The sequence below is a fragment of the Podospora pseudocomata genome, assembly GCF_035222375.1.
Source record: "Podospora pseudocomata strain CBS 415.72m chromosome 1 map unlocalized CBS415.72m_1, whole genome shotgun sequence".
Taxonomy (NCBI): Eukaryota; Fungi; Ascomycota; class Sordariomycetes; order Sordariales; family Podosporaceae; genus Podospora; species Podospora pseudocomata.
The window spans coordinates 4,702,902-5,753,345 of NW_026946363.1; the positions used below are offsets into that span (position 1 = coordinate 4,702,902).

At 52.6% G+C, this 1,050,444-nt stretch overlaps 327 protein-coding genes and 13 non-coding genes across 340 annotated transcripts in view; 185 read left to right on the forward strand and 155 right to left on the reverse strand.

Annotated features, from left to right (window-relative positions):
- The first annotated feature begins 2,962 nt into the window (after positions 1-2,962).
- On the forward strand, positions 2,963-7,143 carry QC762_116500 (uncharacterized protein). The gene is made up of 2 exons (XM_062886066.1): positions 2,963-4,906; positions 4,980-7,143. The coding sequence occupies exons 1-2, from the start codon at positions 4,755-4,757 to the stop codon at positions 6,679-6,681; spliced, it is 1,854 nt and encodes a 617-aa protein (XP_062749104.1). The 5' UTR covers positions 2,963-4,754; the 3' UTR covers positions 6,682-7,143.
- Positions 7,144-8,023: 880 nt separating this feature from the next.
- QC762_116505 (uncharacterized protein) lies at positions 8,024-9,118 on the reverse strand (the record flags this gene model as incomplete). The annotated part of the gene is made up of 3 exons (XM_062886067.1): positions 8,024-8,064; positions 8,178-8,360; positions 8,539-9,118. The coding sequence occupies 3 exons, from the start codon at positions 9,116-9,118 to the stop codon at positions 8,024-8,026; spliced, it is 804 nt and encodes a 267-aa protein (XP_062749105.1).
- Positions 9,119-18,632: 9,514 nt separating this feature from the next.
- Positions 18,633-19,479, forward strand: QC762_0015880 (uncharacterized protein; the record flags this gene model as incomplete). The annotated part of the gene is given in 6 exon segments (XM_062883018.1): positions 18,633-18,788; positions 18,832-18,900; positions 18,921-19,007; positions 19,071-19,181; positions 19,251-19,449; positions 19,469-19,479. 6 exon segments carry the CDS (start codon positions 18,633-18,635, stop codon positions 19,477-19,479), a joined length of 633 nt encoding a protein of 210 aa, XP_062749106.1.
- A 12,700-nt stretch (positions 19,480-32,179) lies between these two features.
- QC762_116510 (uncharacterized protein) lies at positions 32,180-34,827 on the forward strand. Its single transcript, XM_062886068.1, has 2 exons — positions 32,180-33,501; positions 33,562-34,827. Exons 1-2 carry the CDS (start codon positions 32,947-32,949, stop codon positions 34,570-34,572), a joined length of 1,566 nt encoding a protein of 521 aa, XP_062749107.1. The 5' UTR covers positions 32,180-32,946; the 3' UTR covers positions 34,573-34,827.
- A 982-nt stretch (positions 34,828-35,809) lies between these two features.
- Positions 35,810-37,174, forward strand: QC762_116520 (uncharacterized protein; the record flags this gene model as incomplete). Its single annotated transcript, XM_062886069.1, has 1 exon — positions 35,810-37,174. The coding sequence occupies one exon, from the start codon at positions 35,810-35,812 to the stop codon at positions 37,172-37,174; it is 1,365 nt and encodes a 454-aa protein (XP_062749108.1).
- A 280-nt stretch (positions 37,175-37,454) lies between these two features.
- Positions 37,455-38,152, forward strand: QC762_0015910 (uncharacterized protein; the record flags this gene model as incomplete). Its single annotated transcript, XM_062883019.1, has 4 exons — positions 37,455-37,532; positions 37,573-37,620; positions 37,678-37,974; positions 38,147-38,152. 4 exons carry the CDS (start codon positions 37,455-37,457, stop codon positions 38,150-38,152), a joined length of 429 nt encoding a protein of 142 aa, XP_062749109.1.
- Positions 37,654-38,261, reverse strand: QC762_0015920 (uncharacterized protein; the record flags this gene model as incomplete). Its single annotated transcript, XM_062883020.1, has 2 exons — positions 37,654-37,982; positions 38,051-38,261. The coding sequence occupies 2 exons, from the start codon at positions 38,259-38,261 to the stop codon at positions 37,654-37,656; spliced, it is 540 nt and encodes a 179-aa protein (XP_062749110.1).
- Positions 38,262-39,877: 1,616 nt separating this feature from the next.
- Positions 39,878-40,728, reverse strand: QC762_0015930 (uncharacterized protein; the record flags this gene model as incomplete). The annotated part of the gene is made up of 2 exons (XM_062883021.1): positions 39,878-40,536; positions 40,590-40,728. 2 exons carry the CDS (start codon positions 40,726-40,728, stop codon positions 39,896-39,898), a joined length of 780 nt encoding a protein of 259 aa, XP_062749111.1. The 3' UTR covers positions 39,878-39,895.
- A 117-nt stretch (positions 40,729-40,845) lies between these two features.
- QC762_116530 (uncharacterized protein) lies at positions 40,846-42,290 on the reverse strand (the record flags this gene model as incomplete). Its single annotated transcript, XM_062886070.1, has 4 exons — positions 40,846-40,983; positions 41,043-41,441; positions 41,508-42,149; positions 42,207-42,290. The coding sequence occupies 4 exons, from the start codon at positions 42,288-42,290 to the stop codon at positions 40,846-40,848; spliced, it is 1,263 nt and encodes a 420-aa protein (XP_062749112.1).
- Positions 42,291-42,499: 209 nt separating this feature from the next.
- Positions 42,500-43,186, reverse strand: QC762_116532 (uncharacterized protein; the record flags this gene model as incomplete). The annotated part of the gene is made up of 2 exons (XM_062886071.1): positions 42,500-42,604; positions 42,659-43,186. 2 exons carry the CDS (start codon positions 43,184-43,186, stop codon positions 42,500-42,502), a joined length of 633 nt encoding a protein of 210 aa, XP_062749113.1.
- Positions 43,187-43,613: 427 nt separating this feature from the next.
- Positions 43,614-44,648, reverse strand: QC762_116535 (uncharacterized protein; the record flags this gene model as incomplete). The annotated part of the gene is made up of 1 exon (XM_062886072.1): positions 43,614-44,648. The coding sequence occupies one exon, from the start codon at positions 44,646-44,648 to the stop codon at positions 43,614-43,616; it is 1,035 nt and encodes a 344-aa protein (XP_062749114.1).
- A 518-nt stretch (positions 44,649-45,166) lies between these two features.
- QC762_116540 (uncharacterized protein) lies at positions 45,167-47,049 on the reverse strand. Its single transcript, XM_062886073.1, has 2 exons — positions 46,527-47,049; positions 45,167-46,464 (listed from the first exon to the last, which is right to left on the reverse strand). Exons 1-2 carry the CDS (start codon positions 46,820-46,822, stop codon positions 45,441-45,443), a joined length of 1,320 nt encoding a protein of 439 aa, XP_062749115.1. The 5' UTR covers positions 46,823-47,049; the 3' UTR covers positions 45,167-45,440.
- Positions 47,050-48,275: 1,226 nt separating this feature from the next.
- Positions 48,276-50,698, reverse strand: QC762_0015980 (uncharacterized protein). Its single transcript, XM_062883022.1, is given in 6 exon segments — positions 48,276-48,367; positions 48,378-48,645; positions 48,714-48,933; positions 48,968-49,178; positions 49,415-50,297; positions 50,453-50,698. 6 exon segments carry the CDS (start codon positions 50,514-50,516, stop codon positions 48,352-48,354), a joined length of 1,662 nt encoding a protein of 553 aa, XP_062749116.1. The 5' UTR covers positions 50,517-50,698; the 3' UTR covers positions 48,276-48,351.
- A 72-nt stretch (positions 50,699-50,770) lies between these two features.
- QC762_0015990 (uncharacterized protein) lies at positions 50,771-52,294 on the forward strand. The gene is made up of 2 exons (XM_062883023.1): positions 50,771-51,824; positions 51,877-52,294. Exons 1-2 carry the CDS (start codon positions 51,011-51,013, stop codon positions 52,275-52,277), a joined length of 1,215 nt encoding a protein of 404 aa, XP_062749117.1. The 5' UTR covers positions 50,771-51,010; the 3' UTR covers positions 52,278-52,294.
- Positions 52,295-53,801: 1,507 nt separating this feature from the next.
- QC762_116550 (uncharacterized protein) lies at positions 53,802-55,205 on the reverse strand (the record flags this gene model as incomplete). The annotated part of the gene is made up of 3 exons (XM_062886074.1): positions 53,802-53,825; positions 53,863-54,712; positions 54,775-55,205. 3 exons carry the CDS (start codon positions 55,203-55,205, stop codon positions 53,802-53,804), a joined length of 1,305 nt encoding a protein of 434 aa, XP_062749118.1.
- Positions 55,206-56,745: 1,540 nt separating this feature from the next.
- QC762_0016010 (uncharacterized protein) lies at positions 56,746-57,873 on the forward strand (the record flags this gene model as incomplete). The annotated part of the gene is made up of 1 exon (XM_062883025.1): positions 56,746-57,873. One exon carries the CDS (start codon positions 56,746-56,748, stop codon positions 57,871-57,873), a length of 1,128 nt encoding a protein of 375 aa, XP_062749119.1.
- Positions 57,255-58,449, reverse strand: QC762_0016020 (uncharacterized protein; the record flags this gene model as incomplete). Its single annotated transcript, XM_062883026.1, has 3 exons — positions 58,375-58,449; positions 57,642-57,714; positions 57,255-57,605 (listed from the first exon to the last, which is right to left on the reverse strand). The coding sequence occupies exons 1-3, from the start codon at positions 58,392-58,394 to the stop codon at positions 57,255-57,257; spliced, it is 444 nt and encodes a 147-aa protein (XP_062749120.1). The 5' UTR covers positions 58,395-58,449.
- A 212-nt stretch (positions 58,450-58,661) lies between these two features.
- QC762_116560 (uncharacterized protein) lies at positions 58,662-60,074 on the forward strand. The gene is made up of 5 exons (XM_062886075.1): positions 58,662-58,918; positions 58,977-59,092; positions 59,154-59,180; positions 59,253-59,383; positions 59,439-60,074. Exons 1-5 carry the CDS (start codon positions 58,889-58,891, stop codon positions 59,810-59,812), a joined length of 678 nt encoding a protein of 225 aa, XP_062749121.1. The 5' UTR covers positions 58,662-58,888; the 3' UTR covers positions 59,813-60,074.
- A 336-nt stretch (positions 60,075-60,410) lies between these two features.
- QC762_116570 (uncharacterized protein) lies at positions 60,411-60,914 on the forward strand (the record flags this gene model as incomplete). Its single annotated transcript, XM_062886076.1, has 1 exon — positions 60,411-60,914. The coding sequence occupies one exon, from the start codon at positions 60,411-60,413 to the stop codon at positions 60,912-60,914; it is 504 nt and encodes a 167-aa protein (XP_062749122.1).
- A 1,760-nt stretch (positions 60,915-62,674) lies between these two features.
- QC762_116575 (uncharacterized protein) lies at positions 62,675-63,598 on the forward strand (the record flags this gene model as incomplete). Its single annotated transcript, XM_062886077.1, is given in 2 exon segments — positions 62,675-63,328; positions 63,347-63,598. 2 exon segments carry the CDS (start codon positions 62,675-62,677, stop codon positions 63,596-63,598), a joined length of 906 nt encoding a protein of 301 aa, XP_062749123.1.
- Positions 63,599-64,150: 552 nt separating this feature from the next.
- Positions 64,151-65,639, reverse strand: NSA2 (Ribosome biogenesis protein). The gene is made up of 4 exons (XM_062886078.1): positions 65,453-65,639; positions 65,369-65,387; positions 64,802-65,287; positions 64,151-64,746 (listed from the first exon to the last, which is right to left on the reverse strand). Exons 1-4 carry the CDS (start codon positions 65,453-65,455, stop codon positions 64,469-64,471), a joined length of 786 nt encoding a protein of 261 aa, XP_062749124.1. The 5' UTR covers positions 65,456-65,639; the 3' UTR covers positions 64,151-64,468.
- A 307-nt stretch (positions 65,640-65,946) lies between these two features.
- On the reverse strand, positions 65,947-67,747 carry QC762_116590 (uncharacterized protein). The gene is made up of 2 exons (XM_062886079.1): positions 67,351-67,747; positions 65,947-67,287 (listed from the first exon to the last, which is right to left on the reverse strand). Exons 1-2 carry the CDS (start codon positions 67,354-67,356, stop codon positions 66,157-66,159), a joined length of 1,137 nt encoding a protein of 378 aa, XP_062749125.1. The 5' UTR covers positions 67,357-67,747; the 3' UTR covers positions 65,947-66,156.
- Positions 67,575-68,828, forward strand: RPP2B (60S acidic ribosomal protein P2). Its single transcript, XM_062886080.1, has 4 exons — positions 67,575-68,093; positions 68,160-68,328; positions 68,390-68,519; positions 68,576-68,828. Exons 2-4 carry the CDS (start codon positions 68,170-68,172, stop codon positions 68,620-68,622), a joined length of 336 nt encoding a protein of 111 aa, XP_062749126.1. The 5' UTR covers positions 67,575-68,093; positions 68,160-68,169; the 3' UTR covers positions 68,623-68,828.
- A 771-nt stretch (positions 68,829-69,599) lies between these two features.
- Positions 69,600-72,425, forward strand: QC762_116610 (uncharacterized protein; the record flags this gene model as incomplete). The annotated part of the gene is made up of 1 exon (XM_062886081.1): positions 69,600-72,425. The coding sequence occupies one exon, from the start codon at positions 69,600-69,602 to the stop codon at positions 72,423-72,425; it is 2,826 nt and encodes a 941-aa protein (XP_062749127.1).
- Positions 72,426-73,347: 922 nt separating this feature from the next.
- Positions 73,348-74,881, reverse strand: QC762_116620 (uncharacterized protein; the record flags this gene model as incomplete). Its single annotated transcript, XM_062886082.1, has 1 exon — positions 73,348-74,881. Exon 1 carries the CDS (start codon positions 74,629-74,631, stop codon positions 73,348-73,350), a length of 1,284 nt encoding a protein of 427 aa, XP_062749128.1. The 5' UTR covers positions 74,632-74,881.
- A 221-nt stretch (positions 74,882-75,102) lies between these two features.
- On the forward strand, positions 75,103-76,425 carry QC762_116630 (uncharacterized protein). The gene is made up of 3 exons (XM_062886083.1): positions 75,103-75,490; positions 75,588-75,829; positions 76,179-76,425. Exons 1-3 carry the CDS (start codon positions 75,356-75,358, stop codon positions 76,318-76,320), a joined length of 519 nt encoding a protein of 172 aa, XP_062749129.1. The 5' UTR covers positions 75,103-75,355; the 3' UTR covers positions 76,321-76,425.
- Positions 76,426-76,730: 305 nt separating this feature from the next.
- QC762_116640 (uncharacterized protein) lies at positions 76,731-78,126 on the forward strand (the record flags this gene model as incomplete). Its single annotated transcript, XM_062886084.1, has 2 exons — positions 76,731-76,787; positions 76,942-78,126. 2 exons carry the CDS (start codon positions 76,731-76,733, stop codon positions 78,124-78,126), a joined length of 1,242 nt encoding a protein of 413 aa, XP_062749130.1.
- A 1,104-nt stretch (positions 78,127-79,230) lies between these two features.
- Positions 79,231-80,124, reverse strand: RPS15 (ribosomal protein S15; the record flags this gene model as incomplete). Its single annotated transcript, XM_062886085.1, has 4 exons — positions 79,231-79,359; positions 79,420-79,716; positions 79,904-79,980; positions 80,110-80,124. 4 exons carry the CDS (start codon positions 80,122-80,124, stop codon positions 79,290-79,292), a joined length of 459 nt encoding a protein of 152 aa, XP_062749131.1. The 3' UTR covers positions 79,231-79,289.
- A 555-nt stretch (positions 80,125-80,679) lies between these two features.
- On the reverse strand, positions 80,680-82,111 carry QC762_116660 (uncharacterized protein; the record flags this gene model as incomplete). Its single annotated transcript, XM_062886086.1, has 3 exons — positions 80,680-81,130; positions 81,206-81,854; positions 81,919-82,111. 3 exons carry the CDS (start codon positions 82,109-82,111, stop codon positions 80,680-80,682), a joined length of 1,293 nt encoding a protein of 430 aa, XP_062749132.1.
- Positions 82,112-82,477: 366 nt separating this feature from the next.
- On the reverse strand, positions 82,478-84,660 carry QC762_116670 (uncharacterized protein; the record flags this gene model as incomplete). Its single annotated transcript, XM_062886087.1, has 2 exons — positions 82,736-84,660; positions 82,478-82,675 (listed from the first exon to the last, which is right to left on the reverse strand). Exons 1-2 carry the CDS (start codon positions 83,717-83,719, stop codon positions 82,478-82,480), a joined length of 1,182 nt encoding a protein of 393 aa, XP_062749133.1. The 5' UTR covers positions 83,720-84,660.
- A 245-nt stretch (positions 84,661-84,905) lies between these two features.
- Positions 84,906-85,306, forward strand: QC762_0016160 (uncharacterized protein; the record flags this gene model as incomplete). The annotated part of the gene is given in 2 exon segments (XM_062883028.1): positions 84,906-85,063; positions 85,072-85,306. Coding segments are annotated over 2 exon segments (393 nt in total).
- Positions 85,307-86,406: 1,100 nt separating this feature from the next.
- QC762_116690 (uncharacterized protein) lies at positions 86,407-87,227 on the forward strand (the record flags this gene model as incomplete). The annotated part of the gene is made up of 2 exons (XM_062886088.1): positions 86,407-86,860; positions 86,914-87,227. 2 exons carry the CDS (start codon positions 86,407-86,409, stop codon positions 87,225-87,227), a joined length of 768 nt encoding a protein of 255 aa, XP_062749135.1.
- Positions 87,228-88,356: 1,129 nt separating this feature from the next.
- On the forward strand, positions 88,357-90,011 carry QC762_116700 (uncharacterized protein; the record flags this gene model as incomplete). The annotated part of the gene is given in 2 exon segments (XM_062886089.1): positions 88,357-89,544; positions 89,557-90,011. 2 exon segments carry the CDS (start codon positions 88,357-88,359, stop codon positions 89,629-89,631), a joined length of 1,263 nt encoding a protein of 420 aa, XP_062749136.1. The 3' UTR covers positions 89,632-90,011.
- A 425-nt stretch (positions 90,012-90,436) lies between these two features.
- QC762_116705 (uncharacterized protein) lies at positions 90,437-91,684 on the forward strand (the record flags this gene model as incomplete). Its single annotated transcript, XM_062886090.1, has 1 exon — positions 90,437-91,684. The coding sequence occupies one exon, from the start codon at positions 90,437-90,439 to the stop codon at positions 91,682-91,684; it is 1,248 nt and encodes a 415-aa protein (XP_062749137.1).
- A 1,306-nt stretch (positions 91,685-92,990) lies between these two features.
- On the forward strand, positions 92,991-93,632 carry QC762_116710 (uncharacterized protein; the record flags this gene model as incomplete). The annotated part of the gene is made up of 1 exon (XM_062886091.1): positions 92,991-93,632. One exon carries the CDS (start codon positions 92,991-92,993, stop codon positions 93,630-93,632), a length of 642 nt encoding a protein of 213 aa, XP_062749138.1.
- A 172-nt stretch (positions 93,633-93,804) lies between these two features.
- On the reverse strand, positions 93,805-95,650 carry RPB7 (DNA-directed RNA polymerase II subunit). Its single transcript, XM_062886092.1, has 4 exons — positions 95,563-95,650; positions 94,622-95,503; positions 94,382-94,551; positions 93,805-94,297 (listed from the first exon to the last, which is right to left on the reverse strand). Exons 2-4 carry the CDS (start codon positions 94,949-94,951, stop codon positions 94,048-94,050), a joined length of 750 nt encoding a protein of 249 aa, XP_062749139.1. The 5' UTR covers positions 94,952-95,503; positions 95,563-95,650; the 3' UTR covers positions 93,805-94,047.
- A 43-nt stretch (positions 95,651-95,693) lies between these two features.
- QC762_116730 (uncharacterized protein) lies at positions 95,694-96,990 on the forward strand (the record flags this gene model as incomplete). The annotated part of the gene is made up of 3 exons (XM_062886093.1): positions 95,694-96,295; positions 96,383-96,466; positions 96,520-96,990. The coding sequence occupies exons 1-3, from the start codon at positions 96,263-96,265 to the stop codon at positions 96,988-96,990; spliced, it is 588 nt and encodes a 195-aa protein (XP_062749140.1). The 5' UTR covers positions 95,694-96,262.
- Positions 96,991-98,156: 1,166 nt separating this feature from the next.
- Positions 98,157-99,065, forward strand: QC762_116740 (uncharacterized protein; the record flags this gene model as incomplete). Its single annotated transcript, XM_062886094.1, has 1 exon — positions 98,157-99,065. One exon carries the CDS (start codon positions 98,157-98,159, stop codon positions 98,748-98,750), a length of 594 nt encoding a protein of 197 aa, XP_062749141.1. The 3' UTR covers positions 98,751-99,065.
- Positions 99,066-99,103: 38 nt separating this feature from the next.
- On the reverse strand, positions 99,104-101,034 carry QC762_116750 (uncharacterized protein). Its single transcript, XM_062886095.1, has 2 exons — positions 100,223-101,034; positions 99,104-100,137 (listed from the first exon to the last, which is right to left on the reverse strand). The coding sequence occupies exons 1-2, from the start codon at positions 100,268-100,270 to the stop codon at positions 99,298-99,300; spliced, it is 888 nt and encodes a 295-aa protein (XP_062749142.1). The 5' UTR covers positions 100,271-101,034; the 3' UTR covers positions 99,104-99,297.
- A 215-nt stretch (positions 101,035-101,249) lies between these two features.
- On the forward strand, positions 101,250-102,098 carry QC762_0016250 (uncharacterized protein; the record flags this gene model as incomplete). Its single annotated transcript, XM_062883029.1, has 2 exons — positions 101,250-101,694; positions 102,075-102,098. Exons 1-2 carry the CDS (start codon positions 101,500-101,502, stop codon positions 102,096-102,098), a joined length of 219 nt encoding a protein of 72 aa, XP_062749143.1. The 5' UTR covers positions 101,250-101,499.
- A 9-nt stretch (positions 102,099-102,107) lies between these two features.
- On the forward strand, positions 102,108-104,210 carry SAM2 (methionine adenosyltransferase sam2; the record flags this gene model as incomplete). Its single annotated transcript, XM_062886096.1, has 3 exons — positions 102,108-102,206; positions 102,268-102,933; positions 102,989-104,210. 3 exons carry the CDS (start codon positions 102,108-102,110, stop codon positions 103,448-103,450), a joined length of 1,227 nt encoding a protein of 408 aa, XP_062749144.1. The 3' UTR covers positions 103,451-104,210.
- Positions 104,211-104,761: 551 nt separating this feature from the next.
- On the forward strand, positions 104,762-109,749 carry QC762_116770 (uncharacterized protein). The gene is given in 3 exon segments (XM_062886097.1): positions 104,762-107,021; positions 107,075-109,526; positions 109,535-109,749. Coding segments are annotated over 2 exon segments (2,943 nt in total). The 5' UTR covers positions 104,762-106,214; the 3' UTR covers positions 109,211-109,526; positions 109,535-109,749.
- A 457-nt stretch (positions 109,750-110,206) lies between these two features.
- mtd1 (Methylenetetrahydrofolate dehydrogenase [NAD(+)]) lies at positions 110,207-113,534 on the reverse strand. Its single transcript, XM_062886098.1, has 4 exons — positions 111,988-113,534; positions 111,801-111,928; positions 110,588-111,572; positions 110,207-110,521 (listed from the first exon to the last, which is right to left on the reverse strand). Exons 3-4 carry the CDS (start codon positions 111,548-111,550, stop codon positions 110,438-110,440), a joined length of 1,047 nt encoding a protein of 348 aa, XP_062749146.1. The 5' UTR covers positions 111,551-111,572; positions 111,801-111,928; positions 111,988-113,534; the 3' UTR covers positions 110,207-110,437.
- Positions 112,980-113,447, forward strand: QC762_116790 (uncharacterized protein; the record flags this gene model as incomplete). Its single annotated transcript, XM_062886099.1, has 1 exon — positions 112,980-113,447. One exon carries the CDS (start codon positions 112,980-112,982, stop codon positions 113,445-113,447), a length of 468 nt encoding a protein of 155 aa, XP_062749147.1.
- A 201-nt stretch (positions 113,535-113,735) lies between the features above and the next one.
- QC762_116800 (uncharacterized protein) lies at positions 113,736-117,943 on the forward strand. The gene is made up of 6 exons (XM_062886100.1): positions 113,736-114,114; positions 114,171-114,320; positions 114,376-114,438; positions 114,492-115,081; positions 115,135-116,727; positions 116,785-117,943. The coding sequence occupies exons 1-6, from the start codon at positions 114,027-114,029 to the stop codon at positions 117,781-117,783; spliced, it is 3,483 nt and encodes a 1,160-aa protein (XP_062749148.1). The 5' UTR covers positions 113,736-114,026; the 3' UTR covers positions 117,784-117,943.
- On the reverse strand, positions 117,806-118,956 carry SPC2 (signal peptidase complex subunit spc2). Its single transcript, XM_062886101.1, has 2 exons — positions 118,759-118,956; positions 117,806-118,696 (listed from the first exon to the last, which is right to left on the reverse strand). Exons 1-2 carry the CDS (start codon positions 118,796-118,798, stop codon positions 118,029-118,031), a joined length of 708 nt encoding a protein of 235 aa, XP_062749149.1. The 5' UTR covers positions 118,799-118,956; the 3' UTR covers positions 117,806-118,028.
- A 100-nt stretch (positions 118,957-119,056) lies between these two features.
- Positions 119,057-120,884, forward strand: QC762_116820 (uncharacterized protein). The gene is made up of 4 exons (XM_062886102.1): positions 119,057-119,224; positions 119,296-119,690; positions 119,749-119,910; positions 120,005-120,884. The coding sequence occupies exons 1-4, from the start codon at positions 119,178-119,180 to the stop codon at positions 120,181-120,183; spliced, it is 783 nt and encodes a 260-aa protein (XP_062749150.1). The 5' UTR covers positions 119,057-119,177; the 3' UTR covers positions 120,184-120,884.
- Positions 120,285-121,160, reverse strand: rpc25 (DNA-directed RNA polymerase III complex subunit Rpc25; the record flags this gene model as incomplete). Its single annotated transcript, XM_062886103.1, has 4 exons — positions 120,285-120,562; positions 120,714-120,800; positions 120,868-121,063; positions 121,149-121,160. 4 exons carry the CDS (start codon positions 121,158-121,160, stop codon positions 120,285-120,287), a joined length of 573 nt encoding a protein of 190 aa, XP_062749151.1.
- A 281-nt stretch (positions 121,161-121,441) lies between these two features.
- Positions 121,442-124,803, forward strand: QC762_116830 (uncharacterized protein). Its single transcript, XM_062886104.1, has 3 exons — positions 121,442-123,057; positions 123,107-124,436; positions 124,529-124,803. Exons 1-2 carry the CDS (start codon positions 121,985-121,987, stop codon positions 123,873-123,875), a joined length of 1,842 nt encoding a protein of 613 aa, XP_062749152.1. The 5' UTR covers positions 121,442-121,984; the 3' UTR covers positions 123,876-124,436; positions 124,529-124,803.
- A 125-nt stretch (positions 124,804-124,928) lies between these two features.
- VPS10 (vacuolar protein sorting/targeting protein PEP1) lies at positions 124,929-129,987 on the reverse strand (the record flags this gene model as incomplete). Its single annotated transcript, XM_062886105.1, is given in 3 exon segments — positions 124,929-125,071; positions 125,084-125,634; positions 125,699-129,987. The coding sequence occupies 3 exon segments, from the start codon at positions 129,610-129,612 to the stop codon at positions 124,929-124,931; spliced, it is 4,608 nt and encodes a 1,535-aa protein (XP_062749153.1). The 5' UTR covers positions 129,613-129,987.
- Positions 129,988-130,318: 331 nt separating this feature from the next.
- Positions 130,319-133,868, reverse strand: SUN4 (Sperm-associated antigen 4 protein). Its single transcript, XM_062886106.1, has 3 exons — positions 132,339-133,868; positions 130,758-132,095; positions 130,319-130,700 (listed from the first exon to the last, which is right to left on the reverse strand). Exons 2-3 carry the CDS (start codon positions 132,021-132,023, stop codon positions 130,635-130,637), a joined length of 1,332 nt encoding a protein of 443 aa, XP_062749154.1. The 5' UTR covers positions 132,024-132,095; positions 132,339-133,868; the 3' UTR covers positions 130,319-130,634.
- Positions 133,869-136,519: 2,651 nt separating this feature from the next.
- Positions 136,520-139,006, forward strand: QC762_116860 (uncharacterized protein; the record flags this gene model as incomplete). Its single annotated transcript, XM_062886107.1, is given in 2 exon segments — positions 136,520-138,509; positions 138,525-139,006. The coding sequence occupies 2 exon segments, from the start codon at positions 137,003-137,005 to the stop codon at positions 139,004-139,006; spliced, it is 1,989 nt and encodes a 662-aa protein (XP_062749155.1). The 5' UTR covers positions 136,520-137,002.
- Positions 139,007-140,250: 1,244 nt separating this feature from the next.
- On the forward strand, positions 140,251-142,052 carry DGA1 (diacylglycerol O-acyltransferase 1; the record flags this gene model as incomplete). Its single annotated transcript, XM_062886108.1, has 2 exons — positions 140,251-140,559; positions 140,616-142,052. The coding sequence occupies exons 1-2, from the start codon at positions 140,326-140,328 to the stop codon at positions 142,050-142,052; spliced, it is 1,671 nt and encodes a 556-aa protein (XP_062749156.1). The 5' UTR covers positions 140,251-140,325.
- Positions 142,053-142,563: 511 nt separating this feature from the next.
- QC762_116880 (uncharacterized protein) lies at positions 142,564-145,134 on the forward strand (the record flags this gene model as incomplete). The annotated part of the gene is made up of 4 exons (XM_062886109.1): positions 142,564-142,977; positions 143,391-143,933; positions 143,986-144,421; positions 144,488-145,134. 4 exons carry the CDS (start codon positions 142,564-142,566, stop codon positions 145,132-145,134), a joined length of 2,040 nt encoding a protein of 679 aa, XP_062749157.1.
- An 87-nt stretch (positions 145,135-145,221) lies between these two features.
- Positions 145,222-147,465, reverse strand: QC762_116900 (uncharacterized protein). Its single transcript, XM_062886110.1, has 2 exons — positions 146,004-147,465; positions 145,222-145,939 (listed from the first exon to the last, which is right to left on the reverse strand). Exons 1-2 carry the CDS (start codon positions 146,786-146,788, stop codon positions 145,663-145,665), a joined length of 1,062 nt encoding a protein of 353 aa, XP_062749158.1. The 5' UTR covers positions 146,789-147,465; the 3' UTR covers positions 145,222-145,662.
- A 156-nt stretch (positions 147,466-147,621) lies between these two features.
- On the forward strand, positions 147,622-149,506 carry QC762_116910 (uncharacterized protein). Its single transcript, XM_062886111.1, has 3 exons — positions 147,622-147,987; positions 148,085-148,750; positions 148,807-149,506. The coding sequence occupies exons 1-3, from the start codon at positions 147,927-147,929 to the stop codon at positions 149,019-149,021; spliced, it is 942 nt and encodes a 313-aa protein (XP_062749159.1). The 5' UTR covers positions 147,622-147,926; the 3' UTR covers positions 149,022-149,506.
- Positions 149,507-150,110: 604 nt separating this feature from the next.
- On the reverse strand, positions 150,111-151,373 carry QC762_116915 (uncharacterized protein; the record flags this gene model as incomplete). Its single annotated transcript, XM_062886112.1, has 2 exons — positions 150,111-150,738; positions 150,798-151,373. 2 exons carry the CDS (start codon positions 151,371-151,373, stop codon positions 150,703-150,705), a joined length of 612 nt encoding a protein of 203 aa, XP_062749160.1. The 3' UTR covers positions 150,111-150,702.
- QC762_116920 (uncharacterized protein) lies at positions 151,180-154,641 on the forward strand. Its single transcript, XM_062886113.1, has 4 exons — positions 151,180-151,473; positions 151,535-152,624; positions 152,702-152,787; positions 152,845-154,641. Exons 2-4 carry the CDS (start codon positions 152,227-152,229, stop codon positions 153,879-153,881), a joined length of 1,521 nt encoding a protein of 506 aa, XP_062749161.1. The 5' UTR covers positions 151,180-151,473; positions 151,535-152,226; the 3' UTR covers positions 153,882-154,641.
- Positions 154,642-156,360: 1,719 nt separating this feature from the next.
- On the forward strand, positions 156,361-157,190 carry QC762_116925 (uncharacterized protein; the record flags this gene model as incomplete). Its single annotated transcript, XM_062886114.1, has 2 exons — positions 156,361-156,388; positions 156,490-157,190. 2 exons carry the CDS (start codon positions 156,361-156,363, stop codon positions 157,188-157,190), a joined length of 729 nt encoding a protein of 242 aa, XP_062749162.1.
- Positions 157,191-157,836: 646 nt separating this feature from the next.
- On the forward strand, positions 157,837-157,927 carry QC762_0016450. Its single transcript has one exon. It is a non-coding gene; the product is annotated as a tRNA-Pro (tRNA).
- Positions 157,928-158,299: 372 nt separating this feature from the next.
- On the forward strand, positions 158,300-159,469 carry MC69 (Secreted virulence factor mc69). Its single transcript, XM_062886115.1, has 2 exons — positions 158,300-158,990; positions 159,064-159,469. The coding sequence occupies exons 1-2, from the start codon at positions 158,847-158,849 to the stop codon at positions 159,130-159,132; spliced, it is 213 nt and encodes a 70-aa protein (XP_062749163.1). The 5' UTR covers positions 158,300-158,846; the 3' UTR covers positions 159,133-159,469.
- Positions 159,470-159,660: 191 nt separating this feature from the next.
- Positions 159,661-160,799, reverse strand: QC762_116940 (uncharacterized protein). Its single transcript, XM_062886116.1, has 4 exons — positions 160,425-160,799; positions 160,225-160,336; positions 160,037-160,134; positions 159,661-159,972 (listed from the first exon to the last, which is right to left on the reverse strand). The coding sequence occupies exons 1-4, from the start codon at positions 160,459-160,461 to the stop codon at positions 159,869-159,871; spliced, it is 351 nt and encodes a 116-aa protein (XP_062749164.1). The 5' UTR covers positions 160,462-160,799; the 3' UTR covers positions 159,661-159,868.
- Positions 160,800-161,378: 579 nt separating this feature from the next.
- On the forward strand, positions 161,379-166,908 carry SRB8 (RNA polymerase II mediator complex subunit; the record flags this gene model as incomplete). Its single annotated transcript, XM_062886117.1, has 2 exons — positions 161,379-163,481; positions 163,537-166,908. The coding sequence occupies exons 1-2, from the start codon at positions 162,036-162,038 to the stop codon at positions 166,906-166,908; spliced, it is 4,818 nt and encodes a 1,605-aa protein (XP_062749165.1). The 5' UTR covers positions 161,379-162,035.
- A 1,133-nt stretch (positions 166,909-168,041) lies between these two features.
- QC762_116960 (uncharacterized protein) lies at positions 168,042-169,112 on the forward strand. Its single transcript, XM_062886118.1, has 2 exons — positions 168,042-168,522; positions 168,633-169,112. The coding sequence occupies exons 1-2, from the start codon at positions 168,357-168,359 to the stop codon at positions 168,794-168,796; spliced, it is 330 nt and encodes a 109-aa protein (XP_062749166.1). The 5' UTR covers positions 168,042-168,356; the 3' UTR covers positions 168,797-169,112.
- An 8,379-nt stretch (positions 169,113-177,491) lies between these two features.
- QC762_0016500 (uncharacterized protein) lies at positions 177,492-178,139 on the forward strand. Its single transcript, XM_062883032.1, has 2 exons — positions 177,492-177,815; positions 178,107-178,139. The coding sequence occupies exons 1-2, from the start codon at positions 177,506-177,508 to the stop codon at positions 178,112-178,114; spliced, it is 318 nt and encodes a 105-aa protein (XP_062749167.1). The 5' UTR covers positions 177,492-177,505; the 3' UTR covers positions 178,115-178,139.
- A 1,889-nt stretch (positions 178,140-180,028) lies between these two features.
- Positions 180,029-182,345, forward strand: QC762_0016510 (uncharacterized protein; the record flags this gene model as incomplete). The annotated part of the gene is made up of 3 exons (XM_062883033.1): positions 180,029-180,052; positions 180,859-181,123; positions 181,210-182,345. The coding sequence occupies 3 exons, from the start codon at positions 180,029-180,031 to the stop codon at positions 182,343-182,345; spliced, it is 1,425 nt and encodes a 474-aa protein (XP_062749168.1).
- Positions 182,346-183,145: 800 nt separating this feature from the next.
- QC762_0016520 (uncharacterized protein) lies at positions 183,146-184,297 on the forward strand (the record flags this gene model as incomplete). The annotated part of the gene is made up of 2 exons (XM_062883034.1): positions 183,146-183,884; positions 183,961-184,297. The coding sequence occupies 2 exons, from the start codon at positions 183,146-183,148 to the stop codon at positions 184,104-184,106; spliced, it is 885 nt and encodes a 294-aa protein (XP_062749169.1). The 3' UTR covers positions 184,107-184,297.
- A 645-nt stretch (positions 184,298-184,942) lies between these two features.
- On the forward strand, positions 184,943-186,305 carry QC762_116985 (uncharacterized protein; the record flags this gene model as incomplete). The annotated part of the gene is made up of 2 exons (XM_062886119.1): positions 184,943-185,463; positions 185,882-186,305. The coding sequence occupies 2 exons, from the start codon at positions 184,943-184,945 to the stop codon at positions 186,303-186,305; spliced, it is 945 nt and encodes a 314-aa protein (XP_062749170.1).
- A 1,731-nt stretch (positions 186,306-188,036) lies between these two features.
- On the reverse strand, positions 188,037-190,856 carry QC762_116990 (uncharacterized protein; the record flags this gene model as incomplete). Its single annotated transcript, XM_062886120.1, has 2 exons — positions 188,037-188,106; positions 188,242-190,856. The coding sequence occupies 2 exons, from the start codon at positions 190,854-190,856 to the stop codon at positions 188,037-188,039; spliced, it is 2,685 nt and encodes an 894-aa protein (XP_062749171.1).
- Positions 190,857-197,557: 6,701 nt separating this feature from the next.
- QC762_117000 (uncharacterized protein) lies at positions 197,558-199,973 on the reverse strand (the record flags this gene model as incomplete). The annotated part of the gene is made up of 4 exons (XM_062886121.1): positions 197,558-198,166; positions 198,302-198,732; positions 199,110-199,407; positions 199,706-199,973. The coding sequence occupies 4 exons, from the start codon at positions 199,971-199,973 to the stop codon at positions 197,565-197,567; spliced, it is 1,599 nt and encodes a 532-aa protein (XP_062749172.1). The 3' UTR covers positions 197,558-197,564.
- A 1,985-nt stretch (positions 199,974-201,958) lies between these two features.
- On the forward strand, positions 201,959-205,424 carry QC762_117010 (uncharacterized protein; the record flags this gene model as incomplete). Its single annotated transcript, XM_062886122.1, has 2 exons — positions 201,959-202,195; positions 202,251-205,424. The coding sequence occupies exons 1-2, from the start codon at positions 202,163-202,165 to the stop codon at positions 205,422-205,424; spliced, it is 3,207 nt and encodes a 1,068-aa protein (XP_062749173.1). The 5' UTR covers positions 201,959-202,162.
- Positions 205,425-205,444: 20 nt separating this feature from the next.
- Positions 205,445-207,006, reverse strand: QC762_117020 (uncharacterized protein; the record flags this gene model as incomplete). Its single annotated transcript, XM_062886123.1, has 3 exons — positions 205,445-205,929; positions 206,019-206,644; positions 206,716-207,006. The coding sequence occupies 3 exons, from the start codon at positions 207,004-207,006 to the stop codon at positions 205,572-205,574; spliced, it is 1,275 nt and encodes a 424-aa protein (XP_062749174.1). The 3' UTR covers positions 205,445-205,571.
- A 758-nt stretch (positions 207,007-207,764) lies between these two features.
- On the reverse strand, positions 207,765-209,861 carry RPN5 (proteasome regulatory particle subunit; the record flags this gene model as incomplete). The annotated part of the gene is made up of 3 exons (XM_062886124.1): positions 209,273-209,861; positions 208,431-209,207; positions 207,765-208,376 (listed from the first exon to the last, which is right to left on the reverse strand). Exons 1-3 carry the CDS (start codon positions 209,354-209,356, stop codon positions 207,765-207,767), a joined length of 1,473 nt encoding a protein of 490 aa, XP_062749175.1. The 5' UTR covers positions 209,357-209,861.
- Positions 209,776-211,965, forward strand: QC762_117040 (uncharacterized protein; the record flags this gene model as incomplete). The annotated part of the gene is made up of 2 exons (XM_062886125.1): positions 209,776-211,456; positions 211,509-211,965. Exons 1-2 carry the CDS (start codon positions 210,507-210,509, stop codon positions 211,963-211,965), a joined length of 1,407 nt encoding a protein of 468 aa, XP_062749176.1. The 5' UTR covers positions 209,776-210,506.
- A 2,384-nt stretch (positions 211,966-214,349) lies between these two features.
- On the forward strand, positions 214,350-216,270 carry QC762_117050 (uncharacterized protein; the record flags this gene model as incomplete). Its single annotated transcript, XM_062886126.1, has 3 exons — positions 214,350-214,814; positions 214,874-215,887; positions 215,988-216,270. The coding sequence occupies 3 exons, from the start codon at positions 214,350-214,352 to the stop codon at positions 216,144-216,146; spliced, it is 1,638 nt and encodes a 545-aa protein (XP_062749177.1). The 3' UTR covers positions 216,147-216,270.
- QC762_117060 (uncharacterized protein) lies at positions 216,266-218,342 on the reverse strand. Its single transcript, XM_062886127.1, has 2 exons — positions 217,271-218,342; positions 216,266-217,217 (listed from the first exon to the last, which is right to left on the reverse strand). The coding sequence occupies exons 1-2, from the start codon at positions 217,581-217,583 to the stop codon at positions 216,736-216,738; spliced, it is 795 nt and encodes a 264-aa protein (XP_062749178.1). The 5' UTR covers positions 217,584-218,342; the 3' UTR covers positions 216,266-216,735.
- A 578-nt stretch (positions 218,343-218,920) lies between these two features.
- On the forward strand, positions 218,921-220,529 carry QC762_0016620 (uncharacterized protein; the record flags this gene model as incomplete). The annotated part of the gene is made up of 2 exons (XM_062883035.1): positions 218,921-219,829; positions 220,186-220,529. The coding sequence occupies exons 1-2, from the start codon at positions 219,775-219,777 to the stop codon at positions 220,527-220,529; spliced, it is 399 nt and encodes a 132-aa protein (XP_062749179.1). The 5' UTR covers positions 218,921-219,774.
- Positions 218,963-220,664, reverse strand: QC762_117065 (uncharacterized protein). Its single transcript, XM_062886128.1, has 2 exons — positions 219,405-220,664; positions 218,963-219,339 (listed from the first exon to the last, which is right to left on the reverse strand). Exons 1-2 carry the CDS (start codon positions 219,566-219,568, stop codon positions 219,108-219,110), a joined length of 396 nt encoding a protein of 131 aa, XP_062749180.1. The 5' UTR covers positions 219,569-220,664; the 3' UTR covers positions 218,963-219,107.
- A 1,355-nt stretch (positions 220,665-222,019) lies between these two features.
- On the forward strand, positions 222,020-224,334 carry QC762_117070 (uncharacterized protein; the record flags this gene model as incomplete). Its single annotated transcript, XM_062886129.1, has 3 exons — positions 222,020-222,240; positions 222,298-223,152; positions 223,202-224,334. 3 exons carry the CDS (start codon positions 222,020-222,022, stop codon positions 223,986-223,988), a joined length of 1,863 nt encoding a protein of 620 aa, XP_062749181.1. The 3' UTR covers positions 223,989-224,334.
- A 795-nt stretch (positions 224,335-225,129) lies between these two features.
- Positions 225,130-226,673, reverse strand: QC762_117075 (uncharacterized protein). Its single transcript, XM_062886130.1, has 3 exons — positions 226,180-226,673; positions 225,592-226,114; positions 225,130-225,524 (listed from the first exon to the last, which is right to left on the reverse strand). The coding sequence occupies exons 1-3, from the start codon at positions 226,240-226,242 to the stop codon at positions 225,406-225,408; spliced, it is 705 nt and encodes a 234-aa protein (XP_062749182.1). The 5' UTR covers positions 226,243-226,673; the 3' UTR covers positions 225,130-225,405.
- A 670-nt stretch (positions 226,674-227,343) lies between these two features.
- Positions 227,344-228,491, forward strand: QC762_117080 (uncharacterized protein; the record flags this gene model as incomplete). The annotated part of the gene is made up of 2 exons (XM_062886131.1): positions 227,344-227,892; positions 228,040-228,491. The coding sequence occupies exons 1-2, from the start codon at positions 227,715-227,717 to the stop codon at positions 228,489-228,491; spliced, it is 630 nt and encodes a 209-aa protein (XP_062749183.1). The 5' UTR covers positions 227,344-227,714.
- Positions 228,492-228,601: 110 nt separating this feature from the next.
- QC762_117085 (uncharacterized protein) lies at positions 228,602-229,029 on the reverse strand (the record flags this gene model as incomplete). The annotated part of the gene is made up of 2 exons (XM_062886132.1): positions 228,602-228,835; positions 228,916-229,029. The coding sequence occupies 2 exons, from the start codon at positions 229,027-229,029 to the stop codon at positions 228,602-228,604; spliced, it is 348 nt and encodes a 115-aa protein (XP_062749184.1).
- A 564-nt stretch (positions 229,030-229,593) lies between these two features.
- Positions 229,594-234,622, reverse strand: QC762_117090 (uncharacterized protein; the record flags this gene model as incomplete). Its single annotated transcript, XM_062886133.1, has 2 exons — positions 229,594-233,899; positions 233,971-234,622. 2 exons carry the CDS (start codon positions 234,620-234,622, stop codon positions 230,136-230,138), a joined length of 4,416 nt encoding a protein of 1,471 aa, XP_062749185.1. The 3' UTR covers positions 229,594-230,135.
- A 1,403-nt stretch (positions 234,623-236,025) lies between these two features.
- Positions 236,026-236,946, reverse strand: ADE1 (Bifunctional purine biosynthetic protein ade1; the record flags this gene model as incomplete). Its single annotated transcript, XM_062886134.1, has 1 exon — positions 236,026-236,946. The coding sequence occupies one exon, from the start codon at positions 236,944-236,946 to the stop codon at positions 236,026-236,028; it is 921 nt and encodes a 306-aa protein (XP_062749186.1).
- Positions 236,947-238,865: 1,919 nt separating this feature from the next.
- QC762_117110 (uncharacterized protein) lies at positions 238,866-240,389 on the forward strand (the record flags this gene model as incomplete). Its single annotated transcript, XM_062886135.1, has 1 exon — positions 238,866-240,389. One exon carries the CDS (start codon positions 238,866-238,868, stop codon positions 240,387-240,389), a length of 1,524 nt encoding a protein of 507 aa, XP_062749187.1.
- Positions 240,390-240,741: 352 nt separating this feature from the next.
- QC762_117120 (uncharacterized protein) lies at positions 240,742-244,113 on the reverse strand. Its single transcript, XM_062886136.1, has 3 exons — positions 243,755-244,113; positions 243,448-243,677; positions 240,742-243,380 (listed from the first exon to the last, which is right to left on the reverse strand). The coding sequence occupies exons 2-3, from the start codon at positions 243,670-243,672 to the stop codon at positions 241,425-241,427; spliced, it is 2,181 nt and encodes a 726-aa protein (XP_062749188.1). The 5' UTR covers positions 243,673-243,677; positions 243,755-244,113; the 3' UTR covers positions 240,742-241,424.
- Positions 244,114-244,920: 807 nt separating this feature from the next.
- Positions 244,921-246,953, forward strand: ALO1 (D-arabinono-1,4-lactone oxidase; the record flags this gene model as incomplete). The annotated part of the gene is made up of 2 exons (XM_062886137.1): positions 244,921-245,019; positions 245,241-246,953. 2 exons carry the CDS (start codon positions 244,921-244,923, stop codon positions 246,951-246,953), a joined length of 1,812 nt encoding a protein of 603 aa, XP_062749189.1.
- A 735-nt stretch (positions 246,954-247,688) lies between these two features.
- QC762_117140 (uncharacterized protein) lies at positions 247,689-250,477 on the forward strand (the record flags this gene model as incomplete). The annotated part of the gene is made up of 2 exons (XM_062886138.1): positions 247,689-247,722; positions 247,785-250,477. The coding sequence occupies 2 exons, from the start codon at positions 247,689-247,691 to the stop codon at positions 250,475-250,477; spliced, it is 2,727 nt and encodes a 908-aa protein (XP_062749190.1).
- A 1,159-nt stretch (positions 250,478-251,636) lies between these two features.
- QC762_117150 (uncharacterized protein) lies at positions 251,637-252,155 on the reverse strand (the record flags this gene model as incomplete). The annotated part of the gene is made up of 1 exon (XM_062886139.1): positions 251,637-252,155. The coding sequence occupies one exon, from the start codon at positions 252,153-252,155 to the stop codon at positions 251,637-251,639; it is 519 nt and encodes a 172-aa protein (XP_062749191.1).
- Positions 252,156-253,267: 1,112 nt separating this feature from the next.
- Positions 253,268-256,521, forward strand: QC762_117160 (uncharacterized protein). Its single transcript, XM_062886140.1, has 2 exons — positions 253,268-255,036; positions 255,093-256,521. Exons 1-2 carry the CDS (start codon positions 254,825-254,827, stop codon positions 256,189-256,191), a joined length of 1,311 nt encoding a protein of 436 aa, XP_062749192.1. The 5' UTR covers positions 253,268-254,824; the 3' UTR covers positions 256,192-256,521.
- A 12-nt stretch (positions 256,522-256,533) lies between these two features.
- On the reverse strand, positions 256,534-260,487 carry QC762_0016760 (uncharacterized protein). The gene is made up of 3 exons (XM_062883036.1): positions 260,436-260,487; positions 260,200-260,356; positions 256,534-260,132 (listed from the first exon to the last, which is right to left on the reverse strand). Exons 2-3 carry the CDS (start codon positions 260,295-260,297, stop codon positions 259,784-259,786), a joined length of 447 nt encoding a protein of 148 aa, XP_062749193.1. The 5' UTR covers positions 260,298-260,356; positions 260,436-260,487; the 3' UTR covers positions 256,534-259,783.
- Positions 260,488-262,475: 1,988 nt separating this feature from the next.
- QC762_117165 (uncharacterized protein) lies at positions 262,476-267,496 on the reverse strand. The gene is made up of 2 exons (XM_062886141.1): positions 263,698-267,496; positions 262,476-263,645 (listed from the first exon to the last, which is right to left on the reverse strand). The coding sequence occupies exons 1-2, from the start codon at positions 264,352-264,354 to the stop codon at positions 263,313-263,315; spliced, it is 990 nt and encodes a 329-aa protein (XP_062749194.1). The 5' UTR covers positions 264,355-267,496; the 3' UTR covers positions 262,476-263,312.
- Positions 267,497-274,628: 7,132 nt separating this feature from the next.
- Positions 274,629-275,039, reverse strand: QC762_117168 (uncharacterized protein; the record flags this gene model as incomplete). Its single annotated transcript, XM_062886142.1, has 1 exon — positions 274,629-275,039. The coding sequence occupies one exon, from the start codon at positions 275,037-275,039 to the stop codon at positions 274,629-274,631; it is 411 nt and encodes a 136-aa protein (XP_062749195.1).
- A 71-nt stretch (positions 275,040-275,110) lies between these two features.
- KIN3 (G2-specific serine/threonine protein kinase) lies at positions 275,111-278,753 on the reverse strand. Its single transcript, XM_062886143.1, has 4 exons — positions 278,442-278,753; positions 277,940-278,398; positions 275,238-277,884; positions 275,111-275,153 (listed from the first exon to the last, which is right to left on the reverse strand). Exons 1-3 carry the CDS (start codon positions 278,488-278,490, stop codon positions 276,122-276,124), a joined length of 2,271 nt encoding a protein of 756 aa, XP_062749196.1. The 5' UTR covers positions 278,491-278,753; the 3' UTR covers positions 275,111-275,153; positions 275,238-276,121.
- A 319-nt stretch (positions 278,754-279,072) lies between these two features.
- On the forward strand, positions 279,073-281,407 carry QC762_117180 (uncharacterized protein; the record flags this gene model as incomplete). Its single annotated transcript, XM_062886144.1, has 3 exons — positions 279,073-279,501; positions 279,589-279,637; positions 279,693-281,407. Exons 1-3 carry the CDS (start codon positions 279,280-279,282, stop codon positions 281,405-281,407), a joined length of 1,986 nt encoding a protein of 661 aa, XP_062749197.1. The 5' UTR covers positions 279,073-279,279.
- Positions 281,408-282,234: 827 nt separating this feature from the next.
- On the forward strand, positions 282,235-284,258 carry QC762_117185 (uncharacterized protein). Its single transcript, XM_062886145.1, has 2 exons — positions 282,235-283,113; positions 283,176-284,258. Exons 1-2 carry the CDS (start codon positions 282,999-283,001, stop codon positions 283,823-283,825), a joined length of 765 nt encoding a protein of 254 aa, XP_062749198.1. The 5' UTR covers positions 282,235-282,998; the 3' UTR covers positions 283,826-284,258.
- A 20-nt stretch (positions 284,259-284,278) lies between these two features.
- VMA11 (v-type proton ATPase 16 kDa proteolipid subunit 2) lies at positions 284,279-285,327 on the reverse strand (the record flags this gene model as incomplete). Its single annotated transcript, XM_062886146.1, has 5 exons — positions 284,279-284,357; positions 284,408-284,672; positions 284,726-285,098; positions 285,183-285,213; positions 285,280-285,327. The coding sequence occupies 4 exons, from the start codon at positions 285,325-285,327 to the stop codon at positions 284,630-284,632; spliced, it is 495 nt and encodes a 164-aa protein (XP_062749199.1). The 3' UTR covers positions 284,279-284,357; positions 284,408-284,629.
- A 223-nt stretch (positions 285,328-285,550) lies between these two features.
- QC762_0016830 (uncharacterized protein) lies at positions 285,551-286,031 on the reverse strand (the record flags this gene model as incomplete). Its single annotated transcript, XM_062883037.1, has 2 exons — positions 285,888-286,031; positions 285,551-285,555 (listed from the first exon to the last, which is right to left on the reverse strand). The coding sequence occupies exons 1-2, from the start codon at positions 285,970-285,972 to the stop codon at positions 285,551-285,553; spliced, it is 90 nt and encodes a 29-aa protein (XP_062749200.1). The 5' UTR covers positions 285,973-286,031.
- Positions 285,966-291,244, forward strand: ROM2 (RHO1 GDP-GTP exchange protein 2). The gene is made up of 3 exons (XM_062886147.1): positions 285,966-289,158; positions 289,210-290,394; positions 290,481-291,244. Exons 1-3 carry the CDS (start codon positions 286,606-286,608, stop codon positions 290,682-290,684), a joined length of 3,942 nt encoding a protein of 1,313 aa, XP_062749201.1. The 5' UTR covers positions 285,966-286,605; the 3' UTR covers positions 290,685-291,244.
- A 2,580-nt stretch (positions 291,245-293,824) lies between these two features.
- Positions 293,825-295,030, forward strand: QC762_117210 (uncharacterized protein). Its single transcript, XM_062886148.1, has 3 exons — positions 293,825-294,359; positions 294,423-294,488; positions 294,561-295,030. The coding sequence occupies exons 1-3, from the start codon at positions 294,327-294,329 to the stop codon at positions 294,738-294,740; spliced, it is 279 nt and encodes a 92-aa protein (XP_062749202.1). The 5' UTR covers positions 293,825-294,326; the 3' UTR covers positions 294,741-295,030.
- QC762_117220 (uncharacterized protein) lies at positions 294,989-296,189 on the reverse strand. The gene is made up of 2 exons (XM_062886149.1): positions 295,846-296,189; positions 294,989-295,769 (listed from the first exon to the last, which is right to left on the reverse strand). The coding sequence occupies exons 1-2, from the start codon at positions 295,892-295,894 to the stop codon at positions 295,219-295,221; spliced, it is 600 nt and encodes a 199-aa protein (XP_062749203.1). The 5' UTR covers positions 295,895-296,189; the 3' UTR covers positions 294,989-295,218.
- A 293-nt stretch (positions 296,190-296,482) lies between these two features.
- QC762_117230 (uncharacterized protein) lies at positions 296,483-297,511 on the forward strand (the record flags this gene model as incomplete). The annotated part of the gene is made up of 1 exon (XM_062886150.1): positions 296,483-297,511. One exon carries the CDS (start codon positions 296,483-296,485, stop codon positions 297,509-297,511), a length of 1,029 nt encoding a protein of 342 aa, XP_062749204.1.
- Positions 297,512-297,649: 138 nt separating this feature from the next.
- On the reverse strand, positions 297,650-299,173 carry HER2 (Trimeric GatFAB AmidoTransferase(AdT) complex subunit; the record flags this gene model as incomplete). The annotated part of the gene is made up of 1 exon (XM_062886151.1): positions 297,650-299,173. One exon carries the CDS (start codon positions 299,171-299,173, stop codon positions 297,650-297,652), a length of 1,524 nt encoding a protein of 507 aa, XP_062749205.1.
- A 260-nt stretch (positions 299,174-299,433) lies between these two features.
- QC762_117250 (uncharacterized protein) lies at positions 299,434-301,818 on the forward strand. The gene is made up of 2 exons (XM_062886152.1): positions 299,434-299,858; positions 299,943-301,818. Exons 1-2 carry the CDS (start codon positions 299,811-299,813, stop codon positions 301,026-301,028), a joined length of 1,134 nt encoding a protein of 377 aa, XP_062749206.1. The 5' UTR covers positions 299,434-299,810; the 3' UTR covers positions 301,029-301,818.
- A 2,323-nt stretch (positions 301,819-304,141) lies between these two features.
- On the reverse strand, positions 304,142-308,707 carry QC762_117260 (uncharacterized protein). Its single transcript, XM_062886153.1, has 11 exons — positions 308,488-308,707; positions 308,282-308,316; positions 307,961-308,045; positions 306,604-307,819; positions 306,365-306,576; positions 306,159-306,283; positions 305,209-306,105; positions 305,109-305,149; positions 304,813-305,052; positions 304,572-304,757; positions 304,142-304,475 (listed from the first exon to the last, which is right to left on the reverse strand). Exons 4-11 carry the CDS (start codon positions 307,762-307,764, stop codon positions 304,323-304,325), a joined length of 3,015 nt encoding a protein of 1,004 aa, XP_062749207.1. The 5' UTR covers positions 307,765-307,819; positions 307,961-308,045; positions 308,282-308,316; positions 308,488-308,707; the 3' UTR covers positions 304,142-304,322.
- Positions 308,708-309,910: 1,203 nt separating this feature from the next.
- Positions 309,911-312,869, forward strand: QC762_117270 (uncharacterized protein). Its single transcript, XM_062886154.1, has 6 exons — positions 309,911-310,677; positions 310,741-310,976; positions 311,065-311,430; positions 311,487-311,744; positions 311,792-312,289; positions 312,352-312,869. Exons 1-6 carry the CDS (start codon positions 310,635-310,637, stop codon positions 312,682-312,684), a joined length of 1,734 nt encoding a protein of 577 aa, XP_062749208.1. The 5' UTR covers positions 309,911-310,634; the 3' UTR covers positions 312,685-312,869.
- Positions 312,870-314,809: 1,940 nt separating this feature from the next.
- On the forward strand, positions 314,810-315,298 carry QC762_117275 (uncharacterized protein; the record flags this gene model as incomplete). The annotated part of the gene is made up of 2 exons (XM_062886155.1): positions 314,810-314,939; positions 315,069-315,298. 2 exons carry the CDS (start codon positions 314,810-314,812, stop codon positions 315,296-315,298), a joined length of 360 nt encoding a protein of 119 aa, XP_062749209.1.
- A 781-nt stretch (positions 315,299-316,079) lies between these two features.
- PDH1 (ATP-binding cassette transporter CGR1) lies at positions 316,080-318,363 on the forward strand. The gene is made up of 2 exons (XM_062886156.1): positions 316,080-316,815; positions 316,891-318,363. The coding sequence occupies exons 1-2, from the start codon at positions 316,525-316,527 to the stop codon at positions 318,283-318,285; spliced, it is 1,686 nt and encodes a 561-aa protein (XP_062749210.1). The 5' UTR covers positions 316,080-316,524; the 3' UTR covers positions 318,286-318,363.
- Positions 318,364-318,538: 175 nt separating this feature from the next.
- PIN3 (protein that induces appearance of [PIN+] prion when overproduced) lies at positions 318,539-319,982 on the forward strand. The gene is made up of 2 exons (XM_062886157.1): positions 318,539-318,750; positions 318,814-319,982. Exons 1-2 carry the CDS (start codon positions 318,688-318,690, stop codon positions 319,561-319,563), a joined length of 813 nt encoding a protein of 270 aa, XP_062749211.1. The 5' UTR covers positions 318,539-318,687; the 3' UTR covers positions 319,564-319,982.
- Positions 319,983-320,053: 71 nt separating this feature from the next.
- QC762_0016950 lies at positions 320,054-320,124 on the forward strand. The gene has a single exon. It is a non-coding gene; the product is annotated as a tRNA-Gly (tRNA).
- A 779-nt stretch (positions 320,125-320,903) lies between these two features.
- On the forward strand, positions 320,904-322,424 carry QC762_117300 (uncharacterized protein; the record flags this gene model as incomplete). The annotated part of the gene is made up of 1 exon (XM_062886158.1): positions 320,904-322,424. The coding sequence occupies one exon, from the start codon at positions 320,904-320,906 to the stop codon at positions 322,422-322,424; it is 1,521 nt and encodes a 506-aa protein (XP_062749212.1).
- A 358-nt stretch (positions 322,425-322,782) lies between these two features.
- SOG2_1 (RAM signaling network component) lies at positions 322,783-325,783 on the reverse strand (the record flags this gene model as incomplete). Its single annotated transcript, XM_062886159.1, has 2 exons — positions 322,783-325,236; positions 325,289-325,783. The coding sequence occupies 2 exons, from the start codon at positions 325,781-325,783 to the stop codon at positions 322,783-322,785; spliced, it is 2,949 nt and encodes a 982-aa protein (XP_062749213.1).
- Positions 325,784-326,882: 1,099 nt separating this feature from the next.
- On the reverse strand, positions 326,883-332,718 carry PCL5 (PHO85 cyclin-5). Its single transcript, XM_062886160.1, has 3 exons — positions 330,601-332,718; positions 328,645-330,545; positions 326,883-328,456 (listed from the first exon to the last, which is right to left on the reverse strand). Exons 1-2 carry the CDS (start codon positions 331,040-331,042, stop codon positions 328,966-328,968), a joined length of 2,022 nt encoding a protein of 673 aa, XP_062749214.1. The 5' UTR covers positions 331,043-332,718; the 3' UTR covers positions 326,883-328,456; positions 328,645-328,965.
- A 1,960-nt stretch (positions 332,719-334,678) lies between these two features.
- Positions 334,679-335,221, reverse strand: QC762_117323 (uncharacterized protein; the record flags this gene model as incomplete). The annotated part of the gene is made up of 1 exon (XM_062886161.1): positions 334,679-335,221. One exon carries the CDS (start codon positions 335,219-335,221, stop codon positions 334,679-334,681), a length of 543 nt encoding a protein of 180 aa, XP_062749215.1.
- A 4,720-nt stretch (positions 335,222-339,941) lies between these two features.
- On the reverse strand, positions 339,942-341,558 carry SUB2_1 (Suppressor of the cold-sensitive snRNP biogenesis mutant brr1-1; the record flags this gene model as incomplete). Its single annotated transcript, XM_062883038.1, has 3 exons — positions 339,942-340,444; positions 340,499-341,117; positions 341,174-341,558. The coding sequence occupies 3 exons, from the start codon at positions 341,556-341,558 to the stop codon at positions 340,396-340,398; spliced, it is 1,053 nt and encodes a 350-aa protein (XP_062749216.1). The 3' UTR covers positions 339,942-340,395.
- Positions 341,559-342,241: 683 nt separating this feature from the next.
- Positions 342,242-342,469, reverse strand: SUB2_2 (Suppressor of the cold-sensitive snRNP biogenesis mutant brr1-1; the record flags this gene model as incomplete). The annotated part of the gene is made up of 1 exon (XM_062883039.1): positions 342,242-342,469. One exon carries the CDS (start codon positions 342,467-342,469, stop codon positions 342,242-342,244), a length of 228 nt encoding a protein of 75 aa, XP_062749217.1.
- Positions 342,470-343,010: 541 nt separating this feature from the next.
- On the forward strand, positions 343,011-343,484 carry QC762_117340 (uncharacterized protein; the record flags this gene model as incomplete). Its single annotated transcript, XM_062886162.1, has 1 exon — positions 343,011-343,484. The coding sequence occupies one exon, from the start codon at positions 343,011-343,013 to the stop codon at positions 343,482-343,484; it is 474 nt and encodes a 157-aa protein (XP_062749218.1).
- Positions 343,485-343,929: 445 nt separating this feature from the next.
- On the reverse strand, positions 343,930-344,545 carry QC762_117343 (uncharacterized protein; the record flags this gene model as incomplete). The annotated part of the gene is made up of 3 exons (XM_062886163.1): positions 344,274-344,545; positions 344,090-344,211; positions 343,930-344,008 (listed from the first exon to the last, which is right to left on the reverse strand). Exons 1-3 carry the CDS (start codon positions 344,358-344,360, stop codon positions 343,930-343,932), a joined length of 288 nt encoding a protein of 95 aa, XP_062749219.1. The 5' UTR covers positions 344,361-344,545.
- A 686-nt stretch (positions 344,546-345,231) lies between these two features.
- QC762_117350 (uncharacterized protein) lies at positions 345,232-349,506 on the reverse strand. The gene is made up of 5 exons (XM_062886164.1): positions 349,231-349,506; positions 348,741-348,861; positions 348,605-348,645; positions 348,068-348,500; positions 345,232-348,006 (listed from the first exon to the last, which is right to left on the reverse strand). The coding sequence occupies exons 1-5, from the start codon at positions 349,265-349,267 to the stop codon at positions 346,284-346,286; spliced, it is 2,355 nt and encodes a 784-aa protein (XP_062749220.1). The 5' UTR covers positions 349,268-349,506; the 3' UTR covers positions 345,232-346,283.
- A 6,536-nt stretch (positions 349,507-356,042) lies between these two features.
- QC762_0017050 lies at positions 356,043-356,155 on the forward strand. The gene has a single exon. It is a non-coding gene; the product is annotated as a tRNA-Ala (tRNA).
- Positions 356,156-356,456: 301 nt separating this feature from the next.
- Positions 356,457-358,023, reverse strand: CAB2 (Phosphopantothenate--cysteine ligase cab2; the record flags this gene model as incomplete). The annotated part of the gene is made up of 5 exons (XM_062886165.1): positions 356,457-357,082; positions 357,132-357,435; positions 357,495-357,541; positions 357,708-357,760; positions 357,828-358,023. 5 exons carry the CDS (start codon positions 358,021-358,023, stop codon positions 356,525-356,527), a joined length of 1,158 nt encoding a protein of 385 aa, XP_062749221.1. The 3' UTR covers positions 356,457-356,524.
- A 943-nt stretch (positions 358,024-358,966) lies between these two features.
- Positions 358,967-360,910, reverse strand: MRS2 (magnesium ion transporter; the record flags this gene model as incomplete). Its single annotated transcript, XM_062886166.1, has 3 exons — positions 360,120-360,910; positions 359,424-360,052; positions 358,967-359,366 (listed from the first exon to the last, which is right to left on the reverse strand). The coding sequence occupies exons 1-3, from the start codon at positions 360,852-360,854 to the stop codon at positions 358,967-358,969; spliced, it is 1,764 nt and encodes a 587-aa protein (XP_062749222.1). The 5' UTR covers positions 360,855-360,910.
- Positions 360,911-360,991: 81 nt separating this feature from the next.
- On the forward strand, positions 360,992-361,062 carry QC762_0017080. The gene has a single exon. It is a non-coding gene; the product is annotated as a tRNA-Gly (tRNA).
- A 162-nt stretch (positions 361,063-361,224) lies between these two features.
- Positions 361,225-368,191, reverse strand: TUS1 (Rho guanine nucleotide exchange factor). Its single transcript, XM_062886167.1, has 2 exons — positions 363,241-368,191; positions 361,225-363,182 (listed from the first exon to the last, which is right to left on the reverse strand). The coding sequence occupies exons 1-2, from the start codon at positions 366,946-366,948 to the stop codon at positions 361,524-361,526; spliced, it is 5,367 nt and encodes a 1,788-aa protein (XP_062749223.1). The 5' UTR covers positions 366,949-368,191; the 3' UTR covers positions 361,225-361,523.
- Positions 367,888-370,100, forward strand: QC762_117400 (uncharacterized protein). The gene is made up of 4 exons (XM_062886168.1): positions 367,888-369,115; positions 369,350-369,529; positions 369,604-369,852; positions 369,916-370,100. The coding sequence occupies exons 1-3, from the start codon at positions 368,846-368,848 to the stop codon at positions 369,709-369,711; spliced, it is 558 nt and encodes a 185-aa protein (XP_062749224.1). The 5' UTR covers positions 367,888-368,845; the 3' UTR covers positions 369,712-369,852; positions 369,916-370,100.
- Positions 370,101-370,733: 633 nt separating this feature from the next.
- Positions 370,734-374,202, forward strand: QC762_117410 (uncharacterized protein). The gene is made up of 2 exons (XM_062886169.1): positions 370,734-371,459; positions 371,527-374,202. The coding sequence occupies exons 1-2, from the start codon at positions 371,246-371,248 to the stop codon at positions 373,962-373,964; spliced, it is 2,652 nt and encodes an 883-aa protein (XP_062749225.1). The 5' UTR covers positions 370,734-371,245; the 3' UTR covers positions 373,965-374,202.
- Positions 374,203-374,522: 320 nt separating this feature from the next.
- On the forward strand, positions 374,523-376,705 carry TAL1 (Transaldolase). Its single transcript, XM_062886170.1, has 5 exons — positions 374,523-374,968; positions 375,147-375,165; positions 375,253-375,620; positions 375,674-376,057; positions 376,119-376,705. The coding sequence occupies exons 1-5, from the start codon at positions 374,930-374,932 to the stop codon at positions 376,353-376,355; spliced, it is 1,047 nt and encodes a 348-aa protein (XP_062749226.1). The 5' UTR covers positions 374,523-374,929; the 3' UTR covers positions 376,356-376,705.
- A 69-nt stretch (positions 376,706-376,774) lies between these two features.
- QC762_117430 (uncharacterized protein) lies at positions 376,775-378,681 on the reverse strand (the record flags this gene model as incomplete). Its single annotated transcript, XM_062886171.1, has 2 exons — positions 376,775-377,337; positions 377,399-378,681. The coding sequence occupies 2 exons, from the start codon at positions 378,679-378,681 to the stop codon at positions 376,983-376,985; spliced, it is 1,638 nt and encodes a 545-aa protein (XP_062749227.1). The 3' UTR covers positions 376,775-376,982.
- Positions 378,682-379,353: 672 nt separating this feature from the next.
- Positions 379,354-379,812, reverse strand: QC762_117440 (uncharacterized protein; the record flags this gene model as incomplete). Its single annotated transcript, XM_062886172.1, has 2 exons — positions 379,354-379,727; positions 379,785-379,812. 2 exons carry the CDS (start codon positions 379,810-379,812, stop codon positions 379,354-379,356), a joined length of 402 nt encoding a protein of 133 aa, XP_062749228.1.
- A 380-nt stretch (positions 379,813-380,192) lies between these two features.
- Positions 380,193-381,016, reverse strand: QC762_117450 (uncharacterized protein; the record flags this gene model as incomplete). The annotated part of the gene is made up of 3 exons (XM_062886173.1): positions 380,727-381,016; positions 380,360-380,675; positions 380,193-380,306 (listed from the first exon to the last, which is right to left on the reverse strand). Exons 1-3 carry the CDS (start codon positions 380,786-380,788, stop codon positions 380,193-380,195), a joined length of 492 nt encoding a protein of 163 aa, XP_062749229.1. The 5' UTR covers positions 380,789-381,016.
- A 528-nt stretch (positions 381,017-381,544) lies between these two features.
- On the reverse strand, positions 381,545-382,612 carry QC762_117460 (uncharacterized protein; the record flags this gene model as incomplete). Its single annotated transcript, XM_062886174.1, has 1 exon — positions 381,545-382,612. The coding sequence occupies one exon, from the start codon at positions 382,610-382,612 to the stop codon at positions 381,545-381,547; it is 1,068 nt and encodes a 355-aa protein (XP_062749230.1).
- Positions 382,613-383,635: 1,023 nt separating this feature from the next.
- On the forward strand, positions 383,636-384,433 carry QC762_117465 (uncharacterized protein; the record flags this gene model as incomplete). The annotated part of the gene is made up of 1 exon (XM_062886175.1): positions 383,636-384,433. One exon carries the CDS (start codon positions 383,636-383,638, stop codon positions 384,431-384,433), a length of 798 nt encoding a protein of 265 aa, XP_062749231.1.
- Positions 384,434-385,122: 689 nt separating this feature from the next.
- On the forward strand, positions 385,123-387,045 carry QC762_117470 (uncharacterized protein; the record flags this gene model as incomplete). The annotated part of the gene is made up of 1 exon (XM_062886176.1): positions 385,123-387,045. One exon carries the CDS (start codon positions 385,123-385,125, stop codon positions 387,043-387,045), a length of 1,923 nt encoding a protein of 640 aa, XP_062749232.1.
- Positions 387,046-387,695: 650 nt separating this feature from the next.
- Positions 387,696-387,804, forward strand: QC762_0017190. Its single transcript has one exon. It is a non-coding gene; the product is annotated as a tRNA-Glu (tRNA).
- Positions 387,805-388,707: 903 nt separating this feature from the next.
- On the reverse strand, positions 388,708-389,559 carry QC762_117475 (uncharacterized protein; the record flags this gene model as incomplete). Its single annotated transcript, XM_062886177.1, is given in 3 exon segments — positions 388,708-389,105; positions 389,125-389,247; positions 389,265-389,559. The coding sequence occupies 3 exon segments, from the start codon at positions 389,557-389,559 to the stop codon at positions 388,708-388,710; spliced, it is 816 nt and encodes a 271-aa protein (XP_062749233.1).
- A 1,895-nt stretch (positions 389,560-391,454) lies between these two features.
- Positions 391,455-392,940, forward strand: QC762_117480 (uncharacterized protein; the record flags this gene model as incomplete). Its single annotated transcript, XM_062886178.1, has 4 exons — positions 391,455-391,560; positions 391,686-392,570; positions 392,630-392,834; positions 392,924-392,940. The coding sequence occupies exons 2-4, from the start codon at positions 392,520-392,522 to the stop codon at positions 392,938-392,940; spliced, it is 273 nt and encodes a 90-aa protein (XP_062749234.1). The 5' UTR covers positions 391,455-391,560; positions 391,686-392,519.
- Positions 392,941-396,250: 3,310 nt separating this feature from the next.
- Positions 396,251-399,790, reverse strand: QC762_117490 (uncharacterized protein; the record flags this gene model as incomplete). The annotated part of the gene is made up of 4 exons (XM_062886179.1): positions 396,251-396,888; positions 396,947-397,166; positions 397,203-399,582; positions 399,642-399,790. 4 exons carry the CDS (start codon positions 399,788-399,790, stop codon positions 396,251-396,253), a joined length of 3,387 nt encoding a protein of 1,128 aa, XP_062749235.1.
- A 1,015-nt stretch (positions 399,791-400,805) lies between these two features.
- QC762_117500 (uncharacterized protein) lies at positions 400,806-402,987 on the reverse strand (the record flags this gene model as incomplete). The annotated part of the gene is made up of 3 exons (XM_062886180.1): positions 400,806-401,577; positions 401,641-402,499; positions 402,549-402,987. The coding sequence occupies 3 exons, from the start codon at positions 402,985-402,987 to the stop codon at positions 400,806-400,808; spliced, it is 2,070 nt and encodes a 689-aa protein (XP_062749236.1).
- Positions 402,988-403,798: 811 nt separating this feature from the next.
- Positions 403,799-403,890, forward strand: QC762_0017240. The gene has a single exon. It is a non-coding gene; the product is annotated as a tRNA-Pro (tRNA).
- A 129-nt stretch (positions 403,891-404,019) lies between these two features.
- Positions 404,020-405,996, reverse strand: GPI2 (glycosylphosphatidylinositol anchor biosynthesis). Its single transcript, XM_062886181.1, has 2 exons — positions 405,463-405,996; positions 404,020-405,401 (listed from the first exon to the last, which is right to left on the reverse strand). Exons 1-2 carry the CDS (start codon positions 405,752-405,754, stop codon positions 404,095-404,097), a joined length of 1,599 nt encoding a protein of 532 aa, XP_062749237.1. The 5' UTR covers positions 405,755-405,996; the 3' UTR covers positions 404,020-404,094.
- Positions 405,997-406,017: 21 nt separating this feature from the next.
- QC762_117520 (uncharacterized protein) lies at positions 406,018-408,515 on the forward strand (the record flags this gene model as incomplete). The annotated part of the gene is made up of 2 exons (XM_062886182.1): positions 406,018-408,338; positions 408,395-408,515. The coding sequence occupies exons 1-2, from the start codon at positions 407,860-407,862 to the stop codon at positions 408,513-408,515; spliced, it is 600 nt and encodes a 199-aa protein (XP_062749238.1). The 5' UTR covers positions 406,018-407,859.
- A 1,264-nt stretch (positions 408,516-409,779) lies between these two features.
- Positions 409,780-412,163, forward strand: QC762_117530 (uncharacterized protein; the record flags this gene model as incomplete). The annotated part of the gene is made up of 2 exons (XM_062886183.1): positions 409,780-411,444; positions 411,503-412,163. The coding sequence occupies 2 exons, from the start codon at positions 409,780-409,782 to the stop codon at positions 411,824-411,826; spliced, it is 1,989 nt and encodes a 662-aa protein (XP_062749239.1). The 3' UTR covers positions 411,827-412,163.
- Positions 412,164-412,186: 23 nt separating this feature from the next.
- Positions 412,187-412,320, forward strand: QC762_0017280. The gene has a single exon. It is a non-coding gene; the product is annotated as a tRNA-Leu (tRNA).
- A 2,794-nt stretch (positions 412,321-415,114) lies between these two features.
- Positions 415,115-418,155, forward strand: FCR1 (Fluconazole resistance protein 1; the record flags this gene model as incomplete). The annotated part of the gene is made up of 4 exons (XM_062886184.1): positions 415,115-415,543; positions 415,593-416,930; positions 416,992-417,868; positions 418,043-418,155. Exons 2-4 carry the CDS (start codon positions 416,709-416,711, stop codon positions 418,153-418,155), a joined length of 1,212 nt encoding a protein of 403 aa, XP_062749240.1. The 5' UTR covers positions 415,115-415,543; positions 415,593-416,708.
- Positions 418,156-428,549: 10,394 nt separating this feature from the next.
- On the reverse strand, positions 428,550-428,947 carry QC762_117553 (uncharacterized protein; the record flags this gene model as incomplete). The annotated part of the gene is made up of 2 exons (XM_062886185.1): positions 428,550-428,810; positions 428,882-428,947. The coding sequence occupies 2 exons, from the start codon at positions 428,945-428,947 to the stop codon at positions 428,550-428,552; spliced, it is 327 nt and encodes a 108-aa protein (XP_062749241.1).
- A 2,030-nt stretch (positions 428,948-430,977) lies between these two features.
- QC762_117555 (uncharacterized protein) lies at positions 430,978-431,250 on the forward strand (the record flags this gene model as incomplete). Its single annotated transcript, XM_062886186.1, has 2 exons — positions 430,978-431,052; positions 431,185-431,250. The coding sequence occupies 2 exons, from the start codon at positions 430,978-430,980 to the stop codon at positions 431,248-431,250; spliced, it is 141 nt and encodes a 46-aa protein (XP_062749242.1).
- Positions 431,251-435,962: 4,712 nt separating this feature from the next.
- Positions 435,963-440,409, forward strand: QC762_117560 (uncharacterized protein; the record flags this gene model as incomplete). Its single annotated transcript, XM_062886187.1, has 5 exons — positions 435,963-435,968; positions 437,306-437,341; positions 437,845-438,059; positions 438,138-438,790; positions 438,893-440,409. 5 exons carry the CDS (start codon positions 435,963-435,965, stop codon positions 439,027-439,029), a joined length of 1,047 nt encoding a protein of 348 aa, XP_062749243.1. The 3' UTR covers positions 439,030-440,409.
- A 410-nt stretch (positions 440,410-440,819) lies between these two features.
- Positions 440,820-441,182, reverse strand: QC762_0017330 (uncharacterized protein; the record flags this gene model as incomplete). Its single annotated transcript, XM_062883040.1, has 2 exons — positions 440,820-441,093; positions 441,167-441,182. 2 exons carry the CDS (start codon positions 441,180-441,182, stop codon positions 440,918-440,920), a joined length of 192 nt encoding a protein of 63 aa, XP_062749244.1. The 3' UTR covers positions 440,820-440,917.
- A 2,712-nt stretch (positions 441,183-443,894) lies between these two features.
- Positions 443,895-446,414, reverse strand: QC762_117570 (uncharacterized protein; the record flags this gene model as incomplete). The annotated part of the gene is made up of 5 exons (XM_062886188.1): positions 444,986-446,414; positions 444,659-444,872; positions 444,445-444,478; positions 444,313-444,371; positions 443,895-443,963 (listed from the first exon to the last, which is right to left on the reverse strand). Exons 1-5 carry the CDS (start codon positions 445,669-445,671, stop codon positions 443,895-443,897), a joined length of 1,062 nt encoding a protein of 353 aa, XP_062749245.1. The 5' UTR covers positions 445,672-446,414.
- A 141-nt stretch (positions 446,415-446,555) lies between these two features.
- On the forward strand, positions 446,556-446,651 carry QC762_0017350. Its single transcript has one exon. It is a non-coding gene; the product is annotated as a tRNA-Ile (tRNA).
- A 349-nt stretch (positions 446,652-447,000) lies between these two features.
- QC762_117580 (uncharacterized protein) lies at positions 447,001-449,316 on the forward strand (the record flags this gene model as incomplete). The annotated part of the gene is given in 2 exon segments (XM_062886189.1): positions 447,001-449,194; positions 449,213-449,316. 2 exon segments carry the CDS (start codon positions 447,001-447,003, stop codon positions 449,314-449,316), a joined length of 2,298 nt encoding a protein of 765 aa, XP_062749246.1.
- Positions 449,317-449,520: 204 nt separating this feature from the next.
- DIP2 (beta transducin) lies at positions 449,521-452,704 on the reverse strand. Its single transcript, XM_062886190.1, has 2 exons — positions 452,587-452,704; positions 449,521-452,531 (listed from the first exon to the last, which is right to left on the reverse strand). Exons 1-2 carry the CDS (start codon positions 452,601-452,603, stop codon positions 449,663-449,665), a joined length of 2,886 nt encoding a protein of 961 aa, XP_062749247.1. The 5' UTR covers positions 452,604-452,704; the 3' UTR covers positions 449,521-449,662.
- Positions 452,705-452,709: 5 nt separating this feature from the next.
- ARC35 (Arp complex subunit) lies at positions 452,710-454,351 on the forward strand. Its single transcript, XM_062886191.1, has 4 exons — positions 452,710-453,015; positions 453,104-453,768; positions 453,821-453,970; positions 454,027-454,351. Exons 1-4 carry the CDS (start codon positions 452,954-452,956, stop codon positions 454,104-454,106), a joined length of 957 nt encoding a protein of 318 aa, XP_062749248.1. The 5' UTR covers positions 452,710-452,953; the 3' UTR covers positions 454,107-454,351.
- A 2,494-nt stretch (positions 454,352-456,845) lies between these two features.
- On the reverse strand, positions 456,846-461,717 carry QC762_117610 (uncharacterized protein). Its single transcript, XM_062886192.1, has 3 exons — positions 460,639-461,717; positions 459,306-460,162; positions 456,846-459,254 (listed from the first exon to the last, which is right to left on the reverse strand). Exons 2-3 carry the CDS (start codon positions 460,091-460,093, stop codon positions 458,189-458,191), a joined length of 1,854 nt encoding a protein of 617 aa, XP_062749249.1. The 5' UTR covers positions 460,094-460,162; positions 460,639-461,717; the 3' UTR covers positions 456,846-458,188.
- Positions 461,718-466,508: 4,791 nt separating this feature from the next.
- Positions 466,509-467,080, forward strand: QC762_117618 (uncharacterized protein; the record flags this gene model as incomplete). Its single annotated transcript, XM_062886193.1, has 3 exons — positions 466,509-466,583; positions 466,789-466,928; positions 467,071-467,080. 3 exons carry the CDS (start codon positions 466,509-466,511, stop codon positions 467,078-467,080), a joined length of 225 nt encoding a protein of 74 aa, XP_062749250.1.
- A 1,813-nt stretch (positions 467,081-468,893) lies between these two features.
- Positions 468,894-470,835, reverse strand: NOC4 (Maturation and nuclear export of 40S ribosomal subunits interacting protein). The gene is made up of 2 exons (XM_062886194.1): positions 469,216-470,835; positions 468,894-469,142 (listed from the first exon to the last, which is right to left on the reverse strand). Exons 1-2 carry the CDS (start codon positions 470,713-470,715, stop codon positions 468,987-468,989), a joined length of 1,656 nt encoding a protein of 551 aa, XP_062749251.1. The 5' UTR covers positions 470,716-470,835; the 3' UTR covers positions 468,894-468,986.
- Positions 470,836-470,965: 130 nt separating this feature from the next.
- Positions 470,966-472,293, forward strand: ATP4 (atp4 subunit B of the stator stalk of mitochondrial F1F0 ATP synthase). The gene is made up of 4 exons (XM_062886195.1): positions 470,966-471,091; positions 471,176-471,627; positions 471,689-471,911; positions 471,969-472,293. Exons 1-4 carry the CDS (start codon positions 471,061-471,063, stop codon positions 471,989-471,991), a joined length of 729 nt encoding a protein of 242 aa, XP_062749252.1. The 5' UTR covers positions 470,966-471,060; the 3' UTR covers positions 471,992-472,293.
- An 886-nt stretch (positions 472,294-473,179) lies between these two features.
- Positions 473,180-474,610, forward strand: QC762_117640 (uncharacterized protein; the record flags this gene model as incomplete). Its single annotated transcript, XM_062886196.1, has 1 exon — positions 473,180-474,610. The coding sequence occupies one exon, from the start codon at positions 473,180-473,182 to the stop codon at positions 474,608-474,610; it is 1,431 nt and encodes a 476-aa protein (XP_062749253.1).
- Positions 474,611-475,078: 468 nt separating this feature from the next.
- QC762_117650 (uncharacterized protein) lies at positions 475,079-475,545 on the forward strand (the record flags this gene model as incomplete). Its single annotated transcript, XM_062886197.1, has 2 exons — positions 475,079-475,102; positions 475,168-475,545. The coding sequence occupies 2 exons, from the start codon at positions 475,079-475,081 to the stop codon at positions 475,543-475,545; spliced, it is 402 nt and encodes a 133-aa protein (XP_062749254.1).
- Positions 475,546-475,715: 170 nt separating this feature from the next.
- Positions 475,716-476,615, reverse strand: COQ4 (Ubiquinone biosynthesis protein; the record flags this gene model as incomplete). Its single annotated transcript, XM_062886198.1, has 1 exon — positions 475,716-476,615. The coding sequence occupies one exon, from the start codon at positions 476,613-476,615 to the stop codon at positions 475,716-475,718; it is 900 nt and encodes a 299-aa protein (XP_062749255.1).
- A 458-nt stretch (positions 476,616-477,073) lies between these two features.
- Positions 477,074-478,587, forward strand: QC762_117670 (uncharacterized protein; the record flags this gene model as incomplete). The annotated part of the gene is made up of 2 exons (XM_062886199.1): positions 477,074-477,193; positions 477,420-478,587. The coding sequence occupies 2 exons, from the start codon at positions 477,074-477,076 to the stop codon at positions 478,488-478,490; spliced, it is 1,191 nt and encodes a 396-aa protein (XP_062749256.1). The 3' UTR covers positions 478,491-478,587.
- A 1,497-nt stretch (positions 478,588-480,084) lies between these two features.
- On the forward strand, positions 480,085-480,495 carry QC762_117675 (uncharacterized protein; the record flags this gene model as incomplete). The annotated part of the gene is made up of 1 exon (XM_062886200.1): positions 480,085-480,495. The coding sequence occupies one exon, from the start codon at positions 480,085-480,087 to the stop codon at positions 480,493-480,495; it is 411 nt and encodes a 136-aa protein (XP_062749257.1).
- A 122-nt stretch (positions 480,496-480,617) lies between these two features.
- On the reverse strand, positions 480,618-482,726 carry QC762_117680 (uncharacterized protein; the record flags this gene model as incomplete). Its single annotated transcript, XM_062886201.1, has 1 exon — positions 480,618-482,726. One exon carries the CDS (start codon positions 482,724-482,726, stop codon positions 480,618-480,620), a length of 2,109 nt encoding a protein of 702 aa, XP_062749258.1.
- Positions 482,727-483,036: 310 nt separating this feature from the next.
- On the reverse strand, positions 483,037-483,609 carry QC762_117685 (uncharacterized protein; the record flags this gene model as incomplete). Its single annotated transcript, XM_062886202.1, has 1 exon — positions 483,037-483,609. One exon carries the CDS (start codon positions 483,607-483,609, stop codon positions 483,037-483,039), a length of 573 nt encoding a protein of 190 aa, XP_062749259.1.
- A 1,212-nt stretch (positions 483,610-484,821) lies between these two features.
- Positions 484,822-491,809, forward strand: QC762_117690 (uncharacterized protein; the record flags this gene model as incomplete). The annotated part of the gene is made up of 9 exons (XM_062886203.1): positions 484,822-485,316; positions 485,373-485,518; positions 485,574-485,832; positions 485,887-486,012; positions 486,077-486,848; positions 486,912-487,086; positions 487,139-487,632; positions 487,697-488,861; positions 488,923-491,809. The coding sequence occupies 9 exons, from the start codon at positions 484,822-484,824 to the stop codon at positions 491,807-491,809; spliced, it is 6,519 nt and encodes a 2,172-aa protein (XP_062749260.1).
- Positions 491,810-491,982: 173 nt separating this feature from the next.
- On the reverse strand, positions 491,983-494,507 carry QC762_117700 (uncharacterized protein). The gene is made up of 5 exons (XM_062886204.1): positions 493,886-494,507; positions 493,795-493,835; positions 493,570-493,744; positions 493,110-493,449; positions 491,983-493,036 (listed from the first exon to the last, which is right to left on the reverse strand). The coding sequence occupies exons 1-5, from the start codon at positions 494,125-494,127 to the stop codon at positions 492,050-492,052; spliced, it is 1,785 nt and encodes a 594-aa protein (XP_062749261.1). The 5' UTR covers positions 494,128-494,507; the 3' UTR covers positions 491,983-492,049.
- Positions 494,508-494,642: 135 nt separating this feature from the next.
- Positions 494,643-496,809, reverse strand: QC762_117710 (uncharacterized protein). Its single transcript, XM_062886205.1, has 3 exons — positions 495,614-496,809; positions 495,507-495,562; positions 494,643-495,416 (listed from the first exon to the last, which is right to left on the reverse strand). Exons 1-3 carry the CDS (start codon positions 496,402-496,404, stop codon positions 494,869-494,871), a joined length of 1,395 nt encoding a protein of 464 aa, XP_062749262.1. The 5' UTR covers positions 496,405-496,809; the 3' UTR covers positions 494,643-494,868.
- Positions 496,312-498,294, forward strand: QC762_117720 (uncharacterized protein; the record flags this gene model as incomplete). Its single annotated transcript, XM_062886206.1, has 4 exons — positions 496,312-497,316; positions 497,375-497,645; positions 497,701-497,888; positions 497,944-498,294. Exons 1-4 carry the CDS (start codon positions 497,050-497,052, stop codon positions 498,292-498,294), a joined length of 1,077 nt encoding a protein of 358 aa, XP_062749263.1. The 5' UTR covers positions 496,312-497,049.
- A 624-nt stretch (positions 498,295-498,918) lies between these two features.
- On the forward strand, positions 498,919-499,818 carry QC762_117730 (uncharacterized protein; the record flags this gene model as incomplete). Its single annotated transcript, XM_062886207.1, has 1 exon — positions 498,919-499,818. The coding sequence occupies one exon, from the start codon at positions 498,919-498,921 to the stop codon at positions 499,816-499,818; it is 900 nt and encodes a 299-aa protein (XP_062749264.1).
- A 626-nt stretch (positions 499,819-500,444) lies between these two features.
- LCL3_1 (putative endonuclease lcl3) lies at positions 500,445-501,170 on the forward strand (the record flags this gene model as incomplete). Its single annotated transcript, XM_062886208.1, has 2 exons — positions 500,445-501,098; positions 501,123-501,170. 2 exons carry the CDS (start codon positions 500,445-500,447, stop codon positions 501,168-501,170), a joined length of 702 nt encoding a protein of 233 aa, XP_062749265.1.
- Positions 501,171-501,812: 642 nt separating this feature from the next.
- LCL3_2 (putative endonuclease lcl3) lies at positions 501,813-502,897 on the forward strand. Its single transcript, XM_062886209.1, has 2 exons — positions 501,813-502,288; positions 502,346-502,897. The coding sequence occupies exons 1-2, from the start codon at positions 501,923-501,925 to the stop codon at positions 502,811-502,813; spliced, it is 834 nt and encodes a 277-aa protein (XP_062749266.1). The 5' UTR covers positions 501,813-501,922; the 3' UTR covers positions 502,814-502,897.
- Positions 502,898-504,395: 1,498 nt separating this feature from the next.
- On the forward strand, positions 504,396-505,286 carry QC762_0017570 (uncharacterized protein; the record flags this gene model as incomplete). Its single annotated transcript, XM_062883041.1, has 3 exons — positions 504,396-504,425; positions 504,484-504,591; positions 505,245-505,286. 3 exons carry the CDS (start codon positions 504,396-504,398, stop codon positions 505,284-505,286), a joined length of 180 nt encoding a protein of 59 aa, XP_062749267.1.
- A 288-nt stretch (positions 505,287-505,574) lies between these two features.
- Positions 505,575-509,291, forward strand: QC762_117750 (uncharacterized protein; the record flags this gene model as incomplete). The annotated part of the gene is made up of 1 exon (XM_062886210.1): positions 505,575-509,291. One exon carries the CDS (start codon positions 505,575-505,577, stop codon positions 509,289-509,291), a length of 3,717 nt encoding a protein of 1,238 aa, XP_062749268.1.
- Positions 509,292-510,327: 1,036 nt separating this feature from the next.
- QC762_0017590 lies at positions 510,328-510,429 on the forward strand. Its single transcript has one exon. It is a non-coding gene; the product is annotated as a tRNA-Ile (tRNA).
- A 772-nt stretch (positions 510,430-511,201) lies between these two features.
- On the reverse strand, positions 511,202-511,442 carry QC762_117752 (uncharacterized protein; the record flags this gene model as incomplete). The annotated part of the gene is made up of 2 exons (XM_062886211.1): positions 511,202-511,275; positions 511,334-511,442. 2 exons carry the CDS (start codon positions 511,440-511,442, stop codon positions 511,202-511,204), a joined length of 183 nt encoding a protein of 60 aa, XP_062749269.1.
- A 1,833-nt stretch (positions 511,443-513,275) lies between these two features.
- Positions 513,276-514,220, forward strand: QC762_117755 (uncharacterized protein). The gene is made up of 2 exons (XM_062886212.1): positions 513,276-513,394; positions 513,451-514,220. The coding sequence occupies exons 1-2, from the start codon at positions 513,302-513,304 to the stop codon at positions 513,799-513,801; spliced, it is 444 nt and encodes a 147-aa protein (XP_062749270.1). The 5' UTR covers positions 513,276-513,301; the 3' UTR covers positions 513,802-514,220.
- Positions 514,221-519,526: 5,306 nt separating this feature from the next.
- Positions 519,527-526,242, forward strand: QC762_117760 (uncharacterized protein). Its single transcript, XM_062886213.1, has 4 exons — positions 519,527-519,845; positions 519,906-522,671; positions 522,731-525,590; positions 526,016-526,242. Exons 2-3 carry the CDS (start codon positions 521,579-521,581, stop codon positions 522,871-522,873), a joined length of 1,236 nt encoding a protein of 411 aa, XP_062749271.1. The 5' UTR covers positions 519,527-519,845; positions 519,906-521,578; the 3' UTR covers positions 522,874-525,590; positions 526,016-526,242.
- Positions 526,243-532,246: 6,004 nt separating this feature from the next.
- prp10 (U2 snRNP component prp10) lies at positions 532,247-536,226 on the reverse strand (the record flags this gene model as incomplete). The annotated part of the gene is made up of 2 exons (XM_062886214.1): positions 532,247-535,798; positions 535,849-536,226. Coding segments are annotated over 2 exons (3,930 nt in total), but the record flags the coding sequence as incomplete, so codon positions are not given.
- On the forward strand, positions 536,154-538,043 carry QC762_117780 (uncharacterized protein). Its single transcript, XM_062886215.1, has 2 exons — positions 536,154-537,069; positions 537,397-538,043. Exons 1-2 carry the CDS (start codon positions 536,428-536,430, stop codon positions 537,961-537,963), a joined length of 1,209 nt encoding a protein of 402 aa, XP_062749273.1. The 5' UTR covers positions 536,154-536,427; the 3' UTR covers positions 537,964-538,043.
- A 110-nt stretch (positions 538,044-538,153) lies between these two features.
- Positions 538,154-539,697, reverse strand: OGG1 (8-oxoguanine glycosylase ogg1). Its single transcript, XM_062886216.1, has 2 exons — positions 539,468-539,697; positions 538,154-539,408 (listed from the first exon to the last, which is right to left on the reverse strand). Exons 1-2 carry the CDS (start codon positions 539,538-539,540, stop codon positions 538,207-538,209), a joined length of 1,275 nt encoding a protein of 424 aa, XP_062749274.1. The 5' UTR covers positions 539,541-539,697; the 3' UTR covers positions 538,154-538,206.
- Positions 539,698-539,799: 102 nt separating this feature from the next.
- On the forward strand, positions 539,800-542,196 carry QC762_117810 (uncharacterized protein). Its single transcript, XM_062886217.1, has 6 exons — positions 539,800-539,961; positions 540,021-540,055; positions 540,112-541,290; positions 541,341-541,599; positions 541,659-541,870; positions 541,927-542,196. The coding sequence occupies exons 1-6, from the start codon at positions 539,934-539,936 to the stop codon at positions 541,951-541,953; spliced, it is 1,740 nt and encodes a 579-aa protein (XP_062749275.1). The 5' UTR covers positions 539,800-539,933; the 3' UTR covers positions 541,954-542,196.
- A 702-nt stretch (positions 542,197-542,898) lies between these two features.
- Positions 542,899-544,147, forward strand: RPS13 (ribosomal 40S subunit protein S13). The gene is made up of 4 exons (XM_062886218.1): positions 542,899-543,319; positions 543,390-543,422; positions 543,639-543,670; positions 543,726-544,147. Exons 1-4 carry the CDS (start codon positions 543,118-543,120, stop codon positions 543,912-543,914), a joined length of 456 nt encoding a protein of 151 aa, XP_062749276.1. The 5' UTR covers positions 542,899-543,117; the 3' UTR covers positions 543,915-544,147.
- On the reverse strand, positions 543,929-545,218 carry SDC1 (COMPASS (complex proteins associated with Set1p) component). The gene is made up of 3 exons (XM_062886219.1): positions 544,974-545,218; positions 544,589-544,923; positions 543,929-544,519 (listed from the first exon to the last, which is right to left on the reverse strand). Exons 1-3 carry the CDS (start codon positions 545,067-545,069, stop codon positions 544,432-544,434), a joined length of 519 nt encoding a protein of 172 aa, XP_062749277.1. The 5' UTR covers positions 545,070-545,218; the 3' UTR covers positions 543,929-544,431.
- QC762_117830 (uncharacterized protein) lies at positions 544,989-548,581 on the forward strand. The gene is made up of 2 exons (XM_062886220.1): positions 544,989-545,980; positions 546,031-548,581. The coding sequence occupies exons 1-2, from the start codon at positions 545,469-545,471 to the stop codon at positions 548,108-548,110; spliced, it is 2,592 nt and encodes an 863-aa protein (XP_062749278.1). The 5' UTR covers positions 544,989-545,468; the 3' UTR covers positions 548,111-548,581.
- A 2,260-nt stretch (positions 548,582-550,841) lies between these two features.
- On the reverse strand, positions 550,842-551,915 carry QC762_117840 (uncharacterized protein; the record flags this gene model as incomplete). Its single annotated transcript, XM_062886221.1, has 1 exon — positions 550,842-551,915. One exon carries the CDS (start codon positions 551,913-551,915, stop codon positions 550,842-550,844), a length of 1,074 nt encoding a protein of 357 aa, XP_062749279.1.
- Positions 551,916-560,695: 8,780 nt separating this feature from the next.
- HAP2 (Transcriptional activator) lies at positions 560,696-564,640 on the forward strand (the record flags this gene model as incomplete). Its single annotated transcript, XM_062886222.1, has 4 exons — positions 560,696-560,804; positions 561,113-561,377; positions 562,434-562,495; positions 563,784-564,640. The coding sequence occupies 4 exons, from the start codon at positions 560,696-560,698 to the stop codon at positions 564,638-564,640; spliced, it is 1,293 nt and encodes a 430-aa protein (XP_062749280.1).
- A 1,664-nt stretch (positions 564,641-566,304) lies between these two features.
- LSM2 (U6 snRNA-associated Sm-like protein LSm2) lies at positions 566,305-567,340 on the forward strand (the record flags this gene model as incomplete). Its single annotated transcript, XM_062886223.1, has 4 exons — positions 566,305-566,318; positions 566,592-566,739; positions 566,803-566,905; positions 566,972-567,340. The coding sequence occupies 4 exons, from the start codon at positions 566,305-566,307 to the stop codon at positions 567,001-567,003; spliced, it is 297 nt and encodes a 98-aa protein (XP_062749281.1). The 3' UTR covers positions 567,004-567,340.
- A 249-nt stretch (positions 567,341-567,589) lies between these two features.
- On the forward strand, positions 567,590-567,701 carry QC762_0017730. The gene has a single exon. It is a non-coding gene; the product is annotated as a tRNA-Met (tRNA).
- Positions 567,702-567,883: 182 nt separating this feature from the next.
- Positions 567,884-570,613, reverse strand: pso2 (DNA cross-link repair protein PSO2/SNM1; the record flags this gene model as incomplete). Its single annotated transcript, XM_062886224.1, has 1 exon — positions 567,884-570,613. One exon carries the CDS (start codon positions 570,611-570,613, stop codon positions 567,884-567,886), a length of 2,730 nt encoding a protein of 909 aa, XP_062749282.1.
- Positions 570,614-571,106: 493 nt separating this feature from the next.
- QC762_117890 (uncharacterized protein) lies at positions 571,107-573,546 on the reverse strand (the record flags this gene model as incomplete). The annotated part of the gene is made up of 3 exons (XM_062886225.1): positions 571,107-571,626; positions 571,691-572,927; positions 573,018-573,546. The coding sequence occupies 3 exons, from the start codon at positions 573,544-573,546 to the stop codon at positions 571,344-571,346; spliced, it is 2,049 nt and encodes a 682-aa protein (XP_062749283.1). The 3' UTR covers positions 571,107-571,343.
- A 332-nt stretch (positions 573,547-573,878) lies between these two features.
- On the reverse strand, positions 573,879-580,504 carry QC762_117900 (uncharacterized protein; the record flags this gene model as incomplete). The annotated part of the gene is made up of 4 exons (XM_062886226.1): positions 575,143-580,504; positions 574,666-575,082; positions 574,052-574,459; positions 573,879-573,966 (listed from the first exon to the last, which is right to left on the reverse strand). The coding sequence occupies exons 1-4, from the start codon at positions 575,358-575,360 to the stop codon at positions 573,879-573,881; spliced, it is 1,131 nt and encodes a 376-aa protein (XP_062749284.1). The 5' UTR covers positions 575,361-580,504.
- QC762_117905 (uncharacterized protein) lies at positions 577,056-578,576 on the forward strand (the record flags this gene model as incomplete). The annotated part of the gene is given in 3 exon segments (XM_062886227.1): positions 577,056-577,433; positions 577,452-577,557; positions 577,616-578,576. The coding sequence occupies 3 exon segments, from the start codon at positions 577,056-577,058 to the stop codon at positions 578,113-578,115; spliced, it is 984 nt and encodes a 327-aa protein (XP_062749285.1). The 3' UTR covers positions 578,116-578,576.
- RIM15 (rim15, signal transduction response regulator) lies at positions 579,674-588,679 on the forward strand. Its single transcript, XM_062886228.1, has 2 exons — positions 579,674-582,569; positions 582,628-588,679. Exons 1-2 carry the CDS (start codon positions 582,090-582,092, stop codon positions 587,980-587,982), a joined length of 5,835 nt encoding a protein of 1,944 aa, XP_062749286.1. The 5' UTR covers positions 579,674-582,089; the 3' UTR covers positions 587,983-588,679.
- Positions 588,680-588,866: 187 nt separating this feature from the next.
- QC762_117920 (uncharacterized protein) lies at positions 588,867-592,999 on the forward strand. The gene is made up of 2 exons (XM_062886229.1): positions 588,867-591,094; positions 591,152-592,999. Exons 1-2 carry the CDS (start codon positions 590,434-590,436, stop codon positions 592,579-592,581), a joined length of 2,091 nt encoding a protein of 696 aa, XP_062749287.1. The 5' UTR covers positions 588,867-590,433; the 3' UTR covers positions 592,582-592,999.
- Positions 593,000-593,221: 222 nt separating this feature from the next.
- On the forward strand, positions 593,222-593,293 carry QC762_0017800. The gene has a single exon. It is a non-coding gene; the product is annotated as a tRNA-Trp (tRNA).
- Positions 593,294-593,824: 531 nt separating this feature from the next.
- QC762_117930 (uncharacterized protein) lies at positions 593,825-597,721 on the reverse strand. The gene is made up of 7 exons (XM_062886230.1): positions 596,193-597,721; positions 595,286-596,105; positions 595,194-595,224; positions 595,082-595,137; positions 594,953-595,027; positions 594,700-594,896; positions 593,825-594,645 (listed from the first exon to the last, which is right to left on the reverse strand). Exons 1-7 carry the CDS (start codon positions 596,473-596,475, stop codon positions 593,864-593,866), a joined length of 2,244 nt encoding a protein of 747 aa, XP_062749288.1. The 5' UTR covers positions 596,476-597,721; the 3' UTR covers positions 593,825-593,863.
- A 905-nt stretch (positions 597,722-598,626) lies between these two features.
- Positions 598,627-599,421, forward strand: QC762_117940 (uncharacterized protein; the record flags this gene model as incomplete). Its single annotated transcript, XM_062886231.1, has 1 exon — positions 598,627-599,421. One exon carries the CDS (start codon positions 598,627-598,629, stop codon positions 599,419-599,421), a length of 795 nt encoding a protein of 264 aa, XP_062749289.1.
- A 4,313-nt stretch (positions 599,422-603,734) lies between these two features.
- QC762_0017830 (uncharacterized protein) lies at positions 603,735-605,168 on the reverse strand (the record flags this gene model as incomplete). The annotated part of the gene is made up of 1 exon (XM_062883042.1): positions 603,735-605,168. One exon carries the CDS (start codon positions 605,166-605,168, stop codon positions 603,735-603,737), a length of 1,434 nt encoding a protein of 477 aa, XP_062749290.1.
- A 1,609-nt stretch (positions 605,169-606,777) lies between these two features.
- On the reverse strand, positions 606,778-607,741 carry QC762_117970 (uncharacterized protein; the record flags this gene model as incomplete). Its single annotated transcript, XM_062886232.1, has 2 exons — positions 607,617-607,741; positions 606,778-607,562 (listed from the first exon to the last, which is right to left on the reverse strand). Exons 1-2 carry the CDS (start codon positions 607,654-607,656, stop codon positions 606,778-606,780), a joined length of 825 nt encoding a protein of 274 aa, XP_062749291.1. The 5' UTR covers positions 607,657-607,741.
- Positions 607,742-608,283: 542 nt separating this feature from the next.
- QC762_117980 (uncharacterized protein) lies at positions 608,284-609,979 on the reverse strand. The gene is made up of 3 exons (XM_062886233.1): positions 609,366-609,979; positions 608,675-609,301; positions 608,284-608,613 (listed from the first exon to the last, which is right to left on the reverse strand). The coding sequence occupies exons 1-3, from the start codon at positions 609,451-609,453 to the stop codon at positions 608,396-608,398; spliced, it is 933 nt and encodes a 310-aa protein (XP_062749292.1). The 5' UTR covers positions 609,454-609,979; the 3' UTR covers positions 608,284-608,395.
- Positions 609,980-610,175: 196 nt separating this feature from the next.
- On the reverse strand, positions 610,176-610,885 carry QC762_117990 (uncharacterized protein; the record flags this gene model as incomplete). The annotated part of the gene is made up of 2 exons (XM_062886234.1): positions 610,176-610,344; positions 610,407-610,885. 2 exons carry the CDS (start codon positions 610,883-610,885, stop codon positions 610,176-610,178), a joined length of 648 nt encoding a protein of 215 aa, XP_062749293.1.
- Positions 610,886-614,661: 3,776 nt separating this feature from the next.
- Positions 614,662-615,951, reverse strand: QC762_0017870 (uncharacterized protein). Its single transcript, XM_062883043.1, has 2 exons — positions 615,200-615,951; positions 614,662-615,152 (listed from the first exon to the last, which is right to left on the reverse strand). The coding sequence occupies exons 1-2, from the start codon at positions 615,625-615,627 to the stop codon at positions 614,765-614,767; spliced, it is 816 nt and encodes a 271-aa protein (XP_062749294.1). The 5' UTR covers positions 615,628-615,951; the 3' UTR covers positions 614,662-614,764.
- Positions 615,952-616,100: 149 nt separating this feature from the next.
- QC762_0017880 (uncharacterized protein) lies at positions 616,101-618,454 on the forward strand (the record flags this gene model as incomplete). Its single annotated transcript, XM_062883044.1, is given in 3 exon segments — positions 616,101-616,335; positions 616,390-617,151; positions 617,166-618,454. The coding sequence occupies 3 exon segments, from the start codon at positions 616,101-616,103 to the stop codon at positions 618,452-618,454; spliced, it is 2,286 nt and encodes a 761-aa protein (XP_062749295.1).
- Positions 618,455-622,244: 3,790 nt separating this feature from the next.
- Positions 622,245-623,453, forward strand: PTR2_1 (peptide transporter ptr2; the record flags this gene model as incomplete). Its single annotated transcript, XM_062883045.1, has 2 exons — positions 622,245-622,797; positions 622,852-623,453. 2 exons carry the CDS (start codon positions 622,245-622,247, stop codon positions 623,451-623,453), a joined length of 1,155 nt encoding a protein of 384 aa, XP_062749296.1.
- A 226-nt stretch (positions 623,454-623,679) lies between these two features.
- QC762_0017900 (uncharacterized protein) lies at positions 623,680-628,071 on the reverse strand. Its single transcript, XM_062883046.1, has 9 exons — positions 627,414-628,071; positions 627,250-627,337; positions 625,935-627,193; positions 625,706-625,857; positions 625,519-625,641; positions 625,371-625,450; positions 625,105-625,266; positions 624,615-625,012; positions 623,680-624,539 (listed from the first exon to the last, which is right to left on the reverse strand). The coding sequence occupies exons 1-9, from the start codon at positions 627,864-627,866 to the stop codon at positions 623,778-623,780; spliced, it is 3,477 nt and encodes a 1,158-aa protein (XP_062749297.1). The 5' UTR covers positions 627,867-628,071; the 3' UTR covers positions 623,680-623,777.
- An 836-nt stretch (positions 628,072-628,907) lies between these two features.
- QC762_0017910 (uncharacterized protein) lies at positions 628,908-631,827 on the forward strand (the record flags this gene model as incomplete). Its single annotated transcript, XM_062883047.1, has 7 exons — positions 628,908-629,256; positions 629,324-629,381; positions 629,448-629,903; positions 630,095-630,710; positions 630,833-630,953; positions 631,051-631,437; positions 631,520-631,827. The coding sequence occupies 7 exons, from the start codon at positions 628,908-628,910 to the stop codon at positions 631,825-631,827; spliced, it is 2,295 nt and encodes a 764-aa protein (XP_062749298.1).
- Positions 631,828-632,034: 207 nt separating this feature from the next.
- QC762_117995 (uncharacterized protein) lies at positions 632,035-632,721 on the reverse strand (the record flags this gene model as incomplete). Its single annotated transcript, XM_062886235.1, has 1 exon — positions 632,035-632,721. One exon carries the CDS (start codon positions 632,719-632,721, stop codon positions 632,035-632,037), a length of 687 nt encoding a protein of 228 aa, XP_062749299.1.
- A 1,689-nt stretch (positions 632,722-634,410) lies between these two features.
- On the forward strand, positions 634,411-635,148 carry QC762_118000 (uncharacterized protein; the record flags this gene model as incomplete). The annotated part of the gene is made up of 1 exon (XM_062886236.1): positions 634,411-635,148. One exon carries the CDS (start codon positions 634,411-634,413, stop codon positions 635,146-635,148), a length of 738 nt encoding a protein of 245 aa, XP_062749300.1.
- Positions 635,149-637,621: 2,473 nt separating this feature from the next.
- QC762_118020 (uncharacterized protein) lies at positions 637,622-639,743 on the reverse strand. The gene is made up of 2 exons (XM_062886237.1): positions 638,444-639,743; positions 637,622-638,369 (listed from the first exon to the last, which is right to left on the reverse strand). The coding sequence occupies exons 1-2, from the start codon at positions 639,111-639,113 to the stop codon at positions 637,978-637,980; spliced, it is 1,062 nt and encodes a 353-aa protein (XP_062749301.1). The 5' UTR covers positions 639,114-639,743; the 3' UTR covers positions 637,622-637,977.
- A 576-nt stretch (positions 639,744-640,319) lies between these two features.
- QC762_118030 (uncharacterized protein) lies at positions 640,320-642,562 on the forward strand (the record flags this gene model as incomplete). The annotated part of the gene is made up of 3 exons (XM_062886238.1): positions 640,320-640,979; positions 641,038-642,222; positions 642,398-642,562. The coding sequence occupies 3 exons, from the start codon at positions 640,320-640,322 to the stop codon at positions 642,560-642,562; spliced, it is 2,010 nt and encodes a 669-aa protein (XP_062749302.1).
- Positions 642,563-643,445: 883 nt separating this feature from the next.
- On the forward strand, positions 643,446-645,404 carry QC762_118040 (uncharacterized protein; the record flags this gene model as incomplete). The annotated part of the gene is made up of 4 exons (XM_062886239.1): positions 643,446-643,704; positions 643,773-644,086; positions 644,136-644,299; positions 644,355-645,404. 4 exons carry the CDS (start codon positions 643,446-643,448, stop codon positions 644,854-644,856), a joined length of 1,239 nt encoding a protein of 412 aa, XP_062749303.1. The 3' UTR covers positions 644,857-645,404.
- On the reverse strand, positions 644,881-647,205 carry QC762_118045 (uncharacterized protein; the record flags this gene model as incomplete). The annotated part of the gene is made up of 11 exons (XM_062886240.1): positions 644,881-644,996; positions 645,085-645,333; positions 645,391-645,498; positions 645,551-645,767; positions 645,824-646,223; positions 646,283-646,403; positions 646,452-646,549; positions 646,609-646,691; positions 646,750-646,829; positions 646,891-646,946; positions 647,006-647,205. The coding sequence occupies 11 exons, from the start codon at positions 647,203-647,205 to the stop codon at positions 644,881-644,883; spliced, it is 1,728 nt and encodes a 575-aa protein (XP_062749304.1).
- A 247-nt stretch (positions 647,206-647,452) lies between these two features.
- QC762_118047 (uncharacterized protein) lies at positions 647,453-648,460 on the forward strand. Its single transcript, XM_062886241.1, has 2 exons — positions 647,453-648,004; positions 648,062-648,460. The coding sequence occupies exons 1-2, from the start codon at positions 647,916-647,918 to the stop codon at positions 648,423-648,425; spliced, it is 453 nt and encodes a 150-aa protein (XP_062749305.1). The 5' UTR covers positions 647,453-647,915; the 3' UTR covers positions 648,426-648,460.
- A 97-nt stretch (positions 648,461-648,557) lies between these two features.
- QC762_118050 (uncharacterized protein) lies at positions 648,558-649,761 on the reverse strand. Its single transcript, XM_062886242.1, has 2 exons — positions 649,012-649,761; positions 648,558-648,953 (listed from the first exon to the last, which is right to left on the reverse strand). The coding sequence occupies exons 1-2, from the start codon at positions 649,346-649,348 to the stop codon at positions 648,586-648,588; spliced, it is 705 nt and encodes a 234-aa protein (XP_062749306.1). The 5' UTR covers positions 649,349-649,761; the 3' UTR covers positions 648,558-648,585.
- Positions 649,762-650,233: 472 nt separating this feature from the next.
- QC762_0018000 (uncharacterized protein) lies at positions 650,234-650,869 on the forward strand (the record flags this gene model as incomplete). The annotated part of the gene is made up of 2 exons (XM_062883048.1): positions 650,234-650,254; positions 650,300-650,869. The coding sequence occupies 2 exons, from the start codon at positions 650,234-650,236 to the stop codon at positions 650,867-650,869; spliced, it is 591 nt and encodes a 196-aa protein (XP_062749307.1).
- Positions 650,870-651,139: 270 nt separating this feature from the next.
- On the forward strand, positions 651,140-652,559 carry QC762_118060 (uncharacterized protein; the record flags this gene model as incomplete). The annotated part of the gene is made up of 2 exons (XM_062886243.1): positions 651,140-651,667; positions 651,718-652,559. The coding sequence occupies 2 exons, from the start codon at positions 651,140-651,142 to the stop codon at positions 652,429-652,431; spliced, it is 1,242 nt and encodes a 413-aa protein (XP_062749308.1). The 3' UTR covers positions 652,432-652,559.
- QC762_118070 (uncharacterized protein) lies at positions 652,553-653,657 on the reverse strand (the record flags this gene model as incomplete). Its single annotated transcript, XM_062886244.1, has 2 exons — positions 652,553-653,490; positions 653,555-653,657. 2 exons carry the CDS (start codon positions 653,655-653,657, stop codon positions 652,553-652,555), a joined length of 1,041 nt encoding a protein of 346 aa, XP_062749309.1.
- Positions 653,658-653,877: 220 nt separating this feature from the next.
- On the reverse strand, positions 653,878-657,030 carry GLN1_2 (glutamate--ammonia ligase). The gene is made up of 9 exons (XM_062886245.1): positions 655,817-657,030; positions 655,609-655,644; positions 655,472-655,527; positions 655,327-655,363; positions 654,945-655,261; positions 654,734-654,882; positions 654,478-654,674; positions 654,144-654,412; positions 653,878-654,090 (listed from the first exon to the last, which is right to left on the reverse strand). Exons 1-9 carry the CDS (start codon positions 655,817-655,819, stop codon positions 654,072-654,074), a joined length of 1,083 nt encoding a protein of 360 aa, XP_062749310.1. The 5' UTR covers positions 655,820-657,030; the 3' UTR covers positions 653,878-654,071.
- Positions 657,031-658,796: 1,766 nt separating this feature from the next.
- On the forward strand, positions 658,797-660,187 carry QC762_118090 (uncharacterized protein). Its single transcript, XM_062886246.1, has 2 exons — positions 658,797-659,181; positions 659,241-660,187. The coding sequence occupies exons 1-2, from the start codon at positions 659,073-659,075 to the stop codon at positions 659,984-659,986; spliced, it is 855 nt and encodes a 284-aa protein (XP_062749311.1). The 5' UTR covers positions 658,797-659,072; the 3' UTR covers positions 659,987-660,187.
- Positions 660,188-670,374: 10,187 nt separating this feature from the next.
- On the forward strand, positions 670,375-670,539 carry QC762_118110 (uncharacterized protein; the record flags this gene model as incomplete). Its single annotated transcript, XM_062886247.1, has 1 exon — positions 670,375-670,539. The coding sequence occupies one exon, from the start codon at positions 670,375-670,377 to the stop codon at positions 670,537-670,539; it is 165 nt and encodes a 54-aa protein (XP_062749312.1).
- A 5,231-nt stretch (positions 670,540-675,770) lies between these two features.
- On the forward strand, positions 675,771-679,673 carry QC762_118120 (uncharacterized protein). The gene is made up of 2 exons (XM_062886248.1): positions 675,771-678,566; positions 678,628-679,673. The coding sequence occupies exons 1-2, from the start codon at positions 675,849-675,851 to the stop codon at positions 679,327-679,329; spliced, it is 3,420 nt and encodes a 1,139-aa protein (XP_062749313.1). The 5' UTR covers positions 675,771-675,848; the 3' UTR covers positions 679,330-679,673.
- A 4,112-nt stretch (positions 679,674-683,785) lies between these two features.
- Positions 683,786-686,317, forward strand: QC762_118130 (uncharacterized protein; the record flags this gene model as incomplete). The annotated part of the gene is made up of 1 exon (XM_062886249.1): positions 683,786-686,317. The coding sequence occupies one exon, from the start codon at positions 683,786-683,788 to the stop codon at positions 686,315-686,317; it is 2,532 nt and encodes an 843-aa protein (XP_062749314.1).
- Positions 686,318-686,848: 531 nt separating this feature from the next.
- Positions 686,849-687,700, forward strand: QC762_118140 (uncharacterized protein; the record flags this gene model as incomplete). The annotated part of the gene is made up of 1 exon (XM_062886250.1): positions 686,849-687,700. One exon carries the CDS (start codon positions 686,849-686,851, stop codon positions 687,698-687,700), a length of 852 nt encoding a protein of 283 aa, XP_062749315.1.
- Positions 687,701-688,541: 841 nt separating this feature from the next.
- QC762_118150 (uncharacterized protein) lies at positions 688,542-690,227 on the reverse strand (the record flags this gene model as incomplete). Its single annotated transcript, XM_062886251.1, has 1 exon — positions 688,542-690,227. The coding sequence occupies one exon, from the start codon at positions 690,225-690,227 to the stop codon at positions 688,542-688,544; it is 1,686 nt and encodes a 561-aa protein (XP_062749316.1).
- A 512-nt stretch (positions 690,228-690,739) lies between these two features.
- Positions 690,740-692,509, reverse strand: QC762_0018100 (uncharacterized protein; the record flags this gene model as incomplete). The annotated part of the gene is made up of 3 exons (XM_062883049.1): positions 690,740-690,763; positions 691,229-691,690; positions 692,180-692,509. The coding sequence occupies 3 exons, from the start codon at positions 692,507-692,509 to the stop codon at positions 690,740-690,742; spliced, it is 816 nt and encodes a 271-aa protein (XP_062749317.1).
- QC762_0018110 (uncharacterized protein) lies at positions 691,235-692,857 on the forward strand (the record flags this gene model as incomplete). Its single annotated transcript, XM_062883050.1, has 1 exon — positions 691,235-692,857. The coding sequence occupies one exon, from the start codon at positions 691,235-691,237 to the stop codon at positions 692,855-692,857; it is 1,623 nt and encodes a 540-aa protein (XP_062749318.1).
- QC762_0018120 (uncharacterized protein) lies at positions 692,772-693,134 on the reverse strand (the record flags this gene model as incomplete). Its single annotated transcript, XM_062883051.1, has 2 exons — positions 692,772-692,918; positions 693,042-693,134. The coding sequence occupies 2 exons, from the start codon at positions 693,132-693,134 to the stop codon at positions 692,772-692,774; spliced, it is 240 nt and encodes a 79-aa protein (XP_062749319.1).
- Positions 693,135-693,451: 317 nt separating this feature from the next.
- On the forward strand, positions 693,452-694,714 carry CSN4 (COP9/signalosome complex subunit Csn4; the record flags this gene model as incomplete). The annotated part of the gene is made up of 1 exon (XM_062886252.1): positions 693,452-694,714. The coding sequence occupies one exon, from the start codon at positions 693,452-693,454 to the stop codon at positions 694,712-694,714; it is 1,263 nt and encodes a 420-aa protein (XP_062749320.1).
- A 15-nt stretch (positions 694,715-694,729) lies between these two features.
- On the reverse strand, positions 694,730-696,345 carry QC762_118180 (uncharacterized protein). The gene is made up of 4 exons (XM_062886253.1): positions 696,171-696,345; positions 695,803-696,142; positions 695,400-695,718; positions 694,730-695,345 (listed from the first exon to the last, which is right to left on the reverse strand). Exons 2-4 carry the CDS (start codon positions 696,011-696,013, stop codon positions 695,054-695,056), a joined length of 822 nt encoding a protein of 273 aa, XP_062749321.1. The 5' UTR covers positions 696,014-696,142; positions 696,171-696,345; the 3' UTR covers positions 694,730-695,053.
- A 968-nt stretch (positions 696,346-697,313) lies between these two features.
- Positions 697,314-699,008, forward strand: QC762_118190 (uncharacterized protein; the record flags this gene model as incomplete). The annotated part of the gene is made up of 4 exons (XM_062886254.1): positions 697,314-697,341; positions 697,399-698,721; positions 698,782-698,855; positions 698,916-699,008. The coding sequence occupies 4 exons, from the start codon at positions 697,314-697,316 to the stop codon at positions 699,006-699,008; spliced, it is 1,518 nt and encodes a 505-aa protein (XP_062749322.1).
- A 1,379-nt stretch (positions 699,009-700,387) lies between these two features.
- Positions 700,388-703,188, forward strand: QC762_118200 (uncharacterized protein). The gene is made up of 3 exons (XM_062886255.1): positions 700,388-701,753; positions 701,818-702,361; positions 702,420-703,188. The coding sequence occupies exons 1-3, from the start codon at positions 701,605-701,607 to the stop codon at positions 702,774-702,776; spliced, it is 1,050 nt and encodes a 349-aa protein (XP_062749323.1). The 5' UTR covers positions 700,388-701,604; the 3' UTR covers positions 702,777-703,188.
- A 355-nt stretch (positions 703,189-703,543) lies between these two features.
- On the reverse strand, positions 703,544-705,179 carry QC762_118210 (uncharacterized protein). Its single transcript, XM_062886256.1, has 2 exons — positions 704,605-705,179; positions 703,544-704,548 (listed from the first exon to the last, which is right to left on the reverse strand). Exons 1-2 carry the CDS (start codon positions 704,668-704,670, stop codon positions 703,757-703,759), a joined length of 858 nt encoding a protein of 285 aa, XP_062749324.1. The 5' UTR covers positions 704,671-705,179; the 3' UTR covers positions 703,544-703,756.
- PRE4 (Proteasome subunit beta type-7) lies at positions 704,886-706,230 on the forward strand. The gene is made up of 3 exons (XM_062886257.1): positions 704,886-705,133; positions 705,196-705,343; positions 705,407-706,230. Exons 1-3 carry the CDS (start codon positions 705,104-705,106, stop codon positions 706,054-706,056), a joined length of 828 nt encoding a protein of 275 aa, XP_062749325.1. The 5' UTR covers positions 704,886-705,103; the 3' UTR covers positions 706,057-706,230.
- GFA1 (glutamine--fructose-6-phosphate transaminase (isomerizing)) lies at positions 706,186-710,366 on the reverse strand. The gene is given in 6 exon segments (XM_062886258.1): positions 706,186-706,782; positions 706,842-708,424; positions 708,488-708,719; positions 708,882-708,952; positions 709,020-709,675; positions 709,694-710,366. 5 exon segments carry the CDS (start codon positions 709,022-709,024, stop codon positions 706,562-706,564), a joined length of 2,112 nt encoding a protein of 703 aa, XP_062749326.1. The 5' UTR covers positions 709,025-709,675; positions 709,694-710,366; the 3' UTR covers positions 706,186-706,561.
- Positions 710,367-711,837: 1,471 nt separating this feature from the next.
- On the reverse strand, positions 711,838-713,429 carry RPT4 (26S proteasome subunit rpt4; the record flags this gene model as incomplete). Its single annotated transcript, XM_062886259.1, has 4 exons — positions 711,838-712,167; positions 712,227-712,683; positions 712,746-713,132; positions 713,222-713,429. The coding sequence occupies 4 exons, from the start codon at positions 713,427-713,429 to the stop codon at positions 712,047-712,049; spliced, it is 1,173 nt and encodes a 390-aa protein (XP_062749327.1). The 3' UTR covers positions 711,838-712,046.
- Positions 713,430-713,854: 425 nt separating this feature from the next.
- Positions 713,855-717,207, forward strand: QC762_0018210 (uncharacterized protein). The gene is made up of 3 exons (XM_062883052.1): positions 713,855-716,405; positions 716,462-716,661; positions 716,773-717,207. The coding sequence occupies exons 1-3, from the start codon at positions 716,050-716,052 to the stop codon at positions 717,027-717,029; spliced, it is 813 nt and encodes a 270-aa protein (XP_062749328.1). The 5' UTR covers positions 713,855-716,049; the 3' UTR covers positions 717,030-717,207.
- On the reverse strand, positions 713,861-715,736 carry QC762_118250 (uncharacterized protein; the record flags this gene model as incomplete). Its single annotated transcript, XM_062886260.1, has 4 exons — positions 715,482-715,736; positions 715,077-715,428; positions 714,596-714,972; positions 713,861-714,517 (listed from the first exon to the last, which is right to left on the reverse strand). Exons 1-4 carry the CDS (start codon positions 715,533-715,535, stop codon positions 713,861-713,863), a joined length of 1,440 nt encoding a protein of 479 aa, XP_062749329.1. The 5' UTR covers positions 715,536-715,736.
- On the reverse strand, positions 717,156-717,359 carry QC762_0018230 (uncharacterized protein; the record flags this gene model as incomplete). Its single annotated transcript, XM_062883053.1, has 1 exon — positions 717,156-717,359. The coding sequence occupies one exon, from the start codon at positions 717,357-717,359 to the stop codon at positions 717,156-717,158; it is 204 nt and encodes a 67-aa protein (XP_062749330.1).
- A 3,235-nt stretch (positions 717,360-720,594) lies between these two features.
- On the forward strand, positions 720,595-724,692 carry QC762_118270 (uncharacterized protein; the record flags this gene model as incomplete). Its single annotated transcript, XM_062886261.1, has 4 exons — positions 720,595-720,658; positions 720,714-722,093; positions 722,178-723,950; positions 724,067-724,692. 4 exons carry the CDS (start codon positions 720,595-720,597, stop codon positions 724,690-724,692), a joined length of 3,843 nt encoding a protein of 1,280 aa, XP_062749331.1.
- Positions 724,693-725,960: 1,268 nt separating this feature from the next.
- Positions 725,961-726,306, forward strand: QC762_118280 (uncharacterized protein; the record flags this gene model as incomplete). Its single annotated transcript, XM_062886262.1, has 2 exons — positions 725,961-726,140; positions 726,202-726,306. 2 exons carry the CDS (start codon positions 725,961-725,963, stop codon positions 726,304-726,306), a joined length of 285 nt encoding a protein of 94 aa, XP_062749332.1.
- A 647-nt stretch (positions 726,307-726,953) lies between these two features.
- Positions 726,954-730,023, forward strand: QC762_118290 (uncharacterized protein). Its single transcript, XM_062886263.1, has 4 exons — positions 726,954-727,197; positions 727,249-728,312; positions 728,483-729,710; positions 729,897-730,023. Exons 1-2 carry the CDS (start codon positions 727,008-727,010, stop codon positions 727,524-727,526), a joined length of 468 nt encoding a protein of 155 aa, XP_062749333.1. The 5' UTR covers positions 726,954-727,007; the 3' UTR covers positions 727,527-728,312; positions 728,483-729,710; positions 729,897-730,023.
- QC762_118300 (uncharacterized protein) lies at positions 727,941-729,865 on the reverse strand (the record flags this gene model as incomplete). The annotated part of the gene is made up of 6 exons (XM_062886264.1): positions 727,941-728,029; positions 728,073-728,108; positions 728,156-728,495; positions 728,549-728,750; positions 728,799-729,375; positions 729,439-729,865. 6 exons carry the CDS (start codon positions 729,863-729,865, stop codon positions 727,941-727,943), a joined length of 1,671 nt encoding a protein of 556 aa, XP_062749334.1.
- A 1,237-nt stretch (positions 730,024-731,260) lies between the features above and the next one.
- On the forward strand, positions 731,261-732,862 carry QC762_118310 (uncharacterized protein; the record flags this gene model as incomplete). Its single annotated transcript, XM_062886265.1, has 1 exon — positions 731,261-732,862. One exon carries the CDS (start codon positions 731,261-731,263, stop codon positions 732,860-732,862), a length of 1,602 nt encoding a protein of 533 aa, XP_062749335.1.
- QC762_118320 (uncharacterized protein) lies at positions 731,269-735,727 on the reverse strand. Its single transcript, XM_062886266.1, has 3 exons — positions 733,711-735,727; positions 733,211-733,660; positions 731,269-733,147 (listed from the first exon to the last, which is right to left on the reverse strand). Exons 1-3 carry the CDS (start codon positions 735,044-735,046, stop codon positions 732,879-732,881), a joined length of 2,055 nt encoding a protein of 684 aa, XP_062749336.1. The 5' UTR covers positions 735,047-735,727; the 3' UTR covers positions 731,269-732,878.
- Positions 735,728-735,730: 3 nt separating this feature from the next.
- On the forward strand, positions 735,731-735,804 carry QC762_0018300. The gene has a single exon. It is a non-coding gene; the product is annotated as a tRNA-Asn (tRNA).
- A 606-nt stretch (positions 735,805-736,410) lies between these two features.
- QC762_0018310 (uncharacterized protein) lies at positions 736,411-737,666 on the reverse strand (the record flags this gene model as incomplete). The annotated part of the gene is made up of 4 exons (XM_062883054.1): positions 736,411-736,824; positions 736,873-737,003; positions 737,053-737,379; positions 737,442-737,666. The coding sequence occupies 4 exons, from the start codon at positions 737,664-737,666 to the stop codon at positions 736,545-736,547; spliced, it is 963 nt and encodes a 320-aa protein (XP_062749337.1). The 3' UTR covers positions 736,411-736,544.
- A 223-nt stretch (positions 737,667-737,889) lies between these two features.
- On the reverse strand, positions 737,890-738,754 carry QC762_0018320 (uncharacterized protein; the record flags this gene model as incomplete). The annotated part of the gene is made up of 2 exons (XM_062883055.1): positions 737,890-738,085; positions 738,123-738,754. The coding sequence occupies 2 exons, from the start codon at positions 738,752-738,754 to the stop codon at positions 737,890-737,892; spliced, it is 828 nt and encodes a 275-aa protein (XP_062749338.1).
- A 1,134-nt stretch (positions 738,755-739,888) lies between these two features.
- QC762_118340 (uncharacterized protein) lies at positions 739,889-742,975 on the reverse strand (the record flags this gene model as incomplete). The annotated part of the gene is made up of 1 exon (XM_062886267.1): positions 739,889-742,975. The coding sequence occupies one exon, from the start codon at positions 742,973-742,975 to the stop codon at positions 739,889-739,891; it is 3,087 nt and encodes a 1,028-aa protein (XP_062749339.1).
- A 287-nt stretch (positions 742,976-743,262) lies between these two features.
- On the reverse strand, positions 743,263-744,234 carry QC762_118350 (uncharacterized protein; the record flags this gene model as incomplete). The annotated part of the gene is made up of 1 exon (XM_062886268.1): positions 743,263-744,234. The coding sequence occupies one exon, from the start codon at positions 744,232-744,234 to the stop codon at positions 743,263-743,265; it is 972 nt and encodes a 323-aa protein (XP_062749340.1).
- Positions 744,235-744,400: 166 nt separating this feature from the next.
- Positions 744,401-746,107, reverse strand: QC762_118360 (uncharacterized protein; the record flags this gene model as incomplete). The annotated part of the gene is made up of 3 exons (XM_062886269.1): positions 744,401-744,784; positions 744,837-745,958; positions 746,018-746,107. 3 exons carry the CDS (start codon positions 746,105-746,107, stop codon positions 744,401-744,403), a joined length of 1,596 nt encoding a protein of 531 aa, XP_062749341.1.
- A 255-nt stretch (positions 746,108-746,362) lies between these two features.
- Positions 746,363-747,886, reverse strand: QC762_118370 (uncharacterized protein; the record flags this gene model as incomplete). The annotated part of the gene is made up of 2 exons (XM_062886270.1): positions 747,312-747,886; positions 746,363-747,254 (listed from the first exon to the last, which is right to left on the reverse strand). The coding sequence occupies exons 1-2, from the start codon at positions 747,521-747,523 to the stop codon at positions 746,363-746,365; spliced, it is 1,104 nt and encodes a 367-aa protein (XP_062749342.1). The 5' UTR covers positions 747,524-747,886.
- Positions 747,887-755,509: 7,623 nt separating this feature from the next.
- On the reverse strand, positions 755,510-758,488 carry QC762_118380 (uncharacterized protein; the record flags this gene model as incomplete). Its single annotated transcript, XM_062886271.1, has 1 exon — positions 755,510-758,488. The coding sequence occupies one exon, from the start codon at positions 758,486-758,488 to the stop codon at positions 755,510-755,512; it is 2,979 nt and encodes a 992-aa protein (XP_062749343.1).
- A 1,512-nt stretch (positions 758,489-760,000) lies between these two features.
- QC762_118390 (uncharacterized protein) lies at positions 760,001-762,134 on the reverse strand. Its single transcript, XM_062886272.1, has 2 exons — positions 760,548-762,134; positions 760,001-760,490 (listed from the first exon to the last, which is right to left on the reverse strand). Exons 1-2 carry the CDS (start codon positions 761,521-761,523, stop codon positions 760,195-760,197), a joined length of 1,272 nt encoding a protein of 423 aa, XP_062749344.1. The 5' UTR covers positions 761,524-762,134; the 3' UTR covers positions 760,001-760,194.
- Positions 762,135-762,699: 565 nt separating this feature from the next.
- On the reverse strand, positions 762,700-764,366 carry QC762_118400 (uncharacterized protein). Its single transcript, XM_062886273.1, has 3 exons — positions 763,688-764,366; positions 763,361-763,633; positions 762,700-763,294 (listed from the first exon to the last, which is right to left on the reverse strand). Exons 1-3 carry the CDS (start codon positions 764,171-764,173, stop codon positions 763,127-763,129), a joined length of 927 nt encoding a protein of 308 aa, XP_062749345.1. The 5' UTR covers positions 764,174-764,366; the 3' UTR covers positions 762,700-763,126.
- A 4,069-nt stretch (positions 764,367-768,435) lies between these two features.
- On the forward strand, positions 768,436-769,590 carry QC762_118418 (uncharacterized protein; the record flags this gene model as incomplete). Its single annotated transcript, XM_062886275.1, has 4 exons — positions 768,436-768,829; positions 768,885-768,927; positions 768,977-769,155; positions 769,220-769,590. The coding sequence occupies 4 exons, from the start codon at positions 768,436-768,438 to the stop codon at positions 769,588-769,590; spliced, it is 987 nt and encodes a 328-aa protein (XP_062749346.1).
- An 891-nt stretch (positions 769,591-770,481) lies between these two features.
- On the forward strand, positions 770,482-772,335 carry QC762_118410 (uncharacterized protein; the record flags this gene model as incomplete). The annotated part of the gene is made up of 1 exon (XM_062886274.1): positions 770,482-772,335. The coding sequence occupies one exon, from the start codon at positions 770,482-770,484 to the stop codon at positions 772,333-772,335; it is 1,854 nt and encodes a 617-aa protein (XP_062749347.1).
- A 2,183-nt stretch (positions 772,336-774,518) lies between these two features.
- On the reverse strand, positions 774,519-777,799 carry QC762_118420 (uncharacterized protein). The gene is made up of 3 exons (XM_062886276.1): positions 777,052-777,799; positions 775,964-776,977; positions 774,519-775,905 (listed from the first exon to the last, which is right to left on the reverse strand). The coding sequence occupies exons 1-3, from the start codon at positions 777,170-777,172 to the stop codon at positions 775,544-775,546; spliced, it is 1,497 nt and encodes a 498-aa protein (XP_062749348.1). The 5' UTR covers positions 777,173-777,799; the 3' UTR covers positions 774,519-775,543.
- Positions 777,800-780,601: 2,802 nt separating this feature from the next.
- On the forward strand, positions 780,602-781,134 carry QC762_118424 (uncharacterized protein; the record flags this gene model as incomplete). Its single annotated transcript, XM_062886277.1, has 2 exons — positions 780,602-780,869; positions 780,921-781,134. Exons 1-2 carry the CDS (start codon positions 780,793-780,795, stop codon positions 781,132-781,134), a joined length of 291 nt encoding a protein of 96 aa, XP_062749349.1. The 5' UTR covers positions 780,602-780,792.
- An 854-nt stretch (positions 781,135-781,988) lies between these two features.
- Positions 781,989-782,207, forward strand: QC762_118425 (uncharacterized protein; the record flags this gene model as incomplete). The annotated part of the gene is made up of 1 exon (XM_062886278.1): positions 781,989-782,207. The coding sequence occupies one exon, from the start codon at positions 781,989-781,991 to the stop codon at positions 782,205-782,207; it is 219 nt and encodes a 72-aa protein (XP_062749350.1).
- Positions 782,208-784,392: 2,185 nt separating this feature from the next.
- On the forward strand, positions 784,393-784,498 carry QC762_0018450. Its single transcript has one exon. It is a non-coding gene; the product is annotated as a tRNA-Ala (tRNA).
- A 465-nt stretch (positions 784,499-784,963) lies between these two features.
- On the forward strand, positions 784,964-786,399 carry QC762_118430 (uncharacterized protein). The gene is made up of 3 exons (XM_062886279.1): positions 784,964-785,102; positions 785,171-785,439; positions 785,500-786,399. Coding segments are annotated over exons 1-3 (930 nt in total). The 5' UTR covers positions 784,964-785,100; the 3' UTR covers positions 786,159-786,399.
- A 92-nt stretch (positions 786,400-786,491) lies between these two features.
- Positions 786,492-789,070, forward strand: PEX5 (Peroxisomal membrane signal receptor PTS1). Its single transcript, XM_062886280.1, has 2 exons — positions 786,492-787,050; positions 787,111-789,070. The coding sequence occupies exons 1-2, from the start codon at positions 786,880-786,882 to the stop codon at positions 788,884-788,886; spliced, it is 1,947 nt and encodes a 648-aa protein (XP_062749352.1). The 5' UTR covers positions 786,492-786,879; the 3' UTR covers positions 788,887-789,070.
- Positions 789,071-789,421: 351 nt separating this feature from the next.
- Positions 789,422-791,575, reverse strand: QC762_118450 (uncharacterized protein; the record flags this gene model as incomplete). The annotated part of the gene is made up of 1 exon (XM_062886281.1): positions 789,422-791,575. One exon carries the CDS (start codon positions 791,573-791,575, stop codon positions 789,422-789,424), a length of 2,154 nt encoding a protein of 717 aa, XP_062749353.1.
- A 492-nt stretch (positions 791,576-792,067) lies between these two features.
- On the forward strand, positions 792,068-793,542 carry QC762_118460 (uncharacterized protein; the record flags this gene model as incomplete). Its single annotated transcript, XM_062886282.1, has 3 exons — positions 792,068-792,246; positions 792,306-792,392; positions 792,447-793,542. The coding sequence occupies 3 exons, from the start codon at positions 792,068-792,070 to the stop codon at positions 793,540-793,542; spliced, it is 1,362 nt and encodes a 453-aa protein (XP_062749354.1).
- On the reverse strand, positions 792,401-795,309 carry QC762_118470 (uncharacterized protein; the record flags this gene model as incomplete). The annotated part of the gene is made up of 3 exons (XM_062886283.1): positions 792,401-794,450; positions 794,504-794,919; positions 794,957-795,309. The coding sequence occupies 3 exons, from the start codon at positions 795,307-795,309 to the stop codon at positions 793,558-793,560; spliced, it is 1,662 nt and encodes a 553-aa protein (XP_062749355.1). The 3' UTR covers positions 792,401-793,557.
- A 113-nt stretch (positions 795,310-795,422) lies between these two features.
- Positions 795,423-796,783, forward strand: GIM5 (subunit of tubulin prefoldin). Its single transcript, XM_062886284.1, has 4 exons — positions 795,423-795,758; positions 795,940-796,211; positions 796,281-796,398; positions 796,470-796,783. Exons 1-4 carry the CDS (start codon positions 795,509-795,511, stop codon positions 796,529-796,531), a joined length of 702 nt encoding a protein of 233 aa, XP_062749356.1. The 5' UTR covers positions 795,423-795,508; the 3' UTR covers positions 796,532-796,783.
- On the reverse strand, positions 796,620-798,751 carry QC762_118485 (uncharacterized protein). Its single transcript, XM_062886285.1, has 4 exons — positions 798,651-798,751; positions 797,984-798,555; positions 797,667-797,930; positions 796,620-797,604 (listed from the first exon to the last, which is right to left on the reverse strand). The coding sequence occupies exons 1-4, from the start codon at positions 798,684-798,686 to the stop codon at positions 797,058-797,060; spliced, it is 1,419 nt and encodes a 472-aa protein (XP_062749357.1). The 5' UTR covers positions 798,687-798,751; the 3' UTR covers positions 796,620-797,057.
- A 1,765-nt stretch (positions 798,752-800,516) lies between these two features.
- ORC1 (Origin recognition complex, subunit 1) lies at positions 800,517-803,132 on the forward strand (the record flags this gene model as incomplete). The annotated part of the gene is made up of 2 exons (XM_062886286.1): positions 800,517-801,169; positions 801,234-803,132. The coding sequence occupies exons 1-2, from the start codon at positions 800,789-800,791 to the stop codon at positions 803,130-803,132; spliced, it is 2,280 nt and encodes a 759-aa protein (XP_062749358.1). The 5' UTR covers positions 800,517-800,788.
- A 19-nt stretch (positions 803,133-803,151) lies between these two features.
- Positions 803,152-804,512, reverse strand: NAS6 (putative ankyrin-repeat protein; the record flags this gene model as incomplete). Its single annotated transcript, XM_062886287.1, has 8 exons — positions 803,152-803,301; positions 803,363-803,457; positions 803,528-803,768; positions 803,824-803,837; positions 804,025-804,127; positions 804,188-804,316; positions 804,372-804,397; positions 804,473-804,512. The coding sequence occupies 8 exons, from the start codon at positions 804,510-804,512 to the stop codon at positions 803,248-803,250; spliced, it is 702 nt and encodes a 233-aa protein (XP_062749359.1). The 3' UTR covers positions 803,152-803,247.
- Positions 804,513-804,766: 254 nt separating this feature from the next.
- On the forward strand, positions 804,767-806,616 carry PRP46 (pre-mRNA-splicing factor prp46). The gene is made up of 2 exons (XM_062886288.1): positions 804,767-806,326; positions 806,389-806,616. Exons 1-2 carry the CDS (start codon positions 804,922-804,924, stop codon positions 806,475-806,477), a joined length of 1,494 nt encoding a protein of 497 aa, XP_062749360.1. The 5' UTR covers positions 804,767-804,921; the 3' UTR covers positions 806,478-806,616.
- Positions 806,617-806,732: 116 nt separating this feature from the next.
- On the reverse strand, positions 806,733-809,504 carry QC762_118520 (uncharacterized protein; the record flags this gene model as incomplete). Its single annotated transcript, XM_062886289.1, has 3 exons — positions 806,733-807,773; positions 807,828-809,287; positions 809,354-809,504. The coding sequence occupies 3 exons, from the start codon at positions 809,502-809,504 to the stop codon at positions 806,733-806,735; spliced, it is 2,652 nt and encodes an 883-aa protein (XP_062749361.1).
- Positions 809,505-810,330: 826 nt separating this feature from the next.
- YDC1 (alkaline ceramidase ydc1) lies at positions 810,331-812,594 on the forward strand. The gene is given in 7 exon segments (XM_062886290.1): positions 810,331-810,484; positions 810,504-810,917; positions 810,980-811,166; positions 811,224-811,461; positions 811,526-811,608; positions 811,670-811,816; positions 811,967-812,594. The coding sequence occupies 6 exon segments, from the start codon at positions 810,825-810,827 to the stop codon at positions 812,110-812,112; spliced, it is 894 nt and encodes a 297-aa protein (XP_062749362.1). The 5' UTR covers positions 810,331-810,484; positions 810,504-810,824; the 3' UTR covers positions 812,113-812,594.
- Positions 812,595-812,762: 168 nt separating this feature from the next.
- Positions 812,763-813,510, forward strand: QC762_118540 (uncharacterized protein; the record flags this gene model as incomplete). The annotated part of the gene is made up of 3 exons (XM_062886291.1): positions 812,763-812,987; positions 813,110-813,276; positions 813,348-813,510. The coding sequence occupies exons 1-3, from the start codon at positions 812,958-812,960 to the stop codon at positions 813,508-813,510; spliced, it is 360 nt and encodes a 119-aa protein (XP_062749363.1). The 5' UTR covers positions 812,763-812,957.
- A 2,116-nt stretch (positions 813,511-815,626) lies between these two features.
- Positions 815,627-817,760, forward strand: QC762_118550 (uncharacterized protein; the record flags this gene model as incomplete). The annotated part of the gene is made up of 2 exons (XM_062886292.1): positions 815,627-817,459; positions 817,533-817,760. The coding sequence occupies 2 exons, from the start codon at positions 815,627-815,629 to the stop codon at positions 817,758-817,760; spliced, it is 2,061 nt and encodes a 686-aa protein (XP_062749364.1).
- Positions 817,761-818,069: 309 nt separating this feature from the next.
- MIC13 (MICOS complex subunit mic13) lies at positions 818,070-819,543 on the reverse strand. The gene is made up of 2 exons (XM_062886293.1): positions 819,220-819,543; positions 818,070-819,161 (listed from the first exon to the last, which is right to left on the reverse strand). The coding sequence occupies exons 1-2, from the start codon at positions 819,254-819,256 to the stop codon at positions 818,224-818,226; spliced, it is 975 nt and encodes a 324-aa protein (XP_062749365.1). The 5' UTR covers positions 819,257-819,543; the 3' UTR covers positions 818,070-818,223.
- A 337-nt stretch (positions 819,544-819,880) lies between these two features.
- Positions 819,881-821,209, reverse strand: QC762_118570 (uncharacterized protein; the record flags this gene model as incomplete). The annotated part of the gene is made up of 1 exon (XM_062886294.1): positions 819,881-821,209. The coding sequence occupies one exon, from the start codon at positions 821,207-821,209 to the stop codon at positions 819,881-819,883; it is 1,329 nt and encodes a 442-aa protein (XP_062749366.1).
- Positions 821,210-821,594: 385 nt separating this feature from the next.
- QC762_118590 (uncharacterized protein) lies at positions 821,595-828,902 on the forward strand. The gene is made up of 5 exons (XM_062886296.1): positions 821,595-822,584; positions 822,681-823,020; positions 823,083-825,088; positions 825,150-828,843; positions 828,886-828,902. The coding sequence occupies exons 3-4, from the start codon at positions 823,820-823,822 to the stop codon at positions 828,837-828,839; spliced, it is 4,959 nt and encodes a 1,652-aa protein (XP_062749367.1). The 5' UTR covers positions 821,595-822,584; positions 822,681-823,020; positions 823,083-823,819; the 3' UTR covers positions 828,840-828,843; positions 828,886-828,902.
- Positions 821,840-823,333, reverse strand: QC762_118580 (uncharacterized protein; the record flags this gene model as incomplete). The annotated part of the gene is made up of 1 exon (XM_062886295.1): positions 821,840-823,333. One exon carries the CDS (start codon positions 823,331-823,333, stop codon positions 821,840-821,842), a length of 1,494 nt encoding a protein of 497 aa, XP_062749368.1.
- A 3,835-nt stretch (positions 828,903-832,737) lies between the features above and the next one.
- Positions 832,738-838,711, forward strand: QC762_118600 (uncharacterized protein). Its single transcript, XM_062886297.1, has 5 exons — positions 832,738-832,988; positions 833,017-836,176; positions 836,239-836,443; positions 836,509-836,831; positions 836,930-838,711. Exons 2-5 carry the CDS (start codon positions 834,643-834,645, stop codon positions 836,998-837,000), a joined length of 2,133 nt encoding a protein of 710 aa, XP_062749369.1. The 5' UTR covers positions 832,738-832,988; positions 833,017-834,642; the 3' UTR covers positions 837,001-838,711.
- A 744-nt stretch (positions 838,712-839,455) lies between these two features.
- Positions 839,456-841,912, reverse strand: QC762_118610 (uncharacterized protein). The gene is made up of 3 exons (XM_062886298.1): positions 840,707-841,912; positions 840,032-840,648; positions 839,456-839,962 (listed from the first exon to the last, which is right to left on the reverse strand). Exons 1-3 carry the CDS (start codon positions 840,803-840,805, stop codon positions 839,536-839,538), a joined length of 1,143 nt encoding a protein of 380 aa, XP_062749370.1. The 5' UTR covers positions 840,806-841,912; the 3' UTR covers positions 839,456-839,535.
- An 836-nt stretch (positions 841,913-842,748) lies between these two features.
- rad17 (RFC checkpoint protein Rad17) lies at positions 842,749-845,655 on the reverse strand (the record flags this gene model as incomplete). The annotated part of the gene is made up of 1 exon (XM_062886299.1): positions 842,749-845,655. The coding sequence occupies one exon, from the start codon at positions 845,653-845,655 to the stop codon at positions 842,749-842,751; it is 2,907 nt and encodes a 968-aa protein (XP_062749371.1).
- Positions 845,656-845,945: 290 nt separating this feature from the next.
- Positions 845,946-847,683, reverse strand: QC762_118630 (uncharacterized protein). Its single transcript, XM_062886300.1, has 3 exons — positions 847,036-847,683; positions 846,331-846,984; positions 845,946-846,269 (listed from the first exon to the last, which is right to left on the reverse strand). Exons 1-3 carry the CDS (start codon positions 847,517-847,519, stop codon positions 846,166-846,168), a joined length of 1,242 nt encoding a protein of 413 aa, XP_062749372.1. The 5' UTR covers positions 847,520-847,683; the 3' UTR covers positions 845,946-846,165.
- Positions 847,684-847,735: 52 nt separating this feature from the next.
- Positions 847,736-848,991, forward strand: RPE1 (RIBULOSE-phosphate 3-epimerase). The gene is made up of 3 exons (XM_062886301.1): positions 847,736-848,083; positions 848,144-848,519; positions 848,573-848,991. The coding sequence occupies exons 1-3, from the start codon at positions 847,968-847,970 to the stop codon at positions 848,837-848,839; spliced, it is 759 nt and encodes a 252-aa protein (XP_062749373.1). The 5' UTR covers positions 847,736-847,967; the 3' UTR covers positions 848,840-848,991.
- QC762_118650 (uncharacterized protein) lies at positions 848,953-850,902 on the reverse strand. Its single transcript, XM_062886302.1, has 5 exons — positions 850,838-850,902; positions 850,420-850,657; positions 850,272-850,360; positions 849,283-850,197; positions 848,953-849,230 (listed from the first exon to the last, which is right to left on the reverse strand). Exons 2-5 carry the CDS (start codon positions 850,539-850,541, stop codon positions 849,136-849,138), a joined length of 1,221 nt encoding a protein of 406 aa, XP_062749374.1. The 5' UTR covers positions 850,542-850,657; positions 850,838-850,902; the 3' UTR covers positions 848,953-849,135.
- A 572-nt stretch (positions 850,903-851,474) lies between these two features.
- Positions 851,475-853,598, forward strand: NUA3 (putative component of NuA3 histone acetyltransferase complex; the record flags this gene model as incomplete). The annotated part of the gene is made up of 2 exons (XM_062886303.1): positions 851,475-851,544; positions 851,629-853,598. The coding sequence occupies 2 exons, from the start codon at positions 851,475-851,477 to the stop codon at positions 853,596-853,598; spliced, it is 2,040 nt and encodes a 679-aa protein (XP_062749375.1).
- Positions 853,599-854,771: 1,173 nt separating this feature from the next.
- QC762_118670 (uncharacterized protein) lies at positions 854,772-856,466 on the forward strand. The gene is made up of 4 exons (XM_062886304.1): positions 854,772-855,327; positions 855,460-855,488; positions 855,547-855,690; positions 855,750-856,466. Exons 1-4 carry the CDS (start codon positions 855,114-855,116, stop codon positions 856,191-856,193), a joined length of 831 nt encoding a protein of 276 aa, XP_062749376.1. The 5' UTR covers positions 854,772-855,113; the 3' UTR covers positions 856,194-856,466.
- A 466-nt stretch (positions 856,467-856,932) lies between these two features.
- On the reverse strand, positions 856,933-859,207 carry QC762_118680 (uncharacterized protein). Its single transcript, XM_062886305.1, has 2 exons — positions 858,403-859,207; positions 856,933-858,345 (listed from the first exon to the last, which is right to left on the reverse strand). Exons 1-2 carry the CDS (start codon positions 858,634-858,636, stop codon positions 857,296-857,298), a joined length of 1,284 nt encoding a protein of 427 aa, XP_062749377.1. The 5' UTR covers positions 858,637-859,207; the 3' UTR covers positions 856,933-857,295.
- A 28-nt stretch (positions 859,208-859,235) lies between these two features.
- QC762_118690 (uncharacterized protein) lies at positions 859,236-860,045 on the reverse strand (the record flags this gene model as incomplete). Its single annotated transcript, XM_062886306.1, has 1 exon — positions 859,236-860,045. The coding sequence occupies one exon, from the start codon at positions 860,043-860,045 to the stop codon at positions 859,236-859,238; it is 810 nt and encodes a 269-aa protein (XP_062749378.1).
- A 375-nt stretch (positions 860,046-860,420) lies between these two features.
- Positions 860,421-863,067, reverse strand: PPN1 (Endopolyphosphatase; the record flags this gene model as incomplete). Its single annotated transcript, XM_062886307.1, has 2 exons — positions 860,421-862,810; positions 862,908-863,067. The coding sequence occupies 2 exons, from the start codon at positions 863,065-863,067 to the stop codon at positions 860,796-860,798; spliced, it is 2,175 nt and encodes a 724-aa protein (XP_062749379.1). The 3' UTR covers positions 860,421-860,795.
- Positions 863,068-865,894: 2,827 nt separating this feature from the next.
- On the reverse strand, positions 865,895-871,710 carry QC762_118710 (uncharacterized protein; the record flags this gene model as incomplete). Its single annotated transcript, XM_062886308.1, has 5 exons — positions 870,003-871,710; positions 869,810-869,905; positions 869,092-869,741; positions 868,914-869,037; positions 865,895-868,848 (listed from the first exon to the last, which is right to left on the reverse strand). The coding sequence occupies exons 1-5, from the start codon at positions 870,325-870,327 to the stop codon at positions 865,895-865,897; spliced, it is 4,149 nt and encodes a 1,382-aa protein (XP_062749380.1). The 5' UTR covers positions 870,328-871,710.
- Positions 871,711-873,700: 1,990 nt separating this feature from the next.
- Positions 873,701-874,384, forward strand: QC762_118720 (uncharacterized protein; the record flags this gene model as incomplete). The annotated part of the gene is made up of 1 exon (XM_062886309.1): positions 873,701-874,384. The coding sequence occupies one exon, from the start codon at positions 873,701-873,703 to the stop codon at positions 874,382-874,384; it is 684 nt and encodes a 227-aa protein (XP_062749381.1).
- Positions 874,385-875,459: 1,075 nt separating this feature from the next.
- On the reverse strand, positions 875,460-878,537 carry QC762_118730 (uncharacterized protein; the record flags this gene model as incomplete). Its single annotated transcript, XM_062886310.1, has 1 exon — positions 875,460-878,537. One exon carries the CDS (start codon positions 878,535-878,537, stop codon positions 875,460-875,462), a length of 3,078 nt encoding a protein of 1,025 aa, XP_062749382.1.
- A 1,489-nt stretch (positions 878,538-880,026) lies between these two features.
- Positions 880,027-882,420, forward strand: TMA22 (Translation machinery-associated protein 22). The gene is made up of 5 exons (XM_062886311.1): positions 880,027-880,724; positions 880,898-880,917; positions 881,029-881,334; positions 881,405-881,727; positions 881,864-882,420. The coding sequence occupies exons 1-4, from the start codon at positions 880,679-880,681 to the stop codon at positions 881,600-881,602; spliced, it is 570 nt and encodes a 189-aa protein (XP_062749383.1). The 5' UTR covers positions 880,027-880,678; the 3' UTR covers positions 881,603-881,727; positions 881,864-882,420.
- On the reverse strand, positions 881,986-884,569 carry QC762_118750 (uncharacterized protein; the record flags this gene model as incomplete). Its single annotated transcript, XM_062886312.1, has 2 exons — positions 883,112-884,569; positions 881,986-883,058 (listed from the first exon to the last, which is right to left on the reverse strand). The coding sequence occupies exons 1-2, from the start codon at positions 883,245-883,247 to the stop codon at positions 881,986-881,988; spliced, it is 1,209 nt and encodes a 402-aa protein (XP_062749384.1). The 5' UTR covers positions 883,248-884,569.
- Positions 883,521-884,873, forward strand: RPN10 (proteasome regulatory particle base subunit rpn10). The gene is made up of 2 exons (XM_062886313.1): positions 883,521-884,145; positions 884,207-884,873. Exons 1-2 carry the CDS (start codon positions 883,855-883,857, stop codon positions 884,780-884,782), a joined length of 867 nt encoding a protein of 288 aa, XP_062749385.1. The 5' UTR covers positions 883,521-883,854; the 3' UTR covers positions 884,783-884,873.
- Positions 884,833-886,227, reverse strand: QC762_118770 (uncharacterized protein). The gene is made up of 4 exons (XM_062886314.1): positions 885,936-886,227; positions 885,629-885,859; positions 885,439-885,564; positions 884,833-885,386 (listed from the first exon to the last, which is right to left on the reverse strand). Coding segments are annotated over exons 2-4 (474 nt in total). The 5' UTR covers positions 885,631-885,859; positions 885,936-886,227; the 3' UTR covers positions 884,833-885,040.
- Positions 886,228-886,311: 84 nt separating this feature from the next.
- On the forward strand, positions 886,312-888,844 carry YEA4 (golgi uridine diphosphate-N-acetylglucosamine transporter). The gene is made up of 3 exons (XM_062886315.1): positions 886,312-887,663; positions 887,726-888,069; positions 888,132-888,844. Exons 1-3 carry the CDS (start codon positions 887,342-887,344, stop codon positions 888,729-888,731), a joined length of 1,266 nt encoding a protein of 421 aa, XP_062749387.1. The 5' UTR covers positions 886,312-887,341; the 3' UTR covers positions 888,732-888,844.
- Positions 888,845-888,963: 119 nt separating this feature from the next.
- AMD1 (AMP deaminase) lies at positions 888,964-892,843 on the forward strand. Its single transcript, XM_062886316.1, has 2 exons — positions 888,964-892,242; positions 892,305-892,843. The coding sequence occupies exons 1-2, from the start codon at positions 889,586-889,588 to the stop codon at positions 892,732-892,734; spliced, it is 3,087 nt and encodes a 1,028-aa protein (XP_062749388.1). The 5' UTR covers positions 888,964-889,585; the 3' UTR covers positions 892,735-892,843.
- Positions 892,844-893,001: 158 nt separating this feature from the next.
- On the forward strand, positions 893,002-898,211 carry SLA1 (cytoskeletal protein binding protein). Its single transcript, XM_062886317.1, is given in 5 exon segments — positions 893,002-894,056; positions 894,133-895,591; positions 895,654-897,516; positions 897,596-897,681; positions 897,691-898,211. Coding segments are annotated over 4 exon segments (3,546 nt in total). The 5' UTR covers positions 893,002-893,858; the 3' UTR covers positions 897,622-897,681; positions 897,691-898,211.
- Positions 898,212-899,156: 945 nt separating this feature from the next.
- On the forward strand, positions 899,157-900,293 carry QC762_118810 (uncharacterized protein; the record flags this gene model as incomplete). Its single annotated transcript, XM_062886318.1, has 2 exons — positions 899,157-899,639; positions 899,709-900,293. The coding sequence occupies 2 exons, from the start codon at positions 899,157-899,159 to the stop codon at positions 900,291-900,293; spliced, it is 1,068 nt and encodes a 355-aa protein (XP_062749390.1).
- Positions 900,294-911,472: 11,179 nt separating this feature from the next.
- QC762_118820 (uncharacterized protein) lies at positions 911,473-913,664 on the forward strand. Its single transcript, XM_062886319.1, has 4 exons — positions 911,473-912,168; positions 912,227-912,291; positions 912,349-912,820; positions 912,872-913,664. The coding sequence occupies exons 1-4, from the start codon at positions 911,753-911,755 to the stop codon at positions 913,176-913,178; spliced, it is 1,260 nt and encodes a 419-aa protein (XP_062749391.1). The 5' UTR covers positions 911,473-911,752; the 3' UTR covers positions 913,179-913,664.
- Positions 913,665-919,619: 5,955 nt separating this feature from the next.
- On the forward strand, positions 919,620-923,021 carry QC762_118830 (uncharacterized protein; the record flags this gene model as incomplete). Its single annotated transcript, XM_062886320.1, has 1 exon — positions 919,620-923,021. One exon carries the CDS (start codon positions 919,620-919,622, stop codon positions 923,019-923,021), a length of 3,402 nt encoding a protein of 1,133 aa, XP_062749392.1.
- A 21-nt stretch (positions 923,022-923,042) lies between these two features.
- On the reverse strand, positions 923,043-925,068 carry QC762_118840 (uncharacterized protein; the record flags this gene model as incomplete). Its single annotated transcript, XM_062886321.1, has 2 exons — positions 923,043-924,706; positions 924,830-925,068. 2 exons carry the CDS (start codon positions 925,066-925,068, stop codon positions 923,431-923,433), a joined length of 1,515 nt encoding a protein of 504 aa, XP_062749393.1. The 3' UTR covers positions 923,043-923,430.
- A 1,861-nt stretch (positions 925,069-926,929) lies between these two features.
- Positions 926,930-928,350, reverse strand: HRR25 (serine/threonine protein kinase; the record flags this gene model as incomplete). The annotated part of the gene is made up of 3 exons (XM_062886322.1): positions 926,930-927,002; positions 927,129-928,186; positions 928,321-928,350. The coding sequence occupies 3 exons, from the start codon at positions 928,348-928,350 to the stop codon at positions 926,930-926,932; spliced, it is 1,161 nt and encodes a 386-aa protein (XP_062749394.1).
- A 25-nt stretch (positions 928,351-928,375) lies between these two features.
- Positions 928,376-929,266, reverse strand: QC762_0018900 (uncharacterized protein; the record flags this gene model as incomplete). The annotated part of the gene is made up of 3 exons (XM_062883056.1): positions 928,376-928,422; positions 928,811-928,984; positions 929,254-929,266. The coding sequence occupies 3 exons, from the start codon at positions 929,264-929,266 to the stop codon at positions 928,376-928,378; spliced, it is 234 nt and encodes a 77-aa protein (XP_062749395.1).
- A 3,534-nt stretch (positions 929,267-932,800) lies between these two features.
- Positions 932,801-934,613, forward strand: QC762_0018910 (uncharacterized protein; the record flags this gene model as incomplete). Its single annotated transcript, XM_062883057.1, has 5 exons — positions 932,801-932,821; positions 933,001-933,103; positions 933,416-933,571; positions 933,986-934,233; positions 934,563-934,613. The coding sequence occupies 5 exons, from the start codon at positions 932,801-932,803 to the stop codon at positions 934,611-934,613; spliced, it is 579 nt and encodes a 192-aa protein (XP_062749396.1).
- Positions 934,614-934,703: 90 nt separating this feature from the next.
- On the forward strand, positions 934,704-936,761 carry QC762_118860 (uncharacterized protein; the record flags this gene model as incomplete). The annotated part of the gene is made up of 4 exons (XM_062886323.1): positions 934,704-934,728; positions 935,076-935,320; positions 935,407-935,863; positions 935,920-936,761. 4 exons carry the CDS (start codon positions 934,704-934,706, stop codon positions 936,759-936,761), a joined length of 1,569 nt encoding a protein of 522 aa, XP_062749397.1.
- A 1,292-nt stretch (positions 936,762-938,053) lies between these two features.
- Positions 938,054-941,193, forward strand: QC762_118865 (uncharacterized protein; the record flags this gene model as incomplete). The annotated part of the gene is made up of 2 exons (XM_062886324.1): positions 938,054-938,347; positions 938,454-941,193. 2 exons carry the CDS (start codon positions 938,054-938,056, stop codon positions 939,252-939,254), a joined length of 1,095 nt encoding a protein of 364 aa, XP_062749398.1. The 3' UTR covers positions 939,255-941,193.
- On the reverse strand, positions 939,466-940,782 carry QC762_118870 (uncharacterized protein; the record flags this gene model as incomplete). The annotated part of the gene is made up of 1 exon (XM_062886325.1): positions 939,466-940,782. The coding sequence occupies one exon, from the start codon at positions 940,780-940,782 to the stop codon at positions 939,466-939,468; it is 1,317 nt and encodes a 438-aa protein (XP_062749399.1).
- Positions 941,194-942,743: 1,550 nt separating the features above from the next.
- Positions 942,744-945,128, forward strand: QC762_118880 (uncharacterized protein; the record flags this gene model as incomplete). The annotated part of the gene is made up of 3 exons (XM_062886326.1): positions 942,744-943,671; positions 943,741-944,794; positions 944,849-945,128. The coding sequence occupies 3 exons, from the start codon at positions 942,744-942,746 to the stop codon at positions 945,126-945,128; spliced, it is 2,262 nt and encodes a 753-aa protein (XP_062749400.1).
- Positions 945,129-945,257: 129 nt separating this feature from the next.
- RRP40 (exosome non-catalytic core subunit rrp40) lies at positions 945,258-947,076 on the reverse strand. Its single transcript, XM_062886327.1, has 2 exons — positions 946,375-947,076; positions 945,258-946,306 (listed from the first exon to the last, which is right to left on the reverse strand). Exons 1-2 carry the CDS (start codon positions 946,573-946,575, stop codon positions 945,767-945,769), a joined length of 741 nt encoding a protein of 246 aa, XP_062749401.1. The 5' UTR covers positions 946,576-947,076; the 3' UTR covers positions 945,258-945,766.
- Positions 947,077-947,253: 177 nt separating this feature from the next.
- Positions 947,254-949,717, forward strand: SSZ1 (Hsp70 protein that interacts with Zuo1p). Its single transcript, XM_062886328.1, has 3 exons — positions 947,254-947,570; positions 947,627-947,753; positions 947,802-949,717. Exons 1-3 carry the CDS (start codon positions 947,444-947,446, stop codon positions 949,264-949,266), a joined length of 1,719 nt encoding a protein of 572 aa, XP_062749402.1. The 5' UTR covers positions 947,254-947,443; the 3' UTR covers positions 949,267-949,717.
- Positions 949,718-949,768: 51 nt separating this feature from the next.
- On the reverse strand, positions 949,769-951,784 carry QC762_118910 (uncharacterized protein; the record flags this gene model as incomplete). The annotated part of the gene is made up of 3 exons (XM_062886329.1): positions 949,769-951,570; positions 951,629-951,652; positions 951,749-951,784. 3 exons carry the CDS (start codon positions 951,782-951,784, stop codon positions 950,062-950,064), a joined length of 1,569 nt encoding a protein of 522 aa, XP_062749403.1. The 3' UTR covers positions 949,769-950,061.
- A 1,121-nt stretch (positions 951,785-952,905) lies between these two features.
- POP1 (Ribonucleases P/MRP protein subunit pop1) lies at positions 952,906-955,620 on the forward strand (the record flags this gene model as incomplete). Its single annotated transcript, XM_062886330.1, has 1 exon — positions 952,906-955,620. The coding sequence occupies one exon, from the start codon at positions 952,906-952,908 to the stop codon at positions 955,618-955,620; it is 2,715 nt and encodes a 904-aa protein (XP_062749404.1).
- Positions 955,621-956,111: 491 nt separating this feature from the next.
- On the reverse strand, positions 956,112-956,706 carry QC762_0019000 (uncharacterized protein; the record flags this gene model as incomplete). Its single annotated transcript, XM_062883058.1, has 2 exons — positions 956,112-956,174; positions 956,527-956,706. Coding segments are annotated over 2 exons (243 nt in total), but the record flags the coding sequence as incomplete, so codon positions are not given.
- QC762_118930 (uncharacterized protein) lies at positions 956,658-960,122 on the forward strand. Its single transcript, XM_062886331.1, has 2 exons — positions 956,658-958,085; positions 958,144-960,122. Exons 1-2 carry the CDS (start codon positions 957,454-957,456, stop codon positions 959,735-959,737), a joined length of 2,226 nt encoding a protein of 741 aa, XP_062749406.1. The 5' UTR covers positions 956,658-957,453; the 3' UTR covers positions 959,738-960,122.
- Positions 960,123-960,398: 276 nt separating this feature from the next.
- PKA4 (cytochrome c oxidase subunit 1) lies at positions 960,399-963,134 on the reverse strand. Its single transcript, XM_062886332.1, is given in 6 exon segments — positions 960,399-960,925; positions 960,935-961,290; positions 961,359-961,899; positions 961,961-962,056; positions 962,119-962,518; positions 962,636-963,134. Coding segments are annotated over 4 exon segments (1,230 nt in total). The 5' UTR covers positions 962,384-962,518; positions 962,636-963,134; the 3' UTR covers positions 960,399-960,925; positions 960,935-960,962.
- Positions 963,135-964,018: 884 nt separating this feature from the next.
- GYP2 (GTPase activating protein (GAP)) lies at positions 964,019-967,531 on the forward strand (the record flags this gene model as incomplete). Its single annotated transcript, XM_062886333.1, has 2 exons — positions 964,019-964,441; positions 964,502-967,531. 2 exons carry the CDS (start codon positions 964,019-964,021, stop codon positions 967,529-967,531), a joined length of 3,453 nt encoding a protein of 1,150 aa, XP_062749408.1.
- A 16,968-nt stretch (positions 967,532-984,499) lies between these two features.
- QC762_118980 (uncharacterized protein) lies at positions 984,500-990,031 on the forward strand. The gene is made up of 2 exons (XM_062886334.1): positions 984,500-985,435; positions 985,499-990,031. Exons 1-2 carry the CDS (start codon positions 984,993-984,995, stop codon positions 988,479-988,481), a joined length of 3,426 nt encoding a protein of 1,141 aa, XP_062749409.1. The 5' UTR covers positions 984,500-984,992; the 3' UTR covers positions 988,482-990,031.
- A 1,356-nt stretch (positions 990,032-991,387) lies between these two features.
- Positions 991,388-994,872, forward strand: QC762_118990 (uncharacterized protein). The gene is made up of 2 exons (XM_062886335.1): positions 991,388-993,792; positions 994,159-994,872. Exons 1-2 carry the CDS (start codon positions 991,892-991,894, stop codon positions 994,340-994,342), a joined length of 2,085 nt encoding a protein of 694 aa, XP_062749410.1. The 5' UTR covers positions 991,388-991,891; the 3' UTR covers positions 994,343-994,872.
- Positions 994,873-1,001,372: 6,500 nt separating this feature from the next.
- QC762_119010 (uncharacterized protein) lies at positions 1,001,373-1,002,797 on the reverse strand (the record flags this gene model as incomplete). Its single annotated transcript, XM_062886336.1, has 1 exon — positions 1,001,373-1,002,797. The coding sequence occupies one exon, from the start codon at positions 1,002,795-1,002,797 to the stop codon at positions 1,001,373-1,001,375; it is 1,425 nt and encodes a 474-aa protein (XP_062749411.1).
- A 790-nt stretch (positions 1,002,798-1,003,587) lies between these two features.
- Positions 1,003,588-1,004,977, reverse strand: cms1. Its single transcript, XM_062886337.1, has 5 exons — positions 1,004,448-1,004,977; positions 1,004,214-1,004,391; positions 1,004,112-1,004,157; positions 1,003,951-1,004,056; positions 1,003,588-1,003,900 (listed from the first exon to the last, which is right to left on the reverse strand). The coding sequence occupies exons 1-5, from the start codon at positions 1,004,686-1,004,688 to the stop codon at positions 1,003,719-1,003,721; spliced, it is 753 nt and encodes a 250-aa protein (XP_062749412.1). The 5' UTR covers positions 1,004,689-1,004,977; the 3' UTR covers positions 1,003,588-1,003,718.
- A 2,395-nt stretch (positions 1,004,978-1,007,372) lies between these two features.
- Positions 1,007,373-1,010,491, forward strand: RSR1 (Ras-related protein rsr1). Its single transcript, XM_062886338.1, has 7 exons — positions 1,007,373-1,008,087; positions 1,008,120-1,008,760; positions 1,009,184-1,009,257; positions 1,009,448-1,009,527; positions 1,009,582-1,009,604; positions 1,009,695-1,009,981; positions 1,010,042-1,010,491. The coding sequence occupies exons 2-7, from the start codon at positions 1,008,732-1,008,734 to the stop codon at positions 1,010,203-1,010,205; spliced, it is 657 nt and encodes a 218-aa protein (XP_062749413.1). The 5' UTR covers positions 1,007,373-1,008,087; positions 1,008,120-1,008,731; the 3' UTR covers positions 1,010,206-1,010,491.
- A 3,586-nt stretch (positions 1,010,492-1,014,077) lies between these two features.
- On the forward strand, positions 1,014,078-1,017,661 carry QC762_119040 (uncharacterized protein). The gene is made up of 2 exons (XM_062886339.1): positions 1,014,078-1,015,923; positions 1,015,979-1,017,661. Exons 1-2 carry the CDS (start codon positions 1,014,579-1,014,581, stop codon positions 1,017,226-1,017,228), a joined length of 2,595 nt encoding a protein of 864 aa, XP_062749414.1. The 5' UTR covers positions 1,014,078-1,014,578; the 3' UTR covers positions 1,017,229-1,017,661.
- Positions 1,017,662-1,018,898: 1,237 nt separating this feature from the next.
- On the forward strand, positions 1,018,899-1,020,122 carry QC762_119050 (uncharacterized protein; the record flags this gene model as incomplete). The annotated part of the gene is made up of 1 exon (XM_062886340.1): positions 1,018,899-1,020,122. One exon carries the CDS (start codon positions 1,018,899-1,018,901, stop codon positions 1,020,120-1,020,122), a length of 1,224 nt encoding a protein of 407 aa, XP_062749415.1.
- An 835-nt stretch (positions 1,020,123-1,020,957) lies between these two features.
- QC762_119060 (uncharacterized protein) lies at positions 1,020,958-1,022,721 on the forward strand. Its single transcript, XM_062886341.1, has 2 exons — positions 1,020,958-1,021,974; positions 1,022,044-1,022,721. The coding sequence occupies exons 1-2, from the start codon at positions 1,021,271-1,021,273 to the stop codon at positions 1,022,423-1,022,425; spliced, it is 1,086 nt and encodes a 361-aa protein (XP_062749416.1). The 5' UTR covers positions 1,020,958-1,021,270; the 3' UTR covers positions 1,022,426-1,022,721.
- Positions 1,022,722-1,022,957: 236 nt separating this feature from the next.
- On the reverse strand, positions 1,022,958-1,024,484 carry RAC1 (Rho GTPase protein rac1; the record flags this gene model as incomplete). The annotated part of the gene is made up of 5 exons (XM_062886342.1): positions 1,022,958-1,023,636; positions 1,023,701-1,023,933; positions 1,023,993-1,024,232; positions 1,024,300-1,024,332; positions 1,024,455-1,024,484. The coding sequence occupies 5 exons, from the start codon at positions 1,024,482-1,024,484 to the stop codon at positions 1,023,570-1,023,572; spliced, it is 603 nt and encodes a 200-aa protein (XP_062749417.1). The 3' UTR covers positions 1,022,958-1,023,569.
- A 30-nt stretch (positions 1,024,485-1,024,514) lies between these two features.
- On the reverse strand, positions 1,024,515-1,025,434 carry QC762_0019130 (uncharacterized protein; the record flags this gene model as incomplete). The annotated part of the gene is given in 3 exon segments (XM_062883059.1): positions 1,024,515-1,024,893; positions 1,024,918-1,025,021; positions 1,025,040-1,025,434. 3 exon segments carry the CDS (start codon positions 1,025,241-1,025,243, stop codon positions 1,024,515-1,024,517), a joined length of 687 nt encoding a protein of 228 aa, XP_062749418.1. The 5' UTR covers positions 1,025,244-1,025,434.
- QC762_119080 (uncharacterized protein) lies at positions 1,025,080-1,029,517 on the forward strand. The gene is made up of 3 exons (XM_062886343.1): positions 1,025,080-1,027,989; positions 1,028,047-1,028,670; positions 1,028,815-1,029,517. Exons 1-3 carry the CDS (start codon positions 1,027,232-1,027,234, stop codon positions 1,028,981-1,028,983), a joined length of 1,551 nt encoding a protein of 516 aa, XP_062749419.1. The 5' UTR covers positions 1,025,080-1,027,231; the 3' UTR covers positions 1,028,984-1,029,517.
- On the reverse strand, positions 1,028,983-1,030,308 carry SHY1 (surf-like protein). The gene is made up of 3 exons (XM_062886344.1): positions 1,029,443-1,030,308; positions 1,029,254-1,029,359; positions 1,028,983-1,029,124 (listed from the first exon to the last, which is right to left on the reverse strand). The coding sequence occupies exons 1-3, from the start codon at positions 1,030,221-1,030,223 to the stop codon at positions 1,029,025-1,029,027; spliced, it is 987 nt and encodes a 328-aa protein (XP_062749420.1). The 5' UTR covers positions 1,030,224-1,030,308; the 3' UTR covers positions 1,028,983-1,029,024.
- On the forward strand, positions 1,030,172-1,033,517 carry QC762_119100 (uncharacterized protein). The gene is made up of 5 exons (XM_062886345.1): positions 1,030,172-1,030,827; positions 1,030,882-1,030,934; positions 1,030,992-1,031,110; positions 1,031,163-1,032,357; positions 1,032,418-1,033,517. Exons 1-5 carry the CDS (start codon positions 1,030,746-1,030,748, stop codon positions 1,032,451-1,032,453), a joined length of 1,485 nt encoding a protein of 494 aa, XP_062749421.1. The 5' UTR covers positions 1,030,172-1,030,745; the 3' UTR covers positions 1,032,454-1,033,517.
- Positions 1,030,906-1,033,622, reverse strand: QC762_119110 (uncharacterized protein; the record flags this gene model as incomplete). Its single annotated transcript, XM_062886346.1, has 3 exons — positions 1,030,906-1,032,164; positions 1,032,236-1,033,154; positions 1,033,216-1,033,622. 2 exons carry the CDS (start codon positions 1,033,620-1,033,622, stop codon positions 1,032,887-1,032,889), a joined length of 675 nt encoding a protein of 224 aa, XP_062749422.1. The 3' UTR covers positions 1,030,906-1,032,164; positions 1,032,236-1,032,886.
- A 525-nt stretch (positions 1,033,623-1,034,147) lies between these two features.
- Positions 1,034,148-1,035,002, reverse strand: QC762_119120 (uncharacterized protein; the record flags this gene model as incomplete). The annotated part of the gene is made up of 3 exons (XM_062886347.1): positions 1,034,634-1,035,002; positions 1,034,409-1,034,575; positions 1,034,148-1,034,345 (listed from the first exon to the last, which is right to left on the reverse strand). Exons 1-3 carry the CDS (start codon positions 1,034,809-1,034,811, stop codon positions 1,034,148-1,034,150), a joined length of 543 nt encoding a protein of 180 aa, XP_062749423.1. The 5' UTR covers positions 1,034,812-1,035,002.
- A 158-nt stretch (positions 1,035,003-1,035,160) lies between these two features.
- On the forward strand, positions 1,035,161-1,038,255 carry QC762_119130 (uncharacterized protein). Its single transcript, XM_062886348.1, has 5 exons — positions 1,035,161-1,036,196; positions 1,036,249-1,036,563; positions 1,036,624-1,036,941; positions 1,036,995-1,037,058; positions 1,037,109-1,038,255. Exons 1-5 carry the CDS (start codon positions 1,035,529-1,035,531, stop codon positions 1,038,084-1,038,086), a joined length of 2,343 nt encoding a protein of 780 aa, XP_062749424.1. The 5' UTR covers positions 1,035,161-1,035,528; the 3' UTR covers positions 1,038,087-1,038,255.
- A 1,117-nt stretch (positions 1,038,256-1,039,372) lies between these two features.
- Positions 1,039,373-1,040,131, forward strand: MTQ2 (S-adenosylmethionine-dependent methyltransferase; the record flags this gene model as incomplete). The annotated part of the gene is made up of 1 exon (XM_062886349.1): positions 1,039,373-1,040,131. The coding sequence occupies one exon, from the start codon at positions 1,039,373-1,039,375 to the stop codon at positions 1,040,129-1,040,131; it is 759 nt and encodes a 252-aa protein (XP_062749425.1).
- On the reverse strand, positions 1,039,954-1,041,522 carry smd1 (Sm snRNP core protein Smd1). The gene is made up of 5 exons (XM_062886350.1): positions 1,041,371-1,041,522; positions 1,041,252-1,041,299; positions 1,041,071-1,041,188; positions 1,040,986-1,041,004; positions 1,039,954-1,040,923 (listed from the first exon to the last, which is right to left on the reverse strand). Exons 1-5 carry the CDS (start codon positions 1,041,382-1,041,384, stop codon positions 1,040,745-1,040,747), a joined length of 378 nt encoding a protein of 125 aa, XP_062749426.1. The 5' UTR covers positions 1,041,385-1,041,522; the 3' UTR covers positions 1,039,954-1,040,744.
- Positions 1,041,523-1,041,880: 358 nt separating this feature from the next.
- Positions 1,041,881-1,042,396, reverse strand: PKR1 (SMK killer toxin resistance protein; the record flags this gene model as incomplete). The annotated part of the gene is made up of 1 exon (XM_062886351.1): positions 1,041,881-1,042,396. The coding sequence occupies one exon, from the start codon at positions 1,042,394-1,042,396 to the stop codon at positions 1,041,881-1,041,883; it is 516 nt and encodes a 171-aa protein (XP_062749427.1).
- Positions 1,042,397-1,043,524: 1,128 nt separating this feature from the next.
- On the forward strand, positions 1,043,525-1,047,091 carry QC762_119170 (uncharacterized protein; the record flags this gene model as incomplete). Its single annotated transcript, XM_062886352.1, has 3 exons — positions 1,043,525-1,044,338; positions 1,044,397-1,046,247; positions 1,046,303-1,047,091. Exons 1-3 carry the CDS (start codon positions 1,044,168-1,044,170, stop codon positions 1,047,089-1,047,091), a joined length of 2,811 nt encoding a protein of 936 aa, XP_062749428.1. The 5' UTR covers positions 1,043,525-1,044,167.
- A 119-nt stretch (positions 1,047,092-1,047,210) lies between these two features.
- QC762_119180 (uncharacterized protein) lies at positions 1,047,211-1,049,557 on the reverse strand. Its single transcript, XM_062886353.1, has 2 exons — positions 1,049,346-1,049,557; positions 1,047,211-1,049,283 (listed from the first exon to the last, which is right to left on the reverse strand). Exons 1-2 carry the CDS (start codon positions 1,049,416-1,049,418, stop codon positions 1,048,559-1,048,561), a joined length of 798 nt encoding a protein of 265 aa, XP_062749429.1. The 5' UTR covers positions 1,049,419-1,049,557; the 3' UTR covers positions 1,047,211-1,048,558.
- A 117-nt stretch (positions 1,049,558-1,049,674) lies between these two features.
- Positions 1,049,675-1,050,444, forward strand: part of DBF2 (serine/threonine-protein kinase dbf2) — a 2,708-nt gene continuing 1,938 nt past the window's right edge. Inside the window, exon 1 of the mRNA XM_062886354.1 lies at positions 1,049,675-1,050,444. This exon is cut by the window's right edge and continues 150 nt beyond it. Coding sequence (XP_062749430.1) covers positions 1,050,009-1,050,444 — 436 coding nt within the window. The 5' untranslated portion in view covers positions 1,049,675-1,050,008.

The following is a 1,050,444-nucleotide window of genomic DNA, read 5'->3' on the forward strand; positions in this document are numbered from 1 at the left end:
TGGACACAGAGTCTGAAGATAGCGGCGCTATCACTGAGGGCCCCAATGCCAACAACGGTATGAGAAATGTCCTCAGTGCCCTAGCTATGTTAGTGCAATAGGCTATAGCTACCATGACTCACTTCGAGGTCACAATACTGCGACACGGGTCCCGTACAACGTCGATGTTGCGAGACTCGCGGATGGGCTGGCAGAGCATCTGTCAGCTATCTTGCAACATTTTGCGGACTTCGACGCCACCGGTAATGTCCTCCCAGACATATTCACGAGGCTTCGCGTTGCAGTGCGTGATGATCACGAGTTTCTGCAACGGTATGCCACCGCAGCCCAGACAGAGTTTCGGATTGAGGAGGAAGACTCGGACTCGGATGACAGTCTGTTTGTTACCCAGTGAGACTTTCTCCCGTTTGTTTTCCGGTACACAGTGCTTTCTCTTGTACCAAAAAAGGACAGTCATGCAATAGCGTGACATATTGTGTTGTGTCTCTGCCGCACGTCAACTTCGTTGTTTAAGAGTTTCATGATTGCTAACTTATATGACATAGGCATCAGATTCCGCAGTTCTGGTTCGTGGTTTGTCTTCAACATGGGAAAATTACCGTTTGAGAGAAGTTCGAGTTGGAAAGCATGTCGGCAGTTTGTATCATGAGGAGGATAAGGTACCTAGGTTAGCTTTGATATGCATGTGGGTCTCGTTGTTACTAAGGGAGGTTCCTAATCCAATTAAAAATTACACATTTGGCTGCTGAATCGTCTGATGCCTTGTGAGTGATCGGCGAATGTTGCAAACCTAACCCAGATCAACCCCCAGGAACAGGGCAACGACAAGACTATCATGACGCGTAACCACCATTTCGCCTATCCCCACTGTCGATCCAATAGACTGACCTGGCCGGAATAGATAGATGTAGGACTGCGGCAACCGATCTACGTGAAAAATCCACAAAGTCCTTATCAACAAAGCAGTCCATGAGCTTGGCGTCTCCCGCATGCGCATGCAATTCAACCTCCAGGCATCGAGGGTGGGAAGTCACTTTACAGCTGATAGTACCGAGTCTCGTAGCTGTACCATTCCGTTTCAACACTCCGTTATCGATCACCAATTCTCAAGGGTGGGATAGCTGTCACAGTGTGTGCCTTGGAGCAGTAATATTCGCCTCCTCCAACAACGCAGCTGATAGTGGAAGGACAACATCAAAATACCAACGATATGAAGAGATGTGTGGGTTTCCCGCTCGTCAGCCAGCCCTGCCAAGGAGTAGCATAGGGCGGTGAATCTTCTGGAAAGCCAGGCATCCATCAGCTTTGTAGGACTGTTTAAATTAGCAAGCTGAATACCATCGCTCGGAGCGGTCACGTCCGGTTTAAACCAGGCAGATTCGTGAACCCTCTCGTTCTAAAACTAGAGACCAGTCTACCAAGGCGTCATTATGCGAATCGATATTGACTATCAGAGGAAACCATCACGACGGTGGCTTACTCTTACTAATGATGCCGCGATTCTGGAAGGGCCGCAGACTAGATCAGTAACAAAACCGAGATCGCTTTCTAGCTGCCTGCTTGCCATGTGCTGATTGCTGCAGGGTTGACATGGCGTTTATACAAGCCCCTTCCAAGCCTTCACCATCCGAACCCCATCACGAGACATGATGGGTAATCCTCATACTGTCAACGAGGAGGGACGGAAGAGGAAGCAATGTAATGTTACATGTCTTCCCCAAGTCCGCGTATTCCGCTGAGCCGCTGTCTCTCGCTTCTGCTGCCCATAGATTGCTTAGACGGATAGTGGATGACTGAAAGTTCTGGTGGATGTATGATGGGGTACAGCCGGGTGAAGCTCCCCGGTGGTCGCAGCTGCGTCTGATTGAAGCGCTTGTGACACATGCTTGTCGTCGAGGATGGTGCTGAATGGGGATCACCACCACCTGCTATATCCATTGAAAAAACCAAGCATGTGTACATGCCATCGTTTCGGGCTTGACGCACAGAGACCGAGACATCCTCAAACAGCCCCAATTGGGAAGGGGTTTGTAAGGCTTACCACATACAGGATGCCCAGAAAGTTAAATTGTTGCTGTTGCAATATGTATTGACCGTTGGCGTCATTACACAACGGCCACATGTTGACGTTCCCTTGCCGAATTTTGATCCCTACCTCAAAGAGACAATGGCCCCTTTTACCTTCCTAGAGAGTCAGTTGTTCGTTGACACATTTCTTGGCTTGAGAGATCATGGTGGTCAACCGCTTTGAGTTGCATCAGTAGGTTTCCTGGTAAAGCAGCCGTCTCACCAGTCCATCGGATGGACTCCATCCACCACTAAACAACCATCTCAATAGTGCGAGCCACGCCCGTTGCTAACGGAGAGTATAGACCGCGGAGACAACACCCGAGAGAGAATCCAGAAAATAGATGCAACATGATGCAAGAGAGATATATGGCCCCAAGCGCAGGCCTTGAATGCCGCGTGCTCTCCGCAAAACATGTCGCCGGGCATCTCGGGCACGAACCGCAACGAAACTCAGCCCGGAAAGCGGCACCATCGTCGGCAAATAATGACACGAGTTGGAGTAGGTTACATTAACCTTTTGTCTCTGGGGAAGTGCTTCCTGCCAAGAGACGGTTTGCTTGTTAGCGAGGAGAGAATTCAATTTAGCCTGGGCCGTGTCGCTGTTCACCTTCCCGCCTTTTTAGCCTGTCCACAGCTTCCAATTTTGGCATCGACGCAGTTGCAATTACCTGCTAGGGGTGTGCAGCAGGCGGGCTCTGACCGATAAGACGAACTGACTGGGGCTGCATGGCAGACTGGCATTGCGAACCAAAAGAAAAACAAGTCGGGAAATAGGCCCACGACGACGACGGCTTGGCTCTGTCTTGGCTGCTTTCCATCCCACGCCCGCCATATTCTTTTGACGTTGGAGGGGGAGGTCCTCATCGTGGTCGGTCTCGTCCCAAGGGTTCGGTGCCCGCTCGGGAGGATCTGGTGATCGCAATGGTGGGCGGGCGTCGGCGGGCTGGCTGCTGGCTGCTGGCTGCTGGCTGGACCTGGTGAGCGGGATGTGGGAATAGAAGTTGGCTCCGATAATTTCTCCAGTAGGTACTCCGTACACACCAACATAAAGTTGCTCGTCTCGCTACGCTTAACCACCGAATACCCTTTTCTGCCGAAAGAGCACAACCCGCTCTTTTCTCTGCGCCCCTGCAAGAACCTTGATGGATCATATGGGGATGGCTATGGCGAGGAACTAAGTGAGGAACAACTGGCTGACAGTCAGTTCCTCACAGCTGAGGTCATCCATGTCGCTGTCGGGAAACTCGGGATGTCAGGGAAGGGGAAGTTGTGCATTGGATGGTCCGTGGACCGGACGAGGTGCTATTGCTGCATGTTCTCGAAATTGAAAGTGTGGGAACCGCTTTATTAGAACGTGCTCACCTGGACAGGAAACGGCTGCCTGACATTTTGCTGTTGAGGTTGCGCCCCCATCCAGTATCGGCAGGCACGTCTCCCGGCTATTCTGGCCGAGCACTACCCAGCATTAACTTAGCAAACCCCTCGCATGCTCGCACCATACACGGGCGCGGCAATCAATCTGATCAATCACAGCTCTGCGTTAGCTGCGCAGGTTTCGGTCTCGCAAGAAAAAAGACGGGGGGACAACACGGTCCTTTATTGCAAAGCCGCCCATTCACTCTCTTGTCATCTAAACCTGAAGCAACCAACTTAATATCGCCGTCCAACCGTTTTCGTCTGCCAAACACCTCACCCGAGTCCGATCACAACTTCCTGTGCCCATCGGAGCCAGGTTGCATTTTATTCCACGATACAGAGTCGATGCCAAGTCCACCAACCAGTCGCTAGTAGTAGTCCCCCATCTCCCCGCCGTCATACCTCCTCGCCTGTCCCACCTCACCAACCCACACACATCACAATTTGCCCAGCAACATCCCAGCGAGAGGGGCTCTTTCTATCTGCGACTTCTTTGTCCAGTTTTTCTCTGCTTGGCTATGCTCTTGGGGCTTACTACATACTTACAGATTCCGTTGTCCCCCAACCCCTCAGCCCCCTTTTCTTACTCGCTGCCTCTCTGGCCCCCTTTTCTCCACATTCAATACAGTCTCGATACAGTTTCCACTCTCCTCCATATACACCAGGCCCTTCCCGCGATAGCTACGTACCTCCCGGTCTTCATCTGCCAAATTTGGGTCAAATCCATCGGATTGATTGCATGGCAATCTAGATGAATTGACGTCAATTCCGCTAGTTCACCTCAGCGGCCAGCCCCGACATCCACTGGTCCTCTGTCACTTCTGTGCTGGGACGACTTGAAAGCAGGTGGCAGAGGTGCAGAGTTGCAGAGCACCAGACTTGACACTGGGGCTGCTCCAGTGGTGGTACGCTGCGCACCTGGTTTTGGCCGCCGCTCCTGACGGCGGGTACTACACTGTCAACACAACTGCCGCGCCTGTCTGGGGGGGTGTCTGGTACTGTCTGTTGTGTGCATCCAGAACAGCGGGAGCCGTCCGTGGAGAACGTGGAGAACAAGAAGGCCCTTTCTCCCGTGGCGTTGTACCTTGTGCGACTCTACACTGCCTTTCTCCCCCTCGTCCGTGTTCTCAAGGCGCTCCTGATCCCCTAAAAGGCCGAGACACGACCCTCTACCTTTCCTCTCTGGGATCCCGCTAGTCTGGTCTGGTTCCACGATGCAGTGATGCAGCCTATGCACCCCGCGAGCCAGCCACGTTGCGCCTGCTCCCATGTCGGATTTTCAACATCGAGCAATGCACCATGACGGACTCTACTCGACGGCAGCTATACACGCTGGCCATCACCATCACCAACATCACCATGCCATGCATCCTCCACAAACACAGCCGCCGATGATGGATCACTGCGTGACGACTTGCCCGTAAGTGACCGTCTCCCTTGCTCGCCGTTCGTCCTCGACGCCCTAACAGAACTAACTTGCATCCACCGTCTAGGTATGAGGAAAAGATAATACATAATGGCGCAGTGGCACGTATGGTGCTCATGTTCATTCGGGAACTCGTCGAGCATTCCTCTCATCAACCACGGCAGAGTTATGCATGCCCCATGACGAGGTGCCACAGACCCTTCCCCGGGCCGCTCCAACTCATTCAACACCTCCTATCCTGCTCGGAGGTTTCGACCGGCGAGTTCACCTGCGACAAGTGTAACCATTGGCACACATTTCCCACCAGCGATAAGGAATGGGAACAATGGGCGGCCGTGAAGACACAGCAAGCTTCTGGGAATGAGCAAGGGCAGGTGCGGAGGAAGCGGAGTCTTGGTTCGAAAATCAAGGGTTTTGCTACTCTGACCAAAAGAGATCCGCGCAAACAAAATCCCGCCCCGGATATCCATTTCAAGACCGAGTACTCGATGGACAGTCGGCCGAGTACCGCGGCGTCCTCAACCCCAAGCACCACATTTACAAGCCGATGTTCTGAGCATCATCTGCATTACCAAACCCATGGCCACGGAAATCCCACGGCCTTTTCCACTCACCATAAGCCACCTTTGCTACCTGCGGGTGTACCAGCAATCGATGGCAATGGTTTGTTTTGGCCAGGGTTTAGTGCTGACCAACTTGGGAACATGCCTTCTAGTGTTCCATCTGTCACACCTTCATCTACACTGGACACCGGTTCTTCGAAGGCGATCTCCCAAAACACTTCTCAGACCACGCTGTTTACACCTAGCTTGAACGGATTCTCACCTCCTGTGGCGTCTGTCCAGGTCCCAACAACTATGGAACAGCAACAGCAGTATATGTTTGGCACACACGCATCGTTTAATGGAATACCATCTCCAGTATCCGCCCAGCCACCACCCTCCGCAATGGTGTTGGATGAACCCATAAACATGAACGGGGCAGACCTAACACCAACCGAACTTCGCTCGCCGGTATCAAATGAAAGCCTGAACCACGGCTGGTGGGGAACCAAGCTTGGAATCGAAACAGCCCGAGCAGTGCCTACTACCACAGGATCGGGTACCTGCTTCCAGATGCAGTCTCCGATTGGTGCCATTGATGGGATGATGACTAGAGACGTCACAAGCGGTCTTACAACGCCCACCTCGCCTTGTCGACACGCATCACCGTTCTTCCCGATCCCGCAATCCTCCGCCCATCCGATGTCACGAACTCTCAGCCACGAATCGATGCAAGCAGGCATGACGCCGGTTTACAACTCACCTGGGACAAACGCCAGCCATGTGGATTCCCTGTCACCGCAGGCAGACCACGATCCTCACTCTCTGTCGCTCCGAACACCCTTTGAGCCGGCACCGGAGGATCTAGTCTGTGATGAGTGTCAATGGAAGCCCCGAGGCGTGAGGGAGAATTTGAAGGGGTATTTACGGAAGCATAAAAACACACACAAAGGGTTGAGGTTGTCGTGTGATGTGGTGGGTTGCACGAAGACGTTTAGTCGGTTGGATAATCTCAAGAAACATAAGAAGGATAAGCATGGGATCGAAGACTTGGCTACGGGGGCGACTTGTGCGCAACCACCTCCAAAGCAGGTGGTGGAGGAGTTTCATGGGCAACATCATCATGTGGAGGATGAGGCGGAGCATAAGCGGCCGGGAACGGTGGACTCGGAGGTACGGGATATGTCGGGAGATTATTCGATGCTTTGGCCGGCATTGCACTTTTGAGGGTGTGACAAATGGACGAGAGAGATATTGCACATTCTGAATTGGACACCCGCCATACACGCTCATCAGCGTTTTCTTTTCTTTGAATATGTTTTGTTGAGTTGGGCTGGAAAATAATGGCCTTGCCCTCCGGCGGGGTTTGGCAGGAATGGGAATGGGAACGGACAGCAAAACGCATTTTCTTTTTCACTTTACATACATGTACTCTTGCAGATACCCAACAGTCTTTGATGGATTTGGGGTGAGATCCCGACCGCAAAGTACTACTTACCTTACTGTTCTATTTTCTTTGATCTATGGCGTCAGCCTAGTTGTCATCGTTTGGTGGCGGATTGTCTCATCTCAGCTCTATGTGTTGGTTGTCTGTTTGATACCTACAAGCGGAACAAGTAAGCGGCTTTGGATTTATCAAAATATAATAGGATATATGTTCTCTGAAAGGCATAAATCTCTGCTTGTTCATCCTGATTTAACTTTGATGACGTTTATGATAGGCCACTGGCCCCTAGCATAACCGCCACGCTGAGAACAGATGTCTCTTGATTGAGGCTCAAAAGATTTCACCTCCCAGCACTGCTCCCTTGGGATTGGTGGTTTATGAAGATGTATGCTTGGAGATCGTTCAAGTTTGATCCAGCCAAAGCAAATCGACAATGAAGACCAAGGTGCAGTAGTCCGGTCGGCTACTAGCTCCGGAAGGTATAGGGGTAGCTGGGGAAGCTTTTGATATTATCTACCCTTTTATTCATGTTGCCGTCACACTTGAGGTCACCTTTCTGCATCCGCTTGGGATTGGCTGCAAAGGACTTGAGGCCAAGGTTGTGGCAAGTGCCCTTGGGTATTAGGATTCCGTTATCAAATTAAATGAAAATTAAGTTTTGCTCATGATGGTTCCTAAAGTATAACGGCTTGTTCTAGAGTAATCGTTTGTTTGGATTAACTAAAGAATAATTCAAAATAATTAGCTGTGGCCAACGACTTAAAGGTACGGGGATGGGGGTGACTAATGATATTATTAGTTGTTACGAAATATTGAATGACAAACGAAAAGGCGATATTGAATAGATAATTCGATCTTTGACTGTGACTTGGTGAAATTTCCAGCCATTCTTCTACTACAATTCAAGTTGACTATCTTGACCTTGGCCGAATCAAATTGACAATAATCTTCCAAAGCCCCCAAATCCCCAGGCCCAATCGTCCTCACTACTGGATTGCTTAAATCGTTGGTTGCTACTTATCGAGTCAGCATCTTGCAAACCGGAACCAATACAAAGATACATACAAAAGAAAAGCAAATAGCAAAACAAAGAAAGGCCGGTCTTACGGTGTGACGAAAAGACTATCGTGATCGGAGTCCCCCGCATCTTCTCCACTGCTCATCAAGTTATCCTGGACTTGGCCGGGACCTTCATGGCGGGGCCACTCTTCCAAGACAACACAGCAATCCCGAAAGGTCGCAACCACATCGGTGACCGACCTGAGAAGCTGCTCACCGGCTTCTTCAAACTCCCTCACCAGTCGCAACATCATCGGCAAGTTGACCGCTAACCCGTCGGCGAAGGCAAGGATGCCCGCGCCAGGCACAAGCCGATTACGGGTGGCTTTGGGGGTGGCCGGCTCAACCTCCCAGCCTGGACCGGGGTCGGGACCGGAGGCAGGGTCACCGGGAGAAGAAGCTGCATCCACGTGGCTCAAATCGGCGCCGAGGCCGGGCCGGAAACCAAGGATTCTGAACTGGGAGCTCCGCTAGCCGAGCTGGTCGGATCATCAGCTGAATGGGGAATCTGGTGACAAGTCCAGTCATGTGTTACTTAGCTTCCCCTGAGTGATTGGAAACCTGATGTAAATACATACCTCTACCGAGATCGCTCTCCTCCTCAGACCCAGATGTCCAGTCCGAGTCACTATACCCGACGGTCATATCTCCGGTGGCTTTCAACTCCTTCAAAAAGTCCTGCCATCTCTCTTTGCAGTCCGCAAGACGATAGTTGGCGCCGAGTAATGATCCAACCCTGCCAAACTTGAGGGTGTCGTCAATGATCCTCAACATATACACCTGTGTGGGCTTCGCATTCAGCAGAAACTGGGGGCATTCGTTGCTGGCCAAGTAAAGCTTCCGATTGGTGAGAAATTTATCAAAAATCGAGCTAAACCTGGCGTATAAGCGCGAGTACCCCAACGTTGCTACCACAATCTTGGAATGCCTTCTGCTCCCAAGTAACTCAATGAACCAATGATGTGCTTTGAATAACAGAGTCAGGTTATTCAAAATAAACTCATTGGCCTGGTAAATTTGGGGGAAGAGAGACGGATACTCAAAAAACTGACGAAGGTCATGATCATCTGCTTTCACAAACACTAGACGACCGCGACTGAACCCCGGGCAAACGGAAGAAAGGTCCAGCCAAATTGTGCTTGGATCGGCGAGAGGCATCTTTCGAGTCGGGAAACTGGCGATCGACAGGAAAGGGGAAATACGGGGTCTGGAAAGTACCTAGTCAGCCAAATACCAAAGCAATCAGGCTAGTCGAGGTTAAAACTGTGTATACATCCATATGCACGCTGGCAGGTGCCCAGGTGATCAGGAGAATACACACTGCGAATCGATTTGGTGGCGGGCTTTGGAGTCGTGAAACTGAGAAATAAATAAGAACAGGACAATGCCCTATTCACATACTATCATCAGCTATTATCAATTTCCCACCACTTATTGAATACACTGTTGTGGTCTTTTCCAGCAAACCCCACGGATTGCCGAAATCATTTATAGACTCCCGTCCTAAAGGTGGCATGACACTGTACGACTGGCGTCATGGTACATGTATCTAGGTAGGTAGGTAGTGGGGATTTGGAGCCGGGAGTGTATATGCGGTTGTGGAGAAACATGATACATCACGACGGGCAGGAACGATTAATGCACTAAAGACGCAGAACCGTTCTCATTCGCCTCAAGATTCCGAACCCAACAGAGTCACCATGGCGGTTGAAGTACCGCGTGAGAGTTCAAAACTTCAATCTCTTGCCTGCCCAGATACACATTGCCGCCTCCTTATCAAGACCGCAGGAACAACCTTCTGAACCAACTGGGTTTGGTCTTCCGTTTGGCTGACTCCTGCCACAAAATGATTTCCGGCCTTCTCTCCCAGAGGACAACCAGTTCGGCCGGCCCATCGGAATAGGCCTCCCGCATCTTAAGATATTTTAGGGCGCGCTCCCCCATCTCGAGATGGTCGGCCTGTGGCAAGTTGATAGTTAGACGATAAACACAGGGGTCCATACCTATGGTAAGGTACCTAGGTGAAAGGATACTGGAGGGTGGTTTACCTCAGTGAGTGGTATTTTTGTGTAGATAAGATATTCGTCACGCCCGGCGGCCTAGGTGGAGCAGGACAGTATATGTGTAACCAAAGATGCTCAACCCTGGACGTGTAAAGTGTGTTTACCTCGATTTAGAAAGACTCTTTCCCACAGATATCTTCTAGACGCTCAGCGATCTCTCCCCTTCCAACTTTGTGTATATGTAGACTTCGTGCCATTCCTCTGGAGCTGCCATCTTGCTTAGAGGCAGAAAACGGAACCTGGTAATGTTGGTGGTCAGCAGCAACTTCGGTATCTGGTATGGGTGAAGGTGAGGCAGAGATGCTTGAGGCCAGAATAGCCTCAAATACATGACGGCTTAACCTACCTCCTTCACGTTTGATTGCCCAAACCTGAAACACGCTTTGGAGATATGTGACTGAGCGTTCTGTGATGGTACTAAGACAATCTGGGGGTTGCAATAAGATATTTGTCTCGCAAAGGTAGGTGAAACCTGGAAGGGTAACAGTAATGGGTCATATAGGGGAGAATTCTATTTATTTTAGGATGACGTGAACACCTATGGGAAGCGGTGTGTTGGAACGAAACTTTAAAAATAAACAGGTTGACTCTTCGCAATGTTCTATCTGCGTGAATGCTGGTCTGGGTCACGGGGGCGGGATTGATCGGTTTGCCTCTCGCTCAGACTCGGCCAACAAATGACCTCACGAGTCACGTAGGTACTTTGTCTCTTCCTTGATATCTACCTAGGTACGAATCGATGAAACGAGAATACACGGCTCATGTGTCAGCAGGCTGGCCATCCAAAACAGTACCACTAATAGTATCGGTCATCATCACGAGTGACCTAGAGACATGTCAGGTCTGTGACAAAAGGGACACGCGACGACACTGTTGGTTTGACCGTTTGAGTGGGTGTGAGTTTTGGCGTGTCATTAATTCCCAACACCGGGTAACATTAAGTAAGTAGGCAGTTCGTGAAGCACGCATCCCACTCTAGAATCTGGTCTCCGTTCCGAATTTGAAGTTGGTTTGTTTACTTTTGGTGGAGCCACCCCTAAGCCCCTGAGTCTTAGCTCCCTCTAAGCCAAATGTCTAGCAGTACTATCAAGAATTCTAAACGCTTTGCCCAAGGGCGCTTCAGAGCTTGAATTCCTTGAGGAGTTCAACCTCTGGGCTACACCAGTCCTCATATCTGTCCCAATCACTCAACTAAATCAGAATCGCCCCCAAGTAGGGCACTTGACTTTTCTTCCTTGTCTGTCCCCTCGCCGATTATCTTAGTCGGGGATAAAAGGAGGTTTTGTAAGAATTTGTACACCGCTGCTCTCCAGGCGGTAGGTTTGTTCGTGTCGGCAGCAGGTGGATCCGGTGGCACTATTACAGTTACAGTGCGTCTCCAACCTAGCCTTCTGGATCCGATGAGTGTGTCGTTGAACCCACACTTTTTGCAGACCTGTTCGTAGAGCTGATCGAGTTCGTCCTACCAAGCAGCTTTAGTGATTTTTCAAGAATACAGGTACCACTAGATTGACAAAAAAGGAAAAGGCACGTACTTCGCTTACTTCCCGGTCGGACCAAATAACCCAACGATTGCGACCTTTCATTTAGGGAAACGGGTAGTACTAGCAAGAGCGCAGTGATGAGGTTTGGGAGCTTTGTTAACCGTCAATCTGTATAGATTCTTCCACAGCAAAGTGTAAAGTGCAACTAAAAGTTGGCCAGTGTCTCCACACGGGGTCTGGAGGTAGACTAGGTGGATGGTCTTGTAGACCATGGGCGGTTCCCTCGGTTTCAGGAAAGGGAATAGAGTCTTTGAATGAGAACCACCCATTAGCAGGACAGCCAGGTAGGGTAATCTGGAAAGTGCAAAGATTGCACGCCTTGTCGTTTTGAGGTTCAGGAACGGCCGTAATCAAGTCAGGGAAAGAGTACCTTCACATACAACAAGAATGAAATTTTGTCGAACAAAACAAAATGCTAAAGAATGTCCACGACAAACAGTCCTGGTGGATATCATCATTGGAAGTGGCACGCAGATATACGGTGTGACATCTACGTGTCGAGAAGCCGAAACGAAACATTGTGTTAGCTGCGGGGCTGAAAGGGAGCAGGTGACGCAGGTGGTCCATATGATGGGAATGGATGAAAGAAACTGCGCAGTGTTCAAACTGTTGGTTCCTAAATGAAAGCATAAGTTGCCGCAAATTGGGTGGTATATGGTTCAAGAGGGCACATGACAGCTCAAGCATCATGTGTTCTTGGTGACTAGTTGAAGCCATAGTTTGAAAGGCATGATGTGTGAAGCATGTAGAATGCAGTTTATTGCACCCTAGTTCAGAATTCTCTCATGACATAAGTCCCGCTCAAATAGAGCATTCGCAGGTCCAGGTCGAGAATTATATTAGTAGGTAGGTAGGTAACTTGGAAATAAGACGTAGGTCGAGCCCCCTTTTGTAGGCATATGGCTTGGTCGCCAATGGTCATCGGACTGCTTCTTTATTTGGATGGAAGGCCCAACTGAACAAGAATTCACTTGTTAGTAGCATGGGTCTTTGTTGTGGTCTTTGTTTACTTAGGTGGAGACCCCCTTATATTTGGGTGGAGTCCCCCTGAAACCCTTAAATCCAGTTCTCCCAGTTTGCTACTCGAGGCTCTTGACATGCACCTATCTTTAGCCATCTAATTATTAGGAAATTTCTTGATTCATATGCAATTTTATTGCTGTTACAAGGTATCCCAGTTGTCATGACATTTGTAGAACTGGATTAATATGCTAAGCAGGTGCGTGGAACTGCCCTCAATGGTTGACATGAATGACATCGCTTTGCATTTAAATGAGTTTCAATGAGCCGCGGCGAAGTTTCTGCTTCCCGTCACTGAACTTGCCGCATAAATACCAGTTCCCAATTGAATTTACGACAGCTCTCAGGTTCTGCTTTTCTGAGGATCAACGGCAAACAGATGACACACTTAGTGTCTTGCACTCTGTGTTATCATGCACAATCCCTTTATGCCACCTCCTGCTCTTAAATCACAACACAAGGCCTTAAGTCTAACCATGTTGGCAAGTACGTACATAGAAAGCAGATATTTCTTAAATAAATTCAGTGAAATTGGATACATCCGTCATAACTAACTAATGACGGCCACAAAGCAAAACAGATACACCACCCAAATCTAACGTCAATCAACGCCTAAACGCATTTCGAATATAAAGCCAGGATCCATGCCCCTACACGAATTTCCATGAAAAGTGAATAACAACAACAATACCAAGCGGCATTGGATGACGTCCCCAGAATATCCATGCTCTCCATCATATTTCCCTTGGAGATGCTCAACGTACAATTCAATTCCTTAGCTTACTGGAAACGCGGTTCCTGGCAACGGACTTCCTCCTGAAGTAGGGGATGGCGAAGATTGGCCGTGTGGTCTTGGGGATTCCTTGGGTGAAAGGAGTGACAGAATATGCATAAGCTTGGTCACAGGAGTTTTCCACGTCGGTGACCGCCTTGAACTCATGCTCGAACTGGAGGGAGTGGTGGTACGCCTGAATGTGGGACGTCGTCCAGGATTCGATGATATAGGTTCTTCGTCTCTGCCTCGAATATTGATGCGCTTCACTGATCGTTGTCGGATGTCATCGAGCTCTTCCTGTGATTTGGGTCCTGGTTAGCAGCTGCTATGATTTGAAGAATAGGTAGAACTTACATCCGTCAACTTCCGGTCCGTCACAATGATCCAGCGATTGCTGCCCTTCATCTATTGTCACCGTTAGTGTCGTGTACGAAACTTCCCAGAAGATGGGAAGACACTCACCGTTAGTTTGAAGTTGTTCTTGCCGAACATCTGATCCAGGGCGGAGATCAGTTGACCGGTATCACCATATGGCGTCTGCAGATAGGCATGGTGCGATCGTTTGCGGGCGTCCATTGCACTGGGCGCTGCAGCGCGTTGCGATTTCCAGAATGGCCTGAACGAAACGCCTGTCAATTAGATACACAAGAAGAGTGGGCAATCCAGAGAATCAGCAGCAAGACTGATATTGGGTGGTTGCGCTGAGTGTCATTAATGTTGGGAAAGATGAGCGCACATGGGAATGGAGTCCTCCGAAAATGAAGAAGGAACTCAAAGAGAACAGGATGACAGGGTGGATTCCGTGGGGCGAAGTTCAAAGTCACCACTGAGACACGGCACGTGTGTGGCTTGGAAATGCTGTGTTTTGGTGTGTTACACAGGACTCAATATTCTGAAATCAGACACAGTGCGGTCTGCGAGAAGGGGGGGCAGCCTGTAGTATTTTAAACAAGATGGCAGAACAGGAAGCGGGGTCACTCAAGGTCCCCGGTCCAGTCAGGCCAGGCCATCTGTGGCCAGCCAATGGCGAGACGTATCCTGCATAATGACCTGGTCAACCAGTCAACGTCTTGGAGTTTTGGTGTTCCCACTGATGCTGTCATTTTCTGCCTAACACCGCGATGTGTCACATGATTCTGCACTTAGATGATAATGGCAGCCACAACATTATGCCCATCTACCCTTACTTCGCCCTCTTTCAGCTGTTTCATTCTCGAGGACTCAGTAAAATGCTTCTGTATTTTCTTCGTTGGCGCCAGATATGCTGAAAAGCAAGATCAGTGCTGTCACAATGAAACCCTGGCCGGTGTACTTCCTCAGCTCCTGTGTGCCGGGGGCACTTGGCACACATTGTGGCTTAATGCATCACAAAGCCAGCCTGCAAAGGCTTGGACAATACGAAAAAAGCGTACAAGGCCCACTTTCAGACGGCGGCTAACAGTGTATTCCCTCTCATATGGGAACCAAGACAGACTTTCTGCCATAACCCTAACACCCGCACCTCCTTCTCGGGGGCATGGTACGGGCCGATGCGACCCCATGAGAGCCCGGGCTCTAGTCCCGGGGGGTGGCATAGGTGCTTTCAGCGTCACTACCGGTTCCTAGAATGATCGCCTGCAGATAGTGGAAACACTCCCCAAACCCTGTTCTATGCGCTCTAGCGGCGTAACCCATAGGGGGCTCTTGTCGATACCGCGTGGTGGGAAGACAGTACCGGCCATAAAACCCAGCTGCGATCAATACCGCGAGCCTTGCAGCAGTGGCTGAATTTTGGGGACGGCTCGATGGTCGGCACTGATGGCTGCCGATAAGAAGAGCCGATGAGCCGATTCTCATGCCTTCTCCAATTTCTCCTTTTCAGCAAAGCACCCGTGGAATGATTGCCTGCAGAACCAGCCATGGACTGGCCGAATATCCATGACCCTTATGTCACAACGTATGACTGGAAATATGAACAACCGACATCTGAGACGGATGACCAGAGCTTTGTACTTTACACAAAGTGGTCTGAAAATGCGTACCGGGTTCAACCTCCCCAAATCTTATCAAACATTGCGAAGTGGTCCAATTCCACTGTAACATGGCTACAGGTCAGTGCTTCATCCTAGCCAGCTCTCAAGATCTCCAGTCAGTACAGGCGTCTGCTCACGCTTTGCTTTCAAGAGTCCATTTTTCAGTCAAAACCTTTTGGAAGCGCCTGGTGGTAACCAGCCAGATATCTCGGGGTTTCACATCTTGTAAGTTACATATGTCTAGGTAACTGACGAATCAGGGAAGAAAAATGAGTACTTGTATCTAATTTCCCGTGTCAGGTTTCCAAGCCGTGTCAAACACTTTGATGAGATACAACTTGACGATGAAAAGCTGATCCCAAGAGAGCACTGGTATCTTCCTTTCTCGGACGCCAATTGGGAACGCATCATCAAACATTTCCATCTCAACCGAGTGATCTTGGATGCAATGATGCAAGACAAGTGCTACACAGGTTTTCAGGAGAAAAGGCTTCGTGGTAGACACACTATACAATGGTTCACGGGCGTCACGAGCCAGAAAGCCGACCCACGCAGCGCTTCCATGTCCGCGGTATACTTTCCACAATTCAGGTTATCACTCGGGGTGATTTTCAACTGCGACAAGGGCCAAAAGGACTTGGTCAAAAAACTACTACGACGCTCTCCTGAAGTTAGTTCACACTCCCTGCTCATGGTTGGGGTTTTTGTTGAGATCCAGCGTGATCGTATCGTTGCGCTTATGGACGATGTTACTGAGCAACTGGATACAATCACGACTATGCTTTCTCGCGAATTAGACGACTTCGATTTCGAACAGAATCAACAGCTGACAGTGGCACTGGTTGCGGCGAAAAACTGTGAGGAAGAGACACGGGTCGTGAGAAGTCAACTGGAGAAGATCATCACGCATGCAAAAGAGCATGAGAAAGCCGATCATAAGGGTGCAAGTGTGGAATATATCCATACGACCAGGAGGTTCAACATCAGGCTGAGACAGATTGATGATGAGCTGGAGGGTATTGCCGCTCAGTGTCGTGTCAAGGCGGAAGAGCTGAGAACCACGTCAGACCTGGTGAGTGACTACCTCTCCATCCCAACACACCAGCAGAGTCCTCTGGATCAGCTTCTCTACCCGCTGATTCACGAACTGACCGTCCGCTCAGTATTTGGCACAACTGGCCCGGAATGAGGCTCGTGAAGCAGCTTCTTTAGCACACACCGCAACCAAACAAGCAGAGATCAGCAAGCACATCGCCTTCATTGCGATGGTATATCTCCCGATAACAGCTGTTTCTGTAAGTACCCGTGATACTACCTAGCTACATTGTTGCCGCCATCATGTTATCCTTGAGTCATCGATACTGATCCAAGTACCTCTACTCTCAGACGATATTCGCCACGCCGGTGTTCAAGTTTGAAAACAACTGGGTGGACTGGTCATGGAAATTCAAGGGAGAGACGAAGGAGGATGGCTCTCCCGAACACGACATGCCAGTTTTCTCGGGGTATTTCGTGGTATATTTCATCCTCAGCATCGGTCTCACCTACACAACCTGGTGGTCGTTCAGCCGTAAGGTTAAGGTACTCGACAAATTGGCTACACTCCAGACAGAAAAGTGCAGAAAGCGCTCGGGATTTCTAGGCCTTGGTCGTAAACCCAGTGACACGGCTTCGCGAACAGCTACGCCACTAGACACTACATCAAACCAGGTCACCCCCTCGCTCACAAGTAGAACCCCATGGTATCAACGACTGTTCCTTTGGTCCAAAAGCGATGCCACAACTATCACTGCAACCCCAAGCCCCGAACCACAGGTTGCTTCAACAACCGGGGTGGTGACTGGTGACCGAAATGATGGAGGAATTCAGGGGAATACCGCGTCTGCTGCCCCTCAACCCACTATCTGGTCACGTTTCTTTTCAGTCTTCCCTCGTATCAGACGGCCTACTCGGAGGAGGAATCCAGCCAACGCCATTGAGGGACATCAGTTGAGGCCAATGTCACAGCACTCTAATGTACCTACTTCTAACCAGGCAGGCCGGAACCATATGTCAGGCTCAATGGTTTAAGCTCTTATAGGAGATTTGATTCAAGGTTATAGAACACGCAATGATAAATTAGCAACAGAGTTTGTTTACAGACACTAAGATCCCCCCTACCTGGTACCTAAGCTAGTGTTCGAATTGTGACCTGGTAATTTTGAACTTATGCAATACATGTATAACTCGAAACTAAGGTCGGCGCTTAAGAGTGACGAATCACAGGTGTGCTGATACCCCTGTTTCCCTAATTTGTGAAGAAGTCGTTTCCCGACGCCCAACGCGTCGAAGCACACGGACAAGGTCTCCAAGATTCAGTGCTTTAACTCCATCTTAAGGTTCACAGAAGACCTAAGTCATGGATTGGCCATGTATGGTAAACCCGATACTAGTCATTGAAGAAGACGACTGCCTCTTTGATTATGAATGTCCATCAATGATTGTATCAAAAGTGGTTCGGAACCATGTAAGGAAAGGCACACGTCAAATTTGGAACCGTTAAAGCTAAAAAGAACAGGGCCGAGAGCATGAGAATATCATGTTGAAGAGTGACGCCGACTGGAACCGTTGGTTCGAGGTGTCTTCATTCCAGCCATGACCTTGCAGTTCTCCTTGTAAGGGTACAAGACCAGGGACCTCACCTCATCCATTAAGAGTCAGGTTTTCACCGAAAATCTCTTGGAAAAGCCATCACCAGCCCAAAAACAAGCCGGCTACCACATCCTGTCAGTTCACCACAACTCCAAACCTAGTCTAAGTTACATCACTGATTCAAACGGGCACATCAAGACTCTGCGGCGCCGTCGAGCCAGTCTTCACAGCCCTCGAGACCATCCCCACAGACCTCTACTACCTCCCCTTCTCCCTCCCCCGCTGGCGAACCATCACCCGCGCCTTCCACCTCCACGACGAAATCTCCCGAGCCTTCACCAAAAGCCACCAAGGCGACTGCGCCACCTACCTCGTCCACGGCGGCAACCCCCCCTCCGCATGTACACCGTCGCCATGTCCTGGGACCACCAAAGCTGAACCTCCTCCGCCCACAGCCTCGCCATCTCCTCCACCTACTTCTCATCCTCCAAACTCACCGTCGCAGTCCTATTCGGCTGCTCTGAAGAGAAAATCGCCCGAGTGGAAGACCTTCTAGCTTCCTCCCCCGAAGTCAAGTCCCACCCCCTGCTTACGGTAGGGCTTTTTGCGGAGTTGCACAAGGACAGGATGCAGGAGATTGTTAAGAATGCTGTGTATGAATGCACTGCTGCTATTACGGAGCTAAAGCTGGACCGGGATGCCCCGCCGGTAGTGAAGAGGGATTTTAAGCTGAGTAGGAAGCTGAGGAATTGTCGGCTGAAGACGAAGATGGCGGAGGAGGAGGTGAGGAGTACGAAGGGGGTTGCTGGAGAAGATAATTACGCAGGTGGAGGAGGAGCAGAGGCTGTATCAGTCTTGGGATGATGATGATGGTGATGGGGGGAGTTCGCGACTAGTACGAGGAGGTTTAAGCAGCGGTTTGAGGAGATTGGGATTGAGTTGGATGCGCTGATGGCGAGGTGCAGGATAATGTTTGATGATATGACTTATTCGGAGGAGTTGGTGAGTTGTCTGTGTCGAATAGAGACTCGTAATGTGGCACTGCTAAAGTATGTCTGTTTTTAGTTTATGAACGAGCTCCTCAGTGATGATGCCGAGCGAGCAAGAGACCAGGCAAAAATGAGCACAGTAATAGCATTTGTGGCTATGCTGTATCTCCAGATCACGGCTGTTGCGGTGAGTCGCCATAACTCGCTCGAGATACTTGTATCATAGGCTGAGTTGAGGCTAATCTCTTCGACATAGACCATCTTCGCCATGCCCATCTTCGCCATGCCCATCTTCGAATTCCAAAACGACTGGCGAGACATCTACTTCAAACAGGCTGAGCCAAACGCCAGCAAACAGCCAGTTCTGTCCTCCTATTTCTGGGTGTACCTGATTGTGTCCGTCACTCTCCCCGCATTCACCGTATTTGGTTGGTGGCATTATGCCAGGGGTGCGAGTAAGGTCCACAACCGCAGGATGGAACTGAAACGCAACCGGAAATTGGTAGAAGGCAGAGGTGGGCGACAACGTGTCACAAACGGGTTTTTTCTGGGCATGGGGAAGAGAAGAAGGAATTTGTGTGAGACTGGGGTTGTGGCTTCAAGGACATATTGTCATTTTTGCCGCATTTGAACTGTTTCTAATACTATGATATCCCATTCTTTTTCCGTCTGTTTACACTTCAGTCGCCTGTCCTACTTGGTGACCACTTCACTTTGCTGTCACAACCTCCTTAGGACGCACTTTCTCTTCTTCCTTTGGGCTTTTGGCATCCGGTTGATATTGTCTCTTGACTCCCCCTTCACGTTTTGGAGCTTCTTTCTGCCCTTTCTCAACATAAGTCAGTCCAGAAGGTCTCTCGGTTGGGCTTGTGGGATGGTTTGCTGACAGTGATTGACTCGGGGGAGGTAGCTTGAGATTGGTCGGAAGTTTAGGGTCTCGATCAGCAATCCGCGGAGCGTTCCCTCCGTTGCCTGTCAAGCTGGTTGACATGCTTGGCGGGGCACCGACAGGCCCGGGCTCAGACCTGGCCTCCGGGTTGCGTCTTGATGATTTGCGTCTCTCACGTGGAGAGCCGGACTGTGCTGGCGATAGAGCACGCCTGGCCGGTGGGGCTTTGGATGAGTTACTACGTATACTCTCCTGTTGGCTCTATGTTCAGTGATAGCGGTGGTTAGCTAGAATGTCTATCTTTGAAGCTGCTTGCCAGATGACTTACTGAGCTGAGCGGGGTTTTTGTGTTTATGATCCACTCTCCCGCTTGCCGTACCTGTGGGCGTTGAACTTGGTTAGTTCCTTGTAGGGTCTCTATTGTCACACCGGGATACGACAGCGCAGGAACAATACCTTCACCTTGACCTCGCTGGGATCTAACTTTAGCCCTTCTTGTAGGTACTTCAAGAGGGTGTCGAGGTGTCCATTCGGAGGCGTTGCACAAATTAATATGCTCTAATCTGACGGTACCTCCAATGTTACGTCCATTGTGTAGGTCCAGATAGGTAGGTTGGTAGAAGGTTTGGTGAATGACGGCTCAGCTGTTAATGTCGTGTGCAGCGGAAAAGGCGGCGTATGTCGTTATGACTTTTCTTTTCGAGTTAAGAACACATGCTCGAGGTGGTCCTGTGTCCTTCAGAGATTACAATGATTTTAAGTCGTTGTGGAAGCTTCTGAAAAAACAGGGAATGCGGGAGCACATGGTGTTTGGGCCTCAAAAGAGGGGAACATGGCATCGGTTGGGGATCGACAAATGGCACGTGGGGGCAGTCGTGACGAATCATCCATCACTGGCTATGGACTGACAGAGAGGATGTGTTCCGGCCCAAACATGGGCCGTGCTGCTTTCCAGCTGATCAGGCACACCACAAATGCTCCCACAAGCTCCTGATTCTACAGGTTCCAGATTGCCAAAACTAAAACCCAACAGGCGGGTCCGTTTGTCGGTCATCGACAAGCCAGCACAATAATAGCAACACATAGAGTTATCATGAGATGGCTCGGATGTCTGATGAGGTGGGAAGGGCAAGGTAGGTGATCAATTACCTGAATCTCATGGTAACTACAAGGTACCGTACATTTAGACAACATGTGATAGCCTGCAATTGTGAACTGTGAGTTGGCGCAGGCAGGTAGTCAATACTTGGGCGCCTAATTTGACGTGCCATATCGGGCCATTGTTTTTCCTTGCTGTTAAATCGACGAGGGGAGAAATGTTCCGCTCGATGTCGTAGCTTATCAGTTGAGGCAGTTCCCATTAGACGAAAATCCAATATAGGCACAATCCAAAGCCCTCAACTCAGCTCCTCTGTTCTCGACCTGCTAGATAGGCTGTCGTCGACGCCATTCGTTTCCAAAAACCTTCAAATTCGCGTTTTGGTTGACCCTCTACTACGAGATGGGTATACTCTAACTGAGACACACCGGGCAAATGAGGCACATTTACGTATCTCTCGAATGTGCAGTGAGGTAGGCTGTCTACCAAGAAAGCCGTACAAATGACCATAATGGCTATGTGGAAATCTTAGGCCCAGCTGAAATTCGATCAAGTTTCCCATGTGTCTATGCTGCACATCTTACCACGCCTTGAGTTTACAACAGCATTTTACCACTTGTTTTAGCGGAGACCTACAATGGATTGGCCTTTGGAAGAAACGGAGTCGTATTTGACGACATTCTAAGATGACGCAAGATTGGACTTCTTCGAGTACGGTAACGCAACTTCCAAGCCAGACGATTTCTGCAAGGTACTAGGCATGCATGGGACTGTAAGTTTGACCGTGTACTAGGGAATGATGAATATTAATGTTCCACCACTCTGTCGTGGTGGCAAGCCCCTAGTTGTTTGCGTGTCTATCTGGTATGATGACGCCTGGCTAACACATGCTCAGGCACACGATGTGAGGGAGTATTCCCTAAAGAATCGCGCATGTTGGCAGAAATGGTTCGATGAGGTGACGATTTCCGCAATGATGTAACTCCTGATTGTCGCCAGCTGACAGCTTTTAATTATGCGTACTAGAGCCCTGTCTTTGCACAAAGACTCTAGGCCCGAGAAACCTGCTTCAGGTGATGTTTCGCAGAGGTTTGAACTTTTGTTGGTTACCACTGTGACAGCGGTTTTTCGACTAGTCACTGATGGCAGGATTGAACAGTTTGTCGAGTCCGGTCAAAAAAGGAGGAAGCGCTGGCGTGAGCACAGTCGAGTCGGAACACCACTCATACCTCCCTTTTGAGATAAACGACTGGGTTTCCATCGTTAACGACTTTTACATCCACAACTCGATACAACATGCGATGAATGGCAATAGGGCATGTGCTAGCTTCTTTACGGAGGAATTTGATGGTCAAACTTTGGAGACCTTCACCGCCGTTACGACCTCCAGAGATTGGCCTCGGAATTGCTCCATGACTGCAACATACTTTTCTCAAACTCGACTCACCCTTGGCATTATTTTCAACTGTGATGACAGACAAAAGGCACTCCTTCAGAATTTGCTGAAGGCCTCTCCAGAAGTAAGTAGACACTCCTCCCTCATGCTTGGTCTGTATTGCGAATTGCAGAGAGACCGGTGTGATCATCTGGCCCAGAATGTCTCCACCAGCGCTACAGACGTGTTGCAAAAGATGGAGTACCTTGATGGGGTCGAGAACAAGCAAGAAGGTGGCAATGCGGAGAAAGGAGATACTGGAAAAACACTTGGCTTGGTTATTTCCAAGTGCAAAAGAGTGGAGGCGGAGATAAGGATTACGAAAACGCACATTGGGGATATTATGAAGGAGATGTCGGAAAGAAGCAAAGTGTGTAAGACGGGGAGGAAAGTAGCATTCGACCTGAGGATGCCGATGAGAAGACTATGAGAAAGCAAGAGACGCTGTACAAACGTCGACTTCAGCAAATCCTGGTTGCAATGGATGGTCAAATGGCCCAGTGTCGAACCGCAGCCGAGGAGGTGGAATATGCCCAGACTCGTGTAAGTTGACAGGTCCTACCAACCAGTGAAGATTTAAGCTAACATCTGGCTCCATGATTCACAGTATGAGGTTGAACAATCGCAGGCAAGTATATATCCAGTCACTTACATTACACATGGACGTTAGTTCGTTAACTCTAGATCCTCCAACCCCTCAGATCATGGCCTTACACGCCGAAGCCCAAGAATGAAGCTGCCCGACAAGCAGTCGATGCTGCCCGGCAAGCCAGAACAGGCAAAGTCATTGCCTTTGTCGCAATGCTCAATCTTCCCACGACTTCCGTAGCGGTGAGCATTTCAGCCTTCTGAAACTCTGTCTTGAGCCAAGTGGACTGGCACCAAAGACACCACATTCTGACTTCCTCCTTAAGGCCATAATTACCATGCCTGTCTTTGACTTCAAAAACAACTGGTGGGATGTGGAGTTCCGCTCCCCCAACTCTGGTGATTCAAGCCCCGACCAACAAACAGGTGAAGTTGTCTCAGGATACTTCATCATACACATCGCCGCATCAGTGTTTTTGACCTGGTTGACTCTCTCGTTTTACAACTGTACACTTGGGACGATGCTGAAAGCGAGCGGGAGGAACGGAGGGTGGAGCGAGAATTATCCTCCATTTCGATCATGGGCAACAAAGAAAGTGGTGGCACAGGCAAGGCTACGAATAACACAAGTGAGGAGAGCACAGATGCTGGGCGTTCCCCGTCCAGGGCTCCAATCTCATCCTCGAGTGATGGGACACCGCCTTTGATGCCAGCCGCAGCGGATGGGGAGAACTGATGGCAACAGGTGGAGCGAAGGGCCGGTTTTCTTCACGATTTTTCATCGATTGGATTCTTCGAAGAGTGGTGAGTGGTGGGAAATCAGATCAATCTGGAAGGCCAATGGAAATCAGAACCAGAACTTCTCTTCTGCCTTGTTGAGGGTGAGAACTGGAGGTTCTAGATGGAGAGAACGTCTCAGAGTTCAATAAAAATCTGATACTCTTTGAACCTCTGGTTAGGAGACACGGTCACACTGTCCCATACCAATTCTAACACGTTGAGTCAACCTTGAAGAAATTCTCGACTCATCCCAAGTCAACAAACATGTTCAAAGTCAAAGTTCAATTCCCATCTCTTTGGACCAGGGATTTATCGGACAAATTCTTTCCGGCCTGGCGTCGAGCTTTCACTCCTTCCGATTGGCCCACGTCAAATTCAAGCCCTGAAAAAGCGGAGGACTGGAGCTCGATCACGTCACGCATGATACCAAGCCAACCCAATCAGGGGTGGACTGGGCGGTGAGGGCCGATAAACAACAAGAGAGAACAAACAGCATGACAAACAAAGTCTGAACCACCACATCTTCAATGCTATGGGACAGGTGGTGCAAGCGGTGGTGGTGGGCGAGAATAACAGTGGCGGGGCTTCAGGGGGAGGCAGCTCGACATCGGCACCTGCTACCACCACGGCACCTGCATCTACTACAACTGCTCCAGCAGAAGGGGAGGAATTAATGTGAAACGCTGTTGCAATACAGAGCAAATAAGATTCGTTTCACGATTGTTCATAAGGAGCTTCTTTTCTACGCCTTGTTCTGTGACTTTTGTATTTGGGATTCTCCGAAGATTCAGGGTGGCATGATTTATATCTCAACTTTGCTCAAAGTAGACATCATCACCGATCCCTGTAGGTTGGTATGGAGATACTGCATAGACTTGGTGAAGAGGTTTGATCTTTCTAAGGAAAATGGCTACCTATTACAAGATTAACTTTCCAATTCGATTGTCCCCTCCTTACTGATTCCCCATGAAAAGACTCAAAGCTGATTCTAGCCATATCTTCCTGCCTTTTATTACCAATCGATTCAACAATGCCCCAGTCTCTAGTGTCCCGTGCAAAGAACTCCTTCAGGGCAGCAGCCTTGGGTGCATCGGAGGATGCAACCTTGATCGACGACGGGATTGCCGATGCTGGGCTTGCAACTGGAGTTGCAGGCCAAGTTGCAAGCAGTGTATCTGTCTGGGTCGCAGCAAGCATACGTGCACCGAATGGAGGAGACCTCGTCCTTGTGGCCTGAAGTCCGCACCTCACGATCTTCACGATTCTTGGCCTCCCAGAGTTTCTCGACACACCCACCGTGCTTGAAAAAGTCACAGTATCCGTCTCGCACCTGGTAACTGCTGAGCTGTGAAATTGTCAGTATTCGCGTATGCAGTGGCGCTTCTTGAGAGTCTTACCTTGTCGTTCATGTTGGACGGCACATTGTGGCACTCGCCCACCTTGGGGGTAATGGTGATGCAGGTGCCCCCAAAGTTGGCATGTTCGCAGTACTTGACCCAGATACCGGCAACCGAGGTGGTGAAGACCGAAGCGGCGAGGGCGAGAGAGGAGATGGTGCGTGTAGAGACGAACATGGTTGCGATGGGTTAAGACTTGGGAGTCAAAAGGACAGGCAGCTTGCTGTTACGGGAAGGCGGATGTTGATCGCGGTCGAAAGCTTGATGAAGCTGCTGGTTGATGACTCTGAAGCTGTTGCTTGATTCTTGAGTTTTGAAGAAGTGCTGGGGGCCATGGCTTTATATCCTTCAGGCATACTCGTCTGGGCACGGTTTACTAATAGTGTCGGAATAGACCCTCAGATGCGGGCTCGAAGGTCCTCACCGGAGGAAATACAGCGGGGTGGGAAATTTGCAACCATCTCCATCATGCCTTCTGCACTGCGGTTGTCAGCTTGGCTCTGGGAAATTGTCGTGGACATTGCAGCGTGTTGAATCGGAAGGCGGCCCGACTTAGAAAACCTCCGTCGGAGGTATCCATCACGTCGAAGCATTGTGACTGTAGCCTGTCATCTAAAGTTAAATCGCCTCAGGCAGCAAACAATTTGTTAGGCTTTGCTTGAGATCCTGATGGGAACTTTCATAACAATTCATGAAGTAACAGGGTACGAAATTTAGATGCCTGGTGCGGTGGACAGGGTGTTAGTGTTACATCCCGACCCCCTGCACTTTTGCCTACCGAAACTTGGCCTTAATCCAACACCCAAGAGCTCACTCGCTTAATACTGAGGCAATGATCTTGCAGGAAATCAATCGTGATTATGGGATTGTTCAACACAAGAAATTGTCAGTTACATCTCTACAACGGTTCGTGTTTTGTGAGTGATTAGATGGACAGGTAGTTTAATAACAGCTTATGATATCTAAATATCTTCGTTCCCGTACTTCTCCGTTTAACGACAGGGCAATGTGAGTGGAACATATATTCTTAGCGCTTACTTGTACACCCCTACTAGATCGAGGACGATCGAGCCACTTTTTCGGAATAGACGGGCAACCGGGTATAGGTAAGATATTCTCGGTGAGACTTTCGGATAGGGCTGGGATGTGGAACACCTTTGAATGACGACACCACTGTCTGGGCCCTACCGAAAAGAGACTTTTCCCCTACGGCACGACCATATCCACACGAGAGGTAGAAGGCCCTTATCGAAAAGATTACGTGAAGTGTGTCGTGTTGGGCGGAGTCGGAATTTTGCCAAATGGAAAGACTTGAAGAATCGCAGTCACCGAGGCACTATAAGAAGATAATCCAGCAACAGCTTTAAGATAACTTGTCTGTATAGTTCAATCGCAGAAAACTCCCATAAATCGATATCTAAAGATATGATACAATTTCCCTCTCCATCCCTTCACGCCGGGGCCTCAACAGGAGGAGGAGCATAAGCGGTCACCGGCGCCGGGTCATCCGCGCCCGCCTCAATCATGCCGCCCAGAATCATGGTCTTCGGCGCCTGAGCCTGGTAGAACCAAGGGTCGGTGAAGGCCTTGAACTTCTGGTCATGCCAGTCCTTGGCCGTGACGTAGCAGCCCTCCGAGTCCACAAACATGGTGTCGTCCTTGGAGTGGAGGAAGTAGGCGATTGAGTAGTGGTGTTTGGTGTGGTTGAAGGGGATGATGTGGTGGATGTATGATTGGAATTTTATATTGTTGGTAAAGCGGAGGTAGTGGCCGACGTGGAAAAAGGCGCATTTCTTCTTGCGCTCGACGAAGCCCATCTCGAAGGCGCCGCAATCGCCGGGAGGACGGACCTGGAGGCCCCACTGGTCGCTGAAGAGGAGGGTGAGGGAGCTGATGTCGGTGTGCTTTTGGTGGCCGACCTTGTGCTGCCCGGTGATCTCAGCGGGAAGGTAGTGCATCATGGAGAGGGTGGTGGCCGAGGGGCGGTCGTTGTGGTGGGAGTTCTCGAAGCGGTCCTTGGGAGCGAGACCAAGACCAGTGGAGAGAGCGGCGAGGATGACCTTGGTGATGGTGTTGCACCTGCCGATGACCTGCTACAGCTGGTGGAGATCGCCGCTGTTCTTGATGGGGGATGGGACACGGGGGCTGCCCTGCTGGATCTCGTCTCTCGAGACCTTGAGCGTCTCATAGCCGTTCTTGGATCCGGCACCGAAGGCACCAGTCCGGTTGCCAACGGGCTCGTAGCCGTGATGGAAGTCGATCAAGATGTACTCTTTCTTGGCCTCGAGAGGGGCGTCGAAGAATCGGGTCATGAGCTTGAGGAGGTTCTCACGGTCCTCGAACATGAGCCGGCCATCGATGCTGTCAAGATTGAAGCTGGAAGTAGCTGTCCTCGAGACAGGCCTTGAGCACGTTGTCAATCTCCTCGGGGTCTTGGGACAGAAGCAAATCATAACTGATGGTTCTCACGGGCCATACAGGGACCTGTCTGCCTTGCCACTCAACGATCTTCACGGGTTTGGTTGCGGGGCCCATGGTGAATGTTGAGAATCTAGTTGGCTAGTCCTGTCCTGGAGATTTCTCGACTCCAAAGGGGGGGGTTCCCTGGTCTAGATATACTTGAACCATGGCGTCGACAGCCTAGAATTACACGTGGTAGTCCGGTGGCAGTCCAAAACCATTATCCAGTCAAATGAAGCAAATAACATACATTATAAGCGAGTGAGCCATATTAGCGAGTGAGCCACTTTTTCGACGCGACGCGACCCTCCACCTACAACATACCATTCGACAACAACCAACTATGCCTACCACCTTATACGAAGCTAGGGTAAATTTGGCCCTTGAAGCTCTTCAAAGTAACGAAATCCTAAGTGTACGGGCCGCTGCTAAGATCTACAACATTGATCGTATGGCTCTTTCGCGGCGACGCGCTGGCAAGCCTGCACGACGCGACACCACGCCCAATTCGAAGAAGCTTACTCAATTAGAAGAGGATATCATTTTTCAATACGTTATTGAGCTATTTGCGCGAGATTTTCTACAAAGATTGCGTGGTGTGGAAGATATGGCCAACTAACTGTTACGCGTCCGCGATGCGCCCCCTGTTGGCAGGCTCTGGGCGCTCAACTTTGTCAAACGCCAGCCACAAGCTCTGTACGCATTTTACGCGTAGATACAACTACCAGAGGGCCAATCGCGAGGATCTAAAGGTCATGGCCGAGTAGTTTGCGCTCACACGGAACATTATAGCCAAGTACGATATTGTGGAGGATGATCTACAACTTCGACGAGACTGGGTTTATGATGGGCATTATCTTCGCGGGTATGGTGGTTACGACCTCGGACGGCCTTAGCAAGGCGAAACTCGCCCAGCCTGGTAACCGCGAATGGGCAACGGTAATCCAGGGAGTCAATGCCCTCGGCTGGGCCATCCCTCCCTTCATCATCTTGGCTGCGCAGTACCACCTCGCGAACTGGTACACCGAGTGCAACCTCCCGGCCGACTGGCGCATCGCAACTACCGACAATGGCTGGACTACTAATACGGTAGGCCTAGAATGGATCAAGCGCTTCGACTACCACACTGGCGCCCTGGACAAAGGCAAATACTAATTGTTGATTCTCGACGGCCACGAAAGCCACCACTCAACCGAATTCGAGCGCTACCGCCAGGAGAACAACATCATTACGCCCTGTATGTCTTCGCATTCTTCCCACCACCTCCAGCCACTCAATGTTGGCTGCTTTGGGCCGCTAAAGCAGGCATATGGTCGCCAGATCGAAGACTGGCTCTCCTTCGTGCAGAGAACGCTTCACTTCGCAAGGCTAACGAGGCTTTAAGTAAGCGCCGGAGAGCTAAGAAAACACGTGTGCATCTTGGAGGATTACTTACTGTGCAAGATGCACAAGGTCTATTGGACCAGAAGGCCGTGGGTGGTGAGGGAGTACAAAAGGCCTCTCCTTTGAAAGTGGTTAAAAGAATGGGAAGCAAATAGGAGAGAAGATTTTTCATTAATTCCATTGAAGAAATGTGTGGAAAGGCAGAGATAACCAGTAAGATCAAAGGGAGATAAGCAAAGAGGAAGGAGGAGGGCGACACAAGCTGAACTCTACGGAAAGAACCATGGAGGGCCACATCACCAAGGTCATTGTCGTCAGTTGCTCTTGGTTGCTGTTATGGGGTCCTTGGGGTCGTGCTTCAAGTGTCACTCACATAATACATGCCGGTTTGCTGCCTCTGGTGTCGATTTGTCTGCTTGTAAGCCATCGCAGTACGGGTAGCACCATCTCTGGACCGGCCATGCCACAAAACGGTTGGAGATATTTCCGTGCGAGGAATATCGCTCAATGTTACGCCCCAAGCGTAATACCCCTGTACAGGAACCACTGGGTGGTACCTGTCAGAAAGAAAGGAGTCTTACTAGCAAGGAGTTCATGGTCTGTTAGCGGTGGCCATGGTCTGTTAGCGGTGGCCATGGTCTATTAGCGGTGGCCATGGTCTGTTGGCCGCGACCAAAAGCAAGCAATACAAGCACACTGAGCAAGGTACAAGGATACCTCAGAAACATATGTAGATAGCTTCACATAAATAGGGGGGAGCGCCGGGCGCTCCCCGTGTCGAGGAATCTGATTCCTCATGCAAGCAATTCAAGTTCATTTGTCTACAATCTACTTTCAGTAGCTCTTTGTTAGAACAACCTGTTGTTGACAGTGAACCCATGTCTGAGACGCTTGCCACAACCTTCGATTATCCTGTCATATTCACCTCTGGCGTACTGCCTTGCAGTCTGTATCCATTTCTGGTGCAGGTTGTAACACTCAAACGTAAGTTAGAAGATACATATTGGGTCTGGAAAAATACTTAGGTAGGCTATCACAGGTATTCTGATTACCTATTTATAAATATCAGGCGCTCACTGATAATTAAACACGATGCATGATAGATAAGACCAGAGGTTCGTGGATAACCTTAACAAGCACCCATCTAGCTATCGATTTAAACCCGAATGGATGCACTGATCTTTCTCATTAACTGTGGGAGAGATGGAAGAATAATCAGATAATTCTACTGGAAATGGGCACCGATGGGCTAGTCCTACATAATACCGCCAAAGGGGGCGGTGAGTAAGACACATAATGAAGCGAGCCGAAGGAAGGCAAAGAGCAGAGAAGTACCGGAACAGGCCTGAAAATCAATGCAAAGACTGAAAAGCCAACATCAATAATACTATCAGGATCAGTGATAAATACCTCGATAATGTTGGGTGACTTGTGTCATGTTGTAGATCAGAGTCAGGAGATGTGTATGTCTTGCTTTGCTGTGTGTTTAGAGAGCCGCAATTATATTTTTCGTTGAGAGTATGGGTGGGGAGATTACCCGGTTCTCAACTTTAAAAGATGGTATACATAAGGGACAAAGATCCATAGCTTATCACGGAAGGATAAAAAAAGGGCTACCTACTAAAAAAAATATTTTGTGTTGGGTTGAACCAAGGCAATACCGGCCGATACTGCGGGTTTACTTCTCGCAACCTAGAAACTAGGGATTAATTGCGGAACACTCAAACTACTACACCATCAGGCTAATTTTGTTGAATTACTGCTCCCAAAATCTCATTTTAAGTACTGTACTCTGAGTTTGAGGATGAGCTCCACCCGCAGAGAGTCACTACTGCCTCTACCGAAAGAACAAACCCTCCATGTAGCACCTATCAATTAAGGGATACCACCCCCGACCTAAGCCACTGCACCGGGAGCCCCGTTACAGAAGCACCAAAACAATCACGTCTTTAATCAACCTTGGCACCCCTTGGGTGCGCTATTGTAATTTTTAATTGACTAAATTCAGATGTGCTCGGCTGAAGAATCAAGACATTCCTACCCACTTGCTTTGTTTATTCAGGGTAGCAGTTCCACATTCTCAGGTGCACTTTTTCAAAGTATAAATGAGAGAATGGCCGAGGAATTGATCTGAAAAGATGTTGGATTGAAAGAACCAACATTATTGATTTGTTTCGTGTCCTTCCATCGAAAGTCTTCCCCAACACCCCTTACCCATTCCTGACGCACCTACTGGAGGTGGCATGTGCGTGTCGCGATTTAACCCAGTGCTTGCTTCCCAAAGAGTCAAGCAAGGAACCCCAGTGCCGTGGCTATCGTCGGAGAAACTTGAACTTGAAGCAAGGTTCTAGACTATTACGACTTTCATTCCTGGCAGACCTGGCGGTGAGGAAATCCCAAAAATGTCGGCTCGGGGAGAAAACCAAGTGCACTGCCCTAGAACTTCCTGGTGACCTCAGTCACATTCATGAGACTTCTTCACCTTCCAAATGATCCTACTCGAGTCATAAGTCACTGATAAGGCTCCGAGTTGGCTTTCTTCATGATGTTCTGGTATGAATCCTCAGACTCGGTGAAGGCACCGAGACATTGATTGAGGGCCTGGGCCAACAGAAGGCCGAGAGCATATCCCCGACACGAGGCAAGGGAACATATTTGACTAGTATATACAGATCATTGCTGATTCTGGGCCCATTCTTCGAGGATGGTATTTGAGACATCGAGTCATCTGGATCGTCGACCATGTGCTTGGGCCAGACATGATTGCTGAGGAATGTGATGAACAAGAATAGAACATCCAGAAGACCCAAAGAAGCCACAAAGCCGAGACACTAGCAGAAAGAGTCAGACGAGGCCTCGGCAGGATCTTTCGAGCCGATTTTCCCAAGGCTGGATCATGGTAGCATCGTGTGCATCACAAGATTGGCCCAATTCTCGATGAAGTGGAAAGTGGAGCTGGCTCTCACAAGATGGCGGGTCCCTGCGGTCCAATTAAGGACGACATCGTGTTTGTGGGACCCACTGGGCTAGCGGACTGCAGCCAATTGAAGCTCCCAATTGCTGCTTTTGTGGGGCAGCACCGGTCGCTCGTCCGAGAAAAAAGCTTGTTTCGGTTTCCCACGTTTTTGGGGAGCTTTGACAGTGACAGGTGTCTTGTCAAGGTTTCAGCCTGTGTTTTGTTGGCGATGTTTACTTTCTATCAGTGTTTGTCGCTGTCTTTGGGATGAGTCAAACACCACCGATCAGGTCTATCATCCCTCGAAGATGAGAGTTCCATCTGGCCCCCACCGGCATTCCAGCAAGACACATCACATGAAGAATCCGACTGCCTGGAATTTTCTGTCTTACGATTTCTTCTAGATTCCTAGACCCAACGGTCCGGTCGAGTTCGTCCGCCCGTTCCGAATCCGGCTAGGGCTAGTCTCCAGCACCAGCTGAATCCACAGCTCCGTCTCGTCTATCCCCGTTTGGGACCACGACGTCCGAGCCCAGCCCACAGCAGCTACAGTTTTGCTGCACGACCAGCGCGAATTTATTTTCCCCAATAGTTCTGGCATAAACGCCACCTGTAAGGAAGAGATTATAGAAATCAGATTTATTGACCGGTTTTGTGCTGCATTCCACAGTCATGTGCGGCGCTGGGAGGCGCCGACTCCACAGAATGCAAGGCACGCGAGGTGGCGCGCCCCAGACCCCTGACCTTGAATGATGATGGAGTCGACACTATCGAACTCCAATTTCCCTCCTGCAGCTTCTCGGCCAAGTCCCCCAAGAGCAACAGAGGTTCGATGAGGGTGGAAGATCAACACAGATAAATGGGCAGTGCCCCTTCCCTGCTATCATCAATAATCTCGGACCCTCAGCGCTCTCTTCATCACCGCACCGCATTGCCTCTCGTTAACTGTGCAAGACAATCTAGCAATGGCTTCCACTCGCTCATCTTCTGGCCTGCGGGCTGTGTCTCTCTTTTGCCTTATTGCCGCTTCTCAGGCCGTCCCTCACGGCAATGTCTTCAAACGCCAGGGCACTTCGTCAACCCGCAATGGATGCTTCGTCAGCAACGTCGATGGCCAACGTCTTCTGTCCGCCTCTACCTACGCCAGTGATGCCATGACCGTCGAGAGCTGTGCGTCCTTCTGCTTTAGGCACAAGTACTTTGCTCTCGAATTTGGCCGTGAGTGCTACTGCGGAAACTCCTACACTGCCCAGCCCGTCAGTGATACCCAGTGCTCTATGCAGTGCGCTGGCAACCCAGCACAGAATTGTGGCGCCGGTAACCGTGTCGACCTCTACACCAACGGACTCTACGTTCCCCGAGCCCCCGCCACCCTGAGCACACCATACCTCGGTTGCTTTGTTGACGAGGGACCCCGTGTGCTCCCTAACAACCTCCTGGGCGCCAGTGATATGACAGCTGAGAAGTGTGCTGCCCACTGTTCCAACTATTCTTACTTTGGTCTCGAGTATGGCAGAGAGGTAAGTCTTGTCGTTGCCCTGCATAAATATTAGAGTTAAACACTGACTTCGTCTCTGTAGTGCTGGTGTGGAAACTCCAAGCCAAAGAACCCTGCCCCTGAAACAGATTGCTCATTCCCTTGCTCCGGAGACGACTCTCAGCTCTGCGGTGCCGGCGGCCGGATCAATGTCTGGGGATCCCCTCTTCCTTCCCCTGAGAATGTTGGCGACTTCGAATACACTGGCTGCTTCACCGATGCCGTTGGTCAGCGTTCGCTCAGAGGCAAGACCACCTACGACTCACAGATGACCTTGGAGAAGTGCGCGGCCTCCTGCTCCGGATATGATTACTTTGGCGTCTCATTTGCGGAAGAATGCTACTGCGGTGACACACTGGAGCCAACAGCCGAGGAGGTTCCCCAGGCCGAGTGCGCGATGCGTTGCGCCGGCAACTACAACCAGGTCTGCGGCGACGCCAACAGGTTGAACGTCTACTCCAACGCCCAGTGTCTCACGGATCCGGAAAGCCCGCTCAGCGTCCCCGGCTTCAACTACCAGGCCTGCTGGACCGATCAGGTTGGCGACCGCTCCCTTCGCGATGTCGTGGAGCGTAGCGACAACATGACTGTCGAGACATGCGCCGCCATTTGCGAGGACTTCAACTTCTTTGGTGTCGAGTTCGGCAGGGAATGCTTCTGTGGCAACACCCTCTACGGAGAGGTGGCACCTGCTAGCGATTGCACTTTCCGGTGCGCCGGTGACTCGACACAGCTCTGCGGTGCTGTTGACCGGTTGAACCTGTACTATGCTACTGTTCCCCCAACCACGACATCGGCTGTTGCCACACCTACTCCTACACCTACCCTCCCTGCTGAAGAAGAGGACGATGGGGAGCCCACTGCCACCACTGAGACCCCAACTCCCACTTTCACTCTCCCCGGCGGTGACGAGGAGGATGAGGAGCCCACACCTGTGTCCACTGCCGTGGATGCTGAGCCCACTGACACCGACGTGGAGGATGAGCCTCCCGTTGAGACTGACGTGGAAGATGAAGAGGACGATGAGGCTCTTCCCACTCCTACTCCCAACTAAGCGATATTATAGTGACTCATGAAACAGGTGTGTTTTGCTCGCGTTTTTTTCTTTTTAGTTTGTTTGGGATACCATGCGCAGCAACATTGCTCATCTTATGCCGTAGCCACGATCATTTGGATTTACTTTGTTAGTTGAGCATAGCAATGTCACACAAGCGACTCGTATATGTCACTCATACATTTTTTATCTGTTTGGCTTCCTCGGATACTGCATAACGGTACTTGTCTCGTGTTAATGTGGTGATATTTGTTGCATGACATAAATCGATGCAGTGATGCAGTCCTAGTGAACAGGGAAAAAAGCCCACAGAAGAAAGGAATATGACTCGGCGAGAAAGTACCCAATTACCTATGGAAAAACTTAATATCCGTAACGTTAATCAGTACTACAAATGACTAAGACAGCTCTTACATGACAGACAGATTATCCTCATCTGAGCCCGACCCTCAAAAGTTTTAACATTACCCAATCCTTTTTCATCACCGCCCAAGCTTTCTTTTTTACCATGCAAACTTCATTAGTTATCTAGAGGCTTGAATGATACACTCGGCGCTTGTGATTGTTGAAGTACCGTTTGCAAACGCAGAGCAACTTTATCTTGACTGTTTACACACGCCAGAAAGCCGTTTATTACCAGGAGAGCTGACGATGCCCTTCGTTTGCACGGGGTTACTGCGGTGCGTTTGCTTGTATTCTTCAACGACAACAAAAAAAAAAAATACCAACATCTCAAGGCAACCGATACCGTGTACCTGTCTACTTACATGGTCATAATCAAAAAGAAATGAAAGTGAATCAAATGAAAGTGGTGCTCGGGGGGAACATCGCGCAAGAGGTGACAGACATTGGACTCGAACCATGCAGATATAGAACGCTAAGCACTGCGGGTAATTTTATCAATAGAATGCTATGTGATAAACACTCAAGACCACTGCGCCACGGGGCCCTTTTTGTTGAAATTCAACTGCAAATTTCTTATTGACATACCTAGGCACCTTGCTCCGAGATCAAGGGTTAGGGACCAGATAGTGGACCTGTCCCCGCATGCTGCTGCCTAGTGCTAGCAAAGGCGCGTAACCTCGACAGTGCCAGATCGCAACTTCCTTCGATTGACTGCGTCGCTCAATTAGACCTCGCCGACACTTGCTATATAAAGGCGAGGTTCAGTGCGCTATTTCTCCGTTGTTTCCACCCATACCTACCGTACCTAGTTGGCACATAGACCGTAGACGTCATGCCTGTCACAATCAAGACCGGGAACACATGGCCCGAGGCGTGGGACCGAGAGCTCAAGGTTGATAGTTCCTTTCGACGTGAGAATGAGACAGGGCCCCAGTACGTGAACCCGAAGGCGACTAGTTCGAGTGCCCTCCTCGCTGGAGTGTCGCACGAAGAGCATAGCCAGAGCAAAGGCATTCTCCAGTGCTCCCTCGCCTTCGACGATAAGGACTTGGCCGACAGCTTCGTCTCGCCTTCCAATAACGGCTTCGTCAACACCATGGTTCATGCGTACAGCTATCATCACCATGTTGTCCTCCGTCCCGAGGACATCTGGTTCGCCATTCTCACACAGCTCAGTTTCTACATGAACAAGAACGCCGAAGCTCTACGCTCCCTATTTGTAGCCCACGAAGGCAAGAAGGAACTTTCGATTGAGATGGATGATCAAGGCGGTGGTCTCGAGAACGTTGACTTTGGCATCTTTGCCAAGAAGATGACGCACCTACTCCAGGAGAATGTGCTCGACCCAGACTTTCGTCAGTGGATCATCCCCAACTTCACCACCACTACCGACAACGATCTCGTGGTTGGCAGCATCCTTATGATGGGCGGGCTAAAGGAATACTTCGCTTACACCTGTTACACGTGCTGTGGTATGCCCTCCGTTACCCTTCTGGGTGAGCGCGAGGACTACGAGAAGATTCTCAAACGACTCGATGGTTTGCCCCGTCTCGGCAAGGAGCCCACAACATTTGGCCTGTTGCTTGGCCCCATCATCCGCCGCTTCATCGCCAGCTTCGACAACCCAAGAGACCCGGATGTGCTCAGTTTCTGGGCCCGCTCCGTAGATCGAGAGTCCGATAGCGGGACGGATGACCTCACCGGCTGGATCTCAGCCTTTTGTTTCTGGGATTCGCTGGGCCAGTGCACGTACGATGGCGATAACAACTGGCCCAGCAGAATGACCCTTGACGGAGTCAAATATGGCTATGCTAAGACGGAGGAGATTCCTAACGGCTTCGCTGCAGTTCCGGTTAAGATTGTGTACTTCGGTGATGAGATACACAGCCGGATGGTAGCGGGATCGGTGGGCATTCGAGGGATAACATATAACGAACGATTTGGCGTGGACGACTCTGCACCTGCACCAGCTTCTGGTAGAGTTACACCTCTGCGAGACACGATCCAGCCTGTGGTTGGTTGGTGGATTTACAGGACTGAGAACGACACTAAGGGCGTGAACTTTTCTTTCAAAAATAGGCCCTCTGAACCTCGCTTTCAGAGCCAGGCCAAGCCGAACTCTAAACTGAATTCTAAAAGCCGTGCCAAGCAATTAGTCCGCCAGTTTAGAGGGCTATTCAAGAGCCGTGATATATAACGTGGTAGCTAGGAGGTGGTGGCTGAAGTATAAATAAGGCCTTGAGCCTTTGTCATTGATTACCCCTTTGCTCCATCTCGAGGCCGCGGTCAGTAGTCAACTACCCCCTTGGAATCTGACTTTGTATATACTAACAGTTGATAATGTGACGATTAATCCATTCTTTCCCACGCTATGCTATTCAACAAATCCGAGATCTGTCTTCTCTCCCAAATGACGCTGTTGATACCCAGATGCACTCTACAATATATCCATCTTAGCGAACTCATGTAACAACACCATGGCGTACCCTGGCCATCACTTTGCAAGCTATTTCAGCATTTCCCAAAGGACGCATGCACGCCCAATTCGAGTTTTGGTTTGCAGAAGATCTTCAAAGCCTCGGCCTATCTAGTTAGATTAGAGTCAGTCAACCATTCTCCATCAACCGCCCAGAGTACAAGAAGGTAAGCATACAGGAACAAAAAAATCAGGAAAGCTCAATTTAACTGATCCAAAAACAGACTGTCTGTTTCAGAGACAACAGATGCCGCATCCTCGACATGCTGGTCGACCTTGGTGGTTGCTGCATCGACAGTGGTGCAACTCTCTTGGATGCGTTTGGTGCAACGCTGAATGAAATTGAAGCCCTGGCAGAGCTCCCGAAATGGTGCTGGCAACACGGTACCAGACTCGTCGAAGTCATGAAACGCCTTTTGAATTGCATGAGCGTATCTAGCAAGCTCGTCGGCGAGCTTTGTAACATCAGGGTTATACACTATGGGTTTTCTGTGACGCCTCGGAGACCGGGCATAGCGAAGGTTCGTTTCTGCTCAGAGGTAAAGTGTGTTAGCGATCAGTTCAGGATCAAGATAGCATTAGAGGACAGTTACTTACCCTCATCTGACTGATCAGACTCCGAGTCACTTGCGGTGGGACTGTAGTAGCAGTCCGAGTCACTATCCGAATGACTACCCTCAATGTTCCCATCAGTTTTGAGCGTTTCAAGAAACGCTGCCCAGTCTGTTCGAGTGTCGGCAAGTCTGTCCTGAGCTCCAATGCTCGGCCGAAACTTCTTCACGCCTGCGATGTCGTCAAGCAGCTTCATTATATATTGCTGCCTATCATTGAGATGGTGGGCATTGAAGGGCCTTCATGTGCGGCAAGATACTGAGCACGGTCGCTCAACATATTTTGTTGAATCGCAATGAATCCGCCAGAAAGTGGCGCGTTGCCAAGGGCCCCACCGATTATCTTGTCATACTTGGGATCTCCTCGCATTTCGAGAAAGAAATGGTGGGCACGAAACAGCAACGCGAGGTTATTGAGTACAATGGCGTTACCATCATGGCCCTGGTTGGCCGGGGAAAATCAAGGATTCTCAAAGAACTGCTTAAACTCAGCAGACCTCAGAACGAGGGTTCAATGCCCAAAGGCTGGCACGACAGCTTAGAGATCAAGAAGGCCGGTGGTCGCCATTGAAAACGAAATGTCGGGTGTACGGTGGGGAGTTGGGCGGAGAAAAGGATCATCCCAGGTGTAAAAGGGCTGTTGACATGGGAAGAAAGCTCAGTCGAAAGGTTTGCTGTGGTGCAAAGTCTGGACAGTGATCGAGAATTTTTTTTCAAGCTGTCGGATTTGGCAAGAGAAAATGGAATGTGTGGCCCAAGGCCAAATAAGCAGGCAGGACTTTGGGAAGGTGCGGTTGTAATTGCTCCTTGCAGCCATACTGCAGGTAATTTCATCCTAATGTGGAAACCACGGGTTATCTGGGATGAACGCTCAAGACCACAAAGCCATTGGACAATTTGATGAATATTGAGACGAGATCTGAAAGCTATATGGCGCCTGCTAAGCTCTCAGAGGTTAACCCTAACACACTTTGTCTGCATCCGTCATCAATGTCCTTTGCGCCAGAAATGGTCCTACACTAGGCTGCTTCTCCCCTCGATAAGCAATATCAACAAGTTGATTGGAAAAGCTTTGCCTGGTCGGATTCTAATCGAGGTTCTTTGGGTGCGACCTCCAGTCAATACAGACCGCTCGCCAACACAGGAAGGGAATTCTGCCGTTTCGGTTGCAAACGTGCCTCCCAATTTTCTGAACGTGAATTTGTATTTTCTCTCTTCCCTGAGTGTTTCCTTCAAGAGGCTTGGACTATAGTAGCACCAGTCACGTGCACGTTGTTATGGGATGCCTTTCGGGTTAGAGTTATTTGGCCAGCGATTGACGGAGGAGGCAGGAGGTTGAAGGAGATACGAGTACATACGAGGAGGTTCGGACAATTTTTATGGATATTTCGCACGTTTTGTAGGGGAAGTCCGGAGGCTTTGACAGGTATAACAAGACGTCGTGGGCAGTTTATTTCATCTTCCTTTTCTTTTCTTGATCTGACAATTCAATCTCTTGCCTGTGCCCTACGCCTGTACCCAGCCGTAGGCCCTTAACACACGTCTGACATACTGTCTGGAAGAGAGCTGCGATGGTGGTATGCTGTGGTAAGGAATAGGCAGCTTCAGTCTCACCCACAGGTAGACTGCCCGATCTTGAGCTTACCTACCGCATATAATGACAGAATCTTGATAGACCTCAATAACTAAAATTCCCGGACAAGCCAGCCAGGGCAATAAACATGCCCACATCCACTCTTACTTGAAGAAGTTAAAAACCACCGTGGAATCCTTTCAGGCACTTGCAACTCAACGCATCATATCTTCCTGATCCCCAGTATCCCCAAATTCATCAGTGATCCTGCCGCAAGTCCCCCTTCTCCAAATCCACCCTCGCAACTACCCGCCGTCTCGACACGCTTGCTTTCATCCGCTCCGTCACCCCATCAACAGCACCTCTTAGTTTCCCTTTACTCTCTTCTTGCACCTCATCGTCGCCTCCTCTTACCTCCTTCACCGTTTCCTTCATCGCACCATACGCCATGGTCTGCTTATAGTTCCCCACCTGTCCTAAGTCATCACCATCATACTTCCCACCATGTTCACTCCCCTGCTTACCATTTCCACCATCCAGATCCTCCATCGCCTTCCGTCTGAACACCCTCCTCAGCCCTAAGCCCCACCTATGAAGAGGGTAGTCTGTCTCAACAGCACTACTCCACTTCTCACCCTGGAGGTCACTGGACACCATTCCAGTGTTGGAGGACGAGGTCCCCGATTGTGCAGAGAGATACCTACGCCACTCCCATAAGCGCCGTAGGCCAGGAATATGGGTATGAAAATCTTTCAGTTTAGGGGAAAGTGGGACGTAGGTTGGCTCTTCGTCGGGCTCGCGTGGTTGGGCCCAGATGTAGGTTGAGAAGAACCCTGCTATGGGGTTGACTCTGAAGGCGATGAAAATGAGCGGAAAGATTACAGCAAATGAGATTCCAACTAGAAGAGGGTCAGTCGAATGAGGGATATTACCTGGGGCGACTTAAACTCACTCAGGTATCCAAAGGCTTGACGAGCTGGCCACAGAACTTCTCCTGTTTCGGCAGAGTGGGGATAGATATCAAGCTGGATGGCCAGTACGCTTGCCATGAAAGACAGGGGGAGCTGCGGAATCAGCAAGATGTTGTCCATTGTCAAATAAATTTGTCCAAATGTGCGACGGAAATAAAGACTTTTGACTACTCACGAAAAAAAGGGTGACAAGGGTAAACACCAATGTGATCTAATTCCGCCGAGATCAGTTATCCATCACTGGTAGCACAGCTTGAACTGGATTAAAATATGACATACATTCCCCTGGCGACGAGCCTGTTCAGTGCCAATCCGCGCAAATCTGGCCTCCCAGACGTTGGCAAGCTTCTGCTTGAGATCGAGCAGGTTATTCAGCTAGTTCAGGATTAGTCACGTCCGACAAACATTAATCACGGATGAGATCCTCCCCATACCTCTCTGTGTATGTTCTCGGCATCCCTAGCCAGTTCATCCACCGCCTCAATGTTCGACTTTATCAGCTTAACATTATCCTTGACTTGATTTTCCCCTAAAGGTTTTCTCATAGCCTTCTTCTTCTTTGGCTGGTTTGTCTCAGCTGATGTCGAACAGCTGGAAAACATGGGCGCCAGCTCTCGGAACTGCCTGATGGCTTCTTGTTGGGCGAGAAAAACACTCCTGATTGTCTTGAGTTCATTTTGGATATCCATGATGTTAGACACAAGGGCAGTTTCCTTGGTAAGCTCAAAGAGTTTGTCGGTAAGTTTGAGTTTCTCTCGCTGGGTTATCTTCTTGGCGTCAAGCCTTTTGACCAGCTCCTGGAAGCTTTTGAACTGCTGTGATAGCTCATTGGACTTGTCAAAAAAATACAGTTAGCAGGAATTCCGCACTCTTATGATGATGTTTTGACGAAGACGTACAACCTCGTTTATACTGGTCTCAAATGTTTCCTGAAGTGAGGCATGCAGGGGTCCCTGCCGGCGCAGAAACGTGACGCTGCACTTGATGATCAAATGTGCCAATTCCAGCCCAGATTGAATGAGGGGACGGCTGTTTTTCGACTTGAGCCTCGCTCGCATGTGATACAAAAGGCTATCGTTCGTTGTCGGATGATCGGAGTCGGAATCAAGACAGCATGTGACAACTGTGTTATCTTTGTCGTCCAGAATCCATAGCCAGAGTTGGTCTACCATAAGTAGAGGATATTTGGAGGAGTTTATATCCTGGCGGTGTTTCCTACTCCACTTCAGCATAACCTGATTGTCATCCCTTTCCTGAGTACTCTCGAGGGTACGATAAGTGAACTGATCAAGAGTACGTCGGCAGTGAAGTGAGGTGTCGTTCCTTCTGGGCCTCAAATACCCTCGGAGAAGCAGAGTCATAAGTGATTCTCCCGGTGGCTCAATGAAGGTTTCGGTTGGTTCTTGGCGCATTCTGGTGAATGTCCTAGACTTTTCTCGTCTGAAACGTGTTTCTTGTTGATTCATTGAAGGGTACTCTCCTTTCATTAATGCGGCCAGTTTTTTCTGAGAACTGTGCGTCCCAAAGCCGAGTATCGGAATCTTTGTTACAGTGTTAGAGAATTTGTGTGTTGCATGGTCGGAGATATGTTATCATACGAATAAAGCTATGGCTCGTCTTTCTCTGTGGGGACTGCCTTGGTTTGGGTTCCCTTCAAGCGCCTGTGATCTGACTGTCAGCATATTTTCTTTGCACCTACCACAAGATGTGGATAAAGTGTCAAGTTCATTTGTACCTGAGTATATCCGTGGCTGCCTGACATCATGAATCTGTCATAAATTTGGGCCCCTTTTTCAACAATCGTTAGTCTAGAAGCCAGTGATCATTGGTAGTGTAAAGTCACAAGTGCACGGAAACCATACCCTGATGGTGCCGATCCTGCATAGATCTGTCAATGATTTTCAGGCTCGTGAAAAGATCCTGAACCAATACGGTCAGTCCTAGCCCTCTCAACAAAAAAACAACAAGTGAAGGTATTCACCTGGGCCCATTTCTCCTATTATCGCGGTATCGTTAGCAACGGCTTGCAAACCGAGGCACAAGCACTTACATTCGTTGCCGGTAGATGAATCCACCGGCAAGTCGATGTGAGAGACCGTATTCTGTTCCGATCAAAAATGATGTGGGCTTGGTGCTGTGGGTTGTAGAGGACTTTGTAGACATCCGGATGCTGCATTTCGAACTTTTCGGTTTTGTCGCCAGTGGAATCCTGGATGTAGAATTGAACCAATGTGGCTTCTGCTTTACGGCAAGCTACATATTGGTCTGAGTCTTGCGGAGGAGCGACCAACGCCTCAAGCCTCTCATGTTGTGCTGCCGTTGCTCCGGTTCGTAGGTCATGAATCTTCAGCTTCTTCAGCCACATTCTGTGCTGTCCCATCGCCCTCTCTGCATAGTCCCATGGTGTGAAACCTCGGTGGTCCTTAGGATTTGCGCCAGCTGTTTGCCTGGGTGTCAAAGTACTGACGAGCTTTTGGATAATCGCTTCCCATGTTGACTTTTGCTGGCCAGTACGAGAGGCTTTCATGACTGCAATGTGCAGCGGGATACGGCCATCTTTATCCGCGACGTCGACCATATTTGGGAATGCCGAAACCAGCCGCTGGACGGCTGGCTCATTGCCAGACATGACCGCTCGGTGCAGCGCGGTTAGGCCGAAGGGATCTGTCGCTGATTCGAGCTGGAACCCGCTTTCCGTGCATTCCTCGATCAATTTGGCGAGGAACCCGTCAACAATCGATCTGTCTTTTCTCAGTTGCCTCCTTTTCTTTTTCCTCTTCGATGTTATTTTCTTCCCTGGCCGTTCCGCCTCTGGAGTCACTTCGATTCCAGATATCCAGTCAGAAACACATATAAGAACGAGGCCACAACGTATGCGGTTGACAAGATATTCATAACTTTGATCCATAGGAAATCTTCCATCCGATCTCAAGTCTCGCTTTGGGCGTGAGTGAACGGCGCTGTCGGAGAGGTCAGTGATGAAATCCAACAGATCCTAGCCAAAGTTAGCGCACGAAGGGGTAGGTAGGCTTGGACGAGAAAGTACACACCTCGTCAGGCGACAACTCTTGATAAAGCGAAGCAGTAAACAGCTCTCTTTCCAAGATCGTATGGTAAAAGTCACTAAAAGTTTCAAGCAAATTCGGTGGACCTCGTGGATCTGGGGAATCCACTAGCACGATGCTGGCAATTTCATCCAGCACAGTCTGCTTCAAAGGGCCGACCGAATGAAGGTTAACGATAAGCTTGTGGATAATGCAACACCCAAACCCAGTTCCTATGAGGACGAGGAAATCACTGCTTGCGGATTTGTCTTTGCGAATCTTCCGTAGTTGAGTCAGAAGTCTGTCAGCTGTTTTAGCGAGAAAGTTGTCGACTTCGTCATCGGAGATGTCGGCAAGGAAGTTCCAGGGCCAGTGAAAGTTCATTATCCGGCCCCAGCTACCAATATCACGAGGCAGCATCTTGCTGTTGTCCAAAACTCCCCTCTTTGGCATTTCAGGTGCTTGATGGGTTGGGTGGGGTGTTTTCTCTTGAAAAGTCCACGGAACCTCCCAAGCTTGTCCACTCCCGTTAACAATGACGACGTCTGCCTTGGGAATATTTGGAGGCCTTGGTTCGTGTAAGACCTCGAGTTCGTAGCCCTCAACCAACCCTAGCTCTCTGTTGATTGTCAAAGCCGAACCTTCTCCGATGAGATCTTGGCTGTCACTGGCCCCACGTTGCCCCAACTCGAAATTTTTCTGTTCTTTCTCAATGGGCTCGGACGACCTCTGAGTAATTTCATTCCGACATCTTAAAGCTTCAACGCCCGAGTCCTCCGTTATACGGATGGACTCTGTCATGGCTTGTTGTTCAGCGGATGTGGCCCTGCCGGTGATGGTAGCATCAGAAGTAACAGCAACGGCATCGATGCTTATTCCTGGGTTCTGGCTCCTCTTTGAAAATTCGATGTTGATGGACTTTTCTGGCTCTTCGTTTGGATGGAGCTCTACTACCAGGGAGGAAGCCATCCCATCGTGACTGTCTGAGGATGTCATGTTGCTGACGAAAACTATGCGGCCAACTCAATAGCGGCAAGAATAAAACCTCATCAACCTGAGTTCGTGAGGGAAAATAACTTGATCGAGAAGACCAAAACAGACGAGAAGCATGCAATATAAGAGCAAAGCGTACCTATAACAAACCCATTAGGCGGAGGATTACAGCCCATGGAATGATCGTTCCATCAGATCATTGTAACTCGGGACCGTCCTGGCGGGAGATCCGCCTTTCCCCTGTCAGATTCGGAAGCCCGTACGCAACCTTCTGTTCATCCAGGTTTTGATCTCACCCCAATGGCGGCTTTCAAATGCATAATGCATGCATGCATTGACAGCTAGGTAGTCAGACAATTGGCATTCAAGCTCCATGTTGGAACAGTTTTTGGGTTCTGAAAGCGTGGGGTCCCACTTCATGGAGATGACCCGACAGCTGTCAGTGGCTGACAAGAAAGAAATCCCAACACACCCCTGTTATTATTCTGTCCATAACGCGGGTAGCATTTTTACCCCCACACCCACTAGGCCTCAGTGTTGAGGAATAATAATCTTTAGCCAATAAGAGAAGAACAATCCAATTCATGTTATGCTCCAAGAATTGTGGCTTCGAGACATGACGTTGTGCTACATGACTGGTATGAACTCCTCATTTCCTGGCTGTGCCGTCAATGGCACCAGAGCGAATGCTCATTTTTTTTTTTGCTTCCACGTCACAACACAGTTGCTTCTTCGCGCATTCAAGTTCATCCTGTTCAGATAGTTGGATCACAAACAAGTTATTACCATCGTGCTCTAAGCCCGGCTCCCTTCCACCCACTCCGGCACAACCCTCTTCAAAAACTTCATAAACTTCCACATCCCCACCGCATACTCTCTCTCCCCCTCCGGCGTATCAACCTCCTCCGGGAATGCAATACCCGCTCCAAACAACCCAATCGGCTTCTTTTCCCCATCCTCCGCATAGAAAGCCCCTGTCCTCGCATCCTTCCCCAGCTTCACGACCTCTTTCCCATCCCCTACCCTCACCTCAGGAATGGGAGCTGGGATATACCCTACAGCCTGCACCACCCCTTGGCAATCTTTCAACTCCTTCTCTAGCAATGCCCATTCCTTTTCTTTCCCTTCCGAGCAGTCGATTCGTGTGATGAATTTGCCTGCGTCGCTATTGAGTAACACGTCCCCGTCAAGTTGTGTTCTTCCAAACTCTGCAGCTTTGCCCTTCAAGCCCGTGTTGTCGTATTGGATGTAGCCGTCTTTTTGGACGGCATATCGGAGGGTGGGGTGACGGGTGAACCATTTGATCTTGAGTAATGGGTGGCTTGTGGTTGTGAGTTTGTAGAGGTTCATCAGCACCAGGATGGCAGAGTGGGAGCCGCCTATTACGCCGATGGTGAAAGGTTGGTCGCGGGGGATGGTGGTGGATAGGATGGATGGGGTGAGAGCTGTGTCGAGGGGTATCGTTGGTGGACTGGAGGGTGGGAGGGGAGTGGTGGATGGGAAAGCGCCTGTGCAGTAGACTACCAGTGGGCTTGTGGTTAATGATGATTCGGAGGTCGTGGTGAGAGTCCAGCGTTTGGACTGGGGGTCGAGATGAGCCGAGTTAGCTTTTCCCTCCACGGTATGGATTCGGGGGTGTTGCCTCAACCCGGCAGTGAGTAAGTTGAGCATATCGCCTGCGTAGCTGAGAGAGCAGGTCCCGCTTTGAGGGAGCTTCTCAAGGGCCGTGATGGCATTTGGTTTGTGTGCTGTGTTGAGAATGTGTTGAAATGGCTTCAAAGCTTCGGCATAGTCAACAAAGAGCTTTACCGCAGTGTTACTGACTTTGAGTTAGTTTGATGAGTCAAGCTAGCATTTGATGAGAATAAGAGGTAGACCTACCCGGGCACTTCGCGATAAAATTTATTGATTCTTCCCCCTTGGAACTGCTCATCTACCCACACAATTTTCCCATCGTCTTTGATCTGTTCCAGGAGATTTCCCACAACCGCAATCCCAGCGGGGCCGGCGCCAACCACAACGGCCGCCGCATCTTTTGGTGTTGCATTCTGGCGGAATTGCCGTACCAACTGACCCGCGGGAAAGGAGGATATTGTGCGTTGACGAAATTGCCTAATCAGCACTGAGCGTGCAGTGAAGCTGCCGCTGCAGCCTGGAAATATCCTCACAGCATGCATTTTGATTGTTGGTTGAAAATGACTCGGAAGGTATAAAGCAACACGGTGAGTCGGAAATCGGCAGCGGTCAACAAACAAACCCCCTTTGAGCGTCCCACTTTTATTCGCAAGATTCTCCGATTCAACTCCGAAGTAGGCCCGGGTGACTCAAAAGCTGATGCCCTTTCTTTTTTTCCAAGTCCAAATGCTTTGAATTCTGTCTTTCGAATAGAAAGCTAAAATTGCGCCATTCTCACACGTCAATTACAATCAGATCACCGCGAAGAACAAGTGCCCACTTATATGATGCTTTATTACGACGGCTAAACAGGGTTATTCACGGCTCGGGTGTTACGGAGATCCGCCCCGATCCTGCTCCGTAGGGGTGGGGCCGTGTTTCGGCCCAACCCGCATGAAACAGCAACGTCAGCCGGTAACTGTCGGTCCACTTTGATCGGTTCGGGCCTGCTTCTGTGCTTCAAGATGCCTAGAGTTCGTGGTCAGCTACATTATGGCTTGGCCACACAGTTCAACTATTGTGTACCTTGGTAAGCCAAGAGATAATGATGTGCTGGTTGCGCTGAAAAATACTAACTAATGGCAATCACTATACGGAAAATGGAAATTCCTCAGCTGTTAGGTGTCAGAGCAGTCAAAGATACCTGAAGACATTTGATGGTAACAAAAAAGCTTTAAATTTATATCAATAACCCTCCGACAGACTTAAGGCATATTGTGATAGTCGAGGGACGGTAAAGACAGTTAAAAGGTATGATAATAACCTTGAAGCTAATAATGTGTTGTTGCGGCGGCCTCGACTTTTCTGCTTAGGTACGGCAAGAAATGATAAAAAGTTCAAAGGAGTCATGAAGTCGGAGGAATTTCAATGCTGATCAATTCGAATATCCAAAAACTCATTGACCTTATCTCTCCTATAAAGCCTCCTACTAATAAAAGTCCGTCGCAAGATATTAGAAAAGCTACCGGCCAAAGAAAAGGAAAGGAAATTTATCAGACATCTTGGGTAGGTAGTAGACAAGAGAGAAAAATAAAAAATAGTAACGAAACAACCCTATATGCAAGATGAAGCATGACCTTCCAGGTTATTTGTTGGCATTGATATGGGCCTAGGGCTGGGTACAGGCATAGGAGACAGGTAAAAGATTGAATTGTTTAGATAAAGAAGAGAAGAAAAGAACAGAAAAGAAAAGAAAAGAAAAGAAAAGAAAAGAAAAGAAAAGAAAAGAAAAGAAAAGAAAAGAAAAGAAAAGAAAAGAAAAGAAAAGAAAAGAAAAGAAAAGAAAAGAAAAGAAAAGGAAAAGGAAATACACTGCCCACGACGTCATCTTGTACCCATCAAACCCTCCGGAATTCCCCTACAAAGCGCGTGAATATCCACCAAAATTGCTCGAACTTCCTCGTATCCTATTTAACCTCTCTGCCTCTCATGTCGCCCAGAAAAGAAGCCCCAGCCCGGATATCATCCCATGACAGGCATCATCACACCGAGTCTCGCTGTTAGTGCGTCTTTCATTGGTTTGCTTCTGATTCTACGACCCATTCGGACTGGAAATACATTGTTAGCAGAGCGAGGACAGGGCGGAGAGTATAGCCGTGACAAACCTCTATTTTACTTCGAAGAAGCGTATGATTCCCAGGAATGATATTGCCTTGGTATTCAACTTGAAATTGCATGTTCCCTGAAGGCTCGACTGACAACCGAATCTTGTACTGGCACACGTAGTATTTCGTTATTGGAAGAGGCCAGGACCGCGTTTTCTTGAGGATTGACCCTCGAACTTGGTTCAGGTCAACCTCTATCTCATACAACGCTTCGGCCATCGCTAGCAATTTGTCAACACTGCCATAGCACTCAACAAATAGGTAGCTAGGTAAGGTGCAGAACACTCACAGGTTGGCATGCTCGGGGGCAGCCAGCGAGCTTCAATTCGCGAAACCACGATGATGTCTTTCCACTGGAGAGGGTGATCCAGGTCTTCACGTCGTTCAACTTCAACCTCGAATTGTTTTCCGTGGTCGATGATGGTATCTCTCTTGAGTATCCAACGAATCTGATCAAGAACATAGTCCTTGCGGTCTAACTCATCGGTACGCTTGACCTCACCGAAGTGCTTTTTTTGGAATATGGCAGAGAGGTGACCAGACCATAGCTAGCTCGTGCAATGCGTTTTCGAAGAATTCCTTGTGCTTGCTCAAGCAATAAACCCCGGACAACAACAAGCTGTGGATCGTCAATCCTTGGGAGTTGGGTTTCTCCTTTGCGCAAAGCCCTTGTAGTCGAACGGTCGATGTGCTCTTTGACTTTGTTAAAAACGTAGGTGGAGCTACATTAGCCCCCTGAAAGGATGATGTATTGCTACCAGGCAGGTTTATTAGCAATAGACGTAACACTCGAGTATAAATAGCGTCTCACCACCGTCTCCTGAAACTTGCCCACAACTTCATCTAATGTACGCAGTATTATGGCGACTTGTTCATCGAATAGCCCCTAAAACTCCTCCCTTTACACATCTAGAATCAGCACCAGTGTTTTCCGTGGACCATGTTGACAGATAAAAGAAAGTACCCGAAGGTGTTGCTTAGTTCGTGAACTTCATAGCGCCACCCTCTATGTTTAGACCCTCACGGCGAATGTTTGGGTTTAAGCCGGGAACCTCAATCTTGTAATTTCTGTCATAAACTGGCTCTCCAAACCTGTGCTTCACCGTTCGATATTGGCAACTCTGCGATAGTGACAAAAGCTTGTTGAGCGGAAGCTTCGACTGTTCTTCTGGATGAGCCTTGAGCCGAATATCAATTAACCGCTGAAACTCCAAGTCAATCAACCTGGAGCCGACAACAATTCCTGTCACAGATTGGATCTGTTTCATGACCGGTGGTTTCGTTTTAGTAGCCCTGACAAGCGCAAGGTCAGTGGTGCCGCCCCCAGCGTCAATGGATAGAAGAGTGTCCCCGTTTTTGAAATGCAGCAGCGGCGAACCAGTGTTGCCGAGTGTTGCCACTGCGGCTGCCTCGGCTTCCGTCAAACCCAACATTACCCTATGCCTTTGAGCCGACCCAAACCCAGCATCTTTGACGATCTTTAGAAAGTCATCCAAAATCTCTTGTCCTCCAACCCCTTCCCATATTGTTGGCACGCTGAAGACGAACTCAACTGAGAGATTATCACAGTCCTTTGCATTGTCCAAGCGGAGCGTGTCAGAGATACTTTTCTTCACGTGACAATAAACATGGCTCAAGTAGTCGCAAACGAGGAGGTGAACTTCCTTCATAGTTGCAGGAGCCCATGAGAAATTTTGCCCAATGGTCTCCTTGTGGTAGTCGGAGTCGAGGCAAATTTTGAGGTATCTCCATTTGTCGTTCTCACTCATATCCTCTTCCGCAGTCTCGGCAGAGTCCTCGCATTGGAAACCCCACTTGCGTACGCCCTGACCGTTAGGCTGTTTAAAAAGTTTCTTGGAGAGAACAGATGGAACTTTCCGTTAGCGTCTTTCGCTGTACCCGGGCCAGTCGCTGATGATTTGGTGGGGGGAATTTGGCTCCTTCACCAGCTGCCATCCGACTCCTGTTTAGACGTTAGAGGCCCTCGTTGATTCTGAAAGCAAGGGTTTGCGGGGAACATGAACTAACCAGTGAATGTGGTGCCATAGTCAACTGCAACCGTTATATCAGGCAAGTCTCTGTTTGCTGCCATAGCTACCTGATGAAAGCTGCAAGGACAATGATGCAATGATGCTCTGGGCTTTGACTGTGCGGCGAAAGAATATTACAGCTGGGTAAAAGCAACTGAATGAATTGATGGAGGTTGAGGATAAAAAGGTTTGTTTACAATAAAAGGATAATAAAACACCAACGACAAGTATGACAAAAGATGCACAATCGATTCCTATCCAACGGGTTTCTGTTCTTTTTGACCTCAGTATGTGACTATAGGAACCCGGGCTCCCCATCAACCAGCGGCTCGGTCCAGCCCAATCAGAGGTGCAGATGAAAAAAGAGCATGTCTTTGTAGGCCTGACTGAAGCCATCTTTGATCCCGATTATAGGGAGCTCTACGCAAACTCCATCTTGTCTTAGTGCCATCTTCAATGCCTCTTCCGCTGCAAATGTCACAGCGCATCTTCTAGTTCAAACTCCCATAACTCTATCGCCAACAGCTCAGAACGCAGTTCCGCCTGTGACTGTAACATGCATATACCCAATCGTTTATGGGTCGAACCTTGGAAATACGAACTCAATATCCGACGCGATAACATCAATAGCATCGACGGCGCCTACAACAAACCAATCGACTGCTTCCTTGATTGCTACCAGCACGATATCGACGGATTCCAAAACCGATCCAACATCATCAACGGTCCCCAACAACTCTTTCAACCGCGCAATCGGGCGACCGTCAAGTGCAGAAATCATTGGTATTGCGCTGGGAAGCTTTGGCGCTGGGCTCTCTCTCGCAGGTTTCGTGTGGGGGGTTTTTTTTTTTTTTTGAGACGGAAACAAAGATCGAAGCCTGATAATCATCCAATTCTTCCCGACAAAGCAACCCCCGAGACTCCAGTTTCTTTCCCCAGGCCACTCGAGGGGAAAACCACACATTCTTCGGTTCTTGCCTCAGGCCGCTCGCCTGGTCTCGCACTTCACAGTTACCTGCTGGATGGCCCAGGGGACAGCGAGATTGGCTCCGAGTTCAATGATCTTGGATTTCTGTTGAAGAGCCATGTTGATGATTGCTACCATCGAAAGCCTGTGTCCTATGGCCTTGTTTCTATCAAGCAGTCACTCGAAGGGCTGGGTTTGGACGAGTGGACCCAGGAACAAATCGCCAAATCGGCTTTGGATCCCAGACAGCGCCATGCGGCCATTCGAAGCTTCATGTCACGCGTCATTTTTTCTGCCCTTGATATCCAAAGCATCTCTGGACATTCTTTGCTTCCTCCCGAGGTCGTGGCATTCGTCAAGGCATTGCCTCCTACAGTGAAATCTCAAAGCCTAAGGTCACCAAGTAGGTTCCGAGTCGCCCGCAGATGATTCAGACAGAAGCTAACTGATGCCAGCGACCCAAGTGTTGGACATGTGGCGTCGATGTTCTGCTTTCCTCCTTCATGAGGACAGACAAGAAAGGACACTCTTGCCTCCCCCACAAGGCAGCCAATGGCAAGTGAAGGAACTGCAAAGGGCCCTTGATAAGTTCTTGGTGCATTTCCTTGATGAGCACACCCAGGTTCGACAGAATCAAGGCGAGGATTTGAATGCAGTCATTCAAGAGTTTGTCAAGTTTGGCTACGTGGTCTTTTCCCACTCTTGTAGTTGGCGATATTCATTTGAAGCAGAGCACACGTGCTCGTCAAAAGGAATTGTGATGATGCCTGGACTTGAAAGGTTAACACGTCGGAATGGCGAAGTACTAGAAAAGCCCCTGGTGATGGTTCCACCCCTGTTTGAGAACACTCACTAACTGGCAACTACTTCTTCTTGACCCTGAATATTCCTGTTCATTTCACTCTCAACTTTCAGTTCGATAATTGCTCTTTTGTATATATATATTATTTAATTTGACGTTTTCTTCTACACAAATGAAGCGTCTGCTTGTAATTGAGGCACACACTCCCTCTGATGCAATGAAGACTCATCAAACAGTGCATGTTGTACCTCCACAAAATTGGACGATATCGGAGGGACTTTTGACCATGCTTCAAACTACACATATCCGATCAAATCAACGCTCCAGGTTTGGTGGCCTTAATGGGGCACAAACTTGCCTAGGATAGGGTAGGATGGAAGTTAAGGTACCCCATGTGCCCAGTACTTGTACAAAGGTGGAATCAGGCTCCGCTTACTCGATAGCAAGTGGCACAACACCAGTCCCTTTGAAATCCAACGTTAGCCTAGAAGATGACCATTTTGCTTGGCTATCGGTTCTTTACAAACAAGCCGTCACAATGTCGCAGTTAGCTGGACAGGACTCAAGCTTCAATATTGCTCCTCTTCTGGTCCTTTTAATCAGGAACAGACTCACACCAACCATAAAGTCCTTAACCCAACAAGGTACCAATCGCAGTTGTTGCCAAGAACCTTAAGCTGGTCTCATGTGCAACGAACGATTTGCCTTTATTGGTGTTCGCTGGTTGGATAGGTAGTCTGGGTTCCAAAGACACTCCGGTCAAGCCACGGCGCATATCTTAGGCACCCAGTTCACAGTGCCGCGAAAAGTCCCGCCAAGGGGTGGATGTTTGCCCCACCTAAGACATACTGGCAATGTGCTTGTTCTTCTGCTCAGAGCCTTATCCAAGGTTCGATAGTGCCGTGTCCAACCCGATGGCTTCAACCACTGGAGACTCCCCTTCCGTAAACACGACCCACTCCAAAAACATTAGCTCATGATGACAAGATGAATTCAACGCAGTATTCCTAGAAAATAGGCATTATTTCATCCCCGATGTTCGTTCCCCACGTTTTGTTTGCCCCCTTTTCAAATCTCCACTTACCCCTTTCCAATCTCCACTTTCCCCCTGAACATCCACCATGACAAACACCTCTAACCCTCTCTCTCAGATCCTCTATGTCCCCAGTCCCAAAGAATAGACCCTCGCTTTTCCTGACAAAATCCAGCACTGCAAAGCCTACCAATCTGTCTCCCTACAAAAATACACGCGTTCTAATGATGAGTGACTCCACCTCCGGACACGATCTGTCCATCTCTTTGTTACCCGTGGCGGCATACCCCCTGAACATCTCCCCTCCGACTGGAACGGTACCCTACCACTCGATTACATCGTCTAGAAGCCAACAATCTCCTCTTATCACCCTAATACCAACAAAATCACCTTCTGTGACGACACCCACCTCGACCAATACAACATAGACGTGGTGGGTTACTGCACTGGCTATTAACCTTCCCTTTCCTTCTGACACCACCTGGCTTATGGCCACATAACAAGCGCTCGAACCAAATTAAAAAAGCTTGGTATTGAATTGGGTTCTATCTAACGTCACCGAAGAAACACTGGAGCAAGAAAAGACCTATCCGCAGGCAAACCTACCCCATCCATAGCCCCATGAACATAAGCATCCCCTATCAGATTATACAGTCCCCGATGCAACTCGTTGCAGACGCTATCTCCTTGTTTCATCATCTGTTTGGCTTCTTCACCAGCCTGGTAGAACACTCGGTCTTCGGGCCGCTTGATCAACGCCTCAACCACTCTATGGTTGCACCCTACCTCTTGTGTTGAAGGTCGCAATATCAGCGGTACCCGGCTCCCCGACACAACAGAAACCCTATCACCACTGCTTACGCCGCGAGGGCCAGTCCCGATGTAGCCCTTATCCGTGATAAAGAACTTCCTATCACTACACGCAAACCTGACGGCGTAGTGGAACGCGTTCCTCTTTTCAGACTCCAACTCCTTCTCAGTCATCCCATGCTTGGCATTGAAGACCGGCTCCTGCAGGTGATCACCAACGATTGATGTCGTTCTTCTATGGTGAAAGTCGACGCTTCGCCATTTGGCGTATGCGGACGACACATCGTCCCCAGCGAGGGATATTCCAGCGTGGGTGTATTCAATGTTTCCGCAGATAGTGCGCCAAAAGGCATTGCCAACGGTTCCTCCACCGGCATATGGTCGATTGTCGTCTCCTAGGACCTCGACGACTAGCTCTTCCCAACTCTTCACGACCTCTCGCCATCGTCTGGCGCCACCGTCTCTGCCGTGATGGGAGTTGACTACTTCGTCGCAGACCCAATGGATCCGATCGAGCTCAACTCCTTCTACCTCTAATAGGAGCCGGCCGTGAAGACGAACTTGGCCGGGGGGCAGGTGGCTTGAGGCATCATAGAATCCTTGTGTTTCAAGGCGGATGTTTTCGGTGGCACTTGGTCTGTAACTCCTAAGAGGGTTATTAGTACAAATTTTCACAGCAATACCATTATAGATCGAAGGGCTTCCTACCAGTCTATCACCCAGGAGGGATGCCCTGGATGGGTGAGCCGTGGGTCGCCGTCACTTGTGGCGTTTGGTGTGCCACACAGAACCTCAAGCGACTGCATGTTTTTGATGACTGTGATAGACACCTGCCAGTAAACATTTGTCACGTCGAGGTTGTAGTCGGGAGCAATCTTGTGTTGGCCACCCCAATACTGGACCATGCCGATGAGTGCATACACCTTATCTCTGGGGTCTGTTGCATTCCGTATCCTGAACTGTCGGAGCAGAGGAAGCAGTGAAACGAGCTTTGATGGGTTTCGCCAGTCCTGTCGGATGATCTCGATATCTCTTACTTGCCGTGCAAATTGTGCCAAGAATGATACGTATCCGTAGGCCGAGTCGATGTTTGTAGAAAGCTGGCCGTTCATATATGACGCCGCTGCTTTCGTGATCATGTTCCATGGACATGATAGAGTGGCATAGTAGCAGGTAGCCTTGGCTGCCACTACTGTCTCCTGAAGAACCCATGATCTTTGCCACTGCCAGCACAGAGTTAGCTCAAATAATCGTTCTCGTGACTGAACAGTGGAGTTGTACCCATGCTTGATCCATTATCGCCTGGATACCATTCAAAATGCAGGAAGACTGCCCAAAAGGGGAGCTGATATGCGGAGTAACTGAAGCCGGTATTCCAAGCGATAGTAGCCATAAAACACAAAAGCCACCGAATATGTATTGTCGTTTGCAATCAGATCGGCGGAGAAATTCTAACCAGAAGAATCGATTGGTCTCTTCGTTATCCGTCCAGTCAAGCGATGTCAGGCCTAAGGAAAGCATGAAGTCCTCTGCCAAATCGTCATCGTCCCGTTTGCTCCCAAGCCAGATCGCCACTTCTTCAGCCTGTTGGTATATTCGCCGCATTATGCCCACTTGGTGGCCTCTTTCGTCGGGATCATGTTGATTTATACAGACAGCATCCACCCAGAGATTTACAACCCTGTCTTTACTTCGCAATCTCTGGAGGGCAGCGTATAGGTTAGGACTGATGGGTATGGGCACATTGTTGCATCTTATCCACATTGTTGATGGCGATGATCCCGAATTTGAACTGCCAAGAGTATTGTCCCAGGCATATGAAAGTGCTTTGTATGGCGGTGCGTTGTTAAGAGGAAGTTCTTCCAGGCTACAGGTGATTGCTTGATCCAGAATCCCGGGGTGTAATCGCATGAGCCGGAAGTTGGTGCTTCCCTGCCCCGCAAGAGACCCGTAGAGCGGTGCGTGTCCTAAACCGGGTTTGCGATGGAGTGTACTTGGAACTCGTATTGACCTTCTCTTAGTAGCCGACATCTTGAAAAGAATGAGCGGGTAGTTGTGGTTGTAAATGTCGGAGGTGCGAGAGCATCAGAAGGTGAGAGTTGTCAAAGGTCTATCTATGCCCGGCCGGGATGGATGTGCTCCGCCCCGATCCCACATGCAGGCTCAGAGGCTGAGCACACAAAGCTGTCCCTCTTTGATAGGGAAGTAGCTGAGCGCACATTGTCCAGAAACAATGTAATGTTCCAGAAACAAGACTTTGACAAGTCCCCTTTTCTTGCAGAAAGATAGCCAGCATTCCGCATAGCCCGAGATGTTGAAGCTCTCAAGTCCTCGCCGTGTAAGGTGAGCGTTCGGTGTGCAGCCAATCGTACCCCTGACAATCAACCACCACTCATACGCTGCCACCTTTTAGGGCTGACCCACCATCTTGGGCGTCAACGACAACGTGGAAAATGGAGCCAAAGCAGGTCGCCTTGGAAGAGGACCGTGATTGTCCAATGAGGATAATACATATGTGATGGGAGAAATGCTCAAGTAGGCGCGTGAAGAGTCACCTGGAGCACGCCAGATTAGCAGTCCCTTGTAGCGTTGTCCTTCATAAAAAGAGATCTCCTCTTTCTCGATATTTCATTCTCTCTGCCATCCACTTATCAAGTGTTAGCTTCATGTTGTATCAAGATGTTTTGGCATAAGTCATCGCCAGCTCTCAAGATGGGAATCCTCGGGCCCGGGACCGGCACTGCGAAAAAGCTTCCCTCGAACAACTTACTGGGCACGCCTCCTGATACCCCTGAGTCGAGTCCTGCCCCAGATTTGCAGCCTATGGCCACCCCCAAACTGCGGGGGGCTCTCCTCCAGCAACCACTACCCACGCCCCCAGACACTGGGCTTGCGCTCAATGTCCCGAAAGCTCATGATTTTGGATCCTTCATGGATATCACAACACCTCCAGAAGTTGAAGAAACGCCTGCGACCCCGACAACAGAAGACTGGCCAGAAAGTCCCACCTCCCAGCTTACCCAAGAAGCCTTGAGGTTTTGGGGAGAAGACTTCTCAGACACAGCCTCAACAGTACTCACAACACCATCCAAAGCTCCCTTCACCCCCTCAAAATCAGGATACCGCTATCCACACCACGTCGACGACCTAATCTTCGACTGCGAAGACTCTCCCGAGACCCCAGACACTCAGCTAACCCAAGAAGCCTCCCGCTTCTGGGACGACACCCCCGACACCCCCTTCACAGCCCCCTCCTCAGCACCATCCCTAGCAGGAACCCCATCAAAACCTCTCCCAGGAAAAACCCGCCACTTGCTGCCCAGAGAACCCGGCCTCAAAACCCCCCTCCCATGCAACAACTGCGGCTCTCTAATCTCACCCAACCACCAACACCCCCTCCAATGCACCCATCTCCTCTGTTCCACCTGCACGAGGCAAACCCTCATCACCTCCCTCATCTCCAAACCCTTCGTCCCAGCAGCCTGTCCTTGCTCTGCCTCGACCCCGATCCCGAAATCCACCCTCCGACAATCAGTGACCTACCTCCAATTCATGGCCTACGCCGACAAACTCACCGAAAACTCCATTCCTGCCGACCAGAGGTTGTACTGCCACAACCCCCAATGCAAAAGATTCATCAACCCGAAGCTGGACGTGAAAAAGGGAGGGAAAGTAGGGACGTGTGGGCATTGTGGGGGAAATACGTGCAAGAGGTGTGGGCAGAAGGGGCATATGTTTGGGGTTAGTCAGCAGACTTGTAAGTTATCTACCTCAACGAGGAGAAAGAAGGAGAGGATGAGAGGCTGACGTGTTTTGAGGTGAAGTGATGGAGGGGAAGAGGGTTGCTAAGAGGGGAGGTGGGAGTAGGAGGGAGAGGAAGAGGAAGGTTAGAAGTGAGGGGAAGGGTGGGATGTGTCCGGGGGTTAAAGGGGTTGGTGAGGTTTGGGTGTGAAGAGGTGGATATGGGTTGGATAGCTAGATATGGGTTGGATAAACATGACGTTGGAAATTGCATTATGGCGTTTCGGTTGAGATGATGGGCTTTGTTTGGTCTGTGGGAGAGATAGACATGGCGACATCGCGGCGTTGTGATATTCTGGTAAGAATATTTGGGTAGATATTTGATGAATTATCAGACATAATAGAATAGACATGTGAAATATGCTTCCTAGTCCTGTCATCAGCAACGTCTGGAATATGCTGTTGTGAATGTGCGACATACTCGTTATGAGAGCTCGTTTTCGAATCAACAAGTTGATTGAGGGATCGATAAGAAAGAGGCTCAGGGACCAGGACAGGGCTACCTACCATATTTCCCCGTGAACCATCACGCCGGCGACGGGTATGCAATCGCGAAACAAATGGCGTTGTGGACGGCTCAACTTTCACATGCTAAAGGAAAACGGTTCCCCCACGATTGTGGGTCCCGGGATCTGGTTTCCAGGCCCCTGCGTCATTTTTGCGGGGAACCCTGCCCAACACAGCGCGCCCTGGAATGCTGGAAGGCCGCACCACAGCGCTGCAGCGGTGCCGCCATGGGCACCCCCTGTCGCCAGCCGGTCGCACATGCTCGGCTATGAAGTGCTATCAAGAGCCGCTGATCCTCTTTGTTGATGACACCAAAACATTTTGCGACTCTCCCATCCTTTTCCTCCGGACCTATAGAAGCCTTTATGACGACATTCCCATGAGGTAGACCACGAATTCTTCTCCTCCAGCGCTGCACGCACTCATATATCCCGCCCATACCGTCCTTGCGCTCCTCCGTCGCCCGCTGAGAAAAACGTTTCGTCATCCGGCTAGCTGCCATAACCGAGGCACCATGTCAGCCACCACCATCCAGAGCCTCAAGGTGTGACGAAACCACCACTTCGACTGTCTAGAGAATCCAGGGTTGACATGACGGATAGGTTCTTGTAGAGAGCATCATTCTCGACCCAAAATACCATGACATCCTCACAGTTGTCAAGGGCGCACGCAATGGCGCTGTCTACGGCGCAAAAGTCCGCTTTCCACATGCCTTGGTGTAGGTTTTCAGATCACAGCCCGTACATCTCGCCGCAGTCTGCTGACCATGATGTGTACAGGATGATAATGCTCTTTCGCTCCGGAACGTATGTATTCCCAGCTATCCTGCGCCGGCCCGTCTCCCCAAGATTAACGCTGTATTCGTCCCCCTGATACAGATTCCGTGAGAAAGTACGACTCATTTTCAATGCTACAAAAACACACGCCCTGAATTTGGCAAAGTTTGCGACGATATACAAGTCAACATGCTTGCTTCTGAAGCTGTACGGGGCTACGCCGGGCAAAGAAGGTAAGACACGAGGAGCCTCGGTTCGGCAACACGAGAGGACGCTAACATACCGAAGGCCCTTATGACAGCTTTATTGCCGGTCTTTTAGGCGGCTACGTTGTGTTTGGCCAGCGATCCAAGCGCGGCAAGATCTCGAGCGTCAGCCAGCAAATCGTCATCTACATCTTTGCGCGCGTCGCGCTGGCGCTGGCGCGTCTGGCAGTCAAGCCCGGGTATGGTCTTCCAGGGGTGTCAGAACCGAAGCAGAGTGCGGCGATCAGTCACTATGCCTGGCCAGTCTTTGCCAGCATGTCATGGGCAGCCGTGATGCATCTCTTCAGATGGCATGCCGCCGAACTGCAGCCTAGCTTGCGCAGCAGCATGGTTTACATCTACCAGAATTCTGACGACTGGGACGGGCTACGGAACTTTATATGGCACAACAAATGAGGGATCAGTGTACGATGGAGACATGATAAGGATATTTCAAGGGCGTTCATACGGTTGTATAATCACGGTGGCTTCTAGATCTGCTCGCAGCTCCTAGCATCAGCATTGGCTTCTCGCATTCTTGGTTACAGTCCGGGTATGGGAACCCAAGGTTTTGTTTTAGAGGAGGTCTATGCTGTGGTGGATCGGTAATGTAGTATTACAGTACCTATCTTGAGTGTGAATTTCAGACACAGACTTGTGAATCTCGGCAGTTTGGACACGTTACCGGGCCTCTTGCTTTTCTGCCTAGGTCCTTCCTGAACCGGGTCTGCTCGTTGGTGCTTGAGAGAGACTGTCCGGGCAGGCAGGTCCTCAAAGGGGGCTTCTTACCACCTAACAGGCAGGGCAGGAGGAAATCTGACCAGCTCAGTCCCGTGTGCCCGTCGTCAGGAACGAACACTGGAGGGTGTTCAAGTACCTCAACTTTGCAGCAGCAAGCCTAGGCATCTTTTCTCCCCTTTCTTCCTCAATCATCCGCTGCCGTGCATTCACTTTCGTTTTTGGGCAAACCAACCAACATCAATCCCATCGGTACTTGACGACAGTCTTATCCAACATGGATTCTCAATCTCGCAACACGACTACGCGTCCGCCGCAAGACACAACTACACCTCCGCAACACACGGCTGCAATTCCGCAAATCATAATTTCTCCTCCGCGAGACACGACTCCGCCTCCACTATTCCCAACTACGCCTCCGCAAGACACTACAGCCTCCCCAAGCAACGATGATGCTCCTCTCAAACCCATCGTCGTCGCTCTTCGACGGTTGCCTAGGACTGGGTACTATGAGCCTGTCATGTGGTATCCATGCCCCGATTACCATTGGAGTATCACAACTGCGGAGCAACATGCCTTGCTCCTTTCTCCACAAATGGCCAAACCAGACCCCCCCTCGCACGTTGAAGAAATTATCACACCATTCTTTTCACTTGACCTTCCTCGCTTTTCCCGGTTATCGCCAGGTTCCTACCGACCCGAGGGGCCCATCGTATTGCGGGGGTACGAAAAACAGTATCCCATTGAAATTGGCCTTGTTGAGACGGATGAGGCGACTTAGGCTCTCGCCCGTGATGAACCTCTTACGATGATGACCCTTTTGATCTCAGCTTGTCATGACGAATTGGCTCAGAAACTCACCGACACTTTAGGCACCTAGTTTCAACCTTTTTCAATCTTCTTTGAGTCGCTCGCCACCGGTACAATATGTTGTTCAAGAACAGCCCTGAGGAATGTGGGCCAACATCGATTCTGGAAGAGGAAGAGGAGGAAGGTAGCTGCTTTGGATGGATTCTGGACTATTGGGTTCGTGTAGACACAAAATAGGGAGTGGCTTTGCACTTGATACCCAGCGATGCTTGATATGGAATCTGGAGGTTGGGAGGGACAAATCAGGAGCGTCGAATCAGCATGGCATATTTTTTGTACTGGAAGGTTCTTTGTTCTAGGTTGATAAGACAGGAATAATGGCATCTTGTCTCTTCTGAATTTTTACCTTGTGGACAAGAAAACACAGCATATAATATGAAATCAAGGCCTCAAAGGATAGTGTAAAGACCTTGAAAGGTGTTTAAAAATGGTATAGTGGCCTTTAACATGGTAGGGAGGGCTTGAAAGATAGCCATAGGGCGTTAAGAGATAGTCGAGGGCAATTCGATCATCTTTCAAGGTGTTTTGTTGAGTTTTAAAGGCTCGGAAAGTTTCGATAGATATTTGATGTCTATTTACTATCTTTGAAGGCATATAAACTCTTTGTAAAGACATATTATCTATCCTTTAAGGGGGTTTGAGCATCTCTTTTTGACGTAGTTCAGGATACTCCCTGCGTTAAATTGCCTACTTTGCAGTACCAGTTGCCTATTCGTCCACAGCTTAACAAGTTGGGAAGGCATTGGGCATAGATATAACCCCCACATACCCACCCCAACCCCATCTTCCCCTTCTTCTTCAAGAAGCACCGAAAGACATGACCAGCCGGTAGAGCACATCATCCCCTCTAGCATCCTTCCAAAGTAACCAGATTTTGTTTCACCATCATGGGAATTTTCGATGTTGAGAAATACGACTGCAATGGAAACCAACACTCGAAAAGCCGCGTGCTGTTGCGCTTGCTGCCGCGTTTGCTGCCGCGCTTGCTGCCTAAAACCTGCCTTACGACAGTGTCAGTCACGTCAACAATATTTATGTCGGTCATCCGCAAGTGTGGCAGCTATTTGGAGATTTTATGCACACATTAGCAGTTTACAAGTGTTTCTTGCTGTGTGTGTGTTGTCGTGTTATTGGGGGGGATTGGTTGGTTGAGGGATAACATGCTACTACTGCCTGTCATGCCTGGTACTCGACTCGACCAAAGCAAGCGAGTGCTTTTTTTTTCGAGGGGAGTCGGGGCATTCCACTGTTGATTCACCATGTGGCTTTCACATGATGGCTTTCTAAGGTATTGTGGATTTGGTGGCCCAGCCTATTGTGGGATTGATGGCGTTGGAGGTTAACCTTGAGACTGCACCGCCAGTCAGCACAGCAAAAGCATCTTCACCCATCGAGAGTTTAGATGAGACATAAATAGGCTCGAAAGAAAAATTTTCGCAGGGCTTCTCTTTTTCACGTCTGTGGCATTGGATGTTGGGCTTGACCTCGACCAACTGTCATCAATTTAGACTCGGCCTCACACACGTTGAAACTTACGGTTCACTATCGAATCGACTTCATATCGACTATCACACACAATGATGGGCGAGGCCTGACACTCGAGCGAAAATCTCGCCTTTGATCCCACGCTACCACCTTATCCAAGAGAAGAACTACAACCCGACTCGAACAATGGCACCCCAAACCTACGACTGTCAAATCTGCCTCAGCCCATTCACCTCCCCCCTCTCCCCCCTTCCTCCCTTTGCCCTCCCGGGATGTAACCACTTCCACTGCCCCCGCTGCCTCTCGGAAAACCTAGCCCAATCCCTCAAATCCCTCCCCTTCAAACCAGCCACCTGCTGCACCCAGGCAACCTTCATCCCTCCCTCTGTCTTCCGCCGCCGGGAGTTTGGTATACCACGAGACAGCGTGCGCCTCTATCGACAGAAAATAACAGAGTACCAAGCCTCCTATCCCACGTCACCTGCGTCAAGACGAAGGAGGCAGCAGACACCACCGGAAATGGTACAGGGTTTGTCAAGGGTGAGGATTGTGCTTTATGGAGCGCCGATGCCGCTGAAGGTCAATTTGCCAACTTACTGCCATGATGCGAAATGCGGGGCGTTTATACCGGAGGTTTTGGGGGGAAGGTGTAGGAGGTGCAAGAAGAGGACGTGTGAGATTTGTAAGATGGGGATGCACCTCGGGCAGGGCGGCTGTAGGAAGGAGGATTTGTTTAGGATTGAGGAGAGGACCGAGGTGAGGAGGTTGGCTGCTATGAAGCTTGTTACCTTGGATGTGAAAAACGTTAAGGCGGCAAGCAGGAGTGAGAGAGAGAAAATGGAGAGGGAGAAGAGAGAGAAGAGGGAGAAGAGAGAGAAGAGGGAGAGGGAGAAGGAGTTGTGGGCGCTGACGAGGGCGTTGATGAGGGAAAAGGAGTGGGAGAGGTGTCCGCGGTGTAAGAATGGGGTTGAGAAGACGGAGGGGTGTAATCATATGATTTGCGTTTGTGGGATCGATTGGTGCTATCGTTGCGAGAGGATTTGGGGGGCTAGTCATATCATTGGGGTGGGGGCTTGTGCTGGGGAGTTTAGAGGCAGGACTTCCCTTTGAGGATGCGGGTAAGGGCAGAGGCAAGAAAAGGGGGTGGGCTGGACAAGGACACCTGGGGAGAGAGAGTTGGCGGATCTGCTTCTTTTGTTTTGGGATGATATTTCCTTTTTTTTAAAAAAAATTCTGGTGGAAAACGTGTTTGGTGTTTTACACGAGCAATGAGGATGATATCAACGACGACAGGCCTCGACGGCATAGATTACGTTTATTTCCTTTGTCAGGAACACAGTACAGACAAAAGTCCTGGTACTATACAGCTACACAATAATACAGAGGCACTAGAAGAGGATATTGCCGGCTGCACATGCAAATACAACATAGATTTGCACCGCTTAAATCATGTCTAAATATATAGCCTCATGGCTGGTCAGCAATATCCGGCTTACGTTGACAAAATAACTCAAGAACCTTGATCAAATATCTCCTGGGGATTTTGAGTTGTCATGTTGCCATTCGACTTGCTCGCCGCCTGAAATTGGCGGAGAGTTAAGTTCTGAATAGCAAGCCCATCACAAACCTTCTCACAATGTGGCGTCATGACGACTTCCATCTCCAATCACCACGCCACCAGCCGAGGCATGTGAATGCAACCCCCAAAGTCAACAGCTGTCACCAGACACAGACCAAGATAAATTAAAACCCATGAATTGCGCACATCTTGGTATATACTTCTAGCCGGCTACAATGACTCTCAGCCAAATCGATAAAAATCAACACAGCAACTAACACACTGGGCAACGGCGTGTTTTCCAGGGATATTTTGACATTAACCATCCAACACCGGACGCCTTGACCATGCAAATCTTTTGCAAAACCCATTTTCCCCAGAGACTCTGATGACCGCCTTCCAAAATACCCACCGCCACCAACTTAGACAAGCAAAACAGCGTTCAGGCAGCCGTCGTTCTCGGGGTTGTTGGTAATCTGGGCGTAACGACCCCAGGCAATCTTTCCGGAAGCTGTGACCATACCAAGATCGGAGACGTTGACCTCGATAATGGTACCCTTGGACAGAACACCGAGCTGGGTGTACAGGGGGTTGCTGGGGTTCTTCTTGACGCCCAAGATCGGGAGCTGTACCGTGACATTGAGAGTTGGGTGTGTGACATTGGCCTTCTTGTACCGGAGACCCATGGGGCGAATGAAACCTATTCCCAACATTAGTTCCCCTTTCCAAGCTCCTGAACAAGCCGAACAACTCACGTTCGTATTTGACCGGCCGTCTGGTGAAATCAGGCCCAACAAAAGTAGGCTTCGTAACCACACGCTTCCATCCCTTCTTGTGCACCTTCTTGCCCGTCTTGACAACCTTGAATAACTCCTCCTCACTGATACCCTTGACCTTGGGAATCGGCACCGAAAACCTCGCCGCCTTTTCGGCACGTTTGCTCTTGATCTGACTGGAGAGGGCCTTGGCGGATGTGGGGTTGGCGCGGTCGAGAAGGTACGAGGGAATAGGGTTGGAGGGCTCGTTCTCGGCGGGGGCGCCCTTGACGTTGCGCTCTTCGTGCTGCTTGATCGTCTTGCGCATCTGGATCTTTTGCGAGTGACGCTGCTTAGCGTACAGCTTGGCCCTCAGGCCGCGGAGGTTCTGCGCATTCTCGCTCTGCTTATGGCCCTCACGAGCGGCCTTCTTGCGCGTGCGCTCCTCATGATCGAGACGCTTGCCGTGAAGCTTGCGGTGTCTTTCTGTTCGGGGATTCTAGTTAATATCTGCGCCAAATTTCGATGGTTTAAAGACGGGCGAGCAGGGAAAGGGCAGAGGCATACCGATATACTCGTTCTGGGGCTGCAGTTGTCGAAGGATGTGGTCAGCGTTTGTCAATCGACCTCTTCCTGTTCAACAGAACTTACCATGATGAATTCTGTCGCCCTGGCAAGGGTCTTGAGTTCTCAGTTGATGATGGTTTGAAGGAGAGCTCAAGATTCGGATTCGCAAGCTTGCTAGGGCGTAATGGCGATGCGATTGAATCCAGGCGTTGGCACTGGAGGTCGTCCTCTGATAAAAAAATCGAGAGCTTATCGCAGGCTTGGTGGCGGGTTGCAAGTGGGGCAGAGACTCTAGACCCTGATTGGCCAGCCTCGCACATTCGCTTGTCCTCCAACACAAATAACAGCCGGATTTCAACTCAAGAAACATTAGCCGAATGCAAGTCTACAATTGATATGTGATATTAATCAGCATGGTATTTACAAAGTCTATGTATGTACGTGAGGCTGAAGATACTAGGTGGGGTGGAGCACCAACATTCCACGACGACACAGCAAGCAGAGAACAATGAAGATACAGAAATAAAACATGATTTGTAATAACAACGCTCACATCGACTCTATTACGAGTTCAAGCTTGCTACGATGCAAGTATGTTTGAGCAATACCTAGGACACAAAAACCCAACTCCAATGCTGATGCGGTATCTCAGTTGCTGCAACCACTGCGCCATGCTGAAACATCCCAGAAATCCAGTCTTCCGTTGTTCCCTTATGCACCGGCCTGCCCCTGAAGCCTCTATCCTGGGTCCCAAGACCGTAACTCCAAACATGAAAACAAAAGTATCATCAACGCCGGCTGGCTCTCATGGCCTCTAGAGCCTTGCGTTTTCGCTCTTCCTTCTCGCGCTTCAGCCGCTTCTCGCGTTCCTCTTCCTGCTTGTCCTCTAGGCGAGCACGACGTTCAGCCGCCGTCTCTTCGACTTCAATGTCGGAAAGACCAGCCTCCATGTCAGACTCATCCGACATGTCGTCATATCCACCGCGACGGCCATAGGCATACGGGTCGTCTTCATCTTCATCATACTCAACAAAGTCGTCCAGGTCGTCGTCCTCTTCCTCGTATCTTGAGCGAGAGCCGCCATATCGGGGACGTTCGCGTACCTTGTCTCGCGGGTCACGATCAGGGCCGCTGCTGCTAGCCTTTGGTTTGGTGGTAGCACCTGGCCGGGGTCGTGCTGTGCCGGTATAACCAGTTGTCGCCAAGGCAGCCTTCTTGATCTTCTTGTTCTCCTCCTCGGCCGCTGCTTTCGCTTTGGCACTCGAGGCTCCAGGAGACACACGATTCCGCTCGACTCCATTTTTTGGAGCTGTTCGAGATGATGCAGGGGGGGCTGCAGAGCCTTTCCTGCCGGCGACCTTGGCCTGCTTTGCCTGGTCCGCCTTCAGCTCTTTGCGCTCCTTCATGGTCAGGTTCCTCTCCACTGGCTTGTGACTGATCTTGCCAAGCGATTCCCGTGCCTCCTGGTTCTCACGTGCCCTCGCCATAATCTCTGCAAATGACCGCTTCTTTGGGGGACCCGAGTCCGATGGTGATGGTCGGTTAGCAACAGGCCGCGATGGCAGAGGCTTGCTGCCATTGGAGGAGACACCTGGACGGGTGCCATTGGTCACAACTGTGCTTGGTCTGGTTGCTGACGCAGTCGTCGATTTGACTGGTGGTCGTGATGACCCAGAGTATGTGCTTCCGGAAGCGGTTGTGGGCTTATCTATCGGCCGGGAAGCTGGTTTTGGGGAGCTGATGTTGGGCCGCGATAACCCATCTGCAGTGGTCTCAGTGCGCGGTGCCTTTGGGAGTGTGTTACGCAAATCATCCTCGGCCTTTCGTTTGGGTGCCGTCGTGCTATGTCGCGATGTGGGGTTTGAGGTCGGTGATGGGCTGGGTTTCTCGCCAGTGATGGCCCCAAGAAGGTCCGCAATCTAACCACAATCGATATCAGTATCAGGGGTGCGGAGACCGAAGAATCAGCACAAAATACGTACCCCCATCGTCGCGCGAGTACAGCAGTATGGGCGGGATGCCGAACCCTAAATCTCGCAGTTGTCGTGATCCCTCCCCAACCTCATACGATTTGTTGGCGCGAAGTCATCGAGTGAAAACGCCAAAACGGGCCTTGCCACTGAGCGTTTGCTGTGTCGCTGTGCCAAGCGCTCAGCTATGCGGGGAACGCCAGTGCTAGAGTGCTGTAAATCAGGTGAAAGCGGCTGAAATTGCGATTTTTAGGCTCCGCGATTGGGAGCGGAAACAGAAGCGGTGTGAGTCGTGGGAAAGAGAAAGGGAAGAAGTCTGCGCGGTCGACGGGGACTTCAATGCTGGGAGCGCAGGCTGCTTTTAACTTGCGGGCAAACAGCCTGGCCTGGCTCGTCCTGGTACAGTTCCAAGCCAAGAATGACCAAGAGACCCACTGCAAAGTCGTAACACGAACCTGGGAGAAGCTCGGAGTCAGGTGTCACCGGTTCCGGAGGTCCTGCCAAGCCGTGCCCGACTCAATTCATTACGTAAGCAGGAGCACGCACCTCCATGCCCTAGAGCATCAAGCAGTCAGGTGATTAGTGGGGTGGGAATTTGCGGGCACAGGAACCAAAATTGTAAAATATTCCACCTTGGCTCGGGAGCTTTTATCACCGAACACAGCAACACCGCCCAGAACTAAGAAGAGTCTTTCTCCGCACAAGCCAGCGGTTAAAATTGATTGACATCTCTTGTTCTTTACTTCTCCTAAAGAGTGAGTTTCTCTTTCAGACCCGACGCAGTTTCGAGACTCCGAGGACTAATCACCAAGTCGCTACAGAACAGCCAAAATGAAGCACCTCGCCGCTTACCTCCTCCTCACCCTCGGTGGCAAGGCCACCCCCTCCGCTGCCGACGTCAAGGCCGTTCTCGAGTCTGTCGGTATCGAGGCTGACTCCGACCGCCTCGACAAGCTCATCTCTGAGCTCGAGGGCAAGGACATCAACGAGGTACGACCGATCGCACAAAGTCGCAAGTGGCGGAAACAATTTTGCTAACATTGCTCAACAGCTCATCGCTGAGGGTTCTTCCAAGCTCGCTTCCGTCCCATCTGGCGGTGCTGGTGGCGCTGCCGCCGCTGGTGGTGCCGCCGCTGCCGGTGGTGCCGCTGAGGCTGCCCCTGAGGAGGCCAAGGAGGAGGGTATGTACCGCGACAATATCTGCTGCGGGAAGGACAGTTCGCTAACAATCTCGCAGAGAAGGAGGAGTCCGATGACGACATGGGCTTCGGTCTCTTCGACTAAGCGCGCCATATCGTCTTCGTTTCCGAACAAGAGCTGGGCAAATCCGAAGAACCTTAACGACTTATGCGGATGTTTACGGCGTTATCTACAGGCCATCGGCCTCGGCTGCGGACCAGGAGTTTTGGGATTTGCGCGGGCAGGTTTCTGACATCGTACAACGGCATATAGGCGGGGCAATAAAAAGCACCAAGGCTCTCTTCGGACAATGATGTTCTTTGCATTTTTGATTTGTGACATTTGTTCTTTTACTCCGATTGACATGACTCTTCTGGTTGCGACTTTGAAGCGCTGTGATGTTGATCGAAACACAATTGGGACTGTGGCATGCGCATGGTTGCAAGCTCACAGCTCAACAGCAGCTCTCCCTGTTATCGATTAATCGCTTATCAGAAGCCATGGTGGGATGTGCAAGTGGGCCTGGGACGTTGAAATGAGTGGACAATTCTTGCCTGAGGCACCGGAGCAGGCGGATGATGAAGTGGCTGGGTAAATTGCCTGCATATGGAAAGCGGAGGGGAACACGCTGAAAACGCCCTTGGCAATGCCCGGAACACGCTAGCCTGCCCAGTTTTTTACGGTTGCTGGGTAACGGGCCCAGGAGATGGTGTGCTGTCATTGGCTGCTCCACTAGAGGCCAAAATATTCCCTCGAATTGGCAAAAGCCCAGCGTCACCCCATCTTTCCCTTGTCCACCTGCCAACTCTTGTCGCAAGTCCCATTCTCGGTAAAGATGCCATCGCGACAACGGTAGGCCTAATCGACACGATCACCAACACTTCCAGCTTATCGCCAGTTGTGCCAATTGTGGTTTACTCAAATCAACAGTGGTGGAAAGTATCGGATAGCACACGCGGTGTGAAGCGACGACAGACAGAAGCCGACGAAAACCAGCCACCAAAATTATAAACAACGTTTCAACAACAGCTGCCCCATAGAAAGGGGGGCCGCCCAAAAAAGTAAACAATTGTCGCCCATTCATGAACGACATGGCCACCGCCGCATCACCAACGCCAGTTGGCGGAGGGAGTCACCTCAACGCTCTGGGACGTAGAACATCCGCCAGACAAGCGCTCCGCCGCCCGACTTCGACATCGCTATCTTCGAGGCCGCAGCTCGGCCGTAGCGAGTCTAACCCTGCTGTCAGCGCATCTTTTTCTGGCACAACTTCGCGAGAGACGAGGGCGCATTCTCAACCTCAGTCAAACCAGCAACCAATTACTGCTGCGCTGCATGACAGCTCCGACGATGAGGAGCCGGTGGTACCTATGAAGCTTAGCGCTTTGACAAAGGCATTGCTTAATGATGGTGCGTCCGAGGGAGTGTCCAGGGGGGGTGCGCAGTCTGTTGTCTCTGGCCGTGCTGCTTCACCGCCACAACGTCCTGCTTCGAGGGTGACGAGGAGGTCGACTGCTAGTGTTTCTGCTTCTGCCGTTGTGGAGGATAGCGAGGCTGCTGTGGGGGAGGTGAGGCAGACGAGACGGACGGCGAGGACGAGTAGTGTCCAGCGTGGGGTTACGGGGAGATCTTCACCCCCAAGGGAGACGAGCCCTGCGCCTCAGCCACGGAAGCGCGTTGTGCGATTGAGCAATACTAGTGCTGGGAACAATGCTTTCAACTCAAGCTTTAATGGTAGCTTTGAGTCGAGTGTGAGGAGGTCATTGTCTGGTACTACTGGCCGGAGCAAGAGACAGGAGAGTGCCGAGGTGGTTGAGAAGAAGTCAGTTCAGGCTCCGGTGCCCGTTGAGCCTGAGCAGCAGGAGGTTGAACAGCAGCTTGTTGATATCAACACCCCAGTTGTGCCTGTGAGGACGGTACGCATTGCCGTCGGGTCATCTGGCAGCAAGGGGAGGTCGGATAGTTCTTCCGGTCACTCCAAGAGCTCCCGGGGATATAGCGATCATGATCAGGAGTTGGGTGAGGAACCCGCGACTGTTGGACGGTCTGTTGCTGTTGCTCCTCAAAGTTCTATGCGGATTGGGAGAATAGGGAAGATGGGCGGGAGCTTTCTCAGTGGCCCGGCTCGTCGTGGAAGGAGGAGACAGAGTGAGGAGGATGGACAAGATCATGGAGAGGGTGATGCTTTTGGCAGTGGTCAGGAGCCTGAAAGCCAACAGCCTCAGTATATGGGCCTCGGTATGGAGCAGCCACAATCATCATTCTTGGCTTCCAACTATCGCGAGTTTGCTGCTGCTTCTGGTAGCCCTGTTAGCTCCAGGGATCCCTCAAGAGCTGCGGTCCGCAGAGGGACCTCGGCTAGCGTTTCTCCGCCAGAGGTCAGGGAGCTTGAAAGAAGCCACCTCGAGTTGGACTTCAAGATTCCTACACCCCCGCCACGTGTTCCTTCCAGTCTTGGGAAGGAGAACCAAGCCCCAGCGGCGCAAAAGCCAAACCCAGTGGTGATCTCCCTTTTGGATGACACCAAAGAGTCGGCGAAGCCCATCCAACCACTTGTAAGCGACATCAGAGCCAACGCACCACCATCCCAACGAGCAGCATCCCCTGACCGCAAGGCTCTGGCACAGAAAAGCGAAAACACCCCCCGCCGCGCCGCACCACCACCGCCTCCGAAAATGTCAGTGCTTGATGCTGCCACAGCCAACGCCGGTGCTTCTACTACTACACAGGCTAGCAAGAAGAGGCAGGTCATGCTCCGAGTCAACGGCAGGACGTACACCAGAATCGACTGTATAGGCCGTGGCGGTTCGGGTAAGGTGTACCGGGTCTCTGCGGAGAACGGTAAGATGTTTGCCCTCAAGCGTGTCTCTCTTGAAAGTGCCGATGAGAACACGGTGAGAGGATTCAAGGGGGAGATTGACCTGCTCAAAAGGCTGCACGGCGTTGACAGGGTGATTCAACTGATTGATCACGAGTTGAACCTGGAGAAGCAGCTTTTGAGTGTGCTCATGGAGGTGGGCGAGCTCGATTTCAATACTCTGCTGAAATCCCGACAGAGCGCCACGGAGGGGGCGAGGTTGGATCCGGTTTTCATCAGGTACTACTGGAAGGAGATGCTCGAGTGCGTGCAGGCTGTTCATCTCAAGGATGTAGTGCATTCGGATCTCAAACCGGCCAACTTTGTGCTCGTGCAGGGGAGGCTCAAGCTGATTGACTTTGGGATTGCGAACGCGATCCAGACGGAGATGACGGTCAACGTGCACAGGGAGACGCAGATTGGGACACCGAACTACATGTCACCCGAGTCGCTGATGGACTCGAACCAGTATGCTTTTACGTCGGCGCACAATGGCAAGTTTTCGATCCCGCCGCCTCTGCAGCATCACCAAAAGGGGGCTCCGAGGATTATGAAGCTCGGGAAGCCGTCGGATGTTTGGTCACTGGGGTGTATCTTGTATCAGATGGTTTATGGTCTGCCGCCATTTGGCAAGATTGCGAACCAGATGTCGAGGTGTCAGGCGATTATCAATTGGGCGTATCAGGTTGAGTTTCCCGAGGTCACGGAGGATGGGAGCCGGGTGCCGCCTTCGCTGATTAGGACGATGAGGAGGTGCTTGAACCGGGAGCAGAAGGAGAGGCCTACTTGTGAGGAGCTGTTGGCGGATACGGACCCGTTTTTGTATCCCCAGGAGTTTGACCCTGGTGTTTATGCCATGGCTGAGCAGGGCAAGGTGCTGCCTATTACGGAGGAGTTATTGGGGAGGATTATTCAGAGTGTGGTGCAAAGGTGTGGGGAAAGAATGCCGACGCCGGAGGAGATCAAGAGTGGGATGCTCACGCAGGGGTATTGGGCTGGGGTGAAAAGGGTGGTTACCGGTGCTAATAGCAGTGGTAATTCCTCGAGGTAACCCCGGGGGAGGGTTTTTGAAAACAAAAGACAGGTTGGAAGGCATGGGAGTGTATTGTTGGATTTTTATGTGTGTTTGGATAAGGTGTACATATACGCACATGCGCACGAGCGCGCAGGAAACTTGGATGGAGGGTGTCTTTGGACATCAAATCAGGGCAAGAAGAGGAGGATTATTGTTCAAGGAGTTGCAAGGGTTGGGTGATGGGAGTTGGGGTTTTCTTTCTGTTGACGAATGTTATGACGACCAAAAAGGATACTTTGATACCTGCTGGGAGGAAAGGAAGTTTGGGCGTTTAGCTTTTTCTTTGCAGTCTGTCGTTTCTGGAAGGGAGACTTGTTTTTTGGGGGTGTGATACCCCTTGCTTCTGGAAGAGTAGTGTATTGTTTCAGCTCTTTGCTACCTCTTTTCTTACTTTTTACTATACCACACTCGACACACGCAAGGATACAGCGCTAGGATATTTTTTGCGGGGGGACGATTGTTGTTTGAGTATTGGGTCGACGGGTCTGTTTGGCTCTGGATAAAAGAGCACATAATACCACTTGAGCAGTATTTCTTTGCTATCAATAACTACTTTAACTCTATTACTCTTAACTTTTGGGGCTGGGTGGGCTGTAGAGACTTGAAGATGCTGTGAGTTCGAACTTGCTTCTAAGATGACTGCCTACAGTCGTGATGCACTTACTGCCAAAGGAGGTTGATTGATCCTTGCTTCATATACATATATTCATACACAGTAACTCTTTTGCTGCTCAAATGGCGTACATGTACCATGTGTAGCCAAACACATACTTTTAATCGTCCTCCTGATCCACACATATCATACATAATGAAGCATAAGTTTACATATCCTGCTCTATCAGCATTTCTTAACCAATTACGCCACCTGGGTATCTGATTTCCTCCTCTATCACAATATCTACAGCTCCTCCTTCCCGCCTTGAGCGGCATTCTTCTTCTTGCCCCCCTTATTATTCACCCTCCTCTGCTCGGTCACCTTCTTAAGCAGCTCATGACTCCAATGCTCTTTGTTCTTCTTGTTTCCCTTGACCCACAACCTCGCATGCCAATCCCAGCACCTCTCCACAGGCTCTTTGCCTTCTTTATGTCTCCCGTCACAGACAACATCTGTTTGCTGTGTTCCAATGGGCCACTCACCGAGCGAGGCGCCCATGTCGCCATCAAGGAAGTTATCCAGAACCAAGATGGCTGCTTTCCTGGCCGCTGGCTCAAAGTCCCCATTGTTTTGGTCCTGGAGGTTCATAATTTGAAGGATCTGCTCCATGCCGTTGTTGGAGAGGAAATGAGACCGGATTTTGGATGATTTCAACAGGCCAGAAATGGAGGAAATGCGAGCTTTGGATACCGCTGGGTCGGGTTGCCCAGAGGAGGGAATGAGCCGCCAGATCAGGGTGGAAAGCGGCTCGTCTGAGCAAGAAGAGGCAAGGAGTTTTGGCCAGTGAGTTTCGATTTCGGAGAGGGCTTTGGGGTTGTTTTGCGTGACTGATGACAAGGTAAGTGCCGCCACTCTGGCGCGAGAGAGAGTCTCGGGTGATGGAGAAGTGGTAAACAAGGCGGGGTTGTTGGCTAGGCAGAAGAGGTTGGCGATGGTGTCGTAGTCTTCTGCTATTTTGAGGCCGTAGTAGATGTCATGGGAGACGTCAGAGAGGCTTTCCAGAGCTGAGTCGATGTCCAGGCCCTTCTTAAGATAGGTCAGAGACTCGAAAAAGGCGGCCGCGTCGTTTCCAGCGTGAGGATTGCTTTTGGGTGGTTCCTTGATCTTGCCGTCTGGATCGTATTTCGGGGCGTTTTTGGGAAGTTTTCTGGGCCTTTGTGCTGGTTCTGGTTCTGAATCAGGGGTGTCGACGGTAACTATGGAGGAGTCTACTGGAAGGCCGACTAGTGATGGGTCAACCTCCTCATCTGGGATGTTGATTTTGGCTTCCTTTTGGCCGGTGTTGATGTCGAGCCTGACGTGAAGACCTAAAGGAAGATCCTGATCGGGGTGAACGATCTGGAACTCGTGGGTTGGTTGGAATATTTTGGGATAGCATTCAGCTGGATCAGTTGTGTGGCATATGAGTTCCACCTCCGCAGTTGGCGACGTTGATGGCGGTTCCTCTGATGCTGTTGTGCCTAAAACCATGAGGCCTAGGAGGCTAAGAAGGCTGATGGGAAGCATCTTTAACCGGGTTTGAGCCATCTTGTTGAGTGTGACGCCCAGGCTGAGGGAAGGGCGCTTTAGTCAGCGGAGCTGGCTGAAGTGATGTAGATGGTGGTGAGTTGAAGCCGTCAACTGATGAGATGAATCTAAATACTTGAACAGACGCGAACTTGTCCTCTTATTGCAGGTCTCACACCTGCTCAAAGCCAAATGACTCAATTAGAAGGTAAAAGAAAGGACAGATTGGCTATTGTCTTCAACTTTGCCTCCTTGAAATACCTCCCCAAAAGGGGCAAAGCGAACACATTGTAATCGAGGGCTGGGTGTATACTTTACGGGGCAAATGCTGATTGGGTAGGCGCTTGCTGACACACCCCACCGTTGGCCACAGCCTTCAGCCTTGCGGGAAGACCAACGCCACAAAAGAGAGCTCTGACATCAAAGTCACGTGCAGCTCTCGCAACCTTGGATGCCAAGAGCGGGATGCATGCTTGGTGAACGCAAGGTCATTGGCAAATTGTCACTCACCAACATCTTTCCAAGCGACTCGATTGTTTGGAAACCCTATAGCTTCGATATTTGAGTTTCCGGGCTCGTCCAACTCCCGATTGCGGTTTTGACTCCTTTCCCCGGGAGCAAAGCAAACAAGAGCGGGGCTGCGGAGGACCAAGGTGGGTCTCCTGAGCTCTACGGATCAAGAACCCAGCTCCACGCGCAAACCGACCGCCCGATCCCACAAGTGACGACGACGACAACCACCACCATGTCGGCTATCAGACAGAGAGCGGCCCTGCTCGCCCGGCAAGCCCGGCCGCAGGCTGTTCGCAACACCAGACGCTATGGCTCGAGCCACGGTCACGACCACCACCACGAGCACACGGTCGAGGAGAAGCTTGGAGTACGTTTACCCATGGCCAGTTCGGTCATGATGTCGCTTGGGACCATCAGAAAGTGGAGGACATGTGTTACGAGCCGGCGCTGACTTGCTGGAATAGACTGGCTTCTATCTCTCGGCCGCTACCCTCGCTGGTACCTGGGTTGTTTACAAGGCCTCTCGCCCCGGCACAGACGGCGAGCTGTCGACATTCAGCAGGTGGTTGAAGGAATGGGCGGACCTCCACCAGACTTGGGAGACACGAAACGATCTGCTCGCTGCTGCTGTCGAGCAAGCCGCCGCAGACAGACATCTCCTTCTCAACGCCCCGCGCAACAGAACCCACGATTTGAGATTTCCCGAGTACGTTTTGGACTTTCCTATCCCTACAGTATGAAGAGGTCTTGAGAGCAGCGTTCTGCTTTGCTGGAGCACCGTTGCATATTTCGAGGACAGTTACTCGCGCAATTGGCGTCTGAACTGGATATTGCAAGGAGACCCTCTTGGGCAGCTCCTGTCTTGGCAAGGAGGCCTCAACTGGGTCTAATTGCTGGTTGTCCAAACCCTCAACTGAGGCTTCTCGTGGCTCAACCAGGCCGAGATAGCCGGGCGGGCAGTCCTTCTCCCAATGCCTGAGCTCATGAGACAGGCGCTATGCTCTCAAGCCCTTAGACTGCTATTGGTGCACTGCATGCATACTGACACGTGACAGGGTCTTCAACACCGGTTCCCCCTTTAACGTTCCGGCTGGACACTACGTGAACATTGACAAGGTGGTTGCCCATTACCAGCAGCAGCATCTCAAGGAGGAGGAGCGCAAGGCCAAGAAGCTTGCGGCGGCCGCCCAGCAGTAGCTACTTCGTTTGAAGAAGGTCCTACATCGTTATTTCCTCGCGCGTCCATCATACCAAGATACATTACCCACTTTGGGATGTTGTGGCACATGTACATAGGTAGAATCCGAGCGGCATTGGTCAACCACAACACAACGTCGCTTCCTTAACCTTTTCTCGATACACCACCGTGTTCCTTCTTCCTTCTGCCACTCCGTTGCTTCTTCACTTGCACAAGCGCTCCTTCTTTTGACAGAGTCGTGTACCATCATCTCTCTCACGGGCCGTTGGGGTTTTCTGTTTCGCTGCCTACGCGCGAAGCTCAAGCACATGCACACATTACCGATAACATTTTCCACTCAGCCATTGGAACTGGCACCCTTTTTGGACGACAACTTTCTTAGCTGACATTACTTTTGTACCCTATCACCATGGGGTCGGTTGCCACCAACGCAAGGGGCTCAATTGATGCCCGCAAATCAGCCAAAGCACGTCGTTTGTTCTTTCCCTCGCTCTATCTGCCCGCCCCCCCCCCCCTCCCCCCCTTGAAACACCCCAGTTCACAAGACAACCGCCAATGCCAAGAACACAGTAGTGAATCCATTTTTTGGCCTTGCTAACACGCTTGCTATGGCTCCATAGATCACAAAAGCTCAAGAGTCTCGTCCACCCAGTGACGCACCCGCAATTTACGTCGACTTGATTGACCCGGACATTGGCTATGGCGTCTTCGCTGCCCGTGACTTCAGCAAGGGGGATTTCATCTTCCACGAGGCCCCTTTGATTGACCCAACAGACTTCTGCGAGCTACGTGAGTTCAACGATGAGCACCATGGACCAGGGCAGATGCTAGATCTTGTCACTGCGTTGTCGTTGGCTGACGCCTCCCAAATGCGGTTTGCCTTCCCTAAGCTGGCCGCGGAGCTTGGCAAGACATTGCCTACCTCCCAGGAACTCACAGGTGCCGATTTGAATCCACTTTTGGGGACAAGACTTGTACATGGGCAACTGGCTTGGCCTCCAAATGAGTTGTGGGAGAAGTATGACAAGTATATCAAGCGCATCAGGGAGGGAGTTGTGGCTCGAGGCGGTGGCTCCAAGGCATCTGTCGAGGACAGAGTGAAGATCGCAGCCGACTTTTTCAGGAGTCATGCCTTCCAGGCCGAGATAGAGGGAAACCAGAACCCACATCCCGCGACGACGCGGCCTGCCACTATATACCTCCTGGCAAGTTTGGTCAACCATTGCTGTCAACCCCCCGGGGCCAGACGGGTACTCAAGAGGAGGACAGCAGCTGAGGATTCGCCCGTTGTTGCCCGAGAAACCCCAGAGCTCCGCCTCGCAAACTTCCTCGCAATTTTGAAGAAGGAGAGTGAAAATGCAGACAACACGGCCAGCAGCAGCAAAAGTCCCAGCACCGGTGGCAAGGCGGGTACCAGTGACAACAATACTGCCATCGGCAGCGGTAGCAAAAACAATGCCGACGATCCAGACGCCATTACCCCAGCCCCCAAGACGGCACAAGAGTCCACTGGCACCAAGGACTTCAGCGAACACTCTGACCCTGACGACGGCGAGGAAGAAGAAGACAATGCGTCGGGTTCGAATTCCCTCAACCAACGGCAGCGAGGACCCAACTGCGAGTGGCGCATTGGCCCAGGGCAGCTCGCAAAGTTTGTACTACCGCATCACATTGCTGTGAAGGCTACGAGGGATATCAAGGCTGGGGAGGAGCTCACGTGGGACTATGGAAAGAAGAAGCAAGGGTTTTCTTGTCGTTGTGCGACGTGCCGTGCCGGGACGGGCAGGTCTTGCTGTTATTTGTGAATAGCAAATGGCAAAAAATTTGGTCGTTGGGTCAGAGGGGTGTGCTTTTGGTGGAAGATGAGGAATGCGGATCAGACGCATTTCAACCTGTGAGGTAGTCTACGGCGTGAAGAAGACTGGAATCAGGGTTAATCTGGTATTGTTCAAAATAGCGGATTTGTTGAGGTTGTGGTTCAGAGTTCCATGGCGGGGTTAGATAGAGGCACCAGGTTCTGGAGAGGATAATGCAAAGCGTTTGATATTGGTTGTTGGCTCTGGAAGAGTTGGAAGGGATATAATATGTTGACAGCACTGAATATCAGCGATTTCACACTCGTGAATTGTTCTGGACGGGTCGTGGCCAGTTTCAGGGGCGATGGCTGTTTCTGATTGCGGGGGAGCTATCTACCATGTTGTGGACGACAACTATTTGCTGGTATTAACCTTGAAGAAGACAAGATCCACGGGAAGTGGATGTGGTTAGACTAGATCTTTTGGAAGAGAGTTGATCATTGATGCTTTGATATGATTGAAAGCTTGCTATCAAATTCCATCATTCCAAAGGGAGGGGAATTCACCGTCTCTCCTGAAGGTCAATCTTGGATAATGATTCGGCGTGTTTGTACACAGGGCACAAGTCATGTACCTCGAGAGATAGCCAAGAGGGCAGTCAAAATGGTGTAAATCAGAGGAGCTAGCAGAACCATCCCCTATCTTCTGGGCCCTTTGACAACAAGAATAGCAGTCTAGATGACTTAAGACGACGGGGAAGACGTTCGTTGCGCTCGTGTTAGCACAACGCATCAAGAAGGCAAACAGAGCCGGGATACAATACACACAAATGCTGGCATCAAGAATTGCTCGAATCAGGAATGTGTTATTGGTCTAATGTCAGACTGATAACTACGGCCTAGACGTCTGTCCCTTTTTTGTTGGCATGAATCATCATGAAGAGGTCCCTCCAGGAGCTCTCTGTTCATCACTTCAGAGTGCACCATCAAGCGTTGTGCGTTTGTTGTTGTCGGAACCAGCACTCGAATTGCTCTTTTGTGTACTATCTTTTCCCTAAAACCAAGATAGCCCAGGCACCGCACGCATAGCGCATCATGCCCGTGAGCAGACCGTTGTCCCGTTTCGCCGAACCCATGAGAGACTGAATGCAAGAACCACCAATATCCCAGCCCTTACTTGAGGGGAATGAAACGAGAAGAGTGGGTAGCACCGATACCTGGTCTACCGTGCTTGACGGGCTTGCTAGGGGGGGGGTCAGCCATTTGACTCTTGCAGATACCAAGTCAGAGGGGCGAGCCTTACTATGAGATAGAGAACTCGCCAAGGTAGTGGCCAACCATCTCAGGCTTGATCTCCACCTGGTTGAACTCCTTGCCGGAGTAGATACCGACGACGCTGCCGATCATCTCGGGAACGACAATCATGTCACGGAGGTGAGTCTTGACGAGATCGGGCTTCTCGTTGGGCTTAGCCTCCTGCTTGGCCTTGCGGAGCTTCTTGATGAGGCCCATGGGGCGGCGCTTAAGACCACGGTTGATCTTTCTGCGGGCACGAGCGTGGACGACATCGCGGAGCTCGTCGGAGGTCAGGTCAAGGAGACTGTTGCAGATAGCAGGTCAGCGCTTTGTTCTGGCCCATCAAATATAACCATCCCTCAATTTCCCAAGCATTCGCCATCATATGCTCATTTCCCCATTCCCAAAACATCGTCCTTCTCATTTGAGCATTGTGGGATTTTGTCGTGGGGTAGTGTGGGCGAAAAAGTAATCGGATCAAGGGCACCTACGCATCGAGATCGACACCGCGGTAAGAGAACTTGCGGAAGGTTCTCTTCTTCTTGAGCTCAGCGGCCTCCTCGGCGTTCTGTTGCATGTCATGTCAGCCATCGTTCCCTCCCACATGAAGCAGTCGCCATCGTCGTTTTTTTGAAGAGCCCGTCAAGGATATGGCGTCGTCCATCAATCAACAGCGACAGAGAGAGGTTGGACATACGTATTCGTCAGCCATGTTGTCGGTTGTCGAGTGATCACGATCTCGCTCGGTTCGATAGTGCTGGTATCGAAGAGCGAAATTCAGACAGTCGCGATTCTGGAGGTGGATTTGACTTGGGTGAGCGCAGTAGGCCTTGGTGAGTGGTCAGCGCTGGTTCTTTCGGACCCACTCACAAAATTCGTAGGGCTCAGTGCCCTCACAAGCCCCGCGTTCGGTTGGTCGGTGGCTGCGCTGCTCTTGTGGCTCGTGCTGTGGCTGATGGGGCCTCAATTATTCCCACCCCCACCTGCAGCACTTCCACTCAGTTCACTGCCAAACGCGTTCGTCGCGACTCTCACAGTATCCGTACGTCATATTAGTTTTTGAAATTCCCTTCCAAGTGGTCATGCTTTCGACATTTATTTTCTCCAACTCTCTTTCAAAACCTCACAGCAATTTCACGACCATGAGCTTGCTTCTTTCAAAGACCATGATTTTCTCTCGAATTAGAGCTCTTACACCAAGTTTGAGTTGATAGGATTGTATTTTGCAACTTTCTCACCAACAGCCTAGCTTCGACCAAGCCGCTCTCTAGATGCGCTGGAAAACAGAAATACTAGAGCGCGCCCTTCCACCCCACGCAAACATGGTGTTCTCTGGACAAGACGATCCCAAGGCGGCATTGTTCAACCAAGCTGGCTCCCAGTAGAACAATCCATTACCCCGATTGACGGACCGAACAACGTCTGCCACCTTTGTCACATACTGCACCTGCCCAGCCTCGGAAAACGGAATGCTTCGGACATCGGCCGGGAACTGATATCTTGGATTCGGGCACTGAACAGGCCAGTTGGTCTCGACGACCTGAATCTCCTTGCCCCAAGTGTTGGCCATGTTGGTCAAACTGGTCTTGAGCGCGCTGAGTGAAGCCGCCTCGGAGTAGAATGGGTAAAAAGACACTCCCATGATGTCGTAGTCCGACGCCTCAAAAGTTCCTTGTCTGAGGACGTTTGTGTACCAGTTGTTTTGAGTATTCCAGTTCCTGTGTTAACCTTCATTAGCACATGTTTTCCCGTTCTAAAGCGAACAAAGAAAATCCTGGATCAAGGGTTCTTACCATCCATTGTCGAGATGGATCATGATCTTTGGCTTGGGGCTAAGCCTCGAGTCTTTGATACCCCAGGCGGCGCTACGCAGCAGGCGTGCGATGTTCCCCCAGTTGTTGGTTCTTCCTGTCGGCCACAGCAAGCCAGGTGTGATCTCATTGCCGATGGAGATGATGGTTGGCTGAATGCCGGCATCTTGGAATCTGTTGCAAGATTCCAGGGTGTAGTTGTACAGCTTCCAGGAAAGATTGTCGATGTCGGTCGGCCATCCGGAGGGGATACCCTGCTTGCCCGGGTCGGCCCAAGTGTCGCTGTAATGGAAGTCGATGTACACACCGAGCCCGACAGCTTTCGCCCTTCTCGCAAGCTGGATGTTGTAATCCATGTTGTACTCGCCGTTGCTGGGGTTGACCCAGACACGCTGCCGAACAGTATTCACGCCATTCTCAATCAGGATTCTTTCGAGGGGCTTGGTGTTGCCGTTGACATCCTTGAACGACATGCCGGCCCGCTCCTCAATGAGAAGAGAAGACCAGTCCACACCTTTGTAGGTGATGGCGGCGTTCACAGCTGGAAGCCCAGCCAAAAGCAAAGTTGACAACGATGGGAGAAGCATTGTGGATAACGGTATGCGAGGAGTTGCTGATCCGATCCAGGTACCTGGGCCTGGTTAACGCCATACGGGCATACCATGGTTTTATATGATCGACCAGGACACACCCACCCGGCCTAGGCATCAAAGCGATCTCTCGTGATTGCTGGAAACCAGGTCCACATCCCGGATTTGTTACTCTAGAAGCCGTAAGCCAACGTTTTTGGCGGCATCGGAAGCCTTGGCAGACATGATTTGCAAGCTTACGTCTTTGAAAGTGCGGAGGAGTGTGTGAGTTGCCTTTTCGGTTCAGCCTGGGTATCATGCCTACACAAAAAGGGCCGCCTGTGAAGCGAGTATGACAGACCCCGCCAATCAATCTACATCAGACGGGTACTCCCCCACACTGGCAGTTTTTCTTGGATGGGAAACAAGAGCCGTTTTGGAAACTAACAGTAGCTGGCTTTCCAGCAGTAATTAAGCAAAACTACGGCTGCCCATCAAATGAAAGCCGGAGAATGGCGCGCTTGAATCTGGGGTTGAGTCTTGCCACCAATCATGTCTAGGCTTCGGCTCGTGACGTTCCGGGCGTTACGGTCACATTAAGGATTCAAGGCCTGGTACTTGGCTAGGAAGTGGTTCTTTCTGACGCTATTCCTACACGGAAACTGACAGCACCTATAGCATCATATCATTGCTCGTCCTCTGACACCTTCCATACAAGCCGTTCACCAGACGGGACCTGGTCCCTTAATAGCTGAAGTGCATTCTGTGCCCTCTCCAGCAGTGTAGCACCTTCGACGATCCTGGTCCTGTTCGGTTGGATAGCGCCTTGAGCCAGCAAGGCAGGAATGATCTCGGGCTGGAGTTTGTCTCGATAGAAGCCGTTCTGTTCAAGATATATCAGTCATCATTGTCACACTCTCCTTCCCGGTTCAAGATAACTCACCTCCTCGTAATTCAACGTCCTCACCCCCATGACCTCAACCCCTTCTTGCCACACCACCCCCTCCACATGCTTTTCATCCGCCGCAAACACCGGCCTCCTCCCCTCTGCAGCAGGAACCTCAATCACAGGCAACATAACCGCCACTTTACTCCCTCTCTCTGCGATCTTGCTCAGTGGCTTCAAAGTCCCATCCCTAGACCCAATACAATCAACGAAATACGGGATCCTCGGCCCCGCCCCTTGTCCCCCTTCTCGGTCAAGATACCTCCCAATCTCCCCCACCACCCCAGAATTCCTATAATCAAAACACACCCTCGCCCCTAGCCTCCTCAACTCCCCATGATGCTTCCCGCTCGCAACAGCAATAACATGATCATACCCCCAATACTTGAGCACCTGTATCACATACAACCCAACCGAACTGCCCCCTCCCCACACCAGCACCTTTTTCCCCTCCCCACCTTTAAACCCCCTCGGCTTCGGCCAAGGCAGCCGTATCCCCAAATCAGCACTCAGACAATGAAAAGCCGTAACCAGATTCGCAGGCACCGTAACCGCCTCCCTCAACCCCCAGCCTACTATCCCTTGGGGTAGCTTGGAGATCTTGTGCACCGGGACTGTGACATACGTCTGGAAGCCGGCCTCCCTCGGATTGCCGTCGGAGACGAACCCAAAGACTCTGTCGCCTTCTTTGAGGGTCTCGTGGAGCTCGTGGTTGATGTTTAGACCCGAGGAGGATGAGAGGCTGGGGCTGAGCCAGAGGGTGACGATTGTACCTGCGAAGGCGGTGCCGAGGTGGAAGGGGAAGGAGGGGATGGCGAGGTTGCCTGCGGCGCGGTGAAGGTCGAGTGGGGTGGAGCAGGTCCAGGTTACTTTGATGAGGGCTTCGTTTGGGTTGGGGGCGTGGGTGGGGGTTTGGAGGAGGGTTGGGGGCGCAAAGGGGGAGGGGAGGACGATGGAGGGGTGGGTTTTGGGGGCTGTCATTGTGGTGGTGGCCGGGTGTTGATGGTTGGTGGGTGGTGGAAGTAGGCGGGTGGTGATGGTAGGTGTGTGGTGATAATGGCTGTGGTGGTGATACTTGCGGGATCCGAGCAAGTCGAAACCAAAGCAGATAAACTGTAATGTTCAAAATGTCACAGTCGCAATGCAAAATCCATAACTGCCATTTGTCATGAGGGAAAAAAAAAAAGGTGAGGATAGCGTGTGATAAAAGTAAGGCTACGACAGTGATTAACAAATTCTGGGTCTCGCTTGGTATTTATCTGCTTGGTTGCGTTTCCCTGCTTGACGGGATAAACGTCCGTCCCCCCTTCCGATCTCTCTCGTTATTTGTCGCCTACATATTCGTCCAACACTTTTCCTTGGTAAAAGAAAGGGCTGAGTTGGCGGGTATCACAAAGTTTTGGGCCCGAATCTGATAACCCGATTTCTAAGCCGTATGGTTCTTGTCTCGCTCTCTCGCTTCCCCACCCTGTTCCTGTTTGTTTGTTGGTTGTTAGCATGTTCCGTTTCAAGTTCAGTCTCTCTCTCTCTCTCTCTCTCTCCTTTGATCGTTTCCCAGTTCAGGGCACTGCCGAAATCCGGGCATATCTGCACGTCGTGGTTGGCTGGTTGCTGCCCAGGTTTCATTACGTCGACGGTTCTCTCACACCCACACCACTCTCCCCCCCTGCGAGGGCTATGTGTCGTGATGGCGAATGGGGAGCGCTGGCGAGGGCTGGAATCAAAGAGGGAGATAGGGCAGGGAGGCATCCGAACCGGTGCTGGAGAGATATCGGGTCAGAGGCTTCGTAGAGTTTTCGGCGATGCAGAACATCATCTCTCAGGCGGGAGAGCCGATTGGAACGTGGGGTGCAGAATGGTGTGCAGTTAATCATGACCTGGCCCCAAAAGAGGTCGTGACCGCCTCTATCTCTCGTTGCATCATCCTACGCAGAGACCGGGAGCCGTATCCGGGTTGGATTGCATCTGCATACCCCATGAATCACACTGCAGTCAACGACTAGACTGATACCACGCTATCTTCTTCAATGCCCGTTGCCGCTGAAGAACAAGGGGCGGTAAGACGTGAGTGATACGCTAGAGTTTGAAGCCAAATCATGAAAATTGAAGTTTTGCGAAACGCAGGGGTTGGTGTGACATTTTCTTCCTCACATCCCAAGCAGCAAGTATGCTCAAGATTGCAATGAAAAGAAAGAGGGATAAAAGCCGGTCAGACTTCCATCGATACCCACCCCGCTTGAGCGCCCAAAGGCAAGACCTCAAGAAATCAGGGTACAGATCATCGCCACTCTCTGTACAGTTGCAGCGCAAGGCCACAGCCGCCACCTTTGCAGGCAGATCGAGAGTAAAAGGCTTCTCACTGTTGGGCACCGAGGATATCGTTCATCAACCCGGGTGGGATCTGTGGCTCCTTTAGGGAACACAAAAGAGGACGACTACTATAGAAATGATTCTCTGAAGTATTGTCGACATGAGGAAAAAAAGAAAAAGAAGACTGAAATTTTGGCAGACAGGTCGAGAATATATACTGGTGGTGGGGTGGCCAGTGCACGCCTGCAAATTCTGTGAATTCGCATGTGCTCGCACAGACCACTGAAGGTTTTGCTGCCCCACTCCACGAGAGCATGTTCATGTCAAGCATCCCAAGCAATTCACTCGAAAAGCGTGACAAACAGATTCACTGGCTGGTCGTGGCTGCGGGAGACTTTCCAGTGGCTGTTGTGGTGGCTGGCGATATCTTGAAGAGCCGTTGGCTGTATCAACACTCGAAAATGAGGGGTTGTCACATAGTTCCCCTCGATTCATTGCTGACATCATGATGGGCATGAAAGCAGCAAACAAATACTCGAAAAAGGCTCTACAGTAGTCCAGGAATACCGTTGACGTCTTTGACCTTCCTGTACAACTCTCTTGTACCTTTCAATTTCCTTGCTCTCGCTCATTTCTTCGCATTTGCTTCCCTCAGAGCGTCAGATGTCAGTCTGGACAAGCAAATGCCGAGAGCCCCTCCAAAACCGGTCCCTGCAGGTGCCAGAGTGGAGACCAAGAAGCTGGGCTTCGCACGGTGCTTGTAGGGAACAGCTCTGGAAGATGGACTTAAATAGCATGTTGCTGAAGTTTAATATCGCCAGGGCCAATCTTGAGATCAAGAGTTCGTAAAGACTTGAGGATCTGTCGCACAAAGAATCGGCAAGGGCATTCAAAATGGTGGTTGCCCGAGTCTTTGTAGCACTGTGGATAGAGAATTGGATCTGGTTGTCCAACGGTCGCCTAGCCACTTTGGGATGCAGCTATCCGCGTCTTGTCGCGAAATGGACAGGAGGAGATCCTCCCCGCTTGTCGCCGCATTCGCTGACCATTTAACATGCGGCAGAAGCTCGTAGCAACTTTGCCTCGGATGCTTGCTTCTGTGCCGTCGCCATAGACGTTGAACTCCCTCGCCGATGAATATTCCCCCATGCGATTGGGCTTCCCCTCCCCGCTGCGCCAAATCTTCCGAGCACATGCCGTAATCTTAGCCATTCGATAATTCGATTTTGGCAGATTGGTTACGAGCTGATCGATCTCACGGCAACAACACCCGACCACACTTTAAAGCAAGTCAAGTCGCCAACACCACCACCGACAACGGCTACACTTGGTCCACAAAGAATTGTCGACCACTCATCATGCCATCCCAACGGCGCCTCCGGGCCCTTCTCTACATCGTCCTCGCCGCCGTCGTGGTGCTCCTCTTCTTCACTTCGCAGGCCCGCCATTCACGAGAGACGGGCGCGATCAAGGACTTCTACCACAAGACGATGAATGGGTTGGAGAGGGAACGAGGCGGCTCGCAGCAAGTGATACCAGCGCACGACCACGATGCCGACGGCGACATTGACGAGGATGACGCCATCATGGCCAAGGAGATGGCTGCTCAGTTGAAGCAAGCAGAACAGAAGGCAAAGGAAAATGCCAACGCAAAGGCACCCAACAAGCCCGACGACCCCAAGAAGGTCATTGGTGTTGGAAGTGCGGCAGGTGGTCACAAGGAGGAAGAGGACGGGGATCTGGAAGTGGAAGAGACGCCCGAGGAGCACCAAGTTGAAGTTGAGCTTGACTTGATATTAAGGAAGTCTCCAGGTTGGTTTCTTTTCTCTCTTTGTTGCCACCGTAGTTGCTCATGTGCTTTGTAGTCATCATCTTCTCCAAGTCGTACTGCCCGTACTCTAAGCGCGCCAAGGGCATTCTTCTCGAGAAATATGTCATTGAACCGGCGCCATATGTGGTCGAGCTCGACCTTCATCCTCTGGGCCGCAAAATCCAGGACAGGTTGGCGATCATAACCAAACGAACCACAGTACCAAATATCATGATTTACGGCAAAAGCATCGGTGGCGGCGACGACGTTGCTGCACTCGACAATGATAACAAGTTAGTTGCCAAGATCAAGGAGTTGGGCGGCAAGCGGGTCGAGGTGTCGAAGAGGTTCTCCGAGAAGTCGTCATAAGAGGAGAGGGCAGATTTCACCATGAAGACACACCATACCTTATCATGCAGCCGCTTGAGGCGATAGAGCCACATGCAAACTCAACACCCTTTCCCTCGATATCAACCATGTGTCTTATACCGCCATGGGCGCTTCATTTTCTTGGATTTAAAGCAACAAACATATGGACTTGCATTATTGGCGTTTTGGGGCATATTGACAGCAAAGAAACTTATACCATTTCAGGGGCGGGCTGCTCGGAGCGGCCCTTTGTTTGAACCAAGTCTCTGTATAATAGTTCACTGGAGAACGTTTTAATTCACTGACCGGCACAAGACTCAGATGTTGCTGCAAAGACATCTGACAGAAGCTCCCCGGTGTTATCTCTCAAGGTACACCGCAGCATGTGGGAAGATGTTTTGGCGGGGTTGGACTTGCAGCACTGCCTGAATGATACCTACCTTGAAGTACGGAGTAATGGAGGCATTATTCTTTCAGATACACACCGAGTTTCCGACATTCCTTTGTGATTCCGGATGAACATGCTTTGTCTCTATCTCAACCAGCAATCGGGCACACCACCCCGTCACGTCTTCTCATGATATGCTCACGACATCGTCTCGCAGCCGCTACCAGCCGACAAGCCTACCTAGATTCTCATCTCATCTGGATATAGTAGGCACGTCTTGGGTGAAACTGCGGCAATCGGGGGAACCGTCTGCCAGGCTAGCTTGGGCACCTGGTTCTTGATGCCAAGATCCGCGCACCTTGCTGGCTCCTTCTTCGTCACGGCCATCAAGGTGCATAGATACTGCCGTCGAGGTTCTCTCCCCCACAACCACCCTCTCCTCCCGTCAATTTATCATCATCCATTTATTCCTGCATCTTTTCTCTTCTCCCATTGCCGCTCAACTTCTTCTTGACTCTATCAAACGATCACCAGCTTGGCTTCTCCTTATTAGCAGCTTTTGTTACAGGGTTAATATCTTCTTACCATCGGTCCTGACACTACCGGAATAGCTACACCACACCTATCCAAACTGTCGCTGGCATACACTTGAATAACCACCCAAAATTACATACAACACACACATATACGGTTAAGGCCATATCAGCCGAAGGGATCTCCACCCTCCACCCCGACACCATCATGACCACCAACTCTGCCACAACAACGACAACGTCGCTCATCAACGCCGACATAACCCTCCTCATTGCAGAGCAAACCGACCTCCCAACCTTGCTCGTGCTAGCCAGCACAAACAAGCACCTCAACAGCCTGATCAACACATACGAACACTCGATCATCAAGTCCAAAATCACCACCGCTATCCCAAACCCACTCCTCCAACCTCCCCTCGGGTCAGTCCTATCCTCCCACAGCTCCTCCACCCGCCAAATCCTGCCACCTTGGTCCTTCCAAGTAGCAACCGAACTCGAACGCCGCCACGCCCGCACCGAAGCCATGTTCAACATTTCCACCGTCCCCCCTACCCCCTTGATATCAGCTATGTTCCGCGTCCCTTCTTTTGCGGCGCTGCCACGGCAGCAGTTTACCCAACTGGTCAACCTGTTCAAACGGGCTTGCTGCCTGGCGGATCATATCTGTGATTTGGCGCTGCTGGTCAAGATACCGGCCATGGCGAGGGAGCTGTCGGCTGTGGATCCGTACGTGGTGCAAAAGGCGATCCACCGAACGAGGCAGGGGTTTATTAAAGGGTTGGAACCGTTGGATCTGGCGCTGTTGACGCATTTGGCGGCGTTGGGGGGGATGGCGTATGCGGAGGAGATGGGGGAATTGATGAGTTCTGATCCGGAGGGGTTGGAGAGGATGGTGGCGTTCAAGGAGACTATTTTACGGGAGGGGAGCGCGGCGCTTTGGGGTTTTTTACATCCAAAGGAGGGGGAAGTGATTGAGGGGAATGGACCACCTTCTTTGCCGCCTAGGGCGAGGGGGAGCGGGCTTGGGAGGTATATTGCGGGCAAGGTGGAAGGGGTGTTGAGGGATTTGCATGCTTATGAGATGGGGCTTAAGGAGCGGGATCATGAGGAGGCGGAGGGAGAGGGGGAGGGGGAGTGGGCGGATAAGGAGGGGGTGAGGGAAGGGGGGTGGGATGATGATGATGATGATGATCCGTTTGTTGTTTTGCATGGGCTTCATCAGACTGTCATGGGTGCCTTTCCTAAGCCGGTTGAGGAACCAAAGGACGATGAGGGGGATGCTGTGATAGAAGATGAGAGTGAGCAGTGGGAGGGAGAAGGGGTTGAATATGAGGAGGTGGATATTGAGGGCGAGGATGTGAGTTCTGAAGAGGAGGGAGAAATAGAAGAGGAAGAGGTAGAGGAAGAGGAAGTTTTCCCTGTTGAACCTAGAGAACAGTTGATCCTGGAGGTGGTTAGAAGTGCGGTTCCATGCTCAGTTTAGAGAGGGACAGATGTATATACACAGGCGTTCAGACATTGGCTTAGCGTAGGGGTCCTTTCTTTTCTTGTGTTTGGGTTAAGCATGGAGCTGCAGGCGGGGTGCAATTCGGGGATATACAGGGCAGCGATGGAGGTATGAACGGGCTTTTGAAGTATTGCAGGGTGGGCCCTGTGTGTTTATTCAGGAAGCCTATCTGGTCAGGTATGATGATGCCGCCCACATACAGTTGGGTGGCAAGATGGTCAGGAGGGAACGGGGTCCATGACGGGACGGGCAGTGGATGGGACTCTCAGTACAGCGTTCGTTTAACCTTGAGGTTTTTCTGCTTGGCAGAAAGTTTACGTATACCCTTTTGGTAGGAAATCATTGCTATTCCAGGGTTTCTCATGACCTCATTTCTTGTTCTAGAAATAGACCTGCTGTGTTCCATTTCCTGGAAATCCGCGGAACCGCCCCTGGCCGGTGAACAACAAAGGCGTTTCCTGTCCGCGACAAAGACACTGTTCGCTGGACTCTCCAACAAAGGTATTGTACGAGAGACTAGAAGTTATTTTGGGAACAATCTCATTGAACAAAGGGCTTCTTCAGGTAATATTTAAGGACGGGACACCCCTCTCGTAATTCTTTCTTCTCTTTTCTGCTCTAGACATTGAAAACCAACAGCAAAAACGATCAAAGTTTATTACGACTACTACTACTACTATTTGCAGCTTGTGATCAACACTTCTCGTAACAAACACAACACACATCACTACCCAACAACAACAACAACAACAACAACAACAGCCACACCAGATCACTCAAGATGTGCCACAAAACCACTGTGAGGCTCGGGTGTGGTCACAAGTCGAGTACCCTATCCTCAATCGCCTCCTGCCGCCGCCTCGCCAAGCTTCAGCAAGACGAGGACAAGACCATTCGGTTGTTTTCTCGCTACAAAAAGCTTACCCACTGCGGTAATCTTACCAGGGAGGATTGCTATGACGAGGGCCGGATTTGCGGCTCTTGCTACGAGAAACGGAAGCAGGAGAAGCGCGAACGACGGGAGAGGGAGCAGAGGGAGGAGGTGAGGCGCAATGAGCGGAATGCTAAGATCCTCCGTGACCGGGTTGAACAAGACCGTCGGGAGCGGGAGAGGAGAGAGCAGGAGAAGAAGAATGCTATGGAGAGGGCTGCTCGGAGGCAGAGGGAGGAGATGGAAGAGGAGAGGAGGCGGCAGGAGAGGAGGGCTTATCGGGAGGAGATGGCTAGGAAGAGGGATGAGGAGGAGAGGAAGAGGGAATTTGAGAAGAGGGCGAGGGCTGAGAGGGCTGAGCGGGAGGCTAGTGAGAGGAGGGCGAGGCAGGAGAGGGAGGCGAGGGAGCGGGCTCAAGCTGAGGCCGAGAGGAAGCGGACCGCGGAGCGTAATGCTGCGCGGCAAAGGGAGGAGAGGAGGAGGCGTGAGGAGATGGAAAGAGAGGAGACAGAGGCTAGGGAGAAGAAGAGGAGGGAGAATGCTGAGCGTGCTCGGCGGACTGCTGCTTCTTCTTCTTCCAGACGGCCTGTCCCTCCCCCTGGCCGTCTTTCTGAGCGTCGCTTCTTGAACCTTGACGCTGAAGCTCGGAGGCAGCAGGGGCTCCGCAATACACCTACACCTCCTCCTCGGCCTGTCCAAAGGGGCAGCGCTGCTGTCCCTCCTCTTCGTTTTGCCACTCGTCAGACTCAGATTCCTGTCCAACGCGGTCCTCAAAGACCGGTTCAGGTTGTATCTCCCATCCCCTCTCACTTTGCTCAGGCTGCGTTCATTGATCGCGGCTCCCCGGCCGTGGATAGGTCCCAGCCCTTCTATGGTCCTGGTCGCTCTCGGGCTCTTACTGATCCGCTTGATGATATTGTTAATATGTATCAACAGCGTAGCCCTGTCGTTGACGTCTCGGAGCCTTTTAACCCAGGCTTCAGGCAAGCTGTTAACCCAACTAATCCTAAAACTAATAGAAACCCCGGAAGGCGTATTGGACTGGGCATCTATGTGCCCGGCTCCGAGAACCGTTCTGGTCTTCGTAGGTACTTTTAGTCGTCCCACCCGTCTTTCTCAGCATGTTCTAGACAAAGCCAGAGCTAAAGGTAAAGGCAGAGAGCCCAAAATTCCCTTCCCCCCTGGGCGCAACGTCACTTTTGATGCTACTAACAAGCCAGACCGCAGCAGAATAACCGAGCTAGGGCCGAGCAATTCAGGCTCGCCAAGCTCATCGTCCTCAAGTTCCGGTGAGTCCAAAGCGTCTGGTCTTCCCCCTCCGCCCGAGGGCTGGAGAAGGGATCGTAACTACCCCATCCCAGGAGTCCTGTGCCTCGCCCTATGCCTCAGGGGCGTAACCCTACGGCTGCTCATCATATCAGGCCCAATACTGACAAGCAGCCAAGGCCACCCACTAGCACCCACTCGGCCTCCTTCAAGAGAGTTCTGGCGAAGTGTCCTCCTAAGACCTAAAGCTAGGAGGGGTAAGGTCTCGAGGTCGCTCAATACCCTGCTTGCTGGTCGGAAGACTCCGCCTCCCCTGGCGGGCGCCCTTGATGGAGTCTCTTCTTCGAGAAGGTGAGTGTGTCATCTAACGTCATTCGTTACCTATTATTTCTTTTGTCTTTAGAAGCCTCATTCAAGTGAATGAAGTATATACAGGCATGAATTAACACATACATGTCCCAACTCTTTTGATAACATATTTCTTTTTAACAAAACTTATATTTCCAATATGCAATGTGATTTTGATGTGATACATACTATTATGAGCCTGTGCGCCTGTATGAGTGTGCGTCTGTATAAGCGTGTGTGCGTCTTGCAAGAAGAATGGGTAAGACTGAGTACCTACATACTATAGCCACCGTCAGATAGAAGTGAGATCCCTTGTAAGTATTAGAAGAACAATGCAATTGTTCTTGGAACAAGGGGCTTATATAGGTGCTCTCACAGGACCTTCTCGAGTTGAGGTTAGCGGGTTAGAAAGGGCAACAAGTAGGGAGTAGAAAAGAGAGCCGAAACCCATTCAGACCTGTACAAATTGTCATTGAAAGGTTGAAAAAATGTTTAAGGAGAGATTCCTACCTTTTAGCTCTCATTCGAAACCACTTACACGCAAAAACCAACCCCACATTCGCTCACCGCGGTAAACAACCCCCTACCCACAGCACCCAGCTCGGCCCCACTTTATTTCTGTTCCGACCTCACCTGCTCAATCGCCGAATTTTCCCACCACAGCGACAACAGCTCCCGCGACGCCGCCCCCCAGCGCACCACCGCGGTCACTCGCTCGCCAGTTCCACCACTTCCAATCCCAACACCTCACCTCACAAACTAAAACAAATTCCCCTCCCAACCGCCCACAATGAGCAGAACCCTCCTCCGCTCCCTCCTGGAGCTCCGAGCAACAGCCACCACCACCCGGCCTACCACCTCCCAGCTCCTCCGACCATTCCTCGTCCGGCACCTCCACCAAACCCCCTCCCAAATCGACCCCCTCCCCCAACAAACCCAACCACAACAACCCCCACCATCACCAAACCAACTCCCCGCCGTCTCCCCCATCCCCCGCTGCGGCGGCGCACCAAGAACCACCTCCCCCGCCACCCCAGAAACCCTCTCCCTCCTCCCCCTCCTCGCCCACCAGCCAGGCAAAAAGTACCTCCAGCTCTACATCCAAGGCCAAGCCTACCTTGTCACGCCCGGGGACCAGATCCGCCTCCCCTTCAAGATGCCCGGTGTCGCCCCCGGGGACGTCCTCCGGCTTAACCGAGCCACCGCCATCGGCTCAAGGGATTTTACTCTGAAAGGTCAGCCGTACGTAGACGAGAACCTGTTTGAGTGCCGGGCTGTGGTGGAGGGGACGGAGGCGGAGCCGATGCGCCTCAAGATCAAGAAGAAGCAGAGGTGCAGGAGGACAAAGACTGTGAGGAGCAAGCACAAATATACTGTTCTGAGGGTTAGCGAGGTGAGAATTAAGCTGCCGGGGCAGGAGGAGGAGGTATAGATCTGGTGGATATGAGGAGATGGGAGCTTTCGCACCGAGAAAGGGGAGGTGCACATCGACACTTGGAACATGGACGGAGGGGAGTAGTCAAGAATAAGGGAGGCAAGCGCAAAGGGGCTGCGAATTGTAAGATCAGAAAATGGTTGTCTTATATGTACCATATTTCAAATGACAAATTATTTGTCGAGAAGTGTGAATTATCGAGATTGTGTTCCGTTGTGACCTCAAGCTTTCAGCTGCTAAGCTGGGCCTTGTTGTTGTTATGTTTCCTTCTGCATCGTTCACTTACAACAGATGACACCCTTACATACAATCGTTTGACGGCAAATAACCACCATGTAGCCCCGGTTTCTTTTGAGGTCCCATATCCCTCTACCCAACTACCTCGGCGTTGGTGATTTCGCAGCTTTGGTGTTTACTTGCTCACCACTACTGGAAACCCCAATTCTCGCTGATGCCTCCCAAAGCAACCCTCCGTTGTCGCTAGCTTTGTGATGTTATGTGCTAGTAAGCTCGATACTGGAGCTTGACTGGTCAACCCCATTCGTGTTGCCCATGTGCCGATCGGAGTCATCTTTTTAGTAGCCAACGCTGCCGTGCCTGTCCTCAGACACATCTTGTCCCCGACCGCCTTGGTACACTTCCTACACCAGACCATCTCACGACTATGCTTGCAAGCATCTTCAAGGGAGAAAAATTGGTTAGCCACATCACTTCTCGGTAGTTCATGATAATCCGCCGCAACATACCCGAGATAATCACCGTCAATCTTTCCAATGGCAAACATCTCCCCCACCCCCGTGCGCAAGCCCATGATCTTGATGCGCACGTGCGTCCCAGGCTCGATTACTATATCGGAGTGGTTGGTAAACTGAGGAGGTGTGGCGTTTGCGTCATATTGGATATCAGGCGGTATCGACTATCAAACCAACACTCATGTCAGTAACCCATCAAGGTGACCACAAAGGGGCTACGCGTGTTATGCCTACGTGAGTAGAGACAAAGATGCTCAAAGGGCCGGCGTTGGAGAAGAAACCATGCTGATTAACACTAGTACAGATGGCATCGACAACTTCGCCCTTGAACGGCCTCCACACGACCGCGCGGTAGCCCACTGTGAACTCGGCCATGCCGCTGCCGGGGAGAATGCGCCCCTCGGACAGATCGAAGGTATCCATGATTGCGATGATGTAGTAGTCGCCCGTGCATGTTCCCTCAACATCCTTGACCAGCTTCGTCGTGACCAGCTCGGTCATGTTTTTGCCAAAGTAGGATGGGTGCAGCAGGACACGCCGCTCGAGATTGTGAAGGAAGAACATGTTTTGGCGCGGGTGACGGTTGTCGCGTTAGGGTAGAATCGGTGGAATATAGAAGCTTGAGAAATCTCGAAGGTAGCTATTTGAAGCCAGTCGACTCTTTTCGTGTTGTCTGCAAGTATCAGGTTGGCGCAAATCTTGTTCGCTCGAGGGACTGGTGGGTGTCTGCTGTCCCAAGGACAATGCCCGAAGCGAAGGCTCCACCGCCGCACCTTTGGGCGCCTCTTTGTTGGTAACTTAGCAAAGACAACTCTTCGATCAAGACGAATAAAGAATTAATGATTATGTTGCTGCCGTTTTGATGTGCCGGGTGGCAGATTCAGGTGCTGAGATCGAAAGTCGACGGGGAAGTGAATGCGACTGCGATCGCAACGCAGTTGCAAGGCTGACGTTGTACGCGGTTGGGACAGCACTTATGGGGACGGGAGTACCGCGCTGACGGAAAATTGTTTGGAGGGACTCTTGCGGCTTGAATTAAGCTATTGGTCCGTGCGTCGAAGCTGCAGGAACCGCTTTTTCGCTTCGAGAGCTCCCGTATGTCTTGGCGCACAAGGCCTGACGTTTTGATGAAGATAAGTTCTGTAGTTGGTGCATTTTGGGAATAGGAAACATACGTCTGATTGATAGAATTCAATACATGATAATCTAATATCTCTTGGGTATGTGCATGGCCGGTTGTAGAAGCTGGAGTGAGAGCCGTAGGCAGGCGGGATGTCACATGCCACAGCGACTGTGCTCTAGGCACCTCCAATTCTCCTCCAAGCAGTGGCTTTCGGGTATGTCCCAAACCTCCAACAGATCTCCCAGACGTGCATCTTGACCAAAACATTCGAGTCCGTCTGATGTGGCATTTACCCGCCCAACCCATCTCGCTGTAGCTGCCAGCGTCGCTGCCCCATGAGGAAGCAGCCCTGGCTCGCATTTTAGTGCCCCGCTTGGCGCCGTCCGAGGCACAGGTCAACTGTCAGCTCCATGGAGGTACCCAACAACTTTGAACGCGCTGCGAATTGGCCAACGTCGTCAGATCATCATTGCACAGCTGCCACGCCTCATCGCCGTCTGAAATACTAATCCTCTTCTATGTCCCACGTCCGGACGCCGTGGCCTTCTCTGCCCTGATTTGTCCTGGACCTTGCCGCACCTGATCTTATTCTCTACCAACCATTTTAGTTAACTGGCCCACCGACTGGCCAATTGCGCGACTTTTCCAGTCAGGATTCTTCGGCATCAAATATCATAGCAATTCTCATCAACCCCTTTTCACGTTCAGGCTTCACCACCTAACCAACCTACATCTGACACTTCTAGCCCGCCATGTCTCTTGACCTCGAAAAGCAGCTCACCTTTGTAAGCATATTCCCTTGGCCAGAAAATACCACACAGTTCGTTTCGGTAGCCGCTAGAATGGGAGGCTAATTGTTTTGCCGGCTGTAGTATGGTGCATATCACCATAACCAAGTGAATATTGTCATTCACATGGTATGCGTACCGTTGATCTTATTTTCAGCATTCGCATTGGTAAGCGTAGTTCATCATGATGTCAAGTTATGATTTCTGACATGTTGTCACAGGCATCAAACTATGGCCCTTTTTTCACACTGCCATCATGGCTCTCACTACCCTATCTCACCCCAAACCTGGGCACATTCGCAGCCATGACATGGGGAGCTTTATATCTCCTTCTTGAACCTGTCGCTGGAGGCGCCCTGGCCTTGATCTGCCTCGCCTCCGCGGCAGGCACAAACTACCTCCGCATCCAATACTCGGAGAGTGCCAACCAGACCGCCCTTGCCATCCATATCGTATGCTGGATCGCGCAGTTTGTCGGCCACGGCAAGTTCGAGGGTAGAGCCCCGGCCCTGTTGGACAACCTCTTCCAGGCCATCTTCCTCGCTCCCCTGTTCGTCTGGCTCGAGCTTCTTTTCATGATCGGATACCGCCCCGAGCTCAAGAAGCGTGTCGACAAGGCTGTCGCGGTTGAGATTGCCAAGTTCCGCGCGCGGAAGGCTGAACAGGCCGAGAAGGCAAAGAAGGCTCAATAAACGGCTTGCCGGCTCTCTCGAGCCACGCCGCCAGGCACTTTACAGTGTCTTCGGTTGCGATGGGAGGAGGCAAATCAAATTACATGCGCTGGCCACAACAGCCACGCCCTTACTACCGAAAACAGAGTCGCGGTCTGTGGGGAAGAGGCTGAATCAGGAGCTTGCTAGCCCTACGAGTCGATTGGAAGCCAAAATACAGGAGAGGAGCGATACTAACAAAGGAACTTATAGCATCGCGACAACGGACGAGTTGTTTTTCATTGTTTTTGCGAGATTGGATCGATCATCAACCAAGGCGCCATGGAGTGCAAAGATGGACATGCATTTGGGAATTTGTATATTTTATTGTTTGGGATTTCTTCCTCTCCGGCTGGCTTTCACAGGCCTGGAGGACTGGAAAGAATCCATTGTCTTTTTGAGTACGCATCGGTGGTGTGAAACAAGCACACAAGGAACAACAAGAGCATCGTGGGGGTTAGGGTTAAAATGTGCAATATCAAACATAGCGGGCAAACACCAGGCACAGACTGTCTCTTTCAAGGTTGGGCACAACATTCTCAACTTGCACTTCAGCACCAAATCAGCCACCCAACACACAAGCATCTTGGGCTTACCTCATACCAGCTCGTCGTGCACGACCACTCGTGACTGGTCCCTTAAAAGCAGCAAAAGTGACACATCATCCATATCCCTGCAAGGCTACGCGCCTGCCCCATAATAATTTCTTTATCATTATCAGCAGCCACCAGCAGCTCTTGCCTTGCGACAACACACAACACCTCACACCGCGACAGCGCAATCCCACAAAGACATCAACATATTTATCCTCTCTGTCGCAAACAAAGAACTCAAATCCCCGCAAATTCTAACACGCGGGAAGAATCCGCTCTTCTTTCTCAAGTAACAACAAACCCCAAGATCAAAGCCAAAACGAAAACTACCCCTCCTTGTTCTCCCCGCCAGCCATGGCGTCTGCCGCCTCCTTCTCTATATCCTACCTTGTGAACTACCTAAAGTGTAAGTAGTTCCATTTCTTTTCTTTCCCCCTCCCTCCACCCTCTCAGCCCCAACCAAGATCAGTCGCAAGACACTTCACCCAAAAAACATACTATCCCAAAACACACACCCACACACACAATATATACATTTCCCTCGCGTCACCCACCATGGGACTTTTCCACTGGGATACCGACATCAACTTCACCCCCGGCTCCCACCACTACAAGTGGAACTTTGCCACCGGCCGCTTCGAAAAAGCTACTAACTGGTGGAACCCCTTCGCCTCCTCAGCCTCCTTCCCCGACCCCGTCGTCCAACATGTCCAGGACATCTTCGCGCCCGGCTCTCAGTTCAGAGAAGACCTGAGCTGGTTCGGCGACTGGATCTCCAGCGTGGTGAACAAAAGTCTCTGGCCGACCCTCGAGCCGACGGTGAATAGGTTCGCCGGGTTCCTGCACCACTCCCCCGAGATGGTCTCCGCGATCGTGGTGCTGCTGGTGATTTTTGTCTCGATCCAGATCGTCAGGTTGATGCACAGGGTGGTGAGGTTTTGGACGAGGTTGCTGGTCAGGCTGGCTTTTTGGGGGGTGGTGGGGTTGGTGGTTAGTATGGCGTGGGATAGGGGTTTGGAGCAGAGCATAAGGGACTTGGTCTTGGTGGGCACGGGGTTGTACAGATGGGGAAAGAGGGCGGGGCAGGTCTTTTGGGATGAGTATGAGAAGGCTCAGAGGGAGGTTCAGGATGATTGGAAGGGTTGGTGAGGAGGATGTTTTGTTGGTCGTTGCGAAACGGAGAGAGTGTGTGTGATAAAAGCAGGAGGAAGGAGACATGGTTATGATTGGACTGGGAAAAGGAGTAATAGGGGTTGAAGGGCGGACATTTGGAATGACGATTTGGCTCTCGAGGACTTGGCTAAGGTAGCATGATCAGGAGTTTGGTGGCTGGTTTATTTGGGATTTATTTGGGCGGGGGATTAGAGTGGTGGATTATCTTTCGGGGAACATATCAACCTTACGAACAACATGGCACCACGACAACGAACGACGTACTTTCGCTCTTGATAGCAGCAAGCCAGCGCTGTCATGCCATGTATCACAAGAAACAATGCTAAGCTTTGTACTTATCATGCAAACGTATACTGAACTTGTTTGCCATGACTAGCGTCTTCTTATTTTATAAACCCCAACGCCTTCGCTATGCGTTCCTATCCATGCACCCAAAGTCCCAAATCATCAGAAAGCAAGCCCGAACTCCCAGTATGACCCATACTTCTCGCCATCATGTCCAGATTGACAACTAACCTTCTGCTTACTCCTCATCATCGTACTCCTCATCAGGAATCTCCTTGGGTTCCTGAGCCTCAGCCCACTGAATACACTCATCAATATAGCTGAGAATGCCGCCAACGCTATCCTCATCTGTGCAGTCCAGTTTGTGGTAGTGAACCATGCTAAAGTTCTCGAGCAGCTGCGCAACAGCATTGTTCAATCTCTTGAACCCAGCGCCCGACATCAAAGCATCCGTCTCAGACTCAACAGGAGGTTGATAGTCAACCCCGGCTTTCCTAACCTCAACCTCCTGTGGGTCCTCCTCGATCAACATCGTATCCGGTACGAGAAACTTCTTGAAGTCCTTCTTCCTGATTTGGTCCTTGACAAGGTCCATCTTGCTCAAGATATTCAAGTGAGGCAACCCGAGCATGTACATGGAGCTCAGGGCGCTCAAAGACCCAGCAAAGTACTTGGCGCGGTCGACGACAAAGGTTGACTCGAGGAGGTAAGCGGCGCAGAGCCTGATGTCGAGATTGCCGGGGGAGCGGAGGAAGTTGACCAAGGCGGGGAGGACGGGGTAGTGGGTATAAAGTTCGATTTGGCCGGGCATGTCGAAGATGATGAGGTACTCTTCTGTAACGGAGTTGAGGGACTCTTCGAGGAAGGAGAGGTTCTCCATGAGGAACTCGAAGCAGTAAATCAGGCCGCCGTTGGGCCCGAGCTTGAGCTCGTCCATGACATCTTCGACGGAGATGAGGTCGCGGATGTCGAGGTCTGGGGTGTGCTCGAAGGACTCGGCGGCGGGGTCGAGATTGACGTAGAAGCAAGAGCGGCGGTTTAGTTGGAGATGTGTGATGAGGGAGGCGCAAAAGGTAGACTGGGAAAGGCGTGTTAGAGTGACATTCAGCGAAAGAGGCGCTTGGTGATAGCTTTTGCTGGCGAGGGTATCAAGGAAGCCATACCTTGCCCGCGCCCGCGGGGCCCATCACCATCACTCCGAATTTAGACATTCTTGCGGCGGCTGTAGCTAGTTACAATGATCGCAAGGCTGAATGAGACGGGTGAGAAATTACAGCCGTTGGATTTGGCAGTAACCAATAAGCTTCGTGAATTGAGTTTACTGCGTAGCAGTAGCAGTGAGCAAAGGGGACCGGAATGATGCGCTGACGACACAACCCAGGCAAGACTTGATATCTTTTCTGACCCGCCCGCATCGCGTTGGAAAATATTGCCCCGCAGTGGGGGTTCCTAAACGTTCAGGAACACATTCCAGCCCGTGCTTCCCCACCAAAAACCTTCCATCGAATAATTGCGCAACCAGCACCGTGGAGTCCAGAAAGTCAAGGCTGAAAGGGGTGAATTATCGACTTGAGATTCTCCTGAACTCCTAAGACTAGTCCAGCTAGTTCAACAAACGAGATATGACAGCTGCGAGCATGTGGAGAGAGGCTGGTAAGACCATCGGACTCGGAGTGTTATCGGCGTTACAACTGTGACTCTACAAACACACTTCGGAGGAAAATGGTATCTGGCTTATACTGCTTGCTTGGCACCTTGCTGGATAGCGCGTTTAGAGCAACGTCTGAGGAGTTGCGCAATGCTTGATGTACCTTGAACTCGGGGCCCTTTTCCAAGACAGGCGCGGGACCGCCTGTCAAGTTCCAAGCACTGTCTGGACATCGCAGCTAATGCAGGGCCTGGCACGGGGTGATGCTGGACATTGCATGGCGAAGTAATCTGCCAGGTCAAAATACCCTTAGAGGTTACAGACGAGGGTATGCCGTATTCAAATCTCGTGCGAGACGCGCAAATGGTGAATCTCTGAGACCGGTGCGCCTTGGGGACCTGTGAGGGGCAGCTATGGCGCAATTTGACGAAAAAGACAAGCCCAATGTACACAATACCCGGTCGGCAAGTGATAAGCCTTCCCCATACAGAATAAGAGGGTGGTCACCAAGAAGCAGAGGTAGAGAGGGACACCCCTCAACGATGTGTCATAGTACCGCGGATACTTCGGACTATGGTTCTCGGAGTGCTTGATTGAGGTCATGATCGCCATCTGTAGTCATTTTCCACCTGTTTTTAGGGTCTCTGTGAGTTGCGTGTCCCGGCCGGTGAGACCGGAGTTTTTCAAGAAACCTCGATGACCCGGCCGAGCGAGGGCATTATTTTGTGTGGCGGATGGGGCGCCAGTGCCCCGATACCCCGCCCTTTCCGTGTCCCAACCTTGCGGTGAAAAATGGCCGACGCTTGGCCCTTTCGGCCATTCTTGTTCAGGGACCTCCCCAAAATTCCTCAAATACTCCCGCACCCCCGAAGGAGTCTTCTTTCTCCCACCTTCTTTCAAGCGCTCTCTTCTGTACTCCCGCTCTGGTCTTTCGCCGTACCTGAGTTGTCTTCGTTTGGTCCAGCCCATCTTTTCGTTTCCTCAAAGGTGAGTCTCGATATCACGACCGGCTTTGCGCTTCCCGCCAGGGAAAAGAAAAAAGCCAGATCGTTGCCCCTCGTCTGTTTTCCTATCGCACAACACAAGCACCCTTCTACCTTCACGAGAAACACCGTCACTTCGCAAGGCGACCAGACAATCACTCAGGTGAACTCGCGTTCTTTTTCCACGACAATAAACCGAATCCTGCGAGCACAATCGCTTCTTTGAGCTGTTGAGACTCGTCGACTTTGGACCCCCCAACCCCGCGCCAAATCTCCCTTCTCTCCTACTCCTCCCCCAAACCAATCAATTCCACACACCGGAAACATTTATACCCCACTTGGCCCCCCTCGAAAGCAACGTCAACTAACTCGACCTGTCTCTAGACACTTCCCCTCCTCTCTACATAATACCTCACAATGGCTGCCAACGGTACGAACGGCTCCAACGGCGCCAATGGCGATGCCAGCGGCATCAGCGGGTGGAAGCACTACAACGAGGGTACCTTCCTCTTCACCGTGAGTAGACCCAACAAGGCCACAGCATTCCGAGCCTTCCAATGCTGACCGCCCTTTACAGTCCGAGTCCGTCGGTGAGGGTCACCCCGACAAGATCGCCGATCAGGTTTCGGACTCTATCCTCGATGCCTGCCTGGCCGAGGACCCCCTCTCCAAGGTCGCTTGCGAGACTGCCACCAAGACCGGCATGATCATGGTCTTCGGCGAGATCACCACCAAAGCCAAGCTCGACTACCAGAAGATTGTCCGCAAGACCATCAAGGACATCGGCTACGATGACTCGTCCAAGGGCTTCGACTACAAGACCTTGAACCTCCTCGTCGCCATCGAGGAGCAGTCCCCCGATATCGCTCAGGGTCTTCACTTGGATGACCGCCTCGAGAACCTCGGTGCTGGTGATCAGGGTATCATGTTCGGTTATGCCACCGACGAGACCCCCGAGCTCTTCCCCCTCACTCTCCTCTTCGCCCACCAGCTTAACGCTGCCATGTCTGCCGCCCGCCGCGATGGCTCTCTCCCCTGGCTCCGTCCCGACACCAAGACCCAGGTCACCATTGAGTACAAGCACGACAACGGTGCCGTCGTCCCTCTCCGCGTCGACACTGTCGTCGTCTCTGCTCAGCACAGCGAGGACATCACCACCGAGAAGCTCCGCAAGGAGATCCTCGAGAAGATCATCAAGAAGACCATCCCCGCCAAGTACCTTGATGACAAGACCATCTACCATGTAAGTTTTCTAATTTATGAAAAGCATCTTTTGTGCGAATTCTAACAGATTCTAGATCCAACCCTCTGGTCTCTTCATCATTGGTGGTCCCCAGGGTGATGCCGGTCTCACTGGCCGCAAGATTATCGTCGACACCTATGGTGGCTGGGGTGCCCACGGTGGTGGTGCCTTCTCCGGCAAGGACTTCTCCAAGGTCGACCGCTCCGCCGCCTACGTCGGCCGCTGGATCGCCAAGTCCCTCGTCGCTGCCGGCCTCGCCCGCCGTGCTCTTGTCCAGCTCTCCTACGCCATCGGTGTCGCCGAGCCCCTCTCCATCTATGTCGATACCTACGGTACCTCGGAGAAGAACTCTGATGAGCTCGTCGAGATCATTCGCAACAACTTCGACCTCCGCCCCGGTGTCATTGTCAAGGAGCTCGACCTTGCCAAGCCCATCTACCTCCAGACTGCCAAGAACGGCCACTTCGGCACCAACCAGAGCTTCACCTGGGAACAGCCCAAGGCTCTCAAGTTCTAAGTGGGATATAGTATCGCAGAAGATTCAACTTCTTGCTGCAGATTCAATCTCATATAAGTCTACGGACAATTCCTTTTTCTCCTCTTTCTCTTCCTATTTTTGGCATCTCTATGGATAAAGCATTACTGGCGTACGGTTCTCAACAAACCTGGGTGGGCGGATAGACATATATCCATGTGATTTTCTGCTTGTTTATTTTGGCGGTAACTGTATGGGAACGCTTATAGCGTGGTTTGGGTCATAGTGATGGTCTCGGAGTTTTGACGAACACAAAAAGGGTCGCCGCGGCAAAAGCGGTGTTGGGCGGCGGCGGTACAGGCGTCTTTCAACAAAGACATTTGCATGAGCCAAAAAGGCCAAAAGGTTTATGACATTTGCGATACCCCATGGGGCTAACGGCATTTGAGGAAAGCACATCGGCGTTTGGGGGAAAACAAAAGAACTTCAACATCTTTTCTTTTCCTTTATATTTAGACGCTGAACTGTCTTTTTGGCTTGGGCTGGGAAGTATGGGGACTAAGGCAACACTTAGAGAGATCTCGAGCCCGTGGACTTTCGCAGGACCAGGGCGAGGAAGATGTAGGGTCGCTCTCGGGGGAAACAACGAGCGAGTGAAGGTTGGGGAGGTACGTAATAGATTCAAGGGAGGGGGAGTAGTTAGCATTGTCTTTGACACCCAATGAAGAGCTAGCCTTGATCAATCATGCTGCTACGGCAATGTCCGTGAATGAGAAGTCCCAAGTATTGTGCCTGCTTGTTCCACGTGTCGAGGACAATGACGTTCTCGGGGCAGATTAGATCGAGCCATGCCGACGGGCTCGAGGGACAAAGAAACGTGAGCACAAGCTCTCGCATAGAGCCGAGACATCACTTGGACCCTGTGTTGTTTGACCACCTACCCATGGTGTCTGAGACAGAAAGACGGCCGAGGTTCAACGTCTCTTGATCTCATCATAGCGACGCCGGAGATGTTTGTCAATGCTGTAGGACGGCACAGGCTGTTTGTCACGGCACCATCCATCCATATCTCTGGGAGCCGAGTTGGTTGGAATTTGTTTTAGCCCCAAGTTTGCTACATTGATCTGCGAGATGTGTTTTGGCGTCTGCTTCAGTACTGTTGGACCCAAGATATCGAATCTCATACCACGGGCCCATCAAACAAATAAAATGCGGTTCCTGAGCGGAGTGCCCATGGTAGCATCAGCAATGATTAGTGGTGCACCACACATCCACTGTGATTTGTTGTGCAGCAATCTTCAAGTTGAAATGAGGTGCACCTTTTATTCGGAAAGGATGGGTGCATCATCCACCCAGTCACCCAGTCGTGCCTCAAGCTAACCCTCGAAGCCCCCTTTGCTGTACTCCGAACCTGCATCTAGGATGCAGCTACTATTCCACTGCTTCAAGCTGTGTGTGCTCCATCCCCGAGGTACACTCCGTAGTCTGAATGCATTTCATGTTCAAGGATATATCTCAAACAAGGCTATCTCGGCCCATTCTCTTCATAAATACTCTGCCAAGAGTCGGCCAAACAAAAACGGGCTCGTCCCGAAGTCTCGTTAGACAGCCAGCGGTTCGGAGCAGCACGCGTCCTTCCTCTTCCCTCCATCACGACCAGGGCTCACGGACTCGAGTCCTCCTCGGGCGAGACCAAAGTGGAGGAAGGTGCGAAATAAGCGACGCCATCACCACCTGGAGTAATACTGGAGCCGGACAATTTGATGAGCGGAGCCGAGGTCACGGCTGCGAGTTCCTGTTCCATTTTCTTTTCCAACTTTTTTTTGACACACCCCGATCGATCTGCGAGGAAGGAAATCAGGAACGGGGGAAGGCTGTGGGGCTCATTCAGCAGGTTGCACGCACCCCCACCTCCTGCCATCACCAGCGCTGCGAAGCTCGAAGTTCACCGTTGGACAGCTGGGGTGACGGCAGTGACTGCTTGGCCCCGGTCACTTCCTGTTGCATCCATCTTTTAGTGCCTGCCGGCAATCTCCAATCTCTCTTCTTGATTGCCCTGCACTTTTTTTCTTCTCGTTTTCTTGCTGATGGTAACGCGACTTCTCTCCCATCTCACTCGTTTCGACATCTCTGGCCCAGTCGCCCTCACTGTCGTGTTCGCCGACGCTTCGCCAACTGCGCCCCGGTTCCGCCAAAGCCACCGTTTTTGTCGACATCGCACGATCCGCTCCCACTTACACTCGCTACGCCACTATTTACACACGAGTGGTGATCCGCCGGCTCTCCATGGCCAAACCTTGCCAGACGCCAATGCCGTCAGTCTAATCTGTCAAGTTAGAAGCTACCAGTCTGTGACGAGGGCCCGTCCCGTGCTGTGATTTACCCTTTGGCCATTGCCCACACGTTGCTCCGTCCGACGTGCTCCCGCCACATTGGAAGCTCAAGCCAGCCAGAGTCCTCGGGTATTTGCAGCCCGGAAGCCCACCGTGTCGCATCTCTGCTTCCCCCTTTTCGGACCTTTCTGGTTGCACCACCGACACAGTACTCGCCAAACGGTACACGTAGGGTTACTATTTTGCCAGGGCAAGGCACGTAGCGTGTGCTACTGCTGCCCGGGCGTTGCGGCCAGGAAGTGTCAGTGTTGGGGTCAACAGGCGGTTGGTTGGGTGAGTGAGAGTGAGCGTGGTGTTGGTCGTGGGCGTCACTTCCTCCGCATCCGGTCCCCTCCCGCATAAATACACACCAGCCCCTAGCAACAACCGCCCAAACGACTGCTGAATCTCCGCTCGGGAATCGATTGTCCGCCATGGCTTCCATGGAGGCCGCAAACGCTCGCTATCACAATGGCCATCAACAGCAACAGATCGGCGGTCCGCCCCTGCCCGCTTCGCCTACTCTAACGAACCCTGATATGATACTGCCGGACGAGATTGATCAGAGCTACTCCCCCGAAAAAGATCTTGACGGCCGTGGCCACTTGCCGCTCGGCATGTGGAAGGGCACACACGCAGCTGCGATATCTGCCGACATGCAACACATATTTTCAACAGCTAATTCGGGAGGGAGCACGGGGGGTCTGTCTTACGGCCTTAACGCACCAGCAACGCCGACGACACCTATTATATATGGCAACGGAACCATGCTGTCGGACATTGGGGAGGTTACGGAGGTGGAAAGCACGCCGGGGAAGCCGTCTCCAACGCGAAACAAGGGTCGAAGGGCGACATCGCTCACACGTCGAACCGGACTGGATGCCACGCTGCGATCCTCCCCTACAATAGGAGCAACATCGGCCATGCAAAAGTCAAAGCAGATTGCAGCAGTCACACGTGAGCGCAGAGCCAGCATGGAGAGTACGAGTACGATAACAACGGAGAATCAGGCCGGATTATTCGCCGACTTTGACGATTCCGCTAGCGTGGAGGACAGCGTCTTTCAAGGGGATGATGAGGAAAGCACCGCCTCCTCTTACCACGAGGGAAGGCTGGCTGTTGATCCTGACAGGTTAGGGGTAACCAGGATGACCAGCATGGATCGACTCAGCACTTATTCGACAAGCTCCTTGAGCCGGCGGGCCGAGGAGATTCTGGCAAATGCGAAACAGCGGCTCACGGTATGTTTGGGAGGGAAAAGGTGCTTAGAGATGACCTGCTGACTAGATTCTAGACGATGGAAAGTAACTTGACTCGTGCGCGAAGCTCTTTACACAACAACGCATACGGGTCTGACGGTTCGACGCCGTCACCACCATTTCAAAGAGCCGCAACAGTAGCGCAACCACGAGATGCGGCCACAATCATCGCTTCAGGTGCTGCCGCGATTTCAAACCAGGCTTCTTCCGGACACACGCGAATATCGAGTGACATTGCTATGCGCAACGGGCTGCCATACCGGGTCGCTGTACCGAGGTCACAAAGTGCTATGGGTGTATCAGGCGGATATAGGCAACCTCTGGTCATGTCACGCAGCGCCGATCAAATTCGTGAGGAGATCGATGATGAGCACGGCCGTCCGACATACAATATTCCGCCAGCCAAGAAACCAGGTCCACACGCTCTGACGGAAGATGAGGTTGCCCAACTCGAAGGCCCGGACAATGAAAGTCGAAGCGCCAGGATAGAGGAGTTTCTCAGTCCCACCTCTGGGTCGTTTAGCAGCAACGAAAGCCGAAGGAATTCTCTACTGCGATCCACCTCTTCTGCTCAGATGCGAGATATCAAGGATCAAATGAAGGATCTTAAGGGGAAAATCTCAACATTACGCGAGCAAGCCCGAGCAGACAATCTCAAACGACGGAGCTTGCAGAGCCTCAGAACGCCGAGTCCGTTCACGTATTCGCAAATGGACCAGTGGTACACGGAGCCCCCTTCCAACAGGAACTCGATCGCTCTGACGGGCAGCGTATCGGGGAGGAACCCCTGGAATGGAGAAGAGTCTGATCTTGATGGCGATGTCAAGGACAATGCTCAAGTCAGTCTCAGGGGTAGCCACCTGGATGACGTGACGGGTATTTCTCACGGCGCACAAGCACAAGGCGAACTAGACCTGGACGACTACCCGGCCTTGGAGACGGACGATCCCATGCATACTGCACGCGAGGAAGTGAGTCCCGATGACGACGATGTCTCGGACATGCTCACAGAGAACGGTGACGTGGATGACGAACAACTAGAAGACGAATTCCAGGACGCCGACGAAGATATCAAGAGCGAAAGTGGAGAATCACTGTATCACGATACTGTCCAACACCAGATCTCCCACGAAGATCGCGAGGACGCATTTGATTACGAGCATTTCTTCCTGCATAGCGCTATGGGCACCATGAGCCGCCAAAGGTTGGAGAGACGAGGCAGTGTAGACAGCTACACGTCAGAAGATTCGGTGGAAACCACGAGAGGCCCCACGAGGACGGACGACTACAGCGACAGCCCTAGCAAGTCCCTATCTCCCATGAGCAGGCGGAACAGTAGGGATTCTGTTTCGACAGTAGATACCTTCGCTACTGCCGAAGAGGCTAGGTCACGCAAGTCACCGGTCACACCAGAAATGGGCTATGGCTCGGATGGCACGTTTCCCGGCTTCTCTAGGATATCTATATCCCCAGATCGCAACAGAAGTCGATCTGTCAATTCTGTCAGGACAAAAAAATCATCATTCAGCGCCGGGAGTTCTCACCATGCCTCGGGATCTGGGGCAACCCATCCGCATATGGCTGGGGATAGCGACGCTTCCATTTCATCGATACCAGAGGAGGGTTCGGAGGGAGGCGCACATCAAACTCCACGGCAACCGATTCTCAGGAGGCCCACGTCTGTTTCCGCATTCTCATCTCTCCATCGACCATCCGTAGCATCACTTGACTCTCAAGGGACCAACCGGAGCTTTCCACTAGTTCCCAGCAGCAAAACAAAACGAACCAGCAGCAGTGGCATGCTCACACCCAGTGACTCACCCGATCACGAACTCAAAAGTCTTTCTGAGAGTTTGATGAGCGAGACGGCCAGCGTCTATGAGCAAGCGAAAGCCGGTGGCGAATCCAGCATCGGTCCCAGGGCGAGGGCTGCCAGTGCGGCTAGCACATTCACCGCTGGAGGCCTTGGCCCGCCTAGGGAAAAGGCCAAGCCGCTGCAGGAGCTGCTCAGGGAGGATAAGTTCCTCGTGGAGAGGCTTGTGGCAAACTTGGGCAAGTGTGTGCTGGGTCTGACGGAGAATGGGAGGGCGAGCATGGAGAGCAGGCAATTCAGGCGGAGGATCGAGGCTGCGAACCGGATATTGGAAGGGTTGGGGGAGCCACCCGAGTGAAGAGAATTGTGTCTCATGATGACCACGACATTGCATTCATCATTACTAGACACGCGAGCATCTGGCATATTCTGGAAACGCTGTTTGAATGGGTGGCTCGCTCAGTTCTGTCACCATAGCCCAGCGATGCTGGTCGCTTCGGTGGCACTGTGTTGATGTGTGAGTGTGTAAGGCATGGCATGGCATTGGCATGGCTTTGCGTCGGGACGACGAACGACAAATGAAACATGAACGGACGAAACGGACGTACTTGAAAAGTTCTATATATACAAAAGCGGATGGGTTTTATTGGTGGTGGTGGGATCATTATCTGGGGGTGGGGAGGGGGAGAGGGAAGGTGTGAGGAGAGGTTGTGTTGTTGTGTTGCGATATCACTTTTTAATGCTTAATGGAAAAGCATACAGCGGATTCTTTTTTTTTTCTCTCTTCACTTCGATATAACGATGTGGTGGGTGGTGGGTAATTCTGCCCTCACCCCTGATAGCTTGTGAGACTTGGTGGCTGAAGATAATCATTTCTTTCATTTGTTTGTTGCTGTTGTTTGTGGTGGCAGATATTCTTGTACATGGTATTTTAAGATGTTGGTTTCGATACCCCTTTTTTCTTCTTGTCTTTTTGTGTTGACGTTTAGAAATATGATAGGTTAACGTATAAAGATTACTTTTTGATATGGAGGTATAGTTTCAATAAGAGATAGGATATGGGATTGTGTTGTAACATATGATGTAAAAAAAAAAAATGAAAAATGGAGAAATGGAAGAAAGAATGAAAAAAAAAACCAAAGGCACGCAAGATAAAGCTCGACAGTGGCCCCGCCCAGTTTGAAAAGACCAAAAAGCAAAGATTTAATTGAGTTGTATTCTTCTTATGTACCTAGCTAGGTGGTGATGCCTCATGTCTCACTTGGCTGTGGAGAGAATGGAGGTAATGGGAAAACAGGCGACTTTTTCAGCTGAGCAACTCTTCATTCAAGCCAAAGAGAAACGACATGTTCTGAGAAAGAAGAAACAACACAGTGATTTGATGCGTTTTCCATTTTACTCTATGAATCTTTGACGAACACTGATGATGCGGTCTTCTATAACATCACAGGACTCCCTGTCGTCCCCCTTTTACAAACTTTCCTTACACTCGCAATTTTTCGATACGCATAGTTTCTTGCTCAGGATCAAAACAGAGAAAACACCAAAACAAAAACAAAACAAATCCTCACAGATAGCGGGAAATCTAGTCATCCTTGAAAGCCCCCTCCCTCGCCTTTTGCGCATCATCACTCGTCCCCTCCTGCCGTGGGCTGTTGGCGATAAGCCGCTACACATCACCACCGTCAGTCCATACAAGCTAGCAAAACCAAAGGGCTTAAAGGGGTCTACTTACCACCAAATTCCTCAACAACACCGCAATAGTAACCTTGCCAATGCTCGGCACATAAATACTCGCCTTCTCCTTCACCGCCGGCCCGTCAAAGTTCCTGAAGCTGCTAAAGTTGATGCAGACCACGCCTTCTCTCAGCAACTCGGTCGGCACCTTGAACTTTTCAGTCGGGACGCCTCCAATAACTACATCCGACAGAGGCAAGACGTCGTTGAGCGTGAGGTCGGGCTTGTCGACGACCTGGTGGCGCAGCGCCTTGATGCCGGACCCGCGGGTGAAGAGCTGGACGCCGGTGATGTCGACCGAGTAGACTGTCGCGCCGTCGTTGGCCAGCAGGGCGGCGAGGGGGCGGCCGTTGACTTCGCTGCGGTTGATTACCGTGATTGTCTTTCCGTAGAGGCGGTTTCCATAGGCGAGGATGGGGTTGTAGATTTGGAGGTGTTCCAACGCTTTGACAATCGCCAATGGGGTGCAAGGGAGGATGGACTTTTTGAGATTGGCAGGGGGGTCGAGGAAGCGAACGTTGTGGTACATGTTGAAGAGGTGGGTGTGGCAGAGACCTTCAACATCCTTGGCGAGGGAGACGGTCTCCTGGATGTAGCGGTCCTGATGGCCTTGGTTGGCGGGCCAGATGGGGTAGTAGACGAGGATACCGTCGACTTCGGGGTCGTTGTTGGCGGCGATGATGGCCTCCTCGAGGGACTCCTTGTCTACCTTTACCAGGTTGAACGAGAAGCCTTGTTCTTCGCAGGTCTTTTTGGACCATTCGGCGTACTGGTAGGCGTGGGGGTCGTCATTGGCGAGGAAGGCGGACAGGGTTGGGCGGCGCGGGAGTTGGATGGCCGAGAGGGTGGATTGGACTTCGGCGAGCATCTTTTTGGCGATGGTGTCGGCGAGGATCACTTTGCAGGTTTTGGGGGGTTCGGAGGGGGCCCCCTGGGGGACGGCGGCCTTGGTGGAAGCCATGATCGTGTGAAGGTTCGGTGATCTGGACAGAAGGGTTAGTCGGGGTTGTCACTTTGGTGAGGAATTGGGCCTGTCAAGGGGATGTGAAGCTATTAAGATCCCAATGATATCAGACGAGGGGCAGTGGCCGTAGAGGTGCCAGTTCGCGCATCGTGAATCCGTACCCCGCGATGCCCCACTACGAGGAAGCAATGATTTGCGATTGAGCTTGAAGAAAGCGCAAGGGATTTGTGAAATCGCAAAGACTCACCTTGTTGTGATATGGCCTCGGTATGGGTATGGGAGAGGTTTGATCCCTGACTCACTGAGAGTGGCAGAATAACCGGCGGTTGTCGGAAGCGATCACCATGGATCTGTCTTTTTCCATACCGTTTCACTCTCAACTCAACTTGTCAAAAAATTTCACACTCTTGGATACGCCTAGAGTTTTGGCGTACCGAAAATCGCAGTATGGGCCCCACCGTTTCCTGTAAGGCTAAAAAACCCATGCGCGCCTGTCATAGACGAGGGGTCCCTTGCCGATGTCGAGACGTTGCAGCATTGCGTAAAGTCCTAGTGTAAGAATATCGAGAGTAATTCACGCAATGCCTGTGGGCATTCTGAAGGGAACCGACACTTTCCGAGGCCATCCGGTTCCTACCGGTGATGATCTACTTCCAATAAATGCTTCTCGAGTCCGGATCCCTTCCACTTCCTGAGCAAGGCCCAATGGTGAGCAAGTCTGTGGGAGAAACGTGGTGGATATGTTCTGGACGGCACCGTCGGAGATAAGGTCAGCAACGTACCCTAGGCCAGCGTATCCAGAACCACAGGCATGAGGACCCTTCTGTGGAGAGATTCGCGAGACGGCTATGGTATTGGAGCGAAATGGATGAAGGGAACAAGAAGGGGGAGGTGATGAGACGCTCGAGGTTATAAACAGTCGTGTCTGCCCATCTGCCACTCTCATCTCTGTCTTCACTTCATCAGCCTCTCTCTCCGTCAGCGTTCTTGTCTTACCGGCCTTCTAATAACTAATTACACCACTTTCACAATGGGTTACGACTCCGATTCCGAGAAGCTGGCGCAAATCATTGCCCGGACCCAGATTCAGCCAAGAAAGAAGAATTGGGGCAACCCAGCACCACTGTTCGTGATCCAAGAAAACGGCTTCAAAGATCCCAAAAGACCTAGTCTTGGCTAACTTAACCTTAAATCTCAGTGCCTTGGCAGGGCTAGTCTTAACCTTGACGCCGTTGTCCTGTCAGTTGATGGGATGGAGAGGATCTGATCCCAATGGGTTTGCCAACAACGGCGCCCATTTCTTCTGCGGTGGTCTGCTCTTGTTCCTCGGCGGTCTTCTCGAGTTCTTCCTCGCTCACACCTTCGCCTTCGTCGTGTACTGCGCATATGGTACGTTTTTCGGCAATCCACCACAAAGTGGAATGCAATGTTGGATCTAACGAAAACGCTAGGCGGTTTCTTCTTCGCCCTCGGCGCGACACTCACCCCTGGCTTCGGCGCGGAGACCCCGTATATGAAGTCGGGCGTCCTCGGAGCCGAGTTTTACGCCAGCTTCGGCTTCTTCTACCTCTTCGTCGGTCTCCTGTCGTTCGTATTCCTCATCTGCTCGTTGAGGACGAACCTCTGTCTCGTCATTCTGTTCCTCGCCTATACGGTTGCCTTCCCTCTACTCGCCGCTGCCGAGTGGGCCCATGCCGAGGATCGACTGGCTCTTGCTCACAGACTGACTGTCGGCGGCGGTGCTGCTTGCTTTGTCGTCAGCGCTTGCAGTTGGTGGGCCATGATCGGGGGGTTACTGCAATCGGTGGACTGGCCCTTTGACCTTCCCATGGGAGATTTGAGCCATATCATCCCTGCCGCGAGGAAGGAGGTGGACGTGGAGAGGCTGGAATGAGGTGGATGGAGTTACAAAATGCTTAATTTAATGCCAAGTGCGGAGGGATGGAGTAAAATGTATTGTATTTTAGGAGGAGGTGTATTGTAATACTGTGGAAATAAAGTGATACCCAATCAACCAGAGCCGCCGGAATGCATCGGCTTTTTACTGCCCCTCCTACCCGTTGAGGTTTAGCGAAATTCAACTGCCAAGATAGTGTCATAACTCTCGGTTCACCGCCCGTGCCCGTGGGTTTTACTGCCGCGGGGCAACGTGGGGCAGAGGGCGATAACGGCGTTGCTTGATGGGAGCAGCCAACGTGCTTGGAAATGCGCATTGGTGGGCGAATCATTCGAAGGATATTCATGATATAGGCCATCCCAATTCAATACCAAACCTGAAAGCACTCAGTTCTTATCAACGCTCACGGTCATTCTGTCAAGCTGTGCTTAAACACTCTCGTCAGCCCAAAAAACTTTGTCCAACATCAGCACTCGGAGCTTGGGCCATATCAACATTGAAGGCCGAAGCGGTGATTCCTAGAGAGCTCCCCAGGGCCTGGAGTTACTGTTCTGACCAGAGAATTGCATTTCCAAAATGGCACAATTCAAGCAGTGGGCACTGGAATATGTGCTTGCTGATGATGAGCCTGTGCAGTTACAACTCACCAAGAAAGCCGCCAAGGGTAAGAGGCACAGTACACGAATTCCCTATGTTCATCTTGGCTAATGGTACATTCAGAGATTGAGGATTCCCGAGCAAGCAGCACCGTTGTGGGAAACTGGGCCGCCTCTGTTCACCAATGGATGACCTTGACGCATTCCAACGACGATGGCCAAATGGAAGATGAAGATGAAAGGGCAAATGGTGATATTGTTTCCAGAGCGAAAGGTAACGTTGTATGTCTGATACCGACGTGGACCTTAACTAACATTTTGTTCTATAGCTCTGGGTTTTCTCGCCGGCACCTTGGAGGCGCTCGACAAAACTATTCTTAGACCCGATCAAGGTTTGACTATCTTAGATGACTCAACAGGCACATCCATTAACGATGTTTAATAGTCCAGCGGTTGATCGGCTTCTTCGGTGCCATGTTTTCATACGATCACAAAGCAGGCATTACAGCGTCTGCGAAAGCCCTACGACAGCTGTATTCCATGAAGAACTTCAAGCCAGAGATGGGGATCAAAGTCTTGGAAGATGTCTCCAAGCTGAAGGAAGATTTCCGGCTACAGACTGCCGTTACCAGACTTGAGCTTTACGAGTTGTTCCTCAGCTTGGTGGAAGACCCAGCAGTCAGCAGCGAACTTCAACACAAGTACGGCTCCTCATGCGGCTTTGCCCTTGATCTCCTCCAGCTCTGCTCAAGTGAGCGAGACCCACGAAACCTTATGATCTGGTTCAAAATCATCAGACGACTCCTTACCGAATTCTCACCATCACCCGAGGTCACCGAAGAGATTTTCAAAGCCTTCTCTGCCTACTTCCCCATTTCTTTGCGGAGCTCGGCCACCCCAATAGGAATCACAGCCGAGGACCTCAAGGAGGCGGTGCGGAACTGTTTTTCATCGCATCAACGTGTTGCCCCTTTTGCCTTTCCATTTCTCATGCAGAAGCTTGATCAAGGGGATGCAGTCACGGTGGCTGTCAAGGTATGCTGAAAATGCTCCTGAGTTCCGAAAGTATAGCTTGCTAACTCCGTTAGGTCGACATTCTGAGAACCATCAAGGCGTGTATCGAAGAGTACGAAAACCCGCAGGCTAGCGTTGTCCCATACATCAAAAAGATCTGGGGGTCCCTGAAATACGAAGTACGAAACGGGGAGGTAAAGGAGAGCATCGACGCCACCATCGAAGTGCTCCGTGCTATTGCCAGAAAGCTCGATGGCTCGAAAACTCACAAGCATGAAGTCACCCTGCTGAAGAACTACATCGACCTGGTGTTTGGAGACTGCAAAGACGACCTTTCCAATCCGACCTACACGAAACAAGCGGGTCTTCTGTTATTGACGGTTGTCACCGCAAGCATCAAGGGCTATGTGTTTTACAATGCTAGCTTCATCGATATCATCCGCCAAAATCTTCGACAACCAAAGTCTCCGACTCATACCCGAGACCTTCTGCTACTTGTGAACTCTATTCTCAAGACACGGATAGAGCTCTTCAAGAACCGAAAAGTTGGACATCCTGATGATGAGGAGCAATTACGTTCCGAGCCACGCACCCACCTCGTTAGCCTCTTCCACGATGTCTACCTGCCAATATGGACTGGCAAGGCCAGTGAATCTGATTCCAAAGAGAGCGATGTCCTGAAACAAGTCGCTCTTGGTCTTGGCTTGCTTGTCAGCCAGCAAGCTTTGGATACGAAGGGTGAGGTGTCACTCCTCTGCTCCGGGCCTATCTGTTTTGAGATCTGCAACCTTCTCACTGTCACACTTGTGAAGCCTTTGACCCTGAGTTCCAATGACAATCAGAGCCAGGATGCGACGCTGGAAGATGACGTTGTGCTTGCTCTGCGCACAATCGTCATGAGTTACACAGATGGCTATGGGCATATTCTCAAGACAGCCAGAAAGGAAATCCAGAAGCGCGACTGGACTGGTCCTTCTGAGTATTCGCTGGAGGCTCTGAAGATTCTGCTTTCTCGACTGGCGTTCATCGGGTGCTCAGAGATTCCGACCCAGGTCAAGTCTGACACGGAGCCGGAACACCCATACAGCCCGCTGCGGCACTATGACGCGTGGCTGCGGACGCTAGTATACCTCTTCCCACTGTCGGCTCAGTCCCTTACTGCGAACTCGTACATTTTGTCGTCTCTTCATGCGTCGGTCATATGGTTCCGTGACGCCTGTGAAGCAAGGTACGGGACTGGTGCACTGGCCCAGTATTCAAATAGCGACAAGAACTGGCTTGCGGAATTTGAGCAGCTTCCAGGTACATTCTTCAGTCAGACGGAGGGTCAATCTATACTGCCAGACGAAGTTGCTTCAAGCTTTGGCGAGGATGACCCCGAGACGTATCTCCAGTTCCTGCGACTCAGCTTGTTCATCGTGAGGGGATTTTACAAGGGTGCCAATAGTGAAGCACCATGGTCAGAGCAAGCGCTTGTCCAGCTTGCTCAGACGGCTGCCTTGGTTGTGCGAAGCCTCGATGAAAAGTTGCAGGTGTCTTGTAATCTGGCCCGCGAGGCATTCAGTTTGTTCAAGACCTCCGAGGACAAGCCCTGCGCTAGCCCATTGAGTGGGTTACTCACAGTTGGTATCCTTCAGGGACTTCACCCGGGTGCTATGACTGAGCTGGTGAGTTTCATGCTCTAAATCACCGTTCCCAAACCAAACTGACAACAACATTTGTAGTATCAACCCGGAGGTGTAGCAGAGAAGTTTATCTGCGATACATCCGACCTTGGCTCCTCGCCACGAGCAAGCGATATCAAGGCCGCCGTTGGAGCCATCTATTCCAACAAGTACCCAGCTGGACCTGCTGCATCTGAGGAATACCAGACCTTGAAGCGTGGTTTGCAATTCTGGACGAACTACATCAAGAACGCCGTCAAATCATCAGACATCGACTCTGGCAGCTTCCACTCCTTCACCAACGTTGCTATGCACACCGTTGCCGGGGCCGTGGCCCGTCAAGAGAAATTCGTCCTTGACCTCATCCCTATCCTCCACGAGGCGGCTGCTAGCCCCAGCCCCAACGGGGAAATCGTCGCTCGTTCCATGGGCATCCTAGTCCAACCCAACAGCGAAGTTTTGAACAAGGAGAGCCACGCGAACATCAAGCGGTTCTACAAGCAATGGGCTTACAACTTCCTCGTCCGCCCATTATACGACCTTGCCCGCCCAGGTAGCGACAAAGACCCCAAGGCCACAGCCCGTTACTCCATCATGATTCTCTCAGTGGTCAAGAACTGTCCTTTTACCGTCTACCAGGACGATCTCGAGTCTCTGCTGCGTCTCCTTGTCACCGCACTGAGCAACAAGATGGACGACAGTGTCCTCTCCGAGGAGGCCGCGCAGGCGCAGGTGATTGCCGCTTTGGAAATCCTGGTTGATATCCTGGCCAACGAGCCAAGCGCTCTCAAGGGTTTCTTGAAGGAGATCATCAGTGGGGCGACCAAGGTGTACCAGGAATCAGCCACCTCGAACAAGACGCTCCACAAGACTCTGACGACCTGCCGGAAGTTGTCACTGCAGGTGCTCGGTGCGCTACCAAAGACGTTTGAGGAGCGCTATCTCCTTTGTTTCTCGCGCCCAACACAGCGCATGCTGGCTTCGGCGTGTGGCGACCCTGTGAGAAAGGTGCGTGAGGCTGCGCGGTCAGCCAGGGCTAACTGGGCGAAGGTTGTTTAGGGGTAGGGTATCAGATTTGCAGGTAGATAGAACCCATCTGATCCAATAAGCAGCAAAGCAATTTGAACCATGGGTATCTCTGTTGACTTTTTGCCGTCCACCAAAGGACACCTTCCCCATACATAGATAAACGAATCAATTAGCCAGAAACTCGCTGTAGCCCCCCCTGTAACCGCCAATACCATTTTCTGTACAAATAGTTTTTGCACAACAATCCCGGTTAATCATCCCCGATCCTCGAACGACTAGTTCTTCCTCCTCTTTCCCCCCTTCTTCGCCTCAGCCGCCTCCGTCCCCGTCGCCGTCTCGGCCGCAGACCCAACAACACTAACCCCCTCACCACTCAACATAGCCAACATCTCAGGAGTATATACCGCCGACGGCCCTGCCTCCCCACTCTCAACCTTTGCAGCATTCGCCCTCTTGGTATCAACCCTCCCAATAACATCCACCCCCTGCGCCAACACAGTCTGCAACGGTGCCGCAACAAACCTCCCCGCGGCATCAAACCACTCGGTAAAACTCCTGCTAATCTTCATCGTCTTCCTCTCCCCTGTCTTCCCATCCTTGACCTCAATCGTCATGTGATAGACTGGTACATTCTTTTTTGTCTCGGTCGAAATCCGGATCTTGTCACCTTTTGGGGAGGTGCCCTGGTAGATTGTGCCCTTTTCGACATAGAAGATCCAAAAGGTGAGGAGTCCGTTGAGGATGGTGTAGAGGGCGACGGCGAAGGCGGTGTAAGTTTTTGTGGACTCGAAGCCGAAGTTGTAGTCCCAGGCGAAGCAGGCGGCGGAGAGGGCGAACGCGGAGAAGCCGAGGGCGAGGCGGACGTCGGTGAGGAGGTGGGAGGGGGTGAAGGAGAGGGAGGTGAGGTAGTTGGGGATGGCGTCGTCGGTGGTGTTTTTGAGGTCTGGAATAAGTGGGATTAGAGGCTGGACTTGGAGAGGGGGGTGGTGAAGGAGGGGAGCTTACCTGCTAAGTTGTAGACCGTGATCTTTTCTTGGGTGGCCATGATGGCAAGTTATTTGAGCAAATGAATTGAAACGAAAGACAATCCCAGATACTGTTATATTCAAAGCCAGAACAGAGCTTCCTGCGAAGAATCGGTAGTACACCTCTCGATCGTTGGCTTCAAAGTTCCTAGACAAACACCTGTCGCGAAACGGAAAGGCCACCTCTTTGGACGTCAGAAGTGGCCCGTGCTCCTCTACCCGTCTTTTTGGCAGGGTTCCTGCGCCGCGCGCATGAGCAACCCCTGTAATCTTGGCATTCGATGGGAAGCTCCAGCGCAACGACGACATTGCATTGCTGCTGTCTTGATCCCATCACCAGCCAAACACTTAACCCAATTCCACAACAACACTATCTCGCTCTGTGAAGAGACCACAACCATGGCGCAAGTACCAGTCCAGACGATCCATAGGGATCCCCAGTTATTGTATGCCCCCCCCCTACCACTGTCTTTCACCACCATCAACGATGTCACTAACCACACCACCCTCACCACAGCTACTGGATCCTCTTCCCCATCACCATAGTCATGATCCTCACCGGCATCCTCCGCCACTACGCCACAGTCCTCATGTCCTCCGCCCCCAAACCCCTCGACCTCCGCTCCACCCGCGAGCAGCGTTCCCTCCTCCACGGCATCTCCCTCCGCACCAACTTCCACGTCCTCTCTCCCCGCTCCTTCCACTCCCGCCGCGACGCCGTCATCACCGCCTACGAATCAGGCGCATACCTCAAAGACCCAGAGAGAAAGGGTCAGCCCCCGGCAAACCCAATGACAGACCCGAGCTCGATGGACGGGATGATGGGCATGATGAAGAACCAGATGGCTATGATCATCCCCAACACGCTGATCATGAGCTGGATCAACGCTTTTTTCAGCGGTTATGTTATTAGTGAGTGGCTGACAGCTCCGGGAAGAAGGAAGGCGGCTGGGCTGACATGGCAAAATAGTGAAATTACCCTTCCCCCTGACCATCAAGTTCAAGAGTATGCTTCAGGCTGGTGTGGGAACCAAGGACATGGACCCGAGGTGGATGTCAAGTATCAGTTGGTACTTTTTGTGCATGTTTGGTTTGCAGTCTGTGTTCAACTTTTTGCTTGGCAATGACAATGGTATGTTTTGTTCTGGCAACTATTGACAAGGGTGTATTGGCGATCCTATCCATGCAAGTACAAGCTGTGCTGACAATCTTCCTCCTCCTGATAGCTGCCAGCCAAATGGCTCAGCAGATGGGCCAGATGGGCCCTCAGGCGCCACAAATGTTTGGCCCTGGTGTTGACCCCAATAAGCAGTTCCTGGCCGAGGCGGAGAACCTGGCTGTGATTGAACACCATTCGGTTCTGGACGGTGTCGAACAGCGGCTTCTTAAGGGAATCAGGGTATAAGGGATGCACAAAATGTGACTTTTCGGCCTACGGTGACGACAGCAACATACGATAGCGCCTCTCGATGAACCGGGTTTGGTGACAGCGTCGGCTACTGTCCTTCACTCCCACCACAAGGTGATGCCAAGACCAGGGGCGGCCATTGTCCCAATTATGGAATATGGGGCCTGGTAGGTGGTTTTTGTTGGCACATCGGAATCAGTGGACTCCTTTGGTTTTGTTGGTGGCTGGGTGTACCACCTCTCCTCGAGAACCATGAAGCGCACGATTTCGTGGGTGTCATAGTACAGCTGTGTTTCCTCGTCAGACTTCCAAAGCCAGACCTTTTCGGCCTCGACACTATGGCGGCGGTTAGTGACAAGGGCGACTCGAGCAGGTTCTGGGACTCATGAGCGACCTACAACTCTGTCTCTTCTGGCAGTTCAGTGGAGGGAATCCAAATTTCGTTGAAGAAGGGCGTGCAGACTGGCGTGGATAGTCGGTCAGCTGGGAGGATGCAGCCACAAAGAGGAACAAGAGGTATAACTCACGCCGCATGCCTTGGGAAGTTTGCTCCTTGATACGTGCCTGGATAACTTCGCCCCTGTGTGGCCGGAAGACCACCATGTGGAACTCAACTGTATCGTAGATGTTAGCTCGACGTTATCAAGAGTCATAATGTTGGAAAGAGAAAGAAATCCACACCATTTATGTTGACAAAACCATCGTATTGTCCTATCAGACCTTCTGAGGCATCGGTGATGTCCCATACGCAGACGCAGAGGCCGATGTTTGGAATGACTTTGTTGGCATATTTCTCATTGATCTTGTCCTCGATGGCTTCAAGACTGGTCTTGTAGAAGTCTTGGGGCCTGAGCTGCACCAGATCGGCGATTTTGGTCTTGGGAAGTCGATCAAAGATGTGTTAGTCGCTATCTTCCTCGAAGTCCAAATATGGATAAAACCAGGAAATTGGTGAGACTCACGACAATCCACATCTTGGCGAGATATTGATTCGGTTTATTGATTATGAAAGTATAATCGCGAGTTTTGATGATGTGGGGTGAATAGTGTGGTGAAGTCGAGTTGGCTAAGGTGGGATTAACCTTCCAAAGCAAGTGAGCCAGATGTATAGTTTATTCCTGAAATTGACTGTACGGGTTTCAAGAAGTGGTGGGCGACGACGAATGAAGACAAGATGGTCAATGCAGAAGGTTATGCAAATCAAGCAAGAATTATAGTTGGGTATCACTGTGGTTCGCTTTCTCTACAAATCTACAAAACTTTTGCGATTGTTGATATGGAGTCTAGTCTCTCAAAATTCATCCCACACATCTGACCGTGACTGACTGACCTTGCCTCGGTGAGACGACTCACCTTTCGGGAAGCCCACTTGCAGCTCAATTCTGCCCCAGGAACCCCTGCACAAGTCCCTTGACCGCCTTTGGATCCTGCGCTAGCGCCACCTTTGACGTTTCTTCTTTAGACACCGCTGGTCCACAACTGTTGCGCCTTTCCCTCTTTCCCGACACCTCTCGAGCCAAACCCACAGTGAAACTACCCGTCATCAAAGCCTGTTTTCTCTTTTCTGACTCTGCCTCTGCCTCTTCCCCGTTGGCTTTTCTGTTCTTCCTTGTAGAGACACAGCACTGCACAGAGATACCCTTTTCATCGTTCTCCCGAGCCTGCGTCTTTCCGACTATCGGATTTCAAGTGAAGCCTCAATCCGTCATCAACAGGAGCCTGGAAAGTCGTCCAGCATATCGCGTCTCTCACATCTTATTTTACAGCATCATTCTCGAAAACCACGTCTCGATCGATCATGTCGTATAATTACGGACCCCCACCGCCTCCTCCACAACCAGCACCACCGAGCAGTTCTCCGACTGGTTATAATTCTTATGGCGCGACGCGTGGAGGGCATGGTGGGAGGGGGCGTGGAGGTCACGGAAACGGCGATCGCGGTGGCTTTCACCAACCTGCACCTGCATATGGCTACGGGCAACCCCAATACGGCCCTCAGGCTCCGGGTCCTTACGCGGGACCGCATCCCGCTCAACCAGGCTATCCTCAGCAACCTCAGCAACAGTGGCACCCCGAGCATGGTCAGCAACAGCAGCACGCTCAGCACTCATCTTCTCAACCACCACACGGGTCACTTCCTGCTCAAAACTACCACCCCAACTACGCTCCGCAGATTTATCAACCACAGGCACCCTACGGATCTCAACCACAATACCCTCACGCAGGCCCTCCTCCCTACGGCCCGGGTTATCCAACAGGAGCACCCCATCAAGGTCCTCCAGCTCAACAGTGGGGCAGTCATCCTCAACAAACACCTCCTACATCAGGACCGTATGGTGGAGGTGGGCGAGGTGGTCGCGGCGGTTATAACGACCGCGGTGGACCCAAAGGGCAAATGATGGGACCCCCCATCCGGATAGGATTTGATAACAGCAACTCTCAACCACCTCCCGCTCCAGTGAGCGCACCATACCCACCTCAACCTTACGGTGGACCTCACGGTCCTCCTGCACCGTACGCTGCGCCGTACTCCGCATATCCTCCTCCAGCACCATACATGCCTGGGCCAGCGCCATTTGACGGCCATACTGGTCACAATCCCCGCCATCACAATCGTGGCGGTGGTTTTCATAACAATTCCAAAAACCGTTCCCACTTTGGCGGCGACAAGCATCGCAATCGCAACCAAAACAAGGGACAGGCCTCCCAGACCCCTCCGACCCATCATCAGAAGCCTGATGCTGCGTCGGCGAGCAAAAAGAAGAAGCGCAAGACTAACACACTGGGCCTAACACCTGGAGATGAGTCTGAGGAAGACTTGGAGAATGAAGAAGAACGTCTGACCGAGTTGATCGGCGCCGAGGCCCCAAAGTAAGTCTTGTCCTGTCCATCAGTTGGGCCCCTTGCTAACTTTACACAGTCCCCAAACCTCGGCCGAGCTTGCTGCGTGGATTGCTGAACGCCGCGCCAAGTTTCCTACTAAAGCGAAGATCGAGGCCGCCAAGAAGGCAACGGGCAAGACTCAAAATGGTGACGCCAGCAAGGACTCTGAATCCGACCTCGTCCAGAAGGCTGAGAAACTTAGAAAACAACTGAAAAAGGTCGAATCGAGCATCAAGCGGAAGCGCGAACAGCAGGATGAAGGGGACGAGATGAGGGATCTGCATTTGAGCTCATCTCCCTCGACCGATTCTAAATCGGATGACGAGAAGCCTGAAGTCATGTCAACTCGTCAGGATTCCCACAACCTCCCTCCTCCGCCTAGAAAGGCAGACCCGACCAAACACTGCAAGTATTATTCGACGGGCGGTAACTGTGGAAAGCGGGGCAAGTGCCGCTTTGTTCACGATGCCACGGTCCGTGAGGCTGCTTTGAGAGAGCGTGAGATGAACGGCGGGCGCATGACCTTGCAGCAACGTCTCACGCTGAATGACAAGGAGCAGGAGGACCTTACCATTGTCAAGACGGTTAAATATCTCCAGGACAAGGGCCTTGTTCCTAAACCAGCTCCAGGTTCTGCGGCGGCGGCAGCGCGGCCTGAATCTAGCACAGCCCCCCAGCCCCAACCCCCTACGGTTGCCAAGAAGGAACCAGGCAATGGCCTTCCTCCTATCCCGCCTGTGCCTAAGTATGCTGGCTGGAATATGAACGGGTTCGGCAATACCGGGGGTAGATCGAGTGAGCAGTAGGGTTCGCGCTCTCGTTCAGCCCCAAGAGGATTCCGTTCACAATCAGTGCCTCGCAACCCGAGAATCTCATCGCCAACTGGGCACAACAGCAGCCATGAGGGGTATATACCAAAACTAACACCGCCTGATTACGGACCACGGCCTTCCTCCTGGCAACGTTACTAAACCTACGAAGCACGATAGGAACCCTGCGTTTGCAATCCAGAGTCGGTTACCCACGGCCATGCACACAGTCTCAACCAGGTCATTAGCTGTCTCTTGGGGCTTCTTTCTCTCTCCTCCGATTTTTCTGGGTCGCGACGGGCCTTGACAGTGTCGAGTTCTCGTTTCATATTTTTTTCAAGGGCCTCTCGGGCTTGCGGCACTCATCACACAATGGCAGGCCAGGATCAGCACCACTCACCGTCACCACAAGTAGCGTGGGCTGCTAGAGGCATCTGTCATCTTTCATCTGTACAATATCGCACGGGTTAGGCGTTTAGGGGTTAAGTCCTCTGCTTTCTTCGCGTAGTTTGCGCGGACGGGTGCTGTAGCACTCGAGCATTGACATCTCTTGGAATGGTATGCTTTTCCTGAAGGTAAAATGCAGGTTGGTTTCATGGGTTTTTCTGCGGTAGAAAAGACGCAAGCAAGTGCTGACAGGTACTGCTAAGCTTGGGTTCGGTAGCATGTCATAGAATAAAAGCGTTTTTGAAGGTCATATTTCTTCGCCTCTTGTGTGCGTTGGTTGTGTTGAATGAAAACAGGGTGTTTGCTCTCGTTTGATTTGAAAGGTTTGTCATATCATTTCGTAACATTCCATGGAGCTAAGGACCGAAAGGGGGGGGCAAGGAAACTCTTTTTCTATCCTTTCCATTTTCCTCCCTTCCATGTATCATACAGCACCAGCAAACAGGTCCGTCATCAAAACAAAACCACTATACCACCCTCTTTTAATCAATCCCTGATCAATGTTGCTATATCCTTCCCGTCACCATCCCTCCGTTTACCATACATATCATTCCAGCTGACTTCTTGTCCAAAATCATTGCTTCACACCTTATCACACAACACCTAAACCTGCTCCTCATCACTCTCCTCATCCCCAAGCAACTCCCCCTCATCATCCCCATCCACAATATCATACCCCCCCGCTCCCCTCGCAAAACTATCCCGTGTGGTAAACCTCCTGCTCCCCCAACCACCACCACCACCACCACCACCACCACCAAGTCTGCTCCACCTCCCTCTCGATCCCCCTCCCGCACCACCAAGCAACCCAACCCTCTCCATCCCCCCCTTGACAACCCTCCAAACCGCGCCCGCCACCACCGGAATGGCCACCACAACGGCAACGACCCCGCTAATGGCAATAATCGGGTACTTTACCCACGGCTGTCCCTCATCAAAAACATGGGTGCTCGTCCCGTTCTCCCCCAGCCTAATCTGCCCAAACTTGCCGTTCCAGTTCCTCCAGACATACCACCCCGCCCCGGCAGCAATCACGACAGGAATGACAACCGCAAAGAAGATGCTCCACCCCGAGCGGCGGTGCTTCTTTTCGTACTCCTCCTCCTTTTGAGGGCAAGCCACCGGCTCCGACTGCTCGTCCATCGTCTTGCCGCCCTTGCACGTCGTGAGGGGGATCCGTCTGTACCCCGACGGTGGGAAGAATTCGATCGCGTCGGGGTGTTCAGAGCACCACTGCTCTCTTGTCATGGGAGAGAGCCCGTTGACGAGTGAGCACTGTTCGAAGGGGTCCATTTCAAAGTTGTAATCACTTTTTGACAAAAAAGGTTAGTTTTTTTGGTGTTGAACAGAAACAGAAGGGGAAGGGGACAAACCATTCGAAATCCTCCCTTTGGCATTCGCAATCCTCTTTTCCGTACAAGGGTGACATCTTCATCGTGTTCCAGCATTGCACATCCCCGTCCTTTGCAATCTTCTTCCTTAGATACTTGCTCTTGTGCCCAAACAAGCACTCGCCGTTTTGCGCCGGGTGTTCTGGTGACCAGAGCTCGTAGTCCCCGTTCTCGGGGTGGTCCTTGTCGAATTGGCAGTCCTTGTTGGCGAAACCCTTGAAGTTGAGCTTCATGGTGAAGGCTTTGTCGTCTTCGTCCTTGCCCCAGAGGAGGAAGGAGTGAGAGCCGCCTGAGCGGACGGTGGTGACGTCCCATAGTTCGACCTCCTTTTCGGAGAACTCGTGCTCCTTCCAAGTGTTGCCTCGGTCGAAGGAGTAGAAGAGCTTGTTTGACTGTTTCCTCGAGGCGGAGGCGGTAGTCTGTGCGAGGATGAGAATCCCGCCTTGGTCGCCAATGGCCCACGTCCAGGTGCCCTTCATGACGCGCTTCCAGGTTTTGCCCGCGTCGGTGGTCATGTAGGTGTCTGCTTCTTTGAGGGGGCCGAGGGAGTCGCCCGTGTTACCCCAGCCGAACATGATTCCGACGGCGCCTTGGGAGGAGTGAGTCTTGCCGTGGTCGCGGCGCTCGGTGTACCCGTGGATATGGAGGGCGCAGTCCTTGCTGCCTTGCTCATCGTGGCAGGGGAGCTTGGGCTCCAGGTTGTCTCCCACGGGAGCGCGGAGATATGCCCACTGGGCACCGTCGTTGTGTGTGATTTGTGTTCGGAGCTTCTTGGTCCCCTTCTTGTCGTCTAAATTGGCGACTACGTTGACAACCGCAACGCCTTCCAGACCGAGCATCTTTTCAAAGTCAACGTAGTATGACTCGTCACAGTTGACGTTGCGAACGCTAACCACGTAGGATGTGCCGTTAGAGTTGCTCTTGATGATGGTGCCGTATTGCCGGCCTTCCTCCATGCTGGTGGCAACAAACAGGTTGACGGCATGTGTAGAACTGTCGAGAACGGTATAGGCGTGCTGGTGGGTAACCTTAAAACCATGGGGGAAATGGGCGTTGGCGTAGTTCTTGCCGTCCAGACTGGCGCTGGCTTGCAATGTCTTCTTCTCGGTATCTTCGGCAGCCACGACGATGAACTCGGCCATGGTCGCAAAATCCTTCACGTTTTTGCCGTAGACCTCTTCGTTCTTGAACCAGTCGTTCGATGACGCAAGCACCAAAGGCTTGGCCTTATCTTCCTTTTCATGCTTGAGACAAAGAATCTGGTTCTCCTTGCGGCCCTCGAACTTGTAGGCAGAAGACCCGGTGAACTCACAACGGCGAACCTGTTTTCCAATTGTCCGCCAGTAGTCGAAGGGATCCTCAGTGGCATGTGCAACCCCGTAACACTCGCCATCATCACACTTCTTGCCCATCCAGATCAGCCAGTCTTTGTGATCTGGATGGAAAGCGAGAGGGAACATGTCATTATCTGGCTTAGTAGGGGCATCGAACGCCTGGAACGTCTTGCAGCGATCCATGGTCACGAATACCTTCTTGCCAGAGGTAAGGAAGAAAACGGCATCCTTGAAGTACTGATGGGGAATGATGGCTGTAATCTCCTCATCCTCCAACTTTTCGGGCGTTTTCCAGTCTTTGCCATGGTTGAACGAGACCAGAATCGGGCCAGCCTTGTTAAGGGGGCGCATGATAACCGTCTCGTCCGTCCCAGTGCTAGAATCACCACGCTCAAGATAGTGCTTCTCAAAACCGTCCCACTTCTTTCCTTCCATGACATGTTTTGTCTGTTCGACCTTGCCGGTGAGCTCATGAGTGGGACCACCATTGCCGCCTATGGCGTCCTTACACTTCCACTCCTTATCCTTGTACTTGTCCTTCATCTTGTCGGTATCCTTGCAAGTGTTACCAGGAATCTTGCGGTATCCCGAGGTGCCCTTGAAGGTATCATCTGGCTTCTTGTCCTTGCAGGCTCCTTCAGGTGCAAGTACCTTGCCCTTCTTGACACACTCGCCATCCTCATCCCTCTCGAAGTTGAAGTCACACTCATAGTCTTGCTCCGTGCAGTCACAGTCCTTAGTCTCGGCGACAGCATGCTTGAACTCCTGCTTCAGGAAGCACTTAGCATCCTTCTTGCGGCGATGGAAGCTCTGAGTGTGGCCCATCAGGCAGGTCGGCTTGCCGTCCTTATCGACACGAGCAGACCACACCTCCATGTCATCCTCCTTGCAGGTATCCTCGTGAAGGCCCTCAAAGTCGATAGAAATAACGCGCCATTCCGGAGACTTCTTCGTCTTGCCAATGAGGAGGAATTTCAAGCTGGTTGAATCCTGAGAGGTGGTAAGGATGTACGGTCTGATCTTAAGATCATCCGGGAGAGATTCAGTTTTCCATTTTTGGCCGTGGTCCAAAGAGTAGCTGATCTCAGAGATGTCCTCTTCCTTGGAGTCCTTGACAGCAACCAAGATAGAACCCTGGTCACCAAACTCGTATTTGTGAGGCCCGTCCAAAGCCTTGGTCCATGTTTTGCCGGCGTCGTCCGAGACGTACAGGTTGCCCTTATCCCAGTAGCTCTTCAGCTCGTCGCCAGTGTTGCCAACACCCATGACAATGCCAGGGGCAGCGCTGGAGAAGACGCGGCCGATGTTGCTAAGATCCGTTACAGAGTGGAGATGAATGCGCTTACCATCAGCCGTGATCTTCTCAAATGTGCGCCCATCATCGAAAGTGATTTCCGAGTAGATCTCCTTGTCAGCGCCGGCCTTCTTTTCAACCTCTTCCCAGTTTTTGACCTTGTTGACGAGATAGACGCCCTGAATGCCAGCGATCTTTTCAAAGTCGACATGGCCATGCTTGTTGCGGTTGGTATGCTCGGCGTTTTCAGTGAAGTGGTTACCCTTGGAGTTGCTGCTGTACATAACACCCATCGGATTACCCTGGTTCGATGTCCGTACATCAACCTGAATGCTGTAATTGGTGCTCTCCAACACGGTGTATGCGTTTTGCGCAAGACGGTGGTCGTGGCTGTCGTGGGCCGCGGGGAAGGCAGCACGGCTCCATTTCTTGGTGTCATCAGTGACAAAAAGCGCCATCTCGTCAGTGTTGAGCGAGGTAGTTGCGACCAAGATCCACTTCTTCACGATCGCAATGCTCACAACACCCTGGATAGCCTTGTCAGTATCCAAGTTCGGTTCGAACTCTTGAATATTCTTGGCTTCCTCGGTCCCTTTGAAGAAGTTGTCCGAGATCTTGAGGCGCTGGTCCTGCTTCAAAGGCGAGACTTTGTCCCTGACGATGCAAATAACACGGTCTTTATCGAGGTCATCTTCTCCTGTCGTGAATAGTTCTGAGCCCTTGGCCCACCAGCAGCCATCCGTATCGTCCCGCAAGGCCTTTCCCTTGGTCTTGAATCCATCGGTGGTATAAGTTGTAACCTCCTGGCACTGAAAGCCATGGCATCTCATGCCATTGAAAATTATACGATCAGGGTCGTCGGCGTGGAAAGCCAGCATATCGGGTCGAAAGATGCTCAGGTCGACGCCCGAGTCAAACTTTTCCCAATTCTTGCCGCGATCCGTCGTTCGGTAATGCTTGGAGCCCTCTGTAAGGATATAGGCGCGCTTCGAATCGAACTCGTGCATGGTCAGGAGCACGGCCTTGCCTTCGGGCACAGCGTCCACGCGCTCCCACTTTGCGCCGGCGTCGTTGGAGAGATAGACATTGCCATCATCGATATCCTGGAACAGCACTACATCCGAGTCGGCAAAGTAGTTGATATTCATGGGTATATTTTCGAACTCTTTGGAGTGGAAGGTTGGGTGATCCTTCGCAGCAGCGAGGGGTGTCGCCCATAAAGCTGAGGCCAGCAAGGCCGTGGCCTGCAAAGCTCTCCAAGCCCTCATGGTGCGTCGTTATCGAACCGGTCGTTCATCGACGAGGGAATCGATCGAGAGTGTATCAAAGCTGAAGGCACGGAAGGAGAAGGCTGACTGATGTTGGCTCGCAATGCGCAGACGAACAGGCAGCGTACAAAAGTGCCGAATGCGTGTGCAGTTGCAGCAGCGGGCAGCCAAGCTCGGCTCTTGGGCGTTGGACGACGATAAGATATTGGTAGGTTACGTTAGTGCCAAGCCTCGTCCTCCTCCTCGGTTGCTGCTACTGATGTTATCTTCGTTGCTAGGAGGAAATTGTGGGAAAAGGAGATAATCACGGCAAGGCTGATGAATCTGCTCGTCTATTCTAGGCTCAAGTCCAAGCTGTCTTCTTCTCTGCGTGCAATTGCAGCTGCAGCAAACCGTCCGTCACAAGCTGAGACGAAGGCTCACCAATAGCAGTTCACGCTGCCTGCCTGCGCCACAGTTGGGGTTTCGGGCCGCGCGGTACTTGGAGCTTGCGCCTGTTTGCCACCTAAACGGGCGTACCTTACCCCTTATCTTATCCAGCACCTGAGTGGTTCGGGAGCTCCACGATTATGAACGTGACTTCAGAGTAGACATCGAGATAAAAGAAATAACGATTAGTTACAAACCTAAGGAGATCTATACACAAAGGAAACAACAGTGTCGACAGACAGACAGACAGACAGAATATGTCACCCCCACCCACCTTACCAAAGACCCACAACATCTGACAATCTTCGAGTTCCATATAACGCCGAAAGCGCACGATATAAAAGTCCCTAACAAGTACACGGAAAGTAAGCCATCGACAGAGGCCAACACCTGACCGGGAAGCAAAAATCCACCCTCGAGCTGCTTGCCCCTGTGGCGACAGTGATTTTCCTATACCCGAACCTGTTTCGAGGTAATTGAAGCAACAATAACCCATTCGACCCCATGTGAAATGACAAGTATACACATTTAAACCGTAATATGCGATTCCAAATCCGCCACTTTCGCCTCGTCCCCTACATTTCTAACGTGTATTAGACCTGGAAGCTGCCGGGCTTCTTGAAAACAATGTACGCAGTGCCGCCAGGCTTGAGACCGACCTGTTTCATCACGTTAGCCTTTTTCATTTTTATCAACATTAGCAGAATGATACATACGGTGCAGCCCTTGTCCTGAGAGTAAGTGCCGGCCTTGAGCCAGCAGGTACCAGAGATGTCACCCTCGACCTTGATGTCAAAGTTGAGAATGGCGTGGCTGGTAGGCAGGTTGGGGAAGACGGAAAGGAAGGTCTCGCCCGTCAAGCTCTTGCCGACACCGATGTTGGTGGGGGACCAATTGCCGGCAGAATCGGGGTACTTCTCACTCTTCCACTTGCAGGCCTCCTGAACGGGGACACCGGCGTTGTTGACGTAGTATTGAGCCGTGGTGGGCTTGCCTTGCCACTTGTAGTAGGTCCTGGAGTCGGGGTTGGTCAAAGGATAGGTTCCGCCGGGCTGAGTATCAACGGGGATGATCATGTTCTCGTTGCCAGGATAGTCTGTACGGCAAACAGCAGCGTTGTCATCGAGCTCGTTGCGGACAAAGACACCACCGGCGCCAGCCTCGCAAAGAGTCTTGACGGAGGGGCGGGTGAGCTCCAAGAAACCATCCGCATTGCACCACAGGCCACCGACAGACTGGCCGGTGGCACCCTGCTCCTCGGGCCACTGGGTCTTCTGGTAACCGGGAGGGCAGGCATAAGAGCACATCATCTTGGGCCCGCAGGTGCCATCAACAGGCTGGTCAATGTTGTCAACGGCCTTGCCCTTGACCCAGTCGCCAAAGCTGGCCAAAGTGGTCCAGCCGCGAGTGGTAGACCAGGGAATCTTGACAGCACCATAGTCGGTAGGAACCTCACTGCAACGAATCTTGCCGCTGGGAAATTCGGCGTCCAGACCGGTTCCCTTGGGAACCTCGGGCTCCTCCTCCTCCTCCTCTTCCTCCTCCTTCTCGGGTTCCGGCTCCTCGGTAGCCTTGACCTTGGGAGCTTCCGAAGTTGTGGTGGGTTCAGGCTTGGCGCTGGTGGTCTTCTCGAAGAACTGACCACCATGCTCGGGAAGAACGATCGAGGTGGTGACGGAAGGAGGAGGGGCGCTGAAGGAAGGCTTCGACGACCCAATAACAGCGAACTGGCCGGCGGCGATACCCTCCTGAGCCTTCTCCTCGGGGATGACCTGGCCGTCAAGAACGTACTTGACAACGGTGGGGCCCTCAACAACCTCGGTGATGATGACGGTTTTGTCGGTGCGCTTCTCAAGTTCAACGGGCGACTGGTTGTGCTTGCGGGCATGACGGTGGAGGTGGGCGTGACCGTGGTTATGGGGCTGAGCGACAACGCCGGCAACAACCGCCGCGGCGACGGCAGTTTTGAAAAGTCCCTTCATCTTGATAGTGTGTCTTGAGCGTATAGCTTTGTCGTCGTGACTATTTTTCCGTCGCAAGTGTCTGGAATGTTTCTGTTCAAGATTAACCACTGGCCTGTCCTGGCGCGCCTGGTCAAGAAAGATTGACAGCCTCCGCCTCCGCCTGAGCCTGAGCCTCCGCTCATCGCAAATGATGTCTCCATTATTCTGTTTACAGTACCGGGATCGTGTGGATGGCCAACATCTGGGTTCGGAGATCGGGGCTCGAAACAACGGCCAACGTAGACGAGAGCGGCGGGGCTGGAGATCGGGTCTTCGGGAACGTGGGAAACTAACCTGTTGTTTTGTTTTGATCGGATGCTACAGGTACAGTACAGTACAATCGCAAGGTTCCAAAGGAATGTGGTAGAGAGCCGAAAACTCTCTGTTGGCTGGAAGACTTGTCGCGCAAAGAGAGTGTGCGGTGACAAGAGTGGAAAACGAGTGTGCAACAGTTCAAGGGAGTGGTGAACTGAAGAAGGAGAAATGGGGTCTCGGGCGGTGGAGCGGTCAGGGCGAGCGGCGGATGGCCAGACTGAGTCCAAGGGGGAAAATGAGGAGGAAATGAGCGTCAACCGGGGTGCCTGAGCTTGGATGGCCGCCAAGCACTGGGCGTTGACCTTGACGGTGGGGATCCCCTTCCTTGGCGAGATTGCCCAAATTTGGGAGTGGGCGGCTACTGCAGGTACCATCGTCGCTGTGACGGCAGAGCCAGATGCCCACTGGCACAGGACGTCAGCGCGTCGAGGGAGAACTCTGTCTGAAACAACCCATCCAACCATACCTCACGACAGCTTCAACAACATCGCAACCGTTCAAGCGGTCGTTGACTAATTCGATCGCGGAGAGATTCGACAAGCCTTGCCAACAACAGTGCCGCGAAATCTCACGAGAGCCAAGACTGCCAGATGGAAAGCTGCCAAGCTCGCGACGAATCAAGCTCCTTTCGTGAGGAGTTTCTCCCCGATTTTCCAGGGCCCAGACTGTTGGCCCTCCGGATAGGTTCCGGCATTTAGGTCTTGGGAATGAGCGGTGACGCCTGGGCGTCCTCTTTTGCGCGGGAGTAGAGAGGATTGTCCTCGTTTCGAGTTCCATTCGAATTCCAATTTATTTTTTTGTCAACGCATGGCAAAGGCGTGTTGATGAGATGATATAGTAAATTGCATTGTCGTGTCCTGTCGAGTCGAGTCCATCTGTACAACGTGCCTCGCATCGTTCCATCGGCCGCCGGCATCGATAACTCTCAGATAGTACCTGACTAAACCCGATTAGGAACATCAACAGCCAATCCGCAACCTTTCTGCAAATCTTGGGGGAAAAAAGCAGCCACCCGACTTTATGCCGTGCCGACACTGCTGACTCGACAAAGCACGACAGGAATAGACAAAACGACGAGCTCGTTGGTCGCAACGGTCGAAACGACATGCACCGCAACGGTGGTGTTTACCATCCTCCCGGACTTCATCGTCTCTGGGGTTCTGAGGCGCGGTCGGTCCACGCCGGCAGTTCTTTATTGGCGTCCCCGGAAACTTGACGATCACTCGTGTTGCGAGAGTCCACACCTGGCTAGAACTCGGCCAGGTTGTTGAGATCCGTTGATCCTTTCGCTTCTTGCCGCCTCGATGACCTCCGCTCACGACCCGAAACAACAATATTTTTCCTGAATGGCTGACAAACAAGGCCGGCCAAGTGAAGTGTTTGTTTTCGTAGCCCGCGGGCTATCATCACTCGTCTTTGGTGTTCAGTCGAGCTATGCCAACAAATCGACTTACACGTCAGCCACTGCGTATTGGCTACACTTCGCAATGTCGAAGAAACACAACCTGCCGTCGTGTTATCAGGCATCTGAGCACAGATCCAGATCAGGATATGCTGTGTCTGTTTGAGCAAGACACACACTCACCTATCCCACTCGCACATAGCCGAAAGACGTCAAGTTTCACAGGCACGACATCAACCGCTGACCTGGGAACTGCTGCCACGTTGTCTGCCAAAAAAGGCTTGTTAACGGGGATCCGGCATGGCTTTACTGACGCCGACTTGTGACGGCTCGGTCAAGCGGCGCAGCGGCAGTTCGGTTGTCGATGGTGCACCTTTAGAGGTGGGGGGGTAGTATGCTGTGTATCCTGCCAATGTCTTGATTGCGGCGTTCTGACGAGGCCCTCAAGTAGATGAATGGTCCAGTCTATATTGGCCTTGAGTGGCTCATGCTGTATGTTGCGTGCCTTCAGTTAATATTGCTGTAAACTTCGGCATGGTACCTATCTAGTAGGCCTTTGGGAGCCTATGTCTTAAGAAACCTTTGACGCCAGTCTGGTCTGCCTAGCTTACGTAGTTTATTTTTGTTCGGTTGAGAGAATTACCCTCATTGCCTCTCTAGACTTCTGGCGATGTTGTCTCACACCACACAGTATTAGCGCTCTAAAGCATTGGTCTCTTTCTCGGCTCCCTTGCGGCGGAGTTTACCTTCTCTGTACTGTCATCAGCTTAGGCATAGTCGATTCATGAATTCTGCTTCATCATGTGGCATTCAAGTACACTTCACCATCTCTAAAGGGCTATACTATGCTTCGGTGGATGGCACACTGGAGAGCGTTTTTCCTGTCCAGCATGGTGTTTTCGGTAAAAAGTATGGAACAATCTACATTATTATGGGCTACCGCTTCAGGAGAGCAGAGTGGTATAAGGTGCTTCAGCAGAAGCCCATTTCTTCACATTTTATTCATCGGTAGACACGTGAATTATGGGTGCTTTCAGGTTTGTTGAGTCTTGTTTGCTATCACTACCTGCGACTTGTGGGTCAGCTGGTCGATAGGTGATTCATTACAATCACAAGTCACGGGTATTGATAGCAAACAAGACTCTAAAAACCTGAGATCAGAGTACGAGAGGTTCATCGTAGGTAGAAGGCCTCCAGCAGCGTCCTTCGCATATGACATAACTGCGAATGTTGGTGAGCGGCACCACTATCCCACCAATCGTAAAGAAAGAGCCTCATACGATTTCTTCAGCTTTTGCAAACCATAGACAACTCTTAGTTTTTTAACCAATAACGCTACAAGACTGTGTTGACATGCATGTAAGCAGCTGGAAACCCATAGAAGAGAGGCAACCAGTAATCAGTCGCGAGCTCTTATTCGTCAAACTATGAAATCGACGCATTGTCCCCTCGACGTCACTCCTATGACGATCATTTTACACAAGGGCCTTCCAGCCTCGGGATGGCACGAGACGTTCATGCCCTCGAAACCCGGGTCTGAAGTTCTGTGTCGGAAGAAAGAAAGACTTGGGATGTTATTTCTTCCGAATTAGGAAGACCTTGGATGTGACAACCTGGATACCGCTGGGTGATGATGCTCGGATGGCGAAGATCTTTCATGCAGGGACCATCAACTCCCCGAGTCTCTCCCTTTCTGAGGGTTTCTTGTGAGGTTGATACAGCTGCAATCACGGAGACTTAAGATGATAACAAGAGCCACCTGCTACAGAGGGCCACCTGGGCGATGTACAGTATCATCAAAAGTCGTCATTCGTCATTGAAAAGATTGGTTACGGATGATGTGGCGCTGCTGAGGTCCCTTTACGGCTGAAGAAATGCAGCGGCATCGAGAGGGGTGTGGGCGGTTGCGCCACTTCTGTTAAGGAGTACCTGGTAGTCAGCCTGCTGCTTGCTGACTAGCCAGCTGGCATAAACGCCTTCATCGAGTCCATCATCATCAAGTCAGCACAGCCACCTATCAATCCTTCGTGTTGCGCAGTGATTGTGCTGGTACTTTTCTCTCACGGCAGCCTGCCTCAAAAGCCCCTACACTGAGTCTGATGTATGTCGACAGCGATGGTTTTCTACCCTCATCGTAGGCTGCCGACTCTGCTATTTTGCTGTAGGACAGATTGGGCCGGAGAGGACCTGATCCGTTGTCGTGGCGTGCAGTCGATCTGCCAAGACGCCGAAAGTGTCGATGATTGCGCCTCAACACAGGCATCACAGAAGTGCCAGCCCCGTTGTTGGTGGCCGCCGTCCCATTCAGGTCTCCTCTGCGCCGCAAACTGACATGCAGCCCGTGTCTTCCTTTCCCACGCCGGGCAACACACGCTGCTGGAACTGGACTGTGTGACGCCAGCTTTCTGGGGTTTTCTGCAGACTCGGCCTGCTGGTAACCCTACAGTGCCTACATCACCTCGTCCCATCCAAACATGTCAGGTACGCTGAGAATGAGAAGAACGGGAAGGAGTGAGACAACTCATTCAACGTAAACAAATGATGAGGTTGGTGGCTTGATAGACCCCAAAACGGTTTAAGCGGCCGATCTCCAGCCTCTCAACGACGTGGTTGCCCTCACTCAGAGCTTGGACCCTCTCTTGTACTCCTTAACAGACGTTCGGGCTTTTCCCGAACGTCGCACACGCGCTTCACAGCTGGCAGTGACCCCACAGGTCCGGGGGGCCACAGCGCCCATTTTTCTTCCTCAAGGTCCCCATCGCCTCAGCCTTCTTTCAACACCTTGCTTGGACTTTTGAGGCTCATTCACTTTCCCCAAGTCATCCAAGTCACACCGGATTCCAGAGACACCACCATAGCGTCTGTTCAAAGCAAGAAACGTACGCTCCAAGCCTCAATTGTAGTCAAACCACCGCAGACTTGTAATACCAGTAATTCTCTTCACTCCCCAATAGCAGTATCCAACGAAACCTCTGGCGGCCTTGCATCCCTCGGTCCTCGAACCCCGAAGCTCTCGCCACGATTCCCAGCTTCCCCAGCCACACCTCGACAGCCTCGAGCATTCCCATTATCACCGTCCACAACAACAGCAACCACTTGCCTCGGGCAATGCGTCTCGTCTGCCGGTGACATCCTGATTGCGACGGCATTATACTCGGGAGCCCCCAAAATAAAAATTTGTAACTCTGGGTACCACCTATATCCTCGAATTCCCCAACGGCAAAGCCACATCGCGATCCTTATGGCCTCGAATCGAGGACCCACCGCGACAGAAGCTCAAGCTCCTCGCGCGCCCGCGACGGCGCTCACAGCCCAGAGGTCGCTGAAGCGCACTCGCGAGACTACCCCGACATCGCCAGAGTCTGCCCACTCGGGTGATCTCTCCCCATCCAAAATCGCTCGCCTGATGGGGCTACATACACCCACCCTGACCGGCGCCGCCGCCCTCGAGGAGGAGAGACGACGACGAGAGGAAGAACATCAGCATCAGCAGCTGGCCTCGTTGGAGACGAGTGACAACCCCAACCATAGGGCGATTGAAGAGCTCATGTCGGGCGTAGTGAACGCGTTGAGTCGGTCACACGATGCACCGGCGCCCGCCCCTCCACCGACGGGGGTCTCAGAGATCGAGGCAGCTGCCGCCGCAGCGGCCAGGGCCTTGAGCTCAGCCACTATACCAACGGGGGAGAACCCAATCAGCGAGCTACAAGATGTCAGCCCCCAGAGCGGGACAAGCGGAGCGAGTCTCGAGGATGCTGAAGGACAGGTTGTGCACAGCCCTGCAGCAATGGACATTGACGGGCGTGGTGATCAACGCATGTATGCGCCGCAGCCAGATGCTCAGATGGATGAAAAGACGGCCAATTCTCTTTCATACCCGGGAGTTCTCTCACCACAGGGCAACATGCCGGCGCCTGGTGCTCCCCAAAGGGGGATGAGCATGCCTATGCCACCATCCCAGGGCTCCGACATGGAGCCTCGGTCACCTGGTAACAGCAACAAGAAGCATAAATGCCCGTACTGCCAAACGGAATTTACACGCCATCATAATCTGAAGAGTCATCTTCTCACCCACAGTCAGGAGAAGCCGTTTATCTGCAGCCACTGCCAGCAACGCTTCAGACGTCTCCATGACCTTAAACGGCACGGGAAGCTACATACTGGCGAAAAGCCGCATGTTTGCCCCAAGTGCGACAGGAAATTTGCTAGGGGAGATGCCCTGGCGAGACACAGCAAAGGAGCAGGTGGCTGCGCCGGGCGAAGATCAAGCATGGCCGGCTTTGGCGAGGAAGACTACGAGGCCAGTGGTGCAGATGACTCTGCCATGTCTGGTGTTTTGTACGATGCCAATGCGAGCGGCGATATGGCGGACGATGAGCGGCGACGCTCGTTGCCTAGCATCAAGGCTCAACACGTTCCCGGACAGCCAGGCGTGGACGGCTATGCCACGCATTCCAACACATATCCCCCAGTTGGACAGCGACCAGGTGGCTTGTATCCTCCCAACGTCGACCGTGGTTCTACAAGTTCTAATACTTCACCCACCGTTCCCAACAACCACACCCCTCACACGAGCATCTCTTCGGTGCCTTTAAGCGCTGGAGGTGCTTCTATGTATTCCCAGAGCGGTATGACGGAGAGTCCCAAACCCCTGAGCCCCGGAGCAGCACAGGCCAACCAGGGTCTTCTCCAGCGATCGCCGCACGAGACACATCAGGCAGCTTCGGGGCTGTCTCTTCCAGCGCACGGTATGTCACCAACAGCTAAGCAAGCCTGGCTCTCCCAGTATCCCCCTGCTGACCGAGATGCTATCAAAGGCAACACCGCGCCAACAGCTCAAACCACGGGACGTGGTCGTGGTCGCGCTGCTAGCGGAGCGGCACCGGCAGCTCAAGGGGCACCTCCTGCAGACGGCAACCTATTTGGGGCGGAACAACAACAACCTTACTGGGTGTTGCTCCAACATTTCGACGAGCGTCTGAAACAAATGCAAGACCAAGTGGCCGCTGAGATTTCAAAGGCCAGTGCCCCGCTGTTGGAAAAGATCAATATCCAGGATCAGCACATTGCGGCTCTGTCCGCCGAGGTGGCTTCGTTACGGCAACAGTTGCAAGGGCAACAAGAACCGCCGTTACCACAGGGGCAAGAGCAGCAAGAAGCGGAGCAGCCACAGCATCAGCAATTACAGGAGCAGCAGCCGCAGCAACAGCCTGAGGCGCCAAATGAGGTAGCAGTGCAAGAGTAGGAACGCTTGCAGCTGGCTTATACAGGTTCCGAAGGAAGTGGTGGGGGAGCTCAAGGCTCCTTGCAGCGGATTGGGATCAATATGCGTCACGCACTGGAGGAGAGGGGGTGGACAAATGGTCCCAGCTATTCTGTGCATTTGGGGGGGGTTTGACACCCAGTCTGGTAAGGCCACCGCTACCATGCGATAGTGAAGGATAGATGGAGGGAGGGTATCCAAAGAAACAAACAATAGTGGTGTTTGGCGAGAAGAGAAGGGCGGTAGCGGCCAAACATCCCCAGGAACTGTGGGCCAAGCGCGGGGGGCTGTAACTACTACATTCTGTTTGCATCTTTGTTGCACATATTTGGAAGCTGGTTTCCAGGGCAGAAGTTTTCGGTCATCAGGGCTTGGTAATGGTGAGAACAGTTATGTTCTTTGGTCATGCCCATATAGTGACATTGTATGAGAGGGGGGTTATCCATTGGCGCTATTTAGATCAGTGTGCCTCGAGGCAATAAAAGGTCTATTTTATATGTATTGGGCGGGCGGGCGGCTGAGATTTCTCCTTCCATGATTGTATTATATAGTGATGAGAAAGCAACAGCCTCTGGTTCTTCAATTCCGTCTGTGAATGCCTGCCCAAAAACGTGTTGCATCTTTTGAGCAGGGCCAGGGGGCGGGGCTTTTGGAAAAGTCTTGGCGACAGGTGACAGCCACCGGGGGGGGCGGCCCCACCGGGACGTCATCACCTGGAATGGGTTCGGCTCGGCTCTTAGCGGCACGTAATACGGCGCAAGGCGGAAGGAAGGGCAGTAAGCTCAGGGTTCAAGTCATCTAACCATCTCATGAGGCTGTTCTCACCTTTGCTGCCATTTTCATTGAAACAAAGAAGGAGCACGACGTTTGATAATTCGAAGTTTTTTGCTATTATCAGCTCGGCGAAACTTTGCAAGTTGTGAGAACTTACATCGTAAACACGTCTTGATAAGAAGCCAAATCTCCCGATCCGTCCGCCCTCCCTCCCATCGTGCACGTCCACTATCTACCTTCGACGACGCGGGTTAGAAAGTTAAACTTTGGGACCGACAGATTCCCCCCCCCCCCCCAAATTCCAGTGCACGAATAGGGTTTTTTTATATGGGGATTAGGGATCGCGCGTCCGGAGTCTGTGTTTAGGGGGAAAGTTTGATAGGTACCTACCTCCTAGATTGGGTGTTATCCCCCCCCCCCCTTTCCTTTTCTTTTGTTCTCTCTTGTTAAGGTGAGCAGTGAATTTATTCTCTTTTTGTTTCGTTCATTTTTTGGCTACTGTTGTTGTTGTTGTTGTATAATTCATCATGGACCGCGAGAGCGGTTCTACGGGGACGCCCCCTGTTATCACGAAGAAGAAGGGGAAGAAAACGGCAACGAAGAATAAGGGTGTTGACGCGAATGTAGGGACTTCTAACTTGAAGGGGACGATTACGGCGGACGAGCTTGCTGCTGCGAGTTCGAGTGTTGTGAAGGAGGTGGTGGTGGTGCCGAGCACGCCAAAGAAGAGCAAGGGGTCGAAGGGGAAGAAGGGTAGTGCTGTAAGTTGACTGCTTTGCCATGGGATAGGTTGTTGGGTTGCTGACACTGGAGGTAGAGCTTGGACAGTCACATCGAGTCATCTTCTTCCAAGACACCACAGCAAGAACAACAACCCAAGAAAGCGGCCGTGATAGGCTCGAATATGGCATTGGCCGAGTCGACGGGGGATTTCTTCGAAAAGGCAGCGGATGAGCTTCCTGTCAAGACAATGGCAACGTCAAGTTCCAAGGGTGTGCAAGTCAATGGTGTGAATGGCGTCCGTGGCGGCCTGGATGACGAAAAGGAAAGACCAAGCGAAAAAGAAAATAGGCTTGTCAACGGTGAACGGAGTGGGACAGCTACTCTCACCCAACGGAAGCAGCAGAAGAGTTCCGCTTTCAAAGCCAAAGACAACGACTACCCACCGCTTTACGATGACGACGAACGGGAGGACCGCCGACTGGACCGAATTCAGGCCTATCGAGCTGCCGGGATCCGGTTCGCGCCGTGGAATATTCCTTATCGACGCCGGATGCAGACCGTAGCGGTTATCATCCACTGCCTTAGCATCGCGTCGACGGTGTCGTTTTTCTTTTTCCTGTGCGCCATCCCGATATTTTGGCCGCTGATTATCCCTTACCTGCTGCACATGTCGCTGTCCAAAAACGCCACCGACGGGAGGTTGCGGATGCGTTCTGAGCGCTGGCGAAGGCTGCCGGTTTGGAAGCTGTTTGGGGAATACTTCCCTGCCAAGTTGCACAAGACACACGACTTGCCCCCGACGAGGAAGTACATTTTTGGGTATCACCCCCATGGCATCATCTCCCACGGAGCGTTTGCTGCTTTTGCCACCGAGGCACTGGGGTTTTCGGAGAAGTTTCCGGGCATCACCAATTCACTGTTGACGCTGGATTCCAACTTTAGGATCCCGCTCTACAGGGATTATATCCTCGCTTTTGGGCTCCAGTCTGTCTCCAAAGAGTCGATAACCAACATCCTGACCAAGGGCGGGCCGAACAACGAGGGGATGGGCAGGGCGGTGACGATTGTGGTTGGGGGAGCTAGGGAGTCGCTCGAGGCGCAGCCGGGGGTGATGAATCTGGTGCTGGCGGACAGGAAGGGGTTTGTCAAGATGGCCATTAGGACGGGAGCTGATCTGGTGCCGGTGCTGGCGTTTGGGGAGAATGATTTGTATGATCAGCTTAGTCCGAAGACGCACCCTTGGTTGCACAAAGCCCAGATGTGGGTGCTGAGGACGTTGAAGTTTACGTTGCCGTTTCTGCACGGGAGGGGGATTTTCAACTATGATGTTGGACTGATGCCGTACAGGAGGAGACTGAATATTGTGGTGGGGAGGCCGATCATGGTGGCGCAGAAGAGGGAGGGGGAGATTGAGAATGAGGAGGTGAACAGGCTGCATAGCGAGTATGTGGGGGAATTGGAGAAGATGTGGGAGAGGTATAAGGATGTGTTTGCGGCCGGCAGAAGGGGGGAGATGAATATTTTGAAGTAGTTTTTCCTTTTGAGGATTTTGCGAGGTTTATAGACATTTGTTTTTTTTTTGGTTTGGTGATTGGGGGGTGGGAGCTAGTGTGCGAGGAACGCGTTTCGAGTTGAGCTCACGTGGTTGTGTAACGTGACGAGGATGGCGGAGAGAGGGTGAGGCACGGCAGTTCAGTTTTCTAAAATGTATTAATCCTGATAACAATTCATGTATTTTCTTTGGGCAACTGATGATTTTCATGTTCAACACCGGGTGTTTGCAGCAGCGTGACCACACCGCCTATCACAGCCAGAAGCAATGAAGGCTCCGTGCTCTCCGCTTTCCAACCTGAGAGCAAGGCTCGGGGCAGGTGACCAAACGATGAATTTCACGACTCTGTATCACCCGTCTGAAGAAAGGCAAACGACTTGCTCTCGGGCACGTGAGTATGTTCAACCCTCCCAAACAACAGGAAAATCCCGTAGATAACAAGCCGTGACAGAGTTGCTCCTTCACGGCCACCGAGGATCTGTTGTTCGCGATGGCTCCTTCCCCATCCGTCGAGCCAGCACCCCCACCACCACCATCACCAGGCATAAAGTCTTCCACCGTACCTCCAGAGAAAGAATCGACACCCACAGAAATCACACCTCAACCTATAACCAACCGACCAGAATCACGCACAACGACCACCAACAAAAAACAGGAACCATGTGAACCGCCCTCTAGCTGCTCCTCCTCCCCTCGGCCGTACCACCACCACCCAACACCGCAGCCGAGTTTACTTGTCACCGCGCACAAGACCCACGACTACCGCCACGAGTTGTTGCCGGTCAGAAGAGAATGGTTTATGACCCATCCCACCAAGCTGGCGATCATCACGGCTCTGGTCATTGCCCTGCAAGTGGCAGTATGGGGGTTTCTGTGGGGCGTTTTTGGTGTAGGACCAAGTGAGGTGAGTGGGTTTAATGACGTCTTTTTTACTGCAGTTGAGATGAAACACATGTGGTTTTGTTACTCGCGTTGCCTAGGCAGTGTATGCTGTGCATGTATGTATGTATGTGTGTGCATATGCTCGGGGTAGTCAGCAGGAGTGGTTGGTTGGTGGGTGGGGGTGAGTGTTGACAGAAGAAAAAGAGGGTGGGTGAAAAAAATCGGAGCAGCTTGGTCAGAGAGTTGCTGTTATTTTGACTTATATCCGGATCTGTTGAGGTACATGGTCGTGGTGGTGGTGGTCGTGGTGGTATAAACAACTGTTTTATGCCCATCCCTTGTCATTTTCAACATCTGTGGTTATACCAGTCTGCGGTATACTCAGTCATTATGATTTTCGCGACGTTACTGATAATTTTCTCTTTGTTATCCCAGACCACCTCAGCGTTGTCACCACCCCCCATAGCAAACCTTACCTACGCCGCCTTCTCCGGCCTCACCCTCCCAAACTCCGTCAACCAGTTCCTCGGCCTGCCCTACGCCCAGCCCCCAATTGGACCCTTCCGCTGGCGGTCCCCCTCCCCTCCTCTTCCTTCCTCGTCAGGATCAGGCCCAATACCAGCCACCGAGTTCAAACCCATCTGTCTTGGGGCGGGGGTGGCATACCCGACTCCGGGGCAGTCGGAAGACTGTCTTTATGCCAATATTTGGGCTCCGGCGAATGCAACGAGTGAGAGCAGGTTGCCGGTGTGGGTTTTTGTTCAGGGAGGGGGGTATAATGCTTTGTCGAATTACAACTGGAATGGGAGTGAGGTTGTTGAGAGGAGCGGGTACGGGGTTGTGGTGGTGAATTTTAATTACAGAGTTGGGATCTGGGGTTTTTTGGCTGGGGGGGGAGGGGATGGAGAGATGGAGTTGAATGTTGGGTTGAGGGATCAGAGGGGGTTGTTGGGGTGGGTGCAGAGGGAGATAGTGCAGGTGAGTTTGTGAGATATCACTGAAAAGGGGGGAAGGCTGATGTGAAAGATAGTTTGGAGGTGATCCTGAGCATGTTGTTATGCACGGTGCGTCTGCGGGGGCTGGATCGGTGGCTATGCATCTTATTGCCAATGGGGGAAGAGATGACGGGTTGTTTCACGGGGCGATACTCGAGTCGATATTCTTTCCCGCTCAGCCGTTTGTTGGGGAACTGGGGTGGCAGTTTGAGAGGGTGTTGAATCAGACTGGTTGTAAAGGGGGGAACTCGACGGAGGGGGAGATGGATTGTTTGAGAAACACGGACGTGAAGGTGTTGCAGGAGGTGGCGAATCATGCTCAGCCTTTTCCTGGGAAGGCTGATCCGCCGTTGCCCGTTTTCTACTGGACGCCTTGTGTAGATGGGGAGTTGATTCAGGATTTTCCGTACAAGTTGTTTAAGCAAGGGAAGAATGTGAAGGTGCCGATTATGATGGGGACGGCATCGAATGGTATGTTTTTACCCCCCCTGACTCTCCGGTCTACTATCTACTAACATGTTAATGCCTGTGATGTAGAAGGGACAGTCTTCACCCCCAACATCACCACCCCCCAGCAGTTCACCACCTTCTTCTCCAACAACTACCCTCTCCTCACTGCCACAGATACCACCTCCGTTTTGTCGCGCTACACCCCTCCCAATTTCAACACAACCCCCTATTTCAACCCCCCTAACCGACCACCCTTCTACGGAGTCTTGGCAACCGCCTATGGAGAAAGCACATTCATCTGCCCCCAGACAAACGTCCTGAATTACCTCTCTGTTGACAACACTTCCTCCCTATGGGCATACCGGTACAACGTCCACGACGACGAAAACACCCGCGACGGGCTGGGGGTTCCCCACCTGTGGGATGCGGGGGCGATTTGGGGACCGGGAAGTCTCAATTCTTGGGATCGGACGGGGAGTTACAGGACGTATAACAAGGAACTGATCGAAAGGGTGAGGGGGTATTATTTTGGGTTTGTCAAGTATTTTGATCCGAATAGGGGGAGGTTGGGAACCGAGCCAGAGTGGGAGGGGTGGGTTGGGGGGAATGAGACCACAGGGAGGAGATTGCTGTTTGAGACGGAGGGGACGAGGATGGAGGTTTTAGAACAGGAAGAGAGGGAGAGGTGTGGGTTTTGGTTGGGTTTGGGGGAGGGGAGGATGGAGCAGAGGTGATTTGAGGAAAGCGGTTTGTTTAATAGCAGCATAACGATAGGTTTGTATTGCTACAGAGCAAAGGTTACTGACTTTGAAGTGATGTATGTAGAGTGTTTCTTGAACATGTTGTTCGTCGTTGTTCCTAAATAGGGGGCAGAACTCACGTTGTGTCCCTATAACCGCTCAAAACTATGACCTTAAATATGAGAAATATGCCGTGCAATTGTAAACTTGAGGAGCAACACAAAAATGCCATGATAAATCCCAATCGATATAAACAGTCAAACGCCCGTTGAAACACCATCCCAGCTGCTGGCCATAAAACACCCCGCAGTGTAACCCATGCGACCCAAAAAAAAAACACCAATAAACGCCACAGATGCCTTCCCTCAACCAAGAAACTTTCAAAACCGCAATGCATGCGTGCTCTCAGCCAATCATCACGTCATGTGTGCCATATAGCCATTCTTACAACAAAACCCCAATAAACCCCATAAACTTCCCATATCTTGTTCCATCAATCTTGCAATCATTCCAATTCACTCCTCAAGCCGTGCCCCCAACGCTTTTACTCTGCTGCCCGGCTTGGTTCCCCTTGGAGTATATCCGAAACTGCACAAAAATGACCCCGTCCTCGACGATCGTCCCAAAACTCCCGAGTAGCCACGGCAGGGCCCTGAGGAGGTAGTCCCTGTCTTGGCTGTAACTCATCACGCTGGCTCCATAAGTGAAGTTGCCTGTTAGGGAGAGCAAAAAGAACAGCAGGGCCAAGCCTTCGCACGATTTCTCCTTGTAGTTTTTGATGATTTGGGGGATGCGCGCACTAAAACACGGGTTTTCTTTTGTTAGTGTCTGGATGTTGGGTCAGGAAAAGGAAGGCGACTCACCAGAGATAACAAACAGCCGAGATGTAGCCCAACACCATCCCGATAATCGCCTGTGGTTCAGCAGAGATGGGCTCGGTGTCGACCGGAACGTCTGGGGAGTCCCATGCACCCATCCGGTAGGAGACGAACCACCCTGCTCCGCCTACCACCCACACGGCTAGAAGGGAGAGGGCGTTGTGAAGCCATGGGTTGGAGTCAGGGGTGTCGTCCTCGCCGGTTATGATTCTAGTCAACGGGTCGAGGTTAGACGAGCGGCGGCGGCGGTGGGTGGAGTGGCGTCTGTGGGAGCCGGGCAGGAGGGTCTGGGAGTCGGACCTGGGGCGGCGGTGTTCGGTTACAAGGGGTGTTTCCTCGTTGGCCGGGGTGTCTTCCACTGCGGTGGTGTCAGAGTCGGCAGAGGGGTGGCGGTGGGAGTGCCTGCGGTGACCAGGGTGGTGGTGGTGCTGTTCGCGTGCGCGCCGGCGGGCGTTGATGGTGTTGTAATAGGTGCACTGGGTGATGAGGATCAAGTCGGCGACACAAAAGTACATGCCGAGAGCGATCGAGGAGGGGGCGAGGGAAGTCCAGAGCGCGCCAGAGAGGTTGGCAATGTCACCGAGGAGCCAGATGAGGAGGAATTTCATGGACAGCGCGTCGGCAGATTTGGACTTGTAGTTTGCGATTAATTGCGGGAGGAGGAGGCATATCCAGGCCGTCAGAGAGACGCTGCCAAAGATTCCCGACAGGGCCTCACCGGCGGTGGGCGCCTGGAGTATCGATGGGAGGCTCATGATGAGGCTCGCCATGACGCAGGTTTTGCGATCAAGGGTCAGGTAGGTGTGTTTTCGATTAAGAACGATAAGGATTGAAAGGTAAGGAAATAGTTCAGAAACAGGTCATAAGCGTCGTCGAGGCCGAGATGTTGTCGGCAGCAAAGCTTTTACACCTTGACACAAAGGATCAGGTGAGGAGGTTTGGGGAGCTGTCACGGTCTGTGTAATCTGAGTCAAGTCTCTTAAGACCTTTCTCTGAGCGAGCTTATCGCCATGCCCTGGTCCAGGGAGATCTGCAGAGATAGGAGGGCCCCGACCCCGGAAAGGGTTTAAAGCTCTGCGCCCCCGCCATCCCCCACGTTTGTTCTTGCGCCTCTGGTTGGACCTTTTCGGCCTTGATCTGACTGCACATTTGCATCACACACGTCCAAGTCCCTGCAGGTATCACGCAGCTTGGACGGCGCGGCAGGCATTTTGACTTGAGCTGTGTGTGTTGTATTCCTCTCCAGACACCGCACCAATATTTCCAATGCCATAGTGGTCACCATCAAACGGTCATCGAGGTGCACCGGAGCCCCGCCGTTTCTTGGATGCTTTTGCGGGGGAGTAGCGTGCCAAGGGGTCGATTCTGGTGAATCTGCCCAGTCATCTTCACCTATTACGCATCACTGCCTGCCGGGAGCAGGGATAGCCATCTTGGCAAGCTGCCGGCACTCCGTTCAGCATTCGATGATGTAGAGGATAAGCTTCTCAATCCAATGTTAGTTGATGACAAGTGCCGAAACAAATGCCATTGTAGAGGGAAAAAGACTGGCGACCACTACAATGTCGAAGTTTGAGACTCGTGCTGTTGTGCTCAGCAATGTGGCACACGTGAGAGTTCCTCGACGTTGGACCCCTGTTGGCACCTGTTTGAATTGATTCGCTGGGAGGGTTCCTCTGCCAACATTTGGTGTGGGCGGCTGAGGCGGTCAGCCACCCAGCGGCTGCTCTGATCGGGTGTCGGGCATATCAGATGGACTTGCCACGGTCACTCATCCACCATCATCCAAGACATCTTGTGACAGTATATCATTTTTGCTTTGTGTAGCACGTATTCTGCATTTTTTGTATCACATTGTTTTGCTGGTATTTGCGTTCATTGCGTTGATAGAGAAGCACCGCAGACACGATGAGGCTATCGTCGGTTGCAGTGAGCGCTGCAGCGTTGCGGGGGGCCTTGGCGTGGGGAGGTGAGTTTGTTTACTTTTGATGTCTCCATACCATTTTCATCCATGAGATGAGATGAGATGAGATGAGATGGAAGGATGCTGATCAGATGGACAACAGGCTTCGGTCACATTACCGTCGCCTATATCGCCTCCAACTTCGTCTCTGACTCCACCACCTCCTATCTTCAGACCCTCCTCCGCAATGACACCGGCGACTACCTCGCCGGCGTTGCTACCTGGGCAGATTCTATCCGGTACACCAAATGGGGCCGCTTCACCTCGGGCTTCCACTTCATCGACGCCCATGACAATCCGCCGACCTACTGCGGCGTAGATTACGACCGTGACTGCAAGAAAGAAGCCGGTTGCGTGGTCAGCGCTTTGCAGAACTACACCTCCCAGCTTCTTGACACTGAGCTTCCACTCTGGCGGCGAGCACAGGCAGCAAAGTTTGTGGTTCACTTTGTTGGTGATATTCACCAACCGCTACATACCGAGGATGTGGCGAGGGGAGGCAACGGAATTCATGTTACGTTTGAAGGAAAAGAGCTGAACTTGCACCATGTGTGGGATACGAGCATTGCCGAGAAGTTGGTGGGCGGCATTCGCAGGAAGCCGTATCCGTTTGCGAAGAAATGGGCCGACGAGTTGACGGAGGAGATCAAGAGTGGGAAGTACGCGGCGGAGAGCAAGTCCGGCTGGCTAAGGGGGACGAATATCACGGATCCGATTGCTACGGCTCTAGGGTGGGCGGTTGAGGGCAATGCGTTGGTTTGCACTACCGGTAAGTTTTTGGTAACCTTCGAAGGTCAAAGACAAAAGCTAACATGTCTCGGTTAGTATTGCCAGAAGGCGCGGAAGCCATCGAGGGCCAGGAGCTGGGAACGGACTACTACGAAAAGGCCGCTCCTGTCGTCGAGGAGCAGGTTGCAAAGGCTGGCTTCCGGTTGGCTGCTTGGTTGGACTTGATCATCTCGAGCCTCAAGACTTTTGAGCTGCCAGCCTCGTCGGAGCCAGAGCCAGATCTGGATTCGGATGTGCCAGGAGACCTCTAGAAAAGTGTCTCATAGGTGGTACAACGAAGGATCCAGGATGACGGGTTAGGTGCGGTGATCGTGGCTTCGGTAGTTGAGACGGCATATTTCTCTTATTCATGAAACGATTTGCGTTCTGTCGTCGTCGAGAATAGTTCTGCCGACAGCAGTGATCATCAGTGATATTCATTTTTGCATGATGGAAACCGTGGCCGCTGGCCATCTCCGAGAATAGCCACATGCTGTGGATGTAGGCTGTGTCTGAACGTGCCGGACAACGTCATGACTACACATCAATGGTTTGTCTTTGGCGCCAAGGGGAGGCAGCAGTGGACTGTCGTCGTAGCGTAGCTAGAGCTCCCCGAGGATTCCAGCGATTATCTGTTTCGTTTTGGTGATCTTTCGTCACGGGCCTGCGGCAATTGCGACGGGTAACGTTGAGAAACTGGATGGTGCCCTGTTGCCTCGAGGATGAGAGCTGCCGATTCATCCGCTGTGACCTTCACGGAGCGTGCTGGCCAAGTGTCGGTTGCCATCCTCCAGGTTTCTGTTTGTCAACCTCCTCGCTCCTATGTGTATGTGTCCGAGTGTCCGCTGTAGGACCGAGGCGTTGGCTCGGGGTCAGAGTTGCATCGTTTCATAGTGCACAGGCGGTGATTTCCTCCTAATGTTGCAGGCCCGGGAGATGTGAGGGGTCTTTTGTCTGTCTCATGAGGCTCAGGGGTTTGCTTCAAAAATCTTGGCACAGGGAACCCCTGTCTTTGTACAACCCCAGGTTTGTGGACACCTTTCTTATCTTATCGCGATCTTCCCGACGTCAGTCAGCGGCATCAGATCAAGATGAACGGAAGGATTGCTCTCTCCAACTTTGTACGACTTGATGATGGGAGCCACGACCATTTATGTTCAACTCGGCCGAGTTGAAGAACGCATGGTCTGCTGTGATCCAGCCTAGAGATTTGGGTTGGCTCTGAGCATTTTCGGGTCACCTATCTTCGACGATAGGACCCCATTTGCTTGTCATCCAAAGTTGTTCACATAGGTAGGCAAGAGAGTTGGGATGGAAGTGGGACGAAACAAGTCGTTGGACAGGGCTTGCAAAAATAGGGTTGTTTCGATCGTGTTGCCACGGGATCTTTTTTGTCAAGGTTAGATTACAAATTTGGCCTCCCCCTTTCGCCGTGGGTCTCATTCTACAGTCGCATCAGCATCGATACCCCAGAAACCATGACTGACGAGACAGGCACCAGGAACGACGGGGTCGGGACGGAAACAGCCTCAACGATTCAACTGTATTGAAATATGCAAGCCCACGGCTCGACACGCAGCTTATTTGCTCCAAGCTTCAACTTTGGACGAACTACCAAATGACAAGACCATCGAAAAGGGGGTGGCCTGGAAGCAAAGCTGCGCTCATCTGTCAGGATTGCGACTGTGAGATCCTATCCAGATATTTCGCTGTGGCGCTGTGTGTCATGAAAGGATTTCCAAGCCAAGGTGCTCATTAATTAGCTGCCTTGAACTGCTGGTCTCCGGTCACGGTCTTGGGCCGACGGGGTATTTCTTTTATGTTGAAATCTCCGTTGAATGTGACGTTGTCGATGTAATTCGTATTCTTCGGAACAGCCGTGCTGGATTTTGGTTGACCAAACGAACTGGCTGACTTTTAGCGGTGTAATCAGCTATCTCCTATTCCCGACAGCTACAGTGACGAGATGATGGAGAAGCAAAACAGCTTCTGATACAGATACATATAAGTAGGGGCCCATGCGCAGAGGAAATAGATGAAGATCGCACCCTCAATCTGTACACATTCTCCGAGCGGCTGTCGGTACGCGGCGGCGGCTCCTCCTGTGCCGGCCGGCGGTTGATGGAAGGCATCTCTGTCGGAGTCGGGAGCCCGAGAAGCGCCTTCAAGGAGAAGTGAAGAATAAGTGGGGGATGAACTGACTTACAAGGAGGAGAACTCATGCTCGCTCGCTTGCGCTTCATCCCGAGACACAAGCTGCCCGATCGCCACGAAGCGAGGGCGCTGATTGGCCAGAGGCGCAAATTGACATGGATGCCATTGGCTTTCTGGGACAGAAGCCGCATCAACTTTCTCGCAGCGTTTCCCAACCGCACGCACGGCGCTCCAGAGGTAGATGCAGTTGGCGCCCAGCAATTTGCTCTGCTACACGAAAGAAGAAAGCCAGCGCTTTGTGTCCCCTCCAAGATCCGTACGGCCGCCATTTTCGTGTCCAAGACGGCCGCTGTGGACGGCGAGCAACTGGCCCTCCCGGCACTTGAAAAATCTGGGGAGTCGATGTGCAGGCGCCTCGCTGGCCAATTGTGAAGACCGCCAAATATTCGATGAATACTGGACAATGGCATGGCAGATGAGCCAATGACAGCTGCCTTCTTGCAGTCAAGATCCTCCAAGAAGCCATATCTGCAAGGTACACTTTCCTCTTTTGTTATTGAGGGTGTGTGGGTGTGTCCCCCCCTTCTCCCTACCCCACGTCTGAGAGCCGCAGTTGCTAAGTACTGTTGAGGTTTGACATTTCTCCGCTCTCTTGCAGAGAGCTGTCGGATTCCATCCTTTTGTGCCACCCTCCGTCAGACGGCTCTGACATACCCCCTTGCCATCCCTTTCTCTCTCTCCCTGCGTGGTGTTTTGGAATCGCGGAGCTGCCACCCCAGCATCCCTACCACCAAGCACCTCCTGCTCCGTCCTCCTGCCGCTCAGCTCGCCGTGCCCTCATCCTGGTCTTCCTGGCCCCAGGATGCTTGGCGGCAACGTCCCATGTCTTCTTTTTCTTCGCTGGAGACTCGCCAGGGCTCGAAACTGCTTGGCTTGCTGGGGTGTGAGAAACGTCGGCTTGGCGGTATCGTCGGATCGCCGTCGCAGCATCCACCCTCACCAGCCATTATGCCTCTTATAATGCCCGCCCGCGATTCTTTTACCCCTCTGCTCCCTTCTTCTTAGACCATGTCCCCTTCTTGCGGCCTGTGGTGATTTGTGTGTCGTTTTACTTTCTTTCCTTCATTCGTTCCTTTCTCGCCCCTTGTGGGTTGTACATTCTCCGTCGACACTAGCTGTCGTTTACCATTCCTTAACGACTTTTCAACTTTTCTGACGGTCTGGTACCATCTGCGCTTACGATTTCCTTCCTCCTCTCGACGGTCCGCCGATCTACATATCTCTCTCTCGTTGTTAGAAAGTTCTCGACTCTCAAACGCCATCATGTTGATGAAGAACGCGGTAGCGGCCCTGATGGGTCTGGCCATGGTTGCCGAGGCGGCATCAGTTCACCAGTACGGAACCCCGACAAGGACTGTAGGAAGACGGCAGTTTGGCAAGAAGAACAACTTCGGAAACCGCTTCGGTAATGGTCAGTTTGGTGGTGGCCAGAACGGCCAGAACAACAACAACAACAACAACAACAACAACAACAATGGCCAGAACAACAATGGTCAGAACAACAATGGTCAGAACAACAACAACAATAACAACAACAACAACGGGGGGAACAACAACCAGGCGTCGGAGACTTGTCTGGCTGCGGCTGCTCTCCAGACTGGTTCTCAGTCTACCGGCCAGAACGGTGCCCAGGCTGCAGATGGTCAGGTCAACTCTGCTACGTAAGTTGTCAATGCCGACTTCATAAACTTTGTGACCTGTTGCGAGACCTGGAGGTATATTAACAGTTGATAAATAGTGACAATGCCAACTTCATCAACTTCTGCCAGGGCAAAACACTGACCAACGGTCTGCAAAACCGGGATGGCTCCTGTAACGGTATCCGTAAGTTGCAGTCTTCTCAGCTGTGCTCCAACCTCGATCAGAGCTAACACTACACAGCAATGGGTGAAATCCCCTCCGCCAACCGCATGGTCTCGACTGTCATTCTCAACCCCAAGAACGGCGATGATCTCCAGCCGCTCACGACCTTCCAGATTCAGGTCAATGTCGCCAACATGCAGCTCGGCGCCTTCACCAACGCCACCAGCACCTACTACTCGGCTCCCCAGACCCTCAACGGAGGCGGCCAGATCATTGGTCACACTCACGTCACTGTTCAAGACACTGGCAACACCTTGAACCCCACCCAGCCCCTGGATGCCACTGTCTTTGCCTTCTTCAAGGGTATCAACGATGCTGGTAACGGCAACGGTCAGCTCGCCGCTGAAGTCACTGGTGGTCTCCCTACTGGCTGCTACCGTGTCTGCACCATGTCCAGCGCTTCCAACCATCAGCCCGTTCTGATGCCCGTTGCCCAGCGTGGTTCCCAAGAGGACTGCCGCTACTTCTCTGTTGGTGGTGCTTGCGCCAACAACAACAACAACAACGGCGGTGGCAACAACAACAACAACAACAACAACAACAACAACAACAACAACGGTGGCAATAACAACAACAACAACAATGGCGGCGGCCAGGGCCAGAACAACCAGGGCCAGAACCAGGGCAACCAGGGTCAGGGTAATCAGGGGCAGCAGAACAACCAGGGCAACCAAGGTAATAACCAAGGCCAGAACAACCAGGGAAACCAAAATAATAACCAAGGCAACCAGGGCGCCGGAAATCAGGCGGGCGGAGGTTCGGGGGCCGGAAACAACGGCAACGGCAATAATGGCGGCAACAATAACAACAACGGAGGCGGTAACGCCGGTGCCGCCATTGCCGGCATCCAGCCCCCTCCCGTGACCGACTCTGGCAACGCGGACCGCCCGTTCGCAGTCAACGGTAACACCTTTGTGACCAGGCAGGAGGCTCAGTTCCGCGCCTGCGCCATCCAGAACAACGCCTGCGCCGGCGCCGTCAACTCTGGCCAGGCTCCTGGTCGCACCGTCCCTGACTGCAATGCGCAAGAAGCGGCTTGCCGAGCGGCTGCTTAAGCGTGCTTTGCGCTTGTTTCTCAGCCTGGTGCACACACACGCACACACACACCACCTCCCAACCTCCCCCTCACAGCGGTCCGCTCCTTTGGGACTTGATCTCACGAATTCGGTCCTGAACGACACTTGAGTTTTCGAAGTCTGTTTTTATGGATGATACCCGGTTTTGTCTTGCTAGCGTCTATGCCTGCTTGCACGCCATGGAATGTCGCGGATGGAAACGTTGTGGTGGGGGATCTGGACAAAATTCAAGAGAAGGGAGTGTGTTGTGTTGTGTGTGTGTACCATATTTCTACCTTGCTTTTTTTTTTGTTGGTTATTTTTTCTCCCCTCTTAATTTTTGGCCGTGGCTCTGTTGGTTATTGTTGTTGATGATGATGATTGCAGGCAGGCGGGCGTTGTGTTTTGTTGTTATTGAGATGGTGGATATGGAAGGATGGATGGAGGACAATCAACACCACCCCCTATCGCTTAGAAAAGATCTTTCCCATGTTTGGAGAGTCGTTTTGAAATGTTTTTTTATTTGGATATATTTTATTTCTCTTTTACATTACGGAGAACAGATGACGAAAAATGTAATTGTGATGGTAGTTTAGAGAGGTGGTAGGAGAATGTGAGCAAGCTTGAATTCTGAGGCTACCTAGTCTGTGACTGGGAGTGGAGGATGAAGAGCGAGTGAATGAGCAGGAAAAGGGGGGGATCTAACCGCGCCGCGAATACTCAGGGGTCGGGGGGTCAGGTAGAGAAGCAAAATGAGGCCTTTTTTTTTGGTGGTGTTTTTTTTTTTTTTTGTTGCGCTCTGCAGATTCGAGTTCGGGTGAGATCTTTTCCGTGAAGTGTTCCGTGTTGAAGGGTTTCATGCCTGTGTTTCGAATGGTGAGGGCTTGGGAAGGACGGGGGTGGGGTGGTGAAACGTGGACAGGCGGGTATATAGGGGGTGACTTTGATCAGGTAAGGGGTCAGGGGCACTTGCACACATGTCTAAGCTCGTTTCCTTTTTTGGCTGCTTGGTTGAATGGGCTGCGTGTCTGAGATTCAAAGTAGTAGGTACATTGCAAGTAAGAGATGGGATGAACTGCTATGTGTTTATGGGTATGTATTCCTCCCGAGTCGTCGTTAGTAGCTCTAACCTGGAATGCAAATAACTTCCAAGACGAGTGCTTCTGATGAACATACTTCTTATTTATTTACCATCATTGAATTGCTCGTCACACACGCTCCTTCTATGCACACGCTGCTTCTATGTACGGTGGTATATGGTTTAGCACTCAGCACCAAACCAGTTTGATAAGACACAGGCTTAAGATATTATCAGTAGAAAAATCTGGCAGATCCAAGGAAACCCAATTCTCTCTGACGTGTGGGAATGGTGTGGCTGCCTGGAAAATTGTCCAAAACCTTCCCGTCTTGATACCTACCCAGAATGCTGCAAGTCAGGAAAGGAGCAGGTGTGTCTACCCTGACATCAAATGTCACTGGGTTCCCAACAAACCGGAGGTACTCGGTAGGCAAGAATCAGCCAAAACAAGGAGGTACGCATTGCTTGCTTGCTTCCACCTTTCATCCGCACTATTTAGGTGGGTGGACGTGACTGCCTTCTGATGGACTTGCAGCACACATATTTCCCATCAGCCTTTTGAGTTTCTCTCCCAATCTTCCACCGTCCACTAACATTCTGACCTCAACCAACCGACCAGCGTTTTCAAAGAATACCGCTACCGAACACTCCCATTGTCATGCTGTTCCCTCAGAGTCTGGTTCTGCCGGTCGCCAACGCCAGCAGCATGGCGACAGCAAGGCCCTCTGACATCTTTCCCACCAACCCTCAATCCAGCTATTATGTCACCCTTGACCTGGATACGCCTCCTCAACCAATACGCCTCACGTTAGATACCAGCAGTCCAGGCCTCTAGGTCTGGCCGCCGGCCAATATTGTCGACACCAGCCCCCCAGGTGGCCATGGACAGGAACAGTACCTACCCAATCGATCGGACACGGTGGAACTAGCAGAGTCTGCCATGTTTCCCATTAGTGAAAGCTACAAGCACGTCCCAACGGGCGACCCTTTTGGCCGAGGCGATCTCAAAGTAGATGTGCAAGGCACGATTTGGAAGGACACCCTACGTATCCCCGCCACACATGATGTATCGATTGAGGGCATGTCCATCTCAATTGGGTTGCCCAGTTACAGTACTTCTTGGAATGCAGACGGCACGCCCGCTCCCAACAAAACCGGCTTCGTACCCGGCGTGTGCGGGGATTACGGTGGTGCGGTTGGTTTTGGAAGGGGAAGCACCTTTATGTAGAGGCTGTGTCAACGGAGATATATTCAGTCGAATATGTTGGCCTTTTCTTTGGGGATGGCAACCAAGACCGGGGGGGGGGGGGCAATTTGGTACTGGACGGCGTCGACGTGGGCAAGTTTACAGGGCCGTTGGAGCTGATTCCGACACCTGAGCTGACGGCTGCAAACAGCCCTATGGACGGAGGGTTTGACACGTACAGAGTTTGGCTGGAGTTCATGGAGTTTGACAGTGGGGCATCTTTTGACAATGTCATGTCTGTCCACTACTTAACCGAGCCTACAGCAGACACTCGCCCGCCTTAGACTATCTTTGCAACGTCTTCAAAAATGCCAACAGACCTGCAAAAGATAACCACACGCATGGCACTATCCTTCCAACGCCTTCAACCATCGTCTCAACACATTCAACAGATACCAGTAGGCCTATCAACAACTCACCTCACAGGTACGAGAACTCCCGTATCCCCGTGGGCCTCGAGACCTTCAACGGTTTGACCTACGTTCCCCCGGACGTGGTCAGAGCCATCTCTACTGACCTGACGACACCGTTCTGGGGGCCGGGTTATGATGGTTTGGACAGTCAGCAGCCTGCAAGGATACCATTTTCTTGGTTCCAGAAGGAACACCCGCAAGCCAAGTTTGCCTTTGGGTTCAAGAAGGAGGATGGTAGGAGGGAGGTGGTGAGAATTGAGGTGCCGGTCACGGACTTGACATATGTGGTGTCAGAGACCGGGAAGAGTGAGCTGTGTGCTCTGGGAATTGTTGGCACGGATGAGCGCAATGCGGCGCTGGGGACGGGGGTGATGAAGAATGGGTACTGGGTGTTGGATGCGAGTGAGATGAAGGTGAGGGTTGCGAGGGGGGTGAATTGTGGGAGTGAGATTCTTCAGTGGGAGGAGGGGAAGAGATACGAGGGAAGATGTGGGGAGGGAAGGACGGTGTGCGGAGGGCTTAGGAAGAAGAATGGGGCTAAAGATGGGTATGATGGGGTATATCATGAGTAATTCTGTTTCCTGGGATGTATGGGGACTTTGATGTGTGTGGTGATGCTTTCAGACCTCGTTTTCTTATGAACAGGTCTTGAAAGATAGTCAACAGGCTTTAAATATAGTCAACAGGTGTTGGGCGAAAGTCAAGAGGCCTTAAAACATAACTATTGACGTCAGAGATGGTCCAAAAAGCTTTTGATTCCGTTGTCATGTCTTAAGCAAATCGTAGGTGTGTTCAAATAGATAGGTAGACCGTAAACAGCTAGTTTGTTAGATTGATAGAGGCCTTCTTGAATCGGCATGGGGGATGGGTGGGAGAGGTGTTTGGAGACTGTCATTCTGCACCGGGGATGACGTGAAGGAGTTGGCGAAGTTAGTATGGTTATGTTTCTTTTCACGACGTCTGTTAAGATGTATTTAGGTGTAAAAGTTTGTTATGGTCTGGAGGGATATGCTGTAGTTTGGTGGCTCTTGTAGCAATTGATCTTTGCCTCGTGAAATAACATGATTCTTTTTAGGTGGCGGCGGTTTTGGCTTCTGGTCGTGATGTGACAACAATGAAGAAGAGAATAGGGGCTGATTCGTTCGAGCAAGCAGTATTAATTCTCGCTGATATGGTCAATATCCTGCCACAGAATCAACGATTCATCAATGGATTCAAGGGCCGCTGGTCTAGTGGTATGATTCTCGCTTAGGGTACACCCTACAGCATTGCTTGCGAGAGGTCCCGGGTTCAATCCCCGGGTGGCCCCCATTCTTTTGGCAATTTTCGGTATTATGGTTGGTGGGTGGTGCTGTTTCTATTGTGTTTCTCGGTTGAGATTGTAGAGGTGCCGTCTTTTTTTTGGTTAGCCGACTGTAGCATCTCAGGATGAGTTCAACAATAGGACAATTTCGTGATAGCAGCTTATGTAACCACCACCGTCACCGTTACCGTTACACTCCCCTTGCCGCCCAGGCGACCCCTGACGGTGCAAGGGTCGCTCGGGCCGGCAGGGGTTTGGGCAAGAACATCCGCGTGGGCGGATGGGGCAGGGTTCATCCCTCTCCAATCAATTGTCGCCTGATTGCGACTCGTCTTGATGGATGGAGAGTTGATGTCGAGTCACTGAAGATATTTAGGGGTTTTCGATCATTTGTAAGGTATTTTGGATCATTACTCCGTAGAGCAGGATTGTGACTGGCGAGTTGTAAACGCCTGACATTTCGTCTCATCGTTTCAAGCCTGAAACTGTCACCAGAAGTGGGAGGCCAGAACGGAACGGCCCCGCATTTCCCTTTTTTTCCCAGTGCTGTCGCATCTGAAACTCTTGGTGGCTTTTTCTGGTGGTTGGGTTGCCCTTTGCTGCCGGTGTAACCGTTCGTGTTGCCGTTGTCGCCTGACGCTTCATTCTCTTTTCCTCTCCTTCGCGTTGTCTTGGTGTCTTGGGTTTCGTTCGTGTGCTGTCTTGTCTGGACCGGTCCATTCGCTTCTCTCCCTTCTCCCTTCTTCTCTTCTTTTGACGTTAGGTGATTGATACCCGTCTCTACCTACCGGTATACCGTACACACGTTCTTTTTTTGATACTACAGCCTGGAGCTGCTTTTTTGTTTTGCGAATATCCGCTCATTAATCTACGTTTACCTAATCCGATACATACATACAAATACTTCGACGAAAAAAGAGACAAAATGAAGTTCATCGCTGTTGTCATGTCGCTTTGCGTCTCCCTCGCTAGCGCGGGAGTGGTTATCATCCCCATCAAGCCGGAGCAGGTCGTTCCCAAGGCGTCGGAGGATTGTTACTTTGGGGTTGTAACGCCTATGGGGTGCGGGTATGTTGTTCCCTTTCTTTCTATTATGGGGGTCTTTTTTGGTTCTTTTGCTGACTTTGTTTGTGTTTGTGTAGACCTCTCAGGAACAACTAGATAATATCACCTCTCGGGACAAACATGATGTGATTGGGGACATGCTCTAGCCCGCCCAACGATGGAACCGGACAATCGATGGGAGCAAGCGCCTGCGGTGTGAAAAGAGGAGAGTTTGTCGGACTTGCACGGGATGGCTGGCTTGGGGGCTGCTCAAGTGGATCGCGGAGCAACCTGTTGAACTTCAGATGGAATCGACCTCGGATAGTTTCTCGCCAACCGACAGGACTATGAGTAGGAGCCGGGGAATGCACGAGTTCAATCAGCAAAGAAGGCCGATATGCTTGTAGAGCAGCTGCGTCTGATGTATTCATCCTGCGGTTTACATCGTTGGTCTGCTTGGATATCTGGGCTTTTACTATGTTTGGGGAGGAGGGGGTTTATGTGATGGGATATTCGATTCTTTTGATACCTCTACTTTTGAGATGTATATTATTTCTGGGAGCATGCCCGTACATTCAAGCACCTACCCGTCTACCATCATATACAGTTTATCGTGGTTCGGATAATGACTGCGATAAGCTCGGGCGATTCCTAGCAATTACTTTCACATGAGGATACATGTGTCTGATCCGACTCCGAATAACTCCAAGAACGTTCGAAGCTTTATTCAACATTAAGTATTTCATTGGGTATATTCATACAATATCCACACCGGCAAACGGCCCATTCCGCCTACCCCTATTTTTGCCCAACCAACTCCTATCATCAAATATTGTTCGTCGATTACCGTATGAAGGCTGTGTGTGATATATGTACTTCCATAGCTTTGAGCTCTCCTCAGGTTTAGGCAGGAGGAACCGGGGCAGGAGCCTCGGTCGAGCTCCCCTGTTGAAGACCGGGAGAAGGGGGGAGGAAGAGGGGAAGGTAGGTAACGATTAGGGACATCACTAGTTACAAAAGTTAGCTTCGCTGTGCTGCGTGGGTGGCGGCATTATTGGGGGTTGAACGTACATGACATGCCCACGGCAAAGTATCCGGGGGAAGAGTTGCTCTTCTTGGTCTCTTCAGACTCTCCAAGCCAGGACTGGAGGGAGAAAGCAACAGCGGCCCTAGAGTTGAGGCGTCATGTTAGATCATGCTGAAATGTCGTGTGCGCAAAGAGATGCGACAAAGTGCTGCGGAAAAGGACAGTTGCTCACCATCCAACATAGCGGTTGCGCATGAAGATAGCCGCCATTGGTAGAGTGGAGGAGAGAGTTGAGGCAAGCTCGGGATTGTCCCCCTTGCTGGCGGGTTCTTGAAAGGGGACAACTATTCCATCGCGAAACACATATCAGCATTAGTTTGGTCCTGTTCTTCAACTGCACCAAGTGGTTGGCTCTGATGGGGATATACGTACTCAAGTCCGGTCTGCGGGCATCTTTGGTTGAGGCCATTGTGAATAACTTGTATGGCTGACCTTTGCGCAACTGGGACAGCTAGCTGGTGACGATGTTGATGCGATCAGGTACAGAGAGACGTGTTTGGAGTAGCGTGCGCTGGAGATTGATTACGTGAACCCAGACCCCCAGCCGATCTCTCGCTGGGAGTGGCTCCACAGTTAGAGATCCAGCTGGGGCGGGCTTTGCGCTAAAAGACACCCCCACTATTCACTTGCTCCGTCGTCAACGGATATTGGAGAACTCAAAGTCTTTCGGATGCGAGGGGCAAACAACCACCACCCTCATTCCATTTCCAGGTTCCGTTACGATAATCATGGAAATGGAAATGTGACCTCCCCCAAGTTGACAGATGCTGTCCTCTGGCAGCGCAGCAGCTCAACGAGGAAGGTCAGGCGACACCCGACTGGAACCTGGAATTTGGAAAGACTTCCCGTCAATATCAGACTGGCGGACTTCAACAACGGCGGCCAAATCCTAAACCGGCTGCTCAGTCAAGATCCCTCATATTTGTCCGAGAATTCAGCATCAGCTCCAGGCGAGACCAGGCGAACGTCCTGATTCGGCAGCACACAGGTGCCGTTTCTTATCATGACTAATATAGCAGAACGGGCGGAACGGTATCTCGCCCGCGATCTGTAGCATCGGAGAGTTGATCAGCACTTGCTTGTCTCTCACAGAAGGTTGCACAGAAATCATAAACGTATAGGGTGTACCCCACCATGATGCATACGATATTGTTGGACATCCATGGACTCGCCTTCGCACCTAACGCACGCAAGAGCAAACACGCCGTGGGCGAAATACGAGAGGGGCTTTTTTTTTGTGATAGCAGTAAACACCTCTCTGTTTGACCGATGGGGTAAGCAGCCTCGCAGCTGCATGCTGGCAGCTCCGTCGGGCTCCCCCGTGCAAAGTGATGGGGGTGGTGGTCATCCTCGTGCTGGAGATATGTAATTGGAGCAGCGTAATCGTAACACAGCCGACACTGGACGGTGCCCGTGGAAGGGACCTGTGAGGACACCCTTGCAGAGGCCCCACCAACTGTCCAACTGCCCGTAACCCACAATCCGCAACCCGCAGCAGCGCTTCAGGCCAGTGAGCAGCACAGGCGCACGCCATTGCCCAGCGCTACACTACGTTAGGCCGGTCGTGCTTCCGGGACCCGACCTCCTGTCCCACGACGACGAACATGATTGCCAACCTCAGCTCACATCTTTCCTGTGCTCCTCCAACACCCACCTCTCATCTGTTTCTCATTCTGCACACCTGGACAGACAAACACGAATTTGAACTCCTCCTCCCCCTTTTGACACGCGACCGGCGACAACGTTCCTCGCCTACCCAAGGGAAGTCGGCCACATCCAACCTAGTTCCAGCTTCTCCCGAAGCCGCCCGCTGCCCCATTCGTCCATCAGATCCCGGGCAGGGGCCAGGCTCCGACCGACATCCCAGCCTACCCGTCCGAGATATCTGATCGCCGACCGACGGAGAACGTCCATCTTTGACCTCACCTTCACCCAACACCACCAACATCGAACGGACATGGCGCAAGTGCTGGTCCTCACGAGATGACCTCCCGGCCCCCACTGGGCGTCCAGCAGCGACAGCCCCAGCAGCATTCGCTGGCCGGGCCAGGTTTGTCGCAACGGCCGGCAGCGCATCAGCGCGCCCTCTCACAGCAGCAGCAGTTCCTGCCGCCGTCACCCATACGAAAAGAGACAGGTTCGTTCGAATTCACTCCGCCAGATTATAACGATGGCGCAAACACGAGGTATCCGGGCCAGCGCCGCGGCGGTTCGCGCCTCAAGCTCGAGCTGTCGCACGAGTCCCTCGAGTCCATTACCCATACCGGCATCATCGAGTCGCCCAACGCCATCGACTCCTCGAAACCCTTCACTCCCTCTCGCATGATGCTCCCTACCGACTCCTCCGACCTGGGCGACATGAGCCCACACTTTTCCCATCTCCCGACCGTCGATCTGGACGCCCCTCTGCCCATGCCCCAGCGCCGGTTACGAATCACGCTTCCCCGTCGCGACCCCCCACCGATACCTTCTACCACGACAAGAAAAGACGTGCCGCCGAAGCCATACCAAGTCGAGGTACCATCTGCTGCTCCGCGCTACTATACACATGGTAAAGTCGAAGCCCGGCCACGAAAAGGCGGCACCGCTTCTACAGCGGGACATCTGGCTCCTCCTCCGTCGATTGGCTATGCAGACTTCTATCCCTGGATGGGAAATCATCCAGAGGATCAGTTTTCCGAAAATGTTATTCGACAGGGCCACTTTGACAAGCCAGCGTTCAACCCCGATACGCAGTCGGGCAAGTACGCCATATTCCCGTCGATGAAAGGGGCAAACAGTTCGCTCCATACACTCTCCGCCATATTTACCGCCGCTCTGGGAGCAAGAAGAAACAACGGCCAGATCGCGTCTCATTCGACCTTTAGGTACCCGCCTCGAGTGACGGTTACCGACACAAAGAGGGAATTATGGCTGAAGGATCTTGCCAATCCTGCTTCCTCCCTCCGAAGGCTTGCTCGAACCATCCCCCATGGCCTCCGAAACCAGGCCTTGCTCGAACAGTGCTTGAACAAGAGGATTCCGTTTGAGCGCGCGGTGTGGTTGATACAATGTGTCGGTGCGAACGAGCTACGGACTTGCAAGCGGAAGGGTGTTAGTCTCGCCCAATCTTTCGCTGCTGAAGTCCGTTGGATTAAGGACTGGACGGTCTCCGTGCAGAAGTTCGTTGAAAATGTGCTCTTCTCCTTTGACGACAAGGACTGGAAAGCTAAGGTCCAGTACGTGGTTCTTCTGGCTACACACCTATACGAGCAATATTTGCTTGATCGGGAGACGTACATGGAGTGGCTTGTCTCCAGTTTCGAAAACAGCAATCAGAATCGGCTTCCCATGTGGATGCTCATCACCGAGATATATTGGAAAGATTTACTCAAGCTCAGGAGATATGGACGGAGACTGGTCACCGCTCTTATTAGTCATCATCAGCTGGTGAGTGGCTTTGGCCTGATATATTGCAAGACGCAGCCTCCTAATCGTGATATAGGTCTTCAACCATCCGGACAGAGACATATTACAACCGCTGCTTTCAAAAACAACAACACTGCTCAATACACTGATACTAAGCAGTCCGGAAAACTTCGTATCGCCTTCTGTTTGGTCAAAATATCGAGACACGATCAAAGCATGCTTGCCAGTTGGTGATACAGAACGGCATGACGCCTTCGCAGCTATTGGGTCTCGAAACGAGCAGCTCATGGCATCTGGAAACAGATCACAGCCGGCCGCCCGCCACATATTAGTGCAGTGGTTGGACAGGAACACTCAGGCACCCATGTCGGAAGAAGGGCCTGCGAATTCTTGGAACATTTCCAAGGACAAATCTGCGCTGGCAAGGGCCCTGCTGGAGTGGTGCACTTCGCTTTACCGCCCAGGAAAAACGAAAGTCTACATCGCCGGTCAGCTGTTGCAACACTGGAGCATGCTGGGCTTGGACGTCACCACCGAAATCTTGGATTTTTTAGATGCCGACCCTTGTGCGCAAAAGGAGCGCAAAGACCACCTCTATCATCTTGTCTGCGAGCTTGTTCGCTCCAACGACTTCTCTGTGCCGCGTTACATCCAATGGCTCAGCGCAAGGGGAGGTATAACTAATCCTGAGGATATTCTGCCTGATGGACCGGCATTCACGCGGCTTCTTGCAGAGATTCCTCCTTTCGGCCTATCGAGCGAGCAGAGGAATCTTAGAAGTGGAATGCTTCGACGTGCCTCGTTCAGCGTGGACGATGAAGCACGAGACGCAGAAATGGCTCTAAAGTTAGTGAGGCAGTCCCTAGGCCTCCCCCTGGATCCAGCAGACCCCATCCGGCAGCGAAAACCACGAAGTATCAATAAAATCAGCCAGCAAATACAAACCGCCAGTCGAGCGCTCAAGGCAGAAATCGGTCGCTGGCTCCGGGATAGTGTGGCTTCCACATATGGTGGGAAGGACAAGACAGGGAGCGGTGGCCCTGGAGCATCGCCGACGTTATTTGGCAGCATTCGACAAATCCTCGAAGCTGCTGAGGATTTGTCCATGCTTGCAGACGTTCTGAGATCGCTCATCTCCAACGCTTGCGTAGAGGTACTGGCCGCCATAGCGAACACGGTCAACCGACACTTCTTCATCTTCTCGGCTTTGGGTGTCTCCAAAGGACTTTTCAACGACTTGAGCAAAAAGCTCAGGGCTGTCTATCTGGAGCAGGGACCTGGGGCTCGACCATTGTTGGTCTCACTCGTCTCCCTAGCCCCGAGAATACCTGGGATGGACGAGCTGGCCACACAACTCAGGAAAGATTTGGCACTTAGCAGTCGTCAAAATCCCGTGGACGCCTGTTCGCCTGTTTCGGACAATATGATTGCTCGGCTGCAGGATGATAGCAACGACTTGCACGAGGAGATCGAGAAGCTGCTGGCTGCCGGCACAAGCGTGGACAGGAAAACTATGGAGAACCTGTTCCAGACCATCATCCAGAGGCTACATCAAAGCTGGGGAGAGTCAGCCGACAAGCAACGGGTATGCAGTGTCCTCCTTGCTCGGTTGCGTGTTTTTGACATGCCGCTCTTTGATGCCCTTATGGCAAAGTGGATTGCCTACCTGCGGACTCTGACCAATCGGCCCTCTATCGATCGCATCTTTCCTCTCCTGGTCTCGAACGGATGCCTAACGATGCCGGCGATACTCGCGTCAACATCAGACTCGTCTACACCGACACCAATCACCCGCGTCCCAACAGGCGGAGCCAGCTGGCCCCAGATTGTCCAGATCACCTACCGAACAAGATATATGCAGGAGGCGCTCAAACTGCTGATGAACCCGCTGCGGCCTGATTATGACCTGATCACGCCCGAGGAGATATACCGCTTCACCAACCTTCAAGAGCAGGTTCTGAGGGAGAACCCCAAAGATATGCTTGCTCTCATTGGCTCAGCCATGGCCGAATACTCCTTCGCGCGAGCTCAAAACGATACTCGGGGCCTTCCGCTCGATGACCCCATCATACAGGAACGTCTCTCGACACTGATCAAGCTCTTGGTGTTGAAAGACGCTGCTGGTGTTGGTCGTGCGTTGGCCGCCTGGGCAGCCAGAAGCCCAGATGGTTATGTTGGCAGTTGGATCGACAATATGACGACTAAACTCCTCCTTCCGTCGGCTGATAGACACACCCACATCACCTTTGACCAAATCCTGGAGCTCACCAACGAGTTCACCTGGCCCTTTTGTCACCTCCAGCTCTTCCTCCAAACCTCGACGCCTCCAACTGACCAGAGCAATAACCAACAAGCACCTGCAGCCGATAGGCAGCCGTCTACACTCGACTCCTTGACCAGCGCCATGGACAGGGCAATCGACAAGAAGAATCTGACCTGGGTGGGGATTGTGCTTTCGCTAAACGTGGAAGTGGTCCAGCAGCTCAAGGGCAGAGCCCAAAGCCGCTTCCTCGGGCTGATCCCATCTCCCCGGGAACCCCTTCCGGTCAACACAGCCGGCCCCGAACCGGAACAGTCGCTCCAAATGGCCGAGAACTTGCTATCTGTCATCGAAGCCCTCATGAGGGGCAGCCCACCCGGGGCAAGACAGCCGCAGCTTCCGCCAGAGGTTGTCATCAAGCTGTCTGACCTCTGGGAGCTCGTCGCCAACCCGGAGCTGGACCTCTCGGCCAAACAGCAGATCATCACGCGGTGGCTGCCGCTGCTCCTAAACTTCATCACGCTGCACACCCAGGCCTTTGACGCGAGCAAGGCCTCTAGTGACATTCGCGCGCGACTGCTGGTTGTCTGCGCGGGTCTGATGCAGGAATTGGACGCGCTGCACGGACCGGGTGCTCATACTAGGGGGCTGGCGGCTAGGGTGTTCGACTTGGGGTGTGTGCTGAGTGATAATTTGCCCGAGGAGCAAAGGGGGCAGTGTGTGAGGGCGTTGTTTGGGACGGGGAGTGGCAATGGTGGGGGGGATGGGAGGTTGAGGTATTTGTTGAGCTGGGCGGGGAGTGGGAGCAATGGGTGTGAGGGGATTTGGGTTAGTGTTAGGGAACGGGGGAGGCAGGTGGCGATGGGGGGGCAGCAACAGGGACAGGTGATGAAGGATGGGGTTGGCTTTGCGGTTGAGAAGTTGGCAGTTCCGGGGGGGTTATGGAGTGGGACGACGATGGCGACGCCAGGGGTGGTGGTGGGGGGGAACAATGGAGGACAACAGCAGCAACAACAGCAGCAGACTGTTGCTGGTATTGGGGGAGGGGAGAGGTTGACGCCGTTTGGGATGAGGAAGTGGGATATTGTTCATGTCCCTACTGGGGCAGTGGTGGAGAATGATACGGGGTTGGATTTGTCGCTTTTTGAGGCGAGGGGGCAGAAGGTTTGGCCTGCTAAACAGTTGTAGTGGGGGGTTGAAAGGGAAGGATATACTATACCCAATCGTGTTTTGTTCTTTTGTTTATGTTTGTTTAGGTAGTTGGGGGTGGGGGGGGGGAGGACGGGGAATGTGTTTTTTGCAAGTCCTACTAATCATGGCATGTTCTGCATGGTTGGGCGAGAGAGGATAGAAGATTTTCTGGACGGGATGGATGGTTTTATTCAGGATTGTTTAAGATAGGATGATGAAGAGGGAGAGATAGGATGGAAAGCACGAGATTCTTCAACATAGCGCCGTGTATAGCAGCAAAACAAGAGGCTTGTTTCTAGTGTAGTGGAGTCTTTTGATTTGGCGGTGTTTTTTTCTTGTTCTTTTTTGACATAATATGGGCGGTTTATAGATATTCTTGGGGGAAAGGATTGGTTTGCCATTGCTTGTTTTGTTGTGTAAAGGATTATGGAATGTGTGTATGTAGGTGTGTTGTGTTCAGAGAGGTTATCCGGGTATGGGAAGGGCTGGTTAAGGGCTGGTTATGATAATGAAAGATAGATACCTTGCATAGCGAATGTTATGGACAATGGAAAGTTTGAGTTTTGTCTCGAGTTGTTGGATTGGGGTGGGATAGTGTAGTCTATGTGGTTGTGCGAGTGCCTGGATGACCGAGTCTTCTTGGCTAGACACAATGAAGACTATCTCCGGGGCAGGAAAGTTCATGTCATAGTTGCCAGCTTGATAGGAAGGCAGAAATAACACTATAACCAAGTTATTGGACCTGATTAGGCAGAGAGGTAATTCTGATCATTGGGTTCAATCTGTTGGGCTAGAAGTAAGTAGGCGGTCATGTAGGTATGCCTCAGCGTCACCTTCCTTTGGAGTATAACCTGGCCGTACTTGATCTCACCAAGTTTCTCTGTTGTCCGCGTCTTCGAGCCACATGACGGGGTTTGCGTGTTATCTCCAGAGAGAACATAATGTATAGAGTGCCTTCACCTTAAGCAGCAAACAAGATAACAACAAGAGGCATTCCTCTTTTGAAATACTCTATTCTTATACCATAAGCTTCAAGTTCTTCTACTAGATTTGCATTTGCTCTTTACAATTCCATTTTTCTCCACTCAAAGATGGCAGCTCTATGCATTGAACTCGTATCAATTATTGGAAAGCACCTACCTTCACGCAAAGCTAGTTGCTCTTCCTGGCTTGCACCACTTACAACTACAAAGTCAACATTTTGCTACACATAAGTATCAGTGGAGCAACTCAGAGTTACTTTACCAGAAACGCGATTCAGAGCAAGGCTCAAGGCAAGGGGGGCTCTCGCATCGCCAGCAATAAACTCGAACCCGCCAACAAAACCCGCCCTAACCCGCCCCTTGTCCCGTCCTTCCCGCGCCCCCCTTGTGCTGGTCCTTGTTTTTCTCACATGTTGATGTCAGAACTTGCATTCTTCAACCCTGAAGTAGACAATATTTCCCATGTACCGCATCGCTTCGATTGTCAAGCAAAAACCTTACTGTTTAGGTTACATGTCAACAGAAGAAGATACCTCAGCCAAAGTCTACAGACGTCGATTTTCCCTCCAGGACAGCCTCATTTTCCCCAGTCTACATACCCTACCATTCAGTCTCCATCTCCTGCAAGGTATGTAAGCAAGTAGGTAGCAAACCCGTAGCTACGCCCCCCCCCTACCTCTCTCCTTCCCGCCCCCTGCCCCTGACATATCGCTGACCCGCCTTCTTGCATATCCAAAGCCCACACCGCCGTTACGGCGAAGGATTCTATATGGACAGGGGTAGGTGTGCGGATTAGCATATCAAGAGCAACCACGATGATAAACATCAAGTTTAAAAGGCTGATGAGCTGGTCAGCAGCTCCGTTGTATTCATGCAGGTGGGGAGGGATGTTTGGATGTTGACGTGGTGGACTTTGTGAGGACTCGGGGTTTTGCCTGCTTAAGCTAGGTGAGAACAGCCAGCTGTTGTTGAGGTTGTGTTGTTAACCTACCTTTGTTGTGCTGGTACGGATGTATGAGTTGTTTCCCTGATGCTAGTGTGCTGGCCGGCGCCCAGGCTGATAGTCGAGACTCGATGGGGTATATGGTACACCGTTACAAAGCAAGCCGGGGTTTTTCTCGATCGCAAGAACGTCCAGCAGGTGCATGATGCTGTTTGAAGATTCTTAGAATTCTTAGTAGTCACTCGGTCTCGTTCAGTAATAGATAGGTACCGTCGAGAGAGCAGACAATCTGCTTTGGAACAGTCCCTTCAAATGACATCACAGAAGGGGTCCAGAGTTCATCGTAGAAAAAAAAAAGGAACCCGACCTTGCATATCGATTGTGAAACGACCCTGAATATTCTCCTTCATCGCCCCAGAATTTCCTTCTGACAAACCAGGCGGCATGAGGAACAGGTACCTTTTTGTGCATTCAACGAATTCTGGGCACGTCGAGGATTGTTTGCCTACCTACAGCGATAGGTAAGATGGACTGCACCCTTGAGAGAGGACAGCCACACCTACCTAGGTGGTAGAAAGTCATAATGGCAGCCCGGTATATGGGTCCAACCTCCTCTGGCTGCAAGGACAATAGAGATAAGTCATGTAGGATGGATGGAAAAGGACAAAAAGAAACAGATGAGCCCGATCCCTCTCCGCGCCGCAATTTGCCATTTGATCACATCCTATCACCTTTTGCCTTTCCCAAACCCGCAAACCGATGAGCAAAACCTGATCTGAATATCCAAACCTACAGCCTGAGAGCACTCTGGTCATCCGATCCAGGCTCCGGAAACCTCAACCCATCGATCTCAAGATAAAACCTCCCCCCCAAAGAAATACGAGAGTTTTGTATTTATTTTTTCTTGCGGTGTGTGTTTGTGTGAGATGTAAGATGAAATCTGCAGCATGTATGTATGTCTGGCCATGAGAAAAGGCCGATATAAAAAAGATGCAAACTGACGTTGACAAGAGACAAACACTCACCTTCGAAAATGCCGTGGAATCTTCGGCCCCTGACATATATCATCAAACGCTGAGGCTACAGGTATATGCATTTTAGCCATCGAAACTTTTTATGAGACTCTTTTCCCCCCTGGGATGGATTGATAATCAGTGAGTAAAAGAAAAAAAAATAAAAAGGCGAGAGACATCATCTTCTTCGTCTCAGTAATGTCCAAGACATTTAGAGACAACCACATCCCCGAACCGGCCGATACGGCACCCAGCAAAAAAACAAAACACGTTTTTCTTCCTGACCTTTCGTCCGTGCCAATTCTCTGGGGCTTTCAGTTTTTTTTTTAGTTTTTTTTGCTTTTTCTCAGAGAGAAACAGTGGCGTTTTGTTTCTTGGAAGTGGGAAAAGCAAGTGTTTGGTGATACAAGATGACGATGAAGAGAGCTGTGCTGTAGTAAGCCTTTCAGTTCAAAAGTAAACCAAGACATTACGGTGCTTCCAATGTCTTCAAAGCTGACCTCCCCCACCCCCCAAGAAGCCGAATATGTGTGGCGTTCTGTTCAGGCAGCATGGTCACGGTGAGAGAAAACCTTCACCGCAGCTTTGGGAATTTTTGTCCCCCCTCCCCTCCCCCCCCCCTTCCGTGCGTTTCGTGTGTGGCTTGTCAGAATGATTCAATCAGACAGACCCTGAGTTTTGTCTCCCCCTCATAAACGTGTCACTTGTATCACAGGCCGGTCTTCTTTGTACACAGTACTTGTGTCGAAACAGGTCCGAATTCACGAGAAGGAGAGGCCATGGCAAAAAATACAATCAAAAAAATAAAAAAGAAGGCTGGCTCTACACGCATATTATAGGTAAGTAAGGTATGTATGGCCTCGGATAGCTGCATTCTCCTCCCCTGCCAAACTGGGCCTCATGCTGTTGTTTCTAACCGGTCGGTGAGGCTGCTAGTTCCTCTTTCCTATCTTCATCACGGTGAGCACATCGATTGGCTGACACAAAAGAAAAAGTCGACAGCCCAATTCAAGCCACACAACGGAAGCACGCATTCCCTGCCATCCTGTTGCCGGTTGCTCGACTGGAAATTGTAACGAGGACGTCATGTGCCCCCAGCGGTGGATGACTCTCAAATCTTGAGGGGAGGGGGGGGGGCAATCGCCAAAGGTTCAAAAGTCTACCATGGCTTCCATCTTTTCAAGGTATCATGGAGGTTGATAAAGTATTTCCCCCATTATCAGAATCTTATCAAGCCCACACCGTCCCTGTCACCTACACCCGCTCCCGACCGTGGTATTCTACAGGGGATGCTGCTGCGGGATATGGCAGGGAAAAGCGTGTGGTGTAACCACATCCATATCCTTGACCAAACAACAGCAACGCAAACAAGGCCTGAAAGCTTCCTCAGCCAAGCATGGGTATCATAAGGCTGGAGTGCTCCCACGATAGTCTTTAAAAAAAACATGGTGTACATCGATACTACCTGTACCTACAGTCCCATATCGACCCTCAATAGCTTTGACATCACCATCCCATATGAACTCCAATCTTGGCAAAATCGACCACTCCCTCCTCAGATTACGTAGCATTTTCGGCTCTCCTACCGAAAGGGAAGAATGTGATTTATCCGTAACGACCAAGTTGTTTTCTTTTTCAAGATGAGTTTGGGCCAGAAATAGAAGAGGCTGGCTTTCTCATAAACTCACAAAATAACACCGTATCATCCATCCATCATGTGGTTCCCGCAGATTGATGACCCAGCCCCAAAGTAGCGCACTGACTGTGATGTAGCTCTGAGTTCATGCCTCTGGCTGATTGAAGGAGAGGTTGGCCCACTGCAGTGAAATGAAGTCTTTCTTGGAGTTGCATTTTTTCTTTTTGTCTTTATGACTGATCAAAACTGTGTTGCCTGGAGTAGTTGTCCATCATCTCCAATAAACGAGAGATATCTGCTGGCGGTTGTTGCACTTATGTCGAAGCATAATGTTTCTTGAAAGGGCCAAGCGAATCGCTCTCGGCGAGCTCCCGCTGGACCATGCAGGTTGGCGACAGGGGGCCTGGTATGTGCATGATACCGGGGGTGCCTTGAGAACAACGACATATCTTTTTGAATCTAACCTGAAAATCCGAACGGATATATAAGAACCAACTCGAATCGTGGATAACCTTTACCTCATCATTTGAGACATACTTCGGATAATAATCTTCGTTGGCGTCGAGGACGGGCAAAGCTCTCGTCGTGTACGGATACTGTCTACTGCGCTTTGGGCTTGAAGAAACGGTTTGACCAGGAGTGGAAGAAGTTTCCGGAAAACCAGGTTCGCTCGCTTGCTGGGGGACTGTGCTAGGGTAATGAAAGGGGCATGGGGCGCGTCCCAGCACACATCCTTCGAGATCTCAGCGCGGGTCAGCACTGAACCCGGTGTGTGACGAGGAACATTCAGCACACACAACAGGGCGGCCGCCCACACTTTTCCGTGGTTGAGGTGAGGGGAAGACTCGTCCACACCACCGGGGCGTGCCCCCAGATCTGCGCGCGTGATATTTCAATGCTGTGAGGGAGGAAAGATAGGTGACGAGACGCTTAGCTTCCGATTGATGGACATGATCACTGGGTGGGGCGTGTTTGAGTTCCGGGTATGACCGGTCTCATTGGGCCATATTCTTGTCTTCTGAGGGAGAGGCCATCCTTCGAGAATGTCGACTTGACTTCCCGCTCTGCTTGGCGTCATGGTTTGCCTCTGCTCTGCATTGCTGTCGCTGCCGGTGACAGTGCCAGGATAATTAGTGTCGATAACTTGGGAATTAGCGCCGCTTTTCCAGGGTTTGTGCAACTTGTGAAGAGCACGTCGTCTTTTCAAGATTCTCGGGAGTCGGGAGCGAGTCGGGACGAGGGCCAGGTACCGCTGTCCTTGAAGCTCTTGACAGGATCCTAAGCCAGGGACAAAAAGGGTCCAACAAGGATGGCGGCGGGGAGGAAACATTCTGTTCCTGTAACGTTTTCTTTACTGCCGAGATACTTGGTGATAATCGCTTACAGCATGGTTGCCAGCCGAAAGGTTATTCTTGGGAGCCTCCTGTTTCGTTTCCAGTGACTGTTCAATTAATGCAAGAGAGGGACGAGATGGGTGTGGCTTGATCGGCCCTACTTGCGTAAAGCTCGTGGTGCTGATTGGGCAAAGCAGGCGCACCAGCCACTGGTTCCCTCAACAGGCTCAGTTTCGTCATTTCTTCAGCGTCTCATTTCCCAAGTCCCAAACTGATGGGACCATCACGTTAGACGTAGCAAAACCTAACCGCTTTCTGACTGGTCGGTTGCTGAGTTGGCTCACCGTGAAAAGAGAGGTCCGATAGGTGTTCACCGCTCGAGAAATTGCTTCGCTGTTCATCATCAATGAGGAGCTAGGCCGAGACCAGAAATGCACCGCAACGTATCCGAGAGTCCACTTCGCCGTAAGTGGATTGGTAGGTCGGTAAGGTGGGCGGCGGGTAGCGGTGGGCGGGATATGGACCGCGGAGCTTCCGGAAGCCTGCCGGCTGTCCACCGAGAAAAAAACTGCAACTCACAGCTTCACTTTTTTCCGCGTAATTTCTTCTGAGGCCGCGGCTACGTTTCTACGCCTAGTTTGCACGAAGTGCTCCGTAGCTGTTGAATATCGCTCGTGTTGAGCCATCTCCTGAGCACCCAGTTTTTCTGTCGACGAACGGCACAGCGTTTCCCTCCTCCATTCTCGGCTTCGCTGCAGCGGGAGGCGTGCATTATCATAAGACCCCCCCACCCCCCTCCCCACCATCACTCTCTGTGCGTCCCGCTGCAGCACAACTGAGCCATTTCGAAAGTGCGCCCCAAGCGCCTTGCATCTCTGTAAGAGGGATGTGCATGTCGCAAACCACGTCTCTGGTGATGGACAATGTGTTCGCATGCTTTTCCCTCATCCAGGTATGCCCGTATTGACCCTATCTTTGCGCTATCACCAAGAGCCGCTTGTCATGCGCATTGCTCTGCTGTTTCGATCATGTTTCCAGTGGAAGCCGAGCGTCTGATTGGTTGGGCTGGAGGATCAGATCAGATGGCAGCCAGTTGACCGCTCCCCGACCAGAAATAGGCAGGTTGATGACTTTTCCAGTCCGCGGAGCGAAGCCGGGCAATAGTTCAGTTCCTGGCACGCCAATCCCATCCATCCAGTCACCGTTCCCTCGGCGCGGGAAATAACCTGGGACCTCTCTGGGCTGTCTGTCTTCTCCAGGTCGCTCTGCGTATCATCCAGTCCTGGGTGAATTGCTCTTTATTATCCCACCAACCGTGGTGTGCTGGTTGATGTCGGCCACCGTGGTTGTTTTATATCCAGTCACTTTCATGTACTTTGTCTTGCCCGTCAAGACAAGCTCTTGTTGCCGGACCTCCTCCCTGCCCTCCCTTGCCCACGTCAACCCGTCCAACCCGTCCCCTCGGTTCTGTGCTAAAATCCCACTCGAACCCCCTGCGCAGAAGAAGCCGAAGCAGCCACCAAGCCCCCCCCTCGACACACCCAATTACCACATAATCTTCCCTGCCTCCCCCAATTTTTAACCTTGTGTACCTTTTCCCCCTCCCGCCAGATCCCAGACGGCGACCAGGGCTGTCGTCGAATGCAAGGACCGCGAGACCGGGCTTGCACAAGAGACGTCTCCAAGAACCCGAAGAAGCTCACCCCCCTAGCTTTCTGCCCCTGGTGACCACCCCTCACCACCCCATCATTGCAAGGATTCTCAGGGCACCCACGGCACCCAAGCTTCCCCCCTCGTCCCTCTCCACCCGTCTGGGCAGCCCATCTGCAACCGGCCCAACGGTCGAGAGACAACCTCATCCTTGCCCCTGCAGTCCGTCTGTTATTCACAATTCCCATCTTCAACCTCTCGATCACAGTTCGCAGCCTGTTTGAACGCACTACCTACCTTCGTATATTTTTCTTTGAGGGGTGGTTTTTTGGCTGCTTTTGATCATTATCATCGTTACCATTTTGAGAGTCATAAATCCGCGAGCTAGCTCAGCTCAACCTCAACGTGTCATTCCTAAGCCTTACCTTGACGGCTTTCAAGAACAACACCGCTCAAGTTGCTGGGTTAAAACAGTATCTTTACCTACTAACCGCAACATATATATCATAGATCTTTATCTCTGTTAGTTGTTCAACTGTCTGTTTGTTCTCGTTTGCTCTTGCCTTGTGAGGGCCTCATTCGACATGCTGCCAGTGTGCCGCAAGCCATTGTCAAACGCCGCTTGCTTGGACGGGCGAAGAGCTGATCGGATATAGACTCGGAGCTTTTTTTCTCCCCGATCGCGTCCTCGTGCTCACAGCTTGATTTCTTTTCTCTGGTCAGTCCATCTCTTCCATCCTCTCCTCACCGAGGTGTGTGTCGGTGTAGCATCGCGGCCTCGCTATTCCCCCTGTCAACATCCTCCAATCTTCCCCGAATCCTATCCAAAATTCCCGACCAGGCCGCTTCACGTGTCTGCGTGCAGCAGCGTGTCTTGTCTCCCCCCCACACACTGACCCCTGCATGGGTGATGACCCAAGTACCACGAAAAATAAAAGCAATTCAGCGCCTTGACGGCGGCGCTCGCCCTCTTGTCGAAAAGAACCAAGGCTTGCTTCTTGCAGGTAGCAAACCTGCGCTTACCGCATTTCGCAAAAGCAAACAGTTTTTCTTTCTTTCTTTCTTTCTTTCTTTTTTATTTCACGTTGTCATCACTCTCACCTGCCTACCTTACATGTGGGCGCGACTGGGAATTACCTAACACATTGCCATACTCGACCGTTTTCCCACCGTTGCACCTTTCGCGTCCCACGCCACTGAATCCACAGAGACGGAACACCCAGAAAACGCTTGGTTGACAATACGAAGGGGAGTAGCAAACTACCGGTGTGTACTGCGTGTTTCGTTTCGTTTCTTTTTTACACCTTTGTCATCAGCCATCGCCTTGTGTTCCCCCAAGCCCATATCTGTGCATACCTACAAAAGACGTCGCGTGTTGAATGGCGAGTGACGGCATGTCGATTTCACCCTTTCGGATCTCTTACTGCAGGGTCTTCTTCAATCGCTTCTGTCTCCTCTCCTCGTGGTGTCGAGGTTGGCAGGCGTGGGAAGTGTGGCCGTTAATCTGAGACCTTGCACCTCGCGCTAAGCAGCTTGTGCTGATTTTTGACTGCGGTGTAACCCAGTGGCCGACGCGCATTTCTTCCCACCATCATCCCTGTTCAAATAGCAAGGTCCTGTCCAACAGGCCCCCCTTTCATCCGAACTTTTTCAAAGACGCACACCTTCAAACCATCTCGTTGCGCGCGCGTTCCTAATACCATATCCAAAGGCCTTGTCAACCTTCGAGGTAAACTTGAGATCCGGCCGCGCCACCATCTCGACAGGAGCAACAGTCTCGAATACTCGTCTTGCGTCGCGCGCATCGCACAACACCGCAAGCTGCCGTTTGCATTGCAGAGGTGAGTTCATCGCAATACTCTCGGGTTTCCCCCATCAGCCAGCAAACCTTCCAATGACTAGGACATGCCCTGGACCGACCGAGCTCTGGATCACCACGTCCAGCCTATGTGTGTGTGTGAGAGAGAGAGAGAGAGTGTGTGTGTGTGTGTGCGGTTGTCGACATTCAGGATGACGATGCTGCCGCCCAGGGCATGGGTGCGATTCGACATGGGCTTCAATACAATTGCATGTTGCATATGGCTAACCTCTTTGTTGAAAGGCATCCCGTTTCTCTTTTCCAAGGCAAGTTGATCTTGTGGCCGGTCCCATGTCTTCCATGCGCGCATCGGCTTGATGCTGCATCCTCGATCCCGCCAAGTGGTGTCACAAACATCACCATCGCCGACCATCCATCAACTTTCACCCGAAGGCTCAGAACATTGTCGATGGTTCCTGCCATCCGATTTTGTCGACCTTGCTGTCACTGCACGCGCTGCCGTATTGCATCATAGCATATGCTCCTTGCAGCATGGGCCTGGTCTATCCCTTCCCACAGCTGCAACGCATCGAGTCTCCTTCCATTGGATTATACGTTGACATATTCGCGGACGACGAGGCTAACAAGGCGGCAGGCGTTGCAGATCCATCGGTTCGAAAGGGACGGACGTGAGCAAGCAAGAGCAACCGCGACTTACAAGCAGTTGCAAAGGGTACGTCTTTGTGAGCCGGTGGGTTTTTCTTTTTATAAAGTCAAGCACGTGGTTCAAGCACCTCAACGGTCTGAACCCGAGTGACTGGATTTGGTGGCCCGTTAGACGTCGCTTCCCCCAGCCCTTTTTTTTTCTTCCCACAACGTACACACCGTCCAATCGAAAAAGCTACCAAGCGACTGGACTTCTGGGAAACGAGGTCTAACTTTGCGCTACGCGACGTTCAGAACGCGTTATCAGGGAAATTCTATTTCGGGACATTTTCGAGGTAATAGCCAAGGTACGTGCATATTACTTTTCCCCATCACCTCAGGCAGCACCCGTCGCACTTGTCGGCCATGTTTGTTCATGGCAAATCATATTGGGCGTGCTCTGGTGCACCACCCGTTCGGAAATCGTACCAGGGTCTGGTGTCACACTCAGCGCGATCCTGTTTCAATCTCGGCAATGTTCCACCCTAGTCCCCCTTCTGTCCTTGCATGAAGCGTTGGGAAATTTTGCTACATGCGAGACCCCTTGGCTTTTGCTGCTTTTTATTTCGTCTTATATTGGTATCTTCAGGCCCAAGGGGCGCGGTGCGTTCGGATCGAGACTAACTTGCTGGCCTGTTTTTCCCCATTTCTTCTAGAACGCCGCACTGCCGACCGCTTTTCACAATCTCAAGCCCATCCTTGCCAGCAGCGCGTTTGGCCCGCACCTACTAAAAACCTCGACCTTTTCCCCAGAACATCGTGTGCTTCCCTGGCCGAACAAACAAGACCGCACGCACCGATCCCAAGGCCGCACTATCGTGGTAACGGCGCCGAATTTATCTGTGAGTAGATCTCCATTGCATCCGTCTCCCGAACCTCTATCCGCGCCTTTCTCGTGCCATGGCCAGCCACGGTCGCGTCGTTCACGGCAAGCCAGGCGGGTGCACGGGTCCCTGGCCACACAACCTGGTTTACTTGTCGCCAGTTTGGCAGGCGTTCCTGGCAGACGATCAACCCAGGTCCGCTGTGTGTTCCACAACCAGCGAGGTCATCGCGACACACGCACACACACACAGAGAGAGAGAGCCGACTTGGACTAACATCTCTCCCTCCCCACAGAGAAACCCTTACAGCACTTTGAAGACGAGCATACCCTATGGGACTGATGAAGATGGCTCAGCACCGGCAGGCGCCCAGCCACTTCAAGGAAGAGCCCGGTCATGACTCGGTAAGTGCCACTTTTTTCAATCTCTGTTCGCCAATCCACCCACCACCGAGAGCGCCGCATGCGCGCTTGCCTGCTGTTAGGTAATGTCAAGCGACAGTTGTCCTCAGCGCGGCATTTACTACGTGATCTCCACCGTCGAGCGTTTTCAATAGTCTCCCGATTTTACGTTTCCTTCTCAGTGCGATATCAATATCCAAAAACAAAAAAAAACAAAAAAAAAAAAGGACGCCTTCGTCCGTCGATGTAGGCGCGTCGTTGATTTCCTTGGCCAATCGAGTCGGGGTCGAGTTGTTCCAGAAAACGGCTGTGCCTGTCGCAAGCCTGACTTGGAGAAGATGAGTGGTCAGGGTTGTGTGGGAATTGCAGGGGCCCTCCTGTTTCACCACCAGCCAGGGCGTCGGTAGTATGCAACAGGGGCTTGTGCCGGCGTGCGTAGTGCGCATTTGGCCTGGACGAGATGCGCCATCAGCACCTTTTTGTGCCATACCCTCACAGTACATCAACACCATCCTATTCCTTTTCCACCATCCGGCCTCTCCACATTGGCACAGGTGTGGTTGCTGGCTGTTGGCCTGAGCATGCCGCGCCGGCATTGGGTTCAACGGTGCAACTCAATTCATAGCCTACGACAAGTGACAGCTGTCCATGGAGGCCAGCGTTTGGCTTGCATGATATAGTGTGTCAGCGGTCTGGGTTCCCCAGAGTGGCGGACCGAACAGGTCATGGCCACTGTTTCCCAACGGCGGTGTGGCTGGGATGCTGGCGCCGTACCGATGGCCTTCCCCTGTACCCCAAACCTTACCCGTCCTCCCCCCCCCCAAAATCACCCAAGACGTCGCAAATGCCGTATCAAAAGATCAGGGCAAAAAGAAACGGATCGAGCGATCGCGGCGCTTCACCTGGAAATCTCATGTCGGACCTGGATGGTGGCCCATTCACCGGAGTCAGGTGTGCACGCTGACGACACTCGTGCGACGGTCTCGCCATGTCCATGGTACCTCTGCTGTGTACTCGGTACATGCGCTGGGTGTTCTAGAGTCGTGGTTGGAGTCAGTCGCACCGTTGGCAAGTGGGGTTTTGGAGGCAACTCACCGTGTCCTGTGGGGCTTTCTCTCAAGCGTGTGTGGTGGAGCCACCCGCTGAGTGGTTCCGCGCAGAGTGGGAGGGAGACAGGGACAACACGTTCCGCAGCACCCTCCCCCGGTGTGCCTCCGGCCAGGGTCCACACATGGGCGCAAGTTTTCTCGGAAGCATGACCTCGCTGTCTCGGCTGCAGCAAAGAAAGCTGCTGCAAATGTCATCCCAAATGACGGGACTGCGAGGTATCTCGTACCTCAGTCCGGGCATGCGTTCTGTGTCCTGCGCGGGTGCTGTGTCCCATCAGCGAGTTGCTGTGATGCCCCATGCCCAGCCCCTCCGGTGCTTGCAGGCGAATCCGATGCGCAGCCCTCTGGGCTTCCCAAAGAGCGGTACGTATCGGCGACCTGCTGCGGGACTTCCATGTTCCATTGGAGTACCGTGTTCTCGAGTGGGAGAGAGAGCCGGCCTGCCAGTGCAGGGATTGGCCCAGGAGCCCGCTGGGGACCCGCATGTGCACACCCGCACCTCACCGCCCCTTGTCCTTGCCCCAGATGATGAAAGCGCACACACAGAAGACACGCAGAAAAGACAGAACACACGCAGAGACGGGCCTGCCAGGAAAACCAGAGCAAACCACACACTGAGCTTGCCCTTTCAGTGGCTAGCTCCGGCCTGCCAGTCCCGGTTGGGCAATAGTCATGACCCTCGGCTCTGCAGGCGTTCCGCCATTGGCCATTTCATCTAAAAATGCAGTCGTCCCCCCCTGCCCGCGTTTCTTTCAAGCCCTTGTCCTACCACACAACCAGAGAATTCCTTTCCTTCACTCTTGTCAGGTTCAGGGCTTTGAGGCTTCTCTTCGGTCTTCTCAGCCCCCGGTCTGGTCAGCGAGACAGAGGACGTTGAATCCCAAGCATCATTATCATTCTTGTTGCCCCCTGTTCAATCTCATCATTCTCGACCTTCTCCTGGTCCGGAGCCCCATCTTCCCATTCTCCTCCTGGCCGTCCCCAGTCGGTACATAATACAGCCATCCCCACAAAATAGCGACTCCCTTCTACACCTTTTCTCTAGTCGACCATCTCCTCTGTGGCCACGCCGCAGCACTGCATATCTGGTTAGTAGCCATCACGATCCCCCCCTTTGCTCCCCTCCATGCGGTGTTATCTTGATGGAATGCCACCATGCCATTGAGAGAACACCCAGGTGGCAATCTCGAAACCTCGGGAGGTGATTCCGAGCATTTGCTGCTCCACTAGGTGGGTAGCATTGGCCTCCCTGGCTCCTCACAGTCGGTTTGGATGCCGGATGATGGGAGCCCTGTCGTACTGTACAAATCCCACCCCAAATCCCCGAGGCTAACCCGCCTCGTCCGTGGATCCCTCGTCCTTTTTTTTTCAGGGGACCGACACATCTTCCCGGCTGCCCAGACCTTGCACGCGGTTCAGGTTGAGAAAAAAAGCACAACATTCCCAGACGCGTCTGCGGCGCTCCAGAACACACACACACACACATGGTCTTTTTTTTGTCTAGCAAGCAACCCTGTACCGTGAAGACTAATGGTTGTCTCCTCTATGCAGCATCACACCCACCATCAACAACAACAGGGTCCTGTTCCTCCTCATCTGCAGCATTCTCGCCCCTCTAGCATTGTTCATCAACAGCATCACAGTCAAGCCCCAGCGCAGCAACAGCAATCCCACTCGAACGCGTATTCGTCCGGCCACTCGGTCTATCAACCGCAGTCTCAGGCAAGCAACGCTCAAGAACATTCGCTGTCGTACTACGGACACCAGCCGAGCCCGTACAGCACGCCGGGTGCGACTAGCGGGTACACTTCCGCAGGTGGGTGAAAATTTCTCGTGGGTTTGGAACTTCAACCCCAAACTCAAAACCACACGCTCGACAAACTGGCTAACGTCGACTTGTAGACACCGGAGACATGATGGCTGCAACCATGCCGAGACCACCGTATCCCCCAATGTCATCCTACCACACTCCTCAGTCCAACTCGCCCGCCTCGGTAGCATCGCCATCAGGTCATGATCAGCAGAGAAGCATGTATGGACAGCCTCCTTCGCAATTACACCAGCAGTCAATGTACTATGGCGGGCCTCAGCAACAGTACTCGTCCATGTCGGCGCAGACTGCTTCTTCCCCGTACGCTCAACACCCGCAGCAATCACACCAGTCTATGGCCTCTCAACCGAGCATGATGATGTCTCACACGGCTCCTCAGCACCAGATGAGCCACCACACCTCGCAGCACTCGCAGGCCGGCATGACGGTCAGCCCTCGGCCTGGAAAGATTGAGACTCATGGTCTCACTAACCGGATACCTGGACCCTCTGCTCCCGTCTCCATCGGTAGCGCCTCATCCACTGGTCCTCAGAATGGTGCTCCTCTTACCGCGCCAGCTGGCGGAGCTGCTGGCGTGAATCCCAACGCTGCCCCCGGACCTATCCCCGCCACCACGCCCCTTGTGGTCAGGCAAGATACCAACGGAGTACAGTGGATTGCGTTCGAGTACTCTCGTGACAGAGTCAAGATGGAGTACACGATTCGCTGCGACGTGGAATCGGTGAACCAGGATGAGCTGTCGGCCGAGTTCAAGACGGAGAACTGCGTGTATCCGCGCGCTTGCTGCCCCAAGGACCAGTACCGCGGAAATCGCCTTGTGTACGAGACCGAGTGCAACTCTGTGGGCTGGGCTTTGGCCCAACTCAACCCGCCTCTCCGCGGCAAGAGAGGTCTGATTCAGCGGGCTGTTGACAGCTGGCGCAACAGCAACCAGGACCCGAGACTCAGAAGTCGTCGCGTCCGACGAATGGCCAAGATGAACACGCGCAACAGCAAGGCTGGTTCAACGACACCGCATGCCACCCACATTGGTACCCCAACCGGCCCAGGGATGTCCACCCCAACGGGCATGGGAGCGAGCGGCAACCCGGCGATTGGCAAGCCCGGCATGGGCGGCATGAACTCGTCGATTCACCACCACCACGGCCAGCAGGATGGGAGTGCCCAGGGGGGAGATGAAGTCGGTATGTTTCACCAGATGGCCTGAAGCGCGCGTTTGTTCGTGATTAAGTGTGATACCTCTTCAAACCGCTCTGTCTTGCTCGTGTTTCTTTTTTGTTCTGTCGGTTACTGTTGCGTTATTGGGTTTTTCCATCTTTTTTACAGGGAGTTTCTAGTCGTTTTGTTTTTCCTTTTTTACCTGTTATATACCGGCTCGGCGACATTACAAAATCTCGAGCACACCGCATCTGGGGCAACCACAGGAACCTGGTACAAAAGAAAGATCTGTACATTACACTAGTTGCGCGTTTGCTGTTGCTGTTGTTGTTAGTTTTGTTTTTGCTGGTTTTCGGTCGTCGTCGTTTTTTCGTCGTCTGGCTGCTGGCACTGCACCATCACAGCATTCGCTTTGTTCACACATATCAACCAGCACCTTTTTTCATCACACACACTATACACACACACAACACACACATGTCAATTGCCTCACACTCTGAGCAAAACGGAGTGCCCTATCTGACGGGGCTTTGAAAACCTGTTCTTTACAAGAACGAAAAAGCACCCCCCTTGTTTGTATCCCTGCTTCTCGTTTGGAGGGTTCGCGAGTTCTTGCTGCTGTTTTCGTGGTTTGGGAAGCATCACACTTACCATGATCTGACGCGTGTCGTTTTTGATACGTGGCAGCACGTATTCCCTCCTCCCTCTCTTCTCTCTGCCTTCTCCGTGGTGGGGGGGGAGGAGTTGATTGAGGGGGAGGGGGAGAGCAAGTCATTATGTCATTGGTTGAGAACATGTTTCACTAACGGATTTATTTTCTCATGTCTTATAGGCGACGGAGATTCCTACATGGACGAGCAACAGCATCACCACCACCATCAACCCCCGACCCAGGCTGGATCTGCCTCGGGGTCCGAAGACCGTCCTTCTCAGGTTTTCACCGGCTACGGCTCCTACAACGGCGCGCCCACCCACGCTGGCTCGTCTAATTCGATGTCGATTCACGACCAGCTGAGCGGCTCGCCTCATGCCAGCGGCGGCGGCGGCGCGATTGCGGCTCGCAGGATGAGCGCCGGGCGTGATCCCCGGGATGACGAGCCCGAGGATTTGTTCCCCGATATCCCCGAGGCCAAGAAGCGCAAGTTTATTCTGGTCGAGGACTCCGACAGGCAGAGCCGCCTCCGGGTGCGCGTCACGCTGGACGGCGTGGACACGCGCGAGATTCCCGATAGCTTCCGCAAGAGCAGCAGTGTTTATCCCAGGTCGTACTTCCCCCGGGAGATGCAGAGCCCGCCCCCGAGCGCGACGGGAAGCAAGTTTTTCTTGGACGACGCGAGTGATTATGACGGCAACGAGGACGATGGGACGACCGATACCGAGGGTCGCCGTGCTGGTCGCGGCGCCAGAAGCAGAGGTCGGACCATGGTCAAGGTTCCCATGGGTGAGGGCCAGGAAGGGGAGGTGGCCATTCCGAGGATGAGGAAGGGGTTTAGGGGGAAGGAGGTGAGGCTGAATGATTTGGGGTATCGGATGGCCTGGTTGCAGAGTAGGGTTTTTGCAGGGAGGACGGTGTTTTTGCAGCGAGCTTGTAAGTTTTTTTTCTTTTTCTTCCTTTTTTTTTTTTTTTTTTTGCTGGCGAAGATTATGTACTGACATGTCGGTAGTGGACTGCTACAGAAACAAGACCCGAAGCGCCATGGAGTCGGTCATGCAAGACGTCAAGACAGCGGCGCCGCACTACGAGACGCGAGTCGGCAAGAGAAAGTGGAACGATCGGATGCGCGGAGGGGAGAAGAAGGAGGACGATTAGTTTCTGTCTTCCACCTTGCGCGACGTCTCTTTTTCTTGCGGAGCCACTTTCATGGACAACGACGACGACGTTTATGAGCATGAGCAATGAGCATGTGAGCTGGCCGTCTTTCTCCTGGCAGCACAATCCAAAAGTTCACGACTCTCTTGCAGAAGAGGAAAAAAAAGCATCGGCATCAATCAGCATTCGTCTTGTTGAGCGGGATATTGTCAAAGTTGGTTTCGCTTGGTTTTTTTTTTTTTTCAGTTTCTGAAGTTTCGGCATTGGCATTGGGGGCATTTCATGTGGTGTGGGGGAAGGGGAAGGTGAAGGGGGTGGAAAATGGCGGGATGGTTTGGTGGCATTTGTGTTTTACAAGTTTTTGTCGTTTGGGTGTGTTTTTTGTTTTGGGGGGGAGGATGGAGTTGTTGTCGTTGTTGTTGTTGTTGTTGTTGGTATACGAAGAGACAAAAACATGTCGTATAGTTGTACGTAGATAGATGTATGTAGTGAAAGGGGGGGGGGAAGGGGACGTGGTTGTGTAAGAAAAGTACTTGGGGTGTGTCAGAGTGTTTGTGGGTAGACAAAAAAAAATACATAAAAGTTAAATTGCAGGTCTGTTGGTTGTTGTTATTCTGTGTCGTGTGGTGGTTCGGGATTTGGGTGGTGATGTGAAGAGGGGTGTGAGACAGAGAGAGAGAGAGAGAGATGTCCCCCTTTCTCTGTGGTCGGGGGAACGTGACGGAGGTCCGGAGTGCCCTTGTTGAACCTGACTTTCCTCTGTTATTCTTGCATCCCATCTCCGGTTTTCTATATCTTTCCCAGTCGTTTCTATCCAGAGTAGATATCATCCCAAAATGGCCTCCCAACAACAACCAGCAGCAGCAGCAGCAGCAACAGCAGCAGCAACAGCAGCAGCACAGCAAAGCGAACCCCTCCGCCTCACCCCCCACGACACCTCTCCAGAACAACCCCAACAACAGCAAAACAAACCCCCTTTCTCCTCTGCCAGAGATCTGCTGGAGTACCTCTACGAAGACGTAACCCGCCTCTCCCAGATCGCCACAGAGAACTGCGTCCTCCACCCGGCAGACAACACCCTGCCCCCCTGCCTCGGGGTCGCCGCCTGCCAGGCCCACGAGGAGGAGCTGCTCAAGACAACGAGGGGGACGCTAAAGATGAGGGTGGAGAGCATCACGCTCAGCTCCTCACACGAGTTTGGGTGCGTGATGGGCAAGTTTGAGCTCGGGGGCGGGGAGGTGAGAGAGACGTTTTGTGGGGTTTGGAGGTTTGAGATGGGGACGACGGATGGGGAGGAGGTGAGGGCGGTGGAGCATTGGGAGAATCTGACTCCGGAGGGAAGGAGGAGGGTGGCTGAGTGGGTTGCGGGTGGGTTGAAAAACTGAGGGAGTGGTGAGGAAAATAGCATGTTCCAAGTAAGGTGATATATCAACACAGAGGGCATCATCACACGGGTCAGAAACTCAACTAGCTATTCGTATGCTTATCAAAACAGGAAAAAAGAGAGATGGGAAAATGTACATGTTCAAGCTCATCATGTATGCAAACCCCAAAACCCCCTCCACATCACACACGATCTATATATCCCACCACCCCCCACCTAAACATACTCCTTGCCCTTCCTCTTCCTACTCTTCCCCAAACCACCACTCCATCCCCCTCCATGTCTTCCTCCTCCCACTCTTCAACCTCCCCATCTTCTCCAACCACTCCCTATACCAGCTAAACTCCCCCTGATCCAACCCCCCCTCAATACACACCACCAACCACAGCAGCCTTCGCCCCCAGCTCCCTCCGCAACCCCTCCCACTCCCCCCTCTGCGCCTCGAGCAATCTCTTCCTCTCCCACATCTGCCACTGAAGCATCCCACTCAGCTCAAACTCGACAAACTGGCTAAAATCCGCCAGCTCCCTCATCTGCCACTCCGTTATCTCACCCAGATCCACATGCCTCGGCCTCCCGCTCCTTCCCACCTCCACCGCCGGCACCCCCAAGATATCAGCGATATTCCTCGCATGCCTCTGCTTCACGGCCGCGACCTGGGCGCGGAACCTGCTGTTCAAAGCAGCAAACTGCGCGACGTGCCGCCTGTGGAGCGAGACAAGTGCTCTGGCCTGATAGGCCGTCAAGGTATTTGCAAAAGAAGAAGACGAAAGGGCAGGGTCGAGGACACCGGCGGTGCCACGGGAGTGGGATGATTGCGGTCTGGGAGGGGGGTATTTAGTCTGCTTAGTTGCCGGCGGAGGAGGGGGGATTCCGGTGTGGAAGAGCGAGGCGGTCAAGGGGTACAGCGTCTGAAAGCCGTCCTCGGTCATTCTTTTGGTAAAAAAAAGATGGCGATTGTTGTTGTTGTTGTTGTTGTTATTGTTGTACGTGGTGATAGGATAAGGCACAAAGTCATTATCTTCGTCATCGCCGTAGTAATCATTGTCGTCGTTGTTGTCCTCATAGCCATGAGACTCGCCCCATTGTTCATACCACCTTTCCAGCTCCTCGCCCATCTCCTCGTCCGCAAACTCACCATCCTCCCAGCGCTCCATTTGGTCGGTGCGGAAGCCCGAGCCCGGAGGCGTTGCCAAAGGCGCAGCGGCTGCATCTAGATAACTTATGTCGAACCCAGGCTTACTGCTGCCCACTTGTCCTTGGTGCCGATTGAAAGAAACGGCATCATTGAATGCCCCAGTGGCTTGATGACGACAAGGAGCAGCCTTGGCAACAACAACAACAACAGCAACAACCACCACCAGCCCAGCCACCACTTGAAGCAATCGTACGTGGAGGTTCGGCATATTCCCCTCCAGTAAAGCTACCTATCTCACGCCTCGATATGGCAACCCGACAAGACCATGAGGTTCTGACAGCGACGGTGATAATCCACAAGAGGGCCGTTGGTACAACGAACAACAAATGCGTGTGTTTTCAAGTCAAAGAAATAATGATACAAAAGAAACACAAATACAGAGAAGCGGCTATGCTGGCGAGAAGCAGATAAACAGTACTTGAGAGAAACTTCTCCTTCATATTCCGGCAAAGCGGTGGCCGCGAGTAAGAGACAGGAACCGAGGAACCGAGGAGGTGAAGGGTGTTTGTTGATCGAGTCTGCGGACATCCCCATGGGGATATCAAAAGAAAAGATGTTATCACGGTCCCAAGAACTTGTGAAGTGAGGTACACCAGCCAAAAGATAAAGCAAGGGATAGGGGGCGCTCCGCTTGGAGCTAGGCCATGGTCTGAAGGCTTGCGGGAGCTTCCCCGGATGCCTGAGTCGAAGATCGGTGATGGCGATTCTGGTTGACGCGAATACTGGGGGCGGTGAGATGTGTTATATGCTACAGGAGAAGTAGTGTAATCTAGACGACGGAAGATTCTCAGATTCGAACCTGAACGAGCCGGGGGTGTTGGTGCGCCAGACTAAAGCAGAATGAGTAGGTATCTGCAAAAGACGATGCAGCGAGAGAAAAGCTCAACGGGTCGTGCTTCGGAGACAAGCAAGTGGGTGTGTCGCTCTTGGCCGAATAAGCCAGTGGCCTATCCTCGGAAACCTTGGGAAGGAGGAGTCTTCAACCCAACTCGACACTTACGCTAAAACCAACGTTAAACCGACTGCTCATGCCTGTATTGTTCAATCCAAGATCGAGGATTTATAAGAGATCACAAGACGATGATGCCTGGCTCACAGACAAGACACAAGTTAACAACCAAAACAGATCTTTATGTTAACCTTTCCAAACAGCGCTTTTGCCTCTTACCAATCCGTTCCAATTCAGTCCATCTATATTAGAGCCAAATCCCAAACCCCGCTCAGCCAAACAAACGTATATTCAAACACATGGAAAGAAATTGTCAGAACTTCATGCCATCATCACACTCATCATCATCATCATCATCATCATCATCATCATCATCATCCTTCATCATCATCACCACTCCTAGTCCCTCCTCTCCCGATAAGACCTCCTCGACTTGCCACCATACTCCTCGTCATCATCTGACTCGTACCTGTGGCTACGATGTCTGTCCCCCCTCTCCCGGCGGTCATCGTCATCCCGGTCCCGTCTGCTGTGCTGACGGTGCCTCCTCTTCTTGTCGTCATCCTCCTCCCTGTCATCGTCTTTTCCCTTCTCAGCTTCATACTCTTTCCGACGACGCTCTATGATTTCAAAATCCTCTGTCAGCAAACTACTCTCACTGTAATTATCATTGTCTGAATCACCATCGAAGGGGTAGTAGGTACCTCTCAGAGTAGCCGTGGCGTCGGCGTACGCCTGAATCTCCTCCTTGCTCAGCACCCTCAGCACAATGACGAAGTCGTCTCTAACTTCGAACCGCTCTTTGCCAATGGTGAGAGCCTCGGGATTGACCATCTTCCTGCTGATCTTGGTCCACCTGGCTCCAGGAGGCACGTTGGCCTTGGTCTTGTCATCCTTGTGAGGCGCAACGCCCTCCCGGACCGGGTTGGGTTCTTCCGGGAACTTGGGCTTGGGCTGCTTGAGAATGCCCTTGATGGGCTTCTTCTCTGGCTCCTTCTCCTTGGGAGGGTCGACGACACGGACAGTTCTGTCGGTCGAGGAAGGGGGTGTGATCTCGCCGCTGCTGCTGCGGCTTCCGACTCTGCTGGAATCTTCCTTGACAACCATGGCCGAGTCGTCCTCGCGGTCACGCTTGTCGACAGGGGAAGGTCTGCGCTCGGGAGAGGGCTCCCTCACGGCGGGAATTTCCGGCTTGAACGAGCTGGCCTTGTCCTTTTCTTCAGTCTCGGCCAGCTTGGCCTTGAGTTCAGCCAAACCAGCTGTGTCGTTGGGGTTGAAGGCCGACGAAGCAGCTCTTGGCCGGCGACGAATTGGTCTGCTCTTGCCGTCCTCTTCCCGGTCTGCCGGGACGGGCACGTTATCGGCATTGGCCTTGGAATCATTCTCCGGCCTCTTGCGGTCGGGCTCAATTTGTGCCGGTGGCTCATTGCGAGCAGTCTTTTCGCGTTCCTTTTCACGCTCCCTCTCGCGATCTCTATCACGCTCTCTATCACGCTCTCTATCACGCTCTCTCTCTCGCTCCCTCTCCCTTTCCCGTTCCCTCTCGCGATCTCTCTCTCGCTCCCTTTCTCTGTCCCTCTCACGATCCCGTTCACGATCTCTGTCACGATCACGGTCCGTCGGATGCTCCACAATCTCAAAGTCCTCATCGCCGAGAAGTGGCTCCTTACGAGAAGGCCTAGAGTAAGCAGACTCAGAGTCACCGTATCTCCGGCGGTCGTCCTCTTCATCTCTGTATCTCCTGGATGGCGAATCGTTCTTTTCATCTTTTCTGCCCTGCAAAGCAGCCCCGATGCCGAGGGACGCAGCGGCAATGCCAATGCCAGCAGCGAGTGGGTCAACCTTGGCCTTTCGGCCATCACGATCACGTTCGTCCTCCGAAGGCGGTGACCTGTTGTGCCTCCTTCTGTCTCGGTCGTAGTCGTCATCGATGGCGTACTCGTGGTCACGATCACGACGCTCCCTCCGCTCTCGATCATCGTGATCGCGACGGATGACTTCCAAATCGTCGTCTGATCTCCTCCTCACCTCGCGATCTCCATAGTCCCGGCGTGGTTCCCGGCGTCGGTCGTCATGGTAGATCCGGTCAGGGGGCCGGCGGGGTTCGTCGAGGGCCGATTCCACGCGGAGGCCAAACCCTCGACTGGCGACATCGTCTTGGAAGTATCCCCGATCACGGTCAAAGTCGTCATAGTAGTCATCATAGTGGCCGGCGCGTGGCGGGCCATTTTCGAGGAGATTTAGTGGGCGAGTGCTGGGAATGCCGTGTGGTTCCGACATGGGGCTGCCAGGCGGGCCTTCGATGGCTAGGCCAGATCGCCTGGCGTCCGGTGCACCAGGCATGCGTACACCGGCACCATCGTAGATGCCACCAGCCGCTGGCATTGTCGGAGCTCGGTTGATCTTGTCGAGACCCCAGGTGGTAGGCGGTGGTCCTTGACGAACCCGCCTCCCTTCATTTTGTTCGTATGGGCGGCCCATGGCCAGGTCAGTGCTGACACTGACGGTAGGGCGGTAGTATCGATCCAGACTCTCGCGTCGTCTGCGCGGTCGGTCATGCTCGAGATCGTAGCGAGCAAGCTCACTTGGCTTAGTATACTCGAAGCCATCGTCCTCGTAGTCGACCGTGTTGGAGCGAGGGGGCCCGGTGTAGACGGGGCGAGTTCGGTATGGATCTCCCCCGCCGCGTGGGAGCCTGTCGGTTTCTGTCCTCTCCTTCAGCCGCCGGTACTCGTCGTCATCCATGGCGGCGCTGAAGGGAGCAGGGCCTCCGGGTGTGCGGCCTCGGTTGGCCGAGACGGCGGGCTGGGTGTAATACTGCCCCTCGTCGCTTGATCGGTAGGGGTCACGAGAGTCACGCGAGGGGCTGTTGGACCTGGGAGCGGCGGGTGGGTGCTTGGTGGTAACAATGATCGGCCGCTTGTTTGCAGAGTCGATGATGCGATCACGAGGGCCGTCCTTGACGCTGGTGCTTCTCGCAACGGGCTCTTTTCTCACGGCGTACGAAGTAGCGCTGACAGGAACGGCAGTAGGACGGTAGTCGTCGGATGGTCTCGTCAAACCCTCATGGAGGGATGCTGTCATGCTATGGATATCGCCGCTGTAGAGAGGATAGCCGGGACTGTGTGTCACGGGCAACGAAGCTCGTGCTGGATTGTAGATGGGAGGGGACCGTCTTCCCACGGCCCCCGAGTATCGGTATCTGGCTGGGTCGGCCATTTTATTGTTGCTAGTAGCTAGAATCCCACCAGCAACGGACGAACAAGAGGCGATTGAGTCAACGAGGGATATCTCAACAAGCGGCCAGAAAGAGCTCTAGCAAAAAAGCGGTGGGATAAGTGAGGGGAAGGTTGAGAAGAAACAGGCAAGGTAGGTCAATGGAGGTGCGGTATAAGGTGTGTGTGGCCGTCTCTCTCTCCCCAGGCTGCCCGTCGGGGGCGCAGCGTAAGCTGGTTGGAAGGAGATGGAGACCTCCGTCGGAGGTGTGCGCAGGCGGGGTTATTGCTCAGAAAGTTCGTGTGTGTGTGTGTGAGTGATGGCGGGGCTCTCTCTCGTTGACGATGTAAGCCTGCCTTGCCCCTCCTACTTATTCAGAAACACCCCGGCCCTGGTCGGCAGCACAACGCAGCTTTGCTTCCACAGATGCTGATGGAAGACTCGAGTTCGATCAAAATGCGGATTTCTGCTGATTGGGTCGCAGGGAGGAGACGGTGAGCAAAAGAGGGCGGACGAGTGGTGTTCCGGCGCCGTGGGGTCGCAGTACAGGCCTTTGAGGAAAGCAGTCCGTGGGGTAATTAATTCGATTCGACTGTTTGACGGGACGAGCTGTGAGCGGTCGGTTGGTGTTTGTGTGCGTGCGTGTGTGGTGTCGTGTGGAGGAATTGATCGAATAAAAGACGCTTCCGTTATATGACCCGGGTCATCTGTGTCTTCTTGCTGTGTGCTTCCAGGGAATGCGACCAAGGTGGGGTGCCGTGTCCGCCTGATGCCCAATCCTCCGTCCTCTCCCTTCGCAGGCCGAGTTGCCTCTCTTGGTCACCTTTGTCTTGCCCCACACCTACCACTATGTACTGGACTGTGTGTACCTTTCTCGATCTTCAGTCTCCCGGCAGGAGACGATAGGACAAGGCTGTGACGGATGTGACAGCCTACACAAGCGACGCAGAACGAGCTGAAGCTGGGCTGCAGGTGTTGTGTATAGTGAGACGATAGTCAATATTCGCAATCAGCCGTGGGACGAGGCAATATGGCAACTTGTCAGTAGCCGGGCACGCAGGGAGGAGATGCCGGCTGCCGTGGACGAGGAACTTCCAGCTTGGGAACAGGTCCCGGTTGGCTTGTAGGCTGTCTCACGCATAGCTAGCCTCTGTTGTTGCAGAGTTGCCCGGTTCCCTTTTGTCTTTGGGACTACGAGGTATACTATACCTTCAAATCTCTCTAGGTGCAGTAGATGGCGCATGCTCCCCTTTTGGACACGGCCTGATGTGATTTCGTCGTGGAAATGTCTCGCCGGCAGGGCACCGACGAGGGTTTCGGAGTGGTTTGCCTGCCCTATGTGTGGACCCGGCCGGGGGTCAGCCCACCAGCGCCAATGAGAGTGGAGATCCGGCTTTGCGGGCTGTTATTCTGGACAGTCAGTGATTGGTCAGGCTATCATCAGGTGGTCATAGCTTTTAAGGTGAAGAGATGACGTCCGTCGTCGACAGCAACGTCTCGTGGTCGATGGACCCTAAGATTGATTGTTTCTTTGCATCACGAGCGCTTGTGATTACATGAGAATTATTCTAGGCTGCTTGTTTTTTTTGCCGCATCTATTTGAATATCACCATGACGCACCTAGGGTCCAGCGATCCTCCGATCGTACGGAGTACACGACACACAAATGCTTCTTAGCATCTTCACCATCCACACCGTTGACCTCACCTTGGAGTCCAAAATCTCGCAAATGGGAATTCTAAACACCTCGTGTGGACAGGATGCCATGAATACACACAGCTGGACTTACGGTAACCACCTCCATTGCCCGCCGATGCTATGAATCCCACAGCCAAGCACACCACTTGCGTTGCAAAAGTGCACGAGTGGCAAACTTTTATACAGCCTCTGGTGACGAGTTATGCAGTAGTACCCAGCTCTGTTTCACAGCAGTCCATTAGCACCAGTTGTTTCTGCACAGCACACAACTCAAGATGCAGGAATTCCGGATTTTCTGCTCCTTCTTTTTATTTTTTGCTAACATTATCGAGCAGATCGTGCCGACCCGACAGCCGACAACCGATAATCGTCAGCGATCGATTAGTCAATCGCTGGCCTCTCTCTCACACCCTCTATTCAGGTACCAAGTGTTGGACTTTTGTTCCCGAACGAGACATGGCACGCATGGTCGTCTTCAAGCACCATCAAGCATCAAAGTCAAGGTAACATCTGAAGATGTTGCTCTCCCCCACCAGAACAGCCAGTAATTCCACACCAAAGTTGGCCGGGGGGGCATTGGGCATCTACGACACACGCATGCGGTCCCATTTCCATTTCAACCCAACCCAATTAGTTAATCATGATGAGTCCCGTGATGCTCTCAACTGGCTCCTCCGTTCCATCCCGTCCCGTCCCTCAGGGGCCTCTAACGATGCTCTCAAGCAAGAAAGTATCGCTTGCTCTGGTCCGATTGGCATAATGGTACGCGATTGCAGCGCGGGAGGGAGCGCTCTCTCCACTCACACGTGGAAGGGTGATGGTGCTCTTGACTAATGTCAGTGATTCTCCCAACGTTCCAGCAATTCAGAGCTCTCAGACCGCGGGAAGCGGGGAGATGGGACGACGGGAGTGAGGAGGGGTGGAGGGGGCCCAAGTTGGTGGTGAACGCGAAGGGAGCATTCACTCCCCTTGCCCATACCCCTTTCTTTCCACACACCCGTCCGCTATTGCATACATTGAAGCGCGGTATACCCGCCTGGGCAACGGCATGTCGTTCTTGGCAAGTCGTCTGGCAGTTGAGTGGGGGGGTTGCCCGGCACGGGATGTTTATACCAAGAGTCTCTTGCTGAGTCTGTGTGGGCCTACCTTATGTACAAATCGTACGCAATTCTAGTTCTGGGTGTGGTTACCAGGAAAATGCCAAAGCCTCATCTAGATAAGCTGTTGTCACTGTTTTGGTTTGATGGCTAGTGTCACACACGCAGCTTCGAACAACAAGCACAAACCTGGAACTAGGATTATCATCTGAGAACTATTGTTCGGCCATGCAAGGCAAGACGCAATAGATATCTTGTCATTAATGATACGAACTTGGAAAGGTTTAATAACTCAGATCTGTCAGCCTTGTGGTAGATGGCAATGGAAATATGACAGCCGCACTCTTCACCGTGTTCTCATCTCGTGGTACAGCGTCCCGATCTGATATTCAGGCACCGTTCCCCCTACTCCCTTGCCTCGTCTGCATCATGCCCGAGTGGCGAACTTCAGACTGCCCAAGGTCAAAAAGCAAAAAGTCAACATGCCTAATGCGTGGAAGAGCATATGCAGTCATCTTGTCCCAGCCACAGAGAGATGGAATACAGCATGCAGAGGCAGTGTTTGGCAAAGTTACAGAACCACACAGCATCCGCACACATATTTACAACCAACTGGGCAAGATTCAGGCAAGGGCATACTCACCGCCGGCACATGGAGTTGTAAAAACTCCTCACGACCGGTCAAGCCTGGTGCTTGGCCGAGGTTTCATCTCTTGGATTTTGGCTGTCTGATATTGGACAGACTTCTGGTAACGCATGCCAACGCAACCGCGAGGAGGGGGTAGCCGTCAGTATTCTTGGAAGCCGTTCACCTGGAAGTTGATCAGGAGATGTGCCCAACTGAGGTTATCCTATCCCCTCACTTTCCGAACACGACATCGATCTTGCCGATACGGGGGCTTGCTCTACCCCATGCCTCCCTACTGAGAGTACCAAGACAGGAGCCGATGGCAGATCTCGGTCCGCGGCAAGCGATGACCGAAGAAGGACTGCATACTTGTACCCAAATAGGCCAACAACCGAAGGACGATCTAGTGCCAAGCTCAGGAGGGCAACCCACGGCCAACTTGTCTCTAGAAGGCAGGTAGCCACCGCCATCGCAAAGTCATGCCAGTTTCATCACAGAAAGGGAAAATAGTTACCGTAGGTCGTCGAGTAACTGGTTTCACAACTTAACAGACAGGCATTGTGTCAACTCATGTCCGAGATCAGATCCGATATACCTCGGATGGCCCGTTGAACCATCGGCACTCCATCATAACAACAAACCCTCTTGGAGGACCCCCGCATGAATAGAGGAGGTAGGCTTTGGCAGTGTGGTATCCCACCAGCCCAACAAACACGGCGCGTCATCAAAGAGTGCGTCTGACAACCGAGCATCATCATCATACCAGGACCACCAAACCAACGCGATCGACAACAACAGAGTATTGTACCGATCACTGCCGGAATATAGGTAGTCTACGCACCAAATCGCTGTTACAGGCAAGATACCACACAAGCAAAACTCACCGCCAAAAAAAATTTGACCCCCAACACCCGTCTATCTCCGATCAGACCATGCAGTCAGAGCCCAAACAGCCCAGGCAGCGCCATCTCCCTCCTCGCCTCCATCTTCCAGAATCACACACGGCTGTGTCCGGGTAGTAGATACACAACCTCCCGGATCAAAACGTCCTGATCTCCATCTCAAACCACGGCGTCACACAACCGCGGCGGTATATGCCTCAACCACCTGAGTAAGATAGGTAAGTAGGTATACCTGACCCTGCCTTAAACCTCACCTCACATAAGGTACACACCAAAACATGGCAAACTCGAACAACATCCCCTTTTTCCCCTCCAGAACTTGCCCAATCTAGTGCTGTGTTTGTGCTCCTGTTTAGCACACGCATAGCCCCTCGGACGGTGTGACGAAAACACTGTCACCGAACACCTTTCCTCGGTTAGCTTGGTATACCTGCGCAAGAGTTTGTTTACGTTGCCTTGCCACAACTCAACGGCCGGATGGCCCTCGGCCGAGAGGGTGGGTTGGTGGTGGTTATGTCGGCATGGGTGCTACTTGAGTGGGAGATAAGTCGGTCTATCTTTATTAACGGGATATGTCTGTATTAATTGTTGAGTTGGTTTTGCTGCGGTTCTTCCGGCATAAAGGTGTTTTTTTAAATCGAATGGGGGGCAAGGTCGGATGAATTGAAGATTGGATGACACGAAACGCCAGTTTTGGGTATCTAGCTTGTAGTAAATCACGATCGGATGAAAAGATAGATAGAAAAAGCAGGCAATCTGTTGATTCCCGAAGAAACAGGATCAGTGGGAAGAGGGCAAATTCAAAAAAAAAAAAAAAAAAAAAAATAACAGCCCAGTAAGTTGAAGTTGCTCGATGAGGTTGCTCCCTGTGTACCTCCTACTCTTGAGATTCTGAGATCAGATGGAAGATACCATAGAAGACAGACCTCAGTCGCTCCAGGATTTCAAGTTGTTCACAACACCAACAGCAACTCGGGCAAGAGCACAGAGCAAAATACGTCTGTCTACCAAGAGGCATTTCTGCAACTTTTACTAAAGAGTCCCACCACATTCCAGTCACAACCACCACGAGCCATCCAAGCTCACTAGTCCACTTACAACTGATCAACGCGAGGCAAAACTATTATTCGAAGCCAAACCTCATCAACCGCGATTCAAAGTTTCCTGTGGTCATGAATCGGCTTTGCACAATAAGCATCAGAAACATTCCATCATTCGGCGCATCGCTGGATGAGGACTTTTCTCGCTAGCAAACCAACCTCAGATATACCTCCAGAAAAACACGCCGAAACCAGCCGTATTTACCTGCCCCAAATGAAATGAACATAAAAAGCTTTGCTCGAGTTAGTTTTTGAAAATAAAGAATTTTTTTTTAAAAAAAACCCCCCCAAAAAAAAACCAACTGGTCCGATCCAAAGCAAGCAATGTGTGTGTGGACTTGTCATGTCGCCAAGTCATGTGACATCCAATACGTGGAAAATACTCAGTACATACCACAGCCCGGATTGATGTTTTGACACAACATACCAAAGAGAACAGAAAAGATAAAATGTGAAATTCTTGCAATTTTCAGCAGCATTATCATCAACCCTGCAAGAAATCAAAAAGTTCATGATGGTGATGAACATGAGTGGGTCGAGCGATGAGCTCAAGATCACCGAGTCGGACACTGCCATGCCAGTCAGGTTGAACGCGCAATAATGACTAAAAAAAAGGGGTCAAGGAATGTGTAAATTATTGATTCGAGAATGGACACCGTTATTAAGACCATTGATCCGCGCCCTCGGCGGGCGACATGACTCGTCAAACCTCAACAAATCGAGAGTCGGTCACGATCACAACAAACAACAGCCAACAATCGCAACAAAACACCATGGTTACAGGATCACGACAGCAGAATTGGAGAGGGCAGATCACACCGGGTGATAATGACTTGGTCACGATAATAACGTGACAATGCTGTCATTCTTAGCACGGCTTCACCCCAAGTCAACACATTATCAAAAGCAATAAACACCAAAGCAAGTAAGATCAACCCGTGGCAAGTCAATCCCATTCCCATCACAATCACAAGCAGCATCGGTCAAGAAAAAGAGTCTCTCCATCATCATCATCCATTACAGATTCATATACACGGCTAGTACTAGAAAGAACATTGAGACATGTTTTTTCCCTCCTGAAGCCAGCACTATCATAATAATCCGAATCCCTTTGCCCATCCACATATATCCTAGCAAATATTCCTACCAAAAAATAGATTACCCAATGAAGCCTCTCGGCAAACAAGACATTAACCAAGAAACGACATTAGATAAACCATTTTTTATCGCGACAATCTAAGCCAAAAGTAATTCCAAAACAGGTTTTCAGAGGTGGTGAAACCCCCTTAGAGGCGGGAGCCATGGACGACCTTCATGTCAACAGCCATCTCGCGGCCGTGGTCAGTGACGACGAGGACGCGGACGGAGCCACGGCCAGACTCGAAAGCCTTCTGGAGGCGGTTCCAGAGCGAAGACTGGTCAATGACGGGGAGGTTCTGCTTGACATCACCGGTCTCGGTCATGGCGACGATGGCGCCATCCTGCATGTCAAGGACGCGGTACTGCTTGAAGACGGGGCCGAGCATGGTCTGGACAACGACGCTGGGGGCGGGGTTGGAGACGAAGCTGGACTCCTCATGGAGCTGCTTGGTGAAGAGGTCAACACCGAGGTAGCGGTGCTGGCCGGTGGCAGCAGAGGTGCTGATGCGGATGACCTGGCAGGGGCGGCCCTGGAGGATCAGGATGTCACCGAGGCGGATGTGGTGGCAGGGGATGGTGACGGTGTTGGGAGCCTTCTCAACGGCAGGGGCGGCAGCGGGGCCGCGGCGGACGGAAGAGACCTCAGCCTCGACGTGGCCTTCATGATGGTGGTGGAGCTTGTCAGCCAACTTGTGCAACTTGTTGTGGAGCTTGTTGTGAACCTCCTGGCGGAAGGAGTGGTAGCGGTCTGTGTGTTGGTGGGGCCACAGTGAGTACTCGCTCACATGTCGACACTCTCGTGTGCATGGGGAGAGATGGCATCAAGGGGCACCACCAAGACAAGACGCTAGAACAAGGGCGAAAGGGGCGGGGAGATACTCACTGTCCTCATCGTAGTAACCCATGTTGTTGGTGGTGGTGGTGGAAACGGTGGAAGGCGTGTAGGGCTTGTCGTCCAAGAGCTTTACCTCCTTCTTAGGGGCGGTAATGCGAGGGGGGCGGGGGAAGTCGACGGTGGTGTCGGTGACTTGGAAATGAGATTCCTTCTTGGCGGGACGGGTGATAGCAGCCTCGACAGTGAACTTGTCACCGATGGAAGTGCTGGACTTGAAGACCGGGCGACGGGTGGGAAGGTCGACGGTGGTGTCGTAGCTGGGGGAGGCTACAACGGTGGGTTCCTTGCGGTAGTTGGCTTGGGTGCGGGCGCGGAATTCACTCTCAGCAAGGTCGACGACGGAGCTGTGAGGACGGTGGCGGTGGTCGAGTTCGATGCGAGACTCGAGGTAGTTGGAGGCGGGAGGGGGTGGTTGAGGTCTGAAGAAGGCAAAGGAAAGATGTGGTCAGCAAAAGGAAAGAGCAGAGAATGTGTCTTCCTTGAGCCAGATATTGTTGTGGGAGAAGGCCTCGCGTCGCTTGGTCAACCCCCGACCCCCTGGCCCCGAAGACCTTGGCGGTGCCCTAGGGTCGATAGCTCGGCCAGGGGGGGTGGGCTGAAGAGCGGAGCAAAACAAGACAAACGAGGAAAATGGCTGCTCTGAGGCTCCAGCGGGGAATCCACACCCAAGAGATCCGAGCCGGGACAGGAGGCTGGGGATCAGCCATTGGGGCGGGCCAGGCCAAAGGGGCGGTAAAGAAAAACAAATTGACGGTGACGGTGATGCCGGCGACAGAAAGAGAAGTCAAAAACATACCTGCGGATCTCCTCGTGGAAATGGTACTCTTCCTTCTTGATGACGGGGACGGGGACGGGACGGCGGTGCTCTTCCTCCTTGCGGGTGATGCGGACCTCCTCTTTGAAGCGGTTCTCCTCGACGACCTTGGGGGGCGGGGGGGCAGGGAGAGCGGCTTGGGCGGTGAAAGAAGAGTCTTGACCTATCCGTCCAGCTGGGGGAACTTGGATCTTGATCTCCTCGTGGGTTTTGGTCTGGGTAGCGGTCTCGGACTCCCTGTAGGCAGACGGGAAGACGCTGAAAGGGACCGGGACGCGGGCTTCAAAGTCCAGGTTGCCGGTTTACTGGGCGCAAGAAACAATCTTCTTGACGTACGACAAGAAGATATCTCTTGCTAACTTCCTAGAAAAGAAGTCGAAAGAAAGGAGATGAGAAGGCGGTCTGTGAATCGACCCGTCTTCTGTGCTCTGGTTTCTGTTCGAGTCCTTTGAAAGGGAGGGCGGGGAATGGATGGAGATGGTGGTGATGGCTTGAGCTGACTCTGAGTGGAGGATGAGGAAGGAAAGAAGATCAAGACCAGGAGGGCACAGCTGCTCGAGCGAGCGCGGTTCAAATACGCATGGGGCGGAGCGCTTCCGGGCTCTGAACGTCGACCTTGGCCGGTTGGCAGGGGACCGTCGACGACGAGAAGGATGTGTGACCACAGGGGGTGGTTCCAACCAGCTCTGGAAGCCCTCTGTTTACCTTTTGTGGAGAAGAGGCCTGCGAGTTGTTTATCCTGCACCAATGGGGGATAGCGGACCCTCTTTTCGGAGGAGCCATGGCCCCACGAGCATGTCTCTGATTGCTCGGCCGTGACCGGGAGCTGGGGACGCGTCCAGCCATTTCGAGCTAGGAGCTGTCTCGTTGGGAGCTGAAAGCATAGAGCTCGATCGCGGTTGACCCCTGGAGATGAGACGTCAGAAAGAAAAAAGGCGCGCTTCTCCAGCCTCTCCAAATCCGGGGGTAGCAGAGAGCGCTTGCTGGGTGATGGGCGAGGGTTGCCCGGGCCTCCTGTAGGGCAGAACATGGACCTGGAGCGTCAATGGCTCGAACTGGTCTCTCAATTGATGAGAAGACACAAACAGAAGTCGTATCAAAGCTGTCTCTGATTGAAATTGGTCCACCCCCGTCCTCCTGCAGCTTCGTGCATCTCAGGGCGCCACCGACCACACCCACAGGCTGACGGGAGACGGACTAGCCAGCCAGGACCGGGCGCCCACGCCGTACACACGCTTGTGCCGGCATCGTTGATAGGTGGTTGGGGACGCGGTGGGGGCTCTGGGGCCGTGGTGTGCGCAATTGGGGAGGTCGGGAGCAGCTCCCTTTTACTTTCCTCGGCTGCAAGCCAAGGAGAAGAGCAGATCACCAGCAGCTTCGTCTGACAATTGGCTGTTGCATTTGTCAAGGGGGTGTCCCGTCCCAGCCTCTTTTTCCCGTCTGAGAGCTCGTGGGAGAAGGCCATTGGGTCGATAGGGAAGTTCCAGCCATCCACGACTTAATGCACAATTTTATTCGTCTCGTTTGATGTCTCCCGGTCCTCGTATCGATGTCGCACAGGCCGGCCGGCTATCAGTTGTCAGGCTGTCATCGAAACAGATGGCATCTGCCAGACCGCCGCCGTCCCCGAGGTGTCTCCAGCGCCGTCCCCACAAAGTCGATTGCTTTTGCAGCCGGGAGCTGACACGACACGAGGCCTGAAAGTCAAAAAGCTGGACTTCCTCCCCATGCGCTACCGAGGCCATCTTCAAAATCTCCACTGGGAACAGCACACCATTTCCAGTTGTCCCGGCGACTGACCTCCTTTTGCGTCTTCTGCTCCGCCCCTTTGCGGGATCAGCCGCCGAGCAGTCCGATCCTACCCATTAACTGCCGTCACATGCGCGATGCGAGAAGACGGAGCCGACGCAGGGGAAACAGCCGCCGTCGGGGTTTCAGGGACTTTGGGACCTTGTTTACTTGCGACGTCGTCGACATCGTCGTTTGCTCTACCTATGTTGTTCAGGCATCCGGCCGTCTGTCGACTTGAACCTGTTGAGAGTTGTCTGATCAGTTCAACAACCGGTTAACCCGACCCGAAAACCACCCCGAGCGGGAACCAGGGAATCGCTGTCCTGGGTCCTGTCAATGCGTCCGCCGACCGATGACCCGGATCCGAATTCACAATCAGTCCCCCGGGGCACCTGTGCCGGAAGAGACGAGGAAATAAACTTTGGATCTGGAGTCCAGGCTGACTTCAACCTGCTATGGTAAGTTTGTGATAGGGGCGTTCCGGACCATCGATCGATTTCGATTCAAAATTGGGAAATTGGACAAACTAAGCATATGCAAGATGGCGTTTCTGGCTTGATCATGGCGGATTGGTGGCTCTTGATGCTGCACACCGCAAGCTGGAGATCTCGAGCCCAAAGAGCTGGAGATTCAACTCAACAACCTCATTCCCGTTGAGTGCCAGGATTTAACTTTCGACGGTTGCGCACCCCCGGTTGGTGGCTTAATCATGACCGAGGGGGCTGCCATGGGCCTCAACAGACCGCTGTCCGCAGCATAGCGTAAAGGTACGAATTGTAGCACCATCGTAACAACTTTTCCACTGCTTCAATTGATCAGTTTCCGTCTCGTGTGTTGTCTTGTCTGAATATTCCTGTATACGTTCAGCACCAATGGAGGAGGAACTTCAACCACACTGGCAACAGTCAGGTGCTGCCTTTATCGTCGGAGGGCTGCTTGCTGTCTTCGTGTTTGCCGTCATCTACAAGGTGTGCCTGTGTCAATACTGGTTAGAAAGAAACCTCCATCCTCGTTACCTGCGTTCTCGAAACCAGCAAGGCTGCTGCTGTTGAAAAGAAGAGGATCCGAGAAGAGCTTTGCCGTCGCAGTCATAGGCCGAAGAGACAGAAGCTTGGCAGACGTCGAAGGTGCCAGGGGCACTTTTACCCCCACCTTGATTACCCCTCCACAGCTTGCACCAAACTTCCAACTCGGCCCCGGATATCGCTGTCGCAAGCTGAGAAACCGCAAAGAACACAGTCAAAATGAAGCAGAGATTCTCGTCCTTGGACGTAAAGGTGTGTATAACCCCCCGTATATTCTCTTCACACGCATCCTGACCCCGCTTTCCAGGTGATAGCCCACGAGCTCTCCGAAGCCCTCGTCAGCCTCCGCCTAGCCAACATCTACGACCTCAACTCCAAAATCCTCCTCTTCAAGTTCGCCAAACCCGACAACCGCCAACAGCTCCTCATCGAATCCGGCTTCCGCTGCCACCTCACAGACTTTGCCCGCTCCACCGCCCCGGCCCCTTCAGCCTTCGTCACCCGCCTGCGCAAGTTCCTCAAGACCCGGAGAGTCACCAGCGTCTCCCAGATCGGCACAGACAGAATTATCGAGTTTCGATTCTCCGACGGAGCCTACAGGTTATACCTCGAGTTCTTCGCCAGCGGCAACGTCATCCTCACCGATGCCGACTTGACCATCATCGCCCTGTTGCGGAATGTTCCCGAAGGCGAGGGACAAGAGCCACAGCGGGTTGGGCTGAAGTACACCCTCGAAAACAGACAAAACTTTGGCGGCGTTCCGGAGCTCACAAAAGAGCGTCTGAGAGCTGCGTTGAAGACGGCAGCGGAGCATGCGGTTACGAAAAAGGCAAAGAAGAAGGGGGCGGACGAGCTGAGGAGGGGGTTGGCAACTACCATCACCGAGTTGCCCCCTGTGCTGGTTGATCACGTCTTTCGATTAACCGAGTTCAACTCTGCCGCGAAGCCCCTTGAGATTCTGGAGAGCGAGACTTTGCTGGATTCTCTGTTTCGGACGTTGGAGAAGGCGAGGGCGGTGCTGGACGAGGTGACGAGCTCGCCCAGGGCAACGGGATATATCATTGCCAAGCCTAATCCGCGTGCTGTCGAGCAGCCACCAGCGGAGACTGAAGGGGAGACGCAGAAAGAGAAGCCTAGGGGTCTGCTCTATGAAGATTTCCAGCCTTTCCTTCCAAAACAGTTCGAGGATGATCAGGGGCTGACAACACTTTCCTTTGATGGGTACAACAAGACGGTTGACGAGTTCTTCTCTTCTCTCGAGGGACAGAAGCTTGAGTCCAAGTTGCAGGAGCGGGAAGCTACTGCCAAGAGGAAATTGGATGCTGCCCGTCAGGACCAGGCCAAGAGGATCGAGGGGCTGGTTGGTTTTCAGACGTTGAACTTGCGCAAGGCTGCCGCTATTGAGGCCAATATCGAACGTGTTCAAGAGGCTATGGATGCGGTGAATGGGCTGCTTGAGCAGGGCATGGACTGGGTTAACATCAACAAGCTTGTCGAGCGAGAGCAGGCGCAAGGGAACCCCGTGGCCGAGATCATCAAGCTACCTGTGAATCTCGCTGAGAGCACAATTACCCTGTTGCTTGGCGAGGAAGAGGAGGAAGAGGCAGGTGGAGATGAAGATATGGAATTCAACTACGATACCGACGAAGAGGTCGTTGACGCTGCTCCCGAACCTGAGAAGGCCAAGGGGCCGGATAAGCGATTGGCAATCGACATCAACCTCAAACTCTCCGTCTGGAACAATGCTCGGGAATACTACGAGCAAAAGAGGACCGCTGCTGACAAGGAAAAGAAGACCGTTGCGCAGTCGGTTATTGCGCTCAAGAGTGCCGAGCAAAAGATTACAGAGGACTTGCGGAAGGGGCTTAAGCAGGAGAAGCCTGTGCTGCAGCTGATCAGGAAGCAGATGTGGTTTGAGAAGTTCGTCTGGTTTATCTCCTCAGATGGCTATCTCGTGCTTGGTGGGCGAGATGCGCAGCAGAATGAGATTCTGTACAAGCGGTATTTGAAAAAGGGTGACGTGTATGTTCATGCCGATATGCACGGTGCATCTACCGTCATCATCAAGAACAGCCCCAAGACCCCTGATGCGCCAATTCCGCCTTCAACACTGGCTCAGGCGGGTAGCTTGTCGGTGTGCTGCTCGAGTGCGTGGGACAGCAAGGCGGCGATGGGCGCGTGGTGGGTGAATGCCGATCAAGTGTCCAAGTCTGCTCCGACGGGCGAGTACCTCCCGGCCGGGTCCTTCATGGTCAGGGGGAAGAAAAACCCGCTGCCACCGGCTCTTCTGATGCTCGGGTTCGGGTTGATGTTCAGGATATCAGAGGAAAGCAAGGCAAAGCATGTCAAGCATAGGCTGTACGACGGCGATATCGATCTTGCTCCCCCATCGAAGCCCGAGAAGGAGACCGAAAAAGAAGCCGCCCCAGAGCAAGACAACCACGAAGACTCTGGCACCGACGGAGACGACGACGGCCCCGAAGACGAAAAGAGATCCAACCCTCTTCAGTCCAGCGGTAAACCCCAGTCCGAGGACGAAGATGAAGAAGCCCCTGAGCCCCCATCAGACCAACTCTCCAACCTCGACATCGCCCCCGTGGAAGAACAAAAGCAACAAGCTGAACCCGAACCAACCCCCGTCTCCAATTCCGACTCTGAGTCTGACCACGAAGAGGAAGAAAAGGAAATCGGAACTCCCTCCAGAGCCGGCACCTTCACCCCCTCCCAATCCCAACCCCAACCCAACAAGAGACCCCTTAAACGCGGGCAACGCTCCAAAGCCAAAAAGATTGCCCAAAAATACAAAAACCAAGACGAAGACGACCGCGCCTTGATGGAAGAACTCCTCGGTGTGGCTGCTGCACGCAAAAAGGCCGAAGCCGAAGCAGCGGCAAAGAAGCAAAAAGAACTAGACCACCTCGCCGCGATGGAAAAACGGCGCAAACAACAGGAGAGGCAACAAGCACAAATCGCCAAGCACGAAGAAATCCGCAAGATGATGCTTGAAGAAGGTGTGGATATTCTCGACGAGAACGAAAAGGCCGATGCAGGACCGTTGGACAGTCTTGTCGGGACCCCCATGCCAGGGGATGAGATACTGGAGGTTGTGCCTGTTTGTGGACCTTGGAGTGCGCTGGGGAAGTTGAAGTATAAGGTCAAGTTGCAGCCTGGGCAGGTGAAGAAGGGGAAGGCGGTCAAGGAGATTTTTGAGAGGTGGAAGCTGGCTGCCGGCAAAAAGGGGGTTGTTGACCCCAAGGGGGAGGATGGGGAGAAGATGTGGCCTAGGGAGGTGGAGTTGATTAAGGGGGTCAAGGTGGAGGAGGTGCTTGGGGTGGTGCCGGTTGGGAAGGTGACGCTCATGGCCGGGGGTGGGATGTTGGGGGGAGGGGCGGATAAGAAGGGTGGTGGTGGTGGGGGCCAGAGTAAAGGCGGGAAGGGGAAGGGGGGTGGTGGTGGTGGTGGTGGGAAGAAGGGAAGATAAATAAGGTGATGATGTGAAGTTTGGAAAATGTGTGTAGATATTCAATCAGGTGTATTTGACGCTAGCGTGTAAAAAGCGTTGTTTCCACCTCGTCCCAGCTAACCTCTGCGGATTTCATCCCATCTCCCCACCGTATCAAACTTTATACTACCTCTTCCTAACATAAACAAACAACCCCTCGTCCCTCCCGGCAAAGCTTGGCAGAGGCACTTGAACCACCTTTTCCCACTTTCCCCTCTGGTCTTGCGATTCCAACATGAAACTATCCATCGTCCCCTTCCCTCTGCCGAAGGAAGTATACCCGTTCTTGTTTTGAGTCCCGGCCACAACGACGACATCACCTTGATATTCTTTCATCAGATCCTTGGTAAAAGAACCAGAGCCGTCTGGTCCCGTGATGGGGTAGACAAGGAGGAGGATGTGGGATTTGTGTTGAGAATCAGGAAGGGAGTGGAGGTAGGATGTGCCGGTTGTCAAGTGGGTGTCTTTGAGCCAGGTGACTCTCCTAATCAGGGCAGTCAGTGTGTCGCTTATAAAAGAAGGGAAGGTGTTTTTGGTTGCGGAAGATGGATGGATGGGTAAGGGGCAACATACCATTCACTCTGCATATTGTCCACAGCCACAGTCTCCAGCCCACACTGTCTCAGCATAAAACTCCAATATCCACTCCCACTGCCCACGTCCAAAATCTTGAGCGGTGGTGGCTTTTCTTTTTTGGCCTTCTTTTTGGATTCCTTCTTGCCGTTCGTAGCCCCGTTCCCATTTCCATTTTCGGGCCCAATATTGTCATTTCCGTCAGCTGTGCTATCGCCGTTCTTCTTAACCCCCTCCACGGCTAGGGTTTTGATGATGGAAAGACTCTCATAACTGGGAACCACACAGCAAAAATGGTGCATCACCACCGGCAAAACCCAGTGGCTCTTCAACCCCTGACCTCCCACCGGCCCGCACCACTCGAGGTTTTGACAGGTCCATCTCCAGAAGTCAAGATACGGGTTTAATGGCAGTGATGCAACGTTCTTGACCCTGGGGATTTGGAGGGAGGGCCATGCTGGGTTAATGTAGCGTTTTGAGGATAAGTTCTCCGCTACCAAGGCTCGGATGGAAGATTTCCTCGCGTTGGAAACAAAAGACTTTAGCGCCGAGGATGGAGAGAGGGAGGGAGTGAAGAGATTTGTATAGGCGGCTATATCCGTTGTTGACGGGGGAGGAAGGGGTGTCTGGAGGGGGTGTTAGCTAGTCGTGGAGGAGAAGGGGCTGGAAAAGGGTGGGAGGGGTAAACACAATATACCTCACCGTCCTTCGTCCCCTCGTACCACCCATGCAGCCCCTTCTCTGCCCCCATCTCAACCCCCCTCTGCACCTGCCCCAGCGTCACACTAGCCAAAGCATGATACACATAATCGTCCTTCCCCGCCTCCGGCAGACCAAACCACAACCTCACCGCCCCTTCAAAATCATTCCTCTCCTCCAACAACTTCAAAGCAGCTTGATGCCTGTCGTGATCACCCACTGCCTTCTCCGGCTCAAAGTCGGGATTGCCGACGCAGTGAACAAACGGTTTGGGTGTCTTGGTTGGCATTTTCAGTAGTAGTAGTAGGAAGGTTGTCTATTTACTTTGGGAACATCCACTTCGCGAAAAGAAAATTTCATCTGAAGTTTTTGGAGGTTGCTTTGGTAAAGTCAAAGGGCAACGACCCAAACACATCCAGGCCGGAAGCGATGATGTCATTGCTCTGTTTGTCAACCACCACCAAGCTCATTTTCCATCTCCACTACAACTATCACCTCCACCCATCACACAGGAAATGACATTTTATCACATTCCAAAGAGCATTGAACATACATATACTATGAGGCCAGAGTAATTATAATCTCGCTAAAATTCCCGTTGGGTGCTGCTGCGCTACTCTACAGTAAAACAACACCGAGACCGCCAGTCAGATCCCGTTTACACGCATACGTCTTCAAAACAGCAGCAGTCAGCATGGTGGGTTCGATTCTTCTCCAGTCTCGCTATCATATTCGTTAATTCGGATCAAGACTTGATGCCAACCTCGGTATGCATGTGTACCCGGGACCGCAGGTGTAACCCGGGACCGCAGGTGTGCTCGCAACCGCAGGTGTTTCCAGCATAAAACGCGGGCCTACATGCCATCTGAGGCGCCTCCTCATTCTATACCATGATTGATATGTTAGGAGATGTACTCTCGCTACCATCAACTCCCTGCCTTCTCCAAAGAAGAGTCACCAGCATCCATTCCCCGCCCAAACTGGGAATCCAAGTAGAGAGAAGTTTGGAGATTCGAATTCGCGAGGGGTCAAACGCCTTGTACCCTTCTAACGCCTCGAAGGCTTGCTCTTGGTTTGTTTCACGCCTGGCTGAATTCGAGCCATCATCTCCTCCTTTGTGATCAAGTGATCAACCCGCTCCAGGTGACCCAACAGGCTCTTCATGTTGAAGCTCCACTCGTTCAAGATATCATCAGCATCGCGAGGCTTGGCAAAGTTGACGATGCGGGCAGGCCGGTCAATCTTGGCATACACTGTCTTGGATGTCACCAGCTCGCTGATGTACTTCTCCGTCTCTTCCTCGGTCAGATCCAGGAGTTGTGTCAGACGGCCCATCCGGATGCGGGTGTAGTACTTGGCCACCACGCGCACATTGTGCTCAATCACACGCTTGCGCAAGTCTTGCCATCTGCCAAACGCCTTCTCATCGCCCGATTGTCCCTCGGCTGAATCAAAGATCTCGGTGCTGCACAAATGGGGGCCGAACATCTTGGATACTTGAGGCCACCGCATCAGCTCCTGTACCGTAAAGAGCTCCAAGAGCTCAGCATCCTCCGGAACGGCCGTGTTTCGCGTGTCCTTGTGAATGCGGTGGAGCAAATCGTGTTGCTCGTTGTCGTATGGTGCCAGGATGATGAAGTAGATGATTCTCTGCAGGACCTGATAAAGAGTCAGCTTGTGAAACTACCAACAGTGGGCGAAGAAGAAACATACAGCTCGTAGTTTGATGGGGTCCTCCTCCACCGTCTCCGTGTCAAGCACTTGTCGGTAGTGCTTGCAAACATCCAGGTATTTGGAGTCATGCTTGGCGAGCGTGATCTGTTGCTCGTAGTACCGGAGCTTGAGATCTGTGACATCGTCCTCCTTTACCTCTGGTACCTCTTCGCCGGCCTTCGCCTTCTTCTCACGTTCCTGCTGCTCCTTGTCAAGCTGCTCCTGTGTCTTTTTAGGCTTGCGCGCCAGGTATCTGGTGCTGATTTTACGACTGAGAATACCGGCTTGGGTCCAGTCGCCAATTTCAATGCACAGAGCCACCTGCGCCAGAATAAATTCGGTCTTTTCCCGACGTTCCATAGAACCAAACGTCTCGACCTGGAGCTCGCACAGAATATCCGTCGCCGCCTTTAGATCGCCTTGTTGCTTCTTGATGTCTGACAGAATCTTGGTCACACGCGCCCGCTCGACCTCGACAAAGATCTTGCCCTCGGTAACGGTACGGAGGGTCTCGATGACGGAGAGCTTGATCTCTAGGGTGGGGGTCTGGTCGAGGAAGTCCATGACGGTTTGTACCATCTTGGTGATGGCCTGTTTGAGTTGGCCATGCTTCTTGGAGAGGATAAGGGTCTGTTCGCTGAGGAGGGCCCAGTCACCGGCATTCTTGCAGAGGGTAACGATGGCGATGAGGATTCGGGATGTGGAGGCGAGATCGGATGCCTGACGGGCTTGCTTCTCAAGAATAGACAGCTTTTCGATAGCACCCTGGAGATCCGTCTGTTTTCCCGCGGAACCGTCAGTGAAAATACAATGCAACGATGAACCCACCCAATACACAGTACCTTTGCGAGCTGCTCAGCCTCGGGAAGCTGCTGGTCCACCTCCTTGGAGTAGTCCTTCTCAGGCTTGAACGCAGCGTCCGCCATTGTGAGAAGTGCGATGGATTAGTGTATCTGGTGCGTTCTGTGTTGTCGAATGCTATTTCGGAGCTGTGCGCAGACAGAAAGTTGGTCTCGTGGAAAAGAAAATGGCTGTCTTGAAGTGGCTTGTGGTTGATGTCGAGTGGTGTTGCTGAAGGCAAGCCCCAGTCTCCAGCTCAGCCCACGTCAGTTCGCTCTGCCTACCACGAGGCTGGGCTTGGCAGCTCGTTTGAGGCTGGAGCTAGGACCAGCCCCACCTTTCAGCAGCTTTCTAGCCACAGTGTGTGGCTGATGCTCTATCAGTCATCACCAGGATCACAGAGGTACCTTCCAGGTCCACAGCTGCAAGGCACGGACAGAGACAAAGAACAGTCCGGGTGGGGCCATGCCCTCGTATGGCTTCCAGGCCCCTTCCATTTCTAATCCAACAACTCTCTAATGGAACAAGTCCTTCGTTCGGTGTCCGATGCATGTCCGGTTGACCCAGATCTTGGACGAAAGATAAACCAAAGTATATCGGAGGGTTTTGGTGCTTGTATATGTGTACAGAGTGCCTGTGAGCATGTGTATGATGAACAGATCTTCTTCGCGGGCGGAACGGGTTACCCGTTGCTTTGAAAGCAGCGCACTCCCGTTGCCACCAGCTCATCTATCCATGTGCTGCACCTGACAAGCAGACGGGGTTTTTCCAGTCTTCTCTCCCAATCTGATTGGTATCCCGACAATTCAGTAGGGTTCGAGATCCTGCATCTGCAATCTCTTTTCGCCCTCCCTCCCAGCGGTTGGGATGTCCCTGAACAGAGCCTGTCACTTCGGCTCTTGAACCCAGGCACCACCCCCCACCGCAGCCACGAGCTACCCCAAGCTTGGAGATCACTGGACCCCTGGCGGTCCACTCGCCTGTCTTTCTTTCAATAAGAATCACACGCTCCTCTTTTCGCGATCCCAGATCTCTGTTTCAACCTAACTCAGGTACAAGTGTTCAGTCTCCTGCCGCCGGCTCTGTCTTTGTGAGCAACCACCGGCCAACCCGACAATCGATATTTTATCCCTGGAGTGCTTTTTGCCGTGTCGCACCACCCAAACGACGAGTTGCTCGTCATTGTTGTACGCTCATCATCGCTGTTCATTCAAAAAAAAAAAAAAAGACGGCACGATGGTTCAGTCACAGGGCAAGCCATCCACGCCGATTTTGCCAGGTCCAATGCACGAGGGTATAGCCCAGCCAAAAGATGGGCCATCGGATTCATCCAACGCGGCTTCAAACGCTACCACTCAACTAACCTTGACCGGACCCCAGGACCTTCTCAACAGCACAAAGGGTCATGACCTGCCTGGCCGAGCCTCATTTGACAGTCTTTCGTCTGACCTCGGAAGGCCTTCTCTGTCCACCGAAAGCAACCGCTCGGTATTCTCTCTAGCACAAAATTACCACGTCGGCAACTCTTCAGAATCGCTAGACACTGCCTACTCGGCAGATTTGACCCTACCACCCATCCAGCTTCCTCCCATACAGCACCTGCCCCACCACAACCAGGACAGCGACTCTGACGAGGACACAGATCAAGACCAAACCGCTGCACAGCAGGCAGAAGAAGGCAGTATCATTGTTGATTCCGACGACCTGGGTACTGATGACGGTTACGGCTCTGACACAAACACCACGGCCTCCACGTCACTGGCAGATAGTGTGAGGGAGTTCATCTACGAGAACGGGCGGAGATATCACAAGTTCCGGGAGGGCATGTACAACTTCCCTAACGATGATGTGGAGCAGCAGAGGGAGGATATGAAGCATCAGATGGTCAAGCTGCTTTGTGGGAAGTTGTTCTTTGCGCCACTTGACAGGCCGCAGCAGGTTCTGGATATTGGGACGGGGACGGGGATATGGGCCATTGAGATGGCGGATGAGTTCGTGGGGGCCGAGGTGCTGGGGGTGGATTTGAGTCCGCATCAGCCGGACTGGGTCCCACCCAATGTCAAGTTCATGATTGACGACGTGGAGAGCCCATGGCTGCACCCGAGTAATCATTTTGACTATATCCACTCGAGGCACACGGTTATGGCCATCAAAGACTGGCCGAGGTTGATGAGACGGGCGCAGGAGTAAGTTTCCTACAAGATGTGGAAAAACGAGATTTGGCTGACAAAGGAATAGATGCATGAGGCCCGGGGGTTGGTTTGAAATGCAAGAGGTGTATCATTTTCCAATTTCAGTGAACGACTCGATGCCGCCGAACCATCCTATCGCGCGGTACTGGTCTTTGATCAACGAGGGTTTAGAACGGCTCGGTGTCGACTTCCACGCCGTTGCCGGGGGCAAGCTTGCGAACAAGATGCGTGACGCTGGGTTTGTCAATGTCACGGAGAGGGTGCTGCAGATACCCATTGGGACGTGGCCCAAGAACAGGATCTTGAAAACGGTGGGATTGTATTGGAGGACTATTTTACTTGACGGCATCCAGGCAATTGCTCTTGGTCCCTTGACAAGAGGGCTTGGGTGGTCACAGTCGGACGTGGAGATGCTGCTGATGGAGGTTAGGAGAGCATACAAGGACAACAGCTGCTTGTTGTATATGCCGTTTCACATCATCTACGGACAGAAACCGGCGTGATGGACAGTATTCGGGATTGTTTGGGGGTTATTTGTTTCACGGTCATGCACGATACCAACATTTGTTCTTCTTTTGGATAATGCACGTCATGTCTGAATCCTTCCCGATGTCAAGGAACGCATGGATCTTGTGCTGCCAGTGCCGATGTGGTATCTCTCCTGTCAAAGGGCTTTGAGCTGTCAACACAACATGAAGAGGCCAACCACATGTGTGAGACAAGCACCACGCAGGAGAAGGGCGGCGGAAGCTTGACCCTCTTACCCAAGATGACAGCTTATCACACATGTTTTCTCATGACCAATGTACGCTAATGCGGTGAGCCTATTTTCACCTTGTTCACCACATGTATGTCATACGCCCCCCGCCGTGATTCGACAGGAGTTGTCCTGAGTGGAGAAGTATACCAGACCCGACAGAACGACAGCGAACTGCTGTACGGGTACCATGACCATGATGCGGAGCGGCTAGACTGCTAGAGAAGAACCAGAAACAGAAGCTATGGATACCGGTGGGTTGTGGCCGTTGTCCCCACCCTCCCGCGCTGCCCGCCGAGACCAGCAATTTTACCCGTTTGGCTGGGGGAAATTTCCGAACATCCCGTCAATCACCTCCTCAACACTTCCCCCGGGGCGGGCGCCGGGCAGTTTCCAAGAGACCGGAACCTACCCAAGAGCTGCAAATCGACCAATGAATCACCCACTTCCTTGCTTGTGTTGCTCTCTGATTGGGCATAATTAGGACACCACCATTGCATGTCTGGGCAGAGACACTACTCAGTGGGACATGGGCATCTCTGTTCCCGGCACCCTTCCCCTTGCCTTCGTCTCTCCGAAACAGGACCCATGGGTATTTTGCGCCATCCCCCACCACGGAGGAACCACGCTCGAACCACCACCACCACAACGACCCGACACCTTGGCTGCTTAATCTAGGATAATTTGCCGGATTGGCCTGCATGGCTTGCAGGAAAGAGAAGTTTTGATCTATTGTGATAGGCCGGGAAGTTCCGACTGGGTTTCCAGGGACACGGTTGTCGATTTTGGTGATGATGCTGGAGGCATCTTGACGATGATTTTGGCCGGTAGGTAGACCAGAGTCAAATACCGAAAAGAATCGGTAGGACCAACTTGACGGCATCACGGATCTTACTTGAGAAGAAGACGATAGTTTGCTGCGAATTACCACACTATCCTCCTTCGCGGATGCATTAGCCTGCACAGAAAGGAGCTGTCTCGCTGCACCTGCAGGGGCAGGCACCCACGACATGGTTCCATACTGGGGACGCTCCGGGCAGCGGGGCATGGGCAGGTCGAACGGAGTCCCAACTGGAGTCGCGGCTCACCCCTTTTGGCCCTTTGGAATCATGGGATTATCCCTCCAAAGGGGGCCTGGTGCCTTCACAAACCCCCTCTTGGCCATCCTTGGGGTGGAATGGCCCGTCTGCTGGGTCTTTTGCCAAAAGGCGATAAAGCGTCGGCAACCTGCGTTTCTTGCTTTGACGGTAAGACTTTTTTTCTCCCGGTTATGTGCGTGAAGGACCTCTAGCATCACGGACTGCAATCCTCTCTCATTTTCCCTCCCATCCGACAAAAGAAGCATATCAAAGATACTGATCTTTGTACTTGCAAGGAGACCCCTGTCATCCCTTTTCACACACCACACACATACACACAAACCATCACGAAGCTCAACCGCAGATATATCGACCGATCGACTGCCTTCTGGCCTTCTGCCCTTGTTCTCCAAGCCGGACGTGATCACTTATTAGCATTGCTATTTTTATTCATTTTTTCGCTGACGTTCATAACTGGAGTTTTTGTATCTCGGTGTAACCACATTAATGAGACAATCCCATGCCATTTCTGCATAGTACGTTTACCAGCGAGACGGCCCCGGGTCGCCTTGTCCCACATGGGAACCTTCCTGTCGGATCCTGGCTTATACAGACTTATAGGAACTCTTGACTCCAGGTTTCACCTCGTGGTGGCTCATCGTTGAATTTTGATACTTGCGGGTATGTGACCTTTTCTTTTGTTGCTGGCGCCTGTAGGCCAACATGTATACACGCATACATCTTGGGACGTGATCACTTCCGGCTGCTTATCGTCTGGGGGCCATATGATCGAGATGTGGCTTATAATTGACTGTTTAAGAGCGAGCTACTCATCATCCTTCCGCCATTATCTCCCTTTGGATACTCATCTGATCTCACCCCCGAGCAGAAATCGCACCGGTTGGACTCGGCTGACGGATCCTCCCTAATAGGACGGTTCAACTAGCGGAATTCAGTTCGGTATCCCCGGTTTTTTCGGAGGACATAAGTTGTCATTGTGTAATTCAGTTTTGCCTCTATCGACAAAGAACCACACTTGAAATCGCCCAACATGGCCAAACTCAAGCTCAGTTCCATCTTCAGCACCAGCAGCTCCAACAATGCTGCCTCGACAACAGAGGGAGAGACCAAAGACCTCAAAAAGTCCAACCGCCGCTCCTTCTCGGCCCTCTCTGCTTCCCTCCTCGGTACCAAGGACACGGAGACGAACGGTACTAGCGCTGCTACCTCGTCCAAGTCTGCTACCCCATCCGTGGCCCCGGGTCCGGCGGCGCCGGCCACAACGTCAGAGATGGTCGCCCTGGCCCAAAAGATCACCAGGGAGACGGAGAAGCTCGAGGCCTACATGAAGGAGCATGACCTCCCCATGTCGAGCTTTGACGCCAGTGCCCCGGCAGATTTCCCCAAGCTGCCGGATGAAATTGCCCAGAGCAGGAAGGCGATTATTTCGGCGACGAAGGAGCTGGGGCTGTTGGCTCATGGGCCGAGGGAGAGTGTGAGATGGGGGATTTGGGAGGTGTGTTTTTTTTATTCTTCGCTCCCATCACCACCTCACAATACTGACTTGTGCTCCAGTTCCTTGACACGCTCGCCCTCGCCGCCATCAACCACTATGGCATCGCCAAGCTCGTTCCCCTCGACGCCCCCATCTCCCTCGCCGATCTCCAGGCCAAAACCACGCTCGATCCCACCAACCTCGCCCGTTTGATCCGTCTCGCCATCACCAACAAGATCTTTTACGAGCCCACCCCCGGCTTCATCGCCCACACGGCCGCCTCCAGGGTCCTGGCAGAGGACTCTGACCTCCAGGCCTGGGTCGGCTTCAACGGGGAGGACATCCTCCCCGCCTCCGCCCACGTCCTCCAAGCCCTGCAAACCCACCCCGAGGCCACCTCCCTCACCCGGACCGGGTTCCAGTTTGCCTTCAACACCGTCGACAAAGAACCCATGTTTGTCACCTTTGGCAAGGACCCCGACAGAGCCAAGCGCATGGGGAAAGCGATGGTGTCGCTGACGGGTGGGGAGGGCTACGAGCCGTTTTGGTTCGTCGACGTGGAAAAGGGGGGGTATGACTTCGGTGAGATTGACGCGAGGGGGGGAACGTTGGTCGACGTGGGCGGCAGCCACGGCTTCATGTGCGTCGCCCTGGCGGAGAGGTGGAAGAATATGAAGTTTGTCGTGCAGGACCTGCAGAAGACGGTCGACAGCGCGCCGAAGCCGATCTCGTCCGACGCTCAGGTCGCCGAGCGGATCACGCTGCTGCCTCACGATTTCTTTACCGAGCAGGTGACTAAGGAGGCGGACGTCTACTTCTTCCGCTGGATCCTCCACAATTACTCGACCCCCTACGCGCTCCAGATCCTCCGCAACCTCGTCCCCGCCCTCAAGCCGGGCGCCCGCATCATTATTAATGATCACTGCCTGTTTGAGGGGTCGGGGCAGGAAGACCCCTGGGACGAAAAGGTCATGCGCCGCATGGATGTCGTGATGCTCAGTCTGCTCAACGCGCAGGAGCGTACCGAGTCCGAGTTCAGAGAGTTGTTCGCCAAGGCCGGGGAGGGGAATCAAAAGGGGGAGTTTGTTTTCAAGGTAATATTTTTTTTTTATTTTTTTTTTTTTTACTTTTCTCAACAATACGTCTCTTTTTGCTTATAGTGAATGTTGGCTGACAGAGTTGGGGGGAAAATAGGGCGTCAAAAGACCAGAGGGCTGCAGAATGAGTATCATCGAGGCGGTCTGGCAGCTCAGGGAGGAGGCTCCTACTGTTGCGGCTGTCGAGGAGGTCAAGGAAGGGGAGGAGACCCCTGCTGCTGTTGAAGAGCCCAAGACTGAGGAAAAGGCTGAGTGAAAGGATGCTTTCAAGATTTGCTGAGCACGTTACTGTTTCATAAGGGCCCATTTGTTTAGCGCGCAACAAGCATCATTCATAGTTACATAATTCATAGTTTGAATCATCCAAAAATGTTCTCTCCAGTTTCGTGATTGCTAAAATGAGCGTAGATTTGCCATTGCCACAAGCATGCTCTCATGACCTGTCGTCCACGACGATCGAGACATGCATCCTATACATCGCTTGCTCCATCAACTTTAAGCAACTATCTGTGCCAGAAATAAGAAAAGGACATGACTGAAACGGTATATAGTACAACGATTATCCATGCCTTCCATCGTCCACCCCCCTCAGCCTATCAGTGAACGAGTTTGATGCCCATGCCCCCAACATCAGCACCGATATTCTCCCCCTTACTGCAGCATGGACCCCCAAGACGCTTCTCTCCACGCCCCCGAGCTTGTGGTGTTGTTGTCGGTGTAGCAGCAAAATCCGTTGTCGAGGTTGTTGTGCCATCCACTAGGGGCTCATCCTGGTGTTTTATTGGCGCGGACTGTTCCTCCTCAATCGGTAGTTCCGGACCGTCAGCATGACACCCTTTGTGATTTCAGCACGTCTTTCCCGTCATTGTCTGCGGCTGCTGGCGCAAAGGCTCCGATGAAGGTCTTTTTCTCTGCTCGGAAGATTGCTTCCCCTTCCCAGCACCGACTGGCCGTGGAGGCGGGGGCGTGCTCGTGCCACGAACCGGACGTGGGCTGGCAGGGAGTCCAGGACGTGTAACGATCAACCGAGGCACCGTCAGTCCTGCATTTCCTGGGGGGCTTCCGTTCACTCCATGACCACTGTTTTCTGTGGCCAAGTTGGTTGCTGGAGCCCTCGTGCCGTTGAGAAGCTTGCTGACTGCCCGGTCGAGGATGAGGTGGTGAAGCGCAAAGATGTGAGTCGTGATGGTGTTGTCATTGCGCTCGGCCTGGGCTTTGTGGTGTTCGAATCTGTGTTTGTCTATAAGCTCCCACCTCAGTTTTCTCCACATGCGAGTTTCGCCGTCATCGTCAAGGCCGGCAAGGGAGCATCTTTGAAGGATCTTTTCTGTGTCGAAATCAGTATGCTGTTCATGTTGAGAGACAAACGATTCGTCATACCACAATGCTCAATATCAGCCCCGGCCTTTTGTATGATGAGGTCAATCCGCTGCTTGCTCTCAGGCTGAGACGATAGCAGGTGGTTGTGTTGCTCCCAGAGCCCCCTAAGCTCTCCCAAATGGTTGGAGTAAGAATTCACGGTGGCGATACACCGTTGCAAGTCCGACTGTTCCAGCTCCGCCGAGGTCTCAGACGGAGACAACAGGGACCTACTCTTCGTCTTCACATGGCGATGGACGCTGGACACCAGCCGGCGCAACTTTCCAGTGTTGTGGGCAGGTTGGTTCGCGGACGACGACGGCGGCAGCTCCATTGTCTGACGAGAAATCCAAAAAGGGGATGGTCCCAAATTTTGTGTCGTCCACTGAAGATCTGAAAGTTGGTGTGATCAAGGAGGCATGACGGCAAGAAAAAAAAAGTTCCCACGTGTGTGAGACGGGAGAAGGTAAGGTAAACAGAGACAGGATTGGAAACAACCAAGACACGAGGCCTTAGCCCGTACCGAATAGTGTTTTATGGCGAGATTTTTTTCCCACTCATGACGCACTGGAGATCTGTGGGACGGTCGGGTACGAGTCGGCCGTCGTGAAAAGGGGGGGAATGGTTCGAGTATGCAACTTGTTTTCGTCGGACCGGTTGCCGTAATACCGTCCATATAAAGCTGTCTCTTTTCACTGGACTTGTGCTGGCGCGCGGCATGACCAACAACAAACAAGACCCTCGAGCGAGTTCGGAAAGGGTGGATGGGGGGAGGGAGCGGGCGGTTGACAGCAAGCATCCGAAACAGTGAGGGGAGCATATCATGTCGTGCGACGACATAGATGGATTTGTTGAGTGTTTAATCCTCTTGGTTTCTTAGAGGAAAAAATATGCCTTATTAAAGGAAAAGGGTAACGTCGCAAAACGATCCGCGCAGTTCTGTAGTGGCAAAAATGACATTCGACTGAGCCTCAGGATCTCGGTATGGTCCAAGTTGAAAGCGATGTGTTTTTCCGTGTCCAACGGAAATGAAACCTCAAGGTCCCGTTTTGTGCAAGGTCAAATTGCCAGCAGGAGTTGGCGGCTGTCAAAACTAGGACCTTAGAGCAGATGAAGACGGGAGGCTCGACTGACGTGGCCGTGGGTAATGAGGTCATGCCTTTCAATCAGGTGGGTTGTTTGTGTGCCACGGTTTGTGCTAAATAATGATTCTCATAGCTGTTGACGGGCAACTGTTCGCTCAGTCAAGAAGTTGAGTACGCGTTACTAAGATGCACTTGGGACTCGAGAATAACAGGCTGAATCAAGGGTGTCAAGCCATCAACTTCAAGCAAATTATTTGGACTTCTCGTCAGTTCTGACCAGTATTTGTGACATCAGGGTGTGTGTACCTCAGGGGCAAGTGGGACTTCCCCAATGTAAACAAACAGCCAACATCGAGCTGCTCCCTCCACATTGCTCCTACGGTATATGTACCAGTTCCTCGCACCTTTTCCTCGCACCTTTCATCACCGAACGAGACTCCCAACTCGGCTCTTGCCAAATGACTTAGCAGTATTGGGAGTCGCGGCACGGACTTGGGTAAGGACCAAGGAGGACCAAAGAGGACCAAAGAGTACCAAGGGGCGTCCGTTCGAGTCAAAGTAAAACCTGTGATTTTCGTAGCCGAGTACCTCTCATTAGGGACTGCGTTGCTTGGTGAGCTTTTTGCACTTTCTACTACCTTTGTAGGTACGGTTCCAACTACGGCTTTTCTTCTTCGATTGCCTTCTGCTTCTTTTTCTTTTAATCTTCCTCCTTTACTCGTACCGCCTGCGGACAATGAATTGTCCGACGAGAGTTCGCCGTCTTGCCCAATCTATTGGATAGACCAATTGGCCGACTTGCCGCCACAGGTCACTGTTCCCTGTCCGCCAACACGCAAAACACCGTCGAGAGTCGCCTGATACTTTGAGATCGCCAACTTGACAATCTCAGCCGCATCCTGGTTGCCAAAGGTAATCTCGTTGCCATCGCCATTGACCCGAACTTGGAGGTGGCAGCTAGCAGATGCAGCAAGCTGCACCTGACCGTCAGAGGCCTTGTAAGTACTATTTAGGCGTTAGCTGGACCGTTGTCAAGGTGGTGTCTGGGGGCTGGAAGGACTTGCATGGACCATTCTTGGCTCTCGCCGGTGGCTTGGATGGCGTAGCAGTCCATCTCGGCGGGTGAGTTCCAGAGAGTCTCTCTCACATCGGCTGTGTAGCTCTGGCAGTTCTTGATGGCTTCGGCGACGGTGAAGAGACCGATGAAGGTGATGGCAAAATTGGCGAGCTGCATGGTAGCGGTTGGTGAGAGTTAGAATTCGAGGAACAAGCTGAACTGAGATTGACTGATGGTGAAAGCTGGATACTGACAGCCAGATGTTCAGAACTGCTGGTGAGGGAGGTATAAGTACCACCAGCATCAAAAAGCAAGCGGCATTTCGAACCCACCTTCTCCTCCTGTTGATGGAGTTATGGCCACCGGCGGTTTGATGAGCCGCTATGTATCCATACCGGTCGACAGACAAGGTTATAATTCTTCACCGGTTTGACGGCGGTAAGTAAACATGACGAAATTCCTCGGTCTCTTGATGTTTTCGGCTGACACACAAAGAGGTGTTCTTCTCCACACACCAGCTGATAGTTAAGAACTGGCGGAAACCATGACATCAATGATGCTCGAGGTCTTCTGAAGTCAAGAGGCTTCGGGCCTGAGAGAGAGCGCGTTTTCTCGCGGCTCAAGCTCAAGACGCAGCCAAACAGTTAGCTGGCCGCAGCTGCCATAGAGGAGTGGTCGACAGAGAACCTAGAGGAGCAGGAACGCTTGTCCTGTCGCTCGTTCCTGCTCCAGCGGTTCATTTGTCTTTGACAAGTTAATCTCACGCCGTTAATTGCTTCCAGAAACTTCCTCAGTATCTGTCCAAGAACCACCTGTCGAGTTCCAGATCGAAAGCGCAAAACACGACGACACACCTTCCCCTCTTAAATCAGACATCCGCCTGATCTTCGAGACACCAACTCCTACTTCGATCGTTCTGATGAAGCTGAACTGCCGACGTGCCACCGTGTCCCCAGCCCAGGGCCCCGTTGTCTCTGGTCTTGACACCGATTCCGCCCCCGCACCTCGCTGCGAGCAATCTATTCGTTATCTCCCGGGGATGACAAAGAGTCTTCTGGCGCAATGCAATACGCATGTCTTGGTGCGGGAGGAGGCAAAAGGAAGACCGATGGCCGCCACCGTGGGAGACAACATATAGATATCAGAGACAGCATCACCCTCCTATCACCATCCCAGGCATTGGATCGCGCCGTTTCATAACACAGCATCAGATCCTGCTGCACCCACAGATGCCGCAATCCACCAGTACCTTCCCCCAAGGCCAACCTTCGGCAACGGCACTGCAACGCGCATGGTTCTGTCTGTGTCACCACGCGGGAAGACCGGACGGACGCGGTCCCATATCCAGAATCCTCCCGCAGTTTCCCTAAACCAGAAGGGGACACCTGAGACCAGATCACCTCAGATAGATACGAGTGATCATACTGGTCATACATGACACAAAGTCAGATGAGCATACGGAAGGGAGGCCATCGAGATTTCCCTCGCCCTGTTTCACCTGATTCCACCAGCTCTCGAAGAACAAGAAGAGCAAGGCATAGTCCCCAAGATCTGGTGAATCAGGCCTCTCTGATGGAGTTCAGCCACGCGCCCTGTACCCCGAAACCACCACTTCCCAGTGACTCTCATATGCAGCTGCCCTCTCAGCGTTCTGGTCTGCGTATGGTATCCTGGTCCAGAAAGAGCATCTTGTATGCGCGTGACACTTGGCACAACCAACCCGTCATTGCTCACTGTATCATTGTCACACACTAGAGAAACATGCGGTCTCGGCAGAGTCAGACTCAAATCCGAGGAGTTCACTCCTCAAGGGGAGATTCTAGTCGGTCTTGCCCGGGATGCTGTTGCTCAAGTGGCACCATGTAGGCAGCACAGGGCTTGAAAGCACGTCAAAAAACGGCCTCAAGCCATCCGCAGTTGTTCCCGGCATTGTTGCTGTCGCGGGCGAGAGTGAGAAGCGAGACACTGCAAGTCAAGGCGGATATTCTCGATGTCTCTTGATCGCTGCAACAAGTACAAACCTGTCTCATATCTCCGCTCGCAAAAGCCTGGCCCCGGCGGCCCGGTCTGGTCAAGTGGTCAGACAAGTCATCAGCCAAGTGGTCCAGAGCGCACGTTAAGGATGAGGACGCTCTTAAGGTAACCAGAAGGAGTATCGAGGTATTTGGGAGGCCGATCCTCTCTTTCCCAGGTGGGTTTTCTCTGCAACCAAGCAGTTTTCGTCTTGAGCTGCTGCTTCAGACTCCATCTTGACTGAGAGGGAGGGCAAGTACGACTGCCCCAGTGAACCGAACCAGGAGACCGGGTCCTGTCATCCGTTTGGCTCCATTACATTGAAGCAGACTTGAACTACCAGTCCAACCAACTTTGTACTCCTGGCTTTTCATTTCTGCGTTTGCGCAACGGCCTTACTGTTGCCGAGGTCTTTTGTTTTTTGGGTATCTCGAAGTTTTGGGGAAAAACAAGACATTATACTGGCTCGCCTGGACCGTTTACGGGACGGTGAGGCCACGACGACAACACCAACAACAAACACCAACACCGCATAGGCGGTCTTTTTTGGTCGAGTCATTGTCACCAACACCAGCAAAGTCGCCTTTCCATAGTCCAAGATCACGAAGGACACCAATGACAACAACAACAACACCGCCGCCAGCAATGACACTCTCTTACCCCAACCCATCCCTGTCCTCGATGGATGGCGAGGACAACCCCCGGGCATCACCCGCTTCGATATCCTCCTCGATGACAGTAACCAACACCGCCGAACAACTAGAATTTGAAGAGGAGAAGCTATCAGAGCCACCTTCAAAGAGACCAGTCATGCGTCAGGTCCTCTTAACTCTCGTGTATGTTTCCCCATCTTCAACCCCTTGCCATTTCCACTTCCTCTAAACCCGCCTCAGAATCTGCCTAGGCCTAATGTTCTCCTGCCTCGACACCTCAATCGTCTCAACCTCTCTCTACAGAATAGCAGGCGATTTCCAAAACACGCGAGACATCTCCTGGATCATCCTCTCGTATCTCCTGACGTACATGTCCTTTGCCGTGGGGTTCTCCAAGCTATCCGACATTTACGGCCGCAAAGCAATTATGCTGGCGGCATGGCTGTTGTTTACTCTCGGGTCGATCTGGTGCGGTTGGGCGGGTTCAATGACGCAGTTGATTGCGGGGAGGGCGGTTCAGGGAGTGGGAGGGTCGGGGCTGTACTCGCTGGCGCAGGTTTGTCTTGTTGAGCAAGGACCGGCGAGGCCGGAGGTGGTGGGGGGGTTGGTGGGGATCACGTTGAGCGTGAGTTTTGTGCTTGGGCCGGTGATGGGAGGGGGGATAAGTGATGGGTGGTGGTGGAGGGGGGTTTTTTGGGTCAATATACCGGTTGGGGTCTTGGCCATGGCGGGAATCTTGACTCTGTGGCCGTGGGAGAGGATGGCGTTTGGGAGGAGGGAGGAGGAGTATCAACACCAGGGGGCCAAGATGGGGGGGTTCTGGCACAAAATCGCCAGGGTGGACTTTATTGGGAACACGCTGTTGGCGCTGGCGTCGATATTGCTGGTGTTTGCGCTGCAGGAGGCGGGGAGGTATGTCTGGCGGTGGGATAGCCCGGTCATAATATGGTCGGTGGCTATTTCGGTGGTGAGTTTTGTGTTGTTTGGGGTGTGGGAGTGGTATTTGTATCGAGGGGGAGAAAGCGGGAAGGTGAGGATTGAGGGGATATTTCCGGTTGGGTTGGTCAAGGGGAGGGTTTATGCTTGTGTTTTGGTGTAAGTTTGTCTTTTTCTCCCTGTCTGAACTTGGTACTGATGTGAACAGCAACACGTTACTATCCGGGTTCGTCTACATCGCCCTCGTGATTAACATTCCCGAGAGGCTTCAGGTTGCATATTTTGACTCTCCGCTCTGGGCGGGGGTTCATTTGTTGCCTATGCTTGGATGTTGCGCCTTTGGAAGTTTTCTTGGGGGGTTGGTTTCCAAGAAAAGGGACTTCACCTCTCATACATTAATCATCGGCAGCTTAGTCCAAGTTCTTGGACTGGGACTAACAGTCGGGTTTGACTCCCGCGCTGGAAACAAACTTCCCCTAGGGCAATTATTGGGGTTTACGGCTGTGTATGGACTAGGAGTTGGCCTGTCTTTTGCCAGCGCCACCATCATCGCTGCTGTGGAGGCAAGAAACGAGGATTTGGCTGCTGCGCAGGGGGCCGTGGCGCAGGCGAGGGTGTTTGGAGGCGCGCTGGGGTTGGCGGTAGGAGGGATATTGATGAATCAACGCCTTAAGGGGGAGTTGAGCGGGGTGCTGAAGGGAAAGGGGTTGGAGGAGGTGCATAAGAGTTTGTATGGGATTTTGAGGCTGGGGGTCGATGATAGGAACAGGGTGGTGGAGGTTTATGTGGGCGGTTTTGGGAAGATGATGTGGGTGTTTTTGGGGGTGGCGGTTGTATCAGCTGTTGTTGCTTGTGGGACTTGGAGAGGGAAGGGAGGAGAGAAGACGGTGGTGGAGGTTATGGAAGGGCATCAGGTTGGCAGGGGAGGTGGTGGGAGGAAAGAGAGGGAGATGGAATTGGAGAGTGCGAGCAGTGTCAAAAGTTTGATGGGGTGATTCTGGAGGGGGGGGGGGAGAGGTTTCTTGATGTTGAAGAGTTTTTTTGGGAAATACCCTGTCTTTTGTTTGTTGAGAGGGGTTGACTGGGTGAAGCGAGATGTTTTGTTTACGTTTAACAGGCGTTTTCATTTGGCGGTGTGGGGTTGTTAGTTGGTATAGGTGTTTGAACCTTTTATGTATATCACCACGTTTTTGGAGGGGTTATATCTTTCTTTTTCTGTTGGGGGGTCATCTTTCTATTCTTCTGGGGTAGGTTAACTTTAGGTACGGCTTTTTTGGACGTTTATTCTTCTGACAGAGTTTTGTTGAAGTTGGGGGAGAGAGCTTTTGTTTATTAACGGGTATGTTAGTGGATGTGATATTAAGTTGTGTCATTGTCATGTCAGATTACCTTGCGAGTCAGGGCTCTAAATGCTGCTGCTGTTCTTGTTGTTGTTGTTGCTGTTGCCTAGGGTGATGCCCCTTTTTTGTATTTTCAAGATCTGCGGTTACGTGAGTTTTCTTGACTGTCTTTAGATAGCCGTAGGCGGGGGTACTAGATCAGGGTGACTGAGAGAGCAACAAAATCCAGAGAATGATGAGGGTGAACGGCTGTGGGAAGTTTTGCAACAATGAAAAAGAGGAGGTGTTGAGACATGTGGGAGCATGCTGTGCAACGTTGTCAGCCGGGCACTCTACTCACGTTTCTCCATCAAGTGAGTGTGTGTGTGTGAGAGAGAGAGAGACGCTTGTTGTTTGACCATGACTGGTGGTGTCTCATATCGAGATGAAGTGAAGGTGAATCTGATGGGTGGGATCTGCGTGGTGGAAAGCTGCCTGTGTGTGTGTGTGTGCGTGTGTGTGTGTGTGTGTGTGTGTGTGTGTTGCGTTGTGTGTATTGTGCTGTGCGACGCCGCACCTCTTGGTGTATCTGTTTACCACTTGTTGAGTAGGTAGCTGACTCGTGGACCAGAGAATCAAAAAAGGGGAGGGTGACAGAGAGGTGGGTAGCCCCCCGAAATCACCTTGACTACATTTCCCAATATACCTACAGTTCAAAATCTGGTTGGGTATCCAACAGTGCACCATTTAGCCCCGTGTCATGTGTCAACTACATATGTGATTGACAGTAGCTGTGTTCATATGTTGTACCTGACAGAGTGAGTGAGCGGTGCTCAGTGTATCAGCCGTTACAACCCCTCGGATTTGACAGAGCCATGTAGGTAGTTCTTGTTCTTGCGTTGTTTTTTGGCTATTTACAAACATTTTGTAGGCCCTGCCTCGCTAAGGTATTTTCGCTGTCTTTTTCCTGCTATTAAGTCCCCTAAAAATGCAACGCCAAGGTAGTGATATGTTGTTCAGCACATGATGGGTATTTGTAATGCTAGCCATTGCCTCATGTCTCACCTCGACGTCGATTCCTTTCCTCCAGCTGCTAGGGGGACAGGAGAAAGTTCGGTTCATCACTATAATTAAGGTGATGGCCGTCCTGGATAACTTCCCAGATCACCCTGGTCTCTTCTCCCGCGGATTTATAGACCATTGGGATACACTCTATTGAAAATTGTGATTAGGTGCTGTAAAGTGCGGGAGGTGGACAAGAGAGAGGGGACAGACTGACCAAGTTCGTGAATAATGCCGCGGTGAACATGGCGATAGATCCTGGGCTTCAAACTATGCTGATACCCAGGATCGAAGGAGAGAACAACTGACGGGGAGTATACCAGTGGCGGACGATAGGGTTGCACTGGGGGCGCTTGTCCTGCAGACGCTGCTGGACAATTTGATGGAGGGTGATATTGAGGTACCACTAGAGCTTGTTGGCCCGTAGCTACCGTCGTCTTTACTGTGTATCCTTCTGGGATCGGTTGTCGATTTGTGTGTCCGTATTGCGATACGTGAACAGGCTGCCATGGAGGTGGGGTTTCCCGGGGGGACTGTTGCGGCGGTTTTGGTGCCCGAGGTGCCAAAGGAATGGGTTGCTCCAAGCGTCCCATTGTTGCGGCACTATCTGGGTAATCGTGTCCCTCTGGTGACTTTGGGGGAGTATCTCTCATATCAACATCTTGGCTTTGTGACGTGCGTCCCGTCGCATCAGGCATAGGTTCGTTATACTGCTGTTGTGGTGGCGCGGCCAATGGTGGCTTTTGGTATCAAAATGGTTTCCAGTTAGTGACTACGCCGGTCAAACAATGTCGAGTCAACACACCTCGGTAGGCTCTAAAGGCTTTGATGGATAGACATCGTTGGGGTCCATCTTGCCGTCGAGCATTTTGGTGTAAACAGATAGTATAGATGTGTGGTCAAGCGAGAGTCAATCCGTCTTCGTTTGGTTGCTCGGAACGGCGTGCAAACGGACGAACCAGGCAGGACAGATTGCGATTAGGGCTGACAATTCGCATCTCTTTGTGGTTTCTGGGGAAGAAAGCTTAACTTGTCGACGCCCGTCTCCGATGCAGGAGCGGTCTTCCAGGTTGTGCAATCCTGCCAGAAAGACGGCGTTGCCTGGCACGTCGTGATGGCTGATGAAAGAGAGTCGGTGGTTTGTGGCGTCCAAGGGGATTTAAAGAAGTCACTGGACGGACCTCTCAGGTTGTTGTTTGACGCTTGAAGATAGCATTGAGACTTGCAATACAGTTTAATCGGTTGAGAGTCCTAAGTTGTCTGGCCGCCCAATAGAAGCACTCGTCTGTTACATCTTGCTCAACGGTCGGTTCCATCCCTTGACAGCCGTCAAAGTTGGAAGATGAAGTCGCTAGCTCATCACCTACAGGAGCGCCATCCCACGCCATGCCCGTCACAGACCAATTCCGATCCCTAAATGCGTGACGAGGTTAATACCAGATCTTACAGGTCACATCTATAACGGGCGATAAAGCAAGTTCTCCAAAATAAAATCCTAGAGAGCTAACATTAGAAAAAAGGCCGTATCTACCACTTTAACACCTACCCAAGCCACGATTAGGCACTCACAGATAAGTCACCTGCTAAAGCTAAGTAAGCCCACTACCTACTAAGGCTAATATATCACTTACAAATAACTTTATCTTACTGACATTACTGCGGTATACTACATTACGTATAGTATCATTCCTGCTATATTTTTTATAGTTGTAAATAATATTTATATATATTTTATATATAAAAATATTTTACAATTAAAAAAATTAAAGTAGATTATAAAAATAGACGAGTAATTATGCTTATAAGATATTGGTAGTATATATATGATATATAGTTAAATTTACGAAAATGCAGTTGAAAAGCTATTATCTCTACTTATATAATGGCGGGTAAGTAGTAAGTGTACTGTAAATTTGGAAAATCAACACTGGATTTTTATTTTGGAGAACTTGCCTTATCATTCGTTATACACATCCATCCCATCCGGTGTCTTACACCTATAACCCGAGTAGATCTGGCTGGTCTGGCTTCAGACAGACCGTGATCAAGACACCTACCTTGTTGTATTGAGAACCACCTCAATTGAGAACCCCAAAATAATCATGAAGCAACAAACCAACAGGGCAATTCATAATGTGACCATCAAATTAACGGAGGGGGGGCAAGGTCTACGCCGCAACATCATGTCCAATTTTCTTGGCATCAACCAACACCCAACAGCTCCAACCTCCAACATTATCGCGTGGTCCATCATCGACAAACAGATTAAAACCGCCCGAGTTTGTCTCGGGTTCTTGCATTGAGACATCTCCAACTAGACATCATCGCTCTAGTCAAACAATGGCTCCGTTTTCCCTCCCCGCCGACACGGCCTTCCCCGCCGACAAAGCCGCCATCCTCCCCGCGCCTCTCCCAACCCCGTCTCACGGCGCCGGCGGCAGCTTCTCAATCGCGTGCTCAACCCGCATCAACGCGCCCCCTTCAAAATGTCTTGATATCGTCCGCAGCCCGGCAGACTGTATGTCTCAATTATTCACCTTTTACAACACTCGACTGTGACGTCATGTTCTTCCTTGCGAGCCATCTCTTGTATTTCATGATCACAGCTTGCCTCACCTCACCATTTATTTCACTTAGTCTCAATCACGTACTAACGTCTCCCCAGACCCCTCCTGGAACCCCTTCTGCCGCCTCGTCAAAATCGACTCCCAGCCCCCTTCCACCACCTCCTCCCCAGACCAATTTCACCTCGGCACAGTCTTCACCTTCGACGTGCACTTCAACACCTCACCCGACTCCAAGCCATCCACCAAGTCTCAGGAGCGCGTCTCAATTTTGGAGGACATCGTCGACCCCACCAGCAAGAAGGTAATCGGGCACAGGATCGGCTGGATCCAGATCGGTCCGCAACCCGACTGGATGCTCAAGTGTGAGAGAATCCAGGAGTTTATCGAAGTTGAGGGGGCAGATGGGAAAGTGACGACAGAGTACAGAAACTGGGAGACGTTTTACGGGCTTTTGGCGGTTGTGGTCAAGTTGGCTGCGGGAGAGGGGGTCAGGAAGGGGTTTGAGGGGTGGATGGGGGGGTTGAAGAGGAAGGCGGAAGGGGGGAACTGAAAGAGCACCTGTGAGCCAGGGGCAGGGCAGGGTCAGGCCAAAGTATTCACAGTCGACTAGATAAACTTTAGCATTCCTATCTTCAGCTCGACACCTTTGCCCCCGATCAACTAGTTCACCATCAACGCCGGCGTCCCCTCAAAGTACACCACCAAAGGCGGCTCCTCCACCCCCAACCCAGCCCCGGCCTTCTTCAACGCCGCATGCGTGGGGCACTCGTTGTCATAATAATTCATATCATCCAAACTGGCAAACTTCATGTTTGCCACAACGGTATACCCCTTCGATCTCTGATCCGGATTCGCGGTGCCGGCGCAGGCGTAGAGGATGTACGGCTTGCCGTCCTGTTCCCACATATACTATCAATCAGCCTCTCAACCAAACCCCTTTCGGACTTTCCGGGGGTGTTAAGAAAGAAAAAAACCTTCTTCTGCTCCTCAGCAAGCTTGTTGTACATCTCCACCAACTTCTTCTGGTTCGCCGGATCGGGGACCTTGAACATGGTCGTCCGGAAGATCTGCTGGCCTCTTGAACCCATTGTTGTTGTTGTTGTTGTTGTTGTTGGCGTAGTGGCTGTCACTGCAATGAAAATTTTCCTATCGAAAAACCCCCTGTTTTTCCTGTGAGCTGCTCCAAGGGTGGAATTGATCCTCTGTTGAGTTGTGCTTCGTACTGGGTTATTATACCCTTTGTTGACCCCTATTCCGGCCTCCGCCCCCTTCCCCTCCGGCACCCACACCAAACCCGGCGGCTCGTCGTACTACAGGAACGCCGCCGAAAGAGCTGCCCGATTCATGACAGGGTGCAAGCGGCGGTGGTGATGACCGAATCCACTGGCGGTGGTGGCCGACAGCTCCCTCCTCCATGGACCAACGAGGTTTTCACCACCCCCCGCATTTCCCCCGATGTCGAATCATTCCAGCCTGTCGTGTCAAGGTGTCGTCGTGTAACCGCCAAACAATCCACTAGCTCCAGACACCAAAACTGGTGATCAGAAAAGTTTCCAGGGAATAAAAGAAGACCGGTCTACGCCTCCGGATCTCCCCCATGTTCAACGTCCGCCCGCTGTCGAAAGTTGTCTGCCTCATGGCCAATGTCTCAGTTGACTGGTGGCTCCAAGGGCGGCCGCAGTCAAGACTAGCTGACACCAAAAAAAAAGAAAAAAAGAAAAAAAAAAAGAAGTGGAGGTCCGACAGTCCCATTCACTGCATGAGTCAGATAACAAGTCAAAAATAAAGTCCTGATATCATCATTAATATTCATCACCAACAACCAACAGCCAACCACCAACCACCAACATCAACTATCACGACTAAACACACACAACAAACAACAACAGCAAATAGATATCTCAGCAACACGACCCCCCAGACACCACCACCAACAACAACCAAAATAAAAGACTTTAATTCACTGTTAAATATTCACCAACCAGTCCCAATCCCCATCCACACACCGAAAACTCCCCTTCCATGGTTTGATAACAATTCCCCATTTATAAAAAAAAGAAGCCATGCTCGCCAGTGCCAAAAAAAGTCGCGCCTGTTCTCTGCTAAATGCTAAAAATACCCCCATGTTCCCCCGGCTCCCCATAAGTAAGAGCAGTGAAGGAAGAAAGAAAGAAAGAAAGAAAAATACTTAACATCATGTAACCTCCTCCCCATTCCCCTTCTCCACCCTATTCCCATTCACCTGCGCAACAACAAACCTCATCTTCTCCAACAACTCGGGCATCCTGTACGGCTTCACCAAAACATCATCACACCCCGCCTCCTTCGCCTCCAAAATCTGCTCCATCCGCGCATTCGCACTCACAGCAATGATCGGTATCCTCCCCCCCTTGATCATCCCCTTCCGTTCCAGCTCCCGAATATGCCTCGTGCACGTCAGGCCATTCTGCACAGGCATCTCGATGTCCATCAGGATGACCGACAGAGAAAACTTCTTCTCTCTGCTGCTGCTCTCCCCCTCGTCACTACCCGAAAAAACAAACCGATCCGTCTTCCTCAACTTATCCAGGCACTCCACCCCGTGATTGGCCACATCGACATTGAAACCCATGTTCACCAACCATCGACGAGTAATAAGCTGATTGATCAGGTTATCCTCCACGACCAGAATCCCGCTGATCGTTGGCGGAGGGGTAGACAGGCTGTTGGTTGACGGAATAAAAGTAGTCGACAACCCTGACGGAAACAACGGCGGGGTGCTGACCTCGCTCCCCGTAGATGGGGTAATCGGACTAGGCCTCGAAACACTCCCCCCCGGAGTGATGACCGTCGATTCACTCGGCGAGCCCCCATTCGCCGCCCGTCTACTGGCCGAGTTGCCGATGCCGTTCACCTTCCCACTCAACTTAAGAGCAGACATCTTGCTTGCCGCCAGCGCCGCCGCCTCGGCTTCTTGTCTCGATTCCTCGCTGGGGATGGAAGCCTCGATGTAAAAGACAAACGTGCTGCCCACCCCCGGCTGGCTGGCAACACCTATCGCCCCGTTTTGAAGCTCCGTCAGCCGGCGGCTGATAAACAGCCCCAAACCTGACCCGCCGTACTTGACGTGGGTGCGACTGGAGGCTTGGACAAAGCGCTTGAAAAGGCTCTTCTTCTCCTCATCGGTAAGACCTTGTCCCGTGTCCTTGACCTCGAACATGACAAACACTGGTTTCCCGTGGGTGCGGGGAGCAGGATTGGACGGGTCATGTCCAAAGTAGTCCTCCTCCGACCGAGGGATAAACTGAACCTTACTAGAGCTCGCCGCCTCCGTCGGTCGGGTAAGACTGGCGCTGATGGCCACCGACACATTTCTCGTCGGTCCTGTCTTAGTGAACTTGAGAGCATTGGTAAGAAGATTGATGAGAACCTGCTTCAGCCTTGACGGATCAAAGTCCAGATACTTGATCCCGAGATCGCGGTAAGACTGGTCGACCACCATGCTCAGATTGATATCCACCCTGCGAGCCTCAATCTCAAACATTTTGAGCGCTTCTTGAACCATGAGAATCGGGTTGACCGTGATGGGCGTGATGGCAAGCAATTTCGAGTCGAGCTTCGACATGGTAAGAATATCGTCCACAATCCTCTTCTGATGCTGGGCACATCCGACAATGGTCTCGGCACTATCGATACTGCTCTCGATGAGGCCAATCACATCTGTGCTGCAGTCCTCACTAATGTCTGTGTTCAGCGACAGCCCATCGCGAGACTCGGGTCTCGGAAGAGCCGCACAGGCTGCAGAGCCGCAAGGTGGGTTGCTGACCAGCTCCTGGACCCTCGCAAGCGTGGCGATGATGGCATCTGCGCAGTGGACGATCGCGCTTAGCGGATTCCGCATCTCGTGTGAAGTCATATCGATAAAGTTTTCCTGCTGTCGCTTCGACTCAATCGCCTCCTCCTTTCTCTTCTTCTCCATGTCAAGCTGCCACTTCTGCAATGAAACATCGCTCAGACAGCCCGTGAAGCTTTGGATCTGCCCCTCTGTCGTCCGCACCGGCATCAAAGTAGCCTGCACCCAACGGTTCGGCACAATGACCTTGTGGCCAGCCCCGTCGTCGGCCGTCCACGCCGTCTTCAAGCGAACCTCCACATTCTGCACCTTGTCCTGCCTCACCATCGTCTCAATCTTCTCGGTAATCTGCAGGTGATCTTCCTCACACACACAATCCTTCCAGGGCCGAAGCTCGACCTCAGACGGGTCAACCTTCTCGAGCCCGCACATCTCAAAGAAGACATTATTGGCCCCTAGTAGCTTCCCCTCCAGATCCATGTCATAAAGCCCAACCGTTGCAAACTCGGCCATCCTCTTCAAGTTCTCCGCCTGCTGAGCCCGTCTGACCGCCTCCTCAGCAGCCCTCTTGTGCGCAGTAACGTCCGTAAGGCAGGTCAATACCCTCAGAATGCTCCCATCCACCGCCCTCTCCGCCCTCGCGGCAGCAAGAACATGCCTCTCCTTCATATCCTCCACCGACGACAGATCCAGCCCCGCCTTCTCAAAACTCGGCGACGTCCTCGTCAGCGGCACCTCCAAATTGGCCTGCTGCTTCACCCTAAACTCAAACTCGACGTTGTTCACCGACTTGAGCCTGTCATACTGCGACACAAGCATCTGTCTGTCCTCCTCCACAATGCACGCCAAGAACCCAGAGCTCTTCACCGGACCCGTCCCAGGATACCCTGTAATCTTATACCAGGCATCATTGGCAAAAGTGATGTTTCCCTCCGGATCTCCAAAGCACATGCCCACCGGCACGAACTCAGCCACGGCTTCAAACATTTGAATTGACTCGTTTGCTTCCTTGGTCTGGACCGCAAGTTTCTCCTTGAGCATAGCCTGATCATACGCAGCTTGCTCAGCAGCGTTGCGGCCCCGTCTCGCTTCCTCCTCCAACAACACAATCGATGCCAGAGATGTCGCGAGCTTCTGGTTCAGTAACGAAATGTACTGCCTGTAATCGTTGTCGTACGGGCGCCGGGGATTCAGCCCCAGAAAGAGAAGGCCCATGACATTCTCCTTCTTGGTAGGTCGGATCGGACAGATGACGGCCGCTCGGCAGGGGTCGTCGTTGAATCCCCTCCACTGCAGACCCTCCAGCAGATGTGTTGGCAGACTCTCATCATGCGTCTGTAACAAGAGCGGGTGGGGTGCCTTGAGCGCTTCTCTGAAGGCCGCCGCAAGTCCGTCATCACTCATGCGCAAGCTGATCGTGTGCGGAACAATAGGATGCTCCTCGGGCACACCCAATGCCCCTTCCAACCGGCAAATTTTGGAAGGTCCCAGGCTAGGAGAAGGGGGGGCAGAAGAAGCTTCGGGGTCTTCGTCAACACTGTAGAGAATCGCCAGCGGAATGTCGTACTGAGGGTCAACCGCCCTGAGCTGCTCGATCGTCTTCTCCCAATAACTCTTGACGTCCCTCGCTGTGATCAAAACCTCGCCCAAATCAATCAGCATCTTCATCCGCCGTTCCCACAACCTCATACTCGTCGTCTCGGCCACGGCATGCATGAATCCCAAATACTCATTGTTTTCAACAACGGGTATAAGCGACCACTTGAGATACGTCTCCTCCTGCCAGTTCGGACCGCCCTCCACCTCGGCCTCGCGCTCAATAAAGAACCTCCACTCGTCCTCCACAACGCCCTTTTGCTTAAGGCTAAAGCTCCGCATCGTATCCTTGAGCATCTTTCCTGCCTCGTGCCAAGCATCATCCACAGACATTCCCAGCATTTCCGGGTGCCGAGAACCGCACAGTTTGCTATAGGCTTCGTTATAAATCATGGTGTACTCCGGACCCCAATACAGTGCTATTGGCCGACTGTCGACGAGGATTTGGTTGAAGGTCTGCTCTAGTCTCGAAGACCAGCTCTTCTGAGGCCCAAGTGGGGTTGCGGCCCAGTTCACACTGTCGATTACATCTCCGAAAAACGGCTCCTCTGGAATTGCACGTCAGCCTATGTTCTGTATCAAAACAAAAAAGAACTTTTACCTGGGTCGATATCGGGCAGAATCCATCCTGGGTCTGAGGCTGACCGTTCCAGAGATAAAGACTGAACGGTTTCAGCGCGCAAAGCCAGCCGGTCTTTTGTAGTAGTCTGAACCACGGCAGATGTAGATTTAGTCCGGTTATCCAGCGCATGTACCGGTCGAGCCGGTGAGACCGGTGCGGAGGGGGGTCTTTCCGATGCTATCTCAATAACAGTATCCGTCTCCGCAAATTCAACAGGCGGTCTCGTGCGCCGAGGCGTCGGTTCCGCAATGCTTTTGTCTGGACCAGGGCCAGGGGTCGTCGACTCGACTCGTATTGTGGGCGGTACGGGCCTGGAGGGTGGTTTCGCCTGCTCATTTGCGCCCACTACCACCATCTCTTCATTTACTACTGCTCTCGTCCAGTACGTGTCGGAGTAAGAAAGTGACGGCCCGGCGGTCGTTGCCGTCGAGCCGCCCGAGATCCATTCCCATAGAGGGGCATTGTCTTCCTTTGCGGCTGTTACAAGCTCGAGGAGGCCCAGGTGTTCCCCAAAGGCCGGGTTCGTGTAGACGACAGTGGGCGGGTGAGGGATGAGGGCGACAATGAACGAAGGTCTCGGGTCGGCCTCTAGCAGATCGATAATGCTCGTCTCCAAGAAAGAGGAGCGCATGGCTGTGTTCTCAAGGTCGGAAGTGGTGTGTAAGTGGCGGGTGGGATGCGGGTAAAGAGAATCAGCTTTCGCGATGGAAGGAGAAAAATGGACGGCCGTATGGGCGGATTGGCAGGGCGCAATGCATTATCTGTTGCTGACGTATGGTGTTGTTTTCCAATGCGACACGCGAGCGTAGAGGTTGGGGGAAGTCGCAACCAGAGATCAGGAAATCGAGGTTGACGTGCAACCCGAATCGAGTTTGCCAGGTGACCAAGAGTGTGCGGCGAGGCGGGGGTAGCTCAGCTGCTGTTGGTTAGGAGAGGGGAACAAAAGAGCGTTGAGCAGTTCAGAAGAAATGCCTTCTTTCCATCCCTACACCAGTGTCCGTATTTTCGGGCCGGCCTGGCTTGTTGACGAGAAATGTGAGGTGTGCTAAAGCAACAATCGTGGGGAGGTGGGATGTGGAGGACCGGTTTCCGTCGATCTTTGTTTCCAGACCGCGGCCGGTCGACATGGGACCTGGAACCGGCGCTGAGTGGGCGCCTGGTTCGCCCGCCCCTCCGTCCGCCGCACATCTTCAGTGGGTGTTCAGCGGCGTAATCCGCTAACGTCTCCTTTGGGAGTGGTGGCACTTGGCAATATCACCAGACATTGCAGAATTTGTGGTCAGCATGCATCCAAAAATCCCGTCATTCCCAGAAATTTTGCGGTTGACTGATGCCAGCAGCACTGGGTTACCAGGTCGACCCACCGAACTTTCTAGTGGAGATGCAACCGCTCCGTCTTTGTCAGGACCCCTAACGGGCAAGACTTTGACAACACAGGCATTCCCATTCATCAGTATCCAACCAGGTGAAGCACCCGGCGCCGTTCTAGGATGTCGGCATCATTGGGGGGAAAACAGCCTCCTCCACCACGCTACACCCGACAGCGGGCAGCATTACCCGTCCCCATGGTGCTTGCCCGCGGAGGGCCAATGAGGGGTTCTACACACCACACTATTTTTATTCTGTGACATGCCCATCTCGATACGATAGGCCAACCCGACAATCCCATGCATATCACTGTCAAATCTGCATCTTTGGGCCCCAATTGACAGCAATCACAGCGGGACCTTTCCGGCCCGGCCTCAGGGGGCAGTCGGTTTGTCGAGCCATGTGTGAAGAGATGTGAACGAAGACAGCAAGGGTTCAGAGGAGGACACTTGTTAAATGGGGATCACCACTTCTGAAGACGCCCGGTGGCTTAATCGCATCTTCTTTCCTACATCAACTGCAAGCTGGTAGATGCCCCCGAGTTACCTGGTTGCCCTGGTCTAGCAATCAATGCTTGATTAGATAGGTAAGAGAGATAATGATGCTGCCCCTCATTCTCGGTGCATCTTTTTTTCTCACCACCCCGCAGCTGACCACGATGACGCCTTACCCCTGAAGAGCCTCTTGCAATGTCTTGCCAGTCAGACGTTTGAAAGCATCCAAATACCTCTCGCTGGTGGACTGAGCAATATCAGCAGGCATCTCAACACCATCCTTGCCCTTGAGCCCCTCCTTGGTCAACCAATTTCTCAAAAACTGCTTGTCGAAGCTGTCCTGGTCCCGGCCAACCTCATATTCATCCGCAGGCCAGAAGCGCGAGCTGTCGGGGGTGAGAACCTCGTCAATGAGGACAATCTCGTCTGTCTCCTCGTCCAGACCAAACTCAAACTTGGTGTCGGCAATGATGATCCCCCGCTCAGCCGCATAGGCCGCACCGGCCTTGTAGACCTTCAACGCCAGAGCCTCGATGCGTGCAGCGTACTTCTCTCCAACGATCTTGGCCGCCTGCTCGGGGGTGATGTTCTCGTCATGCTGGCCCAGCTCGGCCTTGGTGCTGGGGGTGTAGATGGGCTCCGGGAAGGGGGAGCATTGCTGGAGGCCGGCAGGCACGGCCAGTCCGTGTACCGTGCCCGACTTCTTGTACTCGTTCCACGCGCTTCCCGTGATGTAGCCACGCACAATGGCCTCGACAGGGAATACCTTGAGCTTGCGAACCTGCATGCTGCGGCCGCGCACCAGCTCCTTGTCGGCATCGCCGAGGTTGGCAGGAGGGTCCAGGGTGATGAAGTGAGTCTTGAGATCCGGGATCCGCTCCTGGAGTACCTTGAACCAATGGGCCGAGATGTTTGTGAGAACAGCGCCCTTGAGGGGCACCCCGTTGGCCATGATGACGTCGTAGGCTGAGATGCGGTCCGTCGTTACGAACAACAGCGTCTTATCGTCGACATTGTAAAGATCCCGCACCTTGCCGCTGGCAAGCTTGGCCAGGGAGCTGAGCTCAATGTTTGTCACCACTGGGATCGACATGCTGTACTGTGTGATGTTGTCTGATGACTGCTGCTGTGGTGGTGACTCGAACCTTGTTTTTTCGATGTAGTGTAAAGTTGCGAGTGAGTAAGTCAGTAAGTTCTTTGCCCAATCAGACCAGCGAAAATGTGTGTGAGTTATGCCCCAATCCGATGTTCGGTGCGGTGTTTTTTCTGATTAACCGGGCCCGGTCTTAGAGCAGAGGTGGTGGAAGGTGGGGCCGAGCCGGCACCTCCCGCACGCACATATCGGATCACTACCGGTGCTGGCCAATCTGTAGTCTTCATGTCTGATGATCTGGTATCTGTTCTTCTGATGCTACTCTTGAGTCTTTGGATTTCTCGATGAAACCTTCGTCATGGATCTACCTCTCCCTTGACATGTGACTTTGATAGTAGCACCTGCAATTAGCTTTGCGCTTTGCTCAGGCCGACGGTTACCGAGACCGACTTACATGCGGAAAGACTATCCTGCATACTCCACAAACTTCACGTGATATCTGGTAAATTATATGTACAGTAGAGACACAGAATTATCCCTTACGTCAAGATACAAGTAAAATGGATGACAAGCCCTTAAGAACTGCATCGCTCGATTTTGCCCCCAGGTGAGCGGATTTCGGCAGACACATGTTGGCCGAGAGTTGAGCCAAGTTGCTGGGCCTGAGCTGGGCAACTTGGCGACGTCAAGCAAAGACGGTGAAAGGAGCAATCGACCGGAAACTCCCACAAAATAGTCGAGGTGAAGACGGCCATCGGGAAATTTGAATTGCGACAGCCTGGATTCTTCTAGCGCCGTCAGTGCCGAACACCCGAGTGACGGAATATCTCAACGGCACTCGTCGTTCCCCCAAATGGACGACAGCCCTCCCTCAGCTTGCTCAAGAAAGGCATCGTCAAATTGTCAGATATGCATGTTCTGCGCGGTGCGTCCAACATCGCCCCTAACATTCACTAATTTGTCGGTATTTGCTGCTTTCGCATGCGGCTCCCACCACCCTACTACTCCGTATTGACTGGGCATCTCAAACTGAAAAGTATTTGTAGTGACCGTTGAATGAGAAGACCCACCTGTCCGAGATATCATGGGACGCCCAGCAAGCCTCCCAAGATCCCAAGAGCCGCTTGGGCTTGGCGTCTCGTACATTTTCCACGAGTGAACCGGGAGCGCAAACGCAAGATCAGGTCTTGTTGGGCACAGATTTGCAACAATGCGGAATCCTCTCGGGAAGAGGCGTCAGAGCTTGTCGGATGGCCGCGGTGCCCAAGATTGCCCAGGCCGTGAGCCAGAGGAGCGCCCATGGCATTCCCCAAACGAGCACCTGCGACAGTGCTGATCGGTCTCGGCGCCAAGGACAAATACAGCGTGGATTGGTCTTTGCGTGAACGAGGGGTCCTGCCCAGAACAACGCCCAGACCAGTCCAAGACTTGGGACGCCGCGCGACGCCAAGGGCTGAGAGGGAATCAAGGACATTTAAAATGGCGACGGAACCCCAAGGGCGAGAAGCATCACCGGTTCCGTCCAGTGTTGCTTCAAGCTCGTGTATCTGTTTTGGTTCCTCACTGGTATGTTTCCCCCCAGTCTCTCCACGATGGATTCAGACATTGTCGATGCTCTCCAGACTGCCATTCCCTATTGACGTGACTAACATACGAAAGAAACACATCCGAGCCAAGCGCATATATCGCCCATTGCCAGCAGCGCGAAGTCTCGGCGATATCTCCGACATGCCTTGACGTTCATCGAGCTCCCCCTTCCAGCCAAACCGCCTCGAGGCCTCCATTCGATCTTCTCAGTCCCAGCCGTCTGGACGGCCTGGATTGCAACACGAAAGCTTTCAGCAACTGGCTCAGGGGTCGAGCCCCTGAACGACTTCCCCCTACGATCAGGCCGAATTCGAGCCTAGAAGCCACCCGAAATGCAATTGGTTGCTGCTTCCGTGTTGGCTCTGGCATCGGGAGTTTTCGCGCAAAATGTCGTCCAGTTCAATGTCTCGAGAGGCGTGCCAGGAGTGCACTTGGGTTCCATACCCGTGCTGGGCAAAAGGGCCGCCACCCATTCGGAACGGCTGATCAACTTCATGGCAGGCGGAGGGTACTATGCGCGTGTCAGTCTTGGGACACCACCGCAGGTCATTACCATGCTGCTGGACACGGGCAGCAGCGACGCTTGGGTCCTGAGCCACAAAGCCGACCTCTGCATTGATGACGATCTCCAACAAGAGACTCAGTTAATATGCGTCGACACGTTCAACCCCAGCAAATCCTCCACCCACAAGGTGATCGACCCCCGAGGCTTTCAAATCAAGTATCTTGACGGCGGCATAGCCTCCGGGGGCTGGATGCAAGACGATTTTACCATTGGTGGCACGACGATCAAATCCCTCCAGCTAGCCTATGTGACCAAAGCCAAACGCAACACAGGAATCCTTGGGTTAGGTTTCGCCGCCAGCGAGAAAGCTGCAACCAAATACCCCAACATCATCGATCAGCTCGCCAACCAGAACCTCATCTCGTCCAAGGCCTTCTCCCTCTACCTCAACGATCGCCGCACCGACGCGGGCTCCATCCTCTTTGGCGGTATCGATACGGACAAGTTCATCGGCCCCCTCCAAATCATCCCCTTACTGGCCACAAACGGGACGTACACCTCCTTCGAGATCGACTTCTCCTCGTTAGCAGTCACCCTCCCCAACTCCACCACTCTCGACATGAAAACCTCCATGCTCGACCATGCCGCCCCAGCAGTCCTCGACTCGGGCACCACACTCTCATACCTCCCGAACGACATGGTCGATATCCTCATCGGAAACCTGGACACGTTTTTCGACCCAGAACTAGACATGCTCCTCATCAACTGCGCCTACCTCACCTCTTCCTCCCCTTCCCTCTCCTTCCAATTCTACTTTCTCAACTCCACAGCCTCAATCCGTGTCCCGGTGTGGGAAATGGTCCTCGACGTCTTGTCGCCATCTTACGTCCCCCCAGATGACGCTCCCTTCAAAAACGCCTGCCTATTCGGTATCCAATCCACCGAAATCTTTGAGACGACCGGCACGGTCAAGCAACCCAACTTCACCCTCCTAGGCGACACTTTCCTCCGATCAGCATACGTGGTTTTTGACCTGGGGAATTACGAAGTGGGCATGGGGCAGGCGAACTTGAATTCGAGCAGCTCGAGGATCATTGAGCTGAAGGAAGGAGAAGGCAAGAATGCCACGGAGACGGAGACTGCGACGAAAACAAAGGGGTTGCCCGAGGTGACGGGGGTGTTGGCGCAGCAGACTACTTTTACACCTACTACGGGGCCGGTCATGACGCTGGTTACTACCAAGAATAATGCCGCCGTCAAACTTGGGATGACGGGAGTGGGAGAGATCATGGGGGTTGTGGGAATCACGAGTTTGATGGCGGTTTTGGGGGGGGTGTTTATGGCGCTTTGAAAGATTTGATATATATATATATCATTCAAGAGGCGGGCTTGCTTGATTTTGTACATGTAATGGGGGGAAACAAAAAGGTACATATACTTTCCTCTATACATTTTTCACACACTAGATATCCGTACACGACACATGATTGTTCAACCTCTTCCTTCTCCTCTTCAAACGGTGGGGAGTACTACATAGATAAACAAATTAATTCAAAAACAAGTCAAATACCCCTTGCTTTCTACTAACAAGTTGTTTGCTAGTCAGATGATCGGCCATGCAACCAACATAACGCACCACATTCATAACGACACAATTGAGACTCAAATCTCACAAGGCAAAATCTGTCAGCTCACCCTATCTACCATGATCGCTGCCAGAGTGATCTGGTCTAACACCAATGACAGTTCCTAGTAATTTAGCAAAAAGTTCTCCCCAGAAATCCCTCAGGCTTCTCACCCAAGTGCACAGAAAAAAGGTTGTCCGACTTCCATGGCTGGAAAACCTTCCTCCAACCCTTCTGCCAACCACACAACAATTCCCATTTTACAAAACATTCGTTCGTTCCTTGCAAATGCGTAGTTACAACTTCAGAAATCCAACCTAGTAATTCTTGTGCGAGATGCTGACAGCACGAGCCCAAAAGTCATCGGCGGAGGCGAGTCTGAGCGCCGCATCTTCGGAGGCCGTATTCTGGGGACCACGAAAGTGTTGGCCTGGGGCGCGGAGGCGGGATCAGTCTCAACCTTTGGCTCTCCTGAGGTGTCCTCCAGCTGGTCCCTAATCGCTCTCTGGGGGGACTTCTGTACGGAAGAGAGAGTTGTCGGCTGGACAGGAGATCTGGGAGGTGTCGGGTTGTTAACTGCCAGTGCTTCAACAGTCGTAGACCTGGCAGGCTGGACGACACTGGGAGGAGGTGGGCCAGGAGAAAGGATAGCGGACAAACGACTGTCAGCAGACGCATCCATCCGTGAGAGAGCAATCTTCATGGCGTCCTGGAGGATCTGCGCAAAGACTTCCTTGACCTCATCAGGTTTGGTAAGCACCTTATCTGCTACCTTCTTGGACAATTGCCGTGTAGCCTGAAAACGGCGTGTCCGGGGTGTATGACGATGGGGCCTTTGTCGACACAGGCTCCGAAGCTGACGCCATGGTAGGCTCGACAACAGTGGTGACAGGAGACTTGCGCACCGGGGATCTGGGAGTCTGAAATTCGGGAGCCGGAGTCGGGGCGGGAGGCTGGTGAATGCTGATCAGGGGTTTGTGATGCTGAAAAGCTGGCTCAATAACAGTCTTCTCCTTTTCCTTGTTAAATTTGGCTTCGTTGAGGAGAGCCTGTTGCAACGCAAACTCATCAGCGCGCTCCTCAGCTGGAAACACCACACCGTCACGTCCGACATTGACCTGCGCCTGCTGAATTGGATAAACCGGGGATTGGTTCTGTTTCTCAAACCAAAGAGATGGCGGTTCCTCAACCTTGGCCACTTCCTTACCCTTGCCCTTGTCGACATAGACCGGAGCAACTGGGCTCGGGAAAAAGACCTCGAGGGACGGGCTGCTGGTATCAATCGCCCCCAGGATTTCCATGTTACGACTATCGCCGAAACCAATGGCGGCAAGCCAGCGAGAGCTGGCCTTGAGGACGTCTTTGTCTTGCAGAAGCAAGCCGAGTTGCAAATCCTTGACTTGGGTAATAAAGTCCGTAACACTGCTGTTGACGAAAATTTTCACGTTGGCAGTATCGGTGCCATCGTTCGCAAACTTCATGGCAATGCAAGCCGAGAGCCAGCGCGATGCACGCAAGAATCGCACAACTTTGTAGTCATGTCGTCTCTCTCTAGGACGAACGGCGACTTGATCAAACAGGTTGTGCGCTTCGCCAAACGCCGCAGCATGCCTCTTGTAAAAGGCGTCATCCTGATCGTAGCCGTCGTTCCAGTAACGGCACTTCAGATTGCCAGGCATCGGTAGATGCAGTGCCTTGGCAACACAGTGAGCCAGTTTCATGGAGGAGGCTCGATAATCAAGTGCATCGAAAACTTGCTTGAAGTGGTCATCGTCAGGGTTGGGGTGCTCCGTGAAGCCGCGGTACAGCTCCTGCGTCATTCCGGCTGTCTTCTTGTTCCAGTCGCCGGGACAGGTGCTGAGCTCAATGTCAATGAGGTAGCACAAGTGAAAGAGCTGCGAGCTGCGTTCTCCTCCGAACGCTTCTCCGAAAAACTCCACGCGCCGGACAGCCTCGTAAAGAGGGCGATTCATGAACCTCGGGCCCCAGTCTTTCAGTGGCACACCGATTCTGGGGGCGAGAATCTCCCAAGGGTCGGGCCCATTCACCACGGCTGTGTGGCGGTTAGCGAAAGGCGAGAATCCATGCTCCAAGATTTCGTGAACTCGGCCCTGGAGGTGATGTAGAAAGTTCTTCTGTTCCACGGTGGGAGAAAGCGGCATGAGGTCGTCATACCGTGCGATGTCTTGATGCTCTCGGGCTAACAGAGGCGACTGACGACTGGTAAAGACTTTTATGAATGTGTCCGCAAAAGCTCCTCCCGAAGATCTCGCAATCAACTCCATGGCTTTGGTGGCGGAACATCTCGACGGCCCCATGAGACTAGGCCGGCAGTTCCAACCCCCAGTAAACGCAGAAGGGGTCAACAAGGTGACGGGAAGATTGGGGTTTCCCGTGGCTTCCGCGATAGTTCTACAGATTTCTTCTGTAGTCAAGAATTTCTTCTCGCCGAAGTCAATGCAAATATCATGCTCGGGGGTGACAGGCGTGAACATGAAAATAACCAAGGGGACGTTCTTGGAGGCAGCAGACTTGGCACTGTCGCCAATCTGCGTGAGAAGAACGTTGAGAAATCCGGCATTGTCGGCTGGAACAGTGGTAATATGATCACCGTTGGGGCCAAAGATTTTTCTGCGCATAGGGCTCCCAGGACCTGCATCCAGTTTGGTGGAAACATTCTCAAGGAAGCAGTGCAAATCGAGAGAGCTCAGCCAAGTCTGTTTTGGACATATCAGTACTCGACACTAGTCGTCGAATCATCAGAAGCAAATGTCATCAACGTACATGATCACTTGGACGACCAAGACCGTAGCAGCCGACTTTATAGGCAAGAAAGTCGGCAACTATCCAGCCGTATTTGTCAGCTTTGGCGTAATTGTCGGCAATACCGCAGACGCCGAGAATCTCGGTGTTTTTGCTGATGGGGAAGTCGGGAGGCGCATGGAGAATGAGCTGAACCTCGGACATGGCCGCCAATGGGTCGATCACGTAAGGGCCCAAGGATCCCATCTCGCCTGATAATAGTTTCAGTCACGTTATCTGAAGCAGAAAGTCGGATGGAAGCCGAAATGAACGGAAATATACGGTTTACAATTGACTGGCTCTTGGCCGTCAACTCTAAAACAGTAGAGGTCGCAGAATGCGATGGGAAGAGAGAAAGAAGGGGTTTTTTCGAGAGAGGATGGTGCCCACCAATGGTAGGTTGACTGCTTGGGTTCTCTCTGCCAAGTGTCTGGATCAGGGAGAAGGGAATGTGAATCGATTTTGCAGTTGGAGCAGGTGGCACTGTCCTGAATTGTGGCAGTGGGAAGTGGAAGGGAGAAGGCGGGGCGAGGAAGAGAAGAAGGTCAGTGGAGAGAGTGGAAGCAGAGAGTAGAAGAGGGAAGGAGCTGGGGACTGAAGTCGCAAAGCAGCTGAGGGTTGTAGTGGGAGTAAGAAGGCAGGTGCAACCAGGGTGGTTTTCACCTTGACGACGACAATATCAGCGGGGTTATTTTTGACAGGACTTCGGGAAGGTACGGGAGCAGGGCAAGCCGTTCATTATGGCAGGTACCTTGGAGGACAGGCAGGCACAGAGTTTGTTTGCAACATACCTAACCTTAACCTAAAGTGCACAAGAAAACCTTCATCATGGAGTTACCTAGAACTTGCCAAGTTGTTTGCACATGTTAAGCATGGAAACACGCCACAAGGCTAACATAGTTCAATGACAACAAACGAGAGCTGCGGTCCGCACATACACAATTTCATCTACAGCGGCAGCATGCGTCAAGCATCCATCAGATACTGACATTGACGGACACTGACAAGTAGACTCAGACCTCGATGTCCAGGACATAAGCTTTTTCCAATCCTGATACCTGTGTCCATCTGGTCAAACTTCGTTCTTATTACAAAAGATCAAGAGAGTCTTCAATCTGGTCTGAAACGGGCGGAAAGAAAGAAAGATGCCCAGCATTGAAGACGGAATGCACTCCAAGGTCGTTCACTTGTTCACTGTATTCAAAGTCATTCACACATGGGTTAAGTTGTTGGTCGATAGATTGCATATTGTGACGGAACTCACAGATACTCAAAAACACCGGCTTGGGCACTAGACTCTATGAATGACCGACTTACTAAGCCTCGATCTCAATCCTTATACTATGTTCTCTCCGAAATCCTCTTCGATAATTGTAGTCTAGAACTTCGGATGTCTTTCCGAGACACAAGGGAAGTTCGGGACTGGTCCCGATCGACAGACCCTGGATCGCCAAGATGAATCTAACTGATAATCACCCTCCAATCAAAGGTCACAAAAGCAGTGGCGTTATCGACTGGGTCTTGGCAAGTGGAGGGGAGCAACGACCTCGCATCGTCTGGTGAAATGATAGAATTCAGAAACATCATTGCGTCTTATTATATCTCGCACACCTCAGGGTTAACTTCCTGTAAGAGGGTATAGTTTGTGGTTCTAGTAACTATACTGGGAAGACGGAGAACATTGCTTCGTTTAGTCCCGCATTTTCTCATCCTCCAGATTCCCCACAGTCACCCCGCATTACGCTCTCTGAGCTCCGAGCTTACGACTATCAAAGGAAGTCTTGTCATTGAGCTCAGTGAGACATTCTCACCACCGAGCCTCCCCAATGGCGTCTCCAACCGAGGACCTCTCCCACATCCCCCTGGAAACCCGATCCATCATCACCACCGAATCCTCAGATGGCATCCCCTTCCCCGCCTCCCCCATCCCTCACACCCACCGCACCTGGGCTCGGACCTTCAGCTCTCGCCCTGAAGTCTACCTCCAGCCTTCCACCCTCCCTCAAATAACCAAAATCACCAACCTTGCTCGCCGCTGCCGTCGCCGTCTGGTTGTTGTCGGATCCGGGCACTCCCCTTCGAACCTCACATGCACCTCCTCTTGGATGGTCAACCTGGACAAATACTCTCGTGTCCTCTCGATTGACCCCACCACCGGCATTTGTGTGCTCCAATCCGGCATCAGACTATGGCAGCTCAGCGAGGCCCTCAACAAGGAAGGCCTCGCCCTCCCCAGCATGGGAAGCATCAACGAGCAGTCCATCGCCGGCGCCATCTCTACTGGTACTCACGGCAGCTCCCTCAAGCACGGCCTGATTTCCGAAGGAGTGGAATCCCTCAAGATTGTCCTCGCCAACGGTGAAGAAGTCTTCTGCTCACCAACAGAGAGATCGGATCTCTTCCGCGCTGCCTTGCTCAGCTTGGGAGCCATCGGCATCGTCACCGAGGTGACATTCAGAGCAGTCAAGGCGTTCAGTTTGGCATGGGAACAATCGATTGACTCCGACAGCAAGCTGTTTGCCGAGTGGGAGTCCAAACTTTGGAAACAATCCGAGTTTGTCAGGGTGTGGTGGTTCCCCTACATGAGAAGGGCGGTAGTTTGGAAGGCGGACAAGGTGGATGAGAATGATTTGGACACGGGGGTGGTGAAGAACTATGATCCGCCGACGAGCTTTCAGGACAGCAAGATTGGGTATTTTGTCTACCACAACTTGCTGGCGTTGGCGAGGTGGTTCCCTAGGATTACTCCGTGGGTGGAGTGGTTTGTGTTTGGGCTGCAGTATGGGTTTGGGAATGGGGAAACGACAACTACGCGGGCGGTGCAGCCGAGTTACAAGGCTTTCTTGTTGAACTGTCTGTACAGTCAGTTTGTGAATGAGTGGGCTATTCCGCTTGCGAAGGGACCGGAGGCGCTGCAGAGATTGGCGGCTTGGTTGCATAGACTACAGCCCGGGGATGAGGGGTATGTTGAGCATAAGATTCCTTTCAGTGCGGAGGGTCTCTGGGTGCACAGTCCGGTTGAGGTCAGGGTCAGCGATACCACTGTCAAGACCAGCGGCGAAAGGGGAAACAGGCCTTGGTTGGATATCACTCCTGAGGATGGACCGGCGTTGTATCTCAACGCGACGATGTACCGACCTTACCATAAGGACCCAAGTTACAATGCGACGGAAAGGTACTACGAGGCTTTCGAGTGGTTGATGAGAGATCTGGGCGGAAAGCCACATTGGGCAAAGACATTTGCTGTCACGCCGGACGAGTTTGCGAGCAAGCAGTGGTATGGTGAGAATTTCCACCAGTTCAGGAAGGTGAGAGATGAGGTCGACCCTCTGGGCATGTTCGTTGGACCATGGCAGCGCAAGTTCTTGCTGGGAGAGCCGGCGGAGGAGAAGGATAGGCTTGCTTTGGAAGAAGTTGGGTTTGAGCAGAAGCCTGCGAAGGAGGGTGGTTATGTTGTGACGGGGCACCAAAATGTGGTTGTCGCATGAGTGTTTGTGTTAGAGGCAGATAACACGGAGTTTGGCTCGCTGCATTAAATGACGTAGTCGCTGGAGCTTCAATCGACATCTCAAAGAAATCGTGGTCTCTTCTTCAAAAGTGAAGCTATCCCAGTGTTCGAGGCACAGTTTCCCGGTTTAGAGATCTCCGGCTGCGGGTCGCCCCGCCTACCGCACGGACCACAGGTTATGCTTGGCGTGCCCCGCGTCAAAACGTTCACTTGGTCAACGGCCATGATCTCATCCGTCAAAACAGATTTCCAAATTGGATTACACGGGATGAAACACGGCGTAACACAGACGGTGTCTAAGTTCGGAAGAAAAAGATCACGGCGCTAGGGAGCTGGTTAGTTAGCTGCAGTCTAGACAGGTGATCGCAACAAGCCTCATTTACCAGCTCTTGACGAATATGCAGGGCGTCGTCGTTTGATGGGGAAAAGTGGTGGCTGGTGTTCCCGTCGCCCAACCACCAGCTCCCACGCCATTCTCTTGGCTCTCCCAGGGACAAGCCCAACCTCTCCAGAAAACAACATGAAGCACGGCAGTCCCTGGTTTCCTGCGTTTTTCTTTCTTGTGCATCTTGCATGATGACATGACGCGCCTCTTCCCTCCTTTCCATCCTGTTTTCGCATCCATCACGATCCAATTGGCCGTGTCACCTGTGGGTTTCTGTTTCTGAGCGAGAAGCGCCCCATTCTTGTTTGCGCTCCGATTCGCAGAAGAGACATGAGCTTCCAGAACAACAAGCAGCAGCAGCCTCGTGTGTACACCGACAAACCCCACCACCCTCGATTGGATTGCCTTGCTCACGGCCAATTTTAGGAACACATCTGCAGTACAATCTTGCACAGCAACAACATCCAAGATCACACTCGAATTCTTCTTCCGAAGTCACACCTCCACAGCGGGACGAGGGGCATGCAGCATCTGCCTCTCATCCCAGCTCCCTCCCACCACCACCACCACCACCACAAACACAAACACAATTCTCTCACTTCCCAGCCCGGCCTACATCGACAACCACCTATTCGGAGCCGGATTACGGAGCGGACCAAATTCACAACCCTCCCTCTGTCGCGCGCGCACATGGACAGCCCGTCATAGTAGAGGGACCTTATCTTCGTGGGACAAACATGGCTTCACCGCCAGGATATCAGCAGCCCGACTGGGAGCCTGCCTTCAACGCCAGGATGTTGACAGATTTCAGAGAGGACCTTGCCCGAATGGACGGAGTCATAACACCAGGAGTAGACGACACTCCATATATTCACCAAGCCATTGAAGCACTCACTCGCCGTGATCGCGATACTGGTTATTCCGCAAATGAGTCTTCGAGCAGTGACAGCGCACAGGCTGGACCGTCGATATATCCGAACCAACCAGACCGACAGGTTTACCAACACCCTCAGCAAACGCCACGACCTATCTCCACGGGACCAATTCAGGAGGGGGATGAAGTGCTGCAACCACCTAATCCACAATTTTCGAAACCAAATCCAGCCGCTTCCGCCGACTCGCTTGCCGAAAGTTTGCTCAAAGGTGCTAGGAAACCTGCGCAGCCTCATGAATGGAGACCAGTGGAGAGGGAGGAGATTCTCAACAGGACTGGGGAATGGAAGACCCAGGGAGTACCGCCACTTACCTTTAGGCCATGGCCATTACGAGCACCCGCTTTGTTTGGGTTCATGGCCACATGTGTGCTGATGATCGCGGCTCTTGCCTTTGGTGCTGTTTGGTCACATCAAAAACAGGGGTTAGTTGGTTGGGACGACATCGTGGGCGGCCGGTATTTCGTCTTTAGGATCCTCCCGCAACTAGTCGGGGCTGTCTTCCTGCTCTATGCGCAGTTCATCATCACAACCATCTTCCGGATCCTACCGTTTGTGCGGTTGGCTTCTCACGACCCCCAGGTCCGTGATGGTGCGGTATACCAGAGACTCTACCCTTCGTTTCTCTGGCCGAAGTTTGTCGGACCGTGGAATGTCTGGGTGCCGATCTTTGTTACTTGGCTGATGAACTTTACCATCCCGCTTCAGAGCTCGCTTTTTACGGTTATTCTTGCGGAAGAGGGGGAGGAGAGACAGTGGGTTTGGGCCACATGTCAAGGTGTGGCTTGGGCCTTGGTAGGGTTATACCTGTTGTTGCTCATTTCAACAATCATCGTCTGGAGATTCTGGGCAACTACCGAAAAGACCGGTCTGATTTGGGACCCTCGATCTCTGGCCGATTACATCGCCATCGTCTCCGAAACCAACACCGCGACCGACTATCGCGGTACTCAACTCGCCCGCGGAATAGAGGGCATCCGCTTCGCCCTCCGCCGCCGTGCTCACGATAGGCTAGGGTACTGGACCTGGAAAGATGGTCGCCCGGGTTTCTGGCATACTCTTGGGAGCCCCATGGATAACGAGTCCAACCTCCTTCCCTTTCCGGATGTCACCAGCGGTCAAAGAATGGAGAAACAACCATTCAACAACCAAAGCCCCCTAATCGAAAACCCCGATCACCATCCCGACCTCGAAGCCTCGGACCCGAACGCCACAATCCGACACAGATACCTCCCCTGGTCATTGCGAACAAGCCAACTCCTCTGGTTCATCATCGCGAGCGTTATCCTCCTTGCCGCCCTCTTTGTCGTCTCCTTCCTCCCATCAACTCGTATAAGCAAGGGCTTCACCCCCGGATTGCGCGCCGACCCCCAACCAGGCGCGTTCTCCGCCGCGGATTTCCTCTACGCGTTTGTCCCCTCCCTGTTGGGGATGATGCTGTTCCTCAGCTTCCAGCACATAACCACCCACTTCCTCATCCTCACGCCCTGGGCGGCACTATCTTCCCCCGGCGGTTGCCGAGCGGAAGAGGGACTCCTAGTCGACTACCCAGCCTGCCTCCCCCTCGAATCCAGCTTCAAAGCCCTGAGGAACAAGCATTTCCGCGCGGCGTTTCTGTCGTTCAGCTCAACTTTGTTTCTGGCGATCCCGGTCCTGGCAGGGGGGATGTTTATGGCCTTGACGAAACTATCCAGAACGAGAAGGGAAGAAGACGGGGTGGTGGTCGAGGACTGGGAGCAAGAGGTGAGGATGTATGCTAACATGCCTGCTTATACTCTTTTGCTGGCGGTGCTGGGGCTGTATCTCGTGGCGTTGGTGAGTCTTGTGCCAAAGAGGAAGGAGGTGGGGATGCCGCATGGGGTTGGGTGTCTGGCGGAGGTGGTGGGGTATCTTGTGAACAACGAGTTGAGGGAGGAGCTGGCTTTCAAGAGGTGTGTCAACAAGGAGGAGCTTCTGGAACGGATGGGGGCGGGGGGGAGGGGGAATGGGGGGATTGATATGAGTCCGAGGTGGTATTTCGGGTTTGGGGGGGAGGGGGTGGCGGGTGTGCCGCTTATTGGGGGGGAGCAGCAGCAAAATGGGGAGATGGAGAGTGAGCTTGGGATTAGGAGGTTGAGGAGGTTTACTGAGAAGAGGAGGGTTAGGAAGAGCATGATTAGGAGGGGGAATGATGGGTTGTCTTTGTGAGGTGGGGGTTGGCTTTTGGGATTGTTTGGAGTTTTGGGAGGATACCACGGTTGATACATTTTTTTTTTTTGGAACATTTGCGAAGCATGGCGAATGTGAAAGGGGAGGGGGGAAAAATACTCGAAAATTGTTAGATACCAGGAAGATGGAAGGGTATAATGTCTGAATGTTGGTCAATGTATGAGAATGGAATGGAATGGAATGGAATGGCGATGGGATGTGTTATGAATAATGTACGGAAATGGGTGGGCATAGTTGGGAGGGAGATTCTTTGTCACATACTACTTACTACTTACTCTTGTTAGACACGCCAAAAAACAAAAAAACAAAAGACAGAGCCGAATAAATGGTAGATACCTCTCTGATGAATTGGTCTTTGCATTTGGCTGGTGTGCATTAAATCAGAAGTCTGCAGATCCCACGAGCTGGCTGGGTGAGTTATCCTCCAATATCAACGAGAATTGCTAGCTCCATGACCTTGGTGAGGAGGTGAATAGGCCGGTTCGACGAATCAGGATGGGCACGCATGAGCTTTTCAAAAACGTATGATACTTTGATTTGCTAAACATTTACCATGCCCAGCGGTAAGATCCATGTAAGGCGTCATGATATAACCCTTCCACCACGCCAACTTCTTTTCAGACATTAACAACAAAAACGTGGTAATAATACCAATCAGCCGTGAGGCCTGTCCTGTCATATTCCCTTCTCCCACCTATACCGATTCGCCCCCTCTTTCCATTTGCCGTGAGGCATCCTTGTCCGTCTTTTTGAATTAAATGAGTTTTGTAAGCTCAAGATTATGGGTTGATCAACCCATTAGCATAAAAGTGATTGCTGCAGCCCATCCCCTTTTACACCATGCAAGGGGTATAATATGCAGCCTTATGTGCTTTTTGGGGGGGGGGGTGTATCATCACCTTGCTGCCTGTCTCCCTTCCGACCGCCATATGTTTGGAAATGATGCTGGTACTGTTTGTCCCCCCATCACTCCCAAAGATGTGATAAAACGTAGTATGTTGATGAATATGTAAACAAGCCGTGTGCTCTCAAGAGTGAGCCTGAGTTGTTATCCTTGTCCTGCGATTGGCCGCGTGACCCGAGTATTCCTATTTTTAATCCAATCCATGGCGAAGCGGCGGAACCACCTCCACTATTATCATGTCCGATGTCGATGTGACCGATGCCCACGATCCCGTCTCGACGACCCACCGCCGCCTGACCGCTCCAGCTCACGCTCCAACTCCTCAGCACGCCGGCGATAGTCCCTAACAATATCCCGGATGTGTCTGATGCGGTCAAAGTCCAGCTCGAGCTCGTCTATCTGCGCCATGATGTCGTGGTAGCGCGCAATCTCGGCATCGGCATTGTCGATGAGCTGACCACTCTGGTCATAGACGCTCAGAGTTACTATTTGCGATTGTTCCATCAGGTACTCGAGCCGCTGCTGAATATGCTGCATGACTCGGTCAAAATGTCGGCCCAGCGCGGACAGAGACGAGCTGTCAATCATGAGTAGCCCCTGCGAAGACGCCCTGCTCGCGGCGCGGGAGGACGAGGACCCAGCTGCCGCTACTGCCTGCTGTCCATGTCGAAGGATTTGAATCTCGTCTTCTGTCAGCCCTAGTTGCGTGTCGGGTACGGCATTCGTGGGCGGTTGTTGCGACGACGACGACATGGCGGCTGAGGCGAGTTTGAGGGATTGGCGACTGGTTGATTCTTCCTGCTGCTCCAGTTGTGCCGCAGCAGTTCCCAGCACCGTCCCAGATACTCCCTCGCGCTTTTGTCTTGTTGTACGGAGAGGAACTCCCTTCCCGGCTGGCCTTGTTCAGCAACCGGCGCTTTTCCGGAGCTTCAGAATTTCCCAGAGGACGGTGCAATTTGTACACCAACCGTCCTGCCGCACACAACAGTGTGCCGACGGTGCACTGCTTGACCCAGGAATTCACAATGTGCAGCAACCTTATCGTCTCTGGGGTTCGATATGTGTCACGGCTGCGGGAGGTATGAGCTGCGGGGTACTGAAGGTGTCGTCGATACTGGACGAGCCAAAGTATGTAGACGGCAACGAGCAGAGGGCGTATACACTGCACCGGCCGGTAGCTTGAGCGTCGGCGACGTTTTCAGCGCGCACGGCATCATCGTATCGATCCGTTACTGTTCCGGTGCCATAACAGCTAGCGTTGAGGGCGCTGGGTGCGGCAGTCGAGGAGGTTTCGTCGAAAGGATCTAGCCGAAGTCGAGGCAGGCTACGAGCTGTTGCGGCACAAGGAGGGGTGGTGTCGTGGGAGCAGTGACTGTGTAAGATGCAGGCGAGACCGAGCCGGCGGGACCAGATTCCCGGTGATCTTGCTACGTCGGAGTGATACACGATCTTCGAAGCTGCCCGTGCGGGTGGTCGTCTCGTTCATGTACTGCGTTGCGCCAGACGTGAGCTTGATGGCGAGCTGAGGGTTACAGGAAAACCCGTGTGTACGTCTGTCAAGGGATTGTCGTCGGCGAGTGCTGTGCAATTGCTATGGGGAGATGTCGGCCGGTTCGTCAGGGGCGTCGAGGAACATGAGCTGTTGGAGTGGGAAATCAGCCAAGTTGTATCGAAGAAGTGGCAGCAAAGTGAAATAAATGGTCCCGGCATCCCCAATTCCTCGGCAGCGCATCAGCTGATAAGAGCTACTTTGATCCAACACCGGGCTTGAAATTGAGCCGAAAAAGAGATCCTGTAGCGCAAGCAATAAATATATACCGCAAGCAGCCGAGTGATCTCCAGGAAATCACGGGAGCCCATCAATATGATAAGTGAAGAGGGGGTCACAAAGATGTGAGACCTGCCGATAATACGTACGAGGTGGAGATCAACCGCGGGGGAATATCTTGTGGCCCCGGCAACCTCAAATCGGGGTAGCTATCGTGGAACGGTGATGGCTGACTGTGTCGCCGTTCATCAACGTGTCTGCCGCGCCAACTGTGACAACAGGAAACCACGAGGATACGGTCAGGAATCGAGGAAGAAGCATTTTGCTTAAGTCGGCGACCCCAGGATTTGTGCTGTCATCTCCAGCGCCAGCTCTTGGCGTGGCGGTCCTTGTCGATGCGTCCGAGCTTTGGCGTTTACAGGGGTTTCGGTCGCACATCAGTTGTATTGAAGCAAGACACCAAAGCCTCCCGTTTCAAGACCGAGCTGTACATCTCATGAGGGACCAGCGTGTCAGAAATATATCTCACAAATGAGATCCGAGTAAGCAATATTCCAACAGCGAATGCTCAGTCAGAGGCATCAGATCAGGTCGACCCACCAGGAGCTTGCCGTGTAAGTGCGCCAAGGCTCCATCACCACCAAACATGAAGAATCTCCATCATCATCTCATGAAGCAGATCCGGAGCAGCGGCAGTGGCGCGTGAGGTGCATGAACCTTGATAGCAGATGCCAATCTCAAATTGCGAATCAAAAGAATAGGATCTGCGAAACTGCCGTAACCTGGCGCAGCTTCTTGTCCTCTGGAAGCTGCAATTGAGAGCCAATGGCTTATCAGACCCACAGAAGAACCCCTGGTCTGTCACTTCAGCCTCACAACACTCCCAGACGACTACATAAGGGCGACATTGTATAGATGTCTAACGTTATGCTCGACGGATACGGGTTGCCCTGAAATAGATGCCTTACCGAATTGCCAGAAAGCTACCTATCAAGATGTCAAGCAGCCAAAATACCCTGGGTGAGAGCATGAGAGGGGTATGGACGGCCCAGCACGACATATGACGCCTCAATGATATACAAACTAACCGATAGCTGACTGAGCAGCTATCGAGAGATGTTCCGAATAACGCAAGACGACAATCGTCAAGTCGACCTGGACAATCGAGATTCCTCATAACTCGGGGCTGGATGCTAGAGAAAGCAGTACGGAGCAGCCTCCTCCGAGGTCGAGTGGGAGAATAGAAATCTCGTCAGTTCCCCGCCACAGGCCGCTGCAGCACAAACCCAGATAGTGACTCTTTACGCCTCTTGAAGCTGAAGACTGGTCATGATAATGTCCAATGCAGCCCCCAAGGCAAGCGAGTCACCCACTTGGCCGAGATGAGCTTGGCAGGGGGCAGAATGCAGTGTCACTTCAACTGCAGATTCAACGGCGATGGTAACCAAAGATGAACAATTAGCCTGCATATCGGCCTCGACCTCCCGTGTTCCCCGTCTTCACCTCTGGGCGGACCATTACTTCCATCAATGGGGACCGGTTCACGGTGAGCCCACCGTGGGCTGCTCAAGTATAAACATGGGCCTTCTTCCCGGCTTTACTCACGCTCAGTTCTTCAAGCTCAGGTTGATCGTTACCCGAGCTCACCCTCAGAATGTTGTCCTTGTCAAAACTGGCCGTCCTGGGCCTGGGACTCATCTCACAAGCTTCCGCCGTGATCCTACAAAACGGCCAAGTCAGAGAGACCAACTTCCCCAACACCCGCCTGGACAGCTTTTCTCCCTCTTCCTACAGGACATATCCCGCAAACGCGAGTGAGATCTCCTATAAGGGACGCTGGGACTCCAAATATGTCTCCTGGTGGTCGTAAGTTTTCCCATCCACCCCCCATCTCAGCTCATTGTTTCTAACCCTCTCCTCAGAGCCCCCGGCATCAAATTCGGCTACACCGGCCAGACCGTCGCCATCACCTTCGGCAACTTGACCACCGACCGCGTCCTCGTCGGCTACCGAATCGGCGGCCTCGACTGGATCTTCACCAACATCACCGCGGGCGCCACCCACCTCCTTGTCTCCCCAGAGACCCCCGGCTCCTCCCTCACCGGCCCCATCAACCCCTGGACCTTTGAACTCCGAGTCTCCAACTGGGCGTACGGCATCCAAATCGACTCCGTCCACGTCGCCAAAGGAGAGAAACTGATCAAAATCCCCGACCATGGCCGCCGCATCGAAGTCATCGGCGACAGCCTCTCCGCGGGCATGTACACCACCTACGAGGGCCTCACCAGCTGGGCCTACGGTCTTGGGGCTGGTTTAGGAAACACCGAGTACTCCGTCACCGGGTACCCGGGCATTTGCGCCGCAGATCAAGACTGCTGGGGCAACCCCCGAGGGCAAGTCCATCAGTGGTTTTACACCTCCGACACCAGCTGGAGAGCCTCCCAAATCTGGGGAGACAACCCTGAGCCATGGGACTTTTCCAAGCAACCCGCCGCTGACATCGTCGTGATAAACATCGGCACCAACGACCACAACCAACACAACAACGTCTCTACCGAGGCGTACATCGACGCGCTGGGTAAGATCATCCAGGGTGTCCACGGCAAGTGGCCCAAAGCACAAGTCATCGTCATGTCCCTTTGGCTAGGGTTCTACCAGCAGGGGAATACCTACCTCCCCAACGCGCCGGAGGGCTGGGTGAAAGAAATCCAGGACTTGGTGAAGTACTTCAACTCGGACAAGTACCTCAGCCAGCCGGTGATCTATGACGGGGTGACGAAGAAGAGCACCAAGTTGAGGGTGAAGAGGAAGGAGAGCCCGTTTGTGCACTGGTTCAATACCAAGGGGATCTTGCAGCATAATGATATTGGGCCGCAGTGGCATCCGACTGATGTGGGGGCTATCAAGGTTGCTAGTCACTTGCAGCAGTTTATCAGGATCAAGTTTGGGTGGGAGTTGGAGGCTACGGGGCCGGAGGTGTGGCATGAGACGCTTTATTGGAATGATGAGAGTGGTTATTAGGGGGGTAGAGGTGTTCTGTTCTGTGCATAAGGTTAGGTATGAGATTGCGAGACTGGAAATATATGAAATATATGTTTGGGACAGCTCGCAAGATTGAAAAGTGCCTGTATCCTGCGTTGTGTGTGTTTAGAAGCTCCTACAAACAACACACGGCCGTTTGGATACTGCTTCCTGGCTTGTTGTTGTTGTATGAACAGTCTCCGTAGGTACCTCACGCAAAAAAAAAAAAAAAGCAAAAAAAAAAATACCATCTCAGCACAACCAAAGCACTTGTCATTCTGATGCGAAGACCATAGGGGGCTTACAAGTTTTGGAAGACAAGAAAGTTCTTACTAGACAGATGATATCAAAGTTCTGCCCCTTTGAGTGTCAGTGTCAAGCTTTTTGAGCTTGATACACAAAACCCGAGCTAAGCCACAGTCCATACTCCTCAGATAAGCCGAGACATGATGCCTTGCATCACCCGCAAAAGCTCAGTCTATCTGATTTCACCTCATGATGTTTGTTTGCTACTTTGAAACGCTTCACATCCCACGACCGTGGTGTCCGAAGACGGTGCGAGACGATCCTCCAGCGTCACTGTGGAACATGAAGTATATGTAGCAAACAAAATCCCAAAATCCTCCCATCCAGCCTGTCGGGTCTGTGTTTCCTATTCAAGACCGAAACCGGTTTCCCGGGAAGGTTGTCGTGGTGTTCTGGAAGGGTCTGCGGTCTGGACTGAAGCGGAACCGGCAACATCACTTTGATACGATACGTAACTTGTTGGCCTCGGCGTTTAACCTCCTCCCTATGGTAGATGATGATGATGGCGAATCTAGACCACAGGTGTGTTTTGATCCATCATACACCCCCTCGTGATTCAGAACAAGCCTAGGAACGAACTAACCAGCTTCAGGGGTTGCCCGTTTAGACTAGGGCCGCCCTGTGTCTCGATACACTGCCGCGGTTGAAGACCCGGCCATAGTTCGCATGAAAAGTCTTCCGCGGTCCAGCCTCATCAATGCGCGCATAACGCGGTTGTTGACTATTACCTCCTCGCAGGATGCAGCTTTGCATGGAATTCTGTCCTTCTCCTCGAGCTGGCCGGCCAAGCTGAAGCAACAATGGTGAAGCGGCCACATCCAGCATCGTGGCCGCCAGTAGGTCCAGACGTTCTCGTGTTGTAAAGTAGATATACCTTCATCAGCCCCCGTTGGAGGAAAGGTCTCGCCTCCAAGGTCCAGCCTCGTCGCCCAAGCTGATGAACCGATCTATCTTTATCAGCTTCACCATCTCCATACCTACCTCCGAGGTATGTCCGGACGACCTGAATGGCTGAGCCGGTCTGAACAACAAGTTCATCCCGTGACGACAAGGGATCCCGCGTTGTCCTGAACCATCACCGTTGAACCGAGAGCTCAAGTGAGGGCCCTCGGAGACCCGGTAGGCCCAGCCTCATTGTTACAGCCGAGCTGCATCACAGCATCCTCCCTGTAGCAGACACAATCCACCACATGCACGTGGAAGTTGAAGAAAAACGTTGAGATGTTCACGCAAGAAGCCGCATCACCAGGTTCGCCGCTGTCGAGATCACACGAAAAAAAAAAAAGCATGGACCAGGCTCACATACCAAACCAAAGAGCTAAGCCTTCGGGTGATTGCCGTGATTTTCCAACAGGCAGGTCGATCGATTCCCGGCCGCCTGTTAGAGCGGTGGATCTGGCTGTAACCCAGACCACCTCATCCCATCATCGAATCTTTCTTGTCAAGGCCTGCTCCATGTTCAGAATTGCGCAAGATATCCCCGAATCCGGCATCATACGAGAAACATGGTTTGCTAGTAGTTTGCAAGTGTCTTCGGCACTTGGGGCTCTGCTTTCTCTTCTCCACAGAGCACAAAGAAAGTTTTGCCTCTCCAGATTCACAAAAGTCTCGAGTTCGATAGACCCTCGATAGTTTTGCCATATCCATCGGAAATATTTGCTCCATCGCATGCTGAAAAAAAATCCACTGACTCGCGAAGCTTCTCAAACCCGACGCGATTTCCCCCCCTCTCTTCAACATAGCGGTTCCACTCGCTGAAAACTGAATTTTTTGTTGGCCTTTTGGGGACTGTAGTCTCTTCGCCTTTCGCTCCAATTCATCATGTTTTTTTTGTTAATTTTTATTAACTCACCTTCCCATTACGGACTGACGGATTGTTTCCATAGTTTCCACACCCCAAGACAAACGTGATCGACGAACTCTGTTCCACTGTCCCATTCTCGGTATCGGTTCGGGGTCTGCTCGGGGATGCATGGATAGGGATTGTTTACTCTCTGGATTTCATGATGGGTTTTCCCCCCTCTGTGTCTGGGCCGATGATGAATAGCGGTGAGTTGTTCGCCTTTTGCAAAACCGCTTTGTCATGTTACTCCCCATCCCGCGGGAAAAGGTTTCATCCAGCCCCAAAAGACCGTTGGACCGTTGAAAGCCGGCAGGGATGGCCCATAGCTGATGATACACCTGCTCCGCATGTTCACCGCATTGCAAAAATGCTACCGTGTCTTGCATCGAGGTCGTCTTGTCGCTACTGTGGTAAGGTCGCAACCATCAGCCCCTTCTGTCCTGCCTTCCTCTGGTAGCGTTGCGATGTGATGTTTGGTGATGTTTTGGTTCGCCTGGTTGAACCAACCAAGCGTGTCTCGCCAATTCGGGATCTGGCCGAACCGTGTGTCAAAAAGGGGTTGCGCGCCTGTGTTTGAAACACAGAGGCTTGTCCACACTCGGCCCCCAAATCACCCGGCACTTTCAAGCCTTCGCCGTTCTGATTCCCCAAGATAGGCAACCCGACGCGCTGGCCAAGGGTTTGTTCAATAACAACAGCCGACAAGAAGCGAGGCTGAAATTTTATTGTTGATGAAGCTGCAGCCTCGCGCCAACCTCGCTGTATTCGTATGTGATCAGGCGAGAAGAAGCAAGGCGGCTCGTCTTGTCATAGCCCTAGGGACTCCTTCCCGGCCGCCACGAAAGATGATCATCGTCCCACTGTTCGTTTTGGCGTCGCCCGTTCCCGCACAAGGGGTTCGTCACACACGGGATTGCGGATGCGGAGTTCGTGATGGGTGTTCACCCCATTGTCTCATCCCACGAGCCTCCTCTTCATCATCAGCGTCATATACCGCTGCGGCTGATGCAGGTAAGCAAGCCCAAGACAGGTTGAGAAACCATTCCTCTGAGACATGCATACAGTCGAGATGAAAGTTCTCGAGAGGTGAACGAAGTCCCGGCAGCTGGGTAACGGGTCACGGCTTAGCGATTGCTTAGCGTCATGATCTTCATCCGCCTCAGCCGCCATGCAGAAGCACGGGGCACAGATCACCACCAACCACCACTAACAAGAAGCCCATTGTTTCAGCCATTCCTACCGCGGCTTATCAATATTTTGCTCACAGAGGTGCCCGGGGCGTGTGTCCATCACCGAATAAATCGAGCTAGCAGTTAGCAGCGGCAGCGGCAGGAAGGGACGGGCTGATCGAGATCAGATCATCTGATGATGGTTCTCGGGGAATGCCTGTGTGAAGGATTCGCCTACCCCGAGCCAGTATCTTGACTCTTTTCAGCTTGTCCGTTATGAGGATAGGCCTGCCACTCCGAGGAGAACCTCGCTGTTGACGAGGGGCTTCGTTATTGCCGGCGGTGAAGGCGAGACTGGGACAACGATGAGTGGGCTGATTGAGGGGATCGCAACGTTGCGTATCCCGCAGAGACCGGCGCTCTTGGCAGTGTTGGTGGATAGGATGTCCCAACCAGGCGAAAAGTCGTGCTCAGCAGAAAGAAGCCCAGGGTCACCGGTGAGGGACCGGTCAAGAGATCTTGCATCATGGAAGGCAACCTTCAGGAACGCCAACCTGAAGCCCTCGACTACTTCCAAGATTTGGGCAATGATGCCGTGGAGAGAGGTGATGTATCGCAGAAAACTAAAATGGGGTCAGTGTCGATCCTGTGGTCGGTTGAAACAGTCAAACCACCTTGGGGAACCCTTACACTGCAGCTGCCATTTGCTTCTTTCCTGTGGTCTCCCGTCCTGCAATGCATGGTCGTGTGGCACATGGCACAGCCATCACCACAGCGCACTTGCGCATGGAACTTGCCAAAGGGCAAAAAGGGTCGTGGATCGTGTGGTGTATCCTGCACCGTGGCGCTGGATAATTGTGTCTCACTTTAGCATCTAGTCCAAGGCCAAATACTGGCAGCGGATATCTGCACAATGCTGTGCTCACCTTCTTCATTCTTTTCCGCCCACCCTTCGCGATGTCCTCCACCAACGGAAAGCCTTCAGCAGCGACAACTTGACGCTTTCCTCCTAGTGCCATATCTAATATAAGCAAGGCTGTGATCCTCGATCTGTCAATCTTGAGTGCCCCGAGTGATCTTCATGATCTGGTCCCCGTTCAATCGCATAATCCGCACAGACGAGCTACTTTCCCCTTCGGTACTACCTCCCCAGCTGCTGATTCGCCGATTGTCTCACCTTACCTCATCCAGCCGGCGCGGTCCGACACAACCCACTCCGCTGGGAAAATGACATCAACCACACACCAACCAGAACAGCACAGACCACCAACCGCGCCACACCCTCACATCCGGTGCTGTTGCTGATCATCATCGGAAATCTTGCTTTGCTTCTTCTTTTCTCGCGTGAGAATGCCACATTCGAGAAGTTCTTCCAAAAGTTCCATCCACCACGACCTTTCTCATCTTGGCAGACGTGCAGTAAACGTGGTGATCGACAACACCCTCAACTTTGTCGCTCCCTCCAAAAAATGTGATGGATGACCTCTGACTCGCCCAATCCACACGCACGAACCACCACGACTTGCGTCCAGAAGCACGCTAGAACAAATCACCCCCCAACCAACTTCTGCATTACTGGTCCCTGAAGATGGGATGGGCAAAAAGAAAAAAACCTTGGACGAAAGACCTCGTCTCCACATGGCTCCACGGACATTGCAAGGAACATTGGCAACTGCAGATCTTTCGCACTCGGGTAGCTTTCCTTTCCACTGACGAACGAACCTGCTGTCGTCACTTTTCTTCTAGCCTTCTCCCGTTCCTTGGGATCGGAACAGACGAACTGGTCTCTGATAATTTCTTTTTTATATTGGCAAAAATGGCATAAACCCAACTACAAACCATGTGGCTGGTTCATGTCACCTGGTTACACAATGCATTGTAGTCAGTGTACCGTCAAAGTAACACCGCTGCCAGAGCACTGACCCCCACCACAAAAGCCAAATGTTTTGTTTGCATAAACGGCATTTCCACACCCCCCAATGCACCACCTCATACCTACCTTACACCACTGCAAGATTCGCTGTCATGGCTGCTGACCCGCCTTCAAGACTGAAGATCCCATCATCTATTGCCATGCCCTATTCCTATTCAGTGCCCTATCTCCGTCCCCATGCTCACCAATTGATTTCTGCATTACAAAGACCGGGCCGGCTCGCCCGCTGTTGTGTTTTTCTCTCTGCCCGCCAGTGCCGGCCGAAACCTGCCAAAAATTGCCTTTTACCCCTTGTCATCAATCATCATGTCAGTGAGACAACCCCCCTCCGAACGCAGATCCAAGTGGAGTTTAAACCCATTATCCCATCTTCAACCCAAGCGGTGCCAAGGGACCCTGCAGAATAGAACATCATCAAAAGTAGTGTAGGGAATAAAGCGGCAAATGCAATTGAGGCAAATAGCACCCGCCCAAAAACCCCATCCAACTCAGACAAACCCGACCATTCTCGCGAAGAGTTGAATTATCATCCAAAAAGAATAATCGAGTCATGACCACCGAAAGGACCGATGACGCCTCTCCCCCCCCCTACCCATCCCCGTAAATCTCATATCTTCGCACTAAACCGTTTGACTTGTGGAGGATCGTCATCGTTCAACACACTTCTAGGTTGGCCGCCCGCGCTCTTCTTCGCCCAAAAGAAAAAAGCAAAAGCGGTAGTCACATCGTCAAACGCTTAATTATTCCCACAATGCAACCATCAAGAATGCAGATCATTTCATCCTCATTCAATCAGGGGGAAAGTTATTCTCCCCAATGGGAATTCCCAAAGTGCCATCCATATCCCCATTTACACAAGCGACAAAAGAGTTCCATGTTTGTGATACCAGCCCCGCCTCGGAAGGATTTCCATAAAACTTCAAAATTGTATCACCAAGTATCCTATTCCATCATCAATTTCGCCACACACACCTCCACCATACCAAAATCCACACAATAAAACCGCAAAAAGGAGATAAACTCTCTTGTGTAACGACGATCTGTTTCCAATTTTTTTATTTTCAATTTTCCTTGTTTCTCCTCACCCAACTAAACTGTAGCTAGCGGGTCGTGACAGCTCCTCAAACCTAGCCCCCTAGAGAGGCCCATATTCCTCCTCCTCCTCCATCTATATACACGTAATTATTCCTTTTTTTTTTTTGGCGTGTATATGTCTTCGCAACACAAACACACACCAGAAAAAAGAGAGGGGGAATCAGATCGTCAGATACATCATGCCGCACATAAAACAAAAAAAGACTACCTCCAAAAGAAAGAAAGAAACGCCCCATGTAAATGCTTTGCCAAAAACCCCCGATGTTGTGAACCCACGCCTCCCCCCACCATTGATTGAACCCCAAAAGTTTCGCCGCAACCCCCTTCAACCCGCCATGGAACATCCCAGTTATGACGTTTGTGTTGTGTTCCCTTTCCCTTGCGCCAGAAGCAGTGGAGAAAGTCCAAAAGAGAAAAAAATCCTTTCACCCTCCTGTGTTTTGCGCCGACCCCAAAACCCAGCCGCCTTTCTTTGTTTTAGAAAAAAAAATCCCAACTTGCGTAAGTAGTCTGATGTGAATCATGTCCTCGTCTTTCAAGAAGAAAACTCTCGGCTGAAAAACACCACCCAGCCAGAAAAAAATTAGAAACTAAAAAGTACCAGTAATTTTGCCATGGTGTGGGGTCGTTGTATGGTATAACGATTTTATCCTGCACCGCCAGGGTTTGGGATGTATTTTCTTTGGCTGGTTTGTGGTTGTCGAAAGGGAGGGGGGGTTGATATTAAAAGTAAACCAGCACTGGAGAGACCTGCTGTCCAAGCTCACACACGCATTCAAGACCGGCTGGCGGTGCTGCCATTGCTGCTGCTGCTGCTGTCAAAGTTGTGGCAACCGCGCTCGTGGCGTTTCATGTTGCTTCGCACACTGAAGGCCTTGCCACAGCCGGCGACCGGGCACTTGAATGGCTTCTCGCCAGTGTGGGAGTGGCTGTGGATGCGGAGAGAGCTGGGACGCGAAAAGGCTTTATTGCAGGTTGGGCAGATGTACCTGTCTTGGCTCTGGGGGAACGAGGCGGCCGAGGACGGGGCAATGTAGTGGTGATGTTGCCATGGGTTCGCACCAGCAGGCGCAAGAGTCATGGACAATGGTGGAGGGAAAGCCTGCGTCTATCAGTTAGCTTGGTGTTGTCTGGCTGTATTGTGCAAGAAAGCAACATACCTGGGGAAGAGGCCGCTGGAAGTAAAGGCCCGACATGGGAGGAGGAGGGGCGGCGGCGGGATAGTAGGCAGGAATGGTGGGTTGGGCAATGTAGGATGGTGCAGCAAAGTGTGGTTGGTATGCTGAAGGTTGAACCGACATTCTCGGGGCGGCAGCGGCCATCGGGGGAACGCCAGATTCCATGGGCCCCAGTGGAGGAGTGGTCTCATAGTAGTAGTTGGAACCGTTCGAGACCTGGCTGGCTGACCTCGTGGGCGGCGAGTTGTATCCCTCGAAGGATTCTCCCGAGGACATGGGAGGACTTGGTGGGAGTCCCCTCAAAGCTGGGTTGCCATAGTGCGAGGAGTTGGGCCTGGCGTCGGACTTGGAAGAAGACGATTGGGCTGGGGATCTTGTTAGCACCGGGTTCCATGCAGTCGTGCTGCCAAAGTCCATACATTGTTGTTGCTGTTGCTGTTGCTGTTGCTGCTGCTGTTGAGCCTGAGCGTGTGTCTCAGCGGTGGGAGACCCTTGGTCGGCAAGTCCCAAAAGGTTGGAGATGGAAGGCAACGAGCATCTCGAGCTGTCGTCCATTGGTGGTGATGGTGGAGGAATGTATCCATAGTGAATGCTTTGCTGAGGTGCAGCGTACTGGGTGGTGACCATTGTGCCTGCCATTTTGTTTTCTGGTGTGAAAATTTATCCCTTGTTGGTGGGGAAAGAGCGGTCTTGTCGTCGCAACTTGAAGCTTCAAAGCTTTGATCAAGTGTTCTTCTTGTGTGGCTGGAGTGGTCGAGGAGGTCGAGTATCGAGTGCCAGCTGGATATATTATGCGGTGGGTCTTGTCTCTGTCGACGACGAGTGATGTGAGGGTATGATATCAAAGATCAGGATGTCCAAGTCAGGTCGGTAATCCGGGAGTGAGAGGGGGGTGTGGCGGTTTAAGTATGTGCATCACAGCAGAGGCTTGTTGACGTCGGGATGGGGAGGGCAGGGTGTTTTGTACCGTCAGATCTCCCGGCGGTACATCCATGGAGACTGTATGAATGATCAAGCGCAAATCCACCAGTATCCACAAGTTGATCCCCGGACCAAGGCGGCCAGTGAGTGTTGTCACAAAGTGGGTGGGTCGGCCTTGGGGTGCTGTGCCAGGCCAGGGATCAGGGCATGGGGCCGATGGTGATCAGAGGGGTCTCCCCCGTTGTCGCCGGGACCCCCAGTCCGGTACGTACCTCAGACTCGAAATGCTCGATACCCTTCAGAGCATGTCACCCGTGCACCCATCCGTCCAATTCCATAGAGTTATAACGCCTCCTGTTATATGTTCATACGGGGCTCTGACTGCCTCATTGTGCATTGGTGCTGGGTGCCCATCTCTTCTGCCTGGCTGGGCCTATTATTCTCCTTCACAACCTTGGTCAGTGCTTTATTACCTATACTATCAAAAATAGGCCGACTCTCTTCACTTCATTCTTCAAGAAGGATGCTCTCGACGTAAGGTCCAGCCAGTGTCATTGCATGACCAGGTTCCGTAGATAGGTACATATCTCACATTGTGTACGTGCCGTAGTTACCCAAGGTCGGTTATGACTGGCTGTCTTTTTTCTACAGTACCAAACTGCCAGCCGGGCGCTACACAACAACGGGTCGGAAGGTCCCAGGAGGGGTCTGAATGATATGATTGCCATTGATCTGCCGAGTCCAAACGTCTGAGGCTCATGCACAGAGACTGGTCATTCGACTGGCGAAACCAGTGCTTTGCTATGCATTCCGAAGTTTGCTGTTCACGGGTGTACAGCGTACTGTCTGTGTAATTACTCCAGGCTCAACTGGCGTCAACAATCTGAATGGCTTCGTCGTGCTACCAACCCGACAGATCCTTTGACGAAGGTGGCATGGCAACCCAAAGAGCGGAGAGCGGTGCACACATTTGTGTGGCGCGAATGCTTCTCCGGTCTAACCCAAAGGGGGAGGGTGTCTTCTTCACTTCTCCCACTTCCCACACCCATTTCGCTGGGCTCGTGCATCCTGCAGAGCCCGCGGCGCACTATCCCAAACAGGAACTGCCCCCCCGGACCCAAATGCTTGGCTGTTAACGATGTCGAGTACGTACCGAACAACCTGGTCTGTCACGGACGCTTGGGCGTATGGGAGAGGGGCCCCTGAGCCCAGACGCGTGAAACTTGAGACGAGCAGCGACTCCGGATCCTTGTGCCTGAGCTTGCACTGCGACCGGATTCTCGAGCTGATCTTATGCCGTTCATCGTTACCGCCATGTCAACAGCCCTCTCGAAACACCAGTCTACTATGATTCGCATCGGCTGCTGTGCACATCGTGATGTCTGTCACCCGTGTTCCAGAACCCTCCCCAGGAGCCGTTGTGGGCGATCATGACATGTAAGTAAATATGCCACTCATCATAGACTCTTGATCTCACTGCCGCTAGCTGTCCTGCCCTGTATATGGGCCTGGAGGAGCATCGGTAAACTTCCTGCTGCGACCATCAGGCTCCGGTTTCCAAGATCGAGACTAGCAAACAATTAATGTGCTCAGTGGAACGGTACTGCAGAACCAGACTCATCAGACCGCTCTTGCCATCAAGATGGCCACCCAACTTTGCAGACAGAGTTCCAGATTCCTGTCCAGGACGGAATGGCTGGCGGTCATGCAGGGGCATTCCCAAGAACCGAACGTTTTGGACATATCGGCAGCCATGATCTGTGGCCCTACAGGCACAGCAGAGCAGATCTTTTGAGGGTGTGCCGACAGTCTCAGAGCCTTTTTGTTTCGCGTGTTCTTTTGGATACTACTGTTGCGATCGCTTGAAGGACCTGCCCGGCTATCAGCATGTTGGCCACCACATCCCGTATGTGAATCGCATAAACCATGCAGTAGTATGTTTTAGTCAGCTCTTGCTGATACTGGTCGTCCTATACTGACGGGATGATATGGGCTGAGCACAGTGTACATGGCACAGGGAATGACCCTGGCATAGACACCCCAGCGTGGAGCTTGGAGCATGTTTCTTGACGAGATATCGGGGGATTTCCAGAAACAAAGGCTAATCTCAAAAGATCCTTTCCAGTCGGGAATGGCGATAGCTTCTGGCATCAAGCCGAGATTCGCATCGGAGGCCAAGGGGATTTGATCTCCAGCGGAAGCGAGTCTTGAGAGCTGTCTGGGCCCTTGCCCTACCTACCTTTCTGGCGCTGCCGTTGTCATGTCTGGTATGCAGCAGGGGCTGCTGACAGATGGATCTTCCGCACTCTCTTGAAAATCCGGTACTCGAGTGCTCGGTGCACCTCTCGGGACGCTTGGTGTACGCTTTGGGCTATGGACTGGCCAGAACAGGCAGGGCGTCCAAAGGCATGACAACGGGATGAAGTTTCCGAGGGTAGCGTTGGCAGTCTGTCACCGACCTTAAACCCACCGGCCCCTCTGTAGGCGCTTGGGCTTCGAAGTTGACGATGGTAAGCTTCAAAACTTGGGATGACACTCGAGCACCGCCCTCGACAGCTGCAGCCACCCGCGATGAAGGTCCTCGTGGCAGTTTGGCTCTCTAGGGTTTCCTGATGTTTCAATCCTGTTGTGACTCTTTACCAGAAAGGGAGCCGTAGTCTGAACAGCTGATGCCGCGGGGTTGCTGAATAGGTAGTATTCGACGAGAATCCGTGTTTCGGGCAACAGCTTGGCAAGACACCGGACACAGGGCTTTCCGAAAGCTTCAAAACAGCCTTGGGTCCAGGGGCTCTTCTCAGGTAGGTGGACTTTTGGACTTTTGGATATGCCTTCAAAGTGGAATATCGTGTGGAATGTCGTGTGCAAATAGAAGTTGCACAAGACCTCAGGTCGAAACCAGAAGGGCAAGAATTGCCCCGCATGTCGTTGCTCTTTCCGAGACAACGAACATGATGTGTCACGGGAGGTTCATTCCATTCCCCACATTTTACGGGAGTCTGAACCTTATTTTCCTCAGCCACAGTTTGCAGAACAAGGTGTTCCTTTCTATTGCCCTATCTTGTGGTAAATAATTGTGCACATGAATTGATCCCGACACTGCGGCACCCGAGCTTGGGGTATTCAGCTGTGCCTCTTCATCCCATCACCACCGCCGCCATCCCCCGCCTTTTGACACCTTTGCATCTGAACTCTTCCCACTCTCCGGGAGCTTCGCCGCCGGGATCACGGTCGGCGGTTGGGTGAGCCGGTGCGGAGCCGGTACCCGCCCCGACCGGCCGACAACCCCGGCCAGACAGGTCCCACAAACGGCCACTAGATTCATTCAACGCCCGCTAAACTTCCACACTTGGACAGCCGAGTTCCAGGCCACCTCGCCGGCCAACTCTGCTGCAACTTGCGGCACGGAACCTTATCCCCCCATGTCTCTGTCTTGCTGTCATCGTTCATCAATCTTTCTGTCCGCCCCCCATGCCGAGCCTCGAACGGATGGTGGGAGCGGTCCGGTCTCGCCAGCAGCTCGGTTGGCGAGAGTCGTCGTCTTTAATCATCACCTGTCACTCTATTGATGATTGATATTAGCGTTCCCGACTTTTCGACGGCGGCAATCCCACGTCAAACCAGGATCGTGAGGCTAGCCGGCGCCCCGTGGAGGCCATCTTGACGGATTGGTTCAGGGACAGCCGTAAACGGAAACCGAGCCCATATTGCCCGACCTCCAGCGAGCAGCGCCCGGTGGCATCGCTGTGGTGCCGTGGGAGTCGCGTCCAGCCACTGGAGTATTACCTCGATCCTACCGCCCGCCGCCCTCGTTTTATGGTAACGGGCTGGAGTTTGCTGCTGGTGTGTGGTGAGGAGCGGTGGTACCTCGGGCACTCTTTGATTGCCTGCCTATATGATGGCTGCTATATACCAGGCTCTCCAGCACTTCTTCCACAGCGGGGTTACATTCAGCGTTCCCTGGTGTACCCTGGCTTGTGCTCAAGCTGTTGCTCCAGCTCCAGCCAGATGGACCGTCCAACGTCACACGCCGAACCTCTGCCCCCCTTGCGAGCAATACCGGTTCCCAGGCGGATATTATCCGACTTGCGGGCAGATCGACGTGGCGCACGTCTTGGTGCCCCTCGCTTAGCACAGTCAAAGGCATTGGTGCCTCTTTAGGAATGGTTGATGATCGACGAGCGTTTTCGACGTTTCTGGGCTCGGGGAATATGCCACGCTGCCCTCGCATGCCATCGTCATGGTCTTAACCAGCTTCCTCTTTGGGCCACCGCACCACCATCCACATCGTCATGAGGAGAGCTGCATCGCTGACTTGATTGTCCGCCATTCGGGGCGATGCAACGTAGGCACCTGGAGCATGCCAGTGTACCGTTGTTTTGTTTCTCTTTCGATGGCGGTGGCCTTGTTCTCGTCGTGCCCGCCTCCGAGTCAATAACGAGCGCTGCCATCGCTCCGGTCATATCACCGCCGCAGTATCGATAGAAGACGCCAGCTATCAGACCATGATGCTTACTACGCCGCAGTATCCAGTTCCGCCTGCCTCTTTTGAAGCCCGAGCCACATCGCTTCGCTCAGTGTGGTAGACGAGATCTGGGTTCGGTCAAACAAACAGGTACAGCGGTCACTGTCTTTTATCACGAGCCAAGCTGCAGCACGATCGATCCGGGCATGCTCGGCGGGCAAGCCAAAGGCTTTGTCATGCTTTGCTGAGAGTGTCTCTCCGTACCAGAATACCTGGATATCCGCCAAGGTGGAAGTCACCTCATTGCAGCCTTATTCCATCGAATATCTACGCCAGTAGTGACGAAAATATGTTGACACTTCAGCTTCCCGACGTTTGCCTTGCGTAGCTAAGCTCCATCCTTTGAGACATAAACGGAGTCACCAGTGGTGCAGCCAAATACCTACGTTACCAATGACGACTGCACGAATAGTCGGGCTTGCTTCTACCAGTCACGACTGCAGCTCCGTCACTAGAAGCTTGCCTTGCATGCAGAGAGCTCTTGAAGGCTGTTGGAGGTCGTCCCTATGATCTTCGGCTTCCCATGTCGATCAGCATGGTACCCATGCCTGACCTGAGCTTGATGGGAGGTGTGACGGCAACAGGGGAAATCAGCAAGTGCAACGTTCATCTGCTCCTCCACAGGCTTTTCATTCCTTCAGCCCGGATTGCTACCCAATCTAGTTTGGCGCACAACGGGGCAGCCCTGCATCTGCCAGGGTGTTATTATCGATCTCCCAGTACCAAACCTCTGGCAAACCAACCACAAGGCAGGCTTTTGGAATTGTCCTTTGTCGCAGCTCAGGCGCGGGTACAAAGTAGCGTACGTAGCCTACCAGCCCTTCTCGCCGCCTTTACCGCAGTATGGATGTCCTTCATGCATTTCACATTTGTGGCGTCCCATCCTGTACCGCCATAGCCGAATGCGAGTTGCAATTTACCACAACTCTGCCGCCGAGCAACCCCTCCTCCCCATATTATCGATATGATAGATATCAAGACCATCACAAAGCAATTAGCGCGCCAAGGCCCCCAAGCTTTTGTTTAGAACGCCAGGAAATGACATCTTTTGCACAAGATATGACAAACTGAGCTCTAGTGCGAAGCTGCTCCAACACAACCTTACTTGTCTCCTGGCCTCTATCTAAGCACGATGCCCTCTGACGCCAATGGAAGACTGGACCAAACCACAACGTAACATCGTACTGAGTTGTGAGCCTAGTGAGCAGCGTCACTCAGTGTGGCGCAGACAGCTCAGGAAGCAGTCAGGATCGTACTGTGCAAGCTCTGGAGGGATTGACGTTATCTTCACTTCCGAAGACATATCTCGGTAGTTTTTTTATAAGAAAAAAAAACTGCTGGAACAAATGGTACTGGTACTCAGGGGAATTTGCGGCCGAGATTTCGTATCAAGGTCCCTCACGGTACCTTCACCTCACGCCTCTTGGGCCGCCCTAAGACGGAACATCGCTCGTGGTATCCGGTGGTTAGGGAAATTTCGCACCTTGGCAACGCTTTGTTGGGTCACCGACGCACTACGGCTGGAGGAGAAGGAAGCGAGGCCGTTAGTGTGGCGGTTGGCGAGATCGTGCTCCGGCTGGCAGTGACTGCTGACCCAGGCTGTATATCAGTGTGGTGACTGCGATCTTTGGGTCTTCGATATTGCGACCCTGAAAGCCTTTTATCTACGCCACACAACCGAGCTTCCGTCATGTTCAAAGCTCAAATAGGAAGCTCAGTAGCGAGACCACCACCAATTCAAGTTGCTAGCCGTCCTAGCCGTTGGATTATCACCAGTCCACCAGCAGTGGAGGTGCCTCAGGGTACACTCGCGACTTGCTTCTGGCACCTCGTCGGTTTGGCTGGTGCAAGCGGGTCCTTCAGGACCTTCTCCCACACGTATTCCGGAGAAAGAATGACGGAAATATCTCATGAAAGTGTGGAACGCGGGAGGATGGGCCTCGAGATATAGCCACTCTTAGCTCCCCAGCAACAGCATGCTTCTTCTGGCCTTGAAGCAAAAGACCGTCTCGCGAAGCTTGTCGTCGGAGCCAGCGATGGGAGGATGCGTTGCCTAGGAGCTTACTCGCTGATGGTACATCTGTCACCTGCATGTCGACGACGTCTTGCTGGCACCTCAACATCACGAGTTCCCAGGTTATCCATAGCGATCCCTGCGATCGAATACATTGGGGACCCGCAGACGCACGTTTGCACCGCTCTGGCCATTTCTCAGTATCTCTACTTGTGTACCTGGCAAAACTCACAGAAGGGTAGGCTGGAACAGATCTATCATCCATGTTGAGGCACAGAAAGGATAGTCCTTGCCGCGAACTGAGATGAAGCGCCGAATGTGATTCAGGACTATCGCAAAGAAGATGACGAGCTTGGTACATGTGGTCCGGCTTGTCTGTGTCTCGCTTCTCTGGTCGAACAAGCCCATGGTGACAGAGGAACCTTCACCTCTGGACCGGGCCTTTTTTTTCTCGTGTCACCGTAATCCACGCTCGAAGTTCCGGTTGGAACAGATGTGGAGTGATAGCTGATTCGGGAGATTTGATCTACTGAAGCATCGACAATACCAGAGAAAGCTCATCGGCCATACGTACGTCCCTTGACCCTGGCACCGTGAGCCTGCTGTCGTCGAATGAGCACGCGACGTCTCGTGTTCGCAACGTAAACATTACATTCGCGCCACAGGAGCAACGACGATGGTCTAGGCATGTGGCAACGAGCCAAAAGAACAATAGCCTGTGTATCACCCCGACGTCGGAAGAAGGCTCAATGAACACCACTGAACAAACTCGGAGTCTGCACAGCTGGCGCGCAGTTGCTGTCAGCCTATATCCAAAGAAGAAATCCATCTTGCAGTAACCAACCAGACCCGATGCTACGCAACTCAGCCCTCCCTCCCCAATGCGGGAGTCGCACCGGCACTTGGACGGTCTTGTCATGGGCCTCCTGTGATCGCTGTTACCCTCGGGAGTGTCACTGTGGTCAGGGGTGAGCACACGCTGCCGGCTCTGGAAACGGAGACGGGGTTTCATTCTCCATGAAGATGACAGTCACTCCCGGCACTTTCATTTTGCAGAGAAGGCTACAACTGACTGGGTTCTAGTGATTCAAGACTAAGGAAAGAATCAGTTCAATCGTACTTTTCTCACCAGCGACGTTGGCGTCGTTGTTCAAGACGTGTACGATTAAGCCTCAAGGTTTTACCTGTTTGGACTAGTCTCAACGTTCATTGGGCCAAATCAGCGCCGTTTTCTTGACCGTTGCAAGAAATGTCTCACTTTGTTTCCATCGCTTCTGGGGCAGGCGTCAATCCCTAGTCTCCCCCAATCAAACCCCCCTGACGACAGAACAGCCGATCCTTTCTCCACTTTTCCCATCTTTTGATTATTTCCCTTCTGGGCTCATTTTTTCTTCTTCTCCTTCTCTCGGTGGCTGGGGAGAAGAGCTGGGGATCAAGATTCTGGCCAGCGCCAGTGCCACCCCCCTGCTGTTGCCCACTGGCAACTTGGAAACTGTGGCTGACACTTCCAGGTTCTTGACCCGCTGCCTAGCGTGAAAAAGAAAGCAAAGATCGTTCGATTATCTGCTGCCAACATCGAAAACGGCTTGGCTTGGGAAGAGACCCTGGAACATCGGGGTTCCCCACGGACGCTTGTGAGTAGCCACACCCACGCAGTGCTTTTCACATCCAGCACAAACTCGATGACCACAACTGTTTTCTGTCATCTTGAGTTGCACTGCTGGCAAGGAAACAGTCATGATCGACACTTTTGAGCTCGTCTAGTGACGTGAGGAGCCGGCGGCCGACAGACCTAACACATATCTTATACCTGGCAAACAATCAACATCCAGACCTGTTGGGTACAGAACTGCATGATTGTTTGTGTTGCCCAAGGGACGGGCTGGCGAGATCCTGATGCATGGACAGCTAGATAGACCTCCCTATGCAGCAGGTGCATACTGTAGGTACGGAGGATATGAGGTCTATCTGGTTGCTGCTGCTGCTGCTGCTGCTGGACTCACCGTATTTCTGACATGATCGTGATGTACTCTGTGAGGAAGGGAGGGTGGGGGGGGGGGGGGCATAGCTGCAAGCCTCTTGAGCCCAAACCCTGTTTATTCCACCCCCGCTCAATCACAAGACGGACTTTTTTCCGCTGGCCCTCGGTTTCCGATACGAGCTTGGAGAGGTGGTCTGGCATATGAATATGGGGGTTTATTTTGATGGTTTGATCATTGATGTCAAGATTGGGTGGGGAGGGTTGTTGATGGCAGGTGGTTGTTATCTTTCTTGATGTGTACAACATGCAGCAATCTATCAGGATGCCCTTGACACATAGAGGATGCAGGCCAGGATGAACACAACAGCAACAACAACAACAAGTCAGAAGTCATCAACGAGATTTCCACAAAGTCAGCGGCGGGCGGCAGATCGGCGCTCGCATGCCGGGGCGAGACAAGGGCAGCGACAGCCGAGACATGACAGGGGTTGTGAAAGGTCCGTGGAATTCGATGCAACATGGGGTTTTTCTGGTCGTGGATCCCGCGGATCTTCTTTTTCTTTCTCATCAGTGAGTAGTGAAGTCGTTGGCTGCACGGCAGGGCCGTGAGATTAATCGCTCCTCTCGTCTCCTCGTCCACTTTTTGTCATCACTTTCACACACACACACACACACACACACTCGTTGCTTTTCCACATGGCTGCTGCTGCAGTGTTCTCGACGCCTCAATGAAAAGGGGGGTTACTGATGAGGGATGGATTGGGGCTGGAACGCTGGGTGATCTACAGGATATCGATTTCTTTGGATTTTGATCGATATCACTATGCGCGGATGGTAGGTTGTGGCTTGAGAAGGGTATGGTACGGAGGAGATGGGTTTCATTCCTGCTGTTCTTGCTGCCCAAGTGTGACGACACTGGACTTTGGATGATGAATATCCCTCGGTAGGTAGGTAGTGTCGGTAGGTAGGTAGGTTGCATTATTACTCCCGCTGATGACTTTGATCGGTAGGTTTCAATCTAGATAAAGTGGCCATTTCATATCCAATATCCGTAGACGATATTGCACCCTGCCTGTTTGAACACGAGTCTGACGAATAGGCGAGAAAAGAAAAAAAAAACCTGGCTAGAACCTTTTTTCAAGGTCCCAAAAGTACCGGGTCAGCCCCCCCCCCCCAAACTGGATCGCCCATCATCGTCATTATCGTTCGAGAATCCACTCCTTTGATATGATGGGGAAGTGATTGGCGTGCATGTGTGTATATACAGTACAAACCTATCGAGGTTTGGGACAAGACAAGAAACGACGATGATCATGCCCCAGGCTCGGAAGTCTCATCCGAAACTAATGTAACCTTTTGTGTGTCACTGTCGGAGTAGTGTATCTCTGCTAGATGACATATACAGCAAGCGATACGTCAAGATCAACGGGCTTTTCTATCTGGGGAAGCTAAAACTTGGGTTCTAGGATGTTCTTTCAGAGTGGGAAAAGTGATGGGCCAATAAATCCCGGATGGGGGGTTACGCTTGAAGGATAACGGTTACAACGCTTGGAGACGTCATTGTCGATCTTTGGGGATCTTTGACGGGGTTGATCATCACCGTGACGGGGTTGGGTTCTGGATGAATGGGCGATTTTGAGGAAGTCTAGGTGGCATGGGTGGTGGGAATGTGATGTATGTAAGCGGCCACACAGCGGTGAAGTGGGGAGCTGGTTTTGGAGGGACTTGGGGAAGGGGAAGTGAGAGCTAGACAAGGGAGTGGCGTAGGGATTGCGAGGAGCGAGGGTTGGCGGGTGGTCATGTGATTGTGGGTGAATTGGGGGTGATGTGGATTTTGGAAAGGGGGTGGGGGGAGAGGAGAGTGTCAGCAAAGGGGATGTAAACATTGAGCGATATGCGGTCAGCGACACTGACAAAGTATGTATCTGAGCTGAATGAAAGCCCCGTAAGAGGGCGAGTACTACTCAACTTCTTCTTCTTCTTCTTTGCCGATGTTTTACCTAGGTACGTCACATCATCAGCATCACTCATTTGTATTTCTGTTACCAATCCTCCCATTCTGTTCTCTCCTTGATGATGCCTACATGGCAAAGTTGAAGATTCCCTAGACCACTTCTACAATCACATCTGAATATAAAGGCTTGATACCCGTTTCCACTATTCCCTCGTTCGTTCCCATGATAGCTCGCTGAGGAGGCTTGGAACCTCCAATACCTGAAAGGTAAAATAGAGGGTAAATGAATATCTCAAAGGACCTCCTTTCGCTTTCCTGGCCACTCGCTGGCATCTAAAAATGCGTGGACCAGCCCAACCACAAACACTCAACACCCCATCAACATCAAAGAATGTACTTCTAACAGTATTCTCTACCTGTACCTGACCAATATATGCTAATGATGGCGATGAATGAGAGGTGTCTTCCCCTCCCCCCAAAACTCCCAACTCCGCGTGTGTCCCTTTGAACGAGGCTGCTATAGGTAAATTAACACCTGTGTAGTCCAAACAACTTTCATAAACACACCGAACACCCCACCATTTCCTCCCATTCCAAAAGAACGCCCTTTCGTTTCTTGCTCCTAAGAGATTGTTTCCTGAAATCGTATCATCCAACATGTGTGCACCTCCCACAAAGAAAGCCCAGCAGCAAAAGAAAAAACTCCAGACGCTCCATGCCACACCCCCTTGTTTTCTTCCCCCCTCCATCTCCTGTGAAGTCCTGACAAAGGGAAGTGAAAAAAGCAATGTAAACGAGCGACTTGGGTATCAATCCACCTCTCCCCTCGGAATATACATAAACCAACACCCACACATCTACCCACTCTCAGGAATTAATCCTCCATTCCATCCCCATTTCCACCAACCTCCCCACCCCCGCATTCAACACCGGCGGGAAATACCCATCGGCCTTACCGCCATGCTTGCCCCCCGCCGCCGGGCAATTGTCAGTCGCCCTCCTGTCAAAAGCCTTCTAAGCCTTGACAATCGGCTTCCTCCTCACCAAAAACGGACTCGGCATCTCGTCCGTCTCCGGATTCCACACAGCCGCCGGCTCAGCGCCTAACCCCCTATTAGCAGCAGCAGCATGCTCCCTAAACGCCCTCACCGGACTCCCTCCCCCTCCCATTCCCCCCGTGTTCGCATTCAACCCGCTGCTGAACCCCTCCCCAGTCATGATCCCGCTCAACGGCCTACCCCCAGCCCTAGCCTGCTGAAGCTCAACCAGTGTCCTACCCTGGATATTTGACCTCATCCCGCCAGAAATCTTGTTAAGACCCGTCATACTGACCGTTGTATGCAGCTCCCCTTCCTTCTTGGCGTCAGAGAGATTCTTGTTCAACCCCGCCGCACTAGGAATCTTGCTCAACCTCCTCAACCCGGGGCTGTTTCCTTGTTGCTGCTGCTGTTGTCCAAGAGCACCATTGCTCCCCGCCTGCCTGAGCGTCAACCCCCCAGTTCCAAAGTCAGGGTTGCTCGCCACCGCCCCAACAGTCTTGCTTTGCAAGGTAGTCGTCTGCTTGCTTTGCAGCCTATGCACAGGCATACTCTTTTGTGCATGCAACTGCGGCCTCCCCTTGCTGGTAAAGGGGTTCTTGCTCGAGGCCTTGATATTCCTCGTCGGGCTGGGCATATCCTCATCATCCGAGTCACTCCCATAGTTTACCGGTGACGGAGGCCTGTCGCCCGAAGCTTGCGTGTTAGCCGCCGCAGCAGCGAAGATATTCGATGGGTTGTGTGGAGCCTTGGTCTCGATTTTCCTTCGGGGAGAAAGAGACAAGTGGGCAATAGCGACAGGACTGGCATCAACATCCATTGGTGTGCCAACCGACGGCGCCATCACAAACATGGTCTGGGCTCTCCCAAAGGGAGTGCGCGCCGTCTTGAAGGACGGTTGCGTCATGGAGGTATCGGCCGGCGATTCAGGCTCGGTGATATCGGTCGTCGAAGGGAACTCGTCCTCTGTCGGGCTGATAGAAGAAATCGACGAGTGCTGATATGAGTCCTTGGAAGAAGAGAGCTCTGCAGGGCGGTGCTGTTCCTTTTCCTCGAGCTGCTTTCGTCGTTGGAGTTCGACTTCGAGGCGGGCCTCAACCTTGACTTCCGCCCTGGCCTCGACTTCCCTCTCAAACTCCTTCTTGAGCCTCTCAATCTCCAACCCTACCAGCCGGTCAATCTCCAACCTCGCCTTGACTTCCCATTCCCTCCTCAGGGAAGCGTCGATCTCCTGCCTGATTGCCACCTTGTCATGATCCAACAAGGCCAACTTCTGGTCCACCTCCCGAATCCGCCTGTTGAGCGAGTCCTCCTTGGCCTTGAGCGTCTTGCTGAACTCGACCACCTCCTTTTCCTTTCTCATCAACCTAACCACCGGGAGGTTCAACAATGCCGCCGTGTCCGGTCTCCTATCCGGATTCACCCGGAGGCAGTCCTTGATCACCGCGAAAAGCTCCGACGAATAACAGGCCGGAAGTGGCGCAATCTTCCCCTCCTTGATCTTCTGAACGAGCTGAAAGTGCGTCTTGGCGTTGAACGGTGGTTCCCTAGTGCAGAGTTCGTAGATGATGCATCCCAGTGACCAAATGTCGGATTTCAGTGTGTATTTCTCGGCGGCGCAGATTTCGGGGGACATGTAAAAGGGGGTTCCGACGTAGGTAGAGGCGAAGTCGTGGGAGGCCATCACTTTGGAAAGGCCAAAGTCGCCGAGCTTGACTGAGTTGTCCTCGCCGAGGAAGACTGGAAAGGTTAGTGACGACATCTAATGGACAAGGCACTTTTACCAAAGACTTACCATTCTCTGGCTTCAAATCACGATGAAGAATGATGGTGCCACCCGACGGCGCCTTAGGCCTCGCTGTCGTTCCCAAACCCAACACGGTCTTACCAACTTCTGGTGGGTCGACGCCGTAGTGGCAGCGGTAGAGGGCCGAAACGAGCTGCGAAAAGATGCTCCACACAAACGACTCCTCAGCATACTGGTTCTTTTGTTGTAACTCCTTGATGACCCGACCGAGATCTCCATTCCCGCAGTATTCCATGTACAGGTGCAAATCTTGGGTCGCCTTGAGGTGTTCGCGGTGGTAGTAGCCGACAATGTTGGGATGGCGCAGCGTCGAGAGGATCTGGAACTCGGCGTGTAACTGTTCGCGCTCCTTTTGGGACATTTTGAGGTAGCTGATCTCTTTCCGGCAGAGGATCATGCCGTCCTGCTTGCGGCGTACTCGTCGGATGATGCCAAACGAGCCGTGGCCTGTTTGCGGGTGTCAGACAGAAGAAAACGGAGGACGACGAACAGAGCAAAAGCGACAGGGAAGGACGTACCAATCTTTTCAAGAACTTCATATTTGTCGCTTTCCGACATTTTGGCTTTTTTTATTTATTTTTTTGGATTCTGGATTCCGGGACAGCAACTCGCAGAGCAATTGTCAAATTAGAAATTCCCTCGCTCCATGCGCCGGATCGATTAACAAGAGATGATTTGCGACTGAAAAAAAAACAGAACAGATCAGGCACTCAGGGTGCCCTTTTGCTTTCTGCTGCTGCTGTTGGAGAGGGGGGGGGTTAGTAAATTCGCTTTCTGTCTTTGGGCGGGTGGTTTGTCGAAGAATGGGGTGGCAATGGCTGGCTGCACAAAAAGGAGCGAGTTCGAAGATGTGCGTTGCGCTGGCTGGTCGGGTTCAGAGTCCAAGAGTCAACAGACCCCAGCGGTTGCCTAGGCAGCGGCTACCTAATTCGGACAGCCAGATGCACCATCCCCCATAAAAAACGTCAGGGGTTTAACAACCAAGGGGAGCGTGCCACGCCATTGGATGGCGGGGCTTTCAACAAGCGCCTTAGGTAACCCGGCCTATCGATAAGGCTTCGCCCTTTCTTGGCCGGGGGGGTGCGGGGCGGGCACTGCGGGATCTCAACGGCATCACCAAATGCCGGGGGCCGTGATTGGGAACAGATGGAGATGGATTGGCTTGGCTCGTGCATGAATTTGAAGGCGCCCGCCACCACCAGTGACCAACATCGCCTCTCACCATTTGAATGGTATTTTTGTGATCTTTTTACATGGTGGTTTAGAGCATCGTTTTCTTCTCATAGAATCCCCTCGCATATAAACTGTACAGAAAAGATAGATAGACCATGGTGCTCCGAAAGTTCGAGCTTGAGGCTAAGCTCAAAGACGACAACCAGCTTATTCAGACTGGAGTCTTGCGAAATGAGCACCCCTTCGACACATCGCCAGAATTCCACGATTTTTTGATGGCATGTCGCCGCGGTGATTTGAAGCGGTGTCAGGAACTGATCTCTGAGGGCGTTAACATCAACGGCAAAGACGCTTACGATTATACCCCGCTCATCATTGTAAGTCGTCATTCTTTCTTCCTTGGTGTCCCAACCCCAAACACATCATGTATTCCCTCCTATCTTACATACAACTGACTTGTAAAGGCCAGTCTCTGTGGTCATTATGAACTGGTTCAGCTGTTGTTGGAAAGCGGTGCGTCAACATCTCAGTCAACAAGCTCATAAGTCGAAATACTGACATCATTCAGGGGCCCTGGCCGACCCAGACTCGTTTGAGAGAGAAAGAGCTGTATACAACGCCTTGAACAACAAGATTCGAAATTTGCTGCTTTCATATGATTACACCAAGACAGCGGATCCGTTGCAGTACTGGTCGACCCATATCACATCTCTGCTGTCTCGTGAGATTCCACCAACATCAGACATTACCCTGTCAGCACCAAACGAGGACTTTCACCTGCACAAGTTCATCCTATCAGCGAGGTCACCATATTTCAAGAGAAAGTTTGCGGAAGCGCCCGACACTACCACCTGGAAACTGTCTCACAACGTTCCTGTTGAGGCCTTCCGGATAGTCCTTCGCTATCTTTACTTGGGTGACCTCCCCCGAGATTTCGTCACCCCACGAAGCACCGTCACCGAGGAAGAGGTCTTCAAAGGCATCGACAAGCTCTGCAAGCAACTGGAAATTGACAAGCTCTGGGAAGCCGTTCTCTCCAATGACCGCCGACTAGCCCGCCAACGCCAGCAAGACGAAGTCGCCCGCGCACAAGATCAGATCTCGGCCTTCTTCCGGGACACAGTTCTAAAACACAAAATCGAAGTAGACACTCGCAAAGCCGGCCAGGTAAAATGGCCCCAGCACAACGCCATCTTTGCCAATGTATTCCTTCAAGCCGATGAGGAGCTCCCAGAGGATGACACTCCAGAAGAAGAAGAAGAAGAAGATGATGATGAACCTCACCCCCAAACTCCGAACGGAGGCGGCATCCCCATCGGCCCAGCCGGCTCTTCCAAACCACCCACCAAAACTCCAAAGAAACCCCGGCGCTCAACCCTCTACCCAGTCCACAAACCCTTCCTGATCCGCTCCCCCTACTTCGCAACAATGTTCGCCTCCCCCTTTCTGGAGTCTCAACCCTCCTCCCACCTCCACATCATCCACATCGACTGCACCCCCCCAGTCCTAGAAGTAATCCTCTCCTACCTCTACACCGAAGTCTCCACCTGCCCCCTCGAGCACGCCCTCGAGCTCCTTTACGCCTCCGACATGCTTCTGCTCGACGCACTCAAGTCAAAGGCCGCGGTCACGATTTCAACCCTTGGATCAGGCAACACCAACGCTTTGGTCGACCGCACGCACCACCACGATGATGGATCGACAACAAAGGAAAAGATAGAGCAGGAACCGATCAACGTTTATGATGTCATCCATGCGGCGTGGGACTTGTCAGTTCAGCGGCTGGAGGAGTTTTGCGCGAGGTATCTGGCGAGCAGGCTTGAGGATTACATTGACGAGAAGGAGTTTCACGACTTGATCGCGGAGAGTGCGAGTAGGCTGAAGGCGAGGCAGGAGACGGACACGATCGAGTTGTTGGATGATATCAGGTATTATCTGGGGGAGAGGTTCAGGTTGAGGTTTGAGGGGGAGGGGTTGGAGGAGATGTTGGATGATGAGCAGTTTGCGGAGGAGGAGTATCAGGGGTTGGACCTGGAGGGACCGGATGTTGGGTTGGAGGAGTTGGCGATGACGATGGGGAGAGAGGAGGATGCGGCTTATGTGGGGAATGGGGATGAGGCCGTTGTTGAGGGGGTTGATAGGGGGGATGAAGGGGAAAGGGGGGGAGTGGTTACCTTGGGGGGGGAGGTGGTGGAGGATGAGTTTGCGAGTGATGCGGTGAATTATCATATTTTGGTGGAGAAGATTGATCGGATGTTGGAGAGTTTGAAGTTGGATGCCTGAGGATTATATATATACGAGCAGATATTGTATGATACTGTTGTGTCCTCGTCAATATGGACTCTTTTTTTTTTTGATGCTGCTGAAGATAGCTATGGGTGAGGAATTGTGACTGCAGGCTTGATCCAACTGGCGTAAAGCTGTACCTCTCCCAACCAGTTCAGGCCGTATAATCGATCCAGACCTTATTGAGCTGTCCTCTCGGCCTACATCATTGGGCGTAAAGTCTCGGTTAAACTGTCTGTGGTGTACCTCGGGGCTGAGAGATACAAGAGTACATCGACACTGGACCCAAACATTTCTCCGGGAATTAGCAGGCGAATGATTCAGTCAACTGTTGTGTAGTGGACACAAACGAGGGATTTTTATTCTTTTCAGTGTTTCCTTCTCCAGTCCGTTTCACGGGTACTGTAGGCGAAGCAGATCGAGAAGGTTCAAGCCACCGAAAGAGGCGCAGAAGTAAAGTCCGGATTCCACAACCCGGAGAACCGGATAAGGCCCACGGATGGCGTCAACCGGTGGATCTTTGATAGTCTTGGTTTTGGCCTGTTCCTGCCGCGAAGCCGATTCACCAGTGTGACATCTTATCAGCTGTGATATGCCGCATGTTTGGTCGTTTCTGTTCTGTTGTACCTGTTGGTTGGTTGGTTGGTTGGGTGTCAATATTCGTTGTCCTCAAAGGGAAAACAATGTCCAAATCCCATCCAGGCACTCCTGGGTATCTCCCTGACAGGCGACACGCAACCACATGCACCGATGTGTTGGTGGTCCTGGTGAGCATCCAGAGCTGCCGCCAAGATCAACAGAAGGGCAGCTTGTGGGGGAAAGAGGTTCGGTTCCCGCCAAGTGCTCCAACTGGAACCCCGCACATGTTCCATTTCTCAGCACCGAGACCCCCAAATCCGAGAGAACACACCATGGAAGCTGGGGATATCAGCCAGTAAGGGATGGCTTCTATCTTCAGCCATCTGCATGCTGCACATGCCTAGTAGCTGCTGCAGGTTGAAGAGGTGGGTGGGTGCCCTTTGTGCTTCCCAGGCACCCCCCTCCTCAGAGAGCAAAGAACACGAACACCTGCCGTCTTGAGACCCAACCTCCCCCCCCCTCCACCGCTTCTGCCCTGATCTCCATGCCTCTCGGTGGTTACACTTGTCTTGGGCCTCACGTGTCCGCATATCTGTGGTTTTTTATTTCCTTGCTTTGAACGTTTCGAAGCTCTTTTGTGAACAATCAAGTTCCAAAGCTTAGCTTCCTGTTCACGATAAACTAGCTACATAGCTAGCGGCTTCATTCCATCTCTTCCCACCCATTTGCGGTCAAGCAGCTTGTTGTTCTTTGACCTTTTGCCTTCGCTCTTTTCCCCGCGCGCGTGCGCTGTCATAGCCACCCTTCAAAAGGCTGGGCCGTCTCCGCTGTCACTGTACAGCATTGTTGTTGTTGCTGCTGTTGCTGTAGCTATTGCCGAATCTATCTTATCGTCACGGTACCTGACCGTTTGCCGTGATACAAGTGCGAGCTTGTTGAATTTCTTGAGCTTTGCCATTCTCGATACTGAATTCCCTCGTCTCTCTCGCCAGCTCTCAGCTCCTCTAGAATGGCAACCATGATCGACAACGACGCCATCCCCTCCTACAGCCGAACAACTCTCGATGCCCTCTCCCCCGATGACTTCGAAACAGCCTCCATTCGCTCCGCCGCTCCCTCGTACAGTAAGTCCCTCAGCTTTCCCCCCACCCCTTCCCTATTCCCCCAGTACTAACTCTCCCTTCAGCTAGCGACGCTCCCAGTTATCACACCTTAAACCCCCACCCAGACCCAACACCCCCCTATTCCCCCCCTCCACCATCCTCCTCCTCCACGTCCCCTTCTTCCCTCCCCCCCTTACTCCCCCCATCAACCTCCCCCACTCCCACCCGGGGCCTCCCCCCGGTGCCCACCGGCCCAATCCCCTCCCCCTCCCTATCCCTATCCTCCTTCCGCATCCCCTCCTGGTCCCCATCCAACCCCCAAGCGCGTCACTACCACAACGTCGCCCTCCGCCGCGCCGCCTCGTCGTCGACCTCGTCGCCGAACAACGCCTCCCAGGAGACACTGAGAAGAGTCATGCTGGAGCGCATAGAGGAGGAGGAGTCCCGCCGGAGAATCAGACCGTTGGAAGACCCGTATCTGGTCGGGGAGGCAGCCGCCACGAGGGCGAGGCAGGAGAGGTTGGCGAGGGAGAATGGGAATGATATCCTGATTAGGGAGAACAGGAGGTGGGATTGGTTTCTGAGGCAGATGAAGGAGCGGGAGGAGCGAGAGGAGAGGATAAGGCGGTTGGGGGGAGGGGGGGCAAGTGGAGAGGGGAGCGGTGGGAGGACTGGGTTTGGCATTGTTGGGAGGGGGGGGAGGTTGGCCTTTAGAGTTGGGGGGAGGTCGTGATTAATTGGTGAGGTGAAGGCGGCGGTTTCCATCATAAAAAAGGGGGGGGGGATACACGGCCCGCCTTTTCATGTTGCCAAGGATTGTGGTCTTTGGGTCTCTTGCTTCGTTTCTTTTACCGTTCATTTTGGGATGCCAATTTTGGGAAACATTTTTGGGTTGCATTGGGTCGGTATCCCTTTTTTATTTCTCTGTTCTTTTCTTCTCTCGTAAACGAGAAACATTAGAGACGGCGTTTTTTTTTGGAGGTATCTGGCATGTGCTTCGGAACGCATTTTCATCAACATCATCGCTGGGTTGGACGATGGAACATTTTGCTGCGTATTTCTGGTGGAAACACTTTTTCTTCTTCTTCTCTGTTTGGGTGTAAAAAGTTAGGTTTAGTCTGTATCCCGAGGAGGAGAGCTCTTCTAGTTAGTCTGGCTAGCCAGGAAACTCAATTTGAAAGCAATGGGTTCTACTTTGTTTGGTGTCTGCTAGTTCCCAGAGTGACGGGTGCTCGAGCCGACTTACGAACCAGACTAGGGTGACACTATTGTTCGATGATGATAACGGACTTGCAAGGTCTAGTGTATTTCTTACACTCCAAAAAAGTGGCAGGGTCTATTTCTCGTATCGAATTCTGTAACCCTGTTTGTCGCCTCCGTCATTCATCCCATGATGCCTATATAAACAAGTAAACATCCGTCAACGCCGGGCCAAATGCTACTGATAACCGCCTCTCACCAGCCGCGTCTCGGCTTGTTATACACTGTTGTTGTACAAATTGTACCTTCGCTCGCTTCTCCGGTAAACAAATGACACTTAGCCCTTGCTCTTGGTGTTGAGAATGAGACCGACGATGAGGCTGGAGATGATGGTTAGCACTAGCAGAGTCAGTTGTTGAGAGGTAGAACATACCCATAAAGACCAAGAACTTCTCCGAAAATGAGAATAAGCACCATGCCGACAAACACTCTCGACTGTTGCATGTACGATCTGACACCCTTGTCGCCAACAACGCCAATGCAATAACCGGCAGCAAGACCTGTGAGTCCCACTGACAGCCCACAGGCAAGATGCATGAAGCCGTTGAACAGGCTGTAGTTGGCACCCCCGGCATCAGGTGGCGCAAGGTCCTGGGCGATCAGGACTGAGATGACGAGGGCGTAGACGGCGATGATACCCGACATGACGACGGGGATCAGACACTTCATGATCAGGTCTGGCCTGAAGGTGCCCACACCCGCGATACCAATGCCGGCCTTTGCGGTACCATATGCTGCACCCATGCCTGTGATGACGATGTCTTGTTAGTATGTCTTCGGATTCGCTGAGGATATTTCGGTGGAGAGTTCGAGAGATGGGTTGAACATACTGCCAAAGATCATGGCTGCAGCGATGCCGGCCTGGAAGAGAGTCTGTCAGCAAGGTTGCGATATGCGACAGCCAACAACACCGGGAACTGGACTTACCATTCCGAAGAAGGGCGCGAACTTGGGGGAGAGCTCCGAGTCAGCCATGGTGAGATGTCTCCAATTCAAGACGGATTCGGGTTGTAGATGACGGCTAGAAGCGAATGGGCGACGATAAAGGTGGACGTCGGCCAGGCGTAGGGGTTTGGGAGAGCTCGACGTTGTTGTCTCTGCCTCCAGTGCACTGCACGACAAACAGCACGGCACAGCTTGGATGTTACGAAGCCGCCAAGGCCAAGCACCACCCGCAGCTTGGGGGAGCCGTTCAGTGCTAACCTGCCAAGATCAGCCTTCCCTTTGCTTCAGGTGACGGCGCACGTGATATTTCAGTTGGCTTGGAATAGCTTGTTTACCGTTACACAGGGTCACAGTGCCACAGAGCTTGATTTGGGGCCACCTGCATCATCGCCAACCAGACGCGATAAGCAAAACAGTCCGGAAACTTTCGCTCCCCTGGTTGGATAAACACGCGTCGTTTTTTTTTTTTTGGCACCTGTGTCTGTGAGACTCACCAAAACTGGTTCAGCTGACCACATGGAATATACGGGATAATGCGAGAAATTAATCATGAGGTGCTTATCATGTTGACCTAAGGTAAGGTAACTAACTGTAATTCGAGATTGCCTTGAAATTTAGGCCCAAGGTGGAAGAGACAGACAGGGGCGGCGGGATGCTGCGCCCACTCTCCGGCATCCACCCTTGAGGCCCTGTAAGGACCACTTTGGCCTCGCTGGGTGTGAAGGCTCTCCTTTCTGTCGAGAGATTGATCGTGTCGCCATTTGATATCGTGTCCTACCCATTTCCATTCTCTTGAACAGTCGGTGAGGGATGCGTCCGTACATCTAATCGGCCGCTGTGCACCCCCGAGCCAGCCACTCAGAAGCTACCGGCTCCTAGGCCCATCCGGCCAAAAATTGTCGTTAGGGGGCAACGTCCAATAACGTCAGCTCTGGCCGTCCGTGACACCGACCGGAAACAATCTCGACGAACGGCAGCCCTTCTCCGACGACACACGTTCCTTTACCTGCCATTACCTACAATACTCCAGCGATAGCCAGCCGTTGGCAACGGATACACCGTGTTTGTCAGGAGCACACTGGGCTTTTGTAGCTGGCCGAGACCATCGTTTGCCTGCCCTGTGAGGTGCGACATCTAGACCAGACCGTTCCCCGTCGAGGTAGCCGGCGAGACGTCGACACCGAGATACGAGTAAGTTTATTTCCTTCCCCACTTTTTGCTTCCATTCTCGAACAGGAGGGCATCCCGCCGCCCATCTACTAGAATCCCCAACCCAGATTCGGCTGCTGATGGGATACACACGCAGACATGGCCGATTATCAACCGGACCGTGTGACACAGTCGAGGCATCACCAGCAGGGACATGCCGACACCTACCAGCGAGATGCCGCCTTCTCCAACATCTTTGGCGCCGCACCGCCCCCGGGCCGTTCGCAGACTATGACCTCGTCCGTCCACCCGCCCGAATTCATGCAACCGGGTCGCACCCAAACTATGACATCCACTTCGGGCATGTCGGACATGCAGCGACCTCCGCCTCAACGGCCACCTCATGGCGGGGGAGGAGGAGGAGGAGGAGGAGGAGGATACGGCGGGCCTATGCCGCGACAGCGGCCGAACGACCGAGGAGGGTACGACTACTACCAGGCGCAAGGTCAACCGCGCTCGGCTTCGACCGGAAACCAGGTCCCGTCGCCTCAGTTTCTTCAGCAACAGCAACAACGGCGCCCCTTCCCCGGAAGCCCGTCGCCGCAGCAGGGGCAACAGGGCTACCCGCCTCAGCACTATAACCAGCAATATCAGCAGCAACCGCCGCCGCGCAGGCCACCTCAGGGGTCGCCGCCCCAGGACTATCACAGCCCTCAGCAAACCGCAACCCAACGGTTCTACCAAGGCGGCAGACCCGCTCCGGCGATGAATGCCGACCCCTATCGATCTCAGTCTCTGGCGAGCTATCCGAGAGGACCCCCGATGTATCAACCTCCTCCGCAACAATACCAGCAACAAGCCCCATCTGCCAACGCCCTTCGCAATGCTCAGTATAGTAACCAGCACTCGGCGCGGACCACCGCACAGGGCCGGGTTGTGCCCGAGAGACACTTTGAGGATCGTTCCAATACCATGACCGGTTATCCCTCCCACGATCGAGATTCTCACCAGACGATGAGTGGCCGCGTGATTCCGAATAGAAGGCCGGCGGGGCGCGACAGTAGCGGTGGTCATTCGGTGACGGCAGACTATCTGGCCAATAGCTCGCATAGCTCGCCAAATCCAGGGCATGCTATGGGGTACGGCCCCCCCGGATCTCAGACAAGGACGGTCAGTATGGCCTCCTCAGTTGGAAACGACAGCCAAAGGACAATGTCGATGGCCAGCACCATCACACCTTCGATAGCCCCAACAGACAGAAGCGACACTACGATTGTTCAGAGGTCATCTGTAGGCAGTGAGAGACCACCGACAGCCAGAATTCGGCCACCAATTGTGTACCCGGCTCTCCTATCTCGTGTTGCCGAGTGTTTCCGGCGAAAGATTGTGGTGGGAGACAGGACCAAGAACGAACTGACATACACCAACGCCTTTAGCGGTGCCGAGGCGGTTGATGTTTTGTCTTACATTATCAGAACCACAGATCGAAACCTGGCTTTGCTACTGGGGCGCGCACTCGACGCACAAAAGTTCTTTCACGACGTCCAGTACGAACATAGGTTGCGCGACTCGACCTACGAAATGTACCAGTTCCGCGAGACGATGTCGGACGAAGCGAACGAGGAACCGGGGGTAAACGGTGTCTTTGTACTGCTCTCCGAGTGTTACTCTCCAACTTGCACCAGAGATCAACTGTGCTATTCTATTGCATGCCCAAGACGACTGGAGCAGGTGTCTAGGCTCAAGCTGACTATGGGTCCTGGTCTCAAAAGAGAAGGAGAGGCCACGGTTGGTGACGATGATGTTGATCAAACAGACGAACAAAGACTCTGGATCAACACCGTTCCCAAGGAGATTGCTGACAGCATCGGAGATCGTGAAAAGAAGAGACAGGAGGTTATTGCGGAAGTCTGCTACACGGAAAGAGATTTCGTCAAGGACTTGGAGTATCTTCGTGACTTTTGGATCTTCCCACTGCGTGGAAAGATCAACGGCATGTCGCCACTTCCACCACAGAGACGAGAAAAGGTGGTCAAGACGATTTTCAGCAATATCATCGATCCGCCAAGTATCCACGCCGTCAGCTCCAAGTTTGCCAGGGCACTTACGGAGCGTCAGCAAAAGACGCCGGTTGTCAAAAACATTGGTGACGTGTTCCTGGAGTATGTGCCGCACTTCGAGCCGTTCATTCACTACGGTTCCAAGCAGCTGGAGGGCAAGCACGAGTTCGAAAATGAACGGGCCATAAACAAGGACTTTGCACTTTTTGTGGATGAAATTGAACGGCGGAGGGAGTCGAGGAAACTGGAACTGAACGGTTACCTGACAAAACCGACGACGAGGCTGGCCAGGTATCCGTTGCTGTTGGAGAACGTCTTGAAATACACTGAAGACGGCAACCCTGATAAGGAGGATATTCCCAAGGTGCTGACCTTGATCCGTGATTTCCTCAGCAGGGTGAATGCGGAGTCTGGAAAGGCTGAGAATCGTTTCAACTTGCGCAGACTTCACGAGAACCTCAAGTTCCGTCCCAACGAAAGGGTCGACTTGAAGCTCACACATGAGGGCCGTGAGATGGTGTACAAGACTCAGTTCAAAAAGACGCCGACGGAAACGACAGCCGATATCACTGCTTACTTGTTTGACCATGCTATCCTTTTGGTTCGGATCAAACAGGTGGGCAAGACGGAGGACATTAAAGCGTATAGGAGGGTAAGTGATCGGGACAGGATGTTTTTAGATACAGGGCTAACATGGCTCTAGCCGATTCCGCTGGAGCTTCTTTCCATCAAGGAGATGGACGAGGTTATTCCACAGTCTGGTTCCGTCAAGAGGACATCGTCTAGTTTACTGCCTCTTCGCGCGGCCAATGACACCAAAAAGGGCGAATGGCCCGTCACTTTTCGGCATCTAGGCAAGAACGGTTACGAGCTGACGCTGTATGCTTCGAGCCAGTCCGGACGACAGAAGTGGCTCGAGTTCATCGATGCTGCGCAGTCCAAGCTGAGAGCCCGTGCCGACTTCTTCAACACGACTGTCATCTCGTCTGGCTTCTTCTCGCCCCAGAACAAGATCAACTGCATCACGCCTTTCGATGGCGGTCGCAAGCTTATTTACGGTACCGACAGCGGCATCTACATGTCGGATCGTCGCGCCAGGGACGGAAACGCAGCACCGCGCCGTGTGATAGACGTGACGGGTGTGACGCAGGTTGATGTCCTAGAGGAATATCAGCTTCTGCTGGTTCTCTCCAACAAGTCGCTGTTGTCGTATCAGCTCGGCGCGCTGGATCCCAACGAGCCGCTCTCGTCCAAGAGGGCCAAGAAGATTCAGAACCACTGTAACTTCTTCAAGTCGGGTATCTGTCTGGGGAGACATCTTGTCTGCTGCGTCCGAAGCAGCGCGCTGTCTACCACGATCAAGGTCTACGAACCGAACGACGCCATGTCCCGCACCAAGAAGCAAAAAGGTCTCTCCAAAATGTTCAACGCCGGCCAGGACGAACTCAAGCCGTTCAAGGAGTTTTACATCCCCACCGAATCGACGTCGGTCCACTTCCTCAAATCTAAACTGTGTGTCGCCTGCGCTAGAGGATTTGAAGTTGTTTCTCTCGAAACGCTGGAAACGCAATCGCTGCTCGACCAAGCCGACACGTCACTGGATTTCGTGTCGAGGAAGGAAGGGGTCAAGCCTATTCACATTGAGCGCCTTAACGGGGAGTTTTTGCTGAATTACAGCGAGTTTTCGTTTTATGTGAACAGGAACGGGTGGAGGGCGAAGCCGGAGTGGAGGCTGGACTGGGAAGGGTCACCGCAGGCGTTTGCGTTGAGCTACCCGTGGATTCTGGCGTTTGAGCCGAACTTCATCGAGCTGAGGCATTTGGAGAATCTGTCGGTGCATATTGTGCCGCATAGGAACTTGAGGATGCTGCATTGCAGCACGCATGAGGTGAGTTTCAACTCTGTTGACACTTGACAATGGACTTTACAAGTTTGTGTTGAGAGAGAATGGCTGGGAACTAACGGGTTGTACAGATCTTGTTTGCGTACGAGGATGAGCAAGGACAGGATGTGGTTGGGGCGATTGACTTTTGGAAGAGCCAGAGGGGGAGTATGTACCCTGTTGATGGGGCGGCGCCGGCAGCGTTGCCGTCGACAGAGGGGGGTGGCCAAGGGGCGGCGTCGGGTACTTCGGGGCAGCAGCAGCAGCAGCCGCCTAGGTTGACGGTGAATATTTAAGTTTATCAAGAAGGGAAAGGGAAAGTAATATTCCGGTTTGGAAGTCTTTGAGTTCAAAGTAGGGGGGGGAGCGGTTTGCAGACGGGGTTTGAAGGAAGAGGAGCAGTAGCAGCAGGGTTGGAATACCTGGGAGAGTTTTCTTTTTCTTCAAAATTTCGGGAAGTTTCTATTGTAGTGTGGTTGGGATCGTGTAGTGATGTTTTTGTCTGTCTGACTTTTTTTTTTCTGTTTGTTTTCTACATAACACACAAGTCCAAGGTATTATTACCTTTTTAACATGAGCAAGAAAGTTTTTGTTGGAAAAGTTTTGGGGGTATAACTGGAGAAACAAGGGGCAAGGGGGGTTTTTGAGTTGGGTGTAATGCTAGGAAGGTTTGAAAGACAGATGGTTTTTTTTTTTTTTTTTTTCGCGTGTGTTGCGATGTTGTTTTTGCTCCGTGTTTACTTGGGAGGGAAAAGCATTTAGTTTATTTGTTAATACCTATGTGTGTAAAGTTCTCAAGGGGGGGGGGTGATGGCTTTTTGTCTGTTGAGATAGTTTTGGGTGAGAATATAAGGGTGTCGAAAGTCAGTTTGTCTATTGTGCAGAATGTAGGGTTTGTTGGTGACTATGTGGTAGGTAGCCGATGTCATTATCAGAAGGAGGCTTGCATTCATTCAGCTTTGGTGGTGGTGTGAAGTGGGAGGTAAACATGGTACGGCTGAACTGTAGAGTTAAACAGGACGGAGGATCATCATGACGAGTGCTACTACCGATGTCCACGATGGGGGAGGTTGAAGGAAGCTTTTGGGAAAGTGAACCCCCGAGAAAGAGATTATGGAGCGTGATGTCCGCAGATTTGGCATCTGTGCGGTTTGTTATGGCAGAATTGATCATCACCACCCTTGGGGATTCTTGATTGGGTTAACGGGAATTCATGCACCGGATCGACCGATTGATCGGCTTCTGGGATTTGTGGATGGTGTGGTTGACTCTAGAGAAATCTTTCTTTTTCACTTCGAGGAGTTGGGAGAAAAGGATTGGGTAGGTTGTGGGCTCGGGAAGCAGGGGGGGACGGACGGTTGATCCGCTGTCACTTTGCAGGTAATGCATGTTGATGATGCATGGTGACCTGACGGGAGACATAGGTAGGTACGAAGCTGATTTGACAGATCAAGGGAGAGGTCAAAAGAAAGGGAAATGCCACCGATATCGCTGTTGAGGAGGGAGGAGGGGGGGCGGTTGGTTTGTGAGACTTTTTCCTGTTTGCCATGTTGATAGACACACTGAGTCTTGTCGTAGTTGAGACGGGTACAGAAAGGGATAAGGTCTGGGTTGTCTTTTGATATGTCATATGTTTTCTTCTTCCTGTCGTCGATTTCTCGATGAAGCCAGGAGAAGGCCAACGGGAGTGCCGAACAGCCAAGTTGTCAGTGTCTCTAGACGAATGCCAACGTAGCTCTCGCTTGCTTTTTGGTTCTCGAACGGACCGATCTTGGGCAGTTTGGCAGTCCGGTTGCTGCTGCAGTGCACCACTGCACCTCTGCCCTGTTGATGAAGCAGAAAAAAAAAAGATATTGCACAGACGCCCAAAGTGGGAAGACGAGGGATCGACGTTGTCCAAAAGGGGGTTTTGGTCCTGGTTTTGCATTCCCAAATCAAGAATAGGGTTTTGGTTAGCCTAGCGAATGGACATGCAGCTACTTTGTCTTGCCGGTGAGGGCATCTCGATGGGTGTTCAACAAACGTCGTTGGACATTGTCCTCCCCTCCTAAATGGAGGATTTCTTTGTGAGACTCCGTAAACGCGCGTCATGTTGCACTCAATCGGCAGGCAAAAAAGTGATAATCAGGGGATCAATGGAGAGGTGGACGGTGGGAGATACCCCGCTATGAACTCACCATGGAGCCATGTTGGTGTCTCTCACTGTGACTTGCAGTAGTGCTGAGATAGCTCTCAGGTGTGATTGTGATGTATGCCGAGTTGATCCGTCTGTCTTGGAGGAGGCTCAACTTCTTGTTTTGCATCAACGCATATCTCTCATCACATTGTTATGAAGATGATGCAAAAGCAGCAAGACAGAGTATTGGTGACAGCTGTCAACCCCCGAGCCGTCGAACGCCGTCACAGTGCACTTTGTAACCGTTACCGAATGTTACGGTGACCATACCCAACCGTTGCCCAGTCCTATCCGCTGACAAGGGTCTCCCCAGACTCGAGATATTGTGGGGTATCGGTAACGGGAGGATGCTGGGGAGTGAGAAGCGGGAAAGGGGTCTCGCGGACAGGGGCATGTGACGATTTCAAATGTGAAATTGACATGTGTCGGGTACGGGAACAACGGGATCTTTTTTTTCCCTCTTGCTCTCTAAATTCTCCTACCGAGCGGTGGCGGCAACAAGGAAAAAGGAAGAATGCGCTCGGGCTCTTCACAGACACAGACAACAAGATTTCGGATCGAAGGGAGATCAGGGCCGAGACCTTGTTGGAGGGGGAAAAAAAACCCAGGATCTACGCCAGAGAGGAACGGGTGGAGGAATGACTGGGGGAAAGGTGAGAGTCGGCTGTCCCCGGTGACATGACCCTTCGGAGCAACTCTGCGAGACATTTCACTGTTGTTCCTTGACTCTATCTGAGCGATGGACGGTGATGATGTGGCCATGGAAAGAAAACAATCCCGACAGCCTGGTTTTGGTTGGATTTGGGGCGGTGGAGAGCTAATCTGCTGTACGACTCGAACTGCAAAAACCCTTATGAGAATCCTGGCAGCTGAACCCCCAGATAAACAGTTTGAGGTCATTCTCTCCATCATTTGCGGGGAGAATGAGAGAAAAGAGAAGGTTTCTGCGCTCATCATGTATCATCTAGAATGCAGGAACAGGGGTGTGTGTGTAGGTGGTGTGTCGCTAAGATGGGCGTGTGTATGTGTGGGTAGGATTCGGACCCGCGTACTGCGTCCAACAAGTTAGACAACTTTGGCATTTTTGTCGAGTGTGGTGGTCCAATCAGAAGGGCAGGATTGGTGGTTCAAGACAGATTTCTCATGAGACTTCTTTTTCCTTTCCGTCTGATCTAACGTCGTGGTAGATCTCCGCAAGCCAAGCAGCCTGGCGGATCTGACGGGTGGACGGATGAAGCTTATCTCAACTTGGAAAGGAATGAGAAACCTGACGGGGAACAATGAGCTAACGGCCCGGCCGCTTGGACAACCGCTCAGTCTAGCCCCGACTGGGGGACAAGGCCATCAGGTTCCTGTCTTGTCTCTTTTCTTACCCTCTCTTTCGGTCGTCCGAGATGATTGATTGATAGCTACCCGGATCTAAGTACATGGATACAACATGATGGGAGAGGCTAAGACAAGCTATGCATTTCTGGGTCTGGGTGACCGACTGATGGTGATGTATTAATAGCCCTCTGACGTCTCCCTCACCTGCTTGCCCTGGGCCGTTCTTTTTTCTCATATTATTTGCTGCGTGGACTATTACTTTTTGTGCTCCTACCCACTGCACATCGTCGTCATAAGCTGTCATAATCAATACATCTCGACGACCGCTCTCATAGGATCTGATACCAGTTGTTACTACCACCGGCAGCTACCTCCACAACCACTCTGTCTACGAGATATCGGTATTTGTGTCCATCTACCTACTCCGACCGCCAAAATGAACGCCTGCCCATGTGCAAACTATTATAATGTATGCTTTCGCTATCGTCGCCTGAATCTTGGTGACGGATACTAACGGCTCTGACTTACATAGAGACCCAACCCGAACCGTTGCACAAATTACGTATCCAAGTTCGGCGAGCGGTGTAAGCTCTGCGTCGTGAGTCATATCCCCATTCCTCTCGGAATTTGTCAAATGTGCAATTTCTAATCAGCTCTCACAAATTCTCAGACAGTCAAGGACGGCCAGTCAATGACGCGAGGCTTGCTGCCCGAGGATGAGCTGTGGATGACTGCCACACCGGGGTACAATGACCAAGCTTATGGCAGCGGCGGTCAGGGATCCAAGAGTGGCAACAAGAAATCTGGGAGCAGCAGTGGCGGGTACATATCCTCGTGGTTGAGGAAGTGACTGAGGAAGATGAAGTGACTTTTGGCTTTTGTCGGAATATTGGTGCTGGAAACCATGACGCATAGGAAAGCCTTACTATAGGCTGGAGTTCACGGGGAAGGGATACTGGAGTCTTGGAGTTTTACTTTGGTTTTGTGATGGGATGGGAAAAGGCACAGACTGAACTTTGGGATTTTGGCAACTTGAGTGGAAGGGGCATTCAACTGGAACGATACCAAATATACTATAGACGGGGTAGGAACAATCAACACAGGACTTTATCATATACAATAACAGTTCATCAAGCATCAAAGCTATGCTCCCTCTTTACAATCCAAAAGTGATACCCCCATGCGCCGCCCCGTACCTAACTCCAAAAAAAAAAATGATCATATCTCATACTCAAAAGAAATGGTGGGCTTTTTTGTTCCCATCACACTCGTGAAGTTGGACCCCCCGGCCCTACCCAGTCTCAGTTCCCGCCAGCACGCCCAGACAATCAGTACAACCTCCTCTGATACCACCCCCTTTCTTCACCTTGCGCCAGTCTCATCAGCTCCTCCTTGATCCTCTTCCGTCTCTCCGCTCTGCTGATTGGTTTCTGTGGCCCTTCCTCCCCGTCTTCCCCTTCTTGCTCACCATCGTCTCCTTCTGTCTTCTTCTCAGCCTTCTTACTAGTCCTCATCCACCCAAGCAGCCCCCCCTCCTTCTTTTCCTTCTTCTCCACCTGCTTCTTCTCAGCCAGCACCTCCTCCTCAGTGGGAACAGTAGGAACAACAGAGATCACCACCTCCCTCTCCCGTTCCAGCTCCTTTTCCTTCTCCTCCTCCAACAAGATTTCTTTCAGTGGTCTCGGCGGGCGGGAGATATTCTCATCCTCGATGATCACTATCGTCCCATCCTCGAGCTCAGTGGTCGATTGCTTGAACCGATCAGGGAGGAAGATTTTGGGGGAGGGTTTAGGGCGGTTGATGCTCGCTCTAATTTCGCGGAGGGTGCGTTGTTGGATTGTGTACCCTGACAGGAAGAGAGCTAAAGTGAAGAAGAATACTATTTTGCGGAGGGGGTGGGGTGGAATGTTAGTGACATGGAACATGGGACACGGGAAGGACGGGTAGGTGCATACCGACGCCGGAGGAGACGGCTATGGAGACTTGGCTGGAGGTGAGGAGCATTGTTTTTTTTTTTTTTTTTGGTTTTTTGTTTTTTTGTGTGTGTGTGGGTATGTGTGTGTATGTGTGTGTGTGTCGTCTGTCCCTCGTTGCTCGTGTGTGCGTGTATGCTTGTGGTTCCCGAGAGGGTGAGGTATATATATATATATATTTATATGTATGTATGTATCAATAGAGGATGTTGTTGCTGCAACAGCTCAACGGAGAAGTCATCCATGGTTTGTTGAAGAGAGAGTGGTCACACTTGGATTTTGTACCCACCCACGCCAACCTTGGCTTGCGCCTCCAACCAAAAGAGCGAGGCGGCGGCGTGCCTTGGAACACCCCCGGTCTCAACACCACGAACCGCGGTTGGACGGGCAACAATCGGTTATCAGCTGTGTCTTGATCGACGCCGCCGCGCCGCGCGCGCCAAGCAAAAGCTGGGGGAAGCTCTTCTTCTTCTTGGCACCCTCTTTCCCCAAAGCCCCACATAAATTTCAATGTGGGGCACCATCTTTCGCGGCGCGCTCTGCGTCCTTCTCCAACAAATGTTCGCGATTCAAACATCCCAATCCCCATCCCCCCTCAAGCCGACCACACACAATCACAATGACCGACCGCAAACCCAAAACTTCTGAATTCCATCGCGCTGACGAACGCCGCTTTCTCGACGAGCGCGGCTCCTCGGGTCCCCTAGCCCCCAACGGCCTCAACCCAGCCACCATCCTCGAAAAAGCCGTCCGCGAGCGCATAGTCGATTCCTACTTTTACAAAGAGCAATGTTACGCCATCAACGAAGCGGACATTGTTGACAGGGTAGTTGAGCACGTCGACCACATCGGCGGCGTAACCGGGACGGTCCAAAAGCCCACGCCGTTCCTCTGCCTTGCCTTTAAACTCCTGCAGCTTGCACCAAACGATGATATCTTGAACGAGTATCTCAATTTCGGGGGTGAGAAGTTCAAGTATCTGAGGGCGTTGGCGGTGTTTTATATTAGGTTGACGAGGCAGGACAAGGATGTTTATACGAGGCTGGAGCCGTTCTTGGAGGACAGGAGGAAGTTGAGGAGGAAGGGGAGGAACGGGGTTAGTTTGACGTTCATGGATGAGTTTGTGGATGATTTGCTGGTCAAGGACAGGGTGTGTGCGACGAGTTTGTGGAAGATGAGGAGGAGGGATGTGTTGGAGGATTTGGAGCTGTTAGAGCCGAGGGTTAGTCCGTTGGGGAGTTTGGAGGATTTGCTTGAGGAGGAGGAGGAGGATGAGGAGATGAAGGATGGGGGAGAGGATAAAAATGGGAGGGATGGGAGTGGGGGTGAGAGGTCGAGGTCGAGGTCATATTCGAGGTCGAGATCAGCGGACAGGCGGGATTCAAGGTCGAGGTCATATTCGAGGTCTAGGTCGAGAACGAGATCGAGATCGAGATCAAGGTCAAGGTCAAGGTCAAGGTCAAGGTCAAGGTCAAGGTCAAGGTCAAGGTCAAGGTCTAGGTCTGGGAGGTATAGGTCACGGTCCAGGTCGGGATCGAGGCACAGGTCGCCATCACGCTCGAGGTCGAGGGGAGAGCGGTCAGATCACGACAGGATGGATATTGATAGGTCTGACAAGGACCGTGAGGAGGGCGAGGCAAGTCCTTGAACTCTGGAATCAAGGCAGGGGTGGAAAGGTATCAGGGTGGGTATCTTGAGGGTCTAAAGGACCGATCTGCATCTAGGCACAAACAAACATGCATACATGTACAATAATACCTTAAATCGCATATTCGTACAAAGTGCCTTATGTTCTGACCTCTTTGGCCACAGCATCCGCAACATCCAGCAGCCTTGCATCGTCCCAGTACTGCCCGATCAACTGCAGTCCTGCTGCTCCTTCGGTCGCCACCTTCATCGGCACGCTAATCGCTGGCAGGCCCGCCAAGCTGGCCGGCACAGTAAACACATCATTCATATACGCATCCACCGGCTGCTGCTCCATCACCCCCTTCAGCTTAGGAGCCAATGTCGGCGCTGTAGGACACAGCAGAAAGTCCACCTCCTCCGGTCCCCATTTGTCCTCCATCTCCACCTCCTCAGGCAAATCGCTCAGCTCAAACGTCTCCCTCTCTTGCAGCGGGTTCTCCAGCGCAAAAACCCTGTTGAAATCCCTCCTCACCAGTCTCCGCACTCGTTGCGCCTTTATAAAGTAGTTGTCCATCGCCTCTGAACTGAGGGTATATGAGCCCAGCAAGATCCGCCTCTTGACCTCCTCACCGAAACCCTTTCCTCTTGTCGAGGCGTAGAGAACACCTCCGGCTGATGCATCGCTTGCTCCCTCAGCGTCCCTCACTCCATAGCGTACCCCGTCGTATTTTGCCAGGTTGGAAGACGCCTCGGCCGGAGCAATGACGTAGTACGCCGCGAGGGCATGCTTAGTTGTCGGCAGCGACACTGGTACGATCCTAGCACCGGCATCTTGTAACCTCTTCGCAGCGGCAGCCCAGGCATCCCGGATCACGGGGTCGAGCTCGGCGATGTTGTACTCAAGTGGGATACCAAATTTCAGCCCTTCCAACTCTGTAGTTTGACCTTGTCGGCTGCGATACCCCCTTCGCTGAGCAGCGCATCTTTTCCTGGCCGCCGCAGTCAAACTCGTCGGATCATTGCTGTCGTGTTCCTTCCACAGCCCTCGCTCTCCAATAATCAACTCCTTTAGTGGGTTGATCTGCTTGCTGAGAAAGCCCACTGTGTCTAGGCTGTTGGCGTAAGGAATGACTCCATAGCGTGAGATCATTCCGTAGGAGGGTTTATACCCGATGATACCGGTGTATGCCGCTGGTAGTCTTACCGATCCACCCGTGTCTGTCCCGAGAGCAAGTTCTACCTCCCCGTTGGCTACTGCTACGGCGCTGCCTCCTGAGCTGCCGCCTGCTGATGTTTCTGGGGGGGTGTCTTGAGATACTGGACCATAGTTGGAGTATATCGAGTGGCTTCCCATGCCGAACTCATCGAGGTTAGTCTTGCCCGTAATCACTGCGCCGCGGGCGCGGAGCTGGGTAATGATTGTGGCTTCGATGGGGGAGACGTAAGATTTGGAGAGGATGCCGGAGGCACATGTTGTTGGGAGGCCTGGGATTGTGGTGGCTATGTTGTCTTTTACGGCGAGAGTGAACTGTTTTGGACTGGGAGAAGAAGACGGAGCCGGTGGGGGTGGTGGTGGTATTGGCTCGGCGGGGTGTGTAATGAAGTGGTTGAGAAGACGGCGTTGTGAGGTGAGGCTCACAACGCGCAGCCGGGCACCCCGGAGACCCGACCGGGATAGCATTGGGCTAGCTTTGAATATTACAGCCAACGATTTGTCGACTCAACTGGCTCAAACGGGGGCGTGGTCCGGCATCATTGAAGCTTGTCGAGATCGGGTTGATGCGTTGATGGTGTTGAAGATTGATAAGATTCATGAGCTTCGATAAGGGTTAGGGTGTGGCCCAAGCTCCTCAACCCTGGCCATTAAGGTTGCATTTCCACCGGGCATGACGTCGTCACCGAAACCCGATCTTGAGAATGGAGAGCCGCGGGGGGACGGATGAATAATCCACCTGACAGGAAACGGCCAGGAGCTTTCAGTTCAGCCGCTTGATAGATCACAAGCCACCAGGCGGTCCCCATGTGAAATTTGAGTTTGTGCCATTCCAAATCGTTTTGAGTGCTGAGGTCATCCCAGCTGCCGAGGTCAATTTCCAAATTCAGGGGACCTTTTGCACCCTTGATCGCATTAACCTCACTCCTGCGATTGCGGCATCCCCGTCGCAATTGTATGCATCGAGACTCTATTGGTAAATATCCGCTTCAAAATTCGAGAAAGCTGTTCTTTGTCGTTCCATGCGCGTGATTTGCAACCGCCAGGCACTCCGTTTGTAGTGAGGCGCAGCTTTGTTCACACCACCTCCCAATTACTAAGTGCCATGCCAAGAATCGTCCCATCACCATTGCGCTTTCTCAAATACGGCCTTGTAAGTGACGATGTCATACCATATAAGAGTGGAAACACATCATTTGTTCTCTTGGGCTCGTTAATTGACTTCTCGTTTTCACAGCCAAAACAACATTACCATCACCAGCAACCACTTAGAGCTTTATTCAGACCAACCCACCAATACCAATCTCTCAGACATCAGTCTCAAGGCCCGCGCCAGTCTCGCGGCGGTTACAACTACAACTACGACCACAACTCTTACCGTCAATACAGGCCTCCAAATCGCTGGTCTATCAAAAGACACATCGGCAAAGGCTACTTGGAAGCTCTCATCCTCATCTTCTTCCTCTACAAGTACAAGTACCCCAAAGCAATCATGTCCTCCTCCCTCATCCCCGACAACCCCGACGAGGTAATGGTCATCCGCGACCTCACCCCCAACGTCGCCATCTTTTCTGTACCCTTCTCCCGTTTCGGTAAAATCCCCATCGGCGGCCGCGGCACCGCTGTCCGCCTCACCTCTGGCTCCATCGCAGTCTTCTCCCCCGTCGCGCTGACGGAAGCCACCAAAGCCAAGATCGCTTCCTGGGGAGGTCAAGTCAAGTACCTGGTCGCGACGGACATTGAACACCACATCTTCCTCTCGGAATGGAAAAAAGCCTACCCCGCGGCGAAATTAATCGGCCCAGAAGGTCTCCCCGAAAAGCGCCTCAAAGTGAAGAACGACCCTAAAATCGGCCACGAACCGTTTGATATTGTCATTGGCAAAAACACATCCAGGCCGTACTCGGTAGATGCCGAGTTCGACAAAGACTTCGAGGTGGAGTATATCGCCTCCCACCCCAACAAGGAAGTGGTGTTTTTGTATAAACCGGACAAGGTGCTCATCGAGGCGGATTTGTTGTTTAATTTGCCTGCGACGGAGCAGTACTCCAAGGTACCGGAGGAGAAGAAGCCGAAGCCGGGGTTGTTGGGGGGATGGTTTATGGGGATGAACAGTACGGAGGGAGAGGCGAAGGGGATGAAGAGGTTTTTGTGGTGGGTTGTGAGCAGGGCAGATAGGGAGGGGTTCAATGAGATTGTGGGGAGGATGTATAGGGATTGGGATTTTGAGGTGATTGTGCCCTGTCATGGGGAGGTTATTGAAAAGGGGGCGAAGGAGGTCTGGGGCAGGGTGTTTGAGTGGCATTTGGAGGGGAAGAAGTGAGTGCTTTTCTTGCTGTCTTTTGGTAAATAGTGGTTGTTAATATGGAGGGGTTTTTCTTTGCAGGGGGTCACGTTTGTAAGATAGGTGGCTAATGGCCGTGATTAGGAAGAGCCTTTTGTGTTTTTGATGGGATAATGGGCGAGTGATTGTTTGTTAACACACCTGGAATTGGGCATTTATTGGGAATGCTATGTGGTTGCGAAACCTCGACATTGGGCAAGTGTGACAATCCGTCTTTGAGGATATGTTGGCTAGTGAGTTGATCGTCTGAGACATTGATGCAGGTACCGTCATCTTACCACTCGGGTGTTGTACCCGGACTGGTGACACATATCAGATCTCAAACATACAGTGGCAACTAAAGCATCATTGACAGGCTTGGGCTTACCAGGCTACGAAAAAGGGTTGGCTAGTGTTAGGCTTGGTTCTCACGGTTCTGTCCTTGTTGTGGACTTTCTGGATCACTGTTGCAGTTGTGGTGGACAACCTGGCCCATCTGCGGTCTCGCAGTTACTACAGTTTTTGCTGTTGGGCCTAGGGTGGTCCTTATCCATATTGCCGTCGTCCTGACGATGGCCAGCCCTGCCCCTGAACAGGGCACCCGCTTCTCCAGTTGTTTTGCCGGTCCTGCAGCCAGGACCGGTGTTGACATTGCTACTGCCACCCTTGCTGCCGTCGCCGCGGCAACTCGCCGTTCCTGGGTTACGCAACCCAATTCTAGCTCCGTAGTCTCCATCACATCTAGTCAACCCGGACCTTCTAGTTAACACGGCATTTCTGGTCAACCCGATACATCTAGTCAACCCGGCATTTCTAGTCAACCCTCTACAGTTATCATACATATCGACCGCATTGGACTGCAGACTCGCTTGCCATGTCTTTTAATAAAACCAGACGGAACTGGAAGTAAAGTAGAGTTACTCACTGCTACTTCCCTTGAAGCTCGGGGCATATCTTATATCAAACACCACTAGCTTACGATATGGTTGATGGAAGTTGAACATACATCCTCTTGGAACCATGGAACTAAGATACAAGGTCTTTCCGTTAAGTCTTGGTTAATTCTGTCTTTGTTAGAGTACTTAACTATGAAGTCTTTAAATCGGATCAACGCCTTCTCTCAACATCCCTGATCTAAGGTAGGCGAGAAGTTGGAGCAAATAAGGCCCTTGTTAGTATTCATTTACACAGCTCTAGCTCCGCTCTACAGATTCTTCCTGATTCATTAGCATTATAGTTATTCTATTAACTAGCATCGTGTATTGACTTTCCATCAGCTCATCAATAAATGTCTTTATCGTCTACAGACAAGAATATAGCTCAGCAGTGCTCACAAGTGTGAAAGGTACCAACTTGATAGTGTTTGCTAATGCAAAAAGAACTGAAAGCAGCGTTCACACATAATGTCTTCGTGAGAGTAAGATAGGGGATTCTTCGAGGAATATTGTATGTTGAGAGGGCTGTTGTCCTTGGGGGTTCATGAGCATTTGATTGGGTTTCTTTCCGGATTTTCTTCCTACAATGTCTTCTCTCCTTGTGGAGTGGGATTGATGGGGAACGTTATCTGAAGTTGATGGGTTTATTGGGACGTTGGCGACACGAGTAAGGGGTTGGTTGATAATAGGACCTAAGCCGATGGCAGCAAAATTATAAGGAAGGCCAGCAGTGCTCTCGAGGACAAAATCCAGAATCCACCCGCATTCAGACATCAATATAGCATGTATTTATCAATATCAGTGGCAGGTGCAATGGGCCTACAGTTCCTGCTTTAAATTTGGAGTTCCTGGTGGCAGCTCATAGCTCATAGAAAACAACCAAGATTTCCCCTTTAATTTGATGACTTGCTGCTACACACCTTGCGACATGAATCCATCCAACTGACCTGCAATATAGTCCGGGAGCATGGACACATAAATGTCTGTCGTTTCTGACAAAAGTGTTTATCAGCATTTGCACATACCTAAAAATTAAACCTCAACAACGCTTACAAACAAATGTCTTTATCGTTTAAAATCATATGAATTAAAACTCAGCAGCACTCACACACAAATATTTTCATCGTTTATAAACGAAAAAAATTAAATTTAGCAGTGCTCACAAGTGCAAAATGCATAATCCAGCAGTGCTTACACATAAATGAATGTCTTAAATCGTTTAAAAGAAAAAAACAAAATACTACTCACCAGCACTCACACACGAACATCTTCTCCGTCTACAAACAACAAACTAAAACTTAGCAGCGCTCACAAGTGTAAAGTTTAGAATCCAGCAGCGTTTACATATGATGTCTTAGTCGTTCAAAAACAAAAACCAAAAAAAAAAACTCAGCAGCATTCACAAATGATGTCTTTATCGTTTAAAAACGCAAAAACAAAAACTCAGCAGCGTTCACAAACGATCTCTCATGTTGAAGCTTGGATGACGATTGTTCAAACATACTTACCTTTAAAAAATCTATGCCAATGCCATGTAGACTTCATTCAAAAGACTTCAAATGCAGCATTTTTGACCAGTTTGGGGGGAGGTAATGTAGGGCTTTGCAGGGCTGTGTGAGACCCCTTTTGGCCCCCATGTCAAGCAGGCAAAACTCCATTTTGGTCAACTCTTACAGCCTCAGTTGTGAACATGGCGTGTTTGAAGCTTGGTGTTGAGGCTTTTTGGCGTTGAACTGAGGTTTAAGGGCTGTATTTCTGACTGTGTGTAATGTTTTAATAGCCTCAAAGAGGTCTACCATATGGGATTTGAGGCTCGAGCAATGCATCATCCCACACAAGAAGGCCTCACAAGCCATTAAAATTGTGGATCTCTATGCATTAATATGCAACATTATGTTGCTGAAGGACATCCAACTACCTCTTTCTAGCCTCCCCTGAAGCGGAGAAAACAGATTTCTGTGACGTTTTCAGACCTCGGTTGTGGAAATCCTTGGATTTGATGCCTACAATCGACAATAACGCCCACAGCCAAGGATCACAGGTCTCAAACGTAGGACTGGACGTCCAAATAGCTACATCAAGTCACAAAAAGACCTCAAAAAGTCATAGATAAATGTCCGCATGTATTTGAATGTCTACAACGCTATGAATTCCCTCCCCCCCAAACTCCTCGCCATTTACCCCCTATAAAAACAAAAGCAACATGTCCACGAATATTGCGCCCAAGTCGACGTGCAAATTATTTTTTAAGATCTCCACGATATCCTCCGAGGCCTCAGAATAAAACTATCATGCACGGGAAAAACGAAAATTGCACGAGAAAGCCCAAAAGAAAAGGCGACAACAACTTGGAAACGGCTCAGAAGCCGTCGTACTCGAAAGCAGCGGCGTATTCGGGGATGGTGCCCTTCATAAAGGCGTCATCTCTGTCCGCCTGAAGCTCCATCTTCTCCGGGTCGATGAAACGGGCGGTCAGAGCGAACCGTCGCTTTCCCTCTGGGGTGACGGCGTGCTGCAAGGCTGAGTGTTAGAGACAGGTACACAAGTTGCGGTCAGGGAAGGAAGAGCGCACCTCGTACAGCTTCTGGATGGTGCACCCAGCCATCACCATCATATCACCGTGCTTCATCTCCACCTCCAGAATATCCTTGTGGTTTTTCTTCCCACCGGTTCTGGTGAAACCATTGGTTTCGAAACCCTTGTTTCGCTTGGGGCGAAACCTCATCGTGCACGGCGACCCAAGTGATAGAGCGGCGACAACAGGGCCAAGCTCCTTTTCACCATCATCATGATACTGTGGAATGATAGGTTAGTACACTACAGTAACGTCGCCAGCAACGGTAACATACATTAATCTTATCATCCTCCATATAGCCCAGGGCGAGCAGCTCATTGAAGCTTTGGCTATGAGCATCAAGGTTGGTGATGGTATCATCACCAATCTTATGATCAGCCGGGAAGTTTGCCGTGGCAGAAGACACGGCAACATTCTTGGCCCAGTCAAGACGCTTGAGAGCCTTGAGAATGGCAGCGGGGGCCTCGGCGAAGCCCTTGGACTGTACCGAGACTCCAAACTTGTAGCGGGCACCCTTGGAAATCATTGTCAGTTTGATACCCAACAATCTGACATAAGTGTTGGACTTACAAAGTTCTGCTGGAAGTGGCGGGTTAAACCTTCAAGCTTGTCTGGAAGAGGGTCAGTATGATCTCCCTACTGGAAACGACATGGAATGAGTATGACTTACGACCAGCGACGGCAGCGGGGTTCCTCTTCAGACCAATATCCTCCACCTCCAAAGACCTGAATAGCTCATCTGGGCCACCAGGCCTGGCGTTGATGACCTCATTCGACTGAAAAATTGTGAAGGAGCCAATAATACGTTCCTTGGCGTCGGTCAGGAAGAACTGACGAACGTTATAGCCTCCAAGGCCCATAACAGATGATCGAATGGCATATTTCTCAAGCCAGATGGTGGTGAGGGCATCGTTGGCTTGATGGCGTGATCTTCTGGACGCCATCTGCTTTGTGAAGGCCTCAACCTCAGCCTCAAGCTCTGCCTGAGGGAATGGAGTCATGGGGGCTGCCTTCTTGAACCCGCACCCTGGGATCTCGCACTGCAGCCAGTTCCAGTACCGACGTCTGCAGGCATGATGGCACTGGGGGCAGACAAACCCTCCGCGAAGACCCAGTTCTGTGCCGTGGTGCTGAGAATTGACGGCGGGCAACTCGGGCATGAGCGAGGGAATGGTTCCCGTGAAAGGCTGGCGCTCGTCAAGAAAGGCTTGGTTGTAGGCCAGAGCATCGAGGTCGACCAGTTGGCCGGGCAACATACGATAGTACATGTTGCAGCCGTATTGGAGGCAGAACCATCCAATGGTAAAAATTTGTTTACTCTCCTGGTGACAGGAAGAGCAAACTCTCATGGGACAAGTGACCGGAGTCACGATCTCCTCCTGCCCAGCAGGAATCCACCAAGACGGCGTGAAGGGGTTGGCTTTTTCGAACCGAATACGCCAGACTGAAAAGATCCTCTGAGTCTCAGGGTTCCTCAGAATCTCTTTCCACATGTATGTGATGTGGAACCAGTCGAGAACAGCGTAAGGGGCAGGCGGCTGGCAAGGGTAAAGCGGATGATTCTCACCTTCAAAGTGGGTTAGCATGCTCTGGTTCATGGAAAACCTGAATTTCACTCACCCGCAATGATAGCAATCAAAGTACGTTGCTCGTAAGCGTTCTTGATGGATCGAACGTTGGTGGCGTTGTCATCGGCGTCGCGACCACGAACCATTACGCTTCCTTCTCTCACTCGGCCACCCCCACTGTACCTAAGTTAGCAACCATAGTACACACTACAAGGGCCTACGGACTCGAAGAAGGTGGACCAGGATGAGAGTACTTACACAGCCGAAATGACAACGCTTTGGTGGAAGACATCGCCCTTTTCGACCTCCAAGTCAATCAGAAATCCCTTGGCAAGCAGACCGATGTTGTAGAGACTGCTCTTGTAGGACTTGTAGTAAGGGAGGGCCTCGCATAACCCCCCGCGGAACCTCGAGTGAATTGGAGGCGGGCCACGAGGGGCAGGCCTGGCAACAGGGACACGAGGGGCGAGCTTGACAATAGAGGCGCGAGGGGCGAGCTTGACAACAGGGGCAGTCTCTTCATCCTTGTCGGCGACAGGCGCGATAGCCAGGTCAATCTTGATGTTGGCGGCCTGGGGGATGATGTCGTCAATGTCTGGGTACTGAGCCGCGTCCCAGATAGGACTGTGAGGGTCAATCGCGGGTAGGCCGACCACGGGAGAGCCCACCGCAGGACGACTGGCGACAAATGGGTAGACACTCGAGTCCCAAATTGGCATTTGAGAAGCCAGAGCACCACTGTTGTGGTTGTAAAAAGGCAGCGGCTGTCCGGCCTGATGGGCGGGGTTGGGATGGACGAAAGGGTCGACCATCGGAGGGTTAACCAATGGAGAGTTGGCCGCGAGAAGGTTGACCACGGGCGGGATAGCGACAAAGGGGTAGGCGGCGGGATGATAGCTTTGGGTGTGAGGGTTGTACCAGTTCTGGTCAAACACCGGTTCATTCATAAAAAATTGCTGGTGGGCCAAGAAGGGGTCGACGGCACCATGGTGAGTTGCGGCTTGATGGTTAACGATGGCCCTCAGGTTGAACATGATCTTTTCAACGTAATATTCCGAGGGCACATTGGCCAGTTGCATATCCATTGTGTCTGCTTGCATGTGGAACGGAATGACGGACTTGGCCTCGTGCTTTTCGGCTGCAGCTGGGTAGAGAGGCACGTTTTCGCGCTCCAGGTTGGGGTCAATGTTATTCTCGACATTGGCGCCACACTCGGCATTGACGACAAAGTCAGCGTTCATGTCAACCCTGACGACAATCTCATGCTCGGCGTCAACTTCGTGTTCGACATCAATTCCGTGCTCGGCATCGATGTCAATCTCAGCCTCGTCATTGACATCCTTGGAGTGAATCTCGGAGAATTCCCGAGTCCGCAAGCGCTTGCTGATAGATTTGGTAACCGCACGCGAATCCTCAAACTCGGGAGTGTCTTCCCGGGACCGCTTGTTGGCCCGCGGGAAGTCGTCAAAGACACCAAACCCCTGAATGATGCTCGTCAACTTCTCTGTGGCTCGCAAGGCAGCCTGGCGCTTGGGCCTGCCAGAGACAGGCATGACAGGAGACGAGGGAGCTGAGCTCAGGGGCGAGGAGACGCTGGCAAAGACACCGTCAGCCTCAGGGGAGCTTGTGCCGGTCACCTCGATGGTCATTTCAGACATCGCTGCCAGATGTGTGCAAGTCAGCTCTGCGAGGTCGGCGAAGTAGGTAATTGGGCTGGATAGAGGTTAGTGTATAGACTCGAACAAAAAAGGGGAGCCAATGAGAGGAAATTCAGGTGCTCGCAGGCATCGCGATGAACCAAAAAAAACACTCTCCGTTGACGTCCCCAATGTGAAAAGAAGAACCAAGACTTGCCTTGTGAGCCCTGTCGCGGGTTAAGAATAGGGTATAAGACTGATTGCTGGGCAGTCGGGGCTTGATGGCTGTTTGTCTCTTGCTTCTACTGGCTCTTGTCAAAACAGACTCTGAACAGTACCAATCATTTGGCAAAGCAGAAAAAAAGATACTACGACTTTCGCAAGAGTTTGAACCGCTCCACGCAGGGAGAAAATCCTGAGTGGTCATGTAGTTGCTCTGCCCATCTTTGGCCATTTCTCATTGGCTGAGGTCTTTGAGATGATATTGGGATGGTATAGAAGGTGGAATGAGGAGTTTTCTCGAAGCAAAATGACTTACCGCAAGGTCCGATTGGGCTGGGAGGATCTGGGGGACTGTGAGGTTGCGCCGTGTTAGCCGCCAAGATCAACTGTGGCTTAAATACTGTTGTGCAGAGGGTATCATCCACAGAAGTCATAATGAACCGTCGAAGACATTTTGAATTCACGATAATTCGTGACGACGCGCGCGATAATCGTGGAGGAGTGTAGGGGAATTCAACTTACTCGACGTTCACGAACGGTGCTCGCAAGCGAGCAGGCGGAGGTGGGAGGGTTCGGTGGTGTTGAGAAGAAGTAGAAAGGGAAAGGAAAAGGAATCAAATAGGTTGGGGAGGGTAGAGTAGCAGGGAGGTGGTCCAGGCCCCAGGTCCCAGGCACCACTCGTGCCTTCCGTCTTCACTAGCATATAACAATGAAGAAAAACTCTTCGAGCCTCGTGGATAGCTGCGGAAGGTGGGAGGGAAGGAGGAAGGACTCTGGTACTGTGTAGACTAAGGGCTGGGGGCTGGCTATCTATCCTATGGACGACTGAGGCAAGATTTGCTCTTGCTGTTCGTCCCATCCTGAACATTACAGGACAGCAAATCTCTTCAGCAGATATGTCTATCTCGGACGCGTCTTAGAGACTCAGAAGATTAGACGAGATGATACTGGTGCTGTGATGCGTTGTTTGAAAGTGAATAATAATGACGAAGGTTGCTTGTTAATATATTGGTTTAGCTGATCTCTGTTTGATTACTTTGAACATATTGAGTCAGTTTCCTCATCAATTCACCCCCCAAAGTGTTTTCAGGCCAAGTACTCCTGCGTCCTCTTTGATAGTCTTGAGTCTATGGAGATACGCAAGAAGTCGAGCATAAGATCACCCGTCCTCTATGCGCAGGGAAAGAGGTGGGTTCTTCCCAAGGTCTTTGAATTGTGTGCACTGTGCCATGATCGCCGACGAAGTAAGGACCGACCCCTTCCCCTGAACAGGGAGCAAGAGCGACTGGGCTCAACGGCACCGAATTACGTCATTCCGCTCCTTACTTCGCCAGGCAGCCACGGATTGCAATGCGCTTTTGAAAATCGAGTCAAGTCCCAGAATCATTCACCTATATCTATATTATTGTCTCTTTTCTGTTAGGTGCTGTGAGAAGACAAAATATAATGGAGGGAGTATGTGAGAGGAACGGACTGCCTACATTGTAGATGTTGTCTGCTCTGTGAGACATGACCAGAGCGGAGTTTCAGGCACATGGAAGCCTCGTGTGAGAGGAGTCGTCTGAAACCGTAACCCTGTAGAACTTGAGGCTCTGCGGGAGATCGAAGCCAAGCTTTTTCATATCTCGGATCATCCGATGTGGAAGGAGAGATGGAGCCCTGCTACCAACTCACCTCATATGTGAAGTTTGCCCTCTTGGTGAGAGCATACCAACAACTCACTTGTTTTCTTCTTTCAAAACGGTAGAGCTTGAGAATCGGCCCAGTTCCCACCAGCTCAACTCTCTACCTGGTTTTAAACCCAATCAGAGAACCACAATAGGTCATGGAGAGGTGACGAAGGCGGGAAATTGTTTGTGTATTGTACCTGCCGGGCAAGTTTTTTTCCCCAAACAAAGCGGCGATGACGTATGTGGAGAGAAATTAGGATTACGGCGACGGAAGGAACGGACTGAGGTGGCACCATGGGGCATCTTGTGGATTCGAACACGTAGATTGGCCATCTCACTCCCACATAGTTTTGTATGTACTTCTGAATTGCCCAATAACAAACCTATTGTTCCTGAAAACGTCATCCAAGTGCCACAGAACACCGGCAATGACTCGATGTTAGCCAAATGCCTTCCGAAAGACCTGATAACCGAGGGGAGACCGGAAGTTGAGCAGTTGGTGGAACTGGCTCGTGCATGTCTCGCGGTCAGCTACCCCGCATGTCAAACAGCGCTAGAAGGGGGGTTTACCGAGGAGCTTGGGGCAAATGCGGGGGAGACTGCGGGGAAGCCTTGCAAGCGAGCAAGCGTTGGTGGGAATGGAAGCGCCAAGTCCTCAATCATGGGGAAAGTGGGCCAGAAACGGGATCGTGAACGGTTCGGGGACCCTTGTCAACTGTGTCCAAGACGGTGTAGAAGGGATCGAGGATGGCTGGGTCGTCGCCTTGTCTCAGCATTCGCATGTTATCACAGCATTGCGTGCTGTCAAAAACCCCTTCTCCTTTTCTTTTACCTCACCGACTGTGCTGCGCTGAAAACCGGTTTCATTGACGCTGAGTGGTTTGAGACAGCACCACTGATCAAGCGCTGTTGTATCAAGAACAACATTCCCAGCCAACAGGTTCGGCCGTGCCAGTTTAACAACTAAACACACTACAACCGTGACAAAACTGCGTCAAGATGGTCTTTTACCCCCCTCCTTGGGTCCCGAAGCTCCCATTTGGTGAGGCTTACCCCAGAATCCGGTTGAGATGTAGGCAAACATGGCTAACTGGTTCATACACAGACCCCCCTGATTCGATTACCATCGGAGAGTTTATGAAGAATGAGATCTACGGTCGTCGCCCAATTGCAAAGAGCCGGAATCCCTTCACCTGCGGCTTGACAGGCAAAACATATGGTGTAACCGAGCAGCACAACCGCACCGAGCTTCTCGCAAGGGCCTTGTCTAAGGTTATGGGCTGGGAGCCAAATGTTGATTCGCCGTGGGACAAGGTCATTGCTGTTTTCTCTGTCAATACTGTAAGTAAACGAACAAAAGGAGTTCAGGGTGCAGAATCAGGGGTGCGCGCCGAGCTTTTCGCTGACTTATTGCCTGCGTCGCCGACAGATTGACTACCTGTCTGTGCTTCATTCAGTCCACCGACTGTCCGGTATCGCTACACCTGCCAATGTCGCCTACTCAGCCGGAGAGCTTGAGCACCAGCTTCGTTCTTCAGGAGCCAAGGCACTGTTCACCTGTGTGCCAGTTTTGGAGACCGCCTTGACGGCTGCAAAGGCGGTAGGGATTCCAGATGACAAGATCTTTATCATGGATGCACCAGTGCATTCAAAGAAACTCCCCTACAAGACTGTGGATGACTTGATTCAACTGGGTCAGTCCGTACCTGAGCTCGAGCCCCTGAAATGGGTTAAGGGTCAGGGTGAGAGACAAGTGGCATTTTTGTGCTACTCCAGCGGTACTTCTGGTCTGCCAGTAAGTCGAAACAGTTGAGTCTTGGTTGGATATGGGTTCAGCTAACTAGGGGCCAGAAAGCTGTCATGATCTCGCACAAGAACGTTATTGCGAACACCATGCAATTTTGCATCTACGACTCAGTCTCAAGAGAAAAGTTTGGGGTGGAAACACAAACGGCTTTGGGATTGCTGCCATTCAGCCACATTTATGGGCTGGTGGTCATCGCTCATTCTTCAGTTTGGAGAGGCGATGGCGTCATTGTCCTCCCCAAGTTTGATCTAACAGAGTATCTCCAGGCCATTGAAAGGTTCAAGATCAACTATCTTCCTTTGGTGAGTGTGCATTTCGCTTCGTTTTCTACATTTGCTAACAAACGTAGGTTCCTCCAATCGTCATCCGTATGTTAAGTAGCAGAGACATCCTCAAGAAATATGACCTGAGCAGTGTCCGGCTTCTCTTTACCGGAGCAGCGCCTCTTGGAAAGGAGACAGCTGAGGAGCTCCTGAAGATCTACCCAACGTGGCATGTGGGTCAGGGATACGGCATGACTGAATCAGCTACCGTCGTATGCACCACCAGCGAACACGATATCCACCAAGGCACATCTGGGTCTCTGGTGCCAGGCACAAGGGCCAAGATCATTGATCAAGACGGCAAGGAGATCACCGAGTACAACAAGCCGGGGGAGCTTCTGGTTCAATCACCCTCCATCACTCTTGGATACCTGAACAACGAGAAGGCTACCGCCGAAGCTTATGTCTGGGATGAGGATGGAAGATGGCTGAGGACCGGTGATGAGGTCATTGTCACCAAGGCGCCCAGTGGGTATGAGCACATTACCATTGTGGACCGGCTCAAGGAGTTGATCAAGGTCAAGGTGAGTTCATCATACCCCCTTGAAAATATCGACATTGAAACTCACAACGTTATTCTGAACAGGCCCACCAAGTCGCCCCAGCCGAACTCGAAGCCCACCTCCTCACTCACCCAGCCGTCGATGACTGCGCGGTCATTGCGGTTCCTGACGAGCGCGACGGCGAAGTACCCAAGGCTTTTGTGGTAACACCGGCGTCCATGGCCGGGCGGAAGGACGAGGACATGGCGGCTGAGATTCTCAAGCATGTCCAGGATCACAAGGCGCACTACAAGTGGCTCAAGGGCGGTATTGAATTCATCGATGCTATTCCCAAGAGCCCGAGCGGCAAGATCCTGCGTCGCTTGCTTCGGGATAAGGAGAGGGAGGCGAGGAGAGCGGCGGGCGCGAAGCTTTGAGTGATGGCTGTTTTTGGATATTGAGTATTGTTTTGGAAAGCCATGGTAGTGTTTGCGTGTTGGATAGTAATGGAAGCTAGTATTTTGGAGAATCTTCAACCTGTTAGCCAAATTCTGGAATGCTTGTCGTTCAGAGTGGTTGAGGACTTGATCTCTACCTACAAATCATGTCGCCATCATTCAACGCTGCAGCTGATAAATCTTGCTTGCCGGTAGAGAGAGACTCTACACAAGGACTCCGCAAAGCTACAAAAAGGAGATCTGGATGAGAGAGGCATTGCATGTTGAAAAGTTGCAGTTGCTTTACTGGGATTTTTTTACTTTAGGCCAGTTCCCAGAACAGGGCACATTCCACCACCTAAGCACCACTTACACGACGTCTCCACCTTCCCAATTCGACCACTCAATCTCACCTCTCGCCATAGGTACCAGGTATATTTCGACAACGTCTCGTAAGGTAAGCTATGCAAGTTGACTACCATCCTCCTCATTAGGACTTGGCTAATGACTGGCTTGGTATGGTTGGTGCAGGAAACATGTTGCACTGCCTCGGGTCCGGTGTGCCTTTTGTCAGACCATTAACAACCGACCACCCTTGCCCAATCCTCTACGCCAGCCAGCAAGACTCCCAAGTATAAGATTCTTCACCATGCAGCTCCATGTCTACCAGGCACTATTGCAGTCTTGTCAGCATCTTATGGAGTGGATCATCTGACGGGAGAGCAATCAAGCTACATCCTCGAGGCCATGGAGACTTGTTTAGCTACTTCACAGGGTGGGGGAGACGGGGTGAGATGCCTCTGCAGGGGATTTCCATCGGCCGGCAAAGAACAAGAGTGTGACAGGAGGGATTAGCCGGCGATGCTGCATGGATTCATAAACGATGAAGAGTAGGAACCGGCGACCTCGGCTGGCTACATCCCCGGCCTCGCCGTTGACTCCCCTTCCGCTTCGGTGGCGAGATCAGCAAGGGGTTCCCGTGTAACAAGCTGGAGGATTTCTCGATTTTCGAAGGGCAAGGCAGTGTCTTGTCATCTGCCATGCCCTTATCACGACGGGGATGAGATGGGGTTTTTGAGGATGGCCATCGGGAGTGTGATCTTGACTTGGTGGATAGAGGCCGTCCAAATCACCAGGCAGCTTATAGTCATCAGGAGGTTCACCTCCTAATGTCGTGGAGACGGGGTAGACAAAGGTATCCTTACATTGAAGGAAGGCAAGGAGAGAAAGCAAGCATAGTTGCTTGGAAGGATCAGTCGGTGAGTGAAACCGTCGAAGAGCAGGTTTGAGAGGTTGTATCGGAGGGTGCAAACGAGGGCTGCTCGACTGAGTACCCCTTTGTGACGGACCTCAGGAGTGATGTCTCCGGGAGATATGGCCCAAAGCCACCTGTGCTCCCCAGCACGAGCAGTTGTGATTGGCAGAGAGGGTCTTTTTAGGTTTCCATAACTCGGCCAAAGGAACGCCACCCACCTCATTGCCCAGCGCTACCCTTAGCACCAGCCAGACCTCACTCCCTCGAGCCTATATGATCTGAATTTCTCTGGACAGTTTCCGTGGCGCGGTAGTATAGCGGTTCTTACATTCCCAAGTTAGAGCGAAGATTCAGGTTCGACTCCTGGCCCGCCACACAGCCTTTGATTTCTCAGGGGAAACGTTTCCAGCGTTTCCTTTTTTTATGAGCAATAGTTTTGGTTTTATTTGTTCACCACCGCCATACCCAAGGTATAGTTATTGAGCCATCCAAAGAATAGATAGCTTTTGCCACATCAACAACACCCACACAGTTCACTCATGTATCGGTCAGGGGTATATGACAGATCCGCTCTCCACGTTGGTCCATTGCAGGTCCAGAATCTTCCTCAACTTCTCGTGCGGCCCGACATCCCGTGATAATCGCCTTACATTTTGCAAATCCTTCGTCGCGAAAAAAACATTTACATCCTGGTCTTGGCTGTGTTGTCGCTAGTCGCGTTACATAGTCCGGTCTGTTGGTAGTTGGGCGGCCAAGGTCTTCTTAAAGCCGTTGTAGTTGAACAGGCATGTCTGCGGCAAACCAACAAACCACAGCCAAGGGTCACGATCCTTTTCATATATCGCTTCACCGTTGCTAGGGAAGGTAACAATGCTCTTGCTCGACATTGTTTCATTCGACATCACCAAAACCTTCACCGACATGCCGGATAACCGTCGAGGGAGCCATGACACGCCACGGGCAGGTTTTGCCAGAGTTGCGGTACAGGAGCCACTGCATCGTGAGTTGGTGATCGACTGATCATTTCGAAGGAGTAGGTCAGGAAAGTGGGTATAAGAATCGCGACTCGTCGGCCTCAACTCCTGCTCATCTTTCACCATCATCCTCCCTCATCAACAAACCTCAAAAGCCAAATCCAAAATCTCCTCTGCAAAGATGCAATTCTCGGTCACTCTCATTTCCTTGCTGGCTTCCCTGGCCATGGCCGCGCCTGGGAACAGTCCCGCCCCCGACTCCATCCACCTCGACCTGCCCGCTCTCAAGGATGGTCTGGGATACATGATCAGCCCGGAGTTGAAGCCCGAGACCAACCAAACCATTGTCAAGAGACGCGAGGGTTGTGTTGCGTGCCAATGGTGAGTGCTTCATCGACCCATCACACCAAAGGGAAACCCACTGACAACGAACCCAGGTGCGGTGGATGTGGTGTGAACCAGGGAATGTGCTGCATGCCTATCTGCTGCCAGAAGAGCTCTATTTCGAAGGAGAGCTGCTTGAGCAGCGGATGGCACTGGTCGACCAACTGCTAAAGTCACGGGACATTTCCACAAGGGGGGTGCGAGCTGGGGAAAGGTATGGTGGTTCATCCTTTCAAGGTGTTCTGCGATATCGGTGTTATTTCGGTGAAGCAGTTTGAGCTAGAGATAGGAAGAATACGTAGGAATAGATCCTGTGATCACTTCAGCCTCCAGCAACCCAGATCATCACCCTGAGAAGAGGATCCACCTCCACTTGGAGTGGAAACTGGGATTTGCTTGTGTACTTCTCTCCACAAGTAGCTGACATTCGCGGGGGAACGCGATTCGTGGACGAACCGGTGGATTTGAGGTGACGCAACCGAGATGTGTGACAGAATTACTCTAGCTGAAGCTATTTCAGGTTGGATGTGTTTGTATGGTTCAGGACAGCAAGATGAAGAAATCTGGAAAACCGGTATCGAGCCGCTTGAGACTTTGCATGCGACAACAGCAGCTATATGGCCCGTGCAGTGCTCTGCTATTCCATTATCAGTGATATGAACATATCGAGTATGAGGGCACTCTCCCTAGGTAACCCATGCTGCAAACGGAGCTGCCAAGATTGGCCTTGCCAAGCGCGGGGTGAGTTGCAGATCCAAGCATCTTCCCTGGGCGCACAAATATTGAGAAGGCCGAACATGTGCTCGTCTCTCAAGCAGTTGAGGCTTGGGGGGAGATGGTAACGATCAGAGCAACAAAACACCAAATATACCGATTCGGAGATAGAGAGTAAGGACATACGCTGGAGACGGATCTACGGATCTCAGAAGCTCAGAAGCTAGGAAGAAAGGGGATTTTTTTTTCAGGGTCCCCGAGAGTGGCAAGCCCGGAGGACGAGATATGCTGGATGCAGTTGCGGATGCGGGGGTGGTTGGCTTCGGCATGCCGCGGCAAAACAACTGACAGCCTCCGCTCGAGCGATGGTGTAGCTCCCTGTGGCAGCTCGCGGCTTACTTGAAGAGAAGATCTCCTGTTGCATTTTCTTTATTTTTTCTCTCTCGAGTTGTCCCGTCCCTAATCAACAAACCCACCGTCAGCCATTGCCAGGTGCCATTGCTGCCATTGACGATGTCTGCTGTCAACCGTGGGTTGCGCCAGGCCACCAAGTCCCTGCACACACGCCTTCCCCAGCGCATCTCGCAGCGCTCCGCTCTGCCATTGTTGAGCAGCACATTTAAGACGGCCGCCCCCCTCACTCCCGCCGCCCTCCACGCCCGCAGAAGCAACTTCTCCACCATGGCCTCTCTTCAGTCTGCCGCGACCACGGCCCCTTCCCCCGCCGGGCACAAGGGCTACGATCCTGAGATCCAAGACATCGCCGACTATGTGCACAACAAGCCCATTGACTCTGAGCTTGCCGTGAGTTGAGCCTCCCGGAGCTAGCCCCGCTTTATCCCATCTTTGGCTGATGCTAACCTTTCCCCCCCTGAACAGTTTGACACAGCGAGATGGGTGTTCCTCGACACTCTCGGCTGCGGTCTAGAGGGTCTCCAGTTCAAGGAGTGCACCAAGCTCCTCGGCCCTATCGTCCCAGGGACCGTCGTGCCCAACGGCACCAAGGTTCCCGGCACACCCTATCAGCTCGACCCCGTGAACGGTGCCTTCAACATTGGTGCTATGATCAGATGGCTCGACTACAACGACTGCTGGCTCGCTGCTGAGTGGGGACATCCCAGTGACAACCTGGGCGCTATCCTGGCCGTGGCTGACTGGATCACCCGTACCAACAAGGCCGGCGGTAACCTCGCTGGCGGCAAGATCTTCACCATCCGCGATGTTCTCGAGGCTATGATCAAGGCGCACGAGATTCAGGGCTGCCTTGCTCTGCTCAACTCGTTCAACAAGGTTGGTCTGGATCACGTAGTTCTCGTCAAGGTTGCCAGCACGGCTGTTGTCAGCAAGATGCTCGGCCTCAACGAGAAGCAGACTGCCGATGCCATCACCCAGGCGTGGGTTGACGGCCAGAGCTTGCGTACCTACCGCCACACCCCCAACACCATGTCCCGCAAGTCGTGGGCTGCCGGTGATGCCTGCCAGCGCGCCGTCAACCTGGCCCTGAAGGTTCTCAAGGGCGAGAGCGGTGTTCCCACCGTTCTCTCCGCCCCCGTCTGGGGCTTCTATGATGTCCTCTTCAAGGGCAAGAAGTTCGAGTTCCAGCGCCCCTATGGCAGCTACGTCATGGAGAACGTCCTGTTCAAGGTGTCCTACCCTGCCGAGTTCCACTCTCAGACCGCTGTCGAGGCCTCTGAGAAGATCCACGCCCAGCTGAAGGCCATGGGAAAGTCTGCCGCCGATATCAAGGAGATCACCTGCAGGACACACGAGGCCTGCGTCCGCATCATCGACAAGCAGTTCAAGCCCATGGACAACTTCGCCGATCGTGACCACTGCATCCAGTACATGTGCTCCGTCATGCTCGTCTTCGGCCGTCTTACTGCCAACGACTACGTTGACGGCAGCGAGGCTGCCACCTCCCCTCTGGTCGAGTCTCTTCGCAAGAAGATCAAGTGCGTTGAGGACCCCCAGTTCACCGCCGACTACCATGACCCCGCTCTCCGCACCATCAGCAACGGCCTCACCGTTGAGCTCAACGACGGCACCGTCCTCCCCGAGGTTGTCATTGAGGCTCCTCTCGGCCACCGTCTCCGTCGTGAGGAGGCCAAGCCAGTGATCATGGCCAAGTACAAGCGCCACTTGGAGCCTCACTACAGCGCCGAGAAGGTGCAGGAGCTCCTTGAGCTCGGCCAGAACCCCAAGAAGCTCGAGGCTATGGAGGTTGACCAATATGTGGATTTGTATGTTAGCGAGAACAGCAAGTTTGTCAACTAGAGATTGACAGACAGGCTCAAAATAGACTTTACTAAATGCAAATACAAAAAAAATTAATTTTATACATATATACCCTCATGTTGACACTGTATCGCTGACTCGGGACGTTGTTTCGGCCCGCCCCACTGTCGGGAGGGGTTGCACAGTCCCTGGTTGAGTCCCTTGACGGTTCGGGTACCGGCACACAGTGCATCCCCGGCGCCCGGGCGCCACTGGACTTTTGGTGGGGCTCCGGACTCGTCACAGCACTGCGCCACCCTGTAACCTTTCTTGCAACCTTTGACCAACACCACAATACTTCTGTTGACTGCAACGTCAAGCACCAGACTTGAGACGACATTTCCTTTTACTGCAGAACGAACCCTAAAGATTCTCCAGTAAACTTCACCGAACTCAGTCATCATGGTCTCCGAAGACCGCCAAAGAGTCATTGAGACCAACCGGTCTCTGCGCAACATCAAGAATGTAGGCAACTCTCTCCTCAACCACATCACAAACGCCCATCTAACCTGTGTTTTCTGACTATAGGAACTCGAATCCCTCCTCGAAAAAGGTGTAATCACCGACGAAGCCTACGACACCATCTCGGGCCTCCTCCCCGCCGAGTCATCGTTCAACTCGCGGTCTACCCCCGCCCCTCGCACCAATCCCTCCTCCCTTCCCACTCCAGCTGCTACCCCCTCCGCCGCTGTCCCTCCCACAGCAGCAATGGCAGCCCTCTCAGTAGGCGGCAACCCCAACCCTCCCCCTTCATACGCCCAGTCTACCGGCCCCCCTGCCCTCCCGGGTCGGAACCCTCCCCCTGCTAGTGCCCCGACCAAACCGATCATCGCCCACGCGAGAGCGCTTTACAAGTACAATGCTGCCGACGCGAGAGACTGTAGCTTCGACAAGGACGATAGGGTTGCTGTGTTTGAGTATATGAATGCGGATTGGTGGATGGGGAGGAATCAGCGGACGGGGCAGGAGGGGATTTTCCCACGGTCTTACGTTGTGGTGGAGGACGAAAAGGCTGCTCAACCTGCGGCCGTTCTTTATCCTCCCCAACAGCCGGTCTATGGTCAGCCTGCTCCGGGGGCGTATGGAGGGGGTTATCCGGGTGCGCCACCGCCCGGGCAGCCGTATCAGCCGCATGATCAGGGGCAGCAACAGCAGGGAGAAGAAGGGGGGAGTAAGATGGGTGAGCATGGGAAGAAGTTTGGGAAGAAATTGGGCAATGCGGCGATTTTTGGAGCGGGTGCGACGATCGGGTCCAATATTGTGAACTCTATCTTTTAAGGGGTGGGATTGGAGATGGATGGGTCTCAATGGACAAGAGACTGTGAAGGGGAAAGGATGTATCTTTCTTAACTTTCACTTATCACCTTTACACCTGAAGCCTTTTTTTTTTTTTTTTTTTCCTTTTTTAATTTTGCGTCTTTGGGACTCTTCATCATGTTAAGCCACGTCATGTTCAGAGTAGGGTTTGGGAGTTTCGGGATTCATGTTGATTTCTTACGCTAGGTTGGGATAATCTATCTTTTATTTTGTGAGAGATGCAAGAGTGGTATTGGTTGAATGTTGCTAGACATGGAAAAAACAGATAAAACAGTATTCAAACGTTATGGTTCCTAAGCGGGATAGATCGTTGCCGGGAGAAATGTGAGAATATGTCTGTCAGGAAGTACTGATATGATGGTTTGCCAACTTGGTAGTGATTCGGTTTCTGGCTTTCAAATGTCATCGACATGTAACCTAAATCTGTTAATCAAAACATGAACAAGTAACAGCATCAGTGGTTTAGTGGTAAAATCCATCGTTGCCATCGATGGGCCCCGTGTTCGATTCACGGCTGATGCACAACAGTTTATCTTTTGTTCTTTGCATTTTTTTCTTCTCCACTATGCCCAACAGAGAGTGTCTGATTATTTTTTTTTTTTGGACAGATTGGGGGTTTGATGTGATTTTTGCTGGATTTCCACCCACGTAAAGTTCGATTTGTGAAGGTTGTGGGAGTGGACAGATGCCCGTCGTCGTGGTCAAGACCAATTCCAATTCTCCGTTTTACCCAGCCACAAAGATGGTGCGATCCGGAGAAGCTATGTTGTTGTTGGTGCGTCGTATAGGCGAAAGCATGCTGAGGGATTCCCAAAAGCGGGGGGACCAGTCCAGGGGGAAGGGAATGCACGTTGTCGGTCTGGACCTTACCCATACCAGAATAGCCCCAACCAACCATTGGAATGCTACTGGGCGAACTCCGAAAAGGGTTGTTGCAAGCACCCTTGTCACATCACCAACCCCAGGCGGAAAACGTGTGTACACAGTCAGCCGTCTGCGGCAATGCCTTACTTTGGCTTGCCGACAGTTTGGTCTCTTTTATTTAAGAACGTGAGATGGTCTGAACTCGGTCCTCTTCCTGATCTCAGCTGACAGGTTGGTTTCTTTTTGACATACAACCCAAGTTTTGTTAATCTTCCCTCTCCAACCATCTCATATGCACTGTTTCGGAGGGCTGTTGTTCTCTCTGACGCTCACACAACCGACATCCCACACTTTTCCGATGTGGATTGTGAAAATACTATTGTGACAAACGAGACAACCATCATCACCCTGCTGCAGGGCGTGTGAATCTCGCAGCAATGTCTCGAGATCTCTCCCCGGCGCACTCCGGCTTGTCCTCCGGCGCCAAGAGTCCGGTCGCCGGTCCGTCATTGGCCGCACCGCCAATGCCGGCTCGGTCTCCGGGCTCTGTTGCCGACGACGCCGCGGTAGAGTCCGACGTCAAATCAACCCTCACCACCGCCGGCAGCATCAGCAAACGCCCCTTGATCGGCAAACGCCACGCCAGCACCCGGTCTGACGCCTCCGGTCTTCTACCATCAGAACCAGGATCACACCCCGACGCCCCATTATCACCACCCTCCCCCGGCTCCGACTCGGAAGAAGACACCTACCCCGAAGGCGGTCTCCGCGCCTGGCTCGTCGTCTTCGGCAGCTGGCTCGCCCTCTTTGCCTCCCTCGGCCTGATGAACGTCATGGCCACATTCGACACTTACCTCTCGGCGCGCCACCTCGTCGACCACGACAACGGCACCGTGGGCGGGATTATTTCTCTGTACACCATCCTCAGCTTCACTCTGGGGATATACGTCGGTCCGGTATTCGACAAACACGGCCCGCGGTGGCCGATTGTCGGGGGGAGTGTTTGTCTTTTCGCGGCGTTGATCGTGGTCAGCATATCGACCAACTACTGGCATTTGCTGGTGGCGTTTGCGGTGTTCAGCGGTCTGGGGAGCGCCTTGCTCTTCACGCCGTCGATCGCGGCGATAGGGCATTTCTTCAACGAGAGGAGGGGGTTAGCCACCGGGGTGGCGACTACGGCGGGGAGCGTGAGCGCGGTGGTGTTTCCGTATGTTGTGCAGGAGTTGTTTGTCATGGTTGGGTGGCCGTGGACGATGAGAGCGTTGGCGTTGATTTGTCTTGGGGTTGCGGTGGGGGCGAACTTCTTGATCAGATCGAGGTTACCGCCGGCGAAGCATGCCAAGATCACTCCCAGTGTGAGGGTTTTCCAGACCAAAGGGTTTGGGTTGACGCTGGGGGCGGTTTTTCTGATGCAGTTTGCGGGGTTTGTGCCGCTGAGTTATCTTTCGGGGTATGTGCTTGCCAAGGGGTTCGGGCAGGAGTTTTCGTTTGATGTTGTGACGGTGCTGAATGCCAGTTCGGCGTTTGGGAGGGTGGCGGGTGGTTGGTTGGGGGATTGGGTTGGGGTCTATAATGCGAATGTGGTGTTTTCGGTGGTGGCTTCTATCGCATGTTTTGCGGTTTGGTTGCCTGTTGAGGAAGGAAAGGCCGGGATGATTGGGTTTGCGGTTTTGTTTGGGTTTACGTCTGGGAGTAATGTTAGTTTGATGCCGGTTACGGTAGGGAAACTGTGTGGGACGAGGGAGTATGGGAGGTATTATGGGACGGTGTATACTATTGTTAGTCTTGGGGTTTTGGTTGCTATTCCTATTGCTGGGAAGTTGGTGTTGGGGAGTAAGGGCAGTTGGGATGGGTTGATTGTTTTGACGGGGGTGGCGTATCTTGCTTCGGCGGTGGTGTTTGCGGTTGCGAAGATGTCGATTGTAGGGTGGAGATCGAAGCCTTGGGTGATTTTTTGAGGTGGAAGGAAGGGGGGTGGTGTATGAAGTTATGATCTTGCTTTCGGCTTTTTTTCATTTCGGGGGGGGGCGAGGGGGGGGGAAGCGGTGTCACTGGCTGCAAGCTGTGTAACACGCTCAGAAGGGGAGCTAATCTACGATACCACAGCATGGCATGTATATAAAGTGCGCTCACACAGCGAGTCTACAGTTTTCTTGCATACTAGTCAGGTTGTTTGAACAGAGATACCATATTAACTCTTTCGCGCGAAGATACACATCAGAGACCTTCCTACTCAGCGAGTTATAGACTGGGAAATCCAAATCACTATCTTCTACTTCATGAACGTGAAATATTTTATACCCCAACCTTCATCGCTCAAGGCGAAGAATACGTTCCCCTCGTCCCACTCCCCCCCATCCCCGAAGCCAAGCTGACACTCCTAGGCGTAACCGGCAACCCCATCTGCCCCCTCCTCTTCATGGTACTACTCCCCCCAAGCCTCAGCCCAGGACTCCCCAACCCAGGACTCCCCAACCCAGGACTCCCCAACCCAGGACTCCCCAACCCAGGACTCCCCTGCCCACCACCAACATCCAACCTCCCACCACCAACATCCAACCTCCCACCACCCCCTCGAAGCGCAACCATCAACTCCATACAACCCCTGACTCCCTTATTAACCCCCCTCAATCCCTCCACCATCCCCGGCCCAAAGCTCAAAATCTTCTTCCCTAGCGCCTCCCTGATTTGTATCCCCAGGTTCGTCCACTTGTTGAACAAGCTCTTGCACGTCGACCATATCGGACCATTTTCACTGTAATTGAGTGGCGATGAAGAAGACAGCATTGAGCGCAGAATGTCCGTTTGCTGGAGGACAGAGCTCGTTTTGGAGATGAGGTCTTCGAATAGGGGTACCATGGTGGATGATCGCAGTGAGTAGGTGGTTGTGGCGTTATTGATGACGGATGAGAAGAGGTTGTCGAGGGACGGGAGGAAGGTGTGGATTAGGGTTGTGAGGTTGCGGAGGGAGGTGAGAAAGGCGGATAGCTGGAGGGTTATGGGGGTCGTGACGTTGAATGTGGTGTTGGTGGATGAGGGGGTTGGGAGGCTGGGGAGGGGCGTTGATAGGGGTGGCGGGGAGGCGAAACGGCGGTCGTCGCTGTCGTCGTCGTTGGAGGAGACGGCGGAAGTGAAAGAGTCGGCTGATTTAGAGGTTTGAGGGATGACGGCTATGGTTGTTGTTGGGTAGCTTTGGGAGGTGGATCGCGATGATGAAACAGAGACGGTCACAGAGTTCGACTTAGGACGGTAAGGGATATCGGTGCGGACTTGCATAGGTGTCTTGGGGGTGATGGCCGCTCGTTTTGCACGAAGAGACGATGGCTGTTGCGGCTGAGGCGTTTGGGACCTGGGCGTCATTGGCAATGGCTGCGATGGTTGTCGACGACGGACAGAAGGAGGTGTCACTGGTGGTGGTTGGGAAGGACGAGCAGTCAGGATGTTGTTGCGGTTATTCAAAGGCCGGCTGGAAATGGCCACGCGCAGCTCCATGATGCCATGATAAACCTGCATGAGAAAGGTGCGCATATATCGGGGATCTCCATTGTCGACCAGTAAATCAACATTGCTGGCCAGCCGAGTACAAATCTGGACGTAGGCCAATATCAAGGCTGTGTAAGCGCGTTGCATAGGCCCGTAGTCCCGTGCTGATGTCCGACCGCCTGACGACAGTTCAAAATCCTGGATTGCCTGCTCCAGCTCTTCAAAGTACTTGTGGGTGTTGTAAAAGATCATCTCGAGACTGGAGCGCCGTGAAGTCCCGTCGTTGGTCAAACTCATCAACGTTTGTACGCACAAATGGATCTGATAAATGGAATATAGAACCCCTTTGAAAAACTCCAAGACCGGGTCTGGAATTTGAGATTGATAACGACGTATTGGCAGAGCGGAAAGCTCGCGAACACACAGCGGCCTCTGTAGAGACGGTTCTTCCGGACTGAAAGGATTGGAGAAGGTCGGCGCACCACTATAACTGAAACCGCGAAAATGACTGCTAAGCCGGTTCATATTGGGCACATCTGTCGAAAGGCTTGAAGCCGAAGACGGCGCAAGAAAAGAGCTTGCTGATCCAGGGGTGATAGTCCTAGAAGAGATGGTAGACTCTGTCGTGCGAGAAGATGCCGTATCTGGTCTCTTTGGCTCCGGTAATACGGCCGGCTGCTCAGGCGGGCTCCGTAGATCGTCACTCGATGCCGTCATTGTCAGTGGTATCATTCCCGACGGTCTCCTGGTGAACCCATTGCTGTACTGAGAAAGAGACCGTCTGCTGGAAACCCTCGGTGGTCTAGACAAAGATGCAGATCTCGATCCCGGCGAGGATGCAATTCCGGATCCATTTACCTTGACCGGAAACCGGCCGCCTCGGCGTGATGGTACTCGCGGTGTATCAGCACTCTCACTCGACTCATCCCCCGTCTCTGTATCAGCCATCCCTTCAATGATACTCACACTGACACTCCGAGCTAGAAATTTCTTGATACGCTCAGTCACAACACGGTCTGTCTCGCTCTCGGCCAGAGCCCCACTGGACTGTTGATCCTGGGCCGTTGGTAGCTGCAAGACCTCCTTGGGAGGATAGATGATCGGATTGCCCGTGAACCTCAGCCGCTGAAGGGAGACCATATTCGCCATGCTAGCGGGAAGTCTTGTAATTTGGTTTTCCTGAACCGAAAGCGCCTTGAGCGAAGTCAGCTTGGAAATCTCGGGAGGGAGCTCCCTCAACCGATTCCTTCCCACATCGAGGAACTCCAATGATATTAGATCACATAACTGTAGCTGTGGTCAGCATTAAGCCCTCAGATCCAGGTCAAGCAGTACTCACTGCCAAAGGAAAGACCTCGAACGCATTGTTCCTCGCCGCAAGGTACCTCAAAGATGTACATTGCGAGAACCTCGGTGGAAGTCCCTTCAAGGCATTGTGTGATAGCGCGAGCCTTTCAACCCCTGTCCTCAGGATATCGACAACCTCATCAGGTAAATCAGGAATGTTTTTCCCAATCAAATCTAGCGTGATTCCCGAACCAGTTGCCCCAGTGGTCCCCGACACTGGCGTTCTTGTCTCCTCATCTTCAATCGCTTTTCTCCTAGCCTCCCGAACGAGAGCAACGACCTGATTTGGCGAAAGCAACGACCCAGTGTTGGCATTATTCGCATTGGGTGATGTACCCCTCGATGTACTCTGCCCTGTCGACAAAGGCGGGAATCGCTGCTGCTGCTGCTGCTGCTGCTGCTGCAGTTGATGTGCTCTCGAAAGCGGCATCCCACCTCCAGAGACCGACCGGGCTGCCATCGGGGGAGCCTTGCGATGGGTGTCCATTCTTTATCAATAAGTCAAATTCGATTCAGAAATTAACAATGCAAACCCCAACTGAAAATTTCATCAGTGGCAGTAACAACGGAAACGCATATCTCAAAACTGAGAACCACTGTGTAAGAAGAGAGCTGATTGATCGATCCCGTCGCTGTGCTGTGTGCTGCCGTGCTTACCTCCTGCAGCACCATATCTCTAACCCTTCTGTGCCAGCCTGCCGCGCTGTACAACACAGCCAATCCTGGCACATCCTCGCGTGCTTGCTGCAAATCCCGTCAGCTCTCAGCCGTGTTTCTTGCGTTGCGTTGCCTGCCGCTGGGCGGGTGACGGGCAGCCCCCAATTACACACGAGGGCGCGGCCAGTGAACTGTCATGAATTCCATACCATCAAAGCTAAAGATCACCCACTCCGCCAAAAATATACATGAAGCCCCTCTCGATTTGTGTTTGGATCCAAAGCTTCCATAGTGGATATTTCCGATTATTCTTGTTATGAGAGTTTAGCAAAAATCATTGTTTTGAGCTCGTGGAAGTAAGACATCTCCAACCAAGTCTGCATTATTCTGTAGCCACGGAAACTCACCCATGTGCACGGGCCAACCATGGGTAACCATCACCTCCATCCTCCCACTATCCGTCCGCTCACAACAACTCAATGACATGAAACTCGGCAACACAATCACCCGAACACATGTCACTATCATGCGTGTCACCACTTCTTCAACTCATTCGTCCCAGCCCAGAACTTTGAGCATTCTATGGGAATCCCTCTCATAGGGGAAGCTGCCTCACTTACATGTCCCATGAGCTGTAGATATGTCGTGCGACGATCATTTTGCCTTTGTGGTGTGTGTTGGCCCCCTCTCACTCGCTCATGTTGTGACCAGCAGCCTTGTGAGCTGGCCCATCAGTCAGTCACCGGATGTAAGTGAGATTACAGCTGTCATCCCGTCATGTGACTTCGCTCCTGTTGTGTTGCATGAGGTAGGGTGTTCCAATGACGATGCCCGAGGCTGATCACTCATTATTGAGAGTTGTGAGGTATGCTTATCTTGATATTGAAGTTGAGATGGTTGTCATGAAAATATCTTCTCACAAATGAGAACCGGTAATTCTGCACTACTGCGTCGCATCGCATTATAAAAGCTTGATGAGTTGGTAAGCATTTATTGAGCGAACCCTGTAAGTGATGAGTCAACCCAAGACAAAAGCTGAACGTAGCCATCACCACAACCACAAGCACCAGCCTCTCCGTTTGTGAATTCTAGTCATTCACTAACCAGATTTCCAACAGTAGAAACCTGCTTTCTAACCCACCTTCATCAACACCCCCTTTCCTTACTTACACTGTGTACTTCATCTTGAGTGACAAATATCTCCTCTCCCTTCAAGCCAAATAGCCACCAATACGTAAACCACCACCCAAAAACATCACCCCTTGACACTTCACCAAACAACACCATGTTACGGCAAAGCTCAAAATTGATAATGCCAAACCCGAAATAACGTACGAATATTGTAACAGCATTCACATACCAACCAACCGAATGCCCTCTCATACTCCTAAAACCAACGTCTCCACTTGAACACCAAAACTCCCGAAACTCCGCTCACAAGCTATCTATTCTTCTTTGGCGTCATGTTCATCAAGGTGCTTACCTACCTCACATCGGTACCTAACTTACCTGCCGTCCGTCACCCATCACAACAAGATCACGATCGAAACACCCACCTTCCCCTAACATGGAGAGCCGTGGCAATATGTTATCCAGGCAGTCATAAGCATAAGCCAGGCAGAGGTGGGCCCAGATCTCCCATGCCATGCCCATCCTCCCTGTCGTCACCTTTCTTTGTTCATTCTCCCCGATGAGCGATGGCGGCGGCAACAAATGTCAACCGTCCCTTGTCCACAACTGTTAGGGTAGCCCCGCCAGTTCCGGAACGGAGAAACGGGATTTAGAAAATTGTGTTGTGTCCTGTCTCTTGTTGTGGTGGTGGTGTGGTGTGGTCCTCAGTCCGCCGAATGACTCACTCTGGAAGAGCGACCAACCCGGGAAGGAAGGAACCCGGGCCCCGGAATGCCGCCATCGTGATTCGTGACAAACCCAGCTGGTTGGACAAGAAAATTTAGGTAAGAAATCGGTTGACTTTGGAACGCATTGCATTGGGCTTGGAATTTTCCTGGGATCGGACCAGTTAGAAATGCAAAATGGGAACGCGAGAAAAACGCTGCAAAAAACTGGGGACAAAGGGACACAGCAAGCAACCAGATCGACCCCCGTCGTTACCACACCAACGATCCCATCTCCAAATACATGGTTGTGGCAAGTTGCTCGGTTGCCTGACCGTCGCTCATTTGGGCGCCCAAACAGGGGGTTGATGGTAAGCGCAGGCAGGACACGTCGGAGGCACGATTGCTTCGGTTTTGAGACAGAAAGGTAGCTGCTAGCTCCGATGATTTTGGCTAATAGCATGGTATTTGTGCGGCTGCTAGTCGCGAGTCGGAATGATTTCCTTGAAGAGGATCAAGTCTGTCCGTCTTGGTCCCTTTCAGGGCCCGAAGGTCTCGGTCTTGGTCGAAAACCTACGGCGTTCCTATAAACTCCGTTTGATGCAATAAGCCTCAGGCCTAAATGCAGAGAGAGTTGTTCTGGCGGTTGCAAATCGTCAGTCTCGTTGCTAAACGAGAAAAGGCGTTAGCAGCTGTCCAGCTCTCCGCTGCCCAGTGTCCGTCCATTATGCTCCTAATAGTTCCCAACGCCCCCTCTCTGCGCCCTCGGACGCGAGATACTGTGTCCTGGTATGTAATAACGACTTAATAACAGAAAAAGCACGACAAACGACATCGTACACAAAAAAACACCCACCACCGTTCGCCATCAAAAAATGACCATGATTCCCCGCCTTCGCCTGTCGCCATTTACCCCAAATCCAGGATGTCGCATGCAAAAACCCCCAGAACACGCTTTTGCCCATTTTCCTTGAGCCATCTCCAAGCCCTCTGCTAGGGACTTGATCTCTTCCCAGAATTACCACTTCTTCTCCCTCTAGCGAGGGACTGACAAAGAAACAAAGAATGGTGTCACAGCGAAGGGTTTGGTTGATTGATATGATCGTTATGTGCAGTTGGCGTATGAAACGCAAAAATAATAAACAAGGTGTTTGTCGAAACGTGTGGTGTAAAAGAATTACTGCAGAATTCCCTGCCACATCCCTGGACCTCCTGGTCCTCCGACTGCTGGGTGAAGCGAAGAGATCATGTATGGCTGAGCCGCCTCGGTTGAGCAGCAGACTCTTTTGTGACTTCCTCGAACCATCGACTCGGGCCAGGCACCGGCGTTGGTCGAGTCCATTGAAAGGTATCCACGCACACTCTCCTGCAGCTGGGCATTGTCCATTGAAAAGGTCCGGCTTCGCTTGGTTCCGCTTCTGACCGGAGCTGACGAAGAATCGACCGCTTGACGCTGCAACTCTTGAAGGGCCATGGCCGCATCATTCATCTCACGCTGCCTGCACGCATATTGAGCATCCAGCGTGCCATCGTAAAAGTCCTTACCCGCCGGGCCGGTGTAAGACTCTGGCGACGCTGTCAGACAATGACCCTCCTCATAGACTTCGGGAACCGAAGCGATGGTGGGCTTCAGGCTCATCCTCTCACTGAACGACCTTCCATACCGGCATCGCGCCTGAGCATCCAATTTGGCTGACGGCGCGTTAACCGAAGAAAGAGACGAGATCGAAGAAGAGCGAGAAAGACGAGAAGAATCCGATACCATTGACTCGGGCGAGGAGGCGGTCGAGACCGAGTTGGCAAGAGATGACCTGCGGGGAAGGTGGTTCATGGGAGACGAGGTGACAGCGGGGGGCCACCGATCCAAGGTCTGAGCAACAGACGTGGAGGAGGCTTGGGCCATGGCGAAACCCATTGATGAACTTCTTCCAAGAATGTGGGAAGCAGCACTCACAGCAGGAGTGCTGAATCCACGAGTTTGGGGAGTCGTGCGTGGTGTAGGCAACAGGCCTAATGCAGGCGCAAAGCGGCCAGGAACGTATGCCGAAGGAGGACTTGGCTCCATAACGACTGGTGCCAAACGTGGCTTGAGAGCCGCATCCAGATCGCCCCAAGGATTGGCACTCTCAGGGGAGCTGCAGATGGCCTGAATAGATACCTCCCGAGTGGCCCGCAGCCAAGGAGCCAACTCTTCCAAGTTGTCGAGCGAGGGCGTCAGGTTGAGAATAAGTCGTTGAAACTGTTCGCACTGCTGTTCGTAAACGCGCTGTGCTGAGGGGCTGGGAGGCGAAGGAGGCTGGGGTGTGAACTTGAGAACTGATTCAGACCACTTCTTGTAGGTTTCCTCTGTGATGTGCAGGTTCCAGTTCACAGCCAATATGAATGCCATCTCGTTTTGGTTGATCTCGGATGTTTTGAGTCCAGAGATTCTGCTCCAGGCACGGGCCGAGTAGTTGCGATCTTGCAGATACTTGGACGCCAAGATGAGAGCTGCGAGGAACATGCGGCGACCACATTGGAGGGCCTGGCATTCTCGGTTGCTGTCGGGCTGTTCCATGGTGAAATCATGGCTCGGAACGTGGGGTCTAATCAGGACAAGGTAGTACAAGGCAACTTGAAGGGTCGAGTAGCTGGTGCGGGACCGGCGCAAAGTTTCTTGAATGAAACTGCGCAGCGGGAGCACAGCACTGCTGCCCACCTCTTTGCAAGCTGGCGATGACGTAGGCCAGATGGCTTCGACCATGTGGGTCGAAGTGTCTAGAACAACATTGTTGAGCATATATCCGTTACATGAAGCAAGCGCATTCCTTACCGACGAGGTTGTCAACGAAATTGACCTTCCGGTCAGCCTGGCGCACGAGCGCAGGGGGACGCCCAGTCCTTGAAGTCGCAGAGTTGGAGGTTCGGCGGGGGTTCTGGCGCAATGGCGCGCATGATTCGGGCCGAGAATACTGTTCATGTTGCTGGCGGACCCAGGGATCGCAGCTCTTGATGACTGGCTCGCAGTAGCTTCCAAAGGAGCTTACTGAGCTCTGAGAAGATGTGGGCGCAATAGAAAAGCAGGATTCGCTGAATTCGGAGTCCGAAGAGGGTCCGTTGGAGGTATTGTCGTCCGAGTGCTGGGAGGATGCGTCGGACCAGATCGAGGTGGTAGAAGCGGATGCCAACGCGGCTAAGGGTTGGTTGTAAGTGGCATTGTGGAGGGAGGTAAGGGGGTTGATAAATGCGGGGGACAAGTATGTGTCGAGCTTCATCTTGGGTTAGGGTGGGTGGAAGTGCTTCCAACAACCTCCAGTCGCCGTCACGCCGTGATTACCGATTAAACCAGTGTGCTGAACAGATCGTGAAATTAACGAGATGCAAGTCCTGCAGCAAATCTCGAAGATTGCTGCCAAACTTTGAATGTCGAAATGGACAGAAGACTCCTAAAACAGGGTGCTAAAGAGAGCCAACTTTTCACGAACGAGCAGACCGGTAGACGGGACGGAGACGGCGACTGGAGTAGAGTTATTTTTCGCAAGAGGCATCGTGTGTGTGTCCCTTCGCTTTGTTGGAGCGGAAGAGCGGTGGTTGAGGCTATATGGCAGCTAGTTGCGTACCATAAGGGGCGGGAGGCGAGGTGTTGTTGAGGGTGGTTGGTGTAAGGGTGCAATCGTATGGATGGCTAACAGCGGGTCGAGACTCGACGATCGGATTCGCAATAGCTGAAGATGCAGGCGTGGTGGACTAGGTGGTCCTTGACAGTGGCAGGCTATGCAGGTACCGATCGGCTGTCTCTCTCCAACTGCGGTGTGGCTGCGAGGCCGACGGACTCTTTAAAGTGAGAGTATGGTGATGGCGACGGCCTGAGGAGAGCGGCAATGTGACTCCTATGAAGCGCGTGTCTTCTGGGGCGACCTAAGATAAGCTGCTGGCTACGGGTGGCCCCCCTGGTCTGGATGACTCTTCCCGTTAGATTCAGAGTGGCGAAGGCCTAACCGACTGTTGCCGCTAGGTGAAAACAGGTGGCCCCAACTGGCAGTGTGCCCCCTGTGGTCTGTGTGGTGTGACCTGGCGCTCAGCAACGGAAGCCTGAAAACGGGTCTTTCAGAAGGGCTGTGGCGACTTGGTAGTCACCGGGCTGGTTAAGCTGCCTGTGCAGCTCAAAAGGGGGGGGAAAAAATGAGTGGTTAGGTAGCGTTCTCGCGAAGCTCCCTCTTTTTCTCGCCTTTGTTCGACAGGCGGCGGATTCCTTGTTCTTTTTTGAGGGATGGTGTGGTGTATACGGTATTGGAGAAACACAGAGCCAGCGGGGTGAGTGTGTGACGGTTGCTTGGCTGTTGTTGACGAGAGCGGCGCAGAGGCTGACTCCGCGGGCTGCTGAAGAAAGATGATGAACTCGGTGGAGGAATGTCTGTTGGTCCTATTTTCCTTTGTCGCAGAGTGCAAGCGAATGCCGCGCGAACAAGAGAAAACGTTGCTAGACAAACAGGCAGGCAATCAGGAGAACGGAAAGATACCAGAGAGTAGAGATGTAACAAATTAAATTAAGAGTAGTGAGGAGAGATGGTCCGTCCAGATCTCACAAGCAGACTGCCAAAGAGTCGCTTCTTCCTAGATCTTGAAGTTGAGCATGATGGCTGCTCGATGGGGAAGAGAAGAGAAGGGAGCGTTTTGGCCTGGCTCCTGGGTGCCGAGTAGTTTTGAATGGGGACTCCCTGGGGTCACTGGGAGATGCCCACAAGTGCCAACGAATTGCCAAACCGCCAGCAAGCCCGTCGCATGCACAAGACAACCTTGCTCCCCACTTTGTTATGCACGCTCCACCCCTTCACCAACTCCACCCTTCGAATGTTCCCACCTTTTCCATCGACAGCCTGCACGAGCCACTTTTGTTCTTCACTCGTTCATGGACAGAACTTCCTTTCACGACGCATTCGCACTTTTGTCCCCCCTCCTTTCTGGCTGCAGCAAGACGGCAAGCACAATTTGCCAACATCGGTGGCTGTTCCTATGCCCCGTCATCCCCTCCTCTCCCCTTCCCACGCCGCCATCCTCAGCACATTCAAACACGGAGGAATAGTAAACTATGATATACCCTATCTCATCGCCTAGCGCCATAGCTTACTTCCATTCTCATGCAGCCAGGCCAACCTAGAGGTCATCATCGCGAGGACTCGAGTGTCCATCATCAGTTCCTAAGTCCAACCCCTCGCCCCTCCTCCCTCTTCACACGGCCACCAACTCTCTGCGAGACACTCTTGCAGTTTCAACTCACCCGTAGGAGGGATGGGATGGCATCGCCCATCTCCTGATTGGCTATGTTACTGCATGGCAGAAGGGGGCGGGAAATCTGGGTTGCAGGAGCGTGGCCAGTTCATCCATCCAAGTTGCTCACAAAGCAGATTACCCCTGTCTAGCGCCTGGACTGTTCTCAAAACAGCTAGCCCGCAACTAAAGGCGCAGGATGCATCATCACTCATCAGCACGGTGTTGATCCTGCCACACAGTCATCATTTCTTTCATTTCTCAACCCTCCGCCTTCATCAAGCTCTTGATCGAGGCAACAACCTCACATCAACGAAGCTTGTGGCATGAGAATAACATCGCGATGGTGACATCTTACAACGTGGATTGGAAATGCTCGGGGCTTGGGTTGATTCACCGCAGTGGAGGGAGTGACCGAGAGGCCTCATGAGTGATGAGTGAGGGAGTCTTGGCTGCGAAACATCGTCGACTCACTTTCACAGCTGAGTTCGGAGTGTTGCACAGCTGACCAGGGTTGGTTGGAACGGCAGTCTCGAACACCACCAAGTCTTTCGCGACCACCGAGAGGTGTGTCAGTGAATGCAACACCCCTCCTTCATGGAGATTCAAATGATGCCCAATATGGGTGAGAAGAGAGGCATCTGTTTTATGATTTGGATGTTCACAAATCATTCTCCAAGAGACGTAAATCTGGCATTGCGGTCAGTCATAATTTGGGCCCGCATTTCCTACCATCGACTCGGAAAACTGGATGGTCGGCGACCGGCAATAGACAGAGTCCGTTTCTCGTTGGCCCAGTGCACGCTACGGAGAAACCCTCCAAGGCAGTGACGCATATTCATGGATCGCTCGCACTCACAGCCGCGTTCCCTCATCAGTTCAGTGTCCCTAAATTTATCTTTGACCAGGCATTTACACAGCCAAACTCCATATCCCGTTAGTAACATACCCAGCAATCATCTAGGTCCATGATCACATCACAAGTCTAGCCTGTTCTCAAGATTGCTTGAACACTTGCAGCTTATCTGCTACAGTTGCGCAATCGTATCAGTGCTCTCCCGTCCCGTCACTACCGGCGCCCAGACCTTCTAGAATGAAGTCGCTCCACCATGCTACCACCAGGGCATCTCCGGGAGGTCTGGAGACCGTTTCATGCCTCCGGACAGGAATGAAATCTCCAGATATTCAGAAGCCTCGATACGACTTCCCAAGTATGACTCTCTCGGGTCCTGATACAAATGTTTGTCGATCATGTGTTGAGTCCAAAAATGGCCATGTCCTGGGTTCCCCGCAAAAGGCTGTGCTCGGGAGGCTCAAGCCCCATCAATGCCCCCCCTCACACAGCCAGTCGGGGTACTATGTATATGGTCAACCACTTTTTACGACCGAGAAAAAAGAATATCGCCTTGTCTGGACGAACGAATGCCACCGCTACCTTGGAGAGTTATGGGCTTCATGATGGCTTCGTTCATCGTGGGTCGCGCAAGTCGGCCGTGTCCACTTGCACAGTGGCCACTGGCTGTTTAAGGTGTTGGTTCCCTTTGTCAACCTCAAGATCTGCCTCTCATTCGTCGCCATATATCGCCATATAACCTTCCTCCACTCATAGCTGTACCAAGTCATGCAGTGTTGTCCTGCACACATCACCAAACCCCCACCGAGACACTCGATGGCCAGACGACCCAGCTCCTTCGTCGACGCCTATCGGCCTTCCATCCGGCGCTGTGTTGGCACAGTTCGCATGGATAGCTGGCCTGGACGCGTAACACAACCCTCAAAGTTTTTCTTTCTATCAGGCCTGACCGCAAGATTTGGCCTTGTCGCACCTCAACCGTTGTCCAATCACAGTGGGAACTAACTTTCACCCCGCCCCTCAAGGCTGTCACCATGACACCAAAAGAGAGTCGTGAAAGTGGCTCGCCATGAGACGCCCGTTCTTGATGCAGAGCAACCCAATGTCCAAGCACTCCACTGCCAGTGCCTTCTCGCAAGGCAGAAGGACCAGGGGGAATCATCACAAGTGTTGCTTTTTCGCACTTCACGCCGTTCTCGGCCATTTGCCTGTTGCGTACGCTGATCACGCCTTCGGCAGGTTTTATCTTTGCTTCAGTTAATGACCGGTTCTCAAGAGGTCGAGACGAGCTGGAAACCTCTGGTTCAGCCCCGCCCAGACTTTCCTCCACCATGACTCAACTCCAAAGATCACAACTTCCTTACCAAAAGTCAACACATGACCCGCGATATCGGATCTTTTGTCTCGGTCCCTGCCAACACTAGAGGGCTGATGCGATAATACACTATGGAATCACCGGCACCAGCCGTTCATGTGTATGGAGATCCAACATCTCGGTCGCCGATAGGATGGAATTGCTCTCGGCGACATTGTGGAAATCGCGTTGTCGTCAGCTGTTAAGCATCTCACGGGATCAAACCCGCTGCAGAATTCCCATGCTGCTGCTGTTTCCGTCTCCGTGCGGCGGGTTCTTACCGCGCGGCCCAGCGGCTGAATGTCTTGTATGATACCCGGTTGGGGGCGCTTGTGAGGCGGTCACAGTTAGCAGATCAGTCTTGTAGGTTGCTGATCTCGAAATCATTCCACATTTGCACATATTACCATACCTACTCTTACGAGAGCCTTCCCCTGTAGGTTGCCTGGACAATAACCACCCGGTAACAATCTAGAGATATTGTCGCGGGCGGCGCCGGGCTGAGTTTACCTGCTTCGGGTGCCTCGAATAACCGCCAAGGCTCAGATCCGACTTGCTCATCATCGTGATGCTCCACACCAACCGGGCTCTTTGGAAACACCATGATGGCCAAAGAAGCCTTTCCAAGGCGAAAGACGGGAGAGATCTACGCTGAAGCTGAAAGGGGGGCTCCGCAATAATTATTGACTCGGCTGGCCTCGTCCAGGCGACAAGAGTCACCACCTGCAAGACTGATCAACCCCTCGACCAAGACCCTCTATTCAGCTCTTTGCCCGGTACTTGGCTTGTCAAAGACAAGCCAATAACACTACTCGGATTTCCCGAGGCCGGAGAGCAGCACCGTGAATGGGAGGGAGCTAAAAGATGGTGCTGAGTGGTAATTCAAAAGGTTTGAGTCAGCCACCGACCACGGAGACCGTGAGATGATGATGATATGGAATATTGCTCTTGGCTTTCCACAGGGTCCTCCTCCTCCTGCTCCTCCTGCTCCTCCTCGGCTTCGTCATAAATTTGAGGCTGAGTATTTGTCAAACAAGTTATGGGGATAAAACCTTCCCAGTCTGGTGTTGTTGCTGTGTGGTTTGCTTGGGAAAATTGATGCCCCACATTTTTCTTGGTGGTTCGGAACCTGTCATCGTTCATTCGTTCTCTCTCGGCCGAAGGATGACGATCGCGGGGACGGGGATGGGTGAGGGACCCGATGAACTACCGACCAGCTTTCACATCCACCATCAATTTTCAATAAAATAAAAAAATAAAAAAATAAACAATTAAAAAAGGCTTGCATTGCGGACTCCCCGATCGCGCTTTGTCTTGCCGAGGGAAATAGTACAATTCAAAAGGACACTGCCGCCTATTTTGGATGGTGGTTGGAGGATAGAGAGCATGAGATGCGGTTCATCAAACAGGCACAGGCAACAAAAGTGTGGGGCCAAGGCAGCAGTGGGTTTGGGGGGTTGGTTCCACTTTTGACCTCGTTCGTACTGCAGAGCAACACCAGTTATTCTTGACCAGAAACTCCGTCGGGAAGATCGGGACAGGTTCAACTATGGGATCTCGGATGTGAGGCTGTTGTCTTGGTTGTATGGGTAGCCAACGTGACAACTGGCCTCGACGAGGACCATGATGAACTACACACATGAGAAATAGGGCTGGAAACCGGAACCCACGGGGAGGCGAATCACAGATAGGGGATTAGATATTACGAACTTGAGCCAGCGGAGAGTTGAGTCGAAGGGGAAGGTAGGTGATCCTTTAGCAGCAGTTGTGGTACAAGCTAAATGAGGCAACGCAAAAGGGCAGGTTAGCTACACACCATTACGGGCTTGGTCATCCAACCATCTCTCACGAAAAGTCAGCAGTGGATTTGCCCACATTTGCCCTTGAGCGTAGGATACGAAGAATGTGGCAATTGAGAGCCTGTCATTCTCGCTCAATCTTTTAACCTTGATCCCTACCTACTTGGTTTCTGAGGGGATGGGTATCTCATGTGATTTCAAGCTTTGAAACTCTCACGAGGTACGCCGAGGGGGGCGTTGAGTATGAGGATGGGAGGGGAAGGAAGGTAAGCCGAAACTTACCGGGGCTGCTGTTGGTGGAATTCTGGCCCGATCGATCGGAAAGCTCTTATTTTCTGGGTTTGGAAAGTGCGAGAGTTTGAACGCGGCGCAGTTGGCTTACGACAATAGTGAGTGAAATTTCGAAGGTGAGGTGAGGGGGGTTAAGGTGAGGTGGGGGAATGGGCTTGCCGTGATTTGCCTCCGTCACTAGAGTGAAGTCACTTGTTCACTTCATTCATCACAGCTAGCTTATTGCCACATCGGAACCTTGCTTGTGATGTGGGATCTTGCCATTCGCGGCGTTGTGCACGTATCTGACCATGAAGGACACGATAGTCACACAGAGGACACATTTACCTGGGGTCAAGCTCGCATCTGATCGAGCCTTGCTGATGATGATAGCGGCAAGTTGTGAGGATTTCACTTTACACATGAGCAAGAGCCTCATTCGGTGCGGGCTATTTACTTCGTCACAGTCGTACAGGTGGCCAGTCACTCGCTCGTGCATAGTTTTTCGTTCACTCAGTCATACAATCTGCCTTCATTCTGTGGCCCCCATGTGTAGGCCTTTTGATCTGGCTTCACTTTCATTTCCCCCATATCTCAATTGCCAGGCATGATAATCACGCTCGAGATATGAGATGACAAGCAAGCAGACAGGCAACAAGGTGAGGCAAGGTGAAGCAAGCTCACTACGAGGCCTCACACAAAACCAGTCACATACCTCATGAAGTTTTCAACAGCCCGCCTCAACCCGAGTACGATCACCCTCACACAGACTGCCTCACCTGCCTTGCCCATCTTCCCGCTCTGTGTCCTCCACAACAAACATGCCGGTCGTTCACAACCCCAGCCCTGTGATAATCAACAGGTTACATACCTCTGGCCCCCTACATTGCCCTAGATCGTAGAAACAGCTCGGCAAACATTCTTTGCCTATTGGCTCCCGGTGGAATGACAGCACTCGACCAAGAAGTGATACCCATATCACCTCACACAAATTACCCAGTGAAATGGTATGGTATCATGGTGCCACAAACAAACAAACAAACACTCTTTCCATTCGGTAAGAGTGTTATGTATGAGGGGGTCGTAGACAGATCGGCCGCCTTGCCGCTGCTGAGCCGTGGTGGAAACATGGGGGAGGCCATGATCGTGACCCATACACACTTTACAAGCCGGCAAAGGTAGGGTCAGAGAGGCCAACCATGGGGGCCAAGGCTCGTCATTTAGATGGAAATGAGTGTGCTTTGTTGACCGTCAGTCTGAAGGCCATGTATGATGATGTGGTCATCATAAGGCTTTGCCAACAAGACACATAGGCACGTAAGAGGGGTAGATTACTGCACTCTGATGGGAACAAGCCCGTGTTTGGATAAGTATCTAATATTGGAACTCAGAGCTTGTGTGGATGATTCGGTGAAGCTCTGCTAAGGTGGAAACAAATCATGATGATTCTGCAAGGTACCTTAGGTGGCTATGAATCATACCTGCCTCACTCACCCACATCCTCACTTTGTAAGGGGTAGCTACCGGCAGGTGATCCCACAACTAGAATAAACATGTTATCAACCAAAGTACCTTGTGGCCGCTTAAAGTCATCGTGGATATGTTTACTCACTCATGCTTGATCTCCATGTTCTGCTTCCTTGCCCAAGTCATGAACGAGCAGCTATCATCATCAACCCAATGACCAAGAGTTTGATACTCAGGGTAAGTTCGGTCCATCGTAATAAACTTGCATGACATCCACACTTCAATGGAGGTACACCAGACCCCAAAAGAAGTACACCGTTCTTGCTCGCCGTGACCAGCCAAGTAATGATCTCGTGCATATGCCCCCCTCACAAGGAACCAAAAGGGGTAGACCGACTCTCATTCTATCCGGCCAGCCAAAAATGGGAAAAAGCCTAATGCAATGTCACAGATCATCACCCCCCAGACTTGAAACTGCAATAGTGACATTGTTTCGGGACAGTCTTCTCAACACGACATAATCCACAAAGTATACACCTAGTTACTCGACAATATTCCCCCTTGACCACGACACCACCTACCTTACCAGCCCAGAGTCATACCCCCCTATTAGTCTCTGCCAATTCACCAGCAACATGTAGATACAACAAGGAAGGGTATCCCGCAAGTCATAACCCGCGAGCCCATACCTAGGTGCTCGAAATAGTTCCCCACGATCAGATACCTACTACCAAGGTAAGATGGAGACAAACACAAGCCCCCGGATGAGTCAAGCCTGTGTGGTCACAAACATTCGCCATCATCACAGTTACTCATGCTTGTATGACGCATACGGCGTAATAAAAAAAAAACACCTACCTATCGCGATTGACAGTCGTGATCATTATTCACAAGACTTGTCACTCCCAGCTGACTGCTGTTGGGTTGTTGGGCACCGACGGCGAGACTCGCTTCTTAATCACGAAAGCTTCAGGCAAAAGTAGAGTCAAAACAACAATACAAGACGGAGGTGGGGGGACTTGACTTACGATTGATGATGAATCATCCTGACAAGGAGTTACAATTGGGCAGCTCAAGGCCAACAAACACCAACCGTCATACCACATGGAGAACATCTAGGATGGAGTCAGAACTCTAGTCGCCAACAATGTAACAATCATTGCCAGATAGGAGAACATATCCATTGAGCAAGGTAACCAACTACCGAGGATGTATACGAGCCTCCCAACCCAAACCAGTTCGGCCACCCCAAGACGAAACGCATCCCACCACCCCTTTACTTGAGAGAAAGCGATACAATGCAGTGTTCCAATAACAACCAGTGGCGATGTGTCTCCCCTCATGCAGCAATTGATGTTGACACCAACTCAGCATGAGCACCAGCAAGAGAGAAGCTGTTTCTGAAAGCATGGCGATAATCGATGGTCTGGTACTAATCATACAAAACTAAACCACCTATTGGGCCCTTGCTGTATATTTCCTGCCACTTTTGATGCTTTTCCCTTTGCAACCATATCCGCCGTTTCAGAAAAAAAAAGAGGAAAAAGCAATCGCCAAACTAATTAAAAGTGAGGAGTGGTATGCCAGGGCCATGCTCAACAAACACCAACAACTCGTCTAAGAGGCCATGTAGGTGGAGGCATCGATACCCTCCTTGGGGAACTCACTAGTAAACAGTTAGCAGACAATTCCGGAAGTTGACTAGGGAGGTATTACGTACGGAAGAGCGACCTCGAAGCGTTTCTCAATGGCTTGGAGGACCTCCTTGTCCTGCTCGGTGGTCACGAAGGAGATGGCGAGACCCTTGGTACCGAAACGTCCAGCACGACCGACACGGTGGAGGTAGGAATCGGCATCAGCGGGCATGTCGTAGTTGATAGCGAGGTTGATCCGCTCGATATCGATACCACGGCCGAAAACGTCGGTGGCCACGCAGATACGCTTGTTGAACTCCTTGAACTCTTTGTATCTCTTGATACGCTCCTCTTGGCTGACACCGGAGTGGACGGCAATCGAAGGGAAGTTGCACTCGCGGAGGAGCTTATCCAGCTCGGTAGCGCGCAGGGTGCTTTTGACGAAGATGATGACCTGGTTGAACTGGAGGTCGTCCAGGAGCTCGTTCAGCTTACGGTTCTTCTCCCTCTCTTCAAGGGCAAGATAGTACTGCTGCAAGCCGTGGAGCGTCAACTTGGTATCCTCATCGACGTAGTGCTCGGTGGGGTTCTGCATGAACTTCCGGCAAATGGGCTTGATCTCGTCGGACAAAGTGGCCGAAAACATCATCACCTGCTTCTGCTGAGGAGTAGCACGGAAGATCTCCTGCACGTCACGGCGCATGTCTGATAGATTATTAGCGGTTTGGCCCAAAAAAAACCACAAATGATAATCGCCTTACCAATCTGATCAAGCATCTTGTCGCACTCATCGAGGACGAACATTCTGACACTGCCAAGACGGAGGTGCTTGTCGCGGACAAGGGCGTTCAAGCGGCCAGGTGTGCCGACAATGATGTGGGGGTGGGTATCCTTGTTCTTGAGTATCTCGGCATCCTTCTGGATAGGAGTACCACCGTAGAAGACGCCGGTCTTGATGTCGGGCATGTACTTGCTGAAGCGGTTGTACTCGTTGCGAATCTGGAAGGCCAGCTCACGGGTGTGGCACATAACCAACACGGAGCACTCGCCGGCAACAGGCTCGACCTGCTGGAGGGTCGTGAGGACGAAGACGGCAGTCTTACCGAGACCGGACTTGGCCTGGCAGATGATGTCACCACCAAGCATAGCCTGGGGAATGGTGGTCTGTTGAACTGTAGTCGGGCATCGGATTAGAACTGGATACGCAAATTTGGACAGAACGATGTGTGGGAAGGTTCATCAGAAGCCCGTCCATCGTCGCAGCAAAGACATGTCGACCACTCCTCCTCCTACACCACCAATCTTATCCTTCCAAACCAAGGTGTGCCCCGAGACCAGCTGAGCGAGATGCGGAAAACGCGACCACCTGTCACGGCAACGACGTTCCCACGCATCCGCGAAAACCACGACCAAAGGCCTTGGATGATGGAGACGGGGGAACAAGGTCCCTTTGTGAAACCTCCCGAAGGAGTTCGAGGTATGGAGCTCCAGTGAGCAATGAAGCAACCTTGTCGCTTTCCAAGCGCCGACTCAACCCAAGCGCGACAGCCGAGGCCATCTATGAGAGGTTTCTCTTGCGCAAGAGCTCATTGGATTTTCCAGAAGCATGGTTTGCCACTCGGGGTCGCCCCCGAGCGGTCTGACGGTCGCATGGTGAAGAGTCACCAGGTGCTTGCGCAAAGCGCGTCGACGGCGCGCCAACCAATAGCTCCATCCGATGATAGTCTTGTTTCAAAAATTGCTTTGCGTAGCTTTGCCTTTGCTTGCGAGATGGACGGACCCGTGATGATAGGAAGGAATAACGGGATGCTGGGGATGAGATTTGGTCACTAACCCTCCGAGGGATGTTCGAAACCGCAATCGGCAATCGCACGGAGAAGTTCAGGCTTCAACAGAAAGTCGCGGAAACCAGTCGAGTGAATACCGACATAGGAACCCTTCTTGTCGACATTTTGGGCGGCAGCGGCATCCGCCTTCTTGCCGTTGGAAGCGGGAGCGGTGGTCTCCTGGTTGAGCTCGTCGTCGGAGTAGTCGATGAGATCCTCCTCAGCAGACATGTTGGCTAGTTATTTGGCGAAAACTGGAAACGGTTGCAAGGCTTGTCGTGAAAACAAAAGAGGCGATGGCGCCAAAAGTCGTCAGGAAGAGTCGCGTCTGGTGAAAAAAATAAATCACCGAGTGGAAAGTCGCAAGGTGAGAAGAAAAAGGCGCGCGTTGGTGATGAATACCAAGACTGTCAGATGGCGAGGGGTTGGCGCGTTGATGAGAAGAGGATGTCAGAAAAGGAAGCGAGGGAGCAGAAAGGCGAAAATAAGGTTGGAGGTCAAGCAGCACGCACAGCCTCAAAACCTGACCTCAATCAGCTCTAACCACGAGTGGCTTAGCCAGAGCCGGAAAGGTGCCGCTTGGCCCGTGCACTGGGCGCTGGTGGGGCCAACGGAACCGTCAGAGCACAGGCCACCCTGTGACAGTCCCAATTCACTTTTAATTCACTTAGCCTTCTTGGCTGGGCAAGCTTTTTCTGTGTCAGTTGACATTCACAAACAATCGTGATAAAAAGAAAAGACAACTCGACCTTCATTCCAATTTCCCTTCATCATGGCAAAGGCAAAAAATGGTGGCGGCGGGGTGCAAAACAAGGCCATCTATTCTCGACTATCATTTCTTCAGCAAGCAGCCGTTTTCCTCTCGACAGCAACTCTGGACGGTGATGGTTCCAATATCTCAGAGCTCAACAGGGATCAAAACCCACCACTTCAAGGTGCTGGAAGACGTCTAGCAACTGACTTGCGCGCTGTGTCCCTGAAGAGCCGGATTCGATTGAACCCAGCAGTAAAGCAGAGCATCTGCAAGTTCTGTGACTCGGTCCTAATTGACGGGGAGTCTTGCACTTCGGGAATCGAGAACAAGAGTAAGGGAGGTAGGAAGCCATGGGCCGATATTTTGGTTCGCAAGTGCCATGCTTGCGGCAAGGAGAGAAGGTATCCAGTGTGCACCAAGAGGACAAAGAGAAAGACAGAGAGGCCGGTTGCGACCCCCGATGAACCAGACATGATGGATCAAACTGGATGAAGAATTCCGAACTTGAATGTCAGTTTATAATTTCCTCGGGGATGCATTGGTTTGCTTCTTGTAGATGAGGGACATATTCAAGGCCTAGGTGCCATGTCAGACAGCAAAACCGATGAGGAGATGTCGTCTCGAATCCCCAGGTGCCCTCGATATCCTTCAACATGGTCCTCAGAAACACCAGCATGGTACTACCCAGGTGATCAGACCAGAAGCTCTCAGCGTTCAAGGACACCAACTTTCCAGTGCCACCGTCAACAAACTGCAAGGCATCGGATATCAGTCGTTCCACCACCAAGCACCTGCTATCATTCGTCTCTATCTACACAGCAGTAACCATGCTGCCCACCAAACAGTCGAGTCACGCGTCTTCTGTCGCCATACGACAGAACTTCATCCCAGCGAACCACCCGCATTGTCTCAGAACCTGCACCTACCCGCCGGTCCTTCAGTTTGGTCCGCCTCCTCCCTGCTGCTGGTTCTGTTGGACCGACTCCTCCCCAAGGACTTTACTCGCGGCCATGAATCTATGATCCGACAACGACGAGCGGGTGTCTGTCAGTTTCAACCGTATGTAAAGTACACCAAAGCCAAGTAGGGTTACTCACAGCCCCGCATGCCAACTTCCCAGTCCGCGCATGGACTCGGCCTGTACGCTGGTCATACGGAGGAGGTTCTCAGTGTCGGCGAGGTTGTTGGAAAGCTGGGCTAGTTGTTGTTGGAGTTGGGCCTGGGTGGTGTTAGTATCAGCATCAAATATCACAATATCAAGGACAGAGAATGTAAACAAACCAGTTGCCTAGCTTTAACAGCCCCCCCAGATGAAGCCATAGACTGGCGTGTTTGTGTGGGGGCGCTGCCGTAGCCTCGTGATGCCATGGTGTGTGCTGTTGTGGACTGATATGCAGGTGGTCTGATGGCTAGGTAGGCAAAGGACGAAAGGAAATAAAGAAGTCCAAAGTGGGCCCACCGCTGTAGTAGCGGGTTACGTTGTGATATTTCAATGTGGGATTTTGTATGGATGGGAATCCCAAGCACGCGTGTTGTTCAGTGATGCGGATGGAACAAAAAGCCCTTAACACGAGAGCGGGGCCGCAGGGCGTTGTCAAACGCGTTTTTGGCGGGGTAGCTTTGGGGGGTTATAGCAGCAAACAGCACTGCCTGGGCGATTCAATGCCTTGGACTTACGGAGATAGATAGATGACTTGAGAGAGGCTTCAGTCTGGAGGCTCGGATTTCGACTGATAGCATACTCAAGATATGCCTCTTGTTTTCGATCTGGAAGAACCCTATCATCCATGACTTCATCACACCTGAGAATTCAGACGAGACACCACACAATGGAATCCCAAGGAGATCTTAGCAACTTCCATGCAGTACTCTTCAACACAGCATAACAACATCAACAAAAACAACGCCCTCTTTGCTCCCGTATCTGCTCCCCCGCCTCATGCCCGTCTCCCGAGGCGGACAACGTCAAGCTAATTCTTAGTTTCCGTGGCTTGTTGCTGTTCTATGGCAGCAGCAGTTGATCCCCTCAATAATCAGATCATACGCTCAGATCGCTTCGTCGTCAACCAGCCAACCTTGGTGGGATAATGAACCCTTTCAACAGACGTAACCGAGCTGGCTCTACACCTACTTGTTGAATAATTTCCGAGTTCCTGAGTGTTTGGAAGCCTCTCGCCACAGGATCAACAGCACCAAACACATATCAACTCAAAATAGCTAGAATCCATGACCAGTATGTGTTTCAATCTTCAACCATTGTAATGCTTTGTATTTACCATCCAACTTCTTCGGCAAGCCCTTCCTTCCTCCTTTTACTTCTGTGTGTCCACACACTTCCCTCCTCTCCCCCCCGGCCCCTTCTCTGGGTAGGTAGGTATTACATCCCTCCTTGAATCAAAGACCCCAAAAGACAAACTGCCGCCCTCCGATAGCCCACAACAAAACAATGCTCGTAGCTGCAGAATGAATTTACCACCAATAAACATTGCATTATCGTCCTCCCTTTCCCCCTAAAGCACACACACCGTTGAAACACACAGACACAAAAAAAAAAGCAACGTCGACCAAAAGGAAAAAAAGTTGTCATATGTACTTTGTCTCTTTCTCTCACTCAACTCTCTCTCTCTTCTTCTCTCTTACACAATTTCAACCCAACCTCCCGCACTCTTCACCATTTCCCCTCCACTTCCCCTCCTCGCTTTTGTATCCACCCCTCTTCACTCTCTTCCTTCCCATCAAAAAATGCGATACTAGAAACACACAAAAGAAAAAGAAGAAAAAAAACACAAAGAAAAACTAACATTAATTTGATTTTTGTACGCGCGTTCGCCATGTGTGATTGAGAATCTGAGTGTTGTGTGTCAAAAGAAAAAGTCAAAGAATAGTCCAAAAATATTTCCCACTTCTTGCCCTTCCCACAACACGACACACACACACACAACACGGGTTCTCCCGCCACTCCCAACTCTCTAGACCATAGAAAAAACATGTGTGTATAAAACCTGTGTAATGTTCGTATCATTTCCTAACCCGTGAGAACGAATTCCATCTCGAAGCTTTGCTCCCCTCCCCGTTCCTTTCGCTCGCTTAATATGTTGTTGTTGCAATGTTGTGACTTTGTGTGTCGTGTGTAGATGTTCAACTTCTTCCTCCCGCTCTAGACCAAAACTGTCTTCTTCCCTTCGATCGTCTTGCCTCAGCTCGGCTCATGGGTTCGTGGGAGGTGACGCAAAGGTGAGGAGCTTATGTGCCCCATTGGATGGGTGCTCCCTCATATCCAACACCAGCCTCTTAACGCACTCCAATCGGAGGACGGGGGCCTAGGCTGCTCTGACTGCTGGCAGCTGATGGCTCTGAATCAAGGTGGGTGGAATCACCACTGCCCGCGCTAGCACTCGCACTACCGGTCAGACTTCGCACAGTTTTAGTCTTTGGCGGTTGGAGGGCGCTCACCCCAGCGTGCTGTTCCACCTGTTGTGGCGCAACCATGTTTCCGTGACCGGGTGGGTATCGGGGCATGGGTTGTCGCACACCATCCGGAGGTGATGGCCTTCCGTTGATTGGCGGTCCAGCATAGCCATTTGGTGGTGATGGTCGTCCCTTGTTGGTCCCGCCACGCACCGATGGGGTGTAGGGATTTCCTGGAGACTGGCTGGCACGCCGTACGCTGCCATTCATGCCCATAGGTGGGGGCCCTCCCTGATTGTACTGCAATTCATCGAGACGAGCAGCCGTCAGAGAATTGGCCCTCGAACCTGCGTGCATGGCCCCTCGATCCACGTTACCGTAGCGATTAGACGTAAAGCCCAGCAGAGGATCGTCTAAGATGTTTTCGTGCAAGTTCGAAATGGCGGGTGTCATGACTTGACTTGAACGGTTGCGTCCAAAGCTAGGCCGGAACCTGCTGCGGGTTGACGGTATTGAGTCTGCCTCTGGGTTTTGGCGGAACTGAGCGGCATTGCTAGGCGCTTTCCTATTCTTCTTTGACGTGACGCTCATCATGTCGAAGTTATCAGGATCGATCATGGGGGCCATCGGCGTGGGGTCGAAGTAGTCTTCTCCGTCCTCGTCGTCGTCATCGTACATGCCACCCGGAGGGGGCCTTTGTGGTGGCGGCCCTCTTCGTGGGCCGGGGCCGGGTCCGGGTCCAGGTCCAGGTCCGATACCAGCGGCAGCGCGCCTAAGTCTCATCTCCTGCTCCCTTAACGCAAGTTCTCGTTGCCGAAGCTGAAGCTCTCTTTCCCTGATGGCAAGGTCTTGTGGTGAAGTACCAGAATAGCCATTTTCGCTCCCCTCGGGGATATCATCATAGACCACCAAGTGGCTGAACTCTTCCAGATCCGTTCCTTCCATCGAACCTCGCCTCGAGGGCACACGTGAGTTTGGCCCCATTCCATTTGGCGGCATTCCATTAGGCGGACGTCCGTAACCGTTTGGTGGACCTCCGTTCATGGGCGGTGGTGGCCGGCGCATTCCAGGTCCGGGAGGGCCCATTTGCGAAGGAATTCTTGGACGTGGCCGGCCAGGAGGCATACCGTTCCCGTTGGGCATACCGTTCGGCATCGGTCGGGGTGGACCTTGAGACATCCGGGGCAGTGGGGAAGGCGTAGCAGACGGTGAGCCTGGCTGCGCTGGCGCCATTGTGGCGTCACCTTTCGGCCGGTTGCGATTGACCAAGTTGAGATTGTGGAGGATGGCGTAAAGCGTTTCAATCCGGGGAACTGCGACTCCAGTTTCTTGCGATAGCCTCATGGGCGATCCAAGATACGTCTCGATTTCCATGGGACGTCGTGCAATGTAGTCTTGCCACATGATGTTTTCGGCCCCATTTCTGGCAAATTCGTCGATCGTGCTCTGCTTGAATTCAGGAGGGAACTTACAGCCCTGCGCGTCCGCGAGCGCCAACATCTCGTCGATAATGTCGGACACCAGCTTGGCCACCCCAACCTTGTCGAGTAACGCGGCATAGTTGGGCGTTTCGAACAAGACCGTCAGTGGATGAAATGCAATCGGGCTACATCACAGTTAGTCACCAACTGATATGCCTCCAGCTCATCAGCGTCCCCAAGACTTACCCAATAACTCGTTCGTATTGCTGCTGTCGAATATTAGGCGACACCTTGCAATCGACCTGGCCGGTGCTCAAAGTCATGGCCAGAGCCTGTGCCATATCCTCTTGGATCGTGGGCGGAATGTTGGGGTTCTTGTTGGCAGGACCAACCCATAGTTCGGCCGACCCCTTGTGCTCGAATTCGCTTCCGCCAAGTTGGGCCAAGTCAGCGCCGCAAACGAGTGAGAGCACTACGTTTGTCGGGAACCGTTCCTCTATAGCCGATTCGAGTCCGAGTGCGTGGGTTGTGTTCACGAGGATGCAGGTATGTTGAGGCGTCACAACTGAATCGATCACCGAAGCGAGGTCGTAGACATCGGGGAGAGCTTTAATACAGAGGATGACGTAGTCGAAAGCTCCCTCCCTGCGTGTAGCAGCCTCCTCTGGCGTCCGGACGACTGTATATCAATTCCACGTTTTAGTAAATGCAAAACACACTGGTCGGTCGCTGGTGGGGAGCGCTCATCAATGGGGTGGAGCGTAGAAAAAAGAAGTTGCATACCATGACGGGGCTTAAACCGCTCGTTCCCAAAAACGAGAGATCTGGGCGCAGGACCGTTAGCATACACATCATCGCACGCATGCGTCAAGCAAAGAGGTTGGCAGGGCGGCTGCGTGGGTGAGAGGTAGGTGCTTACTTGAACGAGATGCCGTATTGCGACACATGCTCGTAGCCCGTTTTCCACACGAGGGTGACGTCGCAGGCATTAGTCGCTTGGAGCCTCCATGATAAGAAGGCAGAAACCGGATTCCCACCGACTGTGACAACATTCATCAGCTCATAGTCCGACATGTCTGGCTGCTCTGGCTAGAACACATGTGCAGCAATCCGTTGGGCAGTCTGTTCTTTTTGTTTTTCTGGGAAGAGGGTCGGGGGTCGGGGAAAGAAAACGAGTGTGGTGGTGGTGGTGGACAACGGGAAGGGTGTCAAGGGGAAGAAAGTTGGACGAGGGGGGCGCCAGAGAAGCGATGCCCACTCTTTTTGGGCTCCCGTCCCGGGAATTGAGGTGACACTAGGCTGAAGACGGGGATGGGGTGCACAGGAGGGGAATGGAGACAGAGGGACAAGAAACAGGACGAGACGGCGCAGCTCCAATTGCAACTGGCGCCGGTGGATGGGCTACTGACCTGATAGGATCTTGAGTCGGGGTGTCATGGGTGCCATGGTGGAGGCCCGATTCGGGATAGTGGGTAGGTCAAGTTTCGAAGCTGCGAGACCAGCAGCTGTGTCTGGCGGGCAGTGATCGACCAGCAGAACGGGACAAGAGAGCCAGCAGTGTTCTGCGAGCTGTGGTGGTGGTGGTGGTGTGTGTGTACAGCGTGTCCCACCAAGCGCGACCAAGTTCCCCTTTGTGGCTGGCTTGTTCTGCGGCTTCCAATCAACAATTTTTGTTTTCTTTCTGGTCTCTCCCGCTGTCGACTTCGAGATCTCGTTTCCGCGGTGGATCTTTGGTTTCTTTTTCCTCTCTCTGCCTTCTCCAATCTCCCCCACACAAGGCGGTTTCACCCACGAGAGGCCCTCTCGGCGCAGACTGTCGCGAAGACACCGGTCGTTCCCGAGATTTCGTCCAACGGGGCTTGCAGATCGGGGACTTGATGATAGAGCGATTGAAAGATATCACACAGACCCTTCGGGTGCTGGCTCAGCAAGCGAACGAGCTCCCCTCGGGCGCAGTAGTTTAGCGGCAGTGACAATTCGACGATCGTACGTGCGCGCTTCGCAGTGGCGCCGGGGGATCTAACTCTTTGGCTAGCTTCAGGCAAATGCAGACGTAGTGCAAAATGTCAAGCGGCGGGCTGGTCTGTACGCCAGCAAACGAGCGTGACGCCTTGACGCCCAGAAGGCCCCGACACAAAATCTAGGGTGTTCCTGGGTTTCGATATGGCTGGATTCGGATGTGTGGCTGGCGGCGGCGTGGGCTGCTTGTGACGAAGCCGGTGATGATAGGCCGCAAGAGTTGAAAAGGACCGTCTTTTCCCCCGTCTGTTGCGTGTTGCAGGCCTCGCCGTCTCACACTGTTCTGCTCAAGAAGATGCGGGACAGGATGCGGGATGCGGGATGCTGGGACAGGTATTCTGTAACGAGCGGACGAGCAAAGAGTCGGGGCGGTCTGGGCAACGATCGAACCACGAGCCACGGGGAAGACGCCTGCTGCAGAGAGACTTTCGAGACACTTTGGGGGTCGGTGCCAAGGTATGTGCCGTCGGCGCCGGTAGCAGCTTGGGTGCAAACTGGAGCGACTGGAGCGGACTGGAGCCCGAAAAAAAGGTATTTGCAGGACACAAGAGAGGCAGTCCCGTCACAGAGCAAAACAAAAATAAAATGGCGATAGGATTCGTAGGGAGGGGACCGGATAATCCGACAGAATCGCAGGCATGGAATTGACCTTTCTCGCAAGGTTGCGTGTTTCGCCCGTCGGGAGTGGATTCTCTCTGCTGGTTGCCCAGGGCTCTCGTGTCGTCTGCAACGGGAGCGCTTTCTGCCCTACCCAGCAGTTGAATGCTCCCTGGCCACTGCTTGGATGGATGCTGCGATGGCAGGCACCGTCCATCTCCATCCCCTCTGTCAATGGTAGACAGCCCATTCGGGTGCCAGGGGTGCTTTACGGGTAGGAAGGCACGCACGCATCAACGCACCCGACATTCTACTGTTGTGGAAATGTGCATTCGGAAGCCCGTGTAGGTAGGTGGGTAGCAGCCACCAGCCACAGCCTACTAAGATGCCTACCTTGCCGCTTGAAAAAAGATAACAATCTCACTGTCCCTGTCTTCCACGGCGTCGTGGCATTAAACTGAACCAGAATATCTATATTTCTCAATGGTACGGTATCTCGTGCCCTGAAACGCCAACCACCGACCGAGAGGCGTCAGATGTCAGAGAGGAGAGTACCTGAACCGCCAGCTTCGTTGTCAACGCTCCTGATGACAATCGATATTCTCGAACCATCGCCAGCTTCTGAAAATAAAAAAGGCTCGCCAGGGGCAGACCCCCACCTATGGATAACTGATCGCTTGTTCCGCAAGCCGATGCGACCGACAAGACTTTTTCGCGGTCGGCCCTGGACAATTTTGCAGGTGGATCGGAAGGGATGTGAACAGCATCAACAGGGAACAGGGGCCCATTTGGCCTGTGCCTGATCGGTGACGCGGTCTTAGGCGTGTGGCTTTGAGCGGAAGCTAGCCCGTGTTCAATGTCAACATGCCTTTCCAGTGACGTGGGAGGGGCCAGGGGCAACTGAATTTTTCTCGACCGCTCTGACGCTCTGGGAGGCCGAAAATAGATTGGATGATAGGAGACGGTTTGAGATGGCAGTTTGGCATTTCTCGCCGTCCGAATCCTTCTCTCATCAGAGTGCGAATGGCCCGGAAACAGATGTTGGAAATTCCACATGCTGGACGTTGGATAAGATGACAGCTGGTGTGGTGGGAGAGGCAACCTGCCAAGGCCAGAGTGGGTGGGGGTTTCCCAAAGCCCGGATTTGGCTTCTTACCACGACTCTGTCGCTGTTTCAGGCCAATGAAGAAGCTCCAGTTGAGGGTTCCTGATGGCTCTCTTCGGTGTCCGCTTACCGTCCGGTTCTCTTCGGAATTGAAAGCAACCTCAAGTCTGGCCGACTTCCAAGAAAATCTTGTAGGCACTGTTCTTCCATGGAATTATCCTGGCTTTCATATGGACACAATCTCTCAGCTCGTTCAATAGTCCAATGGCCCAAAACACCTTGGAATGAAGTGGTAGTGCACTAGTTGTCTCTCTGATATCCAGACACTCGTCCTACGCAGATGGATACACGCAGAGGATCCTCTCAAAGGCTCAAACCAACCCAGACCAAGGACAGAATGTTTGTTGACCCTGGGGACGGCACACCGCTTGTGGATTGTGTCAATTGTCGAACGATCTGATGACACGAAGCGATGCAATGGTGCTGGCTTTTGACCTCTGCATTTGCTGCATGCATGTTTGGGATAAGTATCGTATCCGTACCTATGTGTACTTGTCTTTTTATCTGGATGGATGACACGGAGTCCTTTTGCCATGTCGATGTTCGGTATCAAACGATAGGCGAAGTCTCAGACATTTCCAAAGGATTGTCTCCTAAGCTGCATATCAATATTGTAGCTCCTCACCAGAATAGGATGAGTCTCTGGAAGAGTTCAACAATTAGAAGTCTAGAGTGTAAGACCGCTTATCGTAACATGTTCGGTATTTGCGCCTTCTCCAGCCCCTTGCTGAGCTGATACTGGGCAGTCGCGCTTGGCCGGGTCTGCGGCTTGGCGCCACGCACCTAGCGGACCCCTGTCTGTGATTTCAGAATTTCAGATGAATGACGCACGCTGATGGAACCCTTTCCAACTTTCCCAGCCTCGGTCAAGCGGGGTCAATTGGCGAATTCAAGAACGGCCAATGATCATTCCAGCCTCGCAACCACTCCTGGTGAGACGCGACCATACATCTTCTTCAGTTTGCTTCTTCAACATAGAATTTCGATGCTCACAGACATCCCAAAGAGGGACTCCTTCACCTCCGAAACGGGGAGCATGCGAGCAACTCGGAGTTCGGTACTGCAATGCAGCCCCTCTCACATCATGGAGCTTTCCCCATGAGCTCCTCTCTTCATCACCGAACACCCATCACAAAGCCCCATATGCATCTCGATTTGTATTCAAGGCCAGGTACGGATCCTACCTCAACAAGATCCACCGTTCAAGATGGCAGCACTCCTCTGGCAGGTGCTAATTCCGCTGCAAACGCTCCGTACCAATAACAAAGTTCTATCACTATCCCGCTATCTCTCAAAAGCTGGGTGATAGATTCCCATCTGCGAAACGCCATCCTCCCACGTCTTCCCGCGTCTCAACAGCCTGGGGGTTTGGCCGTTACGGCGCAAAATCTCCGGAAGCAACCCTCGACGGACAAGCCCTCGATGCCGAGCGCTTGATGAGGCCAGTGTGCCCAGCCTCAACACCGAAGAGAGCCTCATCTTGGCAGGGCATCACCGCGAAAAGATGAGGATTGGCATGGACAGAGACAAGCCCTCAGTCGACAAACGCCACGGCGGACACCATTGACAGAGCCCTTTTCAGACTGACATCTCGGTGCTGCTTTCCTATGGCCCCGTCAGCCCGTCCGTGGTGGGTCAAAGCGACACTCGAACCCTGCAGGATACAGGGGTTTCGTCCAGGAAACCTGAATGATTTTCCAAGAAAATGGAAATTTGGGTCCAGCTTTCCCTCAGTGAATCCGATTATAGATGCAATTGCACCATTCACTGCACGGCAGTATTGCCCTCCTGCAGTTGGATCACCCATCATTTCCTTGTACAGTCAGTTTGATGATCAGGGCACGCAGGACACCAGGCTGCAGTTGACGCAGTGGGGAACCATTTTGCCGGCACTTCTGATTATCATCTCTTCGGACGCCCAACCGAACTCGACATGCTGCACAGCTCGCGGTCGAGATGGGAGCGGCCAATGAAGAGGCTGTTGGTCAGATGTTTGTGACACAACAGCAACCAAGTACACACAGCGAGAACTCCCCTTGGCAATCTTTCTCTGACACAAAGTTTCCGTGATGCATTTCCGAGCGTCTTACCAACTGTCCGAAGCCTCGTGAACTGGGCCGAGAGTCGTAGGCACCACGGCCGAGTGCAGGTTCATATTGACGCTTATTGCCGCCGACATGCCCCTATCGTCAACATTGGTCCATGAGCTCGTAGCGTACGGCTAATTGTGCAAGGTGCATGAGGGTAAAGACGGCATTGAGGGGGCACGGGCGAATCGGCTAGATACCAACGATCCATCCACAAGTGCCCGTTGTTCGGGACGGCCCAGGAAGTGGTAGTTTGTTCGTCAAGTGTCAAGCAAGGCTTGTTGTTTATCTGCATTGCTGGGTTGGGTCTGGTAGACCAACCAGAAGACGATGCTATGTAGAAACTGGGAGAACATGCCTTGGTTGCTGTTGATGAAGGCACCACCATGAAGGTTACCGGAGCAGGCGGCTAATAGCTGACCATATGTCAGGTCTGCTTTTTGGCCGTGATATGCGCTGTCAAACATGGTCAATGTTGACGTTTTTTTGCCTCCCTGCTCGCCATTTTGGTTCCCTTTCAGGAAGCTGAGGGAAGAGATGGACATTGATTGACAATTGACAGCCAATTGTCGGCATATGGGATTATCGGATGGGAAGCCACCCGTTCCAGCCGCTGCCTGCCCCCTATTCTCAAAACCTTGATATTGAGCAGTCTGCTTTCACACGTGGCGCCACTGCAACGTGGTAGAGAATTAGACTGGAAGGAGAAATTCAGCTCCGTGGCTGTTGGGCGTTATTAAATCAGGTAGGTAATACTGACTGTAGGGGCGTGTGGGGGATTGATGACACCGAAAACGATGGCGGCGGCTTTTTTGCTTCTTCTTCTTCTTTCTTGCCGTGTTGTCTATGGCTCGGCCCGTAATTGCGTGGCGGTTTGGACAGTAGGATTGTCAATGGAGAAAGGTTGGGGGTACTGTGCTTTGTTTTCGTGGGCTGAAGAAGCTTGACTTCTTTTAGAGGGGGGGTGTAGGATGTCTCAGATCAATATTGGGCTGTTGACGTTCAGCCCTGCCCGGTTTTGTAGAAGGATTTACAGAGCTTGCAGGGAATGATGGGAGCCGTTGGGGGGATTGGGGATAGTCCTAAAAGGCGGCTGGGGGGGTGTTGATATTTGTGATTCCGTAGTAGATATGTTTCAATAAGGACGGTAATACTCACTGCCGAACCGCGAGACAAGGTGGCGTGTTGAATTTTGAGGGTCGTCGTACGAAAACTGCCTGCCCGAGGGGGGGAGACATTGATAGGGGGGTGCAGGAGGCATGTCTGAGATGGGAGGAGGCTTAGAAGGGTTTAGAGACATCGACTGCAGATAGCCGACCGCGGAGTCCGAGGGTTTGTCTCTGGGAGCCCCTTTTCTTATCATGGACTGCCTTGGAATTTTAAAGGGGTTTGAGTGGTTGTTGATGGGTGTTTGGTGAGTTTTGGGTCTTTAAGCTTTCCCCCTTTACGTGGAGGAGGGACGCATGGTTTGATTTGCTCTGGTTCGTACACCTTTATACTGAGGCTAGAGGGAAGTTGAGAATATCCTGTGTTGATGCCGAGCTGGACATGCTTGTGATATTGTCTTTCAGTGAGAAAGGGCGAAGAGTGAGTGTGGGACTCCTGGTTGGACATGTGCTTGATTAAGTTGATTCTGCCAATCTTCAACAGCAACCGCAAAAATGACTGGTTCTTCATCAACAGGAGTGTTTTTTTTTTCAGCTCTCGTCGGCCTCGTGGGCATCTCACCTTTCCGTTTCCAAATCAAGCCCTTAGGACTGCAAGCCTTCAGTTTACGGTGAAAGCAGTCCCTCTTCTTCGACTTGTGCAACTGCCTGTTGACAAAATACCTTCATAGAATCCCGTCCCAGTGACTAACTCTCTCCAATCACGACGAGAAAGTACGAACCTATCTGCTCCTGTCGGAAGCCCCCTTGAAGTATGCCAGTTAGTTCTGGACTGACAACAAGTCTCGTCATTAGAGGTTGTCGATAGCTCTAGGTCTAGTCCACTCATGTTAAGGTACCTCATCACACCATATTTCCCACGACAAAACTCTATGGAGGTAGGCAAACCTGGTACATGATGACTTCGAGAGGAAAAATCAGACAACACCATACCTTATACCTACAGAAGTTTTAAAAAAAAATAGCCACGATCCTGCAGCTCATACAAAAACGAAACCCCCTCAACCTCACCACACCTCATCTGCAGGTTTGTCAGAAAGACCTCTTCGAAAATGTTTAACATCGTTCATCCCATCATGCACCAGACCATAACCACCTTGCAAAGGGCGAGTAGTTGTGGCTGTCTCCCCCTTCAACTACACTCAAAACCTCTATTCCCAACTAACCGCAACAGCAACAACAAAACAGGGCGTGTGGCTCAGTTGGTAGAGCGTTCGCTTAGCATACTCAAGTCCCTTGACTAAATGTCAGGGATCCCATTGTATGCGAAAGGTCCTGGGTTCGATTCCCAGCTCGTCCAAAGAAACTTCGTCTTTTGCCCACTCTTCCCCAGTGGGGTACATTCTTTTTTGAGTTTGTGTTGAAATTTCGCTTGTACAAGTCAGCATGACGCTTTACTGCTGCGTTGGGGGGTTAAGGATATGGTTAGAGGGGGTTAGTTGGTGAAATTCAGGAATGAGGCTATCACCAATGTCTTCGACCCGGTCACCAGAAAAACACAATGGGTGTGATTTCTGTCGCGGAAGCACGGCTAACCTGCGTATACTGCTGCAAATTTCATGCTGATGTAAGGACAAAAAGCCGCCATGCATAATACCCAATTGCCTGCTTCTCATGCCTTGCCGTCTATGTGCCTAAGCCAAATCATACACTGCTTTCTCACCCTTCCCTAACCCTCCAGCTTCTTCCCCTCCATCGTCTTGATGTACTTCGTGTGCAACTCTGCCACAGCCGGAATAATCAAGCTCTCGATTTCCGCCTCCGGCTCCTGCTCCGGCAAGCTCTTCGGATCCAACGGCTCGTCCTTCTCCGCCTCCTTCGCATCACCCAGCTTACCCCCCTGCGGTATCCGGATCCACTTGTCCGGATTCCCAGGACTGACAAACACCACCTCCCACTTCCTCGTCGAAAGCAAGTTCCCAATCACCAGGTGGTGCTGATACCGATCCAGCGAGTACTTTGCCTTGTGCACAAGAATCTTGGGGTCAGTCTCCAACTTGAAGGAGACGATCATCCCCTCTGGTGACCACCCCTCTACCAGATTCTTGAGGAATTTGGGGACGGGATCAAGGTCAACAACGAGGCGTTTGCTGCGTGGGACGGAAGGGGAGGAGTCAAAGTTGTCAAAGGTTTCTTCCTCTTCCGAGGCTGATGGCTTTGACGGCTTCTTGTTGAAGGCCTCAACTGCGTCGGTGGATTGGATTTTGTGTTCGGACATACGTTCGGGCTTGGGGTTTGTCAGTAAAGAGCAGAGGGGGAGGATAGGGAGAACGTACAGGTACAAAGAAGTCGCTGACTGCCGCGGCGAGATACAGCAACCCTTTAGGCCCCAGTGGCTTCATCAACTGCGCGATGCCGCGGAGCTCATGGAGGTAATCGGAGATGCTGACAAAGGGGAGGACAAGAAGCATGTTCTTGTCACGAGCCTCACGGTATTTCCGGAGGACGTTGAGCATCTTGCCGGCATCCTCGTCACGGGCTACCACGCTTCCATTGGGGCCTTCGCGGAGGAAGTCGAGGAAGCAGTCGGTGGCATGGCTGTAGTGGCGGGAGTAGGGGAGGAGGGAGAATTGACGGTGGCTGTTGGGTGTTAGCTTGACTTATACATTTGGAAGAAGATGCAACTGTAGGCTACCCACAGGAAGAGAACCGCATAACCAGCTTCTAGGAAGTACTCAGCGCTAGTCTGAGATCTGAAGTCAGTATTCTTATCCATCAAGTTCCACCACATCAACTTTTCTTCAGAGACAATGTCCCTAGGGACAAGAGTGGGAGGACCCCTAAACACCATCCCACAATACGCCTCATCATTCTGTAACAACACCAAAACAAATAAACAAAAAATCACTTACAGCTCCTCTCGTACCAGCCGAAAAGTTATCAATAAACCGCACAGTCTGCTTCTCTGTTCATCACCTCGTCAGCACTCACTCATCTTTCCACGATTCTCACTCGTCCAGACGTCAACATACCCAAAGGCACAGTAGTACCCCCCGAAGTAACCAACACCAACCTCCTCCCCGCCTTGGAGTGAAACTCGATAAAGTCCTTCGCCAGCTTCATGTGCTTCTGCAAGTCCTTCGGCGGCGGGTTGGCGCTGAAATAATGATCCTCCGCCAACGCGGCAAGGTTGGAAGGGGGAGACTCGGAGGGGGTGTGAGGGATCATCTTGGCTATTCTTTCTTCTGCCAACTGACAATGCTGTGTAAGTGTGCGTGGAATGAGAGCTATCCTTAAGTTAGCTTTTTTGCAAAGGTAACAAACACATGACGCTGCCATGGGAAGTATATATCCCCAAATTTTGATCATGACCCCCCAAAAGTGGTCTGACACTGACTGACCTTCTTCAATCCTTCAACCACGGGATCAAATCAACAACAGTTACTGTCCTTGTCCGAATTGAAGTTGGGATAAAAAAACCTGTGTACAACCCGGGACTGCCGGTCAGTGTAAGCAATGTTGTGTCTGCTCTCTCGAGTATACAAATTGATGCAAGGTGTGTAAGAGATCCAGTCGAATCAGATAAAGCTGCGCTGCGGCAACAGAGGGGCGGCAAATGCGTCACTTTCGGAATATCCTTGGGAAGAGAAGCTCGCTCGCTCTGGGGATAGTGGGGTAGGTACCCCATGAGTGGACTGCGGGGAACGCCTTCAGCAATCGACTCAAGTGCCCTGGCTGCGGATGAAAGGGGGGATCAATTGTTAGGTAATTCGCACGTACATTACAATCGACCGACCCGAATGAACCGAGTCAGTCCCGTGAGCTACGGCAGGTGCATATCTGCATGCTTTTGTTTTGTTCTTATGTCCTGTTCCTGTCCTTGATCATACGTACATCAATCAGCCCTTCTCCCCCGCCGGCTCATCCAATATCTGTACAAGTCCGCTACGTCATGATAATACAAAAATATATGCTTGTCCTCCCTGTTGAGATGAGATGTCAAAGAAAATGGCCAATACAAGAGGATATAAAGTGGTGCCTTTCCTTGTCCTCCCTCCAACGCCCCTGTCTATTACTCGCTTTTGCCCCTTTTGTATGCCCCCAAACGCCAATGCCAACAGCACAAAAAGTGAGCAGTAATAATCGCACATGTCGCTCCTCCTTTTCATCTTCAGAATGGCCACTTCTTGGCCTTGGGCTGCTTAGCGTTCTTGAGCATGTTCATCCTCCTCAACCGTTCCCGGTTGGTAGGATCAAGGAGCACGTCGGTGCCGTCCTCACGGTACCAATGGCTCTGGCCGCCTCCTCTTCGCACGTCGTGAATGTTCATCTTGACCCGGCCGATCTTGCGGAGCTTGACCAATCCATACCAGCAGACAATGAGCGAGGCAATGGATGACACTCCAGTGACGGCCCCGAAACCCCAGTTGGTTTCCTCTATGAAATTCTCCAGGTTCATGCCGTACAGGCCTGCTAGGAAAGTGCCCATGGCAAGACCGAGAGTGCCAACACTGAACTTGAGATCGAGAAGCATGAGCGAGTTGCGGTTGGCATCGAGAATAGCACGGATACTAGAGCACTGTCAGCTGGGTTCGACCAAGCACAAAAAGGACCCGATATGCACATACATTTCTTCCGTGTTCCTGATACTCGAGACCAAGTTGCTCGCCTCCTGCACCACTTCGTCGCAAATCTTGTTGTACGATTCCAGCAGCAATTCAACCTCCGTGTGGTCGTCCTCCCCACGGAACAAATCATGCGTCTTCTCAGTGAGATACATAGCCGCAAGATCATCATCCGCCTCAAGCAACTCCTCAATAGCGTCCCTGACCAACTTTGCCTTTTGCTCAAACGTACTAACCCGCTTGGACAAGACGAGCAAAATCCGGAGCTTCTCCCGATCAATATCGTCCTCCAGTTCGCTGAGCACACGAATAACGGGGTCTCGCACCGACTCAAAGTCAGCTTCCAGCTCCGAAGTAACCGACATCAGCACCGCTTCCAGCGCCCTGAACTCATATGGCAAACTATTCGCCCCCACCGCCTGCTTCTGCTGAAGCTTCCCTTGCAAATCATACATAAACGCCGACTGGGGATACGACGACTTTGACCCGTACACATCAAACAGCAGCACCCGATCATGCTTAATCAGCACCTTCAAGTGCAGCAAGTTGAGCAGAATCGCCGACGGTCGAACGAGAATATGTGGCAGGTTGGACGAGTCAATCTTTCGAAGATCGCGAGGTAAGAGGCCGTACTATTTCGCACACAAAGCCGTTAGCCTACCAATTCCCCCTCCCAATTAGTCTTCTAACTTCTCATACCTTCGCAATAAGCTCACTCTTCTTCAACTCGCCATCCACCATGATAACATCCCCATTCCCATCCACCTCGGTACACCTCAACCTCGGATCCAGCGCCGCCTTGCTCGTCAGCGCCCTCCTCTGGAAAATACTCCCCGACTCCTCCTCCAACTGCACCGGCAAGTCATCCTCCTTCAGCAGCTCCCTCGCCTTCTTCGGCGCACTCCCAAACAACCAATCCTGCCACGACCTCTTGCACGCCACCTCTTCCCTCCCGACCGGTGGTTTCTTTTCCCCACCACTACTACTACTCGAAGCCCACCTCTCTTTTGTCGCCCCCGGTTGTTTCCTCAGCTCCAGCTGCGGCAATAACCCGCCCTGCCTCTGTTCCCCCACACCCCGACATCTCGTAGAGACATTGCGCCTCGTCGAAACACCCAGGCGAATAGTATATTCAGCATAACACAACCCCTCGGATTGGGCATGCAAATATCGAAGGAGACTCCGCGATGGCGTTGCTACTGCTGCAGGTCTTAATGCCGGAGGCATCGCAGCTCGGAAAGGGGGGGGGAAGGTCTGGTGCGGCGGTAGTGTTTCTTTCTTTTCGCTGTCGAAACTTGGCGAAAACAAAAAAAAAAGATTCCCCAAAGTCTGAACTCTCGATGATGCAGGTCCCCGCAGGGTCGGTCCGTGCGTTGCTCGGCAGACTGTAAAGGTATCTACCACAACAGTCAGGGTTAAGTGTGGGAAGAGCATCAATCCTCGTTATTTTCCACCCTCAGGTAAAGAGAGCTAGAGAAAGAGATGAAGATCTCTGTGTTGCAAGATGGGAAAAGAGAGGTTCAAATTCTGCATAAAGAGATGAAAGAAAAAATGAAAAATTTAAATTGAGATGCATCAGCCGTGAATCGAACACGGGGCCCATCGATGGCAACGATGGATTTTACCACTAAACCACTGATGCTGTTTTATTGGGTGATGGTTTATTGCAGAAGTTGACACTATGTTTAAATCTATTGCATGCGGCCCCCTTTCCTCGGTATGACCTGCAAGCACACCAACATCTTTGACTACTCTCTTCCCTACAGGAAACTCCCATGATTTATCCACCGCGATACACGAATTTAATACGAAGCTCTCGTAGCAGTAAATAATATTATGCATTGTGATAACTATGAAAAATGAAGAACCGGGGAATCACTAGAATAAAACCGACGACTGAAGACAGTAAAGGCCCACCTCTGTGGTAAACCCATCCATCCTCTTCGAGAAACAAAAACCATGACACTAAAACGTCTGAGGGAAAAGAGGAACCCTTCCAAAGTACCCCGTTCCATCCTTCTTTTCTACTGTCTCCAACTTGTAACTTTAAAACACAAAAAAGAAACAATACAACCACACCATCATTACACTTCGTCATCCAACTCACGCACTCTTCTCCGTGTGCCCATCATTCAACAACATCTCCAACACGATCTGACCGCCGGGAACCTCAGGGTGGCTCATGCAAATCTTGACCGTCCCCTTCGAATCCGGCTGCCCGCCATTAGCTGATCCCACCAGCCCGGGTGGCAGACCGCCAGGACCGTTTGCCATGCCGCTTCCTGTCGGCCCCCTAAATCCGTAATCCAAACACCTCACATCTCTACCCGCAATGATCTGTCTCAACCTCCCATTCTCCGCATTCCTCACCTCCACGTAATCATCATTGAACAATAGCAAGTATTGTCCAAACATGGTCGCCGCCTTTGCCTTCTTTTGCTTGCCCGAGTACTCCATAATCAGCGTCCGGCTGATTTCTCCATGCTTATCAACATAGACCGCACAGTCCTCGTATGTAAGCAGGAACTCTTGGTCGTTGAGCTTGAACATGCCCAGCGGTCTCTGATTGATTCTTGAGGCGATGTTGGCAATCGCTGGCGCGCTCAGGTCTCGAGGAATCGACTGCGTAACCTTCTTGTCGAGGGTCAACAGCTCAAAGCCCTTGGCCGAGGCAACAGCAATGTAGGACTGGAAGAGATTGAGAGAGAAGCACTCGGCGGGGATGTAAAACTCGTCAAAATCGCGGAATGATTCTGTGGAGCCGGCGCCGCCCTTACGGCCGCCAAAGAGCCGGGATCTCTTCTCAGTTGCCTTTTGGAAGACCGGCTCGAGAACCTTGAACGTGTTGTGCATGCCCTCCTTGCGCTTGTAAAACAAGAGAGTCCTATCCTTCATGCGTGCCGTGGCGAAGAAAGCGACGTCCTTGGCCAACCGCTGAGGTGCCCGGCGGGGGTTGTCATGGGATGGTGCAGGGAAATTGGAGACGGGGGCAACCACGTCGAGAGGATATGAAATTAGCGATCTGTCGGCGATGAGGAGACAGACCGAAAAGTCTTCCAAGACGGTGATTTGGGTGACTTTGCTGATTTGCACCGTCCTCGTCCAACCGCGAGGATTTGATGACTCCGATATGTACACGCCATAGTCCGTTCCAATGGCGATCATCGACTTGCCAAAAGCAGTGAAGGCGCAGGCGCAGTTCACGGTAGCTCTGCAGACTGGTGGAGGTCCCCGACCTGGGCCATACACCTGCTCCATCTCTCTGATGGCTCGATCCAAGGGAGTACCCCGAATCGATACACTCGGTTGCCTGCCCATAAGTGAGATAGAATCATAGGCGAAGGCACCATCAGATAAGATGCGCAGCCGGAATGGTTCCGCATTCTGCGCATGCAATGCTCGTGCGTGTCTGGTCTTTGCTTCAATAATGGCTGAGCACCAAGCCGCCCTTTCCTGGGCCGACGAGGCATAGAGGGTGTAGATCTCGTGACCGAGATGCTTGATACGGAAGGGGTAGATGATCTTCCCGTCGTCTGTGCCACCAGAGCCTAGGCGAGTAACCGTACTCATGGATCCCATGGAAGAACTAGTTCCGGCATGCTCAAGCCCAGGACGCTCTGCCCCATTAGAGGCCACCTTATTCAGTTGCGTACCCGAACCAGCTGCGACCGCTGTTCTGGTCAGCGGTGCTGTCAAGCTCTTTTGTTTGGCAACCGGATCGTCATTCAAACTCTCCAAGAAGAGCAGCGGCATTGGAATTGGCTACATCGATTATCAGCATCAGACATGAGTTGTAAATAATGCCAGGAAAATTACTCACCTCCTTTGAAACATCATACTTCTTGTCACCCCTCCCATCCTTTGAGGCGACACCCTTGGCCAGGATAAAATAGTGATCAAAAAGAAACGCGTGTGTATCAACCCAACGGACGCCTTTTGAGCCCTGTCTCTGTAGCTCGCCCTGCTTGAGTAATTCTCGGCCGAGATGGTCGAGGTTCAGTACTGACTGGAAACCTGGACGCAGCACTAATTGTCCCTGAAGTTCAATCAACTCAACCTTCTTCGTCATCTCAGCAACCTTCTCATCACATTCGTGAGTGACTGCTTTGATTTCCTCCAGAGCCTTGACAAGATTGGCCTTCTCCTCGCTTTCGCCAAGCATGTTCTTTTTGACCGTCTCCAAGAGAAGGCCGTATCGTTGTAGCCGGGTGATGGGTGCCTTCACGAATGTGGTCCATTCGAGACGCTTCGAACGCTTGTGATCTCTGACCACGTCGAGGAACTGGCGGAACAAAAGATTTCTGCTCGCCTCTCTCCTGATCAAGTATGTGGCGTGTGGGAATGATGAACAATACTCGATGTAAATCGGCCTGGCCTTTCTGATCCACTCCCTGAACAGATCACTAAAGCCAACAATCCACGGCCCTTGCTCCTGTTGGCGATACTTGAGCTGAGAAAGGAGGTGTTCTTTGTTGATTTGCTGGACGGCATCGACCTTTCCAAACACGGCCTCGAGGAACTTCTCGAGTCTGTTTGCCGCGATAATCGGTGGCTGGTAGACTCGTAGTTGATCCCTGTAAAGCAGCCGGAGAACATCGAGCTGGTTCATGAAGTCTTCCTCGCCCGTGACAATTTCGTGCAGAACGTTCTGTCTCTCGACTTCCTTCTTGTGCTTAGATTTGATGTCTTCCATGGTCACGCCATGGAAAGTGGCCCAGTCAAGGGTGGGCGTGTCGTCCTCGGACATCATGTTGTCCAGGTTCACCTTCTTAAGCGTCCGGCCGCAATGCTGGGAGTAGCATCTCACAGGAATGCCATCTCCATGCAACCTGGGGACCATGCCCTCATCTTCATGCAGCTTTGGAGCGTAGCACCCAGAGCCAGTAAGTTGCCACAGCACACCGGACAGTTGACCTTTGCCGAACTTGACCCATTCTTCCTCGGGTATAAGGATTCCAGCGGCAAACATGGATTCGACGACGTTGGCGCTCAGAAGCTCAGCGTCGGCGACATTCATGGTCGGAACTTTAGCACAGAAAAGCTTAAGAACGCCCTCTTCGATGGTCTTCCTTTTCAGATCTGGCTCGCCCTCAGCCATCTCGCGGATCCAGGCAGTTATGCCACTAAGAGCCCATGGCTCTGCACACCGCTTAATATCGGCGGCATTAAGCTTCGAAGGAACAAATTTCTTCCGTCTTCCAGTGGGCAGGGTGATCATATCATAGCCAGCCATGGAAGATGGAGTACCCGTCTCATAGCCTTCATATGCGGCGCCTTGTGGGTAGGGAAGCTGGTGTTGTTGCGACATCTGCTTCTGCGCGCGCCTCCGCTCCTCGGCGGCATCTGTCCTAGACCTTGCAGGTGCCACCACTGGAGGGGTATTGCTGTGACTCGACAAAGATATCGACCTTTCAACTTGTTGTTGCTGGATCGCATGTTGACCTGGATACATCTCGTGGTTATCAGGTGGATAAGGAAGTCGAGAGTCTGCACTCAGAGAATGATTGTGCTGATAACCGGCTCTGTTTACCAGATCTGGGGCAAGGTGGGAGCCACTGTGTCGTCCTTCTAGACTTGGAGGGATGGCAGGCAGAGGTCGGTTAGACAGGCCAGGGTGCCAAAACATCTGATCGTACGGATACTCCTCTTTGGAAGGGGAGTCACTGCTCTGCCGCGAGTGAAGTGACACCCTTTCATCACCCTCATCAAAGCTCAGACGGTGGACCTGGGGCTGTTGGAGACCACCAGTACCGCCATAGTCTACCGATGCTTCGGAAAAGGGTGCATAATCAGGGACTTGTCCCGGAACTGGGAGCGGTCGTGGTCCGTCATGAGCTGTAGCTGGCGGCGAGTTGATATCGTTTCCATAATGAAGATTCCCAGCATAGCCGCCGCCATACATTCCTAGATCCATTCCACCATAGTCGCTATCAGTGCTAGGCTGCTCCTCCGCAGGCGTAGAAAGCTGAGATCCCAACGGAGCAGGGATTGGCGTGCCTGCTGAAGGTGCAGACGAAGACGAGGGTTTGTAATCAGGATATCCAGGGAAAGACATTCCGCCAAACCTTCGGTCGTCAAGATCATCTTGCATAGCCTGGAGCCCCGCGGCGCCCTCAGGGTCGCTTTCCTCGGAGTCCCAGTTATATGTCGTCGAGATATCATTATTACTAGTCAGAGCAGAGGAGGCATCGGATGGGTGTCGATTCAACAGCGAGTTCGTCGCAGTTTGCATCGTAGTGCCAGACGCATTAGAGCCATAACGCCGCACCATGTCCAAGTTATTGTCAGACAAAGCGCCATTAACGGGCAAGGGCCGCTGTCCACGGGAAGGAATCCCAAGGTCAGAAACAATATCCTGGATCAAGCTGTCCTGAGTAAACCGCGTGTCGCTATTACTTCGTCCGTTCGCTCTCCAACTTGCTCCCTCCGTCAAGTCGTCCAATGGGCGGTTGGGAAGAGGAGCATTTGTTGGGTGGCGGGATATCAGAGAGTTTTGATACCCATGATTTGGGGGTGAAGGTATTGGCGATGTGTGCGAGTTAGATCGAGAGGCCCGGTTGGCAAAAGAGGTGGGATCTGGAGAGTATCCTGGACCAACTGGAATCTGGGAATGCGTTGGATAAGGTGCTTGTGAGCTCGAGGCAGAGAGCCCAGGGCTCTGTGGGATGTTGGCTCCATTGGTAGCATAAGAATTGGAGTATTGCTGTCCGCCATAATTTGCCGGGTACTGTGATTCACGGGGAGAGCTAACGGATGATGGAGTTGGTGCTTGTTGGGCATACTGCGGACTGTGAAGTGTTGGCTCAAAAGAAGAGTTTGGAAGCGCCGGAGAAGTAGTGGCCGAGGGCTGTTGAGCCCCCCCATAACCTGAGGGCGGAGGAGGAACATAGGCCGCAGACACATGAGGGACCGTGGCTGAATTGTAATTATAACCATAGTTGTTGTTATTGTACCCTGCAACGGTAGAGTGCCTTTGCGGAACCACAGCAGTGGCATTCGCATACGCAGCTGGGTTGTACGCTTGGGGAGTGAAGTTCTGAGGGGGCGCGTTGTAAGTTGGGCTCGCTGTGGGCGTATATCGGTTCGCCGCTGGTGATGGGTGGTATGGAAGTGAGGTGGATTGCGATCGAGCAAAATGCTGGGGATTATACGTAGAATGTGATGGGGGTGGAGGCGGGACGTTGCCCTGGAACTGTCGTTGATAGGTAGTGTTGGGGGTCAGCGGAGGAGGTGGCATGTAGCTTGCTCGGTTCGACGGCGGCGGCGGAGGCGGTGGTTGAGAATCTACCGTCGGACTCGTTATGAAAAGCTCGTCTTCACCCCTCCCCACATTGTTGTTACCGATGTAGAGGGGCTGAGGTCTGGGAGCGGCCACATCCTGATCGAAGAAACTCGAGTCGTCCCCGTTATTGAAGCTCGGTTGTCGTTGAGGGTATCCTGCCGGCTGTTGTTGCGCACCGCCGGCAACAGGATACTGCGCGGGGGGCACATGGCCATAGCGGCGCGACTCGTCCCCGCGGAATGACATGGTGATGATTGTAGAGACAAGCGCCGGCTGGGAGATATTTCTGACACTGGAGAGAGCGCAAAGGCTGAGAGAGAGAAAAGGTAGGCGCGGCGATACCTCGTCCTCTCGCGCGCAGAGTACTACCGAGCGGTTTCGATACAAGTGGACACCTTCGCGAGGGTGACCTGGTCAAACGACGGCAACCTGGAAGGTTCAGTGTAGGATCTGAAAGGCGAACGGGCCAGGGGCAATGTAGATAGGGTATATGGAGCTCAAGAGTCAATCGTAAGATTCAACCGCGTGGAACCGGCCTCCGCATATGTGCGCTACAAAGCACGGCGCTCGAATATCGATTATCGGCGACGGTTGGAGGCGTCGACGAAGTTATCAAGACATGGTTCGGGTCCCTCGTGAACAGTGGATCGATGCCCTGGGTCGTGGGTCGGCAAAGTGGATGCAAGAGGTAAGACGCCGTTACAAGGCCTGCGTGCCTTGTGCCTGTTCGCCGGGCGGCGTGTGGGTGTGTGGAGGTGGAGTCCTCTGGCTCTGGCAAGGTCACAGTCAACCCTGGGCCTTGTCACTGGGCAAGTTGCGAGGTGCTGTCGTCAGATGCTGTCGGGTGCTTCTGTAACACACCAGCAGATGGTTGAAGAATGGCAAAATGAAGCGCGAAGCGCTGTGGTGCTAGGTTCTCGTGATCGCCCCGAGGTTTGGGATCTCAAACAGCGGCGACCTGTGTGAGGATTGAGTTTGAGTTGTTGACTGCAGGTGAGCCCAAGCCACAGATGGCTTGAGCCTTTCCTCTTCGTAGCGTCGCAGACGGAGACGGGAGTCAAAAGAGGCGCAGGGCCCGAGGCAGACAGTCAGGCTCGATGGCGACAAAAGGACGGCAAAAGAACCCAACAAGACACATATAAGTTGACACGAAGAACTGCTAATCTTGGCCCTTCCCGTCATTCGGTGTTCCCAAGCAATGATCACTGCAGTCTCCTCGGCTCTTCACCCTCTTCAAGTCACGTTGGCCTGGCGAACAATGGCTTTTGTCGCACAGCCAGCACTTTTTGGCTCGCATGGGTCGGAGTTCATCCTTTCGTGTTGAGGACTTGGCTTGGCACCTCCCGTTCCATAGCCGCTTATCACCATCTGGCTGTTGTTCTCCGTCACATCAACGTCTACAAACCAATAAGCCTTGAATCATGACGGATAACGGCATGTAAGTTTACGTGAGAGACTACAGTTACCAGTCGAATAGACAATCTACCTGTATTGAGCACGTATGTCATATACTTGCCCAGATTGTGAGTAAGTCGGGGCGCCTCTCGACCACTTATGATTACATGGCGACAGCTTGATGTCACAAGAAAACGGTGTAGAAAGCAGCATGATCCTCGACACGAGGGCACTCAAAAATATTCAAAAGGGTATTTACTACTCTCCAAGGTCTTGATTCTGCATTGGGGTCTACATTACTTTGTCCACATCAAACGTGCCAAACATACCATAGACAGTGGACAGAATCTAGATCAGCATGCATGTACCAGACCTCAGTATGCGCCACATCAAAGTTTGATCAGATATACATCAACCCAGGTCCTGCGAGCCATATGGTATTCAAAAATGTAGACCAAATATCGGGCCCTCCCACGCTCATCCTTCTCGCGAAATGTTTTGAGGCGCATCTCGAATACATACATTACTTTCCCTGTCTCAGCATTAGGATGAGGGGCACAGAGGGGTTAAGTGCCAAGCCAGGCACTGGCACCTTCCAACTAACACACGACCGGGGAAGCATGGGAGATTCCCAAATACCTATCAGAGGGCCCAGAGAAATCTTTGGGTTGTTTTCCGTGTCGCAGTGCCGCATTCGAAGTTTCGAGATGCTCTGCTGTTGGTAAGCGCCGCCCTCGAAATAAGGGGGATGACGGCAGTGCGGGGTTCAGCTAGGTCTCCGCCGCGGGAGCTCTCTCGTCATCCATTTGGACCCCACTTCACCAGCGATCCGATCCTCGGGTTTCCGAAGTGTCCCCCGCCATTGCTCCCGCGTGTGTCTGGATTTTCCCTTCTCAAATATCGCGAGCTTCCCCGAGTATCTTGTCTCTTCCGTCCAGCTCAGGCACTCCCAATCGATCACTCAATCTCAAGTAAACCTCCAACCTTCGAAACAAAACCGTCAAAATGGTTAAGGCTGGTATGTAGTTTTTGAGTCTGTACAGATTTACCCCACCTTCTGCACACTCCTCGTCCTCCAGAGCTGCCCGTCCATCCTAACTGAGCAAGATCCGACAACCTTGATGGGCACTTTATCTGGCCGGAAGGGTTCTCGAAGCCCTGGGAGGAGGGCTGGTTGGACCCTGCAGGAGCGGCCCGGTGCAGAGGCGCTTTGGTCCCTGGACATGCTGTTGCTAACACTGGGGATGTATAGTTGCTGTCGTCCGTGGTGACTCCAAGGTCTCCGGCTCCGTTGTCTTCGAGCAGGAGACCGAGAACGGTCCCACTACCATCACCTGGGACATCACTGGCCATGATGCCAATGCCAAGCGTGGCATGCACATCCACACCTTTGGTGACAACACCAACGGCTGCACCTCCGCCGGCCCTCACTGTAAGTCATCACATATTCATACCTTCAGCCTTAGACTCTGGGGAGCCACTTGCTAACCACCAATTCCTTCACAGTCAACCCCCATGGCAAGACCCACGGCAACCGAACCGACGAGAACCGCCATGTTGGTGACTTGGGCAACATTGAGACCGATGCCCAGGGCAACTCCAAGGGCACCGTGACTGACAACCTCATCAAGCTCATTGGCCCCGAGAGCGTCATTGGCCGCACCGTCGTCGTCCACGCCGGCACTGACGATCTTGGCAAGGGTGACACCGAGGAGTCCCTCAAGACTGGCAACGCTGGTGCCCGCCCTGCCTGCGGTAAGTTTTCTAACTGGAGAGCAATACCCCTGATAGGCCATAAGCTGACTTGTTTTGCTTTAGGTGTCATTGGTATCTCTGCTTAAGTTATTTCGTAGCGCTTTGTGAGTTGATAAGTCGGTGCTTATGGGACGTGGACCAGCCGGACAATATTACTTCTGGATAAAACCGTAGTAATTGATCCTCTTGGTTGCCTTCATCAAAGTCACTCGAGATGGCACAAATAAAAATAATAATTTTCCCAAAAGCCATTGCCGCCCTGTATAAATTGCTTGGAACTACGTATGACGAAATAGGGCGGGGTAATCACGGTGCGCGCGCAGGTATCGACAGATCCCAGGTCTAAGCTCTACTTGACCGCAAGCAGTTTGATACAGCTACTTATAAAATGACTGTCGATAGAAACAACTATCATGGTTCAATGTAAAAGCTCTCGAAACATACTTGCTGTCATCCAAAACTAAAATACCAGCCATTGATCAGCCTGTGTTCATCAGCTCCTGCACTGTGTTTGTGCTCCCCGCACTTCACACGTCACACGCACTGTGTGGTGTGGTTTGACGTCCCCGAGTCACCTTTGTGCCAGATAATTTTTTCGGGAGAGAGCAATGGGCTCGACAACCAGTATAAACAAAACATAAGAACTCCTGTAGGCAGTTTATTCAACTGCAGAAGCTAGATACATATGATGGAGTGAAGTTAAAAAAGAGATGCTTCGGTTATCTGGGGCGGCGACTTGCCTATTTTTGCCTAGCTCGGGTGGTTCAAGTTACACAAGCAGCTGGGAGCTTGAGCCCCTGAAACTCGGACGAGTCCCTTGAAGCCTACCCCACAATATGCATATGGAGCCAATCCAAATTAATGATGAAAGCTGTCAAATAGCCACCACCTCACCTCTCAGCACGCACCGCCTGTTGAAGTGTAACTTAAGCCTTCTTCAACTCTTTCTGAACATACTCACATTCTTCTTTCTTGCTGATCATCCATCAGCTTTCTTTCGGTATGTACACAGTCAACCCTTCCTGGGACTGGGCATCTCGGCGCCCACCATCCCATCCCATCCCATCCCCAACATCAGTTCCAGGCATTTTAGTGGGGGGCATGACACGACGGTGAGGGCTGCCTGCCCAACGCCTTCGAACTATCGCCAAGCCGTTATCATGCTCCAAACTCCTCATCCCAAGAAACAACAAAGCACTATCTGATTGGAATACCGCCATCTGATGGAACTGTCGACAAGTGATATCAGCTGTGGGGAGCAGTTCAACTGACAATTCACTATATAGAGGTGGGATCGTTGGCTCTCTTGCCACTTGCTTCCCTTATATATCGACACTCCGTTTTCCCACTCACCCGGCCATTGGTTTTCTAAACAACACACAATTCCATCATCATGGCTGCTCACTTCGCCAACGTCAAGTCGGTCCTCAGCGGAGACACCTTTGTTCTCTCCAGCCCAAACAACCCTTCGCAGGAAAAGACATTCTCTCTTGCTTATGTCTCTGCTCCTCGGCTCAGCAAGGACGGTGATGAGCCGTACGCTTTCCAGTCCCGCGAATTTCTCCGGAATTTGACCGTCGGAAAGCCAATCAAGTTCACTGTCTTGTGTAAGATCTCATATCTCCTCATCATGTACCGTTGTCACTGTCTCGCATATTGGCTGACACATCTCAGATACCATCCCCAACTCGGGCCGGGAATACGGTACTGCTCAACTTCAAGACGGCACCACTTTCCCAGAAGCCTCTGTCAAGGCTGGTTGGCTCAAGGTTAGAGAAGATGCTGGCAGAAAGGAAGAGTCCGAGGCTGCCCTGGCCATGATCGACACTCTCCGAATCTACGAGAGCGAGGCCAAGGACGAAGGCAAAGGTCTTTTTTCCGGCTCTGGCGGTGTCATCGAGGTCCAAAACGATCTCGGTGGGCCTGACTTCCTCAACAAGTGGAAGGGAAAGACGGTGGAGGGCGTTATCGAGCGCGTTATTAGCGGCGACCGATTGCTCGCTCGCCTACTCCTCACCGAGAAGAAGCATTGGCAAGTCATGACTCTGATTGCTGGCATCCGCACCCCATCGACGGCCCGAACGAACCCATCCAACGGACAAGTCCAGCCGGCCGAGGAGTTTGGAGATGAGGCCCGCGCCTTTGTCGAGTCTCGCCTCCTTCAGCGCCAGGTCAAGGTCAAGATTGTGGGTGTGAGCCCACAAGGACAGCTGGTTGCCGCTATCTTGCACCCCCGCGGAAACATTGCCGAGTTCCTTCTTCAAGAAGGTCTCGCTCGCTGCAATGACTTCCACTCTACCTTCCTTGGCCCCGACATGGCTCCTCTTCGGGCCGCAGAGGAGCAGGCCAAGTCTGCCCGTAAGCGCCTCCACAGAGCGTTTGTTCCCAAGGCTACCGACAACAAGGAGGCTGAGGCCACCGTCACGAAGATTGTTGGCGGCGATACCATCATTGTTCGCAACAAAACCGGTGCCGAGAAGAGAATCAGCTTGAGCAGTGTCCGCGGGCCCCGTGCCGGGGAGGCTTCAGAGGCACCATGGAGAGAGGAGGCCAAGGAGTTCTTGCGCAAGAAGCTCATTGGCAAACATGTCAAGGTGTCTGTCGACGGGACAAAGCCTGCTACTGATGACTTTGAGGCTCGTGAGGTTGCCACCGTTACCCAGGGCGGCAAGAACATCGGTCTGCAGCTTGTCGAGGGCGGTTACGCCACTGTCATCCGTCATCGCAAGGACGATACTGACCGCGCTCCCAACTACGATGAGCTCTTGGCCGCTCAAGAAAAGGCTCAGGAGGAGAAGAAGGGTATCTGGTCCGGCAAGTCTCCCAAGGTCAAGAACTACGTTGATGTGTCAGAGAGCGTCCAGAAGGCAAAGATCCAGGTTTCTACTCTTTCCCGGCAAAAGAAGGTCCCTGGCATCGTCGATTTCTGCAAGTCTGGCTCCCGCTTCACCATCCTCATCCCCCGCGAGGGCGTGAAGCTCACCCTCGTTTTGGCCGGCGTTCGTGCCCCCCGTGCGCCTGGGAGAAATGCGCAGGAGAAGGGTGAGCCCTTTGGCCAGGAGGCCTTGGACTTGGCCAATAAGCGTTGCAACCAGCGCGACTGCGAGATTGATGTTCATGACATCGACAAGGTTGGCGGCTTCATCGGTGACCTCTACGTTAACCGTGAGAGCTTTGCCAAGATTCTTGTCGAGGAGGGTCTTGCCTCCGTTCATGAGTACTCTGCTCAGAAGGCCGGCAACGCTACCGAACTGCTTGCTGCCCAACAGCGTGCCAAGGAGGCCAGGAAAGGTCTCTGGAAGGACTGGGATCCGTCTCAGGATGCCCAAGAGGAGGAAGAGGCCGCCCCTGCCGAGTCTGCTGATGCTGATGTCACCATCGACAAGAAGCCAGAGGACTATCGCGATATTTTCATCACCAATGTTGACTCCAACGGCCGAATCAAGGTCCAAGAGATTGGCAAGGGCACCGCTGCTCTTGAGACGCTGATGAACAAGTTCCGCAGCTTCCACCTGAACCCCAGCAACAATGCTGGCCTCAAGGACAGCCCCAAGGCTGGAGACTTTGTTGCTGCCAAGTTCACTGAGGACGGTGAATGGTACAGAGCGCGCATCCGCTCCAACGATCGCACCGCGAAGGTGGCTGAGGTTGTGTACATCGACTATGGCAACACCGAGAAGCAGCCATGGTCCAAGCTCCGTCCCCTGAGCCCAGAGTTCAACACCCAGGCCTTGAAGGCCCAGGCGATTGATGCTCAGCTCTCGTTTGTCCAGCTTCCCGCTTCCCCCGACTACCTCAACGACGCCATCAACTACATCTACGAAATCACCGAGGGCAAGCAGCTTGTAGGCAGCTTCGACTTCATTGACTCCAAGGAGGGCGTCAGCTACATCACGATCTATGACCCCAAGGCTGAGGGTTCCCACAAGGTCACCGAGTCCCTAAATCGTAGGATCATTGAGGCTGGATGGGGTCTTGTCCCACGGAAATTTAAGCGTTGGGAGAGCAGCAAGGCTTTCGAGTCTCTGGTGAAGAATCTCAAGGAGGCTGAGAAGGTGGCGAGTGATGCCCATCGGGGTATGTGGGAGTACGGTGAGCTCTATGAGGATTGAGAGGAGGTGGTTCTGGGCATGGGCATGCAGAGTGTGGGGGTTGGTGCCCGTTAGGTGTGGGCGGTGACCGGGAGCAACTCCACGGGTTGTGGACGGACTACTCTTAGCAGGCAGGTTCGGTTTGCTTAATGCTAAGTCATTATCATTATCATCATCATCATTGGTAGAATAAAAGTACTAAGTTGTGTTTGATGTTTATATGGTATATGTCAGGAGTTGGTGATGGTGTTGTAAGACAAGATATCCATTATATAAGCTTCTCCGCGCCGAGGAGAACAAAGGGTGAGGTTGAAGGTGGGTAGCGTCTTTTCTGACTTTTGGCTATTTGAGGAAGTGGATCTGGCCTGCAGGATCCAATCATGCCAATGGCTCGCGGCACGCCCGATGCTGGGTGTTCCTGGTCATGGCTGAGTAAGGGGGGGGTTCTTGTTAGTGGTCCAAATCCCCACTGTCGGAGCTATGTCGGATGGCCGGGTCCGATGACAGCACTCGCGCGATTCCAAAGGTCTGTCTGGTAGCTGCTGAGCTGAGCTTCTTGCCTCTGCAGTAGCGGGAACAGTTTGGATGGTTGTATGAGTGATCGCCATGTCAAGTCAGCCAACAACGGCCACCCTTCTCATCTGATGTTGAGCATGGGATTGGCTTCTCCGTGCTAAGTTTGAAGGAGGCGGCAGCGGCGAGGGGCATTGACTGCTTGGAAGACAAGGGGGGAGGGGGGCGATGTCCGGGGCGCTCATGACGAAGATGCCCCGCTAAAAGCCGTAGAGAAAGTAGGATATTATCCGCAACGGTTCCCAACACTCCCTTGGGCATTCTTTCCATTGAACTCTTTTCTGACACATACCAACCTGCGACAAATTCCCTCTCCGTCTTCGTTTTTGCTCCTTTCATTGCAGCAAACAACTCAGGCGTAACTCGTTTTTTTTTTCTATATCGATACCCCCTCAAATCCTAATATCATCAAAATGTCCAACTCTCTTGAGCAGCTCAAGGCCACTGGCACCGTATGTTCCGTCCCTCCCCCGTTCAAATTACCCCGCCAAACCTTCCCCTCGTTGGGGATTGAAGCTTGATGAGCCCAACACACTTCGTCTGGGCGGTGTCGCGAAGCTGGTCTTTTCTGAAGCGGAAGCTTTGTTTTTGAGGACTGGGCTAACATGTTTGCTATTCGTCTTGCTTTAGGTTGTTGTCAGTGACTCTGGTAAGCTACCTCCTGGATGATGCCTGTCTGGCAAGTCTCAACGATGTGGTGGCTAACATTGGTTCTCTAGGTGACTTTGCCTGTTAGTATTACCCTCGATTGCGTCCTCCTCGAACGACGACAACTACCCCTCCGCCTTGCTTTTGGATACAATACTCACATCTCTTCCAGCCATTGCCAAGTACAAGCCCCAGGATGCCACCACCAACCCCTCCCTGATTCTCGCCGCCACCAAAAAGGCCGAGTATGCCGCTCTCCTCGACGCTGCTGTCGAGAAGGCCAAGGCCGAGGGTGGTTCCGTTGACAGACAAGTCGACTCTGCTCTCGACCACCTCCTCGTCGAGTTCGGCCGCAAGATTCTTGAGATTGTCCCCGGCAAGGTCTCCACTGAGGTCGATGCCGCTTTCTCTTTCGACACCAAGAAGTCCGTTGACAAGGCTCTCCACCTCATCCAGGTATGAATTCTTGAGGTCAGAAACGTCGCCACGGAAAGCTAATGTTCCCCCAGCTCTACGAGAAGGCCGGTGTCTCCAAGGACCGCGTCCTGATCAAGATCGCCTCCACCTGGGAGGGTATCAAGGCCGCCGAGATCCTCCAGCGCGACCACGGCATCAACACCAACCTTACCCTCATGTTCTCTCTGGTCCAGGCTATCGCCGCGGCCGAGGCTGGCGCTTTCCTGATCTCCCCCTTCGTCGGCCGTATCCTCGACTGGTTCAAGGCTGCCCACAAGAAGGAGTACAAGAAGGAGGAGGACCCCGGTGTCGCCAGCGTCAAGAGCATCTTCAACTACTACAAGAAGTTTGGATACAAGACGATCGTCATGGGTGCCTCTTTCCGCAACACCGGTGAGATCACCGAGCTGGCTGGCTGCGACTACCTTACCATTTCTGTAAGCTATCTCCCTGTCTGTTTACTATCAGACCTGTGGCTAATACGTTCTGTGCCAACAGCCCAACCTCCTCGAGGAGCTCATGAACTCCTCCGAGGCCGTCCCCCAGAAGCTCAACGCCGAGGGTGCTTCCGCTCTCGATATTGAGAAGAAGACCTACATCAACGACGAGCCCACCTTCCGCTTCGACTTCAACGAGGACCAGATGGCTGTTGAGAAGCTCCGTGAGGGTATCAGCAAGTTCGCTGCTGATGCTGTTACGCTGAAGGATATCATCAAGGCCAAGGTTCAGGCTTAGATGGTTGAAGAGAGAAAAGGGTAATGATTAAAAAATGAATAAATACACTCGGGTTTCAAGCACAATTGCAGGTTAAAAAACTGGGATGGAATGACTTCTTTGATGAGCAATGGGCTGTTAGTTCAGTAATTGATTAATGGCTTTTGAGGCAATTTTGATGTTTGTGTGTGGTGGTCGAGGCGGCGTGAGAGGTAAGATTAGTGTGGTGGTGGCTGATGACATATAAATGCGTTTTGAGGTCGATGATCTTGATAGTCTAATAAGAACCTTTCGGTATTAACATCTCATACATATATGTATCATGCTGAAGACAGACTATGGCGACATCGTGGAACATCACAGAATACGATTGATAATCTCTCTCTCTCTCTCTCTCTCACTCTCTCACACACACACACAAAGAGAGAGAGAGAGAGAGAGAGGGAGAGTGTGTGTGTGTGTGTGTGAGTGTGTGGTATGGGTATGTACAATCTACTTATACCCAACTTGCTTGCCAAACCTCCCAATGCAATAGCCAAAAGCCAAAAACTCAACGCCGCTATAAATGCGCAATGCTTTGCCTGTAAGCAATAAACCAGACACCTAAAAACGCGGTGACCGCTTTTTTAATGCATGCAAACCGCCCCTTTACTGAGCATCATCCCCCGTGTTCATGTCATCACACCCCACCTGGACAATCTCATGCTTGATCTCCCCTTGCCCTCCTTCGGTAGTAGTAGTGACAGGGAGATTGATGACCAAAGCAGTCAACTTCTTCCCGTGCCCACACCCACTGTCCAACCCGAACGCATATCTGATGCCCCTTTCCTTTTTGGGCCGGTTACCTTTCTTATTGGAGCCCTTTTGTTTCTGGAAGTAAGGCGTGATATCCACATGGGGATCGACCTGCAGTCCGCGCCTAGCATCGTGGCCGTAGATGACGATTGTTTTTTTGGAAATGTCGTGTGAAGAAGAAGGGGGTAGGTGGTTTTGGTAGCGGCTCCTGGGGGGGCATTGTCAGTACACACGCAGAGCGAGTGGGGCATCAAGGGGGCAAGACAAACCAGGCTTTTGACCAGGGCTCCCCGTCGTCGGTGCTATCTACCGGTACGGGAACCTCTTCTTCTTCCTCCTTGTCATCATCTTTGCCGCTGTTGTGGCCGTTGTTGTGGCCGTTATTGTTGTTGTTGTAAGAAGGGGCATATATCAAACTCCGCATATTCATCACCGCCCAGGGGTCTTGCTTTTCAAGGTCAAGACCTGGTACCAAACCACCGTGGACAACGACAACTTCGTTGAGGGGGTTCCATGGCTGTTGCGGACCTTCATCCTCTTCGCCGCCATTGCCGCCCTTCTTTTTCTTGCCATCTTTGTGGTGTTTCTGCTCTGTCGATAGATGGGGGAGGTGCCCCAGCTGGCCAACGTGCAATATCACAGGGCGTTCTGCCAGCCACTTTAGTTGTGACTTTGATAGGCTTTTCGCGACAGACTTAGCGTGCTCGTCCTTTTGGTGCTCCTTTTGCCTGTCACGCTCCTTTTTGCCTTCTGTTTCGACTGAGTCGCTGTCGTCCTGTTGCTGAGGCCAGTAGTCTAGCTTTTTGAGACCGTAGGCTGCTGCTAGGACACGGTCTTCGTGGTTTCCTCTCACTGCTGAGGCGCCGATGGACATGGCTAGGGCGACGACGCCTTTGCTGTCTGGGCCTTTGGTCACTAGGTCACCGACGAAGATGGCGTGGTCACCAGAGGTGGGGGAGAAGTTGAGTTTGGAGTAGAGGAGTTTCTGGAGAGGAAGCAGGTGACCGTGGACGTCGGAGATGATGATTAGGCGGCGGAGTGGGGGGTGGGAAGGGGGAAGGGGGGAGATGAGGTTTAGTGGTGGGGGAGGGGGGTGCTTGTGGTGTTTGTGGTTGCTAGCCGTGAGATCCATTTCTTCCTCCTCCTGACTGTTGGCACCGCTCATGGGGTGCTGAGAGGGATTCATTTTAAGGTTGTGATTGGTGTCCATGTCGATGTCGTGGGATGGTGGTGGTGGTGAGTGAGGTCTGGGTTGGGGTTCAAGGTGGGGTGCACCTATCGACCCTGAAGACGTCATCCCGCTTTGCCCATCTTCTTGCCCCTGCGTCGGTGGTGTCACTGTCACCACGACTTCTCCTGCAGCTTCTTGGTGGTGGTGTGGTTTGTGATGCCCTCCTCCAATCGTATCAAACACTCGTAGTGTAGATAGCTGGTTGAGGATTGGGAAGTGAATGGTGAACATGCATAATGTCAAAAATGACAGGGTGCCAAAGGTTATGAACAGTGTCCGCCGTGGTGGTTGGCGGTTGAAAAGGTTGGTTATTGCCGGCATCGTGTTTTGGTCGTGTGACGAGCTGTTGCAACGGGAGTGCTGTTTCTCGGTTTGCTGAAGGAAGGGTTCACGGAACCCCCATTTTGTCAAGGATCAATTGATGGAACCAAAAACCGTTTGAAAGGGGTGATCCAAAGTTGAAGTCGGTGAGAATAAGTAGCAGGTCCACGAGTCACTGACCCTTGGCCATAATGCGCAAAAGTCGACGGTGGATATCTGATTTCTGTGCCACGGTCAATCGCTCCGGGGTCCTATTTTAGTGCTGCGTAGCAGGGGTCTCTTTTTTTGACTTTGCGCTGTCACGTTGCACCACCATTGGCTCTTGTTCGTCTGGGTGTTCAGACCGGAGAGACCAAAGACTGTCGACTACCTGAAGTTTGTTGAAGAGAGTGTGCCTCCTTTGTCTCATGAGTTCTGAAGGGTGGAAGGAATGCTGTGCCGGATGTTTGGAAACGAAAGAGCATGCCGTCACCTGCCGCTGACCTCTAACCCCCAACAACACCCAAGTGACAGTCATGCCTCTTTGCCCAGAGTCTGATTTTGTTTTTGCCAAAACGCCTGCTATGCCCTAATGACCCAATTCAAATATAATACAGATATCGCACATATGTTTTCCTTATCCCATTACATTGCGCAACCCCGGGTATCGTCCCATGCTTTCCCATAGGTCTGCTATGACTTCTTCGCAGCAGCTTCCTGTGCTTCTCTGTATTTCCTGTTCTCAGCTTCTCTCCAGTCCTCTGGCGCCTTGTTGGTGCCGTCTGTCTCGCCGCGTGTCCCTGCGAAAGCAGACTTGCCCGCATACAACTGGTATCCCTCGCCGGTGTCCTCTGTCTTTTGGATCTTCGTGAAAGCAATGGGCTGGTTGCCTCTGAAGCGCTTGCGCATGTCGACCATGCCACGGCGGCATTCACCGAAGCCCTTCTTGAGTTGCTTGCACTTGAGCGGGAGGGTATCGACGAGAGGTTCGCGGAGGCAGTCGGCGGCCGAGTTGCGCTGCACCATGACGCATTCAGACTCTTGGAGGCATTGCGCCAAGGCGTCTCCTGGATACCAGAGGTTAGTTTCGAGAAGGCTGTAGCAATTGACAACGAGGAACACACGAATATCTTTACATGAGCTGGTCGGCATCTTGAGGGCTGTGGAGGGGTTGTTGTATTGGTGATCGCTCTTCCGATGCGGCAGGCAAGGAATTAGACAGTGCTCGGCAAAGCACGGGCCGCGGGTGCAAAGCTGGCAGATCAACCTTGATAAACACCATTAGGGTTAGGGTATCTGCAGTCTCACTTACACAAAGGTACAGACTGAGTTCATGTATGTTCATATAGCAACTTGTTAATACAGTTTTCTTGTGGTCGTTGTATCCCGTAGAGCTACCGCAATACTAATCCACCGAAAACTTGTTCAACAACTAAACAAAAGCTCACCCAACTGCTCACTCACCTCTGGCTGCAAGGAATGGACATCATCAGCCAGACACCATCACTTTGGAGTCTTGGTTTGTCTCATGATTACAGCTCTTTCACCCTCCTTGTCTTTTTCCTTCCCCTGGTGTCCTCCTCATCTGACCCATCGGGTCCGAACACCCCCAGAAAATACAAACTCCTTACAGCGAAGAGAAACCCCTTTACCCACCGGACGTGTCAGCGAATATACCACAACAATGGATTGAACTTACAGTAGCACCCAAGTTTCCCCAAGTCATCTCATTCCACCTCAACATCCCAACCGACTCTTCCCACCCAAGAATACGGCATGTAACAGCCATGTGTCCAATGTCAGCCAACCACAGCGCCCAGAGGTAGCTCCTCACGACTTTGACCTCGGTGGTACTGTGAAGGACAAAGAGGCCGAGGAGGAAGGCGAGGAAGTACATGTTTCCTAGTTGTTGGGAGACCAGGAGGGATTGTTCTGGAAATGATAGCATGGGGGTTGGTGTTTGAGCTGCGAGGAAGTAACGGGGGAATACAACGGCGCCAATAGTGCCGGAGATGCTGAGGCATGTGGTTAGTGGGTGACGTCGAGAGCGACCAAAGAGATCTTACAGTGATATTGGCTCTGCTATTGTAAAGACAAAGCGAGGGAAGGCTGGAAGTTGGGAGGTCATTTTTGGGAGAGTGTCGTTGTCTATACAAGTTGGAGCGTGTGTATCAGAACTGAATTTCAATGACGCTGTCAACAAACTGAAGTGATGCAGTTACAGGATGCGAGTTTGAGGGAAGAGCCAATTGATGCGCAAAATGAGAACAGTATGAACTCGAACATAAAAAGTAGTAATATATCAGCCAAGGCTTGTTTTAAACACTCAGTTCATGCCACGACTCCTGAGATCAACCGGCTTTCATAACCACGTCCCTCCGCCTCCGTTCAGGCAACTAGAGGGTTAGGGTCACAAACCGACACCTCACCTGGCCAGTGCTCACCAGCGCACAGATAATTTGCAGTTTCCCCAGATTTTGCAGGCGTGCACAGACCACTCCCACTCAAGTACAAATTCAGCAAATCCCTACCAGAATTTCAACTCTTCTTTCCCTTTTTCTTCTCCATCCAAGTGCAGGGGTTTTACGCGTATCAGTGAGGATTCGTCCGAGATCGCGTTTTTGCTAGTTGAAAACTACATACCTGACCGCTCCTGCCAGGCTTGTACTGGTAGGGAATTTTTGTAACCTCTCTCTCCTTGTGGGATTTCTCATCTCTTCATTGCTGTCGGTCTGCGGATCGTGGTGAGGAAGACGTTGGTCATACATGACATGTGAAGCACTGGGCCGGGTTTGAAAGTTTATCCGAACATATAAAGTCTATTAAAATCAAGTCTTGCAACTGGGTATCACATTCTGCTTATCTGATCAACAGCCAACCATGCCTACGCGGTATCCAAAACCACAACCTCAGCCTCGACTTCGCCAACACTTTCCACCCAGAGCTTATCTCCCTTGTTCACTCCTTCGATGAACGCTCCATCTCCCTCCTTCAATACAGCATCGTCTCTCCCATCCAACCTGATACTCGCCTTCCCTCCCTTGGTCATGGGCAAGTGAACAAAAACCTTCCTCTTGTTCTGCTCCGTCACATTCCCTCTTCCTCCCACAATCCATTCAAACTTGCCACCACCAGTGATAATCCCCGCCCCCATCAAGAAGTCAGCATGAATAGGAATTGTCCCTTCGACCACCGCCTCCGCCTTGGCCTCTTGTTCAGCAGTAGCGTCCACACCCCCCTTCAGCGGACTTAAAATCGTCACAAACCCTTTCCTCTTATCCTCCTCACTAAAATGCCTGGTATGATACCTCGGCTTCAGCCCTCTCTTCCAAGGCAAAGCCCAAATCTGCAAGAAGTGGACAGTATCCCTCCTGTGCTCGTTGAACTCTGAGTGAGCGATCCCCGTTCCGCCGGTGGTGAACTGGATGTCACCGCGCTTCATGCGGTAGAACTGATCGGGGGAGACATTGTCACCCTCGGCGCCTTTGGTGAGCATGGAGTCGCGGTGGGTGAGCTCGCCGGAGAGGATGTAGGAGAAGATTTCAAAGTCGCGGTGGGGGTGGGTTGGGAAACCGGATTGGGGCTTTACGCGGTCTTCGTTGAGGACGCGGAGGGAGCCGAAGCTGGTGTAGGAGGGGTGGTACCAGTTTGCAAAGGAGAAGGAGTGGTAGGTGTTTAGCCAGCCGTGGTCCGAGTGGCCGCGGGTGGAGGAGAGATGGGGGGTGATTTTGGCGTGGTGGAGGGTGCGAGACATGGTTGTTTTGGCGGTGTTCATGTGTGATGGGGTGGTGATGTTGGGGTTGGTGGTTAGGCTTGTGAGGTGGGTTGTTAGGGTGAGGATGGTGGTGCCTGTGTATGTGGTCAAGATTTGAAGAATGTCAGGCTTGTAGTATGTGAGGATGATTGCGAAAAATGCGATCAGAATTGAGAGGAGAAGGAAAGGACGCCTCATATAGATTATAGGATTGCTTCTCGATGGAGGCGAGAAGAAGCTGGTAGACACTGGATTGGGAGAGAAGTCGTGACACGATGCTTAAGTGAGATTGAGTGATCATATATTCATGTATTAGAGACCTAGGGTTCTAGATCATCATTTTCCGATCTCTGGATTGCTTTGTCTTCATGATGGTTGAGGGTGGTGGAGAGTTGCCTGCCGAGACTTGCTGACCGACGATTACCTCATGATTATCCTTCAGCTGCGGCATCGCGCCTCGGCTTTTGACGGCCCGATGAGTAAGCGTTCAACATAACAACATCAACATTTCCTACTTGCAGGCTCGTCCATTCTCGTGAGGATCATGTTGAAAATCAACCTTTTGGTTTCGTTACGTCGCAGTATGGGACATTATCTGAACGAGAACGGAGGTGCCACCTGCCCACATAATGATTGACACACAAATAAGTTGGCCCATATTTTATCTACACCTTAAAGGATGACTACTAGGCTTTTAAATAAAGTTAATAGGCCTTCGAGATAATTAAAAGGCCCTTTAGTTTACTTTCGATGCATGGTTTACAACATCATATGGACCAACATACTTATGTGTATCAACTATTTGTGGTGAAGGAGGATGCTTGCTCCGAAATCCATTATAGCCACTTGCCTCACCTGTTCGCAACTCTCACCCAATCATTTTGGTGACCTTCAATAATACCATTATGACCTCTTTGTCCCTGAAGTTGCCAAGTACTGTCTGATACTAACGCTCACAAGAGAACTGATGCCGGAACAAAGCCATTGTTTTGACTACTGTCAATAACTCCCGAGTACAATGCAGTTATATACATCAAAGATGTTGGCTTCATCTCGTGTATTTAAGGCCAACGCTGGCCGTGATGGCACTACAACAGCATCGTTTCACATCCCACATCTCAGCTTGCTTCAACATTCGTGTTATCGTAAAAGCCTGTCTCGATATCGACCTACTTAACCTTTTGAGTATAGAGATAAAGCTAGCCCTTTTTGACCATCAAAATGTGTCAACTCGAGCACAAGGTTTATACGGTGTGTACACATGTCTACGAGCATGCTGTTCCGTGTACGTTGACTTCGAGGACGCGGGCTCGGTGTGACAACCCGGAGGTGATTACTAGTGCAAAATTCGGTTTCTGCCGAGAGTGCCGTGATTTCTACACGCCTCTTGTAACTGACAGCCCTTACATCATCTTGAGCTACTGGGCTTACAAGGCTGAGCGTGGCATTAATTATGCTGTTCATCCTTCGTATGTCCCTAGTGCTGAGCTTTTCTGGGTATCTTGTGACCCTGCTGAAGAGTACCGGAAGCGTGTTCACTCTCCCCGTAATGATCTTTCCACCCTGGCCAAGGTCCTTCCTCGCTACAGAGGAGAGACACGGGATGAGTATCTTGAGCGCCTTCAGTATATCCGCCACGCTACATTGGAGTGGGCTGGGCGAAGGCGCAGGGAGCGGATTGAGAGTGAGGAGGTTGTCTACCCGCCAGCTGATAACTCCCCCTCAAGACCGAGTCTGAGTGAGTCGTCGAGGCAATCTTCTCAGAACTCCATCACTGATCGAGAAGCCCCACAGGTTCATGATGAGACTCTGGCTCGATTATGCGGAACCTGGACGGGCATCTCTTCGAAGAACAACATCGCTGAACCCAAGCGAGAGGTACGCTGGACACAACTGAGCGTTGAGTCAAATCAGGCGAGCGAGAACCTTTTTCCCGAGTCCGCTGGGTTTTCTCAGAACAATGATTTTGCTCAGTTTTCTCCTGGAATACAGCCCACTTCTCGGTTTTCATTCGACTAGGTGAACAAGTCTCGTTGTCTCTATTTCTTTCAAGGTGAGATAACAACAAGAAGTGGGTTTGGAGTGAGCTGAGCGTTGAGTTAAATCAGCCTACAAGAGAGGACTAACTTGTCTTTCTCGTAATCACGATTCCGCTGAGCTTTCTCTTTGCACAAGCCTCTTCTCGTTGTTCATTTGACGAAGGCAGGTGAGCCGTATTTAGTCGTGTGGATCTCCATAGGGTAAGGTATATCGGTAGGCACCAAGTTGTGTCTCGATGTAATAATTGATATTCTACTTTTGTTTTTTTTTTAATTGAGCCCTCCTCCCTCTTATTAGTTTTGTGCAGTGAATCATATATAGTTTTTCTGAATCTTTTTTGTCTCTTTCCAGTGCTAAATCACTGTAAGGGTTAGGGTCCGTAGAGTGACGTATCTCGGTGTGACTCTTATCGGTGTACCACTTGGCGATAAGGAATTGCCCCGCGCCACCATTCGTGAAGCTTTGAAATAATGATTCAAAAAGATCGTGTTGGAAAGCATACTATTGCTTCGAGCGGGAGATAGAGCCAGGTGTCTCTCAGTCTAATTGTTCCCATAAAAAGACCGGTGTTTGATTGAGCTGCGATCCAAGTCCTCATTCCACGAAACCTCCAACCATCAACGCTCCCTATTATCGCCAGTCGCAAACGCCCCGAAACCAAGCGCGCAATGGCAAAACCACAGGACGAGCTCCTGCGGCGGCCACTTTACCTCTACGATCTCCCACCAGACGTTATTACCACTCTGTCCCTCAAGACCGATGCCGATGCGAGCAGTGGACTGGCAGTTCAAGACGATAACACAACAGCGACCCAAACTCTAAGCCCCGCGACGGCCGACAATGTGATCGGATCGCAAGCTTGTTCCCTTTGCAGTCTATCGTTTGTCACAGTACAAGAGCAGAGAGAGCATCTCAAGACCGATCTACACCACTACAACCTCAAGCAAAAGCTCCATGGCCTCAGCCCAGTCTCCGAGGCCGAGTTCGAAAAGCTTGTTGATGAGCTCGACGAGAGCATTTCAGGTTCCGAAAGCGAAGATAGCGAAGACGAAGAGGAGGATACCGGGCGCAAGGAGACCACTCTTACCGCTCTGTTGAAGAAACAGGCCAATCTGGCGGACAAGCGCAAACCGAATGACGAAGGTGACGAAGTGGATACAAAGCAGAAGAAAGGCACGGGCAAGGCACCATTACTTTGGTTCGAGTCCCCCAAGCTGCCAGAAAAGACATACTATGGAATCTACAGAGCCCTGTTCACCGCCGAGGAGCTGGAAAATGAGGATGTCATCGTGGAGGCGATCAAGAAGAGACAGCTTGCGCCCATCTCCATGCCCAAGCCTCCAAAAGATGCGCAGTCTGTGCCGGCGAGCTACAATGGGCAGCACATATTTATGTGTATGATCGGAGGTGGCCATTTCGCTGCTATGGTTGTTTCACTGGCACCGAAGAAGAGCAAACACGGCACTACAGGGCCCTTGAACAGAGAAGCTGTTGTCCTGGCGCACAAGACGTTCCATCGGTATACCACTCGTCGCAAGCAGGGTGGCTCTCAGTCGGCGAACGATAACGCAAAGGGAACGGCCCACTCCGCTGGTTCGTCCCTTCGTCGTTACAACGAGCAGGCCTTGGTTGAGGATGTTCGAAATCTCCTGAAAGACTGGAAGAACCTCATTGACACCTCGGACCTCCTGTTCATCCGCGCAACTGGCATGACGAACCGGAGAACCCTTTTCGGTCCATATGAAGGCCAAGTCCTTCGCGCCAACGACCCTCGCATCCGAGGCTTCCCCTTCAACACGAGAAGAGCAACCCAGAACGAACTCATGCGGTCGTTTATCGAGCTCACCAGATTAAAAGTCAAGGAGATTCAGCCAGAACCAGAAGCACCGACTGCTGAGCCATCCAAGATTACAAAGCCAAAAGAGTCAAAGCCAGCGGCGCCGAAACTATCAGAAGAGGAAGAGGCGGCCATCTTCCACACCACCCAGCTACAGTCCATCATCCGCCGGTCAAAACTCCCTGCCTTGTTGTCGTATTTGACCAACAACAAAATCGACGCCAACTTTGTCTTCCAACCAAAAGACACCCAACAAAACCATCACACTCCCACCCCTCTACACTTTGCCGCCTCGCAAAACTCGGCAGCGGTAATAGTAGGTCTCATTACCCGCGCCGGCGCTGATCCAACGATTCTCAACTCGGAAGGGAAAACTCCCTTCGATCTTGCCGGTGATCGCGCCACGCGGGATGCGTTTAGGGTAGCGAGGTCAGAGGCAGGCGAGAAAAAGTGGGATTGGGAGGCTGCGCATGTTCCTGCTGCTCTGAAAAGGGAAGACGCAGATAAGCGAGCGGAGAGGGAGAAGAAGGAGGAGGAGCAGAGGAGGAAGGCTGAGGAGGAGAGGCTGAAGAAGGAAGGGCCGGTGGTGAAGGAGGGTAAACCCAGGAAGGGGGGCGTGTTGGGAGGGGCTCCGCTGAATCAGAGGGAGGAGGAGACGAGGGGGTTGACGGCTGAGCAGAGGATGAAGTTGGATAGGGAGAGGAGGGCGAGGGCGGCGGAGGAGAGGATTAGGAGGTTGCAGGGGGGTGCGTGAGTGAGTGTGCGGTGGATGAGGTGATATGAATAATAGACCAAGATCTGGAGCTTCTTTGATGACATTTTGATGTTGACTCGGTGGTGATTGTTGCCCTATTTTTGGTTGTTTAAGCAATGGGATTCTTAGTCTACATCCAGTCATCGATTTCATCCAAGGGTTGCATAGGCAGTATGTGAAAGAGATTGTCCACAGCACTGAGAAACTTAACGAGATGTGCCTGGAAGCCATGACATATACCACCAGTGTCGACTTTTGATGGAGGATGCGGCAGATAAACAGCCGATGTGGTATCCCTGTATGAAATGCGTAAGATATGCCATGGTTAGACAACAAATAGCAACAGTTTATTTATTATGACTTTTCACCAACGACTTTCCCGTCAGGTGCTTTCTTACAATATATGTACCTCACTAACGTTCGAGAAGAACTGATAGTTACTGTTGGACAGAGAGCAAATAGGTGCCATGCCGTTTGCCGTATTCGTCTTCTGGAAGACTAAAATAATGAAATCCATTACTTGTTGTCGCTCGACATGAGTCTATTGGGGTTTGTTTATCAGGCCTTCGAACGGTGACATACCACCAGAATAATCAACCATCATCAGAATACGAAACAGAAAAGAAAATAGAGAAGCCAGCAAAACGAATTTCCCATACCGGGAATTGAACCCGGGGCTCCAGGGTGGTTCAGATTCCTCTTGACTGTTGTCAGTAGGTAGGTGAAAGCCTGGTATGCTAACCACTACACCATATGGGAGTTTATTGCTTGTTGAGGGGAGGTGTGGAAGGAATGGCTATAAGCTGGAAGGAGGGGAAGGAGAGAAGGAGTTGCGGCTGACAGATGAGGAAGGAAGGGGTGGATTGGATGCTGGGGAAGGAATTAGGGCGGTGGGAAGGAGGAAGGGTTGGTTGGTGAGGAAGGTAAGGAGGGAATATGTGTGAAGGGAAAAAACGTATGATGAGAAGCTTCAAGCTATGCCGGTCTGTTCAGAATCTCGTCTGTAGCTGATGAGCAGATTTGATTGTATTATTATTTCTCCACTTATAGTTCTGATGAATGGCTAGGGAGATACTACGGTGGCAGGCACAGATATGCTTGTCTTTATGAAGTTTTACATGACGTTGAACACACCAGTTCTTACCTAGTAGCCATTAATGCAGCTTGCAAACTGATAGCTTCATGAGATAAGCGTCCTCAAATCAACCAACTTCACGTCGACAAAAGTACCGCTCGACCATAAGCAGGCCCGAATAAAGTTTCCGGAGCGCAGTTATCAAACTTGACCGAATGAGAGGGACATACTTTAAGGTTGTGTAGGTGGTCCCAATGCCTACAGATCTACAAGGTCTACGAGGCCGGCGGGATTTCAATGCTAACCCCCCACTGAATAGAGCTAAACTATTCTACTTGATGGGTGTGGGTGTGGCGTCTTCCTAACTGTCCTCGTACATATAGGCCGGAAGACAGTCCGGCCGTGTCGACAGGACACGGTACCTCGAACACTTGGCTGAAGGCTGAGACTCACTTGTATGAATAGTAAAGCTTACAGCATGTTTATGATGACCAGTTTACCTGATACCAAAGCTGGTTCTTTTGCCTCGCAGTGGCCGGCGGTCACTCTATCAGACCAGCCGAGGTAATACAAACGCCGGTATAATATCACCTCAAACAGACGGAAACGGGCCGGCGTTCAAGCAGACGGGCAGGCAGCTGTCGTTGGACGTTATGTATACAAATTAAGTAGTTAAGAACGAGGCCGGTCGTCCGGGCCGGAAGGAAGACCCGGAACGGGACCTGAAAGGCGGTGATATGCGGCCATCTGGTGTGTGCCGCATTTTTGTGCCCCCATCCAACGTTTGACAGCCGGTGGAGGGAGGATAAAGCGGCCGATTCGTCTCTTTTTAGGCAGTCCAGATGGTCGGGTTGGCTACGCCGTGCCGTGCCGTCCGTCTTTTGAAGAGGTGCATTGAGCTTTGGATGAGTGATACAAACATGGTCGAGGACCAGAGGTCTGGTGTAACGAGGTGGGCAAGCCTGGTTAGGAAGGGGGTAAAGATCTGATATTTGTTTACTTACAATTTGATCCACCTGGGCGGCGGGCCGGCGCATTAGGATGAATATCCTGCCATGGGTATGACAGATGCAAAGTAGGATCGTAAAGGATCTTGGTGTAGCTTATTCGCCGCTCGTGTGGTGTTGCTTTGTTTCATCCAGACCGCTGGGTTCTTGTTCAGAGCTTTGACTTGGTGTTATCGAGCCGGGTTGAGCTGGGAGGGATCGTGATTTTCCCAACCCAAGAGACGATGACACAAGAAATGCCGAAGTCGCAGCCACGAAGTAGGATCCCCATATCCGTATGGCTGGAATCGCCGCCTCGGTCTCATCAGACATCGGTGTTACCGGGTCTCCAAGACGCTTGAAGACTCCATACACCATGAACTTGTCCAGCGCACGATAACTTTGCGCTTTGAACCAGCTGTTGGTGGCTCGGGCTTTGGGTAATCTCAACATGACTTGGGTGATGGACCACAACTGAATGGTCTCTTTCTCGCAGGCGAAGCTATCTGCACATTCTTGCGGTGGCCAGAGCTTTGGTTCATGTGTGTTCCAGCGTTGGATACGAATGTGATGGCTTCAACTCGAAACAAGACTGAGGAACCCCTGAGCAGAACACAACAAGGGGTTGTGCTTGGCATAACTCTCCGCCGTTGCACCACCTGTCTGAACTTGGAAAGAAACGCCTGGCGATGGTTGCTCTTGGCAGTGCGTGCTCCAAGCGAGTTGTGGGGTTTACACCCTGTCCCTGTCGCGATGTCTCGGTCGTCCACCAGTTCTCGTCAAAGTGCCCGGACACCGAGCTATCAGCGTACCATTTGTCATTAGCAAGAAGTTATTCACAATTACTGCGTATGCGAGAAGAATGTCTGTGATGAGCGTTTTTGAGAGTTGAGTTGACACTAAAGGCGGCGTTTCGGGCGGCTCCTAGACGCCTTCAAGGGCTGGGTGGGCGGTTGTCAGAAACGGAGGCTGCCGATCAACCCGATCTGACGGGGCGATTCGCTGGCGGCAGCGCCTCGTGGACCCAGGAACCGCGAATTTTGGCGAGCGTCAACCGGGGATTTTCTTGCTGGATCGCTCCTATTTTGGGACTACACTAAAACGGCACCAGTGCTTGATATGAACGGCAAGCTATGTTCGTTTCTCGATGATGCCAGTTCAACCCGTGACAGCTGTGTTGAAATTGCAGACTCCATCTCGTCGTCAAAGCGGCCGATACTAGGGGAATTGGCCGTCCAGCAGATATTGGAGATTGGCAGCTCGATGAGTCCGTGGATACCGTTGCAATGTGATCCAGTTTTCCCTATTTCGTTGAAGGTCGTGACTGTGAAAAGCGCACAGGACGCTCCGTGGTCAGCCGTCAGTGTAGCAGTGCATATGATCGTTTGGCCTCTGCGAAATTGAGTTCACGATGCTTCTGGACATCAGTGACATCGTGGAAAGGGAACAAATGCTCCAGTGGAGACGTCGGTCCGAGAAAAGCGGCTCATGTTGATTGGTCAGATATCCCCGACCCAGACTCTGATGGGCTGGTCAGACCTGAAACATGAAACTGCTGGCGCCAGTCCAGGGACAACTGACAGCGGGTGCGGTGAAACGCGGCACTCGATTCTGCGGACACCCGTTCGATTACGGAGTACTAGGTAGCGATTCTTTGTGTTGACTGCACTCACAGACACAGAAATAATACCAGCTCAGCTGACCTCAATTAACGAGTGTATTTTTGAAGTTATTCTGAGCATTGACAATATCTCTTAGCAGCGGAGATGAGGCGACGACTTGTTTGTGAGCCCCCTTTTCCATCAATCGATAAACTCGGTCGCTACTCCCGGCGTGGACAGATCGGAGGTCCGGTTGTTGGAATGAGGAACAGGGTTGACTCTTGAACAAGCAAGTCGGGCCGTGATTGAGCATCGTTTTGGGAAACGCTTCATTGTGGGGAATAACGAACCACAGCCGTTTTGGGCGGGGGTGGAGTTTTGATGATCGGTTCCTGGTAGCCAACGATCCCAGAGCCGAACGCTGGGGAAATCCAGGAACATCGCTGAAGTAGAGAGGGCTGCCAGAAGTCGAACAATAACAGAAGGATCAATTGGAAGTCAGCAGCTGCAGCCCAAAATGCATCGTGCGGGAATGGCTTCGTACCTGCAGTAGCGTCGCCGTTCGAATGTGGCTGAGCAGCCTGAAGCAGACAGCCACCTGTTTCAAGCTTTTGGGCAAGTCCCCATTTTGCTTGTACCATCAAGGTGCCATCCGCGCGCTCATCACTGCCTTCTTTCGCCGGAATCACTCTGTGTACGGTGAAGGCACAGGACGTAAAGGGGTGCGTGCTCGTGCTCAATATTCAATATCATCACAGAAAATGGATCCTATCTCGTGTCCGGCAGCATGGCTTTGCTTACCCAGCAACGAGAATAGGGTTACCGACATGAAGAATTCCCGGATTGTAGCACGGTGAGCTGTGACAGAGAGGCAACAGCGAAATGCTCATCGCATTCGCTCTTTTTGCCGCAGGCAGGCCTCTTGCCGCTCACGCAGAGCCATTTATAATTGCAGTGCCTGAACTGACCCTTTTACAGGACAGCAGTGAGAGAGTAAGACATTCCCTTTCCGTTCAGACGTCGAGATGTGTAACCGATTGGGCCACATCGATGGGCAGCTTTCAAAGCCTTCAGCCAACCCCTTGACCAGATCTCTAGCGCACCCCTGTCACTTACCAGCACCCCCTGCCTGCCGCCCCTGGAGCCGCGCGCCACCAAGAGACAGCAGCGCAACATCGGCCGGGCATTTTCAATGTGGAGACGACTGTTTTCGTGAACTTTGGCCCTGACCTCACCCCTCGCCAAACGTCACATCGCCAGAGGAGCAAAGGGTCCTAGCGCCCACGAAGCCCTCACTGGCTGCCATGTTGGGCCGTTCTGCCCGTTCCCAACGACACAGGGTGTGAACGCAGTTGCTAGGGGATGCTGGTCTGGCTGGCCCACGGCCTTGTCGGGGCCAGACTCTCCACCATGAAGTGACATGAGTTCTCCTTTGCATGGGGGGTCATGGACCCGATGTTATGCCCTCATGTTGGTATAAACAGAGTCCTGCCCTCGCCTCCGTTCCCGCTCTTCTCTTTCTCGGTCAGTAGTGTTCAAACGTTTTGTGGTGTGGCATTTCCTTTACCTTACTCTAACCAACAACCGACGGCAAAGTCATTCGCTTCTTTGCCTCAAGCTTCTTTTCTTTTCCAACCATCATTGGATTTCTTTGTCGACACAATCGTTCAGACGACATCATCATTTTAAGCCAGCATTGTATCTGAAGGCGCAAGGTTCGCCCGATATTCTACCGGCACTCATTCAGCCCACCGCCATAAACTATACCCAGTCTATTGTTCTACTGTCTATATTGACACGTAGCTCGTCACCATGAAGAGCTATATCCCCCTTATCGCCCTCGCGGCCGGCGTAGAGGCCACTGTAAGTTGAAAGATCGGCATCTCTTCCACACCTGGCTCAGTCGCTTACACCTCCAACAGTTCAAGAAGGCTCCTGCTTTCACCTGCCCCGAGAACATCGACAACAAGTGTACCCCCAAGCAGCAATCCGGCTTCGACTGGGCTGATCTCATTCCTGGTCCGTTCGCCAACTACGGAGACTTCACCTTCAAGGGCTTCGAGTGCGGCAGTGACGGAAACAAGGGTCGTTTCGACTCTCGCCCCGGCAGCGGCAAGTTCATTGGTGGTACTTGCCACCCTGAGAAGAACAAGTCTCCATCTTTCGGCTGCGGTCCCGTTGTCGACAAGTTCTCCCTTGGCACCATTGTTGTCCAGCCCGAGTTCGACTGTGATCTCGAGTTCCACTATGACATGCCCAACGGCTCTGTCTGCAAGACTCGCCACGCTTGCAAGAAGTCCGGTACCACCATCAAGAACAAGCAGTGCGGTGGTGCCAAGAATGTCACCATCATCTTCCCTCCTCAGAACAAGCCCAAGAAGAGCTGCGCCATCAAGGTCCCCACTGTCTCTTTCGACTGCAACACTGCCTCCAGCACCAAGCCTGTGACCACCAAGCCCGCGACTACCAAGCCTGCCACCACCACTGCAGTTGTCACCACTCCTGCCGATGTGACCAGCACCGCCCCTGTTGAGACCTCGCCCGCTGAGACCGAGACTTCTACTGCTATTGTTCCCGGCGAGACTTCCACTGCTGTCCTTCCCGAGACCACTGCCCCTGCTGAGGAGACTTCCACTGTCCCTGCCGAGGAGTCTACGGCTACCGTTCCCGCTGAGGAGACTGCTACGGTCCCTGCTGAGGAGACCTCCACTGTCCCTGCTGAGGAGTCCACCGCCACCGTTCCCGCTGAGGAGACTGCTACGGTCCCTGCTGAGGAGACCACCACTGCTCCAGCTGAGGAGACCGCTACTGTTCCCGCTGAGGAGACCACCACTGCCCCCGCCGAGGAGACGGCCACCGAGCCTGCTGGTGAGACTACTACTGAGGTTGCCGGCGAGACCACCAGCACTGAGCCTGCCGCCATCACCACTCCCATCACCACCGTGATCACCACCGAGTTCGAGACCATCTCCACCATCTTCACCACTCAGACCGAGACCATCACCCAGTGCGAGCCTACCGTCCCTGACTGCCCGGCCAACTCCATCAAGACCACAATCGTGACCGTTCCCGTCTCCACCACCATCTGCCCCGTCACCGAGACTCTCACCACTGTCATCGAGACCCCTATTGTTGAGGAGACCTCTGCCCCCGCCCCTGTCGAGACTTCTCCTGCCGCTGGCGAGACCACTCCTGCTGCTGGCGAGACCACTGTCCCTGCTCCTGGTGTTACCGAGACCCCCGCCACCACTGTCATTGACATCCCCACCACTGGCATTGTCACCTCTGTCAAGCCCGTCGAGACTCTCCCTTGCCCTGAGGTTGTCCCCTCGTGCTTGAACACCTTCCTCTTCCAGGTCGGCTGCTCTGACAACACTGATGCGGGGTGCTATTGCCCCGATGCTCTCTTCGTCAAGAACGTCTACGACTGCTTGTACGCCCACGGTGGTTCCGATCAGATCATCTCCGAGGCCGTCATCTTCTTCCAGGGTCTCTGCGCTCCTTGGGCTGGTGGTAACCCCGCCGTAGTCACGGCTCCTACTGTCACCACCTACCTCACCATCACCGCCACTCCCACTGTTGCTCCCATCTACACCACCATCACCATCGACACCACCACTGTTGTTCCCTGCACTGATGATGCCGGTGTTGAGATCCCCGGTAGCAGCACCACCGTTGTCATTGCCACCACCGTCCCCGTTCCCGAGATCGGCTTCACCACTGGCACTGCCGGCGTTGTTGATGTTGTTCCCATCACCGCTGCCCCCATCGTCGACGGCGGTCTCCCCGGTGTTCCTGGCAACAATGGTGGCGGTGCCATCATCACTGCCAACGGCACCACCATCTCGGTCCCCACCGGCACTGAAGGCCTCGTCCGCCCCACCCAGAGCGTCGTCCTCGCCGGTGGTGAGCGTGTTGCCGCCAGCTTCGGCCTTGCTGCCGTCGTCGCGGCTTTCGCTGCCTTTGCCCTCTAAATCTTTTGATTTGAGCGGCTACAAAACGTGTACACTACAAACCCCATTTCCTTATTTTTATCAAAAGTGTCTTTTTCGGCGCCCTGGCGGGTTCAGCCTTGATATCCAATTCTTACGATCCTTCACGAACACATAGCATTACTACATTGCATTATTTGGCGGCTATTTTTGGGGGCGGGATTTTTCTATTTGTTTTGGCTTTATCGCAAATACCCCCCATAATCTCGTCACCCCTTGAGTTTTCTTTTGAAAGTTTACATGATCGGAACAATTGATGGGCTGCAGAAGGATATGCATCTTGGGCAAACAGAGGGTGATGAGAAGATTCATGGGAAGGGTTCACTTATTATACATGGGACAGCTGGAAAGATATACATGGCGAAACGTATACTGTACATAATAGTTAATACCCCCAAATGGAAAGACCACAATGTTCCGATCAAATACTGTTCAAACTTTGTGATTTTTGGTGAACACGTGATGCATATACAATTTTCGGTCAGATCGAACATACCAAACCACTTCCAATCCCGTGAATGTTGATACTGACGTATTATTCACCATGAAGAGTATTGCAATATCCTAACTTCTTGATACCTAGGTAAATGATTGCCGTGAAAGCTAGCACCTATTCGTTCATTCCTCATATCAACCTCAACCCTTTCCCAGAAAACCCACACAAAACCTCCAAGTCTGTTCAAACAGTTTGTTGAGTCTTGGACGACCCATGTCCCACCTGCGGATGTCTCTAATCACCGGTGAGACTTGCCCGCCAATCGTCGAGATATGTCCTCCTATTATCGGGGCAGGTCCGCCGACCATCCACAGAGAATTACACCCTTTCCATCCAGCAATCACCCCCCTTGTGCACACCGTACCTATCAAACAACTGCAGGGCACCCAAACACTCTACCCAATGGCATATTTCCTCAAACTGAGAATCAATCGCACCCTCTCCCTCTAAGCGCTCTAGCCACCTCATGAGTCGGGGCCCCGTCACGGAAATTGCAGCTCTCTCTATCGGGATGAGGGGCTTCCACACGGAGCGAGCGGGCGCGAATCCACCTCCCAATCCAGTCCACAGCCAACAGTACCTTAGCTAGCTCACCCAAACGTTTGACTATATGATCCAACTCGGGCTTGCTTTGGTGTTGGTTGCTTGTTGGGGGAGGGGGCCAATGGGTGGTCATTGGGTGAGGGTTATTGATATTTACTGGGGGAGTGGCGTTGAAACAAGTCATTGACAGAAGAAGATTTTTGGGACGGGTTTACTTGTGTCGTATGGATGTTTCGGGATATAGTTCGTTGGCTTTACCATACTAAATCGTTCGATTCTTCTTATTGAGAAAAGAGCTGTCGGACCAAGTGGTTATAAGCTCTCGAATACTCCGTGGGCTGTATCACTTTGCCAGATATCGTTACGCTGGAAAGACCTCAGATGGTCGTGGTGGAATGATGTTCACGGTTTAACTGATGCAACATGTCTCATGCTTGATATGCCTGGAATCGGCGCCTCATTATCATTATTTCATGCCTTTCAATGCTATCATATGAGTACACCAGCCCCATCTACCCCCTCCCAACCCCATACTCCCCAATACCCACCCTCACACCCCCCGTCTGAGCCTCCGTCACCTCCCCAAAAGTAACATATCTCCCCCTCTCCCCCTCCGATCCCTCCTTCTTCTCCCCTCCTTGTCCCCTTCCCTTCCACCATCCCCAAACCCCACCCCCGTTCTCAACCTCCTGCCTCCTGCTATAAACCTCCCCCAACTCCGCCCTCACATTCGAATCGCAAAGATAATACACCCACCCAACCAACCCCATCCCGTCACCCCCCGGATTCACCGGCATATACGGGTACCTCACCGCAACTAAATTCCACCCAAGCACCAAAATCATCAACACCAACGTCCCCACCACCGACCAAGCACACGCCTGGTGAGTCTCCCACGTAAGCCAAGGAACAAACGGTATGTTGGACAACAACGGCGGGGTCAGCTTCGACAACACCGTCACAGCCGCCACGGCAGGGACGATAAATGATCTATCCTGGAGGCTGTAAAAGACCCTAGAAGGGGTGAGGGCCTCAAAGACGTGCAGGGGGGGAGGGGTAGTGAAGAAGCGGTTGGATCGTCTGGTGCCGTCTGTCTGGAGAAGGCGGGGGTGGCGGGAGAGGAGGCGGTAGGGTTCTCGGGTTGCTATGTCTGTTGGGAAGTGGTTAGCTATCGGGTTCTAAAGAATAGGAGTAGGTGAGGTACTTACTGAAGAAGTAAGAATCCCAAAACAGCGAGATGATGAAACCCAAACCGGCAAATAAGGCGCGCACACCGAGGTTCTGTGAGTTCATAAAGATCTCAAAGGCCGAGTCGTGAAAGCTTGTGAGCTCGTAATACAAGATCATGATGAGAAAGCCGATGATGGTGAGGAGAAAGAGCACCTGGGCAATGTAGTCTTGTGCTACTGGGTTGAGAGAAAACAGCTTCTTGGTTATAGGAGAAGACACCTCCTCGCTTGTCTTCTTGTCGCTTGTCTTCTTGCTCGCGCCGGGCTGTTTCTGCCCTTCGTTTTGCAGTGTAACAAGGGCCAGATGTGGCCTGTTTGTGTTCGACCGATCCGTCAAGTGCCTCACTGTGCAATACGGACCATACTTTTTCTGTGACGACGACTGTGACGAGGACAGCCCCAGGGATGTCTCGCTGGATGTGGACGTTGCTGTTGGGGAGTGCCTCGGGCTGGGCGGCAGTAGTGGTGCCTGCGCAACTTGACGCAGGGCAAACCTATGGTCGCTCAGTTCCTTGATCATCTTCTCTCTTTCGACGTACTTGTCCGTGATGTTGACTTTGGCCTTGTGGATGGTTTCTCGTGTTGTCTGCTCCGTAAGGAGCGCAGCAACACCAGCAATACTCCTCATATCCGATCCGCAGTTTCTGTGCCAGTTCCACATTGCGAAGATCAAAAAGACAACCACAGCTAGACTTAAACTCAAAAAGACCTGTACAAGCCGACCCGGCGCCCGGAAGATAGCAATTTCCATAAAACAGCCAGCAAAGCTGTCGATTGTACAACCTCCATGGAGCTTAAAGCCAATAGCTTCTGTTGCGAACGAGGCGGTAGCAGAGGAGACAAGAATCAACATCTGCGAGAGCAGCAAACCTGGCTCTCTTGAATGAAACAAGAGACGCCAACTGGTGAAGAAACCCTTGATGCCACCTGTTGTAAGAAACAATGAATCCTCGGCCGATGACCCATCGGAGCGGCGTGACATGGCTTTCAAAGGTAGTAGCGCCTTGACGTGCGAATCGATAATTTGCGCCAGGATAGTGAGCGGTAACGTGATGATGATGGGCAGGAACGATGCCAAAAGATAAGCACCCCATGAAACCGTGTCCAAGGTGGCGGGATTCCCGTCGCTGTCATCGTCCCAGGCGCGAAAAATACCGGTGTCATCTTTGGACCACACTGTGGCCACAGGTCGACCGTTGGAATCTGTAATCGTGACCCCCCAGTCGTATGTTGTGGGCACCTGCGTGGTTACCGTTGCCGTGGGAACCCCGTTAGAATCACGCATAGTGATGGTCTTGGGAACAAGAGGAAATTTGCCCGTCACAGTCCTCAACACTCCTTTATCGTCATACCCAGTGACAGTGGTAAACTTCAGAGTCGCAAAAGCAGTGATCGTTGCGATCGGTGTAGTCCCATGCCCACCTGTCATTGTTCTTGTCCGCAATACCCATCGCCCGCCGTTCACAATGACTGTGGCCGTAGGTTTCCCCTTGTCATCGAAGAGGGTTTTTGGTTGGTTCGCTGAGCTCCCCCCATGTCCGGTGATTGTGGCGGTCGGCCTGCCATTACTGTCTGTCAAGGTCATGACGGTTGTTGTGTATACCGCCGTATCAGCAGGCACCCAAACAGGCGTAGTCACCGTGGTGGTGGGCTTTCCGTCAATATCACTCAGAGTGTAGGTCGAAGGAACATATGACCCCTGGCCCGGTCCTGTCACCACGACATCTTCGTATACGAGCTCAGTGGTTGTGACTGATGGAAGAGGGTTAAACAGAGTAGCAGTAACCGGTCTGGTTTCCACAACATCTGGGGCGACCTTTGCACACGGCCGAGCACCGTGGAATGAAAATTCGTTGTACTCTACCATGATCGATGGATTGAGAGCGCGCATGTCGCGTTGGGCTGTTGCAACCCTTGACCACTCAGACCAACACGAGGGCTCCAGAAAGACGAAGGCAGGGCCGTCGCAAATGATCGTACAGTCCGATTCGGTTGCTTTATCCAGTGGAAAGAAGTTGATACTGCTGATAAACTTTACTGGGGTGCGGACGTATGGTATGTCCCCAGGCCGAGAACTTTTCCAATACGCCACATGCCAGAAGGATAGCCTGATTCGGTATCCCGCTATTTGCCCATACTTGTCCTTGGGCGGCACTCGACGCTGTATTCCATAGGGGCTGGTTCTGTTTGGGCTCAAAGTTCCGTTGGTCGGAACGTGTATGACAGGATATCCGATACGCTCACCGAATTCCATGGCCTCTGTTGGCAAGGCATCCCATCCTAACGTTGCCGTTGACGTTGACGTTGAACTCGACGTTGAGATCAAGATCGGCTCCGGGGTGAACGCTGAGCTGCTGGTGTTTTGCGGGAAGGATGTGAAAACCGGAGGAGCCGTGCTTGTTGCAGAGGGCGTTCCAGTGGACGAGAATCCAGTGGTTGTGGACAACTGGGACGAGTCTTCCTCTGCTCTAGCCTTATAGAGGCGTGGTGCCAGGAAGGGGCCATAGGCTCCGGTACCGTCTTCGTACCCGTACTCATTAAGGACGGGCAATCGGTTTTCCGCGATTGTGATTGTTCGAAAACCATATTCGAGTGCCACAATGAGGCCAATGATGCTAGCACAATGAGTCTTGTTAGCGAACCTTGATCATGAAACTGGAGAAGAGTCACCTACTAGAGACCGATTGCAATCAAGAAAGGAGTTCTGAGGACCAAAGGCTTCGTGTTGCGAAGACCCTCGTCTGGTTGTTGAGACTGAGTATCACTCGATGGCGGCGACCTAGTCTGTAGGGCCTTGAAAGGCGCCTTCAAAATTCTGGACATGGTCGGCTTACAACAAGCACGCCGACTTCCGCGAGATCCAAGACGGTGAGAGAGTCGTGGTCAGGCGTGAAACTCGGGGTCAGGCGGGGGAGAAGCCTTCTCCCTTGTATACCCATGAAGAAGGGAAGCCATCACGTCGATCTGAGTCGTCTGCGGGCCATCTCTAATGCCGTTGCTCAAGACCCTTGCTCATCTGTTCATCAATGCAACGACACTATCGCGTCTCAGCGACCAGAATGAGACCCAAGAGCCGCGAGGTACCGGCATAACCTCTATGCATCCGGCCGGTTAGGGCTACAGTTTTCGGGTCAGTACTAGCCAAGCGTGTGCCGATATTTCTGTTGCTTACCATCTGAGAGGCACAGCCTCGAGATATACACCCATGTATCGTTGCCGTAGTGGCTCGCTTGGGTTGAGTAACCGCTCGGGTAAAAAAAGCTAGTCCAACAGACAAGGTCTAGGTCGGCGTGCAACTGTGACTCCAGACAGCCTTGCAGATTTAGGAAATGATTCTCGGCGCCGACGACTCATCGTCCACCTATGGAATGCTACGCTTGCCGGACGACTAGACGTAGTAAGCTTAGCATAAGGCGCAGCACCAACAAAGGTACCTACTTTAGAGGCAATTCAGACAAAGGTACCGGCATTTGAGGCCGTTGAGAAGAATCAAGAGGTGATAACGTGATGGAGTCTTTGCGCAAGCCTTTGGGGGCCACGGGGGCAAACCTCCACTTCCGTCCTCCCCGCCCCTTGTTTAGCCCCCACACATTCGCGTCCTCGAACGGCCGACCTGAGCACCTTCCTGTTAGAACATTGGGACAAACTTTGTTCATCCATCAAGATCGTGGGAGCAATAGAGTGCTGTCACGTTACCAGGTACCCGAAATGTAACAACTAGATCATGAAATCAATCGATATCCTAAACCGTCCAGAACAGTGTCATAGGCATCATACACATCATCTCAATTTGAGCCTCTCAACCCAGCCATGCAACGCCGAAACATCATTCAACTTCTTACATATCATATCTCTGCCTCCAACCTCCAGTAGCCACCCGCGGGGCATTTAACTTTTCATCCACCACTCTCCCCATTGCCATCCCCTCATCCTCACTCTCCTCCCCATCATCATCGTCAGCCTCGTTGTACCCATGCACGCTTGCCGTTCCCGTATCATTCGCCGAGCCGTTCCACGAACTAGCGACCAGTACCGGCGCATTCGGATGCCATCCCACATCTCTCACAATAGTACTCCAGTCATTCTCGAAGCTATGCAATCTATACCGCCTCGTCCTGAGTCTCGCGTTGCTTCCAGTGGCTGGCTCTGTGGCTTTTTGAACGTCAATGGTCTTCGCGAGTGTGGCGTCCATGTTCCAAATGTATACATGCCCATCTGCACTTCCAGAGTAGACGTATCGACTATCTGTGCTGTTGGGTGGCGAAAAGTGGCATCTGATGAGTGTCCTCTGAACCTTGTGTCCACGGAAAGTCACGACTGAGTTGTCGTGCGGGTGTTGATACCATCGTGAGTCGTCATATTCTTGCCAGCGGTAGTCGAACTGATAATCTGGAGATTGAGTGATGGCCGTTGGATTTGTTGAAAGGAAAGTGGAGGTAGACATTGCTTTGCGCAAGTCCCACAGTTTCATCGACTGGTCTTTACCATTGGAAAGGATGTAACGACCATCCTGCTTGGAGTCGATATAGGTAAGGCCTTCGGTGTGTCCTACAAAGGCCCCGGCTGGGCGGCCATCACCAATGGAACGGGTGTCCCATACTTTAATCGTACTATAGAGACATGGCATCAGTTACCATCTCAAGACTTTCTGTGCAGAAAAGAAGAAAACCTACCAGTCATCTGAGCCGGAGTACAGGATGTGAGGCGAGTTCTTGTCGGCAAAGCAAACGGCGTTCACATCGTCGTTATGCCCATGAACGTGATGTAGTGTTGTGCGTGTTTCGATGTCATACACTACCACGGAGTCGGTATTCGTGCCCGCGACAAGCTGACGCCCATCGCCCGAGAACCTCACGGAGAAGATGGCAAAGCTCCCACCATACCCAGGCTGACTGTACCCTCCGGCAAAGTTAAGTGTGTATGAATCGCCGGTATCCTTCGGGTCGGTGGGAGCAATCGCAACTTCAGGCTGCAACGACGTAAACGCTAGCCAGCGGTTATCAGGGCTGAGGTCGGCATCGGTCATCGTCCATTGACCAAACGGATAGTCGAACGTTTTGTAGTACTTCCAGTCGTAAACATTCGAGGTATCGTATAACCGTACTTTAAAGTCTTTGTTGCAGGTGTAAAAGAAGTTGCCATCGTCGGAGAACTGGCCGCAACAAACGGGATCGTCGTAATGGATAATCATCTCTGGCTTGGATACCGGTATCATCTGTTGCAGCATCATTCCTCGATTCCTCAGCTGCTCAGCCTTGCCGCCCAGACCTAGCTCTCGATCGAGAATTCTCCTCGAGATATCCTTATACCTCCGATCACGGATATCAAACGACCCAAACGCCCCCGACTCCATCAGTTTCCTCCCCTCCTCACTCGGTACCTTGGGAAACCTATCCGGGTCTTGTCTGTTGGTCCGCCGCTGATACATCATCTCATCAACCTCGGCATCATCAAAAATCAAGTCCGTAAGATCATGCCCTCTCAGCAAAGCAAGAATCTGTCGCTGGCTCAACCCAACTGCCCCCGAGGCACCTACAAATCGTCAGCCGGGTCTCATAAATCACCCCCAGTCAACACTCACCATTCCCAACAAGTCTCACAATTCTCCTCAGTAGCTGACCTCCCTCCCTCTCCTCGGCAGTAGCTTGATTATCATCATCTTCTTCTTCTTCATCTTCTTCATCTTCTTCATCTTCTTCATCTTCTTCATCTTCTTCATCTTCTTCATCTTCTTCATCTTCTTCATCTTCTTCATCCTCATCATCCTCATTACCGACCGGAACCTGCTCCAATACAACCTCCAACTCGAGTCCCTCCGCATCGCCGGACGCATGAAGCCGCTCATGTTCTGCCATTTCTTCCCTCAAAATTTCATCATAGTACTCCTGGTCATGTTCCTCTCCGTCTTCGACCCGCTCGCGAGTAGCTTCATGCATCGAATAGGGGACGTAGGAGGTCCAGTCGTCGGAATCCAGCGGGCCGCCATCGTTGGGGTCACCGCGGTAATTGTCGCTACTCATTGTGGTAGACTGAAAAACTGTTGAAACGTCGACGCTGAAAGTCCAAAGTGTTGTTGTATTTCGACCGGTTGAAGCCAGCTGTGGTGAGAGGCAAGTCGATTGATAAGCCACGAGGGGTAGTTCAAATGCGCTTTAACAGATCGCTCTTCAAAAGCAAGAAATATCACTCGTGACAAGCAAACGAGTTATCAAAAGCGCATCATGAAGAAAAGAGCAGAGCAATTGTTTCATTGACTGAATGGATGACACGGGCATGGCACCTCACTTCGCCGCCGTTGTACCAGAGCCACAAGCTATCTCACCCACCCTTCCCGCACCGAACACCAGCCGATATATACTAGTGACGACATTGCTGGGACAAATCGAATGCTGGGCTCTGGGGAGGTCGCTATCATGCGGAGTTTAGCACCGGAATTAACTTGTGAGGGGAATGAATGAGGGGCAATCAATCGGCTGGGTGGGGCGGTGATCGTGCTGACAAAGCACATCTCAACATCACTTTCATCCGAAGATATAATCAACCCTAACCCTTCACTTGAAATCAGAAGGGACAAGTTCACCCAGGTAAATCAACTTTCACCTACTATATATGTCGTATAGAAGATATATTTTATGCGTTTTACACAGCCGGCACTCATCAGAACAACTCTGTCTCAGTATGTCTGTTGCCCCTCTTGACTCACCTGCCGTGCCCCCATAGCATCCAACCCCTTATCGGCATGGCTCCTCTCCTCAGCTGAGAGCTCCCCACATATAATCCAATAAGCTGATGCCACATCTCACACAAACAAAGAATTCCATTGTTCCAAATGGCCGTGTGGTGTAGTGGTAGCATACTTGCTTTGGGAATTTCCTCTCATAAGCTGTTGCAAGTGGTCCCAGGTTCGAGCCCTGGCTCGGCCCCAATGTTTTGCTGTTCATTCATCATTATCATGATACCTTTTTGGTACATCATGAGATTCGACTGCATAACCTCACAACTATGCACAAGAGTAAATGTAAAGGGCCATCCATCACACACACAGCATTCATTCCGATAAAATCAAAGTCTACTATTTTTCATCTCTATCCGAATATTTACTCCCCCAACCACCATATCCCTTCTATCTAATCATCATCCCAATGCCTCCTACTGATAATAATGGGCCTCGCCGGATCCCACGGCCCATAAATCTCATTCTTGTACTTTTGCATCCCAATCAACCACCAACTGCACCCCCCAATCGCAACCGCACTGATCAAACACCCAATCACCATCCCGGCCAGTCCTCTCTTCCATGGCCACGACGTCGCCGGTGCCTCCCCTAATATGATCCCCACTCCACCCCCCGCTCCCAAAACCAACAGCACAGTCAAAAGAAAATGATACCGCCAGCTTCGGTGCCTAGCGTATGATCTGAAAACTGGAAACAGGCCAAACACCTCGATGCTGAAGAGCGTGAGGGAGAAGACTTGGCCTGTGGAGGGAAGGCGGGAGGCAAGGACGGTGGACGCCATGAGAGCGGCGTTGGTTGACAAGGAAGCGACCGGCATTTTCTTGGTTTTGTGCGGGCCAGAGATGTGGGAGGGGGTGCCGCCTGAGTAGTCGAAGAAGAAGATGTTGATTGCTAGGAGCCAAAAGGACATGGCCCAGATGGAATCGGAGGAGGTGGATCGGGTGAGGGACTTGAGGATGGGGGATAAGCCCAGCAAGGTGAAGTAGATGAGGATGGCGGATTTGATGGTTGATACGCGAAGGTACGCGCGTGTGTTGGGGAGGGAGTCTGGGTCGGAGTCGTGGTTTGGACCCCTGGTGCTGGTTGGGGAGTTGGCGCTGTTCTGCGATGTTACCGAGTGAACTGAGGAGACAGAGCGCGAGTGTGAGTGTCCTGGAGTCAGGAGCTTAGGTGCTGTTGAGTTGTGAGAGGTATTATCATGATGCTGGTGAGATGTCGGATTTGGTCGGTGGTTGTATTGGAGGAGATTGGTAGTCGAGCTGGCTGCTGATGGTAGGTTCGAGGTGCTCGATATGCTAGCTGTGCTGATGTTATTCGGCAATGGTTGGTGAAGACTTGGCCCAGGTAAAGAGTCTTGTCGCCGAGGGGGTCGGTATTCTCTGTATATTCGCCCATCCCGCATGCTCCTTGTCATGTCACCGCTTTCGCCAGCACCGGTCTGGTCCTCCTGGGTCATCCACCAATCCCATAGCAGCCAACCGAGAAACGTCGCAAAGCTCCCCCATCCGACTACCGACACGGGGCTCACCCTCTCCTGAAATATGCCCACAAAGCAAACAATGAATATTATGACGGAGCAGACATGCTGCAAGATGACAGTCGAATCGGCGACCAGGGGCCAGAAGTCATACGGCTGCACCCGTGGGTTGCGCTGTAGGTTCTCGAGAAAGGTCGCTTGGTCGGTATAGTTGTCGGGATCTGCAATGCGCTCGTGTTAGGTCAGGAGCAACCACAAGAGAATGGTGTCCAGTATGCGCACATGATTGCTTCACCCATAAGAGCTTCTGGAAGCGCTTCCGCCTTCTACTACGACTCCTGCTCGTGTCATTACGCCTGATGTGCCGTGGCCGCGTATCGAGACCGGTATCGAAGAGGCCAGGCTGTCTGGGTGGTGAAATAGGGGTATATGCGTCCTCGGGGGCCAGATGGGATGGGTCGGCGCGGTGCGACTTGAGGCTCGCTGGGACGGTCGAGGAGCGCACCAGGGCTGGGAAGGGCTTCTCAAAATCGGAGGGAATGGCCGATTGATGGAGGCCCGACGGAGGGGCCATGGGGTGGAGTCACTGCTCTCCCATATGCACAATGATATTGTTGATGAATGCCACAGCAGTGCTAAACATGTAGGGGAGGAATCTGATGTGTTCGCCAGCAGCAAAGCCGCATTGGCAAGTCATTGCACTGGCGTGTGGCAGGCAATAGCTGCCCCTTGGCACCGAGCACGCTAAAAGCTTGGGCCACTTCTTGATTTGTGGGGCTCTCAGGTCCCGCCATCCACCTTCCGTCTTAACCACATCAAACCTCAGGAGAAAGAGTTCAATTCTCTGTCATCACTCAGTCCCTTGCTTGTCGTATTTGCTGGACATGCTGTACACGTACGCATGCTCCCACAGACATGGGTAATCAGGGCGATTTAACATGAGCGACTCCTACGACGCGTAAGCAATGATCATCGTCACCAACATATCTCCAAAAACAGCTGGAGCTTTTCATGGTTCCATTCACTTCAAAGGTTAAGCATGCAACCTTTCCAGGCACAGGACCAGGATCCCGCCTTCGGACCGCCTGTGTAACCCAACAAAAGGCCTGATAACCACCCAAGGTGTACCTCATGCATAAAGGGGTCAGTCAAGCTTTTTCCTGTTCTCCTCCCGAGCGGCATCCGGGCCATGGCGGGCATCGTCAAGCTTTCTAGGAGTTGGCCTCGATCGCTCCAGCCAAAGAGTTCCGCTGTTCTGGATGCGTATTGATGCGGCGAAGATGTAAGTCTTCAGGGGCTGCATATTCATTGCATTTCTCGGCGATGGATATACCCTATTCTAGCTCAACGGCCGTGGATGAGCATAGGAGGCATCCGTTGTCAAAGTGGGCCATCAGCAGCTCAGAAGCTCGTGTTACAGATGCAGACGGGCCTTTTATACAAGTGGCGCCTTGCTTCCAGTTCAGAGCCATTGAAACACCTACTGGGGCAGCTGAAGATGCAGAACTTATTTGTCCCCACGAGGCCAAGACAAAGATCGCATGAACCGCGGCTTGCTGGAGAATCAACACGATGGTCAAACGGCGTCGTTGTGGGTAACTCGTATGATGGGTCGTTGGTCCGGAACGGCGACCGATTATTGAATACGAGATTCTCTGTGTCGCTACGACTTCCCCCCTCCCTTTTCAGCACCCCCCAAGAAAAGGACGAGAAGGACAGGGCTGCCAAGTTGACCTAATCTTTTCCGGCACCTACCGATATGCATGCAACGTGCCGCTCACAGCTTGTCTCAGCACACGCAACTCTCTCGCTCGTCCTCGCCGTCGTCTGGCACATGGCCATTTTCTAGCGTGGGCCGCTCCATGATCGGCTTCGCCGTTTGCCCACCGGTGGCATAATGGTCGCGAAAAAAAAAGATGGGGATCCGTTGGACGCCTTCCCCCACAACGGCCGACTGGCAACAAGTCAGCGCATCATCATATTGTTCCAAGAGGTGGTCACCACAGTATAAATCCGATACACGACAGACTGCCTGCCTTGGACCAGGCGCCAAGAGCAGATTGAGATGCACTGCGGCGCAGTGGTTCGGTTGGTGTAGACCCTCCGGGTGCATAGCGGCGTCTAGCACACGGGGGCCTGTTGGCCTGGTGCGCCCTGCTTATGGACGTCGTCCTATGTGAGCTCGACGCTATCGTGAAATGCCCTGCTTGGTGGTTGCTTCCCGTCTTCATAAAGACCCAACCACCCACACTACCTTCGCGGGGCCAACACGCCGTCCTTTTCAGCTTCTCCGACTTCCCCTCCCGTGTAACGGCGTTTGTAAGCTCAATTTCTGCTCTTCCTCCATTTAGCCTGCTGCATAGCATCTGTACTCGGTGTTTTCTTGTCTTTCAACATATTGCGCTCGGCATATTCAGCTGTCTGGGCCTGCCTCTGCCAATTACCCGGCCTCACTGACTTTCGAATTTCCTCATCGCTGCGCATCATTGCGCCTCGGCAAGCTCCTGCTCCCCTTCCTTTGTTTGGATTATTCCACTACCGCCCCCCTCGGTTTCGAAGCCCGACGTTACTCTTTGTTCTTTGTCGCCGGGGTGCTCCTTAAAAGGACGCAAGAGTGACCAACCCGTGAGTTCTTGGATTTGCCCGAGTTAAATTGTCGCACCTTGGTCGCATATCAAAATGAGGTGGTACATTGTGCTTGGCCTTGCGCATATGGCGACATGCTCGCCTGTGCCTGTTTTGTTGAAGGAACGATTGGAAATCTTCTCGGACGCTGCCAATGGAGTTGTGACTGTCCTCCAGTCCCGGTCGAGCGAGCTCTCCAGTGTTATCTCCGAGAGGAGTCAAGATGGATCTGCGCAAACACCAATAGAAGTCGCTTCACCGCAGTTGCGACCGCTCACAAAACACCGGCCTGCCGCGGAAACATGGGAGGACGAAATGGATGCGCCTGTCGTGACACTGGGCGATGAGGACTTGCTGGAGGTTACCGAGACCGACGTCGATATCACCACCTTTGCGTCGTTCGCCCGACCAGGAATGCCGTGTCATCATGGGAGGCTACTACGCGAAAACAACGATATGCTCATCATCTATCTTGCAACGTCTTTCCTTCTTGTGGTGGTAATGGTGGAGACTTGGGGTAGCTATGTGAGGAGGTAAGTCATAGTTGACAAAGTATGGATGGAAGGGCTTCACTAACGATACATGATAGACAAGAGCAAGGCAATATCAGGTTAGAAGAGAGCCCAATTCGAGAGGTGTGCTCAATCCAGTCAGAAGCTGCTTCGGATGTCCCCAAGGATGTGTCGGATGAGAAGAAAGCCTTGCTGTGAAGATGAGCAGAGCATAGCTCGAAATTAGCCTCGATACCTCTTTTCTGATGGCTATTAGGCCAACCTGAAGCTCGACTGTGTGTCAGCATATCATCAGAACCAACAACGAATGGCCTCAAGACCAACATTCGTGAGGACTTGATAGGGCATGTTCATGTTCCGTTGCCATCGTCTGGCAACCGAGCAGGTGTTGCTTACTTGAATATATCTCGCAAAAAAATTATAATTATCATTAGGCTCCCTCGTGCACTTGCTTACCGAACAATTTGTGCAACAACACTCGAGCACGTGTGCAATTTCCGTATGGTCTCTCAGGAGTGGGCCGATGTGAGCTCCAGAAGGCCTCACTGCAGTCCAACGAGCCGAGCCCAACGTGTTCCGCTTCCATCCCTCACCCGCCTCGAGGAGATCTGAAAGTGCAAGTTACCTATCTCAAAGGGCGATATATTAGACATCCTATGACGTTAAGTGCGGCTTCTACACCCGTGCCAAGGACCATGGAGGCTGAGCCGGCCGCCCCGGGATCCGCCTTTCTCGCATATCGGCGCCGGAAATGCGGGGTTCGGAGGTCCCGACTGATCATACCTACCCCGTGATGCCAAGCATTCCATCGCCAAGCCCTTGCAACTCCATCTTTGAGGCTGTTCGCTGTGATCACAAGCCACATCGGCAAGCGGCTCAAGAGCAAGTCGACACCACTGACTGTATTCATTGCATAAGTCGAGCTCGGGAATGCAGAGTGTGAGAACTAAGATTACCAACGAATACATCGGCGAATAAGACCTCTTGATTATCGTCAGGATGCAGAGAGAGCGGCGTGGTAAATGCCCACTGATGTTTCATGGCTTACGGAACTCTCATGCAGCCCAGCCTCTTCAAACCCAAGCACGAGCGATCCCAGAAGCCCAACACAGCACAAACCCCCCCTCCCTTGATACCCATGCCTTGCCTCAGGCCTTCAGCCTTCCTTTCCCTGATCCTCATCCGTCAGCCGTCCCCCGACCAACATCTTTTTGCTCTTCTTTTCTTTCAGATAAAAAGAATTCAGTTTCCCTCTTCCTGCAGAAAGTCGAGTCCGAAGCTTGCTGCAACCGCGTCACCTGTATCTTACGCCAAGACCAACTCACACTTGGTTCACCCCGCATTTTTGGGTCTCATCCGAACTCCGTGTCGACAAACAGTTTGCCGTGTGAAAGCTCAAACCCGGCATCTCACAGCTGCAAGCCAGCCGCGAGCTTACTTCCAGAAGTAGCAAGACATAATAATGTCTCTGCAGGTTGACGATGGCGGCCGGCGCGCCCGGTCCCGTTCTCCGGGCCGGCGCGCCGATGTGGTGGAAGCATCACCGTACAGCTCTACCGACCGCGGATTCACGCCCTCTACGGTGACGGCATACAGCGAGTATGAACGGCTCTCACAGTGGGGATCTGCCGCCGATGAGGACTTTTACGGCGCGAGACCTCCCTCGGTGGTGAACCTCCAGGGACAGGGTCATATCTATGGTGATCCTCTTGAAGCTGAGTACGGTCGATATAGCGGTAGAAGAGCAGACCGCGACCGGGACTCGGACAGCGACAGCCAGAGACGGAGATATCCTGAGATCAGAACCGCCGAGCCCTCGTCTTCGCCGAGAGACTCCCGCGATTCTTTCGGGAGGGAGTCCGATAAGGAGCGCCGCCGCAGGGAGAAGAAGGATAAGCTCCAGGATGATCTCGCCTATGGGAAGCTGCCGGGGCAATCCAAATATGATGCTCCTGTCCCCCAGTCCATCCCGATCCCGATCCCCAACCCTTCTGCCTCGGCACCATCGTTCAACTACGCCCAGCCGAGGCCTTACGAGTATGGTTCCGTCTCCAAGACAGACCGCTACGGCACCTCGCTCGAACCTACCCCTCGCCCCGGCCGTTCCCCCTCTCCCGGCCCATCATCCCCCTTGAAATCCGCCATGAAGCGAACCTCTTCCCCTCTGCCCCCAACGAATCGCATGTCAACCCTGTCGGTCCACAGCCCCCACCACTCCCTCTCCCTCTCCTCCGCCCCCCCTTCCCCGCTATTGGAAGCCTACCACGGAACGTACCAATCCATGTCACCCATGCCCTCCCCCCTGCTCATGCCCTCCTCTCCCGGACATCATATCCTCGAAGCGCTCTCCCCCCTCGGTTCAGACTCTGAATCCGAACAGAAGAAGAAACGACGCGCGAGGTTCCACGACCCGGTCGACGACGCTGCCAGGCTGGCAAAAGCCCTAAAGGGCGACCGCCGCCCTCCCGAAACAGAACCCCTCATCGAAATCCTGCCTGGCATGTCCCACGAGCAAATCATGGAGCTGCGCCAGGAATACAAGCGCCTTGTCAAAACCGGCACGGAAAGAAAGGGAGTCAACATTGCGAAACATATCCGTGCCAGGCTCAAGGATGAGGATCCCAACTTGATGAAGGCGTGTTACGCTACTGCGCTCGGCAGGTGGGAGAGCGAGAGTTACTGGGCTAATTTTTGGTACCATGGGGACAAGACGCGGAGGGAGTTGCTGATTGAGAGTTTGATGGGGAGGTCAAACGAGGAGATTAGGCTGATCAAGGATGGGTTTAGTGACAAGAAGTATGGGAATTCTCTCACGAGGGCGATGAGGACGGAGCTGAGGGAGGACAAGTTTAAGAAGGCGGTGCTGATGGTGCTGGAGGGGGGGAGGCAGGAGGATGTTTGGGATGGTAGGGAGAGGAGGTGGAGGATTGATGCGGATTTGGTGGAGCAGGATGTTAAGGAGTTGTACAAGGCTGTCAAGAGCGAGAAGGGCGGGGAGAGTAAGATGTTGGAGATTGTGGTGGGGAGGGGGGAGGAGCATTTGAGGGAGGTGATGAGGGTTTATAGGGAAGTTAGTAGGGGAGGGAACTTTGCCAAGGATGCGCTGAAGAAGAGTGGGAATTTGGTGGTAAGTTCTCTCTAGTCCTGCAAGTTTTGAGCATGATGTTGACGCGTGACGAATATAGGGCGAGGTTCTAGCGCATATCCTCAACGGGGTGATCAACAAGCCCATGAGAGACGCCATGTTGCTCCAGCACGCGCTCAAGGCGTCCAAGAAGGACGAGCTGAGAAAGGAGCTGTTGATTTCGCGGTTGGTGAGGTATCACTGGGATGCCAATCACATGCAGCAGGTGAAGCGGGCGTTTAGGGAACAGTATGGTCAGGATCTGAGCGAGGCTGTAAAGGAGGGCACCAAGGATGAATGGGGTGCATTCTGCAGGGCGTTGTGCATCACACGTATGCCTGATGCGGAAAAGGTTATTGCTAGGGTCGATATTCATCGGAAGTGAGAGAGACGTGATGAGCTGCTGAATGCAGGATGATAAGGTTGGTTGAGATCACGTTGGAGATGATGGTTTTCTACGTTTGGTTGTATATTTCCTTGCTATACCATTTATCCTCTTTTCTTCTTTACAGAAATCGCTTCCTTCATTCTCATCTTATACCATTGGAATTTGCTTTGAAGATTTGCCTGGATTTCATTCGATTTACTTTTGCTACATAGCATTCTCAATACATCCCCATACTATTAGCCAAGGTGTTCAAATCCCTTACCTTCAAAATAGCGCCATAGATATTCACACTTCATCACACAAAACACACAGAAAAAAGATATTTATCTTCCGACATGTAGTCGGCTTTGCTAAAAATGACAAGGGTGAGATTCGAACTCACGCCCCTTTCGAGACCACGGAACTTGTTTGCTTTCCTCAAGAGAAGTATCCAAGTGTGGATTAAGGGAAGATCCTTAACGTGGCGCCTTAGACCGCTCGGCCACCTTGCCTGTTTTTTTCTGATGTTTGCCGAGGGCCGGAAGAGGCATTTTTGCACAGGGCGTAGTGGTTGTGGTGGATATGGGTGATCGTGGTGAGGGTTTGGCTGGGGTAGCCCTTGCTGTATGGGTTGTGGGTTGAGTGAAGCCGATGGAAAGCCGATAGCGTGCAGACTCAGCCTCGACACGACCGAGGGTTCTGTAGGTACAGAAAACCGTTGAATGTACCTAGGGTAGCTAGGGATGAGTGTAGAAAGATCCTGTCGTAGATCTCCCCCAGAAAATGTTTGGCTGGCTTGATATTGGGAGCTGAGAGTAGGCGGTGAGGAAGGATAGGCAAAGCAACCTAATAGTGAGGCGGATGAGATTTCTAAAGAATGGCACGTGGAGTTTTGTCTCATGGGGAGCATACTGTGATCGGTATGGAGGATGTTGGATCTCGCTTCTCCCTGCTTCGTGGAAGCGAAGGCGCAGTTTGATGGCTGGGTGAGAGACTGACTGAACCAGCAAAGAGGCCCTCAGGCTGGAACGACTCTGCAATTGGACGTTTCCCGGGGAAGTATATGAGGTCGGCATTTGTTATAAATAACATAGCACAGCAGTAGAGTGGACATGTACATGTATGACCCCAGATAAGCGTGTTTCTGCCAAGAGACGGCAGGCGGGAGCCATGGGAATCTTACTCGCATGTTTCCTTGGCGAAACTGTCTCTCCGATGATAGATGTCATTGTTGCCATGGATTTTGGCGATGTCGAAACTCGCTGTCTCGGGCTTGCCGAACGGTGTTGAAAGATGCAGTTCAGATGGCCGATGCTTGGCTTTACCTGTGGGTCCGGCATTGTTTGTGCCAAGCATTACCGGCTAACGCCCACCAAGACGGGATGACGTCAAGCCTATGCGAAAAAGAATTTGGCGCGTCGGCGCCAGCTCCGAGGATCATGACGGCTCGTAATTTGCTTTGTATTCGAAGGTAGCGAAAAACTTTCTACATATGTGCGCTTGACTCTACGATAATCTATCCTGCACTATACTTCCAACACGATCTACAATTCGGCAGCTCAAATAAATAGGCGGTGTCTTCTCACGTTCGCTGGTTCGCTCTTCAGGGATGGTCACGCCACGAGAATGATGTTTCTCCACTCGATACAGCTTCGAGGCTCGGTAAAGTCTCGCTCGCTCTTCGGCATAAGTTCAAGTTCTATCGATGGGCCAAATCCTGCTCTTTTCAACACGGCGATGAGGATGTGGGAGAAGTCGAAGATCTTTGCCTGATGCCATGTTGCACAGATATACGCTTCACATCATGAATCGCTATCAGTGCCCATAGCGGCAACAGCTAAGACTTTCGTTGTAAGACAACCGTTGTTCCATCAGTATCTCAAACACTCGGATGTGCCAACCGGAGAATACCATTCTCAACGTTTCACAGCGCCGGCAATCATGTTTGGGACCCTGAAGGGCTGACTCATGCTGTACGCTCGCACTTAAGTGCGAAGTGAACAGTTGCCAGCCACATCGATCGGCAGGTTCTGTTCCCATCTCAGGGTATCTCCTGAGCAGATTACCCCTCACCTTACGAGTCTCTTCTTTACCATTATCCAAAATCACTCAGGTTCATGACACCAATCACGAAGGAGCAAATGGTGTTGCTGGTCCAACTTAGTGTCCTGTAGTGCAGTCCCACAGGCCCTCGTATCGCGCAGATTAGTACTGAACCCCGATCTTAGTTTGCCGTTTCCCCGGTCATCTTCTACAAAAGACAATCAAGCAATTGCCAAGGCCCGTCAACTCATCCCTTGGGCCTGGAGATGCAAGGACATCATGCTCAAGGGGGACAATGCAATATCGACAAGGCTGTGGCGTCCCGCGCCCTGGGCCAGGATCCGGGGACGGGGACCAGAGATATCGCGACATTGTTATCGTTGTCTCTGGTTTAAGGTGGGTACCCTACCCAACTGTTGCAATGCCGAGATTCAGGAAGGCACGGGTGAGGCCAAGACGAAACAAGACTTGGTGATATCTACCAGCTTCGGTGGCTACATTACCGAGTGACCGCCTTATGGTGAGCGTCAGCAACTGCAACGCTGTCCCCTAATAACGGCGAACAGGAGAACCCCTGGGCGGTGTGAATAGTCTGTCTTAGTCTGACCAACGAAAACGGAAGATGCCGTGCTACCCTGCTATATTGCCTCCTTCCGATACAGGTATCCCACAAGGCTAAGGATGCGGCCGAGGAATGTGACGATGCTGGACAGGCCAATGACAGGTAACGACCCCAGTTTAAGGTAGCCAGCGCTCTCGAAATAGTAGGCTGCCTAGGTCCTGCTTTGCTGAAGCTGAGCTCTTCGCCATGATCCTTCAAGGCGATGCTCGAGCTATGAGTTTGCCGATACATCTGGGCACTTTCATACGGGGACGGACTCTAACAAAGGGGACAGCAGGATCTGTATCCAGAGGACTTCCCAGTGGGCCCATAAGCATATCCAAGGTGTGTCTCGATAAGGGGCATCACCGATCTGATGAGTGACTGATAATTGGGCTGTTTTTACTTGAGAAATACTTTTTTTGATGGCTTGGTCAGCCAGGCTCAACTCTGTTATTTGGTAACAACATTGTTCCAGTCGGGATTCGGCGAGAGTTGGGCTGTCAACACCGATCCGACTGCTTCTCGCGCGATTAACAGGGCCCTGGTGCTTGCAAAAGAAGCAGGACGTCTGGTGGACGGGTTTCGGATCTTCTAGGCTTCTTCCATAGCTTTCAGATGCATCGTGACAAGTCGGGATGAAACAGCCAAGCGGTTGATTGGATCGAGTCAAGAACAAGCCCCTCGTCCGCCATGTGGGAAAAAGCACACAATATCTTCCGTTAAGGGCTCGGAGGTCGGCCTTTGGCACACACGAGCTCCGGGAGGACGACATGGAAAGGCCCCACCAGTACCGAGCCAGTGAAACAGAGAAACCCCCACTAGGGCAAGCCACTCACAATTCGAATTCGAGAAGCACAGCAGCACATCACCAACCCAACATCACCAACAATCGTCATGAACACCACAAGAGGCATGTCAGACGCACAAAGGGCAATTGAGCTGCAAATCTGCTCAGACACAGCGACAAGTACCGCCGGCGACACATTTCGACAAGAGTATTTGAATTCTTTCTCTCAAATGATGTATCGACACTACTTCCCAGTTCGGTCGGCTCTCGGTTGCGAGAACGCCCTGATCGGAAACATCCCGTATTGTCTCCGACCTTGATCATCCTGGTCTTTTCTGACCGCGAGCAAGCACCTCAGACTTCTCCACGTTGGGATCTCCCTTGTCGCCCTGCTTTTCCACTTTCTTCCAATTTCTGGTCTTGGTTAATGGTTTCCCTTTTTCTTTTTTTTTTCTTTTTTGTTTTTTTTTGCGTCGATTTGAGCACATCCTGACGAATCGAGCCTCACACGGCAGCGGATCAAATTCCCCTGGCCGCAACGGAGTAATCATGTTGAGATGCAGCAGAGAGAAGATCGACGCAGGAGCCAGAGGCGTAGTGCGGCCGCAGAGGTTCTTTTTGAAGGCCAACAAAGTTGTTGCTGCACGTCATGAAGAATCTTTTGGCTGGCCCTAACGAGGTGTCCACAGTCTTTTCTACTTGGGAAAAGCATCATGAAGTTTGCGCGCTCTCGGGGATAACTAAGAGACCGACTGTTGAGGCCGTTTAAACACCGTCCAATACCACATTAAATCCCCCCCCACACACACACCACCACCAATACGCAAAATCGAACGCCGCAAAGTGATTCATTCATACAGACAAGGTACTGTACGAACGGTATGATTCCATCCAGAAGAGGTGTTGGACCCGGCGCGTGGGCTTTGCCGGGTACACACACTCAACGAGTACATGAGACCTGCAGACATCGCCTCGCGACAAGAAGTACTTGTGCTCCCAACCCCAGTCCCCAGTCTCGAGTCCCCATGTCCCTCATGCCCCTGTCGGTCCCCTTGAACCCTGTCAGCATACCTGATGTACCCGTCATCCATGTCATCCATGTCAGTTCACTCACAGCTAAGAGAGGGCCGCGCAGCCCTTCATCTTTATGTACATTAATAATCCCCTGCTCTCTCCTGCTTCCCTCTGCTGTACTGCTTATGCACCCACTCCCCCCTCGTTCTCGAACACTGGTCTTGGCCTCATCCGTGCAAACCACCCCGATCTCATATATTATTTCTTCATCCCACCCCCCTTCCAGAACTAGCTCACCATTATAAGACCTCATCTTGCCACCATCGTCTTAACACCTTCTCGGTTCTAGAAGACACGAACTTTAACTTGACAGCTTGACAGCTTGACAACCAAGTTTACGGACGACATCAAGCTATTGCCACACAATACCTACACACTCGGCATACAATACAATGGACGGCTTACCAACACCACCCAACGAGGACTTCCTCGGTCACAAGAGACACCACACCATCTCCAAGTCAGTCAAGGCCGTTCACAGGACATCAAAACGCACCAGCTATCACGGCCACCCGCCTTCGCCTGTCCATGACACCCACTCATCACACAGCGGAGATGCCAGACATAAGAGAGTGTGGAAGGCCTGCGAGAGGTGCAGAATGAAGAAGACCAAGGTTGGTTTCAACTACCTACCAACCTGATCTCTCTTCAGCTATCTGACTAACCACTTTTCAGTGCGACGGAGAGTTCCCCTGCAAGAGGTGTAAGGACGACGGCCTTGTCTGCACAGCTGGAGTTCGCAAGAAGACCGAGTACAAGCAACTACCGCGCGGATACGCAGAGGTGCTCGAGAACACGCAGTTTGCCCTCATTGCCACGGTACACAAGCTTTATGCTATGGTCCGAAACCACCAGACATGGGATCTCGGCGAGCCAGATCTCAACGACAGAGGCCAGCCGGTGATTCACAATATTGCGTCCAAACTGGGGTGTATACGACCCAGCGGGGACATGGACCTGCCTCCTCATGCTGTTTTCCCCGAAGACGAAGCCGGCCTCACGGAACTTGCCAGACAACTCGAGGAGCAACAGAGGAGAGAAGCCATCGCCGCCCCATTATCCAGCAACGGCACCACCACTTCTATCCCCCACAGCCACCACAGGAGACAAAACACGATCGACTCGCGAACTGACGACCGGGCCAGCTCGTCCTCCCCCGAACTCGACCACTCGGACTTTGAGGCCAGCATGGACAACTACCGAAAAGCGACCTTTGGCACCACCACGGGAGCAACCTCAGCGATCACCATGTCACCCGCCAGCCTGTCCTATCACGACTTTGACATGTCCGGCTGCCCTACGCCTTCGGTGGACGGCAGGTTCCCACCGCACACGACGCAGTCACCTACCTCAGCGGGGAGCATTCCCACCAGTCTGAACTGGCTCAACGCAGCAAGGACTTCTTCTACGGCTGTGATGGACGCGCTGGAGTTTACCTCGCAGCCTGCGGCGCACTACGGGGGGTATACGTTGGACATGGACATGCTTAATCAGAATCTGCTAGAGTCCGCGTTTGGAGTTGGAAGTGGGGTGGGGATGAAGGGGTTGGCTTGTGCGGCGAATCCGGATGTCACGCTTTTGGGGGGAATGGGGGACACGATGATGTACGGGGGGGTGTATGGGGGGGATGATGGGTTGAGGATGTGAGTGAGATTGTGGGGAGTGGTGACGGGACTTTTTTTTTTTTTTGGGGGGGGGGGGGGGGGGGGGGGGGGATTTTCGGATGTCATGGGGGTCAGTCAGGACAAAGGTACAGACTCAAGAGAAGAGAATGCAGATTATCGGGTTTCGGTACACGGGTTGAATGGGTTTTTCCATCCATCTAAACTTTTTTTGTGAGGGAAGCGGTGGTGCGGCGGGACCGGGGACGGAGACGGGGAGAACCGTTTAGTTTTGGTGTGGATGCATGTATGTGTGTGTATGTGTGTGCCTGTCAGGGGGGTGTAGGATGTGTGAGGCTGCGGCGAGGGGGGGTGTTGAGCGGCGGGTTTTTGGGTTTGGCTTACCGTTTCTTTTTTTTTCCTTCTCTACACGGGAGGGACATATGCAGCTGTTCGGGTTACCTTGTTTAGAACGTTCGTTTCTGTTGTTTACATATTTATCCTTTTTTTTATTTTATTGGGATTGGATGGGATAGGTAGGATGGAGTTCACTTGGCGCCTTGTGGGTGGGGGTTAGGTAGGGGAGGAGGTATGGTTTGGGTACAAAGGGTTTTAGACAACACAACAATACTCTTTTTCTTTAATTGTTTTTTTCTCTCATTGGAGCCGCTTGTCTTTCTGTTCGGGGTGTGTGTACGTTTGCTGATGGATGGTGGGACAAGTTGAGGGTTCATTTTTATTACGTTGCAGGGGCTTTTTCGGTCGGAGAGGGCAGGGCTGAGTGTTGGGACTGGTACCGAGGGGGTTGTGATAGTGAATTGAACGATGAATGATGATTACCACGCTTATCCCACTGTATCTTGTGAAGTCAATATCATCACCGAAGTGTTTCAAGATGAACGTGTGGAGGTATCTACTCGGGTACGTACGAACTGGGGGGGTGGTAAGGCACTTGATTTGCTCCCCCATCTCATCCCGTCCCGTCTTGTGGAATCCTTCTAGAAGAAAAACCTTCCCCGGTTCCTTACCTACGGTTCATTCCCAGCCACGTTGTACGCTCGGTCGGTTAATCATCCACGTTTCTCTTTTCCACCCGCTCCGGTTCAGTCCACTAGGCTTCATCCTACCCTAATTGCTTTGTTGCTTAGCGGCGGGGGGGGAATGGAATGCCCACGCTAGAAGACCGGCGACCCCTTCTAGAAGGAGGTTAAAAAGCCACTTGAATAAGGCCGAAGCCACTCAGCGGCGGATGTTTCCAGACGAAGGAGGATTGCAGTGTATAAGGCTCAGGTGAAGCCAAGGTATTGGTCTTCAGGTTGGGGTGATCGTCGGAATGTCTCACTCCGCCTCTTGTTTTCTGTTGTGAACGCAGGCGTTGACTGTTGTGCACCGTCGTCTGCCTTGCTTGTACGCTTTGGTGGGCTGGTAAAGGAACAGAAGGACTCGGTTAATTTAGATTACACGCATCACAGGGGCATGACAGGATTCCGGGTAGGCACTGGACTATTGTTTCTTTTGGTAACCTAGGTAGGTACGTACCGTGAAGACGAAAGAGACGGGTTGAGATGAAAATGCAGAAAACACCCCGATGGACATTACATAATTTTGATGATGCTGAAGGGCTTTTTTTGTCTGGGATGTTTTCAGGTTTATTTTTTTTAATAATTTTTTTTCCTTGCCCAGATCCTTCGTCACATCCCTTCGAATGGCATGCGTACGGCAACGGCGCGATTGTAGATCCCCGAGCGCCCTTTCCATCACACTGAAGAAAGGTACGCAGATGCTTCGGTGGTATCCCGCGTCCTTGAGGGAAGTGATCGTCTTTTTTCTATGTGCCTACATATCTAATCACTGACGATGTAGGCTTTTACATCCGCCCGTCATGTTCCACGTCTCCCACGCAGTTACATTGTTCTATCCCTGATCTAGATCCCCCTCCCCCACGGGCATGTCATGGCATACCACACACTGTTGACTGACGCATCAACTCTGGGAAAAGATCGACGCTGTCAGATAAGGCACGTAGATGTTTGTTGTTCGCCCCTGATGCAGATTCAGTTGTAATGGTTGACGGGAGGAGCTAATGTCGATATCTCCTCAGGGCTTCTTCGGGAGAGAACCAAGATAGGTTGCCAAATCTGACAAGGGTGGAGGTGCTGGTGGTGCGTGTAGATTAGGCACGTTGAATCACGTTCCTTCTGACGACCTGCAGGACCTGCATGTGTTGTTGTTTATCTATCTATCTAGGGAGTTGGTTTTACCAAATTAGGGGACTCCGACTGGATCTGATAAATGTTGGTGGGCTGGCTTTTGATAGGAACGGCTACTGGAGGTTGGAAGATGAGTGAGATCCTACATCCTACATTCGGTAGACCTACGGCAGAGGAGGGAGATATCTTACGAGAGAAAGAGCTGGTAGTCCTTCTGTTCGGGTATTGAGAGGGTGGGTACAAGGGCAAAAAAGGAACATGTGGTGGTAGCTGGTGTTCGTAGGAGCGGTTCCACTATCGATGATACAACGCAAGGGTTGGTGATCAATGGTCAGATTGACGAGATAGTTTAGGAGCTTTGCTCTGTAGATCAAGGGTCCATTGGTGGAGGCCTTCGCGAGCCTGCGAGCCGATGCTACAACGGCCTCGTGGCTCGGGGATCTGTGTATACTGTAATCACCACAAATCTCATCGCTAGAGCGGTAGGGGGATGAAGCGAGTGAACGAGCTGTCCAATCAGTTTGGTGACAATTTCAACCCAGCCACCCGGCCGGCCGGCAAGCAACCTAGAAGGGCAGGGTTTTGGAAGCTCCCGTGTATCCTGCTCATATCCAGGGTCTTCGATGAAGTAATAGTTGAGCTTCCGTATCCGTGGAAGGCTTCAGAGCCTGGCTGGTGCTTACTGTCTTGCCATGAGTGCGAGAAGCAGAGACTCAGACAGTGTTACTGCTGCGTTCCAGGCAGACGTCTCAAACATCCAACCTGCCACGCAAGGCCAGAGTACTTTTGTCCACCCGTGTCCGTTGTTGTATAGATATCCTGTATGTTTTGCTCTCGAGTCAAGCGGCGGGACGTGCGTATGCGCCATGATCTACACTGTACGTCTGCGGCCGCTGCTTGTAGAAAGTGCTGTGCCTGGTAAAACCGAACTGGGATGTGCGTTGTGTATCCTGTGCAGCTCCATCTACACGGATTTGGAACTTTTAGGCTAACCTGCGACTGCAAAGCGTGTCTTGCTTTCTAGGTAGTATCTATCGTTCAGGTAAGGGAGGGCATGTGTCACTTTGCTACCCGCTGTCAGCAATGCAGAAGCCAAGAAGTTGGTATGCACTCACAATTAATTTGATGGGGGTGTCATCTACGACCTGATAGGATAGGCGGTGTCCTTTTTGTCTCAGCTTAGTAGGTATGTTCGGTTCGTCTCTGTCGGGTGCTGTTCTCCCGTTGGCAGGGTTCAAGACATTTGTCTTCATACAGACCACCCAAGTCAACCTAGGGGTGTGCCTTTACCACCTGAGGGAGTGTATCGTAGGCACGTGTGGTGATACAATCACAACATCACAGTATCAGTATTGGCCTTACTGTTCCTTCTTTGTACAAAATGTAGGGACAGCATTGTAGCATGTGGTACGTACACCGCCTCGTCTTTGATCGATCAATCCTTCTCCAGCGGTTGGCTTTGCGGCGCAGAACGGGCACCGTCGATTTCTGCCGAGAGTAGTCCCGAAGTGGGAGGATGACTGGACCAGATTCAACTCTGCCGTTGCTGGTGCTGCGAAAAAAATGGATGGGGATTTCACAGAAGGATCATAGGCAAATGTTCAGAATTCCCGTCCTCGTTTGCCGCGCCCCGTCTCCGCCATGAGGAGAAGTCCCGAGCCAAAGGGTTCACATGTCTCAGCATGGCGTAGCCGATGCTCGTATGTGTCTGAAAAATGCATACATCCACACACCAGCTACAGAATAAGCATAATATATGGTTGGTCTATTCTTGTAAGAATGCTTCTTCAGCCTTCGGCTCACCCGACCGTTGAGACCCGGGAGGATGGGGAAGAAGCTGTCCGTCCCGTATCAGCAGCAATGACAGAAGTCGACTTGTAGAATCAAATGGACTCCAGAGATCCGTGTATATGCACGCTTACCTTCTTGGTCTTGGGCCCATCTTCATAGAATGTCCTTCTTCATTTGGAGGAATGTTTCGGCCACTCGTATAACCTTTCCCACTCACGTCAAGGCTCGGCGTCAAGGATGATATGGTTGATATCGCTGCTGTGGTTGAAAAACCTAGCCTCATAATCGGCTGCGGGGTTAAAAGTTGGGGAAGCTAGTAGATGAGGCGTCGTCATGTTTTTAGAGCAAAGCCACAATCTGCAATTTCCAGCGGACTGGGCAACGATTGGGCGAGCCCGACAAGGGGCCACGCTGGGGGTCAACGTGGTTTGTTTCCAGGATGCGAAAACCGACGTGAGGTTCTTTTCTACCCCAAGAAGGAAAGATTGACAGTCAGACCAAAGCGTTTGTTCGAGAAGATTTCTCATCTTTGCAAACATCATAGAGATAGATGGGCCTTGGGGTTCAAGGCCGGACCAACAGCAGGTCTTGTCACCGCTGTCGTGGTACCCTAGAGCGCAAGTTCCTTAATTGCCGGTTTTATTTCCACCCAGTGATCGCTATTGGACGCAGTTCGCGGGACCACAGAACTCGGACTCCTTTCGTCGTCGGTGTCTCAATCCGGTAGGCGCTCACCTCCACCATCTATTACGAAACTGTGCTCCATACCAAGCTCGCCCAGGGTCGCTCGCTAGGCTGAGATGTCAACGATGTCCGCACCTGGAGGCCGAACGGAAAACGGAGTGGTTGATCAACCCGGAGCTCCGATGCCGAGAAGTCGACGGACTTGAAAAAACAACGGGGACGGCCCCACAACGGGCGCCGATTCGATCCTAGTTTCGATCCCAGCAAAAGAAAAGTGAAGCTAGCAAGCATGCTTAGCGGTCCCGTTTTAGCGGCGGGTTTCAACGTCTTGTTCGAGAATGATTGTCTTGGCTCGATACCAACCTTCATCCTACATCGCCAGCGGCGAGCCGGAAGGGGATCCCGTGTGCTGAAGTGAGTGCGCGCAAAAACGGTCAGTTTCCTCAATCATGAGATCTTCAAGATGACAGGTTTTCGGCAAGGCTGCCGAATAGGTTTATGTCCCACGCCAGTCGCTCCCACATAAGCCCGCTGCCTATCTCTGCCGAGTGCTGGTTGCGTTTCAGGGTGAGGTGTGTAACGTGCTTCAAAAGGCGTCGGCCTCGCTCATGATGCACAAGGCTCGACCGCCGATTAGCATGTTGGATCAGCGGGGGCTCAACAGAGCCAACAAGGAGGGTGACGGAAAACCAGCGAAGTTGTAAAAAGATCTTGGCATCATCAGGTGGGGGACCACAACAGAAGTGCCCGACCCTTGAGCTCGGTGTGTTTGGGAGCCTGTGCTGCAGTGATGCGGCGGCATGAGAAGTTTGTGTAGACAGATGGAAGATATTGCCAAGATATCAGTTGATAGCTAGCAGAGCAACCCAAGCCAACATGACAAGCCGTGGTAATCCAGCTCACGGTCGACACTGATGTGACCATATTTGGGCCTCATGTTGCCAACGACCGAAGAATGATTCAGCGAAGGACGAGATAATAGAGGCTTATACCTAGTCATGCTGCAGAGAACGGTGGTAAGCTGATGCCGCGAAAATAAACTCACTGTTGGCGCAATGATCGCCCACGGGTCTAGATCTCGCTTACCGGGAGAATGAGTTGGTGGAAGATCCATATCCATAGGGCTCAAGACACACGTCAGTAAGCAATTACTGATGGGTGTGAGCTGCTCTTTTCAGCAATGGCCAAGGTCCCGTTCGTCCGCATTTGGAATGAAGGCAATAAGAGAGCACTCCTTGTCATGTTGAACAACAGTCAGCCTCACGGAGTTTTGAGCGGCCCAACAACCGCCCCCGCTTCAACGTACCTATCGTCAAACCCCGTAGGACCCTTTGCCTTCGGTGCGCTTGATTCAATGCAGAAGAGGTCTTGGAAGAAACTCGGCAGTTCATACTGTCTATTCCAGTAGGTGGGTAGATAATACTCGGCGTAAAGCAACCCACTCTAACCTTCTCACGACGAACACAAAGCCGCCCGTCAAGACCATCCACTAATCTAGCTTCAGTCAGCGTCGCTGCCCTCGGGCGAATTCACCACCTTCCATCACGGCAGTCATTCCTCGACGACCTCGTGGCAAGTCATTTCCTCACTGTGCTGGCGGCGACGGAACATATACTCCGCGATTGTGACCCTGCCAACATCAATAGCTTTGCAGATCTTGTCCTCTCTTGTCCCGTCCTGAATCCATATCTCTCAGTGAACCTCCCGACTCAAACGCGTGGGTGCCTTCACTATCGTAGGATGTGCGAGGCAGATATGTTGCTGGTTGTTGGGCCATGGCACGTTGTTATCTAATGCTGATGCAAGCAGATGTGGTTGTAAGTGGGCCGTCTGGTTTGCGTTGTTGTTGAGCCATGGCTGTCACTATTCGCCTCATCAGTATTCTCGGTGCATCCGCTCTCGTCCCTCACAAGGAGTCGAGCCTAAAGTGAAGTGTAAGAAGGGGAGCCTGCTCGAGATTGCTGTGCCCTGTTGTGATTCACGACCTGGGCGGAGAAGCTGCAACCGAAGGAAGGGCTGTCGAATGGTGCCGATGGCAGTATTGAATGTTCTGACAAGACGGAGCTCTCGATTTGTCCCGTCTACCCGCCTGCCGGATGGCTGGTCGCCGTCCGGGCGAGGATGTCGGGGGTGTCGTGACGTCGGGGGAGGGACGTGACTTGCGTTGCGTGCTCGGGCCTGCTAAAGGATCTGGTTGCTTCCAGAAATCCCATAGGAGCTGGGGGTGGGATGAAAAGGTACCTTCACGACCCGGTTCGTCATCCAGCGAATCATCAACACACCCCTTCTCGAGCTCCCAGGAGCGGTGTCGGTGCCATCGATGTTCTTAGCTTACATCCCACGCTCTTGATCTGCTATCCGCTCCCGTCGAGATGTGGCTTCTCACCAGCGCAGGACAGCCGGAGCATCGAAACGTATGGGCACGGCCCGTTCGTTGGACCACAGTGTGTGCTCTTCTAAGCTGTAGAGGAGCCACGTCTGTCAGCCAATGCCCGTCAGTGCAAGTCGCAATCCCGAAGAAGATCGCACCACGAAAGCTGTCTGGGAATGCGCTAGCCACTTACCCAGTGTTCTCTGATTATCTCGCTATTGGTCATAGTTGACCTGCCGCCTCGGTGTAATTGTTCCCTATCAGTCGGGCAATGAGGGTAAGCTGCTTTATCGTAGCTCTTGTCCATGCAGAAACAAAGGTACCATCCTTACTGCCCATATTGCACGTTTGATGAAACGTAAACCCGCCGATCAATCCCTGAACAGGTCGTTCGAAGGAGTCTAGAAAGGTTCTTTTCGAGTGCCGAATCTCGTGTCAAACACAAAAGGACCGGCAATATCGTCCTTCAGGCTTCTGCCAAGCCATTTTGGCGAGCAGTGCGGGCACCGGGCTGGGTGGCTGGCCACGGTGGGTGGTGGTGTGTGGTGGCATGACGAAGGCCGGACTCCTTTCCGGACGGAGCATCCTCTTCTGGACATTGCTCCTGGATGGGCCGCAGAGCTGACAGGTCGAGCGGTTCGGACAACTGCCGACGGGAGGGCTAGCTCGCCAACTAACAACAAGCTTAAGTCAACTCTCGTTCCAACGGTAGTGCTGCGTACCTGTCGATGGTATGGACGGGCATGGCTTCGAGGGATCTGTGAATATGGATATTTTGGACATGGCGCTTTTCCCAAAGCGAATCACGCGAATCAATTTTCGACGCAGTTGACACCCCCAGCCATGTGCTTAGGTGGCGCTTTCCTTATCAATGAACTACCAGTCCGGAGCCGGAGCGTTTTCGCAAGGTCACCAAACCCGTGCCTCGTTATCCCGTTCTATCTCCGCCATCACCATCTCCTACAAACCGTGAGAAAACACCAGCAGTGAAACACCTTTGACGGCGACGACGGGAAGCTTCTAAATTAAATGTCGCACATAACCTTCTTTTCACACAGAACAGAACACACTCGCCGCCCATCATCACCAATGTCACGGTAAGCTGCAGCTAGCTCCCTTCAGCAGCATCAGCAACAACAACAACAACAACCAAATATTGAAGCCCGAGAGTCTGGGTTGGTGTATCTGTGATACCCACCATGATCTGATCTCCGGACGGTATTCCGTTGCTTTGCTGACCACCATCGCCACCAATCACCTCCCTTCCGATACCACCCTCTCCAGGACCCTGAACTCTTCAGACCGCCGAATCGATCTACACTTCCCCTACTCTGCAGCAACGCCCAGTCTTTTCTTTCTTGCACAGGTCAACTTGATTAGGGCTACTGTGCCTGTTGAGCCTCGTCTTTAAATGGCCACCCACCAGTAGTCAACGCAGTAAAAAGCCACATAACCAAGGTTAAACATCCATCCCCAATCCTCTGCCCCGCCCGTAAACCGGCTGCGGTCGCCGACAACGGGCATTGGGGCGAACTGCAGAATCAGCACAGCATCCGTCCAAAGCCCATCATCCTCTTACCAACATTGCAGCACACACACCCCTATCCGAATGGGTTCCGGCTAGCCGGCCTGGGGGAGGGGAGGCAGTGCTCTGCACCATGGCGTGTCCCTCCCTTCCATCCCATCCTATCTCTTCCCCCATCCATCTGATATCCGACTATCCCTGTTTCTGTCCCTACATGTCAAATCTGACGGATGATAACAGACGACAGCCTTACAGAAATTGTCACAGAAGTTTCTTTTCTGTGAGTGTGTGTGTGGCCTTCTATATGCAAGCCACCTCATCATCTCACCACTCTGTTTTTGTTGTGCTCCGGCTCCGATTGACGACTACGGAGAATAAAATCCTAGCGGGGAGAGGGGAAAGTTTGTACGACTACCTTTTGGGAACCAACGAGAGGTTTGTGTTAGGGTAGTGGGTTCTCAGGACCTGGATTGGGAATACAAACCCGGTGTTTGGGAGGGGGGATGGTATGATGGCGACGGTGGTGGGACATAGGTGGAGGTGTTCATCCCATGCTGGGGAGTAAAGGTAGAGATTGTAGAGAATGGTGGGAATGGGATGATTGTGCTCTTGAGGGGAAACGTAACATGGTGCTGAGGTGTCGAGAGGATCTGAGCCGGCAGGGCTGGCAAGGGAAACCCGGAAAAAGCCTCAGAGTTGATCAAATGTAAAAACTGAACTTTGTAGGAATTAGCGCGATGTAACCGGAGGGGAGCTGTGGGAATTGAGATTGTTAGTTGGGATGTAGGAATGTATTGAAGTGAAGATGGGTTTGGTCTCCGGGGCCGGTTGTTGCGGTGATGCAAATGGGACTGCAGAGTTGCTGTTGATGTTGATGTCGTTTAGGCCCCTATTCGAGTCGATTCCAATGTGATTCAAGGTTGTTGAACGGAGCGGGCGGAAGAAGCTGTGCTTGTGTTTTCATGAAAAAGCGTACGGCATGTTGTGCGTATACGTCTGCTCTGCAATTAGCATGTCCTGCCGCTCGGAAGAGTACCTATTTGGCTTAAATCGTGCGATTGTAGTTGTATTCCAGGCAGGCTCGTACTTGTTATGATATATCTTGGGGTTGTAGTTCCTGGCTCTGGGTTGCTCTCGGCGCCTTTTGTTGTACCTAGTCGTCGGCTGGTTCCGGGCAGGCTCTCATTGTTGTTGTCGTTCCTTGGTGGGCCCCTATTGTACCTGCTTGTAGTTATAGTCGTAGTTCCCGTACACGTTGGTCAAAACAGTATATGGGCAGATACCTCTCGGCGGCCTTGTTCTAGTTGTGGTTCTCGCAGATTCTACTTGCAGCTGTGGTCCTTGGACAGCTGTAGTTGCTCTTATACGGGTCCTGGCAGTCTCAAATTGTAGTTGTTTTCGGCAGGGTCTAGTTGTAGTTGCTCTCGGCGGTCATAGTTGTAGTTGTAGTTGTAGCCTTACTGGTCACAGTTGATGTTGCTCCGAGCACAGAGCGCCCGATGTTGTGAGATTCGATGTAGCCACAACCCCTTTTGGCAAAGTGAAGTCCAGAGCTACAGTGGTATAGTCTGGTCGAAACCCCTTTTCTGTACAAGATGCAGTTGTGATACCCTTTCCATCCCTTCCATCCCCTGTCCAGAGGTTGACAGCAGCTGCCACGTAGGTATCGTATCGATTGAGCTAACAGGTTGGTATGATCCAAAGGTCAGGTCGATAGCTTGAAAGTTTGGTCTGGAGATGTCGGTCGTCTTCTCGGGCTCTTGTTGGATTTAGAAGTACATATCAGTGCCAGCTCGAAGATATTTTCCACAGCAAGGCATACTCCAAATCTTGTCTGTCTTTATGTCGACCTAATGTGGGTGGCGGCCAGGAGAGAATATGACGAGCCAGAGATGTTGGTAATGGAAGATGAGCCAACGATGGCGGTGAGATAGGAGTGGTGACTTTTGCCGTCGAGTGCATTGTGGGTTTTGTTGATGGCCGAATGACTGTTGACGTCGCCCTGGAAGTAGGCAGGGCCTCTTTCGATGCGTGTACTGGATGCTGGTTGCTCAGTCATGTGTCTCGGTGCCAGGAACCAAATAAGGCTGTCCGGGACCCTCTATCAATTCGACATCATCTCTGCGGCTTTCCCGGAGATTGCTGAGATATTGGAAGCCCGAGCTCCCATCCAGTTCCGCGCCAGCAGGGGCGGATCCGGAAAGAAGACGGGAGCGCTGAATGTTCGCAATGATGCGGAGCCGGCGCCGAGCTGGCCGGAGCTGAACTGGCCGGAGCTCTGCCGAACCTGGGCTGTTAACCGGAGCTGAGCTCTCCGGAGCTGAGCTCTCCGGAGCTGTGGGTATTGACGTAACGAGAGATTCCAAGTCCAAGGGAATCTCACCAAACTCGCCTGCAAGGACAAGCAGTTCGCCGGCTCCTCTTCCATGACCATCTTCTTCTTCGACATCTTCTTCACCACCAACTAGCCTCCTACATATACCCCTTCTCCCTGGAAGGACGTGACGGCAACTACCTCTAATAAAACTGCATCATCAAGAACTCAGCGGCAGAAACTCCGATCTCTCCCCTTTGAGAAAACCCGTCTATCTCTGGACACACAGGCTGCAGAACACCCCTTCCATGGCCTCACTGATACCACCGCCTGCATCTTAAACGACTCGAAATTAGCCTTGTAGGCAACACATGCCTATCAAGCATTGAATTAAAGGTAAGTCGATGTCGAACCCAAGCGCCCAGAATAGCAGCTGAATTTGCAGAAAACCCAGTTCCGTTAGTTCTAATACGATCTTTCCTCGCAACATCCATGCCCATACCCCAACGATCAATTACCAATAACCCAAGAAGGAGGATATAAAACAGCAGAGATGGAAGGACACAAATTCCCTGGTTATGGACTGTAGAAAGAAGTCTCCAAACACCAGAAACAATAGACAACCGCAGTTCACTCCAAGTTAGTGTGGGACGGTAGACCGTTCGTTATCCTATGACAATTGAGGACCCTTGATTCGCACAAGAAGGACTCAGGGGGGCATGCTTAATTGGACCTGTCCATTAAGACCAGGCTGTCCAGTACTGAGGTAGAGAGTTAGTTAAACTGTGGTCCTTTGGTGATGCGTGGTACGTGCTTGCCTGAAAATAAACGAGCTCATTTGGCACTAAACAAGCTCGTTTAACTTTAATATGAGTTTGCTTAAACATTCAACTAAGGTGTGAAAGAGACTACTTTGTCTCAGGTCTCCATGAAGCGGATCACATGTATATTATCGCTGCCTCGAGCTTTTCCACCTCGTAATGTGACTGATGCTAGTGCAACAGACATAAGTTGTGAGCCATATGTACTTGCATAACCTCCGCGAGGCAAAAGTTGTTCCATCAAAAGGGTACTAATAAAGAATACAGCTCACGTGACGTTATTGGATTGCGCATAGTGGTCCAAAGAAGACGAAAAGACATGGATCCTGCGCACGCTATCCCAACCACAGTCACCAGATAAACAGCAGACCAGATAAACAGCATGCAAGATAAACAGTAGAGGCGAGACTACCCACCAGACAAAAGAAAGAGAAATGTGATGATCTGCAGTCTCGAAGCCACCGGCTTGATATAAAGCTGCAGTACGATTAATGTTGGAAGATTAATAACCGCAGAGGCAGCCCAGGGATTCCATGTGCCAATATAATTCAACCTAGAGTGCCATCGAGGGGACCATGCCATAATGACTGACTGGTTCGAGGTGCCCACTCAGTTCAAGACATGCCCGGGCCAGATATCAGTGGATGCCTCAGCAGCAGTCTCGGGCCGCCGGCATAGAGACTGGCACCAGCAGTTTCGCGGAGCCAAAGGTGCCCCGGCGGTACCAGAGACCGAAAGTGAAGCTCAGAAGGAATGCAAATAATTGCACAGGCGCATGGTAGGCAGCATAAACGATAAGAAAGAGTAGTCAACTCAGCCAAAAGACATGTCAGGAGACGAGGACTTTCGTCCTCAACCAGGAGCAGTAGTGCCGTCTGCAAGGTTGTACATATCAAGATTCTGGGGTACCTTACCGGGAGACCCGCCACCATCTCGGACCCGCGGTCCTGCCGCCGCCGCCGTCGATCTCACCGGGACTTGGCCCCCGGTTCATGGAGGTAGCCAGACAATTTGCAGCCTGGCATTGAAACATAACTCCTCATCGGGTCACCAAACAGCCTTCCTTCGATGTCCAAGAGGAGCCCCAAGTAACCGTAGATACCTTATTTCACAGTGATGATGTTCCCCGAAGTTTAGGCAGGGCCCAACGCCAAGTCTCGGGTAACACAGCGCCTGGTAAACCTTGTGTAGCTTATCCCTGCCGCCGCCAAACCCGCGTTTTTGCCGAAGTTACCTAGCGCGCACGGGTCAGCGTTGCTTCGGTTGCTGGTGGTGCATGCTTGGTTCAGCCTCGTGTCGCGCCAGTTGATCCATCGCCAACTCCCTTCAACTTTCAAGAGACCTATGCGACGGTCTGATACTCGATCTATACCACTTCTCCCAAGTCTTTACGTGTGCCGGCACCTCTCAAAGAACCCGGTAAGCTGCTTTGATGGACATTCTGGCTCTTCAATGCCCCGTTACAGAGCCCCTTCACTCCTGGAAGCACATGCTTTGTCTACATCATGGCGCCTGGCCTGGTCTGCCTGCTAAGCTGATTGATATCTCCAGACTCTACACAAGGCTGTACCCCGCTTCGGACGACGACGAGCCCCGAACCGATCGAATACCGAATAGCAACCAAGGAGGAGACAACTTCAAGGTATGGACATCTGATTATGGTCTTGTTTTAGTTTCGTATCTCTCCCGTCAAGCCGACTGCCCGGATTCAGGGCCATCAACCGAGATACCCCAACCCCGTTCCCGAAGTCTAGCACCCACGATATATGCTCTACCCCCAAGCCCGTCGTCCCCGATTACACCCGAGAAGGATACACTGCCCAAGACTCCCGCTGAGCCGGCCCCTATTCTGTCAACCTCATCCCGCCGGTTCGTGTGCCCAGTGGTATCAAAGCAGGACTCAACAGGTCTCAGCCCCACTCGCCAGCCAGTGGCCGTGAGACTATTCGGAGGAAAAAAACGTGAGCATAGGCATCATGGATGCTTGTTCAGTCTCAAGTGCTTGACTTGCTGCCTGGGAGTCTAGTCAGTTGTTGAGCTCGGTAGTGTCAAAAGTCTGCCCCGAAGAGCCTTTGGCTTTAATAAGCCAGCCCGTGGTTGAGGAAGCTTCATACAAGAGGAGAGAACAAATGACCGGCATTGATGGACAACCAGGCTCGCCAGCGGCTCGACGTCGTTTATGGCAGGGCCAGAAGCTTTGTTGTCTTGAAAGGGGAAGGTTCCCAGAGACATCCACAAGGGCCGAGGACATTGGACGCCTCCACATTTCTATACTTCTGGGGACTATAGTCTGTCAGACTTCGGTTGCTTGCCAGAAGTCCAGGTAGTGGCTGGAGGAGTGCCTTGTCACCCAAGACTACTCACCTCCTGGTCTAGGGGTTCAGAGCGGTGGTCCAGGGGTTCAGAGCAGATGACTGGAGGAAACCTGACGGTCGACCCCTCGACGCAAAGCCAAGCGCTTGAATTTTCAAACGGCCGCCCTATGTCACTGCTCGTCCTCTGCCGTTGTCGACGACCACCCACGCGATGAAGATTGCCCAGCTTTCGTCGACTGGAGCCCGTCGACCCTTCGCGTTAGAAGGACTCCTTGGCTTTCACACGCATCTTGTCTTGGTTGGCCGGCTACTGGTGGCTTCGGGATGGGATTGCCATGCAACAGGCTACATCGAAAGACAGGTTTCGTTCGCCAGCGACTCCCCATTCTCGAGTCGAGTCACCTGTGGTCAGCAACCGCCCTGCCATACGATCCGTCCTCAACTCGCCCCCTTAGTCTCTGCCTTCGAACAGCTCACCGCTGGCCCGTCGAGTAGCCACGACATCGATAGACTCTGGGACACGACATCGATAGACTCTGGGACACGACATCGGTAGACTGCGACAAGACAGGCGGGGAATACTGGGTTACCACAGGCTCCTTATACTTGTTGGTTTCGTTGCCTCTCGCCAACTACAGCCATCTCCGAGCCAACCAAGAGAATAGGGGAGTTGAACTACACAGACCAGAAATATCGTTGGACGTGTTGCCCACACCAGACCGCCGAGCAATTTTTGCCAACCTCTCAGCCAGATGCTTGTCGTCGACCATGATCCTTCTCCAGTCTACCAGGAGTACAGACTGCCCCCCAGCAGAAACGACACTCTGCCTCGAGCCCCCGCTTTCACAGCACTACCATACCGGCAACTCCCAGAAGGCTTGTTCAAGGCGGGTAGCAAGGACCAGATTCCCAAACACTCAAAGCTCCTGCTGCACTACCTCCCCGGCAGCTCTCGATCCTGATCTAGTCCCAGACCATCACCAAGGCTACGCTGCGCGAACTGTCAGCTACATTTGCTTCGGCTCTTTCCCCGTTGCAACCCATGAGGCACTGGACACTAGAGACCCCAGACATGCCTTCGAGAACCAGTCTGCTGCTGTCTCATTGCGGTATCCGCCCCCGAATTCCCTGAAGTCCAACCCAGTCAAGGAGCTCATATCTCCGCCCACGTTCGACCGGAGCTCTTCGTTTTTCAATTACTTCTTGTCCTCCATGGTTACAAGCCAGTGATGCAAAGAAACCAGCAAAAAGCGGCAAAAAATCTCAACCATGTCTGGGGTGTCGACAAGCTCCATGCTGCTTGTTTGAGATTCCGCGCCTTCACACAAGCCAGCTCTCCATCTGAGCCTCTAGTTGCTTCACAGCAGGACGAGAACACGCCTGATATGTCACATAAGTCACCCACATGATAGTGCTATCTCTCTGTGCTGCTCTCCCTGCTTGTGGTGCCGCTCCACTCCGCTAGCCCGAGCTCGCCGGAGACGCCTTACGCAGCCACAGACATTCTGTGCTCCGTAGACAGCACGTTTCAAGATTGGAAAGAAGATGGGAGCAGGGTAACATAGTGTTCTTGTTACTGGAGGCTTCTACCAGTGGGCATTGGCAGTATGCGGCGCTTCGCGCAGTTCCGCTGAGAGAGTCCAAGAACCCCTTTACAGCCCCACCGACCACAAACAAGAGCTTGGCCGCAGTAGCCACATGCCTGGCTTGGCACAGGCGCCTCTTTTACAAGGCTGAGAACCCCTTTCCAGACGTATTACTGGTCATCAGATGGAAGAGTCCGCAATCACCACGACAAAAGGTCACCAAAAACTACTCTGGGAGGCATATGAGATGCTTATCAGCCTACCTACCCGCGAGCGTCCACCTTGGCCCAGTCAACCTACCTCTAAACAAGAGCCTGTCAAGCAACCCACATCTGCCTGACCATCAATTTGAAGGATCCATGGTAGAGCAGAAACAATTACCACCCGACAGACCCGAAACGACTTCAGACAAGAGTAAAAAGCGGAGATGAGAGACAAAGCTATATCAGACGGAGAACAATGTAGGCACAGAACTAAGGAGACAGCGCCCCACTGTCGGTCTTTAATTGTCTTTCGGTCCTACCGGTCTTTTCTTGCCTGTCGGAGCCGACTGCTTGACGGCGCCGAAAGGCCCGAAGGTAGCCATCAGAGGCGCGCCCTATCTATTGAGGCTCCTTTCTCTGAGATCTCTTCCCGCTCTCTCTCTTCCTGGTACTGAACCACAGTCAAGACGTCAAGAGAACCCAAGTCGCCAAGGACATCCAAGCCGTCAATAACATCCAAGTTCAAGTACCGATATTCATGCTGTCAAGACCATTCAGGCCATCAAGAACCCGGGGAGAGCCAGGGCCTAGCACTTGGCTTGCCCTCCATGTGCTTTTCCGTCGGTAGACGGTTGAGCCAAACAAAGTCCATGGAAGTAAGCAGTCCTCCCCGTCATGCCATCATCTCTAGCACTGGCTAACCGTTCTTTCCCAGGCACTCTTCTGAGATGGACATCGTCCTATTCCTTTGGACTTGCTCTGCTACCTCAAAGTTCTCACAAAGACGCCGCCCTTTTCACGATCCACCGAGCTATTCCTCAACCTACGGCGTGAACACATCACTGGTCCTCCATCCGACGAAAGAGATGACTCCGAACAAACCCAAAACGTCTCTTCAATCAAGATCCCTCCGATCGAACCCTCGACTGTCAAGCCAAACTCTATTCAAAGGCCTCGAGCAGGCCCAAGGCGGCTTGAAGACAAACTCCCGGAGCCAGTTGCACCGCACTCTAGCTCGATCGATCCGTTCCACGGCAGGGCTTCAGTTCGCATCAGAAACTAGCCAGGACGGATGGGAGTATACTCGAGACGGTACAGAGCCGAGAAGGATTGACATGCCAAAACGCCCATGTTCTTGGATCACCGCTCTACACGCCGCGATAACCGGACACATTGGAGCGGGTTCGACGGGGACTTCTCTCTGCTTAGGGGCTTTCGGCGGTCCTCTGTTTGTTGTTTTGTCCACAGCCTCCGAGATTGCTTCAACCGGGAACTCTGGACTGGCGTGCTTTTGCCTGTTCAAAGTTGGCAACACTTCTTCTAGGACGGGAACTTGACCTAGACGACGTGGAATACTTCGAGATGGTTGTAGCTGCCCTTGACCAAAGTTGGTTTGCTGGGTAGCTCAGCTGTGTCTACTGCTTGGTTTCTTGCTGTTTCCAGATGATTACTGGAACACTTCTAGGGGTTGGATCGTGTGTCTGTTACTCTGCTTCCCGATTTCCCTGGGGAATTGGCTATGGAAGACTGGACGCCTACTTGGGGGTAGTTTACCGCCTGAAATTTTGGCAACAGTGCTCTCATTGCTTCTGTTACTGGACTAGACACAAAAATAACTGGCCATAATCAACTACTAGGTGTGCTGACCCCCTCACAGGTACGCCACACCGCCCACGCCCTGCCCCGAGCTCCCTTCCTCCACCCAGGATTGTTTATTTCTGCCTTGTGGTCACTCCTCACCCCACACTACCAAAGACTTTTTCTTCCTGCAACCTCGTTCTCGTTCTTCGTGGCATTTCCCCCCCACGAATCACTCATCACCAGCTCTCGCGACCTTTTCTCACAGGTTACAGCAGATCCAGGACTACGACCACACTTGAACCATCATATCAGGTATGTATTTACGATTCTTTGCCATCATCTTTTGGTTTTCCCTTCATCCCCAACTGTGGTCGCGGGCGAGGACTAGTTTGGTCCGGTCTCTTTTGACCACACTGCCAGTAGCAGTAATTTCCTACCTCACCTCTGCTTTATCCTTCTCAAACTCCTCAGATGTGTTTTCGTCCACCTCTCATTGTATCCCCCCAATCACAGATAGCACCATCGTTCCCTTCCCGGCTGGATTCATTGTTGTTCGTCATTCCTGGGCTTGTTGGTGATCAGGGTGTAAACAAACAAACAATCATTGTATCATCCTCTTACAACACCCATTATATCTCATCTGAATGGCGGTTTCCCTCTGTCTTTGAAACACTGCTTTGTTAGCGTGGACTGGACACACATCGGACAACTTTAATCTTCTCAACTTCTCCCCGTTTATATACTCCCTCCACATTCAGCACCCTTCTATCCTATTGCCTACCTATCCACGCGAGCACCCATACTCTCTCGTGGTTCCCTTCAATAGCGATCCCGTACGTCGATGACGTATACAGGACACAATAGTATCGCTTCTCAATTTTCCTCGACCTAACAGTCAGCCCTATCAGCGTTGTCTACCACAACACCCATCCACCATTCAGGTATTTGGAAACCCCCTCTTGTTTCTTTTCCCCTGCACCAACACCTTTTCTTCCACAGCCACAGTTGGACTTGAGAACCCTTCTTCAATCACATCCTGTTCTTCCACTCTATGCCTCGTTGATCTTGAGTACCCCTTCACCTTCGAGTCGCTTGTCCACCCAGTCACTTCTTCATCAAGCCAAGCACAACTCCAGCAAGCGACTCTCCACCGGGTCTGCTACCTTGATTGTCCTCCCCGTCCGCTGCCTTCACCTTCTTCACCTCGCTACACCCTCCCTGTTTGTCCAGGACATTACTAACACTTGATAATAGTTCCTCATTACCGTCTTCAAACCGACCGCTTAATTCAGCCATAAGGTATACCATTCACCTTCTATTCACTTATGAAAGACCTGAAGCTAACAAGTATTCGGCCTCCAGATAGCACCGACCTGACCGCAACGTAAGTCTACCACCCATCACAGCCCGGTCTTCTAGATCTATCGACATCAAGCTTCAGTCCAGCCAAGACGTTATGTGGTCGTGAAACCCCATCATCCTCTTCACCTTGCTTCTACACACCACACTACACCCCTATTACAGCTGCTGCACTGGCCACGCCTAGTCGCTCTTGGCAGACCTGCTTTTCCCACCCCTTTCCCCATTGTTTACTTTGGGTGGGGTCGGCGAAGTTGCTCCTAATGACCAATGCTCAGGCAGAAGTCACAAGGAGCTCACTAGGTTCTCCCTAGGGAGTGTCCTATGTTCGCCCTGCACTCGTCCCTCATTTCCCTCACTTTATCCTACCTTCTCCGAGTGATTCCCACTGACTGCACAGCTCTCACTTTGGTTTCACAGCTTTTCGAGGAGAACAGACAATAACCATGATCTAGGGTTTTAGGCAGGGTTTTTCAGAGTTGGCAGTTCAAGAGGAAGCAAATCATTGGGATTTAATCCTCATCTTTCACACCTGTATCTCCAAGAACCACACTTGAGAGGGAAGAAGGGCAAACAAAAAGCCAGCACCAGGAGTTCACAAGCACAGAGCTTGACTCCTTGATTTCAGTTTTCGTCGATCGCCACCTTGAAGGTTGATCGAAGTGTACGTATTACAAACTCTCTGCCTTTGTTTTCCTATCACATCTTTATGGATCATCCTTTTCATCGCATCATATTTGCACTTTCACTTGGTCGGCGTTGAAGCTGGGACATGCTGTCTCGAGCCAAGGGTGCCGATTACGAATCGCAACCGTACATTTTTGTTTCCGTTTGGGCATGTATTCTAATCTAATAGCCAGGGCTTAATCATATCTGATTTCAAAGCACACAAGAACTCTCACACAAGCATCCACAATGGCTGAGAACGACGATTTCGTCCTCGACGTCTACGGGGATGAGAAGAATGACCAGGGCGGTAACGATCACCAAGAGAACGGCAACAGCGGTCACTATGACAGAGAGGATGCCCACGCCGGCAATAGCCAGGGCAACCACGAGGACTATGACTACGCCGGTGAGAACGGTGACGAGAACCAGGGTCAGGGCCACAACGGCGCCGACCTGTACGACATGGGCGAGTCTGACGGCCAGGCCCAGCCGCGTCAGAGCCCCCAGCCCAAGCAGGGCATCAAGCGCAAGGAGGGTGAAGGTTCGGATGAGCGCCCTGTCGACCCCGGCGCCACCACCGCGCTGCTCATCAATGAGCTGAACTGGTGGACGACTGACGACGACATCCGCGGTTGGGCTGTTCAGGCCCAATGTGAGGCTGAACTCAAAGACATTACTTTCAGCGAGCACAAGGTTAACGGCAAGAGCAAGGGGTAAGTTTTGTTTTGTTTTCTCTCGCACATCAGATAAAAGCCTTGGAGCGGTTTGCTAACACCAATACATCGGATTAGACAAGCTTATGTCGAGTTCACGTCCCAGCAGGCCGCCACGGCGGTCAAGCACCGCATCGAGTCACTGGCCAACGAGCCGAATCAGCCGGCGTCGAAGCGTCCCACGGCGATTTACAACAATCCGTCGTTCAACCCTTTCCGGACGCTGCCCAAGGACACCCCCAACCGGGGCGGCGCTCCCAGAGATGGCCAAGGTGGTGGTCGTCCTCCTGTTGGCCCAAACCACAATGATTCGCAGCGCCCGAACAGCTACCAGGGCGGCAACAACGGCTTTGGTGGTGGCGGTTACCGCGGTAGAGGTGGTTACACTCCTCGTGGTCAGATGAACCGCGGTGGTTATAGCAATTACCAGGGCGGCATGAACAACCAGTTCAACCCCGGTAACAACATGGGCTTCAACGCTGGCGGTGGCGGTGGCGGTGGCGGTGGTTATGGTGGTGGCGGGTTCAACAACAGAGGTGGAATGGGCATGATGGGTCGTGGTGGTGGCATGCGCGGTCGCGGTGGTGGCGGCGCTGGAAATGCCATGGGCATGATGCCCATGAACCCCATGGCTGGCGGTGGCATGATGGGAATGGGTGCTGGTATGAACCCCATGATGATGGGTGGTGCTGGCCCAATGGGTATGGGTGGACCCATGGGTGGTATGCCTGGTAAGGACCCCAGAACTGACTTTTTCCCTGGCGGCACTGGGCCGTCTCGACTTTTTCTTTTCTTTTTTTGACCGCCTGCTAACGCGAAAGGACCCATCTCAGCCTTCCAAGGGATGGGCAACCAGTTTTCCCAGCCGTTCGGGTTTGGTGGAGGTTCGGGTGGTGCTGGTGGGTTCGGTGGCGGTGGGAACAGCCAAGCCCAGAATCCGCATGGTGCGAAGCGTCCCCGGGGGGAGTAGGACTCCTCTCCGGGCGTTTCTGGACAACAGGGTCGTGGAGGAGGTGGTGCTGATGGTGCTCCTGGCGGCAACGGACGTGGCGGTCAGGGCCATGGCCGTGGTGGTGGTGCTGCCGGTGCTGGTGGTGTTTGTCCTCGCCGTCAGAACGAGGGTTAAACACCTGGCGCATTGAGGCTGCTGGAGATGGAAGTTTGAGGTTGGAACGAACTGATCATCGCGACTTATTCACAGCACAGCACAACGGGGTGGTTTTTTTTGTGGGAAGTGTATCAACATATTGCAACATGGGCTTCTTTCTTCGCGATCTTTTTCCGGCTTTCCCCCTTCGCCATCGCCAAATCGCCAATCAATCTCTCGACTTTGCCACCCGACCCCCCTCGTCATCGCCAAACCTCCTCCTCCTCTTATACCCTATGTCGAACGGCGTTCTCCCAAATCCGGAGGAATACTTAGTAGAGTAAGGGAAAGGAGGAGTGGTGGTGCGGCAAGGGGTCGTTGTTGTTTTGAGATTTGGTCTTCGACATGGCGAAGTTCTTTCATCTCAACACTTGGCAAAAATTTGTTTGCCAAAGAAAAAAATCGCTCGGCAACGAAGAAGATTTTGAAGTTTTTTTTTTCGCTCGGAAACAATCGCTCTGGATGGTTTGCGGGCGTGGCATTCTCAAAATTTTGCGTTTGCAAGCGCTGGGGTTGGGGAGAGCTGGGATGATGGGGGAAGGATATGTTTTTACGTTTCTTTTTTCGCTTTTCTTCTTACAATAGCTCGACACACAGTTTGAGAAACCAGGGCTATTTTTTATTTATTTTGTGGGTTTTTGTGAAATATGGGAGGTTGGAGTTGGGAAATAGTTGGCTTGAGAATATTAAACTGATCACCAACATACGACATTTGCCTGGCAACCATAGCCCAAAAGATCGAAAAATGGAGTTGGTGGTAGGGTGTTTAGGGCTGAATAAACTGGTTAATTTGTTTTATTTTTGAGTTTCGCTGTTTATGATTGGGGTGAGGATGAGAGATGTGGTGAAGTGCTTTGGATGTGTTTTCATGATTATTGTTGCTCACGGATGGTGTTGTGTAAGCAGTGTGGTTTTTGATGTGGTGGGAGTAGCTATACGTTGGGTGTATGATTGAGTGGAAGGCAGAACCTTAGAATGTGAGTCGAATATGACCGTTAAAGTATCAAAAGGAGATTGGGTAAATAGATAGGACATGTGGGATATCTTCTCAGGAGGTGCTTGGAGTTCAGTTGACAATTATAGAACAGGGGGGCTCAAGAGATGTGGAAAAAACAGCACTTGTTGTTATTATCTGCACTGTAGGTAGGCTCGGTGATGCAAAGGCATATAAGTGAGGGTTCAACGGTGCTTATTCCAGGGAGCCAATATGTGTTGAGAATGTTCGTGGTTGTGAGTCAGTGTTCTCAATGCTGCGTCGGTTGATACGGACTACCGATTAAAAGTGATCCATGAAAGTTAGAGCTCGTGTATCAATACCATGGGCTTACCACCTGACTTTGTTTCACGCTGCAAATATGCTTCCACGTGATGATCTGCTTATCCAGATTATATGTGTCGTGGCTCAAAAGCTGGCTACACTTAGCTTGTCGTCCGAACTTTCGTCCCAGACTTGCCGTTTAGTCATCTATTTCTATCCTGAAAGCTTGGAGATTATAGATTCATGGACGTTAGTTGTCTTTGTGCTCGCCGGTGTGGCAAGGATATGTATTCAGTCAACCGTCCCAGCTTGCACTGCGAAGCACGGTGTATGGGGGTGCAAACTGTAGTTCACGGCTTAGAGATGTGATAATCACAGTTACAGCCTTTACCGAGTACTACTTCCAAGAAATCGCTTACAGTTTCCCTTGTTTAAAGCAGTCTTTTCTTGCTTTCAGATGCGGAAAGCAAACACCGGAGAGGAACCGGGGCCGGGCACCAGTGACACGGAAGGAAGCACGAGCCCCGGTCCCGCTCCGGTCCGGCATCGGCCGTCAGGCACAGTTTCAACCCAACCCACAAACCGGAGCCTAGGCCCAAACCCCATGTGACTCCGAAACTTGAACAAGCCTGTGTTTGTGATCAGCAAAACCGCCGACGGATGCCCCAGCCGGGATGACCTGAGACAAGATCGAATACACACGAAAATAGGGACTCATCTATAATCACGCCACAAAAGGGTTGCAGCCAAGTTCTACTACAGTTTGTGGAACCTTACGGGCAGTGTTGTGCTACATTCTCTTGTCATTCTTAGGTTCTATCGGAGGGTTTACTTCGCGCCTGGCCATTTAGGACGATCGCCTCTGTCGTAGGGGCGATATTCAGAGATGATTGACAGGGGAAATCGCTTACACCATCCCACCACAGCAAGTCACGAACAAAAAAAGGGTCTAGCCCAGAGTATGACTTGAGTGAGGTTGCTTTCGCCACTCCCAACCTTGAAACGCGGCTTCTGGGCCTCTTGAATGCAAGACCAAGTCCGTTTTTCGAGGTTCAAGTCCGCAACTTCAAGATACTTCCTCTCGCTCGGTCCGTTTACTCCTCCTTAAATGCATACAACCTATTATCTTAACCCCCTCTCCACCTTGGATCCAAACATCGGGATGGGATGAGACGATAGACGGGACCTAAACTCAATTCTATCCTGACTATCATCCGAACCTTCAAAACGAGCTCCCATTCGAAACAGCAACTCTACCTAGTCTCTTGGTAAACTGTCTAGTCTACACCAACAGAAGCAACACGGTCAAAAAACTCCGAAACTAGCACAAGACCAAGCTAATGCTGCATGCCTCCCTGCCCAAAGTAGGTATATGCTGTCAAGCTTAGCCTGGGTACGGGTTCCATAACGTGCGATAGGCTGGACGAGTAGGAATCCATGCCCAGTTTCCTCTTTTTCTTGTCGTCAACTCGCTGTCAGCAGATTCCTCCTCTCGCTTATGATCATAACATCGACAGAGCTTCAATCATGTTGCACTCGCGCTTTTGCGCCGGTGCTACATAACCTGTCTTTCAACCATCTATGTAGGTCTAGTCCAATACTTGTGCGCCTACAATCCACACATAATGCGATCTGGAGTTCCAGACCCCGGCCATTCCGTCCCACTCGAAAGGAGCGCCAGCACCAGAGTGGTATTTCATGATGGCAAAAAGCAGTTTCCCGTTTCACATTGATGTCAACACCATACACAAGGAGTAAACAGACATCAAGAAACCAAAATCCACAGTGGCAAACCCCCCAAGCAGGTAAAGCAAGTCATCATCCATGTTAGCCACATTTAGTGCCTAATATCTTCCTAAATAAAGCATAAAAATCAATAAAGCCATTCCACTTACCAACGCTCTCCATCAAACCAAGAAATCTCAAACGAAAATATCACGGAACTTCCAACCAAACCCAACGAACTCCTCCTCTGTGCCTATGAAACGTCCCCGTCTCTCCCCAAAGAAATGACAAAAGCCATGCAAAACTCACAAAATAGTAAGGCCAAAAATGCCTAAGGGCAATGACCAGACTGTTCAGACCAGACGAATCTGCCTTATTGCAACATGATAACTCCTGTCGCACAACGCCCCTTTCCCCGTCCTCTCTCCCAACCACTCAATGACCGCTTCAAACATTTTCTCCCGCCTCAAAACTTTCCACATGGGCATTTTCTCAAAGCAGCATCCCAAAAATCTCACGATACCCGCGCCTCCCCCACCCCCTTGCCTTTAAGTTCATCCAATACCGATTACAGTATGCACTCTGCACCTCCGTGGCAAGGACTGCCGAAACGACAAGGCCATACCAGTGGTTGTTGTTGTTCGGTACCTTTATACAATGTAAATCGCGCCCATCTACCAAGAAACCCAATTGTCCACTCTCTTTTTTTTTTTTTTTTTTTGTTTTGTTTTGTTTTGTTTTTCTCAACAGCCGCCCTCGCCGCCACCTACCACCACTGCTCATCGTCTGTGTATCAGGGTCTCGTCCCCTCAGATCACAGCATATCCTCATTGTATGGTCTGTACGGACTCAATCAATTATCGCGTGATCCAACAATTGTGATTATAACGGCTTGCCACCTATCCAAAAGGGAATCCTAAAACACAAAACTCCAGAAGCAAACCCCCTGAGGATATCCAACTGTCCAGTAAAACCAACCCAGCAAACCTCCCATTTCCCTCCAAGCAACACCAAAAACACAAGGCCAAAAGAGACACAAACCTCCTCCATTTACTACTCCCACTCCCCCCCCTTCGCCCTGTCCCGACTTTGTACCGCTCTCCATCTCACTTCTTCTTCTGATTCTCCGGGTTGTACTTGTCCTTCCAAATCCTAAAAAAACTCGCCGTCAGCTCTCCAGTCTCCCCCAAACCAAAACCAAACCAGAAAATCTGCCCAACCGATTCCCGCTTCCCTTGAGTAACCGTACCACACCACAAATTACACAGCATCCATCCGCATCTTACGGGCCGGCGATACAAAAATGCGGTGATAAGTAAACACAGCAAGAGGGCAACACACCACGGGGTGGGCGTACAACCGGCACTTGGCTCCAGCAAAAAGAAACGGAGACCTGCACCACCCACCCTTACACCACGCCCCCTCCATTAAAACAACCCAATCGGACAAAGGTACATATCAAAGGATATCAACCTCTCAGAATCCAAGACGGTGGAGGGGGTGTGGTGAGAGAACAAAAAGTAGGGCGGACAGAAAAACGTATGGCTATCGAGACAGAACGAGCAGTTTTGCTCAACCTATCACGCAAACAAGACGCAAGTCATATCTGCAACATTGTTCTGCCGTTGCGTAAATCACCACACACTGCGTAACTGCAGTCTTGTGTGGGAAAGAAGAGAAGGAGAAAAAAAAGCCGGATATGTGCTTACCAGGTGTTTCCAATAATCTTGTTTCCGTTTTCTTCGGCTCTCCGGTAGTACTTCGCTGCCGTAAACTGTTGTGTTCATGCAGTTCAACTGTCAGCCTCATGTGATGGACCTTAAAAAGAGTGTGGTGCTTCCCCCCCTCACTGAAAGAAGCTTGCGAATTGTGATTCGTCCTTTTCAGGCAAAAAAGCCCCGTTGATGCCCAACTTCTCCTAATTCGACAAGAAAGCCACACTTCCAACCGGCATCACTTGTTGACAGACCGACCGGAAAATGTGAACGTGGGAAGTCTGCCGCTGCTGCTTGTCCAGCTGGCATGGTCACGCCCAGGCAATCTCGATGCCGGCCTTCATGTGTGTACAAGCGACCAAAAAAAAAAGTTGACATCTGAGAAAATGTGAGACAATATTTACTGACCTTGTCCTTCTTAGTGCCGAACCCCTCAAGATAGCACCATGCGACTTCGTTCATCGCGTCTGTAAACAACAAAAGATGAGCTGGTTAGCTTGCTCTCCACGGGCGTAGTCCAGAAATGGACGGCCAACATACCAGTATCGCCGAGATTCGCTGCCGTTTCGTAGTACTGAGATGCATTGTCAGTATCAACAAAAGATGTGTTCAACCCACGACGCTTCAGGAGGAGCTCTCTCGAGCACACTTGTGCAAAACTCGATATGCATACCAGCCACACGTTGAGACGTCACCGTTAACCGTTCGCCGTTGCATTCAAATCAACAAGCAGCAGCAAGAAAAACAAACCTACCTGCTTTGCAGCAATGGGGTCCTTGGCAATACCCCATCCGTGTCGGAAGCAATTGGCCAATTCGAATATGGCCAGAACCAGCTCGCCCTTGGCTGCTCCTCCTTTCTTGAGTCCTGCTTGGAGGGCCATCTGCTCAATCTCGGCGGCGTTGGATGCTGCCGCAGAGAGATAGTTGACGGCGGCAGCAGTGTTCGGTTGGCAACCCCATCCGTGTCTGATATCCGTTAGCTTACGAACATAACCATCATTGGACCAGCCCGCCATTTTGTTGATGCTTTGCGAGATGGACACTTCTGTCTCTAGTGCAGGCATGGCAGAGGCACATACCTGAGGGCGAGACCATAGAGAACCTGGCTAAGGGGGTTGTTGGCCCCCTTAGGATCCGCTAACCGGCCAAACAACGCCGTCGACTCTTCCAGTTTTCCTGCCTCATGCAACCTGATAGCCTCCTGGATATCCTCGTCGATGGCCTTCGATGACACCACCTTGACCCTGGGATCTGGCGCCTCGTCCGCGGACGCATCGCCTAAGCGCAACTGAGGTAGAGTCGGGGGAGAACTTCCGTGATCGGGGGTCCCTGGCCGGCTGCGATGCTTCTCGTTCTCGCGAGCAAGCAGAGTGGCTCGCTTCTCCCATTGCGACTCGGTCCCGTCCTTGTCCTCGACGCCCCCCTCCGGAACCACGATCTCCGGCAGATCTTGCGGTACGATCTCGCTACTGGCTGGACTGCGGCTCAGGTGTAGCCGTTGCGATAGGCGCTTGTGGCCACCGCCTTGGTTGCTCGATGCAGATGCGCTTCGGCTGCGGTTACTTCGGAAGACGTCGAGGCTTCGGCGGGACTTCTGGGGTGTTTGCGGGCCTGGACTGAGGAACCCGTCGTTACTGGCACCAACGGGTTCTCCTGGAGGCTGGATCACCTCGGCACTATGGGTATCGGATCGCACAAACGTGAAATTGAGGGTGCTGTTTCCCTCCTCCTCCTCCTTCTTCCTGAACTTGTCGCGGAAGCCCATCTTGGTAACGATTTGTCGACACGAGGCAAGCTAACGTCAGGTTTGGCACCGGGATATGTTTGCGATTTGAGTCCTACGGTAAAACAAAATGAAAGTCGAAGAGTTGGTTTCTTGGGAAGCCGAGGGGTCCGGCAAGGTGGGTTGGGTTATGCTGGGTACGTGTGATTGCCTATAATCTTGCCAAATTCACGATGCGACAGCCACGCAGGGTACAGATATCGACGTACTTGAGGCCGGCAAAGGAGAAGGAAGGATTGTGGTATTAAAAGAAGAGCAAAACGAAGGAGAGGCTGGCTATGTATTGGGACAGTGGTTAAGGTATGTTCTCAGTTGCACTTGGCGCCATGTTTGAAGTCCTCAGCCCGACGGCATTCTTCCTGGAGATTGGATGTCGTCCGTTTGAGATTCAGGCCTTGGGGCGGGGCGGAGTCTCCAACGCGGCGGAGGCTGCGGAGCGGGCTGTGGCACACCCGTGGACCCCTCCCTCATCGTCCCCAAGACAAGGGGGAGAAGGTTCAGCGGGCCGCCATAGCATGCCATTGGTACATCAGGTAATTGACTGCGGTGATGTTGCTATGTGATCGGACATATGATTATATACCTAGACACCATGTAGAAAGCGAAACTGTGAGGACCGTTACAAGCTGCCTCTCGCAAAGCCAAGATAGAATAAGGAAAGATGACGGCTGCAAGAAGAGGTCTGTTTCAGTGCTTCTTGACAGCTGATGTCAGAGTCGAAAAGCTGAAGTGGCTGACAACCGGAAGTTACCAACGCGAGGCAGCAACTATTCCTGTATGGCCTGTGCTTCTCTCATCATAATACCTTGATTGTTTTAGGCCACTCGTGTATCCAAAACGCGTTCTCGTTTTTAACAAATCATCAAGCCCGATTAGCTCAGCTGGTTAGAGCGTCGTACTAATACTGGTACACACCTGTAAATGGTATGCGAAGGTCAACAGTTCAATCCTGTTATTGGGCATACGCTTATGTATGTTTTTTTGTGAGCCTGCTCACTATTTTCCTTCTCCTTTTGCTTGCCTCAAAATCCACGGCCACTTTTTTGTCGGATATGGTGGTTTTGGGATGTCATGCTGTCAATGTAGCCATGTGGAGCAAAGCCCATATTTGGCGGACTCTAACCAGGTCTGGAGGAGGCTGTTCTTGCTCACAATAAATTCGGCGCCAGCACGGACCTCATGTTCACGACCCTGAGCTCAATTGACAATTGGACAAGAGACCGATAGCATCGCAATTGGTTTTCGTCTCATGGCCGATTCTTTTGGATTTGGCCGAGGCAGCGCGTCGGCATTGCCTCCCACGGAACCACCATGGCTCCCACGCCAAAAACTACGCCAATTCGCCGGCCCCTGACCTTGAAAGGAGTCGAGAGAAAGAAGCCTGGGCCAGCGCCGAAACCCTTGTCTGAGAAGCTCAAGGCGAAGGCCCTCAAGCAGATTAAACGCGTCGAACGAAGCTACACCCGCGAGCGCAAGATCGAAGTATTGCTTTATCTCCTTACCCACCGCGTCCCGGACTCTGGCCCCCGAAAAACACCACGCCGCCGGATTGGCCAGCCCCAAGAAGATTGCTCAACACAACCGGTTGTCGAGAATGAGAATGGAGAACTTGTTTGGTACAGAGCACCCACGTACGCCGAAGCTTCGGACTTTTGGAAGATTCCTACGCCAACGATTCAGGGATGGTGGGATTCACGGGACAAACTACTCGAGGGGACGGGTATTGAAGTCCCCAAGGTCGGGCCAGGAGGTGTTCCAAAGGCGTTGGAAGGCTGGAAACCACTGAGCCAGCGTTCAACATTTCGAACCAAAGAAGGAATGCAGCAGGAGGAACCAGTGGTGACGGTTGCGAACCCAAATTCGAACGGTGCCACTCCAACTCCCTCGTCATCTGCTGGGGCTTCGTCTGCTGTACCAATAACAACAGCACCGATGACCCCGTCCGTTCGAATCATAGGTCGTGTGAATCCACAACCGCATTACAAACCACCTCCGCCAGCACCTCGACCATTTGCCCCATTAGCCCCCGCTCCGGCACAGCAAATGCCACCGGCTCAAAATAGGCCAGTGGCACAGGCCCCTCCGGTTCAGACCCCTCCCGTCGCGCCAGCAAATCGGCCGGCAGCCCAACCAGCTCCGCAGCATGCTCCGCAACCCGGAAAACCTGGCCTCCAACCCGCCGCACACCAGGCTCCGGCGTATCCACAAATACCGCCGGCTTTTGACCCTTCAAACTATGTTGTGCTATACACTGGGCCTCATCCCGGACCTTGGAGCTATCCTGGGCAGCATTGCATACCGCCGGGCACGGTGCTGCCCATTGTTTACGCCGGGCAACCAGTCGAGCTCGGGCCGCCATGTTTTGTGACTGTATATCCCGGCCCACCTTCGTCTGCGCTTACGCCGCCAGCTCCGAGTAACATGCACAACCGGGCTCCACAACCGGCCCCGCAAACCGGTCAACATTCGGCAGGTCAAGCCCAAGGCCCACCACAAGCTCCGCATCCCGGACAACAGCAAACTCCACCACCACCACCCGGTTATCGTCCGCCACACGTATCAAATGGACCTCCGCCTAATGCCCAACCTCCACAAGGGCAAAGACCAACTGGACCGTCGCCGCCAGTTCCATATGTAGGACCGTCAGGATACATCGGCCCATATGCACCACCTGGGTTCGCACCAGCTAACCAAGCCGGTCCACCCCCGCAACCACAGAACGCCGTATCCCAAGGCCGGTCCTCATTACGGACACCAGGTGCGAACACCGGACGTGCCAGCAAGCCGAAGTCTCGAGTCCAGCCGCCTCCGGCCGTGCCCAACGGTGTCAGTACCCAGCTTGAGTCCGGAAATAATGGTCAAACTCCCGTTGCAGCCCAAGACCCATCTGCGGCCGGTTCTACTTCTAGCTCTGATGCGTCTGTCTCTACACCTGCGGAAACTCAGGTAACTGGTTCGGTCGATGTACAACATCAAGACGCCAGCAACGACAAAAATCGGCCCGACAGTCATGTTCACGATCAGGCCAGTGAACCGACGCCCAGCACTCAGGCGCCGATGTCGCCAAGTGGTGATCAAGATGGGGTGGTGCCAGCAAATACTGTCTCAGGGGAGTCAACAGCAATAGATCGAGATTCCTCGTCTGCGGAGGCTGATTCAGAAAAGGCTGCGGCAACGACCCTAGAAGAAACTATGCAAGACCCCACACCACAAGAAGAGACGAACGTCACTCCCACAACGGCTGAAGACGATACCGCGATGGAGGAGGTGCTGGAGCATGTCATGGAGGAGGCGATGAAGCAAGAGGCGATGCTGGAAGACTCGGCTGGTGGTGAGACACCTGCTTCTTTGTCGGGGTTGTCCTCGCCTAATGATGGCGCGGATGCGACGCGGATGGAAATCGACAGTGAAGAGGCAAAGTACTCGTCACCGTCACAGAACGGGGAGGCGTATGAGACACCGTATGAAACGCCTGCTGTTGTTGAGACTGACGGTGATGATGAGGGTGATGAGGGTGATGAGGGTGATGAGGGTGATGAGGATGATGTCATGGTTGATACACCGCCCGAAGACAATGCACAACCTGCTTCGTCAGAGGCGGAGGCAGTGGAGAGTGAAGAGGAGTAGTGGTCCTGATTAATTTGTAAATAATGTGCTGGATGTGGGTGGTATTTTGTTGTCGTGGAAACACAACAAGTTTAGCGTTGATATTCACTAAAGCGAAAGTGATTCAAGGGGGACTGGGAAAAGGGTAGGGGGAAAGATACCATGGACTGAGTCGCAAGATAATCATAATGACAAAAACTGCCAGAGCAGCACAAAGTATCACAAAACTTCAAAGATGTTGAACTTGAGATTTTACTCAAATTCAGAAACACCATCTCTATCTACCATGCCATTTAACAAGCCATCAGAAAGCTCCCCACTCGCTTTTCTTCACCACACATTTGCCCCAAACCATCCATTACCAAGTCTAAGAAAGACTAGCAAAAGCCCTCTTCCTCACCTCCTTCTTCTGCTTCTCCTCCTCCTCCCAATTCTCATCCACGAACCCCTTGACACTCCTCTCCTCAATCTGCATCCCCACCACCCTCAACGCCGCAATATTATACCCCATCTCATCCTTCTGCTTCCTCAGCGCCTGCCTCAGATTGACTCTGATCCCGTCCAGCATCTGGCGCATCGTCCTGCTGCTGACAATCTGCTTGTGGTGGGTTTTGAGCATGAAAAACAAGATCCTGCAGGTGAGAGGGATGTTCATGCTCCGTAGCGCGAAGAGGTTCAAAAAGGTGAACAGCATCGGCACTGACGCAAAGGGAAGAACCAGAAGCGCATCGTGGAGCGCGGACGCTTTGATCTTGGAGAGGGTGTTCATCACGTATTGCTCCGCCGTGATGTTCCCCAGCGCCATGAAGATGGCGTGCCGTTGCGGCGGCGCAAGGTTGGGGTTGGAAGCCTTGGCTACTTCCCACTCTTTCACCACGTTGAGGTCTTCCAGGCCGAGCTCGAGGGCCTCGGCTATTCTCTCTCCTGCCATCAACGTCTCAACCGTCTGTTTTGATGCTGCGGCAACCTCGCGGTTTTCATCCTGGGCGTCGGCGTCTTGCTCCAGGGAGGTGGTGAGCGTAGATTCGTAGAGCTCTTCCAGTTCCTTTTCGCGCTCTTCCTCGAGGAAGATCTGCTCGTCCGTTTCCTCCCATACACGAATAGACTTGTCGTGAGAGGCGGACACGAGGAAGTTACCCGCGTGGGAGATGGCAAGGGCCCAGATCTCCCCGTGGTGGCCGTCGATACGTTGGATTTGCTCGAATTTATCCCCGTCCCAGTATTTGATCGTGCGGTCTTTGGACGCGGAAAAGAAGTGATGTCCGTTGCCGTCCGAGTTGTGGGGGATGAAGGCTACTTGGAGGATCGAGTCTTGGTGACCAAACAAGGCTTTGTGGCAATCGCCGAAATCGAGACCCCATATTCTGATGTTCTTGTCGGCGGAGGAGGTGATGATTAGTTTGCTGTCGAAGGAGATGTCCATGCTTAAGACGGGGAGTTTGTGGCCGTAGAGGTTGAGGTAGAGTTTGAGGGAGTCAACAAAGAAGACCTTGACTGTGCTGTCGAGGAGAGACACAGCCAGGAGCTTGGAGTCGGGGGAGAATTTCAGACTGAGAATGTCGTCAGATACCTTGAGTATCCTCGACTGGACCAGCTTGAGTTTTGGTGTGGTTCTCGTGGTGCCAAGAACTTGCTCCTGGACAATCTTGAAGTCCCAGAATTTCGCTGCTTTGTCGGCACCTCCTGACACCACAGACTTGCCATCTGGGTGGACTTGTAGCGCCCAGATAGCATGGCCCTCGTGTGCATTCACGCTCTCCAGCAACGCCGCGGAAGCCACATCGTACAGTTGGAGCTCTCCCTCCTTAGTTCCCACCACAACCACCTTGTCACCTGGCAAAAATGCGCAGCAGAGCGCATAACCACACTCAAATGTTCTGATGCAAACTTGTGTCTTTACGTTCCAAATCTTGAGCGAACCATTGGCAGCAGATGCCAGCATTTTGTCGTCCGAGCTGAGTGATAGCGAGCGGACGTCTGTGCGATGGCCTGGGAGATCAACACCCAGTGCCTTGTTGTAATCTGCGACGTCGGTCTTGGACTTGAGCTTGTCCTTTCCAACAATCGTATAGAGCTCCAACAAGTTGTTTGTGGACCCTACAAGTAATTGCAGGTCCTTGCTCCCTTGTTGTATCGCCCAGTCGACTGATCTGACCTTGCCCGTGGTTCGTACGATAACGTGCTGCGCAAACACATCAGAAATCTCGGCCTTGTTGATGTCGTCGGCGCCCTCATCCTCCATGTCAACATCGGCACCCTTCTTATCTTTTGCCAGCTTCTCCTTTCTTCTCTTCTTTTTCCTGGCCAAGCTCTTCTTGACCTCTGATTCCGTCCGTATCCTCCAAACTTCAACGTTCTTCTCGACTCCGTGTACGGCGAAGTAATCCCGGCGGGGGTGGAAAATAACCTCGACTGCGCGCTCTTTGCTCGATCGGTGTAATGTGCCTCTGTCGTGGAGGAAGTTTACTGATTGTGAAAGGTCGACTCGTTGCGCCGAGGCAGCCAGTGCCACGACATCCAATGCCCACACCTTCATTTCGCCATCGTTCCCAGCAGTCACGCAGCCGCTCAGATCCGGCGAAACTCCTAGCGCCCAGCATTCGCCATTGCTTTGCGCAACGTGTGTCTCGATACAGTGGCGGGATGAGAGATCCCAGAGCTTAATCAGTGAATCTTTTCCTGTCGTAAGAAGGAATCCCTCTGCGCCCTCGTTGCCCACCGCCATCAACGCCTGCTCTCCATCTTCTTCCTGCACCACCGGCTCCGGCTCAATGAACCTCAGGCCGGTAACCTGATCTTTGTGTCCTCTCAGCTTGTACTGTCCCACCTCGGCCACCAGATCCCAAACAATAACGTCGGTATCCTTCGAACCGGAGGCCAGGCGCACACCAGTCCTGTCGAAAGCGAGAATAGTGACGGCCGACTTGTGGCCGTTGAAGCTCACTACGGAAGTGGCGATCTTGCTGTCCCAAATGCGAATACTGCCATTTTCGTAGCCGACAGCGAACAGATCGGGGTCGGTCTTGCTTTGCGCGATTGCGGTTACCAGAGCTCTGTTGTTCTCTTCTTTCCAGCGGCTGAGGAGTTCGCCCTTCTTGATATCCCAGACTAGCACCTCCTCATTGGCGGCGACGACAGCTTGGCCGGCGCTGCTTTTCGTCTTGTCCTTGGACGACCAGACAATGTTGGAGCTGCTGGATGCGACGACGCCGAAGGACTTTGATGGCTCGAATTTTCTGAGACGGTTAGGGGTGTTATCGAACAGAGCGATGGTTTCAGACAGATACTTACAGGTAGGACTTGACCATATTTGCGACTCGAGATTATCCAATGCAGGCGCACCTCTCAATCGTTGTGGAATGTCCTTGCGCTTCGAGGGAAGTGCTTGTCTTGCCCAGGACTTTTTTTTGGCGGCGATAAGATAAGAATTGCAAAGGTGAAAACACCGACACTAGCCACACCCGTCGGCAGGGGTTCAGTGGCTGCGGCTCCAGGAATTGCGGGGCAGTAGCTTCAGGGGAGGGGCCTGGTCCGCAGCTTGTCGCAAGCCGAGCAACGTCAGCCTTCCCAGTTGCAACTGACAGGCCCCACTAAAGCTTTCCCCCAACTTCATCATCAACACCATAGCTACCCGTCGAAGCCGAAACCAGGGGACAAGATGTTGCTGCTCGATTACCAGAATGTGCTGATACAAACGGTGCTCACGGAGCGTTTCTCCGGGTGAGTGTTGTCTTGTCTCTACCAATCTCACCGCCAAGCCCCCCCTGACCATCACCGCCATAGCTAACCAACAATGCGCCCAACACAGAGCACCCCCCGTGTCCATCGACCAGACCGTGTCCGACTTTGACGGCGTCATCTTCCACATCTCCACCCCCGACACCAAGACGAAGATTGTTGTGTCTATGCAAATCCGCTGCTACAAGGACCTTGTTCGTTACGGCGCTGAGGAGCTCCTGGCTGAGGAATATGGCCCGTATGTTATCCCGCCCGAGCCGGGTTATGACTTTTCCCTCCAGATCGACCTCGAGAATCTCCCAGAGGACAAGGAAGCCCGCGATGCGTTGATCATGAAGATTGCTCTGTTGAAGCGCAATGCCATGGCTGCCCCTTTTAAGCAGGCGTACGAGGAGCACTACCACCTGAAGGCCGAGGCGGCCAAGTTCACATCCGAAGAAGCGCCACAGGGTGTCAAGGAGGGCGGGTCCGTGAAGGCTATTCAGTACCGTGAGGAGGAGGCGATCTATGTCAAGGCCAGTCATGATCGCGTCACTGTTATTTTCAGTACCGTGTTCAGGGAGGAGACGGATCGCGTGTTTGGAAAGGTGTTCATCCAGGAGTTTGTGGATGCCCGCCGGAGAGCTATTCAGAACGCGCCTCAGGTGCTGTTCAGGAATGATCCACCATTGGAGTTGCAGGGTGTGCCGGGTGTGAAGAATACCGGCACCGGGGAGATTGGTTATGTTACTTTTGGTATGTCTCGACATAACCGGCGTGGGTTGACATGTGCTAACATACAAACTAGTTTTGTTCCCTCGCCACTTGACTCCTCAGCGTATGAATGATGTTATTTCACATATTCAGACCTTCCGCGATTACTTCCACTACCATATCAAGGCCTCCAAGGCTTATATCCACACTCGGATGAGAAGGCGGACGGCAGACTTCCTCCAGGGTAAGTTCATTCCCTACCACTGTTCCCTTGAGTATCATCCTAACGCTTTATATCAGTCCTCCGGAGAGCGAGACCAGAGAACGAAGAAAAGGAGCGCAAGACAGCGAGCGGGAGAACCTTCAAGGCTGGAAACTAGTTTGTTTGGGGCGTGTTTTGGAGTTGAGCGTCTTTTATGGATGTTGTGTATAGGGTAGAGCAATGCAAGCAACGGTCGGGTGACTAATTTACAGACAAGACCTTGGATCGCTGCTCCTTCCCACATCACTGCGTTACCGCATCAACCACTGCCACATCAACACGTTACCCCTTCATCATGTCAACACACTACCCCTTGGCCACAGTAATCCATTACCCTTTATAGAATTGGCGCATTGCCCCTTCGCCATCTTATCATACCACTAGTTCTAGTCGCTTTGGAGACCCTCACTTGTTTCTTTTTGACATATTGACATATCAATACAGGGTAGCGTACCTTGGACATCTTACCTTGTCTTGTCAGGGGCACTTCAACCGTCAGCTGCACTTTCCCTTCTATTCATATCCGGCACTGTAAAATTTGCAAACCCACCAACGCTCTTCGTTTACTCCTCCTTCCGTCTTCGGAATCCCCTCATTTTCACTCATCTAGCCATACCCCTTGACCCAGAGGGCCAGGTTTCACAGCATCCACCTGGCGTGTTACAGCTTCAAGTCGTGCCCACCGCCGGAGCCGCATGTCCGGTATCTCTTCGTTTAGGGTTTTTTCCTTTCCTTTTACTTACCTACCTACCTAGGTACACGCCCCTCCCACAGTCCCGTCCGCCCCGCCTCGTACTGCCCGTTGCTGCTTGATGCGGTGTTTGCTTTTTTTCTGGTGAGCACGGCATACCCTAGCGGTGGTGGGTGGGGGGCGGACACGACATGCGCCCTTTCCCCCTTCCCTGGCTGACCTATGCTGTGATCCCTTCATGGCTGGAAACCTACCTATCTACCTTGTCGGTTTCGCCCGTGCTTTTTGGGCTTGTGGTCGGCGGTCTCCGCGTGAGGTATGGGGTTGTGGGTTACAAAAGAGGGAGGACAAAAAGTTGAGAAAATAGATTAATCTGACCCGGGAGTTTGGGGAGGTTGAAAGGGGGGAAGTCTCGGTGGACGGATTGGGAAGGGGATGGTGGTAATATGACGGGATTGTAGAACTATCTGTTTGATAGGTGGCATGGTGAGGTCATGTTTGGGGTTGTGGATTTGTTTACCTCTATGACAGGAGGTGTGTGTAGAGGGGTGACGTGATGGATAAGATGAAGCTTTAGATCACGTTATTGACAATTGGTAGTCGATCCGGGCCGATCCTCCCGGTTGCCGTACTCTCTCTCGGTCATTCGAAGAACGTTTGGGCGTCATGTCAGCTCCCCTCTCAAGTTTCAGCCCCCAAACTCCCCCCCATTCCGGAGTGCATTTCATCTGCCGAAACGTGCATCCCCCAGGTTTTGATACTGTCTTGCAACGTCACCAGGTGTGAGTGGGCTCTTTTGCAGCTACCATCTCGATGTCAGGCAGGTGTCCCGGGCTCTGTGTGTTCAGGTGTGTTCCAGAAGGGTGGTGTGATCGCTATGGTACCCAATTACCTCACCACTTTCTCTCTCTCACACACACCAGTGGGTTGGGTATCTGGTGTCCTAGGTTTCGGTCCGGCTAAATCGCTTGATTGCACACACTTCCCGACCAAAGTCTGCCGTTCCCAGGTATTTTTTGTCCAGTCCGGTAGTTTACTGCGTGCAATATAGATTACAGCTGGAAAAACGGCTGGGTCTCGTTGGAAGATTCCGAGACTTCCTTTCGGTCCCGAGCAATATATGGTCGACAGAAGGGGTTGCAGCTGAGGCAGTGCAAAATACTACAGGTCAATAAACCAGCTTGAAGCAAAAAGATTATGCTGTGTCTGAAACTAGCAAGTTTGAGAATTCGAGTCTCCTCGTATCTTTTCGTGGGGGATGGAAAGTGAAGGCGGGGGAAAGTTTCACTTGACTGGTGGAAAATGCATCATCGTGAGGGGATACATAAGCAGATAAAAAGAAAATGGTGCAATCATTTGCTTGCTCACCCTCACACACACACCAACTTGCCCTGTTTGTGTGTGGGTGAGAAGAAAAGCAGGCTCAGTTGCGTGACCAACCTATTGGACTTACGTCAATCTTATGCCTCGCTCAGCATCCCGCTCTCGAAGCTTGTGATGAGTAGCTACCTTATGTCTCGGACTCGGGAGAATACTCTTATCGAGCCAGTTACAGGCGCCCTTCTTCCCCTCTTCAGCCCTTTTCGTCACGAGCCTTGGCTGGCTAGCTACCAACCTACCCAACTCCATCCAACAGGCTGAACTTCTCTTCCCCATCCCGTGAATGACTCTGACTCGAACCAACCCCCACCGGCCCGCATCCCGACAGGCAGACTGTCAGACTCCGTACCCGGAGCATCGCCCTGAAAATAACCAAGCGCTGACTTCCACAGCAGCCGACAAGGCAGGTCCGTTGGGTGGTTGGTAACTACCTACCTAGGTAGATAGCCAGCCCGAAATCCAGCGAACCCGAGAAGAATCAGAACTCGTCATCAGCTCGGTCGGTCGCATCCCTTTGGGACTAATGCATGAGCTCAAGTCTCGGAAGAGGCCTCCACGGGAACAGTCACTACCAAAGATGAAGCTACTGCGAAGAATATCACGAATGCAAAAAAGACCAAGGTACAGAGCAGTGTAAAAGTATGTAAAAGGTGTACTGAAAATTTAATTCGCTGTCCTAGCTACAAGAAATATTCCAAGAGAGTATCGATCGCGGTATCCATATGGTTGGGCGTTCCAGCAACAACCGGACCATGTCCGAAAGAAATGTCTCTCCCCCTTCTTCCCCCCCCCCTTCCTCCTCCTCTCACTATTCAATTCCATATATGTCTGGTGGCCGTGAAAAGTATATCCAAAAACGAAAAAAAAAAATTGTATAGAAGAAAAGAAAAAGCGAAATCCACAATATGTACCCAAATCCGTCAAATCAAGTCCCCGTTTTCTGGCATCGCAAAGAGGGGGTGACTGCTTGTGGGCGATGGTGAACAGGGTCGGGCGTGTACTTCTTGATGCGACCATAAAAAAAAGAAGACTGCCCTTTTCTGTCACTCCTACCCAATTGGAGTCCCCCTCCTGCGAGGGATGCAAAGTCAGTTGAGCCATCGCCGTGTTACCGGCGACTCGCTCAGATATGACTCCCATCCCTTGCCGCTGTGTTCCGACCCATTTTCCTCCTCGGGGGGCGCTGCGAAGTCCGGCGGTGTGTGAAAGACAACCGCGGGGAGGGCAGGCCCAAAACATGTTTGTGAAAAATTGGCGAGTGAAGGTGTTGAAGACATAAGAAAATAAAAATCGTTCATGAAGATGGTGTCGTCGTGACTGTGGTGTCCAGGTCGCAGCACGGCTCCGCGTTGCCGGGGCTCTTCCTCCCCGCAAGGGGCTTCCCGCGCAATGTTGACAAGGACAAATGCTCGCCGTTTTCCTTCTCAACCCCAATTTTGTTGTGTAAATTGTGTTGCCAGTCTGACTGTCTGCGAGAGATTTCTCCGCATCGCTGACAGGCCCGCGACGGCGATCCTCCAGTGTACAAAGGAGAAGGAATGATGTCGTAACAAAATAATCAATCCAAATCCGCCAATGTTCGCCGTGTTCCGCCCGCCGACCTCGCAGCAAAAAGCTCTGCTGGAAACAACCCAATACCAAGCGCCATAGGAAATACCATATGAAAAGAGAAGCCGTGTCCGAAATAGTAGGAGAGTAAAGAACATTAATCGTAGAGGAGATGCGTCCAAGAAAAATCAGAAAAGCCAATGCTCGCTTGCTAGTTTTGCCAATCGAAAAGACCAAATACAAGGACAACGCAGAAAATCAGGCTGGGAAAATGTCCAAAAGAGAAAAAGAAAAAAAAGGCGGGCAACTCCTGTTCGCACAAGAGCGCAAAGAAGTAACAAATGTCGGAGAGCGTGAGCTGGTAGATATCTGTTTTGTGTGTGTGTGTGTGTGTGTCGCGGGAGCGGAAGAATTGTATGTGTGGTGGGTTTGAGAAAAAGTCATCCCCGAGGAAAAGAAAAACCAAAAATGCTGAAAGCGCCCAACGCTATGCATGTCGTGTGTGTTTCATGCAGTGTCATTCGTAGGCCGTGAACCTCGTCTCTCGTGTCGTGTAGTCGTCATCAAAGGTGTTCCATAGCTTATGACCGGTCGTTGCCGCTGGAGGCTTGAGCAGAGTTGCTCTCAGCAATCATCTTGGCAAACGATCGGACGACGTCGCTTGGAACCTGGTCCCAGAGCAGCGACCGAGTGTAGACTTCGGCAGCCGACTGCTTATTGGCATTGCGCATGTTGGCGAGAGCCTCGGCGAGATTGCGTCTGCCCTGGCTCGTAGTCCTTTCGGCACCAGCACTAGGGAGGAAATCTTGCGAGGTCAAGTCATTATATTGCGCAGCCGTAAGCGAGAAGATCTGCTCGTTGGTCTGCTGTTCGGTGGGCCGCGTCAGGGCATCGGCCATCTCACCGAGCATCGATGGTGCGACGTTGTCCACCATCGGCGTGGCAAGCGGGAGCGATGAGCCTGAGGCCTGGGTCCAGCTGGTGCCGGATGGCTGAGGAGCCATCGCAGCGACCCCCGAGGGGGCCTGGCCGCTGACGCCGGCATCCTTGAGCACGTTCTCGAGGAGGGTCGCGGACGCGGCGCGGACATCCTCGGACACGCGGGGAATGCTGGGGGTCGAGCGGCTCGAGAGGACGAAAGCGCCGACGAGGAAGAGCATGAAGAGGAGGCCGCCAGGCTGGGCGGGCTTCTCGGCGTCGGTCGGCAGAGCGATCTCGGGCTTCTTGGTGGAGACGAGCTGCATCTCCTGCTTGACCTCGGCAGTCTGCTCCAAGGGGAACTCGCCAAAGACGGGCATGTTCTCCCAGGAACCATCCATGGTGATGCCGTCCATCTCGTTAAAAGCGCCGGGGAAGCCCGGTGCGTTAGAGGTGGCACCCTCCATGGACTGCACGTGGTTGGTCAGGACGCCGATCTTCTTCCGCAGCTCGCCCGATTCGATCGTGTGCTTGCTGATCAACTCGTCACGCTCTCTCTCGAGGTTGTGGGCATAGGTCTGGTAGTCCTGCTTCTCCATCGAGAGTTTCTCAAGCTCCCTCTGCAGATCGGCGATGGTGTCCTCCAGGGAGGAGATCACCTCGGTGAAATGCTTCTTCTCATCCTCAAGACGCTCAGTGTGAAGCTTCTTGCGTTGTCTGGAATCAAGGCTGTGAAGATGGTTAGTCATTGTTCGCTTGCATGGGGATCGAGGTACATACGCAGCCTGTCTGTTGCGAAGGAGTCGTTTCTGCTGCTTGAGCTCCTTGATCTCTTGCTCATCGGTGGACTGGGCAATCAACTGATCGATGTTGGTCAAGTTGCGCTCAGCGGGGATGTCGAAGCGTGCGTTCTTCTTCCGGATGCCATCACCCCTCCGCAAGTCGTTGTGAGAGCGGATCAAGGGGCTGGCGGGTCGCGGTCGCTTCAAGGCCTGGCTCTTGACATCGTGGGCCATCCACACGTCCTTCTGGGGGGAGGTGGGCATGGACTGAGGGAGCTGCTGAAACATGGCGGGCTGAGGTCCGGGGTTGCCAAAGGGCGTCGCTTGCACCTGGAAAGGGCTGGGCTTGGGGAACATGTTCATGGGAGCCGAGTCGTATTCCGCTGGGAGGCCGTCAAATGTCTGCATCTGAGGGGTGGCGGATCCAGAGCTGGTCATGGGCCAGGTCTGGTTCGCGTAAACGGCGTGCTGGCCTCGGTCCATCTGCAGGAAGGGGTTGTTGCTCTGAGCGTCAAAGAAGGGGTTGTTCGACGGGACGGCCTGCATGTCCACTTGCTGCCAGCTCTCGGTTTTTGGCGAGAAGAGCGAGGGGGCGACTGCGAAGGAATCCCTTCTGCTATCCGTCATAGAAGGGGAGTTCTCGAAGCCCGAGTCAATGCCGCTCTGGTCAAGAATGTTGTCGTCGAGTATACTGTCAGCCTCCTCCTCAAAGTATTTCTGAGCATGGTTGGTGTCGACTGATAACGGTCCTCTGTAGAAGTTGTCCATTGGGAATGCTGAGACCATGATGGGCCACAGGTGTGATTTGTGATTTGTGTGTTGGGTGTTGATATTAAGAAGTGTGTGGACCAATTCCTATTATATGTTTGTGTTAGTTGTTGAGCGGACCGGGGAGCGGTGAGGGCGAAGCCACCGCTTTTTATTTCTGGGAGGCGTTGGGGGTCTGAGAGCAGGGGAGGCTCAGGGCGGCATGGATATGCGGAGAAAAAGAAACCAGGAAAAAATCCCGCTCAGGATCATGCATACCGGGTAGAATTTTCACACTTCTAACATTCAAGCGGAACTGTTGGGGTGGTTGTGTGAAGAGGGCTTGGAGGGAGTGTTAGGTGGTGTTGTTCTTGTAAGAGGTCAAGAAAGGTGAGAAGACATGAGAGAGAAGATCAAGTGGAGGAGGATTGATACTGGCTTTTGTGGGGGATGTGCTAGAAGAAGAGCGGGAGGCAGGGGTGGGCAGGTTTAAGAGAACCAAGAATTCATGTTGTGATCCATGGAGGGGTCGGAGGAGGGGGGGGGGGGCCTTTGGGTGAGAGAGAAGCCGAAATGTCACTCACTCTTTGGGATCCAAGTCACACTGTCGTTTTTCTGGAAGGAGGGGTTATCAGACCTTGACTGGCAGTCTGCTGGCGATGATGGTTGGTGGTGTCGGTGTGTAAACGATGGTAGAGATCCTCGATCTTGCTTTCTGTGAAGACGAGGAGAGCATACAATGTTCAATGATGACAATGAGGATTGTGGATGGAGAGTGGGATGAAGTGGGTTGTCCTTCCCTCTATGTTATGTACTTGAAGGTGATCAGGGCCCGACTCTCTGCGAGCGCCGAAACAGAGCAGCCCAGGGTACGTACCCGACTTTGCCCAATTGAAGAGTGATGGGAGTGCAGACGGCTGTGGTACATGGGAGTGGATGTTGCGGAGAGGGGGGCATGTGCATGGGGGGAGACTTTTTTCGGAGAGGGGGAAGGGAGGGGAGGGGGGTGGTGCATTGTGGGGGTGTGTGTTCGAGGCTGGGGAGTGTAGCGAAGAGAGATCCGATTTGAAGGACCACCCAAACGTGCCAGGGGGTCCAAAGTACTCTCTCTGAAAACTCCCGGAAACGCAACCAGGAAAAAGGCAGACTGAGCGTCGGACAAGAAACCTGCCTGGCGGGAAGCGCAACGGCGCAAACCAGGGAAGAAGCTCACCAGACCAACCGGCCTTGCGATTGACTGATGGTGATGCCCTCTGCCCCTCTCACAGTCCGTTTCGGAAGGGTACCTCTTGTGACCGCCCCGGTACTTGCATTCTGGAACGGCAAAGCAGATGCTAACGGTTCACAGGAACGAACGAGAGGAAGGCTAGAGTGGAGATGTGGACCAGTCGAACGGAGCCAGGGAACCTCCCGAATAGGACTGTATGAAAAGAGGAAGATATCAACTGGGGATAGCGGCCAGTCTCGGGCACGCAAACCGTAGCATCTGATATCAAATCAGTGATCGCTTGCTGGACCCGGGCTTCTTCCTGGGAAGCCGCCCCAGCTTTGTCAAGCCTGGCTGGTTCTGTCAGCCGATGTTCCAGCGGGGGCTTTGCCGGAGCCGAGTGATAGGTCGATTTTCACGGCATGGGGAGCGCAAAAAAGGGAACAGGACTCAGCACTGCTGAGTACCCGGGGAGAGGGCCGCTGAAGGGTGGGCGGCAGAGACGCTGTTCTCATGATTGAATTGGGCGAACGAGTGGTTGTGAAGGACCGCCTCGACAGGTTGGGCAGCGATGGCCATATGGCATCGATACCCAAAGTGCTTGCAGAACCAGTCGTCTGCCGCAGACATGCAGCTTCTCCCACACCCCCAAAACGGGTTTACCAGGGCTCGCTCGAACCTCGTGAGCAGAGAGTGTGCCCCCGTGAGAGTGACCCCCCGTTTTCTGGGCAGCACCATCTGATGGCCCCGGCAAGGCGGACTATCCTATTGCTCGGAGGGGTCAGAGGTGGGGTGATGCCATGACAGTAGCGCTGTAGATGATGGCGACGGCGACTGTGATCAAGACATCGAGATATGAAATCTGGAACGACATGGCGCCGCGGAGGTTCTGGCCTAGGGGTACTAGTAGCTAGCACGCATTGAGAACCCTTGAGGCTATTCTTGCGCGGGGTGTTGGTGATACACACAGTAGGCCGTGGTGGTGCTTTCGCGGGGGACAGGTAAATATCGCAGCGCCTACACTACAAACAATTCGTCAATGGCGTCAGGGTACTGTCACCAGGCATGGGATTCCTTCGTGCGACTGCGAACAGGTTCTCGTCATCGTCTACAGCTTCAATGGGTGCCGCCAAGCTCTTTGCTCCGCGGCAGAAGCATGAGGGCCACGAGGCGTGGATGCCGTCTTCTGTTTGGAGAATCTGAAGGCTAGAGAAAAAGAGGCTATTTTGGACGAACGGTTGTGGATAAACGGGAAGTAGCGAGAACGGAAGTCTCTGGGTCCCTTTGCGGCACCATCTGTGAAGCTCCGCGGTTCCAATCATGGTCAGTCGCTTACAACGTCTGTCTGATAACGGTACGGTCACCTGACCTGCCAGGGTGCAGCTATGCCGACAGCCTGCCTGCCTGGCTGAGATTCGAGAAGGCATGCTCATTTCCCCGGTTTTCTCACCTTCGATTCTTCCATTCAGCATCCTAAAACGCGCCCCTCGCCGCTACACAGCATCTCCACGCCCCGACTGACACTTGACAGTCCAATTGTGTGCTCTGTATCACCTCGAACGGTCTCCACGCGCCCTGCTTCGATGGCCAGCATCTGATATCGAAGCATATCGTTCTATCCGCACCCGAGTCGCGGCCCGCAGCCCACAGCCTGGCGGCAGTCCAAACGCAAGTAGAAAGACACCAGGCCAAAACGGATGGATGGATGGAATGGTAAAAGTCGGTGGCTGGTATTTTGGAGTTTGGTTTGGATTGCAGCGCGTCGTCTCCACTAGACGGCGAGCCCGCAGGTGCGGAAGGGAAGCTGGCCACTCACGAGAGCTGCCCAGATGCATTTGTGCACCCGGCCGCATATCTCGAGGCCCGCGCCATCTCGACCCAAAACAAAGATTCCTTCGTCTCTGCCCAACCGTCGGCCTGTTTCTATTCTCTAACGCGCGGAGGAGCGCGTCTGTCGGATCCAGAGCCGGTCGCGAACGATGCACGAAAACCCACTCTATTCACACTTTTGCTCACTTGTGCTCTCGAGCCTCAGTGGTTGGCTGTCAGGTGTCAGCAGCGTTTCGCGTCTCAGAGCATCATCGGCAGCCAGCCGGCAGGCATGGCACCCAATCGATTGTCTAGAGTGGTGACGGCGACACTTCACTTCACTTCACTTTACAGGCTCTTGGTCGGCTGCCATGAAAACATGAACCCCGAACCGAGTGTATGAGCCATCAGCTAACTGTGAGATCAACACAACTAGGCGGATTGGAGGGCTTCCCCGGCGAGCTACTGCAAGAGCAGTCCCCGCCATGCCCTTCCTGAGGTGCCATCAGCACTTAGTCTTTGCTCTGGCTCTATCAGTCTGCCTATGCTTTGCCCGCACACATGTGCGGTTCGAGATGATAGGCAGATTTCTCGGTGTTTTGATTCCTGCCCTGCTATCAGGGCGACGAGTGTGAGACGACAGCAGCGTTCCGGAGCGGAAGCGGCTGCTGCGGGCCCGTTGAGAGATGCGGCAGCGGACCGGACACGGCCAATCACCACCTTGAGGCGATCGTGCAGTTCTGGGGGCTCATTATCTTCCCACTAAGCCACCGTCCCGACGTTGTGGGAAGTGCCCCTCATAATCCTTTAGGGGCCCAGGCCATGCAGATGGGATCGAACAATGTTGTTTGTTTTTGTCACGAGCAAAGCTGTCATTTGTTGATTTTCAGCTTCGGGTCCCACGCCCAGCTCTGGTTTGAGAGACCATGGGATTTGCCCGTCAGACCTGCCCGCAATTCGTCCATATGACGGGACTGTCAGGAGCGGACACGCTCCCGGCTTGCTTGAGCATCTGCAGCCGTCGTTATGCAGGCAATATCTTGCGTTGCGATGAAAGAAGGCCCAATATGCAACCTAGCGAGGCGGTCCCTTTGTGTCGGATCGATATCTCAACATATGCACTCCCACAAGCAAGCAGTTGACGATCACTGCCCAACGTCTGTCCGGTCTGCCAATACGAGCCCATCAGGATACTGGTTTTGAGCAGGTCTGCACGTATGCCTGTGGCAAGTTGACTATCTAGGCCCCTTTTCGGGGACCGTAGCAACCATCCTATTCGTCGCCGATATCTGGGGCAGGCTTTCTCTCGCCAGTCGCGGAAAAGACCCCTCAGCAAAAAACGTGACTGACTCATAGGTTGATCTCGCCGATGGCAGAACATCATCAACTTCCTGCCCAGTCGCACACTGTTTCGTGTGGCTCCTCTATTTCCTACACAAAATCTGCTACGCCATAACCAGAATCGAGTCTTTCTGCCTTGCCTATCACCTACACGGGCATCCGTTCCGCTCTCGGCCAGTGTTCTGGATGGTTGAAAATCTTGAAGATATTCACAGTCGCACGATACATGACGCCAAAGTGGCACGTTCCCTGTTCCCTCTGCTCTGCTCCACCGCGTCTCCGTCGGATTACCCATTCTGTTACTAGAAGCAGCAGAGAATGCCTCCATACAAGCAAGGTGCAGCCATTCCGAAGACGCCAAGAGTTGGGATATTGCACAGTTGAGCGGTGAAAAGGTCACGATGCTGCCTCGGCGTTGCAGAGAAGAGAGATTTTCCAAAACATACCCCGCCGCTCCGAGGCATTATTATTCCTCCCTTCCGCATGGTTCTGGATCTGACGACTGAGGGCTGTACGGACGGGCTCATTCTCGGCCGGCATCGCTGAGAAGGGAATGGCATAATGCAGCTATCACGGTCAAGACTTTCGAGAGCTGCATCGTCTTGGAGATTTCTGGTGGAACCTGGTGCTTCAAGAGGCGGATGCTGGACCTCGATCCGGAAGTCTGGGTCACTCGATGTGTGCAGGGTGCAGTAGTCCACAGACTCTATCAGGACTATCAGGACATTTTGGGTCCGCCGCCACTGCTTGGTCCGGGTTGCTGCATCATAGTAGCACGCAACATGGGCACGAGACGCGAGACTAAGGTGGTGTAAGCAGCGGTGTTGCTTGGTCTCTGTTTTGCATTACATCACATCAGGGGGGTAAAGAGGGGGAGACCGGCTGATGTTTTGGAGGGGTAAAAGGAGGGACAGAGGCGGTGTCTATTTTTTTTGGGTCGGCGTCTTTCTCGCGATGTAAGGGCGGTGTTGAAGTTCAGCTTCATTGTCCTAGTGAAAGCACCTACTCTATCCTACATCACAGATGCAGGGCCAAGCTGTTGATCTAGGCCACGGGAAAAACCTGCTACGGAGTTTTTGTTCACCGAAAATTGTGCAGAAACGGAGACATTACGACATTCTGCCTGGAAGACGTTCGAAAATCCCCTTTTAGATGCATTTGAGATCCAGGAAAACGGAAATCTACAGCCAGAATCTCAGCAGACAATGAGTAGCGGTGAGGAGGTCGGCACGTTTTACCCCTGGTCGCCAAGGAACCCGCGAATCGCAAATCCCCCTGCCAGCCTGGACTGTGGATTTTTGACTATGGACTTTTGCAAACCCTACCCATATCGCCGATCTTGGTGCGGCTGCGAACAGGCCGACCGTGCGGCGATATCACGAGCTTCCTGGAGCGGGCGTTCTTGAAGTCTTTTGTGTTAGTCGATGTTTGTAACACGAGTCAGAGTTTGAAGTCACCGGGTTGGAGTTTTTTTTCGGTCTCAGGGCCGTCTCCGGGTGAAGAACGGCACTCCGCAGGCCTTCGCGAAGAATCACGGAGAAGACGGGATCGATCGATAAACCATGCGAATTTTCATACACACCGCTGGTGCAGAGACCGGGGATCAAAACGGTTACCAACACGCTACTCGCAGAGAGCCGAACCAGACTCTCGGTTTTTCTAGTCAACGAGGTCCCCATGCCTGTGTCCGGGGGAGCAAACTTTTTTTTTCTCCTGCCTCCTTGTCCCCGTTTGATTTTTGTGGGCATGATGGGAAAGCTTGGTAGGGAGCGTCATCCATGTCTAATATTTGGGAAGCATGACTTTGCCCCTGGCAAACATGGCCAATGCTCGCTATCGGTGTCAGCACAGCGTCGTCGCGGCTCTCTGAAACAGCCGCGCATCCGATGGATTCCTCCCTCGGCGTGTTGTTGACCGCTAGATCCGAATGACGTTCTCCTGGACGGAGGACTGTGGGCTGGCGGGCTGGAGACGAAGTGAGCTGAGATGAGCTGAGCGGGCCATAGAGTGGCTTCACACTCAGATGTCGGGGGTTTGATGGATGGTGCAGCACATATCTCGATGCCGGCGTATGCTCTTTTGGGAGGTATTTCAGTCATGGATTTCCACCAACAGTATACCATACTGTCGAAAAAGCGAGTCAGGTACTATCTCTGCAGGCGTCAGCCCAGAGTAAGGTGATGAAGATGGCAGCCTGTTGCGTGAAAAGATCTCATATCTATAAACATATCAGAAGGATAGGATGACATCGCTCGTGCAGCGGGAGGAACCATTCACAGCCATGTCAGACCGCCCAACGACCCATCCCATGCAAGTTGGCTTGAGAGAAGAGCTCGGATAGGTAGACAGGTCCTGGCGCTTACTTACATGCATGCAGACTTCAGAGCCTCCTTTGACCATCGTGCAACGCGGCCATCAGCTTAGCCTCAGCGCTTGTGAGGTTTTTCAGGTAAAGGAGAAGATGGAATGGAACTCGATACTATCAAGGGCTGCTAACACACACACAGCCTCCTCATGGTAAGTCAAACTAGCGAGCAGTTGGCGTTTGTACACAGCCTCAGGGGTCAATCGGTCAACTTCATGATAGGATGTGCTCCTGACTTTCCCCTCCCTAAGCTAGTTCTTGTGGTCAGTGAGCAGTGATCAATCAATCTCACAGCACGAGGTGAAACCAACCCAGGCAGCCCCAGACCAAAGGAGTTCTTACACTGTGACCGCATGAGCAGCTGCCACAACGCTTCCCCGATCCTGATGACATGTTACCACCAGACCACAACAGTTACATGTGTGGATTACACGGTTCTGGTTTCCCATAATCAGGACCATCCAATCTTCTCGACTCGATATTAAAGGGGGGCGTACTGAGGTCTACATCCCGAGAACAGACTGGCTGCTCGCCTGCCATGACCGTCCGGCGTCGGGATGTTTTGACCGGTTTGGATTGCAAGCTGTTGTGGTATATTCTCCTTTTTGGGGTTCTCTTGTGGCTATGTTTGGGATGGGGGCAGGTCTACCGTTTCTGTTTTTGCCTGCCACAGCCCATCACGATGAGAGACGGGATATAGTCTGTGGAACTTGCACGCCGGTTTGGTTTGTTTGGCCTTGTAAGGTTGAGATCTAGACTCCGATTTGCGCTCTTCGCCGTTTTTAGTTTGTAGGCGCACACCTGGCACAAGCTTTCCCTGGTTGCTTGTGTGATGATGATAGAGGGACGCCACTCAGGAAAGGCTCCGGATCCAATAACTCCTAGGATAAAAAGGAAGGAATTTGAGATACCTGCCAAAGCATACTGTCAGCTCTATCCTCATTTCTGGACACCACCTGACAAAGATATTTCTGACAGAACACTTGTCTGCAGTCCTAAGTAGGAACGAGAATATAGCTATGTGTTCACGTTGATCATCAAGTCACACAACCTCGGTCTGTTGTCACCCCCTTACCTTAGCCAGGGGGTTACTGGTCCACCGCTATCCGTCCCATGGCTGACAAGCGCTCATGCTTGCTTGCAACAATGGCCTTCACACGCTGTGACTGAACCACTCTTTCTCCTTAGTATAGTTGGTTTAACCTACTTAGCCTGTGTCATATTTGCACTTTGAGCCTGGCTTGTATGTTTCGATATCCTTTTCATGTGTAACTCAAACATGCTTGAAGAACATCCATATGAGGTAGGATTGGCAAGTGGCAGCCGGCAGACGCGTGTGACATCCATTCTTATTTACGGAGAATTTTTTTTTTCATCGTGTCGTAGTGGTGAGAGCCAGCAACCGAGGTAGGCTAAGGTTTGCTGTGTATCACCTCATCGCGTAGAGGTCTTTCGAAAGCAAAAGAGGGAGGATAGTGGTTTAAGTGATCTTCCAGCTTGCATAGGATACCTCTGCTCTGTCTTTCAGCTCGGGAAACATACCACAACATCACAACTGTGGCTCGATGATAAGAATCCCGACCGCACGAATATCGAGTAGAAGACAAGCTGCAGTGGGATTTCAGGTCACAACTTGATCACTTGATTATTGGTCCTCCACCCGTGAAAACCCGCCGTCTGAGCTAATGTCCACATTCCAAGCCCAGAAACTGGCTTTACACACATCCTAACAAACAACCCTTCTCAATGGTTGATGGTCCACACCAACTTATCCCTGCATCTCTCCCCGCCAGAGTGAAGTAATAATGTACAACCAAACCCGTGCAAAAACGGGAACCGCGAATACGACTGTCATTCATCTTTTTGTCCGCCCGTCTCTTCACCCCTATCACAACAAGCTCGCACAAACGGGCCGGACGACGCCCATTTCCCCTCCGCTGTTGATGTATCCTCCCTCCCGAGCAACCCCTTCCCATCGTCTCGTCTTACACAAACAAGGATGATATGACGTCCTCACGTTGCTTCATCAGCCCATCATGGATAACCACCCCTGCCAAGGGTAAAACTCCGTGATGCGAGTAAGGTAGGAATAACAATAAGCAAATGAACGCTCGGAACCAATAGTAACCTGCTCAATTACTACCTCTCAAGTACGGTATCTTCATCGTGATGGTATCTCGAACCTAGCAACAGCCTCACATCTCGCCCATCTACGCCGTCCCAAAATCCCACAACCCCACCACCAGCGAATCCTTCAGCCCCTGTTTCTCCTCCTCCTCCGTAACTTTTGTAAACACCCTCTTCGGGATCATAAACTCCACCACCGGCGGCTTCTTGATCTCCTTGCCCATCTCCGCCTCGAACAACTGTTACCCAAATATGTTAGCATCTTTACCCCATTTTCCACAACCACCCCCAAATCAAGAAAAAGACACTTACACTCCCATAACTATGATCCAAAAAGTCCTCCACATTGTACGCCTGCTTGGTAAACTGCTCACTGATAATCTTCGCAATCGTCGCCACATTCGGATGCCAATGCCCCTGCAGCTGCACCACCTCCCAGAGACAACTCTCAATCGCCCTCGTCTCCATCGGATCCTTCTCCCAAGCCAAAAACACATCCTCCACCCCTCCCTCCTCAATCTTCTGCTTCTCCTCCTCCGTCCTCGGCACCCTGTGCATCATGAATGTTGTCAGAGGGTGCTTCTTGAACAAGTTGTAAAACCAAGGCACAATAGCCACAATCGCACTCGGGGGCGCGTTGAGTGCCAACCTGGCCAGCTTCTTGATAAAACTCGCCACCATTACCGCTGGCAAATGTGATGAGCCGAGGAAGGTATCAAGCAACCGCAAAAAGCGGGAGCGGTGCTTGGAGTGGAGCATGTCTGCGTCTAGCAGGGAGTAGAGCTTGGTGTAAAACTCTGGGTAATCGAGGTTTCGTTCCTGGATGAGGTAAAAGACACCAGAGAGGGCCAGTAGAGAGATGGACCCGCCGGCATTGTAGCAGTCTGTTAGGAAATCCATCAGGAGTTCTGGATTGGTGAACCAGGGCGCGATAGAGTTGGACATGACGCTGAGGATCTTCTTGCGCTGGTCTTTGCTCAGACCGAGTTGCATCAGGGCTAGCCAGGCGTCTTGGGCTTGACTTTTGTGTTGGGAGAGGGAGCGGACGGGGTGCCTTTTCTTGGTGATTGGGGGTTCGATGTAGAAGGTGTCGAGATCTTGGTTGGAGGAGGGGACATCATCGATGTTGAGGAGGAGGTTGAAGATTATGGCGCGGACGGTTTCGTCGAGGTCGGCGGAGGGGTCTCTAAGGAATTCACTGATGGTTGCGAAGGTGTAGAATCTAATGTCGTCAAACTCGTCGATGAACTTCTCGGTAAACTCTTCCCGTAGTTGCTCGACTGGTGACTGGATGATGAAGTATATGACTTGGGTGAAGAAGTATCGTGGGAAGGCGGGTTGGTCCCGGCCGTCAAGGTGCTGAGCTTCGACTTTGAGGAGAGACATGGCCAACAACAAAGCTGGGAGTGCCAACTTCTCATTGTTGAACATGCGCAACAAGACTTCTCTAAAGTCTGCTAGGCGCTCCCGAAGCCATTTTGTGACTGTCGCATCCTTCTCTGACGCTTCCCTTCTCTCCACCAAGCAGCCCATGGCAAGTAACCGCACGAAGACGCGGCATAGTGTCTCCGAGGCGGCGATGGCGGTGGGACGATCCTCGTCGTTCTTTTGCGCAAGTTCGAGGAGAGTAGCGATGTTGTTGTAGTGTTTTCTGGACTCGAGGATCTCGGCTTCGAGCTGTTTGAGTTGGGCCTTGAGATCGACACCCTCGTCGCCGCCGGATTTCCTCCGTTTCTTGCTCTTGTCTCCATTCTCTTGACGCTTCCTCTTCCCGGCCGAGGCCGACGACGGTTCCTTTGTAGCTGCTGCCATCTTTTATGTGGTTCAATCGCAATATTTCCCGCTCTTGTTGCTTGTTTCCTCCAAATTACCTGCTCAGTGCTGCTTCGCGGTCATGTCCTCCAGAAAATTTAAGTGGGGCTGTCGCAATGGAGCAGTGGGTTGTTGGAAAATGGAAATTTCACAGCAGGGATCCGGAGCACCGGGTCTTGGCAAGGCCAAACTTAGAATTCAACATCAGCTGCGCTGGCACGTGACCCCGAGCTCTACGGCAAAGAGCCGGGAAGTACGCATTTCGTTAAAACCTCAATTCGCACTTGGCACTTGAGAGCTCCGTCAACGTCGAGCCGTCACCCACCCGATATTCCCATATTCACAATGGCCTCCCGCTTGGCGAGAAGTGCTCTCGGTGAGTTTGAGACCGGCCAACAGTTACCTGCGAGGCGCCAATTGAGACGGCAATGACAAAGTGACTGACCACCGAGCGCCGCAGGGGCTGCCCGTCTCCGGCCTAGCATCGCTCCCCGCGCTCTGCCCGCCCTCTCGACCGCCATCGCGGCGCGCAACAGCTCCGGTGTCCCCGCCCAGGACCCCAAGTCCAAGGCCCAGTCCCTCATCGATGCGCTTCCCGGCAGCAACCTCCTCTCCAAGTCGGCCATCCTCTCGTCCTTCACCGGCCTCTCGATCTATGCCCTGAGCAACGAGTACTATGTCGTCAACGAGGAGACCGTTGTCGCCTTCTGCCTTCTCAGCGTCTGGGCTGCCCTGATCAAGTTCGGCGGTCCCGCTTACAAGGAGTGGGCTGAGGGTCAGAACAAGAAGATTCTCGATATCCTCAACTCGGCCCGCGCCGACCACACCCAGGCCGTCAAGACCCGCATCGAGGACGTCCAGCAGATGTCCGGCGTCATTGACGTCACCAAGAGCCTCTTCGCCGTCTCCAAGGTAGGATAGCTGGGTTATGTTTGCAGGGAAGAGCTGGAATGGGTGCTGATGCCGTGTACAGGAGACTGCCAAGCTCGAGGCTGAGGCTTATGAGCTCGAGCAGCGCACTGCCCTTGCTGCTGAGGCCAAGACCGTTCTCGACTCGTGGGTGCGTTACGAGAGCCAGGTCAAGCAGCGCCAGCAGAAGGAGCTTGCTGCCACCATCATCGCCAAGGTCCAGAAGGAGCTTGAGAATCCCAAGACCCTCCAGCAGATTCTCCAGCAGAGCGTTGCCGATGTTGAGAGTGAGTTGGCTCAGATCTCCGTGCTGGGAACGAGCTGTTGCTAACAACATATTGCAGAGATCGTTTCCGCCAAGCAATAAACAGCTAAATAGCTATCCCAGTCGAGTTTTGACCCAGATCGAGATCCCCTTTGTTGTACCAGTGTCCATACACACCCCTGTGCATTTAGCCAATTCAAAACTTTTGACTTGTTCTATTTTTGATGGCCTCGAGGTGCGCTTTTCGCTTATCATGAGCTTTTGTAGCTGTGGAAGAAGCTAGGAAAGGGTCGGCAGGTCCCTAAGGGTTGAGACCTCACAACTGCAAAACTGCAAGTCCATGTATTATTATGCTGGAACGCTGTCTCTAGTTGCACAGGGTCAGGTTAGATCAGTCTTCTAGCTTTCGTTTCTAGAGACGTATGAGACTGCCCCTCACAGCACGATTTACATGGGATATGCGGGGGTTTTGCCCTCCATGTGTGATGTTTTGGAAAATAATGACTTCGTCCCAATTCAAACTACTTTGCAACCAAAGCTTGAGATTCCCATGAGAGCAATGAGCTGTTCTTGAGCTCTTGAAGCTTGTGCCGGTAGTGCCCGTTACAAAACATGGGATTTGCCTTGCAGTCGGGTTGTTCAAGGTGGGGCTCTATGGCCCAGCAATTGATGACGGGTCCCAGCACCGGCCAGCCAATCAGCTTCCAGAAGATTTTATTTTTCTGACTTCTTCAAAGTCCCAAGCCGAATTGCGCCGTCTTCGAAAAAAGTTTGAGCCCACCCACCTCCACGACGCCCACGACAAGCACGCCACGATAAAGCAATATCTGGATCGGGGACACCAGCAACGACATTGCTTAAGCACTTCTCGACGGCGAAAAGCTCTTCAAAGCCCTATCCAGGCCATACGTCGTCGAACTCACCCAATGCCGTGCCGCATGTCGTAGACAGCGCGAGCTTCCTGCGACGGGTCTCTTCCCAGAGATTGCGCCGACGTACCATGCGATCTCCGCAGTCTCCGTGAACACCGGCAACCTGTATCTCCTTTTGGGCACCCGCCCGCAGCTGCGGGTGTTTGCGCAAATACCCTGCAGACACACACCATGGTTTCTCAATAACCATTTGGCGGGCCGGGGGGCCAGCCCACGGTTACGGAGAGGGGCATCGTCAAAGTCCCCGCCTGGGCGAGGATTTGAGCCCGATTCAGACCACAGACGACGCCCAGCGCCTTTTTTTTCGGAACCGCCACCACGTTATGCGAAGCGTGCTGTTCTCCCAACACATCTTGGAATGCGGCCCGGCCCTTTCGCCGCCGGAAGACTGAAAATACCTCCAGCAGCGAAGCCTTTCGAACCGAGCGAGGTGGAGGAATCCTCTGCGACTGTTGTCGAAATGGAAAAGGCCGACATTGAGGAACACAAAGAACTAACTAGCCAGACAACCGACCATGACGAGAACATAAAGGAGGCCGAGGTTAGAGTGGCACCTACGGATCAAGAGGTCCAAGAACAAGACGTGATAGCAGAGTCGAACCGAATCCTATCTCGAATAGCGATGTGGGACCAACAAGAACAAGCCGTGCCGGAATCTACGCCTGTGCCGGCAGACGATCTTGCACCATCAGAACACATCCATGTTATGGGACTTGACCCTGTTGGCCGCTACATCACGCATATTTTGGCCAGCTGCGACCACATCCCTCCGGTGCGCTATGTGATGCACACCCCTGGTGTACACAATGTTTTCAAGCAGAATGATCGAAAGTTGACGCTCTACCGTGGCGACCAGATGGTCACCACCAATCGGATTATCGCTGTGAATTTCAACCAAGGCGGAGATTATACGAGTCCGAAGCAATATGCGCTACCAAGCCTCATCAGTAATCTGATAATCACCACTCCAGCCGCTGACGTTGTTCGGATTTTGGAGCCGATCAAGCACAGGCTCGATCACAGGTCCACCATTGTCCTGATTAATGATGGCTTGGGTGTCGTCGAGGACCTCATCAAGACGTATTATCCTTCGTCCATTACTCGCCCAACTTTTATTCTTGGACAATTCACTGGAAAGTTGGGCTATACGGGCGAGCAATTCTCGGTGGAGGAAGTCGAGCTGGGCAGACTTCGCATGTCAATTTACCCCCAGCAGATTCAGCAGTCCGGTGTCCGCATCGTTCGCCACCCGCCGATCGAGCACACGTTGAAGCCAACGCGCCTCCTGAGGACACTGACTGCGATACCCGACTTGCGGGCGGCAGGTTTCCCCATGGATGACTTCTTCAAGAAGGCGTTGCCAACCATTGTCTTTCGATCCATTGTGGACCCTCTGACGGTTGTTCTCGACAGCACCTACGATAAGCTGCCGAAGAATGCGTACGCGAGGCTGGTCATGGACCAGCTTCTTAGTGAGCTCTGTGGGGTAGTCTCCAGACTCCCAGAGGTCAGAGACTCTCCAGACTTCTCTCGGTTGACTGTCACACAGAGGTTGAGGAAGGAGATTTATCACAAGCTGGTGAGACAGCAGACTTCCAGCTCGAGGATGCGGTCGAATGTGGCTCGGGGCTGGGCTACCGATATCGATTACCAGACTGGCTACTTTGTCGAGCGTGGTCGGCAGCTGGGGTTGCGGGTCGAGAATCTTAACTCGCTCATTGCCGAGGTCAAGGCCAAGCAAAAGATCCAGATGGACAGGCAGAACATGCAGATACCTTTCCAACTGTGAGTTCGCTCTTAGGTTAGAAGGGTAGTAGGGCGTCAAAAGGGGGCCATGTACAAATTATTAAAATGTATATTATTGCATCGTATATTGGGTATAACTGTGTGCACATACACACCAATTGGGAGGTTAGATGTTAAAACGGGGAAAGGGGTTACACACTGCATATAGGGGGGTTTAAATAGCAATGAATTGGGTTTCTACTGGTTAAAACCTTGCAATACCTTAGAGTTGTTTCATAAGGTGCTTCAACTGCACAGCTGTTGGGAGCAACCGGTATACCTAGCTGACTTTTACGTATTAATGGGCTTGGGTGATTGAACCCCACCAAAATCTTTTGACCCCGCGATCGCGATAAACTGCTGCGCTGCTACCACCACCCCCAACCCTGGCATCATACCATTCGCATCCTTGCCCGCTCTACATACCTACAGCTTCATAACCAACCCGAATCCATATCAAACCACTACCGAAATGGAAGACGCCGAGCTCGAAAAGGTACCCTTTTATCCCTTTCTCCCACCATCGCATCAACCCGACTAACCTCCCTACCCGTCAAACAGATCCGCAAGGCTCGCCTCGAACAGCTCAAATCCCAAGGCGGCGGCCCCTCCTCCCTCGGCAAAGCTGGCGGTGGTGGTAACGCAGGTCCCAGCAAAGAAGCCGAAGCCGAAGCCCGCAAGTCCATCCTCAACCAGATCCTCCACCCCGAAGCGGCCGACCGGCTGGGGCGAATCAGATTAGTTAAAGAGCAGCGCGCGACCGACGTCGAGAACAGGCTCATCATGCTCGCTCAGACGGGGCAGTTGCGGTCCAAAGTGACGGAAGAACAACTGAAGGAGCTGTTGAATGCGGTGGCGGACACGGAGAAGGAGGAGAAGATTGTTGTTGCGAGGAGGAAGGGGTGGGAGGATGATGGTGATGATTTGTTTGATCTTTAAGGGGGGACAAGGAGAGAGAGACGGCGGGGGGTGATGATAATGATATCCATGCGGTTTTGCCTCGACGGCATTGTTTGCGAATTCAACAAAAATTGATGATGATTTGAATTTCACAATGCTCATACAGTCATATAAATACAATCACACAAAAACACCAAAATAGTACACATCTACCCCCTCGCCGCCGCCTCCCGTCTCTTCTTCTCCTCCCTCTCCCGTCTCCTCATCTCCCTCAGATCAGCCGGCACCTCCACCCCCAACTCCTTCCTCAGTTCCCCCACATCCTTCTCGAGGACCTCCTCCCAATAAACATTAATCACCTCCTTCGCCCTCAGTCCATTCCTCACCGCCCAAGGCCCATACACACCCCAGAACCTTTCCCGTTCCTTCTTCTTCATCCCCACAAGACTAAACACGCTCAGGCCCGTCATCGGCAGCAACGTATTCGCAAACTCGAACGCCTTTAGCGCCACCTCACCCTCCCTCACAACGGGGAGTCCTGTCAAGGCGTGGTAAAAGTCGTGACATTCCCTGTATCGCTGCATGACATAGGCGCATTCCTCGTCGTCAATGTAGCGAACTGGCGAGCGGGTGTCGGGGGAGACGCCCTCGCGGTCAAGCCAGGAGATGTACGTGTGGCCGACTGTGTTGGGGGGCAAGGAGCGGAGGTAGGGGAGGTTGAGGGAGGTGGAGGTTATGCGGGGGCGGTCGCGGAGGATGCGGCGCCCGGTGGGGGAGGAGAGCATGGCGTCGCGGAGGCGGTAGATGAAGTAGGGAGTCGAGGTTGTCTCGGCGAAGGTGGCGATCAGGTCGCCTCGGCGGGGGTTCTTGAGGGAGATGAGGCCTGAGCCGATGGCCAGGGCGGTTTTCTCGACGAAGGAGAGGGGGACATGACCTGGGTAGTTTGGTGGTGGGCGGGTTAGGGAGGAAAAGAGGGAGTATGGGCGGCGTTGCTGGGGAGTGGTGTTGTTGTTGTTGTTGGAGGGGTAGGTTGCGACGGGTCGGAGGGGTCGGAGGAGGGGAGTGGTTTGGCGGGCGAGGGCCGCGGATCGTTTGAGTGTCACCTCCATGGCGGGTTGAAGGTGTAGAGCCAAACGCGCATACCTGGACTCCAGCCGGCGCAATCGGTGACGTCGGGGACGGGTGGTTCGATATCGGGAGCTGTCCGAAGCTCTCCGGAAAGTAGGACAGGGGTGTCTTTATCGATAAGGATCCAAGTGGTGATAGCGATAAGGTTTTGCTAACATGTGGACTTGTGGAGCGATTCTGGGTGACTTCCGGGCTGAGACAAGACCCCCCGAGTTCATGGTTGAACCGGCGATTCTAGGCCGTAAGGTATTGACGAAAAGAGCAAAGGGATATGGAAATGTGTTCGGTGCTAGTCGGGAAAACCCAGGTGCATGTTTATGTGATTGTTTCACGTTCCCTTTCTTTTCGCTAGTTTGTTAGCATCAATGCAAAAAGCATTTCAGCCCCTGGCATTCCAAACTTTCTCACTTACACGTTGTAGCCATCGCAATTCATCAACATGGAGGCCTACGACGAACTTCTCCGCTGGGCCAGCAAGCAAGGGATCGAGGTTCACGGTATCGAGGCCAAGAGGATACCCGGCAGAGGAATTGGCATTGTGGCTTCGAAAGACCTGAAGGTACTATTCACTGACCTCCTAACATCATGGCTGAGAAGACAAAAGTGTAACAGCCATACGGGTTGATTGGTTTCTAAACATTGTCGATTGGCATGTATCATTTGAGCCCAGTCGACTATCTTCAGACGTGTTACCATGTTTCAGGCCCTCACATAAGCAAACAGTTTTCCTCCTCACGTCTACGCATTTTACCTCACTTTATACACACCAGGCTAACCTCTCCTAGGCCAATGAACGCCTCATATACGTTCCCGCCGCCTCCCTCCGCACCCTCACAACCGTCCGCCCCGAAATCCGCAATGCCCTCCCTCCACCAGCCCCCAAATACAAAGGAACCCCCGTCCATGCGCTCCTCGCAGCAGAGCTACTCCTCGAGACGCCCACCATCAAGAAGAAATACGCCCCCTGGCACGCCGTGGTCCCAACTCGTGACGATATCCTGTCCACCCTCCCACTAGCCTGGCCAACATCCGACCATGAGAAACTACACTCCCTCCTCCCCTACGCAGCCCGCGCTCACTTGACCAAGCAAAAAGCCAAATTCGAAAAGGACTGGCAGTTGACACGTGATGTCCTCCTTCCAAAACTGTCTCTCTCTCCCAAGGGTCGATATTCCAAGCAGGAGTTCCTGTATCATTGGCTGCTTGTCAACACGAGAACGTTTTACCATGAAACCCCCGCGACGGAGCGGCTGACAAAGGATGACAAGATGGCTCTGCAACCGGTGGCGGATTTGCTCAATCATTCTGATGAGGGGTGTGAAGTGGTGTTTGATACGGGGTGTTATACCATTTCGGCGGATAGGGAGTATAAACAGGGGGAGGAGGTGTATATTTGCTACGGGACGCACTCGAACGACTTTTTGATGGTAGAATATGGGTTTTGTCCGGAGGAGAATAAGTGGGATGAGGTTTGTATTGATGAGGTGGTCCTGGAAGAAATGTCAACCGCAAGAAAGAAGTGGTTGGACGGGAGGGACTTTTTGGGCAAGTATTTGATTGACGAGAGGAATTTGACGGGGTGTTATAGGACCAGAGTGGCATTGATGCTACTGTGCACGTCGAGGAGTCAATGGGAGAGGTGGGTTGATGAGGGAGAGGATGGGGGGGGGGAGGTGCAAAAGATGGTGGATCGGATTATGGTAAGGGTGTTGGAGAAGTATCTGAAAAGGTGTATGGAGGCGATTGGGGAGTTGGAGGGCTGTGGGCCGTCGGGGGAGATGGTGTTGAGGAGGTGGAGACAGATTGAAAGGTTGGTCGAGAAGTCTTTGGAGGAATTAAAGGTTGAGGACAACTAATAGAAAGGCAACTCTGATGTATATAGTTTACCTAACACGCAGTGTTGCGGGTACGGTACCCTTTAGACAGCAGTTCGATATGAGTTCAAGGAAATGGTTGAAGGTTCATTCATGCATTCAAGGTGAAATTCACATGTATTACGGACTACCAAAAGCAGATTTAAAGAGTCAGTCAAGTGACCCCCTGAGGACTTTGTCTTTCAGAATGCTTTCTTCATATAGCCGAATACTAACCAAACTAAGCACATACGACCATATGGCGCAGAAAGCTCGGGATCCCGTCCGCTCTCCCCTAGATAAGCTGCGCACAGCCGGACTAGTACTCAGGTGGGTGACCACTGGGGAATCCCCGGTGTTGTATGTTTTGCATCTTTTAATAAGTTCTTTTTTCTATATTCTCATAGGAATCAGCGTTTTGTTTTCGTTGGACACCTGCTCTTACGTTTTGGTGAACTCCTGGTGGCATCAAAGCAGTCATCTGTAGGACACAGACCAATCCCATACCCGGCCAGGGGGGAATCTCAGGGGCAATCGTACTTTACTCAGCATTCAGTCCACAATAGAAAGGTCTTTCATTAGGTATGCATTGGTAGTAAACGTGTGGGAGGTAATACTCCTGCGGGATTGGGCAGCCAGGTTGCTCCAGGACTTTGGCCCTGGGCCAACACATCTGGGAAAGGATAAGGAAGGGTTTTTGCTCTCCGGAGTTGTTTGTTTGAGTACTTAATAATATCATCAACTATTACAAAACCTCGCTGCCATACAACAAAACGTGTATGAATACTTGATTCATTTGACTGTGTGACTGTTTGACCTCCATAACATCATGATTTCCGCAGATAAATAGCAGATGGGCATTAACTCAATACTGGACTTTACATGCAGCACATATTAAATCAAACTGTTAGCTCAGGAATTTGAACTGAATCGAAGCAAAGTCCATCTCTTTAAGCCAAATAGCTGAAGAGAGGGCTCAGCAGACTGGTAGATTTGTTGATTTGTAGGCTACCATTGCATCTCTGTACGGCACAGCCCGCATGGCAAGGTGTAAAGCAGGCACATCAAAATAGAGAAACTCGATATCGTAAAGAGCTAGGCAATGGGAATTTACCCGCAGGGTAGTAGAATAACACTGACTCGTGATGATTTATTCCCTAGTCCCAAACTTCGTTCAGTTCCCTAGTAGTCACCTGGGAGGGAACAGCAAATACCACGATGACGATGGGACCTTCCCAAACAAGAACCGAGTGGTGGCAAATAGGTATCTACTCCCAGAAACAGAATCGCCGAAATTGTAGGTAGATTTTAGAGAAAAGATACAGCCCTGTCCACCTAGGTAGGTACCTATCTGGGGTATTTATAATGAGGCAAACTCCATGGAAAAGAACACCTCCTTTATTTACTGATCTTATCATCCAGCTAGCTCTGATACTATTTTCAGAGCGGAGTATCGATGTTACAGCACTACTCAAAACGCTGCCCATCATGGTAAGAGCAACCTCTAATGGCCCTCTATATAGAACGCTAACAAACCACTTCACCCCAGAAGATCACTCCGATCATAAACTTCCCCGCGGCCATTACCCCTGGCACCATGTCTGCTCCGACAACAAACAGAACCGCCGAGGGCATCAACGCACTTGAATTTCTCACCAAACGACAAACCGTCAGAGGTGACTGGACGTGCCAATTCTTCTTCGATGGTCCAGGCCATGACGCTCTCAGAGCCGATCACGCAGCCTTCAACAGACTGTTTGGCGGCCCTCGCCTTACCGCTCGTGGCGGACAGTGCTATGTTGGGAGGTGCAACGGACGCGACTTTGCGTGGTGCAACATTGCTTCAAACACACGTTCTGAGTACTCCAATCAGAGGAACCTCGTTGCGGATACAAACCCTTATAGCGGGATCAACTGCGTGTATGACTATATGCCTGCTTATGATTACTACTGGTGGCGATGGGAGGGCGCTTTGCGGTTTGATAACAGTGACATTCGCAGATACTGAAGGATGGTCTGTGGTTGACTTGTAGCTGGTGTTGTTTTGATGCTGAGTAGCCTAGGTGCAACTTGACGCCAGAGAAATGAAGACCCCCCCCCCTAAACCCATTAGCTCCCCTCAGGTATCCTTCATGTGCTCCTCGCATCCGTCAAACAGTCCGCCAACAACACCCTCGCCTCCTTCTCCCCAATAACTCCCACCTTCGGCATCCCCTTACCCAACCCCCCCTGCCCCGGCCACTCCTCCATCTCCCGTTCAAACTCCGTCATCCTCCTCCAAACAGTATCTCCATCCGCCTTAGAAAATCCTAGATCCACCCGGCACAAAAACCCCTCCAAATCAACAATCTCCACATCTCTCTTCTTTATTTCCCCACCCTGATCAAGCTTTACCCCCCCAGGCTTGACCACCCTAACAAGCGCATACCTCACCCAAGCAGCCTTCAAATCCGGCATCCAACTCATCCCCTCCCCTTCCGGCCCTTTATTCCCGACATCAACATGTATCCCTCTCTCCACGACCACGTTCCAACTCTCCTCTGGTAGTTCCCTCACTTTTGGTGGGTCAGGAGTATAGAAAGGGAGAGGGTCGACCTCCACCCTTGTTTTCTGGTCGACGGTTAGGGTGGGAGGACAGCAGGCGAAGCCCCATAAGGAAGTGCGACTATGGTGTTGTATATCGGTGGAGGTGAGCAAAGAGCGGAGATACATCAACAACCCAGCCGCAAACTTTTCAGGGGTGAGGAGGAGTGGGTTGAGGAAGTGGACTTGGGAAATGGGGGGTTGGCGGGGATGGTGTTGGGTTTGTTGGCGGAGGAAAAGATATTGGAGAGGATAGGGTGAATGAAGCCATGGGCGAGATACAACAGGGAGAAAAGGTTCGCCGATGAAAGGGGAGGAGTAAAGGCCGGAAATGTGTAATTTCTTAAAATGGGCTAGGGGTTTGCCTGGGTGGGTGGCGAGGGCGGAAAAGAAGGTCCTGTTGGGGGTGTCGGAAGTGCGAGTGGGTGATTGGAGAAGGTAGAGAGATTTGAGGGTTGGTCTTGTGAGGAGGGCGTCGATGATGGTGGTTGAGCTGTCGTGAAGGGTGTCAACGTTGAGACTGAGGGAGACAGGTGGCACCGGGGTGGTTTCGAGAGCAGCGATGACAGAGAGGGAGGAGAGCTTGTTAAAAGATGCTAGGTCGAGATGTAGTTCGTTGGTAAAGGCAAGTCCGAGTAGTTGGCCTGTTTTGGGTAAGTGGCCTATGTCTTGGGAGCGCTTCTGTAGGTGTTGGCGAAGTATAAACTTGGTGTGCGCTGTTCCGGTAAGTTGGGTAAGAAGAGTCTCGGATATTATATCAAGGTTTTGACTTTCAAGCATAGCGTCGATGAGAGCGGTCAACTCAGCGTCTTTCTCGGCCGGAAATAGGGAAAGGGCAGGCAAGGCAGCGGTGGTCAGCGGCCATATCAGGTCCAAGACTGTCGGATCAATAAGTTCAACTTCGTCGAGCTTCTTCACCAGGTCATCGCAAGCCTCGTACTCAAATTTAGTCAGATACCCAGCGGCGGAAAGGGGTTCGCGTGTCCTATTTTCTTCTAGACGAAGCTCGCGCGGCCCTGAAGGGTCACTGTCTCCCCAGTCGTTGTATTCATCCACTTCTCGAGGGCGTTCTGATACGTGAATCATTACGGTTGACCGAAAGGCAATGATCCCATACCGGATTGCGTTCAAGTCAGTGATGTCCACCACAGCCATCGCATACTCCATGTTTGTGTTGCTAAACATAGTACCCAGTGGTGCAGGCAGGACAGACAAGCCTACTCCGCGCTCCCTGTCAAACGCCACGCCGAGCACAAGACATGTCGAGATAAACGGGAACTCGCGCACACCGCATTCCCACTGCGGAGAAATGGACTGCCTCATCCATGTTGGTGTGTTGGAGAGCTCTGTTCGATGCAGCCCAATTCTGGGATCTTGGTAGAACTGGGCGGCGAGCGAGAGTTCAGACTGGATACCGATGTGGTTCGATGGGTCAGAAAAGACAGTGACAACACCCAGAATGGCTGAAAGGACATCTCTGCCTTGAACGGCATCCAAATCCACTAGGCCGCCTTCGCGTTTGACGACTGCCAGAGGATAGTGTTGGCCTGTGCCGTTGAGGCCGAGTTTTGCGACGATGTAGACGACCAACGCATCTGGTGCTGCTGGCGTCTGGCTGTTGGCTTTCACCCAGTACGGTTTGAAGTTGGATGACATTGTCGATAACGCAGCAGTTTCATAAACACTTGCAAGGTAAATAGTGCAGACACACTATTTCGGGCTGATGAAATCGTGGGGTATTGAAGTGGGCGTCACATGAGCAGTCGTTGGTTGTTGGCAAATAAACTGCACAAGGAAGGCGCGAAACATACATGGAATTTTATCAAACAAGGTAAGGTACAAAAAAGCAGCAGCGCCTGAGTCGAATGAGTCGAAAGGCAGAAATACACAAAAAAGCCCTGATTTTCCTCGTCTGTTCATCCTCTTCGTCACCACCACTGATACACTGACAATACAGCCTCCTTCCTCACTGGCCGCTCGACACAACCTTGATGACGATTCCGGTGGGCGTGTAACGATTGCTGACATAGGCAGTCGAATTATACATGGGGTTGGTTCTGTTAACCATGACACCCAGCGAGCCACCGTCAGACAAGCACCCAATAATGGCTTTCGCCTTTTGAGCATCCGTCGCTCCCACGCCGCCGTCGATCGTGGTGGCGACATCTTCGAAAAGGACGGCCGAATTGGCCGTATCGTTGAGGTGCTTGGCCGTGACCATGACGGAGCCACGTTGGTAAAGCGTCCATTCGTCACAAGTGCCGAGCTCAGCCGGGCCCATTGTCAAGAGCCGGCCAGCGCGGACCTGCCGACCATACGAGCGGAGGTAGGAGGCGACATATTTGATGTCGTCTTCTGACACCTCTTGAGGGATGCCGCCGTGTTCCTCGGTGTAGCAGTAGAGGTTGGTGGTTTCACCTTCGTAGCAGACACGCCGATGAAGAGTTGGCTTGTTGCTGGGTGGGAGGGAGGCTACCATGGTGCTGCTGGCAGTGAGGAGAGCCAGGCTCAACTTAAGAAGAGTGGTGACAGTGAACATTGTCGTGATTGAGGAGACAGTACTAAGCACAATAGCGATTGTTTGGAAGGTGATGAGGTGGATAGGATGATTTGAGTGCTTCAATGGCGCTTCTTCACGGTCATCTTATACCCACTCATTCACCAGTCAAGTCGCCATATAAGCTAACTCAGCACAAGTACATTGTAATAAGGGTGGGTAATTTCTGCCTTGAGTGTTCTCTAATTGGTTCGAGCCATCAACGAGGCCATCGTCAATTTGCCATGACCTCCTGGGTGCCTGTTGCCACTCGGATCTTCCACCTCAAAGAGACTCTATTTTCAAGCGTTGGTCATTCATTCTAGTTATTTACGAGCTGTTGGGACATGGTTAAGTCCAAGATTTCAGCCCCGAATGAAATCCTATCAAATTGTTTCCATACTAGGTGGGTTCTTTAGTCTTTCTGGAGATCATCCATGCATGGACAGCTGCGGTCATCTTGACGCAGGAACATGGCGCAGACGGCCAGTATGTGAGGCCAACAAGAAGAGGCCCATGGTTTCGTCCGAACTTCAGAAATTGTAGTTGAATCAAGCATTGTAGATTGCTTGGAAGATCTATTCACCTACCGGGTGTATGACTACGGTCAGGTGGCCAGGCCGTTGGTAGCCCAGGGCATGAAGCAGCAATTTGCCACAACAACTGCTAATGAAGGTTAGATGGACTTTTTTGAAGTTGGTGATGGTCTGAGAAGCCATTGGGTGATAGACTCAACTGAATCTAGGGCGCCATTGGGCCAGAATACGTTCAAGGCAAGCCATCTCATCTAGCCACGAAAGATGTGTACCGAATCAGTATACACCGGCCGAAGACCTTGTGGCAGGATCATGATAGCCCAAGGCAGTTTCTTGTGAGGTCGTGATAGTGCCAACCATTATTTGGCCTGGGAAGGGTTGAGCGTCAAGATATCCCATTGCGTGCCACTTATAAGGAGCTCTTGTCCCTATACGATGATGTTGTGAAGTCTTTTTGGTCACCGCAACTCTCTTCACCTGTCACTCCTTTACAACGGTGAAGATGCTGCTCTGCACGCTCTTTTCTCTGTTTCTTTACTTCAGATGTCTGAAAGCAGAATGGACCTATGCGGATCCAGAACGCTTTCCACATGTACCTGAATACGGACCCCAGGTGAGGGCTACCATTCTTGACAGTTTTGAAGCCTCTGACTAACCACTTCAGGCCAACTTTCCTTACATGGTTGACAACCAAAAGAATTATTATGGAGTAGCACCAGACAAGGGCAAACAAAATGGCCCAGTCTGGAGATACAGCGAGAGCTTTGCCAAATACATGTCCAACCTCCGAGCCAACAAAGTCATTCGAGGTGGTTATGGTAAAGGACTAACACCCGGAGCCGGGGACCGCCGTCAAAATCACCTCAATGGCACTCTAGGTTCAAATAGCGCCCTATATCTCAACAACACCCGGACTCTGTTGAGTCGTGGCTCGGCTCCACTTCACAAGCGGGCTTCCGATTACTGGCTTACCACACTTGGTCCCTTGGGAATACAACCGCATGCTGGCGGAAGCAACTACAAGTTCTACCGTGATGTTGTTGCTGATTACGGTGCTGACAACACTGGTGAGAGCGATGCTTCAGAGGCCATAAATGCCGCCGTAGAGGATGGCAACCGCTGTGGGCTGGAGTGTGGCAACACCTTCACTCAGGGAGCCATCATCTACTTCCCCGTGAGTATCTCGACTTCACCACTGATATCAAAAGATGGGAGACTGACACAACACAGCCGGGCACGTACAAAATCTGCAGCCCCGTTGTCCAGCTATACTACTCACAGTTCATTGGTGATCCGCACGATCCACCAACCATCATGGGATGCAAGTCGTTCAAAGGAATTGCTCTCTTCGATGCTGATCCGTATATTCCCGGAGGGTATGTTGATGTCTTTGACTCTTCGCTCCCAGCACATGAACTGACCGCCATTTAGGGGCGGCCAAAACTGGTACATCAACCAAAACCAATTCTTCCGTCAGATCCGGAACTTCATCTTTGACCTGACGAAGATGCCCATCTCCACGGCCGACAATGACCAGCCCCTGGTTCCCACTGGTATTCATTGGCAGGTGTCGCAGGCAACTTCGTTGGAGAACTTGGTCTTCAACATGCCCAAAGCCACGGATGATGAAACGACAACTGCCGTGGGAATCTTTACCGAGAACGGGTCTGGTGGTTTTGTTGCTGATCTGGTATGTTTCGGTTGCAATGATTTCGGGGTGACAAAGCTGACACCACTATTTTAGACCTTCAATGGGGGAGCTGTTGGTTGGCGTGCTGGGTCTCAGCAATACACGGCACGCAACCTGAAGTTTAACGGCTGCCTGACAGCCGTTCAGATGATTTGGGATTGGGGGTTTAACTGGCAAGGGGTAAGGCTCCCTCTTTCCTCAGGGCTCATTCCAGACATTCTCCAACTAACATTGCCCACCTCAGATTGAAGTCAAAGACAGCGCCATTGCCTTCAACATCAGCGGCCGTGGAGGAGCCACAGGACAAGGCATTGGCTCCATCTCGGTCATCGATTCCTCCATTACCAACACTCCAATCGGCATCCTGACAAACTCCCACGAACAATCCCCCAACATCGTTCTCGATAATGTCAAGATCTCCAACGTCGCCCAAGTCGTTCAAGTGGACAACGGTCCCTCCCTTCTCTCCGGCACATCTGACACCGCAACCATTGACCTCTGGGCCCACGGCCGTCGCTACAATGGGGACAAGGGGTCATCCGAGACCGGACCCGTGAAAGCCCCTTCTAAAGCCGCCGGGTTGTTGGGAGACGACAAGAAGCTGTTCACCAAGTCTCGCCCTCAATACGCCGACTTTAGCCCCGAAAACTTCCTTGTTGCTACCAAAGAAGGCATCAAGAACGATGGCACCGGCGATCAGACCCTCGCTATCAACGCCTTCTTGCTCAAAGCCAAGGCCAACAGCCAGATTGCCTATTTCCCGGCAGGTATTTACCAGGTGGGCGGGACAGTGTTCATCCCCACGGGCAGCAGAGTGGTTGGTTCCAGTTGGTCGCAGATACAAGGGAGCGGGTTTTACTTTGCTGATATGAACGCCCCGAGGGTGATGGTTAAGGTTGGAAACAGGGGAGACTTGGGAACGATGGAGATTACGGACATGCTGTTCACGGTCAAGGGGGCGACGGCGGGTGCAATTTTGGTGGAATGGAATGTTGCTGGGGATGAGCAAGGAGCTGGTGAGGATTCCTCCTTTTCTACCTGGCGATGTCCGTACTAATCTAACCTTGGTATATTGATAGCTGGCATGTGGGATTCGCATGTGCGCGTGGGAGGCGGCATAGGGACTGACCTTGACATTGACAACTGTCCCAAGGGTGGTTTCAACGATCAATGCATATGCGCGTCTATGCTCCTCCATGTGACTGCGCAGGCCTCGGGGTACTTTGAGAACGTCTGGGTTTGGGTAGCAGACCAGTGAGTACTGATCTATTTTCGGATGGACACTTCAAGACTAACTGACGTGCAGTGACAATGACATGGTTGTCTATGACTCTCCTGACAAGCTCATCAACCAGATCAGTCTTTATGCCGCGAGATGTACCTTGATTGAGTCCCAAGAGCCGACATGGTTCTATGGCACTGGATCAGAACACTGCGTCATGTATCAGTACCAGTTGAACAAGGCGAAGAACGTCTACCTCGGCCATATTCAGTCGGAGACGCCTTACTATCAGCCCAACCCTGTGGCACCTTACCCATTCGATGGCGCGAGGCCCATGGCGGCAGACCCGTCGTTTTTGGAATGCACCACGGACAGCTGTAAAGCTGGCTGGGGTCTGCGCATCATTGACTCGGAGAACATCACTATTCACGGGTCTGGGTTGTACAGCTTCTTCCAGGACTACTATCAGGACTGTCTCGAGACGTTTGACTGCCAGGACAAGATTCTGGAAGTCAAAGGGTCGAAAAATGTGGCCATCTTCAACCTCTTCACTGTAGGGACGGTCAATATTGCCTCGGGTATTGAGTGAGTCTGTTGGACCTGATGTTGCGGTCGAGCTTCATACTGATGCCACTCACCTAGCGACACGAATATCTTTAGGAATGAATCTAACCAACGGTAAGTCAAATTCGTCGGCTACCCAACAAGAAGGAAATATCAGCAGGCTAACAAGAGATAGCGGCTTCACCACCGAGGTCAGTGTTTGGCTTCCCTTGGACGGCTCTGACAATATCAGTGTTGTATATGTCGGTCCGGAGATCTGGGACAGACCAACGGCTGCCTGCTCGCCGCCTTGCGTTCTCGTATTACCCACGAGCACCCTGGACCAAGACACCACCATATCTCCGTCTGAATACACCACATCGCTGGAATACGGTCGCCAGGGCTCTTCAACCGGCCCCGGGGGACAGGTTATCACGACTTTTTATACCACTACAACCACCATTACTATCACTGTACCGCCCATTACCATCCCGAAAAATAGTGGCTTGCCTTACTCCAATGTCAACGTCACGCGAGGGCAGGGGGGAGGCGGCTTCATAGCGACCCCCAGAGTTGAGATCCCGCCCATTGGAGTTCCTCTCCCTGATGGCAATGGCGGCACCACCACCCGTCAAGTATTCCTTCCGCCCTGGCCTGATGTCAACCGCGGTCCGCCAGAGGACTGGGAGTATGATGGACCATGGGGTAATCCTAGCCCTATCCCGAGTGGCGGCGTCGGCCAGGCTTTCCACACCCCGTGGTCGACGACGGTAACGGCCTCCGCGGCCACGGTCACGACCTTGACATTTCCGGCCATTGTACACCCACAGACATACCAGTGTCCTCCGTCAAGCGAGATATCCTTCAACACACCTCGCATGACTCTCACGGTAGACTGTCCTACTCCGACAGAGTTCAAGTTTGGGTTCTCGTGCCCAACAACAAAGGTAGTGACGTTTCTGGGACCGTCAGCGGGAGTGTTTACAGTTGACTGCACAGTATCATCAGTTTGGGACTTTCCTCGATTCCCGGAGCCAACACCTGGCCCTTCGGAATCAACAACCAGTGACGAGCCTCTCCCAGTGTGGACTACGTGGCCGCCTGGAGAGATCACGCCCGTGGAGAGAGAAGTCGAAGAGTCAGAGCCCGAGGATGACGGTACTTTCACATCTTGCAAGCTTTGGTTTTTCTTTTTCTGCATTCGCTGGGATAATATCAAGATCGGGGGGTGGAAGTGGACGTTGCCGCCTGGTATCTATCCTCCGTAAGTTGCTTCTTCATATCGAATCTCTAGACGAGATCTGAGAACTAACATGGCAAAACAGAGGGCCTCCGCCGCCCTTCATAAAGTTTCCCTTCAAGGTTGAAGGCACACTGCCGCCATGGCCAGAAATCACCATTGGCCGTGACAGGAAACTTACATACTCCAACGAACCTACGAGCTGCACCACCAAGTCGGCATCGCTCTGCACGACAACAACCATCTTTTCTGTGACCAAGATTGCAGAAGACTCAACCCGGACAACAGCCACCGCCACCTCGCGACAGTGCGAGACGGTCAGGGGCTGCGATGTGACGGACCAGAACACGAGGACTGTGTCGACTGCGATAGAGTCGTGCACGCCAAAGCCGAGAGTAAAAGCCCGAGACGGCGATGATCCCAGTCTTTTGAACCCACGACAGAACGGCAACGGCAACGGCTGCGGCAAGAATGCCATTGTGTATCCCAAGGATCCCAAGAGCGCGGGCGATATTCCGTCCTTGCTCAGCGCGTATGCCGGAAAATACGAGACGATCGGCGTCCCGGAGTTGAACATTGTCGGTTACTGGTGGGTGCCTCTGCTAGACGAGGAGACCATGAAGAGGTTGAAGAGTTCACCCTTTGTGAACGACGCCTATTATTATCAAGACTGGAACAATGCTGGCAATGGGCCAGACAGGTCAGGGAATATCAATGGTGAGATGGCGCTACCCGCTCATTCCGAGGGTATTACTCACGATGATGACGGTTGGACGTCGCTCGCGTCTCCTCTGTTCAAAAGAGCCCGCACGACTACGGCCACGAATTTTTGGGCGTCATCTATCGTGTCGCTCCCCAAAGGCTGGAACTGGCGAGAAGCGGGTACAGATTCATACGACTACAGCAATCTTGCCAATCCCTATCTGTATCAGTGGGATGACCAAGGAGGAAGCACGGAACACACCATCTACGTGACGGGCGAGGCGAGGGTGTGGACCGATCATCCCGAGTTCAAGGCATCCGAGGGATTTCAGGGTGAACTCGATATCGTGCTTCCAGGAGGCAAATACGACGTCGAAAACGACAAGGCAGACGCCTTTCATGGCACCTGTGTCGCTGCATATGCCATCGGAGCGAAGCTGGGCATCTGCAAGAAGTGTCGAGGTGTTTGGTTCGAGACGAAGCTATGGTCTACCGATGACCCCTATTTCAACCCGAACTTTGTACGCGAGCGCGGCATTGCCCATCTGATGGCCGCGTTTCGAGATATTCATCTCAGGGGAAACGCAAAGAAGGCAGTCATCAACATGTCGTGGTCGTACCCTCCGGGAAAGGCCATTCCGGCCACCCTCCAATCTACCCACTGGGTCTTGACCGAACTGGACAAAATGGGTGTTGTGCTTGTGGCTTCATCGGGTAACCACGCACACGATGAGGGCAGGGAAATCAGCCGGTTTCCAGCTCGCTTCGCCAGTCCAGACAAGAAAAGAAACCCTTACGGAGAGATAAAGAACCTCATTGTGGTCGGTGCCACTCAAAACATCGGTATCGAATACACAAGGGGCCAGACATCCAATTACATGACCACCTTCGCCCCGGGCGAAAACGTCCCATGCACCAGCGACCCCAACGCCGCAGGCGACAAGTATTCCAGAAATATGGCGTCTGGCACCTCAGCAGCAGCGCCTCAAGTTGCGGGTTTGGCGGCCTACTGGCGCTCCCTTCCGTCTAAGTGGCAGACGCAGCTCGAGGAGCCAGCCAATGTCAAGAAACTGATTCGGCTTTTCCACCGAAGATATGGCTTCTGGAACGCTCAGAGGGAAAAGAACTTTCCCATCTTGGCTCAGAGTAAGCCGGTAATCTGGAACGGCCAAGTCAAAGACAAGAACTGTCTCGTTGATTATGACACTCGCCAAACTTGGGACACCACCAAGGCCTGTCCAGACATTCCTGACCGGCTCAGCACCCTCCCTGAGAACCCTGGTGAGTCGGTAAACTGCAACAATCCGGCACCTCCACCCAACAGCAAGAGACAAGCCGGCAGCGGTGGTAGCTGTCCTTTTACCCCCGGCGGCTCCGGCGCAGAAAAGTCCATTGACTACCAGCCCAAACCCACACCCTCCCCAACCTGCCAGTCCAACAACTGCGGCGGCAAGCTCTGTACCGGGTTCTTCTGCCGACCAAAGCCATCCGGTATCCCGCCCGATTATATGGACCCCAAAGATCCCAACGCCGGCAACCCCGTCCCTGTCACCCACATCCCGGGTCCTAACAAACCGACCACCACCCGTGGCGGGGGTGGCACACCCACCCCTTCCCCGGAATGTGACGACAAGTGCAAGCTTGACCGTGGCAACCCCTGCCGATGCGGCGACACTGGTTGCGATGAACAGTCTCCTGCGTGCTGCCACAATGCCTCCTGTCCCAAGTGTGACTGTCCCAAGAACGGGGATGGGTGCTCCAAGAACTCGCCAGCTTGTTGTGCGAGTGGGACTTGTCAGTGGCAGTATACCGGCGGCGGAGGGGGCTTGGAGCCAAACCCAGTTGATGAGCCCGACAGTGGCGCCAACAGAGTTGCCTCACCACCATCGTCGATGGAGACGGTGACGGAGGATCCCGAGCATGTTGATGCCGTGTATGAGATTTATTCGGAGAGGGATGCGAAGGGAGGGTTTGTGGTTAGTGGGTTTAGCGGGGATGTTAACGGGACGGTTGTTGGGATGGGCGGTGTGGAGCCGGATTGGGTGATGAGTGGGAATGGGACATCGGGATTGGAGACGAGCTATAAGGGGGTTGTGGCGTATGGGAGACGGTGTGACTTTTTGGCGGGGAGTGTGAATGGGTATGAGGGAATGGAGAGGCCAGGGATGGTGGTTGGGGCGCTGACTTGTGAGGGGGTCGCGCCGGCTGTTTGTGTCAGGGGAGAGGGAGGAGGGGAGGTGAGGGAGGAGTTGGTTTGTAGGTGGGAGTAGAGGGTGTATGATACTGTCAATCTGTATGATGTTGCTGGAGATGGGGGAATTTAATAGATTTAGATGTAGAAAGAATGGATATATAACTTTGGTTTGTTGGAATGGTTGTGAAAGGTGAAAAGAGGGGAGCAGAAAGGAAAGCATCAAAGAGGAAAGAGGAAGTAACCTAGAAGCAGGACGGGAAGGAGCGAGGGCATTGTATCAAAAACCAGGTGACAAGACAGTAGGTATGAACTACCCCTAATAGCTCCAAGGCCTCCTCCCCAACCTCTCGTTCTCCTCCGGCCTCCCCTCTTTGGGGATCTCAGCCTCATCCTCATTCAAATACCAACTCGGATCACCCCCTCTCTTCCCCTCCTCCGTTACAGTCTGGGTCACACTCCACCCATTCCCCAACCAACCCAGTCTATTATTCCCATCTTCCAACCCCTCATAGTCATAGTCCTCCCACCTCGGACTCCTGAGCGTCTCCAAAGCATGGAGCGTGCTCCCCGGCCAGAGACCGACGATCCTATCCCCCCTTTTGTACCAGGAATGGCACTTGTCCATGTAGACCGTGTTCTTGAAGTAAGCCTGGGTGTAGGACTCGAAATCGGCAACGCGTTCGGGTTTGGGCTCGATGGAGGCGTAGTCTTCTTTTTGGAGCTTGCGGATGTAAGAGGTTAGGTAGTCGACTAGGGCTTCGAGGATTTTGGTGAGGGAGCCGAAGCCGATGGCGGAGTTGGGGCCGAAGAGGAAGAAGAGGTTGGGGAAGTTGTGAGTTGTGATTGAGAGGTAGGTTTCGGGGTGGTGGAACCAGTGTTGGGATAGGGTGAGGGAGTTGCGCCCTAAGAGGGGGAAGGGGGGTGCGGTGCCGACGTTGAAGCCGGTGGCGCAGATTATGGCGTCGAATTCATGGTGGGAAGAGGGAGAGGTGACGATGCCAGTGGGGGTGATGGATGTTATGGGGGAGGGGATCACGGTTACGTTTGGCTCGAGGAGGGAATCCAGAAATCCGGGGCCGGGGGTTACGCGACGGCAGCCGGGGGCGAAGGTGGGGATTATGAGCCGGAGTAAATCGGGGCGGGAGGAGAGTTTGGCTGTCATGGACGAGTGGAAGAAGGCTTGGGAAGAGATCTGGTCTGGGTGGGAGAGGAGGGTAGTTGACTGGATTGTGTTGCCTAGGTCTTCAAAGACTTTGCGGAATTTGAGGAAGAGTTGAGGGTCGGAGCGGAGGGTGGATTTTTGCTCTTCAGAGACTGGAAACATATCAGAGCTGGCCCAAAAGGGGGGAGGGATCGATGGATATACATTTTGTGACCTTGGGGTCGAAGCCGAGTTCTGCCATGCCTTGGTCACCGAATTCCGGAGAAATCCACGTTGGCGAGCGCATGAAGCATTTCAGCTGGGTGCCCGGGATCTTTCGGAGCTGGGGGATGATTTGAATCGCGGAGGAACCGTTGCCTATGACTCCGATGCGTTTGTTGCTAAAGTCATAGCTCGTGTCCCAGGCCCCAGAATGCATTATTTTGCCGGTGAAGGTGTCCAGGCCGGGGATGGAGGGCCAGGAGGGTTCGCTGAGCTGGCCGCGGGCTGTGACGAGGATGTTGGCGCTGTCGGTGAAGGTCTCGCCGGTTGTTATATTGTGGACTTTGACGTTCCTTTGCCAAACGTTAGTAAGGTGATCGAACCGGAAGGGGAGGGCATTTTGTCAATCTGCTGATGCGGCGAAAGGGCAATGTGTTAACGTGCTAATGTGGAAAAGGGGGCAAAACACAAACCATTTTTTGGCCACGTTATCCCATTCACCACCTTCCACTCGATGACTGAGTTTGATGAATCTCATTGCCCCAAAGCGGGTAGCTACATCTTCAAGATACTCCCGTATCTCGCTACCAGGGGCATAAAGCGCGCTCCAGTTGGGGTTTGGGGCGAAGGTGTACTGATAGGAGTATGCTGTCTTTTGTTGGCTGCCATTCTTGGTGGTACGAGAGCAACTGACTTACAAGGAACATCACAGGCCACCCCGGGATATTTATTCGCATGCCTGGACTTGTTGGACAACAGAACTTGAGATCAGGTATATGGAGGACTTACCACACTCCCCCAACACCATCCGCCTTCTCATACACCGCCAATTCCACATTTCTCAGTCGCTCGGGGATCCTAATCGCAGCCAGTATCCCGGAGAATCCAGCGCCAACAACGATAACTCGAAGCGGACGGAGATTTTCAACAGGTGTATCCTTCAAAACGAAAGGCCTAGGCTCATGACCATTGACGCCATTGCCATTGACGGCACGTCCATTCAACCCGTTAGGCTCCGCAGAGAGTGTCATTGTATGATATAGAAGGTTTCAAAACAAACTAAGGTACCTTGAGTAGAGATCATCGACAAAAGTAACAATACAATCAACAACGCACAAGACACCATCTATATAAACTAGACTTCCATCCTTTGAGTGGGTGTCCTCATATATCCCTACATATATCCACCACCAACACCCAACACGCAGAAGCATATCCGACAGTTAGGTTCGGTACACAGGTTACACAACCGGTGACCCTCACATAAACACGATCGAACTATTGATGCGTCCCCATAACCAACATGGTGTGGCAACCAATGGAACTTGTGGGTGGTCCTATATGCTTGGGATACCAACAGCCCAAAATGCTTCCTCATCATTGTGCCGAACAGTGCGTGACAAGTGATATGTCACCACCACCTTCATAGTCGTGCGGAGTAATGAGGAGGTGAGGGGCCCTCGATCCATCAAAACTCGGCAGTCAATATCGTGCCGGCAACAGACAGCCGGGAATAAGCAAGCTTGCCACATGTAGTTGGAGACAAGTCTGGTACAAATATTCTTCAATTCCTCTTTAGCTATGTACTTTTGCTTTTTCTTGCTCTATAATCCAACATCGTCACGACTCGAGGTCGTTGACGGGTAACTCCAGGCTCTCCTGAACAGAACAAAAAAACAAAAGGGTATCGATGCCTGCTAAGAACAAATTGCAAAGAAAAGAAATGGCGGGTGTAACGTATCAGTCAGAGCACCGCAAGGCACGCATCGTCATCATAGTTCGATGAAGTCCTTTTGCTCAGTGAAATCGAGACCACCAGTCTCATCCTCGCCAATGAACTCGTCAACCTCGTCCGAGTCCACATCATAGTCGTCGATAGACTCCCCATCGTCGTCGCTTGAAACATCCTCCATCTCTACGTCTTCGCTCTTGGAGCTCGACGCTTTGCGAAGGACGCTTGCCCTCTCTCGGTGGGGGAGCTTACAACCCCGGATTTTACACGTGCCTGTGTTGCTAAAATCGGGGCACTCAAACACATGCCGCTCGGGGCATTCTGCACCTCCTTCGCAGTAGCCGTAGAAGCCAAAGGAGCGACATACGGGGGCAGCTGTAGACACTTTCACGTGAGCATACTTGCAATCAGACTTGGTGCAGCTATCTCGAGCATAGTGCAAACAGGCTGGGGTGCGCTCGGGGGTGGGGTCATGGGAGAGATCGCAGTCATCGCCGTTGGGGCAGCCGCCCAGCAAAAAGTCTTTGCAGATGGCAACCTTATGGGGATCGTGGGTATACCGGCACTGGGGGCCTTTGGCGCAGGAGCCTACAAGCATGTTAGATCGTTTCGCTGGGCTTACCGAACACCAATCAGGGTGACTTGGTCCACGGCGTCGGTCGAAGAATATAGAGTTACCCATCATCGAAAACTGTTTGCAAGGCACGTTGACTTTCTTCACGGTGCCAGATTGCCTGGATATGCTGTAAGTCAGCGGTCACACTTGACGGCTCGGGAAGACATACCGCTGGGCCTTGACAACGCCATGCCGATACAGGTTGCCGTTCTTGCTTCTGTAAAACTTGACACCGCCAACCACGGCCATCCTGGGGGTTGCCTTTGCCGAGTTTCCATCGCCTGCGCTGGGATAAGTGACTTCTCCGTCTCCAGTTGAACGTGAGCTTGACGCACCGGGAACCTTGACAAGCTTGCTGCCTTGTTTCGTCACGGTGAATTGGATGCCGTCAACGGTGATAACATATTTGCCGGCGGTTTTCTGATGGTTAGCTGTCTCATAGCCTCCATTGTTTGCCAATCGGTTGAGATGACTGATCAACATGGCGCGCTCTTGTCTGTTTTTCGCGGCGAGTTGCTGTTGCCGAGTTTGTTCCATTGCCTGGCGACGTGATGGTGCTTCCTGCTGGTAGACCGAGGAGTTGATGATCTGAAGATGGCGGTCATTCTTGTGGACCCAAGAACTGGTAGAGGTATCTGATGAAGCTCCGAGATCGTCGACAGATCTGCTTGACGGAGAGGCGCCATTCAAAACCAGAGTCCTGTTACGATGGACAGGCCTCGGGGCACCATGGTAACCACGGTACGGATGTCCGCGGTGGGATCCTCGGTAGTACCCTGTATCTTTGGGAATATCAATATCGGTGCGGCGGGCACTCTTCGAGTCGATGGACATACGGTGCTGGGCTCGGAAGGGCGGGGGAGGGATGAGGCCGGCCTGCTGATTCTTGTGTCGATTAACGCGACTGGCCAGGCGAGCGATCCTCTCCATGACCTCGCGGTCCTCGGCGGAGGTTGACATGTTGTCGGTGGTATCACGTGTAGCGTATATTTCAAGGCTGTGGTAATCCGCGGCCAGTACCAGCAAGAGTCGAAAGTTGTACGCAAAAGCAAAGTTGCGATGATGGTCGAGAATGCGAATTCAAGTGGGATGAAGAGGGAAAGAAATCGGTGCACAGGGCAAGCGGGGAATTGTGGCCCAGCCAAATGGCGCTAAGAGCGACCAATGGGTTCTCGGGGTTTAGTGGCAACTGCCGTTGGCCTTGCGTCATCAACCGAGCGCGAGACTGATAAGAGCACGAAATATGATGATAAGCCCTGGAAGTTTCAAAGAGTAGCCGTAGTATACTTTGCTGCGTGGGAGCTTTACTGCGATGTGAAAAAGGCTGTTGTTGGAGAGTCGAGGATAACAAGGCTTGGAGCAACCCGATCCGTTGATCTCGGATCCGCATTTGTCCAGGGATTCCCAGCAGACAAAAGCCGCTAGAACCGCCCCACTTTCATCGCTACCGCTACCACTACAGCAGCGCGTGCTTACCTCAGTGGCTGGCCAGGCAGGTCCTTGAATTCAAGCATCTTCTTTGTCTCGACATTCGAGACCATCAATTCTTGCGACATCTCACCGCAGGCAGCAAACACGATTATTCCAACTACATCATAAGAAGCCATGGCTGGATTTATCAAGACCGAGGAGCAGAAGCCAGTCAAGGCTGAGCCCGACGCGGCCAACGGCTCGCCGTTCATGGAGGACCTGCTTGACGAGTCGGCCGATCTCGAGTTCTACGACAAGTTTAAAGACTCTGCCGACACGTACGATAGGATGTACCTGGCGCGTCTCCCCAGTTATCTATGGGAAGCTTGGTCGAAATTGGATGACGATGACGAGATCGAAATTGGCAAGATTCGACAGTTCCAGAACAAGGACGGCAAAATGGTTGGTGTCCCTCTACTGCGCTGTCTCTCGCACTTTTACTGACATCTTGTGGTAACAGCAACTCCAGATGCTCCTTCACTCTAACATTCAGCCACATCAAGAACTTCCCAAGGAGTACAATCTCGATGTCCACAACCCCGACGTTCACAACACCTTCGTCTTCACCGAGCAGGATCTAGGTAGCTATGCGGCCAAGAATAAGGAGAGGGCAAAGGCGTTGGCTGCCGGTATCCCGGCTCATCTTTTGCGTCAACAACAGCAAAAGCAGTCAGGAGAGTCGTCGGACCGAGGGAGAAGAAGCGGCCCATATACGCGGAAGGCGATTCCAAGTGAGCAGCCCCGCTCTTTCCTTGTAGGTTTTTGTTTGCTAACCTTTGTTTGCAGAGAAAACCAGAATTGCTGGCAGAATCAAGCACGAAGTACTTTGCACGCCCGCCGCCAACCCCGAGACCGAAAGATTTCTGTTCTCTCGCACGAAGAAGACGCAAGAAACGAAGAAGGAAGTCAAGGTGTACGAGGCTGGTACCAACCCTCGAGGCTTGTCTGGAGACAAGGAGTGGGCTGGATATCTCGTATGTTTTCTTCGATGGCCCCCTTTAACTTGCCGCATCGCTAACAACCTCACAGAAAGTTACCGAGAAACCCACCAAGGCCAAGAAGATGGAGAACAAGACCGCGCGCTGGCCCGAGAACCAGCTCCTCGATGCCATCGCCGAATGCTTCGGCCGCCACAGATTCTGGTCTATCAAGGCTATCCGCGCCGTCATCCCACAGCCAGAGGTTTATTTGCGGGAGACCCTCGAGAAGATTGCTGTGCTTCATCGTTCTGGGTCTTTTGCCAACCACTGGGAGTTAAAGGCAGAGTACAAGAGCATGCTCAAGACGGCGCAGCCGGAGGACGGTGCGGCAGCTCCACCACCCGATAACAACATTAGCGACGAAGAGGACGAGGACATCAAGATGGAGGATGTCATTTAGGAAAGACATCAACAGTCAAGACGACACGGAGGATTTGTATAAACAGCCCTGGGAGATGGGAATTGGAGAAAGAGTTTTCAATCTTCAACGGCAGCAACATCTCGCCGTCGCTGCCGCCTCAAGGACGCAAGGCGCCGTCCTTAGGCACGCAAGTATGGGTAGAGAAAAATGAAAACGAGTGATACCCCTGAGGTGAGGAGAAGGAGTGGTCTGTTTTTTGTCTGCTTTGTACATTAATGCTGAAAGGGCGGGGGAGGGTGACACTTGGGCGTTTGTTGGGTTTGGCAGCGAACAGCTGCATGCCTTTGAACAAGGCAAACACACAGAATAGAGATATCTGGCATGGATAACACCAAGCGTGTGCTATGAAAAGTAACCATGTAGTCCAAGTGGGGTCAAAGGTTTTTTGAGTGTGTCTATAAATTGATCAACCCGTTTCCCGCTTTACATGCAGGCCAGGTTTGATTCTGCCGTCATCTCGCATTTGCTGCACATACAACGTCTCACTACTGACTGACTACCTAAAACATTTTGTTTTTTTTGTTTCGTTCTGAATCTTTTTCTCTTCACAATACCCAAGAAACTTCCACCGCAACCATATACCCCGCATTTTGTCTGGAGAAAATGGCAGGCATAATCATCCTCGACTTTGACGGCACCATCACGACTGCTGACACGATCAACACCCTGGCTTCATTGCCGACATCTCACCACCCGGGGGAAGTGACGGAGGGGCATGAGAAGCTGTGGGAGGAGATTGTGGAGGGGTATGTGGCTGATCATGCGGAGCACACCAAGAATTATGTGCCCGAGGCCAAAGGGAGGACCACGCTGGGGCAGGAGTTGGAGTATCTTGAGAGTTTGAGGGGCCCGGAGGGGGTGTCGATTGGGAGGGTTAGTCGGGGATCACTTTTTGCAAACCTTAGAGAGGAGGACTTTCGGGTGTTTGGGCAGAGGATCGTGGAGAATGGGCGGGGAGGGGAGGGAGAAGAGGAGAGGGTGGTTTTGAGGAGGGGGTTCAAGGAGTTTGTGGGACGGTGTCGAGAGAATGGCTGGGAGATTGGGGTTGTGAGTGTGAATTGGAGTCGGGATTTTATCATGGGGGTTATAAGTGAGCAGTGCGGCGGGTTGGATGGGGTTAAGGTGGTGGCGAATGGGATTAGATACCCAGAGGGGACGATTGAAGGGCCGAAGGAGCTGGGGAGGGAGGTGATGATGACGGCGGGGGATAAATTAAGGGGGATGGAGTTGTTGTCAAAGGAAGGAGGGGAGAAGAAACGGGTGGTGTATTTCGGGGATTCGACCACGGATTTGGCTTGTTTGGTGGAGGCGGATTTGGGGGTTGTGGTTGCTGATGAGGAGGAGGGGAAGTTGTTGGTTACGTTGAGGAGGATTGGGTATGGGGTGCCGCATGTGGGGGGGGAGTATAGGAGAGAAAAAGATGGGAAGAAACAGGGGATGGTGTGGGCGAGGGATTTCGAGGAGCTCATGAGGAGTGGTGTGCTTGAGGGGCTGCGGAGGTGAGGTGGTGATGTTGAAGGTGAAGGTGTCAATAGATAAAATATTCGGCCGTGATGAAGATGCGGGAACTGAATGTTGAAAATGTGTCAATGTCTCACACCACAGTTGGTGTTGAAGGCAACTGGAATGTGAGCCATCCAACTTCCATAATATCTCCCTGCTGCTTCCATGACAAGAAAAACCCTTTCAATGCCTCCACAAAAAGTCCCACAACAACCAAAGAATCTCACCTCGCCATCTCCTTACGGGCTTAATTGTGGGCGTTTGCTCGCTCCTAGCGCCGATAACCGACAAAGGGACCCTATCACTTATCACATCGTCCAACAGTCAGAACAGGCGAACAACAAGAGCTTCAATGCCTCCCTTGGATTGACACATTATCCATCCAGAATATTCCGCCAAAAGCCACATGTTGATACCTCATACTGCTGCACCTTAATACCTGCCCACGACGCCAGCGCAGAAACAACCTTCAACTAGCCCACCGCCTCAACCAAACTCCCATATCTGGGGCAAATCCAACGGCCACACACACACACACACACACACACACACGCCGTCCGTCATCACACCTTCTCACGTTTTTTTGGACTTCATGTCACCCCCACACATCACCACAACAAACGATAATGTGCTTCCACAAACGCATCCTCTTCGCCTGCAGCCACTACGCCTGGCTCACCACGCCCGAAGCGACGATTCCTTGCGAGGTCGAGAGGAGGTTTCTAAGGGGTGGGATGCCCGAGTCTGTTAATGATAACGAGAATGAGACTATGAGTGAGACTGGAGGTGGTTTTGACAAGCAAAATCTGCTGCCGGAGGAGGGGTGTAACCAAATGTGGTCTCATGGGTTTCACACCGTCAAGGTTGGGGAGGATTGCAGAAGTTGTGTGTACAAACGAAGGAGGAAGGAGTCGATGATCGGGGAGGTGAAGGAGGTTATCAAGAGCTTGAGGGTGAACTTGGAGAGGATAACGACGGGTGCGGAGCTGGGGCAAGAAATTGGTGACCAGGAAAACAACAGTTTTGACGAGGAAGATGATTGGGGTTTGACTGTGAGAAGTAAAAATTCTGACTCGACGAGGAATTCAGCCGGGACGACGGGGTTGGAGTTGGCGTCTTCGCCTGGGGGGTCGAGTGAGACTACAGGTACGGGTGATACTTCACTGTCACTGGATGGTGAGAGGGATCATGGGTTGGTGAAAGAGCCTCTCCTGGGAAGTGATGACGGTGATGATGATGATGATGATGATGGTGAGAGTGAACACGAAAGGATGGAAGAGGTAAGCTTTGTGTTTGACCCCCAGCGGTGCGCCTTGGTGTTTTCTCCTGCTGTCGCTGCTGTTGGGGTGTGAGAGTTGAGAAAGGCTGCGGGTTTATTTCTCGAGAGGACAGGAGGCTAAATGAACGGCAGGCAATCATGAAGAGAAGGGACCAGATGAGAAAGAGTGAGCTATTTGTTGACGGGATGGAGATTGCGTCGACAATACCAGGAAATCTGAGGAGAGAGTGGAGAGAGAGGTGGCGCGAGACGGGTAGTTGTGGGTATGAGCATGATTACAATAGGAAGTTGATGACAGGGAGGAGGGAGCAGCTTTTGCCCATGTTGGTTTCTATTCGACGACGGCGGCAGACATTGTTGGGAACTGGATTTGACAGCTCGGTAAGAAGAGAATAGGCTTTGGGAGGTGGCCCAACATTGATCATGGTGTGCGCGAAGCGGTTTTGCATTGCTGGCGTTCGGTGGAGCGGGTTTCGTGCTCGAGAAACCTGGATTCCTATATTTCCTATGGTAACTTTTTGGATTTACGGTGTACAAGGGAAAATTTGGCTCAAGCCCATGGACAGGGGAAGGTTGGCAATATATCGACATTTTCAATGTCTAATGAAATAATCTTTTAAGAAGTGAAGCTATCGCAAAATCCCAAACAGGAAAACAGTAAACAATATGGCCCGTGCACATCCCGCCAAACCGGTGCTGATCTGCCGCTCCACCTGACAAGCTCGGCACCCAGCTTAAGCTCCATCAACCCCGAGTCCGCTGCAACCTCCAACCCGCCACCACTGTTATAACGCGGGGAAGATTACCAATTCGACCGGACTGACCATGCCATGGAGTTCAGGGTCCTCTTCGGCGCCGTCAGGCGACAAAGACGACATTAAATCAAAACTATCCTCGTGGACCAAACCTATACGCGATCACCTCAGCGAAGGCGGCAACTGGATCGCACCCGTCATCGCCGCTGGCGCGACTGTGGGATTGTGGAGCTTCTACAAGACCTACCTCCGGCGCATCCCCAACAGCGCCCATGTTCCCCCGCGATACTTTCACCGACGGAGCTTGTTTGGCAAGGTAACTAGTGTTGGGGATGGTGATGGGTTCCACTTGTATCATACACCAGGTGGGCGTTTGGCTGGCTGGGGCTGGCTGAGGACGGTGCCGAAGCTGAAGAAGGAATTGAAGGGGCAGACGGTACTTACTTCCTTGCAGAACGGGGTCTGAATATTTGGCTCATTCTGTGCGTCACAGATCCCCATCCGCATCGCCGGCGTCGACGCCCCCGAAGGCGGTCACTTTGGCCGAACCGCTCAGCCCTTTGCTGCCGAAGCACAAAAGTTTCTGGACAGTCACATCCTCCACCGCCGAGTCCGCGCCTATGTTTGGAGACGCGACCAATATGACAGAATCGTGGCCACCGTTTATGTCCGACGGCCGCCATTCTTTCAACGAAAAGACGTCTCGATGGAGCTGCTCAAGCAGGGATTCGCAACTACGTACGAGGCCAAGACGGGCGCTGAGTTTGGCGGGCCGTCCAAGGAGATCGAATACAAAGTTGCCGAGGAGGTGGCAAGACAGAAAGGGAAGGGGATGTGGTCCCTTGAGAAGGGAGGCGGGTTTTTCCACCCGAGCAAAAAAGCCCGGGCGATTGAGAGCCCGATGGCATACAAGAGGCGAGTGAAGCTAGCGGAGGAGCAGCAACGCAAGTTGAATCCGTGAATATAGCGGAAGGCATGATGGAACGTTTTGATACCCATAACGAAGATATGTTGGTTCTGTTTCGAACAGAGCTGTTCCGCACAGCGATCACCATGAACCTCTTGCCGTCACTCATCAGAGTGGATTGTGGTTGTTTGATTCTCGCGAAGAAACGGTTGCTACCTCGACCACAACGAAGAGCAAAGCTGGACATGTAGTCAAGAGGTTGTCTTATGCCGGGCTATACTATGCCATCCATGGTTTTATGGCCAGAATCTCATGACAACTGGTAATGTTTGTTTTAGTGCTGTTTATAGCACTGATGCTCCCCGCCCACAAATGGTAGGTTTGTGGTTGTAGTAGAAACGAATCGACAGGACCAGAGCTTGACATTGTTTTGCATAAGCCTCCCAATGCGCGTCCGCATCCCGGGTATCAGATCGTGCTTGACAGGCAACGCACGTGTGATCAGCACCGGAGATCCGTCAAGGATGATGAGTGGTTCCGGACGACAGAGTACAGATCTGATAGAGCGGTATAGTAATAATGTTATGCTTATATTTCTGAGGTATAGAAACACTTCCCGCTTTCGATTACCAGGTTGACGGCAGAACCACTCCGGTGGTCTACGACAGCTGCTGGGTTGCGGCGGTTGAGCTCACCGCCGAAACAACCCAGAAGCTTTCGGAAACACAAGTCGCGCACTAGCTGCCGGCGTGTGCGCAAGAGTTGAGGTGAAGCTTCCCAGATGAGATGACATCGAGCTCTGCAGCACAGTGGATCTTTCAAGATGCAAATCAATACCAACTCATGCCATTTCGAACAAAGGCCATCAAAAAAGACTCCAAAACCACATCGCGATGATGCTCAGTTGTAGCTGAGGGACAAAGAAGTGGTTGGGTCAACCAACCCCTGCCAAGCCGCATCTTGATGCATGTCGGCCAATGAGATCAACGGTGCCATGTGGGAGCATCGAACGAACCCCGGGAACCCCCTGAGTCCGGCAGCGTGGAATGGCTCCAGTCGACGGCAGAAGACAAGCAGCAGTTTCCCCTCACCCATTCCGTTGGAATGTGAAAATCTTCCTTTTGTCTCCCAGGACGAAGAGGGGTTGAACAAACAAAACAAATCGGGGGGACATCTAGTGAGGACGACAGCGACACTCTTTTTCTCTGCGGCAAACTTCCGGCCTCCATTCGTTCTTTTCTTGTTACATGCAGCCGGTCGGCACCCGAAACTTCCACTGCTCAAGCGACTCCTCACCTCACATTCTTTCGACGTGTTTTTTCTGCGCTCTGTGTTTGCGTTGCCGCTCATTCTGCCCCAATCGAAACCTCACACAGTAAGGGTGCAACCCCTGATCACCACCACAAGACACAAGTCTCTGACAAGAGCACTCGCAACCCAGGACTTTGCAACCCACGGCCCTACCGTTCGTTTATACCTGGCCAAATTGTCGTCACTCTCAATCGCGATCCGCAGTTACCGATAATCGACGACTGCTACGCTCTATTTGGAGGCGTTGAAACCACCCAACCCACGGTCTACCTCCGACAATCATCTCTGAATAGCAACACGTCCCTTCTCAAAGGCAAAAGAGTGTATGACTCGGAGGCTTCTTTTTCGCCAGCGCGTACTTTTGTTGTTGGGCGGACGGACTGACATCTGACATCTGCTATCCACTGTGGCAGTCCCCCCACCCTTTCTTTGGGCGGTCCGAAATCCAAATCATCGAGTCGGAAAGCGATCAGCAAAGTCCTAGCAAAACTCTGAGTGTTGCGTTGCTAGAAAATCCTAAGGTTCGTGCATCTGTTCAGTTTTTACATTTCCCCGCCATCACCATCTTCAAGCACGCCTCCAAGACCCTCAAAATACGGAAGGCGAGGTACCTAGCGTTTTCGCATCAGTGCAGCGTTCAGACCTCTCTCTACCCAGGACCTTCACCTTGACCCTCAGTGACCCTGCAGGAGCAATATCGAGCCGTGCGGGTCCGGTTTCTCAAGAGCGACCTCCGGATATCCACGGGGCTGGCCAGCCTGAGCTTGTTTTTCGCTGGGGAAAAGAGCCGGACAAGTCTCTGGAGACATCTCAAGCTGTGAATGTTATCTCTTGTGAGAACAAGCAGGCTGCTTGATCACTTGCAATCTCATCCACTCACAAGCTGCACTTATCTTTTCTGGAACCTCTTGGGTACCTGGACCTTGCCTGTTGGGGTCTAGCGGGATTGCGCTGGCCAGTAGCAGCGCAGCAGCTCAGGTACAGCGAAATTTGAATCCTCCACCCGAAGCAAAGCAACGCAACCTCGTTGGCAACGGTAGGCGGGGACCAAGTTTGGTTCAGAAAACAGGCTGGCGCCCCAACACCTCCCACCCCAAGCTCCCACTCACATCCTTTCGTCGCGACTTTTGACGTCGTCATTTTGGCTTACCCCGTAGCCTTTTTAATTTTCTAGTTTCCGCCCTTTGTCACGCTCATTCCCGCAAGTTACCTTTGACTTATTCTGCGACGACTCCGTTTGCCGCCAACTTCAACCTCCACAATTCCTCTCGCGCTCTCGGCCGGGCCCTCGTGCGACAACCTCATTTAATTTCGACGCGCACCCGATTTCACAACGTCACCGATCGACCCATATACCCGCAACAGCACCTTGATATGGCCCCTCATCCTTGACAGCTTGGACTGCCCACCGATTGACCTCGAGCACATCGCCTGCTCGCCGGTCTCCAAGCACATTCTTACTTTTCTTCCTTAAATAATACTCAAATCACCAAATCGATACGAGATGCGGTTACCATCACGGCGGCACCATGCCGCGCCACGACGAATGACCACGACTTCGGCCTTTTTACTTCTCGCCTTGTCGTCACTGTCGAGCGCCATCACATTCACCCCAGCTCCTGCGGCAAACCTCGACTTCTCCAAACTTGGCCGAGTAGCTCTGGCCGGTGACTTCTCGGGGATTTCACTCTACGAATTCGAGGGGCAGAATGAGAGGCCATACAGCACCAATGGCAGCGAACAGCTCCTCGCGAGGATGCCCAATGGCGCCTTCGCCCCAGTCGCCAACACCGACGCGACGATCCGAACAATGTGCGCCTTCGAGGTCGGCGGACGTACTGTTGTGATGGTTGGCGGGAATTTCACGAGCATTGGAGCGGTTGACTCCGAGGTTCAGCAGTCGCCTGGCATGGCACTTTTCGACCCAGCGACAGCCGAGATTACGCCCTTACCGGGGCTCTCTGGCCAGGTCAATGCAGTGCTGTGCGATCAGCAAGCAAATATTGTGTATGTCGGTGGAAGCTTTGTGGGTGCGAACTCAACCAATGCGATTGCTTGGCAAGGAGAATCACAAACATGGACGAATCTCCCATTTGCGGGGTTTAATGGACCGGTAGCGTCGATAAGCAAGGCGTCCAACGGGAACATCATCTTCGGCGGCAGTTTCACGGGTCTGGGAAATGCGAGTGCTCCAAGCACGCCAGATGGCCAAGTCATCAACCTGTCGACAGCAAGCATTAGCAGCGGTTCTTCGACTTCTACCCAGGGTTTCAGTGATCCGAGGAATATCATTTGCAAGACTGGCGGAGCTGACGGCGCAGGAAGCACCTGGTTGCTCCAGGACGGCACCCCGGGCTTCTGGTCCGCCAAGTTCGGATTCGGATTCCAGCCCACCAAATTACGCCTTTACAACACTCGCCAGGATGGCAGGGGAACACAGACATGGCGGTTCACGGCTCTGCCCATCAACGGGATTATGAACTTCACCTATATCGACCCAGCCACCCAGACAAATAAGAGCTGCACGAGCGAATGCCCACTCAGCAACGACCCGGATCTTAAATTTCAAGATTTCCACTTTGTCAACGTCATTGGCATGAACGAGTTCCGCATCGACATTTCGAGGTTCTACGGCAGTGGTGGGGGTTTGAACGGAATTGAACTGTTCGCGGACGATATCTACTCGTATGCCATCAACGATTTCAACGAGCCAGCATGCGCAGGCGGCGAATTCCCATCGGAAGCGACTATCACTGGACCTTGGACAGCTACGCCTTCTCAACAAAGCACCTCTGAATATCTTACTGCCCGCCTTACTGGACCTATTACTAATACTTCGGCGTCTGTGGTGTTCACTCCGGATATTCGGGAATCCGGCCACTACTCGCTCAACCTATACACCCCTGGTTGTTTGCAGGACAACACGTGCTCTACCCGTGGCCGTGTCAAGCTTACCGGACAGATGACAGCTGATCGCACCAAGAGTGAGCCAATCGACCTGGATCTCTACCAGACCAACAACTATGACAAGTACGACCAGATTTACTTCGGCGCCGTCGATGCTAGCTCAGGTAGCTTCCGCCCCCGTGTCACCATGACCCCTCTTGCCGGACAGTCCTTGGACGAGATGACGTTTGTCGCACAGCGCATTGGCTTCACCTTGATTAATAGCACAGGTGGTCTGAATGGGCTGTACGAGTACACGCCTGGCAGAGCAGTCAATGCGAGCGATTTCATGAGCTCTGCTTTCAACCGCTTGGGAGCTAGTTTCAGGACCGGCTCCGTCGTTAACGCTCTTGCGACGTCAGGTGACACCACCTATATTGCTGGCAACTTTAGCGCCGGCAATGTTCGAAACATCGTTGCACTGCAGGGCAACGACGCCAACCCCAGACAGCTCGGTGGCACTCTGAATGGCGAGGTCGAGTCGTTGTTTCTTAACGGGACCAACCTCTTTGTGGGTGGCGGTTTTAACGGCACTGTCAGCGGCTCCTCAACTGGGCTAAGCAATGTTGCGGTTTACGATACCTCGAGCCGCACCTGGCGTCCCCTGGGCGCTGGCGTCAACGGAATTGTTCAGCACGTGGTTGGTATGACCATGAACATCACCAGCTCGACACCTGAACTTGTGGTTGCCGTCAATGGAGATTTCGATCAGCTGCGGGCTTTTGGCAACAATCCGGCTGTTGAGGTGGAGGGGTTTGGCATCTGGGTTCCCTCTCAAGGGAATTGGTTGCAGAACTTGGACCTGCCGGTTGAGTTGATTGAAGGAATATTGTCAGCCTCGATCCTCAACGTTGACAGCGAAACCTCCCTCTATGCCGGCTCGCTTGTCTCCAGGGCTCTTGGCGCCTCGGGAGCCGCGATCCTGGGCGAGGATCTCAGCCGCTTCCCTGTCAAGATCCGCCCTACTCCAACTGCCTCCAGCACCAGTGCTCTGTCGAAGCGAGATGATGCCCTGGCGGATAAGGGTCTGTCGGGCATCGTCACTGGCGTTTTCGACTCTAGCAACAGCAGAAACCTCACCATTCTGGGCGGGCACTTTACTGCTACAGATAGCGATGGTTCCGAAATCCACAATCTCGCCATTATTGATGGCGCTGATGGTGATAAGGTCTCTGGCTTCGGGCAAGAAATCGCCCAGAACTCGACATTTGTCGCCTTGGCTGTGCACGGAGATACTCTATTTGCTGGTGGCAAAGTGAGGGGCAATGTGAACGGTGTCAATGTCAGCGGGCTTGTCACCTACAACCTCGCCAGCAAGTCCTTCAACACCCAACCCCAAGCCTTGTCTGGCGATAATGGCACAGTTTCTGCTATTGCCGTGCGTGGTACCACTGGCGATGTGTACGTCGGAGGATCCTTCAGATCGGCTGGCTCTTTGGGCTGCAACGGTGTCTGCTTCTATAGCACCGCTTCGTCTCAGTGGATTCAGCCTGGACAGAACATGGCCGGTGCTGTTCACTCGCTGATGTGGATTTCCGACAACATCTTGCTTGCTGGCGGCAACCTCACAGTCAACAACACCGTCTCGACTTTCCTTGCCACCTACAACACCGAAACCCAAACCTGGGACAACTATCCCGGCGCCAGCAACCTTCCTGGCCCAGTCTCGGCCCTCACCAAGGGCAACAATGAGGGCACTCACATCTGGGCTACTGGCATCAATACCAATGGCACAGTCTACCTGGCCAAGTCGGATGGCACCACCTGGCGCTTCGCCGACGAGTCTCTCGAGGCTGGCACAGATATCCGTGGTCTCCAAATATTTTCTCTCACCTCTTCTCACGACAACACTGACCTGATCGATTCCAGCGAGGCTCTGATGCTTACTGGTTCTATCGTCCTTCCCGGCTTCGGCACAGCATCTGCCGTCCTTTTCGACGGTCAAGATTTCAGGCCATATGCCCTCACCAGCAACCGCGGCAACACTGCCGGTACCATTTCTCGCATCTTCACTGAGCACAGCAACTTCTTTGACAAGGGCGGTTCACCACTGCCGCTTGTCTTTGTCGTGCTCATCGGCTTGGGCATCTCCCTGGCGTTGATGCTGTTGATTGTTGTGGCTGGCTTGCTTCTTGATAGGCTACGCAAGAAGCGCGAGGGGTATGTTCCTGCTCCAACATCCATGTATGACCGTGGGAGCGGCATTCAAAGGATACCGCCTCATGAGCTGTTGGAGAACTTGAGCAAGGGCCGGTCAGGGGCTCCTCAGGTTTAGAGAAGGTTTAAAGAGAGAAGAGAGTTTCATGCCGCGCATATCTGGGTCTGGGTTTGATGGCGTTACAGCGTTTACAAAAAAGGGGTGCAATGCAAAGGGTCCTGATACCACTGGTTTCTTTTTTATTTTCTTTTTGTTTTAAAGACGGGGGTTCAGCATTTGGCGTTTGGAATTATCGTATTGATGAGCATCACATCATACCAAGGCCGTCTATGAGAGGGGGTACACCATCATGGGAAGGAGGAGAAGGGGGAAGATAATGGTAGGAGGGGGGCAGAGCAAAGTGGGCTTTTATTTCGTTTCTTACCCATCATTTGGCATTTATGTCCAGATTTCTTTTTGACTTTCGATTCTTTACATCTTACAGTACTTTACCTCCTTTCTCTTGACGAAGCAAATGTCTTGACGATAGCTGTTTGTCGATGGGGAGGGTGGATGAAGGTTAACAACGGCTTTTTCTTTCGATTCTTAATGTTTAACCTTGTAACTATACTACCCACATACCCTACCCTCTCTGTACCATTTTCCGACGCCAGAAAAAGGAGCGAGATGAAAAGTGGAAGAGAGATAGGAGGGACAGGACAAATTTTGAGGGGAAAGGGAGGGGGAGAACTTATGTGTTATTATATTATTTGGGGCTTTGTAGATAGCTTTTTTGGGTGTGTGGAGGTGAAAGAGGTTGGCTCTGGGAGGAGTAGGAGAGAATAGCAGATGGTGTATTTTACCTGCTTGATGTCTTTGATCAGTGCTTGTGGTCTTGTGTGTGCATTTCAGCATTTACTCAGGATCTCGCTGATGTCTACCATTTGGTCAAGTCTTTGTCGCGCACGTCACCACCTTAACCGACCTACACAGCATCGGTTCCATCGTTTCCACCTTGTGCCATGACTCAAGTGCTAGGCAATTCTGGACAGCTTGTTCTTTTCATTGAAATGTGTCACACAAATGTTTTTTCAGCCCGAAAGAAGGTTGGTCGCTGACCGAGTCATGAAACACAAAATCACTCACCAAACTCCACATCAACAACACCCACAAAGCCCGATTAGCTCAGCTGGTTAGAGCGTCGTACTAATATTGCTCTCTCAGAGTCAATATCAAGTCTATGCGAAGGTCAACAGTTCAATCCTGTTATTGGGCAATTCCACTCTCTTTTGGTAATGAAGGTGGGGTGGTGTTGGCTTTTTTTGAGTGATGATGTTTAGGGGTTCCCTTGATGTGTTGGGTAAGGTAGCTGGCAGTTGTGAGAGATACATTGAGGAAGGGGCTTGATGTATGCATTGTTAGCTGCTCCAAGAGCTTTGCTCTGTTGTCTTGCTCAGTTGGCTCAGTTTCTAGTGCTGGTCTTTAATTGGGTAATTGTGATGGGGCAAACTGCAGTTCAACAAGGTTTTGAGGATGGGTGAAATATTTCAATACAGTCTTTGAAAGGCAATAGCTAGGTAGGCTTTTATCGAGAGATAGCTGGCTTTGTTTGCCGAGTTGTGGAGTTGCCATTGGGGGAGGTTGAAACTTGGTGGAAGATGCTGGGATTCTCCCATCATGCTCACACAGAACCTGATGTCTTGATTTAAGCATGGAGCGATAATTGTATCTTGGGTAGCTCTATCCAGGATGGTGGGTTAAAGCGGTAATGTGTGAATGTGGTAATTTGTGAATGTGCTGATGGACACTTGTGTAAATCTGTTAAAGAGAACAGGTTTACCGCCTCTCTTCCCGAGAGCAAATAGACATCATGATACGCGTGAACTCAGTTTTCATTATCCTAAAAAAAGCAGATTCAAGTGGGGAGAGATTCTTCTTTGCAGCTCATATCACCTCTCGGGCACTTTTACTCTCCTATATCGTTGACCTAACATGGCAAAAACCTGGTGTTGAGTATCTGGGAGGGGTGGAGTTATTTGAGTTACTCTTCACTCTGCTCTCTCTTTACATGATACATCAGAAAGATACTGTATGTGAAGAGAATCGCTGGCGGGATGCGATACTGTGAGGTGGGCATCTGTCAGTGACCAGGCAACTGGGGCAGAAATGATTGCTCCAGCCAGTTCGAAGTCTATCTGGGCACTTGGGGAAAGGACTATCGAGACAGAAGGCAAGAGCTGTCGTGAAAAGAAGGCAGGAGCCACTGTAACAGGAGGCAAAAGCCATCATGGAGTGAGGAGAGGTCATTCTGTCATTTTCTTTATCAGGCGTGGATGAAAATCGCAAAAGGGGTTCTGTTAAAGCTGGTTTCCCACAAAGAGATCAGTCCAATGAGGTCCTGCCAAAAGGGGTCGTGTGAAAAGGGGTCCTCCCAAAAAGAGGTCTGTTAAGAAGAGGCCCGTTCAACTGAAGTAAGCTATCAATCAATAAGGATCAATCTAGACTGGTTCCAACCAGAAGAGGTCAGGCAAAAAGAGTCAGGCAAAGGGGACTCAGTATAAGCAGGTCTAGACCAACAAAAAAGGTTTTGTCGATTGGATGTTTGTCCAGTTGTTGATACAAGAGGGTCACACCCAATAAGTCCGGTCTTTACTGGTAGATGGAAGTTTAGTGAGGTAATCTCAAATCAACACCGCCTGTTCACCTTTCATGCTCTGCTTCCAATACAGATACTGCCGACAGATACCTACTCTATTCCCAGCTACCAAGGTGTTTGGTAGTTGCGGTCCTCTGCAAATAGCAGCTGGTATCCAAAAAGATGTTACCTAATCTTTTACTGCCCCCATAGGTAACCAACCTTCGCCATCACCATTTTCCCACCTCAGACAAGACGCAGTAAGCTGTGCAGACACCATCCCACACTAACCCACCCCATTCAAGCCCTGCGCAAGATTTCCATTCCCAAAACATGCACCCCAAATCCAGGAAAGGCAGGTAGACGCACCTTCGAGCAGGCAAAGAAAACTCCGGATTCGTCCTTGTCACACAACACACACATCATCACCGCGCAATCATCCTCTTCGCCACCACGCCAGTCCCGCCTTGTTTCCGTCTGGATGTCGTGATATGCCTCGATGTCTCAAACTAGAATCCTAGAGCTAAGCCTCACATGAGGGATAGAGGCTTGGTCTTACTCATTCTTTGCTCCTGAATTTGGTGATCTTCCTCCCCACTTCAACACATTACCTACCTTGACTATCTTGGTTGCTTGAGGGTTGGGGCATAATCACTGACGATAATTATGATGACGATGGTGTGGATACGACCCTTTTCCAAGTCCAAGTCTTTGTTCATTGGCCCCAGTTGCTGTTTCCCAGTTTTTCACCTCTCAGTTCCCAGTTCCCCTTTCCCCCCTTTCCCAGATTCCGGCAAAACCACCTAAAAAAAAAAAAACAAAAAGAAAAAAGGGAGGGGGGTGTGTGCACAGCAGCAGGAAGTAATTTCTCTTACACTCCCCCCTCCCCCCTCGATCCGAGTCAGGGGATGTATGATGCTGTAGGGGTTCACATTTGGAGCTCGCTCAACTCAGAACTAATTTGTCAACCCACACCCACTCTACATTAGACCCAAGACAATAACCGTTATTAGGCCGTTGAGGTTATTATGGTTCTCCTTGCCGGGATGTGTGAGATGGAGAGGGGGGGGCTATGGTATGCAAGCTTGGGAGTAACTGGCATAACGGAAGGATACCAGGCACAGCAGGCACAGCCTAAAAAGGGGGGTCGGGGCTGGTGATGGTGGACTGACTCTTGCCGAGCACGAAGGGCTGCATACATATTCCTGCTGCTGTGCGTGGGTAGGGTGTCTACGGAAGGCGAGTCGGGGGGCAGGCCAAGACGAAGACGACACAAACAGTCACACGGCAGTTGGTGTTATCGTTGGTTGGACGGGGAGAGTCAGTGAGAAAGGAAAGATGCTTCATGTACTGTGACCTGGTGTGCTACTGGCTGGCTCGTTGGGGGACGACGGGTTGGATGGGCTGGGCAAGGGAACGGTGGGATGTAAAGGTCTATCTGGTGTGAAGGGCACCCCGAAAAGAGGCGGGGAAGGGTCATGCCAGCAGGCTGCTTGGTTCAGTGCCTCTGGCCATGCCAGCGAGAGTACGGCCGCTGCGAGCGGGCCATACTGCTGACGAGGGAGCAGTAAGCTTCCTCCCGACATCCTCCACCATCACCGCCCAGGTATCATCACCATCCTCACGACCGCGGAATACGAAAGAACTGACTTTTGGTGTCAGCACACAGTGATAACGAAAGTATACTTGCATGTAGGCAAGACGTGTGACCGGTCGAAAGTCTCAGAGTCGTACGTTTCTCGCCCGCTCCCCGCGCCCGAGCGAGGAGAGGGAGGAATGGTGAGGAGGTCGGATGGCATCCCACCTCCATCGCGACCATTCATCACATCCCATCCCATCTCATCCCCGCCGTCGACAGTTCCACAAAGCAGCATGATCCGGTTCACCGCAAGTTGCTGCTCTGCCCACCCGTCCAGCAAGCCCAGCCATGGTGATGAAATATTAGTAGGCGATGGACCCCGAAAGGCGTGGTTGATTGGTTTCCGGATGTGTCCCGGCGGCATCTTCCTTTAACCACCTTCCTCTCTCGTCCTGGCGAGGACGCCGACCAGCTGGAATGATGTGGTGGAGAGAGGTTGGCGGTCGATGTCGTGCACGCGAGTAGGTAGCGAGTGAGCTGACTGGCATGTAGTGTATACATGCCATGCTGTATTCCTGCGCGGGACCCGGCGGGCAGGTTTAGCTACGCAAGACAACAGCGCAACACTCCTCCACAGTCAGAGAAATGGCTGGCATGTTGAGCTATGCAAAGAGACCCTGAGTGGACAATGATGTGCAAGATCATTGACGAAATCTTTTGGAGCCACTGGTCAGGTCACCCGACAGTCGGAATGCTGTCGTCGTCGGGCGGTCTACAATCACTTGGCCAAGGCGAAAAGGCGAATACAGTTATGATTGTCGCAGTTTATTGTGCTATTGACCCACTTAGCCAGCTTTGCCTCGTCTTTTGAACTGTCATGGATAGCGCCTTACCTTGCTGTCAACTCTTCATCGCCAACCAAAGAAGCTCTCGGTATCAAAACGGGAGAAGCCGCTATTCACGAACTTGCCCATGCGGCTCTCAAAAGTCTCGGTAATTTGTGGCTCTTGCCAAGCGGCCGGTGATGCTCATCATTGCTGCCATCTTCCGAACATCTGGGGTTTGGAAAGAGATGGCCGGGGCGGTCGTGCTGTGAGGCGTTGTTGATCACTTGCCAGAAGGAGGTGTCACGGCCCCTGTCCACACAACTTAGACGATTGCCGCCCGCGACCGCCGCCTGGCGATACGGCAGTCCGGCTGACCTCCTTCACAACTGCCATGTCTCCACCCCCACAGAATGCAAGCATCCCCAACGTCGTTTCGAAATGTACAATTCGCAGCTTATTTTCCGGGAATAAACGCTGAAACAAGAAAATAAAATTGAGGTCCCATTTCACAATGTAGGGCTCGAGATATCAAGACTAGGGGCCTGCAGTGGTGGCGTCTGGTCGCCTGCAGGAAGCCCAAAACAGGGGCCAAAGTAAACATTGTAGACGACGCCCAGCCAAACAGATGACTGTTCTCCTGTGTGCGGTTCTTGCCTGCCGCAAGATCGATTCGTGGAGAAGGTAAGATACCGAGAGATGGTTGAGAGAAAAAGAAACCGTCCAAGCCTCGGACGCCCTGCCGCAGCCTTGACTTTCTTTTTCTGTTTTTCAACTCGGCCCGGTTCGTGACTTTTTCGACAAGAATGTCTCAAAGGAAGCTCTTTCTTTGGTTGAGGTTCAGAACCAAACATTAGCCCTGCATCCAGTACCGCGGAACACTCCGCGCATCCGGCCCCATGCACAATAAAAGGGGGTGTTATTTTTTTCCCTTTTTGCTTCGCCCAAGGAAATGGGGAAAGGACACAAGTGCGAATAGCGGAGATAAAACACAGAATAAAAAGAAAGAAGAGTACGAAACGAAGTTCCATTACGGTGACGCCGGCAGCAATGTAGCGTTGATGGGAAATGAGAGTCTGTTTGGGAACTGAGATGATGTGCGCCAGATCCATCAAGAGCCATCTTGCTGCACGACAGATCTTGACAGATGCGCGGGGCGTGTCGATCACGATGCGACGGCATTTTCTGGCGTCGCACCCAGTGCCGGGTCTTGGCTGGTGGTGGTGGTGGTTGAAAAAGGAAAGGTGACATTTCTCACCTTCAGGGGGGCCAAAGGGGCGCATCAAATCCCAAGTCCCACGATTCGTCCATTTAGGGAAACCCGAAGGTTCTTCCAAGATTCCCCAAATCGATATCTTGGATATCTTGACGTCCTCGACGCGTGCACCGACGTCAAGGCTGGCTTGGCTTTGTTGAACAGATGTCTGTATTGACGTCGAAGGGCCGATTTGGGGCGGCTTGATGCAGGATGGCGTTTTGGAGGCGTTCGGCAAGAGGTTGGATGAACGGCGACCACTTCAATATGCCAAGAAGCCCTTGCGAGATCCCGTTTGCGGAGCTAGCCGGAGGTGCCGTTCGTCCAGTTGCCAACGACACTGTTGAACATACCCGAAGTCTCAAGCCGAGCGCGGTTCGGAGCCGCGCCTGTCCTCCGCTGTCCTTTTACCTAACCTCAACAAATGCCCTCCGCCCCGTATTACGGCCTCGATAAATATCCACCCATCAAGCGTCTAAATCATCACGGGTGAGTGCTTGTGCAACCCCGCAAGCGCAATTGATGGCCGCGGCCCGTTCCAGAGCGCCGTTATACGGAGTACATGATGGGGGAATAATCATCAAAGCGGCACCGCCAAGGTTAACTAAAGGCCCAAGTTGTCGAAGTGGTGTCGACGAGGGGCAGGTCAGCAACAGCACGAGAAAGATTTTGTCGATCCTGTGTGTGTGTTGCTTGACAGCATTGCCTCAAAAGATTAAACCTTGAAGCCGTAAAGCATAAATGCCATAATCTTGTTCGTGTTGTATCCCATCTCAGCATCGATGATTTCCCCATGTCTCGCTCGGGCTTCAACGGCGGCGGATCATTGTGCGCCATCTGAAAAAGTTCCGGTGTACAGACCTGGACTAGCGGGTCCAGCTCACGGTGGAGATAATGGCTTTGAATAGCGGTAGTTGTGCTGTGTGGCTTCGAGTCTCATTGGAGTGAAGGAGGATGCCAAGACTGGAACAAGCGCACCGAACCTCGTGATGCTTTGTTTATTTGTGTGCCAGACGGCTCTTCTTCGCTGTAATTTCACTCAGCCAGCTGTACTCTCGACGGCGAGGCTGTCAGTGCCGACCATCACCCTTGGGCTGCGGTTCAGCATCCGAGTCGGGTTTATCTACAGGTGTGGTAGCTGGTGTCCGTTTTGAGGAAGCCCCTGTCGAATCTGTAACGGCCCCTTGCTTGTAGATCCTGGTCCGTGTGTCTTCCCGCCAGAAGTCACTTGCTCTCCCAAACCTCCACGCAAGCTCCTGCCAATTTTGTTTCGGCACTCATTTTTATGAGTTTCTCGTATGCGGACCTTTTCACCCTGCTTGCACCGTTGTGCGTTTCTCCCTTCTCCGCGGGGAGAATAACTAAAATCGTGGAGTCGAAGTCCCCGAATGTGACCCTCTTGTCCCCGACGGCACCCGTAGTCAGCGTCAAACAACAAGTCAAGTCAAGTCAACCACGACTCGGGTCTTCCTCCCGTTGTCGGCTCTTGACGACAACTGCAACCTTGTCATCTCTCGTACCTAGGCATAGGTAATCTCAAACGCCAGGGAAGCAGGGCTACAAAGAGATGCCAGCCATGCCACGTGATGGCGATGATCTTCAGCATAGGGAAACACTGTCGATGTAGAGGCTGGATGTGCATCTTGATGTACCGTTCGACCGACGATCAAAACCGTTGCATATTGTGGCGACCTTTCGTTCCTGATCCGCATCTGGGTTCCTGACTATCATCCGCCATGTGAAGCCGAACAGACTTCGACTCTTCAGTGCAGGCTTTTGCAAAGTCATGTGAGCGTCTTGTTCTCGCGTTATTGGGTTGAGTCGTCCTGGAAAGCTCCGAGACATCTCCGTCTGCAGCCTGCTAATTTGACGCAACTGTCAACAAGAAATTTGATGTTCTCACCACCACAACTTTCATAGTTGACATCGCCGACCTAACCACTTATACAACAGGGGTTTCCGGGGAAGTTGTGTTTCGTGTGGCCCAGAACGGTTTAGTTTAAGCGATCGCTCACTTTACATGTACAGGGTAAGTTGAATGTTCATATGTGAGCACCTGGAAGCGAATATGATCGCCTCAACTGTACCAGAAACAGCACAAATGCTTGATGGAAACGGCAGGGCCAACTCGTGGGTAACTCAGAGCTGCATGTTTAGCCCATAACCCTCGGTTAGCAGAACAGTATCGTGGTACCGTGGGGGAACCAACTTTCTCGAGCGATAGAGGTACAGAGGCCTGCCAATCCTTTTATGCAAGCCACTTGAGTCGATCGACGCCAAGAGACTGATTAGGACAATGAGTTTTTCTGATCAAAATGAACCTTGCTGCTGCTGTGGTTGGGTTGATAGATCCAACAGGTGCGTCGTGTCTCTCGAGCCTGGCATAAACCATGGTTCTGTGCGGGTGGACCGACCAAAGCACTCGACAGAGGCTCCGGGCAGCCCAGAATGGCAAAGAGCAGCACACGCACAAATTTTTGAGATGCGAACCCAGCCGGTGTTGCATCGGGCCAGCTCAGCTGGTCCAGAATGTTTGCTATGTGGATATGTAGAGGTCGGCGGACAGAGGAGGCTGAAGGTCGTCTCAAGTAGGATTGTAATATATCCAGCCGCGTCCCGTCAAAACCTTCTGTAGCCTCCGGTAGAATTGTCGCGCTGTGGTTAGAGGAAAATGCCACTTCCCAAGGCTGAAACCTACAGCAGCTGACCGTCTTTCCAGACTCTCCATTTCGCCATCCCGAACCTCTCTCCCGATGCCCAACTTGCGGTGTCAGAATGGGTGTGAGGGGATTAGGGCCCGCTGACTGTTCATGGGGAGCATGAAGGCTTCAAGCCCCATCCGATGTGCCGCCATTGGCTGCGGCTACCGCTGACTTGCAGGGGAGAAGAGAAAGAGCAGCCTGTTGAGCTTTACCCCCCCTTGCTAACCCCGCTTAGTAGGAGCAGTGATGGATGGTGGCTTCTTGCTTGCGGGGGTTTATTCCCGGTCCTCTTTGCGGTGAGTGGCCGATGTCCAGTGCTGGTGGTGGGGTTGTATCCTAAGATGGTCGCCGGGAACGCAGCCCAACTGGCGGAGAGTGGAAGCCATCATCCTCAAAGCAAGGAAAGAGAAGAGGGCAGCAACAGCTCATCTACCGCTACAAGCGCGAGCCAAGCATGTCGACTGGTGCGGTGATAGTTCTAGGAAGAGTCCAGTGTACAGTTGCTGGTGACGAAGTCCTGGCTATGTCAAAGGCGGAGTGTTGATATCTCGGAATTCGATGAGATGCTCTATGTTGCCTGGCTGTTATTGTTTACTTGTTCCGTTTTGGCAAGAACAATGGCTTTGATATCAAGGTCGGCACGTCAGTTGAGGAAAGGGTAGGAGGTTAAGGATAATGAATGGACCAGGGTAGTGGCCCAGGTATCTCGCTCGGTGTCGTGTAGAGTTTAGGGTGGTGTAGGGATACGCCATCCGTTTCTGGGACCGTTTCTCCGCGCTGTCGTCAGTTAGATGAACAGCGTCATACAAAGCAGAAGCATGTAACCTCTGACCCAGTGCGAGCCTCATCCCTTGAGCAACTGGAAAACGGCGGGGCTCAGTGATGTCACGCCCCCCCCAGGATGCGATAGCGACCCCTAAAATCGCTGTGTTTAGCACTGAAACACAGGGTCTTGATATCTTCCATTACCCATTCCGAAGAGATTGATCATGAAGACAGGCGAGGGTTGGACAAGAGACGTCACTGGGCCTAAAAATGACCCGCGATCCTTCGATGAAAGAGAAAAGGCAAAGGCACAAGACGGCGGTAGTTTGGTGCCCCACTTTAACATCCTTGCTGGCTCCGCACCTTCCGCCGCCACACCACCACACCACCACTGAAATGGCGGAATGGTTCCCCAGCGTCATCAATTCCACTTCAATGTCACCGACTTGAGGGGTACGATGGGTAGTTTGCGGTTATACCGCTGAAGAGGTGCGCTGAAATCTTCTCGCTCGACTTCAGCTACGACCTGACCTAAACCATGATATCCTCAGTGCCTCGCTTTTTCTACACCACTATTACTGCTACTACTACTGCAGGATCTCGATGTAGATTAAACGTTTGGTTCCTGAATCCACAGTGTGTGGGGTTGGCTAGGCAGTGCCAGGACAGTCCTAGTCTGCCTAGTTAACTGCGAACAACTGGAATCTGCATGTATTGCCTCTTTTGGCTAACACACAGTCTGTCCAGCGTCAGCGGTGAGTGGGTGGAGCCCCCAATTGTGCTTTGCTGGCTGGCATGCAATTCCGCAGAATTCGATCCCACCAACTCCGTGCCTGGTCAAGCAAAGGTGCCACACACCTCATTCACACCCTGGCATACAGCCCATCCCGTCACAATACATACAACAAAAGCATGATTTGCCCCTCTCTGAGGTACCTACCGTTACCTGTTGGCCAATGTTTGTGATAGTGTGCTGATATGGGCGTCAACAGAGAGCGTATGAATTCGAACAGCGTAGCTTACAGGTGACTAGCGAGCAGAGGAAATCGATTTGACCGAGCAAATTAGCAGGTCAGAATGGAGTACACTTGGATTGGGCTTTTAACAGTCCCTGCATAACGAAGGCCCCCATTGCAAGTCGTCCTCCACAAAAAGCACAGAAAACATCGGTGGCGTTGTTAGCCGGAACGCCAGGGCAGCACTACGTGTACCTGAAAGCAACTGTACTTTGCATCTTGAACGGGCCGCTCGCTGAAGGGTGAGCTTGAACCAACTGTTCACACCGACCGAACCCGTCCCCGAAACCTGAACGTCATCCTTCACCTTGAAAGCCATTGATGCCATGCCGCTTCCCGCCTCATTCGCAGCTTTTCATCGTGGCCTTCCTCGCACCGCCAAAAGTCATTCCTGGCAACAAAGCAGCCCTGCTTGACCAAGCCGGGACAGACGGACACCTTGAAAGAAGCAATTCTGGAGTCTAATATCTTGCGTCCCCGCCAGCAGCAGGGGAGCAAGAGAGACAACATTTCTCCACCCCCCGTCCCCCGGCTGCCCCCGTCCCCCGTTTCACCGCAACCCCAGTCGTGGCAGAGACGGTCCCATTCTTTTTTGCCTCTGGACCCCTGCTGCCAGGTCATCCTCGATTCCGTATTCCTTGCAACCTCCACCGGCTCACCCTCCGCTGCACCACAGACGCACAGCGAGCTGCCGTCCGGCCTGTCCATTGACTTCATTGCTTTCCCCCTGTGGATAAGTGTGGGAGGGGTTGCTTGTTTTGTGCTTGGCATACCCTTCTTTCGTCTTGACTCCTCTGTCCCATACCCTGCCCTTCTATAAGACCGGTGCCGGCACTGACAGACGGTCTGTTGGAGAGAGAGCATTAAGCATTATCGTGCAGCCATCACCGCCGCCACATCTTCACGCAATTCTACCCTTCAAAAATTTGACCGTTATTAGACCGGATCGTCACCGTCACGGCCCGCTTCTGGACTGTCTCGCAGCCCACGCTCACCTAGCCTTTCTAGCTCAGGCGTGATTTTGCCCATTATCCCACGCCCTCAGATACCAGCTTCGAACACCACCACCGCCTGCTGATCCTGCCCGCCCAAGTGCTCGTTTTGCCCGATTCAAACCAAGCACCTGCTCCCCACGCCTAACCAGGACCACGGCCGTTCAGAGGAGACCCTCTTGCGGCATCCATCCCACTCGTTTCATCCCAATTGAACCCGCCCTGGCAGGGCCCTTGGGGGACCATAGGGATATTTCGTGCGCAGATCCCTTCTGCCGGAAAGTCGTCACTTGTTGCTGCGTCTCCACCTGTCCCGCTGACCAGAGAGGGCAATAACGTTCAGACGACTTGTGAAGCGATTGGCTTAGCGTGCAGTCTGGGAACTCCATCCTCGCAGGCGCAGGGCTGCTTGCTTGCGCATGCCATCTGTGCTCATCTCTTGTCACACTCAGACCCCCAACCCCATACACACCCAGACACCTTCAAAGACACTTAAGGACGCTGATCCGTCCTTCTCGACTGCCCGTGGTCCGATCTTCTTCTCGAGTCCGACCCAGCTTAAAGGAATCACACACCTGATCAGCACCACTAGCATCTCACTTCCAACAACGCTTCGGAAAGGGGATTACTTACACCAACACGCCGTCCCATCTCATCATGACTATGACCATAGACACACACAACCAACACCGCTTCGGATCCTTAAACTTCGACCACATGTCTTCCTACTCGAGCCACCCGCACTTCACCAACCCTTGGGTTTCGACGTCGGCCTCTGCTGGCCCCGGACCTCAGGGTGGGAGTCAGAGTCTCTATGTGAGCAGCCAGGACGGCACCAGCCTACCTCACCTCAACCTCAACGGCCTCTCAAAACACCAACATTCCAACAGGCCCAGCGGCAGCACGTCGATGGCGCCATATGCCCCCCTTCCCGTCTCAGCGTCATCAGCCGGAGATGTCTACAGCAGACAACACGATATGATGCCCATGTCCCAAGATCTCCTCAGCATCAACCGGTTACAACACCCAACCACATCGGCCGCCCCTTACGACACCTCGGCCTACACAACATCGGCGTCTCCTGTCACGGCATCCTACGCCACATCACCAACAGCTTATGATCAGCTTGGCTACGCGCCAGCGCCTATCAGGGGGACATATGCTGCGCTCGCGCCTGAAGACAGCTCCAGGAGGTACTCTCAGCAGTCAGTCGCTTCCAGCCTCATGAGCCTCCACTCGTCTGGCGGCCCAGAAGGCCAGTACCAGCATACTTCAGAATCTGACTATGATTTCAGGGGACTTCAACCGGACGACCGGAGAAGCTTTCAAGATGCCCTCGAGGCAAGCCATGGCATGATGTCTCTCAGCCAGGACACACCCCGCAACATCTACGATGTTCGTGCTCGGCAACGAGGGTCGACCGAGTCTTATGGGTTCCCATCCACCCACTCAGCGACCTCGAGCGTGTCCTCGACCGGCTTCAGCCCTTACTATGGTGGTTCTGTGGACGGGTCGGTAAGCGACTACTCGACGACTGGTTCCGACATCGAGTCGCTGTCCGGGCGCACGCTCCCAAGGCCCCAGGGTCTCATGTCGAGCCAGCCACCAGCGCCACAGTCGATGATGGGATCATTCAGCTCCAAGGTCTCCTCCAGCACACAAAAGAAGCACAAGTGCAAGGTCTGTGACAAGCGATTCACGAGACCAAGTTCGTTGCAAACGCACATGTACAGCCACACAGGAGAGAAGCGTGAGTCTTGTCGTTCTTTCCACATAGTTGTCTATCCGCTCTAACAGCTTTTCCCGCAGCATTCCAATGTGAGGTTGAAGGATGCGGTCGCAACTTCTCCGTCGTCTCCAATCTTCGTCGACATAGAAAGGTTCACAAGAACCAAGGAGAGCCCCAGACACCATCAGAAACTGGTTCCGAGGATCACCAATCAGACGAATAAATATGAATCACCTCACTGTCCGATCCCCTATTCTCATCATGTCCGCCATCACGACCTCGTCACAATCATTCAACAATAGAACTACAACCTTGTAATTTATCGTCACTTACACACAACACACATACCACACCATACACATATGAGCATTCAGGGGATCACATCCACCACATCGAACGCCATACTTCTTCATCTACGGACGAGTCAACATCTATCGCTTTTAATCCTTTTTTCTTAATCTGTCATTGGTCAAAAGAGCGAAGAGCGGCATCTTCCAACAGGAAATGAGGCAGGAGATGTCTCCCTTGGACGATACCCTCATGGCATCGGCGTTACGGGTTGTGTTTTTTCTTTTTTGTTCAAGGCATGCAGCAAGCTGCATTTGCCCTTCTGTACTGTCGCTTGCGTGTCACACTATACGGATTTTCATTGTCACAAAACGGATTTGGAGCGGACGGCGGGGGTTTTCGGAGGTTAGGTCTCCAGAGTTTGGGACACAACATACACGAGATGTACCCTGGCACGACATGGTAGATATTTTCTAGCGATGAGGAACGAAAGCAGAGCAGGGGCGGCATCACTATCACTCCTCCTCTCCCTGGCCTTGTTGTATTTTGGGTGGACGGTCTGTGGAAAGGCGGGGAGAGGGGAGCACATTTCACACATTACATACCTACACACCTACCTAAACATAATCATGTACTATTAGCACACCACGTGGTCTCTCTAGACCCTGCCTCGCTCGAACCAGTTCGCTGTACGACGTGGCAACAAAAAATCGATGAACCATCAACCAACCTTGCTATTCATCCTCCCGAAGCTTCGACCCCATATTCCATGTGTTCTTATTCCAATAGTCCCTAATCTGCCAACGTAACCCGAACACAATGACCCTGAAAAAAAAATAGCTTTATTCTCCGCACTCAGTTTAAATGCTTGCAATTAACCATTGACAGGATCATCATTCCCTCGGCACCATTTCGCAAGTCCCATTACCCACACTTCATCTAGACGCAGTTTCAGGACAATTGTCTCCCCAATCGACAAGCCTACCCGACAAGCACCGCAGATTCTGTCTGACCCGGAACGACTGCGACGCCCCGCACCCGATACACGCAACCATGCAAAAAGCATGTCAGCATGGTTCTCTGCGTGCACTCGCACGAACAAAGTTTCCACACCAAAGACACACCAAAGAGAGATAGATGTACGCGAGCAGGATGAGGAAGCAAGCGTCTTCCTTGGAGCCACCATGGTTGGTTGACTTGGGGCGCGCGATCGACAAGAGACATGCTGCCTGGTCATCACGCCTGCCGTCACGACAAACGTTCGCACTGCAGTACCGACGATCCACTCTATCTTGTACCGCTTCAGATTAGTTACTCGCCGCCTTGTCCTGCGCACCTTCCAACAACAAGCGGTGTTTTCTTGGTACATACACCTCGTTTCTGTCCCGTCGACGACACGCACTGAACAATCAACCAGACATCAGCACATACACGTGTCATCCCAGACCGCCCGCCCCTCGGGACACCTCGAGGCAAGACGGCGGCAAGGTGGACCACGGAGGGAAGAAGGAAGCCCGGAACCGGAAGGAGATCATCGCCCTCCCCCCGGCGTGGCGCCAACCCGGTCGGCCCTTCCACAGCCTTCGCCAACTGGGACTGATGCCCAAGAACCCCAACAAGGCCACAAGGCAAAGACGTGGAGCCCTATATTGACGCCTTACCTTGGGGCGAACACCTCAAAAGGGGGTGGGACAACAAGGAGGAGGCGAATAAGATACTTCGGCGACAACTTTCCTCTCTTGACCAAAGAGGAAGATAACCAACCTTGTCGAGGAACCTTGAGGGCTACGCTATGTTTCAAATCTGCAAATCAGTCTCTTCGGCTCCAAGCCCAGGGCTGCTGAGGAGATGGCTCTGATCATTGCCCTCAATGGTAAGTTCCAATCACACGGCCATCGCCCAGTGGAAGCTTGAATTTGCTGAAGCAGTGCTGATCCGGGGCTAGAAAGCGGGGGTATAACCACCAGAGAACCAAGAAAATCTGAACATGACAGCATCTACGCGCGCTCTCGTCTAACATATAGATGGGGACCATCTTACTCGTCTACCACCGAGGACATGTGAACATGGCCTTCATCTAGCACACTATGTCTGGAACGGGGATGGAGGGTGGGGTTGTTGATGGTGATGATATTGCAAGTCCCTACCGTTCGCCATCGCTTTTCCCAACCGGGTCCCTTCCCTTCACAGCCACAATGGACACCTCCTGATCGCTCTTCTCATCTATGTACATACAATTCAAACCAGGACAATGAAGGGGGACACGATGGGGCTGCAAGATGATGAAGCATAAGAAGAAAAACTGGGAACAGGATGGGTTCCTATTCGACAAAATGACGCAGTCGGGAAGACCTGCCTGCGAATGCAGAGTTCCTCAAGCCCCCCGGCCCCCACAACCATCAACGTTGTTTCGGCAGTGGGAACACACGGAAAGAAAACAGACAAGACCCAGACACATGGCGAGGTCGGGCAGATGGGAACCTGGAACTCGGAGGAAAGCACCACAGGGTGAGACATTGGGATGTGGGCTTTTGGTGTCAGATGGCGTAGAGGGCCGAACGGTAACGGCTACTGTCAAAACTGCGCCTTCTTTCGGCATTCAGCTTTTGTAGGAGGCTGGAGACTGACATCAATAAAGGGATTATGAGGGAGGTAGGTACAGCATGATTTCCTGCTTGGACCAAAATGTTGTGTTGGCAAAGCTGTGGTTGATATCATCGTCAAACGTCACGACGTGGTGTCGAATGGATGCTTGTGTGTGGTCAATTTGTGGAGTGGCCCCACAAATGACGTCGGCGTGTAAGGCTTGGCCCTGGCGACCCAATTGAGGCTTGGGAAGGATTCCGCACTCACATTTTCATGAGCTGAGCCATTGGACTATTATCTCTGATTGATCTATTGCCTCCTCAGGCTGCGACCCTGTTTCCAGTAGCATTATTCGCCGAAGGGCACGCAGCAAAGAGCTATGCCCGCCTTTCTACCTCTGTTGATGGTGGGCTGCAAGATGGCGACAGTTTTCCCCGCGGCATTATTCCCCGCCAATCAGAACGGCCCCGCTAACAACGACGGATCTTCAGGGTCCTCCTCCATTTTGTTCACAAAAAAAAAAAAAGCTGGAAAGCTGCCGAGGCGTGTCCAATGAGTGCTTGATCTCGAGCGGCACAGGCACCAGATGCCTCCCACTGTGCCGTTAGCCTTTTTTCAGCTACCTCAGCTTTTGGACAACACGAAGGAAGGCCCACTAGGCTCATTATCAGATCCGGAGTCACAGAATCACATTGCATAACACCACCTACCCATGCCCACCAGGACAAGACGGTCTGTTTGAGCTGGCGAGCCAGCAACCAAGTTCAATGCAGTCTAATGCAGTTGCGTGGAGAAGAGGGGGTCCCCGTCACTGTGGAGAGGCAGATGTGTTCGCCGACCTCCAACATGTTCCCCCTCATCCAACCAGAGTATGTACCCTCTTCGTCATGACCTCGCAGCTGGCAAAAAAAAAAAACTTGGATGCAATAAGGTCCTCGGCCAACATGACATGATGGCGCCACCTTACGCCGCGAGAGTACTGTAAACAGCAAAAATACCACTCCCAAACAGCACTGGGCAAAAATCACAGGGAAGACTTGACGTTGATTCAATGCCGGTATATCATGACGTCATTAATGCTTACTTTTGGTCCATTAACGGGGGGACGGCCCCACTTGGGCCGTCAACTAACCAACGGTGGACTGCACCGTTTTTGAGGGATGACAAAGCCTCCACAAAACGCTTTCTCGAGTCATGTCGGGCAGTTCGGTTCGTCCTGTCGTTGTCAACTGTTTGACTTTAACCACTGTTACCGCTTCAGATAAGTAAATGCGCTTGGAGTTTGATGGACCCGTGGGAACAGTTCCAAATCGAAAATTCCCTCGCTAGCAGGGAGAGACTGTCTTAGTGTGCCTGTATCCCAGTATCCCCCTCATTCCGGAGACCATGTCCCTGCGAGTTTGGCCGGCCCCGCTATTCACATCCAGGGTCTTGGCTCTGAGTTTTGAAGAATTCAGATGACACTTGGATGCTCTCCACGGGGGACACCTTTCACCTCAGCAACAGCTTCTGGTAACGTTGTTCCTGAGAGATTCTGCACGCCAAGTTGTTTGTGCATGCTTGACCACAGCAACAACATCCACGGGAGAGTTATCGAAAAGAACGCAGTCGCATTGCAGCGCCCGCTCACGGCTAAAGCACCAAAAAAGCCAGCAACACCTACTTTTTTCTACATGGTCTTTTTACGTCAAAAGAGCCCAACAAACACCACGGTTCCATCACACCGTTGCTTTCTGATCCACCGAGGCGCAGCGCCCAGAGTGACCCAGGCAGAATCTGAAACAGCTGATGATCTCACCAGAACCAAGGCCAGCATCATTGCAATTTACCGCACATGCTGTTAAACACCCGGCAAGGACAGGCCTGAGTGCCATTTTGTTGCATTTCCCGGGGTACGCTGCCACGACACGACTGTGCCTCTTATCCCTACGGCTGAGTTCTGGAAGGGGATTCGTCCAACTGAGCACATTGGGCTTTGCTAACGACACTGTCGTGATTTTTTTTTTTCTCCCTCGTCGTCTACACAGTGTATTTTCAGCCTCTTTTCCGCCGCCACCTCGAGAACCGGTTTTTCAAATTGCCATAGCTGCTGGCTCAAAATCCCATCTTTCGTCTTGTCAATCAATGTCAGCTCAGCGGATCTGTGCATGAGAGACCCTGAATTTCATATCGTGCAGAACCGACATGACTTTATTCCTGGACTTTAGCACACCGGATATTATTTATCTCGTGTTGACAGTTCTGAATCCCGCGTTTACATTTCATGATGCTACCACGATGGTAACTGACTACACTGCTAAGTCCGAGAGGTACCTCGGTACCTACACTCTACACCGTCCGCTTACCTCGTTTGCCTTTTTCACCCACGACTTGTACAACCGAACAGTAGACAGGTACAAGATTCGCACTTTTCGTTGTCTGCACCTCTCATTCGATAGGGCCTCACCCACGTCAAACACACCCGGTCTCCCGTCATGCCCCATTCACACACAACATGCACACCACCGGCACCACCACACCTTACCAAACTCAGCTCCATTCTGGGGCGGCAGATGGGCGGTGTCGAGGGTTATCTACCTAATGGAGGTCGGTGTCACGCACGTGTTCACAAAAACTGTGTAGTTCCTCATCCAGCCTCAGCGCCTCAGGGTAGGAAGTGGCGAACAAACTTGTCCCGTCCTTCCCTCCTGAGCCCAAATGGCCGAATACAACCCCCCTCATTATGGTTCCCGTTCAGCAGTCTGCTGTGTCTACACCTAACGCCTAACGCCGCTGGCTGGCTGGCTGGCTGGCTGGCTGGCTGGCTGGCCAAGATGCGAGGCTACACTACACTACCTACCTACGCATTGCACTGCTGTACATTTACACAAATCCAGACCGCCCGTTTCCCCCCCCCTCCTCCCCCCCTTTTCTGTCGCGACTGCGTAGGCTGTGGACGTGGACGGACTGGGCTTGGGATACCTTCCTGTTTAGGATTTTTATACAGCAGTGCTGAACCAACCGGACTGGGTAGGCAGACAGGGAGCAGATCAACAGATGGATGGATGGATGTCGAGGAAGGGAAGAAGATGGTCCCCTTGTCCGGTTGTCGGCTTCAATGCTGCCCCCCTTTATGCCATTGCTCGCTGCTGCAGGCGGTAGTCTCGTCGGTAGCCTCGTCGGTAGCATGAAAGTGAGAGCCGATCATCATCCAGCGATGGTGAAGCGCAAACATGGTGTCATTTACCAAACAATCATCAAGAGCTTGAGAGAAGGGACTTGACATTGCAAGGGCTTGTCTATCCAATCTTATCTTGCATCGTGGTTAATGAAAGTTTATCTACACTAGTGTAGTAGTGCTAGTATATGAAGAGTGTGTGATTGGGGGCCAGACAGGATGAGAGGGTAGGGGGAACAAAAGGAGGAAAAGATCATCGATCTTACTGCTTCTGTTGATCAAAGCTGAAACACAGAGATGATCGATCTTTTGCCTATTTGGTCGACCGCCAGCTACCCACACCATCTTGGGGGAGGGGGGGGGTTGTTTTTGCTGGGTATCCGCTGTCAATGGCACGTGGGGACTCGTGACAGTTTTTGTTCGGGGAGGGCGATATTGAGGTACGGAGTGGGGGGACGCTGAGAGAACAGGCAGAGGATTCAAGCGAGTCAGGGTACAGAGACTGGGGAGAAGGAGGCGAAGGCCGGAGTATACTCCGGCGTTGTTCGCGGAGGCGATCTACTGCCGTTGGGGGTTTTTGGACGGGGCTATCACTTTTCGCTGACAGGTACAAACCGAAGCTTGCTTTCGGGGCCACGGGGAAGGGAAAACGGGCATAAGCATACCCTCCGAGGGTCGCAGATGATGGGTCAGAAAGGGGGGCGGGAGGCCATGCTCGGTAGAGAGAGCACCGACTGCATTTACCAACCGACTTACCGGACCAATGTCTGGTGTGAGGGAACTGTCGAAGGGAATAATCACTGAAGGACCGAAGGCCGAAGCTTTTGGTCCTTGGGTGAGGATAAGGGAGCACCTTGCCTATGTGGGGGACAGATGGAGGGGGGAACCATGGTTGTTGATGACCCCCTTTCATTTCTTTCATTGGCGACGGCGTCAAGGGCAAGTCATGTCCTGTCGGCTGTGCCGGGTAGGGAATGTGCAATTGACATACTTTCCCTTCGGGCCTACATACCTACAGGATCTAGCCTCGCCTGTGAGTGGTATCCCGGGATGTGTTTGTTGAAGAATGTGGGTGAAGGTAACGGTTGTAGCGATGGCGTGCGTTGTCAACTTGAGACATGCAATGGTAGGGTCTTGGGGATGGTGGCTGTGTGGATAAAGGGGATGAATACACATCCACAGCTTCGAGAAGGGGACAAGGAGTGAAGAGGTCGAGGGCCGGGCCGTGAGGTGCATGCTGCACTTGGATGCTATCAATGGAGGGTTTTTGAGGTGAAAACTCTGATCGATCAAGGCTGTTTGTCTGCAGGTGGAATGCAGCCACATGGTTATGGACACCACTTACAGAGAGCAAGCCACCGCGCCCGAAGAGGCAGTTACAGGCTACATTTGATGGCTGCTGAGCTTCGGGAAATATACCCGTCGGCCGTTGAGGCCGTTCGTCTGTTCTTTTCTTTTTTCTTGCTTTCTTCTTTAGGGGAGGTTGTGGCGGTCTTATTTGCCTGCCTGATGTGAGCGGGAGAACAGTGGTATAATACGCAAACAGGCCCCGGGAGACACTCGCCCGAAATTCCCGAAGTCAAGAAGCCACTGGCCAGGGACATGGGAACGGGCCACACAAAGAGACCCAGTAGGGAGGGAGGGGGCGAGGAAGGGAGCAGATAGGGCTTGTCAGAAATAGGGGCTGGAAATCATGACGGTTGGTTTTGTGTGACTGTATAACGGTATTGATGTTAGATTATGGTTGAGGGATTGGGGCTCAACCCCTGAGACCGGACAGGTACAGTTCCGGATAGCAACATCACGTCGGACCGGGCGGTTGTGGCTTGGACGGACGGGGTGATGCGTAAAAGGGGAGAGATGTTGTGATACAGGGCCACGTGGTGGTGCTGACACCGCAGAGGTGAGGAAAACAACAAGAACATGTTGTAGAAACAAGAAGAGCTGAAGATTGAGAGCAATGACTAACAGTCTTTCCCGCCAACTTCAGCGAGAGCTGTCCTGAGCGATGAAGCTGTCTTGACCACTCTGTGTGTTTGCCCCTGAATGCCAAGCCCACAACACAACACAACACAACACAACACAACACAACACACCTCCCCATGATCTCTTTCCCATCAACAAGCTGTTGACGTCGGTGACCAAAAATAACATGAACAAATCCCTTGGGTAAGTACATTCCAAAAAAATAAAAACAAAATAAAAAAGACGCGTCACACCGTCCCAAAACAGCCACTTTTCTCCCTCGTCTGTTGTGTAGCCCCGAAGCCCGTTCCCGAGTTCGTAGAAGTAAATCCAACAAAACAAAAACACTCCGGCCCGCCTATTTCTCGTCCTACAAACAACAGCGCCCTGGAATGGGAACCTTGCACAACATCCGGACTGTACCGAAGTGTACCTAGCAGTAACTACCACTTGTCCTAACACAATATACCTGATGTCTATAGTGGTAAAGTGCTGTATCACAGAGCCCCCGTTTTCCCATCTCCGTCGCTCGGTCAAAGTGGGTACCTTGTTTGGAGCGAGTCCAAAGAGCCCGATCGTCGTATGTTTTATGTTTTGATTGGTGTTCGGTCAAGTAGATAGGTGGCGTCAGCCCTACCCGTAAGCCCCTCCCGTAATGTCTGCCTATTGATCGCTGTTGCTTGTGGATGATCGTATGCTTCTGCTGTCACACCTACAACTACCGGAGCTGCCGGCAAGCTCGGGAGTTGGAGCTGAAAGGGAGCGGGATGTGAGTTTGGTCGGCGGAAATTCACCGAGTCCGAGGTGGACGGACGGGCTGGCTGTGTATTGTCATAATACCTTACTGTTGGAAGACCGCAAAATGGGAAGTGGCGGTGTTAGAATTGGGGAGGGGACTGCTCTTGAAGAGACAGTGAGGGAAGGAGGTTAAGTGGGCTAGATGAGGGGAATTTTCGAAGAAGAAATGGTGGAATGTATGCTGTGTGACTGCAAATGATATGTGCCTGGGTGCTTATGCTCCATGGTGGACTGTTTGCTGGTCAGGCAAATGGGCTCAGGTAAAGGGTCCGGCATGGTGGAAGTGAGCAATTCTGAGATGGTGCAGTCGGAGAAAGCCAATGAAGCCTGACTGTCGGTAGTGGTAGATGTCCAGTTTAATTAGCAAGTTGGCCTGCTGTGTTGTGCTCTATCCCGTGGCTTGTTTTGTTTATTGATGACAATCGGAGAGGACTCAACCCCTGAATGGATAGCGGCCCATAGCAGAATATGGCCATTCACCTAGGACAGTTGAAGAGCAGAAGTTTGATAGTAGTCGCCTTGATGGACACAACATCAGGCAGTCACGAGACTGTAAACGACCATGACTTCAATCCCAACACATGAACACAAAACTTGTATCATTACATCTGTAAATACGCCTTCAACACCCACCATAGCCAACAGAAGCCCCTATCATCATAATATTTACTTCTTTCCATTTCTTCGACTCGCTTGCTTTTGTTTCCCTACTCCCATCCTCTAAATATCACATGTCAAGAAAGCAAAACCAACCACCACCTTCAACTACCAACCCCAACACCACTACCACCCCGTCATCCCTTTACAAAACAATCGCCAACTCCCCCCTATCAACCCCCTCCTCCGCCAAATTAGGATAATACGGCACCATCGCATCCGCAGCCTGCACATACGCATCATTATACAACCTCCAATACGGCGTCCTCACCTTCCTCGCTGGATGGAAAAGCCCAGCCCAGACATAATTCAGCACCAACCCCGGCCCCACCGCCATCCTCACCGCTTCAATCGCTTCGACAATCCTGTCAATGACGTGCGGGCTCGTCTCAAACAGATTAGGATACAGCAAGTTCAGCAAGTGAACCATGGCATCTTCACACCCCAACCCTACCACGCCCAGCGCAATATGCTTGACGACTGAAGCGGCAGTTTGCCGATGGACTTGGTCACGGTCGATGAGGGCATCCTCCAAGAGGGGTGCAACAGCGTAGACGTAGTCCTTGGCCATTTCGCCGATATACTCAAAGAGGAAAGAGAGCGACTTGAGAACACCGTTCTGGACGTTGAGTTCCGGCACCCGGTACTCGTTCATCAAGGCAGGGAGGACAGTGAAAGGAGCGCAAGTCTCGGCAACGATACCAATGGCAACGGCGGTATTGACACGTGACTGACGCTCCTGCACTCTGAGGTTGTTAAGAAGGGTGGCCAACACGTCCTGGGGGCCGATGGCTTTGGCGATGAAGCCGAACGTGTTGTTGGCCGCGCGACGGATGCCCTTTTTGTGGGCTTTGAGCATATCCAACAGCTCAAAACAGATTCTCATCCACTCGCGAGCATTGACACTTTCCGGTCCGCGGTCGGCGATACGGCCGACCAGGTCAATGGTGTTTTCCTGGACTTTCTCATGTCGGTTGCGCAGGATGGGTGTGAGGCGTGGCAAGAGGTCCTTGATGGGTGGCTGCATTTGGCTGATGCCCACCACAGTCACAATGGACCTCAGAGCACCAAGGATGGAGCCGAGAACTTCAGGATATTCTTCACCGAGGTATTCGTAAAGAACAACACCGAGCTTGCCCATCAAAGCGTCTTCGCCGCATTGCTTCATCACCATGGCAATTCTGGAAACAAGATCAGCAGCTTGCTGGCGAACTGTGGCAGACTTGTTGTTGAGACGCCAGAGAATTGTGCTGACGATCTGGGGGAGGTATGGCTTGCAGCGAGTGCCCAGAGCATTGACCACGGAGCCAAAACCGTTGAGCATGATAATATCTTCAACGCTTTGCTCTTGGAAGGCGTGCAGGATACCATCGACAAGTCTCTCTTCCAACCGCTCGCCAATGTCTGCCGCACCCAGAGAGGCTACTATCTTCTCCACTGTCTCAACAGTCATTTTCCGGTAGGCTTCGCTTTCGTCCTTGAGGTTGACCACGATTCTCTCGAGAATCTCACTGACACCGACCTTTTGGCCGATATCGACCGTGGTCTCAACCACTTGACGGTAGTTGCGCTTATCCAAAGCCATGCGCCGTACCCAGAAGCTCTTAAAGAAGTCGTCCAATACATGTTCCTTGAGATAACCAGCTGTGACACCATCCGTCGCGGCGCACTGAGAGATGACCTTGAGCACGACCTTCTTCATCTCCTCATCTGGCGAGGCAAACTCTCGCAAGAGAATCTCCATAATCTGACTTGTGTAGTAGTTTGCGTAGTCCTCGTCCATGAGGGGGATGATGTAGCCGACGGCCTTGAGGAACCCCGCCAGGCCCTTGCCTCGTTGCTTGCGAGCTCCCGTCCACAGGGGATTGAGGATATCATCGAAGCTCTCAATACCATATGGGTTGGAGGCTTCGGCAAGAGCAGCAATGGCCAAACTGGTGACTGTCCGTACCTTGGTCTGCTCATCGTTGAGGTTGGGCCCAATGCAGTCTACGAGCTGCTTCAGGTGTGGCAACACTGCACAGCCCATCAAGATGGGAATCTGCTGGACAATCTTCACACCGGTATGGCGCGCCTGCCACGACTTCTTGCTGCGGCACACGGCTCCCAAGAATGGCAGCAGGGCCGGAATACCCAAGGCCGAGGCCACCACAGCAAACGCTCTGGCAGTTGTGTTTCGTACGTATTCATCTACGTGATCGATATCGGGCCGCATGACACTGATCATGGTCGCGAGGCCAGCGGCTTTGCTGAGGTTAGAAATAATCTCGCGACCTTCGACTCGTGCATAATAGTCCTGGTCAATGAGCAATGGCTCAATGACGACCAAGATCTTGTGGACATAGGGCCGAACCAGATCATCCAGCTTGTAAAGGATACGGTCAATAACCTTGACAAGAAGATGGCGTTCCTGGTCCTCAAGGGTTTTCTCCATGAGTAGCGGGAGAATCTGGTTGAAGAGGGGTCCGGCACCGAAGTTTCGAGCATTATCTGTGAGCTGCCTGAGTGCAGTCTTCCTCATCGGGGGAGTACCGTTCTTGACCTTCAACAACAGGCGCATGATCTTCCTCTCCTTCAGCTCTTCGACAGTCAGATCGTCTTCATTGGACCCGTCTGTGAGCTTGCCAAAGTACGCCATGTCCTCAGGCTTGAAAAACTGAAGATCACCAACACCGGGGATTTCCCTTGGAACTGCTTGCCCAGAGAGACGTGTGCTCTCAGGATCCTGCATCATGAAGCCTGTCTGTGGTGTTGGTGGCACTGCCAGCTTGTGCGTGGGCGCCCGGGTAGGGGCATATCCCGGGGGAGGCTCGAGAATCTTGTATCCCTCGTCAGGACCAGGAAGCATAGCGTCGAGCTCCTCATCGCTGAGGGGCATGTACCGGCCGGCATCGGGGCCGAACGCAGTGGGGGGCAGAACAGCAGTTTGTGTAGGGTGCATCGGAGTGGCGAGACCAATGTTTCCAACGGGGGTGGCAGACGGCGCTTGATCCCATCTTGACTTCTTCTTTGCTTCTACTACAGTTCCATCAGCGCCAAGAACGGGCACAGAAGGTGCCTGATCCCAGCGCGAGCGCTTCTTGGGCTCTGCGGCTGCTGGGGCAGCCTCGGCGTCTGTAGTAGCAACATCCCATCTCTTTTTGCGCTTGCGGCCAGCGGCTGCTGCCTCGGTCGAACCGGCATCACCGTTCTCCTTGTTTCCGGCCTCCTCAATCTGGAGTGTAGGCTTATGTTCTTCAGTGGGGCCGTCCTTCATCTTCTGTTCGATAGCTCGGCGCACGCGCTCCTCCTCACGCTCAATCTCGCGACTCTCCATAATCTCGCGATAGCTCATTCCATCCTCAGCAGCGGCAGCCTGGCGATTGGCGGCGAAGGGGTCGGCGCGGGTAGGGGTCAGAACGCGATCAAATCGACGCTTCTGGTAATCGGTTTCGCGATCTGTGATGCGGTTGCTCTTCTCGCCACGACCGGCAAGAATGTCGTCTTCTTCCACTCCATTTCCACGCGCAAACTCATCTATCTGGGCACGGGTAGCAGTGTACTGTCCGACGAGGCGGCGCGAGCTATCGGCGTCGGCCATGTCCTCATCGTCGTCGCCATCTTGAGCGGGGAGGGAGGTGTGATAGCCTGCAAACTTGTCGGCGCCGTTGGCACTTCGATCGTAGAGGTCGGTATCCCAGGCCTCATTAAGGCTGGCCTTGGTTGACGAGTCAGCACGCTGATTGGCCGGGTCGAAGGTCTTTGAACCTTTTTTCGCAGCGGCAGCCGCGTTTCGCTCGGCCTGGAGCTTGCGAATCTGATCAAATTCCGCGTCCGACATGGTACTGCTGCCCACACGGCACTGTGCTCATCCCATTCGGGTAGGTTGTTGTTGAAGTGAGGAAGTAAGTGACGACGCGATCGGTAGTGGATGGCTCGTTCGTTCTTGGGGCGATGGGAGGGAGTATCGCGATGGTGGTCGTTGTTGGATGGACGTTGAACGTGGGTCAGGACGTGGACGTGGACGTGGACGTGCGGGTGAGACTGGATCGTGGATGGAGCAAGCACTTTGCCTTGTTGAAATTTTGGCGGCAACCGCAGCCGCAGGCCAAGAGCGAGCCGCGCTAAGATCTTGGCAGCAGATCGCTGTTACATAAGCTGGTCTAGGCTCACAACCTCACTTTACTTCACTGGGGCATTGGAGCTCCAATTCATCAACCGCGACTCGATTTCTTTACAAGTGCTGGGTGCTGTGGCCCATTGTGTTACAACTAAAGCGATGGAGATTTGTTCGACTTGAATTCTTTTTCTTCTTTTCGTTTTCGTTTCGTTCTCTTCGTACCTACGATGTCATCTTCCAGTCGCTGCTCGCTTTACGCAGAGCTGCTAGCCAATATCCGCCAAATTTCACTGGTCGCTTCTCTCACATCGCCCAGTGATGCCTCCACCAGAGTTGCTGTGGCTGCTGACGGAAGCACCGTCGAGTTGACACATCATGGCGAGGTTCACAAAATCAGTTTGCCTGCCAAGATACCTCTTGGCAGTACACTCCTTCCCATCGATCAGAGGCAAAACGGGACCACGGCTCTGTCATGGCGATTGCCACTTGGTGGCACGGTTCCCCATCCGCATCTCTCTTCTGATACCCCCGCCTGGTCAGCGACAGACTTCGACGTCGGCGTCCAGGTCGCTTGCAGGAATTGCAATACCGTCGTTGTGGAGGAGGGTACAGTAAAGGTCTGGAAAGACTTGCCAAGTGAGAACTGGGCCGAGATGATGGAATTCTGGCATTGTCACAAGCCGGATCACCATCATGAGGATGGACACGAGCACGGGCATTCCCGTGATGAGCACTTTGGCAAGGCAGATGAAAAGAGCCTGGCTGCTCGAGGCTATGGGGCTTCGTCCATCATCTCAGCTCAACCAGGTGTCGGTTTTGTTGACTTGACAACGATCCTCTTTACCGAACGCGATTGCCAGAATATCACGGTAAGTTCTTGACATGACAGCATGAGTATGTGTTTGTGTGGGTATGAAGAAGGTAACCCGGCCGGCTTTGCCTCCCAATGGCGTGGTTACCGATACAAGTGCCCTAGATGAAGCAACTATCGTTCAACCTGTTCAACAGAAACCACTAGATTGTTTACGAACCTCCTTAACAGGACGGATTGTTTCTTTCTAGTGGTGAACGAACCTCTGCATTTCACCGGGTGATTCATAAGTCGAGAATATCCCGGGATACCACGAGGGACATGCCATTCCCATTCTCGTTTCGTTCATAGCCAGTCGGCCAGTAGCTGACACACATGTATCTAGTACTCAAACTCAGCCTTTGAGCAAGGGTCATTAAATAGACAAGATCTGCCATTGACCAACAACCGCAGCTTGAATGTTTTTTGCTCTTCCTGCCACTCTCAACTCGGCTTCTACGTCTTTCGGACAGCAGCTGTCACCCTTTTGAAGTGGCAGATGTCTTGCAAGTCCGCATCTGGTTCAGCACCAGGCATCACTGAGTGCCTGGCCGCGACTATCATCTCCACCATCTCGCGATCTGCCTCGTCAAAGTCGCTCATCATGCCCATCAATGAGACAGAATCGGAAGTCAAACAGACGGTGATTTACGCGTGGGTGCTCAACGCTAATATTGTGTACTCATCGAGTAATGGGGCGTTGGGAAGACCAGCTATCAAGCTGTTGTATCAGAAGATACCGCGAGAGGAAGCGGACAAGATGTTGGAGGCGGTGACGTGTGAGGCGCAGGAGATCAACCTGCCGGCGATCGCTATTGAGAAGGTGGTCGAGCATTTGGATGAGAGTAACTGGTTGTTACCGGAGAAGGAAAGGGTGTTTAGGGAGTGGAGGGTGGGGTTGTTGACGAGATGATTTGATGGATCATTAGCAAACGAAAAAGAGCGCCCCGTTATACCATTACGCCATGCCACCAGTTGAAAGCTCCTCAAAACACCCAGCAACTGTATTCCCAGGTGTGCCGCATTGCGTGTCATCCAAATATTTTGCAACTACACCCGGACGCTCCTGCGTGTCCTATTCCAAGTTAAACGAGCAGGAGAAGTCGCTGAAGATACCATCCTACATCCCGTTGTATCGTACACCACTCCCCCCTCATCATTGACTTTCCCTCGCCTTTATCCTCTTACTCACCCTTCTGGTCGTCGTACTCGTCGTCGAAACCTGCGACACCTGCGAGCTAAGCGTCAACCCATCCATTACATCCTCCATTTTGACATCTTCATCCCTTTGCTGCGACTCCTCCTCCTTGACAGCCTTTCTTTTTCTCGTGCTCGAAACCGTCAACTCCTCATTTTTCACCACTCTTGCCACTTCTTGCTTTACCACCTTCTCCTTCTTCACAACCACGTCGGCATTTTCCTTGTCCTCTTCCTCTTCTTTCTTCCCCTTCTTTCCCGTCTTCGCCTGCTCAGCAAACGACTTGAGGTTAGCAGTGAAAAGAACACTCTGCGCCCAGCCCGCGTACTCCCCCCAGATGTTCCTGAAATGATCCCCTACACTCTCATACATCCCCTTCGTAAAAGTTTTGCTTTTGGACTTTCCACCGAAATTGTAATCTCGCTGTGCGATCTGCCAGACGTGCGTATCGATTGGAACAGATTCCCACCACCCCAACCCCATCAAACAAACACAATCAGACACTTTGGGTCCAACACCTGTTAGTTCAAGCAATGCCTCATGTGCCTTGCGATAAGTGGGCTTCTCCCCAGGTTGAAACTGGGGGTTATCCGCTGGTGGTACGGCCGGGTTGCGAATTTGATCCAACCACCCTTTTGGTCGTTGCTGAGAGATGATTTGCGCGGTATCGGCGATGTATTTGGCGCGGTAGCCAAATCCGAGAGAGCGGAGGTGGGATTCAACGTCTGGTCCGGAGAGGGCTTCTGGTGAGGGGAAGTCATGGAAAGGTTCCCCTGATATGGTGGTGATGTAAGGGCCGTAGTGGAGGCAGAGGTTGTTCACCATGGAGCTGATTCGGGAGATGTTGTTGTTGGAACTGCAGATGAAGGAGATGAGGGTTTCCCAGGCGTCTTGGTTTAAAATGCGGATGCCGGTGAAGGAGGAGCAGCGCCGAGCGAAGTTGGGGTCGGTGGCGGACCATTGGGTGTAGAGCTGGGTGAGTGGAACGCCGAGGGAGAGGTAGGATTGTAAGATGGGGAGGGTGGTTTCATGTGGGGGTGGGTTGATGGCGGGGAGGGTGGATTTGTATGAGAGGTGAGTTGGGGATTGGGTCAGGGTGATGAGGCGGTTGGAGAGGACGCAGTGCCATTCATTGTTTATTTTACGCCAGCGGAAGGATTCTAAAGAGGGTATGAGTATGGTGGTGATGAAGTGGATGGATGAGAGCGGTGATACATACGTCCACAGCGAAGGGTTGTGTCGATACAGAGCTCGGCTAGGCTCAGGGGTAATTTTCGCCATTCGGAGGCCATTGTGAGATGGTAGATTGCTCCACTGAGCTACAGTAAGGGAGGAATGAGAGTTTTGGACTGAAAAGTGAGGAATATTCAAAGAACCTCAGGAGTGAGCTTTGAATAGAGATATACCAAGCTCGCACTGCCTGCCTGCCTGCCTGCCTGGAGATGTTGCTGGTTGAGGAACCAGGGGCAACTGCAATTGGAGCTAGGCCCCACTCGGCTTAGTGCAGCTGGGGAGTGTGCCAAGCATCCGTATGGTCCAGGTTAGCCATCCCAAAAAAGTTCCAGCCTCGCGACAACCTTTGAGACTGACTTGACGACTCGCATCACAGCTTTTTTCGGCAACCATTTTTACCGAAAGTCCTGCACCCAAACATCAATTCTGGTTTACCGGGACTGGCAGCAGAGATGAACGGAGATAACTACTCCTCCAGAGGTTTGTTTTTTTTTCTGCTGTCCAATTGGGCAGCTCCGCAGCTAACCGACGCGCAATAGACAGTGGCCGTTACGGCTCATCTCGCGATCATCAGGTGAGTTGGCTACATGCATCACAATTCTTCTCGGCGATAGTGCTTACAATTTATAGTCCTCCAGACGTGATCGCGACGATAGACGCGACCGTGGTGACCCCCGCGACAGCAGAGGTAGCAGGAGACGGTCCAGATCCCCACCAGATTATCGTAGCGGCGGTAGATCTCGTCGCGACGAAGGTGCTGGCGGCGGAGATGTCGACGCATATTCTTCCAGCCGAAGCCATCGTGATAGAGAGCGCGAGGACCGATACACTGGAGGACGGGATCGCCGAGGAGGGGACCGTGGCGGTGATAGGGAATGGGACCGGGACAGAGGTGGCAGAAGCAGGCGTGACGACGACGATGGGAGACGCGAGCGCCGCGGGGAGCGCCCTGATCGGGATGTTATCGACGATCGCCGGGGTGGTGGAAGACGCGGTGGTGGCGATAGGGACGCCGACAGAGAGAGGGAAAGGGAACGCCGTCGCAGTGCATCGCCGCCCCCCAAGAAGCGCGAACCCACTCCCGACTTGACCGATATCGTGCCGATCCTCGAACGCAGACGACGTCTTACACAATGGGATATCAAACCACCCGGATACGACAATGTCACGGCCGAACAAGCCAAGCTTTCGGGCATGTTCCCGCTTCCAGGAGCCCCCAGACAGCAGGCCATGGATCCAACGAAGTTGCAGGCCTTCATGAGCCAGCCAGGTGGAGCGGTCAATAGCGCTGCTCTCAAGCCCACGAACTCCCGCCAGGCCAAGCGCTTGATTCTGTCAAATATCCCCGCCTCAGCAACTGACGACAGCATCGTCAACTTCTTTAACCTACAGCTCAACGGCTTGAACGTCATTGAGCAGACGGACCCATGCCTTCTCTGCAACATCTCCCCAGACCGGTCGTTTGCTATGCTTGAGTTCCGCAACAATACAGATGCGACGGTGGCGCTGGCTCTCGACGGCATCACGATGGAAGCTGATGATCACCAGGCGAACGGAAACGGTGCTGCGGCCACAGGGTTGAAGATCCGTCGGCCGAAGGATTACATTGTCCCTGCGATCGTGGAGGACCCCAACTATGACCCCGACTCCAGTGTGCCATCAACCAATGTTGTTGATGGCCCGAACAAGATCAGTGTTACCAACATCCCTCCTTATCTCACCGAAGATCAGGTTATGGAGCTTCTCGTTAGCTTTGGCAAGCTCAAGTCGTTTGTGTTTGTGAAGGATAACGGCACACAAGAGCCAAGGGTAAGCATTCTTGACATGTCGGTTGAATGTTCTACTCTAACATAGCATAGGGCATTGCGTTCTTGGAGTACGCCGATTCCAGCGTCACGGATGTTGCAATCAGTGGTCTCAACAACATGATGCTTGGAGAGAAGGCGCTCAAGGTTCAGAAGGCCAGCATTGGCATCACCCAGGTTTCTGGTGAACTTAGTGTCAACGCCATGTCTATGCTTGCTGGTACTACTCCCTCGGACAATGACGCCGGTAGAGTCCTCCAGCTCCTAAATATGGTCACTGCGGATGAGCTCATGGATAACGATGATTACGAAGGTTTGTCGCTTCTTCTGCTTTGTATCATTACTTTGTGGGTTGCTAACGTCATGAACCAGAAATTCGTGATGATGTACAAGAGGAGTGCGAGAAGTTTGGCAAGATCCTCTCCCTCAAGATTCCTCGGCCGGTCGGTGGCAGCCGACAGTCAGCCGGCGTGGGCAAGATCTTCATCAAGTTCGAGAACCATGAAGCTGCCAACAAGGCTCTTCGGGCTTTGGCCGGGCGGAAGTTCGCTGACCGGACTGTGGTGACGACATATTTCCCCGAGGCATGTCCTACCAACTTACTGAGCCCATCGAGTATGAATGCTAACAATGACCACAGGAGAATTTCGATGTTAATGCGTGGTAAGAAGGCACGGAAGGGGAAGATTGGTATGGTTGTAGATTGCCAACTGGCGGGAGGGTAAAGCGGTCACTCAAAGGTTCAGCAGTTCTCTAATCACGGTAGAGATGCAATGTACAATTATCTAGCGAGGTCTGGGAAGGAGTGCAATGCATTTGAGTCGATTAGAGTCGGTGATACAGTACGGTAATCATCTTGTTGCATTTGGACACACCGATAATACGATGTTCTGTGCAGGATTTGTGATGACCGTTCCGCCTACCAAGAGCTGGATGTGTTCGATGAGATTGTGGATGATCTTAAATACCCCCAAACTATGATCTGGAGGGAATATCATAAGAGAGACATCAGGCATTGATTCAGGCATCAAGAAGTAGTGGACAAATGAATTATTACATGTTGTTATGCTAAACAGCCATGAAGGCCTAATCATCTATTTCGCAAACGCCAAGTCATGAGATCTATTGTCATGTTAGCCATGATCAGAGACAGGTGATAAAAACATGATATAATGAGAGCCAAAATCAGAAGTCCTGTTAAATCATCGAGCCCCGAAGGACTCTAGCATAAGAGGTACCAGAATATAATTGTAATGTGTTTGATCATCATGTAAGGCTCGGGGGAGGTGCAGATTGCGCAGTGATAAAACGTACCATGATGAAAAGTGTGTCGAGTCGACTGCTGTTGTGAGTTCCATGCAGGACCAGTCCCTGTGTCGAACCCAAAAAATCATGCCTTATCCCCGTACATTCTGCCGCAAGTATCACGTCGCAGTTGGGAGGTACGAGGCATGCTTTCTCGAGAAGACCGAGCCGCAGTGGTTGTCGTGTGGTGCAGAACAAGAGGAAGTGAAAGAGCTGCGAAAAATTTCCAGATTTAAACATCGAAGCTCCAGTCTCCACCAGCTCCGAAGCTCCGCCAAGAGTTCGGTGGGACATTCACTTCACGTGACCCAGCGTCAGCTGTCTGGCCAATCACAGTATGACCCTAAGCTTGGCGGTCCCAATTTTTCCGCCCACAGAGTCCGGAATATCCATTCGGCCTGGGGTAAATTTCACGAACGTCTGTTGAAACCTCTTCTTGATTTTTGAGACCGACCAGCCAGCGCCAAATCCGCCCAACGAACGATCCGTCAACAGTCGATCACCACCTCAAAAACCACCAGCCAAAATGGGTCGTCTTCACTCCAAGGGAAAGGGCATTTCTGCCTCCGCCATCCCCTACTCCCGCAACCCCCCCGCCTGGCTCAAGACCACCCCCGAGCAGGTCGTTGATCAGATTTGCAAGCTCGCCAAGAAGGGTGCTACCCCCTCCCAGATCGGTGTCATCCTCCGTGACTCCCACGGCGTTGCCCAGACCAAGGTCGTTACTGGTATGTTTTTGAACGATGGGAAATACTGGAGAAGCGAGTGTAGAATATGGTGCTGACTTTGAGACCATAGGCAACAAGATCCTCCGTATCCTCAAGAGCAACGGTATGTCGTGAACAGCACTCACCCCTCCCAGGAATACCTCTAGACGAAAGCGCAACGAGACACCGGTCTGCTCGAGACGTCGTCCTCGGCTTCCCCGTCCGTTCGATCGAGACGAGCAGCGGCCTCGGTTGACGCCAGGTGGATAAAAGACTACAAGAGATGGAAATATATTATGCCTCTGTTTGGTCATGTGCTGACAGAGTGATGGAATTGCAGGCCTTGCCCCCGCTCTTCCTGAGGATCTCTTCGTAAGAACGCCCCAAATCCCTAACATGTATAAATTTTGCTGACTCTCCCCCTCAGTCCCTGATCAAGAAGGCTGTCGCTGTCCGCAAGCACCTTGAGCGCAACCGCAAGGACAAGGACGGCAAGTTCCGCCTTATTCTCATCGAGTCCCGTATCCACCGTTTGGCCCGTTACTACAAGACCGTCGGTGTTCTCCCCCCCACCTGGAAGTACGAGTCCTCTACTGCCAGCACCCTCGTCGGTTAAGCGATGAGACGGTGATTACGGCCGAGCCGAGGAGAGTTGAACCTCTCGGTGAGGTGGTATTGGGTGGTGATATGGATCTCTTGGTTGGGAAAATAACAAATACCCCTTGTGTATCTTTTGCAGGTTTGGTAAACCACACGGCCATACGGAGTCGGGGAGTCACGGGGAATGGAAAGGAAACTTGCATTTCACGGCTAGATCTTTTTATACAAACTGCGAATTGCACAGGAGGGTATCCAAGTTCATATCATGTCAAGTGTGGTGTCTGAATTGCATGTGCCATGCCGAAGTCAACCTTGATGATAACACGTCGCAATGCTTTGCTTTTCATTGCTGCAGTCCAAATGCCAATTCGGTGTCTCCTATGTTAGAAATTGCAATGACCATTCGCCCGAACGCCATATTTCCCGTCCATAGCCGCCTTTTCCTCTTCATGAAGTGAACCTTGCCCATTTCCCGCAGTCGCCTCTTATTTTCGCATTTCTTACAGCGCGGTCGGTGACATCGCGAAGAAATTCTACTCCCCCTTTTGCCCTCCCTGCTGCTCAATCACGTTGCTTCTCTGGAGGAGATACTCCCCCAGGACTCTCAATGGGTCTTTTGGTCTGTCATTGTACTATCAGTCACTTCGCCCTTCTCGCCTGCCATACACTCAGTGGGACAAGAGGACTTACTGCTCCCTGGCAACGAGCTTCATACCCTCCAGCAAAACACCCGTGATCTTGGAGTTGATGTACTGCCTAACTGGCGCGCCGTGGAGAGGGGGTTCAGAGGGCATCGGGATGGTAGTTGTTTGAGCGGTGGTGTTGGTTGGAGGGGGGACAGTAGCTTGTTGTTCTGGTGGGTGAACGGAGGTTGCGCGCGAGTTGGAGGCTGTTGCTGGCGCGGTGAAGCCTGGGATGTGGGGGAGAGGGATTGGGGTGGTTGTTCGGGGTGTTGGGGTGCTGCTGTGGGGAAGCGGAGGGGGTTGCTGTTGTTGCTGTTGCTGCTGCTGCTGCTTGGGAGGGAGAGGCACTGTTAGAGATTTGTCGCTGTAAGGGGATGGGAAGGGAGACGTACTGGGGCTGATGGCGCATCGGTCATGGGGGTGTCGATTGATGGGTTGACAAGGCCATTTGTGGCTTCTGGGAGAGGAGGTTGTTGTTGATCTGCCATTGTTGAGATTTGTGGGGCGGGTGTATATAGGTCTTGAACAAACAGAGTGAGGGTTGGCGGTGACAAGTCTCGGCGACAAGGTAGCTTGTCATGATGCGATTGCGATTTGCGATTTTGGTGGAGGAGCTCTCAGTCTGGAAGCTCCAGCTTCGGTTCGTGCTTTGCGCAAATTGCCCCACCTTTGTTGACACGCAGTCACGGGATTTGGTGTTAGCTTGGCTTTTTGGCTCAATGATTTGGACAGGGGGGTTCGCGCTTTCGTCCTTCTGCCTGGTTTGCATTTTTTTGGTGGAATGGCTTCCGAAAATGCACGGCTAGAGTGAGGACATGCAACCTTCTTTCTCTTTTTATCCACCATGATACCACAGAGCCTTGGTTCTGTTTCTTCTCTGATACGCAATGGATCGTTTTGTGCAGCGATCCAAGTCTAGCACGAGCCGGTCACCGCTTGCCACTGGATCCGGAAATTCCAACAAGAGGCCTGAGGGAGCTGCGCAACGGACTACTCCAACAAAACGGAGAAGGGTTGCCGAGCCGAAGGAGAGCGGTGATGAAGACGATGAATTTGACTTGCCAACCTTGACCAAGAGTGTCAGGGACAGCGAGGATGAAGCTCCCAAAATGCCACCACGCCAGACAGCAATTGAGAGCTCTTTGCCGGCTGTCCCGATAGATAAAGAAGCGATAGAGCAGTATGAGGCCATGCGCTCCTCTCAACCACAGATCGATGAAGACAATACCACTACCAGGTTCGAAAAGCGGCAATGGGTCCCAGGAAAGAGCTCTATCTATGTCGATGCCTTCAACCTTGCATTGGAGACCGTCTTGGAGGATGAATCGCCTTTGTTTGATATCAAAGAGAACCATGTCTTTGAGCAATGGCGAGGCTTGAGCTATGAGACTCAGTATCTGTGCGTGCAATTTCAGTCCATCATCCATACCACTTTCTGACAAGGTACAGGTATGTACGTCTCTTTCTGCGCAAGACTGCCTCTTGGCATCGCGTGGAACGGCTGCAGTCTTCTTACAGCAACGATATCACCGATGTTGATCTTGCTATTGAGAACCTTTTGGAGCCCCGGGAGTTGCCAGGTGACAGCAATAATTCTCCAGAAGAGACACGATCTGAGGGTCTCGAAGTGTGGTCATTGGGCGACACTTTTACCTTTGCGGATGACTCTCAAGAATACATCAAAACTATGGCAGACGCCACTCCGTTGTTGAGTCTTGACGAACTCAAGGCACTTGCAAAGGATGCCAAGGTTAAGGGGAAGAACAAAGCCGATCTAGTCAAGGCGCTCTGTCACACAAGTGCTCGACAGGCCGGCTTGCTGTCCTTGGGACTAAGTCGGCAAAATACTAATGAATCGATAGCCTCGCGAGACCAGGAGCCAGAAGACAATCAAGAAAAAACGGAAGTAAACAGGGATTCTCACTTTCTCAGGAAGATACTTGCTACCACAGGGCCACTCATCAGGCTCTCCGAGCCCATCTTCAAACTCTTCGAGCGTGTTCATCTGGTCTTCTACCGGTCAACCGAATGGACCGAGAACTCACTGACGGCGATCATCCTGGCTAAGATTGCACGAAGGAACTACCCAGACTATATCGTCTGCAGATCCTCCAACATATTCGACTCCCGCCAAAGCCTCCTGGAGTTCGAGCTCTCGATGCGCAAAGACTTCGAGGTGGACAAGGTTCTCGAGTTCAATGGCCCACCAGGTGAAGCAGGTTTCCTAAAGGTCCTCGAGATCTTTGAGGGCATAGCTGAACGATGGAGAGAACTTCTCAGGCAGGAACAGCACCGCGAAAACCATGTATACGAGTTTGGCGAAGGGAGTTACCTTCGTCGGTTCAACGCAGCTCACGCCTTCACTCGGGTCGCTCACAAAGCTGCCTACGTCCTTGGCCGTCTACACCGATATCGGGAAGAACACGCGCTTCTCACCGAATTACTCAGTCAGCATCTCTTCCATCCAGCCCGCCGCGGATCGTGGTATCAACGCAAGGCCTTACTGGAGGAACGGTACATGTGGGAAGTGGATCCAGACCCTGTGTCAACCAGTCCCGAAACTCAGAAGAAGCACTGGCAACAGATTGCCCTCATCACCTGCGAGACGGGACTGGAGGATAGAGACTGCCACCTGATCTATCACTACGACCTCCAAAAGCGCCTTCTCAAGCTTGAAAAGAGATTACGGGTGCCACGTCGTCTGCAGCATGACTTTGGTCATGTGAAGCTACGGGAACCGGAAGAGCATAACGTTCAGGGCATCCAGTTGGTCCGAGATGGCCCGGATCCCAAAGGCAAGAACGGCCGCGGCCTGAGCACCAAGACGACGTGGCTCGACGAACTAGGCGAGCTTGACGAGGATGGAGAACCAGCTCATGTCAGTGTTGAGGAGATGTGCCTATCATACTATCGCCACGAGGGCTGGAAAGGCTACCACAGTGAAGGTGGAATTCTCCGAACATTGTTTGCTTACTTGTTCTTCGACATCTTATTCGTCTATGTTCCCAATGTTTTCCAGACGGCTTTCCAAACATGCCCCCTCGATCTCCACACGGATGCATTCTACCCAGCCCGGGCCAGTCAGATCAACCATCGGCTTGTCGAGATTGCCAACGGTGGTGGCGAGAAGATTTTGCGGGAGGTTTACGAGCGGGAGCATGAGAGGCAAACCTGCGTTGTAGGCTTGAACTGGGACTTTGAAATCGAGGACTTGGTAGAGTTGGTCTCCTGTTTCAACAGGGCTGCCCTTGCTGCCGTATGCAAAGTCATGTCAGAAGACTATAGGGCACGCGGAGGCGGCGTGCCAGATCTCGTGCTGTGGAGGACAGCCGGAGACGAAGCCCAAACCAATCGAGATGGCATCAACAACAACATTGACCGAAAAGGAGAGGTCATGTTTGTCGAAGTCAAGAGTGCAAACGACCGCCTCAGTGATACACAACGACTATGGATCCACGTACTCACAGGCGCAGGAGTGAGGGTTGCGCTGTGCAATGCCGTGGCACGAGAGGTGCGAACATTGCTGTGATGGAAACAACACATCACATTGTTTCTCGGCCCTACTGGAGGACATCACGCTCCCCCGTCGAAGTGTGACAAGATGGAAATAGCAACATGCGTTCCTTGGTCCTGGGTTCGTCACGGAGATACCGAGCAATATCATATGGCTACTAACCTCAAGCACTCCATGCGGCACAGCTTCAAGGGCTCTAGCGGAGAGACCATCGCCGGGTTAGAGTTGGGATGCATGGTAGCACACGTGGAGGCCTAGGAAACACAAGATCACAGAGTCCCAAATATAGGAAGTTCATCACGACGGTTCGTTTCAAAACGTTCTACCCGCCTTCGAAACATGCAGATGCAGAGATCCCGTCGGCGTCATGATTCAGGGGATTGATTCGACGTGAGAGACCCCCGGATTCGTTTCAGTTTCAGATTGTGGGTTCCGTTTCAGTCGAATTATCCCTCTTGCCCTTCCACTCGGCTACGGCTTCGTCACATTCTCTCGAGATTGGACTTTGTCCTTGGGTAAAATACGCAAAAAGATACAATCTAATCTCTTTCGCTTGGGTGGGCTCTCTCGAGGGCAGACTCCCCAGATCATCTTCTGCACGGTCAGTTTGGGGGGAAGGGCCAATGAGATGCGGTAGCTGGGAATTTCCGGAGTGCTTTGCTGACGCGCGCTGCGCACACCGAGAGACCGCATCTGCTCACCCTGGCTTTTCTCCAAGGTGGTGTCCTTTTCAAAATCAGGGCCATTGCGGGAGATTGTCTGTCTCTGGGCTAGCTTCCTCAGCCGAATTCCGATGCAAAAGATGCCGTCAACCGCTCTCTTGCAGGAGGAAAAAGATGCCTACCTACGGAGCAGGGCTTCGGGGAGGAGGGTGCTTACTACGCAACAGCAAGCTCTGTGATATCTCGATATGAGCCAGATCACCGGGACAGCGAACAGGAAGCTAATAGCAGCAAACGAACACCTAGAATCTAATCATTCTTGATAACCCCCTATCCCGATGATCATCAGCGTTCCAGCCCTTTCATCCTAGCGAAAAGAAAAAAAGTCCATCTCAAACAGCCAGCTTCAAAGATGCGGTCCGGACACAGTCCCGCCGGGCGCTGTCCTGCCGGGCGCTTAACTCCCCCCCAAATCCAGCCAATCACGGCGTCCGCGCCAGGGGGGATAAGCTGCAAATGCAGTGACGACACACACGGAAAGAGGAACAAATTTTGGAGAGAGAGAGAAAGAGAGGAGGGCAAAGATGCTGCCCCACTCTGCCTGTTGAGTTGAGCGCTTAGCTACCCTGGTTGTTACTGGGGAGCGGACCAGTCACGGCGGCCCGTGGGGCATGACCATGTGGGCGGATTTTTATGGGGATTTTGCGCTAGGGGGGCAAGGCTAGGCTGTTCTGGGGTAGGTAGGGGTGTTGCTGCTTTAAGAATTTGGGTTGGGGGGGAGGGAGGAGGCAGCTTGGGATGCTCGCTGCCGAGCACTTGGTACCGCAGTTTTGTTCTCATCACCTTCAAGAAAAGATCATAAAAGTCCTAAGAATAGTTTTGTGTTTGACGAAGGAGAAGGACTCTTGAATGAAGATCATCAAAAGCAGAAACTACGCGTTGCGTACTATAACCGCCTTGCTGCTGCTGCCCCTCATCAAATCTCAAAGCTCCAAAATGACACCAACCACTTAATAACACCATACGTAGCATCCAGCTTGTCACCTGCCTGTCACTTTTGCTTGTCTGCCTCCTCCTCGACAAGCAAGCAAACCAACATGTTAAAATCTGGGCATTGCATGTCTAAGAAAGTTCAAGATTTTCGCCTAGACATTAGTAGAGAGATTAGATCCCGGCAAGTTTAAAGGTAGGTAGATGATGCACATGTGCGCAATACAACACCTGGTTGTGGGATCTGGCCGGCCCTGGAGATCATCACCACCAGCACCGCCAGGGACCAGCATAAAAATCTGGAATCAGTGTAATTTTAGGGTTTGTTTGTATCGAAGCTCCTGGGAAAAAAATCAATTTGTGAAAAAAGGGGCGGATGGAGAAATGGACCAAACAGCTTTTGCTACAGGCAGTGCTGTCTACGCCCGCCCATGATCGATAACACACTTCTCACACGAAAGAAAGAAAAAAAGAAAATGGAAACAGCAGGTACAAAGTATTTACTAGGAATCCCAACTTCATTCCCAATTCTCTTTCTGACAACCCGTGTGTCATACTCGAGAAAAGCTAGACAGACCTAAAGCCTAAGCTACACCCATCCAGTCCAGTCCAAAGCACAATCCCGGAAAAATTCCTGCCCCTCCAATCCATACATCTTCCTCCTTCTCCCAACAGGTATTGGTATCGATAAAAAAAAAATGACGCCGCCCTGCAACGCCAGATTGTCCGCCCCCCCCGTCTCCCTTTCTTTGCGCCTGGTGACCCCTTTCCATCATAAAGAAGTCTTGTCCTGTCCAGTAACTCCGACTAGATAGTAGTACCAATAGTGTGTTGTCCTCCTTGACGCCAGTAAAAGAAGAAAAAAAAAAGGAAGTTTTTGTAGCTGTGTTCGTCCATTCGTGAGATGATGAAGCCCTCCGCAAAGCGCTGTTATGTTGTGGTGTGTGGTAGTTGTGTAAAACAAAAGAGATGGCGGCGGTGGTGCTAATGGCTGGCTTGTGCGCAGCATCCGTGGTATTATTCTAACATGGTCCCGGTTCCTTGTGGCGGTAACATCATGTGGTTGGTTTCCATAAAGTTTCGCTCTTGGGACTTCATGACTTGGCGGCGGTGGTGCCGGCTTCTGGGTCGATCTTTCTTCTCTTGCCTTTTGGCGCTGGCGCCATTCTTGGTGTGTATGTCACTGTCCTTGTCACGACCTCACGAATATGTCGCACGCTCGATCTCGAATCCTTCTTTGCGTGCTTATGTGGGCTGTTCGTACTCGCGGCACCACCAGCAGGTGCGCTAGCGGCGGTGGTGGGCGTTTCCGGTTCTGCGGGGCGCTTCAAGCCAGGAGATAGCGCCAACCGTCGAGACTTGAGCGCCGCCTCCCAGTCAAACGCTGGTGACCTGACTGAGGCAGTGCTCAGTGGTGATCTTGGTGAGTAAAGGCCTGCGGTGGAAATGGCCGGAGAAGCAGGGAGCTTCATGCTTGGGAATACTGTTGCGTTCGCCCCAGCGGCGGGAGCAGAAAGCGGGCAGTTCGAAGAACCTCGTGGGGCGTTGGACAGCTTGATATCGATGGGAGCAGGTCTGGGAGTTTTTGTCTTTTCCACCTCCTCCTCTTTCACCTTGACTTCCTCGTCACACCCGCAGCTGAGATCTGAGCGTGCTGTTGATGGGCCACTGTCGATCTGTTCGCCCTTGTCCTTCTCTGAGTCATCAGAATCGGCTGTTTCGCTGCTGCTTGTACTGCTGGTGCTGAGATTGCTGCTGGCGGTGCTGACAGTGCTGGTTCGGTTCAGAACGGACTTTCCTGTCTGTGGTGGTGAGGCGAGAGCTGGTGAGACCATGGCCATTCCTCTGAGAAAGTCGGTATATGCTACCGGAGGTGTGATGGGCGTCTTTTGGAGGTCATGCTCAAGCTTGATGGTGGCGCTAAACGGAGCAGCGCTATACGGACCAGCAGAAAAAAGAGCGCTAAAGGGTCCGGCGGAAGGCAAACCGGCCGATGGGAGCGCAGAGGAAGGAATTGGGTCCCGGAAAGCCGATGTCCTGGAGACGGCCGACAGAGGAGTAGCTGAGGGAAGAGAGGTGGCAGACCGAAGCTCATGAGGCGGAGGCGGGATGTGTGGGAAGTTTGCCGTCTTGGGCGTCGATATCGTGAGGGTGGGTTTGGACGACATGATGGCGATGGTAGATGATCTGGCTCCGGGTGGGATGTTGTGTGTTTGGCGACCCGTCAACTCACCTCGAGGACCAAAGGTGAGAGAGAACTCCGGCAATGGTGAAGGGAAATCGGAGGTGCAGAAAGGGTGCAGGAGGGTGGGCAGGCAAATGCCTAAGTATATGAAGACGGTGAGGCGAGCCGGGGGAGGGTCAAACGGACGAGGGTCCGCCCTCGAAACAGCAGGCGCTAAGAGCAGCTCCCCCCGCGCAGGTGTTTAGGAGTTGTACCCCTGTATCTTTGAATCCCAGAGCAGTGGTCTGGGGACTCGGGGGGCTGTCTTTTGGGCTTCCCGGCTCACAGGTCAGCGGGAGCTAAGCAAGAGCCACTGTTATTCGTTTGTTCAGGTAGGCCGGCCCGCGATGAGGCCTGGTGGGGTGCGTGTTGAGAGTAGGGTTGATTGGATTGGTCTGAATAACAAACAAGACACAACGTGTTAGCCAGTGATGATCCGGGAAGTTGTCGTTTTGTGTATCCTTGCGGCAGAATCGTGGTGTAAAGCACCAGGACAGAAGGCAAAAGCTCAGAGAATGGGAAAAAGGTGAGTGTGAGCGAACAAGCACTGCTGTTGGACCAGCCCAATGTGATAGTTGCTTAAAGCAGCGCCAAATTAGGGGCCGGTCAGAGTGGGGCTTCCCTTGACAAGCGAGAAGCGACGAGTTGGACAGGGGCCGGGGCGGCAGTGATGTGCTGAAATGTGGGATATGCTTTGGTGTGACAGGGTTGCAGGTGAATGTCCGTGTGCCCTCTGTGTGCTTTGTTTCTCGTCCGCGCCTCGACGATGGAAAGAGAGAGAGAGAATATCTAGGAAGGAAAACTCTGCTTACCTTCTGAGTGCGGCTGAAAGGTAGGCAGACACGAATTGAAACTGAAAAGCAGGAGAGGGCAATATGTGATGCGTCTTTGGGTCAGAAAACTATCTACTTGAAGGGGGCCAAAGGCAGTCAGCGGTTACTCCTTTTGGGGGGCTAATTTGTTGCTTTACGGGCACTGGAAGCAACAGCTGGGTAAAACTCACAGAAACAGCTCGTCTGATCAGCCCGAGCCCCCAAAATCCACTTGGCAGGTGAGCGTCTGCGGAGGGAAAAGAAGAAGCACCAGAAGAAGATCGTGATGGCGTCGGGACTCAACCGCCTGGAGGTTCGAAAGACCGCGTGTGATTGGTCAAAACAACTGGAACCTGCAGCAGGGATGGGCGCTAAAGTTGTATTCTTAGCCCAGACGTTTGTGATTGGTCAGAACTTGCCGCTTACCAGAACAACGTCAACCACAGCAACGGCAATGGGTATCCCGACGACAGTTATCGTGAGCCTCTTCCTCTAAGTAGTACCGGACCGATTACGACAACTATTCGATAGAATGAAGCGCCAGATCAGCAGATCTACTGTGAGGGGTGGACAATGGTCCTGATGGCGCCGAGGTCTGATGTATCGATGCTCCAAAGGTGATATCGTTTGTTTGTGAAGGGTACGGAGGCATATGCTAAGTGTGTTGGACAGGAACACAAGGACTCATCTTTGGATGTAGCGGGAGCCAAATCCGTATATGTATGCGCGAATCAGCCTTTTTTTTCCCATAGCCGCCTAGTAGAGACTACGTCCCCCATCTGAGAATGCTACGTCCTGTATGCTCGATGGAGCGCGCGCCACGAGGTTTCCCGTCATGATTCACCATTTCCCGATGGCCAACTGGCGGCTCTTCTGAGATTTTGATATAGAAGCCGCGCTTAATCCTTCTCTGACCACCTTGTGGACCTGCCTTTCTCCAGGCCAACCGGCGGCGCGCGGCTGTAAACGCGCTTACAGTCGCAAAAGCTGTCTAGAATATGTCTGTTGGTTGGTGTATCAGAGACTGCTAGCTGGTACGTATCCTTCGCCGTTGAATCTAGTGAAGCTATTGGATCAGCAGTCAAAGGTCTTGGTGCTACCTTGTCCCTGCGAATATAACCTCGACAGAGCGCGCGCCTGCTCCTCCGGCAACCCTTTGGCAACTGGGCCTCATTGGAGGGTCTGGACAACCTTTGGATCCTTGAAGCGGTTTCTGGTGCCCGCGGCTCTCGTCGTCCTTCTTTTTTCTTGAGGGTATGCTTCGGGCACACCATTACTCCCGCTCATGGACTGAGAAGATGGTGGGCATGGCGAGTCCAAACATCGAACTTGAACTAGAATCGGTTGGCAGGATGTAATGGACACTGTTGGTTTCCCTGTTAGATCGAAAGCGTAGCCGCTATTGACTTTCCAACAGCTTTCCAAGTTCAAGGAGGATGCGGGTAGCCGCGTGAATCACCCTGTTCGACATCGCTGACCAGGTGGTCACGCCATGCCAGTGATACCGATGGTGCCGGTATTTTTCTCCGAGAAGGTCTCCATTGTAGGCCTGTGTCATGACGCTCGGTGCATTTCCATCCGTATTTGCTGATGTGACCTTCGAACATTGAGTTGAGTGTGAGCAGGAAAAAGCATGGGACTCACACCAAGTGCTTGATATACCCCGTCAAGTAGTTGACGCTCTTGAAACAGGAGCCAGCTACGCAAGATACACCGCTCTCCTTGGACAGAAACACCTGTTATCGAGACTTGGTTACAATTTAGACTAGGGTTGCGATCCTCTTCGCTTGTGAACAACTATGGTTTCCCAACATTCATGGCTTCGGCCAACGACTATGCTCGACACACGCCACTCATGTGCGCTCGCTCCTTCTCTGTGCAAGCCTGTATGTTGCTGGATCCTGCTGGCGTTACGAGCGCCTCCGAAGGATCTGTAACCTCACTTTCCTCTCGAAGGGGACCATCAGAATGGCCAGGCCCACCTGATACCCTTTGCTATGTAGGTGAGCGGCACCGTCCGCTCATCGGCCGAGAACTCTGCGGTTTAACCTCACATTTGGCCCATGGTGATGGGTGCTCATGACTGTTCTGAGCGGAGGTGTTCCCAACATGATGCAGCCCAGCATCACAATGACCCTGACCGCTTGTCCTGTGCCTTTGACATATGCCTCCAGAGGCCTTGCCATAAGGTAACCTAGCAGTAGTTCATGCACAAGGCGCAGTATTACTTCAGACCCCGGTCGTCCCAGGTAGGATTGGTCCTTGCTAGTTGTGTGTATGCCTGCTTGATTCCATTCTTGACTCAGGAGGAGCACTGATGGTTGTGCGACACCCTCGGCGAGGGTCAGACCTATTGTCTGAAAGACTAAGGGGCGTAAGGTAGTGTCGGACTTGGCCGGTGTTGTGACATCCAATATTATCGGCTGGGTCACCGCGAGGAACAAGGAGTTTGTAAGAACAGATCGGTTAAGTCGATGTCGTGGTACGGGCTGGCATCGAGGAGAACTTGAAGGCGGCAGCTCGGCTGCTCGAGCAGTATCTCTTGAAGTCAGAAATGGCTTCCCAGGAAACGCAATATTGTGGAGTTGAACGTACATGCCTGTTTGCAGCAGCGGCTGGTTTAACAACTCCTGGCCGAGAAGTTTCGATAACTGCCGACAAGCCGACCAAAAGACAAGTAAACAAATTGAGCGTGAATATAGTAAGCGGTTCCTGCCCTCATTTCGTTTGGGAAGAATCCAGGCAAAGAAGGCCAGGCACGAGAGAGGAGCGCCTTCCTCAGTCAAGTATCCAAAAGGTGTTGATAAAGCCTCGAGCTTGCACTTTGACAGGTCGCTCTTTCATCATTAACATTGGAAGGCCCTGACTCTTGCAGTGCAGGATTTTCTTTTGCTCTACCTTCCAGATCAAGCGCAGCACCGACCCGAGCCCTTTCCCTTACCAAGCAGGAGCTACATGCCCACAGCACCGTATATCCATGCGTAGAGACGGGAGCTATGGATGATTACATGATTCCGATCGAGCTTCGTGTGTCTAGCAATTCTACCTCCTCTCATTGCCCAGTATATCATAACGTGATGGCAGCTATTCGCTGACAAAGCCCACCGACCACCCCATTCCTACTCATCTTTTGAGGGACCACTCAGTCGACCTTGAAGGATGCCTGCCAGCCTTACCCTCGACAAAACCAGTTCGAAGTGGCGTTTGAACAGACCCTATCATGCCCCATCTTGTGTTCTCAATGCATTTCCGCTGTGTGAGTTGATTGGGCAGCAAGGCAATGATGCCCAATCGTCACAGAGCTCTGATCGGCAGTCAAACCACATCAACACCAAAGCTCATAGCCTGGTAAAACTCTCCAATTCCACAACAGGGCATTGCGTGGACGGCAACTCAGGTAGTTGGCATCCATGTCATGGAGGGTGAACATCCATTGAATGACGATTCCACAACAGGGGCTCACAGTCAGGACCTATCCATTTGTGTCGTTATGGGCGCGAAGCCAGAAGCAGACTTGCCACTTGGGGCTTGCAATTCCAGCCGTTCATCTTGCTCTGCCGTCTCCGCCTCGTCATGCGGAGGAGACAGCACGCTGCGATGTTAGACTCGGTGGCAGCTCAGCCGCCGGGTCTCCATCATCTCTCCACCCCATGACATCGGATCATCACAAGCTACGCTCAAGTCACAGTGGAGGTAGAACGAGCATATCACCCGGTGATGTCGTAGCAGTTTGGTAACTGAACCGGGCGGAAGTAGTACACCAGGTAAGAACAAGCCAAGCAGGATCATCTCATCATCAGCCCGAAATGAAGCCGACATCGTCGTTGCCACCGTCAACTTTCATTGCCCTTCACAGTTGTGAACCATGGAATGGACCGCGCAAGAATTCCCTTCAGCCTCATCTGAGACCAAGAACGATAGTCATGTTCTGGAACAAAATGGATTTCCACAGCTCATCAATGGCTGGCCCTGCTGGACTCATCCTGCCCAACCAATACGACAAGCCAACACCACCACAAGGCTTCCAGGTAAGCTCTAACGGGAAGATGTAGGAGGATAGATCTGGCCCTTTACAATACCTCCCATGTTTGACCCCAACCTCCCCGTTTCCTTGTCTTTTCGTCGTCAAGGACGTAAACAATCCCAAACTGTCGATATTGTCAGGAGGTGCCGGGACCAATCTGATAACCCACTCTGACACTCTAACCAATAATCTCCCCAGTACCCCCTCTTCAAATAACAAACATCTGACATTGCCAATCCCCCGGAGTACCTCCCCGTGTTTACGGTTACAGAAGGCACCTTAAAACGTGGAAACCAAGATATCTCCCCGCTCTCGCTGTCGAATGAGAGCCCAACGATCATCCTCTACACTTCTATTCGCTACACGGAAAGCAGCAGCTTTTCAGACGCCCCCCGTTGCGGGGAACCATAATGGAGGGAGCTTATTACTGGATGTGGAAAGGCTTTCCTTTTGACGATGAGAGTGAGGCTTGACGTTGGGTTATCAACATTCGTGATGTAAGGTTCTTGTGAAGCCCAAGACCTAGAGTCACGGGTCGGCTGATGGACAGGCAGAAATGGATAGAACCGGAGCCATACCGACAAGCCGGCCAACACAAGCCCATGGCAACAGCTGCACAGAAAGGGTCAAGTGATGCCATGCTATGCCTGCCTCCGAGCTCTTCGTCCTCAGCTCCGGCGTCGTACATACATTACATACAGACTCCACCAAGCCACATTCTATATGTTGTGGTATGCCAAAAAGAGCAAGATAAGAAAAGAAGTAATCAGATATCACGCAACACACACACACACACACACACATACACACACAGAAACCGCAGTCCTCCGAAGATGTTACCCACCCTCCATCGGCATCACCACCATCCCCATCGGGTAGAGTTCCGGTATTGTTTCAGCAGTCGAGAAGAAGCAAAGTATTAAAGCCTACGTAGCAAGCGAGACATGAAAGTAGTTCCGAGGGGTGTAAGAAATCCGGGGTAATCACCCCGTTGCCTTTGTGCAACCTGCTCCCGACCTTGAAGGTCCGTCCATCGGTCGAGTGTGTTCTCAAAGGTCCCTCATTCCGTTGCGCTCAAGGAACTTCTCCTCGCGATACGCCACGCGACCCGACCCATATCAAGACCAAGGCGCGGTATCAGATTGAAGGGGTGCAAGCAGAAAACATTATCAAGATGTGAAAAGCGAAATTGCATTACCAGCATCACAGCGTCTGTGTGTTTCGAGTTATCGCGGCAGAGAAGAAGAAGCGATATCATCATCATGGTGGTAATTTCTACGCGCCCTGTGGGAGATGAGAAACAGGCTTGCCCACGGGGGTTGTGAATCTGGTCAAGCGCGACATTACACATTTACAAAATTTGACCGGGGGGTTGTGGCGTGGTCGTCTTCCAAGAACTCTTCTATGAACTTGAGAATGACCCGCTGGTGTGAGTGTGTGACTGGTACTGTAGGATGAAACCGATAGGGCTCGGAGAGAGTGAGAAAATTCACCCAACCGCCAAATGGAAAAGGAACTTTTGGGAGAATGCTGACAGACCTACAGATTGGAACTTCCATGATGCTGGTCTTTCATCATTCCTTTTTTCTTGAAACACGGTACAGCTGGATAGAAGCGAGCGAGAGCGCCTTCCTATCCCGGAACAGTGGTAGGTGGTTGGGGGCACGGGATAGATGGAGGGGGAGGTGGACATGACCGAAGAAGATGGAGGGGAGTGACAGCTTTCGCGTGATTTGTTGTTCATGTTCACCAAGAAGTTCCGCGATTCGTCCCTCAGAAACGAAGAAGCCCAGTGAAATTCCTGAAACACGAGGAAAATCGCCCGTTACGGGTGATTTCTAACCAGTCAGCACACAACTTTGTGAGCCATTCTTGTCCAACCGACTCATCTACTCTCTGTTGTGAGAGGCTGTGTCTGGTCGCATGCACCGCCTCTTTTGCCCACGCCAAGCCAGCGTGTCTGCTCACTTCCGTGACGCGCAAGAGAAAGATCCGCCAGCAGCCGAGAGAGAGCTGCGAGAAAGTGGCGCAGCTGCAGGCTCTCCTCAAGTCTTCAACAAGAACAAGCAAGAGAAGGCTCCCACACCACATCCAGCCAGAAGAGACAACACATCTTGCGTTTGATGATACATTGTGTCGTCACCTGATCGGATTCGGTTTAAGGATTCATGCGGAAGATTGGGTGTGGGAGCCCTGCATCGAGTATACGATCCCTTCGTGTTTGCGATATATGGCCTCTTTTCTTATTCTGTAAGAGCAACCCTCATTGCCGACGTTATTAATAAGACCATCGAGTAAGTGCAGAAAACCATGTTCTCTTCGTTCACGGCCCAGTGATTTGCCAGGCCTGGGGTGGGAGGGCTCGGTCAATCTTTTCGCAGCGGAACTATACCGAACCTACGGCGCAGCGTTGCGTTCCACCCGGCACTGCGGGGGGAGGGGTAGTGTAGGAAGCCACGATGAGAACTGATGAGAGAATATCATGAGAAGCTGCAAAAACCCGCATGGGAATTCCGTGGATGTGTGATTGTGATCTGATGGAGGGGCTCGATCTTCAATGTCATGACAAACCACTTCCCGGTTGGCTTCGGACCGCTCATTCTCGTTTCATGGAACTTTGATGGTGATGTCGGTGGGTGCCGGGCTGTTTGTTCCAGCACCGAGATGCGAAGACGGCAGGCAAAGTGGAGCCGTGACAAGGCCATATCCATCACTGGCCCACACCGACTTTTGGGCTTGGTGGTTGAGCGCCGAGCGTCTTGCCTTTTTCTCAACCCGCGATGCGTTGGCCGCCAGTGGCCTCGTCACGCCTCCATCTGGCGCCGCTCCCTGCATCCCCGGCTCCTTGGGCTGGCGCCTTTCGCTGCGGGCCAAGCTTTCCCATCTTGACTGCATGTTTGCCTAATCCGGTGCTGTCAGTTCCCAAGTGCGTGGGAGCGTGCCATCATGAAGTCTGGAGCCTCTGTTGTTTTCCATGAAGCCTCTCGCTTGGATCGAGATAAGACATTGGCATCTCGTGCACGGACTGACGGGTGTTTATTAGTCGATGGTTGACAACAATTGACAGCCTGTCTAGCTAGGCCCCCTCCGTGCTCCCGCAAGGCCTCTCGAAAGACCGAATTCCTTATGTGACGTTGCTTGGACTAAATATAGTCTTGTCGAACAACACAGCAGTGTGTGTACAATCGAAGCTGGAAGAGTTGACTTACAGGTTCACAGCGTCTAGGTCTTACGAGTGAGTGAATCTCCGTCATGCCGATCGCTGGTCAGAGCCCAAAACACCCATCACCTGCTGGTCCCAGCCCGGTATAGCTTGGCCAGTTCCGAGCTGTCTTGAACCTCACAAGACATTTGTCGACTTTGGGTGCCGTCACCGGTCTGCCTCGCCAGCTGCCGACGACGAGGACACGCATTAAAGAAGTGCTTTTCCCTGTGATAGTCCGGCTGGCCCGTTGTCCGAATATGCTGACGTATCGTATCCGAAGCCGAGGACCCTCTCTTGAAGCTCTCAGCCTGGGGAAATAAGGTACTGCAGATTAATATTCCAAGAACAGTTCCGCGGCATCGCTCTGTGTCCACAGCTGGCCTGCCGTGGCCGACAGTGGTGTCTCGCTTGACGGGCCGCCCACCGCTTGCGTCACGTCATCCGCAGTTCAAAGAGAGCAGCAGAGCAAGAGTCGAGTGAGGTCGAAACGGACCGGATTGCTGCTTGATGTTTGGGACCTTGATACTGCGCCGTCCGTACCTCGTCGGGTTCAACCGCTGTCGTGCAAGGCCAGCCAGGCAAGGCTCTACACAGTACACGTCGAAGTACGGTGGTCTCATGGAATTGACGCGTCGGCGGTCGCGCCCAATCCTTCGTTGATTTTTGATTTTTTGTACGGGACAATGGAACAATACAACAACATCCAAGGTCGCAAGGCAGCCCCGCAAAGTTACGAGGTACCTTCCTGCCTCAACGCCCCTCTTCCCCGTTCGGAGCTGGACCCCTCTTTAAGTGAGGAGCACCCCGCCAGCCACAGCAAAATGGGCTGCGGGCCGCCCCACTTTGCGAGCTGATTCATCCAACCAAATCCTGCAGTTAAAGAACTCTGACCGCGCCCTCAAATCATCTTTCGGCTCTCCCTCGTCTCTCCTTCCTTTCCCTCGCACAACCAATCAACCACCCAATCATCCTCTCCACTTGTCAAGCGTTCCAGTGAGGGTGGGAAAAGCCAATCCAAGCCAATCCGACGAACCCAAAATTTCCATCAAATCAACGGCCGCCCTCGACCGCAAAAGCCAATACGGAGACAGCCCAATAAGCTGTCAAAGAAGAGAGAGCCGCAACCTGGCTCCCAAAGTCTAAATCGCGTTCCCTTCCCGTACGGATACCCCGCGCACCGCCCGTGGTGCAAACGCCCCCGGGGCCACCAAGCACCAAACCGCCGGTGACCGCCCGGTCGCCCGCCAGAAAGCCGGCGCTTTGCAGCCTGCCGATTCCTCCACGTCTCTACATATATCCCGTGCCCATTGCCTTGCGCGCAAGGAGTCAAGAGGCGCAGCTCAGCCCTGCAACTGACCTCCCACAGTACGTTTTGTCTTTCTTTCTGAGGTTGTTTCATGGCCTTTATCGGCTCGTGTCGCTACCATGGAAAAGCAGTGTGCATTTCCACCACAACATCCCATACTCATGGCCCAATCCCATCCTTTCCCTTCCCATCCCGCATTGTAGTGCCAAGCTGGTGCACAATGGCTTCCCCTGGTCCTGGCTGTCAGAAGATCGTCCTGTTAGGTTGTGATGCAATGCGCAGCCCAGCCCCCCCGTCAAGGCAGTCAAGCGAGTCTTGCACGCATCAGACCCCCCCGGGAGAACAGGATGAGGATGGCGGGTCATCGGAACCGGCCCTGTCCCCCTGCTTGAAAGAGGCAAAAGCCCACTCACACACACTTGCCACAGGCCATCGCTTGGGATCGATTTTTTTTTTTTTGTTTTGGGGAACGCATGATCGTCTGGTCCCCACCCAGAGTTTCCAGCCCAGTTTCTTAGTTCTCTGTTTTGCAGCCAGTCATCGATCGAGCGCAAAAAGGCACCCAGGACCTAGCAACTAACACGAGCAAATCAGCTTGCGCCCGCGTGAGTCCAGGAACTGAAATCAACACCATCTGCCACAGGAGACCTATCACCGTCGTCGTCGTCGCGATCACGCCCACCATTGGCCGTCGCGAAGTCCCGTGATAATTCCTATCTGCGGAGCCCAATTAACCCAGATCCCCCAGGCGTTCAATCAACGACGCTCCCCTTCAGGTCCATCGCGGCTCTTACCACTAGCTGCGACAGCTGCAATCTTGGTTGCTGCCGAAGCGGAGTGCAGCCTGTGAAACTACCTATCAAGCAACTGTAAGTTCATCTTGGACCTACCACGATGCGGTTCCAGTGTGTTAGTTCGCGGGGCTTCCCTTTCTTCCCGTCGGACGGCGCTTTGGTCTTCCCGCAGCTGCATACCACACCGTCGATATCTCTCCTGGCAGGGCAGCAAGGTGCTTCATTCTTTACCTTCGCGTGACCCCAGAGCTGCTCCTGTCTCTCGCACTTTTCTTTCTTTTTGCTTCAAAATGAAACTCTGAAAACTGACACATTTGCCAGTTCGGACAGCCGATACAGTAGCTTGCTCATCCGACACCCAACGAAATCGTTGGATTTGACCGGTATGTACACGCCTCTTTCTTCACTGTCTTATCCCAGTGTCACTCATGATCGATCCGGTCTGGCTGGCAACGGACGGCACGCCGGAACCCCTCAAATTCTGGCACACACACACACATACACACGTAATCACCGTAGCTCGGTAGAATCAAAGACCTGTCTAAGTTTAGACAGCCGGTCAATATCTTCATTGATGTTACCTGTTTGCCTTCCTTGTCAACCCTTTTTGAAACACACCACCGCCCTGGACAGAAGAGGTAGATCGAAGTTCAGGAGATGGAGGGTGTTTGGAGAGGGGTAATGACATGGGGGTTAGCCTTCCCTTTACCACCAGCCCTCTGCTTCCCAACCCAAAGGCTTGCAGCATCTATGTCTCCTGCCTGGGATTCCCCTACCGTTCCTTCACCCCTTCCTCTCTGGCGCTGATAACCCTTGCTGGGCTTTGGGAGCGCGCTGAGTTGGTTGGCAAGGTGGGCCCTTGGGTCGTGCATATTCCGTCATGCATGCCAGCGCATCAGACTGGCACTGGCCCAAGGCGCCAAAAAGCGAGACTTGACCACCACTCAGGCGCCCTCCTCCCGTCGAATCATCCTGGCCTCTCACTTATATGCCTTCTAGCAAAGACCCCCAGCACTAACATTTTCGATTTGGTAGACTGAGAGAGCCTGCGCCAACGCTGCGTCGTGCTCCCGTTGACAAGCTACCCGTCTCTTGTTGTTCAGACCGTTGGGCCGCGCGAGTCGGGAATTTCCCCAGGCTCGCCGTCACAGCATCGCAGAAAGCGCTCTCACGTGGCTGCGCTCACCCACGCCATCTCCCGAGAGGCCTTGGACTGAGCCACCCAAGTTTTGCCCCGCGACTACATCAGCCTGCATATGCTGTGGTGCGACCAATTGCACGGCACCCCTACCTTTTAATCGAGTGCCAACGCATCACTCCCAATAGATTGGGTGCACATCCAGCCCAATCCACAGGTACAGAGTGACTTTGGAGCTTAAACCCACACAGTGAGCCCAAATAGATCAAGGACCTGGCTTCTCTATCACCGGCCTTGAACGACTTTTGGCATCAACCCGAGTGGTAAACCAACCTTTCACAGTGCAACCGACACCTCTACTCTCTCATACCGCCCCACTATAATCGGATTCCTTCTGTCCCTGCGCTACTGATTATCGCGATTTGTTGCGATTCGTCTCGGCTTCTCGTCGGCACATACTCACAGGATGATGGAATACGCACAATATCAACAACAACCACAAAGCGCGCATTCGCAACCACTTATTCAGACAGGTTACCCGAGCTCTGCAGGCGGCAACAGCATCACCTCTCCAGCTCACGGAGTTCAAACATCCCCGATACTCCCTTCTCAGCATCAACAGCCCTCGCCCACGCAAACCCACAACATGTATCAAACTCAGTATGCCATGCCCCAGCACAACATGCAATATGCTGTGCCGGGGATCCAAGCAGCTGCCATGGCCGCCACTGCTGCTGCTTCTGGATCGTCATATCCCTACATGTCCTCGGACCCAAGTCTGCAGCAGTCGCCAAGGATGTCTGGTGTTAACCCTAAGAAGGATGGCAGGACAGGCCCTCGTTCGCCTCAGCAGATGAACAGCATGCCGCAGCAAAGACGACTCAGCCAGGTTAACAGCCCGGGTGTTCCCAATGCGCCAGCCATGCTCAACCATGCCGGCCCACGCTCTACCATCCCGCCCCCGATGACTGCGGCGCAGCAGATGCCCCCGCCACAGTCCCCCGAAATCGCTTCCGGAGCCGTTGAGGAGTCGCCATTGTATGTCAATGCTAAGCAATTCCACCGGATCCTGAAGCGCAGAGTAGCCCGGCAAAGGTTAGAGGAAGCGCTGCGTCTTACCAGCAAGGGCCGCAGACCTTACCTCCATGAGTCTAGGCACAATCATGCCATGCGGAGGCCCCGTGGACCCGGTGGGCGGTTCCTGACAGCCGACGAAGTGGCCCAGATGGAAAAGGACAAGGCAAATGGTGTCGAGACCAAGTTCGAGGACACGGCGACAAAGACATCCACGGGTGCCTCGAAAAGAAAATCAGACGGAGGCTCTGCGCCTGCGGCCAAAAAAGCGAAAAGAGCCAACTTGACACCCGAAGATGAAGAAGACGAGGAGTGATAGGGGAGTGGTGGCGTTTTTATTTGGCGTGGGCGAAAGAGAAAAAAAGACGGGATGTGTTTCCCACTCTATACCCAGTATTTTCTTATGTTGAAAGAAAGGTCATGATGTTATGACAGCCAACCTACTCTTGTTTACTCGAAATATTGGGATTGCGTGAGCAAACAACCGGACTGGTTCTGTTTTTGGCGAGGAGTAGGAGTCTTGGGGGGGAAGGGGGGGTGATGTCGTGTGTTTTACACTTGATCCTTCTTCAGATTGGGCAACGATACTTCCTTTTTATTTTATTTTTCTTATTGGGGTGTTTTATAAGCGCTTTTGCATCGACACACCGATGGGGCCTTTTAGTCCTTCCTGTTTCCTCTTTTTACTCTTCGAATACACTTCGCCTCACAGCAGCAAACCAAAGCATAGCGTTCGGTCTCGGTCGGTGGGAAACTCACGGGGTGTGGGACGGGTCGGGGAGAGGCAGGACAGGAGAATGGGAATACCGGTGTTTTCACTTTTTTCCTATTCTCTGAAATCATCTGGAATGGAAAGGAAAGATTGCACAAATATTTTATGAAATGGGTCACGACGGGATACCCCCCTTTTTTTTTTTTTTTTTTTTTTTTTTTTTCTTCGCAACATTGCGCCCGCGCCTTTTTGTTACTTTATGTTCGCAACACATATACACACACTTATACCTTCTTTTCAGCGTACTCTATGTCTGTGATTTACTTTGTGTTGTTTTTGATTTCATCATATCACTTGAAGCGGATACCTTTTCGTTTTCTTTTGCCTCGATTAGAGGTTTGTGGGTTTGCGGGTCGGGTTACCCAGAGAAGCCTGGGGTGATCAAAAAAAAACTTGACGAGTACGTACACATGGAGTCTTTCGAAAGAGGAACGGAATTTAAGAGTATGGCACAGTTAGCTCAGTTTCGGGCCTGTTTTGGTTCGGAATCGCGATGCGTTTATGCCGTCTTTACCTTTGATGCTGTAGACAATGTACCAACAGCCAATCCTCTGGCTAGGGTCGGATCTTGACTCTCGTAAAAGAAACAGTGAACCAAGCAAATTGTGCAGAGAAGCTTATTTTTGCTAGCTCCGATCTATAAGATTCAAGAGATATATTGCATGTGCCTCCTTATTGGATCAGAGAGTGATATATCCTCCTGCATGGCGTCGTGATTTGAAGGGGATTTGCTCGTGTTGTGGATTGGGTCCCCGGGGTGGAGTGGGCGGTCAGCCGATTTGATGGATATGCATTTCAAGGGGGAAGAGAGGAAGGTGAGTGGTCGGTCGGAGGTTTTTGGTCTACCCTTGTCGACATGGTAGAGGGTCACAGAAGATATGGGATTGCTTCGAGAAGATTAGATTAGATCGGTTGTCAGATGGTGGTGCTGGGTTGGGTGAGCGCTGGTGAGCAACCTACCCACTGCCTCTTGCCAATTGTGCGCCTAACCTATCAGGCAGCAACAACACCCATCACCGGGAAAAGAGAAATGTGGGGCAAAACTGCCAGCTTGGGAAGCCACACCTCGCTGTTGCTGCTCATTCACCATCAGTCCCAACGCAAGAGAGACGACAGGAGGCATAAACCGAGAAATTAAACGACAGCTTCAACGACGAAAGACTTGCATATCGCGCGAATTATTCGACGAGACATAATTATCAAGAAACATGCTCTTCTTCAGGTATGCATTTGCCCCTCTTGGCTTTCAGGCAGCGACGTTCTGGGGTGTGTTTTCATGAAATTTGGGGAGGGAAGTGAAGTGTGAATGGCGGGAAGGGAGGGGGGGAAATCACAACACCGCATCGAAACTCTCATCCATCAAGAGAGTCACCATCATGACCCAGACAAATGCAGCAATAAGGCATCACAAACACAGGCCCTCCCCTCATTCCCGACCACCACACCATCCTCATCCCATACCCGATTACCCGAATGCTAACATTTGCCTGAAAAGCTTCTTCAAAACCCTCATCGACCACGAGGTGACCGTCGAGCTCAAAAACGACATCCGCATCCGCGGCGTCCTCAAGAGTGTCGACCAATACCTCAACATCAAGCTCGACAACATCCAGGTGGTGGATGAGCTCAAGTATCCTCACTTGGTACGACGCCCGTCATGCCGGTTATCTCTTGCAATGGAGAGTCAGCTGACAAAGGAGATGTAGAGCGCTGTCAAAAATGTCTTTATCAGAGGCTCGGTCGTGAGATATGTCCATCTGCCTTCTCAGTCGGTGGATATTGACTTGCTGGAGGATGCTACGAGGAGAGGTATGCTACATCTTGCCCAAGCTTCTGCCTGATGATAAGGGTGCTGATGATCGAAAAAAAAAACAGAGGCGGCAAACCAAGCTGTGAAGGCGAAGTGAGGAGACTGCTAGAGACGGCGCGGGGAGGTGAAACGAAGAAGGAGGTAGAAAAGCCAAGCTACTCGTGGCATAAGAAGTATGGCACTAACAGCCATGACGAAAGGGGAGGTGCGCAAAAGACAACTGGTGTATTTGTTGTCCTTGCATCTCAGAGAGGTTTTGGATCTTATGCGCGGGAAGAGGAGGAGAGGTGGAAATTGCCCAGGCTATTATTATTATTGCAAATGGGTCAAGAGTATCTTGGTGGTAAAAACATTGATACCGAGAGGAGGATAAAGGGTCATGCAGAATGTGGAATAAAATAAGTGCGTTTAATTCCCCATAACTTTGAAGCGTGTGTGTATCTTCGCAACCTTTGCATGTCATTCCCCATTGTCACCTCTTCAACAAGACCAGCACTGTGCGCCCATGTTTGCTTTACCCATTCATCGACAATCGTGCTCTCAATTGTGAAGTTACTATTGTCTTCCCCTCACTACAAAGCCAAATCCGAGACTTTCGATCGCATGAGGTTGAGTCATGTGTGGGGTCAAGAAAGACTTGCATATTAGCCGCTTATCCACCAACTTATTTCAACACATCAACAGGGAGCTTGGCTCAGTTGGAAGAGCGCAGGTCTCATACGATTACAAGTATGATCTGGCTGTCTTAACACCAGAGTTATCCTGAGGTCGTGAGTTCGAGCCTCACAGTTCCCATCTTCTTTTGCTTTTTGAGCCTGCTCCCCCACCGGCTTGGCCTTCTTTTTACTTAACACTATTTTATTCCATCGTAAGTCCTCATATTTTGTTTCAACTGTTACATAATGCTATGACTAAACTACGCTGGACTCTTCACCCATCCCCTATATCCCGACCTCTTCATATCCCAATCAAAACAATCACCAATACACCACCCCCTCCTCCTCCTCCTCCTCCTCCTCCTCCTCCTCTCTCCCATCTACACCCTCCTTCACCTCCAGCCGTCCGCCCTTCAACCTCCCCCTCTCCACAATCCACCGATCAATCCACCCCTTCATCCGTTTCCTGCTCTGTTCGCTCCCCACATTCACTGTCGGCACCACCCTCCCGATCCTCAAACCCATCACAAAAATCGCCAACTCCCTAAAGCTAGAATGCTCGCTATACGGCACCCCCAATAACACTCCCTCTTTGGTGCTTCCCCTCATGGGTATCAAATCCGCCTTGCGAAACCTACTCCTCCACGCCTTTCCATACAAGAGCTGTTCCATCGGTACGCTACCCGGGGCCATATCCGCCTTGATGTTTAGGCTCTTCAAACTCGGGGGGCGGTAGTTCCACCCCGAGGGCTTGAACCCTACAATCCGGGAGAATCCAAACCGGCGATTTTCCTCGAGGTAAGAGATGAGATTCTCCTTGTTGAGGTCAGACAGCGAGGCGAGATGGACTTGCGCCTCTTGGGGGTTGGGAGTAAGGAGGGAGATGAGCTCTGGGTCGTCGAGTTGGTTCACGATTTTGAGTTTGTAAGGCGAGGCGTAGATTTTGGATTCGAGAGCGAGGGCGATGCCGACGCAGATGCGCTCTTTGCCTATGGAGTAGGTGCCGCAAAGGATGAGGAGGCGGTTTCTCTGGGAGGGTTGGGGGTTGCCTGAGAGGGCGGTGAATGCGTTCAGGGGGGCAGTGGGAGTAGGTGGTTTAGAAGGTGGTGGTGGGGGGTCATTTGTGGTGGTGGTGAAGAACTTGCTGACTGAGGTGGATGGAGTGCCGCCTTCTCGGCGACGGAGGAGGGAGTCCCATTCTTTGTCGTCGTTGGAGATGAGGGCTTGGTTGAGGAGGGACGACATCTCTGCGCAGGTGGCGATGACGTCTTTTTGCGGAGGGAAGGAGTATTTTGGGTTGAGATAGGTGGTGTCTAGATAACAGACGTCAATTTTCTGGTGCTTTGTCTTGCCTGTTACGGCGTCAATTGTCTCTGGGCGGAGGTGAGGGTGCTCAAGGTGAGCTTGACAGGCTCGGAAATCCCCACAGTGCAAGATCCGATGTGTCTTGCCTCCTCCCATGGCCTTCTCAAACAAGAATAGAGAGCTACCGGGGCAATGGTTGGCGGGGATCATTGTTACTGTGACCCCCTTTGTGTGCGGGACTGGAACGGTTTTGTCAAACTCAAGCTCAACGACATATTTAGCCGCTGTCTTTAGCTGTGTCTTGACGAGTGACCCCGTTACTTTGCTGCAATAAATCGGGCCGTGAGTCCAGTTCGCCGTGAGGCCAATGTAGTGATCACTGTGAAAGTGACTGAGAAAGTAGGCCTTGCAGCCCTCCACAGCACCATACCTGAAGGCATCAACACAAATCGAGAACCCAGGCATAATCTTGTAAAACGGACAAGTCCGCTTATACGCCGGCATTCCTCTCGAGGCGTTCTCTGCCGCAGCAGCCGCTGCCCAAGCGGTATCCTCAGCATGTCCAGACATGAGCTTAGCAAATGCTGAGCCCGAGCTGCCAGCTGAAGTCTTCTCACCGAAACTGATAGGATTCGCCTGTCCTGGTCTAGGCACAGCCGCTTTCGCAAACCTCTTTCCCACCTCAGCACCATCGATCTCTTTATTCTCTTCGAGTGCCGCTGGTGGCTTGGGCTGCGGTAGCGGCGTCGGATTCCCATCCAGACAGGCATTGACATGCTCCGAAGCCACCTGCTCTGACGCACCCGCCAAACTGCCCCCGCATATTGGACATGCTTCCATCATCTCTTCATCAGTACGTCTGTCCATACCAAACTCTTCATAACCCTCCAGCATGGCTTGCTCTTCCATGTCCCGCATAGCTTGGAGTTCTTCGCCGGTGATATCCTCGTCGAATTCCTCTTCGCCTAACTCATCGATTGGCTCCTCTTCTGCAGGTCCTTCATTCGATGTCAAATTCGCTCCGGAGGTCTCATGTCGCAGCAGCGGCACCTTGCCCTTCACTTCTTGATCTTGATCTTCGTCATCCCTATCTGTTATCCTGGTCCCGTTGGTAAGTCTGTCGCCGGTAGTAGTCTCGCAAACATTTTCTGCGGGGTCTGCAGACGCAAGGGTAGGTCTCACCCTTGATGGAGTCGTCGAGTCGTCATCATTGCTCGTTTCGTTTTCATCCCCGTCCTCGTCAGAAGAGGAGTCGTCCAAAAATGGATTTGGAACCTTCTTCTTCGCAGGTGGCTTCCTCGGCTCGTTCTGCTCCTTTTTGACTGTCGTCGACTCGGCATCCACTGAAACCGCCCTCGATTCCTCCCCACCCTCATGCAAACCGAAACTCAACCTCCTCTTCTTAACCGACCCCCCATTCTCATTATATCTCTCCCCTTCCCCCTCCTCCTCCACGGGCCTCTTGACGTAATCATCCGCCCCGTACATATCTTCCTCGTCCACTTCTCCCCCCTCCCCTACCTCCCCTTCCACCCCCCCCATAAACAAGTCCTCATCCTCCGTCTTCTTAAAATAACTCAAAATGCTCGCATTCGGCTTCGTCTTCACCTTCGGCGCTTTCGTCACAGGCTGCACCTTCATCCGCGCCCCAGGCGGTTTATTCGGTGTGATCGTTTTTTGCTTCAATTTCGGCTTCGGTGTCGCCGCCGTCTTTGGCTTGGCTTTTGATATTCTTGCGGGAGCCATTTTGTCGACTGGGGCGTGGGGAGGGGGGAGAAGGCAAGTCGATCGGAGTTGGCAAAAGTGCAACACGTTGAGAACGCGACGAGTGTTGGAGGGGTGGCGTAAAATGTCCGCCACCGGGAGGGGAGCAAAACGCTAGGTCTGCGCGGTGTCACGTGCCCTGCACTTAGAGAACGAGCCAAGGGGGTCAAGGCAAAGGAGACATGAGAACAAAGAGAATATTGATTTGTCCTGTGCTATTGGATACAGCTGGTTCAAGAGGCGGGAAGCTCAGCTAGTCGTCCGCCAGGGCCCAACTTTCCTCGTTCTAGACCCGAGGTGCCGAAGTAGTCTCATCCTATTCGCGTCAGAAATAGGGGCTTCTAGGTATGGCTCACAGGCCTCAAAACATTGTCGTAAGCCGATGAGAGGTGGCAGAGACTCTCAACAACTCCAACGGCACATCACTCTTTTGCATATTCACATTTGGGACCGACGTCCGGTGCGCAATTACAGACATTTGGTAGAAAAGTTCATTGGTATTGCATTTGACGCTATGGTCCCGCTTTTTATCCCCTTTATTGAATGCTGATCCGGAAAAACGCTGGCTTTTCATAACCACAGAGGTATCCCGTATCCGCTTCCGTTTCAGTAATATTGCTCTTGAGCGGTATAATACCCGGTGTCATCACATAGTCCTCCTTCTTGTCCTCCTTCTCGCCACCGACGGTGCTCTACACTCCCTAGAGGTACTCTACTCCTCCGCCTCCTGAACCGGCTCGGCGACCTCCTCCTCCTCGTCATCCAAGCTCCCAGCAGGGAGCTGGTAGAGTCGGAGGATGTTCTTGTTGGGGTCCTTGACCAAGATGTACTTACCCTCTGGCTGCTGAAGAACCATGTCGGCGATGGTACGAACGATACCCCAGCCGTTGGACAGCTGGAGGTTCATCTGGTTGGCAAAGTCCTTAGGCTTCCAGCCAACAACGCCGAGAATGACGTGCTTGTCATTGGTCTTGGGGTTCGCGCGAGACACGAAACTGGTGAAAGCAGAGTTAGCCACCACATGTTCCAACAGATACACAGAACAGGACAAAAACATACCCAATCTTCATGACATCAGCCTTGGCGAGAATAGACTGAACAGTCCATCTGGCGAGCTTGCAGCTGTTGTTCTTCATCTCAGTGGCGACTACAGCACCACGCTGAGACACAAGCTTGGTCCTCCAGTCAAGGCCACCACCGCTGCCTTGAGCCTTGCTGTCAAACTCGTTGAGAGCGTGGACAGTGACGAACTGGTTTTCGTTGTTGAGAGCGCTCTTTTGCACCGCATCCAACTCGGTGCGGACGATTAGATAAGTGGGGCTCTCCTCGGTGGTGGAAAGATCGAACCGTCTGTACTTGTAGGCCTTGGACGCAGGGGGCACGGACTCCTCGGGGGAGTAGAAGGGGTTCTCGTGAGCCATGCTGACCTTGTGCTGCTCAAGCACAACCTGGTTGGCAAAGTTGTGGTTGATATAGGTAGCCTCCTCCGCGAGCGCGGTGGGCTGGTTGATAGAATCCTTGGATCCCTCGGAAGCCTCGAGCGGCGCATCGGCGGCGTTCTCGTTGACGGTGACCATATCAAGAGCGGCGTTGTCGCGCTTGTCAAAGAAGACCTTGTTGCCCTGTCTGACAATGACGATATCCCAAGAGTAGACGGAACGGGGGGCGCACATCAGCATCGAGAGAATGCTATCAGTGGCGAAGATGGTGGCCTCCTCCTTGTCAGCGAGCTCCTGGATGATAGGATCCACAGAGGTCGTGACGTTGTAGGCAGCACGGTCAAGCGCAAGAAGCTTGCGCTCCGAGTTCTTGACTGGTGGCTTGTCGTAGGAGCGGTCGTAGGCATTTACGAAACCGTAGCTGTCGATATCCTCACCCTCGTCCGTCTCGAGGTTCAACTTGCTAAGACGGTTGTAGTCAATCTCCTCAAGCAAGGTCCAGTTGGGCTTGATGTTGATCGAAGCATCACGGTTGCGAGCAGGCTTGTCGTAATCCTTCCAGCCAAAGCGACGACCGCCGCGAGCATTGCCGCCACCGCGGGCACCGCCCCGGCTGTCATAGCCTCCGCCATATTGCCCACCGCGACCGGCACGCTGGAACTGTTGACGACCACCGGCGGCTCTGGCATCTCCCCTTCCACCGCGCTGGCCACCGCGGCCACGGGTGAAAACGGCACCACGGCCGAAGCGGGTCTTGGTTGAGTCGCGAACGTTGGAGACAACGGAGAAGGAAGCCTCGTCCTCGGCGACAGGAGGAGTGAACAGAGAAGCGGAACCGGCACCATAGACTTGTTGGTCTGGAGAGAGCAGATGTTAGTACGCATAGCAGATACAAATCGCACGTATGCGAGCGATGACCCCTTGCGACAGGTCCATCCAGCACCCACCTCTAAAGTTCCTGTTGAATTGCTGTCTGCCACCACGGCCGTCTCTGCCATCCTTGTTGTCGGTCCAGTCAGCCATGCGACCGAGCTTGTCGCTCTTGGAGAATGGGGCGTAGGGAACGCCGTTGAGGGTGGTCTCGGTGGTAATCGGGGGGCCCCAAGTGCCCTCATGCTCGGGCAACGAGTTGATCAGGTCGACCAGGGCCGACTCGCCTGGTGGTGGGACAGCCATATTGGGTTGTGTTGATGTGGGATAAGAGTTGGGCTGCTGGAGGTATGTTCCGGATGATGTCCAATAAGTAGTGATCGTAGAGTGAGCCGAGATCCGGTGCTGTGGCGGTTGCGACGTGAATGCGGAGTTGCAGCAGTTTGACAGAGGGCTAATTTTCAAAAAGTGAAATTCTCGTGGTGGGGTGTTGTGGGTGTGGGGCAACCGCTTGCGGTAGCACAGTGCGGAGGGGCAGGAAGGTCGGTGACAGAAAAGCAGGTACCACACACGTCTAGAACACGGTTTTCTAGAGGTCAAGTACATCCAGAAGCATCTTCTACACCCTCTGATGTCTCATAGCTTCTGTTGAAAGCTCACAGATCTTATAATATGCCGTGAAAGGCCTATGGGCTGTCATCCGAGACGTCGTAGCGGTAAAGCAATCCTATTACTCTGTCCATAACAAGTCAGGAGACAATACTAACCACTTCCACAAGGACAAACACTGGAACCATGTCCCCAAAACACTATTTATTTTTCTACGGACTCAAATACCTTCAAAAGTGACAAAAGGGACATTTAATACAGTGCGCCGTCCAAATTGCTCGATAACACCCGAGAAATAAACATCAAAGCTCTGTAGATCCCAACCAATGTCAATATCCCAGTACAAGCTCCGATTTCGTCGAGAAAACATTCTCCAACGCATCTCGAACCTCGAACTCCTCCATCACAGAACCAAACCTGCGTAAATGTCAGCAAACATACTCTAACAGCACCGTAACTAGCCGAAGGCAAGCGACCAAGAAGTACTCGAGAATCAACATACCCATAACACCTAACCTTCCCAGCCAACTCATCAGCCAGCTTTCTAAAATCTTCCATCCTCAACATATTAACACCCGGGTGCGTCACCACCATCCCCCACGCCATTACAGGTGTGATCTCCCCCTCAAGATTCAGTTTCTGGCTGAGGTCCATCAACGTTGCCAAGTCGGGCTTTGCCAAATCCCATGTACGCGGCTGCTCTCCAGTACGGCCATGATCGGTGACACCTTGATTGTGTGTCTTGGTTTCTCCACTGTAGTTGTGTCCAAACGGGACCTCAGGGGCCATCTGGGTAAACGACTCGGGTGGGCACGATGCCATGAGAGCATGTCCGCAGGGTTCGACTCCGCCCGATTCGACAGTTCGGTCAAGTAGCCATGGTAGGTGTTCCATGCAAGGTCTCTCGAGCCTATTTTCTTCTGCCGAGAAGGTGTGGCGGAGTGGTTAGCTTGACGTTCTTCTCCGCTACCATATCTTCACGCCGTCATCCTTGAGCCTCCGCCCTCCCACTGGTCGCAAAGCCATATGGCAAGGTAAGTGGGGGTAGCACAAGGAACAGAAAAGCGATGTAAACAGGCAAGCACACATGGATACAACATGAAAGGGATATCCTACGTTAACACAAAATCGATCCCAAGTTGCTCGTAATCGAGGTTCGGATTCGGATTCGGATTCGGTTTGTTCTCGAACCCTCCCATACCCCCATTGTTTGGTGACGGGCCGCTCTGGCGTCCCATTCCGCCGGTTGGGAGGGGCGACGCAGTGAAGTTGCTTGTATTGCTCGATATTGGCGCGTAGCTCCCGGTGATGCTGGCGGGACCGGACTCGTAGCCTAGACTTGGGTTGCTCAAAGAATCGTCCAACAAACTGGGACCACCCACAGCCACCCCTTGGCTTAGGAGCGCCTTGAGCTGGCAATTTTCCTCAGCCAGCTGGGCTTTATCCTGGGAGGCATGAGTGAATGCCTCTTTGAGCCGAAGGACTTCGTCTTCGAGGGCCTTGATATATCGTTCTTTGCGCTCTCGGTGTGTTCTATAATTTGACAGTGGTCAGAGACTGTGTTGCTAACCATGGATTCTAAGGTACACCTACCTTTGTGCTTGTCGGTTCAGCTCTTGTCTTCTGGTCAGCGCAGGCTTGCTGTCGGGCTTGGGTCCTCGACGCTTTGGAGGCTGCCCAGCCTTCGTTGTTGACTTCTTGTCGGTGATATTTTTCATAAATTCGAGGTTCAGTGAAGACAGCGGGCCTGTGTCCTGATCCGAGGGTCCCGCATCGAGATTGTAGTCGTCTGGCGACAACGATGAAGACATGTTGTTACTGTCGTAACTATTGGTGTGGAAGACTGGGAAATGCTATTCGTGGCCCTTCGGAACTGGTACTTTTTGGTGCGCCGGAAGCGCGCCGGGCAGTGGGAAGAATGACAATACACAGATATGCGATCTGGTCTAGACGAAGATGTGGGGGGGCCCGAGGCAAGCTCATGCGCCGACTTGAACGCCGTCGAGTTTAGGAGGACGGGGTCTATCTGGGAAAACAAGACAGGCAGGTATTTTGTGTTGGAAAAGCCTCGGGAAGTCATGCAGAGGAATCGACGCAACGGGAAATATGGTGGTAAACAATTCTGCGAACTTGTTTCCGTCGTCAACGACGGTGGGGGGCGCCTGGTGATGATTGCTGCGCCTACTTCATGCCGGGTCCATTTGGAATGGCGAGCTGGCGTGCCTGAGCTTGGCAGTCAATTTGGGGGTGCAGTTTATCTGCTTCTAAGTAATCATGAAACTGGTGCCGAGGGAACGATGTTAGAGGCCAAAAAAATCAACCTGATTAGCCTCGATCAAGGCCTTCAGAAAGAATACATGTCTTGCGACACAGACAAGCCCTTGGTAAGTCTCCTCCTAGTAGATGATGAGACGATTGGATGGTTTTGGACAAGAGGCCGAAGCTGACTTCCAACGGAGCTGCGGGGAGGTATCACTGTCCAGTCTCCAAGCTGAAGAGGACCTGAGTTTGGCGGGGTTGAGATCCCACTGTGGGCAAGGCTGGCGGATTCCTCGCTGAGGCAGGGATTCCCAGGCCAAATGAATTGTGGAGTTTGGTTGTTTCTGTAGGCGAGACCGAGCTCGAATCCATACAGTTTTGAAGAAGGCATCGTCTTTTTGTGTTCGAAAAGCAACATAATGTGAATCACAAGATTATTGTTCTGGAAGCCAGAGAGGCGACCCCCACGAAGCGCTAGAAAGCTTGGCGATGAGGGTTGCGTATCTCCTTGGCATTGCGTCTTATCGCCGGAAGCATGCACAAGGAGAACACCAGTGTTTCGAAAGGGAAGGCAGTACGGTGAGTTTGGTATTGATGTGTTGGTATATAATAGGTTTTCTACTCAAGGTTTGGAAGCAATTCTGCTGTAGAGAATGGAGCAGATGGCATGGGAGCCTTGAGCAGATCACACGAGGTCAATCGTGGAGTCGGACAGGGGTTATGTCTGGTGTGCGCTCCCGCAACGATCAAACACCAAGCTTGTCACCTAACCCACGGCCAAGATATCGCCGTCTCAAAGCTAACGACCGGCCAGGGTATTCCTGAGTCTCGACGGACGTCATCTCATTCTGATTGATGAAGCGGCGGCCTTGTAGACTCCAGCTAGAGTCATGACGGCTGCCTTTTGGTGCGCGTGCATGATGCGTCGTAAATAACCTAGTGGATCTACACTTCTTCATTGACGAACTTCATCATTTTACCTTGGATGCCCGGAAGGTCAACTACCTACCACTTGGGAGTTCCTGCCCTTGGAAAACACACGCAACTTAGCCGTGCCTTCCTGAGCTGTGCTCTTCCCGCCCATGGTCGAACACTTCACCATGATGAAAACAAAGGTGCTTCGAGCATCGCCAAACCCTCTCCCTTCACCCAGCCAGCTGGTCTCAAGCCTGGTGACAGCCATCTTACCTTTACAATAACCTCGCATCATTCATTGTTAGCATCCATACAGACAACAACCCAACACCATGACCTGCCTCACCAACCTCTTCCCCCATCCCCTCCGTGGCCTCCTCCTCGTCACCCCCTTCCTCCTCTCCACCGGCCTCGCCAACCTAACCCTGTTCCTGCTCCCCTTCGCCAAACTCCTCCTCCCCTCCTCTTTAATCCACACCCTCTGCTCCCTCATCGCCGGCACGCTAGTCTACCGCTTCATCCAGCACATCTTCACTGCGATCAACAGCGCCGAAATCACCTTTTCCGGCGACACCCCCTTGCCAAAAGAGTCCGCCATCGTCATATCAAACCACGTCGCCTGGTCAGACTTTTACCTTGTTCAAGCTGCTGCTGATAAAGCAAACATGGGAAGCCACACGAGATATTTTGCAAAGGCGGGGTTGAAGTGGGTTCCGTTCTTGGGTTAGGGATTATGGGGGATGGGCATGCCTACTGTTACGAGGGAGTGGACGAGGGATAAGAGGGAGTTAGAGAGGGTTTTCAGGGGGGTGAAGGAAGAAGGGTGGAAGACTTGTGAGGTTTCTTTGGGGGGAAAGTTGATGATGATGAGGGGCTAATGATATGTTTGTAGGGCTGGTATCCTTTTCGGAAGGGTCACGGTTTACACCGGAGAAATACCTCCAGTCACGGCTCTGGTGCAGGCAGAATAGCAAACCCCAACCAGAGTATCTGCTCTATCCGAGGACGAGGGGATTTATTGCTACGGTGCAGCATTTGAGGAAGGCGCCGCATGTCAAGGCGGTGTATGATTTGACGTTGGCGTATCAGTGTGGGGAGGAGTTTCAAAAGGCGCCGACGATGTGGGAGACGATTGCAGTCCCGAAATTGAGTCTGACTAGGGAGCAAGGGGGGGTGGGGTATCGATTTCATGTACATGTGAGGAGGTTCCCCATTGAGGAGTTGCCGGGGGATGCGGCCGGGCTGGCGAAGTGGTTGGAGCAGAGGTGGGTGGAGAAGGGGAGGTGGCTTGAGGCGAGGAGGTTGAGGTGGGCGAGCGTGGATGTGCTGAGGAAGACTGACGGGATTTTTGGGGGGATGGGGAGGGTGGTGGATGCGGACTCTCGAACGTGAGCGTGGGGAATTCTTGACTGTCCTGGATTATTGAAGGTGTTGGTTCACTTTTGATTGGTGTAGCCTACAAGCTGTATCATCACAACCATTGCTACCAGTTTGCAAGATGGACTGAGACCAGCTATGAGATGAGCATGTGAACGTGGTGAATGTGATGATGGGGTGACTTGGGGTTCAACGAAGGTATGCTGTGGTACGGTACGTTATTGATCAGGACGCCCCCAACTGCGAGCCCAACGTCCTTGAGCGGGGAAAACTGTCCGGTGAGCTATGCAATGGGAGATGTGATATGTCTTTTTGGATGGCATTAGGGCCCCTAGAGACCGTTGTGAACCAGAAACTCCCGGGAAACCTTTCCGTCTTGTGGTGGTCTGAAGCCTGACTACCGTGTGTCCATGGCTTTTCATTTGCCAGGACACAAAGCTGAAGCCATCGTCAAACAGGGAAGCCCAAAGTTTACAGCAATCTTGAGACATTTATAGCATCCTGATGTCCCACAGCAGCACCAAACAGCAAAGCTAACCAGATAGCTGATTCTGCTGTGAAAAAGGCCACCGGGACCACAGCTTTGCTTGGCCCAGTAGAGGTGGCTAATAAGCAAGAAGAGTCGTCCGAGCTTGGGGTGGGCATTCGAGGGATGGTGGCACTGCAGCTTCCAATAGCTGAAGTTGAGCAAACAGAAGTGGGGGATCACGAGGGGAGGCCGTCGATGGGGATCAGATGTCTTACTATTACCTACACAGGGTCTTCGCTTGTGGCTTGTCAGGTGTGTAACAGGTAGAGACAAGGGGAATCAAAGTTGTTTGAGTGTCTGACAAGCGTATGTGCAGCAACGCCTATCACCTTTTATCCCGCAATGATCGTCAGAGTGACGGTTAGTCGGGAAAGGGTCTGGAACCTTTGGGGTTGCGACAAAGCCCAGTCCGCTTAGGTTGTCCGCGGACCAACTATGGGGAAGAGCCCAGTGCAAGCGGGCGATCGAGATCAAGGTTGAGGGGGAAGAGGGGTAAACTACGGGGAATAGGAGTCAATTGCACCGTCACGTGGTGGTGATTATTAGTAGTTGTGGCAGTTCTGCACTTCATTTTGAGCGACATTGAAAGAGGGCTGGTGGCGCTAAGGGATGTGCAGTCCTTTTGAAAAATCGACTGTTCAGATGTCTGTCGTCATATCGTCGGAGACAGGGAGGCCAAAATAGTGGAAGAGATAGGAAGAAAGATGTCGGCTGAAGTCTCGAATCTCCAACGGCTTCCGGCAGAGCAAAGCCGTGACGACGGAACCGGGTGAGGTCACCCATCCAATGCTCATAGACAGCCGAGTCGTCCCCAAAGTTTGACAGAGCCGTCTGTGCTGTGCTTGGGTAGCGACAATCCAGATTGAAAAGGCATCGAGCGGATGAGACCGTGGTGGGATGGACGAGAGGGCCCTTCGTATGCCATGTGTTGGGTTGCATTGTGTATGCAGACTCGTTCCACCGAGACACACCATCAAGCCGCCTCAATAGTATGATGGCAACGCAGCTCAATAGCCTCAGGAGGGGGACGCTGCAACAAAACGACGATGACTCTTTGTTGCTTGCTGCGGGCACCGCTGGAAACTCCGCATCAGACTATCACCCAGCGTGCTTGCATTGCTGCAGGGAAATGCCACCCACAGGAGCGGTGACCGACCTCTCATCCCAACAATGCACTCAACTTTGCTGCTACATCAAGCATGCTGCATCAGCAGTGATAAGTTCTTGGCTCCAGATCGGGATGCTCTCCAACCCCTCCCTACTGGCCATTGTGCGTCCCAAGACATTCCACCCTGAACTTCTTCGATTGGCAACGCGGAGGGGTCCGTCTGTGGGCTAACTTCGAGTTCGACACAGCTTGAGGAACGCCTATGAAGTCATCTGTGGATGCTTTTGTCTGAGGATCGAGCGATGATCGAGGCGGTCTAGATGAATTTCTGGGGAAAAAGGAGGGGTCTTCGGGTAGCAGAGCCAATCTAGAGGAGCAAGTGACGGGAGCTTGTTCAATCGGCCGAGATATGGTTATTGCCAGCGGGAATGGTAAAGAAAGCAAGTCATGGGCTGGATAGACGTTGACTGGGTCTGATCTGGTGTCATTTGGTTGTCTCGTGCGACTAAAAGTCATGCAGGATAAAGAGAATCAGCCAACGAGTGGCTTGATGGAGGGGGTGACGGTTGTTGTGATGGTAGATCTGTTTCCTCAACCGAGTCGTTTCTTTTGATCGGCCCACAGCAATTCGGCAAACCCCAGGAGAGGGTAATCAAAAACTGAGCGATGACATGTTGAACGTTTCAAAGACACAAGAAAACGATTTCTCAGAACTCCGAGTCTGTCTGAAGTGCCCCAATTGCTGACCACACGTGTGCTCAGTGCTCAGATCATGACCAAACCCACATTCGGGTTTGGGGGACTTTACCCCGCCAAGTGCCAAACTGAGTGACCACTCCAATCCGACAGCCAGACCCTGGGCATTGGAAAGCATGACAGGAAAAAGGGGTCGAGACAACCTGAAAAAACAGCCGTGTTATGGCTATCTTGAGCTCCTCCTTCAGACCACGGCAACGGGCTGAATTGGCATTGTTGTTTTGTTTCTTGAGACTGAAGCTGCCAAATTGTAGCACTACCTTGGTTCGCGGAACACCCGCTAGCACATAATTGGTACTGATACTGCCAGGGAACATCCTGGAAGCAGCAGCTGACGCACTGCTGATTGGACAAGACCGGCTTCTTCCCCGCTTTCAACGGTACCCCACGCATACGCAGGAAGAGCAAGAGAGCCAGTCAGTCCAACTCGCTTCGTCAGGAACTGCTTCTTTCCTATCTCTTGGAAAGAAGATGGCAAGCAAAGCCGGGGACAAACATTCTGGATGGGGATAATCTGATAGAATTTCCTGAGCCACAGATTGAAGTGAGAAGCGAGTGGCACAGACAGACAGACAGACACCTGGTACCTAGACAGACCCAGACACAGACAGCACCGGTGCCGGACAGGTCGGTAAGGTTGCTTTTTTTCGCTGACCACGCGCACCCATCAACTCGCCAATCACCCACAGACAAACCTGCCAAGGGCCAAGGAAACAAAGGACCTCCCCACTTAAACTTTGGCTGGGACAACAAAACCCACCTGAGCCCGAGTCAACGACGACGACACCTCTGGACAACACAGCCAGCACAGCCAGGCCGTATCCTTGCCGAGAGACTCCTCCCGCAGCTGTTTCGTGTCTTGCTGCCCGCCTTGTCTGAGAATTGTCGCGTCGAACCGAATCACAGCCCCGCGATCGAGTCGTTTTCCCGACAGTCCCTTGGGCCTGTGCCCACAGCAAACCGTGACCGAGGGCGTGCGAGCGGCGCGCGTGCTGTACGTGCTCTAGCTGCTATCGATAACGAGGTCCCGCGGTCGTTCTGCTCCACAGTTGCCCGCCCTAGAGCCGCCATTGAGCCCAGCCTGTCTTCTCGGGCAAAGCGAGTGGTTCTTTGCTGTTGTCCATGCCCCCAGAGTGAGCACTTCCAAGCCAGCGCGAAATAACGACCACCTACTCCCAATCCACGGCGGCGATACCTTCACGTCAAGAACAGCATGTCTCAGGCTTGTGCTGGGTTCTAGCTTTTGGCATCTTGGGCCTCTACTGCCCTGCTCCGGCCCCACCTGCGAGCATTTGGCTGCTCTCCAGTTACCAGCCACACGACGAGAAACCTTTGACGACCAATTTCACCGTCTGCTTGACAGACAAACAACGTTCTTTGCCGGCCAGAAAAAAGAGACAGGTTGCAACCGAAAGTCCCTCGATGCTCAACCTCCCAACCGCCAGGGGATACCCTTGAGTCCATCCTCTCGCCTGTCGTATACATCTACATCCGCCACCAGCCCTTCAGATTAACTTGTCGAGGGATATCACCCAGTCTACAATTGTCAATGTTGTCGAATGAATAAGGAGCCGCCAGAATAGCCACTTTACTGCAATGGAAGAAGAGCCTACCCCACCCAACATGCTGGCCCCGCCGGCCTTGAACTCGCTCCGGGCCGGCGGCATGGAGAGATCGTTCAGCGAGAACATTCGTGAGGAGAGAGAGGAGCTCCGAGAGGCTGCCGAGCAGACTCTCAATGTCCTTCTGGATCTTAACCTCAATGGGACGATTCGATGGGTGAGCCCATCCTGGGTTGATGTGATTGGGACACCACCAGACTCCGTCATTGGAACACCAATTGCCGACCTTGTTGTCAGCCAAGACCCGACCATCTTCTCCAAGGTTGTGCAGGACATGAAAGACGATGACCGGCGCAGCCAGTTTATACGATTTGCTGTCAAGCTGGGGCCCATGGCAAAGCTTTACCCGGTCGAGATGATTGGAGAGCCTGCTGAGGAAATGCCCCTCCCTACTGTTGAGCTAGAGGCCCAGGGTATCATGGTGTATAGTGGTGCGTCAGAGGGAGAAAGCCATGTGAGTTGCATCAGATGAATGCCATTTCTCGACCCAGGCGCTAATGCTTTCTCTTCAGAGCATGTGGATGATCAGACCCTGGGTAGCCCCACGAGAGATCAAGATTGATTTACCACCGGTTATCGTTGATTCTCTCGGGTCCGGCGCTGAAGTGTTGGCGAGTTACCTGACCCAACTCGCAGAATCCGGACTTGACGATCCAGCCCTCCATCCCCCGCCCCTTCCGGTTCTTTGCCGAATTTGCGAACGTCAGATTTCCCCGTGGTGGTTTGAGAAGCACACAGACCTCTGCTTGCAGGAACATCGAGCTGAGATGGATGTTCAGATGGCGCAAGAAAATCTGACCGAGCACAGGAGCGCGATTGTCAAGGTTCTCGACGCGTTAGGAGACACTCGACGAAGTCGCTCCTTGGTAGGGGAGCCATCGCCGCCATTGGCTGCTGAATACAAAGGGTTGCTTATTAGGGCGCCTACCTCGGCTACTTCTTCCCCGGGCACATCATCGCCAATCCTTGGCGCAGGTCGGTCGCGAGAACGATCGTCTGGCTTTGGACATGCGCGAGCGCGGTCCTTCGCCGTGCGCCGGCCGCAGGTCCGGATTGTTGAGCTCTTACTGGATCTTTGCGATACAGCCATTGAAATCAGCACGCCGGCCATCAAGGAGTCGCCCCAGCCAGACGGTGAAATTCGCACGCAGTCCCCTCAGTCGGAAGGACATATCACGCAGGTTTTACAGTGGGAGACCCCAGGAACCAACACACTGGAACAGGAGCAGGGGCTTGCCCTGCTTTGCAGTGATACAGAAAAAGTAGCTCGGGACAAGGTGGAGGCCGTATTCCGTCACCGACGAATCTTGGAGTATGCCGAGCGAATTCGCGTCGAGTTTGCCATTATCGTTCAAAACTGTATCGATAAAGCCTTGCGTAGTGCGGCTAGGATTGCCTCTGGACATATGCTCAGTGACACGACCGAGGATGAAGACGAAGCTGCCGTCATTGCGCCGTCTCGGGGGGAGGAGGATATCTTTGTGGGAAGTTTTGATGAGCACCCTTCTGGTTTGGCTTTGGCATTAGAAAATGCAGATATTGATGAAGATCCTGAAAGACGGCGTTCGTCTGCTGTCCACTCTACGAGATCAAGCAGTCCCCGAGAGTGCCCAACCCCGCGATCTCACCGAGGTGCCACAGCCAACTTTTCGGGTGCGAATCAGTCTCGACGAGAATCAATGATTTTTGAGAGCGATGCGGGTGCGGACAGCGATGGAAGCTTGCGATCAGCATCCGTGGCGTCAAGGCCGCCGCCGCGGACAGACTCGCCCATGTCCGAGTTCAGTGATCTCCGCCGGCAGGCAAGTTCGCGACAACATCATCGCAGAAGCCTGATTCTCCCCGGAGCCGTGTCTCCGCGGCGGCAGGAATCGCCATCACGTATGGGTCCGCCGTCGTCCCCCCTTCGGATTCACAAGCCCCGTAACTTTCCCTTCTCCTCGGACGCTCTTGTGTCTCCTGAGGCGTCCCCGTTGCTCACACATAGCGAGTTCACTTCGCCGAGCGTCCCCCATCATGTTCACCACAGAAGACAATCCTCGGCTGCTGTCTCGGCATCCACCGGGGACTTGCCCCTGAGCATCAAACCGCCTGTATCGCCACGTCTAGCGCCTCAAGCCAAGGCCGTGCCTCCATCGATCAGAGACTTCGAGATCATCAAGCCCATCAGCAAAGGCGCGTTTGGTAGCGTCTATTTGTCCAAAAAGAAGTCGACAGGCGAGTACTTTGCCATCAAAGTACTCAAGAAAGCTGACATGGTCGCCAAGAATCAGGTCACCAACGTTAAAGCGGAACGGGCCATCATGATGTGGCAAGGTGAAAGCGACTTTGTTGCCAAGCTATACTGGACCTTTTCGAGCAAAGACTACCTGTACCTCGTAATGGAGTACCTCAACGGAGGGGATTGTGCGGCACTCATCAAGATTTTGGGCGGTCTATCTGAGGAATGGGCAAAGAAATATCTGGGCGAGGTTGTTCTCGGTGTTGAGCACTTGCACAGCCGCGGAATCGTTCACCGAGATCTCAAGCCTGATAACCTGCTGATTGATCAGAAGGGCCACTTGAAGTTGACCGACTTCGGTCTTTCACGGATGGGTTTGATTGGAAGGCAGAAGCGGGCACTGAACAGCGGCACTGATGCTGCCCCTGACTTGCTCAAGCAAGGACCGTTCGCTCGGTCGACATCCATCGCATCATCCAGGTCGACTTCCATGGACCTTCACGGCCGCAGCCACTCGCCTGGCTCCACGCCGCAAATGACTCCTAGCGATTGCGCCGTGAGCCTAGGACCACCCTCCTACTTCAACCTTGGCACATTGTCGCAGGAACCACGTCGTGTGTCCACTCAGCGCAGCGACAGTGGCGGTAGTGAAGCACTGTCGCAGATGATTGGCAATCTATCTTTGGCTGATCCTCAAGTGAGCTACTCATCATCGGCCATTCTTTCCCCTGCCGAGGGGAGTGAAGTTGAGCCTGGCGCATCCCCAGACTTTGCCTCCCTTTCCCACGTCACTTCACACAACGGTCTCGAGTCCCACAGGGGCACTCCTCCGCAGCCATCAATGGCGCCGCCAAATTGGGCTCTATTTGACCCCGAAGATACCACCCGCCGCTTCGTTGGCACTCCGGATTATCTTGCTCCGGAAACAATCAAAGGCGAACCTCAAGACGAAACCAGTGATTGGTGGTCCGTTGGATGCATCTTGTACGAGTTCCTCTACGGCATCCCGCCGTTCCACGCCGGTGAGGCCGAGCAGGTATTTGAGAACATTCTTGCCCGGAGAATGACGTTTCCTGAGATGGACCCAAAGATATCACCCGAGGCCAAAGATATCATCAACAAGCTGCTTTGTATGGATCCCAGCCAACGCCTGGGTGCTAACAAGGACGATAAGTTCCAGAGTGGAGGCGAGGAAATCCGTAATCATCCTTGGTTCAATGGTGTGAACTGGGACACGTTGCTTCAGGATGAGGCCGAGTTTGTGCCCCAGCCGGAAGACCCTGAGGATACCGAGTACTTTGACTCCCGTGGCGCCACGCTCCAGTCTTTTGTGGAAGAGATGGAGGATCAGAGCTCGCCCCCTCCCGGTGGCCCCCTTTCCGACAATTTTGACCGACCGCACGATGCCCTGTCTCGGGTTAGATCCCAGGTCAACTCCATGAAGCGTGGTTTGATGCCTCTGCACATTCCTCCGCACGTTAGAGACCACAAGAGTAGCCGGAGGCTCAGTGAACCTGTGGCCGCTGATGACTTTGGGAATTTCACTTTCAAGAACCTGCCTGTTCTCGAGAAGGCGAACAAGGATGTGATCCAGAAACTGCGCGCAGAAGCTCTCGCGGGCTCAAACAAACCCATCAGTCCCGGCGGAGCGAGCAACAACAGCATTACTTCTCCCGGAACAGGCCTTGAGGGTAGTCCCATCATTGCCAATCCGGTTCAACGGACGCTATCCAATGCCAAAGCTACTCAACGGCCCCAGTCGCCCTCTGGTCTGAGCCACGCCAACTCGTCTCCCAGTCGTGCTTCCCAGCCTTCGTCGCCCCTATTGGTCTCTTTTGTGGCAGGCCAAGGCGAGAACAGACGCAAGGCCTCTGCGAACTCGAATACATCGCAGCCCTCAACAACGACAAGTTCACTGCAGCCGGGAAATTTCTTCGATCTACCCCGCGTTCCGCCTAGTCTGCAGAAAGCGGCCACTAGTGTTGCTGCTTCCCCGTCCCCGGTGAAAAGTCGTGGGGGAGGGTTGCCTCCGCTGCCGCTCTCGTCACCGTCAAAGCCAATGCCGAATCACCTGATGTCTACTCCCAGGCACAGCGGAAGCTCCGTCGGCGGACGTTCCCGTTCGTTGACGGTGGGCTCGCAAGAAGGTAGCCCGGTGGCAGCAGATCTCTTCTTGGCGGCTGCTCATAAGAATCGTCGCAGCCAAGTATTTGACATGTCACCATCATCCTCGGACAACGAGGGCGACAAGGCCAATGCGCTGCTCAGAGTTCAACGACGACGTCAAAGCTCGAGACGCATGTCATATATCGCGGCAAATGAGGGCATTCCTATTTTCCGTGCTCTCGACGTTTTGATATGCGATGATCATCCCATCTCCCGCATGGTGATGGAAAAACTCCTGGAGAAGCTGCGGTGCCGTACCGTTGCCGTATCAACAGGTCCTGAGGCCATTCGATACGCCATGAGCGACATCAAGTTCGACATCATTTTCCTGGAGTTTAGGTTGCCGCAGATTTCAGGTTGGGACGTTGCCCGTATGATACGCGAGACCAAGCATGCAAACACCCATACTCCCATTGTTGCGATCACAGCCTACTTGAAGGATCTGAACGGGCCTTATCTCTTTGACTCGCTCATTGAGAAACCGATCAGTTCATCAAAGTTAACCGAGGTTCTTTGTTCGCTTTGTCAGTGGAAAGCGCCCATGCCCGGCCAGCTGGTCAACACAACTCAAACATCGTTGCCGCTGCCGCATCCTGTTCCTTCGGGTCTTCGACAACAGGAAACCTTTCGACTTGAGGACAGCCCCACCTCTAATTCGTCTGGATATGCCAATCGTTCGAGCAGCAGCTTCCGGGAGGACTCAATCGCATCTAGTCTATATGGAGACTCGGAGTCCGTCATGACAGACGACATTCCGGTTCTGATCAGCAGGAAAGCCACTGGTGACTGGGAAGAGGGCGGCGGACTTGGCATCTCAGGTGCCGAGGAGATATTGTCGGGCCAAGGCGAGCCGATGAGGTCTCCCACGCTCCCTCATCTGGTGACTCAGCAATCAGCACCAGGCCAGATGGAACACTCGCCGCTCCAAAAGAAAGGACCGATGCCTCAGCGTTCCTTTGAGAAGTTAAAGGCGAGGCGCGAGTCGCTCGAAAAACGGAGGTTCGAGGGCAATGTTGATTCGGCCGATGACGAAGACGACGAGCTGGATGCGGGGGGGACTGGCCGTACCCCAGCCTCTCCATCTGCTAAACACTCACGCGCTAAGCAACAGCTGCCCTCGTCCAAGCTTGGCATCGAGATGATGAGGGCAAACAGCCACGACAGCATGCTAGAGCCTCAGACACAAGTAGCCACGCCGAATCATGAAGGTCAGCTCGAATTCCCCGAGAGTATCGCGCCGGAGATTGCCCCAACTCCTATCACGCCGCTTTCCAAGGTGGTGGAGGATCTCAACGAGGGAGTAGAGACGCCACCGGCTGCTGAGGGAGAAAGCGTCGACAAGGCAGATATCGACGTAGATGAGACTCCCCGTCCCAATTCGACCTTGGCATTCATGGCGTCCATTGACGAAGACCCGACTCCTCGCCCCCCTGCGCGGGTAACCGATAGAGACAACGTCTTGCCTTTTTCTGGGATCTAGATTGCCGCTACAAGCCCCAACCACAAACACACACATACACATAACACATACACGAACCCAAGGTTTCCTTTCATTGTCTTGTCAACATATCATCGCTCAATATTTCATTTTGAGTCAGCGCGGCGTTTTACTGGCGGGAAGGAAGCTTGATGGAAGCTGAAGACTGCATCACGAACCAACTCTTTGCTTTTGCTCTTTCATTTGTTATTTTTTTTTTTGGCATAGTGTGTACGAGTTGATTAGTCGAGCATCAAGAAGTGAAGTTGGGATGAGGAAGATGGTAGTCTTGTTTCAGATATGTGATTTTTTTTTATTTTATTTTTTTGCAAGCTGAGTTAGGTACATGTGTTGCCCGAGAAGGAAGGAGGGATTGAACGTTGTATTGCACAGCAGATACATTTTGGAGTGTGATATTTTGGCGATGAAGATGGTTCGTTTGAACAAATTGATTTGAGATGAGTTGAGCTTTTGCGGGTTTTGTTGTGTGTTTCTTGAATGTTGTATGTCGCATACCCCCCGTTTTTTGAGCGTGCTTTGCAGAGTGATTTGTGGGATGATAGTAAGCACGCTTTTGCAGAGGATGTAACCTTTTATTGGATTAGGTCACAGGGCTTGGGGGGTGAGAGTGATAATATAAGATACTAGATTGCAAAGCGGCTGTTCTCATGATGGTGATATATCTGTGCACTGAGATGGCCCGTCCACGAGAAGCTGGCGAGTTAGTGTAGGGTTAAGACAGGAGGATAGGGGGCGCTCTCCTTGAGGGCTGGGTAGCGTGAGGTGAGCTGTGACTAGCCGGCCGGGCTTCTCCGTACGCGGCTCGGGGTCCTTGTGGCTTGCAGCAGCCGAGACATTTTTGGACTGCAACACAACATGACATCACACAGGGCCTCTGCTGTGAAGTGTGTGCCGACTTCCGTTGAAGTTTTTCCGCCTTTTCGTCTTCCCCACAGGCCAACAACCATATATTATCCACCTTCTCGAAGTCCACCCACGTGTGTAAACTATTGGATCAGAATAGCCCCGAGGGTGCCCGCTGTTGAGTTTACGGATGGTAGGGATGTGACCCCGAACATGCTGTACATTCGGCCGCATTCATGGGAGCTGGCGGACAGCATATTCCTGTGTCGCGTGCTCAACATCTGGATCAGCATTGCACAGTCTGCCCTATGAGAACAACCTGAGTAGCACAGAAAGCCAAGCACAAACAAGCTCACTTGGCTGTATTGGCATCATTGGCATTGCATTGGCAAAGCATTGGCGACATTGCTTGTTGTTGTCTTGGGAGCTCTTGGGGGTGGCTTGACTGTCCTAGCTACGGGTTCAGTACTAGGACCATCCTTGACCCCGCGAGCCCCCACCAGTGTCAAGAAGTGTCCACGTGCACGGGACTTGCCTCGACCGCCTCGAACACCACAGGAGCGCAGGCCGAGCAAGAGTCAGCAATATTCCATGCGAGTTTGTTTAAAGCTCTGACTCTTGGAGGCGAAGGTAGGGGCCGGTGCTTAGGCGAAGCTCGGTGGCAGACCAAAGCAGGCTCTTCAAAGGGTGCGGACCCCTGAATGGGAAGATTGGACGATGATGGCCTTGACTATCAGTTTCCAGCTGATCGGGCGGTAAAGACTGATAAAGATGGATCGAGTCACCGCCGAGAGAAGTGTTGGTGCCGAGGCCTGAAAGCAAAGCTTTTTGAAAGCTTTGGAGCTTCACATCAGTAGCGACTGGCAGCCGCCGCCCGGCTGCTCGTTGAAAAGCGGCCCACGCGACCACTTTCCGTATGGGGCAGAGCACAAAATATGGGGGGAGTGGCAAGGTGGCCGGCAGTCGAGCAAGTTGTAGAAATTGCTGAGAGGGCGATACCACGCCTCCAAACTCGCCAAAAAAGTGACCAAACGCCCCTCTCTTTAGACTCGATGGCGTTGTGCCACTGCCCGCTGCGTAGATTCCGCGTGACAAGACAAACCCTGTCCTGCGGTAAGCTTCCTTTCGTGAGAAGAGAAAAAAAAAAACCACATCCCCACCCCTCCTCACATCGGCCATCGTCGCTACTGGCCCCGAGGGAGTGGACGTTTTATCCATCAAGACCCCTCTCCCGCCTCCCGTGCTCCATCACACCTTCCCCTCTACAAAGTACACAACACCCACACCTACCCACAGATTACTTTACTTAAAAGGAAGTTGAAAACGTTTTGACCTTTTCCCCTTCTTCCCCTTCTTCCCCTCTTCCTTCCGCAAGTCTCAACGAACGACTAGTGGACTAGCCGGGACACTGGCTCGGTTTTAAACTTTACCTTTTCTCCCCCTTCCCACTTCCCTTATTTTTTTTCTTCTACACCCTCCCCTAAAACTACCCTTATCCTCGGTATCTCTTCCTTTTTATCACCAGCTCGAACCTGAGCATCTGGTTTGTTTGCCAAATCGCGGGGGGATTTTTACGTACAGAATCGGCAGATGGCCGACCTCCTCCGTCACCATCGTCACCACGCCCCCGGGGCGGGAGAGATCCCTGTCCCCCACGGCCCCTCCACCGGCGACGAGCACGAACACTACCCCAAATCCGTCAGCATGGACCAGCAACATGCCATCTTCTCGTACCTCACCCACCCGGACGACTGCTACACCCCCGAGGGGACGTACTGGGCCGACCTCCCACTCAAGGAGCGGGTCAAGTTTGTGAACAATGTGCAGAACAAGGAGGCCTGGGAGGAAGTCAAGGCGATAGGCAGGATGATGAAGGAAGATCCGCTGAGCCCGGTGTCGTGGTACTGGACGAATGCGGTGCTGCCTGGTGCCGGGCTGGGATTGGAGGGTTATGTGTTGTTCAGTATTGGGAATTTGGAGCCGCTGTTCAGATCTACCTGGCCGCAGTGCTGGGGGAAGAACGCGACCGAGTGCAGCGCCAACTGGGTTGCTTCGGTGACGTATTTGGAGGTTATTGGTATTATGGTTGGCCAGATGGCTGTGGGGGTTATTGGAGATTGGATTGGCAGACGATGGGGGTTGATTCAGGATGCTGCGATCATGTTTGTGGGTTTGCTGATGATCACGGCGAGTTGGGGCCTGGATCTCAATGGCTGGGTTATCTGCTATGCTTGGAGTTTGTTCTTCTATGGTGAGTTTGGGAGGAGAAGCGGTGGGAGTTTGGACATTGGCTAACGAGTGATCACAGGTTTCGGTGTTGGTGGTGAATATCCTATTACTGCTACTTCATCGATGGAAAACGCGGTTTCCGCCGGCAAGCTATCTACGAGAGAGGACCGTCTTCACCGCGGACGCAAGGTCACCATGGCCTTTTTGATGCAAGGTTGGGGTCAGTTTTTCAACCAGGCTTTGCTGATCATTCTCCTCCTGATTTTCCACCACGGCGACGGCAACCCGCCCTACGGCACAACGACCACCCAATGGCTTTGGCGCGTGTCGTTTGCCATCCCTGCTGTCGGTACACTATGGCTTGTGTACCACCGTGCCTACAAGATGCCGCACGCGGGCCGCCAGCTCGCAGCTGTCAAGAAGAAGAGCAACGTCACAGGTTACGATGTAGATTCCCTCCGCCTTGCCTGCAACATCTTTGGCGGTCGTTTGCTTGCCACGGCTGGCACATGGTTCTGCAATGACGTCTTCTTTTACGGCAACAAGCTTTTCCAGGCTCAGTTTATCGCTGTCTTGAGCGGGCCGACTGAGTCCGTCATGACTGGATGGATTTGGAACTTGTACAACGTCATTGTATCGCTTGTTGGGTACTATCTCGCCTCTATCCTCATCGACAACAAGTTCTATGGCCGCAAGATGATGCAGCAGGTCGGTTTCTTGATGTGCTTCATCATGTTCGTCGTCCCCGCCTTCAACTACGAATATTATACCTCTCCGGCCGGTATCAAGGCGTTTCAGGCCATGTACTTCCTCTCGAGTTTCTTCAACCAATTCGGTCCCAACAGCGTTACTTTCCTCGTGGCTGGTGAGGTCTTCCCTACGCCCATCCGCGCCTCTGCCCACGGCTTCAGCGCTTGCATCGGCAAGGCTGGTGCTTTGCTTGCTTCAGTTCTGTACAACTACATTGATACTCAGACAAAGTTCTATGTCGTCCCATGGTTCGGTCTCGCGGGTATGCTTCTTACCTGGCTTTTCCTTCCTGACACCACCGGCCTCGATCTTAAGGAGCAAGAGCGTCGCTGGGCCTACATCCGCGCCGGTCGCGACCAGGATTACCATGGCATTGCCGTTCACCCCAAGCACTTGTCTCTCTGGGAGCGGTTGAGAGGTGTAGGCAAGAACTACAACCCTGAGCTGGACCGCAGGCAGAAGATTGAGGACATTCGTGAGGAGTGGGAGGGCAAGGAAAGAGCTCGTGCCCAGAAGGAGGCGGGTGGTGATGCGACTGGGATGGATGATTTGAGTGACGATGAGTGGACAGATGAGGTGCATCATTACTTCAGAAACACCCGGGAGCCATCGGAGAAGGAGAGAGCTGCGGCTGTTACTGGCAAGGGTGGAGAAATCATGATGACACCGGCGAGCATTTCGACGCCTTCGAGTGCGGCCATGACCGAGAAGGGTGATGAGGAGAAGCCTGGCTCTTCGTCTGCGTCGTCGGCGAGGTAGCAACGTTGGTGACCATGGGGTTTGGTGGCTTTTTGATGTTGGCTGTTTTTTTTTTTGGTGAACTGGTCGAACCGGGATTCGTGCATGATACTTGTTGAAGAGCAATGGAGTTTAGGAGTCTCATGGGGTCCTGTGTCGAGCAAGGAAGAAAAGCACGAGTTTTATTGATCATTCATTTTTGATGCTTGACTGTCCTGCTTTCCCATGTTTCGTGATATCTCATGTGCTGAGCTTCTGACGGTGGTATTTCATTGGGATACCAGAGGTAGCGAGTATGGCTGACAGGCGTGTAGAGGATAGATTGGCGGTGGATATTTCGGATCAGCTAGATGATTGAATTTAATGACAAGGGAAATTGAAGGAAGTATATTTGTTGGATAGTGTCTTTGACCAAAAATAAAGACATTTCGAAGACGCAGAATACCTCCTCGCTTCCTCAGCAACCCCTATGCACCCCAGACATTTGTGCATTGCATACCCGTTCCGAATATGCAGCACCTCGCCTCTCCCTGCACGTCTTTGACGCTATTACTTAAGAGAAAAAGACCCTGATTTGTCAACGCATTTCCAATAATTCGTGAAGCCATCACCATGATGGTGATGGTGGGGATTGCAAAAAAGGATCTGAATCCAAGTTGTATGACCCCAACCCGATTTGAACGGATAACCTTTCGATCTGGAGTCGAACGCGCTACCGTTGCGCCATGAGGCCTCTTGCTTGATGTGGGGTTGAGTACGAGTGTCGGTTTATGAAAAGAGCAGTTCGGAGGTGGCTGCTCCGAAAGCGCAACAAAAAAAAAAAAAAAAAAAAAAGGTGGACGTGGTTTTCCGACAACAAAACAACAACCGGCTAGGGGAGGCGGAAAGGGGTCCGAAAAGGGGTTTGAATAACAAGGCGGTTAGTCAGCATTTTTTTGGCAAGGTGGGGGGAGGTTTCGGGGGGTGTCCGGGGAAGATGATTGGGTAATGACGCATGGGGCTCCTTGGCGTTTATAAGCGGGCAGATAAGGCTGTCGGTGGTATTATTGGGGAACAGGCAAGGAAGGGCAGTGATCCAACAAGCTGTGTGGTGTAGGACAGGAGAAGGGTGGTGTCAAGACAGGAGGGGGTCGATCACTCGTCTTTATACTATACAGCTGTGTCACTTGATCCCACCACTCAAACAACGTGAAGGTGATGTCATAACTATCCAATTCATCCTCTACTTTGGAGTCCCTTCCACAACAAGTCACCGCTCCCCCCTCCCCTCGCCCCCCTTCGCGGTACTTACTTAGCTAACCGGCTAACCCCCCTCCAGACCATAAATAGCCCTCACCACCTCCCAGTGCCACGCCGTCCCCCCGTCGATAGGCTTCAAGTCCCTCAACCAGTCGAGATACAAACCCACCGTCTCCCTCGCGTCCATCTCAAACCTCTCGCCGCAAAGCGTGCTTCTTATCCTCCTCAACAGCGGCACCGTCGTGCTCAGATGCAATAACAGCAAGATACCAAAGAAGTTCTGGGTGAAGAAGAACATACAGGGCACGAGCCGCTTGTGCTTGCATGTGGGGGACATTGCCACTGGCCATTTCAGCGAGGCCTTGAGGCACTCGGCTGCGCCCAGGGCGTCGTCTTGGGTCACGCTGTCGGGGTAGTGGAGAGCTTTGTAGAGGAAGGGACGGTGGAGGAGGTATTTGGTGTAATAATAACGAGAGCGGAGAAGCGCGACTTGGACGTCGAGGACGTAGGGGTATTGAGCCGGAGGGGAGTCGAGATCGGTGGAGAACATCAGTGGTGGTGCTGGTGTCGATACCGCTGGTAGTGATGATGGTTGACTGGTGTGAGACATGGACGGGGAGATGGGCGTGCTGGCTGGGGTGTGGGTGTTGCCGCCGAACATGTCGGTAGTAGTGCTGGGGAAGGCTCCTGGGCAATCCTCTTGCCAGCGAAGGTGAGGAGGGAGCATGCCGCGCCATTGTTCCAGTTGAAGGGCCAGCTGCTGGATCGTAATCTGGCTAAGGCCAGGGCTGTTGTTTGCCGAAGTAAAGGGGGTGGGAACACCGCCTAACTGGGCGGACATTGGTGCTGCTGTCGTAAGTTAGCAAAGGCCGCGGAAAAGGATCGGGCAGAGGGAAGTACTGTTGCTGAGGGCGTGGTGAAATCCCACCAGTAGCCGCCTCAGGACAATCTGAGAGGCGAAATGCTCTTGGAAATGAGACTGTTGGTTGCTAATGACATCGTCTTCACAGAAAGGACCGCTAAAAGTCGGAAGTCCTACAGTGTTCTCCATCCTCTCAAGACCTGTTAGCGGGAACCCCAGCTCGAGATTGAGAGAACTAGACGGGCTCTTGTCAGTGAACCATTTGAGCTTTACAGACACCAGGCTACTTACGTCTCCAAGATAGAGCAATGCCAAAATGCTCTCCTGATCAGGTCCGCCCTCGGTGAGGATAGCTCTCCGGGGTTGCTACCCACTTTAGCAGCGATTTCATCAAATTGACCCAAAACTAGGGAACTGTACCTGGTTATGAGAGCCTGAAGTGCCAAAGAGGTGGAGGCAGTCATTCTCCAAAAGTCCTGTGCGCCGATTAGCAATTTGCCTTCCAACAGGTTGCAGTTTAGGAGAGACACACCATCGGATAGAAGCAGCTCCCATAATATGCACTAAACTATTGTTAAGAACTGGCTGGAATGCTTACACACGACATGGAGCAGGGCGTCCTACCTTGCGAGGGCGAATATCTGAACGTTTTCCAGACTGCACTCCGTGAGATCAAACCCCATTCTGCTTCTCGCCTCGTTGAACAAAGCAAGCCCAGGGGGTTGCGCTTTCGAGCCCCCTTTCACCCCACTCGCTCGTCCGTTGTAAACGTGCACAGGTGCCCCTTCTCTTCCTTCTAGCGATACCTCCCCGAGAGCGAATACCAGCAGGGCGATGGTCGAGGATATCGAGTTGCTGAAGCCGCTCCTGTAAAGGGATGGCAAAGTCTCCTGCATGAAGGACTGGCGATCTAGAATAGGGTAAAAGAGGTTGGTAGTGTCGAAGTAAGCCTGGCTCCACATCCGAACGTTTTCCCAGGTCAAGGTCGTCAGAAGCCCAGGCGAACGCTCAGTGCGCATGGTGCCTTCGGAAGGCAGCCCTTGTGACTCTGGGCGATGGACTCCTAGCATGTGCGAGACTCCATCGCGCTCCAGCGAGGAGAAGTTAACGTGTGGCAACCGCGCCTGGATCGAAGCAAACAGCTGCTGTACCGCTGGCCAGCCTAGCATCTGGTGAACAGAGGAAACATATTTGTACTGGTCCTGACCCACCGGTGCGTTTCGAGACAAATCGTGCTGCAAGTTAAATGGTGCTGCTGTCAGCGCTGGGTCAATCATCGCAGCTCCAGCCTGACTGGCATAGTCGGGTGCCTGAAGATGGGGGAAGCCAAGTGCGGAAGGGCCGGAGCTTCCCCGATGGCTTAAATCGTCCACTTTCGTTTCCAAGTTCAGCAACCGATCATCGAGGCCCTTCAACCGTTCGAGAATCTCCACTAGAGTCTTGTCTTTCCTGCACTACGCGTTAGTTGCTCACCGACACAGGAAGCAGGACAGGGCAAAGAAGAAAGGGGCAGGGGAAATGCCGAGCCTACTTGGTGGGAACGGGCTCTCGATAGTTGCATTCGAGCCTGAACTTTTGACAGGTGCCACATTTGGGACGCTGTTCATCGCATCGTTGCTTTCGACTGCGGCAGGTATCGCATGCCTGAAGACAAGGTCAGAGAACATACACTGGCCAGTGATAGGGGGGATGAGGGTCCGAACCTGTGCGGCGATGGCGCCTCTCTCCTTTCTGATATTGGAACTGGATGAGGATGCTATCGAGGGGCTGGCATCGACGGAGGCTGATGTCGGTGTTGCTGGAGGGTCGCCCATCTTCTTTAAAGAAGGGCTGACCGCGATCCAAGCCGGCCTCGGACACTACGGTCAATCCAGGATGCCCGGTGATCGGTCAAATATGTTGGTTTGGTCTCTGGGGTGCTGACACATGGAAGCAGGCCGGCAGCGGAAGCGGGGATGGGTCGACGATAGCTATGCCCAACCAACACCGACGAGGCCGTATTGGCGGCGTATGGCCCGTCAGCCCAAAGCTGGCTTGGTGGACAGGACTCGCATCAACCATTTCCCGTCCCCCACCTTGTCTTGGGGACTAGGGCTTGGAGGGTTCAGCGATGACGGAGCAAAAGACGGAGCAGAAGACGGGAGGTACCAAACACAGCGCATGAAACGGTAAGATGGGGGTGGAACGGAGACTGATGCTGGGCACGGGAGTTATATTTTTCGGCTCCAGCAATGACTTGTGACGTGAGTGGCCAGCCGGTCTTTGGGCTCGCAGCAATAGTTGAGGTTATGACAGGAGCGGGAGGGGGAGGGGGAGACGGAGACAGTTTTGGACACGACGTGGAGGGGTGTAGGATCTAGGGGAAGGATTCCGTACGGGGCCCTTCGGCGACATCCACGGTATCCAGGTACAGCAAAGAGGTAGGAAGAGAGGGCGTGGGATTGGCCCGGGGGTCATGGAAGATGGAGTCTTCAGAGGGGGCTGGAGAGTTTTCCGAAGCGACACCTCTTTGGGAGGGCCCGAAAAAGTCGGCATGCGCAGGGCCTTGGAACCGGCAGGACGCTACGTCATCGGGCAGGGTGTGTGCAAAGGTGCCAAGCAGTTCCGTTGGCCGTTCAGTCAAGGTTTTCTTCTGCTCGTCCCTCCATCACCATCTCAACTGAGACAGGCGTTCATCCCATGCGGTCAGCCACCATCGACATCGAGATACATCGACCCTTGAGCAGCGATGACCGGTTGCGCTGTCCGCCGTGAAATGATGATAGCTGCTTGGCTGAGGTAACCGTGTCGGAGATAACTTGGGATCGAGCCTCGCTTGTCGTGCTATGTGTCTGTGTATGCCCAAGGGTTGAAAGGGATCCATGCCGCCCCGCTTGACTGCGGCTCCTCCCACACCCTCGGGGACTCGACAGCTGGGGTGCTTTCTTCGATGAAGATCATTTCCGCATAGAGTCAAAGCCTGAATGGTCGCAGAAGGCTGTCGAATTGGCGGTTCCTGAGTATCACTGCACGGCTCGGTGTAGTGTCACCATGGGGCTCTCATCTTCGCTCTGGAAGTTGTTTCGACGTCAGCGATAGGTTGTCGCCCGTTAGAGGTGCATATCGAGACATTGGTAGTCGGAACAATTTGTTTTTCCGTCGACTTCACGTCATGGACTGCTAACCTGCCGTGCACGGACCCCTGCATCAGCCGTTATCTTATCCATCTTATCAAACAGTGCGACATTGTGAGCCACGCTGTCGACACGGAGACAGATTCATGCAACATGACAGGGCTGACCACAAACGACACTCGGTTTCATCATGGTTCTTCCAACGGCCAACAGCCCAACAACGTCCCAATCCGCCGGCTAACATGTGCATAGCGATCCGATACTCGGAATTGCCCACACCTACTCTGTAGTCGAGCATCCAAATCAGTGGCGGGTGGCCATTCCTCGATTGACAACACCGCGATTGTGCGTGGCCAATTAATGTGCGGAAGACAACTCTGCACCTCTTAACCATGTTGCCAAGTGGCTATCTTACAAACAGTCTTCTGTCTCAGTCCGAGTGCTCCGAATCTGGCTTGACATGTCACAGTCTGCCAGACCTCATAGGGCTGTAGGGCTGGCCAAAGAATTGTCAACATCTGCACAAAAGAACTGGAGTGGGGTTATGCGTCCGGTCTTCTCGGTCTCTGGCGTTCAATCTCGCTCTTGTCATAAATATTGTTCCTTTCCCACGCCCTACCTTACGCCCCGCAATACAACACTGTTATTCGAGAAGATGCGGTTGGGCCTTGCTCACTCAAGTAGTCATCATTGGCCATTAAACGATAATCCTGGGTATATGCGAGTCAGATAGAACCGTGAAACTCATATAAGTCGAGGCTTGTCCCCTTCAAAAAATAAAGACACCGACCTCGACACCTCAAACAACATACACAGTCCCTGCCTATTTCAGTCAACGCTCTCAACACCAACATGGCTTCAACTCAAAAGCCAACCATTGTGCATGTCAATGGCGCTTGGCACACACCGTCATCAATGACTAAGCTCATCACTTCCCTTCGAGCCCTCGACTACGAAGTCCATTGTCCTCGCCTGACGTCGGTGAACGGCGCACGGCCTCCCAATTCTAGCCTAGCTACTGACTCAGAGCTTCTTCGATCGTATGTCTCCAGCCTTGTTGAGGCAGGTCGCGAAGTCGTCATCATTATGCACTCATATGGAGGCAAAGTAGGCACCAACGCTCTGCATGGGCTCAGCCGTGAAGCCCGCTCAAAGAAGGGACTTGGAGGCGGCATTGTCCAACTGATCTATGTCTGTGCTTTTGCGCTAGCTGAGGGGCAATCCATGGCAGCGCTTATTGCAGAGTTCGGGCATGAAGAGTCGATGCCTGTTGTATTTAATATCGACGAGGATGGCGGGCTCAGTTTCCGGGATGCGAAGGGACCACTTATTGGGGATGATCTCGGCGAGTCAAACGAGGAAGAGGTGCAAGCGTATCTCGACTCACTAGTGTCGGTTTGGAATGGACTTTGTACGAGGGATACCGTTACAGGTCCGGCTGCTTGGAAAAAAAACCCGGTTGCCTATGTCTATTGCACGAAAGACAACATGGTGCCATTTGAATACCAGAAGTCATTGGTGGCGAATATCGAGAAGGAAGGGAGGGAAGTAAAGACGTTTGTTTTGGAAACTGGTCATTGTCCCAACGTCACGGCCACAAAGCAGCTGGTGGGCGTGATTGATGAGGTCATTGTGGGAGCAAACTGATGGTGTTTAGCTGCCATCTCTGGAGTTTGAAGAGCAGCATGCAGTACTATTATGGTATCACTCACAGAATCTACCTTAGCTCTCATTTGTTTGATGCCCTGGTTTGTGTTCCACAAGTTTCTAGACCGGAATTCACCCGACCGACGCAAAATCGACAAACGACTCTCGAATTAAAGCCATAGTCTTCCGTGTATATTTACACTTCATCTTCAGCCAACAAAATCAAGACACCTAAGTCTTTCTGAGTTGCTCCCTGCCAGGTCACTCCAATTCAAGCAACGCCCCATAACGTATATTATAAGCGAGTGACCCATATAAGCGAGTGACCCATATAAGCGAGTGACCCACCTCCCACCACACCCTGACAAACCATCCTCAATTGCACCACATCAACACAAGGAATTAACTATAATTACATCAGAAACAGCTGAATCAGATGCTTCTGCAGCCTCCTGGCAAGTGCGCGCATTATGGCCAGGCTTACCGCATACACCACAGCACCGAACCTTCGTACGAGCCCCCCCTGCATTACTACTATCCGGCTGCGTTTCTTGCATTCCCTCCCCATCCACGGCCTTCTGATCCAGTAGATCCTGTGCCTCTTGTACAGTAAGTGACCCTCCAAGCCTCACGTGTGTTTTTTTTGCTCTCCGGCGTTTGCTTAGTGCCTCATTGGCCTTACGGAGCGAAGAGACCTCTGCCTGCAAGAGGGCCACTTGGTGCATTACAGCCGTTGTACTCTTAGCAAGCTGGGCCAGTTTCGCCTTGCTAAAGCCGTCTGAGGTCGTAACTACCATGCCCGCGAAGATAATACCCATCATAAACCCAGTCTCGTCGAAGTTGCAAACATCGTCATCCACGATACCGTACTTAGCTTTAGTGTTCCGCACAAGCGCAAACCACTCGCTAATGACCTTTGGATCCTCGCACTTGGCCCTCTGGTAGTCGTATCTACGCGTAAAACGCGTACGGAGCTGTGGCTGGCGTTTGACGAAGTTGTGTGCCCAGAGCTTGCCAACAGGGGGCGCGTCGCGTACGCGTAGCAGTTGGTTGGCCATATCTTCCACACCACGTAATCTTGGTGGAAAAGCTCGCGCACATAGCTCAATAACGTATTGAACAATAGCATCCTCTTCAGATTGAGTGAGCTTTTTCGATTTGGGCGTAGTATCGCGTCGTGCAGGCCGGCCAGCGCGCCGACGCCCTAGAGTCTTACGATCGACTCCATAGATCTTAGCTGCGGCTCGTTCGCTTAGATTCTTGTCGTTTTGAAGCGCTTGGAGGGCTAAGATTATGTGGGCTTCATTTGAATTAGAAGGCATCTTGGATGGTTGAGGAAATTGTTGTTGAGTGCGAAGGTGTCATGTCACGAAGGAAGTGGGTCACTCGCTTATATGGGTCACTCGCTTATAATATACGTTACTAATTGCAGACCGTTCTTTCTTCTGTTACTTCTCTCCATGCCGTCCCACGCACAATCTTCTAAACACCTGGCTGTCCCACTTCAGCTTCCTTCTCTTCATCCACCTCACCCCCCGGCCTCGTCTCGGCGACCGTCTTCCACTCCCCAGAGCCGTATATCTTCGCCCACCAATCCTTCAGTCTTCTCCACCGCTCCCTAAGTGTTCGAGCTACCCAAGTGCTCGCAATAGCGCTGCTGCTTTTCCTTGTAGCGCCGAACCACCACGTTGCGATGGCAAAAAACGTCACAATTTCAGTCACCACTATCCGGCGATGGAGAATGTTTGAGTCAGCAGTAGATCTAGGCGGCGCACACAGATTCCGGTTAAGGTATGTGATGAGAAACGTACAGCTGCCCGCAACGACTTGCCACCATGACCATCCGACGTCATGCCCATCTTCTGTCCGGGGGAAGTCTATACTAGGGACTGCCAACAGCGTGGACACAAAGGATATCGGCGTCTTTGGTTAGGTTTGAAATCTCATCAGAAACAATGTGCTGCTCTGGGGATGGAAGGAGGGATACGCACAAACACAATAGTGACAACGGTAAACACAAAGAGAAGCTGGTTTTGCTTTTCACTTGCTCGGCCTCTCCGATCCGCTTCATCGGCTAAGCGGCGACTGTCCCGGGCCTCGTTGAGGTTTCCCTGCTTTTGTTTCAGATCCAGTAGGTGATTGAGCTTCGTGTTGATGTTAGATGCCGTGTAGTAGATGGAGTAGAGGAGGGTATTTCGCTTAGTCTTGTACTTACCGAACTCTCAACTACCTCAGCATCTTTGGTAAGACGCCGCACCTTGGAGAGTCGAAAGTCCAATGATTGCATCAAGGGGGTGAGTTTGTTGAATCCTTCGGCAGGAAGATCCTCTCGGCTCTTGTTATACTGCGTGATGACGGTCATCTGGTCCTCTAAAACGCGTTCAATCATCTTCAGTTCGTCCCTGATGTCCTTAATCTCACGGAGATGTTCAATCTCTTGGGTGATGTCGCACATTTTCTCTTCCTCCAACATTCTATTCTGATTAAGCAGCTGTGCTGTTGCCTCAGAAGCATCAGTATATCGTATTCTGACGTCTTTTCTGGCTTTATAGAATGCATTGTAGCATTCAGATTCACCGTGAGCCTAACAATTTGTCACCGTTAGCCTTGTACACGTTGCTCGCTTTGCGGGATTATGTTAGCATCTCGTACCCTGTACGCAATACTCTGTTCAAAGATGTCAAACAGGTTCTCGTCAAGTCCCGCATTGTTTGGCGCGTCGACAAACCCGACTGCGAGTTGCAAAAGTTGAATTATCATGGACTCAAGCGAAGGCGGATGATTTTGTCCCATAACTTGGGAAATATAAGCGAGTAGATCAGGCTTATCGTTGTCGTTGCACCGATCCGGAAATGCGGTGATGAAGGTGTCTGCGTCGATTTTCCACAGCCACAGTTGTTTGACCATCACAAGATTATTTTTCTGATGTCGGTTGTCTTCGGTGCCTGAGGCAGAGTGTGCCACAGAACTGCCTGTAATCTCACAGTGTTGACGTTGGAAATGCTTGAGCACAACTTGGGTTTTGTCACGCTCAGTGGAGTCTAGGAGAGATAGGTAGTAGGATTGGTCGAGGGTGCATGGCAAGTGCAGGTCCTTGGTCGTACTTCCACCTTGATGGTATTCTTTTTTAAGTTGCTGCATTCTACGGTGGTTTGCGTTGGGCTTGTCACTGCGGTTTAGGTATTGATGAATATTTTCCGTGTCGAAGTAAGGAAGCTAATAGCCTTAGCGGAAAAAGCAAGCATGATGTTGAACTGTTTCGGGCCGACTTACAACAAACGAAATGTTTTCAGACTGTGAACCGAAGGAGCTGGTGAATAGAGGCCTGCGTAGTCTAGCATGGGGAGCTGAGCCCCGAACCTCATGGTAGGATTCATCAATGAATGCCTCAATCTGTGTCATGTCTTTATCGAACTTGATTCCTGACTTGTTCGTCAAGGCATGAAGTATATCCTAAGGTTTATTAGTAGACGAGGTTAGTGTCATGGCTAAGGTAGGTACCTTCCCGTCACAGCCGGCGCGGGGAACTTTATTCGTCAAACTTACTCTCGCCCATGATTTCTGCAGAAGGTGTGTCAGCAGATCGAGCTTCAATAGCGCCATGTAGGGGCTGCAAGTAGGAGCTTGCAAACTGTGGTGTCACAGAAGATGTCTCACGTTGTTCGCAGGCAAGTGTATCCATCTCCAGTACTTAGTTGGAACAGCTCCGGCGTTCCCTGAGGCTCTTTCTTTCGCCCAATTTTCTAGATCTGCAGCTCGTTTCTTCTCCATAGCATCTGACACACGATAGATGAAATTCCCAACTGCGAATTCTCGCGGGAGAGAAACACCCGGCAGATGATATTGGATGCGAATGTTGAATTCATTGCACACCTGTGACAAGGGGAGTATCTCGGCTTGGAACAGGTAGTTCAACTCAGTATAATAATCTGTTATGGCCTCAAGGTCCTTGCCATTTGGGTAGGAAAGGCAAGGCCTACTTATAGTCCTCCGGATCCCCAGGACCGTTCTGAGCTCCCTGGTCCTCGAACCTGTCTTATCTGTCTGCCTTGGCCGGGCACCTCCTTCGGCGTCCTGGCCACTGATTCCACCAGTAATAGGTACATATGATTCCTGTCCTGCAGTCTTCTTGCAGCTCGTATGGGTCCTCAGTCCCTCCTGCCCAACCAACCCGTATCGGCACCCTGGTTCTGCCTTCGTGGTGGTCGCCGTGATGCCTCCGCTGAGCCCCGGTGGGCTCAGTTGGTTGCCGGCCCCAGATATTCTGATCCTGGGCATATCGTTGGGCTATTGTTGGTTGGAGTGTGTACTGTCTAGGGGCACTGAGTCGTGGGCCCGTGTGACAACACCTCCCATGCGGCGTCCGGTATAGTTGGGGGTACATAGGTCTTTTCCACTATCGTTCTCGATTCGGCTGATGGTGGGTTGTTGACGACGATTAAAATCTTTTGCAGAAACACCTGCGCCTGGTCATCCGCAGATAATGCTGAAAGCTGCTGCGCCAACAAACCCTGAACGGTAAGACCATCCAATCTCTTCAGCCCCGGAACTGCGCCATATTGCAGCAGTAGCTTCACAACATCAACATGGCCCGAACACAGCTGTGGAGGCTTCTGTCTGCCTGACTCCTCTTCGTAGAACAGCCGATGTTGTTGGTCTGAAGACGTAGCAATGGTGACGTGAAGCACAGTGTTCCCACCCAGTGTAGTTTTGGCATTCACGTCAGCTCCACACTCAATGAGCTTCTTTGCCACTTCAAGGTTCCCAAAGCAAGCCGCCTCGTGCAAAGCTGTATATCCCAGTCGATCCTGGCCATTAATACTGGTGCCATTCGCCAAGAGACGGTTCACAGTATCCATATCTCCCTTGGCTGAAGCTGAAAGAAGCGCCAGGCCATTGCTCTCGAGGTTCGAGACAGGCGATGCACCGCCTTTCAGAAGCAGAAGGGCCATTGATTGGGAAGTCGAGTCTTTGTTAAAAAGGGCAAATTCCAATGCGGAAATGTTGTTTTCATCTAAGGCGTTGATGTCAATGCCGGCGTCGATCAGAATCTCTGCTGATTCTCTCTGTCGGCCTTCAATCGCCTTAAAAAGCGCTGTCCTCTTGTTTGTGTCTAAAAGTGTGATGCTCTCTGGCGCATCCCTCAGGATATCTCGAAGTAGAGAAGAATCGCCGTTCCTGGAAGCTTCGTGCACATCAGGCTTCTTCTGATGCTCATCGTGAGTCGTACGGCTCCCAAACAATCTACTCGTATGGACAACCTTCATATCAACAGCCATCTCGCGACCGTGATCAGTAACAACGAGGACCCGGACGGAACCACGGCCAGACTCGAAAGCCTTCTGGAGGCGGTTCCAGAGCGAAGACTGGTCAATGACGGGGAGGTTCTGCTTGACATCACCGGTCTCGGTCAGGGCGACGATGGCGCCATCCTGCATGTCAAGGACGCGGTACTGCTTGAAGACGGGGCCGAGCATGGTCTGGACAACGACGCTGGGGGCGGGGTTGGAGACGAAGCTGGACTCCTCATGGAGCTGCTTGGTGAAGAGGTCAACACCGAGGTAGCGGTGCTGGCCGTTGGCAGCAGAGGTGCTGATGCGGATGACCTGGCACGGACGGCCTCCAAGAATAAGAATATCGCCAAGACGGATGTGATGACAAGGAATTGGAACCGTGAGAGGGCTTGGGATGCTAGCAGAAATCTTAAAATCAGGCCGACGAATGAGTGCTTCCTCATGAGAAGCCATGGTGGTTTCCGAGATACCGCTTCCGCGAGTATTGATGCTTCTAAAAATGTTCTAAGCGACGAGGTCAGCAGATCGGGACAAGCGTTGATTGTTTCGGCTACCTACACGTAAGATGTTTCTTCCTTGCTCGTCGCGATAGCGGTTGGTTTAAATAGGCAAGCAAGTTGGGCAGCAGTTGTCTCCCAATGAGCCAAGACCCCACAGCAAAAAACCGCGCCAGCTGAACGGGAAATCCTGGTGGCCACTTGCCATCCAAGTGGTCCCATAGGTTGGAAGATTCCGCTATCACTAACTCGAAAAGGAGTAGATGCGCATAACGGAATGCATCTGGCATACTTGTAGTGCATAAATCTTGACAAAAGTGAATTAAAAGGGGCTGAGAATTTCGCATTTTATGTGAAGAAGATTGGACTGACAAATCGACGATGTCACTGGTAAACAGTAGTGTTAGGGCTTAAAAAGGTGTCAATTCCGGTATCATATGCGGGAGAACCCCTAGTACCCACATAGCTCAGGGAAACTACGGTAGGTTTAATCACTTAAATTCGAATATGGCAGGCAAAAGGTTTGGTGCTATAATAAAACAAAGATAACGTGCATGATAATGCCCCGTTAGTAGGTCTCTAAACATAAAAGGTTCAAATGATCCTGAACATTCCGACTAGGTTTCTCCTCTTCATCACCTCCTTATCATAACACACACACTACAGACCGTCAACTTGAAGTTCAGCCATCAAACAACTACCATCATGGAGTTCTTCGACTCCCTTCTCACTCTTATCACTCTGGCCACCAGTGCCATGTCCTCTCCCATTTCTGTTACCGAGAACGAGATTATCGCTCGTCCAGTTCGCAACGATGACCTCCAAGAGTAATTTCATTATTAATTTACGATGACGCCGTCTTACACACTCCATCTCAATTCCCAGCGCCGACTTTGGATAACATCACCCGTCGTCAGAGCAGCAACCCCAATGCCGCCGCCACCTTGCAAGCCTGGCGGTTTGACAGATTCTGCTCCCCGGATGATGCCCAGGACTAGATCTGGAATCCCGTCAGCTGGACCGGCGGTACCAACCCCTCTGGTGCTTGCCTCTCATTCTGGTCGGACGGCGTGCTACAGGACGTGTACTCTGTGCTGCTGATGGGTTTGTGGGGATTGGGCTGCCGGTTGATGGTGTACGTCGGCACTGGCTGTTTTGGAGGGTTCTCGAGCTTTCAGGTGAACAGCTGCCGAAGTCGTAATGGGGCGTCAATCAAGAGCTTCAATGTTGTCTGCTGAGCAATTTATTGAATGGTCAGCAATATCAGGACCATGAAGGGTCCAGAAATGGGCAGAGGGTGGCGGAGCCTGGTGAGAAGGCGACTGTGAAATTCAACATCTTCACGTCGTCCTTTTTGTACATGGGCTCTGGATCACTGATGGGGGTGCCAGAAGGCATTCAATTCATTGCTCCAGATCATTATCATGATTTCTTTTTGACGGATATACATCATATAAAATTTCAATGAAAAACACAGTCTCTCGTTACTACCTCCAGTCTATAAGAATACCACCTGAAAACTCAAATCCCCCCTACAATCCCCCCATTACCATCACAACCACCCCTCAAACAACCACAGCGCGTAAACACCCACCTCTAATTTTTGATGACCAAGGCCTAACCCCCCCATCCAAATACAAAATCCCACTCTCCTCCCGTGCCTCTTTATCCCTCTTCCCATTCACCACCTCCACCAATGCCCTCGCCGGATCCTCAGCACTCCTCGCGCCCCCCCTTTCCCTCATAACTCTCCCCTCCTCCCCCGTCAAATTCGTCACACACCACCCCGGATTAAAACTCGTCACCTTTCCCCCCCAACTTCTAAAACCATACCTATCACACGCGGCCAGCATATTCAAGGCCGCTTTGCTCATCCTGTACTCCGTGCCCGGGACGTCACGCCAGGGGTACTCTGGGTCCGATCTGAGTGTAATACTCCCTTGTTCGGACGACACATAAATCACCCTCGGGTTCGTGGACTTCTGCAAAAGGGGGACGAGGGTCTCGGTGAGGACGCGGGGGCCGAAGACGTTGGTCTCGAAGGTGAGGCGGAGGTTCTCGAGGGTGGTGCAGGGACGGTGGACGATTATGCCGGCGTTTTGGATCAAGATGTTGAGGCGGGAGAAGGTGGACTCCAGGTAGGTTTTGGTGGCTTCGATGGTTGAGGTGGAGGTGACGTCCACCTCGATGGGGGTGATGGGGGAGAGGAGGGCGGGGCCGTGGTCGGCTTGAATTTTGGACAAGGCGGCTTGCCCCTTTTGGAAGGAGCGGGAGCCGAGGAGGAGATGGTAGGAGGGGGAGGATTTGGAGAGGGCGATGATGGTTTCGAGGCCGATGCCGCTGTTGGCGCCTGTGAGGAGGGTTAGTAATGGGGGTGGGGCATGGGATGATGGGGAAGACGAACCGGTGATGAGAATGATGGTCTTGTCGGCAGCGGTGGACATGTTGATGGTAATTGCGGTGGACTGGTTTGAGTAGGTAATGTTTGAGATTGAACTGATGATGCTGATGAGTTACAAGATAATTCAGTACGAAAGACAGCTGGTTATGTAGATACATGTCATCAATCTGAATGACATAGAGGAGCCATTGGCATCGCCGGCACTAACGGCCTTAAACATGACGCTCGATTCACTTCTATCTTTCACGATCTCAGAATTGACGTTACAGATTCATCTTCTACCTATTGTTATTACATCTTTCGGTCTCGTTAATGCCGACTCGAATTTCATAGGATGTAAGCTGTCCAACCTGGAGGAAGAATGCCAAGATATTCAGGGTCCAAGATATCCCCCATTCTTGGCAAGCAGCCGGAGCTCCTCCGCCAAGACAACACTACCCCGCCAAGCCGCAGCTTCTCTCTGGACCATATCTGCTCCAGACGCAATGCGTACTTCAAACCGCTCAAATAGTCCTCGGAAGACATAATCAAATCGGGCTTCCAGGTTTCTTGGAAGAATGACAGTGTCAGAGTTTAAGGACTCAACGGAAAGAGCTGTCAAATCACCACGTCTGCCCAGCGCTCCATTCCTGAGATGATGTCAAAAGCCGCAGGCTAGGGGTGACACAAATCCGACAAGAGTGATAAATCCTATTGCTGTCTACCTATTCGAAAGATAAATTGTTTGCGTGTCTATGTATTCCGCCGGGCATCTGCGTGTAACCGTTACCCTGACAGCCAAATCAGTAGCTCCCAAGCATGACAGCCAACCGGCCCCCATCGTTCACGAGCACCATGCCGTTGCAGTAACTTCCAGCGCGGCTGGCAAGATACAATATCGTGCCCGCCATCTCCTCCTCCCCGCCAAATCTTTTGGCGGGAATGAACCGCGGGTCGTCGCTGGATTCAGTGCCGGGGTCTCGACTTCCAATCAGCCCGGACGCGAGCTCAGATGGGAACACTGTGTTGCGCGTTTCTTGTCAGCCTCCCTTTCTCTCCCACAAATTACGGGCAAAACTCACATCCAGGTGCAAGCGCATTCACCCGAATCCCAAACCTCGCCAAATTCGAGCTGGCCTGCTTGGCAAGGTGCAAAACCGCCGCCTTACCCGCCGCGTATGCCGGCTTGGACGCTGGGTGACGACTGAAAGCAGCAATGCTACTAGTAACAATAACTTGACTCTGCACACTCGGCACATCACTCCCCTGCTTATCCCTCCGTCCAAAGACCTTACTTCCCTTCCCTTCAACCGCATTCTTATTCCCCATATCCAAGAGTTCCAAAAACGCCACAATGCTGAAAAACGCACCCGTAACGTTAACATTCAAACAATCCGTCATTGCGCTCATTGTCTTCTCATCGAACATCTTCTGCCGAATCTCCGACAGGGACATGGAGGGGTCAAACCCGTTAGTGGGTCCAAGCACGCCGGAGTTGGCAACGAAGAGGTTGACGAATCCGGACTGCTCAGTAATGATATCGACTGCGGACTGGAGGGATGACGCAGAGGTGACGTCGCATTGGATGGGAATGAAGACGGAGGGGTTCTGAAGGGCGGCGGTGTCGAGGACGGATTTACGGCGGCCGAGGAGGTAGATCTTGGAGGCGCCGTTGGCGGCGAGGGCTTGGGCCATAGTGAGACCGATGCCTGGATGGAGGAGGATGGGTCAATAAAAGAGGGAAATGGAGAGGGGCGGACAAGGGGGAGGTACCAGTTCCGCCGCCGGTGATAACGGCGACCATACCCTCCACGCTGAAGAGCGAGGCGGCGTTGAAGTTGTTGGTGCTGTTGGATCCCATTTCGAAGTATTTGCTTGCGCGTCGCTTGCGTATCGAAATTGCGGAAAGACAGGAAAGGCAGGAGAAATTAAGAAGTTAAGGACAGATTCAGGGGCAAGAGTAAGTAATGTAGTTCGCAGGAGCTATGGCGCTTTCCAATAATGTCAGTAGTTAGCGTAGGGTGTTGTCAACATAGCATGACTTGTTAAACTTAGGGGTAGTCGGGACGTAATAATACCGTAATTGTAAGATCCAAGCTCTATTCAGGGAAACTTTAGAGCTTCACTCTAACGCTTCTCCCTTTTGTCGTTCTATTCCGGAGCTAAGAGATGGAAAGCCCGATCCTTGTCCGGAACGCCGATGTGTCGGCGAAAGAGTGGCATCGTAACAACAGGGACAATCATTATGGGATCGATGAAACCAGCGTTAAACACGTTTCTAAGTTACTCAGCATCGGACTTTATGTTGCAGTTGACTCTTCCAAAATTTCGTTGTTCAACGTGTGCGACTGTCGTTGATTCAAGCTTTCGGCTCACTCCACCCCCGGAGCTGAGTGTGTGGGGATTCCCGGACCTCCGGACTTAGAGCCCCACTAACTCCGACCACATGCCGGAAGGGGATTCTGACGGCTGTTGTCCGATGGCGGAACTGGCAAAGAATTCACCTGGATCAACAAGTCCAAATGAAAGCAGGTATCCAAAACATTCAGTTTCTTGCAAAGTGTTCTACGTTAACCAAAACCATCACTCCTGCGAGGGCCCATAGGTGGCCGCCCATGCATCGTACGTTGGGGAAAGCATCAACTGCTGCAAGTGCCGTCTCCTGATGCCCACATTTCCACCATCAAAAATCGGCAGCACAACCGCAGTGTTGAGCAGATCTGAGAACGGCTGATCAAGGTCATACGCAGTACTAAAACATCACAGGTCAGCTTCAATCTCAACAGTTTCAAACCCCATCAAGAAGAAACTCACATCCCAACCGCATTAATCAGATCCGTGCAAGCCTTCACCGCAGCCTCACTCCCAAACACCTTCGCCCCCAGCGCCAGCTCTCGCCTGGCATCATACTCCCCCGGCCCATTCTCCATCGCATGCGCCGCCTTCCACGTCAACGCCCTTGCCGCCTCCGTCTGCATCTTCACCCCGCTCAACAAATCCGCAAAAGCCTGCCTCTCCAACAACGGCACCACCCCGCCCCTATCATCCCTCTTGGCAAATGCAATCGCAGCGTCAAAAGCAGCCCTCATCAACCCCACCCCCATCGCCCCAACCAGCACCGCGCTCCCATCAAACGCCCCAAATACCACCTCCGCCCCCTTTCCCGGTAGACACAAAACATTCTTGGCTGGCACTCTGACATTGGTATACCGCACAGAGTTTTTATGGATTTTGATATTGCTCGGTTGATAACCTGGGAATTGCTTGGCCGACGGTGGCTGGAGTTTGCTCATATTTGTGGTAACATATCTTTTCTGTTCTCAACCTTTCTGCAGTGTGTCTCTGTCTTGGATGGTAATGTGACCCTTGAAAACTTCGTGTGGACGGTTCCGTGGTTCCGTTTTCCAATTACCATCTCTACGATAAACCGTCGTCTCCGAACGAATAATAGGCAACTTTCGGGAATAAAGTCCGAATCTAATCGTGGAGGAGCCATGCCATTTTCCCGAGCCCGTCAAGCCACTGCGGAAAGCTTGTGCTGGCTTGCTATCCCGGGGCCCCGAACGAAGGGTTTTCCCACTTGTTGATCCTTCACAAACGCGCAAAGGTTTGGATGATGATTTCCAAAAGCTTTCGGAGCAGAGGCGAGCTCCTCACTATCCAGAGCAGGGTTACTCTGGCGGCCAGTCGGCATGAGCTCCGTGCCGGCGTTGACCATGGTGTAAAAGTAGGCCAGCCCCCCGCCCCTCCCCCCCGCGTCAAGTTTAAAGCCTCGGAGGATCTTAATGTCCTCTGTCCCTGGGGCTGGGAGGCCGTCCTTGAGCAGGGTCTTCGCATTCTCCTGGGCCGACCACTTGGCCCTCTGGGCGGAGGTGGTGGGAATGGTTCCCTTACCGCCGAGTTTACGAAACTTGTGCTCGAAGTCGTTGTCGAGTGGGGAGACGAGCTTGGCCTCCAGCCCGGCGAGAAGGTTGACCGAAGAGTAGAGGCTGTTCAGGTCAACTGCGCTTGGTCGTTCGACCCGCAAAGGTGGACCGACTCACTTTGTCTTTTCGTCATCAAGAATGCGGTTACGAAGGAGGCCAATCCGTCAGCTGTCTCGAAATTCCCCATAACTCGTCAAAGGGTCTGTTCTCGACGGTTGCTGGATGTCGCCCCGGACTTGTGGGGAAAGATCTTTCCTGTCCGTGTTCCTGTCACTAAGTCATCTTCGTAAACACTCTATGAAGGGGTGAGAACAATGACTTGTAAACACATTTACCAATAGATGATCTGCAAATCAAAGCCGAGCAAATCTCCAATTTCCAACATGTAACACTTAATTACTTCCTTCCTCGAAAGTCTTGATTTTGGTCTGAGCTTGGCTCCTCACCCAACGAAAATAAGACAGTCCAGTCCTAAAAATAGCTATCCACTTCAAGCCAGCATTGATTACCACAGTTCGGTCCATCCAAAGTCCAATCCCAACCTAAATACAACTCGAGCATTGCAAGATGACAGTGACAGACAAACTCCATCGCATACCACCTCAATGATGTAACGGAATAGGATAGTTTGACTGTATTTTAAAGACCTGGGGTTCGAGGTATCCATTATCGAGAAATTGGGAAAAAGGTATCAGTGGGAAGCCCAGAGGTTAACTGAACAAAGACTGTCCTTTTAGTCCCGACAAGTCAAAAACTTAGCGAATAGTCGAGCTAAAACCGCACAACTCAAATGATCAGCAATAGTGTCGAGAGACGGAGCAACTGAAAAGCATAATGCGATGCCATTGGCCTCGTTACTCCTCCATCCGTGTTGCCCTGTTTCTGATATGTGTGTACTCTGCTGAAATCCGGACCTGGTGAGTTTGGGGTACTCAAGAGAGGCCTACCCGAGGGTAGATGGGAATTTTCTTTTCGAGTTGGAGAATAGATAGTCGTGGGGTACTTCTCCCTGGTCTTTGTCGAGACTTTCCGGTTGTTGAGATTTTGTCACATGAAATTTACTTATCTGATGTCCCTCAATGTGGTTACGTCAAAGATACGACCGTCTTTTAAGATACCCGAGAACCGAATTGCTATTTTTTATCTTGTCTGTTTATCTGCAACGGTCAACTACCGGATAGTGGCCAACCTGTTCCGTCGTTTCGTTCCTGCTAGCACAAACTCGATCCTATCAGGCGGAGCTCACAATTTTGGGCGAGCTTGAGTTTGAAATGACAGCTCCCAGAAAAGAATAATGGTTAGATTTAGATAATGCTGTGGTTAATGGGGAGTTCCAGTCCATCACCCTGACATAAAGGCGTCTTTGCAGTTCGACGTTATCCTGACAAGTTCCAGATAAGGCCATGTGTCTGCTATCTACCATGTCCAAATGTAAAGGTCAAATCATGCCCCACATGGGAACTGTGTGTGACAACTTGATGACAACAACCAGGACGTTACACGTGGCTTTGATGTACACAACCGAGGTTGTCGTTAAAGACTTGGACTCTCCGATACAGCAGGCCGCTCCAAGACATGCATATCTTTTGTCTCACCTCAAACATACCCGAGGGCTGCTTGTAAACAACAGGCGAACACCCCTCAAAACAATGGAATCCCACCTGGTTTGCTGCAGGGAGAAATAGACGGGACCCTCGAAATTGCTAGATACAGCCGGAATGGACGGCTCAATGTCGCAATTGATGGTGAAAAAGTATAGATAAGGACGAGGGAGCACCTGCCAACCTGAGGTCCTTCGACCTTGAGGAAGGTGCAATCTCTCACTGCTCCAGCTCAGACGATGTGAGGAAGGTCGCACCTTCCTGCTCCACTCTCTCGGTCGATTTCCATTCCTCTTTTTCCCTTTGCTGCATGTTGTATAACTGAAGGAAGCGACACCTGATACTCCTTCCCCAAGGCCGAATCGGAAACAGCCGCTACAATCATCAAAATGGGTCCGTGATTCTTCTTTCTTCCTGCCACTATGATCCAACTTCAGAGTCGCCCCCCAAAAAAAAGAAAACAGATTGATGATTGACAAGCCGCGCAACAGCTGATACCGCCACAACGGCCATCCGGGCCTCGATCGGAGACATTCACAGAGTCAACATCCAGATTGTCATTTCCAGGGAAATCCGATGCAGATTTCGGAAGACAAACTGCCAAAACTGAGGAGGATTTCTCTCCCTATCTTCTACATTCACACCCCTCAGTCTTCCAATGAACCTGAAGCATGTGCGCGCCGACAGAAAACAAAAATTGAAAATAAAACGGGTGGTAAAAAATATAGGTACTTGGGTACATTGAGCTCGTATTTTCAGGCTCTCCGGCGGCATGATCATGAAGCATAACTTTTTGCATATCTTGACATTTACCACTCCGATCTTTGAAGCCGAAATCATGATCATCTGTGTGCCATCGTGTCACGAACCAACCATATAGCAAGGCCAGGAGAAGACTGCAGCTGATCACGTCTACCAATCGGAGGCAGGAAACAAGATAGCGGGGTAGGACATGGCTCACTGCTTGGCAAAGGTGAGCCGGATCACCACGGATCACTGGTGAGCGGGAGTGAGCTAGGTACGAAGGTACTTAGGGATTCACGGTCTATATATACGGAGGAACTAGACGGCTCGTAGATAGTTCCGTAGTATGCAATCACAGCTTGTATTCACGGTATCTGGTGTTTACATTGGGACATCTTGTTGTGCACAGTTTAGCTGCACCGATCCAATATCTCGAAGTTCGCCTTCAACCGGTATCCCTTTCAGAGGTTCTGGACAGGGGATCGTCACAGGCGGTGATTTGCGGCGGTATGTAGGCGCGTCAAACGCGGTTTTTACGACATGGCAAATATCCTTTGACTACATCCGCTCTAAGCGGGCGTCTGCAGCAGATCTCCTATCTCTCATGAGCTTTTTCGACCGACAAGGTATCCCTGGGTGAGCTCTAAAACCCTCTAGAACCATCAACGATACAATACAAACACCAAGAAGTCGTCATTGGTGTCGCTATCCAAATCACAGTTTTTGAGCGGATGACCACGGTTTGAAACCTAGCTTAGGATAGTCGATGACCCTATTTCGAAGCTGCAGAGTTCCGAACCGGCGGTCAGGTTCGCATTACGAGAGAATAAATGGTTGTGTAACTAGATTCAAGCTTGTTCAATACACAGCAGAGCAAGCAAGAGGAACAAATATACAAAGTCTACCCCCTTCGGCCAAATGTAGCAGTGATAGTACCGCTGTTGACTCCCACTTGCTGGCCACTATTATTGTTTCCAAAGGTGATTGTGGTTCCCTGGTCTGCTCGGGCATTTGCGGCTGCTGTCTGGATCACGGAGAGCAGTTCCTCAAACAGCATGCGCGATTCATGCAGTGCTTTCTTTTCCATCGCAACCTGCTTCGTCGCGCTCGCCTGATCGGCGTCCGTTTCACCCTCGCCCGGCTCTGCTAGGGTAAGCGCTACCAGCTGAGCACTAACTTCGGCCGACTGATCGTTTGTCGCTGTGATTGCATTGTTAACCGCCGTCTCCTTCGTCGATATTATCGTCTTGATCTCTTCGGCCGCTTGAGCCTGCTGCAGGGAGCTGTGTCTAGGACTCATTAGTGCCTATCCGTCTGGGCCTGAACTTTCACCTACAAGGTTGCAATGCTCGTTACAGAGGTCAGCGTGATGTTGCATTGCTGAAGCTGCTTCGATATGGATTTCATGTGGTCCTGTCTGAAGATGCCCAGAGTTGCGCGGTCTCGCCAGGAGAGCGTTCCATCTGTGCTGTGCCGGGTCCAGCGATCGAGAGAGGTCTTGAACCTTTCGCAGGAAGTTTTGCAGGAAGTTATCGTAGCTTTCGACTGGGTAGTAATAGAATCACCCAGGGATTCCCACTGCGAGTCCGTCACAGCCCCCAACGAGTCAAGAGCAAGTTCCACTGATTGGAGATTGTTGGTGAGCGCCTTCACGGTATTAGGTGCGTCGGCAATGTTCTGCAAGTCCTCTACCAAGAGTCGCACGCAGTGCAGCGTGGGTGCGACAATACCCACGACGCCGGCTGTGATACTGAGAGGATCCATATTGGAGTTCTGAGGATTAACATGTCAACCAAGCTGCCTCGTTGATGCTTACAGAGTGGAAGAAAGCTGAAATCACTGAAGATTAGGCTTGAGTCGCTTAATATATAGCAAGTTCAAAAGTGAAAGACTGGGAAAAATTGGGCGCGTTGGACATCACGAGCTGGGCTGAGCAGCTTTAGACTTGCATGAAGGCGGTCGAGATGCAGCTTCTGGCTTGACTCTGATTTGCGGAACGTTTTTTGTGGAGGCAGTACAGTGTCAAGTTTTGTCTGGACTTGTGACCGGCAGGGGGATCAATCTCTGCAGAGAGCAGGTCGGACCAACCAAACCGACTGCAGAGATGTCTGCCTCTTTTTCTTCAGACGGATTCCCTTTTACAGTTGAGGCTGAGTAATGTGGCGATACGCCCGCCAATGACCGGCATCGAATGCCATAAGAAGAAGAATTGCCAAGCAACTCTACAAATATAAAAAATGCCCACTTCCGATCTTCGCCTCCATCCACGAGGTTACAAAACACACAAATGGCTCGATCTTGACGCTACTTACCTCATCGTAAAACCCAAGTTTTCTCTACGCTTCCGCCACGCTGACGAGCTCAGGATAGAAAGTGCAATGTCAGACAGTTATCGTTTCGGCGACTATAACAATGGTTTCCAGGTGGGGACTAACAGGGGGACGATCTACAATACTTTCCCGCAGGCGCCAGGTAAGATTACCAGAGCGCTGTGAGAGTCGAGGGGTGCACCGCTAACTTCCCCAGAACGATCAGAAACCCCGCCGCGACCATTCGCGACCATCCCCTTCTCCCGCGATCCCGATTTTGTCAACCGCGGAGACATTCTCGAGCAAATCGACCGGCGATGTTCCGAGCCCGCCGCTCGTGTGGCCCTCGTAGGCTTGGGCGGTATCGGCAAGTCGCAGCTGGCCATCGAGTTCGCTCACCGGATCACTGAAAAGCAGCCGGACATATGGGTATTCTGGGTCCACGCTGGAATGTATGAGCGCGTCGAGGATGGCTTCAGGACGATTGCCAACACCGTCAAGCTGGCCGGCCGGAACGAGCCCAAGGCCAACATCCCACAGCTTGTGTACAGCTGGCTGTCCAACGAACGGAACGGCAGATGGATCATGATCCTTGACAGCGCTGACGACCGCGATGTGTTCGACAACGCGAATATTGCCCACGGCACGACCAGCGGCAATGAGCGCGAGAGGCGGCCGTTTGCGACATTCCTACCGCAGAGCCAAAATGGATCGATTATTGTCACAACACGTAACAGGGAGTTAGCATTCAGACTGACCGGGCGCCGTCAAAATATGATCGAAGTCGGACCGATGGCGCAGACAGATGCCCTCGCACTCCTGGAGAAGAAGCTAGGATCGCCCGCGGATCTAAATGTGGCGGCCGATCTCGTACAGGCGCTCGACCTCGTTCCGTTGGCCATTAGCCAGGCTGCCGCCTACATACAGGCAAGGGCGCCGCGGAGCTCGCCCGAGAAGTACCTAGCTGAGTTCCGGAAGAGTGAGCATAGAAAGAGCAGTCTTTACAGTACGATGCTGGGGACCTACGACGGGATGGAGGCGCATCGAACGCGGTTCTTACCACATGGCAAATATCTTTTGACTACATCCGGTCTAAGCGGCCATCTGCGGCGGATCTCTTGTCACTTATGAGCTTTTTCGACCGGCAAGGTATCCCTGGTTGGGTTTTAAAACCTCCTAGAGTTACTAAGGAGGATATTCCAGGACGGCGTATAGACAAGGACGGAGATACAGACTTTGATAACGGCAGAAGTGCTACAGATGGTGCCGTAGATGATGACATGGATAGTGACACAGATAGTGACCTCACGGATGATAGTGCAGATACCACTGATGATGGATTCGAAGATGATGTGGCGATGCTGAGAGACTACTGCCTCATAGCGATGACTGAGATGGACGAGTTTGAGATGCACGGGCTTGTGCAGTTCTCAACGAGGAAGTGGCTGGAACAATGGGGGCAGCAGGAGACGTTCATACAGAAGTTTATTGAGCGAATGGCAGCGTCATTCCCAACTGGAAACTACAAGAACTGGGCGACTTGTCGAAATCTCTTCGCACACGTTCAAGTGGCCGTCGCTTACCAACCCAGCGACGATAGGAACGACATATGGGCGACACTTTTGTATAATGGGGGTTGGTTTGCATGGTCGCAAGGGAGATACGAGATGGCACAGCGGATGGTGGGCAAAGCGAGACGAGCCCGCGAGAATAGACTTGGAAAAGAGGATACGGCGAGTCTAGATAGTATGTCACTGTTTGCTCTGGTCCTTTTGGACCGAGGCCAGTGGGAGGAGGCCGAGAAGCTGTTTGTGCAGGTGATGGAGACGAGCAAGACCAAGCTTGGGGCCGATCACCCAGATACGCTAGCGAGCATGGCCAACCTAGCGTCGACATACAGGAACCAGGGCCGGTGGGAGGAGGCCGAGAAGCTGGAGGTGCAGGTGATGGAGACTCGCAAGACCAAGCTTGGGGCCGATCACCCAGATACGCTGTCGAGCATGGCCAACCTAGCGTCGACATTTTGGAACCAGGGCCGGTGGGAGGAGGCCGAGAAGCTGGAGGTGCAGGTGATGGAGACTCGCAAGACCAAGCTTGGGGCCGATCACCCAGATACGCTGACGAGCATGGCCAACCTCGCTTTTACTTGGAAAAGCCAAGGTCGACACTCGACCGCCTTAGCACTAATGAAGGACTGTGCCCAGGCTCGGCAGCGACGACTTGGTGCAGAGCATCCAGACACCCTGTCGTCTTTGGCCACCGTCACCAAGTGGGGTAGCTAGAACATGTTTCTTAGTTTCGTTTTTATGGTCTACTGTATCTGGATAATGTACTTTGACTTTTGCTTTTGTGATACGAGTGTACAATTATGCAGCTACCGAGTCGTTATTATATGCACATTTCAATGGCTACATTCTTTGTCATTTACGCAACTGGTAAATACCGAAAGAGGCAGTGCTTTTGTCATCGACCGTCCCAGTTGCCCAATTTTAAAGCTGGGGTGTAGCTGTGCAAGGTGAGCCCAGATACATTGTTGCCAGCCGCAGCCAAGGATGAAGCCGGCCCGTGAGGAGACAGTTTCAACATTGAAATTATGGACACAAATTTCGGCCCCTTCCTATTATTATCAGACGGATTGTAGTACAATCCGTTGAAAAGTGTACCAAAAGTTCCGCTCCACTTTGAAGCAGGGGTACCTGTCACGGGCAGGACAGGTTGACGGATTAATGACAGTAATATTCAGCTAAGCTACAGTCAGGGCTCTATTCCGTCGGGTACGGGCAGGCTCTATTGTGAAGACGTAGCTCAAAGAGCTACAAACAGGTCTCGCGGCAGCGTGATGCGAAGTCATTCAAGTCGCATTGGCCCGTGCTCTGGACGAGCCAAGCTCCAATGGATCAACGACGGTCACGGTGCAACCGCCGTGACACAAGTGAAGGTATAAAGGTTATACTTGTCACGGGAGAGGTAGATAGTCGAGGCAAGCTACGATAAGTCTGACCAATTTGATTAAATAGTAAGCTGAAGGGGCAAAAACGGAAAGCAAACAAAGCCTGGCTGCAAGCATGGCTTTAGACATAGGCAAGCTTGGACCTGTGAAAGCATCCACGTGACTCTCACGTGGCCTGTGCTGTAGACCCACATGTCCTGAGCCAGGGCTGTGACATCAACCCCCCCTTCAAAATCCCGAATTCGTCCTCGAATTCGCTCTAAATACCGCTCAAACGCTCTCATATCCCACAAAGATCACTCTCAAAACTCCATCCACACAATCTGATTTAAGATCTCCACCTGGCCAGCGGTTTGGGAATGACCAGCCGTGGAAAGGCGCCAGGTGACTCCCATGATCTTGCTCAGTTCGTCAGTAAAGTTGGACACAAATTGGGGTCCTCTGTCCGATACAACGGTGTCGGGAAACTGGAAATACGGAAAGGACCGTTGTAGTACATCTTGGCGGCATCGCGGGCCGTGGCATTGACGAAGCATGGTGTTGCCCAAGTCGCTTTGCTCAACCGATCAACGATGACCATCAGGTTGTCGTATCGATTCTTGTCCTTCGGCATTAACTTGAAGTCTACTGCCAAATCCTTCCATCCTCGTTCAGGCACCGGGAGCGGGTGTAGGAAACCTGGCGTTTTGTCCCTTGGAACCTTTGAGGCTCGGCACATCAGGCAATTGGAGACATATTTGTCAGAATCTATGGATATACCTGGCCACCAGTAATGAGTTTTAATCAAAGACCTCGTCTTATTTCTCCCTGGGTGGGCAGTCGTCTTTCTGGCGTGCACTTCGTCGAGCACTCTGGCGCGCATGCCGTCCTCCTCGGGGACCACCAGACCTCCCTGGTACAACAATATCGAATTATTCGACAGGAAAAAAGGTCCCTCATTCTTCGTGGCCCTTTCTCTGTAAGACTCCAGCGAGGTTGTGGACTTGTGCGCATGAAGATCGCATCAATGAGGTCGTGGCCGGTCAATCTTCGCAACCACTATGCGGGCGTTTCGGCACACTGTATCCCTCCACATTAGCTCTCGGCTCAAACAGCGGCTTGATACGTCTGTTTGTGATGGCGGAGTCGATGCCGCAATACCACCCCTTAGCAGGACCGGCGCCACCGATGACAACATGAGCAAAACCCAGACGCCGTCACTGGAGCTCAAGCTGGAGGATCAGGAGTCCGCAGATGCAGGTACGCTGGTATCCAAATATGATGCCTGGGAATTCATTTCCAACAACGCCACGGACAACCATCAAGTCACGATTACCCCCACTCGAAAAGAGTTGAAAAGGAGGAAGGCCAGTCTCGACCCCGACGGCAGCGTTTACGCAAAAAGAACGGAAGTGGATTACTTCGGGGCCAATTGTAGAGGATAATTGGAATGCATGCCGGCAGACGCTCGAGGGACATGGCTCTTCAGTCTGGTCGGTAGCGTTCTCGCCCGATTCGAAGTGGGTTGCGTCAGGATCAGACGACAACACCATCAAGATCTGGGATGCGGCCACGGGGTCATGTACGCAGACGCTCGAGGGTGATTACAGTAACGCCAGGTCGGTAGCGTCTTCCCTCGATTCGAAGCTGATCGCATCCAAATTAGACGATGCCAATCCCCCACATTACCAAGGCTATAGCATTGGCTTGGGCAACAGATGGATTATGAAGGACTCAGAAAACCGGCTATGGCTGCCTGTGGAATATCAGCCAAGCTGTTCAGCTGTAGCGGCATCAACAGTTGCTATTGGCTGTTCTTCGGGACGCGTCCTAACTATCACGTTCACGACAGACACCTAAGCTGATCTTTCATTCTTTTCTCTCTCTTTTTTTCTATCATAGCGTGACACAGGAGGGGTCTGGGGGGCTCCGTTAATTTATAGCCCGTCGCAATACTCTAGATCCTTCTAGATCCCGCCTCTTTCATCCATTCGAGTATTCTGTTTCGCCATGTAGACAGGTGGCTCTAGAACACTTGGTAGAAACGTCATTTGGCCCACTCGAACAACTCGAGATCGGGCTAGTTGGCTTGACGTAGTTCCAAGCGCCACACTAAACTTTATTTGATCTGGTTTCCTTTAATAGCCGCGAGGCATTTGATTGTCCGCCTTGATTCCAACCATTAATTGTGCAGGTAGATAGCGGTTAGGCCGTAATGCGGCTAATTGCTTATTTACCGTGTAACATAAAGTCTTACTTACAGCCTGGTGTTAATTTCATTAGCATAATCCTTCAGTACACGCTACTCATATTTCTTCTTTATCATACGAGACAGCTCCCAAGATAATTTAACTGCAGTAACTAAGCCTGTGAGAGCGGCAGCTGATGCTAAGGGAACTAGGGAGGTATGACGCCATAACTGCTAATTTGTTGATTGAATGCGATAAAGAGCTTAGGTAGGTATGTAAATATGAAACGAAACTGTAGTCAAGACAAGCAGTATGTTGGTTTATCGCACGATGTATCTAGGCCTTTACCTTGATTTTCAAATTCGGTATTCGAACTTAAGCTAGTTAATTTGGACATTTCGAAATCAAACACATTTTTTCCAGGCTGAAATGGGCAGGAGGCTAGGGTGGAAGAGGCAGTGCTGCTCCTAACTACACACCCCACCCAAGTCCAAAAGCGGCAATACATTTCCCTTGACCGGGAAGAACACCAAAGACGTACCCCAATACGGCCCCCCATATGATGCCATCCACGATCAGGTCGGAGAGACGGTCAATGGCCTCGTCTTGCCCACCGAGGAGGAAAAGGCGACCCTGCCCCACATTGCAGGCAAGATGCCGGCTTCCTGTTACTACCTCTGCGCCGTCGAGTTTGCCGAACGCGCCTCATACTACGGCTGTTTCCAAGTCTACAAGAACTTCATCCGCGCTCCCCTCTGTTTTGCAGTATGGCAAGACGTTGATACCCTTTGCCATTTCTCTCTCCATGTTGGCCATCGGCGCAGTAAGGAAGTAATTGCACAAGATGGCCCATTTCAGGACTGCTGACACGTTTCGTAGCCCAGTTTAAGCCCAACATCTCCCTTATGGTCATGGACCAAAGTCCGCACGAAGTCGCACATGTGATTGAGAATGATGTGCGAGAGAGTCATTGTGGATCCTGAGGCTTCCCTCAACAGCGTCATGCTGTGGTTCTACCTTCTGATCAATGTCGGCGCCTGCTTTGGTGTTCCCACCGTATACCTGGCCAAGATCGTCGGCCACTGGGTGGCATACCTTGTCCCGACCATCCTGTGCCTCATGCTTCCCCCGCTCCTGTGGTACCTCAACCCGAGGCTCATCAAGCAGGCACCCGGCGGCTCTGATCTGCCCAACGTCTTCAGCGTGCTCGGCGACTGTCTTCGTCATGGTGGCATGAAAAGCATCGGCCGCAGCGGCTTTTGGGAACAGGGCAAGCTGAGTGTGCGCACTGCTGCTGGCAGCACGAAGGAGTACGGATACGATGACGAGTTTGTCAACGATGTTAGACGAGCCTTTCAGGCCTGCGGGATCTTTGCCTTTACGCCCATTTATACTATCAGTGATGGCGCTCTTGGTGCGGCTTCCAATGCTCTGACGTCTAGTCTGGATACCTATGGCTTGCCCAATGATTTGCTCGACAACCTGAACTCGATCAGTATTGTCGTTAGTAAGTTATCCCCTGCAGCTTCCCGGTTACGTTGCTGTGCTGACACCATTCCAGTGGTCCCCCTCATGAACCACGTCATCTACCCCATTCTACAGAAGCGAGGCATCTACTGGGGCCCCATCAGCCGCATGACTTTTGGCTTCGCGCTGTGCACCATTGGCTCCTCGGGCTTTGCCATTCTGCAACATTACACCTACCAAGGGTCCCCTTGTGGTTACAACGCGACGACATGCGCCGAGATCCTCCCCAAGGGTTCGAAGACAATTTCCGATATGTCCTATCTGTGGTACGGCATACCCATTATTCTGACGGCCATCTTGGAGATCTTTGTCAATGTCATGGCTTATGGAATTGCGTACAGTCGGTCGCCAAAGAACATGAAGGGGCTTGTCTCGAGTATTAATCTGTTGATGACAGGTATGGCTCCTATTGTCGGCTTGCTCTCCGCGCCAGGGATCAACGACCCAAATTTGGTGGGTGTGTTTGCCACGCCGACGATTCTAGGGGCGGTGTCGACTGTGGTGTTTTATTTTACGTTTAGGTATATTGACAGGGAGGATTTGTGCTCAACACAGGAGATGAGCTGGGGACAGGGAGGTAGGGGCCGACTGTGGACACTGCAGGCGAAAGAATTTTCCAACGATGCGAATAAATAAAGATGCGACCGACAAAACGATGAAAGGTGGAAGGTACAGCTGGAAGAACAGGCGCAAAATGCAAAGTTTGGGACAAGCTGTGATTAGCTTCAACTTATTTTTCTGGCTGGCGCTTTTGAGTTCTTGACATAACGTCTTTCTTTCCACAACACCACTGTGCGATAGCTGGGCGAAGCCACTGCAACACCACTGCAACACCACCACCTTGTGACGCTATACGACCACCACGCCCCGAACAACAGAAAGATGGAGTTTGCAACAGTTCAACGGTTTTCAAAAAGTAGTGCAGGTCCATATTTTTCTCTTTGGTAACTCCACAAGCCCTCAATCTTCAAACTTGTACTTCCAATCCGGAATGCTATCTTCAATCTCCTTGAGCTCCTTTAGAACTTCATCTCGATATACAGTATCTGGATGCTCGTCGTAGTACTCACGGATCGCCCGAATATGGTCTTGGGCCCATGTCCGCGCAAGTTCTGACACCTGGGAAAAGTAGTGCGGGTAGAACTCGTTCCAATGAGCCGTCAGCCCCTGCGCTTCCAACACATTCCGTTCAATCAGGCCGAGCTGCTGATAGATGGCCGACACGGCACCGTCTAGCTGTGTCACGACTTGATCATCCCGCACATACTGGAAGACGCCACGAGTTTCGCGCAGCGGATTGAGGAAGCGATTAACCGCCGTCTCGTCGCCGTCTTGAGCGTTGGCCAAATACTCTTTAAGTATTTTCTCAGACATCGGACGGACATATCCCTCGATTCGCCCCTTTTGTGCATTGACGGCTGCGTGGAGGAAGGTGAATGGCGCCGGGTTGCGGTTGGATCCTATTGCCTCGTAGAGGCGCTCAACAGGCCGCCTTATATCCGAAGAGTTGGGTGTAACGGGAGGCAAGCCGGCCGGAAGCCCGTTCGCGTTATTCCAGACGTTCTGCCAGAACTCGGCTCTTATGCCAGACGTCCTGGTTTGCGGTCCTTCGGGAGTGAGTTGCCCAATAGGTCGACCGTTTCTGCCTATATATCCGGCGCGTCTTGCATTCCAGTGTTGACCGTGGTTGGCAACTGCTGCAAAACGGGCTACTGCAACAAGCTGTTGTATTTGTTGTTGTTAGCAAGTGGACTGATTATGACACAATCACAGACAATCCAAATCTGAACCCCTCACCGGCAGTGGGTGTTCCACTTGGAGGTTAGGGGGCAACGTCAGGTCACCACCCTCCTCAATGGGTCGAGATTCGACCCTTGCATTATCGCAGTTTTGTGAGTGTACATCGTAATAGCGATCCAAGAATCCCTGCTGAGCAAGCCTCCATAGTGCCCTTCCAGTGACGTAGGCAAGGGACCACTGGGTGATCTCTGCTCCGCTGGTCGTCCACCAACTGAACTTTCTCGGTGCGGTTCGCTTTTCAAGAACCACAATGCCTCGCCTTTGTGTGATGAGGTCAAACTCCCCATCATTGTCAATGCAGGCAGCAGGGTCCAGGTCGCAGGTTGTCTTATCACAAACCAACGGTGGTGGTAGTCGCTTGCTGACTTGACAGCACATGGACTTTTTTCTACCCCCTGAGTGGTTTTCCTATTGTGAGTATCGAGCCATATTTTCCCCTTTCCTTTTTTTACATGGCCTGTCGTTAAGGAAAGGCTTGTGGACTTACAGCTACAAAGGTTCCACGAGCTGCCGCCCGCATGGGAATCCACCTGTACCTCCGCCAAGTCCTTACCATCCTCTTGCATTTTGCAGTTGCTATCTACACACTCCGGGGCACTACCCCTCCACGTACACGAATGCAAAGGTGTGTCATTTGGGCAGCAGTATTCTTGTTGAAGATGCCGTAGTACTGGTCAGTAAACCAAAGACACCTGTCATAGTGGTGATGATATGATGGGCTTGCTGAACAGGCAAGGTAATGAATGTACTCACTGGGTTCACCACTCATAGGACAAGCCCCCTTTTTGGTAGCCAGTTCTTTAAAGCCAGTACCGCAGTCACCCCCACCGAAGCTTTAATGTTGAAGCGATGGTCAGACTATGACATTGGAAACGGAAGCTCACAAATGAGATCTACATACCACGCGGTCCAGTAGCACCCATCGATCACTGTTTTCCAATCACCGGCCTCACAGCAAAACACCTTGTTGCCCCTGGCGCAGACGTAGGGGTCGGACTCTCGATCCTTTTCGGGCCCGCCGCCCCTGAGATTATGGTCAGACAGGTCGACAGTCAACAAGACGACTGAAAGTACACGTAGGCACTTACCATCTCGAATTCAACACCCTCGCCTCGCCGGCATGACACTGACCGTTACAGTCACCCCATATCCCTCCATCATTCCCGCTGCCACGCCACACACACTTCTGAGGTGCCGTGTCCTCGGGGCAGCAAATCGGCTTGCCTTCATCTTCCTTACCCTGGAGATCGGTAACGGCGATTAGTATAGTAGCTTACAGACCAAGGCCAGTTTGAACAATGGAATTGCAGAACCTACACAGCCATCTCTATCCCAACCAACCAAACTCTCACCCTTCAAACACCTCAGGTCTCGGGCCGGCTTGCAGTCATATTCCTTGATGACCCTGCACCCCTGCCCGTTCTCGCCTTGCAGGCTGTGGGCAACGTTTTTGGAGGTCTGCGCCAGCGCCACAACGCCGTTTAAGGAGGTGTCCACGTGAGAGACCTGATACCCTACCAGCCCACTCATGGCAGAAAACTTGTCGTCGTCCGTATCAACAGCCCAGATCATGCTGCCACCGAAACCAATCCGGTTGGCCCATTCCTTCTTCAGCTTAAAGGTCTCGGCGTCATCATACGAGATCCACTGGTCCCTGTCAAAAGTAAAATACTTGACGGCCGCCTTGCGGTCGAACACGGGCTTGATGTTGGGAACCTGCTTGAGGATGGCCTGGATCTCGTAGTACATGAGGATCCCGGCCTCCTTGGAGCACGGGCCTTGCTTCGCGCCGCCGCTGAATGGGCAGCCCGGGGTTGAGCACCTGGGGTTTTCGAGCTGGAAGGATCGCCCGTAGAAGCCATAGCCGAGGACTACCTGGTCGGGCCGGACGCCTACACGCCAGAGAAGCTGGGCGGCGAGGTTGATCTCGGTGAGATTGGTGTGGGCCTGGGCGATGGCGCCGATGGGGTTGTTCCGGTCCCAGGTGCCGTGAAGGTCGTAGCTCATCATGTTGGCCCAGTCGGCGTACTGGAGTAGGCCGGGGAGGTCGAACCATCGGAGGTACCAGAACGAGGAAGGGATGGTGAAGGTGATGCCCAGCCGGCGCGGGGAGGCATCAAAGGTTGACCGCAGGGTCTTCAGCAGCAGCACAAAGTTTGGGGTGTCTTCGGGCTTGCCACCTCTGTCAGGGGCTCCCGGATATTCCCAGTCGATGTCTAAGCCGTCGAATCCGTATTTGTTGAGAAACTTGACGACGCCGTCGGCAAACTTTTGGCTGTTCGATTCCGTGCTAGCGATTTCACCAAAGAGTGGTTGGGTGACCGTGTCATTGTCTGAGAATGTCCAGCCTCCGACTGCCACATATACCTTGAGGCTTGGATTGAATTTCTTTGCGTCGACTGTCAACTGCCACAGATCTTCGCTAGTTTCGTCGTCCATGGTGGTAAGTGCATAGCTCCGCGGTTCGATGAAAGCAAAGGCGTAGAAGAGGTGTGTGAGCTCCGTCAGAGGGAGATCGCTGGGGGATTTCTGGTTGCATTTCGATCGGTAACTCCAAGACTCATAGTATCCGATTACTGGCACATCGTCAGTCTCCAGTCATTCTATTACTGGTATCCTAACAGATTCTTACAGATATCCATGGATGCATTCTTGGGAGAACCGCCCGGTGGTTGCGGTTCCAGAACACAATTTGACTGACACCCAGGCCGACAAAACTCCTAATTAAGTCGGATACTCTATTATCAGCATCCGTCCTCACAGAAGACGAAAAAGGAGAGGCATTAGTCCCTGTACCTCTGTCGTCCCACAGAACCCATGCTCGCTGCAGCAAGCATTCAGAGGGCAAGTGGTTCCGGATATCTTTGCGTACTGCCCGCATGGGGCTTTCGCATCACAATTCGAAAGACATCCTGTGCCGCAATAAGCAGGGGCGTAACCGCAGTTTCCCGATGGACCGCAACACGCTCCGTTGGAGCACGGCCGACCAGGACCACATGTATAGGGGTCATCAACGAGGACTCGTGCAAAGCCGGCGGGAGGCTGTCCAAATGCTTCCAAGTTGTTGGAACTCGCGGTCGAGCGTGACGCTGTGGTGTCGTTGCCGGTAACGGGCAAACGTTGTCGAGCTGTCAGTTCGGAATGACTTGACCGGTCCTTTGGGGCGTAGCTCCAGAACTGAACGCTGACAATAGCCAGGAAGAGGAATAAAGCAAGCCATATGTGTTGCTGTGCGTTCAATGAGCGCATGATAGAGTCGATTACGAGCGTGTCTGCGCCTGATAAGTGTTTCAGTCTACTGACGGAAGACAAGCTGTCTAGAGGGTGTAGAAACTGATCAATAGAAAAAGGTAGAATATAGAAAGCCACGAACACAGGGAAGATTCATGTGAGTGGCTCAGATGTCTGGGTGTCATGGGGCCTTACCAGACTCTCAGTTTGTATCTGGCTACTCTGAGCTACGGTCTATCACTTACGAGTAACCGGCAAATGGCTGTTCTGACGGCAGTTATATGATCAGATCGCTTAAGACATGGAGGGTCTCATCAGATACACAGTGTCTTAGATTATCATCAAATTGCCATCCATGCTCGCCTAACCATGGATCGATTGCTCTGTAATGTTCATAACCATGACAGGTTAAAGATGATTGGTCAGCTCGTATTTTACCTATCTCTGGTTTAGGTCATTCTCCATATGATCACTATACACTCGCATCTGTCGCTTACGTGGTGAACGAAAAGTATCAGCTAATATGGCATGAAATTTTAGGTATGTCTTACACGGAAAATTCAGGGTCAAAAGGGGTTCGGTGAAGTGAACATCATCTCCCCTTTGCATTCTGGACAGTGTGTGTCACGGGGCGCGCCAAAGGCTGCATGCGCAGCGGATGAAAGCTCGAGGAGCATTGGGCAAGAGATAAATTAAGGGGATATGCGCGGTTCCCTCTTTCTTACATGATCTAACACATGCACGGCAATGGTGGCATCCCGTCATGTACCACAACCCACAACTATGTCGTAATTATTTTACATTCCTTTTTTCACCGGTCGGTTATCGGTAGAATTCCGCCAGAGGTATCAGAGTCCGAAGGCACTACCTCGTGTTCGACTCCCCGACATCCTTGTGATCGTCCAGACCGACAGATGGATTCTTCAAAGCTCGTTCAAGTATAGCAAATGCACCCTGCGAGCAAACGCTTCTTCAGACCATATAGCACATCAGCCCTTCAAGAGCTATCAGTTTTACTAGCCACTTATTTGAGCTTGAAGGTTCCAACGACGGAATAACATGGTCATTTCACGATCAGGATCGACTGCGAATACACTCAGCTGGTTCGTTGGTCTCCTGTCGACCTTTGCCATTGCAAACGCTCAGCAATTCAGCGATGGGCTCCTCGGCTACCATGTCTACCCAGGGCTGAGTGACCAGTGTGCCGAAGCTTTGAACACAACCATCACAAATTGCGCAAGCTTTCTGGCCACGGTTGCTGTCGACATGCCCCGTCTTGACTCGAGGTCTCTTGAGACTCTGTGTACCGCGACATGCAGGTCCTCTCTGTCTTCCGTCCGAGGGACAATCGCCTCGCGCTGTCGAGGCAACACCGATGTCCTCGAGATAGAGTCAATCGTTTATCCTGGTGCGGGTCTCTGCTTTAGGGGCAAACCCTCGAAAAAGAGCTTCACTAAGACAGGATTCTCAAACAGCCACGTTCGTGATTGACAGATTTCTCTATGCGTATGATATTTCTTGCGCAAAAGACAGGTGAGAATTACTATGTCGATCTTATTGTGTAATCCGGATGATGATATCCTGCTGACCTCGTGACAGAAACACCGGCAGGTTCTGCGATCAGATCTATATGGACGCCCTCTCAAACGGCACGGCGTCTAATGGCTGCTCCGACTGCGCTTTGGGTGTTGTGAGTAGACAACTGAACTCGCCTTTTGGGTATCACCCCGATTTTGCGAACGACTTTCGTTCCAAAACGTCGGAATGCGGTGCCACGGGTTATACCTTTACCTCGCCAGCACCATATGCCATCAGCACGAAGCCCAACGCGAGCCCGACAGACATCCCAACATGCGTGTCGCCATACACCGTCCAAGCAGGAGATACGTGCGACGCGATTGCGGCGGCCAGGGGTGTCTCGACTCATAGCGTTGTCAAGGCCGGCGGTACGGATCCCGACTGCACTACCTTGCAGGTCGGCGTGAAGCTGTGCTTGCCAGAGCCGTGTAAACTCTATCGTGTTCAGTATGACGATACATGCGAGCGTATTCTGGCGTCTGTCACTGGTTTGCAAGCGCATGATCTTCTAACTTGGAACCCCAACATCAACCCACTCTGCACCAACCTGGGATCGATGGCGAAAAAGCTCATTTGCATCAGGCAAGTTCGGGTTCACCCCCCTGATCAGGATGTACAAGTTGATTGCTTTATGGACCGAGTGGCTGACAGTTGGTTTGCTGCTACAGTCCCCCTGGCAGGACTTTAGACGAAATTACCAGGATAACGACCCTGCCTCCAACCACTACGCAACCTCCTGAAACAGCCGTCCCTCGCCCAACAAACGCCAAAGCCGAGTCACACACCCGGTGTGGCAGCTGGTATGAAATTCAAGAAGGGGACTACTGCCAAGCCATCTCCATCCGCCAGGCCATCCCCCTCCAAGACTTCTTCTTTCTCAACCCATCCATCAGCAATCCCGACTGCCTCAACCTCTGGCTCGAGACTTCCTACTGTGTCAAGCCAGTAGGCGACATCAACATGTACAGCGACTACCCTTATTCCACATCCCCGGTCTACACGCTCACTTCGTCCAACTACGTCACAACCACCGCTTCTCTGGTTGACAGGGTGCCGCCCATCCCCACTCCCATCATCTCGCTGCCTCTAGCACCTGGTTCGCGGACAGCAGCCGACGGCTGCCTTGGGTTTGTCAACCACCGGGTCGTCGTTCCACAGATGGATCAGTCCCTGCAGACGGATGTGCCCCCCTTGACCAACATGATCAACAGTTGTGACTACGTCCTAGGGGCGTATGAGGTCCACCTCGACGAGTTTCTGTCCTGGAATCCCAGTCTGGTGGCAGTGAGTCCTTGCTACCTGCAGGCTGGGTACAGGTATTGTGCTGCGCACCGAAACGCTACAGGCGAGTGCCTATTTTAAGACCAGCTTACACCAAACCGACAGAACAATTTGCTAACATTTAGGTCTCGTTTGTAGCCGAACCGTCAAGGACCAACCGCACTTGTATGGAGGTGGCAAGTTCTCATCCCGGAACCATTCCGTCTTGTTCTTGCTATACCGTCTTGAAAGGCCGGGATGCCAAAGGTTAGTTACAGTAGCAGTTTTTTGCTCGCCTTTCCCCGTCATAAGAAAAATATGATTGGTAATCCAAGAGAAACTCACTATTTTCCCACTATAACAGTCTACCCTTGCGAAGACATCGCCCTGGACCACAACATCACAGTGAGCGACCTCATGACCTGGAACCCCTGGATAGGACCAAGCTCGTCCGTCTGTGACACGGGCATATACGCCAATCTTCCCGAGTCTAGCGAGCGTCCGATCTGCGTGGGGACAGGGACAAGAAGCAACACCAGCTCTGTGACGTCAGCACAAAGGACGACGACGACAACGGCTAGAAGCACTACTCCTAGCCTCACAACCTCCGATAGTCCAGGCGCTCCTACGCAGACGGGAATCGTGGCGGGTTGCCGGAAGTACTACATCGCGCAGGCAGGAGATGGTTGTTGGGCCATCGCCAGCAGCAACAACATCAATCTCGATGACTTTTATGGGTGGAATCCAGCAGGTTAGTACTCACAAGCTTGCACTGGAAAAAACAGTGGAAACAACACTCGTTAACATCTAAATTCGGTAAATGTGCATTTTAGTCGGCACAGATTGCCTAAACCTCTGGCCAAACTACGCGTACTGCGTTCAGGGCCCAGCCTCCATGACTTCCCCCACTGAAGTACCCACAACGACCACGGCTGGCGGGGTGCCGCCGCCGGGACCAACGCAGGACGGGGCTAATCCGGCGTGTAAGAGGTGGCACACGGTCGTTTCTGGGGATGACTGCGCTGCTATCCAGCAGAGATATGGCGTGCCGGATTTTGCAACGTTTCTTCGCTGGAATCCTAGCATTGGGTCTAACTATGAGAATCTATGGTTGGGGTACAGTGTCTGTGTCGGGATTTGAAAGGAGGGTTAGGATGCATGTAAAGATGTGATTCAGCCTGCCTTGGCCTGAAAGGTATGCTCAGATATGATTCCCTCTAAAGGGTATTAGAGCACCTACGCAGTGTAGTGGACCTCAATTCGGAAAATAACAGGAGTTATCTACATCCACCACCGCATAACACATAGACCACTTTCCCCAGAAACTGCCCAACCCCCCCGAACAACATCAAGATGCCCACACCCTCCCACACTCTGGCTTCGCCCAATATATATACCAATTTTCGGGATTGTCCATCTCCACCCAACTCGCCGGCCCAACCATACCCACACTGATCCTCATCCAATCGTCCAAATCCCACTCTTCTCTCTCCTCTGCGCTAGCATCCTCCGGAGGCATCATGCCACTGTCCACCCACCCTCTCACAACGTTCACATACGCTCCATAATCACCCCCCTTACCTGAATCCATCCCCAAGCAACTCAACAGCGCCTGTTCATCAGCCTCCAAAAAGACCTCATACCTCGACCCTTTCGTACCCAACCCGCCGTCTTTTGCCACCACCACCCCTGGGTCTTCTCCCTCTACGAAGGTTTTGAACTTCTCCCTCAGTTGATCTCGATCCGCACCGTCGAGGGTCGTGGGGTCGGAAACAAACCGCCAATCCATCTTGTCAAGCACCTCCGGGTCATCGCCAACCTCGTCCTTGCAATTCGCAACGATGATCCGCTGCAGCATCTCCCACGGGGCGTCTAGCTCGGGCTTGTAGCAGGTTCGGTAAACCACCCATCCCCATTTGGACCCCTCAGGACCGAGGAGCCACTTGATCTTTTGGGTGGGGGAGGCGTCCTCCCACTCCTCTCCGGAGATGGCCTGCTGCCGCTCCTCCTGTCCTTCTCCTGGGGAAGAAGGCATTGCGGTGATTATAGGTGATGTTTTTGTGGTGAAATGCCGACTCGGAGGGAAGAAGGCAGGATTTGTTGCTCCTCCTGCTGGCGATGGTGCACGTCCTGCGAGGAAGACTGCCACTTCGGCTGGGGAGACCTGGGGGTGATTGATAAGGAGAGGACGATTGCCGGGGTGGTGATGTGATGAGACACCAAAACGAGAACGAGACCTGTGTGGAGCGCTGGGAGGGACGAAACGTCGAGCGAGTGCTGTCTGGATGGTAGCGCGAGTCCGAGAGTGACAGTGGCTGCGCATCTTTTGCTAATGCCAATCGAGAGTTTGCAATGACAACGGTGAGTCGTTCGCGTTCTTTTTTTTTTTTTTTTGTTTTTTGGGAAAGGGGAGAAGGGGGTTTATGTGTCTCGGATAAATCCAGGAGGGGTGAGCTTTCCCGACATTTATAGAATTTATCATGAGGTCACAATCTCTTTCTCTCCTCAGGTTAACACCCAAAGCGGAGGAGCACAAAGGTCGACAACTCAGTTCAGTGACTTCATTAAATGTAAACTTCTAAACACTTGATTCGCTCAAACTCCATGAACTTCACGATTACAAAGTATCCATTTCAACTTTCATCGATACACAACATCTTCATGGCCCTCTTTCCCCATCCAAAAATTCCAACAGCCCAGTATTTTGCTTACCAGGCGTTCAGCGCTATATTACAGGGCTTACCTCACAAAACAGCGGCGCGCAGCTCGCTAGTTGTACTTTTTGCCAGCCAACGAACCACCACTTGAACCACTACCATGGTCACATTTCTTTATTTACATCACAACGCCGATAATCAACAATTGTTTTTTGCTCTTTTCCTCACCATCACGCACGCGTATGATGAGATTCCCAATGATGCAACTCAAAACCTACGCTACCTGGCAGAACGATGAGAGCCGGTCAAATATCTTAAAACATAAGCTAATACCAAGTTTGTCGACGTTAAATAAAAGGAAACATTAAATATCAATGGTTCATTTGCAGTTAAAAGCCCGTATTCTTTTGGTCTACCTAGGACGCGGCTGCATAACTACGTTGAACAGTCAATTCCTAGCATCTCCTCAAAATCCCAACTGAACCAAAGTACCATCTCAAATAGAACAGTAACAAACATTGAAGACCTATTCGAGCTTAAATAGCATCAAAAGATAGACGATTTAAGAAACTCAATAATCCTAACAACATTCCTCGCCCCTTCTTCTCAACTTCAACTTCTCTAACATCCCATTGGCTCCCGTTCCCATTACCAAACCCGCCCCCAAACCGTCAGTTCATCATCCTCAACTCTTGGCATCTCATTCCAAGTCTCGAATACGAGAGCGCGGCCCGCTACGCCGATCTGGTAAGGCGCACTCTCCCAACCCCTGTTGTCTCCTCGTAAAGACAGGCATAATACGCCCAAATCCCCTGCTAAACTAACGGGTTCCAGGCAGTTGGTTCGACGTTGTTAATTTCCCATATTTTTGATACATAAAACCAACGACCTGCACCGTCCTGCTCTTGCATTGCCACTACCACTCCTCGCATCATCATCTGTCATTCCTTCTTGTCGATCTTTTTGGTGTATTTCATTCTTTTATTTCCCACCCACAAACATTTCCCCAAATTCAACTACAGTTGCCCAACGCATATTATCAAAAACAACAAAAGACCAAAATCAAAATGTTCACCAAAAGCCTCCTCATCTCCGCCCTCGCCGGCGTCGCCCTCAGCACCCCCGCCCCGGCCATCACTCCTGCGCCCATCTACCAGCGCCAACAACAATCCGACTCCTCCCTCACCCTCGAATGCCAAGCCCAGTACGAATCCATGATAGCCCGCGCCCCCAACCCCTCCAAAGACTCCCCCGTCATCCAATGGCTCAACTCCGAGGACATCCTCCGCATCTTCGACTCCGAGGACGTCAACGGCATGTGCTCCGCCATGTACGGCGACGGTGGCCTCAAGCCCCCCGCCTCCGTCGCGTCCGCCTGGTCCAGCTACATGTCCGAGGCAAACGACTACGCGAGCTCCATGGCCGAGCCGGCTTCTAGCTTGAAATCCAAGTGTCCCGCCACGATTGGCGCGGCCATCGCGCTGCTGGCTATTACCGACGAAAATTCGTGCAAGACGGCGTACGCGGCGTACTCGAATGTCCTTGGTGGGACTACGGAGGGTGGCTCCAGCCCGACGACGATGACGGGTCCGGCGAGGACGACGACGTTGAGCCCTGTGCCGACGGTGACGACTGGCCCGAACCCCGAGGATGAGGATGAGGGGGGAAATGAGAATGAGAATGTGGAGGAGGGAGGAAATGCCCAGACGACTAGCACCTCTACGGCTGGCGGTGCTAGGGAGACGGGATTCGTTGTGGCTGCCGCTGCGGCGATGGCGGTGGCTGGTGGGATGGCTGCTCTCTAGAGAAAGTAAGTGTTTGTAAGATAAACGAGACGATGGTGGAATAATCGAGTCATACCTAATATCAGAGAATTACACAACACTCTTCCTCCTCCGCCGCAGGGGCTTCTGAGTCAACCTCAACTGGAGGACCCAACGCTGTAGTCGTCCGATAATACCTAGCCCATTATGGGCTTATCACCTCCATGCCGCCTTGCAATATCCCCATGCAAGGTTTCTGTCGGTAACTTGTATCACTGAGCCCGGTTCATCAACCCACAACTTGAAGGGGAATACGTATAATGCCGGGCGAGACATGAATGCAGCGACCAAGTCCCGGTCTAGCATCCTCAGGTGAGTGACGTCGGTCCACCAAGGCGCGGGATTCATCTTGACATCTTGACTTCGAAGTATCTAATCCCAGCATAGGGCGTATGCTTCGCCATAGTGTTAGCTCTCAGACTGTAGGACGTATGATGGTAGTAAAGCCATACCTCCCGGGTCTCAAATCGATGAACTTCCTCGCCCCTCTGCCGCATCTGGTTCCCATGAGGATGTATATATTCTGCGGTGGTGATGTCGGAAATAGGCCGCTTAATGTAGACAGGCAGAACAGAAAGCGTAGAACCACCTCCTTGTCCCTGGGATGCAATGACCAGCGTTCTGATAAAAGACCGCAGACTTGTGTCCGTCTTTTTGAATTATTTTTTTCGCTTCCAGTTCGAGATCGCTCATTGATGAAAATGATCAGTCTTCGGCCCACACTAACGTTGATATTCGCAGCGTATTTCTTCACCGTACATGAGCCGGATTGTCCTTGGCGAATGCGAGCAATGAAACCCGGAGTGTACGGGACAGTCAGGGACAGATCGGAAGTTTTGCAATGAGAAACTTGTCAGCTGGATGGATCGAGAGTACATGTTGACAAAACACAGAAAGGCCGTCTGTACGAGTGATGTGCCGTCCTGATTTTCTGTTCGACAAGCGGACACATTTATTGAAGTGGGCCATTCTGGGCTTTGGCTTTGCAAGCCTACCTAGATACCTCGCCCTCATCACCGTTTCCCGTGAGATGCCGAGAGCGCGATAGACGCTGCCACACACTTTTCTTCTTCTTTATTATTCACTGCCTTTTCGTATCTTAGAATTCAGATTGGAACCGAAACCTGTATTATTCGCTTCAGTAGTCCCACCCAGCATTAAAATGCTGGTATAATGTTGTGTGGGTAGCCACAACTGGCTCCACAAAGAGCTTAGGCCAACCTGGGCTGGTTTGTTTGGGTCTGCAGGATTTCTCGGTTTGCCTTTCCATAGTTAATATCAATCAACACTTTTATACCAACATATAATTCACTTGTGCTATTCGCCTAGGTGGGCGAACGCGAATAGGACCCGCCCGGGGCGAGTGCGAGTGAACAAGCAGGAAATTCGAGCGCGAGTGAACAGCTAGAAGGTTTGAGCGAGAGTGAACTAGGTACCAGGGAATTTAGCTAGTACTAGGAAATTTGTAATATAAAATCTTCTGGAGAGTCAATCCTTCCTCTTCTTTTTCGCACACTATCACTCCCGCTTCTAGAGATTCTTTTCACCTCAGTCAACCATCAACTCAACCACTCTGTGAAACCGTCAAAATCCACAGCCATTCCCTCAACATGACCGCGATGTCTTCTTCGAACAATTTTGCAAGCGAATCCGCCCAGAAGACCATTGAAGCCATCATCAAGAGTGGCGTTGCCAGCTCTGGCAGCTTTAACGCTGCTTCAAGTCGCACACCTCGTGCCCTTTCTGACATCCTTTTCAACCCTAAAACTAAGGGAAAGTCTGCCAATGAGAAGAAGTACGTGATTGTTTAGAGCCCTAATCTACTCATACAACATGTGTCATCAATGCTGACTGGTTGAAATATAGTGCCGGCGAAAGTAGAGCCTAAACGCGAATTTAGTGGCGTAGGGCCTTTTTGAGAAAGAAGCAAGACATTTCGACTGGGATCCAATGGGATAATTGGTCGGCAAAAGCGAGGTGATAATGGCTTTGGCAAAGAGATATCAATGAAAGTAGGACATTACTTGATGGGTGATACCTTGTGAAAATCAAGCCGTGCGTAGAAGAATACCTATTAAATTGGTATAAAACTAAGCGAGTGATAAAACTATATGTAGTAAATCCAAGAGAAAGCAAATGCACGTAAGATTGAACCGAGCCTGATTATCTACATTCCATTCTCATACTTCTCATATTCTCAAAACCAATTTCGTTGACTTCCACTCCGTCGCAGTACACATAGTGTGGGAAAGTGAAGGTGATAGAATAAATCTACCGAACTGAGGGACTGAACCGCTAGAAATACATGTGGCTGTCAAAACCAGGGCGGTGAAGAAAGGCGAATAAAGCCGTGAAAAGGATAAAAGGAAAAGGAAAGGAAAAGGCTGCAAAAGACCTGCAAGACCTGCAAAGGAAAGCAAAAGGCTCTAAGCCAACACAAATAGAAGCACAGCACGCAGGTAAAACGATTCATGCTAGGTACTAAACTTGCACATCTTCAGACTATTTACTTACAAGCCAGAGTCATTCCATCATAAGAGCAAATGCAAATCCACAAGATCAAATCCGCCCAATCCCCCCGCGTCCATTCTTCGTATGTCCAAAAGGTCCGCTGCCGCCCCTACTATCCTTTCCCTCATCCCAGTGAGTGGGAATGCCGTCGTCATCTCCAAGCCAGTCATCACCGCCATCGTCATCACCTCCATTCCCAGGCCAACCAGGGAAGCCACCATTGCCCCCATCATCATCACCGCCATCATCATCCCCACCAGGATTCCCATCATCACCACCGTCAGACCCAGAGTCGGATAGTCAACTGTTCCCTGCGGTCAAGCAGACACCACCATCGACGTCCCATGCATCAACACCTCCACTCTTGGCAGTCAAAGTCGCAGCGAAGACGTTGATCTCCTGGGTGGTCTCCTTGACCGGCTCGTAATGCAGGAGGTAAAACAAAACGACAACATCAGGACTGCCCTTGACAATGATGGAGGCAAGAGAAGACCCCGGGATAGGGTTGTTGGCCAGCACAACCGGCTGCGGCTGGGTCACGGCGCCAGATGCATCGACTTTGAGCCGGAAGATCTGGTTTTGGAGGTCGGTCGTGTAGAAAGCCCAGAAGTTGGATTTGTCATCGACGGCGGTAATGGCTGAGTGAGCGGAGAGGGTGATGGTTTTATCGTTGATGGAGTAGGTTGCGTAGTCTGTGAGCAGGATGTTAGAAGAAATAGGGTATGTACAGAAGCTAACAGAGTCAGGGGTAAAAACGGGGACTGACCGTTGGGTCCTTGATCTTGGGAGGAACCAAGTTCGAGTTTGTCATACTGGAAGAAGACGACCGGGTCGTCTGTGTCGGTGGGGTTGTTGTAGCGGATGACTTCGATTCCTGGCTGAGGGGGCACGGCAGTGAGGGCTGTGCCGACGAGAGGGGGGTCATCCAGGGGCGGGTTGCCAGTCTGCCATTTGTAGGTAGGGCTGTGGTTGACTAGGACGATGTTGCCTGTGTCCGATGTGTCCTGGTAGTACAGGCAGACGAAGTCGTAGCCTCCGTGGTTGACAAGGCGGACAGCGGCGAGCTTGGAGTAAGGGGCGCACTGCCATCTCTGGTCGTAAAGCTCGCCTTCAACCCACTTGGTTCCGTTGAAGTATATGTCGCGGAGGTAGTTTTGCTTGTCGACGAAGAAGACGAGGCGTTTGGCGTTGTAGTAGATGGATTTGGAGTTGATGGCAGCGAGGGGAGTGAAGCGCTTGGCGGGAGCGCTGCCTGACTCTTTGGTGAGGCCTATGCCTGTTTGGTCGCCAGTGACTTCGTAGGTTGCGGGATTGCCAGCGAGCTTTCCCTTGATTTCAACAAGCTCGCCGTTGTAGGTTTGGGCGTAAGTGAAGATCTCGCCTGCATCGTTGACGCAGGCTGCGAGAGCAGTGTTTGGAAGGAAGTTGAAGGACATCTTGATGATTGGGGATTGGATGGTATGGAAAGATTCTTGACTTGTGATTGATGCTGTGATTTCAGCTGACAGTTCTTGGTGGATTGTGAGTCTTTGTATGCTTTTTGACCCACGGCGAGGAGCTCACTGCCCTCAGTACCTAGTATGGCTGTGTGCTTCATCAATTTCTACGTCTGTCATCCTTTTAGTGTCCCCGTTCTTCAATGAAGATATCAAAACAATGGGTACATGCAAGAGGAGACTTCCCATTGGGCTTTGGGCAACCTGCAGATTCCCCTCAACACATCCCGCAATTTTCCTTCCGTCAAATAGCATCGCCTCACTACATCTGAGCAGTCTTCGGGCCTCTCGCTCAAGCCTTGGCATTCAGTCACAAGGTCGCAGTATTGCCCTCTGAGATAGGATCAACCCTCAGAAATGAAGCTGAAAACATCGCCAAATTCCTTCAGGTTCACCGAACCCAGCTGAAAATCCCTAAAAGGGAAAGATTCTCGCTTGTAAAGGTTGTGAATAAATGCATGCACTAGGAAACAGGGACAAGATCACCACCCGGCAGACATGGCATTGGAGTTGACAATTTTGTCTCAGCTGGCCACAATTGCGAGCATCATGAAATGATGCCGTTTTTCATGACCGTCATGTTCTTGGAAGTAACACCGCATATTTGACGAGCCGGAATAAATGTCCTGAAGCACAGGATTGGTGGCTTGTTTCTCGGCCCGTGTCTACATCCCTTTTGACCCCTCATCATGGTGCATAACCGACGGGCTGGACAGCGGCTGTCCCGTTGTCAGAACTTTGTGTCCAGTAGGTGGTCAGAACTTTGTGTAGGAGTAGATTGTGGCGCTGCTGAAAGAAGGATGCATGACAACTAGGTCGAGTTCAATGGATTCTCGTTGAAGCTTGGTCTCTACATGTTGGTGTGTAGAGTGGTTGTGAATACGGTAATGAATGATGGAGACAATGACTGAGGGCGTCTGCTGGCAAGGAGACCTACTTCTGACGCATAAGCAGTGAGAACATTTCAGGGGCATAGATATGATACCTACTACCTTGGGAGAAAGAAACACTAGCAGTAGAGATTTGGGGCTTTTGCTATAAGAGGCTGAGTTTTGACGCTCTTCCCTCTCCTACAGACTGCAACAAATAAACACATTCGCTGAACATCAAGACTTCTAAATCTCGTTTCTCCACTCATCGAATGCCATGTCTCCTGTCTACCCTGTGACGGGCATCAAAGCCGGCGTTACTGGTACCACAGTCCCCCTTCGTCTAGAGGTGGACACCTGGTATCCCGGCCAAACACCCGAACACCTCATCCAGAACAACCTCTTCATCTGGGCCCTCCGCTTCCTCCAAGAGCGTGACCCCGATCACAAGCTCTCCTTCTTCCAGATCGCCGGCATACATGGCATGCCATACCAACCATGGGATGAAGACACAGACGCCATCACTGCCAACGAGGGCTACTGCACCCACGACAGTCTCCTCTTTCCCTCCTGGCACCGCCCTTACATGCTTCTCTATGAGCAAGTCTTGTACGAGATCATGGTCAAGCAAGTAATCCCCCAGCTCCCAGAAGATAAGCAACAGGAATGGACGGACGCTGCTGCCACTTGGCGACTCCCCTATTGGGATTGGGCCCAGAAGAAGACGCGAGAGGGGCAGGATGAGACCCTGTACGATGTCCCACTCATCACCAAGCAGCCTAGAATCAGTGTCATTGATCTTAAGGACGGGGTGACTGTGTTTTACATTGATAATCCAATGTATAAGTTCACGATGCCTGATGAGGAAAGGATGGGTTGTTTCGGGATCAGCGACATCCAGGACACTGACGCCAACAACAACATCACGACCATTCCGGTATGACTTTTGTCCCAGTCAAAGATTTCATCACACTAACAACCGCTAGTTCTCCAAGGCCCAAGCAACCTCTCGCTGGGCCACTTACGAGCCCGAATCCGACACCGTCTCCACCCAATGGACCGAAGGCACCGTCCGCAACTCTCTCATCACTTCCACACTCAACGAACATCCTTGGTACGGTAAAGGCATTGACAACGTTCCACTCTCCGAGATGGTCTACCGCCTCTACGTCCACGACTACATTGCCTCCTACACCCAGTTCGCGACCACCAAATTCCGCACCTCCCCCGACTATGACCCCGGCTCACCAGCCGCCTACCTCAACCTGGAGTATATCCACAATAACATCCACAACTGGACCGGTGGCTTTGACAAATACGTCGGCCACATGGCCGAGCCCGCCGTCGCGGCTTATGACCCCATCTTCTGGATGCACCACGCCAACGTCGATCGCCAGTTTGCCCTCTGGCAAGGCATCTCCCTCTTGGATCCCACCAAAAACTGGTTCGAGTCACGCAACGAGCAGCTGGAAGACGACGGGAACTGGTACATCAGAACCGGCGACCTCGACACCCCCTCCACTCCCCTCGCTCCTTTCCACAAGGATGCCGAAGGCAACTACTACACCTCGGATGACGTGAGAGACATCCACAAACTAGGCTACACCTACCCTGAACTCCAACCCTGGCTAGACAAGTACAAAGACACTCACGGCAACTTCGACGCGAGCCTCTATGTGGCCGACATCAAAGCCATGATCAAAGCCATCTACTCCCCAGGCGAAATCGGCGCCCCGACCGAGACCTCCTCCATCCCTCGCTCCTTAACCAGCCCCCTCGGCCAACCCGACTTCAACAAAGACATAATCGTCAACGTCACCTACAACCGCTTCGCCCTCAACGGGATCCCCTACACAATCTACTTCTTCCTCGGCACCCCCTTCTCCCCTCCCTCCTACTCTGACCCCCTTCACACCCACCCCCAACACGTCGGCTTCATTTACACCTTCTCCAACCCCATCCACCGCAACCGCGCCGCCCCCGGCTGCGGCAACTGCCGCCGCAAAGCCCTCACCGACACCAAATCCCGCGCTCAAGTCCCCATCACCGGCGCGCTCATCGCCCGACACCCGGCCATCCACAACGGCAACTTGCCTCACGGTATTCATGAGCTGCCCAGCTTGGAGTCCGACACTGTGGGGGAGTACCTAGAAAAACACCTGCATTGGAGCATCCGATCTGTAAGTTCATCGTCCTTTGTTTACTCTGTTTCTTTGTTGGGGTTAGTCTCGTTTGTTTAGCGCACCCGTTGGCCCCTTTATTGCCCCTATCTAGCCCCTGAGCAGGGGTTGTCGGGAGGACCCACTTTGCCCGCAAAGCGTCTGTGGTCAACATGCTGATGAAAATGGATGATAGCACACTGGAAGCGATATCGATATCCCAGAGGAAGCTCCTTTTGTCGAGATCTCTGTGTATCACCGCAATGCCAAGTTTGATGATGTGGGCAACGCAGCGCGGTATGAGCGTGTCGAGCGGGCTACTCGGAGCAAGCCAGGGGGGTATCGCTCTGTGACTGCTTGATTTCTCTTTGTGCTTTTCTTCCTTTTTTTTTTGGCTTCCTAGGTGCTTCCTGATGTGTGGGAGATGATAGGGGTCCAAGATTGCCAGCTGGAAACAGATGATGGAAGCTGGTGCAGCCCAACTGCGCGCACGGCTCAGACGGCTGCGGGATCATCACCGAAATGACTTCTTAGCAATGCTGCCTCGCACTCCCAATCATGCAATGTGACCATCCTTCTGCCACCTCTTTGCTTTTCCAACCCACTACCATCATGTTTCTTGTCGCTCTCACCTTCCCCTCCAGCTCTCCGCATTTCCGTTTCCTGCCAGAGTTTCCATTGCACGCACCTCCCCATTCTAGCTCCCACCTGAAAGAGATCCCAGGATGCAACACAAACACATCATATGATGGCTTCATCCTTCCCCTTCTTCGAGAATCTGCATCCCATATCCGGTTTCTGACGGCCTCAAACTGCACTTCTCCCCATCCCAAACCGAAATCCTTCACGAGAAGGCCAAGAATCCCATTTGATGATTCCTTGCCTGCCCGAGAATTGGTACAACCAGCGATTACAAAAGAATCCATCATTGGTTCCTCCACCAAGCTGTGCACCCCGATGATGTGCAGATCCATATTGATATTTGCATCACTCCCACCAGTAATCAAGAGAGGCTGGACACCACCTCCCTAGGCTTTGCTGCACTCATCCCACGTTTTGTTGTCGCAACCCCAACTGTGAACCTTGATCGGAAAGCGGGGTCAATAGCGGCAATTGGGGTAACAGAGCCTCACCAGGCTGGGGGCATCGAGGTACTAATAGATGGCGATGACTCTCTTTCGACACGTATTTTGAAGAGAAAGACGACGCAACCAGACAGACAGAGACGAAGGCTGCCTTGGCTTATGAAGATGGCTGCTATCACTGCATCAGCTCCTGGTCGCATAGACTACTATGCACAGAGTTTGTGTCCCAGTATCACTACTTCAGCGACTTTCAAGAGAGGGACAGGGGAAACTCTACCTGGGTTCCCCTCTCAGTACGAGGGTGAGAGGGTGTGGACAGGATCCAAGTGGTTAGACCCCAACCTCGAGAAGAGTTACATCGTGCAGATCGACAAAGACGACTTGCTTGAGGTGGAGAGTGCTCTCCGCCATTTTCAAGGTAATGGAGTCATGAACCTCCCGGCCCCTTGACCTGTGTTGATGAAGCTGACAGAAAGTGGTCATCAGGTCTGAACGTGCCGCCTGGTCTTTTAAGTCGCGACACTTTCCCTCTCCCCAAGGGGCTGAGCCACAGGCTTCGGAAGGTATCTCAAGACTGCTACAATGGTCGTGGGTTTGCCATTGTTCGTGGTATCTCTCCTGATCGTTTCACCGACGAGGAGAATGTGCTTGTCTTTGGCGGCATATCCTCGTACATCGCACCCACTCGCGGATTCCAAGATGTTCACCGTGAGCTCGTCACTTGCCATGTCCTGAGTGAGGATATGAGACCTGGCTCGAAGGAGCAGAATTTGAGACCTGCATTTACCAATGGCCGACTGGTGAGCCTCTGCTCCAGAACGTGAGAAGTAATTGGCTAACCCGATGAAGGCGTTCCATACCGACGTCGGCGATATTCTCGCTCTCCATACGCTGGGCGTATCCGATACAGGTGGTGAAACGATGATTGCCAGTGCTTGCCAAATCTACAACGAGATGGCAGAAAGTCGACATGATCTGATTCAAGAGCTTGCCCAAAACTGGGCTTTCTTCCAGTAAGTTGCGTTCTGGAATACTCCAGTTTGTTGCAATTTGCTGATATGAGAATAGCTCCCAGGACTACTACACCGACGGGACTCCTCTCCTGACGAACGCCCCGGGGGACAAGTTGGTGTTCCAGTTCTCAAGGCTGCCCATCACAGGCTTTCGAAGCCAGGGTGCGAACCCCACTCTCCCTCCGCCCAGTGAGAAGCGTCTTGAGGCCATGGCCAAGGTGGAAGAACTGGCGTGGAAGCATGCTTTCCCCTTGCCTCGGGAACCTGGAGATATGGCGTACATTAACAACTTGTGTCTGATGCATGCTCGCAGCGCCTTTGACGTGGACGAAGATGGAAACCCACTGCCCTCAAAGCGTCATCTCGTCAAGCTAATGCTGCAGGATCCAGAGTTGGCGTGGGAACTTCCTCAACATCTCGGCTGGTATCTGGAGCGTGTCTATGGCCCGAACCAAGAAGACGGGGGCAGGACTGAAAAATGGCAGCTCAGTGTGAAGGACGAATCATTGCCCGATGGTCGGATCTGGGCTGGCTCTGGAGCCCTCTCCAATGGCTAAGAGCATTCCCAAACTTTTCCCCTCTTAGTTGGTTGGTGTTATTGCCTCGTTGTCACTCCTTTCAGGATTCTTGTCCAGATGTTTGATGTTCATGGCTGCAGCCAGAATGATTACCATTGCCGCCAGTGAGCAAGGCACAACTTCCATATTAGGTATTAGCAGGACTTCCTTTGGTCTCTTAAGTATGGAGATGATAGGGTGGCAGCAAACTCAAGAGACAGTACTCACAGAATGCGGTGTGCATCCCATTTTCAAAAGCCACCAGAACTGCCGTGCGTGCACCTGCGTTGAGTCTCCTGACACTTTTCAAATCTCTCATGGCATCAAGAATGATTCTCTCCGTGGTCTTGGAATCACCCAGGCTGGAGCGAATGCCAATCTTTGCAACCGACCGAGTTATCGTAGACATGAGCGCCATGCCCAAGTCCGCTCCAAAAGTCTCGATGAGGTAGTACAATGCTAGTGTTTGGGGCCACCCTAAGATAGATATGTTAGCGCGTGAGGTTGTATGTCTGCAGACACGATAGGCAATACATTTCTTTTCCGTGCTCGACAAAGTAGCATAGAGCAGACAGCTCTGCCACAAACCAGTACTGATACCAAAAACAACAAGCAATGGCGCATGTTGCGCTACTTCGGGTTCTTTGACTCGTCAGCATTGGCATCTGTCCAAGAAAACAAGACATCACCTTACTAATTAATCGCATAGCAAACAGAGAGCAGCATGCTCCCAATGCCATGGCGTTTGCAAGCATGATACGCTGCACTGGGAGGATATTGTTCTTAATTAGGTACCCGCCAGAAATGGCACCGATGGGAAACCCAAGAAACACACAGGTCAAGGCCCAATCCTCAAACGATGGGCCACCGAAGGCGCGTACTTGGATGTAAGGTGGTATGATGAAAACAATCTAGGTCTCGTTAGCAGCTAGCCAGACTGGATAAGGTACGAAGCGAGTAATCACACCGAATTCAAAATGGAAATAACTCCAAACACTTGAAACAGGACACTCAGATACTTCTTCGTGAAAATTGGTGTCATGTCAATAACGGGGAAAGAGGCGATCTTGAGCTCGTATACCACGAACGTCACCATAAACAACGGACCGAGAATGAGGAGGGCCACTTCTAGAGGATCTGTCCAGCGGAGAATATTGTCGCCGAGCGTGAAGGCAACGAGAGGTGTGGTTACCGCCAAAATGAGCAACAGCCAACCTCCTCCATCTGCGTGGGATGGCAACTGAGATGGATCGCCGTGCTTGAGCAAAGTGGACTGCGAGTACCGTGCGTGACAGGCAATCTTTTTAAATGACCAATGGAGCACTACCACTCCAGTGACGGCGAATAAGACCTCTAGGAGAAAGGCGCTGGTGGCCTGGTTAGCACGTGCCATACGACAAAAGGTTGCGTGAAAGTCGAGACACACGAATGCCAACCGAATGACCTGTACATCCAAGCACCTAGAGGCCCTGCTGCCATGCTAGTTCCCATTTCGATGCATGTAACAAAACTTTCCCAGATTGCGAGCTGTTTGACGCCAACAATTTCTACCCTTCGTCAGCACTTTCACTGTGTTCAGGTGTTGAATGACAGACCATTGATGACGATCATGGAGAGCAGAGTGATCCCTGATGAGCCAAAGCCCACGACAAATCTAGAGCCCAGGAGTTGCCAAAATGATGTGCTAATGGTGCTGTATGCCATGTCAGCGGTAGCTGAATCATATGCCTCAGTAGGTAGGTAGGCACATACCAAAGGGTAAGCCCGAACGCGAATGATCCATAAGCAATGAACATCATCCGTTTGATCCCATGATATGCGAGAAAGTAAGAGTACTGTGATGACATCAGCTTCGTGGACCTGAAAATCTAATGCTAGGTTCAAATGAGTCACCACTGGCACAAAGATGGCTGAACATATCGACGCCGTAAGCATAACCCAGGATGCATCCTTGAAATGTTGAAGGTCAGAAGCTAGATTCAGTTTTTTTCGTCAGTAAGAGTTGTTCAAGGCTTGTTGTACGAAGACGCTCACCGAGACGGGAGTAGCTCGTGGCTAGAAACGCAATATCAAAAGCTTTCACAAAGATGCTTGACCGTGTTAAGAATGTTCGGTTGTGGTAAAGTTTGAAGATGCAAGGAGGACACACCCAGCCAGTAACGCGGGGCCCATCAACCACAAAAGACCGTTTTCGGAGGCGGTCGATGCCTCATCACGAGGACTTGATAAGGGGAGAAGCGGGTCCTGTTCATTCAGGTTGTTCGAGCTTGTTTCGTCGATCTGAGCATGGTCGGCAACTGCTGAGAGGAAAGTGCCCTCCGGCCTTGCATTGTGGTGGGTGGCAGCCATGACGCAGGAAGGGGGGAGGACACACAATGGAGCGCTCACGGAAGCAGGGTGGAAGGAGGGCAGCGGGATGCGTGATTTACATCGAACGAAAAGAATAATAACCCTCACAGATTCAAGTCTCAGAGCCCGTCGAACCTTTTCACGTTCTGCCCAGCTTCGTGTTGCCTCTTGACCCGACGAGTGCTTGGAGATATCTGGGGCTGAGAAAGTTGCCGTGTGGTCGGACGTGCTGGCAGGTGGCAGATTGTTGCACAGCAGGCCTGCCAGTCAGCCTGCAGGATCAAACTAAACCGTTTGGGGCACTCGGCCTCGACTCTGCGACCCCCTTTCGACATTCGGCAAGCCGCGCAACATGTGATTATCATCTTGATGGGCGCTCCCCGGGCGAGCCAAGAGTTCAGCAAGCCCCGTCTCACTGTAAGTGATGAATTCTGCGTGTGGCCCAGGCGGGTTTTCAAAGCCAACAGTTCCAAAAACTGACTTCTCATAGGTACCGACTTCCCTTTTGGGCATTCGGGGGAGGGTGATGACCGTATAGAAGTTGTATAGAGCTTTGACTGTGAAATGAAGAGTCAGTGATAACTCAAAGATGGGGATAACATTTTGAGGCGCGTTCGGAATGTTATAAGAAAACTATCTTCCGGCATCTCGGTTGAATCATATGTCCCCTTTCAGACAACACATATGCATCTGGTGTCTTGATACCTACCATGCAAGGCCCGAAATTTCCAACAACCTGCAGTCCTGTGGAGGGAGCCTATAGTCAGCTAGACAGAGGCAACAGTGTGCATGGTGACAGGTATGATCTCTACCTTTCTGTGGCAATGAGTGAGCAGCCACTAACTTTATATCAAAGGTCTCGTTCGAGACAGGCCTCACCGAAATCGGCGGGGAACACTATGGAACACGAACTCTCGGGGGTGGGTGCTTGGGCAATCCCCTATCATGAAGTCACAGTCCCGTCTTCTGTCGAGATAGGCACGGCACAGGGTGGCAACAAATTTAGCTTCAGGGACAAGTCAATATTATGCAAACAATACGTCCGCGCCATCATGCTACCCCCCGACAGTTCCCAACTTCGCACCACAGCTACATCCTATGATGCGAGACGAAGGATTAGTCTAGAGCACCATGTGCAGCTCGAAAGGAGGAGAGTCGAATATGGCATGCTGGAGCGATACTTGGAAGAGATGAGCCGTCCGTTAATCTTCTCTCAATAGTGAAGCTGAACACAAAGAACTGAATCGTGGGTGGAGCATTTTTGTATAGTATATGAACGCGCTTGACATTCGGGAAGCGCCGTTGTGTGTTCGTGGCGGGCTCGGAAACCCATTAGTTGGAAACCTTACGAATGACGAAACGCATGATATTTCTGCTGTGCTAGATAGTGTGTTGTGAGAACGGCTTCTCCAAAGCGTCAATAACAACATGCTCTTCTTCTCCACCCACTCGTGCCGTGTCGGTGCCGACCAAAACGTAACCAAGTTCCTCATAAAGCTTCCTGCCCATTGGACTGGCCATAACAGTCAAAATCCACCCACCTCTTCTCGCGGACTCATCAACACCCCAGTCACACAGTCTGGTTCCTGCACCACGCTGGCGAAAGTCAGGGTGCGTTACGAGCATCCAAAGGTGAAGTTGCTCTTTCCCATACGACTCAAAGCATTTCGCAAATGTCCGTTCCATAGCGGCTGCGTATGCCTTCATGTGTTCCCGGTTACCATCCCGTCGTTCGTCAATGAAGAGATCTACTCCAGGTTACACAAGATCAGTCAGCCAGCTGGCACCAGAGTACAATAATCTTACCTCCGCCTTTGGCCTTGATGTGAACAGCAATATCCCAGACACCAATAGCAATGGGGAGGTCATCGAGTCCTGCCTCCTCATTGGTCACTGTGACAACGTTGAAGGCGAACTTTTCTGGCTGCTCTAGGTACTCCTCATACTGTCGGCGTGTGTACTTCCAGAAGTCCTCCGGGTATTTGTCGCGGTATGGAAACTTGTAGTTGCAACCTGGGTCGTCGGGAAAACCAGCCTGGATGACCCGAGTGATGGCGTCGAGGTCGTTCTTGGTGGCTTTCCGCATGACGAGAAGCTCGGCACCATAACGCTCGCGGTACAATTCATAAGGTCCACCGCCCATGGTTGGTAATGCCGGATGCTATCAGGCTCGGTCAGGCAGGGTGAAAGGTGTCGATGGCCTTTGCAATCGTCGGAGATGATCTGGAGGCTGAGCTGGGCTGTACAGAGCGGGAGTCAGACTTGGGTCGATTCTGCCTTGCGCACCCTGACAGCCAAGAGAGAGTGTCAAATTCCAATTCCTTGATTGAGAACGTTTTAAATCTGGGACTGAGGCGCAGGAACGTGGCCGCCTAGAATTGGATCTCCTGGAGCCTTCTTGTATCGCGGTTGCCTTTGAGGTGGGCTGGATAGCGGGGTGTTGGGGTAAAAGTGTGATTGGTTCGTCCTGCAGCTGCCCGTCCGGTCACCCAGAAGGAGGCCGATTACCCAATTCGGTAGTCGGCCACTCCAAGCCACACAATTCCCTGTTGAAGCATTCTGGGAGTAAATGTGACGGTATGTACCGATCACCCCCCGTGCTTGCATGCTCCCTTGTCACAACAGCTGGGCAAACTGAGGGGTTTTGTCACCCTATTTTGATGAGAAAATGCACTGATATCTGAGTTACACAGGCAGATCATGGAGCCATCGCCCCGTTTACAAGTCTCCCCGCAGCGTACACACTGTCGATATCCTCTTGACCTTCCTCGTTTGTACGGCTCAACGTTCCGGCCACAAATATCTGGGACACATACCCCACCCTGTGCTATCACGCGGTTTTATCCCTCCCAAACTACCGGGCCTCTTTGTAGTTTCAATATCCAAGTTACATTTGGACAATCCACAGCCCACGCTGCGCAACATGTATCCCCAGGCACCACAATTCGGTCAGGTTGAAGGGCACGAGGAATTCTTGGAGGAGAGATGGTCATCATGGCCAGGACCTTTATTTCCATTCGATGAAAATATGGCCCTGATTGAGGCTTCTGTGTTTCCTCCTTTTCCGAGCCCCCTTCCTTTCTCGAATGCCCAGGCTCCTCTCCCGCCCGCAGGGTTGGAAGAGCTATTCCCTGAGATTCACCACCAAGCGCTGGTGAATGGCTTGGACAAGAATGAGCAAGACGAGCCTATCGTGTCTGAGGTGGAGCTCTTCGGTCTGTCTGATGGTGCGCTGGGTGGTCAGGACTTTCTCAACTTAGAGGCCCCTTTGGAATCTTTCGCTAAGGAACCTGAGCTTGGTCAAATTCGGTCTTCCCCACTGCCACAAGTCCAACCAGTGATCCAACTATCGAGCCCCGACACATTAGGTCTCTCATCCCAGACTCTGTCTATGTCCCCGAAGACAGTGACGTCCAACCCCTTATCAGAATCGCCCAAGACTGTCGCCTCCAAGACACTGTCACCCGTTGAGAGTCCTACGACCACACCCATCCAGCAAGTTCAGTTTCTTCAGTACGATCCTGCTAGGCCCAAAAAGAAGATCCCAAAGGCAGCCCGTCCTCACAATGGGAGACCTCCGACCACAGAGAGAAAGCCACGTTCTGTGACCAAAAGAAAGAACGTGCTGCTGGAGAATGAAGTACGACCCAACCTTCTCAAATAACATCGATGTATCGTAACTTACTTTTCCTTTAGTCTTCCGTGATATCGAAGAAGAAAGACGCAAGTGGTAAACTGCAGTCAGTCGTGGAGGTCTGGGGGAAGCATCAAACGGTGCGCAAGGAAGCCAGCGAGGAAGAGAAACAGAACACTCGATACAACCGGGAGCATGGTGCCTGCGAAAAGTGTAGGAAACAAAAGCTCAAGGTGAGTTCTTCCAACCAGTGCCCATTTTCCCGTGCATCTTGCTAACTTCGGTATCAAGTGTGTCCAAATGGAACTGCAATACACACCATGCGCAAGATGCCTAAATTTGTACCTGAATGACCTCAAGAGGATGCAGAATGGAGGCCCTTTCAAGGTTCAGCCCTGTGTCAGAATCGAGATCCTTGGCCTTCCTCTGCACCGAAAGGGTCCGACAAAATATTCAGAACTCGATACCTGGCTTCCTCAGAAACAGGCCCAGCTGGAATGGCACACTTTTGACAACACCACTCGAGTGTTCAAACTTACTCAAGGTTTCGGGGAGGGAATGGACAATGCACTGCGTCTCCGTGTGTCCAGATTCAAGCCTGGACCAGGAGACCGCACTGCGTACTTCTGGACTGACAAGAAGACCGGGCTATTGCGTTCCATGGAGATGCCGCCCTACTTCATCAGCGACATGGATGCCGCCAAAGCCAGTGTTGTCGAGTTTCTTCGCAATGCTCGCTCCGTCTACATTGACACCCTACTCGGTGATGCCAGCCCGATAACTCGCAAGACGTTTGAGTCTGCTTTGAGATTCTCAGCTTTTGGTCAGGTAAGCTAAATTGTGACTGCTGGGGGAGGCCTAACTAACCAGAGGTACAGAGCAAACTGGTATCTCTTGCCCTCGACACCTGGGTTGCCGCACGGTTCATTGAAAGTCACTGGCGTGTCTTCGAGGGTGGTGAGGAAATCGGGGCTCACCCCACCGCCGAGGCCGGCCATCCTTACGACGGCTTCATCCCAGTAACACCAATCATGGATACGCAGCTCGACAACTTGGTAATTGCAGATCTGCTAGCGCCGATGAGAGAAGAGCTTCTCAAGCGGCTCAAGGCCAAGATTGACGAGAAGAAGCGCTCCAACTGGCTGGAGATTTACCTCACGCTTTTCGTGATGATGTCTAACACCGGTTGGATCATCAAAGACATGATTGCCATGACAACGTGGAAGGGCCTCAAGATGGGCAATCGTGGGGGACAACTGACAAGAGGTTACATTCACGCCTCCAAATCTCTGCTCTCGTGCTTTCACTACGCCTGCTCCGGGTCATTTCCTCTCACGATACCGGAGAATGAGCTGAAGACAGGAAACCACAACATGACCAGCGACCAGATTGAGTACATGGTCTTTGTGCAGCAAGAGCTTTCCCGTGAAGGTTCCAAGCATGCCAACTGGAAGAGTCTGGACATGTACAAGGACGATGAATACTGGACCCACCAGCTACTGTGCAAGGATTGGAAGGGAGACGCGCCTTACACAGCAGGACCAATCGATGACTTTACCGAGGATGATTTTCTTTCTTCTTCTACTACATGATTGCGCCGCTTCGGGGGCGTTTTCGGGACAGTTATCTGGATTCAAAGGGCTTTGCATACAATTGCAATGGAATTTCCATCCAAAAAGATATATCTATGTGAATATAACCAAAACATCTTGTTCACGGTAGTTGCTGTGTCTCCTCTCTGATAGTATACACTCCCGTACTTACATCATGATACCCCAACTTCCCCACCCTCCCCGTCAACTCACTCCTCCAGTCCTTTCCCTCCTTCACCTTCTTTACTGCCCTCTCAAAAGTATACACGGCCTCCCACCCCAGCTCCCGCCTCGCCAAATCACTATCATAAACCCTATCCACCCTCTTCAAAAACTTCCACCCCTTCCCTTCAAAAACCTCCCTCGCCCCCTCCACCGCCTTGCAATACTCTTCCCCAGCGTCCCTATCTAACCCCTTCAACACTGGTTCCTCCCTTCTGAACACCGTCGGCGCAGAAATGATGTACTTCCCCCACTTCCCTTTCAACCCCGGCCCCTTCTCCATCGCTTTCACGCAAGCCCCCACTACATCAGCGATATCTACCCTCCTATAGCCCAACTCCAACACTTTCAAATTATCATCCCCCATACTCCCCCTCCTCTCCTCGTCATCATCCCCCTCGGGAAAGAATCTACTCGTCCTCAACACCACAACCGGCAGCCCGCTCTCCTTGTTAACCAACTCGCACACATCCTCCGCACTTATCTTGGTAACCCCATAGACATTCTTCGGTTTGGGAACCACCCCCTCATCAATCCACACGGCCGGCAAGCCAGGTCTAGCCGTCAGACTGCCCCCAAAGGCAGAGGTGGTGGAGACAAAAACAAAAGTCTTGACCCCCCCTTGCCTCGCAACGCTCGCTTCAAGCAGATTCAATGTCCCCGTGATGTTTGTGGCGATGAAGTCCGCCTTTGTGTGCGAGCAGATGTGCGGTTTGTGCAACGTGGCAGTGTGGATTACATATTCTAGGTCAGGATGGAGCGTCGTGAAAACGGACGAGACAAAGTCCGGGTCGGCGATGGTGCCGACGTGGGTGGTGAGCGGGCTGGGCTTGATGTCTGTTTTACAATCAGGATCAACTTCTAAAAATAAGGAGTGGATCAAAGGGAAGAGTGGAATCACCAATGCCAATCGGAGTGAACCCGTAGTGTGACAGGGTAAGCATGAGCGCTTTACCCAGATGGCCGGACGAGCCAGTGACCAGAACCTTTGGTGGACTAGACATTTTGTTGTTGACGTTGATTTGGTAATCGAGTTTGAAAAGATGAAAATCCGGAACATACAATTAAGAATCTAGAAAAAAAAGCTTATATGGATAATCCCCGGTGACTCATGCCGGCACTCAAGGTGCCAAGCTTCCACTGACAGCCCTGGTCCATGTTGACATCAAGGGATGGATACCGTCCGTAAAAGGAAGTATATCACCGACTTATACACGAGGAGCAGGGACACGAAAGGTTGTTCATCGCTAAATTGTCATACTACCTAGTCATTCTACCTTCAACCACAACGAAAAGACTGCAAGATCAAATGAAAAGCCTCAGCTTGATATCCCGAACGCCAATAATAATATCCCTCCCGTACAGTGAAGTGGGCAGTCAAATCGAAATGGTATCGTTGATAGGTTGATATGCAGCGTTTATACAGCACCGAAGCAACTGTGACAAGTTAGCCTGTGTCGTTCACTCGGAGCGGAGAAGGGCGAACATACGTCTCCATGATGATGCCAGTAATCTGGTAAGGGTCAGCGTTGGAGGCTGGGCGACGATCCTCGAAGTAGCCGTAGCCCTTAGCGGCGCATTCTCTTGGAATACGGATAGAGCAGCCACGGTTGGCAACACCATACGAGAACTGATCGATAGCACCAGTCTCGTGTCTGCCGGTGAGACGCTTCTCGTTGTCCTCGCCGTAGACGGCGATATGCTCTTGGTGCCTCTTGCCGAGCTTCTCGATAGCAGCCTCGATGTACTTCATGCCGCCCTGTAACCAAAGTCGTCAGTATATGTTCCCGAGTGAGAACCACTATGTCCCAGCAATCATCGTACCTCTTCACGCATCTCCTTGGTAGAGAAGTTGGAGTGGAGACCAGCACCGTTCCAGTCGCCAGGAATAGGCTTGGGGTGGACGGAGACCTTGGCGCCGAACTCCTCGGCAATGCGGTGCAGAAGGAATCTGGCAAGCCAGAGGTGATCACCCATCTCGATACCGAGGCAGGGGCCGACCTGGAACTCCCACTGGGCGGCTATTTTGCATGTTAGCAACCTCGGGTCCAACCTTGCACCGAATCACAGGAAAACCTACGCATCACCTCGGCATTGGTACCAGAGATCTTCACACCGGCGTACAGACAGGCACGGTAGTGAGCCTCGACGATGTCACGCTGCACAACCTTGCCGGCACCCACACCACAGTAGTAAGGACCCTGAGGGGCGGGGAAACCGTTCTTGGGCCTGGGATCCAATCAGCATCTGTCTCACATCGTTCCAAAACACACGTGGGTGGAAGCACATACCAGCCATAGGGACGGTCGTTGAGGTCGAGGAGAGTGTATTCTTGCTCAAGGCCGAACCAGGGCTCGTGAGCGGCGTGAGCCTCCATCAGCTTGGCGGTCTCATGACGGAAGTTGTACTTGTTGGGGTTGCCATCGTTGTCGATGCACTCGGAAAGGACGAGAATGTTGTTGCCGAGACGGAACGGATCGGGGAAAACCGCTACGGGCTTCAGGTAGACGTCCGAGTTGTCGCCGGGGGCCTGGCCGGTGGAGGAACCATCGAAGTTCCAGATGGGAAGATCATCCGGAGTGTAGCCGCCCTCCTTCTCGTCGAGTGTCTATTTGCAGGAGACTGGTAAGTATGCGTCGGATTTGGGCTTTTGGTTTCGGACTCTTTGCTTACTCTCGACTTGGAACGGGTGCCACCTTCAGCATCAATCCTAGACACATTCTGTTAACGGCCGTTTTCCCCTCATTGGCCCTCATTGGCTGCGGTTCCAGGTGCAGGGATGAGCGGGATACTCGGGGGGGCCGCGTGGGGGACTCACCAGATGTACTCGGCCATGACCTTCCCCCTTTGGTCCAGAGTCAGGAACTTCTGGAGCTGCACGCCAATCAGTCAGCACGAGTCGCAGAAATAGCGGCGGCTTGGCCGGCGCCAAAGTCAGAGTCGGGTCTTGCTCACGTTCTGGGCATTGGAGAGGAAGGACTCGGTAGTCGCCTGCAGTCGTCGTCGAACATGGTGGTTAGCTCGGCTCTCCAAACAGCGACGCAAGAATGCCATCGGCGGCATTGTACGCGCACATGGGAATCTGCGGAAACCTGAAGATGGCAGGGCCCGAAGGGCTGTACGCCAAGCAGGCCGGAGTGTTGGTGTTGGCGGGGTCACATACCATGATTGCGGATTATGTGAGGGCACGGTGGGAGGACTGAGCTCAAACTTCAGAAATCTGGAAGAGTCTGAAAGGACAGGGCGCAACGGTGTTCCCTGGGGAGGTTTGGGGATTTTAATAGAGACTGCAGAAGGGAGGTTTCATATGAAGGAGGGTTCGTCTGTCAGTGGCGATGGCGGGGATCGTGGGGTTAAAGCTTCAGCACCCGATAACGGACAGCGGCGCAATCAAACGCGGCGGCGCTGGCTCGCGACGAGATAAGGTAAGAGCCCAGGCCGGTTATCTGGGGGTGGCAGGTGGTTCACGGGTGATCGCGGGGTGAGAGCCATGATAATCTATCTGACAAAGACGCCCAAGAAACGCATTCAGACACCCATTTGGGACTGGACGCGGTCGCATTCCAATATCTGGGGCTGAGTTCCCGAGATAGGACCACCATCAGGACAAACGAGGGGCAGAGGGGAGCAAGCTTCCCTGGAGCTTTCCCCTCGCATGATCCCACCCACAGGAGCCGCCGCCGAGAAGTAAGCTTATCGCTGCCAGCCGATTGGCTCCCTGCCCCGCGCTGCATAATACCTCCTCGTACAACGACGAGCGCCCGACAAATGGGAGCCGCCGAATATCTAATTGTGATTTGTCTTTTTGTGCTCCAAACACTTTGCTCGGCAGCAGCTGCAGACGAGTGCAACCCGTCTCTTTTTCTACCGCGGTCCCCGTTTTTCTTTTACTCGATGCCATTTGTTACGTTTGACAAGAGTCGCACTCGATCCCGTCGTCGAGTCAAGAGTTTGTCCCACCACCAAAGAACCCCCAAAATGCCCCCACTGCTCATCGTGAATATGGCGGGCCATGTCGATCTACCCTAACCCCATAGGGATCCATGGCATAGTAAGGGTCCTGAATAGAGGCTGGTCAAGATCCTCAACCACAAGTGCCAAGGTCGACGGCAGACCACCATGAGGCATATAGTTGCAGGCAACCAATGATGACCGTGACGGAACTGCAGAGCAACAGCCAAAATAAATTTTCTCATGTGCCCTTTTCCCTTTTCATCCCACTCTTGATACTGGGACATGTGCCAATCAAGGACAGCCTCACCCACCTTTTTTCAGCCGGCTTTTGCCACTCAATATCAACCTCCTGACGCCAGCATGCATTTCAATCCAACACAATCCGCGGCATGACGGCACCTAGTCCAGAGCTATCGTTTCGATCCCAACCCCCAGGCCGATGTCCTGACCTCGTCTTCTTGGTGACCTCACGTCCTCAGTGTCCTTCAACGTCAGACGCGCTGCAGAATGACCGCTGCCTGACCTTATTGGAGGCATAACTAGGCGAATGATGCAGATAGGCCACTTCAACAGCAAGTCTCCAATCAACCAGGGCTTATATGTTGACCATCCGCTGGTGACATCATAAATGCGGATTTGAATATTCTTTTACGTCCGATCGGAAATATTGGGACAGTTTCACTCTTTTTTGCAGAGCGAGACAATGGTAGATTTTGACTGAAAGCAGCTTCAAACGAGATGGGTTTCAGTTATGAGGCTGATCCCATGGATTTGGTTGGTTTCAGCTTCACCTTCACAAGGCCGACTCCTAGACGAATTGCCAACCAAGGTACAGTGGTCACTCTGTGAAAGCGTGATAATACTCATTCATCAGGGGCGTGGATGGCGAATCGCGGTTAACTCACGGTTTTTAAGACCGGATATGTCAAGTCTTGAAAGACCCAGTCTAATTCCTTTGACGCGGATATCGTAGTTTCAGTTCCAGACGAACGTTCCGACCAACACCCTAAATCCATACAGCATTTCAACATGGCGACGGTTACTGGGATAGCTTGTTTTGTTCTCTATGAGCTGCGTAGTCAGTTAACGCTTGAAGGGACTGTCTTTACGAATGTCCTCGCCAAAAGATGGCTTACCACTAACAGCACAATCAAAGTTGGGGTGGATGTTGCTATCAACTCAGTTGTTGGCATCACGCTTGTTTAAAATCAATGTCAGTGCTGCAAGGGCCTGTTGCCAACACATAAGATATGCTTGAATATGCTCCTGAACACAGCATGACTGAGCATTTCCTTGCGGAAAGGTGAGACCAATTCCAAGATAGTGCAATTATAGCTTCGGGTCATTTCTTAGTTAGCCCTCGATGCTGTAGCCGTTCCCTGTAGTTATGTTGAAGTCTGTCTTGTGTCTCAAGGAATATTGCCGCTTGATAAGTGAAAATCGACCACTTGGAATACCCGGTAGACAACACACTGGACCGAGGAGCAGGAAAGTTTATCCTTAACATCATAAGACCACCGCGGCTCTTGGCCTCCCTCAATATGCTCAGGGTTCCGTGCGTTGGAATTTGACTTGGGGTTCGTGTAGCCCACTGCGGGCGACTTGGTCAGCGGAGAAAGAGCTTACTCGTTAGCACCGGTCGATGTGCACTGTCTTTCAGCGTTTCCGCATTGCACATAAACCCTCGGAATACCATGCAAGGGTCAAGAGAGTCGCTATCTATGCCAGATTCGTCTTGCTCGTGAGGTTGAGGTCGAAATCAGAAGTGCAACTCAGATCTCATTCTGTCATCATCTTTCCCAGCGGTGTATGAACCCAGTGCAAATTGTCCAGCGTGACTTCGGGCTTGTTAGTCATAATCGACAAGCTGAGTCTCTGGTTGATGTACCTAGTTGATGTGAGGCAACAAGTTGATGTTGAGGTTGTGGGCCGTGGCGTGCTGAAAATGTATCACTGCCTACTGTATCTGGCCGATGGAAGGTAGCAATTGCCGTCGGTACACAGCGGGGAAACTGAAATCCCATAAGAAACCGCACAGTATCTATGTATTTATTCCCAGGGTGAGAGAGCGCCTGTTGACATTGGGGCTCTTTCCATTTGTGGTGTAAATGGCCCCAGTGTGACCAATCAGGTGTCGTTAATTAGGTCCGACACCAAATGGTTCGATGTGGCCTTCAACATCACACCACCTTGAGCCCATGCGTCATGGTCACACCACGCAACACCAAACTCGTGACTAGTTGACTCGATGGAATGCTTGAAAAGCTCAGTATCTCCTCTTGCTCTTTGATATCTTGACCTCAGCATCATTTGGTCTTCTGAGCCTCATCCTCCCACTCTGCAACCACCCCTGTTCGACCCCAGATTTCGGTTGTCTCCACTACACCGACTATCCCTAAACGGCAACCCTCCAACCTCTATCATTCTCTCCTTCCACTCCACAAGACATCCGCAACCATATCACGATGTCAACATCACGAAATCGTCCGATGCAGCACATTGACCGCAAGAGTCTCTACACCAGTCTGGAGGCTCGTGTCAAGTACTTGCATTCTTTTCTTGACTTCGGTGTCAGTGAGTGTCTTCCTTATGCCAGGCTATCCCAGCATGAGCAACACTAACGACTTTACCAGGTGACATCGAAGCATTGAAGAGCGGCAGCAAATATATCCAGGCCCTCATCCCAGCGGTTGTCAACATTGTGTACAAGAAACTTTTGCAGTATGACATCACCGCCCGGGCTTTTACGACAAGGTCCACAGCCTTCGAAGGTCCCATGGACGACACGCCAGACGAGGACAGCCCCCAGATTCTTCATCGCAAAATGTTTCTCAGAGCATATCTTAAGAAGTTGTGTTCAGATCCTGCGCAGATGGAGTTCTGGGAGTACCTCGACAAGGTTGGCATGATGCACACAGGCATTGGCCGAACGCACCCATTACACATTGAGTACATTCACATCGGCGCCGGACTCGCTGTTATCCAAGATGTTCTCACCGAGGCTATCCTCTCCCATCCTCGTCTACACATCCAACGCAAGATCGCCATCGTCAAAGCCCTTGGCAAGGTCATCTGGATTCAGAACGACCTTTTCACCAAGTGGTATGTCCATGATGGGGAGGAGTTCACTGACGGCATGGACTTTGGCGAAATCGAAAAGGAAGGCTGGCTGCACGGAAAGAAGGTTCTTAACGAACAAGATGCTATTTCTGAGGGCAGCGATGACACAGCAACAGCCTGCCCCGCCAGCGGACAAAAAGGCAAAGATGGTCCGACAGCTGGTGTGTGTCCATTCACAGGGATATCGTCAGACATGAAGAATTTGAAAGTGCAAGATGACAAGCCCAAAGTGGAGGTGACGGCGACTGGACAGCAATAAGCCTGGGCGGCATTGACGACCACTGGTTTCACGAGAAATGATTGGCAAGGAGTTCAAAGGTCTGAGGGGTTTTTCTATGTACATACTTTTTCTGGCAGTGTTTGGCTTGTTGCGTTTCAGAACCAAACGATAGACCGAGGTGGTCGTTTCTTGCATGGTCATTAAATATCACCATTCTTCACTCTGTCTATCACATGTGCTTATCCTACCTACCTAAACCCTCCTATTGTTTAATGTGAGACAGGTGCATGACTGGCCTGTGAGGCCTGGAAGGCAACCAACCGCACTGCCACCTCGAATTGGGGGCGATATCGGTCCTTCCTTCCAGAGTTCAAGTCGAGGACTACCCAACAACAACAACACACGTCTTCATCCAAGTTTGAGTTTCTGGCAATATGTAGGCTGCAGCCGCGATTGTCGGATTAATTGATTTCTCTCTCAAGGCCACATCACGGATTTACGAGTTTACACCGTATACAAAGAAGATGCGCGCGACATTACTCTCCGCACCACCCGTGACCTGCGAGACTTGACCCGTATTTTGGAGCAAATCCTGACAATCGTCTTGGATCAAACGAGCCAAAATGGCATCAGTGTTGCTGAAAAACGTCGCCACGCTTCCATCCTGGAGGACCTCATCATGGAGAGAAGTGACAACCCTGTGGCAACCTGCTTCAAGGAAGTCTCGGCTATCCTGGACCTTCTGGATACGAAACACCGAATCTTGTGGCCTCTGCGGCAAAAAGATGTGGCAAAGCATCTGGACAACATGGGCGAATAAAGACCCAGCTTGGATTGGCCATAAAGTCACAGTCCATGTCGGTTTTTCTTTTCATCTGTATCGCGCTTTGCTCTTACAAACTGACATTCTTGCAATGTTACACACACTGACAGGGCGGTATTACTGGGCATTGAAAGTGTTGTTGCTTCGCAATCTGCCATGTTGGAGCAGCATATCCAAACCGGATCCAGCCGGCAATCACTTCAATGGCTTAGAGCGCCCGATGTCTGGCGCAATCTCCGCAATGCGCTCGCGAAGTGAGAGCCGGGAACTGGGACGTAGTTCCTCGAGTGTCCCATTTTCAAGGATTGGCAGCAGCGTGCAGAGTTTCTTTGGCTCACTGGCATCCCGGGTGCAGGCAAAACCATCATCAGTTCAGCCATCGTCGCAAACCTCCTTCGCCAAGAAGATGGGTCCTCAACGCCGGTCATTTTCTACTATTTCGACTTCCAGATCGAGACGCAGCAACACGTACACGCCATGCTCCGGTCGCTATTGGCGCAGATGGCGGCTTGGAGTCCCGCATGCCTCAGATCGCTCCAAGCCCTCCATGATAAGACCATTGCTTCCAGTGCCAAAGATCCATCTCTAAACGACTTGCTCGAAGTCGTTGTTACGGGCCTCGGTCATTTTCCCAAAATATTTGTGGTAGTAGATGCCCTAGATGAATGTGTGGAGAGGCAGACCCTTTTGAAGCATATCAAGACTATTTCAGAAGTCTCTGGCGTGCATCTTCTCGCACTCAGCCGTCCAGAAAGGGATATTGAACTTGTACTACAAGACGCTCCCACCAGGACAAGACTAGTAGGTGTCGACGTCGATGCAGACATCGGCCTGTATATTGACCATAGGATGAAATCCTCAGATGACATGAAAGAATGGGATGACATTGTCAAAAGAAAAGTTCGTGAGGTTCTGACTTCGAAGGCTGCGGGCATGTCAGTATTGTTGCAAGACACACGACATCCTGAGCTCCGGTCTTTATCTCATAGTTGAACAGGTTCCGCTGGGCACAATGCCAACTTGACGACTTGGAAATATGCACCAGTTCCGAGGAGATTGACGAAGTGTTGTCATCACTCCCACAAGATCTTCCCGCCACGTATGAACGAATACTGGCACGACTGGAAACAAGAAGTCTCAGAAATGTTCGACTGGTACTGCTAGCCCTCTCTTTTGCGAAGCGAGACCTCACAGTCGGCGAGCTCTCGGACATTCTTTGCATCGACCCCAATGGAAGCCTTCGCATCAAAAACACTGGGATTTATTGGAACCGTCTACTCACCTCTTGTTCAAGCCTTGTGTCACTTTCACCGATGTCTCCCTCGTCGGAGATTGATAGCAGAGCTCACATACGGCTGGCGCATTTCACGGTCAAGGAGTATCTGGTATCCAAAGAGATCGAACTTGGAAAGGCCAGCAGATTTGCACTCAGTGCTGGAGAGGGGAGTCGTGTCATGGCAAAATTATGTCTTGCCTGCCTGCTCTTTCACGACAACCTCATATCGTTTCAGCCAACAACACTGAAGAGGTATCCCTTTACTGTCCATGCGCAGATATTTTGGGCGACCCATTCAAGAGATTGCAAACAGCGAACACGTGGGGTGTGACACGCTTGATAAACTCCTCTTTGAATTTCATTTCTCAGCGGGGATTTCGCGGGCGCATATTTGAATTGGCAACGTGCGTCATTCCAAACTCGCGCCAACCACTACAGGTTTGTGATACCGGAGGAGTTGGAAATATTGCTTCGCAGCGGACAAGTTGATGTCAACTTGACCCTTGACAAACGCTTGTCGCTCAGCCTTTCGCCACTCCATATGGCTCTGCTATCACGCCGAGACGAGTTTCACAAAACCATATGGACATGGTAGAATGGCTGTTGTCGCTGGAAGCTGATACAAGGCGACAGTCATACTTGGGAAGCCCTCTTCAATTTCAATGTCTAATTCAAACTCACCAGTGATGCCTCCACCGCTCTAGCAACCAAGCTACTCGAAGCAGGGGTTGATCCTAACGAGGGCTTTGAGTTTCAATATTTCGAGGTTCAGCTGGCTACTCCCCTCCAGTGTGCAGCTGCAAAGAACAACGGCGATACAGGCACAGCACTTATACAAACTCCCCTTCGGCACGGCGCAAATATCAACCTTGTGAGGGGGGAAGCCAGGAACATGTCTTCATGCAGTGGCTTTATCCCGTTGCGCGGATCAGTTCGCTTTCTCTGTTGGGAAGTGACGCAGATCTCCACCTTGCTAGTCCAAAATACGGATTTGTTCTTGCTTGCTGCTGGATATGCCAGGGCAAAGGATATAAATGAGAATCTGCATCGAAAACGGACTGGGATGGAGCGAGTTCGTCGACGACTCTGATGATAGAATCTCTGGCATCTCACCCGACCAAGCCTGGAAGCAAATCAGTGGCGAGGCCCAAGCCCCGGTTGTTGAAGGACATCATTCTTTTTCTTGCGTCCCAGCCAGGTGATTGAACGTCGCCATCGGTCGAATTGCTCCCTGAAGATGCTCAAGACCGTCTTAGCCTACGGTGCGCCTATCAAGCCCAAGTCTCTCAAACGCGTGGTTACATATAAACCGGCGGACAAGCCCGACATTGCGAGATTCATCGAGTACTTGGAGACTACACCAGAGACCGAGTGGAATCTTGAATGGAACGACGTCGGCTACAGGTTCAATGTGGCCAAGAGAGTATTTGAGAAGCGAGATGACAGGCTAACTGACATGACGGAGAGTTTGGAGCGGACCGTGGAGGCAAGCTTGAATACATCCACCACGTGTTCTGCTATGGACTAGTAAGTAGCATTGCAGCCTCTCCAAATAGGTACTTTCAGTGTTCAACTTCTCTAGAGCTTTTGAATACTTCCCAGGTGACTTTTACACATCAAACTTCACAAAACAACAGAAAGAGCCGTCCGTGTTCAGTTAAGAGTGACATCTGAATAGGTACCTGTAGTGATATTATTAGAAGCAAAAAACCCCCAGATGTATGGGGACAAGGAGGGATATCATCTCCAATTTGTCTCCTAGCTAATCTCAGGTGTGCATGCTACTAGTAGTAAGACATACTTTCTCATCCAACCCCTTCACCCATGATCAATCTTTACCTATACCGACTCTCAGCCACCGAGAACGGGGTCCTCGGCTGATGCATGCACGTTCAGAAACGTGTATTCATATGTAGATTACCCTTTCACGCGTCTGCCTTGTTGGGGTTCTGGTAGCCTACTACCCTGGCTACCTGTCTGACATCTGCTCACAGATGCCGTTTGTCATCTCAGAATATATCATGAGCAACGCAGACAAAAAGAACTCGTATGAATCTCAATCATCATCGCCTTTCGGCACCTCGGTTAACATTCGCAACGCTAACCCATCAAAAACCGCCGGCTTGACTGCCACGGGTGACCGTCTATACCTGCCAAATAGAAATCCCCACGGAAAGCTCCGTGATGCCAAAATTTCATTTTCCATCCACCTCCGCCAAGGATCACCAGATTAGGTACCTACATTTCGTACAAAGTGGAGCAAAGGTGTGTACGCAACATAAAAAAAAAAGTCGACGTCCACGAAGCAAACCAACCGAATACGACCAAGCCGCGGGAGTGACGTTCTCTGGAGTAAGTGGAGGACCAAGCCCACGCGGCATTTCTCCACGTGAAACCCACCGTTTCAGAGAAACAGGAAAACGACGGAGAGAGGAGACAGAGACCAGAAAACGGCGAGCTGCATTCCTAGGGTGATGGGGTTGGCAATGTGGAACGAATCACACCTTGGGCACGTGGCATTTTATCCCATCAATCTCCGGAAGGCTTGCTTCCATCCATTTTTTTCCTTCTCGTGAGCTCACCACAAGCCGGCGGTGAAACGCTCTTGGGGCGGGGGACGAAGTAACCTTGGCCAATGCGTCTTGTTGTGTTGCATGAAACACAATTTTTGTCTACTGGTGACCGGGCCTTCGTTCGAGCGGAGGGGGAGCAATGACAAGAAGAGTGTGGGGATGATATGATGGAGAATGGTGCATCAGGAAAGGAATCTCGTCAATGCAATTGCCCAAAGACTACCTACATAGTATAGGAACCCCCACCAAGAGGAGACAACGTCGTATTGTACCCCACGTAAGAAACGATGGAAATTTTGTCTCCAAGTCGGCGATCTCGTACATTTCCTGGCTCCAAAAGAGGTTTAATGTACGAGCAGGGGTCCGCTGCCGAAACTGCGAAGGGACACGACGAGCGATGCCATGTTGGGCTTTCAACTCCTGTCTGCTGCAGGAAAAAGGGAGACCGGCGTTCTGACAAAGCGGCGTGGCAACGGATCCAGAGTTTTGATATTATATTGGTAGCAAGCTAGGCTTGGAGGAGAAATCTAAGCGGATGCGGCGCGCTGTCACAACAGGATGACCGGCATTTTGCTGGGCGCGGGAAGCATTGCCAAGAAATATATCGAGGGAACCTGGTTTGCGCGCATCTGTGAGAAGAGAAACATGCACTGCATATGAACATCTTCATGCATGAGAAGAACTGACTTGCAGTTGTGACTTTCCCTTGGGCTCGAGGATTGCCATCGAGGAGGGGGAGGGGGGCTGCTCAATCACCGGTCCGGCATGGGTTTCGGGTTGCGAGGTCGCCGATCGACCAGCTCCGGCTTGCTCCGGAAACCCCGGCATGTCTCGAAGATGCCACTGCGTTAGACTCGGCGAGCTCGGCGGTCGAGGTGGATTTGGATGGCCCACTCGGCAGCGATTTGCTGTTGCATCCTGTCCCAATGTCCGCGTCCCGTCAGAGCGCTACATGCATCCCGACGCAGGTGATAATTGGACGGGTTCATCACCGCATATCAGACGACTTTGGTGGTGAAGGCTTTGAGATTATCGCATAGTATCAGCATATTATGACACGGTTATTACTCCGATACCAGGTCGGAAGATTTTGAAGCAAAAGGGGAGCCGTCCCAATGCCGGAGATCTCCCGTCTGGTGACCTGATACGAAGTACCACCTCATCTCAAGTTTCTCGAACAACATTTCGGCCTGATGGGATGTTGTAACCAAGAATTATGGCGCTGTCGCCCCACCGTCTATCGTATTGATGCATCTGTTCCGTTACGGTAGCTTGGGCTTGGGGAAGACACGACTGAACAAAGAATGCCTGAGCATAGGTAAGGTATGGATAGCGTTTTGATGCTGGCTTCGAGTGCCAAGCGCCAGAGATGCAGGCTCTTCTCCAAACAACAAACAATATATGTTTTGGCGGCGGCCACAAATGTTTGGGAAGATGTATGGAGTTGAGTTGATGAAGGTGTCGTTTCCTCTGCTGGCGGACATGAAGAAGATGAGCTCGGGCCGTTCCTTGCCCTGTGATGCGGGCAACGGGTGTTTCGCTCTTTGACGAATGCGGAATTCCCTGCAGATGGTGGGGCTCAAGTTGTGGGGTCCAGGAACAGGGGCTTTTTCAGGAACAGGAACCAAGTCGCCACTTCAGTGCTCGCAGAAAACGTGTTCGGGCTGCATTGCAGGTCTTCCTCGCCATGCCATCATCTTCTCGATCCCATCCTTTTTTTGGTATCCCTGCCGCCCGTGTCCGCCGTGCCACCGTGTGTGATTCCGTATGCTGGCCATCATTGGGAGCTCTGTGCACTTCCCTCGGGCCCACTGCAACGTCGTCTTAACAGTCATTGCCTACGACGACGAATCATGGACAGCACAACGGCTGCCATTCCGGCTGATCAGTGACCAAAAGACAGGGCACCCCCCCTCGCAACCCAAAACAGCCTCATCCGAGTCCAGTTGCGCATAACGAAGACGCTTCCACGCTCCCACGCTCCCACGCTCCCACGCTCCCACACACCTTCCTGATTCCACACGAGGTGCTCGACGTTTGTGATCGTCGCGGAACGTTGTGGCTGCATCCGCCATCGAGATGTTTATGCGCCCTCCCCCTGGCCCTGGGAAGAATGGGTGGCAGACCGGGGAACTGGACCGTGAAGCGTCAAGACCTTCCGCCTCGACTCTCTCAAGACATTGTCCGTCCGGCCATTGTCGACTTGGCGGAAGACGACACCGCTTAGCCAAGCGACGAAGCTCGCTGATGTTACATTCGGTCGCCGTTGTGACGAAAAAAGATACTCGCCAAATCGGACCCGCAAACGCATGACGGAATGCCCCATTCCCATCCATGCAGCACGAGGCAAGCGGGGTTGATAGCAAGCAATTTGTTGACCATATTGACCTTTTCCAACGGCTACCCAAACGAGACACGCTCCGCTCACTGTTGATCAGTCACATCTTGAGGCTGGGTAGGTATCAGAGACAACCACCGAGATACACGTCTCTACCTGTCCACAATGATAGATATCCTCGCATCGTGCCGTGTCGTGGGGGTTCGTCCCAGCTACAACTGAAATATGGGACAACTGATGAGAGAAGTGCTAGGCAAGGACCTAATATGCTAGAAATAGCCTCAGGACAACCTCCTCGGCCATATATTAGCGCCCTTTCACCTTACCGGCCCTGCTATTGACAGGCAAAACCTTTGTTAAACCGGAAGAATCGCCAACAGAGCGCTTATCGGTTGACAACCAGCAGGCAGATTCACCAACGTGCCGTCTTCATCAACAGGTTCTTCTCACTGAGGCTTCCCTCGTGGCCCCTGCGCAGATCAACCGACCTTGCGTGCTTGCTAGAGCATGGAAGCTTTCCCCGCAGCGCGCTTTCGGCGAGCTTGACGACGTGCTCCGTGGGAAGTATCTTCAGCCGGCAGATCGCATCTCCGTTTTGGGCAGCCCGGATCAGCCTCCCACGGCCAGCCTGAGACATCGCTTCAGAGCAGAGCGCATCTCGAGCACCGGCAGTTCACTGAGATCTTCCGTACTGGTCTAGATGCAAGCTTATCATGGACCACAACAACGTACGTTGGGTTACAGAACTGCAGTCTTAGCAGTCTATATAGTCTTCAACAAGTAATCCGGACACACAAGCGGAATCAGCAGCTCTGTTCAAGGTTCTCCCTCGGGCTGTTTAATGTTGTCGACTTGATTCGCAAGCTGGGCGACGTTGCATCTTTGGATACTACCACAAGCGTCTGTGGGTGTTCATCTCAAAAAACCAAAAGCGGTTTCGAATCTCCCGGAAGGGAAAGCCAAGCTGTCAAGCTCAAGCATCCTTATTGTCGACAGCCCAGATCTGGATGGACCTTGCGCCCTGAAGCCTGCGTGCATGAGTGTACTGGGCGATGTTACGGTACGCAAAGCGCGCTCTTGACACCATCGCTTTGACCTCGCCATCGGTTTCTCGAAACTGTCTGGCAAATGGCGGTCCCACTGTCTTGTGTCCCGAAACTAACTCCACCATAAGTCCGCCTTCAATGGAGTTTTTGTGTGTCCAATGGCGTTCAAAAGAAAAACGATGGACAGTCATGTGGAGCTGGCACTCTTAACGGCTCAATGCGATGTGCCTCATCGCTGCCTTCTTCGCGACCTGTGACCCAATATCCAACCCAGCGAACAGCGCCATGTGTATGTACAACACACATAGACATCCCTGGAAAGCTAAACGTCAAGCTCTTGCATTCGGGTCCGCAGAAACGCAAACTTGGGCAAGATGGTGGATATTCATGCGGACTGTTTGTCTGATATTGGACCTGGTGTGGTGCCAATCTCGCAGTCGAACATCCCCACGACAAAAAGTGTCATCTGCTCGCTTGATGCTACACTATAGCAGCTCCGAATTATCATGGCCTCTTTTCCTCCTGTCCTCCAGAGCTCGATTACCGCCCCAATACGGTCGCCCGCATGTCACCAAGTACCGGATCGTCCTTGGAGCGGCGCATCAGTGGTCCAAAGCTTCTGGAGATGTCGCGGATTTGCTCGGCGTCGTCAGTGCGTGGACCAGGGCCAGCTTTTCGTAGCAGCACACCACACACCTTCTCGCCCAGGTCTTGATGACTTCTGCGCACAAGCCTCCTGCTGGCTCTTTGTATTCTCCAATCCCTTCTCATCAGTCACGTCTGCTTCTGCCCAAGAAGAAGATGGGATCGGGCATACTCCGGCTGAGAGCTGTCGTCCTGCTTCTCATCACCTTCCGTGCACCTTCTCCACATCCCACCTTCCCGTCCGTCCACCCCCTGAGCTCTGCTCGTCACCCCACCACGCCACCAAAACATCCCCTTGCTCCGGCGCTCCAAGCTCTGCCCCTCAGACGCAGGCGAGGGGTCGTCTTGCTCGCGAATGCAAGGGCACACACTCAGGAATGCTTCTGCGAGCAGCGGTCGATTTACCTCGCAGCATGCACGCGTCGCTTCGAGACGGAGAAGGCCCTGAGCCCCGGGCCCTGGCTGGGCTTCCAGGCACGAGATGAAGGATGACGTCCATCAAGGTGCACAGTCTCAGGAGCCGGACGGTTGTGCTTATTTTTCCTTTCGGGACTTCCACTCAACGCGGTGCCCGTTTGTTGGGTAGCCCGCTGCCCGTTGTGCAGCAGCCGGAGTTGCACTTGCACCGTCCTCTTTTGTTTACCATTTTCATCAAAGAACCTCCATTCCCGATCCCCTGTTCGAAAACCTCGACGAAACCACGCATCGGTGCGATGACCTGCATGGATAGGGACCATTCAGCATCCGTACCCACCATCGCCGCGCAGACCGTTTTCTTTTCTACCCGCCCCACATGTGACGGCCAAACTACCTTGTACCCAGGACCAGGGCAGGGCCGCTCCGAGTGTCCTAGGCCTGGAGGATGTTCCTCTTTGACCCATCATGTCAACTATTTTTTCTTCTTTCTTCTCGGTCTTCTTGTTGGTTGACAGGATGAGTGAGCCCGCACGGAGCAGGGCTTCTTCTTGCCTGTGCATCATGGAGATGCATACAGACAGGCATTGGGCCAAGCCAGAGTTATACTTCTTGTTTCCATCAGCTCTTAACATGGAAACACACCCTTCCGCGTTGTTTCCCATTACTTCACCTATACACAATACCCCAGGATATAATTTCTAGCGGTGGTCCTCGTCAAGCGCTTGCGAATCCACAAGCATACCACACACACCAGGCGAACACCCACACCTTTCATCAAAGCTGTTTCTTGTGAAAGCCACTCAGCTCGGACCAACTGACGTTTCTGATATCTATTCGGGTTATTTTTGTTTGCAGTTCCCGCCCGCAACGGTCAAGACAGGGGCCCCGTGGAGACATTATCTTGGGGGGCGTGTTGAACGCTTTTTTCTTTCTCCATACCACTCCCGCTTGATTTGCGCCTCAGGCCTTTTTTGACCTTGTTCTTGTCTTGACCCTTTCGTCTCTCCCGAGTGGGGTCCATCTATACTGGGTCTCGGTTGCATTTCAAGTATACCCCCATCCACAACTTGGTCCTTCTTTTTTTTTTTTTCTTTTCCTTTTTTGTTTATATAAACTCGGGTCACCACCTCGTCTTCTTCCATCCTCATCAACTATCCCCTTCAACAACATCAGCCTGACCTCCACAGCAACACATATCGGCCAACACTTGGCTACCACCTACCAGGTAATATATCTCCCCGTTTTGTTCTTCTGTCGTGCCGCTCAAACTAACCGTCGTCAAGGTCACAACTTCACTCGAGCACAAAAAATGTGCGACTTCACCAAAAACTACTACATCTACACCGGCTGCATGGACCCGGGGGTACACTTCTTCCGTACCTCGGTCGACGGGAGCCGCCAACGCTCGTGTCCCAGAGGCCCTCACGAGCGCTACATCATGCAGCCCGGACAGTGCCCTCTCTGCTACGGTTGAAAAACCATCAGCCTCCTCTTCGACCAATGTCCTTTTTTCCTGGACTTGCCGGAAAACCCTCACCTTGTACACCACCACACCCCGACAAACGATGCCAAACCCTGATGAATGAATGACCAGCTTTTTCTTGTATTTTTGTTCGGGCGGGAGGGGGAGGCGAAAGGCGTTTTTCTTTTTTTCCTTTTTTTTTTTCTCGAGTCATCATCATCATCATCATCATCATCATCATCATCAGCGGCCTCGTCTTTTTCTTTTACTAGCATTCTTTCTTTTCGGGAGCGGAAACCAAAATACCCCTTTCAGTCATTACCAATCTTTGTAATTCATTTTTTTTTCTGCGGCCAATCAGGCGGGGGAGAAGAATACACCAAACGAATCCGAGGATACCACCAACACCACCACCACCACCAGAATACAACGCCTATGCAGGAAGACAACCAACCGGGACGGAGAGGACGGTAGGAGGTGGTGAGGGAGAATCCAGCGCTAGAGCTGCGCCGAATGTTGGATTGGGGGAAAGAGGTCAGGGACAATGGAGAGAGAAGGAAGGGGTGGGGGGGGGGGGGGCGGGCGGATACCGGTCTGCTTCGGAGGGGGGAGACCTCAAAGTGGGGAACGGAGGGAAGGCTTTTGGTCTCTCGGTGGGGGGTCTGCAACTTCCTCCGTGGCCTGATGGCATATGTTGATGGGAGAACAGTTGTGGTTGGTTGACAGGACCCATACCAAATTTGTGGCCACCCCATTTTCGAGAAAGAGGAAGGCAGGGCTTGGTGTCTGTATCTACCATGTAGCTGATGTGTGTGTGTGTTGTGTCAAGTGTGCATTATCTAGCAATTATACACCCCCCTCTCTCTTCTAACCGTTACCTTGGCTGTTCATCATCATCATATCAGATATCAGGTGTGACAAAGATGGTGGAAGGCATAACGGCACTGAGGACAAGAGTAGGGAGAGAAAGGAGCGCTGCTGATGTTATTGTCGTAACAATATGACCGTCATCCGTTCCCAACCAGTCCATCCATCCAAGATTTTGCACACACAAAACGTGGCTTACCACGTCTCGGAGCCCCGTGCGGTTAGCCCAGCCGGTGATGGTGGTGTGGCATGGCTGGTGAAGTGAGACTATCTTCTGATCCCAGATAAACCGCGAGAATAAATGAGACAAACTTCGGCGTAAGGCTATCGCCGCCTCCTGGGGGAGGTCCAAGAGAGATCAAGACAATCATGGGGGGCATCTCCGGTCGGGGACCGTCGTCGATGATGTGTCGAAAGGAAAGTACTGGATGGTGACTAGCTTTCTCGGTAAGATCCTCGGAAGCGGAGGGGGGGAAATCAGAGCGAGACCAACCAGCATCACCACGGCCACCCTCCCAGCCCTCTAGCCAGTGCGCGGATGGATGGGCGGCCATGCATGCATGTCTCTCCTTACGCTAACACTGATCATCAGGTTGTTTTTCTTCAACAGCAAGGAGAAACGCGCTTGGGTCCTGCCGAGCGAGGCCTCTTATTGCATATCTTATGCTTGTCTAGACCCAAAGGCTGCAGGCGTGTGCGCGAAGGGGGTTAGATGGGGGTGTGATGGTGGTGTGGAGATGAGGAGGGCTTGTCCTTCCTGTTTGTGCTCACTGCCTTCAGATAAGGAGGGGAGAAGGTATATATGATGGATAGTTTAGTCTGAATTGGTCACAACATATAGACGACTAGGAAAGGCGAGACGAAGGACTGCCATTGCAGCTTGTCCTGCCCTTCACCAACTCCTAGCTCGTCAGGCTGGCTGGGGCTGGTGTCATCATCAGTACCAACTTGGCTTGCTGACTTCTAATATCGCGAAAGATTCTGCCTATTCACGGTATGGTCAGCAGCTCACGTCGTAGTCCAGTCGGATTCCACCGAGAACCTGGACGCTCCCCACCTATCAACATCGTTGGGATGGCGGTATGTGACATCCAACTCATGCAGAGAAACTATATGACTTGACAAACAAGAAACCGGAACGAAGGGTGGCGTGGTCCAGCGGCTGCCGTGAGACGATAAGCAGCTTACAAGGGGGGTGGGTGAGGGGGCAAAGCTACTCCGCTCGACGGCGACCGAGATGGCAGCTGTGAGGGGGGGAGGAAGGGGGGGGGGGTGAAAGAGTAGAGAAGAGAGGGGGGGATCCATGACTGGTGATACCATGATGCGTTGGCAACACTATCTTGTTCTCGGAGGGCGGCGGCAGCAGCGATATCGACTCTATGGAGGCCTGAAGAGGCGACCAGAAGGGAGTATAGCAGCGCTCCGATATAGCCTGCTGCCCAGTACCCACGTTCCCCTCACAACGGACTCATTCTTGAGCTCTTGTTCCCCTCATCATAACGATACCAGCTGCCATAGAGGCCACTTAACTCTGCCAAGCTGACCTGGAATATTAAGCATGATTTGGTTCCACCAAGCAAGCGTGGTAACTCGTTAAAGAGCAAAGCATCCTGCTCATCTCCTCCCACAAACATGTTGAGTGAGTGGCTGATTTAATGACTAACAGAAACGTTCCTTGTATCGGAGCCAACTGATTTGAGGCAAGCAGAGAGCGGTATCCGTTTTCGTCCCTCTCTTTCGGTACATGTAATGGCGCAATTCTGTCGATCTTTCGAGGAAACAAGCGGGATTTTCGCGTGAGGAAAGATGTATCTTGAAACGAAGTCAAGGGCAAGATGGGAGTGACCTGAGTTGGTGTAGCTCTTCTGACCAGCTGTCAACTGTCTCGGCACAACAGCCAGCCCTCCACCTAGCACTGTGGTTGATAGTGATGCATTGTGTGCCAGCACCCCTTCCACAACGATCTCTTCACGGGTGGCTGCATGTAAGGAATTTGGGCGAGAGTATTGCGCCCTTGGCATCACTGCACATCGCCGTGACTTAAGGTTCCCCCCAGAGTTATCTTGCCCACTTGCTGCGTCTAGTGGCTGTGATCTTCCCACACCATGACGAGAAATCGCAGCCACTTTGATAGAGAGCAGTCAATGCGTTAAACTTGGAATCGATACAGTGGACATGCCAGAACTTGACAGGCCAACACGATGCTGGCACGAGATATCTCTCGCATGTCTGGTAGGCAGAGCCTACCACGTTGAGACAGGAGGTAAGCAGGGACCGATGTCCACGACTGGGGGAGACGTCCTTGGTTGATCCGCCATTCAACAGTTGGTGACAAAGCTGAGGATCAAAAGCTGGGATATGGGACTGTACAAGGGCTCAATGAACTGGAAACCAGGCTCGAGCTCCAAGACAGCCCTTGTGGGTGTGGTGAACTCGTGGCAGATTAGCGAGGTGCCGCTTGCTCTCCCGATGGGTGTGTATTCTGGGACACGGGACATAGGGGTGATCGGGTTGAGATCAGATGTATCGCCCTGCCCGTAGTACTGGCTAGACGCCTGGCTGGCGGCAAGAGAGTGTTTGACGACTGGAGCCAATTTGGTCCTCAGAACCATACCCAAAGGATCTGTGGTACCCTTGACGTCGTAGATAGGATTGGGGCCCAGAGCGCGGAGAGACAACTGTCGAGCTGACCTGACCTTTGATGGACACACCCCTGTAGACTCCCTTGTGTCTGACTGCCGCAAAAATGTTCAGTTTCAGGCGCCCAGGACGTATCTGATGAAGCATTTGCATTCTGTTTCCAGCGGGGAGTGCACTATGCATAAATCTCGTTTGAGGGCACTGACCCTCACCTGTGTGAGAAACGGCTGTGAGGGAGGTCGATCAGTGAACCAAGCAAGCACTCCTGTCCAAATCGGGATAGCCACACAGACCTTCTGTCGTCGGTCCGGGCCCTCGGGTTGATCTTGGCATAGAACCGGATGAACAAGCGCCAACAATCCACCCCATGTCTTCAGATTTCAGTTCCTGAACCACAGTATTGTCTGTGTCGCTAGAGCAGTGGCGCAAGTCATTCTTGACCAGAGAGGTGTTGATATGGTGTTGATGTGGTGTTGATGTGGTGTTGATGTGGTGATGTTGCCGCCGGGGAATGCGTCAAGACAGACAAGCGATTCCCAGCAAGGCATCGGTACCACTGCCGACCACAACAATCAGATGTCATTGTGTACACCACTTGTAGAGTCCTCACTGGAGATGATGTTGTAGGTGACAAGGTAGCCGGGGCGCTGAGATAAACGGAGAGCAAAACCGCATCTTCTCCCCGATTGAAAAGACGGGAGTGAGTTTTGCTTGCGGAGGTGTTGTTTCGGGATGCAGGGGGGTGCTTGTTTTGCATGTCTGCGGAAGGAAGCCACCGAACGCCCAGCACACTGTGCCCGTGGAAAACGATGCGGATGACACGCCGTCCAGCTAGATTGCTCCCACCAGATTCCCCGCAACCGGGTCCTTCCATACGTATGGCTTAATGGCACTTTTCATCATGCAGATGAATCCCAAGACGGTGTGCAGTTTACACAACAAAGTTATGCGATCTTATGTGTCCACATATGAAAGCCACTCGGCTTTATATACAGGAATTTGTAGTCTAATCGTCGAACGACAGACAGTTAGCAATGAAGACACGCTTTAACCGCTCAGAGCTCTGTTGGAGAACGTTACCATGACCATCTCGAAGATAACTTTTGGCGCCACCATAACTCATCAAGGAAATTATGTGGTTGGTGCCAAAAAAGAAAGGTGAAGGATCCTCGGGGAGGACAGACGCGTGAAGTTGGGACATTGCTGTCTGTGGGTTCACGGGAGTTAAAAAGATCCGATCTGATGACGCCTCCTCAGCTCAAGAAAATCCATGAGTGAAGTGTGTTAAACATCAGGCCAGGCGTAGTAGCTCTGGGAAGGAATACCGCAGGATGGTAGGCAGTGGTTCACATGAACTTTCCAGCTGTGAACTGAACACGTGAGGTTTGATGGTGGCTTGGAAGCATTGACGATATGAAGTTAGCTGGAAAAGACAATCGCATACTATGATGGGAGTATTGTGTATGGTCTGTTCCAGAGGACGCGCGCACGAGAGAGGCACATCTCGAACAACTGGCTGACGAAGAATTGGAGATGGGAGGTTGCCTGTCAGCGGCTACAGGTCGTTCCGCAGAACGCGACCCTGGCTTGGCACCGGGTTCCTGAGCCCCACACCCCGCAATGCCAAGCTGTCAGCCAGCCACAGGATCCACCAGTGGTTCTGAGCTTCAGCCTCATCAAACGGACCAATCCCAGCCCTGCAGTCCAAACCTTCAGGCAACCAACCAACCGTGACTTCAATATCGACATTTCTGGCATGTTTGTTGAGTGAGTGAAGACGACCAACCTCTTCTTCTATCTACTCTCTGGAAACGATGAGTGCCGCGTTTCTGGATAAGTTTATTCCAGCAGGATGCATTGTCCTTCAAGAAAGACTGCGTCCGGTGTGTCCGAAGGAACTCCAGGTCCAGGATGAATGGCTTCACTTCCGCTCAACTGCAACCGACGATAACCCTGAGGATCATAGCTATCTCGAATCGCTGTCACGAGACACATTGATCACTTCAATAATAGGACTGTCGAAAGTGACAATAGACTGCCGGCGTCTGCTTCGCTATGGCTGGATTCACCTGACCTACAACCACGGCTGTGGTGTTGTTCGAGTTTACGTGCTACCTGACGACGTGGACAACGTGACCATCCCAAGGGCTAGCTCCATCTTGAAGAAAGATCGACAAAGTTTGCTAAGTCAGTTGGACTATTCGACGGCAACCTGGCATGGACGGCCTACTTGTTTCTTTGTCCCAACCACCACCCATCCTCCCATGTTTGAGACCGCAGCGTCAAATGCAGAACTGTACCCACCGAACCAGGAACAGTGCCTTCTCGGGATCTTCAGTAGGATTCCACCCCCAGATCCAAGGCCTGAACAAGTCGAAGATGCCGATGTTTACGACGCTATGTGCTCCCTCCTCGACAGCGATGTTCCCGGCCTGAGGACTACCCTCTATCCATATCAACGACGATCTGCTGCCCTAATGCTTCAGCGGGAGACACGATCACAACCAGTATTGGACCCACGACTGGTCAAAGTTGTCGATCAGTTTGGAAAGTCTTGGTACTACGATGCAGTGACTGGCTCCGCCTATCGTGGGCCACGGTACTATGACCGCCCACTTGGAGGAATCCTTGCTGAAGAGATGGGCTCTGGGAAAACACTGATATGTCTGTCTCTCATTCTTGCTACCAAACATATCCCGACCCGAACGCCAGAAATCTTTCACTCAGAGGCGTCGCCGGTTCGACCAACAGTGGGCAGCATGATGGATATGGCTGCAGCTTGCATCACAAAACATTCTATTCCCTGGAAACACCTCCTTGGGAGTGACTCATCAAGCGGGCTTCAGTTTGCAACCTGTTCTGCTGCTGTTAGACGGAACCCAGGATTCTACCAACTCCCTCCCCAGGGTGGACCTCGGTCAGTACGCCAAAGGGGTTCGACCGATACCTCCATGCGGAAAATCTTCCACAGCAGTGTGTCGCTTGTTCTTGTTCCTCTCAATCTATTACAACAATGGAGGCAAGAAATAGCCAAACACACCGTGGGACTTCGGGTCATTGTGTGGTCTTCTAGCGAGAATCAACCTTTGCCCTCTCTTGAAGAGGTACTGGACAGCGACATTCTGCTGCTGTCCACCACGCAGTTTGAGAACTTGCGGAAGACGGAAAAAGCGGCTTCTGCGCTCAGTATTTTAAAACAGGTGCATTTCAAGCGTTGTATAGTTGATGAAGGTCACACACTGGGTGGCGCGACAAACTTCAACAAGCGAAACATGCAGCTCATCATCGACGAGCTGCAAATTACAGCAAAATGGATTGCTACGGGCACGCCTTCGAAGGGACTGTATGGTCTTGATGCTTCTTCTGACACAGCCAACGGGAGCCGGGATCAATCTCTCGAGAAGATCGACCTGGAGCGGATTGGTTCATTGGCGACGTTTTACTTGAAGATGCGACCTTGGGCGAACCAGTCGTCCGAGACCGGCGATACACCTGCTCAATGGGCTCATTATGTTACTGCGCGCTGGCCGGGTTTGATTGCCACAGTGAACAACTGCCTCAAGACTACGCTTGATTCGTTGATAATTCGGCATCCGTTATATGAGCTTGGGAATATCCTTCCGGTGGTTGACAAGAAGGTTGTATTTTTGGAGGGCTCTTATCAGGACAGGCTGACACTCAACCTGTTCTCCATGATGATCATCTTCAACGCCGTGCAGTCAGAGAGAACTGATCAGGATTACTTCTTTCACCCCCGACAGCGAAAGGCTCTATTGGAGCTTGTTGGCAACTTGAGACAGGCAAGTTTCTTTGGCGGCTCATTCTTCTCGCCGGCGCAAATCAGCAAGTCGATAGAGACCGCAGAGGAGTTTTTGAAGGAAGGCAAAGTACAGGTCAGTGCCGAGGATCGTGCTTTGCTTGGTGAGGCTATCAGCTTTGGTAGATTGGCACTCGGAAACACCATCAAGGAATGCGCAAATCGGTTTCGGGACCTCCCCATTTATGTTCAGGACTTTCCGTTTGCTGCAGGTCGAGAGTGGTCCCTCGATGACGAGGAGGGTGATCCAGTCTGTACGGCTTCTGGAATAATACTAGAGCTACAAAGGTTTCTTCAGCCATTGTTGGATGCACCGACAGCTCTCCAGATGATGTTTGCGAATGGACGTCTGGCACTGCGTGGCCAGGAAGGAAGGACAAAGTTGATCGAAGCTCAGACCCCAGCCACTTCGACACCGAACAAAGTACTTGCTGGCAATACGGAACTTGGCCAAGATAGCAGTAGCCCCGTCAAACGGCGCGCTACAATATTGGGGAGAAACGTCCAGATGCAGCAAGCGCCTTCACTTCCAACAGCAGAGGTCAAGGGGACAGGAATTGCTGCACCGCTTGCGAAGACTCGGCTCATCTCAACCGCTTCCGCAAAACTGTCATACCTCATCGACCAGGTGATCAAGTACCAAGAGCATGAACAAATCATCATTTTCTACGAGAATGACAATGTGGCTTACTATCTCGCAGGCGTTCTGGAAATTGTAGGTCTGCCAACACTCGTCAAACTAAGAGGCGTTCTACTGACCCAAATACCCATCACAGCTTCAAGTACAACACCTCATTTACGCGAGAGGTTTGAGTCCACAACGACGCGCAGACTATGTTGCAACATTTAACCAAAGCTCCAAGTTCAGAGTCTTGCTCATGGACATCACCCAAGCAGCTTTCGGTCTGGACATGAAGTCCGCTTCCAGAATTTACTTCATCAATCCGGTTCTTAACCCGCAAGTCGAGGCCCAAGCCATTGGTCGAGCACGACGTATCAGCCAGCAGAAACCCGTCACAGTCGAAACGTTGGTTCTCAAAGACAGTGTGGAGGAAGTTATTGTTCGACGCCGCAAAGAGATGACACAAGCAGAGCAAAGAAAGTGCAAGTCTATTCTAGACGACAAGCCCATTTATGAATGGATCCTGAATGCCAAGATCTCTCCATTGCCGGGAGGTGATGACCAGCCGATCGGAGGACCGGATCAAATGGCGAGGCTGCAAGAGCCGCAGTTCTTGTTCGGGAGAGGTTCCGGGAGGGAACTGAACCACCCTGATGAAGACATTGTCAAGGCAGATGATGCTGTGGTGCCAAAGAAGATGGATGCCCCGATCTATAACGGGGTCAATGGGGGTCTGAAGAGAAAGATGATGCCGGTCCAGCCGGCGACGGTTTTTGAGACTTCCAACGGCGTTGAGCGGCCGAAGAAGAAAGTTCGGGTGGCATTTGTCGGGCTGGACGGTGGTGAAAAGACTTGATCTCTCAGCTGCCTGCTTCATGTTTTCGCGTTGCTGCCATCTCTGTGAGCCGCAGGACTCACTTCGTCTAGACGAACCTGGGTCTGTCAAAGAGCCGAAAAAGGCTTTCCAGGTTCTTTCCAATAAAGCTCAGGCCTAGTAGCTAAGCTAAAAAGCCACACATGGGCCAGTACAGCGGCTAGCCGTCCAATCAACACATAATCAGCAGCGCCTCTGAGGCATCATGCACCGTGGCTAAGCAATATGCGCCAACAAAGAGCGAGGTCAGAGAATCATCAGTTCCGCTATGTTGATGGGATTAAAGGGACATCTTGGTATGGGCAGGGCTGAACTTTTTTCAGCCTAGTTCGTGGAGCACACCCCCCAACTTGGAGAGGCATCATGCGGTCTTGGATTGGGAGTCACCGCGGCACGACACCAAACCTATGACTTCGGCATTCAGAAGAAACTTACTTCTCGTGCAACCCCTCGGGCATCGTTCCACTGGGGCGAGGGAGCTTCCGTTTTGAGATTTGTCAGGTGGACCAAAGACTTGTAAGACTACAGAACCAATGGAACACAACCCCAGGTTTTTCGCTGCGCAAATGTTATGACACTCGAGGTATACACAAAGCCCCACGAGATGGAGGTGCAGAGTACCATCTCAGGTGTGCATTCATTCCCGTCCCTGACACCGTCAGGTCCCGTCACCGCTTCTGGGGTTGCAGTTGATGATGATGGTTGTGGTCTACCCCAGTTGCATGTGCGCGGGAACGATATGTATCTTCCCTGCGGGCCAGGCCGGTGGCGATTCACAGTAGCCATCAGAGTCACCCAGTTGCTGAGAGATAGGCGTTTACGCCATTTGCTCGTGAGCACCTCCAGATTGCCCATGTTTAGGTTCAGCCTTTCAGCCACAACCAAGTTGCCCATCCATCCCGTCACCGCTGTCGCTTTGTCGCCAAGTTAGTTAAAGATCGCAGAATTGGGCCCCTAGATCGACACATGCATTAGTGTAGTGAATACGAAGTGTGTGTGGGTGCCTGCCGAGTCTCGAGTCTTCCCCAACCTCTTGTTTGTTGCGCGCAAACAGAATTTCCCGTTACAATTTGTAAATTTGTTTTTCTTTGGGCCTGTCGAAAAGGTCCCAAACCTGATTCTTGTGCATCCACGTTTTCGTGGTGGACCCCACCATCAAGCCCATTCACCAGCCCCTCCTTTGGTGGGTGGATTGGTTTGATGGTGAGAGCCACGTTTGGGAAGGCTTCGCAACTGGCACGGATGCCGTTGCTTCAGGTAGAGTTTCTTCAGGAATCTGAAGAAGGGCTAGAAATAGCTATGCTATTCGAAACAAGTCAACAAACAACCTTAAAAACCCCCCTGGCGAGTTCCCGGACACCAAGCTCGATCTGGCGGGTTCGAGTGGAGACCCCCCGTACAGCGCATCGCAAACCATCCCATCTCACCGTGCAGTAGCACTTGCTTGCATCGCGGCGCTAGACACAACAGACAACACAGGGCCCTATTGTCATCTCATCACCACATCCACTGACAGCAGCATTGCGGCGACACAAGGGGCAAAGAAGCAGCCAAGTTGAATTCAGCCGCCCCAGGGTCGGGGTGCTGCAAGTGTGGGTAGTGCCTACCAACCACACGCCCCCCCTCCCCCCCCCCCCTAATACCGGGCATACCCCATTATCCAAGATCGGGGCAGGAGCATAAGGCTCATGATGACCCCGCCGGTCCAGTAACGCAGCAAGAATGAGATGCATGTGGACTGTGGACAGATTGTTTCGCATCGCGTGGTGTGCGTGGGAACCAAGCAATCAACACCTCCTTCGCGAGCCGAGCCAGCAAGCAAGGACACAAGCGAGGACAAGCATCCCAGGCAAGGTCGGTATTTGGTTTTTATGAAACCGTATTCCCACTACCTTTCTTCTCACGCTCCTTTTGTGGTTCCAAAGGGTTTGTGTCCTCCCTTGTCCCTCCAACGACCCGGATATTTTAATCGAGATCGTACAACGGGAAAAGAGAAAACTGCCGACGCTTCCATGGTGGTGGTGCAAAAGCCGCGCATGACAACAGAAACTCGGTACCTTATCCATTCACATTCGACGACCCGGCGACACAAGAAGCTGGACTTGACTCGCCTGCCTGCCTACCTGACTGACTGACTGACTGGCTGACCGGCTGACACCCACGCGACCGAGCCATTGCGCAAACCAGGCACAAAAACCGTCTCTGATTCATCATCATTATTCTAACCCACCTGTTGGATGCATGAACGGCTCCGGTGACTGACCGACATTGTTGAAGAGGCGGGTAAGGTGGGAAGAAAGTTTGGAGACAACACGAAAAAGGAGGGGCGGGAAAGAAGCGGGGTGGTGGATTTTGTGGAAGAAGCAGGAAACATCTTCAAGTCGGGATATAATATTCCTCGGCCGTCGACCTCTCTTCTTTGCGCGCGCGCGCTTCGATCTTTGATGCCAGCCTGGGGCGCGATATACGAAACACGAAACTGCGGCTGAATAGGATCGGGTTCTCTCTCTCTCTTTCTTTGTTGGGCCCGGACCGGCAACTCTGTGTTGTGGCGTTTAGCCCGTGTGCATATCCAACGGTCCGATCAAGAGTGCGAATAGGGGGACAATAAGGTACTGACCAACATTATCGAGACCGACGATTTCAACAACAGGGCAAACCCATGATACGCCCACGACACTCGTTTGAGTTCCAATCTCATAATCGTTGCCAATATGAACGGCAATGATACACCAAAATCACGACCGCGGTCATCGTCGATATCTTCGATAAAATCTTGGTCGCCGTTCAAGAAAAGACGCAATAGTGAAAGCGAGGCTCCGGTTATCGTTCAGGATGTCGAAAAGAAACCCAGTGCCGGGACAGGTAGCCGCAGGAGCTCTTTTTCCCTTTCCCGGAGCTCCTTTTCGCTGTCCCGAAGCAATACTGCCGAAAAGACCATAGTCACAACGACCATGGCGAAGCGACAAGAGCTGGCCGAGCTTTCGAAGACGCTGACGAATTCATATGGGTTTTCGACGCCCGAGACCAAGACCGGGAATGGGAGTGCACGTCCTGAGATGGCAGCGGGTACCAGCGCGGGCGCTGCAGCTGCTAAGAATAACAACCGCAGGCCAGGAACTTCTCGGTGAGTGCGGTTTTCTTCTTGCTCTTGTTTTCTGTCGCTTTCAGCCCATCAGCTTCCATTTCGTATCAGCTGGTCATTATCTACCCCCTACGCAAAGTTGCAATCGATATCACTCAGCGATGTGGCGTCTGGTGGACGTTGTGGAACATGCAATCGTTTTATGGAAGAACAATAGGGAAAACCTCCGTTGGGCATGGTGTCATCATTCCTCTCGGCACTCGGAAGCCCCCTGTCGCTGGGCCTGGGGGCTAGTGCCCCACGCTGGACTTCCAGGTTTGGGCGAAACCCCCAAGCCGGCAGGTCGGCAGCCTACTTCAAAGTATTTTTTACATTCTTTGTTGCTCTTTGCATGTTTCACAAGCCCATTGAGCCTTGCATGTTCTATTGGCTTTTTTGCTCGGTTTGCTGTCAAGGCTGGCTTGGTGACACACCCCCTTTTCATCTGCTATCCAGCGATTCGAGCACTGATGCCGCAGCAGCGCAGCGTGTGAACGCTTCCGCGTGCAATTTCCACCATCTGGCTAGTGGCGCCATGTCGAGCCTCTGAGTGCCCAGACACAATCCCACCCCAAAAGTTCAAAGCGGTTAGCGCTTGGCAGGGTCCTCAGCAAGCGCTGAAGCTGACCGTCTTTCCCGACTTCTCGATTCGGAATGCAGCGCTCTTGGTTTCTTGGTTCTTGGTTCTTGGAGCCTTGGATGTGGTGGTGATGGTGGGATGGATTTGGAAGCACATGCAGGAACCGCTGGGCCATCAAAGCCGCGCTTCTCCTCTTTGTACCCACAGACAGCCAGACAGGTGTTGGATCTGTTGATCCCACGCTTCTCTTGTTTCTTTCTTTGACCGTTCCCAACGCCTGTCATATCCTTATTTGTCCGAGATCTGCATGGTTATCCTTCCCAAGTGTTCATTTAAACGCGCGACTTGGCCCACCACCAGCCTTGCCTATGACCTTCTTGGCTGATTTCCCCTTTCTTCGCTTGTACTTTCGTTGAATATTATAAGAGATCATTGTTGTGCCGATTATTAACTCCTGTAGACCTCCGCCTTCCTTTTACAACAGACCCTACAATCAGCGAATCGTTTCGATTACGCCCGTCTCCTCCCAGCGGCCCTTCCACCGGTCTTTTCACAGCTCCCCGGACATTCTCACGCAGGCGGATAAGTCGGATAAGAGGGACAGAAGAGACAAGGAGGACAAGCCAGAGGATGATGATATTCGACTGAAACCACCTGCTCCGCGAGTCAAGCCAACAGTGGTAAACACGCCTTTACCACCTGTTTCTCAGCCCAAGCAGTCTGATATTCGTCCGATGACGACAGCCGCCCCGATATCGCCAAGTCGACCGTGGGCAGGAGGGATGCCCTTGGCGATGTATCCGCCAAACGATCAGGAGTTCGTTCTGAGGACGCAGAGAGCAAGTGCAAGGATACAAGAAATTACCAATGGAAACGGGAAGCCCGAGGTCGGGGCCTGTATTAGCGGCTCGCCCACGGATGGCGTACCCACGACCCACAAACCGACAGTCCAGCTTGGTGGCAACACCAGCTCAGCTTTGAATGGTACGGCGGAACGATCGGGGTGGTATGATCGACCAAGACGCCTGTCCAACAACAGCGAGGCCAGCAGCACGGTAGCCAGCAGTGCTTTTTTTGACGGTGAGAGTTTTGATGGACGGATACGTACCATGTCGATGAGCAGCAGTCATACGAGCGTCGATTCTTATCCGATAGGAGGTCCACAGTCACCAGCAGCTCAGCCAAGATGGCAGACACCGTCAAACACGCCGCTCATCATGGGAGCTGGAAACGCTGTGGGGCCATGCTCACAGTCCTACCCGTGGCAAAAACCAGCACCAATCAAGCAGTATCGAAAAAAGGCACAGGGAGAGCTATTTGCGGCATTGCCGGGCGAAGTGTTGGAGCTGATGCTGGAAGAGTTGCGCAAGCTGCATCTTGGCCAGGGCCGGAATAGTTGTGCTACTTGCTGGATGCGCGATTGCTGCTCGGTTGCCCTCAGCGCTCGCAAGTGTCTCAAGTATGCTCGGGAGGCCTTGTATGGGCACATTCACATTGTGGGACATGAGGGCCCGGCCATTAAGAAGCGGACAAAGACGACGTACGGGTCGAGACTGATCTTGCTGAGGCGGACTCTGAGGTCAAACGCCCAGATTGCGGTGATTGTTCGGTCGCTGAAGCCACCTGCATTGCCTCAGGGGGTTGGGTTGACAGAGTACAATGATTTGGTTGCGTCGGTGATCATGGCATGTCCCAGCCTGGAGCGGCTTATTGGATATTACCCGACGTTCAACCACTCTTTCCAAAGGATATTCCAGGCACTCTCCACGCGGCCCAAGCTGAAGGAGATGAGCTGGATTTTGGAACCGTCACCGTCACAACAACAGCAGCGGTCACGACCGGGCGGTCCAAATAGCCATTGGGGCCCGGTAGATCTCACACGGCAGGAAGCCCAGGGATTCTTGGATTTCAACATGAATTGGAAACACCTCACCACACTGGTAGTTCACTGCCATCTCGGTGCCACGCTCAGCCCACCCAACCTCCTAGACCGCACCGTTAGATGTCTTCCAGCCCTCCAGAATCTGTATCTCTCTCACCTGCCACACTCAGCGTTCGATGACAGTTCTCTTCTGGCCCTCCCTCCACTGAAGACACTATCGTTGGCTCATTGCACAGGCGTAACCACCAACGGCCTTTCTGCCCTTGCAACTCGACGCAACAGCAATTCCCTCCACACGCTCACCCTCATTCACTTGAACATCGAATCTCTCCCCGCCATCGCTCGACTATTCTCGTATCTTTACTGCCTCGAAACCTTCAACATTGTTCAGACAATCGCCCCTGCGATACCACCAGACGAGTTCATCATGCTCTTTCCGTATCTCGCGTGCCGAACCCTCAAACGACTGCACTGGGACATTCCATACCTACCAACACAGTCCACACCCTCGGATACCATCCTCGCAAAGTCCATCAGCGCAGGGGGCTTCCCCGCCCTCCGCTACCTCTGCGCGCCGAACGACCCGGAAGGGATCTTCCAGGCTGTCTGCCAGCCGAGAGAAAAGGTCGATTTGCCAGGTGACCGCTTCCGCGGACGAGCCCACAGTTACGGGCACGCACACGCCAACAGCACTTCCTCTCGCCGTCCCAGCTCGTCCCAAGCCTGGCAGGGTTTTGGCTCGGGCCACCACCGCAACTCGTCCACTGCCTCGTCGCAGCGGTCCGGCAGCGCGCTGGGGTTCTGGGGGAGCAGCAACCGGTCTCGAAGCGGGAGCCGGTCGGGCAGCAGAAGTGGAAACACCCCACCGCCGGTCAGCCCGCTCTTCCCGCCGCCGGATGCGCTGGATATGATGGCGCGGGATAATAGCGATTTGCACCAGGCGAGGATGGCGGCGCAGGCGAGGATCGACCAGGCGAAGAAGTATCCGAGGTTTTTCATTCAGGTTTTTGACGAGGGGGGCACCATGAGGGAGAAGTATGGAGTCGGGGCGTTTGTCGGGACGGTGGGGAGCAAGGTTAGGTATGTGCTGACTCCGAATGAGGGGTTGGGACAGACGGACGAGGGAGGGGGGTTGGTGACGGTGGAGGATATGATTAGGGATGATGGGGGGGAAGCGTTGGTTTTGGGGGGAGGGGAGGGGGATGGGAGAAGCAAGAAGAAGAAGGGTGCTGGGATTGGGGAACGGGAGGAGGGGGAGAAGAGGACTAGGGAGGGATGTACGGGACGGTGGAATACGTATTCGGGCATGGTGGTTGATAAGAAGGACAAGGAACGGTGGTGGCATCAGGAGCGGGGGAGGTGGAGGCAGACGGTCCCTTCTTGAGGAGAGAGAACCATGTTGTATATTGAGCATATTTTTGGACGAGTTGATGATCATGTTGGAAATGCTTTGGCAGATTATCTGGGGTACAAGGTACAAAGTAGGTAGCCAGTTTTTAATCATGAAGCGATGACATACAAGCACATACGTAAAGACTGTACGATGTAGTCAAAATAAGAATATCTCCGGCAACTCAACATCGGTTTAGAGCAATTTCCCTATCGGGCGATCGTGAAGGATGGTTGGGGTGTCATTAACGTTGCTGGGTTAGGGTTGTTACCTTCTGTCGGGATCTGCCGGCTTTGAGCGACAGGGGTAGCTTATCAAACCGGCGGGGATCGGTGGTAGCGCCGACGTCATTTTTCTTTGGCTGGGAGCCGCAGCGGATCTCGGGTTTTTTCCATCATTTCACTAACATCTTGAGCATAACTATCAACAATTACGCGCTTTTAAACACTAGGCTATTCATCTTTGCGAACCTGCACCCTGGACTTACCGATTTAAATCCTCAGAAAAAAACGCACAAACGTCAGAATGCTGTCCTCGCTTGTGTCGTCCTCGCGGCGCGCGGCATCACAAATGTGTGCCTCTTGTCAAAGAGAGGCGAAGAACTCACTGAGATCGAGAGCAGCCTTTTCCAGCCTGTCTGTAACCCCCAGAGAAAGATGCCAAACATCAATGTCAGGGAGTACACCCAGGATATCACTCCTCCAGCCCCGACAACAGCGGTGGTCCTCCTCCTCCTCCTCCTCCTCCTCCTCTTCTTCTTCTTCTTCTTCACCATCAGAACCAACACCAGCCTCAAAAGACGGGAGCAAGAAGAGGAAAACCCCCCCATTCTACGCCCTCTTCCCCCAGACCCTCCCCCTCGGCCCACCTCCCTCGGGACCCTTCCACATCCCCCTCCGCACCCTCCGCAACGAGTTCCTCAAGCTCCAAGCCCTCTCCCACCCAGACTTTGCCCACTCCTCCGCGTCCGCCAGTGCCAAATCCGCCGCGACGACCAACTCTGCCATTATCAACACGGCCTACAAAACGCTATCCAACCCTCTCTTGCGCGCGCAGTATCTCTTGCATGAGCTGTACGATGTCGACTTGGCGGGTGATGAGGCGGGGACGCATGCGGAGCCTGACCCGGAGCTGTTGATGACTGTTTTGGAGAGTAGGGAGATCATTGAGGAGGCGGACACGGAGCAGGATTTGGAGGAGCTGAGGGAGGAGAATGAGAAGAGGATTGAGGAGGCGGAGAGGGGGTTGGAGGAGGCTTTCAAGGTGGAGGATGTGGAACGGGCGAAGGAGGAGGCGGTGAGGTTGAGGTACTGGATGAATATTAGGGAGGGGATGGATAATTGGGAGAGGGGGAAGGGGGTGGTCTTGCAGCATTGAGGGGCGGGTTAGAGATGGGAAAGAGTAAGGGAGGCTCTGCGGTGCAATCAATGGCACTTGCGAGTCTGGTGAAGGTGAAAGAAAAGGGGAAACCTGATGGGAAGGGACATGAGGCTTGTGTGTGTTTGCCAAAGAGCAGCGTATGCGTATATGTAGGAGATTATTTCGCAAAATGTTGGGAAGACGTGCCGCAGGACTGCCATGTTGAAGCAAGAGTTCAAGTTCACGGGGGGTGCGGTCACTTCGAATTTATTTGTGCGGTTAGAGAGTCGGAAAAATCGTACGATCTTGACGTAGGCCGCCAGTGCCAACCAGTAGGTAGGCACATCTGACAGCTGCATCACTTACACGCGCTGATAGAGGTCTGCTGAGGACGTGGCTGATCAGAAACCCTCAAACAGGCTCTCGACATCAAAGTGCATCACTCGACCAACCCATAGCCGAGAGTAATCGTTGATAATTCGTGTACACCAATCTGAATACATGTGCCGTAATGCACCCCAGATATGCATAGATAAGGATGCATGATTCCCCCTTACTACCACCCGCGCTACCACTCTTCCGTTCGTCCTATCATTCATTGCATACTAGCATCAGAGCCGTCTCTCGGTGATCCTCGGTATTCAAGTGACCCAAACCACCGGTATCTTCATCAGATTAGGCAGGGATGAGACGGTCCAATCGGAGGATTTTATCTTGGACCGCATGGGAGGGAGCCAAAAGCTTGGGTACAAGGCGAGTTGCTTCATTCATTCTCAGGTATCTAATTACATACAAAAAAAAATTAAATATTGTGTTTTGTCTCGTCATCATAATTATCATCCTCCAATCAACACGCCCTTCAGGGGAGGGCAAGAGCCTCCTGGAGGGCAGCCAGCGCGCCAAAGAGCTCGTTGTCATGATATTTTCTGGTGGTAATCTGCAAGTTGATAGGGGCGTTCTCAAAGTCACCCTTGGCCCACAGTTCCCGGGTGTGCTTGTCTTGCTCGCTCAGAGGAGTGGCGTCCTCGGGAGCGTAGTCCTCGGCACCCTTCTTGAGCGCCTTGATGGGGGTGGGGAAGACAACACCGGGGTAGTCGAGGTAGTTCCACAGGGCGGTGTAGTTCCAGTAGAAAGCAGTCTCGTGCTCACAAGCCGGGCCAACAAAAACGGGAGAGATGACCACATCGACATCCTGCGCGTTCCAGTCCGCGACGAACTTCTGGCGGTAGACATCACGGGCAACACGGTACTCGAGCACCTTGGAGACGGGGAGCTCTTCCTCGCTCACGGCGTCCTTCAGGATCCACTCCGTCAGATGGAACATTGGCTCGCCCGTGGCAGCAAGGTGAGCTCTGACGGCGTTGCCACCGTCGGGCCAATAAGCCTTGCGGATGTTGACCATGGCCTCGGCCGCTTGGTAAGGGACGAAGGACTTGACCTCGAACTTGCCAGGGAACTTGGTCTCTAGCTGCTCCTTGGCCCAGGCAAGAGCCCGCTTGACAGGAGGCTGAGGGATGATGGCACCGTCATTCCACATGATGCCGACCTTGAGAGGAGTGGTTTTGGGAGCGGTGGCAGTGCCGGTCCACGGGATAGGGATGAGTGCTGGGTCCTCAACGTGCGGGTTCGAGGCTTTGACGACGGAGCAGAAGAGATCCATATCCCTCAAAGAATGGCCCATGGGGCCAGTAGAGCAGAGCACCGTCAGCTCGGCAGCGAAACCACCAACAAGGAAGTCCTTGGTAGGGAGATAGTACGATGTCGACTTGTAGCCATAGATACCGCAGAATCCAGCCGGCCCGCGAATCGAACCGCCAATATCGGTACCGATACCAAGAATGGAGCCGCGAATGGCCAACAGGGCCGCCTCACCACCGGTAGATCCACCAGCCGACAGATCAATGTTGTGAGGGTTGAGGGTGCGACCAAGAGGAGAGACGGTCTCAAGGTGCATGATGCCCTGGGGCTGGTTGGTCTTGCAGTAAAAGACGGCACCTGCAGCGCGAAGGATGGCCACCATTTGGCAGTCATAGTCATCAATGTGGCGCGTGTCGAGGAAACCAACGGCTGTGTAGTGACCCTTAATGGGCATGTGCTCCTTCAGACTGATAGGAACACCATGAAGAGGACCAACGGTCTTGCCGGTCTTCTCCAGATGCTCGTCAAGGGCCTTCGCCCTCTCGAGGGCCTCGCCTTGGAAGTACTCTACCAAGCAGCCGGTGAGCTGGTGGGCGATGGCAGCACGCTTGGTGAAGGCGGTGGCGACAGCCACGGCGCTGAACTTCTTGGAAGCGATGGCAGCGGCCAAGGCAGTGGCATCGTAGTTTTCGGTAATGTCGATTTCCTCGGCAGTCAGGATACCGCACTCTCTTGGTACGGAGGTGACGTCCCGTGGAGGGTTGTCAATCAGTGACTGGGGTAGGTAGTACTCGTCAGGAATGCTGGCCTCGAGCTCGGAAAGATACTTCTGGCGCAGAGCCTCGTACTCAGGGGTTCCTTGAGGCAAGGGTACCCGCTGAACAACAGGAAGCGGTCTGGAAGACATGTTGATAAATGACAAGGGGTAGATCGTTGAGTAGATAGGGTTGAAAGATGATGAGATGAGTTGAACTGGTGATTGGAAGCCAGGTGCGAACGGGCCTTCGACATTTATCGACCTGGGAACTGCTGTATTACTCTTGGGAAATCTGTCCTCTGGATACCGAACCCGGTGATACCATCGTGATACTTGACACAACACGCGTTGTTGATGAAACTTGGATATCTCGTTCAGTTGGCTTATCGTGAGGGGGTATCAACCAGATAGGCACGGTGGAGAGCTGGGCTGGAGCTGTCCCGATACCAGCTGTCCGAAAGCCAGTCGAGGGGACGATGATGATCCCCTCCCGAGATATGCAAGCACGGCTGATGCTGGTTGGTTCCCTTCCAGTCGGGATCGTGGTGTGTAGTTCACTGCCAAGAGCTACCGGTGGTTTAGTTCCATGATCCTGCTGGAGAAGCCGACATATCTGATAAGAGGGAGATGTCTCGGAATTTAAGTGGAGATCTGGGGAATCCTCACATGCCCTGGATTGTAAGCCACTAAAACGTAGAATGATTGTCAACTTACACATCTTCACCAAAAAAAAAATAGGCTTTGAAAGATAGGTAATAGATGTCAGAGGATAGTAAGAACGCCTATTATCCATCTCCGAGCTTCATTAATTATCTTTTGACGTGTACTGAAGATACGGTCCTCCGTTGACTTACTTTTGCAGTGCCAGTTATTTTGTTCCTAGCGTGCCTCGTTATCCGATAACAGCGGAGAATAACTAAGCTTCCAAGACGTGTCTAAGTGGTCAGCATGGTTGACAGCAGGATCCTAGCGGTAGTCCTGGAGGTCTGTGTAGCTGTCAGTGTCTGACAAGTGCTGAGATAACGGCGAGTGGTTCCCATGTCTCTTCCAAAGAAGGTAACATAAATGCAGTTTATAAATACATTACGTCTTGTCCCCAATGAAGATTGTGATTCTCCAGTCAACGCCCGCTCATCCACCTCGACACACACCTCAGGATGGCTACTCAGCATACGGCCGTGGTGCCCGGCACCGTCCACCTCGTCGATGTTTCCGGCGCGGCGCCTGCCGGCGCAAAGATGCGGGACGGAATCCAGCTTGTTCCCCGTCCTAGCGATGATCCCGAGGACCCTCTCAACTGGAGCAGAGGCCGAAAGATGTTGGCTCTCGCCATGGTTGTGGTCTACACCTTCGGCACTGGACTTCCTATGACCCTCCAATACTCGATTCTCGCCGACATCACCGCGGATACCGGCATCTCCACTGCAACACTTGTCGAGGGTACCGGTTACGCTTTCTTGCTGCTTGGTTTCGGCTGCTTGTTCTGGCAGCCCATTGCCTTGACATATGGCCGCCGCGGTGTTTATCTCGTTTCGACCCTTGCTACCGTGCCCTTGATGGTTTGGACAGCCTATTCCAAGTCGGGCGGCGAATGGTTCGCTCATCGTATCATCCTTGGGTTCTTCTGTGCACCTATCGAGGCCTTACCCGAGGTCAGCATTCCCGACGTCTTTTTTGCCCATGAGCGCGGTGCCATGATGGGCGTGTACGTCTTTTCGCTCTTCGGCTCCAACTTCCTGGCTCCCTTGATTGGCGGCTGGTTCAACGAGGCGTATGGATGGAAGTGGACCATGTACTTTGGTGCCATCTTCGCTGCCGTGGCCTTCATCATCATGTTTTTCTTCATGGAGGAGACCATGTATTTCCGCCAGGGTTTGGAGGGTCTGGAGGATGAGCAGGATGAGATTGCTGCTGCTGCTACCACCACCGATGCCGGAGAGAAGGGAGAGAAGAGCAGCAGCTCGAGCCAGACCGTCAGCGAAGCTCCTGCTGCCATCTACGTCAAGCCCACCCTCGCCCAGAAACTCGCGTGGTTCCGCAAGATGGACGGCCGACCAACCTACCAACACATGCTCAAGACCATGTATATGCCCTTCATTTACCTTTACCAATTCCCCATCGTCCTCTGGGCCGGTTTCATCTACGGCATCAACCTCTGCTGGTACCAAGTCCTTAACGGAACTGCCAGCCCTGTTCTCGCCAACGCTCCCTACAACTGGTCTTCCGGTCTTGTCGGCACCATCTACACCGGTCCCATCGTCGGCGCGGCCATTGGCTGCTACTGGGCTGGTTCCATTGCCGATAAGTTCACCTTGTGGCTTGCCCGCCGGAACAACGGCGTCCGTGAGCCCGAGCACCGTCTCTGGCCCCTTCTTGTGACGGCTGTCTTGGGAGCCATCGGCCTTATCATGTGGGGTGTTGGTGCCCAGCATCACGCTCACTGGGCAATTTTGGCCGTCGGTCTCGGTATTCTGACTGCCAGTGTCGTAGCTGGTGGCTCGGTTGCTCTCTCATACAACATTGACTGCTACAAGGATATCTCGGGCGACACCACCACCGCTGTTATCCTGGTCCGCAACCTGATGGGTTTCGCCATTGCCTATGGAATCACGCCCTGGTATACCAACATGGGTCTCCAAAACTGCTTCATCATGGCTGGCTTCCTTGCCTTGGGCTGCACTCTCACCTTTTTGTTCATGACATGGAAGGGCAAGGATCTCCGTAGAGCTTCTGCCGAGCGGTATTGGAAGTATGCCGCCGAGAGCTCTTCTGCCCATTAATTGTTACGGGGGTTGATGGGTGGGCGGAAGCCCTAATGTTGGATCTGATGAAGATGAATACCTGATAATACATAGAATATGAGTATGAGTAGTGAGTCTTTGTTTCTCATCAAGCTTGCTCACCAAAGCAGCGGCGGGTGGAAAGTCTCAGACGATAATGATAGATAAAATGAATACAAAATACCAAGGGAATCTTCTTCTCAGACAAGATTCCCCTTTGCGTGACGTGGCTGTGTTGTATGTAAATTGGAAAACGGAAGCCACCTTCCTTTTCCATTGGTGGACCCAAATGCGCATGACAAACCCCACTCCCAGGGTTTGACAGCTCTGGGCTTGGCGTTTCCCCACAACCCCGCCCAACCCCACTCAAGCGGCCCGAGGCTGCACACTCCAGCACACAGCTTCCAGTCCCCCCACTGTCGGGCTGGCTGAGCTTCAACTTCCATCCATACAACGCTCTCAGCCTTGCTGTCACCAACCAATTTCAGGTCCGATTCATCACAGCCAGTTTATCATACCCAACATTTCGACCTCGTCATAAGCCCCAAACCCAAGTAACTTCGTCATTCCAGCTACCCAATTCGACCTCCGAACATGGTTTCGCCCAAGGTCCAAGAGGCCCTCGCAAAGGCCCAAGAGAACCCCGTCATCGGTTACAAAACCCTCCTCAACAGCCTCGACGACCTCTCCCCCCCAGAAGCCCGCAGCACCGACCTCAAAGCCATCACTGACGACCTATTCGCCGCCTCCCACGGCGTCGTCACCACCAAAGCCGTCCTTAGCGACCTCATCAACGTCCTCAAAAACTCCCAGAACCACGAGTCCTGGATCGACGTCGGCACCCACATCGTCCGCGCCATCTCCTCCACCCCGTCCCTCTCCTCCTCTCTTGTCGACCAAGCCTCGGCCCTCCGCGAGCTCATCGCCACCGCCCACGAAACCAACGAGGACTTCCTCGCCGCCGCCAAGATCCTCGCCGAGATCCCCCTCGACTCCTCCCAGCGCCGCGTGTCAGACCGAGAGAAGGCCAAAATATGGATCAGAATTGTCAGGAACCACCTGGAGGAAGATGACAGCACTACCGCTGAGACATACCTCAACAAGCTCAAGAACGTGATGCACAAGGTTGGAGACACGGATCCGGAGATGATGCTCCACTTCAAGCTGAGCGCCGCTCGGATTCAGGATTCCAACAGGCAGTTCCTGCAGGCGGCATCGAGTTACCACGACATCAGCTTCTCGCCTTCGATTGCTGAGGAGGAGAGGCTGCACACGCTCAGCATGGCGATCAAGTGCGCGGTCTTGGCGCCGGCTGGTCCGTTGAGGAGCAGGGCGTTGGGCAGGCTTCACAAGGATGAGAGGTCAGCGGGGCTGGAGGAGTATGGGATTCTGGAAAAGATGTTCTTTGATAGGCTGCTGTCGAGTGACGAGGTGGAAAAGTTTGCGCAGTCGTTGGCGCCGCATCAGCTGGCCAAGACGTCGGACGGGTCGACGGTGTTGGCCAGGGCTGTGGTGGAGCACAACCTGTTGAGTGCTGGGCGGTTGTACACGGATATCGGGTTTGACGAGTTGGGGCTGTTGCTGGGATTGGATGGGGACAAGGCTGAGGAGACAACGGCAAAGATGATTGAGCAAGGGCGGTTGACTGGGTCTATCGATCAGATTGATCGGATCATCTACTTTGAAATGGGTGAGGCGTCTGGTGAGTATGGTAGCGGGCACACAACAGCACAGGTCGGAAAGGAGATCCGGCGGTGGGACAGCAACGTGCAGGCCTTGGCCGAAGATGTCGAGCGTGTGACAGACCTCCTGCAGGCAGAGTTTCCAGATTTTGTGGCCACTCAGATCGCCGTATGAAAGGGGGGATACAATGTCAGAAGAAGCGCATCTGTTTATAACAAGCGAGCCGCATCGTCCCGCTGTTTGGGACATGTAGCCGGTTGAATTGTGTACTGACATGCCCTGTCTGTGGGCAAAATGTCTAGATCATAGATGAATAATGAAGAATTCGAATATAAAACAAATATTTACTTACCCCCGAGATACCTATCCAACCGTTGCCGTAACTCGAGATACGCCGATGCCAAACCTGTTCTCTTGAGACTAGAAAGCCAAACGCTGTCCGCCACTACCATGTATAACCAGAAATAGAAATCCAAAAAAAAACAAAAAAAAAAAAAAAAAAAAAGCAGGCGCCTAGTCCAGATCGGTTCGCCGAACCACAACATAGCCCCCGTCGAGGCTCTCTGGGTTGCCGGTCTCCTCCTCGAAGAGCTTGTCATCGTTCTTGAATATCCGCCGTCTCTTTGCGGGAGGAAGATCCGCCACCCTCTGCTTAACCAGTAAGCTCACCAAGGCCATGCCCACTTTGTTACCAATCAGGTCATAGCCTTCTGGGGTGAAATGGATTTGGTCATCCCTGTAAGTCTTCCTGTCTGTCGAGGACATCTTCGTCAAGCTGATAGCATCGTGGAGATCGTATACGTGCCTGCGCTAAGTCAGCTAGGTAAGACAACAAAAAGTGGTAGACAATTGAACCCACAAGTTAGGCTTCTTGTAACCCATGATCAGCTCGTTGAGCACTTTCCTATCCGCATCGCCCCTCATCTTGAATTTGCTGTCGCCCACCACATCGGGGACTGTTAGGGCCAGGACTTTACATCCACGTCGAAGCGGTATATCCCAGACCTCAGTCAACTTCTTGAAGATTTCCTGCGGTGGTACTCTAAACGCGATGTCGCTTGATACTTCGTCAGCGGACCTCATCAACCAGTCTATCAAAGGGACGTAGACATACTTTGTGCCTCCCAAAACAATCACCCAGTCAAACGGAGGCTTATCGTCCTTTTTAGCAGGCGGGACTATATCTCAACCTTGGGTGTTAGCTGTGTGTTCCAGTCCATCCATTTTGGCAATTGTGAAGCATTGACGAAAGAGCAACTAACAGCACTCCTGCATCCTCGTCAGGAACCCATTCCTGACCATATCCCCGCACTTCCCCCGCTCGACGGTGGTTATTTCGTAGTCGGGAAAGGCCATCGCCAGCATCTGGTCCATCTTGAAATGGTACGGGTGGTAGGCGGAGCCTAGGTAGGAATAGCCTGCTGTAAGACTGTCCCCAAAGCAGAGGATGCGCAGCTTCTGGCGGGCTGCCATCTTTGCAAGGGCTTTGGAGATGCGATGGCCCAGGTTTGTTTTCGGAAGGAGGCAGTAGCGATATCAAGAGACACGTGTTCGAGGGGTTGTGAGGTGGTGGAAGTGGAAGCTGATGCTTGATTGATGGCTCGGATCTCGGGGGCAGAATGCGGCGGAGGGAGAACTGACGGGGTGATGATGACGCGGGGATGCGCCTCCTTCGTTGGCTATCCAGCTAGCTTGTTGAGCGCTTCGTTGAAACTGTCGAAAGGATATTCCAGAGGCAAGTTTATGATCACAGTTTGATGCACCGTAAAAAGAACAATGTTTGATGATACGCGCAAGGTTGCAAGTTCCAGGTTGTTGATGGCTGTTCATGTGGTCCATGGTCTGCTGCCGTTGGGAAGGGTGGGGGCGGGGAGCTAGCTGAGGTGTCGGCCTCGCGCTAACAGCGGAACCCCTGCCCAGCGAAGTGGGCCTATCTGCTCACCAAGCACCAAGGTCCCATTTTCATGGCAATTCAAATGATCTCGATGTTTCTGAGCCTTATTTCTCGGTCTCTTGCTTTCGCTGCTTGTAGCATGTCAATGCCTATTACCGTTCACATATTTACTTGTATATCATCTTCCAGAAACTCCGGAGATGAACTCGAGTATCCACATGGTCAACTAAGTACATCACATGAGCAGTTTTATGTGTCCCTGAAACAACCCGGGGTTGGAGATTCAACTTCACCAGTGTTTAGATGGGACTACTTGCTGATAACGTCTGCTGAGCCTTCCCCAAGAGCCCCTAACCATGAGCAATAGCTCGGTGACAGGAGCACTCTAGTCACAGCAGAAGGACAATTTGCACTTAGTGTCGTCACCCAGCCCTCGTTATGAATCATTCAACCTTGACGGCACCTGTTGTTGATGCAAGGGAAAAGAGCCCCATTTACTGCATATAAAACAAAATACTGCACTTTGATATCGCCAAGCCGCAACTGCAGCTTCGGCCAAGCATTACAGCGAACTGTCGGTCCGTCCGCCGTTGTCGGAGTTCTAGATGTCAACCCCGGACCGCTGTCCGGTTCGTCACTTTCCCCAGAAAAAGCAACTGTCGGGTACAGTGGGGTCCCCTAGAACAACAGCACCCGTCCTCCAATCACTCACCACCGCATTAATTGAGCCAGATATCGGGTTTGCCCGCTCCCGCGTGACATTATCCCGTTGGCGATTGAGGAATGTTGAGATATAAATAATAAAATCTTCGTATAGTTGTCAACATTGCTATTTGCTTTTGAAATCATTCCACGAAGCCCAGAAGGCGAGTTGTCACAATGGCCAAAGTCTTCAGTGCAGAAGAAGGCATGTCTAAACAAATCAACCACACACAGGTGAATGCATTGCTGACCGCTGACACAGTTGCCAAGCACAACACCGCAGAAAGCTGCTGGGTAGTCCTCCATGGCGCTGTTTACGATGTAACAGAGTTCCTCCCCTCCCATCCAGGAGGCTCCAGAATCATTCTCCAGCTCGCCGGCCGGGACGCCACCGCCGAGTTCGACCCTATCCATCCCCCAGGCACTCTCGAGGACAACCTCCCACCCACCGCCAAACTCGGCATCGTCGACCCCGAGAGCCTCAAAAAACTCCAACGCCAGTCCAACACCGCCAACCCAGCCCAGGAAGCAGCACGCCCACCCCCGCCACTCCACCACCTCCTCAATCTAGACGAAATCGAAGCCGTTGCCAAAACCCAAGTCTCCAAGAAATGCTGGGCCTACTACTTCTCCGCCGCCGACGACCTCATCTCCAAGACATACAACAATACCGTCTATCGCAGCATTCTCCTCCGCCCCCGCGTCTTCGTCGACGTCACCAAAGCAGACACCACCACCTCCATCCTCGGCGGCGCCTTCAAGCTCGCCACCCCCTTGTACGTCTCCCCAGCAGCCATGGCCCGGCTGGCTCACCCGGACGGAGAAGCTGGAATAGCAAAAGGCATCTCCCGCTTCGGGGCCATGCAGCTCGTCTCCCACAACGCCTCCATGTCGCCGGAGCAAATCGTTGCCGACGCCAAACCGGATCAGATCTTTGGCTGGCAGCTCTACGTACAGAACGCTCGTGCTAAATCCGAGGCCATGCTGGCGAGGATAGCCAAACTGCCGCAGTACAAGTGCGTTGTTCTTACTCTTGACGCGCCTGTTCCTAGCAAGAGGGAGCACGACGAAAAGGCCGCGTTGGAGGCGGAGCTACTGATTGAGGCATCGAAATCAGAGGAGGAAAAGGAAAAGGCAAAGAAGAGGCCGGATTCGAATAGTGGTGTGGGACAGCAGCTGTTCTTTGGCACGGCGGCTGATTTGACGTGGGATACGACTTTGCCGTGGTTGGCGAAGCATACCAAACTGCCTATTGTTTTGAAGGGGATCCAGACGCACGAGGATGTTTACCTGGCTGCGCAGTATGCGAAGAAGCATCCGGGGACGGTCAAGGCGGTCATTTTGAGCAATCACGGGGGTAGGTCGTTGGATACGGCGCCGCCGGCGGTGCATACGCTGTTGGAATGCAAGAAGTACTGTCCGGAAGTGTTTGATATCATTGAGATTTGGGTGGATGGGGGTATCAGGAGGGGGACGGATGTGGTCAAGGCTTTGTGTCTAGGGGCAAAAGCGGCGGGCGTAGGCAGGGCTGCACTCTATGGGTTAGGGGCTGGCGGGTGGAAGGGGGTGGAGAGGACTTTCGAAAGTGAGTTTGCCTTCATTGCTGCGGATTCTTTGGTCGTGAGGGTGCTGACATGGTCATCAGTTCTCCAAGGCGAAATTCAGACGTGCATGAAGATGATGGGCGCAAAAGACATCTCGGAGCTTGGGCCACGCTTTGTGAGTTTGCCCGGATTTCAAGGGGCCCCTGACGAAGAGCTAATAATCTTGTGATCGCAGATCAACAGCAGGATGGTCGAGCGGGACATCTTCGATGGCGGGGCTGGTCTCGACAGAACGGGGTTGTGGACGTCTCGTGCTGCCAAGCTGTAGGCGATTTTGCGGGGGAAGGTGCCAAGCTGGGTTGAGCATGTCGTAGATCCTTTTGCATGACGATCTCGTCCTAGCCGAGGCGGCATGTGGTTTGACGGGTGTTTTTGGGCTCTAGACAATTACCTGGAAGAAGAACGTTTCGAACAAGCACGTTCATTTGGGAAGTGTGTGTACAACGCTGGTTTGTAATGCGAGAGATATTCAAATGGGTGCTGCAAAACCTCGCGATGGCCTTCTCATGGCAGCTATTCAAAGTCAGTCGGTTAGTCCGATGTTCACATGATGTCAATTCGATCAAGCAGTGCCGTCGGGTTGTTGCATGAGGCACAGATGTAGCCAAGACGGCTGTTCGAGGCTCTGCGGGTGCCAAATCTGCAAGGATTTGAGCTGGTCTCATGATGACCACCTCCTCCCCTTTTCCACAACAGCTTCCAGATCAGCAAGGGCAGATGAAAAGGTGACGCCAATATTTGATATCAAACTTCAAGCTGGACACCACAGAATCAACTTGATTGGTTTATCTGCACCCACATGGATAAGAAAGAGGGAGAATGGGAAGTGTTCAAGGGGAAACCCAAACGCCACTTGAATCAACGGCATACTGCGTATTTGAGAGACGCAAATTGCCAAAACCACAACGTTGCAACCGGGTTTTCTGAGAGGACAGGAGTCGAATCGGCGGTTGGCTTCGTGCGTGCCATCAAAGAATTTCGTTGTGGTTGCATCACTGGAACCGGGCCGACCACTCACAGGCTTCCATCCTGGAAAGAGGACTCAAGCTTCGGTGTCAAATCTCCCAGTGGATCGCGTGGACACCTCTCCACTGGTCCACTCTCAACAACACAGACGGTATCGACTCGCAAAAAGCGCTCCACGGATACGCAATTGTTGAACTCTTCCGTGGAGTCGCTAGAAAACTGGTTGAGAATCGGCGGTGATGGTGATCAGGGCGAAGAGAAAATAGTCGAGGGAGTTGAAGGAGAGATTCACATGCAAGTTTCGACAAAATGATACTCGGCCCCTCATCTGATAAATAGGCGAACGTTTGACCAAGAGATTACTCTTGGAGAGGATTATTGGAGAAATAGCTTGGCTGTGCGACTCCAAAAGTGCCTCTGTACCCAATAGTGAGCACTGCTTCACGCCTCTCGCGGCCAAATGCAGGTGTTGAGCTCTGTCGCTTTCGGTGGAGTAGACCCAAAATTTTCATGTGCTCCATCCATGCCGAGGGCCTTTCCCTGTCGAGCAGGCATCTGCAGACGGGGAAGAGGTCCCCCTTGACGCCTCTCCCCCAGAAAATGCGGGGGCAGGTCATGAAATGATCTCTTGGCATCATCCTCGTTTTGGCAGTCACGTCCGTTGTCGTTCAGATTCTCGACCCTCAAATCTCGACAGTGCCACCGTTTTTTCAGAAGAAGACCCTCGCCACGATAATGCCAACCACGACGGATTTGAATAGTTTTTCGACCGCCCTTGCAACGGTGTGTTAGAGGTGCCGAGTAAGTAGCCGGGCTGATAGACTCGAGCAACGATAGTTATTTATGTAAGAATACCTTCGAGTCAAGCCGAATTTAGATAGACGTTGCGCAAACTGCCAACACAAGAGCTGCTGCAATCTCGAGGTCTGAGCAGCCTGCATATGCAGAGGGTTGCTAGACCTCATGCAGTTAGAGACGCCTCCTCGTGAGGCTTTTCCCCACTGGTGCTCGCAGGTTCCAATCCTTTCACGCTGGAGACGGCAGCAAGTACGGATACGGAAGCAATGCAATCGCCTCAGCATGTCAAGCTGGCCTGGCCCCGTTTCCTCCACATTCCCCGCATTGTCAGTCTCGGGCCAAGATCTCTGGGCATTGAGAAAAACCCCATTCTCCTGGCGACGGTGACAATTGATGGGGAGGCCCAACCCACTGTTCAACGCGAAGGAGAAAGCGTCCGGGTTTGTACAAGAAGAAGGCCTCACTGACATCACAAACCGAACCAGCTGATGTGTTTTTGTGTTCAGATCAAAGAAACGTCGGTGAGGTAGGTGGCTTTGATCTGATCTCTTGGCTCTCGGTATGGCTAGCCCATGTCCCACGGAACATTTCAGGGGCGCTGGCCATCTTGGAGCTGAAAAGGGTTAGGGTAGGAAATGACGGGCGCGACAAGGGCGCAACAAAGACTGCGGGGGAACCAGGTCAACTGGGCAATAGCTCGGGGGACCTACTTGAACAGGCTAGAGGAGTGGTCAAGACGAGACCTACCAGCGGGGGGTGGCAACCAGGATCCATTGTCCTCCAGACCAACGCACCTTGCCATCACGGGGGAGCAAGCGACAGAAAGCGACGATGGCCCCGACCCTTGCTCTCCCGACTTGCAAGCTTGCCCGCCGACAGGCAATTCCCCTGTGCGGTGTTCCCAATTCTCTTTGCGACCACTCAGAGCTCTTGTGTTCATGACACACTTATAAGTGGTCAGCCCTGTCCTCCCGCGTTTCTTATAACCCCCCTTCTTTCCTCTTCATACCGTTTCACCCTCCCGTCTATCCACCCATTCTGCATCCTTCTTTCTGCAGGCTGACGAGAACCGGTATCGAGATCCGTCACAGACTTCCGACATGGCCGACGCCGACAAGCCCATCGCTACCACTAGCGAGAATGTTGTTGAGAAGCCGCGGAGACGCGGATGTGTAGGACACTGCGTCAGATTCTGGTGGGTGTACTTGATCGTCCTCATCGTTCTTACTGTCATTCTTGTGCCAGTCATGTAAGTGTTTGCCCATTCTCCGTTGCCCACATTCGCGGCGAATTCTTACTGATTCATCACCCAGTCTCCTGGTCGCCGTTCCCAAGATTGCTCAGTCCAAGCTTGATGACGCCGAGCTCATTATCAACGGCATCACTGTCACCGATACCCAGACCGAGAAGATGACCATGTCTATCGACAGCACCATCAAGAGTGATGGCAAGGTTCACGCCACCATTGAGCCCTTCCTCGGGGTCATGTACCTCGAGGATATCCCTTCGCACATTCCTTTCGCCAGCATCAACTTCCCCGAGACCACCAGCGAGGCCCTTCAGCAGGTCAAGGTTACCCAGACCCTCGAGATCAAGGATGTGGATGCCCTGACCACCTTCAACACATGGCTGCTCGCCAACGAGACCCTCAGAGTAACCGTCTTTGGTGAGACTGGTATTCACGTCAAGGGCATCTCTAGACGCTATCCCGTTACTTTCAAGAAGACCATCGAGATGCCCGGCCTCCAGATGCTTCGGGGCACTTCTGTCAACGAGACCACGATCAACCTCGATCCCGTGTATAACTTCAACGCAACAACCTGGATTCCCAACCGCTCTCTTGTGTCTTTCGAACTTGTAAGTCTTGACCGAGTCATCTCTACCATCACTTGAGCATTTACTCATCCTTCACCAGGGCAATGCCACCTTCCACAACTACCTTGACGGCAAGGAGATTGGTACCGTCTATATTGACAACCTCTTCCTTAAAGCCGGCGAGGTCACCAAGGCCGACATGCGCGCCACCATTGAGAATGCACCCGTACTTGAGGCCCTCGGAAAGTCTCCCGCTTGCGACAAGGACAATGGATGGCTCGACTTCGAAATTCGTGGCAAGACCGTCAACAACAAGGGCCAAGACCTTCCCTACTTCGCCGACGCTTTGGCTGCAGACACCCAGACCATTCCTATCGATATCGGCGGCACGATTCAGCGGTCTTTGGGTCTCACTATTCCCTGCGGCGGCCTCGACGGCGGTGATCATTCTGATTAAGTCGCAGGCCGTCATGAGTCCTGATGAGCACCTTGCCATATATCGAAACTTGTAATGACCGGGCGAACGGATGGAATTCTGTGTTAATACCTTTCTGCTTTTTTGTTGATGTTGTTTCTGGGAGCCGAGATACCACTGTATGGTTTTTTTTGCTGCGATGGAATGAGTAATGTGGAAAAACAAAGATACCAAATGAAAGTTCATGAATTGAACTTGGAGAAGGGGAGGCTCAGTCTGACTGTAGCTATGGGAAGATAGGGGTCTTGGGGCGGGGTATGTACAGTACTTTTGGATGGGCTGGCTATATATAAGTCGGCAGTCCTTGTAACACTGCCAGTCGGTGGGCGACACTGACAGACCAACAACATGACGCCTTTTAGGCCTTCAAGATACGCATGCTTCCTATCTTTTACGTGACCATCAAAGATTTGTCCATCTAAGAACTAATATGGTCTTGCATCAGTTTATATCACCCTGGCTGCTCACGTTATCATTACCTAGGTGTGCAGTAGAGCCGAAGCCAACCTTGTAAACTCGCTCTACCTACCTGCCTACCTCCGGACCAAGTCTTCATGCTGAATGGTATCCCTTTCATCATTGACCCCGTCTGATGTTGACGGGAATGGGACACTGGCAGGAAGATGATGGTCCTCGTTGCCAGGAAGAAGACATTACCGTTGATAGCCACCGGTTTCATCACAAGTCACCGAGGGTGCCCAAATGATATTGCCGCAACCCTTTTACTTTTATCACTCCACAAATTTTCATGGAATTGTTCAGAATAACTGGCCCTGACGGCTAGGATTACGATGACACTTCTGTAGCCAAGCAGCAGCTCAGGCTCTATTTACATATGCCGGACGTATTTGGCACCTGATCGTGATTTCCATTCCCCGTATATCAATTCCTCAATCTCGCACACCGATGCTTCTCTTCAGCATACACAACTACCTATCACAATCCTTCATCCCATCACGTCATCAATACCTCCCCTTCCTCTTCCTCCCAAACCGTTCCTCCCCCGACAGACCCGTCCTCAAATCTGGCAACACCCCACTATCACCCCCCGCCGTTGCTGTCCCAGCGCTCACAAACTCAACCCTCTCCCCCCTCCCCCTCTCCCTCTCCTTCCTAGTCTTAATCTGAGTCTTCCACAACGCATCCTTGTACGCCCACCCGGGAAACCCCGTCAGCGGATCCCAGAGCTCTTTACTCAGGGTGGTAGCATACTGCTCCGTTCCTTTCCCTCCGCCATCATCCCCGTCAAAACTCGTCCCGATCCCGGCAAACGTCAGCAGCTGCTCCATCACTGCTGGGTTTCTCAGGCCGTGGGATTGCGCGATACGTTCGTTGAAGTGAATGTTTTTCTCCCGTTTGAGTTTGAGGAAGTTGTCGAATTTGGCAGTTAGGGAGTTGATTTGTGGGAGGAGGGTTGGAGAAAGGGGCGGGGAGGGAGGGATGAAGGTGTCGGGATTGGGAGGGAGGGTAAGGCTTTGGATTAGGGCGCGGTTGGTGGAGTAGGGGGATCGAGGGGGGGGGAAGGGGTCGAGGGGGATGGTCATTTCCATGTCTTCTGGTTCGGGGAGGGTGTTCGATGATGGGAGGGAAGGGCCGAGGGCGGGGCCTAAGACAGGGCCGAGGGGTGGTGACTGTTTTGATGGCTGGGGCAAGGGTTGAGGTGGTGGTGAGGGTTGTTTGGGTGGGAACGAGGGTGTTTGTTGGGGCGCATCTTTTACTTCTGGTGCGATGGGTTTGGCTGGTGGTTTTGTGACCTTCAAAAACGCGTGTTAGTGGAAGTATGCATGGTTGCGAGAGTGTAAAAACTTACCTGAGGCTCGGGGAGCGGTTGGGCTTCCTCGTCCTCGTCACTGCTTTCGTATACCACCAAACCCATTTTTTGGAGATGATATGCGGCCAATTTCGTTTAGAAAATATGAGTCTTCGTGTTTGGGAATAATGGAATTGCGGCTCAACTTGATGGTTCTCTTGTATGTTTGAGAAGAAGGGTATCACGTGCAGCCTTGGCAGATGAAGTTGAACCTGAGCCATCCAGCCTCAGGCTGCCAGCCACCCACCCTTGCCTTGGCAGCGCAGGCCCGCACTGACCAAGCAGCACCCGCCAGGAAGGCAGCACTTGGACGCGAAGCTACAGGGAGCTCCAGCCCCAATCCAACATCATCGAACAAGCTCCCCGTATCAACCAACCCAACGTAATCACCGACGACGAAACAGACTCCCACCGCTCTCGAGAAACGATTCGAAACCCGAATTCATAGCCGCTTCCCAGACCACTGTTGTGTTACTACCCTCGACAACCCACCGCAGCCATGGATCACCGCCCGCAAGCCTGGGGTCGTGTATGTCCCCTCACATCCACCACTGCCAACCACGGCAACAACTAACCTTCCCGTTCTCAAAGCCCAGAGATGATGTCTACGGCGCCTACGATGCCTCCTACCTCAACAACAGCGGTCCCAGAACCGTCACACAATCACCCGTCGTAACAGGCACCTCGGTCATCGCAATCAAGTACAAGGACGGCGTCGTTATGGCGGCCGATAACCTGGGTATGTTTCGCCTCCTCAGCCCACCCCAGCAACCGCCCAACTAACATTCCCTCCCCAAACCAGCCTCCTACGGCTCTCTCGCCCGCTTCACCGACGTCAAGCGCCTCCGCACCTTCCTCGACACAACCGTCATCGGCTTCGGCGGCGACGTTTCCGACATGCAGTTCCTCGACCGCCACCTCAAAGAGCTAGCCACCGACGAATCCTACGAGGTGGAACCAACCCTCGACGACCAAGACGACGAAGAATCCTCCTCTTCCAAACCCGGCCACCTCAACGCAGCCAACCTCTTCAAGTACCTCCAAAAGCTCATGTACCAACGCCGCAACTCGTTCGACCCCCTCTGGAACCAGATCCTCGTTGCCGGGCTCGACTCGGACTCGAAACCCTTCCTCGCTTCTGTTGACTTGAGGGGAACATCTTTCACTTCCCCGTCGTTGGCTACCGGGTTTGGCGCGGCGTTGGCTCAGCCCATTATGCGCAAGTACGCTGGCACAGAGGAGGACGCTGCCAAGCTTACGAGGGAGCAGGCGGTGGAGGTGGTCAAGGAGTGCATGAAGGTGCTTTTCTACCGTGATGCTAGGTCGCTGGATCGGTATTCCATTGCGGTGGTGAACAAGGATGGGATTGAGCTCAAGGAGGATGAGCAGCTCGAGAAGCAGAGTTGGGCGTTTGCTGAGCGGATCAAGGGGTATGGTACTCAAACTGTCTAAGGCTTGGGCTTGGGCTGTAGCAATGATGGGAGCATGGGTTCTTAGAAATGGATGGGCAAGTCTTCGCCTTGTACTATCAGCAAGCATGTGCAAACGAATGAATGATTCTGAGCAAAAAGTAGCTTGTGCCAGCATGGCTCACCGGTTCAAGTTACGACTAACCTTGCATCACGAGAAATGTTCAGATTTGCTCTCCAATTTGCTGTTCATGTCTCTTTATTTCGACTCGCTTTCCTAGATATGTATACCACTATCTTGTAAATCCCTAACAAAAAATCGACATGGGGCGAAAATAACACAAAAATACGCTTTCTTTGGCACGCCAAAACCAGTGCAGACGACAAGTCTTTGAAAAGCATCGGTGTACCACCCACACCTGATATCCTTTTTTTGGGTACCCCCCCTTTCTGCCCAATGCCAGTTGGCTTGGGAAATTAACAGACGGTAGCATCCGTATTCTTACACACATACAACTCCACCCCCAGTGCCGGCTGCTGCCAACACTCTACTCGACAGTAACCGACTTAGCCAGGTTACGAGGGAAGTCAACGTTGAGACCCTCGAGAACAGCGAGCCAGTAGGCAATCAGCTGCAATGGGATGACATTGAGGATACCCTGGAGAACATCAACCGTCTTGGGGACCTCGATCTTCTCGGCCTGGTTCTCGCTGAACTCCTCGTCGCCTTCGTTGCAGATAACAATGGGCTTGCCTCCACGAGCAGTAACTGGAAATGTGACGTCAGCATGAGAAACGTGAATAGGTCATGAAAGCGGGATTGCAAACCTTGTTGGTAGGCGTTCAAGCTCTTCTTGAAGAGATCATCACGTGTGAGGATCATGATGATGGGCAAGTTCTCGTCCACAAGGGCGAGCACACCGTGCTTGAGCTCACCGCTCATGACGGCCTCGCAGTGCAAGTAGCTGATTTCCTTGATCTTGAGGGCACCTTCCAGCGCTGTGCTGTATTGGCTGCCACGACCGAGCAGGAGCAAGCTCTTCTGGTTTCTGAAGGTGCTCTCGCAGAGAGCCTTGATCTTTTGGTCTTGAGAGAGGACGGACTTGATCTGGTCACTGATCTTAGAGAGACCCTCCATAATCTCCTCTCTTCTCTTCTGCTTGGAAGCGCGGTCCTCGCCCAATGAGAGAGCGAACATGATCATGGCAATGAATTGCGAGGTGTAGGCCTTGGTGGACGCAACACCGATTTCGGGGCCGGCGTTGACGTGCACACCGCAGTGGGTGAGGAGGGAAATGCTGGAGCCAACAACATTGACGATACCGACAGTCAGGGCACCGCGGTCGAGGCAGTATCTGAGAGCCATCAGCGAGTCGGCTGTTTCACCAGACTGGGACACAAAGACGCAGGTGTCATCTCTGAATACTGGCGCCTGGCGATCCAGGAAGTCGGAGGCAAGCTCAACGGCAATAGGAATTTCGGTAAGCTCCTCAAAAACACCCCTGACAGCCATGCAGCTGTGGTAGGAAGTACCGCAAGCAATGAAGATAATGCGACGGGACCGGCGAATGGTGGCGATGTAGCTCCTCAGACCACCGAGTGTTACTGTCTGGTTGCCGATGTCAAGACGACCACGCATGGTGTTGACAACCGACTCGGGCTGCTCGAAAATTTCCTTTTGCATGAAGTGGTCGAACTTGCCCTTCATGATCTCCTGGAGCTCGAGCTCAAGGGTCTGGATGGTACGGACATTGCTGCTTCCATCGGCCTTCTTGAGGCGATGGATGTGGAGAGAACCCTCGTGGATGTGGGCGATGTCATCGTCCTCGAGGTACATCACCTTCTTGGTGTGCTCAACAATGGCCGATGGATCCGACGACAAGAAGAACTCGGTGGGCATTGGGAGGCCATCATCGGTCATGAAGGCGCGGGACTGCGATCGGTGAAGGAGCGACTTGTCGGGGGCTCCAAGCAGGCCGTTAGGTGAGAGGAGGCCACCGGCGACAGACGACTTCTTGAGCGCAACATTCTGGGAGGCGGCTTCGGCGGAGAGGGGGGTGTTGTCATCCGAGTACTCGACATCGACGAAGTCGACCTTCATGCGCTTCTGCGTCTTGACACCAACAACCAAGGGAGAACCCTTGCGAGCGGCAATCACCTCATGGGGATAGTGCACGCTCTTGATGAGCAAACCGTAGGCGCCCTCCAGCTCGCTAATAACGGCCTTGGCGAGATCGGTGAACCCAATGCCCCTGTTCTGGTCGTAGAGATACTTTGCGAGCTTCGCAATGCATTCTGTGTCCGTCTCGGTCTCAAACCTGAAACCCTTGGCCTCAAGGAGAGTCTTGAGCTCCTTGTAGTTGGTGATGATGCCGTTGTGGACGATGGAAAACTCCCATGTGGGGTCGGACCTGAAGACGATCAAATGGTCAGGCCGGGGTCAAGTCAAAGCGGAGGGGTTGCAATGGACGTACCTGTGGGGGTGGCAGTTGAGACGGGAGGGGGGACCGTGGGTGGCCCAGCGAGTGTGTGCGATACCGACGTGGGAGTCGAAGACCTTGGAGAGGTCGGGCTTGCTCTCATCAACAAGCTGCCTCAGCTTGGCGACCTTGCCTACCTCCTTGAAGGCAAGGACTTCCTTCTTCTTGTCGCCATCGACGGCAAAACCGGCCGAGTCGTACCCTCTGTACTCGAGACGGGAAAGTCCTGCATTGGCGCAACAAGTCTAGATCAGCCACAGCCCACTCTCTGACGGATCCGTTGAATCCTGTTTGTTGTGCCTCGTTGCTGTTTCTGGGTGAAACGCCGAGGTGGGGGAAGCAGCGGCGTCGTATTCCCGCCCAACCAAACGAATGACCAGACACATACCGTTGATGAGTGTGTCAATGATAAACTTCCTGTCCTTTTCCACCAAGTAATTCACGTAACCGAAAATGCCACTGCGAGTCCGGAGTCAGTGTATGGTAAGGTAGAGGCGGGGCTGGCTTCGGGAAGGGGGCTGCGTACCACATTGTCACCGACTGCCAGCAAAACGAGGGGATCGAAAGTAAAAACCGGAAATTGCGAAGATGAGAATGCGCGGGGTGAGCGAGTGGGTATCACGGGATGGTGCTTTCACAAGCCTCCAAAGCTAAAAGCAAGAACAGGTGAGTCGAGATGATGATGGGAAGGGGAATGGAGTCAGGAAGGCCACCTGTATCTGCAGCCTCTGGGGAGCTTGACTTTATGGCTGGCCCTCTGGCACCGAACTGGCGCGAGGAATGCTGCAGGGTGTTTGGAGTGGGGCAGCTAGCGGCCGGAGTCAACTGGGAACAGGGGTTGTGCTGGGCGCAGCATCTGCCATTGACCACCGTCGTCACTGCCCACCTCTCGTTTGACCTTAGCCCGTCGTGTTCACCTGTTTTGCTTTCTTTGGAATAATGGAATACCACTTGGAAGCGCAGTTACCCGGCCCTTCCTAACACCCTCGCTTTATCCAATTCGCCCGCCCTGAAATCCCGATCGACACACTGCAGAAAGAGGCACTATGTGTTGCACTTCAGGTTTCTTGTTCGCTGACAGCGCCGCTGTCAACAGGGGATCCAAGAGCTCCCACCGACGGAGGCGTCTCGGCGGCACCCTGAGTCCTGACCACAAGGCCTCATTCCCCGCGCACCCCCCCCCTCCCCCCCCCCATCCCCCAACTGCCTGCTCTGCTCCTCGCCGTCTGATATCAAAACAAACCAGGCGTTTGTTTGTGTCGCTCGTAATCTTTCACAACACTTGGACTAAGTTCTGGATGTCTCACGGGTGCCTCAACTTTTACAAGAGGAAGGGGTGACCAAAAGCAACGACATCATTCCAATGCAACTGTTCTCCGAGACGGTCTCAGAGTTGGACAGGAAGGAAAGCAACAGCCTTCCCATTGGAGAAGACGAGGAGCCGCCAGCGGGCTGCATACTCTTGTCAGCTCATCGCTCATCTTCAACTCCGATCATCACAGCACCGCTTGCTAGTCAGCTTGCCGCTTGTCGGTCCAACACTTTGGCTTTTGGTGCTATCTAGCCTCAGCAGTAAGCTCGTCCCGTCAGATCGAGGCGGTTGCTCTTAACGCCCTTTTGCGAGTCGACTGGTCTTGTCTCGGCAGTCGACCCTCTCAACTTGTTGTTTCTCGGCAACCTGCCATCGTTGTACGCTCGCTTTTCGGCGCCAAGAACGCTGCTGCTTGAGCTTGTCGTCTCACCGCCACCCGAATCCTGACATAACGGCTTCGGGCCCCTCAAATAGAGCAACGATGTGTCAATACAGTTCCGACAGGAGACACTCCGACCCTCTGCCCAGCAATACACGTATCGTCTGTTCTTCGTGCCCAGCGCCGACAATCCGGAAGGGGCAGCCACTCGGATCGGTATACAATTTGCTCCAGGGTCCCTCAATGGCAACAGTGGAGCATCTTCGTATCACGACGGGCCAAGCTGTTCCCCCGTGGACGAGTGGATATAACCTCTGGTGCTTCGAGGCAGAAATATAACACAACATACAATCTCGTGGCTCTAGCGGTCCCCCAATTCTCTAGCTGCGTCCCTGTGCACAGCAGTTGGGTGTTGTCATACCAAACCCTCTCGTTCATCTGCCCTATCGCTGTGCCTGTGAACATGACGTCTGTTTCCAGGTTCTCCGCCAATTGCCCATGGACATGGCATCCGGCTACGCTAGGCCAGGAACCGCCTAGAAAGACCAGAGAATGGTTCTGAATGCAACCCTTCCAACCAAGAAGCTTCCAAGATGATCGCCTCCCAGGTCCGGCACTGATTACCGGGAATGGAATGACTATCATCAATCAAAACAAGCAGAAACCGCATCAAAAAAAGGGGGGCCAAAAGAGGTGAGATCGCGTAGCCCGCTTTTTGAGGCTGTGAACTGGTTCTCACACCCTGGTTTGTTGGAACAAAGGGATGGGTCTCTTCTCTCTCCCACAGGCGCCCCCCCCCCCTGGGTTTTGCGATTTCTATTCTTAGAAATACCTAATCTTGCTGGGTCCCTGGCGTGGGGCTTAAACCTCCCAACTGCCGGACACGATCATCTTGTCCCCTGTGGACGGTATCGTAACGACAAACGGCTTGGTGGGGGTGGAGGGGGGAAGAGAGAAGAGAGGGAACCAGGTGCAAAAAAGTGCTGCGATGCAATCGGGCCGCCCATACGCAATACGAGGAAACAATTGCCCCCTTTTTCTATGTTTATTTATGCGATATCGTCACGGGCCACTGTCAGTGATATGATGATGATGATGAGCAGTCGGATGCCTTGTCGCATCGGCTCGGACACTTGCCTCGGAATTCCTTCCGAACATACGGAGCACGGGACAACCGAATGCGTTGGGTGTTGAGAACAATGCTGATGGAAAATAGGAGACAGCGTCACCGACCAAAAAAGATGTCTTGACATCAATGTGGTCCGTTGGTCCTTTCGATGTCCTTCCATTGACCGTCAACCAACACACCTCCTGTCCTGTCAAGACCTTGTGTTCAGAATCCTTCCCATGCAAATGCATGTCAACAAGAGCGCTTCCTGCAGAAAGAATGATGCGAGCAACTGTCTGCTCTCTGAGACCGAGGTGAACCGACCGGATCCAATGAATGCGAAATCCTTCAGCCCTATCAGCCTTATACGGCATGCTCTTTTGATGAATCGGACTTCCAACGCGCCAGACTCTGCATACTGTTATCTCCAAAGGCGTCTTCGTTGCTTTCTCTGAAGGTGTTATATGCCATACCTGCATCAAGGCTTCTCATAGGCTTCCATCCAGGACACGAGGAGCGCGAAGGGCACCAACAACCAACAAGAGTAAACACAAGATGTGATTGGTCACTGGAAACAATTCCAAATACATCGTCATCATAATATCTTTGCTACCGGTGCATAGTATTACAGTAAAAGTAGTTTCAGTGTGCTCAAAACGCTTGGCATGAATTCATGCGCTCTATCCGCGTCTTCCTGTAATGTGATTCGTCATTATCTAACCCCCTTTCGCTCATCACCAACACCAAACCGTCTCTACAACTTCTGGTACTCAAGCTTGCCCTCCAGCTTCTTCGACTCAGCCACCTTGCGAACTGCCTTGTTGAAGTCATCCTGATTAATCGCATCTCTGTCGGCCTTGATGGCGAAGAGGCCGCTAGGAAGAGAAGGTCAGCATGGTAGTCTTTCAGTGTTTGTTCCTGTTGGTAGACTTACGCCTCGGTAACCACGTTTCGCAAATCGGCACCGTTCAGCCCATCGCTCATCTTCACCACGCTCTCAAAGTCAATCTCCCCTTCCTTGGCCACGCCCGCGGCGTGAATCTTGAGAATCTCCAGACGTCCAACCTCATTGGGGAGGGGAATCTCAATCTTGCGGTCTAGACGCCCGGCACGTAGCAGCGCAGGGTCGAGTGTGTCAGGTCGGTTCGTGGCCATGATGATCTTGGTTTTCCCGAGATAGTCGAAACCGTCGAGCTGGTTGAGCAGCTCCATCAACGTCCGCTGGATTTCACGATCGGCACTAGTACCTTCGCTGAACCGGCGGCCACCGATGGCGTCGATTTCGTCCATGAAGATAATGCAGGGTTCGTGCTCCTTTGCGTATCCGAACATTTCGCGGATCAACCTGGCAGACTCGCCAATGTATTTGTCGACGATAGCTGATGCAACGACTGTGGAGGTGATTGCGTGTTAGTAAACTTGTCGTCCAAAATGGAGCATGCCGATCACCTACCCTTTAGAAAATTCGTCTCCAGACTACTAGCAACTGCTCGGGCAAGTAAGGTCTTGCCGGTACCTGGTGGACCGTACAGAAGCACGCCTTTGGGTGGCTTGATACCTACTCGCAGGAACAACTCTGGGTTCTTGAGCGGAAGCTCAATGACTTCTCTGAGCTCGCGAATCTGGTCGTTGAGACCACCAATTCCGCCGAAGCTGACCTGGCCCGGATCTTCCAAAGACATGTTGTAGACGAGGGGGTCAACCTCGCGGGGAAGCATGCGCATGATGGTGAGTGTCGTCATATCAAGCGCCACACGGGTTCCTTGCTTGAGCTTCGCTTTGTCGACCTTGGAGCGGCAACCGACGACGTAACGAGGACCTGACGAGGCCTTAACAATGACTGCAAGAGGTTGGAATGTTAGCGGTGTGGTTGCGGGAAGTCAAATAACCATGAGCAGAGGGAAATGGACCGGAGGACGAAAAACATACACCTCTCCTCGTCAAGCTGCTTCAGTACCTCGCCAATAATCTGCCCGACACTTTGTAACGCCTTGATGTGATCCTCTGTGTTGTCAAAGTCCTTCTGAAGACCCTTGATTTCGAGCCGGAGGTTCTTGAGCTTGGTTTCCCACTCTCGCGACTCAATCAACTTCTTCTTGAAGCTGGCGAGAGCATGCTCGCGCTCCTGGTCCGACATGATGGCGGCGTAGATATGGTAGCTGTTTCGATGGTTGTGAAGGGCTGGATCTTGTGGCTTGATGTTTAAAGTCGCAGCGGTGTTTGCGATTTGGATCTTTCGGTGAAAGAAAGGACGTTGTTGAAGGAATCGTGGTTGTCAGGCTGGGGTTGAATAGCGGCTTTCCAGCTCCAGTTGCGATGCGTGTGCCACTCTGGGAGCTTATTCGTAGCTCTTGTTGCCTTGCCAGAGTGGGTCTGCCGCCCAAGTTGCTAGCCGCACGGGGCGAGCTGTGGCTGGTGCGACAAGGGTAGTTGAGGCTGATGTGACATTCAGCCAATAGGAAGCCGGCAATATTTCCCGATCCATCTGATGAAGTCACCAACCATCCCCAATTGTCTCGCGAAAGTACATGGTTCAATTACTGTCATAACCCTCTGCTCCGTATTCTGTTACACGTCTCCTTTGAAAAAGAGAGATAAAAAGTGCTTTTCTCCAAGAGCTGACTCAAGTATCTCTTTGCAGCAAGCGAAATCCCTCTCCGTTTCGGCGCCTCCAGCCTTCAGGGTGTCATACGCTGTTTGGAGGGGGAGGACAATAGATGTTGGTCCAAAGAGCTTCATCTTGTCTTGCATCAAATACTTGGTGCTCCGGCATATGAGCATCGACATCCGCCTGGTTTCTTGAGAGATCATCCCTCGCGATATATGAGCAAAGGGACGCAGGTCTGGAAATAAGCCCACAATCTTCCCGACACATGTCAAGCAAATCACATTGAATGCCCAGCAATGCGTCAGGCCGTTAGCTGTTGTGAGGCTGTCAAACCAGATGCAGTCTCCATCATACCAGAAACGAGGGGCCTCGGGAGTGGCCTGGAAGCTTGTTTCCCACAGCGCAAGTCGGTCAAGCAATGCTTCGAGCTCCGTCAATAGCCTGTCAGCAGTCGTGATTCCAGCCTCCTGGCTCATTCTTTCGATGATGCCCGGAATAACAGTTGCTTCGTTCATCAATGCTTGCATTGGCGAAGGAATGATCTCTTGGAAAGGAGCTGTTTGCCACTCTTTTGAGGCAAGGAAAGATGCCTTTCTCGACTGGATCTTCAGTACAATCTTAACAACATCGACATCGGTCAGCTACACATCGACCGAGACACACATCGAACAAGACGGAAGATCTCTGATGCTTACCAATGCCGGTCTTGCCCCGACAAATAGCCTGTGGGCGATGCCTGATGCGTAAAACTGTGGCTCCCGCGTCTGCATCAACTCCCCAAGTCCCTCTAAATGAGCGGTCCAGCTTTCAAGGCTTGTTGGCAACACAAGCTCAGCAAAGAGCAAGCACATTACAGCAGCCATTAGCTGAACCAACGACGACTTGTTGGGGATCTTGAGCGAGTCGTTGACGGATCGTAACGCTACGCTATATGCTTCAAGCGCCGTCGCCATGGGGATCTTGCGTTGCGTCTCGCACACGAGTATGGAGAAAGCAAAGGCTTTGATGGCGGCATTCAAAGCTGTGTTGTTACCAGCTTTGACGAGATCTGGTAGTAGTTCTGCCCACGCCCCTTTACGAGTCAATTAGCCCTTGTCTTTCCATGACGCCTGAGAGCAGACACTTTGAAGGGGGAAATCGAGCCCCTTGACTTTTGAAGCCTCAAGCTATACGTACCGCATATTCGAGGAGTAGACGCACTGACGCCTCTTTGAATCGCCGCAACATCAGTACCTGGAACATATCCCTGGATGATGATTTCTATCAGCTTGTCAAGCGGTAGGTCTTCGTGGTAAAGCGACCTGAGACTCCCATTCGGCTCATGCGTTTTCCGGTTCAAGAGTATGCCTGGAAGCTGAGAGGGGGGATGCTTGGTTACGCCAGGGTGACCAGACACTCTAGCAAGTATCGGCTTTGTCTGAATGTTAGATGGAGCGAACTGAGAGATGAATATCCAATCCGGTGGATATCCGGGGCAGGTGATGTTGCGGAGGAGACATTGGCCACATGAAGGCTTTCTCCCGTCACACTAAACGCGCCTCGTCAGCAATGTGGAAGGTAGGTACAATCGGATTCCCGTACACTGATCTTCTTCTGCCTGCAGATTTGACATGTCGTCCTCTGTCGAATCTTCATCCTGGGTGCTGACACAGCAAGTGATGTTCAAGGCTTGGCGGGTTATGTTTCCAGGAAGGGAATAGCAACATCAGATGTGAGGGTCGCGGGGCTCCATACTTTATGTACTCCAACTCACCAAGTCTGGGTATACCCCTCGGCGTCATGATCTGGATTTGTACAACTCTCGCATTTCCCCGTGGGATTGATGTTTGTCGTTGCCATCTCTCCTGCGCTAAGTCAAATCGGGAGTCATTAATCGCCAAGACCGGCGCATGGATCACAAAGCGGGGGTTAGCAACCCCCCCTGTAAAGCTTATCCTGAGTGCATCGACATCAGGCCCTTGCGATGAACCGCAGAGATCTGGGGGGTTCGAATGGAGAGCGTTGCTCTCCGTCATAGGGAACTCGTGTATATAAGACAATGAAATTTCTCCAGAATTTATCTCGACAAACCATTCCGTCCCTTCAATCTCCCAGCGCCTGTCACTCCTGAACCTCTGCATTTGACTTACACTTGTGAACCTCTCAAATCATGACCTCCTCGATCAAACTCTCGGCCCCTCTGAGCCTCACCCACATCGGCACTGCGACTGCCCTCATTCATCTTGGGGACGATAGCAACCCTGTCACACTCATCACCGACCCCTTCTTCTCTCATGCCCCATTTGAATTCGATATGGGTCTCCTTGTCCTCAAGGCATCCATTGAACCGGCTCTAGGCCTTGCCAATCTCCCTCCTATCGATGCTGTTCTCCTGAGCCACGAGGACCATGTCGACAATCTTGACGAGCCTGGCCGCCGTCTTCTCGAAGGCCGCATCGTGCTCACCACCCCTGACGGAGCAAAGAACCTTGCTCCTCGGCCTGGTGTCAAAGCTTTGCAGCCTTGGTTGGTTTTGTTTTTCCTCTCAGAGATAGCTGCAGAAGCTGATATCGAATAATCAGGGAGACTGTTTCTATCAAGCTCCAGGGACAGACTTTTGAGGTTACTGGAACCCCTTGCGTCCACCTTCCTGGTGGTGAGGTCACTGGCTTCATCCTGACAACGGAATCGTTTGGAAAGACTGATGGCAAGCCAAACGCGATATTCTTCTCTGGGGACACAATTTACATCCCTGAGCTGGCAAAGATGAAGGAGAAGTACCGTATGTTTCACGTTCCTTCCCCTCCTTCACATCACCACATTACCACATTACCACAACAGCCGTTTCTTCTTTCATCACCAATAAACCAACCAATATCTAACAACCCTCCAGACATCTCCGTCGCCTTGCTCAACCTAGGCAAGGCAACAGCCCCTCTCCCCACGGGCCCCCTTGTAATCACCATGGACGGCGCGCAGGCAGTAAAGCTGTTCCGAGAGCTGGGAGCTGACGTGCTGGTCCCCATGCACTTTGAGAGTTGGGATCACTTCAAGGAGCAGCGGGAAGATTTGGCGCAGTCGTTCAAGGCCGAGGGGTTGGACAAGGAGGTTTTGTGGCTGGAGCCTGGGAAGAAGACCAAGCTTGTTTAGGTTGATGTGAACATGGAACGTTTACTAGGTATCTTTCAAGGTCTGTCCAAGAAGAAAAGAGGTCCATAAAGGCGGATGAAATACATGGGGTGAAGGACATCTGGGTGGCTCCAACGAAGCTTCCTTTCAAGACCGTGATACAGCAAAGAGCGACACAAGGTAGCTTTTCCGGCCCGCATTCTCCCCCCAAGTCCGATCATGACACTGCCAATCATACGCCCTCCTGTGGCACGAGGCGCACACATTGACCCTGTCGGGAACCTCCTGACGCAGTACTGGTCCATGTTGACGAAGTAATTTTCTCTGAAAACACACGGCCAAGTGTTGCATGCCTCCCCCCACCCCACGCGGGCCTGGGCGCCGTCGCCGTACTGCTGCTGTCAGGCTTCCCGGACGTCCACGTTGCTGAGCCAGACTCTGTTCTCTAGGGTGGAGTCAGCTGCGACGGCAGAGATGGGTGTTGTAGGTGCGGCAAAAGGGCTGTGAGAGCGGGGGAACGGGGGATGATCATCTTGAAGACTGTTGAAGTGAGAGTGGTTAGTGGAGGGCCAGAAAGAGGAGATCAGGCGAGATATAAACAGAGATTTTTCAGTGCCGGCAAAGAGGAGGTAAGCTAGGCAGAACCTACAAACTTGTTTTTCTGGTGACGATGAATCTGGACTGTCGAGAGCCGAGTTCAAAGGTGTTGGGGGTTCTTATAGGGTGATGGTCTGGGGAAGGTTCAAGATCGTGGTCGTAGAGGCCTCTTTTATAGAAATCGGGAGCTCCTTCCATCTCAAGCAGAAGTCTCCAATGACTTCAGACTTGTTTACAGAACCCTTCCTACAGCCCGGGACAGAGAAGCTGCTTGAACTTCTCCGACTCCTGTCTGCCGACCGTCAAAGATGAGACATCCAAATTCGGGTATAAGATGGAAGTGCATGTGATGCTGTGAAAGTGCCTGCAACTTGCTACCTATGTTACGTTGCACGCCTAGATCATTCGATACAGTACCTACTTCCTACTGATCGATTTCGTAGTTCGGTGGAGGTTGACATTTTGACACCCTAATCACCAGATTCCCGGTTTGTATCCCTCTATATAGGGGCCAAACAAGACAACGGTTTGGGCTTGAAAACGAGCTCTCGCGCTCAGAATTCAATTCTTGAGGATTTCAAAGACGCTACATTCCGGGGTGTGGCACCATAGTTCCTTTCACTCCTGGGACTGCGAATAACACGAGTACTCTGGCTCTAGAGATGCTATCACGTTGGTGCAGCTGCCCATACTATTGGCAATCGTTATGAGTACTGCTGCTGGAAAAATACCGCCGTTTTAGGTGTCTGAGCCGCGACAACCTTTGGTACCGCCAAATCAGTTGATCAGCGTTAACCGCGATATAAATACCCTGGTAGCTTCCTGATTGAATCTTTACAGATTGGACGCACAAGTAGGCAGCCTTTTGGACTTTACCTTCTCATACTGCTGTCTGGTGCCAAAGGATACCGGGTCTATGGATGAACCATGAAGAAGATAGAGAAGGTACCTAGGTAGGAATACAGCACGGAGCCGGGCGGGAAAAAACGAGTACGATCACCGCTTGAATCCCTGAAAAACTGGAACTGTAGTTATCATACGATTGAAGACCCTACGAGCCTCCTTTAAGAATCTGTTGTCAAAATGATAGGATAGGAAATTTTTAAAATGTTGCCACAGCTCTCAATACTTTTCGGTGAAGCAGATAGCTGCCTCGGATGCCAACTACCTACATAATTGATAACGCACCCCATTTACTGATGTGGGCGGATGCTGTAAGTCGGTGTACTACATGTAAAATCCTAAACGCTGATTGTTTTCTTTAAGCTTCTCATTGCCATCGAAAAATGGACATACCACTTGCGTAGTACCTCGTTCCCTTTGAAATCAAGCGATTCATCAAGGGCAAACTCTGGCAACCGTATATCCAATATAAGGCCGAAAGAATCATGGTATATTTTGAGTCCTATTGTGACTACTTTACCTACCTATTGCTATCTTCCAGTTGTGACAATCGACTCTTCCCAAACGGGTTTGTTGATGAACCTTGCGGACCTTGGTCCTTACACTCCCGCAGAACCAACAAAAAGTCATGTGCCTGGACACATGAGCAGATTGGGCGTCACCAACCAGACTCCTGTGTTTGGAAACCTGTGGCAGTCTACGTGCGCATAAAAACGAACGTTTTTCATTCTGGCATGACAGACTGGTGGTTTTGAAGTAGGTCTACGATGACTCAAGTCCAAGAGGAATGAAGAGATGGTGGAATAACCGGAGGAACTTGGTCCAATGGCATACTTTCTGGGTTGCTATCTTGGTGTTTGTGACAACTGTCTTTTTCGGACTTGTGCAAAGCATCGAGGGGGCTATCCAGGTGTATTTTGAATGGGGCACAATGGTAGCGAGGAAATTGGAACCACAATAGCAGTCATTGGGTTTTGTAGCAGCTTGTTCATGGTGGCATGCTGTTGAAGCTGGAGCTGAAGCTGTGTCGCTGCGGTCCATGATTGAAACCAGTCACTGTCTGCTTACCCACGGAGTCTTGACAAAAAAAATGCCGAAAGGCATAAAAGATCAGTAATAGGGAGCAAAGCTAGATAAGGATATCCAACCCCATTTTTTTTTATACAACGCGCCATGTTCCCCACGTTTAAAAGTTAATATGTTTAAAACGTCTCCCATCTACCATATCTTCAAAACATACATCAACTATCATTCAGCGTCTATCCGCTATCTTTGAACGTCTACCAACTGTCTCCAAGGGCCTATAAACTAAGGTATTTTGAAAGCCCCATCAATCATTTTCAAGGGCTTAATTAGGTAGTGTTATGTTATAGCTACATGGTAGTTAGGGTAATCGACTATCTTTGGAAACCCATCATTCCAAAGAGATAACTGTCACCGCCCTTTTTATCCGAGAGTAAATGCAGTAATCACAAGAAGGGGGCCTCTCTGCTGTAAGTTTTATTACTCTCCAATCACAAACCGCTCTTTTATAGGGCTGAAAGGACAGCTCGTTCTTTGCTTCAATCAGGCGCCTCGCAGCGCTTTCCCAACGGGGTGGCAGTGTACCACCACTTCACCTCCAAGCCCTGGAATTGTCGATGTGGGAAACCTGGACAGTCAGGTACGCAAGACAATTGGCCGTTCAGGTAACGCAAGGTCAAGTGAGTGCTGCACGTCTGGTTCTTGGGAAGCGCGTTCTAGACCTCTGGATGGTCAGGGTTTCTTCGGGGTACCTTCAGCCGCATGCATCCACGTTCTTATCCCGAGAGAGATGCGCTCCCTGCTGGTAGGCATGCAAAGGTAAACCACAGCACTGCCATCGACGGCGTCCTTTTCCAGCGACGGGTTCTTCCGCTCTGTACCAGGCATCCTTAAAGTCTGTCTATTTGCCAAAAGTTTATCATGGCGACGCAGTTGGTCAACAATGGGAGTCTGAGTCGATTCCTTTTCAACCTTTACCCTTCACGTCCGTTTTCCTTTTCTTTTCTTCACTCATTAGTTTGTTGCAACCTGCTCATGTGTTGTCTTGTCATGAACTGGAACAATGGCGTCCCTCTCAGAAGATCGACCTTTGAAGAAAAAGAAGAGCAGAAATATCAAACTCTCCAGTATGTTCTGCGGTAGGCTCCAAGATACACAGCACTTGCTAACAGGATACCCCAGAAAATGGGAATCCAACATCTAGGCCCTTCTTGTCGAGAGTTTTTGGAATGGCTACAACTTTGGTGATTACATTGGGGCTTGTTGGCGTTGTCATCTATCTGAGAAAGACTCTCCCGGACGGTTCAAAGCCAAGCTATGCCAGCTCATCCACACTGCAAGCGCGAGGAGGGGGAGCGGAGGGAGCAACAATAATTGAACGCCAGAGAAACTTGTTTACCCTAGCGCCAGTCTTCACGGCTGGACCGCCAATACTGCCCGGAGACTTCCCGATCATTTCAAGCACTGTAGACTGCACAACAGTCATGGTTCCAGCGCGTCAAGTCAAACGACAGGGATATTGGCACACATACTGCTCGACAAGCTATTTCACAATTACTCGGACACCGACCGTAACTTTGACAACAAAGGGGCCGCTCTTCACTCTGAGGCCGACGAGAATATTTACTTTTAGACTTCCATCCGGCTCTCCTGTGGTAGATTGTACTACCTATGTTATCCCAGATAAGCTCAAGCGCGGCGAGGAGGTTGACTGCACGACTAGATACGTGCCTTTCACCACATCCACCAGGCCAACAACAACTGTAACGACAACCCCAACAGAGACCCCTACAGAGACCTCGACAATAACGCCTCCAACAACACGGCCGCCCACATCGATGACGATCTCGACCAGCTCAACAGTCTTCTCGTCCACAATATCAACATCGACAACGACAACAACAACAATAGTGGAAGAGATATCCACTATGCCAACCGTTGTTGATCCCTGCGCTACGACATGGATGGACTGTCAGGACCGCATCGAGGGTAAATGCCTCACGTTTACCTTGACACTTTCGAATTGCCCTTCCACCTCGACCGAAACTGTGACAACCACCACGCCGATAGTTACGTCAACCGTCACTGCACCACCCATTGTCGATACATGCATGGCAACTTCGGTAACCTGTACAACCATACCGATTATTCTTGCAAGGGGTCTGAGAAGGGCTGACAGGATTGACTGTATGACGTCTTTTTCAACTTTGGAAGAATGCATTTCCACCTCCACAACTACTACCACTCCTTCCACAAGCTTGCAGACTTCAACCACTTCGGGAAATGCAACAACAATTACCATCTCGCCATCATTCACTTCTATTAACTTGAGTACCTCCACCACGGGTACGGAGGAAACTACATCCACCTCTTCATCAGAGCAGTCAACGTCCGCCGAAGTCAGTACTACAGATCTTCCCGAGACACTACCAACCTCTGAGATAGAGTCTCCAACTACTGTTATAATTCCGCCTTTGACTACCTCAACAGCCACCTTTGCATCCATCCCAACAGCTATCTCTATATCCACCTCAAGAAACCCTCTTATCACCACTCCAACAACTGCTCCAACAACTGCTCCAACAACTGCTCCAATAACTGCTCCAACAACTGCTCCAACAACTGCTCCAACAACTGCTCCAACAACTGCTCCAACAACTACCTCAACTATTACTCCAAATACTAGTCCAACAGCCTTCTCAGCAGCCACCACAGCGGTTATTCCATCGACTTCTGTGACCAATACTTTGACAACAATACCCTCTGCAATGTCAGTCACAACCACTCCGATAACGACTCCTACTACGACGCCAGAGACTCCATCAACGGTCTCACCAACGATTTCGACAAATACCTTATTGACTCCGTCATCGGTTGTGTCTTCAAATGCCGAATCCAATCCAGGCTCAACGACCTTAACAAATGTGCGGATTCCCGGAGTAAGCACTAGCCTCCAGACCGAGACGACAAACACGGAGTCGACCAGCTTAATCTCTTTAGCTTCAGGTGGAACTTCGACGCGGAATGTGCAGACCACGGATCCTACAAACACAGCAACGTTTTGGGGGACTGAAGCAGCGACAGAGACAAACTCGGACCCATTTGTTATTGCCCAAGTATCGTCTCAACCGGAGCCCGATTCCACAGCATTGACTGTGACTGGTTCTAGCTCGAGTTCGGTGACGTCAATTCTGACAACAAATACGGAGACTGAGGAAGCTGCCAAGTCAACTTCTTCCCAAGAATCGACAATTGTCACGGGGTCAATCTCGTCCGTCGTATCATCTTCTGAGACCAATCCATCCAGGATTTTGTCCTCCACGCTGTCTAGCCCCGACACAACTCATTTTTCATCTTTCTCCTCTGCTCAGAAATCTTCTGGGGCTTCAACTGAAGAACCCACACCGATAGCCCAAACAGGTCAAACAGCGACCGGCTCAGCAACCGTTGGTCCAGGTGAAACCACAGCAACATCATCACCAAGCCCAGATACAGGCGCCCCAGCCCTCATGTCATGGCCATATTGGAAGATCACAGAGTCCCTCACTGGAAACCATGCCCCTCTGATCGTAGGGCGAGGTTTCATGCTCATGATGGGTGCCTTCTACCAACAGGTCATCACCCATGACCCAGTCAGGCAGCTCACAAGCGGGGGCATCTCTGCCACAGAACTTGTCAGTCCCCCGATCGGAGCTTCCGAGTTTGGTCTCTTTGTAGCTCAAATTGGCACCATCTTCGTAGCCGGTGGGACATACGTCGATACCAACTACTGCAACGACCTCGCATCTCCCACCAACATCAACCCCTGTCCTCCCAAAATCACCGGAAATCCATGGGTTCTCGACATCATCATTACCATTCTGGTGATCCAAGCCGGGGTGGTAGCCTACACGATGAGCAAGTGGTTCCAAAAGCCAGGGCGCCTCTCGGCTGACCCTACTACCATTGCCGGCGTGGCAGCCGTAATGGGCCATCCACAGATTGAACAGCAGTTTTCGTCTTTTGGCGGGGAGATCACACAACAGGAACTGCTGCATGCCCTCAAGGGGCAGGAATTCAAGCTCGGGACTTTTACCACCGAGGATGGGGTCACAAAGTATGGGATTATGCCTGTGGCTTTGTATGAGAGGAAGGATAGGAACCAGAGGGGGTGGTGGGCGAGGACGAGGGACACCGTCCGGTCGGGGTTCAACAAGGCGATGTTTTTTAGGAATTGGAAGCTGAATAGGCTGTTTCTTGATGTTGTTTTCGGACTGTTGCTGGTGGCTCTGCTTGGGCTAACGCTGGCTTCGTTGGCGAATATTGACCAGCCGCAAAAGGTGTTTTTGCCGACGGCTGTTGCTAGTGGAGTTGGGATGAAGATTTTGTTTGCGCTTTTGGGGGTGCTGATCTCGTCGAATTGGGGGAGGTTGTTTCAGGGTGAGTTGATATCTTGTTCTTTTTTTCCTCCTCTTTTTTCTTCCATTTCCCCCTTGTTCCCTTTTGTTCCCCTCTGTCTTTTAGACCTGGACAAGCAGCTAACAGCACGCGAAAAGATACCCAAACCTTCAGCCCCTATTTTCCCCTGAGAGACGGAGAAGCACGGCCAAACCCAACCATTCTCCTAAACCGCCACAGCAGCCCCATCTGCGCTTTCATTCCCCTCCTACGCAACAGACATCTCGCTGCAGCATCAGTGGCATGCACCGGGATCATCGCAGAGTTTCTCATCATCGCCCTCGCTGGCCTGCCTTATCGACCGGGTCAGCTTCGATCCGAGTTCTTGTTTTGCGGCATCGCTAGTACCATCATCCTCTGCGTCATGCTAGTGCAGTTGGCACTGGTGATTATCTGGCGCAGAAAACTGCCTCACTTGCCCCGCCAGCCGGATACAATTGCTGCGGTGATGACATACGTCGCTGGCACGAGCATGGTGAGAGACTTTTATGGGTTGGAAGAGATGAAGACCAAGGAGAGGAACAAGGCGATTGTCCAAATGGGCAAAGTGTATGCGTATGGGTGGAGGCAAGAGCCGGAGGGTGGGATAAGATGGATTGTGGATGAGGTTCCTGACGCGGAGAGGAAGAGTTTCTTGTCGGGGACGAGAACGAGTGCAGAGTCGTCGGCTGGAGGGAGGGGTTGGTATAGACCGAGGGGCCGGGAATGGAGGAGGGACGTATAGATGTGATATGAATGGATGTTATGGATGAACTGCTGGACAGCACATTATGTATACCTGCCTCGCCTAGGTAGACAGGAAGATGGCACTGCATATAAATGGAATTTTACACAACATATCGTCCTTAACCACATCTTAAAAGATAAGGTAATGAATAACACTTGAAAGATAAGGTGGTTAAAGGTCTCAAAAGATAGTTGGTAGGCCTCAAAAAATGGTCAATAGGCCTCGAAAGATGGTCAACAGGCATCGGGAGACACTTAAAAGACCAGCTTCCAATTAGAAGGGGAAAAGTTGACGGTCATCATACGTTTCACTGACTTACTGGTATTTTTCTCCAGGGCGTGGATGGCTCCTGTCATGATGATATGCAATTATTTGGAACAAGTCACACCAATAGACGGAGGAAAGTCAACCTCTGTGGGGGTTTTGTTTGACCTGCCGTGCTGCCCCCAAAAGATGAATTGTGTCCACTGCCGATAATACAGCCTGCTGACTGGACACAAACAAGCGCGTCGATCGGACGATCAAGCCGATCGTATTCATGCGATTTGCCTTTTTCTACCTCTCATTTTTCGTTTGCACGCCAACATCCAGGTTACATTTGGGGGTGGTGTCAATTCGAAACGGGGCTATTCCCTGCGGTGTGCCTATCCGAGACAGCGGGCGCTATCGGACACTAACAGCGTCCCACTGATTTGTACAGGCTGCAAGATGGCAACTCATAGCACTGCCATCTTATACCGGAAAGGCAACACAGCCCGATCACCAACTCCGCAGCGGCAGTTTGAGACTTGGGAACGCCCCGCAGAACCATTCTTCCAGCATGACAAGAGGAGTCGTTTGCAGCATCGTGTTTGGTCAGTTTACCAGGGAGAGGAACAACCTTGGCAGGGAAGGCCGTTTCAGCTTTTCTTGGGGGGGAATATGGATACTTGCAAGGCGGCCATTTGAGATGAACATGCATTGATAAATAAATACAAAAGGCATCCTTCCCTGGTCGTTGGTGGTGGGCGTTTGCTGGTCGGCTTTTTTTGGTTTGTTGTTTTCGTTCATTTCCTGCTGTGCTTGTGAATACCTGCAGCTTGGGGCCTGCAGTGTCCCCTTTCACCACGCGGTTTTTTCTTCTGCTTGAAACCATTTTCTTTTACTGGCATCGTTTCTCTTAGGGGTTGCTTGATTCATTCATTCTTTCCAGGCAGGCCTGATTAGCACCGGCAGCGCCGTTACCATCGTTGATAATCATCCAGCAAAGACAAAAATACTTCAAAATGCGAGCCTTCATCCAGACCATCATCTTCTTCCTGCTCAGCCTGCAAATGGTTGCTGCGTTGGTCATTCCCGTTCCTCTCAAGACCTCATCTACTCCCCGGCGACGAGATACATCGAAGGAGTCTGAGTCAGCGATGCCGCCAACCCAATACAAGATCACCGACTTCTACGGCCAAGCAGTAAGAAACCATTTTCCATCGATGCTATAAGAGGAATTCAAAGACTAACAGTCACTGACAGGCATGCCACAACGTCTTGACATCGTGCCGCGCGGATTCCGACTGTTGCTCTGGGCTGCAGTGTGGAAACTTTGAAGGGGAGATGCTGTGTACGCCTCGAGGTTAAGAAACTCACCATGGACGAGAAGGCCTTGATGCACAGGAGCTACATGTATGATATTGGCAGTTGTCTACTTCTATTGTGTATGCTTTGGGTAGTGTGTACCCACCCCGCGAACAGTTGTCTGGAACGGTTGTAGGATAGCAAAAGAGAAACAGATCTTGCATCACACTATGGACTTTTGCAAATTGCAATACTGCCTCTATTGGTTGGAAGGAAGAAGATTTGGAAAATGTTCGTCCGAGGGGGGGTTTACACTTGGCGGCGAGTCACATGATTTCAAACTGCACGAGAAGGAGAGCGCTGGTAACCTAGGAGGCAACAACGACAGGCTGGTCTACGAGACAGTTGCTGGAAGCGGGCGGTGACCGAGCGGCATTGAATGTGGGTGGGTTCGGCGACAGCAAACTTACATCGCTGTCAGTTGCATGGCAACTTATGACATCTTATGACATGGAAGGTACAGGACTCCTTGCTGCGTTTCTGACAACCGCAAAAAAGGCATGTGCCTCTGACACCAAGGGCCCCAGCCTTACTGATTCTCTGCAAGTGTCGGCCACCAGTGCCTTCGGTCGGTTTCGGATTTTTGAGTTGAACGGACGTCCGGTGAGCCGGCGTCTTACGAGACCGTTATCAACTGCACCCTCCAACATCGAGATTCACTTTTTTCAACTCCGCTGTCCCTGCCGTTACTCACCCTTACAAAAATGCATATTTCTCCACAAGAAGCCCACCACGTCGCCGTTCTTGCCGGTCAGGGAGAATGCGCCAAACTGGTGACAGCCGTCAAAGCTCTAGCGTTGCGAGAACATGAGTCGCCTGCCGACATCCTTATTGCTTGCAAGGACGACTTTCAACAAACAGCTGCGCATATTGCTGCAAAATCGGGGCAGTCAAGTGTGTTGACGCTTCCCTCGTGTCCCGCAGCCGATACTAATATTCAAACAGAGTCCATCGACACACTATCCGATCTTTTGGATGACAATGAGAAAAGAGCAATCTATTTCAACATGGCTAACCGTTTTTCCGGGGATCGGCCCATCCATACAGCCATGCGCCATGGGTATCTGGATGCTTTCAAAGCCTTGGTCAATCATGGCGCGGACCCGACCCTGAAGAATCGCTTTGGAGATGTCGTTGAGGATTATCCAGGTGACTTTGAGCCAGAGGAGGTATCACGAATTGTGGAGGGGTATAGGACTAAGGTGGACAAACTCAGGACATAATTTTGTATTGAGAACTTTGATTACTCTCTAATCTTTACTGTTATCACAGCCACCAACTCCCGACAAAAACAGCCGCAACATAACCCATGAACAGGGTATACAGTACCACAAAGTCCACCTCGAACAAAGACCACCTGACATGCTTTGCCTCCTCCGTTGGGTAACGCGCACCGTTTTCCTCCCGCTTTCCGAGAAGTCTGTCCCGCTCAGGTACGCTAGGCGGCCGGAGAGCGTACCTCAGCGGCGTCAAGCATCCCAACATTGTCGGAAACCAAAGATGTGATGGCCACGCTACTGTCTTGAGCAGCTCAATCCACATGTCCCTATTGAAAACCCAGTTGCCAGACATCCAATGTGGTCCGAGTACCCGGAATGCCTGCAGGGAGGCACATGAGGCAAATGCCAGCACGACGCTCAGTTGAACCCAGGCACCACAGTCGAAAAGGATATGGCGCAGCCGCTCGCGGAAAGGAGCACGGCGTGCAGGGTTCCGCTCTTGGAGGCTGTTGGCAATGCTCCCCGTTGGGGTGAATCCATCAGGCTTACCCAGGAAAAACGTCTTGAACCACGCAACAGTGTAATCTGTATCATGTTAGCCGACGGTCCTTTCAAGAATCTGGCGGACTTACAATGAGACATGTATCTCATCATACCCGTCTCCATGACTGCAACCCGGTACCCAGCCATCACACCGATGTGGCAGTCATGAAGATAGCGAGTCAGGACAATGGCACAGTAAAGTCGAAGCAATAGCTTCATTTCCGCCTCGTCTCGCCAATACATCAGGTGCGTACCAGTCAAGAACACAAAGGGCGTCAACAACATGAATACCGTGGCTAGCTGAGCCTTGGCGTGGACGTTGATACCGCTGGAGAAGCCAACCAACTTGGCAGCAAGGGTCATCTGCTTGGTCAGTTTGCTGGAGAGATATCCCTTGAAGTTGACAAACATCTGAGCTCCACCGATGTACTGCTCTCATCATTAGGACAGATGACACCACACGAAAGTATAGGGGAACGTACCCATCGAGCAAATTGCTTCACATGAGCAGCATATGTTTCGGGAACCAGACCATACTGAAGCGACTCGGCCAGATAGGCAGAGCGCCACCCCTCTGCCATCTGCAGCATGGAGCTGTAGATATCCTCGACAAGGCAGTCTGTAGGAAACCCACCGATATCGTCCACCGCCTCTCTTCGGACGACCCAGCCAGATCCGAGATTCCTGTCCAGTGTTAGTCGCTGGGCCCCAAGGCTTCGAGGGATTACTTACCAGCCGAGTCCGGCATGGTCCCTGATGATGTCCATACAAAGCCAGTTGATAGAACTCTGCTGATTCAGTGGGTCATTGTCCGGCACATTGTAGAACAATTGGGCAGGACAAACAACTCCCATCTTGGGATCCCTGATCAGATGTGCAACACACGCCCTCAGCCACCTCTTTTCAGGAATCATATCAGCATCCAACCCAGCTACAAGCTCAGCCCGCCCACCAGGAAGGGTGTCAGACACAGTAATTGCATGATTGAGGTTGCCAGCTTTGTACCCTGCCGGCCCATACTTGACACGCGCGGTGTAATACAAGTTGGGCGTGTCGGCGGCCAGCTGCAAAACCCAAGCCTCCAGCTTTTGGTTCCGGCCATCATCAGACACGATGACTCTGAACCGATGAGCAGGGTAGTCGATGTTGAGTGTAGCGCGAACGGTATCTTGGATGATGTCGAGCTTCTCGTTGCAGACTGGGATGATGATGTCCACGCACGGCACATTATCACCCAGTAACCGAAGTCTGGGCCGATACCGAGCAAACAAGGATGCTGCTTTGACCAAAGAGGCAGCGATTGCGTCGGCTGTGTGTAGGTTTCCAGTCAGTTTTCTGATCAAATCTTTCTAAGCACCAAGGATCGGCTTACCTGACCAGAGACCCTCAATGGCAAAAGCAAACCATGCGAGATAGAGCTTGACTCCACCCAAGCTTCCGTCCTGTCCAAGAGCCAACAGGATCTCTCCCTGGATTTTGGAAGCCCATAAAAGCAGAATGCAAGGGATGATGGCAGTCAAAAACACGAACCGGGTCAAGAATCGACGCACAGGCCCGAAGTTGGACTGGATTTGGTCGTATTCTTCGTCATTGCCGATTTCAGTAACCACCATGCAATCTGTGTCGGTGATGGTGTTGTCAAAGGTAATTGGATTGCCCAAACTGTCCAAAAGAAGAGGAAGAGATGCTTTGGAGGTTGACAGAATGGATGATGTTGACTTGTTTCGGCCGTGAGAGGTTGGTAGGGGCGCTTTGGCCGCCTGCCTGAGGCGATAGTCGTCCTCTACCGGAGAGTGCATTTTGTGCTTGAGACTAACATGAGAGTGTCAGATGACGGGAGGTATCTCAAGGTTTTAAGTGTCTACGACTTCTAGGCGCTGCTCGACTTGCTATCCAACTTTTCATCGTGCTCCTCCACCGAGACCGGAATAGCACACGTTGGACGGAGAACTAGACGAGAGGTTCTGTTCCAGTCACCGGATAGACTCATCTCGACGCCATCGAGCTGTGCGTGATGCAGGTTGTGCTATCACACCAACGATTCACGCATATCAGGGCAGGGTGTCAGAGACTACGAGGCGCCAACAGGCGGAGACGGCGATAACGACCTGCCTGTCCCGGTGGTTTCCCGCGTCTCTCTGTCGGCACCAAATTCCGTGATAGTAATGACTCGGACTTGACAACCAACTCCACCATTTCCTCCATTCTCGGCGGCATCCTCGGTCCTGACCCCTCACCTCCGCAGTCTGGATTCTTCACCGCTACAATCGACAGAATCAAACGTCGACAGGAGGACATTCAAGAACCCACTTTCTGCAATAGAACCGCTTCATGCTACATAGGTATACATCCCATAACCAGCCACAGAGTTCCCACACGGCCCCTGCGTGCCGTAGCGGCCTGGAAATAAGAACTCTAAGTCAACCACCCTACACCCACCATTCCGGTAGGCTAGCCTTGACCTATGACAGACGAACTGGTTACATAAGAAATGTCAGACGTTCAAAGGAATTGGTGGGATAACAGACTAGTCAAACGGTTGGATACCGGTTGACTGGCTGTGGCTGTCGGTGCCTCGCACACAGAACATGAGCTAGGATTCCTTCAAGAATGATGAATTCATGCACGTGGCTCAGAATATCGCAGGAACACTAGAAAACAACAAGCAAGATCGAAAATTCACCTGGGATCGGTTAAAATGGAAATTTTCGAGGACACTACAACAACTCATGCCAGGATCACGATGGACCTATGCATGCACCGGTTGCATTATTGACCCTTGATAAGTGGCAGCAAAGGATCGGTCACAGCTCGCCACCGGGCGGATCGTGAAAAAATTCAAGAAAACTGGATGCGGGCCACAGATGGTGTGGGCGCTAGAGATTGTTGTTGTGGGCCAAGACAGGGGGATGGATAGGGGTTCCATTCATACAGCACAGTCTTGACAACACAAGCTGTTGCTATCATCTCCATATGGAATGCCAGTCTGGACCAACCGAAAAAGAGGAGATGTTGCGCAATCTAATGCGAAGCGAAGATGTTTGAACAGCTGAGCACATCCATCATGGACCCTTGTTCACGCCCTTTCGTCTGTTTCGGATGAAGATGGACCTCTGCCTCGCCTCGTTCTTGGTTGGCGTTCATGCCTGAGATCAAGCTCAACTCTTGAAGCTCTATGAAAGTAATTTACAGCAATGTCAGGCCTGATCAAAATTGCCTCGCTGGCAGTTGTGCTATTCCTGTTCCTAGCCCTCGCCTTTCAGTTCCAGTTCAATACAAGCGTCTACGTCCTAGTACAGCAAAGACAAGAGCACGCAAACGCTAGAAACATTGGCCGGTGGGAACAGAGCATACTCCTTCCCATCGTCCCTGTAGCTATTGCGGTGCTGCCAAGAACAGGCAAAGTCCTCGCCTGGGCTGCCGACAAGCCAAATGTCTTCTCTAACGCGACGACGCATACTCTCTCCGTCATCTACGACCCATCAACGCACCAGGTCAACAATCAGAATGTCACCATCACACACCACAACATGTTCTGTCCCGGCCTCTCGCTCGACACCTCCGGACGGGTAGTTGTTACAGGTGGCAGCACTTCGGATGCAACCAGCATCTATGACGAAGTCCAAGGGAGATGGCTTTCCGGCCCACCCTTGACTGTTGGTCGAGGGTATCACTCTCAAGCGACCCTCTCCGACGGACGCGTCTTTACCATCGGCGGTTCCTGGAGCGGTCCTCTGGGTGGCAAGAACGGGGAGATCCTCGACCCCAACAAGCAAACCTGGACAGCCCTTCCAAACACCCTCGCAGAGCCACTCCTCACAAGCGACTTCCTCGGCCCCTTCGCAGGCGACAACCACGCCTGGCTCTTTGCCTGGAGGAACGACTCCGTTTTCCAAGCCGGGCCTTCCAGAGCCATGAACTGGTACGGGGTTTCCTCCTCAGGAGCCTGCCAACCCGCAGGTACCCGAGGAAAAGACAGCGACTCAATGAACGGAAACGCGGTGATGTACGACGCCCTAGCAGGGAAGATCTTGGCTGTGGGGGGTGCGCGGCATTATAACGACGCCGCCGCGACTAACGCCACCCACATCGTCACCCTCCCCTCCGACCCGTTCACCATGCCGCACGTCCAGGAGCTAAAGGGGATGAAACATCCCCGAGCATACGCCAACAGCGTTCTACTCCCAACCGGCGAGGTTCTCATCACCGGCGGAGCAACATACGCGAAGCAATGGGCGGACGTCAACGCAACGCTCGTGCCGGAGTTGTTCAACCCTGACACGCTGACTTTCACACCGCTGGCCAAGATGCCCATTCCAAGAACATATCACAGTGTTGCTGTGCTATTGCCTGATGCAACTGTGTTGACCGGGGGAGGGGGCTTGTGCTGGGAGAAGTGCTTGGGGCCGGAAGAGGAGATAAACCACTTGGATTTGCAGAGGTTCACACCACCTTATCTGCTGAGTGGAGATCCGCGACCGAAGATCCTGGAGATTTCCGACACTGAGGTGGATCTGGGAGGAGTGTTTGAATTGCTGGTAGACGGGGAGGTGGCAGAGGTAGCGATGGTGAGGTACAGCAGTGCGACACATGCGATCAATACTGACCAGAGGAGGGTGAGGCTTGTTCCAACGGTGTTGGGGAAGCAGAAAGGGAGAGCGCTGCATAGAGTTGAAATTCCCGAAGACGGAGGGGTGGTGGTGCCAGGATATTGGATGGTCTTTGCCATCTCATCAGGGAAAGGGGGGATGAAGGTGCCATCAGTAGCAGAGACAATTTTGATCCGGGCAAAGTGAATTGAACACAAGTTTATTAAAGCAAACTCCACTCGGACAAGGGCACTGGTGACGTAAAAGAACATTGCACCCTAGGGTCCGAAATAGGGCAGAAAATAACAGACACCGTCAAACTGCCTGGCGGAAGATCAACAGCCAGAACACTGACCCCGGGGTTCGGTAGATCTTCTCGGCCACCTGAGAGAGGATGCAGCTTGGGTGACCGAACTGGCTTGGTAGTACGAAAGACTGCAGCTCGGGGTGACAGAAGTAGCACATCAAGAGCCTTTCCATTCAGGCGTAGATCTGATTATCCGTCGTTAGCATCAAAGCAGCGAGAAAGGGGGGGCGGTTGGAAAGGACACTCACGGGCTATCCTCCCACTGTTACTGTATGTGATATGCGCTTTGGTATGCATTCGCCACTGACTTGTTTCCAACGCGTCAGTTATCTCGTCCTGTATCAACACCTTACTCCGCTCTGGGAGCAATCGAACTCCACGCTTGATGCTCATGCCGTCATATGCCTGGGTTAGATCCGCAATCCAAAAACCGCCAGCGTCGGTCTTGCCCTTGGTCTTCTGAGTGACCAGAGTGCTCTCAAACTTCACTGTTGGCTCAGCGTCAACAACCTGGTTTGAGTTGTTGTGGACAATCGTGTTTTGACCAGCTGTACCGCAGCGGTAGTAGTCCCATCGGACACTGTCCTGATCTTCACTCGAAAAGTAACCAGGAGCATCGTAGCTGTCTTGGCATAGCTCTGTCGCCCATCGTTCTCCCAAGGCGTCCAGAACGAAATCACCGGCATCAAGGTTGCCATCTGCCAAATATGTCAGTCGATGTTACTGCCTGGATGAAGGGTTGCTTTACGTGTGGCGTGTCCGGTCATCTTTCCTCCTTTCATGGCGACAAAGACACCATTAGAATCCGTCCAGGAAGATCTCAGTGATACCCAAGCGCCACTGGGGTCAGAGAAAGCCTTGTCCAGAGGCAGATGATCGTGCCATTCCCCCTTGAGAGAAGATTCATACCAGAGCATTGACAACGGATCAGCCGCATCAGGCCTGTCCCTCTGAAACAAACCATACTCAGGAATGCCGTACTCCCTCCCATAAAAGAATAGCGAATTCGCCGTAGCAGTAATCTTGGACGGACCGCAATCCCCATAATTGAACTTCTCCGTCATCCCGATATTATGAATATGAAACATGCCCGTCTCCCGAAACTTGGGATGGCTGTCCAACATCCCAAAGGTGCTCCCCAACGATGTTAACAACCCCGACGAAAGCTGTGCATGCGCCTGCGTCCCAAAATGCCAATAATCCGGCGTCTCAGCCCACGTCCCGCTCTCGTCAACACTCTTGCCACAGTGCTGCTCTGCGTTTTCCACCGCCCTCCCCAGCAAGCTTCTCGCCACACCACTGGTGTCATCCCCCAACACCGCCAACGCCCCCACAATCATCCCACCCACAGTAACACAGTTCCAGTTCCCCGTCACCCCCAGAAACCACTCCTTCCTCTCAAAACTCTCCAGCCCCTTTCTCAGGCCCAAATCAACAACACTCCATCTTATCCCCTCTCTCTCCTCAGCTGTCCATGCGTCATAGAGCCAGTCATACGCAATCCCGAACGCGACCAGAAACTCGCCTACATCCAGCCAATGATCCGTGTTCCAGCTGTCGCCTTGCGTCCCAAACGAAGCACCGGTAGAGTTCCCGGCTGTGTGGACGATTTCTTTCCAGATGCGATCTTTCCACTTGGGGTCGTTGGTCAACCGGTAGGCGTAAGCCCAGTGCTTGATCCTGAGCTGGACAGTCCTCGCGATGTCGAGGATCCCACTCGTTCCGTCTTTTTTGTAGTCTGGGGGAGGTAAAGAGAGCATCTCGTCGGCTTGGCGGAAGATGGTTCTGTTCCACTTTGAAAGGTATTCATCACCTGGTATTTGGTCCGGAAGGGAGGCCCATTTTGACGTGTTGGCGAAGAGGCGGGGATGGGTGGGTTCAAGACGGTGGCCAAGAATCTGGATGGTGGCCTCTTCGTTGTCTGTACTGGCGGCGGTGGGCAGTGGCAATGGTGTCTGCAAGGTTGCGGTCACCAGCGACAACCGTAAATAAAGCGTCAGGGTGATGATGGTCGACATCGCCAGTGCTGCTGCCACAACGACTGCCCCCGGTACTCGTGCGCGCGGAGAGGATTGCCAAGACATGGTGATAGCTTCAGATGGGTGTGGGCCCTCAAAAAGCAACCCTCTCAACCTTCAGCACCAGCCGGGAGACGACCGAAAGAATGATGCAAAACTCGGCAGGGAAAAGAGAGAAAAACAGGCTTTTGCTCACGATCCGGCCATCCTTTCATCACACGATTCGTCCATTTACGATCCCTCTTGCCATGTCGCTTCTCAGCTCTGCACGAATAGCCCCCGTCCGTACTGCAGCAACACGCCACCCCCGGAGCCGCACCCCAGACTGGTGTAACCGAACTTCGATTCCTCCCATCCCCACTCGCCCTTACACCACGGGAAGTGGCGGTCACGATCCCGCGCGAACAAACATTTTGCTGATTCCGAGTTCCGGGAACAACGGTCTCGAGGTGCATCGGAGGATCGCATCAATGGCTGGCTTGCTGCACCGGACGCTCCCTAGCACCTATGACGTGGCCCGAGTGAGTACAAGTCACGGGGGGTTTGTTTGCATTGTTCTACCATCGCGCCACAAGAAAAATGGGTTGGCGCTGGGAGGAATAACGCCGAGCTCGGCTTCAGCGGCCAATGTGGGAAACGACATGGAGAGATCTTCGCGACGGCAGCAAAATGTCCCCGAGAGGATGTTGTAGAGGTCAAATATCATCAAGATTGGTACAAAAAAATCAAGTGACAAAAATAATCACAAATCTCCTCCGGGAAGGCTCGAACTTCCAACCTCCTGATTAACAGTCAGACGCGCTAGCCAATTGCGCCACAGAGGATTATTGCTTTGCTTTGGCGACGAGGAAAACAGCCTCAGGTGTGGAGCACGAAGCAGTTACTGCCAGCTCTAAACCTTCAAACATCAACCATGATCAAAGAGCGAAACAACAACCCGAATACATCTGCAAACTTAGAGTCGTTTTTGCTTTGTTCTTTGTTAGGGCTATATATCTGTGATACTCGTTGTCCGGTCAACAGTGGAGTCGTTGATTACCCCTGAACAAGCCACCGAGTCCCTGAATCCACCTTGCCTCGGGTTGATACTGAGGATGCAGAACAGCAAAAACAGCTCGAAGAGCATGTTGGATGCCGAAGGCTGTGAACACTTTGGGCATCAACGGCAGTGCCAACCCGTAGCTGCAATTGCACAAACACCACAGCTCTCGTGCTAGTATTCTCAACAAACAAAACCGTGGTCACCCGATACTATGGTTCCCAGTCTTGCGGTCAGCCAAGAGACAAGTAGATAGAAACGCACCACGCTTCCATGCACGTGTCGTGAAACCAATGCCCGGCATAAATAGCTTCTCTACATCGTTGATTCGCTTCTGTGCTTCGTCAATGACGTACAAGTATGCGGGGAAGAGCAGTGGAAGCAATAGTACCTTCCTCATCAAGCTCACAACCACATGGCTGGTGTCACAAACGTGAGACCTGTAGAGCTGGTTATCTCATAACTCACTGAACATTACTTTATGCTGCGTAATAATACCATTATCAATATGAATCTCTGCCCCCCTCAAGCCCGAGCTGCCGCAGCGTCGTACAGCGCCTGTATGTCGGCTTTCCATTGCGTTACATCCACACGCACCACGCGACGGTCGTAGGTCACAAGCCCATTGACCTCCCCTTCCACGTCCGACGTTTGAGTGTACACAGCACCACTGCATGCAAAGTGCTCAACCTGCTGTCGTAGCAAGTCGAACAACACATGTGCACGGTAGTTGTAAGATGCCTCATCGGCATGCATCTCATACGTTTCATTGATCGTCCTAACGGCCGCTTGCACCGGCCAGAGACTGCGTGCATGTCAGATGGGAAGTCATTGCAGCGATGGTGCCACTCACTGTTCATCTAACGGTCGGTGGCCGAGTCCTCCATACTCTCCTTGGAATCCAATCCGGCTGGAGTCATATGGTGTGTTTGGCAGCGAGTAGAATGGTGTACCACACTGGGGATCGGCATAATGGTGATTATCCTGGCTCGGAATTAGAAACGGATGCAAAGTTACTCGGGACTTCGCTCACATGATAATCCCCAGCTCCGTGATCATGCCACCCTGTTACGGAATTAATCAGCCGTGTTGGATCAAGCTGTCGAATGCGGTCCGTGATATGAAACTCTGGATAGCGATCCGTAATTTGGCCCCAGCCTTCGTTGTAGATGACCCAGGTGACAATGCTTGGGTAATTTCTGTGTTCCTTGATCATGATTTCGAGCTGACGTTCAAACTCGGCTTGTTCGGCATCAGTTGGTCGAGCATTGGTGTGGACCCTCATGGAAGGCATGTCTTGCATGACCAGCAGACCGAGCCGATCACATGCCTCGTAAAAGAGGTCCGGCTCAATTTTGATCTGGCAATGTCAGTCATGCCTGAAAAGTTGCCCCCGTACAGGCTCATCTCCCTCATGCTTACATGTTTGCGAACCAAGTTCATGCCAAGACTTTTGATAAGCTCCAGATCGTACACCATTGCTTCGAGAGTCGGTGGCAGATGAAGGCCATCTGGCCAATACCCCTGATCAAGAGGCCCGAAAAGGTAAACGAATTTCCCATTCAGAAGAGGCCTTTTGATTCCATTGACGACTCCTGTGGAGATTGTCCGGAATCCCGTGTAACTCTCAATCAAGTCATCACCCATTTTGACCGTGACATTGTAGAGAGTAGGTGTTTCAGGGGACCAGAGTTGTGGGCCAGGGACATTGAACACAAACTGCTGGTCTGACTCTGCATCGAATCGCCCTACCAATTCCCCTGATTTCGTGGATACCTCAATGCTAATCGGGGTGGATTGGTTCTGGGAACTATGTACGGTGAAAGTTACTGTTGAATTCCATCAGCCGCTGTCAATTTTCAAGGTGTCATCAACCGTCGGACTTGCCGTCGCCGTTCATGTTGGCCGTCAGGTCCAATGACTTGATATGATTGTTGGAAGCGCTCTCAAGCCATACTGTCTGCCAAATACCGCTGCAGGGCGTGTAGAAAATGTGCGAGAGACGTTTGGTCTGCTTCCCTTGTGGGATGCTTTGATCGTCTGTTGGATCGAAGACAAACACCTTGCTATACCACAGGTCAGCATCAGAAACTTCTCAAACACCGTGATTGTCCGACTTGCAGCTCGTTTGGTCCGTCAAAGTTGATATTCTCAGTGACATCCAAGCTGAACCGAAAATATCCACCACGATGAAACGCGAGCTGGACGCCATTGATAAACACCGTTGCTTCGTAGTCCACTGCTTCGAAATTCAACAAAACACGTTTCCCACCTCTCCACTCGAGAGGGATCGTAAAGGTCGTGCCAAACCACATGTGCGTCACGCCCTCGGTCATGATCCCGGAGATGCCACTTTCGATGCAAGAGGGGATCAAAACCTCTTGGCGAAGGGGCAATCGAGGCGGACTCTTGACATCCCCAGCTCCTTGAGCTGACTGGTAGGTCCATATTCCGTTCAGCGACCGCCATGGCTCGCGACGGAGTTGAGGACGTGGATACTGCGGCCAGGGGCTTGTGCCAACCTTGTCAGTCCATGGTGTGTCAAGGTGAGGGCGTAGGAGCTGGTACGGAGCAGCTGCATGGGCTGAAGGGGCAGGCGTCGCGTTAGAGTCTCCAATCGTTTTCGTCGCTGTCACCAAAACTGTCGTAAAGATGGTGTAGGCATCCTGAGGCCCGGCGGTGACAGCGAGTGCCAAGAAGACCAAACAGAGGTGGGCGTAAAGTAAGATAGGCATGTTCCTACAGCAATGATGAAGTAGTGCGGCTGGCGGCAAGCGTCTCTCGCCGGAGAAGAAAAGTCGAGAGGACCTTTATAGTGCTCGAGTCAAACCCACAAACGGGCCGTTGAAAAGCGAGTCGTGTCATCTCAACGTGGTTCGGTCCGTCGTCGGGAGCTTAATCTAACAATTGGGCCGACAAGGTCCCCACAAGTCAACTCCAAGAAGGTGTAAACCCGTCACAAGACCACCTCACTCATGGATGAGGACTGTACTCTCCCAGATGATCAGCCAGTCATGCGGCAACATGCCGTGTTCTAAAGCGGCAGGGACGGCATGTGTATCTTGCCCATCTCAAGTACATGGCATGGCCGGCCGCGTGCTCGATGTTTGCTTCTGTGGGTGGCGTACCGGATTCACAACCTCCACTCAGACTGTTCAGTTAGCCCAATTACGAGTCTTGTGTTGGGGTCAGCCTGGTATAGCCCGCCAACAGCGGGTTAGGTCGTATCAGTCCCACCACATTTCTGGTGTACCCTGAGGGGTTGCATTGCCATGAGGTGAGACAGCACGTATGACAAGCAGGCCGCGGTGAGAATGGACGTCGGCGCCCCCAACCACGACCGCGCGCGCGATATGCAGGCCCAGGCATTGCCGTCTCGGAACACGTAAGCAGCTTGAATTCTCAGACAGCGCCAAGATTTGATTGTATTCCAGTCAACAGGTCAAGAACGACGCTGTAGGGATGGAGCACCTTGGAGGCTGCGCCAGCAATCGACGGCAGGCCCGCATGGCACGTCTGATGCTGGGGCCCAAGGGCCTGCCAGCAGCTGCATCTCGCCAACTGAGGCAGATCCACCGACCGCTAGGCAGTAGGTAGGCACGGATGAATCAAAAATTTGAGGATACCATGTTGGTCACTGGTGGAGAACAGTGTTGAAAATATCAGACAAATAGGTAAACGGTAGTAAGTTTAAAAGACGATTCCCAAGGTATATCACCCTCGCCTCATCCCCTGTCGGTCGTGTCTGGTGGCCTGCTCACTGCTTGGAAAAGCTTCATCTGATATTTCAAGCGACATGGACCTGACCAAGCTCCTGGTGGTTGCTATGGATTCACGCCATGTTTAGACAGATAGCCCAGTTCCCTTGCTCATCTCAGAACCACCATTTCTGGCGGATATTCCGTGGGCCGCAGCTCACCCAGCATCACTCCATGCACATAGCAGCCCCCCATCAACACATGCTCATCTCCTTCCAAAGGCCCAACTATCGGTGCTTGTTTCCCAGGCTCTCTCAACAGCAGCTCTTGATGTCGCAACGCCGATCGCATAACCAACGGCAAAGGGGTGCCCCATGCCATCACAATGCTATCGCCAACCCGACTCCTTGGAGGAACGATCCCGAATCTCCCGCCCTTCGTGACGCAGAAGCTCTTACCCCCAATTGACCGGCCGAGCTCGAAACCGAGCTTCTCATGAGCCTTGCCGTCCGCCTGTCTTGGGTATCCCTTCGCCGCGAGGAGAACCTCACAAGTAGACACGTGTTGGAAAAGAACGGACGTGTCCATCGGGGGCAAGGACCCCGTGGCATAATCGCAAAATATCGTCCGGTACAGCGCCTCTACCAATTCATCCTCAGAGATCGGTTCTTCGCGCGCGAGCGCATCCCTCTGGAGCTGAGCTGCGAAGCTCTTTGCCTCTAGAACGAAGGCACGTATGTCGTTTAAAAAGGTTGTTGGGCGTTGCAGCAACTCTACTACCGTCAAAAAGGGCTTTCCCAGCAATTCGATTTCGTCCACGATAGATAATGAGGCTCGTATGCAGTTGGGTCGACCCGGGATCTCCTCAAAGAGTTTTGTGCCATGCGCACCAGCACTGTATCCATTAGGTTCCATAGCAGGCAGTTGAAACCTGGTCAGTGTCCAGTGAGGCACCCACGATGGGAGACTCGGCAGTGATGCAGGCGCTTTCCACCACAGCACCCGCCTCATCCATAGCACAATGAACGACCAGGGCGAAGCCGCCCAGATATGGTCATCATCAACGTCAAGCCCAGATAGCTCGAAGCCCCAGCCGGCGAGACCCAATCGTTCGGCAGGCTCATGGCGACCAATCAAGATGTGCTTGGCACTGTCGCGCAATAAATCTCCAGCAGGCAGAATCGTGTCGTCGTACTCGATATTGATATGCTGGCGGGTTTCTTGCTGCGTCAGGCCAAGGACGGCATAGATCTTGTCCTTGATATTCGAAGCCGAGAGGTCCGTTGTCAGGCCAAGCAAAGTATCCAGTGGGAGACGACGGACACGGTCTTGATCCCACTCCTGGCTGACGGGCTCGGACCGGGGATTTCCTTCGGCGTTCCACCCGGCGACTTGGTTTCGGACCAAGCTCATTACATGGGCTCCTTTGACGCCAAGGAGGGTGGTCGGAAAATTGTACCAAACGGTCAAGAACCCAGGTTCGTGAAGGAATGGCTCACCATCGCTCCCCATCATGAAGTTCACGAGGGGAGAGATATCATCCCAGTCGGCTTCCTCAGCTCCATGCTTTACCACGACCTTTCTCCCCAGGGCTACTTCCTGCAACATCCACATGCGGCGAAAGTATGGCTGCTTAAATAGCTCAATAACTCTCAGCCAAGTGGTAAGGATCGTCCACGGCCATAGTTCTACCGTGATTCTCTCATATTCGAAGTTGTCCATGGCTTCTGGGTCTCGACAGGCGGTCTTGTTGATGAAAGAGAGGGCACCTCGTCCATTGGCCGTACCCCCAACCCAGGCGATGACTCGGCTCGCATTACGGTAGATGGTCCCCATCAACGCAACTTGGTTGGACTTTTCATCCAGGTCTTCAACGGAGGCAGGCTTGTCGGCTGACGCGTGTTCATGACCCTGGTTAATGCAGATGGCATCGATCCAGACATACCTACCCCTGTCCTTGGTCTGCAGGGCGTGGAGAAGCTCAAAGACGGTTCTCGTGACCAAGAAACGCTTGCCGTCAATGACAATGGGAAAGTTTCGTCCTTCATTTCCCCACCGGTATGAGATTGCCTCGTATGCTTCCTTGCTGCGGTGCTCTCCTAGCGGTACGCTCACCAGCCAACAGCGAACGAGGTTGTCGCCAGAGATCGGTTCCAGCCGCAACAGCCTAAACTCGGCGTTTTTGGCGTCAAGAGGCGTGTAAGTGTATTGTTCGAGGCCCCGAGTCTTGAATTTACACACCAGGCGGACAGCACGCGTTCGGACTGAGGCTTCTAGATCAAGAATGAAAACCATAAACCGTCGTACCTCTCGAATAACGGGTCTAGGCCAGTGCGCAACACTCTGGGCTATAGTAGACTGGCAGTTGTACATTCGATGGTAACAAACTCCAGCAGTCAATGCGGAAACCGCGGGCAGTCTGAGCCAAATGCTGGGGAAGATCCAGCGAATGGTTTCGTAAATAGCTCGAAGGAACAACGTCACCAGGATGAACGGGGAGGCGGTCAGATACTTCAGCCAGTGTTCCAACTCGAGGTCAAGCGTATACTCCTCGACAAGCTTTGCCAGCGGGATCTTTGTGGAAGAGGCATCAGGCCATGTGATAGACGTTGCTTGACGCAAGCCAAGGAGGAAGTGGATGGCGTTCAATCCTCCTAGCGTAGTCACCAGTGGGAAGATGAGCATGCCCCCAATGGCGCGGTAAAGATCATCTCCAGCGTAGGATATGATTGCATGAACATAGAAATCCAAGGCGTAGCGTGTCTGCCACTTCGGACCCAGAAGTTCCCACAACAACAAGTCCCCCGGGAAGGTAGTAAGAGCTCTGTAAACATTTTCTCCGATAGTGACCAGGACTCTGATGTCACGGACTTTCTTCGGCTCAAGCGGAAGCTGTGTTGGTTGCTCGGGGGCAGGATTGAAGGAGGCCAGGATGTTTTGGAGGAACTGCGAGCTAATCCTGTCGAAGATTGCAGCGTCGATGTCAGGAGGCAGGTCTTCGTGGGACTGGTTTGCCGAGTGCAGTGATTGGAGGAGGAGTTGATACGCAAGAGCCTGCGTGTCCCTCCAGCTCTCTATTTGTTCACTAGATAAGATGTTAGCCAACTGCTCTCGCGGCGCAGCAATCTCGTTGTCGTCGTCGAGGGGGTTGTCATCGTACTGATCCCCCGGCTGCTCGGATATTTCCGTTGGAGGATGCGATGGGTCGTGCGCTTCCTCCTCCTCACTTCCGTTTTTGCTGAGGTGTTCTTCCTGCATTCTGGTCCGAGTCTGAGTTGACACCGCCAGCGAGCGGGGGGATGGATGCGGAGTCTTGGGGAGGAAAGAATGCGACGCAACGGCGGAGATCACATATACATAAACCTGGAAGCCATGCCTCAGGATGTGGGCTAGTGGGATATGCAGGAAAGCCCAGCATTACTTTCTACAGTGCGGCTGGACTTGAACGCAGCGCTAAACGGATGGGCAGTGCAGGATGCCCTTGGCAGCCCTAGACAGGGGACAATCCGGAGAATCTGTTCCCATTGCCAATAGAAAAAGAACCCTCACATGTAGTCTCTCGTCCTCTCCTCACACCAGTCCCAGAACTCTCCTGCAAGACCCAGTCCGCCTTCCTCTTTTCTCTTTGCTCCTTCAACAATGTCTTGTCTCAAGTCCGCCAGCCTCCCAAAAGGAACGACATAACACCCACTATTGTTGACCGTTATATCCGGGGAGATGCCGGCAAATAGTTGCGTATGTGCTGCCAATTTTGCAGTGTACATGAGTGGCCACGCCAGGTACGGAAGCAAAGGTGTGTGGCGAAATAGGTTCGTGGCAGCGGCTCCTGGGTTGAGCGACACGCTCACGATCCCCGACGTGCTGGCTGGATGACGATGCGCAAGCTCGGCAGACAAGAAGATATTTCCTGTTTTGGAGTTGGTGTAGTTCCTGCCCTTGTCATTCGGTGGTGAACGTATTTCGTCCATTATGAGACCCCCCTTGGGGGCGCTCAACTCGGCCATTTGGCTGCTGGTCCATATGACGCGGACGCTTCCTGGTGCTGCCGAGGATGCGGTCTGCTGAAGAAGGGGGAGTAGAAACTGAGTGAGTAGGAATGGTCCGAGACAGTTGGTTGCAAGTTGCAATTCAACGCCCTGCTTTGAGACGCTCCCTAGCGGAGGCTGCGAAACACCTGCATTGTGAAATAGGAGGTCGAGGCGCGATTCCTTCGCCTTGAATGCGTCGGCGCATGACTTGATCGTCCTCAGGTCATCCAGTTCAATGTGAAGAAAGTCGAGGGTGCCGGTGGACGAAGGGTTCGCTGCTTGGATTGCTTGGATAGCATCGCGTGCGTTCTTTTCTGACCTGCCTGCGATATACACGCGTGCATTCTTGCGGTAAAGCATGGTAGAAATCTCCAAACCAATTCCTGAGGCGCCTCCCGTGATCAAGATAACCTTGCCATCTTGTGTCACAAGGTCCGCCTCGGTGTATGTGGGCTTTGGCGGGAAGAACTGTGACCATTGACCACCCATGGTGGGTCGAGGATGCTTTGAAGTTTGTTGAGAGTGGTGGGAAAAATAAATTACGAGCAAGCTCCTCAAAAATAAGCCCGTTGGTAGTGGTTGGTTTTGTCAGACCCATGCTCCTGGAGTCCTAGGCCTGTTGGTTGTCCCCATTGCGACGCTGCAAACTTGTGTACTAGGACGAGGCCGAGGACTTCATCTCCGCCGTCCGCAAGCCTTCCTTCAACTTGAAGTTCACAAATATCTCTTTCTTCTCAACCAATATAAAAGTTCTCAGCTTTTCCCATTGGGTTTTCCTGTGTTCTGTTGGCGGCTTCAAATCAAATTCCCATACCAATCTGGCCAAAATCAAACGCATCTGGGCCATGCCGAGATGGAGACCAATACAGATCCTGGGCCCGAAAGAAAAAGGATGGTAAGATTGGCGCCGGTCATTGAAGAAAGGCGATTGCGGATCAGTTTTAGCTTCGGGAAGGTACCGCTCGGGGACAAATGACAAATGATCGTGGAAATTGTTTGGGTCACGGCCCATGGCGTAGGTGAGAATGGAAACCGCGGTCTGAAAATTGTTAGCAACGAAAGGGCTTTCACACTCTCGGCAGTTTACTCACACGCCCAGGTAGTGGTATCCCACAAACAACTGAGCCCCCATTAGCCGCCACTCTGGGTGGAAGCCAAGGAACTGGCGGACACAGGCGCAACCCCTCGTCGATCACGGCATTAAGATAGAGCATGCCTTTCAACCTCTCCAAAGTCATCTCGTGTGGGTTTGAAAAATGGCTGCGAATCTCGTGTGTGAGGATAGAAAGCTTGCTAGGATTCTGAGCAAGATAATTCACAATCCCGCACAAGGTGGTTGCAACGGTCTCACTACCAGCAATCGTGAGCACCATAAACGTTGCGTTGACGTGATCCATAGTAAGTCCCTCCAGGCCATCACTTTCTATCTGGTTGATCACGTGGGACATGATATCAGATCGTGTGGACTCCAGGTTCAGTCGACGCTCAACTTTCTCTGAAACGACTCGGACGTGATCAAGAACCTTGTTCTTCAGCGATGCCGGAATGAGATGCTTGAGTGCCGATGCGAAAAGAGGATAAAACAGGGCAGCAGCAGCAAATGCTCCTGCTTTTGGTGTGTTTGTTAGGAGCTCAATCCAGGAATGATACCGCGATGTGTGCAGACAATCGAATGATTCTCCAAATGCCAGATCACCCAGCATATCAAAGGTGACGAAGTTGAACCACGGAACGACATCAATCTCAACGCCGCTTGTGCCGTTTTGTTCGGTTGTGACAAGGTCTCGAAGCCGATCCATCAACAATGTGATGTATTGTTGTAGGATGGGCTCTTGGCCTCTTAGCGCCGACGTTGTAAATGCTGGTGCAATCAACCTTCGAACTCGGCCATGGAGATCAAGGTCAGCAATATTGACGATCCCTTGGGCTTTTAAGCCAGGAATAGACCACCGACCATCTTTGGGTAATGGCGGTGTGCGACCTGGCTGAAGAATGTCGGTCCAAGCATCGGGTGTTGTGAAAGATAACTCGCTTGGGGCAACGCGAACAACCGGCCCATATCTATGATGAAGTTTTTCAAAATCGTGAACGATGGTCCCGCTCACAAGTGCCCAGACGTATCGGAGTCGAAGTGCTCCCCAGCTTCTGGGACCGGGTACTCCGGCAAGTGGATGAAAATACAAGTTGTAGATGATATTAAGCACCAGCCAGATCTGCTCGATGGGTCAACACAGCATTTTGGCAGTGCCAGTACCAGCAAACATGTACGTACCATGAGAAATGAGAATGTCCACATTATAAACCAAGAACTTTCTACTCCTGCCATCGGCGCTAGAGTCGTTGACGGTGTTTGAGATGACATGTCACGCTCAGTGTAGGGTCGGAAGGAAACTGAAACTGACCAGGCTCTCGTTTAGTTTGATGTTGCAACTGCCTTTTATGCCACAGATGGAGCCATTTCAGATGAGAGAACATTGATGCGAGAAATGATTACTAGTATTGGTGACAGGACCAAGCCTGTCCTGGGCCGCCAACGTAATCCATGCGAAGCGCACATTGTGATACTAGTATTCCAGTGGGCTGCAAGGAAAAGACTTCCGAAAATGGCATCACCTCCTCAGCCCCTCCTCAGCAACCCCTCCACCGCATTCGTGATGTCGGGAAAAGGGAACAGGGTCCGATTACCTGCAACCATGCCCGGAATGAAAGGATCGATGTTCCCAATGACCATGTACAGAGAATTGCTGCCCATCTGCACCGGAGCCACAACCGCCCCATCAATCACCAGGCCATTCAACGTCGGAGGCTTCGGAATCGTCCCCAGGTTCTCCGCCTTCCTCCACGTCCTATCCTTACTTCTTAGCACCTGAATCCCCTCAAACAAATCTGCCACCAACAGCACACTCCCCCCATACTTTGGCGGCAGGTAAATCGCATCCAAGTTCAAGCGCAGGTCCTCCCCCAACAGCGGCACATTCACCGGCCTCCCCCTCTCCTCCCTCAAATCAAACCGGTACAACTTTCCATCACCATCGCTCGCCAGCATAATATCAGTCCCCTTCACCACAGCCAATCCGCTATACCCCTTCCTCGTCGTCGGCGACAAAGGCTGATGCAAATACCACTCTGTAAGCTTTCTTCCATTCTTGTCCACGCGAATAATAACCCCAGGGTGAGTCCCGACAATGTAGGTGTTCCCCCGTTTATCATGTTCCACATCCTGAAACCCACCGTATCGATCGCGGGAAATGTCCGTCATGTTCCTCGCCCAGAGAACCTTTTTCTTCTTGGGGTCATATTTCATGATTTGGCGTTCGCCGGTTACATCGGCTCCACCGGTTGCCCAGGGGTTGCCAGAGTTGGAGAGGATGGAGATCAGCCCCGAGTAAGGATCGCGGGCGACGCCGCCGATGTGGGCCAGGGTGAGGGAGATGCCGGGAAAGAAGAGGACATCGAGCATTCTGTCACGGTAGGGGTCGTAGATGCCTACCGTTGCGTTCCAGAGGCAGCTACATACAGGTCAGCGATTGGTGTGGGAAAAGCCTTGTCTGTGTGCAAAGTGTTACCCAATCCAGAGGAGACAATTTTCCTCGTCCCAGTCGGCGTTTTCGGGGTAGAGTTGGAAGTAGTCGACGATGAAGCCGCCCCTGTTCAAGGGCGGGCAAACCTTCTTGCCGCCGCCGCGAGGTGTCAGGTCGAATGCTTCGGTGTCACGATAGCCTTGGACCGCACTGCTGAGAGCAGCCAGGAGGCCACAGACAAAACCAAGCCGAACCATCCTGATTCTTAGTTGCTATTATTTCATTTCAAAATGACACAAGACCTAGGGCCTGAAAACGCTTCCAGTGAGCCTTATACCTCTCTGGCTTTGCTGTACCCGAACAAGAATGGCAACTCGTGTGGGCTTCTTCTCGACACCTATCTTGATGAGCTTTTTCATGGCACCAGTATCAGAACCCCGAGCCAACAAAACAGAGGTTCGAGGTGCGGTAGCGATCATGCAGGCACCTGCGTCTCAGCTCCTCGTTGGATCTCACTTGCATGGCGGCCTAATGCTTACCCACATTTATTGGTTTTTCTCCTGATAAAGCACATCGGAGAGATCAGTCATGGTGGGTGAGAGACGGTCGGTTGGGACTGAATAGCTGCAGTGCAACGGTGGAGACAATACGGACGCCGTGGCTGGGCTGTCAGAGCAAAGTTCCCAGCAGGCAGTGTTGTCCTGGACCAGGCGTGCATGATCTCGGTATGTAGATTGAAAAGCCGAGCCAGACACGGAGACGCAGACTGAGCATGGTACATTTGGATTTGATTGTCAGCACGGCAGGGGAATGGAGTATTGAACAACCATGGTCGTCATTGAAGCTATCTAACCTTTCTAACCTTTTTTTTTTTTTTTTTTTTGATGGTTGAAACTATCTCTTCTTTTCATTCGGAAGCACATCGCCCATTATTCCACCCAACAAAGTGTCTTTGAATGAAACACGACGAAACGAGGCCGGATCCATTTTCTTCCATTTCCAAACACAGGACTCCCAGTAGTTGAAATCCACCCAGCCCATCTCACACACCACTTCACAGCAGCGCATCAAAATCCACTCCCTGATCCTTCAGCCAAAGCTTAGCCTTCTCCGCCATCATCTCCCACTCATCCTTCCTCTCACCCAACTGAGTCTGCAAATAGGCCAATACCAACGCCGTAGCAATCACGTCATCCCCCTTGTCCATCAACCCCAAATCCTTAACTTTTGCTGCCACCACCTGTTTGTCCAGCCCAAGAAGCGTCAACAACTCCTCTGTCCCTTCCCACTGTCCTGAAAACTGCTGCAGCGCCACGATGGCTTCCAATTTGTCCGAGCTTGATTTCTTTCCCTGGGCCGACGCTTGTGCCACCGTGTCACACGGCAAAAGCCAACCACCCGCAACCACGGCCAGCAACACTGCCGATACCACCGCAAGAAGGGGTAACTGCAAGTTGTGAACCTCTCGTTGAAAGCGAGGCAGGCAATCTGAAGGCATGGCGGTTATCAAAGGAAGCCCACTGGCCCCTGAGATATTGAGGAACTTGGCAGCGGCTCGAGGCCACTGGGCACGGACCACCTGACGATGGATAAATACGCGTCTCTGAGATCTGTTTGTATTCCTAGACGTTCTTCTTCCTCATCACGCTCTTCGAGGCCATTGAAGATTATTAGCCTGAATTGAACCATGAGTTCCAAGCCCTGATATTACAGCCCTTGTCACATATAATCTTCAAACAATCGAAGACGACAACTACTGCACTACGACGCCATAGCGCTATCGCCACTTACCCCGCTTTCTTCCTTTGTTGATGTCCACCACATCATCATCAGCTCCACCCTCAGATATCGTTGAAGGATTCGTTCCACTACCGTGTAACCCTTGGGTTGACGACGACGAAGATTCCGACTTCACTACAGGAGAATACTCCTTCAACGCCTCGCCTACTCCGCGACCTTTCATTCCGGCTACGCCGCCCACATTCCTCTTCCGGCATCACCAGCCACGGTGTCACCCACGTACGCGACCGCTCGAAACCTACAAGAAGAATTCGATAGCGCGTCCATCTCCACCTACAATATGGCGGACTATCGCTCTCCTTCAGCCGAGCCTGTCCAGGTCGACGACCACATGGAGCTTACGCTCTACTCGCCTCAGGACTTTGAAGTCATTATGAGCGACCCCTCTGAGATCCAGCCTTTGCCTGGAGCCGTCCATGACCCGGCACCATGGATTATCGAACTCCATCGCCGAATGAGCGAGGCCTACGAAGGTGTACGACAGCTTGCTCGACAGCAACACAAGGAGCGTATCGACCACCAAGAACTCGCACGCCTTAAGCAGCAATACGAGCATATCCGTGAACAGTACACTGTTTGCGCTGGCATGGTCAAGCTCGGGGTCCAGGTCTCTGAACAACAAATCAGGCACTTCCGTCAGCAGGTTGAAAATGACAGCGCCGCCTTTGCGAACCAGATCTGAAAGCTATCGCAGTTATCACCCAGGACGAACGGCAGCGTCAACAAGCCATCGAGCAACTTAGCGAAGCGGCTAACCGACACCACTCCGCCTTAATGACCCTCGAGAAGGAGGTTACATTTCAGAAAAGGTTCAATAGTGATGTCCAGGAATGGGCTACCCAACGCGACCGAGATATCACGGGACTCTTGGCCAAAGAGTTTGTTAATCCCGCTACTCGATGACCACGGACGGCGTATCATGGAACAGGTCAAGAAGCTTATGGCGGAAGATCTCAAGGAATTCCGCGCTCAGATGGAGCGGAATCCTGATGCCGACGTCAATTCTGTCTGGCGCAGTGTAAGCCAACGGGCATCGGTGCGACCATCGCATCCATCCACAGCCATACCCTCCAAAGTATCATCCTCAACTCGGCGTGTGCGAGAGCGCTTAACTACCCAGGCACTACAAGATGCCCAAGCACGCCGCACAGCTCAACAAGCCAATATCCAGTTCGAATCCTCTCGAGCCGGCCCTATGTATATGACGCCCACACCCAATGGTGGCGGAGGAGGAAGCCTCCCTCCTCGACGATTCGTCGCTACCAACGGAGAACCACCCTCTGACCCCGATGACTCGGACTCAGAGGACACCCACGATGATCGCCGTGAGAGGCGACCGCCCGCGGACGGAGCCGGAGGAGGACCACCTAGAGGACCTCCAGCCTCACGCAACCGCCCTCGATCACCCAGTCCCTCGGGTCAAGACGACCTCACTCGACTTATTCGTCAGTTTTCCCAGGCACCAGTCCAGGTCAACCCGGTGCATATGGCAAAACCCCCAGCCTACGATGGCAGAGACCTCTCCCAAATTTAGGTCCTGGTGGCTCAAGGTGGAAGCATATATGGATTCCTACCCCACAGGGTTCCCCACCGACCAGGTCAAGATCAACTGGGTTGGATCTCTGCTCACCGACAAGGCCCAGGTGTGGCACCAACAGCGAGTCAGCCAAGTACGGAGGCTAGGCTTCATGGATATCTGGAGCAATTACACCACTGCCATCAAAGAACGCTTTCGGGATACAGCCGAGAGGTACCGCAATGCCCGCAAGATGCAAGAACTCCGGTACCAAGGAGATATCTCGCAATACTTGACCGAGCTTATGGACCTCAACGAAGTAGTCCAGTGGTCAGGAACCACGTTCCAGAGTCACATCTCAAAGGCACTCCCGGACGAGATCACCAAGTTGATCTACTCAAGACAGGGAGGAGTCCCGGAGACAGACGAGGACTTCCTCCACGCCATCCAGGAAGCTGGCCACATCTATGAGAATATGCTCACCAACCCTGGCATCTCAGTCGGCCACCGGGCGGGAAAAGACACGCCCACTTCGATCTCGGAGCGCTCGAAGACGGGCCCTCCCCACCAAAGTCGCTCCCAACAACCGTCAAATCCATCCTCAAGAAGCAGCAAGGCACCCCCCAAGGCTCCAAGCGGCAGACCCGATCCAAAGGATATTAAGTGGGTAACCGTGAAAGAGGCACTAGCGGGAATCTCCCAAGATAACGTCGACAGGCATAAAAAGGATGGGTCTACATGCTGGCGATGCGGCCGCAACAATCATCACACCCTTGCCTGCTTCGCCAGAAAGGATGTCTCCGGTAACGACCTTCCCGCGGCTCCTCCCAAGGTAGCCGGGGTCAAGCGGAAGGCCGAGGAGAAAGAAAAAGAAAACGAATTAGCACCTCCAAAGAAAGTACGAATCGACGCTATTGGGGTACACATTGACGATGATGAACCACCGGTCTTCGAAGTACTTGACGACGACATGTCTGGCACTGAGACGGGTTTTCACTAGGCCGCCTGACCACGCCGACAGGATGTAATCGGCCTACTGGCGTCACCGTTGCGGGAGTCAAGCGCCCTCGCGAGGAGGACGAGGATGAACAACCACGACACCGGCCTAAGGTGGGGACCAGGCCTATCGTCAGCATGAGCATCATCGAAGGTACCAACGCGCGCCCTCGGGAACACCCGGTACGCGTTCTCTTGGATCCTGGCAGTGCCGTTCCCGTCTTATCGGAGGATGTGGCTACCCGCCTCGCGATCAAGACCTTCCGTCACCCTCCTGGGTTCTACCTTCAATCCTTTACTGGAGAAGGAGATGCCAGTAAGGAAGCATTGTACACCGACACCATGGTGCTTAGGCACTCAGAAGACCACTTCACCAAGTTGCAATTCGAAGTCAGTAAGCTCGACGCAGAATGCGATATCATCCTACCACACTGGTGGCTCCAAGAACACCAACCAGCTGGCTTCTACGACCAAGACCCCACGAAGATTGTATTTACCTCTCCCACATGCCGCGAACGATGCACTAGCCTATCGGTACTTGGGAAGGCTGGTAGGATCATTTCCAGCGTCAAGGACGATCGAAGCTCTATTCCCGAACGCTTCCGGGACCTGGCACCATTGGTCCCTCATGATATATCCAAAAGGCTACCTGATCATAAGCCCTGGGACCACACGATCGACCTAATGGATGGCAAGACACCACCATGGGGGCCTATCTACTCCCTCAGCGGCAAAGAGCTCAAGTTCCTGCGCGCATGGCTGGATGAGATGCTGGCCGAAGGCAAGATCAGGCCTTCAAGTCCCCTTGCAGCGCTCCACTCTTTATGGTGGATAAAGACGCCTCCATCGAGAAGAAGGGAACGCATGAAGACGACCTTCGACCAGTGGTGGATTGGAGAGCACTTAATGGCATCACTATCCCCAACAGGTATCCTCTACCACTCATCAATGAGCTACAAGATCGTCTTGCCGGAGCTAAGTACTTCACCAAGATCGATCTTAAGAGTGGATTCAACCTCGTACGAATCAAGGAGGGAGATGAGTGGAAGACAGCCTTCCGCTGCCGCTACGGTCTCTTCGAGTTCACGGTCATGCATTTTGGGCTAATCAATGCCCCAGCCACCTTCCAAGCCATGGTCCATGGAGTCCTCAGTGACCTGATCGACATGGGGGTACTGGCGTACGTTGATGATATCCTCATATACGCCGAGACCATGGAGGAGCATGACCGGCTCACGAAAGAAGTATTGCGGCGGTTGAAAGAGAATAACCTCACCATCTCAGCAAAGAAGTGTGTGTGGGCTACAAGGCAGGTTGAGTACCTTGGGTATATCATCTCTGAGCATGGGATCTCTATGTCTAAGGAGAAGGTAGACTGCATCTTGAACTGGGAGAGACCTACCACACTCAAGGCCACCCAATCCTTCATCGGCTTCGCCAACTTCTATCGACGCTTTATTAAGGGGTTCTCTGCCATTGCCCAAGCCCTCACGGCATCCCTAAAGCTCGACGCACGTCAGTGGAAGTGGACACAAGCCATGGAAATAGCATTCAACAGGCTCAAGGAGGCCTTCACCACTGCTCCCATCCTCGCTCACTTCGACCCAGCAAAGCTGGCGGTCCTGGAGACGGATGCGTCTGACTTCGCCCTGGGTGGAGTGATGTCCCAGAAGGGGGACGATGGCAAGCTCCACCCGGTTGCTTTCCACTCCAGAAAGCTCACCAAACCAGAGATGAACTATGAAGTACACGACAAAGAGCTACTAGCTATAGTCGACTGCTTTGCAAGATGGCGGAGATACCTCGAGGGGCAGAGCATCGCATCGAAGTGTACCCGATCATCAGAACCTGGCATACTTCACCACAGCGAAGGTCTTAAATAGACGCCAGGCAAGGTGGGCGCAAGAGCTCGCCGCCTACAACTTCATTATCATGTATCGGCCTGGACGACTTAACGGCAAGGCCGACGTGCTCTCAAGACTCGATCAATATCGGCCTGAGAAAGGGGGAGATGAGGACCAGCCAATCACTTCGGTCCTGAAAAATCACCACTTTTCACCGCCAAATGAAGGACCTTCCTTTCTGGTTTCCTCAGCAAGGCTCGCCAGTATTCCGGTTACACCGGCATGGAACGATGATTTCATCGCCAGAGTCAAAACAGCCGCCCACCAGGATGCCGAGTATACGAGGGACCTGGCCACACCGCCCAAAAATGAGCATGCGGACGATGGCCTACTGTACCACAACAACCTGTTGAGGATCCCCAAGGACCCCGCGTTACGCGACGAGATCTTCAAGTCTGAGCACGACGCAGCCATCGCCGGCCACCTGGGAATGGACAGAACTATCGACCTTATACGGCGCAATTTCTGGTGGCCAGGCATGGATCAAGACATCCGCGAATACGTACGTGGGTGCAGAGAGTGCCAACAGAACAAGAACCCCGCCATGGCACCTTCGGGCTGCTCCAACCAATGGAGATCCCTTGGAAGCCGTGGAGAGCGATTTCCATGGACTTCATCACGGACCTTCCACTGTCCTCTGGATGCGACTCGATCTGGGTCATCGTGGACATGTTCACGAAGATGGCACACTTCATTCCCCTACGCGTTGAAGCGAAGAAGACTGACGACCTGATCCGGATTTTCGCGCGCGAGTATTGGCGACTTCACGGCGTCCCAGCGGACATCATTTCTGATCGAGACTCACGCTTCACCGCCCACCTGTGGAAAGACTTCCTGAAGCTCGTCGGTATCAACAGTCGCATGAGCACAGCCTTCCATCCGCAGACAGATGGACAGACAGAAATCGTTAACCAAGAATTAGAGATGTATCTCCGTGCCTTTGTCAACTACGAGATGGCTAACTGGAATGAGTTACTCCCTATGGCAGAATTCGCGTACAATAACGCTCGCAAGTCGACTACAGGCATGTCGCCTTTCTTCGCCAACTATGGCTATCACCCTGCTTCCAATAACCCCTCCTCGAATACCACCGTCCACAATCCCTCGAGTCGGCTGTACGCACACTGGATGACCCAAGTTCATAAGGAAGCGCGGAAAGCACTAGAGGACGCCCGCACGCGCATGAAGCAGTGGGCCGACTTGAAGAGAAAAGAAGCCCCTTTATTTGAACAGGACCAACTTGTGATGCTCAATGCCAAACACATCAAGACTCGACGACCCTCCAAGAAGCTGGACAAAAGATGCTAGGCCCGTTCAAAATCCAGAAGGTGATCTCTCCTACCGCTGTCCGACTGACTCTCCCCAAGCACTGGCGGATCCACAATACCTTCCACGTCTCTCTCATCGAGCCCTATCGCGCTGGCGGACAGGCACTGCCTGATCCAGACCAGGTCCTGCGAGAAGCTGAGCCGGTAGAGGCAGAAGACTATCAAGTGAAAAGGTGATGGATTCGACCATGATGGGCGAAGAAGTCAAGTATCTGGTCAAGTGGGAAGGTTGGCCGCAAAGGAGACATTGGACTTGGGAACCTTACGATCACTTCTACAGTGATGGAGCCAAGGCGGCTTTACAAGCCTTCCACGCTCTACACCCCGACAAGCCCAAGGACCGACGTCTGGAGGTCTAAGGCCATCATCAAGCTCGTGGGCGAGCATGAGAAGGGGAGATGGTGTCACACGGCAAAAGCCAACCACCCGCAACCACGGCCAGCAACACTGCCGATACCACCGCAAGAAGGGGGGTAACTGCAAGTTGTGAACCTCTCGTTGAAAGCGAGGCAGGCAATCTGAAGGCATGGCGGTTATCAAAGGAAGCCCACTGGCCCTGAGATATTGAGGAACTTGGCAGCGGCTCGAGGCCACTGGGCACGGACCACCTGACGATGGATAAATACGCGTCTCTGAGATCTGTTTGTATTCCTAGACGTTCTTCTTCCTCATCACGCTCTTCGAGGCCATTGAAGATTATTAGCCTGAATTGAACCATGAGTTCCAAGCCCTGATATTACAGCCCTTGTCACACACCGGGGCCCCCTCGTCGCCGCTGTCGTCCTCGTCGGGAAGAGGCATCGTAGCTGCCTGGTTCATCTCCTGCTCATATTGCGCTAGCTGCTCCGGCGTGACGTAAACCGTTGGCCCTTTGTCGGCACTGGAGGCGGGGGTCCATCGGTAGGGTGCCACAGACGGCTTCGCAGGGCTGGCCTGGGGCGCAGGTGATCCGAAAGGTGAGGGGTTGCTTCCGGTGGATCCAAAGAGATACGATGCTGGTCGGGCAGACGAGGCGCTGCCGAAACGTCCGCCTGCTGAGGTTGGTGAGGGGGAGCCGAAAGCTGTTGTGCCAAAGAGCCCTCCTGGAGCCGGGGGAGGTGGTGCTGCAGATCCGAACAGGGAAGCCGGAGCAGCCGGAGCAGGAGCGCACGCTCCGAAGAGTGCACCTCCAGAGGGCGGAGGTGGGGGAGGGGCCGAGGCGTTGCCGAATAGTCCTCCTCCGGATGGTGATGAGCTTCCGAACAATCCACCAGCTGGATGCATGGCGGCTCCGAAGAGGCCACCCGACATAGCCTTGGCTTGTGCACCAAAGCCGCCTCCTCCCGAGCCGCTGTACTGAGCGCTTGCAAAACCTTGGGCTCGTTGGGCCTGTTGGAATTGCTGAGTGCTTGCGGTAGCTTGGAATTGTTGACCAAAAGGAGATGCTGTCTTTGTCATCGCCCGTCGAAGATGTTCTTGTTGATAAAGCGCTTGATGGAATTGGCTACCCTGCCGCACATTGTGTTCTGCTTGCGCGGTCAAGTCTCGAAACATGTTTACATCTTGGTCCTTCTCTACCGCTACAAAACTGCACCACTTGCCTCCAACCTGATACTCGACCCCAAGCCGGACAGCCTCACGTTCCACCATGTCAGAGAAGCGACCAAAGTGCTTGGTACGAAGAAGGGCAGCATCCTTCTCCTTGGAGTCCTTGGCGTGGTAGATCCAACCGCGACCTTCTTCAAGTTCTCTGACTGCCTTGCGAGCAGCGAGCTGATGGATTGTCTCTCCGGGCTCAGCAAGAACAGTCACAGGAATCTCAAGCTCGAGTGGGCCACTGGGACAGGTGCCGCGAAGGACCACTGATTTGGGAGTCCTGCGGCTAGCCTCCGGGGACAAAAGCAAGTAGACTGACGTTCTCGAGAACGGAAACAGGGGAGGGATGACAAAGGGAGCCTGGAGAATCTTGGGCTCTGCGACCTTGGGCACGTGAGAATACTTCCCACCAGCAGAGGTGTCGAGTCCCGGTTCCGTCGTCTCAGTGTCAAAATCAGCCGCCTCATCAAACAGGGAAATCGGTTGCTTTGGCGCTTGCTCGGGCGCTTGCTCTGGTTGTGTCTTCTCCGAGTCAACTTCACCCACATCAATGACAAGGGCATCTTGAACCCTCTCAACAAGCTCAAAATCGTCGTCAACCTCGGTCGTAGAGCCTGACTCATCCTCTTTACCATACTTGATCTCCAGGGTATAGTCCTTCACATGAGGCGTCAACGAAGCTTTGAGCATCCTGATAACTTTGCTGTTCATGCTTTCGTCATCGGCCACCGACTGTGAGAACCCGTTGCCCGCCTGCGCGATCCCTTCAATAAGAGCATGGCTCACATCATTGCCGATACCCAGAGAAAAGACACGGATTGCACCTTCGCTCTCCGCCACATGCGTGTTGATCATCTCGAAGACTTGCTGTTGGTCCCAGATCTCACCATCAGTCAGCATGAACACTTCAAGATCCATATCTTTGTACCGCCTCTTGAAGGTGTCCTGCAGGGGCATGCGCATCTCGGTACCACCATAGTTGGCCGAGATGCTGTTGACATACTGGGTGGCATGGGCCAAGCTACTGGCATCGTAAGTACGGGAGCCCTCCGGAAACATGAAGTCCCAATGGGAGCCGAAAGAGCAAATATTGAACTTGACACCAAGCGGCAAAGACTTCAGAAACAGATGTAAAGCGGTCTGGAGGTTCGGAATTCTCTTGCCGTCACCCATGGATCCGGAACGATCACAGACAAACACAATCTCAGGCTTCGAAGAAGGAAGGTTGAACTTGGGCACAAGCGTCGCCATCAGGGCTCTGTGGTTGGGAATGGTGGGGTGGGTCTCAAGCACAGCGACAGGGTTGGCGGTGTTGGTGGCCACCACATGGAGAATGAAGTCTTTGTCCAGCTCGGAAGTTCCCAGGGAGAGAGTTGCTGAAGCTTTCTGGAGAGACATCTCGGCACCCTTTGCGGCGCCAACCGAAGTGTTGCCAACGGTAACGGCAATGGGGTGAGACGGGGACTGGACACTTTTGATTTGGGAACCACTGGGCATCTCGGCATCAACTGTGATGCTGATCCCTTTTGTTGCACCAAACTGGGTGCTTTGGAGCAGATCACCAGGGTAGCTGCCATAGCGGGGTGCTATGCTGGTTGGAATTGTGAAGCGGATTCCGTCAACTTGAGCGTCGTGCTTCAGTTCACCCAGGTATGTGATCTCGACCTTGAGGCTTGCATCGGCTGGTATGTTGCCAATAGTGGTGGTGAAGACGTCACTGGCCTCGAACGTCTGCTCTAGCAGACCGGCGACCTGGCCTTGAGCTACGGCGTCGTCGTAAGTCTGGCGTGCATCAGAGCGTTCTTTGACGACTCCGTGGATGACGCGGTCGTTGTTGACGGTGCAGACAAAACCCACAACTGAAACGCCTTCATAGAGAGGAAACGCATATTTCAGTTCCTTGACCGGGGACGAGGGCGATCGAAAAGTTTGGGTAAGAGTTGTCCGACTGGTGGAAGCGATAATGGTGGCATGGGCGTTGATCGAAAGGGGTGCCAGAAACCGTCGGCCAGGTCTGTCATGAAAGGTATGATAGAATCCACACACGTGAGTAATGGGATTCTGCTGCTTCATCTGCCATTGCTGGCTTCCAAACAGAGACATGGCGAAATCCCGTGAAGCCTGGCAAGGTAACCTGTGAATGGGTAAAAAGCAAGGGCTCAGGTGTTGATGGGGTTGGAGTTGTGATGAATGTGAGAAAGTGTCAGAGAGCAAGTGGGAAGAAAGGAGCCGGCTTTATAGAAACTGGCTTCCTTTCTAAGTCTCCATGTTGTTGCCTATCTAAACCGCAGGCATCTGTGTTGGAATACGAAAGGAGTGGTGGTAGTGTTGGAGGAGGTCCCCGCCCAACTGTGCAACCGTCCCCGCAATTAATGGCAGCGCCTTCAACCTCGATCAGACTCGGTTGACACAGCCGCAACGCCTATCACCTCTCTATTGAGCTTTTCGTCACACATAGCTACCTCTGTCCTTACTCCCTCCTTCTCGAGATGCAAGACCAAAGGCAAGCAAGTCCGAACGAACCGCCACAGAGTTGACGTCTTTCACAAAGCTTGCGCGTCTCTGCTCTGTTTGCAAATTTGGTTCAGTGGATTGTCACTGATCGATTATCCACCCCCTGCAAATTCAACAGGCTTGGCGTTCGGTCTCGAGAGCTGAGTGTAATACGGCATTCGCGGTATGGTTTCATCTCTGGGTTGTCTTTTCCGTGCAAGATTCTTACAGGGCCGTTGTGGTGTTTTGGTATGGGCTGGAAAACCAACAGATACAACGTCAGATACGGTACTGTCCACAACGAAAGCCAGCTGCCGGATTATTCAGCATTCGATGACTCATCTCCTTGAAACCAATAGTCCAGCAGAGCTTTTGCTGCCTAACCCCTGAGGTTGTGAATCTATCTGTGATTACTAAAGGGGCTCCGGGTGAGATCCGTACCAAGCCCCCGGAGAGGGACACCAGCCGAAAGTTTACCGGCGCCGGACCGGGCCGGATGCAACGCACGATCTGACTACATAAATGGGTGGTTTCATCCGTGCGAGTAGTTTGTGGTTTCATTTATCAAGGGCATGGACACAGGTCGCAAGCCTGTTTTTATTTTTGGGACAGCTACCATGCCTGACATCATATCAACAAGTTTGTCCCGCTTGCATGTCCACTACTGGACAAACAAAACATCCCTTGGCCAAACGCTCAAGACGACTTGACATCTTCGTGTTCTTCAACATTTCCTATTCAAACCATCTCATGTACAAATCCCGCTTCCCACGAGCCTCTATCTAGCCCGAACTTGAGTGACCAACCTGGAATATGTACCCAGAAGATGAATCTCATCCTTGGTCAGCAGACAGCTCGCCATCCGAGCAAGGGTTGAATCTCCGGCAAAGAACAAGTTTACATTGACTAGAAATTGCAATTGGTATTCCGCTGGCACCCAGTGTAACTCCCCAAGAAGTAACGAGAAGCAGGATCATGAGGAGAGTCATCCAAGCATTGCGGAGGCCGATAAAGACATCAATCAGAATGATGATGAAAACAGCAGCTCGGGGGCTGAACAAGAAACAGAGATGAAAGAGTCTTTGAAGGACCCGGAGGGGCAGAGGGGATTTGGTAAGGGGTGGGGGGGTATCAAGTGTATATGTATTAATAATACTATGGTTGTCTTTGACCATCAAGTCATCCAATATGCTGGTACTTGGTATTCGGGGTGATTAGTTCGGTGTACTGTATAGATGGAATCCAACTGCTGATCGGTCGGAAGGTATCCCAAGCCCATTGTGCCAACGCTGAACTCCAAGTTCTTCAATCCATGCTCAAGGCTTGGCTATCCTGACAGCCCTCAAAAAGTAGTCCTCGACTGGCAGGAGGTTGAGGAGCAGGCCGTTGAACTTCCAGGCAAGAAGGCAGGCAATAGCACCGGCAACGGCGTCCAGGATGAAATGGTTGGCGGTAGCAACAATGGCAGTCAGGATAATGCCAGGATAGATCATGCCGATGGCAACAATGGCCAGTCTCTTCCACCCAAGCTTTCCAGAGCGTCTGAGGGGAACGGTGGCGATGGTGAGTCCAACAAGGAAGGAGTAGCCGAAGTGAAGAGAAGGCATGGCGGCTAGTCAAGTCAGTGGATTGTCTCACAGGCGAGAGGAATAACACGTTGGGAACTCACCATATTGATTGCAGAAGCGGTTGGTGGTCCACACACTGCTGTCACCATCGGCGCCGTGGACAGTGTCAACAAAGCCATAGCTTTTCGCCTCCTTGGCAAACTCGCCAGTGTAGTTTGGGTCGCTGAGCAGTCTCGGTGGCATGCAAGGCCAGAAAGTAAATACGATGAAGGCCAACAGGTTGCAGAAGGCCATGGTCCTCCTCCTCTTCTCATAGGTATCAGGTCCGAATCGGGGGGCCAACTTTCTCCAGTTTCCACTAATCGGGCGACCTCCGTTCTCCTCCTGAATCTTCTGTCTGGGACGGGCTGTCGTGACATAGTAGAGGACGATCAGGTAAAGGATCGTGCCGGGGATGTGGATGAAAGAGTATGTCTTGTTCGTCCATCGCATAAGCTCGGGTCGCTGAAGAAACCAACCTTGCACGGCAGGCTCAATGAAAATGCCCAGTCGCTGTTCCATGTGAATAACCTGGAGGGCATGCTCGCGAGCGGTGTCGACTGTTGACTCTTGCAGAGTGACGGCTGTGAAAGCTCTTCCAAGCTGGTAGACCCAGTAGATAAGAGCCCAGTACCAGACCTCGGCCAAAAAGGGAAGACGCTGAAGCACGCGACTGAGGAAACGGTCCTTGAAGATGGCGGTATTCGGCGTTGTGACCTCACGCTCCCACTTGAAGACCTTCAGCTGGCGCTTCCGCCATGGTGAGTTCGATTCGTCGGTCAAGGTGCCATCGGAGCCGATGCTGGATTCGCTGACTGGTGACCGCAAAAGGGCATTTTCGTCGTCTGTGCTGGGCCGTCCCGATTCCAACTCATCGTAGTCGGGGTCCTTGTCGTACTTGAGATGTTGCCAAGGCACGGGCCTGGATGATCTGTATGGTGATGGAGAGAAAGTGGCCGACTTGTTGCGGTTGACAATGGTACCAAATGTCAACAGACTGACCACAATGAGTGGTTCCAAAATGGCCCCGATCGCCATCTTGGTGAAGGAGCGAAGTGGTCAGAGGCCGGGTGTTTCTCAAAAGGAAAAGTGCCAGACAGACGAGCCCAGAAGTGGCTTCGTCACAGGCAGAGGGAGGAGCTTCAGACCGATATGCAGAGTGCAGACCGAGAACTTGACAAGCTTTCCGCTGAGGTCCCGGGGGCTCGGTTTTAACAGACGACCACCCCCTGACACCAAGAAAAAATACCCCTTCAGTTTGTGACTTTTCCCTGGGTCTCTGGAGATCTCCACGTCCGACATGCCGCGGTAGGGTGGCTTCCCGTATGGCTAGCCCCTGATAGAGTTCGACACCAAGGCGGGATTCAGCTTGGATGCCACTGACCTCCAAGCACAGCCCTTGCTATCTCGCAGGAAGAATCCACCTGTTCTCATCCAGAAGCGTAATAAAACCCCACATCCTGACTCTTCAGTCTCCAGTGTCGCGTGAGGATTTGCTGAAGGCAGACACCGGCTGGGCAGTTGCTCCGGCCGCATGTCTAGTCGATACCAAGGGGGGTTTCCATGGCATGAGGAAAGATGCTGCTCTTGTTGGAGGGGCTACCACATCGCTTAGAAATCCCAAGGCCACCGGCACCATCACACGTCCCTTGGCCCTCTCCAGCAGCAACCCGAGCCCGAAAACTTCTCCCGGCCGGCGACCGTCGTTGGTCATGGCGGATATGTCGGAAACAATTCGGCACAAGGGTGGCATCTCGATGTTACAGCACGGGGGCTAAGGAGGCACTAAACGAGAAAATGCCTTGGAATTCCACACCCATATCGGGCACTATCCCGCTCGATAAACATCTCGGCGGCAGAACCCAGTCGGGATATGTCAATGACGACACATTGACAAAGCGGGCAGGTTTCCGCGTACTGGTAGTTATGTTTACACGTACAGGTTAGAGACGGAAGTTCAGACAAACAAACCATGACATTCTTTAGACAAATGCTTTCATCCATCGGCCCTCGGATGGTGACTGACTGGTGGAGAGAATCAATTAAGGTGTATATCGGCTGTTTCCGTTTCATGATCAGTACTTTTGCTTGGGGATCTAAAAAGAGGAGTACCTTTGAAACGGGCGGACGGGGATTCGATTGCACGATAAATCCACCCAGTCGGGCTTTCGGGACCCGACTTTGCACTAACTCCTGGGCATCGGTGATCAAAAGTTGCAGCGGTTCTTCCATCTGTCCTTGATCTCTGGTACAAGTGAGAACTTTATTTGCACCCGAACACTATTGGTGTTCCAACTACTACATAACCTGACTACAACTACAACTATGAGCGCCACTCCTGGCCGTCGGCATGTTCTCGGATCTATATAAGTATAAAACGTTCCATCTTCGAGGCGTTTGGTGCCTGGTTTTGTGAACGATCGATCACTGGCAGGATATCCGGACACAATCCATGCCCCGATCTCCGCCCCTAAAAGTGCGGCGCTAGAGAGGCTTGGCCGAGAATGGCCTTGCACCCGACGACACATCCTTCCTCTTATCTTTTTTAACCCATCACTGCCCGCCGAACCGTTTTCCTAGACGTTCGAGATGGTGGTGTCAGCGACTCTGAAACAGCGCGCATTCAAACATCATGCAAATGTCATCGAGCTGCCGACTGGGATTCAGAACCAGACCCATGCCTCCGGCTGCGCTTTGCATACAGCAGCCCGCACACATTGCAAAGCGTTGATGGCCCAGCAGGCCCTGCTCGCCATCGAGGGCTATCCATCACACCACACTTTTTGCAAGCTGTCATGCTGATGTCGCTCTGTCGGTTTCCTCGAGTCAGCACTTCATCCTGAATCCACAAGGTAGAGGGACTGGCGACACTTACATCTCGCCTCCTTGACCGTTTCCGCCTCTTCGCATTTGACGGCTTGTCGTCTTCGTGCATCCATTCAAGAGTTTCGGTTGCCTTGCGGCTGTGGACGTTGATGTCGCCAACAGCATTGAGCAAACCCCATGATAGTTGGGTCATCGACACGAGGTCAATCTGTTTCGGCAGCGCATGGAGGACGAACGAATCGTCGGCTGGTGTCATCTGGGAAGCTCGGTGCTGGCTGTATAATTCAGCGAAGCGAAGCAGTTCTTGTGCTCCTTGACGAACCTATGCTACATATCAATAAGAAGACCTGGAAACAGCTGCTCAGGATGGACTTACCCTCCAGAACCCCTTTTCCATACCATATGAAAAGGATTGATCATGGGAAATTTCCGTGGCGATGGATAGCGCTGAGGAGTCGTCAAACAGTCTGCTTGTGCTGATAGGGCTATGAGTATGGAGATTATGGTCATGGGCTCGTCGGTCCGCCCCAGTTTCTTCTTCTAGAAGACTTGATGCACGAATTGGAAGCTCGTGGGTGGGTGCTGTATGGAATACTGGCCCGTCGAGTTCAAATGCCGACGCCATTGGAATGTTGAGGGCGGTTTCCACGACCCGGTGGCAGAATGTGTTAAAGTGTATGTGCGATGTGCTCGATAAGTTTTGTATCCCCAAACGGCCCCCGTAAATCGTACTTTTTGGCTGGATATCGTGGCAGCTCTTTTGTGTAGACCACGGTGGCAAAGAAGGCGTTGCAAAATTCACGGGTATAAGGTCACAAAGCCGGGAGATCGACCCTGCCAGTGTAACAAGCACTACCGGCATGTTCCCGGAGACGACTGTCCGGAACCTGGCCAGGCCATTGGCGCGTGGCGACGGAGAGAGCGATGGGCTGAACCACTAGCATCAAGGTTCCAAACTCTCTCCAGAACGTGCCCAGCAGCCATCGCCATCACATTAGGCTCACTTCCAATTCCGCTGTGGTCATTATTCTATTTTTCCTCGGACAGAATTGCTGCTTTTTTTTTGTTGGGTCAAATAGGGGCCTCGCATTGGAGTAAAGTCGACTTTGATTGGATGAACGCACCCGTGTTCAGACAATGTCAACATACGTCAGCCCCCTCCAGTTCATTCCCTACTCGCTATGTTAGCACGACTCAGCAAAGAATTATAACTGGGTCAACATCACGTTCAAGATCAGCCTGATCGGTCTGGTGCCATGGAGAAAGAGGAGCCATCTGGCAATAGGCGAGAGGCTTCATTCAGAAAAGACATTGACACTCACCTTCCAACTCCCAATTTGCCTTTGCAACGAAGATATTTGACCATCTTTCTCACCATCATTTGGTGAGCCAAGCTAGCGGGAGTTTCGGGGTAAAGCATTCCGCTGCTGACCAGTTTGAGAGTCTGCTGAAATCTAGCTCGAATAGTCCTCAGGGAAGTGCCGGTTCTAATGATGCGGCGATCGAAAGGCTGCTGAAGAACTTTGGCTCATTGTTTCATAAGATCTTGCGCGCGAATAAAATGAGAAAGATTTGAGTGCTGATAGGTTCTCTATGCCTTGTTGTCGTACACCCCTTTGTCCAGCAAAACCTGGAGATTTCGTCATAGATAGCCTAGATGAGCGGCAATTCCTAGCGGGTCTATCTGGACGGTTGCCAATGAGTTGTACCTCACTTCGGATCCTAAAGATGGGAGCTCGATGTTCGTTGAGCCAGCCTCAAGGTAGAGTTCCGTGATATCTTTGACCATCCCAAGATTCCCAGCTGCAACCGCGAGCTGCAGTGGGGAAGGAGAGCTCACCATGCCGTGCAGCCTGTCGTAAACTTCGCATACAGACGTCGATGGCAAAGTTTCCTTCCAGTTTTTGATTTGCTCGGTATCCGTGGGGAGGTTCATTAAATGATGAATCTGTCGTTTTTCGCGATACCCGCCAGTAAGGAGCTCAAAAGACGCACCTCGATTCTTTAGATACGTCTTTGATTTCGAGCTTGTAGAGCTGTTCGACCAGAATCGGGTGGTTCCCGCAAACGGTGACTAGGTAACCTGGCCAAATCCAGCATGCTGAGCTTCTCAGCAATAATGCGGACCAGTTCCTAAAGCAGCTTGATGAGTCCGAACTTCCTGTTGGGCGTCATGATGGTCATCATTTTCCTCCTTAGAGATGAAAGTCGCAAGAGGAAGTCGGAGATACTGGATAAATGTGCTAGTCCCAGTCGACCAGTGTGGTGAGTACCTAGACTGTTCCTTGAATTTGAAATGGATGTTGAGCGTCAGAACTGAGGGAGAGCTTGTGGAACGAAAAAAAAAAAAATGAATGAAACTCATGGAAAAGAAGAAGTAAATGGGTGTCGAGCGGAAGATCAGTGCCACATCAAGATCTCAGTCGTCTGGTGGCCATTGCGATGAAAATGAAGGAAGAGCCGTCATTGCTACAGGAGCGTCGCCTCGAGAGCAAGCTCAGGCTGTGGCTCAGGATACACAGACCACTGCTGTTATTGACAGGATATGAAAAGGATGGGGCCTATAAACCAACTGGAGTGGGCCCTATTCACTTGCTGTAATTTGATTTATTAATAAGTGATAGCGTTGGCAGCAGGTCAAGTTTGCTGTCAGACCCATTCACCCACCTTTTCACCTTTTCTTTTCTTTTCATCGCCCTCTCGCAACCTTTTCTGCAACCCTTTCCTCAAGCTTTTACGTCCTTTTCTTCGATCTAGGTTTTCCTGACCTTTTTTTCGACCTTCTCCTCCACCGCCAAGAGGCGTAAGGTCTAAAACCCTTCCAGCCGCAATGATCACAAGTCACGGTGTCAGGGAGAACATCTCGCCAGAGCCGACGACTACGCACACCCTCAATCGCATCGAGAAGCTACCCCCAGAACTCCTGCTCCAGATCAACGAGTCGCTTGAGTCGTACGCAAGGGCCGCGCTTGCCTTAACCGGCCGCACGATGCTGGCCAAAATGAGCTCACACTGCCTCTGCCTCTCAGGAAAGGACCTCTACAACCTGTTAGCCCTTGTTGAGAAACAGGGCATACGAAGCCTATGAACGAGCGGCTGAGAGGGAGGAAGTGCAGGAGGAGGCAGAGCAGTGATCAACAGGTTCAGGGAGAGGAGGATCTGGAGAGCTGTTCTGGGTATCCGATTCAGCCATTCAAATACTTATTTTTGAACAAGGCATCTTGATACACAGTATTCCGCACATGGGTCTCGATGGACACACCAGACAAACTGCCCAGGGAAGAATGAAGGTCGCTTATCGACGTCACGAACTAAGGCATCTCAGAAAGATTGTCATGGGAAGATAGCCTGCAATATCTTTATTCGCCAACCCGTCAAAAATACCCAGGTGCCTAGGAATCATCCTTCAGGACTTTCGGTGTGTAATGCTGATTATGTTTGCCCTTGATGTGATAAGATCAGCCATGTAATATCCACAACCGGGCATTCAAGCTGTCCAAATGCTATTGTCTTGTTGGACTGAGTCGGTCAAGTCTTCGAGGTATACGCAAAAAATGGAAAGATGAAACTCAGCGCCGGACTTTGACTCCATGGCGGTATACGTTCACACCAAGTCCTCAATCTAGTCATGCCCTCCGCTGCTAACCTTGTTATGGTGTTTCTCCCGGCGTACCTCGCATTTGCCTCTGACTAGGTAGAGGATCCTTTTCCATGTTCCGTCCCACGGCACGCCCTGGACAAAATAACTGCTATTGCCAGCTAGTAAAACATGTGGTGACTGTCAACTCACACCTTTTGAAATAGAAACCAGGCCTCTTGGCTATCCATTCAAGGCCTACTGACCATCCTTTTGGGCTTATTGGCTCAGTATCTTTGAAAGAGTTCTGGTTGTTTTCTGAAGCGTGGTTCGGCATGTCAGCTTGTTGCTGACTTACTTACCAGTCTCAGTTTGTTTATCCACAGCGTGCATGGTTACGTACAAGCTACAGATATCACTGCAATAGTCGAACTAATTCTGCCGTGTGAGGCACTCATGCTTTCCGCTAGCCATTGCTAGCTCTATTTTGAGGGTTGAAACTCCGACCCCAGCATCATTCAGTCCACTGCTTTTTGCGTATCTTGAACCACATGACCACGAAAGCATGAGGTTGTGCTGCTTGCTTGGGCCGAAAAGCAGAATGAACGGTTCGAGGATGTGAGGTGATACGGAACAAATGCCGTCTAGCCGTCTGACATGAAGCATTTCGTCAAGGTTGACTGAACCCTTCCGGGAACGGTGATTTTAAAACTTCCAGCAACCGGGTAGAGTCCAGGGGTCAAACTTCCCGGTTGGGGCCAAAGCGCCAGCACCTGTCAGCACCATTGTCTCTTGGCATCCTTCTGACGCCCCGGGAAGCACTCCGGTATGCACCAAGCTTTCTAATTACGACGGTATGGGCTTAATGCGCTGTATGTAAGGCTGACTTCCTGGCAGCCAATTGTCATAGCCGCTACCAAACTTCAGTACATACCTAGGTAGATACCTAGATAGGTAGGTGTATTGGATGTCGCTGAGGAACATTGGAGTGGCGGCCCTTAGCAATCAAGATCTTTCACCTCTGGTATCAACTGTTCTAGCTGCCATCCATGTGTTCAAGAACCTGTCAAAGTATACTCCACGGCGTGGAGGCATACGTACGTGAATGGCGAACTAAATCTCCGACCCCCTGGTGATACAGTAAGAACATGTAGCACGTCTGCGTACACTTATACAGAGCCCTGTAAGGTATAGTTGGGTAACATCAAAGGATCCGACTTGTCATCCTCAGTCTGTGTGTTCAAGTCAATTTTTGTTGCCTAACCTTACAGGTGCTGATCACCGGGGTAGGAAGCCATCGTGAGTGGTTAGCTACATGTCACTAGGGTCTCCGTATTCGTGATGCCTTGGTGAAAGTCCAACCATGCACACACATAACCACTTAGACAGGAATGGCATACAGCACACCTCAACCATGATCGATCGGAAGATAAATAGGAGCGCCATCCCGCCATACCCATCGTCTCAGTCGCTCACCATCCAGCCTTCACTCAACCCTTCTCGTCATATCTTAAACTCTTCGCCTCCAGAAACAAGTCTCCATCACGATGGCCCCATCCAAGTCTCAGTTGCTGACTTCAGCTACCGCCGCGCTCCTGGCCAGCCAGGGTGCTTTGGGCCAGCAGCTCACCAAGCCGATCCTCAACCCTGAGTACGACCTCGGTGCCATGTCCCAGGCATTCTTGCCCCATCTCATTGCACCGGCCGCGACAAGCATCAGCAAATGGCCCTGGGGGAAGCTTCCTGCATTCTGCAAATCCGAATCCATCCACGAGGGCTTTTCCGCCTACGACATGGAGGTCTATGAGGTTACTTTTGCGGACTGCAGCCAGCCTTGGTACATGTGCCGCCACAACGGGTCGACAATGTCGGTGGGCGGTATGATCAACGCGTTTGGGTCCCTTCCTGTGGGAACCAGAGACTTCATCCGTCATATTGTTGGTGAGTTTTTGGTGGTTTTGGCAGCCGAATAGGAATAACTCTGACATCTGAATAGTCTTCCCCGATTTCATGACACCCGGTGTTGCTGCTCACGCCAAGTAAGCTCCTCTCTGTCTCTTCAACGTACAGGACTGACAAAAGTCAAAGATCTGGATCGGGTGATCTCATGTTTGGTCACAATTACCTCGACACCAGTCTCTGGATCCACGAATCAGGCCACATCTTCGACCGTCAGCATGGTGGAAACGGCGACTATTCCGCCACCTCTGCCTGGCTCAACGCCTACAACTCCGACTCGCATCTTCCCACCGGTTATGCCAACACCAGTAAGCCATGCCCGTTACTGTCTTTGGAAAGTTTTGAGAACGAGTGTACTGATTGAAACCACAGACCAAGCCGAGAACTTTGCCGAACATGTTATTCTGGCCACATACGACAACGTCGTGCCCGGTGGTCTGGCCGGCATTCCCGCGCCCACCCCCAACCACCAGGCTGTCCAAAACCAGTACACCAATGTCAAGAATCTCCTGGGCAACAAGATCCGCAAGGTCACTGGCGCGACCTGCAACCGCCAGCCCACCCCCCTGATCGGCATTACCAGCCCTGTTGTCTGCATGGGACCTGATGCTTTGGCTCAGGGTGCTTGTGTCGGTACACCCAACATGAAGAGAGATGAGAACGGCCATGACGCTCTCATTGCCGCTGCCGAGAAGGAGCCTGGCATCTATGAGCCCGCGAGCCGCTGGACCGAGTCGGCTTAATTGTTCTTGTTGGTGGCTGGAATGGGAGGGGTTTGAAGTGTGTGAACAGACTGCATTGATAGCTTAACCACCGGGTGAGTGACATGGTGGGATGGTGTTTGTCAATTGAATCAATCAAATCTGTTGGATGACTGTTATGTTTGCTTTTATTGGTGGTGAGCCATGTTGCGGCCCAGGTGCGATAAGTTTGAACCTTGCGGTGTGCTGGCTGAGCTGGGGAAAGTGAAGGCTTTGGAGCACTGAGGCAGTTGTCACAGATACGGGCTTTGGAAAAAGCAGAAGCAGCTCTGGCCAGGCGGGGTGGGCAGATGACATATTATCAGCTCTGGATGGGAGGAGCGATATGAGATTCATCAACAGGCAATTAATGACCGCATACCTTGCTCTCTGCAAATACCTCAACGAGAATTAAAATATTCACATGTGAGCTGCGTTCCAAAGTCCCAACAAACCAAATTCCGCCCACCTCGGTAATCTATCTCCTGGGGGAAATCACTGCGATATTGGTGGTGGCCAAGTCGACCCAGCCCTATTATGGGCGGAATGGGCTATGCCTTATCACGGCTCTTGGATGCATGGGATGAATGTGTTTGTTGTCCGGTTATCCTGTTCTCATCTTTGTCCTCTTGTTTGCTCATGTGCTAACTGGATGTAGTTAGGCACTCATCAGCCCTGTGCACGGGGATAGCCGACGCCATCATGAGGGTGTCACAGCCAAGCCTGCTGCGGCCTCCAAACACCTTTGTACGATTGGGCAAGGCGTCCTGTGATGCAGGTATGGCGCATGTCATAAGAACCATGGGTTGCGGCTGGGATTTCAAGTCGACGACATTGCAGACCTGATCTTCGGGTTTCGTCAGTTGCGTTTCTAAGAGGCATTGCAGCTGTTCAATGTCCATGATGAGCGACAAACCCAACCCAGCCGAGCTGCTGAGTGCGGCAGCAGTTGAATCCCAGTCAACAACTCAGCCAGCAACTGATTTTCCACATGAATCGCAAACAATCAAACCAACAGAAGCAGGAAAAGAACCACCAACCGAGCCATCAGCAGTGCCATCAGCAGCGCCATCAACCGAACCACCAGCCTACACTGACAATCCCTACATCACCAATGGAAATACTAACACTCAAGCTCCCACAGGGGAGATCGACTTCCCCATTCTAGATCCCGGGACTGCCCGTCTCAGAATCGAAAACCAGCACCTCTACGCCATGGATCTTGAGCACCAAAACCTCCACGCCCTTCTCGACCGCCTCGTCGTAGACCCAGGCTTCTCCCCCGACGCCCCCCTCCCAACTTACACCCCACTCGACTCTGCCTTCATCCCCTCCTTCCTCACCCACCTCCCCTCCCTCTCCACCCTCCTCTCCCTCCCCCTGACAACCTACCCCTCCCCCCCCTACCCCTACTACTCCTCCCGCGACCGGCGCACCATCCACCCCTCCCGCACCAGCTCCCCCCTGGCCGCCTTGGAAGACGAGGACCTCAGACGCCGATACCACACCCTCCAACAGCAAATCATCTCCACCTTCTTCCACGCCATCGCCCGCGGCAAAAACACCGAGCTCGTCACCCAGTTTGTCAAGTCTGGCTTCATCTCCCCCGACTGTCCCAACGCACTGGGCGCAACCCCCCTCATGGCGGCCATCGAGGCCGGAAACGGGCAGATGGTCTGTCACTTGATCTCCCTCGGCGCGCAGGTCAACGGGTACGGGAAACTACCCTCCGGCAGCCTCCGCTGCGAGGGAAAGCATGGGGACTTGATGCTCGAGCGGACACCGCTCATGGTTGCCGCGAAGAATGGGAACCTGGCGTTGGTGAAGCTGCTGGTGGAGGATTTTGGGGCGGACGACGGGATGATTGCTCCGGACGGGCAGCTAGCCCTGCGGCTGGCGGCGGAGGGGGGGCATAGGGAGGTGGTCGAGTACCTGCCGACGAGAAGGGGGGGCGCGTGGAGGAGGTGGAAGACGCATCACAGTGTTGCTGTGGAGAGAGTCAGAAAAGCGGGGAGGAAGATTGCGAGGTTTGTGTGGTTTTTTGTGTGGGATCTGCCGAGATTTCTGGCTTGGAGTGTGCCGAAGCATACGATCATCAGACCGGCGGTGAAGACGGTGAAGTATTGCTGGGAGAACAAGGGGAGGTTCGGGGGGTGGGCGAAGAGGCAGGTGAAGGAGTTTCCCGGGAGAGTGAAGAGGGCGGGCAAGGGGGTTTGGGAGGGGGTGAAGAAGTTGCCGAGGGGGGTTTGGGAGGTGATGAAGGAAATTCCGGGAGTGATGAAGAGTTTGGGGAAGTTTATCTGGAAGATTGTCAAAAAGATTCCGGAGGTGATGAAGAATCTGCGTATCTGGATATGGACGACGATGAAGAGGATGGGGGTGGCAGTGGGGAACGTGTTTTTGAGGGTGGTGTCGGTTCTTCATACGGCTGTGGCAGCTGTGCTGGGTTATTTTAGGAGTATTTCTTTGAAGGATGTATGGAATGGGATCAAGGCTGTCTTTCGGGCTGTTTTTGTCGGATTGCCAGAGGCAATTTGTAAGGCAGTTGTTGGCCTGGGCAAGTGTGTGGGTATAAGTATTGTCGCCTTGTTTGGGCTCACAGGGCAGGTGCTGGTTCTCCTGTTTGAAGCCCTCTGCTGGGTGGCCGCATACATCCCGAATCAGCTTGGAAATATCGTCAGCGCGATATGGGCGTCGATCTCTAAAGGATATTATGAGATCATGGTGTGGATCAACCCGAAGCATTGAGTTTGGTATCATGAATCTCGAGAGTGGGAGGACGATGGTGATGGACCATAGATACATACCCTTTTTACTTTGCAAAAGATTTTTTTGAGCCTCATGTATCATAGCAAGCCTCTCATTGTGTTAATCAGCCCCTATCTCGTTCGCGTCACCTCCAAATCAAAAGTATCAACCCTCTTGTAAACAAAAGCCAACCAACGCCATGGGTATCTGCATGTGGGTATCATTTAATGCAACCGAAACCAATGCAAACCACAAATCCCCTGTGTTATTCCTATATCCCCCCAAATCCAAACGCAGTCTAGGAACCCTCCTCATCATTCAAATCAGCCCAGTCCAGCCCTGGATAGTATGCCAAATTCATCAGCTCATGCTCACTTCCCTCCGGTGTCGTCAACCTGATCACTGGCGCTCCACCACTAGTGGCCGGGTCGGCCCGAGTGGGGGGCGCGGAAAGCTTGTGCCAAGTGCACTTTGACAGTGTTTCAGCTATCCCATTATTGATCTCGTCCTGCCGCTCCTCGTTCTCGAAATCCCGGACGACGCCAAGTTTTCCATCACAGACGGCTGTCTGGTCGTTTGGGCGGAAAGCAAAGGAGAGGGTGATTCCCGTGCCAGTTGCAATGCCGGTGACGGTTGTTGGGTTGGAAGAGTCGATTGTGTCAGCGGAGGGGGTTGAATCGTCAACGACCTCGGGTTCAGAGTCTTGTATCTGAAGCTGTTGGAAGGTCGGCTTGAAGAAGGGACTCTGACTCGGGCTGGCGGTGTTTGTTTGGAGCAAGGGATTGCGGAGTCTGCCCCTGCTGATGGCTGACGACTTGATGGTCCGGTGGAAGATGGCGTGATGGTTGATTTGTGAAAGTGTAGTTGTTCTCAAAAGATACCTGAGAAGATCTGTCCTCTTCTGTGGGCTTGTTCTCTGTTGCCAGGGTCTCAGGCTCTTCTCTCTTCTCAGTCCCGAGAGAATCTTGTGTGAGAAAGCCTCGGCAGGGCAGAGATGATGCTCGATCCCACACCGACGAGCAACCCTGGGAGCAGTTTCATTGTGGAGGTTGTCCGGAGGGAGAATCGTCTGTTCCTCATCCGCAGATCCCTGGCTGGTTTCCTCTGTTGTAGGGGGTCGAACATGTCGCTTTTGGACGGTTCCAAAGGGGCTCCAAGTGCGACCGCATTCTGATGAGCTCCAGGAGTCTTCGTCGCCATACGGAGCTGACTTGGCTACAATCTCGTGAAGCTTGACCATGTGCGGCGCGCTTGCAGCCGCCTTCATGTACGCCTCCTTTAGTCGCAAGCAGGCGTCCAGGGCTTCAACGTTGGCAGTTGAGGCATCTGGGGTCGTGGTGGTCGCACGGGGCTCTGTCGCGGGTGATGAATTGCTGGAGTCCATTTGAGTGTTTCTGTGTGTAGGTAAGCTTGTTGAGATTCGATATGAGAACTTTGTTATGAACTCTCAAAGTGGATCGAACAAGGAAGAGAACGTTCCTTGTGGAAAGTCAGGTAAGTGGGGAGGAAAGATGGATGAGTTTGAGTAAATAGAAGTGGTTTGATTTGTTAAAAAAGGTAAAGAGTAAAGTGAGCTGAGTTCAGTAGTCGAGAAAATCTATTTATTGTCGTGGGTGAATTATAAACCCCGCTCGGCGTAGTTTGGCTCTTGTTCGCTTTTGTGATCAAAAGTCAATTGTTGTTCCGAACAACCTTCCAGTAGCAGTGAAGAGAGATCTGTGAATGAACTATTCATGTGCTAGACCACAACGCTGGGAGCAGTGGGCATCTCTATCGCTATTCGTGGATCTCTGGTTTGAATTCAAAACCAAAATCACCAAGAGAGAGCAACAACATTGCCTACCCTGACGCTCCCACTGCCCTAATTGATTTTGTAAATGTCTCTACAAATATTCAGCACAATAACGCATCATCTCAGGACACATGATTTCCCCTGCTGTGGCTCAATAACTCGGATCTAAGGTACGTGACTAAAATTGGGGAAGTGAAATTACCCTGTGGTATTTGGTTTCTATCATGGAGTTATTATCAACACCCCAAAGGCCAGCAGCCAAACTTTGCGAGCCCTCGTTGTTTTACACCCACAATGCTTCCTGATAACAACGATTGCAATGATCAAGGCAACAGTTGCAACACCGCAGAGCCTCGTGCCAAATTTTTCACAATGAGTGAACACAACTAAGGTAGACATCACTGTTGGATTGTATCACAGCCCACTCAGAGCAACTTGAACCGGATGAGCTTATTTCACTTGTTTATTAAGCCAATCCTCTCCAGCAACAAGCCAGCACCAAGGTCATGATATCAAAGTCAAAAGGTTTACGCCTTTTTTGTTATAGTACAGATGTGCCTGTTATACCGCCACACCATTGGCACCGTAGACACCAAACAAGCCGTCCTCCTTAAAGGGCCCCGTCCACTCCAAATATTCACCACGTTACATAACGCCATCACCAAGCCCGCCGTCCAAAGAATGCAAGTAGGAAAACCATCAATGGGGTAAATATATAGCCAGGCACCATCAGCAGCAAAATCAAGTTAAGTTGTTATGCGCACGACTGCATATGGGACATAAAAAGCCCAACATCTTCCGCCCTTCCACGTCCCTGATCATCCCATCATACCTCCTGGCAATATTCCAGACCTTGTACACAACCAAGCTGGCTCATGCGCCTCAAAGCGAACCGTCCATTGGCTGGGCCTCGAAATATTCCAGCACCATCATCCCATCCATCCCTCCGCTTTTTCTGCAAACACCGAGAAAAAAACGAGTATCTTGCTGCCAGCAGGGTATCCCATCCACCGACTTAAACCCGAAAAAAAAATGACACCAAACCCCTTCTCCCGCCTGAGGCGGTGATGATGAAGAACAAAAAAAAAAAGATAGCTCTAGATAGAGCTGAAGAAAGGTAGAAAGAACAAACTGACCAACCGAATGATTTCCTTTTTTTGAACCCCCTTTCCTTCGCCATCCTCCCATTCCCAGGGGTATTTGTCACCGGATTGACCCAAAAAAAAAAAAAAAAAAAAAAAGCTACAGGTATAAGGGGAAAAAAAAGGCCACCTTCCATCCCAGACGCACCTCAACTTGAGAAAAGCACCCCTGAATCTTCTGGCGACTCGTATACACACACATACATGAATAGAGAGAAACCGCCTCGAAGAGGATACTATGAAACACCGACCCCAAATGTAACCCGGTCGACTTTTATCTGGGGAAAGGCGCCCCTGGTGCGCGTGTGTAAACGGTAGTGCCATTTGATCGTGGACCTTCGTACTGCACGCCCGTCATAGCCTCAGGGCCTGCGCCATTGGTTGGCCCATCGAAAGACCGAAGTGGCGGCAGCTCGGCTTGTTGCCGGGCTCTGGCATATTGGTCATTCGCGTAGTGCTCCGACCCAGGCGGAGGAGGGCCTTGCATTGAGTGACTCTGGCGGTACTGAAGCTCCTGGATCTGACGTCTCATATCCTCCATCTGCGCATCGCGCTTGGTTACCTCCTCGGCAAGCTGCTGAACATGTGACTGAAGATCTCTAATCGTGTTGGTCTGACGTGTGTGTTCTTGAATGGCTTTGCGGACATTAGCTCTCTATTACAAAAAGACACATGGTTTCGAAAACAAACAAACCTTTGGTGAGAATCTCCCACTTGGAAGCCTTGGTGCCCCGCTCTTGAGGCATAAGATCCCTAAGCTGCTCAAAAAGCTCCTTCATCTCCGTACGACGTTTCCGCTCAGCCAGCTTATGGGTGATACGAAGCTCGGGGGTCCTGCTATACGGCTGGCTGCCCGCATGAAGACCGCCTTCTTCGTTCTGCAAATCAGACAACTGCTTGTGCTGCAGAGAGTGATGGTGGGTTGTCGAGTACTCCGAGGCGACCGAAAGTCTCTGGTATTCCGTCATGCTGTGGTGGTCTTCGAGTCGACGTTGTCCGGGAGGCAGCCTTGAATCAACTGTGTATTGGCTGCTGGCCAACGATTCGGCAACGCTGCTTCTCCTCGAGTTTGCCAGGGACTGGGGTGGTCCCGACATGCGTTGAATAGCATTGTCATCTTCGGGAAAAGCCCAGGCCTGACCCTTAGTAGGCTCTGCTGCTCGAGCAATGAGACTGGTGGTTGGCCCTGTGATGGTTGGCGCAATTCTTCCTCCTCGGGGATGAACTTCGGGTTTGCGTTCTGCGTTTGGTTGATACCCATTGGAGATGCGGTTTGTAGCAAGAGAATCGAGGTTGGCACGAGGATGTCTCTGTTGCTGTAGTGTATTCTGGATTGACGACGTCGACTGGTTGTGGCTTGCATAGGGGGACCCGCTCAATCCCAATTGCCCGAATCCCTGGTTGAACCTGCTATCCACGCTCTCCCTTCGTGACATACTAGGCTCCGGCAGCTCGCCATGGCCAAATGTGGCGCTGTTGGGGGCCGACTCCAGCGATTGCGGACGGTCAAAGCGGCGAGGGTCGGCGCTGAGAGGGGTTGTCGGCGACACGATCGAGGCAACGCTCATATTACTGTTCGTCGGAGACACGAGTGGCAGCGGGAGGAGGTGGGTCGCTGTTGTGGGCGATGGTGTTTTATCGACGGGCGAGGTTTGGAAACCGGAGTTTGGTGGGCTAAGGACGCCCAGGCCTGAGCCTGTGGAGTTGTCTGCCAGAGCTATTAGTCCTCTTCTTCTCTCCCCCTCCGTGACCGAGTAGTTCATTTCAGCTGGAGCAACATACGCTTGCTAGACACATCTCCGCTCGAGTAGTAGGCAGAGTCTCTGTGGTCTTCAGGTGAGTTCAGCACATTTGTCAGGGCGGCGGGCCCGAACTTTTGCGAAGGTGGCCGTTGTTGCTCCATGACGTTGGTTGGGCCGTTGCTAGTTTGCCAGTAGCTGCAGTGTGGAAATCCCAGTCCGCACGTGGCTCAACCCACGGCGGCGTCGAGTGACGATTCTCAACAGCTTTCAACGTCTCAAGGCACTGAAAAGGGAGCAGCCACGGTCGGCGACGGCAGTGGTGCTTGGCTCAGGTCGGGAGGCAGGTCAATGGGCCACTGGAGGCAGGGCGGGGATAAAGACGAGGAACAGGATGAGATAATGTCGCGAATTAAACAGAAGCGATTTTGACGCTGAGCCGACGTCTCCGGGGTTTGGTCTTGTTGTCTGGTGTTGGGCGGCTGTGAAGACGGACAGAAGGTCAAGACTGACGGCAGGCAGTGTTCGCAGGTGGTGGTAATATCGACGACAGGTTGCTGGAACGGAAAGCCGAAGGAGAAGCGGCAGGATTGTCGAGTGTCAAGGACGGGACAAGCACGTTTTTCAAAGAAGCCTGCCAGCATTGGGCTGGGGAACAAGCTGCCGGGGAAGGGGGGGGGCGTGGAGGGGGGAGCCAAGCGCACCAGCCAGCAGCCAGCAACAAAGGGGCCGCTAGCCGGGGGAGACAACGGGCAGCTGGGATTGGGCGGATGGAATTGATGGGCGGCGATGGGTACCGGAGTGGAGGGCGTGGATGGTAGGGGAATCCCTCCCAGCGCAAGAAAAGGGCCCGTCCCTCTGTGGACAGCCACATGTATCCCGCATGCTCAGGTTCCGGGTACGCAGTTACAATGGGAAATGGGAGCGACATGGCACAAGCGCGGTCGATGCATGCATGCCGGGGTACAAGTTCGAGGGTTGTGGGTTGTGTGCGTGCGCTCTCTCGGCACAAGCCAGGTGACACAGAACGGATCAGAGCCAGATGCCAGGAAAGTACCGCACTGGCAATCCCTTAACAGGGCTGCCGAAAGTGGCAGGAGCCAAAGCGGTCGCCAGCATTCTGAGCTGGGGCCGTGCTCTCTAGTTTACAATTAAAATTTCACGTTTCAGGCCACCTGCCACGAGGGACAGCTGTTAGTAGGGCAGGCCCGTGGTACCAGATCCCGATCGTCGCCGCCCAGAGGATCCCTTGGGGGGGCTTTGGGGCCACTAACACGGCGTGGCGTGCCATAGTCGGGACGGTTTTGGAAAGTACCTGCCTGGAGCACGGTGGACAGCAGCAGTGGGATGACTGAGAGGGCGGGGTGGTGGTGGGTTAGTGGGTGCCTTGCGCACACTCTGAACTTGCAAGCACATGGCGAATTTGCAAGGACAGTTGAACAAAGAGAAAGCATGGGATGTGGTCTCTCTGGTGGAGCGTGCACGTCGCAATTTGACTGCGTTGGTTTTCTTCAAACTGCACAAGTACCTTCGTGCTCAGATTTGCCTGTGATAGAGGGTATGTCGATATGGGAGCATACCACCGAGTAACGGGGCACCGGCCGAGTCCTTCTCCGAGCACACAAGAGCGGCATTGCGGATGACCATCACAAGAGTTTGCCCATATCTTGTCCAGGTGTGGAACAGTCTGTCCTCTCTCACACTAGAGATATCACCGTGTCCTGGGGCCACACCGTGTTGGGGTGACAGCAGAGACTGCATACTGTAGAGCACATTTGTCCCATCTTGAGTATCAGGTATATTTGACTAGTCACTTAATCCCAGGTGGACATACTTCTCTTTTGCTCTCTCTGTCAGTGGATGGACTGGGCCACCTGCAGAAGCCAAACGATGGTTGCAAAGCGGCGTCTGCCTCTCGATGCAAGGGAAGATAAGAGGCCCAATCCCAAACCGTACCATGGGAGCTGACAGAGAACGTGCGTTTGGTTCAGTTCTTCCACCATTGGCGTGTATGAATTGTGTGAGCAAGATTCGGCAGACTTCCGGCTGAACACTATATGCCACTCGAACCACACTTCTAGCAAGGCCGAGTGAAACACAACGACGGGAGGGCTTTGGTAGTCATGTCAGCATTCTCTGGGTGTCTCTTCGGTGACAAGACCCAGTGGTTGGTACCGTAGATAATCTCCGTGGCGCGCCAGACACAGGCCCCGGCTGATACACTACGACAGTTCACGGGCAGGAAAGTTCAGCCAAGAACCAAAAGCTGTCACTTCACCCTAGCGTAGATACCTGAGTGAGGGGCGGGCTGCGGGAGGTACTTGATGCTGGAGAGGAATGAAGTCCTTACTCCATACGGAATCATCCCGCAACCTGCTGGAGATCCAGCCAGATGCATTGCAACGTCACAAACCCCTGTCCGCGCACAATTGCTTGCGCGCTCGGCACGTGTCGTTTAGGTTTCCCGCCCAGTGGCTCGTTCGGCGGGAATATTTAGACCCTTGGTAGCCCTGAATGGCTCCAGCCTGTTCGGGGAAGTCGGTACGGTAGCAATGTCGCCGTGGCGGATCGACATCTTGTTTGTGGATGTGGACCGTGCTTTGTTTCCCATCTGGCGGATCGAAACGCTGATGCTTTCGGACAAGACGTTGCGCTGAAGGTTGAAAGAGGAACCGAGAGATACCCAGCCGAGCCACGGTCGCTGCTGCTGGACTGCTGCTCGGTCGGTGACGAAGGAGAGGGAGAGCTTCAGTGGCCTCCAGAGTGACACTGTTTCGGGCCTGCTTCTGGGCCTGCCGTCTGGTTGCCGCCAGCTGTCGAAACCAACGATGCCAGCTGGTGTCCAAGGTCTGTACAACCACATAGCGGGAGCACTAGTGCAAGGGCAAGTCACATTCTAGTTCCGAGCTGGCTCAAAGTTTTTGGTTCGTTCCATGTGCTTTTGATTGCGGCCCTCGTGGCCTTTTGTTGGCACGTTTATTATTACCGAGTCTTGTACCTTGGTACCGTCCTCTTTGTCTCGTCAACTCGGGCGAATATCCGTCCTGACTACAACACACCAGGCAATGGTCCTTGGCAACGCGCATAGCCTCTCCAATCTCCATCACCCAGTTTATTACTGCGTTATGTACTGTCAAGCCTCGGTCTTGAGACGCCTTAGCCGCCGTCCAGTGGACCAACAGGCTCTCTGGGGGTTCCAGGTTGGATCCTCAACGGCCCGAGAGCAGAAGGGAACGGGTAGCCAGCCCAATAAGCTTTATGGCGTTGAAACCACTCGCAAAACACCGTTATTTCCTCCTGCACATGTTTGTGAAGACGGCACTGGCAGACAGATCTCTGTTTCGAATGGTCCCGACAAACACAGCTGTGTTGGATCTCCCTTGCCCCACATCTCCTGGTTCATATCGGCGCCAGGATCCGAAAGCGGCTCAGGACCTGGACGATCATGCCCCCAAAATGTTTGTTTCTCACTCACAATTACCGCTCGGCTTGTCTGGCATCGGACATCTGGCATCTGGCATGCGATCTTGCGCGAACAGGTGTTGTGCCAGGTGCGGGGTTGCCTTGTTGAGCATCTTGCAGCTTCATTCTCTGGACAAGTGCTTCCAAGCTGGGAGATGGCACAGGCAAGACATCCTAAAAGGCGCACAAAGTGTGACCAAAGTTGCAGATTCTACATCGTCAGGACATCCGGTACGAAACCCATCAGATATCGACCCAACTACTTACGTACAGGTACAGCAAAGCCCAGTCTTGTGCGGCCCCAGGCGCCTTGACTATCGATATGCGAGGCAAACCAGTTCGCGGATTAGTTCCAATTTTGATGTGGATTGGGCCTGATCCTTCCGCTTTCTTCTTGTTGTACACTGCCCTCAAAGTTCCTCACAATAAGCCAAGCTGACCTCAGTACAGTTGTCTCAAGCAAGCGGTTTGCGAATGCCTTGACGGCTGCGCTTACGACGTCTCTTCGAGAGAGAGGCCTACTCAGCCAGACAGTGTTGGAGAATATCCCGACTGTAGACAGCCACAAAAGCCTTGTACCTCACAGGTCCCCGAGGGGTCGGCGACGTTGGCTGCAGCCCCTCACTCTCCACCCCACGGCTATTCAGTACCCGCAACCCACTAATCAGACTAGAGAAACGGTATCTTGCATGGTTGATCTGTCTGGGGTGAACCACGGCCGGGGTTGTGGGCCTCCTACCGTGGCTCTCTGGGCCTTCTCAGGGCCAACAGTACAGGAGTCCTAGTCGACACCTGTCGACATCCGGGTGGTCTGGTCAGCGATCTCATCTCACAAATCCCAAGCCTGCACAACAATGGCGCGGAGTGTCTCCGTAGTCCAGTCCAGCCAGGTCAGGTCTTGCGGTTTCGCTCGGCCGGGAGATCCTCCCGCAAGGGGATGTCGCCATAGTTTTCCGGGTATGTATTACTCGTCGATCACTGGACGCCTCCAACTGACCGTGCAGCAACCTCTTTCGGTAAGCCAGATGGCCTAGGCTCAACTCTCGATGGCCTCCCCTCGATGCGGCTGAGGCCTCGAACTTCACCAAGCATATGTGCTCTCCTGCATAGCCGAGCAGAATCCTCACTATCACAACACGGATACACGCACTGTGTTGGGCATTGTCAACTTCTCAAAAGGCTGCCTGTACCTGCATTTCCATCCGGAACCGGCGTGAGACCCTGCTCATCTGATGGGTTGTGGCCGTGACACTGTGATTTCTGCTGCTGCGGTGACAACACCGGGAGCCAAATGATGGAAATGTGGTTCCGGCCGACAGAAAACCCTCATGTTGGAGCCGCTGGGCTACAGTCGCTGGCCGCCAGGGTTTGTGAAGCCAACATCCGTCGCTCGCGGATGAGGGTTAAAGGGCAACCCCTCTTTTTCTTTGCTTTTTTTTCTTGGTTTCTTTTTCCGTGACAGAACGAACATTTGCTTGCCAACCTTGCTGATCGTTCTCAGTATTTCATGCTCACCAGATGGCGTCGTACTGCTGGGGCTGCAGGGCACAAGAAAAGAACTGGCAGCTGAGGGACCCAATGAAGGCAATTACCACAAGTACGACCGCAGCTGCTGTATCACCCTGCACAAGAACACTGATCCGGAGACAGCCATGCTGTAAAGCTGATTTGTACTCTTGTGGCTCTCTCCACCGAATATTGTCGGACTGGAACATGGACAGTTCATCCCAGTCCTGACTGTGTTCTCTGGCTCGTATTGGCGAGGGGGTGCGTCACCATCCCATGTTCACGCAGCCAAGGCCGAAAGGTCTTCCTGTCCGGCGCCCCTGATTTGTTCCGTCCTGAGACGCAGAGGTTGCCCCTTTTTCATGGTTTCTCCTATGCCCCTTTATTGGGCAGGAGGAGGAATCGGTTCAGGGACAGAAGAAAAGTGCTCGAATAGAAACAAAAGAAACCAAAGCACTCGCTCCTGGCGAGAGGCTACGCAAGCTTCTCTGGAAATAGTTTGAGTCTCACATTTCTACGAAAGGCTGATCTTTTGTGTCGGGTGCCTCGAGCCCACGTGTTTCTCTGTTCCTGAAAACCCCCTTTCTCGGTTCCGTCAGGTTCGGATATCATGGCAGAGGGTCAGGTTTTCCATCATCCGGTGCTCTGCTATGTGCTGTCAGGTACCACATTCATCACAGTTTATAGCTGAGCTGATATGCCACAGGACAGTTGCATCCGCCATTTGTGGCTAGCTTCGCCAATCACCAACTCACATTGCTCACACAAACATCTACTGTCATGAGGGGAAACCTGCACGTATCTGGCGAATCAACAGCACGGGGGGAAAGGGGGGATCAGTATGGAACTGGGGACGCGGGCGCGAGGATGTGCCACAGAGCACAACGGATGTCCTCGAGGGATGGCGTTTTCACTCCGCGAGAAGGACGAGGAGTGGGCTATCAGGGGCACAAGACTGGGTGTCACATGACACACATAGGTTACCAGTGCCGGATTCACCCAATACTGGTTGAAAACTCTCCACTGTACAGAACAAGGCCATGACTGAACCAACGGAGGTGGGCGAGCGAGAAACGTCGTATGCCATTATACTCAGGTAGCAAGACCATCATCTTCCAGAGGGGTTGCCACAGGTCCCTCGACTATTTACTCGAGAGGATGGGACCATCGCAAAGCACCCACTCACGGAAGTTTACCTTTGCCCTGAACCTATCCCACTCAAATCTGTCATACTGACCATAACACGCCTCCTCAGTACCACAATCATTCACACCAACCACAAGAAGGCCGATTGTTCGCATGTCATTTCCCCCCTTCCCCTGAACTAGCCGAAAAAGTCTGCACACATGGCTCTCGTAGCTCCTTTGATTGTGACAGGAGGTGAGGTAACATGAGCAAACGACAGCCGTCCATCCATCCGATGTGCGATAGCTTTCAGAAGAGCACACGGCAGGTTACTTGTACCTTGGGAGAGTGTTGAGAAATAAGATACACGGGTGGTTGCCACTGTCATGGGAGACTTCTGCGTGGTACGTAGTGATACGGTGAGGAGCTTCTCTTATAGAGGAGGAAGTGGTCTGATTTTTTTGGACGGGCAGGCTCTCTGTTTTTTTTTTGGGGGTGATATCTGAAATCTTGAAATAAGTTATCAAAAGAGGGAGAGGTTGAGCCATCCAATGAATTTCTAAAAGGAAGCGAGAAATAAAGGGGGGTAATCGTCAATATTCAGGAGCGGCTGGCAAACAGTTAGACTTGCATGAAGAGGTATTCAATGGCTACCAGCGCACCTTCCAGGCGTCATGGTGCCAGGAAAGATGATCTTTCAAGTGGTGACTAGAATTCTCTTTGATCCAAGTACCTTGATTTTGAAAACTCTCCAAGGTACAGGTGTCTAATACATCCATAATTCGGGTGTCCCTTGCTAAGCCTCTACACACCTTAGGTGTCATATCTTTTGATTGCCACTCTCGACTCGGGAAGTTTCAAAAAGGCGGTTAAGCAGGTGAAAAGCCATAACCTATACATTTCAACGTCTACTCAACAGTCATCGCAGATTTCTTTCAAGTCCTATCATGTGCTTTCAGCTAGCATTTTTTAATTTTTAGCACACCGCATCAACATACACGTCCCTGTCAAGTGTATGTATACCACCTATGGTGATGGTGCCACTAGAATAGCATACTGAAACGCCGCAATGGTAGGCCAAACATCAGCTCTCGTGATTCTTCGTACAGCGAACGTAAACAACAGCCTGCGTGAGATTGATTCCATGAGCATGTTGCTGACACTGGGAAATTATAGAATGTGACAATCAAGTCCCCAGCAGCACAGAGACCCATCTCAAGCCATGGCCAAAAAGAAAATGAGGAGGAGGACCGCACAAAGATGTCAGAACTGAAATGAGGCAAAAGATATGTGGACGGGCTGGGAATCGAACCCAGGACCTTTCGCATACAAGATGACTGATACTAAGATCAAGTCCCGATGCTAAGCGAACGCTCTACCAACTGAGCCACACGCCCTGTTGTTGTATGTTGATGTTGTGGTGGGTGGAGAAGGAGTTAGGGTTTGAGTATGGAGTGGGATGATGCCTCTTGGAAGCTGTGCATTCTTTTGGTATGCTTGGACCCACCCTGTCTTTTGAATGGTGGGGGTTGGGAGCAGGAAGAATTGCCACGGGTGAGCGGAAGGACCGTAAGCGCACGTTTGGAAAATTCTTCAAATGGAGGCTTCGACTGCTGGGATTTTGCTTGGGAGGATTGTCCGTGGTTTGTGGCGAGTTTATTGAACTGTCGTTCGTCTTGAACCTGTCAACAACTGTGGTGGGGATCATGATGATTATCCACGATAAGTTATCGGATAAGCTTATCTTGGCTTGGCAGAACAGCCGGGGTTAGGGTTGAGGCAGAATGTCGGCTCTCATTGTCCTACTCAGCCTAACCGTATAGAGCTGGCTGGTAAACTTGTGGGGACACAAACATCCGCATCCTTGCAAAGCTTGCTGGTAGGAAAGAAATTTTGGCGCAGTTCGTTCAAAAACTTCATCATCCACCCATCACACATTCGGCTTACCTCTACCCTTCACACAAGACCAATCCTCTAAGCCACCCTCCCCATTCTCATAATGTAAGTAAACCCAACAAATGAGCTCACCATCTCTGTCCTCCATATATTAACCTGCTGTCTTGCACTAGGCAATCTCTTCGCCGCGCCGCTGTGCGATCTGCCCTCTCGGCCTCCAGAGCCGTTTCGGTCAAGACCACCTCTGCTCCCTTCGCTTTCCCCATCGTCAGAGCCGCCGCGGTTTCCAGAGCTGTCCCTGTGCAAGCTGTGCGGTGGTATTCCCAGGAGCCCACTTCGCAAGACCCATTGTCGCAGGACGTCACCGAGGAGGCACATGAGGCCGAGGAGAACATCACAGAGCAAACCCAAGAAGAACGCCAGCCCAGGAGGCAGCTCGACAGTAAGTCTGCATCCTGCACACGCGATATCATATGAACACCATGCTGATAGTGTGTAACAGAGTCGAGAGCCATCTTTGTGCGCAACATTGTGTTTGAGGTCAACGAGCAGCATCTGAAGGAGGCCTTCGAGACATATGGCGAGATTGAGGACACCTACGTGGCCCGCGACCCCCGGGGTATGAGCAGAGGATATGGCTTTGTCACCTTCAAGGACGCCTCCGCCGTCAGCGCTGCGTGCGCCGCTGTCAACGGCTCTTTCTGGCATGGACGCCGGGTAACCTGCATTCCCCGCAGAGACGAGGAGCAGACACCCCGTGCCCGCGAACAGAACAGGACGCCTAATCCCCCCACTAATCAACTTTTCGTCGGTAACATCCCCTACGAGACCACCGACGCCGAGCTCAACAACCTCTTCGCTGGCCTCTCGAACGTCACCGACATCCGTATCGCTGTCGACCGCACCACCGGCTGGCCCCGTGGCTTTGCCCATGTCGATTTCAACGACGTTGCTTCCGCTGAGGCTGCCAAGGAGAAGCTGGCCGCCACCAACCTTGGTGGCAGACAACTGAAAATCGACTTCGCTACCGGTTACGGAAAGGGTGAGCGCACCAACAACAAAAGCTTTGGTGGCCGTGGTGACCGTGGTGACCGTGGTGACCGCGGAGACCGTAGAGACCGTGGCGACCGCAACGACCGTCGCAGCAACGACGGCTTTTAAGATGGGCCGACCAGCCCTCGTTGATAATGACGCAAATACCCCTTTTTTCATGTCGGCCCCGGATGGTGGGCGGAGGTTTCATTCTTGTCGTGAACGATGGGAGGTAGCCAGAACTGTGTAAAATACCATGATTTGTGTTTATACCGAGATGCTTTCTGTTACAGATTGGCGAAAGATAGACTGTAAGATTATGTTGTGTAGCAATAATATGCTCTCTCCAAGACTGCCACCTCCCTGTTTCCTCTTTGTCGTCTTCTTCAATGTGCAGCAGCCCCAATGCACAAGAAAGACCAGCTGAAAAACGAATCTGAACAAAGTGGGGGCCCGGTCCCGGGGCAACCAGCAGCTTAGCAATCCCCAGGGGGGGCGGACCCTCCAGCAGCTGCCTCGGCACATGGCTCTTATTTGTTGCCAGTGGCGGGACGTCAACTCGGTCCGGACAACAAACAACGTACAACTCAGCACAGCATCTGTATCGAATATTAATTCGCCAGGCGCGAGGCCATTCCAGCTCGACAAGAGAGGCCAAAACAAAACCAGCAACTTGCTCACCGTCTCGCTCTGAATTTTAGGTCGAGTTGGGCCCGATTCTTGCTTACATACCTCCTGTCACCCCGCCACACGCTTCGGCTCTCCTTTTCCTCCCACCTGATTGAACCCCTTATTGCTCTCGCCAAACTCGACCGCCTTTGCGATTTCCTCACACTTCACAATCACAGCCATGTCATTTCTTGGAGGCGCCGAATGTTCAACGGCGGGCAATCCGCTCAGCCAGTTCACCAAACATGTCGGAGACGACAAGAGCCTGCAGCATGACAGGCTTGTGGGAAGAGGCCCAAATAGTGCTATGGGTGGCTTCCGAAATGTTGGCCGCAGTACTCCCCAAGACGAGGTAGGAAGGATGTGAGGACCAAGAGGGCACAGGAACGATACTGACTGACTGGCCGAATAGATGATGAATGGCTTCCTCCACCAGAATGCCACCCTTCCCGACATGCCGCTCGAGCAGCAGCAGGGTCCTTTGGCCCACGCCCATCTCGATCACCTTCGCGCTCAGTCCGGCTCTCCGCTCTCGCCAACATGGGCCCCTGATACCCAGGCCGCGATGGAGGCCGCGTTCAACGCACCTCCCGGCACCCACTTCAGCGCCGACGAATTCGCCAAGTTTCAGCACATGAACCCTGCGGCTGCCGTATCTCATGCCCCCGCGATGCCCGGCGCCAGCGCGAGCATGCAGCGGCCCATGATGATGGGCGGTGGTATGAGCTACAATATGATGCAACGCCCCATGTACCAGCCCATGTTTGGTGGTCAGATGCACATGGCACACCAGCCTCTCCAGCAACACCAACAGCCGGCAGTCGAGGGTAAGGGGAAGGGCAAGGTTGTGGAGCTGGACGAGAGCAAATGGGAAGAGCAGTTCCAGCAGATGGAGCTCCACGATCGCCAACTGCGGGAGACAGAAAAGGACGAGGCTTTGGCCATGGAGCCCGAGTTGAACAAAATGGACGAGAAGCTCCTGCACTCCGAAACCGGCTACGGTGACCTGGAGTCGATATGGCGCGGCATCCAAGCAGAGCAGGCGCAGCTCAAGGAACTGGACGATATCGAGGACGACTTTGCCAAGTTCGACAGCGCCAACTTTGGCGGAGATAATCTCCACGACTGGGGACTGAACAACAGGCTCGGAGCCGATCCCATCGTTCAGGATTATCTCTTTGAGGATGAGAACATCTTCGAGAACACGACAAACCCATTTGAAGAGGGCATTCGGATCATGAACGAAGGCGGAAACCTTTCCCTGGCCGCTCTTGCTTTTGAGGCTGCCGTCCAAAAGGACCCCGAACACGTTGAGGCCTGGGTCTATCTTGGCCATGTGCAAGCCCAAAACGAAAAGGAGGAGGCTGCTATCCGCGCTCTTGAACAAGCCATGAAGCTCGACCCCAACAACCTCGCCGCTTTGATGGGTCTGGCCGTCTCTTACACAAACGAAGGCTACGACAGCACCGCCTACCGCACCCTCGAAAGGTGGCTCAGCGTCAAGTACCCCCAGGTCATTGCCCCGCAAGATCTGTCGTCCGCTGCCGAGCTCGGCTTTACCGACCGCGCCCAGCTCCACGACCGCGTCACCAGCCTGTTCCTCGAAGCTGCCCGCTTGGCCCCCGACGGAGACCACATGGACCCCGACGTCCAGGTCGGCCTCGGAGTGCTCTTCTACGGCGCCGAGGAGTACGACAAGGCGGTCGACTGCTTTCAAGCCGCGCTCCACTCCTCGGAAATGGGCACCTCCAACCAGCGCGAGCAGATCCACCTCCTCTGGAACCGTCTCGGTGCCACGCTCGCCAACTCGGGCCGCTCAGAGGAGGCGATTGCCGCGTACGAAAAGGCGCTGTCGATCAACCCCAACTTTGTCAGGGCGAGATATAACCTGGGTGTTTCCTGCATCAACATCGGGTGCCATGCCGAGGCGGCGGGGCATTTGCTCGCTTCGTTGGATATGCACAAGTCTGTCGAGAAGAGCGGGAGGGAAAAGGCTAGGGAGCTGCTCGGTGGCGGAGGTGGTCCGGACACGGACGCGAGGATTGACGCGATGACCACTCAGAATAGGAGCACGACGCTGTATGATACGCTGAGGAGGGTTTTCACCCAGATGGGGAGGAGGGATCTGGCCGAGAAGGTTGTTGTTGGAGTTGACCCTGATATTTTCAGAGGAGAGTTTGATTTTTGACGGGGACGGTGACCGTAACAAAGGTGCGTGTGAGAAAGGGGGACTGTGGCACTTGACTGGTAGGAAGGGGGTGGTTTGGGAGAGGTTGTTGGTGGTGTGAGAGTAGGGGTTGTTGATATTTCCTTTGTTTGGTTGAAAGGGGGCGGTAACAGGTTTTGGGTAAGTGTTGGGAAGGGGGCGAAAGGAGAGGCATTGCAATCAGCATTTTCGTGGCGATTATTCTGTGGCATACAATAGCTGGTGGGGGGAAGGGGAAGGGGGCTGGTAGCGTTGCTGGGTAGTGCATAGAGACAAATAGCCATATACACAAAGCGAGTCACAATTGTCATTGTTATCACTGCATACACGAGGTCCACCATGTTTTGAAGTTTTTGGTATTGCGCCTGGTCTTGTTTCTTCAAGGACCAGGTTGTCTGGTTGCTGCTGCTACTATACAATCGCTGTTACAAGAAAATATTCCCACCCAATTAACTGGAACGCTGCTTGGGTATCTCGGTTCAACTCCCCCCAGCACCATATGCCAATCAGCTGTCCATCATTTGACGCTTAGGAATCCAACACCGGCCCTCGCCACCTTGACTGCCTTCCTCAACGCGTCCTCCTCGTCCGTCGTCCACTTCACACTGAGCTGATCCCACTTCGTCCCAGGAGTGTTATACTCCTTCTTGAACTGGGAATGCATAGCCTGCAGTCTGCTCATCTCCCTCGGGTCGCCCGTCCCGCTCAACACCATCAACAGTGTACAAGGGGGCAACGCAGCGTGGATCCTCTGGAGTCGCTGCGCAAGCGTAGATAGGCACTCCTGCAGAGGAGAAACTGCCTCTTTCTCAGCATCGCCATTCACGTCTTGAACCTCGGGCGTCTCCTCTGCAACCGTAGCAACAGGAGGAGTGTTCGGCTTGTGTCTGTTGGCCCACCCCTGAACAAACTCCAACTCTCTCAACCTCGCCCAGACAAAGTCAACACCGCCTCCTGGAACCTCCAATCCATCCGGGTCGCCCTTGACTGCGCGAATCACGCCCGCTTCAACCTCGGCGTCCGTCTTGCAGGATATGGCAACCGTCGCAGCGTTGCAAGCACTTCTGGACACATCGCCCCATTCAACAGCTGCACTCGTTTTCCCCACAGGGAGACCGCCAGTTGCCTCGGGCCCGGCTGTGGCGCGGTAGGCTGTTCCAGAGCGGGCGAGGCGTCTGAACAAATTCTCACCTTGGGAGTCACCGGTAGCCCAGGCCTTTCCTTTCTCACACTTCTTCTTGACGAGGTCTAAACAGGTTTTGGCGTCTTCCACACTGTCATGCCCGTTGATGGTGCCACCGCCTTTCTGGACTTCACGGCTCAGGTGGCGTTGGGCAAGGTACTTGAGTGAGTTTTTGAGCGGTGGGCCGCGAGCGTGGGGGAAGAGCATCGACGTGTCCACGATGAAGGGATGGGCGAGTTGGAGAGCTTTGAGATCCGAATCAAGTGAGTGACCCAAGAGGATTGTGCGGGGATGTAAAAGATCAAGCAGTTTAGCCTGGATATCGCTAAGGGTTGTTGTGACAGGATCGAGCATCTCTTTGGTGATTCCTGAGTATTGGGTGACATAATCGGTGATGGGCTTCTCAGGCTTGACCAACTCGTCAAGAACTGTTTCGCCATCCCAAGAAACCAAGCTCACTCTCGTGAGAGCAAGCTCGCCAGGCCCGGTCAAACACATCTCGCAGTCGATGGCAAGGACCTCTCGCCCAGCTGTGATGCTCCCTTGCTGGATTTCGCTCTCGGGAACATCTCCATCTTCAAGCTTGCTGACCCTGGTGTGTGCCCACCCTTCTGGATTCTTAAAAGAGTCCCTGCGCTCGCCTTCTGGCAGCAAGGCTGGGTGCACTGGAAATCCGTTGTCCATCAGTTCTTCTGGAGTGGCGAGGAACTCGGTGATTCTAGTTCTGATATCTCTGTGAGAGTCTGGCCCGGCCTTGTCTTTGCTCTTGTCTTTGTTCTTATTCAGAGGAGCAGTGAGCATCGTGGTCAAAGGCGAGTGTAATCTGCCATACTTGTCGTCCCCGGGTGCCTTGACAGGCCAGAGGTGCGGGAACATGTCTGCAAACGGTTGCAACGAGGTTGGCAAGGCCTCTTTGCTGAGAGGCCGAGGGTAGTAGTGATCTGGAGAAGAACCATCGCCAATCTGCTTGATCGCTTGATCCAGCGTGGGCGTCTGATACTTAGAATAGTCGACACCGGGCTCGAACATGGCCTCCTCCAGACCAGGCACCATGATGGCAACAACCTTTCTGAACTCTGGGCGCTGTGAGACGGAGATCCATTGTGGCGCGGGACCATCGGCGAAAAGATACAGGATTAGATCGCGGAAAGCTGAAAGGTTGACCTTGGACTGCAGTCTTGACTTCTCTGAGAAATGCAGGGCAGGATATCGAGCTGAGTTGGGAGTGGGAATCTTCTTGTGTTTTTTAACTGGCCGGCCGCGCTCAATGGTCTGCCAACCGTCATCGTCGTCAGCATCATCATCATGAGGACCGGGCCGCTTAAGACTGCCCGAGGAGGATTTTCCTTCAGAGTCACTCCGAGCCACTGGTGTTGCGGCAGGTTCCGTGTCCTTGGTGAGATTGGTGAGATTGATGAGTGGTAGATTGGCGGTGGCCAAGGCACTGGCAACTCCGCGGTTCGCCATGTTGTTTTTCTTTTTACCCATGCTGTACAATGAGTTTCCAATGGTTCAAGATACTCGGCGATGCCGACGAGCAAACAACAAGAAGCAGGCGACGTGTGGAAAAAAAAGAAAACAACCGGTGTTGATCCAAGTCGCAAGAAATCAGGCCTGCCAAGACTGATGGGAGTGAGGACAGGGCGGTTGGCCACAATCCGATAAACGAAAAACCTCGATAAGTGAACAGTGGCTGGTGGAGCTAGGTCACTTTGGGCGAGAACCTTGCTGGCCAGGCCAACTTGTGAACAAAATAAGTGGCGGCCCACTGTCTGCTGTGCCCCTTGCACCTGCCTTTTGGGCAAACAAGTATAATCAAAGTCTCCATTTTGAGAAACTCTGTTTTTTATTTCTTGAACCCACTGCAAAATTCCTTTGTTCCACATACCGATTCTCGAGGCCTGCAATGGGCACCAAAGGCTCAATCAAACAGCATCACAATTCTGCAGGCCTGGGTTGAAGCACACATACATCATCAAAATGAAGACGGCCTCCTGCGAATGCAAAAAATGCCAGGCATCAGTTGGGAGTTTTTCCAATCTTTGGATCCAGATTGGCAATAGCTATCTCGGCCCTGTGATCGGATCAGACGAGGATTTGGCCATTCGATGCGAAGGAAAGACAAGAATCGGGGGAAATGGGACTCTGGTGGAAGGATGGTAAACATTCCCTTGCTTGTGTTCAAGATATTTCTAATCTGTTCTGACAACCATCGCAGCCATTTACAAAACCTTTTGTGTGACGGTTGTGCAGCCATACTCGGCTTTCGATGCATTGAGACCCCAGTCAACCATGTCCTCGACGAGTACGTGCCATGGCTCCTATGTCGTCAGTTTGAAATCTGACAATATTCCCGCAGCAATCAAGTTCTGTTGAGAATCGCGTCTGTCAATCTGCTCGGTGAGGAAAGAGAGGAGCTTAAACCCGAGGTCAAAAGAGTCCTCAGCATCAACGAGCCGTCAAGAACGAGCAATGGTGGGCCGCCCGACCTGTCCTCAAATTCCCCCAGTACCATCGAGTTTCAGCAGCTCAAGTTCGAACTCGAAGGCCAAAAAGACTACCTCAGACGTATTGACAGTAATGGCTTCAGAATTGTGGCAGGCTTGGACAAACGTGTGGCTCGTGTGGAGAGTGATTCAAAGACACTACATGCAACAGTGAGTGGGTTCAAGGGAAGCATACTCGGAGTACAGGATAGCCTCAAGTCACTACTCGGATCAGAGCTGAACGGGATTGATAAATTCGGAACCGAGCAAAAGGCGACACTGGAAGGCCTTCGGAGCCGGGTGTCCCTGGTCAGTGATGGCCTCGACATAATCCAACAGCAGGCAACAGCTCTCGCCGAAGAGCTGCGAGAGGAAGTCTCAGATCTCAAGAACCAACTTGAACAGACGACAGGAGAGCTTCATATGCTGAGGGCCGAGATCAAAGTGAGCGTCAGCGCCGACAACTATGCCCGTGATATGGCTGCTATGCGCACCGAGATCGCGCAGCTCAGAAGAGATCTTGGCACTGTGCGCAGCAACGAACACGAACGTGTTGCCCCTTCTTTTCCCTCAAGGGAGCTCGAGATTCTCACCAGCAACATCGCGAAGATTGGTAATCGAGCCAGCCAGGTCGAGACTTTACAAATGGAGTTTGAGATCTTGAAAGAGAGGGTCGACAGAGCAGAGGCAAATTATGGGGCATCCAATAATCGACGTGTGGCATATCCCTTGGATCCAGAGACATCTCTTCCCCACCCAGGAACGAGGAAGCGGGCTTCTTCGCCCAAGCCGGAGCCTGTATCTAAACGAAGAGTGCCCTCGGACCAATTCTCGGATTACACGGTCTCTGGACACAGTGCTGCGCCGCTCACCCCGTTGAGGCAGAGTAGCACGACAAACTTGCAAAATCCCAAGAAACGGACTCGTCCCAAGACAGCTGCTGCATTATCCAACTCGGGAGGCAGGTGATGATCCGTTATCCCGCTAACGTCGAACTACTGATCCTTGCCCTTGGACAAGCACATCCTCCAAAATCTCCGGCGCGAAGGAAGCCAACGTGTTGACGGGCTTCAGCACCTCGCTCTCAAAAAATGCTTTTGCTTGCGGATCTTCAGGGTCTCTAGCCCACGCCTGTACCATCTTCGACTCGTCTACCCGTCCGGGCAAACTCTCAAGATCCTTCAGCATCATTTTGGCCTCCTTCAATACGTCCCAATCCTCAGCAGCGCCGATAGAGCCCTGATGGACGACGATGTGGAGGAGAGCTTGGCACATGGTGACTTGATCCGCCATCGCCAAAGCACCAACAATGCCCTCGTGAGTACACCTTTTTGCCAGTTCCCCGCTTGACGTCAGTTCTCCCGTGAAAGCCAGCAGTTTCGTAATAATCATGACGCCCTTGATGCGCCACGGCATGAATGGGGCAACAAGCTTGATGGGATCGCATTGGGTTGCCAAGAAACAAGCCAGTGGTAGGGCGTAAACGGCCCATTTGTAGTTGGTCTGCCAGTTGGTTGCGAGGAGGAGGATTGTGGTTGGTAATGGTTCGACTGCCCACATCTTTGCTTCAACCAAGGGCTTGCACAATTTCCAGCGAGTCCGTGCCGCTTCAATCGAGGTGTCCTGCTCTGATTTTGTCTGGTCATAGACCACTTTGTAAATAATCTCGATTTGGTTCATCGAGATGCCTGATTTGTCGATAGCCGGTTCTCGGAACTTTGTAAGATCCGGCTGCAAGCTGAACGAGTTAAGTGAAATGACCGGCGATGTCTGAGCAACCTGGTATACATCAAGATCATCCACACACCGTGGGCAGTCGCACTCAAAGTAGTAGAGTCTAAGTCCTTCACGGCGTATCGACCTAGGCTTGTCGTTTGCTGCAATCACTCCGTCAGTACTTAAATCCTACTACCAATAACTGTCCACATACCAATGTAAGAAATCGTAATCTCCTCCCCCTCCTTAATCGGTCTCTCCGCCCTCAGCGTCGCCGTCCTCTGATCAAACCCGATAAACGCATTCGGCACACAAGAGTGATTCACCCTCGCCAGCGCAGGATCGAGAAAAATCCCCGACATGCCCGTGTCCGCATCGAGCCGATTGAACGCATTGGTTTGGATCTGACACAGAAATCTCATCGCCACTCTCAGCCCGTCCTCGTTCATGAAAACACCCGAGTACGTCATCGCCGCCATGGCTTGGAGTTCAAAGTCACCCCAGACTTGCTCGTCTGCTTTGAAACCCTCGAGGTTGCTCTCGAGGGGGTCGGACCCGTCAAAGGGGTCGCGGATGCCCTTGTCGTTTGTTAGGAGGACTTGGGCCAGTGCTCTTGCGGGGGTAGGCAGCCTATTCCAGCGTCAACATGTCTGCTCTCGTTTTTGACAGGAAACGGGCTACATGCCAGTCTTTGCCCGTAGTCTCCCTTACCCTCGCAAACATCTTACACTCGGCCTTGTGGATCGACTTCCAGTGGGCACGCTGGCACGTTGGGCCGCAGTACACAGCTGCCCTGCAGCCGGTACAGGCTTTGAGTGAGACGGGGGAGAAGCCCTCATTGGAACCGACACGGAGACAGTAGTTGCATGTTGTTCTCATGCTGGGGCCATCGGGGAGGGCGAGGGTCGGGGAGGAAAAGGTGGCGATGAGGGAGCCAGGGGTGAAGTCCTGGGTTGCGACGAGGGAGCGGCCATGAGGGCCGGAGGAGAAGGCTGTTCCTGGGGGCGGTGTTGGGGGCATTGCAGGAGGAGGGGTGATTTGAATCTGAACTGAGATGGTGATGGTGAGATCAGGAGTTGGGCGGCTGGGTAGAGAGTTTTTATGTCACGGAATAATCTAGGGCTTTCCCTAGGACTTTACCAAGGACAGTTTTGGTAAACTTTGAGTGAAAGCTGCCTGAACCCTCCTTCCTTCGCACTTGACACGTAAAAAATGTCCGATGATATATATCTTTCGTCGTCTCGGTGAAGCTCCCCACCCCACTATTCCCGTGATGCAGTTAACCAGCCTTGAAATGCCCCGCAGCGCAAACTGTCGCGGGAATAGTGGGGCATCAACGGCGCCTCACCCACCGCCAGGCGCACACACCGTCCCGGGACTCATCACAGCTCCTTCAAAGTCCCAGGATCACCACCGATCCCCAACTCTCACAATGGCCAGCCAAGGAAGACAGCAAGGAGGAGAGCAAAGTATGTCTCATTCCCCCACCCCCCATTCCTCTACCCCGCACCTCTTTCATGCTCACCTCTCACCTCTCATCATCTCATCTCATCTCATCTCATCTCACCCTCACCCTCACCCTTCCTGGCCCCCTTTAGCAAGCCCATAACCTATGCCCCGTATCCCACCCCCAACTAACACATCCTATAGTCTCCCTCGATACCCTCACAGCCCCCCAACTCTCGGCCGTGAAAAAGCAACTCGACGAAGAAGTCGAGCACCTCTCCCAATCTTACGCCCAGCTCGCCGCCGCCCAGTCCAAGTTCAAGGAGTGCCTCCGGGTCGTCAAGTCCGGCTCCGAGACCTTTGACGAGAAAAAGCCCATCCTCGTCCCCTTGACCAACTCCCTCTACGTCAAGGGCCGGATGGCCGACTCGGACAAGGTCATTGTTGATGTCGGGACTGGGTTTTACGTCGAAAAGGTTTGTTTGCTGTGACACTTTCGGAACTGAGTGGCATGGGTTACTAACGGGATCTGGTGATCAAAACAGGACACCAAGAGCGCGGCAGAGTTTTATGAGGCCAAGGTCAAGGAGTTGGCTGCGAATATTCAAGGACTGGAGGGCATCGTGCAGGCCAAGACTCAGAATTTGAGGCTGGTGGAGGAAGGTAGGTCCATGTCGAGATTTCACCATGCAAATGAGGGATTGAGTATGCACTAACTTACTTCATCACCACAGTTCTCAGACAAAAGGTCTTGGCTGCTGGACCAGCTGCTGGCCAGGCTGCTCAGGCGTCATGACGGGCCAATAATTGAGAATAGCAATGAACCAGCTTCATGTCCAAGTCATCTATCATTCCTACGTATGCGAGTGCCCTTGACTGCATGTAACAGTTGATTTGAGAAGTCACAGACGATACCAGTCGGTGCCATGCTACAAATATGGTGGCCCCTTACGCACCTCTCCTTCGCCACATCACAATAGTCTAGGGTTATAACTGACCTTTGCGTCTCGATATTTTACATTGCAATGCTATAGTATCACAGCTACCCCTTCAAAGCTCGTTTTTCGGAATATAATGACCCATTCAGACACCTCTCGCCCCTTGCACGATAACACAATACAGTAAAAAATTAAAAAATCAACTTCCTCCTGGACTTCCCCTATGATATAAAACAACAAAAAGAGATATAATGCATAGCCCACGAAGGCTCCATGCTTCTCTCCCCAGTGCCATCATCCTACAACCCACCATAAACTAGACGGTCACCTCCCTGATCCCAATAGCCCAAGTGGCATTCGCCATCCAATTCTTCGAATGTTCCATCAGGACACGACTCGGTTCGAGCCCTTTGCCCCTACACTCAACAGGTTATCAAGCATCTCCTGCACCCACGATACCCACGACAAAAACTCATCCAATGGATGCTCATCGCCACCATCCTGCGTCAAGGGGTACGGGACCTGGGTCTTGTCTCTCGAGGTCAGGAGTTGAGTGGCAAAACTCTTGTCCCATTTCCGCGGAATCGTAACGGGGAGCCCGAGGTGATCGTCCCAGTCAGGACTGAATACGGAGAGCAGAGTTGTCGTAGTCGGAGGCTTCGTTGTGTTCGTTCCGAACGAATGGTACACCGTAATCTCAAGGCTATACTTGAAGCTCAGCTCCAGGGTCCAGATGACCTTGCCCACAATGTTCGACACCTTGTTCTTCTTGATGAACTGTTGGGACACCGAAATCTTGGGGAAGCCACCTGCATATGTACCTTGGCTGATCTTGGTGAGCCTAGCCATGTCATCTTCGGTCAAAGGTAGACGGGGCCTGCCTTCCCTGCGGCTGACCTCCTGGGAAATCTTCAACTCCCAATCAGTACCTCTGTGGTGCAGAATGTCAGTATACTGAAGCAACTTGGAAATAAGCGTGTTGTCTTGTCTCACCTGTCGGGGCAAGCATTGAGGACTGAGAATTTGTTGTAGAATTTGGTTCGTTGATAGGCGCACACGGGCATGATTCTAGGCTTTCGGCCTCTGCCCGCCTCAACGCCTTCTACCATACACTCAATCTCCAAATTTGGCGTGACTATGTGTAGGGAGAACTCAGGTTCGGAGTCGGGGTCAACGCTCTCTCGGACCACTGCTGGCAAACTTTCATCCCCGTTGATCAGGGCGACTCTGAGGGCTTCAACCACATCGACAGGAACACTGTAAGACTTTTTAGCACGACTCTGATGAGGGACGAGTCCAGTCATACTCACTATGGTGAAAGATTGATTACGTCGCGGAAGGCGGCATACTCTAGCTCACGCTCCATTTCGGCCGAGCTGTACCTCCTCTTCTCTGGGTTCCAAATTTCACGTCGCTGTAGGTAGCCGATCTTGACACGCATCTGCATCTTGTTTGGGTCTCGGACAAGTGATCCGACGGCCCGGTCAAGAATATCAGACAGCTGGGCCTTATACTTGGCTTGATGAGTCCCAGAGGTGATTTCCGAGACGGTTGGGGCCGATGCTGAGGGGACGACAGCGCATCTATCACGACCAAACACGATGGCCGAGTAATCTGCACCTGACTTGGATGGGCACAGCAGGCCATTGGTTCTCCACATGTCTTTGATGTCGGCTTCCTCGATGAGTAGTTTCCTCACTCGCTGGGCAGCGTCCTGCGCAGCCTTGGTGCCAGGTGAATGTATGGAAATTTGGGTGGTCGTGTCGTCGACATTGATGGCCTTGATGTCACACAAGGTATCCTTGCCGATCAGTTCCAACTTTGTGCGTAGAGCAAAGTCGGCCGGGTCGACATCGATGGTGGAGGGTGGGGCGAGAAAGGTCTGGTGCGGTTAGTCGACTGCGATGCTGTACTCTGTAAGTAACGACTTGCCTGCTTGGTCAGCGGCGGACGATATATTTCCGCCAGCTCATCAACCCCCAGTCGAAAATGCTTCCGTTGCATGGTGTCCATTCTGGCGGTGTTCTCTGTGAATTTTGTGAGTTTCTCTATTCTGAAGCAGAAGGTAGTGTGTGGAATGTGTGATCGAAACGAGATGTAAGAAGATGTGCGAGGGAGATGTTGGGGGAAGACCAGAGTCAGAACCTGAATGCGAACACAGAATCGAGAAAAGACAGGCAGGCGAGCTGGAGGGGCAATGTGGGGAAAGCGTGAGCTGGTGGCAGCAACAGGAGGCAGGGGCGAGCTTCCGTTGCCAGTGCTGCAAGTGGCCGGCAATCATAGGTCTCAGGAAGGACCGACTGCTCCGGTCGATGCGGGATCCCGCCGAGACAGCCTAGAGGGAAAGCACAGTATGCTGATCCTTGGAGAGATCCGGATTGCTCAAGAAGCAACCAGTCGCAAAACCAGCTTCAAGTTGTGCCATTCGTAAAGACCTCGATCAACGTACCTAATGTAGGCTAATGTTAGCAAGAGCTCTGGCAATGGAAAGGTAAAGTTCTGTTCGGGATGGTTGGCCAAGCTCCGTCAAGAGGATTGCATCTCAGCTGGTACCCTCGGCTGGACACTTGTTACCAAAGCCTTTAGGTGGAGTTCAGCCCTGAGCAGGTCCCAAAGATGATGGATCTTGTCAGGTATCTGTGTGGATGGCATGTGGTTCCCTGAGGCCCGATGGCTTGGCCAGCTCCTATCGGCATGTGAAATGTTCTGAAAACCCATCACACAAAGACGTCTTGTGCTAAAAAGAAAGAACCTTTCTTTTATACACAGCAATAAAGAGGCCGCCACATGGGCAGTCTCAGACCTGCCCGTTGGCGTCGCATTAACGGGCAGCAAGCCGGTTCAGCAACATTCTTTTTGAGCGAGACAGTCTCAATCTCATCCCAAATAAACCGAGACGGCCAGACAGCTCCAAGGAAACCCACCAAGAGTTTTATCACAAATATTTCATAAATGAGGGAGGATATAAAGAAAGACTTACCTCCGTGAGGAAAGAGTTCCGACCAGAAGCCGGTGATCAGACGGGCCAGCTAACTGGACTACAGCGTGCCAAAGGGCAGTCCGTACGTTGTGGGTGAACTTCCTTGTAGGCGAGGAGCGTCCAGTAGTCGCAATAATATCCCACAAGTAGCCATTGAGAGAGGTTAATCTGGCACGGGGCCCTTGGTCGACAGGAAGGAAAACCGATGAGATGAATTGAAACGCTGGCCAGGCTGTTTAAACGCAAGGAGAGGCGAACATTAGCAAGGGCAGAAGATGTATTATCGGACAATTTCGAAAAAAAGAAGGCCGAACGTCAGAAAGGCTTGGAGGAGACAATCGGGAGTTTCAAAAAATAAAATAAAATGGAAGGCACGAAAACAGCCACAAGGTAAGGTAGTCACGCTCTAGCCTTCAAAAAGTGCGGTGATCACGTGTATCAGAGCTTGAGGGCCGACCAAAGAGGTTAACCGTGTGTTAAGCAATCGAATATCTGACTACTCAAAGACAAGACTCAATCAACTCTTGCCCGCAAGAATATTTAGAGTTACTTATGGTGGACATGGGGTCGGTCGTTTATCGGTCTACGATGTGAGACCAGGCAGAATAGGCAAAATGAGCAATTAAAAGACTTTGTTGAAAGCAATGAAACGAATACAGAGTCTCATTTCTACTCCTATGTTGATACTGGAAAGCAGATGAGGCCGTATGCAAGTGTTCGTCAGATATCCAGTGAATCGACGTCCCGTTTGGAGACTGTTTGGCCTACAGAGATATACCGGTTACTTGCATAGCATCTTGGCATTCCCACTGGTCTCAAAACGTCATTGTGGCTAAGGAAGCATTTGGCTGGCAGGGGTCTTAATAGATTTAGGCGCGCCCGCATGGAACGCGTCTATCGACGCGACGGAGGGTCCCCTTTTGAGTTGAGGCAGAAGCACCAAAAACCACAAGCCAGACCGCCCTCTACTAAAATTGTCAATTGATGACCTATTTCACTCAGCTGTTCGTCATTTTGGACTCGAATAGACCAGTGTATCGGTCAACAGAGCCAATTCACAGATAACCGCTGCAGCCTTTCGCATCTGTTCGCATTGTTTACCTTCCCATCAACCGATTCCGAGAAATCTTCAACAATGCCTGGCGTCGTCGATGGGCGCTCGAGAAAGCGCTATCTCCCGGGCATCCTAAGAGAGGATTCTGACGACGAGCTGGGAACAGAAGACCTTCCGTGGGAATGGATTTATGCCAACGAGCCAGACACTGAGGAAAACAATGGGAGGAAACGAAAACGAGCTACGTGGCAAGATGGCCAGATTATTGGCGCTCGTAATGGCAATTTCGAGTGCTATTTGGGAGACACGATGCTGCTGAAGGCCGATAGCTTCAACGAAGCCTGGGTTGGCATAATATGCGAGTTCCAGGAGGACGAGGAGGGCGAGATGGCCGCCAACTTCATGTGGTTCTCGTCGCCAAACGAGATTCGCAGCGCAAAGAAGAGGACGGATTATGTGGAGGTGTGTGTGATTGGGCTTTGTCTTTGCCTTGATCTCGAGTTGTTAACTTTTTCTGCCTCTATAGAACGAGCTCTACATCACCACCTCGTTCGATGTCAACGCCTTGTCGACCATCAATGGCAAGGCCCATGTTATGTCGCAGCAAGCCTTCATGAACGAATTCCCAACTGGCAAAGTGCCACGCAAATCCAAGGAGTATGGAAAAGTATTTGTTTGCCGAAGGGGCTGCAACACCAGAACATGCACCTACACCGAGGAGTTCATCTGGGAGGATATCTACCACAGCAGGGAAGACCTCGAGGCTCTCCAGGAGCGGCTTCAGAAGGAGACCAAGGCAACTCGGAAAAAGAAGCCCGCGAAAGACGAATCCCCCGAGCGAGACTACAAGTTTGAGGCCGACCCAGAAGCAGATGGAGAATATGCCCCTGGCGTCTACCGCACCCCAAAGAAGGCTCGTACCAGGGACGCCGTCACCCCCAGCAGCCGACACAAAAAGACAGGCAACAAACCGGCAACCCCCTCCTCCCACCGCCGCATCGTCGTCAAAAAGCACCTTGAATTCACACCCCTAGCCACCCGAGTCCTCTCTCCTATGCACGTTCACGCCTCCCCATATCAGGTAGCCCGCACCCAGCTCCACGTCGCTTCAGTTCCCACCAGTCTACCATGTCGCGAATCCGAGTTCAGTCTCGTCTATTCGCACCTCGAAGCTGCCATCACCGACGGCTCCGGAACCTGCATCTACATCTCTGGTACTCCGGGTACAGGCAAAACCGCCACCGTGCGCGAGGTAGTTTCCCACCTCGATGCCGCCGTTCGCGCCGACGAGCTCGATGACTTTATCTTTGTCGAGATCAACGGCATGAAAATCACCGACCCCCATCAATCTTACGCCTTGCTGTGGGAAGCCCTCAAAGGCCAGCGCGTTTCCCCGGCCCAAGCCCTCGACCTTCTGGAGCGAGAATTCAGCCACCCCTCCCCCCGTCGTGTGCCCTGCGTGGTGTTGATGGACGAACTCGACCAGCTGGTGACCAAAAACCAGGGCGTCATGTACAACTTTTTCAACTGGCCCGGCCTCCGCCACTCCAGGCTCATCGTCCTGGCGGTAGCCAACACGATGGACTTGCCCGAACGAACCCTCTCTAACAAAATCAGCTCCCGTCTTGGTTTGACGCGTATCACGTTCCCGGGGTACAACCACGAACAGCTCATGCGTATCGTCCAGTCTCGCCTGGAAGGTGTCCCAGGTGACATCGTGGACCCGGATGCAATCCAATTCGCGGCGAGGAAGGTAGCTGCCGTCAGCGGTGACGCCCGCCGGGCTCTGGATATCTGTCGACGAGCGGTCGAACTGGCGGAAGCAGATGCGAAAGTTAATGACCTTTCCGACGATGCCACGCCAAATACGCCGACGAAAACCCCCGCGAGGAAGAAGGACGAATCGCCCCAGAAAAAGAAGAAGAGTTCTGCTGGGAGGGTAACGATCGAGACTGTCCGAAGAGCTATCAACGAGGCCACTTCCAACCCGCTGCAGCAATACCTCCGCTCTTTGCCCTTTGCCTCGAAACTTTTGTTGACGGCGCTGTGCTTACGGATTCAGAGGACGGGGTTGGCGGAGAGTACGTTTGGGGATGTGCTCGAGGAGATGCAGCGGATGCTCAAGCTGACGGTCAATGAGTCTCGGCCGTTGAAGTTATTGGAGAAAAGGGCTACAGGGCAGAAGGGGGAAGGGGCAGACGATGGAACAGGGTTGATGATTACAAAGGCGAAGCAGACGGGGCAGTTGATCAGACCGGCTGGGTTGGGTTCTGCTGCTGTTGATCTTACCGGGGCCGGGATTATCAATCTGGAGGGGCAGAGGCCGGAGAGGCCGAGCAAAATGCGGCTGGCGGTGGGGGATGAAGAGATTAGGTTGGCGTTTAGGGATGATCCTGAGATTAAAGGGATGGGTGTGATGCTTTAACGAAGAAAAAAATACCCATTTTGCATATGGACAGAAACTTTATAGACCACAGACGATGTTTTGATATCTATGTTTCCACCCTTGATACAGTTTTGTCTAGATACTGTGACATACCCTATGGAAGATCAATCCCCTCCTCCTCCGCCTTTCGTTGAATATACTTCTTGACCTGTTCCCCCGTCCGTCAGCTACACATACCACATCAACCCCCGCACCATCACAAGACTTACATCAATCCCAGGCGCCACCTCCAAAGGCAGAAGCCCATCATTATCCTTCCTGTCCATCTCAGCCCCAGCTTTCATCAACACCACAGCCGCGTCACCTATCATCATCATCATCATCACCATCATCAGCCTTGAACCGTTCTTGCTGGAGAAGAATAGATAACATACCATGCCCCTCGGCAATAGCATGATGCAACGCCGTTTGTCCAGCTGAATCGCTGGCGTTAAGGGGACTTTTGTGCTTGAGAAACAGGTTGATCAAGGGGACCGAACCGACGGCGGCGGCGCGGTGGAGGGGGTACTGGCCTCGCTTGTCGCGGACGCGTACGGAAGCGGGAGGTTTGTGCTCTTCGAGGAGCTTGCGGGCGAGGTCGAGGTTGGACTTGGAGGCTATGAAGTGGAGGACTGTCTAGAGAGGAGTTAGGTGGTGGAAGGGGCAGGGGAGAAGGGGGGAGGGGATGTACTTGGCCGTTATCATCTGGATTTTTGTTAGTAAATGAGTAGCATGAGGACGGGAAGGGGGCATGTGCCATGTGGTAATGTGTAAATGTGTGTGCTAATATGTGGTAAAGGGGTAATGTGGTAAAGGGGTAATGTGGTAAAGGAGAAATGCGGTAGTGTGTTAAAAGGGCCAATCAAGACGTGGTAGGGTAACATGGACGTACTTGTCTCATTCACGTCGGCATCTCTGGCAAGGAGGAGATCGACCACTCTGTCCGAGTCCTTGACGCTGGCTGCGATCATGAGAGGGGTCCAGCCCATGTCATCCTACAAGTGAGGTCAGAAAGCTGTTCCAAGTAGCAGGTATGCTGGGAATATCTTATATACTTTGACGTCGACATCAAACCCTTTCTGTTGAACGAGGAGGTTGACAATCTCGTGGTGGTTATACGAAGCCGCCCAGTGGATGGGAAGACGGCCATCATCGTCTTTCAGCTTGGCAAGCTTGGGATTGGCCTGTTGGTATGGTTAGACCGACCATATCATCATCACATGGCGGACAGCTACTTACATTCAGCAAAGACTCTACAACGGTCGCTATTCTGGGAGTCAGAGTCCAAGTCACCGGTTGAACACACACCGTTGGCTAGCTTCACTTGCCTTTCCCGTCACGAGCGGCTGCGTGGATGGCGAACTTGTCTTGATTTTCCATTTTGGCTCTGATTTGTTTGGTATTTCCAGGTATTTAGTTGAAGCTGAAGAATGTAATTGTATTTAGTTGATTCGCTGCTGAAGGCGGCGTCATATAAGTGATGCCTTCCACATCAGACCACCCCGCCATAGCAGTGTCAAGAAGAAGGCACTGTGTGGGGCCCCTTCAACTACCCCTGTAGCTCTAGGCTGGCCCGAGCTTCAGCCACACGCCTGGAAATTTTGGGGATCCAATGTCAACCGCGCATTGGACAGGCGGAGCCATCGCTATCGTTCATCATTATCATCATCGACGCGACTGAGAACTGCTTGACTGCGACAAATCCACCACCAGACACCGAAACTGACGGCCCAAAATTCCATCCACGACTATATCGAGTGACACGCTTACACAGCTTTAATTCTTCACCATGGCAGCTGAGGTTGCCAACGGCGCTGGCCTCGAGACGGAAGTATCCCATCTCGAGTCCTTGATCCTGGCCAACGCCCGCAAATCGAAATCCATCTACGCCAACACATCCACAGATTCGGGAAGGAAACGACTAAAGCTCGATCCCGGACTGGCATCAGAAGATCCCGACATCTCAAAAACATCCCTCTCCCTCCGCCTTCACGCCGAATATGAAGACGTTCAGACCCTACCCGAAGTCATCGCGAAGAAGCTCCCGGCTGCCGGTCCTCGCAAGAAGAAGCCAAAAGCAGCCGAAGAAGCACCATCAAAGTCAGAGGAGCACGCGCGCAAATTGATAGAAGGGATACCGGCGAACAAGACCGGGCCTGGTTCCAACGCTCTTGTCCTCTCCAGAAGACCAGGCGACGCTGGCGCTGCTGGTGCTGGCGCAAAACCGAGCGCAAACCGCAACGACCCCCAAAATATGAGCCTCACCCGCCGGCAAGACAACCTCCTCGCACAGCCCCGACCAGACTGGCACCCACCTTGGAAGCTCCAGCGTGTCATCAGCGGCCATCTCGGCTGGGTGCGAGCTCTCGCCGTCGAGCCAAACAACAAGTGGTTCGCCTCGGGCGCCGGCGACCGCACCATCAAAATTTGGGACCTGGCCTCTGGCCAACTCAAGCTCACCCTCACCGGTCACATCTCGACGGTCCGCGGCCTGGCGGTATCACCACGACATCCCTACATGTTCTCCTGCGGTGAAGACAAGATGGTTAAGTGCTGGGATCTGGAAACAAACAAGGTCATCCGTCACTACCACGGCCATTTGTCAGGTGTATACACCCTCAAGCTCCACCCAACCCTCGACGTCCTCGTCACCGGTGGCCGCGACGGCGTAGCTCGTGTATGGGACATGCGCACCCGAAGCAATGTCCATGTCCTGTCGGGCCACACCGGCACCGTCGCCGACCTTGTCTGTCAAGAAGCCGACCCCCAAGTCATAACCGGCAGCTTGGACTCCACCGTCCGAATGTGGGATCTCGCCGCGGGCAAGACGATGGGCGTGCTGACCCACCACAAAAAGGGCGTCCGCGCCTTGACCACCCACCCAACCGAGTTCACCTTCGCAACAGGCAGCACAGGGAGCATCAAGCAGTGGAAGTGCCCCGAGGGAGCCTTCATGCAGAACTTTGACGGCCACAACGCCATTATCAACACCCTGTCGGTCAACGACCAGAACGTGTTGTTTTCGGGTGGAGACAACGGGTCGATGAGCTTTTGGGACTGGAAGAGCGGGCATAGGTTCCAGGCGTTGGACACGACGGCTCAGCCGGGCAGTTTGGATGCTGAGTCGGGGGTGATGAGCTCCATTTTTGACCATTCGGGGTCGAGGTTGATCTGTGGTGAGGCTGATAAGACTAGTAAGTTTTTTCCTTCTGACAAAATGGATGAGAGGGGGTTTATGTGCTAAACGTTGCGATAGTCAAAATCTGGAAAGAGGATCCCGATGCCACGCCAGAGACACACCCGTTGGAGTGGAAGCCGACCTTGGCTGCTAGTAGGAAGTTTTAAGTTGAGGGATGAGGTTACGGGGTTATCGTACTTGTAATGAACATGTGTGAACTGCATAGCGGCGCGGAGCAAAAGAGTATAGGGGCTCGAAAATTGAAGAATCAGTGAGGTACATATTCAACCGCGCACACTGCCAGATGTGATTAAACAATGTTTGATGTCCTCTACGAAATTACAACCGCAATGCCCATGCAAAATTTATAAATTGTCGTTCCGTCCCCCCACCCCCCCCCTCTCTTCCTCCCACCGCACAAACTACTTAATAGTCCTCTCCACCAGCTCCCTATACATAGCCTTAACATCCTCCACATCAGCTCTCAACTCCTCCACCTCCTCGCTCTTCTCCCCCAGCAGCTCCAGCGTTGTCTCATACCGCTCCTTCACCTCCCTCACCTCCCCCTCCAACACCTCCACCCTCTTCACCGCAGCACTGTTTTCCTCCACCTTCTTCATCATAGCCACAATCTCCGCCCTCGCCTCATCCCTCTGCTTCGAAATCCTCGACAACTCCTCCTTCGCCGCCACCTTCTCCGACTCCAGCCTCCTAATCGCGGCGCTCATCCTCTCCACCAACTGAACCGACGGCCCGGCAGCAACAGTGGAGACGGAGACCATATCCTGCATGATGTTGTTTTTATCGTTATCCCTCCCGCCACTCCCACTGAAGGCGTCTTCCCCTTGCTGGATCTCCCGGTGGTTATTCAATATCGAAGGCGGGGCAGCCTCACTCGTAGGGCTGAAAATAGACGTGGGGCTGAAGATCCCACTGTTGCTCGTCGGATGGGAGGGCAGAGTGGGGCGGGCAGGCGGTTGGGCCGAGGGTCTTCGACTAAAAGAACCCATTCCGGGGACGGGCAGCCCGATTCGGGAGTTGGCATCCCCCGCCTCGCTGTTGCTGGACTGCGCGCCAGAAATCTTCCTCGCCTTGCTGGTAAGGGTTTGGATGCCCAAGAAGTCGGTGCTAAATGTTCGCTGAGGGACGGCGGAGAGCTGAGGCGAGGCAGGGCGGCTGTCTGGTTTGAACAAGGGGGTGCCAGGGAGATCCTCGAGCCAGGAGCGGGGGCGCTCGACGATGGGTTGGTGAAAGCTGGTTTGGATTCTTTCCTTTTCGGCTTCGAAGGCTTGCTTTTGCTTTTCGAGCTCAGACTTTGCTTCTGAGAGGGCCGTTTCAGCCGCTTCAGCACGTCTGGTGAGGGCGTCAAGTTGGGCTTGGTAGGATTTGACATCTTGTTGGATCGTGGGGATTTTGGTCTTGGTCTCTTCCAGTTCCTCTTCGTGGCGCTTTGCGCGGACGGCCTGCTGCATTGTCAGTAGTTGTCGGGGACTCATGGCACAGCATTCGAGACTTACCGCCTCGCGAGCTTTCCGCCTCATGTCCGATTCTCTTTGAAGAGCCTCGTCTCTTTCCTTTTCCAGCCCAGCAATACGAGCCAGCAAGTTGGTCTCAATTCCCTGCCAGTTTTCACTCGCGATGGAGTACTGTGTCTGCAGCTGTTCGATCTGCCGCAGTAGTTTGGCTTGCGAGTCTCCAGCCACACCCGAAGATGCCTCCTCTACTCGCATCCTCATGGCCTCGAGCTTCCCTTCCATCATCTGGACCTCAGCCTTTAGCTCCAACTCTTGCACACGGGCTCGCTCGTTCGCCCTTTCCACCTGCTCTCGAAGGTCGTTTGCTTGCGCTTTGGCACGATCTGCCACCAGAGTCTTTTCGACCTTGAGAGCAGCCACCTGCTCTTCCAGATCATCGATACGTCGCTTATCCTGTTCTCTCGGGCGTTCGTTTGCCTTGGTCGATAGCTCGTCTACTTGTTCTTTGGCTTTTTGCAGTTGACTTCTGAGGTCCGCGATGGTAGCATCCTTCGACCGTATCTCTGGTCGCAAGCTGCCGAGTTCCTTCTGAGCTTGATCATACTGCTTTTGTAGAACCACCTGTGATCTTTCCAGCTCATCTGCTCGGCGAGCGCGCAGGCGCAAATTATCCAACTCCTTGTCAGATTTGTCCTTTGCCATCTTCAGGTTGTTAATCTCCTTCTCACCCTCGCCAACTTTGAGCTGCAACTTCTTCATGATCGTACGGTGCTTTTGCTCAGTACTGGCGAGCTTCTTGCCCTCCTCCATGAGCTGGGCGATCTGCTGGTCCTTTTCCGCCAACTTCTTCTCGAGACTCCCAGCCGGTGCAGCAAGGGCGGCCTTCCTGGCTGAGTCTGTGGCCTCTCTCGCGAGAAACTGCAGTTTGGCTTCAAGAGCATCGATGCGCTCTATGTAGCCATGAATCTCCTCCTGCTGCTGGGTCTGAGCCACGTCCGGCACATTATTGCCATCCTTCTGCGTTTCTTCGTCTCCAACTGTTGTTTGGTCGGGCTTGTTGGTGATGATCTCCTCTGTTTCAGGGGCAGGAGCAGGGGTGGGCGCTTCCACGGTTGGCGTGTTCAGGAGAGGCACTTCGGCTGGCGGTGGTGCCTCGGGGGATACCTTCGCGCCGTTGGCATCATCTGTGACCCCCTGTTCCGTTGTTGTCCCATTCTTCAAGTCTTGTTTGGTATCAACTTCCTTCACGGCATTATCTTGGGACGTTCTGACAACATCCAGGGAGCCCCGCGGCGAAGAAGTATCCCTTGGCGCATCCTTCAATGCTGGACTCGCCGGACCTATACTATCGATCGATGTGCGGCTCGCTGCGTCTAGACTTTGGCGCGGGCTTCCTTGCGCAGAAAGGGGCTTTTGACCGGCCGTTTTCGCAGCTATGGCCCGCGCAAGCCTTTCTTGGAGCCGATCGTTTGCACGGGTGCTCGAGGAGGTCCTGGAGGGCCCTGCAAGGAATCCATACTGTCAGAAACCTACAGCCTTCTGGGAAGAGCTTCGATCATCAAGCATACCTGGCGATTGCTTCACTGGCGAAGCAGGAGGGGCGGGCTTGGCCTCCTTCGTTTGCGCCGAGCCATCATTGTCCTCGCTGAGTATATTATCCAGGCGAGCTTCCACACCAGCTACGGCTTGGGTCAGAAACGACCCCCATCGCGCGGCCATTGCTCAAAATAACAACAGCACGGCAGTGCTCGCTATGACGTTGCCATACAAAGGCGGGGGACAACGGTATAAGTGCGGTGGTCGCCGTTACATTCGATCCATCACAAATCGTCGAGGGAGGAGGGTAGATAGGTAGATAGGTAGATAGGTACGGCAGGCTCGCAATCTTCCGATGCCTGCTTCACTTGCAGCTTGTCGCTCTACATCCAGGTACACCGAGAAGCCAGAATCCGGTCGTGACGCATGTCGACACAGTAAGACGAATTACTGTTGCGGAAGGGTTGGTCTCGTGTTCTTCCTCAACACAAGTGCTTGGTCCTTGGCGAAAGGCCACGCCAAACTTACAGAGTGTCCAAGCCTTCCAGGGATTCGTAATTGTTCGGCAACTGTCAGCGAGGTGGTCCTGACTCCAGAGAGCCAATTGGATCCGCTACAGCTCTCGGTTCAGCCCTTCAGGTGGGGCCGACCTGCTTCAAAGTCAACGCACAGGCCATCCAAGTCAGCATGACCAACGGCGTTTGTTGTTTGAGAATTCGAATTTCAAAGACTCCATCCAAGTATTTTATTTTATAGCATGTTATACCACCGAGATACACTTTGACGGCAGCTTCTATATGACTGAAGCTTCCATTAACCCTCATGCCACCTTGATATACGGTGGTTAGAGATGTAAAAGTTGCCGAGAACGTGCATCATTACATCATCTGCCAGGATCCACCAGTATCGCAGTGCTACATCTCTGAACATTCATAATTCAAGGTCGAGACGAGGCTTATCGTTATCGTTGCTTCCAAAGTTCCATGATTCTTGCTACTGCGTTCGAAAAGCAGGTTGGGAAACACCAACACCAAAGTTCACAGCGAAGAACAATACGTTGGCATTGCCCCCAAGTTATAAATTTCAGGCCCTGCCTTCTAGGTTGCTGTCCAGTGTTTGATTCCGAATCAGCCACTTCCGGCATCCTCCCTTCTAACCCTCCACCCTCGTTTTCCGGTCGAGCCGGTATTTATCGGCTGACGGCACGCACAAGAACCTCACCTAGGCCGGGACCTCACAAAATACTGGTTTTGATCCTGCGCTGGTTGTTGTTGCACCAACACACTTTCAAACACACTCGATATTTACGTGCGTTACATATTGGCCCTGAGACCAGCAAGAGGAGGCCCAGCACAGCGGAACCGAGACGGATAACCAGCGCAACCCGTCTCTTGGCGTGCGCATTGTGCTCGAAGCTCAAACACCAGATCTCTGTCCACTTTGTTGCCTTGCTTATTTCGCACCATTGTTATGAGACGGGGTGTCGCTTGAGTGTCGTACACAATGGCATTGGCTTCGGCATTTCGGATTCCTTACCGGGAGGCGCGAACTGGGTTTTGGGGGGAGCAAACGTCGACGTTGAACTGGTGTGAAGAGGTAAACAAACCCCCTTTTGTGCCCCAACTCGTCGGAAAGCCTTGGCTGATCAGAACGTCTAGGACTACAACATCAGCTACTACTGTGCTGAAGTGGTCAACACACTTACAAACTTGGTTTTTATGTACCTTGGCTTCAAAGGACTACGCAATGTCATCAAGTATGCGCACTCCAAGGTGTTCATCCTCGTGTTTCTCGGCTACATTGTCGTGGGTCTCGGTAGCATGGCGTTCCATACTACGCTGAAGTGTAAGTTCTCCTTGAGTGATAGTGTGGGTACTTGTCCTGTTCTAACGTGGAATGCAGATGAGATGCAACTCGCAGACGAACTCCCCATGATATACACCATCTGCATCATGGCATACGTAGCTTTTGGAACCAACAAGTCTCCTGCTGTGAAGGGTCTTCTTGCGGTATTCCTGCTGGGACTTGCCACTTTTATCACGGTTTATTATCTTTACGCAAAGGACCCAGTCTTCCATCAGGTGGCTTATGGTTTATTGACGGCGTCAACAATCTTCCGCGGATTCCACGTCCTGGAAGGGTATGTCAAACAGAGGGAAATTGACTAGTGCGTATTTGAATTTGGCACACTAACTGTGAGACAGTGTGTTGCGACCGGCGTTCAAGAAAAGGAACCCTGCCACGTGTGACCAGCACATGAAGGAAATGTGGACACTGGCTCTGACAGGTATGTCCTACTTACACAATACCTATGGTTATACAGCAGGAGGCTGATTTTAAATGGCAAGGCATTTTCATGTTTCTGGCTGGTTTCCTCATCTGGAACATTGATAACGTCTTTTGTCACCACATCACGCAAACGAAGCAAAAGGTTCTTCTACCGTGGGCCATCATCTTTGAAGGGCATGGATGGTGGCACATCCTAACCGGTCTTGGTATGTTCCTCCTGCGCCCCCCATGCTTCCATGATAGGATAAATATGTCAATACTAACGCTGTGTGTAGGTGGTGCGTAATATCCCTTCAGAACCTAACCATTTCCATTCTTTTTTTTTTTGTGTGCCCAAGGCTGACTCTGTTCCACAGCATACCATATGATTCTCTGGAGATTGTGGTCCAACTGTTGCCTGGAGGGGAAAGAGGACGAATTTATGCTGGACTGGAAGCCGTTACGCACAATCCCGCAAGTGGTCCCGCGTACCAAGGGTGCAGCTCATCTCAAGACCCAGTGAGGCGGCTCTGTCCTACCTTCGGTGAAGATCACTATCCGGGATGATTTTTGATGGTGACGAGGGCCTTGTATATTGCCTATGTGCCCCACACCCCATACCCTCTTTGTGGCAAGGCAACAGCATAGCAACGATACACCAAGTCGACTACGCGAAAAGGAGTCAAAAACAAGATTCTCGGATGACAAGCACGACTTCGGCAGGGCGGGGTCAAAGGTTGAGCTAAGAGAGAAATCAAAAAACACCGGGATACAGGCAGAGCCTCATTTATGGAACATGGTACTGGGCTAGAACTGCTATATAGTTACGATGAGCGTTAGTGATCACGGTTCCACATGATAGATGTTCGACTCGCGGACAAAATAATTAGGTTGAAACGTAAAATCAAGGGCTTGAAGGATAACGCAAACACTCTGGATTTTTATTCCAGAGCTTTCCACTATTAAATTAAAGGTCTATAATATATACCTAACGCTTGTCTACTGTCCTGCTGAGGCATTCACCCGAGTAGCAATTCTCGAGTTTTGCCAACGACGTCTGTCATGTGCGCGTAGCTGGTATTGGCACGGTGTTGAATTACACACCAATTACGTTGCGGGTACACCGTTCTGCCTACGAGCCCAACACCGCAACCTAAATTTCCATTTCCAGCGGCCAGTGGAAGAGACCAGCAACGACACTGAGCCCCAGCAAAGTTGCTTTGACATCAACTGCATTTCCATTTGTTACCGCAACTCGCTCGGCTGCGACACTTTCACGACATTTTACTGCCTGAACAATAAGCATCGCCTTGCTTTCTTATCCTAATCTGTTTGGCAGCCCAGTCAGCCTCATCACAACCCCCCAAGATGTCGATATCAAACGAAGCGCTGCAAAAGGCAAGTCACCTCTCACAGACAAGATGAGTGTTACAAATTCCGCCAGTCGGGCATCAACGCCTAATTATGAGTTTAACATGGCGGCAAGAAATTACATCAAACTAACCTTGGGCCTTTCGCAGCTCGTCAGAGAGATCGAGTCGCAGGCCATCGCTGCGCAACAGCAAATCGGCCTGGTCCGCACTCAGATGGCGTCCAAGCAGCGTGAGATGCGGCTAGCCCAGCTGACGCGCAGCGAGATCTCATCATTGCCACCCGACACGGCTGTCTACGAGGGAGTCGGGAAAATGTATGGCTTTCCTGTCTCGTGCTCGTTGCTTGAACCCCCTGACTAACCAACCTCCTTTGCTCCACTATCAGGTTCGTTGGGCTTCCGGTGCCCACGTTGCAGGAGAAACTGAGCTCTCAGGTCAAGGAGAATGAGACCGAGTTGGAGGCTCTGTCCAAGAGGCTGCACTACCTCGAGACGACGGACAAGAATAGCCGGGAGCACATTGAGAAGATGCTCAAGGGACAGGCTTAATCTCATACGGCCTTTGCCTCGAGCCTTGATCGACTTTTAGGGATTCACAAACCATTTGACTCGCGTCTCTTCGGTGCCGATTGTCCCGCAATTGCGAAACTGGGAACGCTCAATGGAAAATGTGGTGTCGTCTGCGGCGCAGTGCAGCATGGAACCCAGCTGTCTTATCAACCCCTCACTCTCACAACAATATACCCGATGGCACCATGCCGGATGGTTTGGCAAGATGGAATTCCTGTTTTATATCCTATTTCCCATACACACAAAGCCTCTTCTCAAGTCCTGTGCTGGACCTGCTGTATCTCATGTCCTCAGTTGCCAAAAAGGCAACTGGCCTGCTGCATGCCCGGCGGCCAAGGATTCTCCAACACAACAACAATTCAGGTGCCTGGGCGGCGAGGGTCCAGCACATCGGCTCCACGGAGGTGCAGGAGGTACAGAACAAGAGGGCTGTCTTGCATGCCGCTGGGGAAAGACACGACGGGTTTCAGGCGCCTGTTTTCTGCATACAAAGTGAAGCTATGCAGTAGTATTGTCAAGCCACCAGATGGAAATAGCCAAGAGGCACTCACAACCACAGGAAACCAAGTGAACAGGCACGGCATCACGACCCGACGCACGCCCGGCGGTTCTAAAGATGGCGAGTAGCCGTCCAGACCAACCACGGGGCAGCCGCTTCGACCCTTGCCTGCCAAGATCTTCTGCCAAGCCGCATCGATGCCCCTCCCCTAGCCCTACGCACCGTTTGTTTCGCGGCTTGCTGCCTCTTGATGATGCCAGCTTCCGAGCCTTCGAAAGAACATATCGCCATGGCCAGGGTCTAGAAACTATTCAGAGACAATGTTCGGGTTTCTACAGAATGGGAATAAACCGTCCCAGGCGTCTGTCTGATGGGCTTCTCTATTTTCTGCTGTCTCGTCAGTCCCGCAACACAGAGCCACGAGGCTCAGCATCCCGCTTCCCGTTCGTTTCGCTTCCATGCCACTTGTGCCCCTCCCAGCTGCCGTTGGTGCCCCTCCACCCACTCACATGAAGACGTTTCGTTCAGGGTGGAAGAGCGGGGCCCATCTCTGCGCTACATTCACCTAACCAGCCTCCTTTGCTCTGTCGGAGCACACGCACGCAACGGGGGACATGGAACCTAACCAAGCAGTCTCACAGTTCCCCCCTCTCAGCCCCCAAGACAGGTACTCAAGGAAAATGAGATGCTACCAGGCTCCGTCTCCCGCCCTGATGCCGTCCATCTCTGGTTTTCTACAGCAAGTGAGGTGGTAGGACAGTTCTCCCCCACCAAGATGAGCAAGTCGCTCATGGGCCAACCACACGGCGGCCGCACCTTGGAAAAGACAGTTCTTATCCCCCCCCCTCCACTAGGAGCACACGATACCCAGCTCGTCCCGAGGGCCACAAGTGTGGCACACCTTGGGCCAGTCTTATCACGCGTTGGTCCCGAGTACCTAGCTGGAATTTATCTAGCAACGGGTAAGGCATGGCTTCTTATGCCGCGCTGCACAGCTGGGAGTGTACAACCTGGCAGCCCCATGGTCCAAAGGCAAGATGAACAGAGGGTAGAGGACGGCAGCCGGGAGGGAGCTGAGATGCTGACAGACGCAGATGGGGAGGTACTTGGTGCGGACCAGTGGTACAGTCATATGCATAGAGAGGTACTTGACACTACCCTCTCACATCCCTGACCGTCCCCAGGCCCCGAATGTCCCTCCCTCTACCACCCTCCACGCTGATTTGCTCCTGATGCATCTCCACTCCCTCTCTTGACCGCCGCCGAATAATAAATGGTGGGTCACACCCCGCTTCTGTTGGCGGCTTACAATTCCTCCTGACCCCTCCGTCCTGCCACGCCGGCCGTCTTTCCTCACCTTCTTCACTTTTCGATTTTCTATCCGAAGGGTGTTTTCCATCTTTCCAGTCTTGAGTAGACATATCGCCCAAGTGTTTGGTTCGGGGATATCACTCCCAACGCTTGAGCTTAGCATACCCTCTCTCTTGGGACTGGGATCAATACGTAAGAACGGCCCATTCTGGCCTCTCCTCTCATCTTTTCACCCTTGACTCACCGCGGCTTCCTTAGCGACAAAGACCTACTACCACCGCCACCATGCCCCGGTCTTCCTACTTGTCGAGTGACGACGAGTCCGTCGACATCACCTACAGGCGTTATTCTGCTGCCCGCGACCGGTCTAGAGGGCCTCCTGGCCCCCCTCCTCCTCCTCCTGGTGGCCCGCCTCATTTCATCCAGACTGTAGTCCGCGATGCCCGGGACACTCGCCCTTCGGGTCCCACGGGTTACTTCCAGGGCCCTTCATTCCTCAACTCAACCGACCAGCGAGAAATGACCATGGTCCGCGCCCGCTCAAGAGAGCGCCGCTCCCCTCCCATCGTCGCCGGCCCTCCCCAGCCCCCTCCCCCTCCGGCCGTGGTGATCAACCAGAACAGGATCAACCAAGGCCAAGGTCGGTCCCGCCGCGGCTCCAGCTCCTCCTCGGACGAGTCCAGCCATGTCTCCTCCCGCTTCCACCACCACTCCCACTCGCGGCACCGCTCCCACTCCCGCGTGGGCCACTCCCGTTCCTCGTCCACTCACTCCCACCTCGAAGACGCCCGCGAAAGGTGGGAGCTCGAGCGGGCCCGGGAGCAGCTCCGCGCCATGCAGGTCAGCAACGAGCGCAGGGAGCAGGAGCGCCAGCTCGATCGCTACAACGACGAGAAGTTTGGCCGGGCCCAGGCCGACTGGGAGCTGGAGCGCCTCCGCCGCGAGGACGAAGCCCGCCGGCGGGAGGAGATGGCCGAGGAGAAGGCCAACCGGAACAAGTCCGACTGGGAGCTGGAGCAGCTCCGCCGCGAAAAGGAGGCGAGGCGGGCGCAGGAGATGGCCGAGGAGAAGGCCAACCGCAACAAGTCAGACTGGGAGCTCGAGCAGTACCGCCGTGAGAAAGAGGCCAAGCGCCAGCAGGAGCGCATGGCGGAGGCGTCCTCGCGGGACAAAGCCAGCTGGGAGCTGGCGCACTACCGCAAGGAAAAGGAGGAGATGGAAACTCGGGAGCAGATGGAGACCCGGCTCAGGCTTCAGCAATTGAGAGAAAAGGATGAGGCGGAGGCTGCTAGGCAGAGGTATGAGCTCGAGAAGTTCCTCAAGGAGGAGGAGGAGAGGCAGATCAGAGAGAAGTACACCGATGAGTACGAGCTTGATAGGCTCCGGCATGAGATTGGCCGCATCAAGCGTCGTGAGGAGGAGATGAAGCGGGAGAGGCACGAGGAGGAGGAGCGCCAGCTGAGAGACGCCAAGGCCGAGCTTGACCGGATAAAGAAGAAGGAGGAGGAAGCCAGGAGGGAGAAGCAGAAGGAGGAGGAGCAGGAGTACAAGATGGGCAAGGCTGAGCTGGACAGGCTCAGGAGGCAGAAGGAGCAGGAGGAGCGTGATAGGCACTATAAAGAAGACGCCGAATTCCGCGCGGCCAAGGCAGAGCTCGATAAGATCAAGGCTGAGAAGGCTCGCAAGGCGGAGGAAGAGCGGATCGCCCGGGAGATCGAGCTCAAGAAGCTCGCCGAGGAGAAGAAGGCTGCTGAGGAAAAGGCAAGGAGGGAGAAGGAGGAGGAAGAGGCTGTTGCTCGGTGGAAGGCCAAGGAAGCCGAGCGGATCGCCAAGGAGAAGGCTGAGGAGGAGGCCAGAGAGAAGGAGTTCCAACGCCGCCTCCAGGAGCAACTCATCCACTCCGGCCTCGACGAGAAGGCCATTGAGGCCATCCTGAAGAAGGAGAAGATCAAGAAAGACAAGGAGAAGAGGGACAGGGAGGATGAGAGAGAACGCGAAAGGGAACGCGAGAGGGACAACGACAATCAGATTGCCAGGCCGACCTACACCAGAATGTCCCTGAGGCACTTGGACATTGAGACGTTGGCCCATTTCAGGATCGAGTGGGAGTGGGATGCGGTACGCTTTTCACCTTTTTTTTTTTTTTTCTCTTTTTCCAAGACCTGATTGCTAATAATGATGTCATCAACAGGAGCCCGGTTACATCCTCATCAAGCGCTGGGTGCCCGAGTGGGAGCAGCAGCAGCTCTGGGAGCACACCAAAAAGATTCGCATCGTCGAGAAGAGGAAGGAGGAGAAGGTCGTCCTCAAGATCAAGGACCACCGCGAGGAGGACGACAAGTACGAGTTTGTGCGCCGCCGCCGTCGGTCCAAGTCCCCCAGTTTGCTCATGTACTTGGCTGGTGGCCGGCCCGCGTGAACTGTTTTCGGCTTCTTTCGGTCTTGTCTGTCGCGATGGATACCCATCTTTTCTTCTCACTCCTTGGAACTTTTTTTTTTGTTCGACGATTACGTTAGGGTTGGGAGAGTTGTTAGTCGGGGAGGAATTGGATACGACATTGGGTAGGAAAAGAGGGAGAATGATGACGGGATGAAGATATGATGATTTTTTTATTTATTTTTTGACATGTTCTTTGCGAGTTGAGATAGTTTTGTTTATTCTCGTATAAATACCAAGTCCTTCTAACTCCAAGGCATGACTACACAGAAAAGTTGAATATCACAGAATTGCTTTGGTTTTGTCTTTCAGCATTCATCATACATGTCCCCGATTTTCCGTTGATATAATACAATGCATCCCCCATCCGTCCATGACATGAGTGTAGAGGCCAAATATGTGTACAGATGTCATGACACATAAACACAGCTCGTCTCTGTATCTCCTATAACTTCCCCGCCTCCTTCTCCCCTCCCCTAACCCCATCCTTCTTCGTCCAGCTCCCCTCCGCCCGTCTAATCAACTCCTCATACACCGTCCAAGCAAGCGCACTACTGGCCGCCTTCCTCCCCATCCTCAACCCCAGCCCATCCATCAAGCTCCTCAGCCCTTCCTCGCTCACCATCCTCTTGGCGGCATGCACCATGTTCCTGTAGCCATCCGGCTGAAGCTGAATCCTCGTCTTAACCGCATCAAACGGGTTGCTGATCGCCGAGCAGACCGCCCCGGAGAATATCGCGCTGGCAAAGTTGATTGTGGCTGCGCCTCCGGTTCCGGATTTGTCCATGTAGAGGTTGGAGAGGTGCTTTTTGGACTGTTCGTAGAATAATATGTAGAGACCAGCATAGGGAGCGTCCCGGATAGCGGTGGCGCCAAAGCCGGAGAAGAACCCACGGATGCCCTCGTGTCGATAGATGTCTAGCGCTGCGCGGGGGAGGGAGTTGTAGTTGTACAATGTCGACTCATATCTCACCTTCAGCACCGTCAAAGGCATGAGAATAAACCCCGCGAAACTCCTGGCTACTGCTCCCGATGTCAAATTGGCGATGTGGGAAAGTTTCGGGAGGGTGGAGGAGTGGTTATTCGCGTTGGCTAACGCTGGAGAGGACAGACGGTGACGGATTGAGTTGAGGGAGGTGAAGTAGATTGCGGAGCCGAAGCCGGTTCGCAAGGCCGAGGGAACGGCACCGCGCCATAGGGCTGGGAGGAGGTGAGGAGCCGAGCGGATTTCGGCGAGGGCGAGGCGGAGGGCCGAGGCGCCGTGGGGGTGATGCGGGGTGGAGTGGGAGGTTCGTTGCTGGACGCGGGTTTTGAGGAGGTCGATTGGTTGGAGGAGGACGGCGGAGGTTATGCCGGAGGAGAGGCCGGCTAGGAAGTGGAAGGCTGAAGGGGGGAAAGATGGTTAGATTGAGCGAGGATGGGAAGGGGGAGAAAACCGTACTCGACTTCGGAGACGTCTTGCGGGCGCCATCGGACATGGTTGCGCTGGGTGGAAGTGATTTGCGCGGATCGCGGGTTGGGTCTGTTCCTGGTCCGAGATTCTCTTCCCAGCGATGGTTGCGGTGTCAGGAGGTAGTGGCCTGAGATCGCGCTGCTGTGGCGTTTCGTCGGCTGTCACGATGCTTTAGAGATGGTGGCAGAGGCGTCTGGGTTGTGGACCAGCCATAGTATGAAATGATTTTATATAGGAGACGCCATGCTGTTGAAGAACCTCGAAAAAAGTGAATGCGCCGTTGAGGGTGCTGACCTGGTGTTCAGTTCAGATGAAAAGGTTGGGGTTTGCGGTAAATCCGCTTTGGAAGACAGGGCCTATGACGGCATGGGAATCCTGTAATTTTTTCGGTCCCCGATCAATCGAGGTGGGGAACTACCCCGCCGTCCGGTCCGCCCCGGAGTTGCCGGGTTGACCCGAGCAATCTACTCGGCCCCGGGGGTTCCACCAATGCCGAGTGACGCCCAAGGGGGAGCTGAAAAAAAAAAAAAAAAAAAAAAAAGAAAAAGAAAAACAAGGTGATAATCAGAATGGAATTATAATGATATTATCATCTGATGAACCGTCATATCGCCCGCTTCTGTAACTTGTAGTTGTCACAGTCTCCCAATCACCCCTTCTTCTGCTCCCCCACGATAGACTCCAGCCTCCCAGCCAACGCCTTGTGTCTCTTGACAACCTCAACCCACTCCTCCTCCGCCTCTGGTCCAACATCCAAGCTCGCCAAAAACAACCCAAAATCACCTCCCAATCTTTCCAAACTTCCTGCGCAATACAGAACCTGAGTGAGCAGACTGTCCCTCGCTCCCTGGTCTTTCACGGTAGGCAAATACACGCGGAGGGTCTCCAATAGCATGTCGACCAAGTAGAGAGGGAAAGTAGCAAGCGCAGATGGAATTGGCTCCAGTGGGTCATCGCTCCCAGTTGCCGCTGCTGGCCCATCTGTTGCCACCGCCGTGGTAGTCGGAAACAGCTTGAGGAACATGTTCACGATAGCAAAACTCTGCTCACGGAAGATCTCAATGTACCGCTTCAGATATTTTTCCGTCTGCTGCCCACCAGACCAGGCGTTTCCGCTGCCAATGGCCTTTTGGCGGGCCTTTTCCTGATCGGCGAGTTCCCTAAGTGGTTCGAGGGCTTCGAGCATTGTCATAAGGGTTGCCAGGCGGCAGACAAGCAACACTGCCCCCAGCGCCCTCTCCCGAGCATCGCTACTCTTTGAGCCGTTGTTTGTTGGTGCAGTGGCAACTGCCTCCAAATCCGGCAAGACTCTGCGAAGCCAGCTGATGGTTCGGAGGGCAGCAGGGAGTTTGAGACCAGGAGCTTTGAGAGAGAGGATGAGGTTGGCCGCCATATTTCGCATGACATCGTCAGCCTCGGCGGAGATGGATGTAACAAGAGGTGACTTTGGGTAGAGCGAGTGCAGTCGCCGGATATGACCGTTCAAGTCCAGTGCTGAGGAGTAGTTGACTGGGGCTGTCGAGATAGACGAGGAGAGGAGGGGCGGTAGCTCGAGGACGTCGACGAGCCGCTCGACGTTGCGCGAGAGAAGCAATGCCTTTTTTCGCCGGGCGAGAACATCATTGTCGCTGTCTCTGTTGTAGGTGGTTGCGAACCGCACTGCTTCACTATCCAGCTTTGGGAGGGCATTTCGCAGCTCAGCGGTGCTTGCTGCCAGGGCAGGCAACGTAGTGCGGAGTGACGCGTGATGAGTTGCCGATTCGATGATCTGCTTGTGAGATTTCTTGGAAAGCGACTGAAGTGAGAGCAGGAGCGCGTGAGATGAGTGTGCGAGCGCTTGAGGTTCGCTTGATTCGAGTGATGATAATGGCTGGGACGCCAGTGTTGTGAGGTACTCGAGTAAACTCGCATCGGGAGTCGTCGTTGGGGATGAAGACGACGCTGACGGTAAAAGAAGATCATATAAAAGGTCCGCCATTGTATATATGGGGCTTCTTTCGCTTGGTTGATGAAATCACACTGGGGACGGAGAGGACAGGTGTAGAGAGCGATGTGAGTGTCAACGCTTGAGTGGTATCGGGAATCGTGACGAGATCCCAGGCTCTCTTTGCCGGCCTCCTTGTGAATTATGTCGCTGTTGTCGAATATCAAACTCGCGTCTCGCCGTTAAGTCGAAGGCTGGGTGCCTATCTGTCCGCTGATATGGAAGTGTTGATGCCCTCTCGCGAGCCGTTAGTTCCAATGGAATGCCTGCAGTGTGATGAGAGATTGGCTAACAGACTGGGGTGTGGGGTAGGTAGCACTATGTTAGTGTGCTGTATTTCCTGGCCGGAGCGCACTGACCTCTGAAACATCAACCAAAGGCTCAACATTGAGAAATTCAAAAATACGAAAAATCAGCTTTAAACATCAAATCATCGATCATGGATCGTACAGCCACTTCAACCCCCATATTATACACTAGCTATTTACTATCAACAAAAGAGCACGCCTCTTTTCTCGCCATCTTTCTGCCATCATCCTCTAACCTCCTCCGTTTGTTACCGTGTGGTCTGTGACAGTTTGGGGGTGGGGTCGAGAATACATGACTTCCGAGTCCCTCTCTCCTTCAAGTTCCTGTTGATGTTGCCTTTTTTTTAGGCGTTGTTGAACGTAATGCACTTTTCGGTCCTTTTCTCCTTTCAATCTTTTCGCCTTCGATCATCTTTACCTTGGGATTCGACGTTGCTTCCACCACTGACGCACCAATTGCGCGAGCCAGCATGGCCAACCACACCAGCATGATGCCTCTCAGCCATATCGAGACCGGGTTACCCATATCCACTGGGCTACCTTTTTGTGGTCTAACCTCCTTGGTTTCTTCCGCAGCCGTGCTCTCAGTACTCGAACTGTTCCCGCTGCCGCTCTGTTCATCCTCATCGGCATCCTCGGACGAGTTTACACAAGTGGTGGAGCCCAAAGTTTCCGAGACTTGATCTGCCTCGGGACTGGCTTGTTCGTGAGCTACTGGCGGAGGAATGAGCCCCGATGCTATTCGCAAGCTGTCTAGAGAATCGCTGGCGGGAAGTGGAGGAGGGCGGTCCGGTTGTGATATCCTGACATTTCCGTCGATGTTTCCCGACGACACTTCCTCTATCCTCCCCGTTGGTGGCATTGTCTCGACACTGGGTTGTGGCGGATGGTATACCGGCGGCATTGGAGACGTGGCCACAGGCCGATAATGTGCTGGCAAAGCATCGGGCATTTCCATCGGGATCCTCGCCATGTTTTCGTACTCCATCTGCAGATGCAGCTCACGAGCCATTCGATCCAGCCGGAGCGGGCATGAGTAACCGTTTGCCCATTCAATCTTGGTAACTATTTCCTTTTTCCCGTCACGGAACTTGAACATCTTCATGAACTCGTCTGAGAACTTGGAGAGTTTTCCGCTAATCTCGACCGTCATATAGAACCGCGTCGCATTGTGCTCGAGCACGAAGGCTGTGTGGATAAGGTTGTTGTGTGATGGTTGATACTCAAATGTGTTCTCCTTCAGCTCCCATTTCAAAGTGTTGTACCAGATCGAGCCCTTCGTCGAGGAGATATGACCCTCAAAGTTCCAGCGACTCCCCCCAGTCACGGTCTTTTCTTTGTCGATACCCAGCCCACCGGCACCATATCCCAACACGTTGACATTTGGCGTTCGATTGACGAGCTTTCTCGTTTGGACCAAGGTTTCTCGGCCGCGGATGTGTTTTGGGCCGTAATGGTCGGTGAATTTGACTGGGCAAGAGGAGCGATGCTCAATGCGTGCGTCTTCGCCATCTTCCTCGGTCAATTTCACAGATACAGTTGCTGACTCGAGTTTGCAGTCTGGGGGTTGGTGAAAGTCTAGATCGAGGTACAATATGCCAGCTGGGTTTTGTGACTCCCCAAGTACACCCCAGCGGGATTTGGTGAACATGAAGCGGCAATCAACCTCGACTTTGCCAATGCTTCCACGGCCTGCTCGCATGTGGGATGAGGCTATATGGTCGAATCGTTCATAATCGCGCCGTCCATATCTCCCACGCTTTTTGACCTTCAGCTCGGGTGAGGTCCATGTGTCGTCCATTGTCGACATCAGGAGCTTGGTTGGCTGGGCCCAAGACACGTGGGAATCACAAAAGCTCAACTCAGGCCTGATGCTGCGGACTTTTCGAACAGATGTAGCGGGGTGCTAACGATGATAACACAACATTTGGGCCGCGGGGGATTTGTGCTGGTGCAGGCTGTGCAACATGGATGCCTCCCTTGAGCTGCACAGGCGGGTCGTCTTGATGCGAGCCAGCTTGGCCAAGCCCCTGCGATTCGCCAGAGATGCAGCCTTCTCGTTTCGAATTGGCGCTGCTTACTTCTTCAGGGTATGCTGCGGAACAGCGTCTCATGGGCTCTCGGCAAGGCTGCGAGACGCTCCATGTAGTGCCCACCCCCCCGCATGGCATCAAGACAGAGTTTCGCAAAGACTTTGGAAGAACGCAACCAGCAGAAATAGGCATAGGAAGGCTCTGATACTGGCCGTCACGGTCTATCTCTTCGTGCTTCTCCTTTCGGCCACTCTGTTTGCGCCATGTCGAGGTCATCCTACTCAGACGATAGCGTCGACCTGGATGATATCGTCGACAGTGAGCATTATCATGAAGATGAGAATGAAAGACAAGGCTTGTCTTCTACGACGGTTCGCAACGGCAGCGTAGCACCAAGAGCCCCTAAACATGGGAAGTTCTATGGCCTGCCACCTCGTCAACAGCAGCAGCCGGAGCGGCCGCGGCGACCAAAGCGCTCAGCACAAGATCAAGGGGGACAGGATTGGGAAACGGGACGTCAACGGCAACAGGCGAGCTCTGCTTCACGGGAACGGCGCCGGTCTCCTTCACCGCTTTCTTTTCCAAATTCCCCGACGCCTCCGCGTCCAACCTGGGTACAAAATCTAGGCAGGGCAAATACTTATATCTCGGAGGCGAGGGAACAAACTACTGGGCCGGTGAACTACTGGGATCAGATGGGTCACGAGGGCCCCGAGCAACGCAATCGGTCTCTTGTCACGGTTCGGCCAGTATCTAGAGCAAGACGAAGGCCAGCACAAGAGGAACCAACGGCACACCAGTCTGGCAGGGAACCACGTACAGGTCACTTACATGAGGACCCCTTCAATGTCGAATCTCGTATGAGACCGCCTGTTCTGCAACTTCGGACGCAACCACGACGAGAACAGTCTCGCAGAAACCGACGGATTCCAGATTTCAGACCGCCCCCTTACGAGTATGTGCCTACTTATTTACAGGACCGCTCAACATCAATAGGGGGAACATTTAGCCAGAGCTCGGAATATTCAGATATAAGCGACGAGGACCAGGAAAGCCAGCCATCAAATCATGATGTTTATGAGCGACCTGTTGACCTCGTTCATGACCCCTCACAATCAACCAAAAATATGACGATCCGGCTCGAGTTTGATATCGAAGAAGACTGGGACAGTGATCTCGAGGAGTTTTGCCGACTCAGGCGGCTCGGCCGGTTCAAAGACGCGCAAGAATACTTCAAGCAAAACCTTGAACGCTACAGCACCATCCCGTACATCCGGGTTCAGTACGCAGAAATGCTGGTTTCATCTGGAAACTTGAAGCTATTCCGAGATATGCGGCTACTGCCCGAATTTCTGCCTCCTGTCGGAGAGGAGAGTATGGATGAGCTGAACAGAGGCAAGCTGGCAGCGAACTATGCTCTGCTGGATCTCTTGTCGCAGCGGCACTTTCCAAACTACATACAGATGGCGTGGCAGATTGTGGAAAACACGCTGAAAGCCCTCAGCACCGAACAAGTCATAGGATCAACAGAGGTAAGAAACATGTAATCTCTTGCATCACATCCTTGAGGATCGTATGTTGACCATTTCCTAGATACAACTACTGAGTTTGTGCCTGCGGGTGTTGCACCGCTTGGAGGCCTGTACACATGAAGGCATTATTGACGTGCCCAAGATTTACGCAAAGCATCTTTTCGATTGGAGCCGCCTTTATCGCGAGATCACCGCAGAAGATAGCATCTGGGATGCCAGAGATCTTTTGGTGGCTGCCACATCTGTGTTTGGCTGGCAGGACACGTCAGCCATGTTTTTCGGGACCAGTTACCTTCCCAAAATTATGGAGTTAATTTCTAATGACTGGATTCGGACGAGCTACGACGAACCATCGGCGTTGGGTCTCCTTGACCTTTTTACCTCACTGATACTTCAAGATCACAACAAGGAAATGGACGTTCGCAACCACCTTTTACTCGAATATGCCACGATCTTAGCACGCTCCATTCAAGACCACGATGAGGGGTTCATGCGAAGCAGGCCCTTTCTACAATGGCTACTTGTCAAAGCAGTGCTCGAGAAGACGGCTGCTCCAGAGCGACCTGACGGGATTCACCTCAAGGACTTTGACGGTCTCGAGCTCAAACAAAAGAACGGAATACATTTGCCCATCTATGTTCCGAAAAACGGGCTGGAAAGGCCTTCATGGGACATGTTCTTCACTCGATCTAGCCCAGCACAACGCCATACCGCAGAAGTTGTGGTAGCCACCGCCGATGCCATTGGAGACTACTTCCTCAAAGCAGAGGCCTTGAAAATTCTGATCCTTTTTTCCCAAAACCCGGGAAGGTCCATGTCAGATCTCTGTCGCCTCCAGCTCGAAATCCAGGGGGATACTGAAGGCTACCTCGCCACGCGACTGTCGACTTATTTACTCTTGAACGAGTCGAATGAGCTGCAAGACTTGGGAATAAGTCCCACCAATTTTGATCCCACAAGGAACGAGAACTGTGAAAATGCAACACTAAGATGGGCCAGCGCTGTTCTTCCTGCGCAAACCCTTCTCCGTTCCGATATTCGCGAGGATAATCGGCAGCCTACCCCTCAAAATGAAAATCTTTCATCCGAACTTCTTCAGGCAGCCTTCAACGTGTGTGGCCCAAAGCTTCCGTCTTATATCATAGATTTCGCAAGACAGAAGCTTCAACTCGACGCCCCCTCGATAGTCCCGATGCCGATGCTGGCATTACACAACCCGACCGACGATAAGCCAACAGCAGATAATAAGGCAAGAGACAATGTTGACGGCATTCCGAGATACAGTCCCTTCATCTCTGGACAACAACATGCTTCAGGATATCCGTATCCCTTCATCTACCCAAATCCCAACTACCCAAATCCCAACTACCCAAATCCCAACTACCCAGCTCATAACGATCCATTTCATAGCCACCAGCCTTCCAACTACCCATACTCCTACTACCCGACCGCGTACGGACAGCCACAAAATCCAAATGCCGTGCATCACAATGTTGCTCCCTATGTCGGGACATATCCTTGGCTACAAGGACCCGGGCCCGCCAACGTTGCCGGGACACCAAACCCCTTTGACTTTTACACTCCATCGCCGCCAGCGCCGCCGCCTGCTTCCGGGATGCCGTCCCAAGACTATCAGACAAACCAACCTCCAACGGCGCCTAACGGGGTGTGGCCGGACGTGGAGGTGGCTGGATGGCCTGCTACGTGGCAAGAGGATGCCCAACGTCTTGCAAACTCTCGGCCCCCTCCTTCAACCGACGATGAGGACGTCACCATCAGGGTGAAAGGTCATCAGACTCGGGTTGGCGGCGACGCGCAGGCGAGTTCGGACAAAGTTTCACAGTGGCTATTTCCGGGAAGTGATGGAGCACCGAATACTGGCAAGAACGACCCTAATGAGCAGTCGATCCCTCCACCATCCGGAAAGCCTGCTGTTCCTGGTGACAGTGCGCCCAAAGTCAACAGTTCGACTCCTGTCAATGATACTGTGGCTCCCGAAACAAAAGAGGGCGGTCCTGGCCAAGCATCGAAGCCTGTTGCACCAGAGACCACTGATGCCAATGGCGGCTCGAACGTGAATAAGGGAGATCCGGGCCCAAACACTGGGATACGTAGGCGGCACACTGTGGATGTCTTACCGGAACGCAGTCATGCTAAAGTGAACAAGACGGCTGACACCGCGAATGGTATCATTCCCGAAGAAAACAACCCTTCTGGTAGCCTGGAAGCCGAGGATAATGGTGACAGTGTCGATGGGAAGCCGAGTTTCGATGTGGAAGAGGGCTTGCCCAAGCTTAGCTTCCCTCCAGATCTTCTCAAAGGGCACAAGTTGACGGTCATTCTCGATAGCAAGGACGATCCTCAGAAGGTCAAGGCGTATGTCATCGACGTAGAAGGCGTGCATGAGACCCCAGTAGTGCGCCCTACAACTGGAGAGCAGCACCGGTCCAGGACGAGAATTCACGTCAAATCCGGTTCCTATGAGGTTGCCGATGCAGGAAATGAATCGGGCGAGTCGACTGTAAGGATAAGCAGAAGCAGAAGCAGGGAAAAGGGCAAAGCTAGAGACACCAGCGAAGCGCCACCGAGTTATCCAGAGGGCGGTGTCAAGGAACACACAACTATACATGGCACCGTGCGGCCCCACGTTGTTTTGGATGATTTTGTCACCCAGCCGCCACATGATAAACTGTCGAAACCGACAAGGAAGAATTCGGGGTTTGGAGGTCCAGCCGGAGAAGGTCCATCAAGACGGCAGAGCATGTCCAAGCCAAGGTCTAGCAAAGAGGAGCAGGACAAGTTGGCAAAGTCTGTCAACAAGAGAGCAAAGAAGGCTGCCCAGAGGTTTTCATCTCTTGGTCCAGCTCCCAGTCCGGCCCCCAGTCCGCCGCCTAGCCCACCGCCCTCTGGTTCGCGACCGCCACCTGACAGGCCTGTGTATATCCCCGATGCCAATCCCGACACGGGCGCTATCTCCGAGAACGACGAGGGTGCTGGTGATGGCGTTGGCGGGCAAGAGCATCAAGACGGAGATCAAGGACAGGCGCAGGACCAGGAGCAGGGGCATGGACAAGCTCCAGACCAGAAACAAGACCATGTTCAAGAAGAGACCCAGAGTCGGAACCAACGGGAAAGGCAGTACTACAATCAAGGTCCAGACCGGCAACAAAACGAGCAACTAGGCGAGGGCATCCGAGTCTATTGTTCAGGCAACCCCACAGATCCCACCATCCCGACCACCAACTCCTCTGCGCAAACTGCGCCCTCCCCCGGGAAAACATCCCATCCCGACAGCCACGACAGCACAGATGAAGACTGGGAGATCCAGAGCATAGACGGCGACGAAGCTGCTGGCAACCACGAGGCAGTGTTTGAAGCCTTTTCTGACGAGGACGCAGACGAAGACGAGCAGGCGACCCGCAAAGAGGTGGAGCAGATGCTGAACGACATGCAAACCGCCAGAAAGAGGAGACAGGATGCGGATCGGGCAGAGGAGGAGTGGTTGAAGGGACGGCTGGAGCGTCTTGCTGCTAAAGAGAAAGAGAAAGAGGAAGAGGAAGCGAAGGGGAAGGGGAAGGGGAAGGAAAAGGTTGCGGTGGTGGAGGAACCGGAGAGCATCTCTTCTGTGACGACGGAGGATGAGGAACGGTTTAGGTGGGGTGAGGAGCCCAGGTCACCTTTGAGGAGTTTGAAGAGGAAGGGGAGGGGGATTAAAAGGTTAGCAGACTTTGTCAAGCGGGGATCGGGGTAGAGATGTTGGGGGGTTTAATGGGATGTTTGGTGTGTTTGTCAGGGATGGCATCGACACATGGGAGGTGGATGTTGCCTTTTCTCGGGTAGAACCGCCCATCTTGACACAATTAGATCACACAGTTTGGTCGAATCACTCCATGAAACAAAGCTTTGTATTCTCGAGCGTCTTGTGGTTTGACAGCATGGCAAAGCTCACTTTCCAAAGCGAACATTAAACCTTCTTGAAAAAGAAGAACCAGGGATCGTGAGTAAATAAACTAATACTCTCTGTGTCTCAATCAGCAAGGGGGAGAGGAAGATGTCGACATCATAGTGACGGCACTGTATTTCAACGATGGGTTTCGAGAACAAAAGCCTCCTTGCTTCCCTTCCCGCGCTCAGTTTGGGGGCCAGGTGTACGTGAGCAACAGGCGAGTCTCTCGGGCAGGCAGTTTTGTATTCGTCAAGGCCGGCGATCTGGCCGTTGCCAGACCAGTTCCGGAAGCAGCCTTGCCAACATTTCGCACGCAGTCGAGAGACCTGCTGAGGGAAGTCTGCTCTACAGTGGTATCGCGGCCAACTTGGCAGTAACAGTCGGGCTTTAGCTGAATGGATAGCTTGACGAACTGGCAGGCTTCTTTTGGAAGAGAACTTTGGAGCCAAGACGTCGGTGGCAACAGAGAAAGTTACTGCGCTGAAATATATGGAGCAGAACTATATCATAAGGGCAAAGCGTTCTCAACCTACGCCGTGGAAAAGGCGAGGCACTGGGTACGCCCGAACACTTTGGTGCGAGCGATCAGACAAATACTTGTATAATTGTAGAACCAAAAGTCACTGTGTCGCCCTCTGTACTGATATCTCTGCATATCTGGGAGCACAGGTTCCATGCCCAGCGAGAATGCGGTCGTTGATGACTGAAGAACCGGGACACCACCTAAGGGTCTCGCGGTCCTGTACGACGACGGAGATAGCTCCGTGCAGCACATGCTTCAAAATAAAATAAAACTAACGGTCACGATAACTAAATGCAGTACAACACCGAAGCGAAGTCGGCTACACGGAGCGGCAGGACTCTAGAATGGATTGCGCGCAAGAAAACACAAGGCCCCCGGTCCGGCTTGGCGAGAGCATTGGAGCTTCCGGGCCGGGTCCGGGTCCGGGGACCAACCCCGCTTGTTTGAGGCTCCGTAAACCGTAAGCCCCGGGCCGGCGGCGGAAACGGAAGAAATTCAATACCATAGAAAAACAACCGCAAATATCAGCGCAGAAGTCAACGAGCAAATTTCAATTTTTGACCGCGAAATTCTGGATCAGGGGACACCAGTGCCCTTGCTCCGGTTGAACAGCGTACAACAAAAGTCAGAGTGGCTGGGAAAAGTGTTCTCGCTGAACTCACAACACGGGAACCGGGGGTCAGTGCTAAAAAAGGATTGACTTGTCAAAGCCGGAACGGATACGACGGGACGAAATGTGATATGCCGTACTGATGAGAACTGTCCTTGGCCCGAAACGAATCTGGCTGTCGTTTTCGGCATCCAGCACACAACATTGCACTGCGACAGACGGGGCAGGTGGTCCATTCCGTTCGTTTTTTCCCTTTGGGCGCAGATTGCGCCTGGTGCGAAGAAAGCGGTTGCAGTGGTGCGGAGGTGCGCTATTTGCTGCAAGGATGTGGTGATAAGTAATGTCGAGTGGCAAAGAGCGGTCCGAAAGAGCATGGTGACATGCTGCTGCCAGGCCACACACAAGCAAGTCGAGTCGAGGTTTCCAGCATGGGCTCTCTATCGGGTGCTGGGGTCGGGGGTTGGTTGTTGTTGGAGGTGGTGCTGGTGCTGGGCCACAGAGGGCGCTACGGTTGCGATTATGAGCCAAATCCCGAAGCTATTTGCATCTCTGGATGTTGGTGGCAGGACTGCTCGTGTGCGACGTCGCTACCTGCTGCTCGTGTCGACCGGGTGTTTGCGAGTCAAGCAGCGTTATTTCTCTTTCCATGCAGGTAAGCCAGGAGTGGAAGGCTATTTGACGACGGCTTCTCAGCGAAAAGACATGCGTCGCCAAAGAGCAACATGGAGTTTGCGCACCATCGGCCGGCCAATGGCACAAGGTGCCGACGCCCACTTTCCCATGTCGGCTTGGCAGGGAGGAGGGTTGGCGATGCTGGTCGATGCTGGTCGCCCATCAAAGAAACGACCAGCCCAGGACAGACGGGGGGGGAGGGGTTGATGAGGGGTAACGTGAGCATCAAACCTAACGCGCCAGTGCAGCACAGCTCACCATCGAGAGCTTGGGCATGCGTGGCAGTTAGCCCAGTATCACCGGACGCTGCGCAGGACGCCATCCAACCCATCCCCTTCACCCTCACGGCAGCCAAACGGTCGAGGCCATGTTTCCGGTCCAGTTTCGATGTCGAGAGCTTGGTTCAGAGCAGCTTTTTGAAGCGGGGCATTGCCGTCATTTGTAAGTGATCGGGCGAAGCTGATAAGATGGAATGTCATCATTCTGAACAGGGGTACATGATCAGCTCCAGGATCAAAGATGGAAGGAAGCGAATCAGGTGTTGAGCTTCATTTCGAGGCTGTCAGCTGACCAATAGATAAGATCCCGGCCGCAGGGGATCCCAGGCGCACAAGGAACAGAAACGGAATAGCGGGGCGCATCTGGCTTGCCAAGCCAAGCTCCAAACCAGTACGTACCCGGAGCAAGAAGCCGGAAGGGCAGGAAAATGTGTTGCCAAAATCAAAGGTTTTGGGTTTGAAAGCTGTTGATCAATATGCGCCCAGAGCTATGAGCAAGCGATCCATGGGTGAAATCGAATGGCGAGTGCGGGAGGGGCGGTAGTGTATACATACATAGAGCGATAATTCAGGCGTCGATATCGCTTGATGGCTAGGCCCGAGGAAAATGCAACTTAGCTTGCGACACGTTGCCTTGAAGGGGGTGATGGGTTGCCGGCATAGCAGGAGCCACGAAAGCCGAAGCATGCGAAGGATGAGGAAGGAGAGTCGGCTTGGTGACGACCATGATGACCGGTGTCTGGGTGGATATGGGTTGTACAGAACACACCAGCATACCATTTTCGGTAAACACAGCATACGAGGGACTTTTTGGATCAGAGCAGCTCCGAGTATGGAGTTTGGTGAAAAGTCCCTTTGTTCGCCGCACTTCCAGCCTCGGAGCCACAGCATGACAACCAGCGCAGCTCTGATGCAGAGAGACGGAACCGGGCCAGAAGATGGCATTGGTAATAATGTGGCTCACCAGACTGACAATTCGTGGACTTTCACCCCGGGCCAGCACGCTGCAACACGGTGGACGGTGGCAGAAAGGGTGATGTGGCAGGGACAAGGTTCATGTTCGGCTTCAGGTTCATCCAGGTCCAGGTCCAAGGATGGGCGCTGGGCATGGGGCGTCGACGGTGAACAGCTTCCAGTTGGGGTTGGGGTTGGTGTGTGGCAGTGGGCGGGATTGCGATTGGGTTGGGTTGTTTGATTACCGTTCAATACCTCACCAGAGAGACAGACGGGTATTATTCCCACAGAATCCAGGCAGCCTAATAAAAAGGCGACCAAGTGACGCTGTACAGAACACACAGCACACCTCCAACCGCTGGCACATCCAGGCGCACACATGGCGGTACCGGACTTGAGACCGAAGTGCTCCCCGTCTGATTGCCTTTTGGCGATTTGCTTTTCAGCATGTCTTGTTCGTAATCTCGATGCTGACAATGGTCCGTTTTCTCCGAGTTCTGTTCATTTTTGGTCCCTTGGAGGGCCATGCTGCATCCCCGCACCACACACAGTCCAGCCCAGGCTACCGGCCGCCGCTTTGTTGAGACTTGGTGTTGCATTTTTTTTTCAGGGTTGGAAAGTTTGTGGTTTTTATTTTTTAATTTTTTATTTTATTTTTTATTTTAATTTTTATGTTAATTTTTATTTTATTTTTTTATTTTTTTTTATTGGCTGCCCGCCTGGTATTAGGCACTGTACACTCGACGCCCTTGGCTAGGTTCCTTTGAGAACGGTTGTTTGTGCCTTCCACTTTTTGCCTTTTTGGAGTCTCAGACGGGACTTTCCAACAGAAGCCCCTCCCTCGCACCCCTCACTCACCCCTCTCCTCCGTCCGTCCCCCGCCCCCCAGCAAAGCACCAAAGCACAGCGCTGGCTGGATGGCTGGCTGGCTTGCTGGCTGGCTTGCTGGCTTGCTGGCTGGACGGATCAGGGAGGGGAAAAAGAAGCGGCCCCTGCAAGAAGGAAGGGTGCGGCCGCTCATGTCTTTGACGGTCTTTTTTTACGCAGCGCTGTGTACGGTACAGTAGCTTACGGTACGTACAGGGGATCCACCTGCTGCAGTCCACCAACAGCGGCGCTCGGTTTGGCTGGCAAAAGATGCCGCCGATGCGAGCGAGACCTGCGAGTGATCGAGGATCCCTCTTACTCTCTCTTCCTTGCTGCTTTTTTTTCTTGCGAGGGTAAGAGAGGTAGCGGGTTGGAGGTGGCTCTTACTAGTGTCTGCTCTGCAGTCCCGCCTGTGACCAGCGAGTGACCAGAAACGAATTGATTACGGGTGACTCTTGGTGACTCGGTGACCTGACCTGACATGACCAAGCCCATCCAGCCAGCCTTGACTTGGACTTGACTGGGCTCGTCCTGCTAAGAAAACTGATACCTACTTGGGCTTGAAACTGGAACTTGCTCGACGGGACAAGTGCCTTGCCTTTTTTTGCTCCGCCCTGCCCCCCATGTTCCATGCTCAGGCTCCATGCTGCTTCGGGTCTTTCTTGCTTTTGATGATACAAAACCGACACGATCCCCAACAGCCTGTTCCGCCCGTTCCCTTTCTTCTCCCTTTTTGCTCTCTTCCCGACACCTGCCTTCCCTCAACACACAGCCGAACCCGTATCCTCACCACCATCCCTTTGAGGTCTTTGCTCTCCTGTTCAGCTTTTGTGTCCTTGTCGGAGCACATCTCCAACCAAGCGCTTTTATCTTCTGCCTCTCGGCTTATCGGCGGTTTTCCTTCTGGTCTTATCAGTCCTCTGGCCCGGTGTGGAGTCTGGAGCTCGGTCTATCTAAGCTGTCACCTCATACGTGGGATTTATGAATGAATAAGTGAGCAACCAAGAGCAATTCACCCCCCACCCCTCCCCTCCCTCTGGGATTTTGCAGGGGCGTGATGGGCAGAGCCTGCCGCCGGAGGGCACGAGACTGCTGTGGGCAGTTAGATTTTTCTTGGAGATGAATAATAACTGACTCCGCCGGTTGCGCTCAAGTTGCAGAGTAGAAAACTTCCACGAACATTGCCCTTGATTTGCGACTGCCTGGCCTCAGCGAGTATATCTGGTGATAACACGACGGCGAAAGTGAGCATCACTCTAACCCTGTCCACGACCCCGAAACGAGCCCGTTTTTGCGGTTGGGAAGACTCGGACACGCTGGACATTTACTTATGCATGGTGGAGGATCAAAGTTTCAGCTTTGCCAGTCGTAAATCTGGGCCATCGAGGTTCTCAGCCACTAGACTGAGCCAATATTCAACCTAACCATCACGAAGTCCCACCACCGGCTGGAAGCAAGAGAGGATTACGAGCCAGAGCATTTTTAGGGAACGGCAGAGCGGTGAGAGCCACAAGCTCAGGAGCTTCGCTTTCTTTGTCCAAAACACCTGGGACAGTTGCCATCTCCGCTGAAAGGAGCCCAACCACGGATCAGGAAGTTCACGGCGGAAACTGCAGCAGCCTCACACCCCCATAGGCTATCTACTGCAGCTACCCGTTGTGAATCGCAATCAGAACCACGGTCCGGGTGACTGAGCAGAGCAGGATGGATCAAATGGACTATGAGATGCACCAGGCCGAGGTGCCAACCTCTCAGGCGCCCGCACATCCAGCAACGCATTCCGGATTCCAAGGTGTGCCACCACAGGGTCAGGGCGGTTGTCCCTTTTTCCGGAATGAACAACAGCATCGCCAGCCATCAGGCTTGCCCCATCTTCACCCCTCATACCCGCACTACCACCATGGCGTTAACTCTCTGTACCACCTGTCCAGACAAAACCAAGGACCCCACGCTCCTCGGCCATCCCACAGCCGCAACCTCTCCCTTCAGCCACACCATCACCCTCAACAGCCCAGCCACGGACAACTGCAACAGCAACAACAGCAACAACCACAACAACAACAGCCACAACAACCGCAGCAGCAGCAACAACACCAACAACACCAACAGCAACAACAACAACAGACTCAAAACCCCCCATTGTCTCTGCCACTGCCTCATTCCCAGTCCCACTCGCACTCGCACTCGCACTCCCTCTCTCATCCCCATCCGCACTCGCACTACGATCCGATCTACCCCGGATGGTCCTCTTCGGCACAGAGCGCCAGTCCCGCATATCAGTGGGTGGCCCCCGCTTCTGTCCCCGGCCCTCCCCCGTCACATGCCGTCCCGCTCCTTTCGGTTCCGTTGCAGCTGCAGTCAATCTTGAGGCCGTCAGGCTCCGATCAATTCTTTCCCAACGGCGGAGCAGGGAGTACAAACCCTAGCGGGTCCAACTCTGTGCTACCCAGCTTTCACTCGAACCAAAATCTTCCACATCTCGATTCCACCGTGCCACCACCCTTCTCCTTCCCCTACCGCCATCCTTCTGCCCTCCACCGGTTTTCGGTGGCGCCAGCTATTCAGAACCACCAGAGCCACTCGGGCTTGCCACAAGCCCCGTCTTTTCCTCAAGCGTCAACCCAAAACCAAACCCACCAACTTTACCAGACTCAGCCTGGCCGGGAGGCGCTGTCTTCCGTAGCCATGAATACCGACCGCCCTTCTCCCGGCGATGCTCCCCCCGCTCAGCCCTCCCAGGCAGCTTCGAGTACCAACATGTCTTCCAACCCAAGTTCCGGAGCCGGCCCGGCGTCCTCTGGCTTGCCCCAGCCGGTCAATGGCTCAGGGGAGCCGTCGAGACGATCGGATCGTGGCCCCGGGAGCAACATGGCGTCCGGTCAGTTACCGCTTCCCGAACCTCGCCCAATGACCGCCGGTGACTCGACCCTGGCCATGTATCGGGGGTTCAGTGGTGAACAACGCCGAAGCGTGATTCGTCGAGCTCGTGCTGAGCTGGCCCAACCAACCGGCGACGACTACGATGAAAGCGAAGAGGACTACAGCCCGATCGACGACGACGATGAAGCGTACCGCTTTGCCACCCAGTTCGGCCACGGATACATGCCGGACGAGAGTCGTCTCCGCCAACAGCAGCTTCTTCGTGGCCAGATGTCGAGCAACAAGCGTGTGGCCTCCAAGAAAGCATTGGCCTCGTTGCAGAGCGTCGATATGGAGAGCCTGACGGCATCCGAGAGAAGTAAGTGCCCCCTGCCCCTCCAGGTGTCAGTTCGAGCTCAACGGTGCTGACTTGGCCGACAGCCTGTGTCATTTGCTACAATGACTTTGGAGTGACGAGTCCCGAGGGGATCAGCGAGGCTCCGCTTCGACTTCCAAAGTGCAAGCACATTTTCGGTGACCACTGCATCAAGAAGTGGTTTGAAGAGTCTGACAGCTGCCCTTACTGCCGAGACAAGGTGCCTTCTGACCCTGTCATGCCCCCCAGTGTTCAGGGATATATTCGAGCGTGAGTTGTTTGGGATTTCAAAAGCTGTGGCGCTGTCGAGTGGGTATGCTAACAGCTGTCAACAGGACGGCAGAGTTTGTAGGAATGCCATATCGGCATGGCCCAGAACCAGGCAGCCGATTGCCTACCCACCCGCCGTCGAGAAGTGTCCAGAGCGGGGAGCGCCGGGCCTCTCCCTCCGACCCCTCGACCGAAAGCATGCGGAGGACTCGGGCCCGTTTCGGTGCCGCCCGTGGCTACGGCCCTCCAGCTTCGAACTTTGCCACTCCTTCGGGCTCTCGCCCGGGGCCTCCCCATGGTGCTTTCCCGAGCATGGCCAGTTTTCCTGGCTCAGTTGGTGCTGCCCCCCCGGGGCCATTCCAACCAAGTGGCCCGCCAGGAGCAAGCGGTGAGCAACAGATGCCCCTCCTTGCCCCCCCTGTTTCCTTTCCCTTCACCCAAGAAAGTTCCGTCGGGCTGACTGGGCTGCTTCGCGCCGGGCGGCAGCTCCAACCGGGTATGGGCAGCAACAGCAACATGGGCAGGGGCACCCTCTTCCCCGATACTATGCGCCATAACCTGTTGCAGTTTTCGGCGCCGCCTGCACCGGCCGACTCTCTGAGGAGCCCTTCGATCCTCCGTCCTAACCCGTCTGCTTTTCCGTCTTTGTTACCCGATCTGAACGCACCATGCACGCACCCATTTTTGGCAGCTGTGCGTCAGGGAATGTCCGCCCGCGGCGCGAACCCTACTCCTCAGCCGGCCCCAGCCCCCCGGAACTTGTCAAGAGCCAGACCGGGATACAACTCGACATACTCGACCACGAGGGACGGCCGGTCAAATGCCGACTTGATTGCGGAGGTAGAGGCTCAGTTGAGAGCAGAGACGCTTGGACCGGCTTCCAGCAGAACGTTGGGTGGCCCACAGGTCGTTCGCGAGCGGCTGCATCAGCAACGGGCGTCATCAACAAGCTTGCTCGCTCCCCAGCGAGGCTATGGCCATCCGCAGCCTCAGTTGCCCCAGAACACCCGCGGGGAAGCGGGTGAGCCGCCACAAAAACGACGTCGGAGCGGTAGCTTCAGCGAGGGGAAGCAGTGAGCGAGAGGCGGCCACTGACAACGAACCAGCTTTTGTGATTTCTTTTTCTCTTTTTCCCTTCATCCTTAATACCCAAACTCGTCTCTTTTTTTTTTTTTTTTTTTTCCCATCAACTCTGCGACGTTTTCGTCTCCTCTCCTGATGCCTTTCCGGAGTCGATCTATACCATGCCTCCCACTCTTTGTTTTCTCCTTTTCTTTTTTCTTTCCCACTCGTACCGCACAGACAATATGGGCATAGACTTTTGATTTTTTTCGGGAGCAACACAAAACGGCACAGCAGCTGAAGTTCTGAGACTTCTTTCTTCAATCGCCACTATTTTCTTTTCGGCGCTTTTTAACCTCGTGTGGCTTTGATCATTGCGAGCCACGGGTTACCAACAAGAACGGCGTTTTCTTTTTCGCCAGTGGGAGGAAAACGAAACGCGATTTGGGATGGCTTACGCGGGAGCTCGGTTTTTCGGTTCAGTTCACCAAGAGTGACTTTTCGTTTTCTTTGACTGGAGGGGTGGGAAGGAAAGGGAATGGTTTTGGTTTTGGCTTGGTGCTGTTTTTTCTCATTTGGCCTCATTGCGAAAACGAATCGGCTATGAGAGGACATTGTTCGGAAAGGGGGGATTCATGATGGAGTTTTGTCACTTTTTTTCTCTTTTTTTTTTCTTTTTTTTTTTTACGTTGACAATCAGTCTGCGATTTGCGATTCGGTGGGGATTGCGTCCGGCAAGAATGAGACCAGGCAGCGAAGAACGGGCAGCAAGTGAATCTACGAGAACGGAGAAGGAAGAGAGATTTGCAGCGGAGTGAGCAAAGGGCATGGAATAAGTGGACTGGACTGGAAGTGATGATGGGACGGGTAGTGGGAATGGTAATCTCGCCACTTTGAGGGGGGCGGTGGCTAGACGAGATGAGATGGGATGGATGGGATCCGATTTCGTGCCTTGGGCTATTGTCTCTTTTATACTTGTTACCCTGAATTCGTCGTCACTTCGGTCTAGCTTCTTTCGTTGATGCCTCCTAGCCTTGCGGTAAACAGGAGCAAAGGCTGGCGAAACAGAATAGGGAGACTACATCACTCTTCTCAATAAGCGCTTGGTGTTCTGTGGGGTAGCTGTGATTCGTGAAGAGGAATAGCAGCAGAATAAGCGATGGTTAAATATGTTTTGCGGTGCATGAAACCAAGCAGAGTGGATATATCTCTGAAATCCTCGACACCAGCTCCAGGGACGTCTGGCACTGGTCAATAACACGTACCTACCCCTTCTCTTGAACAACATGCGAAAGGCGAATACGAAACTTGCTCTTCTGATCTCATCATGAATTTCCTTGTAAGAAGAACCCCTCCCCTGTCCTCTTTTAAATATATATATATATATATATATATAAAAGAGGTTGCCCTTGAGATATTCCATCCTATTTGACCAAAGATATCGGGCAAGCACACCAATGACAAATTTAGCAAGGATAGAAATATACATCCTTTCTAGTCGTCCTGGCCGGCTTGAAATAGCTAATACTGTAAGTCGAGAGATGACAAGAAGAAGTATATCTACTGGAAAACATAGTCATAAGGGACGTAAGACGTGCTCAGGCATGGCGAAGAGGCTACGTTGACTCGAAAGGATGATTGGTTAAGTGCGGGTAGGCATGAGAGAAAGCTTTTTGAGGCCTGAGAAGGAACGGATCTATCTTTCCACATGAGGCAAGGATGGAGTGGGGCTAGTTATAAGGGACAATAGTATATTTTAAGAGGAGGTTATGTCGGGGGTTTACTTGCTTGGACGAAAGCCGGTTGGTTTGTGTTACAGTTGGAGGTGTCATCTCAGCTTGCGGGTGGAAGATGATCAAGAAGCAATCGCAAGTCGAGTCCGTCTTTTTTTTTTCATTTTTTTTTTTCATCCAGTCCCGGATTATCATATCATTCTCAAGAGGAAACTGGAAGACCCAATAAAGCTCGTTGTTCAAATTTCAAAATATCTCTCGTTGCTCAACCCACGCCAACACTATACATCCCACCCCTCATAACTTACTCTTCTTGGCCTCCGCCCCCTTGCTGCTCTGCGCCAGCTCCCACGCAAATTCAGCAAACAGCGTCCTCGCATCCCCGTGCCTCTTGGCCTGCTCACTGCTCGCCTGCCTCCTCGCCAACCTAGCGGCAATCCCCTGGCAAATCGCCGCCAACCTGAAAATACTAAACGCCTGCGCCCACTGCAGCTCCCTCCTCCTCGTCTCCACCACCGCCCTATCCTCCTCCCTCGCCTCGGGCTCCAGCACCGCAAAATACAACTCTGTCAAATCCTCCCTCGACGGCAACCCTCTCGTCGCCTTGGGCAAGAACCCAGGGTGCAAGTGCACCGACCGAGCAGGGTCCAAAAACGCGGTGTAATACGGCGTCAGCAAGTTCGCCAAATCGGAAAGGGGGTGCCCGATGGTGGACATCTCCCAGCTTTGTTTGTGACAGCACTTGTTAGCATGGTAGTCGCAAGCAGCACAGGGAAGGAGAAGGGGGTCATACTCCAGAATCCCAATCACCCTCGGCTCCGTCTTGTGGAAGACCAGGTTGTCAATCTTGAAGTCTCCGTGGATCAGCGTCCCCTTGTCCGCCGGCTGGGCCTTCCCATCGCTGAAGAAGGCCATGAGCTCCTCGAAGAAGGGGAGTTGTCCGACTTGCTCTTTCGTGTCCACGTCCTCGACCGCGGCCTGGGCACCGCAGATTTGCTTCCAGGTGGCGATCTGCCGGTTGTAGAAGCCGTCGTGGCGGCCGAAGCTCTCCAGCCCGACGCTTTTTGGGTCGATGCGGTGGAGTTTGGCCAGGGTGCGGACGGCGTCGGCCCAGATGGCGCGGCGGTGGTCGGGGAGGACGTTGGGGATGACGGGGTCTTCGAAGATGCGCCCGTCGAGGAACTCCATGATGTAGAAGGGGGTGCCGATGACAGAGTCATCTTCGCAGAGGCAGTAGGCTCTGGGCACGGGGACGTCGGTGGTGGAGAGGGCGGCGATGATGCGGTACTCGCGCTCGACCTTGTGGGCGGTTTTGGAGACGAGCTTTCCGGGAGGCTTCTTGCGGAGGACGTAGCGGTCGCCAGAGGGGGTGGTGAGCTGGTAGGTGGGGTTTGATTGGCCGAATCCAAACTGTTTTGTGGTGTTAGCAGTGGTGATGATGAAGGGGGGTGGTGACGAGGTGAGTTACCTGGTGGACTTCAAGGGGCGTCTCAATCTCAGGGACGGTCTTGTTCAGCCATCGCTCCAAGGAGCGGATGTCGATTGGGTGACGGACTCTTCCTGCCATTATGAACTGTTTCCTTTTCTAACTTTGCGCGCAGTAGTCCAAACCAGATTAGCCAAACAAAGCGGTGTTGTTTTTATAGATGTCGATATCCAGCCTCCCCTCTTCAACTTGGTATCCGGGACTCGACTCAAGCAACAAATACCCCCGCCACCGCTACTTGCGACTGGCTGGCGCGCTGGGGTTACGGAGCTGTAGCGAACACAAACACCAATGAGAAAGCGAGCGCGTGCTTGCTTGATGACGCCAGAACGAAGCAGCAAAAAGGAATCACGACAGCAAAAAGGGACAATGGTGGATGCTACAGGTCCATGGTCAAATAATAGGAAGGCCCTACTATCCGAGGCTGCGGCTACGAGAGCGAACGCGGTGGTGGTGATGATGGACTTGAGCCGAGGTTGCAACGCAAGTTCCTAGGTCAGCTCTCCAACAGTGAGGCGAGGCACAACGTGAGCCAAGCCCAGCCGGCGGCACATTTCCGGCAGCGCCCCGGCACTGGATCCGCACCCCGCACGGGGCTAGCCGCTTTGTCTCTCCGATTTCGATGCAGTTTGAACATACCGATATCTGATGGGAGTTCTTCAATATCATATGAAATGAATGGGGACTGCTGACACGGTGACCAACTCATGGAAGCCTGTCAAGTAGACTGCAGCAAAATTGGACGCGCAGAAGCATGATGACGCTCCTGGCCATCAAGGTGCAACTCCTCCAGAAGCCATCATCACCAGTGGGTCATCACTCACGGTTTGGGCACCTTACCCCAGATTCCCTCCTCCTCCTCCAGACTTTGGGGGAAGGCTTATTCCCACCACACCATCGGGAACCATCTTCCTTCCTCTGGGTGAAAGCACCTCATCTGTTTCCTGAGATGGTGTTTGGTTGTCTCCGAGGTCGTCATCATTCGAGTCGAAACGTCGAAGCAGTATCGCGCAAACACCATGGCGCTGCGGCATTGACAAAAACAAACTTCCACCTAAAAAAAAGAAAAAAAAATATCAGCATCAACCAAAGATCAAAGTGGAATACCAGATTGCATGAAATTGGACATTTTGAAGTGTGCAAAAAAAGTTGCAAAAAGAAGAATCGAATTCTGGATGTACCAGAGGTTTTGTTTCCAAAGATTGTAGAATGGAGTATTTGAGGCCAACTCACGGTCACATCCGGTAAAAGGCAGGAAATGAGTTCGGACTGAGCGGGCCTACTCCGATCAAAACCTGCAAACTTGGAGCTTATAAAAGCCTGCTCCACTAAAACTATGGATCAATGCGTTTTGCACAATAGCACAAATAGTGCTTTCACAACCTGATCATTGTTTATGCAACCCCCCTGTTTCTCCATCTTCACTTGATGTGTGTGTACCTCAAGTCATTTCAGTCATTCAAAGTGCCAACAAAAGTCACACAGGCCAGCTAAACACCTCGTTGGACATCTTCAACGCACCTCGATAGACATCCGGCCCCAATAGCGGGCGAAAACAAAAATCGCTTCTTCAGTCCACAAACCTCATCTAAACTGCCAAAAAAAAAAAAAAAAAAAAGTCGTCTTGAGCTTGTAGCACATTTGTTTAAACGCTTCCATCTGCTTTGATTCACAAATCACCTAGTTGCCGATCAGCAAATTAGTTCCCGGCTGTCAAATAGAACTGTCAAATAGGAATACTTCAGCGATTGCACCGCCCTCAAAAACAGGCACCAAAACTAGCTCTCGATCCGTCACGTGTTGTATGACAATGTGAGCAACCATGAGAAACCAGTTGCACAAACAGAAAGTTGTGTCGAATGTGGTGTCGTCTTCTACCTTTATTATCTCGATATACTAACATGCGCCCTTTGTCCTAATCTTCCGTCCAATGATGCTATATTCCCAACCTCTAAACGCCATTTACACAGTGGTATCATTTTGTTATCCCTACAAACTCCAGAACCTTTCACTCTCAGTCCCATCTAATCATCCTCAATATCATCATCACTAATTACCAAACTCTCCATCGGCAACCTCTGCATCTCCTCTTCTCCATCCCCTGCCTTTTGCGTCGGATGAAGAATCGCACCCAGTCCCATCCTCCTCTTCTTCCGTGGAGTCATCTCCTCGGTCGGTTTATCCGTAGCCCAAGAGGTTGCTGCCTCTTTCGCACCTCCGCTGTCCTCGTCTGCCGAGTCCGCCCCATCTTCCGAGTCCGCACCCGCTCGACCAATGCCCCTGAAGGAAGCGATCTTTTCCAGCTCTTTAGCTTGTGAGGTGCAAAACGCCGATCGGTTGCGGCGGGCGATGTGCGCCATGTATGGTAGGCGCTCGAGCAGAAGCTCCTGACGAGCGGCATTGCCAAGTGATAGTAGAGGTGTATGAGAAGGTGGTTCTGCTTTTGGCTGTTGCTGGTTGTGACGAGCAGACGAGGCGAACTGGCTACTGGTGGTCCCGAATGGCACTGCTTTCCGAAGGGCAGACGCACCATGGGAACCGCCCCCTTGTGATGCTGATGAGTGGTGACCAGGCCCACCATATTCCCCTTTAAGCATCTTGGTAGCCATCAGGTCCGTCAGACCCTCCAGTTCCTCCTTCGTCCGCCACAGTTTCAGATACGTAGGATAAAACATCTTGTAAGCATCGTTGCCACGGCTACCCCCTTGCGTAGGGTGGCTTTGCCGTTTCACGGGCGATGGCAGCGAAAAGAGCAGTCCTCGGACAGCAACCTGAAAGGCCATCTCATCCTGCCTTAAAACATGGCTGCTTGAATCCTTCCCTGCATACCCACCTCCATAGCCTTTGCCTCCAAAGAAGATATCCCAGGATGGGCACAGGAGGTCAGCTTCAGATAGGTAATCAAGGCAGCCGTTGATGTAATCCAGCGATGAGTTCTCATCCTGAGGCGAAGTTTGCTCACACGACAAGGGGTAGTTCTCGTGTAATGCTGAGATAAACGTATGGGTATCAGTTCCAGTCTCATCCATCAACGTATCAACCGAAACAAGCGATGGGTTAGGCTTCGCAAACCGCGCCATATGGCTAGGCAGCGTTTCTGCTGCCGATGTTGGTTCGCCTGTCAGCTTACCACCTCTCTTGTTGTACACCACTTTGCCCACGGCATGGAATATCCCGAGCGTCGCCTCTCGCTGCGAAACGAGCTCTAAGCTATCCTTCTCACCCTTGGTCAAAGTGGGCACGCTTTTCGATTTCTTCGTCTTGGCCAAGGCGACTTGAGAACCCCAATCGGTATCATCGTCGCCTTTGACGCAGAGAAACTCCAAGGAGGACACAGCACTGCGGATATCACCAATTTCGCCCAGTCGCTGCAGCACAAGCGGTCCGGGTGTCCGTCGTCTTCCCGATTTGCGTGCCTCTTTTTGCACTATCACCTCCAAGGCTTTCGCCAGGAGTGTTGGTGCAACAGGGTTGAACTCAACGATTGCCGTCCCAGGGTGTCGAAGAACCTCGGGTCCTAGTAATCGATGTGCCGTAAAGCTATCTGCTGAAGCAGACGCAGTAGTGAGCAGTGTTTCCGAAATAACCATGACAATAGGCGTGATGGACCCCGAAGAAGAAGCCCGGCCCCATCCCACCATGGCCGGCATATTCGCTGCCAAATACTGTATTATCGCATTTCGAAAAGAGACCAACCCTGCAGATGACCGCATAAAGGTGTTGGGAAACTCTTCAATCAAGATCAGCTTCTTGTCTGACCCATTCTGTGCCGACAAATGCGGAGGCGCCATCTCTGGTTCCTGCTCTTCGTCTTCTTCGAAGTCTAACTGCCCAAATTTCCCACCCCGACCGAGGAATTCTTCGAATTGTGATGCTGCGCTCTGGTAAGCCTGCCCCACAGCCCCGAATGAATTGTTTGGGTTCCTCCACTCCAGAACCTCGCATTTCAGATCCTTGGCGAGCAGTCGTAGCGTTGTCGTCTTCCCTGTCCCTGCCGCTCCCTTCAAAATCAACAACCGTTGTCTTAACCTCCCACCATACACATCCTCCAACCACCTTCTCACATCCGCCACCTTCTTCTTATGAACCGCCAATTCCTCCAGGTTAACCGGTCCATACTTCTCCGACCATGGCCGCGGATCGTCGTCTACTATGCTCGGCTTTTCCACATGTTGCGTCTGGCTAGGAGTTTGACTCGCAGACATGACAGTCCCACCCTTACTCCTGTTCAAGAACCTCGCCCCTCCCGCGCTCAGACTCCCGTTAGAATGCTGCGATAGCGGCAGTTGCGATGCTCCAACCCCAATCCCACTCCCATCGTTTTCTTTCCGTTTCTGAGCCCTCAACCCAATGATGCTCTTCCCAGGCTGTGTAGTTACCGTCGCGCTGGCGCTCCTCCTCACCAGCGGCATATCATCGTCATCAATAGGGTCACTGATGATATCCTCAATCTCCAATACCTGCGTCTTGTTTGTCGTAACCCCATTACCCTTGTTACTTCCCGTCCCAGTCGAGTTCCGTTGCGCCTGTTTCGAAAACAACGTCCTTAAATCCCCCGACTTCCCCTTCTCCTCCTCCAGCGCCCTCTTCCCAGCCGCCGCTCGAGTAGCCCGAGTCTTGATCGGGCTCTTCGATTGGGTTCCTGCAGCCGCAGCACCAAAGTTCCTACTCCTCTTCCGTACCGGACTCGGGCTTTCCTCGATTATCGACTCCTCCAAATCCAATCTTGATTGTGATTTTTGCGGTGAGTTCTCCGGTGACGAGACCAAAAAACGCTGGATAGTGTTTCGAGCCGACGTTCGCGTCGCGGGTCTGGGGTTTTGTTTCACGGGTGGGGAAGGAGAGTGGTTGATATCAAAGTCGGCATCGTCATCGTCCGAGTCGTCTATCACGGCGGCGCGCTTCCGGCGTTTGGTTGGTGGGGGAGGCATTGCGCCTGGGTTTGGGTGAAAGCTGTAGGTGGTTTGCACGGGACTGGAATGCGGTGATTGCTTTGTTTGAAGCGTTATCGACCCGATGGAAGTAAAACATCCATCATTTGGAAAGTGGTTTGGTGAAGGTTCAGGTTGTGTGGGAAGCTGAAAGCGTTGACAAGGCTGCGTCTTGAATTGGGAATCAAGTTGCGGTGCCCCGGCGCCAGGCAGCCAGCGAGCTGCAGGGGGAACCTGACGATCCACAAGGTCTGTGCTCCTACGTACAGATAGGACAGCCCTAACCCTTCGCTTTGTCACCGCAGCCACGATAGCTAACATGAAGAGACATGAATTGGACCGAGTATGAAATTATATGCCTGCTACAACCTCCTCGATAATATTGCAGTTTTTATGCCAAAAAGAACCCCCAAAATATAACATGTAAGCTCAGCTGAAACGACCGTTTTGATGCCAACTCACAGATCAACTTCCGCACCCATATCTCAACCTCCCCTCTCCCTCAACCCTTCAAAACCACCCCTCAAAATCATCACTAAACCTCACAGCAGCAGCCAAATACCTCTCATGAACATCCCCCCAAGTCCTCGCCGCTTCCCTCATCGCCCGGATGGCTATCATCCCCGTCTCGGTCAGCAATCTCATCTCACACTTCATCATCAGGAAGGAACTCACCCTTGACATAATGCGCATCAGTAGCCCACTCCCCCGTCAAAGCCTTATGCTCAACATACTTCCACCCCTTCCCCTTCAGCTCCCCCTCCCCAGGCACATAATCCACGTCAATCTTCGGCCTCAAGACAGCAATATACGCCGCCAAGGCCAACAACCACCACTGTCTCACAATGCTGACATGGAATTTCGCCGGGATGAACGGCAAGAGAACTCTCACGGCGTGGCTGGTGGTTAGAACGTGCACCAGAAAGAAGTTGTAAGAGTGTGTTCCCGGGGCAACGGTTGCTACTAAAAGTTGGACAGCGGCTTCTTGTGAGAGCTGGAATTGTTCTGCTGGGGAGCAGGCAGAGGAGGTGATGTCCCAGGCATTCCAGTACTCCAGTACCAAGGCTTCGGATTCTTTGCTGTGGAAGAGGGCTTCGATGTTGGAGAAGGCGGGGGTTTTGAAGAGATTGTCGAAGCGGGTGTCGTTGGAGAGCTTGTTCAGGAGCTTCAAGGGAGTGGATGAGGTGGTTGGTTTGACGGTGTAGGTTGGGTCGTCGAGGTATCTGTGAAGATAGTTGTATTGTGTAGAGGCAAGACCGAGGGCCTCTGTGGCGATCTCGCGACTGTCGAACTCGTAGGCGTAGCCAAGGTGGATGAGGGGGTGACCGACTGATGGTGGTTAGTAAGATGAGTCAAAACGAGTGGGTAGGCATGACATACGACCGCCAACAAGACCATTGACGAGGGGCTCATCTCCGGAGAACATGTACTCCTCCACTACACCCTTCCACTTATACGCGTGCTTCATCGCCAAGGCATCCTCGAAAAAGTCTACAAAAGCTCTTTGGTATCTTTTGTCTCCGAGGAAATCACGCCAGTCTTCCTCGCCCATCTCTGCAGGGGAATCTTTCCACGGCTCGAGGGTTTTGGCTTCCACTTCGAATATGTGATACAAGTGTTGTGATTCGGCGCCGAGCAGATATGATGAGCACAGAATGTGCGCCATGTGGTTGTCGAATTCGAGATTGTGGTACAGAATGGAGTGATTGACATGGTTGGCCTTCAGAAGATGCTTCAACGTGCGTGGCCTCTTGTCCGGGTCTGCTTCCACATTGTGAACCTGGACGGGAGGAAGATCGATGGTAGTGGGCGCCTCTCTCACCAGTCGGTTGACTAGCGGGATGTATGAGAGGAAGGATGCCATTTTGGCCCGTCTCTTTTACACTCTGGTGAAGCGATTACTTTGGTTATGTCGAGATGAATAAAATCTCATGAGCGGGGAAGCTGTCTTGTGCTTTTCTTTGAACGACATCAACCTCAAAGGCACACACACACTCACCCAGCTTGAATCTCCGAGCGTCACCGCAATTGTTGGGGAGACGCTACAAAAAATGGAGTGATGTCAACCCGCGATCAAGCCCAGAGCTTCTCGCCAAGCCCACCTTTCAAGGGTCTCCCCACTGTTTGTATCCGCCAGCCTGCGTCATTCTGCCCCGCCCCCGCGTAGAACATTTGGTTGGGGCTCAGCAAGGCTCTGGCACACCGAAGGACATCATCCGATCTTGCCCAGGATCCCTATCCCAGAGGTTTGGCGATAGCTTCATAGAGTAAACAGAAGGCCACTCTTCACTAATACTAAATAATCAGACACAATGGCCCCCAAAGCTATCATTGCCCCTTCCATTCTCTCGGCAGACTTTGCCGATCTCGGCGCGGCATGCTCGAGGACTATCAAACAAGGTGCCGACTGGCTCCATGTTGATATCATGTAAGTCAAGTCACTATTGCACCTCGCACTCGTTCATATCACTAACACTTCCCCCCTCAGGGACGGCCACTTCGTCCCCAACCTCACCTTCGGCCCCCCAGTTGTCGTCAAGATCCGCTCCCATGTTGAGAAGCCCGCCGAGTCCTTTGGCAAGGGCACCTTTGACTGCCACATGATGATCGCTGAACCCAAGAAGTGGGTCAAGGAGTTCAAGAACGCCGGGTGCGATCTATACTGCTTCCACTACGAGGCCGCCATCAACTCGTCTGCTGCTGAGAGTCCCGAGGGCAAGTCGGACGAGAAGACGAGCCCGAGGGAGCTGATCCGGTACATTCATGACCAGGGCATGCTGGCCGGTATTGCTATCAAGCCGGCTACTCCCGCTAATGTGCTGTTTGATTTGATTGAGAGCGAAGATCCTAAGGAGAAGCCTGATGTGAGTTGATATCCCGACAGTTACTGGCAAGGTTGTTACTGATTCGAGAATAGATGGTTTTGGTTATGACTGTCGAGCCTGGGTTTGGTGGTCAACAGTTCATGGCTTCTGAGCTGCCCAAGGTGGAGGAGTTGCGGAAGCGGTACCCGGACTTGAACATTGAGGTTGATGGTGGGCTGGGACCTGGCACGATCGACCAGGCTGCGGACGCGGGTGCCAATGTTATTGTTGCTGGCAGTGCGGTGTTCGGTGCGAAGGATCCCTCCGAGGTGATTTTTCTGCTCAGGGAGGCCGTCGAGAAGAGGAGTGGCAAGTTATAGAGGTGTAGCACGGTGTGAGATAGGTGACTCGAAATGCAGATGCCGCTGCTCTTGACAACTGTTCTATTTAAGAGCAAGACTTACACCAGTAGCCATCAAGGAACGGAGATAGGGGTGTTTGGCGCAGTGGTCAACCGCGGCGTGTGGTTTATTGGACCTTTGCTCGCAAAGGTTCACGGCAAAATATGGATCGTGCTCGCCTGCTCGGCTTGATCAGAGTCCAGGGCTTCGAATCCTACTTTTTGCGTTCTTTTGTTATTATTTTTTTTTGTTTGGCCATTGTGTCGCCTCAGCCCCTAGATCTTCCAATCACTTTTCCTCGCACCATTACCGCTTCCCTCAAATCCCAGCACCTTTAGAAGAACGGTATAGAACAACCGTATCTCCTCCACTACTTACAGTCAGCTTCAACTCGTTCAAACCCCATCAACGCAATAACTTACCAGTGTTATAATGCGCCAAACTCACCCTCACAACCCCGTCATCCCCCAACCCAAGCACCTCCTTAGCCAGCCTCACAGAGTAATAAGTCCCCCAGCTCAACTTAACCCTCCCATTTGTCTCCCGCTCAATATCCTCCACAAAATCCTTCGACTTCCACCCCCTCACCCTAAAACTCACCGTTGGCACCCTCACCTTAGCATCACCACACCACTCCCCGTAAATCGTTATCTTTCCATCCAACCCCGCCAACAAACCCAGCAAAACCGACTGCAACCTCTCCTCCTGGTCTACAACCCCCTCCCATCTCGGCGTCAGATACTCCACCACAGCCGGAATCCCATAAATCAACTCCTGACACCACCCCCCCGCCAGCCCAATCTTGTCATCCAAACTCTCAGCAGGGTTGAAGAAATGCCCCATGGACTGGAGCTGTGCCCTAGCGCAGGGACCGGCGTACAGCTGTGAGATTCGAGGTCCGAAAAGCTTGTACCAGCTGAAGACGTAAAAGTCGACCCCGAGATCTTTGACGTCGATTTGGCGGTGGGGTGCGTGGGCTACGCCGTCAACGCACAGAAGGGTCTGGGGGTTTAGGAGGCGGATTTGGGCGGAGAGGGATTTGATGTCGTGGATGGTGCCGAGGATGTTGGTTGTGTGGGTTAAACAAATGAGGCGGGTTTTGGGGGAGATGGGAGGGTTGGTGAGGTCGAGTTTGGGGTTGACGCAACCCGGTTGATCTTCAGGTGGGAGTTGGGGGTGCCACCAGCGGATTTTGAGATTTTGACGTGCTGCTAAGGCGAGCCAAGGGGCGATGTTGGACTCGTGGTCGAGGGGGCAGAGGAGGATCTCATCTTCGGGTGAGAAGGAGAGGGCGTGAGAGAGGTTGTGAAGGAGTTGGGTTGCGGAGGAGCCGAAGACTAGGGGTGGTTGTGTAAGAGAGGAATGCGGTTTTATGTGAGGGTGAAATAGAGCAACTTTAGGGTCTACGAACCTATTTCATCTGGGGAGGCGTTGATAAAGTCTGCTGCGGCTTTATAACCGTCGTTGACGAGGTTTGGAGTTATGAGGTAGTCCCGCACACTGGGACACGCATCAGCTTCGGCAGGGCACTGGTGGCATGGAGACCGGTTTAATCATACCGATCAGCTACTGATCCCAATACCTGGCTTCCAGCTGCAGTATTAAAGAATACATAATCTCCTGACAATGCGGGGAAGCTTGCCCTCACGCTGTCAATATCTTCAGGTGTAAATGGCGGCATCTGAGGTAGACTTGTTTTCAGACTCTCTGTTTGGGGGCCACCGAGTGTCCAAGGGCACTCCTCGGTCCGCACTTGGGAAGAAACAAAAACAAGAATAAATCCAAGACACTAACTACCTTACGTTGAAGTCATGTTTGACTTTAGTCAACGGCTCGGGATGTCGGGCACCATCATCTCCAAGTGGATAACAAAGAGAGGGCTCTATTGGTCGATTCAATGTCGACACCCAGCTCCCTACCTGCAACTATCATCCTCATTTATATCAAGTGCCAATGGAGCCTTTCAAAGCCCGATCTAAGGATCGAGACTGAAAGCTGCATAAGAGACGCATAAATAGGATCAAGGCGATCCCACCCGAAAGAGATCACCGGCGGCTCCATGCAGACCTCTCTGTGTCTTGTTGGTTGCCATCCTGACGGGGAAGCAGCCATCTCCAGACAGGCGCCGAGGCTTAACAACTGCGGCGAATTCTGATGCTCAAAAGGCCCAACCGGAGGAAAGATGCTGTTAAAGAGAAGCGCCTAGATCGAGTAAGGGATGGGGGGGAGGGGGGCATATGGCATTATCATATAACCTGCGCGGTACCAAAGCCTGCTCAGCCTCTCGAAGCAGCGCTACCCACCGCTATGAGCTTGCAACTGGACAAGCGCTTCGGGCATCATGCAAGACCTGCGCATGGCCTCGCAGCTTTCTTGGGTCAATCATGGCCTACAGCAGCGTTTGACCCCACAGCGAGCCAATCGATCGCATGTTTCAGGGTCGGCCCATGTTCGTTTCCCCAAGGTGGGGCATAAAAAGTTTTGGACCCGCACATGTTCTTCATGGGATATTTTATCTTTTGATATCAGGCCATCCCCGGAGCCCTTCTTTTTTTCTGCCCCATTTTCCACCGAAAACCAACCCCAGATCCTGTGCAACAGACCCAATTGCACCATGAAGATGAAGAGAAAGGCCGATTCTCCAGCTGATGGCGGGAAAGCCATCAAGAAGCGGACCAAGAACAGTAATAAGCCTGCTGCTGCCTCTCAACCCGCCCACCGATAGCTCCGGCGATACGATAGACGCTGACACTACTCCTCCATCATAGCTCTCAGCGATGAGGATGCCAAAGCCCGCTTTCGCAAGGGGCTGTTTGACAAGAAGGTCCTCGAAAAGTACACCTCAGAGTATGCGACATCGACACCGTATAAACACAGCGTAATCCACGAGCTCGCCGACGATTCCCTCCTGCGCAAGGTTCGCGAAGAAATCAAGGCCAACGTTCACTTCACCCCCAAAGAGACCGACATCTACAAGATCCACCAAAGTGGTGACCTTGCCAACCTCGACGGACTCGAGGACAAGGCATTGGCCAAGCTCCCCTCCCTTCTCGCCCTCCGCGATGCGCTCTACTCCCAGACCTTCCGCGAATATGTTTCGCACATCACCGGCTGCGGCCCCCTGAGTGGGCGCAAGACCGATATGGCCATCAATGTCTACACACCCGGCTGCTACCTCCTGTGCCACGACGATGTTATCGGTTCTCGAAAAGTCAGCTACATTCTGTATCTTACCGACCCAGACACACCATGGCAGCCCGAGTGGGGCGGAGCTCTTCGCCTCTTCCCCGTCGTCGACCGAGAGGGCAAGGACGGCGAGGTTGCCAAGACACCCCTGCCAGACTTTGTCAAGTCTATCCCACCAGCCTGGAACCAGCTCTCTTTCTTTGCCGTGCAGCCCGGCGAGTCCTTCCACGATGTCGAGGAGGTCTACCATGCTGCCAGCCCGGAGGAGCTCGAGAAGAATGCTGGGCGCATCCGCATGGCCATCAGCGGGTGGTTCCACATTCCCCAGGTTGGAGAGGACGGGTGGGTGGAGGGTGCCGAGAGAGAAGCGGCTCACAAGAGCGGACTGATGCAACTGCAGGGTAACCCAGACCAGCACGACCAGCCGCAGGCGAAACCCATAAGGGTTGAGAAGAGCAAACTCGAGGAGGATGACTTCCCTCTGGATGAGTCTGATCTGGAGTTCCTTTTGAAGTACATCGCGCCGACCTACCTCACACCAGACACCATCGAGCGCGTCGCCGAACACTTTGAGGAGGAGTTCAGCATCACCTTGCCAGACATTCTGCATCCCAGATTCGCCGAGAATCTTCGCAAACATGTGGAGGACCAGGAGAAGAAGCCACTACCGGAAAGCAGTGATGAGATCGAGAAGGGCGCCTGGAAGGTTGCGCGCCCACCTCACAAGCACAGATATCTCTACCTCCAGCCTGGAGAGGAGAAGACCGAGGAGTCGCCCCTCAAGGAGCTGCTCGAGGTTCTTTTGCCATCCAGACAATTCCGCCTGTGGCTGCAGATGGCCACGCGCTCTACGGTTGAAAGCGTCGATTTACTGGCCAGGCGCTTCCGCCATGGTCAAGACTACACACTCGCGACCGGCCATGAGGGCAAGCCTAGACTCGAAGTCAATATTGGCCTGACGCCCACCACTGGCTGGGGCGATGTTGAGGACGACGAGGATGAGGAAGAAGAAGAAGAGGAGGAGGAGGAGGAGTCCTCTGAAGAGGAGCAGCCCAAGAAGAAAGGCAAGAACGGCGTGGCGAACGGCAAAGGAAAGGAGAAGGCCAACGGCAAGTCTGCTAACGGCAGCGATGCCAAGAGCAAGGGCAAGGACAAGGGCAAGGCTGTTGAAAAGGAGCCCGAGCCTGAGGAAGAGCTCGAAGTTGGTGGCCACGAGGTTTACATGGCTGGCGATGACGACAGCAACGAGGATGCTGCCATCTACAAGACCAGCGATGAGGACGACAACATTCTCTTCTTCCAGGCTGCCTCCTGGAACAAGATGAGCATTGTGCTGCGCGATAGCGGGACTCTCCGCTTCGTAAAGTACGTCTCCCAGAGCGCCAAGGGCGACCGATGGGATGTTAGTGCGATGTTTGAGATTGAGGAACAAGACGAAGAGCCCTCCTCGGAAGAGGAAGGGAATGGCGAGGCTTCGGGTGTTGGTGTTGTGGATGATTCCGAGGAGGAATTCAAGGGGTTCTCTCCCAGTGAGGACAGTGATTCCGACTAATGATGGAAGTTGTCAGGAACTGAGGTCGATACAACAAGGTTGCGTGAGGAAGCTGAGAGAGGGAAAAGCACATTAGCTAGAGGAAGAAGATGACCAAGGCCACACTGGTTCAACCAGACTGGTGGAACCCTAACCCTTGGCAAGGGAATTCATGACAGAAGTATGCTACGAATTAAAGATATGATTTGGACATCTATAGTGTTGTTCGATCTGGGACTCGGCCGAGTATTCTTGGCTGACGATTTGAGCAATGTCACTTCAGAGACTACATCCGCTCATGTGCTGATGAGAGTGTTAATTGATGATTTAGCCGGTAGGCTGAGCAACTGCACACTCTGCTCTCCGGCAAGCTCGGCGCTGCGATCAGTGATCTACGGGTGTGTGTGTGCCTTGCGTCACCGACCTGTAACAAGTAGGTGAGATCTTGTGTGAGGAAGGTTGTACGATCTTGGTGGGGACTTGTCATCTTATGTACATCGAGGGGTCGCATAGTGGGCTGCTATTGTTGTTGATCAGGACGCAAAGGGTCTCTGACCCTGACTTTGAGAGTTTCTGTAAGAGAGGCTGGGAAGAGTAGGAAGGAATGCATCTCCAACGTGGCGTTGCCTGCATGAAACCAAATAAGGATTTGTCTTGGGGCTGACAGGCGGTTTTTGGGGCTGTTTGTTGTACATTCATTCAGCTTGCTCGGCAGAAGGAAGCGCGGAGATGTCTGGATAGCTTCAGCAGCCGTGCTTCCACAACGTCATGTTCGGATTTATTTTGCTTTGACCCCCGAAAGGTGGTGTAGGCGATGATACCGGGCCAAGTCGCATTCTCGTCCATCCCTTGGTGTGAGTTCAGAGCCGGGCAGCCGGGCACTCCATGCTCCGACTTCCCAGCCCTTATTCCTTCTTTGCGGGGTCGGGATGGGGACCGAAAAGGAACGGCTTTCCACAACCCCACTAAGCGGCCTGCACCGCCCGCTGGTACAGATCTTACAGCATGTTTTATTCAGGGCTGTAAGACATTCAGGGAACAACCAGAGCGTGTGTCTTGGAGCACGAGAGGATGCCCCCGTGCCGTGTTTCTTCCGTCCGAATATGTGTGTGTGCCTTTGCTGACGAGAGAGGGGCACCAAGGCCCAGACCATGGGGTGAGGAGGGGACTGAATACAATTTGCTGCGTGTGTGATCTGCTGCTTGCTTGCTCTGTTATACCGCTGGATTTCCCCAGTTCCCGAACCGCTGCAAGTACCTTTTTAGCCCCATCGTCTGACCACTCTCGAACCAATCCTGTTGGGACGGGCCTTCTTGTTCAAATCTTGGCCCTGCCTTTGCCATTCTGAATTTAAACACCGATACCCCGGCCATCACAGACCGTTCCTGTTCAAGCTTCGAATTCTTGGTTTTGTCTCCTTTTTGCGCGCGACTGGTTTCTCTGCCTCTTCGAATTGTTTGAAAGCATATTTTTGAAGAAGCCGGTCAATTTCTGGAGTTCGGTTGTCGAGCTCGGTTCATACGTAATATCTTCAGCATGCCAATCCGCAACCCCTTTGCGCGCCGTCCCGGTGTCATCGTCACCGCTCATGATGAAAACTCACGGCCGGGGTCGGCGGCCGGGAGTGTGAAGGAAAGTGTGCTGTCGCCGGGTTTTGAAAGGGTAGATACTGTTGGGTCAAAGGCATCGTCGGCGTTCAGCATTCGCAGCAGCAGGAGGAGCCAGGATACAGGGGAATACAAGATGAGCGGTACGGTTCCCTCGAAGTCTCTTGAATGAGCGGCCCCTTCCCCCACATAACTGAGCGGGAGGCTCGGGATCATCACCGTCGTGGCCACACAGCTTCAAGCACCGAAAACTGACTCCGCGCCTGTTCATACAGTGGTCGATGATAGTGGAATTTACCTTCCTGTAAGCTGCCGCCTCCTCTCTTTCACATATCCTTCCCAGTACTGACGCGACCCCCTAGCCATCTCCCACTGAAAAGGAAGCTACCTGGCCACGCCGGTACCTCTCCCGAACCTCCAGCGACAGAAGCAGCCGGGATGGCTCGGGTGACATTGAGCACTTCCCTATCTCGAGGGAATCATTCGATTCTTACCGCCGCTCCTTTGTACGCCTTTCTCTCCCAAACCCCCCCCCCTTCTTGGCCCAACCGCTAACACACAATAGGACATCTCCGCCAGAAGCTACATCACCGACCCTGCGCCACGCCAATCCCTCGATTCCTCCGCCCGCTTCCCCCGCATGATGCACACGCGCTCATCGCTCCTGAGCCGGGAACCACCTACCCCGGAAGAGGGTTTTGAGGATGTTGGGCTAGGTGGTGAATCCAAGACCACAACGCAGCACCAGCACCAGCAACAAGCCGAACAGACACAGACTTCAGCGTTGCCGAAGAAAAAGGGGCTCTTTGCGAGATTTGGATCTGAGCACACCCATGAGACGACCGATGCAGCGCATACTGCGAATAGCAACGCGACGTCATCATGGAGTTTCCTGCCTGGGGCGTCGAGAAAGAGGGCGCAGAGCGGGCAGGGAGCGGAGTTGGGGGCCATGCCTTTCCCTGTTGATAGGTCGGGGGCGAATGGGGGTGCGGTTGAGGTTGATGCTTAAAGGACGTGCATGATATAGAGGGGCATCATTCTGACCAGAGGAGTCATGGCGATAGACGGGCAGCCGTCTGTGTTAAATGGGAGGGGGGGGGGGCATATTGCTTGGAAAACAGACATATCACCAACATCTTTGTGTGGTGGTCGTTTTTTTGCTGATGAAAAGGCGTTATGGGGTCCTGGGTTTGGGATGGAATGATGAAGTGGGAGGTACACATATACTACTGTAATAATTCATGGTAATGAGGGTAACGAATATAGAGGTCGATTCAAGACAACAACCTCAGGCACGATGCTCTACTCACATCAACAGGGATGTTTCTGACTTCTTTGCAAAAACTCCCCCACCCCCTCACGCTGTTTCTGGTTTCTGGAATTGTCACTTGTTCCGGTGTCAAATGCTCTCTCTGTCTGCAGGCTGTCAGCATGCGACCGCCTGATCAGCACAGCCTCGCCAAGGTCTTTTTGACAGCTTCTTCGGTTACAGCAATCAGGTCGGGATGGTCAAAGACCGCTGTCGTCGAGCGTTCTGTTTTGATTCCAGCTCCTCGTCTCGACCTGTGGATTGATGGCTAAGCATCTCCTCATCTCACGCTAAAACATTTCCCCAAAACGAAGCTCCAATCGTGTTTGTTCATTCTTCAAGAAAACTGCATCGTGCTCCCAATGACTGCCTGACCACTTTGACCGGACATCTCGCCCGTTTGCACAAAAATCATACTCACGGCAAGATGACGGACAACACCAGGCTTCTTCTTTGCAAACGTCTTTACAAAAGTTAAGCAGTCAGCAGGCTTCAGGACTGGATACTTCCATTCAGACGAAGAGGTTTGCCTGATCCATCCTCTTGGTACTGCAACTTCATCTCACCTGAGGCAGACAGAAATATCACAACCAGCCTTATGTAGGTCATCTATGCAGTGTAGCCGCTTACTTTCAGCTGAACATCCCCTTCTTTCACGCTGCAATATAAAAAAAAATATAAAAATAAAAAAAAGAATCATGCCCGAGCCGTTACGTGCCATGCTGGGCCAAGAAATTAGCAACCAAAGACATCTTGGTTCCATCTACCTATATCCCTCTTCTTTTATACACCCCCATCCCCTCTAAAACCCCTCCTCCTTCAACCTCTCCAGCCCCTGCACCAAGTCATCCCTCAAATCCTCCCACCCCTCCACACCGATGCTAACTCTCAACAACCTCCTATCCACCTTGGGATCCGTCATCGCCCTCCACTCAATCAAACTCTCCACTCCACCCAGACTCGTGGCATGGTGGAACAACTGCAGCTTGCTAGGCAACCTCTTCGCCTTCTCCTCGCTCTCCAACCACAAGCTAAACACCGGCCCAAACCCATTGGGCATCTGCTTCCTCAGCCACGAGTTCTCATCCTTTGCCTCCGGCTGCTGAGAAGCGTGCTGAATCTTGAAGACAGACTGCGCAATGATGTTGCTGTTGTCGCCGGCCGCCTTCTTCTCGGCAAGGAAGTCAACCAGTTTCTGGGCGCTCTCGCTCTGGCGCTTGACTCTCAGTTCCAAAGTGCGGACACTACGGACGCCAAGCCAGCCTTCAAGAGAGCCCATCACACCTCCAAGGTGGAGGCGCTCCTCCCTGAGCTCTGGGAGCCACTTCTCGGCTCTGTCTGGGCGGATGGCGAGGACACCGGCAAGCATGTCGGAGTGGCCGCCGAAATACTTGGTGGCAGAGTGCATGACGATATCGACGTTGTACTTGAAGGGCTCCATCAGAGGGGGGGGGGCAAAGGTGGCGTCAACGGTGAGATAGCACCCCTTTTCGTCGGCCATCTTGCGGTAGTAAGCCAGGTCGCGAGCCTCGCCCGTGGGGTTAAGGGGTGTCTCGACGTGAATAACATCGCCCTTTTCGAGTTTGGCAAGGTCGGCATCGTCCTCCAGTTCAAGCTGCTCGAGGCCGTTGAGCTTCTTCATGATGTGGAGAATGCCATGGCAGCCGTGATAACCACCGCCGATAGCCACACGTTTGGGGTTGAGGAAGACAATCATGGCGTGGAAGGCGGCGAGACCGGATGCATAACTGAGTGACGGGGCTCCGAGGAGCGAGGTGAGGATGGCCTCGAAGCGGGTGGTGTTTGGTGCACTGTCTCGGGAGTACACGTGAGAGTCATAAGGGGCATTGGGCTGAACATTGTGTTAGTGGCAGTGAACATGGGGTGTGATATGGTGTGAAGCACTCACGTTGAGATTGTCCCATGGTCTCAACTGTTCGGGGTCCCGGTTATATCGGAAAGTGGTAGAAACGTGCATGGGGGGAGCCACGGCCTGGTGATTGTTGATATAGTCATCGGCATGGACCGAGCGAGAAGCCATAGACAGCTCCCTGCCAAAGGCGACAGCGAGCGAGTTGGGGCCCTCAACGACGGCCTTGACCGCAGACCCAGCGGGGCGAACAGGAAGCTCATCAGACGCCATTTTGGTAGATTAGTGAGTTGTATGTGACGACAAGGACAGAAACCGGTCGGTGTAAGTGAGGTGGTGTTGAGCGGCTCATATAAACGTTCGATATCGGCGCGGGGCGGCTGGGCGGCTCCATATGGTGGAATTCGTCATTCCAAGGGCGTCTCAACTGCTGCTAGCGGCGGCCTTTGCATCAACAACGCTTCTAGAAGCAGCTGCCCCTCCCCACTCGCCACTTTCACAGGGACTTCCCGGATGGCACATCGGAGCTGCTTCACCGGCCGATACCGACCTCTACCGCGCGGCCCCGTTACTTTATGCATCGTGGTGAGAATCGTCAGTGCCTCTGGTCGAGAAAAACAGTGACCTCGTGAACATGTCCGATTGCTTCCAATGTTGAGATCTTGCTCTGGGCGCTGGCTTCACGAGTGTCATGCCATGTGTCGTGCTTGCATCGTCGGATAACGCCGGTCGAGTTGGGGCAAAGGCAAGCCTCTGTATCAATGCCGATTATATGATCTTCCTCCAAGCCCTCCTCGACCACAAAAAATCCCACATGTAGATTGCATCTCACGCCACAGTCAAATCGCACTGGATTAGTTATCCCCCCCATCTCACCCCGTCACCTCCCCCAGCAACCCCGTCACCGTCCTAGCCTCCCATCCCTTCCTCCCCATCTCAGGCAACACCCTGTCCAACATCGGCCTCGTCCAACTCCTCCTATCATGACAAATAATCACCCCTCCCGGATCCAACATCCCCAAGATATGCCTCCCATTCACCCCCGCCCACCCAATCTGCGCATCATGAGGATAAATACTCCCCAACACCAACCTGTACCCCAACCGGTTCACCACCCCCCTAATCCTATCGCTAAAAAACCCGCTCCCCGGCCTATAATACCTCTCCCTCCCCTCCCTCGGCGGCTCTTTCCCCTCGTCCCTATAAGCCCTATCAATCATCCCCTGCACCTCCCTCATCTCCCTCTCCAGCTCCTCCGTCGACAACCCCCTCGCAGGCTCATCATGCATCCCGTGATTCCCCAGCTCATGCCCCTGCCTCACAATCTCCCTCAGGATCCCCTCCCGCCCAGGAACCTGCGACCCAATCACAAAAAACGTCGCGTGCGCCCCGCTGGCAGAGAGCGCGGAGAGAATCCCCCTCGTGTGATCAGACGGCGCGTCGTCAATAGTAAGCGCCACAATCTTCTTGTCGGGGGGCAGCCAGATCCGGAAGAGGACGTCGGTCCAGCGGTGGGAGAAGTAGCGGATTAGCGACGAGGGCGGGTAGTACACCACGTACAGCGGCAAAATCACCACCCCTACTAGGAGCAGCAGCAAAAAGAGGAGGTACATTCGTCGTCGGCGGGCGTGGCGGCGGGCAAAGCTGGTGGGGAGACGGAGGAGTCGGCGAAGAGGGAGCATTGCGCTGCTGTTGCTGTTGCTGCTGCTGCTGCTGCTGCTGCTGCTACTACTACTACTCCTACTACTGCTGCGGCTTTGCTGTGTTTAAGGTGGGAAACAGGAAGAGACAAGATTAGGGTATCATGTTTCAATGGCCTAGAAGCAAAAGACAAAACGAACGACAGGAAAAGTCTTCAGAGCTTACTCCAAGACAGCTGAGCATCAAACGGAGAAGGGGAAATGAATTGGCGATAAAGATAAAGACAGACAAGAAACGCGTGTGTTGCTGCAAAGTTACAGCAGCGTGACGTGCCTGGGTTTAATTGGTGTGGCGCAAGCTTCCTTCAGCTGAGAATATGTGGCTGAGAGTGTGGCACTCACCCCCTTTTTCTCTCTCTTTTAGCAAGCCGCAATAAAGTCTTATAGATAAATGTTTTGATTTTTGTATTACCTATTTCCTACATGTTCTAGCTCCATTGAGCCTCTTGAATTCACCACGTAAATCCCAGCAGAAGAATCTATCCACTCCATGCCAACATGATGCCGTGAGACTCCAACGCTTCTTGCACCTCTTCTCTTGCCCCCTTTTCCGTCGTCAATGCAACGCTGTCCAGGTATAGTATAAACCATAAAAATAAAAATAAAAAACCTCCCTTGAAAACATAACGCCATAGATGCATGCAAATACCCGCCCCAGGAACCAGCAGATAACCACACAGATCGCCCCAGCTGAGCAATCCCTCGTATCACTCCTGCTTGGTGGAAACCAAATCATGAGTACCTCTTCAGCTCACTCTTATCCAACGTCCCAACAAACGCATGACTCAAAAAATGCAGCCAGGTCTTGTTCTTCTTCCCCTTCTTCTTCTTCTTCTTCTTCTTGTCCCCTTTCTTGCCCTTCTTTTTCTTGTCTCCCTTCTTCTTGTCCCCCTTCTTTGCCTCAGCCTCCATCTCTTCATCATCAGAGTCACTGTCCGACTCAAAATCGGACTCATCACAGTCATGCTCTTCCTCAGCATCTCCCACCTCTTCATCGCCAGCCATCTCAACCAGACTCTTGCCCTTGGCCTTCTGCCCAATCCTATACGCCAACTCCACAAAGCTGTTCACCGTCAAATCTCCCAGCTTGTAGATCTTGTCGTTAAAAGTGCTGTACTCGACTTCAAAGGCAAATTCTCTCGGGTCCGGTTTCGGTGTCAGCGGCTTCTTCCCTCCGTTCTTCCCCTTTCGCCACTTCATAAGCCACGATTTCGAGGATTGGAGCAGGGAGAAAAGGCTGTTGGTTGTTGTCGGCTCGACGCTGTTCAAATCGGTAAGGTTGAGGTTGTTGATGTGCGTTAGGTTAGCAAAGTACTGTGTGTACCCTGTCAAGCTCAGAGGCTGCTGAGAATACGCAGGTCCGGGAGGGCTCGTCTTCGCTGGTGGAGGAGGAATGACGAGGTTGGGATCGTGAGGCTTCTTGTCCTTCTTTGGGCGTTTGCCGCCCTTCTTCTTTTTCTTCTTGTCGGTTTCGACATTTTCGAAGGAATCGTTCAGACCGTCTATCGGCGACAAGCTTCGCAGGTCGAGGTGCTTCTGAGGTGCGCTCGGGGCACTGGCAGGGTGCGACGAGTTCTTCGCGCCATTGCCAGGCATGTCGCGCCAAAGAGGTGTGTTCTCAAGGCCAGAGATGTTGTATTCCACCACGCGTAACGTGGGGAAATACGTTGGTACGATGCTGGGGCTGACCAGCGACAACACATATCGCTCCCCCCAAGGATCCCTGCGCTTTGGCTTTCTGGTTCTGCCCTTCTTTCCATCCTGATTCACTTCGTTCGACTTGCCCGGCACAGTTGGGGGTGTCAACTTGGACCAGTCATCGCGGAGTTCCATCAGATAATCGGTGCCACCCTGAATCGTAAGCTCATCGTCCAAGTACTCGCGAACGCCGAATTCGGGTGATAGACCGTTCAAGAAGGCGATGTCGACGTCGTGGGTGTCGTGGATAAGGAAGTGATCGATGTTCATGTGCCCATACATCCCGCTGATAACCACATCCCTATACTGGTGCAGCCAGAGCGTGTACTTTTGCCAGCAAGTCTCATCCCAAAGCTTTTTGCTGTCCGTCCTCGCTGGCGGGACATGGCCCATCAAGATAACCTTCATTCCCCTCTCCCTCATAAACTCCAACTGCACTCTCAACCACTCCAGCTGCTTAAACCCTGGCTCAGATGGGTTCTCACATCCATCCACACCCGCATTCCGGTCGAAAAAGTACAGCGTATTCAAGCTGAACACCGCCAACCGGTTCGGAATAACCTCCACGTGGAACCAGCCTCCAAACTCAAAGCTATGCCTCTGCGCCTCTGGGATAAAATGCCTCCAAATGTGCGTATATGTCTGCAACCACTTATTCGGCCCCGGCAGCAAAATGTTATGCGGCAAGATATCGTTATTCCCGAACGTCGGCACAACCGGTATGCTCATCCCATGTCCCGTCTCCTCGTTCCTGAGCATCTCGGCAAACTTGTCCGCAATCCAGGTGTTGGTCCCGAGCACCTGGTCCTGCGTGCGGGGCAAATCATCATCGCGATCGTGACGCGCCGTGTCGCCCGTCCACACGACAAAATCAATCTTGTCTTTTAAGTTCGCCTCAATCCAGTCAAACGTCGCATTCACCAGCGAGTACGGCGAATCGCAATCGGTCGTCTCGGCACCGTACGGCCCTGCTGGCCCTTCGCCCTTGTGGCATCCGTCGTCTTCGTCTGTGGATGAGTGTACTTTGTAGAATTCATCGGGATGGATGTCTGCGTGTGAATTTCCATAATGTCAATTTCAGTTCCTCAGAAATGACAGGCCTGCCGCGAAGATACGATAGCAATGGTGATGGAGGGGATAGCTCACCTGTGATATGCAGGAACCTGCCGTGCAGCCCTTTTCGCGGGGCAGAACTCGACAGTATGTGCTGCTCTGCCGCCGGCGCAGTTGGACCTGAACCCGAGAGCCTGGCAATGACGCCATGGTACAGCAGTCCCAGGCACAGAATGCGCTGGAGAGCCATCATTTGGTTGACGGCTGAAAAAAACGAAATAGTAACAGGGAAAAGATAATAATAATAATAATAACAATTCAGGAGTATCCCTTCCGTGGGTTGGGGGGTGGTGTTTTTCGCGCTGGGGCGCCTTTCTTTAGATATAGATTGTCATACCAGGCATGGATGGGAATCGAGAAAGAGGAGCGGGTCGGTAGGGTGGTGGAAAAGAAATCTAGATGGCCGTCGAATGTTTTTGGCGTCAAAGGGAGGAGGAGGAGCCCACTGTAAAGTGGTTCTCAAGCCTGTTTTAGCTTTTCAGACCCTCAGCTGGGCGGGCAAGGCGAGAAAGTGTGGTGGCCAACAAACGGTCGCGGTCTGGGCCAGTGTCAGAGCATGACGCTTCTTCCGGGCTCTTGTCATGTGTGGATGGAGTCTTGGCTCCTTTTTTGCGAGAACCCTTTGGGTCGTCAAGTCAGTCGATCACAAGATGCCCAGCCTGTGACACTGAACGGGGATGTGGTGGGAGACGTGGGATGTCTTCATTTTTAATACCCCAGAAGCAAACCTAAAAGATTCTTAATAATTATTCTTTTTACGTATCACCACAATAAAATCAACCGCTATGCGTTGATTACCTGCTGTACCGCCCATCTGAACTGCGTCTTTTTCGCTTCCGATCACCATCCACAGCAAAGCAAGTTTCTGCCTTTTCCGTCTCTTGAGCACCTTGACGGTTCAGATACCGAGTATACATATTCAGCCACGCGGGACCCCCCCCTTTGAAGACTTTACACCCTCACAGCCAATATCCTTCAAGCTTCCTCCCCACGTGTGTAACAGAGCACAACTACATATTGTAGAAACCAGACATGTGCCTCGCTCTGTGGCTGTCGACCTCTCTACCGTCCCATCATCTGTCTTTTTGACACCATTCATGATGTGGTGATCTCTTCTGCCTAGTATACCCCCACAGGTCATCACCACAGGCCCCCGCGGCATAACCCGCATCACCATCGACGTCACAAACCTCGCTTCTCCATTCCGCCAGCACCCTTTGCCGGCCGTGGTATCAACCCCCACGAACACTTAACTTCATCAAAGATCAGCGGGGCATCTCCCTTCTTGGCCCAAGCCCAAAAAAAAGGATCAAAGGGTTCGCAGCTGGACTTGCTGGTCTGGTGGGGTGGAAGGAGGGGTCGTCGACCACCCCACGGACCTACTCAAGAAACATCTTGGTAAATGATCTGAAAACATTTCAGCCAGAAACGTTGACCAGCGGTTACTCTTCCATGACAGCCTATCCTGTGATCCCCAACCCATCCGTCACAGCCAAAGAAAAAAAAAAAAAGGCGGGGGAAATCGGAATCGCCATCCCCCAAACCCATCTCTCATTATCCTGCCCACCAAGAACAGTGCGGGGTGTTCGATAGTGGGACGTTAGCACACTGTCCAGCAAAGTGGGACCTCCTCCCATTAAAACCACCAATTTTTTTCGCGTCTTTGCGCGTTTCTCTTTTTCTCCTTCTTTCATACATCAAATGCAGCCAGCGCCGCGTCTATAGACTTCTTCTCCTCCATGTCTGCCAGAATGCTCATTGCTAGCTTGCTAGAAAAAAAAATATTAGATTGCCGTACGTTTGAGGGAGGTTGGAGCTTTCAAGAGCAATGAATACTTCCTATGGTTTAATCGGCCACATTTTTTTTTTATTTTTTTTTTTATTTTTTTTTAAGAATCTTTCCCCAACCCTCTGATAGCTTGAGGGTTTGGGGGGCCACTTCCGACATGGAATCATAACCGGCCCCGTTAGAGAGTGGGTATACCTACCTTACTGGTGATGATCAGCAGCTGGAAAACTTGTGTAGCCTTGCGTGGTGCAGCTGGTCGTGGGTTGCGGTGTGGGTGGGTTGTGGAGGGGGGCGGAATGACCCGACCAACTCGGCCACCTGCCTGGTGATGATTTACACTTCTTCCCGGAGGATCACGTTAAAACATCTCGACCTGACCTGAGCCTGATATCACGACCTGTTGATGACCCAGCACCGGAATGCCCGATCTCGTGTGTATCACCACAAACGTGGTATAAGGTAAGGTGTCGTGTGTTCGCTTTTCTGGTGTCTGCCTCGATCGATGGTTCACCCTATTGTTCTGCCCCGAGTGTAGTTTCACAGCATGGAGGTTCGTTCCGGTTTCGCCCTGTCGGTTACAGCTTGTGTACAGTCTCGCTGTCAGGAGGTGTGGTGTGCACAGCATTGAGGGGAATTCCCCTCAAGGTGGTTGGTGGTGGATGCTGTTGTTGTGGATTTGCCATGGTTGCGATGGCATCACAGCACAGATGTGCAGAGTCCTACCAGGTGATAGAGAGAGTCCCCATGCCGTGACCCCTCGGTTGCCAATCATTGTATGGTGCTTGATATACATTCGAGAAGGCAGCTGATGGCGATTTCACAAGAACGGGCCTTCTGGCCCCATGTGGTCCCAACATACACATCAACTACGCCCTCTGGAAAGAGATGTTTGTTTGAAGAAAAGGATAATCCAAAGAAGATAAATATAACCATCTCAGCTGACCACACAGCTCAGAGAAACAACCCCTCATATATATATATTATATTACACATAAATATATATCCCATGAAAGACCTCTCCTTCCCCCTTCCAAATTTATGAATGACAGTAGAATAAAAGATATAAATCCGTCATCATTATAAAATCTCACTTTCCCCGTTGAAACATAAAAAGTAGATATCTCCATCCCTCTCATTCTAGCCAAGTCATGGACTCATCTCCCATATCTTTTTAGACCAGAATCACCAAAGAAAAATTGAAATAAATGGATGTAATAGGAGCCGGCAAGATTTAGTCCGTATCCATCGCATCCGGCGGGACCGGCGATCCAAGGGTCACCTCCGGCCGACGCAAGGCTTGGTATGGTTTAACTTCGAGTGACAACTCGGGGGGCTCTGACTTCTGCTGTTGTGGCTGGCCAGCCCCAACGCCGTTCGTTTCTTCCACCACGTCCATCGCGTCCTCCTTCGATGGCCGGGGCGGCACGGCGACTTGGATCTCGGAAGCAATCTCTGATTCGTGATCGGCGTGTGAGTTGGGCAGTTGCCCAGATGGCTCGGTTTTGGAGGTCTGGATCGACGAAGGAGCTGGAGAAGCCTGTGCCGATGAAACCCGAGTGCTGGGCTCCTGCTGGTACAGTTGGGTGCGTTCTTCGCGGGTGGTCTGAACAACAGATGCCCTGTCGCTGTATTCGGAGCCTCTTCGGGAGTCTTCATCCATGTCGACATCCAGTTGAACATGTGAATCGTGCTCAAGCTCCTTGCCCTTCTCCGTTGCCGTCGTCGGCGTCCGGGCAACAGAATCTTTCCTCTCACTGGCGTTCCCACCCCCGCCGCTCGTCGTCTTTGGCGTAGAAGGAACGATGACGTTCAACACACAGTCATCCAAATGCTCATAAAACTCCTGGGCTGTAGCGAACTGGCTCTGGCAAATGCTGCACTTTGCCCCGGCAGCACCGGCTCGCGCGGACCCAGATGTCAAAATGAGCTTCCTGCTGTTCGGTGGTGTCTGCTCGACGTTGTGCACGGCTGTCAAGTGACGCTTGAAGACATCCGCCCGGTTGAAGGCCTTCTCGTAGGATGTCCCGGCACCAGGACAAAATGGGCAGATCATGGTGCCTTTGTAGTGTGTGAGGGCATGTCTGTTCTTGTCGTATTTTCGCGCGAACCCCTTGATATGATACTCGCAGGTCTCGATTGGGCACTTTTCAGGACGTTCCTCCATGTGGGTCAGCATATGAGCTGCCAAGTCCTTGAAAACACGACCGCATTCTGGATGGGGGCAGCGGTTGCGGACGGAGGAGGATGCCGAGGTAGGTGTGAGCTGTGACTCGTCGTTGCTCTTGAGGACCGGGGTCGGTGTCATGTAGGCACCCGGTGAGCTTTGTATGATCATAGGTGGTGGGCCAACTGGACCCCCTACTGAGCCGAGAGAGCCGAGGGTCCCAGCATGAGCCATCGGGCCGAACGAAGGGGCCAGCAGCGGCTGAGAGGGTACCGGGAGACCGTGTGGATGTGGATGTCCCATGTGTGCCGGCGGTGGTGGAGGAGGCGCAGGGGCTAGGCGTGGTGCTTCTAGAACCGGTGGTGAGCGGCGCCGAGGTGGGGAGATAAAGTCATGGGTGTTCTTGTAATCATGCCCCTCGTCTTCTCCACTAGACGCATCGTCCTGATCCTGTACGTCAATCGACTGCCGTACTTCCCGCATCCAGTCTTTCAAGATATTCATCGGTGGCCAATCCCCGCTCGCTTTACCACCACGATGAGGATTGAAGTGAGCTCGTCTCAGATGTGCTGCTGCGTTGTAGTAGGCGCCGTAGCGTTTTTGGGTCACGCAGGCCTTGCATTTCGAGAGAGGTATCACGGGCTGGGGTGAATTAGGTGGGCCCTGAGGCTCTGTGCAAACCCATCTCTTGACCAGAGCAGCATGTTTGGCATCGTTGTGTCTTCTCAGTTCGTGTTCGCCACGGAAACCCTCAGGGTACTCGTTACATTTCGTGCAGTATACTCTCCGCAAAGGCGGCCTTTGGTATGATGGTCGAAGCCTCGGTGCCGCGATGGGCGAGGTCAGCCCACGACCAGCCTGTCTGGGGAACGTTGGGCTTTCGGCAACGGTGTGGCGCCTACCCATATCCATAGACTGTGGTGATGTGAGCAATCGGTCCGGCTCTCCTTTGAAAACATAAATATCCCTGTCGGCTTGTCCGGGGACGTTGGAGCCCCACGGGTGGGCAAGAGGTCTCATATCTGGCAGCGGCTTCCGCGGCTCTTCCGCAGGCTTGGCGATTGGGGGTAGGACGAAGGATCCTTGTCTTTGTGATGACCGCTGCTTCAAAAACCCATGGTAAACATTGCCCTCAATCTCTCCGCTCCCGAGAAACAGCAAGAAGTCTTTCGTACTTGTCAAACCACGCTCCGCCCAAGAGTTCCTTCCTAGGAACGCCCCAACTGAAGCGAGTAGCTCGCGGTCTTCGTTGTTCAGCTCTGATTCGTGGCCATCTAGTAACATGGTGGTAGAGGCTGCGAAGATGCAAACCAGAGCTTTGTAAACTGCGTGCATGGCCGATGTGGCAGGCTCTGTGGGCGAGTTAACGCGTGCTTGTGCGGCCCTGTCCACAAGCAACGTTCTGACGATGCTAAAGATGCAGAGTGAAAAGAAGCTTGCGAGCCAAGTCTTTGGGTCCAGCGTGTTGGATCTCATCATCTGAGTATCGAGAGAGTGCAGGAACTGCGTCATGCAATTGTAAAGCAACTGGAAACGTCCGTAGAGATCGGCATCGTCGAATATGACGTGGGTGCTCGAGCTGCTTGGCTCGCCGTGGATAGCTGGGTCGGGCAGCTGAAGGTCATAAAATAGCGCTTCTCGAAGCAGTAGTTTGGCCCGATACAAGACTGGATATGTCACCGCCTCTGACTCCCTGCTTGCCGAGAGAACGCCGCTCATTTTGAGAAGTTGCCAAAAGTTGTAGGTGCCACTCATATTCCAGCTTGCTGCCAATACGGTCAGGACCGGTGGAGGGCGGTCCACGGGCTCTTTGCCGAATGATGCCAGCGTTGGGTTGGATGGAGGTAAGCTGGCTAGATCTTCTGTCCACCAAAAGCCATCATCAAAGTCCAGATCATCCTTGACCATCCTCGCGATTTCTGGTGCAATGACGAATGATCGTTCGAGAAATTCGTTCATGTTTCGGCGAATTGCAAGTGGGGAGGTCATGGGAGTCTGCGTGTGTCGAGGGGAAACGGCGGCTGAAGACAAGTGTTAGCTTCACAGCCGCTTGACAAGATAAATCAGCAAAGAAGAAGAGCCATACTGGGAAGCATAGTCTCCGTAAAATTGGCGAGCGGTCCTCGATGACAGCCCAAAGCTTTCCAAAAATCATTATCTGACGGGGCTGTTGGTTCAGGACAAAGTCCGCATGGATCATTGGAGTCACACTAAGACGGTCAGCGAACAAAGTACGAATCCTCAGTCGGCAGTAGCGCACTCACCCCCTTTTTCAAGACTTTACATCGAAGACATGGCCCGACCTCGCGGAGCAGCCGCAGCTCACCAATTGATTCCAACCGCGATTGCCCCACACGACTGCGCTTCAACGGTGGCAGCAAGGGATCGACCTCGGAATCGACTGACCCACGAGGGCCTGCCGGATGTTCGGGTACAAACGAATAGCTCCTTAGCGATTCGCGGTGGTCTTTTGCCGGAGGTTGACTGTTTGTTGCTATTGGCGCAAGCTGAATGTTGGGGCCTGGACGAGGTAGATACAAAGGAGATGGCTGCTTGCTGTAATCGGTGCTGTAAGTTCGGTTGGTCTTCTCGGGGAAGACAAGCGGTGGTGTGCCGCTGACTGAGAGACCCGAGTCTCTTTTTTGGAGAGAGACATGCTCTCTCGAGTGTTGATCTCGGTCATCGTGAAGAGGATATCCGTAGATGTAGTGCATACACCTCTCATCCCAACACTTGTAGGAGTGGTGAGTCCGAAAAGCTAGAGGTACGCTATCCCTCAACCTCATGGCAGACACAACTGGGTCGAAGCGGGCAACGTTCCTGTCCAGCCATGCAGCATACCCTTCCGGCGCTTGATCCCGAAAATAATGATACTTGAGGGTGTCAAGAAACCTAGGGTCCTGAAGGTCCACGCCTACCAGATAAAAAGTTCAAGTCAGCCCTCCGAGTAGGCAGAGCAATGGAGCCAGAGACGTGACTTACCATGTTCGAGACAGGCTGCCTCGATGCATTCGCAGTTATACTGCAATGTCCGGGCCTCTTCTATTTCGGACAGGAGAGGGATTTTGTTGGATAGTTCTGACGAAAGGTTGGTATTAGACGAGATAAGACTTGGAGCAACTTGACAACCCTGGGAGAAAAGAAGCCACGGTGGACGGGGATGAGGGTGGCTCACGGTTCTCGTCGGCATACGCGCGCAGTACACGATGCTTGTGCCGCAGCATTTCAAGCTCGACCTTGATATTGGGGCCATATTTCTGAGGAAGCAGGACAGCTAGTTTGGCCTGAATTTCGGCCTGCTGATCCAGCAGGTGCTTGATGGTGGGATCCAACGACGGATCATACTGAGGCGCTGGATGAAGAGAGTGATGGGGGGCACCTCCAGCTCCAACAGGTGCGGCCAGGACAGACGACGGCGGTGGTGGTACTGAGAGCGAGTTGCGCTCGGGCCGAGACGAAGATGCCGGCAGCGGCAGCGGCGCGATATGGTCGGCGGCCATAGCGTCGGGCCCCCTCGGCGGCGGCGTCGGGGAAGGCTAGGGGTTGGACACGGGCGCAGCCACGGCACGGCAGTTGATGCCGAAGCGAGGCTCTCTGCTCTGTGCTCTTTCACAAACTGTGCTTAGGTTGTTCACACTAAACACCGAGCCGGAGGCCGGAAAATGCTCTCGGCGACCGTGTCGCGGAGGCGGAGGCGGTGGTGACGGCACCAGCAGCAGCGGGTGTTTATTCATCCACAGACGAGCTCCGATCAAGGCTCTTGGTGCGTCAATGACAAAGGTTCTGGCGGGCCGGTTTGCGCAACATGGTAGGACGGTTGTGGCGGCGATTCAACGGCGCTGAGATGCATCACAAGGCCATAGTGCGCGCGGGCACGGTGGAAGGGTGAAATTAGCTCAGGGCAGGGCAGGGCAGGGCGAGGTGAAGCTGTGACTCTGTGAGAGAGAGGCAGGGCCTGGCAGCCTGATGGGTGATAGGTATCCGGAGAACTGGAAGACAGACGGGCTCGGGCTCGGACTCGGAGCTGTCAATGTCTGTCAAACGGAACCCAGGTAGAAGCTGTCAAGGACAGCCCAACGACCGAGTCGTTTTTTTGGCGATGGACACGCGCTGCTCCTCACTTGGGGTATTATTAAACCATAGTCAAAGGGTCAATTGGGGAAGTGGGGCGCAACATGGTCAAGTTGTTTTCCCTGTCGTCCAGGGACCTCTGTTTCTGCTACAGAAGGGCGAGGCGGCAGATTAGATAGCTTCCTTTTTCTAGCTGCCCTTTCTAGTCGCCGGTGCTAGCCAAGCCTTCCCCTAGAATCTCTCTCTCTGTCTCTCTCTCTCTCTCTCTCTCTCTCTCTCTCTCTCCCTCTCTCTCTCCTTCCTCTGATTCCTTTATCAACTGCACCTCTTGCTGCACCTGCTGCCCTTTGTGTAGCCCATCCCGTCTCCAGCTCACCCACACTTACAACTGTCCAAGCATAACGCACGATTTCGTCTCGCAGCCCGCCCTCTCCGCACGAGGGGAACTCTTGAGACTGGACGCCTCAAAGCCCCGCCAGGGTAAGCTAGGGCTTGAGCTCTCGGTGCTTTTCCGGGGTTGGAATAGCCTGGATGCGATGCAGAGCCGGGGTCCAGAAGACCGTTGGAACATGAGCTGACCTGTGTGACGGAATTTCCAGTTCACCTCCTTCTTGTCTTCCAGGTTCTCGTTTCTTTTCTTAGGCCTCCCCCCCGCGCGCCGTTGCATTTATCTCCATCCTACCGGCGAATCCCAGGCTGGATGGACGGACTATCAGATCAGACCTGCTTGAGACACCCGTCATCACTGGCAACAGACAAGACGGTGTATGCAAGGCTCTCTCTCTCGAGTGAGGGTCTCGAAGCGATGTCGCGGCACGTCTGGCTGGTCCGGCGGGAGGAGAGCAAGAGGAGGTAGGTCGGGTACTCTATATGTCACGCACTCCGCGCCGCGGTACATGGCATGTAATCCCATGTAGGGGTGTATGTGCTAACCAATCTAGAAGCCGAACGGCATCCTGTGGCCGCGATGCAGGTGGTATCTTTTGCCGACATGAGAATACCACCTCGATGCCCGCCCGTCCACTTGCTGCTCTCAGGAAGGAAGACGGTGGTGTCGCCCGCAGCTGGCCCGTCAGCGGATTCGATTGTCTCGTTCGTCCCTCGCAAGGCTTGCATGCCAGCCCCTTCGTGCAGATTGGGGTTGCTACGATGACAGTCATATCGCGCGATAGCAACTGCCAGCACCTACTCCGCATCTCCAGGCAATAGTCTCCCAGCATACAGGCAACGTTAAGTCAACCTTCTTTCGTCCAAGCCACGGTTCCCCAGTTTCTTGACTCAGGTTGACATTGGGCAATGTATCTTGGCCAGTGCTTATTGCGCCATCATGTTGCTTGCATCATGGGAATCCTGGTGCCGGCCCCCAGGCCCGCATTTCTCCCCTCAGCAACGTCCGCTCTGCTGCTTGTTTTCGCTCCGAGAGCCGCAGCGCCTGGTCTTTGGGCTCCACGTTTTTCAACGGCGTGACATCGGGTGGGTGCTGCGAGGGGAGAGTCGCCTGGCGTTTGCAGCTCTTGCAGCGCTGAGAGGTCTGTCCCACGAACCGGCTGTCACCAACGCTTTTCTTTTCCTGCAACCCAGGTCCACTTTATTTCTTGAAGAATCAGGGTGTTCGACCCTCGCTTCCAGATTCAATCCCGTTCGTCAACCTTGACGTCGTCGCCGGCAACACCCGGTTCTCCAGCATGTCATCCTGCCAAACTGTGCCAGGTACGGGCCGATGGCAGGTAACTGACGAAGAGTGAGGCGGGTGGGGTAAGGACCTAGTCCGTATCGCCGTGTCTCTCTTTCGTTGGAGTGACTGGACAATGGATGGTCCGGTCAATTTATGTGATGGGAAACTTGCAGCGTGCTTGAGCAGTGTAACGCATGGCACCGGCAGCGGCACCGTCAGTGCAGAGCATGGCTCACGAGTGGAATGGGAAGAGACAGTCGAGACATCACCTCCTATCGAGGCTTGCGCAGCATTGATCGGAGCTTCACCGTCCCTCTACCTGCTACTGGCAGACCGGACAGCCGACAAAGAGGCGGCTGCTCCGATGTTCCGAGTTGGGAAGGACCCCCTAGAAGTCACTAGATTGTGTGCGTTGGTTGCAGCAGCACATGGGCCCTCCTCGATGAGAGGCTCGCCGAATCGCTGCTATCTACCACCCTCCACCACAAACCAAGGAGTTGAAGCCCTTATCATTCAATGGGGCAAGCCCCCCGCCTCAATGCTCTAGCCGCCCGCTCATGGCCGCTCATACCCCCTTGCTCTTATTGCCCAGCCACAAACCAGTCGTCACCAGTTGTGCTTCTGTGGCACAAGCTTTCCCCTCACCCCTCTTTCCCCTCCTCAGTCAGGCCTCCCAAGCTTCCAGTGCACAGCCTGTCCGATTTGGGGATAGAACCATCCGCCTGTCTTTCAGCTTTCCCCAGCTGGGTCGCCCTATGCCCCCTCGTAGAACTCTTGCCAAGCATCTGACCTTTGATCATAGTTCACGCGCGCCTGGGCCGGTAATGACGAGCCTGATGGCTGGTACCTTCCACTGTGGCTGGTGTATTGGGAGATGACGGTCCTGTAGCAGCCGAACAGCCCCTTTCCCCCGTAATGGGAAGCGATGGCGTCGTCGACGAGGCATTCGAAGCCCGTGCCACCACCATCAGACTGGTTTGTATGAGCCTGAGGACGCGCTGGAGGGCAATAGTCCCTGGTCGACGTTCAGGAAAGCTACCAGGCCATTCCCCTTTGGCGTCAGGCTGGCGGTGTGTCCGTAATTGCTATGGTTGCGGGTTGACGTAGTAGCAGTGAGCAAGTTGCTGATGATGCAGAATAAAAGAATGTGCTTCCCCTTGGTCTTCACCTCTGTTCATTACATTCGTTCTTCACACTATCGTCACATCAGCATTCAACCAATTTATGGTTTACATCAACCCTTACCACCCACCATGGATACCTTCCAATTTCTCCTCTGGCTTCCAGCCAGCCCCCTCAACCTCGCCCTCCTCGTCCTGGTAGCCATTCTTGTCAGCATCCTGGTTACCTTTTACACCACCAAGCAACACTACCAGAACTCGACATTGATCACCACCACTACTGCCACCACCACCACCAGACAACAGACCCCAAAGAATCACCAGCCGCAACTCCCTGCTACCATCCTCGAGACAAGACAACAACTCGTCCAGGAGTCACTACCCCCCGCCGAGCAGCCCAGAGCAGCAGTTCAGGAACAGCCCACGGCAACGCAGCCGATCCCAATCTCCATCCCGATATCACCAGTAGGCTGGCGCAACTCCTTCGGTCCTACCATGATGCACCCCTCCAAGAGGGATTCGCTCGTGAGCTCGGTCGGCGCAAGAAAGGGGAGCTACTGCGCTAGGTGCTCCTCCTGGCCGGTGTCGGATTGGGACGGCAGCGGCAGCGGCAGCGGTTCTGAGGGGGAGGTGGTGGGGGGGAGTTTTGGGACGGAGGTGACGTTTGGGTTTATGGGGGCTCATCTTTGAGGTGAGGTGAGGTGAGGTGAGGTGAGGTGAGGTGAGGTGAGGTGAGGTGAGGTGAGGTGAGGTGAGGTGAGGTGAGGTGAGATGAGGTGGTGAAGGGGGGAAGGGCGGGGAAGAAGGGAGGGAGCGATGGGGAAGAAAAGAGGCAGAGGGAAGGCGAAGGGGAGAGAAAAAGTAAAACATCAAAAAAAAAAATAAATGAAAAAAATTGAAAAAGATACAAGGACAAAAAAAGGGTCGATGGGCCCAAGGAAAAAAAAGAAAGGAAAAATAAAAAAAAAAAATAAAGAAAGAGAATAAAAAATGAAACAAAAGGAAGGAAAAGGGGGGAAGGGAAATACACGAAACTGGGAGGGAAGGGGGTGAATAACACAACGCGTTTGCGAAGGGAGGATAGATCATTGCTCGATTCATTGTTCGATTCATTGCTCTCTTGTTTGGTACAAAGGAGGACGGGGAAAAGTTTGGGTTTTGGCTTCTCTTGATAGATTTGGGTTTTTCTTTCTGGTTGGATTTCTATGGCGGGGGATGGGGCAATGATGATGGGCCTGGTGATGAGCTGTCATGAGGAACGGTGATGAGCTGTCATGAGGAATGGTGATGAGCCAGGCATTTTTTGATCTGGTTTCGAGCGAGCATACTCAATTGGCCTCCAACACTGAACCAAGACGGATCGTGGTTAGGATGTTTATTTACGTTATAGAGAGAGAGAGCATCATGACATCAAAGTCCGTTGATGAGAGGGTAAGGGAATGTGATGTGACCACCGGATTCTAGTGGATGGTTTGATCATCATGTCTAGCATGACACATCCATAAAGGCGGACACACAGAACACATGACCGGTGGCAAGAGCAGTGCAGATGAATAAATCGCCCCCAATATTATTATATAATTCTCATCATCATCATCCCCAAACAATATGTGTAGCAGGTATATATATATATGTATGTACATCTGAACAAAGTAAAATCCTCGTCTGTGACCGACGATAATATGTCCACGATGATGTCCAATCATCACTTTCGTCCCTTCATGAACCCAACCCGTCCAACTCCACCCATCATCACATCATGCACTCAATACAAGCTCTCGGTATCCAAGCAAATTCTGATGCTCCCACTCCGATCCAACTCATTCAACTCATCCGCAAATTCCACCTTGGGCTTAGGAACCGGCTTCCTCGCATACCCCTTCAAACACCTAAACAAGCTCCCCTTCGCCCTCCCCTCCTCAACAACAGCGCTAACATCAGCAATCATCTTCCCCGCCTCCTTCATCGCCTTCCCAGGCGTAACCGTATCCGCCAACCTCAACTCCCCCGCCGCCCTCTCCATCTCCGCCCTCAACAGCCACTTCTCCCAACTCCACCCCGCAACCAACCCCGTAACAGCAGCAATATTATCGCTCGACCCGCTCACCACCGCCTCCATCCGAAGAACCTCCCTCTCCTCCCCGCCCGCCTCCTCCCGACCGACACTCACCACCGGCTTGGGCAGCTTCTTGGGTCCCACCGGCATAGCAACCCACGCCCTCCTCACATCCTCGAAACCGGCCTTGTCAAGCCTCGAGATGAAGTTCTTTGTCGGGCGGGCGTCATATCCCAGAGTCTGCAGCGCGAACCCAAACTCGACCGCCTTGGCGTTGCCCAACTCTCCCGCGTTGATGATGTCGGCATCCAAGAGGTTGAACTCGATGTAGCCTCCTGGCTTGAGGACACGCATGCACTCGGCCAGACAGGCGTCCCACTCGTCCACCCCGTTCTCGCCCGACATCTTCAGCACAGCATGGAGCTCACGAGCGGAGATGAGATCGAACTGGTTGTCCGCAAAGGGAAGCTTGGTCAACCTCTCCACCGCGACCTGCCTATGGTTGGGAGGGCCACGGATGTTGGAGTTGGACAGTTGACGGATGGCCTTGGTTGTGACAGTATAAATCTTGCAGTTGGGGAACTGGAGGGCAGCATGCCAGGCCCAGTCGCAGGCGCCCTGGCCGCCGAGATCAAGGATTCTAGCCCGGTCACGGGGGAGGCCATTGCTGCCTGTGCCAGGGGCAAAGGTGGACTGACGAGCGAGGCGCTTGCCGACGGGAGCAGAAACAAGCCTGCCACCGTTGAGCTGCTTGGTGGCGGCGACGTGCCAAGCGGACATGTGCATCTGGCTGAGGGCGTCAGCTTCCTTGTCGGCGCGGAGCTTCTCAGGGTCGTCAATGAGGTTGTCATCGCCGCGGACAACGTTGGTGCTCATGCGCTTCTTGGCGGACTGAGGGACGACGGAGAGCTGGTACTTTCCGAGGAGCTGGTTGCGGTGGGCATCTCTGAGGGAAATGCGCTGGGCCTGAAGAGCCTCGAAGCGGGGCTGACGGTGGACAAAGGCGTCGGTGTGGCAGGAGCGGACGGTGAAGTCGGTGAAGGCGCGATAGTAAGCCGACTCCTGACGGAGGAGCTTGGGTGGGAGCTTCTTGGGGGGTTGAGGGAAGTTGTCCAGGGGAAGGGCGGAGAAGCGGACGGACTTGGACTTCTTCAGGGGCACCTCTTCGGTAGCCTCAACCTTGAGCTCCTCGACCTTGTCCTCGGCCTCGGACTCGTGCTCAGAAGCCTCAGATTCTTGCTCCTCGGCCTCATCAGAGAAGCCGGCAACACCTTGAAGGTAGGCGCGCTGAGCCATGAGCCACATCTGGGTGCGGCCAGCATGGGAGACGACATTCTCCTCTTGCTTGGCGACATAGTCACGGTCAAGCTCGGCAATGATCTCAGTAACAACGATTGGTGAGCTGGGCTCGCCAACAGCGGTCTCGGAAGCAGTGGCCTCAGACTGTCTAGGAGTGGGTGGAATTCTAATAGCAGTAAGAGGAACTGGGGTAGGCTCAATGCGAATGGCTGTCGGGAGGTCCTCCTGGCCCTGGGTCTCGGGGAACTCAACAACACGCTCGATGATGGCTGATGGCAGGTTGTCGAGGTGCAGTGGCCTGGGTGGTGGGGGAGGAACTCTGTCGCGGCTCCATGGAATCTTGTAAAAATTCTCAGCGGTTGTAGAAGTAGGAGGTTGGCCCTCATCGGTTTCCTCGGTGTTCTTCTCAGCGTGCCATGTTTGCCGGCTGGCAGACGAGAGCTCAGAAAAGAAGCCACCTGGGGATGGAATCTCGAGCTTGCTGAGATCAGCAAGAGACAGGCGGGCTGCTGATGGGGCCCGGTTCAAGTTGGTCATGATGCGGGGAGGCTGTCTGCGGGTTTGAGCCATCTCTTGTGGCACCTCAATAACCTGAGTGGGTTGCTCAGCAAACGCTGATTCGTCACCAGCGAGGGCCTGGAGAGTCTCGAGAGCACCAGGCTGGAGACGAACTCCGGACCACTCCTCACCGGCACCATACTCAGAACCAACCACAGGAGTGGGTGGTGCTGACATGGCGGCCATTTCCTCCGAGTTGATGCTGCCGTCGAGAGATGGTGGGGCAGAGACGCGGGGAGTATCTTGTCTTTGCCTCAGTTCCATAAGTGACATGATAGCTGGTGACATGGCAACAGCGGATGGCGGTGTTGGTGGGATGGGCGACAAAACCTTCTTCGCGGCTTGCTGGGCTTCCTCTGGGATCACAAGAGGGGTCAATGACCGGCGAAACTCAAGGGAGGCCCTGGATGATCTCTTGAGGTTCCTTGAACTCCTTGAGCTCCGGGTGGAGCTCCGTTGCCGGCCGATACCGTTTGCCTGAAGACGCTGCTTTCGTCGGATCTCGTCATCGGACACATCGTACAGATCATCAAACTCGGTGACATCGGTCATGATACTCTCTCGGTTGTTGCTGTTGTGGTTCCACTGGAAGGATGGGTTTGATGATGAAGCTTCGGAGCTGACGTCGTCATTATCGAGCTCGGGCTCGCTCTCGTTAGTTGCCTGGGAGAGGACTGATGGTGTAGCTGGCAGGATCGGGGCGGCCAGAAAGTGCATTCCTCTTGGTGTGGGGAAGTGGTCGCTCATGGGGGAAAGCCACTGTTCAATCTTCTCAACCGAAGGCCCGTTCCTTCTCCTCCTCGAGGCGAACGAGTCTCTCGAGTGCTCTGGCTCCTCCATTATAGGATTAAGTGTCCGCGCCGGCCTCCGCCGACCCTGCGGGGAGGGTGGCCGGTACGCAACCTGGGGCAGCAAAACTTGGTCGGACATTATGGTAACTGGTATCGTTGGTAGGATCCAATATTCCAAAAAGCGTGGCACAAACACGCAAAATAAACTCTGTCAGATAAGCCGGAAGAGGACCTGCGCCGGAAATGTAACACTAATTAAGAAAGATGGTGTGAAAGACAGGACCGGCTTCGGTCAACGAAGCACTATAATGTAAGTGCGCAAGAGGCGTAGAGAAGAGAATGGGGAAGACTCCAAATTGCCAACGGAGCCAGGTGACTGGAAAGCGAGATATTATAAGAAGCCCTCCACCAAAGAGACACCAACGACATGGGATCGAGATGCATACCCACCGAGGCGGCTAACGGCAAGATTCGATGGCTTCCTTCCCGCCACGTTGATGGGACTGACAGATCGAGTCATCGACATGGTGTGACCGCGGCCAGAGAAGCGCAGATGGCACGCTGAACTGGCATCTCTGACGGCTTCTTGCTGCCGTCTGGCGGGTGTCTCTCGACATTGGCACACTAGTATGCGTCCGGCAGCATCACCAGTGCAATATCGACGGCGGCAGCGAATCAGCGGACGCATGGCCACAGGAACAGGTCGACGACGAATCGATAAATGCTATGCGAAGACAAGGCGCGCGCCAATGAGGTCTTGATGGTGGCAGTTCCAGGAACGGAGTGCAGCTGATGTAGCCAATAAGAGCGAGAGGTGCAACGCCAGATGTAAGGCGGGCGCTTACAACGGCGCCTGTCCTCCCTCAATTGGTCCCGACAGCCTCTTCCCCCAAGATGAACCACCCACCCTTTTCGTCATCCCCACAAAAGCCATTCACCACAATACCTTTACCCAGGTCGACGAAGCTGCACGCAATGGGCCTTCGCATGATGCTTCGTGGCGGCGTGAAACGGCAAAGACCAACAGTCGTGACCAGGAAACACCACATCCAGGAAACATTTCGTTGAGAGCGCCACTCGGCCGACCTGTCGATCTCCCTCGACATAACGTGATAGCCTATGGCCCTCCTCTCCGGTCCCTTGGCGCAGCCGCCCATCTAGTACGCTTGTTGCCGGCCTCCGGTGCTTCTTCAAGGTTGGTAGCACTTGCATATAACCCATCCCACCAGCCCAACTCAGCTCTGATCACCATCACCATTACTTTCGCTCCAGCTCAGCCAAGCTATCACTACTAGATGCACAATAGCTGTGTGAATGTGGCAATGTAATGCCAACAGTGCCGTGAGCGCCAAGATAGAGAGTGACAGGAAACACCAGATCTTCTGTTCCTGGCTGTCTTACCACACCTCCCCATTTCGACGGAACTTTGGGTGTGTGCTTCCTGTCGGCTGATTGCTTGCATTTCTTCGCAACTGTGAAGATTGGCCAACTGCCAACTCGGCAGATGTGCTGCTACCCCATCCCATATATGCAGCTTATGACCGAAAACTGGAAGCTTCCATATGTGTTGTCAATGATAAGAAAAGGTGAGAATAAGAATAGATACAGCCAGAGAGCCAACCTTGAGAGAACACTTGCGCTCTCACAGACCTGTTTGTTCAGATGTTCGGCTGGTGGTACGAAATAGTGTTGAGCGGTGACAGAAACCGTGATGAGTGACGAGTGCCGAGCAGTGGTGATCGAGCGCGACGCTGGTGACATGAGACGAACGAGTGATGCTGACTGCAGAGCTTCGAGTTCATCCAAGGTAGGTGATAGTCGATCCGTGATAATCTCCCTAATCGCTAGCCGGTGTGTCGAGACTCGTGATCATGTCGGAAAGTCAATCAGACATGGAAGGAGCTTCGAAGGCGTACCGAAAAGGGATAGAAGATTGCACAAGAGCACATTGTCGAGATGGAAGCGCCGGCTTGCCGCCATCACCTCGAGGCTTGGAGTTCGAGCCGCTGAAAGATAATGCGGGGCTCCCATGCAAAACTGTAAAAGATGATTGGTTGAATTCTGCCACAGATCAACTGCCAGAGAGCTCTGTCTCCGCCTTCCCCTTCCAGCTTCGTTGCTTTTTGTTCCTGTCGCAGTGCCCCGCCATCAAAGTCAGCCCCGCAGTCCAATTCCTAGGAGGGGCAGTCCATTCAGGCGAACATCCACGATAACAACCTCGCGATTATCATATCAAAACCCAACTTCGATTTCTGTACCGGTCAGAACTCCCGAACTGTAATGGCCGAGACCTCTGCTGCCAGCCGGCATGTGACCTACTGTGGTGGTAGGGAACCCCGTTTCTTAGCAATTCTGCCCCTCCATCCTGGAGCTGTCCCTCACAGTGACATCACCTGTTTGTGGCTGTCGCGATGCTCACCACCTCCCCTATTTACCCCTTTTCTCCCGCCGTCGCGAACTCAATCCATAAGACAACCATAGCTAACCTATACTCTCCAGTGTGCACACTACCACCCGAGGTACGAACTGCCTCCCGCTACCCTTCCCCTCCTCCTGCGCATGCCCGTCTCTTCCCACACGCAACCCATCACGCGACACCCCTTAACCCAAACTAACACCCCGTCTCTTAGTACTGTGAATACGGCGGAACAACCGCCAAATGTCAGAAATGGCTCGAAAAGTCCCACCCGGACCTCTACTCCAAGATCTGGTCCCCCGAAGCCCTCTCCGCAGCAACCGCCTCTCTCTCCCTTGAAGCCCAGGAACGCGCCGCCAAAGACGCCAAAAAGAAGGCCGCGAAAGCCGAGGCCGCCGAACAGAAGCAGGCCGAAAAGCTCTCCAACAGCGTCGTCACCATCAAGCGGATCGAGCGCAACAAGCGCAAGTATGTCACCTCTGTCTCTGGGCTGGAGGCTTTTGGGTTGGACTTGAAAAAGGTAATCTTATTACCCCCCCATGATATACGTCTGAAAGCAGGGGGATGTTGACAGTGACAAAAAAAATTAGGTGTCCAAGGACTTTGGTAAGAAATTCGCGACCGGCTCGTCCGTCACCAAAACCCCCTCGGGCGGTGAGGAAATCGTAGTCCAGGGTGATGTCAGTGATGAAATTGAGGAGTTCATCCTCGAAAAGTACAAGGATGTGCCCGAGGATAACATTGAGCTGGTAGAAGATAAGAAGAAGAAGGGGGCTGCTGCTGGTTAAACAAGGATAAACATGGAGAGCGTGTTGGGTTCAGTTTCGTAGATAAATCTGGAAAGGATGTTTCTTTTGTGCTTCAAAGAGCCAAATAGTTGTTGGTGCTATAAAAATAACAAAGACATGCTAGAATGAACCCCTTCTACCGGGTGGAAAAAACTGGATATATATAAAAGAAACACCACACAAACCCGCCCCTTAATTGCTATATCCTATGGCCCCTTATCCCATATCGAACTGTACTATCCTGTACCCAACGGCCAGCCTAAAACAAAACGCCACGTGCAATGATAATGCCCACCAACCGCCCGATTCTCCCAAAGCCCTCAAATAATACCAAAATACTAACACAACGTCATCAGAACAGAACACGCCCCTTCATATCTCCCCTACACCTGCGCCCTCTTCCTCAACACCCGTCCCGCTGCACTCCCCGTCGTCCCAACCTTCCCTCCCGCCGCCGCAGCGGCAACGATCCTCTTCCCCGCGCTCGCCCCAACAGTCGCCGCCTTCTTCCCCCCTCCCACCCCAGAAACACCACTCTTGCTCTTCGCGTGCCCACTTCCCCCAGCCATCGCCTTCGTGATCGGGGGCCTCTCCCCCGGCGCCGTCGCCGGCCGCTTCTTAATCACCGTTCCCGTGCTCGCCTCGCTAGACTCCGAAGTGCCACTAACCCTTCGTTGTTGTTGCACAGTCCGGTTGGCACCGGTTGTTCTTACCGCTTGCGGGGTAGGCGCAGCAGCTGTCAAGGCGCGTTTTCTCTTCACTGCGGAGGAAGAGGCTGTGGTGGAGGTGGATGATGAAAAGTTCATTTTTCTGACCGAAGCCGATGTTCCAGGGCGGGAGACCGACGGCGGGGGACGGGAGATGGTATTGTGTAAAGAGTGGGAGGTTGACGTGGTGCCTTTGGTCGGGGAGACATTTCCCGTTGGGCGGGCGATTCCCGAGCGGATGGTGTTGCCTGGTGTAGTCGTGGGGTTGCATCTACCGACCGTCCGGGTGTTTGAAGAGGTGGGGGAGAGGACGTTGTTGTTGTTGTTGTTGTTTTGGCTTCGTGGTGGAGGAGGTTGCGCCTGGGATGACGATGGCGGCGGCAAATGCTCGGCTCTGGGACGCTTCTTCGGGTTAGCGAGCGCGTCGTTTTCGTTTTCCTTGTCGCCGCCGGTCATCTCGTGGCTGCGGCGCTTGGGCGGGGCACCTGCTGCTGCGGATGGGTAGGTCACGCCTCCTGCTCGGGGAGGGTAGACCTTGGAAGGGTTGGAGTCCTTTTCTGGTACGGGGGGTCCTTTGAGGTAGCCGGCTACGGGGGGTCGTTGTTGGTTGGAGTACTTGTCAAGCAAGTCGCCCATCTTCATTTTTCGGAGGGACATTGGGATGCGGTTGACGCGTATTTCAATTCGTGTCCGAAGACTTTGCGCGTGGATGCTGTAGTTTGTTCGGAGTTTGCGGGCTCGTTCGGCAACTGAGGGGGGTGTTAATCATGTTTGTCGCGTCAAGTAACAGTGGGATACATACTTTCGAGTTGAAGGTTCTCCATGAGAGCCTGCTTCTGCGTGGCTGTGACACCTCTTTTCCTCATCTTGATCGGACTCCTTTGACCGTCTAGGGCCATTTCTGTCGGCACCATGGCCATTTCGTTGTCGCTCGACATTGGTTCTGTGATTTTATCGGAGTGGAAGAAATTACGGCGCAATAGGCTAATGAACGCGGTTGTAGGGGATAGATCAAGTATTTCTTCCGTAGAATATTTGAATTGTAGAGGTCCTGTGCCAAATTCTGGTCAAAACAAGATTCGTAAGGGGCGAGTTGAGTGAACAGTCGAAATGTGGGAAGGGCTACCCGCGATCTTTAACGTGAGTGGCCCGTGTTTGCAAAGTAAACAAATGCCAGAGCTAGGTGTTTGGGGGCGCACGGTTGCCTGTGGGGCTTGAATGTTGGTGGGGTCAGCCAGGCGCTACCCCAGGTGGTACCGCTACCTGCTGATAGCGGCACAGTGTGAGGCCTTATCGGTGACGCTACCTTGAGGCTTTGGACCAGGGTTGGGTGTCGCGCGACGGTCTCCAGGCTGAACCGCCTTACGCAGGCGGGAGCTCTGTTACCTCAGCACATTGACTTCCAGTTGCTTTTCGAAGCTTCATCTTCAAACCACCCGACAATTTCACAGCCCATCTCCCTTTGTCAGTGATTTACTGATAAACTACGGCCAATCCAATTTTGCTTTTCCTTATTCAGACAACACCCCAAACCAACTGCCCAACATGGTGCTCGAGGCGGTCATGATCGTGGTGGACAACAGCGAGAGCAGCAGGAACGGCGACTACACACCAACCCGGTTCGAGGCGCAATGCGATGCCATTAACATCCTCTTCCAGAACGTCATCCAGGGCAACCCCGAGTCGTCGGTCGGTCTTATGAGCATGGGCGGCAAGGGCCCTGAGGTTCTGGCGACTCTTACGGTAGATCAGGGCAAGATCCTCGAAGGCTTGCATCGGACGAAAAAGAACATCCGTGGATCCGCTCATCTTGCGACTGGTATTCAAGTAGCACATGTGAGTTGCTGCGCAGTGAGGATCAACTTCTCATAATACTGACCGGTGGTGTCTTCTGTAGCTCGCCCTCAAGCACCGACAAAACAAATCCCAGCGGGCGCGCATCGTCGTGTTTGTCTGCTCCCCCATCGAAGACATCGAGAGCGACCTGGTCAAGCTCGCCAAGAAGATGAAGAAGGCCAACACGAGTGTCGACTTTGTGCTGTTTGGCGATATAGATGAGGAGAATCACAAGAAGCTCACGGCGTTCAACGAAATAGTCAAGGGCAGTGGCCAGGGCTCGCATCTGGAGGTTATTCCCCCCAGTTCCAAGCTGCTCAGCGATCAGCTTCTCGCTACACCCATTTTGCTTGGAGAGAATGCCGGTCAAGGCGGTGCCGGCGGTGGTGGCAGTGCTGCCGAGGAATTCGAGTTCGGCGTCGACCCGTCCGCTGACCCAGAGTTGGCGCTGGCTCTGCGTATGAGTATGGAAGAGGAAAAGGCCCGGCAGGAGAGGGCAGCTCGTGCCGAGGCGGAGGCTGCTGGTCAGAACACGTTGGAGACTGTCAAGGAAGAGAACGAGTCAACACCTCTGCTGGGCAAAGACGGAGAGCCTAGTGGCAACAAGAAGGATGATGATAAGATGGACACCTCTTAGTAACAGGGCACCAATGGCTTCGAATCGCGCTCGGAATGTGTGATGGCACACGATATCAACTCTTCCCAAAGAATCAGCGGCTATGCCCCCAGCGGAAGGGCTTCTTGTAGAATAGATCTGTTTTGCCATTAAACGGCGGAGTAATTCCCCTAATCGCACTGTGGATCTCATAATGTTTCCCATGAACGCCTGATAACTCCTCATGCTTGAATCCGACACTTGACAGACCAACACCAGCCCTTGACCAGCAGACACTGTCTACCTGTTGTTAATCTCCCTAATATACGACAACAACTTCCTGTCAAACATGTCGCAGCGCACCGGCATTTCCAACTGGTAGAATGGGTTCTTCATGACATAGTCTGTGTACATCTCGTAGACCCGCCGCATGGTCAAGTCGACGTTTGTTTGTGTTGTGTCGGTGAAGAGGAGGAACTTGATGCCTGTCAGAGTAGTGAAGCATTGCAGCCGAAAGTTTTCTGACTCTAGGACTTCCAATCCGGATGGTGGTTCCGGCCGGGTCATGGTGCCAGCTGATGAGGCCGAGTTGCGGTTTGCTCCTAGGGTAGGGATGGGGCTGAGGCGGGCTGTAATGGCGTGGACGCTTGAAGTGATGGGTGTCAGTAAGGACTAAGTGAGGAGTGGCGGCCTCATACCCATGGAAAGTACCAGCGAGGACGAGATAGTCGTTGGTGCTGATTTTGTTTAGGCCCCCTTCGTGGAAGGTTCGGTTGTAAATGAGACCGCCGGCCTTGTTGATGATGATGAGTGCGAAGACGGTCCTGGGGAATGTAATGTTAGTATGGCGACAGTAGTGAATAGGGGGGTGGGTTATGAGAGACACACATGGTGGCAGGCTCATTTCAGTACTACGGAAAGCATGAAATTAAAGGGCTACAGAGAGTCTGTGTATTTGTAGCTAAGTTTGTAGCTCTGTAAAGTGGTGCTGATGAAATGTGATTGTTTTTTGCTGTGTTGAGGTGACTGTTCTGCTTGACAATGTTTGATGAAGTGAGTGGTGAATGATGAGCTGTGAGCTCCTGTTGCGGTTGGTAGCCGCAGCCAAGCATTGTGGGGCTTGTGATTTGAGGTGGGTTAGGGTTGAACAGGCCGTTCTGCCGTTTCACTACCGTATGTTCCATGGTTCACTTACAGAGTGCTCAAGACTGCTCCTAATTGTATCCAAGGTAAGTTATCTTACCTGACATCACATTCTGTGCGAGGCATATGTTTACGATATATGCGCTCAGTAAACTGCTGTGAAATGAAAAGAAGAACCCAGGTGCCTTACATTTCGGGGGATAGGACGGCAACCCATCTCCAACCTACAGGGAGGTAAAAGGTATGACTTGACATGTACCGGTAAAACTCCAAGTATAATTGCCAGGTGTTAAGTCAACCATTGTGGGGAGGCGGAGTTGAGGTGGCTACAAACCAGTACTTCTCTTAGTGGTGCCAGTTGCTTGCCAGAGCATGCTTATGACCCTCATTTTCCACGGTCATATCAATATCATATCAGAAATTCACATGCCATGTGTCACTTGCATCTGCGAAACAAGACCAAACCCGGGCTTCGGTTTCTCATCCCCCGCCTGAACGGACTTGATAAAAAGCCGAAAACACACTGAAACATACGAGACGAGACCCGCCGGAATGCTCCCGTATCAAGCCACTTACACCATCAATCCCTATTCCCGGGCAAAGAAGCAGATATCGAACTTTGAACTACCGGCCGAAGATCTGGGCATGCAGGTTCAACAATCTCAAGCATTCTTCCCAGCTGCACCCCACCACCACCACCACAATACGACCTGCAGAGGGACCTCAGTGGGAGACTTCAGCCAAGGAAGCCAGCAAAGATCCCGGCTCGGCAAATGGCAAGCCACACACTGAAATCTCAGGGCACTTGCCCGTCAGGCTTCCGCCCAATCTTAACATGGATCATGGCGGGCGGTGGGTATCGCGGAACATCTCCACCGTGCTTCTGGAGGCTTGTCGCCTTGTCTTGTGGCCACATGGAAGTTCGAAAACCAGAGTAACGTAGCCCTGGGTTTCTGCAACGACGAGATATTTAAGCAACGGCTGCACGGGCGACTCTGCGAAAATGCTGGCCACTTAGGGGAGGGATTGGCGTTTTTAATGCTGGTGCTACCGCCGCCGCAGAAAGCCGAAGTAATTCATGCCAGTTTGTTTCCTCTGAACCTGAACCACAACATCGTGTCAGCACACAACTGGCCGTCCACCGTCCACCGTCCACCGTCCAGGCTCTCGAGAACAACAACTCTCCACTCGCTGCCGTTGACACACTCGCTTTTTCCTCTGCCTGCCCCGCCATCACCTGCCCTCGCCCACCCGTCAGCAGCCGACAAGGCAACATCCAAACCAACACTCGTGCACTTGTGCGAGGGCCGCCGTTTCAGCAGAGTCTCTTCTTGCATCGCTACAGCCTATCCGCATAGCTGGGCAAGGCCGAGTCAGCCCCCTATTCTCCGTTAACAATATTCCCGAACCTGTATGCGCTCGTCGTAACGGCCCCCGCGCCGCCCACAACCCCTGGCCATGGCCGCCCGTCGTCGCCCGGCGCCGCATAAACTGCAGCAAACGCCTTCGAACAACAAAGATCGCGGCGACAAGGGCTTCAGTTTGCCGGCACCGTCGCCCCGCGTTATCAACGCCGCTCCGTCCCTCGAGAAGGCCGAGATGTATGGCATTGATGACAACCGTCCGGTCTTCAGTCGCGCCATGGCGCTCGCAGGGCGCATGTTTATCGAGACCATCCCGCAATGGCTGGCCGTTGGAGCTATGCTGTCGCTGATTTTTGGCGGCTGCTGCTCCAATGTCTTTGCGCTCGAGTCAATTATCAAGGTGGAACCTGACAGTGGTATGTTTCACTTTCTGATGGGCAATTGGGCGACGGCACTAACACAGTTGCGCTGCGGCCAGGTTTCTTGTTGACTTTTGTGCAATTCATTTTTGTCGCCATCACCAGTCTCCCCTCCCAACTCGACAGCAGACGCCCACCGTTCTACCTCAAATCCAACAGAGTCCCAATTCGCCGCTGGCTCGTCAACATTGTACTGTTCTTCGCCATCAATGTTCTCAACAACCACGCCTTTAGCTATGACATTTCTGTACCGGTGCACATCATCTTGCGCTCTGGAGGCAGCATCACCACCATGCTGGCTGGGAGCTTGTACGGCAAGAGATATTCTCGGATCCAGGTGACAGCTGTGCTCTTGCTTACTGTGGGAGTGATCACTGCCGCCTGGTCTGATTCACAGACCAAGGTATGTCGGCACGGTTTATCGGCGTCCTATGGACATGAACATGAAGCTAATGTGTGATGTAGGGAACTACGAGTAGTGGATCTGCCGGGACTACGAGCTTTGTAACTGGCCTCACCATCCTGTTCGTCGCGCAGGTCCTCTCTGCTATCATGGGCCTCTACACCGAAGAGACATACCGCATGTACGGCCCGCAGTGGAAGGAGAACATGTTCTACTCGCATCTTCTCTCGATCCCCTTGTTCCTGCCATTCTTGCCGTCTTTGATTAGACAGTTCATGAAGCTTGCCAACAGCCCTCCGCTGTCGCTTCCAATCCCCCCGCCGGAGGACTATCCTAACTTTTCACCCAGCCTGCAACGGCTTGTCGAGAAGATACACATACCCAGCCAACTGTTCTACCTCACGCTCAACGTCTTGACGCAGTATGCCTGCATTCGGGGCGTCAACCTCTTGGCTGCAGCTAGCTCGGCTCTGACAGTGACAATTGTTCTCAACATTCGCAAGTTGATCAGTCTGTTGTTGAGTATATGGCTCTTTGGAAACCGGCTGGCGTTTGGAACGCTGATAGGAGCCTGTATTGTATTTTTCGCAGGAGGACTGTACTCTTTGGACGGAAAGCGGAAGCCGCCTAGCAGGAGGGGCACCGCGCCGACCAAATCTTGAGGAGCTGCTTTGTGAGCAAGCCCCAGTTGTAGATATTACCTGATACAAACATGGTAGGCCCCATATAGGGCCGAGATTTCCACTTGTTCACCTTCCCAGTTGGGCACAACAGCCACCACTTAGCATTCTTGGTTGGATGCCATGTGAATGATACCGAGAAACAACATTTGTTTCGGGCCGGTGCTTGTGAGCATGAGTCCGCCCGGAAGGCGCCGTGCCCCTTCTCCCAGTGGGACCCTGAACGTTCCAATCCAGGGGTTCCCGCGGCGGCTGGGGTCGGTATGCATGCTTGCTAAGCCGCTAGAACAAAGAGCTTCTTAGCTGAGCTTGGCAGGCGATTAGCGCCTCGCCCTGGTACGTCATGCCTTGCCTTATCGCTAAAACGATAGGTGAAAAGTGTCAGAGCCCAAGAATGGAGAGGGACTTCGTTGAGGGGGCGGTGACTCAACCAAGACATTGGTCCTGATGGGCGCCTGTATATATTATCCAACCAACGGCTGGAGCTGAGCACTCAAGAAGCTGTTTTGGATTTGGAAAAACGGCCACTCAAAAGTCAGTCAAGAGTGTGCGAGATCTCATTATCTTTGTGGTTTCTACCCCTCCTTTTTGCCCACGATCAGCCTCAACGATGTGCCGTAAGTTTGTCTCTACATTTGCTACCTAGGAATGCTTCTTACCACGCCTCGCTGTTGCTCTGGGCTCTGTCAATCCTGCGTTTGCCAACCGCTCAAAATGCCAACTTGAGTGTGACCTGTCTACGCGCGTGGAACAGCTGGTTAATGCAGTGAACAGAACACTCATTCTCGCATGACCCGTCGTCAAACTCGACGTCGCCCAGGTTTGCAGCAACACAAATGCCGACCAACGATTCGGACGACGAGGAGTACACCCGGCACGGACAGAGTGACACAGAATCCGACGGTTTGCTCGAACAACACGAACATGGCCGCTCTCACGGGGCACCCGATTCACTTGCCCAAAGTCCTGGTTCGGATGGCCACGTCCGCAGGGCGGATGATGCAGAGCTCGAGGAGGGCATGCTTCCCCGAGACATGCCCCATAAGACCGCCTTTTTCGACCTCGTTGCCGAACGCCAAATGACACAGTCAGAGGCCAAACTGTTCTACCAGCGAAGCCAGACGGACAGCCGCACCATGCAGACGCAAACACAGACCCAGTTCTCCCCTCAGGGAAGCCCATTGCTTTCTTCGGGGACGTCTCACACCTTGGGCAATATCGATGCCGCGCTGGGCCAGAACCCCCCGCACAACGCCAGCGGGATCAGGCTTTCAGACCTCGACCCGGCGATCCTGCCCGAATCTGGATATGAGCCTCCCCTCAGCGCAGCGAGGCGCGATCCGAGTCACTTTGGCTTGAGCAGCCTTCCAAGCCGCGGTAGCTTCACCAATCTCAACAACGCCGCGGGCGCTCCCGGGAATCAAATCGATCCAGCGGTTCAGCAGCAGATGCTCCTTAACACGGGCGCTGTTGCGGGTATCGGAAGCAGCACCTACATGGACGCGGACCCTCAGATCACAGCGGAATTGAGCACGATATTCCAAAGGATTCAGAACATTTTGAATATTCGTCACAGATACATCAGCCTATCTAATCAAGGCCCCGAGGACAATCCCAAAGATGACCCTAGCTGGCCCATCTACCCGCCGCCCCCAGAGCCAGCGTGGAGCGAGGAGAGAGACAAGGCTGGCCGGAGCACAAAGGCTCAGAACAGCGCCTACAACAGCATGGCTAATAGCATGGTTCTGAGCATGGACAAAGATAAGCAGCGTTCCAGCGACCAATCTTTCGATATTCCCGACACTCCCCAAAAGCCATATAGGAGTAAGCGGAAGCCCGGGCAGGATATTGGCGAGGATTTCGACATGGATGACTTGCTACCCCTCCCGGGTCCGAGCGAGATGACATACCGACTTGATGACAACGGCGTCTACCAGGTGTATGAGACCGAGGAGGCGAGCAAAGCAAATTCGCCTGTCATCAAGGTGCCTACCATCAAAGAGTACTACCTTGATCTCGACGAGATTTCGAGCGTGTCATCGGACGGACCCAGCAAGAGCTTTGCCTTCCGGCGGTTGCAATATCTGGAGGGCAAGTTCAACCTCTATCAGCTGTTGAACGAGTACCAGGAGACCGCCGACAGCAAAAAGGTGCCTCACCGTGACTTTTACAACGTCAGAAAGGTGGACACGCACGTTCACCACTCTGCTTGTATGAACCAGAAGCATCTGCTGCGGTTCATCAAGAGCAAAATGAAGAAGTTTCCGGACGAGATCGTTTTGTACAGAGATGGCAAGCATTTGACACTGGCGGAGGTGTTTGAAAGTATCAACCTCACGGCCTATGATTTGAGTATCGACACGCTGGACATGCACGCCCACAAGGACTCCTTCCACCGGTTCGACAAGTTCAACCTCAAGTACAACCCTATTGGCGAATCTCGACTGCGTACCATTTTCTTGAAGACGGACAACTTTATCAATGGTCGTTACCTGGCTGAAATCACCAAAGAGGTCATCTCTGATTTGGAGTCGAGCAAGTACCAGATGGTGGAATGGCGCATTTCCATCTACGGACGGTCGCTTGACGAGTGGGACAAACTTGCGGCTTGGGTTATTGACAACAAGCTCTTCTCTCACAATGTCCGGTGGCTCATTCAGATCCCTCGCCTGTATGATGTGTACAAGGCTAGCGATTTGATGGGTAATTTCGAACAAGTGGTTGTGAATATCTTCCGGCCTCTGTTTGAAGTCACAAAAGACCCAAATAGTCACCCCAAACTCCACGTCTTCCTGCAAAGAGTCATTGGATTCGATAGTGTCGATGACGAAAGCAAGGTCGAGAGGAGGTTATTCAAGAAGTTTCCAGTCCCTCGGGTGTGGGATAGCAAGCAGAATCCTCCTTACAGCTACTGGATCTACTATCTGTTCGCCAACATGACCTCGCTGAACGTCTGGCGCAAGAGGCGGGGCTTCAACACCTTTGTTCTCCGACCGCACTGCGGGGAAGCAGGTGACAGCGAGCATCTTGCTGCCGCTGCCCTCTGTTGCCACAGCATCAGTCACGGACTGCTTCTCCGGAAGGTTCCCTTGCTGCAGTACATTTTCTATCTCGAACAGATCGGCATCGCCATGTCGCCCCTCAGCAACAACGCCTTGTTCTTGGCCTACGAAAGGAACCCCTTCTACCAGTACTTCAAACGTGGATTGAACGTGTCGTTGTCAACCGACGACCCGCTTCAGTTTGCCTTTACCAAGGAACCGTTGATTGAGGAGTACGCTGTCGCGGCGCAGATTTACAAGCTGAGCCCGGTCGATATGTGCGAGCTGGCTAAGAACTCTGTCAAGCAGAGCGGCTACGAGTACTCGGTGAAGCAGCAGTGGTTAGGGCCCAACTTCAACATTCCGGGTGCTGGGGGCAACATGGTGAAGACCAACGTACCTGATAGAAGAGAGGAGTTCCGGTACCGCACTCTAATGGAGGAGCGCAGAATGTGAGTTTTGTGCCTTGTTTGGATGCTCAAAGTTTGTGTTGAGACTGACCTGTTGCTGCCAGGGTGGAGAGATACACATCGATCGCTGACAATGCGGCTGCTGTGGATGCCGCCGCGCAGAGCGTGGCGTCCCTTGCAATGTCCTCCAAGAATACTGTCACGGCGGATTCCAAGCAACAGAGCCATGCGCCATCTCCCGCCTCGCAAGTTCAGGGCCCGAACATTATTGGCAAGTCCGCCAGGGTTGAGACCGGTAGCCCGGCAGTTAGCGCACAATCCCAGGTCTTTTCAAGCCCAGTAACGGCTTCCCCATTGACGGTTTCCGGCTCGGAGGAACACATTTCAGGCCATGAGCCGAGATACTTCCCGGGAGTTGTTTCGCGGAGGCGGCGGGATAGCACAAGGCAGAGCTCGATGCATGAGAGTGACGACGCTGCGCTGCGGAAAGTGTCTTCCAAGAGAGATGCTTCCAAGGAGGGGCGCGGTAACTAGGGAAATTTTCGAGCTTGGCTTGGGGAACCATCTGGATAAACATTAAGAAAGGTCTGGAGAGATAGAGAATTTGATGAATCTCAAAGCAACGGTCCGATCATGTTTGGACCGTGTTTACATCGTCCGTGTTCAGGGGCGACCGTTCACCCCCTTTTTTCCAAAGGGTTCCAGACCCGTGGAAGAGCACGTGGCGCTCCGTTTAAATGCCCCCACCCACTTTCAGCAGATGGGATCGACGGCCAGCTGCCAGGCAGGGACTGACAGTGCGTTATCTAAGGCTGACTGCCAGGTTGTACAGAGACAGGAAAGAGAAGGCTGCCCGGGCGGACTCCTGCACATGTATGTGTTAATTGAATTCTGCTATGAGACGTCAGCTTTTCACTCGTCCTAGACAAACCTAGACCTTGTGCATACCTATCTACAGAATTGCGTTTTTAACGTTGCGCCTTCTTGCAGGCACATCTTCAACTCCTGTCCAGTCTAGCCTTTGAAACATATTGGGAATAGCCCGGCCAATTTCCCCCGGTCCGCCGAGCGATAGCTTCTGGGTCCCCATTCATTCAATCATCTCTCGACCACCTCCTTTTGCATGTTATTATTTTCGTAACCAACTTCTCCGACTTTTTTTGACTATCCCAGGACGACAAGAGGGAGAGATTGAGGGAGAAAGGTTTGGACGAAGAAGAAGCACCACCACCGGCAGAAGAGCGAGCCATTTGTGGGCAAAAGACCACACGCTCGCGCCTTTTCGGTCCACTTTCCGGGGCAACGCCCACGTTTGTCCACTTTCCCATTCGCATTCGATTCGTCCGCCTGTTGCAACAGTCCAGCGTTCTCTCTGGAAGCGCCAAGTCCACTGGCTTCGGCTACAGCCCAACGTCAACAGTCAACAGTCAAGGAAAAACCAGCCAGCAGAGGGAAATCTACTGTTGCATCAACCTTTCCCCGCGCGCGCGCAGTGCCCTTCGCCGCCTGTGACGACAACAACCCATTTTCCAACAACGCCGTGAACCCCTTTCCGAATGCTTCGTACCATTGACCATCTCGACCGATAGCGCGCGGCACCCCGCTCCCCCCCCCCCTTAACGATCGATCCAGCTCGAGTTACAAAGACTGCGGCAGCAATGGGGTTCCTTGGTGTGTACAAGGCCCTGTACGACTACACTCCCCAGGCGGAGGGGGAACTATCAATCACCGAGGGCGACGTTCTGTATGTGTTGGAAAAGAGCACGGATGATGACTGGTGGAAGGCCAAGAAGAAGGCTACGGCCGAGGATGAGGATGAGCCGGTTGGCTTGATCCCGAATAACTACATCGAGGAGGTATGTCACGTCAGAGCATTGGAGGGTACTTGGCCATTCTTTGGTCTCGCTGATACGAGGTGTACAATGGCTGCAGGTAAAACCGGAAAGCAAGGCTCGCGCGCTGTATGAATACACCAGGCAAACCGACGAGGAGCTGTCCTTCCCCGAGGAGGCCCAGCTCGACGTTTACGATACTACTGACCCGGATTGGATTTTGGTAGGGTACCAAGGAGATTTCGGGTTCGCGCCGGCCAACTACATTGAGATTGCGGCTGGTGGACAAAAGCAGGAGGAGGCCGCACCGTCCATCCTAACTCCGCCTCCGCTTCCCGTCAGGACGCCGAGCGATGCCGCGCCCAGCCCCGCCCTTCCCCCGAGACCCCCATCGGAGCCGGCCAGCCCGGCTTCGCCTCCTGTCGCGCCGAACCCAGCCAGCATGATTGCGGGTATGATGGCTGCTCGGGGAGGTCATACCCCCGCGCCATTGGACCTCCAGCCATCTGGACAACGGCATGTTGCTGAAGAAGAAGAAGAAGAACAAGAGGTCAAATCGCCACCTCTTCCGACCCGGCCGCGTGGTGATTCTCAGGCCTCGGAGCCTGCCCGCTCGGCGCCTGCTTCGGGCGGTCTGAAGACACACGGGTTCCGTGACAGTGATCGCATCGACCGCTATAGCGACTCTGTTCCTCAGACTCCAAACACGGCACCACTCACCCCTGGCGACTTTCACATGTATAACATTAATGAAATGGTCTCGGTGATGGGCAAGAAGAAGAAGATGCCTACTACTCTGGGCATCAACCTTCGGACTGGCATTATCTTGATTGCTCCCGAACATGCTTCGGACGGCCCATCGCAGGAGTGGACGGCGAACTTGATGACGCATTATTCTCGGGAAGGCAAGCACGTCTTTATGGAGCTGGTCAAACCAAGCAAGAGCATCGACTTTCATGCGGGCGCAAAGGACACCGCAGAAGAGATTGTTGCGATGCTTGGGGAGCTGGCCGGGGCCGTGCGTGCTGAGGGACTGATGGAGATTGTCAAGGCCACCAAGGGGAGCAAGGTGCCTCAGCAGAAGACTGGCGTTGTTTTGTACGATTTCTTGGCCCAGGGCGAGGACGAGGTTACGGTTGGGATTGGTGATGAGGTTATCATCTTGGACGACACCAAGAGCGAGGAGTGGTGGATGGTCCGCAGGGTTAAGAACCAGTTGGAAGGCGTCGTTCCGAGCAGCTACATTGAAGTCACCGGCATTCTCGACACTCCGGTTCCGACATCGGCTTCCGGTATCAACGCGGGCCGGTCGACCATCGAGCAGAACCGGCTGGAGGAGGCGAGATTGACGAAGGAGGCGCTCAAGGCGGCGAAGCGGGAGGAGAGAAAGGAAAGGGAGGGGAGAAGTTCAGAGGTAGGCCCTGGATTGCGTTTGCCCGAGCGAAGTAGTAGTTTGTCTCAGGCCAGAAATGGTAACACTGTGGGACAACAGCACTCCAGCAGACGCGAGAACGGAGCCTCGGGTTCGTCGAAATCGAAGGATGGGAGCGTCAAGTCGAGTAAGTTTCTTGTGATCTGTGGGGTTTGAAGAGCGCTCGCTGACCATCCTCTTTACTGCAAGAACCCGACCCGGCCAAGGTGCGGACGTGGACGGATCGGTCAAAGTCTTTTACCGTCGAGGCTCAGTTCCTCGGGATGAAGGATGGCAAGCTCAACTTGCACAAGGTGAACGGTGTCAGGATCGCGGTACCCATCGCCAAGATGTCGATTACGGATCTGGAATATGTCGAGCAGATCACCGGCATCTCGCTCGACGAAGACAAGCCCCTTTCCGATCTCAAGAAGAAGGCTGCCGCCGAGAATGCTCGCAGCGGACGTTCCTCGTCTTCCAAGACCAAGGTCGGAGCGTCTATTGAGCCAAAGAAGTCCACTTACGATTGGTTCCAGTTTTTCCTGGATTGCGACATTCAACCTCAGTCCTGCGAACGGTACTGTCAAGCGTTCGAAAGGGACTCCATGGATGAGAGCGTGTTGCCAGACGTGAATGCTACGGTGTTGAGGAAATTGGGATTCAAAGAAGGTGATATCATCAAGGTTATGCGATACCTGGATACGAAGTATGCCCGAGGCAAGGGTAGTGTTGGCGATGATGAGTCTGGTGGTGGTTTGTTCTCGGGTCCTGGGGGCGCTCTCCGAAACAACACCAGAAAGGGACGGCCAGCCCCACCAGTGGAGACTAACAACGTTGTTGATCCTAATGCCTTTAAGAAGGACGGTAGCGGTGCCGAGCCCAAGTCGGCGTCTCCCACCACTGCGACAGGACCGGCAGCTGCAGCGGCCGCTCCAAGCAAACCCGCAGGTGGATTCGATGACGATGCTTGGGATGTGAAGCCTTCCAAGACTCCCGAACCAGCTCCGGCAGCGAAGGCACCTGAACCCGCACCGGCTCCCGTTGCGGCTCCTGCGCCAGCCCCTGCTCCCGCTCCCACTCCCGCTCCCGCCCCCGCTCCCACGCCCAGTACGGCCAAGCTCACGGGCTCGATGCAGGAACTGTCATTGCTCTCTCAGCCATTAGTTCCAGAACAGGTTCAGCCTCCACCAGCTCCTCCTGCTTTGGACTTCTCGCCTGCTCCCACCGCCGCCGCAGTTGCCCCGGTTCCAGCTCCCGCGCAAGTTCCACAGCCTACCGGCGCGACCCCTGGCTTTTTTGGTGGTCTGCAAGCTCCCGTTGTCAACGGACAGCCGCTCACTCAACAGCTCCCGCAAAACATTGCCCGTGCTAGACCTGTGGCACCTCAGTATACCCAGGGTCAAGGCGGTTTGATCGCTCCTCCTCCTCCGTCTCGACCACTATCAGCTCCTCAGACGGCTCAACCCAGTCAATTCGCGCCACCACCACTCCAGCCCCAGATGACGGGCTTCCAGACACAAGTCGCGCCCCCGGGTCAGAGCCTAGCCGAGATCAGCCAGCAGCGGATGCAGCAGCAATACGCCGCCCAGATGCAAGCCCAACAGCAGCAGATGCAGCCTCAAATGACGGGGATGCAGCCCATGATGCAGCCCATGATGACGGGTATTCCTGCTCAGCCAACAGGTTTCCAGCCTGTTCCGGCGGGGCCGTTCATGTCACAACCCACGGGCATGGCACCACCCATGCAGCCGATGCAGATGCAGCCTACCGGGTTTGGTGTTGGTGGGTTCGGACAGCCGCCGGTTCAGCAACAGCCTTTTGCTCCTGGTGGCGGGCTGCCCATGCCGTTGCAGCCTCAGCAGACGGGTATGAGTGTGCTGCAGCCGCAGATGACGGGATTGACTGGGTTTGGGACAACAGGAAGTCCAGTGGGTGGGGGGTTGGCGGCGCCGATGCAGCCTTTGATGCCGCAGAAGACGGGGCCGCCACCGCCGGTGAGATTTGGGGTGCAGCCTGATGCGAAGAAGTTGGCGCCGCAGGCTACCGGACGGAGGGCGAATTTGGCTGCAGCTAGTAAGTTTTTTTTATTTTTATTTTTATTTTTTTGAACCTAGATTACCATGAAGCGATGAAAATGCTGACGCGTTAATAGCACCGGATAATCCGTTTGGGTTTTAATTGTAGTTTGTGAGGGGGTTGGAATGGGTGGTAATGTGAATAGAGGGTGGCCAGGGGGATGTACGGGATGTACGGGGGAAAGTTGGTGGGTTGAGGAGTGGTTAGAAGGGGTGGTTGTTGGAAGAGAAGGGGGCTGTTGTTTGTGTTGTATTGAGTTGTGTGGGTTGTCTCTGGCTGTGGTTGTTGTGGGCTGAAGCGATGCAACCGATTTTACTATATCTATTCTTTGCTTTTTATTATTCAATGCGTTGTTTTTCTTCGAGTAGAACTGCTTGTTGTACTGTGCCATGCAAAATATTTTGGTTCTAGTATAGCGTGCGTGGGAAAAGGGGTAAACAACAGAGAAGAAGGGGTAACTGTACGTACACCTAGGGCGACTTCGCAGCATCAGTTGAGAGGACGATAGGGAAATATATGTTAGTAAACTTTGGGAACCGTTTTGAGAAGTCCATGGGTAGTGAGTGTGTGATTTGGGATGTGTGACCATCTTGGGAATGAGACGCCGTTTATACATTCTTTCAAGGCGCGGTTCAGCATGGCGGTGCCAGCTACCTATCTTGTCCACGTTGTGAGACCTCAACCCAAGGCAGAGATCATATGATAAGCAACATATACCTCCTTTTTCCTCTTCTCTAATTTCTCACAAGTCTAAAACATCACGTACCTCGGCATCTTGACCTGAAGGAGGAGGCCCAGCAAGGTCATGGTCAAAGAGGTCCACATTTCAGCCCCAACCTGGTTGAGCTAGAAGCGACATCTGACCCAAGTCTCAGAATGACGTTTACCCACCAAGTGCCCGCGTGACGGGACGGAAAGCTACCTGGTGTGGAAGTTACTTTGGCACCCCGCTGGAGGGTTGCACTTGGACACCTTGTAGAGAGTACTTGATATTGTGTGTCAGATGAGGCAAAGCAGAGGTAGAGGATACTCGGCCTGTTGATAAGATAAGAAGCTTGATCTGTGCCAAGACTGGTTCAGATCCCCAACAAAACGCACCTCAAAGGGACTTGAGTGGTCCAGAACAGGCTGATGAACGACGACAACTGACGGTTTGCTGCAACAGCTCTCTTCCGAGTTATCCATACGCGAATGACGACGGGGCACATGGCTGGTTGTTAACGGAACCGAGACATCACACAGCAACTGTGGGTGCTACAAGGATATCCCGACGACACTACACTTCGAACTGTTTCTGAAAGAAGGTGGTTGAAAAGTATAGAGGCTGCATCATCTGCCTGGAGGTAGAGAGGTGTGTGGGTGCCTGGTGACCAATAACCACCACACCTTTTAATCAAGAAGCTTCTCCGAACGAACGGCAACAGCCGCCTGATTTGGCCTTCTCCTTTCCAACCACCACCAACCCTTTGTCGAGGTTGGTGTCTACGAACGGAATACACCTAGTCTTTGATCGACACAAAACCTATAACTTCATCAAGCACCATCGACACAAAACCTATAACTTCATCAAGCACCATCGACAAAACCGCCCCTACCTAGATAGCATCAGCAACGCCTGCTTCAAACAACCGCCCAGCATGCGCGACCCCTTCCCCATCGCCCCGATCCCGGCCCTCTCAGCCTGGATCCAACCCTACGCCGACGCCCTTCACCTCCCGACTCTCCCTCTGCACATCCACGAAGTCCTCGGCGCCGCCGCCTTCTACACCTTTGTGCACACCATCCTCTCCCCCATCATCTCCAACGCCTTCTTCTCGAAATACTACCCCAAGAACCACCGCGCCAGAAAGGCCAACTGGGATGCCCATGTCGTTTCCCTCGCGCAGTCAGTCCTGATCAACGGGCTGGCGCTATGGACGATGTACTATGACGAGGAGAGGGCCAACAGCGACTGGGAGCAGAGAGTATGGGGGTACACTGGAGCAAGTGGTATGATCCAGGCTCTGGCAGCGGGATATTTCGTCTGGGACTTGGGAATCACGCTGTTGAATCTGGATATTTTTGGGTTGGGGCTGCTGGCGCATGCGGTGAGCGCGCTGGCGGTTTATACTTTTGGATTCGTACGTTTGATGCTCCCTCTCTCTCGCCCCCTGTTTTGATGGAATGCGGTGTACTGACGAAACTACTAGCGCCCCTATCTGAACTACTACTCCTCCATCTTCATCCTCTACGAGCTCTCCACCCCGTTCCTGAACATCCACTGGTTCTTTGACAAGCTGAACATGACCGGTTCCAAGCCGCAGCTCTACAACGGGATCGCGCTTTTGGTCGTCTTCTTCTGCTGCAGACTCGTCTGGGGAACGTACCAATCCGCTGTTGTGTATGTTGACATGTGGAAGGCTGTGCAGAGGGGCCCCGATGCGGGTTACATTGCTGCCGCGTTTGAGAAGGCTTCTGGGGTGGACAAGAATTTGATGCATTTTGCCAAGGATGCGGGGCCGGTGCCGGTTTGGTTGGCGGTCACGTATGTGGCGAGCAATCTGACGCTGAACACGCTGAACTGGTATTGGTATTTCAAGATGATTTCTGCGGTGAAGAAGAGGTTTGAGCCGGCGAAGAAGGAGAAGGCTGCTGTTCCTGCTGGGGGTAAGGGGACTGGCAATGTGGCGACGGGGGCGATGGTGGGGGAGAAGCAGGGGCTGAGGCAGAGGGCGCACTCGATTGAGGATGTGGTGCCTGATTCAGAGGAGCTGAGGCAGGGGACTATTCAGTAGGGATGATGTGTGAAGGTTGAGAGGGGCGTTGGATAGGGGCAATGTGGGGTGTATAGGGGGGGTGTGGTGTTGGTTACTGTGGCCTGGGTTTCTGGATGATGTACGGACGGGTGGGCGGGCTGTGTGTATAGCTGTTGATGGTTGTTGTTGTTTTTTCTCGTTTTCGTTTACCTCACTACGTAATCATGGGATATGGAGTATTTAAGCTGGCATTCGGTCGCTTTTTTTTATGTCGTGTATGGTGTGTGCACACTTTGAACTTGGATTCGGTTTTTTGGTGGTGATGGTGAGATCTTTCTACGAGCCTTGTTCCTTTCTGTCATTGTTCGGCAGGCTCTGCTGAATATTGAAGACGGGCGGGAGTTTACCTACCTACCTCATCTAGTTGTTCACCCTGGGTACCAAGAGAAAGGATTAAACTGCTTAACCAAGGTGACCGACGTTTCTGTGAGTGCCCCCTGATGTTGTTGTGACATGTGCCTGTGTGTGTTGACAGAAGGCCTTGAGAGCCGCTGGTTTCCATTCCAAATTGATACCAGTGAAGCAAAAATAAGAAAGTGAATAGACAATTTAAAATTGTTTGATACTCAAATGCCCTCATGGCTACCTAAGGTATGTTCAGTCCTCAAAGAGTCAGACCTTGATCTTTGACGATCACCAACTCCGGCGAGAAGGAAAGTATAATCTCTCACCACAGGCTAGTCTATATGGGCCCTGAAATTTAAACATTGCGGTCACTACTTCGCTTTCTGCTTCACAAACTATACCTATTGAGCAGTGTGTAGCTACCTCACGGTTCACGATATTGACCCGGGTCTTGCTGTTCTCCAAGGCGCTAGTTAGAACATCCCCTTGAAGGGCGAGCACAATCTCAGACAACGCAGGGTGGAGGCAGTGTTTTAAAAGCGGTTTTGGGTCAGGTAATGTTTGAGGAGAATGTTTTGTCTGTAGCTGAGGGGGCTGAAAAGGGGGGGAGGTGGTTGCCATCCGGCCAGACTATTGTCAAGTTTCAACATTGGCAAGGCAAGGGGAGGCTATTGTTGCCTCTTGAGTCTGCCTTACCTATGGTCTCTCATCGCCCTGCTCTCTCGGGCGGTGGGATGAGTTGGAGGGGTAATCCCCTGGGCTTGGTAGGGACTCCTGAGGTTGAGAACAAGCCCCCCACGCTTGACGGGGGCTCTCCCACACACACGCCGGCGAGGGACATGTCTCGTGCTACCAACTTGGTTTTGTGAGTGAAGGTGCTGTTCTATTTAGGTTATGCCCGGACACACCGGGCGCTTGGAGATTTGCTTTGGCTTCCTGTGTGTGCTTTTGTTGGAAATTGTGTACGCCGCATGGTTTGGTGGAAAGGGGGGGAGTTTGTGTGACGGGATGACAAATCTAGAGCAATGGGAGGTTTAAGATTGAGATGGTAGGAAAGATGGGATGTTTAGGCAAACATGGAGGTTACGTATGGGCCCCTCCGGTGGTCGTGGTTGTTGGGTGTGGTTGTGTGTGTCATACACAGTGATGGTGATGGTGATGGTCTGTGAAAAACTGACCTTGTGAAATTCAACTCGAGTCTTAAATCTCTAGAATAGGCTTTCTGGAAAACTAAATTCTATTGAGACAGTGTAGACTAGCGTCGGGCCACTAATTTTGATGTCGCGTGTTGACATCGTTACGGCGAGGAGGGCAGAACTTTGCAAACTGGGCCAAGTGATCATCATTGAATGCCATCATGGAATTATCTAGATACCACTTTGAAACCCAACAGGGAAACAGGCACACTACTATCGTCATTCATACTATACACCGCTCTCATATCACCAGTGATACCTATATTGAGACGTGTTCTCTGATAGATGCATACCTACATATCATCTTCCCCAACCCTCCCTAACAAACAACTCCATCCTCACCTCCCCCCTCGGCGCTACCCCCTCTCCATCGGGGCTAACAAGAGCCCCTTACCATAATACCCATGAACCTTATTATAGCCTCCTCATGATACAACCGCGTCACGCTGTACATCACCCGGCAGCACAATACTCACCATCTCTATCCAACAAACACACATCCAAGGCAACATGAAGCAGCACCAGCCCTACAAAGGCAGGAGACAAAGCACAAAGGAGGCGGCGTAGAAAAACGCCTGAATGACACCGCATGTACCTACACGACTACTACCCCATACCGACTCACCGCATTCCCTTCCCGCTTTCCCACAAATCCTCCCGAGAGAGAGAGAGAGAGAGAGAGCGAGAGAGTGCTCGGCATTTCGCTTCCAGAAGGAAAATTGACCACCACCACCCCTCAAGTCTGGCGAGGAGGTTTCCCGTCTCGCCTCTCAAGTTCACCTTGCAGCTCGCCTCCCTGGTACGCCTCACCCCCTTCTCCTCGGGTCCTTTCCGATGGCCGTTAACTTTCTCAACCGTTTGAGGAATCCTTGCCGTGTGTTATCGAGATGAATAGGTGTATGGGCTGACCTGTTGAAGTAGTTGGAAGCTACCTAAGCTCATGGAGATATCGGGGATTCTTTTGCCTCTGAATAATCACCATCACAATCCCTGAACATGAGAGAAAGCACATAAACTGCATACCACACAACCAGGGAAGCCAGCCAGCTCGCCATGTGGTATTTCGACGTTCCATCCCACCGTTGCCTCTCCCCCGTCAACCCAGAAAGCAGATACCTATACTGCTGTCAAAAACACAGAAAAACTTGCTTGTACCTGTCAGGGCCCAACCCAAGCCCGGCCGGCCGGCCACCCGATCCAAGTCTGCAACTTACAGCCACCCACCCCCCCCTGGTCAAGAAAAAGGGTCGGATTTCTATCCGGCCATGTTAATTCAGACCTCGTTGCTTCGAAAAAGAAATTAGGCTTCTATATTGTTTGAGAAACCACTGGTTCGCCACGTTTTTCTTTTGCTTGAAAGTGGCGTGTTGTGTTTATAATAGCGATCTCCCTGCATGATAGCAGATGCTATCAGATAGGTTAGTGACCAGATACATGGAGGCTTCGCCTCAACACCGACAAGAAATCAAGGCCAAAAGTTCCGACTACAGCCGCGCGTCTGGGCCCGGGGGGGGGAGGGGGGGGTGGTGGATAGATAGTTAAGTGGAGTTTTTGATCATAATGATATGATCTACCCTGCTGTCGGGACCGAAAGCTGTCTGTCGGTGTCGGCGGCGGCTGTGAAGATGGTTTGGTAGGGGCAGGTAGAAATCGCACTTGGGAAGGCTGCGGATGGAGGAGGGGCTTGCTAGCTCTATTCGATATCTAATTTGGTCTGTTGTTGTTGTTGTTGTTGTTGACGTCCAGTCTCAAGCGCGCTCGTACTCGTGATGCTTTGACAGCTAAGAGCTCCAGCAAACCACTTTCCCACAGCTTCGTGGCGGCGGCACATTGCAAGAAGCTTGTCTGGCCTCCCTCCCGCATGCCCTTTCTCCCACCTCTGTCTCTCTCTCTCTCTCTACTCTCTAACCAAATCCCCCCCCCTCCTTTCCCTTCACAGTGATGTTAGTGGTAGTCGTCGTCGTCGTCGGCGACCTACTCCAGGAGAAGGAAGAGGCACAGCTCCTTTCCATCGGGAAGGATCCATCCCCTTACCTTAACCCCCTACACCACCCAATCTCGAAACAACCGCGCCAAAAAAGCAACACCACGACGCACGTCTCCTCCTCCTCCCACGGCGTTCATCTCGGCAGCATTTCAAGCATCCCAATGCAAGGAGTTGCAGTTGCATCATGACAAGTTATCTGCGGCGCGTGCTATTTTCCTCTCTGTCGACATCATCGACATCCCTTGTTAGAGTTTCACCCAAGCATAACATGGGCAGCAAGCGGACAGCTTCGTAAAGCCTTCTGTTCCGGTTGGTCCGGCTGGCTGGTGGAATCATGGGAGAAAAGGGGGCGGTGGTGGAACTGCATTACAGTAGTCACTAAAATCAAGGAAGTTGAGTCGTGTACCGTGTTATTTTTTGCTTGTTGGCAGTGACAAAACTGAGTGAGTGGATGGGTTGTGGGTATCGAGCTGCGCAAATCCCTTACCCACACCCCGTCGTTTACAAAATGTTCTGCTTGACGGGATATAAACCACAACGATGTGGTTACTCAGCGGTGGAAATTGTTCTGCCACCGAGATTGTTGACAGGTCCTCCGGGCGGGTTGAAAGGCCCTTTCGCAACCCCTCAGGGCCTGGAATGTCCATCCAGTAATAGTCAGCCACTCTCCCGCCCGAGACACAACCATCAAGGTACCCTACTCCTAACCCTCCTCCTCCGGCCGCCGCTGCTCCCCACGATGACAAGGTTCCCCGATTTGTTCACCGGTAAGGAAGCCTTGGCTCTGCGCTCCCTATCCGTCCGGTAGGATCAAAGAACTTTGACAACAACGGACAATGGTACGCTCCTCCCCCCCACAGTCTCTATGCAGGGGGGGGCTTCATTAAGGAAGGGGTCGTAGTCAGTGGCACAGAGCGTCTTCGGGCTGGCGAATTAGGGGAAATGACTTCGTATGTAGGTGCTTTGATAGTTTCCATGTGGTAAGGTAGGAACTGGATAGAGTTAGGGAGACAGGGGAGCCCGAGCTGGCTGGCGTGTACCGGAGCCATCTCCGACAAAATACCAGCCTGTAGAACTGCCCCCCCTTTCCCCTTCTTCCGTGACGCCCGCTCATTCTTTCCTGGTCGAGATAAGGTACCTATAAATGTTGGGAAAACGGGCGTGGATGCCGGGTTCCATGCTTCTAGAGGAGCATGAGATTCTGACAGATGGCTTTAATATTCCGTCCTTGCAGCAAACTTGGCTACTGCTTGTACTCCGTACTGGGCCACTGGCGAGCGGAGCATATCTTCCTAGAAGAGAGCGTGCTATCATCAGGGTCACCGCTCGGACGCCCTGGATATCAAGGTCGGATGCGATGTGATGTGATGATATCCCTTCCGTCTGTTCCGTCCGACTTCCACAACCATAGCAACAGAAGAATTTCGAGCTTCTGGAAGACGTCCCACGCCGCCTCCCCTTCATGTTTCGCATCTTCGACCGCTAAAACGCTTGTCTTGGACGGTACCAAACAAGCCAGGCGCATAGTTGCGAATCCTTCAGCGCCACCATCACATCAAGGTCATTATGTCAGCAGCGGTTACAGTTCTGACACCAGGCGCTCTGCTTCTAGAAAGACGCAATATCCAGATGAGCCAGGGATATATCAAGTAATGACGAACGACTATACACTTCAAGAAGTCACCCAGTGCCACCTTGTAGCTTCCGTGGGTAGTCTAGTCAGGTCCAGAGGCAGGGAAAACTGAGGGCGATAGGCGAAATGATGCAGAGGCTTCATCGTCTAACCAAATCTTACAAGTGTAATAACAACTGTATCACTGAAGAAGCCGGGGCGATCATGATGGCAACATTGGCTTCAGGGATGGGACCTTCGTGCAAGTCCGAGCGAAACAGGCAGCGCCGTGTCGTTATGGCGGTTGAACGCCACAGCGTGTCTTCCGGCCGCCGAGTGATGGGGCTGATGCACGATGAGCCGGCTCGAGCCACGCCCGAAACAGAGCCATATTGCCTGATAGGGCTGATGGTGGCCTTGTGAGTTTTTTGGTTGCAGACCCTGACAAACTGCTGGTGAACGACCGAAGGCTGGCACCATCGGGTTTCTGGATTTGGAAGCCGGCGAAGGTGCAACAAGAGCCAGTGGTTGGTTGCTTGCAAAGCCTCGGGTATCGATTTCCAATCGCTGATGGATGAGTGTCATCGCGTGGAGACCTCGGACTTTGGGTCGCTTTCGAAAAGAGTTGCAGTTACTAGTCAGATACGGTAGAGCTCAAGCTTCGCTGGGCCATATGGGCGAATATCGTGATTTGAGAATGTATAGTATCCAACTGCAACTAACGTTCCAACGCCAGGCCCCGAAAAGGCAGCTCGATGGCATGGCCGACTAGCTGTGCCTCTCTGGCGGTGTCCGGGTTTCGGATTAGCAAAGATTCCCCATGTTGGGTCAGGGTCAGATGGCTGAGAAACCTCGACCAGGTTAGAGGACGGACGGCTTTTTGAAGAAACAGTTGGAAAACGTACCGGATCTAATTAATGATCACCTACTCCACACACGTGTCATCCCAGGTGATTCCTCATGCTCGCGAGTGTGGCGTTTGGCACTTCTGGCCCAACAGTGGGTGGGTTGGTTCATAGCGAGTGGTTATTGTACGACCAACAACAGTAACTGTGAACCCATTTGGCATCTGTTGTGGAGCGCGCGGAACTGGGTAAGCCGGTGGCACGTTGTGTGTGTTTGCGAGATTCGAATCTGACCGGTGTAACTGTCGTCGTTCTCACCGTTTCTCGGTCCAACACTTTGCTGCCGGCCGCCGTTTGTCCGAATTGGTTGTCACAAGCCACACGCAGTGGTTCCAGCCTTGAAGAAACGCCCTTTCAGCCACTGACGCACAAGCCCGCCGCCCTACAGGGCTGATGGATCAACTCGTTCGTTCATTGAACTTCTGACCTCGATGTGCAGAACCATCAGACCGCGCAGCTGATGCAAGACTGTACCTGTTATTTGACTCGCTGACTGCATGCTGACCCAAAATGACTCCGTAGTAGATAAGCACCATCGCCTTCTCACCGCCCTTATCACATGGACGTTGGGCTGGAGTACTTGTGAACCTCAGCTTGAGCATAAGATGATCAGCCCAGGTGGAATATCACTGAGGCAGCGCCCCTGTTATGTGAGATGATCATTCGGGTAAATAGATTGCCTGGCGTATTCAAATCTACTGTAGGCACTCTGCAAGCAAACCGCCGCAAACATAAAGAGTCGGTGAAGCTGACAGGGTGAACGCTACACTCACAAGTGGAAAAAAAGCCCTCAGTGGATAGACTGCATACCCAGTCACATAGATCGCGGGGTGCTTCTGAACAAACGATCCTGGATGTGCGAGCAATCGCGGTGGATGCGGGGATGAAGTTGTAATGACAGACACCTGCTGACTGCCCACCCGTCTCTCCAACGGCACGAGTGAGGCACCGGGCGGTGGGTAGTGATGAGGAGAACCAAGGGCATATGCCATGAGTTTTGCTGTGCCCTTGAGGTCCAACGACGGAACCCACGGCGGGCGATTTCAGCGTTCCTGTCATGTGGTTGTAGTAGGGCTTCTGTTGTGATACCTGTTGGAACATCTAAAGCGGGGTGTTGAGGACTGTCCTATTTATCGCGACATAGCCATGCCAGGACGGCACCCCGCTTGAAGTGTGTTCCAACGACTGACTGTTAGCTGCGTGGGCGGCGCCTTGCCCGTTGCTGTTGGTACTGTTGGTGTAACCAGTGCCTGTATGCCAGTCCTCAACACGAAAACCCTCGATCGCTGGCAGCACGGCTGACCCGAATGTTGGCCAATCCAATCGGAAGATTTGGGTTCAAAGTGCATATCCCGACAGCCACTTCGGCCCCCAGGCACCTGTTGTCACTTTTGATATTTGGGACTTTAACATCTCACGCCCCCGCAAAACTGGTATGGAAATGCTGCAGATGGATGATGTTTGGGTGATCTTCGGGAAGGACAACACCACCCACCATTTCGATAGTCCTTATGGCTACACTACCGGCGCCGGAGATAGACCACGTTTGATTCGAGCGTCGGCACCGGAACTGCATTCATATGCGCGGACGGCGGCTAGAAGTGTGACTTCGGTTTCTGTGGCTGACAGGAGTCACCGTGATTGGGAATGCTAGCCGCCAGAATGCAGCCAAATCTGCCACTTCACGGTTGAGTACACCCCCTTGTGGGTTGCTGAGGTCTGTGAAAGATAGCTTGATAACTGAACCGGGCTGACATGTCTATCTATGGGTGTGTTCGGTAGGCTGTGAAATGGTAGGCACCTGAATGTCTGTACTTAACATTGAGATTCTGGTTGTTGGCTTCTCTTCGCGCTCTTCAGGATCTAGACAAGCTTCCAATGTCGTTGAAACGGCTGCGCCATCACGATCCCGAAATTTGAGTTCTTACGCAGCGTAACTGGGAGCTAGATGGGCGCGAGCCGCGATCAAAGTCCGATTTCGAGAGATCGGTTTCCGATACGGGGCAATAACAGGCGATCAAGTTGGGGACTAGCCCAGGCAACAGAATAAAATGTGGCTAAACTTAACGGCCGTGTCGATTGCGCGGGGGTTCCTGGTCTCCACAACAATGCTGCCCCTCACTCCAGGCTTAGCATCTGCAGGTGAAGAGGGGTGGTGATGTCGAATCAGATACCGAGACTGGAATACCCTTCTTCAATGCAATGGGATGTTCCAAAAAGGCATCTTGCATGCAGATATCGAGGATATCAGCATGTAATTAGGGGGGGACACTAGCTTGGCCACTCAGGCTACAGTATGTATAAGTGGATCTCGGCGGCACAGGGCTGGAACACTAACTTTGGTCCTTGGGTCTGTCTCATAATCTCGTGGCTTGGGTTTGTTATTCAAAAGTTGATTGAGACGGAAGTAGTCATGAAATAGGAGACCAGACCTATGCATTCTCGGCATGATTGGGCACCAGGTATGCTGTCAGACTGATCTCCTGGGACAGGGCATACTGCACTGTCAGCTTGATTTCGATTGGTTTGCCCACTTACGAGAATCTTGGAGCAGACTATTGGACTCCATTCTTTTCCCGAGTTTGGCAGGTGAGTGCACTAGTGTAGATGTAGACCAAGCTGGGTTTCTTCGTATTCTCCCTGGCCACAAAAAAAACCGAAGACACTATACAATTAGCAGCCTTTCATACACACCGTTCTCACTCAAAGACAACCATAAAATTGTACCAAAATTCTTATATGTTTCAAAAGTACTAAAACAGTAGTGTTTAAAAGATGGGAGGATTTGATGAAGTGGTGGTTGAGAAAATTACGTTTTAATATAGACGTGGTTGTGTAAGTGACGGTGATTTAGGTATTCCACCAAAGAACGAGCGCCGCTGGAAAGAAGTGGGGTCTCCCGAGAACTATCGCCGTGCGCGTCGTTGTGATCGCCGAAGTGTCCGGGGCTCCGGCCGCCCGGCTTCTTTTTCAATATCAAATACCCTTTCGGCGGTCGCGAGAACGTCAAAACACTCTCCTTCCCTCATCTAAGCAAACAAGCGCCGCGCATGAGCAGTGTTTGGAACAGCTGTGCCAGCGCCGCAAGGGCTCACGGGCTTCGAGAACAAATGGAAGACAATGCGGGAAGACTCGAGCCAACGGCGTAGATGACATGTCTTGGCACAAAAGTCCGACGGGGGACTTTTGAGGTTGGATCGCTTGTCGTTCGCCGTGACAGCAGCAAGACTTCCAATGCCCCGGAGCTGGAAAGCCTTGTGAAAGTGGTGGCCTAAGCTGCGCCTACTGTCCAGTGCAACCCCTGCTGTGTCGGGACATGCGAGACAACCGCTCGTCAATCGTTTAATGTTCGCCGGTTTGCCGCGATGGATGGCCCGTGCATGTCCGTTTTGACCGCTATACGCTATGCACGATGGGGTTCCTCGAAACGGAATCAGCAACTTGACCCAGTGCGTCGGGACAGGGTTCAGGATCCTTCAACACGACTTCATCTCCCTCTGCCGCAAACTCGAGGTGCTCGCCCACACCAAAGAAATCATTCCCCCGCTGACAGCTTGTTCACAAGTCTCCCCTCAGGATACGCCGGTCATGAGCCGCTGGCAGGCATTTCTCTCGGGGACGACGAAAACATGTACTTATTGCAACTTCGCCTGAACCCTTCACCTAGCTGCCACATCTTTCCACAGGTATTTTGCCCGTCTTTTTGTCTTCCCCCGCGAGGACTTTGAGTCTTCTGCAGGAGTGGATCTTGCCAGACTCCCCATGTCTCTCAACGAGGCAATTTGACCTATTGGCTGTCCCCGCTGACAATACTGATCCTGCCCCGCTATATGAATAACGTCGTCTCTGGGAGTTCTGCGAGATCCCTTTCTCCTCGCTCGTCTGCCGTCATGCCCACCAAACCCTCCGAATTCTTCACCGTGGCGGTATTTGGGTCTTTGCGCCGTGAAACGTCCAAGTCAAACCCGCATAAATCAACTCGAACAGACGCCAGCCGCGCATGGCGGGAACCAGCGTTTGCTTCTTTGGTCTGATTGATTCCGCCAGACGCCGCAGACACACTCCCGGGACAACCTGTATGGTCACCGTCACCTTGATCATAGGCATGTGGTCATTGTGCAGCATTGTCCTGGATAAGAGTGCAGTTGCACTACTCAGAGGAACATCTTCCAACATCCCATGCCATCTCTCCCGCGACATTGCTGGGCAGTCCTGTCTGGGCACGGCACATACACCTTCTTTTCACCTAAGAGCATGCTGTTTCTCATAGCACCGCGCGGCACAGCTTCCCATAATCTTCTGCTGGCACCTGAACCGGGCATTCATGGACAGAGATGGAAACGCTGGAGCCTGGGGGCCATGACATGACCGTTTCACTTCTGCGCCACTTGATCGCTCAGTCCGTTCCCAGTCTCTTGTTTCCTCTCTCCCCTTCTTCTCTATGCTCGGCCATCTTCATTCCAAGTGGGAGGGAGATTCTGAACGAGGAGACTCTTTCCAATGTTTGGTCTTCAGGGGGAGGACGTACATCTTGACCAACTGTCAAGCACACGGGCATGCTACCACCTGCGGAAGAGACCTTCCCCATACCTACACAGTGTACGCAATGCTGTCATTGCCCCAGTAGGGTCGCTGACTCGTCGACTTTGACAAGCAGTTAATTCAGCATATTTCTCCAAGCTAGTCTCTTTTTGGTTGTCTCTTCCAGTGTAGGGCTTGTTTTCCCGCACTCTTTTTATGCATCTTGTTTGTATCGAGGTACTGTTCTAGATCCACACCACCACCCACACCCACCCTGTCTCCCGCCGTTCAGTGGCCCTTGCCAGAACCCCTTACCCCGACCCCTGGAACGTGCCTCGCTCTCTCTGTCGTTCCCGGCCTTTCTCCCTGTCAGGCTTGTAGAACCCATGTATACCCGCAGCCCACTGGGGTGCGGATTCCTTGCCGGCCCAAATTCGCTCTGGGTGCTCGATGTATGGATACCTCAGGAGCAAGGTGCAACCGCCATGTACAGTAGTACCCCAAGCAGGGTATGTGTGGGGATGGGTACTGCCTCTCTCCACGTTATAAGCCTAGCCTCCCCGGCCCCATGCTCCATGACCTTTGAGGCTGAGGGCCATTGCCATCGAAAAAGCTTCAAGCTACCCCAAAGATAGATTGACAAGCTTTGTTCGAAATCTTGCTACCTGATCGCTTCACGGGCCAGAGACCCGACGCCAGACCTCACACGTTCAGTTGACATCCTCATATAAGTCGACGAGTGCCTTTTTGCCGTCAACTTTATAGCGGCAGATTCATACCATTACTGACAACGTAGGTAGTGTTCCACTCGAATTCCTTTTTGTTTTCTTAGTGTGTCTTCTTTTCCCCCCAGTCTCGTTTCTCCATACAAGATGGACTCCTCCTATTCAGACCAAGACTTCGACAACACTTACTCACACAACGCCAGATCGAGAGCCGGTAGCGGGGTGTCTACAACAGAGGGGCTCTTTCAGAACTTGCAGCTTGCCGAGTCTCCGTCCCTGGAAACCGGTTCCTATACCAGCAGCAGCAGACCACCATCCTCGAGGGGCCTGGCCTCACCCGTATACTTAAGTCCGAGCCTGTCCCACCCGCCCACCTATCTTTCCAGCTCCATCTCTCCACATCAACAACACTTTGCACACCTACCCTCGGACACTGAGTGGTTCGAAGCGGAACACGCATCAGTCCACGGCACACCACTGTTACGACTGGAACCTGCACCAGACCACGGGGAAACGCCTTCGACGTCATCGCCGCTGGCATCGATCGAGCCGGAAAGCATGAGGTACTACGCACGCCAGTTAGAGAGTTTGGAGAAAGGATCGTGACTGACACCCATCCAGCGCCGTTGCCGTATCATACGATCCAGGATTCAGCATGGGAAGCAGATCTTCTTTCACTTGGCCAGGTGCGTCAGCCTCCCTATCATGCTGGACGGACAATGCATGCTCACCAGCAGCAACAGTATTGGACTCTGGAAGCGGTCTTTTGCCGCCTGACATGAGCCACCACTACGGATCAGAAGCCAGTTTATCACCGCCCAGCGGATCACGATCGATCACGGGCAGCCCGCCAAGAAACACACTCACGCCGGAACAGAGGGAACTAAAACGCCAACGAGACCAGGCCCGACACAGTTCGAAGATGCACGCTCGCGGGCGAAGGGCGGGAAGTGGCTCCGAATCAGTGTACTCACCTCCAGTAACGCTGGCCGACTTGACGACAGGCACCTCCACGATGCCGATTTATACCACCGCGCCATCTCAAATGTCGCTCATGGCCGAACCTACAACGTCACATTATTTGCCGCCCTTCTCGCCTCCCCTTCCAGATCAAACCCAGACAAACATGTTCTCGAGTCCCTACCCGCCACAGTCGTACATGCCAGACTACAGCTACCAGCCATCTCCGGCCCCGAGTCTACCATCGCACTATGGGTATGTTTCCAACACGGGAAACAATCGGGCGGTTACTGACACCTTCCTCAGCAGCAGACCAGTTATGGGAGACCCGAATCTTGGCATGTACTCAGTTCCACCAGTGATGGGCCCAGGACCTCAAGATACGAGCGGACAGGTACGAGTGGTACACAGCCGACCAAAGCCACAGTGTTGGGAGCACGGATGCAACGGTCGCCAGTTTTCTACCTTCAGCAACCTTCTCCGGCACCAGCGTGAAAAGTCAGGACAGGCCACGAAGGCGACGTGTCCCAACTGCGGCGCAGAATTCACACGAACCACGGCGAGAAATGGGCATTTGGCACACGACAAGTGCAAGAAGAAGAGCAGCAACTGAGCTCCAGCGGGCTGCGGGTGATTCTGGATTTGCATTTCGACTACAATTTCTATTCTGATTTCTGTACACATCTCTTTTGCATGGCGAGATTTTGGGAGGGAATTTGGATTCTTTTCTTCTGGACATTTTATCTTTTCTCTATAAATTTCTTCCCTGGTACATTATGTCTTTTTTTTTTTTTTTTTTTTTTTTTTTTTCGTGGGTTTTTCTAGAATTAGGGGACAGTGAAGGGTGCTTCTCAGGGGGTCGCATATACTAGGGGATGGCGAAAACAAAGCCGAACTTATAGGTGTAGAAGACTGGGAGTTCGGCAGCTTGCTCCAGAAAAGGGAGCCGGCAACAAGGGGGGTTTTGAGGTGTGTTATTTGAGGACCTGTGATGGCGCAGGTTACGAGCCTTCTTTGGCCAACTACTATACCCATTTCATTAAGCAGAAATATGATCAATGTAACAAGCACCTTTGAGTGTGCATCTGCAAAGGTTACAGCTCTTCTTCAGTTCCACCTTGCCGCTATGCAAATCAAGGTGCCTCCTTCCCAATCAGTCCACTTGGAAGAAATGGGAAGTTGGCCGTCAGTCAGACGAACTAGAAGCAGGAGGCACGCACTGGGTCCTTCCCGCTCCCGAGTTCCTACCTCAGAAGGAGGGCTGCAGTCTGACCGTTGCTCCTCCTTCCCGCAGTCAACTCCCGTGGGGCGCCTGCCAGATTGATCCCACAGTGACGTTGTCAGCCTCCAGTTCAAACATCACTTCACCGCCTTATCATCCGACCTCTGACTAACACACCCCGATGCGCAAAATATACAAAGTCCTCACGGCAACATCTGTTTGCTGTCTGCCTTCCAGAGCAAGTGATGTCGGGCCCTACCTGAGGGCTTTTGGCCGTGATGACTGTGGCTGAACCCAAGGTGCGGCCAACTCGGCGGCCATCTTCAATGGCGGCAAATCGACCACCAGAAACTCACAAAAGCCATGTGCTTTCCAACAGTGCACTCGATAGCTTTGATCTCCGCGCGTGGACGGCAGATTGTCGCCAAACACATTACCATGGCTGTGCTTGTCAGGTATGTCTCCCCTGATCAAGGAATGCTCAGGGGCAGCCTTCATGAGGGCTCCTACAGCGGATCAATTCTGCTGTTGATGGGATGACCACGCCGTGCTGATTTCAAATGCAGTCATTTCTTTTCACGCAGACATCACACGATCCAGGGCCATATCCATGAGAGCCCAGCATAGAGCGCTAGCCTATCGTGTGTCCCATCTGCGATCTTCAGGTTCAACTATTCATGGACTCGAACAAGTGCCTGACAAATCCTCGGGCTTTGGCTCCTCTTCCGACACAGCACAGAGCGGGCATCTGGGCCTTTGTGATCGGGAATTTCACCCACAATCCCCAACAGCTCACACAAGTGTCACGATTTTGATACCAACCTCGGTCTCAAGGGGAAAACGCCACTGGGCCATTGGAAGACCACGTCGTGCGAACAAACAAGACTGGTATCATGGCCACAGACAACAAGCGATCTCCAGGAATGCCCTGGCCCAATTAGGAGACTCGAGGGTAGCCAACAGTCGACATCGGGCCCGCACCAATGATGTTTGAGAGAATTCTGCTGGCTGAAATCAATCTCAACTTTCCCCTGGAAGATCTGTTTCAGCGATGACTTTGTTACCCGCGAAGACCGAAGACCATGCGATAACATTCAGCGGGGAGTTGCTGCTGTCAAGTCTGGCATAAGGGTTACACAGCCGCGCTAGAAATAGCTCCAAACCAGAACATGTCAACCACCACCTCAAATCGTGTTGGACACTCGTGAATGGGCAGCGTCCGGGCTCGTGCTATGACAGTGCGAGCAGATGACCAAGTGGTGAGTGCAATTCTTCACCTCTCACCGTATTTTGTGACAACGCGAGCATCCGAGCTCACCCAGCATGCTGGGTCCCTAGCCATTTCCGCGGCCACTGTGCCACCAAGATGCCTAATGGTGGCAGGGAGCTCAAAACACCGAGTGTCTTCTTGCGAGATAGCATGGCGACCCGGGTCTGACTCGGCCCATCGGCTCCGGCGAGGTGTCCGGCGGTCATGCTCGCTAATGAAGATCCGACAGCTTCCGGAAGGTCAGACGTCCGTACGGAGGCCGTGGCCCGGCTATATCTCCGCGATTCAATGCCAAGACCGGATTTAGATCCAACTGTACCACAACGACGTCGGCATCGCTCTGGAATTGTTCGAGAAGCGGTCATCATATCATGCATGGTAAATCACTGCGTCTGAAGGCGATTTGAATCATACGAACGGTCACATATGCTTGTGTTACCCATCGCTCGGAGTCCGGATCATCAGGAGGACGTGTACGGCACAAGCACAACCGAGCAACCCGACAGTTGTGCTGCGTCATGTTCTTCCATGGAGCGTTTGCCTTTTTGGAGCGTCAGCAGCCACCGGCCATATAGGCGCCCCTCGGGGATGAGCTGACGGAGAGGATCCCGTCGGCCCGCAAGCGGATTTCCACCTACCAGGTCTGGCTGGCAGAACTGGTGAGTTTGGCAGTACTTTCTTATTCTGTTGGCCCGGCATACCTGTTGGTGCACATCTCGTTGGTCAGTCTCCAGACCGGTCTGTTACCAACAGTTGCTGCGCAGCAAGTGAAGCGCAGCAGCCCGGTAAATGCATATCAAGGTTTGTTTCGCTGCAATCACACCCCCTTACCAGAAGGCAAGCCTCCCTTGTTTTCTGTTTCTTGGGTGCGATTCAACCATGCAAGGACGGTTCCTGACTCTGCAACGATGTTATGAAACACGACCACGGCATCTGGGGATCGTAAGTGCATTTTCTCCTGGTCATAAATTTTTACTGATCGGTGGAGATTGTTGTTATGCGCCCGGATTGCTGTAAACAAGAATGAACTGTGTTTGTCTGGCAACGGTCCCATGCGGGTCAACCATTTGCGGCTCCATCCCGTTTCCCCGAGGCCCGTTACACCCCGGTACCGGGGCCCGCTTCCAACATTGTCGACTCCGGCGCCGCTCTGCCGTTGGCCACTTGAGCAGATAGTGAAAAAGACTTGGGTGCAGGCAATCTGTGGAGAATGGCCCGGGTTCTTCTTTGAGATGCCGTTGCTGTCTCGGTGCTGGATCCGTATCGAGACCCGGAGAACGGGACACCCCCGGCAGGCAGCAGCGACCGGTCCCTGTCCAAGCACGGCTCGTTCGTCTTTTTTTATCTACGGTCAGCCACGATATCAACAAGAGGACGCGCTTATTTCCTAGCTACAGGGTGGAACCAGGTGATGCGACAACACCAGCCCCCGTTGCAACATCGAGTGGCCAGCTCAACATTTTCAAGGGAATGAGACAGCTTCTAGAAAGACACTGCGCCGTAGGGGGGCGTCCCATGGTGACCCGATGATGGCTGGGTTTCACCTGGGATATGGTATGGTATCACTGGGTGCTTCTCGCGGCTAGCATTCACGGATTGCGTCTATACGAACCCGCCAGTGCGATAGGCGGAAGGCAGATGTCAAGTTTTGTGGATTACCCGCGGGCGGACCAAGGTGACGGTGCGATGCACCACCAGCTAAGCCCTGGAACCCGGTGAGCTCCACACCGGGTGCGAGGATCCTTGTGGGGTTTTTTGTTTCCTTACAGGACTAACGACGCCATGAGGAGGGGTGGTGACAGAGAGACGGATGGCGCTCACCATGTTGGCCGGAACTTTGGCAGGGATGGGTATCCGAACAACAGGTAGTTTTTCTGATTTGCTCCGTGATAGCGGTACGATATCGAGATGGCGAGATAAGACCGGCGGGATGGAACCATGGCGTTCTTGACAAATCTCACTGCTGCGACTCAAAGTGGCGGCAGGATATCAGATCTCATGGTGTACGAGACGAACCGGACAGGGCCCAACGACTACGCTTGTGTTCAGTTTTTACCAAGGCGGAGTTGCACAAGCGCTGCGCTGGCAATAGACGGGGGGTGGGGGGTGTTCTTGAATTGGAAACCGGTAATGAGAATGATTTCTATTGTTGTCGAGGATTACTGGCTTGTGGAACGGAAGTTGTGGTGGTTGGGGGAGATGGTTCACACACGACGAGATGAGGTGTGGCGCATGGAGCCAGAGTTGTTGTCGAGGACAAGCCAGAAGACGTCAATAAACTGCTAAACTTGGAGGGTTTGTTAGGGGAGGTATTTTTCCCGTTGCTTGGTTTTGATGGTTAATGTGTTGTTTTGATGGTTAATGTGTTGGTTGCAAGAGCATGTGGTGTTTCAATATTGCATTTCCGATATGATGATTATTACTGATGACGATGGGATGAACTTTGTCAGCTAACGAATGCATTTTTTGGTTGTGAGAACGCCTCAAAACGTGGCACATGCAGGGAATTACAGATTGAGGACCCCGATAAATCCGGGCCGTCTTGTCGATGAGAATAAATCCGGCCAATACGACGGTCCATGCTATATAGGTAGACGGAGATGTCCGTTTTGGATGAGACGGTTTGTGTTGTTGTTGTTGTTGTTGTTGGGGTGTGTTTGAATGGAAATGCGGGGAGAGGAGAGGGGGAGTTTGCTTGTTTAGGTTGACCGCCGTCTTCATCAGGAGGCCAGACAGGGCAAGCAGTAGCAAGCGATGCTTCATGTGCCGCGGTGAGGCAGCGAACATCCCGCGCGATGTTTTCCCGTGAAGGAGACGATTGGGTTGGGGGCTACCGAGAGTGGTGGTGGTGGTGGTGGCGGTGGTGGTGAATAGAGGGGTGGTGAATGGAGGGGTGGTGTTGTTTTGGCACGTGCAGCTTGAGGGATGTGGGAGAGATGCCGGGTGGGAGAGAGATGTATGCACACCTTGCCGGGTTACCTAAGCTGGGGGGTAGGGGTAGAGCAAAAACGGAGGATATCTATCGATTTACTGAATAATTTTATGCTGGTGGAAGGATCTGCACTATTGACGTTATCCGCCTCTAGCGCGCGTTAGTTCGCGCTTAAGACCTGGGAAATTTGGAGCTCTTGGCAGCTGCGGCGGATTACCTGAAGGAAGGCAAAAGGGTCAAACAAGCGCGGTTTTTTTTTTTTTTTTTCCAAAGATGGATTTGGAAGGAGGGAGGAAGTATTGGCTTTCTAGAATCTTACATGTGCGATTGTCAGATGCAGGTTGCTGGCGCTTGTGAGAGCGCGAAACATTTGTTGATGGTGCAGGCGAGGCTGGGGCGGGAGGCTGCGGTGGTGATTTGGGGGGTTGGCTGAATGTCAGGCGTAAAGCCCCACTATTGGGACGCTGAATGTCAACACAACACAGCGTTGTGGCTGCTGGGTTAGAAGCCGCCCATTCTTCACGATTTTGATAGGGGACGGAGTGGTTTGCACCTTCCCACTGCCACGCAACCTTCTTTCATTCGGGAACAGATCAACAAGTGCAGGAGCACCTCAATCGTTGCGTGGGTCTTGGACCGTGTGGCTGCCGTTTTTGGAGGGTGTAAGTATCTTTTGCAGGCAGGAGCAACTGGGGGGGGACTTTTGTTCACCATTCATCTGCAGCAGCTTTTCCCACCAAATTCGCTGCCCAATTATCAACAACGGCAACAAAGCAAAACGGGGGACATCGCCAGTGATCAGCCAGAACTGATTGACACTGTGTGTGCTGGCACGGGGAGGCGTATCTAGAAAGACGAACACGACGAGGTTGATCGACAGCAAGCAACAATCAATATTACATTTGTCCCTCGGGAATTCACACCACCAAGGGACTTTTGTTTGAGTGTGTGTAGGTGCGGTTATCGATCTGAGCGGGCAGCGGCGGGCCACGCCACAACGCGACCACCACCACCACCGTCAGCTCAAAACTTACATCACACATACCAGACCCGGAACGGACCAGCTATCAGGCCGATATTCTTGACCTGCCACCACCACCACCTCCTCCCCACGTTTTTTCTTGTCTCTGTGGACTGGGCCGCGGTCTCTCCAAAAGGCGAAACTTTTTTTTTTATTCTATTTACCACGCCACCGGTCTGCGTGCTGAAGCCGCCCCCCACCCCCCTACCTACCTACCTACCTAAAGGCCCTCTAGGGAAATTCTTGCGATTGGAGGTTTTGGGGCGTGGAGAAACGTGGGTGTGTGGTGCAGGCTAGACCAGCTCACCGGCCTCGATCCTGGCCTGGAGATTGAGATCTAGAAGTCTCGGGTTGAAAAGTTACCGGGTGATCAAAAGGGCTTGGGATTCTGATATTGTAGAAACTGCAAGGGGATCTAGGCACCGGGTGCGGGATAGGTTCGGCATTGAAGGGGAGGGAGATCGGGCAGAATTCTCGGGGTTTCCGGATTGTGGAGGGAAGAGGTCGGTGACGGGCTGGGAGGAAAAGTGGGAGGGGAATTGCTGTGCGGGCCGGTTGCCGTCCGCTAAAGTTTTGTTGTTGATCAACGGAATTGACAGCAGCCTAGCGATGGCAGGTCTAGTTGTGGCCTCTGCTCGGAGGCAGCAGCGGAGGAAAAGGGTTTTCCAGTCTGTTTTCAGCGGGGAGGTTACCAGTACCACTACGGTAGCGGGAGTTCAGTATCCAGATCCGGGACAGGGGTTGGGGGGTTTGATATTAGGGAGTGGTGCTGGTCATAGTGTTGACCCCTATCTTGCTCCTTCGTCGTCGGCCACGTTGGGGCATAGCACACCTGAACCACAGCCACCACATCCATATGCGCCAGGTAATGAGTATGCGTCAGGTAATGAGCACCAGAGGGCGTATGATCAGGCGTGGGAGGTTGTAACTTCACGGGTGGCTCTCCCTGCGAGTGCTGCCGGTCCAGCTCCGGGAGCGGGGGAATCAAGTTCCGGCTTATCACTGGAGAGTTTGACTGCTGCCCAAGGGCAACCTCAATCACGGCATCGGAGGAACCAGAAGGTAGACGAGGAACGGGAGCAGTTTCTGCAGTGTTTGTCCCTGCTAGAGAATGCAGAGGCTGTGCTACCGGAAGCGAGGGAGAGGAGGGACGTGATAGGGTGGTATGTAAGCCAGGTGAGGACGCACTTCGCCATGTGGGTGGTGCCCCTTTTGGCGGGGGGGTCGGACACCGCTGCTGCTGCTGCTGCTGCTGCTGCTGCTGCTGGGACTTTGGCAGCTCAAGGGGTTACCCACCGGAGGCATCAGAGGAATAAGCATTCGGTTGATTCTACTGCTGCCGGAGGTGGCCGGGAGTGGAGTGGAGGGAGCCAGTATGATAGGCATATGGCTGTGGTGATGAGCACGATTGAGACGCTGGAGGGGGCGTTGGGCATGTATTTTGAGGGGTTGAATTCGTTGTTGGAGGGGTTGAGACGGGCTTCCGGGGAGGAGGACAATAGCTCGTTTGGGATGAAGTTCAAGAGGGATATTCATGCGCTGATTGCGAATTCTGCCTCGCAAGGCGGGGTGATGGGGAGTGTGAAAGTTGTTCTGACGAAGCTGGCCGGGGTGATATTGGGTGTGGAGGGGTTGATGGTTAGTTTGGGTAGTAAGAAGGGGCCTTGGGGGGCGCCACCGGCTATTCCCCAGGAGACCGATTTCGCTGTTTTGACGGCAAAGAGAAAGTTGGGGGGGTTGGTGAAGCAACTGCATAATGTTGGGTTGACGGGCGAGAGGTTTGAAGTGCTGTTTGCGGAGGTTATGAACGATATGATGTCGAGATTTGTCAAGGGAGCTTATGCGGGAGTCTGGGCGGCGAGCGATCCTGAGGAGGGGAATGTAGTTGGGGGTGCTGGGACGGCTGCGGCCAGCAGTGTTTTTACGACTTCGAGGGGGTCTGGAGGGGATACGACAGTGCCAGCTGCCACCTCTGCTTGTATCAAGTCGCTCAAGGACTGGGTCGAGAACCGGTATGCACAGTTGAATGTCCAGGTTCTGTCGTGGATCAACGCGACGCCGATGACACTGGCCGATCTCAAGGCATGCCAGTCACTGGCTTTGGGCCGGTTGGCTGCGTTGCGTATTCAGGAGCTGTTCGACATTGTTCTTGCCTGGCCGGATGCTAAGGGTGCGCTGGAGGATTTGAAGGCTACTATCACGACTACTGCTCGGAGACAGTTGCTCACGGCAAACTTCTCGAAGGCGCTGGAACAAAGATTGTTACATCCTGGGTGCAGCACACTAGAGATTTTGCAGACGTACATCCACATCATCAAGACATTCCACGCACTTGATCACAGCAAGGTGTTGCTGGGGAATATCGAGCCAGGACTGCAGCTGTATCTCGTCCAGCGTGAAGACTCCGTGCGGGTAGTAGTGGCCGGCCTGCTGGCCAGCAAAGAGGAGATTGAAGCTGCAGCAAAGGTTCAACAGGTTGACGAGGACGAGAGATTGCAGCGAGGGGCGTCCGGTCCCAGAGCTGCTGCTGCCGACCTCGGGCGAAGAGAGATCAAAGCGCAGGCATATTCGACGCCAGGTGTTGCTGGTTCATCAACGGCTACGACATTCAAAACACCCACCACACGCAGCAGGCAAGGGAGGGATAGCAACCCATCGACCCCTGCTCCAGCACCAGCTCACAGGCAGGGACCAGTTCTGGCCCGCGCGAAGAAGGTCAACAAACTGGTCGAGCTCGCCAAGCTCCTCAACGAATCCGCCTCTGTCCGTCGCGCTGGTGCCACGGATGATGACCAAGAACTGGACTGGAACGACCTCAACTGGGTTCCTGACCCTGTTGACGCTGGCGCCAACTACAAGCGTCCCAAGTCCGAGGATGTGATCGGCACCTTGATCTCGGCCCTGGGAGCAGAGGATGTTTTCATCAACGAGTTCACCGCTGTCATCGCCGAGCGTCTGTTAGGAGACCCCAAATCTTTCGAACAAGAAATGCGGGTGCTCAACCTCCTCAAACGACGCTTCGGAGAAGCCGCCCTCCAAAAGTGCGACGTTATGATCAGAGACATCCAAGAATCAAGAAAGCTGAATTCCAAAATCCGAAGAAATAACGCCGGTGGCCCACAACCATCCAATATCCCAGGGCAACCCCCAGTGCTGGCTACACCGGATAACAAGGGCAAGTCAGTCGCCACTCCCCAGTCTTCTGAGAAGAACAAAGAACAGAAAGACACAGGATACCACGCTCGCATCCTCTCCCGCATGTATTGGCCCGCTTTTGAAAAGGAGCACTTTCTCCTCCCGGCTCCGATTCTCGACTTGCAAAAGCAATACGAAAAGGGGTATGAGGATCTGAAATCGGACAGAAAACTCACCTGGCTCAACCAGCTGGGTCAGACGAGGGTGGAGCTGGAGTTGGAGGATAGAACGGTGACGGTGGACTGCGATACCGTTCAGGCGACGGTTATCTATGCGTTTCAGTCGTCATCGGATTCCTCGACGACGCCGGTCAAGAAAGCGGTGGATGATTTGTATCTTGAGCTTCAGCTCGATGAGGATCTCATTGCGGCGGCGTGTGACTTCTGGGTGAGGAAGAGGGTGCTCAGGAAGGTTAGCACGGCGGATGGGGGCGTGTTTGTCGTTTTGGAGAGGCTGTCTGATGAGACTGTGCCTGTGGGTGAGGATGCTCAACAGGGCCAGGCGGTAGAGGAGAAGGGCAAGGAGAAGGAGGCGGCGGCGGCAGGGCCAAAGGAGGGAGGGGCGAAGAAGCTGAGTGATAAGGAGAAGGAGAAGAGGGAGGTGTATTGGAAGTACATTCAGGGGATGCTCACAAATTCGAGCGTGACAATGCCGATCAATCAGATAGCCATGATGATGGGGGTGTTTGTTATAGGGGGGTTTTCGTGGAGTCACGAAGAGCTGCAGTCGTTTTTGGGCGAGAAGGTGGAGGAAGGGGCGTTGGAGGTTGTGAGTGGGGGGAAGTATAAGTTGGTCAGGAAGCGAGAGAATGTATAGGATTATGAATAGGATGGAAACTGTAGCTCTTTATTGAGATCAGCAGGAGGTAGAGATACTACGAGCAACCTATTTATCAAACGCGATGTTGCAATGTCTTGTAGAGCTTTGATTACAGCTCTGAGCGTGATGCTGCCTACCTGCCCAAGGTTGATACAGCCACATCGAGAATTCAACAAGCAATTGCTAACCAGTCCTGTAAACATCCATCCCGCAGAACAAACACAAACAAGCCTTCAAATTGTATGATGAGCGAACACCACCTCTAATAAAACTGAGTCGGGTATCACCAAGCACTCCATACTCCCTCCCCCTTTGCTGTCTAATCTGTCGTTGCTTATGCACCCCATGAAGCCACTGCGACATGTATGCTTTCCCATCCAACAAAGCCAGCCAAGCCGTCAAGTCCTCATAACAAACCCCCATGGGCAAACCACCACCAGCCCATCCCCACCATCGCCATCGTCCCCAGGAAAACCGCTCCCTCCTTGGTACTCCAAACCAACGCCAACAAACCCACCACCAGCTCCCTCCTCCTAGCCGTCTGCCTCCTCCCCCAAGCCCAGACATCAATATCGACCGGGAGCTTTTTCTTTCCTACAACTTCCCCCTCCAGCTTCTTGTCTCCATCAGGCAATGGCACCCTCCCCCTCCAAAAAACAGCCCTGTGATCCGAACTCCGCACCACAGGCAAACTCCCATACACGCCCGTCTCGACCTCTGCCCCCTCGGCAGCGCTGAACAAAACCCGATCTGTCCACGCCGGCCATCGGTGCGAGGCAAATTTCCAGGGAACCTCGCTCCCGTCTGCTGCGGCAGCCTCATTCACTGCCCCTTCTGGCGAGTCCAGAATATCGTACTTGTATGTTGGGCCAAAGGTGACCTCCGCCTCGGACATTCCGTGGAATGTCCTCCCGGCGAGGCGTTCTTGAGTGAGCTGATCCCGGGAGAAGAAGTGGCTGTGGTGGTTTTCGGAGGCTGGGTCAAAGCTGGGGAAGGCAGAGCCGGGAGGGGGTGTGGTGGAGGAGATGCGGTAGTTGAGGTCGCCCGCCACAAAAAGGTGCGAGGTAGGTTTGAAGATGGAGATGTCTTGGAGCCGTCGCTTTTGCTCTGGCGTCAGGGCGGGTGTGTCGTCACTGTCAAGCGAGAAGGTGGAAGGCGGAGAAAGCAGCGGCGCGTCTTCCTCCTCACTAGAATCCATACTCCCCGTCCTCTCCAGCGGCATCGACCTCTCCCCCGCCCCCAACCTATCCACCCGCGTCGTCGCCGGCCTCTCCCCAAACACCCCCGGCAGCACCACCCGCGGATCCTCAAACGTCAACCCACCCACCACCGCCCTCCAATTCGCATTCCTCTTCTTGAGGTTCCACTCCATAGCCGCCAAATGCGTAGCCACAAACGTCAGCTCCTGCCCTTGATAGTTCACCCTCACCCCCACCGCCCCCTTGTTCCCCATCCCGGCGGCCCCAAACCCCACCTCCCCTTCTTCTACCGTTCCAGAAATCCTCTCCGGACAAAGCGCAAACACCAACAGCGCCGTCATGCCCACGTTCTTCCCCTTCACAAGCGTGTACTTTTGCCCGGCAGCAGCGAGATTCAACGCCTGCCCAAAAGCGTCGTAATACCCCCTCAACCACCACTCCCCGAGGAAGGAGTATGACAGCGGTGCAATTTCCTGGAGCGACCTGAACCCATCAAAGTTAGCAAGAAACCATCCGAAAAAGATCAGACGGCGGACTGGTGTGGGGTGGGCGGGTGAGGGAAAAAAAAAAGAAAAAAAGAAAAAAAAAGAAAAAAAAAAAACATACATCACCACCAGTTCGGGCAAACCATCTTGTCCCAGCAGCGCATCCCGCAAATGCCCCCCAAAAACAGGCACATCAACGACATTCTTCGCGCAGTTAAACGTCAGCACCAGCAGCTCCACCCCCGCCTTGGAAAGCTTCATCCTGCCGTCGGTGGCCGTTTGAGGAGCGGTGACGTCAATGTCAATGTTGATGCCCGCCGTGGGAGGGAGGTTCGCCGTGCTCCCCGCTTGCAAACCCATTGCTGCTTGCGTCGAAGATCTTCTGGTACGGACCAAAAGGTGGAAGGAGTGTTGTAACAAGTGTGTCAGTAACGTATTCAGGCTGTTAGTGTGTCGTCGCAACGGGAAAGTTGGGGAACTGAAAATAGAATCGTGTGAGGGGAGCTGTTTAAATGGGAATGAGCCCTGACAAAGCCAGTCTGCTCCTCCCGTAAAAAAATAAAAAATAAAAAAAAATAAAAAAAATAAAAAAAATAAAAAATATAAGAAAACCAATCAATCAAGGGAGCAATTATTAAGATCGATTCTATTAGTTTATCACACACCAAAAGATAACTCTTCTAGAACAAAAAGAAAACCTCAGGTATCTAACCTACATCCCTTCTTATACACATTTTCCTGCCTAGCTGCTGCTTCTCTGCTGAGTGGTGTACGTACTCGGTTACTGCCCGCCAAGCAAAAGTCACTCACTCGGTCTATGACTGCGTATTCTGCAATCTGCGTGTGACATTCACACAGCCTCACCAGAACACCAGACACCGACTTTTCCATGCAGCACACAAAAGGAGGCTGAGCCACCCGCTTCAGTTCAATGGTCGCTTTGCGAACATACTACCAGATCAAAACCGGGAATTATCCTGTAGCAGCAGTCATGCTTTCACACAAAAATCACCTGCAGACTTGTGAAGAGCAAAACAAGACCTGAATTTATGAAAACTACCTGCCGCCATGCATTGCCTGCCGTCCCCAGTTCAGTCTTGAGTGCGAGTCGCCTTCCCAAACCCGGACCCGGCGCAGCTTCCTAGTTCCACTTATTCCCGTCCGGCTTCTCCGACCATGACCGCAGGGAAAATTCTCCGAAGAAGGTCCACGGAGATGGTACAGTATTAGCTAGTGCATGATCCCATGGTCCTCTCTCCTGAATCACATCACCGCCAGCGGCCAATCCATCCCACTCCGCAGTTTCCCCCAACCAGCCATTCCCATGTGTCATAGCCTCCTCGACTCAAAACCTCCCTGCCAAGCAATGCAACGACATGCCTCTGGATCTCCAACTACGCCTCCGCAAGCCCTTTAAAAGTACCACTGGGAAGCGGAAATCACCAAGGCCGCAAGTTCGGCTTTGCCAGATCTCCATCTCATCTTGCCCATCATTGCAAAAGAAAACGCTTCTTCCCCTGACCTCCCCACAAGCGGATCCCGATGCGATGAAGTGCAAGTGACGAAAAGGCATAATGGAAAAAAACAGAAAACAAAAACAAGAAAGAAAAGTTTGAGCGCGATAGTCCGTGTCGAAAGCGGTGTGCCTTGTGTTGTCAATCTGCTGTGGCGACCCGAAAAACCAGCTGCTCGAAACCGTCGACAGACAAGCAGTCTCCCCAATCCAACCAAGTTGCGCAGCATTATGTTGAATCTGGTCCACCGACAGCCGACCGTCTCCCGATATTCGACACCCCGAACAAGTCAGAGTGCCGGGCATGCCGTTCGTCCGATCAGTTTACCCAGTTCGAAATCCTCTCCAAGCTCCTAGCCATAGGGACCAAGCAGCTTGCGAGAACACTTGTGAATAAACAGTCATCCGAGCCAGAAGGAAAGGGGGGAGGGAAGGGGAAAGGGGGGGGTCATAACCGATGAGATGCCGAAAAACGAAAAAGAAAAAGACGCAATTCGTAAAACTGGGTGCTGAGGCGTGTATCTGCTATCGATGCTGATCCGCTCCCGGCAGAGCACGAGAATGTGCTCTGCCGTAGAAATCAAGGACAATTCATAGTGGGGGCCGCAGGTCGACCATAACCCACACACAATCGATGAGAATCCACTAATGCTACAACCCAAGGGGAAAGAGGGTTCCGTGTGAAAATTGCCAGTATCAGGTGCTGCTTCACTCCATGGGGCGGTACTGTTTGGAAGCATATCCCGTGCCAGCGCCTTGACCTTTAGCGGCCGAGCGCAGCCTATTTATCGCAAACTGATTGTCAGCACTCCATGTCAGCATTGTCCCTCCGGCCAGCGTTGATGAGCACACCAAACTCGAAGGAAATATGATTCCTTACTAGGAATGCTTTTGGGCTGTAACTCACATCCTGTCGCTTCCTCCGACGGCACGGTTGGTCTCGGGGGTCTCGCCGACCTTCCTGGTTCCGCGGGGGGCAGCGGGCTGGCTCTCCTTACGGGCGGCCGCAGTGTTGTCCTTGGATTCGGCGGCGGCCTGACCGGGCTGGTTGGCAGCCTGCTGGATGGCCTGGGCGTTCTTCTGATACTTGTACACAGTCCAGTCAAAGACATAGTCGTACTGGAAACCCTCGCGGACGAAGAGGTCGCGGAAGATCTTGCGGAGGTAACTGTAGTCCGGCTTGTCGTCGAAGCGGAGCGAGCGAGTGTAGTTCAGGTAGATAGCAAACTCGTTAGGGAACCCGCGGCACAGCACATCGGTGGGCGTCGTCATCTTCTTCTCCATGATGCGGTCATACTTCTGCTTCTTGGTGGCAGCCTTGAGTCCCTGCCAAGGCAGAGAACCACGGCAAAAGTAGAGCATGACATAGCCGAGAGACTCCATGTCGTCACGGCGAGACTGCTCGACGCCCAGGTGAGTGTTGATAGACGCATAACGAGCGGTGCCAGTCAAGTTCTTGTTCTCTCTGTAAGGAATGTGGAAGTGCGTCTTGGGGTCGCGGTACTTCTTGGCCAAACCGAAATCGATCACGTTGACCTGGTTGCCGCGCTTACCGATACCCATGAGGAAGTTGTCGGGCTTGATGTCACGGTGGATGAACGACTTGGCGTGGATGTACTCGATGCGGGAAATCAACTGGTCGGCCAGGAGCAGGACCGTCTTCAACGAGAACTTGCGGTTGCAGAAGTTGAAGAGATCCTCCAGGGAGGGGCCGAGGAGGTCCAGGACCATGGCATTGTAGTCGCACTCGGTGCCGAACCACCGCACGAAGGGAATGCCGACACCACCGGCAAGGGACTTGTAGACGCGGGCCTCATATTCCAGCTGGGGGTGCTTGGCCTTGACGCTTTCGAGCTTGATGGCAATTTCTTCGCCCGAGATGATGTTGGTGCCCAGGTAGATGTCGCCGAAAGAACCGGAACCGATCTTGCGACCGATGCGGTACTTGTTACCGACGCGAAGATCCTATGCGAACATGTCAGCTGTCATTTCGAACAAGATGTTTTTTTTTTTTTTCATTCGCTCCGATCGACGGCCATCAAGGCCATGATGGGGAAAAGCGAGATGCATCATCGCCGACCGAAGAAGGGGATGCGTACCATGGTAGTCATGCTGTTGGCGGATGTCATGTGTCACTCCGAGAAGATTCAGTGGTTAATCGACAGTGGGAGGGTTTGAAGTCGTTCGGACGTTGCGAGAGGCTGTAGTTTAAATGGAGCCGTTAGCCTCTTGCCTAGGCGTGTTTCGAGATTTCAGGTCTGGGGCTTAGGGTAGAACCGGATGAGGGGAAAAATTGGGCACAGGCGGTGTAGTAGTGTGGTGTAGGTGTAGTCAAAGGAACGGCTCAAGTCTTTCACCCGGTGCAACCAAGGGACATCGGTGCAGTGGGCAGATCAGATGCGTGATGACGGGGAGTCTCGCCTCGGAATATGAGGACGGTGGAAAAGGCGGACAAGGACGTCTCGCATCCGCCCAGAACTCGGGACCGGGAACTGAGCCCTTTTCTTAGGGGCCACGAGCCGCCCAGCAACGGGGGGGTAAAACGAAGCCAAAAACAACAAATGCATCTCTGTCTTGTTTCCAACTCACCTATTGATCTCCGCAATGGGGAGTGTGTTCGATCAAGTCGCGGGTCGGCCGGGGTCGATGTGTCGACGACGGGTTCGGTTGTGGTGAGATGAGTTGTCGAATGGAGGGGGAAGGATTTCCTGCTTCCGACCGTGGAAGGGTTGGAAGTGGTGGCGAGGAACAGAGAGATCAGGCCTGTTAAGCGGGCGGATTGTGGTTAGCTCGCAGCTGTGGACCAGGCACGAGAAAGACAAGACACGACAATGGCAAACAATGGGCGCGGGGAAGGGGGCTTCTTACCCTCAGAATAGCCCTTCTGCGCTATTGCTGTCAAAGGGCGGGAGACGGTGACGATATTTGGGAAAGGAGAAGGGCAGAGGAGAGCGAGGGAGAGAGAATGGAAAGTGTTGGAGCTGGAGACCTGAAAGACAAAGACCTGGGCTGGGCCAACCTGACAGGCTGACTGGCGAGGTCCATGCTGGGGCGGGCTCGGGGCGTCCGCCCCCCCCCCGTTGTGGGACAAGAGGTGGACAGGCTCTCCAGTTGCTGGCCTCGCCCCGACCAGACGCATGGACCGCACAGTGCGGGTATGTGCTCAGGGCGACACCGAAGCTCAGCCAGCAAGCAGCCCAATCCGGATTCGTGTCTTTTGTGGACAACATGAGCATTCAACTCCCACAGTTCGCATTTGAGCATTATACAGAGAAACGACAGGCGTTGGGCTCGCCAGGGTTGTTCACGGGGTGTTGGCGCTGGCTTGTGTCGCCTTCTGGTAGGCGGGCAGGCGGGTGGGTGGACAGCAGTGCTCCTCGCGTGCCCGACGCACAGTGCAGGAAACGCACCTTTTTTGGGAAAGTGGGATTATCCAAACTTGGAATTTCTCCCTGCCCGCCTTTTCCAACTCATGCTTCCTCCATCATGCACCCAAGGGATATCCAGGCTAACTTGCAAATAACGAAGTCATGTGTGTTTTTTTTTTCTTGCTTCCCGGCCGTTTGGGTCAAACACTTTTGGCCTGCTTCTTTGAAAACGAACGATAAACCCGACGCCCTTTCGGAAATGGAAGCCTTGGAAAACTGCAGTTGTTGTCTGTCTGTCTGTCGCCTACGCACCTATCAAACGGCCGCCCCAAAGCCTGCGGCGGCGCTATCGACCATCAGCGCCTATTATTAAATCCGTACGAAAACATAGATCCGCGCTCCATTTCGGTGCATCTCGACCTTCCACTTTTCCTGTAAACAACGCTAAGACAACGGCATCGCTGCAACGGGTCAGCCGAAGTGTATACTACGTACTCACACTGTATCCCGGCTTTTGCGAGCGGTGGGAACGAGGTCGTAGGGCGTGAGCAGGGGGGGGCATTCAACTCTCCAAAATCCACGATTGGCTGATATGGGAGGGAACCTGGAAGGCATCCAGAATGCCCCCCTCAAGGCCCCCCTCAAGACCACCCTCAAGTTTGCCTTTCTCCCGGACATGAATGTTGCCTCTGGATGTTTCTGGACCGTCCACCGCCTCTCCCACGTCGTTTCCGATTCAGATCGGCATATCCAGGAGAAACACGTTCAAAAAGTTGTAACTTACGGCCCGCGGCCGTGTCCGCGTGTGCTGATTTATTCAAGGGTGCGCCCTTTTGATGAGGGGAAGCAAGGGCTTCCCATGGTGTGTGGCTTTCCCCTCACTCGGGCCGCGACCCACACTTGACAGCATCCCCAAAAATGATTCAGATGACCTTTTTTCTTCTTTTTTTTTCTTTTTTTTCTTTTTGGGTCAGGTAGTGATACACTACGCACGTATTGGTCCTATTACCGCTCTGCCCGAGAGTCGAAACAAGCGGGCAAAGTTGTTGTTTCTCCACGTTTTTGGTCTGTGTTTGTTGTTTTGCTTGTGCCAGACCTATGCAAGTCATCCATCCCCAGACTTATTCACCCACAGCCCCCCTTCTCTTGATTCGGTCACCAACCCAGTAGTTCGACACCGAACACGACGCGATGTATCGAGCCGACTCACTTTGATGGCATCGTTCATCCGCGGCCCTGGGTTGAGGGCTGTGAGAAGACATCGGCGTTCTCTCTCTTCCCCAAAATTAGAAACCGGTTTTGGGGGCCGCCTTGTCTATCTTTCTTATTGAAGCCAAGGGGGGTGCCCTCTATTGCCTTCCACGCTACTGCGTAGAACAACATATATTAGTTATTCTTTCGCCACAGAGTGCCCAGGTGAGGAGCTGTGTGAGACAAGATGTTGTGGTTTGTACGACAGCGAAGAAGGTTTGTGTAGGTACAGAGCCCATCTCCGATCAACTTCTATCTACATCGACGGTTTTGATGTAATAAAGGGTCGGAGATTTACTAACCTGACCTACTCATTCTCACTCCGATCCGTTAGTAGTTCCGAGATAGCCGGGCTTTGGTGCTGGTGTCACAATGACCATTCGAGATCGGGGATTAGGGAGGGAGTGGGAGGCAGGTTGCACAAAGATACACCCGGTGTTGGGTTGGGCATAGACATCGGAGTTATCGAACATCGGTCCAACCGTGCTCGGTGTCGAAAGACACTGTGGATGAGGCAATATCTGGTTCTCGACATGGTCAGCTTGTCACGTAACTCGGAGTGAGTTTCGATGTTGAGAAAGGCGAGGTAGGTAGGTAGGACGGGAGATGTCATCATGTCTTACTGAATCAGAATTTGGGTGTTGGGCATGCCAGATCTGGGTTGCTTCATGTCTGTGGCTGAGGCTTCAGGCTATGGTGACATCTCATGGACTGGGCATACTGTGATCCAGAGCTCTTTCTTGCTTTTAGTTGAGGTAGATCTGGTGTCATGGAATGTTCTCGGGCTTCAGTAGACATCTAATCATACTGCCTATAGTCTCATGGGGGTCGGACATCTCATGACTGCTCATCATTTGACGAGAAAATCTCATGATAGGCACCACTCCGATAGTTATGCACCATGAGTTGCCCTGTGATATCTCACAAAACAGCTCACATAAGGTACCGTTGGATTCTCATCGTCATTGAACCCCTCTACTCGTATTTCCGTGGTACTCTTCATGATGCTTGATGAGTGAGGGAACAACAATAGTCACTTTCAAATTCGTCGAGCCTGAGGCGAAAGTTGGCCTATCCACCCGAGCATTAGACATCAAGGTGTCTAGGTGCTCACAAGCCTACTATGGGTCTACGACCACGTGTATAGGGAGGTAATTGGAGGTCGATGAATGGCCCGGAAAATGAACCTGCTTACAACTTGTACAGTCCATTTCATACCCCACTGGACCCCTCTTCCACCGTAGCCCAATACCCCGCCGCAAACCTGTCGATATCGCAGTTCAGGGTCCATGGAGTTGTGGATTTGGTTGTGAATTCGGAAGGTGGGCCAGAGGAGTTCACAAGCGGCATGGAAAACGGCAAAACCCCTTTATGCAGGCGCGGACAGGGAAGGGGCCGGTAATTGTGGAATTGTGTCGATGATAAGACTTGGCACTTAATCAACACCCCGGACCAAGGGTCCTCGATCCATCACCGTCCGTGCCCGTCCCCCGTGTCCCGGCTGATGTTGCATCTTCAGGGTCCAACCTGCAGCCACCGAGATCTCGATTTGATTTGGTTTGGTTGTCGAGAGCTGGAAGGGAAGGCGAGGAGAAGGAGGAAAAAGCAAGTGAAAAAAAGAAGGGTGGGATGTCTGAGATGGGGACAAACCTGGACTCCTGCAGCTCACCGTTGGGGGTTTCCTATACTGGCGACCATTGGGCTGTTCCGGCCATCGACTTTGCGGGGAATTAGGACCTGCCACGAACTGTTGAAATGGCTCAGGAGAAGGTGAGAAATGATGCATGTGCTGACGAGGGCGGCACCAAACAGAGCTGGTAGGGAGATAAGCATGATATTATATACACACTTTGCCATAGCTGTCGTTGAGTGCCTCTGATCCGATCACCACAACCTCTCTCTCGGCTCCGTAGCCGACGGGAGAAGCAAACACCCGGACGCCGGCAGGACCGCAATTCCAATGACCAGACCCCCGTTGCCGGTCAGTCCACCATCGTGAAGTGACCTTCCCTGTCGTCCGCTCCACCGCCCAAGCCCGGGATATTGTTGAGTGGACCAGGGGACAACCGTTAGGAACGTGGCAGATAGCACGGCGCGGCTGCTGTCCTGTCGTCTCTGCGTAGTGATTTCTTTTTGACATGATTTCTTCGTTTTTCGTAGCAAACAAACACTGCCGAGGGGTTGTTCATTTCTCAAGAGGTTTTGGTGGCTGATCTGGATGCGACACAAGTGGACAAGCGAAGGGCCAAGGAGAAAAAGGGTTGTTCGCGATTGCTGCCCCCCCCCCAGAACGGACCCCAGACGCCGAGACGGAGAGCTTGGTGGTTCCATAACTTTTTATTAACGTGACCACCCAAGGAGGAGTCTTCAGGGTCAAAGTCGAACACCTTTTACCCCCCCTCCCCATCCCTTTTTCATCCCAAACAACCAGACAAAGAGAGAGGGCGAGTTAATATTCTGCTTCTATCGCAGCATTCTTTATTTACTTTGAAGCTGAGTGTAGCATCCTGCTGGCAAACACAGCACCTAGGATCACCACCATCACGTACCTGCGCAATTGTTTGCAGATTCCCAGATTCCCGCCGCACCTACCTGGCCCCGAATCTCCACCTCGACCTGCGCGAAGCGATCCACACAGCATTCTCCAGCTTCCCACGGCGCGAAGCAAGACTGCAGCTTGTTTTGTTTCGCGACATTCTGGTGGAAGAGCAGCCCCCCCAGTATCCAGAAGGTATCCAGAACCTAGGCTGGAAGCAATCACTTTCGCACTTTTGACGCTCTGTCGCTCCCTTTTCTTGGTTGAACTCTTCTTTGCTTCGGTGTGGCCGCGTGGTGAGCTCTTGGTAACGACGATCCCCGAACTGGAATCCACCAAGACCCATTCCTCCTCCTCCGCGAGCCCCGTCCGCCGCCAGTCATCCGCCCGCTACCTCTCTGTCTCAACAGTTTCAAACCGCGGCCTCTGTTTCCCCCTTGCAGCGTCGCAAGATCAATTCGCAGTTCGCATCCGACCTTCTCTCAGATACGGTACGGTAGTAAGCACTGTTGATAGCCATCGTGCGCGTTCTTGCCGTCTGACTGCTCTTGAGATACCTAACCTGGGCTGCCCTACGTCAGGGGCTTCAACTTTGCCAGCTGCAGACAGACGCGACATTGCCGATTGGACATCCGCCTACTGCCGGACGACAACCCAAAGGCTTTCACGGGCAGAAGTCAATTTGGTTGCAAAACGACCTGCATCACGTAGTGAATTATTCTTCGCGCCATCCCACCTCCCAACACAGCCAACCCATCCTCCCCAGGGCAGTACCAAGTCAAAAGTACCCGACCGCCCAGTCGAGCGAGCACAGCGTGTGCAGTCGAATCTCGATCGAAATAGAGTCGAACCAGCCAGTCAGTCTTGGAGTCTGTCGCTGTTGTGTGATCTCGGAAAACCTGCTCCGAACCGGCTGCTGCTGCTAAGTTAGCACAGAGAGAAAAGACCGAGATCAACTGCTAGGAGCATTATTTGCCTAGGAGGTGTTCGAAGGGGGAATTGAAACAGAGACGGGCCCGGGGCCCCACGAACAACCGTTGGCCAGGCTTGACCTTCTTATCTCTAGCAAACAGACACAGACAACTGGTATGACGCTAGCTCCAGCCAAAGGAATGATGAAGTGCCAGACATTTTTGACACGGTGCCACAGGGAAAAAAAAAGAAAAAAAAAAGGAAAAACAAGCAGCACGAAAACCCGACATCCGCCCAGGCCGCCTCTCGGAAGCCTCTACGGTAACCTTCAATCACACACAGACATCACATCGTGCATCGTGTCCTATCGCATCTTTGCATTCACCGACGCTCGCCTTATCGTGTCCTGCCCATCATGGCCACCGCCCAACCAGATCACGGTGAGTTGAGCGCCTGTCCCCCTGCAACATCCCTTGGAGATGAACACCCCCCCCCCAAACTCAAAACACGCGGCGGTCAAGTGTGACTGGTGCGTGGGTCGAAAACATGGGACGGATTTGCGCGGACGTGTGCCCACTTCCCAGTTTTCGTTGATGTTGGCGTCTGGGCAATTTCTATCGGTTCGCTCTGCCGTCGAGCCTGCTGTGTCATGTTAAGGAGATTGGTGTTTCATCTTCCTCTCACAGTCGTCATTTGCATGCATGGTGCCGCCGTCCCCGATCCACTACCGTTCCTTGCTCGCAACCTGCCCACCTGATGATTTACTGACGTGCTGGCCCTGCTCTAGATCAGCAGTCTGATCGGTTGTTCCTCAACCTTCCCTCCAACAACCCTTTCCGCAACCGCGCTGCGTCGCCCGCTCAGCAAAGTCCAACTTCGCCCTTTGACGACCCTCCCCCGCGCCCTACTTCGCGCAACCCTTTTCTGGATCCCACCATTGCCAACAGGGCCAGCAACCCAAATATCCGATCTGTTTCCGACAACATGTCGTCATACGATAAGCGCCCGTCGCTCACGGCCGAAGAAATATTCGTAGGTTTCTCGTCATTTTCTGAGCGTTCGCCATTGATACAACGAGATTATGACGGAACCTTGAATTAACGCCGCTTGACTCGCAGGGTTCGTTGACGCTAGAGGAGTCCAACTCTGCAGCTGCGAGAGCTGAGGCCCCGAAGCCTCCCATGGGCCGCCGCGGTCCTCCGCCACCGGGACGTGAGAATGTGCCGAGTGCTAGCCGCAATGGCCCAGGGCCCAACCACCGTCCCACTCGATCCCAGGAAGAGGCTATGCGTGCCGGCCGGAAGCAGTCCAACGCCGAACTGTTGATTCCTATCGACACACCCCGCTCCCCTCCGAGACAGCGCCAGGACCAGCGAAGGCCCCGTAGAAATTCCGACTCTTCCATTGTCGGTGCCGATAAGATCATGACCGAGGAAGAGAAGAAGGCCCGGGATCAGAGACGTCGTGAGCGTGAACGTCGGCAACGCGAGGGTGGTGGCAAGGATAGGAAGCCCGCCAGCCGCAAGCTCGACATTATCGATCAATTAGATGCCACCAGCATCTATGGAACAGGAAGTATGTCGTTCTCGCACTCTTTGTTTCTGGGGCTTTTGATTCTAATCTTTGGACAGTTTTCCATCACGACGGACCTTTCGATGCCCTCAACCCCCACCGCAACCGCACTGGCAGCCGGCGTGCACCTATGCAAGCCTTCCCTGAAGGCTCGCTCAACAACACCCTCGGTGGTTCTGGTCCTCTGAACGCTCGCCCCGACCACTCGACATTCTTGGGTGGACACGACGATGAAGCTTTCAGGGAGTGGTCCAAGGGCTCCAAGGATAGAAACGGCGCTCCTCCCACGACCAGCAAGGGCGAGTTGCCCATGTTTGACCCCCTCAGCCGCGGCAACGTCCTCCACGGCGATGAATCCCTCGGGCTCGGCACGTCGACCTTTTTGGAGGGCGCCCCGGCCGCCCGCACAGCGATCCAGAAACGCGAGGAGGAGCGAGCTCAAGAGGTTATGCAGGAAGGGCTGCAGCGCAAGAAGTCCCTCGCCCATCGTATCCGCAACATCAACCGCCAGCCCCGCGATTTCCAGGCTTCTGGCAGAACCACCAACCCCGAAGGAGTCTACGGGTCTCGCCGATCCCCCTCCGAGAGCGGACCCGCCTCTGCTGGCGCCAACGGGGAGCGCAACCCATTCTTCAACGAATATGGCCAACCGAGGGGTGAAGAGGGATTCAGCGTGCGCAAGGAGTCCAACGCCGGGCCCAAGTCTCCCGGCAGCCCCAAGGGTGGTTACGGCCTCGAGCGGAGATCGACGACGGACGGCACAGGCGGCGAAGATGGCCCACAACCTAAGAGTGGTGGAATCTTGGGCCGCATGAAGAGTCTGAAGGGCGGACGGCGCCAGCGTCCTGGCCAGGGCAGCTCTGATATGGGCATGCCTCCTGCTCCTGGAACCGCGGTTTAGAGGAACCACTGGTCGATTCGGGGACGACTGCTTCGCATGGGGTCCTTTACGAGGTGTTTTGGGGAGAGGAGAGAGCGTCTATGAAGTGCAGTGAGGATGGTGGATGAGACAACAACCAGGAAGAGAAGGGAGAGGAAGTCAAGCCGTTGTAATTTTTTTTGGGTGCAAAGGAGACGGACGGGACGGGATCAGGTTGGATGGCTTGTTGTTTTTGATTTCAGTACACGGAGAAAATTCAGGAACAGGCCAGTTTTTTTTCTTTTCTTTGTCGAGAGGCGTCCTAGCTCCCTGCGCGTGTGGGATGTGTGGTGAATGTTGTACATAGAGCCCGTTGTTGCTTTGGTGATGACTTTTCTTGTCTCGTCGCTCTTGTTGCTGGGGTTCCTAGGAAGGGTTGAGAGTTTACTCGGTTACTGTTGTTCAGGATGAAGTCTGACATTCACGGAAAAACCACTGGCAAAAGGAGAGGGGGACTGCGCTGGTGGTGTTGGGACAGTTGGTTTGTGTAAGAGGTAGTAGTGTTGTTGATAATCTTGAATTGAGTAGGCAGTATTGATTTTGATTTTGCGGTCGAGCCAATGGGTTGTGATTATGGTGCTTTGCTTGGTGGGTAGTTGGTGGGTTAGTGGGTAAGGGGCTGGCGATGGGGCAGATCAAAGGGGCTAATGTAAGGAACGGGTGGGCAGGCTGTCAGATCAGGGTTTGGTGGGTGAAGCGGTGTTTGGATTAGGGGTTGGGGTGAAACGGTTATGGAGATGGGGATCTTGAAGGAAGACTGTCTTTTCTATGAGGAATAGATCTAGTCAGATATAGTTATGGTGACTTTTCAGAGTCTGGGTCAGAGGAATGGTGACGGTGTTGGTGTTGAGGGCGGTGGATAAGTTTATGCAACAGTTATGCATGTCACTGGCCAAGCATGAGTTGCTTTCTGATTTCCTGAACAAAGGTTAGGAGGCGCATTTACATGTCCAAGGTAAAGGTAAGGGGGCAGTGGAGTTTTCAGGTACGCCATATTCAACATTAGGTATTTTGACATGGTAAATGCGATTTTCAATCGAACAATTGGTGGAGGACTTTTTGCTCCCTGTGTAAGTTGGGCATTGGTAAAGCGTCTTCTTTTTGACCTGAGCAAGCTCACTCAACCACATCTCAATCAGTTCAGATTCGCTACACCACACAGTCACTACACCAAAAAGTGATATTTTCAAAACTTGACTCGAATCTGACTTGGACTTTTGATTGGAAATAAAGCTTTTAATTGATTTACTTTGGCAACAAACACCTGCAATTCAATGGACACAACAACCCAACCCCCACCTCCACCTCCCACGACAACTACTACAACAGCAACAACAACAACTACAACAACAACAACAACTACTACAACTACAACAACGCAATTCGACTCCTTAATCCCTCCACCCAAAACCGCACTCTCCTTATTGTCTCGATCCATCCAAACACAGCAAACCAAACCAAGATATCCCACCGGCTGTGCAGAGTTTGATCAAAATGTCTTGTTGGGCGGGCTGGATGGTGGTTCGGTGGTGGGGATAAGTTCGGAGGATGACGACTTCTCTCTTGCTGTATGCTCCCTCTTTCACTTGTGATCCCTTTTTTTTTTTTTTTTTTTTTTTTTCTCTTCCCGCTCCATCCGCTGGTTTGTAGTTCTCCTGACCTGAATAACTGCAGCTCGCATTACAAACCATCGCCGTCGCCCTCACACAAGCGGCCCACGAGAAAACGGCCTTGATAGTGACCACCCTGCCAGTCCAAAGCCTGCTCCCGAAGCTGCGACAAGTGCTGGCAGAGCAGCTCTCAAGAATTGGCGGGGCCGTCGACCTCGGCTCCAAAGTCAAAGAGCGTCTCTCCCTCGTTTCCATCTCCCGCATCTTTGACCTCCACGGTCTGGTCGAAGTCCTCGGTGAACTTTCTCTTCGCCAAGGCGGCGGGGGGGGAACGCCTGATGCCGTCCTGGTCATGGGCACGGCAGCCCTGATCAGCAGCCTTTTCACCTCCAAGTCGACCGATAAAGCTGCCGCTCATGGGTTCGTGGCCAATCTCGCTGTCCAGCTGGGCAGGGTTGCGAGGGGAGGACTGCTGGTGATACTGCTCAACTCTGCTACCGCGTTGCACAACGACGGCGTGCCCCTACCCCCGGCAGCCGAGACCGGCGGGGGGGAGAGGAAGCTGGAGGTCGGGGGGTTGACGTCTATTTTTTGGACGGGGGGAGCAGGACAGCAACACGGGAGGAAGAGTGACAGCAGGCCGGCGTGGGGACAGGTTTTTGGGAGGTTGGTGGGGGTGCATTTGTTCTGTACGAGGCGTGATGTTGGGTGGGTGGTCGAGGTGCTACGGGACGAGATTGGGGTTTTTGAAAGAGAGACAGATGAAAAGGGGGAGGGCGAGGTCTGGGTGAGGAGGAACAGGGAGCAGAGGTGGGGGATTTTGAAGGGGGGCGACGGGGGGGTGGTGGTTGATGTTGTGATTTGAGGTGTAACTACCCTTGTGGCGTTTATTTTTGTTACAGAAGCTGTGGTCAGAATACCGCAGCTAGAACAATCTTGCTATACATGTCATGAAATCAAAAGTATCCTGCCGCTCGAGCGAGTGTCCTGTTTTACCACGAGCGGGGGTGGTCTTCATCCCCAAACCTCCTCGCATATCCCAAAATCCCGACCCAGATCCAACTGCAATCCTTTCTCTACAAATCCCCGGCCTCGTCCCTGTCCACATACCTCTCCAGCCTAGCCTTCAACTCCTCAACCTCAATATCCTTGTCGTCATCCTCCCCAGCATGTCCGTGATGCCCATGAGGCGGAATCAAAACCTTCCCCACCACTTGCACAACACCATCGCTGGCAATCCCGTCCTGGAAGATCACCTTGGTGAACCCATTCAGCACAATACTGACCCACCCCTTCCACCTCTTGACGTCAACCGCGATTGCCTTGTCGTCCAGCAGCGTCTCCAGATCCACATGCCAATACTTTCCGCCCTCTGCATCTTCCACAGCAGCCTTCTCGTCCTTGTGACTATTGTAAAAGGCATCGCTGTAGAGGGTCTGGTCGACGACAAAGTGGTACTTGAGCAGTGCCTCGAGGTACTTCAACCCGTGCTGGGAGAACAAGAAGGCGTTGGCGCGGGGGCCGAGGCGTCGCCAGGCCGAGTTGGTTGGCGCGAAAAGGGTGCCGCCTTTGTGGTCTGGGACGGAGAGTTCGGTCTTTTCCAGACCGAGGGAGAAGGTGCTGAAGGTGTTGGGCAGCAGGGAGATGATCTTCTCCTGGGAAGGGGGTGGGATGAGGATGTGGTCAATGGCGTGGATGATGCCGTTTTTGGCGAGGATGTTGCCGTAGACGATCTTGGAGATGACGTTGACCCTGATGGAGAACAGCAGCCCGGTTGAGATCCTCAGCCGCTGCGGGCGGGAGCCGAGGCTGTCGAGCGACAGATTGGAGGGGAGGGTGTGCTTGTGGTAAAGATCGACCTTGGTGTGCAGGCCGGGGGCGATGTGGTATTTCAACAGGGCCAGAACGAACTCCTTGGGGGGAGGCTTGTCGCCATGGTGGGGGATGCGCTCAAAGGCTTTGTCGGTAGGGACGAAAAGGGTCTTGTTGTGGGAGGTGGAGTCGAGGAGGTCCTTGATGTCGGAGAAGTCATCGTTGTCAAGGAGGGAGGCGAACTTGGTGGTGTACTTGTTGGATTTTATCAACTCGTAGATGGTCTTGGTCTTGTCGCCACGGTGGGGCTTACGCTCGTGAAGAGGCAGAGGAGGTAAGTTGCTGTCACTGTTGAAGCCGTCGAAGCCGTCGAAGGAGTAGCCGTCGAATTCGCTGGTGGCCTTTTCGATGCCTTTCTCGATCTTGGTAAAGATCTTGGCCGAGCGGGAGACGGTGGAATCCCACCAGGTTTGTACCAAATCTGGAGAGACGGCGGGTTGTTGCTCGTCAAGCTTAATTGCCTGATCAGGGGCAACCAGAGCGGCTGCGGTAGCCGCAAAGAAAACGGTTAGATGCTTCATGGTCACCAAGCCCCAGAGCGAGACTATTCCGGATCAGTTTTCAAAGACGAGAACTAGACCTCCAGGGAAACTAGGCTCCCCAACTCAGGTTTCCTTCTCAGGTTCCTTCTCAGACTTGTTATACCTGATGGTGGGACGCGCGGACATACAGGCATCCCATCTCCCCATAACCCCCAATAACGGCGTCATCTGTCGATTCGCCTCAACTGATTGGCTGCCCACCCCGCAGTTTGAATCGAGCCGTTTCGATCCGTCCTCATCGGGATGCTTTGTTCAAGCTTCCTCAATCGTTAGACCAAACCTTGTAAAGGTCCATTTCATGTTCCGCGTATTGCTTATTTGTATGGCGAACTGTTGGGCAACTGCGTCATTGTCTTGTAACCGAACTTGCTCTCATTCCGCCAACGGAACAGCGGACAGCACTGAGCCATCCATCATTGACTTACTTGCTGAGTGTTCACCTTGACTGCCAACTTTCGAGGTCGGGCATTCCGTATGCCCCGAGATCCGATTTCTGCATGTCTGTGGTCGTCCATGTCAACCTGTTTGCGTCGGCGGAAAGGAACCGTTGGTCTTGGATGCCTGTCTATCATTTATGGAGGGTGGGATTGCTCTCTCATGTGTGATAGAGCTCTTCCCCGCATAAGAGGGCTGAGCTTCCATCTAGAAATGTAACGACACAGCAAAAGCTTCAATGCCCACATGTGCATCTTTTGATATGCCAGGCATATACCGTGCTATCACACAGCCGGAGAGGCCGGTCTCGCACGTAGGACGACAGCATGTGTGTCAAGAGATGGCATTACTGATACCTGCCACTCATGATCAGCCAAAGTATTCTTAGAGAGATGTTGAGAAGCCACAACTGTAACAATGCAAGGTCACAAAGATACCCAGTTGCCGAGGGTGGATCGAAAGCTAGCACAGCCTCCGGAGCTGCCCACGTCTACGCTTGTTTCAAGTCGGCGCTTGGTACCAGACTGCCGGGTTCTATCATTTGTGTTGATGACTTCAAGTGGATTTGAATTATGTGTGTACTGCCAGGTGTCGTCGGCCTGGCAGGGCTGGTGTTGAAGTAAAGGCCTCAATTCTGGGCTGTTTGTACGATAAACCTGGATATCGAACAACAGGATTGGTGAGCACTGCGGTGGCGGTTGGCGCGACCCTTCTGGCCCTTTGCTGCTGTGGGGGAGACCACCAGACCAAGCCCTCATCAAGTCCCTTGAGGCATCGCTCTCGAAGGAATAAAAGCTTGGCCTGCTTGTTGTCCACCATGGCTGATGCACGGCACACGGTGGCGGGGAGGATTGGGGAGAGGGAGCCGGGGGAGGGAGGCCACCGGTTCATCCAGTCAGAATGCTGGAAATCGGCATCTCTCACCTGCCACAGCATCCCAAGTCGATGTCCCATCCACCAGTCCCAGAAGGGGTAGGGGTCTCGCTCGCTAACGAGGTCGCTGTTCGTGAGGCTGAAGCGATTAATCTTAAGGCCCCAAACTGCTGGAGAGCGCGCTGGGCATTTCCACAGTGACCCGACGTGATTTCCGCCTCTTCCATCTGTTCATCCCATTCTGCTCACTTACCGACAGGTCTTCTCAACTCAACTCATCAAATCATCGCATCTCTCTCAATCTCAACATGGCCGTTCTCATGAGTTCTGCTGCCTGACGTTAGCCCAGCCCCCGACACCCCTTGGATCCCTCTTTTCTCTCTCTCAATTCTCTCCGAGGAATCTTTCTTGTTGCAAGGAAGCGTGTTCGTGCTGGTCTTTCATGGTTTTGTCGGGTGCTCCGTGGTGCTAGCACAGCCTCACCCATTGTGGGACACAACGCACCGTGGCTTGGAAACTCCCTTTCAACGACACGTCGAATTGATTTCTTTACCCGGCGACGGCTTCTTTTTCCCTCACCGGCATTTTGCGCATCCGTAAACCAGCGATTGACCGCTCACCGTCTCTGCATCATGCCGGTTTTTGCGGAGCGTTCGGTGCTCGCCGCCAGGTCGACATCGCCGCTCTCTGCCGGTGCCATTGCGGGGGCAGTGGTAGGATCAGTGGTGGGAGTCCTCATTATCCTGCTCTGCGTCTTTCCCTTTGCCAGACGGCGATGGATCAACCGTCATGATGAAAACACCCTGGCAGAGATGGGGCAGAGCCCCGGAGGCCCCAACTTCACCCATCCTGATGACGATTCTACAAAAAAGTATTCAAAGGATCATCTAGTTCCTGGCTCCGATAGTCAAGCTGGCACCGCTCACGAACAACCCGCCCACGGCATACCAGATATCAACGGCCAGAATACATCACCAACAAAGACCAGCTTGGATCAGCTTCCCTCTCAGCCAGCCCTCCCGCAAGGCGTTTCTCTTGACCAAGGTCTCCCGTCGTCCATCTCGCCATCTGCTTCGCCGTCACCCCGGTCCGAGTCCTTCCCCGGCCAGGCCCAAACTGGAGGCCAGGCAGTATCTTCACCGGCAGCCGGTCCGATCCGGTCACCAACGAGTGCCTCGTCAAAGTCACGTTCCGCTTCAAAAGGCACCACCGGCAAGGACAGCACACGCCAGTTGAACTTTGACTCTTCGTTCGCTTCGCCAAGTCGTCAGGGCACTTTTAGCAACATCGTCGAGGAGCCCGAGTCTTTTGAGCCCCCTTCGCAACGCTCCACTTTCCGAGAGAAACTCACTAGTATCTTCCGGACTTCATCTGGCGAGGCACGTCGGGACAGCAAGCGATCTACCGGCACCCGCTCGTCTTCTGTTCTCACAGGCGATATTCTTGCCTACCAGGAGCCGATACCAGGACAACCCATCGGCCAACCTATTATCGAGGAGCACCATCCCGACCCCAGTGGTCTCAACTGGGGCTATTATAACGACCCGACTCTCCCACCAGGTAGTGACGCCCTTCCCCAAGGAACGGGCCTTTCCCAGTTCAGCGAACCAGTTATTTACACGGAACCAGGAACCTTTACTACCATCCCCAACCCCGCAGACTTGACCTTTGTGCCGCCAGCGACTTACGCTTCAGCCTCGGTCTTGCCTAGCCCAGTGTCGCCAAGTCAACATCCATTCCCTGGCCTTGGACTCGACATCACTTCACCTGACGGTGACCAGACTGTCACGCCTATCAACCCACTGCATAGTTTCAGCCAGCGGAATAAAGTTCCAGGGCCACTCCAGCGTGTCGATAGTCTGCCTCCACCCACCATCGTGTCGGATATCCCGAGTCCCCCATTCAGCTATACTGCCGGCCCCAGCGGCAACCCTATGGACTTTATGAACCCCACGAATCAGGTCGAGAGCGCTTGGATGGTCGAACAGGAGATTCTCAAAGCCGAGAACTCGCCATCACCCCCAGCCCCTTCACCGCCAACTGACACCTTCCCACCAACAATGGCCCAGGAGCCTCAGCTGCAGTATATCGACCAGAACCACCAGGTCCAGTACATCAACGGAGCTGGCCTGTCACCAGAACCAGAGTATAACTTTGGCCAGCAAAGCCTTGGCCAGCAAAGTCTTGGCCAGCAGAACCTTGGCCAGCAAAATATTGGCCAACAGAACCTCAACCTGAACCAGCAAAGCTTTGGTGAACAAAGCTATCAGTCCCCACCATATCAGCCTTCATACCAGCAGACGCCAGAGATGGGATTGGTGCAAGATTTTGGCGTTCCATTAGGTTACTACGACGGTAACGGCACCGTGATTCAAGATTACTCTACGCCACCACCGTCAGGTCCATCACTTCCCTCGACCGTCCAAAACACCCCTGACACACGCCTCACTGCGTACACGGCATCCCCATCACCGCCATCCGAACTCGACCCCCACAATGGAATGTACCTCAGCGTCTCTCCCATCCCATCACCAGGCCAGTCCCCACATCCATCATCGACCCTTTCTCCAGGGCTCTCGGCCCCGTCACCAGCCACCCCGGCGGGGTTATCACCCGGGGGACAAGAGAAGGCCTTTGCCTGCAACAAGTGTGATCGCATCTTTGATCAGATCCACAAGCTCAAGTATGTTCCCATCTCATCCCCTCCTGCAGGCCCGTGTTCTAACACATACACCAGTCACCACAAACGCTACCACGACCGACCGCATGAGTGCCCACACGCAGGCTGCACCATGAGATTCGGCACCAAGACCCATCTAGACAGGCACATCAACGACAAGCACTTCAAAACCCGCAAGTTTTACTGCACGGTCCACGACTGCCCTTACTCGAAGCAAGGGGGCAAGTCATTCCCACGCAAGGACAACTGGAGGAGACATATGGTCAACAAGCACCAGCTTACACCAACAACGGATCCCGAGCCGGAGTTTATCGATGAGATGATGGTTGGTGTATAATCAACTTTGAAGAAAAAGGGGTGGGGGTTGGGGGGACTTATGGCGAGGAGTGCGGAACATTCCTCGCAAAGGAAACGCTCGTTTATACCCAACATGGAGGAACAAAATCCAGGAGATACTGGTTTAAAAGCAGGCCATCTATGTTTTTCTCCGGAAGGGTGGAATTTTTTTCGGGCGATATCAAGCGGGCATTGAAAGCGTTTCAAGATTTCTCTCTCTCTTTCTCTCTCTCTCTCTCGGGATATGGAAGACAGGACATAGCATTTCTCTTGCTTTGTTTTTGTACATTGCATTTTCGATTTTCTTTTGGGATCAGCGAAAAAGTCATGGAAGGGCTCCTGGCTTGATTTTGATGTTTTTTTTTATTATTTTTTTTATTTAGTTCGTAACCCTAGATTTAATAGGGGTAACGACTTTGAAAGGGAAACGCGCTATACGCGCGGCATTACTTCCGCTTTTTCGGCGAGTGTTGATGACCTTTTCTGTCTCGTGTGCGTTACTGATGTGACATGCCTGCACCTGCTCAGCCATCCATCCAAGCTTTATTTTCGAGTCGTTTGATCTCTTGAAGATCGAACATTACTTTGGTCGTATTGGTATCATCATCTCCCACATCTCTCCTCTCAAACTTATCCCCCTCACTTCATCCCCTTGGCCAACCTCCTCACCAACTTCCTCTGCGCCTCCACCCCCAACCCCCCCTCATCCGTCTCCCTCAACGCCCTCCCGACCACCACAATAGCCTTCACATCCTCCCCCCCAACCCAAACCTTTCCATTCCTCCCCACCGCAATCTCAAACGCCAACCCCTCCCCCCCTAGCAGCTCCAGCACTTCCACCTTTCCCTCCTCCTTGCTCTTCGCCATGAGCAACCGTCTGGCAAACTGCAACGAAACATCAAACACCATCCCCCCTTTCAGCTCCCCCAGGCCGTCCGACTTCCCCGTGGACTGGGAGACACACTCGATCTCGGGATCCATGTGCTTGTTTGCCAAGACCACGCGGGCGTAGACGAGGGCTCCCGGGGCGAGCTGGGGCCGGGTCTTCTTGGTGGCCGACTCGAAGGAGAGGTGGGGGAGGGTCGCGGGGGGTGTGTAGGGGGATATGGAGGCGAAGTAGAGGTCTGGGCCGGAGCGGAGGATTTGAGCTATTATTAGGTCGCCTGGGGTTGGGATGTACTATGGACGGGTTAGTGGGAATTGTGAATGGGGGGAGGCGGGAAGGGGGAAGGCGGGGGGGAACATACCCGGTTGTTGTTGTATTCCACCCACATGGAGTTCTTTTGGTGGTTGGTGATCAGCTGGCCGGCGACGACGGGGACGATGTCGCTTGGGGGGACATGGCGGAGGCCGGGGCCGAGGCGGAGCGGTTTGGAGGTGGAGGAGGGGATGAGATCTGGGGAGATGGGGTCGCCGGGGAGGACTAGGGGGCGTTCGGTGGTTGTCATGGTGGGCGCGCGATTGTGATTTTGTGGGTTGTGGTTGTGATTTGGGAGAGATGGCAAGTTTCTCCGATTATTGGGGCTAGAATTGGAGTTGTCGTGGCGGCGATAGGGGTATCAAAAAGAGAGGGCGGTTTGGGATGTTGGTGTTTGGTTTGGTTTGGTCTGGGGAAATTTCCAGTTCAGCCTTGCGATGCGGATATCGATTGCGCTTCAGGTGCAGCCTTGGTGGGGCTGTTCGTTCGTTGATCTTGGGTGGGTAAGTTGGGTCAAGGGGGCGCGTCACGGCAACGGGCAGGATTAGGTATAGAGTTAGTCGGCTACCTGGTATATTTTGGCTACAAGACGAGACAGTGAATCAAAAAGAATTTGAAGAAGCCTGTCGTTCAAGGCTGCAGAGGTGGTGAAGTGTATTCGACCTTGGGTCTGTAAACCTTCTGGACTTGTGGTTGGGCTGACCTTGGTGCAGTCCAAGCAAGGTTGCTAGTACAGCAGTGGTCAACAACCATAGCAGCAGTGAACAAGAAAACTCTCTTGCTATGACTACGACGGTCCTCCACCTGAGCCTTGTCTTGCTCACACAAACTATGACCCAGCTTAACAGGTGAATAGGAGACCAAATGCTGCTCCGCGACCAACCGCGCCCCATATTCACCATGTCACTGGTACTTCGATGTGGGCCCCACAGTGTCCCGCATCCCTGCGAAGACTTGGGCCAATATTTTTTTGACAGTGGAAATTTTTGGATCCCCCACCACTGTTGACCAATTTTTAACTACGATTTGCCATTCCCACGCCGCTTCAAGAGACATCACCACCCCTCTTCGGCCTCAAGAATCTTCCCTTCCTTCGCTAATCGCCAGTTACAGTCAAAATGAGCGGTGCCAAGTCTGTTGCGCCGGAGAACCGGACCGTCATTGGCTTGACCTTTGGCAACTCCAACAGCTCCATCGCCTACACTGTTGACGATAAGGCTGAGGTTATCGCCAACGAGGACGGAGGTAAGCATCAGACTCGAGGCCCCTGGTCCCTCCAAGCGCTAACACACCCGGAATAGACCGTCAGATCCCAACAATCCTCTCCTACGTCGACGGCGATGAGTACTACGGTCAACAGGCGAAGGCTTTCCTGATCAGAAACCCAAATAACACAGTCGCCTACTTCCGTGACTTCCTCGGGAAAGAGTATGTGGCCATGTCAGACAACAACGACAGTTACTAACAAGCCCGCAGCTTCGAGCATATTGACCCTACCCACAACCACGCCTCTGCGCACCCCAAGGATGTTGACGGAGCCGTCTCTTTCACCATCAAGGACAAGGCCGAGGAGGACGCTGAGCCGTCCACCGTTTCTGTCTCCGAGGTTGCCACCCGCTACCTCCGTCGCCTGGTCGGCTCTGCTTCCGATTACCTTGGCAAGAAGGTTACCTCTGCCGTCATCACCGTCCCTACCAACTTCAACGACAAGCAAAAGGCCGCCCTTCTTGCTGCTGCCAACGCTGCCGATCTCGAGGTTCTCCAGTTGATCAGCGAGCCCGTCGCTGCGGCGCTCGCCTACGATGCGCGCCCCGAGGCTCAGGTCGAGGACAAGATCGTTGTCGTTGCCGAGTTGGGCGGCACCCGCTCCGACGTTGCCGTCATTGCCAGCCGTCAAGGCATGTACACCGTCCTCGCCACTGCCCACGACTACGAGTTCAACGGTGTTGCTCTTGACAAGATCCTGATGGATCACTTCGCCAAGGAGTTCCTCAAGCGCAACCCCAGCGCCAAGGACCCCCGTGAGAACGCCAGAGGCCTCGCCAAGCTCAAGTTCGAGGCCGAGGCCACCAAGAGGGCCCTCAGCATCGGTGCCAACGCCAGCTTCAGCGTTGAAAGCTTGTCCGACGGTATCGATTTCGCCAGCACCATCAACCGCCTCCGTTACGAGACTCTTTCCAGGACCGTTTTCGAGGGCATCAACCGCCTGGTTGAGTCTGTCATCAAGAAGGCCGGCCTTGACGTTCTTGACGTTGACGAGGTCATTCTGTCTGGTGGCACTGCCCACACTCCTCGCATTGCTTCCAACTTCAGCAACATCTTCCCCCAGACCACCAGAATCCTGGCCCCCTCCACCAACCCCTATGCCATCAACCCTTCCGAGCTCGGCGCTCGTGGTGCCGCTCTCCAGGCCAGCCTGATCCAGGATTACGAGGCCGACGACATCGACCAGTCGACCCACGCTGCCGTCACCACTGTGGCCCACATCAGCAACGCCATTGGAGTCGTCTCTCTGAACGCTGCCGGCGAGGAGATCTTCGTTCCTGTTGTTCCCGCCGAGACTGCCGTCCCCGCCAAGAGGACAGTCCACGTCGCCGCGCCCAAAGACGGCGGTGATGTTCTTGTCAAGTTCGTCGAGGGCAACACCCACATCAAGGTTACCAAGCCTGAGCCCAAGCCCAAGGAGGACAAGACCGCCAAGGTCGAGGATGCTGCTGACTCTGACGAAGAGTCTGACTTCTCCGACGACGAGGAGGAAGAAGAGGAGAAGCGCGAGAAGGTATGGAAGATTGGCAACACCCTTGCCGAGGCTGCCATCCGCAATGTGAAGAAGGGCGGCAAGGTCGAGGTTACTGTCCAGGTCAACGCCGATCTTTCCGTCATTCTCACGACGAGAGAAGTTGGCGCCCAGGGCGGTGTGAGAGGCCAACTGAACGCTTAGAAGGTTGGCGAGTTCGGGCGAGGGCAAACCGTTGATAAAAAGACACAAAATCTCCTGCTAAAAGGCATGGAGCTGGATGAGTGGAACCCCCAAGACTTGCTCAGGAATTAGACTACAACTGAGTGGCCGGCTTCCTTGTATACGGGGTGTATTCGGGGAGACTGCCTTGGCGTTGGTTGTGACCATAAGGCGGGGTCGGATGCATCGGAGGAGGAGGGAGGTTACAAATTGTACGGGCATAGTTGGGACGACAAGGAGGATGAAGACTTTGAGATGGTGTATGAGTTTTCGGAGGGGGTTCGGTGATGAGGAAACGGAGAAGGAGGATAACCACCAGCTGCATGGAAGGGTTAAAAGGAAAACGAAAAGGCGCTCGAGGTGGGGAAAGCCTCTATGGAATGGATAGGCAGGCATTGTCATCAATAGACTCAGCGGTTGTTTGTTGATTGTTTCTTTTTTTTTTTCTCATTGTAGATGGATATGGTTGGGGGTTTATATGGCATGTCATTTGCTGTGGGACGCAGGTGTGCGTATGTGAACTTGCGAGATGGGGGTTGGGAAGCGTAAATATATTATGAATTATGTCATGTGCCAGAACGGTTTTAATCAGCCAAATTCAAGTGTCATTAAAAATTGCCCATCCTCTTAGGGGAGGGATGGCTAGTGTTTTAGAAACCAGTGTGTTGCCATATACCCACACACACACACACACGTGTCCAACAACAAAAGAAACAAACCGCCCGCTTGCTTGCTCTTTTCCCAACTGAAAACACATCACCCCAGACAACAACCTGATTAAACCACCACACCGGCCTCCCCACCAGAAGAGGGAACCGTCCAAGCAACCAAATCCTCCCTCACCTCCATCTCGTCCACCTCTTTCCCCCGCTTAAAATACCCAAACCCCCTCGTCCTCTCCCTCTCATGGTGGTCACTGCTCCCCGTCGTCGTCCCGCCACTCTCCTTATTGCCGAACCCGCTCCCGACGGTAACCAAACTCGAACTCCGACTCCTCAACCCCCCCGCGTGCGTGATTTTGCTCTCCTCCCTCCTGTGCAACTGCCTCACCCCCCCGGCCACACCCAGCCCAACACCCCGCGACGACTCCCGGTTCAAGTCGGGCTGTTGATCTTGGTGTTGTTGACCCAGGACAGTATCCCCATCACTCGACCCGCTCCTGTGCCTCAGGTGATGGCGGAATCGGTGGAGGTCGCGCGGGCGAAGGGTGGACGACATCATGTCCTGTGAGCTGTGGCTTTCCCCCTCGTCGTCCGTCTCATCAGCGGGATTGCTCGATTCGTGTCTGAACGACGGCAAGAGGCGGTTTGCGGACGGGGGGCGGCCCGGCAGGACCGTCGTCCGTCTGGTGTGCCCCCTTCCATTGGGGGCTTTGGACGCGCGGCGGAACCCGTCGCCGCCGGAGAAGATATCCTCGATGCACTCGTCTGCGGGGAGCTCGCCCGGCTGGCTGGCCCAGCTGGCTGCCAAAGCGCGGCGGTACATATCCTGCGCTTCAAATATGTCACGAGATTTTCCAACGAGGGAAGAGGGAACGTGCCCGTTGGACGATTTCCCCACGTCAACCGGCTCGAGGGCCTCGCCGGCGACAAAACCGGCGATGCCGCCGAATACAGGGGCTGATTTTGGGGGTGGAGCCGCGTAGTTCCTTTCGCCGTCCACTTGGATCATGAGGATGGAAATTTTGAGCGTCGAGTTGATTTTGGACTCTTGCATCAGATACCGGCGCATGACGCCATCACGGACCTCGGACATGGGGCTGGTGGTGTTGCTGTCGTCTTCTGCTTCTGACGCATGAGAGGAGCGGGGGCTGCTGTCAAGGGTCTCCGGGACGGTGGTGTTACTTAGGGAGCTGCGTTTGCGGTGGTGGCTGCTGGCGCCGGATTTGAGATCGCGGCTGGTAGGGGAGGAGAAGATATCCCTTAGACTTGGCCCCCCGGGAATGACACCATCTCGGAGGATGGCCTCGCTTTCCTCAATGTACTCGCTCAGGTTGAGACGGACGACACCAAGGCTGATTTTCTCATCGCGGCCGCTCGTGCTGGTGGTGCCGGGGCCGCTGAACTCTTGGAGCACTTCGAACTCTATAGGGCATTCCACCAGGTTGCTGTTCCGGTCGATGCCGATGCGGACCGAGAAGACACGGGAGTAGTTATAGTCTACCCGGTGATTTTGAATGGGACATTTTTGTGTGCGCCCTCGTTGTTCACTATGTATGCTGTGGGGGAGGTGCCATTTGATCAGTGACACTCCCGACACGAGTGGCACGTTGTTGAGGTCGTATATCTAATCAGTTGTAAGTCATGTGCTTAGTCACAGAGAAGGGGGTGTTATTGAGCCTCACCTTGAGATGTACCTCGAACCTAGGCTGTGGAGAAAGGGGCAATGTTAGCTGTCTCATTGTCTCACCTTACTCGTACCCAATCAAACTGGTGCACGAAGAGAAGTGGGAAAAAAAGCATACCTTTCTAGATTTGCTTACTATAGGAAAGATGCGCATGTCAGCTGTCTGAGAACGTTATGACCAAGTGACGTAAAGTATCTCCCGTTGGATCCGAAGTAAAGAGACGGGAGTTTTAAGGTTGGTGCACGGTTGGTTTGGTGGTTTGGTGGTTTGGTATAAAGACGTTGTTGCGGCTCGTGTAGTGAGTGGTAGAATGTTGGAGCAACGGGTTGGGTGATGTTGCCAAATGCAAGACAATGAACAATGAAGCGTGAAGTGCCAGTGAAACCAGATTGGCTGAAGAGCTTCTTCAGAGGCAAGGGAGGCAGGTTGAATAAGACGAGTGGTGAAGAGGAAAGAGGAAAAAAAAAGGAAAAAAAAGAATTGCTAGTCATGCTTACTTAGGGATGCCATGACTTGTCACTAGCACAGATTATGAAGGTATGTAGCCTATGGTATGGATTGATTGATGCACATGAGACGAGCTATTACTGGAGAGTGTCAGATGGCGGACCGTTTCGTCGAAACCGGAGGCTGACGTCGGGGCGCGACAGATCCAGGTTCGGTGACTTTCTTCCAGATTGCGACTATAATACCGTATATCAGCTTATCGCCCGCGGTATTTAGGTACAGTAGTAGTGTGGTAAGGTACGGCAAAGTCCAGGGCAGGGCAAGGTATCGTCAAAACTTGGAACGTAAGGTAAAAGTATTGCCGGAAGCACCGAGACCGCGGGACATTCGGCTCTAATGGCGATGGAACGTCAGTGGGGAGTATATACAAGTTCACTAACCTGGATTGTCCTTTGAAGACTCTTTGGCGGCTTCAGAACGAGCCGGCGGACTCAATGGCAGGCATTGAAATGCTTCTAAAGAGGTGGTTGCTGAAACTTGCTTGGTCGTTGGCTGGTGGTGCCAAGCCAAGGGGTTCTTGGGGGGATCTCGCCCCTGTCAGGGAACGGCTGGGGGTGGAGCTTGGGCCGAGGGGCACGCCAAGTCGTCCTGGGCCTAGTGCAGGGGCCATCTGATAAGATAAGAGCTCCAAAAATTCAAGGTCCAAAGTTAAACAGTGACTTCATTTACACAGCAAACAAGCTCGACGACAAAACAGAATTATTCGGGACTGGGCTCAATTGGGAGGTTTTCACGGTATTCTCGTACTTCCCAAGACCACAGCCAAGATGGTGAAACGAAAAGATCCTCCAGGAGGAGGCAAAGACAGCCACGGACGCCAACCAAACAACACGCGCAACACCAAGCGCGCCAAAGTTCAAGCTGCCCGCACCATTCGCACACAGCCCTCCGATGCTGCGCTCGAAGATGGCAAGCTCGATTTGAACAGATTCCTCAATGCCCGCGAATTCGAAATCAAATCCCTCGAAAGAAGCATGAACAAATGCAAGGCCGTCAATGCCACCCGCGTTTTCCAGATGGTGCCCCGCGCGATGCGCCGGAGGACAGCAAGCCATAATGTTAAGAGAGTGCCAAAGAGACTGCGTGCGCAAGCGAGAAAGGAAATGCTGGAAGACAATACGCCGACGGTCGAGTCGAGGAAACGCAAGCCCCGCACAACCCGCGCCCGAATACGCGCCGAGACGATGAGGAAGCTACGATATTTGGCCGAGAAGAAAAGGAAGAGGAAGGCTAAGAAGGCCGGTGATGGGGCGGTGGAGGAGGTGCAAAGGAGAGGATCAGCTGTGGTAATGACGAGACCTCCACGGCCAAAAATACGACGGAACATGCTAAACGAGCCACCGAAAGCCGACTCGAAATACAGAAAACGCCAGATTAACAAGACCTGGCTACCAACCCATTTATGGCATGCGAAACGGGCCACGATGACGAGGCCAAGCAGCCCCTTGTGGAGATTTGCCATTCCACTCACATCGACGGCGAAGTGCTACCGACCAACACATCGTGCTTCCGGGCAAAAGGGGGTGGTTGCGTGGGATACCAGTTACATGAGCACGATAGGGGTTTATGGAACGGCTGACTGTCTCGAGCGGGCGTTAAGGTATCTGGGGTTGGTACAAGAGGGTCTTTGGAATACGAGAGGCAAGAAATGGAGGGCCGGTGTTCGGAAATGGACAGGTACCGTCAGCAGGCAACAGAAGGGTTCGAGACGGGATATTGGTCCCGCGACGATAGTCTGGAACCCACAACCGCCTGCGACAACTTCGGACGAGATGGAGACGTCTGAGAAGCCCAAGAAGCCCCGGAGACAGATTCTTATTCGCACTCATCCATCTTGTTTCCTCGAATTATTTGAGGAGTTACTCAAGGTTGCAAAGGGCCAGAAGCCTCAACTTCACGTGGAGGACCTACGGTTCGAAGTCGGCAGCATTGAGCTAGTTGGGCCGGCCTCTACGGAAACATTGTTGGGAATTCTTGAACCCTTTCACGAATCACCAGAAGCGGCCGAACGCCATGCTAATGTCTTCCGGTCCCTCGCTGGAGTAGCAAATCCGGCATCTCTGCCCAAGGACGCAATTCTTGCCTTTTCGGCCAGGGACCCACGTTTGTCTTATCCCCCAAAGCGAGTCGAGATTCCCAGCGGAGGCGAACAGACAATCCTCAAGACACTCACAGATTGGCCAGTCGAGGAAAACCTCAAGCCATACGACATATTCGACCGAGAGAGCCGCTATCAAGCTTCGAGAATGCCATCACAAAAGTCACTCAACCGCCGAAAAGGCGCGAATGCTCCAGGAGAGCCTATCAAGGTCACCGCAGCAGACCCCCCCATTCCAGTCATGTTGCTCGCCTCAAGACCTGGCACAGACGGTCAGGCCCAGGGTACGTGGACATTACTCGCTCCGTGGAAATGCATCCAGCACATTTGGTACTGCTTGATGCAGTACCCTGTCAGCACAGGCGGGAACCCTCGGCTGGGAGGGCTTGAAGAGCAGAGACAAATCGCTTTTGAGCACGGGACTCCATGGTTCCCGGGGGATTTCCCGGCAACGACTGCCGGCATGAACTGGGAGCTGGAGGAGAGGGCCAAGAGGAGGGGGGATTGGGATCGACGACCAAAGAGCAAGAGATTGGAATGGAAGTCGCTCGATCTCGGGGCGGGGAGAAAAGGCGAGATCGGAGATGGGTTGGCGTGTGATTTTGAGTACCTGTTTGGGGTGTCAGCCCGAACCCGAACCCAGGGGAAACCTGACGCAGTGTCGATCCCGGATGCCGCCGCGGAAGCGATGGTGGTTGATCTACCTGCCGAGCAGCCGCAATCTCCAGTCGGTATGACGATCAGGCAGGTGACGAAGACGGAGTTTAGCGCATTGATGAAATCGGGAAGCGGGGAAGGGGTGGTGCCGGAGGGAGGGATTGTTGCTGTTGGGTTGGAGTTTGTGACGAGGGGGGTTGCGAAGCCTTGTGCGAGGATTTATCGGCTGCCGAGGAAGGGGGGAAAGGTTGGAGGTGCGGTTGGCGTTCCGTCCACGCAGGCGGAGGTGCCTGCTACGCCTGAGGCGAGGACGAGGGACGGGTTGCCGGTTGACTTGAGCGAGCAATGGCTTTCCAAGGTACCGAATGGGGACAAGAAAAAGGGAGCTGCTGTTCCAAGGATGCCGGTTGGGGTGGATATGGAGACCAGGAAGAAGATTTTGGCCGGGTCACTTTTGGCTGTGGAGGTTCCCTATCCCAAGCCCGCCGCGGGTAATCAGACGGATTTTGGGGGTCACCCGCTTTGTCCTGGGGAGGAGGACTTGATTGGGTTTGTGACTACGGGCGCGTTCAGCCTCAGCGAGGGAAGGGGGACGGCGATTGGGTCGATTTCGGCGAGGAGGGCGCTCGAGACGTTGAGGGAGACGGGGCCCCGGGAGGGGAAGTTTTGTGTGGTTAGGAACGCGGGTGAGAGTATAGGTTGGTTGGCGAGGTGGGAGGTTGTTTGATGTGATGGCAAAAGCATGATACGACAATTTTACCTATTTTGTGGGAAATATGGGATTCTTACGAATGCAATGGTGAAGCTGAAAGAGCAAGCAAGCATCGGGATGGTGTGCAGCCAGCTTTTTGCTGTAAAGGAACCCACCCAACACTCAAGGGCTTGAAGCTTTGTACCAAGCAGGGATGATCCCGAGATGTGAGACCTGCAGTTATGTATACAAGGCTCGGTTGGATTGACCTGGGAGCGGTAAGATGTTCGGGTTCGGGAGGGTGGGTTGCCAAATCGGCAATCTGATCTTTACCGGTCAAGCCAGAATCGGGCATATGATAGGCATTGGGCAAGGGAATTGTGACGAGGTCTTTTTTGTAAAAAGCTGGTCACCCAATGAAGGGCAGATGATCACAATCATAGGTGGTGGTGGCAGATGAGTTTTTGGACTCGTGAGACACTGTCACACGGGTCGTTGGGCAAATGGAAATACACCGCTTTGGGTTTCTATACCGCGATGAGGAATTGCATGGACTGGGTTGGGAGTGGATGCAGCATCTTTGTGCGAGTCTGTCGGCTGGAGATGCCCTTCGGAATGAGGTCCAGCCGCGGGAGACGAAGGGGAAGGGATTATCGTCGTTTGAAGGCTGCTCACCGGATGCAAGGTGTCGAGTGTGGCTTGATAACTCGCAGGTTTTGGTTTTTGGTTTTTGTTGATGAGACGGGGGAGGTGATCGGCGGGGAGCTCAGATCGATTATGTGAAGGCACGGTTTTGGGATGTCTTACTCAACTGGCTGGCTGTCTTGTTTGTGAGAAGGGTTTTTTGCCTCTCGGTAGAATTTCACTTGGTGATATATCCGTAGACATGATATTTACCCAACCTGTGTGCTGTGATGGTGATAGAAAGGGGCTTAAACACACCGTTCCCAGATGCACCACCTTCGGCCGAGCCAACCAGCGGAGGGAAATGCAGGCGTCAGGTGCATCAACGTCGTCGAAAAATGCCTGGGTCCTCCCAAAGTTGGCTGGCGCACCAAGTTCCCGGTTGATGTGTGCCGGGAGGCAGAGAGGCTCCAGATTGCTTTGCCGTTGCTTGATCAGACTTTTTACACATTTCTCCCGGAACAAATGTCAATGTCAGATATTGGAAAAAAAAAAAAGTCATCACGAATCATACGAGGTAGTGGGCAGACAAGCCAGGACAAGGCCTGGTCACTGACTGCGCAAAAAGTCCAAAATCGGCGGCCCGGAATCTAGAGCGACCCCGTCTGGAGCCTATCACACTGGGCCGTCACCCGCGGCAGCCAGCTGTGTGTGTCCAGTCAAGTTATCAGAGCTGTCATCCGGTTCACCGCGAAGGCACACGGGCACACAGCCCAGTCCAATTCCTGCAAGTTGCACAAACAACATCTCTTCCTTTTTTCTCTCCTTTTCCAAACAACAGCAGAGAATTGACCCGTCTCCATCGCGTTGGCCCCAAGCTCTCGGGCCGTGCCCGTGCGGATAGACACAACTCTGACATTGCCTGCCGACTTGGCACGATCAGCCAAGACAGCCCACCTGCAACCCAAGAGAGAGAAGAGGGTCCTCCTCACCTTTGTCCGGAAGCCGGATTGGCAAACTGCGATAACCCCATCCCCATCCACTACCCCTCGACGGCGCTTCGAACAAACAACCATATGGGACCACTCAAGAGGTTATTTTCGCATGTCATGCCTCGAAAACTCCCAGAAAACACCGTTTGATCGGATACGGTCCTGATTGCTATTCTTTTTCTTTCTTTTTTTTTTTTTATTTTTTTATAAATTTTTTATACTGGAATATTAATTGGTTTTTGCGGTAGCAGCCATGGCGATGGCTACCCTGTCGCCCATCCTGAACACCCACACTTCGAATCCTGTCAGCCCTGTCGTCACCACCACGGGCGGTGGCCCACCCGAGTTAAGCGAGATCGATTATCTCCGCGAGGTCCTGGGGCAGCAGCAGCCACCCGATGGCAAAACAGAGGCGGATATCGAGTCGGAACTTGCTGACAAGGCGGCGGCGTTGGGGATAGAGCTGCCGATTGAAGGGGGGGCGAGGTTGACGGTGGAGGAGCAGCTGTCGAGTGGTGAGTCGGATGGTGCTTTTACTAGGCAGCATGGGAGGACGGTGTCGTCGACGAGCTCGAACGAGACGGTTAACTCTGGTTCTGGTTCACATGCGTCGCGCCACTCGATAGTGCTGCCGGCAACGTTGACGGAGTCGGCTGCGAGGAGGAGGTCGAGGAGTTTGACTTTTTCGCAGTATGAGAAGTATCTAGGCCAGATCAACCCTGCGCTGGATCAGCCCAAGTTTATGAGGCCGCAGCATGACAAGACGGAGAGGTCGGTGGGGATATTGGTTAGGTCAGGGACGAGGAAGGGGGTGATGGATCTCAAGAGGAGCATTGCTAGCAGGTTAAAGAGAAGGAGAGCTACGCCTTCCTCTCCGACGCCCATGTAAGTTTTTCTTGCTCGAGTTGGCACCTCAATGCCATGTTGACCCCCTTTTTCACAGCCCCTGCATCTGCTGCCGCGAAGACTTTTCCCGCGAAAACAACACGCTCCAAACCCTCCCGTGCGGCCACACCTACTGTCAAGATTGTCTTGAGGTCATGATCGCCCAGTCCACCTCGGACGAGTCCAAAATGCCTCCCCGCTGCTGCACCCAGCCCATCCCCACCCCCATCATCAAGAACGTCCTCCCTCGTGACAAACAGCAGCTATTCCTCAAAGCGGTCCAGCAGTACTCCACCCCCTGGGAAAACCGAATCTTTTGCCCAAACACCACCTGCGGCGAGTTCATCCCCCCCACCTCCAAAATCGACCCGAAGCACCCCTTTGAAGCGGTGTGCAGGTACTGCCGGACGAGGGTTTGCGTCATGTGCAAACGGAATGCGCACAGGCTGGGACAGGACTGTCCGTCTGATAGGGAGCTGGACGCGGTGCTTAAGATTGGTGAATGTTCCGGGTGGAGGAGGTGCTACAAGTGCCGGACGTTGGTGGAGCTGGCGCAGGGGTGCACGCATATCACCTGTCGGTGCAAGGCGCAGTTTTGTTACATTTGCGGTGCGGTCTGGGATCCGTGCGTGGGGTGTCCGAATTTTTGCAACGGGGAGGAGGAGCTGGAGCGGAGGAGGGTGGCGGAGGAGGCGAGGTTGGCGGAGCTGGAGGCGGAGGAGCTGGAGAGGGAGAAGTTGGCGGAGCAGGAGGAGATGGAGCGGCAGGAGAGGGAGAGGAGGACACTGGATAATGTCGAGTTTAGGATGTTGAAAAGAGAACAAGAGGCGGAGATGCATCGTTTCAGGGCGTTCGAGCTGGGCGCGAAGCAGAAGATGAAGGAGAGGCACTCGAAAAAGAGGATGGCGCTGGGGGAGAAGTATGACGAGCTGACGGAGAAGATGAGGGAGAGGCACGCGAAGACGGAGCAGCATTTGGAGGATCGGCAGGTGCTGGCCGAGTTTGAGCTGTTGGCGAGTTTGGAGGAGAAGGAGAAGAAGATTAGGCTGAAGCTGAAGTATATGGAGGATTATTGTAGTGGGAGGCACCGGCCGTCGGCGAGTGAGCTGAGTGCGGATCCGGAGGAGAGGAAGATGCCGAGACGGGAGATCACGATGAAGGATAGGGAACAGCTGAGGCAGCAGTACTGCATACGGGATGGGATGGAGAGGAAGCATCAGTCGCAGATTAATGTGTTGAGGGAGAAGCAAGCGAAGGCGCTGGAGGAGCTGATTGGACGGCATGAGAAGGAGATGGATGCGCTGATGGACAGGCGAACGGAAGAGATTGAGGATTTGGCGGTTGAGTTTACAAACGAGGAAGAAGAGATGGTAGGGGTCTTTAGGGAGAGGAGGAGGAGGCTAGAGTGGAAGTGGGAGTTGGAGATGGAGATCCTTCGAGTGAGAATGGAGAGAGAGCTGGGGGTCGCCTTCGTGAGACTTGGGGGGCCAAAGTGGCCTGAGGAACAACAGCTGGTCCTGCAGCAACAGCAAATAGTAGCTGAGCACGAGCAGCAGCAGGAGTACATATTGCCTGTGGTGGCGGGGATGGAGAGTATCACGGTAGACGAGGTTCAGGTTGAGCCTGAAGCTGAGGTTGGGATTGCGAAGTAAATTTCCCTTTTCGATTGACACTACCAGACCACACCACACATTTCTTTTTTCCTTTCTTGGATTGGATTGGAGTTTTACCTTTACGAAACCTGCTTTTTCTTGGGGGGTACGCTGTCATCGCTTTGGCGTTTTTGCCTGTCTGTTTTGTTCGGTTTGTTTTACCATCTTAGGGCATTTACATTGGAAGAACGATTGGGCGGGGTGTATCGATACCATAAGGAACTGGGGCGTGGGAGGAAAGAAAGGAAATGGCTGACATGGAAGGGTGGGATTTGGTGGAAACGGAAAGATCAAGGCGTAATAGGGCACCGGGGGAAGTGTGAGCAGTGTGTTTTTATTTTAGTTACATTTTGATACCTACCCTTATTTACCCATGAAGAGGAAGAAGGAAAGTGACATATAATTCTGCTCTCGTCGGCTTTGTTAGTGTTTTCTTCCCAGTTACCTATATTTGCTTAAAGGATATTGATTATGTTAGAAGATGGTGTTGCTGTGTCTTTTGTGTGTGGAGATTCAAACTAGAAGAGCCAAACAACAAAAGAAGACATACAGCTAACTCGGCACCCTGCCCACAAAATAATTGACACAATAGCATAGCCCATATTATAATGAAAACCACTACACCTTGCAGGGTAACCACTGGGCATTTATTCCCAGAAGGTGGATCAATGTTTTTTCTCTCATTAAGCCAGCAGCGGCAACCAGAGTTGTCCAAATACTATCAGTCAGGATATTGTTCTTGATCATGTCTCTTTTTATATTGATCACTTATTCTCTTCATCAAAAGTACCTTAGGTATACAACCAACTGATCCACGCCTAGTGCATATCTCGTCTTCTCATATCATTCACGCTTTCTCTCCCATTTCCATCAGCATATGCTCGTCCTTTTACATCTGCGGTGCTAGCAACTCCTACCCCTTCTGAACGCCAAATTTCGACTTCCAACCACTCCAAAATCTTCAAATATCTCAACATGCTACCCCTCACCATTCAGTGACCCAGACCACAAATATAACCTCCTCGTACCAATTTCCCATAACGCCGTTCCAATTCCCAAAGTCTCAAATCACTTGCCCGACCGTGGCAGAAATAATCCCTCTCATACCCTGACAAAAATAACCAAAAACAACAAAAGGATGTTGGTATCCCCACCCAAACCCGTTCCAAAACAACAAAAAAAAAAAAACAAAAAAAAAAAAAAACACAACCCGTAGTATCACCGACTAAAAATCCTTGAAATACTCGTCATACTTCTCAGCCATCTCACCCGTATACTCCTCCTTCCTATCATCCTCCTCCGGGTAAATATCAAAACACTGCGCATCCCCCGGGTACCTCACCGGTGGCAGTATCGGACCCTTGTATTTCCTCGCCAGCACCGCATCCCAGTCCACCCCCTTGAAAAAAGGGTGAGCTTTTACCCTGGCAGCGCCGCCGCTGATGTTGCCTAACCTTCGAGAACGATCAACCGTGCAGAATTGGCGGATGATGTCTTTTGCTTCTGGGGAGATGGGTGGGTCTTGGGGGAAGACGACCGGTTTTTCTACAATTCTGGGAGATAAGTGTTATTAAGGGGGCAGCTGGGAAGTTTGAGACGAAAAGCGGGAGAGAGGACATACTGTTTGTAGATTTCGATTGGGTTCGAGTGCCAGAACGGTGGGTACCCAGTTAGGAACTCGTAGATTAGAATCCCCAACGCCCACCAGTCTACCGCTGTGGTGTGCCCCTTGTTGTGAATCACTTCTGGAGCGAGGTATTCTGGTGTGCCGCAGAGGGTGTACGTCTCTTCGGGATGATCGTTTTCGTTGTTGCCCAGCCGTTTCGCAAAGCCAAAGTCTACGAGCTTGATGTGGCCTTCTGCGTCGAGGAGGAGGTTTTCCGGCTTCATGTCCCGGTAGGCGATGCCGCCTTGGTGTTCATGCAGGTATTCGAGCACGAGGACGATTTCAGCTGCATAAAACCGGGCCATGTCCTCGTCGAAGTGGCGGTATTTGCGGAGGTAGGTGAAGAGCTCGCCGCCGGGGATGTAGTCGAGGAGGATATACAGAAAGTCATGGTCGGAGAAGGAGGCCTGGAAGGAGGTGATGAAGGGGTGCCCTGAGACATCGGAGAGGATTTGCCGCTCGTGGCGGACGTGGTCGATTTGCTTTAGCTTTATTACTGAGAGGGAACCAAAGGTTAGTGCAAGGTTAGGACGGCTGTGAAAATACATGAGACGTACTCTCGGTCTTGCGGAGAATTTTGAGAGCGTAGACTTTGTTGCGATCGGCTTCGGTACCGTGCGATGGCCGAACAAGGCATACGCGCGCAAATGTTCCTGTGCGATTGTGGTGGTTAGTACAGGACTCGGATGCGGCAGGGAGGAAAGCTTCAACTCACCCGTTCCTAACGTTCTCACCCTTGAGAAATCGGCCAGACTTAGCTTCTTGGACGTTAAATCAAACGGCTCCTGATCGCGGGCATTTATCCTTTGCTGAGACTGCTGTTGCTGCTGCTTCGCGGCATTGGCTGCCGCGGCCGCCATCAAGGGATGAAGACCGCCACCTCCTCCACTAGCACCACCACCACCGCCGCCGCCGCCGCCATTACTTGCTGGGCCCGCAGGCGAGAGGGGTTGTTGGGAATGCGCAACAGTGGCCGCCATTGTGGGCGCGCTGGGTGCAGAAAGCGACGAATGAGGCCTGAAGCGGGAAGAGCCGGCTGCGTATCGAAGCCTTCGCCACGGGACACTTTATGAATGCGCCCACGTAGGTATTTGATATGGGGAGGATACAAGAGACTACGAGAAACAGCGCTTGCTGGTGAGCACTATGAGATCAGAAAGAGGAGCCCAGCCTCACAAGGATATGTAGCAACGGTAGAGGCCGGGCTGAGGGAGGAGGGGGAAAGACTGTACTAGTGATGCGATGAGGGGGGCCGACGGCAAAGGACGGACCTATGGACAATGCCGGGGTATGGTGGATGCGGGTGTGTATCTGCGGCTCGGGTCGCGGGGTACAGAGAGCGTGGGGTGGGTGCAAACAAGAGGGGCTCGAGGTTCATCCAAGGGGAACAAAGGGGGGTAGGGGAGGGGGTTGCGGACTCTTTAGAGGCGGTGTTGCTGCTGCTGCTGAAGAAGAAGAGATCCCGGCATGTTTATGGCCAGCGGATGACGTTCGCCATGCAGGTTGACGGTTCCAAGCATCTGCTGGCAGCGCGCAAAGTCTCGGGTGTTCTCGATGGCAGGTCCGCTCTGGCCTTGGCATTGACGAATCAGGATCTGGTCAACTTGGGCGGCAATGGTGATGATGGTGAACTGGGATGTCTGGGATATCAAAGGACCAGACAGCACTCGAAAGCAACGGCGTCTACAGGGCTGGATAAACCCGGCTTCCAAACCGAAACGTGGTGACCGGCCCCCTGGACAGGAGTAGGACTGGTGTTTCGTTTCCATCCTCAAGAGGATGCTAGGAAGGAATGTGAGAGAGGCTGGCTGTCGCTGTTGAAACCAGGTCCTAGCGTAGCGCAGAGGAGACATAGGGCGCTTCTACAGCTAGGCACTTGACAGCTGTTCCTGGATCTCTTCCACGATGGCTCTTGTCGACATTGTGACGCGATTTGTAAGTCAACCTGTTGGGCAGCAGCGGTGTCTGTAGATGTAATCCTGGATCGGGATAATGAGGGCAAAGAGCGTGAGGGAGCCAAGAGACACATGGAAGTGGTATTGAGCCACAAACATTCCACAACAAATGCCCTAAAAGATGGGAACGGGTGTTGGAAGATTGACCCCTTGCCACACCCACACGATCCGAGCGTAGCTCAGGGTTAAGCCAGGGTTGTGTGTGTGCGGCAAGGGCAGCATGGATGGGCAAGCTCAAAGCAGAAGGGTTCCCTGAGACCCCACAATCCACAACAGTGCCAAGCCACCAGCTGCATGGACTGTGGCTGCCAGGCTTCTGTCAGTCGGTCTCGAAGCATCAGCAACACTGCACTGCACCGACGAGCAAACAACAGCCTTGCTCTCAGCTGGGGCAGTAGTCGACTGACTGTAAGCAACTTGGACCAAAACACGCACACACACACACACACACACACACGCACACACGCACACACGCACACACGCAACGTATACTACAGTACATTGCTGGGCAATGCCATCTGATCACGTCCAACCTTGACCACACGCCGAGCCCGCCCTGCGATCTTGCGAACCGCTTCGTGCCGCCGCAGGGCCAGCACCGACTACCACCAACACACCACGCTCTTTCTTGAATAGGCAAATACACGCAATAATCTCGTCATGTTGAACCTCTCCAGCTTCGTGCAAAAAGCCCAACAGCTACTGGACCCCAATCAGGGTTTGAATATCACCGACTCGGACAGAAATCCATCCAAAGCATCCCTCTTTCAAGCCCAGTTTAGACTTCCAGCCTCTCAACACCCGCTCTACGAGATCACCGCCGAGCTTACCATTCCCCTTGCCAACGCCACACAGAGCGACAAAGACCGTGAAAGAGGCTACCAGTACGCCGGAAAGCTTCACCTGTCCGAGTCCTACCTCTGCTTCTCTACCACACCATCCAGTTTCTTGCAGTCTGCGAGCACCCCGACTTCGTCGGTATTCACTGGCCAGACACATGGTGGAGGGCCGAGCGGGAACGGCTTCACCTTTCCCCTGTCATCCATTCGGAGGGTCGAGCGGCTTCACAGCCAGAACTTTCAGGTAAGAAGGCTCCTCTCAGCGGCCCTGCTTTGCTTTGACTTACACTGAATGCGCCTGCAGTTTGCCCTAGCTATCAGCACATGGAACGGTATAAGCCAGGAAGCCGCCAAGGGCAAGGACAAGAAGGACCTAAGAGAACAACGGATTACCATCCAGCTGGCCAGTAGTCGGCAGGCATGTGAGAGGTTCTGCGATGGTCTAAAAAAGGGTCTCCGAACAAACGTTGGAAATGTGGCCAAACTGAAAAAGGTGGTGAGCGAGTGTTATTCCGAATACCTTCTCCGACCCGAAGAACAGAAAAATGCGACGCCTCCCGATGCCGGCTTGGGCCTCGTTTTCAAGTACCCCGGCGATCCCAAGAAGCTTCGAGACAGGGCCAAGATGCGGCTGTGGGCCGAGTATTTGAGAGACAATGGACGGAATGCGACATTAATCCGTCAGCCTACCTTCCACAAACTAATCAGAGTCGGGCTGCCAAACAGGCTGAGGGGTGAGATGTGGGAGCTGACGTCTGGGTCGCTATATCTGCGGCTTGAAAACCCAACACTGTACGCCGACACGCTCGCCAAGCATTCGGGTATGGAATCTCTGGCTATTGATGAGATCGAAAAGGACCTGAATCGCAGTCTTCCGGAATATCCTGGCTTCCAGAGCGAGGAGGGCATCGGCCGTCTTCGGCGGGTCTTGACTGCCTACAGCTGGGTCAATGCCGATGTTGGCTACTGCCAGGCGATGAACATTGTCGTTGCGGCCTTGCTAATCTACATGTCAGAAGCACAGGCCTTCTTCCTTCTCTCCGCCCTGTGCGATCGGTTGGTGCCGGGTTACTATTCAACCACCATGTACGGCACCCTTCTCGACCAAAAGGTCTTTGAGTCCTTGGTGGAGAAGACCATGCCCATCTTGTGGGAACATCTCGTGAAGAGTGACGTGCAGCTGTCTGTCGTGTCGCTGCCTTGGTTCCTCTCGCTTTATATCAACTCGATGCCTCTCGTCTTCGCCTTCAGGGTCTTGGACGTGTTCTTTGTCGAGGGCCCCAAAGTGCTGTTCCAGGTTGGCCTGGCCATCTTGAGGATAAACGGAGAGGAACTCTTGGATGCGGCAGATGACGGAGCCTTCATCTCGGTCCTCAAGTCCTACTTTGCACGTCTCGATGAATCTGCTCACCCCAAGTCAGAGAACCCCAAACTCAGGGCGGTCACTCGGTTCCAGGAGCTCATGGTGGTGGCCTTCAAGGAGTTCTCGGGCATCACGCACAACAGTATTACTGAGCTTCGCCTCAAAAACAAGGACGCCGTCCTGAACAACATCGAGAGCTTTGCAAAGCGAACGGCCATCAGAAATCTTGGTCCCGATAGCAAGCTGCTGAGCGCCGATGAGTTGGCCGCCTTGTACGACAGGTTCTATGGCGTGTTGTACGAGAGACAACAGCGAGACCACATCATTAAGCAGGAGCAAGCAAGGCGAGCCAAGAACAGCCGCTCACGGGCGGCTGCTGTTGAAGGACACGACGAAAGCATCGAGAAAGGTCGGGTTGGGTTGGGACCGAGCACCAGCCTGATGGACTATGACGCGTTCCGTGAATTCCTGGCGGGAATGTCCAGATGGGCCATCTCAGACGCACCCAGCACGCCGCGACGTGAGACTACGGGGGATAGGCAGACAGGCTTCTACGGCAGCTTTAGACGAGGTGACGTGACGTTGTCTCCCTGGGGGGCAGGCCCCGAACCGGCAGATCATGAATTTGTCCAGCGACTGTTTGCGAAGTGGGACGTGGGATCCGCCTCCGCTCTCACTCTCCAAAACGTTGTGTCGGGCATGGCTCGTATCAAAGGGAAGCGCGACATCATGGGCACCATCAACTACTTTTTTGAACTACACGATGACGACGGAGACGGCAGGGTCGATCGCGAAGGCATATTGCGCATGTCCGAGGCCTTGCTTTTCCTATCTCGCCGTGGGCTGGAAGGCACGCTAAGCCCGTCAAGTTCGACTCTCGCCCTCAGTACAGACAACGTGAACGGTGGCGGCGAGAACCCAGGCCATTCTATCAATGAGAGGTTCCTTGGCAGCGTCAGCGCCTTCATCAGGAGATGCTTTGAATATGCCGACCCGGATCATCCACAAAATCAAAATGCGATACAAGACGTGCAAGAACGACTAGATGCGCAGAAGCTAGAGGATGATGAGGAGCTGGCAGACCCCGACGCCTTCGCCATTGGCGATGACGACGATGACGATGACGATCTCATGGCCATGGAATCACCATCCGCAAGTCCCAAAACAGCAGCTGTTCGCCCTGACAAAAAGCTCGGCCAGCCACCTGAGCTGCAACTGAATTCAGCATTTGCAGGGCGCTCCACGGACGATGACATGTCAGCACGAAGACGGGTGTCCAAAGCTCAGTCGGTCAAGGCCAACGCCGCCTTGGACCCATCGAACCCATTGCACATTACTCTCCCAACATTCCGCATGGTTGTACTTGCAGACGAGCTTCTGGAACAGTTCTTCGAGTCATCCTTCCCAGCATCATTTCACATTATTGAGGGTCTGGCCTCTTCGACCACACCCACCAGCGCATCTTCCTTGACTACTTTCTCCAGTCTTGGTATCGGCGCTGGACGGGCTGTCAATGCCGCGCTCGGTGGCGCTCCCGGGGCACCTGGTGCTGCCGCTGGAGGTCGCGGCCTGCGCGGTGTCTTGGATAACATTGTCACCGACGGGATGCGTGTGGCGGCTGAAGTCCGCCGTAGGATGGAGGAGGCCCAGCGCGAGCTTGAAAAGAACGCACTCCCAGGCCAGCGCACCGAGGAGGAGGACGACGAAGAGGACGATGATGTGGGGCTTGGACGGCCATCAGGGGCTGGAAAGAGTGGGCCGTACTCTGGCGATGCGGAACGGCGAAGCGTGCGCAGTTCGGACCGAGACCTCTTGACAGGTGCAGACGCTGAAGCTAGTGACGCGACAGCGGCAGGAGCCGGACGTGCCAGCGGGAGTCCCGAGGGTGGGGGTGGTGGGAATGGGGCCGGTAATGAGCCTGGCAAGGGCGCGGGGGCTGGCAAAGTTGTTGGGGTCGAGTTCGATGGCTAGGGGGCGTGGAACTTGGACCATGGCACCACTTGATAACTCCATGCGAGAGCCCGGGGATGGCTGGGGAGTTGGATCTTTTATGCTTATCATTTTCCGCCAAGTTGGCACTCTGCTGCTTTTGCTGTTAGAAACCATCGTCGGTTTTACGGGTCAGGGTTTGTCTGGGACGAGCGGACGGGTGTTGGGAGTCCGGGATGGAATCACCATTGTAAGTGAGCTTTTGCGCGTGGCTTCTACTGATGCACAGCTCCAAAGTGTTAGGTATCTAGATGATAGCATCACCAACTTACACAAATATCGATGGTTCACTCGCTCAGTGCACATTTGTCCCTCGCCCTCGTTGTACATGTTGCCTAGCCACTCTCCCTAGAAATGCCGTCCCGATCGATTGGCCCCTCATCCCTTTTTATTCCTGAGGACTGAGACCACCAGGAATTCTCCCCTTCTCCTTGCTCTCTTCATCACTTCATATTCTACCTACCACTCAGTGAACATTCCATGCCTCGATCGCCCTGTCTTGGTCGCGTCTCAACAACCATGGGGAAAGTGGACCGCGTTCGCGACGCCAGTGTCACGATGGTTATCATATACAAACCCACGTTGCCGGGCACGCTCGCGGGCCGCTGTCAAGAACCTTTTCTCGTCAGCTCCCTGAGGCTACGTCCCGCAGTCATTCTTTTCTGCCTCCGTAGCCAAGGCTGCTTTCTGCTGGCTCGTCACTTTGACAGTCCTGTTCTATCATCCGGCTTTTCACCTGCCTGCCTTTGCCTCCCAGGAAATTGATTTTGCCCAGCGAGACAACCGCAAGGATGCGGAACCGGACGGGACAGGCCATTCTGGCCGTGCTCCTGACCATATTGAGTTTTGCGGGCATCACCGATGGACAAGCCTACTATGGCACAGTACAACGTGAGTTACAAGCCTGCGGTTCTGACAACTTTATCAATCTAGGATGCTTCAAGAACTTCATCTCCGTCGCCCAGCCGACATATTTCCAGTTCGATCCGCAGGGCTATCTGCCGTCAGATCCCTCAAGGAGTTTTCCAGGATGGAGTCCCGGCTCTAACTACAACAACACCGCTACCGGTCTTGACTGTGCCCGAGCCTGCCGTGGTTTCGGGTACAAGTTTGCCGCCATGAGAGATAACTCCTGCAGATGCGGTATCCAGCTACCTGTGGGATACAGCCCAACGCAAGATGCAGTCTGCCAGATTCCCTGCCAGGGCAACCCCAATCAGACCTGCGGTGGCGGCTCAGACGCTCAAATCTACGTCGACCCTTCCTTTGCTGCAAACTCGCAGGTGCCGATTCAAGCGCAAAACCCGTACATTGCAGGGTTTTATAACTACTTGGGCTGCTTCTATCTCCCGAGTGGCATGCCCTCGGGTGACAGCCGTTCCACTTTCACCGTCCCCACGGTCGACGAGTGTTGGAACAGATGTGCTGGCCTGGGTTATCCCCTCGTGGCAGGCGTGGTAGATTCGTATGGACCAGGTCGTCTTGCCTTGAAAAGAGGAGAGCTAACATGAACTCAGCGGCTCAACTCGATGCTTTTGCGGAACCACGTTTGGCTTTCCTTCATTTCGAGCTAGACCAGAACTCCTCCCTGTCCCTGGAGACTGCAACACAACATGTACATCACTTGGGGGGTAAGCAAACCCCCAACAGTTCAGGGAAGGTAGCCTTAGGGATTACCGAGTTAACAAGATGTATCATAGTACCAACGGCAACTGCGATATTGCCACCGGGAGGTGTTGCGGCCGAGGACCGTATATGCCTGTCTATATCAACCCCGAGCTCCAGGGTTGCTACTCACCGATCATCCCGGGCTTTAAGGCAACGCAAGCTGAGCCAAACTATGAGTGTTTTGATCCCCCAACCAGTCTCCTGGGTCCCCCGAAGGTTCTGGCGCAGCCAAGTTATCCCTCCAGTTTAATCATCAACACCGGGCCAGCTCTGATTCGACCTCCTTCGGTCTCAGCAGGTCAGCGTGTTTATCTGATCAACGGCTGCTACGGAAGCAGCGTATTTGGTACGGGTGGCGGAACGGCGGTCTTCAACTCGGCTCTTTCTCTCACGAGATTGAACATCAGTCCTGCAACACTGGAGAACTGTGCAAGCATTTGCAACGCAGGCAATTATGACGCGATGGGCATGGTCAACGGGAGGGACTGCTACTGCTCCCCAACCGTGAATAGCGGTCTCACATTCGACAATATGGGATTCTGTAGGGTTCCATGCGGGGATGCCAACAACATTGCTTGCGGTGCCCCGAACAGTCCGGTAGTTTACGCTGTCAATGGAGGGGGCGTGTTCTCGTCCTATGTGTCAACCCAAATTGTTACCCCTTATCCAACCTACAACTGCCTTGGCCGAGCCACCTCCTTTACGACGACAAGCACAACCACAACTTCCACCACAACTTCTATTCAGACCAGTACATCGACTACCACCACAACTACAACGTCTACCTCTACCTCTACATCGGCCACAGCCACCACCACCGGCACGACTACCTCAACCTCTACCTCCACATCCACAACAACCACGACGACTAGCACTACCACCACAGCCACATCCACATCCACCTCAAGTACTACAACCACCGACACGTCCACCACTAGCACTACCACAACTGGCACGTCCACCACGAGCACAACCACCACAGGGACCTCAACGACTAGTACCACCACCACCGGCACAAGCACGTCGACAAGTCTGACGACGATCAGTTCAACATCTACTAGTCTAACGACCACAACCACGACTTCAACTTCCACAAGTCTGACCACGACGAGTTCCACCTCCACGGATCTCACAACGACGACCACTACAACGACATCCAGTTCTACATCTACCAGTTTAACTACGACCAGTTCTACATCTACGAGTCTAACCACAACCACCACCACAACAACGTCTAGTTCTACATCCACCAGTCTAACCACAACAAGTTCCACATCGACAGATCTCACAACGACAACCACAACAACGAGTTCAACATCTACGGATCTTACAACCAGCACTTCCACAAGTCTGACAACAACTAGTTCAACCTCGACGGATCTGACGACAACAACCACCACCACAACAACCAGTTCAACGTCCACAAGCCTTACAACAACGAGCACGACTAGCACATCCACAAGTCTAACGACAACTAGCTCAACCGCTACTGATCTGACTACGACAACTACGACAACAACCTCCAGTTCAACATCTACAAGTCTGACGACGACCAGTACAACGAGCACCTCTACCAGTCTTACAACCACTAGTTCAACCTCGACAGATCTCACGACTACCACCACAACCAGCACGTCAACATCCAGCACCACTACAGACACTACCACAACCACAACCAGCACCTCGACAAGCAGTACCACAACCACGGGGACAGGAACGACGAGCACAACGACGTCCACAACAACTACAACGACAAACACATCAACAAGCAGTACTACAACCACGGGGACAGAAACGACGAGCACAACAACCGACACAACCACCACAACTACAAGCACCTCCACCAGTATTTCCACAACGAGCACCACGACGACGGGCACATCCACGTCCAGCACCACAACTGATACAACAACAACCACGACAAGCACTTCAACTAGTGTTTCCACAACAAGCACTACAACTACGGGCACATCCACATCTAGCACCACAACTGATACGACGACAACCACGACAAGCACTTCAACGAGTCTTTCCACAACGACCTCCACATCAACAAGTATCTCAACAACCAGCACTACCACTACGGGCACGTCAACGTCGAGTACGACCACAGAGACGACAACGACCTCTACATCTACGAGTATTTCAACTACCAGCACCACCACTACTGGCACGTCAACGTCGAGTACGACCACAGAGACGACAACGACCTCTACATCTACGAGTATTTCAACTACCAGCACCACCACTACTGGCACGTCAACGTCGAGTACGACCACAGAGACGACAACGACATCTACATCAACAAGTATCTCAACAACCAGCACCACTACCACAGATACTTCTACCTCAAGTACAACCACAACCGAAACATCAACAACGAGCACCACTACTACTGGCACTTCCACAACAAGCACCACCACTGAAACCACAAAAACGAGTACATCAACAAGTATTTCAACCACGAGTACCACTACCACGGGAACGTCTACCTCAAGTACTACCACTGAGACTACAACGACGTCTACATCAACAAGTATCTCGACAACCAGCACCACCACCACAGGAACAGAGACTTCAAGTACGACAACAACCGGCACATCGACAACCAGTACCACTACTACCGGGACGTCCACATCAAGTACCACGACAGAGACAACAAGCACAAGTACAAGTATTTCGACTACGAGTACCACTACCACCGGAACCTCGACAACAAGCACCACCACTACTGGGACATCAACATCGAGCACAACAGCCACGGAGACTTCTACTTCAGCAACCAGCACAACAACCACCGAGACATCAACTTCAAGCACAACAACCACCGGAACATCAACCACAAGCACGACCACCACGTCGACGTCAACGTCAAGTACCACGACCACAGGCACATCCACGTCAAGTACAACCACAGAAACTACAACCACAACCACATCTACATCCACATCAACGAGTTTGACGACGACTAGTTCAACATCAACTAGCCTCACAACCACAAGCTCCACATCTACCAGTCTCACAACAACCACAACAACCAGCACATCAACCAGCCTCACAGAGACAACCACCTCAAGCACCTCGACCAGCTTGACCACAACAACCAGCACATCAACTAGCCTAACAGAGACAACTACCTCAAGCACCTCTACAAGCTTAACCACAACTAGCTTAACATCCACAAGCTTAACTACAACGAGCTCCACATCCACAAGCTTAACAACCACAAGCTCTACATCAACTAGCCTTACGACTACTACTACGACAAGTACGTCAACAAGTCTGACAGAGACAACGACAAGCTCCACATCCACCAGCCTTACGACGACTACTACAACAAGCACATCAACAAGTCTGACCGAGACAACCACGAGCTCCACATCCACCAGTCTCACAACCACTACAACCACGAGCACGTCAACAAGTCTGACCGAGACAACCACGAGCTCCACGTCCACCAGCCTTAGAACGACAAGCTCAACCTCCACAAGTCTTACCACTACCAGCTCAACATCAACAAGTCTGACAACAACGAGTTCAACTTCCACCAGCCTTACAACCACCACCACAACAAGCACGTCAACTAGCCTCACAACAACCGACTCCACGTCAACAAGTCTTACAACAACAAGCTCTACATCTACGAGCCTTACAACGACAAGCTCCACTTCCACAAGCCTAACCACAACAAGCTCGACTTCCACCAGTCTTACAACAACCACCACAACCAGCACCTCGACTGACCTAACAACCACGAGCTCGACATCCACCAGCCTCACAACCACTAGCTCTACCTCTACAAGCCTTACAACTACCGATTCAACTTCCACGAGCTTGACAACTACCAGTTCTACATCAACCAGCTTGACCACGACCACCACGACTTCGACTTCGACAACAAGCACCACTTCCACAGATGTTTCTACTACAAGCACTACCACTACCGGGACTTCCACTTCGAGCACAACCACAGAGACAACAACCACAACTACGAGCACATCAACAAGTCTCACAACTACCAGCTCTACTTCCACCAGTCTCACCACGACAACTACGAGCTCCACTTCCACAGACATTTCCACGACCAGTACCACCACCACGGGGACCTCAACCTCGAGTACTACAACTCAGACAACGACGACGACAACAGCGACATCCACTAGCTCCACAACAACAACAGACACATCGACAACCAGCACCACAACCACAAGTGTCTCTACAAGCAGTTCTACAACCACTGAAACCTCAACCTCAAGCACTACAACAACCGGGACAGAAACAACTAGTACTACAACAACTGGCACATCAACAACAAGCACTACAACAACATCAACTTCAATAAGCCAGACCACTTCGACAAGCAGCACCACAACCACAGGGACAGAAACAACGAGTACAACAACCACATCTACAACCACATCAACCTCTACATCGATAAGTGAGACCACTTCTACCAGCAGTACTACAACGACTGGCACATCGACAACGTCAACGACAACCACATCAACCTCCACCTCCACCTCAATCAGCGAGACCACTTCCACAAGCAGTACCACCACAACAGACATATCAACAACATCAACAACCACAACATCAACTTTCATTTCCGCTACCAGCACAACCAGTACTGGCACATCAACCACATCAACAACAACTACATCAACTTCAACTTCCACCTCTACATCAATTAGCCAGACCACATCTACCAGTAGCACCACCACAACTGGCACATCAACAACGTCAACAACAACTACGTCCACTTCCACCAGCAGTGTTACCACCACTGGGACAGAGACCTCGAGCACTACTACCACAACAACATCAACATCAACATCTGTGCGCGAGACCACGTCTACGAGCAGCACTACAACAACCGGCACTTCAACAACAAGTACTACAACTACATCGACGTCAATATCAACATCTGTCAGCCAGACCACGTCGACTAGCAGTACAACCACCACTGGCACATCCACAACAAGCACAACAACTACCACAACATCTACATCAGTCAGCGAAACCACGTCAACAAGCAGCACAACAACCACTGGCACCTCAACAACTGATACGACGACGACGTCAACTTCGACTTCAACCTCAGTGAGTGAGACCACATCAACAAGCAGCACTACGACTACGGGAACCTCAACCACAAGCACCACCACAACGTCCACATCTACCTCTGTCAGTCAAACAACGTCAACGAGTAGCACAACAACCACAGGGACAGAAACGACGAGTACAACAACCACCTCTACTTCCACCTCTGTGAGCGAGACCACTTCAACAAGCAGCACAACAACCACAGGGACTTCCACAACCAGCACCACAACCACATCTACTTCCACCTCTGTGAGCGAGACCACTTCAACAAGTAGCACCACAACCACTGGCACCTCCACAACCAGCACTACAACCACGTCCACATCTGTAAGCCAGACCACATCGACAAGCAGCAGCACCACCACGGGCACAGAAACTACAAGTACTACAACCACATCTACTTCAGTCAGCCAAACGACTTCAACAAGCTCTACCACCACAACCGGGACGTCAACAACGAGCACAACTACAACAGGCACTTCCACGTCTATTAGTCCAACAACGTCCACGAGCTCCACCACCACAACTGGCACGTCAACATCAAGTACGACAACGACTGGGACGTCAACGACAAGTACGACGACTACTGAAACGTCAACCACAAGCACAACTACAACATCCACATCTACATCAGTGAGCGAGACTACCTCCACAAGCTCAACAACTACCACGGGCACATCTACCACAAGCACAACCACCACTTCCACATCAACCTCTACGTCCACATCAATTACCCAGACGACCTCGACAAGCTCGACGACTACAACCGGAACAGAGACCACAAGCACAACTACTACCGGAACGTCCATTTCAAGCACAACTACTACCGGCACGTCAACTTCAAGCACAACGACTAGCACCACGACTACTGGCACCTCCACAACCTCCACAACAACTACTGATACGTCAACGACAAGCACAACCACAACGGGCACTTCCACAACCAGTACCACCACCACAGGCACGTCCACTTCAAGCACAACGACTACTGACACTTCGACAACCTCAACGACTACTACCGGGACATCAACCACCAGTACCACCAGTACCGCGACTTCAGTAACCGAAACCACTTCCACAAGCTCAACTACTACCACAGGGACGTCAACGACAAGCACCACAACCACAACCACGTCAACATCAGTTAGTGGGACAACCTCAACAAGCTCAACTACGACCACTGGGACTTCAACAACATCAATAACAACCACCGGCATATCGACGAGCTCAACCACCACCACAGGAACTTCGACTACTTCAACGACAACAACCGACACAAGCAGCACAACAACCACAGGCACGTCAACGACTTCAACTACAACGACTGGCACGTCAACTAGCTCAACTACCACTACCGGGACTTCAACCACGTCAACTACCACCACAGGGACTTCGACGACATCAACCACGACCACCGGGACTTCAACCACGTCAACAACAACCTCGACGACTACCACTGGTACTTCAACAACCTCAACCACCACAACCGGGATTTCAACAACGTCAAGCACAACAACCGGAACTTCTACCACATCAACAACGACTACTGACACTTTCACCACCGGGACCACCGAGACTTCGACCACGTTGACAACCACTACCGGAACTTCGACCACATCAACAACCACGTCGACGACTACTACAGGCACTTCAACTACGTCAACTACCACCACTGGCACTTTGACAACTTCAACAACAACAACCGGCACTTCGACCACGACAACTACCACCACCGGCACTTCAACCACATCAACAACCGAGATTTCAACTACCTCAACAGCCACAACCGAGACGTCAACTACATCAACCACAACAACCGGAACTTCTACCACATCAACCACCGGTACTTCAACTACATCGACAACTACAACCGGGACTTCGACTACCTCCACCACTGCCACCGACACGTTGACAAGCTCAACAACAACAACTGGCACTTCGACCACGTCAACAACTACTTCCACGACAACCACCGGGACGTCGACCACTTCAACTACAACCACTGGTACGTCAACGACGTCAACGACCACTACTGGGACGTCGACGAGCTCAACCACCACCACCGGGACATCAACAACATCAACGACTACAACTGGCACGTCGACAAGCTCAACGACCACAACCGGTACCGAGACATCTTCAACAACAACCACTGGCACTTCAACGACTTCCACAACTACCACTGGCACGTCAACCAGTTCCACGACTACGTCGACGACAACTACAGGCACATCTACAACGTCTACAACAACTACCGGTACGGAAACGACCTCGACAACCACCTCCACAACAACCACCGGCACATCTACCACTTCCACGACGACAACCGGCACGGAGACCAGCTCTACCACCACCACCGGCACTTCAACAACTTCAACGACCACCACTGGCACCTCAACGACGTCCACAACCACCACTGGTACATCCACAAGTTTGACTACGACAACCAGCACAGGCACTTCAACTACCTCGACGACTACGTCAACGACGACTACCGCCACATCTACAACATCTACAACAACTACCGGTACATCAACAAGCTCAACCACAACCACGGGCACGTCCACAACTTCGACGACTACCACTGGCACCTCCACAACGTCCACCACGACCACAGGCACGTCAACAACATCAACAACAACCACTGGTACATCAACAAGCTCTACCACAGCCACTTCCACAACATCGACTACAACTACAGGCACTTCGACAACTTCGACGACCACGACTGGCACATCCACGAGCTCAACCACCACAACTGGCACCGAGACAACATCAACCACCACGACTGGCACTTCAACGACGTCAACCACCACAACTTCCACATCTACAAGTCAAACCACATCTACTAGCAGTACAACGACTACAGGGACATCGACTTCCAGCACGACAACCACCACCACTTCCACATCCACATCCGTGAGTCAGACCACCTCCACGAGCAGCACGACCACCACTGGGACTTCGACAACCTCCACAACAACCACTGGCACCTCAACGAGTAGTACCACAACTACCGGCACGTCAACCACAAGCACAACAACCACCGGGACATCGACCACCAGTACCACAACTACCGGCACGTCAACGAGCTCGACGACTACGACGACCACTTCCACGTCGGTCAGCCAAACTACGTCAACAAGCAGCACCACGACCACCGACACGTCAACAAGCTCAACGACTACCACAACCACCTCGACGTCTGTGACCGAGACCACTTCGACGAGCAGCACAACTACCACTGGCACCGAGACAACCTCGACCACCACCACTGACACGTCAACGAGCTCAACCACCACCACTGGTACTTCGACCACCTCGACTACCACCACTGGCACATCAACAAGCTCAACGACTACCACAACCACCTCGACGTCTGTGACTGAGACCACTTCAACGAGCAGCACGACTACCACTGGCACGTCGACGAGCTCAACCACCACTACTGGCACCGAGACAACTTCCACTACCACCACCAGCACGTCAACAAGCAGTACTACAACCACGACAACTTCGGTATCAACCAGCAGCACGACGACGACGGGGACATCGACAACCAGTACGACAACTACCGGCACCTCGACAAGTAGCACGACGACGACGGGGACGGGGACTTCCAGTACCACGACAACCACCACCTCCACGTCCACCTCTGTCAGTCGAACCACCACAACGAGCAGCACTACGACTACCGGCACGGCGACGTCTAGCACCACCACAACCACCACATCCACGAGCCAAACCACGTCAACAAGCAGCACCACCACCACCGGGACGGCAACATCTAGCACTACGACGACGACAACGTCTACGTCCACCTCGCTCAGCCAAACCACCTCCACATCCACCGAGACAACCACGTCAACCACCACCTCCTCGGCAACGGTGATCAGGGTTACAATCGCAACAACCAGCAGCACGTCAACAAGCGTCTCCACGACGAGCACCACATCGACCGTCTCCACAACAACCACGGCAACGAGCACAAGCAGTACGACGACCACTGGCACATCAACAACCTCGACCACCACCACCCAGGCCAGCACAACAACCACGGGCACAACAACGATTTCAACCACGCTCACCTCGGCCAGCACCACAACAACGGGGACATCCACCAGCAGTACCACCACCACTGGCACAGCAACTACGAGCACAACCACCACGAACACGTCAACCAGCTCGACAACCACCACAGAAACCACAACGTCCTCCGCTACCGTCATCAGAGTCACCATCAGCGGTAGCACTTCCACCAGCGTCTCAACAACAAGCACCACGTCCACCTTTTCCACCACGACGTCCACCACGGCAAGAAGCACAACAAGCACCACGTCCACCTTCTCCACCACAACGTCCACGACTGCCACCAGTACAAGCAGCACAACCACCACTGGCACCGGCACGACGTCCACAACCACCACCAGCACGCAGACTTCCACAACGACAAACACGGCGACAACTTCGACGACGACGACAAGCACAACTAGCACCACTACCACTGGCACGTCAACCACGTCGACTACCCTCACCCAAGCGAGCACCACTACCACGGGTACGTCGACGACGACGACAACAACAACAAGCACCAGCTCCAGCTCCGTCTCCGTCTTCAGAGTGACTATCATCTCCACAAGCAGCACCGCAACGGAGACATCCACCACACGGACGACGTCCACATTGTCGACATCAACAACGGTCATCAGCACATCCAGCACCACAACTACCGGCACCGCAACGACGTCGACGACCGCCACCAGCACATCCAGCACAACAACCACTAGCACGGCGACGACCTCAACAACCACCACCGTGCCTAGCACAACCACAACTGGCACCTCCACCATCTCAACAACCATCACTTCAGCCAGCACAACCACAACCGGCACCTCGACCTCCCTGACCACAACAACTAGCACATCCAGCTCCACTACGACAACCATTTCCACATCCACCTCGTCGACAACTACAACCGGCACATCCAGCACCACCACCACAACTTCCGCGGTATGCCCCCCCTGAACGCCCCCTGAGCCCCCTCTTTTTCGCCTGTGAAACTAACACATGATCCAGACCACCTCAACAACCAACACCATCACCTCCACCTCCACTGTCTCCATCTTCCGCGTTTCCATCCTCTCCTCCTCCACCACCACAACCTCAACCCGCACAACAATAGTAGATTTCACCACCACTCGCACAACAACTGTCGACCTCACAGTCAATGGCGCCGCCCGTCAAGCCTCCGCCGCCGTCTCGCAGGCCCAAGCTGGACGTCAACAAGGCGAGGCCATCATCGTCGAGATTGACGTCTCTGGCACAAGCGTGGGTATTGTTTCTGCTACAACAACAGGAAGCGTCATGGTTTCCATCTCTGGCACCACCGTACCAGTGGTTATCACCGCAGCGTCAGTGTTTGCCAGTCAGAGAAGCGCAAGCAGTGCCAGTGTGCGCAGTGCGTCACTTGCGAGCGTGAGCAGGGCGAGCGTCGCTTCTGTGGCGAGTGTGAGCAGTGCAAGCAGGGCGAGTTTCTTGAGCGCAGCTGGGATAGGGGGCAATGATGTGATTACGGCTGCGGCGGTTTTCAGTGCTCTGAGAGCAGAGAGTTCGGCAAGGGCCGCGTCCGCCTCTTCAGCTTCGGCTTCGGCTTCGGCTTCGGCTTCGGCTTCGGCTTCGAGGGCGGCAGCAGCAGGGAGACTGCCATTGAGTGGACAAGCTATTGGAGTTGGACCTGTGTCCGCTTCGACTGATGTCGGAGTGGGCGCTTTGCCGGTTTCTGCTTCGGTGAACGTTGGTGCTGGAGGAACGGCTGGTTCTCCCAGCTCGAGCACTTCAAGCTCTGTGACTCCTGTGCGAGCCGGAGCCGGAGCACCAGGCCAAGCGTCCATTTCTGTTTCCCAAGGCAGAGTTAGCTCAAGCTCTTCAACCACATCCAGTTCAACAACACCACCGGCAAGAGTACCACTCGGTCTCGGCGGTACGTCCGGCCGCTTCACCATCCCCGCCCAACAACAACAAGGAATCAGCATGCCCGTCAGCTCAGTTTCCTCCTCATCATCCCCATCCACCGCCCGACCAGCCCGCCAACAAGGCGGAGCAGCAGGCGGCTTTGGAGCAGAGTTTGTTTCCGGGGGCGGTGAAGAGGAAGGGACAGACTTTACTTCCGGAGGAGCGGGAGCGAGAGTTGGGGATGGGGTTGGAGAGACTGAGTCTCAGTTCGGAGCAGAGTTTGTCCCTGGTGGCGGGGAAGAAGAGGGGACCGACTTTTCCGCTCCCATCACTGGGGAAGGAGACAATGTCTTCATTTTCGACAACGGCAACAACGAGGCAGGAACCGAGCTTGGCAGCGCTGACTCTGTGACTGGCTCCCAGTTTGGCAATGATTTTGTCCCAGGCGGCAGGGTAGAGAAGAGACAAGGCCAAAACGACCCAGTCATTGTTGTCGTTACCGCTACCGCTACGGATAAGGTAACTGCCACGGCAGAGACGGATGTCACGGCTACGGCGACAGCGACGGCGACAGTTAGGGCGAGGTTTAGGGGCGTGAGGGATTATGTTCTTTAATTCTTGAGAGCATTTCTTTTCCGGATGTTTTGAGTATTCTTATCACAGGGGGGGGGGGCTTTTTTGAGGGAGGAATCTTTTCAGTTTGGTGGAATTTTCAAGGGGGGTGAAGAAAGGAGTATGTTTGGTGATTTTTTTTGGATGGAGTTTGAGAAAAAGATAAGGAAAATCAGGGAAATGGGGAGTGAAAAGTGCAAGGAAGGGGTTCAAGAAAGATTGACATTATTGTTTAAAGAAGGAAAAGAGAGAAAGGGGTTTCACTTCTTGAGATATTACAAATGTTTGTTTTGGAATACACGGTACCTCGAGTTTTTAGGTAGTTTTTAATCGATTGAGTCTGTGAAGTTATACACAGATGCTTACACTAGGTGGTTTGTTTTTGGGATGGTGTTATGTGTGATGCTATGGGAGTGACATGGAAAGAGGTATGTCTTGGGCCTTTTAATGTGTTAATATTCTACTGAGGCTCATTTGGCAGAACGACATTCTCCAAAGCAAGAGCTCCTTTCTCAGAGCATTTGCCCATTTTCCCTGAGACTAAGCTCAATGGAAGCTCATGTTAGGCAAATAGCTCTCGGCACAGATACTCAGTTTCTCATCCAGCTTCACGTAACTTATTCTGTATCCCCCAATCTCGAATCATTAAGCTAACAATTACAGCCAGAGCAGTAAACACACCAGGGGCTCACCACCCCCTCAAAACAAACCCAAGATCTTTCCCAAAGCAAGCCTTTCAGCCTGTCAGGGCCCCCCAGACTTTTTCCCTCCGTCAGATCAATCCAGGGGATCTTAACACCCACGTTTCAGCTACCAAACCCGGCGATGCACGAGACCAGATCATGAGGCTTGCCCCCCAAGTCTATTGCCGGTGGGGTTCCAAGAGACGTCAAAGTGTCAAAAAAATAAATCGCTAAGAATAACCAAAAAAGATTCTAGAATCTCAATGATGTGGTGTAGCGTGCCCGACTGCCGAAATAGTCTGTCGTGTCGATGAAGTTGTTTCAGGGGGCTTGGGTATGGAGTTTGGACCTCCTTTTTGTTTCAACGGCGGCAGTGAGGTTTGTCGTCTGATCAACCTCGCGCCAAAAGAAAAAAAAAAGAAAAAAAAAGAAATGTCAAAGCGATTAGACGCGGCAAGGAGAGGGAGAGATGAACCGTACGGAAGATATCTCCGTACAGAAAAAGGGAGGTGGTTGGTAGAGGCTGCTGAAGCAAGGACCCCTGTTTGACTGCAGGCAGAAACCGAAGGGATCACACTGACACGACCCGGCAGTTCATCAGGACACAAAGAATTGGGTTCATCCTATGAATCAACTGCACGGTGAATATCAAAATGGCTAATATTGACGGGCTGATGATGCTCTGCTTCAGCCATTGTGTCCTCTTTGCTGCCTGTCCCTTGGTTTCAGGGTGCCATTTTGCCGGTGAGCCTTCCGAGCATCAAGCAATTCATTCATGCATTCTTACAGGGCTGGTTCCGTTGCCCGGATTCGACTGAATTTCGATCGAGTAATACAGCCAACGGACAGGATTCGAGTCGTGATATACATTCCTTCATTAAGTGGAACAAAACAGGTTGCTGGAAGAGAAGAAAATCCTGGCTATTTGATGGGAGTGGGGTGCATGCACCGAATCCTTGGTCGGATCACTGATAAAAGATGATGTCAGAATCGGTGTTGGCGTCGACATCCGAACCTGCCCTGTTGCTTTCTTCGCACTGAGCCGCCATTGAATGGCGGGGGCATCCTGCAGAGACAGGGGTGTTTGAAGGTGGTGGTGGTGAGAGAGGCCTTCACCTTCATGCTGTCAAACCATGATCCTCGACAGCATCCGACCCGACGACGACGCAGGTGTCTCGACGGGCGTCAAGCGGGCCTCGACTCTGAAAGACTGCATTCCTGCTGCCAGCAATCAGCAGTAGCGTGAGAAAATAAGAGTTTTCTTGGTGAATTGGCGCTCCATGTCTCACCACGTGTCGAAGGGGTCCTCCAACCCCTCATGCTATTCCACTTTGACTTCATGCAGACTCTTCCTTTTGATAGCTGTTGCATGTCCCCGCCATTTTTACCGCTTTTCTGCTCGACAGTTGTGCAAAACACGGGTTGTCGTGTCGATGTAGGGTCAAAGTCAACAAAAGCAAAACAACCTGTCGACGGTGAGAGAGAACACCTACCACACACCGATCGATCGGTCTTGGCTTGGCCGAGGACCGACCCCGGGTGTGGGGCATTCTCGGACACGAAGAATCTCGGGAGTGCGTTGGGAATTCCCGGAGATGGTCTCTCTCTGCCCGAATCAGAAGTGCAGATGGCGTTGCCGGAGGCGGCAGTTGGTGACCCCAATCTGGGCATCGAAACGCGCGCAAGTCCTGAACTCTGGAAACTGTCTACGATGTCCAAGAGACGCGCTCGGGTGTTGCTGCTCCTCCAGGCTGATGACGTTTCGCGCACAGGGTTACATCCCGAACAGGGAGGCTCAGAAGATTACCCTCCCCCACTTGCGGGGGGGGCTGACGGGCGCCAAGCGGGGGTTTGATGAAGAATGAGAGAAAATCAGCGGGATCGAGAACTCGGAGATCACATCTTGAAATTGTGTGGCATTGTGGCCTTGGCTGGTCGTTCAACCACTGAAGTCTCCCCTCCTCCTCAACCACCCAGCCCACCCTGGAGCCGAGCTTCCGGGCTTTCACAGACACGATCAACAGTTGCTTTGCATCATGGAAATTCCAGAAAACCCACAGATTCCGTCGCTGCTGCGACATGATATGACACTTGCTGGGTGATTATCAGCTTTGACAAGGCTCCAAGGCTGTACTCACCTCGTTGCCAAGATATCTCGCCATATAAAATTGCGCTGTCATCTTGTGAAATGGCCGGTGATCTAGCGGGAATTGGCCAACTGACCGGAGGCAGACGTCAAAGCCATTTTGGGGCAAGCTCACTGGGATAAGGTCCTCAACAGTGCCCAATTGAGACATGTAAAGACGGCACGAGGTGTGGGTTTCCGGAGCTCTCCCATCTGAAACAGATATCGCCAACACTGAAGGACCCCGCTTCACCGAGTCCTGATCTTGGTCTGTCCAGGCCTGGTCTTCATGGCATGTAGATATTGTAGAGCAAGAGAGAATAAATTGTGTTGTTCGACTCATTGGCTGTCCGGCCACCCGTCTTGTTTGGTACGTCGTGTATCATTCATTGCAAGGGACAAATCAGGCTTTATGGTGGTAGCAGGAACAGGTGCAAGGGAACCAAGATGCGGGCACTGAATCTGGAGCACCCTGTCATCCATCCCCATCTGTCAAATATACGACAGACTTGAACATGCCCTTTCTCACCGCGCAGCCGAACCAAAGCAGGAGGGAGGTTGGCGGGTGCAGGAAGAGACGTCTGTAGGCCAGGCTGTAGGCTCCAAGCTGGAGGCAGGGATCAGACGCTCACACACAGTGTTCTAATGTTCTGGTCTCACTGATCTCTCCACGATGGAGCTGGCGCACGTCCCACTCTGGGCAGCCCCACTCTCTTGCTCCTGTGCTCCCTGAACAGAAGGGAAGGGGAGGGGGGGGGGGGGGTTCCCTGGCTCAGGCGCATGCACCTCATGTAACAACCAAGACTTGTTACATCTACAAAGCAACCGCACGCGCCCATCCGGGTGCCCCATCCAGTCCCTCTCTTGTCTTGCTCCCATCTTCTTGCCTTCTTCCAGTCGTGTTTCGACGTCTACTTATACGTCTCGGATTCTTCCAGCCTCGCCAGAGCGAGAGGCCAAACAAACCCCAGGAAACACGCCATCCCTTTGAGCCAGGGCAGGCTGGTTTCTGCTGGGCCCATTTGTGTGGCTGTTCAACTCCATTTCTTTCAGTTCAGCTTTTTCCTTTCCTTCCCACCCACCATCCCCCGTTTCCGAATTATTCCCAGCCGACAGCCGGCTGCTCTCGCCCCGTGTCTTGACTTGATTGCTGTCCCATAACCCCCGAGAACCCTCACCGCGGCACATCACTCCTGGACCACACAGCATTGGAACGGCATGGCACCCGCAATATCCGCATAGCAACACTCTTGCCGTCGACCCTCGGTGGGCTACTGCCCCATAGCCCACTCCTGGCACCATGGGAAACGCCCAGTCCACTGAGACAGCCCGGAGGTATTCCCAGAAGCTGTCCAAGCCAAAAACCAACAATCATGCCACAGCCGGTCTGTTGAGCCCCAGCGGCTCCTCAAATAACCCCAAGAGATACTCCAACCGCCCACTGCCAGATCCTCCATTGTCTTCTCCTTCGCCAGTCTCTACCCCAACCTCATCGGTTTTTGACCAGGCCGACACTGCCCAGACACGCAACGGCCGCAGTGCCTCGTTCACATCAGTCCCAGCTCTGCACCAGGAATCCAAACGAAGAAGCCTGTTCCGCGTGAGGTCAACCCAGGTTGTGCCTGACGCTGACCATCGGGATAGTACTGGGTCGGGATCGAGGATGGTGGATCTGATGAACAGGGCCAACTCGTTGACGTATGAGTCGGCAGTCGCATACTATGGGCCGCCTGGGCCTGAGGAGTACGTTCTGTGTCTGTGGCGATTGCTGGGTCTTGAAAGTCTTGCTAACATCTGTCTGCACAGGTGGTCATCCGAACCTAGAACCCGGACATCTTGGAACTATAACTTGACGTCATATGAGGCTAAGCGTTTGTTGAATCTCGTCGAAGAACCAGGGCTTGAACATGCGACGACCATGTCAGAGAATCGGATGACGGTTGTCACCGAGACCACGTGGAAGAGCTCCAATCCGACGAACCCTCCGAGCACCTCGGTCACCCGTGCCAACTCGGAAGTCTCGCTCTATATGCCTGTTCGACGAAGATCCATCATCCAAACGCCAGGCGTTGCTACCCGAGCAAATTCGATGCGCAGCGTTCCCGGACAACCAAGATTCAATCCACGATATAGTCACCCTCCTACCCCAAGTTTGTCCAGGCAACCGTCTTTCGACTCGTACCGAGATGGAATCGTTTCTATGCCGCCTCGGATTGATGATATCGAGTCGATTCCCAGAGCAGTAACGCCGCGCGAGGAAGATTATCAGTCAATTGGTGGTTATAAGTTGGGTTCTTTGCGTATCACGAACGGGCCCGCCAGCCCTTCGAGTCCGGAGGTGGAGAGAAAAGGTGGAAGTCGGTTCAAGTTGGGGGGAGATGATGACTACTTTGCCAACACGGCTGCTTCGGACCAGAGCAGCACGACAAACCCCGCTACCGCTGCACTACCACCTACACAACAGCCAGATGCTGCGGGGCTCAGTCACACCACCACCACCGTTGTAAGCCAGCAGACAAGCGTTGTCTCTGACGGCGTCTCTGTCACGAGCACTCGACAATACTTGAAGGAGGTCAACATCAGCCCGCTCTCTATCCGTTTATCTCCTCCGACAAGCCCGCGACTGCAGACCACATCCAAGCATACCGCCCAGGAGGATTCATTGTTCGAGGATGATGTTCTATCGGAGATTGCAGCTGCCGAGATTCTGGATGTTCGTCTGGATCCCAGTGCAAAGCCATCTCAAGTCACTCCGACCAAGGCTCTGTCCAGAAGCGACAGCGGATTCATCTCGACGACGAGCCCCTCTCCCGAATCCCCGCACAAGCCATTGACAAAAGCCGATTCCGGCTATAGCTCAAATGTTTCTCTCCGCTCCTTCAAGGCGAAGGATCAACCTTCTAAGAAGGAGAGCATGCGCTCGCTTGAGGGCCGGTCGGAAGCAAACCGCCGGAGCAGCTCAGTCAGATCCGATGAGCGGGAGCACATTGTGCCCGCCTATGTCATAGCACCACCGAGAGAAGCACCGCCTCCTCCAGTACCTCCGAAAGATGCTCGCCGCGAGAGCCCGGGTCCGTCGCCCAACCCAAGGTCTGCCAGACAATCGAGCCGCTCCACCAGCAACCTAGCTCCGGAGAGTAGCCTCAACAGAGCGGGAAACTCTAGGGCGCCGCTTTCCCTGACTCCAATCAAGAACCTCCGATCTCGTGATCGCGGACCAGCGTCTCCCGAATCTGTCACCCCTGTCAGTGCCAAATCGTCAAAGTCTGACAACTCTACCTTGAGCATTGGGACCAAGCCTCAGAAACCCAACAGACTCCAGAGACTCCTAAGCAGTGCTCGTCGCTCTGCAGCTGGCCCACTGGAAGCCCATGCGACACATGCTGTTGAGCAGAACGCCATTCCGTCGATACCGAGAGAGGTGGAAAGCAAGCTTCAGGAGCACAATGGCAGGTTTCCCATAACGACCAAGAGGCTGGCACTGAGGCCTCGAGCCAGTTTGGATACTCTGAAGACCATTTTCAGTGTTGGAAGCATGGAGGCTAGTCTCGATGCCCTTCACACGGCTCAGAAGCCTCCCGCTACTGCTGAATCAGGAGCAGAGCACAGCGCAAAGGAGAGTTCGTGGAGGCAAACCATGCACTCTGTGCCCACGCACATTGCGCACGTCGCCTCGCAAGTTATGCCGAAGAAGCCCATCGTGCGGAAGCCCGTAGCAGCTCGGCAGAGTTTTGAGAACCGAAGGAGCGTGGATGGCAGGCCACGGCTTGTTTCTGAATTTGCCAACAGCTCGCCTAGGCACTCTCACGAAGCGACACTTGATGCTCTGGTGGGTGGTCGTGCAGTCATCTACTCGCCCCCAGACGAGGACCAGGAGAATACGAGGTATGCCATCGCGCACACCGAACTGCTTGCTTCGCTTCCATCACCCTTGCTTCCTAGCCCACTCGCCAAGGCGATGTCCATGAACAGCAAGACCAACACACCACCTCCGGTTAGCATGGCGACGAGGCGCCAGATGTCCCTCCGCGTGCCACCACCCTTACGATCACAATCATCCAACTCGAGTCTTCACCGCACGGCCAGCCGCGAGAGCATTCAGAGCTATCCTGCTGCTCAATCCCTCTCGAGGAAGCCCAGCAGGGAGAGTATTCGCAGCTACCCATCATACCAGCAAGGAATGGTTCCGGACGCGGCTCTGCCCTCTGCTGCACCAACAATGGATCCCCGCCGCCTTTCAGCATTCCGTCAGTCGAGCAACAGGCCCCCCGCCTGGGAAGTTCAGTCTGAGTACGGCGGACTTTCCCGCCAGCCTTCATACACATCGATGAATGGTGGCAGCAGGCGGGGCTCACTCAGCTCAGTCCAGGAGCACGAAGAGGATGTCATCAAGCGCCCTAGCAGTGCTCAGCCATGGCAGATGCGGTCAAGTCAGCAGCAGCAGCCCTTGAGGCACCGGGCCAGTCACGATGAGTGGAACCAGTTCGCAAGACGGCCACAAGCTGGACATCCTCCCTCCATGTCCAACGGCTACACAGCAACCTCCAAGCCAGTGTATGAACCGCGGTATGCGCAACAGCAACACGCCCCGGCTAGCACCTGGAGCCGGAGTCAGCTTGATGCCTCGGCTGGGCAGTGGTACCAAGATGCATCTCATCCCCAGGTGCCACGAGGACATTATCGCAAGCGCAGCATGAGCTTGCAAAACTCGTATGGACCAAAACCTCCCTACCGAGTGTTGCATAGCTACAACTCGCCCGCCTATCGCAACGCCCCTATTTGGGGATGATGTGAGCGGGCACACACACACATACACACACACACACACACACACACACACAAACGCATGATTATTTCCTAGCGTTGTCGTTTTTTATCATGATATCCCGCATAGACGGCGCTTCCTTCTTTTTTTCGACTGACGAATGTCGCAGTCGTCATTATGAACATCCACATCACACATCGCTATCCGCGAACTTTTCCGTCAGGCATTTCCTTGTAACCTGTTAACTTCTAATACCGGCTTGAATAAGGCTGTGTAGGAATTATTGTACATTTACCATGGAAACATATTTGCACATTTTGGGGATTTTTATTTTTGTTGGGAGTGGCGCTTTTGTTTTATTTTGTTTAAGGGGTAGGGAAGGAGAGAAAGCATACATTTATACCCAGTTGGAAGTTGGAATAGGGGAGAGTTTGGTTCACAAAGGGAGGGACGGACGTTTTTTGTTTTGTTTTGAAATATTGAAGGGGATTTCTGGATGGAGGTGGTTTGGTCTGGCCCAGTAGTGTGGTGGTGATTGAGGGAGAGGGGGAGGGGGACTTGGCTTGTATTATTTATATACATATTCGTGTACCCTCCAACCTCCGTATATGCGTGGGGTTGTTGAGGGGGAGAATAAGAGACATTTTGGAGATGTGATCACTTTGTTCTTTGCCTGTGTTCTGCTTCTGTGTTTGTGGTGAGAGTGGGGGATGCTTAGGGGTAGCCAGTTGCAAAGATGACTTGCCCAATGGGCGCGGGTTACCAAGTTTTCGGGTCAGCGTGTTGCTTATGCGGTGATGGTGGTGTGTGGGTGGGTGTTCCAAATTGGGGAGAGTTCCTGCATGTTTGTTTCCAGATGTGGTGTGTATGGGTGGTGAGCAACGTTCTTTCGGTGTCTCCGGTGTCAGGGGTGACTGGCGTACGGTAGAAGGGGGGGGTGAGGGGGGCAAGGGATGGGAAAGTTGAGCGAAAGAATGTACGGAAGAGAGAGCTAGATGGAGGAGTATGATAGAGTGAGATTGCTGAACCCACTGTCGCCATTACTTACCACCTGTCACCAGGTATATCATTTGTGGGAGATTTGTGTCATGTTTTTCTCGTCGGTTTCCAAAGCGGCCCGCCGGCGTATCCCGGCAAGAAGATGGCAACAGTCACATATCCAGACAGAGGTCAGTACGCCGTCCGTTCCGGAAAATCCAAGTTTGGGTTTTGTGGTTGAGTCAAATGTCAGGGTCGTGGTGGGGGAGCGGAGGGTTTGGTACCTGACTACCCTGAATATGCGTTGGAGTGGAGAACCTGTATCCAGGTGAGGCTGCTCCGAGGCTGTGCTGCTTGTCTAAAGATTATCTTCGGGGTTGGGTTTGACAACAGACGTCATTATCTCCTGTTAAAAGCTTCCCTCTCTACTCGAGATTCGACGGGTGACTAGGCGAACCCTTGCTGGAGTACACACCGGTAGATCTGAGTAGATATTAGACGGACTTTTCAGTTGTGACATGTGTCACCGGGGAGGGAAGTGGCATGCCGCTACAGATGCTCGAGGGTCTGAGGTTCGGAAGGCCCTGCAGATATACATCGAAGATCGGATGGGTGTACAGGTCACCACAAGGTCCGGCCGTGATGGCGGCCGCGGGGGCGTTCCTTTCGGCTTTTGTTGTTGATCGTCAACTGCGGGAGGGCGGTGCGTGCCCCGTTCCTTTTCGTCCTCTTTGCGGGGGAGCTACCTACAGCTGTGCTACTGTATGGTACTTTTCTTGGGTGGTATTCGCTTGTGTAGCCAGCCGTGGGAATCTTTGTGTAACAAGAATCAACAGGTTCGAGGATAATATTCCTCAGGCATCTCCAACCCAGTTGTGAGATGTCAAAATGATGGAGACACGGTGGATTCTGCGGAAAAGAACGTGAAGGCAGTTGATGCAAGGCCCAGCCGGACAGGACCGAAGCTGCTGCGTTGCGGTTGTGTGGTTGGGGCCTGCGTGGTGTCTGCTGTGCCTCAAAACTGAGGAGGCTGTGCGTATGCGGACTGGGCCGAGTTGGCAACTTGAACCACATACTCTGTGTGGGTAGTCATTCGCCGCGGTGGGTGATTGCTACAGCAGTAGTTTGGCAAGTCAGTGTGCTGGATTGGGTATGGAGAAGTCCATTGGTTTGGTCAAGCATTTTGGCCTTGTTTCTGCCCAAGGCGACCACGGCGACGACTGCGATGTTGATTTGATGATGTGTTTTGCTTGAACTAGCCCCCTTATTCCAGCGGCACAGTGCTATAGAGAGCACAACGATATTTCTCTACCGCGCTTGGCTGGGCCGGTTGCAATTTGCTGAAGTTTGAGTGACGTTACCTTAGCTAATGTAATATGCTGTGTCCTCAGAAAGACTCCAAATCAAGGGGTCGAACAGACTGGCAGCAGCTCAGCCACGACAGGCATCAAAATCGAGTGGATGGAGATGCGGGACAAAAGCGCTCTGCCCTTGAGCCAAGGGCACGAGATTCGATAGGGCTGATGGGAAACAGCGGTCTCCTTGGCAGAACAGGTGGTCGATCTGGAGAAAAAGTCAGCAAAATGGTTGGAGAAATGTGTGAACAAATGCCCAAAAGGGAACGCTGCTGTGTTGGAGAAACAAAGATTCCCCACCTTTGAACGAGTTGTTGCACAGCCATGATCGCTGTTACGCTGGGCTGGGGAGCTAGGCCTTGTTTCTCCAGGCGCCCAACTTTGGGGATGGATTCGGTACGCGGCTCTCTTGATGCTGCTTTGGGGCCATCTCCGTATGACTTGGACCAGACGTGATTACCTGAGAATTGACGGCTTTGGGCAGAGGAGGGACGGATTACAAAGCGATATGGCTTGTGTATGTCAAGCCGTCGTGTGGTTTTGTCCCTGAACCGTATCTTCGGGCCACTCGCTGTAGTGGTCGTTGGACAGGGATCAGCAGAGGGCGGGGCATTCCTCGTGCATCCATTGGCGGCAGCGAACTCTTGATGCGGGACAAGGCTCCGCTTGGTCTTCGGTACTGCTGACATCCCTGCCCCCGTTTTGCTTATCCTCTACCACCCTTCCCCAAAAGAAAGGCGCCGCCTCGTCCTTATTTTTCTTCATGGCTCCGAGGCTCTCACTCCCATCTCTTCTTCCCTCCATCCCAGACCTCGCTGTACATACCTGTATATCGTTGACTACGCCTACAAACTCTGGCTTGGGCTGCCGCAATCCCCCAGCCTCACGGACGAGCCAATGTGTCGATAGCCATAGGCCCCCCCTCCAACACGAACCGTGACTGCAGGGAACCTTTGACTGCGAATCCGAGAAGCTTGTGTATTTTCAGACGGCGGGTTTTGCCAGTTGGCAATCGCCAGGCAAAATGTTTTGCATAAGGGTAAGTCTGTGCCGTTCTTGTTCTTGGTAAGCCGTTGGGAAATACTACCAGGCAGGAGGCTAATGCATGGCGTGGGATTGCAGTTTGGGCGAGAAGAGCCGCCCAAGAAAAAGGGCAAGGGGAACTTTATTCGCAGAATGACAACCCTTCGACGCGGAGCTCCAAGTCAGGGGAGATCGGCCATGCTCCAAGCTGCCCTTATGTCGGCTGGGATGGGTGGAAATATACGCCCACATTTTACCTGCCATGACTCCATCAGAAGACACATCCTCTATGTCTACAACATCGCACGAGGGTCCGAAAAGACACTAAGAAGAGAAAAGTTCGAGGCCTTTCTCAAGGGAACACAAGGCGCCTTATGGGTGGAGCCGTTGACCCAAGAGTCGTACTCTTTCCAAGACTTCTTTTGGGTATGGAGTCAGAATGAGTCGGCGTGGTCTGCCGTGAGGAGGCATGAGGAATTAGACGCCTCAAAACCGATCAGCAACTACTTCATTAGCAGCAGCCATAACACATATCTGGATGGTAATCAGCTCTCGTCCAACAGCACGGCTGATGCCTATCGCGAGGTTCTCAGCAACGGTTGCCGTTGCATAGAGATTGACGTCTGGAACAATCCCAACTCCCGTAGTACCTCCCGAACACCGTCCAAATCGCCACAAATGGAACACCGGCGTCAGTTTTCATCAAACTCAATACCGCGAATTGCGGCTGAAAGGCTCGATGCCCTCATGAGCAGACACAGCCGTAGCCCTAGCGCCCCCCAAAGCGCCTTCTCATCGCTCGAATCCAAGCACAGCCGGAGTCCAAGTGCTGCCCAAACCACCTTTTCAACTCTAGAAACGCGAGAAAGCTCTACCACCCTCGATCCGCGAGACCTCGTCGGAAGCCGATCCCGGGCCTCCTCTCGCTCCAAGGAGGACAAATTCAACGGTGAGCCCGTCGTCCACCACCACGGCACCATGACCTCCATGATCAGCTTCCGCGAAGTCTGCATCGCCGTCCGCGAAACCGCGTTCCAAAGGAACCCCCTGCCCATCATTGTCTCCCTCGAAGTTGGCGCCGACAAGGAACACCAAGAGATGATGGTCCAAATCATGAAAGAAGAGTGGGACGGCTACCTCCTCGACAAGCCATTCGATCACATCGACCACATTACACAGCAACCAAGGCTCAACGAACTCTACAACAAAATCCTCATCAAAGTCAAGCGCATATCTGACAAGCAAGTCGAAGACGAGATTGAGCGCGGGAGGAAGCTCGGAATCAGCTCCATCAGAGCCAAACCGCCCATTACCAAGCCCCTGGCCGACCTGGCGATCTACACCCACAGCGAGCACTTTGACGACCACCAGTCCCTCCACTCCCGCACCCCATCCCATATTTTCAGCCTCAGCGAAGACTGCTTCCACGCCTTGGCTCACGACGCTACCAAAATCCGAACTCTCCTCTCACACAACCGCGACTTCTTCATGAGAATATACCCCAAGGGTCTCCGCGTAGACAGCAGCAACCCCGACCCCTCTTTCCACTGGAGAAGGGGGGTCCAAATGGTAGCCATGAACTGGCAGCGCACCGACGAAGGGATGATGATCAACGACGCCATGTTTGCGAACACTCACGGCTGGGTGTTGAAGCCCCCAGGACTGTTGAGTGACGAAAACGTTGACGTGGAGGACATCCCCAGGCGAACATTGGATTTGCGAATTACCGTCCTGGCAGGGCAGGCAATTCCCTTACCGCGGGACAGGAGGCAGTTGGGCGGGGTGGGGGTGATGGGGGATAGGAAATTCAGGCCGATGGTGAAGGTTGAGCTGCATGTGGAGAAGCAAAAAGGGGGGAATCAGGATTTGGTCAAGGAGACGGTGGTGGCGGAGACGGATAATCCTGATTGGGGGTATGACAGCAAGTCGTTGGAATTTTTTGAGGTGAAGGATGTGATTGAGGGGTTGAGTTTTGTGAGGTACGCTTTTTCTTTCTTTCGGGGGAAACCGAAGGAGAGGAATTTTCCTCTGCGGCTTTCCGTTCTGGCCGGCCGTTGTCGTTTGCACATCACGGAAGCCGGGCGCGTTCGGAATTGTGCAGCGCAGAATGAGGCCAGAACAAGTCCGGGAGAGGCTGGGCGGAGCGGGAACCGGCGAGATGAACGACAGACGGGGGGCATACGGAAGACGAGAAAAAAACAATTTTCTTTGCTTCTGATCGCCTCGCCGTCATGTCACGCAACGGACAACCGCCTCCCGCTCCGTTCCGGAAACCACACCGCTTCTCATCCCGCCCATCTGTGTCCTTTTATTACAAGCAGTGGCTAACAGCAACACGCGTACAGATTCAAAGTAGAGGACAGCTCCTCCATCCGCGACAACCTCATGGCTTGGGCCTGCATCCGCCTTGACAGGCTGCAGACCGGGTACCGGTGTATTGACCTGCTGTCCAAGACTCGTCGAAAGACGGAGCACGCGAAGTTGTTGGTTAAGGTTGAGAAGGTTTTTCGGGCTGAGACGCCTGCGTAATCAACACCCTCAACTGACCGGGGGGAAACACACGCCGCCGAATGTGTGACTCCGGAGGCCATCTTGCACCATCTCATTCATTTCTGCTGGCATATTTACCATTTTTTTTTTTTTACAGCAAGGCAAGCAAGCAAGCGAAGCATAGATATCCTGGCGTATGTTGGTTGTTTTCAGGGGGTTAGCATTCCCTTCTCATCAATTTTTATCAGGGAGGGCAAGTTTCTCTTTTCCCCCCTTTTTTTTCAAGCGAAGCGGGCGTTGTTTCGTCATTATATCCACTTGACTAGGCATTTTATCATTCTGATCAAAGCGGAGGGAGTTGACGATTTGGTAATCTGGTGTTGTCGTTTATTTATTTACCATATTTTTTTTATTTTTATTTTTAACTTCTATATGGGATGAGCTCGCAATGGGAGCCTTGGATGGAATGGATCAGGAGGATAGCTTTTGGAATAGGATACCCCATCAAAGTTGTTATTACAGACGTTCTTGTTTAGTTAGGACAGGACATAACAGGCAAAGCAAAACTGAGATTTGCATGGCGTCAACGTTGCGTCTTGAATGTTTTTTTGTGTACTCTTGCACTTGTGGCATACTGATTGATACCAAGCATCTCGTTCATCCCAACTGTTGTCTCCGTGGTATGGTTCCCAGCTGCGACAGAGTATCTACCGTGTTTCCTGTCCCAGTATCCACCGTGTATCCCGTCCCAACTAGTCTCTGTGGGATGGTTTCCAGCAGTGATAGGTATGATAGGTGATGCGTCGTATATGTCAAGGCAACAGTTTCCGCGTATGTACACACGGATCTGTCGTGGCATCAATACACAAGAAAGAAGTCTGCTAGTCATCCTGTCACCACGGCTTCGTAAGACCCCAGAAGCCCAATCTAGACCGCCTCATTATTTCTGTCATTTGCCTCCCGCGCCCAAATGAGAGATATCTCAACACCGTTGTCTGCAGGCGGGATGATGCCACGGAGCCTACTCCCGCTAAGGGTGGCACAACGTTGAGGGGGCCAGGTGGAAGCACCTACACTGACTACCTGGAGAAGTTTCGAGCCAATATGTGCAGAATGACCGGCGGTGAGGGTGCAAGCACAGGCAAGGCAGATGATTAGCAATATGCTACTTAGACCCGGGCGCTGTACAAGATAGCTAGCACACGGTAATATGTAAGAGGATAGATGTACCTACATGATGGATAGGAGGTATTTTCGAATCTTGTGCCTTTGTCTGCCTGTGTGGTAGTATCGACTCTCTTGTCAACAATAGGAAGCGACGCCTCGGCGTTGCAAGGTAAAAAGGGTGACAGACAAGACACAACTGCAACAGGGAGCCATTCCGCGAGTTCTCATTCGTTCCCGACAGTCTGGCTCATGTTACCCTCGCCCATAGAAGCACTGGCTGACAGCGTCCGCTGTGTAACTAGCTTTGCATGACCTAGTGTGCAGTACCCGAGGAACACTTCCCTGTGATGCCCTCGTGGCGCTGTTTCGTGGTCTGCCCAGTACAGAAGAGCAGGGAAAAGCGGGAAGGCGTTCCGGTTCTCGGGGGTAGTTACTTTTGTGTGACCCGAAAAATGTGGGAAGGGTTGATATGAACGGCCAGAGAACATTCTTCGCTCTGAAGATTTCGGGATTTCGGTGTCAACGGCGGCTGTCCACGTCGAGTTGGTTATCGCACAACTGGTGGTTGTAAGTGAGCTATCATTTCTGGCCGGCTGGAGACGAGCTTATCAACTGCTGTCTCGCATAGGCAACGAGAAAACAAAACAAAAGATCAAGCTCCAGTCCGCCACCAAAAATCATATGCCCCCACGCGAGATTACCGGCTGGTTGCGTAAAGTGCTGAGTGAGAGGGAATCGACGACCCTTTCACCGCCAGGCAGGGCTGGCCGATGGCATCGCAAACCAACCTGATATCAGGCCACAAAAACCTCCATCGTGGACGGCGTGGCAACAAACGCAGGTTTCCGTTGTCTGGTGTCTATGCTATGGGGCTGTGATACAAAGTTCGAGTCTCTGTCCTGCTTTGCACCGTCTCCAGCTGGTTATGGTGTCTTGAAGTCCACAAGCGTAGCACATGTCGGGATTTACCACCAGGCATGTAGTTCGTGCCTGCGTGAGGCGCGGCAATGACCGCACCGTCAAGACAAAGATCATAGCAGGAAAAGGAGCAAACGGTCCGTTATTGACCCTCGAAGAAAGAGTAGTTTCTCTGCAGCCAAGAGCATCGGAGGAGCCCAAGTGAGATGGAATCGATCTCACAGAACCCTTGAAGTCCCAGCAAATCACTGGTGGCTGTCGATCCGGTTGTTTTCTTGCGTCCCTCACGAGGCGCTGATTGGCCAAACGCAGCCTGAATGTCTCACCAGCCCAGTAGTGCACAGGGGGGGCAGAGCGCTGATGATACCCCAGTTCCGTGACGACTTCTTGTCGTCAACTTGCGCATGCACGAATCACAGTGTGAGTAGGCTTTCGGCGAGCCGGTTGAGCTAATAATTGAAAGAGATGGTGAGCCATGGAATCTGTCTGAGCGCTAATCAGAAGACCAAACATGACTTGAGGGGGAGGAAGGAGAGGCAGAGAGCTTTTCAAACGGCGGGGCACAGAACCGACGAGATGACCACTCACCACCATCCGTCTGCTTGCCCTGGTCAAACATGACAGAAGACGGAGGCAAAGAACGAACACCGGATGTGGCACAGGCGGCAACCAACGGCCGACAGCCGATTGCTCACCGAACTTATGCTTTTGTCTTTTATTTTCAAACGGCTGTCAACGGAACGAAAACATGGGAAACGAACGACGCATCGAACCGAATCGGAGCTATCACAACTCCCATGCTTTTACCGGCTGCCACCCGTGGCTGGTTGCAGATATTCTGCGATCAGGCACTCGAACGCTAACGGGCCAATATGCAAACAACCTGCGTAAATACCTGAAATCAACAGCCTAGAGTGGGCGGGGACACTTGATGTACAAAGTATGCACCTCCTATGCTATCACGCGGTCCGTCACCGTTTGAGAGACACCACGAGCAACCACGATGAGCATCCATTGCCCTGGGCTTGGACTGTACTGTGCTGTGCTTGTACTGGGTGCCCCCCAAGTCGGCCCGGAGCGTATTCCCTGTTCTGCGTTTGCAATCCTGGTATATCTTTGAATCGTGGGTAGTGTAGGTGTGGTAAGTTGTGCGTAATGGTGGCTGAACCGGCACCATCCGTAACAACGGCCGAGAGATCGGAGCTCATCAGGGTCTGTCATCTTCTCCCCTTGCTACCCGCCCATTTGTGGGGCTTCGAAAGCCATTTCCCTTTTTTCTTCCCCTCTCCCCTATTCTTTGTTTGTACTAGACCAAAGATGTCACTTCTTGACTCCCACCCCTCGGTGGAACCAATCCACCTGTGGCTATCAAAAGGCAAGGCAACCCAACTGGCACCTGGAACACTAGCATGCTATCTGCAAGTCCCCGTATTCTTCCACCGGAAACTCACCGGCGATCAGACGGCGAGTTCCCGTTGTGTTCCTGAACGCCTCGAATCCAAGAGACTGACGACAATCGTTGGTGATAGCCGAGTTGCTTCGTTTCTTGTCCCCCCTGCTGTTAGCCTCGTTCGACACCCTACCTAGGAGCTTGTGACGTTGACGCCATCGGACACAAAAGTATAAGTATCTACAACATCCTCTTTGGCCATCTGTCACATCTCAAGCACAACAGCCATATCTCGTCCTCACTTCGAAACTTCATCCCATCTCTAGCACTCGAGACTCGCTCAATTACGGACTCTCACGCTCTGAAACTTTGTCATTACAACCTCTAGACCCAAAGCCTTCTCAGAAAGACGACCACGACACTTCAAAAGCCTACAGTCACCTCACCCTTCACCATGTCTATCACAAGTGGTCAGTCGCCAGTCTGCCAGATGACTGTTTCTCAACCATCAGATAACACCGATCAGGGACTGGTAAGAAAGACCAAAGATAGCCCGATAATCCAGGGTGAATCATCTGTCTGACCGTTCTGCTAGTTTCCCGGTGTCCGTTGCCCTACATGTGCGGCCAAGGGCCTCGAGACATGGGTCATCGAGGGTCGAGCCTGCGGAACTTGCGGTACACCTTGCCTATAGAGAGCTGGCTCAATCACCAAAACTGTATAATACAATGGGGGCATCAATGGCGGTGTATGGGGTATGTAAAAGTTGGACATGGGGTTGTGATTTTGATATTCTTATCTGGTGGCTTTGGGGGGAGGATTGCTTCTTACTGGCGTTGCTTGGTGGCTGGGGGACATGAGAAGGGGATGAGAGAGAAAAGTTCGGCGTGGGGTTCAGGGAACTATTACGATAATATTATTTGACTCATGATACCCTCATATCCTGATCAACTTATGAGATCAACATGTATCAACATCATGTGAAAGGGATGTCACTTCATCAACACTCTTGCCAGACAACCCATATTGCCTCGACCACCTGTGGGCACCCTTCCCTCGGTAATCAACACACTGTCCTCTCAATCTTGAAACCATACGCCTGCCAAGTTCGGCGACGTGAACAATACATACCATGTCCCTCCGGACAGTTTGGTTCCACTGAAACAGACAAGGACAGCGGCGTCTGCCACAGTCATGCCCATGGTACAGGGACATAGAGAATCAGAAACATGCATCTACAAAGCAAGCTGAAGACTGCCGGCAATAATCCCGAGCCAGAAGAGTCTAGTATTCCATGTTTCTCTGCATTGCGATGTGCAACGTTTCAGGGCTGTCGTGCTGAATGGGAAGGTGGCCGGTGTCTGGTGTGGTCTCACATTTGTTGACGATCATCACCAATCACCATGATGGGACTCTTCCCTTTTACCACCAGACTCGGCCAATCTCTTTCCCTAAGCTCAGTGTTATGCCAGTCACACTGCCTCGCATGCCTTTGCAGGGTTCGGGTACAGCAAGCAGTGTGAACAGTGAGCTTGAAAGGGGGGGAACAACTGCCGGTCCGTGGCCAGTTGAAACCCCACACCTAACCCACGCACCCACAGGAAAAAATGCTTATCTAATCGGACCTGCAAAATTCAACGTCCTCAAAAGCTCAATCGCCAATTTTTTTTTGCTTCTGCTTCCCAACTTCGCAACACAACGCAACACGACTCCAACAACAGCACAACATCCAGCCCGCGATGGCGCCGATGTTGATCGTCGGACAACTGCAGTGATCTTTCGATCCCCAGTTGCAGAAAAGCTACACCACACAAACTGCTCGTATCACAAAACTGAGCCAGTGACGAAAAATACTAGCTTGTCTGCCCAAACGGTAGGTCGGATCTGCCGCGAGTCTATCTTCGACAATTTTCCTTTTCTTTTCTTCTTCATCTTTCGTTCGACATTGCACGACAATTTCGTCACTCTTATGGTACGCTCCTCCTCTCATCATCCGGTCATTCTCGTCTCGTCTTCTTGTGTCTCTCACTATGATGAGAGTAATTTGCGATTGATACCGTCTAGGTGGCTCACTTTCGCCGGTGCGGCTATACCTGTCGGCCAACTGATAGTATTTCTTACATATTCTGAATATGGAGACACAAGAATGCGAGACTTGTTTGACCTTTCACCAAATCATCAGACCATCAGATTAACAGTCTCCCAAGGTTTCTTAGTTATCCTCTTCAACCTTCCCGCCGTTAGGTAAGCGCCTCTTCCGTCTGTTACCAGTGGACTTGGTCGCTCAAAGGTCGGGAGAAAGCAATCATTTTGCGAGGCATCAAGTTCTTCACCTGACAGGCGTTTCTTGTACACTCATTGAGTGCCTGCTGGGTTAAATTAGTCTGTGATTGCTTACAAACTTGAATCTTTTGTGGTCAACTCTGAGCAGTCAATATCTGTCATCCCACTCATTCACAGGTTCAGTTGCAGTTTCGAGATGTTTTTCGGTGGAAAAAATCCGGGTATTGTCATTGAATCAGTGAAGGAACGGGAGGGCAGGTATTTGACGGCCCGTGTTGTTTCAGTTTTGGGTTTGATAAAGAAAAATAACAGAAGATTGTTTGCCCTTGACTTTTTGTGTGCCCCTCGACTGCTGTGTGATTCTTTGCTAATTTACGCAAGTCCAATCCATCTTCTACCGGAACCCAGGTTCTCTCTATCCAGCATCCACTGGTGAGGTGGCACAGTGTGACAAACCCCTATCCAGAACCTCTGAAAGGGATACTAGTCGAAGGCGCTTCTAGACAGTCTAGTTCGGTGCGGCTAAACAGTGCACAACAATGGCTTGGTCTCAATCACAATAGTCTTGATACCAGCGAATGTGACTTGCATTGCATACCGCGGAACTATCTGCTACCCATCTAGTCCCTCCGTATATATAGCCCTCGGGACCCTGAGGTGATCATCCTGATCTGGCCCTGATCAGCCTGCACCAACAGACCCTCACCCTAACGTACCAGTGTGAGAGTCTGGGCGTGACAGAAATTTTCATTATCCTATGATTTCTCTACCCTCCACTACGTGGAGAGTGTGGTAACCGTCGACGCCTCACACAGCTAACACCCTCAAGTAAACAACTTTACCTGCACCTGCGTCAGATGAACCTTGTGAGTTGGAGGTTGAAGGGTGGCGGGGGACATGGCAGGCCGATTTATTGAACTGGTGTATCATCACAGAGAGAAGTTTCTTACCCAGGGATATCTCATCTATCAAGAACTGCCCTTCAAAGACTCATTTGCTGCTATCGGCAGATGAACAGTCTCGGTCATCACAGTCAGGAGAAAACAAATGACAAGAACATCAATCCATTCCCATCTATATCTACGCTCCTTACTCTCTCTTCCCTTTTCCCACCACCCTCAAGATGAAATTCACTGACAAGGACATTGTCTTGTGTTACATTATCATACCAGTACAAGCAAGGGCCAAAATGCCTGCTGCTCCTAACTGCAATAATGACCTAAATAACCAGCAACATACACCTCCAACTGTGATAATGCGAATACCTTAAACCTAACATCGTGATGGTGGTGTACAGGGAACCAGAAGAGACTAGAATGTGAGGAAAAGAGCCTGCAGTAGGATAAACCCAAGGGCCGCTGACAGAATCACAAGAGACGGGCCATCCTGCGCCGCTTTTGCTGCCGTAACTTGGGCTGGACCAGCACCCCAGATCGACGGTGGGATCGCGGGAATCGGCGCAACTGCACCATCACTGTCTGCTGGAGAATTGCTGCCGTTGGCTGTGGCTGCGCTTGCACTGTCTGGTGGGTCGCCATATGCGCCCGCTGCCCCTGATTGTTGGAAATGGGGAGCAGCAGTGAATGCTGTGTAGAAAGACGTTGTAGCCTCGTCCGCGACTTGTTGCTGCAAACCTGCGCCCTTGGCTCCCAAGTATGCAACCGTGTTTGGAGGAGCGTACGCTGGAGGATCAAACGAAACAGCCGCCAATGAAACAGGAGCTGGGGAGGGTGAAGGAGGTGGTGCAGCGACTGTTTGAGTGATTGTCACATAGACTGGTGGTGGTGGAGGGGGAGGAGGAGGTGCAGGTGCGGCTTGGGCTGCATATTGTGAACCGTCGTCTCCGTTCCCATTTCCGGCTCCGGCTGGACAGCTTGTTGGAGCAATGGCCATTGGACTTGGGGTGCCCAAGATGAAGACTGTCTCGACCAGCGGGCCTTGCAAAGCAGACTGAGAAGGTTGACATGCCCCATTGCCGCTCCCGTAACCGTTGCCATTGCCTGCTGGACATGGCTGTGATCCGCCTCCGCCGTTGGCATAGCCTCCTGCCGGCGACTGTTGAGCTGAACTCAGACAGATGGTTGTTGTCTCGATGACAGTGAGTGTTTGGCCATTGCCTCCACCAGGAGGACCATATGCCGCAGGATCAGAGCCCCCATTCCCAGCACCCGCACCATAAGCCCCTTTTCCGCCCACGCCGCTACCACTTCCGGCACCAAAGTCATATGACCCAGCACCGCTGCCGCCGGCATTCGCACCTTGATAACCACCGTACGCATAGGAACCAGTACCTGAGCCCAAGCCGGCACCTGCTTGGGGAACTGTGACAGTCTGTGTCATGGTAACGACCCGAGGGGGAGAGGCACTGCCTCCGCCATTGCCTCCTGCCGGTGGGCGAGGCGCAGGAGGACCGCTCGACACAAACGGGCCGGGAGGATTGCCAGCAACATGGTTTGGCGAATACTCATCAATGACATGTGTCATGTCAGAACTGGTGCCGACGCCAGATAGAAGCCTTTCGGCATGTACCTTAGGGTTGGGCGAGGACGTCGTGCCATCGGTGTTGCCATCATCGTAGTGAAGGTTGATGTTTAGGCCGATTGGGGGGTGGTGACCGTCTGGATTCTCTGAGAATGTATTTGGCGAAAGTATCCTTGTTTCAGGAACCAAACTGCCTTGTCCCCCAGACCCAACGTCACCAACATGGCCCATGTGCCGAGCGGCTTCGAGTTGCATTGGCGAATGGTGATTGATGATGTCGTTGGGGTCTGTTTCATCGCTAGCTACAATGTCTTGAACCATGTTGACAGGCGAGGATGTGATGCAATTCCCCGTGACGGTTTTCAGAGCGGGTGAATATTCCACAGCGTTGCAGTTAATGAAGACGCAGTGAAAAAGATTCTGTGTCAGACATTGTCAGTGGGTGAGGTGAAGTGAGCCTGGGCATCTCAGTAAAGGCTACCTGTAGATCCTGCTTTCGCTGGCAGATACAGCGGATGTCGGCACAGTTCGTGCTTTGAAGGAGTGGTTGTAGACAAATCTGAGCACAGGGAGGCAGGGATTCTTTGTTTTGTCGGGCCGATGAGATAGATGAGAATAGCGTAATGCTCCAGAGCACCGTGGACTTCATATTGAAGGCGAGAAACTTGTCGGTGATTCGAAGAGCTGCAAGCAAAGATATGATCTCCAAAAGGAGGTGTCAAACGACCGACGAGACAGAATTTGGGTACCTAATCCAAGAAAAGAACGACGTTCAAAAACACAGAGCGATTGTTGATGATGGAAATGTGATGGGAAGAGAGAAGAGGGAGACAGGACCCAAAGCTGAAATACTGGAAACCCTGGGCACCGGCACCGGCACCAAGAATATGGACGGCAGGAGCATGACATGCCAGAGCCTGCGATGTTGTGCCAGTAGCCGATCGAGGCAGGCACAACAACAACATGGACTGTTTCCCAGAATGACAATCCAATGGTGTGGAGGTTCTTTCCAATCTGAATTGCGGAAGGACATCGTGCAACAGCTATCAGACGTACAAGTCACAAGAATAAGAACCGCGGTCATGGATGGTGGGAATTAGTGCGGAAACTGTGAACTTGGCCAGCGCTTGGATATCTACCAACAGACAAATTAATAAACTCAAACTCCTCCGAGCTTTAGTAAAAGATGAGATCGATCGGGTGGTCGGGATCCGTATACTTGTCCTTGAGCTCCTTCCTCGACAGAAGCCTCACAAGCGGCATCAAAGTCTCCCTCATGTCCACAATCCCCCGCTTCTTCTGGTCAATATGTGAAGCATCAACAATTATCCTTTTGAGATGCGAAGTAGCGAGCGCCCCTTTTGCACAGTCAGCATAAGAACGTAAGAGTTACTGGAAGAATACCTACCATTCTCGATGAGATCAACCAGGCGCTGAGGCGTGCCAACCGCCATGCCACTGCGGTTCTTTTGGAGAAAGGCGACCTGTTCTTCTACCTTGAAATGCTTGGCAAACTGGTGATAATCAGTCAGCCAACGTCATTGACTGAGAGTAGATATGGCTTCTTACCAGCTTGGCGACTGTGTTGCCCTTCTTTTGAAACGTCCTGAGTGCTCTGTGAGTTGGTCAATTTAGCAGCTATCTCGATACAACAACTAAACTCGTACATACCTGACAGTATCAGCGGCTCGGAGACCGGCAGCCGAGACAACTAGTGTATGCGGCGCACCACACGTCTTGGATGCATTGTTGAGCTTCTCGGGCTCAGCTGAAAACTTCTCCAGGAAATCTGGTAGGTTTTCGAGATTTCTCGGCTTCTCATACGAAGTGGTGTCTTTGATGGCGTTGGCTACATCATGGAGTTAGCCTTGTCCTGCAAGCCCCGTAAGTCGAAGTGCCACTCACCCGAGATGTAAAGATCTGAGAGCTCAATGGGACTGAGCTCTGTGCCAAAACGAGACGTCTTTTGAGCAACGTGATCAGCCAGGAGCTGGCCGTCCATCCAAGCGAACGCCTTGTTCAGACCAGCCTCGACATCCAGGTCGGCCTCATCCTCACGCTGCTTCTTCTGTTTCTTCTTTGCCTTCTTGACGAGTACACCCTCGTCGTCGATCTTCCTCTTCTTGCTCTGTACCTCGGACGCCATTTAGAAGTTTTCGGTGCCGGTGTTGATGAACCCGCTTATAAGAGAACTCGAGTTTGAGAATGAGACCCGAGAAGTGCGTTATTGCTATGCAATCGATAGTTTGACCCTGTGTTTTGAGTCTAGTCGACAAAAATAGGAGGTTTCAAATTAGGTAAATAAGCGTCGCCCAGATGATGAAGCGATCTGTTTCTGTTGTGGTGAATGAAAATGTTTCAAGTGACCTTCAAAGAATCAAGCTTGGCAGAGTCGAGGGCGGATGGAATTTTTCTGGGAATAGCGGACAGTGTGCACAGGAGATGTATGGTTCTGGCACTGTATTTCTCAGTGTCTGCCGGCAACTGGGTTGCCAAATCAGAACGGCCAGGCCCCCGAAACTCACAGTGCGAATTGTCTCGCGCCGTCCAACAGGCCTGCTGCAGGAAACGTGCGATCTGACGGGATCAACTTCAGCTCCCAAAACAACCTCGAGTTCAGTCATGAAGCTCCTCTTATCATCTCTTTGGTCTGGTTTTCCACGCCATCCACTACCTTTCAGAGTTATTTGCTCTTCGAATCATGCATCAAACTGCCGCAGAATGATAGCTAGCATGTTCTAAAATAACACGGCAAGCGTTCTCAGGTGTTGCCCAGCGGGTGGTGAGGGTCCATGTTGCTCCAGCTTCTGAGTTCAAACTCCTGGGCGACTTTGAGCCCTTCCTTCTACCTTTTGACACAAATCCAGGTAGGCATCCGCGTGAAGCAGGAGTGGCCGTGCCCTTACGGTGAGATTCTTCGCCATGGAAGATGCCTTTGCAATTGACGTTTCATCAGATTGACATTGCTAGCAGAGTTCCTCATTTTGTAAACTTTCTCACATGTATCGGAGCATATGTCTGTCTGTTCGTGATACCCTTCTGGACCCTTCTGGACCCTTCTGTAACAAGGCATCTGAGCTCCATCTTCACAGCAGCATTCCGAGGCTGCTTCTCTTGACCCTCCTCTGGTAAGTCCTCCTAGCCCGATCCTCTGTTCATTACCAAGTTGACGGTGGCACTTGTCCAAAACCCGAACGGTCTGGATCTAGTGGGCAGTGAGAAGACGCCATCGTCCCAAAAAGCACTCTTGCATTCATCCAGTTTGTCATAGCTCCGAGTGGCGGTGCTACAATCCCGATTGTTTTCCATTGAGCCCGAGGCTTCAGCATATCCTGTACGTCGTCACCTCACCTGGTTGGCTTTGTTTCCCGCAAGCTCAGACACACCGCTTCTCAAGACTGTTTATTTTCCGATAATACGGAACAGACTAGTCTGGGGAGACAGTGGGTAGAGTGGCGCAGATATAAACATTGCCCATCACCGGACCAGTGCGAGCTCTGCTGCCCTATCGAGTGACGAGGAGAAGATTCCCAAGGAGAGAAGCAACTGCCGACTTGAAAACACCGGTGCCAGAACGCTCGGATAGTCAGGATCTGCCTCTGAAAGCTCTGACCATCCCGACCCAAGCGGCAACCTGTCGTAAGCCACCTGTACGTCGCCTTGTAGATGTCAAATCCCAGCACCGACTACAGTTTCCTTCCATGTGTGCGTCATGGTGTGCCAAACCGGAAAACATGGGAAGACACAAGGGAAAAAGCAATGAGGGTGCTAACCCTAGGCCCCGCCGAGTGGTGTATCCCAAAAGCTCGGGCTTGAGCTATTGACTGGCATGGTCAGCGGATGACATCTTGGTCACTTGGAGATGTTGGCCAGTCGGAAGAAAATGCCAGTCGTTGGTTCGTGGAAGGCGAGGAAACAAACACGACAAAGATACGAGCTGCCGCGTAACCTGCAGTGGCCATTGGTTTTTCCAACATCGAGTGTGTTCCTTTTTCCGTGAGGTCCAAACGTTGTGCTGAGAACACCGCAGGACAGCTGCTGCCAACCAAGGGCGGTCTCTAGCGAGGGGCCCTGCGCAAGACGCCCTGCGCAAGACGCATAGGTGATAGAATGTGCACCTAGGGCGTGCAGCCAAGGGGCTAGCGAGTGTAAGGGAGAACCCAGCTCCGAGACCAGGTCAGACCTGCTGTTTCGACGGGGAAAAGAAAGTCGTGTCAAGCTGCTGGCCTGGCCGTTGGAGCTGGTTCGGATCGACATGGTACCAGGAGACCGGAATCAAGAGTCAGATCAGACAGAAACAATATGATCTGGTGTTTGTGCATGCAGGGCCGGCCGCAGCCATCTTTTGCGCCCTTGGGCGGCGAGATCAGCATCGAGAAACAAGGTGGAAGATGCATGAAAGACCTCAGTCCACCTGCGTACCTGCAAAGTCCATGTCTGTTCCTGCATGCAACAAGCCCTGGCTCTGTTCGCTGGCTGTCACGGCGCATCGTCGACAAAGCAGCTGGCGTTGCGTTGCAGGAAGACGGCGAGGTATTGTTGGTGGATGCTGGTGGGCGGTGGGGGTTTAAATCCAGGTCGGTGATGGAATTGGTGGACCCCTTGCATTTTTGCTCACAGAGCCCCCGTCTTTGGCCGGGGAAGCAGCATCATGCAGCTCTGATGGTCCCTTTTTGGTGCCAATTGGCCCGTTCGCTAGCCTCGCCCGCATCTATCATCCATTCACCAGAGCCCATTCCAACGCTGGGGCATGCAAGTGCTATGAAAAATTCTGGCAAAAAAAAAAAAAAAAGGGCGATCCAAAGATCTCCGAGACACTGTCAGGACCGAGCCGTGGCCTGCCTGACTGATCTGCTGCGGTCCTGTCATCCCGACTTTTTTTCAGATGGCCACCGTCCTATCTTAACACTGCGTATGAAGTACACTAACCCGCCCTCGGAACCGTCCTGGTGGTCCGCTAGTAGATCCATCCAATATCCATCAGTCTAAACTAAAAGCTCAGGGTAGCTTTTTTGTACCTGTCCCAATATCCTGCCACATCGGCACCCTCTCCTGTCTAACCTCCACACACCCGTTGCTCCTTCCCAGTCGTTCTCCTTCGTGCTCGCTGTGACGTTTATACCAACCGAGGTGCCCTCCCGGTCCCGTCTCTTGCGTGGCGTCATCGACACAGCAACTCCGGATTCGCTCTAAGAAGTGAGAGTTGTTGGTGCCGCTCGCCGCCCACCCTTGCGTCAGCATCAGCGTCAGAGAACCCGGGGTTGAGCGAGGTACAAGAATCCCTGAACACAGGGAGTCGTCCCTGCAGACAACTGCAGACAACCGGTGACACCACACACTACAGCTGGGCCTTGATCCCGCCGATTGATACCCCCCCGAGCCAGCGGATCCAAAGCAACAAGATCGCCCTACGGACCACTCATCACTGACGTTGCCGTTGGCTGGTCAGGTTGATCACCTCCCTGCTATAGGCGAGAACATATTCCCAACGCTCGGTCCTGGGTCTGCACGGAGTGCTTTGGTGCTTTGGGTGCGTTGCTGAAAGGTGAGGTGGTTGGCCATCGGTTGAAAGAAGGGCTCCATCTCACGGCCCGCTAGAGCTCCGACTGGACGTCTCTCCCGCAGCTCCGCGCGCTTGTGCCCCTAAACCCCCGGCCTCGCAGCCCCCAAAATCGTCGGCCAAGCACCCCCCCCCTCCCCCAAGAAGGACCCGGCACCAAAGCACCCCTGATTACAAGCCGCGTGCTCGTCCTCGAGTCTTTTTTTCCCTAGGGATCTTGCGAAGGAGAAACAAACTGACAGCAAAATACCCGGTGACCGCAGGGAGAGAGAAATCGCATCATTTCCCTTCATCTCCCTTCATTCTCGTTCATTTCTTTTGCCATCTTATTTCAGACCAGCCCGCGGGTCCAGTCGATTCTCGCTGCATGCAGCCGCACTTGGGGCTCCAGTCTGTGTCGATTCCGCCTGTTTGGCGTCCCGTGAGGAGTCGGAGCTGCGAGCTTCAGGTTTGACTTGCTACATCATATCTCAACCTGGCATTTCGAAAACAAATAAGGCAGCCTTCAAAGGAAACGCGCGAGATCCCTACTCACCTAGCCAGCGTCTGTTTCCTTTCTTTCCTCTCAACACATCAACCACGACTGCTGGGGGACATCACTCAGTGTCGAATCTTTCACAACATACACAATGCCGTCGAGGTTTACCTATCAGCCCGTGTAAGTCATACATTCATTCCAGTTTACGTCATTTTACTTTCTATGTCATCCACCATTTGTTTGGTATACTCCATCTACCAGATCAATGAGATGAATTTTCATACGTCTTCTCATATATGTCGAGAACGCCTCCTGAATCAGAGAAATCTACCCGCTCTTTCCCCCTTTGTTTTTCATCAGCTGCCCAAATCCCGACAAAACACGCTCTCGCGATTTTGGCGTTGTTTCTTGGTTTTTTTCTCTTTTTTTTTCTTTAAATTTTATTTGGGAAGGTTGGGGAACAACACATTTGCTAACACGTCGGGTGGTGTCCACCCTGATTGTTTAGTCGGGAATACCATGTGGTAGTTTTAGGCGCAGGTTGGTTTGCCTTCCTCCTCTTCTCCCCCACATATCCCACGCTTGCGCAGAAATTCACAAGAGCTCTCTTCTTTGGTGGAGGAGCGAAAGAGTGACAATGCCCAGATGGGTGGTGGTTGCGGATTGTCTGAGTGGTAGTACGACTTTTTTTTGCTGACGTTGTTTTTTTTGGCTTCTCTAAGGTGGTGTCGGGAAGAGTTGCTTGACTGGTGTGTATGCCCCTTTTTTGCTTGTATAACCCTGGGTTCTTTTGGTGGTCACACATAACCCTGAATATGCCCCCTTTCACCTATTTATCCCGGAGCGAGGATTGACTGACGAGAACAGCCCAATTTGTCCACAATGAATGGATTGAGAGCTATGATCCGACAATCGAGGATTCATACAGGACGCAGGTGACTGTTGATGTGAGTCTCTTGCCATTCCTCTCACAATGCATTTTACTGACGCATGGTTTCAAGGGACGGCAAGTAGTACTCGAGATGTAAGCACACCCACACAACGCTGGCTCTTCACACGTCTAGACGCGTTTTGTTACACTATACTAACCCCATCTTCTTCCCCTCCTCCCCAGCCTCGACACTGCAGGAACAGACCAATTCGTCGCTATGCGCGACCTGTTTCTCAAATCGGGGCAAGGGTTTCTTCTAGTCTTTAGCATCGCCTCCCGCAGCTCGTTTGATGAGCTCGCGACCTTGAGAGAAGAGATTCTCCGCATCAAAGACGACGACACGGTCCCGATTGTGATGGTGGGCAACAAGGCCGATTTGGAAGATCAGAGGGCGGTGGACAGGGCGAGGGCGTTTGGGGTTTCGAGGAGTTGGAACGCGCCGTATTATGAGAGCAGTGCCAGGACGAGGAGTAAGTTTTCTTGTTATTGGTTGTGTGTGATGTGGGTTGGTGGCTGATGAGAAGATGTAGCGAATGTGGACGAGGTGTTTATCGATCTTTGTCGGCAGCTGTGCAGGAGGGAAGACATGCTGGAGGAGCAGGCGAGGGATGAATTGGGGCAGAAGATGAGTGATGAGGCGGCGAAGAAGAGGAGGAGGAGGAGGAGGAGGAAGGAGAAGTGTGTAATTCTTTGAGAGGTGGGGGTCATGGATTGGGGAAGGGACTACGAGGGTTTTGAAACATGTGGAATGAAGCTATGCTATGATTGGGATTGGCGAGGTAGTTGGGTGGGCGGGATATTTATCTTAATTATACTTGTGTGTTTATCATGAACGACACTCTTGGGGCCAGATGGGGAGGCGCGAGTCGTTTGGGTTTTCTGGAATCTTTGCACAGTTTTATATGCTGGGGGATTTTCTTTCTCGTTGTTGGTGTCTACTTCTTTCCCCTGAATAGCCAAACAACCACCTTTGACTAAACCATCTTGGTTTGGCCAACAACTCCATTCCTAGCTATAACACCACCAGCCCATAACTTGATCAACAACCAGCCGATGTCGGCCAACGCATCGGACTCCCAAATATCACAATCACCTACACCTACATATATCACATTGCAGAACAGCACCAGAGCTCTTTTCTCAGCCGCGGAACTTCCCGTCTGAGAACTGTAGCCAGAATAGGGGTGGTGCAGGCCATCTCGCAAAATTCGACAGGTCAGACGCATCTGATCAGACACTGCGCATCCAATTCTTTTGCAGGTCAGTACCCTAGCTAGGTATCTGCCAACTCCCGCGCTTACTGCGTGTAGAAGTAAGCGGCGCGGTACGGCGCGCACCCCGTGCTCGCTTCTCGGGGGCGGTAGTGAGGTGGCACAGCTATGTATTCAGATCATGTGAAGGAGCATTGGGGGTGGTGGACTGAGGATGAAATATTGAGATGTTGGGACGTTTGAGTGGCTATTATGGAGGGTTGATTGGAAGTGGCTTTCTTGAGGATGGGCGGAGAAGAGGTACATGGAAAAAACCTGCAGAAAACACATACCTAGTGTAAAGAGGCGCAAAGAAGAGATAAACGGCGGAGGGAAGAGGGTGTGCTGGCTGGTGGCTGCATGTTGATATCGGGATGCTAAAATCAGCTTCAATCGTAAGGTGAGCGAGATAAGATAGATGGCTGGTGTATGAGGCTTGTTTTCTCCCCAGTTAGATGGTAGATGTCGTTATGATGTCTCGGGTAACCAAAATAAACACGGTAGTAAAAGGGGCTATCTCGGTGCAAGGGAAGAAATAGGGGTTTGCATTCTTGGTACTGTGTAACCACATATCGCCAACATCCAAAAGACAAGAGGTCTCACGAGTATCTGCTGTTGGATGGGTTCCAACATATTTCCCATCAACTGCAAACCTGAATGTGAGCAACTCTGCAGTTGATATGACCTCAATGCACTCTCCCGCAACAGCGCAACATGTTTCAGAGGGCACGGTTGCCCAAGTGTGGTTTCTTTGAAGTCTCGCAAAATGGAAAAGGGGGAATATCAGTCAGACTGTGTGACGGCATGAACCTCTGTCTTGGGCCATGCGTCGCGACGTCACTTGAAACGCGGATGAGAGGCGGATGGTTGTGCGAGGAAACCTGACTGGTTGGTTCGTCACAAGGAACGGAAACACCTCGAGATGTTTGACAGGACGGGCAGTCGTCATGGTACGAAAAAGAGGAATACCAATGGTATGGGGTGTGGGTTGTGGTTGATCGCTCTCGAAGCACAGGAAAGGGCGGCAACATGGCACAATGCAAGTTTAAGCTCGAGATGCGATTTGCTCTTTGTCTTTGCAAGACCTTGAATACTGCCACCAATCAGCAATGGATCCAACAGACTTTGAGAAAATGTGCGACGTAAAGCCCGGGCAGAATCCGATCAGCAAATCGGAGGCCGTGTGTTGGTCCGAATTCTCCGTCGTCTGATGGTGGATGTGACTGTAGGTACGGACAGATATAATCTGCTTGCGCAAAGAAAACCTCAAAGCCTGCTTGGGCGACTGTTGGTGCCGATGCTGCCGGGTTTGCGAAACCGAGTTATATAGAGTCAAGCATTGAGTTTGTGACAGCGCCACGCCGGCGGTCTCGGATCCGGCCCGTTGAGAATCGGGGGAGTCTTGCGGCCGAAAATCAGGCCACGGCAGAGCCCGTCATCCGTCGGGGTTGACACCAAAGTGGGCAACGGCATCTGAACATGTCGCTGTTGGGTAATATCCGTTGCCTTTTGTTCTTGTTCATAATAAAGTGGGGGGTTTATGGCCACGGCCACAGCAACTCGATCGACCGCTTGGACCAGAACAGTCATGTGGGTGATGGCGCTAGTGTTTAAGATTGAGCCTGACTCCACCTTCTTATCTATATACTCTGGAGTGGAGAGAAGCACCCCTGCAATTCTCACCATGAAAGTTGAGATATTGATGCTTCATGAACTGTTACCAATATCCATCCTGGTGCTGCACTTGAGCTGTAGTCGAAATCGCCTTCTATTGTTCGATATTGGGTGTGCCTCTACGGCACTGATCTGCAGTGCGAATGTCATGCATAAGCGTTTGCGCCGCAGAGGATGGGACACTTGCTTTACTGAGCATTCTATAGGCTGGTATTCTCAACCTTTTCTTTTCCATCAGCATTCTTGCCCACTAGATGGTCTACCGTAGCCCAAAGTCTCTTCCATCGTCCTATTTCCGTCGTCACCGTCGTATATGGCAGCTTCGTATTGTCCAGGTAAAACAGACTTCTATGTAACCCTGGACACGGACAATGCCACCCCGAAGCCTGCAGGGCTGCGGGCAACGTCAAAGCCCAGACCCTCGGCGTGTGCCTGCCCCCTGTGTCTTGCGTGCTCCTGCCCCCGTGTCCGTCCCCTCGGAGCCATGATGCCCCTTGATCCCGATCACAGTCCACTGGGGAGCGTGTTTTCGTGTTTTCCTTCTCGAGTTTCGTTTCTGTCATCGTTGTTGTTGTTGTTGTTGCCGCTGCTGTCGTGTTCATCCAAACTCTTGTCATTCTTTTGCATATCCCGTCACTCGTTCGCCGCCCGCGTGGCTCCGACGGCATTGCCGCTCCTTCGAACCCTCCTTTCGCAACTATTCGCACTCTTGTCGCCGCTTGCTTGCCACGTTCACGCTCCTGTTGGTTCCCGCCGGTGATCTGGAACCACTGCTCTGGACTCGCAAACTTCTCGGCAGAATATCCAGAAGAGCTCCAGCGGATCTCTCAGATCACCGGATTCACTGATCACTAGCTGACCATCACTGCTGCTCGCTGCACGCCTTGCACGACACCGTCTCTGCACTACGTTAGTCATCGCCTGGTTCTGCGAGGGACTGCAGCCAACGCTTGATTTTCTCTTGATCTTCATCTCTCAGACACCACTTCTGCTTGCTGGAGCTGGGTGCCGCCGCGAAGAGCTCTCTTGCTCTCCCGCACATCTGAAACGGCAACCCCCGTCTCGGTCGTACGTGCACAATTTCATCCTGATCCCCTCCCATTACCGAGTCTGCCCAGTACCGACGTCCCACGCCTCTTTGGTGCAGTCTCCCGAATTCCCTGAGAAGGAAAAAAAAGAACACTCCAAGTTGTTGGCGTCCTCGCCGTTGCTTGTCTTTTCATCGGTTCCTCGCACTACAGCACAACGTGCGACTTGTACGACATTGCACCTGATTCGCCGGGTGGGAAGGATAGACACAGCGTACGGTATACAACCGGGTCGCCCAATACCGCGCAGTGTGAGGTGACAGGGGTGTGTTCGTGGGGACGTCGAAACACAAAGGTACGTGATACCTCATCCCGTCACAGTTCCCCCCAGGGGTTCGTCGCTGGCTTGGCTTGGCTTGGCTTCGCGGTAGGTAGTAACCTCACACACACGCACAACTTTGCTTGGGCCAACCTGAACAGGCAAATCTGGCAAATGGGTTGAATACTATCGATCTGTTGTTACACTACCCGCCCCCGAACACCCTCGTTTTTTTTTCTTTCCTTCTGTCTGTCCCGTTCTGCCCGCCAGGCCATCACGGCTAACCTCTGATTACCTGGCGTATAGGCTGTCACGTCGTTTTATTTGGCTTCGCGAGGTCGAAGGCCACTGGTTTGTTGAAGATTAATTCTCTCGTTTTCCTGTTTGTTGGGCCTGGTTCGTGTGACGGCGCACGCTGGGTTCGGTCCAATCCTTTTTTTCCATTCTCCTACGCTGGCATAGATTACGCTCGTTTGTCGCGGCTACACACGCGTCCGGTTCCACGACTCTGGGATTTGGGACTGGGGGCACCCGACGTTTGCGATACCAGGTGTTTATGAGGTCCGAAGGTTGAGACAGACACGGTTTACTATTTACCATCAGCGGCAACTCGTGCCACCCCGCCCTCCAGCAAACATTGGCAAACCGTTTCTTGTCGAAACCAAATCAGCAACAGCCTATGCTCGTGGAGTCGAAAGAAGGACCGGAAGGATTCGAAAAAGCCAGGGAAAGGAGGACTCGAAGGGAACGAACAGCCGGACTGGATGAGCCGAGGTGCAAGAGGGCTCTGAGCTAAATGAGTACTAAAGATGGGAGAGGTATGGACCGATCACCACCAGCTGGGTCAATTGCAAGGGCGAGGGAGCGTGCCGCTGCTGGGTTACCGAGGCAGGAAAGGTCGCCACCAAGGTCAAGGCGAGGGCCAGCTGATGAGGAACCGCAAATCACAAGACCATCGAGACCACAAGCACCACCAGGACTACAGACGAAGGATGGGAATATCGGCGTGGCGATCTCCCGCCCGACACAGGTTCCACAATGGCCCCTGGCAGGCGGTCCTATTATAGCTCCCTCGAGTTCCAGCGGTGAACCGTATCGACCACCGCCGGGCAAGTCGCAGCCGCCGCAACGACCTCCGCGTCCGAGCCGAGTGCCCTCGATATTGGACGGCTCCAAGGTGCAGGATCCCACGCCGGTATTCCAGTATCGCCCGCGACCTGGAAGAGAACCCTCGGGCCAGGAGTTGCTACCCGTGCCAGAAACGCCGTCCTCGGTGTCCCGAGCATCAACACAATCTTCAATAGTGTCAATACCTGACTTTCCCATCCCTGCCCAGATTCCACCAGGACCACCGAGACGAAGCGTCAACCTCGGACCGCCGCCCTCTGCGCGACGTGGTGTTTCGTCTTTCTACTCCAATGTATCATATGTTTCACCTATTCCCGAAGAGAGCCCTCGCTCTCGATCACATACATCTTTTGCCTCGAGCGCTGCGATACCTGATGGCTGGGACACACCATCACCCGGACCCAGTCCTCAGTACCCGGAAGCCTTTTACGACGACACTATCCTGGAGGAGGCCGGTCCTTTTGGTGATGAGGAGGAGAGTCGGTTGGTACGAAACGCTAGTGTCGGAAAACGAGCGAAGCCAACTCTCGTGGGAACCGTAGTGGCTCCTGGCCCGCAACAGGAAGATCAAAACAGGAGGCCGGAGCCAAGGCCACTGCAAGGCGGGCCATTTGACGAGGGTACAGGTTACGTGGACTATTCGAGTTCTTCCAGCACGATTCCAGCTTCAGCGAGGTTGCCTATCGGCGCGGCAGTCACTCGGGATTCTGTGATCAATGCCTTGTCCTCGGCAAGTGCGGATGATCCGTCGACCACACCGGCACAGCGAGAAGAAAAAACACCATCTCCACAAGAAAGTCTAGAACCTAGACAATACAGCCGGCTGTCGGCCATTCGAAGACCGCCACGGTTGGATATGGATGCTGTACGCAAGGCCGAGGCGAGGGGGAGCTTGACGAGTTTGCCAGAATTGATCAGACGGGCGACGAAACTAGCTGCGAGTTTGGAAAAGGGCAAGAGACCGGCGAGTCGGTTCGATGACCTGGACTATTCGGGTTCGGAGGGATATGGAGGTGAGGGCACATCTTGGCTCGATATATAAAGAACAGAAGCTAACACGCCATGAAGTTCGCAATGAGAAGCATCAATCCGGGCTCTCGGACATGCTCGCAGCCTTCCCACCACCCGCCCAACCAGGAGCAAGCAGCAGCCGTCGCAGTATCCGCAACAGCATACGAGACCATGTTCAGTCATGGCCATTGCCGATGAACACACGCTCCAACAACACATCTCGGGAAGCCAACGGCCCTGACAGCGACCCTGACAATCCGGACAAGAAGCAGAACCGCCGGTGCTGTGGGCTCCCTCTTTGGGGGTTTATCGTGGTAATGATTGTCATTCTGGTCATCATGGCCGCCGCTATCATTATCCCGATCGAGTTCTTCGTCATCCGCAGGCAAAACAACGGCAACGACGCCCAAGCCTCGATACAACAATGTCAAGAGCAGTTGACATGCGCCAACGGGGGCACCAACGTCGTCAACGACGGGATTTGCTCCTGCATCTGCACCGGCGGCTTCACCGGCTTCGACTGCACCACCGCCCCATCACCAGGCTGCACCACCTTTACTCTCTCCAGCCCGGAGAACATGTCCAATGTTACCGTAGGGGACGCCATCCCACGACTTATCCAGCAAGCCCAGAGTAATTTTTCCATTCCGTTAGATGGGGAGCAGGTCATCGCCAAGCTTAACTCGGCCAACATGTCCTGCACGGCGACCAACGCCCTGGTGACCTTTGACGGCAGTGCCGTCCGCCAAAGCAGTGCGGCTGCTCTGGCGCAGGTTAATGATGTCAACGTCAACGCGGTGGTGATCGATGGGGTGTTTTGGACTACGATTACAATTTTCGCAGGGCAGTTCACCACCATCACGATTGATGCTCAGAATCCCTTGGGGATTCCCACCGGTACCGTCCGGCAGGGGGGATCTACGGTGTTATCAACGGGGACGGAAACGTCAATAAGACCAACACTGACAGTCACACCAACTGTCACCCGGACGGTTACCACGACGATCCCGCTGAGTTCAGGGCAGACAACGGTGCCTACGCCGACGCCGACGCCGGGGTTCAAGGTCACGGAGGATGTGCTGGATTTTGCGAGGGTGGTGGTGCTGTTTGTGTTGCAGGAGGAGAGCTTGAGGGGGGCGGAGGGGGTGCAGGTTGCGTTGCAGAATTTGTTTAGCAGGACTAGCCCGGTCGTGAGCGTGGAGGAGGCGAGGAACGTGACTGTTGGAGGGGGGTGGAGTGTGGATCTGGTGGATTGGAGGGTTGATCTTGGGAAAGGGGTGGTAGGGGGGACGCATGAGGATGGATAAGGGTGCGGGGTGGGGAATATTTGGGTTTCTATACTATAATGCCGGGAGCGATCTTTTTTTACTATTTGGGTGTTCAAGTTCAAAGGGGGAGGTGGCAGGGAATCAAGGCTAGGACCTTTATGTGAGGAGCGTGGTTACTTGATCGAGAGGAGTATCAGGGAGTTTGGGGAGAGGCGAGAAGACCGAAAAGCTGTTGTACAATACCAACCAACCTTGGAGAGAAAGCTTTTCACAGCGAGCTTTTTTTTCATAATCCTGCCGTTCTTTATCTAGGTGGCGGGGGGCGTCTTGGAGATATGGAGTTGGAGTTGCGAGAAGTTTTGGGGAGCAAGAGAAGAAATCTGCAGATATGTTTGATACCAGACCGTTGGGGATATTTACGCCTTGAATTAATGTTGATTTATACAGAATTGCTTGATTGTCGTTTACATTGCCACCTCTCCCTTTTGCTCTTTTGTTATCAAGTTGCCATTTACAGTATGTGGCCTTTTCTACAGAATACTGTCGTGTACAGTTGGGATTGGTTCTGCTTGAGGAAACTCAGTATCACGGAAAATCGGGATTGTTGACGGGCAGTCGCGATTCAAACAGACCCCGAAGATGAGGTTGAGAGTGGGGAGGAGATGGATCCGTGCGGAGAAGATGGTTTCTGGGGTGTCGCCTCCTTCTTCGTTGGAGCGGGGTGAGGAGGATGGTTCTGGAGCTTGCGGATGAGGCTGTCAAGGAGACCGAAGCTGAGGACGAGAAGGAATTCAGAAGAGTGATTATGAGTACAAGAGGTTGGTGATATACATGGCCGCTAAGACGGACCTGCTTCCGTCCTGCCTGTTGTTATTTACTGCGTACAGGAAGGATTGGTATTTATGGTGTATTGATGGCGTAACCGGGCTGGCCCTGGGGGGGGGGGGGCTGGTTGCGGAAGGTCCGGTCGGTCTGTCGGTCGGTGGTTCACATTAGGTGCGGAGTGTTTCGGGGTCTTGGAAGAATACCCAGAAGCAGATGAGATGGGAAGAAAAGTGGCGAGAGGAGTGGGTTATCATGTGACGCAGACGATGAAACTGCTCAAACAATCGACAAGCTTCCAGAGCAGCAATGAACAAAGACGCACGTTCGAAAAGATCGAAACAGGAAATGTGTGGAGAAAATCAAGCCATGCCTGAGGCCCCTAATTATTACGTCTATTGGCGCCGAGCACCTCCGCTCTCTTTCCCTTCTTGGCCTGGGAGGGGCCATCATTTGGCTGACGCCACCCAGACACACAATGTTTGGCTCCGGCAGGCCCGGGTCTCTAACGATAGCATTCCATTATTAACAGCCAGGGTCGCCAGCAGGCCAGTGGCCACTACGCAACACACCCTCATGCCCACCACCTCACCTCCCTCCAACAACACAAACACATTTCACCATAACACAAAGTCGACTGGCTCGCATCCTCCCATCGATACCTAACCAACTAACTAACCGACAAATCACCATCGTTTTTATCCGCGCTTTCCCTTTTTGCTGTTTCTTCCTCCAACCTGAGATCTCTCCACACAACCACCGCGACAAGTGCCTGTCGACTTCCCGCCGCTGGACGATTAGCGATAACCCTCACTAGCTTGACTTTACAATCGACACGCGGCCCCTAAACACAACAACACCAACAATACACTGTTCCGTCGGCAATCATGCTCATGAAGTCACTCTCACTTGCAGCGGCTGCCGGCCTTTTGGCTGCCCCGGCTGCTAACGCATTTCTCATCCCTCCCGAGATCAGCGAATCCGACCTCAAGATCGCCCAGGAAGTCGAGTTCGCCGAGCCCAAAATCGCAGAGGTCCAGCCCATCGATCTTGAATGCCCTGGATGCCCGCTCAACATCAAGGGGCGATTTGGACAAGACATTCAGGTCAAGACTGGACGACCAAACCACCTCGAGCTTCTGTTTGCCATCGAGCACCGCCCTGAAGGTGGCGATCGTTTGTTGGTGAACGACTTTGAACTGTACCCCTTTGCCGACCCATTCTCTAGCAATTTGATGGCGCCCCAGGTGTTGGATGACGGTGCAGAGGCGGAAACAAGACATGATCACCATGGTGGAGAAGAAGATGGGCATCGCAGGGGCAAGCACCATCGACGACCGAAACCGCAGGCTCAGCGACTTGGCTTTGGGCTTCATGTCTCCCCGATTCAGAAGGATACTGATGGCAAATTTGAGCTTATTGAGGTTGAACTGCAGGTTATTGAAGTCGGGTACACGTTTGTCGAGAACATTCCCAAGGTCAGGGTCAATCTTGTGAAGGACCAGGAGGGTAAACTCCTCATGACCACCGTCGAGAAGACCACCACCCAGACTATTGTCGAGGTTTCCGATGAGGACAAGCCCGCCGAGTGCACCACTCGGATCTGCCAGCTCATGGCTGCCGCGCACGAGAAGATGGAGCAGCTCCGCAAGATGAGACTTCCTGGTTGCCATGGTGGTAACAAGGAGGGCATGGGCATGAGACCTGCCTTCCACCACGGAGGCGAGCACCATCACGGCGGCCACCACGGCCACAGCGAGCCTCGCCCTGGTCGCATGGGTATGCGCGAGCACAGCTGGGGCAAGCTGTTCAAGAACATCACCTCGCACATCTTGCTTCCGGTCCTCATCGGTCTCGTCGCTGGTGTCGCCGTTAGCTTGATCGGTATGGCGGTTGGTACCGTTATTGTTGGCTTGTGGCGCTTCTTCCGCAAGCCTACCCACACTTCCCGTAGACACTCCAGACGTCACTCTCTCCACAAGGCTTCCCACAAGGAGGCCGTTGTTGCCGAGGAGAAGTCTGGGCTTTTGACTGAGGAGGAGCAGGATGCCCCTCCTGCTTACCAGGATGCGGAGACCAACACCGCCGCCAAGCCCGCCGGGGAGGTTTAAACTAGTGGTGTATGAGATAAAGGTGCTCGAAGGAGAAGATTGGAAAGCTGCCACAGGGGGGGCGGGAGGCTTTTGGATTGCGGGCGTTTTTAGGGGACCCTGACTGAGCTGGACAAAAACACACACGGCTGACACTCCTTTTGATTTTTTTTCATCATCATTGTCAAAACGAGGGTTGTTTTTTTTCCAGATTCCAGGAGTTTTCGTGTTTTCTTTTACATTTTCCTATTGTTTGGTCTTTTTTTTCTCTTGATCATCAAAAATACCCACATTCCTTTTTAGTTTTATACACCTACTCGGAGATGAAATATGAACAACAATCTGTCAAGATTTGACGTCACTGAGTTTGTCCCTTGATGTGTGCATGTGTGACGGGGCGGGGGAGAGAAGAAGAGGTTGTCAAGGTTTGAGCTAATGTGTCTTTGTGATGCAACGAAAATGAAAGATGGGTTGCAGGATGGGGTTTTCCGTGGGAGATCTCCCGAGATCTGCCTTGCAGTATGCAGCTATTTTGGATGGGTGGGTGGTTTTGAGGCCGGTGAGATGCCGGACTGTGTGGAGACATTGGGAGGGTGTAAGTCAATGTTCAGTCTCTTTAGCCTAGGACTGACTGTTCTGAGAAGTGTCAGAGAAGATTAGCTGTGCCTGGTCTAGAAAGTCACCCCTCATGTCCAGCAATCTCTCACCGTATCAATCATACTGTGTAACTCGAATGTGGACACATCCAAGAGGTGGCCGCCAAACAGGTCGCAGTTCGCCTCTTGTTTCTCTGCGCGCGCGCCCGCCCGCCTGCGGCTTTCCCAATCCCCGACTCCACACGGGCTATCTTGCTGTTGTTATCGATAGGCATGTCCCCAATTCGCTCCACCAAAATTCCCCCCCACCGCCTTTGGTCGCAACACTGGCAGAATTCGCTTTTTTCGCGGAATTGCTCTCGACCCTTGCCGCAGCACAACGACTTGGCGACAACCTTTTTTTTTTTTTTTTTTTTTTTTTTTTCTCTCTCTCTCTCTTTTTCGTTGCTGGTTGAATTTCTTTGTCAACCACCACCCATCACCGATTCCACCTCCAGTCGCAATCCATATTTTTCTGGATCGCGCTCTCCTTTTCTCACCATTGCTTGATCTGAGGAAAACAACAAAGCAACAATGGGCAAGTCAAGTTCCAAGAAGCGCTCCCGCTCCGACGAGGACGACATCGCTGTCGCGGCGCAAGAGCAGGAGGTTATGAAGAAGAGCAAGGTGGACGAGAACGGCAAGAGCGAGGTGACAAAGTCTGAGTCTTCCGACAAGAAATCCAAGAAGGAAAAGAAGGACAAGAAGGAGAAGAAGGACAAGTCTGAGAAGAAGGAGAAGAAGGACAAGAAGGACAAGAAGGAAAAGAAGGAAAAGAAGGAAAAGAAGTCCAATTCGGCTGCCGAGGAGGAGGAGGAGCCCGCCGCCGCTGAGGAACCAGCCGTCGAGTCCTCCGAGAAGAAGTCCAAGAAGGACAGGAAAGACAAAAAGGACAAGAAGGACAAGAAGTCCAAAGAGGAGAACCAGCTACCCCCCTCCCACCCCGACGCCCAAAAACCAAAGTCGCAAGAGGAGGCAATGGCGGAGGAGACCCAACCCAAAGGCCGCTTCATCTGCTTCGTCGGCAACCTCCCTTACACGGCCACGGCGGAATCCCTCACCGCCCACTTCGCCGCTCTCCAGCCCACCTCTGTCCGTCTCCTCACCGAGCGCGACGACCCCAAAAAGTCGCGCGGGATCGCCTTTGTCGAGTTTGACCGCTTCGACAGGATGAAGACGTGCCTGGAGAAGTTTCACCACACCGAGTTTGAGGGGAGGAAGATTAATGTTGAGTTGACGTATGTTCCCCCTTATCCCCTTTCCCCCTGATGGATGTTTCTGCTGACAAGTTATACGCAAATAATTAGTGCCGGCGGCGGAGGCAAAACCCCCCAACGCCTCGACAAGATCAAGGAGAAGAACGCCAAGCTCAACGAGGAGCGCCGCAGCAGGATGAAGAAGGTCGAGGTCGAAAAGGCCGAGAAGGAAAAGGCAAAGGCTGCTGACAGTGCTGAGGAGAAGCCTGCTGAGGAGGAGGACGACCAAGCTGGTATCCACCCTTCCCGCCGGGCGCAGGTCGGGGCCGAGTTCAACGAAGATGAGGAGGACAATTTCGGGTATAGCAATGGTGGTGGTGGCAGGGGTAGGAGGGGTGGTGGTGGTAGAGGCGGTGGTGGTAGGGGGAGAGGTGGTGGTAGAGGTAGAGGTGGGAGAGGTGGCGGCGGTGGGAGGTTTCAAAAGAAGTGGTAGATCATTTCCACTGCTGTCTTGAGAGGGGGGAAAATATAGGAGAAAATGGATTGGTAAAAAGAAAAAAAAAATGGGAAAAGGGAGTGGATACAGGTTTCACACCTGGGCTTCTCTTTGCTGTTAGGTAGATATAATGTGGTTCTGGCTGGTTGGTTGGACAATGGTGTTTTAAGCAAAAGTTGGGAGTACGCTTATGATACCCCTTTTGTTTTCTGGCTGAAAAAGTTGCAGAATAGAAGAGTGTAGGGCTCAGAGAGAAGAGAGAGAAGAATGGAGAGTTCAGGTCGTCAACCATCTAGGGTGTATCGGTCTTTTTTAAACACGGTGATAAGCTGAGAGAGCCAGGTGAATTCAGATCATCGTGCGGCACCACGGGAAGCCAGTATACGAGACACTAAATTGTCATCAGCATACAAACAGACACCGCATTTCACATCAAAGCAGTTTCAAGATGTCTTCTTTCGCACATTCATCATATTCTCCCCTCCTCTCACCTCAACCTCAAACTACGTACCCTCCTCCCCCAACTCCTCCTCCCTCCCCAACCCAGCTATCTACAGAAAATAATAAAAAGAAACGAGAAGCAACGGAAAAAGCCCTAGTAACAACCCCTAGATTATTGACGGTTGGGTAGGATCGCCAGCGTGTGGAGGAAACACAAAAACGTGAGAGTTCGTTGAGAGCGACATGTGCCTGATTACTCGACACTCTTGTATACCCCCAATACAATATCTGCGGCCATAAAGCCAGAAAAAGGTTGATTCAAACAGCCTAGGTATCTTCGTACCTTGCATGACTGCCTTCATCCCTTCTTCCGTCTAGTCAAGCCTCAAATCTTGCAGGGTATCCCATACTAAAGGTACGGTGTAACCCCCGAACTACACGTCATACTTCATCCACACGCGAAGCGACCCCGGGAATGGTTTGAAAAAGGTGTTATTGGGGTTGTACTATGGAGGTTGAAGCCAAATAGCAGGCGCAGGCATATGTCGTCGGGTATAGATGGTGTGTGTGTGTGTGTGTGTGTGTGTGATTGTATGGTTTGCATTACGGAAAACAATCGTTCGTCGTCGTAGCGATTAGTAAGAAGCACTTCCTTTTGCTTTTTTTTTTTTTTCGAATTGAAGACGAGAAAACAAGGTTATTAGAGGAGCGTGCACTTGGACGACTTCTTCTTCGTCTGAGGAGCAGCCTTGGGCTCAATGACGGCTCTGAGGTGGCTGGGTTAGTCTCTGATCTGAGGTGTTTCAGTGGGTAAAAAGATGAATTGCTTACCTGATGGCATAGTCAAAGACGGTCTTGAGACCCATCTGTGTCAAGGCAGAGCATTCGGCGTACTTGTAAGCTCCAATCTCCTTGGCAAGGGCCAATCCCATGGGATAGGTAATAGGCGACCACCGCTTCTCGGCCATTGTCTTGAGCGTATTAGGGTCATCTCTGGCGTCCAGCTTGGTGCCAACCAGCACAATGGGAATATTGGGAGCGTGATGTCCGATTTCGGGCCACCACTATAGAACGCGTCAGAATATGGGAATGATCAGAACTTGCTCGATAAGGAGGTCCATACCTTGGCCTTCACGTTGTCAAACGAAGGAGGGCTGACGAGGGAGAAGCAGATGAGGAAAACATCGGTCTGGGGGTATGAGAGAGGCCGCAATCTGTCGTAATCTTCTTGACCGGCCGTATCCCACAACCCCAAGCTGATGGGCCTTCCATCAACAGTTACGCTCGCAGAGTAGTTGTCGAATACCGTGGGGATGTATTCGCCGGGGAAAGCATTTGTTGTGTAGGAGATGAGCAGACATGTCTACCCCACGTCGGTCAGTCAAAAAGTCAGGAGAGCCAAGGAGAGAATACATAACGGGCATCCTTACCTTGCCGACGGCACCATCACCTGTGACAACGCACTATACACGAAGAAAGGAAACAATTAGCCTTGCGTTCTCCTCGACGCGAATCTTCATGACGCGAATAGGAGGTTGGGATTGGAACTGGCGGTGTCGGCGCCGGGCTGGCGTTGTTGACGAACCTTGATCGACTGGACGGGCGGGGTGGCCATGGTTGAGAGATATTTGGCTTCTCGTGTAAATTAGTGTCGCTGCTGGAAGGCTGACAACAAAAAACAAAAACAAAAGACAACAGTATCGGGCCTCGAAGGTGATGCAGTGATGCACTCGGTGCAATCGAATTCGAAGGGCGGCGGAAGGATGCGGGAGCAGGGTTGCAACGAGCGAGCAAGCGGAGCAGAAGGGCGACAGAGAATTGCCCTGCGCTGGATATGAGTTGGCAGGTGTGTTTGGACGTAGTTCGGACCACGGTTCTGGATATGGATGATTCTCGACTGCGAAAGGGCAGAAACGGCACCTAGAGGAATCAGAAAAGGTTTTGACACAGGGCCGGAACGGTTTGGTGCCGGGAAAGGAGGTGTGGGATTCGAATTCGGGCGCGCAATGGGGGATGTTGGGACGCTGGGACGCTGGGACGCTGGGACGCTGGGACGCTGGCGGTCCGGGCAGGACAGGCCGGGGCGAGTCGAGATAAAGAGCCAGCGGCACTGTGTGGGAGCCTTCGGCAAGGTACTGTCCACCCACTCCCACTCCAGCAGGACAGCAACCAAGCAGAACAGCTCCCCCTGCGCTGTCGTTTGACTGGCTGGCTCCAACCTGCAGAACACGGCTCCACCATCGTCGCCCCGGCGTACCATCGTCTTGGCGGCACATGTCCTGTCTGGGCGGGTTGAGCTTCCACTGGGAATGTGCCCTGGCACTGGGCCTCCTCTGACACTTTCGGCGTCAACCGCCTTGACCAGGCGAGACATGTGAGGGGCAAGCTCCAGAGGTCGGCGCGACGATCACAGGACCGAGCACGACTCTGTTCCGACACGCGATTCGCCTCCAGGGCAAGAGTGTGCCCGACGCCATCCCCGCGTAGGTGCCCGCCTCTAGGAGAGCTGCTGTGCTGCTCGGCGCCGAATTGTGCTGTGCAGGGGAACAAGAGGACGACGGGATAGGTTAGAGGGACGACATACCGGATAGTGGCTCAGGAGCTTTTACCTTATCGGATCGCTGTTCTCCAGGTATAGCGGTGGCTCCTAAGGTGAGGTGAGGTGTGGTGAGTATCAAATAGCCGCACTGTGTCGCAATTTGGTGTAGCTAACGTAGGACCCCTATCCCCCGTGAGGTTCAAGGAGTTATCCGTGCAGTGGTTTTCGACTCTTCGAAACGTTTGGCGATGCGTCCTTTGCGGGCCGTGCAAGCTTGCGTCGACTTGGCAGAAATATCTTGCTTTCAATCGTGGGTGGTTGGCAAATCAACCGGGGTTCATCTTTCAACAGTTAAACGCCAGGGGCAGCACGGCTGGTTTTATCTAACAACCTGTCAAGAGGTATGTCTTCCAAGTCGGTATAAGCGACCAAGCTGAAAGCAGCCTCTATGGGCCTCGCCCACCAAGACGTTGTTGCACCACACAGCAATCCGTCTCGAGCGGCACGGTGACCGTCCTCGAACCTGCCCGGCCTCTGATCGCCCGGCCGCCGTCATGATACAAGAATACCTAGTCATCGTATCGAGACCAGGACAGCATGGTGGCTCTTCCACAACATCGAGTACACCACCGGATTTATTAACTGCTCAACGGCTTGAATCCCGCGCTCGGATGCATAACGTGGGTACACGAGAGTGGGGTATGATGGAAAAAGTCATCGTATCAATATACATCTATCAGATGGTGTGAATCTTGCTGCACTGGATATCAGTGTTTGTTTACTTTGTCGAGCGATTTCGAAAGTTTCAACGGTCATGGACCGAGACGGCGGGTCCGTGGTTCACTGATCGACAGAACTGAGATCATATCAAAGCTTCCACGTTCCCCCGCGGGGTTGGGCTTGTGGAGGTATGTCAGCGGGCATATACGTTGTTGACAGAGGTTGGGCCATATTTCCCAGGTGATGGTGCGAGCACTGAGGGTGAACAACAACGAGCCGGGATCAGGACTTCAGGTACTGGTGCGTCTTGACGCACGTATGTAACGGGAGGCTTTGGAGGTTTGGATATGGAGGAGGGCCAAGCGTCGGGGCCATGGCGGAAACACTGCTCTCCTGATTCGTCTGGCTATGTTCGTTTCTGTGACAATCCCTGACAAACGTCGCGGGATGGGCCAAAGCTCACAGTGAGCGATGGACACCCATCAACTGTCCTGCCAGTCGGGAAATCCGATGGCCCTCTGTCAGGGCTAGCTATCAGCGAAAGGGCCCAGGTGGTTGACCTTTCTGCTGATACTCTGGTTGCTGACCAACGCGTATAGCATCCCCCTCTGGCTGTTGAAAGCGCCTTACCAACGGCGGCGAAGTCATCGCGGGCCGCAAGTGGCTAACTTGACGCAACGACCGGCCAGGAACATGTCCAAGAGCGAGTCAGACGAGGCACCAAGGAAGTGAACAAAACTCTTGCGAGTCTCATCCATGTGACGTTGGATTGAGATGTTGACTCTGGTTTAGACATGGCTGTGACCATCTTAATTGTTGCGTGGGGTGAACGCTTGGCACCAAGTTGGTGGTTCAAAGTGGATATCCAAAGGCTTATCAGTTGCTTATCGTAGCTCCACAATCAGCTTGTGGGGGTGTGTTATGCGCACTTTGGAAGTTCGTCGCGTCACCCGGGAACAGCTACAACAACCACACGCGTCGATAATGTAGTTGATCTGAGAGAGTGGACGAAGAGCGCCAGGTACCATGCTTGTCTGATATCTTGGGATGGGAAAAACAGCAATCACGCTTTCCCCGTTTTCATAACCCACCCGATCTGCACCATGGCCCGCGAAAGTCGTCCACTGGACGCAACACCTAGAGCCGCATCCGCAGACCCTGTATCCAACTTCCGCCGCTCCCTCCTCCAAACCCCCGGCAGCCAGCGCCGTCCACAAGGCCTGTCCGCCTCCGGAAGGAAAAACGCCCCCCCAACCGCAACCCCCCACGCTCGCGCCGCCTTCCGAACCATCGACTCCCGCCGGGCAGCAATCTTCACCCCCCACCGCGCCCGCCGGAAATCAGTGCGCGAAGCCCGGGACTCCCCCCGTGACCTCCTCCTCGGCCTTGGAAGGGTCCTCGCCAAAAAGACAGAGCCGATAGTAACGTCCTCCTCCTCTCCCGGCGACACCCCCAACCATAACCCTTCCGACGATGACGACTCCCACGAGACCACCCTTGGCCCATTGCACATGAGCTACGATGATGACGACGAAGCAGATATTCCCAAGAGACCGCGGCTGTCACTGCCGATCGACAGGGACGACGACAGCGGTAGCGACGATCTCGTCCCCCATCGGTCGATGCTCCTGGACAATGAGGACAACTTCACCATGCAGTCGGTTGAGATGCCGCGTAGGGCGTATAGTGAGGGACCTGGGGGCAGACTGTCCTTGAACAGCACGAGGATGAGCGACTTTTTCAATGCGAATGATATGCTGCATAGTGAGGATTTTGGAAGGGAGTCGGGCATGTTTCCGCCGATCAATGTTGTGGAGGAGGAGGGTACTTTTACTATGGCGGATATCATGTCTCCTGAACGGTAGCTACATCCCCCTTATGGAAAACATTGAGATCGGATTCTGACAAGTTTATACAGAATAGAAGACGGCCGTCGAGAAACCGGCCACGAAAGCGACTTCGGCATCCATGTCCCCGTCGATCTAGACGACCAAACCTCCTTTGTAATCAACCCCGATGTGCAATCCTCCCCCGTCCGTCAACCCCCCGACTTCGACGAGCCAGACTTTGCCCCATTAGAAGATGCCCGAAGTGACAGCTACGACGGTGGTGATGGTATGGACAACCACAACTTTGACGACTTCGGAGACCTCCCAGATACGGAAATGGACGACGAAGAACCTGACAATACCCTCAACGGAACAACCCGCATGACCGCTGGCAACGTAACAGAAACAGAAGTTTGGACCCATGCTCAAAGAGCTGAACTACGCGCTGCTGCGGCGGCAAGAAAAAAGCGCATCAACATCTCCAAGCACGGGATCCAGTACCCTTCCCTTCCAGCGGGTGTGGTTAAACGGCTGGCGCAAAACTTCGCCAAGACGAGCGGAGCCAAGGGGAGGATCACCCCAGACGCCATGAACGCCATCATGCAGGCTTCCGAGTGGTTCTTTGAGCAGCTGGGGGAGGATCTGGAGGCGTATTCCAAGCATGCTGGGCGGAATACTATTAATGAGAGTGATGTCATTACCCTGATGAGAAGGTACGTCTTTTCTCTTGTTCTTATTGTACAATCTATGTGTATGTGACGGGGTATCTTTGTATATCAAAAATGTTTTTGGTTGTACATGTCTTTTTTTTTTTTTTTTTTTTTTTTTTTTGGTTACTGACAAGGCTCCTCTCTTAGGCAGCGTCAAATCAACCCACAGACTACGCCTTTTGCTCTTGCGTCACGGCATTTACCACGAGAGTTATTACAGGATCTTCGGATGCCACCGCCTGTCCTATCCAAAAAGCGTCACAAGGCAAGCGAAGAGGCAGTTCCGACTGGCGAAGAAGATGAATCCGTGACGTGAGAGGCCTGTATGCCGCCATTGGACCTTGTGATATTGTTGTTTCACCAGTTCTTGTTCATGCGAACACGACGGGTGATATCCTTTGGTGGCTTCTTGACTACCAACCAGAACATTATCGATGTGGCCAGAGAGAGGCCATACCTGAGGATATTGTTAGATAAAAGTGCTCATAACGCATTCGAGCACACTGAGGAGGCCGCGTCGCCAAGGCAGTTACGCATAGACTGACCGCCGCGGCATCGAAAGACAGGAGAGGAGCTATATACATACCAGGTGAAGATGTACTGCGCATGGTTGTTGCGCAAGTTGACCTCGGCAGGTCGCCCGATGGGTACACCCTTTTGTTCATACTCCAGAGTAGTGAAATAGTCAGGGTCTGTACACACACACATATCAGAGTTAGCAAAACCATAGCTAGCTCCCCAACCCAATATATCCCAGATCAGGACTTAAACCTACTCATAGTCTGCTCAACCCAGACAGGCTGACTCCCGGTCAACTCGGCCATCTGCTTCACATCAGGAAAGTAAAACTCCCCCTTATCCGGCCTGTTCTCAGGGGTGAACATATTCTTCTTCCACGGCTCCCTCAACAACCCCTCCACCGTCACCTCCCCGGTGGGTAACCCCTCGGGTCTCAGTTTCTGGTCCTGATGTTTTTTGGAAATCCACCCTCGGTTCACGAGAATAGTAGCACCAGGATCGTCCTTTCGTTCCAGGGGGGTAACGACAATGTATCCCTGCTCGCCGTCGCGCATGCGAGGGCCGATGAGCATTTCCTGATCGTGTCGGTAGTGGCCCGTCACAAGAACGCGGCGGAAGTCAAAGTCGGAGATTGCCGAGGGATCGATGCGGGGTGGGAGAGGGAGAGGGGGGCGGACGATGCGGTCCTCGCATTTGGCGATCAGGTCTGTCTTCCAGGAGAGGCGCTTCACTTGCCAGGTGCCGAGGAAGAATGCTGTTATGGGGATGATGGCTAGGATGATGAGGCCGGGGCCGTGGCGTTTTCCTGTGCGGACGAGCTCGGGGGGGTTGTCGACTATGGATTGGAAGCCGGGGTCGTCGGCCGGTTGGCGGCGGGGGTCACCATGGCGGCGGGGAGGGGAGGTGGTGAACTTTCTTGGTGTTGATGGCTTGAGTGTGGAGGTGGGTTGAGGCCACTGTGGGCGGGGGAGGGGTGTCCTTGACCTTTGAAGGGACCGGAGCAGGGTGGGAAGTATCCTTCCCGACGTCATTGTCATCCCTGATATATGCCCCCTTGATTTGAAGCAAAAAAAGGGATTTCCAGAAGTGGGATGTTTATTGAGATGGGATTTCAGTTTCCAGTTTTCCCCAGACCACTGGCCGGCAGAGAGAAACGGATTCGCGCGTCATAATTCGGGGAAGCTTAGGACCCCGTTTGTGTGACTTGATTGGCTGCCCTGTTTGGAGCAGCTGGATGCCCCGCAAGCAGCGTAATCTTACAGGGGGTAGGTAGTCTGGGACCGATGTGGCTTGCCGCTGTCGTGGACAACGTGAACACATGAGCCGGCCATTCATCAATTCCATCCCTTTTGTAGAACGGCGAACCTGTCATCAATTCTATTAGGAACTTGCTCCAGGTTTTGCTTTCAAACGTGTTTTCGGTGAAGATCTGCGGTTTACTGTATCTCATCTTGCCTCGACTGTCTTGTACATTCGTCTCTAGACCCCTCACGTCATCCAATCGACACGTTGACACTGCCCCATCGGCCAACAACATATCGCGGGGGTTGCTGTTTACAATGGCTTTCTTTCAGGGCTCTCTCCAGGAGGGGATCGGCGCGGCGCTGCAGCAGTCCAGGTCTGTTGTCTGTTTTGTAACCGGTATGTCATTGGTGTTATTCCAGATCTGATCTCAAGTTGCTGACCTTATCATAGATGAGCAAGATGAAAGTCAAACATGGGAGAATGAGTATCTCAAGGAAGAAGAGGTCTGTTTTGGCGAACAATGCTTTTGGAAGCTCGTTTACTGACCGGACACTTATCAGATCGTGGAATTGTTGAAGTCCACTTCTGTGACACTTCGTTTGGTGGCCGGATCACAAGAGGAAGGCTTCCTCGCTCAGCTCTACCCATTGCCCAAGAAACCAACACTAGTGGTAATCAAGTAAGTGTTGGGTGCTGAGCGTATATTGAGGTATTCCTAACCAGGCTATCAGAAGCGGACAACTCAAAGAGTACATTGCTGCCGGCGTGCCCAAGGAACTATTCATAGAACGACTTCGCAAGGCCCTCGCTCCTGTTGAAGCTCCTCCACCACCGCCAACCCAGCCCGAGCCCGTTGCTTCCCCAAACGTTCCACCAGCAGCCCCCGTCGCGACTACCGCTTCCCAACCCGTCCCAGCTTCACAACCAGCTCCCATCACAGAGTCCAACGCCAGCAGCTCAGGCCAAGCAACCCCGCCCACCTCCAACGAACAATCCCACGCCCAATCCCTAGCAGCCCAAACCGCGGCCAGAATAGAACGCATGAAGAAGGCCGAAGCCGAAGCCAAAAAACGCCGCGAAGAAGAAGCCAAACGCCGCCGCGAAGAGAAGGGCAAAGCTGTCGAAGACCCAACCAAACCTCCCACCGCTCACAACGCCTACGCCGAAGCCCTCAAGAAGAAGCAAAAGGAAGCCAGGGAAGAACGCCAGCGAATCCTCAAACAAATCGAGGACGACAAAGCCGAGAGAAAAGCCCGCCAGGAAGCTCTCGAAGCCGAGAGGAAAGCCGCGGCAGAGGCTTCCACTGTCCCTCTTGCCCCCGCCAGCCAGCTTCTCCCGAGAACGAACAGAGTCTCTTCCCACGCCGCGATCCAAGTCAGGCTATTCGACGGGTCTACCCTCCGCAGCCGGTTCTCTAGCACGGATACTTTGAAAGATGTCCGGCAGTTCGTGACAGAAAATCGACAAGACGGGAAAGAACCCTTCAACTTCAAGATTTTGCTCACGCCGCTGCCTAGTAAGACGGTCGATGTGACAGAGGAGGAGAAGACGCTGCAGGAGCTGGAGCTGACACCCTCGGCAACATTGATTTTGCTCCCGGTGCCAAAGTACTCGTCTGCTTACTCTCGTAGTAGCGGTAGCTCGGCCGCTTCGACGACTTCGGCAGGGGAAAGGGGGGGTATCTTCCAGCGGTTCATCGGATTCATTCTGTTTGTTGCCAGTTTGATAGGCGGCTTTTTCTCGACGCTGTTTAGTACTTCTGGTCCTGTGGGTGGTGAGCAGGAGTCGGATGGGGATGACACGCCTAGGCAGCAGAGTCCAAATCGTGGGGGACGACAAGGGCAAGCAGCAGGAGGTGATCGTCGTATAGGCGGGCTGGAGAGTGTGAGGAGGAGGGGTGAGCAGCAGTTTTATAACGGGAATTCGGTAAGTTGACTTTGACATGCAAACTTCAAGGGAGAATACGTTTACCAACATAGCTCACAGACGAACTTTGAACCGAGACCGGATGATGAAGAGTAGGAGTTTGATATTTTGTTTTGGCAACCAATAGGATTTTGACTTGGTTTAATGGTGTCCAGGGGTAGGGGGGATTTAGGTAGTTGATCAGTTCAACCGAATGGATTCTTGCTGCTGTTTTTTTGCTCAACCTCCAGAAAAAGCGCAAAAATCCAAATCACAGGGGTATTAATTTGTTGTTGTTGTCCAAGACAGGCTGATGTTTGCGCCGCCGAGCGGTAGTTGGTTATAATGTACAAGTGAGTTGTGAGATGACTGGCTCTCGCATGTGGGTTGTCAAACATGTTGTAAAGACAAGTCTTCCACCTTGAACGCTACCGCACCATCTCACAAAACTCAACGATCCTCCCCTTCAAAGCTTGTAACGATCGTAGTTTTTCAACCATCAAAGCCCCTCTCTCTCATCCCTTGACTCCCCAGCACCGAGACCAAAAACTTAGTACTGAGAAGCAGCCTGCTGGCAAGCCTTAAGCTGCTCGAGGTACCACCCGCAAATCTGCATGTTCCCCTGGTTGTCATCCATGCACTTTGTGAACTGGGTCGTCGCGCCCTTGCAGTTGTCGCCCCAGGTCTGGTTTTGCTGGCTGGCGGCCGAGTTGGCCTGGTCGACGGGGTCGGCAGCGGCAGCGGAGGAGCCGCCGCCGAAGAGGGAGGAGATGCCGCCTCCGATTACGTGGCCTACGGAAGAGCCGATGGCGACACCACTAGACATACTGTTAGTATCACGGATGTCAAAGGAGGGGAGGGGGAAGAGGGGGAGCATACGCAGCAGTAGAAGCCATCTGCGCCATCAGCCCTGGGCCCTGAGAGGTAGGGGCACCAGCGGTGGGAGCAGCGGCATTAGGGGCACCAGTTTGGGGACCGGCGTAGGTGGTTGCTGGGCGGGTTTGCTGCTGCTGGGTTGGGGCGGGGGCAGAGCGAGCGGGAACGGTAGGGCGCGCGGGGGCACGAGCGGGACCACGGGATTGGCGAGGCATTTTGGTTTTTGGTTTGGAAGGGGGGGGTGATTCAACGAGTTGAATGTGTATGCGTGGTTTGTGGTGTTGAGGTGGTGAGGTTTGAGGTTGAGAGGCGTTGTCGGCGGGAAAAGAAATAGCGGCAGTTCGGATCGTCGGTATAAAGTCTAGATGAACGCGCCGGGCGGCCACGAGGACGGTATGGGATTTTGCCATTGGCCACTCAGAGGCGGCGCTGAGCCTAGAAGCCAATAGAATGTTAAGGATTTGTTGGTCCCTGCCGGTGGCGGGGCAAAGAAAGAAGGCCGGGGGTTAGGGTTTAGATAGCTGTGCTGGTATTACGGAGGGTTAAAAGAGAGAAATATGATTTGAATGCACGTATTTGGTCTTGGTCAAGACCTGATATGTAGTCTATTACGGTCGTCCACACCCCTAATCCCTCCGCCAACTTAAAGCTTCAATGCTCCATCTCTTAACCAAATAATCAGAATGGACGCGCAGCTGACCCAACTTCCGTGGATTGCCGTTGGGTATCTTGTGTTGTGTGACTTGAGCGGGTGTGAGGCTCCAGAAATTGCCTCGCTATGCCTCATTGACCCAAGTTTTTCACGATGAGACTCAGGCTGAGGCTGTGTCACCTCGATGCTCATGGTCCGCCGTAGAAGTGCTTGGGGGCAAGCTCTGATTTTGCTGTCCACTTGGACTTAGCAGTATGTTGATGTTGAACCCCTTGGGGAGCATTCATTTCTTCTTCTTGGATCCATCACGCTTCGGCCGTTTGGCAATCTTATTCCCAGCTTCTTCAGGACGAACTTCTGATGTTGAGTCCTCTGCAGGCCGCTTTTTTTCCGCAGCAGCCGTGGCGGCTTTGGCTTCGGCCTTGGCTTTTTCTTTGGCAATCAGCTCCGTCAGCTTGTTCTTGATGTCCTTGTTGTCGGCCTATGAAGCGTGTTAGTCATGGTCGGTACTTATAAGTAGTGGACATGAAAACGCCGAGCATACCAAATCATTCCTGACAAAGCGAGCCACCGCCTCGGTGTTGACCGTGTTTTCACGCTCTTCTGGGGGTGACTCGAGTTTCTGGATCTTCTCAAAGTATTGCCTGACGCGGGTTAACTCTGTGAAAACGGGGTGGCTTTTTGCATCAGCTCCATTTAGGCGCAACGACGCTGAAGTGAATGTCAGTAAGTGACCGGTGAAGTCTCAAGTATGGTAGATGTATCTTACAAAATATGAGTGATTCAATCGCATAGCACACCAAGACATAAAGCTTGGCCTTGTCGAGAAGTGGCATCTTGGACGAAACATCGCCGACATCACTCAAAAGTGGTTGAAGTACTTCTTGGAGTGTGTTGAGATCCAGCTCCAACTGTTCCAACTCTGGTGTCACGTCGCTGACGTCCATCGTGGATGCGATTCGGGTGAGCTTAACACGAAAACTACTAATGTCTGTCTGTATTAGATCGAGACTTGAGCTCAATAAGTTGTCGAGTGTGGTTTGATGAACGAAGTCGTTGAAGTTTAGATGTACCGTCTGTTTTTGCTGAAAGGCGTCGTTTGAAAGTGATCCACACTGCAAAAATATCGACAGGGGTGTTTGTTCTCGGCCCAAGCCGCTGGGAGTTGGCGTGGGGAAGGCTAAACGGCGTGCCTGGCATCGCTTATCTTATCAGTGCCTTTATGCACTGCAGTCTGCAGCTGAAACCAGCGTGGGGCACAGCTCGATAAGCCGCTGGCCGCTCATCTAGAAGATCCAACAGGGCAGTCAACCATCTGATACATCCATTCATAAATGATGAGATCATGTATCAAAAGCTACCTTCTTTCTCTCGTAACTTGATATTTTCACACGGCGTGATTATACAAAATTAAACTTGGTTTGGGCTTATTCACATTCCAGAGGGTACACAAACTCTTTCTAGGTCTTTTTCTTACCACACTCTCACTGTTCCACGAGCCAGCACGCTGAAGGACACTCAAACTTCGATTCCCAACGACAACCTGGAGCGTATGTTGTCATCTCCAGATTGACAACACCCCACCTTCTGATAAGTCACTTGCTCGGATCATTCAACTTCAGTAGAGCACATTTACAGGCAACTACCTAACGAAACTCCAAAACATGGGCGACCGCCGGCGCCCGGGTGCCACGACTGGTGCCGGGTCCGCAGCCGGAGTTCACATTCAAATCCAGGAGCCCCCTGAACGGCGGCCCTTGCTCCCTCATCGCGCCACCTTCCCGCACCGGACCGACGAGCAGGTCTTCAGTTGCTTCAGCTATAACACAAGCACTCACAAGCATCTTCCCGTTTATAACAACATTCATCGAATCAGACGCGACATTATCTCAGTAGTGGAAGACTATCTCAGTCTCGATCAGCTCCGTGATGTGCGCATCAACATCAGCGTTATCCGGCCTTTGGTGGACAAGCTGTACGAACAGGACGATATCTCCATCGTCTACTGTTTATTGGTCAACAGAGCCCAGTTTCTGAACGAACAGAAACATCTCAGCAACAGACAAAATGTCAACTCAACACGCGCCATGCTGTGCGAGCTCATTGCCACCCGTATTCTCAGACGGTTCAATGAGGACAATGACGGGCCAGATAACCTGCTTGTTCTGGCGCACATCTTGATTGCTGGGTTTGAGCCATTCCAGAATGCCCCCGAAGAGATCAGGAGGGAGGTGCAGGCTAGTACAGCATGGCATAAGACACTTCCGGCTTTGGAAGTGGCTATCCTAAGTGAGGCCAGAATATTTCTTGCCAGTACTAGTTGCCAAAAAGTGTCAGTCTCTCCCATCTGTCAAGGTCAGAGAAACTGTGCTGACTGAAATCAGGGTTGATGCCATCTATGACGGCCGCGTGATTTACACGCCTTCGAGTTACATGGACTTGATTGCAGACAGATACAAACAGCGGCCTATCTCCTTGTACAATCCCCGAGAAGCGCCATTATTGAACCAGTATCGTCTTTTGGTTCCACGGACCAGAAATTACCTCGAGATTATGCAGTTCTTTATTTTGTTGGCGTTATACGTCGTGTTTATGGCCGAGAGAGATCCCACACAGTTCAGCAAGCTCGAGATCTGTTTTACGGTGTACGCCATGGGGTGGGTTCTGGATCAGTTTGCCACCTTACTAGAGCACGGATGGTATGTCTAGACCGAGTCTATTGCTACTTTGTCAGTGTCCTGGCTGACAGTCTAATCCAGGCACGTATACGCCCAAAATCTTTGGTCGTTTCTCGACGTCGGTTTTGCCTTCATTTACTGGATCTACGTGTTCCTCCGCATATATGGCTGGAAGACTGGAAATGCTGAAGCTGATCAGCAAGCTCTTGACGTCCTTGCCATGGGGGCACCGGTCCTTGTGCCGCGGTTGGCGTTCAACCTTCTCTCTGACAATATTGTATTCTTATGTCTACGGTCCATGATGTCTGACTTTGCGCTGGTGACTGCGTTGGCCATTTGGTGCTTTTTCGGGTTCTTACTGTCGCTTATGTGGCTCGGAAACGACGCATACTCGCCTTTGTAAGTAACAACATACCTAGATCCTAACCTGCCGCTAGCTAACTATTCTCCAGTGTTATCAGCAAGTGGATGATATACATCTGGTTTGGACTGGACGGATCAGGGATCCATCACTCGGTTTGTTGTCTTCGTCTTGGTTAGTTGTCATGGTACTAAAAACAGACCAGATTGAGTTTCACAAGATATTGGGACCAGCTCTTATGGTAGCTTTCGCTTTCTTGGGCAACACCCTCTTCCTCACCATCCTCGTATCGATGCTCTCAACCACATTTGGCACCATCGTCACCAACGCCCCAGCCGAGATTCAGTTCCGCCGGGCCGTACTTACCCTTGAGGGTGTCAAAGGCGATGCCATTTTCGCCTATCAACCACCATTTAACCTCATCGCCATCTTCATCCTCGTACCCCTGAAATTCCTCGCCTCGCCGAGATGGTTCCACAAAATCCACGTCGCGAGTGTCCGTCTGCTCAACCTCCCCCTCCTCCTGTTCATCGCCGTCGCCGAGCGTAGAGCACTCTGGCCCGGTACCCCAGGAGGTCCACCTACCCAACTCACATCTTTCGTCAAAGCCCAAAAGAAATCCGGGCTTCACTTCTGGGAAAGATGGAGAATCACCTCCCATAGCGATATCTCGACTGTGTTCGAAGTACCACCACCGGAGTCGGTCCTCGAACAAATAACCACCGATGACGACCTAACGCGGCACTTGATCCGGAGGCAGTTCGCCAGAGGAAACAGCCACATAGACTCAGTGGCATCAGAAGCGAGGAAGCAAGCTGCCCAGACGGCGGCGGCAACGACGGCTGTGGCAACGGCTGCGGGAGGTGCGGCGCCGGGAGGCCCCAAACCTTTGAGCAGACGTGATAGCATCGCGCCGTTTCCTGGGTTGAGAGCAGAGCTCCAGGAGGTGCTTAGTGAGAGTGATGAAATGAGCAATATTACCGCGAGGTTGGAGGCGTTGGAGGAGAGCACGCAGAGAATAGAGGAGTTGTTGGAGAGGTTAGTTGGTGTGAAACAGGGGAAGAGTCCGAGGATAGAGCAAGAGGATGATGGTGTTTCAGAAGCGGGATCGCCGTCTGGGTCGAGGAAAGAGTCGGTTGCGGTTTCGTCAGAGCATGATCCTGGCGAGAGTCCATGGATATAAAAGTACTACCCATTGCGTGTTGAAAGACTTATGGAAGCATGGCGTTGGAGCTATGGGAATATGCTTATGTATTGGGTAGTAGTTTAGAGACTTGGTGGCAGCGTTGTCTTTAGGGTTAGTTTATCATATCAAGATGAGTGAATAACTTGTCCGATTCATCTGATCCTCTGCCATTTACACTTCCATTTTGTCTAAGCAGGAGGAGCAAACAGGCAACAACTGCATCCCAAGACTATTGCCTGTGTCACAACGCGCTTCTGGCACTTCTCAGTTGCCGACTGACATACTCCTCTCTATTACACTCATGACATCTGGCCAAGCAGCCCACAACTCATAACTATATCACTTGTCCTCTTTACAGCAGTGTACAGCTACCACCCTCGCCACACATTGACAAAACACTGAGAAAGAAAATGTGCCAAACAGGCCACTATAAAGACTTCCACTGCCACCACCGCTGGGCAGTCGTCACGGTCTCTTGCCACCCAGGCTACGGCTTCGACAACTGCCCCTATCTGTTCAATAGATAGGCAAAGCCATTCCGCAGATAGTAGTGGCGCAGGAGCATCTACATCCCACCTGGTAGGTTTTCCCTACAACGAGGAACAGTTAGGAAGTATGAGGTAGTTTGCTGACGATGTCGTGGGTGAAATTAGCGACCTTAGGGGACAATACGATAGAAATTACACGAGAATGCTGGTGAAGAATCGGCATGGATTTCGCTGGGGGTTGGGGCCGAGTAGGCAGGACCGGGGGAGGGATTTTACTTGTGTTATTCGTGAGATATATTGGCATCATCTAAGAGGGACAGCGGAAGGCAAAGATGATATCGGTTGATATTTTGTACATTTTCTCTTCTTCATACAGACTCATGACATATAATAGGTAGAGCCCATCCTTGGTGCGGCCTTCTACATGTTCAAGGCACGTAGTTCAACTTTGGGAAACCAACGACGCTATCACCGATGGCATGTCTCCTGTTTTTGCTTGCATTTTGTGAAATCTTGTTGACCTGGTGCTGCTCATGTGAGAAGTATGATCAAGAAACTCATATTTGTCTCATGCTCATCACGTGCCCCACCCGCTGAAAAGTCCTTGTCAAAATTCCCGCTTGGTGCTCACTCTTTTCACACACATCAACCACTTACCAAATCCGGCCCAAAAGCGAAGCTATCCACAACTAGCTTCTTCTCTTTCTTTCTCAGCCAAGCACGGAAACACCAGACCGCCCCCCACAGCAATAATCCCGTACCTATCAACACACATTTTACACACACACCATCAAAATGCTCCCCACCCCCTCCACCTCCCACGTCCCCTACACCCTTGTCTACGAACCAGCAGAAGACTCCTTCCTCCTCCTTGACACCCTCTCCTCCCCCACCTCCCTCACCTTCCACACCTCCCACTTTCCCCCCTCATCCCCCACCCCTCTGGTCCTCGAAATCGGTCCCGGCTCCGGCGTGGTCCTGGCCTTCCTCACCGCCCACGCCAACCACATCTTCTCCCGCCCCGACATCCTAACCCTCGGCATCGACATCAACTCCTTCGCCTGCGCCTCCACCGCCAAAACCGTCTCCCTCGCCTCCCAAGACCACCCCACAACATCAGGGGAATTTCTCTCCGCCGTCCAAGGCGATCTCACTTCTTGCTTGAGAGGGAGACAAGTCGACGTCCTGGTCTTCAACCCCCCTTATGTTCCCACTGAAGATTTACCAGCCCTGCCTGAGAGGCTGAGGGAAAAGAAGGAGGGCAAAGTGACGTTTGAGGAGGAGTCTAAACTCTTGGAGCTGTCTTATGCAGGTGGGAAGGACGGGATGGAGACGACGGATAGGGTTATCGACAGTTTGGGGGATGTCCTCAGCGAGCGGGGGGTCGCCTACTTGCTGTTGTGTGCGGGGAATAAGCCCGAGGTGGTGAAGCAAAGGATTAGGGAGATGGACAATGCTGGGGAGGGGAGACGGTGGAAGGCGGAGACAGTAGGAACGAGTGGACGGCAGGCGGGGTGGGAGAAGTTGCAGATTGTGAGGATATGGAGGGAGTGAGATGTTGAGGTTTGTGAAATCAGGAAATGGATGGGTTGCTCTTGAAAGCGTAATGCTGTGGATAAGAGTCGTAAAAAATACGGGAGGTTGAATTCTTGACATATCGTCATATTCCATGATCAATATATGGCATATATGTGTTTGATCGTATGGCAAATATATATGAGTCCGAATATCGAGGTGTCATTGTTAACGGGTCCGTCCTACCCTCGGTGAGTAAGAACACTATGAATACAGGCCGTTTTGTCTCCTCCCCCATATATCAGAAAATCAAGAACGTACCCCTTGGCAGTCTTTTTGCAGTATCAAATCATCCATCCAGTAACGCCAAATTCAGAATTCCCTGCCGCTTTTCAGGTCTCCGCTATGTTTTGTTGATGGTCAAAACGCAAAGAGTGCTGACGCACATATGTTGTGTGATCTCTCGTGTCTCCTCGTCCTCCTCCGGTTGATTTGTGCGCGCCTAGTCGAGCTGCTTCTGTTTGTCGCCATCGAATCGCCCATACGTTGCCGATGAAAAGTGCAGGTAGAGACACCTTGGGCGCATCGTTTGGCAGCACCCCAACCAGCGGCCAGGTCCGTAGTCCAACCTGATGTCCCCAAGTTTCCCAGCTTAACCCCTTCCTCTGCCACGGCCACCGCGACCGCCTCTTCCTCCACGCATACCACGGCCACCGCGACCGCCGCCTCTGGCACCACCACGATCCACCTCCTTGCGGGCCTTGTTCTTGGGCTTGGAAGAGTCGTCGATCAAGAGCGAGTCGAGGGGAAGCGAATCGGGGAGGATGTAATCTTTCGAGCTTGATGTTAGTAATTCGTCCTTTGAATTTTGTATTGGACCGCCAACTACTCACAACGAATGGTGCTTCCGCGCTACAGAACCGGAACAGTCAGTGGCTTGTTCTTTGACGGCGTTTTGATTTCAAGAGCAATACGTACAACGTTAAGAGTCTCCAGCTGAATCATTTCTTGCCCGCGAGGCGTCATCTTGACATTTCGGAGCGCCGTGTTCATTTGTGGGGAGACGGAGGCGATAGTTCCAGAGATGATGGTGCCACTATATACCTTTCCTATTAGCCTTCCGCTGACAGTATTCCTTGTAAGAGATTATTTGTCGTACCCCTTCAGTTCAATCGTCACCGACTCGTTCTGGCATTTCATAAGAAATCTGACGGCGAGAGTAATCGTTAGCTTTGGGCATTGCGCAAGGCTACTGCTGGCTGGAGGGCCTATGCGTACCTGACGAGCTTCATCTTGGCGGTCTCTGAGTATTGTCGAAGTATTAAGATAGAGGGCTCGTGGGAAGCTTGAGGGCTGATTTTCGCCGTTGTTTATCGTCTTTGTTGGATCGCAATCGTTGGTCTTGCTGGAGATGGTGAACAGTGGAGCTCTCAAGGTTGATGGCAGCGCGACGCGAAATTTGGAGCACGGGGCCGTGCACGTGCCCCCATTCCGGGTTAGGGTTGTTTGCAGTGTTGTCAACTGCTTTACCAACACTGCTCTATTAAGGAGTATTATCTCCTGCCGTTCCACATCATATGCTTTTGAATTCTCCTCCAGTATGCATTGATGTATAGCCAAAATAGGTCCTGAAGCTATCATGGGTAATGTTGTAAGCGCAGATCTAGACTAAGATGAGAGACCACCCCCAGACCAAACTTCGACTATGTACAACTACTTCTCGCTATGCGCCTTGATTGGTGTTTCTCTAAGCTGGTTTAGCTTATGGTACATTGGCGGCTCGCACATTTATTTCTCCTTCTCGTTCTCATTCTCAGAGACCTTCTCCCATTCATCCTCAGTGCTGACGCCGCTTTTAAGTCCCTGGCTAGATCCTGGCTCCTCGGCTGGTACCCTCAGCTTCAACTCGCCCTGGTTTTCTGCTGGCTCGACAACGGTGCTGACCGCCGCTGCTTCCGGTGTTGGCTTCTTCCCTTTGCCTAAGCTCGCCGTTGACTTCGATGCTTCCACCTCGGTCTCGCTGTCGTCGGAGGATGTTGGGATCTGAGCCGCCTTGGCCTTTCGCGCCTTCTCTTCCTCCTGTATTTGATGAATGATCAACTCGCCCGCGAACCAATTGATAGACATCCACAGGCCGGCACAGATACCCGAGAGGATAATAAAGTGAATACTGTATGTGGCAAGCAACATGGAGGCCAACACCACCTGCAGGGCGGCAAAGGTGACATTCGTGGCTACAAGGAGCGTTGGCGTCGGTCCTGGGGTGAAGATGGACTCCCAAAGGTTCTGGAAAAACGAGGCCATGATTATGGGTTCGGATTTGTCGACTGGAGTTGAAAAGGTATGATGTTGAGGTCTTGATGTTTTGCGCAGGGACCGGCTGGCGTGGTGGTCTACAGGCGGGGTTTCGATGTCGTCGCAAATACTGGCAATTGTTACGGAAGACTGAGTACAGGATTGTCAGCAATCAAGCAGTGGGTAAAGTGACATTTAATAATGAGACGGCCTGCCGAAGCCCAGCCCCGAAAGAGTGTCCAAAACCTGGCAGTAGCAGCCTGGCAATCGTCGCATGCCACGGTGGCAGGAACGGGCAAAAGAGGCCACATACATACAGTGATCTCGAAGAGATGAACAGCTGATCTGTCACTTCGAGTCCCAAGACAGCGCGTCGAGTCGCGGGGTGATGCAGGATGTGGTCGTGGTTGGGCAGAGATGACGAACCGCGACAACGCCGTTCAAGGGACAGAAAACTGAAAGCCGTAGTCCACAGCCGTGCCAAGCGTCCACACTCACTGGAGCAACGGTTTCCCACAAGCACCGAGAAAGAGCGGGGACAAACAGGAACAACACAACCCAAGAAGCAAAAAAAGGGCATCAAAGACCAGGAGGACCGAGCAATTAATACTGGGCGCAGATGTCCATAAACTGAAAACGCTTCGGGCGCCGTTGTTGAGCGCTGTGCTGCTCTACAGCGGCAATAAACCAATGTGACGGCGGGATTGCGCATGCAAGGAGGGGTCCTCTGGCGTCAGCGATGGCTTCCATCTATGGACTTCCACCTTCCGCATCGGCATCAACCGGCGAGGGCTGCATCTGAAAATAGCCTTCTCCCGTCGAACAATTCCTCTCTGGCTTGGGTCACACTCTGAATCCAACATCGGGAACGCGAGAGCTGATCAGGCAGAACAAACCACTGACCTCAGCACGAGGGGCATGTGGACATGGTGGGGTTGAGTTCAAGTGACAAGCCGAGCCAAGACGGACCGGACCAACGCCAGAGAACATGTGCCGACCAGGATGTGTAAGAGCGCCAAGACGTGTATTCGTGGTGTATGGGTGGGTGTATGCTGTGCACAGTACAGCCTAGAGAGCCCCGAGGTGAAGAGGGCCACAGAGACTGAAAGTGTCCGCCGTAGGGTTCAGTGTACACATTTGGTCTTCTGCAGGAATGTCACAAATTCCATTATCAGCTGTCCAGTCACACATTCCAAGCCATTCGAGATCGAGAACAGCTCAAGTCGAAATCTGGGGTTGGAAGCGCTATTCCCAATTTGGCCTTGTTTGCCGTCTGGACCAGCTTGGCTTGGCCGCTGCTCCGCTCGTGCCCGTTGCCCTGTGCGCTCGGGGGCGGGTGGATCTCTCCACACAGGGGAACGGTACGCATTCACCTGCCCACGACACGACAACACTGTATTGATACGTTCGCGTCGAGAACGGGCACTTTGGCACGCCTCCTGCCATCGTTTGAATCATCCGTCCATCATCGTTGTCCCTCCTGAGTTGTTACTTTAAGTAATAGGCGCCATCAGCAGCATCAAAACTTGTATTAGTGCACCGGGCTATTCAAGCTTCCCGAAACTCAATTACAAACGGCGCATAGAAAGCCAGGCCCCAGCCAGTCCCATCGACAACGCGAGCCACCGATACACTCGTCGAGAAATATTTGTGTTTCCGTTCAGTCAACTTCACAACTTCGGGCTGTTGGCGGGGCATCTCCAAACGAGAGGATACCAGCAGGGGTATCCTGCCGGGCGATGAGAGTTGCTCGCTTGGCCTGAAGGAGGCTCCGTCAGCCATGGACACCCCAATCGAAGCACCCAGCGGAACACCTCAAGGAAATTCTACTCAAGTTGTTACCAACTATATTAGAGAGAAGGACCAAGAGCGCAATGTTACCCCCAGACAGGATAGACCCCTCACCTTGCTCGAACTTCCAGTCGATATTTTGCAGCTGATCGTTAAGGAGGTATCTTTGTTCCTATCAAGCCTTCATGCGAGTGCCGTACTGACATGGTGCCCTCCAGATCACTCATACAAACGATCTGACAGCACTTGCCTTGACGAACTCGGCTCTACACGGGCTTGCTACACCTCTGATATACTCACGGTTCGACATTGTTTGGCCAGATGGACACATCACGGCAACAGAATCCAAGAGCGTGGACGCCTTGACCTACGGACTCAAGACGTTGTGTCTCGGAAGCGCTTTTGCTCGCACCATGCGCAGAGAATTTCCACGAAATGTGCGTCAACTTGCTAAGTTCAAGGGTAACGAGTATGCACAATACATCAAGAAGTTCTCGCTGGGCAACGGGCCGGCCGACTGGGTTTCTGAGTACATGATCAGTAAAGAGAGTGGAACAATGCTTGGGACCATGGTGGCACTCGCGATCGCCAAAATGAAAAACCTCGAGACGTTCATATGGGACATGCCCACCGGTGTGCTGTCCGACATCTTCATGGCGCTGGCATCCTTGGCTGAGCAGCCCGACAGAGACTGTAAGCTCAGCAGGGTCTGGGTCCGCTGGCATGACAACTCGGAGCAGTCCGGCAACTCTGCTTCTCAGAACGGAAATCCAGTGGCAGCTACAACTGCACTTGTTCCCCAAGGGAGCCATGTCACAACTGTGGGAATAATGCTTCCAGAGAACGCCGCCCACCCTTCACCTCGGCCTCCAGTCTCTTACGCGAATTACCACTGTGAATACCCAACTTTTAGCGTCTTGCCTCCACTCACGAGCTTGACCGTGCTGGACATTGACGAAGTGGCCTACCTGGACGAGATGGCCATACTTATAGAGCGCTCCAAGGATACGCTTCAAGAACTCCGCGTGGGTATCTCAGTAAATGCGGTACACAAGGACTTTGCTCAGGCTTGGGATGGGCCTGGCTTACGACAAGTGGACCACAAAGCCCAGTTTCCAGGAGGCAGCACAATTGGCGAGAGGCGTCTAGGGGGCGTTATCGGTGTCCTGGTTGGGAAGATCTACGACATCAGGCAACACCGCTCTTTAAGAGGCAAGATGAAGCTCGTAGCCGTTGCTGGTTCTGCCACAGAGAACAGCGCTTCGCCAACCACACCAGTCTCGACAGCCTCCTCACAGTCACCATTAACTGGGAACTCCTCACCCAATAGCGCTTCCGGGCCATCGCAGACTCAGCAGTTCGAAGACGATACTGCTGCGGACAAAGGACAGCCAAATGCCTCTGACAAGAAGAAAGATGGGTTGAAAGGTGGCAGGGGTAGTAAGCCGATAGCTGTCCCTAAGAAGGTTCTGGACGGCAAACTCAAACTACAGACCCTTGAGCTCGAGCGAGTGACACTATCACTGCATGTCTGCAGGCAGGCGTTAGATTGGACGGTGTTGACAAATCTGACGCTCCTCGACTGTGCCCAGCACGAGAACCTATGGAAGATGCTACGCAAGAATTTTCAGCCGACATCTCTCAACAACGGAATCAGCCTCTCTCCCAACGGGTCCAGGATTGCAGCATCAAACGCACCCTTGCAGTACCATCTCGCCCTCAAGTCTATTCATACAGACGCTACTACCTTGGCTCTGGTCAACTTCATCAGAGAGACCCTTGCGCCTAACACCCTTGAAGTCTTGTTCTTGCAAGATCGCAGACGAAGTTCCAGCCCCCCAATTCCGCTGGCTGAAGTCTTCAAAGGTTGTCTGAGAAGACATCCACAAAGCCTGCGGAAACTCCTGCTGGATAGCTCTGCCAACCCCCCTGCCAACCCCAATGCTGCTAATAACGACAACACCAGGTGGAGGAGTTGGGCTCTAAGTACGGAGGTTGTACAGTACCTCACCAGCGGACGCATGGTCAATCTGAGGGAGTTGGCCGTGTCGTTGGAATACAAGGACTGGGTAAGCAAATACTTTGTCTTTCCCTTAAAAGGGACCAAGCTAACAGACTATATAGCACACCTTCCTACAACGCCTCTTCAACCTTCAGCAGCTGCGTTCTCTTAACATTGCTCACGTGGCAGACTACCCAGGGGGGAAACTCGAACCGCGAGAGCTCGCCCATCAGATTGCAGACATTATTACCCTGAGACTCGAAATTCGGCTTTGCTACGTTGGTATCGGTAGTAAATGCTTTGAAATGCTTGAATCCCGCGACACAGGTTCATCAAGCGCAGCAGACTCCAGTGGTGGAACAACCACGCCGGATGTTTCGGCTCCTCCAGCAACAGCGAATCCCTTCACTGGGCAGATGAACGGCATATTTTCCAATAATGGCTTCAACAACATCAACGCCGGTGCAACGTCAGCCAATGGGGTTGATTTGGGGGATGCGGAGGATACATCGGAAGACGAGAATGACCACCAGTCGGACAACTCGGATGAGCACTCTGAGAATGACGAAGACGAAGGGGAGCTCGAGGAAGAAGATGAAGACGACGACAACACTCCTACCACGGCGACTAGCGATCCCGAGGAGACACAAAGTGAGGATGACGGGGATGAGGATGATGACCAGACCACAGGGACTGGGATAGGAGGCACCACGGCTGGGACGAACAGCAATAACGCCAACAACAACAACAACAACAACAACAACAACAACAACAACAGTGCGGACTTGGTCGATGAGTATGACGACGGCTGGGTCGAGCCAGGGGCTAATTCGGTGAAGCTACGGCTGAGGGAGATCTTGTTCTATGATGACAAGGTTGCTATCTTCAAGGCTAGGCATGGAAAGTTGTAGGAGTCCAGCTGTAGCCAGGAGACTCTGCAGGCAAGTTGGGGGTGGGACACGTTCTTGTAATGGCGGCGGGTGATGCGGCGTGACGCGAGACCCTGCGAACCATAGCGTCGTCTTCCAGCTTTACTTCTATTATCTCTATCGGTTTGTGGTTTATGCCAGGAGACTTTTGGTATGGTGGTTGGCAAATGGGCGGGATTCGAACCCTAAAGGAAACAATTGAAGCGACATTGATTGGGCATGGATGCAGTGGGAAAGGGGGGATATCAAGCGTGTTTTCTTTTCTTTGCTTGTTGTAGTCTCTATTGGTTGCTTTTACTTTTGCTACTTGCGGTGGACTTTTGTCTTGAAGGTCGAGCATTGCTATGCATAGCATTTGCTTTGGTTGAAGAGAAGGCGAGTTATCGAGCACATGGTTTTCTTCATTGTTTCTTTATGTTGTTGGACCCTTTGCGTTCATTCCTTTGTGCTTCTTGCTGCTGTTGCCATGTCAGTTTCAACATTTGGGAGGGAAGGGGGTGTGATAGGGCTTGTTGGAGGTAGTTCAAAACAGGGTAGTCGGGATCTATGAAGACGTAAGAAGAAGAGGAAACGCAAGTTTTATTATGAGTACACGCACATCCAGAATTCTCGAGCACTTTTATTTCCATGATGGTCTTCCGATGCGATGAAACTGGGTGATGATATCTGCCGCTCTGGGTACCTATCGAATCAGATCACGCCGTACTATGCGTCAAAGCTCATCGCAAAGAACAGGAACAAGAAGCTACCTATTGAGCAGCGGTCATCAAATGTTGACGAAATGCCATTGCAGATGCCACCACGATGCTATATCCATGCACGTGCGCTGTTTTGTGGCCGTAAGCGGTTTGCACAAGGTCCAACATTCCGGTGTCAGGCGTGTGTGATGTGGTTGGGATCGGTAAGTTGTGTGGAAGATAAATTTCCAGTGCACCATCTTCCAGTCGCTTCCGCCAGTCTTATATTCCTCCATGTTCTCATCCAGTTGCTTGGGAGGAATGTTGCGCATCCTTGCCCTTTGCAGTTATCAATCTGATCGCATTCAGGATCAGGGTCCATCTGATGCAGGAACCTTAAAAAAAGCTGGGACGACACCAATGCGCTGTGCAGTGGCATTTGTATCGGTCACTCCTATCCAACCAGAGTGAGCATGACATATTGAAAGCAGTTTGACAGGTACAACCATTCTGCGACCAAGACCTTGACAAGATCTCTGCAGCCATATCGTATCACTGTGGGGTTGTCAGACTGGAGATTGCAGGGTGCCCAGTGACACCTGGTTTGGCTATCAACCTCACCAAACACTCTCCCAGCATTGATGCCAAGCAAATGTCGGGCGTCAGTGTGGAATGCTGCGAAGAGGCTTCCCATGAGACATTGGCCGCACTCGGCGGACTCTGAGCGTTGTGAGACATTTCTCAGATAAACCGGTGGGTTGGGGTTGTCAGATTAGTTGTCTTCGTCTTCCACTTCCTCAAGCGTCACCCCATGAGGAACCTTGCTTGGGGCAGATTGCTGGGTGTCAGGCGCCCGAAGGTAGCCTTCCCGTTCCAATTGATCAGCTTCTTCAGGCTCGAGGAGGCCGCCTTGTCCCTTGCCCTTTTCAATCTTCATACGCACATGTGTGGGAACGAATGCGCTGACCGCCTCCTTCCGCAAGTCTCTCACCACCGGCTTGGCCTCGTACACTGTCTTGGACTCCACAACTGGTGCTGGCGTGGCAGAATTTTCTGACTGAGCCCTTTCTGCCACTGGCTCCTGGTTTGCGTTTCTTTTGGCCCGACGCTTGGCGTACCATTCGTCCATGATCTCTTTGGGGATGGGCGGCGGTGTGTCTCGCGGCATAGGTATTCTTCTCACGTCCTCGGGAACATCACTGTCGTCACTCGACTCGTCCTCGTCTCTTCTCCGCTTCCCAAGTACTCCGTCGTTTCTCTGGCCTGGCTTTGACGGACCCCCACGACCAAACTGGGGCGCTCGGTCTCCGAGAGCTTCACGAGCTTTCTTGACTGCCTTCAAGTCCTTCTCCAACGCCTCGAGTGATTGCTCTTCGAGAGCGGTAAGCTTCCCGCCGCCTTCTTTTATAGCCTTAAGATCGTTGATTTGCTGTTCTATTCTGGCCGGATTCCTCTGGGCGAGCTTCTCGTTTCTTCTTGCTTGCTGCTCTGCTTTGCCTGTGGACGCGCAGCATGTTAGTCATCGGCCTCAGCACAGTCATTGGGAAGAGAAAACGCACCTTTCTTGACAGCCTTGGCCTTGTCAGCCTTGTGCTGGGCCTGTACTGGGTTGTACTTCTTTTCTTTTGCCATGCTGCAAGTCCGCTGCTAAACTCAGGAGCCCGCGTGTTCTCGATATTGTCCCGGTTGCCTTGTTGACGTGCCGATGTAGTGATAGCTGAGTCTACAATCTCGTTCCTTTTCAACAGCTGCTTCGGTGATCTTGCAGTGACGCGACCTAGCAGCTGGACTTAGCGGTGCCAAGACATGAAAGCACAGACCACACCCCGCCATCTGGCCGGCCGGTTTGAGCACTCGCAGGAGCCGTTACCCCTCCAACAATTGTTGACGCAGCCCCTCTGGCGCAAGCTGCCCAATCAGTGCGGGAGAGAACGAGTTGGGTCGTCATGATTTAAGCTTGTCTCCATCTGCGCGCGACTGCTTGGTCTCCTGCGTGGAGGCACACCAGAGACGCTTGACATCATCTTCCGGTCTTCTCCTGAGCTTTGTTATGTACCGGCATCCCATCTCTTAACCCCTACTGCTGGAACAGACAACGGACAGGCCGCAGGGTAGTCGGCAGACATCAGCATACCTTACTATTAGGTTATTTATCGACTTGCAGAGACAAGGTCAAGTCATCACATCTCCACACATCGCTTCGGCGCACCCCTGACACCGCCATGGCGAGCTTCATGGCCAATCTATTCCCCGGTGGGAAACAGGACAATCGCCCCTCCACACCGATCAAAACCAACTTCACAACCCCAGTCTGCACTCCACAGGGCAGCCCCAGCAAGCGAACAGTACCTCCCGGCGCCCATGATCTTCCTACCGCCGCCTTTGATGGTCTGAAGCTCGCAGCACCGCCCGGCATGGGTATCCTCGACAGTCCCGTCAAGCTGGGTCGTCCACAAAGTGTTGCGGCCCCATTATCTCCTGGCAAGAGCAACGTGCAGCATTTCGAGGAGGGGCCATCGGCCGTTGAGCATAGTCTTGTCCACAAGAACGCCACGCAGGGTGGCAGTCCCCTGAGAAGCCACATGCAAGAAAACACACCACCCATCTCGCTGCGCGACCCTTTCCAAGAGCCGACATATCAGCCAAGTCATGCCGCCC

Excerpts from the sequence above, each read along its gene's own strand:
- QC762_118680 (XM_062886305.1), bottom strand. The coding sequence starts at position 858,636 with ATGGCGTCTGATGAGCTTCCTGTTCGCCCCGCTGGGTCTGCGGTCAAG. Across the intron at positions 858,346-858,402 it reads GACCATGGGACAATCTCAAC|CCCAATGCCCCTTATGACTC; the intron begins GTGAGTGCTTCA and ends CACAATGTTCAG.
- YDC1 (XM_062886290.1), top strand. The coding sequence starts at position 810,825 with ATGGCATTGGCTTCGGCATTTCGGATTCCTTACCGGGAGGCGCGAACT. Across the intron at positions 811,167-811,223 it reads GTTCCATACTACGCTGAAGT|ATGAGATGCAACTCGCAGAC; the intron begins GTAAGTTCTCCT and ends CGTGGAATGCAG. Across the intron at positions 811,462-811,525 it reads GGATTCCACGTCCTGGAAGG|TGTGTTGCGACCGGCGTTCA; the intron begins GTATGTCAAACA and ends ACTGTGAGACAG.
- PEX5 (XM_062886280.1), top strand. The coding sequence starts at position 786,880 with ATGTCATTTCTTGGAGGCGCCGAATGTTCAACGGCGGGCAATCCGCTC. Across the intron at positions 787,051-787,110 it reads GCAGTACTCCCCAAGACGAG|ATGATGAATGGCTTCCTCCA; the intron begins GTAGGAAGGATG and ends CTGGCCGAATAG.
- QC762_118050 (XM_062886242.1), bottom strand. The coding sequence starts at position 649,348 with ATGGGCGGTGGACCTTATGAATTGTACCGCGAGCGTTATGGTGCCGAG. Across the intron at positions 648,954-649,011 it reads CATCAAGGCCAAAGGCGGAG|ATCTCTTCATTGACGAACGA; the intron begins GTAAGATTATTG and ends AACCTGGAGTAG.
- PIN3 (XM_062886157.1), top strand. The coding sequence starts at position 318,688 with ATGGTCTCCGAAGACCGCCAAAGAGTCATTGAGACCAACCGGTCTCTG. Across the intron at positions 318,751-318,813 it reads CTCTGCGCAACATCAAGAAT|GAACTCGAATCCCTCCTCGA; the intron begins GTAGGCAACTCT and ends TTCTGACTATAG.
- QC762_117830 (XM_062886220.1), top strand. The coding sequence starts at position 545,469 with ATGGATCGTTTTGTGCAGCGATCCAAGTCTAGCACGAGCCGGTCACCG. Across the intron at positions 545,981-546,030 it reads AGCTATGAGACTCAGTATCT|GTATGTACGTCTCTTTCTGC; the intron begins GTGCGTGCAATT and ends GACAAGGTACAG.
- QC762_118590 (XM_062886296.1), top strand. The coding sequence starts at position 823,820 with ATGTCGAGGTCATCCTACTCAGACGATAGCGTCGACCTGGATGATATC. Across the intron at positions 825,089-825,149 it reads AAGTCATAGGATCAACAGAG|ATACAACTACTGAGTTTGTG; the intron begins GTAAGAAACATG and ends ACCATTTCCTAG.
- QC762_117760 (XM_062886213.1), top strand. The coding sequence starts at position 521,579 with ATGACTATGACCATAGACACACACAACCAACACCGCTTCGGATCCTTA. Across the intron at positions 522,672-522,730 it reads CAGCCACACAGGAGAGAAGC|CATTCCAATGTGAGGTTGAA; the intron begins GTGAGTCTTGTC and ends CTTTTCCCGCAG.
- QC762_118670 (XM_062886304.1), top strand. The coding sequence starts at position 855,114 with ATGCCAATCCGCAACCCCTTTGCGCGCCGTCCCGGTGTCATCGTCACC. Across the intron at positions 855,328-855,459 it reads AGGGGAATACAAGATGAGCG|TGGTCGATGATAGTGGAATT; the intron begins GTACGGTTCCCT and ends CTGTTCATACAG. Across the intron at positions 855,691-855,749 it reads ATTCTTACCGCCGCTCCTTT|GACATCTCCGCCAGAAGCTA; the intron begins GTACGCCTTTCT and ends AACACACAATAG.
- MIC13 (XM_062886293.1), bottom strand. The coding sequence starts at position 819,256 with ATGTCCGATGGCGCCCGCAAGACGTCTCCGAAGTCGA. Across the intron at positions 819,162-819,219 it reads CAAGACGTCTCCGAAGTCGA|CCTTCCACTTCCTAGCCGGC; the intron begins GTACGGTTTTCT and ends TCCCCCCTTCAG.
- QC762_119180 (XM_062886353.1), bottom strand. The coding sequence starts at position 1,049,418 with ATGGCAAAAGAAAAGAAGTACAACCCAGTACAGGCCCAGCACAAGGCT. Across the intron at positions 1,049,284-1,049,345 it reads GGCCAAGGCTGTCAAGAAAG|GCAAAGCAGAGCAGCAAGCA; the intron begins GTGCGTTTTCTC and ends GCGCGTCCACAG.
- QC762_118180 (XM_062886253.1), bottom strand. The coding sequence starts at position 696,013 with ATGGCAGCCCGCCAGAAGCTGCGCATCCTCTGCTTTGGGGACAGTCTT. Across the intron at positions 695,719-695,802 it reads GACGAGGATGCAGGAGTGCT|TCCCGCCTGCTAAAAAGGAC; the intron begins GTTAGTTGCTCT and ends GTTGAGATATAG. Across the intron at positions 695,346-695,399 it reads GGTTACAAGAAGCCTAACTT|GCACGTATACGATCTCCACG; the intron begins GTGGGTTCAATT and ends GACTTAGCGCAG.
- QC762_116940 (XM_062886116.1), bottom strand. The coding sequence starts at position 160,461 with ATGGCCTCAACCAAAGATGCCCGCAGACCGGACTTGA. Across the intron at positions 160,135-160,224 it reads CGCAACCGCTATGTTGGATG|GGCCGCTGTTGCTTTCTCCC; the intron begins GTGAGCAACTGT and ends CCTCAACTCTAG. Across the intron at positions 159,973-160,036 it reads CTTTGCCGTGGGCATGTCAT|TGATGTCCCTAATCGTTACC; the intron begins GTACGTTCAACC and ends TTTTGTAACTAG.
- QC762_118610 (XM_062886298.1), bottom strand. The coding sequence starts at position 840,805 with ATGGCAGGAAGAGTCCGTCACCCAATCGACATCCGCTCCTTGGAGCGA. Across the intron at positions 840,649-840,706 it reads CGCCCCTTGAAGTCCACCAG|TTTGGATTCGGCCAATCAAA; the intron begins GTAACTCACCTC and ends ACCACAAAACAG. Across the intron at positions 839,963-840,031 it reads AGGGTGATTGGGATTCTGGA|CTGGGAGATGTCCACCATCG; the intron begins GTATGACCCCCT and ends TCACAAACAAAG.
- QC762_118210 (XM_062886256.1), bottom strand. The coding sequence starts at position 704,670 with ATGGGTTTGGTGGTATACGAAAGCAGTGACGAGGACGAGGAAGCCCAA. Across the intron at positions 704,549-704,604 it reads AACCGCTCCCCGAGCCTCAG|GTCACAAAACCACCAGCCAA; the intron begins GTAAGTTTTTAC and ends GCGTTTTTGAAG.
- QC762_117260 (XM_062886153.1), bottom strand. The coding sequence starts at position 307,764 with ATGTCTGAAATGACCATCGAGGTGACCGGCACAAGCTCCCCTGAGGCT. Across the intron at positions 306,577-306,603 it reads AGACTGCCCCTGTTGTCAAG|CTCGCCCCTCGTGTCCCTGT; the intron begins CTCGCCCCTCGC and ends TCTATTGTCAAG. Across the intron at positions 306,106-306,158 it reads TTTGATTGCTATCATTGCGG|GTGAGAATCATCCGCTTTAC; the intron begins GTGAGTGAAATT and ends CCCACTTTGAAG.
- PDH1 (XM_062886156.1), top strand. The coding sequence starts at position 316,525 with ATGTCTGCTGTCAACCGTGGGTTGCGCCAGGCCACCAAGTCCCTGCAC. Across the intron at positions 316,816-316,890 it reads CCATTGACTCTGAGCTTGCC|TTTGACACAGCGAGATGGGT; the intron begins GTGAGTTGAGCC and ends CCCCCTGAACAG.
- QC762_117210 (XM_062886148.1), top strand. The coding sequence starts at position 294,327 with ATGAACGCCTGCCCATGTGCAAACTATTATAAT. Across the intron at positions 294,360-294,422 it reads CATGTGCAAACTATTATAAT|AGACCCAACCCGAACCGTTG; the intron begins GTATGCTTTCGC and ends TGACTTACATAG. Across the intron at positions 294,489-294,560 it reads AGCGGTGTAAGCTCTGCGTC|ACAGTCAAGGACGGCCAGTC; the intron begins GTGAGTCATATC and ends ACAAATTCTCAG.
- QC762_0016760 (XM_062883036.1), bottom strand. The coding sequence starts at position 260,297 with ATGCGCAAGTGCGCTGTGGTGATGGCTGTGCCATGTGCCACACGACCA. Across the intron at positions 260,133-260,199 it reads AAGCAAATGGCAGCTGCAGT|TTTTCTGCGATACATCACCT; the intron begins GTAAGGGTTCCC and ends ACCCCATTTTAG.
- QC762_118485 (XM_062886285.1), bottom strand. The coding sequence starts at position 798,686 with ATGGACACCATGCAACGGAAGCATTTTCGACTGGGG. Across the intron at positions 797,931-797,983 it reads GTAATCAATCTTTCACCATA|TGTTCCTGTCGATGTGGTTG; the intron begins GTGAGTATGACT and ends AAAGTCTTACAG. Across the intron at positions 797,605-797,666 it reads CTCAATGCTTGCCCCGACAG|AGGTACTGATTGGGAGTTGA; the intron begins GTGAGACAAGAC and ends TCTGCACCACAG.
- TMA22 (XM_062886311.1), top strand. The coding sequence starts at position 880,679 with ATGGCCGAGACCTCTGCTGCCAGCCGGCATGTGACCTACTGTGGTG. Across the intron at positions 880,725-880,897 it reads GCATGTGACCTACTGTGGTG|TGTGCACACTACCACCCGAG; the intron begins GTAGGGAACCCC and ends TATACTCTCCAG. Across the intron at positions 880,918-881,028 it reads TGTGCACACTACCACCCGAG|TACTGTGAATACGGCGGAAC; the intron begins GTACGAACTGCC and ends CCCGTCTCTTAG.
- QC762_116900 (XM_062886110.1), bottom strand. The coding sequence starts at position 146,788 with ATGGCGAGCCTCATCATGAGCCTCCCATCGATACTCCAGGCGCCCACC. Across the intron at positions 145,940-146,003 it reads TCGGCTGTTTGTTATCTCTG|TGCGCGCATCCCCCAAATCA; the intron begins GTGAGTCGCCTT and ends CCCGTGTTTTAG.
- QC762_117980 (XM_062886233.1), bottom strand. The coding sequence starts at position 609,453 with ATGGGATCCAACAGCACCAACAACTTCAACGCCGCCTCGCTCTTCAGC. Across the intron at positions 609,302-609,365 it reads TATCACCGGCGGCGGAACTG|GCATCGGTCTCACTATGGCC; the intron begins GTACCTCCCCCT and ends TCCTCCATCCAG. Across the intron at positions 608,614-608,674 it reads GAATGCGCTTGCACCTGGAT|TGTTCCCATCTGAGCTCGCG; the intron begins GTGAGTTTTGCC and ends CGCGCAACACAG.
- QC762_117120 (XM_062886136.1), bottom strand. The coding sequence starts at position 243,672 with ATGGGATCCTTGGGCCCTTACGTGATCGACCCATTGGCGGCCATGTCC. Across the intron at positions 243,381-243,447 it reads TTGGTCGTCCAAGTGATCAT|ACTTGGCTGAGCTCTCTCGA; the intron begins GTACGTTGATGA and ends TGTCCAAAACAG.
- QC762_117250 (XM_062886152.1), top strand. The coding sequence starts at position 299,811 with ATGCCAAGAATCGTCCCATCACCATTGCGCTTTCTCAAATACGGCCTT. Across the intron at positions 299,859-299,942 it reads GCTTTCTCAAATACGGCCTT|CCAAAACAACATTACCATCA; the intron begins GTAAGTGACGAT and ends TCGTTTTCACAG.
- RPN10 (XM_062886313.1), top strand. The coding sequence starts at position 883,855 with ATGGTGCTCGAGGCGGTCATGATCGTGGTGGACAACAGCGAGAGCAGC. Across the intron at positions 884,146-884,206 it reads CTGGTATTCAAGTAGCACAT|CTCGCCCTCAAGCACCGACA; the intron begins GTGAGTTGCTGC and ends TGTCTTCTGTAG.
- GPI2 (XM_062886181.1), bottom strand. The coding sequence starts at position 405,754 with ATGGCCCCTCCGTCGGGCCTCCATCAATCGGCCATTCCCTCCGATTTT. Across the intron at positions 405,402-405,462 it reads CTTATGGGTGAAGCAATCAT|ATCCCGACAACTATACCGAC; the intron begins GTGCGCATACTG and ends AGCGCATTGCAG.
- QC762_117930 (XM_062886230.1), bottom strand. The coding sequence starts at position 596,475 with ATGGGCGACCCTCCAGCAACACCGACATCAGCCTCCGTCGATGCCAGC. Across the intron at positions 595,225-595,285 it reads CAGATATTCGCCCTCGCAAG|TGCATATTATGGGAGCTGCT; the intron begins GTAGGACGCCCT and ends ACAATAGTTTAG. Across the intron at positions 595,028-595,081 it reads CTTCAGGCTCTCATAACCAG|CAACCCCGGAGAGCTATCCT; the intron begins GTACAGTTCCCT and ends TAAAGTGGGTAG.
- QC762_117610 (XM_062886192.1), bottom strand. The coding sequence starts at position 460,093 with ATGGTCTCAGCATTCCCAATGGACAACTTCTACAGAGGACCGTTATCA. Across the intron at positions 459,255-459,305 it reads CTTCGCAACAGACAGGCTGC|CCTTGATTCCAGACAACGCA; the intron begins GTATGTACCTCG and ends CCATCTTCACAG.
- PRP46 (XM_062886288.1), top strand. The coding sequence starts at position 804,922 with ATGGCAGCTGAGGTTGCCAACGGCGCTGGCCTCGAGACGGAAGTATCC. Across the intron at positions 806,327-806,388 it reads TGGTGAGGCTGATAAGACTA|TCAAAATCTGGAAAGAGGAT; the intron begins GTAAGTTTTTTC and ends ACGTTGCGATAG.
- RPE1 (XM_062886301.1), top strand. The coding sequence starts at position 847,968 with ATGGCCCCCAAAGCTATCATTGCCCCTTCCATTCTCTCGGCAGACTTT. Across the intron at positions 848,084-848,143 it reads TGGCTCCATGTTGATATCAT|GGACGGCCACTTCGTCCCCA; the intron begins GTAAGTCAAGTC and ends TTCCCCCCTCAG. Across the intron at positions 848,520-848,572 it reads ATCCTAAGGAGAAGCCTGAT|ATGGTTTTGGTTATGACTGT; the intron begins GTGAGTTGATAT and ends ATTCGAGAATAG.
- QC762_119080 (XM_062886343.1), top strand. The coding sequence starts at position 1,027,232 with ATGGCCCGCGAAAGTCGTCCACTGGACGCAACACCTAGAGCCGCATCC. Across the intron at positions 1,027,990-1,028,046 it reads GATATCATGTCTCCTGAACG|AATAGAAGACGGCCGTCGAG; the intron begins GTAGCTACATCC and ends AAGTTTATACAG. Across the intron at positions 1,028,671-1,028,814 it reads GTCATTACCCTGATGAGAAG|GCAGCGTCAAATCAACCCAC; the intron begins GTACGTCTTTTC and ends CTCCTCTCTTAG.
- QC762_118020 (XM_062886237.1), bottom strand. The coding sequence starts at position 639,113 with ATGTCCTTCAACTTCCTTCCAAACACTGCTCTCGCAGCCTGCGTCAAC. Across the intron at positions 638,370-638,443 it reads CCAAGATCAAGGACCCAACG|ACTACGCAACCTACTCCATC; the intron begins GTCAGTCCCCGT and ends TCCTGCTCACAG.
- QC762_117400 (XM_062886168.1), top strand. The coding sequence starts at position 368,846 with ATGACGGCAGTGCGGGGTTCAGCTAGGTCTCCGCCGCGGGAGCTCTCT. Across the intron at positions 369,116-369,349 it reads CGTCAAAATGGTTAAGGCTG|TTGCTGTCGTCCGTGGTGAC; the intron begins GTATGTAGTTTT and ends GGGGATGTATAG. Across the intron at positions 369,530-369,603 it reads CACCTCCGCCGGCCCTCACT|TCAACCCCCATGGCAAGACC; the intron begins GTAAGTCATCAC and ends ATTCCTTCACAG.
- QC762_116540 (XM_062886073.1), bottom strand. The coding sequence starts at position 46,822 with ATGCATGCTGTGAGGATATTTCCAGGCTGCAGCGGCAGCTTCACTGCA. Across the intron at positions 46,465-46,526 it reads TTTTATCGCGAAGTGCCCGG|TAACACTGCGGTAAAGCTCT; the intron begins GTAGGTCTACCT and ends ACTCAAAGTCAG.
- QC762_118630 (XM_062886300.1), bottom strand. The coding sequence starts at position 847,519 with ATGGCATCCTTCCTCTCATACATCCCGCTAGTCAACCGACTGGTGAGA. Across the intron at positions 846,985-847,035 it reads CAATGGTCTTGTTGGCGGTC|TCGGTCACCCCCTCATCCAC; the intron begins GTATGTCATGCC and ends AACCACCATCAG. Across the intron at positions 846,270-846,330 it reads TGATGCGCATTATGTCAAGG|CCATCCGGGCGATGAGGGAA; the intron begins GTGAGTTCCTTC and ends CGGGGATGATAG.
- TUS1 (XM_062886167.1), bottom strand. The coding sequence starts at position 366,948 with ATGTCATTCCGCGGGGACGAGTCGCGCCGCTATGGCCATGTGCCCCCC. Across the intron at positions 363,183-363,240 it reads AGTATGATGTTTCAAAGGAG|CCAATTCCAATGCCGCTGCT; the intron begins GTGAGTAATTTT and ends TAATCGATGTAG.
- QC762_118770 (XM_062886314.1), bottom strand. Across the intron at positions 885,387-885,438 it reads CTCGCTGGTACTTTCCATGG|CGTCCACGCCATTACAGCCC; the intron begins GTATGAGGCCGC and ends CATCACTTCAAG.
- QC762_117755 (XM_062886212.1), top strand. The coding sequence starts at position 513,302 with ATGCCAGCGAGAGTACGGCCGCTGCGAGCGGGCCATACTGCTGACGAG. Across the intron at positions 513,395-513,450 it reads CCTCCACCATCACCGCCCAG|CACACAGTGATAACGAAAGT; the intron begins GTATCATCACCA and ends TTTTGGTGTCAG.
- QC762_116510 (XM_062886068.1), top strand. The coding sequence starts at position 32,947 with ATGGCTTCCACTCGCTCATCTTCTGGCCTGCGGGCTGTGTCTCTCTTT. Across the intron at positions 33,502-33,561 it reads GTCTCGAGTATGGCAGAGAG|TGCTGGTGTGGAAACTCCAA; the intron begins GTAAGTCTTGTC and ends TCGTCTCTGTAG.
- QC762_118120 (XM_062886248.1), top strand. The coding sequence starts at position 675,849 with ATGAGTGCCGCGTTTCTGGATAAGTTTATTCCAGCAGGATGCATTGTC. Across the intron at positions 678,567-678,627 it reads TCGCAGGCGTTCTGGAAATT|CTTCAAGTACAACACCTCAT; the intron begins GTAGGTCTGCCA and ends TACCCATCACAG.
- QC762_116830 (XM_062886104.1), top strand. The coding sequence starts at position 121,985 with ATGTCGTATAATTACGGACCCCCACCGCCTCCTCCACAACCAGCACCA. Across the intron at positions 123,058-123,106 it reads ATCGGCGCCGAGGCCCCAAA|TCCCCAAACCTCGGCCGAGC; the intron begins GTAAGTCTTGTC and ends AACTTTACACAG.
- QC762_116820 (XM_062886102.1), top strand. The coding sequence starts at position 119,178 with ATGGCGCAAGTACCAGTCCAGACGATCCATAGGGATCCCCAGTTATT. Across the intron at positions 119,691-119,748 it reads TTTCAGCGGTTATGTTATTA|TGAAATTACCCTTCCCCCTG; the intron begins GTGAGTGGCTGA and ends ATGGCAAAATAG. Across the intron at positions 119,911-120,004 it reads TTTGCTTGGCAATGACAATG|CTGCCAGCCAAATGGCTCAG; the intron begins GTATGTTTTGTT and ends TCCTCCTGATAG.
- QC762_118200 (XM_062886255.1), top strand. The coding sequence starts at position 701,605 with ATGGCCGACGCCGACAAGCCCATCGCTACCACTAGCGAGAATGTTGTT. Across the intron at positions 701,754-701,817 it reads GTCATTCTTGTGCCAGTCAT|TCTCCTGGTCGCCGTTCCCA; the intron begins GTAAGTGTTTGC and ends TTCATCACCCAG. Across the intron at positions 702,362-702,419 it reads CTCTTGTGTCTTTCGAACTT|GGCAATGCCACCTTCCACAA; the intron begins GTAAGTCTTGAC and ends ATCCTTCACCAG.
- QC762_117810 (XM_062886217.1), top strand. The coding sequence starts at position 539,934 with ATGAACGGAGATAACTACTCCTCCAGAG. Across the intron at positions 540,056-540,111 it reads GCTCATCTCGCGATCATCAG|TCCTCCAGACGTGATCGCGA; the intron begins GTGAGTTGGCTA and ends TACAATTTATAG. Across the intron at positions 541,600-541,658 it reads GGATAACGATGATTACGAAG|AAATTCGTGATGATGTACAA; the intron begins GTTTGTCGCTTC and ends GTCATGAACCAG.
- QC762_0017870 (XM_062883043.1), bottom strand. The coding sequence starts at position 615,627 with ATGGATCCTCTCAGTATCACAGCCGGCGTCGTGGGTATTGTCGCACCC. Across the intron at positions 615,153-615,199 it reads GTAACGAGCATTGCAACCTT|ACACAGCTCCCTGCAGCAGG; the intron begins GTAGGTGAAAGT and ends AATGAGTCCTAG.
- QC762_118090 (XM_062886246.1), top strand. The coding sequence starts at position 659,073 with ATGTCAACATCACGAAATCGTCCGATGCAGCACATTGACCGCAAGAGT. Across the intron at positions 659,182-659,240 it reads TTTTCTTGACTTCGGTGTCA|GTGACATCGAAGCATTGAAG; the intron begins GTGAGTGTCTTC and ends CGACTTTACCAG.
- QC762_118990 (XM_062886335.1), top strand. The coding sequence starts at position 991,892 with ATGCATGGCGTGGGATTGCAGTTTGGGCGAGAAGAGCCGCCCAAGAAA. Across the intron at positions 993,793-994,158 it reads GAGGGGTTGAGTTTTGTGAG|ATTCAAAGTAGAGGACAGCT; the intron begins GTACGCTTTTTC and ends ACACGCGTACAG.
- QC762_118600 (XM_062886297.1), top strand. The coding sequence starts at position 834,643 with ATGGATCAAATGGACTATGAGATGCACCAGGCCGAGGTGCCAACCTCT. Across the intron at positions 836,444-836,508 it reads GTTCAGGGATATATTCGAGC|GACGGCAGAGTTTGTAGGAA; the intron begins GTGAGTTGTTTG and ends AGCTGTCAACAG. Across the intron at positions 836,832-836,929 it reads TGGCCCGCCAGGAGCAAGCG|CTCCAACCGGGTATGGGCAG; the intron begins GTGAGCAACAGA and ends GCCGGGCGGCAG.
- SUN4 (XM_062886106.1), bottom strand. The coding sequence starts at position 132,023 with ATGAAGGGACTTTTCAAAACTGCCGTCGCCGCGGCGGTTGTTGCCGGC. Across the intron at positions 130,701-130,757 it reads CTCAGGACAAGGGCTGCACC|GTCGGTCTCAAGCCTGGCGG; the intron begins GTATGTATCATT and ends GTGATGAAACAG.
- QC762_117270 (XM_062886154.1), top strand. The coding sequence starts at position 310,635 with ATGGTCTTTTACCCCCCTCCTTGGGTCCCGAAGCTCCCATTTG. Across the intron at positions 311,431-311,486 it reads GCGGTACTTCTGGTCTGCCA|AAAGCTGTCATGATCTCGCA; the intron begins GTAAGTCGAAAC and ends ACTAGGGGCCAG. Across the intron at positions 312,290-312,351 it reads AGGAGTTGATCAAGGTCAAG|GCCCACCAAGTCGCCCCAGC; the intron begins GTGAGTTCATCA and ends TATTCTGAACAG.
- QC762_117065 (XM_062886128.1), bottom strand. The coding sequence starts at position 219,568 with ATGCAGCTCGCCAATTTTGCCATCACCTTCATCGGTCTCTTCACCGTC. Across the intron at positions 219,340-219,404 it reads ACCGGCGAGAGCCAAGAATG|TACTTACAAGGCCTCTGACG; the intron begins GTCCATGCAAGT and ends ACGCCTAAATAG.
- QC762_119130 (XM_062886348.1), top strand. The coding sequence starts at position 1,035,529 with ATGGGCGACCGCCGGCGCCCGGGTGCCACGACTGGTGCCGGGTCCGCA. Across the intron at positions 1,036,564-1,036,623 it reads ACCTTACTAGAGCACGGATG|GCACGTATACGCCCAAAATC; the intron begins GTATGTCTAGAC and ends AGTCTAATCCAG. Across the intron at positions 1,037,059-1,037,108 it reads GATCAGGGATCCATCACTCG|ATTGAGTTTCACAAGATATT; the intron begins GTTTGTTGTCTT and ends AAAACAGACCAG.
- GIM5 (XM_062886284.1), top strand. The coding sequence starts at position 795,509 with ATGATATATATCTTTCGTCGTCTCGGTGAAGCTCCCCACCCCACTATT. Across the intron at positions 796,212-796,280 it reads CTGGGTTTTACGTCGAAAAG|GACACCAAGAGCGCGGCAGA; the intron begins GTTTGTTTGCTG and ends TGATCAAAACAG. Across the intron at positions 796,399-796,469 it reads TTTGAGGCTGGTGGAGGAAG|TTCTCAGACAAAAGGTCTTG; the intron begins GTAGGTCCATGT and ends TCATCACCACAG.
- QC762_0015990 (XM_062883023.1), top strand. The coding sequence starts at position 51,011 with ATGCATATACCCAATCGTTTATGGGTCGAACCTTGGAAATACGAACTC. Across the intron at positions 51,825-51,876 it reads TCAAAGCCTAAGGTCACCAA|CGACCCAAGTGTTGGACATG; the intron begins GTAGGTTCCGAG and ends AACTGATGCCAG.
- KIN3 (XM_062886143.1), bottom strand. The coding sequence starts at position 278,490 with ATGAAGTTCTTGAAAAGATTGGTACGTCCTTCCCTGTCGCTTTTGCTC. Across the intron at positions 278,399-278,441 it reads TTCCCTGTCGCTTTTGCTCT|GCCACGGCTCGTTTGGCATC; the intron begins GTTCGTCGTCCT and ends ACCCGCAAACAG. Across the intron at positions 277,885-277,939 it reads TGATTTGAAGCCAGAGAATG|TCTTCCTCGGCGAGGACAAC; the intron begins GTAAGTCTTTGG and ends TAACCTTTCCAG.
- RPB7 (XM_062886092.1), bottom strand. The coding sequence starts at position 94,951 with ATGTTCTTCCTTCACAATCTCGAGCGGCGTGTCCTGCTGCACCCATCC. Across the intron at positions 94,552-94,621 it reads GCATCTTTGTCTCTACTCAC|TCGATACCGCCTGATATCCA; the intron begins GTAGGCATAACA and ends TTGGTTTGATAG. Across the intron at positions 94,298-94,381 it reads ATTGACGGTGATTATCTCGG|TCGTGAGATGGTCTGGTGTA; the intron begins GTATGTTGCGGC and ends TTGCAAGCATAG.
- QC762_118400 (XM_062886273.1), bottom strand. The coding sequence starts at position 764,173 with ATGCCGGTAGTGCTTGTTACACTGGCAGGGTCGATCTCCCGGCTTTGT. Across the intron at positions 763,634-763,687 it reads TGGAAAAGGGGTTCTGGAGG|GTTCGTCAAGGAGCACAAGA; the intron begins GTAAGTCCATCC and ends TATGTAGCATAG. Across the intron at positions 763,295-763,360 it reads AACGGTCAAGGAGGCGAGAT|AGCGACATCAGCATGACAGC; the intron begins GTAAGTGTCGCC and ends GGAAACCGACAG.
- RPP2B (XM_062886080.1), top strand. The coding sequence starts at position 68,170 with ATGAAGCACCTCGCCGCTTACCTCCTCCTCACCCTCGGTGGCAAGGCC. Across the intron at positions 68,329-68,389 it reads AGGGCAAGGACATCAACGAG|CTCATCGCTGAGGGTTCTTC; the intron begins GTACGACCGATC and ends ATTGCTCAACAG. Across the intron at positions 68,520-68,575 it reads TGAGGAGGCCAAGGAGGAGG|AGAAGGAGGAGTCCGATGAC; the intron begins GTATGTACCGCG and ends ACAATCTCGCAG.
- QC762_118047 (XM_062886241.1), top strand. The coding sequence starts at position 647,916 with ATGCAAGGCCCGAAATTTCCAACAACCTGCAGTCCTGTGGAGGGAGCC. Across the intron at positions 648,005-648,061 it reads AACAGTGTGCATGGTGACAG|GTCTCGTTCGAGACAGGCCT; the intron begins GTATGATCTCTA and ends TTTATATCAAAG.
- QC762_117700 (XM_062886204.1), bottom strand. The coding sequence starts at position 494,127 with ATGACACTCTCTGCGGAGCCTAACGGGTTGAATGGACGTGCCGTCAAT. Across the intron at positions 493,836-493,885 it reads GATGGTGTTGGGGGAGTGTG|GCATGCGAATAAATATCCCG; the intron begins GTAAGTCCTCCA and ends CAACAAGTCCAG. Across the intron at positions 493,037-493,109 it reads AACTCGGCTTCGACCCCAAG|CAAAAATCCACCCTCCGCTC; the intron begins GTCACAAAATGT and ends GTCTCTGAAGAG.
- QC762_0016500 (XM_062883032.1), top strand. The coding sequence starts at position 177,506 with ATGCGAGACCCCTTGGCTTTTGCTGCTTTTTATTTCGTCTTATATTGG.
- QC762_0015980 (XM_062883022.1), bottom strand. The coding sequence starts at position 50,516 with ATGGCAGCAAACAGAGACTTGCCTGATATAACGGTTGCAGTTGACTAT. Across the intron at positions 49,179-49,414 it reads ATAGAGGGTGGCGCTATGAA|CAATACATCATCCTTTCAGG; the intron begins GTTCACGAACTA and ends CCTGCCTGGTAG. Across the intron at positions 48,934-48,967 it reads CATTGCACGAGCTAGCTATG|CACTTCGGTGAGGTCAAGCG; the intron begins GTCTGGTCACCT and ends TTCCAAAAAAAG.
- QC762_117780 (XM_062886215.1), top strand. The coding sequence starts at position 536,428 with ATGTCATCTTCCAGTCGCTGCTCGCTTTACGCAGAGCTGCTAGCCAAT. Across the intron at positions 537,070-537,396 it reads GCGATTGCCAGAATATCACG|TACTCAAACTCAGCCTTTGA; the intron begins GTAAGTTCTTGA and ends ACATGTATCTAG.
- QC762_119040 (XM_062886339.1), top strand. The coding sequence starts at position 1,014,579 with ATGAGTACTAAAGATGGGAGAGGTATGGACCGATCACCACCAGCTGGG. Across the intron at positions 1,015,924-1,015,978 it reads GGGTTCGGAGGGATATGGAG|TTCGCAATGAGAAGCATCAA; the intron begins GTGAGGGCACAT and ends CACGCCATGAAG.
- QC762_118390 (XM_062886272.1), bottom strand. The coding sequence starts at position 761,523 with ATGGCGATCGGGGCCATTTTGGAACCACTCATTGTGGTCAGTCTGTTG. Across the intron at positions 760,491-760,547 it reads CCGCTTCTGCAATCAATATG|CCGCCATGCCTTCTCTTCAC; the intron begins GTGAGTTCCCAA and ends TGACTTGACTAG.
- QC762_118420 (XM_062886276.1), bottom strand. The coding sequence starts at position 777,172 with ATGGAGCAACAACGGCCACCTTCGCAAAAGTTCGGGCCCGCCGCCCTG. Across the intron at positions 776,978-777,051 it reads CGGAGATGTGTCTAGCAAGC|ACAACTCCACAGGCTCAGGC; the intron begins GTATGTTGCTCC and ends TAGCTCTGGCAG. Across the intron at positions 775,906-775,963 it reads GTGGGAGATTCTCACCAAAG|CCATTCAAGAACACACACGT; the intron begins GTTTGTTTGTTT and ends ATGTCCGCAAAG.
- QC762_119100 (XM_062886345.1), top strand. The coding sequence starts at position 1,030,746 with ATGGCTTTCTTTCAGGGCTCTCTCCAGGAGGGGATCGGCGCGGCGCTG. Across the intron at positions 1,030,935-1,030,991 it reads AGTATCTCAAGGAAGAAGAG|ATCGTGGAATTGTTGAAGTC; the intron begins GTCTGTTTTGGC and ends GACACTTATCAG. Across the intron at positions 1,032,358-1,032,417 it reads AGTTTTATAACGGGAATTCG|ACGAACTTTGAACCGAGACC; the intron begins GTAAGTTGACTT and ends CATAGCTCACAG.
- NOC4 (XM_062886194.1), bottom strand. The coding sequence starts at position 470,715 with ATGGCAGCAGCTACAAAGGAACCGTCGTCGGCCTCGGCCGGGAAGAGG. Across the intron at positions 469,143-469,215 it reads TGGATCATAGTTATGGGAGT|TTGTTCGAGGCGGAGATGGG; the intron begins GTAAGTGTCTTT and ends TTTGGGTAACAG.
- QC762_118290 (XM_062886263.1), top strand. The coding sequence starts at position 727,008 with ATGCATATTTCTCCACAAGAAGCCCACCACGTCGCCGTTCTTGCCGGT. Across the intron at positions 727,198-727,248 it reads TGCAAAATCGGGGCAGTCAA|AGTCCATCGACACACTATCC; the intron begins GTGTGTTGACGC and ends ATATTCAAACAG.
- mtd1 (XM_062886098.1), bottom strand. The coding sequence starts at position 111,550 with ATGGCTTCCACCAAGGCCGCCGTCCCCCAGGGGGCCCCCTCCGAACCC. Across the intron at positions 110,522-110,587 it reads TGTTGTTGAGGAATTTGGTG|CGGCTTATCGCCAACAGCCC; the intron begins GTAAGTAGACCC and ends GGTGATGTGTAG.
- LCL3_2 (XM_062886209.1), top strand. The coding sequence starts at position 501,923 with ATGCCATGGAGTTCAGGGTCCTCTTCGGCGCCGTCAGGCGACAAAGAC. Across the intron at positions 502,289-502,345 it reads AGGAATTGAAGGGGCAGACG|ATCCCCATCCGCATCGCCGG; the intron begins GTACTTACTTCC and ends TGTGCGTCACAG.
- RSR1 (XM_062886338.1), top strand. The coding sequence starts at position 1,008,732 with ATGCCGTCGAGGTTTACCTATCAGCCCGT. Across the intron at positions 1,009,528-1,009,581 it reads GGACGCAGGTGACTGTTGAT|GGACGGCAAGTAGTACTCGA; the intron begins GTGAGTCTCTTG and ends CATGGTTTCAAG. Across the intron at positions 1,009,605-1,009,694 it reads CGGCAAGTAGTACTCGAGAT|CCTCGACACTGCAGGAACAG; the intron begins GTAAGCACACCC and ends CCTCCTCCCCAG.
- QC762_117075 (XM_062886130.1), bottom strand. The coding sequence starts at position 226,242 with ATGCTCGACGGCAAGATGGACCCCAACGATGTCTATCCATCAAAGCCT. Across the intron at positions 226,115-226,179 it reads AGCCTTTAGAGCCTACCGAG|CCACCATTGGCCGCGCCACC; the intron begins GTGTGTTGACTC and ends TGATACCAAAAG. Across the intron at positions 225,525-225,591 it reads CGGCATTATTCACGAACTTG|AGTGTATCCCAATGGTCTAT; the intron begins GTCAGTCTGTCC and ends AATTTTCAATAG.
- QC762_116630 (XM_062886083.1), top strand. The coding sequence starts at position 75,356 with ATGTCGGCTATCAGACAGAGAGCGGCCCTGCTCGCCCGGCAAGCCCGG. Across the intron at positions 75,491-75,587 it reads CGGTCGAGGAGAAGCTTGGA|ACTGGCTTCTATCTCTCGGC; the intron begins GTACGTTTACCC and ends TTGCTGGAATAG. Across the intron at positions 75,830-76,178 it reads CACGATTTGAGATTTCCCGA|GGTCTTCAACACCGGTTCCC; the intron begins GTACGTTTTGGA and ends GACACGTGACAG.
- ARC35 (XM_062886191.1), top strand. The coding sequence starts at position 452,954 with ATGTTGCTGCTCGATTACCAGAATGTGCTGATACAAACGGTGCTCACG. Across the intron at positions 453,016-453,103 it reads CTCACGGAGCGTTTCTCCGG|AGCACCCCCCGTGTCCATCG; the intron begins GTGAGTGTTGTC and ends CGCCCAACACAG. Across the intron at positions 453,769-453,820 it reads GATTGGTTATGTTACTTTTG|TTTTGTTCCCTCGCCACTTG; the intron begins GTATGTCTCGAC and ends CATACAAACTAG.
- GFA1 (XM_062886258.1), bottom strand. Across the intron at positions 708,425-708,487 it reads CTCAACTGCCACCCCCACAG|GTCCGACCCCACATGGGAGT; the intron begins GTACGTCCATTG and ends GATCGTCTTCAG. Across the intron at positions 706,783-706,841 it reads CTTGAACGCCTACCAACAAG|TTACTGCTCGTGGAGGCAAG; the intron begins GTTTGCAATCCC and ends TCACATTTCCAG.
- QC762_116560 (XM_062886075.1), top strand. The coding sequence starts at position 58,889 with ATGTCAGCCACCACCATCCAGAGCCTCAAG. Across the intron at positions 59,093-59,153 it reads CGCTTTCCACATGCCTTGGT|GATGATAATGCTCTTTCGCT; the intron begins GTAGGTTTTCAG and ends TGATGTGTACAG. Across the intron at positions 59,181-59,252 it reads ATGCTCTTTCGCTCCGGAAC|ATTCCGTGAGAAAGTACGAC; the intron begins GTATGTATTCCC and ends CCCCTGATACAG.
- QC762_0017900 (XM_062883046.1), bottom strand. The coding sequence starts at position 627,866 with ATGCGCTCATTGAACGCACAGCAACACATATGGCTTGCTTTATTCCTC. Across the intron at positions 625,267-625,370 it reads TCCTATGAGTGGTGAACCCA|AATACTGCTGCCCAAATGAC; the intron begins GTGAGTACATTC and ends ATCTTCAACAAG. Across the intron at positions 625,013-625,104 it reads CTCGTGGAACCTTTGTAGCT|GGGGTAGAAAAAAGTCCATG; the intron begins GTAAGTCCACAA and ends AAAACCACTCAG.
- AMD1 (XM_062886316.1), top strand. The coding sequence starts at position 889,586 with ATGCCGACCAACGATTCGGACGACGAGGAGTACACCCGGCACGGACAG. Across the intron at positions 892,243-892,304 it reads CTAATGGAGGAGCGCAGAAT|GGTGGAGAGATACACATCGA; the intron begins GTGAGTTTTGTG and ends TGTTGCTGCCAG.
- QC762_118930 (XM_062886331.1), top strand. The coding sequence starts at position 957,454 with ATGGCGATGGCTACCCTGTCGCCCATCCTGAACACCCACACTTCGAAT. Across the intron at positions 958,086-958,143 it reads CCTTCCTCTCCGACGCCCAT|CCCCTGCATCTGCTGCCGCG; the intron begins GTAAGTTTTTCT and ends CCTTTTTCACAG.
- PCL5 (XM_062886160.1), bottom strand. The coding sequence starts at position 331,042 with ATGAAGCTCGACACATACTTGTCCCCCGCATTTATCAACCCCCTTACC. Across the intron at positions 330,546-330,600 it reads TTTCGTTGACAACCTCGTCG|ACACTTCGACCCACATGGTC; the intron begins GTAAGGAATGCG and ends ATGTTGTTCTAG.
- QC762_116910 (XM_062886111.1), top strand. The coding sequence starts at position 147,927 with ATGAGGCTATCGTCGGTTGCAGTGAGCGCTGCAGCGTTGCGGGGGGCC. Across the intron at positions 147,988-148,084 it reads GGGGGCCTTGGCGTGGGGAG|GCTTCGGTCACATTACCGTC; the intron begins GTGAGTTTGTTT and ends GATGGACAACAG. Across the intron at positions 148,751-148,806 it reads TGCGTTGGTTTGCACTACCG|TATTGCCAGAAGGCGCGGAA; the intron begins GTAAGTTTTTGG and ends TGTCTCGGTTAG.
- QC762_116500 (XM_062886066.1), top strand. The coding sequence starts at position 4,755 with ATGTCGGATTTTCAACATCGAGCAATGCACCATGACGGACTCTACTCG. Across the intron at positions 4,907-4,979 it reads CACTGCGTGACGACTTGCCC|GTATGAGGAAAAGATAATAC; the intron begins GTAAGTGACCGT and ends TCCACCGTCTAG.
- QC762_118980 (XM_062886334.1), top strand. The coding sequence starts at position 984,993 with ATGGGAAACGCCCAGTCCACTGAGACAGCCCGGAGGTATTCCCAGAAG. Across the intron at positions 985,436-985,498 it reads GGGCCGCCTGGGCCTGAGGA|GTGGTCATCCGAACCTAGAA; the intron begins GTACGTTCTGTG and ends CTGTCTGCACAG.
- OGG1 (XM_062886216.1), bottom strand. The coding sequence starts at position 539,540 with ATGGCCTCCGAATGGCGAAAATTACCCCTGAGCCTAGCCGAGCTCTGT. Across the intron at positions 539,409-539,467 it reads CACAACCCTTCGCTGTGGAC|AATCCTTCCGCTGGCGTAAA; the intron begins GTATGTATCACC and ends TACCCTCTTTAG.
- PRE4 (XM_062886257.1), top strand. The coding sequence starts at position 705,104 with ATGGATCACCGCCCGCAAGCCTGGGGTCGT. Across the intron at positions 705,134-705,195 it reads GCCCGCAAGCCTGGGGTCGT|CCCAGAGATGATGTCTACGG; the intron begins GTATGTCCCCTC and ends CCGTTCTCAAAG. Across the intron at positions 705,344-705,406 it reads TATGGCGGCCGATAACCTGG|CCTCCTACGGCTCTCTCGCC; the intron begins GTATGTTTCGCC and ends TCCCCAAACCAG.
- QC762_117165 (XM_062886141.1), bottom strand. The coding sequence starts at position 264,354 with ATGGCAGGCACAATGGTCACCACCCAGTACGCTGCACCTCAGCAAAGC. Across the intron at positions 263,646-263,697 it reads TCCAGCGGCCTCTTCCCCAG|ACGCAGGCTTTCCCTCCACC; the intron begins GTATGTTGCTTT and ends GCTAACTGATAG.
- QC762_117920 (XM_062886229.1), top strand. The coding sequence starts at position 590,434 with ATGGCCGACCTCCTCCGTCACCATCGTCACCACGCCCCCGGGGCGGGA. Across the intron at positions 591,095-591,151 it reads TTGGAGTTTGTTCTTCTATG|GTTTCGGTGTTGGTGGTGAA; the intron begins GTGAGTTTGGGA and ends GAGTGATCACAG.
- smd1 (XM_062886350.1), bottom strand. Across the intron at positions 1,041,189-1,041,251 it reads GTGACGATTGAACTGAAGGG|TGGCACCATCATCTCTGGAA; the intron begins GTACGACAAATA and ends AAAGGTATATAG.
- GLN1_2 (XM_062886245.1), bottom strand. Across the intron at positions 655,364-655,471 it reads GTCATGGCCGAGTACATCTG|GATTGATGCTGAAGGTGGCA; the intron begins GTGAGTCCCCCA and ends GAATGTGTCTAG. Across the intron at positions 654,413-654,477 it reads CCAAGGAGATGCGTGAAGAG|GGCGGCATGAAGTACATCGA; the intron begins GTACGATGATTG and ends CTTTGGTTACAG.
- QC762_118650 (XM_062886302.1), bottom strand. The coding sequence starts at position 850,541 with ATGCCGCCATTTACACCTGAAGATATTGACAGCGTGAGGGCAAGCTTC. Across the intron at positions 850,198-850,271 it reads CGCCTCCCCAGATGAAATAG|TCTTCGGCTCCTCCGCAACC; the intron begins GTTCGTAGACCC and ends AACCACCCCTAG. Across the intron at positions 849,231-849,282 it reads TTTGGCGCATTATAACACTG|TGGAGGAGATACGGTTGTTC; the intron begins GTAAGTTATTGC and ends GACTGTAAGTAG.
- QC762_119060 (XM_062886341.1), top strand. The coding sequence starts at position 1,021,271 with ATGGGCAAGTCAAGTTCCAAGAAGCGCTCCCGCTCCGACGAGGACGAC. Across the intron at positions 1,021,975-1,022,043 it reads AAGATTAATGTTGAGTTGAC|TGCCGGCGGCGGAGGCAAAA; the intron begins GTATGTTCCCCC and ends GCAAATAATTAG.
- cms1 (XM_062886337.1), bottom strand. The coding sequence starts at position 1,004,688 with ATGGCGTCCGAGGTACAGAGCAAGAAGAGGAAGATCGACGACGAGGGT. Across the intron at positions 1,004,392-1,004,447 it reads CTCAGATCTTTACATCTCGG|CCAACGCCATCAAAGACACC; the intron begins GTGAGTGGCACT and ends TCCATGATGTAG. Across the intron at positions 1,004,158-1,004,213 it reads CGAGCCGCTGATACTGTCAG|AGCACTCAGGACGTTTCAAA; the intron begins GTATGTACGAGT and ends ACCAACTCACAG.
- SSZ1 (XM_062886328.1), top strand. The coding sequence starts at position 947,444 with ATGAGCGGTGCCAAGTCTGTTGCGCCGGAGAACCGGACCGTCATTGGC. Across the intron at positions 947,571-947,626 it reads TATCGCCAACGAGGACGGAG|ACCGTCAGATCCCAACAATC; the intron begins GTAAGCATCAGA and ends CACCCGGAATAG. Across the intron at positions 947,754-947,801 it reads CGTGACTTCCTCGGGAAAGA|CTTCGAGCATATTGACCCTA; the intron begins GTATGTGGCCAT and ends ACAAGCCCGCAG.
- QC762_117410 (XM_062886169.1), top strand. The coding sequence starts at position 371,246 with ATGGCTGCTCACTTCGCCAACGTCAAGTCGGTCCTCAGCGGAGACACC. Across the intron at positions 371,460-371,526 it reads AATCAAGTTCACTGTCTTGT|ATACCATCCCCAACTCGGGC; the intron begins GTAAGATCTCAT and ends GACACATCTCAG.
- MC69 (XM_062886115.1), top strand. The coding sequence starts at position 158,847 with ATGAAGTTCATCGCTGTTGTCATGTCGCTTTGCGTCTCCCTCGCTAGC. Across the intron at positions 158,991-159,063 it reads TAACGCCTATGGGGTGCGGG|ACCTCTCAGGAACAACTAGA; the intron begins TATGTTGTTCCC and ends GTGTTTGTGTAG.
- ATP4 (XM_062886195.1), top strand. The coding sequence starts at position 471,061 with ATGGCCTCCCGCTTGGCGAGAAGTGCTCTCG. Across the intron at positions 471,092-471,175 it reads CTTGGCGAGAAGTGCTCTCG|GGGCTGCCCGTCTCCGGCCT; the intron begins GTGAGTTTGAGA and ends CGAGCGCCGCAG. Across the intron at positions 471,628-471,688 it reads GCCTCTTCGCCGTCTCCAAG|GAGACTGCCAAGCTCGAGGC; the intron begins GTAGGATAGCTG and ends TGCCGTGTACAG.
- QC762_117060 (XM_062886127.1), bottom strand. The coding sequence starts at position 217,583 with ATGGAGCTGCCGCCGTCGTCGTCCGCGAACCAACCTGCCCACAACACT. Across the intron at positions 217,218-217,270 it reads GGCTGATATTGAGCATTGTG|AAAAGATCCTTCAAAGATGC; the intron begins GTATGACGAATC and ends ATTTCGACACAG.
- QC762_116750 (XM_062886095.1), bottom strand. The coding sequence starts at position 100,270 with ATGTCTAAATTCGGAGTGATGGTGATGGGCCCCGCGGGCGCGGGCAAG. Across the intron at positions 100,138-100,222 it reads GCCCCGCGGGCGCGGGCAAG|TCTACCTTTTGCGCCTCCCT; the intron begins GTATGGCTTCCT and ends CGCCTTTCCCAG.
- QC762_116920 (XM_062886113.1), top strand. The coding sequence starts at position 152,227 with ATGTTGATGAAGAACGCGGTAGCGGCCCTGATGGGTCTGGCCATGGTT. Across the intron at positions 152,625-152,701 it reads GGTCAGGTCAACTCTGCTAC|TGACAATGCCAACTTCATCA; the intron begins GTAAGTTGTCAA and ends GTTGATAAATAG. Across the intron at positions 152,788-152,844 it reads TGGCTCCTGTAACGGTATCC|CAATGGGTGAAATCCCCTCC; the intron begins GTAAGTTGCAGT and ends AACACTACACAG.
- QC762_117350 (XM_062886164.1), bottom strand. The coding sequence starts at position 349,267 with ATGGCACCCATGACACCCCGACTCAAGATCCTATCAG. Across the intron at positions 348,862-349,230 it reads CCGACTCAAGATCCTATCAG|TCGGTGGGAATCCGGTTTCT; the intron begins GTCAGTAGCCCA and ends ATGTTGTCACAG. Across the intron at positions 348,646-348,740 it reads CAATACGGCATCTCGTTCAA|ATCTCTCGTTTTTGGGAACG; the intron begins GTAAGCACCTAC and ends TCCTGCGCCCAG.
- SPC2 (XM_062886101.1), bottom strand. The coding sequence starts at position 118,798 with ATGGCCACCCAAGAAAAGATCACGGTCTACAACTTAGCAG. Across the intron at positions 118,697-118,758 it reads CACGGTCTACAACTTAGCAG|ACCTCAAAAACACCACCGAC; the intron begins GTAAGCTCCCCT and ends CACTTATTCCAG.
- NSA2 (XM_062886078.1), bottom strand. Across the intron at positions 64,747-64,801 it reads ACGGCCGGTCAAATACGAAC|GTTTCATTCGCCCCATGGGT; the intron begins GTGAGTTGTTCG and ends TGTTGGGAATAG.
- QC762_116960 (XM_062886118.1), top strand. The coding sequence starts at position 168,357 with ATGTACCGCATCGCTTCGATTGTCAAGCAAAAACCTTACTGTTTAGGT. Across the intron at positions 168,523-168,632 it reads CAGTCTCCATCTCCTGCAAG|CCCACACCGCCGTTACGGCG; the intron begins GTATGTAAGCAA and ends GCATATCCAAAG.
- QC762_0018210 (XM_062883052.1), top strand. The coding sequence starts at position 716,050 with ATGACCTCCTCGATCAAACTCTCGGCCCCTCTGAGCCTCACCCACATC. Across the intron at positions 716,406-716,461 it reads GTCAAAGCTTTGCAGCCTTG|GGAGACTGTTTCTATCAAGC; the intron begins GTTGGTTTTGTT and ends TCGAATAATCAG. Across the intron at positions 716,662-716,772 it reads AAAGATGAAGGAGAAGTACC|ACATCTCCGTCGCCTTGCTC; the intron begins GTATGTTTCACG and ends ACAACCCTCCAG.
- TAL1 (XM_062886170.1), top strand. The coding sequence starts at position 374,930 with ATGTCCAACTCTCTTGAGCAGCTCAAGGCCACTGGCACC. Across the intron at positions 375,621-375,673 it reads AGGCTCTCCACCTCATCCAG|CTCTACGAGAAGGCCGGTGT; the intron begins GTATGAATTCTT and ends ATGTTCCCCCAG. Across the intron at positions 376,058-376,118 it reads GCGACTACCTTACCATTTCT|CCCAACCTCCTCGAGGAGCT; the intron begins GTAAGCTATCTC and ends CTGTGCCAACAG.
- YEA4 (XM_062886315.1), top strand. The coding sequence starts at position 887,342 with ATGGCCGCCCGTCGTCGCCCGGCGCCGCATAAACTGCAGCAAACGCCT. Across the intron at positions 887,664-887,725 it reads CAAGGTGGAACCTGACAGTG|GTTTCTTGTTGACTTTTGTG; the intron begins GTATGTTTCACT and ends CGCTGCGGCCAG. Across the intron at positions 888,070-888,131 it reads GGTCTGATTCACAGACCAAG|GGAACTACGAGTAGTGGATC; the intron begins GTATGTCGGCAC and ends TGTGTGATGTAG.
- ROM2 (XM_062886147.1), top strand. The coding sequence starts at position 286,606 with ATGGCCGATTATCAACCGGACCGTGTGACACAGTCGAGGCATCACCAG. Across the intron at positions 289,159-289,209 it reads ACATTAAAGCGTATAGGAGG|CCGATTCCGCTGGAGCTTCT; the intron begins GTAAGTGATCGG and ends ACATGGCTCTAG. Across the intron at positions 290,395-290,480 it reads TGCATTGCAGCACGCATGAG|ATCTTGTTTGCGTACGAGGA; the intron begins GTGAGTTTCAAC and ends CGGGTTGTACAG.
- SHY1 (XM_062886344.1), bottom strand. The coding sequence starts at position 1,030,223 with ATGACAATGACGTCGGGAAGGATACTTCCCACCCTGCTCCGGTCCCTT. Across the intron at positions 1,029,360-1,029,442 it reads CTGGGTTGAGCAGACTATGA|ACCCTGACTATTTCACTACT; the intron begins GTAGGTTTAAGT and ends GTGTGTGTACAG. Across the intron at positions 1,029,125-1,029,253 it reads GCGCAGTACATCTTCACCTG|GTATGGCCTCTCTCTGGCCA; the intron begins GTATGTATATAG and ends CAATATCCTCAG.
- QC762_118430 (XM_062886279.1), top strand. Across the intron at positions 785,440-785,499 it reads GCCCAGGAGGCAGCTCGACA|AGTCGAGAGCCATCTTTGTG; the intron begins GTAAGTCTGCAT and ends AGTGTGTAACAG.
- QC762_118320 (XM_062886266.1), bottom strand. The coding sequence starts at position 735,046 with ATGTCTTGGCAATCCTCTCCGCGCGCACGAGTACCGGGGGCAGTCGTT. Across the intron at positions 733,661-733,710 it reads GATGACCGGACACGCCACAC|ATGGCAACCTTGATGCCGGT; the intron begins GTAAAGCAACCC and ends CATATTTGGCAG. Across the intron at positions 733,148-733,210 it reads TAACAGTGGGAGGATAGCCC|ATCTACGCCTGAATGGAAAG; the intron begins GTGAGTGTCCTT and ends ACGGATAATCAG.
- QC762_117220 (XM_062886149.1), bottom strand. The coding sequence starts at position 295,894 with ATGCTCCTCACCTCCAGCCAAGTCTCCATAGCCGTCTCCTCCGGCGTC. Across the intron at positions 295,770-295,845 it reads AGCCGTCTCCTCCGGCGTCG|TATTCTTCTTCACTTTAGCT; the intron begins GTATGCACCTAC and ends TCCGCAAAATAG.
- RRP40 (XM_062886327.1), bottom strand. The coding sequence starts at position 946,575 with ATGACAACCACCGAACGCCCCCTAGTCCTCCCCGGCGACCCCATCTCC. Across the intron at positions 946,307-946,374 it reads TGGAATACAACAACAACCGG|TACATCCCAACCCCAGGCGA; the intron begins GTATGTTCCCCC and ends ACCCGTCCATAG.
- SDC1 (XM_062886219.1), bottom strand. The coding sequence starts at position 545,069 with ATGGCAGATCAACAACAACCTCCTCTCCCAGAAGCCACAAATGGCCTT. Across the intron at positions 544,924-544,973 it reads CCGATGCGCCATCAGCCCCA|CTCCCTCCCAAGCAGCAGCA; the intron begins GTACGTCTCCCT and ends CTAACAGTGCCT. Across the intron at positions 544,520-544,588 it reads AAGCTCGTTGCCAGGGAGCA|ACCAAAAGACCCATTGAGAG; the intron begins GTAAGTCCTCTT and ends GTACAATGACAG.
- QC762_118820 (XM_062886319.1), top strand. The coding sequence starts at position 911,753 with ATGGACTCCTCCTATTCAGACCAAGACTTCGACAACACTTACTCACAC. Across the intron at positions 912,292-912,348 it reads ATCTTCTTTCACTTGGCCAG|TATTGGACTCTGGAAGCGGT; the intron begins GTGCGTCAGCCT and ends CAGCAGCAACAG. Across the intron at positions 912,821-912,871 it reads AGTCTACCATCGCACTATGG|CAGCAGACCAGTTATGGGAG; the intron begins GTATGTTTCCAA and ends CACCTTCCTCAG.
- QC762_117160 (XM_062886140.1), top strand. The coding sequence starts at position 254,825 with ATGTTGTCCTTGTCAAAACTGGCCGTCCTGGGCCTGGGACTCATCTCA. Across the intron at positions 255,037-255,092 it reads AAATATGTCTCCTGGTGGTC|AGCCCCCGGCATCAAATTCG; the intron begins GTAAGTTTTCCC and ends CCCTCTCCTCAG.
- RIM15 (XM_062886228.1), top strand. The coding sequence starts at position 582,090 with ATGGAAGAAGAGCCTACCCCACCCAACATGCTGGCCCCGCCGGCCTTG. Across the intron at positions 582,570-582,627 it reads CGTCAGAGGGAGAAAGCCAT|AGCATGTGGATGATCAGACC; the intron begins GTGAGTTGCATC and ends CTTTCTCTTCAG.
- QC762_117710 (XM_062886205.1), bottom strand. The coding sequence starts at position 496,404 with ATGTCAACCTCCGCCGAGGACCGCGAGGTCATGGAGAGGATCGCTCGC. Across the intron at positions 495,563-495,613 it reads GGCGTTGTCAAGGCCCAGCG|GCAATCTGGCACCGTGAAGA; the intron begins GTATGTCTTCCC and ends CAGCATATCCAG. Across the intron at positions 495,417-495,506 it reads CAAACAGTTTTCGATGATGG|GCTCCTGCGCCAAAGGCCCC; the intron begins GTAACTCTATAT and ends ACATGCTTGTAG.
- RPS13 (XM_062886218.1), top strand. The coding sequence starts at position 543,118 with ATGGGTCGTCTTCACTCCAAGGGAAAGGGCATTTCTGCCTCCGCCATC. Across the intron at positions 543,320-543,389 it reads CCAGACCAAGGTCGTTACTG|GCAACAAGATCCTCCGTATC; the intron begins GTATGTTTTTGA and ends TTGAGACCATAG. Across the intron at positions 543,423-543,638 it reads CCGTATCCTCAAGAGCAACG|GCCTTGCCCCCGCTCTTCCT; the intron begins GTATGTCGTGAA and ends ATGGAATTGCAG.
- QC762_116800 (XM_062886100.1), top strand. The coding sequence starts at position 114,027 with ATGGCACAATTCAAGCAGTGGGCACTGGAATATGTGCTTGCTGATGAT. Across the intron at positions 114,321-114,375 it reads TATTGTTTCCAGAGCGAAAG|CTCTGGGTTTTCTCGCCGGC; the intron begins GTAACGTTGTAT and ends TTTGTTCTATAG. Across the intron at positions 116,728-116,784 it reads CGGGTGCTATGACTGAGCTG|TATCAACCCGGAGGTGTAGC; the intron begins GTGAGTTTCATG and ends CAACATTTGTAG.
- QC762_117185 (XM_062886145.1), top strand. The coding sequence starts at position 282,999 with ATGGCAACCATGATCGACAACGACGCCATCCCCTCCTACAGCCGAACA. Across the intron at positions 283,114-283,175 it reads CTCCGCCGCTCCCTCGTACA|CTAGCGACGCTCCCAGTTAT; the intron begins GTAAGTCCCTCA and ends CTCTCCCTTCAG.